The sequence below is a fragment of the Pelophylax lessonae genome, assembly GCF_965119305.1.
Source record: "Pelophylax lessonae genome assembly, chromosome: 10".
NCBI classification, from domain to species: domain Eukaryota; kingdom Metazoa; phylum Chordata; class Amphibia; order Anura; family Ranidae; genus Pelophylax; species Pelophylax lessonae.
In genome coordinates, this window is record NC_138777.1 from 148,166,384 (window position 1) to 149,319,816 (window position 1,153,433).

The 1,153,433-nt window shown below is 45.7% G+C and overlaps 3 protein-coding genes and 1 pseudogene across 4 annotated transcripts in view; 3 read left to right on the top strand and 1 right to left on the bottom strand.

Moving 5' to 3' along the window:
• The window catches only part of SF3B2 (splicing factor 3b subunit 2), a 112,966-nt gene extending 84,755 nt beyond the window's left edge, over positions 1 to 28,211 (top strand). Inside the window, exons 18-20 of the mRNA XM_082270127.1 lie at positions 3,266 to 3,365; positions 13,296 to 13,481; positions 28,072 to 28,211. Of these exons, the coding sequence (XP_082126253.1) occupies positions 3,266 to 3,365; positions 13,296 to 13,481; positions 28,072 to 28,143 (358 nt within the window). The 3' untranslated portion in view covers positions 28,144 to 28,211. The remainder of the gene's footprint in view (positions 1 to 3,265; positions 3,366 to 13,295; positions 13,482 to 28,071) is intronic.
• Positions 28,212 to 122,849: 94,638 nt separating this feature from the next.
• Positions 122,850 to 673,575, top strand: PACS1 (phosphofurin acidic cluster sorting protein 1). The gene is made up of 24 exons (XM_082271176.1): positions 122,850 to 123,162; positions 145,436 to 145,523; positions 183,373 to 183,462; positions 207,072 to 207,197; positions 247,630 to 247,774; positions 267,279 to 267,370; positions 292,703 to 292,783; positions 298,234 to 298,293; positions 311,975 to 312,129; positions 312,232 to 312,325; positions 312,620 to 312,682; positions 374,858 to 374,952; positions 375,071 to 375,191; positions 427,540 to 427,641; positions 467,494 to 467,600; positions 502,738 to 502,892; positions 540,744 to 540,854; positions 544,949 to 545,051; positions 586,559 to 586,601; positions 612,295 to 612,337; positions 612,465 to 612,600; positions 626,124 to 626,320; positions 643,107 to 643,226; positions 672,966 to 673,575. The coding sequence occupies exons 1-24, from the start codon at positions 122,873 to 122,875 to the stop codon at positions 673,079 to 673,081; spliced, it is 2,733 nt and encodes a 910-aa protein (XP_082127302.1). The 5' UTR covers positions 122,850 to 122,872; the 3' UTR covers positions 673,082 to 673,575.
• A 27,388-nt stretch (positions 673,576 to 700,963) lies between these two features.
• Positions 700,964 to 703,639, top strand: LOC309565992 (annotated as a pseudogene). The gene is made up of 2 exons: positions 700,964 to 701,020; positions 702,892 to 703,639. The product of its transcript is annotated as an uncharacterized misc_RNA (transcript).
• A 141,041-nt stretch (positions 703,640 to 844,680) lies between these two features.
• Positions 844,681 to 849,669, bottom strand: LOC309565994 (olfactory receptor 1500-like; the record flags this gene model as incomplete). The annotated part of the gene is made up of 3 exons (XM_082271014.1): positions 844,681 to 845,648; positions 845,750 to 845,765; positions 849,616 to 849,669. The coding sequence occupies 3 exons, from the start codon at positions 849,667 to 849,669 to the stop codon at positions 844,681 to 844,683; spliced, it is 1,038 nt and encodes a 345-aa protein (XP_082127140.1).
• Between the last annotated feature and the right edge of the window lie 303,764 nt (positions 849,670 to 1,153,433).

A 1,153,433-nucleotide genomic window follows, 5' to 3' on the forward strand; every position in this document is an offset into this window, starting at 1 on the left:
GCTCAGTTTCATACCAGGCAGAAAGATTCTTGCCAAGTGGGACAAAAATTCACACTCACTGGACAGTCTGATTCAATTGAGCCGGGATGCAAGGGGATCTCTGATTTGGTGGCTCCCCGTCGCTTTGGCAAGGGAAGTCCTTTCTCCCCCTGTATTGGACAGTGGTTTCCACGGAAGCCAGTCTGTCCAGGGGGGTTGTTCTGGGCACAGACTCGGCTCAAGAAGTTTTAACTCGGAAGGAGTTCCTTTTCCCTATCCCGCCTGCTGGAGTTTCTAAGGTTGTAGATCAGGGTTTGGCTCTGGGCACCATCAAGGGCCAGATTTCCGTCTTGGCAATATTTTCCCAACAGCCGTTGGCTGCAATTTCCTTGGTTCACACCTTCCTGCAGGGGGTACACCACCTGGCTCCTCCAGTGTGGTCCTTGGTACCTCAGTGGGACCTCAATTTGGTACTGTCTGTGCTTTAAAAACCACCTTTTGAAAATTTCCTCTGCTCACTCTGTCGCAGAAGGTGACTTTTTTGGTGGCTTAGGGTGTCTGAGTTGGCTGCATTCTCCTGTCGCTCACCTTACTTGGTGGTTCACGGGGATAAAGTGGTGTTGCGACCCTGTCAGGCGTTTCTTCCTAAGGTGGTCTATGGGTTTCACTTAAATGAGGATTTTGTGTTGCCGTCTTTGTATCCCAAGCCGAAACATCCTAAAGAAATTGCTCTACACTCTTTTTGGATGTGGTTCGAGCAATCAGGGTGTACCTGGCGGCGACTGAGTTGATTTGAAAATCTGATTCTCTGTTTATCCTTACCGGTGGTTCTCTTAACCACTTAAGCCCCGGAAGATTTTACCCCCTTCCTGACCAGGGGGTTTTTTGCGATTTTTTTTTTTTTTTTTTTTCTGCGTGACTTTAACGGACAATTGTGCGGTCGTGCGACACTGTACCTAAAACGAATTTCATGTCCCTTTTTTCCCACAAACAGAGCTTTCTTTTGGTGGTATTTGATCACCTGTGCGATTTTTTGATCATGCGCTATAAACAAAAAAAGAGCGTAAATTTTGCAAAAATAACAATATTTTTCCATTTTTTTTTATATGAAATTCCCCCCCCAAAAAAAATTTAAAAATCAAAATTTTTTTAACATTTTCGGCCAATTTGTTTTATGCTACTTATGTTTGGTAAAAAAAATCGCAAAAAGCGTATTTTGATTGGTTTGCGCAAATCTGCGATTTTTTTTTTTGCGGTACTGCGACATTGCGGCGGGCAGATCGGACCCTTGACTGACATTTTTGACACTTTTGGGGGTACCAGTGACATTACTGCAGTAATCAGTGCTATATATATATATATATATATGCACTGTTACTGCAAAAATGACACTGGTAGGGAAGGGGTTAACTGTATTGGAGAGGGAGGGGTTAAGTGTGTCCTAGGGGCGTGTTTCTAACTGTAGTGGGACAGGTCTCCTAGTGTAAAAACAGAGATCAACGGTTCTACATAGTAGAACTTTCTGATCAGCATTTTTACACAGGGGAGAATGACAGGCGGATTGGTTACATAAGCCGCCCGCCTTTCTCCCGCTCTACCGACGATCGTAGTGTGACCGGCAGACATCGGGTCCGCCGGTCACACGCCCGCACTCCTCTGTGAATGAGGCAGGTGCACGCGCTCGCCCGCTATTGGCTCAAAACCCGGTGACAGGCTAGCGACGTAGGTCTACGTCACTCTGCCTGGCCGGGGCTGACTGCCGCAGTAAATATACTGTTCGCAGTCGGCAACCGGTTAAGGAAAGACCGCATCTGCTGTGACCATTTCCAGATGGATCAGGCAGACGGTGGTACAGGCCTATTCCGTTAAGGGTCAGTATCTTCCTTTCCCTGTCAAGGCGCATTCTACGAGGGTGCTTAGTGCCTCCTGGGCCTTCCGTCATTAGACGTCAGTGGTTCAGGTGTGTAAGGCGGCTACGTGTTCATCTGTACACACATTCACAAAGTTTTATAAGGTGGATGTACTTGCATCTTCAGATACTGCCTTCGGCAGCAAAGTTTTGCAGGCTGCGGTTGCAGATGCTCCTGCCTCTTGAGGGTGTATTTTTTTCTGGTAGTGAGCTCCAGTTATTAGTGGTTTAGCTCCTGGTTTACCTGGTTGGCTATGTTTTTGACATTTTTTTTTTTTTGGAATTATCTGTTGCTTTGTTTTTTCCCACCCCCTCATATTGACACTGCTTTGGGACGTCCCAATGGTCTAAGAAGATATGGAGCTGTGTCTGTCAGTGAACGAAAGAGAACTGGATTTTTGGCTTACTGTAAGATCCTTGTTTTCCTGAGGTTCACTGACCAACACAGCACCTGCCCCTCTGTAGAGTTCGGTTATGTATTCTTCTGACACTGTTACAAACTGAAGTCCTAGAGCAGGAAGTGGTAGTATACCCTCTGGGACTGCCCCAGGGGCATACCCAAAATTGTTTGCACCTATTCCTACTCCTGTAGAGAGAGCAGCATAAGCCCAAGGGTCTAAGATGATATGAAGCCGTGTCCGTCAGTGAACCTCCGAGAAAAAGATTTTACGGTAAGACAAAAATCCATTTTTTTTATTTTTTTTAAGGATTTGTCACACTGTCTCAGGATTTTTCTTGAAACTTTTTTGGTGAATAGGTAGGAGGGGCAGGATCTGGGGCCCCCCTTGTGAAAGGGGCTTCCAGATTCCGATAAGCCCTCTTCCTGCAGACCCCCACAATCACCAGCCACGGCTGTGGGGATGAGGCCCTTGTCCCCATCAATGTGGCGGGCCATCCAAAAGAACCTTCTGCCCCTAAGCACTCACCCTCCATGTTGAGGGCATGTGGCCTGGTATGGTTCAGGAGAGGGGCGGCGCTCTCGCTCGTCTAACAGCTTGGGGGGCCCTCGCCCTCCACGCTATGTTTTGTCAAATACCGCTAAATCTAACAAATACCACATTTGGTATTTAACGGCAAATTCTTTGTGAATTGAACTTTCACAACTGCTTTAACGCATGTAGTATTTTAACGCATTTTATTTGCCATTATTTAACTTAGTGGATTGACCCCCATGTGTTTTTTTTTTTTTTTTTTAATAGTATGTATCAACTGGTGGTGTTAAACGTGTTTTTTAACTGAGATTTGTTTTGGCTTGAAGACTGTTGAATTGTGATAATTATAAAATACATTTTTGATGATGGTTCATTGAATGTATCCTTACATGTGTCCATCTCTTATCCATAATTCTATGTTGCTTTTTATTTTATAACCAAACAGTACAGAGACTCCACTGCTTTTTACGGTGCTTCCAGAGAAGAGAACTGCAACTGTTGGTGGTGCAATAATGGGATCCACTCATATCTATGATATTTCTTCGGTGAGTATGAATATGAACTAGAAAAGCTGAGTTGAGAAAATAGGCTTTTCGGCGTACAGTTTTAGTGATAGGAGCTTTGTTTACTTGGGAGTTCCTTGATGCAGAAGTATCCAAATATGTTGAACACAGTTCAAGGGTATGTGTGCTTTTGAATCCATTTGCACTCCTTTTAACGGATGGGTGGGATAAACTTGGTACACATTAAAAGACTCCATATAGATAAACATATGCAATTGAATCCAGTTTTGTGTTATAAGAAAATCACTACACTTCTTTTTTTTTTTTTAAAAACAATCAAAGAACACATGATCATTATTAAAGTGAAATTCTATCCTAACTCTAACTATGCTTGAAATGTCCTCCCTTCTCCTGCTACCTATTCTGCCCCCAAAATAGTGTAAATCTACATTTCTCTTTCGTTAATTGACAGACACAGCTCCTTATTCTTAACTGCCCTCTACAGGAGTAGGACACTAGGCAGGAAAAAGCTTGACTAAGCCTATGAGCAGTCCCAGGGGGTAAACATCCACTCAGTCTCAGCTATAGGCACTCAATTTTTTTTCTGCCTAGTCAGGAGTAAGGACCTAGTTCCTTGAGGAGATCTCTGGTCCGGGCAATTTTTTCTTTTTGGATTACATTTTTTTTTTTTTCATTTTAATATTTTGTTCCTGTGTGATCTACAATCAAGTGTCGGACTGGGCGACGAACTGGATAATCTCCTTAGGGTCTCCCCAGTCCGACCAGTGAGCGCTTGCAGACCGCAAGACTGGGCGGGGGCTAGCCTGCGAGTTGAACGTCTTTCGAGGGCGCATACGGCCTGAGTCGCATTGTTTCCTCCTGGCTGGCAGAACCCACATTACGATGGAGCAGTGGTCTGTCCCGTGCAGGGCCCACTCTGTTCCTGGTATGTTGAGGGGCTGTCTCCACTCTACTCCTGGAGGGTTTTGGGGTTGCCATTGGACCCCTGGGTTCCTGGGTTCCCCTCCTCACCAACAGCCCCGCCCCCCCCAGTCCATCTAAAATTTTGGTGGTCTATATGGGTCTTTTGGCCCCACCACCCCCTTCCCTCCATGGGTGAGCTTGCTACATGCTCCTAAGGGGGGGCTGGTTGGAGTTGCTGCTTGCCGGGCTTCCTTGGTGCACAACGGGGGGGTTGAGCAGGGTTCCCTGCCATCCTGATGACAAGGGCCGGGATGTCCTCTGGGCTCCCTGTGGCGGTTGTTGGGCTGGGGGAGTGGATAGTTTAGCATCTGTGGGTAGCACCTTATGCGACTGGATCTGGCAGAAAATTAAGGCCGTGGCTTTGCGGCCTACTAGTCGGAAACTACGTGAGGCGGTCCCTGTCCCCAGAGAAATTGAGGCCGTGGCTTGCTGCCGAGTTGAGCCGCTCTGTTGGGGGTTGGCCCTAGTGAGTTTAGATGAAGCCCCCACTTTTCCTATGGTCATCTGTTAGGCTGGGATCCATGCACTTGCAGCTATGCCTCCACAAAAATTCAGAACATAGTGGTTCCTAAGCGCTTTTTGGTGCAAGTTCCTTATGAAGAATAACTGTGTTAAAGGTGGACTGTCCCACCTGTAGTGGACTCGTCGGTTTCCAGGTTAATGATAAGGTAATAATTTACTATTGCCCTGGGGTCGCAAGCTCTGACCGAGTGGGCTAAACTTTTATGCCGAGACCTGCAGGGGAAACTGCTTCCCCCTGTCAGTGTGGAGCTGGCGGATCAGTTGGTCCAGGGGCTACAGTTGATCTGTGATGCCTCTTGGATGCAGCTCCTTTGATTTCTAGGCTATATCAGCAGTGGTCCTTCTGCGTATTGTCTGGCTGAAATACTGTTCTGCAGACCAGATTTTTTAAGAAGGCCTTATCTGATTCCCCCCCCCCCCCCTTTGTAGGGGATTGCCTGTTTGGAGCTTCCTTGGAATGACATCTTTGAGGGTCTCACAGGGGGAGAGAGTACTCTTCTTCTGCAGGCTACCAAGGGCAAGGAGCCCCATCGAATGAAGTGGGCCATTCTCCTCGGCTCAGAAGAGGTTTTTTCGTCCCTCAGGGTCTCAAGACAAGGGAGGTTCAGAGAGGACCTGGTCTGGCAGGCCACGAGCGGCCTCTTCCAGACGTGCGGACAAGGCGGCCTGTGCATGAAGGGACGCCCTCACCCGTATCTGGGGTGGGGGGACGTCTTTGCTGGTTTCCTTATCCATGGACCCCCCCTGGTATAGGGCACACATCCACAAAGCTGTTCGGTCCTATCCTCCAGAAAGGTTCTTCCCTTCCAACCTGCACTTATCCCCAGATCACTTGCGTGTCTCTTTGGGGTAGTGCAAGACTTGTTCCTTCATGGGGTGATTGTTCTGCTTTCGGAACCTTTTAAGGGTTTTTTTCTCAAACCTGTTAACAGTTCCCAGGAAGGAAGGCAAGGTACGTCCAATTCTGGACCTCAAGGTGCTAAACTGCTTGTGCGAATACAGAAGTTCCGTGTGGAGTTTATTCACACGGCAGTGGCGTCCCTACGCCAGGGGGATTTCTTCTCGCTTCTATCGTCATCAAGGACACCTACCTGCACATTCTAATATGTGCCAGTCACCAACGCTTCCTCTGTTTTGCGTGGGCGAGGAGCTTGAATCTGTTTGTGGCGTGGACCTTTGGTCTCGCATCTGCTCCTTTGGTCTTCAGAAAAGTAGCTGGCATTCTAAGGTGGGCTGACCGATTCGTTCCAGCCCTCTCAAATTTCTACTACGACTCCTGTGCTCAAAGCAGAAGGTCTTCTGTCCAGAGTGACCTCATCGGTCTTGGTTTGCTGATCGGGCACAGCTGGTCGCCGATGCTCCTTGGGGACTTCCTCTCTGGGAGGATCAGCTGTCCCAAGGACCCATCTTCCATCCTGCTTTACAGTCGCTGGCTTTGCGGCTTGGCTGTTGAAGGATGGAGGTTTGTGTGAGTCAGTGATGACTACGCTGTTGAAAGCTAGGAAATCTACTTCTAGGAAGATCTACCATCGTACGTGGAATGCGTGTAAATCTCTTGGGGTTCATCCTCACTCCTTCTTGGTTGATCGGATTTTAACCTTCCCTAAACGGGGGGTTTAACAGAAATTGGCCTCTAGTACCATCAAGAGCCAGGTATTGGCTTGGGCGGTCCTTTTCCAATGACCTTTGGCCTCACACTCCCTGGTGCGTACTTTTCTTCAGGGTGTCCAACATTTGGTTCCTTCAGTGCGGGCTCCGTTGCCGCCCTGGGATCTTAATGTGGATGTGGTCCGGGCAATTAGGGTGTACCTGGCAGCTATGGAGTCTCTTAGGAAGTCAGACTTTGTGCTCATGAACAGACCTCACAAGGGGTTATCGGCTTCTTCTGCGACCATTCCCAGATGGATCAGACAGACAGTGGTTCAGGCCTATTGCGTTAGGGGTCAGGTTCCTCCCTGGGGATGGTAGGCCCCCCCGTGTCCTTCCTCCCCCTCATGCTTTTCCCTCTTCTCCTTTAGTGACGTTCCCCCTTCATAGGTGCCCTCGTCTGCCCTGCTGTCCTCTTTTGGGGGGCTTGTGTGCTTTTGGGTAGGTGGGGCTTGTCTGGGCCGGAGAAGTAGTGGGTGGGTGCCGCTGCTGGCCCCCTTTTGAGGGTGTCCATACCTGGGTGCTGCGGGGGGGGGGGGGTGGGTACCGTCCCCTCCTGGGGTCTAGGGTCTCGTGCAGTGCCGCCACGGATTCAGTATTCCTAGCTTCGGCTGCCACATGTTTGTGTAGTCCAGCTACCATGTTTTTGGTTTCCCCGTATAGTTTAACGGCGGCAATTTTCTTGTAGACTGGTGCGGTGATGGGCTGCAGTAGCCTTTAGTGTCAGTTTGGCGCTCGCCAGCTCGGGTGGTGAGTCCCTGGGGGTACACTATCCTTCCTCTGATGTATGCTGCGCCGTGGGTGTGCGCGCGGGTTGGGAGTGCATACCACCACCTGATCCTCTCCTGGATGCTGCGGGACCCTCTGTATCCAAAGTAGATATGGCCCTGCAAAGGAGGACTAGCAAGAAGCGCCCCCGCCTTCACCTGTATCCTCTGTTTTCTCAGGTGGATCTGGCCCCCGCAGACGAGAGTCAGCCCACTGGGTCTGCGTCCACGCAGTGCTCTAATAGGGAGGATGAATCCTTCTCCTCCGCTGCCGCCCATGAAAAAGCGCTGATGGAGGCCCTAATTGTGTCATTGTGGGAAACTTTAAAGTTGGAGGACTCGGCTGCAGCGACGCCGGTGCAGTTTGGCATACTCAAATCTTCCACGGTGACTAAGGTGTTCCCCTTTTCTGCCTATTTTGAAGAGATTGTCACTAGTCAGCGGGGTCCCCCCCCCCCAAAATGCATGGTTGGAATACCTAAGTGTAGATATCCCTTTTGAGGAGTCTTTTCTGAAGAAACTGATGGTTCCACCGCCTGTGGACTCTCAGGTTTCCAGGCTAAATAAGGGCACACTTTAGCGGTGGAGGATTCCCCGTCCTTTAAGGACCCTGTGGACAAAAGAGCTGAGGCTCTGGTCCGGTACCTCTTCACCGTGGCGGGTTCAATTTTGAGACCGGTGTTTGGTATCTCAGACCTTAACAGAATGGGCTAAGATTTTACTCCAGGTTCTGGAAGGGAGTCAACACCCTCCTGAGCTGGCGGATTAGTTGATCCAGGGGTTACAGTATATTTGTGATCCTTAGATGCGGCCCCCTTGGCCGGCAGGGTTTCTGTGGCGGCGGTGATCCCTCGCCGCAAGATATGGTTGAAGTACTGGCCGGCGGCCGACCAGGCTTCTAAAAAGGTGCTGACTGATCTACCTTTTTTAGGTGACTGTTCGGTACCTCTATGGAAGAAATCATTAAGGGCATTACGGGAGGTAAGAGTACATTACTTCCACAGGTTAAGGGCAAGGATCCTCGTCGTAAATGTGATTCTCTCTCTCCTCGGCTCACAAGCAGCCCTGTCGTCCGTCTGAATCGCAGGAAAAGGGTTTGAGATCCATCCGTAACTTTGCGGGATGCTCCAAGAGACCCTGGAATGGTAAGTCCAAAGCGGGCACTTCTGAATCCGCAGACAAGCCTTCCCCAGCCTGAAGGGGCTCCCTCACCCGCATCTGGGGTGGACATTTTTGTCTTTTTCCGGATCAGTGAACCTTGCTCATTCAGGACAAATTGGTCCATGAGCTGATTTGGTTCGGTTACAAGATTGAGTTTTGGTCCTTGCCTCCGGCAAGGTTCTTTCCTTCCAACTTACGCCTGTCTCACGAGCGGCTACAGGGCCTCTATGGAGCGGTGCAGGATCTGTTAGCACAAGGACTTATTGTGCTGGTTCCAGAATTGAAATGGTTTCACGGTTTTTATTCAAACCTTTTTACTGTTCCCAGGAAGGAAGGCAAGGGTCGCCCGATCTTGGAGATCTCAAGGCTCTAAACCACTTTGTGCGGGTTCAGAAATTTCGGATGGAGTCCATCCGCACGGTAGTAGCTTTCCTTCATTAAGGGGATCTTCTGGCTTCTATCGATCTCAAGGATGCTTACCTTCATATTCCAATATATGTCAGGCATCAGCATTTTCTTTGTTTTGCCGTTGGCGAGGAGCACTATCAATTCGTTGCATTATCTTTTGGTCTCGCCTCAGCTCCTCGGGTGTTCACACAGGTTTTGGCCCTAGTTCTGGCCTTGCTACGGCGGAAAAGGAACAGGGTTCTGGGTTACCTGAACGATCTGCTTCTGCGTGCAGTCTTCTTTGGGTCTGGAAGCCGACTTGGACGTTACTGTGCTAACTCTACAGGAGTTCGGGTAGACACTGAATTTTCAGAAATCTGCACTGACTCCGTCCTCCATGCTGGACTACCTGGGGTTGACGCTGGACTCAGCATCAGTCTGGGTGTTTCTTCCACAGACAAAACGTCTGAACCTACAGGATGCAGTTTGACTCCTGTTGTCCAACCATCGGTCCTAACTCAGGACGTACATGCAAGTGCTGGGTCTGATGGTTTCCACCTTCAAGGCGGTTCCGCTTGTGCGGTTCCACACCAGCTGCAAAGTGAGATTCTGATTAAATGGAACAAGGATCCGCTGTCATTGGACACTCTGATTCTGTTGAGTCTGGGTTCGAGGGAGTCTCTTCTATGGTGGCTCCGCTCTCCTGGCCCTGGGAAATCCTTTCTTCCCCTGTATTAGACTGTAATCACCATGTATTCCATTCTGTCCGAATGGGGAGGTGTCTTGGGAGTGTGTTCGGCCTAAGGTGTCTGGACTCGGGAGGAGTCCAGGCTGCTGATCAACATCCTGGAAATTCGGGGCAATCAGACTTTGTCCCAATGGACAGATCGTCTGCAGGGATGCCCTGTACTGATACAATCAGACAATGCTAGTGCTGTGGCATATGTCAATCATCAAGGGAAGTGGCCGGTATCTTGAGGTGGGCAAAACGATGTGTTCCGGTCCTCTGCTGTGCATATTCTGGGGGTAGAGAATTTGCAAGCGGACTATCTCAGTCGACAGATGTTGGATCCGGGAGAATGGTCTCTTCACCCAGAGGTATTTCATCAACTGTGACTTCGGTGGGGGACCCCCGATGTGGACCTGCTGGCCTCCCGTCTCAAAAGGAAGATGCAGAGAATCGTGTCAAGGTCGCTGGACCCTCTGGCTGACGTCCTAGTGGCCCCTTGGGGTCAGTATCGTCTGATTTACGCCTTTTCTCCAATACAACTTCTGTTGAGACTGCTACGCCGAATCGAGGTAGAAGGGATTCCAGTCATTCTGGTGGCACCAGACTGGCCTCGTCTGTCTTGGTACTCAGGCCTGGTAAGCTGGTAGCAGACATCCCTTGGAAACTTCCTCTCAGGGAAGATCTTTCTCCAGGACCAATCTTCCATCCTGCTTTACAGTCGCCGGCTTTAACGGCCTGGCTATTGAAAGCCAGGTGCTTAAGGACAGTGCTGTCAAGTTGGTGATTCCTACATTGTTAAAAGCTAGGAAATCTACTTGCAGGAAGGTTTATCATAAAGTTTGGAAGGCGTACATGGTGTAAGTTTCGGGGCTCGGGGGGGTTCTTCCTTTATCCTTTTCTGTTTCCCACCTGTTGGAGTTTCTACAATTAGGTGTAGCTCAACGTTTGACTCTGGGCACTCTGTCGCAGAAGGTGGCTTTCTTGGTAGCTATTACTTCCGCACGTTGGGTGTTAGAGTTGGCTGCGTTGTCCTTTCGGTCACCTTACCTGGTGATTCATAGGGGCAAAGTGGTATTGCGACCCTGTCAGGCGTTCCTCCCTAAGGTGGCCTCGGGGTTTTATTTGAATGACGATATTGTGTTACCGTCCCTATGTCCTAAGCCTATACATCCTAAGGAAATTGCCTTACATTCCTTGGATGTGGTAACGGCTATTCGGGTGTACCTAGCGGTGACTGAACTAATTCGAAAATCCGATTCTTTGTTCTTAAGGATGGACCTCGTAAGGGACAGGCTGCCTCTGCTGTGACCATTTGCAAGTGAATCAGGCCGACGTGGTGCAGGCATTTTCTATTTGGGGTCAGGTTCCTCCTTTCCCTGTTAAAGCGCGTTCTACGAGGGCGCTTACTGCCTCCTGGACCCTCCGTCATCAGGCGTCCGGTGGTTCACGTTTTATAAGGTGGATGTACTTGGCTGCAAAGTTGTTTGGCTGCAAAGTTTTGCAGGCTGCGGTTGCAGAGGCTTCCGCTTCTTGAGGGTGAAGTTTTTTTCCTGGTGGTGAGCTCCAGTTGTTCCTGGTTGGGCTCTTGTTTTTACCTGGTTAGCTATGTTTAGCCTTGTTAAGAATTCTGCATATTGCTGTGGTTTTTTTTCTTTTTTTTTTTCTTACCTTCTCATATTGACACTGCTTTGGTCTGAAGACATGGAGCTGTGTCCGTCAGTGAATGAAAGGGAGAACTGGATTTTTGTCTTACCGTAAAATCCTTCTCTCTAAGGTTCATTGACGGACACAGCACCGGCTCCTCTGTTTGGTTGTGTTATATGTTCTTCTGACACTGCTTGTTACAAACTGAAGTCCTATAGCAAGACGTGATGGTATACCCTCTGGGACTGCCCCAGGGGCCGTAACCAAAAAGGTTTCGGCCTAGTCCTACTCCTATAGAGAGAGCAGCATAAAGCCCAGTGGTCAGAAGACCTGGAACTGTGTCCGTCAGTGAACCGCTAAAACTACAATAGGGTTGTTTTTTTTCTCTTATGCCTTTATATTACGATATATCAGGCTTGTTTGTGCTCTGCAGTATGGGCTCAACCTTGTTCGGGAGTTCTGCTCCCGAACGGTGAACCCCATTGAAGTCTATGGAAGCTTCAAAAGTGCCCATTTTGAAGGCTTATATGTAAGTAATTGGCCATAAAAAGTGTATGGGGCTCTGGGTACTGCCCTGGGGAACATGTATCAAAAAAAAAAAAAAAAAAAAATTTTTTTTTTTTTTTTTTTTTCAAGACCAGTGAGTTTAATTATGCTTGAAGAGGGAGTAAACGTTTACAACCACTTTAAAGTTCAACAATAAACCCTTAATGTGCCTGTTAAGTGGCACATCTGTGTCATTTATAAAACATGCTACAGCAAAAATGACATTTCTAAAGGGAAAAAAAAATCCATTTAAAATGACTAGCGGTTACAAGGCTATTGGAAAAATAGCCCCAAAATTAAAAAAAACGCTGTAGGGTCCCCCACAGAATCTATACCAGACCCTTATCCGGGCATGCAGCCTGACGGGTAAGCAAAAGAAAGGTGGGGGGGGACAGACGAGCAGTATCGGAATCTGGAAGCATAGTGTCCCTCGATGTAAACCCATAGTCAATCACACTAGACCCCAAAAATGGAAAAGGCTCTCGCTGTAGGCCTGCACTTTGACATTTCCTAGCTACATCACCCGTGGCACCGCCCCCTCTGATGTCACATGTCAGAAGGGGGCAGTGCCACCGGGTGACTTAGCCAGATGGCCTTGCCTATATAAGAAATGTCAAAACGCATAGCAGGCATACGGCAGGAGGCCAGAGCGTTTTATTTTTGGGGTCCAGCGTGATTGACTGTGGACTTACATCGAGGGACACTGTGCTTACATATTCCGATACTGCTCGTCTGCCCCCCCCCACCTTTCCTGACCTGTCAGGTTGCATGCCCGGATAAGGTTCTGGTATGGACTTTGGGGGGGGGGGGGCTACAGCAGCTTTTTTTTTTTTTTTAATTTTTGCGTGGGGTTTCCCTCCAAATCCATACCAAGAGTGGGACCTCATGCCATTTTTTTCTTTATTTTTCCAATTTTTTTTTTTTTTTTTTTGCACTTTAAATCGGTTGTAAACAGGGCTGTTGGGAAGAGCCCCCCCTCTCCCTTTTCTGACCTGCCAGACTGCATGCCCGGTTTAAGGGTCTGATAAGGATGTTGGGGGGGGACCCCACTCCAGGGGGGGGGTTTTTGGGGACCCAAATGGCCTGGAAAGGACTGGCGGGGGAACGCTGTTATTTTCTTTTTTTTCTTTTTTTATTTAGCGGTAAGCAAGGAAACCCATTGACAGCTGATAAATCGGTTTTAAAGGACGCCGCAGCTTCCCGGCCCCGCTCCTTAACAAGCTTAAACTGCATCCTGATTGGGCAAAGCTTTGCCCAATCAAGGTGCAGAATGCTCTTCACAGCGCTGGGTGCATTGCAGGAGGTTCGTCTGGGCGAACACCCTGCAAACTTGGGTGTTCGGCGAATGGCTACTCTGCAGCATAACCAGTACTGTTTTGTCACTGAAATAGGTTGCCCACATGTCACACACTTAAAATATAAACATTTGCATAAGGTCATTGATATTTAAAAGGGAGGGGGGGGGGGGTTGTTGTTTTTTTTTTTTTTTTTTTTTCTTTGGACAGTTCATAATTTCATACTTTTAAACTGAATGAGTTGGTTAAAAGTGAATTGTTTAATTTTTTTTATACCATTCTTTCATAGGCATTATCCCGAAGGGGTGCACCTACAGAGCCACAAGGTGTAGAAGTGGCACTGGCTCCCGAAGAGCTTGAATTGGATCCATCTGCCATGACACAGAAGTATGAGGAAAGAGTACGGGAAGCACAAGAGCAAGTACAAAAAGAGGACTTTAGTGACATGGTGGCTGAACATGCAGCAAAGCAGAAAGTACGTATTTTGCATCAAATTTGTGTGTGTGTGTGTGTGTGTGTGTGTGTATGTATATATATATATATATATATATATATATATATATATATATATATATATATATATATATATATATATATATATATATATGTATGTATACTGAAAACAGGAACAATATGACAGGAGAGATTAGAGAAGTGGTGTTGGTGTTTGCGTTGGAAAGATCAGGGATGGGAGGAAAGATTTTTTTTTATATTTTTTTATTTTTTTTTATTTTTTTAATATTTAAATTTTTTATTAACTTCATCATATAAACTTACAAAACATTTCAAAAGAACATAATAGATTCCTTAAAGATTACAAGATATTGCCTTACAGTACATTTTTCCCTTTCTATTTCCCCTCTCCCTCTACTCTGTCCTTAGCTTACTCTACTGCCTCTTCTGTTCCTATTTCTTTCATGGTATTTAATTGGATGGGAGGAAAGATAACCGAGATATGTTTTCGGTCTGGGAATGGGGGAGATGGGTGGTTAAGAAATTTGTGCTCTTCATGCAAGGTATTAATGTCAGGACAAGAGCGTTTTCCCTGCAGGGGAGAAGTGGACAGGGACAAGGCTGCTCAGTGGAGGAGGATTCTTTTGAGGCCAACATTAACAAGGGAAATGGAAAGCAAGGCAGATGAGCAGCAGAAAGCTGCAGTAGCTTTTCGCTGTATTGAGAAGTCCTCCAGATGACTTCCTGGCTGTGATGCTGTTTTGTTTTGTTTTAAATCTGCTTCTTCCCACCCTCTCCAGTGCCACATTTGTTTGTTTGCTACAGGTACCCTTCCCCTTCCGGGAGAAAGCTCCGCGGCGCCGTCCCTCGGAAGTTAGCCCCCTTTCTAATTGGCCCGGCGACGGGGGAATTAGGAAGTGCAGCGCGCTTCGCACACGTGCAGTAGGGGACTGGCTGTAAAGCCTGTAGGCTTCACTGTCCCTTACCCTCGCAACGAATGGCGGCGGCAGCAGCCGATCTGAAAATCTGCTGGGGTGCTGACATCGCGGGCTCCCTGGAAAGGTCTATATATTAAAAGTCAGCAGCTACAGTATTTGTAGCTGCTGACTTTTTTAATTTTATTTTCCCCAGCTGGAACACTGCTTTAATATCAGCTGTTGCAGCTTATTCGATGTTGAAGATGTGCATATTTTTGTGTGTGTGTATCTGTATATGTGTATGTGTGTATATGTGTATGTATATATGTATGTATGTATGTATATATATATATATATATATATATATATATATATATATATATATATATATATATATATATATATTTTATTACCCATAGTATGGGGAAAATAATTATTTGATCCACTGTAGATTTTGTACATTTGTCGATTTACAAAGAAAATGCTCTGTGTTAGAGGTGTATTTTAAATGATAGAGAAAATCAACCAAAAACCCAGAAAATACAGATGTTATAAATTGAGTTATAGTTCAGTGAGTAAAATAATTATTTGATCCCCAAGCAAAACATGATTTAGTACTTGGTGGAGAAACACTTGTTGGCAAGCACAGAGGTAAGATGTTTCTTGTAGTTGGTTACCATGTTTGCAAATCTCTCAGGAGGGATTTTGGTCCACTTTTTTTTTTACAGATCTTCTCAAAATCCTTAAGGTTTCTTGGCTGTTGCTTGGCAATTCAGTTTCAGCTCCCTCCAAAAATGTTCTATAGGATTAAGGTCTGGAGACTGGCTACACTCCTTTGTTGCCTTGACAGTATGTTTTGGACATGGTCGTGCTGGAAAACCCATCCACGACCCATCTTCAGTGTTCTGCCTGAGGGAAGAAGGTTCTCAACCAGGGTTTTACAATACATAGCTCTGTCCATTGGCACCTCAATGTGGCAAAGTGGGTCTGTACCTTTTAGCAGAGAAACAGCCACAAAGCATAATGTTTCAACCTCTGTGCTTGACTGTAGGGATGGTGTTCTTGGGGTCATAGCATTTTTCCTCAAACACGGCGAGTCAAGTTAATTCCAAATGGTTTCTTGTGACCACAGCATTTTCTCCCAATCCTTCTCTGAATCATTTAGGGCAATTGATGGTTATTTTATATTGCTTCCATTTGCAAATATCTCCAACAGTTGTCTCCTTTTCACCAAGCTTCTTGCTGATGGTCCTGTAGCACATTCCAGCTTTGTGCAGATCTACAATCTTGTCCCTGACGTCCTTAAACAGCTCTTGCCCATGACAGTGAGGTGTGAATGGAATACTGTAACGAGATTCTGTGGACGGGTGTCTTTTATACACATAAGTTGTCATTAGGAGTACCTTCTTAAATTGACAGGACTAATCTGTTTGCCACATGAGCACATACTGTAGCCAGAATTATTGTTGGTTGGTAGGGAATCCAATATTTTACTCACTGAACTGCAACTCAATTACATTTGTATCTGTATTGTGTTTTTGTGGATTTTTTGTTGGTATTCTGTCTCTATCATTTAAAACACACCTGATAAATTATATAATTTCTTTGTAGGTGGGCAAACCTACAAAATCGGCAGGGGATCAAATAATCATCGATCATTTTATATATATATATATATATATATATATATATATATATATATATATATATATATATATATATATATATATATATATAATTACATCACCATTTTTTTCTGGGTAAATATGTTTCTAAAGGTGCTGATGACATGAAATGTTCACCACATGTCGGTTGCAATCCATACATACAGAGAACAAAACAAATAATTTCAGAAATTTGGTTGTCATAAAATGGAATGACACAGGGAACAAGTACTGAACATATGAGGAAAGGGAGGTGCCAAAAGGCATGGAAAGCCAAGACACAAGCTGAAATCTATTAGTAATTATAATGCAATCCCGCTTCTTGTCGGTGCAAATTAATATCAGCTGGTTAGATCACAACTGATGGCCTATAAAAAGGTCTCCTTACCAAGGTGTCGCACAAACATCTCAAGATGAGTAAAAGCAACCTTTATTGTTGCAAAACATACTGATGGCATTGGTTACAGAAGGATTTCTAAACTTCTTAATGTTCAAGTGAACAAGCACTGTTGGAGCTATAATCCAGAAGTGGATAGAACATCCTTTCACCATAAACCGGACACTACCAGGTGTTCCTCACAAGATTTCTGACAGAGGAGTGAAAAGAATTATCAGAAGAGTTATTCAAGAGCCAATGGCCACTTGTGGAGAGCTTCAGAAAGGCCTGGAATTGGCAGTTACAATTGTTTTGAAGAAAACCAACCGCTGTGGCCTGTATGCACGCTCACCACGCAAGTTTTCATTGCTGAAGAAAAAGCACGTTGAAGCTCGTTTTAATGTTTGCTGCACAACATTTAGACAAGCCTGGGAAATACTGAGAAGAATATAGTCTGGTCAGATGAGACCAAAACTGAACCCTGGATGCCATAATACACGACTTGTTTGGAGGTTAAAAGGCACTGCACATCACCCCAAAAACACCATACCAACAGTGAAGTTTGAAGGTGGAAACATCATGGTGTGTGACTGTTTTTCAGCATACGGTACTGGCAAACTTCATGTCATTGAATGAAGAATAAATAGAAAAATGTACCAAGACGTTCTTGTTAAAAATCTGCTGCCATCTACCAGGATGATGAAGATGAACACGAAGCCAAGGAAACTAAACTGGTTTGGGAGAAAAAATCAAAGCTGCCGGAGTGGTCCAGCCAATCATCTGACTTGTATCCAATAGAAAATCTTTGGAAAGAACTAAAGATTAGAGTTCATAGAGTCCTTTGAAAGATGGTCTGTTTGGAAGAATGGGCCAAAATCACTCCTGAGCAATGCATGCGACTAGGTTCTCCATACAGGAGACATCCTTAAAGCGGTCATTACCAGCAAAGGATTTTGTATGAAGTACTACATTTCAGTTACCGTGTTCAATACTGAATTTTTTTTTTTTTTTTGTATGTATGGGTTGCATAGGTTGTTACCGACCTGTGGCGAAAATTTCATGCCAATAGCCCCGTAGAAATAGGTTTACCCGCTGTGTGTATATGTACTGTGCGTATGTATATTAAATTATTATATATATATATATATATATATATATATATATATAATATATTTATACAGTGCTGAGCATAAATGAGTACACCCCTTATGAAAAGTAGGATTCTAATCCAGATCTCACCCAAGAACCATTTCCAAAATTTTGACAACTGAACTTTTTTAGATTATTTAGCTCATTACCTGAAAGTAAGTTTAACGGAACTTTAATTACAAAATCTTCAGTTTTACTCAAATTATTTGCAAATATTATTACACTCCACAACAAACTACTACATCTAGTATTTTGTATGACCTTCATGATTTGTAAGGACCGCATCTTCTAGGCATAGAATAAACAAGTTGGCAACGTGTTGTCTTTTTCCATTCTTCCATAACTGCCTCTTTTAGATGCTGGCTAGAGAGTGATGCTTAACTTGTCTCTTCAGAATTCCCTATAGGTGTTTGGGTTAAGATCAGGAGACCTACTTGGCCACTGAATCACTTTCAGCTTGTTCTTCAGAAATGCAACAGTGGCCTTAGATGTGTGTTTTGGCTCATTGTCATTTTCGAAAAGTTCACAGCGACCAAGGGCACTGAATGATGGTAGCATCTTCTCTTTTAATATAGCGCAGTACATCTATGAATCCATGATACCACCAATGAAACCCTGACACCAGCAGCACTCATGCAGCCCCACAGAAGGACACTGCCACCACCGTGTTTACCTGTAGGCACCATGCATTTTTCTTTGTACTCCTCACCTTTGCGTTGCCATACAGTTTTTTGAAGCCATCCGTTCCAAAAACATTTATTTTGGTCTCCGTAGCCTTCCGCTTTAGCTTCCTTCGTGGATGATACCCATGCAATGCCATTCTTCTGCAGTATACGCCATATTGTGTCACGAGAAACCATCACCCCAGTTTGGCTTTCTACTTTAGCTATCTGCAGTGAACTTGCATGGCGATTTTCTTCAACCCTTATCAGAAGATGCTCCTGTCGAGTTTTTCGCTTCCGTGGATGGCCTGGACTTCCTTGTTAGATGGTGGCAGTTCCATCTCTGTTAAATTTTTGTATCACTTTTGCTACAGTATTCTTTCTCAGGCCATGTGACATTTTTCTTCCATGTGGTGCCATTGCTAACAGCATTAAATGGGGAGGGTTTTTCTTTAATGCACGCCCTTTTATAATCAACTGTCTGCTGGACACCCTTTTAACGAATTACTCGACTCGCCTGTGGTTGAATTCTTGTTAATTAGGATTATGTTGTCTAAAATGTAGCTTTGCTCCTAAGACTTTCATTGGGGCATATTCATTTTTGCAACGTTGTCCTAAATTACTGTAAGGGAAAATACTTTTCCCTTACCTTCATTGACGGAGGCAGCGTCTTCTTTATTCTGGACCTTTAGGTTATATTGCCACCTACAGGAGGTAGGACACTGGGCAGAAATATGGGCAATCCTAGCTGATAGTCAACTTCCTCTCTGACATAGGCAGCTCAGTTTATTTCTGCCTAATGAGTAAGGATCTGGTTCCCTGCTGGGACCTGTGGTTCCATTATTTTATTTTTTTTCTTTGATTGGAATTTTTTCCTGCAGAGATCTTCCATCAACAGCCAGGGCCATGATGATCTAGATCCAGTGGTCACCCCAGTCTGGCCAGCCAGTGCACACAGATCTTTAGTTATGAGCTGTGTCGGCCGAGACATGCCCCATCCTGGACCGTGGCAGCCAGAGAGTTAAACGCCTCACAGGAACACATACATGTCTGGGCGCCTTTTAATCCGTGTCAGTTTTACCTGGCTGACAGCCTCCCCACTTCGATGGAGCGGAGGCTCTGTTTTTGGGAGAGTTTTCGCTCGGTAAGTCGATGATCCCCCCCTCCCTGGATGCGGTGTTGGGCATATACTCCCTGGAGTGGTCGGTAGCTACAAGCTTTTTGGTTCTTTTTTGGGGCCGTGGTAGCTTCCAATGGAGCGGCTCTTTTGGCTAGGGCAAAATGGAGGAGCCCTAGCTCTTTTGGCTAGGGCCCTTTAACTAGGCCTTTGGCTCTAGTTAAAGGGCCCTAGCCAAAGGCCTCCCTTACGGGGGCCTCAGATTTCTGCCTTCTTGGCAACGTTTTTATGGGGGCCCCCTTATATGGGTACATTCCACCCAATGGGATGGCATTCAAGCTGCTCTTTGTGTACATTGCCAGCCAGCGATGAGCTCCTCCCTGGATGTTCGTCTCCCGCTAGGCCCTGTATCCCAGGGCTGGGGGTCCACAACATTGTGTCGTACCTGATCCTCAGATATTTGGGCACTGTAGTGCTCCTGTTCCTGGATATGATAAACTTTATGGCACTGCCTACCGGCTGCCAGGTGTGCACAAATTGGGAGGAGAACGGTAGCAGTTGCACTGGAGATGGCAATTTCGGGTTCTGCTTTGAGCTCCCCTGTCCAGTCTGTGAGCCCCTGGCGCTGTTACTGTAGCGCCCCCTTCATCCGCTTGCTGCCTTGCTCTGCAGACCATGTGTCTGTGGTAGGCACTGGGCTGTCCCGCCCTGTAGTGTCAGAATACTAGTATGACCTCTCCATTCCCCCTAAAAGCTGCATTGCTGTATATGCGGGTGCTGGTTGCCTCACTCTACCCTCTTACTGCGGGGACCGTTAACAGTTGAAGTACTAGCCGTCCTTCCTTTGCAGATGCCCTTTTGGGCCACATAGGTCTTAATGCCGGTCTGATGTCCTCTGTCTGTGCAAGGGCAGACCACCTGGTCCCTGGTTTTCAGTGCGATGTAGACACCCTTGGAGGTAATTGTGCTGTTCCAAGCTGCTCAGGACCCCCCCCCCCCCCCTCCAGGGGTACCGAGCGACCCTGGATTTCTGTGCAGGATAGCCTTCCTCTGCACATAGGTTCGCCCCTACCGTGCAGGGTGGGAGGTCGTCGTCTTGGTTTGCTGTCCCGTGTACCCCCCTTTTCATTCGACAGCCGCAGCTCCATATCTTCTTAGACCATTGGGTTATGCTCCTTCAGTCGAGAATAGGCACTAGGCAGGAAAAAGCTTTACCACGCCTATGTGGGCTGTCCCTGCAGGCATAACCCCACACACTGCTACAGCAGCCAGTTTTTCTGCCTAGTTTAGGAATAGGACCTAGTTTCCTGCTGGGACTTTGGTCTTCGCTATTAATAGGGAAAATTTTTATATTGTATTTTTTTTTTCCACTAGTTAAGTTCCTGGAGAACTACAAGCAACAGCCGGCTGTGGTTTCTGAACTGGATATTCTAGATCCTTATGGTCTCCCAGCCAGGCCAACGAGCCTGAACAGGTTGTAGTCCAGAACTAGGCCTTTGCCACGGCAGAGCCCCGATGGATGGGGACGAGCCTGCGATTGGACAAGTCTCGCTGGGACGCGATCGACCTGGAACGCCCGGAGTTGCAGCATACCCCCTGGCTGGCAGCACACCCCGACCCCGGGTGGGAGATCGTCTGTGTGGAGTGGCACCCACCTGGTACCCTGGTATGTTGAGGAATACTGTCCCTCAATCCTCTGGCATTCTCGGGGTGGACTTGGGCCCCATCCCTGGAATAGTCAGACCTTTGGGCCTCCATTGGCTCCCCTGCCTCTGGGATGCTAGGCCTAACCCCTCCACCTTTCCTCTACCCATAGTAGGTCCAACTACATGGGAGGGGGGGAGCGGAAATATTGCGGCAGCCTTTTTCTTCCGGAGTGGCCTTGTCCTGGTGGGGTCTCTTCCTAAGGCCCTTCTGATGCCTCTTTTCTGGGACCACTTGGGGGGGGGATCCGGGAGAGCGAATGGCGCACCGTGGGTGCCGCCATTTTGCTGTAGATTCATGCTTTTTCTTTTCCCATTGAATTGCATGGGCAGCCATTTTTTGTTTCCCATAGGAATACAGGGGGCGACCATTTTCTTGTAGTCCACAATGATGGACAGGCAAACAGCATGTAACTTTTATATAATCTGACAGGCTGGCTTGTCATTTCCTGTAAAGGAACATTTTACTTTCACTTTCGCAAGATCATGCTAGCAGTCTCCTGAGTGGTCTGGTAATGTTTTCTTGGGTCCCCTGTAGGTTTTACTCGCCCTCTCTACCGGCTTGTATGGCATTGGCTATACTGCTAATTTTAGCGGTGGGATCTCGATTTAGCAACTTTTAAAGTGACACTGCATTTTTTTCATAGTGTAATATGGAGTCCCAGGGTACTATTTCACCTACAGACCCCTTAGGAGTGGCTGCGGAACCTTCTGGGTCGCAGCCTATGTCTGCGATTATGGCAGTCTTGGGAAACCTTGTGTCGAAGGTAGATTTTGTATGTAAAAGCGTTTCTAGCCGCAAATACCCTCTGCCTTCGCCTCCCTCTGTAGTTTCCCTCCTAGGCCACCATAGATGCACCCCACCCTGAGGGGTCGGTGTCATCACATTCTGATGGTGAAGAAGACCTTTCCACGTCTGCCGCTGCGCAGGGATGCGCAATGGTGGAAGCACTTACAGTTTCAGTGCGGAATCTTTAAAATTGGCTTATGAATCTACAGCGTCGGGTTCGCAGTTGTCTTTTGGCTCCTGCAAATCCCGAATACCGGGCAAGGTGTTCTCTTGTCCGGAACTTATTGACAATATTGTCAATAAACAATGGCGGCGCATCAAGCACGTTAGTGGTGCCTAAGCGCTTTAAACGCCTTTATCCTTTTGCAGATGCAGTTTCCACTAGGTGGACCGTGCCACCTAAGGTGGATCTCCCGGTTTCCAGGCTGAATAAGTCTACTGTGGAAGAATCCCCAGCCTTCACGGACCCTGTGGATAGGCGAGTGGAGTCTCTCTCTTGCCATCTGCACATGCTTGCGGGTTCCATTTTGAAACCAAGGTTTGTCATGGTGTCAGACGGTTACTGAATGGGTGAAGTTATTAAGAGGGAACTTGGAAGCTGAGCAGCTCCCCCCAGCCGTGCTGGAACTGATAGACCAGATGGCTCAAGCCCTGGTGTTCATGTCTGATGCGTCCCTGGATGCGGCTCCCCTGGTGGCCAGAGTGTCGGCAGTGGTGATTTCGATCAGACGCATGGTGTGGTTGAAAAGCTGGTCTGCGGACCAGGCTTCCAAAAAGGCTTTGATAGATCTTCCCTATTTGGGGAGAGGATGTTTGGATCCTCCTTGGACGAGTTGATCAAAGGCCTTACGGGGGGGGGGGGGGGGGCTAAGGGCAAGGTGCCACATCATTAACGGGGGCCTTCCTTCACTGCTCATAAGTGGCTTTTTCGTACCTCCGGGTCGCAAGAAAAAGGGAAGCCGTTCAGATCTTCTGGGAATGCCAAGAAGCCATGGTCAGGTAAATCAAAGACCAGTTAGTCCTTATCTGCGGACAAATCCTCGTCTGCATGAAGGGGCGCCCTCACCCACTTCTGGGGTGGGGGGACATCCTTCGCTTCTTTCCGGAACCTTGAACTTCCTTGATTCAGGACAGATGGGTTCATGAACTGATCTAATCGGGGTACAAGATCGAATTCCGATCTTGTCTGTCGGACAGATTCTTCCTGTCCAACCTGCGCGCCTCTCCAGACCGGTTAAGGGAGCTACGGGAGGCGGTTCAAGATCTGCTGTCCCAAGGGGTGATTGTACCAGTTCCCTCTCAGGAACACTTTCAAGGATTTATTTCAAACCTGTTTTCTGTGCCCAGAAAAGAGGGCAAAGTGCTTCCAATTCTGGATCTCAAGGCTCTGAACCGCTTTGTGCGAGTACAGAGGTTTCAATTTGGTCACGCCTCCACTTCCAGGGTGTTTACCAAAGTACTTGCCCCGGTGTTGGCATTGTTGTGCCAACGGGGGATTTCGGTACTGGGGTATCTGGACGATCTTCTATTGAAAGCAGACTCTCATTCAGCCCTGATGGGCGACCTGACAATCACTGTCGGCTCCCTGCGGGAGTTCGGGTGGACCATCAATTTCAAGAAATCCGCCCTGATACCTTCCTTTTAGACTGCCTTATCTGTGCCTGACTCTGGATTCAGCCTTGGGGAGGGTCTTGCTTCCCCCAGACAAGCTGAAAAAGTTGCAGGGGGCGATCCGGTCGTTGCTGGCAAACAGTCTTTTCTGCGAATGTGCATGCGGGCCTTGGGTCTGATAGTATCAACCTTCGAGGTGGTTCCGTTTGCTCAGTTCCATACCAGACCTTTGCAACGAGAGATTCTGGTCAAATGGAACAAGGCTCCAAAGTCTTTAGACAAAAATGTGATTCGGTTGAGCCGCAGCACCAGAGCTGCGCTGGTATGGTGGTTTCACTCTCCAGCACTATGCCAGGGCAAGCCCTTCCTCCCGTTGTTTTGGAAGGTGGTAACCACGGAGGCCAGCCTGTTGGGCTGGGGTGGGGTGCTGGGGAGGTTCTGTACTCAGGGAAACTGGACAGTGAAAGAGTCCAAACTTCCGATAAATTTTGGAGCTCAGAGCAATAAAGCTTTGTCTGAGCTGCTGGATGACCTGTCTGCAAGATTGTCCGGTTTGGATTCAGTCTGGCAATGCCACGGCTGGCTTACATCATTCACCAGGGGGGCACCAAGAGTGTCTTGGTGGCCAGGGAGGTGGCCTGAAATTTTGGCCTGGACGGAACAGTTTGTCCCTGCCCTCTCTGCTGTGCACATCCCAGGTGTGGAAAACTGGCAAGCGGATTACCTGAGTCATCAGGTGTTGGATCAAGGGGAGTGGTCCCTACACCTGGTAGTGTTTCTTCTCCTGTGTGTCAGGTGGGGGACACCCAAGGTTGATCTGTTTGCTTCTCGTCTCAAGAAGGTTCAGAGGTTCGTAGCCAGATCTTGAGATCCTCTGGTTGACGCCACAGACGCACTGGTGGGTTCCTTGGGGTCAGTATCAGCTGATCTATGCAAAACTTCTGCCGAGTCTTCTACGCAGAATAGAGGTGGAAGGGATTCCGGTCATTCTGGTGGCTCCAGATTGGCCTCGCCAGTCTTGGTACGCCAACCTAGTAAGGTTGGTTGCCGATGTTCCTTGGAGACTTCCTCTCAGAGAAGATCTGCTGTCTCAGGGTCTGATCTTCCTTCCTGCTTTACATACATTTCATGGTTCGAATCGCTGAAGATGCACCCTTGCTCTTTTTTTCGGTTGCTAGGGTTTTGGCCTTTCTGCAGAAAGGGGTTGAACAGCAGTTGGCTTTGGGCATTATCAAAGGCCAAGTGTCGGCCTTAGCGATATATTTTTAACGCCCGTTAGCTACGCATGCCTTGATTCGTCCCTTCATTCAGGGAGTGCGCCATATGGTTCCTCCGAGGGGGTCCCCGATACCTCCGTGGATCTGAATCTGGTAGGGTCTGTTCTTCAAAAGCCTCCTTTTGAGAACATTCGGAAGATTTCTCTGCTTTCATTGTCTCAGAAGGTTGTCTTTTTGATGGCTATCAATCTGCCCGCAGTGTGTCTCAATTGGCGGCGTTATCCTGTCCACCTTATCTGGTGGTCCACAGAGATAAAGTGGTACTCTGACCAAATCAATCTTTTCTCCCTAAGGTGGCTTCTGGTTTTCATTTGAATGAAAGCATTGTGCTGCCTCCACTCTGTCCCAAGCCCAAGCATCCCAAGGAAATTGCCTTGCATTCATTGGATGTGGTTCGGGCGATCAGGGTTTACCTGGTGGCTACTGAGTCTTTTCGGAAAATCAGATGCTCTTTTTGTCCTTACTGAGGGACCTCCTGAGGGATTGGCTGTGACCATTTCGAGGTGGATCAGGCAGACATATGTTCAGGCTTATTCGCTGAAGGGTCAGGTTCCTCCTTTCCCAGTGAAGGCGCATTCTACTAGAGTGCTGAGTGCCTCTTGGGCTTTTCGCCATCAGGCATCAGTGATGCAAGTTTGCAAAGCGGCGACTTGGTTGTCTGTGAATACCTTCACAAAATTCTACTATGTTGATGTGTTGGCATCTTTGGATGCCTCCTTTGGCCGCAAGGTTTTGCAGGCTGCTTTTTAAAGAGAAACTTTTTTTGTTCTCTGAGGGTGTGTTTTTGCTAGGTGAGCTCCATATTACCTGGTTGGCTACGTTTAGCCTTTGGAGAGTTGCGTTCTGCTTTGCGTTGTCTTCCCACCCCTCATATAAATACTGCTTTGGGACATGCCAATGGTCTAAGAAGATATGGATCTGCGTCTGTCGAATGATAGAGAAAAATTGATTTTTGTACTTACTGTTAAATCCTTTTCATTGAAGTTCGACAGACACAGTACCCCACCCCTCTACTTCTGAGTGAATTTTTTTTTTTTTTTTTTTTTTTGTCTTCTAAACACTGCTTGCAACTAAACTGGCTACTGTAGGAGAGTGTGTGGGGTTATGCCTGCAGGGACAGCCCTCATAGGCGTGGTAAAGCTTTTTCCTGCCTAGTGCCTATTCCTGATTGGAGGAGCATAACCCAATGGTCTAAGAAGATATGGAGTTGCGTTTTGTCGAGCTTCAGAGAAAAGGATTTTACGGTAAGTACAAAAATCCATTTTTTTTTCTGACATGTGGGTCCACGAGCTGATCCTGTCCAGGTACTTAACGGAATGCTTACCTTGTGCCCTTTACGGCTTCTCAGACAGCAGCCTCTTTGCCAGCCACCACACCCTGTGGCTGTTGCTTTTGCTGTCTACAGAGAGGAGAGCTGCCTACAGACTGAAATGACTCGATGGTCTGAGATTTAAATGTTTGGGCACACCCTGAGTATCTCACATGCATTATTCAGCAAGGACAGCGCAGGTACAGAAAGAGGGAGCAGCTGTTGATCTGGCCAGACACTCTGGAGTCTCGGGCATCTATTTTAAGGATCTCTCCTAACAATTGTTACCCAAAAGGCTGCATCCACAAGGATCTTTGGATATATTTATAACCATCCGCCTGATATCTTTCTACTTGTGGTAAGTAGGGAACCACAAGGGGGAGCACCAGCACTTTTTTCAAGAAAGTGGAGCACAGCAGCACTTTTTGTTATATGCACTTAAGGACATTATTTTTACTGAACTTATTTATTTATTCACTACAGCACTAAGGACTTTGATTTCTGTTTGATATCAATTGTTGATTATTGGAATATTTATTGCTTATTTTGCACATATATTACTTCCAAAGTTGTGTATCACATTTATGTATTTGGGAAAACATCATAGTAGTAGCAGCGCTGAATAACTTTGTTTATCTAAATCTGAGCTGCAGCATGGTGGCCAAGACCATGCAGCAGTTTAACAGGACAGATTCCACTCAGAACCGGCTTTGCAATGGTTGACCAAAGAAGTTGCCTGCAGGTGCTCAGCGTCATATCCAGAGTTTTGTCTTTGGGAAATAGACGTCTAAGTGCTGCCGACATTGCTGCAGAGGTTGAAGGGGTGGGGGGTCAGCCTGTCAGTGCTCAGACCATAGGCCCCACAATGCATCATATTGGTCTGCATGGCTGTCATCCCAGAAGGAAGCCTCTTCTAAAGATGATGCACAATAAAGCCCGCAAACAGTTTGCTGAAGGCAAGCAGACTAAGAATATGGATTACTAGGAACTTGTCCTGTGGTCAGAAGAGACCAAGATAAATTTGGTTCAGATAGTGTGAACCAGGTGAGAAGTACAAAGACAAGTGTCTTGCCTATATTCAAGCATGGTGGTGGGAGTGTCATGGTCTGGGACTGCATGAGTGCTGCTGGCACTGGGGAGCTACAGTTCATTTAGGGAACCATGAATGCCATCATGTACTGTGACATACTGAAGCAAAGCATGGTCCCCTCCCTTCGGAGACTGGGCCGCAGGGCTGGATTCCAACATAACCCCAAACACACCTCCAAGACAACCATTGCTTGCTAAAGAAGCTGAGGGTAAAGGTGGAGGACTGGCCAAGTATGTCTCCAGACCTAAACGCTATTGAGCATCTGTGGGGCATCCTCAAACGGACTGTGGAGGAGCGCAAGGTCTCTAACATCCACCAGCCCTGTGATGTTTGTCATAGAGGAGTGTAAGGGGACTCCAGTGGCAACCTGTGAAGCTCTGGTGCACTCCATGCCCAAGGGGGTTAAGGCAGTGCTGGAAAATAATGGTGGCCACACAAATTGACATTTTGGGCTCAATTTGGACATTTTCACTTAGGGGTGTACTCACTTTTGTTGCTAGCGGTTTAGACATTAATGGCTGTGTTGAGGTATTTTGAGGGGACAGCAAATTTACACTGTTACAATGTAAAGTAGTGAGTGTACAGCTTGTATAACAAAGTGTAATTTCTTCAGTGTTGTCACATGAAAAGATCCTATAATATAATTTATTTTTTTGAAAAGTTAAAGGGTAAACTGTGTGATTCGTTGTAACACATAGCACTGCACCTACGCATTGGAGCCCAGTGCACATGGGTTATAGTGTACGGGCACTTCAAATGCGTTAGATAAGGGATTGGTGGTTCCTGCCATTTCTGATCTCCTTGCCGCACTGAAGCAAAATGAGCGATGGTGGCTGCAGTTTTACAAGGGCAAACAGCAGTCTAATAAATTGACCTAGTCTTTTGTTAGTCATTAATTTGTCATTTTGTATCACCCAATTTGACACACTTCTTTCATCTTCTTACAGCAAAAGAAAAGAAAGGGACAGCCACAAGACTCTCGCGCAGGAGGCAAAAAATACAAGGAGTTCAAGTTCTGAGTACTATTTCTTCCTTTTTTTTTTTTTTTTCTTCCGATGTTCGTTTTTATTTGTAATAAAACATGATAAACCGTATGTCTTTACTGGTTCTTCTATACATTCCTAGATAAAATATGCAATAATGTAAAGTTGTTTGGGATAACCTTTTGTAAAAGATACTTTTGGAAAGTTTACTTGTTAAATGACTTTTCAGTATCTAACTGAACAGATTATGGATTGTAACATTACATATAATTACTACACGTATTGCCTTGGTTTAAAGGATTGCGGTCTATGCTAAAAATCTTTTCGGTATAACCTTAAGAGATCATCTGTACTCTAGATTTCTCAGTATTACATGGTGAGGTCTTATTTCATTTAGTAGTAGATGAAGGGAATGCTACACTTCTCTGTGCATTCTTCTTCACTTAGAGCAGGGCTTCCCAAACCTTTTTTGGGCCGAGACCCACTTTTGAATACAGTTATCTTTTGGGACCCACTTGCTTGTAACTAAATATTGTAAAGCGCTACAGAATCTGTTTGTAAATGCAAATAATAATAATGCCTATTTTAAAGGAAGGGGGATGTTAAATTTAAAAATATCAATTTACTACTTTTCAATTTATTATGATCAAATACCACCAAAAGAGCTCTATTTGTGGGAAAATAAGGACATCAATTTTATTTGGGTACAGCATCGCACGACCGCGCAACTGTCAGTTAAAGTAACAGTGCCGAATCGCAAAAAATGGCCTGGTCATTAAGGGGGCAAATCACTACTCCACATATACAGGGGATATCTGTACAGGTGTGACATCACTACTCTCCGTATATGACATGGTCTCTCTCCTAATATCAGGAAATATAGGACATGATAATTATAACTATAACAGACTCACCACAATACACTCCTGACACTCCGATAATAATCAGGATGAGAGGGGCCATCTTCCTCCTCATAGAGGCCTCAAAACACAGAACCGTCCCCCGCACACAGCTCAGGGAGACTCGCACTGTGAGTCGGGAATCGGTGTACAGGAGGGCGAAGCCGTGTGCTGATTGGATGATCTCGGCTCTATGTCCAATCATAAAATGAATACAGGGATGATCATCCGTTGCCAGGTAGAGGTTGGGAATACAAGATGGAAGAGTGCAGTATATAAGAGAAGGTAAAATCCGGCTCACCAAGACCCACTGAAAAGCAACTCGCGACCCACAGTTTGGAAACTCCTGACTTAGAGTACAAAAATAGATTTTTCAATTTTATTTGTGGGACAGATAGAGCTTTCTTTTGATGGTATTTAATAACCACCACATATTTGCTGCTAAAATGCCAGAATAGTATGAAAACTCCTAAATGGCACCCCTTCTTTTTTAATACACCCCCAAGGTGATCTAGTTTTTTGCCATCATTTTCTGTAAATAAACATGCCAGTTCTAAGCGAGGTAAACGCATAGCTTGAGAATGGTGCACCGCATACATTATTGTACAGGTCACACACAGAGGAGGGAGGGAGGTTATTGTGCTAGTTGCATATAGTGTTGTCATGGAGATGAAGGGGTTAATGTTCAGATGTGCAGAAGGACGATGAAAGGGTTAATATACAGGTCACATGGATACAGCATATAGATGGTAGGAGTAGGAGAGGAGGGGGAGTTAAATAAAAAATCCTTGTGTCAGTGAAACAGAATAAATCTGAAGCTGGTGAACTATTCATTCTGTCCCCATTTACACATGCTTAATTTCTCTCCTTCCTCTGTTGGAAGGGGGGAGGGATCAGCATTGTAAACAATACCAAGTAATCTGACCATTCACAACGATCACATGGTACACAGCTCCTCTGATCAGCTGTGTACAGTAATAGTACTGAGCTGTCTAATAACTGCTTGGTGCACTGGGATTCCTGGGGGAATTGGCCACCTGACTGCTATTTATCAAGCGCCATTCATAAATTGCAGTGGATAAAACCAAGTATATGTTCATTATACTTGGTTTGACAAGTGAGGGTCTGATGGGTGCATAACAATTCCTTAATTTTCACGAAAGACCAATCGTTTCTAGGTTAGACATGTAACTTATCATATAATTATAAAATATAATTTAAAAGAAAATTGAATTGATTGCTGCCTGTACTCTACAAGTGGCTTCACCTCACTTTCAACAATATAAATATTAAATTATTACAGCGCAATGATCTGCGTGCACAAAAAAATCACTACACATGTGAAAATATTTATATAAACTTGAATCCTCTGTCAAATTGTAGCTGAATCACAGAAAAACCCAAGTGAAATCCTAATGAAACATTCATATACCAAGTGTCTATCCAAAACAAACGAACAAAAAAAAGTTCACAAGCAATGAAATCCTCCAGTGACAGTCAGTCAATCCCAAACAAACAAATAATCTTGCCCCCTCTGTGTGAAGTAATCAACTGAGAAACACTGATGGTTGATTATTTGTGCACTTGTTTCTCAGTTGATTACTACACACAGAGGGGGCAAGATTATTTGTTTGTTTGGGATTGACTGACTGTCCCTGGAGGATTTCATTGCTGGACTTTTTAGGTTTATCTTTGGATAGACGCATTGTATATATGAATGTTTCATGATGATTTCACCTGCATTTTTCTGTGATTCAGCTACAATTTGACACGGATGATTCAAGTTTATATAAATATTTTCACATGTGTAGCGATTTTTTGTGCACATAGATCATTGCGCTGTAATAATTTAATATTTATATTGTTGAAAGGTGAGGTGAAACCACTTGTAGAGTGCTGGCAGCAATCAATTCACATTTTTTGTTATATATTCAAAATATGTTCATAATTATATATATATATAAATATATATATATATATATATATATATATATATATATATATATATATATACACACACACACACACACACACACACACAGTACAGACCAAAAGTTTGGACACACCTCATTGAAAGCGTTTCTTTATTTTCATGACTATGAAAATTGTTGTAGAGTCACACTTCAAGAGGTAGTCGCCTGAAATGGTTTTAACTTCACAGGTGTGCCCTGTCAGGTTTAATAAGTGTGATTTCTTGCCTTATAAATGGGGTTGGGACCATCAGTTGTGTTGTGCAGAAGTCAGGTGGATACACGGCTGATAGTCCTACTGAATAGACTGTTAGCTGCTTTTTTTCTTGCCAGAATACAAATTCTAAGTACAGGAAAACGAGTGGCCATCATTACTTTAAGAAATGAAGGTCAGTCAGTCCGAAAAATTGGGAAAACTTTGAAAGTGTCCCCAAGTGCAGTCACAAAAACCATCAAGCGCTACAAAGAAACTGGCTCACATGCGGACCGCCCCAGGAAAGGAAGACCAAGAGTCACCTCTGCTGCGGACGATAAGTTCATCCGAGTCACCAGCCTCAGAAATCGCAGGTTAACAGCAGCTCAGATTAGAGACCAGGTCAATGGCACACGGAGTTCTAGCAGCAGACACATCTCTAGAACAACTGTTTAGAGGAGACTTTGTGAATCAGGCCTTCATGATAGAATATCTGCTAGGAAACCACTGCTAAAGAAAGGCAACAAGCAGAAGAGACTTGTTTGGGCTAAAGAACACAAGGAATGGACAGACCAGTGGAAATCTGTGCTTTGGTCTGATGAGTCCAAATTTAAGATCTTTGGTTCCAAACACTGTGTCTTTGTGCAACGCAGAAAAGGTGAACGGATGGACTCTACATGCCTGGTTCCCACCGTGAAGCATGGAGGAGGAGGTGTGATGGTGTGGGGGTGCTTTGCTGGTGACACTGTTGGGGATTTATTCAAAATTGAAGGCATACTGAACCAGCATGGCTACCACAGCATCTTCCAGCGGCATGCTATTCCCTCCGTTTTGCGTTTAGTTGGACCAACATTTATTTTTCAACAGGACAATGACCCCAAACACACCTCCAGGCTGTATAAGGGCTATTTGACCAAGAAGGAGAGTGATGGGGTGCTGCCCCAGATGCCCTGGCCTCCACAGTCACCGGACCTGAACCCAATCGAGATGGTTTGGGGTGAGCTGGACAGCAGAGTGAAGGCAAAAGGGCCAAGAAGTGCTAAGCCTCTCTGGGAACTCCTTCAAGACTGTTGGAAGACCATTTCAGGTGACTACCTCTTGAAGTGTGACTACAATTTTCATAGTCATGAAAATAAAGAAAACTCTTTGAATGAGAAGGTGTGTCCAAACTTTTGGTCTGTACTGTGTGTGTGTAAATTATACACTTTTTTTTTTCCGATATTGAATTGCGCTGATTAAGATATATTTTAGTAACGTAACATGGTATCTTATTGGACAATAAGATGCTGGCCTCCTGTAAACTAGAACTTCTTTGTTTCTGTACTGGCCATTCAATTTTTTTATTTTATTTTTTTTATTTAGGAGAATGTAGATCGTGAGCTCTGGCAGCATTAGGCACTGTATAAAATATCAAAATATAACTTCTAGGTGGGTTAAGCTTCTCACATTGCCTGCCAAGGTGCATTTTTCCCAAGACCTTCTCTAGAACAGTCACTTGAGAGAGGCTCCTCCTCCTGTAGGAAACACAAGCACAGAGAGAAGTTAAAAGCTCCCCACACTCAGTTTTTGTGTTCCCTGCACTCCGGCAGGTACATGCACAGCAACTCCAGTTTGTTGTTTTTACCTTTTCATTCCTAGGAGGTCCCTGGGAAAGCCTCTTCAAACTCTCTGGCTTCAGCAGGCGAGGTGGCCCTGTGCCAAAAGTGGGGAGAAGAGGGTAGAGAAGGAGATTTGCAGGTTGCTTTAGACTACATGCTCCCTCCCTGCTTTTGCGGCCTTCTGTTCTCCTTAGCCCTTACCTTTCCCACAGAGGCTGCCTGTAGCGGAATAACTTGCACAGGGGTGAGAAGATCTGTCTGAGGGAGCTAAAGTAGGCAGTAGGTACTGCCAGGAGCTTCTTAGCTTCTTACTGGCAGTACGCGTGGAGGTGCGCACGCCTGCCTGGGTCCCTCCATTTAGCATGCGGATTTGGGCAGAGGTCTCATCCATTGCTTCTTAGTGGGTGCACAAGTGGTGACATGGCGGGGCTGCCTGTCACTTTTTAAGGAAAGAAGGTTGTGTGGCAGCTGTTTTCTTATGACCAGGCCGTCTCTTCTGGAAAACCACAGCTGAGGTGGCAACTTCCCAGAAGCCAACCACCAGCCCTTCCTATGGTAAGAATGTGACAGGTTATGGGGTCTGGTGGAGGGCTCAAATAGTAGACATATGTATGTATCCAGTAAAAAGAGGCCCAGGCATTGTGAAATGTGAGAGGGATAACCATGTGGTCAGGCAAGGCTCCTGCAGGGGTCTGGTTGGCTGGCACTAGTCCGTCTTTCAGGGGCAGGGTGACTACCTCTGTTTTTCGTTTTGGCGCTCTACCCTATGTTTCCCTTGCTGGGCTGGAGAGGACACAATCAAATCAACAAAGTCAGGCTTTTATGCCAGTGTTAATTTTGGCAGCAAATTTCAATTTAGTTTTAGTCTTAGTCTTAAGACTAAAATGGCATTTTAGTTTTAGTCCTATTTTAGTCTTCTGCAAGTGTTTTAGTTTTAGTCGTATTTAGTCGACTAAAACTCCAGTATATTTTAGTCGACTAAAACGCCCTACATTTTAGTCGACTAAAACTCATTTTAGTCATCTATAATCGAATGGGTGTAGTTCAATTGTAATTTGTAATGCATTATTTAAGCATTTCTCTACAATTTCCAAACTCATTATATACTACTGCTGGTCCTGGAGTGAAAAATCTAATATGTTATTATTTATGCTTTGAGCATGCACCAGTGTTTATTTTTTGGCAGCAAATTTCGATTTAGTTTTAGTTATAGTCTTTTGACTAAAATGCCATTTTAGTTTTAGTCGTATTTTAGTCATCTGAATTGTGTTAGTCGACGAAAACGTTTTAGTCGACGAAATTAACACTGTTTTATGCCTGATAAGGGTAGAGGTCTGGTACTCCATTTTTTACAAATTATGTGTACTAGAGGCCTTCCTATATTCAGTAGGCCTAAATTAGAAGTTTGCCAATGCTAGTAAACTTTACAAATTGAGCCCATGTGATGTGGGGGGGTGGTGAGACTGCTCCCCTGAGAAATTAGTATTTTAGTCAGTGGTCTAATCCTGCAGGCGATACATACAATGACAGTACTCACAGGTGAACTACCAGCAGATAAGAGGAAGGATAATCTTTATTTTCATCTGACAAGCTGTTCGCTTTTTAGTTCCTAGTAGCTGCGTCAGATTAACACTTATTTTTTTTTGTCCTAATATCGTAGTCACCTTGGTTGTTCAGACCAGGGCAGTATGGGATCCTCTACATATGATTTCATATAGATCTATCGTATGAAGAGTTAAAGTGTCTGTATGGGTATCCAAAAAATATACTATGCAATACAAAATGGTACCAACGTCCCTATATTAAATATTCAAAACGATATTGCTCTGAAACCTCAGAGCTTTCGCCGTGGCAAGGTTTGGAGAGGGCTATAGAGACCAAGGTGGGACTTTACGGGTACCAGATAGAGATCAAAGATGGGCAAATATATATAAAATCATTTAAATTTTATTAAGTATAAATTTAAAATCAAGCAAATACAAATAATGAAAAAAGTGGAAAAAGAAAAAAACATGGATACAATTACATAAACGGATATATAGGTGTAAATAGACCATAAGCATAATTAAATGGCTTGTCCGCATGATAACCCGGCTAATATCTACAAAACAGCGCCCAACATGTTTCACCAAGAGCTTCTTCAGGGGAGTATAGCTGCTGCAAATGTGGTCGTAAGGGTACTGTATCAAGACATAAAAATATATTACAAACAGTTTGCAAACAAAAGAATACTTATGTGAGCATTTTCACCGTGCAGACCCATTAAAACCACACCAGTTAAGGTTTCCACTCAAAGATCCAAGCCACCCACAGGAATAGGACCGAGAACTGCAGATATTCCGGGGGGGACGAGTGCGGGAGCCAGTATTAAATAGAAAGAGACAAAGATGTAGGTAGTTGTATTCCATGCTGCATACCAATATATTACTGTAGATGACAGAATAGGGTGCCGTGTAGGAAAGATTTCAAGTGATATATTTTCCACACATATAGTAGAATCTGCTATGAGGAAACTGTATAATATACCTTGTTTGACACCTGATCAGGTCACTGATCTGTATATAGCATATCCTGCTACCATTAAAACATAGTAAGAAGGAGGCCACGGGAAAAGATGGAAATATGCAGAGCCTTTGCACTGGCAGTTTACAAGATTCCAGAGCTGCAAAAATATCAATATACAGTATATATGTAAAAAAGGAGTCCCATCTCTATCTATAAGTTCTAATGTTGGTTTACAGATTCAATGTCAATATATGACAGAATATGACAGGTAAGGAGTACCTATTGGGGTTCTGTGGCATCCTTTATCACGTTTATTTCACTACGGGAGCAGTGGTGTTCTCAATGCACTTTGGGTGTCCTTTCTTTACACATATTTTTTGGTTTTACGCTATGGCGGTATATTTTTTTGTATCACACATGTTACCACTCCATTGAGGGATCCGCGTTGGAACCTGGTAGTCCACCTGGACCTCATCCCTAGGACGTATTTTGAACATACTGATGGGCCTTTGTTTATCTTATTTCCGGTAAGCGGTACCTGCACAAGTTACCCGTTTTTGTTTCCATATTCTGGACATTATTCGGATCCTTTACTATTTCACCATACAATCAACTTGTATACATCATCCACAGCGCAACTTATTTTATATTGGACATTTTTTGGGTGCTAGTCTCACTTGAGGTTGCTGCTTTTATTTTATTTTTGGATTAGCGCAATTGTTTCCCCTTTCTTCTATTTTATATATGACAGAATCACTTAAATAATCATTTAAGCTGAACATATGTCTGAAGCGATCCCAAGACAAAGCATTGTGGAGAGGCTTAAGGGGTAGTTGATATTGCCTTCAAAGAGTGTATTCCTTATCAGACACTGAGAGGGTTTGTAATGCTAAAAGATATATAAAAGAAAGAATCGATTGTAAAGATATGATTAAGAGGTATAGAGGGAACAATTGTTAAACCGTAATAATGACCCTTACAATAAATAGGCCTGGAATAGTAGTTTAAACTTGCCTGTGTGCGTTGCTCCGCATAGCGTTCCCGTGGACTGACGCCGCCATTGACGGCGCCAGTTTAAATACCGGTTCCAACCCAGCCAAGTACTTCCAGCCGGAAGTGACATCGGTCGGGTCCGGTCTCGAACTGCACATGCGCCAAATGATTGGCGCAGGCGCAGTGCTAAAAAAGGAGAACAAGGGATGCCCCGAGTTCCTACAGCCTTAGGACAACATGGGATGCCAAAAAGGAATACACATGAGCCTATGAGGAGACCGCACACTTGTCCCCAAACCAGATTACGGCCCCGGTCTGAGCCTGCATGTCCCCAGAGTGGGCGGGGGGGGGGGGGAGGAAAAAAGAGGTGGCTGGGTTACATAGGGAAATGTCCACATATTACATAGGCTGCATAGCAAATCATACATAGATCACAAAACATTGGTATTAAATTCCCATAGTATAGTGACGGTACTTGCACAGGGACTGACCTGTACAGGTGAAGTCAGAGTAATAAAGGAAAATAAACACATACATACATTGGGAATGGGACCAAGGATAGTAACTCCAATTTTCTGTGTTTCACCAAACGAATATTGAAAACGGAGAACTGTCAAAACCATAGCTAGACGAATCACATAGCAGATTCTAAATGAACTATGCCAGGGATGAAGGGCCTCCAACAATACTAATAGGGGGGATATCAAAAAAGCACAAAGGAGGGGGAGGGAGAGGAAAAGGAAGGAAAGAAAAAACAAAGGGAAAAAAAGTATCTTGAAAGGGATAAACTACACAGAGGATATTAACCACTTGCCTACTGGGCACTTATACCCCATTCCTGCCCAGGCCAATTTTCAGCTTTCAGCGCTCTCACACTTTGAATGACAATTGCGCGGTCATGCTACACTGTACCCATATGAAATTTTTATCATTTTTTTCACACAAAGAGCTTTCTTTTGGTGGTATTTAATAACCTCTGGGTTTTTTATTTCTTACTAAAAAAAAAGAAAAACGTTTTTCTTATTTTCTGTGAGTAAATTTTGAAAATAAATGATGAGGCGGCACTGATAGGCTGCACTGATGAGGTGGCACTGATGAGGTGGCACTTATGGGCACTGATGAGGAGGTACTAATATGCTGCACTGCTGGGCACTGAGAGGTGGCACTGATGGACACTGATGGGTGGCACTGATGGGCAGCACCATCTGTGCCCACACTCAGTGCCCATAGTGCTGCTAGTCAGTGCCCATCAGTGCCTAGATGAGCAGGCACTAACTGGCAGCACTATGGGCCCTGAGTGTGGGCACTGATGGCGGGCACTGTGGGCAGTAATGGCATTTTTTTTTTCTCTTGTGTAATCAGGGCACTGGTGATCAGTGCCCTGATTACATTCCTCTGTGTTCCCCTTACCGCTGACGGCTCTCGTCTTCGTTACACTGCAGTCTCTGTGTGAGGAAGAGAGCTGGCGATGAGAGATGATCTCATATGTTTACATTTGAGATCATCTCTCATTGCACGGTCCGATCACGTGGTAAATGGCCGCTGTGATTGGCCATTCACCACGATCTGTGATTGGCTGTGTCCAAGGGAAACGGCCGACACAGATTTTCCCCAATGCGCGCTCGCGGGAGCGCGCGGGGAGCCTGTCACTGGGAGGCCGTTTAAAGACGGCCTCCCGGAAATTCGAGTCCGTGCTGTAGCCGTACTTCGGCTATAGCGCGGGCGGCAGGTGGTTAAGACACAGGAAAACCGCTAAAAGAGATCACAAAAAGTCTACTATCATCGGACCTATCGAACCCGCTTCCTGATTGGCCAGGAGGAGGATCCGTGTGACAATAGAAAATTTTCATTCGCTATTGTCACACAAATGGGTGGGCTAGGGCGCAGTGCTCTGCGCCCAGGGTCCACCCTTTTCTGAAGCCTATAAGAGCCTCTGGCTCTAATTAGGTGATTCATGAAAAAAAAAAAAACATGAATGATGCATCCCGGCCGGCGGGCCAGGTTCAGGACCCTGGCGGGCTGCATGCGGCCCGCGGGCCGTAGTTTGAGGACCCCTGGTTTAGATTATAATGGATTGGTATCCGGAGACAGTTATTATGTTGTATTGTGCTCTTTCCTGCACTATTTTGTCTCTATGGGTAAGGCCCTGTTCACAACCTGAGTGTTTTTCAGCTCTTAAACGCTCATCTCTGAAGTCTCAAAACGCCCAACAAGCAAAATCCCCCTAATTTCAATAGCCCCTGTTCACATATGAGCGTTTTGTCACCTAAAGCAAAACACCTGAAGCTCAAAAAAGTACATGAGTTTCTTTTTCGGCAGATTACATATGTTTTTATTATATGTCAATGCTTGCCTCCAAAAACCTGCGAAACCCCCCCCCCCCCCCCCAAAAAAAATGCCTGAAAAAGATACGCTCAGGTGTGAATAGAGCCTTAGGGTATGCCTTGTGGCATAGGCCCCATCTGCGTATGCCTCTGGATTGTGAAGTTTCTTATGTGAATACACCCTTACCGTGACTTCTACAATGGGGTTGTCTTTATGTAGTAATGTATGTGGAAAACGGGAGTATTTGGTTTGGGAACAAAACCTTTGCTGAGACCTGATTAGGGTATCTTTATTAAGTTTCTCATGCCTGATATATGTAGTTCTCAACCTGGTCCCAATGTATAGGATTTTTTTAGTGACAGACGTTGTGGAAACGTTTGCATAATTAGTTGTTATATGAAAACACCTTGCCATGACTCTTGTATTGTATTATATACTTTTATGTGTTTTTTTTTTAGGGCATGACATATTGTATCAGTATGTTTATACACCTACATAACTGTTACTGTAGTCAGATTGTGTTTGTGGCATCTGCTTCATTTGAAAACATGTTGCTGTTTATTGGGTATTTAATAAATGAATACACCATGACTGAGTTCATGCTTCTGCAGTATGGGTAACACTGGTAATAACATAACATTGGAGCTTATGCTTGTTTGTTTTTTCTGTGCAATAGATTATGCTTCTTTGATGAAATTCACTATTTGTGACTCTGCATATGTGATATTCCCTAAAGCAGTGTTTCTCAACCTTTTGTCAGTCAAGGCACCATTAAGGCTCCATGCACACAGGGCGTCATAAAAACGTGCTCCAAAGCTGTTTACATAACGCCGGGAAACAGCAGCTGTAAAAACGTGCTTTCAGTAGCTTTTTCTACTAGCGTTATTGCACGTTTGGCCACAGTAGCTGTTAGCAGTGTTTTTTTCTGCCTCCATTCAAAATCAATGGTTCCCTATGGGAGCCTATTGATTTGAATGGAAGTCACACCGCAGGTCGGATCAGGGTGATCCGACTTGCGGTGCGACCTGCACTGTGAGAATCTTGAGGGGGAACTCCACGCCAAAATGGGGAAAAAAACGGCGTGGGGTTCCCCCCCAGGTTCCAAACCAGGCCCTTCGGATCTGGTATGGAATTTGAGGGTAGCCCCGCGCCGAAAATGACGTCATCTGTGACACAAGGGTGCGTGGTCTCCCGATGACGTCATCTGGCGACCACGCCCCTAATGGCTATATAATAAGCTGCAGAGACCAGAGGCCGGCATAATCGCTGAAGACGTCGGAGGAGGAGGACCGGAGGAAGAAGGACAGCCGACAGCAAAAGAGCAGAAGACCGGAGAGGAGAAGACAAGAAGACTGGACAGCAGAAGGGCGGACAGCAGAAGACCCCCGGAGAGGAGAAGACAGCAGAAGACCCCCGGAGAGGAGAAGACAAGAAGGGCGGACAGCAAAAGAGCAGAAGACAGCAGAAGACCCCGGAGAGGAGAAGACAAGAAGGGCGGACAGCAAAAGAGCAGAAGACCCTCGGAGAGGAGAAGACCCCCGGAGAGGACAAGAGCCGGATGAAGATTTTTAATAAATTTTCCAAAACGTCTCCTGTCGTTATTTCCATACACTGCATTTTATGGGGTGAATGAGTAGGGGTACAGTGTACCCCATACCCATTCACATAGAGAGGGGGTCCGGGATCAGGGGCCCCCTTGTTAAAGGGGGCTTCCAGATTCCGATGAGCCCCCTGCCCGCAGACCCCCACAACCACCGGCCAGGGTTGTGGGGATGAGGCCCTTGTCCTCATCAACATGGGGGCAAGGTGCCTTGAGGTGCGGGGTGCAGAGCCCCCCCTGCCCCAAAGCACCCACACCCCCCCATGTTGAGGGCGTGTGGCCTGGTATGATCCAGGGGGGGTGGGGCCGCTCGCTCGTCCCCTCCCCTTTCCTGGCATGCCGGACTGCATGCTCGGATAAGGGTCTGGTATGGATTTTGGGGGGGACCCCACGCCGTTTTTTCGGTGCGGGGCTACCCTCAAATTCCATACCAGATCCGAAGGGCCTGGTTTGGAACCTGGGGGGGAACCCCACGCCGTTTTTTTCCCCATTTTGGCGTGGAGTTCCCCCTCAAGATTCTCACAGTGCAGGTCGCACCGCAAGTCGGATCACCCCGATCCGACCTGCGGTGTGACTTCCATTCAAATCAATAGGCTCCCATAGGGAACCATTGATTTTGAATTGAAGAAAAAAAACGTATAACGTGGCTTAACGCACGTTAAGCAACGTTATGGAGCCTTATGGAGCCTTTAGCAGCGTCAGACGTTTTTTGCAGCTTGACGCTGGAGCTCCTGAACCCACAGTTCCTGGGTTTTTTTTGGAGCTGTAAAACGCCTATGCCACTTGGAGCTCCTAAAAGCTCTATGTGTGCATGAGGCCATAGAATAACATGGATGGGCGTTCTGCAGCTGCAAAAAAAAACGTCTGACGCTGCTAACAGCAGCTGTAAAAACGTCCATTGTGCATGAGGCCTTACACTTCTGCACAATTTCAATGCAACCCATTCTAAAATGTAAAAATAAACAAATAGTTTTACATAATGCAACAACATCTATTTCCATCGGACATTAAACATTAGAGGTGATTTATTTTTCCAAAGTATATACAGTGAAAGTATTCATCACTTTACTTTTTACACATTTTGATGTTACAGCCTTATTCCAAAATGGACTATATGCATTATTTTCCTCAAAATTCTACTAACCATACCCCGTAATGACAATGTGAAATAGGTTTGTTTGAAATCTTTGTAAATTTATTAAAAATAAAAAAATAAAAAAAACACATGTACATAAGTATTCACAGCCTTTGCCATGACAATCGAAATTGAACTTGGGTGCATCCTGTTTCCACTGATGATCCTTGAGATGTTTCCACAACTTGATTGGAGTCGGTCTTTGATAAATTCAGTTGGTTGGGCATGATTTAGAATCATACAACTGTCTATATTAGCTCCCACAGGTAACCGTTCATGTCCGAGCACAAAAAGTCATGAAGTGCAAGGAATTATCTGTAGACCTCCAAGACCGGATTGTATCAAGAGCACAAATCTGGGGAAAGGGTACAGAAGCATTTCTGTACCCTTCCCTTAACCCCTTCCCTGCCAGTGTCATTTATACAGTAACAGTGCATATGTATAGCACTGATTACTGTAGTAATGTCACTGGTAACCCCAAAAGTGTCAATGTCAGTCAAGGGTCCGATCTGTCCGCCCCAATGTCGCAGTCCCGCAAAAAAAATCTCAGATCGCCGCCATTACTCGTTTAAAAAAAAAAACACCAAAAATGACAAATCTTAACCTTAGTTAATAAACGCAATAACTTTTGCGCAAACCAATCAAAATACGCTTATTGCGATTTTTTTTTTTTACCAAACATATGTAGCAGAAAACAAATTGCCCAAAAATGTTAAACAAATTTTATTTTTACATTTTTTTGGGGGGGGAATTTCATCTAAAAAAATTTGAAATGTTTTCCAAATGTACGCTCTTTTTTTGTTTATAGCGCAAAAAGTAAAAATCGCACAGGTGATCAAATACCACCAAAAGTTAGCTCTGTTTGTGACGAAAAAAAGATCTCAATTTCATTTGGGTACAGCGTCGCATGACCGTGCAATTGTCCGTTAAAGTCACGCAGTGCCGAATCGCAAAATAGGGCCTGGTCAGGAAGGGGGTAAAATCTTCCGGGGCTTAAGTGGTTAATATTTTCATATTAGATGTCAACAACCTCAATTGGGTAACAAGCACAAAATGAGAACTTTACTTGCATAGTCATCTCAAAAGAATATTCCATACCTAAAGCCCCGTACACACGCGTCGAAAATTGGCAGGGAATTTTTCGGCCAACGTCCGATCTGCCGATTTTCGGCTTGTTAGTATGATGTTTCCGACAACCGACTCCGACTTTTCGGCCGAAAAAAAATATGGTGTGCAGACTATAACATTTTTGTTGGCCGTCAAATGGCCGATTTTCGTGCAGTCAGTACAGATTTCGACAGGGAAAAATCTGATGAGCAAGACTGGGCATGCTCAGAGAAGAAAGAACACAAAGAAATCAAACCAACACATGACATCACTTCTGAAGTAGATTTTTGTTGGGCGAGAAAATTCGTGTGCAGTCTAGGCACATTCCAACCAACAAAAAACCACTCTGGACAAAAGTCGGCCGATCGGTCGGCCGATAATCGTTGCATGTGTACGGGGCTTAAAGGTATTCATGCAGCTTCATGTGCTCAAACATGTAAAAACTATTCATTGTCACAAACGTTCATCTAATCCCACATAGGGCCAACATGTAAACAGATCTACTGTGCTTTAACTGACATGTTCAGATCAAAGGACACTAATCTAAAACTTGATCTTACATTTTTTTCTGGTGAGATGAGAGATTTTAAATTGGTTGCATCATTTCTCTTAATATCTTCTGGACCGGAAGGTTTTACCCCCTTAATGACCAGGCCATTTTTTTGCGATACTGCACTGCGTTATTTAACTGACAATTACGCGGTTGTGCTACGCTGTACCCAAATAAAATTGATGTCCTTTTTTCCCCACAAATAGAGCTTTCTTTTGGTGGTATACGATCACCTCTGCGGTTTCAATTTTGTGCTGTAAACAAAAAAAAGCGGCAATTCTGAAAAAAAAAAAACTTTTTTTACTTTATTCTATAAAACATGGCCAATAAAAAAAAAAAACTTAAAAACTCGAAATTTATCATCATTTTAGGCCAATACGTATTCTACATATTTTTGGTAAAAAAAAAATCCCAATAAGTGTATATTGATTGGTTTTCGCAAAGTTATCGTGTCCCCCTTGCGGGGGACAGATCAGACTTCTAACTGACACTTTTGAGGGGACCAGTGGCATTACTATAAATAACTAATAAAACACTTAATCTATGCCTCTATATTCTCAGGTTAACCTCTTACCTTCTGTTCAGTCTGCTCAGAGATAATGCATGGGAAGCACCCCACACATACAATGAAAGTCGGCATGATGTTTAATTTTCATGTTTAACCATTTATACAAAATCAGATCACAGGACATATTGATGCACAGTATAGGATAATCACATGACAATGAATGTGGCACCCACTCATGGTATATCCCTTGATAGGACATAATTCCTTTATTATGGGGGGGGGTGCAGTTACCCCCTAAAGTACCTCCCCATCTATGTGCTCCTCTTACCAGAATTCTAGCTATATGCTTCTGGCAAACAATATTGCTTACTAAAGACATTGTATAAGTCTGTACTTCTGTGGTCGGCTAGGACATGAAGACTAGTAATGAATGAACATCTGACGGGACGGTTCGCGGTACTCGCTCAAATGTTCGCCAGGTCATATTTGCAGCCACAAAATACTTACTAGCTGTGCATTAGGGCTGCAACTAACGATTATTTTGTCTGTCGACTAATCTAACGATTATTTTTATCTTAATTTTTTTGCTTAATTGAGTGTTCTTTTTTTTGATTAGCTAATTAATCCTTTGAATAACTTTACAAAAAATGATATGTACAACTTCTAATATAATATTTCAACTTTTGTTACATTTTTTCCAAAAAATACTTCAATGTGGTTGAAGATTTACAGTACAAAAAAATGAAGTGGCAAAAATAAAATGTAAAAAGGGAAAAATTTCTGCGCTAAAGATAAGTCCTCTCCTCGCGCTGACCGCATGTGAGGAGAGCTGGTAAGCGACAATCCACACAGGGGACATCTACCTGATGATCAGTGTAGCCTATCGGTGCCCATCAGTGAAGGAGAAAAATGAATTCTTTATTTACAAAAATGTTATAACAGAAATTAAGAAAAACCTTTTTTTTTTTTTAAACTTTGATCTTTTCTTGTTTAGCAAAAAATTAACCACTTTACCACCGGAGGATTTTGCTGTCTTACGTCCAGGCCACTTTTTGCGATTCGGCACTGTGCGAATTTAACTGGCAATTGCGCGGTCATGCAAAGCCGTACCCAAACTAAATTTACGTCCTTTTTTTCCCACAAACAGAGCTTTCTTTTGGTGGTATTTGATCACCTGTGCGATTTTTAATTTTTTGCGATATTAATTTAAAAACCCGACAATTTTGAAAAAATAACAATATTTTTCTACTTTCACAGTTAAAAAATATCCAATATATTCAATTTTTGTCATATATTTAGGCCAAAATGTATTTAGCTACATGTCTTTGACAAAAAAATTCTCAATGAGCGTATTTTTAACCGCTTTATGACCAGGAGGTTTTACCCCATTCCTGACCAGGCCATATTTTGGGATTCGGCACTGCGTTACTTTAACGGACAATTGCGTGGTCATGCAAAACTGTACCCAAACTAAATGTATGCTCTTTTTTCCCCCACAAATAGAGCTTTCTTTTGGTGGTATTTGATCACCTGTGCGATTTGTACTTTTTGCGCTATAAACAAAAAGAGCGACAAATTTTGAAAAAATTACGATATTTTTAAAAAAAATTTTATATGAAATTCCCCCCCCCCCCCAAAAAAAAATGTAAAACTCAAAATTTTTTATCATTTTAGGCCAATTTGTTTTCTGCTACATATTTTTGGTAAAAAAAAATCGCAATAAGCGTATTTTGATTGGTTTGCGCAAAAGTTATTGCGTTTACTAACTAAGGGAAAGATTTCTGTCATTTTTGGTGTTTTTTTTTTTAACGAGTAATGGCGGCAATCTGCGATTTTTTTTTGCGGGACTGCGACATTATGGCGGACAGATCAGACCCTTGACTGACACTTTTGGGGGTACCAGTGACATTACTACAGTAATCAGTGCTATACATATGCACTGTTACTGTAAAAATGACACTGGCAGGGAAGGGGTTAATTTTTATTGGAGAGGGAGGGGTTAATATATGCCTGGTGCTTACTAATGTGTGTGGGGGGAGGTGACTGAGTGACACAGGGACAGATCGCAGGTTCAGCTATGCTGAACCCTGCAATCTGACCCTGCCTGTCACTTAGGAGATCCGCCCGCTTTGTTTACACAAGCGGGCGGATTTCCACACTAGATCCCCGACGATCGAGGAAGAGCAGCGGTGATCACCGCCGCTCCTCCCCTGGCCCGACTCCCGCTGTAACTGAGAGAGGGGAATGTCTGGTTACGTAGGTCTTTTTTGCCAGATGATAACGAGCCACTTTGCCGCAGTATAGTCAACGTGACTGGTCGGCAAGTGGTTAAAAAAACACAGGCAGTGACTAAATACCACCAAAAGAAAGCTCTGTCGGTCTAAAAAAAATGATAAAAAATGTGTATGGGTACAGTGTTGAATGTGCAATTGTCGTTCAATGTGCGGCAGTGCTGAAAATTGGCCTGGGCAAGAAGGGGGTGAAAGTGCCAAGTGGTTAAGTGGTGGATGCGTGTGGATTCATTTTTTTTTGGGGGAGAATAGGGAATATCGTTTATTGTCCCTTTTTAAGAAACAATAAAAAAGTAACCAAACAAACTAATCCCCCTGAAGCAGCTTTTCTTAGTTTTATTGCCCTCTGAGGACCCTTGCCATCAATCTTGGCCAGTACAGAGAGGTGCTGCAGCTATCCTCCAGCCTGTCCCTGCCTTATCCCTACAGACAGGTCCATCAGCCTGCACAGTATTGTATGAATCTTTCTCTAAGCTGCGACGAGCATGCCATCAGCAGCAACAGCATTGCGTACTTTGTGGATCTTCTCACAGCAGGGTTTACAGCAAATACTGACACAGACATAGTTGAATGATTACCTTATCTGCCGGTCTTTTCATGCCTCAGTCTTTCATGTCTTTCCCAGTCTTTTCATGTCTTGTGCACTCCGAGGAGGAGAACGGCCGGCACGAGCAGGGGGCGTGTGACGCGTCGACGCCTTTCACGCATGTCGACGTATTTCTGTAGTCTACGTAATCGACTACATCGATGCATCGTTGCAGCACTACTGTGCATACATAGTCCCACAACATGGACACTGACATACCAGAAGTATTGCTATTGGAAAAGTTGCCATAATTTTTTTTTTCTAAATCACCCGGAACTAACAGCAGCCGGTAAGCACATGTCAAATACATATAGGGTCCATTCACATGTCTGTAAAATGGGTCCGCATCCGTTACACAATTTAGCGGAACGTTTACAGACCCATTGATTTTCAATTCCAGTCTGAAAAATTAGGCATTCACAGGATAAAGAAGTAAGTGTCGGCCAGTACAGGCGCCAAAAATTAGCCAACAGGCGTTCACCTGACAGCAAAGAACTTTGTATTCTGTCGCTGAAGGTAAATTAGGCATTCACAGGATAAATTAAGTGTCGACCATTACAGACCCCAAAAATTAAACTTTCAACGGACATAAAAGGCCTTTTTTGCCCCTGTATTTACCTAAGACAGGGACCATGAATTGTTATGGGTGGCGGTGGATATTTGTGGGCTGTCATGAGGAATTTGAATCAAACATGGTCTACTGGTCACATGTGTTGAATTCCTCCGAGATCCATGCCTCATTCATTTTTATAAATGTGAGGTAGTCAACACTGTCGTGAGCTAGGCAATTGCGCTTATTGGTCACGATCCCCCCTGCTGCACTGAATGTCCTTTCTGACAGGACACTGGATAAGGGGCAAGCCAACAGTTTCATTCCACAATTCTGCAAGCTCTGGCCAGAGGTCAAGCCTGCCCACCCACTAGTCCAGGGGTCCATCACTTCTCACATTAAACCCGATGTAGTCGGACACCTGTCGGTCTAGGCGTTCCCTGATGCTGGATCCGGAGGACAGCTGTGGATGGGTCGGCTGAAAGAATGATCTTATATCAGAAGTGACCAACACATCTTCAAACCACCCTCTTCTTGCAGGCGCCGTTGGATTGGTACCCACAACTGTTTCTCTGTGAGTGGAAATTCTTCTGCCAGCGCACGCAAAAGCAGAATGCAGCATTTCTCGAAGCAAGGCCTGGAAGTGCTGCATTCTGGCAGCCCTCTGTGATGGTAGTAACATTTCCGCCATTTTTTGTTTGTATCGGGGGTCTAAGTACGTTGCCACCCAGTACTGGTCCTTGCCCTTTATGCTTTTTATACGGGGGTCCCTCTTAAAACACTGGAGCATGAAGGCCCTCATTTGCACTAAACTGGAAGCGGTGTAGTGGCCTGGCTCCTGCTCATCATCCAGGATAATGTTGTCCTCGTTCTCCTCCCCCCATCCACGGACAACACCGGGGATCCCAGAAAGGTTTAAAGCATGCTCTTCTTGCTCCTCCTCATCCTCTCCGGCACCATCCTCCTCTTGACTCCTCTTCAGACTCCTGTTGTTGACTTGTCTCAGATGGAGTAGCCCCCCCTGGAAATTCATCCAGCATTGCGACTTCCTCATCTTCCTGCTCCTGCTCCTCGACGGCTTGATCAATGACCCGACACAATGCACGCTCCAGAAAGAAGGCGTAAGGTACGATGACATTGATGGCGCCCTGGCTGCGACTGACCAGTTTGGTGATCTCATCAAATGGCCGCAAAAGTCTGCATTTGTCACGCATGAGTAGCCACTGGCGCGGTGAAAAAAAAACCAAGCTCACCAGAACCTGTCCTGCCACAGAGTTCGTACAGGTAGTCGTTAACTACACGTTTCTGCTGGAGCAGCCTATCAAGCATATACAAGGTTGAGTTCCATCGCGTCGGGCAGTCACAATTAAGATGTCGGACATGCAGGTTGTGTTGCCGCTGAATGTCAGCAAGGTGAGCAATGGCTGTGTAAGATCTTCTGAAATGGCCCGAGATTTTCCTGGCCTGCCGCAAGACGTACTGGACCCCAGGGTATTTGACAACGAATCGCTGCACGACTAAGTTCAGGGCATGTGCCATGCATGGCACGTGTGTAATTTTGCCCTGTTTCTGCGCACTCAGTAGATTGGCACCGTTGTCGAACACCACTTTACCAACTGTCAAATTGAGCGGTGTTAGCCACTGATCTGCCTGTGAACACAAAGCTGAAAGGAGTGCAGGACCAGAGTGGCTCTTGGCTTCCAGGCACAACAGAGCAACGTCTCACCTGGCATGTCGAATAGGTTCTGGGGATCTTGGGCGGCGCAGAGGAAGAGGCGGTAGCAGCGGAAAAGGAGGAGTCAGCTGAGGAGGAGAGGGAGGATGGAGTAGGAGGAGAAGAGGAGGCAGGCCTGCATGCAATGTGTGGCGGTAAAACCAAATCTACATGGGTGCCATGGGTTACATGGAAGGAAAGAGAAGTTTGTATAGGCGCTACCTGTTTGAGCAGTGTTTCCAAAAAAGGGGATAGTGACCCCCACACAAATTGTGTGTGCACTAAAAGGATTATCTCAGTGATGAGTGAAGTGCTAAAAAGATTGGTGGAGGGGGTGGATTGACATGCACCCCCTAGAAATAAAGTGCACAGTGCAGAATAAATAGTATAAATAACTGCTCATATAAATAAAATCATGAAATAAGAAAAAGTGCACAAAGTGTCAGTGTACACTTTGTGCACTTTTTCTTATTTCATGATTTTATTTATATAAGCAGTTATTTATACTATTTATTCCACACTGTGCACTTTATTTCTAGGGGGTGCATGTCAATCCACCCCCTCCACCAATCTTTTTAGCACTTCACTCATCACTGAGATAATCCTTTTAGTGCACACACAATTTGTGTGGGGGTCACTATCCCCTTTTTTGGAAACACTGCTCAAACAGGTATACAAACTTCTCTTTCCTTCCATTTATTGCACGCCTGTTTTTTCAGGGGTGGGTTTGTGGCAGCTTACACCTGTATTTATATTTCTCTTACATTTAAGATATTCCATAGCGCTGGTCACCTTAGTTTTTTCCTTGCCATGGGTTACATGCTTGACGGCCGTCAGAATGTTCACTTAGTGGACAGTAAAAGTTTATATACCTTCCCTACCCGTGTTTGCTAGACCACGTGTATGTGGTCAGATGTATCTTGGCACCAACACTGTGTACCAGAGATACAGTCACTTGCCGCTGAACATGGCCATATAGCTCTGGGATGCGCTTCTGCGAGAAATATTTCCATCCTGGGACCTTCCATTGTGGTGTTCCAATGGCCACAAATTTTTTAAAGGCCTCCGAGTCCACCAGTTTATATGGCAGTAGTTGGCGGGCTATGAGTTCCTATCCGGCGTCGTCATTTGTTTACGCTCGAACATTTGGGCTACGGAAGCCTGCCTTTTTCCAGAAAAACTTGAGGACGGCATGATGGAAGGTGGAGTGGAGGACAATTGTGAGGAGAAAATAAGAGGCTGGACTGTGAGAGCCTGGAGTGTGGCTTTGTAAGTTCTGACGGCGTTGCTCCCACTGGGCTCGGTGATGGGAGTCCAGGTGCCTTAACCGGTTGCCGACTGCCCACAGTATATTTACTGCGGCAGTCGGCCCCGGCCAGGCAGAGTGACGTAGGTCTACGTCGCTCGCCTGTCACTCCTTCTAGAGCCAATAGCGGGCGGGCGCGCGCCCGCTGAGGCGCGTGCCCGCCTCGGGTCGTTCACGGAGGAGTGCGGGAGTGTGACTAGCGGACCCGATGTCCGCCGGTCACACTACGATCGCCGGTACAGCGGGAGAAAGACAGAGCGGCTTATGTAAACAAGCCGCCTGTCAGTTCTCCCTGTGTAAAAGTGAAGATCAGACAGTTCTACTATGTAGAACTGTTGATCTTTGTTTTTACACTAGTAGACCTGTCCCTGCACAGTTAGAATCACGCCCCTAGGACACACTTAACCCCTCCCTGTCCAATACTGTTAACCCCTTCCCTGCCAGTGTCATTTTTGCAGTAACAGTGCATATATATAGCACTGATTACTGCAGTAATGTCATTGGTACCCCCAAAAGTGTCAAAAATGTCAGTCAAGGGTCCGATCTGTCCGCCGCAATGTCGCAGTACCGCAAAAAAAATCGCAGATCGCCGCCATTACTCGTTAAAAAAAAAAACACCAAAAATGACAAAAATCTTTCCCTTTGTTAGTAAAAGCGATAACTTTTGCGCAAACCAATCAAAATACGCTTTTTGCGATTTTTTTTTTACCAAACATAGGTAGCGTAAAACAAATTGGCCGAAAATGTTAAAAAATTTTGATTTTTACATTTTTTTGGGGGGGAATTTCATATAAAAAAAGTGAAAAATTTTGTTGTTTTTGCAAAAATTACGCTCTTTTTTTGTTTATAGCGCGTGATCAAAAAATCGCACAGGTGATCAAATACCACCAAAAGAAAGCTCTGTTTGTAAAAAAAAAAGGACGTGAAATTAGTTTAGGTACAGTGTCGCACGACCGCGCAATTGTCCGTTAAAGTCACGCAGTAAAAAATCGCAAAAAAAACCCTGGTCTTTTAGAAGGAAAATCCTCCGGTGGTAAAGTGGTTAAGGCGGTCGTCCCTAGGTGAGTTTTGGGCTTACCGCGACTTATGCATTGACTGCAAAGGCTGCAGATTGCAACACTATTGTCAGCAGCGGTCAGGTTAAAAAAAAAAAACACACTGCGGACCCATGTGCCAGCGTCCTGGGAGCGCCAGATGTGACCGTACATGGTTGATGGCTCGCTCCTGATACATTAGCAGTCTGGTTTGTCTCTTCTGTGCAATGTAAGTTCGGCCTGCTTCTTCTCCCTATCTGCTGGTCCATCTCTCCCTCTGAACTCCCCCCCCCTCTTCCTCTCTTGTGGGCACCCACTTGACGTCCATAGACACGTCATCATCAACGTTTCCTTCCCCACCACTAACATTTAAGATCTCGGAGTAGGCAGCAATAGCGGGGACCAAACTCCTTGGGCTGATCTGGGTACTGTCTTCAGACTGCTGAGCGGCGGCTGTTGCTACCTCCTCTTCCTGATCCGATGCCAAGAATGGCTGCAATGTCTTGTGATGGATCGGAAAATAATTCCTGTGACTCAAGCAGAAGGTATATGGTGGTGGTGGTGTCTTTGCGGGTGCACACAGCAGAGATTGAAGAGGGTGCAGATAGAGAGGATGAGGAGGGTGCAGAAGAGGAAGGCTGAGTGAGCCACTCAACCAAGTCTGGTGCATCCTTTGACGTAATCAAACGCACCTTCTGCAACTTCCCACTTTGGCTCCGGCCTGGTGCTCCTGCCCTATCCCTACCACCCCTGCAGAAGGGCCTGCCTCTTCCTCTGCCTGTAATTTTTTTAAATGACCCTGTGACAAAACGCGTTTACTAACAAAGGGAAAGATTTTTGTCATTTTTGTCTTTTTTTTTTTTTACGTGTAATGGCGGCGATCTGCGTTTTTTTTTTTTGCGGTACTGCGACATTGCGGCGGACAGATCGGACCTTTGACTGACATTTTTGACACTTTTGGGGTTACCAGTGACATTTCTACAGTAATCAGTGCTATACATATGCACTGTTACTGTAAAATTACACTGGCAGGGAGGGGTGGTGTGTGTCCCTAGGGGCGTGATTCTAACTGTGATTGGCTGTGGCTTGAGGTGTAGGAACAGTGATCAACGGTCCTACATAGTAGAACCGTATAATCACTATTCCTACACAGGGGAGAATGATAGGCGGCTTGTTTACATCAGCCGCCTGCCTTTCTCCCTCTGCACCGACGATCGCCGAGCTCCCTAGACCCTCACAGGCTAGCGACGTAGTACTACGTCGCTCTGCCTGTGAGGGGCTGACCGCCGCAGTAAATAGTCGTGCGGCGGTCGGCAAGCTGTTAAAGAGTTCTCTCCTATTTACATGTTTAAGGGGATATTTTGGATGCTTACTTGCTTGTAATACATGGCGATGACCCCCACTCCCAATTATCTCCATAACTGGAACCAGAGAGGCCAGATAGCACCATCCTTTCTCTTGTATAGGGATCCATGGGTAACATACTTTACCACAACAGATAAATAAACTATTACCTAATGTGAAAGGGCGCAAACCCAGTGCCTTTTTTACTTCGTCAGAATGACTAGATAAAGTAAGTATTGACAAAACTTTACCAGTTGAATTATATAGTGGGTGTGTTTCATTCATTATGGACCAAATTGTGGCATTTAAGTCTTTGCTAGAAATATTAAACATAGAAAATAAGTCCGGGCTTAGAGATATATTGAACTCTGACTTCTGACACATTTCCTCTCTCTTTTTTGACTCATTTCCTAGTCTAAAACACCAGTTTGGGGAATAAATTTGAGTGAATATAGGAAAGGAAATTGATTAATTTCCCTGGACTCCTGATAGGTCTTGTAAACTTACTGCGGGGGTGTCATTCAATAAAGAAGTGATGTTCACCGGCGCAGCCATTAAAGGAATCCTCGTACTAGGGTCTAATTTACTGCAAACCCAACATTTTTCATACCCTGACTTTTGTGCATAACTATATTTAAATTGTAACAACAACATCTTATCAGTTAGGGATATGGTATCTACTGACTCTGATTCGTCTGTTTCAGAGACTTGTACACCTGCTTCACTCTCTTGTTCGTCTACTTCAGGGATTTCTACACCTACTTCACCCTCCTTGTCTGTGCCTTGTATCCTAGGATCCTCTGGGACCTTTTTCACCCTTGAAGCATGAATCCAGGCTTGAGAATCGACCATTAGGATTCCGGTTCTTGTTACAGCAGTCACCACAGTTGGCTCCCCATACGGTGGATCTGTAACATTGTGCTTGTGGAGTGCTTTGACCACTACTCGATCTCCAGGTTTAAACGGATGTGTCGGTTCCTGTGAAGGAATAGGAAAAAAGAGAGACACATCGCCGTAGATGCCATTCAAAAGCCGCATAAGATTCACAACATATTCTTCCAGAATCAGCTCCAAATCACCTGGCAATAATACCATTGGACCTCTTGTCCAAGGTGTGGGAAAGGGTCTTCTCATCAAAATTTCAAATGGAGACATTTTAGTAGTTTTGTTAGGAGTCATCCTTATTTCTGCCAGTACTGCTGGCAGGTATGCTTCCCACCTAACATAATTGCCTCCTGTAGCTTTTCGCAATTTTTCTTTTATTGTACGGTTCATTCTTTCCACCACCCCCGAACTCTGAGGATGGTATGGAATATGAAACTTCCAATTAATTACCATTAATTTAGCAATATGTTGCAGAATTTTAGAATTTTAGAAGTGAATGTAGGACCTTTGCCCGAATCAATGGTTAATGGGCAACCCCACCTTGGGATTATTTCTTTACACAAAATTTTGGCTACTGTAAGTGCGTCCTCTTTATTAAAAAGGTTCAAAAGCTTCTGGCCATTTGCTAAATGTATCTACTATAACTAGCAGGAACTTTGTTTTATTTCTACCTTTAAGCATGTGTGTGAAATCAATCTGCAATTCTTGAAATGGACCTTGGGGTGGCAGCAAATGATCATGTTTTCCATGTTGAGCACCCTGGGTATTGTTCCTAATACATGTTATGCATCTACTCAACTGGTCCTGGACTCTTGTTTGATATTTTTAATGCAAAACCTTTTCTTCAATTCTTGTATTGTTAACTGTTGTCCTCTGTGTCCTATACCATGAAACTGTGCTATAATGATAGGTGCACTATGTTGAGGTATGCCTATGATCCCCTCTTTTGTCATAAGACCATTTTGGTCTAATGACAACCCTTTCTATCCCAGTATTCTACATCTTCTACATTCTACATCTTCCTCAGTGGCTGTATACTGTAGTTCTTTCAATAATTGGTGTTCTGGAATCATAGGTGGCTCTAAAAGAACAAAGGTAGGATCTCTAGGGTCAAGGGAACCTGCATGGGCAACTTCTTTGGCGATTTTATCAGCCAAAGCATTACCCAGGGCAACAGGATCATTAGAATTAGTATGTGCCCTACATTTTATCACTGCAACAGTATGGGGTTTGTGTATGGCTTCTAACAAATCATTCACCAATGAAGCGTGTGAAATTCCCTTACCATCAGCTGCTACCAACCCTCTTCTTTGCCAGATTTTGGCAAAATCATGGACGACACTAAAAACGTATTTAGAATCCGTGTAAATGTTTACATCTTTTCCCTCAAATAACTGACATGCACGGGTTAACCACTTAAGCCCCGGAAAATTTTACCCCCTTCCTGACCAGGGCCTATTTTGCGATCCGGCACTGCCTGACTTTAACGGACAATTGCGTGGTCGTGCGACGCTGTACCTAAACGACTTTGACGTCCTTTTTTTCCACAAACAGAGCTTTCTTTTGGTGGTATTTGATCACCTGTGCAATTTTTTCATCATGCGCTATAAACAAAAAAAGAGCGTCAATTTTGCAAAAATAACAATATTTTTCACATTTTTTTATATGAAATTCCCCCCCCCAAAAAAAATGTAAAAATCAAAATTTTTTAACATTTTCGGCCAATTTGTTTTATGCTACATATGTTTGGTAAAAAAAAAAAATCGCAGAAAGTGTATTTTGATTGGTTTGCGCAAAAGTTATTGCGTTTACTAACAAAGGGAAAGATTTTTTTGACTGACATTTTTGACACTTTTTTTGGGGTTACCAGTGACGTTACTACAGTAATCAGTGCTACACATATGCACTGTTACTGTAAAAATTACACTGGCAGGGAAGGGGTTAACTTTATTTGAGAAGTAGGGGTTAAGTGTGTCCCTAGGGGCGTGCTTCTAACTGTGATTGGATGTGGCTTGTGGTGTAAGAACAGAGATATACAATTCTACATAGCAGAACCGTATGATCTCTATTCTTACACAGGGGAGAATGACAGGCGCCTTTGTTTACATTAGCCGCCTGCCTTTCTCCCGCTGTAACGGACAATCGCGTGTGCACACGCGGGTTGGTCCGTGAACGAGCGGGGGCGGGAGCGCGCCTCCGGCGGCACGCGCTCGCCCCCTAGAGCCTCACAGGCGAGCGACATAGACCTACAACGCTTTGCCTGTGAGGGGCTGACTGCCGCAGTAAATATACTGTGGGCAGTCGGCAAGTGGTTAAAGCAATCAACTCAGCTGCTTGTGCTGAACAATAGCGAATGGCTTTGGCTTCCCACACAATGTCTGGGAGTTGTACTACAGAATACCCAGTTAAGTAGGTGTGTTCATTTTGTCTAGTACACGAGCCATCTACAAAAATGTCTATACTACCTGGTTGGGGATCTTGCATCTGGGTGTGGTATCCTCATGGATAACCTGTACACAGTCATGTTCTTCTGGTGGGGAATCTTCCTCACCCTTAACTCCTAGCATTCCATTAAGAATGGCTATGGGGCCTGAAGTTGGGGAAGCATATTTAATGGACAAGTTACTGGTTGAAGTCAAAATAACTTCATAACCAGATGCTCGTTGGGCTGTCATGTGTTGAGTAGTCAAATTCCTTAATACATGTAGTACGTGATGAGTGATGTGTAAAATAGTTTCATGTCCCAGCGTTACTGACATAGATGTTTCCACCCCTATTGCGCAAACAGCAAGTGCGCGTAGACATGCCGGCATGCCTTGTACCGGTAGAGGAACTACTCTGGAAAAATAGGCTACAGGCCTCATAGCCCCCCCCCCCCCATGTTCCTGGGCGACCACCACTGCCATGGTTGTATAATTATCTCGAGCATACACATGAAAAGGTGACGTATAACAAGGTAAGCCCAGCACAGGAGTGGAAACTAAAGAGGACTTCAAGATCTTAAAGGCATCTGTCAGCTCCTGGGTCCACTCAATTTGGTCGGGTGCCTCGACCTTGGTTGCTGCTCTCAGTATGTGATCATAGTGAGAACAGTCGGGTATCCATTGCCTGCAGTAGTTTATCATACCAAGAAAGGATAGCATGTCCTTCTTAGTAGCTGGGCGGGGCAAACCCAGAATGGCTTGGATCCTAGACTGACTCACTTTGCGTGTGCCTTTTGTTAACGTGAAACCCAGATACTGGACAGATTCCTGGCAATATCGCATTTTGTGTTTTGCCACCTTGTGTCCCTCATTACCCAGGTATTCTAACAGAGATCTACTATCCTGCCTACATGCCTCTCTGCTTGGGCTGCACAAAAGAATGTCATCCACATACTGGAGCAACACAGAACCATGGAGTGGGGACCAACCCTGTAAGGATGCACAAAGGGCCATAGAGTACACCGCAGGTGAGTATATGTAGCCTTGAGGCATTCTCCACCAGGTAATCTGGCGGCCATCAAAAGTGAAACGCAGTAGTAGTTGTCTCTTCATCTACTGGCACAGAAAAAAAATGCATTTGACAAATCCAACACAGTGTAATACTAAGTGGTACAGGGAATAGAGGTAATCAATGAGGGTACATCTGGGACAATTGGTGCAACTGGGACTATCAAGTTATTAATAGTCCTAAGGTCTTGAGTAAATCTATAGGAGCCATCAGGCTTCTTCACTGGATTTATTGGTGTATTGTAGTGAGATATCACAAGTCTTAATACACCTTGTTTCAAAAAGGATTCAATTATTTACCTTATTCCCTTTATTTTCTCTTGTGATAAAGGGTATTGTTTTTGATACACAGGATTAGTGTAGGGCTAAAATGTAGCTTTATAAGGTGTGCATGGAATGAACCCTATGTCTAACTTGTCTTTTGCCCATACCTGTGGATTTATATCATCAAGTTCACCAGCTGCTAGAAAGCAATACGGTGATTCCATGTGTATGCCACCATTAGAGTCTATCTCTATTCTGCTCTCTAATTTGCCTAATAGGTCCCTTCCAAGTAAATTTACAGGGCATTCTGGGATAATTCTAAATGAATGTTGTAAAATGTTACCTTTACTATAAGGGTTGCTTACCTCAAGGGGTGGGGTCTCCCAGGTCCATGTCAATACCCCATTTATTCCCACAGAAGGTTCACACTCTGACAGGTACCCATCATATAATTCTGATCGTATGTAGGGTCGAGTTCCACCTGTGTCTACTAAAAAATGGAGAACTACGCCGTTTACCATTAAAGGTATTGTTGGCTGATCAGAATATTGAAAGGATACCTGAGGGAGCATGAGGGAAATACCTTCCGGGCAACCCTATTGTTGTTTTCCCTGCCATTGTAATTGGTATTTAATGGTCATTATTATCCTGAAGTTGCTGTCTTTGTTGGGGGTAGTTTGCAGAATTATAGCCTGAAGTACCACTCTTGGACAGTGGGCATTGGTTCCTCCAGTGTCCCAGTTCCCCATAATTGAAGCATTTCTCATTTGTGTCTTTGATAAGGTTTTGGGAATATCAAAGCAACCTGCTGAATCCTATAACATAACTTCCTTCTCAAATCCCTTTGTGTCCAGCTCAGGCCATTTAGCAACTAGCTGCTTAATCAAAAGGGAAACTTCTGGTTTAAATGCCTGCATAATGGTTTGTGTGTATATCATGCCCATATCACCTTCAGTGGTCATTCCCGCTTCTTCCTTCCACACCTTTTTAAACATTTTAATAAAATCAGTTACTGACTCTTTAGGACCTTGCTTACAGGCTATGGCTGTGGAAATTGATCTTTTCATTTCTGCCCTCAACTTGTTTCCACATTTCTTCCACATTGCTATCTGTTAACAAAGGATAATCTGCTGCTCTGACGCCTGGTAGTACTAAGTCTAATTTATCCACATTATCCCAACTCCACCCTGATTCCATATCATAACCCAATATACCGTCTATAAGTAGCCTATAGTCTTCTATAGAACACTGCCTGCCCTTTGTAGCTCTCTTTAAATAGCTTATGGTAGCTGAAGGATTTTTTCTAGGATCTGGGGAATTCTTAATAATGTCCATGCAGTATTGCATGTCCATTGGTTTAACCATAACATAATTTCCAACTATGATATAAGGTGCTATTAAATCTGCAGATGGGAAGCGGCATGCAATGGGGGAAGAGGTACTAGGCGTAATTAAGGTACCACTTCTCAGAGTACTAGGGGAGGTTAAGGGTACCTGACTAACAAATCTCCCTTCTGTGCTAGCTGCCACTCCTCCCTCCTCAGTAGAGGATGTTACTATACCTCCTTGGGCTCCCCCCTTTGTTCATCCCTCATCTTAGGGGCAGTGGCTCCTACAGAACTATCTGCCTGAACTGATTGCTGGGGAACCCCATCCCTGCCATTCCGTGGTATGGGCGGGGCCCTGGGATGTTGAGGTTGAGGACTATTTGCACGCAGTCTAAAAACTGCTGCATCCTCATCCTCTGATATAAGTTGTGATGTTAGAGGTAATTGCGGGTATATCTGTGTATAATTAGGGGGCCCCAGGGGTGGAGCAGCAGGCTCCATTGTATCTAAAAGGAAAGGAAAGGATTATTCGATTTTTTTATCTACCTGGGATGGTCCTGAAGGTACATATCCCGGTGCATATTTTAACCAGTTTAAACCTCCTGCCATCATATACTTTTTATCCCATTTTGGATCAGGGTCAAACCATGGGAAAGCTTCCCTGTCTCCCAGGCACAGACCCTTCACCATATTCATATGAAACTCTATATTTGCGCCATCTCTGGGAAAAGGGCTTAAACTATGCAATTATTCAGTATAGCTTGACAGATTATCTACCCAAGGATTTACATAATAATAAGCCCACGGGGATGTCTGTGCAACATACTCTTTACATGTTAAATTTTCTCGATTTGGCTTTGGAGCTGATTTTGGCATTTGAGCAAGTTTTTGCAACAATTTTATTTCTCTAAGAACCTTTCTAGGAGGCTTAGGCGGATCTGGGAGTTTCCCCTTACCTAGGGTTTTTCCCATCTTTTGGATGCAAAAAAGCGGTTATGCAAGCGGATCCTAGTGTAGGGATAAACTGCCCGATACTCTTTGTGCTAAAGTAGCTGGCAACACTCACGTAGAGCCTCTGCCAAAACTGATCAACAGCACATGCACCTCTATGGCTTAAATCGGACAGAATTCAGTGCACCCCTAACACTCCGTCTCTCCCCCACTTGCTTTCACCTTTTCTGAGTCACAGCCGTTAAGCTAACCAGAGAGATGGTGCGTCTTGGGGAGATCAAGAGTACAACAATTCTAACATTTCTAACAACAGCACAATAAGCAATATAATAAAAGCACAATAAACAAAAACATGCATAGCACTCTTAACAGGTTGAAGGGAGTATTCCTACCAATATGTAAATTTGCCTAGGCTAATAATCTGTCTGTGAGCTACCTCAGCTCAAAAAGACCAATTCTCCTGTGCTCCCACAGCACTAGGGTTCTTTGAAATGTGCCTGCAATCAGGGTGTCATAAGACAGAAAGTCTCACTTACCTCTGATGGCAAAGTCACATCCCACTTCTGATCACCAGTTCTGAAAGGTTATACCCCTTGGTAGGTACACTTCTGCTGGCCAGTCTCCCTTCAATCTGCAAAGAATGTACGAGCACTCGGAAATACAACATCTAGACAGGTATAGTCTTTCAGTATGTATTCAATCATATACATTGTGAAGACAGCTTATATACAGTACAAATGTGACAATTAGTTTTCCCAGACCACTAAAAATACATTATATGATTACTTCATCATACATAGAAAGCAGGAAAGGTGTTCACATATAAAGACATTCAGGAAGCGGCTCAGGAAAGACAGATTTTAAAATAGTAAGTATGGGTGGAACCAGAAAAGGCTTCTCACAGTGGAACACAATGGGAGGAAACTCACAGTGGAACACAATCGGAGGAAACTCATAGCTTTGAGAACCAGTATATTCTATAGAATACAAAACAGAATACAAAACTAAAGCTTTTTAAAAGAATAACAGTTTCATGAAGGGTGACTCTGGATAATTTAATTAAGCATGACTATATTAATATTAAATAATAACACACGGTTTCCTAAGATAAGGAAAATTAGCTTCTAATGTTTGCTTTATCAGCCGTCCGCCTGCTTTCCATAAGTGTGTGCAAAATAGCTATCAATATTTGCATTATCAATATTGTTCAGAAGAGCATATTATCCTATCAGTCCCCCCTTTGTTCCTAAAAGGAACACTAATCCATGCTCAACGTATATTCTCCCCCTTTGTCTCTACCCTGCATCATCTCTCCCCCTTTCATTTTAGATTTCAGACACATAACAAACCTGATTGCAAAATACTAAAATAAGTGCCATTAAAACAAGCATGCCTGCCTCTTTAAGCCAAGAAAAAAATAGAATCAAAAAATCTCCCACTCCACCTAATCCCTTAACCACTTGCTGACAGCCGCACGACTAATTACTGCGGCAGTCTGGCTCTCCTGGGCAAACCAATGTAGGGCTACGTCGCTCGCTCAGGAGCCGCTAGGGGGCAAGCGCGTGCTGCCGCCCCCCGCTTGTTCCCTGACATCCCTGCACGAGTGATCGGTGGCTCCGATGTCCGCCGGTCACTCGCGATCTCCCCCTGGAGAGGGAGAAAGGCAGGTGGCTAATGTAAGTATGTAGCAGAAAACAAATTGGCCTAAAATGTAAAAAAAATTTGATTTTTACATTTTTTGGGGGGGGGGGGGGGAATTTCATATAGAAAAATGTGAAAAATATTGTTATTTTTTCAAAATTGTCGATCTTTTTTTGTTTATAGCGCAAAAAGCAAAAATCACACAGGTGATCAATAACCACCAAAAGAAAGCTCTGTTTGTGGGAAAAAAAGGACATCAATTTAATTTGGGTACGACCTCGCAATTGTCTGTTAAAGTCACGCAGTGCCGAATCGCAAAATAGGCCCTGGTCTTTGAGCAGCCAAATCCTCCCGGGTTTAAGTGGTTAAAAGGGTTCCATTCATTTTCTGCAATATTTCTTGCCTCCTTCTGGAGTTTTGAGTCCTCACGCCAATGTTTCTCAATGACATCATAGTCGTCTGGGATATTCACACTAGTACTATATATCCAAGTACAACATTCATAATTTTTCGTTACCTAACATAAACCACTTCTAGCAGATCCTAAACTATCAATGCCCATTCCCTGCAAAAACATAGAAAGTGCCGCACTACAAATGTGAAAATAATTGGATGGATCCAATGTGTGTTAACCTGTGATATTATATATATATATATATATATATATATACAGTAAACCCCCCTCCATCACGGGGGTTACGTTCCAGACCCACCCGCGAAAAGTGAAAATCCGCGAAATAGAAAAACCCTATTAAAATACATTGTAGGCATGTTTTTTTTTACTGTCACTGTACTTTTAAAAGCATTTTAAGGTCTTTAAACACACTTTTAAAACAATAGAAACTCATTTAAACACAGAGATACTGAGAGACATAGCAAGAGCTATGGAAAACTCAAAAATATTTAATTTTCAATGATTTATATAGTAAAATAACATTACAGAAAGAGATACTGAGAGACATAGCAAGAGCTATGGAAAACTCAAAAATATTTAACTTTCAATGATTTATATAGTAAAATAACATTACAGAAAAAAACGCAATATACCGGGACCGCAAAAACGGAACCGCGATGGAGCGGGGGTTTACTGTATATATATATATATATATATATATATATATTGTAAGGGATTAGCTCGGTGGTAGGCGTATGGGTGACCCCTTTGGGGGTGCGTTTTCACAGAGAGATAGCCGAGCAGAGGTTGAAAACAAGACTGATTTATTCATGCAATTTACTTCACACAATTGCAAGCGTCAAAACAGCCAAAATAAAATAAAAGACAAAATAAATCCTTGCCTCTGTGGGCGGCTACCTTCTCACGCTGGAACCTACCTAAGAAGTCTTTCCAACCTACTGTTGGGCCGACACTGCTGATCCTACAGCAGACACTCAAATGTCCATTTGTTTGCTTTTCACACAGCACAAACATTGTCCATTGAACATGTCCCTTTGTTTTCTTTCACACAGCACATGTTCATTTATAACAGGATCCTTTACTCTTCAGATTCTTCACATTGAACACAGTTCATTTAACAGGTCCCTTTACTCTTCACACTCTTCACATGGAACACTTTGTCTTCTCACCTTTGAGACGTCTTCACTCTTGGTTACCCTCCTTAGCTTCACATCGCTTTAGGGGGTCTTCTCCCATGCTCACCAGCTTGTCGGGAGGCACACATCCGACTGTCCCCCTCTCCCAGCCCACACGGCGACAGGCGGCAGCAGTCCTTCTCCCATGCCCACACGGCGTCGGGAGGTACACGTATGTCTGTCCTCCTCTTCCCAGCTCACACAGCGACAGGAGGCAGCACTCAATAGATTTTCTCTGGACAAATTATAGAGGCCTTGATCTCCTCATTCTGAACAGCTGAAGGCCTTTCAACTTCCTGCTGGCTAGCTCTGTAGCCAACACCCTAAATTAATTAATGGACTTTCTAAATCAGGTGGAAATGTATCTCCTTCCTGTGACTACATTCCCAGATTTAGCTGACTTCCTGTCACATACCCCCCCCTCTTGTTTCAACCCTAGGGTTGGGACACATATTTCCAGGCACGCATGTGTCAGGCACTGCTGACTCACTGATAAGCCTCCTATTATCCTCAAGCTTCCGGATGAAACTGTTTTGTCATCTTCATTGACGGATTTCTCATAAATGCCACACAGTTTGTCTCTCATCTCATATACACATTCTTCAACTGCATTTTTGGCATCATTTTGCTCCTTCTCGTTTCTGTCATCTTCATTGACAGCTTTCTCATAAATGTCAGACAGCTTGTCCCTCATAACCGTCTGTCCAATCCACCATGGAGGACCGTGATCCATAGGCAACTCAATTGGGCTAGTCTTAATGTCTTCAACATTCTTAAGACGCCTCTCTCTGCAATCCATAAATGTTTTCCACAAAACTTTGAGAACCTTTGCTTCACTAAGCTTTGTTCCAAGTAGGGACTCTTGACATCCCTCTGTGACTTGAGTTGCCTCTCCATACAGCTGTACACAATCATTGACTTTTTGTTGTAAAAGGGAATGATCTTCCTTCTTGAGCTTTGCTTGCTCTAAGATGCTGTGCAGAGGATTTTCCAATTGAGACAACAGGCTGTCACACATTTCTTCAAAGTGACCCCTGTTCCTTTTCCCAGAGATATCAATATCATTCAAACATTTCATATTCATAGGCAGATCTGAAGCATTTGCACTCATCAACTTCTTAAACTTTTCGCCCTCCTGAGCGAGTCGCAGTAAAGGCCTACTATTTGATTTGATATTCAGTTTATATTTCTTGCCAAACTCTTCACAGAAGTAGCCAACCAGAACATCATCAACTTTCCTTCCACCAACATAGGGGTTAAAGGCAACAACACAGTTGAACCCAGCGATCTGGGTGGTATCCATTATAGACCTCCTCTCTGCATCAGTGAAGAAGCATGGAACTGCAACACATTCTTTTACAGGTTTCTTCAATGCACTTTCTGCTGAACTATTTGACCGCTCAAGGTCACCTAGTTCTTTTTCTCTATCTGAATTCCACATGGAATGCATCTCAAGATCACGATCAAACTTCTGCCACCCGTCTTTCACCAGTTCCATTTTGGAAACACTCCCTGAAAGGCACTTATTCATTTGCTTCACGTTTTCACAAACAGCCTTAGTTTTCCCCACTAGGTTTTCAGCCTGAACTGAGAAATCATCACATTTCTTACTCAGCTCCTTTGTTTGCTGAAGTTCTAATGATACATTTTCCAATGCTTGAAGTTTTTGAAGGAACGGTTTATTCCAAAGGGGTGATTCAAGCCACATGTCATCACATTTCTGAGGCTCACTCAGGACAGACCCCAAAACACTGATCCTTTTAAAAACTGCATCAGGCACACTATCCCCTCTTTGGGACAGATCCTCTGTTGCCTGGAATTCCTCTTCCAGTTCCTGCAACGGAATCTTCATCTCTTCTACTTGCTGTTCTAAGGCTCGCTTAGACTTTTCTAGCTCCTGAACTCTTTTCACAACATCATCCTTGGAGCGGACCAAATCTTCCATTTCTGTACACAGCTGTTGGTTAACTCTTTCTAGTTCAGCCTTACACTCTAGAGCTTCCTCCAAAGAGCGAGCCAAGAACAGGGCTTTGCTCTCGTTATCACGCACCTCCGTTTCTTCACGTGCGCGTTCTTCTGCATATTTTGCAGACACAGTCTTCTCTTCACCAAGCATCTGATCAAACTTCTTTTTCACATCTTCAACACACTGTAATGAACCAACGCTTTCTTCCATGCGTTTTTTCATATCCGCTATCTGAGCTTGCAATGTTGCGACTTGCTCTGATAGGTTTTTCTTTTCTTCCGCCTCCTCTTTTAATTGTTCCAGGAAGCCATTTTTCTCATCTTCCATTTGTTTGAGCTTTGTGCTAAAACTCAGCCTTTGACACCTCTCTTCCTGTAAGAGTTCCTGCGTGTCTTGCAGCTGCGATTCCAAGATAGAAAAATCTTCCGCAATTTCTCTAGATTTGCTGTCTGCTTGAGAAAGCTGATTTGTAACATTGTCCAACTCAACCTGCAGTCGGTTTGCCTTCTCTAACAGCTTAGCACACAATCGGTCACCTTCTGACACCTTGACTTGCGATTCCAGAAGCCGTGCCTCTACTTTTTCCCTCTTATGTTCACAATCTCCTTTTCCCTGCATAAGAGCCTTCACCTCATTGGCTAGTTTCTGGGAATGAGACTGTAATTCTGCCACACAGGCTTCTTTCTCCTTTAACTGCTGCTGGAAACGTTGGGCTTCACCTTTCCAACTTTCACAGTCTGCACGTAATTCATCTACCACATTGCTCAAAGTGGTGAGCTCATACACAGTACTCAGTAATTTAGCCTCTCTTTCACTTTTCTCGTTGTCGCTGAGAGACAATGTCGTTTTCAGAGCGACATTCTGTTCCTGCGACTCCTGCAGGTCTATTTTTGTAACTTCCAAACACTGAAGACTTTTTTCCAGCTGATTACGCAACTCCAATATTTCACACATACTTTGCTTCTGCAAAGTCTGAATTTCAATTTCCTTTTCCATGAGGATGGTATCTTTCTCCTTTATAGTGTCTTGACATTTTTGCAACTCGACCAAAAGAAGAGCAGTGGATTCTTCCCACTGTAACACATGAGACTTGAGTAGTTCATTCATTTCCTGCAAGTTTCTATGCTCCATTTTAAGCAATTCCAAGGCTTGTTCCTTTTCTTCCATTTTCCGTTGCAAGGCATCCAACTCAGCCCTGCACACATACTCGGTTTCCTCCAAACCGATGGCCTCCATTGGCTGCTGGCGTCTCTGTTTCCAGCCTGCCATGCTCTCTTGGTGAGCCTTTTGTTGAGCTGCAAAGCTCCGTTGTTTCAGCATCTCCCCCATTTTGGGTTTACTTTTCATCTGAGCACACTGCGTCTCCATAGCAGTTTCATCAGTGTTGCTAGGGACAACACCCTTCCTCTTTAGTAGACTCTCTTTAGGCATGGATGGGGCTGGTTCAGACGGTAACATCCCCTCCATCCATAGAATCCGGTCTCTCATTTCATCTATCTTTGCATTCTTCAGGCGTTTTGAACGCCCCATCTTCAATAACTCCACAAACAAATTTTTCACAGTCCAGCAAAAATTTTCAGACCACTGTCTCTTTAACACATGTCGTTTTTTCTCTCTCTTGCAGGATCTCTTTTCCTGCGCACACAGTTTGTGCAGTCACTTGCACCAGACACAACAAAGTTCATCAAATAATTTTGAGACCGCTGTCTCTTTAAAACACTTTTTTTTTTTCTGTCAGGATCTTCTCTCCTGCACACATAGATTGTGCAATCTCATGCACCAGACAAAGTTCATCAAACATTTGCACTTCCTTGCAGGGATCTTGCTGCTTCTGCCCACTGCATACCTCCACCATATGTAAGGGATTAGCTCGGTGGTAGGCGTATGGGTGACCCCTTTGGGGGTGCGTTTTCACAGAGAGATAGCCGAGCAGAGGTTGAAAACAAGACTGATTTATTCATGCAATTTACTTCACACAATTGCAAGCGTCAAAACAGCCAAAATAAAATAAAAGACAAAATAAATCCTTGCCTCTGTGGGCGGCTACCTTCTCACGCTGGAACCTACCTAAGAAGTCTTTCCAACCTACTGTTGGGCCGACACTGCTGATCCTACAGCAGACACTCAAATGTCCATTTGTTTGCTTTTCACACAGCACAAACATTGTCCATTGAACATGTCCCTTTGTTTTCTTTCACACAGCACATGTTCATTTATAACAGGATCCTTTACTCTTCAGATTCTTCACATTGAACACAGTTCATTTAACAGGTCCCTTTACTCTTCACACTCTTCACATGGAACACTTTGTCTTCTCACCTTTGAGACGTCTTCACTCTTGGTTACCCTCCTTAGCTTCACATCGCTTTAGGGGGTCTTCTCCCATGCTCACCAGCTTGTCGGGAGGCACACATCCGACTGTCCCCCTCTCCCAGCCCACACGGCGACAGGCGGCAGCAGTCCTTCTCCCATGCCCACACGGCGTCGGGAGGTACACGTATGTCTGTCCTCCTCTTCCCAGCTCACACAGCGACAGGAGGCAGCACTCAATAGATTTTCTCTGGACAAATTATAGAGGCCTTGATCTCCTCATTCTGAACAGCTGAAGGCCTTTCAACTTCCTGCTGGCTAGCTCTGTAGCCAACACCCTAAATTAATTAATGGACTTTCTAAATCAGGTGGAAATGTATCTCCTTCCTGTGACTACATTCCCAGATTTAGCTGACTTCCTGTCACAATATATATATATATATATATATATAGATCAAGAAAACCATGAGATACTACATCTCATATGGAAGGTGCAATGTGCAAACTATATGATATGAAATGAAATCACACTATAGCCTTTCAAAGAAAGTGTAAAGAGTCCTCAAAGGTATCAAAATTGCATAAGGTGAAATATATAAATATGAAGACAATCTTCAGTGATCCAGTGAAGAAAGGAAAAAACACCAATAGTGCTTCCAACACCAAACAGGAAAATTGCAGGTGTGCTTACCAGAGATAATGGACTCTAGTGCTGTTAACATAGTGGTACACGCATAGGATATTAAAGCCTTGCTGGGACACCCTTGGTATCAGATTTCTCCTCCAATCTTTAAGGTATGGAGATGATAGACTCCAATGTTGTTACCATAGAGTTGCATGAACATAGGGTGATAAGACCTTGCTGAAAACGACCCTTAGTATCAGATTCCTCCTCCGGTCTTTAAAGTGCTCCAAAAAACAAAAATGTCCCACATAGTGCGATACCATCCAAAAAAAAAAAAAGACTTTATTTAAAAGTAAACAACTTACATTTTCCGAGAGAAAAAAGATCCGCGCTCAGGATATATTTCAAACTGTAGCTAAAGATAGTGGTATGTATGTAAATGTCTGCTGCCTACCTCTAAAACTGTACCACAAGCGTACAGTAAGAAAATTGAAGAAAGAGGTGAGGTGAATGGCGCTGCCAATGAAATAAGGAAGGGAAGAACAGTCCCAGGGCTTGTGATGTCCAAATTCAGGTCAACCTGATATGAGGTGAATAACTATATATATATATATATATATACGCACCCTATACACTTAAAGGTACATGGAAAATGCACACATATAATAAATGCAAGAAATAAATATATAAAATTGTGACTTCCAATGTGAAATAAATATGTGCAAAACTATAAAGTGTCTGGGTGACTTCAATAAAAATGGTAATAATCACAAATCTAATTATAAAGTGCTGGTGTGCTATATTGTTTAAAAATATATAAGTATCCTATATAGTGACAATAAGTAGATAATACCAAAATTAGGTGAAGTGAAATGGCCAAGAACTGGTGAAAAAAATATAAATAAATTACCGGGGAAAAAAAAAATGTAAACTAATGTTGGCCAAAATAGAAAAAACTAAATCGCACAACTCCAAATTATCCGTGCAAAAGAGTGTGATAAAATTAATCTCAAATCGCAAAGAAAAGTGCCTCAGTGCAATGTATAAAAAAGTCCAAATCGCACAACTCCAAAATATCAGTGCAAGGAAATGTGATAATAATAGTCCCAAATCACAGAGAAAAGTGCCTCAGTGAAATGGATAACGGAATGACTTCACAGCAGTGGTGGTCTGTGCGTCTCCAGTGGATCCTTAAGTGTGGCCGGTGTGGTGGGTCAAAGTGCTCCCCACTCTCCCGGGACCGCACTTACCAGATGTAGGTACCCCTACAGGGGTAATGAGCCTCTATATATATATATATGGCTCCAATCTCCTTCCCTGGTAATCAAGGGGTTCCTCAAATGGCTTCAGTAAGGTGTAAACAGTACTGGGGATGGTGTACTGTGTGTCTCAAAATCCCAGGTATAATCCAGATAACATGAGTAGAAAAGACTCGTATAGTGTAGTACTGACTTTTAAATATTCCAAGTTTAATAGGTTTTAGTACTCACATTTAAATAGAAACATTGGGCATTCAAAGAAAGGTAAAAAGCAGAGCGAACGGCTGCGCTGTAGGACTTCCGGAACGCTGTGCCTTACATTTTCCATGTACGAACAGGCAATTCACATAAAAATTGCATGTAGTAGCAGATGGCTGCAATGTTAGAAAGTGAGCTTACTCCAACCTGACGTACGTTTCGTCCCACTGGACTTCATCTGGGGTATCCCTTTTTTTTTTGCATTCCCTGCAAAACCAATTCCTTTCTGACCACTCTTAGTTCTGAATTCAACATACCAATGTCTTTCTGCGTTTAATTTTAGAATTTGATCCATAATATTGGCAAAGGTGTTAAGATTATTCATTATCTGAATTCCCCATCCAGTCCAAGCTGGGAACCATGACAAAGCCTCGTCAGCAGTACTGAATAATTCTCTCTTTTGTCTGTGCTTTATAACATATTTTGGGTGTTTATCAGTCTGAAGGACATGTATGGGATCATCTCTAGTGAATGCTTTCAACATTGGTGTTAATGTGGCTAAATAACACCACCATTTTACTCCCTCTGTGACCCATGGATAGCATTATTTGCCAAAATAAATGGCCTAGCAGTTGCACACTTCACAATATCATTTCTACCCAAAATGAGTGTTGTTAATATTCTAAAGGTGGTGTGATAGAGGATGGTCACAATTAGTCATTGAGAGAATGGCTTCACGAATGTCAGCAGTTGTCTTGATAATGGGTGTTGCATCTTTAGCCAATCCAGTAAAGTTACACATTGACTGCTTACATATGTGTGGATTGGCATCTGAGCCTTCTAATTTAAAACACCAATCAGGGCGATATACCAGGTTAATAATAGGGAAAGGTACTGATTGATTTTTAGCCTTTTCTGTCACATTATTGACACTCACGTGGGGTGTTCCATTTAATATTGGGGTAATCAAAGGAACTGCTAGTGGGGAAATTCTCATTACACTAGGGTGTAACAATCTACATACCCAACATTTAGAACCTGATGCTTGAGCATAATTATATTTCAGCCTTAAAAAAAACATTTTCTCGTTCATGCGTTTTTCCTCCTTCATAACCTCCTTTTTTTTTTTCTAATATAAACTTTGAGTTCCAGAGTGAGGCGGTCCGCTAAAATGCATTACCATGGCATACCAAGAAAGAGATCATCATATATTACTACCTGAATATCTGGGAGTACCTATTACTACCTGAGTATCTGGGAGTACCTATTACTACCTGAGTGTCTGGGAGTACCTATTACTACCTGAGTATCTGTGAGTACCTATTACTACCTGAGTGTCTGTGAGTACCTATTACTACCTGAGTATCTGGGAGTACCTATTACTACCTGAGTATCTGGGAGTACCTATTACTACCTGAGTGTCTGGGAGTACCTATTACTACCTGAGTATCTGGGAGTACCTATTACTACCCGAGTGTCTGGGAGTACCTATTACTACCTGAGTGTCTGGGAGTACCTATTACTACCTGAGTGTCTGGGAGTACCTATTACTACCTGAGTATCTGGGAGTACCTATTACTACCTTAGTGTCTGGGAGTACCTATTACTACCTGAGTATCTGGGAGTACCTATTACTACCTGAGTATCTGGGAGTACCTATTACTACCTGAGTGTCTGGGAGTACCTATTACTACCTGAGTGTCTGGGAGTACCTATTGCTACCTGAGTGTCTGGGAGTACCTATTGCTACCTGAGTGTCTGGGAGTACCTATTACTACCTGAGTGTCTGGGAGTACCTATTACTACCTGAGTGTGTGGGAGTACCTATTACTACCTGAGTATCTGGGACTACCTATTACTACCTGAGTGTCTGGGATTACCTATTACTACCTGAGTGTCTGGGAGTACCTATTACTACCTGAGTGTCTGGGAGTACCTATTACTACCTGAGTATCTGGGAGTACCTATTACTACCTGAGTGTCTGGGAGTACCTATTACTACCTGAGTGTCTGGGAGTACCTATTACTACCTGAGTGTCTGGGAGTACCTATTACTACCTGAGTGTCTGGGACTACCTATTACTACCTGAGTGTCTGGTAGTACCTATTACTACCTGAGTATCTGGGACTACCTATTACTACCTGAGTGTCTGGGATTACCTATTACTACCTGAGTGTCTGGGAGTACCTATTACTACCTGAGTATCTGGGACTACCTATTACTACCTGAGTGTCTGGTAGTACCTATTACTACCTGAGTGTCTGGGAGTACCTATTACTACCTGAGTGTCTGGTAGTACCTATTACGACCTGAGTGTCTGGGAGTACCTATTACTACCTGAGTGTCTGGGGGTACCTATTACTACCTGAGTGTCTGGGAGTACCTATTACTACCTGAGTGTCTGGGAGTACTTATTACTACCTGAGTGTCTGGGAGTACCTATTACTACCTGAGTATCTGGGAGTACCTATTACTACCTGAGTGTCTGGGAGTACCTATTACTACCTGAGTGTCTGGGAGTACCTATTACTACCTGAGTATCTGGGACTACCTATTACTACCTGAGTGTCTGGTAGTACCTATTACTACCTGAGTGTCTGGGAGTACCTATTACTACCTGAGTGTCTGGGAGTACCTATTACAACCTGAGTGTCTGGGAGTACCTATTACTACCTGAGTGTCTGGGGGTACCTATTACTACCTGAGTGTCTGGGAGTACCTATTACTACCTGAGTGTCTGGGAGTACCTATTACTACCTGAGTGTCTGGGAGTACCTATTACTACCTGAGTGTCTGGGAGTACCTATTACTACCTGAGGGCCTGGGAGTACGTATTACTACCTGTGCGACTGACCGGGCTGTGTGTCTGTGAGTGTTGTGCGACTGACCGGGCTGTGTGTCTGTGAGTGTTGTGCGACTGACCGGGCTGTGTGTCTGTGAGTGTTGTGCGACTGACCGGGCTGTGCGACTGAGTGTTGGGCAACTGAGAGTGTTGTGCGACTGACCGGGCTGTGCGACTGAGTGTTGGGCAACTGAGAGTGTTGTGCGACTGACCGGGCTGTGCGACTGTGAGTGTGGTGCGACTGAACCAGGCTGTGAGACTGGGAGTGTGGTGCGACTGACCGGGCTGTGCGACTGTGAGTGTGTGCGACTGTGAGTGTTGTGCGACTGACCGGATGGTGCGACTGGGAGTGTTGTGCGACTGACCGGGCTGTGAGATTGTGAGTGTTGTGCAACTGAGTGTCAAGTGAGGGTAGCGGAGTACCAGAGGGAGAGAAGGTAGAGTTAGGAAGCCAGGAAATAGCCACATAGGATAGACTTAAATCACTGAATTCCCATTAGATCATTAGATTAGATTAGTAGGTTCAATGCCCGGTGGGTGTGGAGATGCGACTCGCTGTACATCTTGTGATATGTATGTGTTCCTCGGTCATGCGATTGAGGGCGAATACAAATGCGCAAAATGTAAGCAAGTTGCTTCCCTGGAAGCTCAGGTCCTGAATCTAGGGAAGCAGCTGGCAACACTGAGACGAATGTCCATACCGGAGGAGAGCCAGGATCGTACCAGTCAGGTGCAGGCAGGGGTCTGCACAGAGGTGGGCGGAGTATTGGAGGTGCAGGCATCAGAGCAGAGTAGAGGAGTGACAGTTAGGAGGGGTAGAAGGGGACAAGGCAAGGAGGCTGATCCTGGGCTGGAGCACCCCAATAGATACGCCCCGTTGTGTGATGTTGGGGAAACCAGTCAGGGACCAGCATTGCTGGAGCAGAGAGACGCCCCTAGCTGCCAGGTGAAGAACTCCTCCAGTGAGGCCGGGAGAAAGGGAAAGGAAAGACAGGTGCTGGTGGTAGGGGACTCAATTATTAGAAGGACAGACAGCGTAATTTGTGACAAAGACCGTGTGCGCCGAACAGTCTGTTGTTTGCCGGGCTCTCGGGTTCGGCACATCGCGGATCGGGTGGACAGATTACTGGGTGGGGCTGGGGAAGACCCAGCTGTCATGGTACACGTGGGTACCAATGACATAGGCAGAGGAAGATGGAGAGTCCTAAATTATTTCAGGGACTTAGGCGCTAAGTTGAAGAGTAGGACCTCCAAGGTAGTATTTTCCGAAATACTACCTGTACCTCGAGCCACACCAGAGAGGCAGCGGGAGACTAGGGAAGTTAACAAGTGGCTGAGGAGCTGGTGTAGTAAGGAGGGTTTCGGGTTCCTGGAGAACTGGGCCGACTTCTCAGTCGGCCACCGGCTCTTTGGTAGGGACGGATTGCACCTAAATGGGGAGGGTGCAGCCGTACTGGGTGAGAAGATGGCCAAAAAGTTAGAGGGGCTTTTAAACTAGGTGATGGGGGGGAGGGTACAGATGTAGAATTAGCCAGTGGAAAGCAAGTTTCAGAGGGCAGAAATGGGGGCTTTAGCGGTAGGGTGTTCGGAGCTCCTATACCCAGGGGGGGTATGGGGAAAAATCAAGAGAGCAGCCTAAAAACATCAAATGAGGATATATGTAACCGGTCAAAATTAAGAGGTTTGTTTACCAATGCCAGAAGCCTGGCCAACAAGATGGGAGAGCTGGAGCTACTGATGTTTGAGGAGGACTTAGATTTTGTGGGGATAACAGAGGCTTGGTTTGACAGCTCTCATGACTGGATGGCGACCATTCAGGGGTATTCCCTTTATCGCAGAGATAGCGAAGGTAAAAAACGGGGAGGGGTATGTCTGTATATTAAGAACAGTATACAGATAAATATGAGGGATGATATTAATAATGGAGCTATGGACGAGGCAGAATCCCTATGGGTAGAGCTTCAAAGGGAAGGCTCGGTGGGGAAGGTATTATTGGGCGTATGCTATAGGCCCCCCAACCATAGGGAGGAGGGGGTGGCGGACCTCAGTTTACAGATAGGATTGGCAGCAAGGATGGGAAATGTCATTATATTATAATTATATTATTAATTATCCTGAAATAGACTGGGCAGAAGGAACCGCACACTCAGCCAAGGCTAGGCAGTTCCTAAATGTGTTGCAGGACAATTTCATGGGTCAGATGGTGAATGCACCGACAAGAAACAATGCGGTACTTGACCTACTGATTACCAACAATACAGACCTGCTCATGGATATAGAAATAAGGGGCAACTTAGGAAACAGTGACCATAGGTCAATAAGTTTCAGTATTAATTACAGTAATAGGAAGCAGAGGGGTAATATAAGGACGCTGAATTTCAAAAGAGCCAATTTCCCAAAACTGCGCTCGCTGCTAGAAAATATCCAATGGGATAGAACCCTGGGAACAAAGAACACGGAGGAAAAATGGGAGTGCTTCAAGAGCATACTTAACAAGGGGATTGAACAGTGCATTCCAAAGGGAAATAAATTTAAAAGAGCAAAACTAAACCCTGGGTGGCTAAACTCCAACATAAAAATGCATATTAGTGCTAAAGAAAAGGCCTTCAAAAAATACAAGACTGAGGGGTCATTGGTAGGGATGATCGAACTTTTGAAAAGTTCGGTTCGACCAGAACACCCGAACTTCACGAAAGTTCGGTTCGGATTTCAGAACCCCATTGAAATCAATGGGACCCGAACTTCTGTAATCAAAAAACACCATTTTTAAGCCCTAAAACCCAATAAATGCCCCTAAAAAGTGCCTAGGGTTCTGGGTCATGCCCCAGGGACTATTAATCACACAAAAAAAAGTTCTTAAAAATTGTCGTTTTTGATAGATAGCCAATTATTGAAAAAATAAAAAAAAAAAAAAAAAAAAAAGAGATTTCTTTGGATTTAGTGTCTGGGGGGTCTAAAAGTTGTACCTGTGAAGTTTCAGCTCTGTAGCATGTCCAGAACCAGAATTACAGCATACCAAACCTTCAAAAATGACTTTTTTGCTTAACCGCACCTTTCTTTTGCTCCTAATCAACGGCTCAGCCAATGTGTATGATGGGGACATAATGCAGTGCACTGGGAACAAGATTAGAGGTTTTTTTGGAAAAAGGTGCTGTCTCTTTAAATGTGCATATAATTAACGGGTGTATTTCCACAATGGGGCTTTTATTACCAAATGTTTCAAGAAGTCCAAAGATGTATGTAATTGCACTTTATTTCATGTAAAATGGTGTTTGGTGCACTTTAACTTGAAATCTCACAAGAAACAGACATATATGCACGGATACATTGAGGGTTAGGGGTAGGGGCCACAATGTAGTGCAGAGTGAACAAGATTAGAGATGTTTTGGATGAATACTGTTGTCTCTTGACTTTGAATAGAAGTAAAGGATGCTTAAAAATTGGGCATTTGGTGGTGCGGACGATGCCTTGACACCATATCCCTATGAAAGTGCTGGTAATGAAAGCAATAATTGCCTTTGTAAGGAAAAAAATTACAATGATATGCATCTGTGTGACAGGTGCGCAAAAATTGTTGTTTGGGTGTTGGCGGAGCCATACCACTGTAAGCCCAAAGAGCTGGTGTTGAAGAAGGCGTAAAAATTATGAAGGTGTGCACCTGTGGAACAGGTGCGCAAACATGGTAGTTTTGGTGTTGGCGGAGCCTCCCCACCATAACCCCAAAGAGCTGGCTTTGAAGGAGGCCCAAAAATTGTAAAGGTGTGCACCTGTGGAACAGGTTCGCAAACATGGTAGTTTTTGTTTAGCATAGCCTCCCCACCTTAACCCCAAAGAGCTGGTGTTGAAGGAGGCCCAAAAATTGTAAAGGTGTGCACCTGTGGAACAGGTTCGCAAACATGGTAGTTTTTGTTTAGCATAGCCTCCCCACCTTAACCCCAAAGAGCTGGTGTTGAAGGAGGCCCAAAAATTGTAAAGGTGTGCACCTGTGGAACAGGTTCGCAAACATGGTAGTTTTTGTTTAGCATAGCCTCCCCACCTTAACCCCAAAGAGCTGGTGTTGAAGGAGGCCCAAAAATTGTAAAGGTGTGCACCTGTGGAACAGGTTCGCAAACATGGTAGTTTTTGTTTAGCATAGCCTCCCCACCTTAACCCCAAAGAGCTGGTGTTGAAGGAGGCCCAAAAATTGTAAAGGTGTGCACCTGTGGAACAGGTTCGCAAACATGGTAGTTTTTGTTTAGCATAGCCTCCCCACCTTAACCCCAAAGAGCTGGTGTTGAAGGAGGCCCAAAAATTGTAAAGGTGTGCACCTGTGGAACAGGTTCGCAAACATGGTAGTTTTTGTTTAGCATAGCCTCCCCACCTTAACCCCAAAGAGCTGGTGTTGAAGGAGGCCCAAAAATTGTAAAGGTGTGCACCTGTGGAACAGGTGCGCAAACATTGTCGTTTTTGTTTTAGCATAGCCTCCCCACCTTAACCCCAAAGAGCTGGTGTTGAAGGAGGCCCAAAAATTGTAAAGGTGTGCACCTGTGGAACAGGTGCGCAAACATTGTCGTTTTTGTTTTAGCATAGCCTCCCCACCTTAACCCCAAAGAGCTGGTGTTGAAGGAGGCCCAAAAATTGTAAAGGTGTGCACCTGTGGAACAGGTGCGCAAACATTGTCGTTTTTGTTTTAGCATAGCCTCCCCACCTTAACCCCAAAGAGCTGGTGTTGAAGGAGGCCCAAAAATTGTAAAGGTGTGCACCTGTGGAACAGGTGCGCAAACATTGTCGTTTTTGTCATAACCAAAATGAGGTTCTGTGAACGTAAAGAGAATGAGAGGAGGGTTTGAGGGTGGCACCATGGTCCAGGCTTAAACTGAGGCTCAACTGCCACATCACAACGATAGCCTAGTCTACAAGGTCTGCATCAGGTGCATCAAAGCTTGATATCCACGACTGATTCATCTTAATGAATGTCAAACGGTCGACTGAGTCGGTGGAGAGTCTAGTTCGATGGTCTGTGACGAATCCTCCTGCTGCGCTGAATGCCCGTTCCGATAGGACACTGGAAGCAGGGCAGGCCAACAACTCCATGGCATACTGGGCCAGTTCTGGCCAGTGGTCTAATCTTAAGACCCAGTATGCCAGTGGATCGGATTCGTCACATGAAAAGCCCTCTGTGTCACTTTGTGCCCTCACGTAATCGTCCACCATGTGATGCAGACGCTGTCGATGCGATGTGGCAGCTGAGAGGCCTGGGCGGTGAGGACTAAAAAAAGACCGAAAGGCATCCGTCAACCGCACGCCTTCTCCAACGCTCCTCTCGTGACCACCAGTAGAATCCATGGTAGGTTGTCCCCGCCCCTGCACCCTACGGGAGTCGGGGAACATGTTCACCAGATTCCTCTTGAGACTGTCCTCAAGGGATTTGATCCTGTGGACTCTATGGGTGGATGGGAAAAGCTCCGAGACTTTACACTTGTACCGGGGGTCAAGTAGGGTGGCCAACCAATAGTGGTTAGTCTCTTTAATGGCCTTGATTCTGGGGTCCTTTCGCAGGCTCTGGAGCATGATGTTTCCCATGCGTCGCAAATTAGCGAAGGCCTGAGAAGCTGACTCCTCGGGGTCACTCATAACGACATTATCTTCAACGGGCTCCTCCTCCTCCCAGCCACGTACTACTCCAAAGTGTCCCGAGGGAGTCAAACTAGGCCTTGCAGATTGCCGCATGTCTTCCTCCTCCTCCTCCTCAAACCCTGCAAAAGTTCCCGCAGAATCGTCCTCCTCCTCCTCTTCCACCCCTGGATCCTGCTCGGGCCTCTGGGAGCTAGGCATAATGGGGTCAGGATTCTCAGGATAAAGGGGGCCTTGAGAGGCAAGGAAGTCCTCCTCTTCCTCCTGCTGCTCTGCCTCCAGTGCCCTGTCCATAATGCCACGCAGAGTGTGCTCCAACAAAAACAGTACCGGTAGGGTGTCACTGATGCATGCGCTGTCCCGGCTGACCATCCTTGTGGCCTCCTCAAATGGCGAGAGGACAGCGCATGCATCCTTAATCAAAAGCCACTGCCGTGGTGAAAAGAAGCCCAGGCGCGCAAAGCCAGTGCTGGTGCCGTACTCGCATAGGTATTCATTGAGGGCCCTCTGCTGCGTGTACAGGCGCTGCAGCATAGCCAAGGTGGAGTTCCAGCGGGTGGGCATGTCACAGATGAGGCGGTGTACCGGCAGGTGAAACTCGCGCTGCACTTCGGCCAAACGTGCAGTGGCACTGTACGACCGCCTGAAGTGACTGCACACCCTTCTTGCCATCCTTAGCACATCCTGCATTCCCGGGTACGAGTTCAAAAACCGCTGTACCACGAGATTCAGGACATGCGCCAGGCATGGCACATGGGTTAACTTTCCCTGACGAAGGGCGGCCAGGAGGTTTGACCCATTATCAGTAACCACCATCCCTGGCTGCAGCTGGCGTGGTGTCAACCACCTCTGGGCCTGTGCCTGCAGAGCCCCAAGAATCTGAGGGGCAGTGTGCTGCCTGTCCCCTAGACACACAAGCTGCAGCACTGCGTGACACCTTTTGGCCTGAGACATAGAATAGCCCTTTGAACGTTTACGTGGTATCTCATCATATTCAAAGGACCATTCTGCAGAGGAGGGCATGGAGGAGGTAGAGGAGGAGGAGCAGGAGGGGGTAGAAGTGATCGATCTACCCGGATCAGCGACACCACCAGCTGTTTGCAGACGTGGGGGCAACACTGGCTGCAGCACCGAGCCCTGGCTACAATCCCTTCCACTGGCAAGCAGTGTCACCCAGTGAGCAGTGACAGAAATGTACCGTCCCTGCCCATGTTTGCTTGACCAAGTGTCAGCCGTCAAGTGTATCTTACGGCTGACTGACTTGGCCAGGGATGACACTACATTGCCTTCCACATGTTGGTATAGGGATGGCAGGGCCTTACGGGAAAAGTAATGCCGACTTGGCACCTGCCACTGTGGAACTGCACATTTTGCGAAGTCACGGAAGGGAGCAGACTCTACCAGGTTAAATGGTAATAGTTGCAGAGCCAGTAGTTTAGCCAAACTACTGTTTAGACGCTGGGCATGTGGGTGGCGGGGAGTATACATTTTTTTTCGTTCCAGCATGTGTGGAATCGAAATTTGGCGTCTAGATGATACAGCTGGTGGTGTGCTGGAGGTAGATGCGACACTGCCTGCTATATCATCATCCCTGCCAGTGGAGGCTGCCAACAGGTGACGAGTGACTATAGCAGGGCCAGGAACAGACTGATGTGCAGGTGGAGCAGGTGGAGCAGATGGAGCATGAGGAGGAGGGCGAGGAGAACTAGGAGGCCGACTGACCAATCTTTGGCCCTTTTGTGGGTTCTTTAAATGCTCCTGCCAACGGGCCGAGTGGTGGGTTGTCAAATGCCTGTTTAGGCAGCTTGTACCCAGGTGGTTGACATTTTTGCCATGTTTTATACCCTTCTTACAAATCTTGCAGATCGCAACTGTTTTATCTGCATGGGATGTCTCAAAAAAGGCCCAGCAAGATGAGGTGTGTATAGTGGCCCGGGAGACAACAGGTGCGGCCTTAGATGGAGTAGGCCGTCTGCTCTCCCCTCTTGCTTGCTCTGCCTCCTCCTCAACCTCAGACCCAACATCTGACTCCATCAAAGACTGAGCATCAGGCCTGGCCTGGGAGACAACAGGTGCGGCCTTAGATGGAGCGGGCCGTCTGCTCTCCCCTCTTGTTTGCTCTGCCTCCTCCTCAACCTCAGACCCAACATCTGATTCTATCAAAGACTGAGCATCAGGCCTGGCCTGGGAGACAACAGGTGCGGCCTTAGATGGAGCGGGCCGTCTGCTCTCCCCTCTTGTTTGCTCTGCCTCCTCCTCAAACTCAGACCCAACATCAGACTCCATAAAGGACTGAGCATCAGGCTGGAGTAGATGGCCGACACTGTGGTCAAACAGCTCAGCTGACTCCTCTGCCATGTCTGAAATTGGGTCTAAGGGAGGACATGAGGTGGACATGGACTCATCTGTATTTGTTCTGACAACTGCAGAAGACTGACCACTTTTCTCTGCCTGGGTCACTGTAGTTGCAGATGATGCCGATGATGAGGGTTTGTTCATATAGTCCACCACCTCCTGTACATACTGTGGACGTATAGCTTGGCCACTGCCGGAGAACAATCCAAATGGTGGCCTGGCTGAGGACTGACCACCACGTCCACCCCTGCCTCTAGACACCCTAGAAGCTGTGCCCCTTTCCGCAGCAGGGCCACGTATGCCTTTTCTTGGTCTACCAGGCATATTTGTCACTGATGCGTTGGCAACTGTGTGCGGTGAAAAACGCACACTGCTATGCGACCCACAGTTGTCGCTGGATACAGCACAGCAGTTGCGGTTCACGCACAGTAGCAAAGCCTTTTGCACAGTGGACCTAACGCTTTGAACAACAGGCGTTAGGTTGTCACTGATGCGTTGGCAACTGTGTGCGGTGAAAAACGCACACTGCTATGCGACCCACAGTTGTCGCTGGATACAGCACAGCAGTTGCGGTTCACGCACAGTAGCAAAGCCTTTTGCACAGTGGACCTAACGCTTTGAACAACAGGCGTTAGGTTGTCACTGATGCGTTGGCAACTGTGTGCGGTGAAAAACGCACACTGCTATGCGACCCACAGTTGTCGCTGGATACAGCACAGCAGTTGCGTGTCACGCACAGTTGCAAAGGCTTTTGTACAGTGCACCTAACGCTTTGAACAACAGGCGTTAAGTTGTCACTGATGCGTTGGCAACTGTGTGCGGTGAAAAACGCACACTGCTATGCGACCCACAGTTGTCGCTGGATACAGCACAGCAGTTGCGGTTCACGCACAGTAGCAAAGCCTTTTGCACAGTGGACCTAACGCTTTGAACAACAGGCGTTAGGTTGTCACTGATGCGTTGGCAACTGTGTGCGGTGAAAAACGCACACTGCTATGCGACCCACAGTTGTCGCTGGATACAGCACAGCAGTTGCGTGTCACGCACAGTTGCAAAGGCTTTTGTACAGTGCACCTAACGCTTTGAACAACAGGCGTTAAGTTGTCACTGTATTTTGCTGCCTAGCAAGCACGTATACCTGCTGTGATACAGCAGCACTGTGCCACGTGCTCACTAAACAGAACCCTCACACTTTCCCTACAGAAACTAAATTTTCAAATCTAACTAATGTAGTACAAAGTTCCCTAACTACACTAGATATCCCTTTCCACTAAATAGAAAGCTCCATACAGCAGAAGACTGACACTGTCCCTTAAGTTTTTTTTTTTTTTTTTTTTAACTCTAAGAACCAGCACAATCGCTGTATCTAACTACACTGGCTGTAAGCTAAATACAATTCTGCTATATGGAGCTTTAGAACCACTCGATATGTAGGAAATGTAGTGTAGCAAGCAGGAGTCAGACAGAACTGCTTCAACTCTCTTCAACAGGCTCTGGATAACTGTGCTAGGGGTTAGGCGGGGCCATCTTATATAGTGTGGGGCGTATTCACTCCTGATTGGCCTCTGGTCCCCGTAGTCACTCCAATCACGTTCCTAGGAGACTCCTGCCCCCTCATTGGCTTTTGCAGACGTTTCTGGGCCAATCACGGGCTTTTAAAGCCCAGTTCCTGTCCCAGTGCATTTTGGGCGGTTCTGGTGGCCGAATACCGAACTTTTGCCGCAAAAAGTTCGGTATTCGGCCGAATATCGAACATCCAATGTTCGGGTCGAACCGATGGTCGACCCGAACCGTTCGATCATCCCTAGTCATTGGCAGCATTTAAGCATTACAAGGAGTGTAATAAGAAATGTAAAAACGAAATCAGGGCGGCTAAAATAGAACACGAGAGACATATAGTGGAGGAGAGTAAAAAGAACCCCAAGAAGTTCTTTAAGTAAGAAACAGTAAGAAAGCGAGGCCAGAACACATTGGCCCCATAAAAGATGACAAAGGAAATATGGCCACTGAGGACAGAGAAAAGGCGGAAGTGTTAAATAATTTCTTCTCTTCAGTCTTCACAAAAGAATTGGGGGGCTACACGAACCTAGCTTGTAAGGCCGAATTAAACAACACACCTCAGGAAATACCGCCATGGCTAACAGAAGATAGACTTAAAACTAAACTAGAGAAACTTAACATAAATAAATCACTGAGACCGGATGGCTTGCACCCGAGGGTTCTTAAAGAGCTCAGCCAGGTGATTGCCAGACCATTATTCTTGATCTTTAAGGATAGTTTACAGACGGGTATGGTGCCAGCTTATTGGAAAAAAGCCAACGTGGTACCAATATTTAAAAAGGGGCCGAGATGTATCCCGGGTAACTATAGGCCGGTCAGCCTAACATCTGTAGTCTGCAAGGTTTTGGAGGGGGTGTTAAGGGACCACATACAAGACTTTAGTAATGAAAACTGTATTATTAGTAGTAATCAGCATGGATTCATGAAAAATCGTTCTTGCCAAACCAATCTATTAACCTTCTACGATGAAGTGAGCTGCCACCTAGATAAAGGAAAGCCTGTGGATGTGGTGTATCTGGACTTTGCAAAGGCCTTTGACACCGTTCCCCACAAACGCTTATTGTACAAACTAAGGAAGGTAGGTATGGACCATAAGGTGAGTACCTGGATAGAGAACTGGCTCCAGGGGAGAGTCCAGAGGGTGATGATTAATGGGGAGTACTCGGATTGGGCGGGTGTGGAAAGTGGGGTCCCCCAGGGTTCTGTCCTGGGACCAATCCTGTTTAATTTATTCATAAATGATCTAGAGGAGGGGATATCTAGTACAATCTCAGTATTTGCGAATGATACTAAACTAAGCTTGCCAATATCTTCTATGCAGGATGTGGAAACCTTACAAGCGGACCTGAACAAAATAACGGGGTGGGCAACTACATGGCAGATGAGGTTTAATGTTGAAAAATGTAAAGTAATGCACTTGGGGGCCAGAAACCAGAAAGCAAGCTACTCACTAGGGGGGAACCTGTGGGTGAGTCTAGGATGGAAAAAGACTTGGGGGTACTGGTAGACAACAGGCTTGGCAGTGGCATGCAATGTCAAGCCGCCGCAAGAAAAGCCAACAGAATACTGGGATGTATAAAAAGGGGGATTCACTCCAGAAATAAAGAGATTATTCTCCCGCTCTACAAGACTCTGGTCCGGCCACATCTGGAGTATGCTGTCCAGTTCTGGGCACCGGTCCTCAGGAAGGATGTGCTGGAATTGGAAAGAGTCCAGAGAAGGTCAACAAAAATAATTAGGGGAATGGAGGACATCAGCTATGAGGAAAGACTACAAGCACTGAACCTATTCTCTCTGGAGAAGAGACGATTGAGGGGGGATATGATATCAATGTACAAATACTGTACTGGCGACCCTAGCATAAGGAACAAACTATTCAGAGAAAGGAGATACAATAAGACACGTGGCCACTCACTAAAACTAGAGGCAAGGCGGTTTAACCTTAAAATGCGTAAGGGGTTCTTCACTGTAAGAGCGGTAAGGATGTGGAATTCTCTTCCACAAGCAGTCGTATCAGCAGGGATCATTGATAGTTTCAAAAGACTATTAGATGGGCACCTTAGAGATCACAACATACAGGGGTATACAATGTACGGTTAAAAGCAAACACACACACACATCATAGGTTGAACTGGATGGACTGATGTCTTTTTTCAACCTCACTAACTATGTAACTATATTACAAATACAAAGGTACAGTGATACTTACAGTATAAGACAAATCGAAACGTATCAATGAAGGGTGACACAGTCCACTCTCTTCCCCTATGTAATTGCTGTAGAACATGTAAAATCTAACCATGGAATCGTGGCACTACCCAATCCTTCCATTTTCTAAGAGAAAGGAACCGAAAAAACAGCTAGTAAAGTCAGAAAATAGAGTAAAGGGGGGTAATTTTCCCCACACCCAATGGCAGTGAAATCGAATAGTTAAGCAATCTAGCCAAGGGAAACACAACGGACTTAGGATCCAAGAAGAGCCACACCCTCATCTGAGAGGACAAACAAGTTCAATATACCCCAATGTCTTGGAGTAGTTTTCACTGTTTTGTTGAGCTGTAAATTTCCAGTCCTCCATCTTGTACCTTCTGCATCCAACACGCAATCGTCAGAGGCGATTGATTTTTCCAATGAAGGCGAATACAGGACTTGGCAGTGTTTGACAGGTAACGCACTATAGATTTTTTTTATATATTTTTGCCGGAATATTGGTTACATGCAAGAATATGAAGGCTGGGTTGTCTGGGACCTCGTACTCTGTAATTTTTTGGGGGATCCTTCTGACCTCTCTCCAGAAATGTGTCAGTCTGGGGCAGGACCAGAAAATATGGAGAATTGTACCAATCTCCTTTTGACATCTCCAGCAACGGTCAGAGGTGTTAGAAGTAATTTATGCAACATGTAAGGGGTGAGGTACCACCTTGTCAGGATTTTAAAATTAGTTTCTTGGAACTTGGTACAGATTGAGGAACTTGGTACAGATTGAGGATTTGAAGAGGAATCTGATCATGTGTTGTCGTTGATTTGAAGAGAAGGTACAATTAAGCTTCTCCCATTTGCCGAAGCAAGATAGGTCAGGTTGTTCAAGGGGTGTGTTCAATAAATTGTATGCTTTAGATAAGATTTGGGCGAGAGCCCCATCGTCTGAACAGTATTGTTCGAAAGATGTTAACAGGCGGCCAAAGCATTGAGGATTTGGAATGGAGTGTAGGAATAACGGGGAATCTCGGGTAGAGAGGGAGGTCTGGAAACAGACTTGTGAATTGATTCGCAGTGTGTTACCAATCAGGGGGTGTGATTCCAACCGTACGGGCAGGCATTCATAACACCAAAGAGCCCTGTTCAGCAGCATAATCGTTTGGGCCTACTCAAACTGTGCCCAGAGTTTGGCCTTGCGGTGGGGGCACCAGTCTGAGTCTACAAAGATGAGAGGCCTGATAATTGAGAACAACTGGAAGTGCCAAATAGCCATATATTTTTAGTAAAGTTGGATAACGATGTGGAAGGCAGGGTGTCTTGTAAGACCAGACAAAATTAATGAAGAGGGAGTGGACTTGTTTGACGTAATGGGGAGGAATCCTAATTGGTAGCGCTTTAAAAAGCTATAAGTATTGGGGTAATATGGTCATTTTTTGCAAGTTGCACCTACCAGGAATGTAGCCCGGTATGCCATTTCTCCAAAAGAAGGCAGGTTTTGGTCAACAAGGGGCGAAAGTTGAGCTCATAAGCGCGGAAAAGGTTGGAGGGTATGAGCGTGCCCAGGTACTTTAACACAGTGTCTGCCCATTTGAACCAACTCCCATAGCTTCCGACTTACCAAAATTTATTTTCAAATTGGATAGAGCTCCATAAAGCTCAAATTCTCTGAGAAGATTAAGATCAATATCGTAGGGTTAGCTAATGAAAAAAGTAAGTTATCAACATAAGCTGAGATTTCATATTGAATATTCCCGACCAGTATGCCTGTGATGTCTGGGTTTTGTCTGATTTTACATAGGAAGGGCTCGAGAGAGGGAAAAGGAGGGGAAAGAGGGGGAAACCCTGTCTCGTCCCATTCGTAATGGGAAAGGAATAAGAAAGGAAGCCGTTGGCTTTGACTTGACATGGGCTGTTGGAACAGAATATATAGAGGAAATCCATTGCAACATTGTCTTTCCCAGTCCGACGTGTCTAAGTACGGAAGACATGAATTCCCAGTTTACACGGTCGAACGCCTTTTCCGCATCAGTTCCCAAAAAGACACATGGAAGTTGGGACTTAATAGCCACATGTAGTAAGTTGAGTACCTTAGGCGACCTCTCTGGATGGGATAAATCCCACCTGATCTAAATGGATCACAGAGTGTAAATTCTGCGCTAGGCATGTCACTAAGATCTTTATAAAGAGCTTGAAATCAATATTAAGGCGTGAGATAGGTCTATAACTGCCTATGAAGTTAGATCCTTACCCCCTTTAGGGATAACCATGACGTGCACCCTCAGAGTGTCTCTACAGAAGACTGTAGAGACACTGACTGTTTGATCTCAAAGCGTTGAACAGCTTCACCATGTAAGGGCCCAACGTCGGAAAGAGAGTCTTCTAATATTGAAGGGGGGAGCCTTACCTGGTTTTGTCATATTGAATGTCTGTTGGATTTTGGTTAGTGTTATAGGTTTGCCCAATTCTTCTCGGATTTCCGGTGGAAGTGTAGGGAGTTGTGAGGAGGAAATGTAATCTTCTATCTGAGTTTGAAAAGGAGAATAGTCCTTTAGATTGTATAGAGAAGAGTAGAAGTCCCTAAAAGTCTGCACAATCTGTTTGGGTAGTGACAGTTTTACACCTCTTGGGGACAAAATTTGAGGTATGTATGTAGCTAGTTTGAGGTCTTTGACTGCTCTAGATAAAATTTTCCCACACTTATTACCTGACTCGTAGCCCATTTTACGACATCTCTGTAGGGCTGCCTTAGCCTTATATTGTAGCAGATGCGTAATTTGTTTATGAAGTAATCAAAGTATTAGCTCGAGCATGGGGTAAATGCATGTTTATGCCTAGATTCAATGTCATGCAGCTTAGAAAGGAGCAACATGAGCTGTCTCTCTTGTTCTCTTTTAACCCTGGAACCATGTTTTATCAGAACCCCTCTAATCACGGTCTTGTGCGCCTCCCAAAGAGTCCCAGGGTCACAGTCTGGAAGGTCATTTATTTGAAAGTAAGAGTGGAGTTCTTCAGAGACGTCCTTAAGAACATCCGGGATCTGTAGGAGACTCATTCAGCCTCCAAAAACGAGTCGTAGAGGAAGGGGTTTCTGAGAGTGAATAGTAAAAGGAAACAGGGGCATGATCAGACCACATAATGTTTTCATATTTCGGTGTTGCGTACTGCATGTAATTGTCTGTGAGGGATCAGGAAATAATCTATGAGGAGGGATAGAGGAGGATCCAGTCGAGGTGTCAGAAAAGGGGATCAAAGACACGTTAAGGTCGCCGCCCAAGATTTATTGGCCTTCAGTAAATATCGACAAGGTATCCAGTATGCGGGCAATAAAAATGTCCTGTTGGTGGTTGGGCACATAAATAGTTTCCAACGTCACCATTACGCCACCTATCAAACCCTTGAGAAATGCAAATCGTCCCTCTGGGTCTAGCCGGGCATCCTTTAAAGTCCATGGGACCATGCTCAAGATGAGGATAGAGACCCCCCCTAGACTTAGAATCTGCATTGGTAGAATGGTACGATAAAGGATAAAATCTGTTTTTTAAGAATAGGGGTTTTGTCAACTCTGAAGTGTGTTTCCTGGATAAATGCCTGCAGATTTCTCAGGTCATTTTAAAGCATATGTATTTTCTCAGGTATGCTGAGACTCTTTGAGTTTAACGAGATTACCTTTATATTCTCCATTGCCAAAAAAAAAAAAAGAGGGGAGGAGGAGAAGGAGCATGTGTAGTAGAAAAGGAAAAGAAAGGAAGTGAAGGAGGAAGACGGTCCATGGACTAGTAACTCCTTCTTTGAATCTAACAGAAGCAAAAAAAAAATTGCAAAAGTGCACGTCGGCTATTACCATAACTTGTGCACAAACCTAAGTGGGGGAGCAGAAAGAAGTAGCCCAGAGAGAGCAAACTCCATCCATCTCTGAGAGCCCAGCAGAGCAAAACGATAATGAGATACAATAAATTGGACAGCATGAAAAGTATCAACTGGAGGGGGGGTGTGGCCAGATGATGGCGCCGTGAGCACGCAGCAGCTCGGAGCTCTGTGAGTAGAAGCGGTGCCTGTCCTCGCCAGCCAGCGTTCCTAGGCCCTGTTAGCGTGATCTGCGGACCGGAGCCTGTGGCTCCTTCAGGCGCCTTCCAAGGAGCAGCGCCGCTACTTACCTGCCAGTGTCCCGGATCGTCTTAGGCCCCATGCAGGGGGTGGCGAGCGGTATGTGCCCTTGGTGAACGGCGCTTTTGGCGCCAGTCGTATGCAGCAGCCCGGAGCCCCGTGAGGAGGGGAGGTGCCTGTTCGTGTCTGCCAGACCAAGACAGCTTCTCAGGTCCCTACAAGCGCCGCACACGGAGCGGCGGTATACCTAGCCAGTTGGCGCCCTGTGTTCCTGCAAGTGCTGCATATATGCCGGCCACCCAAAGTGTGACAAAAGCAGAGGCCATCGGCAAACAAACGGACATTACCACCTATTTCCTAAGATGGCCCGCAGCCACACAAAGTTGTGCAGTTGCAGCCAAGATGGCACCGACACGACCACCGACCGCGGGACCCACAGGCCCGGCCTCCCAGCATAAAAAGGCTCCAAAAACCACTATGGAATAGATGGGAGACTCTCTTCCTAGTACACAAGACCTTCTCCATCATGACCCTGCTCCAGAAGATCAGGGAGCAATACAGATTTCACCAACTATAACGCACCAATATCTGCCTGTCACAGAGTGGAGGGAGTTCGTGTCCCGCATACCCACGAAGCAGGACATTAGCGACATGGCCAGGGCCGTCTTTAATATTGTTTGGACCCTGGGCAAGCATTTTCTTGGGCCCCCCTGACCATGCAATTTCGCTGTCTACCCCAAAAAACAACCACATACTCTGTACCCACCTGTCCACAGCCACCTCTGTATCCCTCCCCTGTCCACAGACACCTCTGTACCCCCCTTGTTCACAGCCACCTCTGTACCCCACTTGTTCATAGCCACCTCTGTACCCCCCTTGTTCACAGCCACCTCTGTACCCCCCCCCCATCTACAGCCACCTCTGTACCCTCCCTTCCACAGCCACCTCTGTACCCCCCATCCACAGCCACCCCTCCTGTCCACAGCCAACACTGCCACCCCCCCTTTCCACAGCCACTACCACTGTACCCCACCCCCTGTCCACAGCCACCTCGGTATCCCCCTGTCCACAGCCACCTCTGTTCACCCCCTCCCCTTTCCACAGCCTCCAATGTACCCCCCTGTCTACAGCCACCTCTGTTCACCCACCTGTCCACAGCCACCTCTGTATCCCTCCCCTGTCCACCTCTGTATCCCTCCCCTGTCCACCTCTGTATCCCTCCCCTGTCCACCTCTGTATCCCTCCCCCCCTGTCCACAGCCACCTCTGTATCCCTCCCCTGTCCACCTCTGTATCTCTCCCCTGTCCACCTCTGTATCCCTCCCCTGTCCACAGCCACCTCTGTATCCCTCCCCTGTCCACAGCCACCTCTGTATCCCTCCCTGTCCACAGCCACCTCTGTATCCCTCCCCTGTCCACAGCCACCTCTGTATTCCTCCCCTGTCCACCTCTGTATCCCTCCCCTGTCCACCTCTGTATCCCTCCCCTGTCCACAGCCACCTCTGTATCCTTCCCTGTCCACCTCTGTATCCCTCCCCTGTCCACCTCTGTATCCCTCCCTAGTGATGTCGCGAACATAAAATTCGCCGTTCGCGAACGGCGAACGCGAACATCGGCGAATGTTCGCGAACCGGCGAACATTGCGAACCGCCATAGACTTTAATAGGCAGGCGAATTTTAAAACCCACAGGGACTCTTTCTGGCCACAATAGTAATGGAAAAGTTGTTTCAAGGGGACAAACACCTGGACTGTGGCATGCCGGAGGGGGATCCATGGCAAAACTCCCATGGAAAATTACGTAGTTGACGCAGAGTCGGGTTTTATTCCATAAAGGGCATAAATCACCTAACATTCCTAAATTGTTTGGAATAACGTGCTTTAAAACATCCAGTGTGTGTATACGATCAGGTATGATGTTGTATCGATCAGGTAGTGTAAGGGTTACGCCCGCTTCACAGTGACAGACCAAACTCCCCGTTTAACGCACCGCAAACAACCGCAAACAGACCAGAACCGACCAAAATGGGACAGGAACTGGGCTTTAAGGGTTAGGGTTAGAGTTAGGTTTAGTGTTAGGGGCTAGGGTTAGGGTTACGGTGAGATACTTAGGGTTAGAGTTAGTAACCCTACCCCTACGCCTCTAACCCAAACCCTCTAACCCTAAGCACTAAAAATAACCCTAACCCTAGCCCTAACCCTAGCCCTAACCCTAATTCTAATTTTTTTTCTGGTTCTGGACATGCTACAGAGCTGAAACTTCACAGGTACACTTTTTAGACCCCCAGACACTGAATCACACAAAAAAAGTTCTTAAAAATTTTAATTTTTTGTTAGAGAGCCAATTATTGGAAAAATTAAAAAAAAATAAAAATAAAAAATTTCTTTGGATTTAGCATCTGGGGGGTCTAAAAAGTGTACCTGTGAAGTTTCAGCTCTGTAGCATGTCCAGAACAAGAAAAAAATATGAATTAGGGTTAGGGCTAGGGTTAGGCTTAGGGCTAGGGTTAGGGTTAGGGTTAGGTTTAGGGTTAGGGTTATTTTTATGGCTAGGCTTAGAGGGTTAGGGTTAAGGTTAGAGGGTTAGGGTTATGGTTAGAGGGTTAGGGTTAGGTTTAGTGTTAGGGGCTAGGGTTAGGGTTACGGTGAGATACTTAGGGTTAGAGTTAGTAACCCTACCCCTACCCCTCTAACTCTAAGCACTAAAAATAACCCTAACCTTAGCCCTGACCCTAACCCTAGCCCTAACCCTAATTCTATTTTTTTTTTCTGGTTCTGGACATGCTACAGAGCTGAAACTTCACAGGTACACTTTTTAGACCCCCCCCCCCCCCAGACACTAAATCACACAAAAAAAAAAGTTATTAAAAATTGTCCTTTTTGATAGAGAGCCAATGATTGGAAAAATTAAAAAAAAATAAAAATAAAAAATTTCTTTGGATTTAGCACCTGGGGGGTCTAAAAAGTGTACCTGTGAAGTTTCAGCTCTGTAGCATATCCGGAACCAGAAAAAAAAATACGAATTAGGGTTAGGCTTAGGGCTAGGGCTAGGGCTAGGGTTAGGGCTAGGGTTAGGGTTAGGGTTAGGGTTAGGGTTAGGGTTATTTTTATGGCTAGGCTTAGAGGGTTAGGGTTAAGGTTAGAAGGTTAGGGTTATGGTTAGAGGGTTAGGGTTAGGTTTAGTGTTAGGGGCTAGGGTTAGGGTTTCGGTGAGATACTTAGGCTGGCCATACACTATACAATTTTCTTGTTCAACTTTCCTTTAGATTTACCAAAACCATATAATATGAGGTCAAACCTAAACACTTTCAATTTGTATGCAGTCAGGCAGGCCCTTGCACTACATAGTTTAAGGTAAATCTAAAGGAAATTGAATAAGAAAATTGTATAGTGTATGGCCAGCCTTAGGGTTAGAGTTAGTAGCCCTACCCCTACCCCTCTATCTCTAACCCTCTAACCCTAAGGACTAAAAATAACCCTAACCTTAGCCCTGACCCTAACCCTAGCCCTAACCCTAACCCTAGCCCTAACCCTAATTCTATTTTTTTTCTGGTTCTGGACATGCTACATAGCTGAAACTTCACAGGTACACTTTTTAGACCCCCCAGACAATAAATCCAAAGAAATTTTTTTTTTTTAAGTTTTTTTTTTTTTTTTTTTAAGTTTTCCAATAATTGGCTCTCTATCAAAAATGACAATTTTTTAAGAACTTTTTTTGTGTGATTTAGGGTCTAGGGGGTCTAAAAAGTGTACCTGTGAAGTTTCAGCTCTGTAGCATGTCCAGAACCAGAAAAAAATATCATTTATCAGTAGAGCAGTGATGGTGGGAACCCCTTTTACACCTATATGATCTTTTTTTCTGGTTCTGGACATGCTACAGAGCTGAAACTTCACAGGTACACTTTTTAGACCCACCAGACAATAAATACAAAGACATTTTTTTTTTAAGTTTTTTTTTTTTTTTTTTTTTTTTAATTTTTCCAATAATTGGCTCTCTATCAAAAATGACAATTTTTAAGAACTTTTTTGTGTGATTTAGTGTCTAGGGGGTCTAAAAAGTGTACCTGTGAAGAGTGTACCTGTGAAGTTTCAGCTCTGTAGCATGTCCAGAACCAGAAAAAAAGATCATTTTTCAGTAGAGCAGGGATGGTGGGAACCCCTTTTACACCTATATGATCTTTTTTTTCTGGTTCTGGACATGCTACAGAGCTGAAACTTCACAGGTACGCTTTTTAGACCCCCCCAGACACTAATTCAAAAAAAGTCATGCCTGCCACCGTATATATCAGTGGTGGGTGGGCAGTGGCACTGCAGTGGGCACAGTACACTCTGTGGACCTGACAGTCACTGGCACCCAGGCAACTGCAATTATAAAAAAAATATATATATTTTTACTTTGCAAGCTGCTGTGCCACCGTATATATATCAGTGGTGGGTGGGCACGCAGTGGCACTACAGTGGGCACAGTACACTTTGTGGACCTGACAGTCACTGGCAGCCCAGGCAACTGCAATAATAAAAAATATATATGTTTTTTCAATTTGCAACAAGATGCTGTGCCACCGTATATATATCAGTGGTGGGCAGTGCACTGCAGTGGGTACAGTACACTCTGTGGACCTTACACAGCACTCACTGCAATTATGACAGAGGAAAAAAAAAAATATTTTTTAAAATGCAAGGTCATGTGCCTGTGCCACCCGAAATGAGTGTGGTGTGCACACAGTACAGTCTGTGGTGGGTCTGTGGCCTCTCACACACAGCGGGCAGGCAACTGCAGTGTACAATAGATATATATATATATATATATATATATATATAAAAAGAAAAAACTCAATTACCAGCCCTTAAAAGGGCTTTTGGGGACACTATATATATATATATATATATATATATATATAAATAAAAAAAATCCTCAATTACCAGCCCTTAAAAGGGCTTTTGGGGACACTAGATAGATATAGATATATATATATATAAAAAGAAAAAACTCAATTACCAGCCCTTAAAAGGGCTTTTGGGGACACTAGATATATATATATATATATATATATATATATATATATATATATATATATATATATATATATATATATATATATATATATATAAATAAAAAAACAATTACACAAGTACCAGCCCTTAGAAGGGCTTTTTGGGGTGCTGTCAGGATGCTGTCCTTACAGCAGTAGTGGACCAAGAACACTGACTAGCAAGACCAGGTACACTGACTAACAACTGTCCCTAGCTTAACAGCAGCAGCAGCAGCAGCAGCTCTCCCTGCTCTCACTAACACACACTGCTTCAGAATGATCTAAGATGGATGCTGCCCTTGCTTATTTATAGGAGGTGGGAGGGTGTGGGAGGGAGGTATGCTGATTGGCTGGAAATGTGCCTGCTGACTGTGAAGTTCAGGGTCAAAGTTTGCCTCAATGATGTATTATAGGGGGCGGACCGATCATCGCATATGTTCGCCCGCAGCGGCGAACGCGAACATACTAAGTTCGCCGGGAACTGTCCGCCGGCGAACAGTTCGGTACACCTCTATCCCTCCCCTGTCCACAGCCACCTCTGTATCCCTCCCCTGTCCACAGCCACCTCTGTATCCCTCCCCTGTCCACCTCTGTATCCCTCCCCTGTCCACAGCCACCTCTGTATCCCTCCCCTGTCCACCTCTGTATCCCTCCCCTGTCCACAGCCACCTCTGTACCCCCCCCCATCCAAAGCTGCCTCTACACCCCCCCCCCGTCCACAGCCGCCTCTGTACCCTCCCTGTCCACAGCCACCTCTGTACCCCCCCCCCGTCCAAAGCTGCCTCTACACCCCCCCCGTTCACAACCACCTCTGTACCCCCCTGTTCATAGCCACCTCTGTACCCCCCCCGTCACCTCTGTACCCCCCCTGTCCAAACTCACCTCTACATCCCCCCTGTCCACAGCCACCTCTGTACCCCCCATGTCCACAGCCACTGAAAATGAAAACCATTGAACTAGTTTAGGGTGTCACAGGGTTGAATTGGATTGGAAATCAAACAGATCTTCACTTTTTTATTTTTTATTTTGAATAAATACACATGAACATTTATCCAGTTTACATAGAATGCTACAAAGCCAAATCATGTTTTTATGGGTTCCTAAATTGTGTGGCTTTCTCAAGACAGTTCTGCGTGTAAATATTCAGGAGAATAAATGATTACAGGAAAATAAATGGCAGTTTTAAACCTTTAATATGAGGCAACATGGTTTTAAAGCTGAAGTTTAACCATTATAAAACTCTCTCTCACTTTAGTTAGCTAACCTGTCTGTTCTGAAGGATCTCCCATGTCATGCAGGCAGCTAGATCTGGGGAAATATTCACAGCAGGAAAACATTTTAGTACCCCAAATGTCCACAGCCACCTCTGTATCCCTTCCCCCCATGTCTACAGCCACCTCTGTATCCCTTCCCCCCATGTCTACAGCCACCTCTGTATCCCTTCCCCCCATGTCTACAGCCACCTCTGCACCCCCCCCCCCCACCCCTTTACAGTTCTCACCTCTTTTCACAAATTCACCCCATTCCACTCACAGTTCTCCCCACAGTCAGTGCAGAGATGCTGTGTGTGCTCGTGCTCTTTTCCCATCACACACACAGTGCAGTCTCCAGACAGAGTCTTTCAATGCCCCTAAAAGAGCCTTTTAATGTCCCCTTACAGAGCCTTTTAATGTCCCCTAGCAGAGAATTTCAATGCCCCTGACAGAGACTTTCAATGCCCCTGACAGAGAATTTCAATGTCCCTAACAGAGAATTTCAATGCCCCTGACAGTCTTTCAATGCCCCTGACAGAGTCTTTCAATGCCCCTGACAGAGCCTTTCAATGTCCCTAAAAGAGAATTTCAATGTCCCTAGCAGTGAATTTCAATGTCCCTAGCATAGAATTTCAATGCCCCTCAAAGAGTCTTTCAAAGCCCCTGACAGAGCCTTTCAATGTCCCTAACAGAGAATTTCAATATCTCTACCTAACAGAGCTTTCTATTTCCCTACACAAGTGATAGAAAATGGCTGGCGGCAAGGCTGGCTGGTGGCTGGGTGGGCTGGCTGACGGCTGGATGGGCTCTCTCACAAACAAGCTAAGTAAGTAGCTGGCTGATGGCAGAGTTGGCGGCAGGGCGGGCACTAGGACGGGCTCTGACGGCAAGGTGGGCTGACGACAGGGCGGGATTAATATCACGATCCCGCAATTTCTTAGGAGATCGGAGTTGCGTGACCTCTGCTGTTTCCGACCTCCTGGGAACAGCAGGTAGCTGATCTAGACGATTACCTCCTTATTGAAAGTCCTCAACAAGCCCCTACTGATCGATCTACAGAAGCTCATGACACTTTTTTCTGCACTTAACGTCCCATTGGCAGCTAAGAAAGTTTAGGGCCTGGCTACTGCACTCACCTTTCTGGGGCTTATGTTAGACACCCGGTCCATGCCGGCTGGTCTGCCTGATGACAAGTTAGCCAGAATTAGAGACCATATCCATGCGTTTATGAGCCTGTACCAGGAAGGACAAGCAATTAATGCTAGGTATGCTAAAATTTGCTAGAGAATTAATCCCCAAGGTAGGTCCTTCATTTCTAGATTGCTGGCAGTGTTACCCACGGCCCCTGACTCTGCTTCTCAGATTAAACTAGATCCCGCGGCCTTATCCGATTTACACATGTGGGACAAGTTCCTTCAGCGTTGGAACGGCATTGCCATGTTCATTCCTGCAATGTCAGTGTCATCTCCCAGTGTTATTACCAATGTTGCAGCTACCAAAGTCTTTGCAGCAATTTTTGGCACTCACTGGTTAGCAGGACCATGGCCAGACGTAAATCTGCAATTCCCAAAAACCTCATTACTTTTTTAAATTTACCCTATAGTTTCCATAGCACAGGTGTGGGGTCACCAATGGACAGGTATCACGGTAGTTTTTCCACAATATGGCCAGCTTCAAAATCATTAACAAAGGTAGGTCCAGTTTATTACTTATCACGTCCTTCGTACGCAGGTTCATTTGGTTGTCCCTCCAATACAAATTCCATTTTCATTGCAAATTCATCAACAGTGTAGATAATACAGCCGCAGATGCTTTATCACAATTTATTTATCCACTGTTTTTCCAGCAGGTTCCAGAAGCAGACGCCATTGCCACTCCGGCCCCGCACTACTCACTGTTAACAATGGATTAGATACTCACTGGGCCTGTGCGGTTGCATTGATCGACTAATCACTATCAGCCAACACAAAAAAGACGTACAATACGGCTTAGAATACTCTCCAGTTGTTCCAGTCTCAGTATCCCAGTCTAAATTACTACGACATTAAATACCTGCTGTCTTTCGTATCCTACTACCACTCCCAGCTTAAACTTTCTCACAACACCATCAAGACATATTTGTCAAGAATACAACACTTTGCATCCTTACGGCAACCCATTAGGCCCTCTGTTATTCCTACATATTTCATTAAGGCCATATTAAAGGGTATTCAGAAGAGTAGCTCCCCTGTTTTGGCGAGCAGGCTCCCTATTACCAGGCATATATTCCGCAACATGTCCGATATGCTTTCCAGGTCCCCCTTCGGGCTACTACCTAGCCTGATCCTCAAAGCAGCCATATATCTGGCCTTCTATTGGTTCTTAAGACCAGGCGAATTTACATGTACTGGTACTAAGTCCTGTATTCTCTTGATTAAATAGTTATTCAGATACCCCAACCATTTCTGGTTACACCTAGACGTCTGCAGATTGGAGCCGGTGTCATGTACCTGGGTGTCCTCAAACCGGGAGGTTCCCGGTTTCGCAGCCTGGACCTTGCCTGTTGTGCCAAGGGGAAGCTCTGGAGTCTTTGCAGTGATTTTCCAGCCCAATGCATTGCTTTGGACTCACTAGCCCCACCTGCTGCCAGCTGCGAACAATGTACAATTTAACCAGCCCATAATAGCAGCACTTCCTGTTACTCAGTGCCCGTTTGTTTGGATTATCTCCCTGGGTGTGCTGTATGCTCTGAGACTCTGATTATCGTGTATGAACTTTTGCCTGAATTCTTGACTCCTCTTCAGCCTGCCGATTTCGTACTTCACTGCCAGCTTGTGTATGACCTCTGTCTGCCTGACCATTCTTTGGATTTCGTTTATATACTGCTTTCATTTATATACCGCTTTGCCCGAACTGTTGCCGGCCCGACCTCCCTGACTACATTTTCGCCTGAATCCTCAGCACTCAAGCTCCACTTCTGACTTTACCTCACAGGTACTTGACAGCCGGCACCGATATTATGTTTTTTGAGACCCATACTGCTTGGTGCCCCTTAGCAGTCCTAGACCAACTCATACCTGCCAACTGTCCCGTTTTTCCCAGGACAATCCCGGCAAATAGGAGCCTGTCCCGGGTATTTTACAGTGTCCCTGTTAATCAGGGACAATGTAAATCACAAAAAAAAAATAATTTTTTTTTTTTTTAATTTTGTGCCACACAGTGTCGCTCTCACCCCAGCTAGGAGTTGTAGTTCTGGCAGCAGGTTGTCTCTCTCTCTGTGCCCGCTCACTCTTCCCGCCTGTTGCAAATTTAACGTGTCACCGAAGGCAGGGTGTCAGCATGGTGCACTTTCCAAAATCCGCCAGCAGGGGGAGGCAGAGCACCTTCCGACAAGCTGGAGGCCTCACACTCCATTAATTACTACTATCAATAATGTTTTTTTATAGATATAATTTATACACCTGTTAATTGATACATATATATAGTTTTCTAGCTCTAGATAAATGTGTGTACATATCCGTGTATGTGTGTGCATATATATATATATATATATATATATATTGCTCAAAAAAATGAAAACAGACCTCAATCCTCAATGGGAAAAATTTCATGCTGGATATCTATACTGGTATGGACTTGGTATGTGTTAGGATAATATGGACTGGGTAATGTGTTAGGATCTATACTGGTATGGGCTATACTGGTATGGACTCTGTAATGTGTTAGGATGGTATGGACTGGGTAATGTGTTAGGATTTATACTGGTATGGACTGGGGAATGTGTTGGGATCTATACCGGTATGGACTGGGTAATGTGTTAGGATCTATACTGGTATGGACTGGGTAATGTGTTAGGATCTGTACTGGTATGGACTGGGTAATGTGTTAGAATCTATACTGGTATGGACTGGGTAATGTGTTAGGATCTATACTGGTATGGACTGGGTAATGTGTTAGGAAGGAAAGGATGCTACATTGTTTTATGTAAATGAAAATGATCACCCTACAAAGGGCTGAATTCAAAGACAGGTGAATAAAGTGTGAAATGTGCTCAGGTGCGACCATACAAAAAATGGAATATGTAAATCTAAATAAAGTATTAGGTGTAAATAAGTACGATAAAACCTAATTATACCAGATAGTATAATCATACTTATTTACACCTTGCACTTTATTTATATTTACATATTACATTTTTTTGTATGGTCACACCTGAGCACATTTCACACTTTAGAATTGCAGGGAATTGTGATGAGAATTTTAAACTTTAGGCAGAAGTAGTGCAGCTGAATGGGAGAATTATTCCAACTCTGCTACTTTGGCCTTAAGTTTTCAATTTCCTGTAATTCTCTCTTTATGAAGTAGACCCTATAATCTGATAAGTAGGCGGAGATTAATTATGCGGAGTGGGCGGAGCTTCGGGGAAGTGGGTGTGGTAAGTAATTGATAGCTGTGCTGCAAAGTGTCCCTGGAAATTTTTTTCAAATGTTGGCAACTATGCCAACTCATGGTGCAGTTGGCAGAGAAATCCAAGGATAGCCCGCTCCTACCATTCCAGTACACCACTTATTACCACACAATTCATTAAACATTGTCGTATCCTCCTAGTGAACCAAGGCTTTGACCCTAAGTTATTCTCTGGCCATTCCTTCAGAAAAGGAGCTGCTTCAGCCAAGCAGTTCCTATTCACATCATTAAGAACTTAGGTAGGTGGAATTCATCCTGCTACTCCAGGTATATCCCGGATTAACACCTTCAGATGTCTCGTGCATTTTCACACTTGGCTAACTAGTCTGTTAGGCAAATTGTTCAATAAACCACGTTCCTCTTTCATCCTACTGTCTTTATTTTTGCCCCCTTTTAAGCATACTGTCCACGACACACCCCAGGTTACTATTCCCCTCTCCCTCCCTTACCTTTCCTGGACTGTTTCTAAGAGACTCCAAGTACAAATAGGAAGGCTGACCGCAGGTCAGCCTGAATTTGTAGGATTCAGCCCTCTCCCCTCATTGACGTTGCCTTTCACGTTACCCCACCCACACATCCCTTTAACTCTTCTTTTTTCTGATTGCTAATTACTTCTTGAGCATGCCTCCTTTTAGGCATACTGTCTACGTGACCACGGCACACCCCAGGTCACTATTCCCCTCTCCCTCCCTTACCTTTCCTGGACTATTTTTAAGAGACTCCAAGTACAAATATATTTAAAATGGTTTTCCTGCCACGCTTTCTCTATATATGAAGCAATTCGCCAGTATACATTTCCGAATGCAGATTTAGCGAAATAGATTCTATTTTTACATCCTTCATTTAGGGTGGTAGAGCTGTGCGAATAGCTAAGGACATACTGCAGTTGCCTGTTTTGGAAGGGGGTCTTGCAGTTCCCAATCTCCAAACTTATTAAATTGCCTCACATTTAGCTCACACCCACTGGTGGTTTTACTCTTAAGTCAATAACGAAGCCACAGCAGCACTAGAAGCGGTTATTCCTACATCCTTTGCATCCCTATAACATTTATTGTATCGCCAATCCACTTTGGGCAGAGAAAGTACAAGCATTTTATTCATGATGATACAAGTTTTCAAACTCTCTACTTTCGCCCTTCCGGCACAGCTGTTGTACATTCACCCAATGCTCCTCTGTGGAACAATCCACATCTGAGGGAATTTTATTCAGAGGATGGACGGGGCGTTTTGGTTTCGGCATGGAGTAAAATGAACTTCCCATCTATTTTTTTCAGATACCTTTCGCTTTTTTGCTGGCTTTCATTGGGACTTTAATTTCCCTTCCACAGCATATTTTCGGTACCTACATTTACGTCATATGGCTGCGACACAATTTGGCCTACGCACAGGGCTGCTGTTAAAAATCACGGGGCCCCATACAGCCTACTTGGCAGGGCCCCCCTGAATATGTCAAGACAATATTTTTACAAAAAATACACTAAAATCATTATTAGCGGACACAAACATAACAGAGAACCTGTGTGAATTAGTCCTTTTTAATTGTTTTTTCCTTTTTTTTTAAGTTAAAAATGTTTATTTTACAATTTTTTTATTACAATGTTTAATTGTTATTTTTTTTTTTTTTTACAATTTGTTATTTATTTTACAGAACAGAGAAGCCTGTTGCGGGGGGCACGTGTCGGGGGAGAAAGGAGGAGGCAGCACAGGGAGGGGGATCGGTGTCGGAGAAGCAATTACAGGAACAATGCCCTTTGTCTGTGTCTCTCCCTGCAGCAGCTGAAAGCTGCTCCAGAGAGCTGCACAGGGCTTCCTTCTGTAATTGCCCCTCCACCCAACCACACTCTGTGATAGTTCATTGATGCTTCTTGTTAGTGTGTAACTTCCTGGATGTATGAAATAAGGGTAGACCACTTAAACACAGAGTCTGCAAGAGCACTGCATTGCACACACAATCTGCTGATCACGGGTGCAAAGCTTTCTTGGCTCACAATAAAAAAAAATAAAAAAATCAGTGCATGTTTTTTACCTGTAAAAAGATGTGCATTTATTTATTTATTTATTTTAAAAGGTGAACTTTTATTTAAGCAGTTACAGCAAGTTTTATTTGGAATACATTTTTAACATAAATGAATAAAAGATAATCATTATAAGCACCTGTTAAAGAGAATGTTAAGCAATGTTAAAGAGAAACAAATCCCTCCTATCCTTTATATTCAAGGAAGTTGCCATCTGTTTGATCTTCGGTTGCTATGGTGCTGCACATGTGATCAGCTATGACGACAAACATTTGATGGCTTGACAATTCAGTTGAGAGTACAAGCAACTGTAACAATTATTATCCATGGCATACCTTGAAAGTAAGGCCCCTTTCACACTGTCGTTTTCTCAGCGGGGGATCGATCCGCAGATCCCCCGCTGAGCAGGCGGATGGCAGCTCTGTCTCCGCGCTGTGTGCGGAGACAGAGCTGTCAGGTCCCCGCTGTTCTCTATGGGGGAATTGAATAAGAATGGACCGTCTGTCTGTTCTCATCCGATCCAATGGACGCATGGAAAATAGGGTTTCCATCCATCCAGATTTGACGGATCGGATGTCAGCGGACATGTCTCCGCTGACATTCGATGGCCTATAGAGACGCATAGGGCATCCGTTCAGATCCGCCAAAAAAACGGACAGGCGGATCTGAACGGTCCGCCTGTGTGAAAGGGGCCTACCTGATGGGTTTTCCTTCTGCTTTAGCCCTTGTTCACACTGGTGCAATTTGTGACGTGATTTGACAGTTCCAAAACACATGACAATTGCTGGCAATGAAACCGTTTAAGTTGCTGTGACTCATATTGCAGCGACTTTGAAAAAGGTTTCTGCACTTCTTTTTGTCGATTTCATTGCAACCTGCATAGACTTCTGTTGTATGAAGTTGCATACTATAATGAAATCAGTAGTGCAAATTTCAAAGCCCCACTGGTGTGAATGAGAGCTTAGACCTGGTGTGTGGGGCCAGTTTAACTGTGATATGTAAACAGAGTCTGGTGTGATTTTGTTCAGCAGTTCAGGTGTAGAGTTTTAAAGTGTATGACGCTGGAAATCGCACCTGACTTTTTTAAAATTGCACTGTGGCCAGCCCGCACATATGTAAACCAGCTCCATAAATAGCAGGTTTGGTTCACGTGGTTGTCATGTGAATTGGATGCAGTTCAAAACCAAGGGTTAAAGCGAAATGAAACCCACTGATTCAATGGTTTCAAAAAACAGTTAAATTCAGGGCCAGTTCACACCATAGAAACGTAGTGTGGATGCATTCCAGATGCATTTCTGCATGCACCTTTTTGACGCGTTTTTATAATTTGATGCAGTTCAGTGCATTTTTCTCCCTCTTTTTTCTTAAGCTTAAACAAAGACCTGTGTGTTGCAGAGCTTTTGGTGTGTTCTGGTGCATTTTTGATGTGTTTTTAGCGTTTCAGTACAGTTAAGTGCAGGAAAAATGTAGCATGTTCTACTTTTTTTTACTGGAACGCAAGCTCTGATGTGAACTATGCCATTAAAACGGAAAATTGTTATCAAATACTTACCATAATTTTCCTTTCCTGATGGACTCCATGGCAGCTTACGTGTGGGTTAGTCCCGCCTCCTCCTACCTCATAGGACCCTACTCCCATAAATTTTTACTCCGTGCCAGAGGCCGTGTTCCATAAATAGCCTACTCCAGCAGATGGGAGAGGACTCCAGCTGCCATAGAGTCCATCAGGAAAGGAAAATTACGATAAGTATTTGATAACAATTTTCCGTTTTCCTGACAGACTCCATGGCAGCTTACGTGTGGGAAATAACTAGCCAAACACACAAGGGTGGGAAACTGCTGGCCAAAAGAAATTTAATTTGCGCCATCAACAGACAGTACTTGCAAACCAAAGTTAACAGAAGACAATGAAGCTGGCTCAATACAATAATGAGTCATGAAAGTGTTAATGGAAGACCATGATGCCGCCTTGCATATTACTTCAGGGACCACATGAAAAGAAGCCGCCCAGGACGTGGACACCCCTCTTGTTGAATGCGCGGTCACCGCTTCTGGAGGAGCCAAGCCCTTAGCCTTATATGCCCATTGGATGGTCTGAACAATCCCATTGGATGGTCTGAACTAATCTCGGAGACTCTTTTAGCCGAGGTGACGGCAACCAAGAAGGCCGATATCAGAGACAGATCTTTAATGGAGAGTTGCTCCGTGTGACTTCTTCTGACGTCAGAAAGGAAGTTCAGGACGAGTGGAAGATCCCATTTAGGGAACCTTGGCTTCCTCTGTGGCCTGTGTCTGGAAGCTCCCCGAAAGAATTGACGAACAAGGGGATGAGTCGCCCAAGAAGTTCCTGTGAAGGCCGAAATAGCATAAACTTGCACACGTAGTGAGCTAACTGATAATGGTAGGTCCAGTCCCGACTGCAGGAAACCAAAAATATGCTGGATATTCAGGTCATTGCATGACCCCCCTTTCTTGGTAACAAAATCCATGAACTTGGACCAGATCCTTCCGTAGACCTGGTTAGTGCCCGCTCTTCTGGCACTTAAGAGAGTAGAAATTGCCCCACTCGGGCAACCTAACGCCTCCAGCCTTTCCCCTCTCAAAAACCATGCCTTCAGGTGCAGATGAGCCGGGCATGGGTGTAGAGTTGCTCCCTGGGACAGAAGGTCCGGCCTGATGGGTAGAGGAACTGGATCCCGAAAACTGAGGAGCATCAGCAGTGGAAACCATGGCCTGTTCGGCCAGTATGGGGCTATTGTTACCACTTCCACATCTTCCATCCTGAGTCTCGCCAGGAACCGGAGAATGACAGGAACTGGGGGAAAGGCATATGCCCTGTGGAATCTCCAATGGTCTGTCAGAGCATCCGTCCCAAAGGCTTGGGGACAACGGAACCTCACATAATACTTCGGAAGCTTGTGATTGCATGGAGATGCAAATAGATCCACTTCCAGGTGAAATTCCAGAGAAGTGAGCCACTGGAAGACATCGTTGTGAAGGCTCCATTCGTTGTTGTCCAAGCGGACTCTTGAAAGGAAGTCTGCTTGAATATTCTGTACCCCTGGAAGACCAGGTGTTTTTTTTTTTTTCTTTTGTCTGTTTTCTATCCTCTTTGTAGATCTGCATACAATTTCTAAGAGACTCTTTCAGTCTCCTTTTTGACCTTGTAATATACTGTTAAGATAACATATAGGAAATTTGAATGATAGAATGAATTACAATTTCTGTTGTTTATGTCTTAATTAAAGAATTTCTCTTTAATAAGAGATGCAATTCATAACAATATATGATGTAATAACCTTTCATCAACGACTAAAAAATGAATAAATAGAGTAAAAATACTATGTTTGATTGATTATATCAAAGATATTTTTATTGTTGAAAAGTACAATGTTCATATATTTAATAAATGCATTATGTATCCTTAGATAATCAAAATTGATACATTTTCTAAATTATATACATCAAATGCTGGACCCTGAGGAAGCGCCCATTGCGAAACGCGTAGCTCCAGCAACCTTTCGTATTTGATAATTTTGTACAAATCTGTCTACCCTGTTGATTTTTGTAGATGTATTGATGTGTATCTTTTTTACATTATATGTTTAAATAAAATTTATATCATTTTTTACAATTTCTGTGTGTGATACCTACAGGTATATGCATATATAGTTATTTTCTAGAGGCACACTCAAATCCCCCTTTGAAGGGCACAGCTCTGCTGACTTTGGTGGGCTCATCTGTGCCTTTTTCATTTTTTGCACACTTTCTATATATGGGGGAAGGTGCCACTATATCCTTTGTATCAATAGGCCCATAACTCCTCTTCCACAATCTTTTGTGTTTCTGGGCCCAATATAAGATTGGATCTACCTCCTTCAACAGGGAGCGACTATGAGTGCCTTCTTGTCGCTTCACATAGGAGACTGCGGTCGTATTGTCCATCCTCAGGATCACAGAAGTCCCTTCTATTAGGCGACGGAATGCTTTCAGAGCGCAGAACGCAGCTCGCAATTCTAGAGTATTTGACACTACCCTGTGAGCTTGGAAATCTCAGCTGCCCTGAGCTATCTCTGTCTGACAGAGGGCACCCCATCCGGTGTTGCTGGCATCCGTGGTAACTGTGATCCAAGAGATGGACATGATGGAATGGCAATTGAGGAGATTTTTGCTCTGCAGCCACCATGGAAGGCTCTCCCGCATTGATGATGTTATGCGAATGAGGTGATTTTGATCTCCTGGACGCCACTGATGGAGAAACCCCACTTGGAAAGGCCGCATTTTCCACTGTGCCCACTTCACCATTGGAGTCGTGGCTACCATGGTCCCAACCACTATTAGACACTGAGATGCTCGAAGGTGAGTGGCCATCATAGCTAGGCGTACCCTGTCCCTGACTACCGGGATCTTCTCAAGGGGCAAAGAAATTGTGCCTCGACTTGTGTCGAACTGAGCTCCCAGAAATATTAACGACTGGGTAGGCTCCAGGTGGCTCTTCTCCATGTTCAGTAACCAGCTGAACTCACAAAGAGTGGCTATTACCTGAGACCTGTGTACCAGAAGTTGTTCTCGGTCTTGTGACAGCAGGAGCAGGTCATCCAGATAATGGTGTAGACGGACGCCTTTGGTCCTGATCAAAGCCACCACTGCTAGTAAGACCTTTGAGAATACCCGCGGCGATGTAGTAAGCCCAAACGGGAGACAGACAAACTGTAGATGATTCTGATCTACTGCGAATCGTAGGAACTTCTGTTAATCTGCTGCCACTGGCACATGGAAATAGGCGTCCTTGAGGTCGATTGACACAAGCCAGTCTGCCGGTTGTATTGCTTGACGGATGGTGAATAGCGTCTCCATCTTGAATTTCTCCTTCTTGATATAAGAGTTCAGGTGCGTGAGGTCTATGACCGGTCTCCAAGCACCGCTCTTTTTCTTAACCAAGAAGAGAGGGGAGTATAGACCCTGGAACTTCTCGTTGGTTGGAACTGGAACCACTGCGCCTTGAGCCACCAACAGATCTACGTAAGACAGAAGGCCTTGTCTTTTCTCTTCTGACTGTGGCAATGAGGTTGGAATGAACCTCAGTCTGGGCGGACTGCAGAATTTCCAGGAATGGCCTGTTGATACTGTCTTGATGACCCAGAAGTCGTTTATCGAGGCTGCCCAGACGTGTTGGAAGCGTAGTAGCCGAGCCCCAACTTGCTTCGCCTGGGCAGGCACAACCTCAAAAAGACTTCGTGGCCTCCCAACCACCAGAAGACCCTCCTCTGGGTGCTTTCTGTCCTGAAGGCTGCGGTCTTCTCCAGTTCTTTTGGAATTGATGGCCAGGCTTATATAGGCGAGCATCCCTTGATCGATCAGCCCCTTGCCTGGGCGGAGACCTCTTCTGGTCCAGCAAGCGCCTATCCTGGGGAAGGAACCCCGACTTACCACCTGTGGCACGGGAAATGGCGCTTTCTAACTTGTTTCCGAATAGGGAGGACCCCTCAAATGGAATTCGGCACCAGACCTGTTTTGATGCAGGATCGGCCAACCAAGGACATAACCAAAGAGCCCGTTTTGCAGTAACCGATGAAAGCATTACCCGTGCCGCAAGGCGGACCATGTCTAGGGAGGCCTCCCCCAAAAAAGCCCCCGCCAGCCTCAGCTCATGTATTGGCGAATTTCTTGCGACTTCTTCCGACATGCTTCTGAGTGTTGTGTCCACACTGTCTGTCCACACCTCCATTGCTTTAGACAGGGCTGCAAGAGCCAATGCTGGCTTGCATGCCATTCCTGCTGACACATAGATGCGCTTGAGGTCTGAATCAATGCGTCTCTCAAGGCCATCCTTAAAGGTGACTGTGTCTTCAAGCGGAAGGGTGACATGACGCACCAGACGCATCAGTGCTGCATCCACCAGAGGTGCAGATTCCAGGTGTTTAACCTCTTCCGTTTTAAACAGGTACATTTTGTTCACTTTGGAGAGTAGAGAGTTTTTTCTCTCTGTGCAGCCCCATTCGTCTGTAATGATTTCGCCGAGCTCCCCTAACAGGGGAAAGAAAGGGTGTTCCTTCTTGAGGTGCTTAAAATACCTCTTCTGTTTAGAGGGTGACTCTACCAGCTCATCCCACTTCAGGGCTTCCTTCACAGCTTTGACCAAGGAGGGAACCATGGCAAAGTCAAAACCCGCACCAGGGTCGTCTGCTTCAAGCTCACCCTCAGAGTAGTCAGATGAGGAGTGACTGTGCTGGGAAGGCCCAGGGATATGAATATTTTCACCAGCCGGAGTGCTCGCCATCCTGGGGGAGGAAGTTCCAGCACGAGCAGGATCCAAGGTTTTTAAGGACTCCTTAACTACTCGCCTCACCAGCGACTCCATCTGCTGGTTGCTGTCTTCCCTTTCGTTTGCAGCATGTGCAAAACAGGGCTCACAGAGCGACTTTCCATCAGGCACCTGTGCCCCACATCCCCAGCAGGATCTTTTGTCAGAGTGGTGGTGTCCTGAAGTAGCTCCAGACTCTTCACCATGTCGCCTAGAGGACGACCGATGGCGCCTGGAACTTGATGATGAATGCCGCGTTTGCGACCTTGGAGGATCTTTATCTTCACGGGCTGAGTGACGTCTTTCAGACCTAGAAGGGCTTTAGGAAAGAAAATAAAGACTCAACAGAACAGCAGAAAAAACCCCCCAAACATTACAGGTAGAGGAATAAAACCAATCTTACCTGTAATGTAAGGCCCTTGCTGGCCACCAGGGGGCAGTGAGACATCCATATCACTTTAGGAAACTGCAAGAGATCATGAATGAGTGACATGCAGAAAGCAGGCAGGAAGCCTATTCAGCATAATCACAGCCATCTCTCACCTTTAAAAGTTTCCTGCAGAGCACGGGGAAGCCGCTGGAAACACTGCTGAACAAACCCACAGATAGCTGAAACTGACAACTATTTGAATTTGCTACTGGAATGATGTCACCGCCCCCTCCCCCCACCTGTGCAAACCAAGCCTCGATTCAGATCGAGCCTGGAAGGCACCGCCCCCCCACCTGTGCGAACCAAGCCTCGATTCAAATCGAGCCTGGAAGGCACCGCCCCCCACCTGTGCGAACCAAGCCTCAATTCAGATTGAGCCTGGAAGGCACCAGGAAGCAGTGGAGTGGAGGAGAAGGACTTGGAATGGAACGCTATGCATTCCACAGCCAAACTAGACCCCAGGGAGAGATAAGTAAAAAACAACAGGAAAATATACACAAACAAACTGCTGCCATAGAATGTAAAGCAGGGTACATCACCACTTCCACGACCAGACCTTGGACCATACGGACACCACGGCTGCACACACGATGGGGCGTATTAATGGGCCTCCCGCTAATAGCTGGGACGATTGGCCAAATGTCGCTTTGCCTGCCATTGGGCAGGTTTGTAAGCTCTTCTGACAACTGACTCCACGCCCGTGTCCTACCCCGCTAATAGCTAGGGCGTGCTGGACATGAAGGGGACACCACTCGATCCAACGTGCAGACCGCCAGGCCTGAATCGGGAATTTTCATGAGGTAAGATTTGACCATAATCCTTTCAGGAGGAGGACAAAAAAGGAACACGGCCTCTGGCATGGAGTAAAAATTTATGGGAGTAGGGTCCTATGAGGTAGGAGGAGGCGGGACTAACCCACACGTAAGCTGCCATGGAGTCTGTCAGGAAAAAACATTTACCCTACTTTCCATGCATTTTTGATGCAGAACAAAATACACTGGACTGCATGTGGTGTGAACTGGCCCTCAAGGCATGCTGGGAATGCTCTCATATTTGCTTGTGCTCTCAACAAACTTTTAAACCATCAAATGGCTGGTGTTATAACTAATCACATGGCAGTTGCAGATTAACCACTTCTGGACCGGAAGGATTTGCCCCCTTAATGACTATGCCATTTTTTTGGGATTCAGCATTGCGTTATTTTAACAGAAAATTGCACGGTCATGCGACACTGTACCAAAATAAAATTGAAGTTCTATTTTCCCCCACAAATAGAGCTTTCTTTTGGTGGTATTTGATCACCTGTGCGATTTTTATTTTTTGCGATATAAACAAAAAAAGAGCAACAATTCTGGAAAAAAATAATAATAATATATTTCACATTCTGTAGATAATGGGGAATATTCCCAAAGAGTCTCCAAGGCACAAGCCCAAGGTGTGGGGGCATGGGTCTGGATAGGAAGAATGGAAAGAAAGAAAAAATAAAGAAAGGAAGGGGAAGGAATGGGAAAGAAAGAAGAAGGAATGGGGGAAGGGAGAAAAAAGGAGAGGGAAAGGTCAGGAAAGAGGGAAGAGAAGGGGAGGGAAGGGGAAGGCAAGGGGAGAGGAGAGAGAAGACGGGGGAAGAGAGGAAGAAAAGGCAAAGGGGAAAAGTGGGAAAGGAGGGCCGACAGAAGGTAGGAAAGAAAAAATAGGAATGGAGAAACAGAGACAGTAGGAAAAAATGTTGAGGGCTGGTGGGACTTTAAAGGTACCAGGTAGAGCAATAAAGGGGAAAAATGTGTTATAAAAACTAAAAAAGTTTATTGGTACATATTAAAAACAGGGTATATCAAGCAAAATCATAATTTACATAAACATAAACATACATAAACATATATGAGATAAAGTATGAGCTAAGGCATATAGGCGTAAGGCAGCAATTTGTTGTAAATTGGGTCCGATGAGGAGCATCAGACCATTCCCGACATGTTTCGCGGGCACAAGAGGTCCGCTTCTTCAGGGGTGTAAGTCACATAGGATATAATGTGCCTTGTATAGCCTGTATGGTATAACAACATCGACAGTTATTAGTGTATACATATATATCTGTAGTTATTCGTACATGCGAGTGTAAACCACCAGGTGCATCCAAAGCCTCCACCGTGCAAGTGACAGACTAAGTCAGGAAAAGGGAAGGTGCCATCCAGGAAAAGAGTCTCCCCAGCGGATGTGGAGGGGTGATCAGGACAATGAGCTATCCCACATAGATCCCCCTCATTGTCCTGATCACCCCTCCACATCCGCTGGGGAGACTCTTTTCCTGGATGGCACCTTCCCTTTTCCTGACTTAGTCTGTCACTTGCACGGTGGAGGCTTTGGATGCACCTGGTGGTTTACACTCGCATGTACGAATAACTACAGATATATATGTATACACTAATAACTGTCGATGTTGTTATACCATACAGGCTATACGAGGCACATTATATCCTATGTGACTTACACCCCTGAAGAAGCGGACCTCTTGTGCCCGCGAAACATGTCGGGAATGGTCTGATGCTCCTCATCGGACCCAATTTACAACAAATTGCTGCCTTACGCCTATATGCCTTAGCTCATACTTTATCTCATATATGTTTATGTATGTTTATGTTTATGTAAATTATGATTTTGCTTGATATACCCTGTTTTTAATATGTACCAATAAACTTTTTTAGTTTTTATAACACATTTTTCCCCTTTATTGCTCTACCTGGTACCTTTAAAGTCCCACCAGCCCTCAACATTTTTTCCTACTGTCTCTGTTTCCCCATTCCTATTTTTTCTTTCCTACCTTCTGTCAGCCCTCCTTTCCCACTTTTCCCCTTTGCCTTTTCTTCCTCTCTTCCCCCGTCTTCTCTCTCCTCTCCCCTTGCCTTCCCCTTCCCTCCCCTTCTCTTCCCTCTTTCCTGACCTTTCCCTCTCCTTTTTTCTCCCTTCCCCCATTCCTTCTTCTTTCTTTCCCATTCCTTCCCCTTCCTTTCTTTATTTTTTCTTTCTTTCCATTCTTCCTATCCAGACCCATGCCCCCACACCTTGGGCTTGTGCCTTGGAGACTCTTTGGGAATATTCCCCATTATCTACAGTATACAATTTAGGGATGTGGTACCATTTTTCTACTGATCTATTACAAACATAATTTTGAATATTTCACATTCTGCTATATAACATTCCAAAAAAAAAAATGTAAAATCAAAATTTTTCATCCTTTTAGGCCAACTTGTATTCTGCTAGATATTTTTGGTAAAAAAAATCGCAATAAGCGTATTTTGATTGGTTTGCGCAAAAGTTATCGCGTCTACAAATAAGGGAAAAGATTTATGTCCTTTTTTATGGGGGGACCAGTGACATTACTACAGTAATCAGTGCTAAAAATGTGCACTGTTACTGTAATCATGACATTGGCAGGGAAGAGGTTAACCTAGCGGGTGATCAAAGGGTTAAATGTGAGCCTAGAGGAGTGCTTACTAACTGTGGGGGTAGGGGCTTGTGAAATTACCATAGAGACCTGTGATCCTATATAGAAGGATCACAGGCGCTCTGTGATCATTTCAGAGAGAAGAACGGTCAGCTGTGTCTATAACAGCTGACCGTCCTTCTCTTTAATCGGGAAGCGATCACGGGTGCATGGGGGGGGGGGCGGGGTCAGTCAATGTCGCAGGCCCTGTGCATCGGCATCCCCACTGCCTAGTGGGGGCGGGAGCGCGCCGCTGGCCCCCCAGCACCAAGCGCGCGACCGACGCAGGGTTACGACAGTTCGCGCAGGAGGGCCAGCCTGCCACAGTAAAAGTGCGGTGGGTGGTCTGGAAGCTGTTAAACAGAGACTTAGATGGCAACTTATTTGGCTGAAAAAGATAGAAGGGTTTAGTTCGACTTTCTTTATTTTTTTTATTTCAGTTTTAAATTTATGATACAAAAACAGAGCCTATTGGGCATACCGAGGATCGGCACAAAACAAAGCATCAAAAAAACTAATCCAAAATTGGCACTAAAACTAATCAACTTGCTCCATTTGTTTTGGAGGATATTTGTATATTGTAGGGCATCAGCTACTAAGGTTAATATTGAGCCTTGTTCTGGTAAGCTGGAGTTCACCGTTCTCTGAAGTGCGAAATTATTTTTTGGTTTTCTACCATACTAATATATTCTTTTAGCTCCTTGCAAGGTCATTTATTAACTGGTATGCTCAGGGTCTGTATTAGTGGAAGGATCTTGGACCCAAATGTCCCAAACTTTGTAGAATTTCTTTGGGCACCCTCTCGCTAAATAGGTGGCTTTGTATAATGGCACTAGCATTGATTCATTTTTTCCACAAAGTTAGAATTGGTGCCAATGGGGATTTCTACTGGAGCAGAATAGTTTTTCATGCATAGAACAATAATAAGCCTATCAGAGTCCTGGAGGCCTTACGATAGGGTCCAGGGATCCTCAAACTATGGCCCTCCAGCTGTTGCAGAACTACACATCCCATGAGGCATTGTAAAACCCTGACATCCACAGACATGACTAGGCATGATGGGAATTGTATTTCCAGAACAACTGGAGGGCCATAGTTTGAAGACCTCTGGAGTGTCCACCAGACCCAGCAAGCCTACTTCCACAGTCTAGGGTACCTGAATAGTGGTCACAGAGTATATTACTGAAACTACAGCTTTAAAAATGTGTGAATATAGGGGCACTGCCAAAAGATGTGAATAAAGTCTGCTGGGTCTGCTGAGCACCACCAGCACTCAGGAGCGGATGGGTATATTCTGTATAAATGTGCAGGCGTAAGGTAGATCCTGTGTAGGATTTTGTATTGAATCAGCCTATACCTTGCAGAAACTAGCTGCAGAAAGGAACACTCCCTCAGTTCTTCCCAATCTTCATTGTCTAAGTTAGGGAAGTTTAGTGTCCATTTCGATTTAGGAGTCTCCAAGCCCGAGTGGACAGAGGGAGACATAGTCTTATAGATATTGGAAAGTGGTTCATTGAGGGTGTCATCTCAAGTACATATTTGAGGCTAGAGGTATAGAAGGTATAGAAGGGTACTGGTTGCTGCCCGAGTTGTGTTTGAAAAGCATGCCTCAATTGGAGGTATCTAAAAAGGTATACATTAGGAAGAGTAAACTGTGTTTTTAGAGTATCAAAAGTCTTCATTTGTCACAACACTCCAACTGTAACCTTTGCTTGCCTGCTTGGACTGCTAAAAGCTTAAATGAGTTGTTGTAGAAAAATATCTGCAGCATTCAGTAATTTACCCCTGAAGAAGAAGCGCATCCCAGCTTTGAAACGCGTTGGGTACTCTGTTGCTGCTTTTGTCCTTTGTTTATCTGTGCTGTGTTTTTTATGTTGGAACTGTTTGCTTTTTCCCTTACTTGTTATTCCTGTTCACCTATTTTACATATTTTTTGTTAAATAAAATTATATTTTTATACAAGCCTCTTTTCTCGGTCGTGAGTGCCTGAAAAATCCCAACCCCTCAGGAGATACCCTCTTTTTTGCATTTTGAATCCTGGGATGTGGCATCTATCCATTGGGGGTTTTGTTGTGGACTAACCTTTTCTTAAAGGAGTTTAAAAATAATAGTATGACTGTCCAGATCACGTGTATAAAGGAAAAAAGAGGTAAGAGAGAGGGATGCCAATTAGCATTTTATTTTAATAATTATATAATTGCACTCACAAATGCTTAGTCAGGGTAAGCATATCTCAATTGAGAAGGTATGTTGGATCCAGGGTGTGAGGAGAGGTGGATGTAAGCCTGTGAGGACCGCTTCAGCCAGGATTCCCCACTGGAGTCAGTATGAAGACCGCTGGAGCCGACTGTGCACCGCGGAGAGAAGCTGTCATAAATGCTGAGGCTTGTGGAGAGAGAGACGCTTTTTAAAGGCAACATCCACCTTCTTCCACAGCCTCATTACGGTTGGGATCCACCCAGATGCCTGGATCGGCAGCTGGCTCAGTCTCTCAATGAGCCGCTGGGATACTGAGGCAGCCACTCTCATCCCCTCCACAGACCAGTGAAAACTGGAGGGGCAAAGCAGAGAACTGCTGACTGACAGTCAAAAGCTCTCTGCAGACTGTATACTGAGAACTGAGCGATCAGCAGTCTTTGATCCCTTAGTTCTTGGTGAAGAACCAGCAGGGGACAGCTGCAGCTGGGATCAGTGGTGCAGTCATCTAGATGAGCATGTGTGTTTGTTTGTTTTTTTCTATTCCCAAACTTATCTTTTTTAACCAAATTTTTATTGAAATTTTGCAAGAAACGTAGGTACAAACAGTACGTTAGTTTGAAAAGTCGAAACACTAGTAACAAACATAGTGGTTAAACCTTGCTGGCAATATGGGAGGACAACTCCCCCTGAACTTAAATTCCAATAAACTATAGCACCTCGGGATCCAGATACCCCTCATGGGAACCAACTGTATCCGGATACGAGTAAGAGTGGGTGGAATTATTTAGCGGGGAATTCTTGCTTATTACACAGAGTTAGTCAGATATGAAGGGGGGTCAATGTGGATATTTTCCATTTGCCAGCAAAGTCTAACAAGACATAAGCCAAGTAACTTATGAGTGTCCTCAATTTGTAGGGATACATAACACTTTTCATTCATAGCGGAATGTGAGTAACTTGAGTAACCATTTTGGTGAGAATTGGATAGAACCTTCAAACGGTTGCATCAGACTTGTAGAGGACATATCTAGGTTAACAGTGGACAAGGATAAGTTAGACTCCCAGGGAGTTAAAGGTAGGACATGTAGGCATGGATATCACCAGAAGTGGGACCATGTAGAGTTTAGAGATTGTACAGCTTGCCTCCATTAGAGATTCATAAGTCAGTGCTCCTGTGAATGGAGATCCATGGTGCCCAGTGTTTATGAAAGGATGCGGTGGTCAAATTGGCTTTGGCAAAGGCGAATTCCATTTGAAAGTGATTGTTCAGTAAAATGATAGAGTCAGCCAATGTGGGTGGTTTTGGGGATTTCCAGGCTTTCGCCAGTGCAAGGCGAGCTGCTATCAGGATGTGCGTTGTTAGGACTGATTTGTGAGGGCCAGGTGGGAATCGAGAGACCTAGGAGGTCCAGTGGGGAAAAAGGATGGGATATGTTGCAGAGGGAGGAGAGAAATACTGACACAGTTTGCCAGTAAGGTTTGATAAGTGGGCAGTCCCAACAGATATGGTGAAGAGATCCGGTTTCTTGACAGCCTCTCCAGCATAACGGGGATGAAGTGGGAAAAATAGTGGCTGGGGTGAAGTACCATTTATGGAACAATTTTTGGAGGGATTTCCAGTGGGAGGTACAACGCGAAGACCGCTTTGGTAAAAGTAGGGCCTGATGCCAGATAGCGGGCAATGGTGGGTTCGGTGTGAGCGAAGACCAAAAGTCAATTGACGAGGAGCGAGGTGTATGCAGTGTTTGTAAGCATGTTGTATATGTAGCAGGTTTTTCCAGGCATTGAGCCTGATGTAGGTCTGCCATCGTTACCGGTTACCTCTCCAGCCCATGTGAGCTGCGACCCTGGGTGTGAGAAATGAGACATTGACAACTCCGGCATCTTGGTTTTGTGGTTTTATTGTAGATAAAGGGGATGGGAGAAGGGAATGAGTGGGATACTCCTTTAGGCTCAACTAGATACAATTTGGGACTTTATCCAGAAAATGTCTGTTAACGCTGCCTTGACGCCAGCCGAAGCTAGCCAGCGCTTACTGACGCTTAGAACACACTGTAACTTGATAGAAGTGCTAAATCCTCGACTCTAGGTCCAAAAGGACTATGGAGCATAGAACTACTGACACTGCTGCACTGCAAAGTCACTGACCACTCTCTCCAGCCTGACACTGACTTGAGGTAGCTTGCTGTGAATGACTGTATAGCTGCAACTCTCCACTAGCACTCTGCACAATTCAGGGCCCAAACCGCAGACGCCCCCTTTACACCTTTAACTCTTCAGGGTCCACTGACTATGTACCCTCTCTGTTACTTCAGGGTCCTCAACCTATGTACCCCCTTTACAGCTAGCTGACACTGGATCCCAGAACCTCCTCCGGAGTGGTCTCCTCTAACTCTTCAGGCAGGCCCCCAGGGGCAATCTTCAGTACTCACGACTTGTGTAGGCTTTCCTGGGACTGGACCCCTCTCGCTCTCCTCTGGTTCCCGGCACACTGGATTCCCTTAGCTCAACTCAGAACTCTCCGGATTCTCAGGCGACACCTTGAGACATCCACTCCCTCAGACAGGAGGAGAGACAGCCGTTCTCTCCCTCCTGGGACTCTGCTCCCACCAAAGACACCGCACCACGCGCTTCCCCCAAACTTATACCCACTCCCAGAATCCTTTGCAGCATACTCTGCCTTCTGGGGTAGTTACAGGCTTGGATGTGTCCCCTGATTGGGTTTCCTCCACTGCCCTCTCAGAAGCCTCTAATAGAGCCAGTGGGGAGACTCCCCTCTCAGGAGACACACTTGGAAACCATGACAACCTACCTAGCAAAAAGAAACATGGCCCTGCTGTTAGGCAGACAAGGCCCACTATGCATTTACCTAGCACCTACCTGTAGGGTGCTATACATACTAGAGATATTCCTTTGACTGCAGGTTTAGGAGTGTTGTAAAATTTCAGCAGAGGGTCCAAGAAGGACTTTTCACTTAGTATGTGGATGTCGGAGAGAATCAAGCAAATTCTGAGGTAGATGAAGAAGGAGTTGGAAGGAATTCCATGAGCCTGTTGAAGATCTTGGAAGGAATGTAGTCCTGATGTGGACAGTAGGAGGTTCAGGGTTTGGACTCCTTTTGCTGACCATGTGGAGGTGGATAGATCTGGGGATATTAGTTCCATAGCTTTAATGGGTAAGTGTGCGAGGATAGATTGCGGCAGTCCCTTAATAATTTTGTGTTGTAGCTGTCCAGATTCTTAAGTGATGGAACCCAGGTGCCAGCGCTGTGCTTTGAAGTTGAGTAAAATAACTGTTAAGAAGACTTTTGGATCTGCACCAAGTACCGTGGCTTCGATCTGTCTCCACAATTTGGTGGAGTTTGGGGACCACCAGTCTCTGAGTTGGTCTAGTATTACCGCTCTGTAGTAAGCTCGGATATTGGGAGAGCCCAGACCTCCTTGAGAGACAAGAGTGAGGAGGAGGGTTCTTTTAATTCTTGTCTTTTTGTGTTGCCATATAAACCAGTTGATCAAGCCCTGTAGTTTGTGCATGTCGAAAAAGGAAGAGGGATGATACGGAGCATATATAGTACATGGGGAAGAAGATACATTTTTGTTTGGGCAATCCTTCCTGCCCAGGAGACAGGGAGATGGCCCAAATCTTTTGATAGTTGCGTCAGCCTTCCTACGAGGTTGTATTTCAGAATTCTACGGCTAGGGAAGGTCAAAGTGATTCCTAAATATGGTAAGGAGGCATTAGTGGACCATTGGAAAGGGGTTCTTGCGGATATGAGTTGTGCGGTTCGGGAGTCTATGCCTAGATTAGGCATAGTGGATTTAGAGTGGTTCGGTTTATATAGGGAGATTGAACTAAATAGATTGAGCAGTTGCAGGGTGTGCATTAAAGAATCAGTGGGGTTGGTGAGGGTGAGGATAACGTCATCAGCGTATAATCCTATTTTGTGTTCTACATCCCCAATCATGATGCCTGAGATGGATGGGGTATTCCTGATGAATTGTGCTAATGGTTCCATGATGATGGCAATAATCAGGGGGGACAACGGGCATCCCAGTCAGTGCCATTGGTGATTGGGAAGGAGTCTGACGTAATGCCCGATGTCCACACACGAGCACCTGGGAGGAGTAAAGATTCAGAATAGCTGTTAAGAATGGGCCTGACAAACCGAATTTGTGAAGGACTTCTTCCATATAGGTCCAGTGGACCCTGTCGAACGCCTTCTCTGCATCCAATGAGAGGACGAGAGAAGGCGTTCGACTATGCTCCACACATTGGATAAGGTCAATGGGACGTCGCGTACTGTCCGATGCCTGCCTACCGGGTACGAAACCCACCTGATCTGTTTCGCATATAGTTTTGTATCTGTGTTTAGTAGAGATATCAGTCGATAATTGTCAGGATTGTCAGGAACTTTTCCGGGTTTTGGAAGGGTAACTATCAGGGCTTCTAAGGATACTTTTGGCATGCTACTGTTGGAGACATAATAATTGAAAGTTTTGCATAGGTGGGGACAGGGCCGTCTTTATTATTGATTGGACCCTGGGCAAAAATTTTCCTAGGGCACCCCGCTAGACTTAAAATTAGTTTTTACTGCTTCAGATATAAATGAACTTGGTTAGTGATCACTATGAATCACTGACTCTTCATTAAGAGAGGGGCCGGTAAATTACACATTTACTTGCCCCTTCCCTGCTCTCCATCCACAAAGCTTCCCCCGCAGCAGCTGGCAGGAGGGGGAAACCCGGCAGCACTGTGGTGAATGGGGGACCAAGGTGTACACAAGAGCTTAGGGCAGCAGGCGGTGGATAGGAGGGGTGGCATATAGAGGAATAGACCCCATTTATTTTCCTCCTGCAGCAGCTGAAAGGCTGCAGGAGGAAAATGAAGGGGATTGGTTCCTTTATATGTCGCCCCTCCTATTCAGGTGTACAGGTGGCTGTATGGGAACCTCGGAGCATGCAATTGTGGCAGTGCTGGTGGGGAAGGGGGATGAGCGACAGTGCTGGAGGGGGGGTGGTAGTATCAGTGTCAGGAGTATCGGGAGTGTCAGTGCTACGGGGGGGGGGGGATGATGAGTGTCAGTGCTACGGGAGGGGTGGGATGATGAGTGTCAGTGCTACGGGAGGGGATGAGATGAGTGTGTCAGGGCTGGGGAGAGGGGGTGGGAGGAGTGTCAGGGCTGGGGATAAATGGGATGAGTGTCAGGGCTGGGGGGGAGGGGGGGGGTGGGGAATGTCAGTGCTAGGGATGGATGGGATGAGTGTCAGTGCTAAGGATGGATGGGATGAGTGTCAGGGCTGGGGGGGGGGTGGGAGGAGTGTCAGTGCTAGGGATGAATAGGATGAGTGTCAGGGCTGGGGGGGGGGAGGAGTGTCAGTGCTAGGGATGGATGGGATGAGCGTCAGGGCTGGGGGGGAGGAGTGTCAATGCTAGGGATGGATGGGATGAGTGTCAGAGCTGGGGGGGAGGAGTGTCAATGCTAGGGATGGATCGGATGAGTGTCAGGGCTGGGGGGGGGGTGGGAGGAGTGTCAGTGCTAGGGATGGATAGGATGAGTGTCAGGGCTGGGGGGGGAGGGGGAGTGTCAGTGCTAGGGATGGATGGGATGAGCGTCAGGGCTGGGGGGAGGAGTGTCAATGCTAGGGATGGATGGGATGAGTGTCAGGGCTGGGGGGGAGGAGTGTCAATGCTAGGGATGGATGGGATGAGCGTCAGGGCTGGGGGGGAGGAGTGTCAATGCTAGGGATGGATGGGATGAGTGTCAGGGCTGGGGGGGGAGGAGTGTCAATGCTAGGGATGGATGGGATGAGTGTCAGGGCTGGGGGGGGGGAGTGTCAATGCTAGGGATGGATGGGATGAGTGTCAGGGCTGGGGGGGGGAGGAGTGTCAATGCTAGGGATGGATGGGATGAGTGTCAGGGCTGGGGGGGGGGGAGTGTCAATGCTAGGGATGGATGGGATGAGTGTCAGGGCTGGGGGGGGAGTGTCAGTACTAGGGATGGATGGGAGGAGTGTCAGTGCTAGGGAGGGATAAAATCAGCAACAGTGGTGGGGACTGGATTCAGTGACACTTACTTGTTGTCAGTGTGCACTCGGGTCCCCCTGTATTGCTGTCTCTCTCTCTCGGCTCCCTCCGCTCCACGTGTCTCCTGGGACATCCATCCTCATTCAGCTGAACAACCAATCACAATTGCAGCTCCTCCCCCATCACTGTACTGGGTCAGCACAGTGGCGAGACACCAAGGCCCGGTCGCAAGTGCGACTGCTGCTGTCACTTGTAAATACAGAAGCAGCGCTTCTGTATTTAGCGAGCAGCCAGCATGGGACCAGCACCAGAGGTGGCCGAACATTTTGGAGGCTCAAGGGGCCCCCAAACAATGACTGGGCCCTGGGCAGGTGCCCCTTTTTGCCCTGCGTTAAAGACGGCTATGGGTGGGGAGTTAGTTGGTTAGCAAAGTGCTTGTAATATTCATTGAGGAAACCCTTCGGGCCTGGGGCTTTGTGTAGGGGAAGTGACTTTATGGTCTTAAGGATTTCTGTGGGGGGAGAAAGGAGTTGACAGGTATTCCAATTGAGTGGGGGATATTGTCAGGAGTTAGACAGAAGATAGAAAGTATGTGATATCCGTTCGTGTTGGGGAGGATAAAGGGTCCGTGTCTTTTAAATTGAATAGTTTGGCGTAGAATGCGTTAAATTCATTAGCAATATCCAGTGGGTTAAGCATGCGTTTACCCTGGGAACTTGTCAGATATCGTATTTTGTTTCTGGTAGCAGTGCTTTTGGCCTGTTTGGCTAGAAACGCTCCTGGCTTGTTAGCGGAGGAATAGAATCGTAGTTTAAGGCGTTTAATATAATAGTCCCATTTTTGGTGGAGATGTTCACTAAGCTGGGACCTAGAGGCTTTTAATTCTGAGTATGTGGAGGCAGATAGGTTTTGCCTATGAGTTGTTTCCAGTTCTCTGATACGTTTAAGTAGAGAGTTTGTAGTGGCAGAGTATTTCCTACGTTCTTGGGCTCCAACTTTGATAAATAAACCTCGTAGGAAGGCTTTGTGTGCGTTCCAAGTTATGGAATGATCATTAATTGAGTCAGCCCTTCAGTGTGAAACAAGTCTCCATCTCAGATCGAATCTCTGCTTCATATGCAGGGTTCGTGAGTAGGGAGGAATTTGATCCCCATATAGTGTGTGTTGGTGTTTTGTGGTCAATTTTAAGGGAAATTGGTGTGTGGTCTGACCACGTGATCGAACCAGTGAATTCAGTGACCAGTTGTAATGTGTGTTTATCGATTAGAAAGAGGTCGATCCAAGAGTAAAGCCCCGTACACACGTACTGATTGTCGGCCGCAAATATTCGGCCGCCGACCGATCGGCCGATTGTAGGCTTGTTAGTATGATGCTTCCGACAGCGCATTTTCGGCCGAACAGAATCTGTTGTGCAGACTTTAAAATATTTGTTGGCCGTCACCAGAACGGCCGATTGTTCGCCAGTCAGTACAGAATTCGGCCGACAATCAGCAGATTTGCAAGACTAGGCATGCTCAGAAAAGAAAAAACACACGGAAAGTTAACCATCACATGACATCACTTCTGCAGTCGGCTGTTGTTGGCCGACAAAATTCGTGTGCAGTCTTTTGCAGTTTTCAACCGACAGGATAGCCCTGGACAAAAGACGGCCGATCGTTCTGGGGGATGGGGTCCGGCCGGTCCCATTGAGAGGGCCGCATGGCAGCTGAGTTGAAATACTGTAGTCAGTGAGGCGGAAGGGTGCAGGCGGCTTTTTTCGCCGCTTCGACATGCCCAGGTGTTTCTCCGCCCGAACCCGCTCGACGGGACACTGATGTGAGGCGCGTTGCGGCTTTCAGTTGCAGGAGATCTGGATCGTGGAGCGGAGTGCCTGGCTCAATCGACCATCTTGGTCCGCGGCAGACCACGCCCCCCAAACTTATCTTTTAAGTAATGACAAAGTTATCGTCAAATAAACACGCCCATAGTAGAAATGTTAAAATGATTGTGGTCCATAAAAGATATACTGGTGTCAGAACTGAAGTCGTTAATAAAGCAAAACAAAAAAAAACGACAGTGCTCAGTTACAGTTACTTGCTTTGGAGGGCAGGGGAGACATAAAGTGTATCTATCACCTGCCAAATGCTATCACGTGGTTTTGTTAACCCCATGTAACAGAAATACATTTAAACTAAGTTAACCACTTGCCGACTGCCGCAAGTACATATACTGCGGCGGTCAGCCCCTCACAGGCAAAGTGACGTATATATACGTCACTAGCCAGTGAGGCTCTGGGGAGCGAGCGCGCGCCGCCGGAGGCATGCTCCCGCGCGGTCACGGAACCCCCCCGCGCGTGTGACCGGCGGACCTGATGTCCGCCGGGCACTCGCGATTGTCCGTTACACCGGGAGAAAGGCAGGCGGCTGATGTAAACAAGCCGCTTGTCATTCTCCCCTGTGTAGAAACAGTGATCATACGGTTCTACTATGTAGGACCGTTGATCACTGTTCCTACACCTCAAGCCACAGCCAATCACAGTTAGAATCACACCCCTATGGACACACACCACCCCTCCCTCTCAAAAAAAGTTAACCCCTTCACTGCCAGTGTAATTTTACAGTAACAGTGCATATGTATAGCACTGATTACTGTAGAAATGTCACTGGTAACCCCAAAAGTGTCAAAAATGTCAGTCAAGGGTCCGCTCTGTCTGCCGCAATGTCGCAGTACCGCAAAATAAATCGCAGATCACCGCCATTACGCGTTAAAAAAAACAACAAAAATGACAAAAATCTTTCCCTTAGTTAGTAAACGCGATAACTTTTGTGCAAACCAATCAAAATACGCTTTTTTTGCAATATTTTTTTTACCAAACATATGTAGCAGAAAACAAATTGGCCGAAAATGTTAAAAAATTTTGATTTTTACATTTTTTTGAGGAATTTCATATAAAAAATTTGAAAAATATTGTTATTTTTGCAAAATTGACGCTCTCTTTTTTTGTTTATAGCGCATGATCAAAAAAATCTCACAGGTGATCAAATACCACCAAAAGAAAGCTCTGTTTGTGGGAAAAAAAGGACGTCAAATTCGCTTAGGTACAGCGTCGCACGACCGCGCAATTGTCCGTTAAAGTCACGCAGTGCCGAATTGCAAAATACCCCCTGGTCAGGAAGGGGGTAAAATCTTCCGGGGCTTAAGTGGTTAAAGTTGCATTAAATTAGGTACAAAAATAAATAGCGAAAATGATAACAACATTAAATAAATAACGAAATACATGCAACCTCTGTTGCCCCGTACACACTGACAAATACAAACCATACACCGGTACAACTGAAATGGCACCACACACGTGAGGTTTGGGTGTGAATGTCAGAGCGACAGAAATAATTCTAGAATTTTCTTTGGCGATATCTTTGGTGCGTGCAATTTTATGTTTCATGTTTGGTATCTATTTACTCAACAGAACCCCATCTTTTATATTTCACCAAAAATGTTGGTTATTATATTGTGTTTGTGTGCACTAAGGCTCCGTTCACACTGGGGCGATCCGACTTCCCTGGGCGACCTCCGAGGACTTCATAACATTGAAGTCTATGACGGCCGCTCCGGGTCGCCCCAAAGAAGCTCCGGACCCTTTTTCTAAGTCGGAGTGACTTGTGTCGCTCCTATTATAACGGGTCCACAGCTTCTCTATGGAAGGCGACCTGTGTGGTGACCAGGTCGCCTCACAGGTCGCAATATTTCTCCAGAAAAGATACAGTTGTGTAAATATTATGCAATATATAAAATGACAACTATTTTTTTTTCTTTCAGAAAAGATATAATGCTCTAGGGATTTAAGTGATTTTGTGGGCGTAAATGCAGATTTTTACATGCGGCTGCAGAGCAGAAGTGGTTAAGACGTCTCTTTTCCTCTCTCATGAAGCTGGGTGATATGAAAAAGGCACGTAGCTTGTGAAGACACCCTCTGTATACAGTTCTGCCCGTGCATCCTATTCTACAGAGCCGACAATGTCCGTCATTCCCCTCCCCCCTCCATTTATACCATCTCACTTCATACCATTCCTATTCCTACTCCGCCCACTGTAGGCGTTTCCAGTCACCAGCTGCCTCCTGCAGCTACTCTGCGCTCATTGGTCCAAGCAAATCCGATGTCACGGAAGTAAGCCTCGCCCGTAATAGCCGCTAATTGGTGGAATAAAGTAAAAAAGCGCATGCTGCGGGCTACGCTCCTCAGTGATTGGTTGCGCCTTATTCCGTCACCAGTGCGCCTCCTCCTCCTGCGATTGGTCGTCACTTCAATCTCCTCTGGTGTCTTCGCCATGTCCGAGCGCCCTGTGCCAGCGGGGCCCTTGGGGGCCACCGTCATCGCGGCGCCTGGGGGTTCCGCGGTAGGCGGCGACGTTCCTGTTAGTAGCCCCGCCCCGGCCACAGGAGGTCCCGTCCGCATGAACTTATATGCGACCTGGGAGACAGACAGAGGCAGTTCAGCTTGCGTACCCAGGTGTGACGTAACTACCTTTGTGATGATATCATTTCACACCTGTTGGTTTGGGGCAATGTGTAGAGTTCAATGTTATTAATGAGGGAGTGTGGGGGTGGAAGTGCTGTCACAAAATGTACAAATGTGCTATTGCATTGAAGGGCTGGAGCCACTTTCTGGGGTCCTTGCAGAGCGCCCCCAATGCACTGCAAGGGTTAACTGCTCTTCTCAAAGAACCTGACAATTAATGGAAGAGACTCCATCTGCTTCTCTCTGCCTGCTAGTATTTGTTTACACTGATCCCTGTGCATGCAGACAAGTGTACAGCCCTGTGCATGCCCCAAAGTAACTGCTGCCTGCATGTGAAGGGGTTAATTCATCCCAGCTGGGCCAGTAAATAGGCAGGAGACTCTAAACTTGGAAGCGGAGTTCCACCCTAAAATTGAACTTACCTCCATCTTCATGCCCGGGGTCACCTGAAAAACAAATGGATAATCGCAATTTTTTTTTTATACTTACCTTACTTCCACTTTCTCAAGCGGCCACGGCGATTCGTCACTTCCTGCTTGCAATGATTCCTGGGAGCTGAACGTCATCACTCCCAGGAATCAATGCGCCTGCACCGGCCCCGACGTCGGTTCCGGTGCAGGCGCCGTCATACCTTGCCAAACAGCTTCTGGGCATGCCCAGAAGCTGTGCAGAGATGACGCTACGGCACCGGAAGTGACGGCGGGGCCGGTGCAGTGCATCGTGGGACCGAAGAAGACGGAAGAGGACACAGAAGAGGATTGCGCTGGCTTCAGCTGCCCACACCTGAGATGGCAGCGCTGGACAATACATTTTCAAGGTAAGTATTTCTTCTAAAAGGTAAGTGCAACCCAGGACAGATCAGAGGCTAGCCATTGTGGAATGTACTAGCCCTGACTGTCCCGGGGGGGGGGGGGTTTTATTAAAAAAAGTATTCCCAGGGTGGAACTCCGCTTTACCACTTAAGCCCCGGAGGATTTGGCTGCTCCAAGACCCAGGCCTATTTTGCGATTCGGCACTGCGTGAATTTAACAGACAATTGCGCGGTCGTGCGGCGCTGTACCCAAATGAAATTGATGTCCTTTTTTTCCCACAAACAGAGCTTTCTTTTGGTGGTATTTGATCACCTGTGCGATTTCTACTTTTTGCGCTATAAACAAAAAAAGAGCTACAATTTTGAAAAAATATTTTTCATTTTTATTTTTTTTATATGAAATTCCCCCCCAAAAAATGTAAAAATCAAATTTTTTTAACATTTTAGGCCAATTTGTTTACTGCTACATATGTTTGTTAAAAAAAAATTTACTATTTACGGGAAAGCTTTATGTAATTTTTATTTATTTTTTTTTTACTAGTAATGGTGGCGATCTGCGATCGGAGCCGCCGGTCACTCACGCAGGGATGGCAGTGAACGAGCGGGGGCGGGAGCTCGCCCCCTAGAGGCTCGTGGGCGAGCGACGTAGCCCTACATCGTTTTTCCTGCAGGGAGCTGACTGCCGCGGTAAATAGTCGTGCCGCGGTCGGCAAGCGGTTAAAGCGGAGTTCCAGGCTATTTTTTTCACTTTGCAATTTCCAATAGAAGAAAATATCCTGAAAAAGAATTGGATAATTTTTATTTATTTATTTTTTTCACTTGCCTTGTTTTTAATGAAAATATACTTACCTTCCTTCCTCTTCCTCCTTCTGCGGCCGCGGCCCGCGCCGTCACTTCCTCTTTGCATTGACTCCTGGGAGATGAGCGTCATAGATCCCAGGAGTCAATGCGCCTGCACTGGCCCTGCTCATCACTTCCGGTGCAGGCGCATCATTCCCTGCTGAACAGCTTCTGGGCAGGGATGACGCCCCTGCATCGGAAGTGACAAGCAGGGCATTCTGGGACTCCACAACGTCCCCAAAGAGGACGCTCCGACTTCAGCTGCCCACACCTAAGATGGCAGCCCTGGACAAGACCTTTTCAAGGTAAGTATTTCTTCTAAACGGTAAGTGAAACGGGGCAGTTCAGAGGCTATCGCTGCTGAAATGCACTAGCCCTGACTGTCCTGGGGGTATTTTTAGGTAAAAAATTTTTCAGGGTGGAACTCTGCTTTAAGAAGGTATATTCGCCGTAGGGAATTGATAACCTTTCAGCACTGGATTGTTTACAAGGTAAGTCTGCCATAATGTGCTAATCTGCACACACAGTTTGGTTTTCTCCTCTGACCCCCAGAACTCCTAGTAGGAGAAAATCTTCTAAAAAATACTCAAAGCTACATATTGCACACGTTTAGATGCGTCAATGGATTCCATTGCCTAGAATATTAATTTATTCTGGCCATTGGAATGCATTAAGGGATATGTTTGCCCCCCAAAATAAAATTTAAAAAATCAGTTTCTTTTTTCTGCAGATAAAAAAAAAAAAAATGTGCATTTCATTTTTTTCTAAGCAGCCTGCAGAGCATTACCTTGTAATCTGTCTGGCTCCTGCAGACTTTCAGGATAGCTGTCTGCCTGTGCCTCTGATATGGGCAGGCACTTACATGAGAGCAGGAAGATCAATGAATTAAGAAGACACTCACCATCCCCCTTGCAGTTCAGTGATCTGCTCACCCGAGCCTTCCCTTTCTTCTGTCCCCAACGTCGGCATCTCAACTGTGAGCACCTGGCTGTGACAGCTTGTGTCTTCACAGCGCATTGTGATTGGTCTCACAGTTTTCTGGGACCTGTGACATGTCCCAGAAGACTGCAGGGGAAAGGAGAACTTCTGCTCGGATTGCCTAGGATTCGAGTGGAAGTGGGAACTTGCACCAGGTACTTGCCACTCTGCTTTAAGAATGACGGTACGTTTAGTCTATTCATTTGCAAGGAAAGGCTATAATAAATCTTTTTCAATACTTTCTTTTTCTGTCCAGTGCTCCAGGTTGTGAGCAGGCCCTTGCTATCCTCATGTACAAAGCAGGCTTGCTGGTCCTACAATGTACAAGACAACGTCAGAGTGCATCTGCTGTCCGGGGTGCTGATGAAAAGACTTTGGGGTCCCAGCTGCACAGTGTGGAAGCCTGTTGGAGTGTGAAATAAAGTATTCTAGTGTATTCCTCTATCCCTAGGTGTAAAAAAACGTTTAACCCTTGCAGTGCAGGACCCCCAACTGTAAGTGCATTTATTTACAAAAATCACATAGTTCAGTTTCAAAGATAGTTTTGTTTTTGGAAGTCAAGTGGAATTTGTGAATCTACAAATGTAGCTGTTGCCATTGCTGATTTGTTGTGAAAGGTTCAGGCTTTGGGCATCTTGGTTAGTAAGTCACATAAACAGTAGGCAGTAAAGTCTAAACACTTGTGCTGCAACTTTGCTGCAGGTCATTGGCCAGTTCAATCGGATGACCATGGAGTCTGCAGCTTCAATTTGTATAGGGCATAAATATTTATTCATTTATTTTTGCTGTCAGTGTCACATTGGCCATTGGGGTGATTTTCTTTACTTCCTGTCTTAAGAAACCTAAAATAAAAGTGAGAGGAAATCTCTAATGTTAGAGATCTTCTCTTGGATAGATGTTTTTGTAGACAAATTGTATAAGTATTCTAGTAACAACTGTAAATAAATATGTTGGATTTCTCATCACCTTCTGCCCAATGACAGGGGTCACCAGGAATAAGCGAGGGTGATTCTCACCAGTAGGGACACAGACCACAATAAAAGCCTGGAAAGGGTACTATACAAACCCTTTACTACTAACTATCAAAACTAACAAAATATATTGGCTTTAGATGCACTTTAATTTCCACATTTGTAAAATGTATTTCTTTTTTTCCTTTCCTTTTTGCATAGTTTAAGTTTATGAAGTAGTTCTATGTGGTTGGTAGAGGTATCTACATACCGGATTTATATGCGATGTAATTTTGATATTCTGTAGTGTGAAATTCTGGATTATCTGAGCAAAATGTTAGTGGTTGTAAAGCTCTGAAATTAACACGGAACAAAACATATTCTTCTGCAGTGTACTTACCTCTATCCAGAGCACTTAACTGTAATTTCTTTTTGCATTCTCATTTCTCTTTGCGGGAGTCCCTTCTCTGACAAGTCATTACTTGTACTCCGGATTCAGATTACACTCAGCTCCTTGCTATATACTGTGCAGTTTATGATATCCAATGCCTCCTGGAGCTAAGAAATTTCTTTGTAAACTCTGCATTTTGAACAGCTGTAGGGAAGAGAGAGCTGTAGATAAACAGGTACAGCCTATCTAAAATGATTTGTCTTTCATCTCTTGTATCACCTGAAACTAGTCACTTCAGTTGGTATATTATGTAAACCTGACAAGGCAAGCTTGAAATTGCCCTGCCTAAAAGCCAGTATCTCCCCTTGCTTTGTGATAAGCCCATAAAAGTGTGTTACTGTGTTATTAATGCTCAGCCTGGAAATCGGCATGATTTCGTTTTTTTTTTTTTTTTCTTTGCTCAAAATTTACAGCTTTTTTTAGCCTGTCAGAACTTGTCCCAGCGAGCTTTTGGCAGTAATCTTTTAAAACCAAACTGCTAAAGCTATGTGAACTTTGAAAAAAAAAGCTTGAATTTGGTTTAACACAATCAGTAGATTTAAACACATTTACTAAAGTGGTATTTAATAATTTTAAATATGCAGATTTTATTTAGGGTGGACTCACACTAGCACTTCGACTTCGACCCAGTCTAGGGAGCAGTTCAGCCCCTTGGGCCAGTTCATTTGTATAGTGTAATGCCTCAAACCGTGCCTTGGATGGGTTAAGCAGTTGACTTGTGATCCAGTACAGTTTGATTCAGTGCTGGAGCACAGTTCTCTCTATAGAGGTCTGTATACTGAAATAGGGATCACTGGTCTGGTTAGCTGGAGAGTGTGCCCCGGAAACACTTTATTAGGCCCCTTTCACACATGCTGTCCGTTTGTCTGTTTTTCATCCATCCGTTGACGGATGAAAAACGGACATCAATGTATCTCTATGTAAAAATGGATGACAACGGATGATCATCAGTTAACATCCTTTTTCATCCGCTTCCGTCAATGTCCGTTTTTTTGAACGGATGAATGCCCTATTTTTCATCCGTCAAAAAAAACGGATCGGATGAAAAACAGATCACAACGGATGACAAATGACGAAAAACTGATGAAAAACGGATGGAAAACTGATACATTTTGACGTGACAGAACTGAACGGACCGTATGTGTGAAAGGGGCCTAATAGTTCAGTGTGAGTTAGAGCTGCACAATGCACATGTCCTCGCTTCTTCCAGAGCTGTTCTCTGCTCACTCACAGCTGTGAAAATAAAATAAATGTTTATCAACATTGTTAAGGCTACTAGAGAACTATAAGCACAATGATTTACAATTTATCATTTCGATCAAAGGAATGAACTTCCGTCTGTAAGGCCCCTTTCACACTTGTGCGACTTGTCATGCGATTTGACACTGCAAAATCGCATGACAAGTCGTTCTCCGTTATTTACGAGTACCAAAGTAGTGCAGGGACTACTTTGAAGTCCCACCAACTTCAAAGTAGTCCCTGCACTACTTTGGTACGATTTTGAATCGTTTTAAGGCCAAAGACATTCAAGCCCAGTCAAACTCGCAAAAAAGTTGCGGCAAAATTGACTTTGAAGTCGCACAAGTGTGAAAGGGGCCTAAGTGAGGGCAGTTTAACCTCTTAAAGACAAGTATTTTTCTGACACTTGTTGCTTACAAGTTAAAATCAGTATTTTTTTGCTAGAAAATTTAGAACCCCCCCCCCCCAACATTTTATTTATTTATTTATTATATATATATTACATTATAATTTTTAGCAGAGACCCTAGAGAATAAAATGGCGACCGTTGCAATCTTTTATGTCACACAGTCTTTCAAACACAGTTTTTTAGGAAAAAATACACTTTACTGAATTTAAAAAAAAAAAAAAAAAAAACGGTAAAGTTAGCCCAATTTTTTTGTACAATGTAAAAGAATACCCTGAGAATTGTGAGAGAATCATGATCTATATTCTAAGCAAAAAGAATTGCTATTCTCATTTTATCCAGAATCGTGCTGCTCTAGTGTGAGTGCAGACCAGCGCAGGAGGGGAGAGAATTTAATTTGTGGACGATTCAGTTTAACAGTTCCCAGTGTGAGTTTAGCCTCAAAGTACCTGATAATACTGCCACGAAAGTCTGTTAGGCACTTTTATTATGGAATGACTGTCTCCTAACTGGGCTCCTTGTTGTCACCCTTTCAGATGTGCCCTTCCTAAAGCAGCTGCCTGACGTGCATTGTGCATGGTAGCAGATCTTTCCAGGCTGGTAGTGTTATAATGCAAAGATCCAACTGAAACCCAACTCTAGAGCCTTTGTTGTGATCTTTAGGAACCTGCTTGTTAGGAATATGCAAATGGTTAAAGTACATCTTCACTGCACTGCATCTGAGTGCCACATACTAAAAAAGCTATTTAATTCATTCTTATTAATCAAAACAAACTCCTCCATACAGCTCCCCCAAAAAAGCTCCCCCTTTTTTTTTTTTTTTTTTTTTTCTCCTCTTCCCCCCCCCCCCCTCCCAATCCAGGGGCTGTCTGGCAACTTTCAGCCCAGGGGGCAGTTACACACCAGAGGCCCATGGTGCAGCGACTTGGCCCTCTTCCCACTCCCCCTCTTCCTGGCCTCCTCCTGACCCCCATTCCAGGCTAAAGCTTTGCTCCCGGTACTCTCTCTACTCACTAGCCGAATCTCCAGTGGGGCATGGAACCAGCCTGTGCTCAGACACCAATTTACACCATCCAAGCTGGGGGGGGGGAGCTCTGCGCTCTGTTCTTGTCTTCATCCCACACTCAGTAGGTTAGCGGTGGGGACTTTTTACTTCTCTTCACCAGGAATCCTTTAGGCATGTCTGGCAGAAGTGGTGCAGCTTTTATACGGGGCATCAGAGTGGCCCGGAGGGTAGTTGCCCCCCTGGCCCAGTCTCCCATGCCCCCATCCATCCATCCATCCATCCAGGTTTGCATGCTTTATCTTGGTGAGAAATCACTTTGAAAAACACCCCCTAGCATTTCTGCCTGTGGCCATCTTAAATAAGGGCAAATGATTCATACAGCATTTACTTCCTGCCCTTAGGTCAAATATGCATGCAGGAGCGTGTGCTTAGCTAAGTTTAAAAGAAGTAAATATGACATACTTTCATATCTATTTACTAATGCTGGCAGCATAAGTATTTAAAGTAATCAATGTTGATTGAGAGAGTGAAGTTCCACTTTAAATGTCCATAGTCTGGGCACAGGTGCACTTTAACCTCGCTAGCGGTATCCCCGAGCGTTACTCGGGGTAGGAATTTTCTGCTATTCGCGGTATCCCCGAGTCACGCTCGGGGTGAATGTGCAGACAGCGCAGCGGAGCGTCTCTTACCTTATCCTGGCGATCCAGCGATGAGCTCTCATTGCTGTGACCGCCAGCCGAGATCTCCGCTGCTCGTCTGTCGGTAGGAGGACTTCCTAGTTCCGTTCCCTGCAGCAGCAATGCTGCATGGGAGCGGAACTAGAGAGGGAAATTAAAAAAAAAAAAAAAAAAACGTTGCACAAAACACATAACACATTTTTTTTATATATATATATAATTATATTATTGATTCGATTATAATTCATGCGTTACACACACACACACACACACACACACACACACACACATATATATATATATATGTGTGTGTGTGTGATATATAACGCATGAATTATAATCTAATCAATAATATAATTTTATTATATATTAAATAATAAAATAATATTATTGATTCGATTATAATTCACTTGTTTGTGTTTCAAATTTATCACATCTGGGATGTCTACTAGACTCTTGTTTTGGTCAGGTTTAAGTCAGTAATTACTAAGAATTGTAGGCCTATAATACATAACGCCAAATTTCCATGCAAAGAATTGTACCGCTTTTGGAACAGAATTCCTGACAGAATCATACCGCCAGGGAGGTTAAGTGCCTGATATATTATTGTTTCTCTGATGTATATATATTTTGCAGATTTGTAATGTGCACTTGACACGTGCCAAATAAACAACGTAGTGTGCCTGTGTTGAAGAGAATTGGCAACGTGCACTAAAAACGGCAACGATTGTATTTGTTGTGGGGATATTGCAACTTCTGCGCCCTATAATGTTATATCTGTGCTACAACGTAGCGCAGATATTATCCAGTGATTTGTACTTCAAATTACATTCACCGGCAACTTATTATGTACCTTTTTTCAATTGCTTGGTAGCACAAATTGCAAAAACCATCATTCACATGGCAGCAATTTAATGCATTTAGGGATTTAGATGTGGTAAAGACGACTTGCTGAAGTTCATACCAAGCATCAGAATGAGGAAGAAAGGGGATTTAAGTGAGTTTTAAGATGGCAAGGTTCAGGGGTGGATCCAGAGTCTAGCCTCAAGAGGGGCACTGCCAGAAAATAGGGTGTTGCTTATAGAACTGTTTTTAACGTATCATGCAGTCCTAACCTTGTTTAAAACAGTGACCCATTTAAAATGATGCCACTTCCTCTCAGCATGGAGGTGGTAGGGAAGAATGGGGAGACCTGCCAACCATACTAAAAGTGTTGGCCAGCCGCGACAGAGGCAGCAGTTATAACACTTTATCAACTTCATAGGAGATCTTTATGATTTCCCCATGGGTCTCTTGATGCGCTACAGTACAGCGCACCTCTCCATCTGGGACTCCTTCCCTCCTCCACACACCGCTGCAAAACTAAGGGGAAGGCTGCTACAGTGCGTCTCTCCATCTGGAACTCATGCCCCTACAGCAGGGGTGCCCAACATTTTGAAGAGAGATCAACTTTATTGCCTCGGTAACCGGTCATGGGCCACAATGAGGCAGAGACAAAGCCCTATCTACTCTATGGGCCCCTGACCTGATTCCCCCCCCCCCCCCCCAGGCAGAAGGGGACAGATTCCCCTTCTGTTTTTTTTTTTTTTTTTTTTTAGTGAATCGGATGGAGATAGGTGGGTGTAAACAGATAGAAGTCCGTTTACATCTGCCACTCTATAGAGTTAATTGGAGGGTCCAACTGGGTCCACCTGAAAAACGCAGGCAGACCCGATTAGGCTGATTGTGTGAAAGGGGCCTAAGGCTGCTTTCACATGGATGCACTGCCATTTACCTGCACCTCAACTGACCTCAATGTTCACTACTTCTTCAGGATTCCTGCAGGTTTTGCTGGCTGCTGCTTTCCCCCAGGCGGTTATGGCTGGTGGCTGCTGCTGGCTGTCCTACAGGGTGGGTTCTACTGGTGTGTAGTGCTGAAGGGTGCTGCTGGGTGGTACTGCTGGCGGGTTGTGCTGGCTTGTGTTGCTGGTTGGTACAGCTGGTAGTTACTGCTTGCTAGTGGGTACTGCTGGCTGGTACTGTTGGTGGGTATTGCTGGCTGGTCCCCCGACCCACCATTCCTGAGCATCAGTGTAACAGGAGTTGGTGCTAGAGGAAGCATGCGGCTGCAGTAGAGAGGAGAGCCGATGCTTCCTGCATCGCTCTTGTCACAGGTATACATTTGGTATCCCTCCGCCTGTGACAGGAGCCGGCGCTATACAGGAAGCATCGGCTCTGCTTCCTCTAGTGCTGGCTCCATTCTTTACACTGATCCTTGGGGATGGTGGGTCGGGAACCCACAATCTGGGCTTGCCGATCTGCCATTCCAGAGCAGAAGGTGGTGCCGGGATCCTCGGGCTTGGGAGTCAGTAATATTTTCTCAGGGGAGCAATTGCCCCGTTGCGCCCCCGTCCCCCCTTGATCCACCCCTGACAAGGTTGTTGGTGCCAGACCGGCTGGAGTATTCCAAAACAGCTGATCTACTGGGATTTTGATGCATAATCATCCCTAGGATTTACGGAAAATGGTCCCGAAAATAGAAAATATGCAGTGAGCGTCAGTTTTTTTGGATGAAAATGCCTTGATGCCAGAGGAGAATGGGCAGACTGGTTAGAGATGACAGGCAAGCAACAGTAACTCAATTTGGACAATAGAAAATAGAAGGAAAAATGTTGCCTAGTCGGAGTCTCGATTTCAGCTGCTAAATTCAGAATTTGGCTTAAGCAACATAAGCATAGTTCCATCCTGCCTTGTATCAAAGGTTCAGGATGGTGGTGGTGTAATGGTGTGGGAGATGTTTTCTTGGCACACTTTGGGCCCCTTATTACCAATTGGGCATCATTTAAACACCACATCCTACCCGAGCCTACAAGGCAGGATGGATCCATGCTTTCATCTTGTTTATGCCAAACCTACCATCTGAATGTCACAGCTGAAATCCAGACTCTTCAGACTACGCAATGTTTTTCCAATCTTCTATTGTCCTATTTTGGTGAGCCTTTGGGAATTGTAGCCTCAGTTTTCTGTTCTTAGCTGGCAGGAGTGGCACTTGGAGTAGTCTTCTGCTGCTGTAGCCCATCTACTTCAAGGTTCGATGTGTTGTGTGTTCAGATTATTTTCTGCATACCTTAGTTGTAACGAGTGGTTTTCTCTTACGTCCTCCGAAAGTCGCCGCCTCTTCATATTCGTCACAATGGGGTAATTGACCTTTGCTCCGTAGGAGTAGCTAGGCAACAGAATATGTCAATATTAAAGCTTTTAACATATCCCACCCCCGGGGGGGTGGTCCCCTCAGTCTATACCCTCCTACTTCCTGTAACCATACCTCAGTTTCATTGTCTAGCTTTCAGGAGTGGCTGGATGTTTCTATGCTGGGACATTTTGTCTCAGCCTTTCTCTTCTTTTTTTGATTTTATTTGAGCTTTTTTCTCTCTCTTTACTTAGCTGTTACTTTTGTCAGCATTAGTTAGTTCTTCTGATGAAGAGGATCGTGCGGGCTGGGTCTCGGGCTGGCCCCCCTGATCGCAGGTTGTGGGCCAGTGGCTTCCCAGCCTGCCATCGAGCGTTCAGTCAGGTATTTTTCCTGGCATATGTGAACAACCCATCCCTGTTCGCTGCAGGGATGCTATGGTGAGGTGGCTACCTCACTGGACGCCATGCGGTTTTGCACCGCAGTTCTACTGCGTCCTGGCTGCGACTCTCCCTGTCACATGTGCAGTGGCTTGATCGCTTGTGCGGGTTCCCCACGCCATTCAGGAGGTAAGTGTACTTTGTGTGGGGACCTGTATGTGTAGTGGGTGTCAGTCTGGGACTGTGTAACCCTGCATGCCTGTTCACACTGTTGGGCTCCCTGTCAGGTTTAATGCTGCTGTGGGCTGCAAGGAGGGGGGCTGTTGTACACTGTTCAGTTTTAATACTGTGATTATCTGTGTGAAATGCTGTATGATCATAGGACATGATGTTATACATGTTGGTGCATACATGCGGCGGCCGCTACGGCGGTCCGCCATTTTTATCATAGCTGCAGGCGTGTGCTGGCCATATCTATGTGATAGGAGCGGCGATTTTGGCGCCAAGCGCCGCCATTTTGGCGGCGATCGCTTGGGCCGCATGTCAGCGCTGCATGCTCTGCCTTTGCTAGTCCCTCACCGGCGGCCATGTTTGTGGAGCCTTCCATAGGCTTTATAGGAGCGGTCTGTGTTTCATCACTTCCTTTCCCTGAGCAACAGCGATCGGTGCAGCAGCTGAGTGGTCTCTCCAGGTTTATCTTCCTTATCCCTGTATTCCTTGCCTAAGTTTTGTGTTTATCCCTGTGGGGGTCGGTGTGTGCTTGTGTGCGGTGGGCTGCGCTCGCCGCGCTGTTAAAGGGGCAGTACTCCTTTTCTTCCTAACACACTTTTGGGGGCATGGATTCTCAGGAAAGCAAATTTCCTCTCACCTTAGTGGGGGGCCAGGGGACTGCTGCTGCTTCCCCCGAGGGGGGTGATTTGGCTACTGTTGTGGCTAACCTTGCTGCTCAGGTGCAAATGCTTGTGGCTGCTCAATCCACAAAACGGCCCAGAGTTTCAATTTCCTCTGATTCAGAGGGTGATGGTGATGGGGCTGCTATGGCTGGGGTCTCCTTATCGGGGTCCCGTTCGTCCCTGGACCTTGTAGGGTCTGAAGTGGAGGCTGAGGTTGAAGGGGTTGATAATTCCCCCCCTGGCTCATCTGAAGAGCTTGCACTCATGGATGACTTGGTTGCTTCTATCAAACAAACACTGCGTTTGCAGGATGAGCCTTGTCCTCCTGCTGTCCTGGCATCTTATGGGACGCAGCGAAGACGCAAATCATCGCAGGTTTTTCCTTGCACTGAGGATTTTCAGCGTGCCGTTCGTGAACATTGGCGCATTATATGGAAGCCTTTTGCTGTGCCTAGTAGGTTCAAGCTACGTTATCCTTTCACACCCGCGACTAATGAACGTTGGTGTGTGCCACCTCCGGTGGATCACGTGGTGGCAGTTTTGCATAAATCTACTGCGATTCCGGCGGAGGATACCCCGGTGTTCCGGGATGCCACGGGCAGGAGGCTGGGGTCTCTTGCACGCCATACTTGCTTGGTTACCGGTTCCATGCTCAACGCTATTTTTGCTTCACTTATGGCAGCTCAGTCTGTCGCGGATTGGACGCAGGTGCTCAGGCGCGCCCTGGTGGCTGACTCTGCCCCTCCGGCGTCGTTGGCTATGGTGGATCATATCCATCAGGGTGTCATGTATTTGTGTGCTGCGGACTTGGATATGGTCCCTCTTGGCTGCACGTGTGCACAGCGTGGCGGTGTTGACACGCCGCCTGATTTGGCTAAAAGGTTGGTCTGTGGACCAAGCTTCTCGCAAAACTTTAACTAATCTACCCTATACGGGATCTCGCCTTTTTGGCGAACCCTTGGATACACTGATAAAGGGGATCACGGGGGGTGAGAGCACGCTCTTGCCCCAATCTCACAAGGCTAGGGTTGCTCATGGTAAGAAGCATGCTTCTTTTAGACCCTCTCAGGGGTCCTTTCGTGCCTTTCGGCCACACTATAAGGGAAAACCCTTCAAAGGTCACGGCTCACAAAAGAAGCCATGGATAAGCAGAGATCGAGTTTCTCTCCAGGCCGGCGAGCAGATTTTTCCTTCAAATCTTCAACTGTCTCCGGAGCGTTTGCGGGATCTGCACCTGGCGGTGCGGGACCTGCGGGCTCAGGGAGTGGGGGTTCCGATGCCTCATCGGGACAGATTTCGGGGGTTCTATTCAAATCTGTTCACTGTTCCCAGGAAGGAGGGCAAGGTACGTCCAATTCTGGACTTGAAAGCTCTGAACCGCTTGTGCGGGTTCGCAAGTTCCGCATGGAATCCCTGCGGTCGGTGGTGGCTGCCCTGGTTCCGGGGGAATTCATGACCTTCATCGTTTTGAGGGATGCGTACCTTCACATCCCCGTTTTCGAGGGTCACCAGAGGTACCTTCGACTCGCCATTGCGGAGGATCATTGCCAGTTCGTGGCCTTACCCTTTGGTCTCCCTTCAGGCTCCGCGGGTGTTCACCAAGGTGCTTGCACAGGTTCTGGCTTTGTTGGGAGCCCAGGGCTTCTCTGTCCTGGGGTATCTGGACGACATTCTGGTTCGGTCTGCGACCAGTCAGGGTCTGGTGAAGGACCTGTCCGTCACGATGCAAACTCTACAGGAGTTTGGTTGGACGATAAACTTTCCAAAATCGACGCTGTGCCCGTCGGTTCGTCTTCCCTGCCTGGGAATGATCCTGGACTCGGTCCAGGCGAAGGTCTTCCTACCGGACGACAAACTCAGGACACTTCAGGAAGTAGTCAGGTCCCTCAGGGACAATCGGTGCTCGTCCCTCCGGATGGGTATGAGGTGTTTGGGATTGATGGTCTCGGCTTTCGAGGCGATTCCCTTCGCCCAATTTCACACGCGGGGTCTCCAAGCGGAGATCCTGTCCAGGTGGGACGGGCAACCGCAATCTCTGGATCTCCAGATTTCGTTGAGTCATCGTACCAGAAGGGATCTTCTGTGGTGGCTACAGTCCCCGGCGGTGTCGGGGGGCAAGTCTTTTCGTCCTTTCTCATGGACGGTGATCACCACGGAATGCCAGCCTGTCGGGCTGGGGTGGTGTTCTGGGCGTTCTGTCCGCCCAGGGAACTTGGTCGGAGGAGGAATCCTCCCTTCCGATCAACATTCTGGAATTGCGAGCGATAAATCTCTGCCCTCGCCGTTGGACGGACAGGCTGCAGGGCCGTCCGGTTCGGGTGCAGACGGACAATGGGGGCACCAGGAGTGCCCGAGCGGCTCGGGAGGTGGCCGACATTCTGTCTTGGGCCAAGATGCACGTCCCGGCGATAACGGCGGTTCACATTCCGGGGGTGGAGGACTGGCAGGCGGATTATCAGAGTCGCCAGACCTTGGACCAGGGAGAATGGTCCCTCCACCCGGATGTCTTCCAGATGTTGTGCGCGAAGTGGGGTCTTCCGGAGGTAGACCTGTTCGCGTCTCGTCTGAACAACTAGGTGGAAAGGTTCGTGGCGAGGACTCGCGATCCTCGGGCAGACGCGTCAGATGCGTTGGTAACTCCGTGGCATCAGTATCGGCTGATGTATGCATTTCCACCGATTCAACTGCTGTCCAGGTTCCTTCGCAGGTTACACTCGGAACGCAACACGGTGATTCTTGTGGCACCGAACTGGCCTCGCCGGTCCTGGTACGCAGACCTCGTGAATCTGGCAGTCGACGCCCCGTGGCGTCTGCCTCTTCGAAAAGATCTTCTGTCTCAAGGACCGATTTTTCATCCTGCTTTACAGTCGTTGGCTTTGACGGCCTGGCTGTTGAATCCGAGGTCCTGAAGGATAGGGGTCTATCCCCTGAGGTCATTCACACTTTGATCAACGCGAGGAAGTCTTCCTCGGGGAATGTCTACTACCGTACTAGGAAGGCCTATTTTGCCTGGTGTGAGTCCAGGGGGTATCCCCCTCGCTCATACTCTGTGTCTAGGGTGTTGTCTTTCCTTCAAACGGGTGTGGACCAGCGTTGGCGTTGGCTACTATCGAGGGCCAGGTTTCTGTGCTGGCCGTTCTTTTTCGACGCCCTGTGGCGTCTAACCCCTTGGTTAGCACTTTTTGTTCAAGGGGTGCGGCATCTGGTCCTTCCTAGGAGGGAACTTTTGCCTCCATGGGACTTGAACCTTGTTCTGTCCGTATTGCAACACGCTCTTTTTGAACAGATCAGGAAGATCTCGTTTTTCTATGTTGTCCAAGAAGGTCGCGTTTTTTTGGTGGCGATCACTTCGGCTCGCAGGGTGTCGGAGCTGGCAGCTTTGTCCTGCAGATCTCCGTATTTGGTCATTCACTTGGATAAGGTGGTCTTGCGACCTAACCCTTCTTTTTTTCCGAAGAGGATCTCGGAATTTCACCTCGATGAGGACGTTGTCTTGCCTTCGCTCTGCGCAAAGCCTAAACATCCGAAGGAGGTGGATTTGCGCTCCTTGGATGTTGTTCGGGCGATCAGGGTTTACCTGAAATCGCCGGAATCTTTTCATGAGTCGGATTCTTTATTTGTCCTTCCGGAGGGATCTCGGAAGGGCTTGGCGGCGTCGGCTTCTACCATCGCCAAATGGATCAGACAGACCATTGAACAGGCCTATGCTCTGAAGGGGAATGTTCCCCCCATGCCTGTGAGGGCGCACTCTACCAGATCTTTGAGTACGTCTTGGGCCTGTCATCATTGGGCTTCTGTGGCCCAGGTGTGTAAGGCGGCGACTTGGTCGTCCGTTCTCACCTTCTCAAAATTCTACAAGGTGGATGTTCAGGCATCGGCAGATGTTTCCTTTGGCCGCAAGGTTCTTAGTGCTGCGGTACCTTAGGGTCCCTTGTTTTTGGGCCCTTGGCTGTTTGGGATGTCGTTTATCCCTAGGTTATTTGTTTTTTCCTGGGTTGTTGCTCCTGTTGAGCAAGTTTTTTTCATGCTACCCAGCGGGTTTCCTTCCTTTGGTAAGGTTCCTTTGTTTCTGCTGTGGAGACTGCGTTGCCTTAGGCGCGGCTGCGTTTCCCACCCCTTATGTTTGTACTGCTTTGGGACGTCCCCATTGTGACGAATATGAAGAGGCGGCGACTGTCGGAGGACGTAAAAAAAAAAACGGAATTTTTGTAAAATCTTACCTGTAAAATTCCTTTCTCTGAGTCCTCTGACAGTCGCCGCCCCCGCCCCTCTTTTGGGGTTTGGTTATATACTCTACTGCTATTCTATTGAAACTGAGGTATGGTTACAGGAAGTAGGAGGGTATTGACTGAGGGGACCACCCCCCGGGGGTGGGATATGTTAAAAGCTTTAATATTGACATATTCTGTTGCCTAGCTACTCCTACGGAGCAAAGGTCAATTACCCCATTGTGACGAATATGAAGAGGCGGCGACTGTCGGAGGACTCAGAGAAAAGAATTTTACAGGTAAGATTTTACAAAAATTCCGTTATTTGAGTTACTGTTGCCTTTCTATCATCTTGAACCAGTCTGCCTATTCTCTGACCTCAACAAGGCATTTTTATCCATACAACTGCTGCTCACTGGATATTTTCTTTTTCTGACCATTCTCTGTAAACCCTAGAGATGATTGTGTGTGAACATCCCAGTAGATCAGCCGTTTTTTGAAGTACTCAGACCAGCTTGTCTGGCAGCAACAACCATGCCACTTTCAAAGTTGCTTAAATCCCTTTTCTTCCCCATTCTGATGCTCAGTTTGAACTTCAGCAAGTCGTTTTCACCACATCTAGATGCCCAAATGCATTGAGTTTCTGCCATGTAATTGCCTGATTAGCAATCTGTTACCAAGCAATTGGCACAGGTGTAACTAATAAAGTGGCCAGTGAGTATGGTAAAGATGTAAAAAAATTAATTAACAAAGCAAACAACCACGAAAAAAGTTTAAACATTAACCGCTTGCCGACCGCCGCACGACTATTTACTGCGGCGGTCAGCCCCTCACAGGCAAAGCGACGTAGGTCTATGTCGCTAGCCTGTGAGGCTCTAGGGAGCGCGCCGCCGGAGGCGCACTCCCGCGCGGTCATGGACCCCCCCCGCGCGTGTGCCCGGCGGACTCGATGTCTGCCGGGCACTCACGATCTTCCATTACACCGGAAGAAAGGCAGGCGGCTGATGTAAACAAAGCCGCCTGTCATTCTTCCCTGTGTAAGAATGGAGATCAAACGGTTCTACTATGTAGGACCGTTGATCTCTGTTCTTACACTAGTAGCCACAGCCAATCACAGTTAGAAACACGCCCCTAGGGACATACGTAACCCCTCCCTCTCCAATAAAGTTAACTCCTTCACTACCAGTGTCATTTTACAGTAACGGTGCATATGTATATCACTGATTACTGCAGTAATGTCACTGGTAACCCCAAAAGTGTCAATGTCAGTCAAGGGTCCGATCTGTCCGCCGCAATGTCACAGTCCCGCAAAAAAAATCACAGATTGCCGCCATTACTCGTGAAAAAAAAAGATAAAAATCTTTCCCTTAGTAAACACAATAACTTTTGCGCAAACCAATCTAAATACGCTTTTTGCGGGTGTTTTTTTTTTTTTTTTTTTTTACTACCAAACATATGTAGCATAAAACAAATTTGGCCTAAAATGTTAAATTTAGATTTTTTACATTTTTGATGCTCTTTTTTTGTTTATAGCGCATGATCAAAAAATCGCACAGGTGATCAAATACCACCAAAAGAAAGCTCTGTTTGTGAGGAAAAAAAAGGACGTCAAATTCGTTTAGGTACATCGTTGCACGACCGCGCAATTGTCCGTTAAAGTCACGCAGTGCCGAATCGCAAAATAGGCCCTGGTCAGGAAGGGGGTAAAATCTTCCGGGGCTTAAGTGGTTAATCGTTATTAAAATGGAAACAAATCTGTAGGAAAATAATAATTGAATGGAGAAGGAGAAAATGGGTAATTAGGGCTAATGAGAGTATACTAAGGGTTAACAAGGGGTTAAGCAGAAGAACATTTAATTAAAAAAAACAAAACCTTTTATTTTTTGTTCTTTTCTTCATTTGCTAGGTTGCTTTAACTGACTTAATCTGCAGATTAAAGCGCATCCCTTTGATCTGCAGATGAATAAACAGATACTAATAAAACAATGTTTATTTGTTTCTTTCTGTAGGCTGAGCAATGTTGTTGCTAAACATTGCCAGGCTGCTTTTTTTTTTTTTTTTTTTTTTTTTTTTTTCTTCTTTTTTTGACCACTCCAGCTGCCAGGACCTTCACTGCTTTGATTAATCAGAGCTCAATTGCTGGGACAGGTTAGGTCCTGGCAGCAGGGCTGAAGGACTTGGGCGTATTACACAAGCCCTGTGTACAATGATGACCTTTTTGTGGTCATGTGTAGCATGCCCAAACTTTGCAACTGCCTAAAATTGAGCATTTTGAACGTATGTAGAGAAGAAAGGGCTGCAGATAGACAGGTACAACTGGAGGATTTGTTTAATCTCTATGTATTATCTGAGGCCAGTCACTTCACTGGGTATATGTAAGGGTTTAAACTTTACACACAGCAAAATTTCATTAATTTACTTTAATTTTTATTAATATTCATTTTTATTAATTTTAACGGTAATGGGTTGAGACATCTCCAGGCAAAAAAAAACACTTTTTATATTGGTGTAGTAATCCTTTTACTGTGTTCTCCCACTAAAGCCCACAGTGTCTAGGGGAGAGTGATGTCACTGTGCTTCCAGGTGATATCCTGGATAATGTTGGGCAGCCCAATCTCATGAGAAAATGTTTTTGCACCAGACTGGAGTGTCCTCTTGTGGGCTGGTTGGCCTGCTCTGCATTTTTCTGCAATTTGAAGGATAGTGAATTCAAGCCCTTCAGTGGGGAAGGTGTAGGGAAAGTAAAGTACAGGGAGTGCAGAATTATTAGGCAAATTAGTATTTTGACCACATCATCTTCTTTATGCATGTTGTCTTAAGGCCCGTACACACGTACCGATCGTCGGCATACAAACGTCGGCGGACGAAAGATCTGCCGATTGTACGCGTGTTAGTATGGTGCCTCCGACAGATGTCTGCGCACAATCCGCGGACAAAAGTCTTTCGTGCAAACATGAAAATTTTTGTCTGCGGACACCAGAACGGACGATTGTTCGCCTGTCAGTACAGAATTCGGCCGACAGACCGCAGATTTGCAAGACTGGGCATGCTCAGAAAATTAAAAACACAGGGAAAGTTAACCACTTTACTACCAGTCACGTAACCTCTACGTCATCAGACTTTGCGGGGTTATACCGGGATGATGCCTCTAGCTAGAGGCATCATCCCGGTACCGTTGTTTGAAGCCGACGGTCGGCTTTCCGTCGGTAACGATCGATGCGGCTCGGGAGCCGCTCGATCGTTACCCGGGGGGGCGGGAGGGGACGTCCCCCCCCCTCCCGCCGCCTTCCGCGGCTTTGCTCGGGGCTACCGTCCCACCGGGAGCCCCGAGCACCCAGCCGGCACGTCCGCCGGCTGGATGGAGTCCCGATGAATGCCGGAAACGGCATCGATCGGGTCTCCGATGACGTAACCCGGAGGCGGCGTCCATGACGTCACGTCCGGGTTACTGTGCTGCAAAAGGCGGCAGATTTGAAAAACGGCTGTATGCAAAAATGCCGTTTTCGGCGTTTTGCATACAGGGAAGTGTAGTGGAGGGGTCTAGGGTCTTTTAGACCCTCGATCCCTCCATAAAGAGTACCTGTCACGACATATTGCTGTCACCAGGGATGTTTACATTGCTTGTGACAGCAATAAAAGTGATCAGATTTTTTTTTTTTTAAAAACCTGTAATAAAGTTTAAAAAAAAAGAAAAAATAAATAGGAAAAAAAAAAAAAAAAAAAATTTAGCCGTCCCCGTCACCGTTAGCTCGCGCACAAAAAAAAACGTATACGCAAGTCGAGCCGCAAATGAAATCGCTGTTCAAACCACACATGTGAGGTATCGCCGCGATCGCCAGAGCGTGGGCAATAATTAAAAAAAAAGAGCTACACTCTAACTCTAAACTGGTAACCGTTAAATAAATTTAAAGCGTCGCAGATTGAGATCTCTATTGACCGTAGTTTGTCGCCATCCCACGGGGGGGCGCAATTTTAAACCGTAACATGTTTGGTATCTATTTACTCGGCGTGACATCATCTTTCACAATATACAAAAAAAATGGGCTAACTTTACTGTTTAGTATTTTTTAAATGCAGTGAAATGTGATTTTTCAATTTTTTTCCAAAAAAATGGCGTTTTAAAGACCGCTGCGCAAATACCGCGTGACAAAAAATTTTGCAATGACCGACATTTTATTCTCCAGAGTCTTTGCTAAAAAAATATATATAATGTTTGGGGGTTCTAAGTAGTTTTCTAGGAAAAAATACTGGTTTTAACTTGTGAACAAAAAGTGTCCGAAATAGGGCTGGGGCTAAAGTGGTTAACCATTACATGACATCACTTCTGCAGTCAGCTGAAGTCTGCAGACAAAATTCTTGTGCTGTCCTTGTGCTGTCTTTGCACTTTTCAACAGACACCGACATCCCGGGGAGAAAAGACGAACATTTGTATGACGACGATCTGCGTGTTTGTACGGGGCTTTACTCCAAGCTGTATAGGCTTGAAAGCCTACTACCAATTAAGCATATTAGGTGATGTGCATCTCTGTAATGAGAAGGGGTGTGGTCTAATGACATCAACACCCTATATCAGGTGTGCATAATTATTAGGCAACTTCCTTTCCTTGGGCAAAATGGGTCAAAAGAAGGACTTGACAGGCTCAGAAAAGTCAAAAATAGTGAGATATCTTGCAGAGGGATGCAGCACTCTTAAAATTGCAAAGCTTCTGAAGCGCGATCATCGAACAATCAAGCATTTCATTCAAAATAGTCAACAGGGTCGCAAGAAGCGTGTGGAAAAACCAAGGCGCAAAATAACAGCCCATGAACTGAGAAAAGTCAAGCGTGCAGCTGCCAAGATGCCACTTGCCACCAGTTTGGCCATATTTCAGAGCTGCAACATCACTGGAGTGCCCAAAAGCACAAGGTGTGCAATACTCAGAGACATGGCCAAGGTAAGAAAGGCTGAAAGACGACCACCACTGAACAAGACACACAAGCTGAAACGTCAAGACTGGGCCAAGAAATATCTCAAGACTGATTTTTCAAAGGTTTTATGGACTGATGAAATGAGAGTGAGTCTTGATGGGCCAGATGGATGGGCCTGTGGCTGGATTGGTAAAGGGCAGAGAGCTCCAGTCTGACTCAGACTGGAGGTGGAGTACTGGTTTGGGCTGGTATCATCAAAGATGAGCTTGTGGGGCCTTTTCGGGTTGAGGATGGAGTCAAGCTCAACTCCCAGTCCTACTGCCAGTTTCTGGAAGACACCTTCTTCAAGCAGTGGTACAGGAAGAAGTCTGCATCCTTCAAGAAAAACATGATTTTCATGCAGGACAATGCTCCATCACACGCGTCCAAGTACTCCACAGCGTGGCTGGCAAGAAAGGGTATAAAAGAAGAAAAGCTAATGACATGGCCTCCTTGTTCACCTGATCTGAACCCCATTGAGAACCTGTGGTCCATCATCAAATGTGAGATTTACAAGGAGGGAAAACAGTACACCTCTCTGAACAGTGTCTGGGAGGCTGTGGTTGCTGCTGCACGCAATGTTGATGGTGAACAGATCAAAACATTGACAGAATCCATGGATGGCAGTCTTTTGAGTGTCCTTGCAAAGAAAGGTGGCTATATTGGTCACTGATTTGTTTCTGTTTTGTTTTTGAATGTCAGAAATGTATATTTGTGAATGTTGAGATGTTATATTGGTTTCACTGGTAAAAATAAATAATTGAAATGGGTATACTGTATATTTGATTTTTGTTAAGTTGCCTAATAATTATGCACAGTAATAGTCACCTGCACACACAGATATCCCCCTAAAATAGCTAAAACTAAAAACAAACTAAAAACGACTTCCAAAAATAGTCAGCTTTGATATTAATGAGTTTTTTGGGTTCATTGAGAACATGGTTGTTGTTCAATAATAAAATGAATCCTCAAAAATACTAATTTGCCTAATAATTCTGCACCCCCTGTATATAATCTCAATGTTTTCCTTACAGGTACATTTTTTTGAAGAGGAAAGGGGCCCTGATCTAATAAACTAACCTTTTATTTTAGTGCATGAACCTTTTTAGAAGAATAAAATATTTTTGGCTTCCTTCCTCTGTAAATATTATAGAAAGTCAGCTGTCAGACTTTAAGCCCCACATTTTCTGTTTTTATAACTGGAAGCTGGACAGATAGATGACTCAGTGTTTGTGGAAGGTAACAGTGGTAGACAGAGACGTTGATATTTTTCATACCTAGTTAAATAATGCATTTTTTTTCTTCCTAGGTTGTTTTCTCTGACTTTGCAAAAACTTGTTATGCTGAAGGACCTGGATAAAGACTTACCCTCTGTTGTTATTGCTGTTAAACTTCAGGTAAGTCTAAATAATTTTAGCTTCTAAACTATATTACATTTAGGCAGGTTGGTATCCAAACCAAAGAACAAAAGTGTAATTTATTGCAGCTTAAAGTCCTTAGATGTGGTGACTTTTATTTTTTTCAGAAAAAAATTGTTAACTGACAGGCTGATAACTCCCTTGCAATTTGCGCCATTGTTACCTGCTATTGCGTCTATGCACCTTCAGTTGGCTGTTAGACAGGCCATACATTATGTAACTTTGTCTTTCCTTCAATTTACAAACCACACCAATTTTTACTGACAAAAATCATGAAATTTACTGACCAAGCCATATTTTTTACCGACTCCTCCAAAAAAGTACATAAAATGTCCATTTTCATTGCTAAACAGTGCAAATCTCAATATTTAACCACTTTAAGACCAGGCCTATTTTTGACACTTGGTGTTTACAAGCTAAAATCATTTTTTTTTTTGCTAGAAAAATATGTGAAACCCATAGATAGATAGATATATTATCTATATCTATCTCTATTTTTTTTTTTTTTTTTTAGAAGAGACCCTAGAGAATAAAATGGAGATCGTTGCAATATTTTGTAGCACACCATATTTGCATACTTTTTTGAATTATAAAATAAGAAGACAGTAAAGCTAGCCCAATTTTTTTCCATAATGGGAAAGATAGGCGACACTTTAACAATTTCTACAGGGTACCAGCTTAGAGTTACAGAGGAGGTCTAGGGCTCAAATTATTGCTCTCACTCTAACAATTGCAGCGATAGCTCACATGTGTGGTTTGACCAACGGTTACATATAAGGGCGGGACTTCCGTATGCGTTCGCATCTGCGCGCGAGCTAACGGGGACAGGGCACTTTAATTTTTTTTTTTTTGGTATTTATTTTATTTTTACACAGTTTAAAAAAAAAAAAAGTGATCATTTTTGTGATCATTTTTATTCCTATTACAAGGAATGTAAACATCCCTTGTAATAGAAATAAGCATAACAGGTCCTCTTTATTGTGAGATCTGGGGTCAAAAAGACCTCACACCTCCCAACTACACTTAAAAAAAAGTTGAAAAAAAAAATCGGCCCTTTAAACCGGTTGCAAGGCAACGACATTTGACGTCGCTCCGGTCCTCCAAGACCATAGAGTCGAGTGAGGGCCATCTTGCCCTCACTTGACTTCCTGTCTCAGAGGATCCGGGACAGGACGGTTTTCCCCACTGCCGGCGGGTCTGGTAAGCGGGGAAAACAGCCGGGACGCGGCTGGGGGGGGGCACCTCTTCCGCCGCACAGTAAGGGTGATCCCGCTGGGACCACCCTTAGCTGAAAGCCGATCGCCCGCCATTTTCAAAAATACCGGGATTATTGCAGCTATCTGCTGCCATAACCCTGGTATTTAGTGGACCGACGTGAAACTGCGGCGGGTGGTCGGTAAGTAGTTAAGCTATGAACATGTAACCAGTGCTATTAGCAATGTGTTTAGGAAAAATAAAAGGCAAAAAACATATTTCTCAATTTACATGAAGGTCAGGTTAATCTAACCCAGCACAGAGTCTGCAGGTTTCCCCTTTTACAGTGCAAGGGGGAACTCTGCAGACTCTGATGTAAAAGGGAACGCAGCGGACTCTGGTGTAAAGGGAGACACTGATCTAAGTGGGTCTCTGGTCACCCAAGCCACCCCCCCTTCCCTTTGCACAAGAGTCCACAGAGCTCCTCTGCACATCAGTCCATAGAGTTCCCCTTTTACAACAAGTTCTCACATCAGAGTTCACCTTTACATCATTCTCTGCACAGACAATAAAGCCTCTGATTTAAAGGGGAACATTGAGAACTCCAATGATGCATTCCCAATTGCACCGCTCCTCTCTGCATTCCCCCATTCCCAGTTGCTCCGCTCCTCTCTGCATTCCCCCATTCCCAATTGCTCCGCTCCTCTCTGCATTCCCCCATTCCCAATTGCTCCGCTCCTCTCTGCATTCCCCCATTCCCAATTGCTCCGCTCCTCTCTGCATTCCCCCATTCCCAATTGCTCCGCTCCTCTCTGCATTCCCCCATTCCCAATTGCTCCGCTCCTCTCTGCATTCCCAATTGCACCGCTCCTCTCTGCATTTCCCCATTCCCAATTGCACCGCTCCTCTCTGCATTCCCCCATTCCCAATTGCACCGCTCCTCTCTGCATTCCCAATAGAACCGCTCTCCTCTCTGTATTCCCCAATGGCACCGCTCCCCTCTGAAGTCTGTATCCTAAATTCTCAAATCGCAGTACTAGTATAGAGCACACCTGGGGCCTGCATCTCCTTTTCACTGCAGCACTCTGCTGCTTGTCTCCTAGAAGTGACCTGCTGTGCTCTAAATCACTTGTCATTGCCCCACTCTGCGCTTTGTCTCTTTTGAGTGCCCCGTGTTCCTTCCATCTCTTGTCACTGGCCAGCCCTGCACAATGTCCCCTATCAGAGTTAGTATAGTAGCCAGTGCCCTCAGCCCCCCTCTATAGCACAGTCCTCCTGTTGTATCAGTGTCCACAGTTCCCTATTTAAAGATGTCTCACAGTGCCCTCCATTCTGTTTCACATCACATCCTCCTTTTACATTACGGTGCCCCTTTACAGTACAGTCCACTTTACTGGGACTGCTCTGTAAAGGGGCACTCTAATATATAAAGGGGCTGTGATATAAAGTGGACTGTATTGTAAAGCGCGCACTATGATCTAAAGGGGACTGCACTGTAATGATTACAGTGCAATCCCCTTTATATTACAGTGCCCCTAGCAATCCCAGCCTCCTCCATCACTGTGCCCCTGCAGTCTGCGTTCTCACCCCCCCCCCCCTTTTTCTTCTCTAACATCACTGCCCCATTCCAATCTCCCCTGCACAGGACTCGCACATTTAGCAGGGCAGAGGCTTTTAACAGTCTGTGTCCTCTCCTGGCTCTCCCATCACCCCCCCCCCCCCTCCCCCCGACCATGTCATCCTATTAGCAGGGCAAGGGCCGAGAGGAGCTGCAGATCTGGACAAAGGGTGGGAGCTGCCCAACTTATCTTGATTACCCGCTTGTTAACATGAGAAGACTCAAGCTCTTCATTCGGATCTGCAACACCTTCCGCCCCCTTCCCTGCTGATAGGATGACCTTGTCGGCCAGGTGGGTGGGGGAGTCTGGCGATAACACAGTGGCATGGCTGCACAGCAGGAGGTGAGTGGTGACCATGGTCTGTGATGGCCCTGTGCGTACCGCGGTCAACCACTCACCACCTCTTGTGTGGCCTGCTCATCTGACCTCCAGCAGCACTCCTGGCTCCCGCGTGACTCTCTAGATAAGCATTGTAAAACTGCACTGACCTCTGGCGCCTCGCCCGCTTGACGCCCGTCTCCCTCTCCTGTAATTTAAAAAAGGCACCACCACTACGCCAAGCAACACCACCACATCACCATCGGCCTCCCACCCCATCTGAGTCTGACTAGTCAGAGCCTGGACAGCTTCGGAACAGCGTATGTGCTTTTCTGAAGCTGACCAGGCCATATTTCTTACAGGCTGTCACCACTGTAACAGAATTTTGACGGTGTAAAAATCTGAGATTTCCCAAATCATACCCCAGGACGGTCACATGAGAGATAGGCTCCTCCTCCTGCAGGAAACACAAGCACAGATGGGTTTAAAAAGGGTGTCCACCGGCTGCCCCTCAGTTCTTCTTTCAGTTTTCTTGTCCTGCAAGCATGAGCACTGAATATGACATTCATCCCAAATTAATTTTTATCTGGTCCAAGGCAGGCTTCCCTGGACACCTCCTCCCTCGGCCTGTATCCAACTAGTGAGGCAAGCTAGTTTCAGGCACCTTTGGAGGAGGGATGGAGGATACCCTGGGGAGAGCTCTGTGGTTTCCACAGGGCTTCCCCTCCCTTCTGCTGATATTCTCCTTTCCATTTCTGCACCAAGTGGCATTGAAGTAGTGGCAGGGGAAGGGGATGCTTGGTCAGGCTGCCCACCACCCACTCTGTTTGGGCTCGCATGGGGATCTCTCGTGCAGCACGCTGCCTTCTGATCAGTGGCAGCGTAAGTGACGTTTTCAAGATGGCGCTGCTCTCTCTCTCTGGGAAGGATGTGGATGGGGTACTGCCTTATGTGGGCAGCTGCTTGGGGTGGGGGGGGGGTCTGATGGAACCCTCCCCTCTGTGTTTTTTTTTTTGTTATCTCACAACCCAAAACCCAGGAAGCTGCAGAGGCAGCGCACAAAACATAAGTACTGCTGCACTTACAGCGTGAAGATTCCCCCAGATACCGACAAGCGATTTTCATACAAGCATAAAAAAGATTATCAACAAGGAGTCTAAGCCGTTGGCAAAAAGCTTCCTAGATTTCAAGAAGGATGGAACATCCACTCTAAAATCCTTTTAGGCATCCGCCAGCAAAATTAAGCTAAAATTGTTCGGAAATCTCCAGCCGTCCCTCAGCGGCAGCTGACCTCCTCTGACTCTGAAGAGGAAGGGGAGCTCTTCTTTCAAGATGGCTCTGATTCCGCAGAACTAGACCGGGCAGAACCACAAAAGATACCTGAACATCTGTTTCCAGCAGAAGAAACAGAGGAATTCCTTAAGGCTATCTACAGTATCTCACAAAAGTGAGTACACCCCTAACATTTGTGTAAAATATTTTATTCTATCTTTTCATGCGACAACTCTGAAGAAATGACACTTTGCTACAATGTAAAGTAGTGAGTGTACAGCTGGTATAAAAGTGTAAATTTGCTGTCCCCTCAAAATAACTCAACACACAGTCATTAATGTCTAAACCATTGACAACAAAAGTGAGTACACCCTTAAGTTAAAATGTCCCAATTAGTAATTTTCCCTCCCCCGAAGTCATGTGACGCGTTAGCGTGAATGGGGAGCAGGTGTGTGGTAAATTTGATGTCGTCAATCTCTCATACTGGTCACTCTATGTTAAAGAACTCTATGTGGATCTGAATAAAAAAAACATTTGTTGCTCTACATAAAGATAGCCTAGGCTAAGATTCCCAAAACCCTGAAACTGAGCTGCAGCACCGTAGTCAAGAACAATCAGGGTTTAACAGGACCGGTTCCACTCAGAAGAGGCCTCGCCATGGTCAACCAAAAGTTGAGTGCACGTGCTCAGCGTCTTATCCAGAGGTTGTCTTCGGAAAATAGACGTATGAGGCCTGCCAGCATTGCTGCAGAGGTTGAAGGGGTGGGGGTCAGCCTGTCAGTGCTCATACCATACGCCGCACACTGCATCAAATTGGTCTGTATGACTGTCATCCCAGAAGGAAGCCTCTTCTAAAGATGATGCACAAGAAAGCCCGCAAACAGTTTGCTGAAGACAAGAAGACTAAGGACATGGATTACTGGAACCATGTCCTGTGGTCTGATGATACCAAGATAAATGTATTTGGTTCAGATGGTGTCAAGCGTGTGTGGCAGCAACCAGGTGAGGTGTACAAAGACAAGTGTGTCTTGCCTACAGTCAAGCATGGTGGTGGAAGTGTCATGGTCTGGGGCTGCACTGGGAGCTACAGTTCATTGAGGGAACCATGAATGCCAATGTGTACTGTGACATGCTGAAGCAGAGCATGATGCCCTCCCTTCAGAGACTGGGCCGCAAGGCCGTATTCCAACATAATGACCCCAAACACACCTCCAACACGACTACTGCCTTGCTAAAGAAGCTGAGGGTAAAGGTGATGGACTGGCCAAGCATGTCTCCAGACCTAAACTCTATTGAGCATCTGTGGGGCATCCTCAAATGGAAGGTGGAGGAGCGCAAGGTCTCTGACATCCCAGATCTGGTGGATGTTATCATGGAGGAGTGGAAGAGGATTCCAGTGGCAATCTGCGAAGCTCTGGTGAACTCCATGCCCAAGAGGGTTAAGTCATTGCTGGAAAATAATGGTGGCCACACAAAATATTGACACTTTGGGCCCAATTTGTAAACTTTCAGTTAGGGGTGTACTCCCTTATGTTTCCAGCGGTTCAGACATTAATGGCTGTGTGTGTTTTTTTGAGGGGACAGCAAATTTACACTGTTATACAAGTTGTACACTCACTACTTTACATTGTAGCAAAGTGTAATTAATTTCTTCAGTGTTGTCACATGAAAAGATATAATAAAAATATTTACAAAAAATGTGAGGGGTGTACTCACTTTTGTTAGTTACTGTATTTAAACGAGGATATACAGGAAGCTCAGACCACTGACTCCGTTCGTGACTGGTTATATAGAGGTCTGAAGAAGACCAAAAAACAGGTCCTTTCCGGTCCACCAATCTCTTAAAAGAATCATTCAACAAAGAATGGGAAAAAAAGCTCCTGATATCCATAACCATTAGGTTATACTGCCCGCCTACAGGAGAAGGACACTAGGCAGAAAATAATTCTGGCTACACCCATGGGCAGTCCCAGGGGGTTTATTCCCCCTCTCTGCTAAAGCCACTATGTTTCTTTTTTTTTTTTTTTTTTCTGCCTAGTCAGGTAAGTACCTAGTTCCTTGCTTGGGATCTATGGTCCTGGCAATTTTTTCTTTTTACATACAAATGTATTTACTTTCTCCTGGATTTTTCCTGTGAGCTCTACAATCAACTGCCGGACTGGTTGACGGGCTAGATTATCTAGATCCAGTAGTCACCCCAGTCTGGCCAACAAGCGCGTGCAGACCTCAGCTCCGTGCAAGTTCGGGCACGACATAACTCCACTGGACGAGGCTGGCCTGCGAGGTAAACACCTTGCGAGGTCGCATTCTACTGGGTCATGGCCCGAATCACAGTGTTCCTCCTGGCCGACAGCCCCCCAATTTCAATGGAAAGGGTTTCTGTCTGGAGCCTGTTATGGTGAGTAGCTGTCCCTCTCCCCCTGGAGGGTTTTGGGATGGACGTGGGCCCCTCCTTGGGACAGTCGGACCCCCGTGGGTCCTTCCTTTCCGCAAGTATCCCCCTTAGCCAAGTCCCTCATCCTGCCCCCCCTCTTCACGCTGGGGCTGTTTGGGTGGCCTGGCCACTTTCCTGGGATGGGGGCAGGGCCAACTGATAATGTGGGGCCGTGGGGGGGGGGTGCGTCGCGGGCGACCAGACGATCGACTGTGCGGGGGGGGGGTTTGTACCTGGTGGGGGCTCCAGCCAGGGCCCCCTGTCCTGCCTGGATCTGTCCTTGAGGCCTGGTCTACCTCCTGGGTCCCTGCAAGCCTCGTCGTGCCGCCATTTTGTTGTAGCCTGTGTTTCTATACACTGCGGCCATGTTTGTGTAGTCTGGCGGCCATTTTGTTGTGGTATGCCATTGGAAATAGCGGCGGCCGTGACAGTAGAGCCCCGATTTTTGGTGGTGGGAGCCCCTCCTAATCCCCTGGTGCTGACTCTTGGATTGTTTTACTTCCTTATCGCCGCACGTGTAGTGCAGATTCTCCTGGTGGCTGCAGGAGCCTGTTTCTGTGGGTGGTGAGTCTGGTGAGGTTCTCTCCCTCTCTGCTGAAGATCACTTGGTGCTGAGGATCACTTGGTGCTTTGTGCCTAAGGACCAGGTTGTGGCGTTTGTCTCTTAGCAGTGATTTACACTATTTGTGGGGTTCACCTGGTGAGTCATGGAGTCTTTGGAGCACGTTTCCCCTTCTGATCCCCTCTCTGAGGCTTCGGGGCCCTGTGTCCCAACCATCCATCCATCCATGCACGGACGGTGGTCCTGGAGTCCCTTGTGTCCTGAGTGGAGGTGACTTGTGGGCGATGGACTAGCAAAAAGCGCCCCCCGCCTTCCCCTGCCTCATCTGTTTCATCAGATCCTTAATCTGATTCGGCCACCGTGGACGTGAGTCACCCGGCTGGGTCTGCAACCACTGGCCTGGAATCCTCTGATAGGATGATTCCTCCACGTCTTTGACCGTGCACGAAAAGGCGCTGGTGGATGCACTGATTGTCTCTGTGCATGAGACCCTGAAGATGGAGGAAGCAGCTGAAGCTAAGACGGAGAAGCAGGTGTCCTTTGACACTCCCAAGCCATCCAAAGCGGTAAAAGTTTTTCCTTTCCCTGCCTATTTTGACAGAATTGTCGCTAAAATGTGGGTACAACCAAAGCATCCCCATGGGGTTCCTAAGCCTTTTACTAGGTGTTATCCCTGATGAGGAGTCCCTTCTTAAGAAGTGGACTGTGCCACCAGTGGTGAACCCTCCGATTTCCATATTAAACAAGGCAACCATGATTCCGGCTGAAGAGTCCCTGGCCTTTAAGTATCCGGCTGACCAGAAGGCGGAGGCTGTGGCCCGCACTCTGGCTAGTTCGGTAATGTGGCCGGTATTCATCATTGCCACAGTGTCGCAAATTCTGACTGGGTGGGCTAAGCTCCTGCACCATGACCTGGATGGGGAACAGCTCCCCCCTGCTTTTGCTGAGCTGGCGGACTAGCTGGTCCAGGTGATGCGGCTCCCCTGATGGCTTGCCTCTCTGTTTTGGTAGTGGTCCTTCGGCATGTCTTTTGGCTCAAGTGCTGGTCTGCGGATCAGACTTCAAAAAAGGCCTTGACTGATCTTCCTTTTCAAGGAGATCGCCTGTTTGGATCTACCCTGGATGACATAATTAAAGGTCTCACAGCTGGGGAAGAGTACTTTTCTCTAATTGTCTTCAAGGGCAGCATCGGAGAGTTAGGCTCCTCCCACCTGAAACAGGAAAAACAGTCCGCCATTATAAAAACTTCAGTTATACCTTCTGCCTCCTTTTGATTGTGTTTTCCTCTGGATCCACAAGAGCTGCACCTGTTAGTTATTATCCAGTCTCCGTGATAAGTTGCAGGAGGCTCCCTGGCCAGCCTCCCATACAGCTCAGTGAGCCTTGGGTAGTGTGGGTCAGGGGCAGCACATTGGGGCACGGCGCCAGTCACTTGATGGCTTAACAGCCCGGTTGATGCAACAAGCATATGTGACAGCTAGCAATCCAGGCATTCCAGGAATGTAACCCCTTAGAGGCCTAAATCAATAGGATTTGTCCTGCCTAGGTCCCTTCCGCCCTTGTGCGACCAAAAGATGCGCAATTCTGACTGGAATGAAGCAAAGCCTGTGTAATCTTGAGGTCTATAGACCTCAAAACACACTAAGGTCAGGCCAAAGCAGTGCAGGGACCGACCCGAACCCGCACAGACACGAACGGTACTCATTGGAAATCGAGTTCCACTTGTCCTGTGACTTGCAGTCCCAAGTCGGAGGACAAGTCACACAAGAGTGAAAAGGGCCTTATGATTTACTTCCGCTCAGGGGCCATATATAAAAAAAAAAAAAAAAAAAAAAGATACATGTTGACCATATTTGAATATAGTGCCAAAACAACCCCAGCCCAGTTAAGGTTTGAGTGATGGCAAATAATGACAGGCTGAAACGTCCATAAAACGTGCTGCTGCATGCGTGTAGCCAGAAATATTTTCTGCCTAGTGTCCTACTCCTGTAGGGGGCAGTATAACCCAATGGTTATAGATATCAGGAGCTGTGTCAATCAAGGAACATCAGAGAAATGGATTTTACAGTAGTTCAAAAATCCCATTTTTTTTTTTTCCTTCTAAAGCCTTAAATTTTTTTTTTGAAGAAACGGTAGGCGCCCCTGCCAGATACCTAAAATTAGACGCATCTTTGGCCAGAGTTTCAAAAAAAAATTTTGTTTTTATTCTTTGAGGATATGGGACCTTTTGAAGGATCCTTTTGGATAAGAAAATGGACGCGATGCCAAGGAGAGCTTACAAGGCAGGGGCGGCAGGATTTCAGCCTAACGACGCCAATACATGTGAGCCAGAATGACACATTCCTGGCTATGAACAACCCTGTGGTCATCTGGAAAAAGCTCCTGGCACAGAGGAGACGTTGGACTCCCTGCTCCTGATAGAAAAGGGAGTGGTATGTATGGCTGACTCCGCTGCCTCTGTTAGATTTTCAGCTCGCACCACAGGCCTAATTAATGCAGCCAGGAGGGTCCTCTGATTCAAGACCTGGGATGGAGACTATGCGTCAAAGAATAAGGTATGTAGCATCCAGTTTGAAGGCAGCTTACTATTCAGTCCGGAGCTTGACAGTGTTAGCAAGGTTAGCCGACAAATTCAAATTATTCCTGTCCAAAAAAAAAAGCCTAAAAAGTTTTATCGTCGCCCAAGAGGAGTAACTCAATCAAAAGGGGAAAAGACACATTCCAATGAAGGTGGGCCTTTAACAAAAACAAGGGGAAATCAAACGTCCTCTTCCCCCAACTTTGGACCCAACAGCCAAAAACCCAAATGATGCCAGCCTACCAGTGAGAGGAAGATTACAACGCTTTTTCCAACAATGGCAAAACCATGGAGGTGGCTGTCGCTGATCTGCTAAAAGAAAGCGTGATCCTAGAACTTAATCCTTCTCAGCAAGTATCCGGTTTCTACCCCTAGGATTTCCTTAGGGCAAAACCCTTGTGCAAACATCGCCTAATCCTAAACCTAAAAGGCCTCAACTGATCGATCCAATATAGGAAAATTAAGATGCAATCCATCTTCTCAGTAAGATTCTTTCTTCCAGAGGTGACTTTTTAGTAACCCTCGACCTGAAGGACGCTTACCGATCCATCCCAGCCATAAGACATTTTTGATGCTCGCTATCCGAGCGAGAAGGCAAATCCGTCCCTTTTCAGTACAAGGCTCTCCCTTTTGGGATCTCATCAGCTCTTCGCATATTCACAAAAATTATGGTGGAACTTCTGCACGAGCTCAGAATGAAAGGAGTCCAGATAGTACCATATCTGGACGACTTTCTAATCTATGGTCAGACAAAAGAAGAGGTTTTGGCAAACCCTAGCTTACCTCACTAGGCTGGAAAATCGACACGCAAAAAACAAACCGAATTCTATCCCAGTGGGTGGTATTTCTGGGTTACACTATGAATTCAGTGGCCCAAAGGATCTTCTTGCCAGAGGACCAAATGATAAAACTGACAAACGTGACAAAACATAGGAACATAATGATCCTCCTAGGCCTCCTGTCTGCTTTCAATGGGGCCAATTTCACATGAGAGCACTACCGTGCCAAAGTGCTTAGCTTTTTGGCTCAAAGGACTGGCTGACAAAGGGAAGGCTCTGGCTGACAAAGGGAAGGCTCTGGCATCCGCCTATCCAGGAACGAGTCACCACGAACGCAAGCGCCCTCGGTTGGGGAGCCCACATAGGCCACCAGGTAAGACAGAGAGCCTGTAACGATACAGGGCTGGAAGTTCCCTTCAACTTAAGGGAGCTCAATGCAGTATGGGAATCCCTACTCTCTTTCCAGAAAGAAACGACGGACAGACACATCCAGGTACTGTTGGACGATGTCAGGACAGTGGCATACATCAGCCACTAAGTGGGTACGTGATCGAAACCTCTGATGGTAGCTCATGACCTACTGTCTTGGGCAAAAACTCATCTGCTACCCCTCTCAGCCGTCAACATCAAGGGGACAGACAACGTTCTGGCGGCTCTTCTAAGTTGCAGACACCTGGGTCCAACAGAATGGGAGCAGAACCACCAAATCTTCTTAGGACTGACTTTGAGATGGGGTTCCCCAGAAGTGGACCTGTTTGTCACAGCGAAGAACAAGAAAATAGCGGATTATTTCTCCTTTGAAAAGAGAAAAGGTGTCTTTTTAGGGATAGCCTCCCTGGGGTTCCTGTTGCAATTTCAACCTTGCCTACGCATTTACACCAATCCAACTTATTCCCAGGACAATCAGGAAGATTCAGCTAGTGGGATTGAGTGATTCTCCTGGCGCCTTACTGGACAAAAAGGGCATGGTTCACGCCACTGAAAAATATGGCAGAAGACGACCCTTGGATTCTACTGATCCAGAGCGATTTGATATTACAATCAGGACCTTATCACCCACAAATCCAAACCTTGAAACTGTCAGCGTGGATCCTGAATGGCACATGTTGCTAGACAAGGGACTTTCTCAGCCAAGGTGGTAGACCTGGAAATGCTGTAATATAAAATATTACTAGCAGCGCAATGCCTCATGAAATTAAATAGAAATAATGCCCTATAACCACAGCAAGTGGTGAGGTGATGCATATAAGACTAGTGTACGTAGCAGATCTAAAATTAAAATATGTCAATTCAATGGCATATGATTGCACTGTGAAAAAAACAACTAAAAAAACATACAGTACGGTGTAAAGTGCAGTGCCGTGTCAGTGATGACCTCGGCCAACTAAAAAGCTTCCTTGTGGTTCTACCCACATATTGGAAATCACAAGGACAAGCAAGAAGGACCATCCAGGACCACCCGGGCACGGACGGAGGGGACACCTATCTGGATACTTCTGTCCTAAAGCCTTTCTTGATTTCCCTTGCCGTATGGTATTGGGGGTCAACATCTGCCGGTGAGTGTGCAATTTTACTTTATCCCACAAGCACGGAGGGTGACACCACCATTGCTTTGCACTGCACTCCAGAGGGATTGTTTGAAGAGACTTTTCTTGCGCTATATTCTCCAACATAGCAGCAGCATATTTATTTCTAGTTTGTTTTTGTACACTGATGTGTGTGTTTTTTGGGACAATCTGAATGACCCCATTGTTTAAGGACATTATATGCACCTTTCTATTGCTATTTTAGTTTCTTAATTTTTTTGGGCACATGCAATATTAATATATGATGCAATTTATTTGATTTATCATGGTTATCACGGATGCACTTTAAGTCTACATAGGATGCACTTTATATGATAACATCGTACTCTGTTTTTTTTTTTTTTCACAGTGCAATCATATGCCATTGAATTGACATATTTTAATTTTAGATCTGCTACGTACACTAGTCTTGTATGCACCACCCCACCCCTTGCTGTGGTTATAGGGGAATTCTTTCTATTTAATTTCATGGGGCATTGTTCTGCTAGTAATATTTTTGTATTGCAGCATTTTCATTTCACACCATTGTGGGTTGTAACAGTAGCAGTCCTCTGTCATCACTTGGTTCGTAACTATACACCATTTTTCCTTGGCGGGAGTGTTCCTTTTTATATATTAAGGTGGTAGACACCCTACTACAAAGTAGAAAGCCAGTAACCAGGAAGATTTACGGCAAAGTGTGGAAGATCTATACATCAAAAAGGCAGTCCATAAATAGAAGTTTGCAGAGCATAAGTACCATTCTAGACTTCCCTCTGGAGGGTGCAGAAGCCGGGCTCGCAGTGAGTACCCTCAAGGTCCATGCGGCAGCCCTATCAGTATTCCTTGACATGCCGATCCAACAATCTGTTAGTCAAATGACTTTTCAAATCCAACGATAGAACCCATCCTAGCAAGTGCCTGAGGGAAGCCCCCCTGGGATCTCTCATTGGTGCTCAAGGCCCTCACCAGAGAGCCTTTTGAGCCACTTACAGAAGCATTCCTTAAACGCCTCACTCTTAAGGTAGCATTACTGGTTGCCATTACATCGGCCAGGCGTGTAAGTGAGCTACAAGCCCCATCTATAAAAGAACCATTCCTCGCGATCTTTTCAGACAAGCTGGTACTCAAAACAAATCCTCTGTTCCTCCCTAAATAAAGTCTCATTGGCATTTCATCAGTCACAAGTTATATTACCATCTTTTTTCCAGAACCCTTCTAACCAGGAAGAAGAGGCTTTTGCTACACTAGATGTCAGGAGGTATGTCCTATGTTATTTGGAGGTCACTAAACCCTTCAGGAAGGCATCCAACCTCTTCATACGGTTCGGAGGCATTCACAAGGGAAAGTCTGCATCTAAAAGTTCTATAGCCAGATGGATCAAGATGGCGATGGAAACATCCTACTTGATCCAAATCCAGACCAGTCATCCAAATGTGAAGACTCACTCCACTCGCTCTGTAGCTACTCCCTGGGCTGAAAAAGCTGGGGCATTCATCGGGCAAATTTGCAGAGTAGCCACGTGTCCAGTGACTCCACTTTCTTGAGACGCTACAGGATTGATCTGGGCTCTGCCCAAGATCTGACCTTTTTGGTCTTAGTATCCATTTATCACGAGTATGCATCATTGGGGGCTCATGTGACTGTTCTGGAGGATGACTTCAGAAAGTCTGAGTTATTACCTGATCACTCCATTTCCAGGAATCCTCCAGGACGGTGGACCCCCACCATTATTATTGGAAAAATAACTAGATATATCCGGCTGTTAGCCTTTGCTGTCCAAGTCATCTTTATATGACAGAGGGGCTGCCTTTTTTTAACCTATCTGGGCTTGTGTTTTCTGTAGGAGGAGGAGGAGGGGCCTATCTCTCATGTGACTGTCCTGGAGGATTAATGGTAGGGAGGGGAGGGAAGGGCGTTTTCGGGAAATAACTCAGACTTTTTACAAACTGTCCGTAAATTTATGAACGGTTAATTTATTTGATTTAGTGTGGTACATCTGTACATGCTTCTGTTTTGCCAGCGTTGATAACTTTGTAGTACCACTGCTTTCATATTTCTGTTTATTGGACTGAGCATGACATTTTTTTTATTCATTGGCTGCAAGCGCTAAATGAATGCTGGTTTTCCAGCAGGACCATTCGACAGAAGCCGGTTGTCTCTTTCCTCAGGCTTTTTTCTTTCTTTTCACCTTGTAACCCATTTCATGTACTAGGGTGGCTATGCTAACACACTCCGCTGTGTGTGTATATATAGAGAATCGTGGCGGTCAATGGCCTGCTCCCCCGATTTGGACTGGAACCGCATCTTCAGCATCATCTTCAATGCATGGGGGTGTGGTGTATTAGTCATTTACAGAAGATAACTGAATGATGATGTTGTGTTTGCTTTTTGTTTAATTCATTGAGAGATGCAAGAGCACTGCATTTTCTGGCAAGATACGCCAGTATTTTCTGTGCTTGCTCAAAATGTTCTTAGCCTGAAAAATAAAATCTAATGCCACAACCACATCAAGGACTGGTAAGCTGCCATAAAATATTTTTGGGTTTAGCTTTCCTTTAACCAAAACACACTACTCATTTTTTTTTTATAACTCTAAACTAATGTACTGTTAAGGTTTTTAAAATATCCCCTGTGAATAATTTTGTTTTTTAGGTTGGTTTACACTGCTGTGCTGTGGTTTGGCTGCAGTGCAGATTTATCTGCAGTTTTCAGGTATTTTACTTTTTAACAGTGGACCCATACATTTTCTATTAGGTTGTGTGTTTTTGGCGTGTTTTCTGAAAGTGCACCAATCAGCAGCATGCAGGGTTATTGTTACGCTTTAAAAGAAACATGCCTATCCTAAAAGCCCATGCATATCCTAAAGTTTATGGGACCATGGCTAAAACTGCGGGCGGTAATCGCAAAAAATGATGATACACCTGCACTGCAGCCAAACACCAGCGCAGCCGTGAGAAACCAGCCTAATATTCTAGTAGTTTTTCTGCAGTTTTAAAGGCTTGACATGTTTGCTATATGTCTACTTAACAACTTAACACAACCTCATCTTTTGACGTTTAAAACAAAAGAAAAGGGAAATTTTTATTTGGTCATTGTGTGTACTAAGCATTTGAGTGTATTTTTTACTGGAAGAATAGGTTGGATAAACTGGTTTCAAATATGGTGCAACATAAAAGAAATTGCAGCTACCATCTTTTTATTTTTACATTTCTTCTGCTTTTAGAAAACATTGTTTTGGGAATTTTAAAGAGGAAGTAAACTTCCATTACTAAATTGTACCTATAGGTAAGCCTATATTATGGCTTCCCTATATCTCCTAAACATGCACTGCTTAGGAGATAGTCACTGTACATGCAGCCAGTGACATCCCTAGTGCATGCGCTCTGAAGGGACAGCTACCTGTGGTGTTCCTTCAGAGCCCTGTGCCGTGACTGGCAGCTCCTGTGCGCATGCGCGGGCATGACATCCTTGCAGCTGCACCCAGTCACAGAGCCGGAATCTGTGAACCCGGAAGCAAGACAGGTGTAGTTGGAAGCGGCCCCCAGCAATCGCATAGCTGGAATGTTTCACATAATGTGTAGTATGTGATGCATGCTAGCACAATATGCCTTTACATTGCAGGTAAGGGGGAAAAAAAAAAAAAAAAAATCCAGCAGTTTACAATCACAAAGTAATTTTTTAGGGATGCACCAAAATGAAATTCTTGGCCGAAGCCGAATAATAATGAAATGCTTGGCTGAAGGCCGAATACCGAACGCGGTGTATCGCATTTTTTCCATTTATTTTGCCAATTTTTAGGGGGCACGCTGATGGGCACATTTTATGTTAGGGGGCACGCTGATGGGCACATTTTATGTTAGAGGGCACTCTGATGGGCAAAACAAAACATTTAAATCAGCGTTGCTCTTAACCTAAAATATGCCCATTAGCGTGCCCCTTAACATAAAATATGCCCATCAGAGTGCCCCTTAACATAAAATATGCTCATCAGCATGTCCCTTAGCATAAAATAAGGGGCACGCTGATGGCCACATTTTATGTCAAGGGAGCACTCTGTTGGGCACATTTTTTTTTTAAGGGGCACTTTATAGGGCACTCTAATGAGCATGGCAAGTGGCAACAACATATGGCAGTCTGCACACTAATGCTTGTGCAGCTACCGTATTCTCCCCCCAAATGTGCTCCACATACCTGAACTGCAGCCAGGTTGGAGCCAAAAGCCGCGAACAGGGGGGCGGGGCATGCACATAGTGTCACGCTCGCTGGACCTAGTGTGAAGGAGCCGCAGTCAGGAGCAGGGGGCGGGACGCGCGTGTGACGTCACACCCCCTACTCGCGGCCGGACAGGACACCGGCGGCGTGTGAGCAGGGAGCCGGGAGCCGTAATGAGGAAGGGGAGCGGTCCGGGCGGAAGCATCGCGCGGGCCGCCATTTAGTGACCGCCGCTGACATTGTTCGGCACAAAATAATTCTGCCTTTTGACTTTTTCGGCCGAACACCGAAAGTGCTATTTTTTTCTATTTTCGGCCGAATAATGTTCGGCCGCCGAACATTCGGTGCATCCCTATAATTTTTAAGCCAAAATGTTGATTTTAAACTTAAACCAAAAATGGAAATACAAACTTGGTCATGTGGTGAAAGGGTTAAACATGCAGTTTAATTGGTTCTAGTACGTAAAATTTTACATGCATGGATTATTTTCAACAATGTTTACCATCTTTCAAACTTGTTCATTTGGACATAGTGGACTTCATTTATCAAAATGGTTCCTATGAAAAGCACCCGTGTTAACAAATTGATTTTTCTTTTAATAGTGCAGAATATAAGTGATACTAAAGTCTTTTTATTTATTTTTTTTTGTTAAAAAAAACTTATACTTATTGGCTCTGTGAAGTGGTTTTGCACAGAGCAGACTGAATCCTCTTCATAGAATGCCTAAAGATAAAAAAACCTTTTGACTGTACAGCCACTTTAACCACTTGCCTACTGGGCACTTAAACCCCCCTCCTGCCCAGGCCACTTTTCAGCGCTGTCGCACTTTGAATGACAATTGTGCGGTCATGCAAAACTGTACCCAAATTAAATTCTTATCATTTTTTTCAAACAAATAGAGCTTTTTTTTGGTGGTATTTAATCACTACTGTGGTTTTTATTTTTTGCTGAACAAACCAAACAAAGAAAGACAGAACATTTTGAAAAAAAAAACAGTTTTTATAGTTTGTAATAAAATTTTGCAAACAGTTAATTTTTCTCCTTCATTGATGTGCGCTGGTGGGCACTGATAAGGTGGCACTGGGCAGGACTAATGGGTGGTACTGATGGGCAATGATAGCAGTCGGCGGTCATTGTTTGTTTTTCTTCCTCACACTGACAGTGTAAGGAGAAAGAAAACAGCTGATCACCGGCTGCTGTTTACTTTACATGATCAGCTGTCATTGGCTGACAGCTGATCATGTGGTAAGGGGGCGGGATCGCCCTTTACAGGCAAGTCTCATGGACTCGGCGATCACAAAGCAAACCGGGCACGCTCCGCAGGAAGCGCGCAGGCCGCTCATGCACGGTAGGACGCATTGTACACCCTCTCGGCAGTTTAGATCCATGCTGTAGCGGTCATTCGGCTATAGTGTGGGTGTCATCTAGTTAAGCCAAAACTTTATTTTTATTTTCAATAAAAATTGGAGATTCTCCTCACTTTATATGAGGTCCCCAGAGTAGTAAGTGAAGGTACGCAAATGACAAAAAGAGCCGACTATTTCTCATGCTTTTTTTTTTTTTTTGTCTGACATTAGGAAGATTTCTTTTTCCTTCTTGTTCTAGAGACACAGCAAAAAGTGAGAGGATCTCTCTCCACTCCTTTGACCGTTTTCTAGGTTTCCTCATTAGAATATTTTCTCTAATGGGGTTTCCCCTTACTTGTAACAGAGACTATGGTTGCATGGACTAGAATGAAGGGTGAATGTGCCACATATTATTGCAGGTAGCAATACATTCACTGTGATGTGGAGCCATAATTGTTAATGGAAACCCAGGGCACAGCACAGTAGTTATGGTCCCAAAAATAGGGTTGCACTGCCAGATAAACCATGTGTTCATAAATTAGTGCTTGCACAATTTGTTATACATCCAAAATGTGATAATTCCAGATAATTAATAAATGTTTAAAAGTCCACCATAAACTGGGAAATTCCACCAGACATATGAAGTCTGACAGCATTCCACCAAGAAGTAAAAAAAAATGACAATCTTCACATGCACAAATGTGCATCAGCCACCATGTGATTATAAAGCAGCTTACCAGCCATATGAAGTCTGAAAGGGTTTTAAATAATAGATCCTGCCCTGAAGGATGGATAGTTCCAGCCCTCCTTAAATCTGATTTACATCTGAAGCCCCTCTCACTCTTTGCCTCATAGGGTTACTGGCTCACTTCTTAAAAAAAAAAGCCTCTGTGCTACAGCCACATACAGCCAAGGGAAATGCAAGGAAATCTCATAGTGAAGCACAGTTAAACCAACTGTATTATTAAAACCAAATGGGTACTACCAAAACATTATAACATCAAGAGCATATCACAGAGCCGACAGCTATGCTAGCAGGTGTGATGACGTCACTTCTACACTCTGCCCTATGCATGTTTTGTCCGACAGAATGTTTTCCAGAGGCAAGTGAAGTAGTGGTGAATAAATATGACTTCTTATAGATTATACTACCACCGGGGGTGCTCATCTGGCCAAATACTTTACATAAGGGCTATAAAACCCTGCAGATCAATTCAGTGAGTCACCCCACAGGAACCGCTGTAAAATGTCCACAGGGGGTAGGGAAGTGGGCATTGTGGGGCTTGGAACGAAAACTAAAATACCAAAAAAACTTATTAAATTTTCATAGTCCCTAGAAAATGTATAGTACAACTAAATAAAAAATAAAACCCATATGCTGCTCAAAAAAAATTAAAGGAACACTTTGAAAACACATCAGATCTCAATGAGGAAAAATCTCATGCTGGATATACTGATATGGACTGGGCAATGTGTTCAGAATGAAAGGATGCCACATAATTTGATGGAAATTAAAATTATCAACCTACACAGGGCTGAATTCAAAGACACTCCGAAAATCAAAGTGAAAAAATAATGCAGCAGGCTAATCCATGTTGCTGAAATTTTATTGCAGCAACTCCAAAATGTTACTCAGCAGTTTGTAGTATGGCTGTCAGGGTGCCATTGTCTAGCCTGTACAGGTCTGTGTCCCTCCATGGAAATGCCTCCTCACACCATTACTGACCCACCACCAAACCAGTCATGCTTAATGAGGTTACAGGCAGCATAACATTCTCTACAGCTTCTGCAGACCTTTTCACGTCTCACATGCTCAGGTTGAACCTGCTCTCATCTGTAAAAGCACAGGGCACCAGTGGGGGACCAGCCAATTCTGGTGTTCAATGGCAAACGCCACTTAAGCTCCACGGTGCCAGGCAGTAAGCACAAGAGGACATCAGGCCACCCTCATGAAGTCGGTTTCTGGTTGTTTGGTCAGAGACCTTCACACCGGTGGCCTGCTGGAGGTCATTTTATAGGGCTCTGGCAGTGCTCATCCTGTTCCTCCTTGCACATAGGAGCAGTAAACTGTCCTGCTGATGGGTTAAGGACCTTCTACGACCCTGTCAAGCTCTCTAAGAATAACTGCCTGTCTCCTGGAATCTCCTCTATTTTATTGAGACTGTGCTGGGAGATACAGCAAACCACCTGGCAATGGCACGTATTGATGTGCCATCCTGGAGGAGTTGGACTGCCTGTGCAAACTCTAAAGGGTCCAGGTATCGCCGCATGCTACCAGTAGTGACACTGACCCCAGCCAAATGCAAAACTAGTGAAAAACAGTCAAAAAAGATGAGTAGGGAAAAAAGTCAGTGGCCTCCACCTGTAAAACCATTTCTGTTTCGGAGGTCGTCCCATTGTTGCTTATTTAGTGCACCTGTTAAGTTCATTACCACCAAAGAGGCTGAAACTGATTAACAACCCCCCTCTTCTACTTAACTGACTAGATCAATATCCCAGGAGTTTAATTGATGCTTTACTCTGAATAATAAGTGTTCCTTTTATTTTTGTTTGAGCAGTGTATACATTACCAAAAGTTTTGGGACGCCTGCCTTCACACGCACGTAAACTTTAATGGCTTCCCAGTCTTAGAACGGGTTTAAAATTGAGTTGGCCCACCCTTTGCAGCTATAACTGCTTCAACTCTTCTGGGAAGGCTGTCAATAAGGTTTAGGAGTGTGTCTATGGGAATCTTTGACCATTCTTCCAGAAGCACATTTGTGAGGTCAGGCACTGATGTTGGACGAGAAGGCCTTGCAGTCTCTGCTCTAATTCATCCCAAAGATGTTCCATCGACTTGAGGCCAGTCAAATTCCTCCACCTCAAACTCGCTCATCCATGTCTTTATGGACCTTGCTTTGTGCACTAGCTCAAAACATTTGGTGGGGGGGGGGGGGGGGGGATTATGGCGTGGGGTTGTTCTTCAGGAGTTGGGCTTGGCCTCTTAGTTCCAGTGAAGGGAACTCCTTAAGGCATCAGCATACCAAGGCATTTTTGACAATTTCCTGCTCACAAGTTTGTGGGATAGTTTGGGGATGGCCCCTTCCTGTTGTAACATGACTGTGCACCAGTGCAGAAAGACTAGGAACTCTTCCCCCGCCCCCCCTCCCCTCGTCTTGGAGTGAGGGAGTGACTATATTCTTTCTATTTGGGTTGTAGCACAGTAGTTGCCAACGGACAGTGCAGTGCTGCGAACCACAATGCCCTTGGCATTGGTTCACTACATTACCTAAATGTTGGTACCGCAGTAATGCAATATGTAATCTAAATGGAAAAAGGTTTCCCCCTTATATAGTGGGACTTTAAAGGGTCAAAGAGTAAACTTAAATATTTATAAACCGTAATTGTATCCAAAAATTACATACAGCAAAATAGCAAATGTATCAAAACATGATGCACAATTATAACATGGAGTACATGTTACAAGTGTGACTTTACACAATAGTTCTATTGGTATCTACATATGGAAAATGCATAGCTATATAAAGCGTGTTTGGGAGTCACTTAGCTCCTTCCTCAGGGATAGTTTTGCAGTTAATATAGATATAGAGGTTGATTTTACTAAAGGCAAATCCACTGTGCAGTAGCTTTAGATCAGGGATCCTCAAACTACGACCCTCCAGCTGTTGCAGAACTACACATCCCATGAGGCATTGTAAAACTCTGCCATTCACAGACATGACTAGGCATGATGGGAATTGTAGTTCCTGAACCATAGTAGGCCATAGTTTGAAGACCCCTGCTTTAGCTCATAGGGGGACATGCAAGGAAAATAAAAAATACCATTTTTTTTGCTTGCACATGATTGGATTATAGAAATCAGCACAGCTTTCCCTCATTTCAGCTCTTCCCCCCTCAGATCTACAGTGACTGCACTTCCAAGTGCACTTTCAATGTAGTGCACAGTGGATTTTCCTTTTAGCAAACCACCCCGTAGTCTACAAGAAGAAAATCCCTTTACGTGCAAATGAACTTTAATGGCATGCCAGTCTTATGCCCCGTACACACGCAACGATTATCGGCCGACCGATCGGCCGTCTTTTGTCCAGTGTTGTTGTGTTGGTTGAAATGTGCTCTAGACTGCACACGAATTTTCTCGGCCAACAACAACCAACTTCAGAAGTGATGTCATGTGCTGGTTTACTTTCCGTGTGATTTTTCTTCTCTGAGCATGCCCAGTCTTGCTCATGTGATTTTTGTCTGGCGAAATCTGACATTGTGTTGACGGCCAACAAAAATTTTATAGCATGCACACCAGATTTTGTTTGGCCGGAAAGTTGGAGTCGGTTGTCGGAAGCATCATACTAACCAGCCGAAAATCGGCCGATCGGACGTTGGCCGAAAATTCACGGCCACCAATCGTTGCGTGTGTACGAGGCATTAGTCCATGCAGTTCAATATTGAGTTGGCCCACCCTCTGCAGCTATAACATCAACTCTTCTGGGAAGACTGTCCATAAAGTTTAGGAGTGTCTTTGGAAATGTTTGGCCATTCTTCCGGACGCGCAATTGTGAGGTCAGGCACTGATGTGGACGAGGTCTGGCTCAGTCTCCACTCTAATCCATCCCAAAGGTATTCTGTTGGGTTGAGGTCAGGCCATTTAAATTCCTCAAGGGGACACCTTGTAAGTACCGCATATGACCCCACTCTTCTTAGCATCTCATAAAATTAGAATATCATCAAAAAGTTAATTTTATTTCAGTAATTCAATTCAAAAAGTAAAACTCCTATATTTTATATAGATGCGCTACACACAGGCTGATATACAGTGAGGAAAAGCAGTATTAGACCCTCCTGCTGATTTTGTACGTTTACCCACTGACAAAGAAATGATCAGTCTCTATAATTTTAATGGTAGTTTTTCTTTTTTTTTTTTTTTTTTTTTTTTAACAGTGAGAGGCAGAATACCAACAAAAATATCCAGAAAAACGCATTTTCAAAAAAAGTTATAAATTGATTCACATTTTAATGAGTAAAATAAATATTTGATCCCCTGTCAATCAGCAAGATTTCTGGCTCCCAGGGTTCTTCTATACAGGCAACAAGCTGAGATTAGGAGCACTCCCTTTAAGGGACCTGTATAAAAGAAACCTGTCCACAGAAGCAATCAATCAGATTCCAATCTCTCCACCATGGCCAAGACCAAACAGCTGTCCAAGGATGTCAGGGACAAGATTGTAGACCCTAGACAAGGCTGGAATGGGCAACAAGATCATCGCAAAGCAACTTGGTGAGAGGATGACAACAGTTGGTGCTATTAATTGCAAATGGAAGAAACCTAAAATAACTGTCAATCTCCCTCGGTCTGGGACTCCATGCAAGATTTCACCTGCATGGAGATTCAATGATCATGAGAACAGTGAGGAATCAGCCCCAGAACTACACAGGAGAATCTTGTCAAAGATCTCAATGCAGCTGGGACCGTAGTCGCCAAGAAAACAATTGGTAACACACTACACAGTGAATGACTAAAAGCCTGCAAGGTTCCCCTGCTAAAGAAAGCACATGTACAGACCTGTCTGAAGTTTGCTAATGAACATCTGAATGATTCAAAGGAGAATTGGGTGAAAGTGTTGTGGTCAAATGAGACCAAAATCAAGCACTTTAGCATCAACTCTACTTGCCGTGTTTGGAAGAGGAGGAATGCTGCCTTTGACTCCAGGAACACCATGCCCACTGTCAAACATGGAAGTGGAAGCATTAGGCTTTGGGGGTGTTTTATCTAGGGACAGGACAACTTCACCGCATCAAAGGGACGATGGACAGGGCCATGGTACCGTCTAATCTCGGGTGAGAACCTCCTTTCCTCAGCCAGGGCATTGAAAATGGGTCCTGTGTGGGTATTCCAGCATGACAGGTACCCAAAACACACGGCTAAGGAAACAAAGGAGTGGCTCAAGAAGAAGCACATTAAGGTTCTGGAGTGGCCTAGCCAATCTACAGACCTTAATCCCATAGAAAATATGTGGCGGGAGCTGAAGGTTCGAGTTACCAAACGTCTGCCTCGAAACCTTATGACACAGAGAGGATCTGCAGAGGAGTGAGACAAAATTCCCCCCGAGATATGTACAAACCTGGTGGCCAACTACAAGAAATGTCTGACCTCTGTGATTGCCAACAGGGGTTTTTCCACCAATTCATGCTTTGAAGGGGTCAAATACCTATTTCACTCATTAGAATGCAAATCAATTTATAACTTTTTTTGAAATGCATTTTTCTGGATTTGTTTGTTCTGTCTCTCATTGTTAAAATCAAACTACCATTAAAATTTTAGACTGATTATTTCTTTGTCAGTGGGCAAACGTACAAAATCAGCATGGAATCAAATACTTTTTTGCTCAATGTATTTCAAGCATTTCATTTTTTTTTTTTTTTTTTCTAATTTTGAGGAGTATGGCTTGCAGCTAGTGAAAAACCAAAATTCAGGATTTTAGAAAATTAGAATTTCTCTTCCATTCATTGACACACAGCTCCATATTCTTCACCATCAGGTTATGCTGCCCTCTACAGGAGTAGGATTAGACAGACAACATAAAAGCTTGGCTATGCCCATCCTCGGATGACCTAATCCTCCTCTCTGCTTCGGAGATACTCAGTTTTTGTTTGCCTAGTTCAGCAGTAGGACTTAGTCTCCCTGCCAGGCCCTAGGTCCTGGCTTTTTTTGTCTATTTTTTTTTTCCTGTGGAGATCTTCTAGCAACTGCCAGACTGAGCGACGGGCTGGACTATTGATGGTTCCAGTTGTCCCCCTCAGCCTGGCCATTGAGCGTGTGCAGACCGTAGCTCCACGCTCGGTTGGCCGGGACATAGCCCCACTGGAGGGGGGCTGTTCGCGAGTTTAACGTCTTGCAAGGTCACATACAATACAACCGGTTCTCGGCTTGAGTGGCAGCGTTCCTTCTGACCAACAGCTCCCCTACTTTGGTGGTGAGAAAGTTCCTGCCTTGGGAGTGTTACCCGCACGCTTCGCTGGATCGATAAGTAAGGGCCCTTACTGTCGGTTCTTTAAAGCGGAGTTCCGGCCTCGGAAATGTTTTTTCAATAGCAATACCCCCGGGACAGTCGGGGCTAGTACATTTCATAATGGATAGCCTCTGAACTGTCCCAGGTCGCACTTACCTTTTTAGAAGAAATACTTACCTTGACAATTTCTTGTCCAGCGCTGCCATCTCAGGTGTGGGCAGCTGAAGCCAGGGCGTTCTCTTCGGTATCCTCTTCCGTGTCCTCTTCATCCCAGAATACCCTGCACCGACCCGCTCGTCGGTTCCGGTGCAGGCGCGTCATCCCTGCACAGCTTCTGGGCATGCCCAGAAGCTGTTTAGCAGGGAATGACGCGCCTGCACCGGAACTGACGAGCGGGGCAGGCGCATTGACTCCTGGGAGTGATGACGTTCAGCTCCCAGGAGTCAACGCAAGCAGGAAGTGACGGCGTGGGCCGCGGCTGCAGAGGGAGAGGTAGAGGGAAGGCAAGTATGCTTTCTTCAAAAACAAGGTAAGTAAAGCAAAAGAAAATCGGGAGTATCCATTCTTTTTTTTTTTTTAGGGGATTTAAAGCCAGCGGATGGCCCAAAGTTGTTTCCGAGGCTGGAACTCCACTTCAACCCCGGAAGGTTTTACCCCCTTAATGACCAGGCCATTTTTTGCGATTCGGCACAGCATTGCTTTAACTGATAATTGCGTGGTCGTGCGACGCTGTACCCAAATACAATTGATGTCCTTCCCTTCCCCCCCCCACAAATAGAGCTTTCTTTTGGTGGTATTTGATCACCCCCTGCGCTTTTTAGATTTTGCACTATTAACAAAAAAAAATGCAACAATTTTGGGAAAAAAAAAAATCCCAAAAAGGATATATTGGTTTGCCCAAAAGTTATTGCGTTTACAAGCTATGGGATAGATTTTTGGACTTTTTTTGAAATTCGTTTTTTATTATTAGTGAAAATTTTATTTCGTTATTTTTTGTGCCTGCAAGAAGCTCTCCTTTCAGTTTCTCTGAAGATCGCAGGAGGCCGGCGGCGATCAGGCCCGCTCCTCCCGCTGTGTTTAATCACAGCAGGATTGCCGAGACGGCTTGCACATAATCGCGTAGATCTATGTGATTATGTGCAGCCGAGCTGCCCTGCCGCAGTAAATCTGCGTGGGGCAGTCAGCAAGTGGTTAAAAACCTCCCTTTGAAGGCATGTGGGGAGATCCTTTTAATTAAGCTGTCACAAAGGTGACTTTTTTTGGTGGCTATCACCTCTGCTCGCAGGGTGTCTGAGTTGGCGGCTTTGTTTTGTCATTCTCTCTATCTGGTGGTTCACAGGGATCAGGTGATCCTGCGATCATGGCCATCGTTCCTCCCAATGGTTGTCTCTAATTTCCATTTGAATGAGGTCATTGTGCTGCCATCCTTGGGTCACAGGCCGGGTCATCCCAGGGAATTTGCCTTGTATACTCTGGGTGTTGTTCAAGCTATTCGGGTCTATTTGGCAGCCACTGAGTAATTTCAGAGGTCAGACTCTCTCTGTGATTACAGACTAGCCGCGGAGGGGGCTTCTCTGCTACCTTTTCCAGATGGGTCAGACAGATGGTGACCCAGCATTATTCGCTCAAGATTTGGGTTCCCTCCTTTCCCTGTGATGGCACATTCTACTCGGGCACTTAGTGCTTTTTGAGCCTTCTGTCATCAGGAGTCGGTGGCGGCCACTTGGTCGTTGGTATGAATTTTTTTTAAAGTTTTACAGAATGGATATTTTGGCATCTGCGGATGCCTCCTTTTGACTGCAAAGTTTTGCAGGCTGCAATTTAGAGGGTCTGTTTTTCCCTCTTAAGGTTGTATTTCAGATTGGGCACCTGTTCTAGTTGAGTGATTACCTGGATTGGCTTGTGTTTTAGCCTTGGGTTTGTTATTCCCACCTTTCATGTTTGCCACTGCTTTGGGACATTCCTATGGTGAAGAATATGGAGCTGTGTCTGTCAATGAACAGAAGAGAAAATAGGGTTTTGGTACTTGCCGTAAAATCCTTTTCTCTGAGTTAATTTACAGACCCAGCACTCAACCCTTTAAGAATTTTTTTATGCTTCTGTTACTGCTTGTTACAAAACTGAATAGCTCTAATCAGAGGGGGGTTTATGCCAGCCAAGGATTTTTAACAGGGCGTAGCCAAGCTTTTGTGTGTCTGCCTAGTCCTACTCGTGTAGAGGGCAGCATAACCCTATGGTGAAGAATATGGAGCTGTGTCTGTCAATGAACTCATGTAATAAGATTTTTGTACTGCATAAAATCCTTTTCTCGAAGACCAATTTAAAAAAAAAAAAATTACAGAAATATGGACTTATTCAGTATCCAAGAAAATTAGAATAGTACTTGAGATTATTAATAAAAAAAAAAAAAATAGGATTTGTAATAGTAAAATGTTGGCTTACTGAAAACAGTGTCTATGTACAGTAAGTATATTATGCACTCAGGGCTCCATTTGCATAAATTACTGCATCAATGTGGCGTGGCATGGAGGCGATAAGCCTGTGCCACTGCTGAGGTGTTACAGAAGCCCAGGTTTCTTGGATGGTGGCTTTTAGCTCATCTGCATTGTTGGGTCTGATGTCTCATCTTCCTCCTGACAATACCCCACAGATTCTTCATGGGGTTTTGGGGGAGGCGAGTTTGCTGGCAATCAAGCACGGTGATACCATGATCCTTAAACCAGGTATTGGTACTTTTGGCAGTGTGGACAGGTGCCATGTCCTGCTGGAAAATTAAATCTGCATTTCCATAAAGCTGGTCAGCAGAGGTCGGCATGAAGGTGCACTAGAATTTCCTGGTAGAGAGCTGTTCTGACTTTGGATTTAATAAAATACAGTGGACCAACAACACCAGCAGATAACATAGCTCCCCAAATCCTCACAGACTGTGGAAACTTCACACTGGACCGCATACAACTTTGATTCTGTGCCTCTCCACTCTTCGTCCAGACTCTGGGACCTTGATTTCCAAATAAAATGCAACATTTTCCACAGTCTATTTTCACTTTTTGAATTAAATTTACTGAAATAAACTAACTTTTTGATGATATTCTACTCTGAGATTTTATGCCACTTTTGTTGTATGTAATCTTTTTTGTATAATAAAATTACTGTTTTTAAGCATTTACGTTTACTCTTTGAGCCTTTAAAGTCCTTTTTTATATAGGGGCAACCATCTTTTCTCTTTCGTTCACTAACGGACACAGCTCCATGTCTTTTTAGACCTTTGGGCTTTATGCTGCTCTCTCTAGGAGTAGGACTAGGCAGAAACCTTTTTTGGTTATGCCCCTGAGGCAGTCCTAGAGGGTATACTATCACTTCCTGCTATAGGACTTCAGTTTTTTTTTTCTGCCTAGTCAGGAGTAAGGACCTGGCTCCCTCCTGGGATCTGCAGTCCTGGCATTTTTTCTTTTTTAAATGGAATTTTTTACTTTTTTCTTTATTTTTGTTCCTGTGTGAACTACAATCAACAGCCGGACTGGGTGACGCACTGGCTATCCTAGATCCTTAAGGTTTTCCCAGTCTGGCCTGTGAGCGCGACCCAACTATTAGCCCTGCGCAAGGTTGGCTGCGACATAGCCTCACTGAACAGGGGCTGGCCGGTGAGTGAAACGCCTCCACGAGGTTGCATACCCCTGGTCACAACCGCAGTCACGATCAGAGTCGCAGCACCCCCATTTCAAGATGGTGCGGTGGACTGCTGGGAGTAGTGCTCGTCTGGTGGGGTGAGCAGTGTCCTCCCTCCTTTCTTATGGAATTGCTGGGGTGGTCGCGGGCCCTCCCTGGGGATAGTAGGCCCCTTCCTGTTTCCTCCAACCCCCCCCCCCCCATGTTCTTTAACCTTAATCTCCAAAGCGGGGTTCCCCCTGCATAGGTTGCCCTCACCTGCCCCTTATCTCCCATCCTTAGCCCCTCTTAGGGGGCACGGATGCATTGGGTAGGGGGGCTCGTCTGGTTTTGGGCCAGGGAGTGGTGGGTGCGTGCCTTTACCTGGGTGCTATGAGGGGGGTCCCTGGGGGGTCTTCCTGGTGCATTACCTTTTCCCTGGAGTCCCGGGTCCCGTGCAGCGCTGCCATTTTGCTGTGGATTCCACATTCCCGGCTTCAGGGGCCATGTTTGAGTAGTCCAGCTGCCATGTTTTGGGTTTTACATAGAAAATATCGGCGGCCATTTTCTTGTAGTCTGAGTGCGGTGAAGGGCCTCTAGTATCAGTGTCGGTGCTTCCTCTTCCTTTGCAGTGTGGCAGGCTGTTTGGCGCTCTCCAGCTCTGGGGTGGTGAGACTCTGGGTGGTATACAATCCTTCCTCCGCTATATACAGCGCCGCGGATGCGCTGATTCTTGTGGTGCTCCAGCGGTGCGTGGGGGGTCCCCAGTTTTTTAGCAAAACGTTAAAGTTGGAAGACTCGGCAAATGCTGAGTCGGCAATGCCGGTGCAGTTTGGCACCCGCAAATCTTCCAAGGTGACTAAGGTGTTCCCCTTTCCTGCCTATTTTGACGAGATTGTCACTAGTCAGTGGGGTTACCGGAAACGCATGGTTGGATGACCTAAGCACTTCGCTAAGAGATATCCCTTTGAGGAGTCTCTCCTGAAGAAACTGACGGTTCCACCGTCGGACTCTTGGGTTTTCAGGCTAAATAGGGCAACACTTTTGCCAGTGGAGGATTCCCTGTCCTTTAAGGATCCTGTGGACGAGAGCTGAGGCTCTGCTCTGGTACTTTTTTCACCGTGACTGGTTCAATTTTGAGACCGGTGTTTTGCTATCACCTTGGTTTCTGAGACCTTAATGGAATGGGAATGGGCAAGATGGTAAAAAGATTTTACTCCAGGGTCTGGAGGAAGTCAACACCCTCCTGAACTGGTGGATCAGTTGATCCAGGGGTTACAGTACATTTGTGATGCATCTTTGGATGCGGCCCCCTTGGCTGGCAGGGTATCTGTAATGGCGGTGATTCTTTGCCGCATGATATGGTTGAAGTACTGGTTAGGCTACCAGGCTTCTAAAAAGGTGCTGACTGATCTACCCTTTGTAGGTGACCGTTTGTTCGGGGCCTCTATGGAAGAGATCATTAATGGTCTTATGGGAGATAAGAATACATTACTACTGCAGATTGCTAGGGGCAAGAAACCTTGTAAACGTGGTCCCTTCTCAGCTCACAAGTGGCCCTTTCATCCATCTGGATTGCAGGAAAAGGGTTTGAGATCCACCCGTAATGTTGCGGGAGGCTCCCAGAGACCCTGGAATGGTAAGTCCAAAGCGGGCAATTCTGGTTCCGTGGACAAGCCCTCACCAGCATCTGGGGTGGGGGAGATGTCTTCGCCGGTTTCCGAATCCATGGACCTTGCTCATTCAGGACAGATGGGTCCTCAAGTTGGTTCGGTTACAAAATCAAGGTTCAGTCCTTGCCTCAGGCAAGGTTCTTTCCTTCCAACTTACGCCTATCTCATGAGCGGCTACAAAGCCTCTACGGGGCAGTGCAGGACCTGTTAGCACAAGGAGTTATTGTGCCGGTTCCAGAGTCGGATCGTTTTTAAGTATTTTATTTCAATCTCTTTACAGTTCCCAGGAAGCAAGGTTCACCTGATCTTGGATCTCAAGGCTCTTGACCACTTTGTGCGGGTTCAGACATTTTGAATGGAGTCTATCCGCACAGTAGTAGCTTTCCTTCAAGGAGGCTTACCTTCATATTCCAATATGTCGGGCATCAGCATTTTCTTAGTTTTGCCGTGGGCGAGGCGCACTATCAATTTGTGGCATTACCTTTTGGTCTCGTCTCCGCTCCTTTGGGTGTTCGCAAAGGTTGTGGCCTTGCTACGACAGAAAGGGATTGTGGTACTGCTGCTGCATGCAGAGTCTTCCTCGGCTCTAGAGGCCGGCTTGGACATTGCTGTGCAAACTCTACAGGAGTTCAGATGGACACTAAATTTTCAGAAATCGGCACTGACTCCATCAACCAAGCTGGACTACTTGGGACTGACGCTCGAGTCCAGTGTCAGCCCGGGTGTTTCTTCCTCAGCTAAGCTTCTGAAGCTACAGGATGTGGTTCCGCTCCTGTTTTCCAACCATCAGTCGTTGCTCAGGTCTTGCATGCAAGTGCTTGGTCTGATGGTTTCCACCTTTTTGAGGCGGTTCCATTTCCGCAGTTCCATACCAGACCTCTGCAAAGGGAGATTCTGACCAAATGGAACAAAAATCCACTGTCATTGGACAATTTGATCCTGTTGAGTCGGGGTTCGAGGGAGTCTCTGCTATGGGGGCTCTGCTCCCTGGCCCTTCGTCTGGGAAAATCCTTTCTTCCCTGTATTGGACTGTGATCACCACGGATGCCAGTCTGTCCGGATGGGGAGGTGTCTTGGGGGAGTACTCGGCCCAAGGTGTTTGGACTCGAGAGGCGTCCATGCTGCCGATCAACAATCCTGGAAATTCGTCTAAATAGACCATCTGCAGGGATGCCCAGTGAGGATTAAATCGGGCAATGCCACGGCTGTGGCATGTCAATCATCAAGGTGGCACATAGTGTCCTGGCGGCCCAGGAAGTGGCCGGTATCTTGAAAGTGGGCAGAACTATGTTCCGGCCCCCTCTGCTCTGCACATTCTGGAGGTAGAGAATTGGCAAGCGGCCTATCTCAGTCGGCACACGTTGGATTTGGGAGAATGGTCTCTTCACCCAGAGGTGTTTTATCAACTGTGCCGATGTGGCCATGCTGGCCTCCTGCCTCAACAGGAATGTGCAGAGGTTCGTATCAAGGTCTCGGGATCCTCTAACCGAAGCCCTGGTGTCCCCTTGGGGTCGGTATCGTCTGATTTTATGCTTTTCCTCCAATGCTACTTCTACCTCGATTCTGCGTAGCAGTTTCAACAGAAGAGATTCCAGTCATTCTGGTGGCCACAGACTGGCCTCGCCGGTCTTGGTACGCAGGGCTGGTGAGGCTGGTAGCAGACGTCCCTTGGAAACTTCCATCCTGCTTTACAGTCGCTGGCTTTAACAGCCTGGCTATTGAAAGCCAGGTGCTAAAGGACAGAGGGCTGTCGGAGTCGGTGATTCCTACGCTGTTGAAAGCTAGGAAGGCGTACATTAGGTGTGAGGCGCGTGCGCGGGGGGGGGGTGGGTTGATTGGGTGGGGGAGGAATTTCTTCCCGTTCCTTTTCTGTGTCTCGCCTGTTGGAGTTTCTACAACTAGGTGTAGATCAACGTTTGGCTCTGGGCACCATCGAGGGCCAGATTTCTGCTTTGGCTATGTTTTTCCAAAGGCCCTTGGCGGCGAAGTCCTTGGTTCATACTTTTGTGCAGGGAGTTCTCCATCTGGCTCCACTGGTGAGATCCCTGGTGCCTCCATGGGACCTCAGTTTGGTACGGTCGGTGCTTCAAAAGCCTCCCTTTTGAAAATATTCGGGAACTTCCTCTGCTCACTCTGTCGCAGAAGGTGGCCTGTTTAGTCGCTATTGTTTCTGCATGTAGGGTGTTGGAGTTGGCTGCGTGTTACATCCTTGTCAGGCGTCCATTCCTAAGGTTTTCTCTGGGTTTCGTTTGAAGATATTGTGTTACTGTCCTTTTTATGTCCTAAGCTGAAACATCCTAAGGAAATTGCTTTACATTCCTTGGATGTGGTCAGGGCAATTCGGGTGTACCTGGCCGTGACTGAACCGATTAAGGAAATATGATTTCCTTGTTTGTTCTTACGGATGGACTTTGTAAAGGGCAGGCCACATCTGCTGCGACCATTTCCAAGTGGATCAGGCAGACGGTGGTGCAGGCCTATTCCATTAAGTGTCAGGTTCCTCCTTTCCCTGTTAAAGGGCATTCAATGCGCTTAGCGCCTCCTGGACCTTCCGTCATCAGGTATCAGTGGTTTAGGTGTGCAAGGTTGCTATGTGGTCATCTGTGCACACATTCCTTTTGTTTTTTTATTTTTATAAGGTGGACGTACTTGCATCTTTGGATGTGGCTTTCGGCCACAAAGTTTTGCAGGCTTCGGTTGCAGAGGCTCCCGCCTCTTGATGGTGTAATTTTTATTTTTTATTTCCTTTCCTGGTGGTGAGCTCCAGTTGTTCCTGGTTGAGCTTCTGTGTTACCTGGTTGGGTATGTTTAGCCTTGTTGGGAATTATATCTCTTGCTGTTTTTTTCCCACCCCCTCATGTTGACACTGCTTTGGGACATCCCAATGGTCTGGAAGACATGGAGCTGTGTCCGTCAGTGAACAAAAGGGAGAACTGTATTTTTGTCTCACTGTAAAATCCTTTTCTCTGAGGTTCACTGATGGACACAGCACCCGCCCCTCTGTTGGGTTGAGTTATGCGTTCTACTGCTTGTTACAAACTGTGAAGTCCTCTAGCAGGAAGTGTTGGTTTACCCTCTGGGACTGCCTAAGGGGCGTAACCAAAAGGTTTTCTGCGTAGTCTTACTCCTAGAGAGAGCAGCATAAATCTCAATGGTCTAGAAGACATGGAGCTGTGTCCTTCAGTGAACCTCAGAGAAAATAATTTTACGGTAAGACAAAAATCCAGTTTTTCCAAGTTACATAGGAATGTGGCCATTGTAAGCAGATAGTCCAACCTCAATTAATTTTGATTATGTAAGCTAAATGGGCCTTTAACATCATTACAGCAGGCTTGACAAACTGCTCAAGAATGATTTGAACGGGGATAGAACGAAACCATAAACGTCCATAGCTGCTAGGGCTAAGCCCTTCAGAGATAAAAAACATGAACCACAAATTTCCCAGATCAAGCGCTTAGCACAAGGGTTAAATACAAAACTGGCTCTTGATGTGTCCACTGTTGCAGAACCATATAGTTGATATAATCCCATTGGAAATTAATGTGTGTAGTAAGCACAATAAAATGTATTGAATGGCATAAAAAGTTAGAGGAAATCATGTTGTGTTTTTTTTTTTTTTTTTTAACAGTTGGAATGTCCATGAGCAACAATCTTAAAATAGACTAAAGCAAGCCCCTTTTTGGAAAAAAAACAGGGTGCTGACACTTGCCTCTGTAACCACAATGGTGGTGTGCACAGTACCTTTTTAGTTCAGAGAACTCCCAGGCACTGTGTAATTGCAGGCATAAGACCTTCACTGAGAGAGTTGTCTGTGGACGAAATACAGGAGGAGCATGTAAAAGAGGTTCTGCTCCTTGCACTAGGCTGGAGTCGTACCAACTGAAGCTGGATGAGTTGGGTTGATGTCATGCACACCATGCCAATAGCTGGAGCTAAGGGACGGACAGCTGAAACCGTAGTGAAAACACCAGTGTGTATCGGGGTGTTGCTATGACCAAGCGTTTTGTGCACATTTGCTTTATCAAGTCATGTGACCATAGTCAACATGTTAGAGGACATATGTTATTGTGGTTTACTACACATGTTATTTCCCGTGGGATTATGTCAAATATATGGTTCTGTAACAGTGGACACTTCAAGAGCCAGTTTTGTTTTTACCACTAGTCCTAAGTGCTTGATCTGGGATTATTTTGTGGTTTGTGTAATACAGCATGTTTGTATCTTTGTTCTTCTGTTTTTATGTTTACTAAAGATGTTACCAGCTTTCAGGCTTTACATTTAATTTAAATCGCCTAAAACAACTCCAATACAGATTAAAGTGCCCAAAGTACTTACACGCATACAATACAAATTTTAAAAATTAAAGTGCTCCACACAAATAACCTATGCAAGTTTCAATTTCCAAAATTAAATTTTAACTACAAATTAAAATTTTGTACTGTGCTCATAAAAAGTACATAAGTGTCCAAAAGGTCCACCTTTAAAGTATCATCATAAATTTCGACTGCTTGTGGGCAAAAAATGTGCTAACTTTTCAACTGTGCACACGAGTTCCTCCAACTCCCTCCCAGAGTGCTCACTCAGTGAAACCATTATCCTCTTATAGTTAAAGCGGAACTTTACCCATAACTTGATAATAAAAAATGTTCTTTAGCACGGAACGTACATTTCACGTTATTAATTATGCTACCAAATTTAGTGCGTGCTGTAAATTTGCCTTCCTTATTGCTCTGGTTTGTTCTTCCTGGACAGCAGTAAATCATAAAGCGGAACTAAACCCATCAATTCATGGTTTCAATGTAGTTCTATTTCTGGAATGCATAGATTGCTTAATGTCACATTTTGCTTGTGTCCTCAGCTAATTTGTTAAACCATCAAATGGCTGATGTCCCAACTGATCACATGTGCAGCACCATGGCAGTTGCAAATCAAACACAAACCGCTTCCTTGGCTATAAAGCATAGGTAATTAATTCCGCTTTAAGGCTGTCAGCAAATCGGCCTCTACAAATTTGGCATTGGCTAAAAATAGAGAGCAACTGAGCATGTGCATAGCAGGGTCGAGACAGTGTATTACTGGGTTTTAAACTGTATAGGCACTTATTTTTAATGTTTTACATGGCTATACCTGCAAAAGGGGCCAGTCTAAAGTGATCAAGCAGAACTTAATTTTCTGACCTAAAGTTCCACTTTTTAGTTCTGTGCTCTATAGCAGAATGTATTTTTCTAAAATCCTCCACAGGAAACATTGATATATGGTTCGCAGTAGTTCTTCAGTGCACTCTGATTTGCTCAGGAGGTATAGGAAAAACAGCGCAGAGTTCCTATCGCCGTATATCTTGGCCATCAGCATCTGAAGCAATTTCTTTAGTATTTTTCCGAAATACACTTTTAAAAGACAATTAAAGGAACACTTTTTAATCAGAGTATAGCATAAAGTCAGGTAAACTCCTGGGCTATTGATTTGGTCAGTTAAAACTGAGTTCCACCCATTTTCTCTCCCCTCTTCGGTGACACCTGTTTTTGACAGGTACTCTTCCCCACGTCTGGGAGAAAGTGCCACGGCGCCGACCCTCTGAAGTTTCCGTCCAGTTTCTCCTTACCCTGCCACTGAGCCAATCCTAATGGGCAGTGCGCTTTGCGCAGTAGGGAGCCAGCTGTAAAGCCGAAAATCTTTATTGCCAGTTTCCCTTACAGTGAATGGCGGCAGTACCCGGCAGCCGATCCGAAAATCGGCTGGGGTGCTGACATTGTGGGCTCCTTGGACAGGTAAGTGTGTATATATTAAGTCAGCAGCTACAGTATTTGTAGCTGCTGACTTTTAATTTTTTTTTTTTTTTTTTTCACAGCTGAAACTCCTTTTTTAAGTAGCAGAGGGGGTTGTTAATCAGTTTCAGCTGCTTTGGTGTTAATTAAATTAACAGTTACACTAGATGGGCAACAATGAAACGACTCCCAAAACAATAATGGTTTTACACGTGGAGGCCAATGACATATATAATAATTTTTTTTTTCCCCTACTTTTTTCTGACTTTTTTTCACTAGTTTTGCATTTGGCTAGGGTCGGTGTCACTCTGGTTGCATGAGGCGATACCTGGACACTATAGAGGTTGCACAGGCAGTCCAACTCCTCCAGGATGGCACACTAATACGTGTCATTGCCAGAAGGTTTGCGGTGTCTCCCAGCATAGTCTCAAGAGCATGGTGGAGATTCTAGGAGAGCTGAACAGGGCTGTAGAAGGTCCTTGACCCATAAGCAGGACCTGTATCTGCTCCTTTGTGCAAGGAGGAACAGGATGAGCACTGCCAGAGCCCTACATAATGACCTCAAGCAGGCTGCTAGTGTGAATGTCTTTGACCAAACAATAAGAAACAGACTTTCAAGGTGATCTGAGGGCCTGACATCCTATAGTGGGCCCTGTGCTCACTGCCCGGCACCGTGGAGCTCGATTGACTTTTGCCACTGGTGCCATGTGCTTTTCACAGATGAGAGCAGGTTCACCCTGAGCACATGTGCCAGACGTGAAAGGGTCTGAAGAAGCGTTTGAGAACGTTAAGCTGCCTGTAAAATCGTTCAGCATGACTGATTTGGTGGTGGGTCAGTGATGGTTTGGGGAGGCATAATTATGGAGGGACGCACAGACCTCTACAGGATAGACAATGGCACCCTGACTGCCATTAAATATCAGGATGAAATCCTTGGACCCATTGTCAGACCCCTCACTGGTGCAGTGGGTCCTGGGTTTCTCATGGTGCACGACAATGCCCGGCTTCATGTGGCGAGAGTATGCAGCCAGTGCCTGGAGGATGAAGAAATTGATACTATTGAATGGCCACCACGCTCGCCTGACCTAAATCCAAAAAAAACACATCTGGTACATTATGTTTCGGTCCATCCAACGCCGCCAAGTTGCACCTCAGTCTGTTTAGGAGCTCCGTGATGCTCTAGTCCAGATCTGGGAGGAAATATCCCAGGACACCATTCGTCCTCTCATTAGGAGCATACATACAAGCGTGTGGGGGCCATACAAACTACTGGGTGCCATTTTGAGTTGCTGCAATTAAGTTTCAGCAAAATGGACTAGCCTGCTGCATAATATTTTTCACTTTCATTTTCTGGGTGTCTTTGAGTTCAGCCCTCTGTGGGTTGACAATTTTAATTTTGATCAAACGATGTGGCATCTTTTCGTTCCTAACACATTACCCAGTCTGTATCAGTATAGATATCAAGCATTCGATTTTTCCCCATTGCAATCTGATGTGTTTTCAAAGTGTTCCTTTTAATTTTTTTGAGCTGTGTATTATGTGGCGCTGCTTTACTGCATCCAACAAACATTCCATGAGAAGCTGTCTTCTAAAGTCAATATTCTGTGGCCCATGCCATGTGACCGAGATCAGGAAAGGCTCTGGTTGCTAGGCTGGACAGGTGGAGCTAAAGGCTCTGAGTTTATTCTGTTTTTATAGTTTTATTTAAATATTCATGGAAGAGCTTTCTTAACTTTTTGTTAAAACTGAAGTGTGGTGTATGTATATGTCTTCCATTATTGACCCTAATCTGTTTCAACAGGGAAGACTTGCTATAAGTTGTTGTACCTGAATTAAATTGTTTTTTTTTTATTTTTTAATAGGGATCAAAACGTATTCTGCGTTCCAACGAGATCTCTCTACCAAGTAGCGGGGTTTCAGAGACTGAGCTACAGCTAACGTTCTCATTGCAGGTGACTTCCCTTTTTATATAACTTTTTTTTTTTTGCCATTCATATCTTACAATAATTAAAGTATATTTTTTACATGTGAATACCAGAATTTATCCTTCGTTCTTTGATGGACACAGCTCCTGATTCTTCTTAACCTTTGGGTTATACCGCCCCCTACAGGAGTAGGACACTAGGCAGTAAAAAGCTTTACTACGCCTATGGGCAGTCCCAGGGGGTATACTCCCACTCTAAGCTATAGGCACTCTGTTTTTTTTTTTTTTGTCTAGTCTAGAGTAAGAACCTAGTTCCTTGCTGGGATCTCTGGTCCTGGCAATTTTTTTTTTTTTTTTAAATGGAATTTTTTCCCTACCTTTTTGTTATTTCGTTCCTGTGAGAACTTTCGTTGTCCCAGAAGTTGGCCTTTTTTTTTTTTTTTTTTGTGGCTTTCACCTCTTCACGCAAGGTGTCGGAACTGGTGGCGTTATCCTGTTGTTCACCTTATGGTGGTGCTTCGCATCTGTCCGTCATTCCTTTCTAAGGTGGTCTCTGACTTTGACTGAAGACATTGTGTTGCCTTCCCCGTGTCCCAGGCTTAAGCAGCCGAATGAAATTGCTTTGCATGCCTTGGATGTGGACAGGGCAATTGGAGTGTACCTGGCAGCTACCGAGTGTTTTAGGAAGTAAGATATTGTATCAATATTGTGCTCATGGACGGACCTCACAAAGGGTTGTCCGCTTCCTCTGCGACCATTTCCACATGGATCAAACAGACCTTCAGGCCTATTCCATCAAGGGTCAGGTTCCTGCTCTCCCTGTCAAGGCGCACTCCTATTAGGGCACCTAGTGCCTCATGCATCAGTGGCGCAGGTTTGCAAGGTGGCCACCTGGTCACCGGTGCACACTTTTACAAAGCGTATTTATATAATTTTTATATATCTGATTAGCTATGGTTAGCCTTGGGATTTTTTTTTTTCGGATGTTTTTCCCAGCTTTCATGTTTTAACACTGCTTTGGGGTGTCCCAATGGTTAAGAAGAATCCAGGATCTGTGTCCATCAATGAACGAAAGAGAAAATGGGATTTTTGACTTGCTGTAAAATCAATTTCTCTGTCAATGTTCATAGACGGACACAGCACCCACCCCTCTGTGGAGCTGGCTTTCTTCTGACACTGCTTGTAACAAAACTGAATGCCTATAGCTGAGAGTGGGTGTATACCCCCTGGGACTGCCCATAGGCGTAGTCAAACTATTTCCTGCCTAGTGTCCTACTCCTGTAGGGTGCAGTATAACCCATTGATTAAAAAGAATTAGGAGCTGTGTCTGTCAATGGACATCAAAGAACTGGATTTTACGGCAAGTCAAAAAATCACTTTTTCTCTTACGTCCTCCGACAGTCGCTGCCCATTCAAACAGTCTTCACTTATGGGGTATTGACTTCATCTCCACAGGAGTTTCTAGGCATAAGACTTGTAAAAGAACAATAAATCTACATAGTCACACCCATGGGGGCTGTCCTACCAGTCCAATACCCCCCTGCAATAGCCATCCCAATTCAGTTTGTCTTCTGCCTAGCTTCAGGAGTGGATAGGCTTCCCTGTGCTGAGGCTACAGTCTCAGCCTCTTCTCTTTTTCTTTTATGATTTATTTTCAAGAAATGTCATTTTTTCTTTACTTTGCTAGCGGTTTATTTTATCAGCACTAGTTAGTGGATCTTCGGATGAAGATGGAGTTTGCGGAGCTGGGAATCGGACTGACCGTCCTGTTTTTCCAGGACAGAGGGTCAGATGGAATCCCAGCCCGCCATCGAGCGTTTCGCAGGCTATGTGTTCGCCCTGGCCTCATAAACGACCCATCCCTGTCCATCAGGGATGCAGCCGGGTGAGGTGGCTACCTCACTGGACACAGCATAGGTTCATCCGTGCACTACTAGTGCCCTGCGTTTTGGCTGGCGGCACTCCCCTGCCCTCTGAGGGTGGGCGGTTTCCCGCTTGATGTGAGGCACCCCACGCCATCGGGTACAGGTAAGTACATTCTATGTGGGGCCTCTGTCTGGGGTCGGCAGTCCGGTGTGTCTGTGGTGTCCCCTGTGTCTGTGCGTTTTGGGCTCCCTGGTCCCGGTCCCTGCGGGGGCTTTTATTCTCTCACAGCAGCGCTGTGTGGGGTTTTGGGGGTCCCTCTCCTAATGTCCCTTTAGGGTGCTTGGGGATGCAGACACATGTGGCGACCGCTGCGGGGCTAAGACACATGGTGGCCAGGTTGAACAAGTCTACCCTGTTACCCACTGAGGACTCCCCGGTGTTTAGGGATCCTACTGATAGGAGACTGGAGTCTCTTGCCCCTCATTCCTACATGGTGGCGGGTTCCATGCTCAAGCCTATTTTTGCCTCTGTAATGGTGGCTCAGGCTGTGGCGGATTGGACCAAGGTGTTTAAATGCACACTCGTGGCCAACTCTGCTCCTCCCACTATGGTGGAAATGGTGGAGCAGATTCATCGTGGGGTCATGTATTTGTGCGATGCGGCTCTAAATGAAGCCCCTTTGGCGATACTCCTGTCCAGTGTCGCTGTGGTTAACCGTCGTTTAATCTGGTTAAAATGCTGGTCGGCTGACCAAAAATCCAGGAAGACGGTGGCTGACATCCCTATGCGGGGTCTCGCCTTTTTGGAGAATCCTTGGACGAATTGGTTAAAGGAGTCACAGGGGGGAAAAAGCACTCTGCTGCCCCAGAATCCTAAGGGCAAGTTTTTCTGCGGTAAGCGGGGCCCGTCCTTTAAACCTACTCAAGGGTCCTTTCGTGCCTTCAAGGCGCAGAACAAGGGAAAAACCTTCAAGGGCCAAGGTGGCCAGAAGAAGCCCTGCTTTGGCAAACAAAAATCCGGCCAGGCCGGTGCGGCGGCTTAGTCCGCCTCTGCCTGAAGGGGCGCCCTCACCCGTTAAAGGGGTGGGGGGTCGTTTGCGTGGTTTCCTACAACCTTGGCTGCTCCGAATCACGGACAGGTGGGTTCAGGAAATCGTTCGGTCAGGGTACAAGATCGAATTTCTTTCACGGCCGGCGAACATATTCTTTCCCTCAAATCTTCATTTGACTCCAGGCCGGTTACAGGACCTACATCAGGCGGTGCAGGATCTTCTCGCTCAGGGGGTGATTGTCCCGGTGCCTCATTGGGACAGTTTTCGGGGTTTCTATTCTAATCTGTTCACTGTGCCCAGAAAGGAGGGCAAAGTGCATCCGATTCTGGACTTAAAAGCGCTGAATCGCTTCAGTGGTGGCCTCCCTGAATCCAGGAGAGTTCCTGGCCTCCATAGACCTGAAGGATGCGTATCTGCACATCCCCATTTTCGAGGGTCATCAGAGGTACCTCCGATTCGCTATCGCGGAGGATCATTACCAGTTTGTGGTGTTACCTTTCGGTCTCCCTTCGGCTCCAAGGGTCTTTACCAAAGTATTGGCGCCTGTTCTGGGCCTGTTGCGGGCACAGGGCATTGCGGTCTTGGGGTATCTGGACGATCTCCTGTTAAGATCGAGTGCCAGTCAGAGCCTGCTGCGCGATCTGTCCACTAACGTCCAGACGCTTCAGGAGTTCGGTTGGACGATCAACGTTCAGAAGTCGACCTCGTCGCCTTCGGTTCGTCTCCAGTATCTGGGGATGGTTCTGGACTCTGCTCAAGCAAAGGTGTTCTTGCCGGAGGACAAGCTCCGGACCCTACAGACCGAGGTCAGGTCCCTCAGGGACAACGACTCCTTGTCACTCCGGACCTGTATGCGGTCCCTGGGGTTGATGGTGTCGGTCTTCGAGGCAATACCATTTGCACAGTTTCACACACTATCTCTTCAAGCGGAGATCCTCGCCAGGTGGGACAGACTACCTCAGTCCTTGGACCTGAGGGTGTTTCTGAGTCACCAGACCAGAATGGATCTATTGTGGTGGCTTCAGTCCCTGGCTGTGTCGGACGGGAAGTCCTTCAGGCCAATTCTGTGGACGGTGATCACCACGGATGCCAGCAACCTGTCTGCCCAGGGCACTTGGTCGGTGGTGGAATCCTCCCTTCCGATAAACATTTTGGAATTGAGAGCGATCAGGCTGTGCCTGCTCCATTGGTCGGATCGTCTTCAGGGCTGTCCTGTATGGGTGCAGACGGACAATGCCACTGCGGTGGCTTACATCAACCACCAAGGGGGCACCAGGAGTGCACGGGCGGCCCAGGAAGTGACCAGTATTCTGTCTTGGGCCGAGACTCATGTCCCGGCGATATCGGCAGTTCACATTCCGGGTGTGGAGAACTGGCAGGCCGACTATCTGAGCCGCCAGACCCTGGACCAGGGGGAATGGTCCCTACACCCGAGGTGTTTCTAATGCTGTGTGCGAAGTGGGAATCCCTGGATGTAGATCTGTTCGCGTCTCGGCTAAACCACAAGGTGGAAAGGTTCGTGGCAAGAACAAGCGATCCTCTGGCAGATGCTTTGGATGCGCTGGTGGTGCCTTGGCATCAGTATCGACTGATATATGCCTTTGCTCCGATTCAATTGTTGTCCCGATTTCCTTCGCAGGTTGGCCTCGGAACAATCACTGGTGGTTCTGGTAGCGCCGGACTGGCCTCGCCGGTCCTGGTACGCGGACATCGTTCACCTGGCCGTAGAGCCTCAGTGGCGGCTGTCAATGCGAGAAGATCTGCTGTCTCAGGGACCGATCTTCCATCCTGCTTTACAGTCGCTGGCTTTAACGGCCTGGCTGTTGAAAGCCAGGTCCTGAGAGACAGGGGTCTCTCCTCAGAGGTCATTCCTACTTTGATCAAGGCTGGAAAAGCCTCTTCTGGTAAGATTTATTACCGTACATGGAAAGCTTATTTTGCCTGGTGTGAGTCCAGGGGGTTCTCTCCTCGTTCTTACTCGGTGTCGAGGGTGTTGGCTTTCCTCCAGACTGGTGTGGACCAGCGCCTTGCGTTGGTCACGATTAAAGGCCAGGTATCTGCCCTGGCTGTTCTTTTCCAGCGCCCTGTGGCATCTCATTCCTTAATTCGCACCTTTATTCAAGGTGTGTGGCACTTGGCCCCTCCTAGAAGGGAACCCATACCTCGATGGGACTTGAACTTGGTTCTGTTCGTGTTGCAGCGTTCCTCGTTTGAAAACATCAGGGAAATCTCGTTGCCTATGCTATCTAAAAAGGTGGCTTTCTTGGTAGTGATCACTTATGCTCGCAGAGTGTCGGAGTTGGCGGCGTTGTCTTGCCGCTCCCCTTACCTGGTGGTTCATAGGGATAAGGTGGTCTTGCGACCTAATCCGTCCTTTTTGCCAAAGGTGGTTTCGGAATTCCACTTGAATGAGGACATTGTTTTGCCTTCCCTTTGTGCAAATCCCAAGCATCCAAAAGAGGTTGCCTTACATGCCTTGGATGTTGTCCGGGCGATCAGGGTCTACCTGTCATCGACTGAATCCTTTCGGAAAACGGATTCTTTATTTGTCCTTCCTGAGGGACCTCGGAAGGGTATGGCTGCGTCTGCAGCAACCATTGCCAAATGGATCAGACAGACCATTGTACAGACCTATTCGTTGCGGGAACGGGTTCCTCCCTTTCCTGTCAAGGCGCACTCTACCAGGTCGATGAGTACGTCCTAGGCCTATCGGCATCAGGCCTCGGTGGCCCAGGTGTGCAAGGCTGCGACTTGGTCGTCGGCGCACACTTTCTCAAAATTCTACAAAATTGATGTTCTGGCATCAGCTGATGCATCCTTTGGCCGCAAAGTTCTCTGTGCGGCTGTTCCATAGGAAACCCTGGTTTTTGTACGGGTTCCTAGCTGTTGGGGTTATTTTCCCCTTGGTTATTTGTTTTCCTGGGTTGTTGCTCTTGTTGAGCCTTTGTTTTTTGTTACCCAGAAGGTTACCTTCTTGTACATGTAAGGTTCCTTTCTCTGATGTGGGTACTACGTTGCTTTTCTGGCGGTTGCGTTGCCCACCCCTCATGTCTACACTGCTTTGGGACATCCCCATAAGTGAAGACTGTGTGAATGGGCGGCGACTGTTGGAGGACATAAGAGAAAACTGAATTTTTGTAAAATCTTACCGTAAAATTCCTTTCTCTGAGTCCTCCGACAGTCGCCGCCCCCGCCCCTCTTTTTGGGGTCTTTTTTTGTACACTTTCACTGCTTGTGACCAAACTGAATTGGGATGGCTATTGCAGGGGGATATTGGACTGGTAGGACAGCCCCCATGGGTGTGACTATGTAGATTTATTGTTCTTTTACAAGTCTTATGTCTAGAAACTCCTGTGGAGATGAAGTCAATACCCCATAAGTGAAGACTGTGTGAATGGGCGGCGACTGTCGGAGGACTCGGAGAAAAAGGAATTTTACGGTAAGATTTTACAAAAATTCAGTTTTTTTTTTTTTTTGCGCAGAATGACAATGGCCACACCCTATGCTATTGTTTCTCATTGCTTTGTTGTGCATGTAATCGGTATTAGACTGGTATTCTACCAGATTGTTAAACTAATGGTGCACGTATTGCAGTACTGCTTAAGGTGTATGTAAATATTAACAATTTGTCTTTTTCCTCAAAGTGGATTACCCTACAAAGAGTGGTAGAGCAACAGCTGCCAAGCATTCAGAGGTGACCCTGCCAGCTGCTGAATACTATAGCCTGCAGCACTGATCAAGAGGAAATTTTTCAGCGGGGTAGTTTTACAGAAGCCGATCGATAGAGTACAACCATAATGCTTATACATGGACCCAAATTTGGCCTGTCTCTACTGAACCGGCTGAATTGTGATCAATTTATGGGCAGCTTAAGTCTGTGTGATAAGCTATTGAAAGCATTTTGTTATATCTGAGAAGTTCAAACAATACCAGTTAATCATGTTGGAAATTCAGGCATGCTCAACAGTGCTCACTTCCTGTATTTCAAGGAGACTCATTAACCCCCTATTGACCACCGCCCGCACCCCATCTTTATCTTTGCAATAAGAAGTAATTATCCTTTTTGTTGTGGAGGTGGGGGTAGTAGGTGGGGCTTAGTATCTTGATTAAGAGAAAACTGGGTAGTGCTGACAACAGTCCATAAAAATACTGTGCTGTCAGCCCACAAAACGACTTAAGCCAGCCAGAAAAGAAAATTGCTTAATTCCCTCATTAGCACAGTCCATGTTGATGGGGGAATCCCTCTCGCGGAGCTATTGTGTTCTCCCGGGGAGGGGATCATCTCGACTAAGAGAACACAAAGTGATCTGACAGGCTGGTTTTACCCAAGTTTGATCAATCTCGGCTGGTTCCAGCTCAACTGGCAGAGATTTGATCCATCTATGGTGGGCTTAAAAGTGCGTTTATGGCAGATCAATAGATATTTCTCTTTCGTTCATTGACTAACACATCGCTCCATAAATCATAACTAGTGGGTTATATTGCCTCCTCCAGGAGTAGGACTAGGCAAACCAAAAAACACTTGGCTATGCCCACGGGCCATCCTCAGCTGGTGTATAGCCCCCCCTCTCTGTTCTAGGTAATCCGTTTTTATCTGTCTAGTCAGGAATAAGGGCCTAGGCTACCGGCTGGGATCTCTGGTCCTAGCAGTTTTCTCCTTCCTTGCATCTTGTTTTTTTCTCTCTCAGGAGTTCTACAATCAACTACTGGGCCCCCCGCCCAGCCATCGAGCGCATGCAGGCCACAGCTACACACTAGGTCGGCCACGACATAGCCTCATGGAGTGTCCCAATGTAGGAGACCCTTAGGTGCATGCCCTGCTGTTTGCAGTTGGGGTTCCTGCTCTCGCTCTCTCTCTGCTGATGGGTACCCTGAGCCTTGAGGGGATCCTTTAATGGTGCCAAAATATTGTTTTTGTACTGCAAGGTCTTCCTTTCCTTTATGGAGCCTCAGGGTGACATCTCCCCCACTGACCCCCTCATGGAGGTGGCAGGTCCCTCGGAACCCCAGCTTCCCATGGTTGCACTGACGGTGGTCCTGCATTCCTTAGTGTCCCGGGTGGATGTGGCGTGTGGGCAAAGGCCCAGGAGGAAGCATCCCCTGAATTCTGGGCTTGATGCTGCCGTGGATGCGGCCTATCCAGGGGAATTTAATATTGCACCCCCTGATCCATTCGATAGGGAGGATGATTACTCCATGGTCGCAGCAGCGAATGAAAAGCCGCTGGTAGATGCACTTATTACTGCAGTGCTTGAGACTTTAAAGATGGAGGATGCGGCTGATGTAGCCACGGAGGTGGCTGTGTCGTTTGGTACACATAAGTCACATCGTACTCCAAAGGTGTTTCCTTATGTGCCTTATTTTTGACAGGTTTTCCTGTATAGAATGGGAACAACCAAAATTACCTTTTGTGGTCCCCAAACGTTTTGCTGTACGTTTTTGAGGGGTCTTTTTTTTTAAAAAGTGGGCTAGTCCACCAGTGGTGCACCCTCCTGTTTTCCAGGTTGAATAAAGCAACCTTGATCCCAGTAGAGGAATCCCTGTTCTTTAATGACCCGGCTGACAAGAAGGCGGAGGCTGTGGCACACAGCATGTTTACTATGGCTGGTTCGGCATTGCGGCCAGTCTTTCTCGGCCCTGGTGTCTCAGATCCTAACTGAATGGGCCAAGCTTTTGCGCAAGGGCCTAGGGGGTGAGCAGGTCCCGCTGCTTTTGTTGATTTAGCAGACCAGTTGGTCCATGGGCTGCAGTTTTTTTTTTTTTTTTTGGTGATGCTTCTTTGGATACAGCTCCTCTGCTGTCCAAGCTTTCTGTTTCAGCCGTGGTAATTAGGCGGGTGCTGTGGCTTAGGAATTGGTCCGCAGACCAAGCCTCTAAGAAAGCTCTCATCGATCTGCCCTTTCAAGGCAATAGGTTGTTTGGGGCTACCCTGGATGTTAGGAAAGAGCTCACCTGCTGGTGGCACTGTAGCTCCCAGATCCATAGGCTGCAGTTCCAGTGTCCACCAGCGGGTGTCTCCCAGCAGTCAGAAGCTGACCTCTAATGCAATCAGTCATCACCTGATACTAGCTGCAGGAAGTGTATTTACACCCTGTGCATGCTCCTTCTCACTGCCTTGGTGTTGTCTCCATGTGCTCCTGACCTGCGTTCCTGTGTCCCTGCATCCTGATCCTGGACTCCGATCCTGATCCTGCAGCCTGATCCTGGACTCTGATCCTGATCCTGCAGCCTGATTCCTTCCTTCCTGCTTATTCCGTCTCCTGTAACCCTCTCTCTGTTCTGTCTGGTTCCCAGCTCCCTCTGCTTGATCTCCCGTGTATGACCCCGGCTCTGTTACAATTACTATTCATTTATCCTGTTTTCTGTATATATTTGGTTTGAGCAGTTGTTCGCTGTGTGTCACTATTGTTTGGTTATCTGGTTGGATTTACACTGTTGTAGTTTTCTGGAGGTGCGTTTACATTTGTGTTATTCACTTATTTTTAAATTATATTCTTTACACTTTAATCATGCCTGATATTCTCTGTGTCAGTCCACACATTTCTGGTCACACCTGTTGCTGACACTGGATGACATCATTAGGGGTATCAAGGGAGGGAAGAGTACCTTCCTGCCACAGTCAAGAAGGGAAGAAGCCTTGTCGCGGACGGGGGCTCTTCTTCTCAGCCCATAGAAAATAATTTTGTGCTTCTGGGAAAGAGAACAAGGGAAATAGATCTTTCTCTTACGTCCTCCGACAGTCGCCGCCTCCCTTTAAGTCATCACTGTTGGGTATTGACTTCCGCTCCGCAGGAGTAGCTAGGCATAAAGACTTAGTCAAAAGAACAAAGGCATTTGCATATACACACCCATGGGGGCTGTCCCATTTGGTCAATACCCCCCTGCAGTGACCACTCCCAACTCAGTTTCTTTCTGCCTAACGTCAGGAGTAGTTAGGCTTCCCTGTGCTGGGGCTACAGTCTCAGCCTATCTAATCTTTTTTATTTGATTTTCTTTTGAAAATGTCAGTTTTCTCTTACTTTACTAGCTGTTTATTTTGTCAGCTTTAGTTTTAGTCGATTCTTTTGAAGAAGATGGATTCCTGCGGTGCTGGGATTTGGACTGACCGCCCTGGTTTTTCAGGGCAGAGGATCAGATGGACCTCCAGCCCGCCATTGAGCGTTCAGCCGTGGTTCGTCCTGGCACTATGAACGACCCATCCCTGTTCGCAGCAGGGATGCAGCCGTGAGGTGGCTACCTCACAGGACACATCTGCGATGCTGCAGTGTCATGTCCCTAGCAAACGGCACTCCCTGTCATATGAGGACAGCGGCTTTCCGTTCATAGAGGCACCCCACGCCATCTGGTACAGGTAAGTACTTCTGTGTGGGGCCTCTGTCTGGGGTGGCAGTCCTGTGTTGCTGTGTGTCCACCATGTCTGTACCTGTGTGACTCCCTGATGCGGTCCCTGCGGGGATCGCTTTTGCATGCGCTGCGGTGCTGTATGTTTTTGGGGGTCCCCTTCCCTGTGTCACTTCATTGCTTTTTGGGGGTGCAGACTGTGTGGCGGCCGCAGCGGGGAAAATCCGTGAGGTCCGCCATTTTAGGTATGGGCAGGCATGTTTGGCTTCTCTATGGGCAATCTACATGCTGTTTTTTGGCGCCATCCGCCGCCATTTTGCGGTAGCCGAACGATCGTTCTGACCGCATGTCCGGCGGCCATTTTGGCGGAGCCTTCCATGCAATCCTATGGGGCAGTCATTTTCCCTGAGTCATGCAGCCTATAAGTTCAGCCTCCTCTAGCAGCACTTCCTTTTCCTCTGCAGCAGAACATCGGTGGCAACACTCTGCGGGGCTCTGCAGGTTATTGCTCTCCATATCTTTCTGTATTGTCATTTCTGGCTCAGTTTGTTCTTCTCCTGTTTGGGGGTCTTTGTCACTGTAGCTGAGGCGGTGGGCTGTGCACTCCGCAGCGATCTTAAAGGGACAGTACTAACTTTATTGCACTGTTGTTTTTTGTCGCCTTGAGCAATGGATTCTCAGGACAGCAAATTCCCTCCAGCTCTGGTGGGGGTCCCCAGTTCTCCTGTGGCCCCTCTGAGACCTGATTTGGCCGCTGTAGTGGCCTCCTTGGTGTCAAATATGGAAATGCTGATGGCTGAACGTGCTGCTAAAAAGAGGCCCAGATTGTCTCTCTCCTCTGATTCAGATGGTGATATGGCTGCTGCAGCTGCGAGCGTGCCCTTTTCAGGGTCTCGCTCATCCTTGGACCTGCAGGGGTCTGAGGGGGAGGCAGAGGTGGAAGGGGTTGATACCTCTTCCCCGGGGTCGCCTGAAGAGTGGACGACCATGGATGAATTAATTGTTTCCGTTAAGGAAACACTACATTTGGAGGATGAGCCCTGTCCTCCGGGCGTTGTGTCCTTATTTGGGACGCACAGGACCCGCAAGTCGGCGCAGGTTTTTCCCTGCCCCGCTGAGTTTCATTACACTGTTAATGAAATGTGGCGCACGTTAAAACGTCCATTCCTGGTGCCTAGTCGGTTCAAGTTGCTTTATCCTTTTGCACCGGCTACGGAATCACGATGGTGTGGCCTCCACAGGTGGATCACACTGTGGCCGTGTTAAACAAGGCTACCTTGGTTCCTTCGGAGGATACCCCGGTTTTCTGGGATCCCACGGACCGGCGGTTGGAGTCTCTAGCCCGCCATTCCTATACGGTGGCGGGCTCGTTGATCAGATCCGTTTTTGCGTCCGTTTTGGTGGCTCAGGCGGTGGTTGATTGGACGAAGGTGCTTAGGAGCAACCTTGTGTCTGATGATGTTCCGCCTGCCCGGCTGGAAATGGTGGATCAAATCCACCAGGGAATCGTGTATCTGTGTGATGCGGCCTTGAATGAGGCCCCTTTAGTAGCACGCCTCTCTAGTGTCCCGGTACTTAACCGGCGACTGATATGGCTGATACGGCTGACCAGTCCTCGCAGAAAACAGTTGCTGATTTTCCCTATGCTGGCTCTCGCCTTTTTGGCGAGGCGTTGGATACCCTGGTAAAAGGCGTCACGGGGGGCAAGAGCACTTTGCTGCCCCAGAACCCAAAGAACAAGTCCTTTCGAGGCAAGCGGGGTTCTGCGCCTATATCCACTCAGGGGTCCTTTCGTGCCTTTCGGAACCAATCCAAGGGCAAGCCCTTCAAGGCCCAGGGCAGTCAGAAGAAGCCCTGGGCGGGTAAGCAGAAGTCAGGCAATGCCGGCTCGGCGGGTCAGTCCGCCTCTGCCTGAAGGGGCGCCCTCACCCGTTTCAGGGGTGGGGGGACGTTTGCGCGGTTTCCTCCAACCTTGGCTGCTCCGGATATCGGACAGGTGGGTTCTGGAAATCGTTCGATCGGGATACAAGATTGAATTCCTTTCCCGGCCGGCGGACAGATTCTTTCCCTCAAATCTTCATTTGCCTCTGGGGCGTCTGCAGGACCTGCACCAAGCGGTACAGGACCTTCTTGCTCAGGGGGTGATTGTCCCGATGCCTCATCGGGACAGGTTTCGGGGGTTTTATTCGAATCTGTTCAATGTGCCCAGAAAGGAGGGCAAAGTGCGTCCTATTCTGGACCTGCGTGTTCGGAAGTGTTCGGAAGTTCCGTATGGAGTGTCTCCGTTCGGTGGTGGCCTCCTTGAGTCCAGGAGAATTCCTGGCCTCGATAGATCTAAAAGTTGCGTACCTGCACATCCCCATTTTCGAGGGTCATCAGCGGTACCTTCGTTTTGCTATCGCAGAGGATCACTACCAGTTTGTGGCGTTACCTTTCGGTCTCGCTTCGGCACCAAGGGTTTTTACCAAAGTGTTGGCGCCGGTTCTGGGCCTGCTGAGGGCTCAGGGCATTGCGGTCTTGGGTTACCTGGACGATCTACTTCTGAGATCACGTGCCAGGCAGGACCTAGTGCGCGATCTGTCCACCACGGTACAGACGCTCCAGGAGTTCGGGTGAACCATCAACGTTCAGAAATCGACGTTGTCTCCATCGCTTCGTCTTCCCTACCTGGGAATGATTCTGGACTCTGCTCGGGCAAAGGTGTTCTTGCCGGAGGACAAGCTCCGGACTTTGCGGGACGAGATCAGGTCCCTCAGGGACAGCCCGTCCTCGTCGCTCAGGGCCTGGGGTTGATGGTTTCGGCCTTCGAGGCGATACCCTTTGTCCCACCTGTCCAGGATCTCCGCTTGGAGAGCCCGTGTGTGAATCTGAGCAGACTACCTCAGTCCCTGGATCTGAGTGTCTCCTTGAGTTGTCAGACCAGATTGGCTCTTCTGTGGTCGCTCCAGTCCCCGTCTGTGGCGGAAGGCAAGTCCTTCCGTCCGTTGGTGTGGACGGTGATTACCACGGATGCCAGCCTGTCGGGCTGGGGTGGAGTCCTGGGCAACCTGTCTGCCCAGGGCACTTGGTCGGAGGAGGAGTCCTCCCTCCCGATAAATGTGCTGGAATTGCGAGCGATAAAACTCTGTCTCTTGCAGTGGTCGGACCGTCTTTGGGGCTGTCCTGTCCGAGTACAGAAGGACAATGCTACCGCGGGGGCTTACATCAACCACCAAGTGGGCACCAGGAGTGTTCGAGCGGTCCGGGAGGTGACTGACATTCTATCTTGGGCCGAGACTCATGTCCCGGCGATTTCGGCAGTCCACATTCCGGGTGTGGAGAATTGGCAGGCCGACTATCTGAGCCGCCAGACCCTGGACCAGGGGGAATGGTCCCTACACCCGGAGGTCTTCCAAATGCTGTGTGCGAAGTGGGGATCCCGGACGTGGATCTGTTCGCATCTCGGCTAAACCGAAAGGTGGAAAGGTTCGTGGCAAGAACGCGCGATCCGCTAGCGGACGCCTCGGATGCGTTAGTGGCCCCTTGGCATCAGTATTGTCTGATGTATGCCTTTCCTCCGATTCAGTTGCTATCCAGGTTCTTCCACAGGTTAGCCTCGGAACCGCACCTGGTGATTCTGGTGGCGCCGGACTGGCCACACCGATCCTGGTACGCCGACGTTGTTCACCTGGCAGTGGCGCCTCCGTGGCGGCTGCCAATGCGGGAAGATCTCCTGTCTCAAGGGCCGATCTTCCATCCTGCTTTACAGTCGCTGGCTTTACAGTCGCTGGCTTTAACGGCCTGGCTGTTGAGACCCAGGTCCTGAGGGACAGGGGTCTCTCCTCTGAGGTCATTCCTACCCTTGTCAGGGCTAGAAAAACCTCCTCTGGTAAAATATATTACCGTACCTGGAAGGCTTGTTTCGCCTGGTGTGAGTCCAGGGGGTTCTCCCCTCGCTCGTACTCGGTGTCGAGAGTGTTGGCCTTCCTCCAGTCTGGGGTGGACCAGCGCCAGGTGTCCGCACTGGCTATTCAAGGGCCAGGTGTCCGCACTGGCTATTCTTTTCCAACGCCCTGTGGCGTCCCATTCTCTGGTTTGCACCTTCAATCAAGGTGTGCGACATTTGGCTCCTCCCAGGAAGGAGCCTTTACCTCCATGGGACTTGAACTTGGTTCTTTCCGTGTTACAGCGTGCTCCCTTTGAAAACATTCGGGATATATATCGTTGCCTCTGCTGTCTAAGAAGGTTGCCTTTTTGGTGGCGATCACTTCGGCTCGCAGGGTGTCGGAACTGGCAGCGTCATCTTGCCGTTCTCCGTACTTGATTCACCGGGATAAGGTGGTTTTGCGTCCGCATCCCTCCTTTCTTCCTAAGGTGGTCTCTGAGTTCCACGTTAACGAGGACATTGTCCTACCTTCGCTTTGTACGAAGCCTAAGCATCCTAAGGAGGTTGCTCTGCATTCCTTGGATGTTGTCAGGGCGATCAGGGTTTACCTGTCGTCTACGGAATCTTTTCGGAAGACGGATTCCCTCTTGTCCTTCCTGAGGGACCTCGGAAGGGCATGGCTGCATCCGCAGCGACTATTGCCAAATGGATCAGACAGACCATTGAACAGGCTTATGCTTTGAAGGAACGGGTTCCACCCTTCCCTGTTGACCACTTAAGCCCCGGAGGATTTTCCTGCTAAACGACCAGGGGGTATTTTGCGATTCGGCACTGCGTGACTTTAACGGACAATTGCACGGTCGTGCGACGCTGTACCTAAACGAATTTGACGTCCTTTTTTTCCCACAAACAGAGCTTTCTTTTGGTGGTATTTGATCACCTGTGCGATTTTTACTTTTTGCGCTATAAACCAAAAAAGAGCGTAAATTTTGCAAAAATAACAATATTTTTCACATTTTTTTTATATGAAATTCCCCCCCAAAAAAAAGTAAAAATCAAAATTTTTTAACATTTTCAGCCAATTTGTTTTATCCTACCTATGTTTGGTAAAAAAAAATCGCAAAAAGCGTATTTTTATTGGTTTGCGCAAAAGTTATCGCGTTTACTAACAAAGGGAAAGATTTTTGTCATTTTTGTTGTTTTTTTTTTTTAACGCGTAATGGCGGCGATCTGCGATTTTTTTTTTTTTTTTTTTTTTTTTTTTTTTTTTTTTTTTTGCGGTACTGCGACATTGCGGCGGACAGATCGGACCCTTGACTGAAATTTTTGACACTTTTGGGGTTACCAGTGACATTTCTACAGTAATCCGTGCTATATATATGTACTGTTACTGTAAAAATACACTGGTAGTGAAGGGGTTAACTTTATTTGGGAGGGAGGGGCTGTGTGTGTCCCTAGGGGCGTGCTTTCTACTGTGATTGGCTGTGGCTTGAGGTGAAAGGACACTGATCAACAGATCTACATAGTAGATCCGTCTGATCAGTGTTTTTACACCGAGGAGAATGACAGGCAGCTTGTTTACACAAGCCGCCTGACTTTCTCCCTCTCCCCCGACGATCGCCGAGTGACCGGCGGACATCGGGTCCGCCAGTCACACGCGCGGGGGGGTTCGTGACCGCGCGGGAGCGCGCCTCCGGCGGTGCGCGCTCGCTCCCCAGACCCTCCCAGGCTAGTGACGTTAATTAACGTCACTCTGCCTGGCAGGGGCTGACCGCCGCAGTAAATTTACTTGTGGCGGTCGGCAAGCGGTTAAGGCGCACTCTACCAGATCTGTGAGTGCGTCCTGGGCCTATTGGCATCGGGCCTCGGTGGCCCAGGTGTGCAAGGCTGTGACTTGGTCGTCGGTGCACACTTTTTCCAAATTCTACAAGATGTTCTGGCATCAGCTGATGCCTCCTTTGGCCGCAAGGTTCTCAGTGCGGCAGTGTCATGAAGGACCCTTGTTTTTTTATGGGTCCCTGGCTGTTGGTATTTGCTTTCCTGGGCTGTTGCTCCTGTTGAGCATTGTTTTTTCTGTTGCCCAGAGGTTCTCTTACTGTGCATGTAAGGTTCCTTTCTCTGATGTGGGTACTGCGTTGCCTTTTTCTACGGTTGCATCTCCCACCCCTCATGTCTATACTGCTTTGGGACATCCCCAACAGTGATGAGTTGGAGGAGGCGGCGACTGTCGGAGGACGTAAGAAAAAACTGAATTTTTGTAAAATCTTACCTGTAAAATTCCTTTCTCTGAGTCCTCCGACAGTCGCCGCCCCGCCCCTCTTTTGGGGTTCTTATTACCTACTGCTATGCTACCAAACTGAGTTGGGAGTGGTCACTGCAGGGGGGGTATTGACCAGATGGGACAGCCCCCATGGGTGTGTATATGCAAATGCCTTTGTTCTTTTGACTAAGTCTTTATGCCTAGCAACTCCTGCGGAGTGGAAGTCAATACCCAACAGTGATGACTTAGAGGAGGCGGCGGCTTTCGGAGGTTTCGGAGAAATGAATTTTACAGGTAAGATTTTACAAAAATTCCGTTTTTTATATCTTCACGGGGTGGGGGGGGGGGGGGGTTCCAAGCAACCTTGGTCGGGTAAGCCTAGAGCTAGCTCGGACCAGCAGACAAGACTCCTTCAGCATGAAGGTCTGCCCTCACCCATTATTGGGGTGGGAGGATATCTTCGCTGGTTTCCGGCCCTGGGGACTTCTTTGTCCTTTTTTCAGGTTTTTTTGGTCCTGAGCCTCCTTGTGCGGATTTAATTCCTACAAAGGTTCAGGTGATGTCTGAACTGCATAAGGTCCCCCCAACCCTGTTCAGGGAATTGATTTACTTAGGTTTGATTCTTTTTCTGACCAGGGTGGTCCTTCCTCTGCAAAAACTCCTGGGACCACAGGCTGTGACTCACTGGCTGCTGTCACACAGATGGTCCTCTCTCCCATTTGCATACAGTTTGAGTCTCATGGTATCCACCTTCAAGACAGTTCTGCTTGCACAGCCTTATATGCAGGTTCGGCTCCACAGAAGGATACCGAAGTTTGTGACGAGGTCACGGAATCCTCTGATAGACGCCTCAGGCATCTGAGGGCCATGGTAAGGCCAGTATCATCCTTGGCTAAGTTCCTGCGAGGAATCAAGAGCGAGGATCTTCCAATCCTCCTGGTGACTGTAAATGTTTCTTGGGGGCTTCCTCTCAGAGAAGACCAGTTGTCTCAAGGGCTGATCTACCATCCTGCTTTAGTCGCTGGTTTTAATGGCTTAGCTATTGAAAGCCGGGTACTGAGGGATAGAGGTCTGTCTGGATCAGTGATCCCTTCTATGGTGAAGATGAGGAAGTCGTCTTCTAGCAAGATATACAGTATCTCACAAAAGTGAGTACACCCCTCACATGTTTGTAAATATTTTATTATATATTTTCATGTGACACTGAAGAAATGACACTTAGCTACAATGTAAAGTAGTGAGTGTACAGCTTGTATAACAGTGTAAATTTGCTGTCCCCTCAAAGTAACTCAACAAACAGCCATGTATATCTAAACCACTGGCAACAAAAGTGAATACACCCCAAGTCTTAATTGGGCCCAAAGTGTCAATATTTTGTGTGGCCACCATTTTTTTTCCAGCACTGCCTTAACCTTCTTGGGCTTGGAGTTCACCAGAGCTTCACAGGTTGCCACTGGAGTCCTCTTCCACTCCTCCATGATGACTTCATGGAGCTGGTGGATGTTAGAGACCTTGCGCTCCTCCACCTTCCGTTTGAGACTGCCCCTTGGATGCTCAATAGGGTTTAGGTCTGGAGACTCCCTTTGAATCTTTCTCCCTCTCCCGTACTACAGGTACAAATAACTTACACATATGTGATATCTCTGTGATCGTCAGGAGCAGGAGAATGTATTTTGGGTTGTTCCTTGGTGGTACGCTAGGGTAGTAACAAGAAATATACAGCTAAATTTAAAAAACATTTTTTATACTATTTTGGCCCAGTTTTTTCCTTTTGATAATATCAAAAAATCAGGAGCTATCCATAACCATTTACTACCAAATGAAAGCCTAATTTGTCCTAAACAAAAGAAGGTATAGTCCAACTGGGTGTGACGATATGTACACTTTAAATACTTGCAAACGTATTGCTTATATCATTTTTTTATACTTTGCCCTATCCTACATAATTTTATCTGTTGCACCAATTGCATGTTATAATAAAGCTGCTTGATTAGATGTTGGTTGTACTGTAAGCATGACTACCTTTTATGAATCCTGCAAGTTTTCCATGTATTCCCATATGGAATATCCCTTACAAATATAAGTATATGTGATGTTATTACCTTTGAATGAAGTCCTGCATTTGCACAGCTGTGATAATGTATACATTTTTTTTTTGTTCTGGTTTTTGAAAACTCAATAAAATTATTAAACTTAATTTTGCGCAGAGAAGGGAGAGTACACCCCTCACATTTTTGTAATTTTATTATCTTTTCATGTGACAACATTGAAGAAATTATACTTTTCTACAATGTAAAGTAGTGAGAGTACAGCTTGTATAACAGTGTAAATGTACTTTCCCCTCAAAATAACTCCACACACAGCCATTAATGTCTAAACCGCTGGCAAGAAAAGGGAGTACACCCCTAAGTGAAAATGTCCAAATTGGGCCCAATTAGCCATTTTCTCTCCCTGATGTCATGTGACTCGTTAGTGTTACAAGGTCTCAGATGTGAATGGGACCAGGTGTGTTAAATTTGGTGTTTCACTCATACTGGTCACTGGAAGTTCAACATGGCACCTCATGGCAAAGAACTCGGTGGCCAAGACCATACAGCGGTTTAACAGGACAGGTTCCTCTCAGAACAGGCCTCGCCATTGTCGACCAAAGAAGCTAAGTGCATTTGTGGAGCTTAATATCCAGAGGTTGTCTTTGGGAAATAGGCATATGAGTGCTGCCAGCATTGCTGCAGAGGTTGAAGGGGTGGGGGGGTCAGCCTGTCAGTGCTCAGACCATACACTGCATCAAACAGAAGGAAGCCTCTTCTAAAGCTGATGCTCAAGAAAGCCCGCAAACAGTTTACTGAAGACAAATAGACTAAGGACATGGATTACTGGAACCATGTCCTGTGGCCTAATGAGACCAAGATTAAAACTCATTTGGGGCATTCTCAAATGGAAGGTGGAGGAGCGCAAGGTCTCTAACATCCACCAGCTCTGTGATGTCGTCATGGAGGAGTGGAAAAGGACTTCAGTCAACCCCAAGAGGGGTTAAGGCAGTGCTGGGAAATAATGGTGGCCATACAAAACATTGACACTTTGGGCCAAATTTGGACATTTTCACTGAGGGGTGTACTCACTTTTGTTGGCAGCAGTTTAGACAATGGCTGTTTTGAGTTATTTTGAGGGGACAGCAAATTTACACTTGTAAACAAAATATTTACAAAACATGAGGGGTGTACTCACTTTTATCATGTTACAACCAAAAACCTAAATTTATTTTATGTGATGGACCAATGCAAAGTGACACATATTTGTGAAGTTAATAAAAAATTATGGTTTTAAATTTTGTTTTTACAAATATCTTAAAAGTGTGGCCTGCATTTGTATTCAGCCCCCCTGAGACAATACTTTGTAGAATCACCATTCGCTACAATTACAGCTGCAAGTTTTTTTGGGTATGTGTCTGCTAGCTTTGCACATCTAGAGATTTGATATTTTTGCCCATTTTTCTTTGCAAAATAGCTCAAGCTCTGTCAGTTAGGATGGAGAGCATCTGTGAACAGCAATTTTACGTTTTGCCACAGATTTTCAATTGGTTTTAGGTCTAGACTTTGACTGGGCTATTCCAACAGTGGCCACTACTCCTACCCCATTAATAATAATAATAAAAAAAGCATAAAACTCCTACAGATGCCACTTTTTGATCAATGAAAGGCATAAACCTCCAAATCAAGACTTAACATTTCCTTTTTGTTTTCAAGCCCTGGACCCCTAAGCCTACCAAGCCTATCTAAAAGCCCTTCTCACAATGAAGGGAAATCCCCACTCTTTAGAGTGGGTTCAGTTCTATTGGCATTCGTGACCATCTGGATCCAGGATGTCCTGGACCTGTGGGTCCAATGTGTCATATCGGGGGGGGGGGGGGGGAATAGAATTTCTATCTCTGACCCTTTTTCATTTCTACCCTACGACCTACTAGCATCCACTCCAAGCTAGGCAGATCTACTGGCCATCCTACGCCAACTTCAGTCACAAGGTGGTTATACCAGAGAAAAGGTTTTTCCGCCCCATTTTGATCCTAAAACCTCCAAACAGATTTCTGTGTGTATAACAATTCTAGATGAAATCGGCAAGATCTGTCATTTGTTTCTCTGACAAGTGAATTTCTTGCATCAGTAAATGGGTAAGATGGCTATCTACATATGCCCATCTTTCCTCCACGTGAATGCTTTCTGCTTTTATCTTTGGAAGACCAACACTGTCAATTTCTTACACTGTCAATTTCTTGCACTGCCATTAGAGCTTACCTCTGCACCCTGAACATTCACAAAATTGCTTGCCCTGTTGCTTGCACTTCTACTGACCTAATGCATTCACTAGCATACTTGGACAACCTAAATTACTCCTCCACCACAACATTGTCTACCAACGTCCAAAGGACTGTTCAGTTCTTTTAAACCAAGAGCAAAGAGTCTCGTCGTAAACGTGGCCCTTTCTTCTCGACTCATAAGCGGCCTTTTCGTCCCTCGGGATCTCAGGACAAGGGATCAAAATCCGCCCGAACCACGCAGGAGGTTTCAAGAAGCCCTGGCCTGGTAAGCCGAGAGTGGGTTCCTCTGGACCTGCAGACAAGCCCACTTCTGCCTGAAGGGGCACCCTCACCCGTATCTGGTGTGGGGGGGATGTCTTCGCTTTTTCCCGGATCCGTGGACTTCCTTGAATCAAGAGAATGGGGTCCATGAGATGATTCGGTCCGGTTACAAGATCAAGTTTTGGTCCTCTCCTCCGGCAAGGTTCTTCTCTTCCAACCTGCGTTTGTCTCCAGATCGCCTGCAAGGTCTTTTTGGGGTGGTACAAGATCTGCTCTCACAAGGGGTTATTGTACAGGTTCCAGAATCAGAACGCTTTCAGGGGTTTTATTCAAACCTATTTACTGTTCCCAGGAAGGAAGGCAAGGTCCGTCCAACCCTGGACCACAAGGCCTTGAACCACTTTGTGCGGGTTCAAAAATTTTGGATGGAGTCCATTCGCACAGTAGCGGTGTCCCTTCATCAAGGGGATTTTCTGGCCTCCATTGATATCAAGAACACTTATCTTCATATACCAATATGTGTCAGGCATCAGCGTTTTCTTCGCTTTGCCGTGGGCGAGGAGCACTATCAATTTGTGGCGTTACCCTGTGGTCTCACCTCGGTTCCTCGGGTGTTTACAAAAGTTTTGGCCCTGGTGTTAGCATTGCTACGGCAGAAGGGAATTGCAGTACTGGGGAACCTGGACGACCTCCTTCTGCGAGCAGATTCTCTGCATGCCTTAAAAGTCAATCTGGACATTTCTGTGCGAACCTTGCAAGCATTTGAATGGAAACTGAATTTCCAAAAATCTGCTCTGGTGCCATCCACAAAACTGGACTACCTGGGCCTGACCCTGGACTTGGCCTCAGCCTGGGTGTTTCTTCTGGAGGTGAAATTCCAGAAGTTGCAGGATGTAATTCAGCTCCTGTTGTCCAACCAGAGGTGATCTTTCAGGGCTTGCATGCAAGTGCTGGGCCTGATGGTCTCCACCTTTTTGAGGCGCTTGCATTTGCTCAGTTCCATACCAGATCTCTGCAAAGAGAGATTCTTGTCAAATGGAACAAGATTTCAGTCTCTAGACAATCTGATCCTGTTGAGCCAGGGTACGAGGGGGTCCCTGATCTGGTGGCTCCATTCTCCGGCTCTTCGACAGGGAAAATCCTTTCTCCCCCTGTCTTGGACGGTGGTCAACACGGATGCCAGCCTGTCCGGATGGGGAGGCGTCTTGGGCACGGATTGTGCTCAGGGGGTTTGGACTTTGGAGGAGTCCAGTCTGCCAGTCAATATCCTGGAAATTCGGGCGATCAGGCTTTGCCTGTCCCAATGGACGGATCGCCTGCAGCGGCGCCCAGTAAGGATTTAATCAGACAATGCCACGGCCGTGGCATATGTCAGTCATCAAGAGGGCACCAAAAGTGTCCCAGCGGCCCTGGAAGTAGCCGGCATTCTAGGGTGGGCAGAATGCTTTGCTCCAGCCTTCTCTGCTGTGCATATTCCAGGGATGGAAAATTGGCAGGCAGACTACCTCAGTAGGCAGGCGTTGGATAAGGGAGAATGTTTCAACTGTGTCTCCAGTGGGGGACTCCTGATGTCGACCTATTGGTCTCTCTTCTCAAAAGGAAGGTACAGAGGTTTGTAGCAAAGTCTTGGAATCCTCTGGCCGACGCCACAGACTATCTTGTGGCCCATTGCGGCCAGTATCGTCTGTTATATGCTTTTCGTCCGATAAAACTTCTGCCCAGACTCCTCTGAAGAATAGAGGCAGAAGGGATTCCGGTCATCCTAGTGGCCCCAGACTGGCCTCAACGGTCTTGGTAGGCAGATCTAGTATGGCTGGTTGCCGATGCCCCTTGGAGACTCTCTCTCTCAGAGAAGATCTTTCAGCTCAAAGGCCAATCTTCTATCCTGCTTTACAGTCGCTGGCTTTAACGACTTGCCTATTGAAAGCCAGGTGCTGAATGAAAGAGGGGTGTCTGAATTGGTGATTCATACGCTGTTAGGATGATGCGCCTGCCCCGGAAGTGACTAGCAGGGCCGGTACAGGGCATTCTGGGACACCGAAGTGGACGCTCCGGCTTCAGCTGCCCACACCTGAGATGGCAGCGCTTGACAAGACATTTTCAAGGTAAGTATTCTAAAAGGTAAGTGAAACGGGACAGTGCAGAGGCTATCGTTGCTGAAATGCACTAGCTCTGACTGTCCCGGGGGTATTTTTAGCTAAAAATGTTTTTCAGGGTGGAACTCCGCTTTTAAAGAAGACATTGTTGAAATGCGTGGATTTCTCCAGCTTGATACCTGGAATGTGCTGTTGATGGTGCAATGCTTGCGTTTAGCTAGGAGATACCACTGTATAAACGATCTGTAAAAATCGCTGTTCACTGCGTAAATGTATCATATGCAAAAAAGATATGAAGCCCAGAGCTTTACTGTATACTACATATGAATTTTAAAATATTTTTAAAGATTCTTAATAAAAATAATATTTTTAACATAATATTTTGTCTATACTTGAGTTGCATATACAATCTCCATAATAAAAGGATTTCTTTGTTCTGCATAAAGGGATGATGGCAACTACACTCTGTCACGGTAACATTTTTTCAAAGCGGTTTTCTTCAGGTTCTACTTACTCAAATGTCCTCCTTTTGTGACCGATTCACTTTAATTTTATTCTTGTTTTTTTTTTTTTATCTACCCATAGTATCCACACTTCTTAAAGAGAAATGCAAATCGCCTGCAGATCATGTTGCAGAGACGTAAGAGGTACAAGAATCGAACAATACTCGGTTATAAGAGCCTGGCTGTTGGAGTAATAAATATGGCAGAGGTGAGACAAAGACATTGTTAAAAAAAAAAAAAAAATGCTTTGTGCACATTAAAAATAAATAAGGAAGTTAGTAAAATGTACATATGCCTATTTTTTCTATTATTAGTTATTTTAATCTATCATCCATTAAAGGCCACAGAATTCTTAAAAATCTAGGTTTTACTGCTCCTGCAGGATGATTGAAAACTGACAAGTAAAAACTTTAGGTCCATAGGCCAGTTCTGGGTAACCCCTCCCATGATTTACATACTATAGTTTTTTGCTGGTGTGTCCTAGGATGTCTTTAGCCTGCTGTATCAACTACTTTTGAAATGGTCTTTTAGCAACCTTTTTTTTATTTTACAATGGACAGCTGCTGGCGGAATCCCTTCCATTCCCTGCAGCTGCCCTGCACTTTAAATTCCAAACATCTTCTGTTGGATCTGCGGGGACAAGCCTGCGAGTGGATGTCTCACTGAAACGCGACGACCTGGAATGCCCGGAGTTGCAGCGTACCCCTCCGCTGGCAGCACCCCAAACTTCTCTGCCCAGGACAGGATAATATTCACCTCTTTCTTGGCTGATCGACTCTTTGTGCCTCTCTGATGGATGACCTAAGCCACAGCCATGGCATTGTCAGATTGCACCCTGACAGGGTGACCCCAAAGTCTGGGCATCCAGAATTTCAGAGCCCGACTGACTGCACTAATTTCCAAAATGTTGATGGGGAGACGACTCTCTACCCAAGACTATTTCCCCTGGACAGTAGCGTCCTCCTGAACCGCTCCCTAGCCGGAGAGACTGGAATCTGTAGTCACTACCTTCCAGGTCACTGGAAGAAAGGATTTCCCCCTTCTCCAGATTTCTGGTCAACAGCCACCATTTAAGACTCTGTCATACTCTTGGTAGCAGAGATATGGACCAGCCCAAGGACTGAATTTTTCCATTCCACGCAGAAAGAATGTTGTTCTACAAGGTTTTGGCATGGAATTAAGCACGGGGAACTGCCTTGAATGTGGAGACCATCTTCCCCAATAACATCATGCAAAGATGTATAGACAGATATATCAGCCTTACTATAGACCGAACCTGACCCTTCAGGCCTGAGACCCCTCTTGTTGGCAAGAATATGTTTGCCTGCACCGTGTTGACAAGAAGCCCCAAGTATTCCAGGCACTGGACTGGCTGTAATGCTGACTTTGATAAGTTCAGTATCCAACCCAGACTTTCCAAAAAATTTACTGCCTGAAGGATATTTTGGCTTAGAGCTGATGCCGATCGATCTATTAGTAATAGATTGTTCGGATATCCCTCAGGACCTTAGAACAGCCATTACTGGAACTAGGATCTTTGTGAACACTCTTGGAGCTGTGGCCAACCAGAAGGGCAGGGCAACAAACTGGAAATAATGGTTCCCAATCACAAACCGAAGGAACCTTTTGATGGGTCTGAAATATAGGCGCATGAAGATATGCATCCTTGATGTCTATGGATGCTAGAAATTCCTCTCCTTGCAGGGAGGCTATGACTGAACCAATTGATTCCATGCGGAATGAATGAACGTTCAGAAACTGATTCAGCACCTTGAGATCCAAAATAGGTCTCACATCCCCGTTTGGTTTGGGGATTATGAATAGGTTTGAATAAAAACCCTTGAACTTTTCTTTTTCTGGAACCTCAGTTAACACCCTCTGAGTGCTCAGCTGATCCAGTGCCTGAAAGAGAGATCTTTCTTTTAACCACTTAAGGACTTTTGAATACAGTCACTTTTTAAATTTGGCGCCTTTAGCAGCCGAGTAACCTGGACGTAACATCATGGACGCCGCCTCCGAAAGCCGACCGCCGGCTCTAAAAAAGCGTACCGGGATTATGCCTCTAGCTGCAGGCATCACCCCGGTACAGCCACTTATTGCAGCCGACGTAGGTCTACGTCGATTTGCGGTAAGTGGTTAAGGGATCTGTTGGTGTACTTGACCTCACAAACCGAGGATGCGGTAACACCCGAAATTTTAGCTTGTATCCCTGTGAAATGGTGGAGACGACCCAATTGTCCTGAATCGACTCCACCCATACACCTGAGAACTGCAGGAGCCTTCTCCCCCCCACCCAGGCGAGTGGGGGCGCCCCTTCACTGGGAGGGCTTAGGGGAAGACTAGGCTGATCTCTGGGTCCAGGGCTTTTTTTGACCTTTCCCTGAAGGCTTGGGTCTGGATGCAGACGGTTGAGGCCGTCGCCACTGTCTGAAATTGGAGGCACTGGTATTATGTGTGCTGGGGATCTTAAAGGAAGGACGCCTGCTCTTCCTCTTTACAGGTAGCAACGTACTCTTCCCCCCCCCCGAGATCTTTTGGATATACTTATCCAGGTCATCACCAAAAAGGCGTTCTCCCTGAAAGGGGAAGCTAGGCAGTCATTTTTTTTACATGGTAATTCTGCAGACCAGCTCTTTAACCAAAGGATTCTGCGGATATGCACTGTCATCAGAGCAGACTGTGACATTTGCCTTATGAAGTCCATAAGAGCATCTACTGCGAAACACAAAGTGCGAGGTAGATCTGACAGATCTTCCACAGGCTCTCATTGAAAAGGAACAGTCTTGGACACTCACCTTATGTGGTCTTTCAAAGACTGATACACTCCTATGGCTGCTACTGCTGGTTGTACTGCAGAACCTGCAACTGCAAAGGAGGCTTTCAATAAAGATTCCAACTTTTTATCAGCTGGATCTTTAAAAACCTGGGCATTATCTACAGGACGGGTTAAATTCTTGTTAACAGAAGAAATGGCTGCATCCACAGTGGGAATTTTCCATCTCTTAGAAAACTTATCCTCCATAGGATATAACAAAGAAAACTTTTTAGGAGGAACAAATATCCTGTCAGGATGATCCCAATTATACACTTCTTTCTCCAAGAGTGGATGTATGGGAAATGACTGAGGACTCTGAGGAGGGCACAATAAGCCCAGGGAGGAAAAAGAGGTTTCAGTTGTCTCCAAGGGCGGAAGCTTAATACCAGCCCGGAACATCTCGGCAAGAGACTGAATAAGCAGTCACTGGGATTGAGAGGCTGATAGAGATTCCTCTGGCTCCCCGAAAGTGGAACTTTCAGCTTGATCTTCCACATCCTCTGCCCAATCCTGAACTAATTCAGGGGGCGGCTCAGGAGAAGAGGATCTAACCCGCTTCTTACATCCAAGTGGTACTGCAATCATGTCAGCAGTAGTACCCTTCAGGCTGGCTAATGCCGACGCCAAATTGTCCTTGGTAACATAGGCTGTGGCAGAAGTACACGGAGTAGCTACTATGCCTGACAACCGTATTGGCTCAGATTGGCTAGATGCCTCTGGCTTATCAAGGGGAGTAGACACAGTGGAAGCAACCCAGCTGTTGCTGCTCTGTGTCCCCTTCAGTTTCTGACAGAAGCTAGTGCGTTGGAAACAGTTCCTTTTTAAAATTTGCTCCTTTTTATGCTGAGCCAGGCATGCGCGCCGTGTACATGGCGTACACGTGCACGCCATTGCGTTTTGAACCTGCCTTCCTACGTGGCGTACGCCTGTTTATAAAAAGCGAAGATTCCCCCCCGCGCAAACATTCTCGCCACAGACATGCCAGGAAGTGGGAGACAAACATGCGGACGCCAAGGCGAAAACAGCAAACATGGGGTGAGAGCAGCTTAGGCTGAATCTTGTTTGTCACAGCTGAAACCATTCAGGTAATCAGGTAATCAGCTCAGGGTAAGAAACAGTGTAACAATATGCTTTAACCACTTGCCGACTGCCTAACGCCGATTCTACTATGTAGAACCGTTGATCACTCTTCATACATCTGAAGCCACAGCCAATCACAGTAGAAAGCACGCCCCTAGGGACACACACAGCCCCTCCCTCTCTAATAAAGTTAACCTCTTCACTACCAGTGTATTTTTACAGTAACAGTGCATATGTATAGCACTGATTACTGTAGAAATGTCACTGGTAACCCCAAAAGTGTCAAAAATGTCAGTCAAGGGTCCGATCTGTCCGCCGCAATGTCGCAGTACCGCAAAAAAAATCGCAGATCGCTGCCATTACGCGTTAAAAAAAAAACAACAAAAATGACAATCTTTCCCTTTGTTAGTAAACGCGATAACTTTTGCGCAAACCAATCAAAATACGCTTTTTGCGATTTTTTTTTTTTTTTTTTTACCAAACATAGGTAGCATAAAACAAATTGGCCGAAAATGTTAAAAAATTTTGATTTTTACATTTTTTTTGGGGGGGAATTTCATATAAAAAAATGTGAAAAATATTGCTATTTTTGCAAAATTGACGCTCTTTTTTTGTTTATAGCGCGTGATCAAAAAATTGCACAGGTGATCAAATACCACCAAAAGAAAGCTCTGTTTGTGGGAAAAAAAGGACGCCAAATTTGTTTAGGTACAGCGTCGCACGACCGCGCAATTGTCCGTTAAACTCACGCAGTGCCGAATCGCAAAATACCCACTGGTCAGGAAGGGGGTAAAATCTTCCGGGGCTTAAGTGGTTAAACAGACTTTGCATACACCTTCTACAATACATGTAATTACAAGCAGAAAGACACTTGACACACGTCTCTGTAATCTTAATTTTGCAATTTTAACCTTTTAAGGTTTGTATGCTGTGTAAATTTTTAAAATGGACTTACCAGTCCTGCCGCAGGAATCTGCTATAAGCAAGAATCCAATCTTCACCCATTACGGCGAGCATGGTCTCAGAGACCTTCAAGGACTGGGTCCCCTATAAAACAGAGGCCGCTGCCTTGGACCTGTAGAGCAACCTCCACGGAGCGCCTTTTGCGGTTTGGTATTCCAGGGTCCAGCGCCTAAAAAGGACAGCGTTTCAGGCAAAACCTCATATCTGCTTCCCGAGGCTCGGGTACCATCCTTTTAGTCCATTGACTGTTTTTAGATGGATCCGATAGCTAACCCCTTAGATCCAGTGATCTTTGTTTGGGGTATGATAGCATAAGCTATCTTTCTTCTTTGAAACCTAACCATGTGGAGCACCTCTCCACAGCGACCTTCACCTTTTAAACACTGGCAAAAAAACTGATGTACTTCCTGTGTGGGAGGGGTTGCCAGTGTCCTTAACCAGGTGTCTATATAACCCATATGTTCTGATTTATGGCTCTGTGTCCAGTGATGTACGAAAATAAAGGATATTTATGTTTAGTACAAACCCCTATTTTCCGAGAGATACACGTATAAAGGCCATTCATGCCATCGATTGGAAACCGATTATACAAAAATCTTTAATAACCTGCTAAAAGAAGAAAACATTTAGCCATATACACTAGGCATTTGCTTATGCAGCACTTTAAAAAATCATTGATGTAATTTAAAACTACCGTATAGTGTATGCTCCATGAACTCCATCTTTTTTTTTTTCTTCTTGATTTATGCAGTACACACAGCATAAACACATGTGTTTCATTGAAAACATGACTAGTCCCATAACCAATAGTCAGCATTTTAGTGTGTAGAAGACTGTTCTCTGCACTGTGTGATGGAACCCATTGTATGTGATCTGTATTTTAGATTTCAGAGTACTCAAAAGAGAGAGGAATGGGTAGTAATGAGGTGAAGGATGTTAAAAAGTGGAAAGGGTGGGAGGCAGAGTAGAGAATGCAGTGGAAGGTAGGGAGAATTGAGGGTAGGTGAAGTTTGTATGGGTCCAGAGAAGGAGGAGGGGTTAGTGTTGAGTGAGACCTGAGCTGGAGGGGGGTTCATTTTATAGGGTGGATGTGTTGGGGTCATCGGGAAGTTAGGTTGTTTTTTTTTTTTTGCTTGAAATGGTGGACTGGAGCTAAAAGGATGGAATATTGGAGAAGTGGTTCAAATGTGCCAAAGGAGAAGGTGCTGCTTTAGAGAAGAACAAATAGCGCTGTCAGACCTTCTTATTAACTTAAAGGGTCTTTTTATCTGGTAAGGGTGATGCTTTGGGGCACGTGGAGAGGCACTTTTGCCATGTTTTCTCACAATTGCACGTTTGTAAAACAATTGCATGAATTAACATTTGGGACAAGAGTAATATTCTGCAGATCCCATGAAGGAATTCTCTGCCGTACACAAACTATTATTTGAATGTACTATTTAATTTACATAGTGAGGTTGAAAAAAGACACCAGTCCATCCAGTTCAACCGTGTGTGTGTGTTAAGTGCCCATCTAATCCGTATCAGCTCCCTGCTGATACCGCTGCTTGTGGAAGAGAATTCCACATCCTTACTGTTCTGACAGTAAAGAACCTTTTATGCAGTTTAAGGTTAAACCGCTTCTCTCCTAATTTTAGGGAATGGCCACGTGTCTTTTTAAATTCCCTTTTGCTAAAAAGTTTTTTCCCTATGCTAGGGTCGCCAGTACGGTATTTGTACATTGATATCATGTCCCTTCTCAAGCGTATCTTCTCCAAAGAGAAAAAGTTTTCTCTGGAGTTCTTTGGAGATTTTATGGAGCAGTAATCTTTTTGTATCCTACAACGTTGGAAACCTGGAACAATATTCTGCAGACCGCATTGTTTATATACACCTGATGATAACTTTAAGAGTGATATTCTGCAGATAATTTGGAGCAATAAACTGCGATTTTGCACAGATGTATGTTTTAGCACTGCAATTGAAGACCTAGTACAGATTGAAGAGTAATCTACAAATAGTATGGAGACCTAGGGTCGGTTTCCACTAGATGCTGTGTAAATTTGCTGCAAATCTGCACCACATCAAAATTGCAATTTGTTTATGCGAACTGATTGGGGAATGGATGTTAAGTTAATGACACCCTGGAATTGGTTTTAAAAATGCAATGCGAATTGCAGGACCGAATCGCATGGGTATTCGATTCCAGTGCGGACAAAGAGATTCATGCAGGAGTTGGTCTTAATGCAATGCGAATTCAGCCATACAGTTTGTATGCGCTGAATTTGCATCGCAAAGACAGCGCATATGATCTGCACAGCAATGCGGTGCAAATCATATGCCAGGGCTCAAAATTTAAAGTCCTGAGCTACTAGCCAGGCCTTAAGGGTTACTCGCCACCAGTTGCCCCACCCAACTCCTACCCTGCCCCGCCCCTAATTCCGCCCCTAAATACGCCCTCATAAATTATCTCATAAAATTACACTGTTAAATGTTTTTGCATTAATGCAGAAGTTACAAAAATAAATATTAATAACAAAGTTTTCAGTGCCCATCAGTGCAGCCTAATCAGTGCCCATCAAGGGTCTGGAACCCCCAAATCACCCTCCTAGTACCCCCCCCCAAATTTCACCTCCTAGAACAAATCCTACCCATCAAATCCTCCCCCATCAAAATTTTCCCCCTAGCACAAAAAACCCCCATTATTCCTACTGGCACAACCCCCCCCCCAAATACCCCTTTTTAACAGCCCCAAGACTTCCTGTTCTGGCACAAAACCATCCCCCCACCCCATTCCAATAATCTCTACAAGGACGATCCCCAAATCCCCACTCCTGGCACAAATCCTCACCCCCCCCCAGCACGAATCACTCCTCCTAGCACCCTCCCCCCCCAATTCCCCTGCTAGAAGAAATCTTATATTGTCACCTCTCAAATTCCCCATCCCAGCACAACCCCCCTCCCCCCCCCCCCGTATCGATCCCACCTAGAAGTAATCTTCTCCCCACCCCTCCTAGTACAAATACTTTGGGGATTGTCCTGGGGGGGGGGGGGGGAGATAAGATAATTTGTAGCAGGAGGGTGGGGAGAAGATGATTACTTCTAGGTGGGATCAATATGGGAGGGGGGGGGGGACTGTGCTGAGATGGGGGGACTGTGCTGAGATGGGTGGGTTGTGCTAGGAGGGGGGATTGTGCTGAGATGGGGGGTTGTGCTAGGAGGGCGGGGGGCGTGCTAGGAGGGGGGGGATTGTGCTGAGATGGGGGGGTTGTGCTAGGAGGGGGGGATTGTGCTGAGATGGGGGGGATTGTGCTGAGATGGGGGGATTGTGCTGAGATGGGGGGGTTGTGCTAGGAGGGGGGGGGGTTGTTCTAGGAGGGGGGGATTGTGCTGAGATGGGGGGGTTGTGCTAGGAGGGAGGGGGGGATTGTGCTGAGATAGGGTGGTTGTGCTAGGAGGGAGGGGGGGATTGTGCTGAGATAGGGGGGGTTGTGCTAGGAGGGAGGGGGGGATTGTGCTGAGATGGGGGGGTTGTGCTAAGAGGGGGGGACTGTGCTGACATGGGGGGACTGTGCTGAGATGGGGGGACTGTGCTGAGATGGGGGGACTGTGCTGAGATGGGGGGGGGGGTTGTGCTAGGAGGGGGGATTGTGCTGAGATGGGGGGTTGTGCTAGGAGGGCGGGGGGGGCGTGCTAGGAGGGGGGGATTGTGCTGAGATGGGGGGGTTGTGCTAGGAGGGGGGGATTGTGCTGAGATGGGGGGGTTGTGCTAGGAGGGGGGGATTGTGCTGAGATGGGGGGGTTGTGCTAGGAGGGGGGGATTGTGCTGAGATGGGGGGGTTGTGCTAGGAGGGGGGGATTGTGCTGAGATGGGGGGGTTGTGCTGAGATGGGGGGGGGGGTTGTGCTAGGAGGGGGGGGGGGAATTGTGCTGAGATGGGGGGGTTGTGCTAGGAGGGGGGGGGAATTGTGCTGAGATGGGGGGGTTGTGCTAGGAGGGGGGGGGAATTGTGCTGAGATGGGAATTTGGGAGGTGACAGGATAAGCTTTGTACCCCAGTGTAGTTCTTCCTTTCCTCCAGCATGCAGACCTCAGATACAGCGCAGCACATCGCTCTGTGATCCTCCTCTTCATATGTCAGAGCGGAGGAGGAGCCTAAGAGAAGCCTATTCCTATTCCTAAAGCTTTGCACGGACAGCTGGCGGGAGAGATGCGGCTGCAGAAGGGGAAGAAGATTGCGGCTCAGGAATGACACTGGATGTCACCCGCCCCCTTTCCACATTGCTTGCTTTGACTCGGAGGACAGGGGATAACAAACTCTGTATAGTCCGAATCTGACATCCAGTGTCCTTCCTGAGCCGCAATCTTCTTCCCCTTCTGCAGCCGCATCTCTCCCGCCAGCTGTCCGTGCAAAGCTTTAGGAATTAATTGTCTTCTCCTCCGCTCCACCTCCACTCTGACTCTTTAAGGGGAGAAGAAGTCCCGATCTGATGTCTGCTATACTGACAGGAGTGTGAAGCCCGGCGAGAAGAGAGAGAGAGCACATCCCGCTCTCTCCTGTCACTAGTCACAGAAACACTCCTGGCAGCGCCCCCTCCACCTCCCATGACACAGACGCCCAGGGCAGCCATCCATCCATCCCACCCTCCCTTGTACTGGCTCGCCTTAACATGAGATGATCGGCTTGACCCCCTCCATCAGTACTGCTGGCCGGATAATGTCGGAGCGGCGGATCATCCCGCTGTAACAGATTTTAATTGTAATTGCCGGGCGCTCGCCGACATACAGTCCCGCCTCCTAGCCCGGCTTCTTTGATAGACGTCCACGTCCTGGTTGGCCAGGTGTTCTGTCTATCAAAGAAGCCGGGCTTGGAGGCGGGACTGTGTATGTCGGCGAGCGCCCGGCAATTACAATTAAAGCTGTTACAGCGGGATGATCCGCCGCTGACATTATCCGATTCTTCGGCCGGATTTCCTCTCCTCTCTTCCCCTGACCGGAGCTCGCCCTACATAATTTTCCACTCGCAAAATGCGAGTAGGCGAGTGGAAAATTTGAGGGCTGTCATATGCAATGTCTGGCATTGCACTAGTGTTAACCGGGCCTTAATCTGTGATTTTTGTATAGTTGTATGATTTAGCACATAAGTTGAAGACACGGTAAGGACTGAAGGCTATATTTATGTATTTTTTATTTATTTTTTGGTGAATTAACAAATTATACCCTAAACAAGTCATAGGTCTGACATATGTAATTTATAAGAAGACGTCTGTTCGGTGAGGCACTTCATCAATTCTTCAAAGCTGTCACAGGAGGGAAGGATTTACTTTCACCATGGAAGACCTCAAAAACCTTCTCAGGAGCCCCTTGCTCCTCTAAACGCAGAGCACCTGTCTAGGATTCGACTTAAGGCTCCTTTCAGGTGGAGCGTAGTCCTCTCTGCTCAGCAGGGTATCCATGAACATATCCGTTACCCTTGCTGTATCAGGGCTGAACAGGACAGATGTCAGTTTTTTGACATCCATGCCTGTTCAGTATCTGCTTAGTGGACATGGGCGAATCCCTGTTATCTTTATTGGCGGCTGGGTGTAAAGAGGTCAGCTGTCCGTTTACATCAGGCTACCTTCTTGTTCAAAATATTTTATTAGTTTAAGAGCATATAACAAACAGAAAAGGATATAGAAGTAATTTCCCAAATGCATGAAAATTGCAAAACACAGGGTCCAAACAGGAAAAAAAAACATAACTATCAAGTTTGAAGTATAGAATTATATATTGCAAAGGAGGAGTTTAATTGGGGTAAAGGAAAGAAGGAGCAAGGTCATGATCTCCTCCTCTGGATCACAGGCGTCTCAGACCTGTGGGTCAATTGGTGGTTTCAAAGGGGTACAAAGTAGTTTAAAACTGTACCCCCTTACCCCTTCAGCTTTGCAGAATGCCCTGAGCCATCTCCTGTCCCCGGGAGTTGTTGTGCCAGTATCACCACGAGACAGGTTCAAAGGATTCTACTCAATCCTGTATATGGTACTAAATCCCAGAGGGAGTACTTGTGCTAAAATTCCTCAACCGCTTCCTTCAAATTCCAAAATTTCACATGAAATCTGCAAGGTCAGTAATTGCCTCCTTGAGACAAGGGGAATATATGGCATCCGTTTACATCCAAGATGCCTATCTGCATGTTTCCATTTACCCAACTCCTCAGCATGCTGGTTTCATGTTTGGCGGTATTCACACCGGAATGTACAGCTACCGGAGTGCTTTACCTCTGTGGCAGCTGTCCACTCCCGACTGCAGTAGGAGGCAGAGTGGTCCGTAAATTCAGCGCATCCCACACCGCTCCCCCCCCCCTTTATTTTTTACGATAAGAAAAACCCTGCATGTCAATGTACAGTAGCGTGATGTGCTGTGCTGATGTACAATGCCAAGGAATTCAGTATAGCGTGCGTTTAAAATGCCGCATGTCTGCATTTTATTGCAACACACTGCAGCACAGCTCCAGGCTGCGTTGCAGTGTTAATGGAACACATAGGAAACAATTATTTTCTGTGTGTCCTTGCAGCAACAGGCGTTTTTACAATGCAGTAAATTTCCTATCACCGCATGTGTGAATTAGCCCTATAATGAATGTAATGCAGGTGTTGCAAATCCTGGAGAAAACTGCAAAACCAGTTTTATCTTTCGTTCACTGACGAACACTGCTTCAATTCTTCAGACCATTTGGCTTTATGCCTTACCAGAGTCAAAAGGGATGATAGGCATATAGAAAATGCACCATGATCTATATCAATGATCAGATGTACAGCCTCACGTTAACCACTTCAACTGGGCAGGAATCAATCAAGTAAAAGTATCAAACAGACTACACTTGTAGGCTGGATATGTCGTTTATAACCTCACATGCACGGGGGATGATACCAAGAGAGAGTGACAAAGCAACACATAGTGAAGTTCCATAAAAAGTAGGTAAAGTTTATTAAACTGATACTCGCAGAAATACAACAAATATGAGCTTCAAAATATACATGGAGAGTTGCCGCGGCTCATAGCGTACTTATGTCAGCGTCCCGGCTGCCGCGTTTCATCCAATCAGATTTCTTCAGAGGCATGGCTAGTGACACAAGTACGCCCTTTTAACAGTAAGAAATCGGAACTGACATAAGCCAGATATCGTCACCTGGAAGGCATCCTATTAGCTAGTGCAATCCAGCGGCCAGGAAATCCTTGGACCAAGAGAGGCCGGAAGGAAACAGCAGGGCTCTGTTGTGTGTTCCAGCGGCCCGGAAGTACCCAGGCAAGAAGAAACGGGGGAAAAACACCACCAAAGACCCATGCTCTATTATATACTTCAACCTGCCCCTCCCAAGGGCCAAACATTCAACAATAACTGCGATGTCTGCAGGGACACCCTGTCCGGATACAATCGGACAATGCTATGGCTGTGGCATATGTCAATCATCAAGGGGGCACAAAGAGTGCCCTAGCGGCCCGAGAAGTGGCCGGCATCTTGAGGTGGGCAGAACAATATGTTTCGGCCCTCTCTGCTGTGCACATTCTGGAGACAGAGAATTGGCACGCGGACTATCTCAGTCGGCAGACGTTGGATTTGGGAGATTGGTCTCTTCACCTGAAGGTATTTCATCAACTGTGTCTATGGTGGGGGTCCCTAAATGTGGACCTGCTGGCTTCCCGTCTCAACAGGAGAGTGCAGAGATTCTGGTCAAGGTCTCGGGATCCTCTGGCCAATGCCGCAGATGCCCTGGTGGCCCCTTGGGGTCTGTATTGTCTGATTTACGCCTTTCCTCCAATACAACCTGTTCAGGCTGCTATGCAGAATTGAGGTAGAAGGGATTCCAGTCATTCTGGTGGCACCAGACTGGCCTCGCCGGTCTTGGTACACAGGCCTGGTAAGGCTGGTAGCAGACGTCCCTTGGAAAGTTCCTCTCAGGGAAGATCTTCTGTCTCAGAGACCAATCTTCCATCCTGCTTTACAGTTGCTGGCTCTAACGGCCTGGCTATTGAAAGCCAGGTGCCGAAGGACAGAGGACTTTCGGAGTCAGTGATTCCTACACTGTTGTTCTCCCCGATCCTTTTCTGTGTCTCGCCTGTTGGGGTTTCTACAATTAGGTGTAGATCCATGTTTGGCTCTGGGCACCATCAAGGGCCAGATTTTCTCCTTGGCTATCTTTTTCCAAAGAATGTTGGCGGTTAAGTCACACTTTTGTGCAGGGAGTTTGCCATCTGGCTCCTCCGATGTGATTCCCTGGTACCTCTTTGGGATCTCAATTTGGTACTGTGAGTGCTTCAAAAGCCTCTATTTGAAAATTTTCGAGAACTTCCTCTGCTCACTCTGTTGCAGAAAGTGGCTTTCTTGGTAGCTATTACTTCCACACGTTGGATGTCTGAGTTGGCTGCATTGTCCTGTCGGTCACCTTACCTGGTGGTTCATAGAGACAAAGTGGTGTTGCGACCCTGTCAGGCGTTCCTTCCTAAGGCTGTCTTGGGGTTTCATTTGAATGAAGATATTGTGTTACCGTCCCTATGTCCTAAGGAAATTGCCTTACATTCCTTCGATGTGGTACGGGCGATTCGGGAGTACGTGGCGCTGACTGAACAGTTTCGAAAATCCGATTCTTTGTTTGTTCTTCAGATGGACCTCATAAGGGGCGGGCCGCATCTGCTGCTACCATCTCTAAGTGGATCAGGCAGACAGTGGTGCAGACCTATTCTATTAAGGGTCAGGTTCCTCCTTTCCCTGATAAAGCACATTCTACGAGGGCACTTAGTGCTTCCTGGGCCTTCTGTCATCAGGCTTCAGTGGTTCAGGTGTGCAAGGCGCCTAAGTGGTCGTTTGTACAAACATTCACAAAGTTTTATAAGGTGGATGTATATTTGGATGCAACGTTTGGCCGCAAAGTTTTGCAGGCTGCGGTTGCAGAGGCTCACGCTTCTTGAGGATTCGATTTTTTTTTTTTTTTTTTCCTGGTGGTGAGCTCCAGTTGTTCCTGGTTGAGCTCCTGTTACCTGGTTGGCTATGTTTAGCCTTGTTAGGAATTCTGCGTTTGCTGTGTTTTTTGACCACCCCTCATATTGACACTGCTTTGGGACATCCCAATGGTCTAAAGACTTGAAGCTGTGTCTGTCAGTGAACGAAAGAACTGGATTTTTATCTTGCTGTAAAATCCTTTTCTCTGACGTTCACTGACGGACACAGCACCCACCCCTATGTTGGGGTTGAGTTATATGTTCTTCTGACACTGCTTGTTACAAACTAGAGTCCTACAGCAGGAAGTGATGGTATACCCTCTGGGATACAAAAAGGTTTCCACCTAGTTCTACTCCTTAACCACTTGCCGACCGCCGCACGACTATCTACGGCGGCGGTCAGCCCCTCACAGGCAAAGTGACGTAGGTCTACGTCGCTCGCCTGTGAGGGTTTAGGGAGCGAGCGCCCGTCGCCGGAGGCGCGCTCCCGCGTGGTCACGGACCCCCCCCCCCCCCGCGCGTGTGACCGGCGGACCCAAACGCCGCCGGCCACTCTGCGATCGGCGGGGGAGAGGGAGAAAGTCAGGCAGCTTGTGTAAACAAGCTGCCTGTCATTCTCCTCTCTGTATGAGAGATGATCACATGGATCTACTATGTAGATCCATTGATCACTCTGCATACAGTTGAAGCCACAGCCAATCACAGTTAGAATCACGCCCCTAGGGACACACACAGCCCCTCCCTCTCAAATAAAGTTAACCCCTTCACTACCAGTGTATTTTTACAGTAACAGTGCATATATATAGCACTGATTACTGTAGAAATGTCACTGGTAACCCCAAAAGTGTCAAAAATGTCAGTCAAGGGTCCGATCTGTCCGCCGCAATGTCGCAGTACCGCAAAAAAAAAAAAAGCAGATCGCCGCCATTACGCGTTAAAAATGACAAAAATCTTTCCCTTTGTTAGTAAACGCAATAACTTTTGCGCAAACCAATCAAAATACGCTTTTTGCGATTTTTTTTTACCAAACATAGGTAGCATAAAACAAATTGGCCGAAAATATTAAAAAATTTTGATTTTTAAATTTTTTTTGGGGGAATTTCATATAAAAAAAAAAGGGAAAAATATTGCTATTTTTGCAAAATTTACGCTCTTTTTTTGTTTATAGCGCGTGATCAAAAAATCGCACAGGTGATCAAATACCGCCAAAAGAAAGCTCTGTTTGTGGGAAAAAAAGGACGCCAAATTCGTTTAGGTACAGCGTCGCACGACCGCGCAATTGTCCGTTAAAGTCACGCAGTGCCGAATCGCAAAATACCCTCTGGTCGTTTAGCAGCCAAATCCTCCGGGGCTTAAGTGGTTAAGAGACAGCATGAAGCCCAATGGTCTGAAGACTTGAAGCTGTGTCCATCAGTGAACCTCAGAGAAAAGGATTTCTCTATCGTCATTGACAGACTCCGCTCCATATTCTTCTTAACCGTTGGGGTTATGCTGCCCCCTACAGGAGTAGGACACTAGGCAGGAAAAAACTTTACCATGCCTAAGGGGCAGTCCCTGAAGGCATACACCCAATCATTCTGCTATAGGATTGTTTTTTTCTGCCTAGTTTAGAACTAGGACCTAGTTACCGGCTGGGACTTTAGTCTTAGCTTTCTTTTATTTTTATTTTAAAGGGATCCTTTGTTAAAATCTTAAGTTTTTTAACTCGTTATGTTCCTGAGAGAATTGCAATCAACAGCCAGACTGGGTTTCGGACTGGATTTCCTAGATTCTTAAGGTCTCCTAGTCCGGCCTGCATGTGCAGGTTATAGCTCCGTGTGTGACCTCGCCACGACAGAGTCCCAATGGACGGGGGCTGGCTTTTTGAGTGAAACACCTCGCCGGGACTTACACTACCTGGTTCGGCCTCAGTCGCAGCGTGCCCCTTGGCCATCAGTACCCCAATCCCGAGTGGAGAGGTAGTCTATCTGGAGTGGCGCCCAGCCGATTGTCGTTGGTATGCTGAGTAGTGGCCCCCCCATAGCTCTTGCGGTCTCGGGGTGTATGTGGGCCCCTCCTTAGCATGGTCCGTCCCCCGTTTCCCTTTCCTTTTTCCCACAGCCCCTCTAACAGTCACGGTGGTCTTTTTTGCACCAACCTACCCCCATGCACCCTCCCTCCCCGGGTTAGGTAGGAGCTGGCTTTTGCCACTTCCTTCCAGTAAGGGGGGTGGAGGCGGTTGCTGTCAGGATCGCCCACGTGGGGTCTTTTAGCAAGTGCCTGGCCCCCTTGGGGTTAGTGTCTGGGACAGGGATGTCCTTTGGGCTCCCTGCGGTGGGTATAGGCTTGGGGGGAGCGGATATTTCTTCATCTGTGGGTCTGTGCCACACGTCTGGGTCAGGCCGAAAATTTAGTCTGTGGCTTTGTGCCATTCTCGTGGCTGTCCGGGTACCTGAGCAAGCTGACCGGTGGATGCCTCACGCAGCCGGATCGGACCAAAAATTGAGGCCGCGGCTTGTGGCCTACTTGTGGCTGGCGGTCTGAGTGACTGACCAAGCTGTCCGGGAGACTGACCAGGCTGTCCAAGCTCCTAACCGAGCTGGCCGAGCTGCTAATCAAGCTGACAGAGCTGAGGCTCCTGCACTAAATAGAGCTGGAAGGGATTCTGGTCATCTGGTGGCCCCAGACTGGCCTCGCCAGTCTTGATATTCAGATCTGGTAAGGTTAGTCTCCGATGCTCCTTGGAGACTTCCTCTCAGGGAAAATCTGTTGTCTCAAGGGCCGATCTTCCATCCTGCTTTACAGTCGCTGGCTTTAACGGCGTGGCTGTTGAAAGCCATGTATTGAAGGGTAGGGTTTTTTTTCTGACTCAGTGATTCTTACACTGTTAAAGGCTCTAAAATCTACCTCCAGGAAGATTTATCATCGTACATGGAAATCGTACATCTCATGGTGTGAATCTATTAGGTGCATTCACACTCCTTTTCAGTGGCTAGGATATTGGCTTTCCTCCAAAGAGGGGTTAAGCAGCGGTTGGCCTTGGGTACTATTAAAGGCCAGGTGTCGTCTTTGGCAATGTTTTTTCAACGCCCTTTAGCTACGCATTCTTTGATTCGCACTTCTATCCAGGGACTTTGTCATGTGGCTCCTCCAATATGGTCCCCGTTCCCTCCGTGGGCTCCTAACTTGGTACTGTCTTCTTCAAAAACCTCTCATTGAAACTTAGGGAGATTCCTCTGATTCACAGAAGGTAGCCTTTTGGTGGTTTTTACCTCTGCCCGCAGAGTGTCTGAATTGGCGGTGCTGTCCTGCAGTTCTCCTTCTCTGGTGGTCCACAGAGATTAAGTGGTACTTCGACCTAATCAGTCGTTTTCTTCCTAAGGTGGTTTCTGATTTCCATTGAATGAAGACATTGTGGTGCCTTCTCTATCCTAAGCCAAAGCATCCCAAGAAAACTGTCTTGCGTTCTTTGGCTGTTGTTCAGAAAATTAGGGTTTGCCTGGTGGTTACTGAGTCTTTCAGGAAATCAGACTCTACTTTTGTCCTAATGGAAGGACCTCAGAAGGTATTGGCTGCGTCTGCTGCGACCATATCCAGATGGATTAGGCAGACAGTGGTACAGGCGTATTCACTTAAGGGTCAGGTTCCAGCTTTCTCTGTGAAGGCGCATTCTTATAGGGCGCTGAGTGCCTCTTGGGCCTTTCACCATCAGGCCTCAGTAATACAAGTTTGCAAGGCGGCAACTTGGTCGTCTGTGCACTCGTTCACTAAATACTACAAAGTAGATGTGGAAAAAGATGATAAAGATGCGATGATTAAAAGGTGGATTGCTGCACCTCAAAATACTTCACGTTTTACAAAGTAGATGTGTTGGCATCCTTGGATTCTTCTTTTGGCCACAAGGTTTGGCAGGCTGCTGTTTAAAAGAGCATTTTTTTCTCTTTGAGGGTGTATGCTGTTTCTAGGTGAGCTCCAGTTGTTCTTGGTTGAGCTCCATGTTACCTGGTTGGCTAAGTTTAGCTTTTAGGGAATTACGTTCTTTCTCTGTGTTGTTTTCCCACCCCCCATGCAAATACTGCTTTGGGACATCCCAATAGTTAAGAAGAATATGGAGCTGCGTCTGCCAATGAATGATAGAGAAAACTGGATTTTTTAACCGGTTGCCGACCGCCGCACGACTATTTACTGCGGCGGTCAGCCCCGGCCAGGCAGAGTGACGTAGATCTACGTCACTTGCCTGTCACTTCCTTGTGAGCCTATAGCGGGCGATGTCCGCCGGTCACTCGACGATCGTCGGTGCAGAGGGAGAAAGTCAGGTGGCTGATGTAAACAAGCCGCCTGTCATTCTCCCCTGTGTAGAAACAGTGATCATACGGTTCTACTATGTAGGACCGTTGATCATTGTTCCTACACTAGTAGCCACAGCCAATCACAGTAAAAAGCACGCCCCTAGGGACACACTTAACCCCTCCCTCCCCAATAAAGTTAACCCCTTCCCTGCCAGTGTCATTTTGCAGTAACAGTGCATATGTATAGCACTGATTACTGCAGTAATGTCACTAGTAACCCCAAAAGTGTCAATGTCAGTCAAGGGTCCGATCTGTCCGCCGCAATGTCGCAGTACCGCAAAAAAAATCGCAGATCGCCACCATTACGCGTTAAAAAAAAAACACCAAAAATGACAGAAATCTTTCCCTTAGTTAGTAAACGCAATAACTTTTGCGCAAACCAATCAAAATACGCTTTTTGCAATTTTTTTTACCAAACATATGTAGCATAAAACAAAGTGGCCAAAAATGTTAAAAAATTTTGATTTTTACTTTTTTTTGGGGGGGGGGGAATTTCATATAAAAAAAATGTGAAAAATATTGTTATTTTTGCAAAATTTACGCTCTTTTTTTGTTTATAGCGCAAAAAGTAAAAATCGCACAGGTGATCAAATACCACCAAAAGAAAGCTCTGTTTGTGGGAAAAAAAGGACGTCAAATTCGTTGAGGTACAGCATTGCACGGCCGTGCAATTGTCCGTTAAAGTCACGCAGTAAAAAATCGCAAAAAACCCCCTGGTCAGGAAGGGGGTAAAATCTTCCGGGGCTTAAGTGGTTAAATACCGTAAAATCCTTTTATCTGAAGTTCATTGACAGACGCAGCACCCACCCCTCTATTTCTGAGTGGGTTTGTTTTTTTTTTTACTTCTGACACTGCTTGCAACACAACTGAATCCTATAGCATAGTGAGTGGGTGTATGCCTTCAGGGGCTGCCCCATAGGCGTAGTAAAGTTTTTTTTTTTTTTTTTTTTTTTTTTTTTTCCTGCCTAGTGTTCTACACCTGTAGGGGGCAGCATAACCCCAATGGTTAAGAAGAATGTGAAGCTGTGTCTGTCAGTGAACTTCAGAGAAAAGGAATTTTACGGTAAGTCAAAAATCAAGTTTTTACAGTAAGACATTACTGCATTACTGTACTTTCCATTCAGAGCAGACATTCCAGAGCCATTCAACCGCATGAGAGAGAACTCTGGATGACCTCCTTACTCTTCTGATACCACTACAGGATGCAGCACAGTTACAGGGGTTAAAGTGACCTTAAAGCTTAGGATGCCTATAGTAAGACTTGCATACTCTTTCCATTCTTGTTAAAGATTTCTCCTTTTTGTAATCCGCTGAGTTTGCCCTGGCTGAACTAGCTGACTTCACTTGGACCTATGGAGTCTCCCCAGATTCTTCAAGTTGTGTGCGCTCCCAGTTCAGTCCTCGGCACTAGACTGAGTCTTCCTTAACTTCTTCAGTAGTGGCTCCTCCTCTGTCTTATCTGGGGAGGAATTATCCGCCACTATGTGTTGAGATTTTTGGGGAAAACCTTTGTCACCTTAACTTAGAGCTCAGGGCTGCAAACTTGCTACTTGTCCTCTCCTCTGTAGTCCATTTCTGATTTCCCTGGAGTGGCTTTTGAGCAGTCAGCTGAGGATGAAGAGGGTCGTACCCTGTCCCTATTTGAGATTTTGTACAGGACGAGTCTCACTCTGCAGCCCTAACTCCAAAGCTTATGGATACCATCTTGGTCCTTTTTTATGCAGTCTTCACATGCCTGCGCTTAGGAGCTACCTTTTTCAGCTATTCCTAAAATTACCAATCTAGGTTTTCTTAAAAACCTCCAGTCTTTTTTAAGACTTTACAGTACGTTTTACTTCTGTAACTTTGTTTTGTGTAGTTAATTGCCTAATCCAGATAAAGTCTTCTTTGTTTGGCTGTACTTGTGCAGATCACAGAGGTGTAGTTTGTCCTGTGACCAGTTTTTAGCAGACCGTGAGCTGAAGCCCACTGTCGGCTGACCTCACAGAGCTGGTCCAGGCTTGGGCAATATCACAACAATGAACTCCGAATCCGCCCACTGCCTGGATGGGCACCCAGCTCAGCCTCTTTGCTAGCTTCTGAGAGCCTACACCGGCCCCACCCGCCCCCTCCACAGCCTAGCGCACCAGTGAGTGCGTGGGGAGCAGAGCAGCTCTCTGCTGACTGATGGTCAGCAGCTCTCTGCCCAGGGAGCTGTGAGAACCAAGCGATCGATGTTTGATTTCTCAGTTTTAGAAGCGCTGGGGGAAAGATGCATCGGACCGGTGTTGCATCCATCTAGCTAAATATGATTCTTAAAATTCTTTAAAAAAACAAAAAAACAAAAAAAAAAACATACATCTCTTCTAAGAAGGGGTTCTTGAAAATGTGGGCAGTCTCTATATTAGAGTTGGCAATTTCATGCCTTTTAAAAAGACTGCCCGGTCGTTTCCTGGCCTGCCACCTGCCATTGTGGTAGTGTTCCTCTGCCATAACATAGGTGCCTGATCCAGAGACATGTCTCTGATTCCTGGACCTATCTTAACAGATTCTTTTGTGCTCTAGCAATTAAGGCTTATGCCTTTATCCCTACTCTACATTGTTGATGGGCTAGGTAATTTAATATGCCAAAGGAGGCCCAGAATAGGCCTCATTTCGGTACACGTCCCTCGCGTATGCCCTTTGATGGGGAAATTCCTCTTTAGTGAATCCATGGATAACTTTATCAGAGATGTCACCGGAGTACCTTTTTTGTTTACCAGCAATAGAAGGTACAACCTCAGTTTGGGAAACTCTACATCTGAGGCTAAGAGGTCCTTTCATTTCTCCTAGGCCTCAAAGTTCAAGGCAGAGCCTAGAACTCTTTTCTGACGAAAATCTGGGACCCCCACATCCGCAAACAAGTCCCCCTCACAATGAGCGGATTTCCCACTTGTCAGAGTGGGGGGAATGCCCTTAGCCCCTGCGGACGTCTGGTCCCAGGATGTTTCACATGTTTTGGTTCAGAACATTGTACACAGGAGCTACAAGCTGGAATTTCAATCTGCTTACATTTTCATGTTGTCAAACCTGCAAACATCCCTGCAAAAATTGACTGACTAACCTGGCTTTTCTGGCGAAGATCCTCTCTCAAGTGCTCATAGCCTGTCATAGAAAGATAAAGATTCCAGGGTTTCAGTTTAAAGCTGTTAACTATCCCCAAGGCTAGAGGGGGCATCTGTCGCATATTTAATCTAAAGGTTCTCAATGCCTTTTCAGGTACAAAAATCCTGCATGAAGCCCACCAAATCCGTCATTGCTTCCATTCAGGAGCCTTTATGAACATTTTAAAGATGCCTATTTTAATGTCTCCAGTTTCCTGGGGCATCAATGCTACCTGCATTTTCTAGTGTGCACACTGTATTACCAGTTTGCTGCCCTTCCCTTTGGTCTGTCCATTGCACCATGGTTTCTATATCAAGGTGCTAGCCTTTATTTTTTTTCTGTTTTTGCTCTCAAGGCCTCCTCATAGGATAACTAAATGACTTTCCTCTGAGTTAACAGTCGGCACAGGAATCAATCAATGTCCAAAAGATACTCCAGACCTACAGAGGTTTGGTGAATCCTAAATCTCCAGATGTAAGTACTTGAACAGTCTCATCACTTGGGAGTAGGGGGTCTCCAAACATTCTAAACAAAGGGCCAGTTTACTGTCCTTCAAACTATAGGGGGGCTGGAATGTGGCAATTGGGAGTAGAAAATACCATAAAGAAATATTGTTGTTCTGTCTAGATGTGCATAAAATCAAAATATCTGAAAAAAAGAAATATACAATCCTACATATACTGTATAAAAGTGCTGAAATCCACTAATTTATGAGGTAAAAATAATATTAATTTCAAACACCGCCAATAACTAATTGCAAATTGAAGTGTGCCACAGACCGAAAAGGGAAAGCAGTCCCAATGTATACAAGGAAATATGAGATTCCACTTTAGAAGTCCATAGTGACCTCCTTGCTAAGTCACCTGAAGAGTGCTCCACTCCCATAGATAAGAATCAGCTGCTTACCCTCCTTGAGCAGGCAACTCAAAGCTCAACCACTTAAATGCATCTCCTTATCTACTTAGAAATGTTAAGCGATAATGTTTTCACAGGCATGTGACATGATGTGCTCAAAAAAGTGGAAGGGGCAGACCTCACTGCACAATAATCAGTAAAAAAGATTTGATTATGTTTTGATATGAATATTATTTTCACTTTGCACTTTTATATATGTACTAGACATTAAGCCCATTAAATTAACGGGCGCTAGAACATATGTGGTCAAACATTTGTAAAAAACAGACTTGTTCCAGTGAAGCGAGAGCCTCTGTCAGCTCTGCGTCCCTGTTGCCCTAGCAACGTCGGGGACATGCGCAGAGCTGACTGAGCAGCTCTCGCTTATCTCGTTCTTTTTTTACTAACAATGCGAGAGCCGCATGACTTAGCCAGCTCTGCGCATAGCGTCCCTGTTGCCCTAGCAACATCGGGGACACGCGCACAGCTGACCGAGCGGCTCTCGCGTGACATCGCTCGCCCGCCACCACTTGTAACGCCCGCTGCCGCTTAGCAGTAAGTCCACGCGAGCGCACATCCGCCGCGTGCCTGCGCACACCCGCCGCTTCAACAGTTTCGCCCGGTGTTCTATCAGATTTCCCTACCTACGTCATTTCCGGTTGAGATCAGCTGAGCGGAGCAGTCAGCTGGAGTGACGTCATTTACCGCGCATGCGCAGTCTGTCGGATGCACTATCCGAAGGAAGGCATTATCCGACATAGCACTGGGTGGGCGTGTACAGAAGTGGATCCCCGCCCACCTTTCAGCATCCTATTCAGGATTGGCTGGCGTTCCGATCTAGCTGGGGAAGGAGAAGTACTTCACCTCGGTGGCGGAGAAGAGCGCGGCTCCGGAGGAAGAGGCCTGTCGGATGATGCCTCTGTCATGTCGGATAATGCCTTTGAGGCATCATCCAACAGGCCTCTTCCTCGGGAGCCGCTCTCTTCTCCGCCACCGAGGTGAAGTACTTCTCCTTTCCCAGTTGGATCGGAACGCCAGCCAATACTGAATAGGATGCTGAAAGGTGGGCGGGGATCCGCTCCTGTACACGTCCACCCAGCGCCGGCTGGTCGCCCGAAGTCTCTCTGCATCCCAATGGCTGTCCGTGGGGCACATGCGCAGTAGCGCAATCCCACGGTCACAGGGACACTGGACGCAGAGACACTTGCATTTTATTATTATAGATGAAATTGTATATTTCTCTTACGTCCTCTGACAGTCGCCGCCCACTCATACAGTGTTCACCACTGGGTATTGGCCTTATCCACAGGAGTAAGCTAGGCAGAAGATTTTGTTAGAAACATTCACAAAACTTTGCATAGACCCACCTATAGGGGGCTGTCCCTCTGGTCCAATACCCCCCTGCTAGCAGCATTCCCAATTCAGTTTGTTTTTTGCCTAGTTAGGCGTAGGCAGGCTTCCCTTGGCTGGGGCTGCAGTCTCAGCCTTTTCTTCTGATTCTTAATTTTTATTTCTGCAAAGTGTTTTTTCTTTACACTAATAGCTTTTTATTTGCTAATGCGCTTAGTTAGTCAGACTTCTGAGACTACAGCGTTTGCGGAGCTGGGAATCGCACTGGTTGTACTAGAGCCTTACAGAATCCCAGCCTGCCATTGAGCGTTAGCAGGCTATGCGTACGCCCAGGCCTCGCAAACGACCTGTCCCTGTCCTCAGGGACAAAGCCTGCGGAGTGGCTACTTCGCTAGGATGTCTCAACTGCAGTACGCCGTGTGTTGCTAGCGTCCTGTTCGGCTGACGGCACCCCCACCCAAAGTGGGAGGCTTCCCGTCTCAGAGCGGCACCCACGTTTTTCGCGGGATCGGTGAGTACCATGCTACCCCTCTGTCTATGGCATTTTCTGTCAGGGGGGTGTATGCGGGGCCTCTGTTATGGGGATGACAGCCTATGTGAAGTCTGTGATATCCCCCTCATGTCTGTATGTATGGTTCCCGGGTGTCCCTCACGGTCCCTGCGGGGGCGCTATAGCGGTGCTGCCGCGGTGTGGGGGGTTTGCGGGGGTCCCTGAGTCCCTTGTGATGCTTCGTTTTGGTGGTACAGACGTGTGTTGGGGCCGTAGCGGTGTAAAACCGCGGGGCTGCCATTTCGGGTGTGGGCAGGCTGTTTTGGCCTCAAATCTTCTTTTGACCCCAGATCGTTTCCAGGATCTCCTCGCCCAGGGGGTGATCGTCCCGGGGCCACATCGGGGCAGGTTTCGGGGGTTTCTACTCGAATCTGTTCACGGTGCCCAGAAAGGAGGGCAAGGTGCGTCCAATTCTGGAGTTACTGTTTTCTGAACTGCTTCCTGCGGGTTCAAAAGTTCCCCATGGAATCCCTCCGATCGGTGGTGGTCTCCCTGAGCCCGGGAGTTTTTCCCGGCTTCCATTGACCTCAAGGATGCGTGTTTACATATCCCGGTTTCCAAAAGGTCATCAGAGGTACCTCCGATTCGCAATAGCAGTGGAGCACTGTCAGTTTGTGGCGTTGCCTTTTCGGTCTCGCATCGGCTCCAAGGGTGTTTACCAAAGTGTTGGCTCCTGTCCTGGCCCTGTTGTGGGTGCAGGGGATTGCCATCCTTGGAGTTCAGATGCTCGAGGAGTTCGGATGGACAATCAATTTTCGGAAGTCGACATTGTCTCCTTCTGTTCGCCTCCCTTACCTGGGGATGATTCTGGACTCCGCCCAGGCAAAAGTCTTCCTGCCGGAGGACAAACCCCGGACTCTACAGAACGAGGTCAGAACGGATCTAATGTGGTGGCTCCAGTCTCCGGCTCTAACGGAAAGGAAAATCCTTCCGGCCGTTGCTCTGGACGATGGTCGCCAGGGACGCCAGCCGGTCGGGCTGGTGTGGCGTTCTGGGCAATTTATCTGCCCAGGGCACTTGGTCGGAGGAGGACTCCTCTCTACCGATGAGTGTCTTGGAACTGAGAGCGATCAGACTAGGTTTGATCCGTTGGTCAGATCACTAAGGGGGCACTAGGAGTGCCCGGGCGGCCAAGGAAGTGGCCGAAACGCGGGTCTCTGCACTTTCGGCAGTTCACATTCCAGGTGTGGAGAACTCGCAGGCCGACTATCTGAGCCGTCAGACCCTGGACCAGGGAGAATGGTCCCTACACCCGGAGGTGTTTCAGATGCTGTGTGCGCGATGGGGATCCCCAGACTTGGATCTGTTCGCGTCTCGTCTCTACAAGGTGGGAAGGTTCGTGGCAAGAACACGCGATCCTCTGGCAGATGCCTCGGACGCGCTGGTGGTGCCTTGGACTCAGTATCGTCTGATTTATGCCTTCCCCCGATTCAGGTTCCTGCGCAGGTTGGTCTCGGAACCAAGGTTGGTGATTCTGGTGGCCTCAGTCTGGCCGCGCCGGTCTTGGTATGCGGACATCATGCAACTGGTCGTCGAGCCTCCTTGGCGGCTCCCACTACGGGACGATCTGCTGTCTCAGGGGCCGATCTTCCATCCTGCTTTACAGTTGCTGGCTTTAACGGCGTGGCTGTTGAAAGCCAGGTCTTGAGAGATCGGGGTCTCTCGTCGGCAGTCATTCCTACCTTAAGGCAAGGAAGGCCTCGTCCGGTAAGATTTATTATCGTACCTGGAAGGCTTATTTCGCCTGGTGCGAGTCGCAGGGTTTCCATTCTCGCTCCTTTTCGGTGGCGAGGGTGTTGGCATTCCTGCAATCTGGTGTGGACCAGCGTCTTGCACTGACCACTATTAAGGGTTGGTTATCTGCACTGGCCATTCCTTTCCAGCGCCACTTGGCGTCAAATTCCTTGATCCGCACCTTTATTCTAGGGGTACGTCATCTGGCTCCCCCTTGCTTTCTTGGGACTTGAATTTGGTTTTGTCCATTTTGCAACGTCCTCCATTTGAGAACATCAGGGAGATTCCTCTGCCTGCACTGTCACGGAAGGTCGCTTTTCTGGTGGCGATCACATCTGCTCGCAGAAGTGTTAAAGTTGGCGGCCTTATCTTGCCGCTCTCCCTACCTGGTTGTTCATAGGGATAAGGTGGTCTTGTCACCTCATCAATCTTTCCTTCCAAAGGTGGTTTCGGCTTTCCATCTCAATGAGGACATTGTCTTGCCTTCGCTGTGTGTGAATCCTAAGCATCCTAAGGAGTTTGCCTTGCATTCCTTGGATGTAGTCCGGGCGATCAGGGTTTACCTGTCGTATACTGAGTCCTTCAAAAAGTCGGATTCTCTTTTTGTCCTTCCTGAGGGACCTCGGAAGGGTATGGCTGCGTCTGCGGCAACCATTTCTAAATGGATCAGACAGACGATTGTACAGGCTTATTCATTTAGGGAACGGGTTCCGCCCTTCCCTGTTACGGCGCTCTCTACCAGTGCGGTGGTTGCGTCTTGGGCTTTTCGCCATCAGGCGTCGGTGTCCCAGGTGTGCAACGTGGCGACCTGGTCGTCCGTGCACACCTTTACAAAAAATTTTACAATCTTGATATTTTGGCATCGTCAGATGCCTCCTTTGGCCGCAAAGTTCTGAGTGCTGCAGTGCCTTAGGGGAAACATGGCATTTTCTAGCCTGTCCCCTCCTGTTGGGTTTTTTCCTTCTTGGTTATTTTGCTTTACTGGGTTTGTCGCTCCTGTTGAGCTTTCCTGTTACCCAGTTTGTTACCTTTCTGGTCAGATAAGGTTCTTTTCTCTGACCTAGGTGCTGCGTTGCCTTTGAGACGGTTACGTTTCCCACCCCTCACATCTACACTGCTTTGGGACATGCCAGTAGCGAAGACTGTATGAGTGGGCGGTGACTGTCAGAGGACTCAGAGAAAATAATTTTACTGTAAGATCTTAGAAAAATTCTATTTTTTCAGATATTTTGTTTTGATGCACATCTAGACAGCACAACAATATTTCTTTATAATGTTTGTTTATATTGGTGTGTACAATATTTTGAGTTCAGCTGTCATATTGTATTGAATAGTCACTGTGACAGAACCCACTGTCACTGTGTGTTTTGGAGGGGACTGTGCGCAAGCCTCCTACTGACAGACTATGGGCCAGAAGATACTGGAGTTTGGCGCTGCAGCCTTTTGACTTTACCATCCACTACTGCCCGGGGAAGCAAAACGGCAACGGCGACGAATTATCCAGGCAAACAGACATTGACTCTTTGGGACTTGTTACCCGGCTAACACAGACCAGTTGGAGGTCTAGTACCTGGATTAGTCTACCTTTGGGGGGAAGAGATGTGACGATACTAGCCGTCACTATGGGTGACGGATCACCCTGTCCCTGGATTGTAAACCCCTTTTGTGTCATTTTCTTATGAGTTTGGGACATTGCATTTTATTTTCCCTTTATTCATCCTCTGAACAACTGACTCATGGCATTGAGTTAATGTAATGTAATGTTACAACCCACCCCCCCCCCTCCTTTTTCTGTGTCTAATTGTGTGGACAATGGTCTGAGCTGGAGACATCTCTCCGCAGGGGGTGTGTATTAAGAGACTGTTTCAATGTACAAATGTTCAGTTCCCATTGGCTTGTTCCTTGTCCCCTTCCCCCGCTGTGGCAAGGCTAAAGGGAGTTTCCCTAACTGTGTGTAAAACTGTGTCTTGGAATGTAATAAACAGTTCAGTTTAAGCTCTGCATGTTTAACCCTGTGTGGATTGTCTCGTGATTGAGGGATTAAGGGCTGGATATGGCTTCTCCGCAGGCTGTGGGTGCATTTGTAGGACAGGAGACACAGGTCCGGCGGATGTGCCCAGCTGGGGTACAAAGATCCGTTACATTGGTTGGCAGCAGTGGGATGTCTCCTGCAGTCCAGGACATCCAAACCACCACCAGGATTCAAGATCTGGGCAGCTGCCGAGGAGTGATACAGGGACCAGCCAGCATGAGAGCGGAGTTCGGGAGGAGGCTGCAAGGCATGCGGAAGCACCATCGGGGACCAGCGACAGAGCATACCAGGCTCGGCTGGGAGGATGTGATCCGCCGGCAACTCTGGCATGAGGCGCTAAGCCACGAGCGGCACCATCAGGGGAAGATCCTTCCCTCCTCCACAGAGATGTACCGGACGCAGTACCGTGCGCGAGAGGTGTTCCTGAGGGAACGACTGCGAGATGAGGGGAAGACGGAGCTCGGAAGATTGGTCCAGGAGGAAATGAGGCTGGACGCCAGCTACAGAGCCCTTCGGTGGTTCGCGCCTCAACTGTGGCCAGGTATAGCAGATGGCAGCCCGACAGAAGGCGTTGGCTATGGCGGCGTGGGGCTGCTCCATCAAAAAATGTATGGAGACCCAGACTTTGGGAGCGATGAGGAGTGGCGGCTGGAACACATTCTGGATTTCCGAGATGAGGTGCTGGACCTCCCCGACGAGGCGTGTGACCTGGAGGAATTGGAGTTCCTGGTTGAGCAGGAATGGGAGCTCGAGATTGCCTACAAGCGGCTGTTTGACGGTGATCAGCAGCCTGGCATGGCTCCCGTTGCCTGGGACTGTCCGAGAGAAATAGCAGACAGTCACGAAGATGAGAAGCAAATGGGGCCAGGGGTGACCCTGCGTTTTCCCGTACTAACTGCAATGGAAGAAGCAGCGATGATACAGAGGGCACTGCGAGCGCTCGAATTCCGGAACTCACCGGAGCTCCCCCAGGCAGTGAGACAAGCTAATAGCATGAAGGTCTCAGAAGGGGGAGTTGAGACAGGCGCTGGAAGGCTGGGAAATGGTGATCAGCAGCAAGTCCAGAGTATCTCATCTGGTGCCCCAGCAGAAGCGCTGACTGCAGGGCAGAGTGCCCCTGGCATCTGCCCAGCATCAGAAAAAGAGTTGGATCCGGAGAGTCTGAGAGAGGATCTGCGGGAGCTGTTTTCCCAACAGCAGATATCCCCAGCGGGAGTAGAGGAAGCAATTCTCCCTCCCCAACAATTGGACACTACCCCAATGTTCATCCCCCCAGCAGAAGCGCTGGCTACGGGGCAGAGTGCCGCTGGCCTCTGCCCACCCTCAGAGGTAGATCCAGGGAGTCTGAGGGATGACCTCAGTGAGCCGTTTCCCCAGCACTTGGACACTACCCCAGTGGTTATCCCCCCAGCAGAAGCGCTGGCTACGGGGCAGAGTGCCGCTGGCCTCTGCCCACCCTCAGAGGTAGATCCAGGGAGTCCGAGGGATGACCTCAGTGAGCCGTTTCCCCAGCACTTGGACACTACCCCAGTGTTTATCGCCCCAGCAGAAGCACTGGCTACAGGGCAGAGTGCCCCTGGCATCTGCCCAGCATCAGAAAAAGAGTTGGATCCGGAGAGTTTGAGAGCGGATCTGCGTGAGCTGTTTTCCCAACAGCAGATATCCCCACCGGGAGTAGAGGAAGCAATTCTCCCTCCCCAACAATTGGACACTACCCCAGTGTTTATCCCCCCGGCAGAAGCGCTGGCTACAGGAGAGAGCGCTGATGGTCTCTGCCCAGCATCAGAACCAGAGATGAAGAATCCGGGAGACAGTCCCTGCAAGATACCTTCTCAGTGGCTGGTAACTACACCAGGAGAAAAGCAAGTACCTTTTTCTCCTCAAATGCATAGCCCTACTAGCCTACATTCCCTACCAGCGGAAGCGCTGGCATCAGGGCAGAGGATTATTCAGCTCCCCCCAATATCTGCAACCCAGCCCCGGATCAGAGGAGTGCAGACAGTTGTTCCCCCTCTGCAGCGGTGGTTTTTATTCATGGGAGACCCTATGTGCAATTTTGCTCCCCAGCGTCAGAGTCGTACTTTTACTTTTCCTGGTTGCCTTGGGTGGAAGTTTGTGACTAACGCAGGTCCAGACCAGTTGAGGGTCAGGAACCTCGTTAGTCTGTTTTTAAAAGGGGAGAAATGTGACAGAACCCACTGTCACTGTGTGTTTTGGAGGGGACTGTGCGCAAGCCTCCTACTGACAGACTATGGGCCAGAAGATACTGGAGTTTGGCGCTGCAGCCTTTTAACTTTACCATCCACTACTGCCCGGGGAAGCAAAACGGCAACGCCGACGAATTATCCAGGCAAACAGACATTGACTCTTTGGGACTTGTTACCCTGCTAACTCAGGCACAGACCAGTTGGAGGTCTAGTACCTGGATTAGTCTACCTTTGGGGGGAAGAGATGTGACGATACTAGCCGTCACTATGGGTGACGGATCACCCTGTCCCTGGATTGTAAACCCCTTTGTGTCATTTTCTTATGAGTTTGGGACATTGCATTTTATTTTCCCTTTATTCATCCTCTGAACAACTGACTCATGGCATTGAGTTAATGTAATGTAATGTTACAACCCACCCCCCCCCCCCTCCTGTTTCTGTGTCTAATTGTGTGGACAATGGTCTGAGCTGGAGACATCTCTCCGCAGGGGGTGTGTATTAAGAGACTGTTTCAATGTACAAATGTTCAGTTCCCATTGGCTTGTTCCTTGTCCCCTTCCCCCGCTGTGGCAAGGCTAAAGGGAGTTTCCCTAACTGTGTGTAAAACTGTGTCTTGGAATGTAATAAACAGTTTAAGCTCTGCATGTTTAACCCTCAACACCTGTGTGGATTGTCTCGTGATTGAGGGATTAAGGGCTGGATATGGCTTCTCCGCAGGCTGTGGGTGCGTTTGTAGGACAGGAGACACAGGTCCGGCGGATGTGCCCAGCTGGGGTACAATGATCCGTTACAGTCACAATTATCAATTTAATGTAGAATCTGTTGAATCTAGATCACCTAATGCAGAATTACCTCTAGACGTGGGAGTAGAAAATGTCTCCAGTTTGGTGGTCATTGGGAGTATAAAGAATTTTATATAGCGTCTGAGGTCAGAAGAAGAAAGAGAATAGTTCACCATTGTTGATATTGTTGGAAGGAATAGTGTCCCATTGGTGGTAAAATTGGGAGAAATAGTGCCCCATCATTTGTGTCAGTGGGGAAGAATAGTGCCCCATCGGTGGTATCAGTGGAAAGAATAGTCCCCCATTGTTGGTCTCAGAGGGATGAATAGTGCCCCATCGGTGGTATAAATGGGAGGAATAGTGCCCTGTTAGTGGTATTAATGGGGGAAATAGTGCCCCATGATTGGTGCCAGAGGGTGGATTAGTGCCCCATTGGTGCTATATATGGGAGAAATAGTGCCCCATCATTGGCATCAGTGGGAGGAATAGTGCCCCATTAGTGGTACAAATGGGAGGAATAGTGCCCCATCGGGGGTATTAGTGAGAGAAGTAGTGCCCCATCAGTGGTATAAAAGGGAGGACATTTGCCCATTGATGGTAATAGTGGGAGAAATACTGCCCCATTGGTGGTAGAAATGGGAGGAATAGTTCCCAATGGCGTTAAAAATATTAGTAATATTGCCTCATCGTTGGCATAAATGGGAGGAATAGTGCCCCATTGGTGTCAGCGAGAGAAATGGTGCCCCATCATTGGTATCGGAGGAAGGAATTGTCAGGGTGCCAGGAAACCAGACCACAGGAATATGCAAGTAAAATAAAGCAGTTTATTAGAGCAACAACCATAAACGCACAGCAAGAGTGAGGAGCGAAATCTGGAACACCCGGGATCAAGTCTAGAAGCGGGTAGATATCCAAGCCGGGTTGAGTCCCGAGGCGGGTCGTCTGCCGATCTCGGGTCATCTGCTGATGTGGAATTGAGAGCCAGGCAAGTCGTAAGCCAAGCCAGGTCAGGCACAGAGGAACACATAGAACAGAAGACTGCTAGCAGTGATGCACCTTGAAGCACAAATACAAGGGCAAATAACTGCAAGCCAACAGTTAATACATACAGTATCTCACAAAAATGAGTACACCTCTCACATTTTTGTAAATATTTTATTATATGTTTTCATGTGACAACACTGAAGAAATGACACTTTGCTACAATGTAAATAGTAAAATAGTGAGTGTACAGCTTGTATAACAGTGTAATTTTGTTGTCCCCTCAAAATAACACACACAGCCATTAATGTCTAAACCTCTGGCAACAAAAGTGAGTACACCCCTAAGTGCAAATGTCTAAATTGGGCCCAAATTTTCAAAATTTTGTGTGGCCACCATTAGTTTCCAGAAATGCCTTAACCCTCTTGGGCATGGAGTTCACCAGAGCTTCACAGGTTGCCACTGGAGTCCTCTTCCACTCCTCCCATGACGACCTCACTGAGCTGGTGGATGTTAGATACCTTGCGCTCCTCCACCTTCTGTTTGAGGATGCTCAATAGGGTTTAAGTCTGGAGACATGCTTGGCCAGTCCATCACCTTTACCCTCAGCTTCTTTAGCAAAGCAGTGGTCATCTTGGAGGTGTGTTTGGGGTCGTTGGAATACTGCCCTGCGGCCCAGTCTCCGAAAGGAGGGGATCATGCTCTGCTTCAGTATGTAACAGTACATGTTGGCATTCATGGTTCCCTCAATGAACTGTAGCTCCCCAGTGCCCGCAGAACTCATGCAGCTCCAGACCATGACACTCCCATCACCATGCTTGACTGTAGGCAAGACACACTTGTCTTTGTACTCCTCACCTGCTTGCCACCACACATGCTTGACACCATCTGAACCAAATAGGTTTTTTTTTGTTCTCATCAGACCACAGGACATGGCTCTAGTAATCCATGTCCTATGTCTTCAGGAAACTGTTTGCAGGCTTTCTTGTGCATCATCTTTAGAAGAGGCTTCCTTCTGGGACGACAGAAAATGGCTAATTGGGCCCAATTTGGACATTTTCACATAGGGGTGTACTAACTTTTGTTGCCATGGGTTTAGACATTAAGGGCTCTGTGTTGAGTTATCTTGAGGGGACAGCAAATATACAGTGTTATATAAGCTGTACATGAAAAGATCTAATAAAATTAAAAATTAAAAGCATGATCCATTTTGCTACAGCAGGGAAAAAATTCCTTCCTGATCCCCATAGGAGGCAATCGGATATTCCCTGGATCAACTTTACCTATATTATTCCATTGCATATGCATAGCTTGGTGTTGTCTGCAAGGACTTAAATGGTACTTTTAATCCCAGACCCTATATAATTTATACAGTTATTAAAACGGCGGCACAGTGGTGTAGTGGTTAGCACTTTCACCTAGCAGCAAGAGGGTCGCTGGTTCGAATCCCAACCACGACACTACCTGCCTGAAGTTTGCATGTTCTCCCTGTGCCTGTGTGGGTTTCCTCCGGGTACTCCGGTTTCCTCCCATACTCCAAAGACATGCTGGTAGGTTAATTGGATCCTGTATATATAAAAAAAAAAATTGGCCCTACTGTGTATGTATGTGAGTTAGAGACCTTAGATTGTAATCTCCTTGAGGGCAGGGACTGATGTGAATGTACAATGTATATGTAAATTGACAGTGCTATATAAGTACCTGAAATAAATAAATACACCTAGGAAAGAATCCAGGCCTTTTTTAAAGCAATCTACTGAGCTGGCCAGAACCACCTCTGGGGGAAGTCTATTCCTTATTTTTACAGCTCTTACTGTGAAGAAACCTTTCTGTATTTGGAGACCAAATCGCTTTTCCACTAGACGTAAAGAGTGCCCCCTTGTCCTCTGTGTTGACCTTAAAGTGAATAACTCAACACCAAGTTCACTATACGGACCCCTTATGTATTTATACATAATGATTATATCCCCCCTTAATCTCCTCTTCTCAGGAGAGAATAATTTCAGTTCCTCTAATCTTTTCTCATAGCTGAGCTCCTCTATGCCTCTTATCAGTTTGGTTGCCCTTCTCTGCACTCTCTCCATTTCCCCGATATCCTTTTTGAGAACTGGAGCCCAAAACTGAACTGCATATTCCAGATGAGGTCTTAGTAATGATTTGTTCAGGGGGGGAAAAATATCTCTCTCTGGAGTCCATGCCTCTGTTAATACAAGAAAGGACTTTGCTTGCTTTGCAGCTTCGTAATGCATGCTGTTAAGCTTATAATGTACCAGAACATCCAGAGCCTTCTCCACTATGGATTCTCCCAGCTGTATCCCCCCCCCCCCCCCCAGTGTGTATGATGCATGCATGTTAGCCCCCCCCAAATGCATAACTTTACATTTATCAACATTAAACCCTTTGTGCCACATAGGTGCCCAATGAAACAGTGCATTGAGCTTGGCTTGTAAGCTGAAGACCTCCTGTAAGGAAGTTATTCCATTGCATAGCTTGGTGTTGTCTGCAAGGACTGAAATGGTACTTTTAATACCAGACCCTATATCATTTATACAGTAAGGATCCCTACACTGAACCACTGATAACCTTAGACCATTCAGAGTAAGAATCATTAACCACTACTCCTATAAATTCTATATTCAGGGTTCGTACGGTCATTAAAAACCTGGAAAAGTTATGGAATTCTGAGATGACACTTTCCAGGCCTGGAAAGGTCATGGAAAAGTACGATTTTACAAATGTTTTGGAAAAGTCATGGAAATCTGGGGAGGAGCGGGGGGGGGGGGGGGGGAGCGGCGGGCAGCGGCGGGGGGAGCGGATGCTTAAAACTATTTTATTGCGAATTAATGTATAATTATTTTATTTTATGCTTGTGCACATTTCCGGGTCCGCAGCAGCCGAGGAGTAGATCATACACCAAGCACCAATCGCTGGCAGCGGGGAGGGCCGGGCCGCGGTTTGCCTGTATGTGACTGGCCAGCAGCAGCAAACCAATCACAGGCGGCGGAAGCGTCACTGGAGGGTGGGCCGCTGCCTGTGATTGGTTTGCTGCTGCTGGCCAGTCACATACAGGCAAACCGCGGCCCGGCCCTCCCTGCTGCCTGTCATTGGCAGTGTTCCCTTTAAGGTGCGCGCGTGCGCGGACGCGCAGTGTAAATTACGTCCCGCGCAAGCACCTAGTTAGACGGCGCAGCCGCAGACGGGGCGGCAAGGGAGCAGAGCGTGCACCCCGAGAGCACGCCCATTGTGTGACAATAGCGAATGAAAATTCGCTATTGTCATGCGGATCCTCCTCCTGGCCAATCAGGGAGCGGGTCCTCCCACTTCCTGATTGGCCGAAAGGCCAACTTCATGCCATTGGCCGAGGAGGAGGCGCCGGGACTCGGGAGGACGGAGACGCGGGAAGCCGGGGACTGAAGAGTGACTGTGACTGTCCGTGAGGTAAGTGCACGGGGTCGCGGGGGGGGGGGGGCCATGTCACGGCTGGTCATTGATTGGGGGCATTGCTGTGGGCACTCTGCAATTTATTGGGGGCAATGCTGTGGGCACTCTGCATTTATTGGGGGCATTGCTGTGGCACTCTGCAATTTATTTGGGGCATTGCTGTGGGCACTCTGCATTTTTTGGGTGCAATGCTGTGGGCACTCTGCAATTTATTGGGGGCATTGCTGTGCCACTCTGCAATTTATTGGGGGCATTGCTGTGGGCACTCTGCAATTGATTGGGGGCATTGCTGTGGGCACTCTGCAATTTATTGGGGGCATTGCTGTGCCACTCTGCAATTTATTGGGGGCATTGCTGTGGGCACTCTGCAATTTATTGGGGGCATTGCTGTGGGCACTCTGCAATTTATTGGGGGCATTGCTGTGCCACTCTGCAATTTATTGGGGGCATTGCTGTGCCACTCTGCAATTTATTGGGGGCATTGCTGTGCCACTCTGCAATTGATTGGGGGCATTGCTGTGCACTCTGCAATTTATTGGGGGCATTGCTGTGCACTCTGCAATTTATTGGGGGCATTGCTGTGCACTCTACAATTTATTGGGGGCATTGCTGTGGGCACTCTGCAATTTATTGGGGGCATTGCTGTGGCACTCTGCAATTTATTGGGGGCATTGCTGTGGGCACTCTGCAATCTATTGGGGGCATTGCTGTGGCACTCTGCAATTTATTGGGGGCATTGCTGTGCCACTCTGCAATTTATTGGGGGCATTGCTGTGGGCACTCTGCAATTTATTGGGGGCATTGCTGTGGGCACTCTGCAATTTATTGGGAGCATTGCTGTGGCACTCTGCAATTTATTGGGGGCATTGCTGTGGCACTCTGCAATTTATTGGGGGCATTGCTGTGGCACTCTGCAATTGATTGGGGCATTGCTGTGGCACTCTGCAATTGATTGGGGGCACGCTGGTCACTCTGCATTGACGTCCCCCCCCGCTCAGTCTAAAGGTTTGCGCTCATGACTCACTGCCACCTGAACAGCTTTATTTGGGCAAGCAGGAGCACCACTGTTCTTTCTCCCAAAAGTAAGTGCCGCATTTGTGCACCATCAGATCTGTGCCATCCATACCAGTCTGCCTGCACCTCATGACTGTCGCTTGGGCCTTAAAAGATTACTGTGCTACATTTTGGGTGTGCTGGGTGTGACACATGCTGGGTGTGACATAGATTTTCTTCTTATTTAACACGTATACATAGACATTTCATGAAACATTAGGTCATGAATATTTACGTGAAGTCATGGAAAAGTCATGGAAAAGTCATGGAATTTCATTGGTGAAAATGTGTATGAACCCTGTATATTTTAGACCTTTTTCTATCCATTTACAAACTAGTCTTTCCAAGCCTGTAGAAGTGCACAGACCTAGCCATTCAGCCTTTGGAAGGACTTGGTTTCTGCTGCATGTTTTCTGTACTGATCTGTGCAACTCTCCTTATGGACACTTTAGCTCCACCTGCCTACCAGCTGTAGAAGATCTGCAATTTTCTCAGACTTTAAATACCGGACACGTGTGCTCTGGGCCTATTGATTGTTTTTTTTCCTGTGTGAGCTGCCGCTGTGGTATATGCTGGATTTACACTGTGACTCTTGCCTGTTTGCTGGCCATTCTTCTGCCTGATGATTTTGAACTTTTCTGTCCGTTCAGGTCTTGACATCTGCCTGCCTCATGACTACTCTCCTGGATCCCGACTTTGCACCTCGTGTCTAGATCTCAGCTGGCCTGCCTGACCACATCTTCGCATTATCCTCAACCCAAGATCCACTTTGAACTCTTTTCTTTGAAGCCTTTTCAGGTGCATCACATCATCAATGGGCCAATATGACCGTGGTCCTTGCTGAGTTGGTGAAGGCTATTACCCGCCAAGGACAATTGCTTGGTACCCATGATGCGCATCTGCCTTCGCTGGGCTCTAAGCTAGGCGAGCTCATCTGTATGATGAAATCCTTGCTGCAGGCAAGCCCTCCACCCACTACAGTACCTGTCCCGGCGGTGCCATCTGTGCCTCTCAAAATCCCCTTACCTGAAGTTTTTTTGAATGAGACTGAAAATTGCAGAGGTTTTTTTAAATCGGTGTCCGTTACAGTTTCGTAACAACCCTGAGGCATTTAGCACTTCTACCACGAACGTGACCTCTGTGATATCCTTACTAAGGGGCAAGGCCTTGGCATGGGTCACCCCATACCTTGAACACAATGATCCATTGCTGCAAGATGCTGAGAAGTTCCTGTCCTTCCTGTCCTCCCTCTGGACAGTCTTTGATCAACCGTGCAGGGTCTCAGCCACTGAATGCTCTTTTTTGGACTTCCAGCAGGGCACAAGAACTATGGCACAGTACGCTATAGAGTTTCTCACGTTGGCTGAAAAGATGAACTGGAATGCCAATGCCATGTGTGCAGCCTTCAGCAAAGGACTTGCAAATGGCATTAAAATTTAACTGGTTTATAAGGATCTCCCAGTTGATCTTGAAAGTTTTATTGAGTTGTGTCCACTTGGATGTTTGCTTTAATGAAAGGCGACAGGAGAAGCAAAGGAGCCGTCATAAGGGGCCACGCACTATGTACCGTTTAGCTCCCCGGTTCCAAATACCACCTGAGCCTAAACCTGAGACTTCTGTTGAGCCTGCACTTCCTATAGAGACCATGGAGGTCAATTGTTTCCATTTGTCAGGTGTGCAACATCATCACTGAGCGATGCCCAGGCAGCAGGCAAGTGATGATGCAAACAGAGCTTATAAAAGACAGCAGTCTGCACAAATCCAAGATGGCTGCCAACAGGAAGGCAAGGTAAGACCTTGACAGGAATAGTGCCCCATCCGTGGTATAAATGGTAGGAATAGTGCCCTATTGGTGGTACTAGTGGTGGAAATAGTGTCCAATCGTTGGTGTCAGAAGGAGAAATGGTGCTCCTTTGGTGGTATAAATGAGAGAAATAGTGCCCCATCGTTGGTGTCAGAGGGAGGAATAGTACCCCATTGGTGATATAAATGGGAGGAATAGTGCTTCATCTGTGGTGTATATGGGAGGAATAGGGTCCTATCCATTGTATAAAGGGGAGGAATAAGGTCCCATCGTTTGTGTCAGAGGGCAGAATGGTGCCTCATTGGTGGTAAAAGTGGGAGAATAAGTGCTCTACCATTGGTGTTAGATGTAGGAATAGTTCCCCATCATTGGTATCAGTTGGAAGAATCGTGCCTCCTATCATTGAGTGGAAGGGTGCCCCAAGGGCCAAATAGGGGCATGCAAAGGGCCACATTCAGCCCGTCAACCGCAGTTTGAAGACCACATGAGCTAGACCATCCATAAAAATCCTTTTCTTAGTCTATTGAGGGACATGGGAAGTCTTCAACCTTCATGTGATACTGCCCCCTGGCACTAGCAAACAAACGAACCGAAGCCCAAGATGGTGGATTGAGAAGACTATGTGCTCTTTCAGGGTCCATCCCATCATGACAAAAAGGAATCAGCCTTTCTGAAAAATGCAGTAGCTGAGAGATGGACTTGCACCTCCATAACCCCATCTAAACCATAAATTTCAAACCGTGAATCTTCAAGTGCAAAGAGAATAATTTTAGATCTCATGGAGTCATTGGGGAATGGACAGGGGAAGCTATATGGTTGGACCTCCCTTACGAAGTTCTTAATCAGTGAGTGAAAGGCAAACAGTCAAAATGGAATAGAAACCAAAACCTGTCCCCCTGATAGTGCTGAAAGGCAGACACTAGTCCAGATACTTTAGGGCAATAAGTAGGTCCCACCAAGATTGCTGAAGGTTTTGAATCTATCCAAATTGCCTTAAAACCAGGACTTCATTTTGTCCAAAAGAGCCTGCGCCAACTGCTCCCTCAGCAGGAGGCCATCTAAGTATGCCCAATGGCAGACCTTACCAGGAGTAGACTTCCTAGCTAGACATGTGTCATTTTTTTCATTCCAAATTTGGATAATTTTTTTGTTTATTCTAAGATTCAGCTGTATCAGAATTGCAAAAGTACCGAATCTGAACGAGTCCAAAATAACGAAAATAAATTCAAGTCAGTTCCATATGCCCAATTTCATTTTAGACCATTGCAATTCAACATTCTGGTAGCATGGGGCAAGCACACTCTGTCAGTCATAAAGGTTCCTTCCACTATTGCAGGTGGATTTGGATTTTTATTATCTGTCAGACTTGTCAGCAAGGTTCCACATTTTCCGATAAAAGTGCACTCAACTATATTATTTAGTGCTATCTGGGCTTTTCAGCATTGGGCTTCTTTTTCTATGATTTTACAAGCTGCCATCTGGTCTTTGGTTTACACTTTTGTTAAGTTTCTCATCTGATGTTGTCTTCAGTCATAAGGTTCTTCGGGGGGGCTCTATGGGCTCTGTTGAGTTCTCTCCTAACGTCCCCCGAGATGAACTACACAGCTATGTACATACACATTTCAGCTTTATGTTAATTGCAATACACCTAAAGCGGAGCATGTGACCAGAAATAATGGCACATCAAAGATGCATACCTGCATGTTCCGCTTTTCCGGTCTCTTCAAAGGTTTCTGGGGTTCGCAGCAGAAGAATGACATTTTCAGTTCGTGGCTTTGCCCTTCGGACTAGCCACGGCCCCTCGGGTATTGACATAACTTTTGGCTCTGGTATTAGCTGGGCTAAGATCTCAGGGAATATCAGTAGAAGGATAACTGGACGATCTTTTGATTAAGGATCAATCGGGTTTAAGCTTAAGGCAGAATGTAGCTCAAGCAGTTCAGTCCTTGGAACGCCTAGGTTGTCACTTAAGTTACATTTGTCAATAAAAGCAATTATAGTAATGCTGTCCATATATTTTCTTTGTTTGGCGGGTAAAGAAAATATTAAAAAAATAGATTAAAAGGAAAAAACAGTAGTTCAAAATCAGACAAAGAATAAAATGGGTCATGTAAAAAAAATGTCCCCTTATTTTTGAAATTTTTCATACGGACATAGAAATTTGTTTCGAGGTTGAATCATATTTTATGTCAAATCTGGCTCTCCAGGAAGAGTATTCCATAACAAAAGAGAAGGAAAATTGTGAAATGTTTCCATAGCAACTAGTCAAATTCTTACTTATCCTTTGAAAGTTCTCTGAAGAATGACAGTTTTATTGCTATATATCTTGTTTGCCACACTTTTGCATGAATACACTGGTTCGTCCCTTTAACTCTTCATGTGTTATTTCTTCTGCATCCTTGAATAACTGGTGTTATTGTAATATTTGATACTGATTAGACATTCTGCTTTTTTAGCCTAATGCCTGCCAATGCTTGAAGAAAAACATTTTTGAGCTTTGTGTTGATTTTTGTTTCATCAGTTCTATGCCATGTTGTTTTCCCTAGGTTTTACAGTTTCCCAGTGAGAGCGGTCTTGTGTTATCTCTTCATAGCCATGCCAAGGATGTTTCCTTCCCTGTTGCAGAGATCAACATCCATTCTCTTTCAAGCCAGCCAATTGATCATGAAGGACCGAAAGCAAAGCTGTCTGGTATGACCGATTTACTTCATATCTTTGTTTCTTTGTTTTTAATGCTTATTTATTAGTCCTTATATTTTTGTAACCATGAGCCATGGTAAAGTAATGAAGCTCTTTGAAAGAGTATTGTAAAATTCCTTTTCTCTTACATCGAAACTTGGAGTCCAGTATCCCAAAACCTATTTTGGTCTGTGTAATTTCTTTAAAAAGGTTTCATAGTTAATATGAATCTGTTGCTTCTAGGTCTTCCAAGTCAATTCCAGGTATTCTTCTATTTGTCTGTAGCACTACCCCCTAGAGGACTGCTGGATTGTTCACCTTTTTCGGGTCCCTCTGGGTTACTGTTAGCAACTGCATGCCGAAACGTAACACTTTACTTTCCGGCTCAGGCAATGAACAGTCTAGGAGTTGTTGTTTTTGTTGTTTTTATTTTATATCGGGACGGGAGAAGGGAAGAGTGGGATACTCCAAAACCTGAACTATTCACAGTGTTGAGGACCTTTATCTGAAGATGCGGCTGGGCCGCAGTTTCACCTTGCCACTAGATGAATCTGAGGTAAAGTTCCTGAATAGACACTTGCTTAGCACTTCAGGGTACTCGCCTAGCACCCCCTTTCCCTCCATCAGCTGACACACGTCCTCTGACTACTCTACTCCGGAGTGGCCCGATTTCTGGTCAGGCCCTTATACACGATCCCCCTGTACTCATGATACTGTTTTTGCAGTGTCTCAACCCCTCTAGTCAGCTCTCCTGGACCTCTGGGTTCAGCTTCTTCCTTCTGGCTCACCAGGCCGACTGCCTGTGACCATACACCAGCTGCTACAGAAGAGGAGGCAGCCGCCACCCTCCTCCTGGGACTCTGCTCAGCAGCCAAGGACCCAGAATACATGTGATCCTGGCTTTTATACCACACCCCGGAATGCACTGAGACAGCAGTCTGTGCCAATCACTGGGGCTGTATCAAAGCCTGTGTACCCATTGGTCAGGATTTCTCCACTGTCCAATATGCCTCCCTATTGGACCAGTGTGAAACACTCCCCTAGACCAGATGAATCATACACTGAGCACCATGAGCAGACCTAACTCACAGATCCTGCTCTCTGTTAAGCAAAAAGCAATATAGAATTTGCCTGCTGCTCCTCTAATAGGCAGACAGAGCCAAAACAATACTCCCTCTCTAGCACCTACCTAGGAGGGTGCTAGATGTCTATGGAAATTTGTTAACTGAGTAGCAAGGTATTCCATAGTTTGAACATCTTTGATACATTTATATATCCCAAAATTGATGCGCCAAACCTAGTGCTTGGCACTATTTATTATTATATAAGATGTTTATAGCGCTAACAGTTTGCACAGCGCTTTACAACATGAGGGCAAACAGTACAGCTACAATACAGGAGGAATCGGAGGGCCCTGCTCATTAGAGTTTAAAATCTAGGAAGGAGGGTCAAGTGATACAAAAAGTAATAGCTGTGGAGGATGAGCTGATGGAGAAAATAAAAGTACAGTTGTTGGTTAGGGGCAGAATAGGCTTCTCTGAAGAGGAGGGTTTTCAGGAATCGTCTAAAAGAAAACCGAGTAGGAGATGGTCAGGGGTAAGGAGTTCCATAGGATAGGAGAGGCTTGTGAGAAGTCCTTGAGGCAAGCATGGGAGGAGATGACTAGGGAGCTAGAGAGCAGGAGGTCTTGGGAGTAATGAAGAGAATGATTAGGTTGGTATTTTAAGACTATGTTTGTGATTTAGCTGAGGGCCCGAGTTGTGGATGGCTTTCTAAGTTGTTGCTAGTATTTTGAATTTAATTCCTTGGGTGAGCGGAAGCCAGTGGAGGGATTAGTTGATAGGAGAAGCAGATCCTGAACAGTTGGTAAGGTAGAGCTGGCAGCAGCTCTCATGATGGTGATCCTGTGAGGGGGGAGTTGCAGTAGTTGAGGTGAGAGATGGCCAAGGAGGGAATTTAGGAGCTTTGTGGTGGTGCTGGTTAGGATGGGGCATACTTTAGAAATGTGGCGGAGTTTGGGGCTACAGTGATTTGGACAGTAATTGGACGTGCGGCCGAAAGCATAGTTCAGTGTCCAGGATTATACCTAGCATGTTTACTCCCCCCCCCTTCCCCACAGAACATTATTGAAATGTCAGGAGTTACCTTTCAATACAGTTCTATTTACTGCAGAGCCTTTGAGATGCAGTAATTCTCATCACAAACCGCTGCACCAAAAAATGTACTGCTTTCAGTACTTTTTTTTTTTTTTTTCATCATAGGAGTGAACTGACACCACTGAACACAAGTTTTCTCTATTTGTCCATGACGGGACACAGAGCAGGCTATAATATCTATCTAGGTTATGCACCACCTATAGGTGAATGAACACTGGCAAACCAAAAAGACAGGAAGTCCCCCTCTATATAACCCCTCCTATACAGGAAGTACCCCTGTTTTTTTGCCAGTGTCTTAAAGGTAATGGTCGTGGCTGTTAAGCTCTCTGTGATCTATGATATGGTCCCAGGATAGAGTTCCTGCCAGGATTCTAGGGACTGTGATGGGATCCATTTGTATTGCTGAAGGCTAAAATGAATGGTAGCCGAGCCTTGGATGAAGGAATCAGCAAGGTTTTTGCCTTTTTAATGCGACCCTTTGGGTGCTGGACCCTGTGTTTGGGACCCTTGGTCAATAGTTCCAAAGAATATTTCCGGCAGGGTGCTGTACAGGTCCAAGGGAGTAGACTCCAAATTACAGGGGGGACCCGGTCCTTGAAAGTCCATTAGAGACAGGGCCCACCGTGATGGGTAAAGGTTGGATATCTGGCTATAAGCAGAATTCTGTGGCTGGATTGGGAAGTTTATCATTGAAGGAATGTTTGTGCACTGTCACCCCAGAACCAGCATGTTAGCAGTTAACTTTCCACAGTGCTGTGCTTATTTTCCCCACTAGATGACAGTAGTGTCAGGTGTCCAAGCTGTGATTATGCTGAGTGGCATTTGTGGGATGTTTTACATTCCTTACATATTTTTGATAAGGAGCTTCCATTGTGCTGTGGGGCATAGAATCCCAGCCTGCTCATCTGGTCTTGCATCTGGTGGTGGGTGGAGCCCTCCTTCTGGCCGGCTGCCATCCCCCTCTACTCAGAATCAGGAGCTATGCGGCCTCTTGGGGGCACGCACGTGCACTCCACATGGCGAGCATGCATGTAGCACGCCGCACAAGCCCAGTGAGGGCCAGTGGCGGCCATATTATTTAAGAAAGTTGTTCTGGATGAGACACAGAGCAGGCTTCCTGCTGGGCACGTGAGTCACTGTGGGTGCATGGATGCAGGCATTGACAGGCACCATTATCTGGTGTGAGTAGCTGAGCTGTGATAGCTGCTGAAAGCTATATTACGGCTTGGCATAGGGGATTGAGTGCACAGGGGTTTTTACCTCAATTCTTTGTTGCTTGGATAAGCAATGTCCTCCCGAAAGCAGAATGGGGGGGGGGGGGGCAAAGCAGGAAGGGGTGCAAGTGCGCCTCCGTCAGGATTGGTGGATCTTAGTCATGGTTCCACTGTGATAGCCTCCCCTGAAAGGCCTGTGGTGACTGGCCAATCTGAGCCATTACCTTTATCAGGCATTTCATAGCTACTTCAAGTTCAAAGGACGATTTAACATCAGCTTTAGCTGGTCTAGAAGGTAAGATAGCCGGTATGATTGCCTCTGTTTTTTTTGAGCCTCATGCGTTGGAACAGGAATGGACAGAGGATGTGAAGAGGTGGCTTTAAATCTCCCTGCTCAAGGGGAGTCTGCTGAAGAGTTGGTGGATTTACCTCGCACCTTGTGCTTTCCAGTGGATGCCCTTTAAAGATTCTATACAGCACATTTCATGTTTTGCTCTCCTATCTGTGCACATGCACAGAATCTTGTGGCTAAAGAATTGGTCTGCGGAATTACCTTGGAAAAAATTACTGGCGGGTTTTCCCTTTAATGGGGAGCGCTTTTTTTGGTGAGGATCTGGATAAGTATATCCAAAAAAATTTCAGGGGGGAAGAGTGCTCTCCTACAGGTTAAAAGAAAGAATAATAAACGTCCATCTTTTAGGATTTCTAGTGTCCCTGTGCCTAGTACCTCCGCTTCCAGGCAGTTTTGATGGCCTCAGACGTCTGGGTCTAGAGGCAAACCTGAAGGACAAGGGCAGAAAAAGCCCTGGGCCCAGAGGCCTGCCAAAGCAGGCTCTAAATCCACCTTATGAAGGGCCACTCCACTCGTACCGGTTGGGGGGAGGCTTCTACAGTTCTCAGATGCCTGAAAGGAGGTGATTCAGGACAGTACATGGAACATAGGGCACTTTCGTTTAGGCGATCAATCCTCAATGGTATTGAGATGGTGTCATCCAAGGGCATATAGGGGGTGCTACACTGACACTGAGGCAGCATTCTGAAGAGTAGAAGCAACTCCAACTAGCAGAATAAGGAGAGGAGAAGGTGCCTCTAAGTGCTGCTTAAAACACGTTTATTGGCACACAAGATTAATAGCGCTTACAATATCCTAGTGTAAACGAGCATGTCTGAACATCCTCACATAGGGTTCCGTTCTTGTCCCTGTGGTTCCGTCTACTTTGGCTGTCCAGCAGCAAGAAGGAAGATGGATGCGTAGAGCCAAATCAGGGAGGTCCTGTCGTCTGAGGCCACAGTGGAACGCATGCCTCACTCGTGGACCGCATGGGGCGTAGTGACTTTAGGGGGCGGTAACGCGTTTTAGAGCACTTCTGTCCGGACCTGCTATCTTAAGGTCTGATATTCCATTGTGCGTTACATTCGCTAAATTTGACAGTTTGGTTATTGAAGCCCAGGTTTTCAAGGATTGAGTAGTCTTGGATCTGGTGTTTATACTCTGCTGAGTTCCAGGAAGCCAGTCTCTAGGAACATCTACTACAGAATCTGGAAGTCTTACATTTCCTGGTGGCATCCCTGCAAATATGTCATAGAGAGAATTCTAGCCTTTCTACTACTGGGGGTAGAAATAAAGTTCACTTTGGGAATGATGAAGGGTCAGATTTCAGCCTTATCTATTTTCTTTCAAAGACTGGTTGCTTCGCATTTGTTGGTTCTGGCCTTTCTAAAAGGGATGATTCGTATGGTTCCATCAGTTAGGCCACTTTATGCCCTTGGGATTTAAACCTGGTACTAGCTGTCTTACAGAAGCAAACTTTTGAGCTCATTCTGCATATTCCTCAGATTTTTTTTTTTTACAAGAAAATTTGGTCTTTTTGATTGCAGTGACCTCGGCTAGGAGGGTGTCGGAGTTGGCGGCTCTTTCTTGTGAGAAACCATTTTTAATCTTACACCAGGTTAGAGTGGTGTTCCGCCCTCACCCGGGCGTTTTGCCCAAGGTAGTTTCTAGCTTTCATTTAAATCAAGATATCGCACAACCTTTTTTTTCCAAATTCTCATTCTGCAGAGGAGAAGTTGTTCTATTCTCTCCATGTAGTACGAGCTGTTAGTCTACCTGAAGATGGCGGTTCAGATTTAGATAACTGATTTCTTTGTGCTGCCAGAAGTGCCCAGGAAAGGGCAGACTGCATCAAAATCAACTATTTCCCATTGGATCCGCCAGGTCATTGTTCAGGCTTATGGTTTGAAGTCAAAAGCATCACTCTACCAAGAGGGTAAGTGCCTCATGGGCAGGTAGTCATCAAGCTTCTATGGCTCAGATTTGCAAGGCTGCTACCTGGTTTTCAGTGCACACATTCACTAGATTTTAAAGGTGGGTATTAGACTTTAAGCGGATGCTGCATTTGGCTGCAGTGTGCTGCAAGCAGTGGTATAGGTCCTTTTGTCTGATGGCGGTCTTCATAATCACGGTCTCCCTCCCCTTGAGGGCAATGCTTTGGGACATCCCAAATAGTAATTATTCTAGCATGCTCAGTGTCCCATGATGTAGGATAAAGAAAAGTGGATACTTGCCTGTATAATCAATTTTTTGGAGTGCATCATGGGACACCCTCTTTTCTTTATTGCCCGCTACAAAACCTAGGTAATTCCTGTATGGGAGGGGTTATGTAGAGCTGACTTCCTGTGATTTTGGCTTGCTAGTGTCTATTCACCTATAGGTGGCGCATAACCCAGATAGTAATTGTTATACCCTGCTCTGTGTCCAGTGATGTACTTCACGAAATGGATTTAGTGCCAAGTATGTTTGAAAAATCCAATTATTTTGCCTTGACTACGTGTTGCGGTTGCTCTAGAAATAGCTGACAGTATAACCCTAATTCATCTGGTGTGAATGGTCTCTAAATGGTTGCTTCCATTTTATTGTGATCACACGTCTTGCTGTACAAAATTTAGAGTGAGGTTTGATGATGTTACTATGGTGTTCACTGTTCTTTGCTGGAGGTTCTGATGTGGGAAATGAAAATCCTGTTAGACCAAGCTAGATGCCTCCATATAGAGAGACACCATTCTGAAAAAGGAAAGTCAATATTGTGAAAAATTTGAAAAAGTTTAACTGCAGGGAAGGGGAAGACCACAGACCATACTGGTGAATAGTTCTTTGCGCTCTGCATTTTTTTTTTTTTTTTGCACAGCTTCCAGATTTCAGTTTTTCTTTAACTCTTTGACTAGGGTTTTCTCCACTTCTTCAGCACTTCTTCAGCATGTAGTAGTGCTTTTGGAAATAGTTGTGTAGAGAGATTGTTTAATAATTTGTATATTCTGATTCCAGGCCTTTCCTGGATCGAGGTATAGTATTGTTGTTGTATGTGGAATTATTTAGCCAAACAAAAGGGTATTCCAAAGTTTTTTGTCTCAATAGTTGCTTCCATTTCATGGCAATCAAACCGCTTTCTGCTGTAAGTTTTTTTTTTTTTTTTTTTTGTTTCAACAGTAATTTAATAGGGAAACCTTGGGGAGTAAGTCACTGGGTGTAAAGGTATTTCTTAGCCATACATCACAGAATGCAATGGTACTTCATATTTATGACTACTTGGGTTATCCTGATCCCTTTTAGGTGAAGGGACACAGGCAAAAAAAACCATCAGGAATTCCTCACCCAGACATAACTCCTCTTTTATCTTAGCCAAGTCTCAGTTTTTAGATAGTGTGCAAAGATAATAGATATGCCTGCTGTTTGTTTAGTGGGCTTAGTGTGCTGTTTTATGGTTTATTCTGCACTCCTCTGCTGGGGTAGAGATGGACTTCATCCGGATTGTTTGCCTACAGCCTGAAAAAACAAAGGGCCTGTACCCAAACCCCGAATGCAAGAGCATGAACGACTTGTAATGTTGCTGGTCAGCTGGCAGCGATCTCTAAGGTACTTGGTACCAGGTGACCTTGCTGTAAGGGTACTTTTTAGGTCCAGGGCAGTGATCCCTCTGCAGAGGAGTCAGATCCCTGAAGGCCCTGTGGGACGAAGATTGGGCTTCCTGGCCATGAAGCTAGACTGGTGAGTGTTTATGTGGCAGTCTACCTGACCGTGTTCGTTGTTTTTCTCTTTCGTTCATTGACGGACACAACTTCTGATCTTCTTAACCATTGGTTATACTGCCCCCTAGAGGAGTAGGACACTAGGCAGAAAAAAAGATTGACTATGGGCAGTTCCCAAGAGGTATACTCCTCCTCTCTGCTATAGGTACTCAGTTTCTTTTCCTGCCTAGTCAGGTGTAAGGACCTAGTTCCTTGCTGGAATCTTTGGTCCTGGCAATTTTTCCCTTTTTAGATGGATTTTTCTATTTTTTTTCCCCCTGTTTTTTTTTTTTTTTTCTGTGAGATCTACAATCAACTGCTGGACTGGGTGACAGGCTGGATAATCTAGATCCAGTGGTCACCCTAGTCTGGCCAGCGAGTGGGTGCAGATCTCAGCTCCATGCTAGGTGGACCTGCGTCGCAGCGTTCCTCCTGGCCAACAGCCCCTCCATTTAGACAGAGAGGAGGTTCTGTCTGGAGCGGTGCCTGCCTTTTTCATAGGGTGAGTAGCTGTTCCCCCCCCCCCCCCCTCTCGGTTTTGGGGTGGACATGGGCCCCTCAGACAGACGGTAGTGCAGGACTATTTAGTCAAGGTTCAGGTTCCTCCTTTCCCTGTTGAGGTGCATTCGACATGGGCGCTTAGTACCTCCTGGGCCTTCCACCATCAGGCGTCAGTGATGCAGATTTGTAAGGCGGCCTCTTGGTCGTCTGTGCACACTTTCACAAAATTTTACAAAGTAGATGTGTTGGCATCTGTAGATGTTGCTTTTGGCTGCAAAGTTTTGCAGGCCGCTGTTTGAGAGGACCTAGTCCTCTTTGAGGGTATATTGTTTTCAGGTGAGCTCCAGATGTTCCTGGCTGAGCTCCATGTTACCTGGTTGGCTAGGTTTAGCCTTTGGGAATTTTTTATTTGCTGTGTTTTTTCCCCACACTCATGTTTGACACTGCTTTGGGACTTCCCAATGGCCAATAAGATTCTGAAGCTGTGTCTTTCAATGAACGAAAGAGAAAATTAGATTTTTTCTTACCCCTCTATTAAGTTGGGTTTTTTTTCTTCTGACACTGCTTGCAACAAAACTGAATGCCTATAGCAGAAAGTGGGAGTATATCCCCTGGAACTGCCCATAAGCATGGTAAAGCTTTTTCCTGCCTTGTATCCTACTCCTGTAGGAGGCAGCATAACCCAATATTCAAAAAGATTCTGGAGCTGTGTCCGTCAATGAACGTCAGAAACTAGGTTTTTATGGTAAGACAAAAATCCAATTTTTTTGACTTGCCACAAAATCCATTTCTCTGATGTTCATTGACGGACACAGCACCCACCCCTCTGTGGAGTTGTAATTCTTCTGACACTGCTTGTAATAAAACTGAGTACCTATAGCAGAGTGGGGGAGCGTACCTCCTGGGACTGCCCATAGGCATAATCAGACTTTTTTTCTGCCTAGTGTGCTACTACTGTAGGGGGCAGTATAACCAATGGTTAAGAAGATCAGGAGCGCTCTTGTCATTGGTGCCATCTTAGGAAGGCTTCTCTTCTCAAGATGAGAGCCAAGTGGAGGAAGAAGCGTATGCGCAGACTGAAGCATAAAAGGAGAAAGATGAGGCAGAGATCTAAGAAAACTTCTCCTCCACTGCTGCATCTGAGACCTGCCAGCTGAAGACAGCGCTCCCATGTGGATCCATTCTGTGTAGAACAACCTGGCTAGAAGAGCTGACAGATGACAAGTCTGGGAATACTCGATATTCACTTGTGCATGTGTGCTTCTGGAAGTCCCCTGTGTTACGTCTTAAGCTAGCATCAAGGACTGACATGCTAATTCCCTCTGGGAGTTTGGACTTGATTGTCTTCTGGTCTCATGCAGCAGATGTAATAAACATGTTTTGTTAACCATGTTCCAAAAAAAAAAAAAAAGATCAGGAGCTGTGTCCGTAAATTAAATTCAGAGAAATGGATTTTACGGTAAGTCAAAAATCCCAAAACAGCTCCTGATTCTTTCTAACCATTGGGTTATACTGCCCCCTATAGGAGTAGGACACTAGGCAGGAAAAAACTTGACTACGCTTATGGGCAGTACCAGGGGGTATACACCCACTCAGCTATAGGCACTCCATTTTTTTTCTGCCTAGTCAGGAATAAGGACCTAGTTCCTTGCTGGGATTTCTAATCCTGGCAAGTTTTTTTTTTCTTTTTTCAATGCAATTTTTTCCTATATTTTGTTGTTTTGTTCCTGAGAGAATCTACAATCAATTGCCGGACTGGGTGATGGACTGGATATTCTAGATCCACAGGGTCCCCCTCAGTCTGACCAGTGAGCGAGCGCCTGCAGACCGCAGCTCCATGCTAGGTCGGCCGGTTGGGATTGCTGCTGACAGGGTTTTTCTGGTGCGCAATGGGGGATTGAGCAGGGTTCCCTGCCACCCTGGGGGTTGGCGACTAGGGCAGAGATGTCCTCTGGGCTCCCTGCGGTGGTTGTTGGGCTGGGGGAGCGGATAGTTTAGCGGGACTGGCCGAAAACTTGGGCCGCAACTTTGCGGCCTACTAGTTGGAAACTATGTGAGGTGGCCCCTGTGAGGATTGCTGAAGCCACTGCCTCCCGTTTCAGCATCCACCCTCCCCTCCGCTGCCCCTGGGTGGTCGGCTCTGCTGGGGCTACCGTCCAAGCGGCTGGGCGCCCACAAAAATTAAGTCCTACTAGGCCATGCAGGCGAGTCTGGCGCCTCCATTGGGGGGCGGCCCCAGTGTGTTTACCTTAATGCCCCCATTCTTCCTTTGGGCATCCACCGGGCTGGGATCCTTGCATTTGCGGCTGGGCCTCCACAAAAATTTAGGCCGTGGCTTGCGGCCTGCTAGGCAATGTGGTCAGCTTGGCGCCTCCCTTGAAAGGGGTGGCGCTGTGAGGGCGCTTAATTTTTATTTTATTTTTTAAATGACAGCCTTGCCACCATTATTGTGTCGGGCACCTGCTCCTTTTTAGCCCTGCGGGACCATCAGGGTACCTTACCTGCGCGTCCGCGTCACGGCAGATGGCCCCCTATTAAGTAGGATATTTCCTATTATGCCCTCTATGGAGGGCTCAGAGGGCGACCCCCTTGTTTTTTTGCAGAGTCCAGTAGGTTTTCCATTCGTGGGCCCTTGGTCGGCATGCCCTTTGCGGGATCGCAGTTGGCGGCCTCCCCTAAATGTTATGTTTTCCGAGTGTGCTTTGTATATAGTGACCCTACTGGGTCTGCGTCAATGCACCAGGAGTGCTCAGAAAGTGAGGATGATTCCTCTGCTCTTCTAGCCACGCATGAAAAGACGCTGGTGGATCCACGGTTTGTGTCAGTGGGTGACACTTTAAAAAATAGAGGTTGCGGCCGATGCGTCTGAGGCGCCGGTCCCTTTTGGCACCCACAGGCCCTCCAAAGCGGCAAGGGTGTTCCCTTTTCCGCTTACTTTGACAACATTGTCACAAAACAGTGTGGTTGTCCAAAACGCAGAGGTTCCTAAGCGCTTTTAGCTTGCGGTGTCCTTATGAGGATTAACTGCATTAAAGGTTTACCATCCCACCTGTAGTGGACGCGTTGATTTTCCAAGTTGAATATAGCTACCTTCATTCCCGTTGAGTCCCTGGCCTTAAAATAACCAGCTGATAGGAGGGTGGAGGCTTTGGCCTGCCAAATGTTCACTGGCTGGTTCGGGAATTAGGCCGGTGTTTACTATTGCCCTGGTGTGGCTAGCTCTGACCGAGTGGGCTACTCTTTTACGCCGGGACCTAGAGGGGAAACCGCTTCCCCCTGTATTTGCGGAGCTGGTGGATCAGTTTGTCCAGGGGCTACGGTTTATCTGTGATGCCTCTTGGATGCGGCTCCTTTGCTTTCTAGGCTCTCTGTATCCACAGTGGTCCTTCAGCTTATTATCTGGCTGAAATACTGGTCTGCGGACCAGACTTCTAGGAATGCCTTATCTGATCTCCCCCTTGTAGGGGGATGCCTGTTTGGAGCTTCCTTAGAGGACATTGTTAAGGGTCTCACAAGGGGGAAGAGTACTCTTCTTCTGCAGGCTACCAGGGGGAAGGAGCCCCATCGTAGACATGGGTTATTCTCCTCGGCTCAGAAGAGGTTTTTTCATCCCTCAAGGGATCAAAAGTCAGGGCCTCCACCGGAAGTTCCAAGAGGACCTGGTCTGGCAAGCTACGAGTGGGCCCTTCCAGACCTGTGGACAAGGCTGCCTCTGCATGAAGGGGCACCCTCCACCTTATCTGGGGTGGGGGGGGGGGGGGAAGTCTTTGTTGTTTTCCGTATCCATGGACATCCCTGGTATAGGACACGTGGGTCCATGAAGTCGTTCGATCTTATCCTCCGGAAAGGTTCTTCCCTTCCAGCCTGCACTTGTTCCCAGATCACTTACGGGTCTCTTTGGGGTAGTGCAAGACTTGTTCCTTCAAGGGGTGATTTTTCCGATTTCGGAAAGTTTTCAGGTTTTTTTTTTTGCTCAAACCTCTTTACAGGAAGGAAGGCAAGGTACGTCCAATTCTGGACCTCAAGGCGCTAAACTGCTGGTGCGAGTTCAGAAGTTCCGTGTGGAGTCCATTCACACGGTAGTAGCGTCCCTACATCAGGGGGATTTCTTCTCGCTTCTATCGATATCGTTCTAATATGTGCCAGTCACAAATGCTTCCTTCAGTTTGCCGTGGGCGAGGAGCATTATCGGTTTGTGGCACGAACCTTTGTGTCTCCTCTGCTCTTCGGGTCTTCACATTATATGTTTTAGGCAATTCATTTGGCTCTCCTGCACTGCTCTACCCTACCTTCAGGATCTCCCTATCAGGGTGCAGTTGGCTGTGGCATACATCAATCATCAAGCATGGACAAGAAGTTGCGCTGCTCATGAAGAAGCAGACCTGATTGTCTCTTGGGTAGAATTTTACGTTCTGCCCCTCGCCATTGTTCACATTCCTGGTGTCGGGACAAGTCTGTTCTGAACCAGGGATGCTTTAGGTGTTTTATGGTTGATGCTGTGGGGGGCTTATTGGGATCCTGTTTCCCTGATATGCCTTTCCTCCTCTGCAGTTTTTCCTAATAATAATAAAAAATAAAGGTGGAGAGCATTCCGGTGAATTTGATTGCACCTGCTTGGCCAAGAAGAATGTGGTATGTGGACATCTTAAATCTCTTGGCAGATGAGCTGTGGGCACTTACTGATCAGACATTTTTCTGTCACGGGTCCTATCTCCCATCCTACTTTTAGTTGCTGCTTTTGATGGGCATGGCTTTTGAGGCCCAAGTCCTGAGGGTTTTTGTGGCATTGCATTGCCATTTTTCTGTTCTAATCCTAAGAATCCTAAAGAGAAGCTTTGTTACGACACACTGGTCCCTGTTTGTTCCATGTGTGGGTCCTCCCAAGGGTCAGGCTGCTTCTCTTTATTTCTCAGGCCTGTAATATAAAGGGCAAGGTTTTTTTTTTATTACCGGTCAAAGCCCATACCATCATGGTGCGTCCTCTGACAGTCGCCGCCCACTCATACAGTCTTCACTTATGGGTATTGACCTCTTATCCACAGGAGCAAGCTAGGCATAAGATTTGTTATAATACAAAACACTTTGCATAGACACACCTAAAGGGGGCTGTCCCTCTGGTCCAATACCCCCCTGCTAGCAGCATTCCCAAATCAGTCTGTCTTTTGCCTAGTCAGGAGTAGGCAGGCTTCCCTTAGCTGGGGCTACAGCCTCAGCCTTTTCTTCTGTTTAATTTTTTTTAAGTTTTTTTTAAAGTTTCTTAATATTTCTGCTAAGTGTTTTTTTCTTTACACTGATAGCTTTTTATTTGATCCTGCGCTTAGTTAGTCGGACTTCGGAAGACTACAGCGTTTGCGGAGCTGGGAATCGGACTGGTTGTACTAGAGCCTTACGGAATCCCAGACCGCCATCGAGTGTTTAGCAGGCTATGCGTACGCCCTGGCCTCGCAAACGACCTGTCCCTGTCCTCAGGGACAAAGCCTGCGAAGTGGCCACTTCGCTAGGATGTCTCAACTGTGGTACGCCGCGTGTTACTAGAATCCTGTTTGGCTGACGGCACCCCCACCCGGGGTGGGAGGCTTCCTGTCGCAGAGAGGCACCCACGCTTTCGCTGGATTGGTAAGTACCATGCTACCCCCTCTGTCTATGGCATTGTATGTCCATGGTTGTATGTGGGCCTCTGTCATGGGGATGGCAGTCTGTTTGAAGTCTGTGTTATCCCCCTCATGCTTGTCTGTGTGGGCCCCGCTTTTCCCTCCCGGTCCCTGCGGGGGGGCTATTGCGGTCAGGCCGCGCTGTCGGGGGTTTGTGGGGGTCCCTGGGCCCTTCGGTAATGTTTTGTGTACCGTTTGAAGGTGCAGGTATGCTTCTGGGGGCCGCTGCGGTGTGAAAATCGCGGGGCTGCCATTTTGGATGTGGGCAGGCTGTTTTGGCTTCATGTGTGGGCATTCAGCAGCCATCTTCTCTGTAGTGTATTCGCGCCCTTTCGGGCGCCATCTTTAGTGTGGGCAATGTTTTTGTTCATGTGCCCGGCGGCCATTTTCCCAGGGCCTCCCCATAGCATTACATTGGCAACCATTTTTCCTTGGCTCAAGTCCTATTTTGGCCTCTAGCAGTGTGACATCATTTCCTTTCTCCAGGCAGTCGGATCGAGCTACAAGCGTGGTATTGTACAGCTACACTTCTGGGGGGCTTTTCTGCTGTTTTCAGGGGATATTACCTTTGCTGGCAGTTATATTTCTCAATATTTGGTAACTCAGGCTAGTCCTCATTGCGGTGGAATCCACCGCTATCGCGAGTTTAAAGGGCCAGCGCCATAAAATTTTTATGGAGTCCCAGGACAGCAAATTCCCACCATCTCTGGTGGAGGGTTCAGGTACGCCTGAATCCTCTGCGATGGGCTCCCTTACTGCTGCACTTGCGACTTTAGCGTCTAAAGTGGATCTGTTGATGTCTGAGCGGGCTTCTTAGAAAACACCCAGACTTTCTCATTCTTCTGATTCAGAGCTAGATATGGTTGCCATGGACAGTGTACCTCCTGAGGGGTCTCAGTCCTCTTAGTCGGAAGGGGAGGAGGAGGATGAGGAGGGGGACCACTCCCTCCCCGGGACTGCCAGAGAACGCGCAGCTATGTCTGCGCTTATTAGTTCTGTTAAGGATACGCTACATTTAGAGGATGAGCCCCACCCGCCGGGTAAGTGGTCTTCCTTTGGGACCCGCAGGACCCAGAAAGCAGCACAGGTGTTTCCCTGTCCCGCTGAGTTTCACAAAACGGTGAACGAACAATGGCGCAATTTGAAGCACAATTTTGTGGTACCAAAGCGGTTTCAGTACTGTTATCCCTTTGCGTCTCCAACGGATTTGCGCTGGACCGTGGCCCCTAAGGTGGATCACACGGTGTCCAGGTTGAACAAGGCCACTCTAATGCCCGCGTAGGATTCTACGGTGTTTAGGGACCCAACGGATAGACTGGTGGAATCTCTTACTCGCCACTCCTATATGGTGGCGGGTTCTTTGATGAAACCTGTTTTCGCCTCTGTAATGGTCTATCAGGCTGTGGTGGAGTGGACCAAGGTGCTCAGACGCACCCTTGTGGCTGATTCCGTCCCTCCTGCTACTTTGGAGATGGTGGACCAAATTATTCAGGCTGTTTTATACCTGTGTGACGCAGCCTTGGCTGAGGCCCCTTTTAGTCTCGCGACTATCTGCTGTCGCAGTGATAATCCGTTGTGGCTAAAGAGCTGGTCAGCTGACCAGACTTCCGGGAAGACGGTGTCTGACATCCCTTATGCGGGGAATCGCCTTTTTGGGAACTCCCTGGGCGAGTTGGTTAAGGGGATCACTGGGGGCAAAAGCACTCTGCTGCCCCAAGCACGCAAGGGTAAGTTTTTCCGCGGTAAGCGGGGCCCTTCCTTTAAACCGAATCAGGGGTCCTTTCGTGCCTTCAAGGCACAAGACAAGGGCAAATCCTTCAAGGCCGCTGGTGGCCAGAAGAAGCCTTGGGCGGGCAAGTCAAAAGCTGCCCACGCTGGCACGGCGGCCCAGTCTGCCTTGACCCGAAGGGGCACCCTCACCCGTTTCAGGGGTGGGGGGATGTCTGCTCGGTTTTCCCAAACCTTGGCTGTCCAGGATTCAGGACAGGTGGGTTCAGGAACTCATTCGGTCAGGGTACAAGATCGAATTCCGATCGCGTCCAGCAGACAGGTTCTTTCCCTCAAATCTTCATTTGACCCCAGATCGTTTTCAAGATCTTCAACGGGCGATTCAAGACATCGCCCAGGGGGTGATCGTCCCGGTGCCACATCGGGACAGATTTGGGGGGTTTTACTCGAATCTGTTCACAGTGCCCAGAAAGGAGGACAAGGTGCGTCCGATTCTGGACTTGAAATTTCTAAACTGCTTCGTGCTGGTTCAAAAATTCCGTATGGGATCCCTTCGGTCGGTGGTAGCCTCCCTGAGCCCAGGAGATTTCCTGGCTTCAATCGACCTCAAGGATGCATATCTACACATCCCCATATTCGAGGGTCATCAGAGGTACCTACGGTTCGCAATCGCGGAGGAGCACTATCAGTTTGTGGCGTTACTTTTCGGTCTCGCTTCGGCTCCAAGGGTGTTTACCAAAGTGTTTGCTCCTGTTCTGGCCCTGTTGCGGGCGCAGGGGATTGCGATCCTGGATGATCTCTTGTTAAGATCGAGTTCCAGTCCAACTCTGTTGCGCGATCTGTCAACCACGGTTCAGACGCTCCAGGAGTTTGGGTGGACCATCAACTTTCAGAAGTCGACATTGTCCCCTTCTGTTCGTCTCCCTTACTTGGGGATGGTCCTGGAGTCCGCCCATGCAAAAGTTTTCCTGCCGGAGGAGAAAATTCAGAGTCTGCAGAACGAGGTCAGGTCCCTCAGGGACAACGACTCCTCATCGCTCAGGACCTGGATGCGGTCCCTGGGTTGATGGTGTCAGCCTTTGAGGCAATACCATTTGCACAGTTCCACACATGATCTCTTCAAGCGGAGATCCAGGTGGGACAGGCATCCTCATTCCTTGGAAAGGAGGATATCTTTGAGTCACCAAGTCAGAGAGGATCTTCTGTGGTGGCTCCAGTCTCTGGCTCTGACGGAGGGGAAATCCTTCTGGCCATTATTTTGGACAGTGATCACCACGGACGCCAGCCTGTCGGGCTGGGGTGGCGTTCTGGGCACTCTGTCTGCCCAGGGCACTTGGTCGGAGGAGGAATCCTCCCTACCGATAAATATCTTGGAACTGCGAGCGATGTTTATCACCGCTGGTCGGATCATCTTCGGGGCCGCCCTGTGCGTGTGTAGACGGACAACGGAACTGTGGTGGCTTACATCAATCACCAAGGGGGCACCAGGAGTGCCCAGGCGGCCAAGGAAGTGACCAAAATTCTGTCTTGGGCCGAGACGCAGGTCCCGGTGATTTCGGCAGTTCACATTCCAGGTGTGGAGAAATGGCAGGCCGATTATTTGAGCCGCCAGACCCTGGACAAGGGGGAATGGTCCTTGCACCCAGAGTTGTTTCAGATGCTGTGTGCGCGATGGGAATCCCCGGATGTGGATCTGTTCGCGTCGCGCCTAAACAACAAGGTGGGAAGGTTCGTGGCAAGAACACGCGGTCCTCTGGCAGACGCCTCGGATGCGCTGGTGGTGCCTTGGAATCGGTATCGCCTGATTTATGTCTCCCCCCCCCCCGATTCAGTTGTTGTCCAGGTTCCTTCGAAGGTTGGTCTCGGAACCGAAGTCAGTGATTCTGGTGGCCCCGGACTGCCGGGCTGGTCTTGGTACACGGACATCATGCAACTGGTCGTCGAGCCTCCCTGGCGGCTCCCGTTACGAGACGATCTGCTGTCTCAGGGGCCGATTTTCCATCCTGCTTTACAGTCGCTGGCTTTAACGGCGTGGCTGTTGAAAGCCAGGTCCTGAGAGATCGGGGTCTCTCATTGGCACTCATTCCTACCCTACTCAAGGCTAGGAAGGCCTTGTCCGGTAAGATCTATTACTGTACTTGGAAGGCTTATTTCGCCTGGTGTGAATCGCAGGGTTTCCATCCTCGCTCCTTTTCAGTGGCGAGGGTGTTAGCCTTCCTGCAATCTGGTGTGGACCAGCGTCTTGCGCTGACCACTATTAAGGGTCAGTTGTCTGCGCTGGCAATCCTTTTCCAGCGCCCTTTGGCGTCAAACTCTTTGATCCGCACCTTTATTCAAGGGGTGCGTCATCTGGCTCCCCCTAGGCTTCCCCCTAGGAGAGCGCCTTTACCTTTTTTACCGTTTTGCAACGTCCTCCATTTGAGAACATTAGGGAGATTCCTCTGCCTGTGCTGTCACGGAAAGTTGCCTTTCTGGTGGCGATCACTTCTGCTCGCAGAGTGTCGGAGTTGGCGGCCCTGTCTTGCCGCTCCCCTTACCTGGTGGTTCATAGGGATAAGGTGGTCTTGCGACCTCACCAATCTTTCCTTCCTAAGGTAGTATCCGATTTTCATCTTAACAAGGACATCGTCTTGCCTTCGCTATGTGCGAATCCTAAGCATCCTAAGGAGTTTGCCTTGAATGTAGTCCGGGCGATCAGGGTGTACCTGTCGTCTACTGAATCCTTCAGAAAGTCGGATTCTCTTTTTGTCCTTCTTGAGGGTCCTCGGAAGGGTATGGCTGCATCTTCGGCAACCATTTCTAAATGGATCAGACAGACGATAGTTCAGGCCTATTCAATTAGGGAACAGGGGCCGCCATTCCCTGTCAAGGCACGCTCTGCCAGAGCAGTGAGTGCGTCCTGGGCTTTCCGACATCAAGCATCGTGGCCCAGGTGTGCAAAGCAGCGACTTGGTTGTCCGTGCACACCTTTTCCAAATTTTACAAACTTGATGTTTTGGCATCGGCAGATGCCTCCTTTGGCCGCAAAGTTCTGTGTGCGGCAGTGCCTTGAGGGTGACATGGTGTTTAGGCTGTCCCTGCCTGTTGGGGTTGTTCCCCCTTTGTTGATTTTGCTTTCCTGGGTTTGTTCGCTCCTGTTGAGCTTTTCTGTTACCCAGCGTTTTACCTTTCTGGTTCAGATAAGGTTCTTTTCTCTGACCTGGGTGCTGCATTGCCTTCGTGACGGTTGCGCTTCCCACCCCTCACATCTACACTGCTTTGGGACATCCCATAAGTGAAGACTGTATGAGTGGGCGGCCACTGTCAGAGGACGTAAGAGAAGATTGAATTTTTGTAAGAACTTACCGTAAAATTAATCTCTCTGAGTCCTCTGACAGTCGCAGCACCCACCCCTCTTTTTTGGGGTTCTTGGACTATTTACTGCTTGCTACCAAACTGATTTGGGAATGCTGCTAGCAGGGGGGTATTGGACCAGAGGGACAGCCCCCTATAGGTGTGTCAATGCAAAGTGTTTTGTATTATAACAAATCTTATGCCTAGCTTGCTCCTGTGGATAAGAGGTCAATACCCATAAGTGAAGATTGTATGAGTGGGCGGTGACTGTCAGAGGAGTCAGAGAAATTAATTTTTCTTACAAAAATTCCATTTTTTTTTTTGGATGTTGCACAGGCAGCTGGTTTTAGTAAAAGAAGCAGGAAAATGATGCCACTTCCAGGACTTGCCTTAATGGTATCATGACAAGGTGTGCTGTGGCTTTTTTGAAACTCATAGCATGGTTTAAATAATTTAGAGAGTTCACTAATCCAATCTGATACTCCCTAATGTGACTTAAGATGAGCCATAGATGAATCGATTTTCTTTCCTTCCATCAACTGGCAAAATGCAATGAATACTGCTACCTGCTATAGCCGCTGGCAGTAATCGCATAAAGAAAAATCCGACAGGCTGGCTATACCGATGTACAGTTAATCAATGGATCGACTTTGGTACAATGAGGCTGCCCATACATGGATCGACATTCGACCGGTCCCTGCTGAACCAGCTGAATTTCAATCCATGTGTGGCCGGCTTGATAAGCACTAATTTCTTTGCACAAATCACAATATGACAATCATGTCTATCCCTTTTGGTGGCCTCAGCCTAAAATTGGGGAGGAAAGCACAATTTGATTTTTTATTTTAAGCCAGGTTTATTATGTTCACAGATCGTTCCCCAGATATTGAAAATTATTCAGAAGATGAAGATGAAAGTTTCTCTTCTGAGCAAGAGGGTAGTGATGACCCACTCCATGGTCAGGTAAAATCAATATTCTCTGTACAGAAATGTGTTTTACATGTGTATGTTGAAATATTAGATTTTTATAATGTATTATCATTATCTTTTCTAGTGTGTAAGTATTACAAAAAAAAAAAATCTGTGTACTCAGTGGTTTTGAAAAGCTTGCAGTTTTGAATACACACACACACACACACACCTACCTGAATATAGAGTATCTCACAAAAGTGAGTACACCCCTCACATTTTTGTAAATACTTTATTATATCTTTTCATGTGCCCACACTGATGAAATGACACTTTGCTACAATGTAAAGTAGTGAGTGTACAGCTTAACAGCTTAATGGGCAGCACAGTGGTGTAGTGGTTAGCACTTTCACCTAGCAAGAGGGTCGCTGGTTCGAATCCCAACCACGACACTACCTGCCTGGAGTTTGCATGTTCTCCCCGTGCCTGCATGGGTTTCCTCCGGGTACTCCGGTTTCCTCCCACACTCCAAAGACATGCTGGTAGGTTAATTGGATCCTGTATAAAAAAATAAATAAAAATTTGCCCTACTGCATATGTATGTGAGTTAGGGACCTTAGATTGTAAGCTCCTTGAGGGCAGGGACTGATGTGAATGTACAATGTATATGTAAAGCGCTGCGTAAATTGACAGCGCTATATAAGTACCTGAAATAAATAAATAAATAACAGTGTACATTTGCTGAAATAATTCAACACACAGCCATTAATGTCTAAACCACTGACAACATAAGTGAGTACACCCCTAATTCAAAATGTCCAAATTGGGCCCAAAGTGTCAATATTTTGCGTGGCCACCATTATTTTCCAGCACTGCTTTAACCCTCTTGGGCATGGAGTTCACCAGAGCTTCACAGGTTGCCACTGGAATCCTCTTCCACTCCTCCATGATATCATGGAGCTGGTGGATGTTAGAGACCTTGCGCTCCTCCACCTTCCGCTTTGAGGATGCCCCACAGATGCTCAATAGCGTTTAGGTTTGGAGACATGCTTGGCCAATCAATCACCTTTACCCTTAGCTTCTTTAGCAAGCCAGTGGTCGTTTTGGAGGTGTGTTATCATGTTGGAATACTTCCCTGCAGCCCAGTCTCCAAAGGGAGGGGATCATACTCTGCTTCAGTATGTCACAGTACATGTTGCCATTCATGGTTCCCTCAATGAACTGTAGCACCCCAGTGCTGGCAGCACTCATGCAGCCCCAGACCATGACACTTCACCACCATGCTTGACTGTAGGTAAGACACAATTGTCTTTGTACTCACCTGGTTGCCACCACACAAGCTTGACACCATCTGAACCAAATAAGATTACCTTGGTCTCATCAGACCACAGGACATTGTTCCAGTAATTCATGTCTTTAGTCTTCTGCAAACTTTTGCAGGCTTTCTTGTGTATCATCTTTAGAAGAGGCTTCCTTCTGGGATAACAGCCATGCAGACCAATTTGATGCAGTATGTGGCGTATGGTGTGAGTACTGACAGGCTGACTCCCCCCACCCCTTCAACCTCTGTAGCAATGCTGGCAGCACTTGTATGACTTTTTTCCAAAGACAACCTCTGGATATGACGCAGAGCACGTACACTCAACCATGGTGAGGCCTGTCCTTTTAAACTGCTGTATGGTTTTGGCCACTGTGCTTCAGCTCAGTTTCAGGGTCTTGGCAATCTTCTTATAGCCTAGGCCATCTTTATGTAGAGCAACAATTCTTTCTTTCAGATCCTCAGAGTTCTTTGCCATGAGGTGCCATGTTGAGCTTCCAGTGACCAGTATGGAGAGTGAGAGTGATAACACCAAATTTAACACACCTGCTCCCCATTCACACCTGAGACCTTGTAACACTAACCAGTCACATGACACCGGGGGGAGAAAATGGCTAATTGAGCCCAATGTGGACATTTTCACTTAGGGATGTACTCCCTTTTGTTTCCAGTGGTTTAGACATTTATGGCTGTGTGTTATTTTGAGGGGACTGCAAATTTACACTGTTATACAAGCTGTACACTCACTATTTTACATTGTAGCAAAGTGTAATTTCTTCAGTGTCGTCACATGAAAAGATATAATAAAATATTTACAAAAATGTGAGGGTTTTAATCACTTTTGTGAGATACTCTATATTCAGTTGTGCTCATAAGTTTACACAACCTGGCAGAATTTATGATTTCTTGAGAATATGAATGACCACAAAAACTTTTTTTTCACTCATGGTTAGTGTTTGGCTGAAGCCATCTCTTATCACTCCACTGTGTTTACTCTTTTTAAATCACAATGACTATAGAAACTACCCAAATTACCCTGATCAAAAGTTTACATGCCCCAGTTCCTAATACCGTGTATTTCCCCCTTTAAACATCAATGACAGCTTGAAGTCTTATGTGGTATTTGTGGATGAGGCTCTTTATCTTCTCAGATGGTAAAGCTGCCAATTTTCCTGGCAAAAAGCCTCCAGTTCCTGTAAATTCTTGGGCTGTCTTGCATAAACTGCACGTTTTGAGGTCTCCCCAGAGTGGCTAAATGATATTGAGGTCAGGAGACTGAGATGGCCACTCCAGAACCTTCACTTTAATCTGCTGTACCCAATGACAGGTCGAATTGGCTTTGTGTTTAGGATCATTGTCATGTTGGAATGTCCAAGGACGTCCCATGCGCAGTTTCCGGGCTGATGAATGCAAATTTTCCTTCAGTATTCTTTGGTAACATACTGCATTCATCTTGCCATCAATTCTGACCATATTTCCTGGGCCTTTGTAGCTCACACATCCCCAAAACATCAGCGATCCACCTCCGTGTTTCACAGTAGGAATGGTGTACCTTTCAGCATAGGCCTTGTTGACTCCTCCAAATGTAGCGTGTATGGTTGTGGCCCAAAAGCTCAATTTTGGTCTCATCACTTCAAATGACTTAGTGAAGAAGGTTTGAGGCTTATCTCTGTGCTGTTTGGCGTATTGTAAGCGGGATGCTTTGTGGCATTTGCATAGTAATGGCTTTCCTCTGGCAACTCGACCATGCAGCCCATCAGTGCCTCATTATTGTGCATCTTGAAACAGCCACACCACATGTTATCAGAGAGTCCTATATTTCACCTGAAGTTATTTGTGGGTTTTTCTTTGCATCCCAAACAATTTTCCTGGCAGTTGTGGTTGAAATCTTAGTTGGTCTACCTGACCTGGTCTACCTGACTGTGGTTTGGTTTCAACAGAACCCCTTATTTTCCACTTAGATTAGAGTTTGAACACTGCTGATTGGCATTCTCAATTCCTTGGATATCTTTTTATATATCCCTTTCCTGTTTTATACAGTTCAACTATCTTCTCTCTCAGATCCTTTGACAATTCTTTTGCTTTCCCTGTGACTCAGAATCCAGAAACGTCAGTGAAGCACTGGATGAAAGATGCAAGGGTCTGTCAGGAGTCCAGAAACGTATTGACCTTTTATACAAACGCACACTAAATAATTACAAGCAAACAGATCACAGGTGAGGCTGGTTACCTTTTAAAAGCCATTCAAACCCATTTGTGTCAACTTGTGTGCATGTTATCAGGTCAAAATCACCAGCGTATGTAAACTTTTAATCAGGGTAATTTGGGTAGTTTCTGTTATTTAAAAAGCGTAAACAGTTGATTTATAATAAATGGCTTTAGCCAAACACTAACCATGAGTGAAAGAAAAGTTTCTCTGCCGTTCATTGGCAGCTTCATATCTTCTTTACCATAGGGTTATGCTGCCCCCAACAGGAGTAGGACACTTGGAAGGAAAAAGCTTTACCACTCCTATGGGGCAGTCCCTTCAGGCATAACCCTACTCACTCTACTATAGCCCTCCGTTTGTTTCTGCCTAGTTTAGGAGTGGGACCTAGTTCCCTGTTGGGACTTCGGTCTTAGCTGTCTATTTTTGGGAACCTTTTTTGTGATTAATTTCTTTTAGTTAGAGTTCCTGGAGAACTACAAGCAACAGCCAGCTGGATTTCGGACTGGATATTCTATATCCTTAAGGTCTCCCAGCCTGGCCAGCGAGCATGAGCAGGTTATAGTCAAGCGCTAGGCCTCGCCACGCCAGAGCTCCGATGAACGGGCAGCGTATCGTATCCCCTGGCTGTCAGCACCCCCACCCCGGGTGGGAGGTGGTCTTTTCAGAGTGGCGCCCGCCTGATACCGTGATATGGGGAGTAAGTGTCCCCCCAGTTCCCTGGTGGTCTTGGGGTGAACGAATGCCTCCTCCATGGAATAGTCAGACCCTCAGTTCCCCTGGCCTCTTGGGCTTACCAGGCCCCCCTTAGTTGCTTCCCCCCTCTGTAGCAGGTTCTTCATGGGGGGCAGTTATATTGCTGCAGTTCTGCAGGGGGGCATCTGTCCTGATGGGGTCTCCTTCTGGGGACCCTCCGATGCCTCTGGTATGATGACCCTCATGGGAGTCCTGGAGACAGCATGGCGCGCCGTGGGGGGCTGCCATTTTGCTGTAGATTCTGCTCTGCCTTATTGTAAAAAAATGTTTCTCATTACAGTGTATGGGCGGCCATGTTTTGATAGTTCCCCATAGGAATGCATAGGGCGGCCATTTTCTTGTAGTCCACAATCACCGGACAGCAAAGGGAGACACTAAAGGCTCTAGGCATGACCCAGGTGCTTTTCATTTCCTGTGCCAAATTATTTTATATCTTCAGCACAGATCGTTCCTTTAGCTTCCAGACCAGTTAGGTGGTAATGTTTTTGGGGTCCCTGTAAGGTATTCCTCACTCACACTGCTGCCGATCGTGTTTTTACGACTTTTTTTAAGTGACACTGCATGTTTTTTATTTTCAGTGCTAATGGAGTCCCAGGACAAATTTTCACCTGCAGACCCCCTCAGTGCGGCTGCGGGACCCTCTGGGTCGCAGCCCCTATCTGCTTTTACAGCAGTTTTGGAAAGCCTGGTGTCAAAAGTGGATTTCGTTTTAAAAAGTGCCTCTAGCCAAAAGCGCCCTTTGCATTCACCTCCTCCTGTGGTATCCTCAGATTCTGAGGCAGATATGGCCGCCCCGGATGCACCCCACCTTGGTGGATCAGTGTCATCACATTCTGATGGCGAGGAGGAAATGTCCTCGCCAGCCGCTGCACACTTATAGTATCAGTGCAGGAAACATTAAAAATGGCAGCTGAGTCTACAGTGTCAGGGACGCAAGTGTCTTCTGGCACCCAAAAATCACAGAAATCGGGCAAGATGTTTCCCTGTCCAGGACTTTTTGACAACCTTGTCAATGAACAGTGGGGGTGCATCAAACGTTGGTGGTGCCTAAGCGCTTTAAATGGTGTTATCCCTTTGCGGAAGCGGTTTCCACTAGGTGGATCGTACCACCTAAGGTGGATCATTCAGTTTCCAGACTGAACAAGCCTACGTTTGTTCCGGTGGAAGAATCCACGACTTTTACTGAGCCTGTGGATAGACGGATTGAGTTTTTGTCCCGCCATTTACATGTGTTAGCGGGCTCAATATTAAAAATTGTATTTGTGATCACATTGGTGTCACAGACCATTACAGAATGGGTGAAGTTACTAAAAGGTGACTTGGAAACAGAGCAGCTCTTCCTGGGTCTGATTGAGCTAATGGACCAGTTGGGTCAAGCCCTGCTATATATTTGTGATGCGTCGCTGTATGCGGCTCCCATGGTGGCCAGAGTGTCTACTGTGGGGATTGCTCTTAGAAGCATGGTGTGGTTAAAGAGCTGGTCTGCGGACCAGACCTCCAAAAGGCTCTTTCTGACCTTCCCTTTAAGGAGACGGGTTGTTTGGATCCTCCTTGGATGAGCTGATAAAAGGCCTTACAGGTGGAAAGAGTACTTTTCTTTCACAATCATCAAAGAGCAAGGCGCCACGTACTAGGCGGCCCTTTCTTACATCCAGGTCACAGGAGAAAGGAGCAAAGCCATTCTGGTCTTCTGGGGGTTCCAAGAAGACATGGCCGGTTAAGCCAAAATCTGGCCAGTCTGGATCTGCAGAAAAATCCTTGTCTCACCCTCACCTGTTTTTGGGGTGGGGGGGGGGGACGTCTTCGATTCTTTCCGGAACCATGGACTTCCTTGATTCAGGACAAATGGGTCCACAAACTGATCCATTCAGGTTACAAGATCGAATTCCGGTCTCGACTATCAGACAAGTTTTTCCCGTCCAATCTATGCCTATCTTCAGACCGGTTAAGGGACCTACGAGAGGCGGTACAAGACCTGCTGTCACATGGGGTGATTGTGATGGTTCCCTCTCGGGTATAGACATTTTGAATGCAGTCCATTTGAACGGTAGTGGCGTCTCTACACCAAGGGGATTTTTCGGCCTCCTATAGATATCAAGGACGCATATCTACGCTGGACACCAGCGTTTTCTTTGCTGTAGGAGAGGTGCATTATCAATTTGTGGCGTTACCCTTTGGTTTTGCCTCCGCCCCCAGGTGCTGGCTCTGGTGTTGGCATTGCTGTGCCAACAGGGGATTTCGGTACTGGGTTACCTGGACGATCTCCTATTCAGAGCGTACTCTCATTCAGCTCTGTCAGGCGACTTGAAGATCATGGTATGGACTCTGCAAGAGTTCGGTTGGAACACCAATTTAAAAAAACCTGCCCTGATACCTGCATTAATACTAGATTATCTGGGCCTGACTCTGTATTCCGTCTTGGTGAGGGTCTTTCTTCCTCCAGACAAGTTGCAGGGGGCCGATCCGTTTGCTGTTGGCAAACTCTTGGTCCTCTCTGCGGACTTGCATGCGGGCCTTGGGTCTGATGGTGTCAACCTTCGAGGCTTCGAGTTTGCTCAGTTCCACATGAGACCCTTACAGAGGGAGATTCTCATCAAATGGAACAAAGATCCAAAGTCCTTGGACACAAACTTCCAATAAATATCTTGGAGCTCAGGGCAATAAAGCTTTGCCTGAGACACTGGACAACTTGTCTGCAAGATTGTCCAGTCCGGATACAAAATCAGAAAATGCCATGGCCGTGGCTTACATCAATCAATCATCAATCGTCAAAAAGTGTCTTGGCGGCCCGGGAGGTGGCCGAGATCCTGGATTGGGCAGAAAAGTTTGTTCCAGCCCTTTCTGTTGTGCACGCCCCAGGTGTGGAGAACTGGCAGGCGGATTACCTGAGGTGTTGGATCAAGGGGAGTTGTCCTTACACCCAGAGACGTTTCATCTCTTGTGTGTACGGTGGGGGTCACCCAACGTCGACCTGTTTGCTTCTCAACTCAACAGGAAGGTTCAGATGTTTGTAGCCAGGTCTCTGGATCCTCTGGCTGACACCACAGACGCACTGGTGGCTCCTTGGAGTCAGTATCGGCTGATTTATGCTCAAACTTCTACCGAGGCTTCTTCGCAGTATAGAAGTGGAAGGGATTCTGATCATTCTGGTGGCCCCAGACAGGTCTCGCCAGTCTTGGTACGCAGACCTGATAAGGTTGGTCGCCGATGCTCCCTGGAGACTCCCTCTCAGGGAAGATCTGCTGTCTCAAGGACCGATCTTCCATCCTTCTTTACAGTCGCTGGCTTTAACGGCATGCCTGTTGAAAGCAAGGTATTGAAGGATAGAGGTCTTTCTGATTCAGTGATTCCTACACTGCTGAAGATCAAGAAGTCTACTTCCAGGAAGATCTATCATCGCACGTGGAAATCGTACATTTCTCTATCGTCGATTGACAGACAGTCTCCTCTTCATGAGCTGAAAGGGGTTATGCTCCTCCCATCAGTAGTGGTCTAGGCAGGAAAAATTTAAATGTACACGCCCACGGGGCTGTCCCCATGAGCATGACCCACACTCTCCGCTCAGCAAGTCTTTTTGTTTCTGCCTAGAGGAGGAATAGAACCTAGGTTTCCTGCTGGGACTCTGGTCTCAGTTGTTTTATTCTTTTATGAATATTTTAATTTATTTCTCTTTTCACTTGCTAGCTAGTGTTCAGGGAGATTTTTCCTGGTGATCTACAAGCAATGCCGGCTGGGGGTTTGCACTGGATACTCTAGATCCTTATGGTCGGTCCCTCCAGCCTGGCCTACAAGAGTGAGCAGGTTATAGTTCCGCACTAGGCCTAGCCACGACGGTCCCCCTTTTCCAAAAGGGGACAAGCCTGCGAGCGGATGCCTCGCCGGGACGCGACGAGCTGGAACGCCCTGAGTCGCAGCGTATCCCTCGGCTGGCAGCACCCCCACTTCGGGTGGGAGGAGGTCTGCCCGGAGCGGAGCCCACCTGATCCATGGTATGGTGAGTACATGTGCCCCCCTTGCCCCTGCTGGCCTTGCGGGGATGTGGGCCCTCTCCTGGGGATAGTGGGATTTGTACCTCCTGAATGATCCCCCTGGCCTGCCCAGTGCCCGGTCTGTGTGTCTATCCCCCTTTTCCAGTTCCCACGGGGGGCTATGTGTTTGGGGTACCTGGCGCCCTAAGGGGGTAGTATGGTATGTTTTGGGCTTGCTGGTTCTTGTTGTGGATCCTTGAGGCCTCATGGTGTCGGTCCCTGGCCGCATGGCTCGCCGTGGGCGCCACCATCTTAAGTGTGGGCAATGTCGATTTTTTTTTTCCCCCATTGACTTGTATGGGGCAGCCATTTTCCCTGAGCTTCGTATTACATTGTATGGGCATCCATGTTTGTGTAGTCCTCGTTACTGCACTGAGCAGCGTGACCTATTACATTCAGGCGAGATCACCTCCTGTGCTCTGCTTCCTGCTGCTGGCGAGGTCATTTCCTGTCTTCTCTCCATGCGGCTGAGAATGATCAGGGTTTTTTATTCTTTGAGGTGGTACAGTACTGGGGTCTTTGCGGTCATATCCCTGCACACTCTGCTGTTAGAGTAGTTTAAAAGGAGACTCTGCAGACCGCTGCTATCGGTGGTGGAACCGCGATCGGCGCTTCCTAAAGCGACAGTACTCTAATTTTTTGTAACTTGCAATATGGAGTCCCAGACTGTGAATTCACCCTCAGACCCACTCTGTACAACTCCCGGACAGTCCGGATTGCAATCACTGGCCACAATTTCAGAAGCTCTGAAAAGCCTGGTGACAAAAATTTTTTTTAGTCATAAAAAGGGTTGATAGCTGGGAACTGCCGCTGCCTTCTCCATCTTTGGTAGTGTCCTCTGATTCAGGGGCTGATAATCTTCCCCCGGATGCTCCCCTACACGAGGGGTCACTGTCCTCGCAGTCAGATGGTGAAGAGGAACTGTTCTCTTCAGCTGCAGTGCGGGAGCGTGCTTTGGTGGAAGCCCTGATTATTTCAGTGCGGGAATATTTTAAAATTGGCTGATGAGCCCACGCTGGCAGGAACGTGGGTGGCTTTTGGCTCCTAAAAGTCTCCGAAATCTGACAAGGTTTCCCCTTGTCCCGACACTTTTACAATATTGTGAATGACCAATGGCGGCGCATTAAGCACGTGTTAGTGGTGCCATAACGATTTAAACCCCGGTATCCTTTTGCTGATAAGGTCTCCAACCGTTGGACGGTGCCACCTAAAGTGGACCATCCTGTCAGGTTGAACAAATCTACCATTGTGCCTGTGGAAGATTCCCCGGTCTTTATGGAGCCGGTGGACAGGCGGATGGAATCCCTTTCCCGCCATCTTTACGTGTTGGCGGGTTCCCCTTTGAAACATTTTTTGTGTCTGTTTTAGTATCACAGACGGTGACTGATAGGATTAGGGGTTTGAAGGGGTATGTGGGCCCTTAAGCTGTTTCCCCGGAACAGCTGGAACTTTTGGACCAGATGCTCCAGGCACTGGTGTTCCTGGGTGATGCGTCTATGGATTCGGCTTCCCAGGTGGCCAGGGTTTCTGCTGTGGGAAATGCCTTAGAACATATGGTTTGGCTGCAGAGCTGGTTGGCTGACAAGGCTTCTAAGCCAGCCCTGACAGATCTCCTCCCTTTTTCTGGGAGAGCGTTTGTTTGGGGACTCACTGGATGAGTTGATCAAGGGTTTGTCTGCCGAGAAGAGTACTCTTCTTCCTCAATCTTACATTTGTAAGACGCCCTGTAGTAAGCGGGGTCCTTCGTTTTCTGCTCACAAATGTTTTTTTTTTTGTACCTCTGGGGCACAAGAAAAAGGCAAGCAGTGCAGAGCTTCTGGAGGGAGCAAAAAGCATTGGGGCAAGCCCAAGGCCGGTCATGCTGGTGCTACTGACAAGTTCTCTTCAGCATAAAGAGGCCCCCCACCCATGTCAGGGGTGGGAGGACGTCTGCACTTCTTTCAGGAACCCTGGACTTCCATCATTCAGGACGATTGGGTTCGAGAACTGAAGGGTGACATGCAAGTTCGTAAAGCGGTACATATTATTCCGGGGACAAGATCGAAATGCTGGTCCTGGCCAGGGGACCGGGTTTTCCAGTCAAATCTTCACCTGTCTCTGGAGCGTTTGAAGGATCTGCAGGAGGCTGTGCAAGATCTCTGGGCTCAAGGGGTGATTGTGCCGGTTCCACTGCAGGAACGCTCTCAAGGTTTTCTATTCAAACCTGTTCACGGTGCCCAGAAAGGAGGGCGAGGTGTGTCCACGGCCCTCAAAGCTCTGTATCTTCTTTGTGCGGGTGCAGAAGTTTCAAATGGAGTCCATTCGGTCAGTGGTGGCAACCCTGAATCAGGGAGATGTTCTGACCTCCATCGATATAAAAGATGCGTATCTCCACGTCCCTATCTTCGAGGGACATCAGCAAATCCTCCGCTTTGCGGTGGCAGAGGAGCATTTTCAATTTGTGGCGTTACCCTTTGGTCTTGCCTATGCTGCCGGAGTTTTTACCAAGGCCCTGGCCCCTGTGCTGGCCTTATGTCGGTGAGGTATCTCAATTGTGGGATATCTGGACAATCTCCTGTTGCGAGCAGTCTCCAACTTGGATCTGTTGGGCAACATCTCTATCACGATTCAGGCCCTTCAAAAATTTGGGTGGACGATCAATTTAAAAAAATCTGTTCTGACGCTATCCGTACGCTTTCCTTATCTGGGGCTGACTCTCGTCTCTAATTTGGCGAGGGTCTTTCTTCCCTTGGACAAGCTTCAGAAGCTGCGAAAGGTGGTCCAGTTGCTGATGAAGACCGATCAGTCCTCCTTGCGGGCCTGCATGAGGGCTCTGGGTCTGATGATCTCGGTCTTCAAAGCAGTCCGGTTTGCTCATTCTCACTCAAGACTGTCGCAGAAGGAGATTCTAGCGAAATGGAATAGGGATCCTTGGTCATGGACCTGAAGATTCGGTTGAGCCATCTCAGAGTGGACTCTGCCTTGGTGGTTCCAGTCACCTGTCCTGTGCCAGGGCAAGTCTTTCCTGACGTTATTCTGGACGGTGGCCACCACGGACGCCAGCCTGTCAGGCTGGGGTGGAGTGCTGGGGAAGCTCTGTGGCCGGGGGACTTGGGTGACGGAATGGTCTTCCTTGCCGTTCAATATTCTGGAGCTGAGGGCGATCAAGCTCTGCCTGCTTCACTGGATGAGTCGGCTATCCAATTTTCCAGCTCTTTCCGCAGTCCACATGCCAGGTGTGGAAAATTAGCAAGCGGATTACCTAGAATGGCACCTTCGTCAGGAGGTGTTTTTCATCTCCTGTGTTCCCGGTGGGGGACTCCAGAGGGGGATCTGTTTGCATCTTGCCTCAACAGAAAAGGCCAGTGGTTTGTGGCCAGGTCTCGTGATTCTCTGGCTGAAGCCGCAGACGCTCTGGTGGCTCCTGGGAGCCAGTATTGCCTGATCTATGCCTTTCCGAGGTTTCTTTGCCGGGTGGCGGTGGAAGGCATTCTGGTCGTTCTGGTGGCACCAGACTGACCTCGATGGTCTTGGTACGCAGACCTGGTAGGCATGGTCGTGGATCCTCCATGGCTTCTTCCTCTACGGGAAGATCTGCTGACTCAAGGACCGATCTTCCATCCTGCATTACGGTTTCTGGCTTTAACGGCTTGGTTGTTGAAAGCAAGATGTTGAGGGATGGAGGTCTCTCTGACTCGGTGATTCCTACCCTTTTGAGGCTAGGAAGTTGACATTCAGGAAGATCTATCATCCTATGTGGAAATCGTACAGTTTATGGTGTGAATCGCGGCAGCTGCACCCTCGCTTGTTTTCTGTAGCTCGGGTTTTTACTTTCCTGCTACAAGGGATTGAGCAGCGCCTGGCATTGGGCACGATCAAGGGCCAGTTCAACACCTTGGCCATTTACTTCCAACGTCCGTTTGGCTACTTATTGCTCGATTCGCACTTTTATTCCAGAGGTGCGTCATCTGGCCCCTCCGAAGGGATTCCCGTTACCTCCGTGGTATCTCAATGTTTTTTTTTTTTTTTTTTGTCTGTTCTTCAAAAGTCTCCTTTTGAGAATATTTTGGAGATTTCTCTGCTTTCCTTGTCGCTGAAGCTTGCCTTCCTTGTGGCTATTACTTCTGCTCGCAGAGTATCTGAGTTGGGGGCTCTGTCCTGATGTTCACTTTATTTGGTGGTCCACAGGGATAAAGTGGTCCTCCGACCTAATCCGTCTTTTCTCCCTAAGGTGGTGTCAGATTTTCATTTTAACGAAGACCTCGTGTTGCTTTCCTTATCCTAAGCATCCCGCAGTAATTGCCTTGCATTCTTTGGATGTGGTTCGGGCGATAAGAGTTTATCCGACGGTTGCTGAGTCCTCTTTTTGTCCTTACTGACGGTCCTCGTAAAGGTTTGGCTATGTCTGCTGCGTCCATCCTGAAATGGATCAGGCAGACGGTTATTCAGGCTTATTCACTCAAGGGTCCGATTCCTCCTTTCCTTGTGAAGGCGCATTCTACTAGAGCGCTGAGTGCCTCTTGGGCTTTTCGCCATCAGGCCTCTGTTGTACAGGTTTGTAAGGCAGCAACTTGGTTGTCTTTGCATACTTTTACAAAAATCTGCAAGGTGGATTTGTTGGCATCTTCGGATGCCTCCTTTTGGCCGCAAGGTTTTGCAGGCTGCTGTTTCGTAAGAGAATATTGTGTGTTCTCTTAGGGGTTTTTACCTAGGTGAGCTCCTGTTTGGTTGAGCTTCATGTTACCCAGTTGGCTATGTTTAGCCTTTGGAGTTTATGTTACTATCTGGTTGCATTTTTCTCACCCCCTCATGCCTACACTGCTTTAGGATGTCCCTTTAGCTCATGAATATCAGGCTGCGTCTGTCAATGGATGATAGACACAACAATATTTTTTTAAGATCATACCGTAAAATCTTTTTCTCTGAAGTCTATTGACAGAAGCAGCACCCACCCCTCTGATATGGGGATGTTGGTTTTTTTTCTACACTGCTTGCATCTAAACTGGTTTGCTGAGCAGAGTGTGTGTGGATCATGCTCATAGGGACAGCCCCATGGGAGTGTACATTTACATTTCTTTTGCCTAGACCACTCCTGATGGGAGGAGCATAACTCCTTTCAGCTCATGAAGATGAGGCTGCGTCTGTCAATGGACTTCGGAGAAAAAGATTTTATGGTAATATCTTACAAAAATCTTGTTTTCATGGTGTGAATCTTTGAAGGTGCACCCTCGCTTGTTCTCAGTAGCTAGGGTTTTGACTTTTCTTCAAAAAGGTGTTGGCCTTGGCTGTGTTTTCCAACCCCCTTTAGCTACGCATACCCTGATTTGCACTTTTATTCAGGGGGTTCGTCACATGGCTCCCCCGAGGCAATCTGCGCTGCCTCCGTGGGATCTGAGTTTGGTACTATCTGTTCTTCAAAAACGTCCATTTGAGAACATTAGGGATATTTCTCTGCTTATTTTGTCTCAGAAGGTTGCCTTTTTTGGGGCTATTTCTTCTACCCGCAGAGTATCTGAGTTGGCGGGGTTGTCCTGCTGCTCACTCTTTTTTTGGTGGTCCACAGAGATAAAGTGGTACTCCGACCTAATCAGTCTTTTTTCTTCCTAAGGTGGTTTCTGATTTTCATGTAAATGAAGACATTGTGCTGCCTTCACTTTGTCCTAAGCCCAAGCATGCTAAGGAAATTGCATTGCATTCTTTGGATATAGGATGAAAGCAATAAGAGTTTACCTGGCAGCTACTGAGTCGTTCAGAAAATCAGTTGCTCTATTGGTCCTTACTGAGGGATCTCGTAAAGGATTGGCTGCATCTGCTGCGACCATATCTAGATGGATCAGACAGACCGTAGTTCAGGCTTATTCGCTGAAGGGTCAGGTTCATCCTTTCCCTGTGAAGGCGCACTCTACTAGGGCGCTGAGCACTTCCTGTGCTTATCGCCATCAGGCGTCAGTGATGCAAGTTTGCAAGGCGGCGACTTGGTCGTCAGTGCACATGTTCACAAAATTCTACAAAGTAGATGTGTTGGCATCTTAGGAAGCCTCTTTTGGCCGCAAGGTTTTACAGGCTGCTGTTTTAGAAAATATTTTTTTTCTCTTTGAAGGTGTATGTTTTTTTCTGGGTGAGCTCCAGTTGTTCCTGGTTGAGCTCCATGTTACCTGGTTGGCTACGTTTAGCATTGTTTTGGGACGTCCCAATGGTCAAGAAGATATGAAGCTGCGTCTGTCAATGAACGATGGAGAAAACTGCATTTTTGACTTACCGTAAAATCCTTTTCTCTGAAGTTCATTGACAGATGCAGCACCCACTCCTTTATAATTGGAATGGGGTTGTAGCCTTCTAAAACACTGCTTGAAACAAAATTGAGGACTATAGCAGAGTGTGTGGGGTTATGCCTGCAGGGACTGCCCCATTGACATGGTAAAGCTTTTTCCTGCCTAGTGTCCTATTCCTGTAGGGGGCAGCATAACCCAATGGTCAAGAAGAGATGAAGCTGCGTCTGTCAATGAACTTCAGGGAAAATAATTTTACGGTAAGTCTAAAATCCAGTTATTTGTGTTATTCATATGCTCTAAAAAATGGCCAAGAAATCATAAATTCTGCCAGGGCATGTAATCTTATGACCACAAGTATGTGTGTGTATGTATGTATGTATATGTATATATATATATATATATATATATATATATATAATATGTGTGTGTATGTATGTATGTATGTATATATAAAAATATATTTTGGGCCATCTGCTAATGATGGAGGAAACTCACACTTTCAGTAACGCTTTGAAGGCGAGGACTACAGTGAGGGGAAAAAAGTATTTGACCCCCTGCTGATTTTGTACATTTGCCCACTGACAAAGAAACGATCAGTCTAGAATTTTAATGGTAGGTTTATTTTAACAGTGAGAAATGGAATAACAACAAAATAATCCCAGAAAAAAAAGTTATAAATTGATTTGCATTTTAATGAGTGAAAAAAGTATTTCCCCCTTGGCCTTAGCAAAACATGAGTTAGTACTTGGTGGCAAAACCCTTGTTGGTAATCAGAGGTCAGATGTTTTTTATAGTTGGCCACTAGGTTTGCATACATCTAAGGAGGGATTTTGTCCCACTCCTCTTTGCAGATCCTCTCCAAGTCATAAATGTTTTGATGCTGACATTTGGTAACTCGACCAAGGTCAATGTGCTTCTTCTTGAGCCACTCCTTTGTTGCCTTGGTCGTGTGTCATTGAGTCATTGTCATGCTGGAATACCCATCCACGACCCATTTTCAATGTCCTGGCTGAGGGAAGGAGGTTCTCACCCGAGATTAGTCGGTACATAGCCCCGTTTATCGTCCCTTATGATGCAGTGAAAATGTCCTGTTCCCTTAGCATAAAAAACCCTCAAAGCATAATGTTTCCACCTCTGTTTGACAGTGGGTATAGTGTTCTTGGAGTCATAGGCAGCATTCCTCCTCCTCCTCCTCCTAACACGGCAAGTTGAATTGATGCCAAAGAGCTTGATTTTGGTCTCATCTGATCACAACACTTTCACCCAGTTCTCCTCTGAATCATTCAGATATTCATTAGCAAACTTTAGACGGGCCTGTACATGTGCTTTCTTGAGCAGGGTGACCTTGCGGGCTCTGCAGGATTTCAGTTCTTAACAGCGTAGTTTGTTACCAATTGTTTTCTTGGTGACCATGGTCCCAGCTGCCTTGAGATCGTTGACAAGATTCTCCTTTATAGTTCTGGGAGGATTCCCCACTGTTCTCATGATCATTGAAACTCCATGAGGTGAGATTTTGCATTGAGCCCCAGACCGAGGGAGATTGACAGCTATTTTGTGTTTCTTTTATTTGCGAATAATCGCACCAACTGTTGTCACCCTCTCACTAAGGTGATGGCCTTGTAGGCCATTCCAGCCTTGTGTAGGTCTACAATCTTTTCCCTGACATCCTTGGACAGCTCTTTTGTCTTGGCCATTGTACAGAGATTGGAATCTAATTAAATGATTGCTTTTGCGACAGGTATCTTTTATACAGGTAACAAGCTGAGATTTGGAGCACTCCCTTTAAGAAAGTGCTCCTAATCTCAGCTTGTTCCCTGTATAGAACACACCTGGGAGCCAGAAATTTTTTTTTGAAATGCGTTTTTCTGGATATTTTTGTTATTCTGTCTCTCACTGTAAAAATACCGTAAACCTACCATTAAAATTATAGACTGATCATTTCTTTGTCAGTGGGCAAATGTACAAAATCCGCAGGGGATCAAATACTTTTTTTTTCCCCTCACTGTAGGTATAGCTACTGTCTTTTGAAATGTACATTGTATGTCCTTTTATGTGGGTACGATGAGTTGTATATCTCTATTCCTGGCTGTATCAGGGTGACACTTAAAGGATAAGTTCACCTTTTGTAACATGTTAAAAATCCATCAGCCCCCGACTTTCTTGTTGTGACAAACAGCAGGGGATCTTTTGTTACACTCCACCACCCCCCCATCGTTCATTCAGAGTTCTGTGAATGGAAAACTACAAGGTCCAGCAGAGTCTGCAAGAACTTGGCATTGCATCCACGATCTGCTGATCATAGATGCAATGCTTTCCAGGCTCCCAATTTAAAAAAAAAAAACCTGTAAAAACGTGTGTTTTTTTAAAAGTGTACTTCTCCTTTAAAGTATAACTAAAGGTTAAACTTTTTTCTCTATCGCTCATTGACAGACGTAGTCCTCGGTGATTCAACACCCTCGGGTTATGCTGCCCTCCACAGGAGTAGGACTAGACAGGAAAGAAAATGCTCTGGCCACACCCTAGGGGCAGTCCCCAAGGGTATATCCTCTCTCTCTCTGCTACAGCAAATCAGTTTTTTTCTGTCTAGTCAGGAGTAAGGACCTAGATACCTTGCTGGGATTGGTCCTGGCAGGATTTTTTTCTTAAAAAGATTTTTAGACAGCTTTTTTTCTCCAGTGTTCCTGTGAGATCTTCAAGCAAGAAAGCTGAACTGGGCGACGGGCGGGATGTTGAGATCCAGTGGTCACCCCAGTTCAGCCTACAAGCGCGTGCAGGCCATAGCTCCGCGCTGGGTCGGCCGCGACATAGTCCCACTGGACGGGGACTGACCCTGCGAGTTAAACGTCTCGCTGAAACGCCGACAGCCCTCCAACTTCGGTGGAGAGGGGTACTGTCAGGAGTTGGCGCCCGCCTGGTTCCGGTGCGGTGAGTAGTATGTTCCCCCATTTCCCCTGACGGGTCCTGTGGTGAACGCGGGCCCCTCTCTGTAATGGTAAGGATGGGTTCCCCTCTATCCTATAACATGGCACAGATCCCCCTATATTGAGTGTGATTTTTGTGTACAAAAAAGCCAGAAGGCTTGGTTTGGGAGCTGACAATCTAATTACAAGTATGTTTAAATGATTGTAATCTGTGGCAGTACTGGAATCTTACTGTGATAATAGAAAGTATCCTACCTGTCAGAAGCCACAGGACATGTATGCGGCTTTCCAGGTCATTCCTCTAGCTAAAGCATGCCTCCCGACGGCCACGCGGTCCGCCAGGGTTCGGTACTGCCGGTCAAGCGGATCTCCATGAGAGAAAGATTTTGCAATGCCGAGATACTCTGCAGTCACGCCGCTATTCTGTAACAGACCGCCGTAGATCGCACGAGGCCGCCATTTTGGCGTAGCCTCGTGTCTTCAGCATGGGGGCGGCCATGTTTGAGGTGACCCAAACACCTCGTGGAGCTAGGGGAGGCGCCGGAAGGCGTGCAGAGGGGCGGAGCCGCCTCCTTTCTTCCCGGGCAGCCAGCCAAGAGACTTCCTGTTTGTTTGAGACAGTGCTGAGACTAGTTGCAGTGAACTCTGAGCATCAAGTGGTGAGCCTGGGGGTCTATCTCTCTATCTCTCTCGCTCGATAGGGATCCCTAGCAGGTAACACTGAGGGGCTTTGTGGCGCTGGGGGTCTGAAAAAAAAAAAAAAGTTTTATTTTTGGATTGAATTTTACGGGCAGTTACTGGAATTATCATGGACCCTGCCACACAAGTACCCCCACCTGTTTCCCTCGAGGGGGCCACAGGACCCGCCGGTGCACAGAGTATGGATGCATTTACAGCAGTTTTGGAGTCTATGGTGGCTCGGGTGGAGGCGGCCTGTCAGGAACAGGGGTCAAGAAAGCGACCCCCGCCTACCCCTATGTCGGGACGTAGGCTGCATGGCAACGAGGATTGTTTACTTGCGTCAGACGTCTAACCGGAAGGGACGTTGGTTTCCACGAATAGACGGACTAGCAGTGTATTGGAGACAGGCGTGTGGACGCCTCTCCATCGCCTGGGTTTACTGGCTTTCATTTTAAGGAGTTTTTTACATCTGACAAAATGTGAGTGGATTTTTTTATCAATAAAACCAGGATCGAGGCAGAAGGGATTCTGGTCATCTTAGTGGCTCCAGGCTGGCCTCGCCGGGCTTGGTACACCAATCTGGTGCAGCTGGTCGCCAATGTTCCTTGGCAGCTTCCTCTCAGGGAGGATCTGCTGTCTCAAGGACAGATCTTCCATCCTGCTTTACAGTCACTGGCTTTGGCGGCTTAGCTGTTGAATGCCAGGAGCTGAAGGTTGGGGGTTTGAGTCAGTGATTTCTACACTGTTAAAAGCTAGGAAATCTACTTCTAGATAGATCTACCATTGTACGTGGAAGACGTACATTGCGTTGTGTGAGTCTCTTGGGGTTCATCCTCGCTCCTTCTCGGTGGCTCGGATCTTACCCTCCTTCAAGGGGGGGTTGAACAGAAATTGGCCTTGAGTACCATCAAGGGCCACGTATCGGCTTTGACGGTCTTCTTCCAACGACCTTTGGCCACACACTCCCTGGTGCGTACCTTTCTTCAGGGTATCCAAAATTTGTCTCCCTTTGAAAATATTCTGGGGATTCCCCTGCTTATGCTATCTCAGAAGGTGGCCTTTTTGAGGGCTCTACAGATGGTGCGCAGAGTGGCGGAGCTAGCTGCATTATCCTGTCCACATTACCTGGTGATTCACAGGAATAAGGTGGTTCTTTGTCCCTGTCCTTCCTTCCTTCCAAAGGTTGTCTCTGATTTTCATTTGAATAAAGACATTGTGTTGCTTTCCCTGTGTCCCAGGCCTGAACTTCCAAAGCAAATTGCCTTGCATGCCTTGGATGTGGTCAGGGCAATTAGGGTGTACTTGACAGCTAGGAAGTCAGATAGATTCACTATTTGTGCTCACGGATGGGTTTTGGAAAGGGTTGTCTGATTCCTCTGCTTTCCAGATGGATCAGATAGATGGTTATTGAGGCCTTTTCCATCAGGGGTCAGGTTCCTCTTTTCCCTGTCAAGGGGCACTCTACTAGGGCGCTTAGTGCTTCCTGGGCTTTCCGTAATCAGGCATCAGTGACGCAGCTTTGCAATGCACCTAGCCGGTGCACACTTTTACAAAAGTTTATAAAGTGGATGTGTTGGCATCTGCGGATGCTTCTTTTGGCCGCAAGGTTTTGCAGCCTGCTGTACAAGAGGACCTGATCTTTTTTGAGGGTGTGTTTTTTTCAGGTGGGCTCCAGTTGTTTGGTTGAGCTCCTGTTGCCTGGTTGGCTAATGTTTAGCCTTGGGAATTTTGTTGTTGTTCCCACCCCTCATGTTTAACACTGCTTTGGGACGTCCCAATGATTATCAATATCAGGAGCTGTGTCTGTCAATGTATGAAAGAGAAAATTATATTTCTCCTGACACTGCTTGTAACAAAATTATGTGGCTATAGCAGAGAGGGGGAGTATACCCCCTGGGACTGCCCATGGGTGTAGCCAGAATTATTTTCTGCCTAGTGTCCTACACCTGTAGGGGGCAGTTTTACCCAATATTTATGAATATCAGGAGCTGTGTCCGTCAATGAACAACAGAGAAATGGATTTTCTGGTAAGTCAAAAATCCCATTTTTGCCTGTACTACTTTTAACCTCTGTATTGAATAAACATGAGTAAAAATACCCACTTTTCCTGCTGTTTTATTTTGAAATCGCAATTTACCACTAGCTATAAAAGCTTCACCTCTTCTGGAAAGGCTGTCCACAAGGTTTGAGTGTGTCTATGGGAATTTTTTGACCATTCTTCCAGAAGCGCATTTGTGAGATCAGTCACTGATGCTGGAGAGAAGGCCTGGCTCGCAGTCATCCCAAAGGTGTTCTATCTGGTTAAGATCAGGTCTCGGCACAAAGGTCCATAAAGACATGGATGAGCGAGTTTGGGCTGCAGGAACTGGACTGGCCTGCACAGACCTCAACCCGACAGAACACCTTTGGGATGAATTAGAGCTGAGACTGTGAGCCAGGCCTTCTCATCCACCTCAGTGCATGACTTCACAAATGCGCTTCAGGAAGAATGGTCAAACATTCCCATAGGCACACTCCTGAACAGAAATAAAATGCTAGTGCTCCAGATATAAAAAATGTATCATGTCAGAGATACACAAAGTCCATTACAATGTCTGTTTAAAATCAAGGTGACTTGTAAGACAGGCTGTGGAATGTCAATATAAACTAGGGCACAGCTCTCCTGGAGTGAAGCTGACTCTGGATATATAAAAAGTAAGACAGAAGAGTGCCTCCAAGTGTAATATTTTAATGTACATAAATGGTGCAATCAGCCAAATAAAAACTCACATGGAGTACAGAAATAAAGGCTCATCTAAGGGTGACAATCCGGCAGCAGGGAGATCCATGCGTCCAGTTCAGAAGGGTTAAAGCTGCGATATAGCATGCACTCGCCAGCGAGGATGGAGTAATGCCTGGTGAGAGCTGGGTGGACATCAGAATGGAATGCGGCTCCACCTGGCGTGTGACATTACCGATGGGAGAGGAGACACAATGCGTTTCAGAGCATGTGCAAGGCTCGTACGGAGCCTGTGCGCTCAGAAAGGAGTCTTGGGACAAGTAGAGATATATAATCTATATATATAACCGATTATGTATATACTTCTGACTGGTACCTTTGATCTGTTATGAAGCAAAAGCAGCTGCATTCTCCATGTCTTTTCCACTCTGATTGGGAGGATCAGGCTCGTTATAACCACCCGGTGATATCTCAGTGTTCTGATGAGGAAAGCTTTCCTCATCAGAACACTGAGATTTATACTAGGGGGTTATAACGAGCCTGACCCTCCAAACCAGAGTGGAAAAGACATGGAGAAAGCAGCTGCTTTTGCTTCATAACAGATCAAGGTACCAGTCAGAAGTATATACATAATCTGTTATAATTATATATTATATATCTCTACTTGCCCCAAGACTCCTTTCTGAGTGTGCATGCTCTGAAACGTGTTGTGTCTCCTTTCCCATCGGTGATGTCAAACGCCAGCCGGCGCTGCATTCCATTCTGCTGTCCACCCAGCTCTTACCAGGAATTACTCCATCCTCTCTGGCGAGTACACGCTACACCACGGCTTTAAACTTTCTTGACTGGATGCATGGGTCTTCCTGCTGCTGGATTATCACCCTTAGATGAGCCTTTATATCTATACCCCACGTGAGTTTTTATTTGGCTGATTGCTCCATTTACAATATGTAAATTAAAATGAAGAGAAGGTGTATGAACTAGGTGATAAAGCATACAGCTACACCATAGATGACACACTAGCAGCGCTACTGAATCATATGTCTACACATACAAAGTATATCACCTCATATAAGCATATAAATATAAAACTCTGTATTAGGTGAAAATATAAAGTTCATGCACTGAGTCCAAAAATATCCTCCAAAGGTGACAGTCCAAACAATGTGGATCCTCGATTGTTCACCACACCAAGGAAGAAGGAACCTCCACCTGACCACTGTGCACACCCCTTGGTTGTAAACTCACCAGAAAGGCGATATATGCAAGCCCAAAATGCTGCCGTCATAGATAGGAAGCCACCAAACCCTCCGATCACCTCCAGACTTTGGATATAGGACAGACTGCACTGCAAATACCCTGATGTATTTCAAAAGCCTAGCGACCATTGGATAGGATATTCACCTCACATTGGGCCAATCAGCATACAGTTCCTGACTTTTCAAGTGTACCCCCAACCATTCCAGATCAGGGACTGGATCCAGGACAATCCTCCCCAGAGAATAACCAGTGTGTGGAGAGATCCGATCGGAACTGTATGCTGATTGGCCCAATGCGAGGTGAATATTCTATCCAATGGTCGCTAGGCTTTTGAAATACATCAGGGTATTTGCAGTGGAGTCTGTCCTATATCCAGAGTCTGGAGGTGATCGGAGGGTTTGGTGGCTTCCTATCTATGACGGCAGCATTTTGGGCTTGCATAGATCTCCTTTCTGGTGAGTTTACAACCAGGGGGTGTGCACAGTGGTGAGGTGGAGGTTCCTTCTTCCTTGGTGTGGTGAACAATCGAGGATCCACATTGTTTGGACTGTCACCTTTGGAGGATATTTTTGGACTCAGTGCATGAACTTTATATTTTCACCTAATACAGAGTTTTAAATTTATATGCTTATATGAGGTGATACTTTGTATGTGTAGACATATGATTCAGTAGCGCTGCTAGTGTGTCATTTATGGTGTAGCTGTATGCTTTATCACCTAGTTCATACACCTTCTCTTCATTCTGTTTTATTCTTAATAGCAGCAGCTTATTTTGGAGTGTCTATATTTTAGACCTTTATTTGTTATTTTGAGCACCGGGTGAGCAAGTTGTCCCCCTTTTTCTTGCTCCTGCTGATGTAAATTAAAATATTACACTTAGAGGTGCACTTCTGTCTTCCTTTTTATGGACACACTCCTAAACCTTGTGGACAGCCTTTCCAGAAGAGTTGAAGCTTTTATTGCTGCAAAGGGTGGACCAACTCAATATTGAACCCTATGGACTAAGACTGGGATGCCATTAAAGTCCATGTGCATGTAAAGGCAGGTGTCCCAATACTTTTGGTAATATAGTGCATGTTCGGTGCGTTATAAATGCTGCACAGAGGGAACACAATGCAATTGGGAATGAAGTGGCAGTAAACATGCAGGAGATCAGCAGCTAAAAGTAAATGTTTGATTAGTCTGTCAGTTTTGTTGCTGTACAGAAAGAACACAATACAACTGGCAACGAAGTTGCAATAAACCCACGGTAGGTAGGGGGATCTGCAGCACAAGTTGACTAATAATCAGTTCTAGTGTCCTAGCAATGGTGAGTGGAAGACATTAAGGGAAGAGAAGGTTACACTGTAATTCGCAGTTCCTGTAAACCAGATCTGGAAAGAATCCAAAGCATGGTTCCTCTGGTTACTCTGTTTTCGGCGAGTGATGGAGATTTAATCCCTCCACTAGTTCTTATATCAATAGGGACCTCTTGTGGTGAGATGTGTGTGTGTGTTTCCAGGTCTGTACAACTGTTACTGTCCCACTGAGTTCCTCTTGTTATGAACATTCTGCTGAAGGGATGAGAACATGAGCATAAGAACATGAATCTGTCCAGCATTCTATAATCCTAAAGTAGCACACAGAATGGGAGAGAGAAGGATCAACACTCTGAACCATTGAAGCTATGCACAGTGCTGTCAGGGAACAGTTTGCATACAGGGGGCAATGTCCTCTTCAGTCTGCATTTTCTCCTACACTGTCTGGTCACAGGCTAGGGGCATTGTTGGTGATCAAGCTGTACTGCTTAAAAGATAGGTTCATCTTTCAGAAAAATGTTACGTAACACCCATAATTCAGGTGTAACATACCTTCAGACCAGCCCCCATCCCCCCTGATTCTGCCTCCCCCACCCCTCCATGACAGTGGGTGGGGGTTCTCCCTGCACCCACTATCACATTATATAAATAATATCGCAGGTGTGCGGAGCTCTGTCCACACTGCCTCGTCATTCATTCACAGCGATCTGCGAATAAAATAACTACAAGTACCCTCATCCATTGCGGCTGACAGCTTGTAGTTCTCAATGGACTGCGAGGGCGCTGATCAGCAGTCTCGCAGTTCATTCACAAGCCCTGCAGCTTGTAAAAAATCAGCCCTTTTCAGAGGTAATGGCTGAAAGCTCCAGGGCTTGTCTGCAGGATCTTGGCATTGTACCCCCGACCCACTGATCAGGAGTGCAATGCTTTACAAGCTCTAGTACGAAATAAAAATGCATTTTTTTTTCCTGCAAAAACCGTTTCAGTAAGCTGCAGCAGATATGAGGAGCAGCAATGGAAGCTGTGGGTGACGTCATAGCTCTTGAAGTTCAGCACTGTTGTTGAGCGCTCACTAACACAGGAACTGCTGCTTTTCTATCGCATGACCAAACCAAAGCTGGTAAAAAAAAAAAAAAAGTATTTACACTGATCCCTTTGACAAACAGTATGCAGCAAAGTAATAAGAGGGGGAAATAACTTTTACCTTAACTTATATTAGACTTCCACTTTAACTGCATTAGTTTGACAGGTAGTGAGGTGCTTTGATCTCCAGGAGTGATGGTCACATTTACATCCTTGGGCCTTTTGCACAATGCAGCTTGATAAAGCTCAGTACAGCTTTTTTTTTTTTTTTAACTGAGCAAAAATACAGCCCATTATTATAATGTGCCTATGCACACATGCGCGTAAACACGTGCAGTGCATTCTTAATTAAAAAAAAAAAATTTAAAAATCAGCTTTTTGGTCAGAAATGTATGGCTTATGCGCGCAATTGCACACGAATGCGCACAAATGTACGCAAATGCCTATTTACATATTGTGCAGAACAATAATGAGAGAATAAGTTTTCGCGCATTTGTGCGAAAATGCGCACACACATATATGCGAAAATACATACAAAAAAAAAACATTAGAAAAAGTAGATGCTCAAACATGAGTAACATGTGCAAGAGGCCTTGGCAGGTTAATCAGTCAGCGCACAGTATGACAGTATATGCATTTTAAATGTGCATTTAGATCTTCACCGTTCTCTTTTTTTCCCCAAGTACTGTCATCAGTATTGTTTCAGGAATCCTTGCAATATACAGGCCAAGTTTTTGCTGCATGGGTCTTCAGCTAGCCCCTGAGAGCTGATATTTTTTAGCTAACTTTGTGATTTTTTTTTCTTTGTAATAAATCTTATGTATGTAGTTTTTTTTTTTTTTTAATTTTTATTCTTTTGTCTTAGGACTTTTTTTATGAAGATGACGATGTCCGGAAGGTAAAGAAATCGCGGAGGAAAATCCAAGCCTCATCAGCCATAACTAGAGTGAGACTTTTGTCTATTCTGAGCAGTTTTTCTCTTTTGCCTTGTTTACTAGGTTCAATGTTGTTACTTACATTGCAGCAAGATCCTTAATCTGAAAGCTGATTACCCGACAGAAACTTCATATTCTGTTTTGTAAAGACCACGTATAGTTACTTGAGTCTAGGCAACTGTGTGTTGAACTGAATGATTTTGATATCCTATAGTGATGAGCCGAAACACCCCACGGTTTGGTTCGCACCAGAACACCGTGAACAGAGGAAAAGTTTGTTCGAACAAACGAACTCCATTGAAGTCTATGGGACTTGAATCTCAAAAATAAAACAGCCTCAATTTGAAGGCTAAAATGCAAGTTATTGCCCCAAAAAAGTGTATGGGGTCTGGGTACTGACCTGGGGAATATGTAGCAATGAAAAAAAGTTTTTAAAAATAAATGTATTTAAAGGAGCAGCGATTTACTGATTTTAATGAGGTTTAAAGTGAACCTATAAAAATGAAAAATTCCTTTTAATATCATGCCTGGGGGTTCCCCTTAATGTGCCTGTAAAGTAGTGCATCTCTACGAATTATGTAGCCTGCTGCAGCAATACTGACATTTCTAAAGGAAAAAATGTCATATACAAATATACATACAAATTTCAAATCGCATGTACTTGTCATACAGGTGCAGAAAATTGGGCCTTGTTTGTTGGTGGTGCCTGAACACCGCAACACCTCACAGTTACTCTTGCTGGGTGCAGAAACGGGCCCTGCTGCTAAAAATTACATACCAATTTAAAATCGCATGTACTTGAGATACAGGTGCAAAAAATTGGGCATTTGGTGTTGGTGGTGCCTGAACAGCGTAACCCCTCACAGTTACTCTTGCTGTTTGCAGAAATGGGACCTGCTACTAAAAATTCCATAGCAATTTCAAATCGCATGTACTTGTCATACAGGTGCAAAAAAATTGGGCCTGTGGTGTTGGTGGTGCCTGAACACCGAAACCCCTCAGTTACTCTTGCTGGGCGCAGGAACAGGACCGGCTGGTAAGAATTCCATACAAATTTGAAATCGCATGTACTTGTCATGCAGGTGAAACAAATTGGGCCTTTGGTGTTGGTGGTGCCTGAACACCGTAACCCCTCAGTTACTCTTGCTGGGTGCAGGGCACAGGGACAGGGCCTGCTGTTAAAATTACATACAACATTTAAATTGTATGCACCTGTCATACAAGTGCAGAAAAATTAGGCCTTGGGGGTTGGTGGTGACCAAAACCAAAAACGTTGTTGGAAGCTAGCAAAATCAAGGTAGAGGAATAGGATAGGCAGCATATGCAGTCTTCAAGGGATGGCAGACCTCTAGCAAATTCAATCAGTTACATCAGCATCAGGGGCTTGATACCTCTTGTTGATCCAGGACTGGTTCATTTTGATAAGTCAGCTGGTCAACAGAGTCTGTGGACAGACGCACTTATTTGTCCGTCACAAAACCTCCAGCAGCACTGAACGGCTGTTTGGAAAGCACACTGGAAGGTGGACAGGCCAGTAGCCCCACTGCATATTGAGCACATTCTGGCCAGTGGTCTATCCTCAAGATCCAGTGGATGCTCAGCTGGAAAGGTCTCATAGGCTGCTCTTGTGCCTAGATAATCATGCACCATATAATGAAGATGCTGCCAATGGTTGCTTAAACCTAACAGCCTTGGGTGCTGCTGAGGACTAAAGAACTGTTTAAAAGCATCGGTCAGCCAGCCGCCTTCTCCACCGCTCCTCCTTTGGCTGAACGATGCCTCAGAAACACGTCCAGAGAATGTTGACCTCCCAGTGTCTGGAAAGGTGGTACACAAATTTTTTTTCAAGGCCTCCTCAAGATGTTTCATCCTCTGCTCCCTCTGCGAAGGCAGGATGAGCTCTGCAACTTTACCCTTATAATATGGATCCAGAAGGGTTGCCAACCAGTAATTATCCCTTGGGTCCTTTCGCAGGCTTTACAGAATCAGGGAGCCCATGCAACGTAAGTTGGAGGAGGCATGAGCTTCTGAGTCCTCTGGGTCACTAAGGCTGACAATGTCAGGAGCAACCTCTCCCCAACCACGTACAACTCCTGGGGTTTCTGGGGAATAAAATGAAATGAAAACCATCCCTTGAAGACTGCTGTATGCTATCCTCTACATCCATGCTGCCGAAATCCTCCTCCTCCTTCCTCCTCCTCCTTCCTCCTCTTCCTCCTCCTCCCTCCTCTTCCTCGTGTGCATTTTGTGGCCCTGCAGGAATGATATCTGCATAAAGGGTGCCTTGTGAGGAAAGGAAGTCCTCCTCTTCCTCCCGCTGTTCTGCCTCAAGTGCCCTGTCCATGATTCCATGCAGCGTGTGCTCCAGCAGGTAGACTAGAGGGATAGTGTCACTGGTGCATGCATCGTCCCAGCTCACCATCCTTATGGCCTCCTCAAATGGTGACAGGAGAGTGCATGCATCCTTTCTCAAAAGCCACTGGATTGGCGAAAAAAAAGCCAAGCTAACCTGACCCTGTACTTGTGCCATACTCACACAGGTACTTATTGATGGCTCTTTGCTGCGTGTGCAGCCGCTGCAGCATTGCCAATGTTGAGTTTCACCTGCTTGCATAGCCCCTTGAACACTTAGGGAGCACTGCTGCTTCAGAGAACAATTGAGCAGAAGAGGACATGGAGGAAAAAGAAGAGGAGGAGAAGGTGGTGGAGTAGCCAGATGTGGCAGAACCAGCACCAGCTTTTTGGAGGCATGGTGGCAAAACAAGCTGCAACACTAAACCCTGTCCTGCATCCTTCCCAGCTGCCTGCAGAGTTACCCAGTGCGCCGTGAAGGATATGGAACGTCCCTGTCCATTCCTGCTGGACCAAGAGTTGGCAGTAATATGCACCTTCCTGCTGACCGCTCTGTCCAACGAGGCCAAAACCCTACCTTACACATGACGGTAGAGAGCCGGTATGGCTTTACGCGAAAAGAAATGCCTTTTCGGTATCTGCCACTGTGATACAGCACATGCCACCATTTTGCAAAAGGGAACAGAGTCTACCAGATTAAAAGGCAGCAAATGTAATGCTAACAATTTGGCCAAGCTAGCATTAAGATGCTGAGCATGTGGATGGCTAGGACAGTATTTCTTTCTACGGTTCAGGAACTGGGGCAGTGAAACTTGCCTGCTGGTGAAATCAAGCAGTGGTGTACTGCTAGCAGATTGGGTGCAAGTCTCTGTGGCACTCATTGCTATACCACCATCCCTCTCAATGCAGGTATTTGAGAAGGCATGAGGTATAGTAGGGTTATAGATCTGAGATGAGGAGCAAGGTGAAGTATGCTTGTTTTGATCTTGTGGCTGTTTCAGGTGCTGTTGCCAACGGACTGCATGGCAGGTTGCCCAATCGGCTGGTGTTCTGGCCATGCTTGATTAGCTTCAGACAGATGTTGCAAACATCAATGCTGCGGTCTACTGCACATATGCTGAAAAAAGCCCACACTAATGAACTTTTGGAAGTCCACGGGGAGTTTGCAGCACCCTGCATCTGTGGCGCTCTGTGTTGTGATGCAATAAGTTGGCTACTCCTATTTTGGCCCCTGGAGCACATCCTGCCTTGTTGGAGTTGTGCCGCCTCCTCCTCCCCCTCACTTTCCTCCTCTAACCTATCAGGCACCCAAGTACAGTCAATGACCTCATCATCCCCTCCCTCCTCACTGGAGCAAACTTGGCAGTATGCTGCTGCTGTGGGAACATGACTGCTAGTTTCCTTTCCGTCATTGTCACCCCCTCTCTAGGCTCACGTTGTTCCCTTCATCAACCTGGGAACCAACATCACAGCTTTCAAATTGCTGGGCATCCTCCAGCAGCATGTCACTGACACTATGATCGAATAGTTCAGGTGACTCCTCCGTGTATGATGGTGGGGGTGACAGAAGGAGTAGCTGTGGAGAAGGAGCCTGTGGAAAGGGCTGCTTTGGCAGCTGCGGTGGAAGGCAAACTACTGTGAGGGTGTCAGAGGACGAGGAGGATGAGGATGGCTTATTTATCCACTCCACCAACTCTTAACAATGTTGTGGCTGAATAACACTGCCAACATGTGAAAAAAGGACGGCATGCCCCACCTGCATAGGATGCACCTTGTCGACTGTGACCACCACTTTTCACTGTGGACACAGAGGCTGCTTGCCCTCTTTTCATGACCTGTGAGCGTCTGCCTCTCCTTGTCAGCCTTTCGGACATGATGTGGATTTTGGGGGGGGGGGGGGGTTATTACTGGTTGATCTATATATAATTTATAATGCACTGCTGATATGTACTGAACTGACCAGTAGATACTCAATGGCCTGATATCTAATCAATTGTCCTATATATATCTATCAGTCAGATGCGTATACCCTATATTGATTTCTGTCTATACACAGGACAACTGATTAGATCATATCAGGCCATTGAGTATCTATCGGTTAGTTGCATATACCCTATATTAATCTCTGTGTATAGACCGAAATCAATATAGGGTATACGCATCTGACTGATAGATACTCAATGGCTTGATCTAATCTATTGCCCATATATATATATATATAGATAGAGATCAATGTATGGTCTATGGTATATACTTCACTACTGAATATACTTAACTATCTGATCTCTTAACTTGAAAAAACACAAATCTCTCTTCCTGCCTAACTCACTGCTAGCAATGTAGAGACACTGTAATTAGACTACACTGCACTATCTAAAAAACTGCAAATCACTTTGCTCTCCCTGCCTGAAAAACACGTTCCTCTCCCTCCCTATATTCACTACTAGCAATGTCTCACTGCACTGTCTGACAAACTGCAAATTACTATTCGCTCCCTGCCTCAAACACGTTCCTCTCCCTCCCTATACTCACTGCTAGCAATGTATCACTGCACTGTCTGACAAACTACAAATAACTGTTCCTCTCCCTGTCTCAATCACTTGCTATCTGGATGCTCACACAAACACACTATAAGCGCTGCTGTGCGAGCAGCCTTTATATAGTGTGGGGCGTGTACTTAGCCCCTAAGCCATGATTGGCTAAAGGCAGCCTGCCTTTTGTCCAATCATGGCAGAGATCATTTGATTGGCCAAAGCATGGAGGTCAGGGAGCATGCTTTGGCCAATCACATAACACACTGCACGCGCCGCGCATTATGGATGCGAGCGCTCAAATTTCCCGCGAAGAAGCCCATTTGGCCACCGTTCGGGGAATGCCTGATAGAGTTGAACTTACATTCGACTCGAAACTCATCCCTTATATACTATAATATTACTAATCCTCCATATTATAAATCCTCCATATTTTAAAGTTTAATATATCTCATTTTGAAAATCTCGAGCCATTTCAGAAAATAGCATAACAAAATATCGTTGCTGTGATTTTTGTTTTTATTTTACTTTTTTATTATTCTGCTAGAATCATTTCTCCAAAACTTTTTCGATTACAGCAGCCCAACATAAAGCAGAAGCTTAAGTCCCTGCTAAACAGGTTCAAAGTTTCCGAAGAGGTAAGGATGGAATGCATTATTAAAAATTGTTGGGATAACTTAATTTACATGCAATGAATGGAGTACACATAATTATTTATTGTTAGAGAATTAGCTGGAGATTAGAGTTGCATAATAAAGTGAAGTCCTTAATGCCATAAACGCCTGTAATTTTATGATGTAAAACTATTAATCTTCGTGTTTTACCTAATTATTTTACATTTTGTTATACTCCCTAAGTTCATCTCCTAAATTTGAGTCACCCTAATGTTTTATCACACTCGTTATGCGATATCCCTATGTTCACCTCTCTGTATGTTGCATGGTGGCTAAGTGATTAGCGTTCTTGTCTTGCAGTGTCCTAGGCATATGTAATGGGATTCATAGATTGTAAGCCTGACCTAAATAATTTAATACAGTATTCTCCCCGGGGTTTTTTTTAAACATATTGTCTTTTTATTGGGGTTTTTGTCAGGTGTACAAAATAAATTGTGATCACATACAACAGTCATCCCTTATTGCATAGTTGAACAGATACAAAGCATTTTGGGGTGCACATGGTAGCATGTCCCTATTCACTAAACACTTTAATATAGTTGAAATTGTTTAGCTGTTGCAAGTGCGGAATGGTATCCTAGTTAAAGATAGTTTCCTTTTGAGTTACGTTTATGACAATTTTATACATAGTAATTTGCTATGTATATTAGTAATGTAAAGATGATGTAACATGAGGATAGGGCTGAAAGGAGCAGTAAACAAAGTTTACCAAACAATCTTAATAAAAAAAGAAAAAAAAAGAATCGGTTCCACCTCTCTGTGATATAGACCCTATGTATGGCTTGCTCACAAAACTGAAGCATGAGGATTTGAGTTTTGGCTATACAGGGGCTGGCTTAATGTTCTTGTTTGCCAGTTTACAAAATGTATGAAGGCAGATGTCTTGGAATACTGCAATTCTACCTCCTTCATTGTACAAAAATATTACTTTTTTTCTACAAGTTTGAAGACTCCCATGGAGAGATAGCAACAGAGATGATTATGGGCCTTTTCATTAGGGGATATTCACAAAATCTGATTGTGTTTAAACTGATGACCAATGATTATAGGGTACCTACATCCCAATATAGATTTATAGTAATGTGGGACTAAGACGTCCAACTAGCCAAAGAAAAGAACGAAACAGAAGAAGGAAATAAAAGAAAAAAAATAGAAAATTACCAAAGGAATGGTCAGACTGAAAAGCAGCAAGAATGAAATAAGAGAGAAAAAAAAGGGGGAAAAGAAGAGGAAATGTGAAGAGAACAGAAGAAAAGAAAATAGCAAGCAAAAGAAAAGAGTAAGCAAAGAAAAAGACAAAGAAAACTGAGAAACACAGAAAAGGGAAAAAGAGGGCTGACGGGATTTTAATGGTACCGTACCACAAAGTTACAATTGAAATATTAAAAAAATTAGTACAATTAGGGGATATTACTATACTTTACTTTACCAACTTTTATTTTCTCCTTCATTTTTTGATGGACACAGCTCCTGATCTTCATTGCCATTGGGTTATACTGCCCCCTACAGGAGTAGGACACTAGGCAGAAAAAAAATACTAATTATGCCTATGGGCAGTCCCAGTAAGTATACTCCCCCCCCCACCCCCCCTCAGCTATAGGTAACCAGTTTTTTCTGCCTAGTCATGAGTAAAGATTTAGCTCCTTCCTGGGATCTTTGGTCCTGGCCATTTTTTTCTTTAGATTTTTTTTTTCTCCTGTTTTTTTTTTTTTTTTTTCTTTCTGTGCGATCTACAATCAACTGCCGGACTGGGCGACGGGCTGGATAATGTACAGTTGTATTAAAAATGATTTAACCCCCACTGAAATTGATTGTTTTGGCCAGTTTGACATTGATTTTGATCATTCAGTCATCCTGCTTACAATTAAATCAAAGAGGCACGTGTAGGTCAGACAAATATAACATAACATTTATAATGAAATAACCACAAATGTCTTTTCTGTGCTCACATCATTTATCAGTTTTATTCAACCCCCAAGTGACATTCAATCTTAGTACTTAGTACAACATCCTTTTACAGTTATAACAGCTTTTAAACGTGAAGCATAGCTTGACACAAGTGTCTTGCAGCGATCTATGGGTATCTTCGCCCATTCGTCATGGGCAAAAGCCTCCAGTTCAGTCACATTCTTAGGCTTGTGCACTGCAACTGCTTTCTTTAAGTCCCACCAGAGTTTTTCAATCGGATTTAAGTCTGGTGACTGTGATGGCCACTCCAAAATGTTCCAGCCTTTAATCTGCAACCATGCTCTAGTGGACTTGGAGGTATGCTTGGGATCATTGTCCTGTTGAAAGGTCCAACGTCTCCCAAGCCTCAGGTTTGTGACGGACTGCATCACATTGTCATCCAATATCTCCTGGTACTGAAGAGAATTCATGGTACCTTGCACACGCTGAAGCTTCCCTGTACCTGCAGAAGCAAAACAACCCCAAAGCATGATTGACCCCCCGCCATGCTTCACAGTAGGCAAGGTGTTCTTTTCTTCATAGGCCTCCTCCAAACATAGCGTTGATCCATGGGCCCAAACAGTTCTAATTTTGTTTCATCAGTCCACAGAACACTATCCCAAAACTTCTGTGGTTTGTCCACATGACATTTGGCATATTGCAGTCGACTCTTCTTATTCTTTGGAGACAGCAAGGGGGTGCGCCTGGGAGTTCTGGCATGGAGGCCTTCATTACGCAGTGTGCGCCGTATTGTCTGAGCAGAAACTTCAGTTCCCACATCTGACAAATCTTTTCTCAGTTCCTCAGCAGTCACACGGGGACTTTTCTCCACTCTACGCTTCAGGTAGCGCACAGCAGTCGACAGCATCTTTTTTCTGCCATGACCAGGTAACATTTCAACAGTGCCCTTTGCCTTGAATTTGCGAATGATGCTTCCTATGGTGTCTCTTGGTATGTTTAACATCTTTGCAATCTTCTTATAGCCATTGCCCTTCCTGTGAAGAGTAATCGCCTCTTCTCTTGTCTTCCTGGACCATTCTCTTGACTTCACCATGTTTGTAACCACACCAGTAAATGTCTAGAAGGAGCTGAGTATCACAGTCATTTTAAAGCTGCCTAATTGGTGCTTATTAGGCTTTATTGCTGCTCCCTGACATCCACAGGTGTTTTCAATACCTGATTGAAAACACTTCAATGAACCTCTGTTCTTCAGAGTGGTAGTCTTTAAGTGGTTGAATAATTGTGTCAATGAAGAATTCACAAAAGAAACATTTACTACTGTATTACAAAAAAAATTTGATGTCATTTTAGTTGCATATGGTTCTTTAAGAAGTCCTTGTAGGATTTCATTCTGAATACAATTACAAATGTACACTAAATTCCCTAAAACCCTTTACAGCATTGGGGGGTTGAATAATTTTGAATAGAACTGTAGATCCAGAGGTCAGCCCAGTCTGGCCAGCACGTGCACGCAGACCACAGCTCTGCGCTAGGTTGGCTGCGAGGTTGCATACCAACGGGCTTCGGCCCACGTCGCAACGTTCCTCCTGGCCGACAGCCCCCATTTCTATGGCGAGGAGTTCTGTCTGGAACGGTGACCGCCTGGTTCCTGGTATGTTAAGCAGCTGTCCCCTTCTCCCCCTTAAGGTTTTGGGGTGGACACGGGCCCCTCCCTGGGATGGTCGGACCCCTGGATTCCCCTCCTTCCCATTAGGCACCCCCCCCTTTGTGTCTGGTGGGTCTGGTGTATCCTAAGGGTCATCTACCCCCCCATTTGCTCCACCCCCTCCACCTATACTTAGGGTTGTATAGTGGTTTGGCCTACCTCCTGGGGCTGGAACAGGGTGCTGTACTGGTGATGGGGGCAGGGGTGGGAGGAGGCTGTACCTGGTGGGGATTCCTGCCATGGCCCCCTTTCCTGGTCTGTGCCCTGCCTGTGCCCCAGGGATTCCTCCTGGGTCCCTGGAAGCCTCGTGGAGCCCACATTTTGTTGTACCCTATATTCAGTGTAGGCTGGCAGCCATATTGCGTTAGTTTGGCATTGAAATCAATGGTGGCCATTACTGTGGAGCCTTCTGGGCGGCCATTTCAGCTGTGGGAGCTCCCCTTATCCTCTGGTGCTGACCCCTGAGCCTCTTTCCTTCCTGGATGCTGCACGTGGAGTGCTTTGATCCAGGTGATGCTGGTGACTGCCTGGTGGGGTGGTGAGTCTGGTGTAGTCCTCTCCCTCTCTATGCTGCAGGATTGGGGGTTGCTCTGTGGCTGGCGACCGGCTGGTGTTACCAGCGTGTTGGGGGTGTCCCTTAGCAGTGTGTGTGTGTTTTTTTTTTTTTTTTTTGCACATTTGTGGGGTACCCTTATTCCTCATGAAGTCTTTAGAGCACATTACCCCACCTGACCCCCCTCTCTGAGCTTGCACGGCCCTCCGGGTCCCAACCATCCATTGATACACTGACTGCGGTCCTGAAATCCTCACCGTCCTCACCCGTGCCTGGAGTGGGGGGGGGCGTCTTTGCTGGTTTCCAGGCCTGTGGAACTCCTTGGTCCAGGACAAATGAGTCCACAAAGTGATACGGTCTGGCTACAAGATCAAGTTTCATTCTTACCGTCCGGAAAGGTTCTTTCCTTCCAATGTGCGTCTGTCCCTGAACTGATTGTAAGCTCTCTTTGGGATGGTGCAAGACATGTTGCCTCAAGGGGTGATTGTCCCGGTTTCAACCTCAGAACATTTTCAGGGGTTTTATTCGAACCTGTTCACGGTCCCGAAGAAAGAAGACAAGGTTCGTCCAATTCTGGATCTCAAGGCTCTGAATTGCTTTGTGCGGGTACAGAAGTTCAGAAAGGAGTCTATTCGCACAGTGGTGGCATCCCTGCATCAAGAGGATTTCCTTGCCTCTATCGACAAAAGGATGCTTACTTACACATTCCAATATATGTGTCACCAAAGCTTCGTCCCCTTCAACGTGGGGGAGAAGCATTATATGTTTGTGGCGTTACCCTTTGGTCTCGCCTCTGCTCCTCGGGTCTTCACAAAGGTGTTTGCCCCGTTTCTGGTGTTAAGTCATTGAGGGATCGCAGTGATGGGTTACCTGGACGACCTTCTTTTGGAATCTGCTCTGATGGACAATGTGGAAATAACTATACGGACTCTGAGGGAGTTCGGCTGGCTTCTGAATTATCAGAAGTCTGCTCTGGTTACTTCCACAAAGCTGGGCTATCTGGGTCTGACTCTGGACTCGGCTCTAGCCAGAGTGTTCCTTCCTCCTGAACAAACTCCAGAAATTGCATGCTGCGATTCATATCCTACTGTCCAGCAGGTGGTCGTCCCTCCGGACTTGCATGCTGGTGCTGGGCCTGATGGTTTCTACCTTTTGAGGCGGTCCTGTTTGCACAGTTCCATATGAGGTCCTTGCAAAGGGAAATTATGGCCAAATGGGATAACTATCTGAAGTCTCTGGACAATCCAATCCAGCTGAGCCAAAAAAAACAAAAGGGTCCTTGGTCTGGTGGCTTTGCTCTCCAGCCGTCAGGGCAAATCCTTTCTCCCCCTGTATTGGACAGTGGTTATCACAGATTCCAATATGTCCAGGTGGGGGAGGTGTCCTTGGTCGGAACTTCACTCAAGAGGTTTGGTCCCTGGAAGAGTCCAGACTCCCGATCAGTGTCCTGGAACTCTGAGTGATAAGACTGCCTTAGTTTACTGAACGGATCGCCTTCAGGGGTGTCCAGTGCGGATCCAATCGGCCAACGCCACGGCCATGGCTTATGTCAACCACCAGGGCGGAACAAGAAGTGTGTTGGCAGCTCTGGAGGTAGCCCGGCATTCTCCGGTGGGCAGAACGTTTCGTTCCAGCCCTCTCCGTCAGGGGTGGAAAATTGGCTGGTGGATTATCTGTCGGCATGCGTTGGACCAAGGGGAGTGGTCACTTCATCCGGCGGTGTTTCATCAGCTGTGTCTCAGGTGGGAAACTCCCTAGGTGGATCTGTTGGCGTCTGGGCTCAACAGGAAAGTGCAAAGGTTTGTGGCATGGTCAAGGTATCCATGGTCAAGGCATCCGGTAGCGGACACCACAGACGCGCTGGTGGCACCCTGGGGGCCAGTATCATCTGATTTACCCCTTCCCTCCTCTCAAGCTTCTGCCGAGACTCTTGCGCAGGATTGAGGCAAAAGGAATTCCGGTCATTCTAGTGGCTCCGAGTTGGCCTCGCCAGTCTTGGTATGCTGACCTGGTGCAGCTGGTTGCCGACGCTCCTTGGAGACTACCTCTCGGGGAGGATCTGCTGTCCCAAGGGCTAATCTTCCATTCTGCTTTACAGTCGCTGGCTTTGACAGCTTGGCTGTTAAATGCCAGGTGCTGAAGGATAGCGGTTTGTCTGGGTCAGGGTTTTTCTACACTATTAAAACCTCTAGGAAGATCTACCATTGTGCATGGAAAGCATACATTTCTTGTTGTGAGTCACTTGGTGTTCACCCTTGCTCTTTCTCTATCGTTCATTGACAGGCGCAGTCCTCTGATGCATATCAGTAGGGTTATAATGCCCCCTACAGGAGTAGGACACTAGGCAGAAAAAAAGTTCTGGCTATGCCTATGGGCAGTCCCAGAGGGTACACCCTCTCTCTTCTTGCATAGGTTGTCAGTTTTAATCTGCCTAGTCAGGAGTAAGGACCTAGTTCCTTGCTGGGATCTTAGGTCCTGGCATAAGTAATTTTTTATGTAGATAGTTTTTTTTTTTATTAGCTAACTGTTTTCTCTCCGGATTTTTTTCCCTGTGAGATCTACAACCGGCTATGCCAGATCTGGGCAAAGGGCTGGAAAATCTAGATCCAGTGGTCACCCCAGCTGGCCAGCGAGTGCGTGCAGGCCTTAGCCCCGCACTGGGTCCGGGACTGGCCCCACGAGTTAAACGTCTCGCAAGGTCACACACGACAGGGTCTAGGCCTATGTTGCAGCCTTCCTATTTGGCCGACAGCCCCCCCCCCACTTCGGGGGAGAGGGGTCCTGCCTTGAGATGGCGCCTGCCTGTGTTCCTGGTACGATGAGTAAACGTTCCCCCCCCCCCTCTTCCCTGGCCGATTTTGGGGTTGACGCGGGCCCTGACACTCCTGGGTTTCCCTCTGTCCTGTTATGCAACCCCCCATCCCTCCCCCCCCCCCACGTGGGAAACTGTTTGGGCCTACCTCAGGCTGAGACCTCATTTGCAGGCCGCATGGGGAGCCGGGGGGTGCACCGTCCACGACGTTTGGCCGTCGTGCGTGGGGGGGGGGGGGGGTTGGTTAGGTCGTTAGGAGGGCTGGCGGGGGGGGGGGGGCTTGGTTAGGTCGTTAGGAGGGCTGGAGGGGGGGCCCCTGTGGGCCTTGTTTCCGCGCTCGCCATTTTGTTGTAGCCTCCTCTGCTACTTTGACGGCGGCCATCTTGGTACACCCGTTTTCGGACATTTTCGGAAAATCTAGCTGGGAGTGCCTGGAGGCATTTTCCGGGGAGTGGTGCCCCTCCCTTCACCCTGGGCAGTTCTCAATGCTCTCTCCCTTTTTGGGAGAGCTTTCTGCTAAACGTGCAGATGTGATGGGGACAGTGGGTTCTAGGGGTCTCTCTCCTCTTTGTTGGGGGTCTTCATGGCGTGCCTGACCTTCAGGGGGTGCTGTAGCGCAGTGGGACAATTTTTTTTTGCATAGTCATTTTTTTCACATTTTGCTGGTGGGTTCTTCTGGTTCAGTATGGACCCTGCAGACCATGTGTCCCCCCTGACCCTCATGGAGGCCGCAGGGCCTTCTGGATCTCCACTCTCCACCAGTGCATTTTTGGTGGTTCTGGAAGCATTTGGGTCCCGGGTGGAGGTGGCCTTGAGAGGGTGAGGTGCACAAAAACGATCTCCCCCTGCCTCATCTAATGTCTCGGATTCTGAGTCTGACTCAGCCGCCGCAGACGTGGGTCTCCCTGCTGGGTCTATTACCGCGCACCCTGCCTCCTCAAATCCTAAGGATGACATTTCTACCCCCCCCGCTGCACAAGATACAAGTGGATTCACTGGTTGTTTTGGTGCGTGACACCCTGCAGGTTGCGTTTGGCACTCGCATGCCATCCGGAGCAGCTTCATTTGCTAGCATGCTCATATATGCATGGGACTGTCTGAGACGTTCCCCTGGGGTGTCTAAGCGGCTTCTAGACATTTCTCCTTGAGGGGTCTCTGGTAACGAAGTGGACTGTGCCATCTAAGGTGGACCCACTCGTCTCCAGGCTGAATAAGACTACAGTTGTTTCAGTGGAGGAATCCCCGTCCTTTAAAGACCTGGGGGATAGGATGGCTGAGGCTGTGGCCCACAATCTATACTCCCTGGCGGGGTCTGCACTGAGAACAGTGTTAGGATTGCCCTTGCCACGCAGACTCTGCCTGAGGGGCAGAGTTCCAACGCCGTGATTTGGTGAGGTGCAAGAACTGTACCTCCTGCCTTGGGGGAGCTGTTGGACCAGCTGGTGCAGGGCTGCACTATTTTTGCGATGCCGCGCTGGACACGGTTTCCCTATTGGGTCACCTGTCGGTTTCGGCAGTGGTTATCTGGCGTATACTTGGCTGAAGTGTTGGGTCCTAACAAATCTCCCTTTTCAGGGGGATCGCCTGTCTGGCGCTGCCCCTGGATGACATTATGTAAGGGGGGAAGAGTACTTTTTCTTCCACAGGCTAACAAGGGTAAGAACCCTTGTCGTGGATGGGAGTCCCTCCGTTGCGGCTCACGACCAGTTTTCTTCGTCCCGCGGGGACAGTCGATGAGGCTACGTCCTTCAAGATTTCCGCAAATTGCTCCAAGTGACCCTGGTCTGGCAAACAAAGATGTTTTTTTTCCAGACCTGCGGACAAGGCCTACTCGGCCTGAAGGTGCGTCCTCACCCGTATATGGGGTGGGGGAACGTCTTTGCCGCTTCTCGGACCTGCGGCTGGCCCGGATGCCAGCTGGGTTCAGGAGGTCATGCGGACCAGTTGCAAGATCGAGCTTTGATCGATTGAGTTTCTCCAGTAAGGTTTTCCTCCTCTGTACGGCTGTCCCCGGATAGCTTGCTGGCACTCTATGGGGCAGTACAGTCAACAAGGCCAGGCCTAATGGCCCTGGAATTGGTTCGCATGAGGGTGGCTTCCCTACATCAGGGGGATTCCTGGCCTCCATGGACATCACAGATGCCTACCTTCACATCCCGTTATGTCCAGGACACCAACAGGTTCTCCGTTTTTGCCATGGGAGAGGATCACTATTGATAGGCATTACCCCTTGGTCTCGCCTCTGTTCCTCGGGTCTTTACTAATCTTTGGTCCTGGCACTGTTGCGACAGCAGGGTTCTGGGTTCCTGGCCGATCAGCTTCTCCGTGCGGAGTCCCCTACGGTGCTGATGACGAATTTGGAAGTCGCCCTGAGAATTCTGGAGGAGTTCGGGTGGGTTCTGAATCTTCAGAAGTCGTCCCTGGTCCCCTCCTTGAGACTGGACTATCTGGGCCTGACTTTGGATTTGTCCTCAGCCAGGGTGCTTCTCCCTCCGGAAAAACTCTTGAAACTTCAGGCTGCGGTTCAACTGTTGCTGTCCAGCACATGGTTACCCCTTTGAACCTGCATGCAAGTTCTAGGACTGATGGTGTAGTCTTTCGAGGCGGTCCTTTTCGCTCAATCCCTCTCGAGGATGCCCCAGGAGGCAATCCTGAAATGGAACTAGATTCCAAACTCTCTGAACATTTGGATCCAGCTGAGCCACTTGTCCAGGGAGTCTTTGATCTGGTGGCTTCGGCCCCCGATGCCCAAGCAGGAAATCCTCCCTTCCCCTTATACTGGACAATTGTACCGCGGATGCAAACCTGTCCGGGTGGGGAGGAGTCCTCGGCAGGTTACCGCTCAATGTCCTGGAGTTGAGAGTGCTCCAGCTTTGCCTAGTTCACTGGACCGGGCACCTGCAGCTGTCCAGGGCGCATTCAATCGGACTATGCCACGACCGTTGCTTATGTCCTTCGCCAAGGGGGCACCAAGGGTGTCCTTGCGTCCTTGGAAGTGGCAGGCATTCTTCGTTGGGCAGAGCGTCATGTTCCAGCTCTCTCCGCTATGCAGATTCCAGTTGTGGGTAATTGGCAGGCGGATTACCTCAGTCGACAGGCCTTGGATGCAGGGGACTGGTCCGTACATCCGGAGGTTTTCCAGCAGTTGTGCCTTCGTTGGGGCACTCCAGACGTGGATCTGTTGGCGTCGCATCTACAGGATAGTGCAGAGGTTTGTGGCCCGCTCCCGGGACCCACTGGTGGATGCACTGGTTGCACCATGGGTTCTGTCGTAGGCAAGAACATATACTAAGTTCAACATGAACGACACTGAGAAGTTTAGCATGGTCATTTGCACAAGGATGACGCACGCATAATCGTGTGAGAGCAATCACGAATGGCCCAAGGTCAGTATTGGCTGCTGTCTGCTTTTCCTCCTCTCAAGTTGCTGCCAAGACTTCTTCGCAGGTTCGAGGCAGAAGGATTTCTGGTCATTCTCGTGGCTCCGGACTGGTCTCGCCGAGCTTTGTACGCTGACCTGGTCGGGCTAGTTGCAAACACTCCTTGGAGACTTCCTTTTAGGGAGGATCTCTTGTTTCCAGGGCCTATCTTCCATCCTGCTTTACGGTCACTGGCTTTGTCGGCTTGGCTGTTAAAAGCCAGGTGCTGAAGGACAAGGAATTGTCTGTTTCAGTGATTCCCGTTCTGCTTAAAGCGAGGAAAGTGACTTCTAGGTTGATTTGTCATCGTACGAGAAAGTCATATGTTGCGTTGTGTGAGTCTCTTTGGGCTCCACTTCGCTCTTGCTCTGTGGCTTGATCTTGGCCTTCCTTCAACGGGGAGTTGATCAAGAGCTGGCCTTGAGTACTATCAAGGGTCAGGTTCGGCTTTGGCAATTTTCCTGTTCCTAGTGCCTAACTTCTTCCAGGGGGTGCGACACTCGGCACTTCCAGTGCAACCTCCTTCACCAACTGGGGACCTTGATCTGGTGCAGTTGGTTCTCCGAAAACCTCCTTTTGCAAGTGTGTGGGTGTTTCCCCTGCCTACCTTATCACGTAAGTGGCCTTCCTGGTGGCTATCACTTCTGCGCGCAGGGTGTCGGCACTGGTGACATTGTCCTGTCGTTCTCCCTATATGCTGTTTAATGGAGATAAGTGGTGCTCGTCTGGATCCGTCCTTCCGTTCGAAGGTGGTTTTCTAGTGTTCACTTGAACGAGGACATTGTGTTACCATATTTGTGTCCTAAGCCCAAACATCCTAAGGAATATGCACTTCATATTCTGGATATAGTTCGGGCAATCAGGGTGTACTTGTCGCCTACTGAGTCTTTTTGTAGGTCAGATTCGCTCTCTGTCCTCCTGAATGGCCCTAGAAAAGGGCTGCCTGTGTCAGCTGCGACTATTTCCAGATGGATCAGACAGACGATGGTGCAGGCTTATTCAATTAAGGGTCAGGTTCTACCTTTCCCTGTTTCGGCACGTTCTACAAGAGCGCTTAGTGCTTCCTGGGCTTTTCACCATCAGGCATCTGTGCTGCAGGTTTAAAGGCGGTGACTTGCTCGTCTGTTCACACCTTTACCGAATTTTATAAGGTGGATGTGCTGGCATCTGCGGATGCTTCCTTTTGGCCGCAACGTTTTGCTGGCTGCTGTTTGGAGGGCTTTTGGCCTTCCTTGGGGGTGTCTGTCTGTTTCAGGTGGGCCTCATCTTGCTATTCTGATGAGACCTATGTGGCCTGGTTGGCTATGTTTAGCCTTGGGGACTGATTTTTGTTCTGCTGTTCCCACCCCTCATTTGGGTACTGCTTTGGGATGTCCCTACTGATATGCATCAGAGGACTGCGTCCGTCAATTAACGATAGAGAAAACTGGATTTTTGACTTACTGTAAAATCCTTTTCTCTTAAGTTCATTGACGGACGCAGTAACCGCCCCTCTTTTTTGAGTTGGGTTGGTGTTGCTTCTCTGACACTGCTTTGATATAAAACTGACATCCTATGCAGGAAGACAGAGGGTGTACCCTCCGGGACTGCCCATAGGCATAGCCAGAACTTTTTTTCTGCCTAGTGCCCTACTCCTGTAGGGGGCAGTATAACCCTACTGATATGCATTAGAAGACTGCTTCCATCAATGAACTTAAGAGAAAAGGATTTTACGGTAAGTCAAAAATCCAGTTTTCTCAGTGGCTCGGGTCTTGACCTTCCTTCAATGGGGTGTTGAGCAGAAATTTGGTTTTGACTAATATTAAGGGCCAGGTGTCAGCCTTAGCAGTCTTTTTTTTTTTTTTTAACGACCCTTGGCCTCGCACTCCCAGGTGCGTACATTTTTTTTTATTTAGGGGGTTTGACATTTGACTCCAAAAGTGCGGTCCCCACTACTGCCTTTTGATCTCAGTTTGGTACTTTCAGCTCTCCAGAATCCCTCTTTGAAAATCTTCAGGAGATTCCCCTGCTTACGCTGTCCCAGGAGGTGGCCTTTTTGGTGGCTATCATTTCTGTGCGCATGGTGTCAGAATTGGCGGCATTGTCTTGTCGCACCCCTTACTTGGTGCTCCGCAAAGATAAGGTGGTTCTTCGCCCCTATCCGTCCGTCCTTCCAAAAGTTGTTTTTGATTTCCATTTGAATTAAGTCATTGTGTTGTCTTCCCTGTGTCCCACCCTAAACACCCTAAGGAAATTGCGTTGCATTCCATGGATGTGGTTCGAGCTATTTGGGTGTACCTGACAGCAACTTTTAGGAAGTCAGGCTCACTATTTGTGCTCATGGATGGGTCTCAAAAAGCACTGTTCGCTTTGTCTGTGACCATTTCCAGATGAATCAGACATTCAGTGAGGCCTATTCACTTAAGGGTCAGGTTCCTTCCTTTCTCTATGAAGGCGCACTCTACGTGGGCGCTCAGTACTTCTTGGGCCTTCCATCATCAGGTGTCCATGACGCATGTGTGCAAGGCGGCTACTTGGTCGTTAGTGCACATTTCCACAAAGTTTTATAAAGTGGATGTGTTGGTATCTGCGGATGCCTCTTTTGGCTGCAAGGTTTTGCAGGCTGCTATTTTAGAGGGCCTGTTTCCTCTTTGGGGGTGTAATGTTTTCAGGTGGGCTCCAGTTGTTTTTGGTTGTTACCTGGTTAGCTAAGGTTTAGCCTTGGGAATTTTTTCTTGCTGTTCCCATCCCTTATGTTTGACACTGCTTTGGGACGTCCCAATGGTCAAGAAGATCAGGAGCTTTGTCCCGTCAATGAATGAAAGAGAAAATGGGATTTTTGACCTAACGTAAAATCCATTTTTCTGATGTTCATTGACGGACACAGCACTCACCCCTCTCTATGGAGTTGTAATTCTTCTGATACTGCTTGTAACAAAACTGAGTACCTATAGCAGAAAGGGGGAGTATACCACCTGGGACTGCCCATAGGCGTAGTCAGTCTTTTTTCTGCCTAGTGTCCTACTCCTGTAGGGGGCAGTATAACCCAGTGGTCAAGAAGATCAGGAGCTGTGTTTGTCAATGAACATCAGAGAAATGGATTTTATGGTAAGTCAAAAATACCATTATTTGTGCTGTTGTCAGAACATGTCTTATACTGAAATGCATTTGGTTTTCTATATATATTTAAAAATCTGTGTAATGGGAACAAAAGGGGGAGGCTTTGTTATGCTAACTTTGCTTTTTCCCCCCTAAAATTCATTTTCTAGGTTGGGTTTGGTTTGGATCATGTATCTCGTGATGAGATTAGGGAAGAAGATCTTGATGATTTATATGATAGCCTGGAGATGTTTAACCCAAGTGACAGTTGTCCAGAGTTAGAAGAAAGTGAGAGTGTCCTCAGCACCCCGAAACCGAAACTGAGGTACAAGTTTTTCCATTTGTGTTCTCTTTTTGTTTTTAATCACCATTGTGCTGACTTTGGATGGGTCACTTTTATATGTATCGTCTCGGTTTAATTATTTAGACCATTCTTTGAGGGCGTTTCCCAGTCCAGTTCCCAGACTGAAATTGGAAGTCTAAACAGTAAAGGAAGCCAAGGAAGAGACCTCAACAGTCCAGTGAGTACTATCAATGAGAGAATGTGAAGGAGTGGAAGAAATGTTTTTCTATGTATTGTTCATATGGAAGCACAGCTCACTATGGCCACCATTGTTTTGTGGGGCTTTACAAAATTGAAATGTGAAAAGTACAGCACAATACCAACTTTATGTAAACATAATTAATTTCCACACCCAAATAAGCTTAGGTTCAAATATTAGGCACACATAGTAATAGAATATTAACATAATAACAATTTAATATATAGATTCTTTTTTTTTTTTTTTTTTTTTTTTTGCACATCGGTGTTCCAGGGGGACCTTTCAGTTGAAGTAAAAATGTCTCGTCGGGAAGAGTCAATGGACACAGAAAGTCAGGTAAAGTTGGACATACATTATTCATTATTCATATATCTAGTACTGGTTGACATGCTGGCACTTCAAGATGGTTTGGCGAGGTATAGATTAGTTGCAAAGTTAAAGCCAATCTGTCGCTATTTTAAGAATACAAAATAAGCCCTGCCGGCAAAGAAAGGTAATAAATACTGACCTGTTCCACTGCCTGCTCTGCTGCTCTTCATTCTCTTACAGAGCTAGTTTGCTAAAGAATTTTTAGGATCTGACACATTTTTGGGTGCGTCGAATACTTTAGTCCCTGCTGTGTGCTGTATTTCCTTTTGCTGACTTAACGTCATTTTAAGACCTTGGGTATCAACAAGGAGACCATAGGAAATGAAGATTAAAAACCTTTACAGTACACCTGACAGGTCTAATATACACAGTACAGTACAGGACATTGACTTAACATGACAAACACAGGTTTGCAGTTGCCTCTAGGGAGGAATCTAAAGCTGGCCATAGATCAAAATTTGGCCAGTTCAGCAGGAACATGCCAAATTTTTATCCATGTGTGGCTGTCCTATTTGACTGAAGAGGATCATTTAACACGGATAGGTAAGACACGGTCCCCCTGTATGCTTTTGGCCATTACCATTAAAGAACAGGGCAGTTTATAAATTGTATTAACTACTGTGTAACTTTTTCAAATTTAGAGCTAAAACACAAAAACTCAGAGCTTTATATCAGTTTGATGAACAGAAGTGACATCACACCACAAGTTTCCCATTTACTGATTCTTCTCCCTGGACCTCTTATAGAATACTTTAGGTGTTTCCCCTTTTGCCTGGGTTGATACTTTCTCCTTCTGGACACGCTTATTCTATATCCTGCACCCTACAATGTGAATACCACACGACACTTCACTTAGGAGTGACGATGCGCCCCTTGCACTGGAGGAGGGGCTGGCTCTAGCACCAATCTCCACATCTGATTCTTGCTCTATTTCAAGCACGCAACTGGCCTACCTGACAAAAAGCAGAGTTTTTGCATCCATGCTACAACTAAAAAAGCCATCTTATTTCAGTCACCTTTTGCCCAAAACACCATGCCTTTTCTTCTAATCCTGTTTCTCTACCTGACTCAAATCCCGATATGCTTAAAAAGTGAAATGAGTGAAAATGATGTAGAGGCAGTATTGGAGGAAGCTGTTGAACATTTCCCTCCTCCAGAATGATATTCTCTTAATGAGAAAGTAACATGCAACATACTTGCTAACTTGTAAAAGCTCACTGCTACCTAAAGTAGTTCAGGACATCAATCCTCTGCCCCCCTGTCCAGCTTGTCAAGAGAAAATCACCTTCCATTGCCTGGATGTAGTTTGTTCTTTGCAAGTTAACCTTGCAGACACGGCTTCTTTTACTCTGTCTATGATCATACTCTTGGTAATTCTTTTCTACAAACCATAGGAGTTGGATGAAATTGGCTTGTCCACAAATCTTTAATCTCTGAATTCCTAAATTCCTAAATAGAATACAAGAAAAGGATTTTTGGCAAATAAATCCCATTTTTAGTTTTATCCTCCTTTTCGATTCTTTGCTACACATCTTATCATGTCTCAGCAATTTAGAATGGACCTCTTTTTAGCCATTCAGTGATTGCTGTTATTGTTTCCATTCAACTAAAAGCATGCAAAGTTTTATTCAATCCTGTTTACAGTTCTAAAACCTCAAGAAGGCATTTTCCCTTTCTGTATCGTTCATTGATAGACACAGCTCCATAACTTCATTACCATTGGGTTATGCTCCTCCAATCAGGAATAGGCACTAGGCAGGAAACATTTTTTTACCACACCTGTGGGGGCTGTCCCTGCAGGCATAACCCCACACAGTCCACTTCAGATTGCAGTTTGTTTCTGCCTAGTTTTAGAAATAGGACCTTAGCTCTCTGCTGGGACTTCGGTCTTAGCTGTAAATAGGGAATTTTTATTATTTTGTGATTTATTTTATTTTTACTAGTTAGTTCCTGGAGAACTACAAGCAACAGCCCACTTTGGTTTCAGATTGGATAATCTAGATCCTTAAGGTCTCCCAGCCTGGCCAGTGAGCATGAGCAGGTTATAGTCCAGAACTAGGCCTTGCCACGACAGTGCCCCGTCAGATGGAGACGAGCATGCGAGTGAACCATCTTGTGAGTCGTGGCGTACACCCTGGCTGACAGCACCCCCATCCCAGGTGGGAGGTGATCTGTTTCGGATTGGCGCCCACGTGGTATGGTGAGTAATTGTCCCCCCAAAACCTCCAGCGGTCTTGGGGCGGACGGGGGACCTGTCCTTGGAATGGTCGGACCCTCGGTTCCCTTGGCCTCTCGGCAGGACTAGGCCCAAACCCCTCAGTTTTTTCCCCTACCCTATGCAGGTTCCTATCTAGGGGGGTGCTGTGGTGCCTTTTTTGATGGGGGTGGTTGGTCCTGGTGGGGTCCCTTTCTAGGGACCCTCCAATGCCTAATGTTCAGGGACCCCTTTTTGGGGTCCTGGAGACCGCATGGCGAGCCATGGGGGCAGCCATTTTTCTGTGGATCAATGTGTTCTTTTTCCCATTGTATTACATGGGCAGCCATTTTCTTTTCCCCATAGGAATGCATGGGGTGGCCATTTTTCACTTTCATTTTTCACAGAGCATGCTGGCAGCTCCTGAGGTAACGTTTTTCTGGGGTTCCCTGTGGGTTTTCCTTGTACATTCTGCTGTTAGATTGTACTAGCCTGGGGTTTGGTAGCCCACTGAGATAGTTTTGAGATTGCAATTTTGGCGACTCTTAAAGGGACAGTGCACTTTTTTCTTAACAGTGTAAAATGGAGTCACAGGATAACATTTCACCTACAGACCCCTTAGGTGCTGCTGCGGACTCTTCTGGGTCACAATCACAGCCCGATATCACAGCATTTTTTCTAAGCCTGATGTCAAAAGTAGATTTTGTAATTACAAGTGTTGCCAGCCGCAAATGCCCTCTGCCTTCACCTCCATCGGCAGTGTCTTCAGACTTTGAGGCAGATATGGCTGCCGCAGACGCACCCCACCCTGCAGGGTTGGTGTCTTCGCTTTCTGTCGGTGAAGAGGACCTGTCCTGCGCGGGAACCCGTCAGTGCGGGAAACTTGAAAATTGGCTGATGAATCTACAGCGTCGGGTACGCATGACCCAGGTGCTTTTCATTTCCTGTGCCAGATCGTTTCTATCTTCAGCACGGAACTCTCCTGTAGCTTCCAGACCAGTTAGGTGGTAATGTTTTTGGGGTCCCTGTAAGGTATTCCTCACTCACACTACTGCAAGCTGTGTTAGATTGGGACTTGTTTTACCGCTGGTGCAGCGGTGCGGATCGATTTTTTGCGACTTTTTTAAAGTGACACTGCATTTTTTTATTTTCAGTGCTAATGGAGTCCCAGGACAAATTTTCACCTGCAGACCCCCTCAGTGCGGCTGTGGGACCCTCTGGGTCGCAGCCCCTATCTGTTTTTACAGCAGTTTTGGAAAGCCTGGTGTCCAAAGTGGATTTAGTTTTAAAAAGTGCCGCTATCCGAAAGCGTCTTTTGCATTTACCTCCCTCTGTGGTATCCTCAGATTCTGAGGCAGATATGGCCACCGCGGATGCACCCCACCTTGGTGGATCAGTGTCATCGCATTCTGATGGCAAGGAGGAAATGTCCTTGCCAGCCGCCGCACAGGAAAGCGCGCTGGTTGAAGCACTTATAGTATTAGTGGGGGAAACCTTAAAATTGGCAGCGGTGTCTACAGTATCAGGGATGCAAGTGTCTTGGCTCCCGAAAATCCCAGAAATTGGGCAAGGTATTCCCTTGTCCTGATATGTTTCATGCCATTGTGTATGAACAATGGCGGCGCATCAAGCACATGCTGGTGGTGCCTAAGCATTTTAAACGCTGTTTCCCTTTTACAGATGCAGTATCCACTAGGTGGACTGTGCCACTGAAGGTGGATCAGCCAGTTTCCAGGCTAAACAAGTCTAATGTGGTTCCGGTGGAGGAATCACTGACTTTTGCGGACACCGTGGATAGTCCCTATCCCTCCATTTACACGTGATAGCGGGTTCCATTTTGAAAACTACTTTAATTCTCTGGTGTTAGACGATTACTGAATGGGTGAAGCTACTAAAAGCAAACTTGGAAGCTGAACGGCTCCCCCGGGGGTGTTCATGTGAAAAAAAAAAATCAAAGGCCGATCTGTCCGGATCTGCACACAAATCTTCATGAAGGGGTGCTGTCACCCGTTTCTGGGGTGGGAGGATGTTTTCGCTTCTTTCTGGAAACCATGGACCTCCTTGTTTCAGGACATATGGGTTCACAAACTGATCCGCTCGGGGTACAAGATCGCTTTCCGGGCTCGACCGTCGGACAGGTTTCCCGTCCAAACTTCACCTATCTCCAGACCAGTTAAGGGACTTGTGAGGGGCGGTACACGATTTGCTGTTGCAAGGAGTGATTGTGTCGGTTCCCGCTCAGGAACACTTTCAAGGGTTTTATTCAAACCTGTTCACCGTGCACAGAAAGGAGGGCAAGGTGCATCCCATCCTGGACCTCAAGGCTCTGAACCGCTTTGTGCGGGTACAGACGTTTCGGATGGAATCTATCCGATCGGTAGTGGCGTCACTACACCAGGGAGATTTTTTTGCCTTAATAGATATCAACAGTAGCAAAAGAGCATTATCAATTTGTGGTGTTAACCCTTTGGTCTTGCCTTTGCCCCCAGGGTTTTTAACCAGGTACTAGCCCCAGTGTTGGCATTGCTGCACCAACGGGGGATTGCAGTACTGGGGTACTTAGACGATCTCCTATTGAGAGCGGACTCTCTTTCAGCCCTGATGGGCGATCACTGTCCAAACCCTGCAGGAGTTGGGGTGGACCATCAATTTCAAGAAATCCACCCCGATACCTTCCTCGAGTCTGGATTATCTGGGCTTTACTCTGGACTCTGCCTTGACGAGGGTCTTTCTTCCCTCAGACAAGGTGCAAAATTGCAGGAGGCGATTCTGTTGCTGTTGGGAACTGATCTACCCTCTGAGAACCTGCATGCGGGTATTGGGTCTGTGTAACGCTCCTGCGTTTCTTATATGGTGTGGATTTTCAGCTGCAGAAATAGTTCCACGTCAGTAGTCATGTAAGAGATATGCTGAGATACCATTCCCAACCTCAATGACTCATCATGTGTGGAAGGTCTTATTTCAGCCAGTAAATACACACAATTAGCAAGCTGGTTCCTAGAGTGACTTTATGTATGTGGTAACACAATGATGAAGGTTGAGGGATAGGTTGAGTGGAGGTGGTAGGTGATAGACACTTGAAGGTGAGACAGTAGCAGATGGATGCAGGAAGGTTTAGCAATGTTGTATGGTAGCAGATGACAGAATAGCAGGTGGACATACAAAAGAGATCAACCCAGTGCAGAAAAGTAGCAGTAGTCTCAAGAGCTAGCAATCTAGTTATGCAGATGTGATAAACAGTCTTTACTATGCAGAGCTAGATAGTGTAAGCTTAGTATAAGTTTATAGAGAATTCCCCTGCGGGGTACTTAGCACTATTAGCGATACAGCCGAAGGGTGGTTCAGGAGAGGCGGATGATCCAGTAGCGGGATACAGGGATCAGCGCAGCGAGGTTCCGTCAGCGAGGTAAGCTTGCAAGCATGGAAGCTTCAAGCAAGGTTAGCATCCAGGTAAGGGTGTTTGAACGAACACCTGTGAGTGAGAACCGGCGATTTAAATAGCCATCTAGTCCGGCGCTGGGTGATGACAGCTCCAGTCTTAAAGGTGTATGCGCACCTTTCCAAAAGTAAATGGTGGGGCGCATACACTTGTGGAAAGTGTAATTTAGGGTACCAAAGGTACCGGAACATTACAGTCTGATGGTATCAACCTTCGAGGCGGTTCCGTTTGCTCAGTTCCATACAAGACCTTTGCGAAAGGAGATTCTTGTCAATTGGAACAAGGATCCAAAGCCCTTGGACACTGTGTGAGCCACAACACACAATCTGCTCTGTTGTGGTGGCTTCAGTCACCAGCACTATGCCAGTGCAAGTCCTTCCTCCCGTTGCTTTGGACGGTGGTAACCACAGACGCCAGCCTGTCAGGCTGGGAAGGGGTGCTGGGGAAGCTCTGTACCCAGGGAACCTGGACAACAGAAGAGTCCAAACTGTCGATAAATGTTTTGGAGCTCAGAGCGATAAAGATTTGTCTGCGACAATGGACGACTTGTCTGCAAAATTGTCCGGTTCAGATTCAATCAGACAATGCCACGGCTGTGGCTTATATCAATCACCATGGGGGCACCAAGACTGTCTTGTTGGCCAAGAAGGTGGCTGAGATTCTGGCCTGGGCAGAATGGTTTGTTCCAGCTCTTTTTGCGGCGCACATCCCAGGTGTGCAACACGGGCAAGCGGATTACCTGAGTCGTCAGGTGTTGGTCCAAGGGGAGTGGTCCCTATACCCGGAGGTGTTTCATCTCCTGTGTGTTCGGTGGGGGATGCCCGAGGTCAATCTGTTTGCTTCTTGTCTCAACAAGGTGCAGGGGTTTGTAGCCAGGTCTCAAGACCCTCTGGCTGACGCCACGGACGCACTGTTGGCTCCTTGGGGTTAGTATCGGCTGATTTATGCCTTCCCTCCATTTAACACTTCTGCCAAGGCTTTTATGCATGGTAGAGGTGGAAAGAATTCCGGTCATTCTGGTGGCCCCAGACTGGCCTTGCCGGTCTTGGTACATAGACTTGGGAAGGCTGGTTGCCGATGCTCCTTGGAGACTTCCTCTCAGGGAAGATTTGCTGTCTCAAGGCCCGATCTTCCATCCTGCTTTACAGTCGCTGGCTTTAATGGCATGGCTGTTGAAAGCCAGGTGTTGAGAGAGAGAGGTGATTCCTACGCTATTGAAGTCTAGGAAGTCGACTTCCAGGAAGATATATCATTGTACGTGAAAATCGTACATTTTATGGTGTGAATTGCCGAAGGTGCACCCTCGCTTGTTTCTCCATTGCTAGGGTTTTGGCCTTTCTACAGAAAGGGGTTGGAACAGCGGTTGGCTTTGGGCACTATCAAAGGCCAAGTGTCGGCTTTGGGTATATATTTCCAACGCCTGTTAGCCACGCATACCTTGATTCGTACTTTTCTTCAGGGAGTATGCCATATGGCTCCTCCGAGATGGTCCCCGCTACCTCCGTGGGATCTTAATTTGGTATTATCTGTTCTTCAAAAGCCTCCTTTTGAGAACATTTGGGAAAATTCTCTGCTTTCGTTGTCTCAGAAGGGTGCTTTTTTGGTTGCTATCACTTCTGCTTTCAGTGTATCTGAAATGGTGACATTGTCTTACCGTTTACCTTATCTGGTGGTCCACAGAGATAAAGTGGTACTTCGACCTAATCAGCCTTTTCTTCCTAAGGTGGTTTCGAATTTTAATTTGAATGAAGACATTGTGTTGCCTTCACTCTGTCCCAAGCCTAAGCATTCTAAGGACATTGCTTTGCATTCTTTGCATATGGTTCGGGCGATCAGGGTATGCCTGGAGGCCACTGAGTCTTTTAGAAAATTAGACGCTCTTTTTGTCCTTACCGAGGGACCTCGTAAAGGATTAGCTGCATCTGCTGTGACCATATCCAGATGGATCAGGCAGATGGTGATTTAGGTTCCTCCTTTCCCTGTGAAGGCGCATTCTACTAGGGCGCTGAGTGCCTCTTGGGCTTTTCGCCATCAAGCGTCTGTAAGACCAGTTTGCAAGGCGGCAACTTGGTTGTCCATGCACACTTTTACAAAGTTCTACAATGTAGATGTGTTGGCATCTTCGGCTGCTCTTTTTGGCCTCAAGGTTTTGCAGGCTGCTGTTTACAGAGAATTTAATTTGTTTTAATTTGAGGGTGTATGTTTTTTCTGGTTGAGCTCCTTTTTACCTGGTTGGCTAAGTTTAGCCTTTGGGGAATTACGTTCTTCTTTGCGTTGTTCTACCACCCCTCATGACAATACTGCTTTGGGACATCCCAATGGAAATTAAGTTATGGAGCTGCGTCTGTCGATGAACGATAGTAAAAACTGTATTTTTGCAAGAACTTACTGTAAAATCCTTTTCTCCGAAGTTCGACAGACGCAGCACCCGCCCCTCTACTTCTGAGTGTATGGGTTTTTTTGTCTTCTAAGCACTGCTTGAAAGGAAACTGCAATCTGAGGCAGAGTGTTTGGGGTTATGCCTGCAGGAATAGCCCCCATGGGTGTGGTAGTTTTTTTTTCCTGCCTAGTGCCTATTCCTGATTGGAGGAGCATAACCCAATGGTAATGAAGTTATGGAGCTGTGTCTTGTCGATTAACTTCAGAGAAAACAATTTTACGGTAAGTTCTTACAAAAATCCAGTTTTTCTGGGCTTAAAGTAGAATTCCAGCCTAACACCTATAACTGATAATAGCTGTGTGACTTCCTACCTTCGTATCCAAGCAGTGGGGGCAGACCGGACCGGCAGATGCTCTGGTAAGATGGATCCAGACTTAGGTATGAGGATGAAATCAAACGTGGGTTTATTCAATCCAGGTACAACAATAGACGGTGATACAATACTGTTCTGTAGTAGTGGTATCAATACTGTCCTGTGGGTGTCTATCCTGAGGCTAACTGCTGGTCAAAAACCAATGCCTTCACAAGTCCAAAAATGTGGAGTTTCCAGTCACACAGCCATAAAGAACTGAAGATGGCTGCTGGATGTGATAAGACACACAGTCTGAAAAACCACGCCCATAATATCAAAAACGTTACTAACAAGAACAAAGGCGTGCTGCATGCAAATTCTGGCCAGCAGGTGGCAGCAGTACAACAATGCATAGAAACAACATTGTGAAAGAAAGATTGATAATGCAATGTACAAATAACTATGAGGAGAACAGCACACTCCCCGCCTAAAATTTCCTTTGGAGATTTCACTATGACGAATGTCCATGAAATATGATACAAACCTGCAACAAAGAACATGTTAAAATGCAATAAACATAACCTAGTCGGGTTCCCTGACTCGTAGTGGAGTAGATCCATGAAGTTCAAGTTCAGTCCTTTTCATCCTTCAGGAACGTTCTCGATGGGTAATATTAAAATGAGTTTAATTGGCCTTGCAAACGTTTTAAGCTCACCCTTCCTGAAGATCTTTAACTCCACCTTTCGGACCTTGCCATCCTTGCTAGGAAAAACCTTTGTAATTAGTCCCATAGGGCAGGCAATCCTTTTGGTTTGTTGCTTCTTCATCAATACGAGGTCTCCTTCTTTCAAGTTTGGTTTTTGATGTTTTCTTGTTCCTTGAAGAATATTGAGATACTCTTTTCGCCATCTGTTCCAGAAGTAATCTGCCAGGTGTTCTACACGTTTCCAGTGTTTTTGGTAGATATTCCCATGAGTTAATTCTCCACTAGGCATTAGTATATTGTCTGTTTTTTGGGTAAGTAGAATAGCTGGAGACAGTATGGCTGGTGTTTCAGGATCCATAGACACTGGCACAAGGGGTCTTGAATTTATAATAGCTGAAACTTCAGCAAGAAAAGTGACAAGAGTCTTGTGTCTAAGTCTTGAAGAGTTTACATCCATCAACATAGAATTTAGGATGTTGCCTGAGATCCCGATCATTCTCTCCCAGGAACCACCCATATGGGAACTATGAGGAGGATTAAAAATCCAGGTGCAACCTTTCTCAGCCAACTGGTCTTGAATAGGCTTAGTGTCGATGTTCAGTTCTCTACAGGCCCCAATGAAGTTACTTCCTTGGTCTGACCTCAACTGTTTCACTGGTCCTCTGATTGCGAAGAACCGTCTTAAGGCATTAATGAGGCTGGATGTGTCCTTAGATTCTATCACCTCTATGTGAATGGCTCGCACTCATGCAAGTAAATAGCACAGCCCAACGTTTACTGTTTGCATGACCGCCACGGGTTCCATGTGTGGACACCATCCATGGTCCAAAGACATCCAGGCCAATGTAGATGAAGGGCGGTTCTGTACATAGTCTATCCGCGGGCAAGTCGGCCATTTGTTGGTGTAGCGGTTTTCCTCTCACTTTACGACAGTGCACACAGTCATGCAGTAGTTGGGCTACACATTTCTTCATTCCTATAATCCAAAGACCTGCAGACCTTAACTTGCCCTCAGTGATTTTGTCTGCCCTGGTGTTCAGCCTTTTTGTGGTAGTGTCGGATCAGCAACGTGGTGATATGATGTTTGCTGGGAATAACGACAGGATTTTGTTCCGCAACTCCTAGGTGGGTTTTATTCAAACGACCACCAACTCTGAGCAGGCCAAAACTGTCCACAATTGGATTTGAGTTAGCAAGAGGACTTTTTATAGGAATCTGCTGTCTATTGTTCAAGCACTTCATTCTAAATTAAATTCTCCCTGCTGGACATGACGTATTATGAGAGACTCGCTATGATAAATGTCCTCAGCAGAGAAGGGTTTATGGCAGACATGCCAACCATGACAATCTTTATCTTTCTGAGTGTTGTGATAACATCTAGCGATGTGCACTAACCTTGCAATGGTTCCAACAAGTCTCATTCAACTGGAGAAATGTTCGAAGCGATGACAGTCAAGGCTGGAGGTCTGTCTTGTTTCAGTGACTAATGCACTAACTTCAGTGCGGATTTCTGGATCATTATCCGGATCCTGGATGCTGAATACTTCCTGTACACATTCGTCTGCCCTTCCTAGCGGAAACTCTGGACCTGTAAGCCAAGTAGTTAGTAAAACTATAGACATAGGCCTGTTGGCGTGATCTGCTGGATTAAGTTCGGATGGTACATAGTGCCATTGTTCGGGTTTGGACGACCTCCTGATTCTCTCGATGCGGTTACTGACATACACATAATAGTTTTGTCTGATTGTAAATGTAACCTAAAACGACCTTACTGTCCGTATAGTACTGGACTTCATTTATGTCGACATCCAATTCTTGTTGTATGAAGTCTGCAATTTCCACTGCCACCACAGTCCCACAGAGTTCAAGTCTGGTAATAGTGTGATCAGGCTTGGGGGCTAACTTAGCCTTACCAAAAACGAATCCAATGTGACTTTGAATGTTGGCGTCTGTCACCTTCAGATAGGCAACCGCTGCTATTGGCTCCGTGGAGGCGTCCGAGAATATGTGGAGTTCCTTCTTTACGCTAGAGGTAAGTGAGGTCTTAATATAGCATCTTGGGATGCGGATCTCATTCAAAGCGCACAAAGATGGCTTCCAGGCTTCCCATTTGTGCTCTTTATCAGAAGGAAGAGGGGTATCCCAATCCTTGATGGTTTCGGAAAGCTGTCTCAATAGGGATTTACCCTGTATAGTGATGGGTGCTACAAATCCCAGCGGATCGAATAGGCTGTTCACCACTGATAGGACGCCACCGCTTATTTGAAACTGTCTAGTCCCAGGTTGATGTCCTTGAATCCAGGTGCATGATCACCTGACAGGCCCGTAGAACCCATAGTGTCCTTTCTGATGCGCCTGCCAATTCTGATTGGGAGCCCACCACTTCTGCAGCGCCTGTACTTCCTCATTAACTGGCCAACCCGGAATTCAGGTGGAAACAGCCGATTTTACTTCCCTTGGTTTTTATGAGCTGTCTTTCACAGAAGATCTGTACAGATCTATTGTGGACCAAAGCAATTTATATGGCAATACATTTTTCACCGCAAATCCAAATTTGAAGGAGGCTCAGTCACTCAGGAAATGGCGGAGCTAGCTGATCAATTCAGGGATTGCACTTTATTTGCGATGTCTCCCTTGGATGCAGCCCCTTTATCCTGTAGGGCGTTGGTGACCTTGCGTCGCATGATCTGGTTGAAATGCTGGTCTGTGGACCAGGCCTCTGTCAGGTTCTGACAGGTTCTGTCAGATCTTACCTTCGTGGACGACCGTCTGTTTGGAGCCTCCATGGAAGAGATCATTAAGGGTCTCACGGGAGGAGAGACAAGAGTACTTTGCTCCCACAGGTACACAGGTAAGGACAGAGAGTCTCACTACAAACGTGGTCTGATCTTTTTGGCTCACTAGCGGTCCTTTCGTCCCACGGGGCCGCAGGACCAAGGAGCTAAAACCCTCTTGACCCTTCTCGGGGTTCCAAGAGGTCCTGGGGTGTTAAGTCCAAGGCGGGCTCCTCCGGTCTCGCAGATAAGCCCTCCTCCACCTGAAGGGACACCCTCACCCGTACTAGAGGTGGGGGGACATCTTTGTTTCTTTCCCTATCCATGGACCTCATTCAGCCAAGACAAATGGGTTCTCGAGTTTATTCGGTCTGGTTACAAGATCAAGTTTCGGTCCTTGCCCCTGGCAAGGTTCTTCCCTTCCGATTCGCGTCTGTCTGTGGATCGGCTTCAAGGCCTTTTCGAAACGGTACAGGATATGTTGTCACGGGGTAAAAGTCCCTGTTCCAGAGTCAGAACGTTTTCAGGGGTTCTATTCAAACCTCTTATTGGTTCCCAGGAAGGAAGGGAAGGTTGGTCCTGTCCTGGATCTCAAGGCCCTGAACCATTTTTTTTTGTGCGGGTTCAAAAATTCATAATGGAATCTATTCGCTCAGTCATGGCTTCTCTTCATCAGGGGGGCTTTCTAGCCTCCATCGATATCAAGGATGCCAATCTTCATATTCCGCTCTACATCGAGCATCAACGTTTTCTTTGCTTTGCCATAGGCGAGGAGTACTATCAATTCGTGGCGTTACCCTGTGGTCTTGCCTCCACTCCTCGGGTGTTCACAAAAGTGTTGGCCCCGGTGTTAGCTATATTCAGACAAAGGAGATCTCGGTTCTTGGATATCTGGACGATCTTCTTCTGAGAGCGGAATTGTCATTGGTCCTGAAGGAGGATCTGGACATCATGGTGGGAACTCTGCAGGAGTTTGACTGGACTCTGAATTTTCAAAAGTCAGCCTTGACTCTGTCCAACAAGTTGGACTTTCTGGGGCTGACTCTGAATTCAGCTTTAGCCCGGGTGTTTCTCTTGAAAATGAAACTATTGAAATTGTAGCGCGCGATTCGCCTCCTGTTCAATTGTAGGTTGTCTCTCAGGATGATCAACATCCTGGAAATTCGAGCCATCAGGCTTTGCCTGTCCCGGTCGATGGATCATCCGCAGTGGTGTCTGGTAAGGATTCAATCAGACAAAGCCACGGCTGTGGCATATATCAATCATCAAGGGGGCACCAGAAGTGCCCTAGCGGAGAAATAAGTGGCCGGTATTCTGCAGTTGGCGGAACGTCTTGTTCTGGCGCTATCAGCAGTGCACATTCCAGGGGTGGAAAATTGCCAGGAGGACTACCTCACCCGTCAGGCACTATGTCCAGGTGAATGGTCCCTTCACCCGGAGGTTTTCCAGCAACTGTCTTCAGTGGGGGACACCGGATTTGGACCTGTTGGCCTCTCGTCTCAACCGGAAGGTTCTGAGATTCATTGCGAGGTCTCGGAATCCTCTGGCGGCTGCCGCAGACGCTCTGGTGGCCCCTTGGGGCCGGTATTGTCTGACTTATGCCTTTCCTCCAATACAACGTCTGTCAAGACTTCTGCACAGAATCGAGGCAGAAGAGATTCCATTGATTCTAGTGGCACCAGACCTTGTCAGTCCTGATACGCGGGCCTGGTAAGATTGGTAGCCGCTTCCCCTTAGGGAAGATCTTTTTTTCTCAAGGACCGATCTTCCATTCTGCTTTACGGTCGCTGGCTTGAACGTCCTGGCTATTGAAAGCCAGGTACTGGAGGATAGGGGTTTGTCAGAATTAGGGATTCCTACCCTGTTAAAAGCTAGAAAATCTACTTCTCAAAAAAATGACATTGAATTTGGAAAGCATATATTAGTGTGAGTCTCAGGGGATTCCCCCCCCCCCTTCTTTTCGGTATCGCATCTTCTTTTCGGTATCACATCTTCTGGAGTCTTTGCAAAAAGGTGTCAATCAACGTTTGGCTTTGGGCGCCATTAAGGGCCAGATATCGGCTTTGGCAGTTTTCTCCCAAAGACTGTTGGCAATGAACTCCTTGGTTCACACCTTTGTGCAGGGAGTTTGCCATTTGGCTCCCCCAGTGCGGTCCCTAGTGCCTCCGTGGGACCTCAACCTAGTACTGTCGGCCCTCCTAAGATCGCTGTTTGAGAATATCCGTGAAATTTCCTTTATTACCTTTTCACAGAAAGTGGCTTTCTTGGTGGCTATTACTTCTGCACGCAGGGTCTTGGAGTTGGCTGCGTTGTTCTGTTGGTTGCCTTATCTGGTGGTTCACAGGGACAAAGTTGTGCTTGGCTCTTGTCAGCCGTTTCCTCCTAAGATAGTTTCGGGGTTTCACTTGAATGAGAACATTGTGTTTCCTTCATTATGGCCTAAGCACCCGAAGGAGGTTGCTTTGTGTTCGTTGGACGTGGTTCGGGCCATCAGGGTGTACCTGATGGCGACTGAGTCCATTTGGAAATCGGATTCCTTGTTTATTCTTACGGAGGGTCCTCGTAAGGAACAGGCTGCTTATGCTGCTACCATTTCCAGATGGATCAGGCAGACGGTGGTGCAGGCCTATTCCATTAAGGGACAGGTTCCTCCTTTCCCTGTTAAGGCACATTCTATGAGAGTGCTCAGTGCCTCCTGTGCTTTCCGTCATCAGGCGTCAGTGATTCAGGCTTGCAAAGCGGCCACCTGGGCGTCTGTACACACGTGCACTAAGTTTTACAAAGAGGATATATTTGCATCTGCAGATGCTACCTTTGCCTGCAAGGTTTTGCAGGCCACTGTGGCAGAGACTTCAGCCTCTTGAGGGTGTTTTTTTTTCTGGCAGGTGAACTCCAATTTCTGGTTGATAAAGGAAAAGGAATTGGCAGCACTCCAGGTTGAGTCAAAATCCAGATTTATTGACTGGACATCCAAATACGCTTTTCACACACTGACTGTGTGCTTAATCATTAATGGGCAATGATTAAGCACACAGTCAGTGTGTGAAACGCGTCTACCTTGTCACGATTGTCATATTTGGATATCCATTCAATAAATCTGGATTTTGACTCAACCTGGAGTGCTGCCAATTCCTTTTCCTTTATCAAGTTTTCACGGAGGCGAGCCGGGGCATGCACCGGTGTGAGTCATCAGGCAATCCCACCACCTTGAGCAGTGAGCTCTTGTCTTTTCAATTGTTTCTGGTTGAGCTCCTGGTTTACCTGGTTGGCTAAGTTTTTAACCCTGTTGGGAATTGTTTACTGCTGTTTGTTTCCCACCCCTCATGCTGATACTGCCTTGGGACATCCCATCCGTTAAATGACGATATGACGCTGTGTCCGTCAATGATTGAAAGAGAAAACTGATTTTTGTCTTACCATAAAATTATTTTCTCTGTTGTTTATTGATGGACACAATGCCCACCCTTCTGTGGTGTTGGGTTATGTATTCTTCTGACACTGCTTGTTACAAAACTGAGATCCTGGAGAAAAAAGTACTGCCCCATAGGCGTAGTTAAGCTCTGCTAACTTTTCCGCCTAGTGTCCTACTCCTAGGAAGTGCAGCATAACCCATCCGTCAAATGAAGGTATGACGTTGTGTCTGTCAATGAACATCAGAGAAAAGGATTTTACTGTAAGACAAAAATCCAATTTCTCTATCGTCTGTCGACAGACGCAGCCTCATCTCCATGAGCTGAGTGGGTTTATGCTCCTCCCATTAGGAGTAGTCTAGGCAGGAAAATTTGAATACACACACCCAGGGGGCTGTCCCTCCAGGCATAAACCCCCACTGTACAACCAAGCACATCAGTGGTTCAGGCTTATTCGATCAAGGGTCAGGTTCCCCCTTTCCCTGTAAAGGCGCATTCTACTAGAGCGCTGAGTGCCTCTTGGGCTTTTTGCCTCTACTTGTAGAAGTTTGTAAGGCAGCGATTTGGTCGTCTGCACACCTTTACCAAATTTTACAAGGTGGATTTGTTGGCTTCTTCAGATGCCTTTTTTGGCCGCAAGGTTTTGCAGGCTGCTGTTTCATAAGAGAATGTTTTTTTGTATTTCTCTTCGGGGTCTTTTATCCGGGTGAGCTCCTTTTTGTTTGGTTGAACTCCATGTTGCCCGGTTGGCTACGTTTAGCCTTTTGGAGTTGACGTTACTGTCTTGTTGCGTTTTCCCACCCCTCATGCCTATACTGCTTAGGGACGTCCCACTCAGCTAATGGAGATGAGGCTGCATCTGTTGACGGACGATAGCAAAAATACGATTTTTGTAAGATTTTACCATAAAATCTTTTTCTCTGATGTCCGGCGACAGACTCAGCACCTGCCCCTCTGTTTTGGGGTTGGTTCTGTTGTCTTCATTGCTTTTAAACTAAACTGATGACGGGTTGTGCAGTGGGGGTATATGCCTAGAGGGATAGCCCCCTGGGTGTATGTATACAAATTTACCTGCCTAGACTACTCCTGATGGGAGGAGCATAATCCCACTCAGATTATGGAGATGATGCTGCGTCTGTCGACGGACATCAGAGAAAAATATTTTACGGTAAGATCTTACGAAAATCTTATTTTTTCATAAAACTTGTTCCAAAATATAAAATATTCCGTGGACTCAACATGCCTCTCTGCAAATTGCTTAGGGTGTCTACCTTCCGAAAAGGGGTAAATTGGGGGGGGGGGGGGGGTGTTTGTGCTATCTTTGCATTTCATGACCTCCGAAACTGTGATAGTGAGGAGTGAAATCAATAATTTACGCCCTTAGAAAGCCTGAAGGCAGTGATTGGTTTTCAGGGTTCTGTACATGATTAGACTGCCAAAAAGTCTCACATATGGGATATCCACATACCCAGGAGAAGCAGCAGAATTTATTTTGGGGTGTAATTACACATATACCCATGGCTTTTTTTTTTTTTGCATTTTTCAAACACCTGTGACAATTATTATTTAATGGGCTCAATATGCCTTTCAGCAATTTACTTGGGGTGTCTACTTTCCAGAAAGGATTAATTTGTGGGGTGGGGGTTTGTACTGCCCTGCCATTTTAGCACTTCAAGAAATGAGATGGGCAGTCAGAAAGTAAAAGCTTTGTAAATTCCAGTAAATACACCGTAGTTTGAAGACGCTATAACTTACGCGCAAACCAATACATATACGGTTATTGAGATTTTTTTTATGAAAGATATGTAGCTAAAAACATTGTTTATTGGATATTTTTTATAAGAAGTAGAAAATGTTTTTTTTTTTTATTTTCTGTCTTTTTTTGATAGCGCAAAAAATAAAAATCCCAGTGGTGATCAAATACTACCAAAAGAAATTTTAAAGAATTATTGCTAGAGATGAAGTAAAAAGCACCACATCCCTTTGATTAAAGTAACTACAATGGAGGGGGGCAAAGTGGGACTTTAACGGTGCAAAATGATGGAGAAAAATCTGAATTCTCAAAAATTGTACATTTTATTACACATAGAAAGTGAGGACAAGACAATACATCAATATAAAATGATAAAATCAAAGAATGCACTCGAAAATATCAACTCTACATGTTTGGCCATCTTCATAATAGCTTCTTCAGGAGTTTTCATAGATATTTCTCGAGAGTGAACATTTCTAAGTAGCAAAAAAGAAAAAACATAAAAGACATAGTACGTGTATATACATAGGGCTTATCTCAATAGTCCTACAATTGAGTGCCCAATTAGTTTACATATTGGTAAGACAATGATACTAAAATAAAGATACCTTAAGATGACCAGAACCCTTTCTTAAGCCGAAAGTGGAGGTAACAAAAGTGATGCCACCCAGGCACGCACAGAGGGGGGGGGGGGGGGGACCGAGACGTCCAACCTCTTAAAGTGGACCCATGGAGAGGGTGATAGCCAAGCTAGGAATGATGGATAAGGGCAATGAGACCAGAGCATAGAAATACACTTCAAACCAGAATTGCTATAGCCCCAGTTGTATATGAATAAACAGGTTGGAAAATTACTGAAAAATTTTCACCTGATCATAGTAAAGGTGCAGTTAGTTCACTGAGTACCTCCAATATATGAGAACAGGGAGGGAAAAACAAAGTTTCCTTAGTATCCCAGAATATGAGGTATCCCTTAAAGAGAATAAAATGGAATTTATTAATGACATTGACAACCATAGTAGGGGTTTGTCAGATATTGAGGGTATGAGTACTTACCCAAAATTGACAAAATTGGGCACATGGATTATCATGCAGTATTCAAAAATTCACCGCCAATGTAATTGACCAAATTTTCCAATAGTACGCTCAGAATGAAGAGACTGCACATAAACAAAAGGAAAAAGAAAAAAGGCATGGAGGGACATGATCAGCATCTAATGTATGGAAGAAGCGATGAGAAAAGCAAGGTTTGGAAGATTTCGTTTACCGCAACTGGTTCCAAGGCTCTGGTGTCGTTCCCTGGTGGTCTAGTGTAATACTGACCGCATGGCGCCGGCATTTATACACCCTCTCCACTCCCTCGGCGTCTGACGTCACCGAGGGAGTGAGAGCAGGATACACCCAGTGGTCCAATGGAGATCGAGGAGGAAGTGCGTCATCAAGACGCGACCGCATCTCATTGTTCAGCCGGAACCGAAGTTCGGGGATGACAACATCCGGTCCGGACGTAATGTATGCAGAGGAGGTAAAAATTCACGGAAACAAACTGAAATGGATCCAAATGACACTGACAGCTTTACCAAAGACCGGACATCAAAAGATATATCCACAATGCCTATGTTAAATGGAAAAAATCCAAAGACACAATTGGTCATAAAGGAAAAATAGCCAGATTAATAGATCAGTCAGTATTATGATAGAGAAAAGAATAGGAAAGAGAGGGTTGTATGAGACTCCATTAAGGAACACCTAGGAGTTAAAAGGCGGTGCTACTACTAGCCAGGTTGGACCAATTTTCCTGGAAAATAAGGGTAGGGCTCCGCGGGTGCCCATATGGGCAACAAAGACAGAGGCTGGGAAAGAGCTCGGATCCAGTGATGGCCCCCACTGCGCTTACCTTAGGATCCGCCACCCACAGTCACATCCACATGACGGCAGGGATCTGGAATAAGATATCCAATCGACAAATCACAAGATACTCTTGTTCTTGAAAAGTAGAAGAACTACATCTGAAAAAACAAACATATAATTGCTAAAGGCAATCCTACCAGAATATGCATCATGTGCCCATATCGGCACCATGAAAAAACAAGGGACTTTGTAACAATAGTTCAAAATCCAAAATGCTGACCAGCATCTGGAATGTGCTGAGTCCGCAATAAATGCTATTGACACCACCTAACCAAGAAAGGGTTTGAAACTAATGGATTCATTTATACCAGGGTACGGAGTAGCCGATAAATTATCGGCTACTCCGTACCCTGGTATAAATGAATCCATTAGTTTCAAACCCTTTCTTGGTTAGGTGGTGTCAATAGCATTTATTGCGGACTCAGCACATTCCAGATGCTGGTCAGCATTTTGGATTTTGAACTATTGTTACAAAGTCCCTTGTTTTTTCATGGTGCCGATATGGGCACATGATGCATATTCTGGTAGGATTGCCTTTAGCAATTATATGTTTGTTTTTTCAGATGTAGTTCTTCTACTTTTCAAGAACAAGAGTATCTTGTGATTTGTCGATTGGATATCTTATTCCAGATCCCTGCCGTCATGTGGATGTGACTGTGGGTGGCGGATCCTAAGGTAAGCGCAGTGGGGGCCATCACTGGATCCGAGCTCTTTCCCAGCCTCTGTCTTTGTTGCCCATATGGGCACCCGCGGTGCCCTACCCTTATTTTCCAGGAAAATTGGTCCAACCTGGCTAGTAGTAGCACCGCCTTTTAACTCCTAGGTGTTCCTTAATGGAGTCTCATACAACCCTCTCTTTCCAATTCTTTTCTCTATCATAATACTGACTGATCTATTAATCGGGCTATTTTTCCTTTATGACCAATTGTGTCTTTGGATTTTTTCCATTTAACATAGGCATTGTGGATATATCTTTTGATGTCCGGTCTTTGGTAAAGCTGTCAGTGTCATTTGGATCCATTTCAGTTTGTTTCCGTGAATTTTTACCTCCTCTGCATACATTACGTCCGGACCGGATGTTGTCATCCCCGAACTTCCGGCTCCGGCGGAACAATGAGATGCGGTCGCGTCTTGATGACGCACTTCCTCCTCGATCTCCATTGGACCACTGGGTGTATCCTGCTCTCACTCCCTCGGTGACGTCAGACGCCGAGGGAGTGGAGAGGGTGTATAAATGCCGGCGCCATGCGGTCAGTATTACACTAGACCACCGGGGAACGACACCTGAGCCTTGGAACCAGTTGCGGTAAACAAAATCTTCCAAACCTTGCTTTTCTCATCGCTTCTTCCATACATTAGATGCTGATCATGTCCCTCCATGCCTTTTTTCTTTTTCCTTTTGTTTATGTGCAGTCTCTTCATTCTGAGCGTACTATTGGAAAATTTGGTCAATTACATTGGCGGTGAATTTTTGAATACTGCATGATAATCCATGTGCCCAATTTTGTCAATTTTGGGTAAGTACTCATACCCTCAATATCTGACAAACCCCTACTATGGTTGTCAATGTCATTAATAAATTCCATTTTATTCTCTTTAAGGGATACCTCATATTCTGGGATACTAAGGAAACTTTGTTTTTCCCTCCCTGTTCTCATATATTGAGGTACTCAGTGAACTAACTGCACCTTTACTATGATCAGGTGAATATTTCAGTAATTTTCCAACCTGTTTATTCATATACAACTGGGGCTATAGCAATTCTGGTTTGAAGTGTATTTCTATGCTCTGGTCTCATTGCCCTTATCCATCATTCCTAGCTTGGCTATCACCCTCTCTATGGGTCAACTTTAAGAGGTTGGACGTCTCGGTCCCCCCCCCCCCCCTCTGTGCGTGCCTGGGTGGCATCACTTTTGTTACCTCCACTTTCGGCTTAAGAAAGGGTTCTGGTCATCTTAAGGTATCTTTATGTTAGTATCATTGTCTTACCAATATGTAAACTAATTGGGCACTCAATTGTAGGACTATTGAGATAAGCCCTATGTATATACACGTACTATGTCTTTTATGTTTTTTCTTTTTTGCTACTTAGAAATGTTCACTCTCGAGAAATATCTATGAAAACTCCTGAAGAAGCTATTATGAAGATGGCCAAACATGTAGAGTTGATATTTTCGAGTGCATTCTTTGATTTTATCATTTTATATTGATGTATTGTCTTGTCCTCACTTTCTATGTGTAATAAAATGTACCATTTTTGAGAATTCAGATTTTTCTCCATCATTTTGCACCGTTAAAGTCCCACTTTGCCCCCCTCCATTGTAGTTACTACCAAAAGAAAGCTCTATTTGTAAGAAAAAAGGACATACATTTAGTTTGTGTACAGCATTGCATGACTGCTCAATTGTCAGTTAAAGTCACGCAGTGCCAAATTGCAAAACAGGGCTTGGTCTTTAAGGGGGTAAAACCTTCTGGTCCTTATGTGGTTAAACAATTACCATTACCCATTTGAATAAAATTAGCAGACAATGAGCCTGCCTGTACTATTCTACCAATCCTGAAGACCTTAAGCCCCGGAATGTTTTACCCCCTAATGACCAGGCCATTTTTTGTGATACGTCACTGCGTTGCTTTAACTGACAATTGCGCGGTAATGCGATGCTGTACCAAAATATAATTGATGTCCTTTTTTTCTCCACAATTAGAGCTTTCTTATGGTGGTATTTGATAACCTCTGCGTTTTTTTTGTTTTGCGCTATAAATAAAAAAAGAGCGTAAATTTTGAAAAAACACTTTCTGCTATAAAACATGGCCAATAAAAACAATTTAAAGAATCTATTTTCCCAAGTCATCTTCCAGGATGGCTTAATTGAGATATAGGCTCCTCCCACCTAGCACAGGAAACACAATCCACATTAGTTTATATACAGGTGAGAGGCAGATTCCCCCTCAGTTTTTTGTGTTTCCTCGGCCAGGCAGGATCACTTAGAAGTGGGTGCTGTCAGGTTCCGTGCTAGGCGGCAGGAGTCTCCCAACCCTGGCCTTTCCTGTACTGGGGCAGTGTCCCTGGGGTGGGTGTCAGGGAACTCGGGGCCCCCTGGTATGGCTGTAGCAGGAAGGGGGGGAGATGGAGGGACCCCTCTCCCTCTAAGTTTTTGTCCGTGGGGGGGTCTTAGTGGGGCCCTACCCGGTCCTAGGAGATGCAGAGTTTGCAGCATTCCAGCAGTGCCTGTTTGGGGCGCTCTCCCGAGGTCTCCTGTGCTGTGTAGTTTGGAAGACGAGGAGACGCCCGGCCGGCATTATCCTCCGCCCTCAGAGGAGGAAGCAGATGTAACGTCACAGGCCGGTGCGGCGGAAGTGACGCGGCGGAAGTGGCGCGTCCGCCACCTTGGATCCTAGCGTTGGAGGGAAATTCAAATCCCTCGTCAGAAAAAAGCCAGGACTGGGGCCCCAAACGAAACAGACGCCGCTGCATGGGCCCGGCTCCAATACACAGGGCCGGGCCAAAACCTCCGTGGACCGACACGCTGCAAGGGCAGTGCCTGGTCGGCAGGCACTTATGGGACACGGTAACCTCTGCTCCCTGCACATCTATGGAGGGGACTGCTGCAGAGGAAGCGGATCGGGGGACCCTCCTTACCTCTGAAATTTGCTTGTGCCTTGCAGGGCAAGAAAAAGATGGTGCGGCCTCTGGGGAGGTCCCCAAAAAGAAATGTGCCTCGTGCAAACAAAAGATTTCTTCAGCTTGGAAAAAAGTGTTCTGCCAGGACTGTATTGATGCACTGACTAAAAAGGAATTGGGCGCTATGTTTAGAAAATTCCTTGACCCCATGAATGCATAAATAGTTAAGAATTTCAAGACATTCAGGTCTTCCCTTCAGGAGTCTGGGTCAGTGGACGCATCTCAGCCTAGTAATTCAGGCACTGGCATGGCTTCCACGCACTCTGGTTCTGGTAGAGCAAGGGGTGTTGGAACAATTGGAGGAAAACTCCAGTGCAGTTTCCAGTACAGAGGAGGGGGAAGTCAAAGTCAAGGAAGACAAGGCTAGTCGGGTCCAAAAGTTCCTTTTTCCCTCTGACGAAACGGATGATTTACTAAAAACCATATGTGATATGTGACGGAATCCGGACACCACCAACTGGGTATCTCCGCCAGTAACCTGCTTCCTAAGCTCTGGAACACCGGATCCGTGATTCTGGCTATAGTTACCCCAAGAACTCGACAGTACAATTTTTGGAGTCAAACCAGAATGAACTGTTTATTGACCAACTTTCAGACTTTTATATACACTTTGAGAATACAACATGATTTAATTATACAAATCCACCCACCACATCACACAATGGTTTCTATACGATCCCCAATACACATTACTCTGTGTAATTAAATCCCCTAGCAGACAGACAGGTGGGCTCATTAGCACACTTAACAATAGGTGAATGGAAAAGCTGTCTCAGACCCTATTTTAGACAAAAGCACTTCAATGATTAGCAGACATGCTGTCTCTCCTAGTTCCTGGGCGCCCAAATTAGGAGCTGCACTTCCTGTGCCTGACAGTCTAAAGAAATCAGATAGCTCTCCATATTTCCTGAGAGATATGGTTAATGCATATTATTTTCCCATTTGTAGTAGTCCAACCATATTCTCAGTGTTCACCACCCTCTCGGTCACCCTGCATCCATAATAGACGCAGGGTGATTTAAACATAAGAGAGCCCCATAAGGCTGGGCATGGTGCCCCCCAACCTCTCTAAAGGAATTTGGAGTCCACAACCCCCATGCCCAAAGTGACTCCTGTCACATGATACATTGGAGATAGAGGAAAAAGAGAGCCAAAGCCTCTTGGTACACGAAAAACTGTATGCAGCATTACAATCAAAGGATGTCAGAACATTCCCCATGCATGCCATGCTCAATGATATCATATTACAAGAATGGAGAGAGCCGGAAAAGTTTTTTTTTTTACACAGAAATCTGAATCGGAAAATGACCCAAATCGGACACAGCAAAAGTAGCCACAAAATCTGACCTATCGTTTGAAGATGCAGGAGCACTAAAGGACGTGATGAATAGAAAAGCGGAAGGCTAGCTGAAGAAAACGTGGGATGCGGGGGGGCAGTTTTCAACCGGCCATTGCGTCCACTTGTGTTGCAAGGACCCTGGACCTTTGGTTGAAACAATTACAGATCCTCTTGGAACCAGACACTCCAAAGGAGGAAGTTCTGGACTTGCTTTCTATCCTCCAACAAGGCAGTTGCCTATATTGCGGACGCTTCAGCGGAAGCTATTAGATTTTCAGCACTTTGCACATCGCTCATCAATGAAGCCAGGCGTGCGATCTGGCTTAAAGCCTGGGCGGGAGACGCAGCTTGTAAGGCTAAGTTGTGTTTGCTACCCTTCAAGGGATGCTTAATCTTCGGCGAAGATCTATATGCGGTATTGGAAAAATCGGCGGATAAGAAAGGATTTCCTAATCGAAGAAAAAGCAGTTCAACAAGCCTTTTCGTCCTTTCAGGAAGAAAAATCAAAAAGGCGCAGCCAGGAAGGACCAAAGCAGGCCCTGGCAACAAAGGAAATGCAAGGGTCGAGGGGGATTTTTGTTTAATCCCTCCCAGACCAACGACAATAAATCAATGACTCCTTTTGCAGGGTGGGGGCCTTCCTACGCTTCTGGCTAAGGGTTACATCCAACAAATTCATTCCGACTCTAATCCAAAATGGATACAGAATATCATTTTGTCAAGTACCCCCAGTTCATTTTCTGGAGACCCCGCTACCTTCGAACCCAGTCACGTCGACTGCCATGACGGGTCTCATCCAGGAGTTTCTGGATCAGAGGGTCATTCCCCCCCCCCCCCCCATTCCTCAAGTTCAAGGCTATGGGGGATTCTTTTCTGATGATAAACCCTCTGCAGTCTCTAGGGTGGATTGTGAATACGGAAAAGTCAAACTTGCGTCTTACTCAAAAAGTTGTCTTCCTGGGATACATTCTCAACTCTGTGGAAGCAAAGACGTATTTGCCGACAGAGAAAAAAGACCTGTTGATATTGGAAACCTCCAACCTCCTGTTAAGATAGGCAGTATCCATCAGGGAAATTATGAGGCTGTTGGGACTGATGACGGCAGCTATCCCAGCGATACCCTGGGCTCAAGCACATATGAGAAAACTACAGAATTTCTCTGACAAAATGGAATGGACAATTGAGCACCTTAAATGAGCGGTTAACTCTGCCAGATCAAGTAAAAAACTCTTTACACTGGTGGCTACTGGAAGGCAACCTGGCGATGGGGAGACCCTGGACACAGGTGAACCCTGTCCGAATAACAACGGATGCAAGTGCATGGGGCTGGGGAGCACACCCTGGGAAATTGGGAGAGATTGGAGAGAAACGACTCCGCCAATGTAAGTGCTCTTCTTGCCTTTTGGCCCAGCAAAGAAGGAAGACATATTCTGATTCTGTCAGACAATGTGGCTACAGTGGCCTACATAAACAAACAAGAGAGGACATGGGCACCTTCCCTCATGTCGGTGGCAGAACAGATCCTTACTTGAGTGGAAGAAAACACCCCCTCCCTGGCGGCCATTCACCTCAAGGGAGAGCTGAACTATTTGGCTGCTCTTTTAAGCAGAGAAAATCTACCATACGGAATGGAGCCTGAACCAGGAGGTGTTCAGGACAATCATGGAAAGGTGGGGGTTCCCGCTAATAGACCTGTTCGCCTCGGCCAAGAATGCGAAAGTGGAGGAGTTTTACTCAATTCACAGGGACTCTCGCAGTCAGGGTCTAGATGCGTTTGCATTCCCTCGGACAGAGGATCTCCTATATGCCTTCCCTCCATTCAATCTAATACCCAAAGTGATTCAGAAAGTAGAAACAGCAAGAACAAAAGTCATCTTGATAGCTCCAGCTTGGCCAAAGAGGTCTTGGTTTGCCGGTCTTTAGAAGATTTCAATAGCAACACCATGGTGGATGCCAGAGAGGAGCGACCTATTGGTCCAGGGAGAGCTTTGCCATCCTCAAGTGAGCCGTCTTTCTCTGATGGCTTGGCTCCTGAGCGGTACTAGCTAAAAGTTAAAGGTCTGTCCGAAAAAGTAATCGACATGATCTTAAGCAGTAGAAAGAAATCGACTAACGTAATCTACAATAAGATATGGAAGAAATTCTGCTGTTGGCGCAAGAGCAATAACAGGATTTCTGGACCCCTCAACCCGGCGGTGCTGGACTTCCTACAGGGGGTGGGGGGACTTAGGTTTAGCCCCCAATACCTTAAAAGTTTAGGGGGTGGCGCTGTCCAGTTTTCTAGACTTCAGATTAGCAGAACACATGCTAATTAAAAGATTTATTAGGGCCGTCTCTAGGAACAGAGGCCCGCGACTCAACAGATTTCCCTCTTGCGATCTCTCTACAGTGCTGCAGAGTTTCGCAAAACACTCTTTTGAACCGTTAGACGAGTGTGCTTTGAAATTACTGACCTACAAAACCATGCTCTTAGTAGCTCTGGTCATGGCCAGGATAGTTGGCGAGCTGCAAGCCTTGTCTGTAGCAGAACCTCACTGCTCCATTCTTCCAGATAGAGTGGTTCTTTCACTGGATCTAGGTTTCCTTCCCAAAGTGTCTACGAATTTTCACCGATTGCAAGAGATCGTTATCCCATCTTTCTGCGGTCAAGCCAGCAATCCCAGGGAAAAAGATTTCCAAAAGATTGATGTGAGACGATGTCTGATAGGTTACATAGATTGCACTAAGGATTAGAGGAAAACCACTAAACTGTTCCTGTTGTTCTCAGGAAATAAAAAAGGATGAGCTGCCTCTAAAGCCACCATCGCTAGATGGATGAAAGCGGCAATCATGGAGGCATATGCATCGGCGGGGCTTCAAGGTCCCCTCAACCTTTAAAGCCCACTCCACTAGAGCTCTGGCTACATCCTGGGCTGAAAGGGCAGGAGCTACCCCGATCCAAATCTGCAAAGCAACCACATGGTCGAGCTTCCAGACCTTTTTTAAGCATTACCGTCTGGATCTCCTTAAAGCTAGTGACCAGGCTTTTGGGAGAAAAGTGCTGTAGGCTGTAGTCCCTCCCTAAGCAGGTATGGTTTCTATTATGTCACTCTCAATTAAGCCATCATGGAAGATGACTTGGGAAAAACGAAGTTATTACCTGTTAACTTGATTTCCAGTCATCTTCTAGGACGGCGCTGCTTCCCACCCTATCTAGGATATGGTATTATCTCTGGTTGGTGTGAGGTTTAACGGGCCTTCGGTTATCAGTTATTACTGAGGGGGATCTGCCTCTCACCTGTATTTAAACTAATGTGGATTGTGTTTCCTGTGTTAGGTGGGAGGAGCCTATATCTCAATTAAGCCGTTCTGGAAGATGACTGGAAATCAAGTTAACAGGTAATAACTTAGTTTAGGCCAATTTGTATTCTGCTACATATTTTTAGTAAGAAAAAAAATCCTAAAAAGCATATAATTGGTTTGCACAAAATGTATAGCGTTTACAAACTACGGGCTAGATTTATGGACTTTTTAATTTTTTTTTTTTTTTTAGTAATGGCAGCAATCAGCAATTTTTATCGGGACTTCGACATTGCGGCCGACAAATCTGACACTATCAAGGGATAAATGTGTTCCTTAGATGTGCTTACTAACAGGGGGGTGGGTGGATTGAACAGAGGCACAGAGCGATCGGGGATTCAGCTTAGCTGAATCACGCAATCTTTCCCTGCCTCTCTGACAGGAGAGCTGTCTTACATTGTTTACATTCCAGACGGCTCTCCTGTCAGTTTTGCCAAAGATCGCGGGAAGCCGGCGGCGATCAAGCCTGCTTCTCCCGCGCTCTGCCTCCCGCTGTGTCTAATCACAGCAACTCCGGTGACGCACACGTGCGCTGCCAAAACCGCGTGCACATAATCACGTTGATCTACGTGATTATGCGCAGTTGAGCCGCCTTGCCGCAGTAAGTCTGCGCGGGGCGGTCGGCAAGTGCTTAATGTGCAAATTGACTTGCTGCTTGCCAATGCATGTATATTTAGGTGTGTGTGTGTGTATATATATTTGTATTCCTAAAATATTGAGACCCCCCCCCTTCACTTTTTTCTATTTTGTTTATGTTGCAGCCTGATACTACAATTAATTTAAACAACTGTAGTATCAGGCTGCAACATAACAACATTTTTAAAAAGTGAAGGGGGTCTGAATACTTTGAATAATATATATATAGCAAGCAAGGTTCAAAAAGTCATAGATGAGCGAGTTTGGGGTGGAGGAACTTTACTGGCCTGCGCAAAGTCCTGACCTCAACCCAATAGAACACCTTTTGGATGAATTGGAACGGAGACGACGAGCCAGGCCTTCTGGTCCCACATCCATGCCTGACCTCACAAATGCGCTTCTTGAAGAATGGTCAAACATTCCCATAGACATACTCCTAAACCTTGTAGACAGCCTTCCCAGAAGAGTTGAAGCTGTTATAGCTGCAAAGGGTGGGCCAGCTCCATATTGAACCCTGCAGACTAAGACTGGGATGCCATTAAAGTTCATGTGTGTACAAAAGGCTGGCATCCCAGTATGTATGTGTGTGTGTGTGTGTGTGTATATATATATATATGTAAAACAATAACTTATTTTCCGCGCTGTGATGTATATTTTGGTGAAAAAATAAAATATAAACAATGTATAAAACCTGAAGCTGCTGCTCACTAGGTAAAATACCAGAAAAAACTAAAAGCATAAATAGACAGCGCTAACAGGTGACAAAATGTAAATGAATTATAAATATATATAAATGTGCTACAATAATTAATTGGTGCCCTAAAACATTGATGCTCTAAAAAATTGATTGGTACAACCAAAAAGTGTATTTATAAACAATACATATATAATAAATACTAAAGTGCTAAGATTAAGTGTCCATAATATAACCATTAAGGTGCAAAGTGATTTGTTAAGGTGCAGTCCAATAAATGCTTCTTCAACAGAAAACTAAAGTGCCAAACAGGTGCTCGAATCCATAAAAGTGCCCAAGTGCTCTTCAGGAAAAAGGCCCCCAATGGGGATGCACTCACCAGATTTTGGGTAAAAATGAGCCTTGAACATGTATAATGTTCCTTGATCGGATCACAGGATCAATGCAGCTACCCTAGCATATGAGATATCCCTCAAACGGATGGATGGATGACATGCACCTCATAGACTGGCTCCTTAATAATTCGTCTCCTCTCTCTCTCCCATGTGTGTTTCAAATATAAAGAGAGAAGCCATACATAGTGAAGCCCGTAATATTTATTTAAAACAGAATGGTTTAAGGCGGGCGAAACGCGTCGACGCACTTCCGGGCAGCGGAGCTTTTGCAGCGTCATTTCCTGTTAACCACCGTGGAACGCACGCCGGCAGCGACACGGAAATTGGAGGATTGACTGTGCTAGGCTGCTTAATGCTGTTTATTGCCGATTTTTTAAAGATACTTTGTGAGTATTATTCTTACCATTCTGTTTTAAATAAATATTACGGGCTTCACTATGTATGGCTTCTCTCTTTATATTTGAAACACACATGGGAGAGAGAGAGGAGACGAATTATTAAGGAGCCAGTCTATGAGGTGCATGTCATCCATCCATCCGTTTGAGGGATATCTCATATGCTAGGGTAGCTGCATTGATCCTGTGATCCGATCAAGGAACATTATACATGTTCAAGGCTCATTTTTACCCAAAATCTGGTGAGTGCATCCCCATTGGGGGCCTTTTTCCTGAAGAGCACTTGGGCACTTTTATGGATTCGAGCACCTGTTTGGCACTTTAGTTTTCTGTTGAAGAAGCATTTATTGGACTGCACCTTAACAAATCACTTTGCACCTTAATGGTTATATTATGGACACTTAATCTTAGCACTTTAGTATTTATTATATATGTATTGTTTATAAATACACTTTTTGGTTGTACCAATCAATTTTTTAGAGCATCAATGTTTTAGGGCACCAATTAATTATTGTAGCACATTTATATATATTTATAATTCATTTACATTTTGTCACCTGTTAGCGCTGTCTATTTATGCTTTTAATATATATATATATATATATATATATATATATATATATATATATATATATATATATATAATATATATATAATATACACAGTGGGTACGGAAAGTATTCAGACCCCCTTAAATTTTTCACTCTTTGTTATATTGCAGCCATTTGCTAAAATCATTTAGGTTCATTCTTCTTCCTCATGAATGCACACATAGCACCCCATACTGACAGAAAAACACAGAATTGTTGACATTGTTGCAGATTTATTAAAAAAGAAAAACTGAAATATCACATGGTCCTAAGTATTCAGACCCTTTGCTCAGTATTTAGTAGAAGCCCCCTTTTGATCTAATACAGCCAGGAGTCTTTTTGGGAAAGATGCAACAAGTCTTTCACACCTGGATTTGGGGATCCTCTGCCATTCCTCCTTGCAGATCCTCTCCAGTTCTGTCAGGTTGGATGGTAAACGTTGGTGGACAGCCATTTTTAGGTCTCTCCAGAGATGCTCAATTGGGTTTAAGTCAGGGCTCTGGCTGGGCCATTCAAGAACAGTCACGGAGTTGTTGTGAAGCCACTCCTTCGTTATTTTAGCTGTGTGCTTAGGGTCATTGTCTTGTTGGAAGGTAAACCTTCGGCCCAGTCTGAGGTCCAGAGCACTCTGGAGAAGGTTTTTGTCCAGGATATCCCTGTACTTGGCCACATTCATCTTTCCCTCGATTGCAACCAGTCGTCCTGTCCCTGCAGCTGAAAAACACCCCCACAGCATGATGCTGCCACCACCATGCTTCCCTGCTGGGACTGTATTGGACAGGTGATGAGCAGTGCCTGGTTTTCTCCACACATACCTCTTAGAATTAAGGCCAAAAAGTTCTATTTTGGTCTCATCAGACCAGAGAATCTTATTTCTCACCATCTTGGAGTCCTTCAGGTGTTTTTTAGCAAACTCCATGAGGGCTTTCATGTGTCTTACACTGAGGAGAGGCTTCCGTCGGGCCACTCTGCCATAAAGCCCCAACTGGTGGAGGGCTGCAGTGATGGTTGACTTTCTACAACTTTCTCCCATCTCCTGACTGCATCTCTGGAGCTCAGCCACAGTGATCTTTGGGTTCTTCTTTACCTCTCTCACCAAGGCTCTTCTCCCCCGATAGCTCAGTTTGGCCGGACGGCCAGCTCTAGGAAGGGTTCTGGTCGTCCCAAACGTCTTCCATTTGAGGATTATGGAGGCCACTGTGCTCTTAGGAACCTTAAGTGCAGCAGAAATCTTTTTGTAACCTTGGCCAGATCTGTGCCTTGCCACAATTCTGTCTCTGAGCTCTTCAGGCAGTTCCTTTGACCTCATGATTCTCATTTGCTCTGACATGCATTGTGATCTGGAAGGTCTTATATAGACAGGTGTGTGGCTTTCCTAATCAAGTCCAATCAGTATAATCAAACACAGCTGGACTCAAATGAAGGTGTAGAACCATCTCAAGGATGATCAGAAGAAATGGAAAGCACCTGAGTTAAATATATGAGTGTCACAGCAAAGGGTCTGAATACTTAGGACCATGTGATATTTCAGTTTTTCTTTTTTAATAAATCTGCAACAATGTCAACAATTCTGTGTTTTTCTGTCAGTATGAGGTGCTATGTGTACATTCACGAGGAAGAAGAATGAACTTAAATGATTTTAGCAAATGGCTGCAATATAACAAAGAGTGAAAAATTTAAGGGGGTCTGAATACTTTCCGTACCCACTGTATATATATATATATATATATATATATATATATATATATATTTATATATGTAATATATATTGTGACAGGAAGTCAGGTAAATCTGGGGATGTAGTCACAGAGAGGAGACACATTCCCACCTGGTTTGGAAAGTTCACCAATTACTATAGGGTGTCGGCTGCCAAAGGCAGCAGGAAGGTGTAAAGAAGGACTGCTGCCTCCTGTCGCCGTGTGGGCTGGGAGAGGAGGTCAGTCAGATGTGTGCCTCCCGACGCTGAGGAAGCCTTGGAGAAGGACTGCTGCCTCCTGTCGCCGTGTGGGCTGGGAGAGGAGGTCAGTCAGATTTGTGCCTCCCGACAAGCTGGGGAGCATGGGAGAAGACCTCGGAAGCGATGTGAAGCTGAGGAGGGTAACAAGGGTGAAGATTACTCAAGCTGAGGTCTTGGATCGTTTGTGTGGAAAGAAACCAATGGACATTTCCTGTGTGAAGGGGAAATTAACTAGTGAAGAATTCTCAAGGTGAGAAAAACTATTTCTATGTGGAAAGAAATAAATGCACTGTTTGCTATGTGGAGAGACAAGCAAATGAACTGTGTTCAATGTGAAGAGTGTGAAGAGAAAAACAAAGGGACAGCTTAAATGAACATGTGCTGTGTGAAGAGATAAAACATGGACTATTGAGAGTCTGCTGTATGACTAGCAAAGTCTGCCCAACAGTAGGTTGGGGACAGACTTCATTAGATAGGTTCCAGTGTGTGAGAAGGTAGCCGCCCACAGTGGCAAGGATTTATTTTGTTTTATTTTATTTTGGCTGTTTTGAGGCTTGCAATTGTGTGAAGTAAATTGCATGAATAAATCAAAGTGTTCTATACAGAAATACCGTGTAGTATAGGACCTTACCCCTGTGAGAAATTAACAAAACAATAGGGATAGAAAAAGATGGGGCTTTGCGGGCCAGTGGGAGTAGAAGGATCAGACAAAGAACCGGTTGTAAAACCAAAATTACATTTTATTTGTATAAAGAACAATAAAACCAAGCATGGACTGCCATGCATATGTGATGACAAAGGACTGACATGACATACAATGATAAAATCAAACAATTAACGTCACTCGTAGTATAGAAACATGTCCCCTAAAGGGATTGTAACCAAAAAGCAAAGCCTGTATAAGGTGGAAGATGGGTCTCAAGCTGGATTCGGTCACGGTAGGTCCCCAGCAAGCCGACGCGTTTCGCTCAAGGCTTCCTCAGGGCCTGAGAGACCATAACAGACCGATGTTTCTATAAACAACATAAAAGCATAATCAAATAAATGCCAGTCAGTCAAAATTTTTTTCATGGTATATCATACATAGTGCCCTTATATTTCAATTATTTTATAAGTACATTTGGTTTTAATTTTTGTACTGACCCTTCTTGGTAGTGACTTGTACTAGGCGACAAGGCTGTAGCGATACTGATGCTGCTTGGAACAATATTGCTTCCGTATTCACCATATAAAATCTATACAGACATCAGAAATATATTTCTTGCATAGGATCCAATGTATTAAGTCCCAACTGTGTCACCAGGGGCAGGGCTGTGAACCAAAATGCCAATAGATATATATATGTGTCTACAATATAGTTTTAATTTTAGTATATTTATGGTATCATAACCAACCTTCTATGGCTATCCCCACTGTAGGCTTTTGGGGTGGGTCCCGACCCAAAAGGTAGAGGTCCTCTCCCTGATATATTCGCCCTTATATGTATATTCGCTCCTAGATGTAATAAATCTATGGATATGAGAGCATGGGTTATTCATTTTCAGTGGAAGATGGAAGAGGGCTAATGAGGATAGCTATTGGTTGAGTGGAGACAAATAGATAAACTACTGATTTGATGGTAGTGTCAGAGATATCTAATAACAGAGCCAAAGTATTCACACCCACCTAGTATTGTATTACATAGCTTGAGCAGGACGGGCAGCACCTTTCTTTATGTGGTTCAGATATAGGGTGTATATCCCCAGCCTAAGGGTCCTTGGTGGCGACACAACTGACCTAGAAGGAGGACCAGTATTTTTAACAGGTGCATATAGAGAGTTATTTGTACTTAAGGCCATAGTGCCAAAAACGTGGTTAATGGGGGAAGGTTGTTATACTGAAGAGGAGATAAAGGAACTGATCAGACATCTACATACCTCTCCTCAGTCTAAGGCAAACTCCAGGCAGGAAAGGGAAACATACATGAATATGTATTTCAATTATATGGACAATACAGTCCTGGGCTGCATAAGCCCTGAAAGAAATAATTCAAGGGGTTAGTGCCAAATCTTCAAGCCCTCCAACCTATATTACAGAGAGTGCAATCCTAAGAGCACCTATCCTTTCTTCCCTTACAGGATTAGCGTTACTTACCTCTATGTCTGGTTCACTAGCAACCTGCCTACCTGCCTCTACGTCGTAAGTCCTATATATCGAGGGAAAACCCGCCCTCATTGTTACGTTTTTGGCGCTCAATTGGGGCAGTTCATGTGAAACTGCTTAATGCATAATTACGGTCGGCGGTGGCGCTGCCTGACCGCATCACTTCCGGTCGCTCCGAAAGTGAGGACATACTCTCCCCTGCTTGGGACTCGGTCGGCGATGGCGCCGCCTACCTACATCACTTCCGATCGCGCTGGAAGTGAGGACGTTATCTTCAAGGAAGTGTTTACCACCTTCGGATCCGCCCGGCTTCCAGAGTACAGCATCCGATTGGATGCAAACTATATTGCGGGCTGCGTTTTCGTTACTTGAGCTCCATCTAGTGGGATCATAGTGAAATACCTCGGCAACAATCCTACCTCCTGGAAACCCACAGAGGACCAACCATCGGTCCAATAGTGCAAGACCATAGATATACAATTAGTATTATGGGATATAAAACAATCCCAAGCAGTGCAATGTCAAATGGTTATTTTAATCGTTCCATAACAGCATACGCTACAACAATGTCGCTTCGCTGGTCACCTGTTACATACAAAACAAAGTACATATATATGTTAATCACTTTACATAGACAGAATCATAATTCATGATAGCATCCATATGAAACATATATCAATTTACTATTGTATTCTATTTACAAGTAGCAGTCCCTATTCTAATAGAGAATCTTCATCTGTCCCTCATAGTAATGCAAAAAAGAGACTCCCTAAGGGGAAAAAAAGAGGGAGAAGAATCCATGGAATTAAGAGGAGGATTATTTTAGTAGGAATACTATAAAAATGATTTATAGCTAATCACATCATTTAGGCCTGGATACACGGTTGCCCTCAGATCGTATATCCATCTGGCCTCTCGTGCCAAAACTTTTTTATCGATATCTCCTCTTATGTCCTCAGGGATAACATCTAACACAGTAAACTTTACAATGCTTCGGTCATATTTATGTTTTAGCCCAACATGGCCACCTATAGGGGTATTAATTTGGCCATTGTTAATATACGATATATGATCTGAAATTCTCTTCCAAAGGGGTCTTATGGTTTTACCCACATAAAAAGCCCCGCATGGGCACAACATTATGTATACTACCGCCTTTGTTTGGCAGGTGATATACTGATTAATATATCTTCTATGACCATTAGGCATTACAAAGGACTCTCCTTCAAGAATGTATGGACAAAAATCACAGCACCCGCATTTGTACAGGCCTTTAATGTGTGATACTTCATTCGGTCTCCGATAGTGGCTCGTGACTAAACCATCCCTAATAGATTTAGCTCTTTTATACGTGATGTTGGGGTGGTCATCTAAGTATTTTCTGAGTATTGGGTCACTTGTCAGAATCTCCCAGTTTTTTTGTAAGATGTTACGAACTTCATTATACTGCCTAGAGTATGTGGAAATAAATCTGACCTTATCATCTGTTTTTTTTAGTTTTTTCTTTAAAAAGCAGGTCATGCCTCGTGTTTGCTTTTGCCTTATTATATGCTTTCCTCAGCATTGTCACACTATACCCTCTCTGTAGCAGACGTGCTTTCAATTTATCTGCTTCCCTCTTGTAGTTTGTCATTGGAACATCAAAGTGTTGTTTGCAACCACTTCTCGGCTATCTTCTTGTGAAAACGCACCCCCCAAGGGGTCATCCACGCCCGCCACCGAGCTAATCCCTCACAATATATATATATATATATATATATATATATATATATACCGTATATATAGTTGGGCAAAAAAGTATTTAGTCAGCCACCAATTGTGCAAGTTCTCCCACTTAAAAAGATGAGGCCTGTAATTTTCATCATAGGTACACTTCAACTATGAGAGACCGAATGGGGGGGGGGGGGAAATCCAGGAAATCGCATGGTAAGATTTCTAATAAATTTTTTGGTAAATTCCTTGGTAAAATAAGTATTTAGTCACCTACAAACAAGCAAGATTTCTGGCTCTCACAGACCTGTAACTTCTTTAAGAGGCTCCTCTGTCCTCCACTTGTTACCTGTATTAATGGCACCTGTTTGAACCAAAGAGCTGTCGAAGGACACCAGAAACAATATTGTAGACCTGTACCAGGCTGGGAAGACTGAATCTGCAATAGGCAAGAAGTTTGGTGTGAAGAAATCAACTGTGGGAGCATTTATTAGAAAATGGAAGACATACAAGACCACTGATAATCTCCCTCGATCTGGGGCTCCACGCAAGATCTCACCCCGTGGGGTCAAAATGATCACAAGAACGGTGAGCAAAAATCCCAGAACCACACGAGGGGACCTAGCGAATGACCTTCATCAGTAACACACTACGCCACCAGGGACTCAAATCCTGCAGTGCCAGACGTGTCCCCCTGCTTAAGCCAGTACATTTCTGGGCCCATCTGAAGTTTGCCAGAGAGCATTTGGATGATCCAGAAGAGGATTGGGAGAATGTCATATGGTCAGATGAAACCAAAGTAGAACTTTTTGGTAAAAACTCAACTTGTCGTATTTGGAGGAGAAAGAATGCGGAGTTGCATCCAAAGAACACCATACCTACTGTGAAGCATGGGGTTGGAAACATCATGCTTTGGGGCTGTTTTTCTTCAAAGGGACCAGGACGACTGACCCGTGCAAAGGAAAGCATGAATGGGGCTGTGTATTGTGAGATTTTGAGTGAAAACCTCCTTCCATCGGCAAGGGCATTAAAGATGAAACGTGGCTGGGTCTTTTAGCATGACAATGATCCTAAATACACCGCCCGGGCAATGAAGGAGTGGCTTCGTAAGAAGCATTTCAAGGTCCTGGAGTGGCCTAGCCAGTCTCCAGATCTCAACCCCATAGAAAACCTTTGGAGGGAGTTGAAAGTCCGTGTTGCCCAGCGACAGCCCCAAAACATCACTGCTAGAGGAGATCTGCATGGAGGAATGTGCCAAAATACCAGCAACAGTGTGTGAAAACCTTGTGAAGACTTACAGGAAACATTTGACCTCTGTTATATACCCTTTGTTGGCAATGACAAAGTATTGAGATTAACTTTTGTTATTGACCAAATACTTAATTTTCCACCATAATTTGCAAATAAATTCTTTAAAAATCAGACAATGTGATTTTCTGGATTTATTTTTCTCATTTTGTCTCTCATGGTTGAAGTATACCTATGGTGAAAATTACATCATCTTTTTAAGTGTGAGAACTTGCACAATTGGTGGCTGACTAAATACTTTTTTGCCCAACTGTATTCTCTCTTTCAATGTATATATATATATATATATATATATATATATAATATCTGTATCGGGTACAAGAAGTATTGAACAAATCACCATTTTCTAGGTAAATATATTTCTAAAGGTGCTATTTTTACATGGAATTTTCACCACATGTTGGTAACAACCCATGCAATCCATACAAAGAAACCAAAGAAAACGAAAACAAATAGAATCAGAAATTAGGTTATGTGTAATAAAATGGAATGACAGGGAAAAAGTATTGAACATGCAAACTGAAATTTGAGTAGTTTGTAGTTGACGCCTCCTATATGGAGAAACTAGTCGCATGCATTGCTCAGGTGTTATTTTGGTCCATTCTTCCACACAAACAGTCTTCAAATCTTGAAGGTTCCGTGGGCTTCTTCTTTGAACTCTGATTTTTAGTTCTTTCCATAGATTTTCTATTGGATATAAATCAGGTGATTGGCAGGGTCATTCTAGCAGCTTTATTTTCTTTCTTCGAAATCAATTTTCCTTGGCTTTGTGTTTGGGATCATTGTCTTGCTGAAATATCCACCCTCGTTTCCTCTTTATCATCCTGGTGAATGGCAGCAGATTTTTATAAAGAATTTCTTGATACATTTTTCTATTTGCCCTTCTTTCAATGAAATTTATTTTTCCAGTACCGTGGAATGGTATGATGAAAAACAGCCCCACCTCATGATGTTTCCACCTCCAAACTTCACTGTTGGTATGATGTTTTTGGGGTGATGTGCAGTGCCATTTGACCTCCAAACATGGTGTGTATTATGGTATCCAAATAGTTCAGTTTTGGTTTTAGCTAACCAAACTATATTCTCCCAGTTTTACACAGGCTTGTCTAAATGTTGTGCAGCAAACTTTAACCACTTGCTTACTGGCCACTTGTACCCCCTTCCTGACCAGGCCAATTGTCAGCTTTTGGCGCTCTCAAATTTTGAATGACAATTGAGCTGTCATGCAATACTGTACCCATATGAAATTTTTATAATTTTTTTCGCACAAATAGAGCTTTCTTTCCATGGTATTTAATCAGCACTGGGGTTTTTTTCTTTTTCTAAACAAAAAATAATCTGAATATTTATTTATTTTTTGTTCTAAAATTTCAAACAGGTAATTTTTCTCCTTCACTGAAGGGCACTGATAAGGTGGCACTGATTTACACTCATAGGCTGCACTGATGGGCACTGATAGGTGGCACTGATTAGCAGTACTAATGGGCACTGATAGATGTCACTGATTAGCAGCACTGGTGGGCACTAGAGGGACCGATGTCCCTCTAACAGAAGCTGTTTTAACTGCTTTCTTCTTTTCGTCACGCTTACAATGTAAGGGAAAAAAGCAGATAACTGGCTTCTGTTTACATCGTGTGATCAGCTGTCATTGGCTGACAGCTGATCACATGGTAAAGGGCTCTTTACCCTGCTCTGTGATCGGACTCAACTGATCAGAGCACACCATCGTGCGTCAACAGGACAACGCCTATGTACATCCTCCCGGCATTTTATGCCCGAGCTTCAACATGCTTTTTCTTAAACAATGAAGTCGTACGTGGTGAGCGTGCATACAGGTCATGGCGGTTGAGTGCATTACTTATTGCTTTCTTTGAAACAATTGTACCTGCTAATTCCAGGTCTTTATGAAGTGCTCTTGGACAACTCTTCTGATAATTCTTTTCACGCCTCTGTCAGAAATCTTGTGAGGAGCAAGATAAATTCTATATCTTGCTCAAAATTCTACACACAATACCCCATAATTTCAACATAAAAGATGTTTGTTTTTAAATCTTTGCAAATTTATTAAAAGCAAAAAAAATGAAGAAAAAAATCACATGTACAGAAGCCTTTGCCATGACACTCAAAATTTGGGCTCAGGTGCATCTTGGTATCACTGATCATCCTTGAGATGTTTCTACAACTTGATTGGAGTCTCCACCTGTGGTAAATTCAGTTGATTGGACATGATTTAGAAAGGCACACACCTGTCTATATAAGGTCTCAGTTACAAGTGCATGTCAGAGCACAAACTAAGCCATGAAGTCCAAGGAATTGTCTGTAGACCTCCGTGACAGGATTGTATTGAGGCACAGATCTAGGGAAGGGTACAGAAACATTTCAGCAGCATTGACGGTCCCAATGAGCACATTGGCCATCATCTGTAAATGGAAGAAGCTTGGAACCACCAGGACTCTTCCTAGAGTGGGCTGTCTGGCCAAACTTAGCGATCAGGGGACAAGGGTCTTAGTCAGGCAGATGACCGAGAATCCGATGGTCACTCTGACAGAGCTCCAACGTTTCTCTGTAAAGAGAGGAGAACCTTCAAGAAGAACAACCATCTCTTCAGCACCCCACCAATCAGGCCTGTATGATAGAGTGGCCAGACAGAAGCCACTCCTCAGTAAAAGGCACATGGCAGGCTGCCTGGAGTTTGCCAAAAGGCCCCCTGAAGGACTCTCAGACCCTGAGAAAAAAAACTCTCTGGTCTGATGAAACAAAGATTAAGCTCTTTGGCCTGAATGGCAAGTGTCATGTCTGGAGGAGACCAGGCACTGCTCATCACCTTGCCAATACCATCCCTACAGTGAAGCATGGTGGAGATAGCATCATGCTTTGTGGATGTTTTTTAGCAGCAGGAACTGGGAGACTAATTGGGATCGAGGGAAAGATGAATTCAGCAATGTACAGAGACATCCTAGATGAAAACCTGCTCCAGAGCGCTCTGGACCTCAGACTGGAGCAAAGGTTCATCTTTCAATAGGAAAAGGACCCTAAGTACACAGTCAGGATGACAAAAGTAGTGACTAAAGGACAACTTTGAGAATGTCCTTGAGTGGCCCAGCCAGAGCCTGGACTCAAACCCAAGTGAACATCTGTGGAGAGAGATGGAAATGACTATGCACCAATGCTCCCCAACCAACCTGATGGAGCTTGAGAGGTCCTGCCAAGAAGAATGGGAGATTAGGTGTGCCAAGCTTGTAGCATTACAGTCTTCGCCCCCTTGAAATTTGCGACCTTTTGCCACATTTCAGGCTTCAAACATAAAGATATAAAACTGTAATTTTTTTGTGAAGAATCAACAAGTGGGACACAATCATGAAGTGGAACAAAATTTATTGGATATTTCAAACTTTAACAAATAAAAAACTGAAAAATTGGGCGTGCAAAATTATTCAGCCCCTTTACTTTCAGTGCAGCAAACACTCTCCAGAAGTTCAGTGAGGATCTGTGAATGATCCAATGTTGACCTAAATGACTAATGATGATAAATAGAATCCACCTGTGTGTAATCAAGTCTCCGTATAAATGCACCTGCACTGTGATAGTCTCAGAGGTCCGTTTAAAGCGCAGAGAGCATCATGAAGAACAAGGAACACACGAGGCAGGTCCGAGATACTGTTGTGGAGAAGTTTAATGGATACAAAAAGATTTCCCAAGCTTTAAACATCCCAAAGAGCACTGTGCAAGCGATAATATTGAAATGGAAGGAGTATCAGACTACTGCAAATCTACGAAGACCTGGCCGTCCCTCCTAAACTTTCAGCTCATACAAGGAGAAGACTGATCAAAGATGCAGCCAAGAGGCCCATGATCACTCTGGATGAACTTCAGAGATCTACAGCTGAGGTGGGAGACTCTGTCCATAGGACAACAATCAGTCGTATACTGCACAAATCTGGCCTTTATGGAAGAGTGGCAAGAAGAAAGCCATTTCTTAAAGATATCCATAAAAAGTGTCGTTTAAAGTTTGCCACAAGCCACCTGGGAGACACACCAAACATGTGGAAGAAGGTGCTCTGGTCAGATGAAACCAAAATCAAACTTTTTGGCAACAATGCAAAACGTTATGTTTGGCGTAAAAGCAACACAGCTCATCACCCTGAACACACAATTCCCACTGTCAAACATGGTGGTGGCAGCATCATGGTTTGGGCCTGCTTTTCTTCAGCAGGGACAGGGAAGATGGTTAAAATTGATGGGAAGATGGATGGAGCCAAACACAGAAATAAGGAGAAAGGGGCGGGACTTTAAGTGAGAGACATGACATGGCTTCCAGGGAAAAATAATACATTTTATTAACATGTACATACAGATAAAAACCATAACATGGAATATAAGATGTAGACCTATTGCATGGACAGGGTAAAAACTGGTATGTATTCCCAATTCCAGTATTCAATAAAACCAAAAATGGCAAATCCTGGAGTAATGGAGTATGTGAAATTACAGCATCCAAAATCCTTAGTAATAAACAGTATGAAAATATATAGATATATTCACAACATCGAATAACTCGACGCGTATCGTGGACTGTCTGTGCCACTTCATCAGGAGTAGATGTCTGATATGATGGTGAGATGGTTGCTGACACTGGGAGAAGAAACATGGCCTGGAATGCCTCCCACGGGAGCTGAGGGAACACAGGGCGGGCAGACGAGGCAAAGCACGCCACACACATGGCAAGGAGGGCTGGGATGTGTAGAGTAGAAGAATTTTCCAATGGTAGCAGGGCAAAAGATGTCTCGTGATCACCATTGCGGCCAGACACTGTGGTCCCAGCATCACGCCAGTGCCTGCTGAGGGTCGCCACGGAGATGGAGCCAAAAACAGGACCATTTTGGAAGAAAACCTGATGGAGTCTGCAAAAGACCTGAGACTGGGACGGAGATTTGTCTTCCAACAAGACAATGATCCAAAACATAAAGCAAAATCTACAATGGAATGGTTCACAAATAAACATATCCAGGTGTTAGAATGGCCAAGTCAAAGTCCAGACCTGAATCCAATCGAGAATCTGTGGAAAGAACTGAAAACTGCTTTTCACTAACGCTCTCCATCCAACCTCACTGAGCTTGAGCGGTTTTGCAAGGAGGAATGGGCAAAAATTTCAGTCTCTCGATGTGCAAAACTGATAGAGACATACCCCAAGTGATTTACAGCTGTAATCGCAGCAAAAGGTGGTGCTACAAAGTATTAACTTAAGGGGGCTGAATAATTTTGCACGCCCAATTTTTCAGTTTTTTATTTGTTAAAAAAAGTTTGAAATATCCAATAAATTTCGTTCCACTTCATGATTGTGTCCCACTTGTTGATTCTTCACAAAAAATTACAGTTTTATATCTTTATGTTTGAAGCCTGAAATGTGGCAAAAGGTCGCAAAGTTCAAGGGGGCCGAATACTTTCCCAAGGCACTGTATACTCAAAAAGACCTGAGGCTTTAATTGGTGTCAATGGTGCTTCAACAAAGTATTGAGCAAAGGCTCTGAACTCTTATGTGTTGGCAATAATTCAGACTCACATGACCCTCAGCATCAAAGTTCCTTCAGATATCTAGGAGCACTCAGTAACACACACAAGAGACTGTAGGTGAAGTGTCAGAGTGCTCGGTTTATTCAAGCTGTGCTGTGAAGTAGTTTTTATAGCCAAAAGGGGAAGCCCCTTTTTCAGTACATTATACATAGAATTTTTACAAGAATAGATTTAGTAGTTATTCTGTTACGAGCTTCAAGTCACGTACTCGCATGCAAGCCAATTAAGATAAGGCATAATCGGCACTAAATCCAGCTTGTTCTAAGGGTCGACTTGACCGCAAGAGCGTAACGTCCTGTTTAGTAACTATCAAGGACATTTGCTTAGATAGACTTTTTAATTAAGCGGAGTCTAGAGTTTTAGTCACAAGATATAGTTGAAGGAACAAAATGGAGGATAGATATTGCTTCAATCCCCTCTTAAATCACTTTCAACTATATGATTTCATTCAGATTTGGTTCCATAACTCATCTCCAACATGTGCAATTATTGTGTTCCCTCAGAATGTGGTGCTGCCTTGGTGTCCCTATGTATTGTGCATAAAATAGACTTGTAGCATAGGTAGAGAAATAAATAAAACAAAAAGCAATACCATTACAATAAGAATCACAGCTTCTTTTGTCCCTGCAAATATTGACCCGAAGGAGAAATCAAACCCATTCTTAAAAGGGTTCCACCCATCTTTGGCTATAGATTTGGCCTTTTCCTGCAAAGTTGCAACCTCCTGTCTATACTTCTGTATTATCTCATAATAATCAGGGATTTCAAATCTGGTGTTATGTATCCATGTGCAACACTCAGTCAGTAGCAGATCCACACAGCCCAGTCAATGCTACACCCATTTGTTCTATTTCCATCTCATTCATCAGCACCTGTTTACTCAATGTCAGTAGTTAAATTTTTCGGAAGACCCACTTTTAGCTGTGTTTCATTTGTAATCTGATTTCAAATAAATAAATAATTTTTTATCCCCCACACCTTTACCTTAACCACTTGCTGACCGCTCACATTGGTGCTACTGCGGCAAAGTGGTTTTATTCCGTCCAGCGGCGTAGACTTACGTCGCTGGACTCCTCGCCTTGTGGGCGGTGCGCGCGCGCCACCGGAGGCTTGCTCCCGCTGTATTCAGTTAAAGCGGGAGTCGGGCCAGGGGAGGAGCGGCGTGATCACCGCCGCTCTTCCCCGATCGTCGGGGATCGAGTGTGGAGATTTTCCCGCTTGTGTAAACAAAGCGGGCGGATCTCCTAAGTGACAGGCAGGGTCAGATTGCAGAATTCAGCATAGCTGAACCTGCGATCTGTCCCTGTGTCACACAGTCCCCTCCCCCGACACACGTCAGTAAGCACCAGGCATACATTAACCCCTTGATCACCAATAAAAATTAACCCATTCCCTGCCAGTGTCATTTTTACATTAACAGTGCATATTTATAGAGGAAAAACAGGCGCCACACTAAGTGCAGTATATCTGGATAAACGTTTAATAGACCAAATAGAAAGGTACTCACAAACGATGATATAAAAACAGCATATCAGTAGTAAAGGAAATGGTAATCCCAGTGTCCAAATTCAGGATGGCACAAGCGGTCTCAAAGCATCGGGCTGTAACGAGTGGAGGATCGATACTTCCCGTCTACTGGGGACACAGCGCTGGCCGCTCTGACGTCACTTCCGGGATACGTACTGGCGCCGGCGACGCGTTGTCGGAGCATGCGCTCCTTCCTCAGGCCGATAATGCGCCATTTTGCTCAAGGGCTTAAGTAGACAAGGAGGCAGAGCCAGCTGGGTCCTAAAGAGTGACAATAATCCTCACTGATAGCACTGATTACTGTAGTAATGTCACTGGTACCCCCAAAAGTGTCAAAAAATGTCAGTCAAGGGTCCGATCTGTCGGCCGCAATGTCTCAGTCCTGCAAAAAAAAATCGCAGATCGCCGCCATTTCTAGTTAAAAAAAAAACAATAAAAATGACATAAATTTCCCGTAGTTAGTAGCTGCGATAACTTTTGCGCAAACCAATCAAAATACGCTTATTGCGATTTTTTTTTTTTTTTTTACCAAAAATATATAGCAGAAAACAAATTGGCAAAAAAAGTTAAAACATTTTGATTTTTAATTTTTTTTGGGGGGGAATTTCATATAAAAAAATGTGAAAAAATATTGTTATTTTTTCAAAATTGTCGCTGTTTTTTTGTATATTGCGCAAAAAGTAAAAATTGCACCGGTGATCAAATACCACAAAAAGAAAGCTCCATTTGTGGGGAAAAAAAGGACATAAATTTAATTTGGGTACATCATCGCATGACCGCGCAATTGTCTGTTAAAGTAACGCAGTGCCGAATTGCAAAATATGGCCTGGTCAGGAAGGGGTTAAAATCTTCCGGTCTTAAAGCGGTTAAAAATATGCTCATTGACAATTTTTTTGTCAAAGACATGTAGCTAAATACATTTTGGCCTAAATATATGACAAAAATTGAATATATTGGATATTTTGTAACTGTCAAAGTAGAAAAATGTTTTTTCAAAATTTTTTTTTTTTTTATTAATATCGCAAAAAATAAAAAGCGCAGAGGTGATCAAATACTACCAAAAGAAAGCTCTGTTTGTGGGAAAAAAAGGACGCAAAATTTAGTTTGGGTACGGCGTTGCATGACCGCGCAATTGACAGTTAAAGTCGCACAGTGCCGAATCGCAAAAAGTAGCCTGGACGTAAGACAGCAAAATCCTCCGGTGGTAAAGTGGTTAAATGAAAAATGGGGGATCTAAAGTATATCTAATCTAAAGTGTAGCTACCTACTTTCCTTTCCTTGTCTGATTTACCAACTCAGAAAATCTTATTCGGCTATGTTAGGGCTGAAAAATATAAAATATCCAGAATTCAAAAAATACAAAAACTAGATGTTGGACTAACAGAAGAACAGCAAACTTTTCATTTAGAAAGCACAGGAGCGGATATGAACATCAAATACAAGAGTTTAAAAGCGTAGAAACTTGTCAAAGTCCTCCAAACCTGGTGATGGACAGCAGAGTCTTAAACATCCGGTGATCAGACCACAGCTGCAGCACAGCAATTGCAATCCTGTAGAACTGAAAGAACTGTAAAATACAAAGTTCATATCCTCCGGAATATTGCAACTCACAAGTCATAAAAGTGCAGGTACATAACCACCATGGTAGGTGGAACTTTACAGACCATTCAGACACTTTACCATCAGAGCAGATAAAACCGTTTATATACTTCACTATCAGAATAATTCAGGTACTTGACCATGATAGCGGATAGAACAGTTCAGGTAATTGATCACCAGAACAGGTGGCACCAACAGTTCAGCTGCTGATCAGTGGCAAAGTCCTTATACATGGTTGCTGCTGTCAAGATTTGTAGTTTTTCCAATATACTTGTGGTTGACGTCAAGGCAGGTGTGTTACCAAGACTGTCAGTCAAACATTCCATAACTAACAATAATGCCCATATAGCCCCTTATAGAATTCTGAACAGTTAGATCCACGGTTCCCTAGCTACCTGGCCTAACACGAAAAGAAAAACTCAGCTTTCCCATTTAGGGTGAAACATTGGTACAAAAACACCACCACCCATCTCCCAACTGAACTTCTACATAACTTTGTATCTAAACTAAACAATGTCCAACCATAAGCCCAACTTCAGACTACTTAATGTGTGCATTTCCTCTATATACTCTGGTCTCCTCCCACGCTCTAAAGACATTCTGGCAAACTAACTGTCTTTTGTCTATATTTACCCCAGTTTCTGTGTACATATTACCCATACATATATATATATATATATATATATATGTCACCATACTCTGCATGCCTGTCCCAAATCCAAGCAATCAGATAGGATTGAAGAAAACCATATGAAAAACCATGTGTGGGAACCTATCTCATTTCATAATCATTTACCATCAAAGTGTATCAAACGGTGCCAAAAGATCGCTAAGTGTCAGATATAACAGTATATATATCAAAATTTACAGCACCCTATTTTAAAGGACTTGCTTTAAAATTTGCAACCATTGCAGTAATCATCATTATCTCTAATAGAAACCAACAATTATAAGTAGACAAAAGATTACCTTTTCCATAAAAAATTACATGAGTTGCCTAAATTTAAACTGCCATTCATATAGAAAAATGTACTTGAAAACAGATAGTGCTTTGCGAAAGTATTCGGCCCCCTTGAACTTTGCGAACTTTTGCCACATTTCAGGCTTCAAACACAAAGATATAAAACTGTAATTTTTTGTGAAGAATCAACAAGTGGGACACAATCATGAAGTGGAACGAAATTTATTGGATATTTCAATCTTTTTTAACAAATAAAAAAACTGAAAAATTGGGCGTGCAAAATTATTCAGCCCCCTTAAGTTAATACTTTGTAGCGCCACCTTTTGCTGTGATTACAGCTGTAAGTCGCTTGGGGTATGTCTCTATCAGTTTTGCACATCGAGAGACTGAAATTTTTGCCCATTCCTCCTTGCAAAACAGCTCGAGCTCAGTGAGGTTGGATGGAGAGCGTTTGTGAACAGCAGTTTTCAGTTCTTTCCACAGATTCTCAATTGGATTCAGGTCTGGACTTTGACTTGGCCATTCTAACACCTGGATATGTTTATTTGTGAACCATTCCATTGTAGATTTTGCTTTATGTTTTGAATTATTGTCTTGTTGGAAGACAAATCTCTGTCCCAGTCTCAGGTCTTTTGCAGACTCCATCAGGTTTTCTTCCAGAATGGTCCTGTATTTGGCTCCATCCATCTTCCCATCAATTTTAACCATCTTCCCTGTCCCTGCTGAAGAAAAGCAGGCCCAAACCATGATGCTGCCACCACCATGTTTGACAGTGGGGATGGTGTGTTCAGGGTGATGAGCTGTGTTGCTTTTACGCCAAACATAACGTTTTGCATTGTTGCCAAAAAGTTCTATTTTTGGTTTCATCTGACCAGAGCACCTTCTTCCACATGTTTGGTGTGTCTCCCAGGTGGCTTGTGGCAAACTTTTTAAACTACACTTTTTATGGATATCTTTAAGAAATGGCTTTCTTCTTGCCACTCTTCCATAAAGGCCAGATTTGTACAGTATACGACAGATTGTTGTCCTATGGACAGAGTCTCCCCCCTCAGCTGTAGATCTCTGCAGTTCATCCAGAGTGATCATTGGCCTCTTGGCTGCATCTCTGATCAGTCTTCTCCTTGTATGAGCTGAAAGTTTAGAGGGACGGCCAGGTCTTCGTAGATTTGCAGTGGTCTGATACTTCTTCCATTTCAATATTATCGCTTGCACAGTGCTCTTTGGGATGTTTAAAGCTTGGGAAATCTTTTTGTATCCAAATCCGGCTTTAAACTTCTCCACAACAGTATCTTGGACCGGCCTGGTGTGTTCCTTGTTCTTCATAATGCTCTCTGCGCTTTAAACGGACCTCTGAGACTATCACAGTGCAGGTGCAATTATACGGAGACCATACACTGAAAATTAAAAAATATGAAAATATAAAACTATATACAAAATAGGAACAATGCGATAAAATAAATAAACCACATAAATTTAAAGTAAGTACAATAAATGTGATAAAAAAAGTCCAGTGATGTATAATTAACCAATATAGTGCAAGGTGCTCCAGTGCAGACGACAATATAAAAGTGCTCCGGGTGATTGTGACCCCTCCAGGTTCCCCACTCACCAGAAAAACGGATCAATAAAGCCTGTAACCACTGGGATAAGAAACTGCACCAAGATTTCTCCTATGTAATGCCTGGTACTCTTATTCAAATATGGTCCGAGATTCCTCCATGGACCCAATACCAGAGATAAAAGACCATATATAAAGTGAAGTACGTTTTTGAAAGATTTATTGCTTCAATTAAAAAGACATACTCGCAAACAATATCAGGAAAAAAGCAGTAGAGTATCTACAATCTGCCGCGGACACCACTGCTGGCGTGCATTCCACGGCAATCCAGGAAGCTTAACCGGAAGTGACGACTACGCAAATGCCGTACCGGAAGTGCATTGACGCGTTTTGCCCACCCACTGGGCATTATCAAAGAGTCTTTGGAGATAAGTTGTGGGTCATTATCTTGCCCTGGGATGAACACTTGACCAACTAGGCTTATTCCAGAGGTTATTGCGTGGCGCTGCAAAATACTGTAGCACTTTTAGTTCAGGGTGCCACTCACTTTATGTAAGTCAATGACTTTGGATACAACAAAAGAGCCCCTGACCATCATGCTTCCTCCTCCATGTTTGACAGTTGGGGGTTGATTTTACTAAAACTGGTATGCACAGAATCTAGTTTGTGTGCATAGTAACCATTTAGCTTCTAGGTTTTATTGTCAAAGCCTAATTGAACAAGCTGAAGTTAGAAGCTGATTGGTTAGGACAGCTACATCAGATTCCATGTGCATCAATTTTATTAAATTTCCCCCTTGTTGTCACTCTGAGGAGCCATCCTTTTATCTACTTGAAGGCGTACACAAACCCTGTGTTTTTATGCATCTCAAATTTTGAATCCTCAGTTCAATAAACCTTCTTAATGGTGTTTATTCAGCCAGGCAAGCCTCTTTTTTCCTATTTTGCCATTCTAGCAATGGCTTTCTTACAGTTGTTTGACTCGTCAAACCTGCAGCTCGAAGACTTCTCTTTACAGTTGAACCTAAGATTGCTTACATTGATCAGTGTAAAAGATGTTGTTAACCTCCGATCTGAACAAAGCATATCTCTTTATAGTCTGATTGCCTGGCTGTTGAAACCCAGGTTTTGAGAGATAGGCGCTTTGGATTAAGCTGTCCCTTCCATGCTTATTAAGGCTTGTAAGCTGTATTCTTTTTTTCCTTTGGTTAGGAGTAGAACAGCACTTGGCCCTGAGTACCATCAAAGGTCAGATATTTGCCCTGTTTGTTCTTTTTCAATGCCTTCTGCAAAATATGCTAGTTGTGGTTGAAAAGTTGCGCAAGCGTCTGTATTGGTTTCTCTTTTGTTTTGACTTATTCTTGTTAGAATGGTTCACCTGTGTTTGTTGTGGTGTGCCCACTTCTTGGTTTTGACTGCTTTTGGACATCCCTAGATTGTTTATAATCATTAAGCCGTGTCTCTCAATGAAGGATAAAGATAATAAGATTTTTGTACTTATTGTAAGTAATGAAGGTAAAGAACCTTCTGTGTGCAGCCCCCCTCCCCTCAATCCTTACCTTAGTTCCCTCCAATCCAGTGATGTTCACGATAGTCTCAGCTGTCCTGGGACTCTCCCTCCTCATTGGCTGAGATAGCAGCAGGAGACCATTGGACGCATAGAGCAGTGGCTCGGGAGCGAGCACACAGCGGTGCCCCCAGGGCAAGTGTCTTTCTCTGGGGGCATTGCTCTAGGGGGAGGAGACAGAAGCACCATTGGGGGACCCAGGAAAGAAGAGGATCTGAGCTGCTCTCTGACAAACCAGCACAGAGCGGGTAGGAAGAACGTGTTGTAAAAAAAAAAAAACACAAAGCTTTAATACAACTTTAATCACTAGCTGCCTGGCCTATAGCAAAATGACAACTGGGTGGTGGCTCTCCCATCCTAACATAAATGAAAAAATTTTGGTGGCCCAAAAGAACCTGCGCAAAAATGGTGATATTCGATAATAAATTAATCAATCAAATTGTCATAAATTAAATATATTAATTAAATATATATAAGAGGAATTGCTTCTATAGTGCAAGCTGCAATAAAAACGTATAAAACGCATAAAATGTGAAAAGAGTGGAATAAATTGCGCTCAACGCTTAAAACACAACCAAAAAGTGCTTGTGTGCATAAATATGTGAATAAATGGTTATAAATAAATAAATATAAAATCCGAAATGTGAAAAAAGTCCTTGGTAAAATGAATATATCAACAGTCCTTAAAGTGCCCAGTGCAATACAGATCTCTCAGCAATGACTGAATATCACTCTAACTTCAAGTGAGGGACCTCCACCTTAAGGGACTTTCTCCACCCAGTGCTCGGGGTAAATACTTCTTACCAAAGCTGGTGGACATCAGAAACAAAATGCCTTCCAGGGAACGTGAGACCGTGGAGTTCCGGGTTGGTGATACGCAGGAGCAGAGGAGCGTCCCGTACACCGAACCCATGCTGCATTTACCGCATGAAGGCATTTTGTTTCTGATGTTTGAGTAAGTGCAATTTCATTAATAAACCCTAATATTAGAACATACTACACTATTGGAGTTTCCTTATCTTTCTCCCCATAACATCCTGGAATTACTTGGAGTTCCTTATGCGAGCCGAGCCATATATAAAGGGACCTGAAGGATAGCTTGGAGGCACTTGTGGACCATTTACGCTGCTTTAGACCCCCTGTAATTAAGGGGTCCACCAGCTTTGGTAAGAAGTATTTACCCCGAGCACTGGGTGGAGAAAGTCCCTTAAGGTGGAGGTTCCTTTACTTGAAGTTAGAGTGATATTCAGTCATTGCTGAGAGATCTGTATTGCACTGGGCACTTTAAGGACTGTTGATATATTCATTTTACCAAGGACTTTTTTCACATTTCGGATTTTATATATATTTATTTATAACCATTTATTCACATATTTATGCACACAAGCACTTTTTGGTTGTGTTTTAAGTGTTGAGCGCAATTTATTCCACTCTTTTCACATCCTAACATAGGACATCCTGTCAGGATGTGCCTATCACGGGGCCGATGACCGACCTGAGTACCGGCTAACTGCTGATACCATGTGATGGATCACAACAGGTCACATGACAGTTGTACACAATGGATGGCTTCCTTTCAAGCCATCTAATGTGTACAAGTGTGTGGCTAGCTGTGATTGGTCAATTTAATTACATGGTACAGACAATCACAGCCCATCTGTACCATGTGATTAGCTTTGACCAATCACCGCTAATCACAACAAAACATTCTGAATTAATCCGTTTCATTCAGTAAAATACTTTATAGCAATGTAGTACATTGCTATTCGCAAACATAATGTTAAAAAAAAGCCTGATCACTTCCCCAGAGCAGTACAATGTTACTATGCTCTGGTCACTGTGTTAAGAATAAAAAAAAAATGACAAATGACAACTTCAAAAACCCCCCATGCCTACTTCTAAATACCTTTGACTACTTTCCAAAAAGGGACCATTTGGGGGGTATTTCTACTGTCCTGGTATTTTAGGGCCTCAAGAAATTAGATAGTCCATCAGTTCATCAAGGATTAATCAGTTTTCAGATATATACAGTAAAACCTTGGATTGCAAGCATAATTTGTTCCGTAAACATGCTTATAATCCAAAGCACTCATATCAAAGCAAATTTCCCTGTAAGAAATAATGGAAACTCAGATGGTTGGTTCCAAAACCATTTATTCATAAATCCTTCAGTTTATAGTTCATATAAAAAGATTATGTGATAAAGAACAATGTGATCGGTTGTTTAACCATAAAATGTCCATCCACAAATGGCAGCCTCCACAAGGGAATTAACAGCAAAATCCAGCAGGAACTACAGTTTATAAAAGAGAAGAGAGGCGTCTAAGTGTAGCAATATGGTTACATTTAATGAAGGTTTAACATTTAGCAACTTACATGGCTGATGATTAAGAGGCACATCTTAGAAATGCAGGCAACTGAGGTAAAGCTTTCCACGTAGACCTCCACCTCACCGCGGGCTCTCACCGCTGTCAGTCTGCAGTCATGCCTGGGAAGACTACCCTGTAGTAGAACAATCTGAAAGCGAGACTTGAAGCGTTCGCAGAGCGCAGTGTGGAAGGGAGGACGTCGATGGCAGTGCAGAGGAGGGTCTATGTGAAAAGCTTTAGCCCAGATGCATATGCATACTTAGATGTGCCTGTTTTACTCATCAACCATGCGAGTTGCTAAATATTGTGCCTTGATTAAATGTAACCATATTGCTACACTTAGAGGCACCTCTCTTCTCTTTTATACTCCGTTTTGACATGACGCTACTTGTATATCAAGACATTGTATATCAAAAATGTTCTTGTCTTGCAAAACGCTCTCAAACCAAGTTACACTCAAGCAAAAGTTTTACTGTATACCATAGTTTGTGAACTCTAACTTTCCTGCAAACTAAATATACACTGATTTGGGCTATTTTCACTGAAGAAATGTAGCAGAATACATGTTGGGCTAAATTTATGAAGAAAGATTATTTATCTGCAAAATTTTAGATCAGAAACAAGGAAAGCATTTACAAAATTTTCAGTCTTTTTTCGTTTATTTAGCAAAAAATAAAAAAACCCAGTAGTGATTAGATGCCACCAAAAGAATCTATTTGTGTGAACAAAAATTTAGTTAAGGGATACAGCTTCCTCCCCTCTTATGATGTTATTTCTTTGGATTGCTTGCTACAACTGAGCAAATGAAAAGTGTGAAGGATTATAGCCTTAAGGACCTGTTAGTTTTCTAGGTGCCTAGTATCCATTTCTCTTGTGGGTGACGATATAACATTAGGTTTTTTATTATCAAGCTGTGTCCCTCCAATGGACCCCATGGAAAATTTTTTTAATGACCCCAAAAAGTCCTTCCCACAAGCGCTACCCTTGCTGTGTGTCTCATCCTGTCTCCCCCTTCCACATACGCTGGGGCTGTTTGGGTGGTCTTGCCAAGCGCTGACTGGTGATGGAGGCCGGGGGGGAGGGGTGTGCTGCCGGCGACCGGGCGATCGACTATGCGGGGCGGGGTTGTATTCGGTGGGGGCTCCTGCCAGATCCCCCCCAGTCCTGCCTGCATCTTTCCTTGAGTACTGGTCTCCCAATCCTGGGTCCCTGTATGCCTGGTAGTGCCGTGTGGGACCACCATTTTGTTGTAGCATATATGTTATATACACAGCGGCCATGTTTGTGTAGTCCGGTGGTCATATGACTGTGGTTTTCCATTGAAAATAGCAGCAGCCATGACAGTGGAGAACTGTGGGCGCGATTTTCGTTGGTGGGAGCCCCTCCTCATCCCCTGATGCTGACTCCTGGATCATTTTACTTCCTGATTGCCGCACATGTAGTACAGATTATCCTGGTGGCTGCAGGTGCTTTTCTCTGCAGGTGATGAGTCTGGTGGGGTCCTCTTCCTCTCTGTTGAGGTTCACTTGGTGCTTTGTGCTTGATGACCAGATGGTGCTGCCAGCGCGTTGGGGGTTGTCCTTTAGCAGTGTGTTACACTTTTTTGTGGGGTCCCCCTGGTGACTTATGGAGTCTTTGGAGAACATTACCCCACCTGATTCCCCTCTCTATGGCTGCGGGGCCCTTTGGTTCCAACCATCCATCCATGCACTGACGGCTTTCCTGGAGTCCCTTGTGTCCTGGGTGGAGGTGGCTTGCGGGAGACGGGCAAGCAAAATGCCCCCCCCCCCCCCGCCTTCCCCTACCTCATCTGTCTCATCAGATCCTGAATCTGATTCAGCTGCTGAGGACGTGGGTCACCCTGCTGGGTCTGCAACCACGCACCTGGAATCCTCTGATAGTGAGGATGATTCCTCCACGTCTGCGACCATGCACGAAAAGGCGCTGGTGGATGTACTGTTTGTATCTGTGCAGGAGACCCTGAAGATGGAGGACGCAGCTGAAGCTGCGACAGAGGCGCAGGTACCCTGTGGCACTCACAACCATCCAGAGCGGCAAAGGTGTATTTCTTTTCCCTGCCTATTTTGACAGACTTGTCACTAAAGAGTGGGGACGACCAAAGCGTCCCCGTGGGGTCCCAAGCCTTTTACTAGGCGTTACTCCTATGTGGAGTACCTTCTTAAGAAGTGGACTGTGCCACTGGTGGTGGACCCTCTGGTTTCCAGATTAAACAAGATGACCATGATTCCGGTTGAAGAGTCCCTGGCCTTTAGGCTACATTCACACCTGAGCGTAGCGTTTTTGCGCGTTTTTACCGCGATTTTTACCGCGATTTTACCGCGATTTTTGTGCAGGCGTTTTTAGATTCACTAGAAACCAATGGAAAACGCCTGTAATCTGCCCAAAAAGAAGCTCATGTACTTTTTTGAGCATTGGGCGGTTTGCTCACAGCGTCAAAACGCTCAGATGTGAACAGAGCAGAAAAACTCCCCAAAAACGCCCCAAAACGCCTACATGTGAACGGAGCCTTAAGGATCCAGCTGACCGGAAGGTGGAGGCTGTGGCCGACCATATGTACACTCTGGCTGGTTCGGCAATAAGGCTGGTATTCATCATTGCCCTAGTGTTGCAAACTCTGACCAAGTGGGCTAAGCTTTTACGCCGTGACCTGGAGGGGAACAGCTCCCCCCTGCCTTTGCCGAGCTGGCGGACTAGCTGGTACAGGGACTGCAGTTTATCTGTGATGCCTCTTTGGATGCGGCTCCCCTGATGGCTTGCCTCTGTTTTTTGGAAGTGGTCCTTCGGCGTGTCTTTTGGCTCAAGTGCTGATCTGTGGATCAGACTTCAAAAAAGGCCTTGACCGATCTTCCTTTCCAAGGAGATCGCCTGTTTGGAGCTACCCTGGATGACCTAATTTAAAAGTCTCACGGGGAGGAAGAGCACTTTTCTTCCAAAGGCTACTAAGGGCAAGGAACCTCGTCTTAGACGTGGGCCTTCCTTAGCTCATAAGCAGTTTTGTTGTCCCTCAGGGTTGACTGACAAGGGCTGAAAGCCTTTCAGGGCCTCTTCAGGAGGATCCAAACTAACCTGGTCTGGCAAGCCAAGATCGGGCTCCAAACCTGTGGACAAGGCTCCTTCAGCATGAAGGTGCACCCTCCTCTGTTTCGGGGGTGGGTGGATGGATGTCTTCACTGGTTTCTGGACCTGTTGACTTCCCTAGTGCAAGACAAGTGGTTCTAGAAAGTCATTCTATCCGGCTACAATATCGAGTTTCGCTCTTGTCCCCTGGCAAGGTTTTTTTTTTCCTTCCAACTTGCGCCTGTCCCCAGACTGCTTACAGGGCCTGTTTGGGGCGGTACAAGACCTGTTCCTTCAAGGGGTGATTGTCCCAGGTCTGACTTTGGAGCCTTTTCAGGATTTTTACTTTAACCTGTTCAGTCCCCAGGAAGGAATGCAAAGTGCGTGCAATCCTGGACCTCAAGGCACTAAACTGCTTTGGGAGGGTACAGAAGTTCAGAATGGAGTCCATTCAAACGATGGTGGCATTCCTGCATCAGGGGGATTTCCTTGTTTCTATGGATATCCAGGATGCCTACCATCATATTCCAATATATGCCATTAACAAGTGTTTCCTCCTCTTTGCTGCGGGAGAGGAGCATTATCGGTTTGTGGTGTTACCCTTTGGTCTCGCCTCTGCTCTTCGGGTCTTCACAAAAGTGTTGGCCCCGGTGCTAGCCTTGCTACGCCAATGAGGGATCGCCGTACTGGGCCACTTGGACAATCTCCTACTGTGAGCAGAGTCTCTCTGTGCTCTGATGGACAACCTGGAGATTACAATCCGGACTCTGGGGGAGTTCGGCTGGATTCTGAACTTTCAGAAGTCTGCTCTGGTCCCTTCCACAAAGCTTGAATATCTGGGACTGACTCTAGGCTCTGCCTTACCCAGAGTTCTCCTTCTTGTGGACAAATTCCAGAAATTGCTGGCTGCAATTAGTCTCCTGCTGTCCAACAGATGGTTGTCGCTCTGGACTTGCATGCAGTAGCTGGTCCTGATTGTGTTTAACTTCGAGGCGGTTCCATTTGCACAGTTCTATATGAGATCCCTGCAAAGGGAGATTCTGACAAAATGGAACAAGACTCCCAAGTCTCTGGAATATCAGATCCAGCTGACTCGGGGAACGAGGGAGTCTTTGATATGGTGTCTTAGTTCCCCGGCACTTCGGTTGGGAAATTCCTTCCTCCCCTTGTATTAGACAGTGGTCACCATGGATGCCAGCCTGTCTGGCTGGGGAGGCGGCCTTGTCAAGCATTCTGTTCAGGGGATCTGAATGCTGGAAGAGTCCAGACTACCGATCAATGTCTTGGAACTCCGAGCGATCAGTCTGTGTCTGGATTATGGGACGGATCATCTTCAGGGTTGTCCAGTGTGCATTTAATCAGACAATGCCATGGCCGTGGCTTATGTCAGCCATCAAGGGGACACAAGAAGTGTCCTGGTGGCTCTGGAGGTAGCAGGCATTCTGAGGCGGGCAGAACGGTTCGTTCCAGCCCACTCAGCCTCACACATTCCTGGGGTGTAAAATTGTCAGGCGGATTACCTCAGTCAGCAGACGTATGACCACGGTGAGTGGTCCCTACATCCTGAGGTGTTTAATCAGCTGTGTCTCCGGTGGGGTACTCCCGAGGTGGATCTGTTGGCATTTCGTGGGGTCAGTATCATCTGATTTACGCCTTCCCCCCCTCTCAAGCTTCTTCTACGCAGGATCGAGGCAGAAGAAATTTCGGTCATCTTAAGTGGCTCCCGACTGGCCTCGCTGGTCTTGGTATGCCAATCTGGTGCGGCTGGTTGCCAGCGTTCCTTGGAAGCTTTCTCTCAGGGAGGATCTTCTGCCCCAACGACCGATCTTCCATCCTGGTTTAGATTCACTGGCTTTGACGGTTTGGCTGTTGAACGCCAGGTGCTAAAGGATAGGGGTTTATCGGAGTCAGTGATTTCCACCTTTTTGGAAGCTAGGAAATCTACTTCTAGGAAGATCTACCATCATACATGGAAGACTTACATTGTGTGGTGTGTCTCTTAGGGTTCCTCCTCGCTCCTTCTAAGTGGCTTGGATTTTAACCTTCCTTCAACGGGCGGTTGAACAGAAATTGGCCTTGAGTACCATCAAGTAATCAATGGGTAGGTTTCTGCGCTATATAAAAATCATTCTGATACCAGCAATATATGTGACAAACTAAAGCAGCACACATGGACCTATAGAAAAATCCAGAACAAAACTAAAAACATGAATGTGTAGCGCTATCCATAAATAGTGAGCTCAACAATAACGCAAAATAATGAAAAAAAGTCCATAGGAGTCCTTAAAGCGGAGTTCCACCCAAAAGTGGAACTTCCGCTTTAGGGAGTCCTGACCCCCTGACATGCCACACTTGGCATGTCATTTGTTTGGGGGGGGGGGGGGAGCGGGTACCTAGTTTTGACAGGTACCCGCTCCCACTTCCGCTCGGAGCGCCGCGGCGCCCTGAACGGAAGTTCTCCTCTCCCCCTCCCTGCAATCTTCTGGGACACGTCAGAGGTCCCAGAAGATTGCCGGCCAATCACGGCGCGCAGTGCGACTCGCGCATGTGCAGTGGGTACCCGGCTGTGAAGCCGCAAACTGTAACAGCCGGGTGCCCACAGCAGTGATGCCGGCGCCGAGGGAGAGGATTGAGGCTTCGGGCGGCCGCATCGCTGGACCGTTGGACAGGTGAGTGAATGGCTGGAACTCCCCTTTAAATGAATAAAGAATCAAAGAGAACCACAAGTCCCAGCATAATATCAATGAAAAAAAGGGGCGCTGGCAATGATATGGGTTAATGGGAATTAATGGGTTAATGGGAATTAATTCATTAAGGCTAAAGATGTAGTTTGGAAGTCTTTACTGATACCCGGAAACACAGAGATCCAGCGATGTCATATCCTTCCTGCTTGAAGCGCACGCCGCAGCTGCTACCACGCTACCAGGGCTGTAGAGGAGTCTCTGGACAATCAAACGGAGCACCAGAAACAGACCCTTTTACATACAAACAGCGGTTTCACCTAGTGCCAGGAAAGGCACTACTTGTAAGCAGCTATTTCTTATTTTTACATTTATTTTAACCACTTAAGCCCCGGAAGATTTTACCCCCTTCCTGACCAGGGCCTATTTTGCGATTCGGCACTGCGTGACTTTAACGGACAATTGCGCGGTCGTGCGACGCTGTACCCAAATGAAATTGACGTCCTTTTTTTCCCACCAACAGAGCTTTATTTTGGTGGTATTTGATCACCTGTGCGATTTTTTTTTTTTTTTTTTTTTTTTTTGATCATGTGCTATAAACAAAAAAATAGCGACAATTTTGCAAAAATAACAATATTTTTCACATTTTTTTATATGAAATTCCCCCCCCCCCCCCAAAAAAATTTTTTTTAAAAAAAATCAAATTTTTTTAACATTTTGGGCCAATTAGTTTTCTGCTACATATGTTTGGTAAAAAAAATCGCAAAAAGCGCATTTTGATTGGTTTGCGCAAAAGTTATTTCGTTTACTAACTAAGGGAAAGATTTTTGTCATTTTTATTGTTTTTTTTCTTTTTTTTTAACGAGTAATGGAGGCGATCTGCGATTTTTTTTTTTTTTTTTTTTTTTTTTTTTTTTTGCGGGACTGCGACATTGCGGAGGACAGATCGGACCCTTGACTGACATTTTTGACACTTTTGGGGGTACCAGTGACATTACTACAGTAATCAGTGCTATACATATGCACTGTTACTGTAAAAATGACACTGGGAGGGAAGGGGTTAACTTTATTGGAGAGGGAGGGGTTAAGTGTGTCCCTAGGGGCGTTTATTTTACTGTGATTGGATGTGGCTTTGTGTGTAACAGCACAGATCAACGGTCCTACATAGCAGGACCGAGTGATCTGTGCTTTTACACAGGGGAGAGTGACAGGCGGCTTTGTTTACATTAGCCGCCTGCCTTTCTCGCCACCCGACGATCGCGAGTGACCGGCGGACATCGGGTCCGCCGGTCACACGCGCTGGCTTCTTTGGGTTCGACCGGGGGCGGGAGCGCGCCTCCGGCGGCGCGCACTCGCCCCCTTTTCGCTTCCAGGCTAGTGACGTACCGGTACGTCACTTTGCCTGGGAGGGGCTGACCATCGCCGTATATAGTCGGGCGGCGGTCGGCAAGTGGTTAAAAAATTAACAACGGTATTATACTATATCTGGCTTCCCCACTATTTTTCCTATATACACCTGAGTGAGATCCAGAAAGAGGAGTGGAGGAGTTCGGTGTAGGACTGATCCGTCCTATAAAGGGATCAAAAGCGATTTATGTCCTGGTGACCTAAAGCCATCTGGTAAGAGGCAGAGATTGCTTATTTTATCAAGAGCACATTTGGAGCACAAAATCACCTTGAAGAACTCATTTATTTTCACGGACTATTCTCACTTGTTGCACAATTTAACGTTGTGGATACATCTTTTTATTGCATACGTTTTATAAATATTATATGAATTTTTATTAATAGCATTATTATTAATATTTCACATCACCGTCACCAGTGTCACTCATTTATTATTTGTTTCCACAACAAGTCCCCAATTATGCACACTGTGTCCAAATATTTTAAATTGTTTGAATTTTACCAAAAATGTTCATTTAATGGCATTATCATAATTCTATTTGTGTTACACACTGGTTGCACTTCAAATTGGATTGGAGAACACTAACATAACTACCAGAACACATTTAAAACCATCCAGACTTCCAAACACATCTTTAGCCTTAATTAATTCCCATTAACCCATTAATTCCCATTAACCCATACCATTGCCAGCTCCCGTTTTTGATTGATATTAAGCTGTAATTTTTTGGGGTGACTCACCACAAAAATAAAAAGGGCAGCAGGTATCCTGAATCCATATAGGGTTAATCCATATACAAAAAGAACCAGGCGCCTTCACCCTGCATTTCATATCACTCCACCTGTGACCGAGCCGGAACTATACAGGAAGCAGCGGCTCGGTCACTGACTGCAGACATCCTTAGTCTCCCGCGGCAGCCCGGAGATTGCACCGCACTTGCGGGTGTCCGTGAGCCGCCCGCCAAAGGCAGGAGACTGCCGCAAGTCGCGGGAGGTTTGGGATGTCTGAAGCCTTGAGGTCATACGAGTGTGAAAGGGGCCTTACTCTATTCAAAATGTAAAAAAAAAAAATTTGCATTTAGCTATGAACTTTACAGTGCATCTCTAGGTAATGGGTAATTCCCCTCCCTTCAGGAAAAGCCCAGTGACTTCCTGGTGGCTTTCTGGTAGTGGAATTATGGGTACATTTCCCCAGAGGCACATTGACCACAAAAAATCACTATGGCAGAAGTTTTATTCTTTCATCGAAAATGTAAAGAATGTCTACAGGTACACTTTACCATAAATCCGTGTGTGCCCATTTCCTCCAGAAGCAGTGAGAAGAAGCTTCCAGAAGCCCCGTGTGCTCTCAGTACACATCAGTGGAGGGGTTGCTATTGACAACTGCTGTATTCCCAGTGTAGGGATCTCCCATAGAGCATAATGGAGAGACACAAGAACACAAAGCCTCCTATCCCTGCCGACCATTCCACCAGACCACAGACTTCCCCCTGTACATGAGATAATTACTAGGTATCATAGACTCCCACACAGCGACCTCTGCGTACTGTATACGGCATGAATCCTGTATGGCTCCTGTCACAGGCGGGAGTGCATTGATATTCGGTCACTGATATTCAAAGTCTTTCCTCTTGAAATTCGTGACTGCCTGTTAACAGCATCTTTTTAAGTAACTGCACTTAAAACCAAAAACATCGAGTTAGGAATTGTTATACTGGATACGTGATTAAACCAAATTCTCTATGTATGGAATGTAAAATGTATCCATTCTGTAGGCCCTGTTCAACATTCATGTTACCACTTGACCTGTATAAGGGCCTGTGTTGATGGACTTTTGTTCACATCAGAATCACTGCCCCATAAAGCTGGGAATGCGAAAGAAGCTTGAAGGTCAACTGTGGGTCAAATGAACCCTAATGATCTCAGACGTATTACAAATGTCAAATGCAAGCTGAATGCACCTGAAAGCAAGCTGCTTGTGCCCATAGTATTTTAAAGCACATGTAAGCCCAAAAAGAGAAATGTAATATATTGCAACTTACTATTAGTTGGATGCTGTGGCTGCATTTTGTTTTTTTCTTTGAGGCTCTATTTTCTGTTTATTACCTACTGATACTACCAGTAGCATACTTCACATCTTTGGGTGACATCGCTCACTCATTGCACTACATCCTGTGGAGGAGCAGCGTTGTCACCCAAGGCTGCTCTCCTCATGTGGACTAATAGCCTATTACACAGAGACTGATGGCTGATAACATTATTTGAGATGTTAGTTCAGTGCACAGGAATTTACAAGGACACTAGATGTCTGGCAGGATTGACAAGTATTTTCTGTGCTTACAGAAAATTTACCCAGACTGGAAAAAAAGGAAAATTAAGCCTTATGCCTATCCCATGCATGGGATAGGCATAAGGCTATCCTTCATACAAGATAGGGCCAGGGACTATTCATAGGATTCAGATATATTGGGCAGACTAGATGGGCCAAATGGTTCTTATCTGCCGACACATTCTATGTTTCTATGTTTCTATTATTGTACCCACCACATCTAAGGGCTGGTAAGCTGCAATAAATTTGTGCTTGGGTTTGGATATAAACACCACCAAGAGTAAAATGCAATTTTCCTTTTGGCATTCCTAAAATGATGCAATACTAAAGCTATTACTAATTTGTGTCATCATGTGTGATCATGATCCTTTTTCCCTGCTGTTTTACCAGGATGTCTCTTTGGATATCTCACAAGATGTAGACACACTTTCTGAAACACTCATCTTCCCTGTCCCTGAAAAGTCTAAATCTGTGAAGAGCCCAAAGTAAGTCTTGACCCCTCTCATTTTTTAAACCTATGCATGACCTGAGGTAATATAAATGTATAATCTTTATCAAAGGCCAAAGGTGTTTTTTTAAATTGTGACATTCATCTGTTTCCAGCTTGACGCCTCAAAGCAAAAGAAGTGTCTCTGTAAAAGAGAAACCTCCCAACAAAGTACTCTCAGAGAGAGCTCAAAGTACAGAGAGTGAGAGAGGAACAGAAATTGGGCAGAGCATACAGGTATGTTTGTAACAATCTTCACTTATTAAGTTGAAATATTGAATAAACAATTATGTATATGCAGCTGTGTTAAAAATATCAGTTCAACATCACTAACCAGCAAGTTGTTTGTGTTAAGTTTATCCAGCCTTTCCCTGATTTCACTCTCTGTTAGCCATAGCGGCAAGTCCTGTGAATTACTGCTAACCATACAGTCATGGTCAGTGTACCCCTCCTTTTCCTGTGTAAAGACTGACGAGAAAAAAGCATTAAGCACGGTTGCCTTTTCAGCATCCTCTGTAACCATCCTCCCCTCATTGTTAATTGTGTGCAACATGCTCTGCCCTTATTTTTTTGCTGTTGATATATTTTAAGAATTTCTTAGGGTTCTTTTTACTATCCTCCGCTATTTGTCTCTCGAAGTTGATTATAGCCATCTTGATTTCGTATTTACTTTTCTTATTTGCCTCCTTGTATTGGTCGAAAGCCAATACTGTGCCCTCTGATTTATATTTTTTGAAGGCCATTTTTTTTCCCCTAATAAGTTAACGCTACGGTTTAGCCAGCCAGGTTTGGCTTTGTCTCTTCTAAATTTATTTCCCATAGGAATGCACTGCAAGATGCATTTGTTTAATATGTTCCTAAAGCATTCCCATTTTTCCTCCAAAGACTTTACAGTCTTTGCAACTTGAAGTCGCACAGATATGAACGGTACTCATTGGAAATCATGGAGCACGACTTGTCATGCGACTTTGCAGCCCCAAATCACAGGACAAGTTGCACAAGTGTAAAAGGGGCCTTAGGCTCATTGTTGCCAACCCTTCCTATTGCTTGGGGGATGTTCTATGGTATATGCATACTCTGCCTGACTTGTCCTGTATTGTAAAATTAAAATAGGAGCAGTTTTGATCCACCTGTAAATTCCATATTTTAGAGTATAGTACAGAACATGGGTTTTACATTCCTTTGTTTACTCTGCGTTTCTTTCTACAAAACTGAGGACTTTCAGAGTGTGGGGGTAGGGTTATAGGGTATGTCCTCCAAAGCTATGAAACTTTTGTGTGTATGTGCGTGTACCTTTTTTTTATACAGGCAAGTCAAAATTCCTCCTTTTTTTTTTTTTTCTTTTTAAACCATTTATTTTTTTTCTCCTGATACTTTTCAAGATCTGACTGCCTATTGCCCTGGATGATTTATCGTTTTTTGTATCATTACCCCTTGGTGTTATATCAGGGGCTTTACCTGGACCCCACTATGTTTTAGGAGCTTACCTTGGAAGTGCAGTGTGTGTAGTTAGCTGCAGGGTGCCACACAGTTCCAGGGCTATGGTTCATCTCTATTGTTCCCAGACCCTTAAGACCCCTTTGATGGTATGCCCACCTGGGTGAAGCCTGGACCTCTAGTAGACTCAGCGTTGTGAATAAGGTATCAAAGGGTTCCCTGTATTTTGACATCATTGCTTGGATTTTAATTAGATAAAACCAAAAAAATACAATTTCAGACAACCAAATACAAAATAAAAAAAAAATTGGTATGGCAACCAATGCCCTAAAACATATATATGTATTCAACTGAAAGCTCAATACTTATCATACTGGTCACACAGTGCACCAAAGTATTCCCTAACCATTACCAAGAAGTTATTGCTAAAAGCCCTAAGGGAACACCGCAACAGAAGCCACAGTCTCCTTTGATTCGGTCCAAATTTAACAGACCTTAGATAATTTGGTTGGGCATCCTCTAGACTCATAGGTAACTATATACAGTGGCACCATTTTGATAACTATGGATTTTCAAGAATCTAATGTGGGTCCCTGAGGGACTTTCCAGTTAGAGTATTGTCTTAAGAGCGTAGAACAATAACAATCCTAGCAGAGTTCTCCTAGCCCTAGATGTGGCCGCCAAATGGACAAGACTCAGTATACAGACATCAGTAGATAGGAGCACAGAAACAAGTCGTGACTGACCGAATACACATAGAGATCTCTGCCCAAAAGTACCTAATGACTGGGCATTCCCAAAATACAAAAGTGGCTGGGTCTTCTGAACAGGGCCAACAACTAGATGGGTGTGAGGGGAAAACCCTGTGCAGTTTTTGAGGGGTAAAATATACTTCTAGGAAGGATTTTAAATTGAATCAATTGATCCCTGGTAGAGACCAATTGTTGTATGGGATATTACTAAATGTCCTCCCAGTCCTCAGAATCTAGCTCCGGGACCTCCCCACACCAGTGCGAAAAAAGCTTTTCAAGGCCTTCATGTATAGTAGGTTGAAGGGCTTTGTATATGGTAGGAAGGGGTTTAATCAGGGAGTCATCCTGCAGTAGAGACTCAATCCCAGAGATGGTAAAGGAGACAGGTCGAGTAGAAAATTACAAATGAAAAGCATGGCACAACTGATGGTATCGGTATAGATATGAGTTGGGGAGAGAGAAAGGTTTGAAGGGTACCTCCTGCATATATTTGATTAAGATACCCAATTCCTTTAGAAGTCTGTGTTGAGATCTAAAAAAAAGATAGAGCTGGTGAAGAGAGGGGTTCAACAAGAGGGATGTGTGGGGTGACCAGTGATGTGATGCTATAGGGTGTTGCAACTGCCACGCCCTAAGAACAGCCTTCATGGACTGTGTGATGGGGAAGGGGGCTGAAGAACCTCTATATAATAATGCCTCATAAGAAATAAGGTAGGCTGCTTCTAATACAACTGCTGCATTAGACTTTTGCGTCATCAGCCAATTATGTGCATTGGTGAGCAACGCAGCAGTGTAATAGGCTTAGAGATCCTGACATGCCAACCCTCCTTGTGTCCGTGGTCTTTTAAGTACCACCAATCTAAACCTGGGCTGACTAGAACCCCAGAAGAAAGATATATCTCCCCATGGCAGAATTAAATTGTTTGAAATATTTCTTTGGAATCCCTACTGGAGCATGATGTAGAATTGTCACTATAGACGGGTGGAGCTTCATTTTTATAAAATTAATCCTCCCAATAAGGGAGAGAAGAAGACGCGCCCATCCCGCCATATGTTGCTTCACCGCCTGCGGTAGTGGTAGAAGGTTCAAAGAACAATATTCAGAAACATTGGAGGAGATTGTCTGCCCCAAATATTTAGCAGTGGATGTCCACCTTAGGGGCAGATCTGGGTGAGAGACAGTGTGCATGCTGCCAGATCAATGGACACTATTTGGGATTTATCCCAGTTGACTTTCAGACCAGTTTTAGGCGAAAATGAGGATATTAGGGCTAGGGCCTCATCAAGTGAGGGACCTGGGTCATTAAGAAAACAGGCTAGGTCGTCAGCCACTTTTTCTGTAATGGAGCCTACCTGAATACCCTTGATAAAGGGGACCTCTGCAAATAGCCTGGGCTATGGGTTTCATCATGAGTGCAGATGGCAACGTGGATAGTGGGCACCCATGTCTCATACCTCTACCAATGAGAAATGGTTCTGATAACATGCCTCCCATTTTAATCTGGGCAGCAGGGGCCTTAATCCAGATAAAAAAGCCTGGCCCAAAACCCATCACTTCTAACACAGAGGACATCTTTACCCAATTAACTGAGTCAAAAGCTTTCGCTACATCCAGCTAGACCAAGAATCCTGAAGCTGACTCATTCAGGGGAAGCTTTAGGCTGCATTCACACTTGAGCGTAGCGTTTTCACGCGTTTTTACTGCGATTTTTACCGCGATTTTACCACCATTTTTTCAGGCGTTTTTGGAGGCAGGCATTGACATCTATCAAAAACGCTGGTAATCAGCCCAAAAAGAAGCTCATGTACTTTTTTCAGCTACAGGCGTTTTGCAAAACTCTCAGATGTGAACAGGGGCCATTTAAATGAATGGGGTTTTACTTGTTGGGCGTTTTGGAAGTTTTTTTTGAGCGTTTTTGGAGCTGAAAAACGCTCAAAAACACCCAGGTGTGAAAGGAGCCTTAGATGTGTTTATACTCTGCGGAGATTAATGTCTGTTTTAGCTTTGATAAAACTGGTTTGATCAATACTGACTTAGGAGGATAACTTCATCAGCCTTGTAGCCAAGACTTTGGTCAACACTTTTAAGTCATAATTTAGGCGGGAGATAGGTCTGCAGGAGGCACAGTGCTTACGATCCTTTCCTGGTTTGGGTAGGAGAATAATGTGGACTTGATACATGGATGGATGTTGGGAGGGCCTGATCTTCACAGCTGTCAGTGATCACTCTGCAGCATCTCCCAGCCAAATCTTTAGCATGCAGTTTATACTATTCCCCTGGTAACCCATCAGTTCCAAGAGTTTTATTAGGTGAAAAAAGAGTTGATGGCTGCCTCTATTTCAGAAATTCTCCCAGAAGTTCTCTATCAAGGGACTCAGCCTCGTCCTCTGACAAGGACAGCAAAGAGAGACAAAGCCGGGACGTCAGGGGAAGTGATTGGATGATATAAGGATTGAAAAAAAATTTTGAAACTCTTGAAGGATACCCAAGGGGTCTGTAATTGACTCCCTAGCATCTGTAATCAGCTCAGAGACCAACGTTAACTGTTGGAGTCAGAAACTCTGGCTGATATAAGGGCAGAAATAAACTGCCCACTTGTACATGCTTTAAAGGGGCGTCCCACACACACTGGGGAGACGCAGAATGCTCAAATGTTTCCCAATAATGAGAATTTGAATCTGCCAAGAATTCCTGCACCCTCTCCTCATTAAGCCATTTGGGGTCCAGGCGCCAACATCCCTGAGTTTTGTTGCTTCCCGAAACCAGAGTAATTTCTGTAAAACAAAGGAGATCACCAGCACAGATGTTAAGACCAGCTTACTAGTAGACACCAGATCTATGCGGCAACCTGATTTATGGGATGCAGAGTGATGTGAATAAAAATTGTGTGCGACCAAAGGTCTGGACCCAAGTCCACATTAGGGGTTCTCATTGGGTTAGAGGAATCCAAGTCGTCTTGTAGCACAGAATTAAAATCCCTGGCCCATATGACTCTAACTGTAGAGGTGCCAGTTTTTCCTGGATATTAAATATTCCAGGAGAAAAGGGCGGGGGAATGTATACATTACCAATGCATATGTAACATTTCCAAATTCTAGAACCAGGATAAGATATCTACCCCCTGGATGGGAACACGCATGTAGTACTTTATATGCTAGGGACTTGTTTAGAAGTAGGGTAACTCCCCTGGCGTAACTAGAATAGGTGGCATGAAATGCCTGATGCTCCAAAGCTCTGCGGAGAGATAGAATTTTGTTACCTAAAAAGTGCATTTCCTGTGAAAAAAAATAAATATGCGTCCTGGCGGCTGGGCGCCTTCAAAAATATAGGCCGTGGCCTGTGGCCTACTAGACCATGTGGCCAAATCTGGCTCCGCCATTTGGGGGGCGGCCTCAGTGTGTGTAGCTGAAGCATCCACTCTTCTTTTGTGCACCTGCCGGGCTGAGGATCCTTGCAATTGCGGCTGGGCCTCCACAAAAACTTAGGCCATGGCTTGCCTGCTAGGTGATGTGGTCAGCTTGGCACCTCCCTTGGAAGGGGTAGAGCTGTGGGGGTGCTTAATTTTTTTCATGACAGCCTTGCCCCCATTATTGTGTGGGACGCCTGCCCTGTTTTAGTGAGTGTTACGGCCGGCGGCCCCCTTTAAAGGGGGCTAAGTCCTATTATGTCCTCTATGGAGGGCTCAGAGGGTGTCCCCCCTGTTTTTTTTGCGAGGTCCAATAGGTGGTGCATTGTAGGCTCTTGCCGGCGTTCCCTTTGTGGGATCGCAGTGGGCAGCCTCCCCTGATTATGTTTTTTTGGGTGAGCTTAGTATGTGGCGTCCACGCACCCTGAGTGCTCAGATAGTGAGGATGATTCCTCTGCTCCTCTAGCTGCGCCTAAATAGGTGCTGGTGGATGCACTGCTTGTATCAGTGCGTAAAACTTTTAAGAATGGAGGTTGCGGCTGATGCTGCATCGGAGGTACTGGTTCCTTTTGACACCCACATACTTTCCAAAGCTGCAAGGGTATTCCTTTTTCCGCTTACCTTGACATCATTGTCACAAAACAGTGGGGTTGTCCAAAATGCAGTGATTGCTAAGCGTTTTTGCTTGCAGTATCCTTATGAGGATTAACTTCCTTACAGGTAGACGGTTCCATCTGTAGTGAACTCGCTGGTTTGCAGGTCTAATTGAGCTACCTTCATTCCGGTTGAGGCTTTAGAAGTCCAGCTAATTGGAGGGCGGAGGCTCTGGTCCGTCATATGTGGCGGTGGCTGGTTCGGCAATTAGGCCGGTAATTACTATTGCCCTGGTGTCGCAAACTCTGACTGAGTGGGCTAAGCTTTTATGCCGGGACCTGGAGGAGAAGCAGCTCCCCCCTTCCTTGGTGGAGCTGGTGGACCGGTCGGTCCAAGGGCTACAGTTTGTCTGTGACGCCTCTTTGGATGCCACCCTCCTGCTTTCTAGACTGTCTGTCTCAGCAGTGGTCCTGCGGTGCATTATATGGCTAAAATGCTGGTCTGCAGACCAGGCTTCTATGAAGGCATTGTCTGATCTTCCATTTGTGGGGGGATCGCCTGTTTGGAGTTTCCTTGGATGGCATCATCAAGGGCCTCACAGGGGGAAAGAGTACTCTTCTACCTCAGGTTTCCAGGGCTGAAGAGTCCCGTCACAGATGGGGGACCCTCCTTTTCAGCTCACAAGCGACTTTTTCGTCTCACAAGCGACTTTTTCGTCTCTCAGGGTCTCAAGACAAGGGATTCAAGCCCTTTCGCGCCTCCGCTGGGGGGTTCCAAAAATTCTTGGTCGGGCAAACCATGAGCAGGTGCTGCCAGACCTGCGGATAAACATTCCTCCACATGAAGGGGCACCCTCACCCGTATCTGGGGTGGGGGGACATCTTCGCTGCTTTCTGCATCCGTTGACCTCCCTGATCCAGGACAAGTGGGTCCACAAAGTCATTTGCTCCGGCGAATAGAGTTTCTATCATATGCTCCAGAAAGGTTCTTCCCTTCCAACCTGCACTTATCCTCAGAAAGCTTAAAGGATCTCTATGGGTAGGTGCAAGATTTGTTACTTCAAGGGGTGATTGTTCTGGCTCAAAAGTCAGAAGGTTTTTCAAGGTTTTTACTCAAACTGGTTTACAGTTCCCAGGAAGGAGGGCAAGGTGTGCCCAATACTGGACCTCAAGGCACTAAACTGCTTTGTGTGGGTACAGAAGTTCTGCATGGAATCTGTGGTGGCGTCCTTACATCAGGGGGATTTCCTCGCCTCCAACGATATCAAGGATGCCTACCTTTACATCCCAATATGTGTTGCCCATCAGCGTTTCCTCTGCTTTGCCGTGGGCGGGGAGCATTATTAATTGGTGGAGTTAACCTTTTGTCTCGCTTCCGCTCCTCGAGTCTTCACGAAAGTGTTGGCCCTGGTTCTAGCATTACTGCATCAGCGGGGATCACGATACTGGGATACCTGGATGATCTGCTTTTATGAGCCTTTGTCTGCCTTGTTGGACAACCTGGAGATTACTCTGCAAACACTGAGGGAGTTCTTTTGGATTCTGAATCTTCAGAAGTCTGCCCTGGTTCCGTCCACAAGCCAAGTCTATCCGGCTCTGACTCTGGACTTGTCCTCATCCAGAGTGTTTCTTCCTCGGGAGAAACTTCAAAAGTTGCAGGAGGCGATTCGGCTTTTGCTGACTAGCAGACGGTCATCTCATCTGACTTGCATACACCTGTCTGGGTGGGGAGGCATCCTCGGCACAGATTGTGCTCAGAGTGTCTGGTCTCAGGAAGAGTCCAGACTACTGATCAATGTACTGGAGCTCCGAACGATCAAACTTTGTCTGGATCCTTGGACAAGTTGTCTCCAGGGGTGTCCGGTGCGGATTCATAGTTACGTTGAATAAAGATATCAGTCCATCCAGTTCAACCTGTACAAGTGTGTGTGTGTGTGTGTGTGTGTGTGTGTGTGTGTGTGTATGTGTCAGTGGCCTGATCATTTCCCATAACCCTAAATGTTGTGATCTGTGAGATGCAGGTCCAAGTGTCTTTTAAATGTAGCCATACTCCCCGCAGCTACCACCAATTGTGGAAGAGAGTTCCATATTCTCACGGCCCTTACTTACAGTGAAGAACCTCTTACGCAGCTTGAGGTTAAACCGCCTCTCCTCTAATCTCATTGTGTGGCCACGTGTCTTCTAGCACTCCTTGAGACTAAATAGATTTTTACCTATGCTGGGATCTCCATTGAGGTATTTGTAAATCGCCATCATGTCCCCTCTCAGGCGTCTCCTCTCCAAGGAGAATAAATTAAGCGCTTGTAATCGCTCCTCATAATTAGGGTCCTCCAATCCCCTTATTAGTTTAGTTGCCCTTCTTTGGACTCTTTCCAGTTCCAGCACATCCTTTCTGAGGATTGGTTACCAGAACTGGACAGAATACTCCAGGTGTGGCCAGACCAGGGTTTTATAAAGTGGTAGGATTATAGGATTATAGCTTTGTCCCTAGAATATATCCCCTTCTTTATGCATGCTCATATTCTGCCGGCTTTGACAGCTGCGGCTTGACATTGCATGCTATTACTTAGTCTATCTTACACTAGAACCCCCAAATCCTTCTCCATTCTGGATTCCTCCAGAGGTTCCCCCCCTAGAGCATAAATTGCTTTTATGTTTTTTTGCCCCCAAGTGTAATACCTTACACTTCTCTACATTAAATCTAATTTGCCATGTAGCCCACTCTGTTGTTTTGTTCAGGTCTTTCTGTAAAATTTCTATATCTTGATGAGAAATCATTGCCCTGCATAACTTTGTGTCATCCGCCAAAGCTGAGATTGAGTTACTGATTCCGTCCTCTGTTATTGATGAATAAATTAAACAAAATTGTGTCCCAGGACTGAGCCCTAGGGGACCCCACTTACCACTCCAGACCAGACTGAGTACGTGTTATTTATCACCACCCTTTGGACATATGAAATTCAGTTAAAACCACGCTAGCAACTGGTGACAACAAATAATAAATCAAAATATATAAATATATTAAACAATAAGTGCTTTATATCATATAAAAGTCTCTTAATGCATATAAATAAAAGTGCTCTAGTGCAATCCTTATTTCTTCAGTGCAAGTGAATAAAGGTGCTTAAGTGCATATCCATCCATCCAGGTGTATTCGGTGCTCACATGAGTGACCCTCCAGGTCCCCTACTCACCACAATATAGATGGTTTTAGGATGTTTGGATAAATGATGGGACTACACTATCCGTGCTCCACTGTTACATCCAGATTGGGATCGCTCCGTTGGGATATGGTGGATTTTCCCGATATATGTGGATGAAAGAAGGGGCCAATAGTGTAGTATGTTCGAATAGATATTTATTTCCCCACAATTACGGTTATACTCACAAGAAAAGCCGTGTGGTAAAGCGATATACAAACAGGAACCGCCGCTGTTAGCGTGCGTTCCACCGAGACCAGGAAGCCCGACCGGAAGTGACGTTACGTGTCTCAACGCCGGAAAAAAGACGTATTTCCGGCGTGGAGCCACGTAACGTCACTTCCGGTCGGGCTTCCTGGTCTCGGCGGAACGCACGCTAACAGCGGCGGTTCCTGTTTGTATATCGCTTTACCACACGGCTTTTCTTGTGAGTATAACCGTAATTGTGGGGAAATAAATTTCTATTTGAACATACTACACTATTGGCCCCTTCTTTCATCCACATATATCGGGAAAATCCACCATATCCCAACGGAGCGATCCCAATCTGGATGTAACAGTGGAGCACGGACAGTGTAGTCCCATCATTTATCCAAACATCCTAAAACCATCTATATTGTGGTGAGTAGGGGACCTGGAGGGTCACTCATGTGAGCACCGAATACACCTGGATGGATGGATATGCACTTAAGCACCTTTATTCACTTGCACTGAAGAAATAAGGATTGCACTAGAGCACTTTTATTTATATGCATTAAGAGACTTTTATATGATATAAAGCACTTATTGTTTAATATATTTATTTATTTTGATTTATTATTTGTTGTCACCAGTTGCTAGCGCTGTTTTAACTGAATTTCATATATCTTTCCAACAATTGGTTTGGATGCACAGCAGCTGCACTTTACATGATACACCAAACAGTCACTATTTATTTGTGTTGAGCGCTGTTATAATTTTGTTTGTTTATACCCTTTGGACATGCCCATGTAACCAGTTTTCTATCCAAGAACAAACCTCAAGGTCGTTGGCTTGTAGATTAAGCGTTTGTGGGGAACAGTGTCGAATGGCTTAGCAAAATCCAGATACACCACATCCACAGCTCTCCCCCTATCTAGCTCACAGCTCACCTCCTTGTAAAATGTTAACAGATTGGTTTGGCAAGAACATCCTTTTGTGAACCCGTGCTGATTACTGCTGATGATACTGTTGTCCTTAGCAAATTCTTGGATATAGTCTCTTATCAACCCTTCCAATAATTTACATACAATTGATGTCAGGCTGACCGGTCTATAGTTTCCCGGAATATCCATCCTCCCTTTTTTGAATATTGTTATCACATTAGCTTTCCTCCAGTCACCTGGTACAGTTCCTGTCAATATAGCGTCTGTGAAGATTAGGAAGAACGGTCTAGATATAACCCTACTGAGTTCCTTGAGTACTCTTGGGTGCAAGCCATCCGGTCCGGGCAATTTATTAGTATTAATGTCATCAAGTCTTTTCTTGATTTCACCCTCTGATAGCCACTGCAGCAAGTCTTGCGGTGTTGTGCTAACCAGACAGTCCTGGTCTGTATACCCCTCCTTTTCGTGTGTAAAAACCGAGGTAAAGAAAGTATTTAGCACAGTTGTCTTCTCTGTGTCCTCTGTAACCATCCTCCCATCATTGTTCATTATGTGTGCAACATGCTCTGACCTCGCTTTTTTGCTATTAATGTATTTAAAGAATTTCTTAGGGGTTTTTTTACTCTCCTCTGTGTCTCTCTAAATCATTTTTAGCCGTCCTGATTCCGTTTTTACATTTCTTGTTAGATTCCTTGTATTGGTGAAAAGCTGATAATGTCCCCTCTGAATTTGTATTTCTTGAATGACATTTTTTTTGCTCTAATAAGCATTTTTATATTACTGTTTAGCCACCCCGGTTTGACCTTGGCTCTTCTAAATTTATTTCCCATTGGAATGCTCTGTGTGATATTTTTGTTTAATATGTTCCCTAAGCATTCCCATTTTTCCTCCGTGTTCAATGTTCCTAGGGTAGGGCCCAGTCTGTTCTCTATTATTGAGCACAATTTAGGAAAGTTTGCCTTTTTGAAGTTTAGAGTCCTTATATTCTCCTCGTGTCTTATTGTTCTATCATTTACCTTAAATGTAATCATCCTGTGATCACTAGAGACCAAGTTGTCCCGTACTTCTACGTCTGAGATTAGGTGTGAATCGTTCATAATTAAAAGATCTAACAATGCATTCTTTCTAGTAGGAGAATCTACCATCTGTGACATGTAGTTCTCCTGTAAGACATTCATGAAATACCTGGCCTTTACAGAGTGAGCTGTCCCCTCTTCCCAGTCAATATCGGGATAATTGAAGTCCCCCATTACGTTGACTTGTCCCTGCTTAGCTGCTATTCCCAACTGTGAAAGAAATTCCAACTCTTCGCTTTAGTTGGGCGGCCTATAACATACCCCCACTAATCCTTTCCCCCTCCTTCTTCCTTATGGAGTTCTACTCACACGGATTCCACCTCTGCCCTCATCCCTTCCATAATGTCACTCCTCTCTACCACCCTTACGTTATTTTTGATATAGAGACATTCCCTTCCCCCTCTTTTGCCTTCCTTGTTGTAACGGATCAACCGGCACCCCGACTGGGTACCTTCGTTGACGGATGCTCCTAGTTCTTCCCGAGGGCTCCAAGCACTCCACCAGACACCATAACCCCCTCAGACGCCACGAACCGCCGCGGCTTGCTTGGGGTCTCGCTGCCTCCTACTCAAGGCCTCCTACCCTACGACAAGGCTCCAGGTTCCAGTGGGTGAACCTCATTTTCCCCAGAGTGTGCAGCAGGAACAGGAACAAGCTCTTAGTGGTTATTCAAGGGAGTATGAAGAGCATAGCAATCTCTTGTAGCAGATCCCCCTAGACAAGAGTCTATATTAAGGGTGAAGTAGAACTCAAAACTGTTTATTCAAACACATGCACAAAGAGATATACACTGTGGGACAATTCACTTTCCCCCTTAGCAGCCAATACACATATACATCGCATAATACGTTTATCTTAAGGCTGACAGAAACAATAGAACAATGGAATGCAGGCACTTACCAATAACAAACCCCACCCCATCTCACTATCTAGCAAGGGTCTATGAGACACTCCTGCAATATTCTAACAATCTGAAAAGTCAAACCATTCATCTTCATACATTTCCTGAGAGATATTGCTGACAAATATTACTGTCCTGTCAGGGCAGCAATAGCAGGAGGGCTCTATGACCCAGTATCCGTTTCCTGTGATTCCTGGTTACTGACTCGGCTTGTTACACCTCCGTCTCCGGCTTGCTTCCTGACTTTGACCTCGGCTTGTTTAACGGATCTCCTCTGCCTGCTACATGTCCAGACCTTGGCTACCACTTGACCTTGTCTTCTCCGCTACCCGCCTGGCATCGAACCTTGGCTTGAATCAACCACCCTCTGTCTCAGCGATCTTAAGTACCTGCTTCATCTCACAGGTGCCAACTGCCTGCAGTAACTCCGCAGCACAGCACAACAGCGGTATCCCTGAACCCTTTCTGCAAGCAACTCTGCAGGTGACCTGTGCGACTTTGGGCCTAACTCCTCCTGTCTCATCTCCAGGGGAGTTTGGAACTTAGCTGCAAGGGAAGCCCTCTCTCCATTGGCCTCCAGCACTAGATACCTGATATGTCCCATCTGAAGCCATCCAAACCATTCTCCCAGCATCCCCCAAGTATCTGTCCCTCACTCCCAGTGATGGTGAACAACGTCACACCTGTCCTTCCTATACAGTAAACCCCCCTCCATTGCGGGGGTTACGTTCCGAACCCAGCTGCGAAAAGTGAAAATCCGCAAAATAGAAAAAACCTATTAAAATGCATTGTAGGCATGTTTTTTTTACTGTCACTGTACGTGTAAAAGCATTAAGGTCTTTAAACACACTTTTAAAACAATAGAAACTAATTTAAACACATAAAAGATACTGAGAGACATAGCAAGAGCTATGGAAAACACAAACATTTTTCATTTTTAATGATTTATATAGTAAAATAACATTACAAAAAAAAAAAAAGCAATATACCGGGACCGCAAAAACTGAACTGCGATGGAGCGGGGGTTTACTGTACACAGAATACCCTTCAATATTTGCCAGACAGTTGTGTGACGGGTCAAACCAAGTTTCTGTTATTCCTACCAGTTCTATGTCTTCCTCGTTTAATAATAGTTCCAATTCCTCCATTTTATTTGCTAGGCTGCTGGCATTTGTGTATACCCCTCTTAGTGATATTGGAGTTGATACTGATTTATCATTACGTTTATTTTTACTTGCTTTGTCCTCTCATTTCCCCCAGTAGTTGTTGTTGCGGTTATATAGCCACTGCTGCCCCCCATAGTAGCTTATGTTCTTTGTTCACTATTAACTGGCACTACTTTTGAGCCCCCCCCCCCCATCACCTAGTTTAAAAGCCCCTCCAACTTTGTGGATATCTTTCTTCCCAAAAGGGCTTTACCATCCCCATTAAGGTGCAGCCCGTCCTTACTAAAGAGCCGGTAACCGACTGAGAAGTCAGCTCAGTTCTCCAGGAACCCAAACCCCTTCTTCCTACACCAGTTGCTCAGCCACTTGTTCAGCTCCCTAAGCTCTTTCTGCATCTCTGTTGTGGCTCAAGTTACAGGCAGTATTTCAGAGAAAACCACCCTAGAGGCCCTTTTCCTCCATCTATTCCCTAAGTCCCTGAAATAATTTTTTAGGATCCTCCACCTTGCTCTTACTTGGTCATTAGTGCCTAAATGCACCATGACCGCTAGGTCCTCCCCAGCCCCGCCCAACGATCTGTCTACCAGATCCGCAATGTGCCGAACCCGAGCACCCGGTAAACAACATACTGTTCGGCGCTCATGGTCGTTTTGACAGATAGCCCTCTCTGTCCTCTTAATAATTGAGTCCCCTACTACCACTACCTGTCTAACCTTTCTTGAGTCTCTGCCCCCCTCCTTGCCGGTGCCATCACTCCCCTGGCAGCTAGGGGAGGGCAACTGCTCCTGCACTGCAACCCCTGAGCTGATATCCCCAAAATCATGTAACCTATATTTGTTTGGGTGTACCAACTCAGGACTGGCCTCCCTAGCACTCTTCCCTCTACCCCTCCTAGCTGTCATCCAACTGCCTACCTCCGTTGCCTGCGTCTGCACCCTCCTCTATTTTGGCCCCCGCCAGCACCTGCTGTGTAATGTCCAAGCTCCCTTCCAGGTTGTTAATGCTGCGCAGTGTTGCGACCTTGTTTTCTAGATCTAGGATCAGCGCTTCCAGAGAAACAAGTGGCTCCCATCTCACACAGCAGTATTTGCCCTTGATTGGTTCATCAAGGAATGCATACATGGAGCAAGATGTTCACTGAGTGGCATCCCCAATCCTGTTGGACATTATTACCCTCTATTCTATGGGGATAGCAATAGCCTGCTAATTTGTTACCTACCCTATTCTAGCTTCCCTAATACTAAACCTACTCCAGTTACCTCGCAGTCGCTCCTCTCACCTGACTTTCAGTCCCTGGATGCTCCCACTCTCCGGTTACTCCTAGTTACCAGGTGCTATGGTACTCCCGTCCGCTAAGGTACTTCCCGCCAGCTAAGGTACTCCCAGTCCGCTAAGGTACTCCCTCTGGGACTTCATTCAGACAATGACATAGGCCACAACCTTAGCAATCACCAAGGGGGCACAAGAAGTGTGCTGCCGACTTGGGAAGTAGCCGGCATTCCAAAGAGGGCAGAAAGATTTGTTCCAGCCCACTCTGCTGTGCTCATTCCAGCAGTGGAAAATTGGCAAGCGGGTTATCTCAGTCTACAGGCGTTAGACCAGGGAGAATTGTCTCTTTACCTGGAAGTGTTTCATCAGTTGTGTCTCCGGTGGGGTACTCCAGAGGTGGATCTGTTGGCCTCTCGCCTCAGCAGGAAGGTTCAGAGGGCTGTGACACGGTCTCTGGATCCTCTAGCCCTCACTACAAACGCTTTAGTGGCTCCTTGGAGTCGGTATTATTTCATTTACGCCTTTCCTCCTGTCCAGCTTCTGCTAAGACTACCACGCAGGATAGAGGCAGAAGGGATTCAGGTCATCCTAGTGGCTCCAGACTGACCTCGCCAGTCTTGGTACGCCGATCTGGTACAGCTGGTCGCTGATGCTCCTTGGAGACTCCCTCTCAGGAAAGATCTGCTGTCCCAGGGTCCAGTCTTCCATCCTGCTTTACAGTCGCTGGCTTTGACAGCTTGGCTGTTGAAAACCAGGTGCTGAAGGACAGAGGGTTGTCTGACTCAGTGATTCCTACGCTGTTAAAAGCTAGAAAATCTACTTCTAGGAAGATTTACCATTGTATGTGGAAGACGTACATTGCGTGCTGTGAATCCCTCCGGGTTCACATTTGTTGCTTTTTGGTGGCTCAGATCTTGGCTTTTCTCCAACAAGGGGTTGTGCAGTGCCTGGCCTTGAGTACCATCAAGGGCCCGGCCTTGGCAGTTTTCTTTCAACGCCCGTTGGCAACACACTCCTTGGTGCGTACTTTGATCCAGGGCGTGGGACACTTGGTTCCTCCAGTGTGGTCTCCATTGTCGCCGTGGGACCTCAATTTGGTATTGTCAGTTCTCCAGAAGCCTCCCTTTGAAAATATTCGGGAGATTCGCCTGCTTATGTTTTTTAGAAGGTGCCCATTAGTTCGGGTACACAGGGTGTCTGAACTGATGGCATTGTCTTGTCGTCCACCTTACCTGGTGGTTCACAGGGATAAGGTGGTTCTGCGTCTATGTCCATCGTTCTTTCCAAAGGTCGCCTAACTTTCTGAGTGAAGATAATGTTACCCTCCCTGTGTCCCAAGCCTAAGCATCCTAAGGAAGTTGCCTTGCACTCCCTGGATGTGGTTCAGGCAATAAGGGTGTATCTGGCAGCTACGAAGTATTTTAGGAAATCAGACTCCCTATTTGTCCTCACGGATGGACCTTGCAAGGGGCTGGCTGCTTCTGCTGCAACCATTTTCAGATGCATCAGACAAACTGTGGTTCAGACTTAATCTTTTAAGGGTCAGGTTCCTCCTTTCCCTGTCAAGGGGCACTTTACTCGGGCACTTAGTGCCTCCTGGGCCTTCCGTCGTCAGGCGTCTGTGATGCAGGTTTGCAGGCTGCTACCTGGTCGTCTGTACACATATTCACAAAGTTTTATAAAGTGGATGTGTTGGCATCTGTGGATGCTTCTTTTGGCCACAAGGTTTTGCAGGCTGCTGTTTATAGGACTTGTCCTCTTTGAGGGTGTTTTTTCAGGTGAGCTCCAGTTGTTGACAGTTGAGCTTCAAGTGACCTGGATGGTTGTGTTTAGCCTTGGGGATGTTTTTTTTTCTGCTGTTCCCATGTCCCTCATGTTTGACACTGCTTTGGGATGTTCCTACGGTCAAGAAGATGAAGAGCTGTGTCCGTCAATGAACGAAAGAGAAAACTGGATTTTTGGCTTAACGTAAAATTTAGTTCTCTGATGTTCATTGATGGACACAGCACCTGCTCCTCTATGGAGTGGGGTTTTTTCCTTCTTTCCGCTTGTTTCAAAACTGAATACCTATAGCAGGAAGTAGGAGTATTGGGAGGGATTGCTTCATAGGCTCGTATAGGTTTTTCTCTGCCTACTGTCCTACCCCTGTGGGGGTCAGTATAACCCTACGGTCATGAAGATGAAGAGCTGTGTCCGTCAATGAACATTAGAAAAATGGATTTTACGAAAAGACAAAAATCCAATTTTTATCCTAAAGCCTTCTGCGTACATCGTTGAAGGTTTTTCTTTTTCTACTGCAGTTCTGCCAAAAAATCTGGGAAAAGTAGAATGGAGGCATTACAATATTGGCGCGTGCAGTGTTTGCAAGCTTTCCGAAAAGGATCTTGTCTTGATCTCGGTAGTTGAGAAAGCAGACCCAAAAAAGGTCTAGGGTTTTTTCTGTGAATGACTCGGCTTGTGGGCACACAATGGGCTCTTTCTACCACATAGGTGGGCGAGATATCTGTGGGCCTAGGAGGTTCTTAAAAATCTCCACTGCAAACTACGCTGGTCGGTCGCCCTCCTTCCCTTCAGGGAGGCCTAGGAGCCATATACAGTGCCTTGCGAAAGTATTCGGTCCCCTTGAACTTTGCGAACTTTTGCCACATTTCAGGCTTCAAACATAAAGATATAAAACTGTAATTTTTTTTGTGGAGAATCAACAACAAGTGGGAAACAATCATGAACTGGAACGAAATTTATTGGATATTTCAAACTTTTTTTAACAAATAAAAACTGAAAAATTGGTCGTGCAAAATTATTCAGCCCCCTTAAGTTAATACTTTGTAGCGCCACCTTTTGCTGCGATTACAGCTGTAAGTCACTTGGGGTATGTCTCTATCAGTTTTGCACATCGAGAGACTGAAATTTTTGCCCGTTCCTCCTTGCAAAACAGCTCGAGCTCCGTGAGGTTGGATGGAGAGCGTTTGTGAACAGCAGTTTTCAGTTCTTTCCACAGATTCTCGATTGGATTCAGGTCTGGACTTTGACTTGGTCATTCTAACACCTGGATATGTTTATTTATGAACCATTCCATTCTAGATTTTGCTTTATGTTTTGGATCATTGTCTTGTTGGAAGACAAATCTCCATCCCAGTCTCAGGTCTTTTGCAGACTCCATCAGGTTTTCTTCCAAAATGGACCTGTATTTGGCTCCATCCATCTTCCCATCAATTTTAACCATCTTCCCTGTCCCTGCTGAAGAAAAGCAGGCCCAAACCATGATTCTCCCACCTCCATGTTTGACACTGGGGATGGTGTGTTCAGGGTGATGAGCTGTGTTGCTTTTACGCCAAACATAACGTTTTGCATTGCCAAAAAGTTCGATTTTGGTTTCATCTGTCCAGAGCACCTTCTTCCACATGTTTTGTGTGTCTCCCAGGTGGCTTGTGGCAAACTTTAAACAACACTTTTTATGGATCTCTTTAAGAAATGGCTTTCTTCTTGCCTTTCTTCCATAAAGGCCAGATTTGTGCAGTATACGACTGATTGTTGTCCTATGGACAGAATCTCCCACCTCAGCTGTAGATCTCTGCAGTTCATCCAGAGTGATCATCGGGCTCTTGGCTGCATCTCTAATCGGTCTTCTCCTTGTATTATCTGAAAGTTTAGGGGGATGGCCAGGTCTTCGTAGATTTGCAGTGATCTGATACTCCTTCCATTTCAATATTATCGATTGCACAGTGCTCCTTGGGAGGTTTAAAGCTTGGGAAATCTTTTTGTATCTTAATCCGGCTTTAAACTTCTCCACAACAGTATCTCGGACCTGCCTGGTGTGTTCCTTGTTCTTCATGATGCTCTCTGCGCTTTAAACGGATCTCTGAGACTATCACAGTGCAGGTGCATTTATACGGAGACTTGATTACACACAGGTGGATTCTATTTATCATCATTAGTCATTTAGGTCAACATTGGATCATTCAGAGATCCTCACTGAACTTCTGGAGAGAGTTTGCTGCACTGAAAGTAAATGGACTGAATAATTTTGCACGCCCAATTTTTCAGTTTTTTATTTGTTAACAAAGTTTGAAATATCCAATAAATTTCGTTCCACTTCATGATTGTGTCCCACTTGTTGATTCTCCACAAAAAAATTACAGTTTTATATCTTTATGTTTGAAGCCTGAAATGTGGCAAAAGGTCGCAATGTTCAAGGGGGCCGAATACTTTCGCAAGGCACTGTATTATTGCGTTGTAACCTGTTCTCAGCGTCATCTGAATTTGCAATGAGGGCATGTAGTGTGCGTTGTAGATCTGCTATGGTGGTGTGGGTGGCAGTAAGATCTTCAGTAACCGATATTCTGGACTTGTTAGTGTTACAAGGCCTCAGGTGTGAATGGGGAGCAGCTGTGTTAAATTTGGTGTTATCGCTCTCACTCTCCCATACTGGTCACTGGAAGTTCAACATGGCACCTCATGGCAAAGAACTCTGAGGATCTGAAAAAAAACAATTGTTGCTATACATAAAGATGGCCTAGGCTAGAAGAAGATTGCCAAGACTCTGAAGCTGTGCTGCAGCATGGTGGCCAAGACCATACATCGGTTTAACAGGACAGGTTCCACTCAGAAAAGACCTCGTCATTGTCGAACAAAGAGGTTGAGTGCATTTGCTCAGCGTCCTATCCAGAGGTTGTCTTTGGGAAATAGACGTATGAGTGCTGCCAGCTTTGCTGCTGAGGTTGAAGGGGGGGGGGGGTCAACCTGTCAGTGCCCAGACCATATGCCGCACACTACATTAAATTGGTCTGCATGGCTGTCATCCCAGAAGGAAGCCTCTAATAAAGATGATGCACAAGAAAGCCCGCAAACAGTTTGCAGAAGGCAAGCGGACTAAGGACATTCATTACTGGAGCCATAGCCTGTGTTCTGATGAGACCAAGATAAACTTATTTGGTTCAAATGGTGTGAAGCATGTGTGGCGGCAACCAGGGGAGGAGTACAAAGTGTGTCTTGTCTAAAGTCAAGCATGGTGGTGGGAGTGTCATGGTCTGGGACTGCATGAGTGCTGCAGTCACTGGGGATCTACAGTGCCATAAGGGAACCATGAATGCCAAAATGTACTGCGACATACTGAAGCAGAGCATGATCCCCTCCCTTCGGAGACTGGGCCACAGGGCAGTATTCCAACATAACAACCTCAAACACACCTTCAAGATGACCCCTGCCTTGCTAAAGAAGCTGGGGGGAAAGGTGATAGACTGGTCAAGCATGTCTCCAGACATAAACACTATTGAGTGTCTGTGGGGCATCCTCAAATAGAAGGTGAAGGAACGCAAGGTCTCTAACATCCACCAGCTCCGTGATGGCGTCATGGAGGAGTGGAAGATGACTCCAGTGGCAACCTGTGAAGCTCTGGTGAACTCTATGCCCAAGAGGGTTAAGGCGTTGCTGGAAAAAAATGGTGGCCACGCAAAATATTGACATTTTGGGCCCAATTTGGACATTTCCACTTAGGGGTGGTACTTGCTTTTGTTGCCAGCGGTTTAGGCATTAATGGCTGTCTTGAGTTATTTTGAGGGGACGGCAAATTTACACTGTTATACAATCTGTACACTTACTACTTTACATTGTAGTAAAGTGTAATTTCTTCAGTGTTGTCACATGATAATATGTAATAAAATAATTTTTATTACATACATACCTGTAAAATCCATTTATTGAAATACATCAGGGGACACAGAGCCATAACTCTTAACATATGGGTTATATAGCCACCTACAGGTGAAGGACACTGGCAGCCAATCAGAAAAGATGTACCCCTCCCACACAGGAAGTACCTCAGTTTTGTAGCAAGCTACAAAGGTCCCATAAAAGAGGGGAGGGACCTCCGTGTCCCGTGATGTACTTCAAGAAATTGATTTTACAGGTAAGTATTTATTAAAAATCCATTTCTCTATCGTTCATTGATGGACGCAGTCCTCTGATGCATATCAGTAGGGTTATACTGCCCCCTAGAGGAGTAGGACACTAGGCAGAAAAAAAGTTCTGGCTACGCCTATGGGCAGTCCCGGAGGGTACACCCTCTCTCTTCCTGCATAGGATGTCAGTTTTAATCTGCCTAGTCAAGAGTAAGGACCTAGTTCCTTGCTGGGATGTTTGGTCCTGGCATAAAAGTGTTTTTCTTTTTAGATAGTTTTTTATTAGCTAGCCTTTTTCTGGGTCGGCCGCGACATAGCCCCACTGAACGGGGACTGGCCTCGCAAATTAAACATCTCGCAAGGTCGCACGACAGGGTCTAGGCCTATGTCGCAGCATTCCTATTTGGCCGACACCCCCCCCACTTCGGCGGAGAGGGGTCCTGTCAGGAGATGGCGCCCGCCTGTGTTCCTTGTACAGTGAGTAAACGTTCCCCCTCTCCCCCTTCCTTAGAGGATTTTGGGGTGGACACCGGCCCCTCCCTGGGATGCTCGGACCCTCACACTTCTGGATTTCCCTCTGTCCTTTTATGCAACCCCTCCACCCTCCCTCCCCTGGGGACTGTTTGGGCCTACCTCAGGCTGAGACCTCGTTTGCAGGGCGAATGGGGGTTCTGGGGGGTGCGTTTGGCACTCAAATGCCATCCGAAGCAGCTTAATTTGCTAGCATGCACATAAAGTATGGGACCGTCCAAGACTTTCCCCTGGGGTGTCTAAGCGGCTTCTAGATGTTACCCTGTTGAATCTCTGGTAACCAAGTGAACTGTGCCACCTAAGGTGGACCCACCGGTCTCCAGGCTGAATAAGACTACCGTTATTCCAGTAGAGAAATCCCCGTCCTTTAAGGACCTAGGAGATAGGCTAGCGGAGGCTGTGGCCCGTGATCTATACTCCCTGGCGGGGTCTGCACTGAGAACAATGCCCAAGCAGGAAATCCTTTCTCCCCTTATACTGGATTCTACCATGGATTCAAGCCTGTCCGGGTGGGGAGGAGTCCTCTGCAGGTTCTCTGCTCAGGGAGTATTGTCCCTGGAGGATCCAGATTACCGATTAGATTGCCTAGTTTACTGGATCGGGCACCTGCAGCTGTCCAGGGCGCATTCAATCGGACTATGCCACGACCATGGCTTATGTCATTTACAATGGGGGGCACCAAGGGTGTCCTTGCAGCCTTGGAAGTGACAGGTATTCTTCTTCATTGGGCAGAGCGCCTTGTTCCAGCTCTCTCCACTGTGCACATTCCAGGTGTGGGTAATTGGCAGGCGGTTTACCTCAGTCGACAGGCCTTGGATGTAGGGGAATCGTCCCTACATCCGGAGGTGTTCCATCAGTTGTGTTTTCATTGGGGCACTCCAGACATGGATATGTTGGCGTCGCATCTATAGGATAGTGCAGAGGTTTGTGGCCTGCTCCCGGGACCCTCTGGCAGATGCACTGTTCGCACCATGGGTTCTGTCGTAGGGAAGAACATATACTAAGTTCAACATGAACGACACTGAGAAGTTTAGCATGGTCACCTGCGCAAGGATGATGCACCCATAATCGTGCGATCACAGATGGCCCAAGGTCAGTATCCGCTGCTGTCTGCCTTTCCTCCTCTCCAGTTGCTGCCAAGACTACTTCACAGGTTTGAGGCGGTTGAGATTCCAGTCATTCTCGTGGCCCTGGACTGGCCTCGCCGAGCTTGGTATGCCGACCTGGGCAGGCTAGTCGCAGGCGCCCCTTGGACTGTCTATGAATGAGCGTATACTCAAGGAATGAAAGATTTATATCAAATTAATTTAGGTATCAGCGTCTATAAACTATAACTATAAGTACATAAAGTGCATCAAAAAGACGCTAGCATCCATTTGTAACTTTAAAAGTGTCAAAATGCATATACTCCATAAGTGCATGTGTGAATAAATAAATGTACAATACAATCATCATACACAAAGCATGGTTCATAAAATACTGTGTACACTAAAAGTGCAAAAAAAGTGCTCATGTGCATGAATAAGCTAAAATACAAATTGATGAATAGAAAACAAATAAAAATATATACCTTGTGAGCCAATCCACACTAAAATGCTCACCAGAAAGTCCCAGGCCACTGGGACCTAAATCGCCTTTTAAATATCTGGGTTTCCAGTCCAATATAGCAGTGGTCCTCAACCCTGGCCTACAGGGCCCACTAACAGGCCAGGCTTGCAAGATAACTGAAATAAATCCCAGGTGATATCATTTGCTGCTCAGTGATTGCAGTACTCTAGTCTGCATCTCCCCAAGGTAAGGCTGGCCATACACTATACAATTTTCTTATTCAATTTCCTTTAGATTTACCTTAAACTATGTAGTGCAAGGGCCTGCTTGACTGCATACAAATTGAAAGTGTTTAGGCTTGACCCTATATTACATGGTTTTGGTAAATCTAAAGGAAAGTTGAACAAGAAAATTGTATAGTGTATGGCCAGCCTTATACTTACAATCTGGCCTGTTAGTGGGCCCTGAGGACCAGAGTTGAGGAACACTGCAATATGCCACATACTCTCTCCTCTCCACAACCAAGATAAATATGAAAGCAAAGAACATAAACAAGTAACAGTGCAACACACTAAAAATATTTTGCTTACAAAGAAAAGTGCCCAAACCGGCACTAGTGTGAACCGCCAGAAAGATATTGCATCCCCCTCCTTGAGACCAGATGACTCGCTCACCCTTCACCAGACACTCCGAGGTCGCGGCTGGCGTGCGTTCCATGAGAGAGTGTAGAAAGTGACGTCACTGGATATACCGGAAGCTCAGATAGTAAACAGACCACAATGCATTTCGCTGTGTACTCAATAGATGGATATGATTGGATACCACCCATGAACCGCAAACAAACTTTACTATCTCGTTTTACAATGAGCGACTGAACACTCTTGCAACAAGCAATGGCGGGATGCAATCTCAGATCTTTGGCGGCACTCTAACAACTAATATTATGTAAAATTCCATAAATTAAAATCACATGAGTGCTAATATAACTTTTATTCATAGCCTCCATAATCGATTTATAAAATATGTGAAAGGTTAGATACACTACATGATTAAAATAATGCACTAAATAAGTTTTAATGTCAAATAACGGATATAGCGAACACATATATAATTAATCTAAAAAATATATACACACAATAAGGTTAGATATAAAAAAAAAAAAAAAACTTTGACTCCAACAAAGGAGGCAAGGTGGTAAAGAGGGTGCACTCACAAAAAAATACCAATATGGGCCTACCCAATCCTCCTAAAAATTGATATGTGTCCCCCCACTAGCCAAGACATACAAAAGCCTAGCAGTGCCCATAAATATCAGAAACCCTGAGAAAATTCTGTTTATATGTTAATGGGGGAATATAATAAATAACCCCCTAGCCCTCCCCCATTTCTTTTGTTATCCCCTATGGAGCTAGCTAGATCCCAAACCCAGAATAACAAATGGCAGAAGGGTCAACATCACCATCGTGTTCCCCGAACAGGCAAATAAGATGACATGATCAACTATATTCAATGTGTGAAGGACAACCCTGACCTTTGCCAGGAAAAACTTAAAAATAATTTATATAACAGTTAAGGTCTATGTCCAGATTTAACCCATCCGGAGTAAGTGTATTGAGACAGTAAATCCACTGGGTCTCATTCTGGGATATTTGTTTTCGCATATCAGAGCTCCTCTAATGTTTAAAAACCCTATCTATACCACAAAACCATAGCAGAGAGGGGTCTCAGTTATGAAATTTTCTGAAATGGTTTGAGATACTGTGCTATCTAAATCCTTTATGAATATTCGTTATGTGCTCCCCCAAACGTGTAGCCAAAGTGCCGGAGTGACGTCATCGCGGCTCCGGCCACACACAGCGCCGGAGCCGCTGAACCCGAAAGAGATGCCGAGGGAACATGACGGCTCCCTCAGCGATGTCCGGACGACTATGTCGGGGCTTCGTTTTAAGGTATTTCATAATGAGCTAGTATGGGATGCATACTAGCTCATTATGCCTTTCTCCTGCAGGGTTTTTTTTTTTTTTGAGTATACAACCGCTTTAAATCTTTGAATAGGTTATCAGTTTGGAACAGAAAATCTAGGTTATTACTACAATTTCTCCTTATACTGACAAATTGTTCTTTAGGGATCGCTTTCACCCAAGAAGGATGGTGGCAGCTGCTAGTGGATACATACCAATTACAGTCTACCTCTTTGAAATAGGTTCTGGTATTAAGTCTGGTAATAAATCTACTATTATTTTGGTAGATTTCAAGATCAAAACTGGATAATATTCCTATCCATATTGGTTATGGTTCAAATCATCCAGGAAATCAATAAGTTCCTGCTGGTGACCTTCCCATACTATCAAGATATCATCTATATATCTCCTATAGTATTTAAGTTGGACTGGTTTCTCTGTAAAAATTTGCTCTTCCTCCCATTTAGCCAAAAAAATGTTGGAAACACTGGGGGCATAACGGGCCCCCATTGCTACCCCTTTAATTTGGTTGAAGAACTCCCCTCCATGCCAAAACTAATTGTTGGACATAGCCATCTCTAAACCCTCTAGGAGGAACTCTATTTCCATTTGTTTGAGGTTAGTATAACCTTCTAATGCCCATCTGACTGCTTTCATGGCATCATCCTGCCTAATATTGGTGTAAAGGGATTCTACATCAACCGTTGCCAGTATAGTAGAACCATTGATTTCTACCTCCTGCAATGACAAGATGGAGTTCTTTACTATCCTTTAGAAAGGATCTCCCTCCAGCAGCTAAAGATTGCAGGAATACATCCAAGCATTCCCCAATCCTAGCATAAAGGGAATTGATCCCGCTAATGATTGGTCTACCAGGAGGTATATCCTTATTCTTGTGAATTTTAGGTATCTGATATATGACAGGGATCTGTGGCGTTTTGAAATTCATATATTTACTTTCTTTCTTGTCCAATATACCATTGGCTGTTCCTTTTTTAATCCATATAGTTCGTTTTGCTTTTCATTTATTTATTAGTGGGGTCACCTGGTAAGGGTTTATAAGTGTTTCTATCTTTAGTAATTCGATTTAGTTCTAACTAATATTCCTCTTTCTTTAAAATAACAAGCCCCCAGCCGTTGTCTGCGGGTCTCACAACTATATAATTTTCTTTTCTCCAATTCCTTAATAGCTTCCCATATATTTTTAGTATTCCTATTTGGTATAACCCTCAATTGTTGGACCTGTATGTACTGATAGGCACTAGATTTGGGGTTGAAAATGGACTTATTCCTATGTCCAGTTTGTTCAAATTCTGAGGGTTTCTCCACCAGTCCTTTTTTGCTTTGTTCCATAAAAAAAAAAAAAAACCTTAATATTTAATTTCCTAGTACATTTTTTCTACATCTAAAAATGCTTCACGTTTATCTTAAAACTTTGCAAGAGCAAACTTCAGTCTTTCTTGTAGGACTTCCAATTCCAAATTAGAAAAATGTACCCCCGCCAAGTTGAAAATACTAATGTCGAACCATCTTTTTTCCTTTTTCTCCCTCCTCTACACCTTTGTTTCCTGCGTTTTCCTGTGTATGCCTTTCTTGGGGCCGTGTCCAATAACTGTCTTTCCAACCCCTCTCTTCCCCCTGATGCTGAAATTGTGTTGATTGGGTATGACCTCAATCCTCTGAAGAGTAGGGATGGACATAATGGGGATTTCTATAATCCTCTTGATAGTAAGGCATGGAATGGTTGTCTCTCCCTCTTCATTGATATTGTTGGGGGAAACCCCTTCCCCCCTTGTGGTGGGTAATAGGGTCTCTGGGTTCCTCTACCTCCAGGACTACCTCTACCCCTGAACGGTTAATTATGGGGTGGAGGGGGCTAAGTCCTATTGGAGGGAGATGGTAAATCATTTCTAGATGTCCCCTTCTCAGAACTTTCCCTAGGTATAGGTGAATTGTAATTCCTGGGTGTATTGTCTCTAGCATATTCCTCAATGGTGAAAACCTGTTACTCGTGGATTCAGTATATATATTGGGTGGTTCACCTCTCCCATCCCTATAGTTTGGGGGTCTTGGATATTCCCGCCCTCCGTTAGTCCTGGGGTTGCACTCTAAAAATCCCTAAATATATTGAGATAGAGGAACCCAGAGACCCTACTAGCCACCAAAAAGGGGGAAGAGGTTTCCCCCAACAATATCAAGGAAGAGGGAGAGACAACCATCCCATACCTATCAAGAGGATTATAGAAATTCCCATTATGTCCATCCCTACTCTTCAGAGGATTGGGGTCATACCCAATCAACACAATTTCAGCATCAGGGGGAAGAGAAGGGCTGGAAAGACAGTTATTGGACACGGCCCAAAGAAAGGCAAACACGGGAAACCGCAGGAAACAAGGGTGTAGAGGAGGGAGAAAGAGAAAAAGGAAAAGAGACGGTTAGACATTGGTATTTTTTACTTGGCAGGGGTACAATTTTCTAATTCAGAATTGGAAGTCCTACAAGGACTGAAGTTTGCTCTCGCAAAGTTTTTAGATATACATTTTAGATTTTTAGATTAATTATATATGTATTAGATATATCCATTATTTGACATTAAAACTTATTTAGTGCATTATTTTATTCATGTATTGTATCTAACCTTTCACATATTTTATGAATCAATTATAAAGGCTATGAATAAAGGTTATATTAGCACTCATGTAATTTTAATTTATGGAATTTTACATAATATTAGTTGTTGGAGTGCCGCCAGAGATCTGAGATTGCATCCCGCCATTGCTTGTTGCAAGAGTGTTCAGTCGCTCATTGTAAAACGAGATAGTAAAGTTTGTTTGCGGTTCATGGGTGGTATCCAATCATATCCATCTATTGAGTACACAGTGAAATGCATTGTGGTCTGTTTACTGTCTGAGCTTCCGGTATATCCAGTGACGTCACTTTCTACACTGTCATGGAACGCACGCCAGCCGCGACCTCGGAGTGTCTGGTGAAGGGTGATTGAGTCATCTGGTCTCAAGGAGGGGGATGCAATATCTTTCTGACGGTTCTCAATAGTTATATATTGTTAAGAGTGCCACCAGAGATCTGAGATTGCATTACGCCATTGCTTGTTGCAAGAGTGTTCAGTCGCTCATTGTAAAACGGGACAGTGAAGTTTGTTTGCTGTTCATGGGCGGTATCCAACCATACCCATCTATTGGTTATTTTAATCCCCGAGTTCAGAAAGCACATCAGACTTCCTGATGCCGCTACACAGCGAAATGCTTTGTGGTCTGTTTATGATCTGAGCTAGGGATCGACCAATATTGGTTTTTCGTTGCCGATACCGATATTTTGGCCATTGCATATCGGAATCGGCCGATATTTTGAACATTTAAAGTTTTGCAAAATAAACACAATTTTCTACACAAATCTGTTACTGAACATGTTAATGTTTGTTTATTAAACATTAAGGGCTTGTTCTTCACACCTTAACTGCATGAAAACTGATAGGAAAACCGCACTTGCAGATACATCAGTTTCACATCATCTGATTGTGAAGGATGCATAAACTGCTGCAGTAGTGAACTCACTCACTGCAATAATTTTAAATCACTACTGCAGTGCAGTCAGTGCAAAACTGCTAGAAAAAAAGCTAGACAAACGGCTAGACAGTGGATTGGAGTCAGTGGACTACCGCTGCAGTAGTGCACTCACTGCAATGATTTTAAATCACAAACTGCAGTCAGTGCAAAACTGCTAGAAAAAAAGCTAGACAGTGGGGAGTCAGTGAACTACTGCTGCAGTAGTACACTCAATCACTGCAATAATTTTAGATCACTACTGCAGTGACTGCAATAGTGATTTAAAATTATTGCAGCAGTGAGTGCAGCAGTAGTCAGTCCACTGACTCCAATTCACCGTCTAGCTTTTTTCTAGCAGTTTTGCACTGACAGCAGCGCAGCACATGACATTTCAGCATGTTCACCAGTTAAACGGCTTCTGTTTTTTTCATTAATTGCTGCCACTTCACTAAAAACACGCTCACTTGGTACCGAGGAAGGAGGAGCAGAAAGGTATCTTCTAGCATGAGAATCAAGTCTTTTGTAGCGTGCCTCATTTTCTTTCCACCACTGAAGAGGATCACCACTTCTGTCAATTCCTGGTTCCTTCAAACGGAAATGAAGTTAATCATCCAGGCTCATTATTGCAGATTCAGAAGAATCCTCCGCATGAGGCCCCAATAAAACACTGAACATGTCATCTTTTCGACCACAATGAAGTTTCTCTTCTGTCCGTTGTCTTTTTGGACATTTTTCTCTTTCTGAAACATCCTGCTCTTCCACATTAGAAACCTGCTCTTCTTGACTTTTCTTTTCGGCAGGAACCTCCTGCACCTCCTGTTGAATATCTTCTGTCAGCCATTGTTTTGCCTTGGCCAATACATCATCAAAAGAGAAAGGATGGTTCTTGTATCGAGGATATAAAAGTCATGCAAGCACAACATTTTTATTCTCTTCATGCTTCTCAAAGCGTTTGGCGAGGCTGTCCCTCATGGCCTGCCTACATGTTTTAGTGCCTTGTGTGTTGGGTCCTTCATTCTCTTGAAGAAGCATCTTCAGCACTCACACATGGGATGACAGATGACACAAATGAGTCATAACGACTCACCTCTAGTGTCACATCCTATATGGGAAAAAGGGTCTCAATGACATTGGCTACAATGTCCCACTGAACAGCAGTAGGACAACAATATCCTCCATATTCACCTGAATATATGGTAAGAGCACGCTTCTGCTCCAGAATTCTTTGCAGCATGTGAAGTGTTGAGTTCCATCGTGTTGGAACAGCGTTAATCAAGTTGTTTTTAGGTAGGCCAAGGTCTTGCACCTCAGTCGCTGCTTGGCAAGGATTGAATGGTGGAAATGGTCTGCGCACCTCTTCAGCATGCTAATTATGTCAAGCAAAGCTCTCTGGTTTGAAAGAATCATTTACCACAAGTTGGAGGGTGTGTGCCATGCAACTGAGGTCTGACACTTCAAGTCTCATTCCTTTCAGCATGTTCGCTCCGCGCAAGCATCACTCAATCTTTGGTGATTCCCCATTCTTCTAGAATGCCTAGAAACCTTTCTCTAATGTACTTCCCAGTGTGGGATCCTTGCATCACTTTTGTATTCAACACCAAATGCCTTCTTGTCCATCCGGTGTCAATGAAGTGGCATGTAAGACTCATTAGTGATTCTGTTTGTCCTGACCAGCAGTAAGTCGTGAATGAGTGAGTTGCCAGCATTCTCTGGTTTCAGCATAGCCTTTACTTTCTCAACGACCTTTTGGTGAATCTTTCCCAGCATTTTGATTTGATAATACTTGTCACTCTTCAGTGTGTACCATGACTCAACTATGGACATCAACCGCTTAAATCCAGAGTCAGACACCATTGTCAATGGCTGGTTATCAGTGACCATCATCTCTGATTACTCTGTCCAGCAGTTGGGATCTTCCATCCGATTTTAGCCACCTGTTTTTTTTTCTGAAACATATCTGTTATTGTTGCCTGGGATAGTGATGTTTCACCTTGTGATTCATTTTGTTTTTTCTGTGCTGCATGATATAATTCAACAGAATTAACTCTTAGATGGGCCCAAAGATTTGACGTATTTTTGATTTTTGCAGTTATTGATACCATGCTTACATTGTTTGTGCATGTGTTGCACACTGCTGCTGCTTTTCCTGGAGATGGAGATGAGAAATAGTCCCAGACCACATTTAATTTTTCTATCTGCATCTATCCCCATTGAAATTTGGAAGACACTACTGAAAAAAAGACACGGCTTAAAAAAACTGGATGGCTGGCAACCTGTGGTGATGAGTGACTGGCACCCTTTGGTGGGTGGCTGGCACCCTGTTGTGGGTGGCTGGCTGGCACTCTGTGGTGGGTGGCTGGCTGGCAACCTTTGGTGGATGGGTGGGTGGCTGGCACCCTGTGGTGGGTGGCTGTCTGGCTAGCATCCTTTGGTGGCTGGCTGGCACCCTTTGGTGGGTGACTGGCTGGCACCCTGTGGTGGGTGGGTGGCTGGCACCCTGTGGTGGGTGGCTGTCTGGCTAGCATCCTTTGGTGGCTGGCTGGCACCCTTTGGTGGGTGACTGGCTGGCCCCCTGTGGTGGGTGGCTGGCTTGCACCCTGTGGTGGGTGGCTGGCTTGCACCCTGTGGTGGGTGGCTGGCTGGTACAGGCCCAGGGCCTGTGGCTGGCTGGTACAGGCCTGTAGGTGTGTGGGTGGCTGGCACCGGGCAGCTGTGAGTGAGTGTAGTATGTGGCAGCCATGTTAAACACACTGTGTGCACTGTACACTCACTGTCCCGAGACTCCCCGACTTTAGACAAGGCTGAGGGAGGCAGCCTTAGAAGGCAGAAGCTGTCCCAGTGCCAGGAGGGGTGGGCAACTACATAGCAGATGAGGTTTAATGTTGAAAAATGTAAAGTAACGCACTTGGGTGCCAGAAACCAGAAAGCAAGCTACTCACTAGGGGGGGAACCTCTGGGTGAGTCTAGGATGGAAAAGGACCTGGGGGTACTGGTAGACAACAGGCTTGGCAGTGGCATGCAATGCCAAGCCGCTGCAAGCAAAACCAACAGAATACTGGGATGCATAAAAAAGGGGATTCACTCCAGAAATTAAGAGATTATTCTCCCTCTCTACAAGACTCTGGTATGGCCACATCTGGAGCATGCAGTCCAGTTCTGGCACCGGTCCTCAGGAAGGATGTGCTGGAACTGGAGAGAGTCCAGAGAAGGGCAACAAAAATAATTAGGGGAATGGAGGACATCAGCTATGAGGAAAGACTACAAGCACTGAACTTATTCTTTCTGGAGAAGAGACGATTGAGGGGGGGGGATATGATATAAATGTACAAATACTGTACTGGCAGCAACCCTAGCATAAGGAACAAACTATTCAGAGAAAGGGAATACAATAAGACATGTGGCCACTCACTAAAACTAGAGGAAAGGCGGTTTAACCTTAAAATACATAGGGGGTTCTTCACTGTAAGAGCAGTAAGGATGTGGAATTCTCTTCCACAAGCAGTTGTATGAGCAGGGAGCATCGATAGTTTCAAAAAACTATTAGATGGGCACCTTAAAGACCACAACATACAGGGGTATACAATGTACGGTTAACAGCAAACACGCACGCACATCATGGGCTGAACTGGATGGACTGAATGTAAAAACTATGTAATAGATCGGCCTTGCCAATAATATATCCCTAATCTGAGTTTTTTTACATCACTTCCTACATTCTCATAGAACGCATGCCGGCCGTGACCTCGGAGTGTCTGGTGAAGAGTGAGCGAGTCATCTGGTCTCACGGAGGGGAATACAATATCGGTCTGGCAGTTCTCACTAGTGCCGGTTTGGATAACACAATTGGTAACAGAAGAAGAAAAGGCCAAGTGAATCTTCCTTCCTCTTCTGTTACCAATTATGTTATCCACAAGATCATACATTGATCGATTAATTACCATTGGTCTTTGATATTTTGGTTTATTTAAAGAATATTTCTCAGCATGATGTTTTTATCCTTTTTATTATTTATTATGTATGTGTACATGCATTTCTTTCTCCTGCATTACAAGCAATCATACTGTGCTGTTTGGCCACTGTCACCGGTACTATCCATGGCTGTCTGTACCCAGTATTATGTTATGTCATTAACACCATCTATTACATGCACCTGCTCATTGGGGCATGCACCCCAGTTTGTTTTCTCCTACACCTGTCCCTGACCTTTGCCCCTCCCAGGGCAGGGCGGAGCGGGGTGGTGTGGGCAGTGCATACTGGCTATATAACTTCCTGAAAGTGTATGTTGGGTCAGTGGCAACTTTGGCTCTGAGGAAGAGGGTCCTCCCTCGAAATGCGTAAGTCATACAAGGTTGTGAGGAAGCCATCACGCTATCCAGCAGTAGAGAAGTGTTCTGGAAGCGAGCAGTCCCCATTTCCTACATGCTTGCACATATCCTATGTTTGTGAGTATATTGTACGCTACCTTCTTTGATTTTGATAAATTTTTTTAGTGATAAAGCACAAGGTTGGTGCGCCCTTCTCATGCCGTTTTCTTGTAGTGCTTTTTGGATACCCTTGGTCCTGAGGAGGGCAGCAAGCCCGCTCCATTTGTGCCTAAAAAAAAAACCTAGATCATTTACCTTTTCGCACACCAATCGAGGTTGGAATGGCTTCTAAGAAGTAAATCTACAGGCACGGTGTTTGTGTTGGGGCAGACCATTTATATATTTTTATGACTCATGGACTTTATTCATTTGTTCAATATTTATATATATTTGTATTTTGTTTTCCATTCATCAATTTGTATTTTAGCTTATTTATACACATGAACACTTTTAGTGCCGGTTCACACTGGGGCGACCTGTCAGGCGACCTGGTCGCCTGCCATAGAGAAGCTGTGGACCCGTTCTAATAGGAGCGACACAAGTCGCTCCAACTTAGAAAAAGGGTCCGGAGCTTCTTTGGGGCAACCCAGAGCGACCTGCATTGACTTCAATATTATGAAGTCCGTGCCGGCCGCTCCGAGGTCGCGGTGTGAGCAGCGCACCGCGACTTGTGAGGTCGCCCCGGCAAGTCGAATCGCTCTAATGTGAACCGGCTCTTAGTGTACACAGTATTTTGTGAACCATGCTATGTGTATGATGATTGTATTGTACATTTATTTATTCACATATGCACTTATGGAGTATATGCATTTTGACACTTTTAAAGTTACACATGGATGCTAGCGTCTTTTTGATGCACTTTATGTACTTATAGTTATAGTTTATAGACGCTGATACCTAAATTAATTTGATATAAATTTTTCATTCCTTGAGTATACGCTCATTCATAGATGTACATTTATCTAACAGCGCCTTACCTTTCATTCATTTCACTTGTTTATGTGTTAATCACTTTTAAAGGGGCGGCAGTTTGAAAACGTTTTTGTAGCCTAGTTGGATATTAGGCACCTTCATACAATTTACATCTTGTTAAAAGCTCTGGCCTTTCTTCGGGGATTAAATATGCCGATTGTGATAATATGAGCTTGTGCAGTTGTGGGATTGATGCAAAGATTGTTTAAACTATATTTCTTTGATTATTTGTTTGACACACTGTTTTCACCCTGGGCTGAATACCTGAAAGGTATCAGCTGTGGCAAACCATTCACTTTTCTTTTTGCCATGACGCAAACGCGCCCACGTGTTCATCTCCTCACTCGATAGCATGTCTGTGGCAAAAGCCCATTCACGTGTGCGAATCTTTGGGATAATGAGTGCTGTGTGCGCTAAGCTGTATAAGCTTGGCACAAGACTTGAGTACACTGAAGTTAGTACCTCAAGTTTGTCTTGCTCTAAAGCAATGTCTGCCCGAAAGAGGGCTGGAGGGGGCACTGTGATGCCAACATCAGGCCTTTAAGGTCCTAGCTGTGCTTCCTCTGTCTATTTCCCCTGAAGAGCCAGAGGCGGCCAGCCAGTCTGAGCCATTACGGTTGTCAGGCATAGTAGCTACTCCAGGTGCTTCTGCCGCAACCTACATCGCTAAGGACGATTATGGCATCAGCATCATGCACATTAGCATTTTTTTGCACTTTTAGTGTACACAGTATTTTGTGAACCATGCTATGTGTATGATGATTGTATTGTACATTTATTTATTCACATATGCACTTATGGAGTATATGCACTTTGACACTTTTAAAGTTACACATGGATGCTAGTGTCTAATTTTCAAATGTAATTTTTTTGATGCACTTTATTTACTTATAGTTTATAGGTGCTGATACCTAAATTAATTTGATATAAATTTTTCATTCCTTGAATATACGCACAATCATAGATGTTCATTTAACAGTGCCTTACCTTTCATTCATTTCACTTTTAACAATATGTATTTGCATATCTTAACATCCATAGTCTCAAGCAAAGACCCACATGGCACTTGGTCTCTGTTATCTTTTAAGGCTCGGTTTCCACTAGTGCGACTTGCGGTGCGACTTGACACATGTCAAGTCGCACAGCAAGTCAAAAGCCATTTTTTTCAATGGGGCCCGTTTCCACTGCCGCGGCTTCAGTTGCGGCGACTTCAAAAGTAGTTTGTGCACTACTTTTGAGCCGTCTTCAGTGCGACTTCCCTCTATATATGAGGGACAAGTCTCACTGAAGCCGCAGTTTACTTTCGCTACGAAGTCGTGCTAGAAGTAGCACGACTTCATAGCCGCACTAGTGGAAACCTAGCCTAAAGGGAACAGTGCATAAAATATTTACATTTGCTGTATGTGTAAATATTTTAAATTGGACTTGCCAGTCCTGCCGCAGGATTTTGTTTGAAACAACGTTCAAGGACTGGGTGCCCTTGTTTAGTGGTGCCACGGCCTTGGACCTGTAGAGCCCCCTGTAGGGAGCGCCTTTGGGGTTTGGTATTACCAAGGGTCTTGATCCCAGAGTTCAGCGCCTAAAAAGGACAACATTACAGGCAAAACCTCGTAACTGCTTCCTGAGGCTCCGGTAACCTCTTTTTGGTCTACTGACTTTTTTAGGTGGATCTGATAGCTAACCACTTAGATTCCGTGATCTTTGATTGGTGTATATAGCAACATCTTCTTTCTTCTTCTTTTAAGACTATGTGGAAAGACTCTCCACCGTGATCATCACCTTTAGGCACTGGCCAAAAAACGGAGGTACTTCCTGTGTGGGAGGGGTTATATAGGGGAACATCCTTTCTGATTGCTTGGCAGTGCCCTTCACCTGTAGGTGGCTATATAACCCATATGGTCTCTGCTAAACCCGGAAGTAGTAAGAGAGAGCATTGGAGCGCAGGCTGGGACGCACGCCGACCGCCGCACGCTACAGGGAAACCAGGAAGGATAACTTACAGGACACTGAAGATCCTGACCCATCCTTTTACCCACAACAACCAATGCGGATTGCCCAGTGCCAGGAGGGCACAACCAAGAGTAAGCAGCCAATTGTTGTAATTAGCACATAGTATTAATAAATTAGCAATATTACACTATGTTGGCTTCTCCTACATATGGGCTCTATTTACATCTGCATGAGGTAAATTAATGGAGGAGTGAGGAAAAGGAGCACAACATTCTGTTAAAAAGCTACATTTAATTTAAAGTGAAGAGGAGGAGTGCCTATGGTCTGATCCACCTAACAAAAGGGATCGCAGGCGTTTGGGGTTCTTGCGACCTACCTGCATTTGGTAAGAAGCAAAGAGTGGCTCACCTAATCACTGGAGCACTTGATATCCAAGCAACAATTTTTTGTGCATGAACTGTTTTATCAGCTTGGACTATAGCCCACTATTCAAGCACTTTATATGCACTCAAATAATTTATCAATTTTTATATATTTATTGTATATTATAGTTAATATCAAGCAGGATATGGTATATTAATTTTTTGCACTAATAAGCACTTTATTTAATTTTGCACAACACATTTTGTGTGTCACTTGCACTTTGAATTGATATTGGTTTTACAGTTTTTTTTATTGGTCATTTTATGTATACAGAGCACAGCACACATACGTGCCAACAACATCTATACCATTCTATGCAATTTTGTATTTAATGTTTATATAATCATTTATTTATTGGAGCCAGGCGCCTTCACACCATTTTTTATTTTATATAACCCATATGTTATGTTTTATGGCTCTGTATCCTGTGACGGGAAACGCTGTAAAACGCTGACCCTACCTAAAAAAAAAAAAAAAAAAAAAAAAAAAGGAGGCCTAGCTATCCCAGACATGAAAGCATACTACCAGGCTACCCATGTAAGTAGAGTCCTGGATTTGGTGGCACCACTTGGACTCTAAATTGTGGGTAGAACTGGAACAGGCCCAAACAGAGGTAAATTTGAAGAGAGCTATGTGGTGCTATCAGGATATACCTAAAAAATTAAAACACCACTTAATAATTGGAAACACATTACGTATCTGTACAAGATCAAATATATACTCTAAACTGACAACGGACAGATCTCCCTTATTCCCAATATTAGGTAACCCTCAGTTCCTACCGGGAATGGATAACAGACAGTTCACAGTATTAAGGGAAAAAGGACAGGAACAGGTCTCATCATTTTTAATAAAGAAAAAGTGGCCCTCGGTGACCGGATTGATTGACAGGGACGGACCATTTAATATGCCATTTTGGCAAGCAATTCAACTGCATCACTTTTTAGTATCTATAACGAACCCGAAGGATTTCGATAGAGCATTAACAAAATTCGAACAAGTGTGTGTGAAACCAGGAAATTTACAACATACCCTGTCAATCACTTATGGTCTACTGATAAATCCAGAAAAACAGCCAGAATTACCGTGGGTGAGAAAGTGGGAGATAGACTTGAACTGTGAACTGTCAAACGACCAGATCCAGAGGATACTGAGGTTTGCTTTCGGGCCAGTTAGATGTACCAGAATACAAGAGATGAATTATAAGCCTATAACGAGGTGGTATGTCACGCCCAGGAAGCTCCATAACTGGTTCCCAAACGAATCTAATTTATGTTGGAGGTGCGGAAGAGAAGTAGGTACACTATACCATATTTTCTGGAGCTGCCCTAAGATAAAAACATACTGGACAGGAGTGAAATATATAGTCCAGAAATTTACAGAATGCGAAATAGAAGAGAACCCAGGTTTCTTTCTGTTAAATTTATCCGATATACCAGCAAATAAATATGCGAGATCGATAATTCCCTATTTGGTAAACGTGGCAAAAACATGCATTCCAGGATTCTGGAAAAAAGTACAACCACCCTCGGTTTCCGACTGGATACATAGGGTGGAGGACAACAGGAGGCTCGAAGAATTAGTTGCCACGGCACAGAATAGGCAAGATAGACATAGGAAAACCTGGGAATTGTGGAATCAATTCATAAACTCTGAAGAAGGGAGACAACACATGGCAAAATGAAATAAAATAAGAGGAAAGAAAAATAGAGGAGGAGAAGTGCTTACCATCTTTTACTTCTTTGGTTGGGTGGGGGGGGGGGGGGAAGGGAGGGGAAGGGGAGGGGGAAAATAGAAAAAGGGGAATTTAAAGAAACAGCAAGAGGAAAAGAAGAGATAGTATAACATGTATTAAGATAGAATTGCTTAAGATATCAGAAATGTCATGTATAATCTGATAAATTCTCAATAAAAACACAATATTTGAAGAAAAAAAAAAAAAAAAGAAATGTTAATGACAAGAATAAAATGTGAGGAATGTGGACATTAACGGATGATAAAATATGTAGCATGAAAAGAAATGAGGGTAAAAAAATAAAATCTAAAAATGAAAATAAAAATAAAAAACAATAACAATAGAATTAAAATAAAAAAATAAATAAAATTATACAAAATAAAAATGAAAAAGTGGAAAACTAAAGTAAAAAATAAAATAATAAAAATAACAAAATAGAAAATGATATTAATAGAAAATGAAATAAAAATTTGAAAATAAATAAAAATATAAAAAAAAAATATATATGAAAATATATATGTTGAAAAAGGGGGAAAAAATGCGCTACCGTTTATTAAAATTACCAGTTGGAGAGAAAACATTTCAAATCCAAATCAATGTTGAGACCCAGAGGGTGGAGGGACCCCAAACGGGGAGGGTCTGTAAAAATTAGTCTCACAAAATGAGACCTAGTGGATACACCGTTTGGGGACTCTACCCTCTGGGGTTCATATATTTTTTTATATTTTATTTATTTTCAATTTTTTTTATTTTCTATTAATATAATTTTCTATTTTATTTTTATTTTTTCATTTCATTTTTATTTTGTTTATTTTTTAATTTTATTTTTATTGTTTTTTATTTTTTATTTTTATTCCTTTTTCCCTTATTTCTTTTCATGCTACATATTTCATCATCTGTTATTGTCTACATTCCTCACATTTACATGTCATTGTCAGACTAAATTTTAAATGGGGTTTTTATAAAATTAATTGGTTTGTACATTAGATACGCTATGTGGTTCCAATCTGGCTGCTCAATATGAATATGGTCTGTATTTCTTGCATTTGGGTACACGTACGCTATTATAAACAGAAAGTGAGGCATTTTCTATTCGGACCATTTTAAAAAAAAATGTTTTACATCTTATTTTTGTTATTAATATGTTTTTATAGCATATGGTTTTATAGCAGGAATTTCAGTGGGGTCTTTTATTAAATCAATTGGTTGGCACATCATCGTAGATATGTTATGTTGTTCCGATCTGCTTATTAATATGAATATAGTCTGTATTCGCGTACACGTATGCTATTGTAAACAGGAAGTGAGGTACTTTCCATTGAGACTAGTAATGCGATTGGTGCTATAACAACTCAAACAATTTGATTGGCGCTCCAGTAACTATGGCATTCCCAGGAGCATTATAAATAACGTGGCAGTGAGTGGAAGTGATGTCTTTGATAACACCCCTTGTAGGTGGGTGAAACGCATCGACGCACTTCCAGCAAACGGCTACAACACTACGTCACTTCCTGGATTCTGTGAAATGCATACCGGCTGCTTTCCGGGTAGGAGCTGTGATTGCTGTTAATGTGGTTTTTTTATCTTCTATATGCCCATTTTCTCATATTCCTTGTGAGTATTTTTTTAACCTTACAATAAATAAACCTTTTTGTGGGCTTCACTATGTTGGCTTATTCCTTCTTTGAGTGACACGGATAGAGATTCACTGTGTTTCCTGTTTGGAGAACCACTGGTCCTTACAATTCCAAGGATCATTTGATCCATAGGCTCTGGTGAGTGGATTCCCTTAGTCGGACTCAAGGCACTTTCCACTGTGTGGAGCACCACAGCACTTTTTTGGATTAGCACCTTATTGAGCACGATTGCACCTGGAAAAGGGACTGATTATTTGGGCAGTCCAATGAATTGTCACATTGAGGACATTGATCATTGCTATTATTTGCACCTTTGCACTTCTATTGAGCACTTTGTTGTTTTTTTGCCCAATACTACCGCATTTAATTATTTTTGAATTCAGCACAATAGCACTTTATGCACTTATCTATGATAAAGTTTGTATTCAGCACCATTACACTTTATGGTTATTATTGTATATGAAAAGATGTAATTTATATCAAATTATTTATATTTCAATATTTACATCATTGCAAGCACTGCTTTTTGGCACATTCATTTTTTACTTAGTGGGCAGCAGCTGCAAAACGCACACCTTATCACATTTTTATTCAACACATATAATTCCAAGCGTGGGTTATAATCTTTGCAATTCATCAAGGGCGCTTGCCTAGACATTCCAATATGTGTCGGTCACCAGCACTTCCTCTGCTTTGCCGTGGGAGAGTAGCATTATCAGTTTGTGGCATTACCCTTTGGGCTCGCCTCCGCTCCTCGAGTCTTCACAAAAGTGTTGGCCCCTGTGCTAGCAGTGTTAAGTCAGCGCTGGTGGACAACGTGGACATCACTATACGTACTCCGAGGGAATTCAGCTGGCTCTTGAACTATCAGAAGTCTGCTCTGATTCCTTCCACAAAGCTGAACTATCTGGGTCTGACTCTGAACTCAAATATCACGGAATGCAGCGCCAATAACTCACTGAAAAAATATATCTAAATTTGTGCACGATAGATATTAATCAGTAATATCCAATCAATATCATCTAGCGCATTATAATACAATAAGTGATTAATAAGTAAACTCAAAAAATGTGACTACATAAGCAAGTCAAAATCCATAAAAAATGTAATTATTATAATTATTATATAGGATTTATATAGCGCTGACAGTTTACACAGAGCTTTACAACTTGAGGGTAGACCGTACAAATACAATACAATTTAATACAGTATGAATCAGGGGGCCCTGCTCGTTAGAGCTTACAATTTAAGAGTGCATAAACAATTAATCAAAATAAAGTCCATATGAAACGTGTGTCATAAGTCATTAATCTTTAAAGAGATCCCACCGTGCCGGTAAACAACTAATGTGCTGGTGCATCGATCCACATAAAAAGGTGATAGAGTGCGCTTCAATCTGTGCTCACCTTAACCACTTCAATCTGTGCTCACCTTAACCACTTAAAGACCGAGCCCATTTTTTACACATTTTTTTCACAAGTTAAAATCCGTATTTTTTGCCAGAAAACGACTTAGAACCCCCAAATATTATATATATATTTTTAGCAAAGACTCTAGAGAATAAAATGGCGGTCATTGCAATGTTTTTTGTCACACGGTATTTGCGCAGCTGTCTTTCAAACGCCATTTTTTTTTTTTGAAAAATTACGAAAAATTACATTTCACTGCATTTTAAAAAAACTAAGCCATAAAGTTAGCCCATTTTTTTTATATATTGTGAAAGATGATGTCACGCCAAGTAAATCGATACCCAACATGTTACAGTTTAAAATTTGCGCACACCCGCGGAATGGCAACAAAGTACGGTCAATAAAAATCTCCATAGGCGACGCTTTAAAAAATGTTAACGGTTACCAGTTTAGAGTTAGAGTGTAGCTCTTTTTTTATAATTATGGCTCTTGCTCTGGCGATTGCGGCGATACCTCACATTTGTGGTTTGAACAGCGATTTCATTTGCGGCGTGACTTCCTGTATACGTTTTCTTTTGTGCGTGAGCTCACGGCGACGGGTGCTGCTAAAAAAAATGTTTTTTTCCCATTTTTTATATATTTTTTTTAATTTTAGCACATGGTTTAAAAAAAAAAAAAATCTGATCACTTTTATTGCTGTCACAAGCAATGTAAACATTCCTTGTGACAGCAATAGGCAGTGACAGGTGCTCTTTATGGAGGGATCGGGGGTCTAAAGGAACCTAGACCCCTCCACTACACTTCCATGTATTTAAAACATTTGAAAAAGGCATTTTTGAATGCATTCATTTTTTAGCAGCCGATTAACCCGGATGTGACGTGATGGACGCCGTCTCCGGGTTACTTCATCGGAGACCCGATCAAAGCTGCATCCGGCTTTGATTGGGACTCCAACCAGCCGGCGGACGCGCTTGCTGGTTACTCGGGTCTCCCAGTGGGACGGGAGACCCGCACAGAGCCGCGGGGGGCGTCCCCTCCCGCTCTCTGGGGTAACGATTGAGCAGCTGCCGAACCGCATGGGTCGTTACTGCCAGAAAGCCGAGCGGCTCTAAAAAACGGTACCGGAGGGATACCTCTAGCTAGACTCATATATTCCAATCAGTCAAACACACTTTTCACGAGGTGTGAGGTTAATCATCACTCCTCTCCTTCCTCCTCTCCTTCCTCTACTCCGGAATATTCAGCTCCACGGTGAATACAAGCATATGAAAAAAATGGGGAGACACCCTCTAGTGCTCTCTGTATGATTGTTTATTTAACCTCCTCCCGCCCGCGCTATAGCCGGAAGACGCCTACAGTGCAGGCTCTAATTTCCGGGAGGCCATCTTTATACGGCCTCCCAGTAACAGGCTCCCCGTGCGCTCCCGCGAGCGCACATCGGGGAAGATCTGTGTCGGCCGTGTGCCTTGGACGCAGCCAATCACAGATCGTGGTGAATGGCCAATCACAGCGCCCATTTACCACGTGATCGGAACGTGCAATGAGAGATGATCTCAAATGTAAACATATGAGATCATCTCTCATCGCCAGCTCTCCTTCCTCACACAGAGACTGCGTGTGAGGAAGAGGAGAGCCGATCAGCTGTAAGGGGACACAGAGAAATGTAATCAGGGCACTGATCACCAGTGCCCTGATTACACAAGAGGGGAAAGAAAGGCCATAACTGCATACAGTGCCCGCCATCAGTGCCCATAGTGCTGCCAGTCAGTGCCTGCTCATCTAGGCACTGATGGGCACTGACTAGCAGCACTATGGGCACTGATGGTGCTGTCCATTAGTGCTCATCAGTGCTGCCCATCAGTGCCACCCATCAGTGTCCATCAGTGCCACCCATCAGTGCCGCCTCTCAGTGCCCATCAGTGCCGCCACCGGTCAGTGCCCAACAGTACCACCTCTCAGTGCCCAGCAGTGCCACCTCTCAGTGCCCAGCAGTGCCACCTCTCAGTGCTCATCAGTGCCGCTTATCAGTGCTCATCAGTGCAGCCTATCAGTGCCACCTATCAGTGCTCATCAGTGCGGCATATTAGTACATCCTCATCAGTGCCACCTCATCAGTGCCCATAAGTGCCACCTCATCAGTGCCCATCAGTGCAGCCTATCAATGCCCATCAGTGCCGTCTCATCAGCGCACATCAGTGAAGGAGAAAAATGTATTTATTTTCAAAATGTACTCACAGAAAATAAGAAAAACTTTTTTTTTCAACATTTTCTGTCTTTTTTTCTTTTTTTTTTGTAAGAAATAAAAAACCCAGAGGTAATTAAATACCACCAAAAGAAAGCTCTATTTGTGTGAAAAAATGATAAAAATTTCATATGGGTACAGTGTAGCATGACCGCGCAATTGTCATTCAAAGCGTGAGAGCGCTGAAAGCTGAAAATTGGCCTGGGCAGGAAGGGGGTAAAAGTGCCCTGTAGGCAAGTGGTTAACATACGATACATACAAATCCACTCACAGACAAAGCACTTCAGCAGTGCAGGCTTTGACAGGCTCCTCTAATAGTCTTCTGTGAGGCTGACCAAGATGTGGCGTCCGTGCGCAGGCTCCGCCCCCATATGCATTACGTCAAACAACAACTTCAGCAGACCCCTGTGACGAAGTAACGTTTATGGGGGCGGAGCCTGCGCATGGACGCCGAACTTTAGCCACTGCTGAAGTGCTCTATCTGTGAGTGGATTTGTATGTATCGTATGGTAAATAAACAATTATACAAGTAAAGAGGAGGAAGGAGAGGGGTGAGGATTATTCTATCTGAAACCTCTGGGTGAAAAGTGTGTTTGACTCATTGGAATATATGAGTCAGGCATTAAGGTGAGCTGCGTGTGAGCACAGATTGAAGCGCACTCTATCACCTTTTTATGTGGATTGGTGCACCAGTACATTCGTTGTTTACTGGCACAGTGGGATCTCGTTAAAAATTAATGTCTTATGACACACGTTTCATATTGACTTTATTTTGATTAATTGATTATGCACATGATTACATTGATTTGAGGACACATTTTTTATGGATTTTCACTTGCTTATGTAGTCACATTTTTTTAGTTTACTTATTAATCACTCCTTGTATTATAATGCACTAGATGATGTTGATTGGTTACTATTGATTAATATCGATCATGCACTAATTTAGATTTAGACATTATTTTTTTCAGTTATTGGTGCTGAATTCCGTGATATTTGATTATTTTGTGTTTAGTGTTTTCTATATGTAAGTTGTCATTGTGTGTGTTCAGATTATTTTGGGGTTGCGCCGATTTATTGATTTATTTTTATTATCTGACTCTAGCCAGAGTGTTCCTTCCTCTGGAAAAACTCCAGAAACTGCATACTGCAATTCATCTTCTCCTGTCCAGCAGGAGCCCTCCGGACTTGCATGAAGGTGCTGGGCCTCATGGTTTCTACCTTTTTGAGGCGGTCCGGTTTGTGCAGTTCCATACAAGGTCCCTGCAAAGGGAGATCTTGGCCAAATGGGACAATTTATTGTCCGAAGTCTCTGGACAATCTAATCCGTCTGAGCAGGGACACCAAAGGGTTGCTGATCTGGTGGCTTCGCTCCCTGGCTCTTCACCAGGTCAAATCCTTTCTCCCCTTGTATTGGACAGTGGTCACTACGGATGCCAGTCTGTCCAGGTAGGCAGGTGTCCTGGGCCTTGAGTTCCACTCAAGGTGTCTGGACACTGGAAAAGTCCAAACTACCGATAAATGGAACTGAGAGCAATCAGGCTGTGCCTTGATCACTGGATGGATCATCTTCAGGGGTGTCCAGTGCGAATTCAATCAGACAACGCCACGACCGTTGCTTATGTCAATCATCATGGGGGCATGAGAAGTGTATTGGCTGCTCTGGAAGTAGCCGGCATTCTACGGTGAGCAGAACGTTTCGTTCTGGCCCTCTCCGCCATACACAAACCAAAGGTGGAAAATTGTCAGGCAGATTTTCTGTTGGCAGGCCTTGGACCAAGGGGAGTGGAACCTTCATCCGGATGGGTTTCATTAGTTGTCTCCCGTGGGGCACCCCCAAGGTAGAGATGGTGCGGAGGTTTGTGACACGGTCACGGGACCGTCTGACAGACGCCACAAATGCACTGCTGGCCCCGTCAGGCCAGGATCGTCTGATTTACGCCTTCCCTCCTCTCCTCCTCCTGCCGAGACTCTTGCGCAGGATCGAGGCATAAGGGTCATTTTAGTAGCTCCGAACTTGCCTCGCCTCGCTGGTATGCCGACCTGGTGCGGCTGGTCGCCAATGTCCCTTGGAGACTGCCTCTCAGGGAGTATCTGCTGTGCTAAGGTCCAAGCTTCCATCCTGCTTTACAGTCGCTGGCTTTGACGGCCTGGCTGTTGAAAGCCAGGTGCTGAAAGATACAGGTTCGTCTTGAGTTGGTGATTCCAGTGCTGTTGAAAGCCAGAAAGTCTACCTCTAGGAAGATCTCACTCTTTCTCAGTGGCTCGAGTCTTGACTTTCCTTCAACGGGGGGGGGTTTGAGCAAAAATTGGCTTTAAATACCATCAAAGACCAGGTGTCGGCCTTGGCAGTCTTCTTTCAATGACCTTTGGCCACACTCTACGTTTTTCAGAGGGGGGGGGGGGGGTTGTACACTTGGCTCCTCCAGTGCGGTCTCAGTTACTGCCTTGGGAGCTCAACTTGGTGCTCTCAGTTCTCCAGAAGCCTCCCTTTGAAAATCTTCTGGAGATTCCCCTGCTTACACTGTCCCAGAATGTGGCCTTTTTGGTGGCAATCACCTTTGCGCGCAGGGTATCGGAAATTTCAGTGTTATCTCGTTGTTCACCTTACTTGGTGGTCCACAGAGATAATGTGGTTCTTCGACCCTGTCCGTCGTTCCTTCCAAAGGTTGTCTCTGATTTCAAATTGAATAAAGACATTGTGTTGTCTTCCCTGTGTCCCAGGCCGATAAAATCCCAGAGAGGTGGCGTTGCATGCCCTGGATGTGGTTCTGGCATTCCAGGTGTACCTTGCAGCTACCGAGTCTTTTAGGAAGTTAGACTCACTATTTGTGCTCACGGATGGGCCTTGGAAAGGACTGTCCCCTTCTTATGTGACCATTTCAAGATTAATCAGACAGGCAGTGATTCAGGCCTATTCCATCAAGGGTCATGTTCCCCCTTTCACTGTCAAGGCGCACTCTACTTGGGTGCTCAGTGCTTCTTGGGCCTTCTGTCATCAGGCGTGAGTGAAGCAGGTTTGCAAGGCGGCCACCTGGACGTCAGTGCACATTTTCACAAAATTTTATAAAGTGGATGTGTTGGCATCTGTGGTTGCTTCTTTTGGCCGCAAGGTTTTGTCGGCTGCTGTTTTAGAGGACCTGTTTCCTCTTTGAAGGTGTAATGTTTTCAGGTGGGCTCCATTTTGTTTTTTGGTTGAGCTCCTATTACCTGGTTGCCTATGGTTTAGCCTTGGGAATTTTTTCTTGCTGTTCCCATCCTTCATGTTTGACACTGCTTTGGGACGTCCCAATGGTTAAGATTTTTAGGAGCGGTTTCCATCAATGTACGAAACAGAAAATGGGATTTTTGACTAACCGTAAAATCCATTTCTCTGATGTTCATTAATGGATACAGGACATAGCTCTCTGTGGAGTTGTAATTCTTCTGACTGCTTGTAACAAAACTGAATTCCTATAGCAGAGAGGGGGGGGGGGGGAGTATACCTCCTGGGACTGCCTATAGGCGTAGTCAATCTTTTTTTCTGCCTACTCCAGTAGGGGGCAGTATAACCCAATGGTTAAGAAGACCAGGAGCTGTGTCTGTCAATGAACATCAGAGAAATTAATTTTATGTTAAGTGAAAAATCTCATTTTCTCCAGGCTCCTTCAGAAAAAATCGGCAGCTACAAATATTGCAGCTGCTGACTTTTAATATTAGTACACTTACCTGTCCAGGAATCCAGCTGTGTCCTCGTCCAGGTGGATTTTTTAATCCACTATCGGGTGATGCCGCCGCCATCTTCACTAAGGGAAACTTGTGGCTTCCCTACTGCACATGTACGAGGCGTGTTGTGCTCTGTGAATTGGACAGCTACTGGGAAAGGAGGAGGGGGGCAGAACTTCTGGCTGAGTTCCCCATGGCGTACTCGGTCAGAAGCTCCCTCTCCCTCCCCCCCAAAAAAAGGTGCCAATGTGGCAGCAGAGGGGGGGGGGCAGACAAGCGGAGCTTCCCTTTTAGGGTGGCGCTCTGCTTTAAGAAAGTTACAGGGAAGTCCGTTTTTTTTTTTTAACTTTGAAAAAAAGAAAAACTTGAGAATAAACTCTTTACATTTCTGGTGGTGGGGGACTGACTGTAAATCTGACCTGCCATTTACATTGACGGTTTGCTTTAACCACCACCTGGCCAGGCTATAGCCGAAAGAAGGCTGCAGCATGGGCTCACACTGCCAGAAAGGCGTCTATGGACATCATTCTGTGATCCTGCATGGGACGGGATGCGCGGGGACCTCTGGCACGCATTGGCACGGATCTGTGATCGTCGAGTCCTTTGGACACAGCTGATCACAGATTGGAGTAAAGAGCCAATCTCAGAGCTCTTTACCATGTGACAAGCTGTATCCAAACTGATCACTATGGAAGCATGATTTGCTGATAGCCGGCAAATCCACACAGGATACATCTACACTGAAAATCAGGGCACTGCTCATTAGTATCCTGATTATCAGTGCAGCCCCAACAGTGCCCGCAAGTGCTGCCTATCCATGCCACATATCAGTGCCGCCCATCTGTGCAGCCTGTCGGCGCATATCATTGAAGAAGAAAAATTACTTATTTCGAAAATTTTATTACAGAAACGAAGAAAAACTTTTTTCATTTGTTTAGTAAAAATTAAAAAACACAATGATGATTAAATACCACCAAAAGAAAGCTTGATCTGTCTCAAAAAAAGATACAAATTTTGTTTGGGTACAGTGTTGCATGACCGCGCAATTGTCATTCAAAGTGTGACAGCGCTGAAAGCTGAAAATTGGCCTGGGCAGGAAGGGGGTGAAAATACCCAGTAGGCAAGTGGTTAAGCTTGTCTCTGGAATTGGGTGCCTTTTTTTTTAAGATAGGATCCCGGACTAAAGCAGATCTGATGTTGGAATGGAATTTAACTCTGGATCTCAGAACTGGAGCGGACATTCTGCAACTACTGTACCTTAAAATATCCAGTTTATTTTGTAATGGCAAATAAGATAGTGTAAGAAGCTGCAATATAATCTAGCAATATTTCAATAGGAATATATAATCCAATATATGTTTTACATTTTTAGTAAAAGCTGAGTATTGTTAGTGTAATATTTTTTGAGGCACTACCTTTCAAAGAGATCATAGTCATTCTTCTGACAATATAACAGGAAAAAAACAGCGCTGGTACCCCCTGTTTATTAAAGCAAGTCCTTGCATTTCAGTGCTGTGTAAGATCCATAAGAGTAAAAAAGAACTGGCATGTAGACATTGTTAAGCATAGCTTTATTTCAGACATCAAGATAGTTATACAATCCTGAATCAATCGATAAAATGCACACAGTGATGATCAACAAACTCACTGGCTGTGATGGAAATCGAAACCGTTCTTCAATTATGGAAGCCGGAGGAGAGATAGCCAAATGACGGAACAGCAACATGAGCAAGCCTGGCAGACAGCTAAGAGGACACAGAGGCTGATGATCCCTAACAGGAACTGGAGGAATGCCACAGTGGATGTGTATGGACCGCAAGCATGAAGGTTGCCATGATGTAATGTATTCATGGTTTTAAGTTTATATACCATATTTATCAGCGTATAACACGCACCGGCATATAACACGCACCTCACATTTAGGAGGGAAATTTTAGGAAAAAAGCTTAAAATTTTAAATAAACAGCATTGAACGCAGAATTTTTTTTTTTTAATCAAATGCAGTCTTACCTGTGCCCATGAATGCAGCCTCATCAGCGCAGTGTCCATAAATGCAGCCTCGCCAGCGCAGTGTCCCAAATGCAGCATCCCCAGCACAGTGTCCACCAATGCAGCCTTGCCAGCACAGTGTCCACGAATGCAGCCTCGCCAGCGCAGTGTCCACGAATGCAGCCTCGCCAGCGCAGTGTCCACAAATGCAGCCTCGCCAGCGCAGTGTCCCCCAATGCAGCCTCGCCAGCGCAGTGTCCCCCAATGCAGCCTCGCCAGCGCAGTGTCCCCCAATGCAGCCTCGCCAGCGCAGTGTCCCCCAATGCAGCCTCACCAGCGCAGTGTCCCCAATGCAGCCTCGCCAGCACAGTGTCCCCAATGCAGCCTCGCCTGAGGCAGAGGGGGGCGGGCCGTGCGAGGAGAAGCGAGTACGAGCCGCCGCTGTCATCTGACGTCCCGGCGCCTATGATAGACGTCACACGTCCCGTGTCCCGGCATTGGGCCACTGTGCTGTCTGTCGTAGGAGGCGGGACTTCCTATGACAGCAGCCGCTCGTCCTTCCTTCTACTCCGCCCAGCCCGCCCCCCTCCTCTTCCTTTCAGCGCTGCCCGGCTTTTTTTTTTTTTTTTTCTTACTATATCGGCGTATACGCCGATAAATACGGTAATTACCATTGTTATTATGTAGTAATTGTTCGCCGTATCATTTTCTTCATATATTTGTTTCCATTATTAAACAGTTTGATTTTCATCGCAGCCAGTGAGTTTGGTGATTAGCACTTCCTGCATTTTATCGATTGATTCATGATTGTATGTCTTGCTGTCTGGAATAAAGCTATACCTACCAATATCTACATGCCAGTTCCTTTTGACTCTTATGGATCTTACACAGCACTGTGAATTTCTAGGACTGGCTTGAATACACGTCCCGAGCTCAGTACTCCCAAGTGTTATCACAGCAGCCTGGGGCAGGTCCGAGTAAATTTTATCCACATACTCTTATGGTTTATGGTATTAGCGCCAGGCATACGTGTTGTATTCTTCTGACAATGCATTCTTCCTACTTTCTGCTTGGATGGTCAGTGTCATCTTTTCCCAGGCTTAATGCAGGAACCAGCGACTATTTTCTGATCTAAAATTCTTGTGCTGTAAATCCTGGTTCCTGTGAAATAGCCTCTACTTTCTGAGCTGTGCATACATTTCTCACTGCTGCTTTACACCTTGTGACTTACTAAAAGTTAGTGTGAATGATCACTAGGGTGGGGGAGATCGAGGAAATGCTTTCACCCTGCCTAAAAAGTACCTTTTTTGCTCAGGCATGGCTATTTGGCTGAAATTACTGCTTTTCGGTGCTTAAAGGTACATATGGAAGTTATGCCATTTATGTATATTGTGACATGTCATACATTTATTCATGCAAACTTGCAGAGTTATTGATTGGTCCATGTTCATGTATGCCAAGGTTATTGTATGATATTGACTCACATTTCTTTCCATTTCCACTGTGTTACAGGTAATTTCTTACAGGAACTTGGCTCTTGCTATGTATTATATACCCACATTGCTGTATAAAACAACACATCTCTCAGTCCCTCTCTTCTCTTTTGCCATCTCTCTATTTTAAAAAAATCAGTTTAGTTTTGTAATTCTTATCCCAGTTGAAATACCAACTTTCCCTCTCCTTAAAACTCTTGGATAGAACTGGCATTTTATGGCATCTGTTGACATTCCTAAGTCGGAAATGGCAGAATTGACTGGTATGGGCAGTGATACTTTCATCTGAATTACATAGGCGCTGATAGGTTGTCGATACATCTCCTTGGTGTTATTAATTGGATAACCTGGACATGCATCTTGTGGACAGGTTCAATAGAAAAAATGCAGCAAGCCACACTATACATTACTCTTTCTCAAAAGGGTTCTCTGGGTTTCTGTCAGCTTTTAACATGCTTTGGGGGGCATGCATGCATGATTGGGAGGGGGAAGGACAAGCACACACCATTGTGCTTTCCACCAGAATATTGGTTCTGCTTCACTGCTTTCTCTGATGCCATTTTCCAAAAGACATGGGCACGCTCAGTGGAGATGAGGTCCTCTTAAAAAAAAAATGGCTTCAAAAACTGTAATTTGTAGTAAATTAGCACAGCTTCACATGCCCAGTCACTGTAATATGTAGTTAAGTGACAGTCGTGCAACTGGTCTGACTCTAATATGGCATTCAGAACAGATATGCACAGTTGACAGTGCTCTCCTCCAGCATTGTGATGAAAAAATGTCAAGAGTGCATTTGCACTGTACACCTGTGGTTGTTAGCTGGTAAACAGTCAAGACCTGCAGTGGACTCTACCATAGCCTAGGAATTGAGAGGGAGAGCAGTGCTAGCTCTTACTTTCTGGATTTTCATTTTTCATTTTACAATAACTATGTGATGGGATAAAAGAAAAATATACAGTAATCCCCCGCTCCATCGCGGTTCAGTTTTTGCGGTCCCGGTAATTTGCGTTTTTTTTTTTGTAATGTTATTTTACTATATAAATCATTAAAAATGAAATATTTTTGTGTTTTCCATAGCTCTTGCTATGTCTATTAGTATCTTTTATGTGTTTAAATGAGTTTCTATTGTTTTAAAAGTGTGTTTAAAGACCTTAAAATGCTTCTACACGTACAGTGACAGTAAAATAAACATGCCTACAATGCATTTTAATAGGGTTTTTCTATTTCGCGGAATTTCACTTTTCGCGGCTGGGTCCGGAACGTAACCCCCGCAATGGAGGGGGGTTTACTGTATACGGTATATAAATTGGATGAAGTAATAAGCCTTCTGTCCTGTGGTATTTTAGTGTTACTTTGTTACTTGACCTGTGCTATATATACTATATATAGGTTTTACACCTTATCCACTTGAGTCCCAGGTGCCAGGCTACTGCAGGTTTTGTTGAGATGCAGTGCTGGAACTACTGGCTTTCACTGACTGAGCAATTCAGCTCCTGGGCTTCTGATCGGTGATCATCTTCTGACTCTGTGCTTCACAGGAAGATTCTTTTGTAGGCACTGAAAACCATGCTTCCTTTTGCACCCTAACTATTTGAGTCCCAAGTGCCAGGTTAACACAGCTCTGTAGTGGTGTCCTATTTGTTCTAGTACCATTTTAAAACCATATGTGGCCTCAGAGGCTCTTACTGGTGGTTTCAGGGTGTAGTGCTGGAATACTATTTAACCAATTGTTTACCTTTGGCGTTATTCACACGTCCATAAAACCCCCTCTCCTGTACGTCCAGCAGTTTCTTATCTCCCCCTGCTCCCTTCTGTGCACAGCCCCATAAAATCTCAGAGGACTTAGGGTCACAAGAGAACACTGTTTGTCCCCCCAATCACAATATATGTATCAATTCTTTATCATGAGTAATTTCAAAGTTACAGACTCAAGGAATAAACACATAGCAGAAATGTGAAAATATGGTCTGGTCCATAGGGGTTGAACAGGTGTGAGAGCCGAAGTGGTTAAAAAGAAAGTGTTGTGACCTTATGTGTGATGTCACAGTACCGCTTTCTTAAAAATCTGAACAATAGAGCAGAGCTGAAGCAGCATTTTTATCTTAAATACTGCATAGATCTATTGCTTTTGTGTCTGCTTGGAGTTCAGGCTTTAGGAAACATGCCAATTCATTTATTACCTGTGTTTTTTGTTTCCTGCTCTCTGCATACACAAGCTGATTAATTGTCTTTCTGAAACAGGTTCCGCGGAAGGTGTTACTTGATCAGTTAAACCAAAATCTTTCAGATCCATCTCTTCCAGAAATCATCATTATTGTGCAGACATTAGACTGGCAGGGTCAGGTAAGAAAATTTACTTTAAATACTAACAAGCATTTGGTTAATGTTTTGCCACCTTTTAAATGAACACAGCTGAGGAAACATTTAGAATTATTTTAAAACTATCTATCTTAGTCACACAGTACAGGACACAGGATCATTGACTATTGGCTATAAGCAGCTACATTCTAGTGATTGGAAATTGGCAAAAAAAGAAGCCTGTTCCCAGCTATCCTTTTTTGCAAGTGTCCTTAGGTGATGGACTTCCTCTCTACTGAAAGATGTGTATCTCTTTTCTGTGGAGGTTTTTAGGTCGATTCTTTTGTCAAGAATCCTGGCTGCACTATAGGCTTTCAGTGGGTACTCTTTTTGAAGTTTCCAACAGCAGTTCCTGGCACTCTACTCTACAACACTCAGTGACTCAGTGCGACTCGGTGTACATCTTGTGATATGTATGCGTTCCTCGGTCATGCGATCGAGGGCGAATACAAATGCGCAAAATGTAAGCAAGTTGCTTCCCTGGAAGCTCAGGTCCTGAATCTAGGGAAGCAGCTGGCAACACTGAGACGAATGTCCATACCGGAGGAGAGCCAGGATCGTACCCGTCAGGCGCAGGCAGAGGCCTGCACAGAGGTGGGCAGAGTAATGGAGATGCAGGCATCAGAGCAGAGTAGAGGGGTGACAGGGGGGGTAGAAGGGGACAAGGCAAGGAGGCTGATCCTGGGCTGGAGCACCCCAATAGATACTCCCTGTTGTGTGATGTTGGGGAAACCAGTCAGGGACCAGCATTGCTGGAGCAGAGCGACGCCCCTAGCTGCCAGGGGAAGAACTCCTCCAGTGAGGCCGGGAGAAATGGAAAGGAAAGACAGGTGCTGGTGGTAGGGGACTCAATTATTAGAAGGACAGACAGTGTAATCTGTCAAAGACCGTGTGCCGAACAGTCTGTTGTTTGCCGGGCGCTCGGGTTCGGCACATCGCGGATCGGGTGGACAGATTATTGGGTGGGGCTGAAGAAGACCCAGCTGTCATGGTACACGTGGGTACCAATGACATAGGCAGAGGAAGATGGAGAGTCCTAAACAATTTCAGGGACTTAGGAGCTAAGTTGAGGAGTAGGACCTCCAAGGTAGTATTTTCAGAAATACTACCTGTACCTTGAGCCAAACCAGAGAGGCAGCGGGAGACTAGGGAAGTTGACAAGTGGCTGAGGAGCTGGTGTAGTAAGGAGGGTTTCGGGTTCCTGGAGAACTGGGCCGACTTATCAGTCGGCCACCGGCTCTTTGGTAGGGACGGATTGCACCTAAATGGGGAGGGTGCAGCCGTACTGGGTGAGAGGATGGCCGAAAAGTTAGAGGGGTTTTTAAACTAGGTGACGGGGGGGAGGGTACAGATGTAGAATTAGCCAGTGGAAAGCAAGATTCAGAGGGCACAAATGGGGGCATTAGCGGTAGGGTGTTCGGAGCTCCTATACCCAGGGTGGGTATGGGGAAAAATCAAGAGAGCAGCCTAAAAACATCAAATGAGGATATATGTAACCGGTCAAAATTAAGAGGTTTGTATACCAATGCCAGAAGCTTGGCCAACAAGATGGGAGAGCTGGAGCTACTGATGTTTGAGGAGGACTTAGATTTTGTGGGGATAACAGAGACTTGGTTTGACAGCTCTCATGACTGGATGGCGACCATTCAGGGGTATTCCCTTTATCGCAGAGATAGAGAAGGTAAAAAAGGGGGAGGGGTATGCCTGTATATTAAGAACAGTATACAGGTAAATATGAGGGATGATATTAATAATGGAGCTAAGGACGAGGCAGAATCCCTATGGGTAGAGCTTCAAAGGGAAGGCACAGTGGGGAAGGTAATATTGGGCGTATGCTATAGGCCCCCCAACCTGAGGGAGGAGGGGGAGGCGGACCTCATTTTACAGATAGGATTGGCAGCAAGGATGGGAAATGTCATTATAATGGGGGACTTTAATTATCCAGATATAGACTGGGCAGAAGGAACCGCACACTCAGCCAAGGCTCGGCAGTTCCTAAATGTTCTGCTGGACAATTTTATGGGTCAGATGGTGAATGCACCGACAAGAAACAATGTGGTTCTTGACCTACTGATTACCAACAATACAGACCTGCTCACGGATATAGAAATACAGGGCAACTTAGGAAACAGTGACCATAGGTCAATAAGTTTCAGTATTAATTACAGTAATAGGAAACACAAGGGTAATATAAGGACACTGAATTTCAAAAGAGCCCCTCGCTGCTAGAAAATATCAAATGGGATAGAACCCTGGGAACAAAGAACACGGAGGAAAAATGGGAGTGCTTCAAGAGTATACTTAACAAGGGGATTGGCCAGTGCATTCCAAAGGGAAAAAATGTAAAAGAGCAAAACTAAACCCTGGGTGGCTAAACTCCAACATAAAAATGCATATTAGTGCTAAAGAAAAGGCCTTCAAAAAATACAAGACTGAGGGGTCATTGGCAGCATTTAAGCATTAGAAAGAGTGCAATAAGAAATGTAAAGATGAAATCAGGGCGGCTAAAATAGAACACGAGAGACATATAGCGGAGGAGAGTAAAAGGAACCCCAAGAAATTCTTTAAGTATATAAACAGTAAGAAAGCAAGGCCAGAACACATTGGCCCCATAAAAGATGACAAGAAACAAAAAACAGTGTCCCTGGGGAATTTGGGTGGATAGGCTGGAATAGTCAGTGTAGTAAGAAACGTATAGAAAGAGTATATAAAAATTAACATTTATTGAGCTATATTAAAATTCAGCAAATGACATACAAAAAGATAAAACGTTGAAACGCATGATGATATACAACGTTCAATATACATATCCTGGTGAGGGATATCAAGTCAGAGGTTCTTGAAACAGGTAAGTGTATCCAACATGTTTCGGAATTTTCAAAATTCCTTCTTCAGGGAAAATATACACCACCATACAATCACCACTTGCGTATCCACAAATGGGATGTGGAACGAGAACGTCCTTGCAGCAATGCCTTAGGAGAGAATAAAGGTAGATATCTGTGCAGCCATGGGGTGCAGCTCATTCATAGAGTCCACTTATATTGCACCAAGGTATATAGGTGTAACTGGATCCACCAAATATGATGTACTATGCAAGGGAATACAAACCAAAGGGTCACGATAGGGATATCTGTTGTTACTCTGCACTGGACTTCCAGCTGGGTGTGGATTCATTCCCCCCTAGGCGCTCCTTGTGACCACTGCTTGGACACGGCCATCAGGGAGTAGACTAAACCAGCAGTGAGGACACCCAAGCACTACCATGCTGCGAAGGGGTTTGTATTCCCTTGCATAGTACATCATATTTGGTGGATCTGGTTACACCTATATACCTTGGTGCAATATAAGTGGACTCTATGAATGAGCTGCACCCCATGGCTGCACAGATATCTACCTTTATTCTCTCCTAAGGCATTGCTGCAAGGACGTTCTCGTTCCACATCCCATTTGTGGATACGCAAGTGGTGATTTTATGGTGGTGTATATTTTCCCTGAAGAAGGAATTTTGAAAATTCCGAAACATGTTGGATACACTTACCTGTTTCAAGAACCTCTGACTTGCTATCCCTCACCAGGATATGTATATTGAACGTTGTATATCATCATGCGTTTCAATGTTTTATCTTTTTGTATGTCATTTGCTGAATTTTAATATAGATCAATAAATGTTAATTTTTATATACTCTTTCTATACGTTTCTTACTACACTGACTATTCCAGCCTATCCACCCAAATTCCCCAGGGACACTGTTTTTTGTTTCTTGTATGAATAAGTTTGGGGAAGGGATTTCAGGCCGGTTTGGCATATCCCTGTACCAATTTTTCATTTTTTCCATAAAAGATGACAAAGGAAATATGGCCACTGAGGACAGAGAAAAGGCGGAAGTGTTAAATAATTTCTTCTCTTCAGTCTTCACAAAAGAATCGGGGGGCTACACGAACCCAGCTTGTAAGGCCAAACTAAACAACACACCTCAGGAATTGCCGCCATGGCTAACAGAAGATAGACTTAGAACTAAACTAGAGAAACTTAACATAAATAAATCACCGGGACCGGATGGCTTGTACCCGAGGGTTCTTAAAGAGCTCAGCCAGGTGATTGCCAGACCATTATTCTTGATCTTTAAGGATAGTTTACAGACGGATGTGGTGCCAGCTGATTGGAAAAAAGCCAACGTGGTACCAATATTTAAAAAGGGGCCGAGATATATCCCTGGTAACTATAGGCCGGTCAGCCTAACATCTGTAGTCTGCAAGATTTTGGAGGGGATGTTAAGGGACCACATACAAGACTTTAGTAATGAAAATTGTATTATTAGTAGTAATCAGCATGGATTCATGAAAAATCGTTCTTGCCAAACCAATCTATTAACCTTCTACGATGAAGTGAGCTGCAACCTAGATAAAGGTAAGCCTGTGGATGTGGTGTATCTGGACATTGCAAAGGCCTTTGACACCGTTCCCCACAAACGCTTACTGTACAAACTAAGGAAGGTAGGTATGGACCATAAGGTGAGTACCTGGATAGAGAACTGGCTCCAGGGGAGAGTCCAGAGGGTGATTAATGGGGAGTACTCCGATTGGGAGGTGTGGAAAGTGGGGTCCCCCAGGGTTCTGTCCTAGGACCAATCCTGTTTAATTTATTCATAAATGATCTAGAGGAGGGGATATCTAGTACAATCTCAGTATTTGCGGATTATACTAAACTAAGCATGCCAATATCTTCTATGCAGGATGTGGAAACCTTACAAGTGGACCTAAACAAAATAATGGGGTGGGCAACTACATGGCAGATGAGGTTTAATGTTGAAAAATGTAAAGTAATGCACTTGGGTGCCAGAAACCAGAAAGCAAGCTACTCACTAGGGGGGGGGGGGACCTTTGGGTGAGTCTAGGATGGAAAAGGACCTGGGGGTACTGGTAGACAACAGGCTTGGCAGTGGCATGCAATGCCAAGCCGCTGCAAGCAAAGCCAACAGAATACTGGGATGCATAAAAAAGGGGATTCACTCCAGAAATAGATTATTCTCCCTCTCTACAAGACTCTGGTCCGGCCACATCTGGAGTATGCTGTCCAGTTCTGGGCACCGGTCCTCAGGAAGGATGTGCTGGAACTGGAGTCCAGAGAAGGGCAACAAAAATAATTAGGGGAATGGAGGACATCAGCTATGAGGAAAGACTACAAGCACTGAACTTATTCTCTCTGGAGAAGAGACGATTGAGGGGGGATATGATATCAATGTACAAATACTGTACTGGCGACCCTAGCATAAGGAACAAACTATTCAGGGAAAGGGAATACAATAAGACACGTGGCCACTCACTAAATCTAGAGGAAAAGCGGTTTAACCTTAAAGTGCATAAGGGGTTCTTCACTGTAAGAGCGGTAAGGATGTGGAATTCTCTTCCACAAGCAGTCCTATCAGCTGGGAGCATTGATAGTTTCAAAAAACTATTAGATGGGCACCTTAAAGACCACAACATACAGTTGTATACAATGTACGGTAAACAGCAAACACACACACACACATCATCGGTTGAACTGGATGGACAGATGTCTTTTTTCAACCTCACTAACTATGTAACTATGTAACACAGCAATCTGTGAACACCTACCTGAGTTCAGCAGTCTATAATGTCTGGCACAGAAGGCTTTACCCTTCCATCTCCACATCTGCAGAGGTTGTGAATATAGAGTATTTTTTTTTTTCTGTATTGCACTGCACATAGCCGATCATAAATGCAGGGGTTATGGGTCAAGTTGCCTTGCTAGCTCATATGGCTTCAGGGGTGGAGGAATGTCTATCTCCACAGGGCCCCAGAATTGGATTGCAGTGTGTTGCCTTAAGTAAAATTGCATCTAAGGTTAAGGATACATCTGCTACATTATTTGATGTTGTATGCTTTTGTTTGGCATTGGAGCAACATGAATCTACTTACCCCAGGGTCTCCTGCATAGTGTCCCTGCGATTGCCAAAACCTGCTAAGGACATCCTAGTCTGCTTGCTCTTATAGAGCCTATGTTATATGATGACTGGCCACACCCTGAAAGCTACTTGCGCCTCCATAACATTTTGCTCTGCATTAGCCTATGGAAGAGCACTTCATGCAAAAATGGATAGTCCTTGTAGCGTACCTTGCCCTCTCTTGTCTTAACAAGAAGCTAGCAGTTGCTGTAGGGAATAATCCTGTGTTACAGGACCCAGTATACAAATGCTAGATGTCCTCTTTGAGGCCCTTTTTTCTTTTGACAGGGCCTGGCATGCAACCTGCAGTTGCTGCCACGGCAGTTTGACAGACCCTTGCTGTCTGGACTAGGCAAATGACCCGAGACCCCAGCTGCATCTCAACCAATCTCTCTGTTCATCACCAACTAGAAATCACCTGTATCCTTACTCTAGTGCACGAAAGACTTGGTGGATGTTCTTCACCAGATATGCAAGATGAACTTCCTCTTCTTTGTCCAGGTGTGTGTGTATATGTAGATGGGTAGATATATTGTGTGGATCGATAGATCATGCTCAGCATAAATGAGCACACCCAAACAGATTTGTCAGAAGACCTTTACTTTCTTTCAGAATCAACATTTTCTATGGGACACTATACTACGAAATACTCCCACAAATGTGGACCATTGATTGCAACCAAGATTTGTTGATTTGCACACAAAGTATTTTTTCTAACAAATTCATTCAAGACCATGTTGCAAAAATGAATACACTCCTATAAAAGTCTTAGGAGCAAAGTCAAAATTTAAACCACAAAATCCTAATTAACAAGAATTCAACTACAGATGAATCTAATTATTTATTAAACAGGTGTCCAGCAGACAATTGATTATAAAGGGCGTTACTTAACCACTTCCATACCGCCTCATTGTAAAATGACGGCGGCAGGAAGGCTTTACCGATCCGGGCCGACGTCATATGATGGCGGCCAGATCTCCCCGCTACTGAGCGCCCCCGGGGGCACGCAGCGCGGCGATCAGGCATGAGGCTTCCATCCCCGATCGAGTTAAAGAGCCAATGAAATTGCCTGTTTACCACATGATCGGCTGTGTCAATCACAGCCGATCACATGAGCGGCTCTAGTACGAGCCGCTCGTTCTCTCTTCAGTGCGCGCCCACCGGGAGCGCGCAGCGCGGCAATCTGGGACGACGCTCGTCCCTCGGACAGAGCCTATCCCCGATCTAGGTAAAGAGCCAATGAAATTGGCTTTTTACCACGTGACCGGCTGTCAATCACAGCCGGTCACAGAATGTTAACAGAGAACATGGTAACTAGCTGTCACTGTGTTCTCCTCCTCAAACACTGATCCTGTGTGAGGAGAAGATTGTGGTAACAGCTAGTTACCAATTACAGTGCACCCCAAAACACACTGATTGCCCCCCCCCAATAAAGAGCATCTGTCACTAGCCCATCAAAGTACCCGAGTACCTGTCACCAGCCCATCAGAGTACCCGAGTACCTGTCACCAGCCCATCAGGTACTCTGATGACTGGTACTCGGGTACTCTGATGGGCTGATGACAGGTACTTGGGTACTTTGAGTACCCGTCATCGGAATACCCGAGTACCCATCATCGGAGTACCCGAGTACCTGTCATCGGAGTACCTGTCACCAGCCCATCAGGTACTCTGATGACAGGTACTCGGGTACTCTGATGGGCTGGTGTCAGGTACTCGGGTACTCTGATGGGCTGGTGACAGGTACTCGGGTACTCTGATGGGCTGGTGACAGGTATTCGGGTACTCTGATGAGAGGTACTTGGGTACTCTGATGACGGGTACTCGGGTACTCTGATGACCGATACTATGATGACAGGTACTCGGGTACCCGAGTACCTGTCACCTACCCATCAGAGTACCTGTCACCTACCCATCAGAGTACCTGAATACCTGTCACCTACCCATCGAAGTACCCGAGTAAACATTTTTTCTTCATTTTTCCAAGAATTGTGGGAAAAAATTATAACTTCAAAAAACTCACCATGCCTCTTACTAAATACCTTGGACGGTCTACTTTACAAAAAGGGGTCATTTGGGGGGTATTTGTACCGTTCAGGGCCTCAAGAAAGGAGATAGGCCGTCAGTACATCTGGTGTGATCAATTTTCAGTAATTGGTACCATAGCTTCTAGACTCAATAACTTTCACACAGACTAAATAATATACACTAATTTAGGTTAATTTTACCAGAGATATGTAGCAGTATAAATTTTGGCCCAAATGTATGAAGAAAAATTAATTTTTTGCAAAATGTTATAATAGAAACTAAAAAAAAGTGTGTTTTTTATTTTTTCAAAATTTTTGCTTTTTTTTTTTTGCTTATATCACGAAGAAAAAAAAAAAAAAAACCCAGTTGTGATCAAATACCACCAAAAGAAAGCTCTATTTGTGTAAAAAAAAAAATGATAAAAATTTTGTTTGGTTACAGTGTAGCATGAATGAGCAATTTTCATTCAAAGTGTGTGAGTGCTGAAAGCTGAAAATTGGTCTGGATAGGAAAGGGGGTCTAACTACTCTGTATGGAAGTGGTTAAGAAAACCCCTTCCCATTTAATGCGGTTAGCAATGGCACCACAGGGAAGAGACCTGTCACAAGGCCTGAGAAAGAAAATTTCTTTATACAAGAAAAGTGAAGAAGATCGGCAAAGCTTTATTTATCAGCCAGAATATTGTAGCAAAAGTGATACAAAAAGTTAACAAAGTTGGAACTGCAACCATCTCACAGAGACCTCCAGGCCATCTACTGAAGTTAACACCTTGACAGGAACGTCTTCTGATGAGAAGGGTTATAGTAAATCGCCATGCAAGTTCACTGCAGTTAGCTAAAGGAGTAGATAGCCGAACTGGGGTGATTGTTTCAAGTGACATAATACGGCGTACACTGCAGAGGAATGGCATGCATTGATGTCGTCCATGAAGGAAGCCTCTCCTAAAGCCCATGCATGAAAAAGCCTGCCTAGAATTTGCCAGGGCCCATGCTGAAAAAAAAAAAAAAAGGCTACTGGGACTCTGTACTTTGGAGTGATGACACCAAGATAAATGTTTTTGGAACTAATTGCTTCATAACTGTATGATGTCGCAAAGGCGAGAATTACAGGGAAAAATGCATGGTGCCTCCAGTGAAACATGGTAGTGGCAGTGTCCTTCTGTGGAGCTGCATGGGGGCTGTTGGTGTTGGGGAGCTGCATTTCATTGATGGTGTCATGAGTTCACAGATGGTACTGCTCTACATTGAAAATTAAGATTCTAGCATTACCCTGTATCCTTGGTCATTGTGCACTTTTCTAACGTGACAATGATCCAAAATACACATTTCTCTGTCGCTCATTGACAGACTTAGTCCTCCTTGATTAATATCAATGCGGGTTATACTGCCCTCTACAGGAGTAGGACTAGACAGGAAAGAAAATGTTCTGGCCACACCCTAGGGGCAGTCCCAGAGGGTATATCCTCTCACTTCCTGCTACAGCAAATCAGTTTTTTTCTGTCTAGTTAGGAGTAAGGACCTAGATTCCTTGCTAGGATCTTCGGTCCTGGCAGGATTTTTTTTAGAAATACTTTTTTTAGACAGCTTTTTTCTCCAGTGTTCCTGTGAGATCTTCAAGCAAGTACGCTGAAACTGGGCGACGGGCTGGATGTTGAGATCCAGTGGTCACCCCAGTTCAGCCTGCGAGTGCGTGCAGGCCCTAGCTCCGCGCTGGGTCGGCCGCGACATAGTCCCACTGGACGGGGACTGACCCTGCGAGTTAAACGCCTCGCCTGGACGCCAATGACCAACAGAGTCACGGCGTCCGTATTGGTCGACAGCCCCCCCACCCCGGTGGAGAGGGGTTCTGTCAGGAGTTGGCGTCCGCCTGGTTCCGGTATGGTGAGTAGAATGTTCCCCCTCTCCCCCTGTCGGGTTTGTTGGTGGACGCGGGCCCCTCTCTGGGATTGTCGGACACTCAGTTTCTGGGTCTCCCCTCTATCCTATAACAGGTCACAGATCCCCCAATTTGAGTGTGATTTTTGTGAATAGAAACCAGGAGGCTTGGTTTGGGAGCTGACTATCTAAAGTCACTATATGACTGTAAGGGTGACTGAAGTCAGTGGCAGACTACTAAAAGGCATTACTATTGAGGTATAGAGGTATCCTATCTGTCTAGTGTGTACACAGGCCGATGCCTATGCCTGAGTTACTGCAGCCACAGATCGCCATCCCTCCAGAAAGCCGGTCACTTCCACAGGCCGCACAGCCTCCCGCAGGCCGAGGACACCTCCCGCAGGCCGAAGCACTTCCGCAGGCCGCACAGGCCGAATGCACACATCCCGCAGGCCGCTGCTAACTTGCAAGCCGCCGCTATGCTACACAGGCCGCCGCCATTTTCCTGCAGATCGCACGAGGCCGCCATATTGGCGTAGCCTCGTGTCTCCAGCATGGGGGCGGCCATGTTTGAGGTGACCAAACACCTCGTGGAGTAATTGGGAGGCGCCGGAAGGCGTGTAAAGGGGCGGAGCCGCCTCCTTGGCCCAGGGAAAGCAAGCCAAAGACTTCCTGTCTGTAACAGACAGTGCTGGAAGCAGGTTAAGAAACTTCTGTGCATCAGGTGAGCCTTGGGGTCTCTCTCTCTCTTTCTGAGGGGTCCAAGCAGGTAGACTGAGGGGCGCTACTGCGCTGGGGGACTAAGTTAAAAAAAAAAAAAAAATGTTTTTTTCTTGCAATTTTTTTGTGTTTGCTGGCAAGTGTCTTGTTACATGAACATCAGTTTTTTATGTTTTTTTTCTCTGCCACGCTCCCCTGATTCCCAATGAATCTACTTTTACTGAGATTAGCAGGTGGTTATTAGCAGACCTAGGTGAAGATGGTTTGACTCTGTAGACCCCCCCTTTCCCGGGTTCAGACGTGTTCTCAGTGTCTTTTATTTCCTGACGGTATACAGGTTTCACTGTACTTTGATGTAAATTATGGCATTTGTGCTTGGGGACAACTTTGATGCAGAGATACGGGCTACGTTTGGGAAAAATTTGACACCTGAAGAAACTATTGGGGAAAACCTTAAGGCGCAATTTAAGGAGCATAAGAAATTACTTGTCAAGTCACTAAATCGAAAATGGGATATACTCTCTCTTGAATCTTATGTTGAACAGGGTATTATCCCGAGAGGTTTGAGGGAAAGAGTGATACCAGCAACACACTTACACACGGACAGGTTCTTACAAAAATGGAAGGCAGTCTGCATACAGCATGGGCTGGATGTCATGAAGCTCATTATTGAGGAAGAGAGAATCCAGCTGGCGGACTTAGAACAAGAGATTAAATTAACAGAAAAACTAGAACCACTAAAAGATCTTGAGGAATTCGAACAGCAGAACGAATATCTCAAGAAAGAAATCGAGAAAGTGCAAAAAAATCTGCGTAGCACTAAGCAATCCAAATTTCAGAGGGACCTGGGGGACTGGGAAACTGGGGAAATTTTCGATCTCACCTCCAGGAGAAGTAGGTCACGTAGAAGAGGTAGTACACAATGAAATAGATCTTGGAATGAATCGACCTTTTCAGGGAGTGAAGATGATGAGAGGTCAGTGTTTTTTTTAGGACAAGACATACAGGGAGACCCCAACAATCCCCCTACGGCCATAAAGGGTATCCTAAAAAAGACGCCCAAAAAAACAGGGGGAAGAGGAAGAGGAGAGGCAAGAGGAGGAGAAAGAGTGGAGACAGGGGAACGGAGAACACGGTCCGGGAAGCGGAGATAGGACAACAAAATAACACACTGGCCCCCGCCGAGCCGTTGCAAAATCCAGACTTACATTTAGATCTGGATCTAATTTCCACCCCCACTCTAGCTCCCCCCATTGACTCTTAAGGACCAGAAAGTAATCAACTTGTCTGATTTTCCTATGGATCAGAGACACGTTGATTTACTAGAGAAGGGACTCTCCTTCTCACCAGTGGACAATATGGATCACTTTGAAGTATACAAAGACGTTTCTCTCTTTTTGAGAAAAATCTACTATAGACTACTTCACTCCACCGACGTAACCACTGCTAGTGACCAACAGAAGTTAGGACCCAATGACCAGGAGGCCATAGAAATTCTGACATCACTACTTGATGAAAACGAATCTAGTGACGATGAACCCATAGATGTCACCCCCGACCTTAGAAAGGCCAACATTCGCATACGGTCAACCACAACGCCAAAGTTTAGAAACAACAAGTGGCTAAATGTATTTGCCACCCTTGTTGAAGAAGACCTCAAAAAAGTATGTTGGGAGTGGTCGTCACCAGACAATCTCACTAGTGATGAAAGAACTGCCCTAAAAGAGTTAAAAGAAGCCAAGGGGCTAATAATCAAAAAGAGCGACAAGGGCGGTAATGTGGTCCTGCTCTCTGAGGCCACTTATGAAAAGGAAGCAAATAGACTTCTCTCAGACCAATCCACCTACAATAAACTTAAGGAGAGCCCCTTTCCGAAAGTCCTGATCGAACTGAATGAAAAACTTAAATTCGCTAGAGAAGCATGCCTCATCACTAACAAGGAGCTCAATTTCTTGAAAGTGAGTGACTATAACATCCCCACTTTCTATATCATCCCCAAAATACATAAGAACCTGCGAGACCCCCCAGGGAGACCCGTAGTCTCAGCAGTAGGGGGTCCTTTGGAGAAAGTGGGGAAATTTCTTGACTCCCTCATCAAGGAGCTAGTCTGTGACTTACCCTCCTATGTCAGGGACACGGGTGATGTCCTGAATAAAATCCGGGACTTGCACTTTGAAGGGGAAGTGATATTGGTTGGAATAGACGTGGAATCTTTATATACCTCCATACCTAACGCCTGGGGTATATTAGCAACATATCACTTCCTTGAGAAAAAGTTCCCCCTCTGTGCAGCACAAAATTAATTTCTTGTGGACATTCTGGATTTTGCACTGTCCCACAATTTCTTCCAATTTGCAGGCAAATACTACCAACACATTAGAGGCACAGCTATGGGGGCACCATGGGCCCCCTCATATGCCTGCCTACACCTGGGTCTGTGGGAGGAGGAGACTGTGTGCGCCTTGTCTATGTACCTGAGCCATGCTTCTACGTGGCTTAGGTACATAGACGATGTGTTACTGGTCTGGAATGGCACAGTAACACAGCTCCAAGAATTCATGACTGAACTTAATAATAATCCCCGCAATATCCACCTCACCTACACATGGGACAAACAATGTTTCTCTTACGTCCTCCGACAGTCGCCGCCTCTTCATATTCATCACATATGGGGTATTAGACTTTGCTCCGAAGGAGTAGCTAGGCAACAGAATATGTTAACATTAAAGCTTTTAACATATCCCACCCTCAAGGGGTGGTCCCCTCAGTCAATACCCTCCTACTTCCTGCAACCATATCTCAGTTTTAATGTCTAGCTTGTCAGGAGTGGCTGGCTCTCTCTGTGCTGGGGCTTTGTGCCCCAGACTCTTTCTTCTTTTTTGATATTTTATTTGAGTTTTCTCTCTACCTTTACTTAGCTGTTCTTTTTGTCAGCATTAGTTAGTTCTTCGGATGAAGAGGATCATGCGGGCTGGGTCTCGGGCTGATCCCCCTGGTCGCAGGTCGTGGGTCAGTGGCTTTCCAGTCCGCCATCGAGCGTTCAGCCAGGTAACGCTCCTGGCACAGTGAACGACCCATCCCTGTTCGGTGCAGGGATGCTTGGTGAGGTGGCTACCTCACTGGACGCTGTGCGGTTTCTTAACCCACGTTCGGTGCGTCTTGTATGCGACTCTCCCTGCCTCATGTGCAGTGGCTTGTTCGCCTGTGCGGGTCCCCCACACCACTATGAGGTAAGTGTATTTATGTGGGGACCTGTCTGTCTGGAGGGGTGTCAGTCTGGGACTGTGTAACCTGTCTCTATTCACACTGTTTGTCTCCCTATCTCTCGGCTGCATGCTGTGGGCTGCAAGGGGGGGGGGGGGGGGGAGAGCTGTGTGACACTGTGTGTGTCAGCCTGGTCAGTGTGAAAAGCTGTGTGCTGTGGGGCATGTTTTTTTGGGCATGTTTGGGCATATACAGCGATCGCTGCGGCGATCTGACATGTATTCTTATACAGGGATGTCATGTGTGCTTTACTGCACTGTGGAGCGGCGGTTTCGGCGCCAAACGGCGCCATTTTGCCTACACTCGCTCCGGCCGCATGTTTTACATGCATGGCGGCCATTTTCTTGTAGCTTCCATAGGCTTTCATAGAGCGCCCTGGCAGCATCACTTCCTCTTTCCAGGAACACCGATCGAGGCAGCAGCAGCGGCGAGGGTCTCCTCAGGTTTTATCCTTCTGTTCTTGCTATCCATTGCCTGTGTTCAGTTTGCATATTCCCTGTGGGGGTCTCATTGTGCTTGCGTGTGGTGCGGTGGGCTGCGCTTGCCGCGCTTGCTTAAAGGGGCAGTTAACCCTTTATTGTACAGCATTACAGGGGCAATGGATTCTCAGGAGGGCAAATTTCCTACCGCCTTGGTGGAAAGCCAGGGGACCGCTGTTTCCCCCCCAGGGGGGGATTTAGCCACTATTGTGGCTGGCCTTGCTGCTCAGGTACAGATGCTGGTGGCTGCTCAATCTACTAAAAGGCCCAGAGTTGCTCTTTCCTCTGATTCTGAGGGTGAAGGTGATGGGGCTGTTATGGCGGGGGCCTCCTTATCGGGGTCCCGCTCCTCCCTAGATCTAGTGGGGTCCGAGGTGGAGGCTGAGGTTGAGGGGGTTGATAATTCTCCCCCTGGCTCGCCTGAAGAGCTTGCAATCATGGATGAGTTAATTGCTTCCATAAAGCAAACGCTGCATTTGCAGGATGAAGTGTGTCCCCCCGCTGCCTTGGCGGCTTATGGGACGCAGAGAAAACGCAGGACGCCGCAGGTTTTTCCCTGCAATGATGATTTTCAGCGCGCTGTTAAGGAACAATGGCGCAATCTGCGCAAACCTTTTGCTGTACCAAGTAGATTTAAGCTGCGTTATCCTTTCTCCCCTTCCACTGATGAAAGGTGGTGTGTGCCTCCCCCAGTGGATCACGCAATTGCGGTTTTAAACAAAGCCACTGCGATTCCTGCAGAGGATTCCCCTGTGTTCCGTGATGCCACGGATAGGAGATTGGAGTCTCTTGCCCGTCATACTTATTCTGTTACGGGTTCTATGCTTAACGCTCTGTTTGCTTCTCTCATGGCGGCCCAGGCGATCGCAAGTTGGACGCAGATGCTTAGGCGCGTCCTAGTGGCCGATTCGGCCTCGCCGGCGACCCTGGATATGGTGGATCAAATCCACCAGGGCGTCCTGTATCTGTGTGATGCGGACCTGGACCTGGTTACCTTGGCTGCACGCGTGCACAGCGTGGCGGTGTGGTCTCGCCGCCTGGTTTGGTTAAAATGTTGGTCGGTGGACCAGTCCTCACGTAAGACCTTAGCCAATCTACCTTATGATGGGTCTCGCCTTTTTGGGGAGTCCTTGGATGTGTTGATTAAGGGGATCACCGGGGGTAAGAGCACTCTCTTGCCCCATTTCCCCAAGGCTAAGGGGGCTTCTGGGAAGAAGCATGCTAATTTTCGGCCCCCTCAGGGGTCCTTTCGTGCCTTCCGGCCGCACTACAAGGGCAAGCCGTTCAAAGGTCAAGGCTCTCAGAAGAAGCCCTGGTCTGGGAAACAGAAGTCCGGTCAATCCGGATCTGCGGCCCATAACAGTTCGGCCTGAAGGGGCGCCCTCACCCAGTTTTGGGGTGGGGGGGACGCTTGCTCGGTTTTCTTCAGCCCTGGTTGGCCCGTGTGCGGGACAGATGGGTTCAGGAAATCGTTCGGTCTGGGTACAAGATCGAGTTTCTCTCTCGGCCGGAGAGCAGATTTTTTTCCCTCAAATCTTCAACTGTCTCCAGAGCGCTTGCGGGACCTGCACCTGGCGGTGCGGGACCTGAGGGCTCAGGGAGTGGTGGTTCCGGTGCCTCATCGGGACAGATTTCGGGGGTTTTATTCCAATCTGTTCACCGTGCCCAGAAAGGAGGGCAAGGTTCGTCCAATTCTGGACTTGAAGGCTCTGAACCGCTCTGTGCGGGTTCGCAAGTTCCGCATGGAATCCCTGCGGTCGGTGGTGGCTGCCCTGGTTCCGGGGGAATTCATGGCCTCCATCGATTTGAAGGATGCGTATCTTCACATCCCCATTTTCGAGGGTCACCAGAGGTTCCTTCGATTTGCCATTGCGGAGGATCACTACCAGTTCGTGGCGTTGCCTTTTGGTCCGCGGGTCTTCACCAAGGTGCTTGCACCGGTTCTGGCATTATTGAGGGCCCAGGGCATTTCTGTCCTGGGGTATCTGGACGACATTCTGGTTCGGTCTGCGACCAGCCAGGGTCTGGAGAAGGACCTGTCTGTCACGATGCAAACTCTACAGGAGTTTGGTTGGACGATAAATTTTCCAAAGTCGACACTGAGTCCGTCGGTTCGTCTTCCCTACCTGGGAATGATTCTGGACTCCGTGCAGGCGAAGGTTTTCCTGCCGGAAGACAAACTCAGAACTCTTCAGGAGGAAGTCAGGTCCCTCAGGGACGTTCCGCACTCGTCTCTGCGGACGTGCATGAGATGTCTGGGATTGATGGTCTCGGCCTTCGAGGCGATTCCCTTCGCCCAGTTTCACACGCAGGGTCTCCAGGCGGAGATCCTGTCCAGGTGGGACGGGCGGCCTCAATCTCTGGATCTTCAAATCTCGTTGAGTCATCGCACCAGAAGAAAACTTCTGTGGTGGCTCCAGTCCCCGTTGGTGTCCGGGGGCAAGTCGTTTCGTCCTGTCTCGTGGACGATGATCACCACGGATGCCAGCCTGTCGGGCTGGGGTGGTGTTCTGGGCGTTCTGTCCGCCCAGGGAACTTGGTCGGAGGGGGAGTCTTCCCTTCCGATCAACATTCTGGAATTGCGTGCAATAAGTCTCTGTCTTCATCGCTGGACGGACCGGCTGCAGGGCTGCCCGGTTCGGGTGCAGACGGACAATGCCACGGCGGTGGCCTACATCAACCACCAAGGGGGCACCAAGAGTGCCCGAGCGGCCCGAGAAGTGGCCGACATTCTGTCGTGGGCCGAGACTCATGTCCCGGCAATAACGGCGGTTCACATTCCGGGAGTGGAGAACTGGCAGGCGGACTATCTGAGTCGCCAGACCCTGGATCAGGGGGAATGGTCTCTCCACCCGGCTGTCTTCCAGATGTTGTGCGCGAAGTGGGGTCTTCCAGATGTGGACCTGTTCGCGTCTCGTCTCAACAACAAGGTGAAAAGGTTCGTGGCAAGGACGCGCGACCCTCGGGCAGACGCGTCGGACGCGTTAGTGGCCCCGTGGCATCAGTACAGGCTGATGTATGCGTTTCCACCGATTCAGTTGCTGTCCAGGTTCCTTCGCAGGTTACACTCGGAACGCAGCACGGTGATTCTGGTGGCACCGGACTGGCCTCGCCGGTCCTGGTACGCAGACCTCGTGAATCTGGCGGTCGACGCCCCGTGGCGTCTGCCTCTTCGAGACGATCTACTGTCTCAAGGACCGATATACCATCCTGCTTTACAGTCTCTGGCTTTGACGGCCTGGCTGTTGAGACCGAGGTCCTAAAGGAGAAGGGTCTCTCCCCAGAGGTCGTTCATACTTCGATCAACGCGAGGAAGTCTTCCTCGGGGAAGGTTTATTACCGTACTTGGAAGGCCTATTTTGCCTGGTGTGAGTCCAGGGGGTTTTCACCCCGCACATACTCGGTTTCCCGAGTGCTGTCCTTCCTTCAAACAGGTGTCGATCAGCGTTTGGCGCTGGCTACGATCAAGGGTCAGGTATCTGCGCTGGCCGTTCTGTTTCAACGTCCCGTGGCCTCCAACTCCTTGGTTGGCACTTTTATTCAGGGTGTGCGGCATCTGGTTCCTCCTAGGAGGGATCCTTTGCCCCCTTGGGACTTGAATCTCGTTCTGTCTGTGTTGCAACGTGCTCTTTTTGAACAGATCAGGGAGATCTCGTTGTCTATGTTGTCCAAAAAGGTCGCCTTTTTGGTGGCGATCACTTCGGCTCGCAGAGTGTCGGAGCTAGCAGCTTTGTCCTGCAAGTCTCCGTATCTGGTTGTTCTTTTGGATAAGGTGGTCTTGCGACCTAATCCTTCTTTTCTGCCGAAACGAGTTTCGGATTTCCATCTTAATGAGGATATTGTCTTGCCTTCGCTGTGCGCGAAGCCTAAACATCCTAAGGAGGTGAGATTACATTCTCTGGATGTGGTTCGGGCGAGAAGGGTTTACCTTAAATCGACTGAGTCTTTTCGAAAGACGGACTCCTTGTTTGTTCTTCCTGAGGGTTCTCGGAAGGGCATGGCTGCGTCGGCCTCTACCATCGCAAAATGGATCAGGCAGACCATTGAACAGGCGTATGCCTTGCAGGGGAAGGTTCCCCCTGTGCCTGTGAAGGCGCACTCTACTAGATCTCTGAGTACGTCCTGGGCCTGTCGTCATGGGGCTTCTGTAGCCCAGGTGTGTAAGGCGGCGACCTGGTCGACCGTACACACTTTCACAAAATTCTACAAAGTAGATGTTCAGGCATCGGCGGATGCTTCCTTTGGCCGCAAGGTTCTTAGTGCGGCAATTCCCTAGGGTCCCTTGTTGGGGACCTCTGGCTGTTGGGATAAAGTTTTATCCCCTGGTTATTTGTCTTTTCCTGGGATGTTGCTCCTGTTGAGCAATTGTTTTTTACTATAGCCCAGCTGGTTTCCTTCCTTTGGTAAGGTTTCTTTCTTTGATGCGGAGACTGCGTTGCCTTTCGGCGCGGATGTGTTTCCCTCCCCTCATGTTTGCACTGCTTTGGGACGTCCCCATATGTGACGAATATGAAGAGGCGGCGACTGTCGGAGGACGTAAGAGAAAACGGAATTTTTGTAAAATCTTACCTGTAAAATTCCTTTCTCTGAGTCCTCCGACAGTCGCCGCCCCCGCCCCTCTTTTGGGGTTTGGTTGTATACTCTACTGCTATTCCACTAAAACTGAGATATGGTTGCAGGAAGTAGGAGGGTATTGACTGAGGGGACCACCCCTTGAGGGTGGGATATGTTAAAAGCTTTAATGTTAACATATTCTGTTGCCTAGCTACTCCTTCGGAGCAAAGTCTAATACCCCATATGTGACGAATATGAAGAGGCGGCGACTGTCGGAGGACTCAGAGAAAGGAATTTTACAGGTAAGATTTTACAAAAATTCCGTTATCTCATTCCTTGACCTAAATCTAAATTTGGAAAATGGGAGGTTAGTTACCTCTACCTTTAGGAAGCAAACGGCTGCTAATACTCTCCCTAGAGCAGACAGCCAACATCCCACCGCTCTTAAAAAAGGTATCCCAGTTGGCCAATTCATAAGACTGAAACGCAATTGTACAAAATACAGTGAATATGTCAATGAGGCCAAAAAACTATACCTACGCTTTAGAGAGCGGGGATATTCCCACCGTACCCTTCGGAGAGCCAAAAGACAAGCTGGCCAAAGAACACGTGACCAACTACTTACACCCAACCCTAAAATTAATGACCAAACAGTGGCACCACCGATTCTAATCACCAAATATGGTACCCAATGGTGTGAAGTACGCAACATTTTAGAACGACACTGGCATGTGTTACAAAATCCTGAAAGATTGAAGAACATTGTGGGCCCAAGACCACTTATGGTGGCCAGAAGAGCAAAGAACCTGAGTGACCATCTGGTGCACTCTGAGTTCATTAAAACTCAATCCCAAAGTAACTGGCTGTCAGACCAACCCAAATTTAAGGGTATGTATCCATGTGGACATTGCCACATATGCAAATATGTGGAGAAAAGCTCAGTCTTTTTTGACTCGACTGGGAGGAAAAAATTCAGGATAACCTCCTTTATTAATTGTAATACTTCGCGACTCCTCTACCAGATAACCTGCCCATGTGGTAAATACTACATAGGCAAAACAAAGAGGACACTGAGAATCAGGATAGGGGAACACCTAAAAAGCATAAGGCTTAAGGAGGATACCCCGCTTGCACAGCATTTCATTGAAAATCATGGAGGCAACCCTAGGGGTCTGAAGGTAAAGGGATTCTGGGCCCTCAACATTTCATCTCGTAGGGGGGACTTTGACAAAGTACTCCTACGTGAGGAAAAAGCCTGGATCTTCCGGCTCTCCACACTCACACCATTTGGGCTCAATAATGAGCTTAGCCTTAAGGTTTTTCTGGACCCCTAATTACTAACAAAGCCCTCGGCATTCACATTACTGGGTGCTGGTATCCTTAGTAAAACTTGCTAAAAAACCCATACATTAGGGCCTGATTGCCCACTGTCCCTTGCAGTTATTGACTGAAAGGGACTTGACTATAATCTAATCTTAATCTCGATACTAGTATTCATATTACAGTAATCGAGTATCCAATACCCAATAACCAGAATAGAATAGGCCAAAGAGCAGAGTGCTTAATATAGCACTCTGCCACGATGGCCATGCTCTGCACCATAGTTGTAGCCCTGCTCATGCTAGCCCATATAGGGGATATGTATTTTGCTTAAATGTTTTGATTATCTATACACTAAATGGTTTTATTTACCTTTGTTATATTTATGTCCTTACTCATTGCACTAATCAAGCAGGACTCACGTCACTTAGACTCAGGTTCAGTGACATGGGAGGCCTTTACCCCCCTGCACTGACTTCCACAACCATTTACCGCCAGGCTTTTAATGCTCAGTTGCGACCCGACATCGGGAACAAAACTATATTGCACTGCAACGGTACTCAGGTAGAAGTACCATGCTAACACCACTAGATGGCCTCAGTCCGGACGTCTCCTGGAGCACCTAATTGTTGATTGATGTAACCACGGATACAGTCTATATAAACAATACCCGGAGAACGTGATGACGTCCTGAGGAAGCGTGCGCAAGCACGCGAAACGCGTCGACATCACACGCTGACGCCCCACCCACCTTCCGTCCCCAGCACGAGATCACGCTTGGCTGGCTGAACACCCTCACCGCGACCCGGAAAGAGTACCAGGAATACATCCGGAAGCGGATTCGAGTCTGTCTCTACAGCTCCCTTGCGGTGAAAGCTATCAGCGATTGGCAGGAACAAGTCCTTCGGACAGCCGGACAAGATATTATCTGCATCTACCATCCCTGACTGAGACTGAGACCTGAGTGCGGAGCGAGGTACTTCCATCTCTGACTACAGGATGAGAACGGGGGATGTCCGGTAAGACCAAAACTTTCCTACATTTACATTGGACTACCAAACTGGATTGCCAGTTTAGCAAGGTCTTTACACCACACCCCCGGAACCCCCAGCAACTCCTGCCATAGGTCCGACTGGGAATCCCTTGATGCAGATATATCATCACAAACTTATGTGATGTCCCAGCACTGCCATACCCTGAACATTTAGCCAGCAAGTTTAGATCTCTGGCGATCAGCCGCCACAAGGGGCAACCTTGCAGTCCCCTCCCCAATTCTGGGGATCTCACCTTGGAGACTACCCTTTACCAATATTGCTGTTTAAGCAACACGGCTGGTTAAGCCACGATTCCTCCAGTACACCTCACCTTGCACTGCCCCACGGGGCCAGGTCCCTCCGGAGGTTTCCGGCCAGGAGATGAGACTTTCACCATTGGAAGTATGCCCTTTGTCTTATACTTCATGAGACTATGATGCTACACCTTGTCTTACATATGTGATGCCCAGATGACATTTGATGACATTCCGTCACACACTCAGCTATTCATCATACTGGTTCCAATTACTGGACGGGCATGCCCAGGTGTTCTCTCCTTAGGGCACCCATTCATTTTCTGCCTGGCCTACAGCACAGTTGCTCGGGCTTTTAGAGTGATACAAGGTCCTTTTCAGACCAATCACACTAAGCCTGCATACAACAGTGCCTATATGGGACTGGGTGGGCGGGGACATTAGCGTGTTTATTTGCTGTCTGTGTCATCCTGACACCCGCAGGGGTCTTCAGGGTCAATTAGTTTACCTGATGAGTTTCCACACATTTTTATTGATGAGATTTTTATGTCTTTTTTTGTGTGTGCATCTTCACCAATAAAGTCTTTTTTGTCTGCACTAATATCCCTGTGAGCCCCCTTCATTGCAACCATTCCAGGAGGGATATTCTCGTCCCTCCACCCCCACACCACATTGGTACTTGTATTCCAGGTTGCGTAGGGTTCCCGGTCACTACTGACCGTGCGGTACGTTCCCCACTTGATTCTCGACGGCTTATTCAGTCTGGCTTGAGAACACCTTCCAGCTACTCAGTTTTTTATGTTTTTTTCTCTTGTTACATGAACCCTGCCACACATGTATCCCCACCTGATCCCCTCAGGGTGGCCGCAGGACCCTCCAGTACCCCACTTGTGATGATGCATTATCAGCAGTTTTGGAGTCTTTGGTATCCCGTGTGGAGGTAGCCTGTTAGGGATGGGGGTCAAGAAGAGCGACCCCCGCCTACCCCTATGTCATCTGATACCTCAGATACGGATTCTGAGCTGGTCATTGCAGTCCCTTTTCTGGGGTTGTTGTCTCAGGTACGGTCTCCTCAGACAGTAAGGAGGACGCTTCTGCCTCCGCCATAGCACAAGAAGCGTTGGTGGAAGCACTAGTTGTGTCTGTCCGGGAAACCTTAAATCTTGAGGTTACACCGGCAGAGGTAGCTGAGACTCCTATTCCTTTTTTGGTACTAGCAAGCCTACCAAAATGGTGAAGGGTTTCCCTTGCCCAAATAGGGTCGTCCGTAAATGAGCCCTGCTATTTCCAAACGCATGGCTAGGCGCCATCATTTTGAGGAATCCCTCATTACAAAGATAGACGGTACCACCAATAGTGGACTCACCGATTTCCAGACTAAATAAAGCCACTGTTATCCCGTTGGATTGACAGAATGGGCCCCACCCATCTCTAGGGTGGGGGGACGTCTTCACCGGTTTCCGGATCCAGGGCTTTCCAGAATCCCGGATAAAGGGGTTCGCAAGGTCATATGGTCGGGATACAAGATCGAGTTTCGAACACTTCCACCGGTGCGATTCTTCTCTTCCAATATTCGACATCCCCGGGTCGCTTAAAAAGCTTTGCGGGGGACAGCTTGATACAACAAGCAGTGGTAGTTCCCATTCCTTGGAGGAGTTCTAGTCGAACTTGTTCACAATGCCCAGGAAAAAGGGCTAGGTGCGTCCAATTCTGGTCTTGGAAGAGATGGAGTCCATCTATACAGTGGTGGCCTCCCTGCATCAGGGGGATTTCCTGGCGTCCATAGACATTTAGGATGCCTATCCTTGTATCCCCATCTTCGCAGGACATCAGCGTTTTCGTTGCTTTTCCCAAAGATCATCCCTGGTTCCCACCAGGAGACTGAACTATCTGGGCTTAATTTTGGATACATCCTTGGCAAGAGTGTTTCTCCATGCGGAGAAACTCCAGAAGATTCAGTCAATGATTCGGATGTTGCTGTCCGTCAACTGGCTGGGATTGATGGTCGCCTCCTTAGAGGCAGTACCGTTTGCCCAGTCTCATACCCGAATTCTCCAAAGAGGAGATTCTTCTCATATGGAATCGGAATCCCGATTCCCTGGACAATCGGATCCGATTGAGTGAGCGGACCAGGGAGGCTCTGGTCTGGTGGCTTCGGTCTCCGATGCTCAGCCAGGGGAAGTCATTTCTTCTGATAAATTCCAGGTTACAGATAAATGTGTTGGAACTGAGAGCGATCAGACTTTGTCTGATTTACTGGACCGAGCAGCTCCAGGGCAGCCCGGTTCGGATCCAATCGGACTATGCCACGGTCATGACTTATGTCGATCACCAAGGGGCACCAAGAGTGCCCTGGCGGCCATAGAAGTGGCCAACATTCTTATTGGGGGAACAGTTGTTCCAGTTCTCTCTGCGATATTTATCACGGGGGTGGACAGGCAGATTATTTCAGCCGTCAGATTCTGGATCAAGAGGAATAGTCTCTTCATCCAGAGGTATTTCACCAGCTGTCCCTTCATTGGGGCACCCCGGATATGGATCTATTGGTAGGTTGGCTCAACAGGGCTCGCACCCGCGATCCTCTAGCGGACGCAGCAGACGCGCTGAACGGCCTGTAAAGGCAGTATCAGCTACTATATGTCTTCCCCCCTCTCAAATTGCTGCTGAGATTTCTCCGCAGGATAGAGGTGGAGGGAACTCCAGTTATCCTGGAAATTCCGAGCTGGCCTCGTCAAGCCGGGTACGCCGACTTGGACAGGCTAGTCGCGGACGCTCCTTGGAGACTTCCTCTCAAGGAGGATCTGCGGTCTCAAGGACCGATCTTCCATCGTGCTTTACAGTCGCTGGTTTTAATGGCCTGGCTATTGAGACCCAGGTACTGAAGGACAGAGGGTTGTCAGCTTCAGTTATTCCTACTCTAATTAAAGCAAGGAAAGCGACTTCCAGCAAAGTCTATTATCGCACATGGAAGACTTATATCGCGTGGTGTGAATCTTTGGAATTTCCCCCACGTACCTATTCGGTGACCCGAATCTTGGCTTTTCTGCAAAAGGGGGTTGAGCAGAAACTATCCTTAAGCACTATCAAGGGTCAGGTTTCAGCATTAGCAATCTTCTTTCAGAAGCCTTGGGCTACTCATTCCTTGGTGTCCTTGGTGTCTGGCTCCGCCAGTGCGCGCACTCTTACCGCCCTGGGATCTTAATTTGGTGTTTGTCGGTTCTTCAGAAACCTCCCTTTTAAAATATCAGGGAGATTCCCTTGCTTACATTATCCCAGAAGGTGGCCTTCTTGGTGGCTATCACTTCTGCACGCAGGGTGTCAGAACTGGCTGCATTATCATGCCATTCCCCATATCTAGTGGTTCATAGGGATAAGGTAGTTCTTCATCCGAAGCCACCCTTTCTTCCTAAGGTGGTTTCAGATTTTCATCTGAATGAAGATATTGTGCTACCTTCCTTGTGTCCTAAGCCCAATCATCCTCAGGAATATGCATTGCATTCCTTGGATGTGGTTCGGGCAATCAGGGTATACCTGAAGACTACGGAATCGTTCCGTAAGACGGATTCCCTTTTTGTGATCACAGATGGCCCCAGAAAGGGGTTGCCTGCATCTGCCGCGACTATCTCCAAATGGATTAGACAGACAGTGGTACAGGCTTATTCTATTAAGGGTCGGAATCCTCCATTCCCTGTTAAGGCGCACTCCACTCGAGCACTCAGTACTTCCTGGGCCTATCGCCATCAGGCGTCAGTGGTCCAGGTGTGCAAGGCGGCTACCTGGTCGTCGGTTCATACCTTTACAAAATTTTATAAAGTTGATGTGATGGCATCGGCGGATGCCTCATTTGGCCGCAAGGTTTTGCAGGCCGCAATTTGAGGAGACCGGTGGTCTACCTCGAGGGTTTTTTTCCGTTGGAATTTCAGTTGAGTCTCATCGTGTGATTGATGAGCCTTTAAAACTTCTAGTTGGCACCGGTTGGGCCTTCTAGATTGGATTTTGATTTCCATTTTCCCACCCCTCATTTGTGGCACTGCTTTGGGACGTCCCGAGTTGATATTAATCAAGGAGGACTACGTCTGTCAATGAGCGACAGAGAAAAATGGATTTTTGTAAAATCTTACCGTAAAATCCTTTTCTCTTAAGCTCATTGACAGACGTAGTACCCGCCCCTCTGTTTTTGAGTTGGGTTGGGTTAAATTCTCTAAACACTGCTTTGTGACATAACTGATTTGCTGTAGCAGGAAGTGAGAGGATATACCCTCTGGGACTGCCCCTAGGGTGTGGCCAGAACGTTTTCTTTCCTGTCTAGTCCTACTCCTGTAGAGGGCAGTATAACCCGAGTTGATATTAATCAAGGAGGACTACGTCTGTTAATGAGCTTAAGAGAAAAGGATTTTACGGTAAGATTTTACAAAAATCCATGTTTAAGGCCACTGTTGCATTTCTGAAAAAGAACAGGGTGAAAGTAATTCAGTGGCCAAGTATGTCTCCTGATCTGAACCCAATTAAAACACCTATGGGGAATTCTGAAGAGACAAGTTGAGCATCACTTTCCATCCAGCATCCAGGCTCTAAAAAAAGGTCGTTCTTAAAGAATGGAAAAAGATAGATGTTGCAATAGGTCGCCAACTTGTTTATTCCATGCCTAGAAGACTTGGTACTGTCCTTACAAATCATGGAGATAATACAAAATACTAGATGTAGTAGTTGTTGTTGTGGGATGTATTCATTTTTGCATCAACTAAAACTTAAGATTTTGTAATCTAAGTTACAATAATAAACTTTTATGTAATGGAGCTAAACAAATGTTCTATAAAACTTTTTGTCAACATTTTGGAAATTGTTCTTGTCTTTCAGATATTGATTAAAATCTTACTTTTCAATAGGGGTTTACTTATTTATGCTGAGCACTGTATGTATGTGTGTGTATATATACACTATATTACCAAAAGTATTGGGACCCCTACCTTTACACGCACATGAACGATATTGGGATCCCAGTCTTAGTCCGGTAGGGTTCAATATTGTGTTGGCCCACCCTTTGCATCTATAACCGCTTCAACTCTTCTGGGAAAGCGGTCAACAAGGTTTAGGCATGTGAGGCCAGGCACTAATGTTGGAGAGAAGGCTTGGCTCACAGTCTGCACTCTAATTCACCCCAATGGTGTTCTATTGCGTTCAGGCCAGTCAAGTTCCTCCACCCCAAACTTCGGGGGCAGAATTATGGCGTGTGCCTGTTTTTCAGGGGTTGGGCTTGGCCCCTTAGTTCCAGTGAAGGGAACTCTTAACCACTTGCCGACCGCCGCACGACTATTTACTGCGGCGGTCAGCCCCTCACAGGCAGAGTGACGTAGGTCTACGTCGCTAGCCTGTGAGGGTCTAGGGAGCGAGCGCGCGCGCGCCGCCGGAGGCGCGCTCCCGCTCCCGAGTGGTCACGGACCCGCCCGCGCGTGTGACCGGCGGACCCGATGTCCGCCGGTCACTCGGCGATCGTCGGGGGAGAGGGAGAAAGGCAGACGGTTAATGTAAACAAGCCGCCTGTCATTCTCCCCGGTGTGTATGAATGATGATCATACGGTTCTACTATGTAGAACCGTTGATCACTGTTCATACATCTCAAGCCACAGCCAATCACAGTTAGAATCACGCCCCTAGGGACACACACAGCCCCTCCCTCTCAAAAGTTAACCCCTTCACTGCCAGTGTAATTTTACAGTAACAGTGCATATGTATAGCACTGATTACTGTAGAAATGTCACTGGTAACCCCAAAAGTGTCAAAAATGTCAGTCAAGGGTCCGATCTGTCCGCCGCAATGTCGCAGTACCGCAAAAGAAATCGCAGATCGCCGCCATTGTGCGTTAAAAAAAAAAAGACAAAAATGACAATCTTTCCCTTTGTTAGTAAACGCGATAACTTTTGCGCAAACCAATCAAAATACGCTTTTTGCGTTTTTTTTTTTTTTTTTTTTTTACCAAACATATGTAGCATAAAACAAATTGGCCGAAAATGTTAAAAAGTTTTGATTTTTACATTTTTTTTTGGGGGGGGAATTTCATATAAAAAAATGTGAAAAATATTGCTATTTTTGCAAAATTTACGCTCTTTTTTTGTTTATAGCGCATGATCAAAAAATCGCACAGGTGATCAAATACCACCAAAAGAAAGCTCTGTTTGTGGGAAAAAAAGGAGGTCAAATTTGTTTGGGTACAGCGTCGCACGACCACACAATTGTCCGTTAAAGTCACGCAGTGCCGAATCGCAAAATACCCCCTGGTCAGGAAGGGGGTAAAATCTTCCGGGGCTTAAGTGGTTAAGGCATCAGCATACAGATGCAGATCAGCCTGTCAGTGCTCAGACCACACGCCGAACACTGCATCAAATTGGTCTGCATGGCTGTCGTCCCTGAAGGAAGCCTCTTCTAAAGATGATGCACAAGAAAGCCCACAAACCGTTTCCTGAAGACTAGAAGACTAAGGACATGGATTACTAGAACCAAGTCCTGTGGTCTGATGAGACCAAGATAAACTTATTTTTTTCAGGTGGTGTCAAGCGTGTTTGGCGGCAACCAGGTGAGGAGTACAAAGACAAGTTTTTCTTGCCTTACAGTCAAGTATGGTGGTGAGAGTGTCATGGTCTGGGGCTGCATGAGTGCTTCCGGCACTGGGGAGCTACAGTTCATTGAGGGAACCATGAATCCCAACATGTACTGTGACATACTGAAGCAGAGCATGATCCCCTCTCATCGGAGACTGGGTCACAGGCCAGTATTCCAACATAACAACCCCAAACACCCCTCCAAGTCGACCACTGCCTTGCTAAAGAAGATGAGGGTAAAGGTGATGGATTGGCAAAGCATGTCTCCACACCTAAACCCTATTGAGCATCTGAGGAAAATCCTCAAATGGAAGGTGGGGGAGCGAAAGGTCACTAACATCCACCAGTTCTGTGATGTCATCATGGAGGAGTGGAATAGGACTAGTGTCAAACCTGTGAAACTATGGTGAACTCCATGCCTAAGAGCTTTAAGGCAGTGCTGGAAAAAAAACTGGTGGCCACACAAAATATTAACACTTTGGGCCCAATTTTGACATTTCTACTTAGGGGTGTACTCCCTTTTGTTGCCAGCTGTTAAAACATTAACGGCTGTGTGTTGTTATTTTAAGGGGACAGCAAACTTACACTGTTATACAAGCTGTACACTCACTACTTTACATTGAAGAAAAGTGTCATTGCTTCCGGGTTGTCACATGAAAAGATATAATAAAATATTTTTCAAAAATGTGAGGGGTGTGCTCACTTTTGTGAGATACTGGAAAAATTAGTAGATAAGGGTTTGAAAAAAAGGGATTCTCACTAAGAAAGAAGCAAAATACCTAGTTCCAAATTTATGTAGGATTCCGATCATTTACACAGTTCCCAAAAGTCACAAGAATATGAATAATCCTTCAGGTCGTCCTATAGTTAATGGAATACAATCTGTTGGGAGCCAGAATGGGACAGTATCTAGATGAGTTCCTACAACCTTTGGCAAAAAAGGCTAAATCCTATCTCAGAGATATAAAACATCTTATCCAGCTACTAAACAGCCTTACAATAGAAGGACCATATATACTAACCACAGCAGATGCCCATTCTCTATATACAAGTATAGGACACCAAGACGCAATATTAGTGACAAAATGGGCTTTAAAACACTTAAGTGTTATCACAAGGAAACAACGTGCTTATTAATTAGAAAATTTAGAATATAGTTTAACTCCTAATTATTTTTGGCATGATGAAGTATTCTTTAAACAGATTGGAGGAATAGCCATGGGAGCACGTTTTGCACCTAGTGTGGCTAATATCTTTATGGCTGAGTGGGAGGAGCACAAAATATATAAGACTAAACCCAAGGAACTCAATATGTATAAAAGATATATTGGTGACGTAATCATTGTTTGGAAAGGAAATGATCACTTCTTCGTTTTTAAAATCTCAATCAGAATAATAAAAATATTTCCTTTTCTTGGGAGTATGATCAGAAACAGATCAACTTCCTAGACCTTACCATCTCTTTCAACATTAAAATAATTGGCACAAAAACGTTTAAGACGGTGGATCGGAATAGATACACACCGTTTAAAAATTGCCACCATGCCCCATGGTTACTAAACATACCAAAGGGTCAACTAATCCGACTAAAGAGGAATTGTACTGAAGCAGAAGATTATATGGAACAAGCACAGAAGGTTGGGACAGAGATTTGTAGAAAAAGGCTATAAAGAAACTCTCATAAAACAGATAAAAGGTGAGGTGGACCAAATGGATAGAGAACTGATTAGAGACAAAGAGATGCAAAATAATTTTCATGATAACTTACCAATAGTTTTTTTATTTTTTGTCTATAAACTTTTATTAAAAATGCTTTTCAATACAAAAATACAATGTGTACATAAACATTTATAAATTGTGAATGAACAGTTTTCAAAATTTGGAATATTATCATTGACATTTCCTATTTTAGTTGCGTATTCATTCAATATACCTGTATTACAAATAAGTAACAAAAGTCATAAAAAAATATATATATATATTTATATAAATAATACAAAAATAGAATATCGGGCATTCATTTTAAATTAAAGCAGCTTGTGAGGCTTTGTATAGAAACCAAGGATCCCATTTAAGGTCACATAGATGTTTAGTGTTGCTAATGGTATGTTGTAGATATTCCATATGTTTTATTTCTTCTATTCTGTTTAGAACTTGTGAGAATGGTACAAAGTTCTCTTTCCGATGTAAGGCTATTGTCCAGTGTGCCGCTACACATATTGTATGGATTAGCTGTAGAAATTGCGGGGATATATCTTGTATATTTTGAAATAATATGCACTGGAAATGTGACAGTATTTTTTTACCTGCCATTTGGTCAATGATTTTAAATAATCCAGACCAAAGCTGCTTGAACAACTACAGAATATGTGTAAAAGCGTTCCAGGAAGTGGACATCCTCTAAAACATTCTGGGGGGGGGGGGGGTGTCCGCAAAAAAATTGTACTGGTGTTTAGTACCATCTAGTAAATAATTTTACCGCTGTCTCTCTAATTGACAGTGACCTAGTGCATTTACGCAAATTGGACCACATCAGTGCCCAATCTTTTATGGAGATTTCTGTGTCCAAATCTGCTTCCCATTTTAGCATATATGGTAGTTTTATATCTGGGGGTTGTGTATTAAATTCATTATACAGGATGGAAATAAGTCCCTTTCCCTTGGGTGTTGTGAAATTAGTAGGTAATTAGGTCTCTCTGTGTCCGGCATGTTATAAGTGTTGAGTATGTTTTCAAAAGGGAGAAATAACTTACCAATAGTTTTAAACTATGGAGCACAACATAAAAAAAATAGAAAAAATAATTAAGAGACATTGGCCCATTTTGACATCTGACAAACATTTAAAATGGGAATTACCAACAAATCGGAGATTCACCTATAAAAGAGCCCCTACGCTTTGAGATAGAATGCATAACAAGGTTTCTTGTTATGCATGTTCTAAAACCAAAAGACAGAATATCAAAATAACTAATTTTGTTTCTACTACCACTGGAAAAGATTATACCATCAGAGACTGCATTACATGCAGAACGGAAGGGGTAGTATACGCCCTCCAATGTCCTTGTAATATTCAATATATTGGCTGCATTAAACGCCCTATTTTGGAAACTCGTAAGAGAACACGTCAAAACTATTTTAAAAGGGTACCCGAAACAGTGTATCCAAGCATTTTGCTACACATAATAAAGATGCTTCACTATAAAAGTTTTGGGCCATAGAAAAATATCACCCACATTGGAGATGAAGTAATAAAATTGACACCCTTAGCCAACGCAAATATTTTTGGATCCATGAATTACAGACACTTCAGCCTTTAGGTTTAAACATTGAGTTTGATATTAATTGTTTTATTAGCAATTATTAAAGCCTATAGGATCCATTAACTAGGTAGGTGGGGGACTAGGCCACCCCTTCACCTAGTTAGTTATTGATGGATATGCACCTAGTATGTCCTTTGTGTTGTGTTTTTCTATTTATATTTTTTATCTCATTAATCTCTTCCTTTGTGATTTTTATAGATTTTTATATTTTATTTTTTAGTAATATATATTAAATATTATTATTCAATTTTATTATTTACTTTCTTTACATCTACCCTTACCTATTCATAGTAATTTACCATAGGTGTGCGCAGCCTATTGCATTAGGGTGTGCACCCCAAAGCTCAAACACACATGACTTTCTCTGCAGCCTTAGCTGCACTGGACAGTGTATGAATGGGAAGTGCTCTGTGCTGAGCGGCTTACTGTTCATTCACAAACTGAAGCATAGTAAACCTAGTTGTGTTCACAATGTTCATTTGGAAAAGGAAGGCACCAGTAAATTACATTTTTACTAGCCGCTTTACTCACGCTCCATCCTGCAGCGTAGTGATTAGGATGTGCCCAGGCACACCCCCTGCGCACGCCTATGTAATTTACACAGTAGATTTTATCGATTTCTGTATGGATTTATGGTTTTTAGCCCCTCTTATGAATCATTATGTTTACATTCATTCCAATGTTTGTCTGGGTAGTTTTTTTTTTTTTTTTGGTGTAGGCATGTATGTTTATTATCTTTTCACTGCTATACCCGCAATTGTAGTGCTGTTTACATTACTTTTAGCAAAGTATGATTGTTCAATCTGTATTTATGTATATTACTGATGTCCTTTTCCGTAGCCATTTTTGCGGAGTCGTGCCGCTTGGTTCTTCTAAGTGACTACCGCTCTACACAGCGCATGCGCCTCTTTTCGGGTCTGCCGAGGTTTATATGCGCATGCACGGAAGTAATGTTACCCGCGATCCAGGAAGTTGTAGAAGCGTATTGTTTTTCTGCCACTACATGAGATATAGACATCGTTTTAAAGTCTAAATTCCTTTTCCATCTAGAGCCTCTTTGGCCCTAACTATATTTTTCACCTTTTTTGGAAAAATACATTTTCAGTACAAGTGACCATACTGAGCATGCGCGGACTTTCCCTGGCTGACGGGAGCTACTGAGCATGCCTAATGAGATTATCACCTGGCGTAAATCATTGCCAATTTAATATATATAGCCCCCACACACGCCGCTTGGTTTCTTTTTCCTCCAGTTGAAGCCATGAAGGATATGGCATAACGTGTAGAGGTACCAAGCCGTGGGGAGGTTTGAAGTAGGGCTGCCACGACGCGTCGACTACAAAAAATCGTCGACGTGCGGAAAAAGCGTTGACGCGTCAGCACGTGACGTGACGTCACACGCATCTCACGCGAGTTGCATTAAAATAGCGGAACAGCAGCGGTAATGGCGACATCTGATCCTGGGGGAGAAAAAGCCAGCAGCAGCAGCGGTTCCACGTCCAGCAGCAGAGTACAAAAGGCTTCCAGCAGCAGTTCCAGCAGCACACCACCAGTACAAAAGACAGCGAGAGCCCGATCACGGTCATCAAGGGTATGGGAATACTTTCAGCAGAGGCCAAATAAAATGGTCCTCTGTTCCCTTTGCAAAAGTGAAATGGCGTACCACGGCAGCACAACTGCTATGCATGAGCACCTCAGAAGAAAACATCCTGGCGCACTGACCACAAAGGACGAGCCATCTTTGTAAGTACTAGTACTACTAATTTCAACAATATTAATTAATGCATTGCATTGCTATCTGATGATTGCTTAGGCCGGGCCAGCTCACTTTTCTTAAATGGAGTGGACTACATACAAGGCATTTTGCATTTGCAGCCCTCAGTGTCTGTCTTGTGGATCCCTCAGGTCATGATTGACAACAAGTGAGTGCAGTGAGTGCAATGATCTGACCACCAGCACACCTGAGAGCTATTTTGACTGTCACTGCACTCTGTCTGCAGCATTATTAATTACAACATTGGCCATGGATATCTCAAAATTCTACTAGAAAAAATACAATTAATATTGTTAGCGTTGAGGCTGAGCATTCATAGATGTGTAAATTGGTAATGTTATTAATTATTATTATTATTAATTATTATTATTGTTGTTTTTCCTCAGGAAGAGGCAAAGCTGTGTACAAGATTTTTTCTTTCATAAAAAGGATGTCACTGCTTGCACACCCCAAGTGGCCATTACACTTACCAATAGCATACTCAACATGATTGTAAAAGATAGGAGACCTCTTTCTATTGTAGACGGTCAAGGATTTTGTGAGATGATCAGCACATTTTACCCAGGATACACACTTCCCTCCAGGTCCCATTTCACGAAGCTGATGGAGAGGAAATATGAGGAGAATTTTGAAAGATTGAAAGCGTCAATCAAAGATGTCAAATCCAAAATGGCTCTCACCACAGACGCATGGACCAGTATTGCCACAGAGGCATACTTGGGTGTCACATGCCACTTCATTAATGAAGACTGGAAGCTTACATCCTACAATCTGACCACTATGCCACTTGAAGATCGCCACACAGCTGAAAACATTGCTAACTGGGTGGAAAAAGCAGCTGAGAAGTTTGAGATATCCATGGCCAATGTAATTGCAGTTGTTCATGATAATGCTTCAAATGTTGTCGCTGCTCTGCGTATTTTGGAAGAAAAGCATCCTGGCATCTCTTCTCTCAGGTGTGCTGGTCATACATTGCAGATAGTTGTCAACCATGCCCTGAGGGATCCCCAGATCAGCAAGACACTGAGGGCTGCGAAGTGCCTTGTGGAACATTTTAAAAAAAGTGAGCTGGCCACTACAAAGCTTAAAGCAAAGCAACAACAAATGGGTACCCCTGATCATGCACTAATAAATGATGTATCTGTAAGATGGAACAGTACTTTACACATGATCAGTCGCCTGCTTGAACAGAGGTGGCCTGTGACTGCCACACTTTCCGATCCTGATGTCACACCACGAGGGAAGCGCTTCCTGGATTTAAAACGTGATCAGTGGAGCTTACTTGAGGAAGTGGAACAAGTCTTGAAGCCTTTTGAGTGTGCTACTGTTTTCTTGAGTGGAGAGTCCTATGTGACTGGTTCCGCTCTACCTCCTTTGGTAAAAGGCCTCCAGAAATCCATACAGAGCACAATTTGCGAGATAGCGGCAGTCAAGGCTTTCCAAAATGTTGCTGCACAGGAGATGACCTCAAGATGGGAGCGGGAAACTAAATTCAGAGATGACGGAGGAGAAAATATATGTCTTATTGCAGCAGCCCTGGACCCCAGATTCCGCAAGCTAAAATTCCTGGCAGCAGAGGATAGTTTAAAAGTTCACCTCAAGGTCCAAGCTCTTGCTCTTGAAGAGAAAAGAAGATATGAGGAAGAGCAAACACATCAACGTCAATGTGAGGAACAGGTTCAGTCAGCCAGTGCAATGAGTCCAGACATGAAACTTTCAGAAAAGAGGCAAGTGTCTGTGTTGGACTCTTTGCTCGGGTTAAGATTCAGATGAACACCACAGTAATGGTGAGGATGACACTCACATCCAAGATCCAGAAATTCACAGTGAAGTTGTGAGGAATGAGATACACATGTACTTTAGTGAGCAGGCCATTCCAAAGGAAGACAATCCGCTGAAATGGTGGAAGGAAAATGAAGGGAGGTTTCCCATCTTGGCCATGCTGGCAAAGAGTTACTTGTGTGTGCCTGCAACATCAACCCCATCTGAAAGGCTTTTCTCAGTTGCTGGCAACATTGTGACTAAAAAAAGAGCAAGCCTAACTGCAGAGCATGTCGATATGCTAACCTTCCTCCATTGCAATGCTATATTATAGGTACAGGCCCCCAACCTGTACCTGTTGCACTCTCTTGGGTTGTATTGTTGGACTTCTTTAAACTACAAGATGGCTGTTGGCTGCCTTCAGGTAATCTTTCCTCAGTATTGGCCATTATAATTTGCACAGTGTTGAGCGGTGCTTGCTTTTTGTTGGACTTGGCTCCTTTAAAACTATGTTAGTTTTTAGGTATGTTTTACATTTACAAGTAACACACACACACCAAAAAAATACTGGTCAAACACTGTATATGGAAAACATACCTAAAAAGTAACAAAGTTTTAAAGGAGCCAACTAGTCCAACAAAAGCACTGCTCAACACTGTGCAAAAGTAATGGCCAAAAATAATGGCCAATACAGCAAAAGATTACCTGAAGGCAGAGAGCTGACTTGTAGTTTAAAGAAGTTAAAGTACTGTTAGGCAGATATGGCATTTTTCATGCCTGATGCCCTAAAGTGTTTGGCACTTTATGTGTCTCTTGTATTTTTGCACAGTTGCACAAGTTAGTGTTGTTGAGCACTGACTGCAGTGCTTTATAATTTATATGGCACTTTAAATGCTTTTGGTTTTGAATTAATGGCATTATTCCTGCCTGATGTTAAAGTGTTGTTTACATTTTATTTTTGCCACTGAAACTTCAACCACATTGAAGTATTTTTTGGAAAAACTTTAATAAAAGTTGAAATATTATATTAGAAGTTGTACATATCATTTTTTGTAAAGTTATTCAAAGGATTATTTAACTAATCAAAGAAAGAACACTAGATTAAGCAAAAGAACACTAGATTAAGCAAAAAAACAAAAAATTTAAATAATCGTTAGATTAGTCGACTAATCGTAAAAATAATCGATAGATTAGTCGACAGACAAATTAATCGTTAGTTGCAGCCCTAGTTTGAAGCTACATTTGTGATCATCTTGGATGTATTATTGATAAATCTGGTTTTAATTGAATAAATGTTAGTTTAATGGTTGAAGCTGGTTTTTGGTTCATGTTTTTATTGTTGTGTGGGTACTGCCCCATTGGAGATTCTCTTTTTATCGCTACCTTTTTTGGTGTAACATCTCTAATGTGAAGTAATCCTGAGACCAGATGGGAGTATTTAACTTATGCCTGATACCCCTAGTGGGTTAACTGTGGAGGTGAGCAGACACTTCACCTGGTGATTGCAGCACAGAGAGATCAGACACGGGATATTTTCATTACTGCACCTTTAATTAGAAAGTTTAAACCTAATGTTTAAACCTAAATTTAGGTACCTAACACTGCTTCCATTTTAACACATATATTTATGGGAATTTTAAGGAGTACAGAACTACAGTAATGTGTGTCTTTTATAGCTGCCTGGAATTTGGTTTAATGTTCCTCAAAATACACTGTAAATGATATAAATAAAGCGCATGTTTAAAATTATAATGAGCAATCTTTTAGGCCCCTTTAACATGCGTGACTTGTCCTGCGACTTATCCGGAACTGCAAAGTCGCATGACAAGTCGTACCCCATGATTTCAGTACCATTCATATCTGTGCGACTTCATAGTAGTCCCTGCACTACTTTGGTCTGATTTAGATGCGACTTGAGGTTCATAGACCTCAAGATTACACAGGCGTTACTTTAAATTGCGTCAAAGTCTCATCACTTTCAGGTCGTACAAGTGTGATGAGGCCCAAAAGACTTAGTTGCAAAAGAAGTAGTTACTTCCATTTCCTGCTGTCTGTTCCTTCAAATGTTGAGAAATCTTCAAAATTACAGCTGGCGATTCCCTAAGCTGTAAAAGTGACCTGACTAGCCATTGGATCCGTTACAAGCAGTGTGATGGTTCAACACCCCCCCCCCCCCCTTTCAGCAGTGCTCTACGGCACTGAAGCCAGCAGTTCTGTCGCTAGATCATAGAGACCGGAAGCAACAAGCATTTAGAGCCGGTTCACACTACTCCGACTTGGGACGCGACTTGTGTGCCCTCAAGTCGCCCCAAGTCTCTTGTCATTACAAATTCAATGTAAATGAATGTGAGCGGTCCTAATCTGCACTACTGAAGTCGCTCCGACTTCAGAAAAGGTTCCTGTACTACTTCAAGGCGACCTCTATCCGACTTGTGCACATAGATTTCAATGGGAGTCGCCTCTAAGTCGGATCCTTATCTATTTTCAAGCGACTGTGATCAGACTTTCCAGGAAGAAGAAAAAGATTAGCCAGGCATTCCCCACAGACAAAGTCGCCTATCATTTAAGTCTCTTGCAAGTCTCTTCAAAGTCGCGCTAAAAAGTCGCTCCTTCATGGGGCGACTTTCTGGTCGCGGTAGTGTGAACCGGCTCTTAAGCATTTCATCACTTACTGGTAGGACACATGTAAACAGAGCCTTTTTTTTTTTCCACATCACGCATTCAAGGGTAGATGAGTGGGCTAGATTGAACACTGACATCAGGGAAGCCTTACTATTCATATAGTGAAGATTTACCAGCTATGTTGCCGCAGTGGAAGCCTCGGTTTGCCTTTTTTTCTTTCATTTTGATTGCTTTTACATTCTGTTGGTTTATTTTTTCACCTGTTTGTATATACTGGCCAATAGTCATGTCGTTTACAAGTAATGTTTTTTTTGGCTATGGTTGACCATGTTCTTGTTCAATCCTTTTCACAATATTATAGCCCTCAATAAAGATGGAATAAAAAAAAAAAGGGTACAGGAGAGATCTGGGGTCTTAAAGACTCCAGATGTCTCCATAAAGAGGACCTTTCATTCTTTATTGTTATCACAAGGGATGTTTACAGTTCTTGTGACCTCAATAAGCGATCAAAAAAAAAAAAAAAATTAAAGGGACAGTTTAAAAATAAAATATTTCAACAAAATATTTTTTTTATTAAAGGCCACCCTCCCTTAATGTTCACACGCAATGGTGAACACTCATTTGAGGTATCACTGCAAGCGTTATAGCTAGAGAAATAATTCTAGTTCTAGACCTCTGTTGTAAAACGTCACCTATGGAGATTTTCTAAGTATCATAGTTTGTCGGCATTTAATGAATGTGCACAATTTTAAAGAGTGACATGTTGGGTATTCATTTACTCGGCGTCACATCATCTTTTATGTTTCACCAACAAATTGGGTTATATAATGTATTTTTATACATTACAATCCATTAAAGTGTATTTTTTCCCCCAAAAAATAGCGTTAAAAAAAAAAAAAAAAAAAACGGTGCACAAATAACGTGGTCTAATAAATTGTAATGACCACAATTGTATTCTCTAGGGTCTCTGCTAAAAAATATTTTATATATATATATATATATATATATATATATATATATATATATATATATATATAGCTGAGCTGCCATGGCAGTGGAAATCAAGGACTTGACTGACTATGGCTGTGGCTCTTTAGACAGGGTTGCTTGGATCACAAGACTGGTTAAACAGAATTGAAAACCTTTGGCAACTAAGGCAGTTCACATACTGTATATGTATGCTGCCAACCAAAAATTTTTGTTTGTTCTCAACATGCTCTCTTCAGTGTGCCTCTCTTTTAGAGCTTCTTTCCAAGATGTGCACACTTTACTGTTCATCAGGAACCCTTCCATTTGGCAAACATGGCACTACAAGATTTCATCTTCGGCAAGTACCTTACACACTTTGCTTACCTGTGCACATCTTCCAAGCTCTTTTCTGCTCAACTAGTTGCAGATTTTAAGGCATTTTATGGAAGATGAATATCAAAGAAAATGATTTAATTTATTTCATTCAGATCTTTGATTAGTTACTTTATCAGGCTACTGTTGGTGTCCAGAGAGCCTACTGAGGACAAACTGGAAGTCATTTTTAGCCAGCGACTGCCCCTGGTGACGAGTATGATGACCTGGGATTGCCAGATGGGGCCTGGAGCTGAAATGAGAAAGGCGAAACCATAAAACATCATTATACGCTGTTTGCTGCTTATGTTTGTAGCTTACCATTTGGTGAGTGCAAAGTGGTGGAGGATTTGTTACACTTGTGGTGATAACGTACATGGCAAAACGTATGTGTTTGGGGGAAAACACAAATGGACACAGTTAAAATAAATATTGTCCTTTTTTTTTTTTTTTTTTTATGAATGCGTTTTTTATACAAGGTGCATAGATGAAATAGTGGAACTTTGCAGTTTATTTATTTGTATATGTTGATACACAGAGTGGGGGATTACGCTTATGGCATTGACACTATATTTTTTTTTATTATCCCTGTATATTTAAGTGTGCCTGACAATAGTAAGTAGAGATATGTGCACGTCTCCCTTTTATCTAGCTCTTCCCCCCATATTTTCAGTATATGTTAAGTTTAACATGTAGAACAGAGTGAGAGGAATTTACTAAGACTGGAGCAGCCAGAACCTGAAGCAGCTGTACATGGCAAACTATCAGGTTTAACTGAATGACCTGATACTAAAAGCCAATTGGTTACTATGCACATCTGCTCCACATTTCTGTCTGCTCTAGTTTTTGTAAATTCTTCCATGTATGCTTGAAATTTGAGCAATGAGTACAGCAGATTTTTCCCTTATCTTTACTTTTTCATTTCAGTTTGTCTCGAGCCTGTTTCAGCAGCAGCAGAAGTCATGTGTATGTATAACATGTTCGTCAGATGTACAGTGTGCTTTGACTGCAATACTTACTCGAATACAGAGACAGTGAGTATACTGACATTTAATGTTTTCTCTTGTACACAAAAGACAGTTATTATATTTGTTTTTCCAGTAGCTTCTGTTTTCAAAGAGTGTGTGCACTGTTTATACCAGCATACTCTAACAAAACTGCTCTCTTTGCAGTGGCATGTGTTATACTCTTTATACAGTATTTCCTTTAGCTTAATTCTTCAGTTCAAGACACAGGCTGGATATTCATAGACACTGGGTTATAGGCTGCTACCTTCAATTGATTGGACACTAGCAAAGCTTTTCTGGACATGCCCTTTTGGTGTACCTCTGTAATTGTACTCCACGATCTTTGAGATCAGTTTTTTGCTTAGATGATAGACTCACTAAGTCACTCTATGATTAACTATTTTATTGTTTTACTTTTCAATCATCAATCAGCTCCTCACTATCTTCTAATACAGCAGTGCATCTGGATTAGTGCAACCCCAGTAAGACCTTGGGAGCCATACCTGGACCCCACATTGTGGGGATCGCCTGTAATGTTGTTTCCGGCACTGTATACTTCTTTGGTGCTCACCTTGGCACTAAGTGAAACGTGTGGTTACCTGCAGTGCTCTATACAGGTCCAGAGCCATGGTCTATCCCTATGGAACCCAGACCCTGAAGACCAATTTAGGGGTATGCCCACTGTAAACGGGCAAAGCCTGGACCACACATAGGGACCAATGACATGGACTGGTAACACAGGTTCACCCAGTATTGGACTGTAACCTCACTTATGATTCCTGAATATGATTTGTTTCTACATGTAAAACCATCAAGAAATTGGAATGCTGTTTGAAAATACGTATGTTATATTCTAACCTTAAACACCAATATATCAGGTAGGTATGTCGGTATGACAGTCAGTATAAAGGAATGAGCTTAGGAAGGATGTTCTTGGTAAATCCATTGTCCTGTATAGCATATTTATTTCTGGTCTTTTTCTGTTCATGTTATTCATCTCTATTTATTACTTTCTTGTCAACGATTTTTATTGAAAGGATTTCAATAATAAAATTTTTAGTATAAAACACAGCTTACGTGTGTCAAAATGTATTGCATATGTAATTCTACAATCCAGAATTGTCTTGGTGAATAGCTCTCTTACTTCTACTGTTTTTTTTAAATGCAATTTTCTATGACGTGGTTTATTAGATCATTCTTCTTTTGTGAATAGTAACCAATGAGTAATCAACCCAAATCGATTGACTGGCAATTAAATCCCTTTTGGCTTACATTCTTTTCAAAGCTGGAACCTGTGTACCTATGTTGGAGGAATTTGGTTAAATAAGGATTTGACCCTGGTTACAGTTGTGCGGGACTCCCTCAAAGCTTTTAGGGGTCTTCTCATTAAGGAAGTTGTTAAAGTGAAATCTAGAAAGTGGGAATCTGACCTTTTAAGTGCAGTGTCCAAAGCAGAAGCAGAATTTATTCTGAATTGTAGTCCACTGGTTTAAAGGATTAGTCCAGGCTAAACCTGCTCTCTGCCACATTCTAAACCTAATCTATCTAACCCTGTAAAGCAAAAATCGCAGTACTTACCTTTTCTGCAGCCCAGCTGGTCCTTTCTCCAGCAACGGAAGCTGTGCAGGGGGACCGACAACGGCTGTAAAAATGAATGGGAAGTGACGTCACCCATAGAGTTACTTCACTATGGGGCTTCCGTTGTCGATGACAGTTCAGCGTGAGACCGCAACAGATCAGTTGCAGAATAGGTAAGTACAGTGATTTTTGCTTTACAGGGTTAGACAGATTGTTTGGAATGTGGAACAGAGCAGGTTTAGCCTTAGGTTCTGCCTGAATTTTTATTTTTTTTTTAAGTTAAATTGATCCAAACGCATGAGGAACATTTCTCTGATGAAAGCAGAACAGAGAAGTTATTTTTCTAATTGTAAACAGTTCAGGTCAGGTGCTAACTAACCAGAGGGAGAATCCTCTCAGGTTTGCCATCTTAAATCTTCGACTGAGGAGGATTTATTTACGTACGCAGAAATAGTGAATACATTTTATTAATTCTACTGTGATTTTTTACATTAATGGTTAATTTTGACCCATCTGACTTATTAGCCTTCCTGGATACAGTCTCTTTTCTTCAACTCACATTCCAGAAGAGTTTTTTTGGAAGCTTCCATTTGTTTAACCACTTCCCGCAAACCTGTACATCCGTTTGCAGAAGTGGTGGTCAGGGGTCCGATCTGTCCGCCGCAATGTCGCAGTCCCGCAAAAAATCGAAAAAATCGCAGATCGCCGCCATTACTAGTAAAAAAAAATAAATAAAAGTCATAAAAATGACATAAAACTTTCCCGTAGTTAGTAGACGCAATAACTTTTGCGCAAACCAATGAAAATACGCTTATTGCGATTTTTTTTTTTTTTTTTTATTTTTTTTTGGGAATGTTATATAGCAGAATGTAAAAAATATTGTGGTTTTATTTATTTTTCAGAATTTTCGCTCTTTTTTTGTTTATAGTGTAAAAAATAAAAATCGCAAAGGTGATTAAATACCGCCAAAAGAAAGCTCTATTTGTGGGGAAAAAAAGGACATCAATTTTATTTAGGTGCAGTGTCGCGCACTTGTCCGTTAAAGTAACGCAGTGCCGAAACGCAAAATATGGTCTGGTCATTAAGGGGGAAAATCTTCCAGTCCAGAAGTGGTAAAGTGTGGGCAATGTAGTTTTTTCCCCATAGACTTGTATCGGGCAGACATTTTCCCTGAGCTTCCTTTCCTTCAGGCGAGATCACTTTCTGTGCTCTATTTCCTGCTGCTGGCCAAGGTAATTTCCTGTCTTTCTGCATGCTGCTGGAACGATCAGGAGGACATTTTTCTCTGAGGTGGTACAGTACTGGGGTCCCTGCGGACATATCCCTGCACGCTCTGCTGTTAATATAGTTTAAAGGGGATCTCTGCAGACTGCTGAGATCAGTGGTGGGAAGCACGATCTGCGCTTCTTAAAGCGACAGAAATCATCCTCAGACCCACTCTGTGTGACTCCTGGACAGTCCAGATCGCTGACCAAGCTTCTAAGAAAGACCTAGCTGACCTCACTTTTCTGGGAGAGTGTTTGTCGGCTTCTTGGATGAGTTGATCAAGGGCTTGACTGGCGGAAGAGTACTCCTCAATCCTCCAAGGGTAAGACTCCTGACTCAAGGGGGGATTGTGCCGGTTCCACCTCGGTCATTGAACCAGAAGATTCGCTTGAGCCATCTTACAAAGTCGGCTCTTTCTTGTTGGCTCCGGTCACTTTCCCTGTGCCAGGGCAGTCCTTCCTGCTGGTGTTTTGAACTGTGGTAACCATGAGCACCAGCCTGTCAGGCTGGGGTGGAGTGCTGGGGGGAAGCTCTGTGCCCAGGGGACTTTGGCGATGGATAGTCTTCCTTTCCGATCAATATTCTCGAACTGAGAGCGATCAAGCTCTTCCTGCTTCACTGGACGAGTCGGCTACGTGGCTCTCCGGTTCAGATACAGTTGGACAATGCCACGGGCGTGGCTTATATCAATCATCAAGTTGGCGCCAAGAGTGTCCTGGCGGCCACGAAGGTGGCCAAGATTCTGGTTTGGGGCGGAACACAATGTTCCGGCTCTTTCCACAGTCCACATTCTGGATGTGGAGAATTGGCAAGTGGATTACCAGAGTCGTCAAGTGTTGGATCAAGAGGAATGGTCCCTTCATCCGGAGGTGTTTCATCCCCTGTTTGCTTGGTGGGGAACTCCGGAGGTGCATCTGTTTGCGTCTCGCCTCAACAGGAAAGTTCAGCAGTTTGTGGCCAGGTCTAGGAAATCCTCTGGCCGACCATGCCTATACTGCTTTGGGACATCCCACACAGCTCAAGATGAGGGTGCGTCTGTCAATGGATGATAGAGAAAATAAGATTTTTGTAAGATCTTACCGTAAAATCTTTTTCTCTGATGTCCTTTGAGAGATGCAGCACCCGCCTCTCTGTTGTGGATGGTTTCTTTTGTCTTCACTGCTTGCAACTAAACTGATGTGCTAGGCTGTGTCTGTGAGGGTTATGTCTGGAGGGACAGCCCCGTGGGCGTTATGTAAAAGCTTTGTACTAATGTACTGCCTAGACTACTCCTGCAGGTGGCAGCATAACCCACACAGCTAATGAAGATGAGGCTGCGTCTGTCAATGGACTTCAGAGAAAAGGATTTTACGGTAAGATCTTACAAAAAAAATGTTTCTCTTTCGTTCATTGACTGACACAGCTCCAGAATCTTCTTGACCATTGGGTTATGCTGCCCCCTACAGGAGTAGGAAACTAGGCAGGAAAAAGCTTTACCACGCCTATGGGGCAGTCCCAGGGGATATACTTCCACTTCCTGCTATAGGCACTCAGTTTTTTTCTGCCTCTGCCAGTTGGGAGTAAGGACCTATTTCTTTGCTGGGATCTCTGGTCCTAGAATTTTTTTCTTTTTAAACTGATTTTTTTTTTTTCCTCTTTTATAATTTTCTGTTCCTGTGAGAACTACAATCAACTGCTGGACTGGGCGACGGACTAGATATTCTAGATCCTTATGGACTCCCCAGTCCAGGTCGGCTAGTGCGACCCGACCTGAGCTCCACGCTAGGTCAGCCGTGACATAGCCCCACTGGACAGGGGCTGGCCAGTGAGTTAAATGTCTCGCGAGGACGTCCAGACCTGGTCAAGACCTGAGTCATAGTGGAGTGGCACCCACCTGGTTTCCATGGTGTGGTAAGTAGTGTCCCCCCCCCCCCTCTCCCCTGGTGGTTTTTCTTGGTGGACGTGGGCCCCTCCCTAGGATGGTTGGATCCCCGAGTACTCCTCCATGCCCTTTTAAATGGTCACTGTGGGTCTTTTGGCAGCGGTTGTTGGGATAGGGGAGCGGATGTTTTACTATCCTCGGGTATGCACCTAACCGGGCTGCTGACAGAGCGGACCGCTGGGGCTCGCGCTAGGACGGCTGAGCGCCCTCAAAATTTAAGCCATGGCTTGTAGTCTACTGGCCCGCGGCCTCCTAGGCCATGTGGCCCAGGTGGGCGCCGCCATTTGGGGGGCGGCCTCAGGGAGTCTAGTTTGCGCCCCCAACTCTCCCTTTGGGAATCTGCCTAGCTGGAAATCAGTACAGTTGCGACTTGCTTCTTCACAAAATTTAGGCCGCGGCTTGCGGCCTGCTGGGCCATATGGTCAGCTTGGCACCTCCCTTGATCAGGGTGGCACTGTGGGGGCACTTTATTTTTAGCGAAAGTCTTGCCTCCATTATTTTGTGGGTGAGGGTTACCATGCTGGTGGCCCCCCTTTCATGGGGGCTTTGTCCTGTTTTGTCCTCTATGGAGGGCTCCGAGTGCGACCCCCCCCCCTTGTTTTTATGCGGGGTCTCATGGGTGGTCCATTTGTGGACCTTGGTCGGCGTTCCCTTGTGGGATCGCAGTCGGCGGCCTTCCTTGAATATTATGTTTTGGGGTGAGCCTGGTTTTTAGCGACCCTACTGGGTCTGCGTCCACGTACTTCGAGTGCTCTGATTGGAGGATGATCCTTTATTATGGCAGTTGCACTTTTGAAGGCATTTGTGGCTGCACTGATTGTGTCAGGGCAGGAATTTTTTTAAAAATGTATATATAAAGGATGCAGCTTCTGCTGTGGTGAAGGGCGCCGGTCCTCTTTTGGTACCATCAGCTCCTCATAAGCGGCAAAGATTTCCCTTTTCCCGCCTACTTTGACAAAGTTGTCGCGAGTCAGTAGGGTAGTCCTAAATGCAATATGGCAATGCCTAAGCTTTTCGATAGCTGGCATCCCCTTGGGGAGTCTCTGTTGAATATGTGGATGCCCACCTGTGGTGGGACTCTCAGGTTCCCGGAGCCGAATAAATCCACTTTAATTCACGGTGGAGGAGTCTCCGGCCTTTAAATGATCCCTTTGACAGGAGAGCCAAGATTTGGTCCGCCATGTGTTACTCTGACTGGTTTGGTGTTCACCATAGCTTGGTGTCTCAGACTCTGATGGAGTGTGCAACGTTTTGCACCAGGATCTGGAGGTGGGAACAGCTTCCCCCTGCCTTTGCGGAGCTGGTGGACCAGTTGGTCCAGGGTTTGCAGTTCCTCTGTAATGCTTCCCTGGATGCGGCTTCCTTAGTCTCTAGGTTGTCCAGGACAGCAGTGGTCCTTCGGCGCATGATATGGCTAAAATGCTGGTCTGCCAACCAGACTTTCCAGAAGACTTTATCGGGTCCTCCCTTTGTGGGGAATCGCTTGTTCAGGTCCTCCCTGGATAATATTAAGGGTCTTTCAGGGGGAAAAGTACTCTTCACAGGCTGCCAGGGGCGAAGGGCCTCATCGCAGTCATGAGCCTTTTCTCTCTTGGCTCATAAGCGGCCTTTTCGTTCCTCAGGATCTCAAGATCAAGTCTCAGGACCTCCTCCAGAGGTTCCAAGAGGACCTGGTCTGGTATGTCGAGAGCGGGTCTTTCCAGACCTGCAGACTAGCCCTCTTCTGCCTGAAGGGGTGCTCTCACCCATACCTGGGGGGGGGGGGGTCTTTGCTTCTTTCCAGACCCGTGGACCTCCCTGATTCAGTCAGGTGGGTCCACGAGCTCTGCCTCGGGTCCGGCTACAAGATCAAGTTTTCGATCTTATCCTCCAGAGAGGTTCTCCCTTCTAACCTACAGATATCCCTGGACTGCCTACGAGGTCTCCTCGTGGCCGTGCAAGACTTGCTACTAGATGGGGTGATTGTTCCTATTTCAGAATTGAACCATTTCTTTAATGGGTTTGATTCAAACTTGTTTACAGTTCCTAGGAAGGAAGGCACGGTTCTTCCAATCTTGGACCTCAAACTGCTTTGTACGGTACATATGTCCTGAATGGAGTCTATTTGTATGGTAGTGGCATCCCTACATCAAGAGGATATTCTGCCTCTATCGATATGAAGGTCACTTACCTTCCTATTCCGATATGACGGTCATCCGCGCTTCCTCCACTTTGCCGTGGGTGAGGAGCATTATCAGTGGCATTAACCTTTGGTCTTGCCTCAGCTCCTCGGGTCTTCACAAGTGTTGGCTCTGGTGTTGATGTTGCACCAGTGGGGAATTGCCGTACTGCAGTACCTGGATGATCTTCTGCGAGCAGAGTCTCTGACTGTTATGACAGACAACTGGGAGATTACTGTGCGGACTCTGCAGGAGTTCAGTTGGAAATTTAAATTTCCAGGAATCGACTCTGGTTCCGTCCACCAAGTTGGACTATTTTTGTCTGCTCTGGACTCCGCCTCAGCCAGGGCGTTCCTCCCATGAGACAAGCTCCAAAAGCTGCAGGATGTCATTCGACTCCTGTTGTCCAGCAGTCGGTCGTTTCTCAGAACCTGCATGCGGATGCTGGGTCTGATGGTCTCTACCTTCGAAGCGGCTCAGTTTGCACAGTTCCACACAAGACCTCTACAAAAAGAAATATTCTTGTCATGTGGGATGAGAATCCACAGTCTCTAGACATTGGGATCCTGTTGACCAGGGGTACGAGAGGGTCCCTGATTCAGAGACTTCGCTCTCCGGCGCTTTGACGGGGAAAAACAAATCTTTCCTTCCCCTGTACTGGACGGTGGTCTCCACAGATGCCAGTGTCTGGATGGGGTGACGTTTTCGGCACGGATTGTGCTCAGGGGGTCTGGGCTCCGGAAGAATCCAGACTACTGATCAATATACTGGACATTTTCTTCAGAGGTATTTTATCAGTTGTCTCCGGTTGGGAACTCCAGAGGTGGTTAGGTTTGTGGCACGGTCTCGGGATTCTCTGGCCGATGCCATAGATGGCTCATATGAGCCAGTATTGTCTGATATACGCTTTTCCTCCTCTAGACCTTCTTCCAAGACTCCTGCGTAGGTAGGATCAAGGCAGAAGGGTTTTGGCCATCCTAGTGCCAAGGGCCAATCTTTCATCTTGCTTTACAGTCTCTGGCCTTAACGGCTTGGCTAGCGAAAGCCAGGTGCTGAAGGATAGAGGGTTGTCTGAATCAGTGATTCCCACGCTGCTGGAAGCTAGCAAATCTACCTTTAGGAAGATTTTTTCCTTCCCATTAGAAGAGTGTATTTTGCTTGGTGTGAATCTCTTGGGTTTCACCCCTGCTCATTTTGGTAGCTCGGAATTTGGCCTTCCTCCATCGAGGTGTTGAGCAGCTTCTGGCCTTGGGTACCATAATGGGCCAGGTTTTCGGCCTTGGCGGTTTTCGTTCAACGTCCTTTGGCTACGTATTCTTTGGTTCGCACTAAATGCGGCTGTGAAATCATGCTACTATAGTGTCACGTACCTGGTCCTGAAGCTGAAATGCTGAGAGGGCTCTCCTTGTGATTGAGTGCTCGGTGTCTCTGAAGATGGTAATGGGCATCACTAAGCTGAAAGAAGCAGGGGTTGCCAGCTGTAGCACTGGTGTGAATTGCTGGTGTGGTGAACAGCCTTCAGGCAGACTCCAAATGAGAGGAGCAGTGGGACCCAGGAACGCTGACGGTGTTGTGGGCAGCGAATAGCAGGAATGAAGCAGCGTGCTGGTCACAGCAGGAAAGTACAGCAGGTAAGCACCTTGAGAGGATCACAGCAGACAGGGTAAACAGGAGGCTTTGTCAGAGGATGTAGTTAAGGTCAAGGAGCTGGTGGAAGCAGACAGATCAGAGACCTGGTCAGGCAATCCGGGGTCATACACATGACCTGACCGGTGCAGATTCGTTGGACATGCTGAGGTCAGAGCCAGGAAAAAGACGAGAGGTATCCAAGAGTAAGTCGAGTTGGTAACTGGTAGTTCAGAAGCATAAGCACACAGGGTAACCGGGATCAGGAGGCTGAAGACTAGTCACTGGCGTCTGTGAGCATCAGTCATTCTTTAAAAGGCCAGAGGGCATCAGAATCTAGCGTGGGTGGCATGCACTGGCCATGTTGGGTATTGGCCACTATGCCAGGCCTCTGGGCAAGTCTTCTTTGACTTGTTCCCTGACACATAGTGTATACTGCAAAAAAAAAAATAGCTGTGTACCCCTAAAGTATTTGCTTTTGGTTTGAAGAAAAGGTAGCAACACTAGCCCTGGGCTCGGTGGAAAGGGCTCTTTCTTGCATCGGGGCCCTGAAGGATCTAGTTACGTCTCTGATTTATGCTCAAACTGATTAATGAAGATTAGTCTTGATTTATTCCAGAGCACTTTACTTCTACTAATATTCTTTAGAGTTTTTCTTAAAAGCCATCAGAGGAAATGGGAAATAGAGCTGTTTCTATCTTTAGATGCAACGAAAGCCTTCAATACTGTTGACTGGTCCTTTTTATGAGAGTTAGGGCCAGAATTTATGAATTGGAAAAAACTTTTGTATCTTAAACCATCTGCCTTTATAGCAATTATTTGGCAACGCTCCTTCTCTTTTTATCTTACCTGGTATACAAGACAGAAGTGTTCTTTTGTCACCCCTGCTATTTGCCCTGGTAATTGAACCCTTGGCAATAGGACGTTAATCTACTGAGATTGTTGGTTTTAAACAAGGCTTTTTGGAGGAAAAATGTATAATATACGATGATGACACTTTATTGTTTTTTAGAGCTGCTACTACTACCTCATTAACTAGTTTAATGTCTTTAATACGCAGATTGGGCTATTTCTCAGGTTTAGATATAAATTGGGATAAGTTAATGTTACTTCCATTAGATCCCCTAAGGGCTCCCCTGCCTGATGGTGCAGGTTTTACGTTATTTGGGTATTATCTCTTCCAGCCTCAAGGATGATTTGACCTTGAATCTGACTCCAGTGATTGGTAGTTTGCACTAGAAGTGTAAAAGTTGGAGCCTCCTCCCACTTTCAGTGGCTGGCCGTGCAAACTAAATTAAAATGACCTGGCTCTGCCAGTTGCCATATTTGTTACTGAATGCTCCCATCTTGATTCCCACTCCTTGGTTTTGTATTGTTGATGCATTATTTCGGGAGCTGGTATGGAAAAGAGGCTCACCAAGAGTAAAGTTAGACCTTTAGGTCAAGGAGGATTGGCACTCCCTAACATCAGCAAACTAACACTGTTTTACAAGCTATACACTCACTACTTTACATTGTAGAAAAGTGTAATTTCTTCAATGTTGTCACATGAAAAGATATAATAAAATATTGAGGGGTGTACTCACTTTTGTGAGATACTGTAGGTCCAAATTGGACCAATAAAATGCAATAAAAAATCAAACCTGAAGTTCAGCTTCTGGGGGAGGATGGTGAGGGTGGGGAGAGCACAACCCACACCTCCTTCCGCCTCATTGCTTCTCTCTGCTGTTGTCACCTGTAGCCAGTTCCCACCTGTAAGTTTCTGGAAGCTGGGGTTTATACGGAGGAAACAATTGTGGAAGGGTAACAAACATTTGTGCTTGAATGAGACGTTTTCAGGGAAGATCAGGTGCAGTGCAGTAACATTTGTGAAATTGTGCGTTTTCCTGCATCACACAAAAATCTGCTGCCTTTTCCAGACGCGTGCAGGTTCCATTAGTTCATAATGGCACCCCCACGCATCTAGCAAATGCATTTTGCCTGCTAAAACCTATAGTACTGCAGTACCATATGTTTTGGTGCTGCACAGTTTTAAAAATGATGCTAGCACCTTTTTTGTGTTTCATGCTCATAGAGCAGCCAAAAAAAAAATGCAAAAAGCACGCTCTTCGACGTACCTTCTGGTGTGAAGGAGCCCTCAGACTAGTATGCCTTGAGATTGTGCACAATTCTAAAGGGTGCCCTAACTGAAAAAAGGTTTTAATAACTCTTCAATGCTGGCTATTACTTGTCTCCTGTTTTTGGCAAAAGAGTTAGTGGCTAGAAAGTTGTTTTCACCGACCCCTCCAACAGTGGATGATTAGATTAAGAAGGTTAATGTCTCTCTTTGGGCAAAAATTGACGCATCAAAAAAGAGGATGCCCCAATAAATTAGAAAATATGGTTTGCATGGCTAAAAGCGCCTCAAGTGACCTTACTGGAAGGTATCTGAGATAGGTTATTATGGTAATACAGTATATTCATAGATCTACTTCCTGTTATTTTTGAGTGAAGACTATTAATGCCCAAACATTCATCTATACAGTGGGGAAAATAATTATTGGATCTCCTGCAGATTTTTTAAGTTTGCCCACTTACAAAGAAATGGTCTATAATTTTTATCATGGGTGTTTTTAAATGATAGAGAATATCAACCAAAAATCCAGATAAAACACATAAAACAAATTCTATAAACTAAGTTGCAGTTTAGTAAGTAAAAGAAGTATTTGATCCCCAAGCAAAACATGACTTGGTACCTGGTGGAGAAACCCTTGTTGGCAAACCACGTTTGCACACATCTCAGGAGGGATTTTGGTCCACTCTTTACAGATCTTCTCTAAATCCTTAACCACTTGCCGACTGCCTAACGCCGATCTACGTCGGCAGTCAGCCTCTCACAGGCAAAGTGACGTAGGGCTACGTCACTAGCTTGTGAGGGTCTAGGGAGTGAGCGCGTGCCCCCGTGTGACCAGCGGACCCCCCCCGCGCGTGTGACCAGCGGACCCGATGTCCGCCGGTCACTCTGCGATCGGCGGGGGAGAGGGAGAAAGTCAGGCAGCTTGTGTAAACAAGCCACCTGTCATTCTCCTTGCTGTAAAGACACTGATCACACAGATCTAGTATGTAGATCCGTTGATCAGTGTCCTTACAGCTCAAGCCACAGCCAATCACAGTAGAAAGCACGCCCCTAGGGATACACACAGCCCCTCCCTCCCAAATAAAGTTAACCCCTTCACTACCAGTGTATTTTTACAGTAACAGTGCATATGTATAGCACTGATTATTGTACAAATGTCACTGGTAACCCCAAAAGTGTCACAAATGTCAGTCAAGGGTCCGATCTGTCCGCCCCAATGTCGCAGTACCGCAAAAAAAATCGCAGATCGCCGCCATTACGCGTTAAAAAAAAAAACAACAAAAATTACAAGAATCTTTCCCTTTGTTAGTAAACGCGATAACTTTTGCGCAAACCAATCAAAATACGCTTTTTGCGATTTTTTTTTTTTTTACCAAACATAGGTAGCATAAAACAAATTGGCCGAAAATGTTAAAAAATTTTGATTTTTACATTTTTTTGGGGGGGAATTTCATATAAAAAAATGTGAAAAATATTGTTATTTTTGCAAAATTGACGCTCTTTTTTTGTTTATAGCGCGTGATCAAAAAAATCGCACAGGTGATCAAATACCACCAAAAGAAAGCTCTGTTTGTGGGAAAAAAAGGACGCCAAATTTGTTTAGGTACAGCGTCGCACGACCGCGCAATTGTCCATTAAAGTCACGCAGTGCCGAATCGCAAAATACCCCCTGGTCGGAATGGGGGTAAAATCTTCCGGGGCTTAAGTGGTTAAGGTTTCTTGGCTGTCTCTTGGCAACTCAGTTCCAGCTTCCTCCATAAATATTCTATAGAATTAAGGTCTGGAGACTGACTAGGCCACTCCATGACCTTAATGTGCTTCTTCTTGAGCCACTAATTTGTTGTTTTGGCCATATGTTTTGGGTCATTGTTATGCAGGAAGACCCATCCACGACCCATTTTTAGTTTTCTGGCTGAAGGAAGAAGGTTCTCATCCAAGATTTTGCAATACATGGTCTTGTCCGTTGGCCCCTCAATGCAGCAAAGTCAGTCTCCATGCTTGACTGTAGGGGTGATGACCTGTAAAGAAGAGTGGACCACAATCCCTCTTGAGATGTGTGTGTAGCACTGCCCCCTTAAGAGCTGCTGGTTGTTCACACTTTTGGATTCCCCTGGGTTACCCGTAGCAACTGCATGCAGAAATCTTAACACTTTACTTTCTTGGCTCAGTCAATGAACAGTCTAGGGGTTGCTGTTTATAGGGTTTTATTTTATATTGGGATGGGAGAAGGGCTGAGGGGGATACTCCCAACAATTGAACTATTCACAATGCTTAGGACATCTGATTGAGAATGCGGCAAGGCCGCAGCTTCATCCTGCCACTAGATAAGTCTGAGGTAAATGTTCCTTTAGGTATTTCTCTTCAGGGCACACACCTAGAACCCTCTCTCCTTTCCTCCAGCTGACACCTGTCCACTGACTACACTACTCCAGAGTGGCCCCCTTCCTAGGCAGGCCCTTAGGCAGGATCCTCCGTACTCACGATACTGCTTTCCAGGTTCTTGCAATGTCTCAACTCCTCCAGTCAGCTTCTCCTGGACCTCTGGGTTCAGCTCCACACTTCTGGCTCACCAGGCCGACTGCCCGTGACCATACACCAGCTACTTCAGAAAAGGAGGCAGCCACCACCCTCCTTCCGGGATTCTGCTTTCAGCCAAAGACCTCCTGCACATGTGTCCCTGTTTTTTTTATAGCAGTGTTTTTCAACCATTTTTCAACCAAGACACCCTTTACAGTCTGGCAGGATCTCGAGGCACACCAACCAAAAATGTCGTAAAAATGTAATTGTTATGTCAATAGGATACTTGAGCCTGGAATGATCCACACAACCACTCTATTCCTTCAAGAATGGATGAGAGACAAACACGGAGCTCCTGGTCCACAGCCCTACGTAGTAGAGAAGGGTAGCAGAATTGTAATGGAGGCACTTGAAACTACTGAGTACTCACTATTCAATGACATCCAAAATTGATTTTAAAGCCACATCTTGAAATTTTATTTGTAATGTGTGATCTTCCCTTATCTCTGCCAGTTGCTCTTGTGCCGCTAGTGGCAAGTCTTTTGAGCTTTCCAGTGCACATGAACTCCAAGGGTTACGGACCCAGTCAAACTCTGCAAAAGCTTCCGATGAAAAATAGTGACTAAATCTTTAGTTGAGAAATAAGATCAGAAAGTGTACTGCCGTTTTAATGTGCATTGCACAGGGGAAACATCTCAAGACTGCCCTGTTCTACAAAGGAGCGCCAGAGTGTCAGCTTGGATCTGAAGCCACGTAATTTGTCAGACGAGGTGAGATTTTCTTTACCCTACATTTTAGCATTTAGTTCATTCAAATGTCTAAAAATATCGGCCAAGTATGCAAGTTTTGCACACCATTGCGTGTCTTCCATCAATTCTGCATATGTAGAATTCTGTCCTATTAGAAATGTTCTGATTTCTTCTCTTAACTCACATACTCTGTCCAAGACTTTTCCCTGTGAAAGCCAGCGGACTGCGGTGTGTAACAAGCTGTGATGTTCTGCTCCCATTTCTGCACACAGAATTGAAAAGACATGACTTTAAGGGCAACTAGTGCCTCCCTGTAAAGAAAGCAGTGAGTGCTTCGCATGCTCGGGTTCTGAACTCTGTCTCTGCTGATGAAGCCCTTGGCACTACCCATCATGGCAGCAGCGCCATCAGTGCAGACACTGATACAGTTCTTCCAGCTTAATCTGCCCTGTTCAAAAAACTCTGTTGTCACACGATAAATCTCCTCTCCAGTTGTTTTCTCAGGTATCGGTTTGCAAAAAAAAAAAAAAAAAGTCTCCCTAAAATGGTCCTCATCTATGAATCGAACATTTGCCAAGAGCTGAGCATGCCCACTTATGTCAGTGGATTCATCAACTTGTAAGGAAAATTTCCCAGTATATTTGATTTTTTCAAATACCAGGTTTTCAATATCTGTAGACATGTCATTGATTCGCCTTCCAATTGTACTATCAGACAGTGGAACTTTTGCAATATCTTTTGCTGCTTGTGGGCCTAGCACTTTGTTGACGATACTTGTGAATGCTGGCAAAATGACTGTTTCCGCAATTGTGTGTGGCTTCTTAGCTTTGGTTACTATCTCGGCCACTAAATAGCTAGCCTCCAGTGCTTTCTCTACACTTTTATACTCTTCATCATGACTTGCTCTTGTCGAATGAAGTATTCTGGTCCCTTGCTGGCTAGTGATGGATGATTTGTTGTCAGGTGTCTTTTAAGTTTGCTAGGAATCATTGCTTCATTTGATAATTTCATACCACGTATCTCACACATAGGGAGAGGGCATGATGAATCCTCTGTACAGATGAAACCATATGACAGGTATTTGTCATCATACTGTCTTTTCCTTGTCTTAATGCTAGCCTCCACTACCCTCTCTGCTGAGGTACTTGTGGATGATGAAGTTGATGGCCGAGATTCAGAGCTGTTTACTGAAGCCTTTCTTTACAAAAAACGTTCCATGCTAGACCATCCAGTATTTTGTAGCCACAGAGTTGTGTATTCTGTAATGCAGAGTGCGGAGTTCAGTACATTGTACCACAGAGTTCAGTATTTTGTAAGGCGGAGAACTCTGCCTTACAAACTACTGAAGTCTGACTAACAATGTACAAATACTGTACTGGCGACCCTAGCATAAGGAACAAACTATTCAGAGTAAGGAGATACAATAAGACACGTGGCCACTCACTAAAACTAGAGGAAAGGCGGTTTAACCTTAAAGTGCGTAAGGGGTTCTTCACTGTAAGAGCGGTAAGGATGTGAAATTCTCTTCCACAAGCAGTCGTATCAGCGGGGAGCATTGATAGTTTCAAAAAACTATTAGATGGACACCTTAAAGACCACAACATACAGGGGTATACAATGTACGGTTAACAGCAAACACACACATCATAGGTTGAACTGGATGGACTGGTGTCTTTTTTCAACCTCACTAACTATGTAAACTAGTTGTGAACTCTGAAATTTGTGTTACCAACTACTGACCTCTGCGTTCAAAACTACTGAATTGTTTTTTACAAACTACTGGATTCTGAATGCAGAATCCAGTAGTTTGTAAGGCAGAGCTCAAGTAGTTTGCAAGACAGATTATAGTAGTTTGTAAGGAAGAGGTAAGTAGTTAAGGCAGAGGTATTTGGTTACACAAATTTCAAAGTTTAGTAGTTTGTAAGGCAGAGACGTCTGCCTTAAAAACTACTGAACTGTCTTCCGGTTCCGGCGCCGCATGGAGTAGTCACACTCCACCTCAGCTCCCGCACCCGGCTTAAAAATCTGCCTTTCACCTGCTATTGTACCCATCGGGGACCCGCAGCCTGGCCGTGCACTCACCCGATACCACGATGGACCGTTTTCTGGAGAAATCGGGTCCGCGGGCATCCCAGGAACCGCCCGCTGTCCAAGCCGTGCTTTCATCACAGCAACCGGCAGAGGCCTCGGAGCCAGCCATGGAGGTAGGCAGCCCCTCCTCCTCCCATACTCCGCACATCGATCCGGGGCTCACCGAACGGATCGCACAGGCTGTTGCCTCTCTCCTCTCCCCTACCATACAAAGCACTGTGGAGAAAGCAGTGCACTCTGGCATACTGCAAATAAAGAAGGAGCTGGGGGGACATGCCACCAGATTAAACGAGGCTGAGCAGCGTATTTCCAGCCTGGAGGATGAACTTTATCACATGCAGGCCCAAGAACAAATGCAGGAAAAGACAAATGTATTCCTGTCACAGAAACTTGAAGACTTGGAAAACCGAGCCAGGCGCAACTACTTGCGTTTCGCGGGAGTCCCAGAATCGCTACTTTCCTCAGAGCTGATTGACTTCTGTTCCCGCCGCATCCCAGAGGCGCTTGGTCTGACCGGTGTTCATGTGGTAGAACAAGCTCACCGCATTGGGGCTCATTCTAACGACCGCAAGACCCCTAGGCCCATAAATTTCTTAATTATGCTGACAAGAACTCGCTACTGCAGAAATACAGACAATCCAAATCTCTTCAGGTGGATGGGGTCAGAGTTTTACTATTTGCTGATTACTCCATTGAAGTGTCAAAAAAACGGAAAGGCTTTCAGCAAATCTGCTCCCAGCTTTTCCAACAACACGTGAAGTTCACCCTTGCCTACCCCGCCATTCTGCGTCTGAAGTCATCTACTGGTGAGCAACTGTTATTCCAGGACCCCTCTGAGGTGGAAGATTATTTGCGCTCTTTGAATCCAGACAATCAGCCACCGTTTACCTCTAGGCCTCTCTCTTTCCCGCGACCTATGGATCAACGGAGCCCCCGAAAGGACTCGCTAAAACGCCAGCGCTTCGCTGATCCGTCTTACCGCACTAGACGCCGCTGAACTTTCTCCTGCACCTTCAATGTATCTTCAGTCGCAGCAATTTTGTGGTATGCTTTACACATGTTTCACAGGTCTCGGACCTGCCTGTTTTGCAGCTAAAGGTACTGTAGCGGGACTTTGTCCTCCATCTTCATTCTCCCTTCATGCTAGTACTTGCTCACCTGACTGTTGATCAAACCCTCAGTTGCCTCACTCACATGCCTTATTCATTTTTACATGAATCCGCTCATTAGGGAATCTGTTTTATATTTTTTATTTTTTTCCTGTGATTACATTGATGTGTTTTGCCATACTTCTTTTTCCCCCCTGGGTCGTTGGCCCTGCCGCTCGCTCCATCCCTCCCAGGGCACGCAATCTTTCTCCCCCTGTCTTTTCAGTAGAAGTCATCCTTTTTGACTCCCTTGGCGATTTTGTGCGCATCTGCGTGGGCCGTTGTGAGTGGGAGACCCCTCAATTGTGACCCCATGTGGAAAATAGAGAAGCTAGTACTGGGTTTTGTATGTTATTGTTTTATACTCCCCTACCTCTTCTCCTTATATCTCACCCTCTACCCCATTTCCCCCACTCATTGTGGTGAAGGCCCTGGCCCAATTTATTTGCGTATCCTTGCTATTATTTCATCTAGAATCTGATACTTACTCTCTGAGCTTCCGGCTAAGGCGTGTGTATTCCCACTCCTGCGACCAGTCCTCTCCCCTGATTACCCTCCCTGAAGTTAGTAACATGGAATGTTAAGGGCCTCCGGTCCCCTCTTAAGCGCATGAAAATTTTACATCATTTGCACAGACTGCATGCAGACATTGCCCTACTGCAAGAGACACACCTCGCCCCCTCAGACTTCCACCGGCTTAGGAAGCTCTGGGTGGGTGAGGTGCTGGGATCAGCAGCTCTAGGTCGCAAAGCTGGGGTCATTATACTGATCCATAAAAATTTATCCTGTAATGTCTTGTCAGTCACATCTGACGACCATGGTCGTTTTTGTATGGCTCACATCCAGATTGGCTCCACAGAATTGTTAATATCCAATGTCTATGCCCCGAACACACCGGACAAACCATTTTTCGAGAAACTCATCGCACATCTCCTGACTTTCCCTCAACTTCCCCATCTTGTAGGCGGCGATTTTAATACCGTTATGCACTCCTTAGATGATCGGTCCTCCTCCTAAATCGTCGTGTCCCACCCCCGCGGAACCGGCGCCTACACTCCTTGCCTCCCCTGTTAACATGCTTCATCTTATGGACTTTTGGCGTCTCCATCATCCCACGGATAGGGATTTCACCTTTTACTCCTCACCCCAGCACGTCTTCTCGCGGATTGACTACCTCCTGGGTACTGATGATCTCATGCATTATGTAACCCTCCCGACCATCCATGACATTGCAGTGTCCGACCATGCACCGCTATCTGTTGACCTTGACCTCCCGGACACCCCCTCCACCCCGACTATATGGCGATTCCCCTCTTATCTAGCCCAAAACAAGGACTTTCAGTCCTACTTGACGAAGGCATGGGAGGACTTTGAACTGACAAATGCCCCTTCGACTGATAACCCCCATCTTTTTTGGGAAGCTGGTAAGGCTTTCCTTAGAGGCAAAATTATTTCTTATGCTAGTGCCTACAAAAGACAATCCATGCAATGCTACAAGGCAGCAAGCGCGCACCTGAGACTAGCCCAAAGAGCCCTTCTCACGCAATCTAACCCAACGGCCAAAGGAGAATGGCAGGAAGCCAAACGCGCTTTCGACTCTTGGACTACCACACTGGAACTTATCAAGCATAACCGTTTCGCAGCTACTCTGCATAGATTTGGTAACAAAGCCGGAAAGCTCTTATCCAGGCTGTGTAAACCTCCTTTCCGTCCCACTCACATTGTAGCTTTACGTAACTCCAACGGTACAGTAGAACGCACCCCTAAGCGGATCAGTGAGGCAATGCTGGAATATTATTCCAGGCTTTACTCTAGAGACCCCATTGACCCCCCAACCGCCCGCGAGTTCTTGCAACGCACTACGATGCCTAAGGTGTCCCCTTCACAGCTCGAAGCCCTTAATGCTTCTATTTCACCAGATGTACTGAGTACGGTTATAAAATCTCTGCCCTCTAATAAAGCCCCTGGCCCTGACGGCTTTACCGGCAAATTTTTCAAATCCTTTCGCGAAGTGTTCCAACCCACTGTTCATCGGGTTTACACCAACATTTGGGAAGGCGGCGAATATCTGCCGACGGGTAATCAAGCCTTAGTCAAACTCTTAGCTAAAAAAAGGTAAAGACCCTCTTGACCCAGGTGCTTACCGCCCAATTTCCCTGCTTAATTTGGATGTAAAAATTTTGGCAAAACAAGTGGCAACCAGATTAGCAAATCTTCTACCCTCTTTAATCCATTCGGCCAAATCCGGTTTTGTGAAAGGTAGAACGGCCATGCTAAATATCCGCAAGGTTCTTGTGGTTTTGGAACAGGCCCGGCTCCACCCTGGGGAAGACCTGGCAATCATCACCTTGGATGCCGAGAAAGCCTTAGACAACGTGGGTTTTCACTGGTTGTCGATGGTCCTTTCCGAAATGGGCTTTTCTGGGGCCTTCACCCATTTGATTGCCTCCATGTATAAGGCACCTATAGCCAGACTGGTGGTGGCGGGGCTCCTCACAGGGGAAGTTTAGCCTGCATAAAGGCACGAGACAAGGTTGCCCCCTCTGGCCCCTACTCTTTAATTTAGCCTTGGAACCTTTATCCCGATACCTAGCAGAACGAGCCCCTTTACATGGCGTCAAGGTGGGTGATCACGACCTCCGTACGGCCCTTTTTGCTGATGACGTGCTTATTTTCACGTCCAATCCGGCTTCTGATATACCCACTATAAGATCCATCTTTGACGCTTTTAAAATATGTTCGGGTCTCCGCATTAATTATCAAAAAAACGAAATACTACCTCTCACCTGGTGTCCAACCCGTCAATGGCCACAGACTTTGATATTCTCTATAGCCAAAACTCACATAACCTATTTAGGAATAAAAATTGGTAAGACCCCTTCCTCACTTTATACACTAAATTTTCCACTGTCGATAACCAAAATTGTACAGGAATTGGGCAGCTGGATGGAATTGCCTCTCTCTCTCCTTGGCAGATGTCACCTGGTCAAGATGGTAAGCTTCGCTAAACTGCTTTATCCAATGCAAACCCTGCCTCTGTTGCTGAAACATAAATGAGAAAGTGCCAATAATTTTGTCCTGTCCATTTTTGGAGTTTTGTGTGGAATGTGTCAGATTTGGCTTTTTGTTTGTTCACTTTTTCGTGTCCTAACTATGCCAAGCTGTCCGAGTACCATGTCAAGCTGTCTGAAGTGCCTGACTGAGCTGACTGGCGGATGCCAACGGATCGCCTCACGCAGCCGGATCGGGCTGAAAATTGGGGCTGCAGCTTGCGGCCTACTCATTGCTGTCCGTGCACCATGTCAAGCTGTCCCTCAGGGGGGTGGACATTTGGACTGTCTGGCACCCCCTCTTCCCCTTTATAGGGGGCTATGTCCCCTTATGTCATTTCTGGTCTTTAGCCGGCGTCTCCCTTACGTCCATATGACGGGGGTGCGCAAAGGGGCGATCAGTGCTGCTGTGTGTGTTGGGTTTGCGACAGACATAGCGTTTTCTTTGATGGCTGAAAAGTAAAATTTTTGTTAAATTTTAGTCTCATCAGACCAGAGTACCTTCCTCCATACATTTTGGGAGTCTCCCACATGTCTTTTTGCAAACTCAAAATGTGCCATTTTGTTTTTTGCTGAAAGTAATGGCTTTCTTCTGGCCACTCTGCCATAAAGCCCAACTCTATGGAGTGTACGGCTTATTGTCGTCCTATGTACAGATACAGTCTCTGCTGTCTAAGTCTGCAGCTCCTCCAGGGTTACCTTAGGTCTCCGTGCTGCCTCTCTGATTAATGCTCTCCTTGCCAGGTCCGTGAGTTTTGGTGGGCAGCCGTCTCTTGGCAGGTTTGCTGTTATGCCATGTTCTTTCCATTTGGTTATGATAGATTTGATGGTGCTCCTGGGGATCATCAAAGATTTGGATATTTTTTTTATAACTTAACCCTGACTTGTACTTCTCAACAACGTTGTCCCTTACTTGTTTGGAGAGTTCCTTGGTCTTCATGGCAGTGTTTGGTTAGTGGTGCCTCTTGCTTAGGTGTTGCAGCCTCTGTGGCCTTTCAAAAAAGGTGTGTTTATGTAATGACAGATCATGTGACACTTAGATTGCACACAGGTGGACATCATTTCACTAATTATGTGACTTCTAAGGTAATTGGTTGCACCAGAGCTTTTTATGGGCTTCATAACAAAGGGGGTGAATACATACGCACATGCCAATTTTATGTTTTTTATTTACATCTCGCTTGGTTAGCTTATTTCATTTCCTACCTAGGGCCTTATCCCATATAGGAACACCTCCTAGTCTGGCGGAGAAGATTAGAAAGGGTTGAACTACTTTCACTAGTGTGCATGTCCCATCCCAGTTTGAGCTCAGTAAAGGCCTTAGTTTGTTAGCTCCACACAACCACCAAGTGTCAGCTAAGGCTTGCGTTTGATTGATAAATAATTCAGCAGGAAAATGGTTTGTTTCGTTAACCTGATAAACCTTTGTACAAAATGTAAAACTAGTGCCTGAGAATCTCTTGGTGTTATTGAAACAAGTGTAGTTTCCCATGTACACTGTGACACCGCTCAGCTTAGTTCTCATTTTAGTGACAGGAAACTTAGCTATTTCGATATTACATGTAACATTATCAGCTTTACCTTGCATTATTAGTAAAATACATGTCATGTTAAAAATGTGTGGTACAGGGACCGTGGCTAATTGAGGCCTACTGATAAGTTATAATAACGGACATCTACGCCAATCAGGTTTGCATTCGTCTCCATATGTTTACTCAGAATATACGCCATACAGCCGTACAATGGTTCACACCATCCTTCAACGGATGTGTGACCCAGATTACATTGGTTACAGAGCTTTTATAGTACATAAATGGGCACAAGCCCAAGTTACAGATTACACAAGGTTTCACAATATTTCACAATACAGTCTAAGCGGATGACAATACATTCCTTGTGGAAAATCCCAATTACACATCGGGTCATCTTGACACATCAAGGGCGTAGTGACAGGTTAGTCTGACAATTAAAAAAGATTGAATATGTTAGGGAAAATAACATTTTACGGTAATAAGGGCTTATTTTCATAAACATCTCTTTCCGGGAACTTTATCATTTTTGGCAGAACATTTCATATCCTCTGGGACAACACGAGACACAGTATTTAAAACATACCAACTAGAATTCTAAACATTTAGAAGAATATATTCTTTATTATATTAAAGGGCACTCTTTGACTATATAACGATATATAATGATAGGCTCTTCATATCTTGACACTACCACTTGAACATACAACACAATCAGTCACGTTAAAATTGTTAGTAGTAAACTTCATCCACTCCAGCCATTCATTTTTGTCAGAGTAGCCAGTCTCTATGCTCCATCTATATTCTGGGTTTATCGCTATCCCAACTATCTCGCTGTTCTGCTCATTTCCAACCTTAGGGAGTGGGCCACCTGTAACGCTGTCCGGGGCATTTCGGAAAGGGTTTACCTGAAGTTTGATTTCAGCCCATGGATCCTCCCCTGACACGGTTATTCCCTGTCTATATACCCCACTGTCTTTGACCTCTGGGTTCTCTATTGTGAAGATAATATTTCCTTGACTTCTCTTTGCTAAAAAGATCCTTTGATATGTCATCTGGAGGAATCCTAGCTGAACTGATCTCCCACTTGTGGGGGTCTGTTGTCCACCATACATCCTCCCAGTCACCACATGCCTTATCCTTCCCACATATGTGAGTAAGGTACAAGCAATAATCAGAAACCTTCCTTGTGGGGTTTTGTGGTACCCCGGGGACAGCAGAGAAATCATGGTCACCTCCTATCTACCTATTCCTATGTGTTGAGTTCACCTCTTGTAGGTGGGAGGTGGTCTCTCCTTCCAGGATGTGACTCCCTTTATTTAGAAAAAGAGATGTGCCCCCATTCACAACACTCGCTCACATAGGTTTGTGTCTCTACTCTAGTGATTTTTGGGGATTCTCTGCTGTTTCTGTAAAGTCAGGATCTGTGTTTCTGCTTACTGTCAGGCCTAAAGTTTTCTTACACTGTGTAATATGTATCCTAGCGCACACTGTGCACAAAAAAAAGTTTTGTTTGAGTAATTTGAGAATCCAAACACAGCAAATGTCTTCTCCACTAACTAGAGATACCATCCCTCCTGTTGAGACATTGTTTACCCCATGGCTCAAAAGAGCCGCATGCCAGAACAAACTGCTTAGGCAAGATTGGTCCAGAATCTGGGCCAATTCCCGCAAAATTGCAACCTCTTGTCTGTGTTTCAGTATTATCTCATAATCAGGGATTTCAAAAATCGGTGTTATTTATGTACAGTGCCTTGCAAAAAAGTATTCGGCCCCCTTGAACTTTGCGACCTTTTGCCACATTTCAGGCTTCAAACATAAAGATATAAAACTGTAATTTTTTGTTAAGAATTAACAACAAGTGGGACACAATCATGAAGTGGAACGAAATTTATTGGATATTTCAAACTTTAACAAATAAAAAAACTGAAAAATTGGGCGTGCAAAATTATTCAGCCCCTTTACTTTAAGTGCAGCAAACTCTCTCCAGAAGTTCAGTGAGGATCTCTGAATGATCCAATGTTGACCTAAATGACTAATGATGATAAATAGAATCCACCTGTGTGTAATCAAGTCTCCGTATAAATGCACCTGCACTGTGATAGTCTCAGAGGTCCGTTTAAAGCGCAGATAGCCTCATGAAGAACAAGGAACACACCAGGCAGGTCCGAGATACTGTTGTGGAGAAGTGTAAAGCCGGATTTGGATGCAAAAAGATTTCCCAAGCTTTAAACATCCCAAGGAGCACTGTGCAAGCTAGAATATTGAAATGGAAGGAGTATCAGACCACTGCAAATCTACGAAGACCTGGCCGTCCCTCTAAACTTTCAGCTCATACAAGGAGAAGACTGATCAGAGATGCAGCCAAGAGGCCCATGATCACTCTGGATGAACTGCAGAGATCTACAGCTGAGGTGGGAGACTCTGTCCATAGGACAACAATCAGTCGTATACTGCACAAATCTGACCTTTTATGGAAGAGTGGCAAGAAGAAAGCCATTTCTTAAAGATATCCATAAAAAGTGTAATTTAAAGTTTGCCACAAGCCACCTGGGAGACACACCAAACGTGTGGAAGAAGGTGCTCTGGTCAGATGAAACCAAAATCGAACTTTTTGGCAACAACGCAAAACGTTATGTTTGGCGTAAAAGCAACACAGCTCATCACCCTGAACACACCATCCCCACTGTCCAACATGGTGGTGGCAGCATCATGACAGGGAAGATGGTTAAAATTGATGGGAAGATGGATGGAGCCAAATACAGGACCATTCTGGAAGAAAACCTGATGGAGTCTGCAAAAGACCTGAGACTGGGACGGAGATTTGTCTTCCAACAAGACAATGATCCAAAACCTAAAGCAAAATCTACAATGGAATGGTTCACAAATAAACATATCCAGGTGTTTGAATGGCCAAGTCAAAGTCCAGACCTGAATCCAATCGAGAATCTGTGGAAAGAACTGAAAACTGCTGTTCAAAAACGCTCTCCATCCAACCTCACTGAGCTCGAGCTGTTTTGCAAGGAGGAATGGGCAAAAATTTCAGTCTCTCGATGTGCAAAACTGATAGAGACATACCCCAAGCGACTTACAGCTGTAATCAGCAAAAGGTGGCGCTACAAAGTATTAACTTAAGGGGGCTGAATAATTTTGCACGCCCAATTTTTCAGTTTTTTTATTTGTTAACAAAGTTTGAAATATCCAATAAATTTCGTTCCACTTCATGATTGTGTCCCACTTGTTGATTCTTCACAAAAAATTACAGTTTTATATCTTTATGTTTGAAGCCTGAAATGTGGCAAAAGGTCGCAAAGTTTAAGGGGGCCGAATACTTTCGCAAGGCACTGTATGTGCAGCATGTATAGTCAGTAGCGGATTTACACAGTCTAGTCAATGCTACACCGATTTGTTCTATGTCCATCTCATTTATTAGCACCTGTGTACTCTATGTCCATAATTCAATTGTTCAGAAAACCCACCTTTAGCCGTGTGTCATTTCTAATCTGATCTAAATAAATAAATATTTAATACTTTTCATCGGTTCTATTCCCCACCCAGTTTACCTTTAAATGAAAAAATGGGGGATCTGTAATATATCTAATACTGTGTAGATACCTACTTTCCTTTTCCCTAAAAGAAAAAACTCCGCTTTTCCATTCAGGGTAACACATTGGCACAAAAACACCTCCAATCTCCCAACTGGACTTCTACATAATTTTGTTTTATAAACCAAACAATGTCCAACCATAGGCCCAACTTCAAACTACTTAACATGTGCATTTCCTCTATATATTATGGTCCCCTCCCCCACTCTAAATACACTCTGTAAAATAATTGGATTTTATCTATATTTACCCCAGCTTCTGTGTACAAATTACCTATAAATATGACTCCGCATGCCTGACCTAAACCCAGGCAATCAAAGAGAATTGAAGAAACCCATATGTGGGAACCTATCTAATTTCATAATCATTCATCAAGAAAATGTAATCAAATGTATCAAACGTGGTTAAAAGATTGCTTAGTGGCAGATATTACAATATATATATACAGTGGGTACGGAAAGTATTCAGACCCCCTTAAATGTTTCACTCTTTGTTATATTGCAGCCATTTGCTAAAATCATTTAAGTTCATTCTTCTTCCTCATGAATGTACACATAGCACCCCATACTGACAGAAAAACACAGAATTGTTGCAGATTTATTAACCACTTGCCGACCGCCGCACGACTATCTACGTCGGCGGTCAGCCCCTCACAGGCAAACTAACGTAGGGCTACGTTGCTTGCTTGTGAGGGTCTAGGGAGCGAGCGCGCGCCCCCGCTCCCGCGTGGTCACGGACCCCCCCCGCGCGTGTGACCAGCGGACCCGATGTCCGCCGGCCACTCGGCGATCGGCGGGGGAGAGGGAGAATGTCAGGCAGCTTGTGTAAACAAACTGCCTGTCATTCTCCTCGCTGCAAAGACACTGATAAAACGGATCTGGTATGTAGATCCGTTGATCAGTGTCCTTACAGCTAGAGCCACAGCCAATCACAGTAGAAACCACGCCCCTAGGGACACACACAGCCCCTCCCTTCCAAATAAAGTTAACCCCTTCACTACCAGTGTATTTTTACAGTAACAGTGCATATGTATAGCACTGATTACTGTAGAAATGTCACTGGTAACCCCAAAAGTGTCAAAAATGTCAGTCAAGGGTCCGATCTGTCCGCCGCAATGTCGCAGTACCGCAAAAAAAATCGCAGATCGCCGCCATTACGCGTTAAAAAAAAAAACAACAAAAATGACAAAAATCTTTCCCTTTGTTAGTAAACGCGATAACTTTTGCGCAAACCAATCAAAATACGCTTTTTGCGATTTTTTTTTTACCAAACATAGGTAGCAGAAAACAAATTGGCCGAAAATTTTTAAAAATTTTGATTTTTACATTTTTTTTTGGGGGAATTTCATATAAAAAAATGTGAAAAATATTGCTATTTTTGCAAAATTGACGCTCTTTTTTTGTTTATAGCGCGTGATCAAAAAATCGTACAGGTGATCAAATACCACCAAAAGAAAGCTCTGTTTGTGGGAAAAAAAGGACGTCAAATTCGTTTAGGTACAGCGTCGCACGACCGCGCAATTGTGCGTTAAATTCACGCAGTGCCGAATCGCAAAATACCCCCTGGTCGGAATGGGGGTAAAATCTTCCGGGGCTTAAGTGGTTAAAAAAGAAAAACTGAAATATCACATGGTCCTAAGTATTCAGACCCTTTGCTGTGACACTCATATATTTAACTCAGGTGCTTTCCATTTCTTCTGATCATCCTTGAGATGGTTCTACACCTTCATTTGAGTCCAGCTGTGTTTGATTATACTGATTGGACTTGATTAGGAAAGCCACACACCTGTCTATATAAGATCTTCCAGATCACAATGCATGTCAGAGCAAATGAGAATCATGAGGTCAAAGGAACTGCCTGAAGAGCTTAGAGACAGAATTGTGGCAAGGCACAGATCTGGCCAAGGTTACGAAAAGATTTCTGCTGCACTTAAGGTTCCTAAGAGCACAGTGGCCTCCATAATCCTCAAATGGAAGACGTTTGGGACGACAAGAACCCTTCCTAGAGCTGGCCGTCCGGCCAAACTGAGCTATCGGGGGAGAAGAGCCTTGGTGAGAGAGGTAAAGAAGAACCCAAAGATCACTGTGGCTGAGCTCCAGAGATGCAGTCAGGAGATGGGAGAAAGTTGTAGAAAGTCAACCATCACTGCAGCCCTCCACCAGTCGGGGCTTTATGGCAGAGTGGCCCGAAGGAAGCCTCTCCTCAGTGTAAGACACATGAAAGCCCGCATGGAGTTTGCTAAAAAACACCTGAAGGACTCCAAGATGGTGAGAAATAAGATTCTCTGGTCTGATGAGACCAAAATAGAACTTTTTGGCCTTAATTCTAAGCGGTATGTGTGGAGAAAACCAGGCACTGCTCATCACCTGTCCAATACAGTCCCAACAGTGAAGCATGGTGGTGGCAGCATCATGCTGTGGGTGTGTTTTTCAGCTGCAGGGACAGGACGACTGGTTGCAATCGAGGGAAAGATGAATGCGGCCAAGTACAGGGATATCCTGGACAAAAACCTTCTCCAGAGTGCTCTGGACCTCAGACTGGGCCGAAGGTTTACCTTCCAACAAGACAATGACCCTAAGCACACAGCTAAAATAACAAAGGAGTGGCTTCACAACAACTCCGTGACTGTTCTTGAATGGCCCAGCCAGAGCCCTGACTTAAACCCAATTGAGCATCTCTGGAGAGACCTAAAAATGGCTGTCCACCAACGTTTACCATCCAACCTGACAGAACTGGAGAGGATCTGCAAGGAGGAATGGCAGAGGATCCCCAAATCCAGGTGTGAAAGACTTTTTGCATCTTTCCCAAAAAGACTCCTGGCTGTATTAGATCAAAAGGGGGCTTCTACTAAATACTGAGCAAAGGGTCTGAATACTTAGGACCATGTGATATTTCAGTTTTTCTTTTTTAATAAATCTGCAACAATGTCAACAATTCTGTGTTTTTCTGTCAGTATGGGGTGCTATGTGTACATTCATGAGGAAGAAGAATGAACTTAAATGATTTTAGCAAATGGCTGCAATATAACAAAGAGTGAAAAATTTAAGGGGGTCTGAATACTTTCCGTACCCACTGTATATATATATATATATATATTGTAATATCTGCCACTGAGCAATCACGTATCTCTCCCAATATTAAACTCTCATTTATTCTCACATATAAGTAGCTTATGTTCCAAAGCAGCCATGCTTGCATACACGTAATCCACACATATATACACATATATACCATACACACGCTACCTCTCTGGCTGAATTCAGTTGACATTGTCACATTTACTGCAGCAACAACAAAATGCATTCAACAAGCAACACTTTCTCAGCAGGGACTACAATATTTACTGTGCTCTCTCTTAATAAAAGACTAACTTAACTGTATTGCTTTCAGATTTGTTATAAAGGTTTGGATAAAAAGTGAATTCATAGCATCATTGGTATCCAATCCTGCTTCCTACACTTATTTTTGTATAATCGTCCGTCAAAGTTATATTCTTTCTTCCATAATTTAAATGACATACTAGTTTCTTATCCATATTTAACATATATTTTTCATCATCATTATATTCAGGATCCTTTTTGTAACAAGAATTTATCTTTCCCATAACTACTTCTATCTTTTACGTGCACACGGTAAGGCTTTCTTCAGTCCCCCTTAACTTCTCGACCACCTTTTGTATATAGAAATTGGTCACAACAACCTACCAATTCTACTATACAGGTATAATAGTTAATCACAAAATATACCTTTCAGTAACTACCCGTATACTAAAAGTTCAAACAGTGTATATTTGACTACACTATTTTTATGAGAAAGATAAATTCATTACTCACCGAACCACTTGTTATTCCTCACCGGTCTTCCGTGAAACCGACTCTGGATGACAGGACCCCACCTGAAACAACTGGCCTCTGTTTTCAGTCAACTTGAAGACCAGAGGGCTTTTGTGTGGCGATCATCAGCGTTTCACTTCAGATCTTTGATGCAGGAGGGGTCCCATTTGTCGTCCAGTAGTGGTTTTGCGGCTCGAAGGACCACGAAATGTTGGAAGAATTCCAGGCTGGGAAACCGGTGTTTGTAGGAAAACAAGTAAGTTCGCTTTATTTCATGTGCACATGGAGAAATACACAAATGCAAGCAGGTTTACGCTAAAGGTTCATTCTGCCTGTATGTAGTTTCTATCGATCCCCCACAGGGCTTAAGCTTTTATAGTAATGAATATGCATGAGACATAGATGTATCCTGGGCTGTAACCTAGGTGTGACCATGTAACTGGTCCAATCGGAGTCCACTTTCTTCTTATGGTGAATTGAGGGTTAGTTCAAACAGGCTTAACCACAAATGTCTATTCGTTGATCAAACAGGGAAGTAAGCCATTGGTTTTCATCATGCTGTAACTGTATTCTTTTGAAATAAGCAGACCATCTGTTTCCGTTAGCAGACGTTTACCTCGGATAAGCACATTTCATTAGTTACAAGTAAGCTTAAAGCATAACTCTAGATATATTTTAGGTTCACACAAAACATGGTTTATTCAATTTACCTGACAATACATACAGTATATTCCTGCACTTCTGCCTGCAGAAGCCGATCTGCAGGTGCCGGTCACTCTATGTCCCCTGCCACCAGCCGATCATCGGTAAACTACACAGAACGGGGATCTGCTTATGTAAAAAAGGCAGATCACCGTTATGATGGGGGGTTAGGGATGGATTGTGTGTTCCTGCAAAGTGGGAACTGGAATCCATCTCTTCCCCTAGTAAAAGCAGCACATACAGTACACAAAAACACTGGCTAGGCACACAGTTAACCCTTTTAATTGCCCTAGATGTTTAAGCCCTTACCAGCCAGTGTCATTAGTACAGTGACCGTGCATATTTTTAGCACTTATTATTGTATTAGTGTCACTGGTTCCTGCAAAGTGTCAGTGTCTGATTGTCCCACACAACATCGTAGTTCTGCTATAGATCGCTGATCAATAGACGCTTATTGTCATTTTTTTTACCTGAAACATGTAAAAAAAATACATATTAGCCTAATTCCCACAAAAAAGCTCCATTTGTGGGGGAAAAGGACATAAATTTTATTTGGGTAAAGTATCTCACGACTGCACAATTGTCGGTTAAATTAAAATTGAAAATTGCTGTACCGCAAAAAATGGACTAGTCAAGAAGGGAGGGGGGGGGTAAATCTTCTGGAGATCAAGTGGTTAGGGCATGACTCATGACCACAGGGGTAATGCATTACCTTGTGCAGTGCCAAGTCTTTTTGTAAAGAAACTACTTATTCCACAATCCCTGGGAGTCCCAACCTAGCACTGCTGCATTTTAGAGCTATATAATAGTTTGATTTGATGGCCATGAACAGAGAGATCACCATAAATGAGGAGATGTGTTTTCATCATATTTGCATTCACATTTATGATGCAACACAGAGGAGATGGGGAGGCATGGATTGGACCGTTGTGTGACCTGGGAAAAGTTGCCTGTCCTTTTAGCGAATAAGGACAAGCTAGATGAATAAATACATGGACATAGGGGAATCTATCAGCCATGACAGTACAAATTGCACCACTACATGTGAGCCCATCATTATGAAGGTAAAGCAAACAAAAGGGAATTAAATACACTAATGCTTAGGTAAAAAAACGAAAACATTTCAAAGTGTACAATGCATTTATATCTCACAGACCCTTTTTGAGGTCCCTGTTCATGTTTCTGGATGTTCAGATAAGGGTGGCTCTGCTTCCTGCACCACCTTTTAAAGATGAATCAAACCAACTGTCATCCAGGCTTATGCTTTACAGCACAAAAAGATTGCCACCATTTGTGGTTACTGCTCACTCTACATGGGCAGTGAGCACTGCTGTGACCTAGAGTTCTGTATGTATTTTCACCTAATTCTACGAGGTGGGTGTGGCCATATTGGTGGATGTGAATTTTAGCTATAAGATTTTGCAGGCAACTTCGTGAACCTCTTTTCAGTTTTGATTGGAGGACGTTTTTTTACCTTATTGTGTTCCAATCCACCTTTTGTTTAGGAACTGCTTTTGGACATCTATTGATATGGAATGTATAGTATTATGACCCTCACTGGATAATAGGGAAAATTGGATTCTTTTGTACTCTGCATAAAATCTTTCTCTGATGTGCATTGAGGGAACAACTCATCTCCTCTTGTTGGGTGGACATGTTGCTTTAGCTGCTCATCGGGTCTTTATTTGTTCTTACCACTGAACATGCTTAATAGAGGTGGGGTTAAAGGGTGTGTGGGGCTGGCCCTTTTGCCTAGAGTCCAATCCTCCTGTAGGTAGCAACAAAAACCCATGGTATAGAATATATATAATGCTCTGTCCCTAAATAAACATCAGTGAAAGCAAATTTACGAGAAAGTCAAAAAAATTATATTGCAGTGATGTAATGTTATAACCCAGCAAGCTTAAGTAAAAGAGCCAGACCTGTGCTCAGACCACAGCCACGCATACTGTAGACAAACCTCGAGAGGAAAAGGGCGGCAACATGGTGTGTTATGTCTCATAAAAATCTTCTTTATTGTAAATCTATCAGGAGCTATCCTATGCAGAAGTGTTGGCACTTTTCAGCCCGGGTGGGCTTTAGTCATAACAAATCACTCACAAAAAAAAGAAATCACCATCTGGTTCGGAAGGGGTAGAATGTTTAACCCCTTCTGCAGAATACCCTCTAACCGCAAACCAGAAGGCGAAAAAAGGAGAAAACAAACAAAACTATATATTTTAAAAACCAAAAGAATCAACCAAATGTGAATCAGAGCGAGGGGACCGGCATACCCAGGTAACGGGAATAAACATAAATCCCAGTAAGCGGAGGTGCAGACCCCACCTGAGGTTTAACCCCTGGTCTGCAATGCAAATATCCACCAAGCCTCCCTCTCCAATATTCTCAGCTGACAATCTCCTCCCCTGGGAGCCACACCCACACGCTCAATACCACAAAATCTGAAAGAAGAAGCATCACCTCCATAGTATTCTTCAAAAGGTCTCAAAACATTGGAAATAAATTTAGTGATGGATTATTGGAGTCAAAAAAATGTTCCCCATATCCTTGTTCTTAAATGAGAAGTTTTTTTTTTTTTATTCAAAAATTAAACTTGCCTAGGTGGATGCAGCATCGGTCCGATGCTGCATCTATCCCCCATCGGGTCTGAGACTAACAACCGAACGATCAAACACAGATGATCACTCGTGTAACGGAATCGCGACCCACACTGTGTCTTTGGGCTTCCGTCAGTATACTGCCTCCTTCAGCCTTGAACATAGATATCAAATATTCCAGCCACCCCCATACAAAGCTAGCCGACAACTTAGCTTGTATAGGTTTTGGAACCTTCTCCTTTTATTGAACATTCTCACACAGTTTATATACAGCATGGACAAATCCCCTCCTAATCAAATTACCCCATCAGGTCATGGGTTGCCTGATTACATTATCCTATGCAGATGATGTATACAGAAATAGAATTAACCTGAACTAATTATCTAGCCATATGGACAGAAACAAGTTGAGTTCATTAACAATTACCAATGGGAAAGACAGACTTAACAGAATACACATCACAACTCAATACACAGACAACAGGGAGAGACTGTCTCTGACATTGACGTTCAATACACATTATCACAAGTGTAAACACAGAACCCATTTGAAGCAATCCAAACCATATTCTCAGTGTCCATTAAGTATCTATCTTTCACTCCCTGTGATGGTGGGTACCATCACAGCTCGGTTCTCAGAGCTCCATGAGCCTCTCTGCTTTGTCCAACACTCCCCCCCCCCCCGTTAGAGTGCTGGACTGTGGAGGGGGTGGCTGGCTCAGGCTGTCAGCAGCTTTCTAAGAAGCTAAGCCAGGTGCCGATCCAGGGTTGTGAGCTGATCCTGACAATATTGTCGCAATCTTTCCCCAGCCTGGACCGGCTCTTTGACATCAGCCGTCAGCTGGCTTCAGCCCACTGTCTGCTGATAACAGGTCACAGAAGTGCTAAAAGAACTGCACTCCTGTGATCTACAAGAGAAGTTCTTCTTTTAAGGGACAGGTTGTACATCCCACATATTGTAAATGGCAAGAAACACAAATAATCAAATACACAACATAGTGCCACAATTGATGTAAAGTTCAATCCTACACTGTTCTTCAGAGACCTAGAAATCAAATATCTTTGTACACGGTTTAAGATGGCAATGCCTGCAGGTGTTTATGCCATACGAATAACAGTCTGGATATAATAGCTATGTAGGTTTCACTCTGTCTCAGAGGAAGTGAAAAAACTAGGGGAAAGAATGGTACCCATTGTGGGTGCATGACAACTCGAGAATTTGCAGTCTTGCTGCACTACTGAAAACAGCTGTTTGTTAGAATACAGTACAGGCATATTTTTCTTAATGATGTTCACAACCTGGTAATATTCTTTAGAAAAAGTAGCCACAAAAGTGACAGCCTGATCCTCTAGTCTGTCTAATAGTTTTTTGGGACCAATGCTTACACATCCCCTTTTGAGATTATACCTGTTCTTATTGCTAGCTATCCCCCTCCCCCTCTTTATGCTCCATTCCTGAAAACGTTTGTGTGATATGGGAACTTAAGGTGTCTATAGTACTGGAGTCTTCATCCTTTACCATCAGGTCATCATTAATATAGCGATTAATTCAGTGGATGTGCCCTCCGAAAGGATTAGCAGGAGAAAACAGATGAAGTTTCTCCCACTACCCCTTGTACAAGCTTGTAATGGAGGGTGAGAATGTTGTCCCCATTGAGGCCCCACAACTCTGGATATAAAACTGGCCATCAAACAAGAAAAAGTTGTGTGCGTAAAAACTCCACACATAAAAATAAAGTTTTCTTGTAGTTCCTGAGAATCCTCTAACCTAGACAAATTAGGTCTGACAGCTTGAATACCAGAGTTCTGGGGGTTAGAGGAGTAGAGAGCTCGAATTTCCAAGGTCACCCACAAAACACCTGAGGTCTATGCAAAGTCTGGACCTGTGACAGAACCATGCTGGTATCTTTGATATAGCCTGATATCCTCAGAACCAGTGGTTGAAAGTGGAAATCAACCCACTCACCCAGGTGCTCCAATAGTGAGCCTATGTCTGCCACAATTGAGTGATTTTGCACGGGGTTGACTGATTTGTGGATCATGGGCAAATGATGAAAAATTGAGACTACAGGATTCTCAACACAAAAATACTCTGTTAAAAGTCAAAACTCCCAAAAACATACTTCTGTGCAAGAGGTTGGCCAGAGCTGACTTAACCTTCTTAGCGGTATTCCCGAGTGTGGCTCGGGGTTAACTTTCAGTACCAAAACCCGTAACTCCGAGCCACACTCAGGATTACCCCGCAATGTTACTCACCTTCCCTGCGCGCCCCTTGCCCCCCCCCCCCCGCCGTCCTCACAGTCTCTCCCCGCTCTGTGCATGGCCAATTGCCAGCAGTTGCCTTCTGGTTCTCTTCCCTGCGAGCGTTGCGAAATTCAAAAGTGTAAATACACAAATGACATGATGCAAAGCTGTGATCCTAATGGATTACACTGTATCATGCCATTTCAACACAGGATTGCACCTGGTGAAATGGCATGATACAGTGTAATCCGTAATGACCGAGCAGTTGTCAGTTATAGCAACACAGTACCAAACCGCAAAAAAATGGCCTGGTCATTAAGGGGGCAAATCCTTCCGGTCCAGAAGTGGCTAATCTTTATTATTTGAATATTTTCTTACATTTGTTCTGATTTTGCTTTTGAGTTCTAGATGTAATTGGAATTTTGTTTTGCAGTTGTCACATGGCACCTGGCCCTCCAAAACCTTTAAAGGTGGTGTGTGTTGGAGGCCACACTTTCCTGAGTTTCCTGCTTGGAGCATACGTCACAAACCTGGCATCAAGAGCTTCTGATTGGTTAGGTTATTTGCGCTTCCTGTTGGTGCCACTAGGTAAGTCAGATCATCTATGTTCTATAGATAATAATAAAAGTTCTAGCACTAAAGATACCATATATAATGTCTGAATTTAGTGTCCCTAATAGATAATGCTTTTGGTACCTATGATCCATCCGGAAAGTATTCATAGCGCTTCACTTTTTCCACATTTTGTTATGATACAGCCTAATTCCAAAATGGAATAAATGTATTATTTTCCTCTAAATTCTACAAACAATATTCCATAATGACAACATGAAAGAAGTTGGTTTGAAATCTTTGCAAATTTATTACAAATAAAACACGAAAAAAAATCACATATGCAAAAGTATTCACAGCCTTTGCCATGACACTCAAAATTAAGCTCAGGTGCATCCTGTTTCCACTGATCATCCTTGAGATGTTTTTACAACTTCCCAGAACAGTCTTCCTAGAGTGGTCCGCTCGGCCTAACTGAGCTTTGGGGAAGAAGGGCCTAAGTCAGGGAGGTGACCAAGAACCCGATGATCACTCTGACAGAGATCCAGCTTTTCTTTGTGGAGAGAGGAGAACCTTTCAGAGAAACAACCATCTATGCAGCACTCCACCAATCAGGCCTGTATGGTAGCGTGGCCAGACAGAAGCCACTCCTCCGTAAAAGGCACATTACAGCCTGCCTGGAGTTTGCCAAAAGGCACCTGAAGGACTCTCAGACCATAAGAAACAATATAATCTGGTCTGATGAAACACAGATTAAACTCTTTGGGCTGAATGGTAAGTGTCATGTCTGGAGGAAATCAGGCTCACCCCCCTGGCCAATAATATCCCTACAGTGAAGCATGGTGGTGGCATCATCAAGCTGTGGGGATGTTTTTCAGCGACAGGAATTAGGAGACTGGTCAGGATTGAGGGAAAGATGAATGCATCAATGTCCAGAGACATCCTTGACTCTGGACCTCAGACCGGGGAGAAGGTTCATCTTCCTACAGGACAAGAACCCTAAGCACACAGCCAAGATAACAAAGGAGTGGTACGAGACAACTCTGTAAATGTCCTTAAGTGGCCCAGACTTGAACCTGAATGAACATCTCTGGAGAGATTTGAAAATGGCTGTGCACCGACGTTCCCCATCCAACCTGATGGAGCGTGAGTGGTCTTGCAAAGAAGAATGGGAGAAACTGCCCAAAATCAGGCGTGCCAAACTTTTAGCATCATACTCAAAAAGACTTGAGGCTGTAATTGTTGCCTAAGGTGCTTAAACAAAGTATTGCGCAAAGGCTGTAAATACTTATATACATGGGATTTTTTTTTTTTTTTCTTAATAAATTTGCAAAGAATTCAAACAAACTTATTTCACATTGTCATTATGGGGTATTGTTTGTAGAATTTTGAGAAAAATAATACATTTAATTACTTTTGGAATAAGGCTGTAACATAACAAAATGTGGAAAAAGTGAAGCGCTGTGAATACTTTCCGGATGCACTGTACTTAGATCAAGAGTTATTAGGTTAGTTTTGAGGGCTTACGTGTCAAAATAAGGTTAAGGGTTAGGTTAAACAAGAAAAAAAAAAGAAAACCTGGAGGGGGAAAAACCTTTTTCCTCCAAATTTGTTTTATCATTTATTTATTTTCCAAAGCCGTTATTTGTCTATGACTTGGTAAATAAACTTTATAAAATGAAAAACCTTAATGAAAGATTTCTTAGACTTTAGGTAAAGTCTGAAATTATTGAAAGTTCTCTCAGCTGAAGACAAGCAAATTCTGGAATATAATTCAAGTAACACTGTACTTCTCAATGCAGTTCTCAAACAAGAGACACATTTCTGTCACTAGGGGGTACTGCAGGGAAAAGGCTCCAATTTAGTTTGCTTATGGGCTCCATCCTTTGCAGTAAGTCCCCTCCTTACAAATTAGTTTTGTTTCAGTATCTTGTTCGTAAGTCCAGTTTGTTCGTAAGTCCCACAAAGATCAGCACTTGCAGACAAATGCTGTGAGCGCTGATCGGCGTGTTCTGGCAGGGGGAGGGGAGTGTCCCCCCTGTGTGTTCGGCACATCGCGGATCTGGCAGACAGATTATTGTGTGGGGCTGGGGATGACCCAGCGGTCATGGTGCATGTGGGCACTAATGAAAAAGTAAAAGTAAGGTGGAGGATCCTAAAGAACGATTTCAGGGACTTAGGTAATAGATTGAGGAATAGGACCTCCAAGGTGGTTTTCTCTGAAATACTGCCTGTACCTCGCCACACAAGAGAGGCAGAAGGAGATTAGGGAACTTAACAAGTGGCTGAGGAATCGGTGTAGGAAGGAGGAGTTTGGGTTCCTGGAGAACTGGGCTGACTTCTCATTCGGCTACCGGCTCTTTAGTAAGGAGGGGCTGCACCTTAATGGCGACGGTACAGCTCTTTTTAGGAGAAAGAGGGCCACCAAGTTGGAGGGGCTTTTAAACTAGGAGATGGGGGGGGAGGGCTCAGAAGAAGAGTCAGTCAGGAGGGAGCAAAGGACTGAAGGCAGTTGTAGGGTCAGCAGCGACAGTAGGTCCATAATGTCAATTATAGTAAATAAAGGGGGAATTAACCGCACTAAAGGATGTGAATTAAAATTAAACAGCAGCAACTTCCAGTGTGACCACACCCTAAAGAATTATGTAAATTAAGTTGCGCTAAGTATGATCAATGGAGGTATAAAGTCCACAAAGTCCCAACAATGATTGAAGATGACAATATCCTGGAAGTAATCCTAGACCAGACTCCCTTAAGGGTATACGCTTACCAGATTAAGGTAAGAAAGAAGCGGATGTTCTCTTATCTCTTGTCACCTTGATAGAAGATCCAGGCCCGCGTGAGCAGTAGACTCAATGGTCATTGGATCATGAAAAAAATGTAAACATACGCAATAGCGTAAAAACCCAACAACTAGGTAAATTATCACCTCAGTGTGACTTATAAATTGGAGTGTGTATAAATAGAGCCACCACCAAGATATACTGGTATTAGTGAGCTAATGTGAAGAAAAAAATATGAGATATATACCCCTTACCAAAGATAGATAAGGGTATATGCAAAAAACAATTAATGTGTTCCAGTTGAAGTTGCCTCTTACCAGACGACAATATTCAAAAGCCCAAGTGAAAAGAAACAATGTTGAAGAAAATAGGTTTTGAACCATCACCAGCTAAATCAGCCTCTTACCAAATGGAAAATAAAGACAAGTGTGTACAGATCAATCCAATGTGACAGCAGGATTCAATGCCAAAAAGCACCAGCAGGGGTCGCCTCTTACCAGATAATTAAAAATTTTTTGAAAACGTCATCTGTGACGAAACGTCGGCAGGGCACGGCGTACTGAAGTCATCCGATCGCGACCTAGAGAGTGCGGGCGAGCGAAGCTGTCCGGCCGGCGACTGTACATTATCTGCTCAACCCTTCCTGGTTTATTGTAAGTGTACCCCATTTTTTACCTGAATAAATTGTATGGTTTTACGCTATGGGAGCCTCTTCCTTTCTTTTTGATTGGTGAATCTTTGGATGTTTCCGAGGACCAGTCTTTCGATTCCATGTTCGGGCCACCTATACTGATTGTTATACAGGCTTTGCTGAAATAATTATCTGGTAAGAGGCGACCCCTGCTGGTGCTTTTTGGCATTGAATCCTGCTGTCACATTGGATTGATCTGTACACACTTGTCTTTATTTTCCATTTGGTAAGAGGCTGATTTAGCTGGTGATGGTTCAACACCTATTTTCTTCAACATTGTTTCTTTTCACTTGGGCTTTTGAATATTGTCATCTGGTAAGAGGCAACTTCAACTGGAACACATTAATTGTTTTTTGCATATACCCTTATCTATCTTTGGTAAGGGGTATATATCTCATATTTTTTTCTTCACATTAGCTCACTAATACCAGTATATCTTGGTGGTGGCTCTATTTATACACACTCCAATTTATAAGTCACACTGAGGTGATAATTTACCTAGTTGTTGGGTTTTACGCTATTGCGTATGTTTAAATTTTTTTCATGATCCAATGACCATTGAGTCTACTGCTCACGCGTGCCTGGATCTTCTATCAAGGTGACAAGACATAAGAGAACATCCGCTTCTTTCTTACCTTAATCTGGTAAGCGTATACCCTTAAGGGAGTCTGGTCTAGGATTACATCCAGTATATTGTCATCTTCAATCATTGTTGGGACTTTGTGGACTTTATACCTCCATTGATCATACTTAGCGCAACTTAATTTACATAACACCATAATGTCAATTGGCAGGTCTGTGCGGGAAAACCTCAGACCAAACAGGAATAAACATAACCACCAATCACGTTTAACTTCCGTAAAACTAAGAGGGGTATATGCTAATGCCAGGAGCCTAGCTAATAAAATGGATGAGCTGGAAATGTTAGTACATGAGGATGACATAGACCTTGTGGGAATAACAGAGACTTGGTTCAACCCCTCACACGACTGGCTGGCCAATATCCAAGGGTATTCGGTGTACCGGAAGGACAGGGTAGGAAAAAGAGGGGGAGGGGTATGTCTCTATGTCAAGAACAATGTAAAGGTGATAGAGAGGAGTGACATTACGGAAGGGACGAGCATGGATTTAGAATCTGTGTGGGTAGAACTCCATAGGGAAGGAGAAAAGGGAAAAGTAATTGTGGGGGTTTGCTATAGGCCACCTAAACAAGGGGAGGAAGTAGAGCTGGAATTTTTAGCACTACTGGGTAAATAGGCAAAACTGGGATCAGTCATCATATTGGGGGACTTCAATTATCCCGACATTGACTGGGAACAGGGGACTACACTCACAGAAGGCCCGTGTATTCACAGAAACCTTGCAGGATAATTACATGTCACAGTTGGTGGACTCTCCGACTAGAGAAAACGCAGTCCTGGATCTATTGATCACTAATGACCCAGACATAATCTCGGAGGTAGGAGTCCAGGACTACCTGGGCTCTAGCGATCACAGGATGATCACATTTAGTGTAAATAACAATATAACAAAGCAAGTGGGGAACATAAGAACCCTAAACTTCAGAAGGGCAAACTTTTCAAAATTGTACTCATTGATGGAAAGGGTAAACTGGGACCAAACCCTGGGATCACTGACCACAGAGGAAAAATGGGAATGCTTTAGGAACATATTAAGCAAATGCATCTTGCAGTGCATTTCTATGGGAAATAAATTTAGAAGAGACAAAGCCAAACCTGGCTGGCTAAACCGTAGCGTTAAAAACTTATTAGGGGAAAAAATTTGGCCTTCAAGAAATAGAAATCAGAGGGCACAGTATCGGCTTTCGAGCAATACAAGGAGGCAAATAAGAAAAGTAAACACGAAATCAAGATGGCTAAAATCAACTTTGAGAGACAAATAGCGGAGGATAGTAAAAAAAAACAAAGAAATTCTTTAAATATATCAACAGCAAAAAAACTAGGGCAGAGCATATTGCACACATAATTAACGATGATGGGAGGATGGTTACAGAGGACACTGAAAAAGCAACCGTGCTGAATGCTTTTTTTCTCGTCAGTCTTTACACAGGAAAAAGAGGGGTACACTGACCATGACTGTATGGTTAGTAGTAATACACAGGGCTTGCCACTATGGCTAACAGAGGGTGAAATCAGGGAAAGGCTGGATAAACTAAACACAAACAAATCACCAGGCCCGGATGGCGTACATCCGAGAGTACTCAAGGAACTCAGTAAGGTTATATTTAGACCACTGTTCCTGATCTTTGCTGACAGTATTAGGACAGGAAATGTACCAGGGGATTGGAGGAAAGCTAACGTGATTCCGATATTCAAAAAGGGGCAGAGGCATATCCCGGGAAATTATAGGCCTGTCAGTTTGACATCAATAGTATGTAAGCTTCTGGAGGGGATGATAAGGGACTATATCGTAGAGTTTGCTAAAGACAACAACATCATCAGCAGTAATCAGCACGGGTTTACAAATGGGCGTTCTTGTCAAACCAATCTCCTAACATTCTACGAGGAGTTGAGCTGTGAGCTAGATAGGGGCAGACCAGTAGACGTGGTGTACTTGGATTTCGCTAAGGCATTTGATACAGTTCCCCACAAGCGCTTAATTTATAAAATAAGGTCTGCAGGTATCGACAGCAGGGTTTGCTCTTGGATACGGAACTGGCTAAAAGGGCGTGTCCAAAGGGTGGTAATAAACAGCGCATACTCAGACTGGTCTGAGGTAGTAAGCGGGCTGCCCCAGGGCTCAGTCCTGGGACCAGCCTTGTTCAATTTATTCATAAACAGCATTGAGGACGGGATCAGTAGTTCGTTATCAATTTTTTCAGATGACACAAAATTGGCCAGGGCAATAACTGCACAGCATGAAGCAGATATCCTACAGAATGACCTGGACAAAATGAGTGGGCAACGACATGACAAATGAGGTTTAATGTGGAAAAGTGTAAGGTTTTGCACTTGGGGACTAAAAACATAAAAACACAATACACGTTAGGAGGGGAACCCTTGGGGGAATCAAAAATGGAGAAGGATCTGGGAGTCTTGGTTGATGATAGATTAGGCAACAGCATGCAATGTCAAGCGGCAGCTGCCAAAGCCAGCAGAATATTAGCATGCATAAAGAAAGGGATGTATTCCAGTGATACGACTATATTCCTTCCACTTTATAAAACTCTGGTCCGACCGCATCTGGAGTATTCTGTCCAGTTCTGGTCGCCAGTCCTCATGAGGGATGTGTTGGAGCTGGAGAGAGTCCAGAGAAGGGCAACTAAACTGATTAGGGGGTTGGAGGACCTTAATTATGAAGAGCGTCTGCAATCGCTCGATTTATTCTCCCTGGAGAAGAGACGCCTGAGAGGGAACATGATGGCAATTTATAAATATCTCAATGGGGATCTCAGCTTAGAAAAAAAGCTGTTCAGTCGAAGGGATTGCATGAGGACACGAGGGCATACAATGCGATTAGAGGAGAAGCGTTTTAACCTCAGGCAACGTGGGGGGTTCTTTACTGTTAGGGCTACAAGATTGTGGAATTCTCTACCACAAGAGGTGGTTTCTGCGGGAAGTATGGTGGCTTTCAAAAGACTCTTAGACGTACATCTCAAGGATCAGGACATTCAGGGCTATGTGAGATGATTACAGCCACACACACTACACAGGTTGAACTGGATGGACTATTGTCTTTATTCAACCTCACCTACTATGCAACTATGTAACTTGGAATTAAATAAGAACCATAATGAAAGTGCAAGTAGCAGAGTTCTCATTCAAGAAACATTATTTATGCTGTTTCTTGATCATCACAAGGGGAAGAGTTACTAAAACTGGTACAGAATAACACCTAGAAACTGATTGGTTACTATGCACAGCTGCACCAGTTTTAGTACATTTTAGTAAAGGAAGTGCCTCATCCTCACAGCATCTTAAAGTAAAGAAGTATTGCGTGCAAACCACTGCCTCCCAAAAATACACAATACCTTAATTCCTAGATAAAATGACATCTGAAAATCAGGAGAAAATTGATCAAGCTCTTGCAAGAGCAATATATGCTTCTGGATCATTGTTGTCAATAACTGAAAATGGAAATAAAAAAGGTGTATCTCTGCGCTGTGGTGGGGTGGCAGCTGACATATATAAGTAATATACCAAACTTATAAATAATCTTAAAAGGCGCCAAAATTGAATGAACAACAATGAAATATGAATACTGGGTTATAAATGGACAACATATAATAAAATCCAAAAAAGTGCTAAAGTGAAAAAAAATTATATATAGAAGTCCAATCTTGAATGAAAATCGGCAATAAAAAAACCACTATAGTGAAAAATATAGATTTAGATGCACAGTCCCATTGGTGAAAGCGCAAAGTTCAGAGCAAAGATGTGCACAAAAAATTAGTGGTGACTTGAAAAGTGAAGAAGTGATCCAGTACATTGCTCTGGAATCAACCACCACACCCCTGGGAAATGGACACTTAACAGAAAACCTGGCTGCCGTTACAGCAGCAAACACACACTCCGTGTAGATCTGCCATCTGTTGTGGAATAGGCTGTTCAGCAACTCGTGCCATCCAGATATACAGTATCTCACAAAAGTGAATATACCCCTCAAATGTTTGTATATATTTTATTATATCTTTTCATGTGACAACACTGAAGAAATGACACTTTGCTACAATGTAAAATAGTGAGTGTAGAGCTTGTATTACAGTATAAATTTGCTGTCCCCTCAAAAAAACTCAACACACAGCCAATAATGTCTAAACCGCTGGCAACAAAAGTGAGTACACCCCTAAGTGAAAATGTGCAAATTGGGCCCAAAGTGTCAATATTTTGTGTTGCCACCATTATTTTCCACCACTCCCTTAACCTTCTTGGATTAACCAGAGCTTCACAGGTTGCCACTGGAGTCCTCTTCCCCTCCTCCATGACGACATCACAGAGCAGTTGGATGTTTGAGACCTTGCACTCCTCCACCTTCCGTTTGAGGATGCCCTACAGATGCTCAATAGGGTTTAGGCCTGGAGATATGCCTCGGCCAGTCCATCACCTTTACCCTCAGCTTCTTTAGCAAGGTAGTGGTCGTCTTGGAGGTGTGTTTGGGGTCGTTATCATGTTGGAATACTGCCCTGCAGCCTAGTCTCCAAAGGGATGGGATCATGCTCTGCTTCAGTATGTCACAGTACATATTGACATTCATGGTTCCCTCAATAAACTGTAGCTCCCCAGTGCCGGCAGCACTCATGCAGCCCCACACCATAACAATCCCACCACCATGCTTAACTGTAGGCAAGACACACTTGTCTTTGTACTCCCCACCTGGTTGCTGCCACACACACTTCACACCATCTGAACTAAATACGTTTATCTTGGTCTCATCAGACCACAGGACATGGCTCCAGTAAACCATGTCCTTAGTCTTCTTGTCTTAAGCAAACTTTTTGCAGGCTTTCTTGTGCATCATCTTTAGAAGAGGCTTCCTTCTGGGATGACAGCCATGCAGACTATTTTGATGCAGTGTGCGGCATATGGTCTGAGCACTGAGAGGCTGACCTCCAACCCCTTCAACCTCTGCAGCAATGCTAGCAGCACTCATGTGGCTATTTCCCAAAGACAACCTCTGGATATGACGCTGAGCACGTGCACTCAACCTCTTTGGTCGACCATGGCGAGGCCTGTTTTGAGTGGAACCTTTCCTGTTAAACCACTGTATGGTCTTGGTCACTGTGCTGCAGCTCAGTTTCAGGGTCTTGGCAATCTTCTTATAGATTAGACCATCTTTATGTAGAGCAACAATTCTTTTTTTATTAGATCCTCAGAGAGTTATTTGCCATGAGATGCCATGTTGAACTTCCAGTGACCAGTATGAGAGAGTGAGAGCGATAACACCAAATTTAACACACCTGCTCCCCATTCACACCTGAGATCTTGTAACACTAATGAGTCATATGACACTGGGGAGGGAAAATGGCTAATTGTTCCCAGTTTGGACATTGTCACTTAGGGGTGTACTCACTTTTGTTGCCAGCGGTTTAGACATTAATGGTTGTGTTATTTTGAGTGGACAGCAAATTTACACTGTTATACAAGCTGTACACTCACTACTTTACATTGTAGCAAAGTGTAATTTCTTCAGTGTTGTCACATGAAAAGATATAATCAAATATTTACACAACGTGAGGGGTTTAGTCACTTTTGTGAGATACTGTAGCTATGGTAAACAAAGCTCACCAGGAGCCAGATGAATTCTCCATAGTGTAGTATTTATTGGATGTGTATGTTAAAAGCCAAATATAAATAAATCATAAAACAATATGACAATGGGTGCCACTACCGACTTGGTATCAGTGGCCTGACATCAGCACTAGTGTCTCTTCCCCCAATAACTGAAAATGCATATTGACAGGAAGCTTTTAAATTATTATGAGGATAAGGGGGTGGTTACCTTTTTTTTTTGTGTATAGTTGAAATGTTCTTGTTCCATTTGTAATAAGAAATACAATTTTAAAAAGCAAGTTAATTTTATTTCTTGAATTGAATGAGTTGTATATTTTATTTTAAACTTACAGTAATATTTTTATATATACCGCATTTCATGTCCCCAGTGCAACGAAATGACTTTCAATTTGTAAAACTACTCCACTGTGAATTTTTGTTTTTCAGTTTTTCCCAGAAATTTCAATTTTATCCGGGAAATAAACAGGGGAAAATTTTTTCTTTTTTTTTGTGGTTTCAAAGTTTCTGGAAAGTTTACATTTGTACCCCGCGCAATATATAGTTCTCCCATTTGAAGTGTCTGGCCTCTTGAATTTTCACAAAGGTCTTGGCCCCCGGCCTATCCTTTATTTTGTTCTCATTGTGTTCACGTTGTGGCATACCTGGATGACCTGATATTGAAACCACGTTTCAGTATGGCTCAACTGTTGCAAGCCTTCACTTGAATACTCAGCCTACAAAAATCTACATTGACTCCCAACGCATCACTTGGAGCACCTAGGCCTTGCCCTGGACACAACCGTGACGTAACCATCCAGCACCCCGCTTAAGTGCTTCCGTCGGTGTACCGCTTCCTCCAGTCTGGACATACTAACCAGATATTATAGCCGCAGCATACAAGACTAGCCGGAAATAGCTTGTGTGAGAACTGGAACTGTTTATTGGAAACTCACACAGAATATATATTACACCAGGTCAGGTGAGCCTGATCACATTATTGTATGCAAAGGGAACTGTATACAGAAATCTATTTAACATACCTAAACAACGACGAACATAAACTATGATACTCCCCCTCTAGCAGCTGATAACTTACAGTGATATACTTAACATGCGCTAATTAACTAGGCACTTAAACCAGCCTAGGGGGAGGGGACAGTACTAGCAGACAGACAGAAACAATAGGACAGTGGGAATGCACACCGAAGAGGCACATGCTAGGGAAATTATACAATGGGACAAAGACACACAACACCTTAATAAACACACTATAGCGGGAGACCTACTTACAATAAACACATTTTGGCAGGGGACCCCAGTGGTCTAAGTGGAATACATCAACATCTACAGTCATTTCTGGTTTGAGGCATAGAGGCGATCCCTGTTACCTCCGTGGGATGTCAATATGGTGTCTGTTCTTCAAAAGCCTCCTTTTGAGAACATTAGGGAGATTTCTCTGCTTTCCTTGTCGCAGAAGGTTGCCTTCTTAGTGGCTATTACTTCTGCTCGGAGAGTATCTGAGTTGGCGGCGCTGTCCTGTCCACCTTATTTGGTGGTCCACAGGGATAAAGTGGTCCTCCAACCTAATCCGTCTTTTTTCCCTAAGATGGTGTTTGATTTTCACCTTAATGAAAACATTGTGTTGCCTTCCTTATGTCCTAAGACTAAGCATCCCAAGGAAATTGCCTTGAACTCCCTGGATGCGGTCCTGGCGATAAGAGTTTATTTGGCGGTTACTGAGTCCTTTAGAGAATTGAACTCTTTGTTCTTACGGAAGGTCCTCGCAAAGGTTTGTCTGCGTCTGCTGCGACCATTTCGAGATGGATCAGGCAGACGGTTTTGTTCAGGCTTATTCCATCAAGGGTCAGGTTCCTCCTTTCCCTGTGAAGGCGCATTCTACTAGAGCGCTGAGTTACTCTTGGGCTTTCGCCATGAGGCCTCGGTTATACAAGTTTGTAAGGCAGCGACTTGGTCGTCTGTGCATACGTTTACTAAATTCTACAAGGTAGATTTGTTGGCATCTTTGGATGTCTCTTTTGGCCGCAAGGTTTTTCAGGCTGCTGTTTCGTAAGAGAATGTTTTTGTTTTTCTTAGGGGTCTTTACCTGAGTGAGCTCTTGTTGTTTGGTTGAGCTTCATGTTACCCAGTTGGTTAAGTTTAGCCTTTTGGAATTTACGTTACTTTCCGGTTGCGTTCTTCCCACCCCTCATGCCTACACTGCTTTGTGATGTCCCATTCAGCTGATGAAGATCAGGCTGCGTCTGTCGATGGACGATAGAGAAAATAGGATTTTTGTAAGATTTTACCTTAAAATCTTTTTTTATTCTGGAGTCCATCGACAGACTCAGCACTTGAACCTCTTATTTGGGGATGATTTTTTTCTTCACCGGTGGGTTATGCCTGCGGGGACAGCCCCGTGGGTGTGTACATGTAAAATTTTGTACTGCCTAGACTACTCCTGCAGGGGGGCAGCATAACCCATTCAGCTGATGATCAGGCTGCGTCTATCGATTGGATTTCAGAGAAAAAGATTTTACGGTAAGATCTTACAAAAATCATATTTTTTTGTACACACTGTAAAATCCTTTTTCTGAGTTCATCAAGGCACACCGGTCCCACCCCTGTGTTTTTATGATCTCTCCTCCAAGTGTTCATTACCCCAACATTTCATATTCATGATATGTCTATTTTACTGTGTACTTGTGTTAAAGTATCCTGTTCTCTTTGTATTGCTTCCTTTGTGTGAAATGGCCGGTGATCTGCTAGTCCCTCTGCTTTCCCATTTTAGAGGTGAAAATATTTTTATTGTCAACAAATCATTATTAAACAAGTCATGTATTACAGACAATACAGTTCGTAGTATTTAAAGATTGGAGAAATAATTAAGGGTCAACAACTCCAAAATGACGCGTCTGTAAGCATTAATATTTTGAAACCTCAAGTAAACCGGTAACAGACTATCACTTTAAGCGAGCAGGAGCCATCACTCCTCGCCCAAACTGGAGTAAAGCAAGGTGCTGTGCTGATTTTAATTGTCATCTGCCATTCATAAAAGGAGGAGAGAGGAGGGAAGTGATCCGTTTTAAGTAATAGATAAAAGGGTCTGTAAGAAAAGTGAGTCCTTCAGTGTGAGTAAGGGGTAGGAAAGGAAAAAAAGAAGGGGGGGGGGGGGGAGTACAGCAAAGGTATCGGGAGGTGTGCCATTCTGTAAGTATGAAACTGTCATGAACGATGGAACCAGGAGAGGCTACATCTGAACCCCCGACCACGTAGGTCAATGTAGGGAACAAAAAGCATTTATATATGAAGAGGAAAGCATATTTAAGGGAGTTTGATGAGGAGACATGGGTCCAAACAAGAAATGGGGCCATAAATTTAGCAGAATTGTTATCCCGTGCCAATATCTCTTCCATACGCATATGTCATTCATTGTTGAGACCCAGGCGGCCGGAGGTGGTGTCTTTTCCGTCTTCCAATATAATGGTAAAAGCTAACGAGCTGCCGACAAAAAGAAGCATAGTAAGCTCCGTGTTTGGGCAGTCGTAGGGCCAGGTTGCATTGAGAGGAGAGCAATTGCTGGGGTAGGTAACAAAGTGTCATCATAGATTGTATTATAAACGGTAAATACCTGATTCCAGAAGGGTCGGATCCCCTCGCATTCCCACCAGATGTGCAAATATGTTCCGGTTGCTCTGTTACAAAGCCAGCATGAGTCCGGGGGGGCAGGAAAGATTTTATGTAGTGTCGATGGGTCCCTATACCATTGTGAGATTATTTTAAAGGTCTTTTCTTGTGTGTAGCATGATATGGAGGACTTATGTGTGAAAAGAAAGGAGGTTTGCCATTCAGTTCTGGTGAATGTCCTACCCAAGTCCCTAGACCATGACGCAGTGTAGGCAGGTAAATCAGGTTGAGTGAGTGTCTGAAGTGGGCAATATAGGGAGGATAAAAGATGTCCGGGTATTTAATGGAGAGAGCAGTCGTTCAAACTCTGTAAGTGGTCGATGTATGTTAGAGGAAAGAGACTGGTATTTAGAGAAAGACGCAAGATGTAGGGAGGTCAGCCAATCAGGCATTCCATGAGAGGTGACCGGCACACCCTGTTGGGGGTGTATGAAGCGATGTGCAACCAGCCAGGAGTCTCAGGTGAATGCACCGACTATAGTGGCGTCACCACCCAAGGGAAAGGCCGGGTTATCAAATAATGGTGAGAATGGCGTCAGATCAGATGAAAGAATAAAGCATAGTCCCTTTTTGTACCAGAGTTTGAGTGCGGAATGTGTCAGCGGGGAGATAGGGTGCAGATGAGACAATTCTTGGTTATAGCCCCACAGAAGTGCTTGATGGTCTACTGGGTAGGTCTTGTTCAACCATGGTGGAGGCCTTCGTGAAGGGTCGGGGAAACCATTCTACAATGCGCGCCATTATAGCGGCTTTATGATAAAGCTGGAAGCCTGGAGCAGCCGCCCCTCCCTGTGGATTTGGGATAGTAAGTAATTTATATCTAACCCTCGAGAGACCCCGGTTCCAGATGATGCAGATAGAAATAGACCGTAAGGAAGAAAAGAATGGTTTGGGGACTACGATGGGGATTGTTTGAAAAAGGTAAAGTAATTTAGGTGAGGTATCCATTTTTAAAATGTTGCTGCAGCCCAGCCAAGGCAATGAGGTGTTTCCACATGACTCCAGGTCTTTTCTAATCCGAGATAAAAGGGGGCGTAGTTTAGGGGATATAATTTAGATAAATCAGCTGGGATCGTAATTCCTAAATACGAAATGCCTTTAGATTGTCATTGGAAGAAAAAATTAGAACGAAGTTGGGACATCGTGGTTTCCGGTGGGGACATATTGAGGGCCTCGGTCTTGGAGATGTTGAGTTTGAAATTGCCAAACGACCCAAATCTAGTAAATTTGTGAAATAGAGAGGGGAGAGAGGTGTGAGTGTTCTGTATGTAGACTAACAGGTCATCAGCAGACAATGACATTTTATGATGGTAAGAAGGAGTAAGCATACCTTGTATTGAGTTGTTTTGTCGAATGGCGCACGCCAGGTATTCTATCACTATAACAAAGAGAGGGGGCACCCCTGGCGAATACCATTAGAAATTCGGAATGGGTCAGATGAAGAGCCATTTACAAGGACAGAGGCTGTGGGATGAGAATAGAGGGACATCACTTTGGTAATGAAAATGGTTCCTAGGCCCAATTGCTCCAGGGTGAGGCGTAGAACTCGCATATTGACTTTATCAAGCACCTTTTCGGCAACAAAGGACAGGAGACAAGCTTTCAATCCTTGACGTTAAATATAGGAAATAAGATGTATTGTTTTGGTCGTGTTATCCCTCGCTTCGCGGCCCAGAACAAAGCCCACTTGGTCTCTATGTATGACCCCAGGTAGCAACGGGGATAAGCGATTGGCGAGTATCTTCGCAAAAAGTTTAATGTCAATATTCAACAAGGACATTGGATGATAACTGCTGCATTGTGAGGGATCTTTGCCAGGTTTCGGGAGGATGGATATGTTAGCTTTTAACAGATCTTTTGAGGTTGGCAGGATATCATCAATTGATATAAAGGCTTTAGGGAGTATAGGAGTGAGAAGGGGCGCAAAAGTCTTATAAAATCTGGGAGTAAACCCATCAGGACCAGGGGCTTTACCCACTTTCAGACCCTTAATGGCATTCAAGAATTTGAGCTCGGAAAGTGGTTTATCCAAATCTGAGGCAGCCAGTGGGTCAATCGTTGGAAGCGCGGTTTCTGAGATATAGGTCCGCATGTTGTCTTGCAAGGAAGCAAGGTTGTTTACTGGCGTGTTGGTTGGCAGATTGTAGAGGTGGGAGTAGTGTTGTTGAAAAGAAGATGAAATACCGTGTGTATTGTGGTGTTTGCCATTAATGGGATCTGTGACAAATGCAATAGTGTGACGTGGGGGTCTGGAGTGAAGAGTCTTCGCCATGTGTTTGCCACATTTGTTTGCCAAGGAGTAATGATGTGTACATGCTTTGTCGTGGGCAATCAGCGAGTGAGAGTACAGGAGCCGGAGCAAAGCTCGGCGAGCATTGGACAGGGCAACATATGTGGAGGGCGCCAGATCTTTTTTGTGGGCAGTTTCCAGAGCCGCAATAGTGGCGAGTAAACGGCTGATCTCAGCTGTTCTTGCCTTGTTCAAGCAGGAGCCCTGCTGAATAAGGATACCTCTAACGACGCATTTTAGAGCCTCCCATTGTGTAAGGGGGGAGTGGAATCCGTGGCATGATCTGAAATAAAGTATTGGATGGTTTGGGTGACCTCTGCCAAGCAGACAAAATCCCTAAGGAGATTATCGTTAAGACTCCAAGATGTACCCTTATGAATGGTCAGAGGTTGTGCAACTTTCAGTTGTACTGGGGCATGGTCTGACCAAAGGAGATGGCCTATGGAGGTTTGTGTTATATCTGAAGGGCTTCACATGTACTGTCACTTTAAGGCTGGCTCCACCCAGGAGTGATGACAAGGGTCAAGGGGCAGACTGGCCATCTTGGAGACATGTAGAGATGTATTGATATACAGAGCTGTCCTGTAATGCTGTACAGAGAGTACTGAATAAACACAGAGAATATAACAGTGGCGACGAGGATGGGATTTACAAGGTTACTATCCGTGTGAGAAAGGAAAAGAAAAAAAAAAAAAAACTCTGGATTGTCAGCTGAATACAAACACCCACAGAGCCCAGCAGGAAAATGTCATTGATCGGGACATTAAGTGAATTTGATGGAGAACAGACAACGTGAAGCTCCTGGATTGAGAGACTAGAACAATATTTTGCTGCAAATGCCATCCCAGGCGACAGGCAAGTAGCAGTATTTCTGACACTGGTTGGTACTAGGACATATGACACTCTTAGGGATCTCCTTTTCCCTGAAAAACCAGCAACTAAGACTTTGGCAGAGCTCCTGACACTGTTAGGGAATCTCTTCCAGCCTAAACCACTAGAGATTGCAGAAAGATTCAGGTTCTATCAGCGGCAGCAGCAGCCGGGTGAAGATATTAAGGCTCATGTGCTCGCCCTTCGCAGACTAGCCTCAACCTGTTCTTTTGGGGAGTATTTACCAACTGCACTGAGGGATAAGTTTGTCATGGGACTAAATATTGAGTCTAGCCAAAAGAGAACAGAGAAACAACAGAGAAAGATCTTACCCTTACAAAGGCAATTGAGATAGCTTCATTGATGGAAATGGCTGTGAAAGATACAGTGGCATTGAACCCCCAGAGCAGAAGGGAAGAGGTTTATTTTTTGAAACTTCAAAGCACGTTGGCATTGAGACTGATGCTTGGGGGGATTCTGAACTTTTGAACTCAGCTCCAACAGAGCCCTCCAGCCCTGGTCCAGAGGTCTGTTCACCCTCTGAGCTAGGAGATCCCCTCTTGGCCCCGCGGGTGTCCATTCCGGCCAGCCCTGCTTCCTCCGGCCTGGGTGCCCGTCCTCAACGACACTGTCGCCCTCCTGACCGGTTTCAAATGCAAGAGTGGTTACGAGACTTTCGACGGGCCCACCGAAAGTGATCCACTGCCATGTTCTCCCCGTAGCCTCCCTGGAAGTTGTTCTCACATCCGGACGCAGAAGAAGCCATGTAAATCTCCTGAGTTGGAGAACTGTATTGGACAATTATGAGTTACTGTTTTATGTCCTCGTTTTGTTGTTTTTTTTTGTTTTTTGTTTTTTTGTTGTTTTTTTTTAGGGATGGATCGAAGGTGTTATATCTGAAGGGTTTCACATGTACTGTCACTTTAAGGCTGGCCCAGGAGTGATGACAAGGGTCAAGGGGCAGAGTGGCCATCTTGGAGACATGTAGAGATGTATTGATATACAGAGCTGTCCTGTAATGCTGTACAGAGAGTACTGAATAAACATGAATAAACATCCGTTGTTCCAGAGTCCTGTGTCTCTCACAACACGGAGAATATAACAGTTTGTATGAAAGTGTATAGCAATAATTGAGAGATGAGGAAAAAATCTAACCTGCCATATGTGTTATGGGCCACTGAATGATGGCTGTAGTCTCTTTCCATGGGATGCTGTATACGCCATACATTCACCAAATGATTAGTGTGTAAGAGTGACTTAATACGTGTAAGTGAAGCGATGGGAACAGAAAACTTACCGGAGGAGGTATCGACTGAAGGAGACAGGGCGATGCTGAAGTCAGCCCCTACAGTGTGGCATGTACCTCCGAAAGTCTGGTGAGAACGGTGGAGAGGAACCAAGCCTATTCCTACATTGGCCACTGTGAAGAGAAAACCATTATATTTCAGTTTTAGAAAGACATACCGTCCCGCCTTATCTACAAGGGTGTATTGAACCCACGGCAATTAAAAGAGTACATGCTCACTGGGCTTTTGGTTGTCACGTCACCAGCCATGGCATCATAGGAAGAAAAACATAAAATCACAGGCCTCCCCTGGTTCCACATGTCCCAACTAGAGAGAAAGGAGGAGAGCGAGAAAGAGAAGACAAGAAGGGGAAGAGGAAGGGAGGGAAGAGATATGCAGCAGAGGAACAAAAGGGAAGGGAAAGATGTACCATCTAAATTCTCTGTCACCAAATCCCGCCCAGGACCCAAAAAGAGGAGCAACACATAGGGGAGACTAATGGCGGCAAAGAGAGAAAAGTCAAATGATGCACATGCATACAGGCACTCAACATGGCCTCTAAGTGGCTCTATAATACCAATAATACAAAAAACATACAAAAGTAGATATAGAAAATTGTGGCTAAACAGAAAACAGTGCATTGTCCAGCACTGAACAGCCAATGGGGGTACGCAGAAGACTCATGGAACAGTGGCTCCAGAGCCCCCCAGTCCACAGTGTAGAGGAAAAAAAATGTAATGAAAAAGAAAAACCATACTGAGGGGAGGTTAGGCACTTGATAATAGCAGCGGGGGGAGATGTTCAAACAAATTGGTATAAAAACAGTAGCTCACAACATAGAACATACACCTCTATCGTTAGAGGAGAGGAATGAAATGTCTCTGGGACTATTCAGAAGATGAATAGAATAGAATGAGGGCTCAGGGAATAGTAATAATACAAAACAGTTAAGGCGGACAAACTTTTGATCTTCAAACTTAAAACTGCAAACTTCCGGAAAACAGAAAACCCAACTCCAGATCACAGCAGGACGGGGGCCTGCAACTATTGGATACCCTGAGTGGAGCACAGGCCTGTATCAGTCATTAGGTGCCTTTTAGGGAGGGTGACCTGGTTCTGCACTTGCAGCCCTGTTTCTGCCATTGAGGGGCAAAGGGTAGGCCTGGTGTAGTAGGGGGGAGAAGCCAGTCAGGTATAGCAACTTGTGGGAGCTCCAGGGTGCTGAGGAAGGTTGGGAGATCTCCAAGGGTGCAAGAGATTGTGGTTTTACCTTCATGGTGCACTCTGAGGGAAGGGGACACGCCATTGATATTTGATTTTGCGTTCCTGTAAGAGCTGCGTTGGAGGCCTCAGTGCTTTGCGCATGGCCAGTGTTTGGCGAGAGATCAGACAGAAGCATGATAGGGGATCATTGAATAAGATAGTGTCTTGAGAACTGGCAGCCCGCATGATGGCCTCTTTTTCCCTATAGAAGTGAACCCTGCAAAGGGTGTCGTGTACAAAGGTCGGGTCAGAATTGCGTGAGCCCGAGGTCCTGTGGACATGGTCCAATTCAATAGGGTCATCCTTATCTTTGTGAAGTAGTTGGTTGAAGATGGCAGTAACTGCTACATGCAGGTCCTTGGATTCTACAGTGTCTGGAATCCCGCATATCCTGATATTATTGCGGCGGTTCCTATTTTCTATGTCCTCTTGTTGGTAGGAGAGTTGTTGGAACATAATGGTATGGGAATTGAGGGTTTTCTCTTGGGATTGAACCGCTACACAGATCATCCATGGTATTTTCAACATCCTCAATCCTGATCCCAATATCCCCCTTTAGTTCAGATAACTCCTGTTTTCTATGTTTTTTCCATCCTTTTAAAATATTGTTCAAAGTCTGATTTAGTAGGGAGAGCTGTGATGTAGGAATGCTGGGATTCTATATCCCATCCATCTGTAGAGCCCAGGGATGTGTATGAATAACTTCTGAAATGCCTTAGTGAGTGGCCTGGGACCTCAATGGGATCATGTCCATCATGAGCACTCACCTGTGGCTCCAGTGCAGACTCCGAACGGGCTGGTGCCATCTTGGATTCAGGCCGCCTCTAAGCTGTGGCCAATCGGATGAAAAACTGTCCAAGATCCCCTCTGGAGCGGCTGCCACCTGGTCCTTTTTGCTCCTTCAGCTGATGCTTCCCCATTGTGAGCAGTAAAAGCCAGGTTCCCCGCTGCGAGGAGCCCTGTTAGGCTGTGAGGACCGGGAGCCTAGGTGAAGTGTGACTCCCCGCTCCATGCGCCAAGCCACGCCCCCTGCTTTCCCATTTTAAACTGACCACGCTAGGCATAGAAGCACATCCTTCCAACCATAGTCCCTTTTCTGGCTGTGCTGGGAGCACGACCTGCCTGTCCTCCAGGGGCTTAGACTTGGTGACATATATCCCATTCACAGCACGTCACTGAGAAGATCAGTATATTGCTGATACTCCTCCCTGCAATCTCCAGCTGTCTAAGCTCATTATAAATAATATATATTTTATTTTTATTAAAGATTTTTGAAAAAAAAAACATATACAAAATGGGTCCCAAAGGAACGTAACAAACATGGATACAAATACAAAGATTCACAAAACATATGAGACTCCAAGGAGTCTAAACCTTGCACAAAGTAGAAGGGAGAGGAAGTGAAAAGAGGGGGGGGGGGGGACTAAAGAAAACCATTGGGAAAGGGAAGCATGGGAAAAGGAGAAGAAATCATGAGCTATTAAAAAATATAATCCAATTTAGCATGACCTTAGAAGCATATGGTAACAGTAACCTAAAGCACAAGTTATACAAGGGGGAGCCAAGGCATGGGGTGCGAGAGGCAGTCAATGAAACAGAGAGGCAGCAGCCCCTGCGGCCTCTGTCAAAGTTGGGCCCAGAGGGGAACCAAAAGATGAGGTATCCCAGGCATCCCATGTCTTGTTAAAGTGAGGTATGGTGTCACCCACCAGAGCTGTCAAATATTCCATCCTGCATATTTCAGCAATAATCTTCAGTAATTGGGTTAAATCGGGTGGGTTGGTTGATAGTCAATGTAGTGGGATCAACCGCTTAGCTGCCAGTAGAATAAATGAGGCAAGTTTGTCTGAGAATTTACCTGTGGAAGGGAAGGCCAGAAGTAGCGGTCCAAGGGGAAAGAAAAATCCAGAACCTGTTGGAGCAGAGACATTACCGAGGACGAAAAAGGTATAACAACGCCAACATAAAGGAGACGATTTTGGCAATGAAGAACTTCTGGGGTTCTTTACCAGAACAGTAGTATTTTATAGGCTGCCACGCATCTAGAAATCTTAGACGTTGATGACCGCATTCTATCCCAAACAGGGATGGGGATTGGACTCTGAAGAATGGAGGACCATTTCCTCATATAACTCAAGGGATAGTGGAGTGGCTTCATGAAGGATCTTATAAATAGAAGCTATAAGGTGAAGTTGATGAAGGCCATTAGCACATAGAAGTTCAAATGCAGTGGGTTTGGACAGAACTAGCGAAGGCAATAAGGAGGAGAAAAAATGCTTAATTTGGAGATATTGGTAGAAAGCCTTTTTCTAAACATGGTGTTTTGATTGTAATTCTGCAAAGGTGCAGAACCTACGAGTAAGTTGATGAACATAATGGTGAAGTTGAAAAAGACCTGCCTGCGCACACATTTTGAATAATGGCAGACTATCAGGGAGGAGGGGGGTTGAGGAGCACATTAGTTAAATGGGGGGCATGGCGAGGAGAGAGAACTGGTTCTCACAGGTATGCCAGATCTTAACAGAAAACATGGAAGCTAGGCAAAGACTCTGAAGTTTAGGGTCTAATGAGGAAGAGGTGGACCATATCAAGGAACAGGGGTGGAAACAGGGAGACCATCTTGATCTCCGACCATCTGCCCGGTGCCTCCTGCGAAGTCCAAGAAGCTATCGAGACGGAGATCCCCGAACACGCTACGCAGATATATAGTAAACTCACATATAAGACCGCTTCTATCTGCGTAGCGTGTTCGGGGATCTCTGTCCCGCTCCGTCACATCACTTCCCGGCATTTCCTCCTCCTACGCGTTACGTCACGAATGTCAGGTGACTTCCTCAGGGAATTCAACAAGGAGATATAAGGATCACCCCAAGAGAAAGTGGACGGCGTTGGAACAAAGGATCCATAACCACAGCCATTTATGGTCAAGTGATACGGGCGTATTACTGACCTCATTGAGGTGAGCATTTAGAGCTCTTGGAAGTGATTTCACTGAAAGGATCTGGGACACGAAAAATCAGGTGGAGGAAGAATTGGACTCACTGAGAAGCACTTTATTTTGGCTTATTTTGCACAAGAAATTATATCGGACACTGGAATTTATTTATTTATTTACCCACTGAGAAGCACTTTTTATATTGGCTTATGTGCACGAGAAACTTTATTGGACACTTGTATTTATTGATTCATATAGAATATGTTAAAAATATTCATTTATACTCTATTTAATAAGAAGAGGAATATTAGTATTTTACCATACACAGTGGTTTATTGTTTACGCACTTGTTCACTTTGTATATTATAAGCACTTTATTATCCAATATAAGTGGGACACGAGCACTTTTAGAATTACCAATATATTGACACTAACACCTTTTTAATTACCAAATTTATGAATACGGATATTATTTGAAGCACACCAATCACTGTGGAGCACATAAATTACCTTTCTCACCCTCTATATAGATTAATGGTCACATCAGCACTTTAAGATAGTATTACTATAGAAGGTACCTGTTGAAGAAGTATACATATATCGTCCTATGCACTTTTATGAAATAAGGATTTAGTGGAGATAAGTGGATATATAACCAAAGTCTTATTATAATCGCTGGTCGAGCAATCCCTAAAGCGCAGTACAACCTCCCTTACATTATATGTGATAACTGTCTTATTTGGTGTCAGTTAATGTACTAGCAGCATTAGGGTGAGTAGTGAGACCCTTCCAAGGTAGCGCAGGGACCACATTTTACATATTTGTATAAAGGGCTTGTAATGCCGAAATCAAAGGGCCTCCAAATCCAAATCTAGACAACGTATCGAACATATAAGGCCAACTTAGGCTATCAAATGCCATTTGGGCGTCGCGACTAAGAATGAGAGCGGGGCGTTTAACCCTATTTAACATAGTGATTAAATCTATGGTGCTCCTAGTGTTGTCTTCAGCGTGTGTCTGGTTGGAACAAAACCTACTTGGTCTCTGTCTATAAGTTTAGAGAGTAGATGAGAGAGGCGATTAGCAAGGATTTTCGTGAATATCTTGTAGTCAGAATTCAGTAGTGCTATGGGCCTATAGTTGTTTGAGATGGATGGGTTCATAGCCGGTTTCGGGATGACTGTGATTAAAGAATGGGAGAATGAAGACTGAGGGACCTTACCATCTTACGTGGAATTGTATAATGATAACATATGGGGAGCCAGGATATGCAAGTAAGTCTTAAAATAGATATAGGGCCGACCATCAGGTCCTGGGGATTTGTGAGCGGGAAGGTGTTTGATTGTAGCAGACAGTTCTTCAAGTGTAATAGGGGCATTCAAGTGTTGACGATCGGTCACGCAGACCTGAAACTAGGCGGAGACGGGCCACCGTGGGGGAAGCCAGAAGACGTCGCTCGGCAATTTTCAGCCTGTCCAGAAGTGCCAATTTCTGAGTTGCCATATTCTTCTTCTGGCGAGAACCTAGAGATATACATTGACCTCTGAAGAAAGCCTTATGGGCCTCCCACAGGGTGGACTCCGCCTCTACGGAGCCAGCATTCAACTCAAAAAATTCAGACGGCCTGTGAGAGGGCCTCCTTTAGTAGGTGGTTGATTAAACAAGGATTCATTCAATTGCCAGTGGCACCTCCTAGGGAAAGCCCCTGAGAGAGACAAATCCAGGGAGAGTGGAGCGTTATTGGACCAGGCAATTGGACCCAGGTCAGATGACACAACCTTAGTCAAAAGAGGAGCGCAAATAAATAAATATTCTAGTCTGGAAAACCTCTTATGCGGAGAGGAGTAAAAAGAAAATTGTTTACCAGTCGGGTGTTTGATCCTCCACACGTCAAGCAAGCCGTGTGTCCGTATTAGCCTCCGAAAGTAGGCAGATGGGGACTGCGTAAAGGGGGGGGTCCAGTGTGGAACAAGGATTTCCTGTCCCGTGAAATCACCTCCTACAATAGTGAATGGGTGAGGGGATTTCTCCAGGAGCCCGAAGGCATCTGAGAGAAACCCCATCTGCCCAGTGTTAGGAACATAAACATTCATAAGGCCAAAATGAACAAACAGGTATTCACATTCCAAAATAATATAGTGTCCTCGTGGATCAAGGCAAGATGACTTGATCCGGAGAGGGCAGGTGCGACTAATGAGGACCGCCACCCCAGCCTTTCCGGATGGGTCTGAAGCCACAAAAGAGTGAGGAAAGTAGCGGGAGGCAAATTTGAAAGAGCTGCCAGAGCAGAAGCGAGTCTCCTGGATCAGGATCACGTCATGCCCTAAACTCCTTGAGAGCTGTCCAGCGTCTCTTAATGAAATTCAGTCCTTTGACGTTATAGGATAAAAGTTTTAAAGCCATAGGTATGTAAACAACAAGAGGCACTCGGATCTTAGAAGGGACAGGGGGCATCCCCCGGTCAAATAAAAATAGAGGGTGTAGATGAAGAAAAAAATATAAGGACATGCAAGAAAAAACAAGAAAAAAAAGAGTCTCTTGTAGAGAACAAAAACAGTCCAAACCTAAGGCCTCAAGGGCCTAAACGGCAAGGTAAAAAAAGTCAAACAATGCATAACCCGAGGGGTAAAAAAAACAAGATGGGGAGAGAGCGGTGACGGCATCACTCTCCTGCCCAACAGTTAGTGCAAAAGAACATAATAATTAATGATACCACCTTCGGAGCAGGCCGGGGAGGCCACCACCAGTCCAGCTGCAGAGCTTCCTTGCTATCGTAGTAGTGAAAGCGGACCACCACATCTCTGGGCCTGGCCCCTGCAGGGGGTTTGGGGGCCAGCGATCTGTGGGCACTATCTAGCCGCCAGTCTATGTCTGCAACATCAGGTGCAAGATGATTAAAGAGGCCCAGGAGTTAAGGACGGAGCTGGTTATCAGGCACATTTTATGATATCCCTCTGATGCGCCTCTCCCTGTTCTCCAGGTCTTCCTGGTTGGTTTGTAACTGAAAAACTGACTGTTTCAGAGAGGAGATTTCCTCTTCAATAGCTTGCATATATTGGATCATATCATAAAATTTAGTTTCCAGGGTTGCTGTACGTTCCCCAATTTGATCAATTTCACCCCTCAATTCCTGGGATAGCTTCCCAACTTCCTGGGCTATATTGCGGGTCAGCTGAAGTAATAAAGTTTACAGTTTTTCATCCAGGAGTTCTGAGGTTAAGAGGGATTGAGTGGAGGGTCCCATAGTATCAGTGGGGACTGCCTGTGAAAAGTGAAGGGCCCCGGGGATGGCGTCTCGATAGTGCAGATCCCCCTGAGAAATCGAGGCCGGGGTGCGGGCCTAGTCAGGTAGCGATCCATAGCTGCAGGAGGCCGTGGGACAGATGGAGGCCATGAATAGGGTTTTTGATAGCCAATTTTCACCATGGGCTGCTCCAGAGGAGGCAGGGAGGTAGGGTCACTCACCCCTTGGTCTATCGGTGGCTTAAGAAGCTGTACAGGGGGACAGGAGAGCAGCGCCAGACCGGAGCTCACCTAGAAAGCGTCCGCCATCTTGTAAAGCCGCGCATGATAAATATATATTTTTTATATATATATATTTATATATAGATATAGATATATCGATATATATATATATATATATATATACACAGTATCTCACCATAACGTTTTTTCATGTGACGAAATGACACTTTGCTACAATGTAAAGTATACAGCATGTATAACAGTGTAAATTTGCTGTCCCCTCAAAATATCTCAACACACAGTTATCAATGTCTAAATTACTGGCAACAAAAGTCAGTACACCCCTAAGTGACCATGTCCAAATTGGGTCCAACGTGTCAATATTTTGTGTGGCCACCATTATTTAACAGCACTGCCTTAACCCTCTTGGGCATGGAGTTCACCAGAGCTTCACAGGTTGCCACTGGAGTCCTCTTCCACTCCTCCATGACCATATCACTGAGCTGGTAGATGTTAGAGACCTTGCGCGCCTCCACTTTCAATTTGAGAATGCCCCACAGATGCTCAATAGGGTTAAAGTCTGGAGACATGCTTGGTCATTCCATCACCATTGCTTTCATCTTCTTTAGCAAGGCAGTGATTGTCTTGGAGGTGTGTTTGGGGTCGTTATCATGTTGGAATACTGCCCTGGGGCCCAGTCTCCAAATGGATGGTGTGACGAGACCCTTGCGCGCCCTGTCCGCTCTCCTGACACTCCTCTGTTTCTAGTCTGTTTCTAGTCAGTCAGCTTGCAGATCGCATCGTCTGATGGTTCGGTCAACCAAGGATCCGGGATCCGAACTACAGCTATGTGCCGTTCGGAATCCATTAGAACAAACACCAAGCAGGCTGTATGTAAGTTCAAGCAGGAAGACAATTTATTGGAAGAACACAGCACACTTTATACAGAAAGTGGAATATCCATGTAAATGAGGGCTTGAAATGAGTCAACAGGGATTGGTCAGATAGCTTTGACCAATGCAAATGAGGGCTTGAAAATGAGTCAGTAGTGATTGGTCAGATAGCTTTGACCAATGCAAGAAGACAGAAGCCCCAGGGGGCAATCAATAGTCAGACACAGAACAATGGTTCCCTAACGAGCCCTCAATACACATTACTCTGTGTCAATACCTCCCTTAGCAGACAACAGGTGTGGTCATTAGCATTAGCACACCTGACAATAGCCACCTCAGACAGTAAGCAACATTTTCATAACTTCTAAAATATTCATCACATTCAAATAAAACTTACATTTTCAGAATCAGCATACTTCAAATGCAAACATAACCAAAAATCATAGAAATCCCTCCAGGGTTTAAAAAGTTAGACGGAAGTCCTTTTCTGACCGACCGTCTCTTCAGAACTTCCTGGGATGACCATATAAGGAGTGGACTTCCTGCTCAGAAACCTCATGGCAAAGGGAACAATGGACCATGCTGACAAAAATGAAGCAATTCAACCCCTCACCCATCTGTCCTTAAATTCCAGTGATGGTGAACACCATCACAGATGGGATCATGCTCTGCTTCAGTATGTCACAGTACATGTTGGTATTCATGGTTCCTTCAATGAATTGTAGCTCCCCAGTGCCGGCTGCACATGCCTGACACCATCTAAACTAAATAAGTTTATGTTGGTCTCGTCAGACCACAGGACATTGTTCCAGTAATCCATGTCTTAGTCTGCTCGTCTTCAGCAAACTGTTTGTGGGCTTTCTTGTGCATCATCTTTAGAAGAGGTTTCCTTCTGGGACGACAGCCATGCAGACAAATTTAATGCAGTGTGCGACGTATGGTCTGAGCACTGACAGGCTGACCTCCCACCCCTTTAACCTCTGCAGCAATGTTGGGAACATTCATATGTCTATTTCCCAAGGACAACCTCTGGATATCAAGGTAAAAAAGGGGAGAAACCAGCGCTATGGATAAAAAACTCAGAGACTTAAAATACTTAGGTTGCAGCCACCAACCAACCCCTAAAATTTAGGGGTCAAATGTAATATATGAGGGGGAAATAGTTGGAAACGGCGCTACCTTTGGTGTGTATGGTAAACCAGACCATATATAGTTATGTGCAAACTGAAAGTGCTAGTGCAAAGATAAAATATGTACAGAAATGATTCTCATACAAAAAATGTATATAAACTCTAAAAACTGGCCGGATATTAAAATACAAACGTGCTAGTGAAGATATTTAATATTGTGACAAGATATGGTACAGGTAGTAATAAATATAAATATTGATGAAATAATATGTAAAGGTGTAAGCAAAAGGTAAGATACTGCGCTACCCCTATATAAGTGATAAAAAACTTGTGTTGTGCAACTGGTCAGTGTATGTACACGTGTGAACATGAAACCAATACTGCTGTGCTAAGTTGCCATACTTGCTGATATTGATATAAAATAAATAATAAACAATAATATATAATGAATAGCGAAAAAATATTATCTAAAGTGCACGTGCTAATATATAAATTAATGTTGCTGATAAAGTGCTAATGAATAAATATTTTACAATAACATATGAACATGCATTCCAATACAAAAGTCCATATAGTGAATAGTAGATGAAAATGGTGCAAAGCCGTGCTCAGAAGAAAGTCTCTTATAGTGAAATTGGAATCGAGTGTGCCGGTGATCCTTGAATGCTAACACTCTGTGCCAGAAAGAGGTAAGGTAGCCCACTTACCAGACGATGTGGATTCTTATGGCGTACGCCGATAAGAATCTAAAACGCTTATTCTGCTGCTCCTGTGATATGGATGGACGGATGGACGGTCTCGTTATGGATACGGATGTATACTCAGTATGGAAGAAAAAAGGGAAAAAGGCTCCTCATAGTGTAGAAGGTTTATAACCTTTATTCAAAAATTATTTTAAAAACCACATCAATCTTCATAAAAAACATCCGTAAATGTCCATAAAACCCCCAAACGACACTGCAGCTAAAAACTTTTAAGAACTTGGACACTCCAAATAAAATCACTCCAAATGCAAAACATGCGTGACACATCAAACAGGGTTTGACCGATAAAAACCACTCAGGTCAAAAGATAAAAGCCATCGCTAGTGAGCTCCTGTGTTGCCTTGCGGCTATGAGAAAAAACAGGACGCTGGCTCTCTCTGCTCGTGTGCGCCGTTCCCGGAAGTGTGGGTTCCGGCGTGCGGTCCAGCTGCTGGCTCAAAGCGAGGCAACGTGCGTGCCAACTTGACGCGTTTCGTCAGAATGTGACGTCTTCGGAAGTGGCTCAAATATGTAAAGGTGATCAATCCAAATAAACATAAATATAGTTCGGTAGAAATTGTGATAGTGATGGTGAGTTCCGATTGCTGTGTTCCCAATACCACTAGAGGTCGCACTTACCCCTCAGCAAGATAGTAATACTGGCTGCATAGGGTAGGTGTATAGAAAAAACTCTCAGAGCTGTTCCCAATCTATCCTTACGGACCGACGGATCCCATCTGAGTGTAGGGGAAAAACCTCTTAGTGTAGCATGTAATTTAAAATCACAAAGGGAGCAGTAGTGACTCACACTTAAGATGCGGCTGTAGCAGATCGACTCAGACAGTTGCAAGCAGCGCCGAAGGAGCTTCCGCGTTCCACACACGGCGAGCTGCAGACTGGAAGTGACGTTGACGTTAGGTTTTTTTGCGCTTTTTATTTTTTGCGATATTAATAAAAAAAGAGCGAAAATTTTGCGAAAAATTGACATTTTCTACTTTGACTGTTTTTCATATATTTAGGCCAAAATGTACAGTATTTAGCTACATGTCTTTGACAAAAAAAATTCTCAATGAGCGTATTTTTATCCACTTTAAGACCGGAAGATTTTACCCCCTTCATGACCAGGCCATATTTTGCAATTCGGCACTATGTTATTTTAATGGACAATTGCGCGGTCGTGCGATGATGTACCTAAATTAAATTTATGTCCTTTTTTTCCCACAAATAGAGCTTTCTTTTGGTGGTATTTGATAACCTGTGCGATTTTTAATTTTTGAAAAGAAGAGCAACAATTATGAAAAAAACTATATTTTTCACATTCTGATATAAAACATTCCCAAAAAAAATGTAAAAATCCAAATTTTTTTAATGGCGGCGATCTGTGATTTTTTGCCGGATTGGGACATAGCGGCGGACAGATCGGACCCCTAACTGACATTTTTGACACTTTTGGGGGGACCAGTGACATTACTACAGTAATCAGTGCTATAAATATGCACTGGTACTGTAATAATGACACTGGCAGGGAAGGGGTTAACACTGTTGGTGATCAAGGGGTTAAATGTATGCCTCATGCTTACTGACGTGTGTGTGGGGGGGTGTTCTGTGACACAGACAGAGATCGCTGGGTCAGTTACGCTGAATCCTGTGATCTCTGCCTGTCTGTCACAGAGAAGATCCGCCTGCTTTGTTTACACAAGCGGGCAGATCTTCTCCCACTTTCCCCGACAATCGGGAAAGAGAGGCGTCAATCCTCTCCTCCTCTGGCCCGACTCGACACAGCGGGAGCGAGCCTCTGGTGCGCACGAGTCCAGCGACGTAGGTCTATGTCGCTGGACCCAGGGGAGCTGCAATGCTGCAGTAGAAGCACAGTGAGCGGTTGTAATGTGGTTAATGGCTGTGTTGTTATTTTTAGGGGACAATACATTTACACTGTTATACAAGCTGTACACTCACTACTTTACATTGTAGCAAAGTGTCATTTCTTCAGTGTTCACATGAAAAGATTTAATAAAATATTTACAAAAATGTGAGGGGTGTACTTACTTTTGTTGAGCTAGTGTGTGTGTGTGTGTGTGTGTATATATATATATATATATATATATATATAGCCAAAAGTTTTGAGAATGACAAATTCGTTTTCCCAAAGTCTGCTGCTTCAGTGTTTTTAGATCTTTTTGTCAGATGTTACTGGTATACTGAAATATATCTACAAGCTTTTTAGAAGGCTTTTATTGATAATTACATTAAGTTTATTCAAAGAGTCAATATTTGCAGTGTTGACCCTTCTTTTTCTAGACCTCTGCAATTTTCCCTGGCATGCTGTCAGTTAACTTCTGGGCCACATCCTGACTGATGGCAGCCCATTCTTTGCAAAATCAATTGCAAAAAAGTTTATGGTGCAAAGCACCAGTTCCCTGCGCTCAGAGCGGTGTAGTTACTAGTCCACCATTTTAAGGTCTTTCCACTGTTTCTGGAGCGGTGGACACGACAACCCAGGAAAAAATGCTACGGCCTTGCTGCCCCTTACACGACCAGAGAAGTCTGGAAACACTGTAAACAACAAAACAAACACAGGGGCGCACAGGCCTAGTGCATTATCCTTTGGATGGTTTATTTAAAAGTAAAAAGATTAAAAATACAAACGAGTTCTTGGTTAAAAGCATATCACATAAGGAACGCAGTCCACAGTACTTGGGTCCGAGGGTAAGCTGTCCCTTGAATTTGTAATGGCTAACGCGTTTCGAGGCTTAGCCTCTTCCTCAGAGCCTCTTTTGCAAAATCAATGCTTGAATTTTGTCATAATTTGTGGGGGTTTTTTGTTTCCGTCAGTCCTCAGCAGTCCAATCCCTGTACCGTTTGCAGAATGTCTTTTTGCAGTCTGTCCCTGATGTTTGTCCTGGAGAGAAGGGGCATCTTTGTTGCCCTTCTTGACAACAGGCCATCCTCCAAAAGTCTTCTCTGCCTGCTGCCATTCCTGAGCAAGCTCTGCACTGGTGGTGTCCCAATCCCGCAGCTGAATCAACCGAAGGAGACTGTCCTTGCACTTGCTGGACTTTCTTGGGCACCTATAAGCCTTCTTCATAAATGCAGTGGAATGTTTTTGATGGGAATAAGTTCATTTTCGTGGCAAAAAGGGACTTTGCAATTACTTGAAGTTCATCTGATCACTCTTCATAACATTCTGGAGTATATACTAATTGCCATCATAAAGATTGAGGCAGCAGACTTTGTGATAATAACATTCTGGAGTATACGCGAATTGCCATCATAAATACTGAGGCAGCAGACTTTGTGATATGTGTGTCCTTCTCAAAACTTTTGGCTATAGCTATCTCATATATATATATATATATATATATATATATATATATATATATATATATACCGTATTTATGGGCATATAACACGCACCTCAATATTTGGAGAGAAATTTCAGGAAAAAAGCTTAAATTTAAAATAAACAGCTTTTTTGTTTTTTTAAATCAAATGACATCTCCCCAGTGCCCATGAATGCATCCTCATCAGCAGTGTCCAGCAATGCATCCTCATCAGCAGTGTCCAGCAATGCATCCTCGTCAGCAGTGTCCATATATGCAGCCTCATCAGCAGTGTCCATATATGCAGCCTCATCAGCAGTGTCCATATATGCAGCCCATCAGCAGTGTCAATATATGCAGCCTCATCAGCAGTGTCCATATATGCAGCCTCAATATATGCAGCCCATCAGCAGTGTCAATGTATGCAGCCCATCAGCAGTGTCAATATATGCAGCCTCGCAAACGCCATTGGAACTGTCCGAATCTGTTTTAAAAAAGGGCAGGAAGCAGCGCCAAGAGCAGAAGGGGCGGGCCGGGCCGAGGAGAAGGAAGGACGAGCTGTCATAAGAGCAGAAGGGGGCGGACCGGGCCGAGGAGAAGGGAGAACGAGACGTGTGACGTCTGTCATAGGCGGGACTTCCGATGACTGTGCGCGCTCGTTCTCCCTTCTCCTCGGCCCGGCCCGCCCCCTTCTGCTCTGACAGCTAGTCCTTCCTTCTCCTCGGCCCGGCCCGCTCCTTCTGCTCTCGGCGATGCTTCCTGGCCTTTTTTTTTTTTAAATATCGGCGTATAACACGCACTGCTGCTTTTTCTCCATTTTTAGGAGGAAAAAGTGCGTGTTATACGCCGATTTAAATACGGTATATATATAATATATACACACACACAGTATCTCACTTTACACCCCTCACGTTTTTGTAAATATTTTATTATCGCCTTTCACGTAAAAACACTGAAGAATTGGCACTTTGCTACAATGTAAAGTAGTGAGTGTGTAGCTTGTATAACAGTGTAAATGTGCTGTCCCCTCAAAATAACTCAACACAGCCATTAATGTGTAAACCGCTGGCAACAAAAGAGAGTATACCCCTAAGTGAAAATGTCCAAATTGGGCCCAATTAGCTGTTTTACCTCCCAGGTGTCATGTAACTCAGCGTTACAAGGTCTCAGGTGTGAATGGGGAAAAGGTGTGTTAAATTTGGTGTTATTACTCTCACTCTCTCATACTGGTCACTGGAAGTTCAACATGGCACCTCATGGCCAAGAACTCTCTGAGGATCTGAAAAAAAAAATTGCTGCTATACATAAAGATGGCCTAGGCTATAAGATTGCCAAGACCCTAAAACTGAGCTATAGCACGGAAGGCAAGACCATACAGCGGTTAACCAGGACAGGTTCTTCACTCAGAACAGGCCTCGCCATGGCCGAATAAAGAAGTTGAGTGCACATGCTCAGCGTCCTATCCAGAGGTTGTCTTTGGGAAATAGATGTATGAGTATTGCCAGCATTGCTGCAGAGGTTGAAGGGGTGGGGGGGGGGTCAGCCTGTCCATGCTCAGACCATAGTCTGCACTCTACATCCATTTCAAAGTCTCTTCTAAAGATGATGCAAACCCGCAAACAGTTTGCTGAAGACAAACAGACTAAGGTCATGGATTACTGGAGCCATGTCCTGTGGTCTGATGAGAACAAGATAAACCACGAACATCCGGGTCCGGCGTCTGACGTAGGCGTCCTTCGTGACCACGTGACCACGCCCTGGTGCATTTCGTCAGCAAGTGACTTCAACAGAGGGCGACCACGCCCTGGCGAAACGCGTCGGGCGTGGTCACGCGGTCACGAAGGACGCCTACGTCAGACGCCGGACCCGGATGTTCGTGTCAGCTAGGTACCGAGCGGCGAACAAACAATACGGGGACCGGCTGCAACACGCAGGTTTACCTTCTTCCATGTTTATGCTGTATTTGCAGAATGTTGATGTAAGTGCAATTGCTTCAGGGGTATGTTCTTTTAGGGAAAAAGGTTCCATTAAAGCAGGATTACGCTATGAGACCTTGTTATTTTTTCATGCACTACGGTCTATCGTTTGGCCCCATGTGAGATCATCTCATCCAGTGGTCGTTGGGCTTTTTTTGGATACACCGTTATTTCTGGTGGAGTTTGGTTCCTCATCCAGAGTCTCGAGGTGGTCGGATGGTCCGTTATCATCCTGTTAAACAGCAGTATTTTGGGTCTATATATATTGATTATCTGGTGAGTTCACAACTAAGGGGGTGAGCACCGTGGTGAGGTGAAGGGTCCCTTTGTGTGATGATCGCTTGAGGATACTGACTGGACTATTATCTTTAGAGGACATTGGGACACAGTGCATGAACCTCATCCCTTTCCCATTTGCAGTTTTCTATTCTAATTTTATGATTATATGTTGGGACATATGATTTAAGCGCTGCTAGTGTGTCATTTATGGTACAGCTATTCAGCTTTTTTACCTATTGTATACACCTATATTTATATATATATATATATATATACATTTTTTTTCATATTTTATCAGGTTACAGTCAAATACGTGAATGTGTTTTATTGGGATTTTATTTGATAGATCAACACAAAGTGGCACACAATTGTGAAGTGGAAGGAAAATGGTAAATGGGTTTCAAAGTTTTTTTTTACAAATATCTGAAAAGTGTAGCGTACATTTGTATTCAGTCCCTCTGAGTCAACACTTTTTGTCTCTGAACAGCAATTTTGAAGTCTTGCCACAGATTCTCAATTGGATTTTGACTGGGCCATTCCAACACATGAATATGCTTTGATCTCAACCATTCTATTGTAGCTCTGGCTGCATGTTTAGGGTTGTTGTCCTGCTGAAAGGTGAACCTCGGCCCCAGTTTTAAGTCTTTTGCAGACATTAATAGATTTTCGTAGATTTCCCTGTATTTGGCTCCATCCATGTTCCCATCAACTCTAATTCTTCAATTAGTACCAAAATCATGTGCATGTATCTGTGTGTCAGCAACATGCGCACACACCCTTAGTGTAAGGATCATTAAACTTGCTACTAATTGAATAATTAATTAGATTGTTTCCATGTGTTATATATATATATGTGTGTGTGTATATATAGGATATAAAAAAAAAATTTCAGAACTTTTTCCACCTTTAATGTGACCTATAAACTGTAAAACTCAGTTGAGGTACAAACTCAAATCTTTTAGTTGGAGGGAAGTAAAAAAAAAAATATATATATTTTTTTTTTTTTACACAAAATTGTCATAAGTTATTTCTCACACACAGTATATGCATGCTTGCAATTACACCGCAAAATACAATCTGCTACACTTTAGTATGGCAGTACCACATGTGTGAGACTTTTACACAGCCTCACCACATACAGAGGCCCAACATGCAAGGAGCAGGTGTTCTAGAAGCATAAATTACACATATAATTTCCTAACGACCTATCACACTTTTGAAGGCCCTGGAGCACGAGGACAATGGAATTGCCCACAAAATGTCCCCGATTTTGGAAAGCAAACACCCCAACGTATATTCTATGCGGCATAATGAGTCTTTTGAACATGTCATTTTTTTCCCACAAGTTTTTGGAAAATGTGGAAAGAAAATGAAAACCTATTTTTTTTTTTTTTTTTACACAAAGTTGTCAATTTATAAGATATTTCTAACACATAGCATGTATATAGCAAAAATTACACCACAAAATACATTCTGCTACTCCTCCTGAGTATGGCGATACCACATGTGAGACTTTTCCATAGCCTGGCCACATACAGAGGCCCAACATCCTAGTAGCACTTTAGGTGTTCTAGGAGCATAAATTACATATCTAATTTCATTACAATCTATCACACTTTTGAAGGCGCTGGAGCACCAGGACCGAGGTTACCGAGGTTTGTTTACATTCTCTGACTGGCTGTGATTGGACATGGGTCAGAGTGACACTCTCCATCTCCATCCCTGGGGGTGTGCACGAGTGCTGTGCACATGGACAGTGCATGTGGCCGGCTGTAATTGGACACAGCCGGTCACATGGTGAAGAGCCATTTTTTTTATTAGCTCTTTACACTGATCGGGGATGGGCTGTGTCCTGAGGGACACGCCTCATCGCCGTGCTGTGTGCCCCCGGGGGCGCGGGAGAGCGGCAAGAACGGGTGGACGTCATATGACGTCAGCCCAGAGGGAGGAGACATTCCTCATTTTACAATGCGCCGGTTGGGAAGTGGTTAACAAAGTAACGGTTCACATATACTTTAGTACTGCTTTCCAAAAAAAAAAAAATGATGAAACATCATAGGAGTTGAAGGGGTTGTAACTTGCCATCTGATGGTTTTTTTGGTTGCCAGTGTTCAAACCTTCCCACGGGCAGCTGTATAACCCAGTGTTCTGGAATCCTACTGTTTCTGTGTTCGTTGTTGAAATCCAAGAAAAGGATTTTTGGTGAGTATGATAATCCTGTTTCCTTTATCACATATAAGCACAGGACACAAGAGAGCTAATTCTTGGACTATTGGGTTATCCTCTACCTCTAGGTGAATGGATACCGGCAAATAGCAAGGCTTAAATATATGTGACACCTTCCTTGTGAAACAGCAGCTCGGGTAAACCTGATTTACATTTCCCCTTCTCAAGCTCCTGCATTGTCTGCTTCAAGGAAAAGAGAGGAAAGGCATTCTGGTGATTCTCATTGCAACAACTTTGCACAAAAGGGTGTGGTTGCCAGACATAGGCCCCAAGCAGACTGACTGTGGGCTCTAGTGAACGGTCCAGACATTCTAGCTCAAGGCGCCGAGCTCCATCCTGCTTCAATGTTGCTAGCTTTGTTTGCTTGGTTGTGAAAGCATACTTTGCCTGGTGAAAAATTGGAATGCTTCATCCCAGGAAATACTCTGACACTTAGGACTGGACAAGTCCTTAGCTCTGAGGAATATAAAGGTCTGGTTACTGTCTTGGCATTACTCTTCTGAGACTGTTGGTTTCTCATTCCTTGCCCAGAGAATTTATGCAAGGGGTGGCTCACATTGTTCCATCATTACGCTCCCTGCTAAGGTAGTGGGAACTCAATCTGGTGTTGCCTGTCCCTCAGAGGCCACCATTTCAAAACATTTGGGATATTTCTCTCGCTGTCCTCTCATAAAAGTTTGACTTTCTCATGGCTATGTCCACAATTGGAAGGGTATCTATACCTGTGGCTTTGTCTCATGAGCTTTTTCTTGTGCTTCACAAGGACAAGTTTGTGTTGAGAATATGGAATTCCTTCCTGTCCAAGGTGATCTCAAAGTAAATTAATCAGGACAAAGTGTTGCCTTTTTTTGTCCAGCTCCAAAATATCCTAAGGTTATTGCTCTTCACTGCTTGGTTGTGCAATCGACCTCACAGCCTTAAATCACGAATCTGTTTGTGTTGCCTGAAGGTTCCCGAATGGGACAGGCTGAAACTAGATCCGCTATTGCTATCAAATGGATTTGACTAAGTCAATATTAAGGCATTTGACCTAAAAGGTAGGATTCTTCCTTTTCCTGTAAATGCCCACTCTACCAGAAGTGTTGGTTCTTCATGGGCTTTTCAACATCAGACTTCATTTCCCAGGTCCGTAAAACGGTCCCCTGATCCTCTGCTCATACATTCGCCAATTTTTACCATGTGCATGTTCAGGCCTTGTGAACTGTTACTGTTGGGCCTTTTAGAAGTTGTTTACTGTTGCCTGCCTCTTGTGGGATTGCTTTTGGGAGTCCCAATAGTCTAAGAATTAACACTCTTGCGTCCTGTGATGTATGATTAGGAAAACAGGATTTTTTACTTACCTGTAAAATCCCTTTTTTGGAGTACATCACAGGACATACGTGCCTCCCATCTGATTTCACTCTGGTATTACTTGCTGAAAAAATGGAAGTAATGCTGGGAGTAAGAGAGGCTGTGCTTGGCAGTGTCAAGCTTTGTGCCAGTGTTTAAGCATCAGGAGGTGGAGCACACCCTAAAGAATCCTCTCCTCTGTGGCCTATGATGTACTCAAAGAAAGAGATTTTTAAAAGTAAGTAGAAAATCATGTTGTTTTTGTTATCACATTCCCTCATAATATCCTGCTTCAGAACCAACATGGAATGTACCAGTCTTATAACCATTTACATTCTGAGTTATGAATAGGCTAATGTGTGCACCCAGCGTTGCATAGGAATACTCCAGAACCACAACTTTGCATATTTGAGCAAATGGTACAATACATTTTTTATTATGTTATGCATGAGTTATGTCTAATTTCCTTTACTTTTTTTTTTTTTTTTTTGTAGGATCACATCCTGTTTGTAAATATCTTTCTTCCCTGGATTCTCGTTATGCTTCCCTGTTTTTCGATGCTGCTTGGAGGGAGCTATTCAACAAATCTGAACCTCCAGCTATAGGTAAGGTGTTTGTTTTGTTTTTGCTTTTTTGTGTTTAGTTCCAAGATACTAATAATCGAACAGGAAACTGATACTGATATAGACGATAAAGGAAGCTTGCTATGAAGGTCTGTGTGTGTGTGTCTCTCTCAATGATGACATTCCACCAATTGATTCCTCTATCAAGATTCATTTTGCACCATAGCCACTGCAGCTCCTTCAGCAGCTTCTGGATTGGTTGACTCTTCACCAGAGTTATGGAGGACCATATCCTTACTCCACCAAATGAAAGATGTGTGGCCAGCCTATAAATGTTGCTGCCATACACTGGATCCTGCTATATGCTTTCCCCTTGGCATGGAGTTTAATACATGGCATTAGCCACAGTGTGCTTTACAGGTTGTCGGTTATTGGCAAAGCCCTGCTCTTGAAAACTTCTGTGGGAGCATCCCCATTATGAAGGGATAAGCCAGGATGGGATATATATTCTGTGTTACCCCTGCCTACCAGCCTCTTATGGTGAGTTGAAGGTGGAAGCCCTTTACACATTAAGCCCTGGATGCCCTTGTATTCTCTAAATCACCTTTCAGAGTGGAAGCTGCCAACCACTCGGCTCCTTCCTCTTTTCATTCAGGAATTTAGATCAGCAACAGCATCTGGTGGTCTCCTGTGGGCACGATATTACTGCCGGTGTTTGGCGTTAAGACCTTTCCCCTACCTCTCTACTGCTGCGGAGGTTGTGAGTGTCCAAATACTTGTCAAGCTAAAGGCGGCCATAGATGTAGTGGATTTCTTTTCCTTCAACTATGGGTTGGTTGGGAAGCCATCCCTGCCAGGAGAACATTATTGCTAGTGGTTATAACAGCTGTTAGCAATAATCTCATTATTAGTAAATTATGGCCTTGGCTATACATCAGGGGTGTCCAAACTTTTTTCAAAGAGGGCCAGATTTAATGAAGTGAACATGCGTGAGGGCCGACCATTTTGCCTGACATTCTTTGGACCATTAAAATGAAATGCAAATTAACTATTTTATGCAAAGTTTATTGCAAACTGCATACTTTTCATTTCATCACATGGATGACAAATCTAAACAGGTGTTCAATCGCTCTGCCTTTCATATCTGAAGGCCAGATGAAGAAAAAATTAATTCCAGGAAGCTGAAATGTATGTCAGGAACATTGTAATGTACATTGCATATTATTGGTAATAAAGGTTGTCTGTCAAATTTTAAGTTAAAAAAAATATGAACAGGAACATAAAGTAATATATTGATAACTGATTTAGACCAACTGACATTAACTGAGATTTTACAATGTATTCATCTCAATCCGGAGCATGCTTGTTCCCTAATCTGTCACACAAGGGTTAACCACATATAAGCGCTATATGAACCCACTGATGATGATTAATGATGGCAGCAAAAAAAGTCATGAATGATGCCAATGTATTTTTTCAAATTACCTGTGGGGCCATATTAAAGCAGCCTGGGGGCCGCAATTGGCCCGCGGGCCGGACTTTGGACATGCCTGCTATACATGGTTTGAATCTTAGCCATTTCCTGCTCTCTCTCATGCTCAGGCAATTGGGCCCAGGGGAAGGTATGATTTCATGCCTACGTAAGGGTCTTGGATGTAGTGGTTGCCTCCTTCGAGGCTGTGTCGTACAGCCAGTTTATCGCCAGACCCTTGCAAGCCAACATTCAGAGTGGGATAAACCGATGCAGTACTTTGACCACCCTATGTGTCTGACCCCCAAAGACAGACACTCCTTAATGTGATGGATATACAGCCCAGCGCTGAAATTGGGGAAGCCAAAAAAATTTATACTTGTACAAACTCCACCCTAAAACAAATTTGCATATTAGATTGAAGCAATTGATTGACTAGGTGGTTAATACACTATTACACATAATGCAGGCACAGAAATGCGACAAGGAAATCACAGCATACTTCAATACAAAAAAAATAAATGTGAAATACCATATATAAACAACCTAAATGTATATATCGTAGATAAAAGTGAATCAATGTGTATCAAGCCTGAAGATAAAAAACATCCAAGTATAGAGATGTAGAAAAAAAAGAGAGAAAAAAAATATATATATATATATATATGTAAACATGGGAAGCTACTATGCATTGGTCAAAAAAAAACATATAAATGAATATATTGGAACTCTGACAACAATTTGGAACAATATCAATAAAGACAAAAGAGGAGAGAGAGAGACTATCGCAGAAATGTCATTCGAAACCAGAGGAAATGCTCAAAACATGAAAGCTATGAATATTATACATTAGACATGCTTTTTATATTCGTAGAGGCAGTGCCATTATAGCGCCGTAGTAATCTGGATACGCATAGACCTACCTACAGAGACTGCATTCAACTACATATATCACATATTTTGTGCTGCAGTTAACGAGTACCTAATGGGAAATGTTTTACCATTGTGGTATGAAGTAATAGTCCTGTGGTTCCTATTGTGTATGTCGCAGTGCCAGCAAGTATTTAGCCCGCGACTATACGAACCTGTAACACTAAGCCAGGTATTAGATGGTGAAACTGACTTATACAGGCTAAGGGATAATGAGTTACCCAAAGTGCAAACATGGCAGCGGGAGAAATGATTTTTAAAATAAACTTACACATCTTCTTGACACAGGATTAATCGAAATGGAAGTCCTAACTAAGAAAGTGGCTGAATATATTTTGGTTGATTGTACAATCATTTTGACATTCCACCATCTGCCCAAAATCCACAAAAAAGATATTCCACGTAAAGGACGCCCAATAGTAGCAGATATAGGGTCTCTCTTCGAGAGACTTGGGGAATGAGTGGATCAATTTTTACATCCACTGGCGACGAGACTGTCAGGGTATATTAAAGAAGCAAAGAAACAAATCACCGCTCAAAGGGCTGACAGCTGGGCCAGTAGGATTCCCAAGTAAACTGTAGTAGTCCTGCAAGACTGGGTGCTCACCAAGGTCCACAACCTAAGAAGTCCATATGTATGTAGAAAGAAAGTGGCACTTCCAGTCTCAGGAAATTAGAAACTTGAGTTTTATTTCTTCAAATCAAAAAGTCCAACATCGACATGTGGAAGACAAACAGGATAGCAGCGAACGCGTTTCACACCATGTGCTTATTCATTGCAATGAACATAGATAATAAAGTGAAATGGGAAAGAAATAGTGATAATGGATCACAACATAAATAGAAAATAGAAAATTCATTCTAATGAATACTACGCAAGTAGCTGTATGTGAAGTCTGGGATACTCCCGCATCACTGTCTTGACGTTCCGTGCAGCTAGCAGGAACATTATTGTACCGAAACTGTGAAAGTGACGAGACCGTCTGCTGGCTATACAAGGATAATACAGCCCCCTTTTTGAATGATTACAAGACCGCCAGGAATTTTTCCATATGCTGTATCCTTACAGCAGTAAGGTAAGGATGTAGTACACCCGGAAGAATTTCATCTATTTTATTGATTCACCGTTATATCATCTGGTGCTGGAGTCACCTATATGATTACTTTTTGAACACATTTTGGGAGAATCACTCAAGATTTGTGGCACTTATATTCACTTAAATGAACTTTCGATTTTCTATTTATGTTGTGATCCATTATCCCTATTTATTTCCCATTTCACTTTATTATCTGTATGTATTTATATTGCTTGGCACACGATTCACTGAATCAACTTTTTATTCAAGCAGAATGTGTCACTGATTTATTGTCACACCATCGCTATTTTTACACTTATTTTATCTTTATTTAACTGCATTGATATCACTTTTTATTATCTATCATTTGTATTGCCAGCACTTTATATCTTATATTTATTCATCCACTCACATTATTTCTCACATTTTGTTGGATAAGCCCAGCTTTGTTTTCCATCATCTTTCCATTATATTCATTCAGTTTTTGGTTAGGCTGAACTAGGAGCTACAGCTATCCCTCATTAACATTTAAAAATACAGCATCTCCTTACGTGATAGCGCAGGGGCCTTCTCTATATTCATGTTTTAGCAAAGTTGCAAGTTTTGCATATTACCATTTGGAAGTTGTTTTCACCAATAAATATTTTATTTTCTTAAAGAGCCTTTTGATATTTTTGGTCGTATAATGCAGTATGTGAGTGGAGCCAACAGCTGCCATCAGCTACCAATTGCAGAAGCCATGTTAACCTGCAAACATAAACTGTGAGTATCTAAAATAATTTTAAAGCCAAACTTCAAGTTTAAAAACTGATTGCAGTTGTATGTTTATTAAAAAAAGAAATAATTGTATCAGTCTTCTTTTTTTTTGTTAGATTTGGATAAGGCAGGGAGGAGTTAGCACCCCCATTGGGTCATTGTTACTACGATCAAAGACCCCTTTACAGAGGTTTTCCATCAATTCCTGTCCAGCTGACAATAATTGACTAGACCGGAAATGCCCAACCTTTTTACAGAAAGGAGAATGACTCCCTTTTTAGTAGGGTAGGTAAGAGTGACAACTCCTGTCAACTCTTTATTCTTATCTATGCCCCTGTTTCAGACTTTCCTTTGCTTCCTGTCTGAGAGAGCTGCTTTCAGTCAGAATCCAACAGTAAGTGAGAGCAAATCTCTTTAACCCTTTTACTGCCAGGTCCTTATGGCATATGGACCTAAAGCACTGCTTGCAGCTGGCCAGGTCTATATGCCGTACGGACCTAATTTCTCCCTCTAAAAGCTCATGGTCACTTCAAAGACCATGAGCTTATAATAGAAATGTTCAGCAGACTCTACTGAACAATTCTTTAACTCTGATCAGTGGATTACAATCCGCTGATCAGAGTTGTTAACCTTAAATTGTGAATGTCCCCCCCCCCCCCCCGCCATCATTTCACTGTCCCCAGCCTCTCCACCCCCCTCTTCTTTTCTTATGCTTCTTCTCCCCCCAGCACTGACCCCCTCCACTCAAACCCTGCAACCCCAATTCCCTGCAGCTACCTTTAGAAGCCAACATCCCTCCTCTGCCGCTCCTGCTGGCTTTAGGTGCTGCTGGGGCTTGGGGGGGATCACAGAATGTCCCCCCTGACAGGCTAATTCCCCCACCCCACCCCCCGTACCAGCCCCTGCACCCCCCATTCATCACCCCCGGCGGCATCCATCCCTCTCCCACCACCTGCATCTGTGAGCGGGGGGGGGGGGATGGTTGGTGCTGGGGCTTGGTAAACGTGTTTTTCCAAGCCACCTCCCTGTAGTGCAGTGGACAGAGGCAGCCATAGCTACTGATGGCTCCTGTGTCCACTGACAGCCCAGCTGATCATAGTAAACTGAGAGTTTACTATGTGTCAGCCTGACAGTTTATGAATGGATAAGGAGTCTCTATACATACTCCTTATTCATTCATGTAAAGTGCTGCAGAGAAAGGGATTTTCTTAAGTCCCCTTTTTCAATCTAAAAAAAAAAGTTATGGGGGTCTGTTAAGACCTCTATTATCTCACCGAAGACCCCCCCCCCCCAAAAAAAAAAAATCTAATTGTGAAAAACAATTAATAAAAACTCAAAAAAAAAACTTGGCATGGGCTCTGTCAAGCAGATCCGCCTGCTCAGCAAGGGATCTCTCTGCTGATCCCCGCTGATCAGGTGGATGACAGGTCCGCGTCCGCTCCGCCAATGCAGAGTGGACACAACCCGCTGTTCTTTTTGGGGCGGTTGAATGGAAACGGGCCACCTATCTATTTCCATCCGATCTGATCAGCTAGATGGATGGGGAATGGGATCCCCATCCATCTGTTTTAGTGGACCGGATCGATGCAGACAGGTGTAAACTGACACATGTCCATTTACATCAGCTTTTTCATAGAAAACAATCGGTGGTACGATTGGACCTGCTTAAAAAATGGACAGGCAGACCCAGTCGGTCTGCTTTTGTGAAGGGAGCCTAAGGCCTTGTTCACACAGGGAATATACAGCGTACCTTTACAGGGAGGCACAACTGTTCCGTGCATCCCTGTGCAGGCAGTCCCAATGATGTCATTTGGGATGTAGCAACTGCACGAACAGAGCGTTGCTCCCAATTTGACATCCATGTAGGTCCGCGTGCATGTCCCTGAGCTCACACTATCTGCGTTCGGGGTTGTGCACCCACACGGATGTCAGATTGAGAACAGCAGCTATGCCTGTGCAGTCGTTGCATCCCAATTGACATAAATAGGACTGACTGTACAGGGATGCACGGAACACCTGTGCATCCCTGTGCGGGTAAACATTGCCCTCCTTGGGCATACACTTTAGTATGCCACATGTGAACGATGCTTTAGTAGTAATTTAGCAGGAATTTTGCAAGTTATGTTGTGTTTATGTGAACTGTTAATGATTTTAGTTTATTTTTAGTGAAAATAGCGAAATGATGAACATTTGCGCAATTATTGCGGGGCCCCAAATATCTGTAGCACTTTTTGTATTCTACAGGTCATGTACTTTCAGAAAATATCTGGTTTCAGGGCCGGTTCACACTGGTGCGATGCCAGACATCGCATGTAATTCGCACCGCATTGCTGTGCAGATACAATGTCTGTACAATGCGAATTCAGCCATACAAACTGGCTGAATTTGCATCACATTCTGACCAAACTCATGCAGGACCCTTTTTTTGTCCGCACCAGAATTGGATCGCATAGGTGTTCACACCAATGCGATTCGATTCCTGTCCAAAATCACAGTTCACGCTGCGATCTGCAAACCAATCTGGGGGTGTCATTAACTTTGTATTGACAACCGCAACGGTTCGCAGAGGGCAGTGTGAACTGCCAGAGATTCAGGTGCAATGCGGTGACCTGCACTGGATTACCAGGGTTTTCGCATCGTGTGAACCAAGCCCAAGGGGAATTTCAAATTCTGAAAGCTGTAAGTTAAAAACGGTAACCTCTGGATTTTTAGAGTTACATTTTTATTTACAATTTTGTGTATATTCATTTTTGACCATTTCACAAAAAGGTACAATTTAAAATGTACAAATATTTATTTATTAACTCAATACAGTTTATCCCTTTTTGTTTAGTAGGAATTTTGTACAATTTTCCATGTATGAATCCACTTTTAATGAGTTTAGTGTATTTTTAGCGAAAATATTGGTTTGATAAACATTTGCGCAAAAAAAATACATTTTTTTCTCTTTCGTTCATTGACAGACATATCTCCGGATATTCATAACCATTGGGTTATACTGCCTCCTACAGGAGTAGGATACTAGGCAGAAAAAAGTCTGGCTACGCCTATGGGTAGTCCCAGGGGGTATACTCCCTCTCCCTGCTATAGGTATTGAGTTTTTTCTGCCTAGTCAGGAGTAATGACCTAGTTCCTTGGCAAATTTTTTCTTTTTAGGTAGAAATGTTTTTCCTATGAGCTCTACGATCAACTGCCGGACTAGGCAATGGGCTGGATAATCTAGATCCAGTGGTTACCCCAGTCTGGCCAGCTAGCACATGCAGACCTCAGCTTGGCGCTAGGTTGGCCGCGACATACCCCCACTGGACGGGGGCTGGCCTGCGAGGTAAACGTCTCGTGTGGTCGCATACGACCGGGTCTCGCCCCCATTTCGATTGAGAGTGGTTCTACCTGGAGCACTGCCCACCCGGTTCCTTGCTATGGTGAGTAGCTGTCACCCCTCTCCTCCTGGAGGGTTTGGGGTGGACATGGGCCCCTCCTTGGCATGGTCGGGACCCCGGGTTCCCTTCCTTCCCGTCAGGCACCCCCCCTTATCTGTTCCCCAACTTACCCACCATCCACTTATGCTGGGGCTGTTTGGTTGGTTTGGTCTACCTCCTGGCGATGGCGACCACACAATCGGATGTGTGTGGGGAGTGTTGTACCTGGAAGCCTCGTAGTGCCGTATGGGGTGGTCATTTTGTTGTAGCCTATGTGTTTCTATTAGTGATCGACCAATATCGGTTTTTCATTGCCGATACCGATATTTTGGTCAATGCATATCGGTATTGGCCGATATTTTTGTACATTTTAAAAAAAAAATGTATTTTTTATTTCTCTTACGTCCTCTGACAATAGTCTTCACCAATGGGTATTGACCTCTTATCCATAGGAGCAAGCTAGGCATAAGACTTGTTAAAAAAACAAAACAATTTGCATAGACACACCTGTAGGGGGCTGTCCCACTGGTCCAATACCCCCCTGCTATCAGCATTCCCAACTCAGTTTGTCTTCTACCTAGTTAGGAGTAAGATAGGCTATCCCTGTGCTGGGGCTACAGTCTCAGCCTTTCTTCTGTTTTATTATTTTTATTTTATGTACAAGTGTTTTCTTTACACTACTATCTTTTTATTTGTTCCTGCACTTAGTCAGATTTCGGAAGACTACAGCGTTGCAGAGCTGGGAATCGGACTGGTTGTCCTGGTGTCCCAAGACAGAGAACCTTATGGAATCCCAGCCTGCCGTCGAGCGTTTAGCAAGCTATGCGTACGCCCTGGCCTCGCAATCGACCTGTCCCTGTCCTCAGGGACAAAGCCTGCGAAGTGGCCACTTCGCTAGGCTGTCTCTACTGCGGTACGGCGCGTGTAGCTAGCGTCCTGTTCGGCTGACGGTACCCCCACCCGGGGTGGGAGGCTTCCCGTCTCACGGCGGCACCCATGCTATCGCTGGTCGGTGAGTAACCCCTCTATTTGTGGGGTGTTTGTGGGGCCTCTGTGTGGGGAATGGCAGTCTGTCTTTGAGGTCTGTGTTATTCCCCTCATGTCTGTCAGTGTGCTTCCCGGTCTCTCCCTGTCCCTGAGGGCACTATGGTGGTTATGCTGCGCTGTGGGGGGGGGGGCGCGGGGGATCCCTCTCCCCGAGGTGTGCTTTTGTGTACAAATTTGGGATACCTGACATGTGCGTGCGGCCCGCTGCGAAAATTTGCGGGGCCGCCATTTTTGGTGTGGGCATGCATTTCAGCTTCATGTTTGGGCTTCTGCACTCCTCCCTGCAGCAAATTTGCGCCTTTCGGCACCATCTTGGATGTGGCACGGTCCTCTTCACAATGTGCTCGGCAGCCATTTTCCTGTAGCCTCCCCATTATTTCACATGGGCAGCCATTTTCCCTTAGTCAGTGTCCTCTAGCTGATGACATCACTTCCTTTCCTCAGACTGCAGATCATTCCAGCTAGCGTAGAGTCTGTATGTATGCACTTCTGGGGGTCTTTTCACTTCTCCTGGGTCGTTTTTTCATGCAGTCACTTTCCTGCGGTTCGCTTGTAGCACTATTTCATTTCTATTGCGGAACCTCGCGGTGCGGTCCGCAGCAGTTGCTTCTTAAAGGGCCAGCACCTTCAAAACCTTCATCCGTTTTGATATGGATTCCCAGAACAGCAATTCCCCCCAGCTCTGGTGGAGGATTCAGGTACGCCTGGGTCCTCTGAGCAGAGCTCTCTTAGCGCTGCACTTGCGATTTTAGCATCAAGGGTGGAACTGCTGATGTCTGAGCGGTCTTTTAGACAAAGGTCCAGCGCCTTTTTTCTGATTCAGATTCTGATATGGATGTCACGGACAGGTACCCCCCTGAGGGGGTCTCAGTCGGAGGGGGAAGTGGTGGAGGGGGAAGTGTCCCCCGTCAGGGCTGCCAGAGAACACGCTGCTATGGCTGCGCTTATTGGTTCTGTCAAAGAAACGCTGTGTTTGGAGGATGAGCCCCACCAGCAGGGTACGCAGTCATCCCTTGGGACCCACAGAACCCAGAGATTGGTTCAGGTTTTTTTTTTCCTGTCACGCCGACTTTCATGCAATGAACAATGGCGCAATCTGAAGCGCGGCTTTGTGGTTGAGTACCATTATCCCTTCGCGTCTCCAACGGATTTGCACTGGATTGTGGCCCCTAAGGTGGGCCACACGGTATCCAGATTACACAAGGCCACTCTGATGCCCATGGAGGCTTATCCGGTGCTTAGAGACCGGACGGATAGGCGGGTGGAATATCTTGCCCGCCACTCCTATGTGGTGGCGGGTTCCTTGCTGAAGCCCGTGTTCGCCTCAGTAATGGTCTCTCGGGCTGTGGTAGATTGGGCCAAAGTGCTCAGACGCACCCTTGTGGCTGATTCCGCCCCTTCTGCTACTTTGGAGATGGTGGACCACATTGTACAGGTGGTTTTATGCCTGTGTGATGCGGCCTTGAATGAGCCCCATTTAGCCTTACGCTTCTCTGCTGTTGCAGTGATAATCCGTCGCCTTGTGTGGCTGTAGAGCTGGTTGGCGACCAGACTTTCAGGAAGACGGTGTCTGACATCCCTTATGCAGGGAATTGCCTTTTTGGGGACTCCCTGGCCGAGTTGGTGAAGGGGGTCACTGGGGGTAAAAGCACTCTGCTGCCCCATGTGTCCAAGGGTAAGTTTTTTCCGCGGTAAGCAGGGCCCTTCCTTTAATCCTAACCTAGGGTCCTTTCATGCATTTAAGGCACATGACAAGGGTGAATCCTTCAAGGCCTCTGGTGGCCAGAAGAAGCCTTGGGCGGGCAAGTCTTTAGCCGCCCACTCTGGCATGGTGGCCCCGTCCACCGTTCAGGACTGATGGGTTCAGGAACTCATTCGGTCGGGGGGCAAGGTCGAATTTTGACCGCGCCAGCAGACAGATTCTTTGCCTCAACTCTTCATTGACCCCAGATCGTTTTTCACTATCTTCAACGGGTGGTTCAGTATCTCCTCGCCCAGGGGGTGATCGTCCCGGTTTTCGGGGGTTTTTACTCGAATCTGTTTACAGTGCCCTAAAAGGAGGGCAAGGTGCGTCCGATTCTGGACCTGAAGTTTCTAAACCGCTTTGTGCGGGTTCAAAGATTCCGTATGGAATCCCTCTGATCGGTGGTGGCCTCTCTGAGCCCGGGTGATTCCTGGCTTTAATCGACCTCAAGGATGCGTTTTTATACATCCTTATATTCGAGGGTCATCAGAGGTATCTCCGATTCGCAATCGCAGAAGAGCGCTATCAGTTTGTGGCGTTACTTTTCGATCTCGCTTCGGCTCCAAGGGGGTTTACCAAAGCTTTGGCTCCTGTTCTGGCCCTGTTGCGGGCGCAGGGGTTCGCAATCCTTGGATATCTGGACGATCTCCTGTTAAGGATGAGTTCCGGTTTAAACTCTGTTGCACGATCTGTCAATCACGGTTCAGACGCTCCAGGAGTTCAGGCGGGCCATCAACTTTCAGAAGTCGACATTGCTCCCTTCTGTTCATCTCCCTTCTCTGGGAATGGTCCTGGACTCCACCCATGTGAGAGTTTTTCCTGCCGGAGGACATGCTCCGGACTCTGCTACACAAGGTCAGGTCCCTCAGGGACAGCAAATTCTCATCTCTCAGGACCTGCATGCGGTCCCTAGGATTGATGGTGTCAGCCTTCGAGGCGATGCAGTTTGCACGGTTCCACACGCGATCTCTGCAAGCGGAGATCCTAGCTGGGTGGGACAGGCATCCTCAGTCCTTGGACAGGAGGATATCTTTGAGTCACTGGTTTAGAGCGGACCTTCTGTGGTGGCTCCAGTCTCCGACTCTGTGGCAGGGGAATCCTTCCGGCCGTTGTTATGGAAGGTGCTCACCACGGACGCCAGCCTGTCGGGCTGGGGTGGCGTTCTGGGTAAAATTGTCTGCCCAGGGCACTTGGTTGGAGGAGGAATCCTCCCTACCGATACATGCCTTGGAACTGAGAACGATCAGACTCTGTTTGCTCCGTTGGTGGGATCATCTTCAGGATCACCCTGTGCGGGTGCAGGCGGACAACACCACTGTGGTGGGGTACATCAATCACCAAAGGGGCACCAGGAGTGCCCGGGTGGCCAAGGAAGTGGCCGAGATTTTGCCTTGGGCCGAGACGCGGGTCTCTGCGCTTTCGGCTGTTCGCATTCCAGGTATGGAACACTGGCAGGCCGACTATCGGAGTCGCCAGACCCCAGACCAGGGGGAATGGTCCCTACACCCGGAGGTGTTTCAGATGCTGTGTGCGCGATGGCGCGCCTCCTCTAAACAACAAGGCTTGTGGCAAGTACACGCGATCCTCTGGCAGCCGCCTCGGGTGCACTGGTGGTGCCTTGGAATCAGTATCTCCTGATTTATGCCTTCTCACCTTTTCAGTTGTTGTCGCGGTTCCTTCGCAGGTTGGTCTTGGAACCGAGCTTGGTGGTCCTGGGGGCCCGGACTGGCCGCGCCGGTCTTGATACGGACGTCATGCAAATGGTCGTCGAGCCTCCCTAGCGGCTCCCTTTATGAGACGATCTGTTGTCTCAGGGGCTGTTCTTCCATCCTGCTTTGCAGTCGCTGGCCTTTATGGCGTGACTGTTAAAAGCCAGATCTTGAGAGATCGGGGTCACTCGTCAGAGGTCACTCCTACCTTGCTTAGAGCTAGGGAGGCCTCGTCCGGTAAGATTTCTTATCGTACCTGGAAGGCTTGCTTCGCCTGGTGCGAATAACAGGGTTTCCATCCTCACTACTTTTCTTTTTTTACAAGGGTGTTAGCCTTCCTGCAATCAGGTGTGGACATACGTCTTGCACTGACCACTGTTGAGGGTCAGTTATCCGCGCTGGCCATTCTTTTCAGTGCCCTTTGGCGTCGGATTCCTTGATCCGTACCTTTACTCATGGGGTGCGTCATTTGGCCCCCTCGGTGGGCGCCCTTAACCCCTTGGGACTTGAATTTGGTTCTGTCATTTTGCAACGTCCTCCCTTTGAGAACATCCGGGAGATTCCTCTGCTTGCACTGTCACGGAAAGTCGCCTTTCTGGTGGCGATCACATCTGCTTGCAGTGTGTCGGAGTTGGCGGTCCTATCTTGCCACTCCCTCTACCTGATGGTTCATAGGGGTAAGGTGGTCCTGTGACCTCATCACTCCTTCTTCCGAAGGTGGTGTCTGATGTCCATCTCCATGAGGACATTGTTTTACTTTCGCTGTGTGCAAATCCTAAGCATCCTAAGGAGTTTGCCTTGCATTCCTTGGATGTAGTCTGGGCGATCAGGGTGTACCTGGGGTCTACTGAATCCTTCAGGATGTCGGATTCTCTGTTCATCCTTCCCGAGGGCCCTCGTGAGGGTATGGCTGCATCTGCGGCAACCATTTCAAAATGGATCAGACAGACGTTTGTACAGGCCTACTCAGTTTGGGAACGGATGCCGCCCTTCTCTGTAAAGGCGCACTCTACCAGAGCGGTGAGTGAGTCCTGGGCTCTCCGACATCAGGCTTCGGTGGCCCAGGTGTGCAAGGCAGCGACTTGGTCGTCTGTGCACACCTTTTCCAAATTTTACAAACTTGATATTTTGGCATCGGCAGATGCTTCCTTTGGCCGCAAAGTTCTGTGCGCGGCAGTGCCTTGAGGGGGACTTGGCTTAGCCTGTCCCTGTCTGTTGGGGTTTGTTTTCCCCTTTGTTGATTTGCTTTTCTGGGTTTGTTGCTCCTGTTGAGCTGTTTTTTGTTACCCAGAGTTTAACTTTCTGGTTCAGATAAGGTTAATTTCTCTGACCAGGGTGCTGCATTGCCTTTTGTGACGGTTGCGCTTTCCACCCCTCATGTCTACACTGCTTTATGACATCCCATTGATGAAGACTATTGAGGGGCGGCGACTGTCAGAGGACGTAAGAGAAAACTGAATTTTTGTAAAATCTTACCATAAAATTCCTTTCTCTGAGTCCTCTGACAGTCGCCGCCCCGCCCCTCTTTTGGGGTTTTTTGGACTATTTACTGCTTGCTACCAAACTGAGTTGGGAATGCTGATAGCAGGGGGGGGTATTGGACCAGTGGGACAGCCCCCTACAGGTGTGTCTATGCAAATTGTTTTGTTTTTTAACAAGTCTTATGCCTAGCTTGCTCCTATGCATAAGAGGTCAATACCCATTGGTGAAGACTATTGAGGGGTGGCGACTGTCAGAGGACTCAGAGAAAGGAATTTTACGGTAAGATTTTACAAAAATTACGTTTTTTTTTCTTTGACAGGTATTCTTTTTCGAGGGATCTGGGGGTCTAAAAGACCCCAAACTTCTCCTCTGCACTTAAAAGCATTCAAAACGCCAAGCTTGACTGTTTTGAATGCTGTCATTTTTTGAATCTGGCGCCAATACACAAAAGTGACGTCATGACATCACTTCCGGGTTTTTGCATGGAGATCCGATTAGAGCCGAATGCGGCTTTGAGCGTGTCTTTGGCGGCCGTGCAGGCTGGTTGCCCAGGTCTCCCGTTGGGACGGGAGACCCCGGGCGAGCCGCGGCGTGAGGGGGAGGGGGGCATACCCTCTCGCTTCTTGTAATGGCAGCCGAGCGGCTTCTCAGCCGCATCGGTTGTCATTATAAGACAGCCGACCGTCGACTATGGACGCCGGTACTGGGGTGATGCCTCTAGCTGCAGGCATCACTACAGTACAAGCACTTTCCCGAAATATCGGCAATATCGGTCACCTTGGTGGCCGAATCCGATATATCGGGGAAAGTGCAAATCAGCCCTCGATATATCGGCTTTGCCAATAATCGGTTGATCCCTACTTTCTATGCATGGCCGCCAGGTTTCTGTAGTCCGGTGGCCATTTTGTGGTGGTTTGCCATTGAAAATGGTGGCGGCCATGACAGTGGAGCCATGTGGCGGCGATTTCGGCGGTGGGAGCCCCTCCTCATCCTCTGTTGCTGACTCCTGGATCCGTGCGTGCAGATTATCCTGGTGGCTGCAGGTGCCTGTTTCTGCTGGGTGGTGGGTCTGGTGGGGTTCTCTCCCTCTCTGCTGAGGATCACTTGGGGCTCTGTGCCTGGCGACTGGGGGTGCTGCCAGCACGGTGGGGGTGTCCTTTGCAGTGTTCTACACCTGTTTTGTGGGGTTCCCCTGGTGACTCATGAAGTCTTTGGAGCACATCTCCCCACCTGATCCCCTCTCTGAGGCTGCGGGCCCCCCCCGGGTCCCAACCCTCCATCGGTGCACTGACGACAGGCCTGGAGTCCTTCGTGTCCTGGTTGGAGGTGGCTTTCAGGTGACGGGCTAGCAAAAAAGTGCCCCCTGCCTAATCTGTCTCAACAGATCCTGAATCTGTTTCGGCCGCCACGGATGTGGGTCACCCTGCTGGGTCGGCAACCACGCGCCCTGGAATCCTCTGGTAGTGAGGATGATTCCTCCACGTCTGCAATCCCGGACGAAAAGGCGCTGGTGGAAGCACTGATTGCATCTGTGCGTGTGACCTTAAAGATGGAGGATGCAGCTACGATGACGGAGGCGCAGGTTCCTTTTGGCACTCACAAGCCATCCATGACGGCAAAGGTTTCCTTTCCCCGCTTATTTTGGCAGAATTGTCACTAAAGAGTGGGGACGACCAGTGCGTCCCCTTGGGGTCCCTAAGCACTTAACTAGGCATTACCCCTATGAGGAATTCCTTATGAGGAAGTGGACTGTTCCACCGGTGGTGGATCCTCCATTTTCCAGATTCAACAAGGCAACCATGATTCTGGTTGGAGTCGCCGGCCTTTAACCACCTCCCACCCGGGCCATTGTAAATATACGGCCGGGTGGGAGTCTCGTCCTTCTGAATGGACTTTCCGGAACGTCCTTCAGAAGGAGAGAGATCGCGCCGCCGCGGGCACGCGCAGCGGCGCGATCTCGATGTGCCTGTGTCCCTCGGACACAGAGCAACATCATTCGGCAGGAGGGCCCTGTGATTGGCCCTCCTGATCACATGACGGCTGTGTCCAATCACAGCCGTCATGTAATGTAAATAGAGCCGTTGTAACGGCTTCGATCTCTTCTCCTCCTGACAGATCCTGTCAGTGAGGAGAAGAGAAGAGGATCGGTGCTGCTGCTGGGGTGATCAGTGAGTATTTCTAATTACTCACTGATCACAGGGGGGGTCTGTGCTGGTAATCAGATGATTGATTACCAGTACAGCCTTGGGGGGGGGAGGGGTGCCACTAAGCCACCAGGGATGCCCACCATGGCCACCAGGGATGGCAAGCAGGGCTCAGAGAGCCCCCCCAGTGCCCTCCCTATCAGTGTTGCCCACCAATGCCATCTATCAGTGCTGCCCACCAGTGCCGTTATTGCCATCTATCAGTGCCGCCCACCAGTGCCCATTACTGCCCACCAGTGCCGCCTATCAGTGCCGATCATTGCCGCCCAACAGTGCCGCCAATCAGTGCCCATCAGTGCTGCCTATCAGTGCCCATCAGCGCTGCCTATCAGTGCCCACCAATGCTGCATATCAGTGCTATCTATCAGTGCCACATATCAGTGCCCATCAGTGAGGCATATCAGTGCTACCTATCAGTGCCCATCAGTGCTGCATATCAGTGCCACCCCGTCAGTGCCACCCCATCAGTGTCTCCTCATCAGTGCCTGTCAGTGCGGCATCATCAGTGCTCATCAGTGCAGGAAAAAACATATCTATTTACAAAATTTTATAACCTAAACAAAAAAACTTTTTTTTTTTTTTTCAAACTTTTCAGTCTTTTTTTATTTGTGCACCAAAAAAGAAAAAAACTGACGGTGATCAAATACCACCAAAAGAAATCTCTATTTGTGGGGAAAAAATGACACAAATTTGGTTTAGGTACAGTGTTGCATGACCGCGCAATTGTCATTCAAATTGCAACAGCGCTAAAAGCTGAAAATTGGTCTGGGAAGGAAGGGGGTTTAAGTGCCCAGTATTGAGGTAGTTAAGGATCCAGCTGACAGGAACGCGGAGGCAGTGGCCCGCAATATGCACACTAGCTGGTTTGGCACTGATGCCAGTATTCACCTTTGCCCTGGTGTCGCAATCTCTGACCGAGTGGGCTAAGCTTTTTACGCCATGAACTGGAGGGAGAACAGCTGGTCAAGGGGCTGCAGTTTATCTGTAAATGCCTTTTTGGATGAGGTTCCCCTAGTGGCGTGGTTTTCTGTTTCGAGAGTGGTCTTTCGGCATTTCTTTTGGCTCAAATGCTGGTCTGTGGACCTGACTTCTAAAGAGGCCTTGACTGATCTCCCCTTTCAAGGAGATCAAATGTTTGGAGCTACCCTGGATGACATCATTAAAGGTCCCACAGGGGTGAAGCTTACCTTTCTTCCGCAGGCTACTAAGGGCAAGGAACCTCATCGTAGATGTGGGCTTTACGTCTCGGCTCATAAGAAGTTTTTTCGGCCTTCAGGGTTGACTGACAAGAGCTCGAAGCCCTTTCAGGTCCGCCTCTGGAGGATCCAAATGAACCTGGTCTGGCTTCTCTGAACCCGTGGACAAGGCTCCTTCAGCGTGAAAGTGCACCTTTACCCGTATCAGGGGGTGGGGGGACGTCTTTGCTGGTTTCTGGACCCGTGGACTTCCCTGGTACAAGACAGGTGGGTCCACAAAGTCATTTGGTCCGGCTACAAGATCGAGCTTCGCTCTTGTCCCCCGGCAAGAACTTGCTCCTTGCTCGCACCTCAAGGGGTGATTGTCCCAGGTTCCGACTTCGGAATGTTTTTTTCAGGGTTTTTACTCAAACCTGTTTACAGTTCCCATCAAGGAAGGCAAAGTGCTTGCATTCCTGGACCTCAAGGCATTGAACTGCTTTGTGCAGGTGCAGAAGTTCAGAATGGAGTCCATTCACACGGTGGATTTCCTTGCTTATTTCGACATCAAGGATGCCTACCTTCACATTCCAATATGTGCCAGTCACCAGCGCTTTCTCTGCTTTGTCGTGGGAGAGGAGCATTATCAGTTTTTGGCGTTACCCTTTGGTCTCGCCTCCGCTCCTCAGGTCTTCACAAAAGTGCTACCCCCGGTGCTAGCTTGGTTACGCCAATGGGGGATCGCGGTGCTGGGCTACTTGGATGATCTCTTTCTGCGAGCGTAGTCTCCTACTGCTCTGGTGGAAAACCTGGAGATCACAATACGAGCTCTGTGGGAGTTTGGCTGGATTCAGATTTTTCCGAAGTCTGCGCTGGTTCCGTCCACAAAGTTGGACTATCTGGGCCTGGCTCTGGACTCTGCCTTAGCCAGAGTGATCCTTCCTCTGTACAAACTCCAGAAATGACAGGCTGCAATTCATCTCTTGCTGTCCAGCAGATGGTCATCCCTCCGGACTTGCATGCCGGTGCTGGGCCTGATGGTGTCTACCTTTGAGGCGGTTCAGTTTGCACAGTTCCGTACGAGGTCCCTGCAATGGGAGATTCTGGCCAAATGGTACAAGACTCCGCAGTCTCTGGACAATCAGATGCGGCTGGGTCAGGGAATGAAGGAGTCCCCGATATGGTGGCTTCGTTCTTCGGTGCTTCGGCTGGGCAAGTCCTTCATCACCTTGCATTGGGCAGTGGTCACCACGAATGCTAGCCTGTGTCTTGGAACTCCGAGTGATCAGACTGTGCCTCGAACATTGGACGGATCGTCTTCAGGGATGTCCGATGCGCATTAAATTGGACAATGCCACGGCCGTGGCTTATGTCACTCACCAAGGGGGCACAAAAAGTGTCCTGGCGGCTCTGGAGGTAGCCAGCATTCTAAAGTGGGCAGAACGGTTTGTTGCAGCCATCTCCGCTGTACACGTTCCTGGGGTGGAAAACTGGCAGGCGGATTGCTTCAATCGGCAGGCATTGGACCAAGGGGAGTGGTCCCTTCATCCGGAGATGTTTCATCAGTTGTGTCTCCGGTGGGGCATCCCCAAGTTGGATCTGTTGGCGTCTCGGCTCAACAGAAAGGTACAGAGGTTTGTGGCTTGATCAAGGGATCCTTTGGCAGACACCACAGACGCTCTGGTGGCCCCGCGGGGTCAGTTTTGTCTGATTTACGCCTTCTCACCTCTGAAGCTCCTGCCAAGAATTCTACACAGGATCGAGGAAGAAGGAATTCTGGTCATCTTAGTGGCTCAGGACTGCCTTCCCTGGGCTTGGTATGCTGATCTGGTGCGGCTAGCCACCGACATTCCTTGGAAGCTTAATCTCAGGGAGGATCTGCTGTCCCAAGGACCGATCTTCCATCCTGCATTACAGTTGCTTGCAGTTGCTTGCTTTGACGGCTTGGCTGTTGAATGCCAGGTGCTGAAGGATAGAGGTTTATCTGAGTTGGTGATTCCTACACTGTTAAAAGCTAGGAAATCTGCTTCTAGGAAGACGTACATTGCGTGGTGTGAGTCTCTTGAGGTTCATCCTTGCTCCTTCTCGGTGGCTCGGATCTTGACCTTCCTTCAATGGGGGGGTTGAACAGCAGTTGGCCTTGAGTACCATCAAGAGCCTTTGGCAGTCTTCCTCCAATGACCCTTGGCCACACACTCCCTGGTACATACCTTTCTTCAGGGTGTCCGACATTTGGTTCCTCCAGTGCAGTCTCCCTTGCTGCCTTGGGACCTCAATTTGGTGCTTTCGGCCCTTCAAAAGCCTCCCTTTGAGAATCTTCCTGGTCATCGGTTCACACTTTCACAAAGTTTTATAAAGTGGATGTGTTGGCATCTGCAGATGCTTCTTTTGGCCGCAAGGTTTTGCAGGTTGCTGTTGAGAGGACCCGATCTTCTTTAAGGGTGTATGTTTTTTCAGGTTGGCTCCAGTTGTTTTGAGCTCCTGTTGCCTGGTTGGCTACTGTTTAGCCTTGGGAATTTTTTCGCTGTTCCCACCCTTAACACTGCTTTGGGACGTCCCAATGGTTAAGAATATCAGGAGCTGTGTCAGTCAATGAACGAAAGACAAAATGGGATTTTTGACTTACCGTAAAATCCATTTCTCTAAAGTTCATTGATGTACACAGCACCCATCCCTCTGTGGAATTGTAATTTTTCTGACACTGCTTGTAACAAAACTGAGTACCTATAGCAGGGAGAGGGGTAATACCACATGGGACTGCCCAACGGCGTAGCCGGACTTTTTTTTCCTGCCTAGTGTCCTACTCCTGTAGGAGGCTATATAACCCAATAGTTAACAATATCAGGAGCTGTGTCCATCAATGAACTTCAGAGAAATTGATTTTAAGGTAAGTCAAAAATCCAATTTTTATTCTATTGGCTATGTGCTTTCAGAAAATATATGGTTTGGGGGGTCTTTTATAATCTCTGAAAGCTGTAAGTGGAAAAGGAAAACCCCCAGATTTTTAGAGAAATTTGGTTATTTACAGTTTTGTATACATTTAGTTTTCACCATTTTGCGAAAAGATGCAATTAAAAATTTATAAATATTTGTTATTTATTAACTCAATACAGGGTAAGTTTTTATATTTAGTACGTATTTAGCAGGAATTTTGTAAAATGTGCTGTTTTTGTATATGCTACAATTGCTTTTAGTGTATTTTTAGCAAAAATATTGATTTAATAAACATTTGTGCAAATATCCTGGGGCCGTAAAAATCAGTATCCCCTTCCTTTTATTCTACTGGTCCTATGCTTTCAGAAAATATATGGTTGAGTGGGGGTCTTTAATAAATTCTGAAAGCTGTAAGGGAACAAGAAAAACCTTCAGATTTTTTAAAGTGATGTGGTTCTTTACATTTTAGCGTTCGTTTAATTTTCACCATTTTGCAAAAAGGCGTAATTTAAGAATTCCAAATATTTGTTATTTATTAACTCACTACAGGTTTAGCTTTTATATTTGGTAAGAATTTAGCAGGAATTTTGTGAAATTTGCTGTGTTTATATCTGCTATAAATTAATTTAGATAATTTTAGAGAAATATATAGTTTTGATAAACATTTGCGCAAATAGCACAGGGTGTTAAAATCATTAGCACCTTCTTTTTATTTTAAGATCATGTGCTTTCAGAAAATATATGGTTTGGGTGGTCCTAAACAAACTCTGAAAGTTGTAAGGGAACAATGAAAACCTATAGATGATTTTGAGAAATTTGGATCTTTCCATTTTTGTGTATGTTCGTTTTTCATTATTTCGCAAAAAGGCGCAACCTAAAATTTACAAATAGTGGTTATTTATTAACTCAATACAGGTAAGCTTTTATATTTAGCAGGATTTTTGTAAAATGTGCGGTTTTTATCTGCCAATAATGCCTTAAAAATCAGTAGCCCCTTTATTTGTATTCTACTGGTCATGTGCTTTCAGAAAATATATGGTTTGGGAGGTCTTCAACAAACACTGAAAGCTGTAAGGGAAAAATAATAAAGCAGAGGAAAAATTGCAAAAATGGCCTTGCCAGCTACTTTTAAAAGTGGAGCACAGGGCCTGGCAGCGAAAGGGTTAAACATAACCCATAGAATGGTAGAAACCTAATGGGTTATAAACCTTCCCTGCTTTATAAGAAAAAAAAATAGATTACATAGGCTTTAATGTGGAAGATTTGGTTTAGGTGAAACCTGTTATTGGCCTAAAGTAGTGGTAAGCCTCTGAAATTAAAAATGAACAAAGCATATCATTCTATGGTGTGTAGCACCTACTGTGATTTTTTTTTTCCTGCACTGTCATCATTCTGCTATCTGCATGAGTCACTTCTGACAGTCTATGCCTATCTCAGGCAATCTCCACACTGCCCCACTCCCCTCCAGCACACAGCAGTAGATTAACGGTCTCAGCTGTGTATGTTTCCCTAGGAGACTGCAGGGGGGCAGTCCAGTCCCTTTACTCAAGTCTCAAATTACACTCCACTCCTTGCTTCATGCTTTACAGTGTAACACACCAGATCCCAGCCTTCTGGAGCTCAGTAATGTGTGTTGGAGGATCCTGTATAGTAGAGAGGGCTGCAGATAAACAGGCTCAACTTAAGTACAAGGAGTTGTTTCATCTCTGTGCATCACCTGAGGCATTTCAGTGGGTATATGTAAGCGTTTACAACCACTTAAAGTTATTAAAGATTTCAGAACAGGTTAGGCCCCTCGCACACTGGGCCATTCAGCTGTAGTATGTCCCTCCTGGTGCTTTAGGCTAAGTTCACACTGGCGTTAAAAAAAAAAAAGGGTTTTGAAAAGCATTAAAAATGCCCCTCAAATGCCTATGCACAAGATACAATAGACCGCACACAGTAGTGTTCACACTATCAAAACATGAAGCGTTTGCGTAGCTTCAAAATTGAAACATCTTGTCGAGTCAGCAGCTGTTTGAAGTCTTTTAATGCCTCCCATTCAAGTCTATGTTAACGCTTCCACCTTTATATCAGAATTATTTTACAAGTCATGTGTCCACAGATAGCAGCCATCTTGGCCATGACATATCCAATTTAGGGTGTGCCCCTATCCTCAATTAACTAATTACATTTGGAAGGATTGGGAAACAGGGATTTCGGGCACAAGAGTTTTTTAAAAAGATTTCTTTTATTCAACACAAAACTAAATATTTTAAAATCATAGAAAAATACAGGCAGATAATTGTGTATTAAGGACACAGTGAGACCACACAACAATGGTCTATGTTGTACAATATCTCAGTGCATAGAACTTATAAAAGTCGATTTACATACAGTTCAAAGTACAAGATCATTGGTAGTCATATAATCCTTGGAAACGTATTGCTTGATATCAGAAGAACCGCCGACGGACACCCAAGCAGTATGGTGCCGGTCAGCGGGGTCGACTGAAAGTATAAGTTAACATTCACCATGTAATATATGACCTTTGCTCGACATGTTTCGCTTTCTTAGACAAAAAAGCTTCATCTGGAGCATATCATTTCTTTTGTCTGTACATATAGTAATCAGGCACATATCTCAATTTCCATAGAGAATTCTTTTAACGAGGAGGACTGTGCGTTTTGGGAAGCTCAAAAAAGGCAATGTATAGTGACATAGTAGTGAGGGTAGTCACTCCATGTCTCATATCAAACTTGGGAAGGACCAGAGCTTAAATGTAGGGAGCGTATCTCCTCTGCTTGTATGTCGGCCCTTGCCACGCTGTTCTCAGCTTCCGCACAGTCCTCACCGGATGGGGAACCTCCACCAGGGTGGATCATCATGGTGGAGGTTCCCCATCCGGTGAGGACTGTGCGGAAGCTGGGAACAGCGTGGCAAGGGCCGACATACAAGCAGAGGAGATACGCTCCCTACATTTAAGCTCTGGTCCTTCCCAAGTTTGATATGAGACATGGAGTGACTACCCTCACTACTATGTCACTATACATTGCCTTTTTTGAGCTTCCCAAAACGCACAGTCCTCCTCGTTAAAAGAATTCTCTATGGAAATTGAGATATGTGCCTGATTACTATATGTACAGACAAAAGAAATGATATGCTCCAGATGAAGCTTTTTTGTCTAAGAAAGCGAAACATGTCGAGCAAAGGTCATATATTACATGGTGAATGTTAACTTATACTTTCAGTCGACCCCGCTGACCGGCACCATACTGCTTGGGTGTCCGTCGGCGGTTCTTCTGATATCAAGCAATACGTTTCCAAGGATTATATGACTACCAATGATCTTGTACTTTGAACTGTATGTAAATCGACTTTTATAAGTTCTATGCACTGAGATATTGTACAACATAGACCATTGTTGTGTGGTCTCACTGTGTCCTTAATACACAATTATCTGCCTGTATTTTTCTATGATTTTAAAATATTTAGTTTTGTGTTGAATAAAAGAAATCTTTTTAAAAAACTCTTGTGCCCGAAATCCCTGTTTCCCAATCCTTCCAAATGTAATATGTTAACGCTTCGCAAATGCTCTGGCAGGCAGTTGTGGTGCGGTTGCGGAGCGTTAAGATTAGTTCATGTACTGTAATGGAAAAGGCATTAATGGAGCAGTTTTAACGCGTCTTAACACTCATCAAACGCTTCAAAACGGCCCATGGGAAGCATTATTAGCTCTTGTAAAACGCCAGTCTAACATCCATACTAAAGCTCATTAACGCGAGTCTAATGCACATACTAACGCTACAGGTGCATTTTTTAATCATTAGAAATGTAGTTAAGTGTGAACAAGCCCTTGGTGTGCCCAATAGCGATAGATGCAGTGACTAGCCCAGCTGCAGGCAGCCTGTCAAAGGCTATAGCAGGACTTGGCTGAAAGCTGTATAGAGTTTTTCCATTCAGGGACAATGTTCCAGAATGGAGGCACTGTTTTAATAGTGGAAACATTTGGTTTAAAGAAGAACTTGGCCGACTTTGCAGTTGAGGGAAAGGATGGCCAGAAGGTTGGAAGAACTTTTAAACTAGGAGGTGGGGGGGGGAAGGATCAGAGACAGATACACAGTGTAGTGAGCAAGGGTCAAAGTGTGCAGATATGGACAAAGCTGAGCAGGGAGTAGGGGTCTTGAAAATCGTACAATCAATGCATCCTGATGTAGCCTTAAATGATTCTGCATCAATGCAGAAATTGGCTACATCGCGATTGCGTCAATGACGTCATCGGCCCTGTCAGAGTCCTCCCCTCCCTCCTCCTCTGCATGCCTATATGTGTATGTCACACAGAGCGGGGATCTCCCGCTGTGACATCTGAAATGCCCGGTGGCTGCTGTAAAAAAGCCCCACCTCCTAGACTGGCTCCTATGATAGACATCACACTGAAGCAATTGCAGGGAAATTTTGGACTTTGTTGACAGTGGCCACCGGGCAATTTAAATCCAAGCTCTGTGTCACAGCAGGAGATCCTCACTCTGTGTGATCCGGGCACTGATGAGGCTGCATTGATGGGCACTGGTATGCTGCATTGATGGGCACTGGTATGCTGCATTGATGGGCACTGGTAGGTTTCACTGATGAGGTTGCATTGATGAGCACTGATAAGGCTGCATTGATGGGCGCTGGTAGGTTGCATTGATGGGCACTGGTAGGCTGCATTGATGGGAACCAATGAGGCTGAATTGATGGGCACTGATGAGGCTGCATTGATGGGCACTGGTAGGCTGCACTGATGGGCACTGGTAGGCTGCACTGATGAGGTTGCATTGATGGGCACTGATGAGGTTGCATTGATGGGCACTGATGAGGTTGCATTGATGGGCACTGATGAGGCTGCATTGATGGGCACTGATGAGGCTGCATTGATGGGCACCGATGAGGCTGCATTGATGGGCACTGATGAGGCTGCATTGATGGACACTGGTAGGCTGCACTGAGGGACACTGGTAGGCTGCACTGAGGGACACTGGTAGGCTGCACTGAGGGACACTGGTAGGCTGCACTGAGGGACACTGGTAGGCTGCACTGAGGGACACTGGTAGGCCGCACTGAGGGACACTGGTAGGCCGCACTGAGGAACACTGGTAGGCTGTATTGTTGGGTACTGGTAAGCTGAACTGATAGCCACATATAAGGCTGCCGGGATGAGGCTACACTGATGGGTTTTTGATCAAAACCATGGGCAGTAATAATGATGCATCGCGGAATCGAAACGTTGACAGGAAAATTGTAATCGAATTATGAAACCAGTGTAAAGATGCGCACCTCTAATGGGAAGGGGACCACAAATCAAAAGATAGAGTAACTAAAGTATTGAGGACCAATACTTGTAACTGGAAATAACTTTACTAAGCTGCGCTCCATATTATGTGATAATAAATGCAATCAAATTCTTAAAACCAAGAACACTGAAGTGAAAAAGGAGTGCTTTAAAGACATTTACTACTTTTAGATCAGTTTGTTTTACCCCCTTCCAGTCCAGGCCATTTCTTAGTTCTCTGCACTGCCATAGCATCTTTTCCCTGTAATATTTTCCTGCGGAAATGGAAGTAAATGTGGAGTGAAAATGAAGGGCTGCTGTGTAAAGACTAGAATATCCTCAGCATGAGCTGCAACTTTATACATATGACTTAAAATTTGAATTTCTCTCCTCGTCTTCCAGGACAGCCACTGAGACAGACATAGAGCTCCTCCCTCCATGACAGGAAACACGTTCATCCACTCACTTAAAGGGGGTACTCCAGGCCTACTCCTTCAGTTTGTGTTTCCTGCTGGACGGGAAGTAAGCATATTTTCAGGAAACTGCCTGTTTGGGAGCTCCATGTCTCAGGGCTGTCCTGGGTGGTAGATCCCTGGGTGTACCTACTCCTGCCAGCGTGATCCCTCCAGTCGGCTGGAGGAGGGCTGTGCCGACTATTTCTGCTTGTGCTAGGGGAGAGAGGGGATCTATGAGGGGGTGGCAGCACCCGCCATGCCGCTTGCCAGGCTGGTTCCGCAAGCTCCGGTTGAGTGACCACATCAGAGGGCACCTGAGACTGCGGTTCTGTCTCATGGAAGGCGCGGCAGTAGGCCGTTAGGGGCATCTGGCGCAGAGTGGAGACCCAGCAGGGGCTGTGGCAGATTACTACAGGATTCTATTGAGGGCACTGTGGCTACTCAGGCAGTGTACGCTGGGTCCTCGGGCACTGGCTCCTCTCAGGAACGCATGGGGTGGGTCTCTCTCACTAATTCTTGGGGGTCTTTTAGGAGCCACAGGTGATAGGTGGGCACCTTTTTTCCTTACTTGCCCAGAATAGGGGTGTATGGTGTACAGAAGTCTGTTTTTTTGTTTGGCTTTTAGGTTAAAGCCCAAGACGAGGCACAGGCGCCAAGAAGCAAGTGTGCCATTTGTGCAGCAAAGTTAGGCTCAACTTGGGAGAAGCCTCTTTGCCCGGGGTGTGTCAGTAGCCTAGTGAAAGATGAGTCAGTGACCGCATGTCACAAAATCCTTTCCTCGGTTAAAAATGAGATTGCATCTACCTTTCAGTCATTCAAGAGCTTGATGGGTAGGATGCAAGGCCCCCCTGCGGCCCTAACCATGGCCGCCAGTTTGCCAGCCTTGTCTGAACCCAGCCAGGAAGGGGATGGCGAGGACTGGGAAGAGGACTATAGGTCGCAAACCTCTTCCCAGGTGTACTCCGGGTCAGTGAAGAAGGGGACTCCTCCAGGGGGTCTAGGGCATAGACTGACGCTGGATGAGGTGGACGACCTTCTAAAGGCTATCTATGAAACCCTAGAAATTGAGGAGAAGGAGGTACAGTTATCTCAGCATTACCTCTTGTGCCTGGGGTTAAATGCAAAAAATCCAGGGTCTTCCCTGTACATAGTTCCCTGGTGGATTCTTTCAAATTAGAATGGGAGAACCCTGAAAAAAAAAACTTTTTTCTCTGGCAGCCTTAAGAGAAGGTTGCTTTTCAAGGCAGTCAGTTTTTTTGGCTGATGCTTCAGAGTCAGTTAAGCTAGCTGCCCGGTCTTCTGCATTGGTAAATTCCGCAAGAAGAACCATATGGTTGAAAACTTGAGCAGGGGATTCCATGTCCAAAGGCTTTGCGGCTTGCCTTTCTCTGGGGATCATTTGTTCAGACCAGGGCTGCAGGATGCCCTTGAACGGACTCCGGATAAGAAGAAGGCCTTCCCGGAGAGTAAGTGGAAGCCGGGTACCGAAACATTTTTTTATGGCTACAGGCAGCTGAGCCAGCAGGACAGAGACAGTCATCCCAAGAAGCACTGGTCAGGACATAAAGGTTGAGGAAAAGGGGGCATTCTATTTAATGCTCCTCAAGCCTGGGGGCCTTCTGTTTAATCCTCCTCAAGCCCCCACCAAGTCCCAATGACTCCTGCGTCCCAGTGGGGGGAAGATTGGGGGCCTTTCTCTCACAGTGGCCTTCAGTGGCCTTGAGTTCTACATCCTAGATATTCTAGGGAACAGCTACAGGTTGGAGTTTAGCTCAAATCCCACTGCCAAATTCCTGGTGACCTTTTTGCCTCAGGATCAGGAGAAAGCAGAGGTGCTTTGTCTCCTGTTAGATCTGTTGAACCTGAAGATGCTCATGCAGGTACCTTGTGGCAAACTGGGTCAGGGATTCTATTTCCATGTCTTTGTGATAAAGAAGCAATCTGGCAAATTTTGCCTGATTTTGAATCTTCATCTGCTCAACAGATCTCTGAAGTACAAACATTTCAGGTTGGAGTCCATCTTTTCGGTAGCAAGTGTGCTCTTCCCAGGCTGCTTTATGGTGACAGTTGAGGGACGCATACCTCCACAGCCTGATACATCTGGGTTTTCAGAGTTACCCCAGATTGGCAGTCTGAGTCAACTCTGAGATTCGTCACTTTCAGTGTCATGCTCTTCTGTACGGCCTTGCTTCGTCACTGAGGATCTTTACAAAGGTGCTGGCGGTGGCCCTAGCTCCCTTATGGCTGAAGGCCATTACTGTTCCTTACCTGGAAGATCTCCTTTTCTTTGCCAAGTCCTATCAACAGTTGGAGATGGATCTGCAGATAGTGCAGGATGTCCTGTGTTCTTTGGGATGGCTCATCAACAGTGACAGATCCCATCTTGTCTCCTCTCAGGAAGTAATTTATTTGGGCAATGTCTCTCCGGAGGAGAAAATTCTTTTTATTTTTTTTAAACTTCAACTTTATTAAATGAGCAAGTCATACAAAAACAAAACACAACACTCTTAGTATAAAGCAATATAGACACAGTCCGGAAACAGAATACCAGTAGAAAATAGTAACTATCAGCAAAAAAAAGCGAGTGTTAAATGAGAACAGCTTAATGTATAATGACATTAGAGAAAAAGGGGAAAACAAGAGGGGGAAAGAAAAAAACAAAGGGGAGTCAGGTAATCAAAGCAAAATACACAGAGATATGGTCACATTGTGAATATCATCCAAGAATAGTCTGTGAGAAATCGGCCACTATATCGAAAAGGTCTCTCATGCGGTATGCGGTGTCAGGAAGAGGTCCTCCATGCTCACACGCCCCTCTATCTGTACAATGTGGGAAGTTAAACCTCCTCAGTAGCACAGGTTTCAACCATAGCAACCCAGTCACCCCAAATTTTATTAAACTTATCCGGGCAACCCCTAGCTTCATACGTCAATTTATACAACGGAAGAACTTGATTAATCATATTTTTCCAGAAATTCGGAGAGATTCTGGTTGTACCGATCCACTGCATCACAATCGTTTTCCTTGCATAAAACAATTAAAATCTCAGAATTTTTTTTGACTAGAGCGCAGACCTACGACTTCCAAGATTCCAAGGATGCACCATTTGGGGTTACACACATTAGGGAGGTCAAAGTGTGTGGAGACAAAGTGAGTTACCTGGGACCAGAAGGGCCTAATTTTATCGCAGCCCCCACAATGTGAAGTAAATCACCCATCATATTACTGCACTTGTGGCACTCGGCAGAGGACCTGTGTTTCATGAGGAACAGTCTATGGGGAGTATAATATGTTCTATGAAAGATCCGCAACTGTATCAGTCTGTCCCTAATAGAGATAGCTGTTGTGAAATATGTATTAAGCAGTTCTTCCCAATCATCCTCTGACAGATCCAGAATATCTTTCACCCAACCGGCTCTGATGGCATCTAATCGAGATGGCACACTACGAACCAGAACACTATAATATGAGTTGATCAGTTTAGTGTGAACATCGTACAACAATTCCTTTTCCAACAAGGAATTAGCAAGAGTCACCGGGCTGCGCCGAATTGGGCCGTAATTGTAAGTATCGGTAGTGCCAGGAGCTGGGCACATGAAAGTCCAGCTGAAATTGCCGGAATGTTTTACAGACTCCATCGGAGAACAACTGGAGGGCATATTTGAGACCTCATCCCACCCATGCAGTAGCATCCTGAGAGTCACAAAAATTAGGAAGACTAGGATTACACCACAAAGGTTGGTTAGGCGAAAACCGCACCACAGGTTTCTGCACCAAGGAGGCACACCGAACATACATTTTTAGGGCGGACTCCAGGAGGGCTGTACCCTCAAAGGGAGCAACAGTACAGCAATAAATACGATTAGTCAGAGTCTCAAAGGAAGACACTACTGCCGCCTCAGCGGCCGTGACCGCATTGCCCCTCTACAGGAAAAGCCACCCATGGACATTGCGCAGCATAGTAATAAAGGCGCAGGTTCGGCACAGCCAGGCCTCCAAGGGATACAGGTTGCTGGAGCGTGTTAATCAAAAGCCTGGGTGTCTTAGGGTACCACAGGAACGCAGAGATGAGAGAATCCACTTCCTTGAAGAATTGATTCGGGATAAAGAGAGGGCAATTTGCCAGGATATATAAGAATTTAGGGAGCATGATCATTTTAAACAAGTTTACTCTTCCGGTCAGAGTCAGCGGCAGATGCTTCCAGTGTTCAATCTTAGATTTAAATAGGGCCAGACAAGGGAGAAGATTATTACAAATAGTCAAATACATAGAGGTTGCTGCACCACTACACCCAGATAACGGAAGGACATGGTAACTCTTAAAGGGCATGCGGCGGGTAAGGAGAGAAGAATGTCCAGATCCACCGGGAACAGACTGGTCTTGGTCCAGTTGACCTTAAAACCGGAGGCCACGAATTCTTGAATAAGACCCAAGACCTTCATCAGTGTGTTATATGGATCCGACAAGTAGAGCAACATGTCATCAGCATAGAGTGACACACGTTCCTCCAGAGTACCGATATACATTCCTTGGATCTCCGTGGAGTGACGGAGAAGTTGTGCTAGAGGATCTATAGCAAGCGCGAAAAGGAGCGGGGACAAAGGACAGCCCTGTTGCGTACCCCTATGAATGTGTAGCGACTGCAACACCGAGCCATTCACCCCAGGGGTTGGTCATAGAGAATCCTCACCCAGGTAGGAAATACCTTCCCGAAACCAAACTTCTCCAGTACATAGAACAAGTACGGCCACTCAACCGAGTAAAACGCTTTCTGCGTATCGAGCGACAGCACCACTCTAGGCAGGGGAGAAGACGACTGGACCTGAAGGTTGGTAAACAAGTGGCGAATATTAGTATATGCAGAGCGTCCCGGAATAAAACCTGTTCGATCCACCCCCACTAGGGTGCTGACCACCTTATTAAGTCGTAAGGCCAGAATCTTAGATAGAATCTTGAGTTCCACGTTAATTAAAGATATCAGGCGGTAAGAATCACAATACTTCAAATCTTTATGCGGCTTAGGGATCAGGACTATAAGGGCTTCACGTAACGATTCCGGCAAGCGACCCGCATCATAGATAGTTTTATAAAGGGCCAAAAGACGAGGCAACAACAGCTCCCCATGGTGAAAATACCATTCCACCGGGAAACCATCCGGCCCCGGAGTTTTGTGTTTAGGAAAGGTTTTAATTGCGAGCTCTATCTCCTCCACAGTGATCGGCTCATCTAGACTGGAGCTGTGGGTGCGTGTCAGGCTACGGAATGGTATTGAGTCTACATACTCGTATAGTTCAGGAGGTGTATAGTGGGCTCTGGATGTATAAAGGTCAGAGTAATACAAAAGGAATGCTTGGAGTATCTTCTCTGTAGAGGAACACGGCTGATCATGTCTATCATATACCAGGGGTATGGTGACGGGGGTCCGGAATGGGTCTCGCTAGAAAAGCAAGAAGTCGTCCATTCCTGTCGCCCGATTGAAAGATGCGCTGGGATTGGTACAGAAGCCTCTTCTGGGTGTTGTCCGTCGGGACAAGTTCATATGCCCTCTGGGAAGAGCGCTATAACTGATAATTCTCAGGAGTAGGGTCATACATAGGTCCGTTCAGATCTACTTAAAGCATCCGCCACTTCCTCAACATTTGCCGCAATGGCTTTCTTGAAACCTGCAACACCCTTCATATAGGCCCCTCTCAGGACCGCCTTAAAAGCATCCCATCGGACTAAATCCGAAGTGTCCCCGACATTCTCATCCCAGGAGTGGGACATGGCAGTCGTGCACTCCGCTGATACCACAGGTTCCACCAACCAGTAGGAGCTCATGCGCCAGACCGCTCTCACTGGCCACCAAGAGATCCAACTCCAGGGGAGAGTGATCATAGATCGCCCTAGGTAGGTAACGCACAGCGGTCAGTTGTGATAGGAGTCTGGAGCCACAAAAACATGTCCAGCCTAGAAAAGGTACCATGAGAGCTAGAATAACAAGAGTACTCCCTTCGCGTGGGATATTTCCAGCGCCAGGCATCAAGGAGGTTGTATGCCGCCGCCCAGTCAGTAAGGGACAGTGAAGGGCACACAGAACCATGCAGTCTGTCCAGGGAGGGGTTCAACACCGCGTTAAAATCACCTCCCATAATAAGGTGTCCTTGAGCAACCGAAAGGACATCCTTCATACAGGCGTCCAGGCGCTGTGCTTCAATAGGCGGAGGGAGATACACATTCACAATCCTGAACAATTGGTCCAGGTATGACAAGACCACTATAACATAACACCCAGAGCGATCAGTCTTGACCTCCACAATCTGCACAGGGCAATCCCTAGTAATCAGAGTGGACACCCCCCTGGAGTAGGAAGAATACGTAGCATGAAAAGCATGAGCTATACGGGGTCTTTTCAACGCCCTCGTTCTGGGTTCCATCAAATGGGTTTCCTGCAGAAGGAGGATGTTGGCCTTTGTGTGCTTAACATAATCAAATACCAATGAACGTTTGATTTTAGAGTTCAGGCCCCTAACATTCCAGGTTAACAGTTTCAATGACATGACATGAGAGGACAAAAAATGGAGAGGCCGAATATACTTTCCTGCTGCCATCCCCCAGCAGAGCCCACCCACCCCCGACAGGTGTATACATACCAATGCAGGAGGAGCGTGTGAGCAAGGAACATCCCAGGAGCACCCACCTGGACCGCATGACCGCTATTACAAAGTAGAATATAAACTAGACCATCTCTGCAGAAAGGAGAACTATGGGAGAAAACCAAGGAAAATCAGGTAAACAGGTAAACGAGAAGTAAAAGAACAATCCCACCTCCCCACCCGGCTCCCTGCCAAAAAAAACCCACAGAGAGCTTTAGCCCAAAAACCACTTCCCAAACAGGCATAACTATGCCAAGATGTCCATGGAGAAGAAAAAAAAGGAGAAGAAGCGAGTAAAAAAAGGGGAAAAATAGAGGGGAGTTAGATATGGCTAGAGCCATGACGGCAGTAACAGTACAATGCAGGATAGGATGGTGACCGTCGTTTGGACAGTTCCATGGAAGTCCTGGGCCCAGATACCAGGAAAAAAAAATGGAAGGCTGTAGGACTTCCAGTTTTTTCTGCCTAGTTCAACATTTTTTCCTGACATTTTTTCCTATTTAAATTGAATTTTTTAATTTTTATTTTTTTATCTTGTTCCTGTGTGTACTACATTCAACTGTTCCTGTGAGAACTACAATCAACAGCCAGACTAGCGAGCATGACCCAACTGCTAGCTCCACGGTAAGTTGGCTGCAACATAGCCCCACTGGATGGGGGTTGACCGGCGAGTGAAACACCTTGCGAGGTCGCATAGCCCTGGTCACGACAGCAGTCATGTCCAGAGTCGCAGCAGACCTCAGGCCACAGCACCCCAATTCCAAAATGGTGCAGCGGACTGCTGGGAGTGGCGCCCGCCTGGTTACCGTGGTATGGTGAGTAATGACCCCCCTCCTTTCCTGCAGAATTGCTGGGGTGGTCACGGCCCCCCCTGGGGATGGTAGACCCCCCCGTGTCCATCCTCCCCATTGTGCTTCCCCTTCCTCCTTGCGGGGTTCACCCTTAAATTTGAATGTCCTCATCTGTCCGCTGGCCCCTGTTTGGGGACATAGGTAAAATTGGGTAGGGGGGCTACATGGTGCTGGGCTGGAGGAGTGGTGGGTGATGCCGCTGTCGGTCCCTGTTAGGGATGATCGTACCTAGGGGGTTCCCTACCGGGTTCTGTACATTTTTTCCCTTGTGTCCAGTGGGGTCCGGGGTCCCATGCAGCGTTGCGTGGTACCGCCATTTTTCCGTGGTTTCTGTGATTCCCGGTTTGGTGGCCATATTCCTGTAGTCTGAGACAGTGTTAAGGCTGTGGGGGCCTCTAGTGTCAGGTCAGTGTTTACTCTTACTGTTTCCAGCAGTGTGGCAGATCGTTTGTGATCGGGTGGTGAGTCTCTGGGGGTACACTATTTTTCCTTGCTGTATACAGCGCCGTGGGAGCGCTGCTTCTTGTAGTGCCACAGCGGTGCACAGGGGGGAGGGGCCTTCGGGTTTTTTTTTAATTAAAAAAAAAATTAAACCTTTTTCTTTGAGTAGCGTGGTTGCGCTTAACCCCTTATGGTTATGGAGCCTTGGGAGCTCGTTTCACCACCCGATCAACTCCTGGAAGCTGCGGGACCCTCTGGGTCTCAGCCTTCCCTGGCAGCCCTGCAGTCACTAGTAGCCAATGTAAATATGGCCCTGCAAAAGAGACCTGGCAAGAAGCGCCCCCCACCTTCACCTGTATGCTTTTCTTCCTCCGATTCTGAGGTGGATTTGGCCGCCCTGGATGAGAGTCAGCCCACTGGGTCTGCGTGCACGCACGATGAGTGCTTTACTAGTGAGAATGAGTCGTCCTCCTCTGCAGCCAGTCATGAAAAAGCGCTGGTGGAGGAACTGATTGTATCAGTGCGGGAAACTTTAAAGTTGGAGGACTCTGCTGCTGCTGAGTCAGCGACGCCGGTGCAATTTGGCACCCCCAAATCTTCTAAGGTGAAAGATTTTTCCCTTTCCTGCCTATTTTGACGAGATTGTCACTAGTCAATAGGGTTCCCCGAAATGCATGGTTGAAATACCGAAGCGTTTTGTTAGAAGATATCTCTTTTAAGAAACTTTTCTGAAGAAACTGGCGATTCCACCGTTGGTGGGCTCTCAGGTTTCCAGGCTGAAAAGGACTACACTTTTGCCGGTGGTAGATTCCCCATCTTTTAAGGACCCCATGGACAAAAGAGTTGAGGCTCTGGTCCGGTACCTTTTCACTGTGGCTGGTCGACTGCAAAATTATACAGAAGGGGCTCAACGGACAGCCCTGCCTGACACTAACACCCACAGGAAAGGATAGACCCACCCAGCCATTGACAAGATCCAATGCCAACAAATACTGTCCACACCTGTCAGCCCTACACCTCTCCACAGCCTCCCGGACGCCAAGGACTGCACTAAAGGTGCTGCGGCCCAGAAATTGCACAGTGCTGCGATGCAGACAGTACCCCACCAGCTACTGCTGGCAGACGCAAGAAAAGGACCTTTTCCAACAGCTTTCTATTTGTATTGAGTAGGGTGATAGGGCGCCAATTCTCCACTACAGACGGGTCCTTCCCCTTTGATAAAAGGATTATGGCTGACCTTCTCAATGAGGGAGGTAACAGGCCCTCTGCCAAACACTGATTGAAAATCTCCGTCAGATGAGGGGTCAACAGGCCCTTGAAGGTCTGGTAGAACTCTGCTATGAGCCCATCTGGCCCTGGTGACTTTTTAGATGACAAAGAGTCAATGGCCTTTTCTACCTCAGCCACTGATATGTCCTCAGTCAAAGGGGCCTCAGAGAAGTCAAACTCCTCCGATAACGGAGTCTCGTTTAAGAATCTCTTGGCCCTCTCCTCATCTAAACGCTGCAGCCCCAGGATGCCGGAAAAGTGGTCCCTCACCCAGAATCCCTGATCTGAACCGGACCATGCATCCCGATGGTGTCCTTCGGCCGTGTATGGTCTTTAAACTCACTGCCATCCCACAACTCCTGTAAGGATCCGGGGAGCAAAACCTCCCATAATCCCTTTTAAGGGTCAGGGAGGCAAGACAATAATACTAGCACTCCCTCAGCTGCTGCTTCAGATTGGAGACCTCCCCCTGAGAACCACCAGAGGACAAGAGGCGGTCAAGTCGCCTAAGCAAACCCAGGTAGGTTCGGAAATTGGAGACCGCCCTGAACTTGGAGATCTCCAGAAGAAGCCCTTCAACCTCTTCTTCACTGCCTTCCACCACTCAAGGCGGGAGCAGCCGCTCTCAAGGAGCGAAGCTTGTTCCAAGAAGTCCTCCTAGGCTTCCCTGACAGAAGAGTCCTCAAGCAGTGTCCCATGCAGACGCCAGATTCCATGCCCTTTCTGGGGAGTCTCAGCCACGGTCAAGGCTACAGACACCATACAGTGATCGGAGAACTCTACCACCTGCAGCTCTGGGGCAGCAAAGAGAGAGTCCCCTTTAAAAAAAAAAATAAAATCTACTCTTACAATTACCTCGGGCATAAGTGAGACTAGGGAAGTGACAAACGTGCACATCCACCAATCCATCTTCCCTAGCTATACTATTTAAATATATACTATCATACCCCAGCGGGCTTCCGACACCTGTCCTGTCTTTAGGCCTAGTAACAGTGTTGAAGTCACCGCCGAAAACCACTTCCTGGTATGAAATAAGATAAGGCTTGACTGCCGTAAGAAGGCTCTTCCTTGCCCACTTGGTCTGCAGACCATAGAAAGGGACGAAGGGACAGCCCACTCACGACAGCATCTACCACAAAACATCTACCAACCTCCACCGCAATCTCTCATCGGCATTCTACTGAACCAGTCTTAAAAAGGGCCGCGACTCCACTACAAGGCTCGGCCACAAGAGATCAGAGGGAGGGCCCACATCTTAACTACCTCTTTGCCAGGTTTATCTCTGCCACAGACCTACCTTCCTCAGACCTACCCCCTCCTGCCCTATCCCCTTCTTCCCTACCTTCACTTACCCTCTCTACCGCCCGAGCCTCACTAGCCCCTGAGGTGTAACAACTAAAAGCTTTGGGGCATCTACTAAAGGGGTGCCCTAATTCTCCACAGAGGTTGCACCTCATCAGCGCGCACTCATCCGCCAGGTGACCCGGGCCACCACACCGCACGCACCTCAGAACCGCAATCAACAATCTGCACTGAAGTGCGTTGGGCTTCCGCATTTAAAACACAGCTTCGGCTGACCCGGGTAAAAGGCAAGAATGCGGTTCCTGACAATAAAAGCACTAGCAGGGATGTGCGCAACTGTCAGGCCCCTCCTGTGGAGTTTAACAAGGGCCAACCATGCCCCAGTCCAGATTCCCCGCTCATCCAAGTTCTTCAGGAGTGGGGCTAGGAGCTGACCATACCTCCCCAGCCAGGTCATGTCTTCAGGGGGCAGAGACTTGTTTCTGACAAGAATGATGACATTTTTAACCTCCTCCTGCCTGGAGAGGGCAATCAGACGGAAGTTCTTCCAGGACTCATGGCCCTTGACCAGCTTATACTTGGTAAGGAAAAGTTCCATGGCTACAGGGGACATAAAACTAATATCATATTCAGCCGAGTTGTGGGGGTGGATGACAGCAAACAAGTCTGCCACCCTAAACCCCCAACCCCAGGACCAAATCAATCACGTTCCCCCTTCTTGGGCTGGAACCTGAGCCATGAAACCTCACCTGAACCACGTTCCTGCATCTTCTCTCCAGCCCCCCTACCCTCTTAGACCAGACCCCAGCACCCAACCCACCACCGGGGGGTTCCTGAAAAACCCGGGAGCCAAATTGACCATATAAATGGTCAATCCTGGCAGGCACACCAACAATGTTTGCAAAGTTGCATCCTTCTTGCAGGGCAGAAAGGAGCCTACCCTCCTGAGAAGGGCCCAAAAGTCTGGAAGGCCCCTCCGCTACAGGGGGACCACCTCAGGAATAGGCCTCTGGGACACTTTTGGCCCACCTTCCTTCTTTGACACAACCACAGGCACCACCCCCATACTTGAACCCTCAACTACCCAGGCCCCAGATTCTGCCACTATTGCCCTCCCAGCACTGTCACCCATACCGCCCCCCTCCTCCATTGCCACAATGTTCACACCCTCTTTGCCAACCCCACCGTCAATCTCAATCTTTGGCTCAAGATATGGCTGATGGGAAATCCTTCTCACCAGGGCCACCACGGGATAGGTCACCAACAAGATTCCACAGTCCCCTGCATTCGTCCTTCAGGACCGTGATGTCCTTACTGAGTCCGGCCCTCTTGCTTCTCCCTGATCTGTCCCTCAGATTCCAGAGAGCACTCAGCCTGGCCATTTTTCCTTAAAAAATACTGTCAGTTTTGCACATTATGCATTTGATTCTACTTCTCCTTGCTGAGGCCATCACAGGCCTGGGATGGAATGCTCTGGATCTTTCTGGGAGCTCCTGCTGCACACAACCTCTCTCCTCAAAGGTTGGACTGTAATCACTACAGATGCCAGTCTGCCCGGATGGGGAGGTGTCTTGGGAGTGTGTTCAGCCCAAGGTGTCTGGACTTGGGAGGAGTCCAGGTTGCCGATCAACATCCTGGGAATTTAGGTGATCAGACTTTATCTCAGTGGACATATTTTCTGCAGGGGCGCCCTGTGCAGATACAATCTGACAATGCTACGGCTGTGGCATATGTCAATCATCAAGGGGGGGGCACAAAGAGTACCCTGGTGGCCCGGAAAGTGGCCGGCATCTTGAAGTGCGCAGAGCGATATGTTCCAGCCCTCTCTGCTGTGCACATTCCGGGGATGGAGAATTGGCAAGCGGACTATCTCTGTCGACAGACGTTGGACCCGGGAGAATGGCCACTTCACCCGGAGGTTTTCCATCAAATGTGTCTTCGGTTGGGGACCCCCAATGTGAACCTGCTGGCTTCCCGTCTCAACAGGAAGGTGCAGAGGTTCATGTCACGGATTCAGGATCCTCTGGCTGACATCAGACACTCTGGTGGCCCCTTGGGGTCAGTATCGTCTGATCCACGCTTTTCCTCCAATACAACTTTTGTCGCGACTGCTATGCAGAATCAAGGTAGAAGGTATTCCAGTCATTCTGGTGGCACCAGACTAGCCTCGTCGATCTTGGTATGCAGACCTGGTAAGGCTGAAACAGACGTCCCTTGGAAACTTCCTCTCAGGAAGATCTTCTGTCTCAGGGACCAATCTTCCATCCTGCTTTACGTTCGCTGGCTTTAACGGCGTGGCTATTGAAAACCAGGTGCTGAAAGACAGAGGGCTGTCGTAGTCTGTGATTCCTACGCTGTTTAAGGCTAGGAAATCTACTTCCAGGAAGGTTTATCATCAAGTTTGGAAGGCGTATATTGCTTGGTGTGAGTCTCGGCGGGGGTTTCTCCCCACTCCTTTTCTGTGTCTCGCCTGTTGGAGTTTCTGCAATTGGGTGTAGATCAACGTTTGGCTCTGGGCACCATCAAGGGGCAGGTTTCCGCCTTGGCCATTTTTTTCCAAAGGGCGGTGGCAGCAAAGTCTTTGGTTCACACTTTTGTGCAGTGTGCAGGGAGTTTGCCATCTTGCTCCTCCAGTGTGGTCCCTGGTACCTCCATGAGATCTCAATATGGTTCTGTCGGTGCTTCAAAGGCCTCCCTTTGAAAATATTCTGGAAATTCTTCTGCTCACTCACAGAAGGTGGCTTTCTTTGTGGCTATTACTTCTGCACGTCACGTGTCTGAGTTGGCTGCGTTGTCCTGTCTGTCACCTTACTTGGTGATTCATAGGGACAAAGTGGTATAATGACCCTGTCGGGCGTTCCTTCCTAAGGTTGTCTCGGGGTTTCACTTGTATGAAGACATTGTGCTACCGTCCCTATGTCCTAAGCCTAAACGTCCTAAAGAAATTGCCTTACATTCCTTAGATGTGGTTCGGCCATCCGGGTTTACCTGGCGATGACTGAACCAATTAGGAAATCCGATTCTTTGTTCTTACGGATGGACCTCGTAAGGCCTACGCTTTTAAGGGTCAGGTTCCTCCTTTCCCTGATAAAGCACATTCTACGAGGGTGCTTAGTGCCTCCTGGCCCTTCCGTCATCAGGCGTCAGTGGTTCAGTTGTGCAAGGTGGCTACTTGGTTGTCTGTACACATATTCTCACATTTTGTTAAGGTGGATGTATTTGCATCTTTGGATGCAACATTTGGCCTCAAAGTTTTGCAGGCTGCGGTTGCGGAGGCTTCCGCTTTTTGAGGGTGAAAATGTTTTCTGGTGTTGCGCTCCTGTTGTTACCAGGTTGGCTATGTTTAGCCTTGTTGGGAATTCTGCGTTTGCTGTGTTTTTTCCCACCCCTTATGTTGACACTGCTTTGGGAAATCCCAATGGTCTGAAGAATTGAAGCTGTGTCTGTCAGTGAACGAAAGAGAAAACTAGATTTTTTGTCTTACCGTAAAATCCTTTTCTCTGAGGTACACTGACAGACCCAGCACCTGGCCCTCTTTTGGGGTTGAGTTATTTGTTCTTCTGACTTTGCTTGTTACAAACTGGAAGTCCTACAGCAGGAAGTGATGGTATACCCTCTGGGGCTGCCCCAGGGGTGTAACCAAAAAGGTTTCCGCCTAGTCCTACTCCTAGTGAGCAAGAGCATAAGCCCAATGTTCTGAACAATTGAAGCTGTGTCTTTCAGTGAACCTCAGAGAAAAGGATTTTACGATAAGAAAAAAATCCATTTTTTTTTTTTTTTTTTTAAACCACTTCAACCCCTTAGGAAGTACCTGTATGTCTTCAGGTTGAAGTGGTTATATATATCAGGATGATGCCTGGAGGCGAAACCGGAAGAGATGAGGATTTTGTTACTTTTAGTTTGATGCTTAAACTATCTCGTTGATGCTTAAACTATCTCGGTTTGATCAGATGCATTTGACTGAAGAAGAGAGATCTGGGGACTTGTAGACTCCAGATCTCTCCATAAATAGGGCCTGTCATTTTTATTGCTATCCCAAGGAATGTTGTTCATAGCATTCATTTGATATAAAAAAAAAAGTGGTAAAAAAAAAAAAATAACCACATGTGAGGTATCACTGTGAATGTCAGAATAATAATTCTAGTGCCAGACCTCCTTTGTAACTCTAAACTGGTAACTTGTAAAGACTTTTAAAGCATCGCCTATGGAAAATTTTAGGTACTGTAGTTTGGCACCATTCCATGGCATACGCAATTTTGAATCTTTTATATTTTCCCAAAAATTGGATGTTATATCATATTTGTGTGCACTAATATTCATTAAAGTGTATTTTTTCTTAAAAATAAAAATGCTTGTGTAAATATCATGGGACATTAAAAAAAATGTAACAACCACCATTTTATTCTCCAAAATCTCTGCTTTCAAAAAAGTATATAATGTTTCAGGGTTTTTTGGTTATTTTCTAGCAACAAAAATCATGGTTTTTACATGTTTGACAAAAATGTCCGAATTGGTCTGGGGGGTAAAGCGGTTAAAAAAACAAATATTTCATACTAACCTGCTCTGTGCAATGGTTTTGCATAGAGCAGGCCCAATCCTCTTCTTCTGGGTTCTCCACCAGCACTCCTGGCTTCTTCCCTCTTCTCAATGCTCCCATACCAAGTAGCTTTCTATGGTGGCACTTGTGCAGCAGGCTCAATCCCGAGCCACGCCTTGTGTGTCCATAGACACACAGCATGGCTCAGCACCTGCCAGCCGCACCCTCCTCACTGGCTGAGCTAATGGCTCCCGCCGCTGCCTCCATGGCCAGTGAAGAGAGCGAGAACCTGCTCTTGGGCACACTGCTAGATTGAGGTCAGGCTTCGGTAAGCATATAAATTCAAATATCATATATAAATCATAGTTTGTAAACTATAACTTTCACACAGGTTAAATAAAATACTCTGATTTGGTTCATTTTTTTTTTTACCAAAGCAGAATACATTTGTCCTACATTTAGAAAGAAAAATGATTTGCTAAATTTTATAACAAAAACTAAAGCAAAAACTGAACAAAGAAAAACTTTTTTTTTTTCATTTTATATAGCAAAAAATAAACCCAATGGTAATTAAATACCATCAAAAGAAACCTCTGCTTCAAAAAAATGATGTGAAGTTAATTTGGGTATAGCGTTGCATGGCTGAGTAATCGTCATCCAAAATGTGGCTGCACTAAAAAATTACCTGGACTGAAATGGGGTGAAACAATCCAAGGGACTTGAGGGAGGGGGGATCTGTGTAAAGGTGAGAGCTGGGGGGAAGAAGGGGGGAAATCTGGAAAAGGTGAGTGCTGGGGGGAGGGATCTGTAAAAAGGTGAGAGCTGGGGGGAGGCAGGGGAATCTGTGAAAAGGTGAGTGCTGGGGGGAGGGAGGGGGGATCTGTGAAAAGGTGAGAGCTGGGGGGAGGGATCTGTAAAAAGGTGAGAGCTGGGGGGAGGCAGGGGAATCTGTGAAAAGGTGAGTGCTGGGGGGAGGGAGGGGGGATCTGTGAAAAGGTGAGAGCTGGGGGGAGGGGGGGAATCAGTGAAAAGGTGAGTGCTGGGGGGTGGGAGGGATCTGTAAAAAGGTGAGAGCTGGGTGGAGGGGGGGGGGAATCTGTGAAAAGGTGAGTGCTGGGGGGAGGGGGGATCTGTGAAAAGGTGAGAGCTGGGGGGGAGGGGGGATCTGTGAAAATGTGAGAGCTGCAAGGAGTGGGGGGGGGGGGGTCTGTGAAAAGGTGAAAGCTGGGGGGAGGATCTGTGAAAAGGTGAGCGCTGGGGGGAGGGAGGATCTGTGAAAAGGTGAGTGCTGTGGAGGGGGATTTGTGCAAAGGGTAGAAGGGTGTGTACTGATAGTACAGAGGTGAAAGTTGTGAGGATAAGCTGTAGATGGGAATGCAGAGGTGGGTTGTGGACTGGAGGTGTAACCTGTGGATGGAGGGGTGCAGAGGTGACATAATGGGGTACAAAGGTGAGTTGTGGATGGGGGTATTAAGATGAACTGTGGAAAAAGTGAAGAGTTGAACTGTGGATGGAGGGAGAGAAAAGCAAAGAGGTTTGCAGAGGTAATTGATGGTTACTTTTAGGGGTGGGGATACTTGAGGGAAGTGGGTTTTTGCTTTGAGAGGACAAGGGAACATTGCTGCAGCAAAGTATACATAGTTCAGTTACCAAGAGTATGTCATGTATAGCAGTGTGCAACAGTGAGGATTTAGTAAAATACCTTGTACATTACCTAGTCATAACTGTATGCTGTGCTATACGTTACATACCACTTACAGTCGTGTTACATTAATGGCCCCTAGACAATACGCCTGAATTCTTCACTCTATACAATGGGTTTTATGTTATGTACTCCCGACTCCTGCACACAGTATGCTGGACTGCACATTACACTCTTACATATTCCTGACCACTGCACTCTGTACACAGGGCTATATGTTAAATAATCCAACCAATCTGTAGGAGGGCATTGCAGCAATCAGGAGTATGCAAAATATATCACAGCCTACAGAGTTGAACAGTCAGGAGTATGTAAGGTATAGAACAACTGACAGAGTGCAGTGGTCAGAAGTATGTAAAAGAGAAAATATATAAAGAGAACAGGGGTCACGATTATATAATGTATAGCACAGTATACATGGGTAGTGGTTAGGAGTGTGTATCATAGGTCTTAGATGATGTACAGTGTACATTACATGCTCCTGATCATAGTCTCTATGCTGTGCTGTATGCTACATACTGTACTTTTTAATGTTGTGTACTGTGCATGTTTATGGCTACTGCACCCTGTATAATATGCACTCCTCAGCACTGCACAATACATTAATAAGATGGAGTGAAGGAAATGCACAATGGGCGCTTCAGATATGCAGAACTCACTCACCCAGCGCTCAAATTATATAAGAGATGCAATTATACAAAAAGAACCCTGAATGTATAGGTCGCAGCTGCTGCTATATAATAAAGAATAAATAACAACGGTGTAGTAGAAATATCTCAACATATAGATAAGCCCACAACACTAGCAGCGCTAATAAGCATACACAATATTATGCTTATACAACACTAAATGTTAATCCTGCAAGGAAGGAATGAAATGGAGTCTCTGGTTTATATCTATTCAAAATCCAGTAAGGCTTAGTCCAAACATAGGGAAGGGTGTGAAGGATCTCTCAATCATCCACTAAAGGCCCGTACACACGTAGCGATTGTCGGCCGTAAATATTCGGCCGCCAAACGATCAGCCGATTGTTGGCTTGTTAGTATGATTGCGACTTTTCGGCCGAACAGAATCGGGTGTGCAGGCTATAAAATTTTTGTTGGCCGTCACCAGAACGGCCGATTGTTCGCCAGTCAGTACAGAATTCGGCCGACTAACAGCAGATGAGCAAGACTGGGCATGCTCAAAGAAGAAAAAACACACGAAAAGTTAACCATCACATGACATCACTTCTGCAGTCGGCTGTTGTTGGCCGACAAAATTCGTGTGCAGTCTTTAGCACTTTTCAACCGACAGGACAGCACCGGACAAAAGACGGCCGATCGTTCGGCCGACATTCGGTACGTGTGTACGGGGCTTATGTCTCCACCAACCACCGATGCTCCCCCCTCTCTCTGGACACTCACCAGATACTAGATCAAAACTCTCCCTTAGACAATAAACCGATCCTCGGATGATGTGTCTCCAAGCTCTTTGGATCCAAATTCCATATGACATTTAGTAGCCTTCAGAAAGTTTTCCATTCACCATATCATGTAAATAAATAGAGTGGGGGCACATAGCGTAATTCCGCAACACTTTAATAAAATAAAACAAAACACACTCGCCCCACTCCCCTCCAGGTTCTACTTACAAGAGAGAGCTGAAATGAAGGCATTTAGCAAAAGCATGCACGCCCTATGACCACCGCTGTTACTGTCCCGTATCCACCAGGTACGCGTAGTGTAGCCAAGCGTGGCATCAATAGTTGGCGACCGCGCACACACGCCCTTGAGGGTCAATACATACTCCTGAATCCTGTACTCTGTGCTTCACTGCATATACACCGCGATTCCACAATACACCGTTCTAAGCCTCAATCAATCCCATTATTTGGCAACTGTGTAATTTTCACCTCTGAGGAAGGCGTGGCTGAGGGTGGGGTTGTGGGCGTGGTTGGGACGGGAAGTTGGCCAGGGAGGGCGAGTTCCAGCATCTATTTTCAGAGAAAATATCCCTGGTAAAAACGATATAATATGCTAAAGTTAGGCCCTTGGGACCAGGGGCTTTCTCTCCTCTGGGATGTCCGATTCCAAACGAAAATTGTGGGGGGCGGAGGGGGGTATACTAATGAGAATGGCCTGTTGTGGATACTTGTGAATAAATTATTTCTGGTGTTCAGCTTTATAAAAGAACAAGACTGGATTTGCATTGCAGTGGTGTTGGTAGAACTCCTTTTAGGCTCCGTTCACACTTGTATGACTCCAAAGTCGCATGATTTTGAGTGCGACTTTGGAGTGTGCCTTTCATGTGACTTTTAAAAAACACAAATGTCCAAGTGCTGGGATCACTGCCCAGCTTGGGAAAATAAGTGTTTGCTGTGGGGGTTGTTGCTGTCCAAAACTAAAAAAAACCCACAATATAAGGAAAGTGCTGTACCCCAGAATCATGACCTAAATCTTTGGATGAAACACAATATGAGGAAAGCTCTTATTTATCCAAAGATTTATGTCATGACTCTGCCAGGGTACAGTGCTTTCCTTAAATTGTGTTTTTTTCATGTGACTTTTACACTCTCAGGCATTCAAGTCGCAAGAAAGTTGCAGGTGCAGGAACCATTTCAAAGTCGCTTTGACTTCAGGTCACATAGATTTGAACAGGTTCTATTGAAATCTATGTGCTGCGACTTTGTGTCCAAAGTTGCATGACAAATCAAACAAGTGTGAACAAAGCCTGAAAGTTTATCTTAAGAATGCAGGCAGTTGATTTTTTTCCTCTAAAAACCTTGTTTAGAAATGTCCCATGTGTATTACTCCATTCATACACCTTTTGAGAGGTCAGATTAAAACAGTGGAAAGTAAGGAAACACTGCTGTTTACAATCTTCCTTGTGAGGATGTAACATTCCATACTCACCTGGGAGATTGGGCACAGCTATACTCGCTTCCCCTTCCCACAGTTTAGATCAAGGGCAGAGGATAGCAGGAGGGTGGACGCTGAATTGACACCATGGGGGACTTGGTGTCGCTGAAAAAAAGACAGCAGCTTCCAAGGCTGATAGCACAGAAATACAAACATTAAAACTTGCAGGGATGCATTCGGAAAGGTGCTAAAATTTCCTTGCTGTTTCTAGCTCAATTAACAAGCACAGGATGAACTTCCTCTGTAAACCCCATCGGCAGTGTATGTTTTGCAAGTAACTGGTGTCTATTTAATACAAACTGGATATGTGCAAATATCCACAAAACAGAAAGGTTGGTAAAAGATTTGAAACTTGTCCTGAGTCTGTCTATAATCACATTGTTAATACTGACGCATAATGTATTTTTCTTCCCAGGCAGGAAGATGATTCCTATCAGAAGTTTATCCCATTTGTTGGAGTAAGTATCTTATTTGTTTTTCTCTTCTTATCAGTTTATGTTCCCATGTATCAGGTAGTCCTTCACTTAAAAGAAAAAAAAAAAAAAACACTATTGCAAATTTGCACTCACCGGCCACTTTCATAGGTACACCTTACTAATACTGGGTTGGACCCCCTTTTGCCCTCAGAACTGCCTTCATTCTTCGTGGCATAGATTCAACAAGGTGTTCAAAAGATTCCTCAGAGATTTTGGTCCACATTGACATGATAGCATCACGCAGTTGCTGCAGATTTGTTGGCTGAACAGATGAATGATGCGAATCTCCTGTTCCACCACATCCTAAAGGTGCTCTATTGGATTGAGATCTGGTGACTGTGGAGGCTATTGGAGTACAGTGAGCTCATTGTCATGTTCAAGAAACAAGTTTGAGATGATTTGAGCTTTGTGACATGGTGCGTTATCCAGCTGGAAGTAGCCATCGGAAGATTAGAACACTGTGGTCATAAAGGGATGGACATGGTCAGTGACAATACTCCGGTATAAAAGTTCATAAGCAGTGCTTGATAGAAGGAAAAATCCACCACCTTAAGTGCGTCTGATAGCACACACCCCCAACATGTGATCTCTCAATCTCCTTACCAGAATGAAGATGAAAAAAGCATGTAGAAAGTGTCTGCAGAGGATCAACTCAATGCTATGTCAGTCCCCAATTGCAGCTTTAAACCAATCGGGAGGGATGGTGTAATCCGATATAACTCTCCAGCCATCAACTCAGATGTTAACCAAGAGAGATAAAGGAGATCTCATAATGCAGTATGTTCAATAACTTTTAAAATGTATTTGCAAACATACTTACAAAAGCAGATAAAATCCAAGCATTAAAACATTTCAGAAGTCACAGGTCATTCAGCATGTGCGTGTCAGCGGGCCCACCTGATGCATTTCGGCCAATCAGCCATCGTGTGAGGTCAGGTAGGCTGTGGCTTTTAAATGATGCTCAATTGGTAATAAGGGGCCCAAAGCGTGCCAAAAAAAAAAACCCACACAATTACACCACCAGCCTAAACCGTTGATGCAAGGCAGGATGGATCTATGCTTTCATGTTGTTTACGCCAAATTTTGACCCTACCATCTGAATGTCACAGCTGAAATCAAGACTCCCCAGACTAGGCAACGTTTTTCCAATCTTCTATTGTCCAATTTTGGTGAGCCTGTGGGAATTGTAGCCTCAGTTTCCTGTTTTTAGCGGACAGGAGTGGCACCCAGTGTGGTCTTCTGCTGCTGTATGGATCAGAGATGGTATTCTGCTTACCTTAGTTGTAAGAAGTAGTTATTTGAGTTGCAGTTTCCTTTCTATCATCTCAAACCAGTCTGCTCATTCTCCTCTGACATCAACAAGACATTTTTGTCCCCACACAACTGCCGCTCACTGGTATTTTCTCTTTTTCAGACCATTCTCTGTAAACCCTGGAGATCGTTGTGCATGAAAATCCTAGTAGGTCAGCATTTTTTTAAAATACACAGACAAGCCTGTCTGGCATCACAACCATGCCACGTTCAAAGTCACTTAAATCCCCTTTCTTTCCTATTCTGATGCTCGATTTGAATTTTTATTACATTTTTTCTTTAGGGGGACAGTACATTTAATTTTTCAGATGTTTCTTAAAACAGGAAAATACCACGTTCAATACAATTCAATGTAATCCAAGTCCAATCGTGAAAAATAAAATTAAACACAACAAGTGTAAAACAATCCGTGAAAAGTGATCTCACAAACTCCAAACTTAAAGTGAGAAGTGAAAAAGGGAAAGAAAATAAAATAAAAGGGAAAGAGGGGATAATTCCCCAATATACTTTGATAATGTAAAAAAAAGTATAAATATTTTTAGTGATATGTGTCATATGTGGCTAATGTTGTGAAATCTTTTGGTGTATAATTTTAGATCCATTATATTTGTGAAGTGAAGAAAAAAAAAAAAACCCCAAGGAGAAAATTTTTCCTGTTTTTTCCAAAAAAAAAGAAAAAAAAAACATCTGAACCAAATAGAGCTGTCGTTGTCAGGACAATCACAGGTTTCTTTTAACTTTATAGAGGAATAAAAAAAAGAATATATAACAGATTTTATGTATCATTCCTTCTACCTCTCCGTACGTATCCCAGTTGTCTCCCCATGGGGGGCTCCACCTACAGACCGATCGAAAGAGGGAAGAAAAAAAGAAAAAGGAAGAGAGAGAAGGGAGGACAAAAAAAAAAAGGGGGAAAAAGATAAGAAAAAAACCCCCATCGACTCCGGCAGTCAGGGGGATCTAGAGGCTCACTCCTTATACACAAAAGGGAGATATCCCTAGAATTACAGATTTAGCTGTATATACTCATCGGAGTTTGTGAATTGTAACCATGGTGACTAGCGTATTCGGGTTTGCTCCTCAGAATTGTTTAATGCTGCGGTTAGGAGTTCCATGCAATGTATTTCATTTACTCTTGCAGTCCACATTTGTCGCGTAGGGGGACACGTCTGTCTCCACATTGTTGGAATGCAGGCTTTCGCAGCATTGAGTAAGTGGGCTATCAAAGACTTCCTATATTTCCTAATTGATCCCCTCGTAAGATGAAGTAGGCACAGTGCTGGATCCTCGCCGCTGTCATGTGATTTGATCTGATTAGCAATTTGTGTTACCAAGCAATTGAAAAGGTGTACTTAATAAAGTGACCGGTGAGTATATATAGGCAGTAGTGTTGCATAATCTATAGTTTAGGAAAGAAAAAAAAAAAAAGGAACGTGGGTTTTTTTTCAAAGTTTTAAGTCTGAATAAATGTAAAATTATTTTTAATTTTGTTTTAAAAAGAGGATTTGAACTACTGTCAGGTTTTTATTGCTGTTTGTATTACTCTGTGTTACTCTCCCTAACATACTGTACCAGTGACAAGGTATGATATAGGAAATCTCTCCACTGAGGACAAAGCAAAAATAATAAACTTTTTTTCTCTATCGTTCATTGACGGACTCAGTCTCTGTTCTTCATAACAGTAGGGTTATACTGCCCCCTACAGGAGTAGGACACTAGGCACTAGGCAGAATTCTAGCTACGCCTATGGGCAGTCCCAGGAGATATACTCCCCCTCTCTGCTATATGATGTCAGTTTTAATCTGCCTAGTCAGGAGTAAGGACCTAGTTCCGTGCTGGGATCTGTGGTCCTGGCAAAAAGTTTTTTTCTAGTTAGTTTTTTTTTCTCTGAGTTTTTTTCCTGTGAGATCTACAAGCAACTAAGCCGAATCTGGGCGACAGGCTGGGTATATATATCCAGTGGTCACTCCAGCCGGCCAGCGAGTGCGCACAGACCCCAGCTCCGCACTAGGTCGTCTGCGTCATAGTCCCACCAGATGGGGACTGGCCCTGTGAGTTAAACGTCTCGTCAGGTCACATACGACCGGGTCTAGACCCAAGTCGCAGCGTTCCTATTGGCGGACAGCCCCCCCCCACTTCAAGAGGGGTTCTGTCAGGAGATGGCGCCCACCTGTTCCAGGTATGGTAATTGTACCCCCTCTCCCCCTGGCGGGTTTTGGGATGGACGCGGGCATCTTCCTAGGACGGTCGGACCCCTGGAAATTTCTACTCTGTCCTGTCCCCCCCCTCCTCCCCTACTGGGGATATAAGGCACTTGCAGCTAACCCTGGGTGCTGGGACCGGGCGTCATGCTGCCGATGGGGGCGGGGGGTGCGCTGCCGGTGACTGGACGATCAATCATGCAGGGGGGACTCACCTGTCACTACCAGGGCCCCCCATCCTATCGATCCCGTCCAGGAGGCTGGGGGGGGCCCCCAGAAGCGCTGCAGGGCCACCATTTTCTTGTAGCCCATGTGCTGCATAGGATTGGTGGCCATGTTTCTGTAGCCCGGCAGCCATTTTGCAGTGGATCCCCATTGAAGATCAATGTTGCTGGAGTCTCTAGAGACATTTTTTTGGGTGGTGGAGCCCCTCCCTATTTTCTAGTGCTGACACTCAGGTTTTTTTATTGGTGAGTCTGGGGGGTCTCTCTCTCTCTCTTCTGAGAGGGAGTTCAGTACTTTGTGCCTGACCTCTTGGGGGCGCTTTAGCACGGTGGGACGTTCCTAAAAAAAAAACAAAAAAAAAAAGTTTTTTTTTTTTTTTTCAAACTTTTTCTGCTGGTTCCCTTGGTGCGACATGGACCCTGTGGAACACGTTTCCCCACCTGACCCCCTCTCAGGGGCCGTAGGGCCCTCCGGATCCCAGCCATCCATAGATGCACTGTCGGCGGTCCTGGAATCCATATATGATTGTTTATCCAGGATGACAATCCCTCCACCTTTATCCGCGGGATGAACAACAATGTCCTCAGCTGATGTGTATGCCTTTCCCCCTCTTAAGTTGCTGCCAAAACTTCTTCGCAGGATCGAGGCAGAAGGGATTCTGGTCATTCTTGTGGCTCCGGACTGGCCTCGCCGAGCTTGGTACGCCAACCTGGCCAGGCTAGTCGCAGACGTTCTTTGGAGACTTCCTCTCAGGGATTTACTGTCTCAAGGGCCAATCTTCCATCCTGCTTTACAGTCACTGGCTTTGACGGCTTGGCTGCTGAAAGCCAGGTGCTGAAGGACAGGGGATTGTCTGCTTCTGTGATTCCCCACTCTGCTTAAAGCGAGAAAAGCGACTTCTAGAAAGATCTATCATTGTACACGGAAGTCATATTGCGTGGTGTGAGTCTCTTGGGGTTCCCCCTCACACTTGGTGGCTTGGATCTTGTCCTTCCTTCAACGGGGAGTTGATCAAAAATTGGCCTTGAGTACTATCAAGGGTCAAGTCTCTGCCTTTGCAGTTTTCTTCCAAAGGCCGTTGGCCACCCATTCCCTGGTACTTTATCCAGGGGGTGCGATACTTGGCACCTCTGGTGCAACCGCCGTTGCCACCTTGGGACCTTAATTTGGTGCTGTCGGTTCTCCAGAAACCTCCTTTTGAAATTATTCAGGGTATTCCCCTGCTTAGCTTATCCCAGAAGGTGGCCTTTTTGGTGGCTATTACTTCTGCACGCAGGGTGTCAGAACTGGCGGCGTTGTCCTGTCGTTCTCCCTATCTGGTGGTTCACAGGGATAAAGTGGTGCTTGGTCCAGATCCGTCCTTCCTTCCGAAGGTGGTTTACAGTTTCTGCTTAAATGAGGATATTGTGCTACCCTCCTTGTGTCCTAAATATAAACATCCTAAGGAATTTGCACTGCATACTTTGGCTGTGGTTCGGGCGATTAGGGTGTACTTGGCGACTACGGAGTCTTTTCGAAAGTCCAATTCACTCTTTGTACTCACGGATGGACCAAAGAAAGGGCTGCCTGCGTCTGCTGCGACTATTTCCTGATGGATTAGACAGACAGTTGTGCAGGCTTATTCAATTAAGGGTCAGGTTCCACCTTTCCCTGTTAGGGCGCATTCTACTTGGGCTCTTAGTGCTTCCTGGGCCTTTCGCCATCAGGCATCTGTGTTTCAGGTTTGCAAGGCGGCTACCTGATCTTCTATTCATACTATCACAAAGTTTTACTAGGTGGATGTGCTGGCATCTGCAGATGCCTCCTTTGGCTGCAAAGTTTTGCAGGCTGCCGTTTCAGGGTGTTTTTTTTTGTCTCCCTTGAGGGGAGTGTTTAATGTTTTTATCAAGTGGGTCCTTGTTGTTCTGATGAGTCCTATGTTGCCTGGTTGGCTTTGGTTCAGCCTTGGGGAATTATTTTCTGCTTTCCCACCCCTCATTTTTATGGCACTGCTTGGGGACATCCCTAGTGTTATGAAGAACAGAGACTGCGCCCGTCAATGAACGATAGAGAAAATTGGATTTTTGTATTACTGTAAAATCCTTTTCTCTGAAGTTCATTGACGGACGCAGTACCCGTCCCTCTGTTTTGAATTGGGTTGGTATTGTTTTCTCTGACACTGCTTTGTTACAAAACTGACATCCTATAGCAGAGTGGGAGAGTGAGTATACCTCCTGGGAATGCCCATAGGCATAGCCAGTACTACTTTTCCACCTAGTGTCCTACTCCTGTAGGGAGCACTATAACCCTACTGTTATGAAGAACAGAGGCTACGTCCGTCAATGAGAAGAATGAGAAGAGAGAAAAAATCAAATTTTTGGAAAGGTTACGTCTGCAGCTATTTAGGCCTTCTTTCTCTGGTGAAACCCCCCATCAGAGAAATCTACCCAGTGGTTTGACTAACAGCAAAAAATAAACCTGACACACATTTTTCCACTCTATCCAGGAAAAAAAGAGAGGGGGCATAAGTAGGATTTAAAAAGAAATGCACTGAAAAATGCACTAGTAAATGTCGCCTTTTTCCAAAAAAAGCAACTTGTGTTGTGTTTTTTTTATGTATGTTTGTAATAAAGTTGGTGTATCCCTAGCTCGCTTTTTTTTAGATAGAGTTATCATGATATAGTTATCATGTCTGCCTTTTTTACTATCTGATGATACTACAGGGAGTGGGTGGAAATCTCTCTTTATTCAAGGTAAAACTCTTCTTGGACAGTTGTCACCAAAACAGGTGTCCCCATTAGAAAGCTTCCTTTCACCTTATTTTCTAGTGACTACTGTAAAATTTTGCATTTTCCCATTATGTTTTGTCCTCGTTAGAATGGTCACGAAGGGTGTTAACCCCAGCAGAGGCATAGACTGCAATAAAAATGTGACAGATTTTTATTGCGGTCTTTTCATTTTGTATGAAAAAAAAAAAAAAAAGATCTACTTTAGCATCAGCTGTATGAGAGTTTTCACTATTGTGGGAGCAAAAATCACCAATAATAATGCAGTCAGTAATTGCCTTGATTATTTTGGCTTGGAAGTTTTGTGCAGTCAAATGAAACTCAGTGTAGCCTTACTGTATTTTGTTCGCCTTTTTTTAGTGTTTCTTTTTATGCACACATTGCATGATTGCCTAATCATTTCTAAACAGGAGCTTTAGACAATCCCATGTTGTATTTATATTTTTCCAAGCTTGCAAGGGCCCTTCTCATAATGTGCAATTATACACAGCAGCACGTTATGGCAGACTTTCTTCAAAATCTTCTCTCCTCAAAAGCCGATAGATCCACACTCAGGGCTGCCGCTAGAAATCCTGGGGCCCCATACAGCCTACCTGACAGGCCCCCCCCCCCCCCCCTCCACCGAAAATATCAAAATTATATTATCACCCCCTCCCCCAATCCCTCTTCCTAGCAGAAATTCCTCCCAATCACCCCTCACAGCGCAACCCCCCAAATCCCTCCACAAATTCACAACCCCATCCCCGTACAGAGTGCAGGGGTCAGGAATGCATTACGTACAGAGTGCAGGGGTCAGGAATGCATTACGTGCAGGGGTCAGGAATGCATTACGTACAGAGTGCAGGGGTCAGGAATGCATTCAGGAGAATGCTAGATACAGAATGCAGGGTTCTGGAGTGCATTATGCACAGGGTTCAGGAGAGTGCTAGATAGGGAGTAGTGCCTTACTAAGCTGACCAAGATTTCCCATAGATGCAAATGTTAGACAGGGAGCAGTGCTACATAGTTACATAGTTAGTGAGGTTGAAAAAAGACATCCGTCCATCCAGTTCAACCTATAATGTGTGTGTGTGTTTGCTGTTAACCATACATTGTATAACCCTCTATGTTGTGGTCTTTAAGGTGCCCATCTAACAGTTTTTTTAAACTATCGATGCTCCCTGCTGATACGACTGCTTGTGGAAGAGAATTCCACATCCTTACTGCTCTTACAGTGAAGAACCCCCTACGTATTTTAAGGTTAAACCGCCTTTCCTCTAGTTTTAGTGAGTGGCCACGTGTCTTATTGTATTCCCTTTCTCTGAAAAGTTTGTTCCTTATGCTAGGGTCGCCAGTACAGTATTTGTACATTGATATCATACCCCCCCTTGGTGCTATACCAAGTTGACCACAATTTTCCATTGAGGCCAATGTTAAAAATCGGGAGTAGTGCTATACCAAGGTGACCAAGATTCTCCATTGAGGACAATGTTAAAAATCGGGAGTAGTGCTATACCAAGGTGACCAAGATTTCCCATTGAGGCCAATGTTAAAAATCAGGAGTAGTGCCATACCAAGCTGTCCATAGTAGCAATTGTATGTAAATGCCTCTGTACTGCACCTCTTTCCAGCTGCTACAACCTCTTCAACACACACACCTCTCCTCTGCCCTTATCTTCCCCAAAGGTCCCCCATCTTCCACATGATTACCTTTCTAAAATACCTTTTTGTTGCTGGCTTCCTTCTCCTTCTTCCCTTTGCACGTTTTGCTTGACACAGGGGGCGGGTCGGAGTAGCAGTCCCGCCAATTACCGACATCACAGCATGAATTTGACAGGTGCAGTCTCTGCATAGTGCACACCCAGCTGGTTTGTTAGCCAATCCCTGGCTGTTCTAAATGTTCCCACTGCTGCAGGTCCTTCTGAGCTAGAAGGTAACATTTATCACCAGAATTATGCCGGACAAAGCCTCTGTACAGCGGGACAGTCCTGCCCAGGTTGGGAGTTATGCTGTCATCCTACCGATCTTCCTGCTGTCCGGGCCCCCCTATGTGCTGGAGCCCCATACATGAGTACTGGCTGTACCCCCCTGAATGGCGGCCCTGTCCACACTTACTGCTGATGCTCTTTTCAGTGACACAACTCTGCCATCTTCTCCATTAATTCTTCCAGCTTGTCATCATCCCTCTTCAACCATTGGTGAAACACTCTTGATATAACTCCTGCACATGTGTCATTGAATGTCATTGACAGACACAGCTCCTCATCTTCATGACTATATGGGTTATACTGCCCCCTACAGGAGTAGGACACTAGGCAGACAAAAACTTGACTAAGCCCCTAGTTCCTTGCTGGGATCTCTGGTCCTGGCAATTTTTTCCTTTTAAATGGAATTTTTTCTTCTCTTTATTTTGTTCCTGTAAGATCTACAATCAACTGCTGGACTGGGCGATGAGCTAGATCCTTAAGGTCCCCCCAGCCCGACCAGCGAGCACGGGCAGACCGCAGCTCCGATCTAAGTCGGCCGCGAAATAGCCCCACTGGACGGGGGCTGGCCTGCGAGTTAAATGTCACTTGAGGGCGCAAACTAACTGGTTTTGGCCTGAGTCACAGCGTTTCCTGCTGGCTGACAGCACCCACATTACGATGAAGCGGTGGTCTGCCCGGAGCGGTGCCCACCCTGTTCCTGGTGTGGTAAGTAGCTGTCCCCCCCCCCCCCCCTCTACCCCTGGAGGGTTTTGGGGTGGAAGTGGGCCTTGGGTAGGTCGGACCCCCGGGCTCCCCTCCCAGTCAGCGCCCCCCCCCCTTTCTTGGTGGTCTAATGCAGGCCTTTACCCCCCCCATATGCCCACACCCCCCCCCCTTGGGTGGACATACCTAGGTAGGCCTGGAATGTTGCACTGGGGGGGAGGGGCCACCAAATGATCTTTCCTCGGTGAGGGCGCCTGCCGGAGCCCCCCATCCTATTGGGATCGTTATTTTGTGCTACTGGGGTTCCCGTGAGCTGCGTGGTGCCGCCATTTTATTGTAGCCTTTTAAGCTACAGATTGGTGACCATGTTTTTGTACCCTCGGCGGCCGTTCTATGGTTTTCCATTGAAAATAGCGGCGGCCGCGTTTTTGAAGTCGGATGGTGATTTGGCGGTGGGAGCCCTTTCTTGGCCTCTAGTGCTGATCCCTTGATATTCCTCTTCCTGATCGCTGCATGGTCTGCAGTTTGTTCGGTGCTCTGAGTACCTCACCGGTGGTAGTGAGTCCTTTTGTGGGGTTTTCTCTCCCTCTCCCTGCTATTGCAGCGGTAGTGCTCTTTGCTGGGCCTTGTGGTGCCGACAGGGCAGTGGGGTGTCCCTTGCAGTGTTCTACACTTCTTTTGTGTGGGTTCCCCTCTCCATTCATGGAGTCCCTGGAGCATATTTCACCACCTGATCCCCTCTCAGAGGTTTTAAGGCCCTCCGGGTCCCAACAACTGACTGCACTGATGGCGGCCTTGAAGTCCTTAGTGTCCAAGGTAGATTTGGTCCAGGGCAAACGGGCTAGCAAGAAGCATCCTCCCCCTGCACCTGTTTCCTCTGTCTCGTCAGACCCAGAATTTGATTTGGCCACCGCGGATGTGAGTTATCCTTCGGGTCTGCGTCCATGCACCCTGCGTGCTCAGATAGTGAGGATGATTCCTCTGCTCCTCTAGCCACACATGAAAGACGCTAGTGGAATCACCGATTGTATCAGTGTGGGAAACCTTAAAGATAGAGGAACTAACGCAACATCTGAGGCGCGGGTCACCTTTGGCATCCACAGGTTCTCATAAGTGGGAAAGGTGTTCCCCTTCACCGCGTTCTTTGACAATATTGTCAAAAAACAGTGGGGGTGCTTGAAACACATCTTTGCTACCCCTAAGTGTTTTGCAATGTAGTACCCCTATGAGGATTCCCTCCTCAGAAAAATGGACGGTTCATCCTGTTGTAGACTCCCCAGCTTCTAGGCTGAATAAAGCTACTGTCATCCTGGTAGAAGAGTCCCCGGTCTTCACAGACCCGACTGATAGGAGATCGGAGGCCTTGACTCGCCATATGTTTACTGTGGCTGGTTCGGCACTTAGACCGGTATTTACTATTGCCTTGGTGTCGCAAGCTTTGACGGAGTGGGCAAAACTTCTACGCCTGGACCTGGAGGGGGAACAGCTCCCCCCTGCCTTTGTGGAGTTGGCGGATCAGTTGGTTCAAGGGCTACAGTTTGTCTGTGACATCTCTTTGGATGCCGCTCTCTTGATTTCTAGATTCTGTCTCAGCGGTGGTCCTGCGGCATATTTTCTGGCTGAAAGACTGGTCTGCAGACAAGGCTTTTAAGAAGGCCTTATCCGATCTTCCATTTGTGGGGGATTGCCTGTGTGGAGCTTCCTTGGATTGGATGACATAATCAAAGGCCTAACAGCGGGATAGAGTACTCTTCTTCCCCAGGCTTCCAAGGGTAAGGAGTCCTGTCACAGACAGAGGTCTTTCTTTTCGGCTCACAAGCAGCCTTTTCGTCACTCAGGATCTCAAGACAAGGAATCTAAGCCCTTCAAGGCTTCTGCGGGAGGTTCTAAGAGGTCTTGGTCCAGCAAGCCACGAGCGGGTTCTGCCAGACCTGCAGACAAATCTTCCTCCTCATAAAGGGGCCGTCTTTGCTAGTTTCAGGATCATAAGTAATTTGCTCGCTACAAGATCAAGTTTCGATCATAATCTCCAGAAAGGTTCTTCCCTTCCAACCTGCACTTGTCCCCAGATTGCTTAGGGGATCTCTATGGGGCAGTGCAAGACTTGTTACTTCAAGGGGTGGTTGTTTCTGACATCGGAACATTTTCAAGGTTTTTACTCAAACCTGTTTACAGTTCCCAGGATTATGGCAAGGTGCGTCCCATTCTGGACCTGAAGGCGCTAAACTGCTTTGTGCGGGTACAGAAGTTCCAAATGGAATCCATTCACACGGTAGGGGCGTCCCTACATCAGGGGGGTTTCCTCACCTCCATCGACCTCAAAGGTGCCTACCTTCACATCCCGATATGTGCCACCCACCAGCACTTCCTGCTATTGTGGGCGAGGAGCACTATCATCTTGTGGCGTTTCCCTTTGGTCTCCCATCTCCTCCTTAGGTATTCACAAGGATATTGACCCTGGTGCTAGCATTGCTGCGTCAGTGGGGGATAGTGGTACTGGGGTATCTGGACGATCGACTGCTCTGTTTCGATGCAAGGAAGGGCCGTTACAACTTGGAGATTACTCTGTGAACTCTGAGGGGATTTAGTTGGATTCTGAATCTTCAGAAAGCTGCTCTGGTTCCGTCCATAAGCCTGGAGTATCTGGGTGTGACACTGAACTTCGCCTCAGCCAGAGTGTTTCTTCCTCTGGAAAAGCTTCAGAAATTGCAGAAGGCATTTAAGCTTCTGCTGTCCAGCAGACAGTCACCTCTTCCGACTTGCATGCAGGTGCTGGGCCTGATGGTGCTTATCTATGAGGTGGTTCCATTTGCACAGTTCCACACAAGATCTCTGCAAAAGGAGATTCTGGTGAAATTGAACAAGGATCCTCAGTCTCTAGACAATCTGATCCTGTTTAGCCAGAGTACGAGGAGGTTCCTGATTTGGTGGCTTTGTTCTCTGGCACTTCGTCAGGGAAAATCATTTCTTCCCCTGTACTGGACGGTTGTCACCACGGACGCCATCCTGTCCGGGTGGGTAGGCATCCTCGTACAATGTGCTCAGGGGGTCCGGACTCTGGAAAAGTCCAGGCTACCAATCAATGTACTGGAGATCCGAGAGATGAGACTGTGTCTGGCTCATTGGACAAGTTGTCTCCAGGGGTGTCCAGTACAGATTCAATCAGACAACGCCACGGCCGTGGCTTATGTCAGTCACCAAGGGGGTACAAGAAGTGTCCTGGCGGCTCAGGAAGTAGCCAGCATTCTCATGTGGGCAGAACGAATCGTTCTAGCCTATTCTGCTGTACACATTCCAGGGGTGGAAAATTGGCAGGCAGATTACCTCAGTCAACAGGCGTTGGACCAGGGGGAATGGTCACTTCATCCGGAGGTGTTTCATTAGTTGTGTCTCATGAGGTGGATCTGTTGGCCTCTCGCCTCAACATGAAAGTGCAGAGGTTTGTGGCATGGTCTCAGGATCCTCTGGCCGACTCCACAGACGCATCAGTGGCTCCTTGGAGTCAGTATCGTCTGATTTACGCCTTTCCTCCTCTTAAGCTTCTGCCAAGACTCCTGCGCAGTATCGAGGCAGAAGGGATTCTGGTCATCCTAGTGGCTCCAGACTGGCCTTGCCGGTCTTGGTACGCTGATCTGGTACGGCTGTTCGCCGATGCCCATTGGAAACTTCCTCTCAGGGAAGATCTGCTGTCACAAGGGCCAATCTTCCATCCTGCTGAAAGCCAGGTGCTGAAGGGTAGAGGTTTGTCTGAGTCAGTGATTCCTACGCTGTTTAAAGCTAGAAAATCTACTTCTAGGAAGATTTACCATTGTACTTAGAAGACATACATTGCGTGGTGTGAATCCCTCAGGGTTCACCCTCACTCTTTTTCGGTGACTCGGATCTTTGCTTTCCTCTAACGAGGGGTTGAGTAGCGCCTGACCTTGAGTATCATCAAGGCTAGATCTCAACCTTGGTGGTTTTCTTTCAACGTCCGTTGGCCGCACATTCCTTGGTGCATACCTTTGTCCAGGGAGTGAGACACTTGGCCCCTCCTGTGCGGTCTCCATTGCCACTGTGGGACCCCAATTTGGGGTTGTCAGTTCTCCAGAAGCCTCCCTTTGAGGATATTCGGGAGGATACCCTGCTTACTTTATCCCAGAAGGTGGCCTTTTTGGTGGCTATTACTTCTGCGCACATGGTGTCGGAGCTGGCGGCGCTGTCTTGTCGTTCACCTTACCTGGTGGTTCACAAGGGTAAGGTGGTCCATCGTTCCTTGCGAAGGTCGTCTCTGCTTTTCATTTAAATTAAGACATTGTGTTGCCTTCCCAGTGTCCCAGGCCTCAGCATCCTAAGGAAGTTGCTCTGCATTCCCTGTATGTGGTTTGGGCAATAAGGGTGTACCTGGCAGCTACAGAGTCTTTTAGAAAGTCAGGCTCACAATTTGTCCTCAGATGGACCTCACAAATGGCTGGCTGCTTCTGCTGCAACCATTTCCAGATGTATCAGACAGACTGTGGTTCAGACTTATTCCATGAAGGGTCAGATTGCACCTTTCCCTGTTAAGGCACACTCTACTTGGGCGCTTAGTGCCTCCTGGGCCTTCTGTCATCATGCGTCAGTGCTTCAAGTTTGCAAGGCGGCTTCCTGGTCATCTGTGCACAAGTTCACAAAGTTTTATAAGGTGGATGTGTTGGCATCTGCAGATGCTTCCTTCGGCCGCAAGGTTTTGCAGGCTGCTGTTTAGAGGACTTGTGTTTTATATTTTTTTATATTTTTTTCAGGTGAGCTCCAGTTGTTCATGGTTGAGCTCCATGTTTTTTGGTTGGCTATGCTTAGCCATGGGGAAGGTTTTTTTTCATACTGTTCCCACCCTTCTGGTTTGCTTTTGGACGTCCCATAGTCATGAAGATGAGGAGCTGTATCCGTCAATGAACGAAAGAGAAAATGGGATTTTTTACTTACCGCAAAATCCATATTTGTGATGTTCATTGACGGACAGAGCCCCCGCCCCTCTATGGAGTTTTTTTTTTCCTGACACTGCTTGTAACAACACGGAATACCTATAGCAGAGAGTGGGAGTACACACCCTGGGACTGCCCCATAGGCGTAGTCAAGTTTTTGAATGCCTATTGTCCTCCTGTAGGGGGCAGTATAACCCATATAGTCATAAGGATAAGGAGCTGTGTCCGTCAGTGAACATCAGAGAAATAGATTTTACAGTAAGTAAAAAATCCCATTTTTCTAGTCAGGTAAGTATAAGGTGTTGCATATGAATAATTAGCATATCTTAATCATACAGTACAAGACACATGCAAGTAGTCATTGACGCTGGGTTATAGGCTTGTACCTTGAGATGATTGGATCCTGGCAAGCTTTTGAAGACACAGCCACTGAATGTTGCAAATAAAATGATTATGTGCTGCCACTTTTAGAAATAAAAATATAATATAATGATGGTGGTTAAACCAAAAAGAATGAATATATATAACATATATATATATATATATATATATATAAAATAAGTAAAGTGCACACTAACACCAAAGTGTGAATAAAAGTCCTCCTTTGTAAAGTGCAAAAAACGCAGAAAGTCTGTAGGTTATAGTTGTGCTTCCCACTACACACACACAATGTGAATCGCTCCTTTGTTCCTGTGCTCCAATACACCAGGTGCAATGAATGCTCACCTCCACTAGTGACCCACAAGGGATCAGACACAGCAAGAATTGTGTTTACCTAAAACTTAATAAGTCAATTTAATCTGAGGTGGATGACCAGGTGTGACCTCACACTACAGGCTGCACCCTTTACCGCCACTTCTGTCTAAGGGTCCTTTCACATGAACGATCCAATCAGATCCGCCTGTCAGTTTTTTAGGCAGACCTGATTAGATCCTCCATGCATCCCTATGGGGCAGCGGATGTCAGCGGAGACATCTCCGCTGACACCCGCTGCTATCCGATTCCGATCCTGTCCATGAAATCTGGACAGATGGAAATCCTATTTTCCATCCGTCCAGCGGATCTGATGAGAACGGACAGCCGGTCCATTCTCACCCTATTCCCCCCATAGAGGAGAGCGGGGATCTGACTGCTCTGTCTCCGAACACAGAGCGGAGACGGAGCTGTCACCTGCCTGCTCAGCAGGGATCGGCGGATCGATTCCCGCTGAGCAGAGAACAGACCACGCTGGACGGCGCATCATGTGAAAGGACCCTTAAGCTCTTATAGGGTACTTCCTTCAACCCTTTCGATGCAAGGAAGGGCCGTTACACAATGGTCTACAGCTGGGTTGCTGCTTTCTCTTACTGGACACACTTGTAGTCTGCATCCTGCTCTTTGAGTGCCCAACAGGGGAATGCCCGAATCAGTGTAGCCGTGGGGGAGACCAGGCAAAAAGTTTGAAGAGAAAAATCACATGGGAACATTCAATCTGCCAAAGGCCCACACAACACCAAGCCTTAGTGATGATGCACTGTTTACATTGGCGCAGGAACCAATTCGAACATCAGTCTCTGCATCTGATTCTAGCTCTATTTTAGGCATGCAACAAGCAACCTACCTGACAAAGGCATAATTCTTCATGTATGTTACAATTCTTCAGACTGTTAAGGAGCTTACAGCCATCTCTGTCCAGGGCTCAGAAAGTCAGGCCTTCTTAGTTACATAGTTACATAGTTACATAGTTAGTGAGGCTGAAAAAAGACACAAGTCCATCCAGTTCAACCTATGATGTGTGTGTGTGTTTGCTTTTAACCGTACATTGTATGCCCCTGTATGTTGTGGTCTTTAAGGTGTCCATCCAATAGTTTTTTGAAACTATCAATGCTCCCCGCTGATACGACTGCTTGTGGAAGAGAATTCCACATCCTTACCGCTCTTACAGTGAACAACCCCTTACGCACTTTAAGGTTAAACCGCCTTTCCTCAAGTTTTAGTGAGTGGCCACGTGTCTTATTGTATCTCCTTTCTCTGAATAGTTTGTTCCTTATGCTAGGGTCGCCAGTACAGTATTTGTACATTGATATCATATCCCCCCTCAATCGTCTCTTCTCCAGAGAGCATAGGTTCAGTGCTTGTAGTCTTTCCTCATAGCTGATGTCCTCCATTCCCCTAATTATTTTTGTTGCCCTTCTCTGGACTTTCTCCAGTTCCAGCACATCCTTCCTGAGGACCGGTGCCCAGAACTGGACAGCATACTCCAGATGTGGCCAGACCAGAGTCTTGTAGAGTGGAAGAATAATCTCTTTATTTCTGGAGTGAATCCCCTTTTTTATACAACCCAGTATTCTGTTGGCTTTGCTTGCGGCGGCTTGGCATTGCATGCCACTGCCAAGCCTGTTGTCTACCAGTATCCCCAGGTCCCTTTCCATCCTAGACTCACCCAGAGGTTCCCCCCCTAGTGAGTAGCTTGCTTTCTGGTTTCTGGCCCCCAAGTGCATTACTTTACATTTTTCTACATTAAATCTCATCTGCCATGTAGTTGCCCACCCCGTTATTTTGTTCAGGTCTGCTTGCAAGATTTCCACATCCTGCATAGAAGATATTGGCATGCCTAATTTAGTATCATCTGCAAATACTGAGATTGTACTAGATATCCCCTCCTCTAGATCATTTATGAATAAATTAAACAGGATTGGTCCCAGGACAGAACCCTGGGGGACCCCACTTTCCACACCCGCCCAGTCCGAGTACTCCCCATTAATCACCACCCTCTGGACTCTCCCCTGGAGCCAGTTCTCTATCCAAGTACTCACCTTATGGTCCATACCTATCTTCCTTAGTTTGTACAGTAAGCGTTTGTGGGGAACGGTGTCAAAGGCCTTTGCAAAGTCCAGATACACCACATCCACAGGCTTACCTTTATCTAAGTGGCAGCTCACTTCATCGTAGAAGGTTAATAGATTGGTTTGGCATGAACGATTTTTCATGAATCCATGCTGATTACTACTTATAATACCGTTTTCATTACTAAAGTCTTGTATGTGGTACCTTATCATCCCCTCCAAAATTTTGCAGACTACTGATGTTAGGCTGACCGGCCTATAGTTACCCGGGATATATCTCGGCCCCTTTTTAAATATTGGTACCACGTTGGCTTTTTTCCAATCAGCTGGCACCATACCCGTCTGTAAACTATCCTTAAAGATCAAGAATAATGGTCTGGCAATCACCTGGCTGAGCTCATTAAGAACCCTTGGGTGCAAGCCATCCGGTCCCGGGGATTTATTTATGTTAAGTTTCTCTAGTTTAGCTCTAAGTCTATCCTCTGTTAGCCATGGCGGCACTTCCTGAGGTGTATTATTTAGTTCGGCCTTACAAGCGTGGTTCGTGTAGCCCCCCGATTCCTTTGTGAAGACTGAAGAAAAGAAATTATTTAACACTTCCGCCTTTTCTCTGTCCTCTGTGGCCATTTTTCCTTTATCATCTTTTATGGGGCCAATGTGCTCTGGCCTCGCTTTCCTACTGTTTATATACTTAAAGAACTTCTTGGGGTTCTTTTTACTCTCCTCCGCTATATGTCTCTCGTGTTCTATTTTAGCCGCCCTGATTTCGTCTTTACATTTCTTATTACACTCTTTGTAATGCTTAAATGCTGCCAATGACCCCTCAGTCTTGTATTTTTTGAAGGCCTTTTCTTTAGCTCTAATATACATTTTTATGTTGGAGTTTAGCCACCCAGGGTTTAGTTTTGCTCTTTTAAATTTATTTCCCTGTGGAATGCACTGGCCCACCCCCTTGTTAAGTATGCTCTTGAAGCACTCCCATTTTTCCTCCGTGTTCTTTGTTCCCAGGGTTCTATCCCATTTGATATTTTCTAGCAGCGAGCACAGTTTAGGGAAATTGGCTCTTTTGAAATTCAGTGTCCTTATATTACCCTTGTGTTTCCTATTACTGTAATTAATACTGAAACCAATTGACCTATGGTCACTGTTCCCTAAGTTGTCCCGTATTTCTATATCCGTGAGCAGGTCTGTATTGTTGGTAATCAGTAGGTCAAGTACCGCATTGTTTCTTGTCGGTGCATTCACCATCTGACCCATGAAATTGTCCTGCAAAACATTTAGGAACTGCCGAGCCTTGGCTGAATGCGCGGTCCCTTCTGCCCAGTCTATATCAGGATAATTAAAGTCCCCCATTATAATGACATTTCCCATCCTTGCTGCCAATCCTATCTGTAACATGAGGTCCGCCTCACCCTCCTCCCTCTGGTTGGGGGGCCTATAGCATACGCCCAATATTACCTTCCCCACCGTGCCTTTCCTTTGAAGCTCTACCCATAGGGATTCTGCCTCGTCCATAGCTCCATTATTAATATCATCCCTCATATTTACCTGTATACTGTTCTTAATATACAAACATACCCCTCCCCCTTTTTTACCCTCTCTATCTCTGCGATAAAGGGAATACCCCTGAATGGTCGCCATCCAGTCATGAGAGCTGTCAAACCAAGTCTCAGTTATCCCCACAAAATCTAAGTCCTCCTCAAACATCAGCAGCTCCAGCTCTCCCATCTTGTTGGCCAGGCTTCTGGCATTGGTATACAAGCCTCGTAATTTTGATGTTTTTAGGCTGCTCTCTTGATTTTTCCCCGTACCCACCCTGGGTATAGGAGCTCCGAACACCCTACCGCTAATGCCCCCATTTCTGCCCTCTGAAACTTGCTTTCCACTGGCTAATTCTACATCTGTACCCCCCCCCCCCCCCCCATTCCCTAGTTTAAAAGCCCCTCTAACCTTTTGGCCATCCTCGCACCCAGTACGGCTGCACCCACCCCATTTAGGTGCAATCCGTCCCTACCAAAGAGCCGGTGACCGACTGAGAAGTCGGCCCAGTTCTCCAGGAACCCGAAACCCTCCTTGTCTATGTCTTTGACGGAGTAAGATCCCAATATGACTGCCTTACACAAGAAAGACATTAAAGTGAATAAAGTAGACATAAAGGCAGTATTGGAGGAAGAAGCAGAATACTGTATATTTTTCCCCCTAGACTGCCATACAGTATATTTGAAGAGGGATCTTCATTAAACATGCTCGCTAATGTGGAAAAGCTCACTGCTGCCCTCAGCAAAAGTCTTGCCATTGTTCAGATTGATTTTCCTTGATCTCTCCATTCTCCTTTTGGTGCAAAGATACCGACAAAATCTTTAAAGACATTCCCCGCTCATGAACAAATGGAAGGTGCAATATACGATGAATAGATCATCATGAAAGAAAGGAAAGGACCTCAAAAATAAATTTCACTCCTCCCCAAATCTTTGCTGAACTCTATCCAGTGAAAGAAGAGTTCACAAAAAATATTCTTCTTTTTCATTCATTGACGGACACACAGCGCTCCATGGTCTGATGGCTTCGCTGTCTGGTTTTTCAGCAGGGGAAATCTTTTCTCCCCCTGTATTGGACAGTGGTCACTACAGATGCAAGTTTGTGCCAGGTGGAGAGGTGTCCTGGGACTAAGCTCCGCTCGGGGTTGTTGGACGCTGGAAGAGTCCAGGCTACCAATTAATGTCTTGGAACTTCTGGCGATCAAGCTTTGCCTGAAATATTGGACGGATCGGCTCAGAGGGCTCCCCTCAGACAATGCCATGGCGGTGGCTTATTTCAATCACCAGGGTGGAATAAAAAGTGTGTTGGCAGCTCTGGAAGTTGCCAGTATTATTGGGTGGGCAGAATGCTTTGTTCTGGCCCTATATGCTGTACACATTTCAGGGGTGGAAATCTGGCAGGCGTTGGACCATCCGGACGTGTTTCATCTAAAATGTCTTCAGTGGGGCACCTCCAAGGTGGATCTGTTGGTGTCTCCACTCAAAAGAAAGGTACAGAGGTTTGTGGCAAGGTCACAGGATCCTCTGGTGGATGCCACAGATGCTCTGGTGACCCCGTGGGGCCAGTAATGTCTGATCTATGCATTCCCTCTGATCAAGCTGCTTCTGCGCAGGATCAAGGCCGAAGGAATTCTGGTCATTCTGGTGGCCCTGGACTGGCCTTGCCGATCCTGCTTTACAGTATCAATTGCAGCAAACTGGATCAGGACATTAAACAACTACCACAACCCTATATTCCACAATTGTTTTTTTTTACCAGAGCATTCCCAGCAATTACCTTCTGCTTAGCACAGAATTTTGTGGCTAAAAGCCTGGACAGCTGAAGCCAGCTGCCTGTAAAAGACATCTCACACGTATACCTTTTCATGGAAAACTTCAGTTTGGAAAAGCACTTAACCAATTCATAAAAGATGTCGCATGAGAGAACGTTTTTCTTCCACAGCAGAAGATTCTCTACCCCTCACCTCAGACACCTCTAAATTAGAAAAAAAAATGCAGAACTCCTAGTTGCTTCACCCAGGCTTTGACCAACAGGCCAGACCTGCTGTTTTAGTGCCTCCTGTACCACCCTGCTTCCCAGTCTCTGGCTTTAATTGCATGGCTTTTGAAGTGCAGGTCTTAAGAGACAGAGGGGTTTTTGAGTCTTTCATTCCTACAGCGCTGAAAGAAAAAAAAGTCTTACTGAAGACATAGACTTGCCATCTATAGACTTACCTCCAAAGCATTTCCTGGACGTAGTCAGAGCCAGTAGAGTCTACCTGAAAGCAACAGCTTTCATCAGGAAGACTGATTCCCTGTTCCCTGGACCTCACAAAGTACATCCTGATTTATACCTCTACTGTCGCTTGATGAATAAGAACACTGATCACTAGAGCTTACACTCTACAAATCTCTTCCTGTGCTCTTTCATGCTCTTTCCGCCAGATTGATGAGATTTTCCTGAGCTTTCTAGTGCCGCACCTCTGTGGCCAGCTTTTACAGACAAGGTTCAACCGATCTTTCTTGAGGGCATAGCCTTACCATCAGTATGCCCTGGAAAAGTAACCAAGTAGGGTAAGAATACATGACAAGTGGGTGTGTCCTCAAAAGCTTGCCAGTGTCCAAGGTACAAGCCTATAATCCAGGGTCTATGAATACTGTGTGTCCTGCACAGTATTTAAAGCTATGGAATTTACAGGTAATTCAAAATTCCTCTCTTTTGCATGCAGCCAGCAGGTGGCTCTTTATAATGTCTGCCAGGTTCTTCTTGGTGCCACTTCTAAAATTATAAAAAAAATCATGAATATTTGTTTAAAACAGTCCAACAGCTCAAGCTCAAATTTACACACACAAGTTAGTTACAGGGGTGGCTCATCTCTTTTGGATAGCTTCAGCTTAGGTTTCAGTGGGAAAAATATTGAAAGACGTACAAGATTTGCATTGAGACTTTCATCTTTTCTCTAAAAATGGAACTACTTCTGTTGTATGTTAGTTTTTTCGTTAGTCATTTTACAGTTATATCATGTCTTGTAAGAAATTTGTTATTAGGTAATTTTCTTTATTAAATACAGGTGCAGCTCATGAAAATAGAATATCATCAAAAAGTTGATTTATTTCCGTAAATCAATTTTTAATAAATTGGATTACATAGATGTATGCAATATCTTTAAAACGACTTTTACCAATGGAAAGTTTTTTTTTTTTGCTAGTAAAATTATTTTCTGCTTTATTTATCCTCTTCTCACTTCCGGGTCCAGTCGGCGATTACGTCATTGGGCGATTCGCAGTGTGTGCTGGGATGTATCTCAGGCCATGAAATCTCGCATTATTACACAGGAGATGAGCTGTACTGCGTGCTCTGCCCCGCCTCCGCCCCGCCTCCTCTCAGTGAGCTTAGTGAGGATATAATGCTTTCAGTCCTCGCTCACTGAGAGGAGGCAGGGTGGAGGCGGGGCGGAGCACCCAGTACAGCTCATATCCTGTGTAATAATGCAAGATTTCATGGCCTGAGATACATCCCAGCACACACTGCGAATCGCCCAATGACGTAATCGCCAACCGGACCCGGAATTAAGAAGAGGATAAATAAAGCAGAAAATAAGGTATTTACTAGCAAAAAAAAAAACTTTCCATTGGTAAAAGTTGTTTTAAAGGGGATTACATACATCTAAAGTCACTAAAATGGGTGGAACTCCACTTTAAATTCAAAAAGTGAAACTCATATATTTTATATAGATACTTTTAAAGCATTTCTTTCTTTTAATTTTAATGATTATGGCTTACAGCTAGTGAAAACCCAAATTTCAGTATCTCAGAAAACTAGAATACTACATAAGACCAATGAAAAAAAGGATTTTTAATACAGAAATGTTGGTGTAGCATCCTCCTAGGGAGGTGCTAGAGAGTGAGTATAGTTTTGCCTATCAGAGGAGCAGCAGGTAAATTCTATATTGCTCTCTGCTTAACAGGGAGCAGAATCTGTGAGTTAGGTCTGCTTAATGTGCTCAGTGTGTGATTCATGTGGTCTGGGGGAGTGTCCCCACTGGTCCAATGGGGAGGCACATTGGGCAGTGGAGGAAGCCTGGCCAATGAGTACACAGACTTTGATACAGCCCCAGTGATTGGCACAGACTGGTTGTCTCGGTGCATTGTGGGGTGTAGTATAAAAGCCAGGAGCACATGTGCTCGGGGTCTTTGGCTGGTGAGCAGAGTCCCGGAAGGAGGGTGGTGGCTGCCTCCTCTTCTGCAGCGGTTGGTGTATGGTCAAGTGAGGAGCTGAACCCAGAGGTCCAGAAGAGCGAACTAGGAGGAGTTGAGACACTGGAGAACCTTGAAAGCAGTATCGTGAGTACAGGGGATCGTGTCTAAGGGCCTGGCCAGGAAGGGGGCGACACCGAAATAGAGTAGTCAGAGGACGGTTGTCAGCTGGTGGAGTGAAAGGGGGTGCTATGCGAGTATCCTGAAGATAAGTATTAAGCAAGTGTCTATTCAGGAACTTTACCTCAGATTCATCTAGTGGCAAGATAAAACTGTGGCCTAGCCGCATCCTCAGATAGAAGTCCTCAGCATTGTGAATAGTTCAAGTTCTGGAGTATCCCACTCATCCCTTCTCCCATCCCCATATAAAATAAAAACAACAACCCCTAGACCAGGGGTGGGGAACCTTTTTTCTGCCAAGGGCCATTTGGGTATTTATAAAATCATTCGGGGGCCGTGCAAAATTATCAACTTAAAAACGTGCCTGCTATATTTGGTCAAACATTTAATTAACTCACCCCTAATGTGATGGCTGCAACTGCTTCTCTTTTGTGAGGTGTGCGATGTTAGCTGGTATTGATGATGTTGCTACACGCAACTGGTCTTCTAGGTTTGCGTCGGTCAGTCAGGAGCGCAGTCGACTCTTTGTGGTGGTAAGTTTTGAAAAGAACTGCTGGCGGGTATTGCTGGTGGGTATAGCTGGCTGGTACTGTGCTGTGGGTACTGCTGGCTGGTACTGCTGGCTCAGGCTGGTACTACTGGCTAGTACTGCTGGCTGGTACTGCTGTGGGTACTGCTGGCTGATACTGCTGTGGGTACTGCTGGCTGGTATTGCTGTGGGTATTGCTGACTCGGGCTGGTACTGCTGGCTGGTACTGTGCTGTAGGTATACTGCTGGCTGGTACTGCTGGCTGGTACTGTTGTGGGTACTGCTGGCTCTGGCTGGTACTGTTGTGAGTACTGCTGGCTCTGGCTGGTACTGTTGTGAGTACTGCTGGCTCTGGCTGGTACCGTTGTGAGTACTGCTGGCTCTGGCTGGTACCGCTGTGGGTACTGCTGGTTCTGGCTGGTACTGCTGGCTCTGGCTGGTACTGCTGGTCCTCGCTGGTACTGCAGTGAGTACTGCTTGCTCTGGCTAGTACTGCTGGCTCTGGCTGGTACTACTGTGAGTACTGCTGGTTCTGGCTGGTACTGCTGGCTCTGGCTGGCACTGGCTGTTACTGCTGTGAGTACTGCTGTTACTGCTGTGTGTGCTGCTGGCGGGAAATGCTGGCTAGCAGCTGCGCCGCGCTGGAGGAAGAGGCGATGTTTCCTGTATTGGTCACAGGCTGAGTGCATTTGATATCACTCCGGCTGTGACTCACTCAGACTGTCAGGACGAAGCCGGAATTACTTTGAGGGCCTCATATGGCCCCCGGGACATAGGTTCCCCACCTCTGCCCTAGACTGTTCATTGATTGAGCCAAGCTGAGTTAATATTCTGCATGCTGTGTCTACTGGTAACCCAGAGGGACCTGAAGAGGTGAGAAATCCAGCAGCTCTCAAGGGGGGCAGTGCTACATTGGCTTACTGAAAAGTATGTTGATATACAGTATAGTATGCACTCAATACTTGGTCAGGGCTCCTTTTGCATGAATAACTGCATTCATGCAGGGTGTCTCATCTTCCTCTTGACAATACCCCACAGATTCTCTATGGGGTTTAAGTCAGGCGAGTTTTCTGGTCAATTAGGCACAGTGATACCATGATCATGAAAGCAGGTATTGGTACTTATGGCAGTGTGGGCAGGTGCCAAGTCCTGCTTGAAAGTAAAATCAGCATCTCCATAAAGCTGGTCAGCAAAGGGAAGCATGAAGTGTTCTAGAATTTCCTGGTGGAGGGTGCTCTGACTTTGGACTTGATAAAACACAGTGGACCAACACCAGCAGATGACATGGCTCCCCAAATCATCACGGGCTGTGAATAATTTTGCATTTTGTTTGGAAATCAAGGTCTCAGAGTCTGGAGGAAGAGTGGAGAGGCACAGAATCCAACTTGCATGAGGTCCAGTGTGAAGTTTCCACAGTCAGTGATGATTTGGGGAGCCATGTCATCTTCTGGTGTTGGTCCACTGTGTTTTATCAAATCCAAAGTCAGCACAGCCCTCTAGCAGGAAATTCTAGAGCACTTCATGCTTTCCTCTGCTGACCAGCTTTATGGAAATTCTGATTTCATTTTCCAGCAGGACTTGGCACCTGCCCACACTGTCAAAAGTAACAATACCTGGTTTATTGATCATGGTACAACTGTGCTTGATTGGCCAGCAAATTCACCTGACCTAAAACTTATAGAGAAACTGTGGGGTATTGTCAAGAGGAAGATGAGACACCAGAACCAACAATGCAGACAAGCTAAAGGCTGCTATCAAAGCAACCTGGGCATCCAGAACACCTCAGCAGTGCCACAGGCTGATCGCCACATTGATGCAGTAATTCATGCAAACGAATCACTGACCAAGTATTGAGTGCAAACTATACTGTACATGGACATAATTTTCAGTAAGCCAACATTTCCGTATTAAAAATGCTTTTTTTAATTGGTTTTATGTATTCTATTTTTCTGAGATACTGGATTTTGGGTTTACACTAGCTATAGGTCATAATCATCAAAATTAAAAGAAAAAAATGCTTACAATATATCACTCTGTGTGTAACACATCTATATAAAATATAGGAGTTTCACTTTTTGAATTAAATTACTGAAATAAATTAACTTTTTGATGATATTCTAATTTTATGAGATGCACCTGTGTATTTCTTTCATTTTTTAGTTTTTGAATTGTTTCACAATTTCACCCTTTTCTCCTTTTCCTCTTGTTGATAAAGACCTTTGTGTTGAGACTTTTCCCTTATCTCCTTTACTCACCCTGTTCTTTTTCCTTTGGGGTCTCCTTCCTCTCATTGCCCATCATGTCCCTCTGCAGGTGGTGAAAGTCGGACTGGTGGAGACGTCCCCCCCAAACACTGGTATGTGAGGAAGAGGTGCTCCCTAACCTGTATCCATCCCTCCAATCCTAACATAAACCCCTTTTGTCTGTCCCTCTTAAACATAAGTTCTTCTTCGCTCTCACTCTTTTTTTATCTTTTTATTTAGATGCTGAAGATTCAGTTTCTATAGCTGTCGGATTGCCGTCTACTTCTCCTCCCTCTTCAACTGGGATTCCTCGTGACACTTCAGCTACACCTCCATCCTCTCCATCACTCAGTGCTGCTTTACAGGGAAACGCAGGGTGAGAAATGTGTTCCTAAAACATGGGATTAATTGTACCAGCAACAGAAATGCCGCATACCAAGATGCAGAATTATCTTGCTTTTATTAAATAGTCAGCAGGAACAAGTTCTGTTCTGACATGTTTCACACTAGGCACAGCGCTTTCTCAAAGGAATAAATGGTCATTGTTTGAGAAAGCATCGTGCCTACCGTGAAACACATCAGAATGGAACTTGTTCCTGCTGGCTTTTTTAATAAAGGAAAATAATTTTGCATCTTGGTATGCGCCATTTCTGTTGCTGGCACAATTGATTGCTTCGGTGGAAACAAGCCAAGCCAGCACCTGAGATGCGTTTGTGGAGTGGATCCTGATCCTGCCTGGAGCAGCATGTAAAACGCTTGTCATAAGAGATGAGATGGTTCTAATTGTATTAGCACAAATACTTTTAGGAGAAAACTTAAGTTATCTAATTTTTAGATAATATCCCATCTTCCTTTTGAAGCCTTTTTACAGCCAAAATATATTTTTGATTCTTGTTAGAGTGGGAGAACGTCTTAGGTTTTTGTGGCGATCCGTTTTCTTTTTGGGAAGAGTCCACCTCACTTCCTGTCCTTGTGTTCACAACGGGAAAGGAGAAGATTTCCAAAGTTACCAACGTAGCAATAAAACAACTTATCTCACCTTTCAGACTCTACAATATAAAACCTTTTATCCTAATTGTACAGGACGCAAGCAGAGTATTCATACCCCATGGGTTATATAGGTGTGTACCTTTAGGTGATTGGACACTGTCAAAGCTTTAAAGACACATCTCCTAGGCGCCTCCCCTATAACCTTACACCAGTCCACAAATTTATAGTTTTTGCTAGCGTCTGAAGGTGATGGACCTTTGCTCTTTCAAAAAAAGAGAAATCACCCTGAGCCGAACCAGTTCATTATTTTTCTTGTATTTTATCTTCTGATTCTTCAATCTACCCCTCACGATCTTCTAATGTAAACATAGAAGCAGTGAATCTGGATCAGCGCAACCTCGATAAAACCTTGGAAGTCCTACCCTGACCCCACACTGTGGGGACGGCCTGTTATGTTGCTTTGGTCACTGGGTTCTACATGGGTGCTCACAGTGGTAAAACACATGGAGTCAACTACAGGGTGCTGTACAGGGCCAGGACCATGGTCCATTGTTATGGAACCCAGTCCTTAATGACCCCATTGGGTGTATGCCCACCATGATGGGTGAAGCCTAGACTATATGGTCCAGCATCATGGACAGGTAAGACTGGGTCACCCTGTATCTCTGATTTGTCACTGTAAAAACAGGGCTATGTTTGAAATATATGTAATGTAAAAGTTTCAAACTTGGCACTAAAATTCAACCATTCAGAGCTTAGTCTGCGGTTAATGGCCAGGTGGTACATCACCCCATTGTCGCTCCCTTTACAGCCACTTCTGCCTAGATCCCTTATAAGGTACTCAGATGTTTCTTCCCACCCTTTTGCCACAAGAATTGCTACAGGAGAAGTCTATACCTGGGTTACCGCATACTCCTTCTGGACACACTTGCCCTATCCGCTCCCTATTCCATGAGTACCCCACAGGGGAATGCTCTCACTTGTACCAAGTGAAAGGGAGCCAATACAAAATTGTTGGCAAACATTCACTCTGCTAAAGACCCACAATTCACTCAGCCTCAGAGTGACAATGCATCACATGGAGCATAGCAGGATCTGGCTTTAATACCGATCTCTGCATCTGATTCTAGCTCTATTTCATATATGCAGCAAGTGGCCTATTTGACTAAAGCAGAATTTTCTGCATCGGTGTCACATTTGTTCAAAGAAATTAAGGCCTCTGGAAGATTTACCCCCCTTCATGACCAGGTCACTTTTTGCGATATGGCACTGCATTACTTTAACTGACAATTGCATGGTCATGCAACCCTATACCCAAATAAAATGTATGTAATTTTTTGTGCTATAAACAAAAAAAACTGACCATTTTGAAAAAAAATTTAAAAATTTTTTTATTGCTGCTATAAAACTTATCCAATAAAAAGAAAAAATAATAATATTAATTTCTTCATAAATTTGGGCCAATATGTTTTCTGCTATATGTTTTTGGTAAATAAAATCCAGATAAGTATATATGGATTGGTTTACGCAAACGTAATAGCGTCTACAAACTATGGTATATGTTTATGGAGTTTTAATTTATTAATTTTTATACTAGTAATGGCGATCAGCGCCCTTTTAGCAGGACTGCGCTATTGCGGCAAACAATTAAACCCTAACTGACACTTTATGAGAACAAGTGATGATAATAAAATGATCAGTGCTAAAAATATGCACTGTCACTGTACTAATGACACTTGCTGGGAAGGGGGTTAAACATCTAGGCAATCAAAATGTTAACTGTGTGCCTAGCCCGTGTTTATATGAAGTGTGCGCTGCTTTTACTAGGGGAAGAGATTGATTTTATTCCCTGCTTAGCAGGGACACAAAATCTATCCCTTTCCCCCTTTCAGAACTGAGATCTGCCTTGTTTACATAGGGAGTTCTCTGTTCTTTGTTTTAACAATGATCGGTGGGTGATGGTGGACATCCAGTGCCCCGCACCTGCAGATTTGCTTCTTTTATGATTAATCACAGTAGCAGCGGCCTGCCGTTGACGTGTGCATGCCCCCTGTAGGCAGAAGTATAGAATCGCATATATATATGTCATACAGGGCTCAAAATTTCAAGTCCTGAGCTACTAGCCAGGCCTTAAGGGTTACTCGCCACTACTTGCCCCACCTAACCCCTACCCTGCCCCGCCCCTAAATGCGCCCTCAAAAAATTATTTTATAAAATTACACTGTTAAATGTCTTTGCATGACTGCAGAAGTTGCACAAATAAATATTAATAACAACAGAGTGATTGTATGTGCGTTTTACCTGGATTTTAGGTGCATTTCTATTGAATTCTATTACACAGTGCGTTTTCTGAAGCCGCATCAAAGATGCAGCATGCAGGACTTTAAAGCGCTTTCATGAAAACGCACTTTGTAATAGAAATTCAATAGAAATGCACCTAAAATCCAGGTAAAACGCACATCAAATTACACTGGCCAAACCACAGTTCACCAGTTATTAGGGATAAGAGAGTGAATAGGGGGGCTGGGGGGTCTGGGTTGTAAGAATATATGTTAATGAAGAGCAGAGTGAAGGGCTGTAGAGAAAGTGCTAAGGCTGTATTCTGGGACAGGACAGGGTCAGCTAAATGGCTGCTTGGAATGCTCAGAGCTGGGACCAGAGGCTGCAGGACATTCAGTAAAGATTTATGGAGAGGACAGCTGAAAGAGAGAAGTAGATGAAGGGTTAATGTGAACAGAGGACTTACGATTGTGCAGGGAAGATAAAGACAAGTGCTAGCGGACAAAGTTAAAGTAACCTGGCCAAGTAGAACAAACCAACAGGGGAGGGGAGCTTGGAAGGAGAGAAGTGATTAATGGCTGCAGGAGAGATAAGTGGCTGGAACGGAGGAGTCCAGAAATCATGCATTGTGCTGCTGCAATAACAGGAGGGAGAATGACATTCACTCCTGTCAGGCAGGTGAAGGCAGAAGCTCCTAGTGCGTCCGTCCCCCCCTCATCACAGATATGGACACTGCCCACCCCTGCACGTCCAGACAGTGTTCCGTTTCTTCCTCTCCTTGCTCGCATTCAGTCATTTTTCACTCGCAAAATGCGAGAAGGCGAGTGAAAAATTTGAGGGCTGTATATGTGATCCTGCACGAGAGGGCCGCCCTGTAGCAGTAAATTTGCTATAGGGTGGTCGGAAAGTGTTTTAATACAGCTACCTTCATTCAGGGCTCAAAAACACCACACCTTTTCTCCTACTTCCATTTCTCAGCCTGAGTCAGATTCTGTTATGCCAATGCTAGGGTATGCAAACACTGGAGGCAGTGAGGAGGAGGACAATCCAATTTGCTACATAGTTAGGTTGAAGTCCCTCTGGCTCAACCAATAAAAAAAAATAAAAAAAAAAAAACAGTAAATAAAACCCAACCATACAATCCCATATAAACAATCCTATACCCGCAGTTTATCCAGTGGAAGGGGGAAAAAAAAACCCAGCAAAGCATGATCCAATTTGCTACAGCAGGGGAATAAAATCCTTCCGGATCCCCAGAGAGGCAATCGGATATTCCCTGGATCAACTTTACTTATAAATATTAGTACCCATTTATATTATGTACACCCAGGAAAGAATCCAGACCTTTTTAAAGCAATCTAGTGAGCTAGCCAGAACCACCTCTGAAAGGAGTCTATTCCAAGTTTTCAGAGGTCTTACGGTGAAGAAACAAACCTTTTCCGTTTTGGAGACTAAATCTGTTTTCCTCTACATGTAAAGAGTGCCCCCTTGTCCTCTGTGTTGACCTTAAAGTGAATAACTCAACACCAAGTTCACTATATGGACCCCTTATGTATTTATACATGTTGATCATATCCCCCATTATTTACTCTTCTCAAGAGAGAATAAATACAGTTCCTCTAATCTTTTATCATAGCTGAGCTCCTCCATGCCTCTTATCAGTCCTAAAACTGCAGAATATGTTTCTTATCCAGACTGCTGCCATATTGGAAAGGGGGCTTCACAGAATGTGCTTGCTACTCATTGCCTCTGTCTGCAAAAGCCTTTGGCATTGTGTAGCTTGACTCTCCTCCTCCTCTGCTTGGCCATTTGAGTAACGATACCTTCAAAATCCTGTAAAACATTCCCCATTTATGAACAGATAGAATATGCAGTCTGTGACTACTCATTTACTCCAGTAATAATTTCACTTGCCCCAGAACTTGGCTGAATCCTATCCAGTGGAAAAAGGATTTGCATAGAACTGGTCTATTCCTCTGGTTGATCCTGTCTCTGTTCTAACAAACCTCTTACTGTACCTAGATTCCTAATGTAGATTCTGCAGATAAATAAAAGTTGTCATGCTCATAAAGGCTCTTTTTCCTCTTGCAGATCCATCCCTGCCACCCACTTTCACTGCCATTTCAGTACATCAAACTCCTGCTAACTGAGCTGGGGCAATGAACAACTAACGTGACCCTGTGTTTCAGGATTGTTCCATTACAGAGCAATTGCCTTCTGCTCTGCTTTTTTGTGTGGGTGTCCTAGAAAATGGCATGAGACACATTTCCAGACTTGCTCTAATCTCTATTCACATGTGTAGAGGTTTTTTTGCTGAAAGTTGTGCCAGTACCTCCACAATACAGGTTCAAAGGATTTTACAGAAACCGGTTTATGGTACCAAAACCCAGTGGGGATATTCGGCCCATTCTGGACAAAATATCCCTGTAAAGATCCCTTCAAATTACAACATTTTACATGGAATCTGAAAGGTCACTAATTGCCTTTCTGATACATGACATCTGTGGACATATTCCCACTTGGTTGAACTAGATGGTCTTGTGTCTTTTTTTGTAACCAGACTAACTATGCAACGATTTAACCTACTGCATATTCCAACTCATCAGTACACTTCACGGTAGCACACAATTGCTTCCAGTTTGTTACGCTGCCCTTTGGCCTATACTTTGCGTTCACAGTTTTCACAGAGGTCCTAGCACTTCTGTTTGCTCTTCCCAGAATTCAGAGCACCCAAGGTACAAGCTATGTAGATGGCCTTCTTCTAAACGGCTCCTCTCCCTTTAAGCTGTCAGCAACTTTACAGCCTTACTTTGGCCTGAAATAATTAGGTCTGGATCTGGACACATATGAATCAAAGATCTTTTTTTCAGAAAAGAAAGTTCTTTCCCTAAGAGCTCGTGTTCGAGAACTGCGATCCAAGAGATATCCTACTATGAGATTCCACATAGGAGTTCTAGGTCTAATGGTAGATTCCTTTGAGGAAGTACCATTCACCCAGTTCCATTCAGGCACTCTCCATCTCAAAATCTTGTTGAACTGTAAAAAAGTAGGCTCCTCCTTTCAATTTACCCATGCTCCTTTCCAGCCAAGCAAGGAATTCACAATCTTGGCAGGTAACCATCCAAGCCCTAACAGTGGGGAAGTCCTTCCTTCCCTATCACAGACTCAAGTCTCCCAGGCTGGAGATGTGTATTCCAGAAAACTTGAGTTGACCCTCCTCTGAAGGGAAACACAATTGGGTGCAGTCAGACAATATTATGGCTGTGGCCTACATTAGCCATCACAGGGGCACCAGGAGTCTAGTTGCCTTGAAGGAAGCACATTAGATAAACTCATGAAAAGGAACTCGTTGTCCAGTGATCTCTGCAATCCATATCTCAGAAGTGGACAGCTGGAAAGCGTTACCTCAGCCACCACTGTCTGGATCAAGAGGAATGGGCCCTTGATCCAGATGTCTTCAATCTGATATGCCAAAAATAGGGCATTCCAGATTTAGATATCCTAGGTTCCAGATTTAACAACAAACTACTTCTATATGTAACCAAAACAAGGGATCCCCTAGCTGTAGACAGAAGAAGAGACCAATCTCCTGTGCTCAAGAGAAGCGTGCTGGCAAAAGGTCAATCAATCGTTTTCTGCTAATCCAATCTTGGCACCAGTTTTGCTGCCCCCAAAAGAGATACTGCAAAAACAAGGGCGAACCAGCCTAGCACATTACTTTTGTGATGGCTTTATTAGTGTAAAAAATACAGATATATACTCACAAACAGAATAAATGAGGCATATCAAAGTCCAAATTGTACTTTTAACAGCCTGGTCCACTAGACAAGTCCCAAGCGCGAGATGACCTTCGAAGATCTGCTATCTCAAGGCCCTCTATTCCATCCTGCTTCTTAGTCTTTGCATTTACCGGCATGGCTGTCTTAAAGGAGCCTGTGTGTCCTACCATGCTAAAAGCAATAAGAGCCTCTTCCAGAAGGATCTATTATACCTGGAAATCCTTTTTGCCTGGTGGGAACACAGGTACTGTACTTAAATCCCAGAGATTACACTGTACATCACATTCTGGCATTTCTGCAAACATGTCTTGACCAGAACTTGGCCTTAAAGCAGAACTTTTCCCATAACCGCTTCATAAAATATTTTTTTTTCTTTGTTTTGTTTTGTTTTGTTTTTTTAAGCAAGGAACATGCATTCCACATTAATAATTATACTGCCAAAATTCGTATTTGCTGTAAATTGCCTAAAGCATTGCTCCTGTTCTTGCTGGTGGCTGCCATTTTGCTGAAGTCCAGAGCCCCTGAACAGCAGTAAATCATAAAGCGGAACTAAACCAATCAATTTCACAAAACCGTTACATTCCTGGAATGCCCAGATTACTAACAGTCACATTTCCTTGTGTCCTCAACCAAACTGGTGAATCATCAAATGGCTGGTGTCCTAACTGGTCACATGTGCAGCACCATGGCAGATGCAGATCAAGCAGAAGAAGCTTCCTTGCCTGTTAAGTATAGGAGGGTTTAATTCCGCTTTTAAGGCTGTCAGCAGATCTCTACAAACTACCTAAAAATGGAGAGCAAACTGAGCATGTGCAGAGCAAGACAAAGCAGTATATTACTGGATTTAAATAGTATATAGTTAATGTTTTATATAGCTATACCTGCAAAAAGGGCCAGCCTGAAGGGATTTAGCAGGACTTAATTTCCTGACTAAAGTTCCAATTTAAGCACTCTTGAAGGTTAGGTCTCAGCCTTATCCATTGTTTCTCTATCGTCCATTGACAGACACAGCTTCCATACTTCTTATCCATTGGGTTATGCTGCCCCCTGCAGGAGTAGTTCTAGGCAGGAAAAATATAATTCTCCATGCCCACGGCATAACCCCACACCCTCTGCTCCAGCAAACCAGTTTGTTTCTGCCTAGCAAAGGAGTAGGACCTAGGTTTCCTGCTGGGACTTCAGTCTCAGTGTTTTATTCTTTTTTAAGAATATTTTGTTTTTATTTATCTTTACTCACTTTGCTAGTTAGTGTTCAGGGGGATCCTCCTGGTGATATACAAGTAATGCCGGATAGGGTTTCGCACTGGATAATCTAGATCCTTAAGGTCTCCCCAGCCTGGCCTACGAGCGTGAGCAGGTTATAGTCCCACACTAGGCCTCGCCATTACGGAGCCCCTTTCTGGTGGGGAAGAGCCTGCAAGTGGATGTCTAGCTGGGACGCGACGACCTGGAGCGCCCTAAGTCGCAGTGTACCCCTCGGCTGGCAGCACCCCTATTCCGGGTGGGAGGTGGTTCTGCCCAGAGCGGAGCCCATCCGGTCCATGGTATGGTGAGTAATGTAGCCCACCTTGCCCCTCGGTGGCCATGGGGGGATGTGGCCCTCTCCTGGGGATAATAGGACCTAGACTTCCTAAAAGATCACTATGGCCTGTCCGGTTGCCCGGCCTAGTGCCCTGTCTCCCTTCCCCGCCCCCTGTGGGGTGCTGTGGCTGGGGCGCCTGGCATCCTGGGGGGGTGGCAATGGTACCTTTTTTTTCTTGTTGGGTCTGGTGATAGATCCTTAAGGCCTTCATATTGGGGGTCCCTGACCTCATGGCATGCCGTGGGCACCGCCATCTTTAGTGTGGCAATGTAAAATATTTTACCCATTAACTTGTATGGGGCAGCCATTTTCCCTGTGCTTCCTATTGAAATGCATTGGCAGTCATTTTTGTGTAGCCCTATGGAGCTACACAGGCAGTGGGACCTTTCACATACCAGGCTGATGTAATTTCCGGTGACTCCCTCTTCCTGCTGCACAGTCCGATTCAGGAGGTTTCCTCTAAAGGTGGTGCAGTACTGGGGTCTTTGTGGGTATATCTCTGCTGTCGATATATATTTAGGGGGACTCCGCAGACCGTGCCGATTGGCGGTGGGAACCGCAATCAGCGTTTTTAAAGTGACAGTACTCCTTTTTTCAGTTGCAGTGAATATGGAGTCCCAGGCAGTATATTCACCCTCAGACCCACTTAGTGCAACATCCGAATCGCAGGCACTAGCCACAATTTCAGCAGCCCTGGAAAGCCTTGCGACCAAGGGCGATTTTGTTGTGAAAAAGGTTACTAGCCGAAAACGGCCGCTGTCTTCTCCATCATTGGTGGGGTCCTCTAAATGAGAGGGTGATATGGTCGCCACGGACGCCCTTGGGGTCACTGTCCTCGCAGTCAGATGGTGAAGAGGACCTGTCTTCTTCAGCTGCAGCGCGGGAACGTGCTTTGGTGGAAGCCCTGATTGTTTCAGTAAGGAAAACTATAAAAATGGCAGATGAGCCCACGCCAGCGGGGACACGGGTGTCTTTTGGCTCCCGCAAGACCCAAAAATCGAGCCAGGTTTTTCCTTGTCCTGAGAATTTTCATGATATTGTTAATGACCAATGGTGGCGCATCAAGCACGTGCTAGTAGTGCCTAAGTGCTTTAAACAACATTATCCCTTGGCTGAGGCGGTTTCCAACCGTTGGTCAGTACCGCCCAAGGTAGATCATCCTGTTTTCAGGTTGAACAAATCTACTATAGTGCCTGTGGAAGATTCCCTGGTTTATACGGATCCGGTGGACAGGCAGGTTGAATCCCTTTCCTGCCATCTTCATGTGTTGGCGGGTTCTATTCTCAAACCGGTTTTTGTGTCTGTTTTATTTTCACAGCCGGTTATGGAATGGGTGAAGGTTCTGAAGGGGATCTTGGATTCTGACATAGTTCCCCCGGAGCTGATGGAACTTATGGACCAGATGGCCCAGGCCCTGGTGTTCCCATGTGATGTGTCCTTGGATGCAGCTCCCCTAGTGGCCAGAGTGTCGGCTGTGTTGCATTAATATGTGTTGTTTGGCTAAAGAGCTGGTCGGCTGACCAGGCTTCCAAAAAAGCCCTGACAGCTCTAACTTTTCTGGAAGAGTGATTATTTTGGGACTGGTTGGATGAGTGGATCAAGGGACTGACTGGTGGGAAGAGTACTCTTCTTCCTCAATCCTCCAAAGGTAAAGCACCCCGTACTCCATCTTTCCTCCCTAAGGTGGTGTTGGATTTTCATCTCAATGAAGACATTGTGCTGCCTTCCTTATGTCCTAAGCTTAAGCATCCCAAGGAAATTGCCTTGCATTCTCTGGATGTGGTTCGGGCGATAAGGGTTTATCTGACAGTAACTGAGTCTTTTAGAAAATATGACTCTCTCTTTGTGCTTACTGAAGGACCTCGAAAAGCTTTGGCTGCGTCTGCTGCGACCATATCCAGATGGATCAGGCAGACGGTTGTTCAGGCTTATTCACTCAAGGATCAGGTTCCTCCTTTCCCTGTGAAGGCTCATTCTACTAGAGCGCTGAGTGCCTCTTGGGCTTTTCGCCATTAGGCCTCAGTAGTACAAGTTTGTAAAGCAGCGACTTGGTTGTCTGTGCACACCTTTACAAAATTCTACAAGGTTGATTTGTTTGCATCTTCAAATGCTTCCTTTCGCCGCAAGGTTTTGCAGGCTGCTGTTTCATAAGAGAATCGTTTATTTCTCTTTAGAGGTTTTTTTCTCCTGGGTGAGCTCCTGTTGTTCTTTATCAAGCTTTATGTTACCCAGTGGGCTAAGTTTAGCCTTTGGAGTTTATTATCTGGTTGCGTTCTTCCCACCCCTCATGCCTACACTGCTTTGGGACATCCCAATGGATAAGAAGTATGGAAGCTGCGTCTGTCAATGGACGATAGAGAAAACTGGATTTTTTTAAGAACTTACCATAAAATCAATTTCTCTGAAGTCCATTGACAGACGCAGCACCGGCCCCTATGTTATGGGGATGGTTTTTGTATCATCTTTACTGCTTACAACGAAACAGGTTTGCTAGAGCAGAGGATGTGGGGTTTTGCCTGTGGGCATGGAGAATTACTTTTTTCCTGCCTTGAATTACTCCTGCAGGGGGCAGCATAACCCAATGGATAAGAAGTATGGAAGCTGCGTCTGTCAATGGACGATAGAGAAAACTGGATTTTTTTAAGAACTTACCATAAAATCAATTTCTCTGAAGTCCATTGACAGACGCAGCACCGGCCCCTATGTTATGGGGATGGTTTTTGTATCATCTTTACTGCTTACAACGAAACAGGTTTGCTAGAGCAGAGGATGTGGGGTTTTGCCTGTGGGCATGGAGAATTACTTTTTTCCTGCCTTGAATTACTCCTGCAGGGGGCAGCATAACCCAATGGATAAGAAGTATGGAAGCTGCGTCTGTCAATGGACTTTAGAGAAACGGATTTTACGGTAAGTTCTTACAAAAATCCAGTTTTTTCAAAGGCCTCTGGCTTCATTCTCCCTTTTAAGAACCTTTATTCAAGGTGTATCTTGTATTAAGCCCCTTACAGCACCCTGTGCTTCCTTGGGACCTCGAACTGGGTCTTTTCTGCCCTGCAGAAACTATCTTTTGAACCTATCAAGGATATGCCCCTAGAGGATCTCTCGAGCATAGTACCTTTTTTTTATTTGGTCACAATCACATGTCAGACATGTTTCCGAACTGTCAGCCCTTTTTCTCATACTTCACAATAACCAGGTTGTTATACGTCCACAGCCAGCCTTTCTCCCGAAGGTGGTTTCCGTATTCCACCTCTTTGAGAACATTCTACTACTATCCTTATAAAAGGTGATGCCAAGGAAAGGGCCCTAGGCATCCAAAGGAAATATCTCTACATTGTCTGGATTTAGTCAGTCATTTGAGTATACCTCAAAGCTACTGCTCCAGTCAGATGGATAGATTTCATGTTTTTTCCAGTTCTCAGGACCTTGCAAGGGACACCCTGCGCAAATGTCCATTATCACATGATGAACAAGGAAGCTAATTGCAAGAGTTAACCTTCTCTAAGAAATATCTCCTCCTGTGCTTTTACATGCCCATCATACCAGATCATCAAGGAGTTTCCTGGCCATTTAAGCACCAAGCAGTTGTACAAGGTGGACATCCAATGTTCTGTGGATGCAGCTTTTGGCCTCAAGATTCTGGCTGCAGCACTCTTCAGGGCACTCTGAATACTCTGTCTGTGCCCTGTATTGTATTAATTAAGATGAGGGGAATTTTGACTTGCCTGTAAGTTTCAAATCTTTGGGTACAGGCCACCCTCCCTTCCATCCTTGGTTTACTCTGCATTGCTTGCTACAAAACACCATGAGGACCCGTGCATGTGGAGTAGAATTATGGAGGAGGCCCCCAGGGGGCTTGTCTATAAAGCTTTGCCAGTATCCAATAACTTCGCTCTAGCCCATGATGCATGAATACTCTGCCTGTGTTCTGTACTGCATTACAAGATATGGAATTTACAGGTAAATCAAAAATCCGCTTTTTTACATGCAGCCTGCAGGTGAGACTGTTGGCGATTTTTATTGTCTGCCTGGTTCTCCTTAGATCCTCTGCTGTTAAAAATGAAATATTAGTATTCAGAGCTCAAAAGCGCTAGGTCAAATTTTCACACACAAGTTAGGTTGTCAGAGGAGTGGCTCCTCTCTATAGGATGGCTTAGTCTAAGATTTCAGTGAGAGAATTCAGTGAGAGAAATATTTAAAGAAGTAAAACCTAGGGGGTTTTATCTTCCTTTTCCTCTAACCACTTATGTTGCGAATGTCCTTGTCTCTGTGACATAAAGTAAGGAACAAATGAATTCACTGTTTACAGATACAAGACTAAAATTGAAATAGATGTTTCAATCCATCCCAATTCTGTCCAAAAAAAGGATGGGTTATAAACATCTTCACAATTGCAAAGTAATGCTGCTACCTCCTGTGCGATTCACATAAAGGCAAAACTTTTTTTTTTTTTCCAGTTTTGGAAAGCATGGAGAGGGATTAGAACACCTAGCACATTTTAGTGCCATCTAGGGAGATTTCCCCTCTTTATTTTGTCCTGTTTACGGTTATCATTGAAGGTGAAAGTAAAAAATTCCCAAATTTTGGATTGACATCAAAAAAATAATAGATGAGAAATCTTCCAATGGGTACACTAGTTTTGGTGACACTGGTGACACCTCAGGCTTCCCTCACTTTGGAGGGATTGCCCCTCACTTTCTGTCTTGGGACAGGATGTAAAGGGAAATCTCCCATATGGGACACAGATGGCAAAATAAATAAATAATTAACAGGGGTTATAACCCAAAAAGTCACCTTACTTTAGTTACACGTTTTTGATGTACAGCTTGAGATTGGTATGTCCGTAATAATAACCGTTCAGAGACTTGCCTGGTCAAAAAATCTGTGGACAATGGATTGACATGCTTAGCCACTTTCAAACTGGTTAGAGATAGACTTGTCTCAGAGAAGTGGGGTAAGTTAATCTAGGTCCTATTGAATTTGAGCGTTTCCTCTGGATGGTATCGTATTATGATTGGATGTAAGAATTTGTAACTTATTGGAGTATAAATGACTTGTTAACGAATAGTGGCACAACACAAATTGAGTCTTGGGTGTTTGACCCAGTGTTGTAAACTTTTTATTATTAAAATAAAACTAATAAAAAAAGATTTACCCGGTATGAAAACTGGTCAGGTGAAAGCAAAACTCTGATATGAAAATTACCATTGTTTAAAACATTTAATCTATACATTTTATAGCGGTCTGTTTCCATTTTTGTCTATACAGAACCACACCAGATGCTTTAGGATTGCAAGTTGATTACTGGCTAACTTGTGACCGAAGAAAAGAGAGAGAGGGAGGAGGGAAAAACACTCTGCGCAGTATTTTCCGTTCTGTGGTTGTATCACGCTTGCCTGGACCAGACACCCCACTTGGTAGTATGAGTCTAAGTGTGGTGACTACAGAGCCAAAAAATAAGAAAGGTAAAGTTACAGATGGACTTGTGTTTGTATCTATGCTCTCCACATTGCAGACTAATCTCTGTATCTTGGCGTTCTTTGTTGGTTGCCATTGGTTACCCCGTTGCTCGTTGTTTAATTGCCATCACATTGTGGCTGTATGGAGGTGTGCTTTGTAGGTATACAGTCTTGCACTGTTTATCAGTTTCCATTTATAAAATTTGACTAAGCCCCAGTGGAGTTCAGAGGGTGGGGCCAAGGGTATGACCGCCTTGGGCATCCATTAGACGGCTGACATTCACAGGACAGACATAGACTGCTGCCAGGTGGCCTTTTAGACATTCTGCCACAGACCAACTATGGCGATTTGTCTATATCCGCTTGCCCCCGGACAACCCGCCGTCTGACATCCAACATCTGAACAAAACAGGACCATCATTTCCACAATAAGTAAGGGCAAAATTTACAGTGCCTTGAAAAAGTATTCATACCCCTTTAAATTTTCCACGTTTTGTTACAACCAAAAACATGTATTTTATTGAGATTTTATGTGATGGACCAACACAAAGTGGCACATAACTGTGAAGTGGAAGGAAAATGATAAATGGTTTAACATTTTTTACAAATATCTGAAAAGTGTGGCATGCATTTGTATTCAGCCCCCCTGAGTCCAGACTTTGTAGAACCACCTTTCACTTCAATTACAGCTGCAAATCTTTTTGGTCATGTCTCCTTTGCACATCTAGAGAGAGACATGTTTGCCTATTCTTCTTTGAAAAATAGCTCAAGCTTTGTCAGATTGGATGGAGAGTGTCTGTGAACAGCAATTTTCAAGTCTTGCCACAGATTCTCAATTGGATTTAGGTCTGGACTTTGACTGGGCCATTCTAACAGATAAATATGCTTTTATATAAACCATTCCATTGTAGCTCTGGCTGTATGTTTAGGGTCGTTGTCCTGCTGTAAGGTGAACATCTGACCTAGTCTCAAGGCTTTTGCAGATTCTAACGGGTTTTCTTTCAAGATTGCCCTGTATTTGGCTCCATCCATCGTCCTATCAACTATGACCAGCCTCCATTTGCCTGCTGAAGAGGATCCCCGCAACATGATCCCACCACTGCCATGTTTTTCTGTGGAGATGGTGTGTTCAGGGTGATGTGCAGTGTTTGTTTTCCGCCACACATAGCGTTTTACTTTGAGGCCAAAAAAGGTCTCATCTGACCAGAGCACCTTTTTCCACATGTTTGCTGTGTCCCCCACATGGCTTCTCACAAACTGCAAACGGGACTTCTAATGGCTTTCTTACAACAATGGCTTTCTTCCTGACACTCTTCCATAAAGGCCAGATTTGTGGAGTGCATACGAATAGTTGTCATGTGGACAGATTCTTCCACCTGATCTGTGGATCTCTGCAGCTCCTCCAGACTTACAATGGGCCTCTTGGCTTCTTGGACGGCCATGTCTTGGTAGGTTTGGTAGTTGTGCCATACTCTTTCTGTTTTCGGATGGTGGATTGAACAGTGCTCTGTGAGATGTTCAAAGCTTGGGATAATTTTTTTCTAACCTAACCCTGTTTCAGTCTTCTCCACCGCTTTATCCCTAAACTGTCTGGTGTTTTCCTTGGCCTTCATGATGCTGTTTGTTCACCAACGTTCTCTAAAAAAAAAAAACATGAGGGCTTCACAGAGCAGCTGTATTCATACTAAATTAAATTACACACAGTACATCATTTACTAATTGGGTGACTTCTGAGGACAGTTGGTTCTACTAGATTTTAGTTAGGGGTATCAGAGTAAAGGGGGCTGAATACAAATGTTAGTCCACAGTTTTCAGATATGTATTTGTAAACAATTTTGAAAACCAGTTATTTACATTCTGATTCACAATTATGTGCCACTTTGTGTTGGTTTATCACATAAAATCCAAATAAAATACATTTACGGTTTTGGTTGTAACATGACAAAATGTGTAAAATTTCAAGTGGAATGAATACTTTTTCAAGGCACTGTATAAACCAGTTAAAGTCTCTGCCAGGAAATCATAGACATTTGGCACTGTGGGTTAGAAATTAACCTGCAGCCATGAATTGTATCAGGTCGGAGTCTGACTGACATTAACATATGGAGAACAAGATCATCATTCATTTCCTCATAGTTTATAGACCTGTTCAAGGCCAGCATAGACACTTGGCACTTTGGGTTATAAATGAAACTGCAGCCATGAACTGTATCAGGTCTGACTCAGTCCTGATGTAGCTCATGACTGCAGTTTCATCTTTAACCCACAGTGCGAAGGGTCTATGCTTTCCAGAGACTTAACCAGGTTTATACATTTCGAACTTACTCATTGTGGAAATCAATGACGGTCCTGTTCTCCATATGCTGATGTCATTCAGACTTGATACTGTGCATTGCTGCAGTTTCATTTTTAACCCACAGTGCCAAGTGTATATCATTTCCAAAGACTTTACCAGGTTTATAAGTTTTGCCCTTACTCATTGTGGAAATGACGGTCCTGTTTTTCATATGTTGTCAGAGTCAGAGCGACTGTCTAACCTGGCTGGCTTTAATCAGCACTGAAAATGAATTCTTCACAGTCGTGAAAAAATTAAGTAGTTCTAGTGTTTTCTGACAGGAGATCATCTCATTTAAGGATCCGAACTGAATTAAATGTGGCTGATTTATATTCAGTTTGGTTAGTGTTTTTAAAGTTTCATCTGTTTTACATAATTAAAATGTCTTCATTTCTCACATTTCTCAGTACTAGGCCCTATACTTAAGTCTCAGGACACCAAAATGCTGTGCAGGAAAGGCGCTTTTAGTACGGGTGTTCTGCACAGCAGACAAACAATCTACACGCAGGTGACAACGTATTGTTAGTGGCACCCAAACACAGATAAAAAAAGCAGTGTGTTTGCGCGGCACTAAATCGCATAATGCTGCTGCAGTGCTTTTTCAAAAAGTAGTACTTACACTACTTTTTCCATAGTCCATTGAATTTTGTAACACATTCAAATGAATGGGCTATCAAATTGCAATGCAGTGAAATGCACTGGAATTGTATGGAAAAGTGCATGTTTCGGTGTGAGCCGGCTCTTAGGGACACACAGTCAGAGTTGGCCCCAGACATCACCAGACCTCTGCACGCCACTGCTAAACTCCATCAAAATGTTGGACACTTTAAATGTTTGCTACAATTCTCATGCTACAAGTTCTAGGAGTGCCTCAACTTACACTTGTTTACTGACTATGCTTGCAGTGCACCCAGACAGATCATCTGCTAATCAGAGCAGAGTGGGGTGAAATGGCAGGTCTCTTTTCCCTCAGTTTAAGCAGCGTGGACACTGACAGACCCTGCTATGAGGCTCTATGGGCAGCCAGCCAGGAGTTAAGACTTCACTGTCTGTTTACACCCAGCTACCTCTGTTCCGTTCCACCCTAACAGAAAAGAACTGAGCCCACCTTCATTTTTTTAGCGGGCCTGATTGGACCCAGAGGTAGGCAGGTGTCAATGGACACAAGTCCGTTTACACCCGCCAGTCTATAGGAATGCATGGACCTTTCCGATCCGGTCAGCCCAAAAAATTGACAGATGGACATTTTTTATTATTTTCTCTTCCTTTTCTTCATTCAACGCCTCACTGCTTTCTAATACCACAAATAAAAGCAATGCAACCTCTGTAAACCTTGGAGGCCATACCTGGACCCCACACTGCAGGGAGGGCCTGTATTGTTGCTTCGAGCACTGGATCCTACATGAGCATCCACCTTGGCACTTGCATTGAAATTAGCCACAGGATGCTATACAGATTCCGGATTGTGGACCATTCCTATGCCATCCTGAAGGCCCCTTTGGGGAATGCCCAATGTGTTGGACTAAGCCCAGACTATCTACAGTTTAGTGTTACTAACAGTAAGACAGAGTCACCCTGTATGTTTCTGACCATTCCTGTTAATCACTTGGAAGATAGTTGAAATCTTTACACCATTCGCTATGGTGTAAATGTTTTAAATTTGATGCTAAAGCTCAACCACTTCGAGCTCAGTCTCAGTTGGATGACTAGGTGTTAAATCACATTACAGGTCACAGATTTTACCACCACTTCAGCCTCAAGAATTTATAAGGTCTCTAGGTGCTTCCTCCCACCCTTTTCCACAAGGATTCACTACAGGACAGTCTACACCTGAGTTGTTGCATTCTCCTTCTGGATATGCTTACCCTATATTCTATGCCCTACTGCATGAGTACCCCATAGGGGATTACCCTCACATGTATGGTGGAGACCAGGTGAAAGGAAGCCATTGCAAAACCACAGGCAAACCTTGAAGGCCCACACAACACTTAGTCCCCATTGACACTAGCGCGACTTGGTCGCCTGACAAGTCGCGGTGGGTCGCCTGCCATTGATTAGCACAGGACCCGTTCTAATAGGAGTGACACAAGTCGCACCGACTTAGAAAAAGGGTCCTGTACTACTTTGGGGCGACCTGGAGGCAACTTGCATTGACTTCAATGATATGAAGTCCGTGCATGTCGCGCCGAGGTCGCGGTGCACGCTGTGCACCGTGACTTCTAAGGTCGCCCCCAGCAAATCGCGTCGCCCCTGTCTGAACGGGGTCTTAACCTCACAGTGTTTTGATGTATCCCTTGCATCATAACAGCAACCAGCTTCAACACCAATGTCAGTATGTGATTCTAGCTCTATTTCAGGCACGCAACAAGTTGCCTGCTTGGCAAAAGCAGAATTTTCTGCATCTGTCACAAATCAAAATTCACAAATTACCACTTTAAAGAGTTGCCGACCACCCTATAGCACATATACTGCTACAAGGCGATGGCTTTGTGCAGGATCACGTATATATACATGATCCTCATTGTTTGTGTTTCCGAACCAGGGGGCCACGTGCGCCCACTGGTGCTGGGGTGCTGCTATTTAATCTAGCACCAATCAATTACCAGATCCAGGCCTGGACCCGCTGATGGGTTCTGACAAATCACAGAACCGCCCGAGTCTGTGTTTGCAAAACACAGGCACAGAAAAATGCCATCTTCTCTCCTGGAGTCCTGTTCAGATCCAGCATGAGAAGAGAAAACATTAGACGGTGGGTAAAAGCACTACACTGACACCAGTTCACATAGCCACATTTAACCCCCTGATGACTCCACCCCCCCCCCCCCAGGTTAACCCCTTCACTCCCAGTGTTATTAGGTACAGTGAACAGATTTTTTGCTGATAACTGTATTGCTGTCATTGGTGACGATAGATAACGCTAGCAGCCGCTATGCGTCAGTCCCAGATAGCATCAGGGTACCCGCCACATATTCCCTTATAACGTTTAACCCCATGATCGCCCCCCCCCCCCCCCCCCAGTTAATCCTATTACTTCCCTGTCAGTGTCATTAGTACAATGATCTTTTTTTCTGATCATGGGTGATGCCTAATAGTGTCCTGTGTCAATCCCAGATAGCGTCAATTCACGAATACATTTTTTTAACCTATAGTGTCTGAATGGATTAATATCTTTGATTAGATCAGAACTATACTAGCTTCCCCAATAGTATAGTGGTCCCAAAAACGCAGAATTAGCAGGATTAGAGGATCAGCCCGACACCTGTCAGCACCTGCATTTAGCCTCTCCACCCAAAAAGTGCAGTGTCAGTACACCACCGTCACTTCTAATACTTCATACACAAAACTGCAGCATTGGCAGAGTCAGGCCTGATCTCTGCTAGCACTAGCAGGTGCATTTATTTGTAGCGGTTCAAACAGTCCTTGACAGCCAGGTGCTCTTTTACCTGTGAGCCGCACAAGGCATCTATAAATTTAGTGGCCAAAATGTCAAGCGAAAGGTATACTAGGGAAGAGGCCTACAGGATACTGAGCATGACAGATGGGAGTGATGGGGAGTCTTAATTTCCTGAATCAGGCTCAGTATACGAATCTGTAGAGAGCAGCAGCAGCACCCAGATGGCTTGGACGACGGCGAAGAGGTCCCTGCTATGGTGAGCCATACCCGACCCCGTTCCCCGGTTGCTGAGATGGTACAATTGCATGATGATTCTCGTATGTAGCAGAGTGCCAGTACTAGTGCTGCTCTACCTTTTGCTGAAGTGGAGAGCACCAGCAGCCTAGTACATCCTGGTCATAGACATACTAGCACTGCGGTAACACTTGGTGACGTGGTGATTCCCATAAGTGCAGTTCAAGCTGGTGCGGTTCCTAGCAGCCACCAAGAATTCAACCACAGGCCCGTAGAGCCCATAGTGCCCTTCCCACTGCACTTGCAAGTCCTGATTGGGAGCCCACAGATTCTGCAGTGCCCATACTCCCTCCCCATTCACGGCCCAACCTGGAATTCAGGTGGAAATGGCAGTTTTAACTCCCCTTGATTTTTTTGGAGCTGTTTTTCACTGAATATCTGTACAGATTGATTGTGGATGAAAACAGTTTATATGCCAATCAATTTATTGCCGCAAACACAAATTCGACTCTTGCCAGACAATTTGCATGGAAACGTATCACGGTTTAATTTTAATTTAAGACTTTTTCTGGGCCTAACCCTCAACATGGGTATTACTAAGAATTAGTTGCAGGCATATTGGTCCACAGACCCGGTTCATTGTGTGCCTGTGTTCATTGTGTGCCATTCCCAGGGGTACATCCGAGAATATAATGCGATTTATGCATTTCAGCGACAATGAACTATGTCGTCCTCGGGGTGACCCTGAATATGATCGGCTCCACAAAATTCGGCCCTTCGTATATCACTTGAGCCAAAAATTTGCAGCCTTGTATAAGCTCTGTGAGTGGGCAATGAGCTATTCATGTTTCCTGATTTACTAGGGAAAAGATAGTGATGTGGACCCCCGCGACTGCCCAGCAGTGGCAAGATCAATTTGGGAATTTGTCTCCCTTGTTCCAGTAAAGGGTACCATTTGTACGTGGACAATTTTTATACAAGTGTGCCCCTTTTAGACACCTTATCAATTCAAAATTGTCTGCTGTGGCACCATGCAACCTAACCGCTGGGGCTTCTCCCAATAGTTTTTAAAAACCCCACTTAGAAATGGGGAGAAAGCCTGCTTGAAAAGTAATGAATTGCTTGCAGTGAAGTGGAAGGACAAACTTGATGTTTTCGTCCTGTCTACCATTCACACAGACACGGCAATTCAAACTGCAACAGCGACTGGTGTTGTTGAAGCCCCTCTATGTCCACAACTACAACGCTAACATGGGAGGGGTGGACATCAATGACCAGATGATGGGGCCGTACTTAATTCCCCGTAAAGCCAGATGCTGGTACAAGAAAGTCTGTATATTCCAATTGGCAGTGTTCAATACTTTTGTACTATACAAAGCATCAGGAAGAAGTGGATCCTTCCTAAAATTTCAGGAAGAGATCCTCACAGCCCTTTTGAATCCAGAAGGTGCTGTACCCCAAGCTCCCAATCCAGATGCAGTGAGCCAGCTGCATGAGAGGCATTTTCCAGATGCCATTCCTGGTACCCTGACCCAAAAGTTACAAAAAAGTTTAAAAAAACAAAGTTAGAATAGTAAAAAAAAAAGCGCCAAAAATGGTTGTCTTTTTATTTATTATTCTGTTCTTACTGATGTTACTGTGTTTTATTGTTAACCATTGTTTGATTTGCAGGTACGTACGCCATACAGCTGCAGCACTGATCTGCTTATTCTGACAGCAACCGGGTTTGCTTTCAAAATGCATAAATGAGTGACTGCAGCGATGTAGGAGGTGATTTCACCATCGCAGTTAAAAATAAAGAAGAGCGTTTATGCTGAAGCAAGGGGGCTGGGAGTGGCCAGTGGGCAGATCGCCCCATTCCTTGGCATATATCTTTTACTCTTTTTTTTCACAGATTACAATAAAAAAAGTTGTTTTAATAAGTTAATGTTTTATCGTTACTGTATTTTATTGTTAACTGTTGTTTGCTTTGCAAGAGCACCATTCAGCTGCAGCACTGATCTTTTTGTTCTGACAGCAACAGGGTTTGCTTTCAGAATACATAAATCAGTGACTGCAGCGCTGTATAATGTGATTTCACCACTGCCGTTAAAATAGAAATAAAAAAATTAAAAAAAGAGCTTATATGTCGCCCCTATGCTTCGGCATATATTTTTTACTTTTTTTTTTTTTTTGGCACAGATTGCAAAAAAAACTGCTTTCACAGATTGGAGTGGCAGCAAGGATGAGAAATGTCATTATAATGGGGGACTTTAATTATCCAGATATAGACTGGGCAGAAGGAAAGGCACATTCATCCAAGGCTCGTTCCTAAATGTTTTGCAGGACAATTTTATGGGTCAGATGGTAAACACACCGACAAGAAACAATGCGATACTAGACCTACTGATTAGCAACAATACAGACCTGCTCACGGATATAGAAATACGGGGTAACTTAGGAAACAGTGACCATAGGGCAATAAGTTTCAGTATTAATCATAGTAACAGGAAACACAAGGGTAATATAAGGACACTGAATTTCAAAAGAGCCAATTTCCCAAAACTGCGCCCTTTGCTAGAAAATATCAAATGGGATAGAACCCTGGGAACAAAGAACACGGAGGAAAAATGGGAGTGCTTCAAGAGCATACTAAACAAAGGGATTGGCCAGTGCATTCCAAAGGGAAATCAATTTAAAAGAGCAAAACTAAACCCTGGGTGGCTAAACTCCAACATAAAAATGCATATCAATTTAAAAGAGCAAAACTAAACCCTGGGTGGCTAAACTCCAACATAAAAATGCATATTAATACTAAAGAAAAGGCCTTCAAAAAAATACAAGGCTGAGGGGTCATTGGCAGCATTCAAGCATTACAAAGAGTGCATCGGAGGATGCCTCTTTTGGCCGCAAGGTTTTGCAGGCTGCTATTTGAGGGGACCTTTGGTCTACCTCGGGGGTTTTGTTTTTTTTCAGGTGTGTCTCATCTTCTTGTTTCGATGAGTCCTCTGTTATTCTGGTTGGCTCTGTTTTGGCCTTCTGGATTGGATTTTATTTCTGTTCTCCCACCCCTCATTTATGGCACTGCTTTGGGACGTCCCTATGGATATCAAGATATGGATTCTGCGTCTGTCAATGAGCGACAGAGAAAACTGGATTTTTGACTTACCGTAAAATCCTTTTCTCTTAAGCTCATTGACAGACGCAGTACCCGCCCCTCTATTTTGAGTTGGGTTGGTATGAGTCTCTGACACTGCTTTGTTACATAACTGACATCCTATAGCAGGGAGAGAGAGGATATACCCCCTGGGACTGCCCATAGGTGTGGCCAGAACTTTTTTCCTGCCTAGTGTCCTACTCCTGTAGGGGGAAGTATAACCCTATGGATATCAAGATATGGATTCTGCGTCTGTCAATGAGCTTAAGAGAAAAGAATTTTACGGTAAGTCAAAAATCCATTTTTTTAACACTATAGAAAAAAATTGGTCTAACTTTATGGTTTTCTTATTTTTTAATGAAAAAAAGTATATTTTCTCTTTTGTTTGATGGACACCGCTACAGGAGTAGGACACTAGGCAGAAAAAAAAGTTTTGCTAAACCTATGGGTAGTCCCAGGGGGTATACTCCCTTTCTCTGCTATAGGTACTGCCTAGTCAGGAGTAAGGACCTAGTTCCTTGCTGTAATCCTCTGGTCCTGGCAACTTTTGCTTTCCTTTTAGATAGATTTTTTTTTTCTCCTGGTTATTTTCCTGTGAGATCTACAATCAACTGCCGGACTGGGTGACAGGCTGGATAATCTAGATCCAGTGGTCACCCCAGTCTGGCCAGCAAGAGCACTCACACCTCAGCTCCACGCTAGGTCGGCCGCCGACATAGCCCCACCAGACGAGGTCTGGCCTGCGAGTTAAATGCCTCGCGGGGTCGCATACTACTGGGTCTCGGCCCGAGACGCAGCATCCCCCCTGGCCAACAGCCCCCCATTTCGATGGAGAGAAGGTTCTGTCTGGAGCGGTGCCCGTCTGGTTCCTGGTATGGTAAGTAACTGTCCCCTCTTCCTCCCCCGGAGGGTTTTGGGGTGGACATGGGCCCCTCCATGGGATGGTCAGACTTCCGGGTTCCCCTCCTTCCCATTAGGCACCCCCTAGTCAGTTTGGTGGTCCCTGTGGGCAATCTTGCCCCCCCCATCCGCCCCCCTTCACTTATGCTGAGGCAGTGGGGTTCTTTTGTCCACCTCCTGGGGTGGGGGCAGGGTGCTGTGCTAGCGATGGGGGCAGGGGGTGCACTACTGGCGACCGCACGATCAGCTGCGGGGGAGGGGGGTGTACCTGGTGGGGGATCCTGCCAGGGCCCCCTTTTTGCCTGTTCCATTTTCTGAGGCCTAGGGATCCCACCTGGGTCCCTGGGAGCCTTGTGGGGCCGCGCGGGGCTGCCATTTTCTTGTAGCCAAGTGCCCTAATGCACGGCGGCCATGTTGGTGTAGTCCAGCAGCCATTTTGCGGTGATTTGCCATTGAAAATAGCAGCGGCCATGACAGTGGAGCCCTCTGGGCAGCGATTTCAGTGGTGGGAGCCCCTCCTCATCCCCTGGTTCTGACTCCTGGATCATTTTATTTTCTGATCACCGCACGTGGAGTGCGGATTATCCTGATGGCTGCAGGTGCCTGTTTCTGCTGGGTGGTGAGTCTGGTGGGGTCCTCTTCCTCTCTGCTGAGGATCAATTGGTGCTCTTACTGAAGATCAGGTGGTGCTGCCGGAGCGGTGGGGCTGTCCCTTAGCGGTGTTTTTACACCTTTTTTTGTGGGGTCCCCCTATTGACTCATGGAGTCTTTGGAGCACATTTCCCCACCTGATCCCCTCTGAAGCTGTGGGGTCCTCCCAAGTCCCAGCCATCCATTAATGCACTGACAGCGGTCCTGGAGTCCTTTGTGTCCCGGGTGGAGGTGGTTATTATGCGACAGGCTAGCAAAAAGCCCCCCCCCCCTCTCCTGCCTCATTTATCTCCTCAGATCCTGAATCTAATTCGGGCCGCCGCAGACGTGGGTCACTATGCGGGGTCTGCGAACATGCTCCCTGAGTTCTCAGGTAGTGAGGATGATTCCTCCACTCCTTTAGCCGCGCACAAAAAGGCATTGGTGGACGAACTGATTGTATCTTTTGCGTGAGACCTTAAACATGGAGGACGCAGCTGGAGCTGAGACGGAGGTGTCAGTTCCCTTTGGCATTCACAAGCCATCCAGAGCGGGAAAGGGGTTTCCTTTCCCCTCCTATTTTAACATAATTGTCGCTAAAGAGTGTGTGAACGGCCAAGACGTCCCGTTGTGGTCTCTAAGCCATTTGCTATGCGGTATCCCTTTGAGGAGTCCCTTCTTAAAAAGTGAACTGTTCCACCAGTGGTGGACCCTCCATTTTCCAGATTGAATAAGGAAACCATCATTCTGAATGAAGTCTCCGGCCTTTAAGGACCCGGCTGACAGAAAGGAGGAGGCTGTTGCCCGCAATATGTACTGTCACTTGTTCAGCACTGAGGCCGGTATCCACCATTGCCCTGGTGTTGCAAACTCTGACCGATAGGGCTAAGCTTTTATGCAGTGACCTGGAGGGGGAGCAGCTTCCCCCTGCCTTTGCTAAGCTGACGAACCAGTTGGACCAGGGGCTGCAGTTTATCTGTGATGCTTCTTTGGATGCGGCTCCCCTAGTTGCTAGGCTCTCTGTTTCCACAGTGGTCCTTCAGTGTATTTTTTGGCTCAAGTGCTGATCTGCGGACCAGACTTCTAAAAATGCCTTGACTGATCTTCCTTTTCAAGGAGAATTCCTGTTTGGAGCTACTCTTGGCCAGAGTGCTCCTTCCTCTGGACAAACTGCAGGCTGCAATTTGTCTCCAGCTGTCCAACAGATAGTCATCCCTCCGGACTTGCATGCGGGGTCTGGGCCTGATGGTGTCTACCTTCAAGGCGGTTCCGTTTGCACAGTTCCATACGAGGTCCCTGCAAAGGAAGATTCTGGCCAAATGGGATAAGAATCCGCAGTCTCTGGACAATCTGATCCGGCTGAGCCAGAATCACTGATATTGTGGCTTCATTCTATGGCGATTCGGTTGAGAAAATCCTTCCTCACCTTGTATTGGACAGTGGTCACCACGGATGCCAGTCTGTCCGGGTGGGGAGGCGTCCTCGGCGAAAAACTCTGCTCAGGGGGTCTAGACACTGGAAGAGTCCAGACTACCGATCAATGTCCTGGAACATTGGGCGGATCATCTTCTGGGATGTCTAGTGAGCATTCAATCAGACAATGCCATAGCCGTGGCTTATGTCAATCACCAGCTGGGCACAAGAAATGTCCTGGCGGCTCTGGAGGTAGCTGGCATTCTAAGGTGGGCAGAACATTTCATTCCAGTGCTCTCCGTCGTGTACATTTCGGGGTTGGAAAACTGGCAGGCTGATTACCTCAGTCGGCAGGCGTTAGACCACGGGGAGTGATCCCTTCATCCGGAGGGGGTTTCAACAATTGTGTCTTCGGTGGGGCATCCCTGAGGTGGATCTGTCAGCATCTCGGCTTAACAGAAAGGTGCAGAGGTTTATGGCATGGTCACGGGATCCCCTGGCAGATGCCACAGGCGCGCTGGTGGCCCCATGGGGTCTATATCGTCTGATTTACGCTTTCCCTCCTCTCAAGCTTCTGCCAAGACTTCTACACAGGATCGAGGCAGAAGGGATTCCGGTCATCTTAATGGCCCCGGACTGGCCTCGCCAGGCTTGGTACGCCAATCTGGTGCATTTGGTCTCCGACATTCCTTGGAAGTTTCCTCTCAAGAAGCATCTGCTGTCCCAAGGGCCCATCTTCCATCCTGCTTTGACAGCTTTGCTGTTGAATACCAGGTGCTGAAGGATAGAGGTTTATCTGAGTCTGTTATTCCAACGCTGTTAAAAAGCTAGGAAATCTAGGACTTCTAGGATGATCTACCATCGTATGTGGAAGACGTACATCGCATGGTGTGAGTCTCTTGGGGTTCATCCTCGCTCTTTCGGTAGCTCGAATCTTAAACTTCTTTTAATGGGGGGTTGAGCAGAAACTGGCCTTGAGTACTACCAAGGGCCAGGTGTCGGCCTTGGTGGTCTTCTTTCAACGGACCTTGGCCGCACACTGGTGCATACTTTTCCTCAGGGAGTTCGGCAGCTCTTCCAGTGCAGTCTGCTTTGCCGCCTTGGGACCTTTGAGAATCTTCAGGAGATTCCCCTGCTTGCGCTGTCTCAGAAGGTGGCCTTTTCAGTGGCTATCACTTCTGCATGCAGGGTATCTGAATTGGCGGCGTTATCCTGTCATTCACCTTACTTGGTGGCTCACAGAGTTAAGGTGGTTCTTGGCCCGTGTCCGTCGATCCTTCCTTCCAAAGGTTGTCTCTGGTTTTCATTTGCATGAAGACATTATGTTGCCTTCCCTGTGCCCCCGGCCAAAACATCTTGCATGCCTTGGATGTGGTCTGGGCAATTAGAGTGTTCCTGGCAGCAATGGAGTATTTTAGGAAGTCCTAATCACTATTTGTGCTCACAAATGGGCCTCGGAGAGTGTTGTCCGCTTCCACTGCGACCATTTCCAGATGGATCAGTCAGAAGGTGATTCAGGCCTATTCCATCAAGGGTCGGGTTCCTCCTTTCCCTGTCAAGGCACACTGTACTCGGGCGATCAGTGCCTCCTGGGCCTTCCATCATCAGGCGTCAGTGGCGCAGGTTTGCAAGGCTGCCACCTGGTCATTCTATAAAGTGGATGTGTTGGCATCTGCAGGTTTTGCAGGCTGCTGTAAAAGGACCTGGTTTGAGGGTGTATTGTTTTTTTTCAGGTGGGCTCCTGTTGTTTTGGTTGTTACATGGTTGGCTATGGTTTAGCCTTGGGAATTTTTTTTTTTCGCTGTTCCCACCCTTCATGTTTAACATGAAGAAAATCAGGAGCTGTGGGACGAAAGAGAAAATGGGATTTTTGAATTACCCTAAAATCCATTTCTCTCATGTTCATTAACAGACACAGCACCCACCCCTCTGTGGAGATGTAATTCTTCTGACACTGCTTGTAACAAAACTGAGTACCTATAGCAAAGAGAGGGAGTATACCCCCCTGGGACTGCCCATAGGCGTAGCCAGACTTTTTTTTCTGCCTAGTGTCATACTCCTGTAGGGGGCAGTATAACCCAATGGTTAACCACTTGCCGACCGCCGCACGACTATCTACGTCGGCGGTCAGCCCCTCACAGGCAAACTAACGTAGGGCTACGTTGCTTGCTTGTGAGGGTCTAGGGAGCGAGCGCGCGCCCCCGGGGGCGCGCTCCCGCTCCCGCGTGGTCACGGACCCCCCCCCGCGCGTGTGACCAGCGGACCCGATGTCCGCCGGTCACTCGGCGATCGGCGGGGGAGAGGGAGAATGTCAGGCAGCTTGTGTAAACAAACTGCCTGTCATTCTCCTCGCTGCAAAGACACTGATAAAACGGATCTGGTATGTAGATCCGTTGATCAGTGTCCTTACAGCTAGAGCCACAGCCAATCACAGTAGAAACCACGCCCCTAGGGACACACACAGCCCCTCCCTTCCAAATAAAGTTAACCCCTTCACTACCAGTGTATTTTTACAGTAACAGTGCATATGTATAGCACTGATTACTGTAGAAATGTCACTGGTAACCCCAAAAGTGTCAAAAATGTCAGTCAAGGGTCCGATCTGTCCGCCGCAATGTCGCAGTACCGCAAAAAAAATCGCAGATCGCCGCCATTACGCGTTAAAAAAAAAAACAACAAAAATGACAAAAATCTTTCCCTTTGTTAGTAAACGCGATAACTTTTGCGCAAACCAATCAAAATACGCTTTTTGCGATTTTTTTTACCAAACATAGGTAGCATAAAACAAATTGGCCGAAAATTTTTAAAAATTTTGATTTTTACATTTTTTTTGGGGGGAATTTCATATAAAAAAATGTGAAAAATATTGCTATTTTTGCAAAATTGACGCTCTTTTTTTGTTTATAGCGCGTGATCAAAAAATCGCACAGGTGATCAAATACCACCAAAAGAAAGCTCTGTTTGTGGGAAAAAAAGGACGTCAAATTCGTTTAGGTACAGCGTCGCACGACCGCGCAATTGTGCGTTAAATTCACGCAGTGCCGAATCGCAAAATACCCCCTGGTCGGAATGGGGGTAAAATCTTCCGGGGCTTAAGTGGTTAAGAAGATCAGGAGCTGTGTCCCTCAATAAACATCAGAGAAAAATGAATTTTACAGAAAGTCAAAAATCCCACTTTTTCCAAAAAAAAATTGCGTTCTTAGGACCGCTGCGCAAATACGGTGTGACATAAATTTTTGCAACGATCTCCATTTTATTTTCTAGGGTCTTTGCTAAAAAAAAAATGTATATAATGTTTGGGGGTTCTAAGTAATTTTCTAGCAAAAAATACTGATTTTAATTTGTAAACAACAAGTGTCAGAAATAGGCCTGATCCTTAGAAGGTTAATGTGACCTATAAACTGTACAACTCTGTTGAACAACAAACTGAAATCTTTTAAGTGGAGGGGAGTAAAAATAAAAAATGAAAATAATATGGTTGCATAAGTGTGCACACTCCTAAACTAATACTTTGTTTAAGCACCTTTTGATTAGAAAAAAAATCAAGAATTGTTTGTTAATTGAGTTTTTTAATTTTTAATTGAGTTGTACAGTTATAAGTCACATTAAGCGCCAGCTCACACTACTCCGACTTGAGACGCGACTTGTGTGCCCTCAAGTCGCTCCAAGTCTCTTGTCATTACAAATTCAATGTAAATGAATGAGACCGGTCTTAAATGCACTACTGAAGTCACTCCGACTTTAGAAAAGGTTCCTGTACTACTTTCAAGCGACCTCTATCTGACTTGTGCACATAGAGTTCAATGGGAGTTGCCTCAAAGTGGGATCCTTATCTATTTTCAAGCGACTGTTATCAGACTTTCCAGGAAGAAGAAAAAGATTAGCCAGGCATTCCCCACAGAAAAAGTCGCATATTATTTAAGTCTCTTGCAAGTCTCTGCTAAAAAGTTGTTCCTTCATGGGGCGACTTTCTGGTCGTGGTAGTGTGAACCGGCTCTAAAGGTCGAAAAAGTTCTAAAATAATGGATCTTTGTCTCATTTTTTTACATCACAGAAACCTGACATTTTAGCGAGTGTGTAGACTTTTTATATTCGCTGTATTTACTCAGCGTAACATCTTTCACATTATACACAAAAATTGGGGTAACTATTGTGTTTTCTTTTTTTTATTAAAGTGTATTTTTTCCAAAAAAATTATATATATATATATATATATATATATATATAGAAGTAAACCTAGACAACAGTTGAATCCCTTTATACAGTATCCAGCAGGAGCAGCATTTACAAATGAGGAGCACCGGTATGGTACTATTTCTGGGTATCAAATTGCATAGGGAATTTTTTGTAACCTGTTGGTTAACTTAGACTTTCACTTTAACTGAAAAATGGGCTTCCAATATGGTTTGATGTAGGGGCATTCCCACTATATATGGAGCAGCTTACCTTGCTGAGCTTATCCTCTCAGTTCTTCGCAGTTATCAGGAAAATTGCGGGAATATATATATATATATATATATATATATATATATATATATATATATATATATATATATATTTAATACTAGTTTAGGAAATGAGTGAATATTTGTGGGTAAATCGTGATTTTATGGAATGCTGAAGATTTTTTTTTTTTTTTATAACCTCAATATATTTTGTTAAACATGACAGTCTGTGGCCTGGATCATGTGGAACTATGGAACACATGCCATTGTCAAGTTTTACTGTATTCACTTTTTTTCTATTTTAGTGCCAACAATTTTCCTTAGCAAGAAGCCAAAAGAAAAAGAAACTGATGCCAAAACTCAAATAATTGAAGGAATCACAAGATTAATCTGCTCAGCCCGACAACAGCAAGTCATGCTAAGAGGTAAGACAGAGAAATCTGGATATGTATGGTTGTGTTAAAATAGAATTAGTAAAGCAGATAAATCCCTAGGTGAAGCACAATCACCCCAGAACTGTATAGATCATTCAGGCAGGTTTGGGTTCTCATTAGGAGTGCATTCCTTGTCTTTTGAACCTTTGCACAAGGCACATAGTCTTCTAAAATAATGGTACCCTTAACAAAAATAGTAGGAATTCTTCAGCCACATCAAAATGGATGTAAAAGTCCTCCATCCTAGATAATAAGATTAAGGCAGACTATAAAAAATCAAGTTTATGAAAGTACAGAATTTGATTCGGAAACACTAAAACATTCTAAAGGGTGATAGTTTTGGGACCTCCCCTGCCTGCCTACTAATCCCTCAATTACTTTTTGAGGGACAAGATTGCCCTTTTTAATGCATGACATTATTTTGCTAACTTTATTAGCTGCAGCTTGGCATTGCGTGCAGTTTACAGATCTTCTCTAAATCCCTAAGGTTTTTGGCTGTCGCTTGACAACTCAAAGTTTCAGCTCCCTCCATAAATTTACTAAAGGTTAAGGTCTGGAGACTGGCTAGGCCACTCCATGATCTTAATGTTCTTCTTCTTGAGCCACTCCTTTGTTGCCTTGGCGGGTTTTTTTTTGGGTCATTTTCATGGCGAAAGACCCTTCCATGACCCACAGCGAGTCCCCCTCCTCAAGAAGGCACATGTACAGTCATGCCAGTGAACATCTAAATAATTCAGAGGAGGGTTGGGAGAAAGTGATGTGGTCGGATGAGACCAAAATGAAGGTTGTTGGCAATAACTCGACTGTATCTTACACATCAAGTTCAAAACTGAAGGAACTGTTTAGGTGCCCAAACAGTTCCTTCAGTTTTGAACTTGCTGTGTAAGATGTACTGGCAATTGCTGATGCAAAAATGCTAAAAATAAAAAATAACAAGATTTTTTTTTTGCCCATTGGGGGACCCAGAAATCGTTACATAATCCAGTTCAACTTGTGTTTGTAATTTGTTATTCTCCAACAATTCCCATAGCCCTTTATATTTGGCTTTCTGAGAAAGGAGGGGGGGGGGGTCATCCCCTTTTTTTCTGCTCTAACAGTAAATAACCCTTTCCACAATGTAAGGTTAAACCTCCTTTATTCTAACCTCGAATTGTGGTGGCTGCATGTCCTCTTCACTTTAGAGTAAACCGTTTATTACAGTTAGAAAGTAACACTTAAAAGAAAGTGTACTCCACGCGCTTAGTGTTTAAAAATATTCTGGATAATATAATGTAATATAATTAATAGAGGGGGAGCAGCAGCAGTAGTAAAAAAGGTAATTGTAGAAACAATAGTCCTAATTAGGGCTATCTACAGCGCTTGCCAACAATCAAAGTAGTTAGTGGGTGTTCCAATAAATATCATAAAAGTGAATATCATAAATAAATATCCAAAAACGATTAAATTCATATATCAATGTGTAATAATTATTGTGAAAATGGTGTAGAATTAATAAAAAGTAATAAAAATTATGCAAATATTAAATCAATCAATTATGTGACATGAAAATAAATAATAAGATCAGCAAGTGACAATAAAAAGTCCCAATTGAATTTTCTTCAGTACAAAAAAGTTCTTCCAGGTGAGTTTATAAGTGAAGGTGCTCAGTGATAGATTTTTCTCCAATTTTTTGTGACTTTTAAAGTGCAGGTGCAGGTTCCTTTTTTCAGTGGTATTTTAAAAGATGGGTGACTTACCAGATGTAATGGGTCTCATATATCGTATGATATTAAGACCAATCACGCTTGTAGGCCCTCAGGGCCAAGGTAGGTCCCCTTGTACTGCCTCCTGGATATATGGATTAAGGTAGGTGTATGGAAAAAATATAAATACTCCAATAGTGTGATATGGTTAACGGACTTTATTCCCCATGAATTTGGTATTGCAAATCAGGTAAAATCATATAAGTAAAAGGGTAAAAAAAATTCCTGTGACAACTTGTACAGCAAAGCAGAGTGGCAAGCGGAGGTTTTCTGGCTTGCGTTCCAAATCTCTGTGCGTACATCACGTTGTGAGTTCCACGACTGACGCGTTTCGTCGCTTTCTGGGATGTTTTCAAAGGTGTGGACGCACATATGTTCGGTGTTATTTATACAGCGGATGGTGCCCCAACTCCGCCTATTGATTAGTGAAGCCGGAAGGAGCCGCAAGTGTCCCCACACCTTACTTTGATGCGAGACACAAATAATTTCTTGATAATGGCATATATTTCATGAATAAATGAATTTGATGTGTCAAACCTCCACATACCAGTTACAATATTAATGCAATTACATATATACCAAAACTAAAAACTAAAATTACGATCTTTATACGTGACGCATCAGACGTGACGTGACGTATGCACAGAGATTTGAAACGCAAGCCGGAAAACCTCCGCTCGCCACTCTGCTTTGCTGTACAAGTTGTCACGGGAATTTTTTACCCTTTTACCATGCTTACCTATATGATTTTACCTGATTTGCAATACCCAATTCATGGGGAATAAAGTTTGTTAACCATATCACACTATTGGAGCATTTATATTTTTTCCATACACCTGCCGTATGCTGATACGAGGGATGGTGAGGAGGAAACCTTAATCCACATATCCAGGAGGCAGTAGAGGGGGACCTACCTTGGCCCTGAGGGCCTACAAGCGAGATTGGTCTTAATATCATACGATATATGAGACCCATTACATCTGGTAAGTCGCCCATCTTTTAAAATACCACGGAAAAAAGGAACCTGCACCTGCACTTTAAAAGTCACAAAAAATTTAAGGAAATTCTATCACTGAGCACCTTCACTTATAAACTCATCTGGAAGAACTTTTTTGCACTGAAGAAAATTCAATTGGGACTTTTTATTGTCACTTGCTGATCTTATTAATTATTTTCATGTCACATAATTGATTTAATATTTGCATCATTTTTATTAATTTAATTTGGATCACTTTCTATTAATTCTACACCATTTGCACAATAATTATTGCACATTGATATATGAATTTAATCGTTTTTGGATATTTATTTATGATATTCACTTTTATTATATTTGTATTTTAACACCCACTAACTACTTTGATTGTTAGCAAGCGGTGTAGATAGCCCTAATTGTTAGGACTGTTTTTTCTACAGTTCATTACAGTTATTGGAGTCTCCTTTGATATATTTGTACATTGTTAAAATATCCCCTCTTAAACTACTTTTGTCTAGAGTGAATAACTGCTTTGTAATTTATCCTCATAGCTGAGGTTCTTCATCCACCTTACTGATCAATAGTAGGTGTGCTGTCTCTTTTAACAACAACATATTCAAAAAGTGCTTGAGTGTTTAAATAAATTAATTATCCCAAATTCAATATGACTTCTATATCATTATTAATAGATATCTAAAAATAAAGTGGTCAATAATTCATGTCTCAACATAAACCTAAAAATGGGCAAAGCAATTCATATAAATATTCAGTATTGACCAATTTTTATAAATGTTCATCAGAAGTCCATCATATTAGTGTCAAGAAACAATGCTGAGGGAAATGTTGTGCCTCAAAATGTGTCGCCACAGCCATTCAAGGTGCCAACACTTGTGCTCACTCCTTACCAGAAAAAAATAACCTTCAAACCATAGGAGGTTAGCGCACCATAAGAAAAGAGGGAGCACTCTGTTCTCTAAAGCAGCAACCCAGCTCCTCACCAATGTCTGCCTGGTTCCCCACTAAAAGGCTCTCACTGTGGCTTTGCAAATTCAATACACCGCCAGCCTGGGAAAGTGTCACTTAAAAAAGAAAAATAAATAGATTCCATCGCCCAATATGATCAAAAATTGCAGGATTCAGTATAAATTAAATACTCACAAGGGGTCTCAAAATATCAGACTTTCTCTTTTGTTTATCAACAGACAACAGTGCTCCATAAATCATAACTAGTGGGTTATATTGCCTCCTCCAGGAGTAGGACTAGGCAGGACAAAAAACACCTGGCCACACCCATGCGCCATCCTCAGCTAGTATATAACCCCCCCCCCCTTTGCTCTAGGTTATGAGTCACTGTCTGAGTCAGTGATTCCTACTATGGTCAGTGATTCCTACTATGGTGAAGGCGAGGAAGTCGTCTTCCAGCAAGATATTCCATTGTACGTGGAAAGCGTACATTTCTTGGTGTGAGTCGAATGACGCTCATCCTCGATCCTTTTCTGTGGCTCGGATCTTTATATTTCTTCAACAGGGTGTTGATCAGAAGTTGGCCTTGATTAAGGCCAGGTGTCTGCCCTGGCAATCTTCTTTCAGCGACCCCTAGCCACGCACTCTTTAGTTTGTACCTTCATTCAAGGAGTTTGACATGTTGCTCCACCTGTACGGTCTCTTTTGCCCCCATATGATTTAAATTTAGTACTTTCGGTTCTGAAGAAACCTCCATTTGAGAATATTCGGGAGATTCCCTTGCCTACGTGATCCCAGAAGGTGACATTCTGCGTGGCTATTACCTCGGCCCGCAGGGTATCAGAATTGGTGGCATTATCCTGTCGCAGTCCCTATTTAGTGGTTCATAGGTATAATGTGGTTCTTGGTCCCTGTCCATCATTTCTGCCCAAAGTTGTCTCTGACTTCCATTTGAATGAGGACATTGTGTTGCCTTCCTTGTGTCCCAAGCCGGCTTATCCCAAGGAATTGGCTTTGCATACCTTGGATGTGGTTCGTGCAATTTGGGTGTATCTGGCAGCTACTTTCAGAGCTCAGACTGCTTTTTGTGGTTCTGGACGGACCAAGAAAAGGGCTGGCCTCTTCTTTGGCTCCAGATTAATAAGACAGACAGTGATCCAGGTCTATTCCATTAAAGGTCAGGTTCTACCTTTCCCTGTCATGTCGCATTCTACTCGGGCACTGAGTGCTTCTTGGGCCTTCCGTCATCAGGCCCAATATCGCAAGTTTGCACAGCGGATATTTGGTCATCCATCTATAAGGTAGATACTGTGGCATCTGCGGATGCTTCTTTTGGCCACAAAGTTTTGCAGGCTACAGTTTTAGAGGGGCTGTTCCCTCTTGAGGGGTGTTTTTTTTCTTTAAACATTTTTTTGTCAGACAGGGCCCCTGTGACCTGGTTAAGGCTCTCGTGTCCTGGTTAAGGGCTCTAATGTTTAGCCTTAGGTTATTTTCCCCACCCCTCATTTTCCTTTCGGCACTGCTTTTGGACGTCCCAGTAGTTATGATTTGTGGAGCACTGTGTCCACCAATGAACGAAAGAGAAAATGGGATTTTTGTACTTGTACCGTAAAATCCATTTCTCTGAGTTCGACAGACAAAGCACCCACCCCTCTATGGAGTTCTGATACTCCTAATACTGCTTACCTATAGCAGAGATTGGGTTATATACCAGCTCAGGACAGCTCATGGGCGTAGCCAGGTGTTTTTTGTATTGCCTAGTCCTGGAGGAGGCAATATAACCCACTAGTTATGATTAATGGAGTGCTGTGTCCGTCGATGAACTCAGAGAAATGGATTTTACGGTAAGTACAAAAATTACATTATTCAGTCTCAGGGAGTGTAAGAGGACACAGGGCCACACAATGTGACATGGAGGAGAAGCGGTTTAACCTTATGCTGTGCAGGGTTTATTTTTACTGTCAGGGCAATAGGGATGTGGAACTCTCTTCCACAATTGGTGGTGTCAGCGGGGAGTATTGATATTTTTTTAAAGACTCTTGGACGTGCATCTTAAAGAACACAACATACAGGGATATGCTTTTTGTGAACTGGTGCCTAAAACTGAACTGCATATTCCAGATGAGGTCTTACTTATGATTTGTACAGGGGCAAAATTATATCTTTCTCTCTGGAGTCTGTAACGCTTAATACGCGAAAGGGCTTTGCTCGCTTTGGAAACCGCAGCTTAGCATTGCAGGCTATTATTATGGTTATGATCTACCAAAACACCCAGATCCTTCTCCTCCATTCATTCCCCCTAGTATGTAGGATGTATGCATATTCTTAGCCCCCAAGTGCATAACTTTATATAATAATTAAATAGTACATTGAAGTCGGCTTGTAAGTTGGAGGCATCATGTAAGGATGGTATTTCACTGCATAGCTTGCTGTCATCTGCAAACACTAAATGGTACTTTTAATCCCAGACCCTATATCATTTATAAAGATATTAAAAAGTAAGTCTCAAATAAACCAGTGATAAAAGAAAAAATAGTGCTGCGCTATTATGTAGTTTTAAATGAATAAAAATAAATATAACGTAAAGTGACGAGGTGCTGAATCTTCAACTAGATGGTAAATAAATAGTGAATAAACATTTGAATAAATAAACTTAGCCAAAGTCTTTACTGAATAGGACACAATAATAGATAAACCAAAATAAATAAGATAGAAATAAAAATATGTAATAAAGTGACAAGGTGCTGTACCATCTGGTAATGAAATGGTGAATAGATACTAAAATGTCAGTAATGAAATCAACGCGTGGCCAAGCTCTTCAGTACATAAATCATGCTGTTATCTTACAACTCAGTGAGCAGAGGACCCCTTTCAAGGTTGTCAGTTCTGCCCAGTGTTGCAAGAAAGGGCAACATGCTCACATCTGTCGCAGCTGTTGCTCCATTGTTGTATACATACTAGGCATCGACCAAATATTGGCAATGCCGATATATCGGGGCCAGTATTCACTTTCCCCAATATATCGGAATCGGCCCCTGAGGTTACCAATATTGCAGATATTCCACGAAAGTGCTGTACCGGAATGATGCCTGCAGCTAGAGGCATCACCCCGTACCGGCGTCCATAGCCGACGGTCGGCTGTCTTGTAACGACAACTGATGCGGCTGAGAAGCCACTCGGCTGTCATTACAAGGAGCGGGAGGGGACATCCCTCCCCCTAACCCCGCTTTCCGCGGCTCGCCCGCTTCTCCCGTTCCACCACTGATAACCTTAGACCATTCAGAGTAAGAATCATTAACCACTGCTCTTTGAATTATATCTTTTAGCCAATTTTCTATCCATTTACAAACTGATCTTTCCAGGCCTGTGGACTTTACCTTACACATTAGCCATGTGTGTAGAACTGTGTCAAACACTTTTGCAAAGTCCGAGTATATGACATCCACAGCCACCCCTCTTTCCAAGATTTTACTTACCTCCTCATAAAATGAAATCGGGTTTGTTTGACAACTTCTGTCTTTCACGAATCCATGCTGTCCGTTGCTTAAAATATTTTTTCCAGCAAGAACTCCTCTATGTGGTCTTTTATTAAATTCTCCAGTATCTTCCTGACTATAGAAGGTAAACTAACAGGTCTATAGTTACTTGGTAAAGGCTTTGATCCCTTTTTAAATATAGGCACCACATTGGCCCTACGCAAATCCAGTGGTACTATTTCAGTCCTTAAAAAGTCCCTAAAAATTAGAAACCAAGGCTTTGAAATGACAGCGCTCAATTCTTGTAGGATGCGTGGGTGGATGCCATCTTGTCCAGGTGCTTTATCCACCCTTATTCTTTCTAAATATTTCTGGACTATATCACTTTTGAGCCATTGTGGATCATTTGGGGCTGTGTCAATACCATCCTCATTATGGTCATGAGCTCCCCCAGGCTCCTTTGTTAAATACTTTCTTCAGCTCTGTGTATACAAATTTGCCTTCTCTTTGTCCCCAGTCACCCACTCCTGATTATTTTGTAAAGGGCCTACATGCTCAGACATAACCTTTTTCTCCATCGTTCATTGAGGGACGCAGTTCTCTGATGCATATCAGTAGGTTAATGCTGCCCCCTACAGAAGTAGGGCACTAGGCAGAAAGAATTTCTGGCTACGCCTATGGGCAGTCCCTGGGGGGTATACCCTCTCTCTCCCTGCATAGGATGTCAGTTCTTTGGTCCTGGCATAAAAAGTACTTTTTTTATGTAGAATTTTTTTAGATAGTTTCTTCTCCAGATTTTTTCCTGTGAGGTCTTCCAGCAATTATGCCGGGCTGAGCGATGGGCTGGATCTCTATATCTAGTGGTCACCCCAGTCTGGCCAGCGAGCATGTGCAGACCTTAGCTCCGCGCTGGGTCGGCCGCAACATAGTCCAACTGAACGGGGACTGGCCCCGCGAGGTAAATATCTCGCCAGGATGCACGCGACAGGGTCTAGGCTTATGTCGCAGCGTTCGTATTTGGCCGACAGCCCCCCCACTTCGGTGGCGTGGGGTCTTGTCGGGAGATGGCGCCCGCCTGTGTTTCCTGGTATGGTGAGTAAACATTCCCCCCCCCCCCTTCCCTGGTGGATTTTGGGGTGGACGCGGGCCCCCTCCCTGGGATCGTCGGACCCTCCCATTCCTGGGTTTTCCTCTATCCTGTTATGACCCCCCCCCTCCTCACCAACACGTGGGGGACTGCTTTGGCCTACCTGGGACTGGGACCTCTTTTGCAGGCCGCATGGGGGGTCGGGGCTGGATGGTGTAGATGGGCTGTTGGGGGGTAATCCTGTGGGTCCCAATTCCCGCGCGGGGCCGCCGTTTTGTTGTCGCTTATGTCTGCATCTATGGCGGCGACCATCCTGGTACACCCATTTTCGGCCATTTTGTGGTTGATTTCATGCTGTGAAGGCCGGCGGGTGGGCCTGGAGGCGTTTTTGGTGGAAGGGGCCCCTCTCTTCACCCCGGGCAGTTTCCTGGCTCACTTCCTTTTACTGAGCAGCCGCTGATACGTGCAAACCTTCATGATACAGAGTGCTGCTATCTAGGGACAGTGAGTTTCTGGGGGCATATTCCTCTCTCTCTGCAGGGGTTCCTTAGCGTGTGCCTGACCTCTGGGGGGTGCTGTAGCACTGTGGGGGACTTTTTTTGGCAAAAAAAAACATTTTTTTGTCATTTTTTGCTGGCAGGTTCTATTAGTGCAACATGGATCCCTCAGACCATGTGTCCTGACCTGGCCCCCTCACAGAAGCTGCAGGGCCCTCCGGATCTCAACTGTCCACCAATGCAATTTCAGCGGTCCTGGAAGCTTTTCTGTCCCAGGTGGAGGTGGCCTTTAGAGAACGGGGTGCAAAGAAACTACCCCCTCCTACCCCTGCCTCTTCTGATGTCTCGGATTCTAAGTCGGACTCAGCCACCGCAGACGTGGATCCCCCGGCCAGGGCTGGTACTCCGCGCCATGCCTCCTCTGATAGTGAGAAAGAGATCTCTACCTCTGCTGCTGCGCAGGATAAGGCGCTGGTGGACGCACTGGTTGTTTCTGTGCGTGAAACCCTGAAATTGGAGGATGCAGCTGTCGTCGCTCCTGGGGTGCAAGGTTGCCATCAGCACCCATAATTTTTTTCCTTTCCCCACTTTTTGCTGGCTAAAGAATGGGATCGGCTGAAGTTTTCCCCTGGGGTGTCTAGGCGGTTTACTAGACGCTACCCCTTTGATGAGTCTCTGGTGAAGAAGTGGTCAGTGCCTCCTAAGGTGGATCCCCCAGTCTCCAGGCTTAACAAGGCTACCGTTATTCCGGTGGAAGTTTCTCCGTCCTTTAAGGACCCAGAGGATAGAAAGGCAGAGGCTGTGGCCCACAACATGTAGGCTATGGCGGGAATGCAAAACAATACTACACCGACCAGGATCGATGGATCAGCGCTCACTGCAATCACATAATGGACTGTACATAATGTTATATATGGCACATAGTCATAAAATCCAAAAAAACTGTTCACAGGTGTGCTTCAGTGTGGTGTCCTGGGTTGAAAGATGTGATGGTCTCTGTAGTATATGTGGGGGAGAGCGTTCAATTATGTTGAGGTGCAAGACCGGCTGCTCCTAGAAGAGGTGAGGGATCCCTCCAGACATGCAGAATAAATGAAACAAGGGCGCCAGGTCAGAGTAGTGTTTTAAATTAAAAACCAATTTATTGCAATGCACTTACATTTAAAAGAATCAACATCAGCATTCAGGTGAAAAGCATGGATCCCCAACGATGGGTGCCGAAGGGTGTTTGGAACGCAAGCACCCAGCCACAGGTGTGTTCACAGATCCAGGGATGGAGGATGGGGAGTGGATGGTCCGGAGATCCCAAGGAAAGGGGATTTCGCTGTGCCTCCTCCTCCTCCTGGGGACATCCGCGGCGCACAGCCGCAAGCCGGATGCAGCGTCACAAGACACTGCCGGTTCCTCCACGGAAGCCGGCAGGAGACAGCTGAGACTGTGGAGTGGGCAACGTCGTTTCAGAGGATCAACCTCCTTCGTCAGGCTGGCCCACCCCTCCACTTGAGATGCTTTTATCACGCCACAGGGGAGTGACAGGAGTAGAATATTATCGCTAATTGGTACTACAAGGGAACTGCTATTGAGGGAAGGAAAAGGAGGTGTATGGACTTAAAAACAAGGAAGGATAAGGGACTATAGGCAATATCTAAATGTGAAAATAATAAGGTGCACCTACTAAACAATGGTGTGTGCATATAATAAGGTCACATCAGAGGATCGTGTTTATCTCCATATCTTCGTTGAGTCCTCCGGGCGACAATGAATTCAGGGAGAATATCCAAAAAGTTTCCCTGCGACATAGGGTCTGAAACCGTTCAGCCACCGAGTCGCAGGGAGGGATGGCCTAAATGACCCAAACACGCAAGCCCTCTGTGGACTTGTTTTGATGTAGAAGGAAGTGTCTGGGAACGCTATGTTCATCAGAACCCTTTTCTATGAGTCTCCTGTGGTCCCCAAAACGGGCCAGCACTGTGCGGATAGTGCGGCCCACGTAGAGGAGACCACAGGGGCATGTCAAATCATACACTACAAACTCTGTGGAGCAACTGTGAAATTGTTTGAAAGTGTATTTTTTCCCGGAGGAGTCCAAGAACCATTTTTGTCTGTGCGTGACGTATGGACACATTTTGCACAATATCTTTTTGCACTGGAACATACCTACTAAATTGCAAAAAGAGATCAAATTCTGTGTAGGTGTCTAAGGCACATGAATTTTGTTGGGGGCTATGATGTTTTTGATGCTCCTAGGTTTTCTGTAGATAACCTGGGGGCGCACTGGAAGGACAGGGGCAGTTTTGGGTCTTCCTGAAGTATGCCCCAATGGCGTCTGATAATCTCCATTTCTCTGTGGGCATAATGGTACTGGGTGATGAATCTGACATCCCCATAAACCGTCTGAGTGGAGATGGATTTTTTGTGGTTGCGGGAGGGATTTCTACATTCTTCAAATGCTGCATGGACTAGGGCAGGATCATATATATCCCTTATCAAGAAATCTGGTGGTTAGAATTTGGCCCTGTTCTTCTTCATAATCCTTTTCAAGGGAACATCATAGCCCCCAGCAAAATTCCTGTGCCTAAGACACCTACACAGAATTTGATCTCTTTTTGCAATTTAGTAGGTATGTTTCAGTGCAAAAAGATATTGTGCAAAATGTGTCCATACATCACGCACAGACAAAAATGGTTCTTGGACTCTTCCGGGAAAAAATACCCTTTCAAACAATTTCACAGTTGCTCCACGGAGTTTGTAGTGTATGGTTTGACATGCCCCTGTGGTCTGCTCTATGTGGGCCGCACTATCCGCACAGTGCGGGCCCGTTTTGGGGACCACAGGAGACTCATAGAAAAGGGTTCTGATGAACATAGTGTTCCCAGACACTTCCTTCTACATCACAAGTCCACAGAGGGCTTGCATGTTTGGGTCATTGAGGCCATCCCTCACTGCGACTCGATGGCTGAACGGTTTCAGACCCTACGTCGCAGGGAAACTTTTTGGATATTCACCCTGAATTCATTGTCGCCCGGAGGACTCAACGATGATTTGGAGATTACCACGATCCTCAGATGTGACCTTATTAACTTGCCCTTCCCTCCTTCCTACCTTCCCTCTTCCCTTACTTTTTATTGTTCAAGGCATCACTATATGTGCATAAAGCATATCCGTATCATCGTTATCATATTATATTGATTTTTTACATATTCTTAATAAATTTGTATACAATCTTCCCCCCCTTTAAACCCCCCCCCCTCCCCATTTTTCTCCATTCTGATTTTTCTGCGTTTTTAGTCATTTTAAAATGCGGTTTTTTGTTTGTTTTTTTTCAGATATATATACATTTTTTCCATATGTATGCTTTTATGTGTATATATGTATATACATTTTTAATATGTACTTTGTAATGTTGACCACTTTTTATTTTATTTCATTGGTCTTCATTTAGACATGGCATCTTCCCCCCCCCCTCCTTTTTATACATGCAGGTGCACACACCATTGTTTAGTAGGTGCACCTTATTATTTTCACATTCAGATATTGCCTATAGTCCCTTAGCCTTCCTTGTTTTTAAGCCCATACACCTCCTTTTCCTTCCCTCAATAGCAGTTCCCCAGTAGTACCAATTAGCGATAATATTCTACTCCTGTCACTCCCCTGTGGCGTGATAAAAGCATCTCAAGTGGAGGGGCGGGCCAGCCTGACGAAGGAGGTTGATCCTCTGAAACGACGTTGCGGCCTGCTCTCTCCACAGTCTCAGCTGTCTCCTGCCGGCTTCCGTGGAGGAACCGGCAGTGTCTTGTGACGCTGCATCCGGCTTGCGGCTGTGCGCTGCGGATGTCCCCAGGAGGAGGAGGCACAGCCAGATCCCCTTCCCTCAGGATCTCCGGACCATCCACTCCCCATCCTCCATCCCTGGATCTGTGAACACACCTGTGGCTGGGTGCTTGCGTTCTAACCACCCCTCGGCACCCATCGTTGGGGATCCATGCTTTTCACCTGAATGCTGATGTTGATTCTTTAAAATGTAAGTGCATTGTAATAAATTTGTTTTTAATTTAAACACTACTCTGACCTGGCGCCCTTGTTTCATTTTTTACGCTATGGCGGGGACTGCCAAGGCCTGCTTTTGCTGAGGCCCTTGTCACCCAAACGGTGGCTGAATGCGCGAAGCTGCTACGCCGTGACGTGGAGGACAAGCCTGTCCTTGCCTGCCTTTGGGGAGCTGTTGGACCAGATGGTGCAGGGGCTGCAAACTTGCTTCCCTGTTTTTCGTCTGTCGTTTTCGACGGTGGTTATGAGGCTCGCTTGAGAACGCTTTATGGGGCATTGCAGGACTTACTACAGCAAGGAGTGATTGTGTCTGTTTTGCACGTGGAACACTTTCATGGGTTTTATTCCAACCTGTTCTCGGTGCCCAAGAAGGAGGGCAAGGTGCGTCCGATCCTGGACCTAAAGGCACTGAATGTATTCGTGCGTGCTCAAAAGTTCAAGATAGAAACAATTCGCACGGTGGTGACCTGCCTACATCAGGGGGATTTCCAGGCTTCAATAGACATCAAGGATGCCTACCTTCACATTCCAATCTGTGCCGCTCACCAACATTTTCTCAGTTTTGCCGTGGGGAGGATCACTGTCAGTTTGTACGGTTACCCTTTGGTCTTGCCTCCGCTCCTCGGGTCTTCACAAAGGTGTTGGCCCCAGTCCTGACATTGTTAGGGCAGCGGGGGATATCGGTCCTGGGTTACCTTGATTATCTGATTCTCCGTGCGGAGTCCCCCGAGTTACCGACGTAAAACTTGGGGGTCACCATGAGTACTCTGGAGGGGTTCGGGTGGATCCTGAATCTTAAAAAGTCGTCTCTGACCCCTTCCATGAGACTGGTTTATCTGGGCCTGACTTTGGACTCGTCCTCAGCCAGAGTGTTTCTTCCTTTAGAAAAACTCCAGAAGCTCCAGTCAACGTTCATCTGTTGAACGGCCGTCCCTTCGGACCTGTATGAGAGTACTGGGACTGATGGTGTCCTCCTTCGAGGCAGTCCCATTCGCTCAGTTCCACACGCGAGTTCTTCAAAGGGAAATTCTTCTCAAGTGGGACAAACACCCGAATTCTCTGGACCTTTGGATTCAACTAAGCCACATTGGCTTCGGTACCCGATGCTTCAGTCAGGAACATCCTTTCTCCCTATATACTGGACGATTGTCACCGCGGATGCGAGTCTGTCCGGGTGGGGGGGGTCCTCAATCAGGATTCGACTCAGGTAGTCTGGTTCTCTGGATTGCCGATCAATGTCCTGGAGCTGAGAGCCATCCGGCTTTGCCTGGCGTACTGGACCGAACGTCTGGAGGGTTGTCCAGTGCATATTCAATCGGACAATGCCAGGGCCGTGGCTTATGTCAATCACCAAGAGGGCACCAAGAGTTTCCTTGCAGCCCTGGAAGTGGCAGGCATTCTACGTTAGGCAGAGCACCATGTTCCAGCTCTCTCAGCTGTTCACATTCCGGGAGTGGAAAATTGGCAGACGGATTACCTCAGCCGCCAGGCCTTAGACGCAGGGGAGTGGTCCCTGCATCCGGCGGTGTTTCAGCAGCTGTTGCCTTCACTGGGGCCATTCTGGACTTGGATCTGTTGGTGTCTCGCATCAACAGGCAGGTACAGAGGTTTGTGGCCCACCCTCGGGACTCTCTGGTAGACACCGCAGATGTGCTGGTGGCCCCCTGGGGCCAGTACCAGCTGATGTATGCCTTTCCCCCTCTCAAGTTGCTACCAAGACTTCTTCGCAGGAAGGAGGCGGAAGGGATTCCAGTCATTCTTGTGGCTCCGGACTGGCCTTGTCGCGCTTGGTATGCCGATCCGGTCAGGCTTATCGCAGATGCCCCGTGGAGACTTCCTCTCAGGGAGGATCTACTGTCTCAGGGGCCAATCTTCCATCCTGCTTTACAGTCACTGGTTTTGACAGCTTGGCTGTTGAAAGCCAGGTGCTAAAGGACAGGGAATTGTCTGCTACAGTGATTCCCACTCTGCTAAAAGCAAGGAAGGTGACTTCCCGGAAGATTTGTCATCGTACGTGGAAGTCGTACATTGCGTAGTGTAAGTACCTTGGGACCCACCCTCGCTCCTATTCGGTGGCTCGGATCTTGGCTTTCCTTCAACGGGAAGTTGATCATAAGTTGGCCTTGAGTACTATCAAGGGTCAGGTCTTGGCCTTGGCTGTTTTCTTCCAGAGGCAATTGGCTGCCCATTCCCTGGTACGTAGCTTCATCCAGGGGGTGCGGCACTTGGTACCTCCGGTGCGACCTCTTCTACCGCCTTGGGACCTAAATTTGGTGCTGTCGGTTCTCAAGAGGCCTCCCCTTGAGAATATTAGGGAGATTCTCCAGCTTACCTTGTCTCAGAAGGTGGCTTTCTTGGTGGCTCTCACCTCTGCGCGTAGGATGTCAGAACTGGTGGCGTTGTCCTGTCGTTCTCCCTATCTGGTGGTTCACAGGGGCAAGGCGGTACTTCGACCGGATCCGTCCTTTCTGCCGAAGGTGGTTTCCAGTTTTCACTTGAATGAGGACATCGTGTTACCTTCCTTGTGTTTTTAGCAAAAACATCCTAAGGAGTTTGCTCTGCATACCCTGGATGTTGTTCGGGCAATCAGAGTGTATTTGGCGTCTACTGAGTCTTTTCGCAAGTCTGACTCGCACTTTGTGCTCACGAATGGCCCTAAGAACGGGCTGCCTGCATCTGCTGTGACTGTTTCCAGATGGAGGTGGTGCAGACTTATTCCATTAAGGGTCGGGTTCCACCTTTCCCTGTCAAGGCGCATTCTACTCTGGTGCTTAGTTCTTCCTGGGCTTTTCGCCATCAGGCGTCTGTGCTTCAGGTGTGCAAGGCGGCGACCTGGTCGCCTTTTCACACCTTTACCAAATTTTATAAGGTGGATGTGCTGACATCTGCGGATGCCTCCTTTGGCCGCAAGGTTTAGCAGGCTGTGGTTTAGAGGGCCCCTTGGCCTTCCTTGAGGGTGTTTTTCTGTTTGTTTTCAGGTGGACCTCATCTGGTTGTTCTGATGAGTCCTGTGTTGCCTGGTTGGCCATGTTGGCCTTTGGGACTGTTTTTTCTCTGTTCTGCTGTTCCCTCCCCTCATTTGGGTATTGCTTTGGGGTGTCCCTACTGATATGCATCAGAGGACTGCGCCCATCAATGAACGATAGAGAAAACTGGATTTCTCTTAATTCCTCTGACAGTCGCCGCCCATTCATACAGTCTTCACGATTGGGTATTGGCCTCTCCGCAGGAGCAAGCTAGGCAGTAATTTTGTTAATACAACAAACATTAACATATAGACACACCCACAGGGGACCATCACTCTGGCCTATATCCTCCAGCCAGTACCACTCTAATCCAGTTCTTTGCTGCCTAGCGTCAGGAGTAGGCTAGATTTTCCCTGCTGGGACCTAGTGTCTCAGTTTTTTTCTTGTTTTATTTCTGGGCGGCGACTGTCAGAGGACGTAAGAGAAAATAGAATTTTTGTAAAATCTTACCGTAAAATTATTTTCTCTGAGTCCTCTGACAGTCGCCGCCCCCGCCCCTCTTTGGGGGTTGACAGTTTTTCATAGACTCCTTGCTACATAACTGGATTAGAGTGGTACTGGCTGGAGGATATAGGCCAGAGGGACTGCCCCCGGTGGGTGTGTCTATATGTTAATGTTTGTTGTATTAACAAAATTACTGCCTAGCTTGCTCCTGCGGGGAAGGCCATTACCCAATTGTGAAGACTGTATGAATGGGCGGCGACTGTCAGAGGACTCAGAGAAAAGAATTTTATGGTAAGATTTTACAAAAATTCTATTTCTCTGTCGCTCATTGACAGACGTAGTCTTCTTGATTCACAAGAACTGGGTTATGTTGTCTCCGCAGGAGTAGGACTAGGCAGAAAAGAAAAAACGTTCTGGCTCCACCCTAGGGGCAGTCCCAGAGGGTATATCCTCCCTCTCTCTGCTACAAGGCATCAGTTTTTTTCTGTCTAGTCAGGAGTAAGGACCTAAGTTCCTTGCTGGGATCTCTGGTCCTGGCAAGATTTTTTTTTAGAAAAAATATTTTTTAGATAGTTTTTCTCCAGTGTTTTTTCCTGTGAGATCTTCAAGCAAATACGCCGGACTGGGCGACACCAGTGGTCACCCCAGCCGGCCTACGAGCGCGCGCAGACCATTGCATTGCGCTTGGTCGGCCGCGACACATTCAAGTAAGTATGCAGGGCCGGGCGACGGGCTGGATGTTGAGATCCAGTGGTCACCCCGGTTTCTGCCTACGAGCGCGTGCAGACCAGAGCTCCGCGCTGGGTCGGCCGCGACGGAGTCCCATTGGAGGGACTGACCTTGCGAGTTAAAAGTCTCGCTTGGACGCCAGGAACCAGAGAGTCGAGGCGTCCGGAGTGGTCCACAACCCCCCACCCCGGTGGAGAGGGTATTGTGAAGAGAGGGTGCCTGTCGGTTCGGTATGGTGAGTAAACGTTCCCTTTTTTCCTCGTTATGAGGCAGTATGAATTATGGGCCCCTCCATACATGGTCAGTATCTGTCTGACACTAAAAGTCCCCCTTGTAAATACAGCATGTGTTTGGTGGGAAGTGGACTTGGTTTGAGAGCTAACACTCTACCCAGCAGACTGTAGTATTACAGCAGACATAGGAGGTATAATCCTACCTTAATTGTAGTGTACCTCCTGCAGATCGATAAACCGCCATTTAGCAGAGATGCAGGTGGATGTGCTGGGAAAAACGATTTCGGCAGTCCGCCACCATTTTGCCGTAGACCGGGTGCATGAATGTCCTCAGGTCACGCCGGCCGCCATGTTTTTGGAGTCTATTGTCTCCTGTATGGGGGCGGCCATGTTTGATGAGCCCAGCTACCTCGTGGAGAGCTGGGAACGCCGGAAGGCGTACACAGGGGGCGGAGCCACGTCCTTCTACCCGGGAAAACTAACACAGCTCTTTCCAGTCTGTAAAAGACAGACGCTGACTGCAGTTGGTTGGAAACTTCTCTGCATCGGGTGGTGAGCCTTGAGGGTCCCTCTCTCTCTCTGTGGGGATCAAGAAGCAGGTACTCTGAGGGGCGCTATTGCGCTAGGGGGATACACATTAAAAAAAAAAAAAAAAGAGGTATTTTTTATTTAAATAAAAAAAAAAAAAAAAGTTTTTGTTTTTTCTGGCAGAGGTGTCCTGAATTAACATGGACCCTGCCACTCATGTATCTCCACCGGATCCCCTCGAGGTGTCTGCAGGATCCTCCAGCACCCCACTGACGGTTAAATCATTGTCAGCTATTATGGAAACTTTTGTGTCCCGGGTGGAAGTGGCTTGTCAGGGACAGGGCGCAAGAAAGCGACCCCCGCCTAACCCCTTATTATCTGAAACTTCGGATTCAGAATCTGAGCCTATTTCTGCAGTTGCAGGTACTTCATCTGGGATTGGTGTCTCGGGTACTGTCTCTTCAGACAGTGAGGAGGATGTTTCGGCATCAGCCATAGCCCGATGCGTTGGTAAACGCACTCATTGTATCTGTTCAAGAAACCTTAAGATTACAGGGTATTCCGTCGGAAATAGCTGAAACTGAAATCCCCTTTGGGACTAAAAAACGCATCAAAGTAGCGAAGGTTTTTCCATTGCCCAAATGTTTTGGCAATCCAATCAAAGAAGAATGGAGTCTGCCAAAACGCACTTCTGTTATTTCTAAACGCATTAACAGGCGTTATCCGTTTGAGGAAACCCTCATTAAGAAATGGACAGAACCACCTGTGGTGGATTCACCAATTGCTAGATTGAATAAAGCCACGGTTATTCCTTTAGAAGACGCCCCGTCTTTTAAAGATCCAGTGGATCGCAAGATAGAAGCTATGTCTCGCACCATGTTTTCCTTGATTGGATCAGCTTTCAGACCAATAATTGCTATTGGACTGGTTTCGCAGACTGTAACTGAATGGACCAAGTGGTTGCGCCGGGACTTAGAAGAAGTCCCTCAGGCGGTATCAGATTTGTTGGAACAAATGATACAGGGGTTACAGTTTGTGTGTGATGCGGCGTTAGACGCCACTCCATTATTGCCGCGAGCATCAGTTTCAGCAGTGGTTCTCAGGTGTACACTGTGGCTAAAAGGTTGGTTAGCCGACCAAGGTTCCAAAAAAGCATTGGCTAATATCCCCTTTTTAGGAGAGCGTCTATTTGGAGCCAACTTAGATGAGATCATTAAGGATCTCACGGGAGGAAAGAGCACCTTTTTACCGCAAAATGTTAAAGGTAAAGGACCTCGTCAAAGACGAGGGCCTTCTTTCTCTGCTCACAAAAAGTTTTTTCGTCCCGCGGGTGAAAAAATTAAGTCCTCCAAAGCTCCTTCAGGAGGCTTCAGGGGACGTTGGTCGGGCAAGCAAATGCCCGCCCCCTCCAGACCTGAAGATAAATCGTCCAAAGCCTGAAGGTGCGCCCCCACCCATAACTGGGGTGGGGGGACGTCTTCGCCGGTTCCCGGATCCTTGGCTTTCCAGAATCCCGGACAAGTGGGTTTGCAAAGTCATAAGGTCAGGGTACAAGATCGAGTTTCGATCTCTCCCACCGGTGCGATTCTTCCCTTCCAATATCCGACTATCCCCAGATCGTCTAGAAGATCTGCGGAGAGCAGTCACGGATTTACTACAACAAGGAGTGGTAGTCCACGTTCCTTGGACAGAACGTTTTCAGGGGTTTTATTCAAACCTATTTACAATACCCAGGAAAGAGGGCAAAGTGCGTCCAATTCTGGACTTAAGGGCACTCAATTCCTTTCTCAACATAAGAAAATTCAAGATGGAATCCATTCGCACAGTAGCAGCCTTCCTGCATCCAGGGGATGTCCTAGCGTCCATAGACATCAAGGACGCCTATCTTCACATTCCCATTTTCGCAGGACATCAGCGGTTTCTACGCTTTTCCGTAGAAGAGAACCACTATCAGTTTGTGGCGTTACCTTTCGGTCTCGCCACGGCTCCTCGGGTCTTCACGAAGGTGTTGGCCCCAATGTTGGCACTACTGCGCCAAAGAGGCATATCGATTCTAGGTTACCTAGACGATCTCCTGCTTCATGCAGAGTCTCCTCAGACCCTGCTACAAAACATAGAAATTACTATAATTTCTTTACAGGAATTCGGGTGGCTGGTGAACCAGCAAAAGTAATTTCTGGTTCCCACCCAGAGGCTCGAATATCTGGGTCTAATTCTAGACACAGTCAGGACAAGAGTTTTCCTTCCGGTAGGGAAACTCCGGAAGATTCAATCAGCAGTCCAGTGGTTACTATCCAACAGCTGGTCTTCTCTTCGAACTTGCATGAGGGTTCTGGGGTTGATGGTGGCTTCCTTCGAAGCAGTCCCATTTGCCCAGTCCCATACCCGAATTCTTCAGCAAGAGATTCTTCTCAGATGGAATCGGAATCCGGAATCCCTGGACAATCGGATCCGATTGAGCAAACAGACCAGAGAGTCTCTGGTCTGGTGGCTTCGGTCTCCGATGCTCAGCCAGGGAAAGTCATTTCTGCCAATATATTGGACGATAGTGACCACGGATGCCAGTCTATCCGGATGGGGAGGAATTCTCGGTCAGTTATCTGTCCAGGGACTTTGGTCCCCGGAAGAATCCAGGTTGCCGATAAATGTATTGGAACTGAGAGCGATCAGACTTTGTCTGATTCACTGGACTGAGCAGCTCCAGGGCAGCCCGGTTCGGATCCAGTTGGACAACGCCACGGCCGTGGCTTATGTCAATCACCAGGGGGGCACCAAGAGTGTCCGAGCGGCCAAGGAAGTGGCTTGCATTCTTCGCTGGGCGGAACGATTTGTTCCAGCGATCTCTGCGCTGTTCATTCCGGGGGTGGAAAATTGGCAGGCAGATTATCTCAGCCGTCAGACTCTGGATCAGGGGGAATGGTCCCTCCATCCAGAAGTCTTCCACCAGTTGTGCCTACGTTGGGGCACCCCGGATGTGGATCTGTTGGCATCACGATTCAACAGGAAAGTACAGAGATTCGTGGCTCACTCCCGCGATCCTCTAGCAGAGACCGCAGACGCACTGATCGCCCCGTGGGGGCAATACCAGCTAATGTATGCCTTCCCTCCTCTCGGGTTACTGCCAAGACTTCTTCGCAGGATAGAGGAGGAAGGAATTCCAGTAATCCTGGTAGCTCCGGACTGGCCTCGCCGAGCGTGGTACGCCGACTTGGTCAGACTGGTGGCGGACGTCCCGTGGAGACTTCCTCTCACGGAGGACCTACTGTCTCAGGGACCGATCTTCCATCCTGCTTTACGATCGCTGGCTTTAACGGCCTGGCTATTGAGATCCAGGTGCTGAAGGACAAGGGATTGTCAGCTTCAGTTATTCCTACTCTAGTTAAAGCAAGGAAAGCGACTTCCAGAAAGATTTATCATCGCACATGGAAGTCCTACATTGCATGGTGTGAACCTCTGGGGTTCCGTCCACGGTCTTATTCGGTTAGTAGAATATTAGCTTTTCTGCAACAAGGGGTTGAGCAGAAACTGGCCTTGAGTACTATCAAGGGTCAGGTCTCAGCATTAGCTATCTTCTTTCAGAAGCCTTTGGCTACTCATTCCTTGGTGCGGAATTTCATCCAGGGGGTGCGACATCTGGCTCCGCCAGTGCGCGCGCCGTTACCACCCTGGGATCTTAATTTAGTATTGTCGGTTCTTCAGAAACCTCCCTTTGAAGATATTAGGGAGATTCCTCTACCTACGTTGTCCCAGAAGGTGGCCTTCTTGGTGGCTATCACTTCTGCACGCAGGGTGTCAGAACTGGCCGCATTATCTTGTCGTTCCCCATATCTGGTGGTTCATAGAGATAAGGTGGTTCTTCGTCCGAATCCATCCTTCCTACCAAAAGTGGTTTCAGAATTTCATCTGAATGAAGAAATTGTATTACCTTCCCTGTGTCCTAAGTCCAGTCATCCTCGGGAGTTTGCTTTACACTCCTTGGATGTGGTCCGGGCGATCAGGGTATACTTGAAAACGACAGACTCGTTTCGCAAGACGGATTCACTTTTTGTGATCCCGGATGGACCCAAAAAGGGGTTGCCTGCATCTGCCGCGACTATTTCCAAATGGATCAGACAGACGGTGGTACAGGCTTATTCTATTAAGGGTCGGGAGCCCCCGTTCCCTGTTAAGGCGCACTCCACTCGGGCACTTAGTGCGTCATGGGCCTTTCGCCATCAGGCGTCAGTGGTCCAGGTGTGCAAGGCGGCTACCTGGTCGTCGGTGCATACCTTTACAAAACATTATAAAGTTGATGTAATGGCATTGTCTGATGCCTCGTTTGGCCGCAAGGTTTTGCAGGCCGCCATTTGAGGAGACCAGTGGTCTACCTCGAGGGTTTTTTTCCGTTGGAATTTTTATTTGAGTCTCATTCTTTGTTTATAATGAGCCTTTAAAACTTCTAGTTTGGCACCGGTTGGGCCTTCTAGATTGGATTTTGATTTCTGTCAATCCCACCCCTCATTTGTGGCACTGCTTCTGGATGTCCCAGTTCTTGTGAATCAAGAAGACTACGTCTGTCAATGAGCGACAGAGAAAATCGGATTTTTGTAAGATCTTACCGTAAAATCCTTTTCTCTTAGCTCATTGACAGACGTAGTACCCGCCCCTCTATCATTGAGTTGGGTTGGGTTAAATTCTCTGTTGCTGCTTTGTGACAGAACTGATGCCTTGTAGCAGAGAGAGGGAGGATATACCCTCTGGGACTGCCCCTAGGGTGGAGCCAGAACGTTTTTTCTTTTCTGCCTAGTCCTACTCCTGCGGAGACAACATAACCCAGTTCTTGTGAATCAAGAAGACTACGTCTGTCAATGAGCTAAGAGAAAAGGATTTTACGGTAAGATCTTACAAAAATCCGATTTTTTTGACTTGCCGTAAAACCCTTTTCTCTTAGGTTCATTGACTGACACAGTACCCGCCCCTCTACTTTTTTGGAGTGGGTTGGTGTGCTTTTCTCTGACACTGCTTTGATTCAAAACTGACATCCTATGCAGGAAGAGAGAGGGTATAACCCTAGGGACTGCCTATAGGCGTACCCAGTAATTCTTTCTGCCTAGTGTCCTACTCCTGTAGGGGGTGGTATTACCCTACTGATATATATCAGAGGACTGCGTCCGTCAATGAACCTAAGAGAAAAGGGTTTTATGGTAAGTCAAAAATCCATTTTTTTTTTTTTTTTTATAGAAACTAAAAATGCAGTCACCAGCAGTCAAAAGCAAAACATTTTATCGCTCTCCACTCAAATTTCCCAATTTCCCACTCTTCAGCTTCCAACCCCGCAAAATGTGGCAAATGTGTGTTGGTTGCAGCACAAAACTCTGCTTTGCAGTGCTGTCTCAATGAATAGAAGTGTAACAGAACAGGACACCCCTGACTGGGTACCTCCGTTGACAGATGCTACTAGTGCTTCCCTAGGGGGCTCCAAGCACTCCACCAGACACCGTAACAACTTCAGACCCCACGAACCACCGCAGCTTGGTTAGGGTCTCGCCGTCTCCTACCCACCCTGGACCTACGACAAGGCTCCAGGTTCCCATGGGTGAACCTCTCTTTTCCCAGAGAGGGCAGCAGAACAAGCTCTTACACAAGTTCTTACAAGAGCTTAGTGATTATCTACGGGAATATGGAAGACCATAGCAATCCCTTGTAGCATATTCCCCCAATAAGAGACAGGACTCTAGAATGAGGGTGAAGTAACTCTAGAACAACTTTATCGTACAAGAAACAGACTTATATACAGTTTTCACCCACAAGGTTACCGCCTAGGTGGACCTTGTTAAAGACTGGACGTGACATTCACAATCCAATAGGAACAGGGTTTTACACTCCCATACAGTGTACACAATTCCTCCCCTCTGGCTGATTATAGTAGCATATGCAGATGAAAGTGTATACAGGAACTAAACTATAATTATCTAGCCATCTGGACAGAACAATGTGAGGTCATTAACATTTAACAATGGAACAGACAGGTAAACTTTAACACAATACACATTCCCTCCCAATACACAAACAATAGGGAAGTCTGCGAATGACAGTCTTTCTGTCTCTCTCACAGCCAAGCATGGAATACACTGTGTAAGGTGGTATTAAATCTTCATATTTCTATATGAAGATTTTGCTGACAAATATTGAAGCAATCCAAACCATTACTTATCTGCCTTTCACGCATAGTGACGGTTAGTACCGTCACAAGAACCCTCTGGAAATGTCACTCTTGAAAAGCAATACACATTTTAGATAAATACATCTGTAGATCTACCTAAATCTGCCTCTTGTCTGATGTGTTACCTTACATGCACTCTGAAATGTTTGTGTACCATGTCATGCCAGGAGACAGTAGTTAATTAAACCCGAACACATTCCCAACCAGGATCTTTTCAAAGCTTACTAGCCAAAATGTTTCAAAACATAAGGTAGTAGCTTCTTCTTCAGGAGTAACATCAGCAATATCGAGTGTGTACCAGCTACTGTATTGTACAACCTGTTGTGGATTTGGTACATTTAGGATTACAATATAAACAAATGTAGATTTAAATTTTCTTGTTACTTTAGGATATTTTTAGTTTTCTACACAATAATTAAAGTTAACCTGTCATGAGCATAAAACCAGGGCTGCCATTACTTGCCTCTGGAATTACTAGTTTCTCTATCGTTCATTGACAGATGCAGTTCTCTCTGATCCATATCCGTAGGGTTATACTGCCCCCTACAGGAGTAGGACACTAGGCAGAAAAAAGTTCTGGCTACGCCTATGGGCAGTCCCAGAGTGTACACCCTCTCTTAATGCAAAAGATTGTCAGTTTTACCTAGTTCCTTGCTGGGATCTTTGGTCCTGGCATGGAAGTAATTTCCCATACCCATTGGTCACCCTTGTCTGGCCATCGAGCACGTGCAGGCCTTAGCTTCCCGCTGGGTCGGCCGCGACATAGTCCCACTGGACGGGGACTGGCCCCACGAGTTAAAAGTCTCGCCAGGACGCACACGACAGGGTTTCGGCTTATGTCACAGCGTTCCTGTTTGGCCGACAGCCCCCCCTACTCCGGTGGTGTGGGGTCCTGTCATGAGATGGCGCCTGCCTGTGTTCCTGGTATCGTAAATAAACATCCCCTCCCTGGTGGATTTTGGGGTGGATGCGGGCCCTCTCTCTGGGATGGTCGGACCCTCACACTCCTGGGTTTCCCTCTGTCCTGTTAAATGTCATTTTTGTAATTTTTTTGCAAATTTTGCTGGCGGGTTCCTCAGGTTCCGTATGGACCCTGCAGGCCATGTATCCCCACCTGACACCCTCACGAAGGCTACAGGGCCTTCCGGAACTCCACTGTCCTTCAATGCATTTTCGGCGGTTCGGGAAGCTTTTGGGCCCAGGTGGAGGTGGAAGGTGTGCTGAAACATTTCCCCACCTACCCCTGCCTCCTCTGAAGTCTCAGATTCTGGGTTTGACTCTGCCGCCGCAGACGTGGGCCTCCCTGCCGGGTTTGGTACCTCGCGCCCTGTCTCCTCGGTGATGAGGACGACATTTCACCTCCCCTGCCATGCATGATACAGGCACTGGTGGATGCACTGGTTGTTTTGGTGTGTGACACCCTGCAATTTGGAGGATGCATTGGCTGCTGCGCCAGGGGCGCAGGTAGCGTCGGGCACTCACATGCCATCCGGAGCAGCTTGTTTTGCTAGCAGGCTCATGTAGGATGGGACCGTCTGAGACGTTCCCCTAGGGTGTCTAAGCGCCTGCTAGACGTTACCCTTTTGTGGAGTCTCTGGTACTGTGGACTGTTCCACCTATGGTGGACGTGCGGTCTCTAGGGTGCATTGACCTACCGTTGTTCCGGTGGAGGAATCCACGTCCTTTAAGGACTTGGGGGGGATAGCATGGAGTGGGCTGTGGCTCGCAATCTGTACTCCCTGGGGGTTCTGCACTGGGCTCAGTGTTCATGATTGCCCCTGCCACACAGACTCTGCCTGATGGGCGGAGTTCCAATGCTGTGACCTGGTGAGGGGCAAGTCCCTCCTGCCCTGGGAGAGCTGTTGGACCAGCTGGTGCAGCGGCTGCGATTTGTTTGCAATGCCGTGCTGGACTCCTTTTCTTGGGTGGTCATCCGGTGTATACTTGACTGAAGTGTCGGTCTGCAGATCAAACCTCTAAGAAGACCTTAACCGATCTCTCCTTTCAGGGGGATCACCTGTTTGGCGCTGCCCTGGGGGACATTATACAAGGGTCTCACGAGGGGAAGAGTGTTTTCTTCCACAGGCTACCAAGGGTAAGGGCCTTCGTCGCGGACGGGGTCCCTCCCTTTCGGCTCACCACAGTTTCTTCATCCCTCGAGGACAGTTGATGTGGCAAAGTCCTTCAAGACTTCTTCTGGTGGTTCCAAACTACCCTAATCTGGACAAGAGATCTTTTTTTTCCAGGTCTGTGGATGAGGCCTACTCGGCCTCAAGGTGCGTCTTCACCCATCTATGGGGTGAGGGGTCGTCCTTGCCTGTTCTCGGACCTATGGCTGGCCCGGATCCCCATCAGCTGGGTTCAGGGGGTCATGCGGTCCAGTTGCAAGACCGACTTTCGATCCATTTTTTCCAGTGAGTTTTTCTCTTCCAATGTACGGCTGTCCCCGGATCGCTTCCAGGCGCTCTGTGGGGCAGTTCAGGCTCTGGTTCAACAAGCTGGACCTTCTGGCCCTTTGATGGTTCTGTGCGGATCAGACATTCAAGGAGGTATTGGTTCGCATGATGGTTGCTTCCCTGCATCAGGGGGATTCCTGGCCTCCATAGACAAGACATCAGGATGCCTACCTTCACATCCTGTTGTGTTCAGGACACCAACGGGTTCTCCGTTTTTACCATGGGGAAGGATCTCTATCAGTTTGTGGCATTACCCCTTGTTCTTGCTTCTGCTACTCGTGTCTTTACAATGGTGTTGGCTCCGGTCCTGGCGCTGTTGTGGCAGCAGGGCATATCAGTCTGGGGTTCCTGGCTGATATGCTTTTCCGTGTGGAGTCCCCTACGGTGCTGACAAACAAATTTGGAAGTCATCATGAGAATTCTGGAGGATTTCAGGTGGGTTCTGAACCTTCAGAAGTCATCCCTGGTCCCTTCCATGAGACTGGACTATCTAAGCCTGACTTTGGACTCGCCCTCAGTCAGGGTGTTTTCTCCCTCCGGGGAAAAAACTCTTGGAACTTCAGTCTGCGGTTCAACTGTAACTGTCCCGCACATGGTCGTCCTGTATGCGAGTTCTGGGACTGATGGTGCCGTCTTTCGAGATGGTCCCTTTTGCTCAATCCCTCTCGGGGATTCCCCAGAAGGCAATCCTTCTCGAATGGGACTAGAATCCAAACTCTCCAGACTTTCGGATCCGGCTGAGCTGGCTGATCAGGGAGTCTTGATCTGGAATCCTTCCTTCCCTTTTTCGTGAACAATTATCACAGCGGATGCAAGCCTGTCCGGGTGGGGAGGAGTCCTCGGCAGGTTCTCTGCTTCGGGAGTATGGTCCCTGGAGGATCCAGGTTGCGGATCAATGTCCTGGGGTTGACAGCGATCCGGCTTTGCCTGGTTCAATGGATCGGGCACCTGCAGCTGTCCGGTGCATGTTCAGTCGACTACGCCACGACCATGGGTTATGTCCTTCACCAAGGGGGCAGTGCTCCTTGTTCCAGCTCTTCCGCTGTTCCCTTTCCAGGTGTGGAAACTTTGGTGGGCAGATTGTCTTAGTCGACAGGCCTTGGATGCAGGAGAATGGCCCCTTCATCCGGAGGTGTTTCAGCAGTTGTGCCTTCGTTGGGGGCACTCCAGACGTGGACCTGTTGGCATCGCATCTACAGGATAGTGCTGCGGTTTGTGGCCCGCTCCTGGGACCCTCTGGCGGGTGCAATTGTGGCACCATGGTTTCTGTCATGGGCAAGAACATTTGCTAAGTTCAACTTGAACGATGCCATGGAGTTTAGCATGGTCACCTGCACACAACTGCCGCAGGTATGGTCGTGTGTGCGTGCTCACGGATGGGCCAAGGAAAGTATCGGCTACGGTCTGCCTTTCCTCCTCCCAAGTCGCTACCAAGAATTTTTCACAGGATCAAGGCGGAAGGGATTCTGGTCTTTCTTGTGGCTCCGGACTAGCCTCATTGAGCTTGGTACGCCGGCCTGGTCAGGCTAGCCGCACACCCTCCTTGGAGAATTCCTCTCAGGGAGGAGTTATTGTCTCCAGGGCCCATCTCCCATCTGACTTTACGGTCGCTAAACTTGACGACTTGTCTGTTAAAAGCCAGGTGCTGAAGGACGGGGATTTGGCTGCTTAATTGATTCCTACCCTGCTTGAAGCGTGATAAGCGACTTCCAGGGTGATTTTTGTTAATCGTACGAGACAGTCGTACATTGCGTGGGCTCCCCCTCGCTTTTACTCGTTGGCCTGGATCTTGGCTTCCTTCAATGGGGAGTTGATCAAAAGTTGGCCTTGAGTACGGTCAAGGGTCAGGTTTCGGCAAAATTCTTCCAAAGGCCGTTGGCCGCCTGTGCCCTGGTGCGTGACTTCTTCCAGGGGGTGCGACACTTGGTACTTCCGGTGCGACCTCCGTCACCAACTGGGGACCTTGATTTGATGCGGTCGGTTCTTTAAGAACCTCTGTTTGCGAGTATTCGAGGGTATCCCCTGCCTACCTTATTACGGAAGGTGGCCTTCTTGGTTGCTGTCACTCTGCGCGCAGGTGTCGGCACTGGCGACATTGTCCTGTCGCTCTCCCTATATGTTGATCATGGGGCCATGTGGTGCTTTGTCTGAATCCATCCTTCCCTTCGAAGGTGCTTTCTAGTTTTCCCTTGCACAGGGACATTGTATTCCCATCTTGTGTCCTGAGCCCTCACATCCTAAGGAATGTGCATTGCTTACTCTGTTTAGAGTTAGAGCACTCAAGGTGTACATGGAGACTACTGAGTCTTTTCATAAGTCAGGCTCGCTCTCTGTACTTACGGATGGCTCGTGAACGGGACTGCCTGCGCCTGCTGTGTCTATTCCCGGATGGATCGGACAGACGGTGGTGCAGGTTTATTCAATTATGGGTCAGGTCCTACCATTCCCTGTTTCGGCGCGTTCTACTCATGCGCCTAGTGCTTCCGGGGCTTTTTGCCTTGTAGGCATCTGTGCTCCAGGTTGCAAGACGGCTACCTGGCCGTCTGTTCACACCTTTGCCAAATTTTATAAGGTGGATGTGCTGGCATCTGCAGATGCCTCTTTTGGCCGCAAAGTTTTTTTGCTGGCGGCTGTCTGGAGGGCTTTTGGCTTTCCTTGAGGGCCTTTACTGTTTGTTTTAGGTGGGTCTCATCTTTTGTTCTGCTGAGTCCTATGTTGCCTGGTTGGCTATGTTTAGCCTTGGGGATTTGTTCTTTTCTGCTGTTCCCACCCCTCATTTTATGGCACTGCTTTGGGACATCCTTACTGATATGGATCAGAGAGAACTACATTTGTCAATGAACAATAGAGAAAACTGGATTTTTGGTTTGAGTGTATTATGTCTGATAGAAAGTTGGCAAGGCAGAATAAAACATGCACAACCGGCTGGAGATCTAACAGTTTGCATTTTTTTTAAAAAAAACAATAGGTATATTTACTTTCATCTCATTGTATTTAAATTATATTACTGTTGTGTTACTATACCCTTCAGCATGCTTTTCTGCATTTTTAATCAATTAAGTTTTTGTTTACTGTGCATACCCTAAAATCATTGCTTTTCTAGGACATCCGTTTGTTTTTTTTGTCATATTTTGTCTTGTCTGTTTTTTTTTTTCATCACAACCTGTTTTTTTCCCCTACTAGTTATCTTTTGCATTTCTGTTTATTGTTCTGATGTTAAGCACCTATTGTTTCTTGCCTTAAAAGGTCCCATTTGTATTTCGATCAGCATGTTAAAACCACAGTTTTTAAAAGGGTTTTATTTTATCTTTTTATGTCTTTTAGTGACGGTTGATGGTCGCCTCTTTGGGGATGTGAAGTTTTTCCAAGTGGCATCTCAATGGCCAACTCATGTCAAATATTTTCCTGTCGGCATTTTCAGCTCAGCTGGAAAACCCTAGTGTAAATGGATATGCATATACTTGCAGCATCCAATTTTTAACCTAAACTTGTTTCCCTCATGAACTGTGACACTGTATTATTGGTCGATATTTGTTGATACAGCTTTCATTATCCATAGTTAGGAGTCAAAGGGTATCTCTTAGTGATAGTCAAAAGGATGATGTGTTGTAACCAATAAAAGCAAATCAGACACTAGCTTTATCTGAAATAGTGCTGCATGCCTGATTAGTTCCACTTTGAGTTACTGCATATCATTGCTATTTGCATTGATCCAAAACAAAATCTAAAGTCTCTAATCTCCTGGATTGTTACTGTTGTCCTATCTGTTAATAGTTTCACTTCTACATACATATGCCATATACTGTTGCATATACCATATGTGACCTTGTCAAAAGAGATCCATAAACATGCTTAATGTATGATTTTATGTATTATTGTGACATTCATTTCTTTGACAAGCACAAAAGCTAATATAGTTGCACTTTTTGCAGTGCGGCTTTTAATTTGCCTTAAACTAATATAGTGCCAAGATGACAAATGATAGCAAACTCCTAACAACAAGGGCACTTTGATAAATACCCTCCACAACCTTTAAGAAATATTACACCAGTACATATGTGAATTGTATATGTGTGTGTAAAAATAAATATATAAAATCAGTTGGTAATGAACTTGGATTAAAGTAACCCTATACATCAGTTTTGGATAATGCTGTTGACATAGCTGTAGGTAAATGCCTTTTTTTTAATTTCAGATTCAAGGTTCTGTGAAAAACATTGTGTTCAGTTCTGACAAAATTATCCAGTACTATGCTTGATCAACAAATTAGGTATATAACGTGAGATTTGTGATTATGGTGCATTAGAAAATGTAGCCTGACGTACTTTAGAAAATGGCAAAAGAAAAATGCCACTTAAGAATACACATGGAATTGTTGAATGAAAGTACAAACTATGCATTACTATAGAGTTGTACAGAAGTACATGCAATGCTGTTACATTAATAAACCCAGTACAGAGTAGATACTGTAATTTATACAGTATCTTTTCACAGACATCAGACTGCTGTAGAATAATTAATTAATTGATGCATGTTGCAGATCTATTTTGTTGGAAAGATTTGTTACATTCTTTAGAGGTTCCCAAACATGTCAAGCTACATGCACATATATATGCAAAGATCTGTTACCTTCAGACTAAAACATTACACACACTAGGACACTGTTACATGCAGATAGCTGAATTGCTTTTTTTACATACATGTAGCGCTCTGTCAGGTGTAAATTGTTACATGCACATTTATATATACTTTTTAAAACATCTGAACCACCAGGAGATAAAATGAAGTCTGCTACATAAAGTCATTTGAAAACTCCATCAGCTGTGCAAACACTCCTAGGCTTCTGATCCCTGTGTATCCCTGCACACTCCATATTAGCATATTTAAACATTTTCAGGGTTTTTTTTTTTTTTTTGCATTCTTAATTTGACTAATTTTTAATGTCCTAATGTGTGTTTGAGTATATGGTTTCCAAAGCACAATGATCTTCAGCACCTGATGGGATTCAGACAAACTTGCCCTTTTTAGTCTTCCTTTTTTGTCATTTGCCCTTCTGTCCTATTTTTTGGTGTTGCACAAATGTATATAATTTGCTTGCCAGCTTCTTCTCATGTTTTATATTGTTTTTATTATTTTCATTAAAGTTTATGTAATTTATAAACCTTCGGTGTTATTGAATGGTCTGTGAACACTGTTATTGTTAAATATGTTGAAGTAATACATAGAACAAAGAAAGCTGGTTGTTGTTTTTTTGTTTGATTTTTTTTACAAAATGGAGGTATAGTGCATTTGCAGTGCTTCACTTTTTTCATATTTCCTAATGTTACAGCCTTATTCCAAAATGGATTAAATTCATTATGTCCTTTAAAACACTGAATTAAGTTTTAAAGAACATTATGTTTGTTCGTACGAGCATGCTGAAAAATCAGCAGTCGGCCTGCTCCTGATCAGCGCTCTCAGCCACTGGAGTGTTCTGGGGGTGGGGGGGTTGTGATATTTCCTAAAATAGTCTAGCAGAGCAGTTGAAACAATACATATGTGATCAGCCCTTTGTGATCTGATGCCTTTACATACAGCCCAGCTCTCAAATTGTAAGCATAATTCATAAATCCTGATGTGATAGTACTACATTCATACCAAGCATATATCTGAATGTATACGAAAATACTCATCACATTATACCAAATACCCCTATGTTATGTAGGAAGCCGATGGACACATTACCTCTTTTGAGAAAGCCCTACATAAAAGCCATATCATGTCTGTCAAATCATGATTTTGTTATATGCAGCAATACGCTGGTGGTTGGACTCTAGAATACAGCCAACTGAAAATATTATTGCAGTTAGAAAAACTATGATGGAGGGAGTGTCCATGGAACTATCACAAAACAATTCATCATCCTCCTCAGCACATTTCTCAGAACCTTTTATTGTCTCACCCTCCTCAGGGACCAGAAAAGATGGGTACATCTGCAGTTCATAAGCTTTCAGTTTTCCATTGAAACTTTGAACGAATGCCAAGAGCCATCACTAAAGCCTATTACACACTGCTAGATTTTTTTGGTTTAACAAAAAAAATAAAAATAGACAGCTCTAATGACAATTGACAATTCAATGTTATTACAGTGATCTCCATTTCTGGTCGTCTTGGAGGTATGTTTGGGATCGTTATGTTGGAATATTGCCCTGCGGCCCAGTCTCCGAAGAGAGGGGCTCATGCTCTGCTTCAGTATGTCACAGTAAATGTGAGCATTCAGGGTTCCCTCAATGAACTGTAGCTCCCCAGTGCCGGCAGCACTCATGCAGCCCCAGACCATGACACTCCCACCACCATGCTTGACTGTAAGCAAGACACACTTGTCTTTATACTCCTCACCTGTTTGCCGCCACACAAGCTTGACACCATCTGAACCAAATAAGTTTATCTTGGTCTCATCAGACCACATGACATGGTTCCTTTAATCCATGTCCTTAGTTTGCTTGTCTTCAGCAAACTGTTTGCGGGCTTTCTTGTGCATCATCTGTAGAAGAGCCTTCCTTCTGGGACGACAGCCATGCAAACCAATTTGATGCAGTGTGCAACGTATGGTCTGAGCACTGACAGGCTGACCCCCCTCACCCCTTCAACAATGCTGGCAGCACTCATACATTTATTTCCCAAAGACAGCCTCTGGATATGAGACTGAGCATGTGCACTCAACTCCTTTGGTCGACCATGGTGAGGCCTGTTCTGAGTGGAACCTGTCCTGTTAAACTGCTGTATGGTCTTGGCCACCTTGCTGTAGCTCAGTTTCAGGGTCTTGGAAATCTTCTTATAGCCTAGGCCAACTTTATGTAGAGCAACTATTATTTTTTTCAGATCCTCAGAGAGTTCTTTGCTATGAGGTGCCATGCTGAACTTCCAGTGACCAGTATGAGAGAGTGAGAGCGATCACGCCAAATTTAACACACCTGCTCCCCATTCACACATTAGACCTTGTAATACTAACGAGTCACATGACACTGCGGAGGGAAAAGTGGCTAATTGGGCCCAATTTGGACATTTTCACTTAGGATTGTACTCACTTTTGTTGTCAGTGGTTTAAACCATACTGGCTGTGTGTTGAGTTATTTTGAGGGGACAGCAAATTTACATGGTTATACAAGCTGCACACTCACTACTTTAATTTGTAGCAAAGTCTCAATTCTTCAATGTTGTCACATGAAAAGATATAATAAAATATTTACAAAAATGTGAGGGCTGTACTCACTCCTGTGAGATACTGTAGGTGTGAGCCCCCCCCCCCCCTCCCGAATCCATACCAGACCCTTATCAGAGCATGCAGGTTAGGAAAGGGGGGCGCATGCGTGCAGCCCCCCACTCTTCCTAAACCATACCAGGCCACCCTCAACCTGATAGGGCCCTCTTACAAAACACTTTGTCCCCATGTTGATGAGGACAACAGCCTCTTTCCTACAACCATGTTCCTGTGGTTTGGGGGGGGGGGTAACTTTTCAGAATCTGTAAGCTCCCTTTAACAAGGGGGCCCCCTGATCCCTGCCTCTGTATGTGAATGAGTATAGGGTACATAGTACTCTGCTCATTCACCCAAAAAAAGTCAAATGTAAATTAAAATAATTATTCATTAATAATCATGTCCCGCAATGTAGGTCCACATTAATCATGCTGGACAACAGATGCTGACACACAGAAAAAAAATACCTCCCGCTGACACTGCATCAGATGCTTGCCCAGCGCCAAGTGACACACCACTTCCCCTACCGTTTAAGGAAACAAGGGAGCAGAGAGAACTGCATGCTTGGATAAGGGTCTAGTATGGGTTTTTTTTTGTAGCATTGGGTTCCCCTTATCCACTTCCTGCCCAGCCTATTGTCAAGTGACAGTTGGTTGAGATCTTCGTTGTTCTGGGTGGATGTCATTTGACGCCCTCCCGGAATTTGCCTCACGCATGGCCCACGGGCCATGCTGCGGTGCGGTGTGATATGTCAGATCACTGTACCAGGCCGCTTCAAGTACAATATAATTGCTGTGACCAAACACAGCAGATCACGACAACTGAAAAAATGGATGGCTCCCTTTCATGGCATTCATTGTGTACAATTGTGTTGCTAGCTATGGTTGGTCAAAGTGATAATATGGTACAGACAGGACCAATCACAGCCCATTTGTACCATGTGAATAGCTGTGGCCAATCACAATAATGCACACTGAATTATTCAATTTCATTAAGTAAAAATAGTTGCTTATAACAGTGAAAATCATAATGTGTAAAAAAAAAAAGTCCTGATCACTTTGACAGAGTAGTACAATGTTACTTTTGTAACCCTTTTGTATTGTACTGACCCCAGTCAGTGTCCCGGGTTTCACCACCACACCAGGTATATGATGCCGTTGTACTGCACATTTGACAGTATGTAAAAAAAAAAAGTGAAACTTTTTTTCTAATTTCTTCATTTTTCAAAAAATTGTAACAAAAAATTACAACTTCAAAAAACTTGCCATGCCTTCTACTAAATACATTGGACTGCCTACTTTCCAAAAATTGATAATTTAGGGGAAATTGGTACTGTCCTGGCTTTTCTGGGCCTCAAGAAATGAGCTGTCAGTACATCTGGATTGATCAATTTTTAGATGCAGGTGCATCTCAAAAAATTATAATATCATCAAAAATGTATGTATTTCAGTAATTTAATACAAAAAGTGAAACTCATATTTATATTAATAACACAGAGAGTAATATATCTAAAATGTTTCTTTAATGTTGATTATTTTAGCTTACAGCTAGTAAAAACACAAAATTCAGTATCTCAGAAAATGTGATTATTGTGAAAAAGTTCAATATTGTAGACTCGTGGTGTCACACTCTAATCGGCTAATTAACTGAAAACACGTGTAAAGGTTTCCTGAGCCTTTAAATGGTCTCCCAGTCTGGTTCAGTAGGTTACACCCGCCCTCAAAAATTCCACTCGCCTGCTCGCATTTTGCGAGTGAATTGATGAGCAGGGCGAGTAAGAACAGGGCTGTACTGTAGGGGGAATATGCAGCTCCTCTGTTCAGCCTGCCCCTCCTTCCACAAGGCTGTGTGTGTGTGTTTCATTGCCCAGTGAGCAGCTCCCCCCCCTCCAGGAATGGGAGAGGCTGAATCTGCTCTGCTTTCTCCCGCCCCCTCTCTCTCCCTGTGCCCGCCCACACACTCAGTGCAGCCCGTGCCTGTGTGAAGATGTGTGGGCGGGAAAGTTTCATTAGCAGCCAGCAGCTACATGGTGAACATCTCTGACTGAGTTAGTAAGATGACCGGACTTACTCCTCCCTACCCTCTCACCCCCCCTCTGTCCCTGTCATCTTCCTCTCTGTCCCTCTGTCACATGCTATATGTGCCTGTTCCATGAAAGTGGGGAGGCATCTATTTCTGGAGAGTCTAAAATCCAGCTATATTACTCCCAGCACATTGGTGGCAAGCAAGGGTGTTCCCTATAACCCTACACTAGTGACCCTTTATGGATGAACAGTTTCCTCCTGCTCCATGTACTTCAGGTTTAATGGACTTTTGATGGACTCTTATTGATTCTATTTTATTTTATTTATGCATTCATCTTATGCATTTACTTGTCTGTGAAGTTTATATTTATAATTGTTTGGTTTATTATATTTTCATTGTGGTACATCAGCACCCGCAGTGATTCAATTGAACCTATTGTATGAATGGTAAGAGGTTACCACCATCCCTGCGATACTGAAATTTTAGTCAGAAAGACCTAGAGTTTTTTGATGAATTTTTTTTTTTTTCAAATATTTTATTAGTTTTTTTTTTTTTTATCCAACAATTTAGAACAGAGGTCCGAAATATGGGTCTTATACATTATCTCAATAATACAGGATACTTCTTTTGACATTTTCTCTCTTTAGTCATAAGGTATATAGTTTATGCTACAATAGATAATCAAAAAAACCTAATCATTTTTCTGGAATATTCATAACCCACTTTCTTATTTCAACATTTGTGAATCTCTAATGTTCCATACTTTTAAATTAGCTTCTTTTCCCCTCTTCTTTATTCCTGTCCTATCATTGCTCAATTCATTTTGGCCTCTTCTCCAGATTATCCCCTAAACAAAACCCTCCAACTCAACCCCAAAACTTAACCCCAAAAAAAAAAATAAAGGAACTAGAATTTCTCTTCCCCTCTCCTCCCTCTTCAAAGGGGATAGGAATGCCCACTCTCCCCTCCTCTCCAAAATAGTGGACACATTCGGCTCCCCCCCTCTTCCTCTTATATTTACCCTAGATTATTTAACAATAGTTCTTTACCTTCCTCAGAAGTAATATACTGATTCCAATTCCCCCATATTTTTTTATATCTATCCTGTTTATGTTGTGAGGACCATATTAGATCTTCCATTTTATTGATGTGTTCCACTTTCCTTATCCACTCTGACACCGTCGGAGTTGTGTTTTTTTCCAATGCGCCGGTATACAGGTCTTAGCCGCATCTAATAAATGTGGTATCAGGGATTTCTCATATTCCTTTATCGGAATGCTGGATTTGTGCAGTAGGTAAAAGGCCGGATCCTCATCAACGTTGTAACTTGTAAATTTCTGTATTAAGGAGCTTACTCTCGACCAAAATGATCTTATCTTTAATACACTCCCAGAAGATGTGGAGAAGCGTGCCTTTCTCCTTCCCGGACCTCCAGCACCCCTCATCCTCTTGTGGGTACATTTTATGTAATTTATCTATTTTATTTATTTTTTTAATCTTTATTTATTTTTGATGAATTTCAATTCTACATATTAACTAGAGACAATTGAGTACTGTCCGTGATACTTTTTTTATTTGCACTAACATACAATTTTTCAGGACAAGCTTTCGGGGTATGTCCCCTTCATCAAGATCCAAGCAGTACTGCTTGGATCTTGATGAAGGGGACATACCCCGAAAGCTTGTCCTGAAAAATTGTATGTTAGTGCAAATAAAAAAAGTATCACGGACAGTACTTAATTGTCTCTGTCGCAAGTGCACTAATACGGCTACAATTACCTCAAACATATTAACTATTAAGTAGCAGCATTTGTGATATTGATTTATCTATGTATTTTTTCTTTGACCTTTAAGCGCAGAGGATCACACAACAGTCTATAATTTATAGTCTATTTATAGTGGTATTTCTACACCATCTCTACCTCTCTCTGTCACCCCCTCTCTCTCCCTCTGCGTCACCCCCCTTTCTCCCTCTGTGTCACCCCCCTTTCTCCCTCCGTGTCACCCCCCTTTCTCCCTCCGTGTCACCCCCCTTTCTCCCTCCGTGTCACCCCCCTTTCTCCCTCCATGTCACCCCCCCTTTCTCCCTCCGTGTCACCCACCCTCTCTCTCTCTCTCTCTCTCCATGTCACCCCCCTCTCTCCATGGCACCCCCCTCTCTCCGTGTCACCCACCCTCTCTCTCTCTCCGTGTCACCCTCTCTCTCTCTCTGTCGCCCCCTCTCTCCCTCTCTCTGTGTCACCCCCTCTCTCTGTCACCCCCTTTCTCTCTCTCTCTCTGTGTCACCCCCTCTCTCTCCCTCTCTGTGTCACCCCCCTCTCTCCCTCTCTGTGTCACTCCCTCTCTCTGTGTCACCCCCCTCTCTCTGTGTCACCCCCCTCTCTCCCCTCTCTCTGTGTCACCCCCCTCTCTCCCTCTCTCTGTGTCACCCCCCTCTCTCCCTCTCTCTGTGTCACCCCCCTCTCTCACTCTCTCTGTGTCACCCGCCTCTCTCCCTGTCACCCCCTTTGCCTCTCTCCCCGTGTCAGCCCCCTCTCTCTCCCTGTCACCCCCTCTCCCTGTCAACCCCTCCCTTGTCTCTCTCTGTTGAACCCTCTCTCTCTCGGTTGTTGTTGTTGTTAATATTTATTTTTGTAACTTAATTCTGAATAAAACATTTAACAGTTTAATTTTATGAGATATTTTACGAGGGCGTGTTTAGGGGCGGTGCAGGGTAGGGTTTGGGTGGGGCAACAAGTGGCGAGTAACTCTTAAGGCCTGGCTAGTAGCTCAGGACTTAAAATTTTGAGCCCTGGGTTACACAATCATGGGGAAGACTGCTGACTTGACAGTTGTCCAGAAGACAGTCATTGACACTCTCCACAAGGAGGGCAAGTCCCAAAAGGTCATTGCTAATGAAGCTGGCTGTTCACAGAGTGCTGTATCCAAGCATATTAATGGAAGTTGAGTGGAAGGAAAAAGTGTGGTAGAAAAAGGTGCACAAGCTACAGGGATAATCACAGCTTTGAGAGGATTGTGAATAAAAGGCCATTCAAGAATTTAACCCCCTGATCACCCCCAGTTAACCCCTTCCCCCCTGTCACATTGCACACTATATACAGGTAATATAGTGTTTTTCTGTATATCTGTGATACTGTGATTGTGACTTCAGTTAGCGCTAGCAAGTTAGTTTCTCTCCCAAGTAGGTTTAGGGTCCCCTTCACCCCCCCCCCACAGTTAACCCCTTCATTTCCCTGTCATGGTGTCACTTTTATAGTGTACAGTTTTATTTATGATCTATTATTAGTGTCACAGGTGACATTAGTTAGTGTCAGGCTAGGACAGCGCAGATCCCTGGCGCATAGTTAGAAATATAAGTTAACCCCTTGATTACCACATACACTTCCATTACTAGTACAATGTTTGAACAGATCAATATCTGATCTGATCAGAACTATACTAGCATCCCCAATAGTTTAGGGTTCCCAAAACGCGGTGTTTGCACGATAAGCACTGATTCCTGCCAGCACCTGCGTTTAGCCCCTCCAAGCAGCCAACCCCACCCAGGCAAGTGTAGTAATCAATGTATTACTGTCACTTCCAAAAAACACAACACACAAAACCGCTGTGTTAGCAGAGTCAGGCCTGATCCCTTCTAGCATTAGCAGTTTTTTTTTTGGTAGCTGTTGAAATAGTCCTTGATAACCAGGTGCTTTTTTACCTGTGAGTCACGCTACTGTACCTTTAAATTTAGTTGCTAAAATGACCAAACGGTGGTACAGTAGTGCAGAGGCCTACAGTATACTGACCATGTCGGATGAGAGCGATGGGGAAGCCTCACTGGCAGAATCAGGGTCAGTATACAAACCTGAAGAGAGCAGTGGCTCCCTGACAGACAGCTCTGACGAGGGATGGGTCCCTTTTAGAACCAGGCGTACCCGACCCCATTCTGAAGTTGCTGAGGTGCAGAGATCGCAGTGTGCTCGTATGGAGCAGAGTGTCGGTACTAGTGCCGCTCAGCCTTCTGGGGATCTGGCAAGCACCAGTGGCCTAGTACACACTGGACCTAGAACAACCAGCACTGCAGTATCACTTGGTGACGTGGCGAGTCCCATAACTGCAGTTGAAGCAGGTGCGGTGGCTAGCACAAGTAGTAGCCCGCAGCCACCGCGTATTCTAAGACAGGCCTGTAGAGCCCATAGTGCCCTCCCTGATCCTTTCAGATCTATTTTGGACCAAAGCAATTTATACGCTGGTCAATTCATCACTGCCAACCCAAATTCGCCCCTTGCAGGACGATTCAGCTGGAAACCTGTAACGGTTTCTGAGTTTAAAACTTTTCTGGGTCTTTCCCTCAACATGGGCATAACCAAAAAGAGTGAGTTGCGGTTATATTGGTCCACCAACCCATTTCACCATATGCACGTGTACTCTGCTTGCATGTCCAGAGAGAGATACAAGCAAATTCTGCGGTTTATGCACTTCAACGACAATGAAATCTGTCATCCTCAGGGAGACCCTGAATATGACCGGCTCCACAAAATTCGGCACCTCGTAAACCAATTCAATCAGCGGTTTGCAGCCTTGTTTACCCCCCAACAAGTTGTCTGCGTTGATGAGTCCCTGATTAAGTTTACTGGCCGCCTTGCTATGAAACAGTATCTCCCAGCAAGCGTGCCAGATACGGGGTCAAGCTGTGTAAGCTGTGTGACAGGGCCACAGGCTATACAGTGCGTTTCTGGGTTTACGAGGGGAAAGATAGCACTGTGGAGCCCCCCAACTGCCCAGACTACATAGGGAGCAGCGGCAAGATAGTTTGGGACTTGGTGTCACCCTTTTTCGGAAAGGGGTACCATTTGTATGTGGACAATTTTTATACAAGCGTGCCACTTTTTTAGTCACCTGCTTGAATTACAAATTGGCGCATGTGGCACCGTGCGACCTAATCGCTGGGGCTTCCCCCAACGGCTTGTAGATTCCCATCTTAGTCGGGGGGAGAGAGCCTGCTTGGAAATGGACAAATTGCTTGCAGTGAACTGGAGGGATACATGGAATGTTTTCGCTCTGTCCTCCCTTCACGCAGACACGACAGTCCAAATTACTACGGAAACTGGCGTTTTGGAGAAACCCCTCTGTGTCCACGAATATAACCTTAATATGAGAGGGGTGGACCTCAATGACCAGCTTTTAGCGCCGTACTTAGTTGCTCGTAAAGCCAGACGCTGGTACAAAAAAGTGTTTGTTTATTTATTCCAATTGGATATGCTGAACGCCTTTGTACTATACAGAGCGTCAGGACGAACGGGAGCCTTCCTAGAATTCCAGGAAGAGATCATTGGAGCCTACCTGTATCCAGGAGGTGCTCCTGCCCAACTTCCCCTTCCAGATGCAGTGAGCCAGCTGCATGAGGGGCACTTTCCACAAGTCCTCCCGCGTACCCCTACCAGAAGAAACCCCCAAAGAAGATGATGTGTCTGTAGCAGGTGCGAATTTAGGTGTTACACACGTTTTTATTTCCCGAATGTCATTACCAATCTGGTCTCTGCATCGGGGACTGTTTCCATCGCTACCACACGCTAGTGGAGTATTAGCGTAGGGTACAGCACGACACAGTGTAGGGCACACTAACACAGGGTCTCGAAAGATGTTCGATGGCTATCAAAATTTTGAGAGACCCTAACCTGGAAAGTTCTAGTTGAAGAAAAAGTGTAAAAAAAAAAAGTGTAAAAACAAAATATAAAAAAAAGGTACAAAAAAATTACAAAAAAATTATGAAATAAAAAAGCCCAAAACAGTTGTCGTTTGAGTTATTTTTCTGTTCTTTTACTCTTCCTGCTGTACTTTTACTGTACTTTGTTTTTCATTCAACCAGTTAAACAGTTTGCCTTGCAGGTATACTCATCAGCTTTTACACTGATTTTATATATTCTGACACAAACAGCGTTTGCTCAGCATATATGGATACCTTTGATGGCAGCGCTGTGGTAGGTGATTTCACCACTGCAGTTAAAATACCATCTGGTATACATGGAATTTTGTCATGTATACCCATCATTAAGAAGTGGGTTTGGATGTTTGGGCGGTTAATGGTGGGTATACTACACAATTTTCTTGCTGAGATTTCTGCATTAAAAAAACTGCTGCATGAAAAAAAACCTACACTATATGCCAAACAAGGACCAGGCCCAATTTTTGGCACCTATATAGTAAATGCAATTTCAAATTTGTATGGAATTCTTACCAGCAGGTCCCGTTCCTGCACCCAGCAAGAGTATCTGCGAGGGCTTGGTTACGGTGTTCAGGCACCACCAACAGCAAAGGCCCAACTTTTGGCACCTGTATAATACATTGAATTTTAAATTTGTATGGAATTCTTACCAGCAGGTCCCGTTCCAGCACCCAGCAAGAATATCTGCGAGGGCTTGATTACGGTGTTCAGGCACCACCAACAGCAAAGGCCCAATTTTTGGCACCTGTATAGCTCATGCAATTTCAAATTTGTATTCTTACCAGCAGGTCCCCTTCCTGCACGCAGCAAGAGTAACTGCGAGGGGTTGCGGTGTTCAGGCACCACCAACAACCAAGGCCCAATTTCAGTTTCAGTTCCTGACGATACTAACCTTCCAGGTCCCCATCACTCCAGCCAGTTTGCATAGCCGCCACCCAACCTTGGCCAGGTCAGATGACAGCACAGCGCCCCCACTAGATCACTGATAAGAATACATACAACACTTGATCTTTTGCCAATTTCAAATTAGTATGTATTTTTTACCAGCCGGGCCCATTCCTGCACCCAGCAAGAGTAACTGCGAAGGAATTGCGGTGTTCAGGCTCCACTAACACCCAAGGCACAATTTTTCTGCACCTCTATGACAAGTGACAAGTACATGCAATTTCAAATTTGTATGGAATTCTTACCAGCAGGTCCCATTCCTGTGCCCAGCAAGAGTAACTGCGATGAGTTGCAGTGTTCAGACACCACCAACAACCAAAGCCCAATTTTTCTGCACCTGTATGACAAGTACATGCAATTTCAAATTTGTATGGATTTTTTAGCAGCAGGGCCCGTTCCTGTGCCCAGCAAGCGTAACTGTGAGGGGTTACGGTGTTCAGGCACCACCAACAGCCAAGGCTCAATTTTTCTGCACCTGTATGACAAGTACATTTGATTTCAAATTTGTATGTATATTTGTACATGACATTTTTTGCTTTAGAAATGCCAGTATTGCTGCAGCAGGCTACATACATCGTAGAGATGCACTACTTTACAGACACATTCAGGGGACACCCCTGGCATGATATTTGAGGGAACGTTTTTATTTTAAGTCTCATTAAAATCAGTAAATCACTGCTCCTTTAAAAACTATCGTTTTTTTTTCCATTGCTACATATTCCCCAGGTCAGTACCCGGACCCTATACACTTTATTGGGGCAATAACTTGCATTTAAGCCTTCAAAAGGAGGCCGTTTGATTTTCAAGGTTCCAGTCCCATAGACTTCAATGGGGTTTGTTTATTCTAACAAACATTTGTTTCTGTTCGTGGTGTTCTGGTGCGAACCGAACCGGGGGGTGTTCGGCTCATCACTACTGCTTGCTACTAAACTTACAGCTAGAGCTGAGAGGGGGGGTTATATACCAGCTAAGGAAGACCCATGAGCGTAGTCAAGTGTACACCCCTGAGGCAGTCCCAGGGGGTATACCCTCACTTCCTGCTATAGGACTTCATTTTTTTCTGCCTAGTCAGGAGTAAGGACCTGGCTCCCTGCTGTGATCTTTTCTCCTTTCTCCTCTCATTTTTTCCTTTTTGAATTGAATTTTTTTCTTCCTTTGTTATTTTCTGTTCCTGTATGAAATACAATCAGTTCTCTTCCTGTGTGAACTACAATCAAAGCCAGACTGAGCGACGCACTGGATATTATAGATTCTTACAGTTTTCCCAGTCTGACCTGCGAGCGCGACCCAACTATTAGCTGAACGGGGGCTGGCCGTCAAGTGAAACACCTCACGAGGACGCATAGCCTTGGTCATGACCAGAATTGCAACGTATCTCTGGCCGCAGCACCCCATTCCAAGATGGCGTGGTGGACTGCCAGGAGTGGTGCCTGCTTGGTTCCCAGGTGTGGTGAGTAGTGTCCCCTCTATTTTGTGGGGAATGCTGGGGTGGACGTGGTCCCTTCCTCGGGTTAGTAGGTCCCTTCTGTGCCCTTCCTTCCCTCATGACCCCCCCCTCACTGGCGGGGTTCCAATATAATGGTCGCCTTCATCTACCCCCTCTTCCCCCCTTGGGGTGCACGGGCGTTTTTGGGTGTCCCTTTTTGGTGATGGGCTGGAGGGCGGTAGGAGTGCACCACCGGCGGCTCTTTTCTGGTGTGCCTGCGGAAATGGCTGTGTGGGGGGTCCCTGTGGGTGCTCCGCCCTGGTGGATTACAAGTACCTTGGTGTCCAGTGGGCCCCGGTTGCTGCACGGTGTCGACATTTAATTGTGGATGGCTGTATTCAGCCTCGGCGGCTATGTTTGTGTAGTCCGGCGGTCATGTTTTTGGAGTTTCCTATTATAGTAAATGCGGCATCCATTTTCTTGAAGTTTGGAGCGGTGATGTGCGGCAGGGGCCTCTAGTGACAGTGTCAGCACTTCCTCTTCCTTTCTGATCGCAGCATGGCAGGCGGTTTGGCACTCTGTATCCAGTTCTGTATGGTGTATGGAGTGTATGAGTCCCTGCGGGTATACAGCCTCTTCTCTGCTATAGCAGCACCGCTGTTGCACTGATCCTTGTATCACAGTGGTAGCGGTGTGAGGGGGGTTTTTTTTTACAAAAAAAAATATATATTTTTTTTTTTTTTTTTTTGTACACAGTGCGACCTCTGATTTTTTCATGGGGCACCTGGAGCGAGTATCACCACCTGACAAGGGTTTAAGATCCACCCGTACCATGGCAGGCCGCTACAAGAGACCTTGGACTGGTAGTTCAAAAGCCGGCTCTGTTGGTTCCACAGACACGCCTTCCTCAACCCAAAGGGGCGCCCTCACCCCTGTCTGGGTTAGGGGGATGTCTTCATTTCTTGCCAGACCCGTGAACATTGCTTTTTCAAGACAAATGGGTCCACGAGTTGATTCGGTCCGGTTATAAGATCAAGTTTCGGTCCTTGCCTCCAGCAAGGTTTTTTTCTTCCAACCTACGCCTGTCTCACGATCGGCTGCAGGGACTTTACGGTGCAGTGCAGGACCTGTTGGCACAATTCAGATGGAGTCCATTCGCACAGTAGTGGAATTCCTTCATCAAGGGGATTTTCTGGCCTCTATCGATATCAAGAATGCTTACCTTCATATCCCAATATATGTCGGGCACCAGCCTTTTCTTCGCTTTGCCGTGGGTGAGAAGCACTATTAATTTGTGGCTTTACCCTTTGGTCTCGCCTCAGCTCCTCGGGTGTCCACGAAAGTGTTGGCCTTGCTCAGGCAGAAGGGCATTGAAGTGTTGGGATACCTAGACGATCTGCTTCTGCGTGCAGTGTCTTCCTCAACTCTAGAAGTCGATTTGGACATTACACTGCCAACTCTGCAAGAGTTCGGCTGGACACTGAATTTTTAAAATCAGCTCTGACTCCGTCCACCAAGCTGGACTACCTGGGCCTGACACTGGATCAGCCTCGTCCCGGGTGTTTCTTCTGCAGGTGAAACTGCTGAAGTTGCAGGATGTGATTTGGCTCCTGTTGTCCAACCCTCGGTCGTCTCTCAGGACTTGTATGCAAGTGCTGGGCCTGATGGTTTCCACCTTCAAAGTGGTTCCATTTTCTCAGTTTCATACCAGACCTCTACAAAGGGAGATTCTTGCAAAATGGAACAAGGATCCACAGTCGCTAGACAATCTGACCCTGTTGAGTGGGAGTACGAGAGGCTCTTTGACCTGGTGGCTCCGCTCTCTAGCGCTTTGTCTATGGAATTTCTTTCTCCCCCCTGTACTGGACAATGGTTTCCACAGATGCCAGCCTGTCCGGGTGGGGTGGTGTCTTGGGCGTTTACTCTGCTCAAGGAGTTTGGATTGGAGGTGGAAGGGATTCCAGTCATTCTGGTGGCACCAGACTGGCCTCACCTGTCTTGGTACACAGGCCTAGTAAGGCTGGTAGCCGACTCTCCTTGGAAACTTCCCCACAGAGAGGATCTTCTGTCTCAAGGACCAATCTTCTATCTTGTTTTATAGTCGCTGGCTTTAACGGCATGGCTATTGAAAGACAGGTGCTGAAGGACAGAGGGCTGTCGGAGTCGATGATTCCTACGCTGTTGAAAGCTAGAAAATCTACTCCCAGGAAGGTTTATCATCGAGTTTGGAGGGCATACATTTCTTGGTGTCTCGGGGGGGGGGGGGTTTCTCCCCCTTCCTTTTCTGTGTCTTGTCTGCTGGAGTGTCTATAAATAAATTGTAAATGAACGTTTGGCTCTGAGCACCAAGGGCCAGATTTCCGCCTTGGCCACATTTTTTCAAAGGCTGTTGGCTGCGAATTTATTGGTTCACACTTTCGTGCAGGGGGTTCGCCATCTGGCTCCTCCGGTGAGATCCCTGGTACCTCCATGGGATCTCAATTTGGTACTGTCGGTACTTCAAAAGCCTCCTTTTGAACATATTGGTGAACTTCCTCTGCTCACTCTGTTACAGAAGGTGGCCTTTTTTGTGGTATCGCGTACCTGAAGGTGAGCCTGAAACGGTGAGGAAGGCCTCTCTTACGCCTCTGACTCGGGGCCCCTGATAGTGCAGTGCAGACAGGAGGCGCCGGAGTGTAGAGTAGCATGAGTGCCTGATGTAAGCTGGAAGCAGGCCGGTGTCCATGGACTGGGATAGCCAGGTAGATCCAGTGGATAAGCAGGTGTGCAGGCAGCAGGTGCTGGAGGCAGGAGTCAGGATAGCAGGGTAGGCTGACAGAACCTTCCCTGGGCAGGTGATTGGATCTGGAGAAGACAGGAGCATAGTGAGACAAGCCGGGTCAGAAGCCAAACGGTAATGCAGGAGCCAGAAGGAGCAGACTGGAGCGGAGGTCAAAGGACAAGCCGGGGTCAGTACAGGCAGAGAGCAGAGGATGGTCAGGACAAGCCGGGTCTGGAACTGGTAAACAGGATACAGGTTGCAGGTACAGGTCAACAAAGGCTGAAGACAAAGCAGCACTGGAGCTGAGCCATAGCCCATTTGGCGCCAGCATCTGTCACACGTTGCGTGCTTGCATTCACGCATTCGCGCGTGCGCATTAGCCAAGTCTCTGCGGGATTTCACAGGAGCATGTCTTTGCCTATGAACAGCAAACTTCCTCTTACAGGTGGCTATTACTTCTGGGCATAGGGTGTCGGAGTTGGCTGCATTGTCCTGTCAGTCACCTTACCTGGTGGTGCACAGGGACAAAGTGGTGTTATGACGCTGTCAGGCGTTCCTTCCTAAGGTCGTCTTGGGTTTCGATTAACCACTACCACCGGAGGATTTTCCTGCTTTACGTCCAGGCCACTTTTTGCAACTTGGCACTGTGCGACTTTAACTGACAATTGCGTGGTCATGCAACACCGTACCCAAACAAAATTTACGTCCTTTTTTTTCCCACAAACAGAGCTTTCTTTTGGTGGTATTTGATCACCTCTGCACTTTTCATTTTTTGCGATAATAAAAAAAGAGTGAAAATTTTGCGAAAAAATTGACATTTTCTACTTTGACAGTTAAAAAATATCCAATATATTCAATTTTTGTCATATATTTAGGCCAAAAATCTAAATTTTCTAACATTTTAGGCCAATTTCTTTTCTGCTACATATGTTTGGTAAAAAAAAAATCGCAATAATCGTATTTTTATTGGTTTGCGCAAACGTTATCGCAGCTACTAACTACAGGAAAGATTTATGTCATTTTTATTGTTTTTTTTTTAACTAGTAATGGCGGCGGTCTGCGATTTTGTTTTTGCGTGACTGCGACATTGCGGCGGACAGATCAGACCCCTAACTGACATTTTTCACACTTTTGGGTGTACCAGTGACATTACTACAGTAATCAGTGCTATAAATATGCACTGTTACAGTAATAATGACACTGGCAGGGAAGGGGAAGGGGTTAACTTTATTGGTGATCAAGGGTTTAAATGTATGCCTGGTGCTTACTGACGTGTGTGGGGGGAGGGGATTGTGTGACACAGGCACAGATCGCAGGTTCAGCTTTACACAAGCGGGTGGATTTCCTCACTTGATCCCCGACGATCGGGGAAGAGCGGTGGTGATCACCCCCTCTCCTCCTCTGGACCAATTCCCGCTGTGTCTGAATACAGTGGGACAAGCCTCCGGCGGCCGAGAAGGGGAGGAGTCCAGCGACATAGGTCTACGTCACTGGACGATAACGAGCCACTTTGCCGCAGTACCCTCCATGTGAGCGGTCGGCAAGTGGTTAAATGAGGATATTGTGTTGCTGTTTTGCGTTCTAAGCCAAAACATCCTAAAGAAATTGCCCTACACTCCTTAGATGTGGTTCGGGCAATCAGAGTGTACCTGGCAGCGACTAAGTCGATTCGTAAATCCGATTCTTTGTTTGTTCTTACAGATGGACCTCATAAGAGGCAGGCCGTATATGCTGCGACTATTTCCAAATGGATCAGACAGATGGTGGTGCAGACCTATTCTATTAAGTGTCAGGTTCCTCCTTTCCCTGTCAAGGCGCAAGTCTACGAGGGCGCTTTAGTGCCTCCTGGGCCTTCCGTCATCAGGCATCAGTGGTTCAGGTGTGCAACGCGGCTACGTGGTCGTCTGTGCACACATTCAAGAAGTTTTATAAGGTGGATGTCCTTGCATCTTCGTTTGGCCTGCAAAGTTTTGCAGGCTGCGGTTGCAGAGGCTTCTGCCTCTTGAGGGTGTATTTTTTTCTGGGGGTGAGCTCCAGTGATTCCTGGTTGAGTTCCTGGTTTACTTGGTTGGCTATGTTTAGCCCTTGTTCTGAATTATATCTATTGTATTTTTTCCCACCCCTCATATTGACACTGCTTTGGGAAATCCCAAGGGTCTAAAAAGATATGGAGCTGGGTCCGTCAGTGAACGAAAGAGAAAAATGGATTTTTGTCTTACTGTAAAATCCTTTTCTCTGAGGTTCACTGATGGACACAGCACCCGCCCCTCTGTTGGGTTGAGTTATGTATTCTTCTGACACTGCTTGTTACAAACTGAAGTCCTATAGCAGGCAGTGAGGGTATACTCCCTGGGACTGCCTCAGGGGCATAGTCAAATTTGTTTCCGCCTAGCCCTACTCCTAAAGAGAGAGCAGCATAAGCCCAAGGGTCTAAGAAGATATGGAGCTGTGTCCATCAGTGAACCTCAGAGAAAAGGATTTTACAGTAAGACAAAAATCCATTTTTTTTTTTCCAGCAGTACTTACTGCCAAAAGTAACAAAACCTTAGTTTAATGATCATGGTATCATTAAACTAAGGTATTATTATTATTATCATGGTGCTTGATAAGCCAGTAAACTCGCCTGACCTAAACCCCATAGTGAATCTGTGGGGTATTGTCAAGAGGAAGATGAGACACCAGACCCAACAATGCAGACAAGCTGAAGGCCTCTATCTAAGCAACCTGGGCTTCCATAACACATTCATGCCATGCTGCATTGATGCAGTAATTTGTGCAAAAGGAGCCCTGAGCAGGTATTAAGTGCATACTATACTGTACATGGACATACTTTTCAGTAAGCCAACATTTCTGTATTAAAAATCCTTTTTTTTTTGATCTTATGTAAAATTCTAATCTTCTGAGATACTGAATTATGTGTTTTCATTAGCTTTGAGCCATAATGGTCAAAATAAAAAGTAAGAAATGCTTGAAATATATTACCCTGTGTGCAATGAATTTATATAATATTTGAGTTTCACTTTTTGTTTTGTTTTACTGAAATAAATTAACTTTTTGATGATATTCTAATTTTTGAGATGCACCTGACTGCCTAGCAACCAATTATCAGGTTAATAGGTAAAGTTAACTTTGGTAGCTCCCGCTCCCCTGTCCAGTGTTGTTCTCTTCTGTATATCTCTGCACCCTAAATCAGTGTAATTCATTGGTTTTCATTTTTTTAATGCTATATTTAATAAAGCATTAAAATATTTACTTAAGGCAGTAATGATGTGTATAGTGCCTATAAGAGCCACTTATATTTTGTCTTTATCAGTCAGATCAGTATAATATGCTTGTTGTTAATAATTATTTTTGTAACTTAATTCTGCATAAAACATTTGTCATTTCATGAGATAATTTACAAGGGTGATGGTAGGGGTTGGGTGGGGCAACTGGTGGCGAGTAGCTCAGGACTTGAAATGTTGAGCCCTGTATATACCCTAGTGTGTGGACTCTATAACATTCCTACAGACTAAACAATAAACCCTTTTTTGGATTAGTTTCACCAAAGAAATGTAGCAAAATATTGTTTTGACTAAATCTATGAAGATTATTTATTTGCAAAATATAATAAAAAAATGATGAGAATCTACGATCAACTGCTGGACTGGACGACGGGCTGGATATTTTTTAAAATCCAGTGGTCACCCCAGTCTGGCTAGTGAGCGCGCGCAGGCCTCAGCTCCATGCTAGGTTGGCTGCGATATAGCCGCACTGGACAGGGCTGGCCTGCGAGTTAAACGACTTGCGGGGTCGCATATGACAAGCCCCCCCCATTTTGATGGAGAGGAGGTTCTGTCTATAGTGGTGCTCACCCCATTCCTGGTATGGTAAGTAGCTGTCCCCCTTCTCCCCCTAGAGGGTTTTGGGGTGGACGTGGGTCCCTCCCAAGGATGGTCAAACCCCCGGGTTTTCCTCCTTCCCATGCAGCGAACCCCCTCTCGGTGGTCCCTGCCGACACTCATCTGCCTACCCCCCTTTACCCATGGGGTGGCTATACCACCTTTTCAGGTCGGTCTGGGGTGCTGAGCTGGCGATGGGGGTGGAGGGGCCTGCTGCCAGCGACCGGACGATCGGCTTTTGGGAGGAGGCTGTACCTGGTGGGGGCTCCTGCCAGGGCCCCCCTTCTTTCTGGTTTCGTTTTCGGGGCTCTTGGGACCTCTACTGGGCCCGGGGAGCCACGTGGTGCCACCATTTTCTTATAGCCTGTGGGCTGTAGATTCGGTGGACATGTTTGTGTAGCCTCTGCGGCCATTTTTTAGTGGTTTCTCATTGCTAATACCGGCGGCCATGACTGTGAAGCCTATATGGGCGGTGATTTCGGTAGTGGGAGCGCCTCCTTATTCCCTGGTGCTGACTCCTGGATCTTCCTGATCGCCACATGTGGGTGCAGATAGCCTGGTGCTGCAGTGCCTAATCGGTGGGTGGTGAGTCTGGTGGGGTCCTCTCCCTCTCTGCTAAAGGGTCGGCTGGTGCTCTGTGCCTGGTGATCTGTGGTGTTGCCAGCACGGTGGGGGTGTCCCTAGCAGTGTTTTGTCCCCTTTTTTTGTGGGTCCCTCTTTTTTTTTCAACTCATGGATTCACTTGAGCACATTTCCCCTCCTGATCCCCTCTCAGAGGCTGCTGGGCCCTCTGGGTCCCAACAATCCCTCACTGCACTGACTGCGGTCCTGGAGTCTTTGGTGTCCAAGGTGGATTTGATCCTGGGGAAACGGGCTAGCAAAAAGCATCCCCCGCCTTCACCTGCCTCATCTGTCTCATCAGATCCTTAATCTGATTCGGTCGCTGTGGACGCGAGTCACCCTGTTGGGTCTGTGTTCACACACCCTGATTTCTCAGATAGTGAGGATGATTCCTCTGCTCCTGTAGCCATACATGAATAGGTGCTGGTAGATTCACTGATTGTATCTGTGCATGAGACTTTAAAAATGGAGGATGCGGCTAATGCTGCATCAGAGGCATTGGTTCCTTTTGGCACCCACAAGCCCTCCAGAGCGGCAAGGGTGTTCCCCTTTCCCGCTTACGTTGACAAAATGGTCCCTACACAGTGGGGTTGTCCAAAATGCCCCTTTGCGGTCCCTAAGCGTTTTGCTATGAGGTACCCTTACGAGGACTCCCTGCTTAAAAAGGGGTCTGTCCCACCTGTGGTGGACACTTCGGTGTCTAGGTTAAACAAAGCAACCATGATTCTGGTTGAGGAGTCCCCGGCCTTTAAGGACCCGGCTAACAGAAAAGCAGGGGCTGTGCCCCACCATATGTATACTGTTGCTGGTTCGGCACTTTTTTTACTATTGCCCTGGTGTCGCAAACTCTGACTGAGTGGGCCAAGCTTTTACGTGGGATCCTGGAGGGGGAGCAGCTTCCCCCTGCCTTTGCTGAGCTGGCGGACCAGTTGGTCCAGGGCCTGCAGTTTATCTGCGATGTCTCTTTGGGTGCGGCTCCTCTGATTGCGAGGCTGTCTTTCTCAGCAGTGGTCCTTAGGGGAGTTATTTGGCTTAAATGCTGGTCTGTGAACCAGACTTCTAAGAAGGCTTTATCTGATCTCCCCTTCCTAGGGGATCGCCTATTTGGAGCTTCCCTGGATGATTTTATTAAGGGGCTCACAGGGGGGAAGAGTACCTTTCTTCCACATGTTAGTAAGGGCAAGGAGCCCCGTCGTAGACATGGTCCATCCTTCTCGGCTCATAAGAAGTTTTTTAGTCCCTCAGGGTCTCGGGATAAGGGATCAAAACCCTTCAGGGCCTCCTCCGAAGGATCCAAATGAACCTGGTCTGGCAAGCCGAGAGTGGGCTTCTCCAGACTTCCGGACAAGGCTCCCTCAGCATGAACGGGGGCCTCACGCGTATGTGGGGTTGGAGGGGACGTCTTCACTGATTTCTGGACCCATGGACCTCCCTGGTACAGGACAAGTGGGTCCACGAAGTCATACGGTCCGGCTACAAGATCAAATTTTGTTCTTACCCTCCAGAAAGGTTTTTTCCCTCCGACTTGCACCTGTCCCTAACGGGGTCTGTTTGGGGCAGTGCAAGACTTGCTGAGCCAAGGGGTGATTGTCCCGGTTCTGGCTTCGGAATGTTTTCAGGAGTTTTATTCAAACCTGTTTACAGTCCTCAGGAAGGAGGGCAACATTCGTCCAATTCTGTATCTCAAGGCACTAAACTGCTTTGTGCAGTATCAGAAGTTCCGAATGGAGTCCATTCGCACGGTAGTGGCATCCCTGCTTTAGGGGGATCTTCTTGCTTCTATCGACATAAAGGACACTTACCTTCACATTCCAATATGTGTTGGTCACCAGCGCTTCCTCTGCTTTGGGGTGGGAGAGGAGCATTATCAGTTGTGGCGTTACCCTTTGGTCTCGCCTCCGCTCCTCGGCTCTTCACAAAAGTGTTGGCCCCAGTGCTGGCATTGTTGCGTCAGCGGGGGATCCCAGTACTGGGGTACCTGGATCATCCGCTGCTGCGAGCGGATTCTCTGACTGCTATAGTGGACAACTTGGAGAATACTCTGAACTCTAAGGGAGTTTGGTTGGATTTTGAACCTTCATAAGTCTCCTCTGGTGCTGTCCGCATATCTGGACTATCTGGGTCTGACACTGGACTCAGCCTTAGCCAGAGTGTTCCTTTCTCTCCAGAAACTGCAGTAAGCAATCCAACTTCTGTTGTGCCGCAGGCGCTCATTCCTTCGGACTTGCATGCAGGTGCTGGGCCTGTTGGTGTTTGACTTCGAGGCAGTTCCGTTTTGCACAGTTCCACACGAGATCTCTGCAAAGAGAGATTCTTGTCAAATGGGACAAGAATCCACAGTCTATAGACAATCTGATCCAGCTGAGCCAGGGTACAAGAGGGTCCCTGATCTGGTGGCTTCATTCTCCAGCACTTCGCCAGGGCAAATCCTTTCTCCCCCTGTACTGGACGGTGGTCACCATGGATGCCAGTCTGTCCAGGTGGGGAGGCGTCCTCAGAAAAGATTCTGTTCAGGGGGTCTGGACACTGAAAGAGTCCAGACTGCCAATCAATGTACTGGAGCTCCAAGCGATCAGACTTTGGATCATTGGACAGATCATATTCAGGGGTGACCAGGTGCTAATTCAATCAGACAATGCCACGGCTGTGGCCTATGTCAATCACCAAGGGAGCACAAGAAGTGTCCTGGTGGCTCAGGAAGTAGCCAGCATTCTAAGGTGGGCAGAATATTTCATTCCAGCCATCTCTACTGTACACATTCTGGGGGTGGAAAATTGGGCCAGGTGGAATGGTCACTTTATCCGGAGAGGTTTCATCAGTTGTGCCTCAGGTGGGGTATTCCCAAGTTGGAGCTGTTGGCCTCTCGTCTCAACAGGAAGGTGCAGAGGTTTGTGGCACGGTCTCAGGGCCCTCTGGCAGACACCACAGACGCGCTGGTGGCCCCGTAGAGTCAGTATCAACTGATTTACGCCTTTCCCCCTCTCAAGCTTCTGCCAAGACTTCTGCGCAGGATCGAGGCAGAAGGGTTTCCGGTCATCTTAGTGGTTCCAGACTGGCCTCGCAGGTCTTGGTACGCCGATCTGGTATGGCTGCTCGCCGATGTTCCTTGGAGACTTCCTATCAGGGAAGATCTGCTGTCCCAAGGGCCAATCTTCCATCCTGCTTTACAGTCGCTGGCTTTAACGGCTTGGCTGTTGAAAGCCAGGTGCTGAAAGATAGATGTTTGTCTCATTCAGTGATTCCTATGCTGTTAAAAGCTAGAAAATCTGCCTCTAGGAAGATTTACCATCGTACAGTGCCTTGCAAAAGTATTCGGCCCCCTTGAACTTTTCGACCTTTTGCCACATTTCAGGCTTCAAACATAAAGATATAAAACTGTAATTGTTTGTGAAGAATCAACAAGTGGGACACAATCATGAAGTGGAACGAAATTTATTGGATATTTCAAACTTTTTTAACAAATAAAAAACTGAAAAATTGGGCGTGCAAAATTATTCAGCCCCCTTAAGTTAATATTTTGTAGCGCCACCTTTTGCTGTGATTACAGCTGTAAGTCGCTTGGGGTATGTCTCTATCAGTTTTGCACATCGAGAGACCTGAAATTTTTGCCCATTCCTCGAGCTCAGTGAGGTTGGATGGAGAGCGTTTGTGAACAGCAGTTTTCAGTTCTTTCCACAGATTCTCGATTGGATTCGGGTCTGGACTTTGACTTGGCCATTCTAACACCTGGATATGTTTGTGAACCATTCCATTGTAGATTTTGCTTTATGTTTTGGATCATTGTCTTGTTGGAAGACAAATCTCCGTCCCAGTCTCAGGTCTTTTGCAGACTCCATCAGGTTTTCTTCCACAATGGTCCTGTATTTGGCTCCATCCATCTTCCCATCAATTTTAACCATCTTCCCTGTCCCTGCTGAAGAAAAGCAGGCCCAAACCATGATGCTGCCACCACCATGTTAGACAGTGGGGATGGTGTGTTCAGGGTGTTGAGCTGTTTTGCTTTTACGCCAAACATAACGTTTTACATTGTTGCCAAAAAGTTCGATTTTGGTTTCATCTGACCAGAGCACCTTCTTCCACATGTTTGGTGTGTCTCCCAGGTGGCTTGTGGCAAACTTTAAACGACACTTTTTATGGATATCTTTAAGAAATGGCTTTCTTCTTGCCACTCTTCCATAAAGGCCAGATTTGTGCAATATACGACTGATTGTTGTCCTATGGACAGAGTCTCCCACCTCAGCTGTAGATCTCTGCAGTTCATACAGAGTGATCATTGGCCTCTTGGCTGCATCTCTGATCAGTCTTCTCCTTGTATGAGCTGAAAGTTTAGAGGGACGGCCAGGTCTTTGTAGATTTGCAGTGGTCTGATACTCCTTCTATTTCAATATTATCGCTTGCACAGTGCTCCTTGGGATGTTTAAAGCTTGGGAAATCTTTTTGTATCCAAATCTGGCTTTAAACTTCTCCACAACAGTATCTCTGACCTGCCTGGTGTGCTCCTTGTTTTTCATGATGCTCTCTGTGCTTTAAACGGACCTCTGAGACTATCACAGTGCAGGTGCATTTATACAGAGACTTGATTACACACAGGTGGATTCTATGTATCATCATTAGTCATTTAGATCAACATTGGATCATTCAGAGATCCTCACTGAACTTCTGGAGAGAGTTTGCTGCACTGAAAGTAAAGGGGCTGAATAATTTTGCACGCCCAATTTTTCAGTTTTTTATTTGTTAACAAAGCTTGAAATATCCAATAAATTTCATTCCACTTCATGATTGTGTCCCACTTGTTGTTGATTCTTCACAAAAAATTACAGTCTTATCTTTATGTTTGAAGCCTGAAATGTGACAAAAGGTCGCAAAGTTCAAGGGGGCCGAATACTTTCGTAAGGCACTGTACATGAAAATCGTACATTGCGTGATGTGAGTCTCTTGGGGTTCATCCTCGCTTCTTTTTGGTTGCTCGGATCTTGACCTTCCTCCAATGGGGGGAGTTGAGCAGTGACTGGCCTTGAGAACTGTCAAGGGCCAGGTGTCGGCCTTGACAGTCTTCTTTCCACAACCATTGGCCACAATTTCCTTGGTGCATACTTTTATCCAGGGAGTTCGACACTTGACTCTGGTGTGGCCTCCATTGCTGCCTTAGGACCTCAATTTGGTGCTTTCAATCCTCCAGAAAACTCCTTTTGAAAATCTTAGGGAGATTCCCCTGCTTACATTATCCCAGAAGGTGGCAATCACTTCTGTGTGCAGGGTATCGGAGCTGGCAGCGTTGTCTTGTTGTTTACCCTACTTTATGGTTCACAGAGATAAGGTGGTTCTTCACCCCTGTCTGTCGTTCCAAAGATTGTCTCTGTTTTTCATTTGAATGAAGACATTGTGTTGCTTTCCCTGTGTCCCAGGCCAAAACATCATAAAGAAATTGCCTTGCATTCCTTGGATGTGGTTCAGGCAATTGGGGTGTACTTGGCAGCTACAGAGTCTTTTAGAAAGTCAGACTCACTATTTGTGCTCATGGAAAGACCTGGGAAGGGGTTGTCCACTTTTGCTGCGACCATTTCCAAATGGATCAGACAGACAGTTTTTCAAGCCTATTCAATTAAGGGTCAGGTTCCTCCTGTCCCTGTTACGGCGCACTCTACTAGGGCGATTAGTGCCTCCTGGGCCTTCTGTCATCAGGTGTCAGTGATGCAGGTTTGCAAGGCGGCTACCTGGTCGTCTGTGCACACCTTTACAAAATTTTCAGAAAGTGGATGTGTTGGCATCTACGGATGCTTCATTTGGCCTCAAGGTTTTGCAGGCTGCTGTTTAGAGAACCTGTTTTTTTTTGAGGATGTATTGTTTTTTTCAGGTGAGCTCCATTTCTTCTTGGTTGAGCTCCTTTGCTCTTTTGGTTCAGAGGTTGTAGGCTCACCAGCCCTTTCTTCCTCATCAGCTTCAGATTCTTCCTCCTCCTTGACAAAAGTGAGAATTTCCAAGGTCTGCTGCTGACAGGGAAGACTTGAGAATCTTCCAAGGGCAGACTCGGAGGCACAAATTCAGAGGCTTCTGGCCTGAGACTTTCAGGGTCTGTCCCCTTGGAAGGAGAAGGGAGAGTGACAGACTCCAGCATTTGAGACGGCCATGGCCAATCCATCTCCTCCTCCTCGCTGTCCTCCTCCTCTGCATCACAGGGTACTGGCTGGGACCTGGTAGCTGGACGAGACCTTTGCGAAGCTGTACGTGTAGGATGTGGATCTGACTGAGGTGGCAATAGGACTGCTTCTGACAAGGGAAACAGATGGTTACGATGCCAGGTCTTCAGTGGGCCGTACTTCCTTAGGGTCTGATCCGATATACTGGTAGTCCCGGGTGGCTGCTTACAAATTACATATGGTTGTGACTTCCAGCAATCAGCTAACCTGTGCTTTTCAGGTACACCTAGGTTTCTCAGCAACACTCAGTCTCCCGGTTGCAAGGGTGGACATTGTCTGTTTCACTTCCGAGAGTGATTGTTGCATACTGACATGGGCTTCCATCACTTGCCCCACTGTCTTCTGAATCCCACAGAATGTTTGCTGTAAAGCAGTTTGCGCTTGTGCCAACTGGGCTATGGCTTGCGTCAAAGTGTCATTAGGGGTGCAGAGCCCTCCATCTGAACTGGTCTCCAGTCCAAGTCCAGACTGTATGATATAGGCTGTAGCACCAGTCTTGGAACTCTTGGTAGACCCGGAACCATGTACCTTGGCTTCGATGAGGGCCTCCTGCTCTCTAATAGTCTTCATGAGTTTAGAGTAGGTGAGTAGGTCACTTGAACCCCGAGTTTGAAGCTGTGACACGATAGGATCCAGTGGCTGTGCTCCTGTAGCATTAGAGCTTTACTGGCAGCTCTGACTTCCATACCACCTTTCAATATGACTTGAGGGATCTGATCCAGCCGCGCAACATAGGCCGTTAGCTTCTCACCCTCCATTTGGTATGTGTGGTTGATAGATTAACTCCGTGCAGTCTTCAACTCTTCCATAAATCTCACTAAGCGCTTCTAGACACTCCGAAACAAAACAGCTGGGTTAATCCCATTTCAAATTACAAATTACATCAGAAGCTGGGGCTCGTAAACTCTCAACCACCCTCAGTCTTTTTACCATATCGGTCACTTCCCACTCCTCAATGGCTTGGATGGCTTGATCGATCCAGGTATCAAAATTATCTTCTTCTGAGGGTGTGATAAAGTTCCCTGAAAAGAACCGTAGCTTGTGATAACCATAATTGGTTGGTACTACTGGATTCTAAAGCCTCGTACACACGCAACGATTATCAGCCGACCGATCGTCCGTCTTTTGTCCAGAGTTGTGTTTTGTTGGTTGGAATGTGCTCTAGACAGCACTGGACTTTTGTCGACCGACAGAAAATGACGTCACTACGTCCGACGCTACAAAAGAGGAAGTGAGTTTTTGGCCATGACCCTTCTGGGCATCTCGCTGTGATTTCGGTAGCATTTGTTTGGTTAACGACATTTCGCTAGTTTCCGAGACATCGTTCGAGAATTATGGAGACCGAGGATTCGACTCTTGCTGTAGTTTCGCTGGGAGTTATGGCTCTGAGCCAAGTTATTAGCAAGAGGAAGAAGAAGCGGACCTCCTGGACCAAAAATTGGTTGCTTAACCGTGATCAATTTTCCCACATGTCCTTGCTGAGGGAGCTCAAGGAAAATAATCCTGATGACTTCAGGAATTATTTGAGGATGACTGATCCCATCTTTCACCGTCTTCTTGCCCTGGTGTCCCCCTATATTCTGAAGCAGGATACATGTATGCGGCTTGCAGTTACTCCTGAGCAAAGGTTAATTGCAACTTTGAGATATCTTGCAACAGGGAGAAGCTTGCAGGATCTCAAGTTCACCACAGGTATCTCCCCCCAAGCTCTTGGAGTCATCATCCCTGAGACCTGCTCTGCTATCATCAAAGTCTTGCAGAAGGACTATATCAAGGTATGTTTCCTTTTTTATTACATTCCATGTATTTGTCATCTCATCCTAATTTAGATTATTTTGGATGTACATCAAATTACAGATGTCATTATTTTGTAACTACCCTCTGTCCGCATGCACATAGTAGTAAAGCTTTATATTTTCCTAACCATTTGTAAAATGACCCAGTAACCACCCCAGCATTCTCTCCTATGTGTCCCTGAACGCATTGCCTGTTAACAGTAAATTGAATCTGTGTCATTTTCTGACTTTCCCAGAACCAATTATTCCTTTGCAAATGTTTTTGTACCTAGTTTATGAGTTATCTTAAAGACATCCAACCTATCCATTCATCCATCCATTCCAACCTATGATTGTGTATGTTTATTTTATGATGTAAAAATGTTCAGTGGGCACAAGCCATTAATGATGTTTAAAGGCATAGTTTTACTTACCCACCCACCCATGATAAATGTAAAAGTCAGCATATACCAAAGCTGTAGCTGGTGAATTACAATATTATCACATTAGGAGGTGAAAAATAAATGTATGTAGATGTCATACTCCAAAATGCTAAAGATTTCCTTCATGTTGTTCTTATCTTAAAGTTGCATAAGCATTTAACTGACAAATGTGTGTGTGTGTAATAATGTGATGTGCTCAAGCACTAATTGTATTTTCATTTTTTCTCCACAGTTTCCCTCCAACGCAGAGCAGTGGCAGGAGATTGCTGGTCAATTCCAGGAGCAGTGGAGTTTTCCCAATTGCGGGGGTGCTACTGATGGGAAGCACGTCCGCATTGTTCCACCACCGAATTCTGGGTCATATTTCTTTAATTATAAAGGCTTTTTTAGCATTGTCATGCTAGCCATAGTCAATGCTAATTATGAGTTTATATTTGGACATTGGGAAGAATGGCCACAATTCGGATGGGGGAGTGATTGACCAGACCAAGTTTGCTCAGTGGCTTGAGAATGGCACTCTCAACTTGCCATCCAGGGAGCAAACCAATGAGGGGCTAGGTTTTGTCTTTGTGGCTGATGATGCGTTTGTGCTTGGGGAGCATCTTATGAAGCCCTTCCCTCAGAGGAACCTCACCCCTGAGCAAAGGATCTTTAACTATAGGTTATCCCGAGCTCGAAGAGTGGTGGAGAATGCCTTCGGGATCATGTCAAATCGTTTTAGGATTTTCCTGACTTCCATCCATCTGGCACTCTACAAAATTGATCGTGTGGTCCTGTGTTGCTGCATTTTGCACAACTATTTGCGCAGGCATGCTGAGACCTATGTCAGTTTGCAGCAAGTGGAGACTGACCCTGCCATGCAAGGGCCGAGTGGAGAGGCAGAAACACATGTCACAGTGGATTCCATGACATCAGTGGAAGTCGCCCGTTCTGGATTGGCATCCCGAAATGCCCGTGATATAAGGCAACAATATCACTAATATTTTGTGGGGAGAGGGGCTGTTTCGTTGCAGCAATTCCTGCCTGATACATTATAAATTGGATATATCTAATATTCTTTGTGCAATAAATATTGCAATTATTCTGTATTGTGTTTTAATAATTTGGGTACATATCCAAATCAACATTTTTGGGGTTCATCATGTGTTATATATGTGTGACTTTTGAAGGGTTAATACATTCATCAGTGTGTTTATCTACTGTTGTCTCTCCCCAGCTGTTCAAATGCGATTATGGCCATGTGTGTTTTGTTTACCAGTGGTCAAAATACAAGGGCCTTCAGCACCCCTTTTAATTTCTAAAAACCCTCTCACATTGTAAAGAAGGTCACACCCAAGGTCCATCCAATGTCACCTTACATTGGTGGTCATTGGCCAGAAGGTGCCCATACTATATATTTTTAGTAATACATTAGTGTAATAAAAACTTACCTCCACCTGTTATGTTGTGTCAATTTGACATCCTTCTCACTGCCCACCAATGTAAGGAGATGTCAGTGTTATGTGAAACTTGCTCAGTGTAGAGATGTAAGTGTTATATATAGGTTACGTAAAGTGAAATGGACAAACAAAGCTGCAATACACTATATATTACACTGATCTCCCTACACTGATTGCTAGTACCCATCTCAATGCCATATAGAATCATAGGAGTGCTAGTCCTTTAAATAGAACCTGTATATTTGTAGACTGATTGCCACTCAGTTCACAGATATCATTGTGCAATCAGTGTACTAGTGAATATCACTTGTTAGATGGCCACTGGTCCCAGCAACCCAGCCCCAGCCAAGCATTAGTCCCAATTCCCGTAAGCATCCCGCTGCTGAATTTAGCAGGTGGCAAGCACCTGTCGGCCCTGCGCTGCTGTTGGGCAACTTGTGCCATGGAGGGGGAGCCCAAAACAGCAGGAATGCCTGTCCACCTCCATGGGAACAGGCACATACAGGACAGCCGAGTCTGACTCCCATCCTTGTGTGTGTTCCCAGGACCCAGCCGCCAAACTTGGAAGCTGTCATTAGCCTTGCACTGCTGTACCAATAAATATAGCCTTATCGATAATTTGCATTTTTATTCCGGTGGGTGATTATGTAGTGCACTGCATTCCCCAGGGCCCTTTAATGCTCTTAAGATGGCACTGCCTGGTTTCCAGACTAAACAAGGCAACCATAATTCCGGTTGAAGAGTCTCTGACCTTTAACCACTTTAGGACTGGAGGATTTTCCTGCTGAACGTCCAGGCCACTTTTTTCAACTTGGCACTGCGCGACTTTAACTGACAATTGTGCGGTCATGCAATGCTGTACCCAAACAAAATTTAAGTCCTTTTTTCCCCACAAACAGAGCTTTCTTTTGGTGGTGTTTGATCACCTCTGCGCTTTTTATTTTTTGCGATATTAATAAAAAAAGAGCGAACACTTTGCCAAAAATTGTCATTTTCTACTTTGACAGTTAAAAAATATCCAATATATTAAATTTTTGTCATATATTTAGGCCAAAATGTATTTAGCTAGTATTTTTTATTGGTTTGCGCAAAAGTTATAGCGTCTGCAAACTATGTTGTGTAGAGGATCAGACTCAAGGCAGGGACACGCTCACAGTTTCTTTAGAAAATGACCGGTTTAATGCACTCTCAATAGTTCATAACAAAAGAAACTGGCTTCTGGCCAAACAAACTAAATAAACTTCCACTCAACTGAGCCTTACTGTGTTTGTAGTCCTTTTAAAGTCCTTTTTCAGGTAAGTGTCCTTTCTGGAACAAATGATAATATCCCAGCTTTCAGAGACAAGCAGCCATGCTCCCATTTGCTTCCTGTAATGGAGACATCCACACTCTCTCCGAGATCCAGGTCCAGCTGCCTTAATCAAGGCCTAGCCAGAGACCAACAAACTGTGGTCCACGGAATTGGGAATCTATCCCACCCAGAGCACTATCCGATTCCCAGTAAAACCAGCCCCGGAACAGACCTTACTAATAAAGGGTAAAGACTAGCGCTCTTTACCATAATGTCTTTGCTGATTTTACCTTAGATTGAAAAATCTAAGAAACTGTGGAGGAACATAGATCCCATCAACCACTTCCCCAGCCATTTGGAGCTGTTTTACCAGCACCCTGCTACATATCCCCCCCCTCTGCTCAAACTCGGGGGGGTTGAGCACCTTGGGCAAACAAACTGTATACTCTGGAGAGGGCATCAGCATTAGCTTGTTGGCTACCTGGTCTATGTTCTACCACAAATTTGAAACTCTGTAGAGCCAAGAACCATCTGGTAACTCTTGCATTTTTCTCTTTATTTTGGGCCATCCACTTGAGAGGGGCATGGTCTGTTAAGAGCCTAAACTGGCGCCCTAACAGGTAGTATTTTAAACTCTCCAGAGCCCATTTGATTGCAAGACATTCCCGTTCTACAATAGCATATCTTTTTTCTGCGGGGGTCAATTTCCTACTTAGGAATGCTATGGGGTGTTCGTCCCCATTCACCACTTGGGACAGTACTGCACCTAATCCCACTTCTGACGCATCAGTCTGCACTATAAATTCCCGTGTAAAATCCGGGGAAATTAGGACAGGGCTATTACAGATGGCTGTCTTTAAGTCCAGGAAAGCTTTCTCTGCTTCTGGGGTCCAAGTTACTGCTGAGGACTTACCCCCCTTGGTAAGATCCGTAAGGGGAGCCGCCAATGTCGCAAAATTGGGGATAAACCTTCTGTAATAGCCTATTAGCCCCAACAAAAACCCTCACCTGTTTTCTATTGAGGGGTCTTGGCCAACTTTGGATGGCATGTATCTTTGTGACCTGGGGTTTTACCATGCCCCAGCCAATAATGTACCCCAAATATCGGGCCTCCTTTAATCCCACAGCACATTTTTTTGGATTAGCCGTCAAACCCTCACCACAGAGGGCATTAATAACAGCCTGCACTTTAGGTAAGTGGCTCTCCCAGTCTGCACTAAAAATTCTAAATAGGCAGATGCATAGGCTCGGTGGGGTTTATGACACGATCCATCATCCGCTGAAAAGTGGCCGGTGCCCCATGTAGGCCAAATGGCATCCTCCTGTACTGCCAGTGCCCCTCAGGAGTAGAAAAAGCTGTCTTCTCCTTGGCACGATCTGTAAGAGGTATTTGCCAATACCCCTTGGTAAGATCCAGGGTGGTGATATATCAGGCATGTCCTAGACGCTCAATTAGCTCATCTACTTCCATCCGGCTTGGGAATCAGGACGATTGGACTACACCACTCACTATGGGATTCCTCTATCACTTCCAGCTCCAACATCCTCTTTATTTCCTCCGAGACTACTTGGCGCCGGGCTTCTGGGATCCGATAGGGTTTTACATTAACTTTCACCCCAGGCTCTGTCACAATATCATGCTTGTACATTGAAGCTATCCCTGAAAGATCAGAAAAGAACTCCTTATTTCTTTGCAGAAATTCCTTGGTCTCTTGTTTTTGGCTTACTGACAGTGCCTCAGTGATATCTACCCCAGGCATAGAAGAAGGACCTGTGGTAGACATGGTCGAGAGCACTTGGACCATAAGGGACTCTCTGTCCTTCCAGGGCTTAAATAGATTGACATGATATATTTGGTAGGGTTTCCTTTTGCCTGGCTGGTGTACTCTATAGTTAACTTCGCCCACCTACAACCTCGTAGGGCCCTTGCCATTTTGCCAGAAATTTACTCTCCACTGTAGGTACCAGCACAAGAACTCTGTCACCGGGGTTAAAGGTTTGGATCTTGGCTGAATGGTTATAGACTCTAGCCTGAGCCTGCTGAGCCTGTTGCAAGTGGAGTTTAACAATGGACATGACTTTTTCAATCCAGTCTTGCATTTGAGCAATATGCTCCACCACGCTTTTGAGTGGGGTTGCCTCTTGTTCCCAGGTCTCTTTTGCTATATCTAATAGGCCCCTTGGATGTCGGCCATATAGCAACTCAAATGGAGAAAAACCAGTGGAGGCTTGCGGTACTTCCTGTACAGCAAACATGAGGTAGGGCAAGAGGCAGTCCCAGTCCCTACCATCTGCTGCTACCACTCGTTTTAACATTCCTTTCAAGGTTTTGTTAAACCTTTCCACAAGACCATCTGTTTGCGGGTAGTACACAGAAGTGTGTAAGTGATTAATTTTAAACAATTTGCACAACTCTTTGGTAACCTTCGACATGAAGGGAGTGCCTTGGTCAGTCAACAGCTCCCGGGGAATACCCACACGTGAAAATATAAGCGAAAGTTCTTTAGCAATACTCTTAGCCGTGGGGTTCCTCAATGGGATTGCCTCTGGGTATCGGGTGGCATAGTCCAAGATAACCAGGATATACTGGTGCCCCCTAGCGGACTTAACCAAGGGACCTACGATATCCATGGCAATCCTGTCAAAGGGCACCTCAATGATGGGTAAGGGTACCAGTGGACTCCGGAAATGTGAGACCGGAGCAGTGAGTTGACAAACTGGGCATGACTCACAATACAATCTGACATCTTTGTGTAAGCCTGGCCAATAAAACCGTTGCATTACTCGCTCTCTAGTTTTATCCACACCCAGATGCCCCCAGAGAACATGAGAATGTGCTAAATCTAGTACCATGCGTCTATGAGACTGAGGTACTAGCAACTGTTCCAGTCTCTCTCCCCGTACCTCATCCACTCTGTATGACAGGTCATTTTCCATATAGAAATGTGGGAATATAGCCTCCTCCCCCGGCTCTTGGGGAACCTCATTTACCACTGTTACCTGTTCCCTGGCCCTGGCTAAAGTGGCATCCCTCAGCTGGGCCGTGCCAAACTTTTCCTGAGTGGTGGGGAGGTCCGGTAGGTCTATCTCTGGCGGGGGGTTCTCTGTGTCACCTGCGAGGACCTCCAGGGGAAAATTTGGAGACTCCATCTCTTCATTCTGCTCCTCCAGCAGTTCGGGGCAGCATGGGTCAGATCCAGCTGGGGGCCTGGCTTCTTTGGCATTTTCCCATAAATCCCAGAGAAGAGGGAAGTCTCTCCCAAGGACAGCATTATACATTAGATTTGGGACCACTCCTACTTCATGGTCCCTGGTGCCACCGGAAGATTCAATTGACACAATGGCTGTGGGGTAGCACTTGGTGTCTCCATGGATACAGACCACTCCTATTAGCTGACGCTGCAACTTGTGGGGGTTCACTAGACTGGCGTGCACTAGAGTGATGAGACTGCTGGAGTCCAGCAAGGCAGTAATCTGGCAACCATCCACTTTAATCACACAAATTTGTTTCTCAGAGTCACCTGGCTGTTGTGATGCGTCCCCGGGTGTAACAACAAATGAGCGTTTCTGGGTCACGCTGCAATCCATAGGTTCCTGGGTTAGGGGACAACTGGCGACCAGGTGTCCTGGTTCTTGTCACCGCCAGCACACTACAGGTCCTCGGTCCTGTCGGGTCTCCCTCTGGCGATTTGACCTCCTCATGCCTTGCGCATCAATGTCGGTATTTACCTCCCTTTTCCCCCACTTTAGGGCCGGAGCGTTTTTTCCCATGTTGGTGGGCTTTTGTCTCTGGGAGAAGGACTCTTTGGGTGCTACTCCCTGAAGAAAGTCCTCAGTACATAAGTACCGCTCCACAAGGGCCACCAACTCATGGGCATCTTTAGGATCTGCTTGCCCGGCAAACCGCTGTATAGGGATGGGAAGGGCTCTCACAAAGCGATCCACTACCACTCTCTCCACGATCTGAGCTGGAGTGGCGACCTCTGGTTGTAACCACATCCGTGTGAGATGAATGAGGTCATACATCTGGGACCTTGCAGGTTGGTCCACCTTGTACTGCCACGCAAAGACGCGCTGGGCCCTCAAGGCCATTGTAACCCCAAGGCGGGCCAAAATCTCTGTCTTAAGGCTCTGGTATTTGCGGGCTTCAGCAGCACTCAGATCAAAATAGGCCTTTTGGGGATCTCCGGTCAGAAAAGGGGCAAGGACCTCAGCCCACAGGTCCTGGGAAAGCCCTTCTCGCTCTGCCACCCTCTTAAATACCGTGAGGAAAGCCTCCACGTCGTCCTCGGCTGTCATTTTCTGTAGTGCCGCCTGCACTCGCTTGCGTATATCTGCAATATTGTCCACTTGTAGAGCCTTGTCAGCCAGGGACTGTAAGTGTCTCTGTATGAGCTTATTGAACTCTTTTTGTTCTTGCATGGCCACCTGGGAAGCTGCAGCAAACAAAACGATTTGTTTCCTGTTGCTCAGTGCGTGCTTGCACCAACTGTTTCAATAGTTCCTCCATTTTTACTGGCACCAATATACTGTCCCTTTAAGAGTGCTGGCTATATATATTTCACCTTTATAACAAAATGTCACTGCAAGAGGTACAGTCTCTGGGTCTTGTGCCCGCTCCAAGCCACCAATTGTAGGGGATCAGACTCAAGGCAGGGACACGCTCACAGTTTCTTTAGAAAATGACTGGTTTAATGCACTCTCAAAAGTTCATAACAAAAGAAACTGGCTCCTGGCCAAACAAACTAAATAAACTTCCGCTCAACTGAGCCTTACTGTGTTTGTAGTCCTTTTAAAGTCCTTGTTCAGGTAAGTGTCCTTTCTGGAACAAACGATAATATCCCAGCTTTCAGAGACAAGCAGCCATGCTCCCATTTGCTTCCTGTAATGGAGACATCCACACTCTCTCCGAGATCCAGGTCCAGCTGCCTTAATCAAGGCTTAGCCAGAGACCAACAAACTGTGGTCCACGGAATTGGGAATCTATCCCACCCAGAGCACTATCAGATTCCCAGTAAAACCAGCCCCGGAACAGACCTTACTAATAAAGGGTAAAGACTAGCGCTCTTTACCATAATGTCTTTGCTGATTTTACCTTACATTGAAAAATCTAAGAAACCGTGGAGGAACATAGATCCCATCAACCACTTCCCCAGCCATTTGGAGATGTTTTACCAGCACCCTGCTACAGTTGTAAATACTGGAATTTACGCAGCTTTAATTTCTGACTGCCTATCTCAATTCTTGAAGTGCTAAAATGGCAGGGCAGTACAAAAAAAACCCAAATTACCACTTTTTGGAAAGTAGAAATCCTAAGGAATGTAGTGAGAGGCATGTTGCGCTCATTAAATATTACATTTTTTTGTCACAGGTGTTTGAAAAATGACTAAAAAAAAAAATATATCTTTTTTTTTTTTCAAAAAGTTGTCACTAAATGATATATTGTTTACGCATGCCATCAGCATATGTGTAATTACACCCCAAAATATATTCTGCTGCTTCTCCTGAGTACAGGGATACCACATGTGTGAGACTTTTTGGGAGCCTAGCTGTGTACGGGACCCCGATAGCCAATCACCACCTTCAGAATTTCAAAGGGTGTAAATTTCTCATTGCACTTTCTCACTGTCTATCACGGTTTCGGAGGCCCTGAAATGTCAAGATAGCACAACCCCCCCCCCCCAAATGACCCCATTTTGGAAAGGAGACACCCCAAGCTATTTGCTGAGAGGCATGGTGAGTCCATGAAATATTTTATATTTTGCCACAAGTTTTGGGAAAATTACATTTTTTTTTTAATTTTTTTAACACAAAGTTGTCACTAAAACATAAATAGCTGACATGACATGGGTATATGTGGAATGACACCCCAAAATACATTATGCTGCTTCTCCTGAGTACAGAGATACCACATGTGTGAGACTTTTTGGGAGCCTAGCTGTGTACGGGACCCCGAAAACCAATCACCACTTTCAGGTTTTCTAATGGCGTAAATTGTGCATTTCACCTACGCACTACCTGTCACAGTTTCGGAGGCCCTAAAATTTCAAGATAGCACAACCCACCCCCCCAAATGACCCATTTTGCAAAGTAGACACTCCAAGCTATTTACTGAGAGGCATGGTGAGTTCATGGAATATTTTATATTTTGCCACAAGTTCCAGGAAAATTTTTATGTATTTATTTTTTGTTTTTTTACACAAAGTTGTCACTAAATGATATATTGCTTACACATGCCATGGTATATGTGAAATGACACCCCAAAATACATTCAGCTGCTTCTCCTGGGTATGGGGATACCCCATGTGTGAGACTTTTTTGCAGTCTAGCCGCGTACTGGACCCCGATAACCGATCGCCACCTTCATGCTTTCCAAGTGCAATTGTTGATTTCACTCCATACTACCTATCACAGTTTTGAAGGCCATGAAATGCCAAGATAGTACAAAACCCCCCAAATGACCCCATTTTGCAAAGTAGACACTCTGAGCTATTTGCTGAGGGGCATGTTGAGTGTTTTACAGATCTCACTTTTTGTCACAAAGTTTTGGAAATTGAAAAAATAGGGAGAGCTGCAAAATACTCACCATGCCTCTTAACAAATAGCTTGGAGTGTCTACTTTGCTCATTTGGGGGGGGGGGGGTTGTGCTATCTTGGCATTTCATGGCCTTCAAAACTGTGATAGGTAGTAAGGAGTGAAATCAACAATTTACGCCCTTAGAAAGCCTGAAGGTGGTGATTGGTTTTTGGGGTCCTGTACGCGGCTAGACTGCCAAAAAGTCTCACACATGGAGTATCCCTATACTCAGGAGAAGCAGCAGAATGTATTTTGGGGTGTCATTTCACGTTGACTCATGGCATGTTTGAGCAATATATCATTTACTGACAACTTGGTTAAAAAAAAAATAATAATAATTTTCCCGAAACTTGTGGCAAAATATAAAATATTCCATGGACTCACCATGCCTCTCAGCAAATAGTTTGGAGTGTCTACTTTGCAAAATGGGGTCATTTGGGGGTTTTTGTGCTATCTTGCAATTTCAGGGCCTCAAACTGTGACAGGTGGTGCGGAGGTAAAATAAGCAATTTACGTTATTAGAAAACCTGAAGGTGGGGATTGGTTTTTGGGGTCCCGTACACAGCTAGGCTCCCAAAAAGTCTCACACATGTGGTATCCCTGTAATCAGGAGAAGCAGCAGAATGTATTTTGGGGTGTCATTTCACATATACCCATGGCATGTTTGAGCAATATATCATTTACTGACAACTTGGTTCAAAAAAAAAAATAATAATAATTTTCCCGAAACTTGTGGCAAAATATAAAATATTCCAGAGACTCACCATGCCTCTCAGCAAATAGCTTAGAGTGTCTACTTTGCAAAATGGGGTCATTTGGGGGGGTTTGTGCTATCTTGAAATTTCAGGGCCTCTGAAACTGGGACAGGTAGTGCAGAGGTAAAAAAAAATGAATGGCAATTAATGCCATTGTCAGGGAAATGGCCATAGGAGAACTGGCAACATTGCCAGTAATAGAAATGGATGCTCCTGACTCAAATGACACAGCTCTCTTCTGGCCTGTCAGGGAAATGGCCATAGGAGAACTGGCAACATTGCCATTAATAGAAATGGATGCTCCTGACTCAACTGACACAGCCCTCTGCTGGCCTTTTAGGGAAAGGGCCTATAAAAGGTGGCCGTAGGATCAGACCTATTGCTGGATTATCTCTCAGCTTCCTGTGCTCCTGTGCTTTCTGTTTCCTGTTTGGATTTCCTGTTTGACTTGGCTTGTTCCTGATTCCGTTTGATCTCCTGCTCCTGGTTTGACTCTTGGCTTCTCCCACTGACCTAGCTTCCGTTACCTACCGTGTATGACCCCGGCTTGCTTCAAAACCTCGGCTATTCTGGTTGTCTCCTGTGCATGACCTCGGCTTGTACCACGGTTTCCGCTACTAGAGACTATTCCTTGGCACAAGGTAGCCCGGCTGCTTCAGAGCCTTTGAAGACTCATACCCTGCTGTGATTTCAGCCTGTTCCAGTTCGCTCTTGGATTGCTCCTGGTTCTACCTACCTGCCTGCAGCTTGTAACCCGTGCCACTTGGGGCGCCACACCCTTTGTACCATCTCCAGGGGTGTGCCGCACTGAGCCGCAAGGGGAGCCCTCTCAGCACCTCGGCCTCGGATCAGGTAACCCTGACAGTATAATCCAGCCATGTCAGAGGCCAACAGAGGTGCTTCCCCACTCGAGGCTCTGTGCCAGCAGGTCACTGCCCTCACCCAGGCAGTACAGGGTCTGCAGGAGGGATACTTCCACCTGGAAGATCGACTGCAACATCTGACAACTGCTCCTGCGGATCCCAGTCCTCCATCCACCAGCACAGTTTCTGCTCCATCCCTCCCGGGACAGCCAGTTTTCTCCCACACTATCATGGTTCCTCCCTGAGCCACGGGTGCCAAAACCTGAACGCTTCTCCGGTGAACGGAAGAAATTCAGGGCCTTCAGAAACGCATGCCAACTATACCTGGCCCTCGAGCCTAGGACTTTCACTTCAGAGACTGTAAAGGTTAGGTTTGTGATTTCATTACTGTTGGAGGAGCCCCAGGCCTGGGCCCATGGCCTGCTTGAGCAAAAGGACCCTGCTCTCAATTCTATGGACACCTTCTTTGATCTAATGACCCAACTTTATTATGATCCTCAGCGTGTGGCTACGGCTGAGGCTACCTTGCATTCCCTCCAGCAGGGAAAATGCCCCGCCGAAGATTACACATTAGAGTTCTGCAAGTGGTCCACTGATACGTGCTGGAATGAGGTGGCCCTCAGGTACCAATACCGTCTGGGATTATCCAAATCTCTTAAGGATGAGTTGGCTAGGGTAGAGACTCCCACTACTCTGGAGGGACTGATTCAACTTACTATCCAGCTCGATAGGCGCCTCCGGGAGCGTCGGTCTGAGCACTCACATACTTCTCGCCCAACCTGGATGTTGCCTAGGGCCCCTTACCACTTCACTCCAACACCAGCACCTTTCCCCGCTACCCATGCAGAGGATGAACCAATGCAGATCGGCCTGGTGCATCCTTCACTGAGTGCAGATGAAAGACAACGTCGCCGACAAGCCAATCTTTGTCTCTACTGCGGAAGGTCCAGACACTTCCTACGAAACTGCCCCGTGAGACCCCGTAAGTTCCTCCCACAAAGCTCTTCCAAGTTTCCGGATCATCTCCATCTCATCTCGTTCTTCCTGTCTCACTACAGGTTCCCAGAAGAGAAGGTCCGGCTCCTAGCCATAGTTGATTTAGCGGCTTGCAGCTGTTTTATGGACTTGAATTTGGCAAGAAGACTCCGTGTACCCCTCTGCAATAAACGTCAGCGACTTGAGGTGCATCTGGCCAATGGTTCCTTGCCCAGTTCTGGACCTGTCACCCAGGAAACCAAGCCCATTGTCACAATAACTGACTCTGGCCACCAGGAATTCATTTGTTTTGACATCCTTTGCTCTCCCATGTTTCTGATCATCCCGGGAATTCCCTGGTTGCAGGCCCATAATCCACAGATTAACTGGGCTAAGAAGGAGATTTCCTTTCCCTCTTCCTACTGCCTGCAACACTGCTTCGTTCCCAGGGCTAGCGGTCCCGCCAGTTGTTCATCCAATCAATTCCAGATGTCGGTCAGGCTATACCTACAGTCTATCACGAGTTTTTGGATGTTTTTGATGAGAAAAAGGCTAATGTTCTCCCACCTCATCGGCCTTACGACTGCCCCATTGAATTGCTTCCCGGTGCCGAGATCCCTTTCGGACGTATATTTCCATTATCTGAGGTTGAGCTAGAAACTGTACGACTGTAAATTAATGAGAACCTTGAAAAGGGATTCATCCGCCCTTCTTCCTCCTGGAATTTTTTTTGTCGGGAAGGATGGTTCACTAAGGCCATGTGTGGATTACAGGGAACTTAACAAAATTACTATTAAAAACCGATACCCACTTCCCCTCATCCCTGAACTTTTTCAAAGGTTCCGAACTGCCCAGCCCTTTACTAAACTTGATCTACAGGGAGCTTACAATCTTGTTCATATCCGGGAGGGGGACGAATGGAAAACCGCTTTTAGGACCCGGTTCGGACATTTTGAATATTTAGTTATGCCATTCGGATTATGTAACGCCCCAGCCACGTTCCAGCACTTCGTAAACAATATTTTCTGGGAATTTCTGGACTATTTCGTAATCGTTTACCTAGATGACATCCTCATCTTCTCTGCTACCCTGGATCTCCACAGAGCTCACATGAAAATAGTCCTTGCGACTCTAAAGAAGCACGGTTTATACATTAAAGCAGAAAAGTGCGAATTTGAAAAGACTTCCATCCAATTCCTGGGTCTTATCATCTCTACCGAGGGAATCGCAATGGACCCACAAAAGGTGAAAGCTATCCTTGAATAGCCAGCCCCTTCAGACAAGAAGGGTGTTCAATGATTCATAGGATTTGCTAATTTTTACCGAAGATTTGTAAAAGACTTTTCAGCTATCATTTCACCGATTACTCAGCTGACTCGCCAGCAGACCAGATTCAAATGATCCCCAGAAGCTCAGGCAGCATTTGACAAACTCAAAGGACTGTTTACCTCTGCACCAGTCTTACAGCACCCAGATCCGGCTTTACCCTATGTCTTAGAGGTAGACCCCTCAGAAATAGCCACAGGAGCCATATTGTCTCAGCGCCAAGGACCTAAGGCCCTACTCCACCCTATTGCCTTTTTTTCTCAAAAGATGAACCCCTCAGAGAGAAATTACGATGTGGGTGAGAACTGTTGGCCATTAAAACCGCCTTGGAGGAGTGGAGATATTTATTGGAAGGTGCCGCCCACCCAATTATGATCTTCACGGATCATAAAAATTTAGAATACCTGAGGGCCGCTAAACGTCTGAGACCACGACAGGCCCGGTGGGCTTTATTTTTCTCGAGATTTAATTTCCACATAACTTACCGACCAGGCTCTAAGAACGGGAAAGCAGATGCCCTCTCCTGAATGTTCCCTGATACTCCGAGTCTGTGGAACCAAGTACCATTCTATCAGCACAACATTTTTTCCTGATCCAGCCAGAATTAAATTCCTCAATTAAACAGGCATCCACCCAGTATGCGGACACAGAAATACCCCCCTTGGAGAGTCTAGACGGGTTCCTTTGGCACCAGGACAAAGTTTTCATTCCCCAACTAGTCAGGCTCCAAGTTCTAAAGACTTTCCATGACCATCAGCTGGCCGGACATGTTGGTGTACGAAAGACCCTTGAGTTTATCCAACGCTCCTTCTGGTGGCCCATTTTAAGGAAGTATTGCCAGTCTTATATTAGCTCCTGCGTTGTCTGTCAGCGCGACAAGGGGTACAACACCAAGTCCTGGGGTCTGTTAAGGCCTCTACCCATCCCTGAGCAACCCTGGAAGATGATCTCATTGGACTTTATTGTTGACCTACCTTCCTCTGGGGGTTTTACTACCATCTTGGTGGTAGTGGATCGTCTGACCAAAATGGCCCACTTCCTGCCCATGACCGGCACTCCATCAGCCCCAGAAACAGCAAAAATATTCATAATGGAATTATTCAGACTACATGGGCTTCCGAATAATATTGTTTCCAATAGAGGAGTACAGTTCACCTCCAGATCCTGGAAGGATCTTTGGAAGACCTTGTCCATTAAAATATGTCCTTCTTTCGCTTACCATCCCCAAAGCAATGGCCAGACAGGAAGAACAAACCAGATTCTAGAACAGTATCTTCGTTGTTTCTGTACTTTTGCCCAAAATTACTGGCTATCCCTTCTCCCATGTGCGGAGTTTGCATACAATAATTCGGTACATGCCACCACTAACCAGTCCCCATTTTGGGCAAATTATGGGTTCCATCCCTCCTTTTTGCCCAATACCCTTCCGGAAGCATCTGTCCCTGCAGTCCAATCTTAAACTTTCCTGCCCATCCCGGAAACTGGGTCCAAAATTCGTTGGACCCTTTGAGATCAAAAGGGAGGTCAACCCTGTGGCTTTCAAACTGGTTTTACCCAACTCCTACAAAATTCACCCAGTATTTCAACTATCTCTGCTAAAACCAGTTGTACCCAGTACCTCATCAAGTGGAAGGGGTATTCTGCAGAGGAAAATTCCTGGGAGCCTGCAGATAATGTACACGCTCCTAGACTAATCCGGTAGTTCCACAACAGACACAACAAAGAGACTGGCCTGTCTGGGCATCCGGAGTCTGCCCCTTGGGGGGGGGGGCACTGTCAGGGAAATGGCCATAGGATAACTGGCAACATTGCCAGTAATAGAAATGGATGCTCCTAACTCAACTGACATAGCCCTCTTCTGGCCTGTCAGGGAAATGGTCATAGGAGAACTGGCAACATTGCCAGTAATAGAAATGGACGCTCCTGACTGAACTGACACAGCCCTCTGCTGGCCTGTCAGGGAAATGGCCTATAAAAGGTGGCCATAGGATCAGACTCATTGCTGGATTATCTCTCAGCTTCCTGTTTGGATTTCCTGTTGTGACTTGGCTTGTTCCTGATTCAATTTGATCTCCTGCTCCTGGTTTGACCCTTGGCTTCTCCCACTGACCTTGCTTCCGTTACCTACCGTGTATGACCCCGGCTTGCTTCAAGACCTTGGCTATTCTGGTTGTCTCCTGTGCATGACCTCGGCTTCTACCACGGTTTCCGCTACTAGAGACTATTCCTTGGCACAAGGTAGCCCGGCTGCTTCAGAGCCTTTGAAGACTCATACCCTGCTGTGATTTCAGCCTGTTCCAGTTTGCTCTTGGATTGCTCCTGGTTCTACCTACCTGCCTGCAGCTGGTAACCCGTGCCACTTGGGGCGCCACACCCTTTGTACCATCTCCAGGGATGTGCCGCAGTGAGCCGCAAGGGGAGCCCTCTTAGCACCTCGGCCTCGGATCAGGTAACCCTGACAGCCATTAGAAAACCTGAAGGTGGGGATTGGTTTAGGGGTCCCAAAAAGTCTCACACATGTGGTATTCCTGTACTCAGGAGAAGCAGCAGAATGTATTTTGGGGTGTCATTTCACATATACCCATGACATGCCTGAGCAATATATAATTTAGTGACATGAAAAACTAAATTAATACCCGCGCTGATGGATTAATAAAAAAGTGAATAAATATATATAAAAAAATTAAATATAAAGTGCATGTAGATGTGCAGCTGCTGCGACTCTAAGCTAACCTTAGGATAATATTAGAAACCAAAATTAAGCAGCGCTAGCATTAGTGACAACAATCATGTGAGTAAATATATAAATAATCAATTCATCAAACGATCCAAAATAAATATATAGAAATCTTATAAGTGATCCAATTAAAGTGCTCAGGTGCTGAAAATTAATAAAAAGTCCATCAAAGAACATTCAAATGTGAATAAATAAAAAAACAGTCCTTAATCGTGAGCCAAAATAAGGTGCTCAAGTGCTGAGATATATATAAAGTGCTTCGAAGTGATAGGTGACCCCTCTCGGTTCCCCGTGGTTCAAAACGCTGTGATGTATTTCCGGTTACGGACTAGACGGAACGTCACGTCCGGTCAGGAACTTCCTGCTCGTGGAACGCACGCCGAGCGCTGCACACACGAGTTATTCTGTTATGCGCTTTTAATATCCATTTGTTTGTAAGTATGTTTTTGTTTTATATAGCGATTAAAACAGTTTAAACATACTTCACCATGTATGGCCTTTCCTTATCTTAATGGTTGATGCGGAAGCAGATCCTAATTAACTCTATCGAAAGGCTTATGGAGAAACATCTTTAAGATCCTGGCAATAAAGGGCCAATGTGCAATATAAATCAAAGGCTTTAAAAATCTGGCGATTTGGTGAGTGGGGAACCGAGAGGGGTCACCTATCACTTCGAAGCACTTTATATATATCTCAGCACTTGAGCACCTTATTTTGGATCACGATTAAGGACTGTTTTTTTATTTATTCAAATTTGAATGTTCTTTGATGGACTTTTTATTAATTTTCAGCACCTGAGCACTTTAATTGGATCACTTATAAGATTTCTATATATTTATTTTAGATTGTTTGATGAATTGATTATTTATATATTTACTCACATGATTATTGTCACTAATTTTGTGTAAAAAAAAAAAAAAACTAATTGTAATTTTCCTGAAACTTAGAGAAAAATATAAAATACTCCATGGACTCAATATGCCTCTCAGCAAATAGCTTTGGTTGTCTACTTTCCAAAAAGGGGTCATTTGGGGGGTGTTTGAACTGTCCTGGCATTTTATGCTCAATCTTAGCCACACATCACCCACTCTTCTAACCACTTGAAGACCAAGCCTTTTCTGTGACTTTTTGTTTACATGAAAAAATGTTTTTTTTTTTTTACTAGAAAATTACTTTGAACCGCCAAACGTTATATATTTTTTTAAAGCAGAGGCCGTACAGAACAAAATGGTGGATGTTGCAATTTTTTTTGTCACACGGTATTTGCACACAGATTTTCCAAACGCAATTTTTGTGGAAAAAAAACTTTTTTTTATATTTAATGCACAAATACACTATATAATTCCTAATTGTTTGGTAAAAGTTAAGATGATCTTATGCCGAGTACATAGAAACCAAACATGACATGCTTTAAAAATTGTGCACGCCCGTGCAGTGGCAACAAACTACATACAGTTTTAAAAGCCTTTAAAAGTCTTTACAGGTTACCACTTTGGACTTACAGAGGAGGTCTACTGCAAGAATTACTGCCCTTGACCTGGCGTTCGCGGCGATACCTCACATGCATGGTGCAATTGCGGTTTACATATGACAATAGACCAACGCTTGTGTGCGCATTTGCACGGGGGGGGGGGCTTGATTTATTTATTTTTTTAATTTATTTTGCATTTTTATGTTATTTTGACACCTTTCCTTTCATTTTTTTTTATTTAATCATTTTTATTATCACAGTGAATTTAAATATCCCCTATGATAGCAATCTGTAGTGACAGGTACTCTTTTTTGAAAACATTGGGGTCTTTTAGACTCTAGATCTCTCCTCTGACCTTAACGCATCTGAGCACACGAAAATTGGTGTGATAAAAATGCTTTCCCAATTTCCCAATGGCGCTGATTATTTCTGGCGAAACAGAAGTCATGAAATGCTCGTAGCTTCCGGTATCTTAGGCCATAGAGATGATTGGAGCCATTCTCATCTCCAATCAGCTCTATGGTTAGATAACTGAACCACCGACTGCACTCTCGGGTTAACCAGTGGGACAGGAAAGCCAGAGAAAAGCCGCGTAAGGCAGCGGGAGGGGGGGGGAGTCCCCTTCCGCTGCATGTAAAAGCAGTCTAGCGGCCAATTATCCGCTAGGATTGCTTTTACATGTAAGCTGACCGCTGGCTGTAAAAACTATACCAAGATGATACCTAAATCTGCAGGCATCATCCTGGTATAACCACTCAAAGTCCAGCAACGTAGCCTGTGGGCTGAACGAAAAAAAGAGAACCTAACAGAAATCACCACAGGAAAATTGTGTAGTATACACACCATTAACCGCCCAAAGATCCAAACCCTCTTATGTAATAGTGGGTATACATGACAATATTCCACGTATACCTAAATGTATTTTAACTGCAGTGGTGAAATCAACCTACCACAGCGCTGCCATCAGAGGTATCCATATATGCTGAGTGCAAACGCTGTTTGTGTCAGAATATATAAAATCAGTGTGGCAGCCAACGAGTACCTGCAAAAGAAACAGGTTGACAAAAGAATGAAAAACAAAGTACAGTAGAAGAACATAAAAATAACTGACATGACAACTATTTTTTGGCTTTTTTATTTTATGTTTTTTTTGCAATTTTTATTTTAGGTTTTTATGTATTTTTTTTTACACTTTTTTTTTCTTCAACGTTAAAGTTCCAGGTTAGGCTCTCTCAAAATGACGATAGCCATCAAACATCTTTTGAGATCCTGTGTAAATGTGCCCTAAACTGTGCCGTGCTGTACCCTACGCTAATAATCCACTAGTGTGTGGTAGTGGCGGAAACAGTCCAGGTCGGTCAGGACAGTCGGGACAATAATTACGGGTGTCACGCCTAAATCCACGCTTGCTGTAGACACGGCATCTTTTTTGGGGGTATATTTGGGTAGGGGTACTCGGGAGGAATGCCGGAAAATGCCTCTCATGCAGCCGGCTCACTGCATCTGGTTGGGGAAGCTGGGCAGGAGCACCAGCAGGATACAGAAGGGCTCGGATTATCTCTTCCTGGTAGTGTAGGAAGGATAATGTTTCGGCAGACGCTTTGTATAAGACATTGTAAATAGCCAATTGAAATAGGTATACAGACACTTTTTTTGTACCAGCGTCTGGCCTTACGGGCAATTAAGTACGGTCCCATCCTCTGGTGGTTGAAGTCCACCCCTCCCATTTTACGGTTATAGTCGTGGACACAGAGGGGCTTCTCAACAACAACACCGGTAACCGTAGTAATTTAGACTGCTGTGTCTGGGTGAATGGAGGACAGAACGAAAACGTTCCGTTTGTCCCTCCACTTCACTGCAAGCAATTCATCGCACCTCAAGCAGGCTCTCTCCCCCGGACTCAGTGGGCCATTTACTAGCCGTTGGGGGAATCCCCGGCAATAAGATCGCATGGTGCCACAAGTGCCAATTTGTAATTGAAAGAGGTGTCTAAAAAGTGGCACGCTTGAATAAAAATTGTCCACGTACAAGTGGTACCCCTTTCCAAATAAAGGTGACACCAAGTCCCAAACTACCTTACCGCTGCACCCTATGTAGTCTGGGCAGTCGGGGGGCTCCACAGTGCTATCTTTTCCCTTGTAGACACGGAAACTAACTGTATAGCCTGTGGTCCTGTCACACAGTTTGACCCCATATCTGGCACGCTTGCTGGGGAGATACTGTTTCATAGCAAGGCGGCCAGTAAACTTAATCAGGGACTCGTCAATGCAGACATCTTGTTCGGGGGTAAACAAGGCTGTAAACCGCTGATTGAAGTGGTCTACAAGGGGCCAAATTTTGTGGCTTCGATCATATTCAGGGTCTCCCCGAGGACGACAGAGTTCATTGTCGTTGAATGTATGGACCGAAATATTTGTTTGTATCGAGCCCTGGACATAGCAGCAGAGAGCACGTGCATTTGGTGAATTGGGTCAGTGGACCAATATTCATTCTTTTTTGTAATGCCCATGTTAAAGGATAGGCCCAGAAAGGTCTTAAAATCGGAAACTGTTATAGGATTCCAGGCGAATGGTCTGGCAAGGGGCAGATTTGGGTTGGCGGCGATGAATTGACGTGCATATAAATTTGATTGATCCACAATAGATCTGTAAAGATCTTCCGTGAAAAACAGCTCAAAAAACTGAAGGTGATTAAAACCAGCTGTTTCCACTTGAATTCCAGGTTGGGCAGTAAACAGGCGCTGTAGAATCTGTGGGCTGCCAATTAGGATATGCCAGCGCTTCAGGGAGGACACTATGGGCTCTACTTCGAATACGCGGTGGCTGCGGGCCACTACTCGTGCTAGCCACCGCAACAGCTTCAACTGCACTTATGGGACTCGCCACGTTTTACTGCAGTTCTGGTTGTACTAGGTCCAGGGTGTACTAGGCCGCTCGTGCTTGCCAGATCACGAGAAGTGTGAGCGGCACTAGTACTGGCACTCTGCTGCATACGAGAAACATCAGGTTCTTGCATCTCAGCAACTCCAGAATGGAGTCGGGTACGCCTGACGTTAGCAGGGACCCACCCATCGCCAGAGCTGTCTGTCAGGGAACCGCTGCTTTCTACAGGTTCATATACTGACCCTGATTCTGCCAGTGAGGCTTCCCCATCGCTCTCATCTGACATGGTCAGTATACTGTATGCACTACTGTACCACCGTTTGAACATTTTATCAACTAAATTTACCGGTACAGTAGTGACTAACAGGTAAAAAAGCACCTGGTTGTCAAGGACTATTTGGTCACTACAAAAAAAACTGCTAGTGCTAGCAGAGATCAGGCCTGACTCTGCTAACGCAGCGGTTTTGTGTGATTTGTGTTTTTTGGAAGCGACAGTAATCTATTGATTACTGCACTTGCCTGTGTAGGGTGGGCTGGGCGGAGGGGCTAAACACAGGTGCTGGCAGGAATCAGTGCTGATTGTGCAAACACTGAGTTTTGGGAACACTAAACTATGGGGACGCTAGTATAGTTATGATCAGATATTGATCTGTTCAAACACTATACTAGTAATGGAGGTGGGTGTGTATGTGTGTTAGTGTAATTGACTCTAACTGACGCTAAATAACGGTGGTGTGGTGAGACCCTGACGCTAACTAGCCTAACTATCGTCCCCGTGACACTAATACAGGGATCGGTAATCACTGTATATAGTGAACACTGACAGGGCAGTGAAGGGGTTAGCTGGGGGAGATCAAGGGGTTAAACCTTTATAGGGGATAGATGGGGGGTGGCCTAAACCTATTTGGGCCTAGCGCAAGCGCAAACTGGGGTCACAAGTGACACTAATACAGTGATCAAAAATTGAGAAGGAGGAAACATGGACTTTGCAGGCACTGGGTATTTGTAAAATCACATACTTTATTATATAATACATCTAAAATCATCAAACAAAAATCAAAAAGAAGGACGTACAACAATGATATCCCATATAAGGGAAATATAAAATACAGAATTGACAAGAAGGTGATTACACTGTTGGTAATAATGGACAATAATACAATCGCAATATAATATAACAATAATAATACTTCACATCGAGACAATCATGACCGCAGGTGACAGGGAATGGTACTGTCATCCCGGGAGGATCGAGCGATGTGTATTAGCAGTAGATCGTACAATTTCGTTAAGCCATAATGCTCGACATGTTTCACCTTATGCTTCCTCTCGGAGCTAATGGATCAATATTCTGTAAAGTTCAATAGGCAATGACGATATAGGTAAGAGGTATAATAAATACCAAACAGGGAAGATGTATGGAGGATCAGAATTGTCACTGTAGATGGTTATACAGGTAAACACGCAACCAAGCGTTAAAGATCAACAAAAATTGGTATAAAGCACATCAACTGGTGTGCCAATGAAGTATACTTGTAACCCCCCATCCAGGAAGGATGTATGTTGTGGGATCGGACGCTGTGTAAGGGTCATTACTTTGGCCCTACCAGGCATCTCTGAACACATATACTTGTATAGAGTAGAATACTCGTATATATAACAAGTATACTTCATTGGCATACCAGTTGATGTGCTTTATACCAATTTTTGTTGATCTTTAATGCTTGGTTGCGTGTTTATCTGTATAACCATCTACAGTGACAATTCTGATCCTCCATACATCTTCCCTGTTGGGTATTTATTATACCTCTTACCTATATCGTCATTGCCTATTGAACTTTACAGAATATTGATCCATTAGCTCCGAGAGGAAGCATAAGGCGAAACATGTCGAGCGATATGGCTTAACGAAATTGTACGATCTACTGCTAATACACATCGCTCGATCCTCCCGGGACGACAGTACCATTCCCTGTCACCTGCGGTCATGATCGTCTCGATGTGAAGCATTATTATTGTTATATTATATTGCGATTGTATTATTGTCCATTATTACCAACAGTGTAATCACCTTCTTGTCAATTCTGTATTTTATATTTCCCTTATATGGGATATCATTGTTATACGTCCTTCTTTTTGATTTTTGTTTGATGATTTTAGATGTATTATATAATAAAGTATGTGATTTTACAAATACCCAGTGCCTGCAAAGTCCATGTTTCCTCCTTCTCAATTTTTGATCTAAGTTAGGATGTGGAACTTACTACCTTATTTATACGCCCAGCACACCGCTATCTGGGAGCGTATTTTCCAACTTCTAATACAGTGATCAGTATTTAGCTGATATACTGTATATATTAGTGCACTGTGTGATAAGAAGTGAAGGGGTTAACTGGGGGAGATCAAGGGGTTAAACGTTTATTAGGGGATAGATGGTGGGTGCCCTAACCCTATTTGTGCCTAGCGCAAGCACAAACTGGGGTCACAAGTGACACTAATACAGTGATCAGTAGTTAGCTGATATACTGTATATATTAGTGCACTGTGTGATAGGGAGTGAAGGGGTTAACTGGGGGAGATCTAGGGGTTAAACGTTTATTAGAGGATAGATGGTGGGTGCCCTAACCCTATTTGTGCCTAGCGCAAGCGCAAACTGGGGTCACAAGTGACACTAATACAGTGATCAGTAGTTAGCGGATATACTGTATATATTAGTGCACTGTGTGATAGGGAGTGAAGGGGTTAACAGGGGGAGATCAAGGGGTTAAACGTTTATTAGGGGATAGATGGCGGGTGCCCTAACCCTATGTGTGCCTAGCACAAGCGCAAACTGGGGTCACAAGTGACACTAATACAGTGATCAGTAGTTAGCGGATATACTGTATATATTAGTGCACTGTGTGATAGGGGGTTAAGGGGTTAACTAGGGGAGATCAAGGGGTTAAAAGTTTTTAAGGGGATAGATGGCGGGTGCCCTAATGGGCCTAGCGCAAGCGCAAATTAGGGTCACAAGTGACACTAAATACAGTGATCAGTAAGGGATCTGTATACCACTGTATATAGTGTTCACTGTGAGGGGTTTGGGGGGTGATCAGGGGTGATCAAGGGGTTAAATGTACCTATGTGAGGTAGTGTCAGTGTAGTGTTAGGTGGAACTCACGTTTTAGATGCTTCTCCTTCTTCTCCTGGAATCAAAAGGGCTCCAGGAGGGAAAATTACATCAGTTTACCTGCCTGTGTTTACATTACACAGGCAGGGGACATGATGCCATTGGCCAGAACCAATCACGAGATCCAGACCAAAAATCATTGGTCTGCATCTGGTGACTGATCGGTTCTCAGCCGAATCAGACCAGGATCGGCACGGCAATATGTTCACTGCTGCTGGTTTGGCACTTAGACCAGTATTCACCATTGCCTTAGTGTTGCAAACTCTGATTGAGTGGGCTAAACTTTTATGCCGTGACCGGGAGGGGGAGCAGTATGTTTTGGCAGTGGTCCTTAGGCGTGTTTTTTGACTCAAATGTTGGTCTGCGGGCCAGACTTCTAAAAAAAAAAAATCAACATCGCCTTTTTGGAGCCACCCTGGATGACATCATTAAGGGTCTCCGGGGGGGAGGAAGAGTACCTTCCTTCCGCAGGCTAGTAAGGGCAAGGATCCTCATCGTACTAATGGCTCGTCCTTCTTGGCTCACAAGAGGTTTTTTCGTCCCTAAGGGTCAGCTGACAAGGGATCAAAGCCTTTCAATGCCTCCTCGGGCGACCTTGGTCTAGCAAGTCGAGAGCGGGTTTCCCCAGACCCGCGGACATAGCTCCTTCAACATGAAGGTGCGCCCTCACCCATAATCTGGAGTGAGGGGACATCTTCGCTGGTTCCCAGACCCGTTGACTTCCTTGGTGCAAGACAAGTGGGTCCGCAAAGTAATACGGTCCGGTTACAAGATCAAGTTTTGTACTTACCCTCCGGAAAGGTTCATTCTTTCCAACGTGCTTTTGTCCCCAGTTCACTTACAGGCTCTCTTTGGGGTGAGGAAAGACCTGTTGCTTCAAGGGGTGATTGTCCCGGTTCCAACCTCGGAAAGTTTTCAAGGGTTATATATGTGTTGGTCACCAATGCTTCCTCTGCTTTGCCGTGGGAGAGAAGCATTATCAGACTGTGGTTTTACCCTTTGGTCTCGCCTCCGCTCCTCGGGTCTTCACAAATGTGTGGGCCCAGTGCTAGCATTGTTACGTCAGCAGGGAGTCACAGTACTGGGCTACCTGGATGACCTTCTTCTGCGAGGGAGTCATCTGCTGCTCTGGTGGACAATGTGGAGATCACTATACGGACTCTGAGGGAGTTCAGCTGGCTTCTGAAATTTCAGAAGCCTGCTCTGGTTCCTTCCACAAAGCTGAACTATCTGACTCTGGACTTGGCTCTAGCCAGAGTGTTCCTTCCTCTGCATGCTTCAGTTCATCTTCTGCTGTCCAGCAGACAGTCATCCCTCCGGACTTGTATACAAATAAAGTGCAGTGCTAGAAAACATAAAGGAAGTCCAATAAAGAACTACAAAATATATTGTGAAACTGATATCTAATGGTGGGCCCCAAGTGAAGAAATGAAGGTGAACCATCCAAACTGATATAAGTGATCAAAAGATGCAGATAGGTCCCCACACCAATGGGATAGAAGTTGAATGCGTTCGCCAGAAGTTGTAGACCCAGAATACTATACAGCAAATGGGTCATAAAGGCTAGATGTTAACCATGGGTCTCCCCATTGGGGGCAGTATAACTGGATGTTCCAACAAATGGCCATGTAGTCTTAAACGAAGATGGGTGGATCTCCCAATCAGACACTCATGTGTAGAGATAAGCCAAACAACACAGACTGAGATTACAAAGAATTTATTAAAAAAGGGGTATATATGCAGACATCCATGAAAACAGCACAGACAATAGGAATGAAGTTTGATGGCAAGTAGCGTGGCACTGACGCGTTTCATCAAAATTGACTTCCTCATAGGATGTTGCCAATGAGAATGATCTTTCAAAACCTATTTATAGTAAAAAATACACAATAAATTTGCTCCCACCTGTATCCTAGCTGTTGAACACCGCAATGTTGTCCAAAATGGCGACGGCATGTGGTTCAAGCCTCTCTTTCAGACAGATCGGGCTTCGGTATAATTATCACTTCTGGGATCAGAACCAGAAGTTATGCGTTGCTCGGCCTGATTCATTGTATGTGGCTCAAGTCTCCTAGTGAGATGGGCCAGGCCTCGTTTTGATTACAACTCTCTTATGTAAGCAAGGAAGTTGTTTGTATTACAATTGGAGTAAACTGAGCCTAATTGTGAGATCAACAGAGCCTCACTCCGAAGATGGTAAACACTAGCAATAAGGTTCATAATGATGGGAGATATAAAACTTCCCTTGTAAAAAAGATAAATACCAGGCACTGATCTGGACAAAGGTTGGCCCTAGATAGTGAGAAATAATTAAAAATGAATAATATAAACAGAGTAAACATATATAGATAAAATTCAAATGTATAAAACTTGAAAAAAAAATTATCGAGGAGAACAGTAAAGAGATGTCACATAAAAAAAAAAAAAATTCTGAAAAAAATCTGAATGGCTCGAACCGAATAGAGCAAGTCTTAAATATGTTCCTTCAAAACAAATGAATAAATGTAGTAATTATTATTGATATTCAGAAATGTATTCGGAAAGTGAACATTCAGAGGTATATTTTATCTAATCATAGTTACATAGTTAGTGAGGTTGAAAAAAGACATCAGTCCATCCAGTTCAACCTATGATGTGTGTGTGTTTGCTTTTAACCGTACATTGTGTACCCCTGTATGTTGTGGTCTCCAAGGTGCCCATCTAATAGTTTTTTGAAACTATCAATGCTCCCAGTTGATACGACTGCTTGTGGAAGAGAATTCCACATCCTTACCGCTCGTACAGTGAAGAACCCCTTACGCATTATAAGGTTAAACCGCCTTTCCTCTAGTTTTAGTGAATGGCCACGTGTCTTATTGTATCTCCTCTCTCTGAATAATTTGTTCTTTATGCTAGGGTCGCCAGCATTGTCTATGATAGTATGGGTCTAGGTTATTGTTTTATTCCTTTGAATATTGTCTATTTATATGCAAGATTATGTGGTGGTTTTGATCACCACATTATTCTTGCTCCATTCTGGCCATTCAGATTTTTTCAGAATATTTTTTTCTTTTGTGACATCTCTTTACTGTTCTCCTTTATAATTAATTTAAATTTTTTACAAGTTTTGTACATTTGAATTTTATCTATATATGTTTATTTAATTTTATATGTTTATTTAATTTTATATTATTCATTTGTAATGATTGCTCACTATCCAGGGCCAACCTTTGGCCAGATCAGTGCCTGGTATATATCTTTTTTACAAGTTTTACATCTCCCATCATTATGAACCTTATTGCTAGTGTTTACCATCTTCAGAGCGAGGCTCTGTTGATCTCACAATGAGGCTCAGTTTACTGCAATTGTAATACAAACAACTTCCTTGTTTACATAAGAGAGTTGTAATCAAAACGAGGCCTGGCCCATCTAACAAGGAGGCTTGAGCTGCATACAATGAATTCCGGTGTTCCGTTCAAAAACCCTACCCGTGAAAATTCCCTACCTTCATCACTTCCGGTGAGGGTACGTCAGGCATCAGCTGAGCCGCTTCCCAGTTTGCATGCGCACACAGTAAATTATCTCGGCTTCCGTGAAAAGTGCCTCCTAACGGAAGAAAATGTATATATACTCATTGAAATGGAATGATAAAAAAATATATTTATATATTTTAAATTTTCCTCCATTAGGAGACACTTTTACATTTTCCTCGACCCGCCGGGGAATGAGGGTAGGGTATTTTCACAGGAAGTCAACATCATTTGCTAACCCACCGCTTTAAGCACTGGGAACGAGGGTAGGGTTATTTCACGGAAAGCCGTAGTAACATTAAAAAAAACCCTACCGCGTGAAAATTCCCTACCCTCGTCACTTGGTGCGAGCCGATCATTTACTGCCTGAGCATGCGCACTGGGAAGCGGCTCAGCTGATGCATGACGTACGTGCACAGGTAGTGATGAGGGTAGGGAATTTTCATGGGGTAGGGTTTTTTAACGTTACATCGGCCGAGCAACGCATAACTTCCGGTTCCGATCCCGGAAGTGACGATTATACCGAAGCCTGATCTGTCTGAAAGAGAGGCTTGAAACGCATGCCATCGCCATTTTGGACGACATTGCGGTGTTCAGTGCCACGCTACTTGCCATCTACCTTTATTCCTATTGTCTGTGCTGTTTTTAAGGATGTCTGTAAGTGTATATGTACCCCTTTTTTTAATAAATTCTTTATAAGTGGTTTTACACTATGTCTGTGTCGTTTGGCTTATCTCCACATATGAGTGTCTGATTGGGAGATCCAGCCATCTTCGTTCAAGACTACATGGCCATTTGTTGGAACATCCAGTGATACAGCCTCCCATGGGGAGACCCATGGTTAACATCTACAGGGCCGGCCTTAGGTGTTCAGGCGCCCTGTGCGAGCTAATCCTGTGGCGCCCCCCCCCCGGTGCACATTTTCTTGCACCTTTTTTGCACTTTATTTGACTTTTCTTTTTTATGATCACTAATAACTTAGCCCCTCTTACATCAGAGCCCCCTTTACATCAGAGACCCCTTTACATCAGAGATGCCCCCCGTCACATCAGAGACCCCCCACACAGAGCTCCCCTCACATCAGAGACCCCCCACACATCAGAGACCCCACACAGAGAGCCCCCTTACATCAGAGACCCCCCACACAAAGCCCCCCTTATATCAGAGACCCCACACACAGAGCCCACTTACATCAGAGACCCCACACACAGAGCCCCCTTACATCAGAGACCCCCCACACAAAGCCCCCCTTACATCAGAGACCCCCACACAAAGCCCCCCCTAACATCAGAGACCCCCCACACAGAGGCCCCCTCACATCAGAGACCCCCTCACAAAGCCCCCTAAGATCAGAGACCCCCTACACACACACAAAGCCCCCCTCACATCAGAGACCCCCACACAAAGCCCCCCTCACATCAGAGACCCCACACACAGAGCCCCCTTACATCAGAGACCCCCCCACACAAAGCCCCCTTACATCAGAGACCCCCCCCCACACATCAGAGACCCCCCCACACAGAGCCCCCCCTCATCTCAGGGACCCCCTACACAAAGCCCCCTAACATCAGAGACCCCCCCACAGAAAGCCCCCCTCACACAGAGCCCCCCTCACACAAAGCCCCCCTCACATCAGAGACCCCACACACAGAGCCCCCTTACATCAGGGACCCCCCACACAAAGCCCCCCTTACATCAGAGACCCCCCACATCAGAGACCCCCATCACTTCAGAGACCCCAGAAACAAAGCCCCGCACATTAGAGACCCCCTCACAAAGCCCCCCTAAGATCAGCAACCCCCCTACACACACACACACAAAGCCCCCCTCACATCAGAGACCCCCAAAACAAAGCCCCCCTCATATCAGAGACCCCACACACAGAGCCCCCTTACATCAGAGACCCCCCCACACATCAGAGACCCCCCCACACAGAACCCCCCTCACATCAGAGACCCCCTGTAAGATTCTGGTACCTTTGGTACCCTTATTGCCCATTTTTCATTGCATATTGCGCCCCACCTTTTCAGTTAGGTGGAACGCATATACCTTTAAGCCGCATGACATCATCACTGAGCGCCGCTCTGAGCGGCTATTTCAATCGCCGGCTTTCTCTCACAGGTTGTTCGTTCAAACCGCATGCTTAACAGCCTTGTCTTATGCTGCCGGAGCCTCCAGCTATTCTCTTTACCTGGAACAGACCGGAACCTCGCTACTGATCCCGTATCTCGCTACCGGATCACTCCCTTACTACCGGACCCTTCTACTTACTAACCTCACTAGTGATAAGTACCCCACAGGGGATTCCTTCATAACAAACTTACACTATCTACTTCTGCACATTAAGGACTGTTACTATCTATGCATTACTAATCCTATCATCTACACTATTCCATAGATTGCTAGCTCTTGAGTCTACTACCATCTATCCTTGCACTGGGTTAGTCTCTCCTGTATATGTCATCTGCTGTCCTTACCACCTGTTACTATACATGATTACTAACCTATCTGCATTCTACCTATTACCATCTACCACTCTCCTGAACATTACCATCAAGTGCTTCTCATTGCTATCACTGCTCACGCCTGTCCCTTCAGCACATCACCTCTATACTGTCATATACATCTTATCACTCCAGGAACATCTTATAGAGTGTATGTGTATTTGTATGCTGAAGCAGGCGGGTCCACAGTGATGAGTCTGGAGAGTTGGATCTGGTAATTCAACACATCTCTACATGACTACTGAGTGGAGATTCTGCAGCTCACTATAACAAAAACGCAGGAGCGTTACAGATTGAACGAACCTAAAAAATGGATTCAGCAGAATTACCCACTCAAGTGATACAATTAACACAAAAAGTAAATGCATTAACCTCCTCACATCCGCGCTACAGCCTATATACGGCTGCAGCGCGGACTCTAATTTTCGGGAGGCCGTTTTTAAACGGCCTCCAGTGACACGCCCCCCCCCGCGCGCTCCTGCGAGCGCGCAGCGGGGAGAATCTGTGTCGGCCGTGTCCAAGGGACACGGCCGATCACAGATCGTGGTGAATGGCCAATCACAGCGGCCATTCACCACGTGATCAAGCCGTCCAATGAGAGATGATCTCATATGTAAACATATATCTCTCATCGCCGGCGCTCCTTCCTCACACAGACACTGCAGTGTGAGGAAGGAGGGGGAGCCGACAGCCGCTGGGGACACAGAGACATGTAATCAGGGCACTGATCACCAGTGCCCTGATTACTGAAGGTAAAAAAAACACACACATTGCCCTCCCATCAGTGCCCACAGTGCCCGCCATCAGTGCCCCCATCAATGCCCACAATCAGTGCCCATAGTGCTGCCAGTCTAGGCACTGATGAGCACTGACTGGTAGCACTATGGGCACTGAGTGTGGGCACTGATGGTGCTGCCCATCAGTGCTCATCAGTGCCGCCCATCAGTGCTCATCAGTGCCACCCGTCAGTGTCCATCAGTGCCACCCGTTAGTGTCCATCAGTGCCGCCTATCAGTGCCCATCAGTGCCACCCGTCAGTGCCACCTCTCAGTGCCCAGCAGTGCCACCTCTCAGTACCCAGCAGTGCCACCTCTCAGTGCCCAGCAGTGCCGCCTATCAGTGCCGCCTATCAGTGCCGCCTATCAGTGCCACCTATCAGTGCCGCCTATCAGTGCTCATCAGTGCGGCATATTAGTACCTCCTCATCAGTGCCCATAAGTGCCACCTCATCAGTGCCCATAAGTGCCACCTCATCAGTGCCCATAAGTGCAGCCTATCAGTGCCCATAAGTGCAGCCTATCAGTGCCCATCAGTGCCGCCTCATCAGCGCACATCAGTGAGGGAGAAAAATTTATTTTCAAAATTTACTCGCAGAAAATAAGAAAAACTTTTTTTTTTTTCAAAATTTTCTGTCTTTTTTCTTTTTTTTTGTAAAAAATAAAAAACCCAGAGATGATTAAATACCACCAAAAGAAAGCTCTATTTGTGTGAAAAAAATGATAAAAATGTCATATGGGTACAGTGTAGCATGACCTCGCAATTGTCATTCAAAGTGTGAGAGCGCTGAAAGCTGAAAATTGGCCTGGATGGGAAGGGTGTTTAAGTGCACAGAAGGCAAGTGGTTAATACTTGCTCTTACTGAAGTAAAAGATGAAAATCACACTCTGAGACAGCAGATAGCCCGTCTTTCACAGCTTACTGCTGCTCAGCCCCCTGAACCTAAAATAAACCCTCCTCTAGTGTTTACAGGTGATCGGATAAAATTTTGTGAATTCAAAAACGCATGTCAATTGCTTTTTTTGCTAAAACCTCGTACTTACCCTACTGATCAAATTAAAGTCTGTACCACTATTTCATATTTGACGGGTGATCCACAGGCCTGGGCAGACTCTCTCTTTGAGAAAGATGATCCTCTTCTCAACTCCTATCCTTTATTCCTAGCGGAACTCGCTAGCTTATATGAAGACCCCAATAGGCAGAGTACTGCTGATATCCAATTAAGGGCTTTAAAACAAGGAAGGAGACCTGTTGAAGACTTTGTAGCAGAGTTCAAAAGATGGACCCTTGATTCAGGGTGGAATGATACATCTCTGCAAACTCAGTTCAGACTTGGGTTGTCAGAAGCCGTTAAAGACGAGCTCGCCCGAGCGGATTTACCTGGCACTTTGGATGCCTTAATACAACTCAGTATCAACATTGACAGGCGATTGCGAGAAAGAAAGGCTGAGAAGATGGGAATGCCATCGTCCAGTCCTTCTCGGGAATCGGCCGTTGACCCTACTCCTATGGAGGTAGGAACCATACGCCCACCTTTATCGACTACTGAACGAGCCAGGAGAAGATCCAGAAATCTCTGCATGTACTGCGCCTCCCCGGATCATTTGATAAGCGTCTGTCCCCTTGTCCGCAAAAAAGAGGGTGAGTGTTCACATGTCTTGCTAGGGGGATTAACGACTTCCTTTTCTAATCCCTATCTCTTTATTCATTTGACATTACAGTGGGACCAAACTAGGATCACCACCAAGGCTATGATCGACACAGGATCTTGTGGGAACTATATCGATACATGTTTTGTTACTTTAAATAAAATACCTATTATTTCAAAACCTAAACCTGTCTCTGTTAGTTTCATTAATGGTATTCCATTATCTTCTGGTCCAATCACCAATCAGACACAAGCACTCCTTGTCACTGCTAATGAGTCCCATATGGAGACCACCACTTTTGATGTACTACCTTCACCACATTTTCCCATTATTTTGGGACTCCCCTGGTTACACATACATCAACCAACCATAGATTGGAAAACACGGACTCTAACCTTCCCTTCTCACTATTGCGAGATCACGTGTAACCTCCCATCTTATGGAAAGATTCTGTCTGTGGTGTCAGATGAGATTACACCACTATGCTACCAGGATCTGACCGAAGTCTTCCTTGAAAAAAATGCTCAAGTGTTGCCTCCCCATAGGGACTATGATTGTTCTATCGATCTACTCCCTAATAGCAAATTGCCTTTCGGTCATGTTTATCCTCTTTCACAGGATGAACTTTCTCATCTCAAGGAATACTTGGATGAGAATTTGGCGAAAGGGTTCATCAGACCCTCTACTTCTTCCACAGCTGCAGGACTTTTCTTTGTCCGCAATAAGGATTCAAGTCTTAGGCCTATTATTGACTATAGGCAATTAAATACCATTACGATAAAGGATCGCTATCCTTTACCGCTCATCCCTGAACTCATTGAACAAGTGCGTGGGGCTACCTACTTTTCTAAATTGGACCTAAAAGGGGCATACAACCTAATCCGAATCCGTGACGGAGATGAGTGGAAGACAGCATTCAGAACCAGATACGGATTAATCGAATATCTTGTGATGCCTTTCGGGTTGTGTAATGCTCCCGCAGCTTTCCAACGATTCATAAATTACATCTTCAGAGACTTACTTGATGTCTGTGTCATGGTATATCTGGACGATATACTTATCTATTCTCGATCTTTGTCTGAACATATAAAACATGTAAGACTTGTGTTATCCAGATTACTCGCACACAATCTATACGTGAAATTAAAAAAATGCCTATTTCATAAAGAAGAAATATTATTCCTAGGATACATCATATCTAAAACCGGAATCAAGATGGATATGAGCAAGATATTGTGTATTCTGGATTGGCCTATACCAACAACTCGTAAGGCATTACAGCGATTCCTCGGATTTTCAAACTTCTATAGGAAGTTCATTAAGAACTTCTCTGCTATTGTGAGACCTCTCACACAACTTACAAGTATAAAGAAACCATTCAAATGGTCAGAAGAAGCAAATGGAGCTTTCCGCTTGTTAAAATCAAGCTTTACTTCTGCTCCCATACTACGCCATCCAGACCCATCCCTCCAATATATCCTGGAGGTAGATGCATCAAACATGGCAGTAGGAGCAGTTCTCTCCCAATGACCAACAAATACTTCACCACTCCACCCAGTTGCTTTCTTCTCTAAATCACTAAGCAGCCCAGAGGTGAATTACCCAGTGGGTGAAAAAGAGTTGCTTGCCATAAAACTGGCACTAGAGAATTGGCGACATCTACTTGAAGGTACCCGATTACCAATACTCATATATACAGATCATAAAAATCTTCAATACCTTCAGACTAACAAAACTCTTTCCCACCGGCAGGTACGATGGTCATTATTCTTCCTAAGATTCAACTTCCTAGTGACCTACATGCCTGCAGACAAAAATAAAAAAGCGGATGCGCTATCACGATTATTTGAAGATAACTGCGCCGAAATCCCTTCTATTCCTATAATACCCTATGAACGTATTATTGGTGTTGTTCGTTCCCTGAAGGAAGAGATTTTGCACAGTATAGGACTGGATTCACCTCCACCACAACTAAGTACTGATGCAGAAGGCTTCCTCTACTACAACGACAAACTCTACATACCCCCCACTATGCGCACCAAGATCTTGGAATTGTCACATGATGTGCCTATGGCAGGACATATGGGTATGACTAAAACCCTTAATTTGCTTACCAGGCAGTTTTGGTGGCCTGATATGAAGATGTCTGTACAAAAATTTGTTTCTTCATGTGACATCTGTGCAAGGTCCAAAATTGACACTACAAAACCATCTGGTCTACTTTGCAGTCTACCAATACCCCAGGTTCCATGGGAAGTTGTGTCCTTAGACTTTATAGTAGAACTACCACCTTCCAAAGGATTTAATACCATTCTAGTGTCAGTGGACCATCTGACAAAGATGGCACATTTCATTTCTATTCGCAGACTACCTTCATCTAAGCAAACAGCAGAATTACTAATGAAACATGTGTTCAAGTTACACGGAATTCCAAAGACTCTTTTATCCGACCGTGGTTCACAGTTCATCTCCAAGTTTTGGAAGCTCTATGTCATATACTATGGATTGAGCGAAAGCTCACTTCTCCTTACCACCCTCAAACCAACGGACAGACTGAAAGAGTCAACCAGTGCATTGAACAATATCTACGTTGCTACACCTCATACCTACAGGATGATTGGGTGGACCTCCTCCCTCTGGCGGAATTTGCTTATAACAACGCAACCCACAGCACTACCAAGCAAAGTCCGTTCTACTTAAAATATGGGTTTCATCCCATACTTCTTCCACCACGCATCCTACCATCAAGTAACCCAGTAGCCTCGGATTATCTTACCCAAATAAAAGACTCTCTGGGTTTACTTAATACCACCATCTCACACGCTCATAGTCAACAAAAAAGGTACTACGACCTTCGTAGGAAACCCTCTCCTCAATATGCTATTGGGGACCTTGTTTGGCTATCGACGAAAAATTTAAGGTTAAAGATCCCTAGCAAAAAGCTTGGACCTTTATTTCTGGGACCCTTCCCAATTAAGAAACTCATTGGAAAAGCTGCAGTGCAACTCACTTTACCGGCAGATCTCAGAATACATCCCATCTTTCATGTGTCGCTACTGAAACCACATGTTCCTAACCAAGGAATAAGGCCTACCATCTTGCCTCCACCTCCAGTACAAGTTGAAGGCGGAGAAGAATTTGAGATTAGGGAGATTTTGGATTCTCGTATCCACAGAGGAAAACTCCAATATCTCATAAGATGGAAGAACTATGGACCCCAAGACGACACCTGGTTGGATACTTCTGATGTTCACGCACCCAGGCTTATACGAAGGTTTCACTCTAAATACCCGGAGAAACCAGTGCTATAGGCCTTCTGGAGCCGGCCTTAAGGGGGGGGGTACAGTAAAATTCTGGTACCTTTGGTACCCTTATTGCCCATTTTTCATTGCATATTGCGTCCCACCTTTTCAGTTAGGTGGAACGCATATACCTTTAAGCCGCATGACATCATCACTGAGCGCCGCTCTGAGCGGCTATTTCAATCGCCGGCTTTCTCTCACAGGTTGTTCGTTCAAACCGCATGCTTAACAGCCTTGTCTTATGCTGCCGGAGCCTCCAGCTATTCTATTTACCTGGAACAGACCGGAACCTCGCTACTGATCCCGTATCTCGCTACCGGATCACTCCCTTACTACCGGACCCTTCTACTTACTAACCTCACTAGTGATAAGTACCCCACAGGGGATTCCTTCATAACAAACTTACACTATCTACTTCTGCACATTAAGGACTGTTACTATCTATGCATTACTAATCCTATCATCTACACTGTTACATAGATTGCTAGCTCTTGAGTCTACTACCATCTATCCTTGCACTGGGTTAGTCTCTCCTGTATATGTCATCTGCTGTCCTTACCACCTGTTACTATACATGATTACTAACCTATCTGCATTCTACCTATTACCATCTACCACTCTCCTGAACATTACTATCAAGTGCTTCTCATTGCTATCACTGCTCACGCCTGTCCCTTCAGCACATCACCTCTATACTGTCATATACATCCTATCACTCCAGGAACATCTTATAGAGTGTATGTGTATTTGTATGCTGAAGCAGGCGGGTCCACAGTGATGAGTCTGGAGAGTTGGATCTGGTAATTCAACACATCTCTACATGACTACTGAGTGGAGATTCTGCAGCTGCAAATCCAGCTCACTATAACAAAAACGCAGGAGCGTTACACCCCCACACAAAGCCCCCCTAACATCAGAGACCCCCTACACACACACACACACACACAAAGCCCCCCTCACATCAGAGACCCCCCCCACACAAAGCCCCCCTCACATCAGAGACCCCCCACACAAAGCCCCCTCACATCAGAGACCCCACACACAAAGCCCCCCTTACATCAGACCCCCCCCCCCATGGAGCCCCCCACATCAGAGAGCCCCCCTTTACATCACAGACCCCCCCCACACAAAGCCCCCCACATCAGAGAGCCCCCCCTTACATCACAGACCCCCCACACCGAGCTCCCCCACACAGAGCCCCCCCCTTACATTTTTTAAATGAGAGAGACCTCACTTACCGTACGTTGTCTGCAGCTTTGTTTTTCTTTAAACTTCCCGCCCACACATCCCTGGGAGTGTGGGCGGGCGGGAGGAGGAGAAGGGGTAGGGCGAGGAGGAGCTGACGATCTCTCCTCCCTCCCTGCACTGACGCCAGAGGAGAGATCGTCAGCTCCTCCTCGCCCCGCCCCTTCTCCTCCTCCCGCCCGCCCACACTCCCAGGGATGTGTGGGCGGGAAGTCAGCGTGGAAGGATCGGAGGCTGAGCTGCAACAATAGGTGACCGAGGCACGGCCTCACAGTGGGAGGTGAGCGGCGGCCGCGGCCTGTGTTAACCCTGTCCAGGCCGCGGTCGCCACTCACCTCCCGCTGTGCGGCCTGAATCGCCTGATCCTCTGCGAGCTGTGATGGCCGCATGGCGCCCTTGTTGCCCATGGCGCCCTGTGGGGCCGCACAGCTCGCACACCCCAAAGGCCGGCCCTGAATATCTAGCCTTTTTCAGCACCGCACTTTATTTGTATACATTAATTGAGCAACTTTATCGGTTGATGTGCTAGCAGCTCTTTCCATTTGTTTATGTTAGCACAGTTTTAATCTCCTTTTTCCACATCCCTCCAGACTTGCATGCAGGTGCTTGGCCTGACGGGTTCTACCTTTGAGGTGGTTCCCTTTGCACAGTTCCAAACAAGGTCCCTGCAAAGGGAGATTTTGGAAAAATGGTACAAGTTAATAAATATTGCTGCGCCAAGTGAATAAATCAATCAATATAATAATATCAAAATTAATATCAATCATATCACAACCAATGAATAAACTGTGACATCAAGTGATAAAAATATTAGTCCCAATTCACAGTGAATATAAAAGTGACATGATAATAAACGAAACAATCTTCATCTGTGAACGTGATCAAAGGTGTTGTATGCTTCACTCCAAGTGCTCCTAGTGACTGGTGTAAGATTAGCAGCTCACCTTGAAATCAGACTCCTGAGAGTCAAACACACTTTGGGATAATCACAGCCGCCTGATGTCCCTTCCTATCACCGCCTCCAAACACTCTCCAAGTATATAAGGAATCCGGTGTGGAAAGAAAAAGAGATCTAGTGCTCTCTATTTTAAATAGGCTATTTATTCTCATAAAACAGATGAATATACACTCACATTATAAAGCACTTCAAGTAGTGCGGACATTCAGAGCATCAAAACCATTGCCTGTAGCCTCCGGGAATCGACGTGATGACGAGCAGGCTCCTCCCCCGTACGCGTTGCGTCAGAGACTTCGTACACCTCCATCCCCATAGATGCACACAAAACAAATGCTTTCTAAATTTACTAAAAGTGAATAAAAATCATCATACAGAAAATGCATGGACATTGCCAAACCGATTTGATAAATACATGGTGCATTGATACTTGAAACAATTTGCACAGTTGGATACAGGATAATACACAGGCATCTTTAAAACTCAACATGTTTCGCAAGCTACTACTCCCAATATGTTATCTCAGCATTTTTATTAGATTACTTAGACATATATACATTTTTGTTACAGCCATTACTCATAATGTTGGACATTGAGGAACACAGAGGGACACACTCCTATCATCCACATTATGCCCACCCTCCATTTGTTCCCCAGCGGGATTCTGTCGGTTCAACCCCTTCAGCTCCCAGGCCAGATGTGCTTCGCTTCCATCTTCTGGGAAATCAGCTTTTGGTGATTAGGCTTAGCCTATTTGTAAGTATGGGCTCCCTGTATCAGGGCCCCCTACTATTTGTTAGACTAAGAGTATACACCACAATGGAAAATATAAACTGATATTTTATCTTATAGATACATTGTATACACATCAACTCCTAATGAAGCGATTCAAGCATCAATGTACCATGTATTTATCAAATTGGTTTGGCATTTATGGCCATGCATTTTCTGTAGGATGATTGTTGTTCACTGTTAAAACATTTAGAAACCATTGTAGCACCCTCCTAGATAGGTGCTAGGAAAGGCATAGTTTTTGCTCTGCCTGCTTATCAGGAAAGCCTGATTTATAGGCCTGTTGCATGTGTCCATGTGTGATTCACTTGTTCTGAGGGAGTGTCCCCACTGTATCCAATAGGGGAGCCTGTTGGACAATGGAGGAAACCAAGCCAGTGACACACAAGCTTTTGTGGCTGTCCCAGTGGGAGGGCACAACAGTGTTGTATCCTGGGATTGGTCATGAAAGCCAAGGGCACATTTGACAGGGTGTCTTTGGGTGGGAAGCCAGGTCCCAGGAGGAGGGAGATGGCTGTCTCTCCTCCTGTACATGTGGAAAGTGGTCACAGGTAGTCGGCTTAATGGACCTGAAGTGTGGTGCTGAGCAAAGAGGTCCAGAGGATACTGATGGTGGAGCAAGTGGCAGAGCAACCTGAGGACAAACAGTGTCCGTGAGTACCAGGGAGCTTGCCAGGGGTCTGCCCAGGAAGGGGACCACTCCAGTGAGAGTCATTGGACAGGAGCTAGCACACACAGCAAGTAAGAAAGGTGGTGCCAAGTTAGACCCTGAAGAGTAACCTAAAGCAGAGTTCACTTTCTATATCTTCACTTCAGTGGCAAGGTGAAGCAGTGGCCTTGCTGCACACACTACAGTTAGATGTCCTCAGGATTTGTGCATAGTTCCTAATTTGGAGTATCCCACTCATCCCTTCTCCCATCTTAGTTCAAAATAAAACACAAAAACCAAACCCCCTGGACTGCTCATTGACTGAGCCAAGGACTTAAAGTGATAAGTTTAACAGACTGTTTCTATGGGTAACCCAGGGGAATTCATTCTCAGCAGCTACCAAGGGGGCAGTGCTACACCATGTTTTCCTCATAAACATCTATTGCCCTTATGTGTTCGCCTCATTTAAAGTCCCAGGGCAAAATGTTTTTTTGTTGTGTATTTCCAGATGGATCAGACAGACGGTGACTCAGGCCTATTCAATAAAGGGTCAGGTTCCTCCTTTCCCTGTCAAGGTGCACTCTACTTGGGCACTCAGTGCTTCTTGGGTCTTCCGTCATCAGGCATCAGCAACGCAGGTTTGCAAGGTTGCCACAAGGTCGTCGGTGCACACTTTCACAAAGTTCTATAAAGTGGATAAGTTTGCATCTGCAGATGCTTCTTTTGGCCACAAGGTTTTGCAGGCTGCTGTTTAGAGGGCATGTTCCCTGTTTGGGGGTGTAATGTTTTCAGGTGAGCTCCTGTTACCTGGTTGGCTATGGTTTAGCCTTGGGAATTTTTTTCTTTCTGTTCCCAGCCTTCATGTTTGACACTGCTTTGGGACATTTCAATGGTTAAGAAGATGAGGAGCTGTGTCCATCAATGACCGAAAGAGAAAATGGGATTTTTGACTTACCGTAAAATCCATTTCTCTGATGTGTCTGTCAATGAACGAAAGAGAAAATGGGATTTTTTACTCAAATCGCACCAAAAGAAAGCTGTATTTATGGGGAAAAAGAGAGCATACATTTTATTTGGGTACAGCGTAGCATACCCACGCAATTGTCAGTTAAAATAATGCAGTGCTGTATCATAAAAATGGCCTGGTAATGAAGGGGTAAACCATCTGGAGCTGAAGTGGTTAGGATTATCGTCAGCTCCTCTGACAGCAACAGAGTGGCTCCTTGTGGGTTGTCCAGCTTTAACAACCACCACCCTGACATTGTAGATGGCTCTTCCCAGCTGCCATTCCTGACAAATGTCTTGGAACTGGGTCCAAGCCTCCTCATTGTGAGATCCCAATGGCTTGGGGATTTGCATGTAGTTCCACACCATGTCATCCTCCCACTGTACCTGAGAGTCCTTGATGATATCCATGATGTCTGGGGGGGACAGGTATAGTCCAGACCCAAATCCAGAGCTGTTCTCCGCTGCACCTCCCTGGAATCTTGAAAACCTTGGCAGTTCCCAAGGCTTGTCTTTCCCAGGGAGGACATAGGCCTTGGGCAACCTCACTACCCATTGCCTGTACTCAGCAGCTCTGGTCTGGGTTGTGGATGGTCTGATTTGGAATTTCCACCTCATACAGACTGGGGCTTGCATGGATCCTTCATTCCCTTCAGATGAGCCTGGCACACCCATTACCTCGGACAGCACTTCCACATCTTCCAGGGAGTCTCCCTACTCCCACTTCTCCAAGCTGCTATAGGATGTCCACTCTGTACACATGTAATGTTCTGGTACCTCTGGTACCCTTATTTCCACAATTCTCTCTTAATATTGCGTCCCATCTTGCTATCCAAATGGAACGCATACACCTTTAAGGGCAATGACGTCATCGCCGGGCGCCGCTATGAGCGGCTATTTCAATCGCCGGCTTTCTCTCACTCATTGCTCGTTCAAACCGAATGTTGCCTTGTCTTGTCCAATGCTACCGGAGCTTCAAGCTATTCCCCTTGCCTGAACAAGACCGGAACCTCGCTACCGATCCAGTATCTCGCTACCGGATTACTCCATTACTCTTGGACCTTGCTACTACTAACCCATCTAGTGATAAGTACCCCACAGGGGATTCCTTCCTCAACCTAACTTTCACTATCTACTACTGCATACTAAAGGGACTATTACTATCTAAGCTATTTCTATCATTTGCATAGATTGCTAGCTCTTGGGACTACCATCACCTATCATTGCACTAGGTTACTCTCTCTTGCATACTTCATCTGCTGTCCCCTACCACCTGTTACTATACATGATTGCTAAAACCTATCTGCATACTATCATCACCTACCACTCTCCTGAATACTACTACTAAGTGCTCACCATTCTACTGCCTGTCTCTCACCTCTATTCTATCATATACATTCTATCACTCCAGGAACATCATATTGAGTGTATGTATATTTGCATAACAGGCTGTACACAGTGATGAAGTCCTGAGAGTTGGATATGTTGTTCAACACATTCTCTACAAGACTACTGAGTGTAATAATTCTGCAGCTGCAAATCCATTCACTAACAAAAAACGCATGAGCGTTACAGATTGAACGAGCCAGAAAAAATATGGATTCAGCAGAATTACCCACTCAAGTAATGCAAATAAAACAACAAGTAGATGCATTGATACTTGCTCTTACAGAGGTAAAAAACGAAAATCAGGCTTTAAGACGGCAGGTTGGCCGTCTTGCGCAGCTCTCTGCTGCCCAGCCCCGTGAGCCTAAGATAAACCCTCCTCTAGTGTTTACTGGTGATCGGAGTAAATTTCGTGAATTTAAAAACGCATGTCGATTGCTATTCTTGTTGAAACCTCATACCTACCCCACTGACCAAATCAAAGTCTGTACCACTATTTCCTATCTGACGGGTGATCCCCGGGCCTGGGCAGACTCTCTCTTTGAGAAAGATGACCCACTTCTTAACTCCTATCCTTTATTTCTAGCGCAACTCGCTAGTTTATATGAAGACCCCAATAGGCAGAGTACTGCTGATACCCAATTGAGGGCTTTAAAACAAGGAAGGAGACCTGTTGAGGACTTCGTGGCAGATTTCAAAAGATGGTCCCTTGATTCAGGGTGGAATGACACATCCTTGCGAACGCAGTTCAGACTCGGCCTATCAGAAGCCGTTAAAGACGAGCTCGCCCGAGCGGATTTACCTGACACCTTGGATGGCCTGATACAGACCAGTATCAATATTGACAGACGACTGCGAGAAAGAAAGGCTGAGAAGATGGGATTGCCATTGTCCAGTCCTTCTCGGATGTCGCCTGTTGACCCTACTCCTATGGAGGTAGGAATGATACGCCCACCTTTGACCTTTTCCGAACGTGCCAGGAGGAAAACCGAACATCTCTGCATGTACTGCGCATCCCCGGATCATTTGATAAACGGCTGTCCCCTTGTCCGCAAAAAAGAGGTTGAGTGTTCAAATGTCTTGCTAGGGGGACTAACAACTTCATTTTCTAATCCTTATCTTTTTATTCATTTGACATTACAGTGGGACCAAACTAGGATCACCACCAAGGCTATGGTCGACACAGGATCTTGTGGGAACTACATTGATACTTGTTTTGTTACCTTAAATAAAATACCTATTATTTCAAAACTTAAACCTGTCTCTGTTAGTTTCATTAACGGTATTCCGTTATCCTCTGGTCCCATCACTAATCAGACACAGGCACTCCTTGTCACTGCTGACGGGTCTCATGTGGAGACCACCACTTTTGATGTACTGACCTCACCACATTTTCCCATTATTTTGGGACTTCCCTGGTTACACATACATCAACCAATCATCGATTGGAAAACAAGAACTCTAACCTTCTCTTCTCACTACTGCGAAACCACGTGTAATCTCTCATCACATGGAAGGATCCTGTCTGTGGTGTCGGATGAGATTATACCAATATGTTATCAGGATTTGTCGGAAGTCTTCCTTGAGAAAAACGCTCAAGTGTTGCCTCCCCATAGGGACTATGATTGTTGTATCGATCTACTCCCTAATAGCAAATTGCCTTTCGGTCACGTTTATCCTCTTTCACAGGATGAACTCTCTCATCTCAAGGAATACTTGGATGAAAATTTGGCGAAAGGATTCATCAGACCTTCTACTTCCTCCACTGCTGCAGGACTCTTCTTTGTCCGCAATAAAGATTCAAGTCTCAGGCCTATTATTGATTTCAGACAATTAAATACCATTACAATAAAGGATCGTTATCCTTTACCTCTTATTCCTGAACTTATAGAACAGGTGCGCGGAGCTTCCTACTTTTCGAAATTGGACCTAAAAGGGGCATACAACTTAATTCGAATCCGTGACGGGGATGAATGGAAGACAGCATTCAGAACCAGATACGGACTGTTTGAGTACATCGTGATGCCATTTGGGTTGTGTAATGCTCCCGCAGCCTTCCAACGATTTATAAATGACATATTCAGAGACTTGCTTGATGTTTGTGTTGTAGTATATCTGGACGATATACTTATTTATTCTCATTCCTTATCTGAACTCATAAAACATGTAAGACTCGTGTTGTCAAGACTACTTGCACATAAATTATATGTTAAATTAAAAAAAATGTTTATTTCATAAAGAGGAAGCACTATTCCTAGGATACATTATATCCAAAAATGGAATCAAAATGGACATGAGCAAAATATCCTGTATTCTAGATTGGCCTGTGCCAACAACTCGCAAAGCATTACAAAGATTCCTCGGATTCTCTAACTACTATAGAAAGTTCATCAAGAACTTCTCTGCTATTGTGAGACCTCTCACACAACTCACAAGTACAAAAAAACAATTCAAATGGTCAGAAGAAGCAAATGGAGCTTTCTGCTTGTTGAAATCAAGCTTTACTTCTGCTCCCATACTACGCCATCCAGACCCATCCCTTCAATATATTTTGGAGGTAGATGCGTCAAATATGGCAGTAGGAGCAGTTCTCTCACAACGACCAACAAACACTTCACCCAGTTGCTTTCTTCTCAAAGTCACTAAGCAGCCCCGAGGTGAATTACCCAGTGGGTGAAAAAGAGTTACTAGCCATAAAACTGGCATTAGAGAATTGGCGACACCTACTTGAGGGTACTCGATTGCCAATCCTTATATACACAGATCACAAAAACCTTCAATACCTTCAGACTAATAGAACTCTTTCTCACCGGGAGGTACGATGGTCATTATTCTTTTTGAGATTTAATTTTCTAGTGACCTATACACCTGCAGACAAAAATAAAAAAGCGGATGCGCTTTCACGATTAACCGAAGATAGCTACGCCGAGGTTCCCTCAGTTCCTATAATACCCTATGAACGTATTGTCGGTGTTGTCCGTTCCCTGAAGGAAGAGATTTTGCACAGCATAGGACTGGATTCACCTCCACCACAACTAAATGCTGATGCAGAAGGCTTCCTCTATTACAACGATAAACTATACATACCCCCTACTATGCGAACCAAGATCTTGGAATTGTCGCATGATGTACCTATGGCAGGACATATGGGTATGACTAAAACATTCAATTTACTTACTAGGCAATTTTGGTGGCCTGACATGAAGACGACCGTACAAAAGTTCGTTTCATCTTGTGACATCTGTGCAAGGTCCAAAATTGACACTACAAAACCATCGGGTCTACTTTGTAGTTTACCAATACCCCAGGTTCCATGGGAAGTGGTGTCCTTAGACTTTATAGTAGAACTACCACCTTCCAAAGGATTCAACACCATTTTAGTGTCAGTGGACCATCTGACCAAGATGGCACATTTCATTCCTATCCGAAGACTACCTTCATCCAAGCAAACAGCGGAATTACTTGTGAAACATGTCTTTAAGTTACATGGTATTCCAAAAACACTTCTGTCTGACCGTGGTTCACAGTTTATGTCAAAGTTTTGGCAAGCTCTATGTCAGATCCTACGAATAGAGCGAAAACTTCTCCTTACCACCCTCAGACCAACGGACAGACAGAAAGAGTCAACCAGTGCATTGAGCAATATCTACATTGCTATACTTCATATCTACAGGACGATTGGGTGGACCTCCTCCCGCTGGCGGAATTCGCCTATAACAACGCGACCCACAGCACTACTAAACAAAGTCCATTCTACTTAAACTATGGGTTTCATCCCACACTTCTTCCACCACGTATCTTGCCATCAAGTAATCCAGTGGCCTCTGATTATCTTACCCAAATAAAGGATTCCCTGGGTTTACTCAACACCACCATCTCACATGCCCATAGCCAACAAAAGAGGTACTACGATCTTCGTAGAAAACCCTCTCCCCAATATGCCATTGGGGATCTTGTTTGGCTTTCTACAAAAAATTTGAGATTAAAGATCCCTAGTAAAAAACTTGGACCTTTATTCCTGGGACCTTTCCCAATAAAGAAGCTTATTGGAAAAGCTGCAGTACAACTCACATTACCAACAGACCTCAAGATACATCCCATCTTCCATGTGTCTCTACTAAAGCCCCATGTTCCTAACCAAGGAATAAGGCCTACCATCTCACCTCCACCTCCTGTACAAGTTGAAGGCGGAGAAGAATTTGAGATAAAGGAGATTCTGGATTCTCGTATCCAAGAAGACTCCAATATCTAGTACGATGGAAGAACTATGGGCCCCAAGACGACACCTGGCTGGATACCTCCGATATACATGCCCCTAGACTGATTCGCAATTTCCACTCGAAATACCCGGAAAAACCAGTTCTAGAGGCCTTCCGGAGCCGGCCTTGATGGGGGGGTACTGTAATGTTCTGGTACCTCTGGTACCCTTATTTCCACAATTCTCTCTTAATATTGCGTCCCATCTTGCTATCCAAATGGAACGCATACACCTTTAAGGGCAATGACGTCATCGCCGGGCGCCGCTATGAGCGGCTATTTCAATCGCCGGCTTTCTCTCACTCGTTGCTCGTTCAAACCGCATGTTGCCTTGTCTTGTCCAATGCTGCCGGAGCTTCAAGCTATTCCCCTTGCCTGAACAAGACCGGAACCTCGCTACCGATCCAGTATCTCGCTACCGGATTACTCCATTACTCTTGGACCTTGCTACTACTAACCCATCTAGTGATAAGTACCCCGCAGGGGATTCCTTCCTCAACCTAACTTTCACTATCTACTACTGCATACTAAAGGGACTATTACTATCTAAGCTATTTCTATCATCTGCATAGATTGCTAGCTCTTGGGACTACCATCACCTATCATTGCACTAGGTTACTCTCTCTTGCATACTTCATCTGCTGTCCCCTACCACCTGTTACTATACATGATTGCTAAAACCTATCTGCATACTATCATCACCTACCACTCTCCTGAATACTACTACTAAGTGCTCACCATTCTACTGCCTGTCTCTCACCTCTATTCTATCATATACATTCTATCACTCCAGGAACATCATATTGAGTGTATGTATATTTGCATAACAGGCTGTACACAGTGATGAAGTCCTGAGAGTTGGATATGTTGTTCAACACATTCTCTACAAGACTACTGAGTGTAATAATTCTGCAGCTGCAAATCCATTCACTAACAAAAAACGCATGAGCGTTACAACACACTTCATCTAAGGGCCCAAATTCTGCCTGCAGTCTGGGCAACTCCAGTCTAGAGCCCCACCACTGTCGCTCCCCACTGGCTCACCTGAAGATGAGCTGTCTTCAAGCACTGGCTCCTTCCAGGTGGGGTTGACAGGGAGTAATGGTTGCAGCCGGCATTTCAGGGACAGTGTCTGGCTCCTGCTAGGCAGTACTTACAGGTACCAGCTCCCTGACCGGGCTACAGACCAAGGCAGACTTCTAGCTTCCTTCGCCGATGTCCCTTTTTTTTTCCGCAGGGGAGTCACCAGGCTTAACCCCGCCTTAAGCAGGGTTGAGCCTGGTGACTCCCCTGCTCCGGCCTTCCGCTGCTGTTCCTGGCAGAGACCTGATTGCGGATCCACACTGTGGATGAGCGGCTCCTTGGTAAGGGGCTTGTCACTGTGCCCAGACCGGGTCCAGGCAGTGATCAGTGCGGTAGATCTCCAGCAGCCAGGCTATAGCAGGCACAGCTTCTCCATCCCATTGATCAACCCAAAGGGCAAATCCCCCTTGATGCTCCAACCAGACACCGGTGTCCACCACTGTCACCTCCTTCATACCAGGCAACCAGTTCAGCGCTGGGTACACATGTGCACTGTCTGCTATCTTGCTCCTCTCTGAGTCTTCCCCTGGGTGGGGCTCTGCCCCCAAGCTTCCAGACTGGCTGGCCCCTGCAGCTCTGGTAAGCAGACTTGTTTCCATACGTTCTGCCGTAACCCCTTGTTGACTAAACAGAAACTTGCATGCACAGGCAGTACACTGATGGTTGTCATGTCCACACTGATATTTGCAGAACTTGTCAGAACATGGCACTCAGCACCGGCTGTGCCCAAGCAAATAGCAGCAAGCATTTACTGTGGTTGCCACGAGCAACAGCAAAGTCTGTAACATGTCACACTGTTTTTAGCAGGGTTAGAACAGTCCTTAACATCACCCGTGGTTGGGAAACTGATAGACCCCCTCCTGCAGATACCCACTGGCTTATCCTGATCACCACAGGCAACAGCAGACATTTTGGTGTACTTATTACTGTTCTCAGGAGGACATTTCAGCATAAGTCACTTTTTCTAGCTTCATGCAGATCGCTGGACATTTTGTAATCCATGGGCGCGATCGCCCGCAGTGGTTGCCACGGATGACAGCTCATAACAGTTCTTACTGAATAGCAGACTTTTAACACTAGTGTTTGTTCCAGCCGTGGTTTGGTGCAACTGAGTATGCAGTGCAGTACTGGCTTGGCTGCAACTCCCGCTGGTTGCTATGGACAACGGCACTTGATTTATGCACACAATCACAAATAGGCAGAGCACATAGTTACATAGTCAGGCTGGAAAAAAGTCCATCTTGCTCAACCAACAAAACACAAAAAAAATTAAAGAAAACCAAACCATACAATCCCATATACACAATCCTATACCCTCAGTTGATCCAGAGGAAGGCGAAAAAACCCCCCAGCAAAGCATAATCCATTTGCTACAGCAGGGGAAATTAATTCCTTCCTGATCCCCCGAGAGGCAATTGGATATTCCCTGGATCAACTTTAACTATAAATATTAGTACCCATTTATATTATGTACACCCAGGAAAGAATCCAGGCCTTTTTTAACCACTTCTGGGCCGGAAGGATTTGCCCCCTTAATGCGGAAAAATGCGAAAATTTTGAGAAAAAATTACATTTTCTACTTTTTCTTATAAAAAATATCCAATATACTCAATTGTTGTCATATATTTAGGCCAAAATGCATTTAGCTACATGTCTTTGACAATAAAAATCTCAATAAGCGTATTTTTATTAGTTTGCGCAAAAGTTATAGCATCTTCAAACTATGGTGTATATACTGGAATTTACGCAGCTTTTACTTTGTCTGCCTATCTAATTTCTTGAAGTACTAAAATGGCAGGGAAGCACAACCCCCCCACCCCCCCCCCCCCAAAAAATACCAATTTTTGGAAAGTAGACATCCTAAGGAATTTCCTGAGAGGCATGTTGAGCCTATTGAATATTTAATTATTTTTGTCACAGGTGTTTGAATAAAGACTAAAAAAAATATTTTTTTTTTACACAAAGTTGTCATTGAAATGATACATTGCTCACGCATTCCAATGGGTATACAGTATGTGTAATTACACCCCCGAATACATTCTGATGCTTCTCCTGAGTATAGGGATACCACATGTGTGAGACTTTTTGGGAGCCTAGCTGTGTACGGGACCCCGAAAACCAATCGCCACCTTCAGAATTTCAAAGGGTGTAAATTGCTCATTGCACTTTCTCACTACTTATCACAGTTTCGGAGTCCCTGAAATGTCAAGATAGCACAACCCCCCCTCCCCCCAAATGACCCCATTTTGCAAAGTAGACACTCCAAGCTATTTGCTGAGAGGCATGGTGAGTCCAGGGAATATTTTATATTTTGCCACAAGTTTCGGGAAAATTATTATTATTTTTTTCTTTTTACACAAAGTTGTCACTAAATGATATATTGCTCACACATGCCATGGGTATATGGGAAATGACACCCCAAAATGCATTTTGCTGCTTCTCCTGAGTATGGAGATACCCCATGTGTGGGACTTTTTGGCAGTCAAGCCGCGTACAGGACCCCGAAATCCAATCACAGGCTTTAGGCTTTCCAAGGGCGTAAATTGTTGATTTCACTCCTCACTACCTATTACAGTTTCGGAGGCCATGAAATGCCAAGACAGCACAATGACCCCTTTTTGGAATATAGACATCCTAAGCTATTTGCTGAGAGGCATGCTGAGTGTTTTGCAGATCTCACTTTTTGTCACAAAGTTTTGAAAATTGAAAAAAAGAGGATAAACATGCATTTTCCTTTTTTTCTTAAGTTTCCAAAATAAATGAGAGCTGCAAAATACTCCCCATGCACCTTAGCAAATACCCTGGGGTGTCTACTTTTCGAAAAGGGGTCATTGGGGGGGGGGGGTGTTTGTGCTATCTTGGCATTTCATGGCCTTCAAAACTGTGATCGTTAGTGAGGAGTGAAATCAACAATTTACGCCCTTAGAAAGCCTGAAGGTGGTGATTGGTTTTCGGGGTCCTGTACACTGCTAGACTGCCAAAAAGTCTCACACATGTGATATCTCTGTACTCAGAAGAAGCAGCAGAATGTATTTTGGAGTGTCATTTCAAATATATTCATGGCATGTGTGAGCAATATATCACTAAGGGCCTAATTCACTGTACCGCCATTTCGCCATCGCCAGGATTTTGGTGCACTGGCGAATTTTAACGTATGACATTGGTATTCACTGTACCGCCGGCGGACAATAACGCCTAGTGTTAGATTCACTAAGATGTTACAACGTCAGGGCAAGACTTAAAAGCAGTTCAGCTCAAAGCTTGACTACTTTTTTCTAAAACATTGTTGAACCCCCCAAAAAATCCCAAATCACTGTGGAAGATGTGGGAGATCATTTGGAGATGAATGGCTTTTGAACTATGTCAAAAACTGACATATAAAGAGAGATTTCTTCAAAAGTGTAAAAAGTCAAAATAGCTCCTGAAGTCCCGAGCTGCAAGAAGGCCCATGTGTGCATGCGCAATGCATCCTGTGCTCCAAAATGTACGTTTTCCAAAACGTTAGCATGCGGTATAGTGAATTCCAAGGTAAAGTCCGCCGTATCACCCATGTAAAATTTAATGAACTGGCGAACTTGGAAAACATGCAGGTTGTCACTGCACACAGTTCATACTTCTAGCAAGTGATTCCTTAGTCAACACCATCACATTACAACGTTTTTGACGGCTTTCCTGCTCAATTATATTTCACTTGAACAATCTTATATATTGCTTCTATATAGAAACCCAACATTATATAGGGTATCCCACAAAATATTTATTCAGGAGAGACGTATGACCAAGCTTTTGCATTTTATAACAGATTTTACTGCAGGTACATCCCCTACCTGGATAATTTGTAAAATTTGCTCAAAATACAAATATAGCTCTATCTCTCAATATTGCTATATATTGAATTTTTGTTGCATATTTTTTATTTTGGTAATGTCTTTATATTAAGAGTTTGGTGATACACATGCCTATGTCAAACAATAGCAAAAGTATTGATGATAACATTTTGAGGGTTGGAGACCTCCAATTGTTGCCCATAGAAAGGGCTCATTCTGGATTTGAACCCACAAACATAGAGCAGGAAGGCAGACTCCCTAATCATTATGCTATTTCTCAGTCCTTACATCTCCAAACATATTAAGGATGTTTATGAGGGATGGGCATGATTTTTAATAATATATATATATGTGTGTGTCTCTCTCTCTCTCTCTCTCTCTCTATATATATATATATATATATATATATATATATATCATGTATATGTATGTATATATATTTCTGTACACCTCTATATAAACATTACAAATAGGGATCCATAAATAAATATAAAGATTAATAATTTAACACACATATATATATATATACATAAAATATCTGTCTCTCCCTCTCTCTCTCTATCTCTCTCTCTCTCTCTCTCTCTCTCTCTCTATATATATATATATATATATATATATAGAGAGAGAGAGAGAGAGAGAGAGAGAGAGAGAGAGAGAGAGAGAGAGAGAGAGAGAGAGAGAGAGAGATGAATATATATCTATGTATTTCTACAAAGCTATAGACGCAACTGTTTAGACAACCCCAATAAAGTTAAGGCTGTTTATCTCTCTCTCTCTCTCGATTTCAATTTGCCATTTCTGCTCTACTGGGCATGCTTACATACTTAGACTTTCTCGTGTGTTTTGCCATAAACCACTCATGCTACAAAGCTTTGCAATTCATCCCTCTTACATCCCATTCCAAATAGCATTTGCACTTACCGTATGTTGTTTTGCTTCCAGGACACACACAGTTAATTGTTCTCCTGGGCGTTACCATTACTAGGTGTGTTGTTTGACGTATCTTATAAAAAACACTCACACATGAGGGAAGATTTGGCCTGGCAAGAGGTCCAATATATTGTGATGGGGATATTTTTTGGTGGGGATATGCTTTGTGTAAAATTTTTGGGCCTTTGTTATTTTTAGGTGGGAGGTGGGATTTGGCTGCGTTGCCTGTTATGTCTAATGACACATAGCACAGGGCTGTATTTGGGGGAATGAATACTTGACTCTCTGTAAGTTTTTGCTTGTTTTTTGCTAATTGTGTTTGGGTTAGTCAATCTGCACATGTATATTAATCTTATTGGATCTTTGTTCATGTATGATGTATGTCTTGCAAAGCTTGTAAGTAGTTAATGTTAGAAAATCTATCAACCTAGTGTGGCTTGAGGCTTGAATACTGTTCACCAAAAATGTCATATGTGAAATGTTTGAGCTGTGTATTCTGTTTTTAATAAACATTGATGGTGGTGGGCGGGCATGTTTAAAATGTCTTCTAAAAACATTGCTTATGTGTTTCAATAAAAATGTATTTTGGTCTCCACAAATGTTTGTTATATTATTTGCAATGTTTGTTGGACATGCATTGTGTGTTTATCAGATTGTGTTTGGCCAATGTTTCCTCTTGTTCGCAAATTCGCTCGCTGTTTAAAATGCGTGCTCAAATTCTCAAAATCAACCGGAAACGACACTGTTAGAAGGCGCACACATTTACGGAAGTTGTACAGTTCCTCTCGCAATTCGGAGAAACATGGCGCCTTCCCTCTACACTCCCGCAGTCATAGTGTTTATCTGCAAGGTAAGATGTGTGTGTGAAAATGTACACATTAGAATGTGCGAGATCTCTCAGTTAGCTAGTGGGGTCTCTCACCTATCTAGCGGGGGGTACAAGTTGAGTGTTCTATAGTGTAGGTTCACACTCGGGCACTTCCTGGCTAGTATACGTCAGTTCCCCATTGTAGAAACTTCCTGCATCTATGGTTACATTTTATTTGTATGTATGCATTTCATTTTTTTTTATTATATTTCCTTATTTGTTTAATTATATAATGTTCTTGATTTTAAAAACAAATGTATATATAATTATTTTTAGATATATTTTCAAAAAAATATATATTTATATCTATAAAGATATATTTATATCTATAAATATCTCTAAATATATATTTAAAATATATAAATAAAAATATATAAAACACAAAACAACAAATAGTGTGTGTGTGTGTCTAGAGATATATTTGGAAATTATACAAACAAGTTACATATTGGTAATACATTTTAGAAGATGTCTATATAAACACAAATGGATTCATCCTTTTCATCGATTCAATCTTTTCAACATGATATTAACTAAAAAAAAATAGGATAATGAAATTAGGTATAAATAAATATATACATACATCAACACTGCAAGCTCTGGTGGTCGACATGTTTGGCTGAGATTCACCATCATAAGATGCAAAGACAGCAATTAATTTGTTCACCTGCGATGGAATGAGTGAGTTAGAAAACATGGCCTGTTCATGTCTCCAAAGGATTGCATTAGATAAACAAGCCAAAAAGGCAGGACATGAGTCTGTGTTCACTTGATACTGATGTGATAACACTGCGAGTTGCCTGCGTGTTAATGGATCGCATTTACAGCACAGGCATCTCACACTGGCATATGCGAATCCATGGGGGTGTCCATTGCAAGTTAACAACACCCACAGATCAGATTGCAGTGGGATTTGACAGGTCGCACATGAATGGGATGGCCCTGCTGTGAACCACTATGCGATCCAATTCTGCTGTGGACCACAAAAAGGATCCTGTGTGATTTCACTGTGATTGTGTTGCAAATTCAGCCACACAAACTGTATGGCTGAATTTGCACCACACAGACATCGCATGTGATTTTAGGAGCATTGTGCTCAAAATCACATCCGATGTCTGTCATAGCAAGAGTGTGAGCCGGCACTAATAGCTGCTCCAAAGTCGCACCCAAGTAGTGGAGTAACTTTTTAAGACGGTGCAGCAACTTGAGTCACTCTGCTTAGAAGGGTTCCATTGCACACAATGGAGCATGACTTGTCAGGCGACTAAGTCATCACACAAGTCACGCCAGTGTGAAAAGGGTGTCAACACATCATTAGCTCAACCAATAATGTATGTTTGTTTGTGTTGAGACTTCGATGTTTGCTTTAACATATGAGTCCAAAAATTCCATTATTACAGATTCCAAGATGGGTAAAGAGTCACTTTAGCATGTACATGATAAAACACCCCAAAACTAAAACATCTTAAAAAACACCATGACACCACCAATAGAGATGGTGCCCTTTGTTGCTTGTCTAGCTTTTGGGAAGTAATAAATAGGCTACAAGTTGTGCTCAGGGAATGTCAGGCCTCCCCCTAAACAAAAATCTCTATGCTCCCTGTCACCAATAACCTAAAGAAGCGTGTCTGTATCTTGATAGGGACATGGGCATTCTTCCCGGGAAGGCCCCTAAAGGGTTTCCTCATCTCTGTGTCTATGAGACTTTGGGATGTCGTAATTATTCCTTTAAAAAGTGTGTTCACATATCATAGGCCCTCACCATTTCGAATGCCCCTCCCTCCTGTGAATGAGTATGGATTGTGTTAAGTAACACATAACTAAAGTACTTAGTAGACTTTTGTTTGTGGGGGGTGGGGACAGGATCTGATTGTCAGATTTTTAATGGGGCTTCAGCCTATGTGAAAAATAAAAACAGTCGCCCCCACCCCCCTCCCCAAACACTGGCCAGGGTGATGTGTATAAGCCTCCACATGTTGTTATGATACTTTGAGGTGGGTATTGAATGGACAATTGACACAATGCCAACATCATGTTGAGGTAATCACCAGTGTGGGTCAATCTATGGCATGGAGCTAGATTTGGACATAGATGTATTTGTATCACTAGAAACGGGATTCATTGTTCTACAATATCTAAAAGTGGATATAGCATGTTTTTTGATTAATTCACATTTTTGAACATAGTTTGACTCCAACATACATTGCTCTATCCACAGGCCCTCCTCCTCCTGGCCTATGATGAGATCAACACCCACCTTCACACCAAACACACCATGCTGTGTCGTCTCCAGATGAGGCTGCGGTGGAGATTTTGGTTCCGTGCCACGTTTGTGGACCTTCAGCGCTCTTGGAGTGATGCAAAGCGTCGCGCTCCAAGAGTGCTGCGAAAGGCTGCGGAACAAATCTCTGGTAAGTAAAGATATAGATGACATGTGCCCAGATCGGTGATGTTTTTTTGTGGGCGGGCCTGTGTTTAGGTATGCAACAATTCCCCCCCCGCTCCCTTTGCCCCCTACCTTTGCCACCTCCAAGTGTCTCTTCACAACCTTTTTTACTACTATTAACATTTGTCTTTTAATTTGTTCTTCTTTATCTTCTGGTTCTAGCCACAGCGGATGGACGCGAACAGGTGGTGTGTTTGGTGAAGAAGGCGAGGAGGAGGACTGCAATACGTTGTCCCTGGGAGCGAGCCGCTAGAGCGTCTCCGAATTGTTGATCGTAAGCAGAACCATTTTAATTTAGAAATGTAAATTATAAAATGTTTTGGGGTTCTTGATCAGGACTAATAATGTTGGTACATTTTTTTTCAAACTACTTATTTATATGTAGTTATCTAACACTTCATGCTGAACCGTTTTGGAGCAAAATGGTAACAGCAAACTACTCAGGAGTGGAGGTGTATTAGCAATGTCGACAAATTATATTAATTGTATGATACTTGAAAAGTGTGTAGATGTTTCCATGTTTCATTTGCTAGTTTATATAAAAAAAGCCTTTACATGGTCAATGTGTAAAATCAAGGGCAAATGAACAAACTTTATGATCCTCTTTCTGGAACTCTGAATAATGTGACTGCAGAGTGAACACATGATATTGGGGGGGGGGGGGTGACCCATTGGGAATAGATGTTGACCTCCTGTTTCTAAACATGGTTAGTGCAGCTCATTGATGTAATTGCTCTTCTATGTGCAGAATTGTAGGGGCATTGAGTATGGTGCTAGCATGTTGAGAGGTTGCTGCCTATTTGTGTCTGAAAATAGTGTGTAACTTGGGATGTTGTTCTTTTTAGAAACCAGCAACGAGGAGCTGGAGGCTCAGCCTTCTCAGGCACACTGTAAGTAATGTGGCTGTGCTGGTGTGTTGTGTGTTTGGTCTAACTTTGAGGAATGCATTTTTGGTTGTTTTGTTCTCTTTTGTGGTTGATGTAGCTTCAGCGAGCGTGGAGGCTGAACAGGCAGGCCCAAGTCATGTGGCCCAGGGGCAGGAGGGCCAGGACCATGTGGCCCATGAGGAGGAGGGTGGCCAGGACGAGGCAGCATTGGCCATGAGTGACGAGGAGGAGGACAACAGCTGTCCTCAAATGGGAAGTAAGTACTCTACATAGAGATGGGAATTTGTGGGGACTCTTGGGTTGGAAAACCAAACCCAAATTGATTCAACACAAAGACAAAAGACTGGACTTTCTGAGGCACATTATGAAATGACTCATGTCAACTCACAGGTTCTCTTAAAACATGGTTTTTATTACAGAAAAGACTACAATAAAATATTTGAGAGGACAAGATGTCCAAACAAACAACATATAGAACATACGTGATGACAGTGAAATTGTTAAAATTGAATAGCCCAAGACTATTTTTACTCATAGCAGGTCCTCAATTGAGAGAATGAGAAAATAGTGTGGGTTATTAATTGAGTTCACAAAGTTATTTTAAATAACATTATAGGGTACATAGTTACATCCGACATTTGGTCAACGCGTTTTGCAACGTGCTTCTTCAGGACCGTATTTAAATATCAGAAGTTTCTTAACCACTTACTGCCCGCCCGCCATCATATGACGGCGGGACGGTGCGGCTATTATCCTGGGCGGACGTCATATGACGTCCGCCCATTCAAGCAGGGCAGGCGCGTGATCGCGGGCGCGCCGCCGTGCACTGCCGGTGTCGGCGTGTCCTCGGGACACAGCCGGTCACCGGCAGGGGGGAGACAGCCAATAGGCATGGCTGTTTCCCACGTGATCGGCTATGTTGCAATGACATAGCCGATCACAACAGTAGATGCCGGCAGAAGACCGCGCATGCGCGATCGGGAGCGTGCAGCGCGGTCATGTCGGTGGCTATGTGTTCCCTAGGAACACAGCTAGTCACCGACAGTGTAAAACAGCCAATGACAGTGGCTGATTACCATGTGATGGGCTGTGAAGCCATTCACAGCCCATCACAAATGTAAACACAGAGCAGTAACTGACTGTTACTAGCTCATCTTCCCTCACACACCGTTTCCAGTGTGAGGAGAGCTGAGCCAGAAACAGTGAGTTACTGATCTGTGTCTTTCAGTGTAAAAAAAGTGTCATCAGCCCCCCCCAATTTCACCTGTCACCCAACAGTCACCTGTCACCATCAGTGCCCAAAAATCGCTACCTATAAAGTGCACCTGTCACCAGAGACTGCCATCAGTATCGCCAGCGGTGCACCTGTCACCCATCGGTGACCAGCGCCCGTCACCTGTCACCCCATCAGTCATCGTCACTTGTCACCCCATCAGTGATCGTCATCTGTCACCCCATCAATCAGCGTCACCTGTCACCCCATCAGTGATCGTCATCTGTCACCCCATCCGTGACCGTCACCTGCCTGCCACCTATCCGTCACCTGCCACTCCTCAGTGATCATCCGCAGTCACCCGTCGCACAGCCAGAATGTCAAAAAGGTTGTACAGCAGCGAGGAGGCGTTTGAGATCATCTCTATGGATAATGAGGGCACCGGGGAGCTCTCATCAGTATCCAAATCCAATTCTGAATCCGATTCGGAATTTGAAGTTGCTAATAGTAGCGGATCGGACAAAGGGCACGGCGCTCTGGAAACCAGGCAGCCACAAGGGATACACCCCAGGATCCTATGCCCAGCACCAGCACTGCCACCACCAGTACACCCCAGGATCCTATGCCCAGGCCCAGTACCCGCTCTGCCCCCAGCGAAACACCCCAGGAGCGAATGCCCAGGCCCAGCACCAGCGCTGCGGCATCACTCCCAATTTCGAATCCCCCTTCTACCAGCACTGGAGTGTCACATCCCCCAAGAGCCAGGGCCACTATCCACCTCCCAGATGCTCTTGCCAACCCAAGATGGCTGCCCTCCAACTCGGGATCAGCAAATATTCCCCCTTTTACCGCACAGCCAGGTGTGCAGGCCAATACAGAAAATTTTTCTTTTATTGATTTTCTCCATTTATTTTTGCCCAACGATTTTCTGCAATACATCGTGGACCAAACTAATCTGTATACCCAGCAGTTTATTGCTAACAACCCCCAATCTTCCTATTCCCGTCCGTTTGAGTGGAGAGATTTAACCTTGGAGGAATTCAAAATGTTTTTGGGCCTCACAATAAACATGGGGGTTACAAAAAAAAATGAAGGACATGCCTTTTGGTCCACCCACCCCATACACAGTATGCCCATATATTCTGCCCTAATGCCCAGGTCCAGGTATGAAATTATCATGCGCTTCCTTCATTATAGTGACAACAGCCAGTGCCCCCCCCAAAATCATCCAAATTTTGACAAGCTGTATAAAATTCGCCCCCTCATAAATTCTCTTTCCCAAAGTTTTGCAGAACTTTACGTCCCTGATCAAAACATTTGTGTAGATCAGTCCCTGCTACACTTCACAGGCCGGCTTGGAATAAAGCAATACATTCCGAACAAAAGGTCCAAATATGGGGTCAAACTATACAAACTGTGCGACAGAGCTACGGGATATCTGTATGCGTTCCGCATATACGAAGGAAGAGATTCCCAGCTCAATCCCCCTGACTGCCCGGCCTACATGGGCACAAATGGAAAGATTGTATGGGACCTGGCATACCCACTGCTGAGGAAAGGCTACCACCTTTACCTGGATAATTTTTATACCAGCCTGCCCCTCTTCAGACATCTGTACCTTGAAGGAACCTTGGCCTGCGGAACCACCAGGAAGAACAGGAAGGGCTTCCCACAGTCCTTGGTGAATAAAAGAATGAGGAAGGGGGAAATAGCAGCCCTGAGAAACAACGAGGTGCTGGCCTTGAGATGGAAGGATAACCGAAATGTGTACATGATGTCCACCATTCATGACGACACCACAGTGGAGGTTCGGAGAAGAAGAGGTCCTATCCAAAAACCATCATGTGTGCAGGATTACAATCTTTACATGGGGGGGGGGGGGGGGTGGATTTTGACGACCAGATGATTCAGCCCTACTTGGCCACAAGGAAGTCCCGATTCTGGTATAAGAAGGTTGCAATTTATTTATTTCAATTGGCATTTTTATTAACTCTTATGTAATCTACTCCAAATCCACTGAAAGCCCCATCGCCTTCCTAAAATACATTGAAGAAATTATCACGACCCTCGTCTACCCTCAAGGACTCCCCCAAGAAAACCTTCGCTCTGAGGCTGTTAGCCGACTTAGTGAGCGCCACTTCCCAGACTACCTTCCACCGTCTGAAGGAGGCCGAAGACGCCAAAAAAATGCCGTGTGTGCAGCATAAGGGGGTTTCGTAAAGACATCAGCTTCTATTGTCGGTACTGTCCCTCCCAACCTGGCCTGTGCATTGGAGAATGCTTCACACGGTACCATACATTCATAAATTACTAGCCCATTTCCCCGTTTTCATCTTACATAGTTACATATAGTTACATAGTAGGTGAGGTTGAATAAAGACAATAGTCCATCTAGTTCAACCTGTGTAGGTATGTGTGGCTGTAATCATCTCCCATACCCCTGAATGTTCTGATCCTTGAGATGTAAGTCTAAGAGTCTTTTGAAAGCCACCATACTACCCGCAGAAACCACTTCTTGTGGTAGAGAATTCCACAATCTTGTTGCCCTAACAGTAAAGAACCCCCCGCGTTGCCTGAGGTTAAAACGCTTCTCCTCTAATCGCATTGCATGCCCTCGAGTCCTCATGCAATCCCTTCGAATGAACAGCTTTTTTCTAAGCTGGGATCCCCATTAAGATATTTATAAATTGCTATCATGTCCCCCCTCAGACGTCTCTTCTCCAGGGAGAATAAATCGAGCGATTGTAGACGCTCTTCATAGTCAAGGTCCTCCAATCCCCTAATTAGTTTAGTTGCTCTTCTCTGGACTCTCTCCAGCTCCAACACATCCCTCCTGAGGACTGGCGACCAGAACTGGACGGAATACTCCAGATGCGGTCGGACCAGAGTTTTATAAAGTGGAAGGATTATGGTCTTATCTCTGGAATGCATCCCTTTCTTTATGCATGCTAATATTCTGTTGGCTTTGGAAGCTGCCGCTTGACATTGCATGCTGTTTCCTAATCTATCATCAACCAAGACTCCCAGATCCTTCTCCATTTTTGATTCCCCCAAGGGCTCCCCTCCTAACGTGTATTGTGTTTTTATGTTTTTAGTCCCCAAGTGCAAAATCTTACACTTCTCCACGTTAAACCTCATTTGCCATGTCGTTGCCCACTCTGTTATTTTGTCCAGGTCATTCTGTAGGATATCTGCTTCATGTTGTGAAGTTATTGCCCTGCCCAATTTTGTGTCATCTGCAAAAACTGATATCGAACTACTGATCCCGACCTCAATGTTGTTTATGAATAAATTGAACAAGGTTGGTCCCAAGACTGAGCCTTGGGGGACCCCGCTTACCACCTCAGACCAGTCTGAGTATGCGCTGTTTATTACTACCCTTTGGACACGCCTTTTTAGCCAGTTCCGTATCCAAGAGCAAACCCTGCTATCGATACCTGCAGACCTTATTTTATAAATTAAGCGCTTGTGGGGAACTGTATCAAACGCCTTAGCGAAATCCAAGTACACCACATCCACTGGTCTCCCCCTATCTAGCTCACAGCTCACCTCCTCGTAGAATGTTAGGAGATTGGTTTGACAAGAACGCCCATTTGTAAACCCGTGCTGATTACTGCTGATGATGTTGTTGTCCTTAGCAAACTCTACGATATAGTCCCTTATCATCCCCTCCAGAAGTTTACATACTACTGATGTCAAACTGACAGGCCTATAATTTCCCGGGATATGCCTCTGGCCCTTTTTGAATATTGGAATCACGTTAGCTTTCTTCCAATCCCCTGGTACATCTCCTGTCCTAATACTGTCAGCAAAGATCAGGAACAGTGGTCTCGATATAACTTTACTGAGTTCCTTGAGTACTCTCGGATGTATGCCATCCGGTCCTGGTGATTTGTTTGTGTTAAGTTTATCCAGCCTTTCCCTGATTTCCCCCTCTGTTAGCCATGGTGGCAAGTCCTGTTTATTACTACTAACCATACAGTCATGGTCAGTGTACCCCTCCTTTTCCTGTGTAAAGACTGACGAGAAAAAAGCATTTAGCACGGTTGCTTTTTCAGTGTCCTCTGTAACCATCCTCCCATCATTGTTAATTATGTGTGCAATATGCTCTGCCTTAGTTTTTTTGCTGTTGATATATTTAAAGAATTTCTTTGGGTTTTTTTTACTATCCTCTGCTATTTGTCTCTCAAAGTTGACCAATTTTCCTCATGCCACTGCCTTCCACATAAACTGACCCTGGCCTGTTTTTCCACTATGCCTCTGCCTACTGTTTGGACTGCTTTCACGTGAACTGACCCTGGCTTGTTTTACCGATTACGCTTCTTCTTACTGTTTGGATTGCTTCCCTGTGAACTGACCCTGGCCTGTTTTTTCAACGACTCTTCTGCCTGCCGCTTGGATTGCTTGCACGTGAACTGACCCTGGCTTGTTTTACCGACTATTCTTCTGCCTACCGCTTGAACTGATCTGTCGCCCCCTGCTACTGTAGTACACAGGGGTCTCACATATGTGAGGGGCTCCAGAGTTGTTTTTCCAGATAGAGAAAACCAATTTTTTTGGTTCTCTCTGGGTTCCGTAAATTCCGGATTAGGGTCTGGAGTCCGGAGGCTTCAAAGAGATTTGGGTGGGAGAAGCCTCTACCCCTGTCCCCAGGTCTCACCTGACCAAGGCCCTCAGCTTACTACCATCATGCCTCTGCCTGCTGCATGATATTAGCTGGAGAGTGGTACAATCATTGTCTGCAGTGTACCGGGACCAATATTAGGGCTGTGCTGACCATGTCTCTGCCTGGAAAATTCATTTGGACAAATGCTGCGGCTGTGCTGACAATATCCCAGTATTGACTATAGACTATATTCCTGCCTGCTGCCTGGAAAATTGCTATTGTCGTCGCTAAGCATGTCCCTGCCTGCTGCCTGGACTAATGCTCTCCTCTGTAGACAACTGCACTACTACAACCACAGGTAATAATTTTTTTTTACACTTTCCTTTATAGAATGTATTTTGTAATGTATTTATTGCTATGTACATGCTATGTGTTAAAAATGTGAGGGGCCTTCAAAAATGATAGGTTGTAAGGAAATTAGATGTGCATCTTATGTAAAAGTCTCACACGTGTGGTATTGCCATAATTAGGAGGAGTAGCAGAATGTATTTTGGGGTACAATTTTTGCTATATACATGCAACCACTTACCGACCGCCTAACGACTATATACATCGGCCATTTAAAGCTAAATACTGGGGTTATGGCAGCAGATAGCTGCCATAACCCCGGTATTTTTTTAAACGGCGGGCGGTCGGCTTTCAGATAAGGGTGGTCCCAGTGGCAGATTCGCCGCCGCAACGGTGCATGGGAAGAGGTGCCCCCCCCCCTCCCGCCGCGTCCTAGACGTTTTCTCAGCTTACCGGACCCGCCGGCAGCGGGGAAAACTATCCGGTCCCGGATCCTCAGAGACAGGAAGTTGAGTGAGGGCAAGATGGCCCTCACTCGACTCTATGGTCTTGGAGGACCGGAGCTACGTCAAAAGTCGTTGCCTAGCAACCGGTTTAAAGGGCCGTTTTTTTTTTTTTTTTTTTTTTTTCAACAATTTTTTTTTTTTTAGTGTAGTTGTGAGGTGTGAGGTCTTTTTGACCCCAGATCTCACAATAAAGAGGACCTGTCATGCCTATTTCTATTACAAGGGATGTTTACATTCCTTGTAATTGAAATAAAAATTATCAAAACATTTTTTTTTAAAAAACTTTTTAAAAATAAAAAATTATTAAATAAAATAAATAGGAAAAAAAAAAAATTTAAAGCGCCCTGTCCCCGTTAGCTCGCGCGCAGAAGCGAACGCATACGCAAGTCCCGCCCACATATGTAAACGGTGTTCAAACCACACATGTGAGGTATCGCCGCGATCGTTAGAGCGAGAGCAATAATTTGAGGAGAGACCTCCTCTGTAACTCTAAGCTGGTAACCTGTAGAATTTTTTAAAATGTTGCCTATGGGGATTTTTAAGTACCAATGTTTGGCGCCATTCTGCGAGCGTGTGCAATTTTGAAGCATGACATGTTGGGTATCTAATTACTCGGCGTAACATTATCTTTCACATTATGGAAAAAAATTGGGCTAAATTTACTGGTTTCTTATTTTTTTATTCAAAAAAGTGAATTTTTTTAAAAAAAATTGCATTTGGAAGACTGCTGCGCAAATATGGTGTAATAAAAAATATTGCATTGATCTCCATTTTATTCTCTAGGGTCTCTGCTAAAAAAAATATATAATGTTTGGGGGTTCTAAGTAGTTTTCTAGCAAAAAAATTATTTTAGCTTATAAACACCAAGTGTCAAAAATAGGCCCAGTCTTAAAGTGGATGAATGGACAACTTTGTGTAAAGAGCTACTTGGATGTTAGGCCTCTGTATGTGGCTAGGCTGTGTAAAAGTATTACACATGTGGTATCGCCATACTCAGGAGGAATAGCAGAATGTATTTTGGGGTGAAATTTTTGCTATGTACATGCTATGTGTTAGAAATATTGCATAAATGGACAGCTTTGTGTAAAAAAAAATGCGTTTTTCATTTTCTTTCCACATTTTCCAAAAACTTGTGGAAAAAAAATGACATGTTCAAAAGACTCATTATGCCTCACAAATTATACGTTGGGGTGTTTGCTTTCCAAAATGGGGTCATTTTATGGGAGTTTCCATTGTCCTGGTGCTCCAGGGCCTTCAAAAGTGTGATAGGTTGTCAGGAAATTATATGTGTAATTTCTGCTTCTAGAATGCCGGACGGGGCTACTTGAATGTTGGGCCTCTGGATGTGGTCAGGCTGTGAAAAAGTCTCACACATGTGGTATCAGCATACTCAGGAGAAGTAGCAGAATGTATTTTGGGGTGCAATTTTTGCTATGTACATAGGTTGTCAGGAAATTATATGTGTAATTTATACATGTGGTATCGCCATACTCAGGAGGAGTAGTAGAATGTGTTTTGGGGTGTAGTTGCAAGTATACATATGCTGTGTGAGAGAAATAACCTGTTAATACGGCAATTTGTAAAAAAAAAAAAAAATCTTCATTTTGCAAAGCATTGTGGGAAAAAATTACAACTTCAAAAAACTCACCATGCCCCTTATTAAATACCTTGGAATGTCTACTTTCCAAAAAGGGGTCATTTGGGGGGTATTTGTACTTTCCTGACTTTTTAGTGTCTCAAGAAATGAGATAGGCCTTCAGTACATCAGGTGTGATCAAGTGTGATCAATTTTCAATGATTCGCACCATAGCTTGTGGACTCTATAACTTTCACAAAGACCAAATAATATACACTTACTTGGGTTATTTTTACCAAAGAAAAGTAGCAGTATAAATTTTGGCCAAAATTTGTGAAGAAAAATTACTAATTTGCAAAATTTTATGACAGAAACAAAGAAAAATGCTTTTTTCACAATATTTTCAGTCTTTTTTTATTTATAGCACAAAAAATAAAAAACCCAGTATTGATCAAATACCATCAAAAGAAAGCTCTATTTGTGTGAAAAAAAGGACACAATTTTTGTATGGGTACAGTGTTGCATGACTGAGTAATTCTCAGTCAAAGTGTGAGAGCGCTGAAAGCTGAAAATCGGTCTGGGCAGGAAGGGGGTGAAAGTGCACTGTAGACAAGTGGTTAAAGCAAACAAAACATTTATTAGTATTACATTAGCAAGCACAACATAATAACATATATTCTGCAGTCCATATGCTGTATAGGAGACACACCTGTACCGGAATGTAGCCAACGTCTCCCAGGCGAGCATAGAAGACGCCGAATGTCAAAGGTCTGTGGCAAAATTGGTAAAAAAAGAAATAAACTAATAATTCCCTATTGATGGGCCAGATTTACTACTTTTCTTTATCATCTATTAATCAAAAAAAATAGGGAAGTAACCGGCAATAGACGCATCCAGAGATGCGTCATATGTTTACCGTCTCTTCCCAACTTGAGGCGCATATGCCCGCCCAGGAGAAAGTGGCGCCACCCAGTGGAGAGTTCCCAAAAGAGCAGCAGGACAAAACAGCGCATTGCTATTAACAGACAAATAGTACTCCATAATTGTTTATCAATAGATATACATGGTTTCTACATACACATCAAGAGGATTGGAAGTCATAGGAGAATTTCTATGTGAACGTCCCCTAGAATCTCAGAAACAGAACGGATTCGTACTAGGCGCCTTATCCCAGATATTAACTGGAAACCACTTTGTATTTGACGAGTCCCACTACCTCCAGGTACAGGGACTAGCGATGGGGACATCTTGTGCCCCATCCTACGCTAACCTGTACCTGGGGGGGTGGGAACGGAATATGTTTTCGGATGATTTAAAGCTGTCCTAGTTCTCCTCAGTCCTCCTCTGGCTCCGATACATAGATGATGTGTTCATGCTGTGGTCGGGGCCAGAGGAGGACCTCATCCAGTTCCTGGGTCGATTGAACACGAATGATTTCAATCTAAAATTCACACACCAATATAATAAGAAGACTATCCCTTTTTTGGATATCCAGATATACGTGGATGATAATGGAAAGATAGGTACAACGCTATATCGTAAGCCGACAGCCGGCAATACAATTTTACATGCTGCTAGTTCTCATCTGAAATCTTTAATCCAAAGTATCCCATATTCTCAATTTTTGCACCTACGTCGAATCTGTTTCGAATCCTCTTAACTACCAGCGAGAGGCTAATGCCTTACGTGATAGACTCCTCTTGCGTGGCTATACGAAGTCTTGTCTTCGCAAAGCCTAAAATAAAGCCTCAAAAAAAAAACAGGGAAGACCTAATATACAAACAGAAACCAGACGGCAACACAGAAGTAGTACGCTTGATCGCTCCATTTAATAGACAACATACTATCATTAGGCAGATATTACAACAAAATTGGCATATACTTACCAACGATCCCATATTAAATAAATACATTCAAGATCACCCTGAGATTACTTTTAAGAAAGCTAAATCCATCAAGGATAAAGTTACTCGTAGTCATTTTATACATCATGGGAATCAGACAGAGAAGATAAAAGGTACATGGAAGTGCGGCAAATGCAAATACTGTGATTGGATTTTTGAGAATCAATCCATGTATTTACCAAATGGCAAACTACACTCCATCCTACATCATGTAAATTGCCAAACTATAGGTGTAGTGTATATTATGTATTGTACATGTGGAGACTATTACATAGGCAAAACCAAACGTCAATTTTGGAGGAGAATAAAAGATCATATAGGTTACGGTAAAAATAATCAGTTAATAACCCCAATAGGCAGACATCTTGGAGTATATCATAAAAATGACACTTCGGTGATAAAGTTCGCCGCATTGGAAAGGATTCTAGAGAACCCTCGTGGGGGTGAATTTGACAAAATTATTTTGCAAAGAGAAAGTAGATGGCTATATAGCTTGCAAGCTACAAAATATCCTGGATTAAATGATGTCCTAAGCTATAAACCTTTTTTGTGATGAAAACCTCATATGTCAAAAAACTTAGATATGACTATCTTTTTGGGAAATATTACATTTTGTCTTATGGACACCTCCATGGGAATCCTATGGGAATGGATATGATATGAGACACAATTCCCTTGATATTTATGTAATTATAAGAAACCTCCTTTTCTTTCCTCCCTATGTGCCTGTAACGCTCCTGCGTTTTACGTATGATGTGGATTTTCAGCTGCAGAAATATTCCACTTCAGTAGTCATGTAGAGAAACGCTGAGACACCATTCCCAACTCTCAATGACTCATCATGTGTGGATGATCTCAATTCAGCAAGTAAATACACACACTCAATAAGATGTTTCCTAGAGTGACTTATGTATATAGTAACACAGTGATGATAGGCTGAAGAGACAGGTTGGGTAGAGATGGTAGATGACAGACACTTGAAAGGAAATGTTCTTGAAAGTAAGATAGTAGCAGATGGGATACAGATAGGTTTAGAAATCATGTATGGTAGCAGATGACACAGTAGCAGGTGGACATACAAGAGAGATCAACCCAGTGCAAGAACAGGTGTTAGTAGGCTCAAGAGCTAGCAATCTTAGATAATGCAGATGTAGTAATAGTCCTTAGTATGCAGAGCTAGATAGTGTAAGCTTTAGTATAAAGGTTATAGAGGTTTCCCCTGTGGGGTACTTATCACTAATAGCAATGTAGCAGAGGAGAGGTTCGGCAAGAGCGGATGATCCGGTAGCGGGATACAGGGATCAGCGCAGCGCGGTTCCGACAGCGAGGTATGCTTGCAAGCATGAGAGCTTCAAGACAGGTTAGCATCAAGGCACAAAGCAGTTTGAACGAACACATGTGAGTGAGAGCCGGCGATCTAAATAGCCATCCAGTCCAGCGCTCAGTGATGACAGCATCAGTCTTAAAGGTGTATGCGCACCTTACCAAAAGAGAATGGTGGGGCACATACACTTATGAAAGAGTAATTAGGGTACCCAAAGGTACCAGAACATTACAGTGCCGATCCTATATACAGAATACCTATCTGTTTATAGTCAGTCACAATATACCCATCAAATTGCTGTAATTATCTTGCTTACAAACAGTACTTGATGCTATGTTAATTAAGAGCAATTCATACCAATGTATGTAGAAACCATGTATATCTATTGATAAACAATTATGGAGTACTATTTATCTGTTAATAGCAATGCGCTGTTTTGTCCTGCTGCTCTTTTGGGAACTCTCCACTGGGTGGCGCCGCTTTCTCCTGGGCGGGCATATGCGCCTCAAGTTGGGAAGAGCCGGTAAACATATGACGCATCTCTGGATGCGTCTATTGCCGGTTACTTCCTGGTTCTCATCACTTCCGGTTTAGTGACGAGTTGCCGGAGGCGCGCGCACCGCCAGTGCGGAGAGCGGGAACGTAGCGGCGGTCCTTGTTGACCGCCGCTCCTCCCACTGACGCCCGGCTCCGGATTGGCGGTGTGGAAGGCGCCCTATTTAAGGGTCATCCTCGCCGACAATCAATATGGCGGCGGGACATGTGGCAAACACCAAGCATACCAGGTAAAACCTCTTGCGGGCAAAATTCTTCCAGGGACTTTATTTATTTTTTCGGTCTCTTTCCATTGAATACTACTAATAGGAAATATTATGTTTGCAGCTTGAGGCCTTTTTTTTTCTGGGCTTACAAAATCTTAGCCAGACCATCACGGATCTATGGGTGGAACTAATTATATTCTTATAAATACGATCAGAACAAATATTTATAATCTACAACGTATATGATCTATTTAAAGTAAGTCATCATCTATACTTTTAAGTATAATTGTAATGTATAGTTGTACAAATGAAGGATATCATAAGAATTATACACTCCTATACGAATAATAGATACACATATTGTTTTTAGGCTGGTTGGCTTTATCAATAACAATCTAACTACCTTAACACATATCTATTTGACCATCTACGATTGTGAAAAGGTAATGCTCCTCTTTTTCTTTTAACCATTCACCTTTATCGATAAATCTGGTGAAATATATATAAAACATCTGATGTATTCCTTCATGTAGATAATATTATTCCACTTGTTATCCGGGTCTGGATAAAAATACAATATACTATATATCCCGCTGCCCATCATACTACCGCCTTAGAAATTTCAAGTTAATTTATCATAGAATGGAAGAATTTTTGCCTCATATGTTTATACATGCTGAGTATGCTTGAGTGACTATATTCCTTTTTTACATTTCAGGGCCTGATTTGGGCTCAGGATTTACCAATCCAGAGTCCTTTCTACTCATATATATTTCCTTATTGAATTTCAAAAGATTTATCATAATCAGGTAATTCTTATTCTCCAATTTATCTTGATTAATAGATGATAAAGAAAAGTAGTAAATCAGGCCCATCAATAGGGAATTATTCGTTTATTTCTTTTTTACCAATTTTGCCACAGACCTTTGACATTCGGCATCTTCTATGCTCGCCTGGGAGACGTTGGCTACATTCTGGTACAGGCGTGTCTCCTATACAGCATATGGACTGCAGAATATATATTATTATATTGTGCTTGCTAATGTGCTACTAATATATGTTTTGTTTGCTTTAAGAAACTTCTGATATTTAAATACGGTCCTGAAGAAGCACGTTGCGAAACGCGTTGACCAAATGTCGGATGTAGCTATGTACCCTATAATGTTATTTAAAATAACTTTGTGAACTCAATTAATAACCCACACTATTTTCTCATTCTCTCAATTGAGGACCTATGAGTAAAAATAGTCTTGGGCTATTCGATTTTAACAATTTCACTGTCATCACGTATGTTCTATATGTTGTTTGTTTGGACATCTTGTCCTCTCAAATATTTTATTGTAATCTTTTCTGTAATAAAAACCATGTTTTAAGAGAACCTGTGAGTTGACATGAGTCATTTCATAATGTGCCTCAGAAAGTCCAGTCTTTTGTCTTTGTGTTGAATCAATTTGGGTTTGGTTTTCCAACCCAAGATTCCCATCTCTATTTATTTTAAAAGATGGCACGAGTTGGGTAGTTCAGTATCTTCAAATATATGCCTTGGGTGTTATCCACCCGTCCTTTTTGTTGAACACCCACACACACTGCAAAAATACCTATCCAATTGGATAGCAGGTAGTTTGCAGACCATATATACGTTATACATTTTGTACATGAACAATATATTACTATTTGATTAAAATGACGGACTATATGGGCACATTATGGGATGGTTTTATGCGAAGAATACACAATAATGTACAGGAAGATAAGGGAGGTTCAGTTGACATTGAAGTTTTCTTTCACAAACTTAAAAGATTATTAGAAAAGAAATCCAACCTACACTGGCATACAAAGTATTTTGAGAAATACAATGAGGAAGGTCTAAATCCTATAGGCCTACGTATACAAATTTTTCCAAGTATTAGAAATATTACACCTGTACTGAAGGAAACATGGGAAAGCAATCTAAATCTATGCACAAAACAAATGATTTCGATTCTCTTAGACCAGTATAAAAAAGAAATGACTGACCTGAATGAAGAGATTACAACATTATACACCAGACATGAGGCATTGGCCTCACTCCCAGAATATAAAGTAAAAAATACCAACCTTCAGATATATTTGGAAAAATATAATATGGATATTGTACATAAGAAAGAGCAAAACCTCATGAGAGACAGAGTAGCTTCCAGCAATAGTACAGCCTATAGATGGCCCACAGGTGATCCACAAAGGGGCCGTGGACCTAACAGACCTCCCAAAATGAACAATATACGCGATTATGAAAGTGGTGAATCGGATTCTTCTAATATATCTTCTCTTTCTCAGAATTCATATACACATCCTAATAATCATTGGAGACATCGACAACATCGAAAGAGGGGCAAAAATGGTGACGGTAATGATACACCAGGGGGTGTGGGTAAGAAAAGAATACTTGAACACGAGGCACAATCAAATAAGGGAATATCTACACCATCACATCCCCAAAGTAAAACACAAACTAATCCAAACCGTAATCACGGTGAAAATGGTGATGGGTCAGTACGTCCTAAACAAACACTTCAACCACAGACACATTCACAAATTGAAATTGAAGGCAATTGTAATGAGGATGATGGTTTTTTATGCCTTCCACTGTTAGAAACAACACAAACACTAGATCACAAACAAATAAAGGGTCCTTTGGACACCTACTTCTCCAAAACTAGCACACTACCACAAAACTCAATATAATTAATCTTTCATCACATAAACTCACTTCAGTTGAAATGGAAGTCCTGTCATTAGGATTATCCTTTTGCCCCACCCAAGAACTTGACCACTTTGAATTTATTAAAGATTTAAATCTTTTTGGCAGAAAACTCACATATAAATATCTTTATGATTCTGATAGAAAGAGAAAAAAATAAGAACAGATAGAGAAAGAACAATGGAGAGACTTCAAGGTGCTAGATTTTCGCGCCTTGAGAGACTTAATGGACCTTTTTGAAGAAAATGAAGGATCCGATTCAACCACAGACACTCAGCCAAAAGCACAAGCCAGTACAATTGATATAAATACTAGGGATACAAATATCTCCATACCTACCCCAAGCATAAAAAAGAAGTCAAATAAATTTCCTTCGCTCCAAACAAATCCAAATGTGGCGGCGTTTATAACACAGGTCACTAAACAAATCCAAGATGTCCAAACAAACAAATGGGCATCTCATAATTTAACCTTAGAACAAAAGAAGGCTCTCACAGATCTAAGCAACAACAATAAAATAACAATAAAACCTTCAGATAAAGGCGGTAACGTGGCCATTCTAAATTCTGATGATTACAAAACTATGTGTCTTACCATTCTAGAAAATCATGAATGGTATAAACTGATCTCTAAAGAAGGGAGACAATTCTACTTCAAAAGAATTTCACACATTTCTTACTAGATTTATACCAAAAAGGAATCATTGATAAAACCCTATATGTAACCTTAATAATTAAAAATCCACGTACACCCACATTTTACGCCTTACCAAAAACCCATAAGAGCCTTAAGAATCCTCCGGGTAGTCCCATAGTATCTGGAGTTGGGTCATATACAGAACCAACCAGTCGATTTTATTGATCTATATCTCAGACCTCATGTAACAACTCTACCTTCTTATGTACAGGATACACCACACCTACTAAAACACCTAGAAGATCTTCAGGTCCCCCCCCGGTACAATTCTGGTCTCTATAGATATAGAGGCCTTATACAGTAGTATCCCCCATAAAAGAGGATTGGAAGTCATAGGAGAATTTCTATGTGAACGTCCCCTAGAATCTCGGAAACAGAACGGATTCGTACTAGGCGCCTTATTCCAGATATTAACTGGAAACCACTTTGTATTTGACGAGTACCACTACCTCCAGGTACAGGGAGTAGCGATGGGGACATCTTGTGCCCCATCCTACGCTAACCTGTACCTGGGGGGGTGGGAACGGAATATGTTTTCGGATGATTTGATGCTGTCCTATTTCTCCTCAGTCCTCCTCTGGCTACTATACATAGATGATGTGTTCATGCTGTGGTCGGGGCCAGAGGAGGACCTCATCCAGTTCCTGGATCGATTGAACACGAATGATTTCAATCTAAAATTCACACACCAATATAATAAGAAGACTATCCCTTTTATGGATATCCAGATATACGTGAATGATAATGGAAAGATAGGTACAACGCTATATCGTAAGCCGACAGCCTGCAATACAATTTTACATGCTGCTAGTTCTCATCCGAAATCTTTAATCCAAAGTATCCCATATTCTCAATTTTTGCGCCTACGATGAATCTGTTCGAATCCTCTTGACGACCAGCGAGAGGCTAATGCCTTACGTGATAGACTCCTCTTGCGCGGCTATACGAAGTCTTGTCTTCGCAAAGCCTACAATAAAGCCTCAAAAAAAACCAGGGAAGACCTAATATACAAACAGAAACCAGACGGCAACACAGAAGTAGTACGCTTGATCACTCCATTTAATAGACAACATACTATCATTAGGCAGATATTACAACAAAATTGGCATATTCTTACCAACGATCCCATATTAAATAAATACATTCAAGATCACCCTGAGATTACTTTTAAGAAAGCTAAATCTATAAAGGATAAAGTTACTCGTAGTCATTTTATACATCATGGGAATCAGACAGAGGAGATAAAAGGTACATGGAAGTGCGGCAAATGCAAATACTGTGATTGGATTTTTGAGAATCAATCCATGTATTTACCAAATGGCAAACTACACTCCATCCTACATCATGTAAATTGCCAAACTATAGGTGTAGTGTATATTATGTACTGTGCATGTGGAGCCTATTACATAGGCAAAACCAAACGTCAATTTTGGAGGAGAATAAAAGATCATATAGGTTACGGTAAAAATGATCAGTTAATAACCCCAATAGGCAGACATCTTGGAATATATCATAAAAATGACACTTCGGTGATAAAGTTCGCCGCATTGGAAAGGATTCTAGAGAACCCTCGTGGGGGTGAATTTGACAAAATTATTTTGCAAAGAGAAAGTAGATGGATATATAGCTTGCAAGCTACAAAATATCCTGGATTAAATGATGCCCTAAGCTATAAACCTTTTTTGTGATGAAAACCTCATATGTCAAAAAACTTAGATATGACTATCTTTTTGGGAAATATTACATTTTGTCTTATGGACACCTCCATGGGAATCCTATGGGAATGGATATGATATGAGACACAATTCCCTTGATATTTATGTAATTATAAGAAACCTCCTTTTCTTTCCTCCCTATGTGCCGATCCTATATACAGAATACCTATCTGTTTATAGTCAGTCACAATATACCCATCAAATTGCTGTAATTATCTTGCTTACAAACAGTACTTGATGCTATGTTAAATAAGAGCAATTCATACCAATGTATGTAGAAACCATGTATATCTATTGATAAACAATTATGGAGTACTATTTGTCTGTTAATAGCAATGTGCTGTTTTGTCCTGCTGCTCTTTTGGGAACTCTCCACTGGGTGGCGCCGCTTTCTCCTGGGCGGGCATATGCGCCTCAAGTTGGGAAGAGTCGGTAAACATATTTGGATGCGTCTATTGCCGGTTACTTCCTGGTTCTCGTCACTTCCGGTTTAGTGACGAGTTGCGGGAGGCCAGTGCGGAGAGCGGGAACGTAGCGGCGGTCCTTGTTGACGCCGCTAGGGGGAGGAGTCTCCTCCCACTGACACCCGGCTCCGGATTGGCGGTGTGGAAGGCGCCCTATTTAAGGGTCATCCTCGCCGACCATCAATATGGCGGCGGGACATGTGGCAAACACCAAGCATACCAGGTAAAACCTCTTGCGGGCAAAATTCTTCCAGGGACTTTATTTATTTTTTCGGTCTCTTTCCATTGAATACTACTAATAGGAAATATTATGTTTGCAGCTTGAGGCCTTTTTCCTTCTGGGCTTACAAAATCTTAGCCAGACCATCACGGATCTATGGGTGGAACTAATTATATTCTTATAAATACGATCAGAACAAATATTTATAATCTACAACGTATATGATCTATTTAAAGTAAGTCATCATCTATACTTTTAAGTATAATTGTAATGTATAGTTGTAGAAATGAAGGTGTCACGATCTGGAGTCAGGCTCGAAGACCAATAGCTATAGCAGCTTACACAGGAACCAGCTGGATAGGGACACAGGCAGGTCACACTGGCAGATGACGCAGGCTCACCTGAGGTGCGGAATCTAAGTACTAACCGGTGTTCACCAGCGCTCCTGATGGTGGAGATGGATTTTGCTGCGTGTTAGTACCAGGTCGCGGTCCTCAGGATCGCCCCACCAGGAGGTGAGCAAGCCAGGGTCCATTAGCAGATATAGCAGGTCAGGACTCTACGATGTCTGTCAGCGGTTTTCTTGTAATATTCCTGGGCTTTCTTCAATGTATTGATCAGTTTCTCTTGAATCTCTTGTAATGTAGTTAATCTGTCGGTAACAGCAGGAATTGGAGTCGAGATAGGGAGATTAGGAATAAAAACTGGATGATATCCCGTGTTCAAGTAAAAGGGGCTTTGGGAAGTGGAGCTATGTTTAGAGTTATTATAAGCAAACTCTGCTGTAGGAAGGTAGTCAACCCAATCATCCTGCAGATAACTCACAAAACATCGAAGGCATTGCTCCAAAGTTTGATTGGTCCTCTCGGTCTGACCATTAGACTGAGGATGAAAGGCTGAGGAGAGATTAATTGTTACACCCAAAGCTGAGCAAAAATTTCTCCAAAATTTTGAGGTAAACTGTACTCCCCTGTCGGACACTACATCATCAGGAATTCCATGTAGTTTAAAAAGTTCTCGAACCATTACCTCTGCAGTATGCTCCGCTGAGGGTACACCTTTAACTGGTATGAAATAAGCCATCTTAGTGAGACGGTCAACAACTACCAGGATAGTGGTCATCCCTTTTGAAAGGGGAAGATCAACCACAAAATCCATAGAAATTGACCCCCATGGTCTTGATGGAACAGGCAGTGGTTGAAGTAACCCCAGAGGAGAAGATTGGGGTGTCTTATTGCGAGCACAGGTCAGACACGAGGCCACATATCTCTTGACATCCTTCTTGTACCCAGGCCACCAAAAGGTACGTGATAAGAGTTCTTCTGTTTTAGAAACCCCAAAATGACCAGCCAGTTTAGAGTCATGAACCAATTTGAGGGCTTCTACCCGAACAGATTCAGGTACATAGAGGCGATGCGCTTGAGTCCAAAAGCTGTTCTTGTATTTGAGATTAATGTTCCTAGGAGGATGATTAAGAAGTGGGTCATTATCATACCCCTCCTTAAGAAGATTAAAAAAGGCTTTAGAACTTGTGGCCCCTAGAAAGTTATTTTGAGACAGAATCGTACATTCGGAGTTGCTTTCCTGGAGAGGCCCAGACAACATCCGCGATAGAGCATCAGCCTTACCGTTCCTTGACCCAGGGCGGTACGAAATAACAAAATTGAACCTGGAGAAGAATAGGGTCCAACGTGCTTCTCTAGATGACAGTCTTTTGGCAGAACGAATAAATTCTAAATTTTTATGATCCGTGAGAACGGTTACAGAGTGCTTAGCCCCTTCCAACAGATGCCTCCACTCAGAAAATGCTTCCTTAATTGCCAGCAGCTCCTTGTTTCCAATGTCATAATTCTTCTCAGCAGAAGACATCAGTCGGGAGAAAAAAGCACAAGGATGGAGCTGCATTTTTTTCGCCGATTCGCTGAGAAAGGATAGCTCCCACAGCAGAATGTGAAGCATCCACTTCTACAATGAAAGGTAGCTCTGGATCTGGATGTACAAGTATTGGTGCAGAAGTGAAGAGAGTCTTTAATTTAGTAAATGCCTCTGGTGACCACAAAAAGGGCATCCCCTTCTTTGTCAGCTGTGTAATTGGAGCAATTACCTTGGAGAAGTTCCTTATAAATCTTCTGTAAAAGTTGGCAAATCCAACAAATCGCTGTATTTCCTTAACATTCTTAGGGACAGGCCAATCCACCACTGCTTTGATCTTATCGGGATCCATGCTCACTCCTTCAGAAGAAATGATGTATCCCAAGAACTGGATCTTAGTTTGTTCAAACTCGCTAGTTTAATGTAAAGTTGATTCTGCCTTAGTCTCTCAAAGACAGTACAGACGTGCTTGCGGTGTTCTTCCAAATTATCAGAAAAAATAAGAATATCATCCAAATATGCTATTACAAACTGATCCAACAAATCTCAAAAAACATCATTAATGAAATGTTGGAAGGTTGCGGGAGCATTGCAAAGTCCAAAAGGCATAACCAAAGACTCAAAATGTCCATATCTGGTTCTGAAAGCAGTTTTCCATTCATCTCCGGGACGAATGCGGACCAGGTTGTATGCCCCTCGTAAATCTAATTTGTTAAAGAGCTTAGCGGAGCGTAGTCTCTCAAGCATTTCTGGAATTAGTGGAAGTGGATAGCGATTTTTAATTGTGATCCTATTTAATTCCCTGTAGTCAATACATGGACGCAGGGTGGAATCCTTTTTCTCTACGAAGAATAGGGCAGCTCCAGCAGGAGAAGTTAGGTTTTATTAGACACTCTTCTTTAGATTCTCATCAAGCCACTCCCTGAGCACCTTCAGTTCAGGTTCAGATAAGGAATAAAGACGGCCAAAGGGGATCTCTGCCCTCGGAAGCAATTCAATGGGACAATCATAAGAGCGATGTGGAGGCAGCTGATCAGCATTTTTTTTATCACAAACATCCTTAAATTCAAGATATTGTGGGGGCAGGTCTTCGTATGACTGGGTAGTTACCATAGCTGCTTGCGTGTCCTGGGTTGGTGGTGGGCTTACTTGGTAAGATCTTTTGCAATGTTCTTTGCAATAGTCTGAGGTAAGTTTTAAAGAACGTGTCTCCCAGTTGATGGAAGGATTATGGATAGAGAACCAAGGAATGCCCAGGATGATAGGGAATTTAGGCGATGTGATCAGCTGAAAGCTGATAGTCTCCTGATGGTCAGTCTCGATTAAGAGTTCAAGTGGGACAGTCTCGTGGGTAACAGGTCCTGAAGACAAAGGTGAGCCATCCACAGTTTCCATATCAATTGGGGCAAATTTATTTCTTCCTTGTATGTTATTATTTTGGGCAAATTCAATGTCCATGAAGTCAAGCATAGCGGAGCAAGGTATTTCACTGCTTTCAGTGATAAGCTTTACAGGGATGACAAAATGAGAAGATAAATTAACTTTATGAGCTTCTTCAATCAAAGGCGAGACAGACTGAGAAATTGAGTTTATTTGTGTAATGTTCCGGTACCTTTGGTACCCTAAATTACACTTTCCACAAGTGTATGCGCCCCACCATTTACTTTTGGAAAGGTGCGCATACACCTTTAAGACTGGAGCTGTCATCACCCAGCGCCGGACTAGATGGCTATTTAGGGCGTCGGTTCTCACTCACATGTGTTCGTTCAAACACCCTTACTTGGATGCTAACCTTGCTTGAAGCTTCCATGCTTGCAAGCTTACTTCGCTGACGGAACCTCGCTGCGCTGATCCCTTTATCCCGCTACTGGATCATCCGCCTCTCCTGAACCACCCTTCGGCTGTATCGCTAATAGTGCTAAGTACCCCGCAGGGGAATTCTCTATAAACTTATACTAAGCTTACACTATCTAGCTCTGCATAGTAAAGACTGTTTATTACATCTGCATAAACTAGATTGCTAGCTCTTGAGACTACTGCTACTTTTCTGCACTGGGTTGATCTCTTTTGTATGTCCACCTGCTATTCTATCATCTGCTATCATACAACATTGCTAAACCTTCCTGCATCCATCTGCTACTGTCTCACCTTCAAGTGTCTATCACCTATCACCTCCACTCAACCTATCCCTCAACCTTCATCATTGTGTTACCACATACATAAAGTCATTCTAGGAACCAGCTTGCTAACTGTGTGTATTTACTGGCTGAAATAAGACCTTCCACACATGATGAGTCATTGAGGTTGGGAATGGTATCTCAGCATATCTCTTACATGACTACTGACGTGGATTTATTTCTGCAGCTGAAAATCCACACCATATAAGAAACGCAGGAGCGTTACAGATTGAACGAACCCTAAAATGGATTCAGCAGAAATAACCACTCAGGTGACACAATTAAAACAGCAAGTATCTGCGTTAATACACGCACTTGCTGAATTAAAAGAAGACAATCAGGCTCTGTCGCAGCAGGTAATTAGATTGACACAACATACCTCTGCTCAGTCCCCTGAACCCAAGATAAATCCCCCTTTGGTATTTACAGGCGATCGCAAAAAATTTTGCGAATTTAAAAACGCATGTGAGTTACTTTTTTTGCTAAAACCTCGTACCTACCTTACTGATCACATTAAGGTTTGTACTATTATTTCTTACTTATAAAGCGATCCTCGAGCCTGGGCAGATTCTCTTTTTGAGAAAAACGACCAGCTTCTCAACTCCTATGCCTTGTTCCTGGCAGAGCTCACTAGCCTATATGATGACCCCAATAGGCAGAGTACTGCTGATCTTCAGTTAAGATCCTTGAAACAAGGAAGGAGGCCTGTAGAAGACTTTGTCGCAGAGTTCAAGAGATGGACCCTTGATTCAGAATGGAATGATGCATCTCTGAAAACCCAATTTAGGCTTGGCCTATCAGAAGCCGTTAAGGACGAGCTCGCCCGAGCGGATCTGCCAAAAACCCTGGATGCATTAATACAACTCAGTATTACCATAGATAGAAGACTACGAGAAAGAAAGGCTGAAAAGATGGGAATGCCATTATCCGTTTCCTCTCGGAGTCTGGCCGTTCCTATGGAGGTAGGAACCATACGCCCACCGTTATCAACTATGGAAAAAGCCAAAAGACGAAATGAAAATCTCTGCTTGTACTGTGCATCCCCGGATCACAAGATAAACGTCTGTCCCCTAGTCAACAAAAAGAAGGGTGAGTGTTCACATGTCTCTCTAGGAGGATTGACAACTTCATTCACTAACCCCTACATTTCTGTTTTTTTGACATTACAGTGGGACCAGAACAGGATTACTACTAAGGCCATGATTGACACAGGATCTTGTGGAAATTATATGGATATATGTTTTGCTGCTTTAAATAAAATTCCTATTATTTCTAAACTCAAACCTGTCTCAGTAAGTCTTATTACCAGTGTTCCGTTATCCTCTGGTCCGATCACCGATCAGACACAAGCAATTCTAGTCACTATTAACAAGTCTCATAGGGAGACTTCTACCTTCGATTTAATACCATCACCTCACTTTCCCATTGTGTTGGGACTTCCCTGGTTGCACACACACCAACCAACCATAGATTGGAAGAAACGGTCCTTGACCTTCCCTTCTTGTTATTGCGAGAAAACGTGTAACCTCCCGTTTTCCGTGAAGATTCTGTCTGTGGTGACAGATGAGATTGCACCACTATGTTATCAGGATCTTTCTGAGGTTTTTCTTGAGAAAAATGCTCAAGCATTACCTCCTCATCGAGACTATGATTGTAGCATTGATCTACTCCCAAATAGCAAATTGCCGTTCGGTCATGTTTATCCTCTTTCACAGGATGAACTTGCCCATCTCAAAACCTATTTGGATGAGAACTTGGAAAAAGGTTTTATTAGACCTTCCACTTCTTCCACAGCAGCAGGACTCTTTTTTGTTCGCAATAAAGATTCAAGTCTCAGACCTATCATTGACTACAGGAAATTGAATGCTATCACAATAAAAGATCGCTATCCTCTACCGCTTATCCCTGAGCTCATTGAGCAGGTGCGTGGAGCTACCTATTTTTCAAAATTAGACCTGAAAGGAGCATACAATCTCATCCGAATCCGTGATGGACACGAGTGGAAGACTGCATTCAGAACTAGATACGGATTGTTCGAATATCTTGTGATGCCATTCGGCCTATGCAATGCCCCTGCAGTTTTCCAACGATTTATAAACGATATTTTTAAAGACTTACTAGATGTCTGTGTTGTGGTATATCTGGACGATATACTTATATATTCACGGACCCTGTCGGAACACATAAGACATGTAAGACTTGTATTATCAAGATTGCTTGCACATAATCTTTATGTGAAGCTGAAGAAATGCTTGTTCCATAAAGATGAGGTACTCTTTCTAGGCTACATCATATGCAAAACAGGAATCGAGATGGACATGAGTAAAATATCCTGCATTCAGGATTGGCCTACACCAACTACACGCAAGGCGCTACAGCGATTCCTGGGATTTTCAAATTTCTACAGGAAGTTCATAAAAAACTTTTCTGCTATTGTGAGACCCCTCACACAGCTCACTAGCATAAAAATACCATTTAAATGGTCAGAAGAAGCAAATAAGGCTTTCCACTTGTTAAAGACAAGGTTTACTTCCGCTCCCATATTACGCCATCCAGACCCATCCCTCCAATACATTCTGGAGGTAGATGCGTCAAACATGGCAGTAGGAGCAATACTCTCCCAACGACCTACCCACACTTCACCACTTCATCCAGTCGCCTTTTTTTCTAAATCCCTGAGCAGTCCCGAGATAAATTACCCCGTGGGTGAAAAGGAACTGCTTGCTATAAAATTGGCTCTGGAGAATTGGCGACATTTACTCGAAGGCACCCAATTACCAATAATTATATACACGGACCATAAAAACCTCCAATATCTTCAGACTAGCAAAACTCTCTCGCATCGACAGGTACGATGGTCCCTATTCTTTCTAAGGTTTAACTTCCTAGTGACCTACACACCTGCAGATAAGAACAAAAAGGCGGATGCACTATCACGACTAACTGAAGAAAACTACTTTGAAATCCCTTCCGTTCCTATAATACCTCACAAACGCATTATTGGAGTTGTCCGTTCCTTGAAGGAAGAGGTTCTGCATGGTATAAGTTTGGATTCACCCCCACCACAACTAAATACTGATGCAGAGGGCTTCCTCTACTACAACGACAAACTTTACATACCACCTACCCTACGCACCAAGATCTTGGAATTATCGCATGATGTGCCTATGGCAGGACATATGGGTATGACAAAGACTTTCAATTTGATTTCTCGGCAATTCTGGTGGCCTGACATGAAAACATCTATACAAAAATTCGTCTCTTCATGCAATGTCTGTGCCAGGTCCAAAATTGACACTACGAGACCATCCGGTCTACTATGCAGTCTACCAATACCCCAAACTCCATGGGAGGTTTTGTCATTGGACTTCATCGTAGAATTGCCTCCTTCCAAAGGATTTAATACCATCTTGGTGTCAGTGGACCATCTGACAAAGATGGCACATTTCATTGCTATTCGCAGACTACCTTCGTCCAAACAAACGGCAGAACTCCTGATGAAACATGTCTTCAGATTACATGGTATCCCAAAAACTCTTCTGTCTGACCGTGGATCCCAATTTATTTCTAAATTCTGGCAAGAACTATGTCACATACTACGGATTGAGCGGAAGCTCACTTCTCCTTACCATCCGCAGACCAACGGACAGACTGAAAGAGTCAACCAATGCATCGAGCAGTATTTACGTTGTTACACTTCTTACCAACAGGATGATTGGTTGGATCTTCTCCCCCTGGCAGAATTTGCCTACAACAACGCAACTCACAGTACAACCAAGCAGAGTCCGTTCTACTTGAACTATGGGTTCCATCCCTCTATTCTCCCTCCACGCATCCTTCCTTCAAATAACCCAGTAGCCTCAGACTATCTTACCCAAATAAAGGATTCTCTGGGTTTACTAAATACTACCATTGCACACGCTCACAGTCAACAAAAGAAGTACTATGATCTTCGTAGAAGACCTTCTCCACAGTATACTATCGGGGACCTCGTTTGGCTCTCAACAAAAAACTTGAGACTGAAGATCCCTAGCAAAAAGCTTGGACCTCTGTTCTTGGGACCTTTCCCAATCAAGAAACTTATTGGAAAAGCTGCAGTGCAACTTACATTGCCCATGGACCTAAAAATCCATCCCATTTTCCATGTGTCGCTATTAAAACCCCATGTTCCGGACCAAGGAATAAGGCCTAATATTCCACCTCCCCCTCCTGTACAAGTTGAAGGTGGAGAAGAATACGAGATAAAAGAGATTCTGGATTCTCGTATCTACAGAAGAAGACTTCAGTACTTGGTTAGATGGAAGAACTATGGGCCCCAAGACGACACCTGGCTAAACACCTCTGACATACATGCCCCTAGATTAATCCGCAATTTTCATGCGAGATACCCAGACAAACCAGCTCCAGAGGCCTTCAGGAGCAGGCCTTAAGGGGGGGGGGGGTATTGTAATGTTCCGGTACCTTTGGTACCCTAAATTACACTTTTCACAAGTGTATGCGCCCCACCATTTACTTTTGGAAAGGTGCGCATACACCTTTAAGACTGGAGCTGTCATCACCCAGCGCCGGACTAGATGGCTATTTAGGGCGTCGGTTCTCACTCACATGTGTTCGTTCAAACACCCTTACTTGGATGCTAACCTTGCTTGAAGCTTCCATGCTTGCAAGCTTACTTCGCTGACGGAACCTCGCTGCGCTGATCCCTTTATCCCGCTACTGGATCATCCGCCTCTCCTGAACCACCCTTCGGCTGTATCTCTAATAGAGCTAAGTACCCCGCAGGGGAATTCTCTATAAACTTATACTAAGCTTACACTATCTAGCTCTGCATAGTAAAGACTGTTTATTACATCTGCATAAACTAGATTGCTAGCTCTTGAGACTACTGCTACTTTTCTGCACTGGGTTGATCTCTTTTGTATGTCCACCTGCTATTCTATCATCTGCTATCATACAACATTGCTAAACCTTCCTGCATCCATCTGCTACTGTCTCACCTTCAAGTGTCTATCACCTATCACCTCCACTCAACCTATCCCTCAACCTTCATCATTGTGTTACATAAGTCATTAAGTCATTAAGTCATAAAGTCATTCTAGGAACCAGCTTGCTAACTGTGTGTATTTACTGGCTGAAATAAGACCTTCCACACATGATGAGTCATTGAGGTTGGGAATGGTATCTCAGCATATCTCTTACATGACTACTGACGTGGATTTATTTCTGCAGCTGAAAATCCACACCATATAAGAAACGCAGGAGCGTTACAATTTGATTAGATACCATAAGATCCGTTGCCGCAATTGTTCTTTTAAATTTATTGGGACAATTGATTGCGTAATGCCCAGATTCTCCACAATAAAGACATACATTTTCTGAACGTCGTCTTTCTTTCTCCTGAGTGGTAATTGATCTTTTAATAGCATCCACCTGCATAGGTTCAGGAGTGTCAGAACCTGGAAGAACTCTTGGACCCTTAGGAGTATACTGAGTAGTAGAAAAACGCATTCCACCATTACTGCCTAGAATTCCCTGCCTCTCTTTTCTCCTTTCAGTAAGTCTTTGATCAATTCGAATACATAATTTAATAAAGGCCTCAAGGTCATCAGGGCTTTCTACTCGGGCAAGTTCATCTTTTACTTGTTCAGAGAGTCCTTGACGAAACTGACTTTTTTGCGCTGCTGGATTCCAATTGGTATCTGAAATCCAACGTCTGAATTCAGTTGTGTACTCTGCAACAGAGCGCCTCCCCTGCCGTAAATTGTGCAATTTTGCCTCAGCAGTAGCGCAGCGGTTAGGATCATCAAAAACTTGATTCATGGCAGTCACAAAATTATTGAAATTATCCAGGATGACATCACCTTTCTCCACATAAGGGGAGGCCCAGGCTAAGGCTTCCTCAGTCAGGAGGTTGATTATAAACAGCACCTTTTTCCTGTCAGAAGTAAATGCAGCAGGTTGCATCTCAAAGTATATACGACATTAATTAAAGAAACCTCTGTAATTGTGATGGTCTCCATTAAACTTGAGTGGGAGGGGCATTCGTGTGCTAGTATCAACCGCGACTGCATCTCGAGAACGCATGTCCTGCAACTGTCTGTGTAGATCAAGGATCTCCTCTTGTAGCCCTTTCACTTCAGTTTGTAACTCAGCAAACTTTTCCTGGTAGGTAGTACCAAACGCCTGCAACTCAGAGATTTGTACCCTGAAAGGAGCCACAGCAGCTGCTACAACGGCCTCCATGTTTTGGGCCAGAATATTCTGTCACGATCTGGAGTCAGGCTCGAAGACCAATAGCTATAGCAGCTTACACAGGAACCAGCTGGATAGGGACACAGGCAGGTCACACTGGCAGATGACGCAGGCTCACCTGAGGTGCAGAAAATAAGTACTAACCGGTGTTCACCAGAGCTCCTGATGGTGGAGATGGATTTTGCTGCGTGTTAGTACCAGGTCGCTGTCCTCAGGATCGCCCCACCAGGAGGTGAGCAAGCCAGGGTCCAGTAGCAGATATAGCAGGTCAGGATCAAGCAGAAGCGTAGTCTAGGAATAGCCAAAGGTCGGTAACAAGTAGTTGCAGGTCGGGATTAGGCAAAAGCGTAGTCGAGGAACAAGCCAAGTGTCGATAACGGACGGTAGCAAAGATAGCGAGATATCGGCTGTTTAAGGCACAATATTCTGGCATCCAGGAAGTGCAAAGACATGGCTTATAACAGGAAGTTCATGGGAGGAGCAAAGGGTTCAAGGTTCAAGGCAATAAAGATTCACAGCAGGATCATTCAAGGATTTGTCCAAGGAGCTGTCCAGCATTCCAGGTGGCTCAGCAAGTAGAGTCATTGGCAGACACACAAGCCGTGATTGGAGGTGATTCACAGGGTTACATCATACTTTTTGGCCCGTGGCTGGAGGAGACTCATTCCATGGTGGAGGACCTACTGCAGTACCTGTCCATATCCAGAGAGGGGGAATCGGAACCTGGAAAGGTTTTCCTATAAGCACGATTGGTTCTAATGTCATAAGACATATAGGACCCACAGCATCTGGTGAGTGGGCAATTTATTTATTTATCACGGGAAAGGAAGCACCAAGTTATTAAGGAAGAAGCACCAGCACTTTTAGCACATATTGACACTGGACTTTTTATTTATTTATTTACCTATATTTTTACCTCATCATTTAAAGATTTATTATAAAGGTTGATTGTTTTTTTTCACTACACATTGGATGGACTTTTTTCATATATTTTATTATTTATATCACATTAATAATAATACTGTAACTACTACCTTCAATTTTTAGGAAGAGAAAAGACCGGGCGCCGATCTAAGTGTAGCAATAAAACATTTAATAGCAATAGCAAGAGTACTACTCACAGGAGTATGTTAAAAACAGGCATCTCAATAGTGGGTGTGCACAGTTCGTCCGGGGGGTCCTCCACAAGTCCTGTTGGAACTGGTGCTGCGAGGGATATGCAGCGGCTTCCTGGTGCGGGACGCGCTGATCTCTCTGTGTTGATCCGGCAGCGTGGGTCCGTAGGATGGAGGGCCGTGGTGTCACTTCCTGGTCGACTCTGCGTGCTTGAACGGCCAACCAGAGCCGTTCAAGCACGCAGAGTCGACCAGGAAGTGACACCACGGCCCTCCATCCTACGGACCCACGCTGCCGGATCAACACAGAGAGATCAGCGCGTCCCGCACCAGGAAGCCGCTGCATATCCCTCGCAGCACCAGTTCCAACAGGACTTGTGGAGGACCCCCCGGACGAACTCTGCACACCCACTATTGAGATGCCTGTTTTTAACATACTCCTGTGAGTAGTACTCTTGCTATTGCTATTAAATGTTTTATTGCTACACTTAGATCGGCGCCCGGTCTTTTCTCTTCTTGTTTTGGGTCATACAGGGTTACTTCACCCTTTACTGGAGGCAGCCATCGAAGTGTTCAGCAAGCCACACCGGACTTTGTACACTGAAGCCCACCTTGCCATACCTAGCTATATACATAGAAACTGTTTACAGTTCTGATCATCTGATTGCGCCAATCTCTCCTCTCCTCCTTCAATTTTTAGGGACTACTTTCTGTGTGCCTTTAGAAAATAGCTGTTGTTAAATGATTGTATTCTTGTCTTTGTGTTTCTAGGATCTCCAACATCATTTCCCCTATTGGTACCCCCTCCACGGGTGGAAGAGGATAATCCTCCAGCAGTGTCGGCTGCCTCCCCTGAACCACACTGTAAGTACATTGAATGTGATTCTCACATGTATTGTGTGTGCTAGGGTGATGTGTATCTGTGCTAATCTAAGTTGTAGGCAAAGCAAGTGCAGTTTAGCTACATGTGACAGGAAAGTTGATAATCATTTTGACATAGAGGATTGGTAAGGTCAAGGATAGAGAATATACCATGAGGGTCGATGTAAGGGTGCCCATTTTTGGGTTTGGTGAGCTTCTAAGACTGACCAATATTTGCAAGGTCATATTGCACAACACTGTCAGCGTGGAAACACTATTGCTTAACTTTCATGTTTGGAAGGTGGTATTGGGGAGCATTACTGGACATGTTAGTCTTTCATTGCTTTCTCAAGCCACCCTCCTCTAAATTTGTGTTAGTTTCCCTACAAAGGACATGGCGTTCTTTGGACTTCTAATTTCTTTGGGGCCATGTAAATGAACTCATGTCCTGATTTTGTCAACACTTAAAATGTGTGTGGCTTGGCTTGAACAGTGTGTGTTTCATAACATGTCAAAAATGCTCATCCCCCGGGAATGTCCCAAATTCTAGTTCACATTTTGTGCTTTTTTTTACAGCTTCTTATGACCAAAGGCCATCTGGCTCTGTGGCCCAACAAAACCTTGTTAATGGTAAGTAATGTGTGCTTTTGCTGTAATGGGTCTACTTAGTAAGTGGAGAAATGCTACATGTGGATGTCCCCGATCAGGCTTCAAGTAGTTATAAAGGCAGCAGGTTCTTTATGTGAATGCATTCTATCCATTAGTATTCCAAGTGTTTGGTGTGCATATGCCCCCTTAGACTTACCAGGGCCCTTTTCTTACTGCACAAATTTTCTAGCAAACACTTGTCTGGTCCTGACTCCCCCTCCTCCTTAGCTGAGATGACAGCATGCCAAGATTGCCTCCTGATGCTGTCACTCCAAATCATTGAGACTATCGGAAGGGAGGGGGCCAGGCTGGCTCACAGCCTAGTGCCTGAACAGACACAGGGTGCTTGGCTTCATCTCAGGTGCCTCCATAGCAACCTGTCTGCTGTCGGGTCAATCAACAGGAGGGAGGTGCCTAGAGGGGTGTAGAGGGGCCATTTTAAGAGGAGGATCATGACTGCTCTCGTCCAAAAAAAAATCAACAGCGGGTAAGTATAACCTGATTTGTTTTGCCCAGCCATCCAAAAAGGAGATGTTCCCAACATTTATAACAGGCAGGGCTGAGGCAGAAACACAATCAGCACAAAAACATGGATTACGTATCTTAAAGGCTACAAGCTTGACCCAGAAGCATTAAGCTTGCAGTATAGAAATCAGCCTCCCTACCCTAAAAATGCAAAACTCACACTTTCAGGGGAGTGTGGAGGGGGAAGGAGTGGCTGCTACAGCTTTTTCCTGACTGCCTAACCTATATTTAGTGTGAGTCCATTACTTGATAAACTTTTTACTCTCTCTTAACACAGTTGTGCTGCAGCCAAGCGGATCTTGGCTGGAGAGGGATCCACCCCTGCAACCATTCGCCATCTGTCTTCCAAGGGGTGAGTCTCTACAATGTGTCTGTTTCAATCTATAAACAGTAGGGGGGAGAGAGTACTCAATCCAAATTGTTATGGTGATAGAGAGAGATGTGTGCACATGTATCGTGGGAAGCAATTGAACACAACACCTTACATTGTTCAAAATGTTTGGTTGTGTTGCCATGGAAAGTCTTTTACATTGCTTTGGTGGAACTGCTACTAACATTCCAAGCCATCTTGTGTAACCTTTTGAACAATTTGCCGTGGAAGTTTGAGTTCAAGGTTTAGGTCCTAGTAAAGCTGGAGCACCTAGGATTTATTTGTTAACACCAACAAAGTGCTTGCTCCACTGTCATCTCTACCATCTTCATGCTTCAATGCTAAGAGATGAAAGACCACACCTAAGCTTGCTAGGAGCTAGACCTCCTCCCTTCCAAAACTTTTGATGACTCAAATTATCAGCCCAATAGGGAAGCTCTGTTCCTGTGTGTATGCAATTGTCTAGCATTCCCAAACAATCCATATCCAAAGAGGTTGAAGTGAAAAATTTCTTCTGGTTGACTATAGAATTCACCTTACAGCTGCCAAAAACATGTTTGTGTATAACGCTTTTGATTGTAACTATGTAGACCAGCAAGCTATCATATTTTCTCCAGAATGTGGAGAAAAGCCACCCAATATACTTGTTGATGCACATTTTTGTTGATGCACATTTATTACAATCCTTGTTTGCCTCATTTGGCCTCAAGAGAATTATCCTGTCTTTTTCTACCCAGGGCACACCGACCTCACCAGGGAGGTGGCAATCGAATATCTTCAGTTGTGTGGGGCTCGGATATCCCTCTTGGAGCAGAGGTTCGGGGTTGATCCTAACCCCAAAGATACATTTATTCGGGATTATCTCCTACTGCAGTAAAGTTTGTTTTATTTTTTTATGTTGCACGTTGCAACAGAATGTTCTTACCATTTGGATTGTAAAATAATATATATTTTTATCAAAAATTGTAATATTACAAATTTTGTACAAAAAATAAATATGTATGTTTTATACAAAAAAAGTTTGTGTGTTTTTCAACATTGAATCTGTTGTGTGTTGGATTTGTTTAGTTTATTCTGAGTGGGGTGGTCTGTAATTGTTTGCATGTTGGCTTTGGTTTCTGTTCTCCATGAGACCTGTATTCAGGCTAAATTTGAAGGGAGACCTTTTTTTTGTTCATTATGAGAAGATTGAGTTTAGCAAATAGAAATGTAACCATATGTTTGGAGATAGAGAAGCACGTGTGTAGAAAGGCCTACATTAACCAGGGCCCTTACTTGGCCAACAACACTCACAAAATACCAGAGATCAAACACAAACAAACCAGGTTCAATATACATTTATTCCATCACAAAATAAAAATGTCAAACTAATATACAGCCACGCTCAAATAACAACAAAAAGGGGCCCCGCAATTTGGGCAATGGCCAAAGAAATAGCAAAATCCAAAAATATAGAAAAACATAAAAAAAAACCAAAATAACACAAACTAAGGTGGTGGCTCATCAGGTGCGTTTGAACCCGGACGCAGCCCAAACAATAGCTGCTGCACCAAGGTGAGTGTCTGTTCCTGGGTCAGCTGCAGCAGTTGTGGTCGTGGCTGCTGCTGCTGTTGCGGCTGTGGCTGGTGTTGCGGCTGTGGCTGGTGTAGCGGCTGTGGCTGCTGCAGCTCCACCCGGGCTACTTTTTGCTGCTGCTGGGGGTGCGAGGGGTGTGAAGATGTGTGGTGAGGTGTGCTGGATCTTTTTGCGGGGCGGGCCACGGTGCGGGGTAAAGTAAGATGTGCGCCGGCTAATTTCCGTGCTCAAAATGGCAAACAGAAGGCTTTTGGAAAATGCGCTCTTGGCATTTATTGGTGCCCTGTTTGAGGAGGCCAGAGCACAGGAGGCAGCAGAAGGTGGGGCAGCGCCTGAGGGAGCAGCTGGGGAAGCATCTGCAGCAGTACCTCCAGTCCCTGTTCCCTTACCTCGCCAGCAAAGAATTTTTGCTCCACGGCTATATTTGGACAAGCTGCGGGATTCAGATATCAGGAGGAATTTCCGGCTTGAGCGAGAAGCAATTCTACACTTCTACCAACTGATAAAGGACAAAATTGCACCTGACACAGAGCGCTGCCATGCGGTGCCTGGCATGGTCAGGTTGCTGGTGACTTTGTATATATTAGGGCGTGGCAGCTTCCAAGCCACTTCTGGAACTATAATGGGCATTTGCCAGGCCACAGTTTGCAGGGTGTTCATGTTGGTGATTGATGCCATTATGGAGATTGTGCCCCAATGTATCCACTGGCCACAAAATGAAAATGAGTGGAATGAAGTGAAGTTGGGTTTCTACCAGCGGGCACAGATGCCGCAAATCCTAGGGACAATAGATGGCACCCACATAGCCATCAGGCCACCAAGGAGCCACGAAATGGACTATAGGAACCACAAGCAGTACCACTCCCTGAACATCCAATTGGTGTGTGACGCCAGACAGCGCATCATGAGTGCCAACACAGGTCACCCAGGGTTGTGCCATGATTCCATAATTTTAGAAGACAGTGAACTCTACCAGAAGTTTGAAAGTGGCGAAATGCCCAAAGGGTGGCTTATTGGTAAAGTATTATTTTTGGACAACAACATAAACTGTAAGGTTACATACAGACATGTTTTTTTTACAGTAGTGTTTAGAGAAGCATAGACATATGAATAAGCTACATAGGTGTACATCCTGCTTAAACCGAAGCCTACATAAAATGTATCTGTTATGAGTTGGCAGGCTGGTTGCACACAACCAGCTCATCATCTGCTTGTATGCAAACAGCCTACCAGCTCACAACAGAAACATTTCAGAAGTTGTCTTCAAGTCAAATGAAGGTGGTTACCCAATGTGTAAATGCTGTCCTAACGCCACACAAGCAAAACATAAAAGTGATTCCAATGTTATTGACATATCCCCAAAGTCCTTTGCATAAGTGAGTCAATATTTGTTTCCTCAATATAGTGTAAGACATCTTTCAGAAGTAATGCCTATGCCAATCTAAGTAGAAAAAATAAGGGCGAAAGGTGGAACTTTCAATTGAAAGACACAGCTTTTGGTCTCCTTTTTTCCACTTAGATTAGGGATGTAGGCAATTAGACATATTTCAGATGTGTCAGATGACTTTTTGCTATTATGCTATTATAAGCACACACCTAGACACACAGATGAGCAGGTTGTGTTGAAAAATGCATCATTGTCTCCCATTTTTATGACAGTCATCTAAAGTCATATGATATGAAGAACTAATGTATATCTTTTTTTCTTTTCAGAGGATGCTGGTTACCCACAGCTGGCGTGGCTGATGGCTCCAATCAGGTACCCCCTGGGCCGACCACAACATAACTACAACAGGGCCTTGCGGAGAAGCCGGGGCATCATTGAGTTGACCATAGGTCTTCTCAAATCCTGGTTTCTCTGCTTGGCCCGGCCCGGGGGGGGGGGGGGACTCCTGTACTCTCCTGCAACGGCTTCCAGGATCATCCTGGCGTGCTGCGTGTTGCACAACATGTGTGTTGCCCGGGGTGAATCCTGGGAGCTGACGGAGGAGAGAGATCCAGAGGTCCGTCAGCTGGCAGCCCCCAGGCGGCGGAGCACCGCTGCAGGGATGGCCACCCGGAATACCCTGGTCGCTAGCCACTTTACATGTACGTACTTTAACCGGTCGAGATACGGCATGTGTATTAACTTGCTACTTTGCAGAGTTGACACTCACAGGGAGACAGATGGCAATTAACATCTGCCAATGACACTTGCCATTCTAGATAACGTGTAGTCAACATTCCTAAACTGTGTTACTTGAGCAAGAACACGCACCTCAAACCAAAAACATCTTGCTATTGTAAATAGTGGAGAGGGATGAGAAGACCTGGCAGGTGTTTAGTTGTGTCTGTGCCACCTGTTGAGTTATTGACAAAATTAAAGGCTGCTTGGTATCTTATGGTGTATGCATTTTTCAGAATATGACCACACTCATACAGTTAAAATTGTGTTTGTTCCATTAGTGCTCTGTATATTTATGTAGGGCTTCCCCCCCCACAAAAATACAACCAAAAACAAAAAAAAATTTATAGGGAAAAGAGATCCAAGTGTAGTGATTGTTGGGATTTGAAACCATGACGTTGTTAACTGTAGTTAACTTGCAAAGCTGTTAGCTATTCTGCAGAATGGAGCTGTTTGGTGAAGAGCAAGGAGTGTCTTAAGGCTAAAATGCACATATAGCTAAGGTACTGAACATTGTAGGGAATCTAGGAAGAAGACCATTGAAAAAGTGTGAGTTTTTAATGTGGACCTGAAGTGGTGTAGTGGTTATAATGGTTTGCTCTGCACTGTGCAACCATGAGTTCAAATCTAGACAAAGATGAGATAATGAAATAGCTGAACATAATGTGAGTTTGCAAGCGCTTCACAGTGTATTTTATGTGTATGTACGTGATATAAATTTTGGAGACATACAAATGATCCAATCTGTCTGAGTTTTTAAAAAGACATATATCTCCACAAAAGAACTTAGGTGGAGATGATCAGCCTTGAACCTACGACAGAGTGAGATGCATCAATCAGAGGATATGTGCCCGATCAACGCCGCTGAAGGCAGGATTCACTGTTGCTGTCACGCTGTCCAGTTCACCACTTCGGGAGTTAATTAAATGGAATGCGGCGAGAAAAAAACAAGCCAAAGCAGAGTTAGGCTGAAGGTTTAAAGAATTAGGCCCTTAGTGACAACTTTGTGTAAAAAAATAAATAAATAATTTCCCCAAAACTTGTGGCAAAATACAAAATATTCCATGGACTCACCATGCCTCTCAGCAAATAGCTTGGAGTGTCTACTTTGCAAAATGGGGTAATTTGGGGGGGGGGGGGGGTTTGTGCTATCTTGAAATTTCAGAGCCTCCGAAACTGTGATAGGTAGTGAGGAAGTAAAATAAGCAATTTACACCTTTGCGCGCAAGCACGGGGACAGGGGTGCTTGAATTTATTTATTTATTTTGCTTTTATATGTTATTTTGACACTCTCTCATTTTTATTGTTATAACAGTGAATTTAAATATCCCCTACGATAGCAATCTGTAGTGACAGGTACTCTTTTTTAAAAAAAATTGGGTTCTATTAGACTCTACATCTGTCCTCTGCCTTTAAAGCATCTGACCACACCAAGATTGGTGTGATAAGATGCTTTCCCAATTTCCCAATGGCGCTGTTTATTTCTGGCGAAACCGAAGTCATGAAATGCTTGTAGCTTCCGGTATCTTAGGCCATAGAGATGATTGGAGCCATTCTCATCATCAATCAGCTCTATGGTCAGATAATGGAACCACTGGCTGCACTGTTACCCAGTGGGACAGGAGAGCCCGAGAAAAACGCAGAAGGCCACGGGAGGGGGAGTAAAAACAGTCTAGCAGCTAATTATCCACTAGGATCACTTCTATGTAAGCGAACCGCTGGCTGTAAAAAACGATACCAAGATGATGCCTAAATCTGCATGCATCATCCTGGTATAAATAAATCAATATTGCTGCACCAAGTGACTAAAATCAATCAAAAATAAATCAATAACAGTAATATCATTAGTGTGAATCATACAAATGAATCAAAAAATGTGCAAGAATGTGAACTGAATATTCACAATATAAATATACAAAAGTGCAAATGCAACGAAAAGTGCGAGTGCAACAAATGACCAAAAAGTTAAATTGCTAAATGATCAGAAAGAAGTCCCAAACCCAATCATAAACAAGAAAGAGGGTCTTCTAAATGTCCCAATCATTTATCCAGTGATGTAAAAGTGAGATCGTGCTCCAAACACTTCAAACTGGGGCTCTCAGTGACTAGTGCTGGAATAGTAGCTCATCTCAGGGATAGACTCATAAGAGTCATACAAGCATCGATAATATTATATGGCAGTGGCGGCTGGTGCGTTGGGGGCGCCGGACGCATGGAGTTCAGTGGTGTTTTTTTTTTAATCACCTGATTAGGCTTCAGAAAAGGGTGGACCCGGGGCGCAGAGCACTAGCCCACCCATTTGTGTGACAATAGCGAATGAAAATTCGCTATTGTCGCACGGATCCTCCTCCTGGCCAATCAAGAAGTGGGTCCGAGACCCGCTTCCTGATTGGTTGAAAGGCGTACCCATGCCATTGGCCGAGGAGGAGGCGGGAGGACTCGAGGAGATGCGGGGGACTGAGGAGAAGCCGCCGCTGCAGGTAAGTGCACTGGTCTCTCTCATTGAAAGGGGGCACGCTGGTCACTCTGCATTGAAGGGGGCATGCTGGTCCCTCTGCATTGAAAGGGGGCACGGCACGCTGGTCACTCTGCATTGAAAGGGGGCACGGCACGCTGGTCACTCTGCATTGAAAGGGGGCATGGCACGCTGGTCACTCTGCATTGAAAGGGGGCACGGCATGCTGGTCACTCTGCATTGAAAGGGGGCAGACTGGTCACTCTGCATTGAAAGGGGGCACGCTGGTCACTCTGCAAGAACCAAAAGTAAAGCACTTACATGAGCAGGCACTTAAGACAGACCCCGCTGACAAAGTCGCATGACGTAACACGTACGGGGGAGGAGCCTACTCGTTGGACGTCAGACCCAGGAAGGTTTTCCTCGCTGTTTGCAGCCCGCACTTAAGTGCCTGCTCATGTAAGTGCTTTACTTTTGGTTCTTGCAATAAATCTTTAAACTGAGAGCATTAGATTCCTCTCCCTTTCTTTTGCTGAGTGTCATCGCACCCTGAAAGCTGGCTCAGGGGAGGTTGAAGATGCGGAGTGGAAAAGACAGGTAGTCCATATAATATTACCGATGCTTGTATGACTCTTATGAGTGGATACCTGGATAACTGATAACTGATACCTGGATAACTGATTGGGACATTTGGAAGACCCTCTTCTTTTTTAGGATTGGGTTTGGGACTTCTTTCAGATCATTTGGCAATTGCACCTTTTGTTGCACTCGCACTTTTTGTTGTATTTGCACTTTTGTATATTTATATTGTGAATATTCAGTTCACATTCTTGCCCATTTTTTGATCCATTTGTATGATTCACACTAATGATATTACTGTCATTGATTTATTTTTGATTGATTTTAGTCACTTGGCGCAGCAATATTGATTTAATTTTACTCACTGGTTGAATGTATTAACACTGATTGCTTGCAGCTTTGAATATATTTATCTATATAGTTTATTTTTTAGTATTGTGGTTTGCGCTGATTACTACGCGTTTTTTGGATCATCCTGGTATAGCCACTCATAGTCCAGTGATGTACCAGTACATTGCTGATTCTTGTTCGGCATATACTGTAGGTTTTCTTTTTTTTTCATGCAGCCTGTGGGCTGAACGAAAAAAGAGAACCTAACAGATTCCTCCATCCACATCGATTGATGTGGATGAAGAAATCTCCGCCAGAAAATGTGTAGTATACCCATCACTAGACCACCCATCATCCACAACTTCTCTAATGATGGGCATACATGATGAAAGCCATGTATGCCTTTTTTTTTTTTTTTTTAACTGCGGTGGTGAAATTACCTCGTACGATGCTGCCATCATAGATTTCCATATATGCTGAGCGTAAACGCTGTTGCTGTTAGAATATATATAAATCAGTGTGGCAACTGATGGGAGTACCTGCAAGGCAAACAACGGTTAACAGTAAAACAGTAGGAGTAAAACATTACATTGGTATCTGAAAAGTAACAAATAGTTACCAATGAAAAACAATAACAATAAAACACAGTAAAAGTAGAGAGAGTAGAAGTAGAAGAGCAGAGTAAGAACATAAAATTAACTCAATAAAACAACAACTATTTTTGGCTTTTTTATTTAATTTTTTTTGTAACTTTTTTTGTAACTTTTTTATACTCTTTTTTTTTTTTTTTTTACACTTTTTTTTTTTTGTAACTTTAAAACGTTCCAGATTAGGGTCTCTCAAAATGCGATCGCCATTGAACATCTTTCGAGACCCTGTGTAAGTGTGTCCCAGACTGTGCTGTCCTGTACCCTATACTAATACTCCACTAGTGTGTAGTAGCGATGGAAACATTCCCCGATGCAGAGACCAGGTTGGCCAGGATAGGAGGGACAATTAGTATGGGTGTCACGCCTAAATCCACGTTTCCTACAGACCCAACATCTTCTTTGGGGGCGTCTTTGGGTAGGGGTACTCGGGAGGACAAATGGAAAATGCCTCTCATGCAGCCGGCTCACTGCATCTGGTAAGGGAAGTTGGGGCGCAGAACCTCCTGGATACAAGAGGGCTCTGATGATCTCTTCCTGGAATTGTAGGAAGGATCCACTTTGTCCTGATGCTTTGTATAGCACATAAGCGTTCAGCAAAGCCAATTGAAATAAACAGACACTTTTTTGTACCAGCGTCTGTACTTACGGGCAACTAAGTACAGCGCCATCATCTGGTCATTGAGGCCCACCCCTCCCATATTAAGGTTGTAGTCCTGGACACAGAGGAGCTTCTCCAAAACACCAGTTGCCGTAGAAATTTGGACTGCCATGTCTGCATGAACGGAGGACAGAACAAAAACATTCCATGTATCCCTCCACTTCACTGCAATCAATTTGTTTGTTTTCAAGCAGGTTCTCTCCTCCTGACTAATTCAGATATCTACAAGCCGTTGGGGAAAGCCCCAGCAATTAGGTCGCATGATCCCACATGCGCCAATTTGAAATTCAAGCAGGTGACTAAAAAGTGTCATGCTTTTATAAAAGTTGTCCACGTACAAATGGTACCCCTTTTCAAAAATAAGGGTGACACCAAGTCCCACACAATCTTGCCGCTGCTCCCTATGTAGTCTGGGCAATTGGGGGACTCCGCAGTGCTATCTTTGCCCTCGTTAACACGGAAACTAAATGTATAGCCTGTGGCCCTGTCACAGAGCTTATTATACATCTTGACCCCGTATCTGGCACGCTTGCTGGGGATAAACTGCTTGAAATCAAGGCGGCCAGAAAACGTAATCAGGGACTCATCAATGCAGACAACTTGTTGGGGGATAAACAAGGCTGCAAATCGTTGATTGAAATGGTTTACGAGGGGCCGAATTTTGTGGAGCCGGTCATATCCAGGGTCACCCCGATGACGAGTTCATTGTCATTGATGTGCATTAACCTGCAGAATTGGCTCGTATCCCGTCCTAGACATGGAAGCAGAGAACATGATGCATATAGTGAATTGGGTCAGTGGACCAATATGACCGCAACACACTCTTTTTAGTAACGCCCATGTTGAGGGATAGGCCCAAAAAGGTCTTAAACTCGGAAACCTTTATAGGTTTCCATCCAAATTCTCTGGATCAGCATATAAATTGCTTTGGTCCACAATAGATCTGTACAGATCTTCCATAAAAAACGCTCGTAAAAATCAAGGGGAGTAAAATTGTCTGTTTCCACCTGAATTCTGGGTTGGCCACTGAATGGGGGAAGTACAGGCACTGTGTAAGATTCTGGTACCTCCGGTACCCTTAATCACCACTTTCTCTGTAATGCGTCCCACCTTTCTCTTCAGGTGGTACGCATATACCTTTAAGAACGATGATGTCACTGCTGAGCGCTGCAGAGCGGCTATTTCAACTGCCGGCGGTCTCACTCACTTTGTTCGTTCAACCGCATGGTTGGTTCGATCAAGCCATGCCTGAAGCAGCCATACCTGAAGTTACTCGCTCATGTATCTCGCTACCTGGACTTGTTTCACTCACTGATCTTGTATCTCGCTACCCGATCACTCTTGGAATACTGCTTCTACTTATGGCTATCTCACCCTGCTTTCCTGCCTTATTATCCACATGCTTTCAAGCCTGTCTCTCGATCGGAACCTCCAGCTATTCCCTTTTACCTGGAGCAGACCGGAACCTCGCTACTGATCCCTGTATCTCGCTACCGGATCATTCCTTATCTACTGGACCTCTCTAAACTACTAACATTACAAGTGATAAGTACCCCGCAGGGGAACCCTCCATAACCTTATTGCACTATCTACCTATGCACATTAAGAACTGTTACTACCTATCCATACTATCCTATCATCTGCACTGTTACATAGATTACTAGCTCTTGAGCCTACTACCATCTATCATCTGCACTGCTGCATAGATTGCTAGCTCTCCTGTCTACTACTATCTATCCTTGCACTGGGTTAGTCTATCCTGTAATTGTCATCTGCTGTCCTCACCACCTGTTAGCATACTCGATACTAACCTATCTGCATTCCTAAATACCATCTTGAACTCTCCTATACAAACCTATCAAGTGATTACCATCCTTGTCACTGTTCACACCTGTCCCTTCAGCACATCACCTTCATACTATCATATACATCCTATCACTCCAGGAACATCTCATTGAGTGTGTATATATCTGTATGTTGAAGCTGACAGGCCCATGGTGATGAGTCCTGGAGAGTTGGATCTGGTATTCAACACATCTCTACATGACTACTGAGTGGAGATTTTGCAGCTGCAAATCCAGCCTATACTAAAAACGCAGGAGCGTTACAGATTGAACGAACCTTAAAAATGGATTCAGCAGGATTACCCACTCAAGTGACACAATTAACACAACAAGTAAAAGCGTTAATACTTGCTCTGACTGACGTACAAGAAAAGAATCAGACTCTGACACAGCAGGTAACCCAGCTCTCACGGCTTACTGCTGTTCAGCCTCCTGAACCTAAAATAAACCCTCCTCTAGTGTTTACAGGTGATCGGAAAAAATTTGTGAATTCAAAAACGCATGTCAATTGCTTTTTTTGTTAAAACCTCGTACATACCCCACTGATCAAATAAAAGTCCGTACCGTTATTTCATACTTGACGGGTGATCCACGGGCCTGGGCAGACTCTCTCTTTGAGAATAATGATCAGATTCTCAACACCTATTCCTTATTCCTAGCGGAACTCGCTAGTTTATACGATGACCCCAATAGGCAGAGTACTGCTGATATTCAGTTGAGGGCCTTAAAACAAGGAAGGAGACCTGTAGAAGACTTTGTATCTGAGTTCAAAAGATGGACCCTTGATTCAGGGTGGAATGACACATCTTTGCGAACTCAATTCAGACTCGGGTTATCGGAAGCTGTTAAAGACGAGCTCGCCCGAGCGGATTTACCTGGCACCTTGGAGGCCTTGATACAACTTAGTATCAACATCGACAGACGACTGCGAGAAAGAAGGGCTGAAAAGATGGGAATGCCATTGTCTAGTCCTTCTCAGATTTCGGCCGTTGACCCTACTCCCATGGATGTAGGAACCATACGCCCACCTTTAACGACTACTGAACGAGCTAGAAGAACATCCAGAAATCTCTGCATGTACTGCGCATCCTCGGATCATTTGATAAGCACCTGTCCCCTTGTCCGCAAAAAAAAGGGTGAGTGTTCACATGTCTTGCTGGGAGGATTAACGACTTCCTTTTCTAACCCCTATCTTTTTGTTCATTTAATATTACAATGGGACCAAACTAGGATCACCACCAAGGCTATGGTCGCCACTGGATCTTGTGGAAACTATATTGATACACGCTTTGTTACCTTAAATAAAATACCTATTATTTCAAAATCTAAGCCTGTTTCTGTTAGTTTCATTAATGGTATTCCACTGTCTTCTGGTCCAATCACCAACCAGACACAGGCACTCCTTGCCACTACCAACGAATCACATGTGGAGACCATCACCTTTGACATACTATCATCACCCCATTTTCCTATTATTTTGGGACTTCCCTGGTTACACACACACCAACCAATCATAGATTGGAAAAAACGGACTTTGGTTTTCCCTTCTCACTATTGTGAGAATACGTGTAACCTCCCATCTTATGGGAAGATTCTGTCTGTGGTGTCAGATGAAATTGCACCACTATGCTATCAGGATCTGTCCGAAGTGTTCCTTGAGAAAAATGCTCAAGTGTTGCCTCCCCATAGGGATTACGATTGCACTATCGATCTACTCCCTAACAGAAAATTGCCTTTCGGTCATGTTTATCCCCTTTCACAGGATGAACTTTCTCATCTCAAGGAATACTTGGATGAGAATTTGACAAAAGGGTTCATTAGACCCTCTACTTCTTCCACTGCTGCAGGACTTTTCTTTGTCCGCAATAAGGATTCCAGTCTCAGGCCTATTATCGATTATAGGCAATTAAACACGATTACGATAAAGGATCGCTATCCTTTGCCGCTCATCCCTGAACTTATTGAACAGGTGCGTGGGGCTACTTATTTCACCAAATTAGACCTGAAAGGGGCATACAACCTAATCCGAATCCGTGACGTGGATGAGTGGAAAACAGCATTCAGAACCAGATACGGACTATTCAAATACCTTGTGATGCCATTCGGGCTATGTAATGCTCCCGCAGCTTTCCAAAGATTCATAAACGACATCTTTAGAGACTTACTTGATGTCTGTGTTGTAGTATACCTAGACGATATACTTATTTATTCTCGATCTATGCCTGAACACATAAAACATGTAAGACTTGTGTTGTCCAGACTGCTCTCACACAGACTATATGTGAAATTAAAAAAAATGTCTATTTCATAAAGAAGAAATATTATTTCTAGGATACTTCATATCCAAAACTGGAATTAAGATGGATATGAGTAAGATATCCTGTATTCTAGACTGGCCTATACCAACAACTCGTAAGGCCCTACAGCGATTCCTTGGATTCTCGAACTTCTATAGGAAGTTCATCAAGAACTTTTCCGCTATTGTGAGACCTCTCACACAACTGACAAGTATAAAAAAAACATTCAAATGGTCAGAAGAAGCAAATCAAGCTTTCTGCTTGTTAAAATCAAGCTTTACTTCTGCTCCCATACTACGCCATCCAGACCCATCCCTCCAATATATTCTAGAGGTAGATGCGTCAAATATGGCAGTAGGAGCAGTTCTCTCCCAACGACCAACAAACACTTCATCACTCCACCCAGTTGCTTTCTTTTCAAAATCACTAAGCAGCCCAGAGGTGAATTACCCAGTGGGTGAAAAGGAGTTGCTTGCCATAAAACTGGCACTGGAGAATTGGCGACATCTGCTCGAAGGTACCCAGTTACCAATACTCATATATACAGATCATAAAAACCTTCAATACCTCCAGACTAACAAAACTCTCTCCCACCGGCAGGTACGATGGTCATTATTCTTTTTAAGATTTAATTTCCTACTGACCTACACGCCTGCAGACAAAAATAAAAAAGCGGATGCGCTATCACGATTAACTGAAGATAACTGCGCCGAAATCCCTTCCATTCCCATAATACCCTATGAACGCATTATTGGTGTTGTCCGTTCCTTGAAGGAAGAGATTTTGCACAGTATAAGAATGGATTCACCTCCACCACAACTAAGTACTGATGCAGAAGGCTTCCTCTATTACAATGACAAACTCTACATACCCCCTACTATGCGCACCAAGATCTTGGAGTTATCGCATGATGTGCCCATGGCAGGACATATGGGTATAACGAAAACCTTTAATTTGCTCACCAGGCAGTTTTGGTGGCCTGATATGAACACGTCTGTACAAAAATTTGTTTCTTCATGTGACGTCTGTGCAAGGTCCAAAATTGACACTACAAAACCATCTGGACTACTTTGTAGTCTACCAATACCCCAGGTTCCATGGGAAGTTGTGTCCTTAGATTTCATAGTAGAACTACCACCCTCTAAAGGATTTAATACCATCCTAGTGTCAGTGGACCACTTGACAAAGATGGCACATTTCATTGCTATCCGTAGACTACCTTCATCTAAACAAACAGCAGAACTACTGATGAAACATGTGTTTAAGTTGCATGGAATTCCAAAAACTCTTTTGTCCGACCGTGGTTCACAATTCATCTCTAAATTTTGGCAAGCACTTTGTCAAATTTTACGCATTGAGCGAAAGCTCACTTCTCCCTACCATCCTCAGACCAACGGACAGACTGAAAGAGTCAACCAGTGCATTGAGCAATATCTACGTTGCTACACATCATACTTGCAGGATGATTGGGTGGATCTCCTTCCTCTAGCAGAATTTGCTTACAACAACGCAACCCACAGTACTACGAAGCAAAGTCCGTTCTACTTGAATTATGGGTTTCATCCCACTCTTCTTCCACCACGCATCTTGCCATCGAGTAACCCAGTAGCCTCGGATTACCTTACCCAAATAAAAGACTCTTTGGGTTTACTCAATACCACTATATCACACGCTCACAGTCAACAAAAAAAGTACTACGACCTTTGTAGAAGACCTTCTCCTCAGTATGCTATTGGGGACCTTGTTTGGCTATCGACAAAGAACTTAAGATTAAAAATCCCTAGCAAGAAGCTTGGACCTTTATTTTTGGGACCCTTCCCAATTAAAAAACTTATCGGAAAAGCTGCAGTACAGCTCACCCTACCAGCAGATCTCAAGATCCATCCCATCTTCCATGTGTCGCTACTGAAGCCCCATGTTCCTAACCAAGGAATAAGGCCTACCATCTTGCCTCCACCTCCAATACAAGTTGAAGGCGGAGAAGAGTATGAGATCAAGGAAATTTTGGATTCTCGCATCCATAGAGGAAGACTCCAGTATCTCATAAGATGGAAGAACTATGGACCCCAAGACGACAACTGGCTAGATACCTCTGATATTCATGCGCCTAGACTTATACGGAACTTTCACTCGAAACACCCAGAGAAACCTGTCCTATAGGCCTTCCGGAGCCGGCCTTAAGGGGGGGGGGTACTGTAAGATTCTGGTACCTCAGGTACCCTTAATCACCACTTTCTCTGTAATGCGTCCCACCTTTCTCTTCAGGTGGTACGCATATACCTTTAAGAACGATGATGTCACTGCTGAGCGCCGCAGAGCGGCTATTTCAACTGCCGGCGGTCTCACTCACTTTGTTCGTTCAACCGCATGGTTGGTTCGATCAAGCCATGCCTGAAGCAGCCATACCTGATGTTACTCGCTCATGTATCTCGCTACCTGGACTTGTTTCACTCACTGATCTTGTATCTCGCTACCCGATCACTCTTGGAATACTGCTTCTACTTATGGCTATCTCACCCTGCTTTCCTGCCTTGTTATCCACATGCTTTCAAGCCTGTCTCTCGATCGGAACCTCCAGCTATTCCCTTTTACCTGGAGCAGACCGGAACCTCGCTATTGATCCCTGTATCTCGCTACCGGATCATTCCTTATCTACTGGACCTCTCTAAACTTCTAACATTACAAGTGATAAGTACCCCGCATGGGAACCCTCCATAACCTTTTTGCACTATCTACCTATGCACATTAAGAACTGTTACTACCTATCCATACTATCCTATCATCTGCACTGTTACATAGATTACTAGCTCTTGAGCCTACTACCATCTATCATCTGCACTGCTGCATAGATTGCTAGCTCTCCTGTCTACTACTATCTATCCTTGCACTGGGTTAGTCTATCCTGTAATTGTCATCTGCTGTCCTCACCACCTGTTAGCATACTCGATACTAACCTATCTGCATTCCTAAATATCATCTTGAACTCTCCTATACAAACCTATCAAGTGATTACCATCCTTGTCACTGTTCACACCTGTCCCTTCAGCACATCACCTTCATACTATCATATAAATCCTATCACTCCAGGAACATCTCATTGAGTGTGTATATATCTGTATGTTGAAGCTGACAGGCCCACGGTGATGAGTCCTGGAGAGTTGGATCTGGTATTCAACACATCTCTACATGACTACTGAGTGGAGATTTTGCAGCTGCAAATCCAGCCTATACTAAAAACGCAGGAGCGTTACACACTGCAGAATCTGTGGGCTGCCAATCAGGATTTGCCAGTGCATCAGGGAGGACACTATGGGCTCTACGGGCCTGTCTTCAAATTCTCGGTGGCTGCGGGCCACTACTTATGGTACTCCCCACATCACCAAATGATACTGCAGTGCTGGTTTGTCTATGACCAGGATGTATGAGGCCGCTGGTGCTTGCCAGAAGGTTGAGCGGCACTAGTACCAACACTCTGCTCCATATGAGAACCCTGCGATTGTTGCACCTCAGCAACTCTAGAATGGGGTCAGGTACACCTGACCTTAGCAGGGACCACTCCATCATCAGAGCTATCTGTCAAGGTGCCGCTACTCTCTACAGGTTCGTATACTGACCCTGATTCTGTCATTGAGGCTCCCCCATCGCTCTCATCTGACATGGTTAGTATCCTGTAGGCCTCTTCAATAGTGTACCTCCGTTTGGACATTTTGGCCAATAAATTTATAGGTACCTAGTGCGACTCACAGGTAAAAAAGCACCTGGTTGTCGAGGACTGTTTGAACCGCTACAAAAAAAACTGCTAGTGCTAGCAGAGATCAGGCCTGACTCTGCTAACGCTGCGGTTTTGTGTGTTGTGTTTTTGGAAGTGACCATAATCTATTAATTACTGCACTGGGCTGGGCGGAGGGGCTAAACGCAGGTGCTGGCAGGTGTCATGGCTGATCCTGCTAACGCTGCATTTTGGGAACTCTAAACAATTGGGGACGCCAGTACAGTACTGATCAGATCAAAGATATTGATCCGTTCAGACACTATACTAGTAATGGAGGTGTTTAGTGTGTGCATGTGTGTGTCACTGGCATTTAAATGGTTAAATTATATTTCTAAATATGCAGCGGAGATCTGACGCTATCCTAGATTGATGCCAACTATCGTTAACGCTAACTGATGTTACCTGTGACACTAATATAGTGATCAGAAAAAAGATCTGTACACTATAAAAGTGACACTGGGGGTGATCAGGGGGTTAAGTCTTTATTGGGGGGGTGGCGGCAGGTACCCTAAACCTATTTTGGACAGAAGCTAATGGTCGCTAACGCTAAATGAAGCCACAAGGCACACTATTACAGAAATCAGCAAAACCGCTATATACTGTATATAGTGTGCACTGTGACAGGGAGTGAAAGGGTTAACCGGGGGGGGGGGGGTGATCAGGGAGTTAAATGTGCCTATCTGATGTGGTGTAATGTAGTGCTTGGTGTACTTACTTAGATGCTCTCTCCTCTCAAACTGGAACTCAAACTGGGCTCCACGAGGGGAGAGAGCAGCATATCCTGTGCCTGTGTTTACAAAACACAGGCACAGGACGGTCTGCCATTGGTCAGAACCTCTAGGTTTCCTACTCACCACAGATATGAGTCTCAAACGCTTGATCAGATCATGGATGGCTTTGGCAACCCAGCTTTTTGTGAGGATAGTTCCAGGATTATAGATGTCTAGTATGGGATCACTCCGACTTAAGCCTCCGTTATTCCCAGATAAAAGAAAAAAAGGGGACCAATAGTGTAGTAGGTTTTGACTATTTATTTCCCCAAAGCGTAAAAAACATACTTACAATGTAAAATAGAAAGAAACCGCATTGCACAAAGATCCAACAATAGTGGTGGACGCCGCTAGTGGCGTACGTTCCATTGAGATCCAGGAAGCAAACCGGAAGTGACGATGCGTTCCAGCCATACCGGAAATTACATCAACGCGTTTCACCCGCCTATTGGGCGTTTTCAAAGACATGTCATGACATGACATGACGTTGAAAATGCCCAATAGGCGGGTGAAACGCGTTGACATAATTTCCGGTACGGCTGGAACGCATCGTCCCTTCCGGTTTGCTTCCTGGATCTCAGTGGAACGCACGCCACTAGCGATGTCCACCACTATTGTTGGATCTTTGTGCAATGCGGTTTCTTTCTATTTTACATTGTAAGTATGTTTTTTACGCTTTGGGGAAATAAATAGTCAAAACCTACTACACTATTGGTCCCCTTTTTTTCTTTTATCTGGGAATAACGGAGGCTTAAGTCGGAATGATCCCATACTAGGCATCTATAATCCTGGAACTATCCTCACAAAGAGCTGGGTTGCCAAAGCCATCCATGATCTGATCAAGCATTTGAGACTCATATCTGTGGTGAGTAGGGAACCTAGAGGGTCTGGCCACTCACTTGAGCACCGTTTGAACGATCGGTTTCTGCACCTGAGCACTTTATTCGGACACATTAATATCTAAGGACTGTTTTATCAATTTGTTGCAATATATGCTGTTTTTTTAGTTTTATATTTATATTAATCACTTTGCACTTTATTGGATACATCACGAATAAGAATTGTATTATTAATTTTTTGCAACACAAGGTTGTTTTATATATTTATATATTTATCAGCAACATTGTTTTTACACATTTATATGAAATGCTAGCGCTGTTTTAATTTTCATCCCACATTTTTTCTAAGATTCACTTAGATGCACAGCAGCTGCATTAATTAAATATATTGTAACACAGGTTTGAGTTATTTAGCACTAGTAGCGCAGGTTTTAATTTTATTTCATTTCACATTGGTCAGAACCGATCACCAGGACCAGGCCAAAAATCATTGGCCTGAAAGCTAAGGAGAAAAATGTGACTTTAAATGAAACATATAATATGTATATGTCTCCATCCCTATACAATATATTAAAGGAGGGGGGTTTTGGGACTTTTAAATGAGGTATGCACAGCATGACTAAGTAATGAGTCAAAAAATGAACAATATATCCATTTATTTGTATAGAAAGTAGTAAAAACAGTAGATCGGCATTTTGGTGTTGAATAGTAGCTGACATAGCGTAAACACTTGTCCAGTATATCCATACATCTTATAAAGACAGTGATTAACAAAATCACATTGATCCATGTGTGCATCAAGGACATATAGATGACATGTTGGCACACACATGCCAAAAAACTGGACAACAGCATAGCACATTGCGTTCAATGGTGGTAAGACATAAATCCATCTTGGAAAAAGATCATAAAGAATCAGGGTAATAAGTAAAACAAAGATAAATGAATTGTATAGAACTGTAAAGGTGCATCCAAATATACCCAATGCATTTCATGGTTAAAGAACCCTTCTTCAGGGATGATGCATCCAAATCTATAAAACAATGCCTAAATAGGTAAATAGAAACAAAGTGGTACAGCGCCACAAATTGATGTTAATAACAATCAATACATGAATAATGAAGGCTTTAAAAACAAATCATCATTGCAGAGAAATGTGATAGCCAGTCCTTAAGTCCAGCAAAGAGTATATCCAAAAGGAAGTTCTCTCTGTGAGTGAAATATAGAAGGAGAATGGAGGAGAGGTCCCACTCCCAGGATTGGATCCAAACCAAGGTTCACTCCACCACAGTGCTCCACACAGACAAACTGCTTACCGGAACAATCAGACCCTCAAATTATAGAGTGGTCAGACAGGCATGTGGTTAGATTCTCCCAGGATCCACACTGCATGTAGCAATCATCCGGCTCCTCACATTCACAGATGGTAATGGAATGCCAATTTCAATATCCTCCTTAAGGTTCACCAGCAATCATCAGCAATCACACACAAAGGGCCTCCAAAAGAAAGGGGAACTCCGATAGTGTAAATTTATTTAAAAATAGTAAAGATACCACTCACATGTCGGCAAATGAATTCAGACATAGCTCAGCAAAATGGCCGCAGCGTGTCCGTGCTTACGTGTATCTTGACGGACTGACGCGTTTCGTTATCAAAGGCTTAGTCGGCACCAGCAAGCACACAATAAATAGCAAAACCATCGGAAGTGGCCCCTTCCAGGAACTACCGGAACAGCCCCCGGAAGTAAAAACCATCTGCAGGAAGCTTGCACTCCACGCTACATAACAGCAATGTATTACTACAATGTCAGTATAATGCTCAATCAGGGAAAAACTGAAAAAACCCTTCGGAACACGAGCATATAAATAGAGACATATTATATACAACCATATAAAGCAGCATACAATATCTGAAAACCTAGCAGAAAACAAACAAACAATTTATAAAAATAGAAATATAAATCATAAATAATACCAAAAAAAATATAAAATATTCCTCCATTATATGCTGATATAAGCAAATTGAAGATATATAATATAATGTAAACACTGTATGGCATATGCACACTATGAGCCATATGCACAACATCTCTAAAAATCCCATAAACTTTGATACAGGCTAAACATACATGTAAGGGCTGTGTGCAGTGCACAATAATGAAAGTAGGAGGTTGACGTTCCGGGGTCGGGAACTGTGGGGCGTCTTGTGGTACTATCCCCCATTCTCTCAAGAGACGTACGCCATCATCCACCGAAGTGACCAAATGAGAAGAGCCGTTGTAGGTGATGCTCAATTTGGCGGGGTACTTCCACTTGTACATTACTTTGTGGTTACGGAGGGCTTTGGTGATTATGGAAAGCTCTCTTCGTTGCTGGAGGGTGTGTTTGGAATAGTCCGGAAATAGTTGCAGTGACCGCGCATGTGGCGGGGTTGTGTCCCCTTTCCGGAAGGCTTCCAGAATTTGCTCTTTGGCCTGATAAAAATGGACTTGAAGTAGGACATCTCTGGGGACCTCCTGGGGGAGGAAGGACGGTTTAGGGACCCGGTGCACTCTATCCACCGTGAGGTCGGCAGACGTAAGGGATGGGACTAAGTCCTTGAATAGAGAGTGCACATAGTGTGGTAGTTGTTGCAGAGAAACTTATTCGGGTACACCCCTGATTTTAATGTTGTTCCTACGTGATCTGTCTTCCAGATCTGCAAGTTTGTTTTTGATCGCAAGTAGGTCGTCTTTATGTGAGTTGTGGGAGTACTTTAATGCATTGTAAGATACTGCTACTTTAGTGATTTTAGTTTCTGTGGCATGGACCCGTTGCCCCAAGGCATGCACTTCAGCTCTGCATTGATGTACTGCATTAAACAGATCTGCTTGAAGCGTGGCTCTTAATGTGTGCATCATTTCCTTCATCATAATGTCCGATATGGGTTGGCCAGTGGCAGGGAAATGAGCAAAGAGGTCATTCTGTGGGGTAGGAGTTGTAACTTGTACCTGCATGGTGTTGTCTTGCAGCTCATTCTCCATTGTACCCTGCTTGCAGACCGCTTCTCTATGGGGGTTTGGACTTAAGAGGGCTTCTGGTGGATGGAGTGCTCGATCCAGAGTCTGAGGGGGATGAGGAAGAATTATGAGATGCAGCGGCATCTGTGTCCTCTCCCTGTGTTGTCTCCGTCGGCGTCCCATCCGCTGCTAGAGGGAGAAGAGGCCCCGGCGTGGATGGTCTCCCGCCACCATTTTGTTGTGGTCCCGGCGGCAGCAGTGTAGGGAAGTATGCCTGGAGTTTTCTCTCTGGGTGCGGGTCCGGACGGTTCCTCCGGATGTCTGGCGGGGAAGTGGCAGTTCGCCCAGATGAGGAGGGTGTCAGCGGTCGCAGAAGTATGCTGGATGTCAATCTATTGGCGTTTCTCCCCGGGCACACAGCAGAGCTCCCTTAGATCGCGGCCATCTTGATGAGCGGTCACCACGCCCTCATCCACAATAATGAATGTACACATCACACTCAAATGCCCAAAGCATATCATCAAAAGAATAAAATAAAATTATTAGAAACACATACTCTTGGTCACCTATTGCACAGACAAATCCCTGCGCAAGGTGTGACCAGTAATAATGATAAAACGATAGTAACATTCCTAATGGTATGAAGTCCATTGTATCAAACCTAAAAATTAAAAATATGTGAACCAGCCTCAACATCCCAATGATTATAACCAGGCACCCCAAGCAGTGGAATGAGATGTCAACCAAAAACAAATCAACTGTTGTTAATGTAACAATTGACGTCCCAGTCCACATTAAGTCCATGGGTAACATTTCAAGTCATAGATCCACGAGTTTCTCTCCTCGAGATCTCCCATCTCATGTTACTACCTCTTCAATGGGTTTAAACTTGTCAATGCCTAAAATTGACAGACTTGTATAAAGTACTCGAAATTTCTACTTGAGTAAAAGTACAAGTGCTCGATCAAAAAGTGACTTGAGTAGAAGTGGAAGTGCTCGCAGAAAAAGTTACTTAAGTAGAAGTACTAAAGTATTCAACATTTTTTTTACTTAAGTATTGCAAGTAGTTTTTTCAAAAAATTTGCTACTTAAGTACTAAAAGTAAAAAGTACCAGTAGTTTTGAAAAAAAAATTCTACTCAAGTACTGAAAGTAGAAGTACAAGTACTGTGTTATGTAGTTATTAAAGAAAGAAGTCAAAAGTTTGAACATCATATTGTTTTTTATTATTTCAAATGATTTATTCAAATGATTAACCTGTGTTTGTTAGTAGTTTCTTGATGCACTTTAAGCGCTGTAGCACCATTTATTTGTTTGTTTCATATTTTCTTTTTATTGGAAAGATTTGGTATAGCAGCTTTTATTATACACAGCCTTTATTTTCGTATGAGCTGATTTACAAATGACATTATACACATTTTTTTGAGCTTTATGCAACCTGCCATCTACTGTTCTGGCAGTGGTAATTTTTTTAAAAGTAACGAGTAACTATGCAGCACAAAAAAAAAATACTTGAGTAGAAGTATCGAAATCATCGAAAAAATGTAGTGAAGTAAAAGTAGAAGTAGGAGAAAAAAATTCTACTCTAGGAAAGTACAGATACCGCATTTCGGTACTTAAGTACAGTACTTAAGTAGTTCTACTTCGTTACTATACATCTCTGAAAATTGATGTAACTAAGGCCTTCTTATTGTGACATTCCAAATAGTGTCTAGAAACACTGTTTGGGGAAGCCCAGTCTGATGTTACCCAAGTGTTCATTTACTCTCATCTGCATGGTCCTGATGGTCCGGCCCACATATTGAAGGCTACATGGGCATTCAAGAAGGTACACCACATTCTTCGAAGCACAAGTAATGAATGACTCAATAGTGTGTGTTTTAAGTGTGGTCTTGGACTGAAAGGTAAAAATCCTTCTGTCCTTAACGGAATTAGTCTCACAAACCACAAATTTTCTGCAATGGAAAAATCCCTTGAGCTCTGGGAAGAATGCAGACTTAATATGCCTATCAACAATATTAGGCGCCACGCACAACCGTACGGGGTGAACACCCTGATAAACCACCATGGGATTCTCCCCGACAACTGGTGCCAGGACTTTGTCACTTCTAAGCACCTTCCAATGCCTGGAAAAAAATATTCTTAATATCCCTGTATTGTTGGGTGTAAGAAGTGACAAACAACACGCCAAAAGCAGTATCCTGTGATCTGTCCCTAGGTACATCAGATAGCATGTCGGACCTATCTCTACGGCCACCTCATCGATGACCATATTTTTAAGTTCGGCCGGAGAGTACCCTTTGTCAACAAATCTCTCCCTTAGGACCTGGACCTGTTGAAAATAGTCCCCAAGATGGGTGCAATTCCTTCGCACTCTGATGAATTGACTATTGGGGACCGACCTAAGCCATGAGGGGTGATGGCAACTATCGGTACTGATAAACCCATTCCGGTCAGTAGCTTTGAAGTACAAAGTGGTGACCAGAGAGTAATCTTTGACCGTGATATTAAGGTCCAAAAAGTTGATGTTTTCCTCATTGGCCTCGTGCTGAAGTCTGATCCCGAATATATTATCATTTAGAGTCAGAAAAAATTAATTCAACGACTCGACACTGCCATCCCAAATCTGGATGACGTTGTCTATGTATCTCTTCCAGAGGATCAGCTCCAACCTCTGATCCCTGAGGAAAAACTCCTCCTCCCACTTCGTCATGAAAAGGTTGGCCATGCTTGGTGCAAATTTGGCACCCATGGCCACCCCTTTGGTCTGGAGGTAATAAGAACCTCCAAACCAGAAGTAATTGTGCTTCATGGCGAGGAAAAGGAGGCTCAGAATCCATTCCTTTTGAGCAGGAATGAGCTCAAGGTCACGTTCAAGGAAGGTCTCTACCCCACTGAACCCATGTTCGTGCGAGATTATGTTGTAGAGGGAGGCCACATCTGCAGTAGCCAAGATGTAGCCCCTCCTCCACACCACACCCTCTAACATTCTAAGGACCTGGGTGGAATCTCGTAGAAAAGAAGGGGTGGTTACCACTAGTGGCTATAGATATCCATCAATATATTTTCCCACCCTGGACGTCACCGAATCAATCCCACTGATAATGGGACTTCCAGGGGGGTTGACCGGATCTTTATTGACTTTAGGGAGGTAATAAATTACCGGAACCCTAGGAGCCACAGGGACCAGGAAATTCTTTTCTTTTTTGTTAAGAATCTTATCCTGATAACCTTTATTGACCAACTTGGTGAGTTCCGATTTATATCTGGAGGTGGGATTGCCGTATAGCAAAAAATAAGTGTCCTAATCTGACAGAATGTTCGAAATCTCAGCAAGGTAAGCTGATTTGTCCAAGACAACAATCCCACCCCCCATATCGGCGGGCCTCACCACGATGTCCGTTCTATCCTGTAGGGTTTTTAAACCAGATCTAAACCTCTGATCAATATGTGACCTCTTAATGTTAAGAGACTCCAAGTCCTTGATATCCAGGTCTCTAAATACTCGCAATGAGGGAGCCAGGGTCCCAGGAGGATTAAAGAGGGAGGCGTTAGACAGGCCCAAATTTCTAATGCCCTCTCTCAACACTACAGATTCCTTAATCGGATTTGAGAGCATATACCGCTTAATATTTAATTCACAGGTATACTACTGTATATCCATAAAGACCCCAAATTTATCCAGGGGTTTAGACGGTGCATGCCTAAGTCCTCAATCCAAAACAAACAGTTAATCATCCGTTAGACTAGAGCTACTCAGATTAAAAATACCATGTCCCTTTACATCCTTTTTCTTTTCTTTTCTACGCCCCCTCCCCCCTCTAGTCCCTCTCTTAGGCTGGTGTTTTGATTGTATTTGTACCCTATCCCTCTGAAAAAACGAGGGTACCTCTGAGGGTACTCCAACCTTCTAGAAGGTTCACACCACTGATCCTGAGAATAGTTATTCCTATGGGGGGTGGGCTGAGGATGTTGGGTGATAAATCTATCATCATACTTATCCTCCCGATAATCCTCCAAAGGGGAAAATCTATTCTATGTGAAGGTATACTGCTGTTGGTTAGATTTCTTACCCTTTTTCTTTTTTGGCACTGTCTTGGAAGTAAAGGGCCTTTGTTGGAAATTATTGTTGGAACCATAATGAGGGGCCCCATTCCTAGGTTGAAAAGGTTCTGGAGGTCCCATCCTCCTAAATTGAGAATTGGTTAAGGGTTACCTATATTAGGAACCATTTGGAATTCTCCTAAAAGGTTGTCTATCCACCATAGGTGAACCTACCCCCGAGCCTCTAGGGGGCCAGAGTCTCCCTCCATACACACCCATAGTAGGGGGGATCTATGCCCCCACCCTCCCTAGCCTCCTTCCTTTTTCATTGTCATTTGAATACAAGGTTGGCCTTGTAATCACCCACATCCCTAAAATATTTTTTCAGTTTTTTGCTTTTTTGCTCAGAATCCTCCTTCTTCAAGATTTTCTTAAGATCCTCAGACTTAGTCTTGAATTCAGGAGTGTCCATATGTGGGGATAGTTGAGATTTCAGAACATTAAGTTCTTCATCCAATTTATTCAATTTTTGTCTCTTGCATGTAATCAAAAATCTCAACATGCTCAAACCTGCAACATTAAAGAACTTGAACCATAGAGTGATGTCTTTTTCATCCTCCTGGGGATTGACCTCCCACCTTAGACTAGAGGGACTAAGCCCTCTTCAAGATATTTTTCTAGCAGAGCTATATCCCAATTCACATGGGTCTCTGAGACCATTATGTTTTTTAAAGAGGAATAGATCTATGCGCTACCACTAGAAATAGAGGGGAGAATTATGAGGAGACTGGTATATAGATTGGAGCACCCGGACCCTGCCGCTAATTCCTTAGTGTCACCACATAAAGAGTAAATTAAAATATAAAGAAGAATCAGCGCAAGATGTCCCTACTGGATGAACCAAAATGAACTGAATGATTAGGTTCATTTTGGTTCATCCAGTAGGGACATCTTGTGCTGATTCTTCTTTACATTTTAATTATGTTTTTTAATCGGATAAACATGCCACTCATATCAGATCTGTTGGGGTCACTTGTGCCCTCGAAAGCATCTTTGAAATTAGTGGCATGATTTGCTCTGAAAGAAAAAATATCCATGTGTGTATAAGAAATAGGGACTAGCAGCAGCTATAATCAATCATAAACAAAGTAGAATAAACCAAAACCAAATAGCCGTGCTTAGTCACACATTCAAATGAATAATGAGCTAAATAGGCTGCCAGTACCAAGGGTATGATTCAAATCCACAAAATAAACATAAACAAAGGGGTACAGCGCCACAAATTGATGTTAATAACAATCAATATATGAATAATGAATGCTCAAAAACATATCTTCATTGCAGAGAAATGTGATAGCCAGTCCTTAAGTCCAGCAAAGAGTATATGCAAAAGGAAGTTCTCTCTGTGAGTGAAATATAGAAGGAGAATGGAGGAGAGGCCCCACTCCCAGGATTGGATCCAAACCAAGGTTTACTCCACCATAGTGCTCCACACAGACAAACTGCTTACCGGAACAATCAGACCCTCAAATTATAGAGTGGTCAGACAGGCATGTGGTTAGATTCTCCCGGGATGCACACTGCATGTAGCAATCATCCACCTCCTCACAGTCAACAGGTCCAGGTCCTGAGGGAGAGATTTGTTGACAAAGGGTACTCTCTGGCCGAACTTGATATTGTCATCTGAAAAATTGTATAGGGATGTAGCGCCCAACAGATCATAAATTCAATTATAAATGTTTGACTCATAAATAATCAATGTGCAATAGGTCGTGCAAAAATATTAATAATAAAGTCTCTAGTGTCCCAATTAAAAGGGTTGAACCAGCAATGGCCAAATGCAGGAAACACAGACTTGATAGGAGTGAATCTCAAAAACGCCTCCACCTCCACACGTTCACCCAGTGATAAGTAAAGGTACCGCTTACCAGAACCACTGGACCCCTTAATTATAGGGGGTCATATGCGCTTATTGATCCAAAACTTGATCCGACCATGCACATCCCACTCTCTCACAGCGAGAGTGTGTAGCCACATCAATGGAGAACTTCAACAACCCAGCCGTATATAAAGAAAGAAGGAACAGGCTCTCATGGTGCAGTATTTCTCATCATAAACCATTTATTTGAAAAAAAAAAAAAACCGCACTTACTAGAAATCAATTGTAAAAGGATTCAGATCATAATGCAGTGATAGGGGATGAGGAACGCCGCTCCACGCCTGCGTTCCTGCAACTCAGAAGTCTACAGTCTCACGTTCCCTGTTCCCTTGATATTGTCATTGATGCGGTGGCTCGTAGAGATAGCTCCGACATGCTATCTTATGTACCTAGGGACAGATCACAGGATACTGCTTTCGGCGTGTCGTTTGTCATTTCTTACACCCAACAATACAGGGATAATAAGAATATTTTTTCCAGACATTGGAAGGTGCTTAGAAGTGACAAAGTCCTGGCACCAGTTGTCGGGGAGAAACCCACGGTGGTTTATCTGGGTGTTCCTCCCTTACGGTTGCGTGTGGCGCCTAATATTGTTGATAGGCCTATTAAGTCTGCATTCTTCCCAGAGCTCAAGGGATTTTTCCCTTGCAGAAAATGTGTGGTTTGTAAGACTAATTCCATTAAGGACAGAAGGATTTGTACCTTTCAGTCCAAGACCACACTTAAAACACACACTATTGAGTCATTCATTACTTGTGCTTCGAAGAATGTGGTGTACCTTCTTGAATGCCCATGTAGCCTTCAATATGTGGGCCAGACCATCAGGTCCATGCAGGTGAGAGTAAATGAACACTTGGGTAACATCAGACAGGGCTTCCCCAAACATAGTGTTTCTAGACACTATTTGGAATGTCACAATAAGAAGGCCTTAGGTACATCAATTATAGGCATTGACAAGTTTAAGCCCATTGGAGAGGTAGTAACGTGAGAAGGGAGATCTCGAGGCAAGAACCATGGTGGATCTATGACTTGAAAGGCGACACTCCCCATGGACTTCATGTGGACTGGGACATCAACTGTTACATTAACAACAGTTGATTTGTTTTTGGTTGACGTCCCATTCCACCGCTTGGGGTGCCTGGTTTTAAATCATTGGGATGTTGAGGCTGGTTCACCTATTTTTAATTTTTAGGTTTGATACAATGGACTTCATACCATTAGAAATGTTACTATTGTTTTATCATTATTACTGGTCACATCTTGCGCAGGGATTTGTCCTTGCAATGGGTGACCAAGAGTATGTGTTTCTAATAATTTTATTTTATTCTTTTGATGATATGCTTTGGTCTTTTGAGTGTGATGTGTACTTTCATTATTGTGCACTGCACACAGCCCTTACATGTATGTTTATCCTGTATCATAGTTTATGGGATTTTTAGATATGTTGTGCATATGGCACTTAGTGTGCATATGCCATACAGTGTTTACATTATATTATATATCCTCCATTTGTTTATATCAGAATATAATGGAGGATTATTTTATTTGGTATTATTTATATTTCTATTTTTATAAATTGTTTGTATTTCTGCTAGGTTTTCAGATATTGTATTCCGTTTAATATGGTTGTATATAATATGTCTCTATTTATATGCTCGTGTTCCAAAGGGTTTTTTCAGTTTTTCCCTAATTGAGCATTATACTGACATTGTAGTAATACATTATGGTTATGTAGCGTGGAGTGCAAGCTTCCCGCAGATGGTTTTTACTTCTGGGGTCTGTTCGGGTAGTTCCTGGACGGGGCTGCTTCCGGAGGTTCTGCTATTTATTGCGTGGTTGCTGGCGCCGACCATGTCTTTGATAACGTCTTCTGATGACGAAACGGGTCAGACACATCACAATGCACACAAGCACACACACGCCGTGGCCATTTTGCTGAGCTGTATCTGAATTAATTTGCCGACATGTGAGTGGTATCTTTACTATTTTTAAATAAATTAATAACGTATTACGCTATCAGAGTTCCCCTTTCTTTTGGAGGCCCTTTGTGTGTGATTGCTGATGATTGCCGGTGAACCTTAAGGAGGATATTGAAGTTGGCATTCAATTACCATCTGTGAATGTGAGGAGCCGGATGATTGCTACATGCAGTGTGCATCCCGGGAGAATCTAACCACATGCCTATCTGACCACTCTATAATTTAAGGGTCTGATTGTTCCGGTAAGCAGTTTGTCTGTGTGGAGCACTGTGGTGGAGTGAACCTTGGTTTGGATCCAATCCTGGGAGTGGGACCTCTCCTCCATTTTCCTTCTATATTTCACTCACAGAGAGAACTTCCCTTTGGATACTATATAAATTTTTAGTTGGTGGTATTTTCTGAATATTCCACTGTTTGTAATAACACATAGATGTATTATTGTAAATATTGTGCAATACTTTGGGTCTCAGACGTGTTTGTCTTATTTTCCTTTATTGATGCTATCAATAAATTCCTCAGGGTAGTTTCAGTCTCAGGGCTGTTAATTATTACTGTGCGCAATACACAATATAGGATCTATTCTATATGCCTCTGCATTAATGTACACAGTTTAAATTGCTTTGAAAATAATGAGTCTCTCAGGAGCATCTGAAAAGTTGTATATACATTAAACATGTTGAATGCTTTATTGGTTCCCAGGATAATTGAATGAATTCCAATTAATCATTATCCAATTGCCCAAATATTACTATTTGTTACCCTGAGGAAAGCATTCTAAATAATGGGTCTATGTTAACCAAATGTAATTTAAATATGTATAACCCTAACCACTAAAATAAATAAGCTTTAACAAAGGTAATGTAATTTCTAAATAATAATTTCCATCTTTCAACATATGTTAATACCTAATTAAACAGATACCCACAATAGCTCTTATCCAGAGGGAAATGGTGAGTAACCCTATGCACTTACGAGTAAAATATCCTGATAATATGCTGCTACTTATAGGACAAAATATAATCAAATCGAAACCTGGTATACAACAAAACTGTATATTATATAACACAAATTCCAGTAGCGCAGGGATAGTGGAACCCACTCTCCACCACACAGAAGTTCACAAGCCTATGTTCACCCCCTGCTGTCACGGTAACATGACCTGACGGCGTCCATTGTTAAATGGACGCCGTCAATTCATGCCCCGTTACCAGATGGCGTCCATTGTTACCGTGACAGCAGGGGGTGAACATCCAGAGGAACTTTCACTTCCGCGTGGAGCCAGGATTAAGTGAATGAATGGTGCGCACCGCCCGTGCTAATACGTATGGAGGAATTTATGTGTGCAATGATCATCATTTAACAAGTGAGTGCAATGTGTGAAATTTGCTTTTAATAAAGTGGTTTGAAACGTTATCACACTAGTGGAGATTACTTTTCATTTTCACATGTACTGAAGTTACACATCTTGTCTGGAGATCGTGGTGGTGTGATGCACCTCTGTCACCTGTAATCCATGCTTCTGTAGCCTGATCCACGAGAGGCATTTCCATTTGGTGAGTATCCATTTCAGGCATTTTCTCTGCACTTTGGTGGTGGAGAGTGGGGTGTCCCCTAATATATGTCCAGTTACACTCCTTGGATGAGCACCGACATCTTATACATGTTATTTGTTCAAGCTTGTGGACTGTTTTTGGACTGTCTGCTGATGATTGTTTGTTTTATACTATATGGTCATTCAAGATTCAGTGCCATATGTAGGTCCATGTCTCATAGGCTTGTGAACTTCTGTGTGGTGGAGAGTGGGTTCCACCATCCCTGCGCTACTGGAATTTTTGTTATATAATATACGGTTTTGTTGTATACCAGGTTTCAATATGATTATATGTTAATACCTGCTGGTCTTACATTCATTGCTCAGGAACTTACTATTCTAGGGTGACAACTCCCTGTTTCCTAGTTGTTCACCCATGTTGTGACCCTGCCAGATGGGCATCCAATGGAGACTACAAATTGCCATTTGAACATACATTGCATCAGAGTACATGGGGGGGGGGGGCGGATGCCCTGGGCGTAACAAATTACAGGAGGAAGGGGGGCACAGCCGCAGGTGAAGTGGCGGCAGTGTGCTGCTACATTCTGTCTGTGACTACACGCCGGTGTCCTGCCGAAAACTCCAACCTGCTGAAATCTCTAACCATGTTATTTCCGGTGACTGTACACTGGGAATAATTGGAGATTTCAAGCACTTGCAGTTTTCACACAACACCTGCAGCCTATACACCCGAGTACATGGTATAATTAGTGCAGATTCTTACTCCGCCCGGTAGTTGTCTCCGCCTTGTCAGCCATGTTTTTGGTTACTAGCGGACGGTGTAAGAATCGACACTAATTATACCATGTACTCGGGTGTATAGGCTGCCGGTGTTGTGTGAAAACACCAAGTGCCGAAATCTCCAATTATTCCCAGTGTACAGTCACCAGAAATAATGTGGTTGGAGATTTTGGCAGTACACCGGCCGTGCTACTGCTTCATAGATACAATGCTGTGCCGAGTGCGCTCCTGCACTCAGGGAAGTAAAGGGCTGGTCCGTCCCAGGCTTGTGCTGTCAGGCACAGATCAGGAGGAGTATCTCCTGCTGCCTGCTGCTGCCTGTCGGAGTTGGGACCTGCGACTGAGAAGAAAAGGAAAGAGGAAGCATGTGTGTATCATACAACAAGTAAGCAGATTGTCATCTGCAGATTTTGATTCATGTTTTGATGTTACATTTTAAAAAAGCTGGACACCAGCAGTAGGAAGGTGGCAGAGGCCATGTTGTACACCCAGCACTGCTCAGCATTAAACCTTTATGCTTTCCAAATAAAACATCCAAACAGCATCACAGATATCAATATACTATATTTATATATTCTCACTTTATTGCTAAAATGACTCTGAAATTCAAGACGTAGCTGGGTGTAGTAGAATGTCTGCTTGGGTGTTCTAGCAGATTAGCGGCTATTTCAATCGCCGGTTTGCTTCCACTCATCGCTCGTTCAAACCACATGCTCACCGCACCTCTTCCTGTGAAGTCGGAGCTGCTGACATTCTCCCTCGCTGAACTTGAAGCCGGAAACCTCGCTGGTGATCCGTATCTCGCTACAGGATCACCCTTCTCCAATGGACACTGTTACTACTAAACCTTTCTAAGTGATAAGTACCCCGCAGGGGATTCTTACTAACCAATCTCCTACTGTCATCTACTGCAATTACCAAGACTATCTGTATCTATCTATTCACTATCATCTGCATAGACTGTTAGCTCTTGGGACTACCTTCAACTATCCTTGCACTAGGTTACTCTGTCTAAGTATACTCCATCTGTGTCCTCTTACCATCTGCACTATACTTGACATCAGAACCTATCTGCTTCACCATCACCTACAACTCTCCTATTACTACTTCTAGTGCTCACCATATAATAGCCTGTCTCTCATCTATATATCCTCATATATTCTATCCCTCCACTAAACATCTATTAATATATATATATAGTATATAACAGGCTGTACACAGTGATGAAGTCCTGAGAGTTGGATATGTTGTTCAACAGATTCTCTACAAGGCTATTGAGTGTAATAATTCTGCAGCTGTAAATCCATCCACAAACAAAAACGCATGAACGTTACAGATTGAACGAGCCTTTAAAAAAAATATGGATTCAGCAGAATTATCCACTCATGTACTACAATTAAAACAACAAGTAGATGCATTGATCCATGCGCTTACAGAGGTAAAAAATGACAATCAAACCTTGAGACAGCAGCTTGGCCGTCTCACACAGCCTCCTGCTGCTCAGCCCCGTGAGCCTAAGATAAACCCTCCTATAGTGTTTTCTGGGGATCGGAGCAAATTCCGTGAATTTAAAAACGCATGTCAATTGTTTTTTTTGTTAAAACCTCTAACCTACACCACTGACCAAATTAAGGTTTGCACCATCATCTCCTATTTAACGGGTGAACCCCGGGCCTGGGCAGATGCTCTCTTTGAAAAGGATGATCCACTCCTTAATTCTTGTCCCTTATTTCTAGCACAACTTGCTAGTTTATATGAAGACCCCAACAAGCAGAGTACCGCCGACACCCAGTTACGGGCCCTAAAACAAGGAAGGAGACCTGTTGAAGATTTCGTGGCGAATTTTAAAAGATGGTCCCCTGATTCAGGGTGGAACGACACATCTTTGCGAACGCAGTTTAGACTCGGCCTATCTGAGGCCGTTAAAGACGAGCTCGCCCGAGCGGATTTACCTGGCACTCTAGAGGGACTGATCCAGACCAGTATCAATATTGACAGACGACTACGAGAAAGAAAGGCTGAGAAGATGGGCTCACCATTTTCCAGTCCTTCTCGGATGTTGCCTGCTGACCCTACTCCTATGGAAGTAGGAATGATACGTCCACCTCTGACCCTTTCTGAACGTGCCAGGAGGAAAACCGAACATCTTTGCATGTACTGCGCATCCCCGAATCATCTGGTAAACGACTGTCCTCTTGTCCGCAGAAAAGAGGGTGAGTGTTCAAATGTCTTGCTAGGGGGACTCACAACTTCCTTTCCTAATCCTTATCTTTTTGTTCAATTAACATTGCAGTGGGACCAAACTAGGATCACCACCAAGGCTATGATTGACACAGGATCTTGTGGAAACTACATTGACATTTGTTTTGTCTCCCTTAATAAAATACCTATTGTTTCAAAACCCAAACCTGTCTCCGTTAGTTTTATTAACGGTACCCCTTTATCCTCTGGTCCTATCACCAGTCAGACACAGGCACTTCTTGTAACTGCTGACGAGTCTCATGTGGAGACCACCACCTTTGATGTATTAACTTCGCCACATTTTCCAATCATTTTGGGACTTCCCTGGTTACACATACATCAACCAATCATCAATTGGAAAACAAGAACGTTAGCCTTCTCTTCTCACTATTGCGAGACGACGTGTAACCTCCCCACACATGATAGGATCCTGTCTGTACTGCCAGATGACATTATTCCTAAGTGTTATCAAGATTTATCGGAGGTTTTCCTTGAGAAAAACGCTCAAATGCTACCTCCTCATAGGGACTATGATTGTTGTATCGATCTGCTTCCTAATAGCAAGTTGCCTTACGGACATGTATATCCTCTCTCACAGGATGAACTCTCTCACCTTAAGGAGTATCTGGATGAAAACTTGGCAAAAGGATTCATCCGACCTTCTACTTCCTCCACTGCTGCTGGGCTTTTCTTTGTCCGCAATAAGGACTCTAGCCTTAGGCCTATCATTGATTTCAGACAATTAAATGCCATCACAATAAAGGATCGTTATCCTTTACCTCTTATTCCTGAACTTATCGAACAGGTGCGTGGGGCTTCTTTCTTTTCAAAATTGGACCTAAAAGGGGCATACAATTTAATTCGAATCCGTAAAGGGGATGAATGGAAGACGGCATTCAGAACCAGATATGGACTGTTTGAGTACCTTGTAATGCCATTTGGGCTATGTAATGCCCCCGCAGCCTTCCAACGTTTTATAAACGAGATATTCCGAGACTTGCTTGATGTTTGTGTGGTTGTATATTTGGACGATATACTTATCTATTCTCATTCCTTACCTGAGCACATAAAACATGTGAGACTTGTGTTGTCAAGACTACTTGCACATAACTTATATGTTAAATCAAAGAAATGTCTGTTTCATAAAGAGGAGGTACTATTCCTAGGATATATTATATCTAAAAGTGGAATCAAAATGGACATGAGCAAAATATCCTGCATTCTGGATTGGCCTGTGCCAACCACTCGCAAAGCATTACAAAGGTTCCTAGGATTCTCTAATTACTATAGGAAATTCATTAAAAACTTCTCTGCGATTGTGAAACCTCTCACACAACTTACAAGCACGAAGAGACCATTTAATTGGTCAAAAGAAGCAAATGGAGCATTCTCTCTGCTGAAATCAAGCTTTACTACTGCCCCCATACTATGCCATCCAGACCCATCCCTTCAATACATCTTGGAGGTAGATGCGTCTAATATGGCAGTAGGAGCAGTTCTCTCACAACGACCCAACAAACACCTCACCTCTTCACCCAGTTGCTTTCTTTTCAAAGTCATTAAGTAGCCCCGAGGTGAACTACCCAGTAGGTGAGAAGGAGTTATTAGCCATAAAACTGGCATTAGAGAATTGGAGACATCTACTTGAGGGCACTCAATTGCCAATTCTGATATATACTGATCACAAAAACCTCCAATACCTTCAGACTAATAGAACTCTTTCCCACCGGCAGGTACGGTGGTCGTTATTCTTTCTGAGATTTAATTTTTTAGTAACTTACACGCCCGCAGACAAAAATAAAAAAGCGGATGCACTCTCATGACTAGCCGAGAAAGATTGCACTGAGGTTCCCTCAGTTCCTATAATACCACTTGAACGTATTATCGGAGTCATTCGCTCACTGAAGGAGGAGATTTTGCACAGCATAGGGTTAGATTCACCTCCACCACAACTAACTACTGACGCAGAAGGCTTCCTCTACTACAACGATAAATTATACATACCCCCTACTATGCGAACCAAGATCTTAGAATTGTCGCATGATGTACCTATGGCAGGACATATGGGTATGACTAAAACTCTCAATCTACTCACTAGGCAATTTTGGTAGCCAGACATGAAGACAACCGTAAAAAAGTTCGTTTCATCTTGTGATATCTGTGCAAGGTCTAAAATTGACAACACGAAACCATCAGGATTACTTTGTAGTTTACCGATACCCCAGGTTCCATGGGAAGTGGTATCCTTAGATTTCATAGTGGAACTACCACCTTCCAAAGGATTCAACACCATCTTGGTATCAGTGGACCATCTGACCAAGATGGCACATTTCACCCCTATCCGAAAACTACCTTCATCCAAACAAACAGCGGAATTACTTGTGAAACATGTCTTTAAGTTACATGGTATTCCAAAAACACTGCTGTCTGACCGTGGTTCACAATTCATCTCAAAGTTTTGGCTAGCTCTATGTCAGATACTGCGAATAGAGCGCAACCTTACTTCTGCCTACCACCCTCAGACCAACGGACAGACAGAGAGAGTTAACCAGTGCATTGAACAGTACCTGCGTTGCTATACTTCGTATCTACAGGACGATTGGGCAGATCTCCTCCCACTGGCGGAATTCGCCTATAACAACGCTACTCATAGCACTACTAAGCAAAGTCCGTTTTACCTGAATTATGGGTTTCATCCCACACTCCTTCCTCCACGTATCTTACCATCAAGTAATCCAGTAGCATCTGATTATCTTGCCCAGATAAAGGATTCTCTGGGATTACTCAACAATACCATATCTCATGCTCATAGCCAACAAAAAAAATACTACGACCTCCGTAGGAAACCCTCTCCCCAATATGCCATTGGGGATCTTGTTTGGCTTTCTACAAAAAATCTGAGACTAAAGATCCCTAGTAAAAAACTTGGACCTCTATTTCTGGGACCTTTTCCAATAGAGAAGCTTATTGGAAAAGCTGCAGTACAACTCACATTGCCAGTAGACCTCAAGATACATCCTGTCTTCCATGTGTCTCTACCGAAGCCCCATGTTCCTAACCAAGGAATAAGGCCTACTATCTCACCTCCACCTCCTGTACAAGTGGAAGGTGGAGAAGAATTTGAGATAAAAGAAATTTTGGATTCCCGTTTCAATAGAAGAAGACTCCAGTATCTTGTACGATGGAAGAATTATGGGCCCCAAGATGACACCTGGCTGGATACCTCCGATATCCATGCCCCTAGACTGATTCGCAATTTCCACTCGAAATATCCGGAAAAAACAGTTCTAGAGGCCTTCCGGAGCCGGCCTTAAGGGGGGGGTACTGTAATGTTCCGGTACCTATGGTACCCTTGTTCCTATATTTCTCCTCTCTTTGCGTCCCATCTTGTATAACAAAGGACGCATACACGTTTAAGACCGGATGACATCACTGCCGAGCGCCGCTATGAGCGGCTATATCAATCGCCGGTTTGCTCTCACTCATCGCTCGTTCAAACCCACATGTTCATCGCACCTACGCCTGAGAAGTCGGAGCTGCTGACATACCTTCCTTGCTGAACTAAAGCCGGAAACCTCGCTGGTGATCCGTATCCCGCTACGGGATCACCCCTCTCCAATGGACACTGTTATTCCTAACCTATCTAAGTGATAAGTACCCCGCAGGGGATTCTTACTAACCAATCTCCTACTGTCATCTACTGCAATTACCAAGACTATCTGTATCTATCTATTCACTATCATCTGCATAAGACTGTTAGCTCTTGGGACTACCTTGAACTATCCTTGCACTAGGTTACTCTGTCTAAAGTATACTCCATCTGTGTCCTCTTACCATCTGCACTATACTTGACATCAGAACCTATCTGCTTCACCATCACCTACAACTCTCCTATTACTACTTCTAGTGCTCACCATATAATAGCCTGTCTCTCATCTATATATCCTCATATACTCTATCCCTCCATTTAAACATCTATTAATATATATATAGTATATAACAGGCTGTACACGGTGATGAAGTCCTGAGAGTTGGATATGTTGTTCAACAGATTCTCTACAAGGCTACTGAGTGTAATAATTCTGCAGCTGTAAATCCATCCACAAACAAAAACGCATGAACGTTACACCAAGACGACACCTGGCTGGATACCTCCGATATACATGCCCCTAGACTGATTCGCAATTTCCACTCGAAATATCCGGAAAAACCAGTTCTAGAGGCCTCCCGGAGCCGGCCTTAAGGGGGGGGTACTGTAATGTTCTGGTACCTCTGGTACCCTTGTCTCCATATTTCTCCTCTGCTAATTGCGTCCCATCTTGTATAACAAGAGACGCATATACCTTTAAGACCGGATGACATCATTGCCGAGCGCCGCTATGAGCGGCTATTTCAATCGCCGGTTTGCTTCCACTCATCGCTCGTTCAAACCACATGCTCACCGCACCTCTTCCTGTGAAGTCGGAGCTGCTGACATTCTCCCTCGCTGAACTTGAAGCCGGAAACCTCGCTGGTGATCCGTATCTCGCTACAGGATCACCCTTCTCCAATGGACACTGTTACTACTAAACCTTTCTAAGTGATAAGTACCCTGCAGGGGATTCTTACTAACCAATCTCCTACTGTCATCTACTGCAATTACCAAGACTATCTGTATCTATCTATTCACTATCATCTGCATAGACTGTTAGCTCTTGGGACTACCTTCAACTATCCTTGCACTAGGTTACTCTGTCTAAGTATACTCCATCTGTGTCCTCTTACCATCTGCACTATACTTGACATCAGAACCTATCTGCTTCACCATCACCTACAACTCTCCTATTACTACTTCTAGTGCTCACCATATAATAGCCTGTCTCTCATCTATATATCCTCATATATTCTATCCCTCCACTAAACATCTATTAATATATATGGTATATAACAGGCTGTACACGGTGATGAAGTCCTGAGAGTTGGATATGTTTGTTCAACAGATTCTCTACAAGGCTACTGAGTGTAATAATTCTGCAGCTGTAAATCCATCCACTAACAAAAACGCATGAACGTTACAACGTCACTGTTTCGTACCCGTACTTCACTGCCTGTTTCAGGATTTCAGACACAGGCCCCAACTCACCTACTCCCCTGTGATTTGACACAGCGGGAGTCTGTCAGCATATCCCAACCAATGATTTATGGCTGGGACCTGCTTACCAGCTGTGTGACATCACAGCCCAGAACCCTGTGTTGGTAATCAATACAGGGCTCTTTACAGAGGGAATAATCACTTTTTTTTTCTTTTCCCTGCAAAGCAGGGAAAATAGGCAAATTTATCAGTAGCAAAAAGCAGCACACATTACACATTGTTAGGCACACAATCCCTTGATTGCCCCTAGATGTAAACCCCTAACCAGCCAGTGTCATTAGTACAGTGACATATATATAATATATATTATATGTATAATATTATCACTGATCACTGTATTAGTGTCAATGGTGATGTCAGTGGCAGTTAGTCACTTCCAACAAAGTGTTAGTTACTGTCACGATCACAGTCCCACTATAGGTTGTGTAAGGGATTAGCTCGGTGGTAGGCGTATGGGTGACCCCTTTGGGGGTGCGTTTTCACAGAGAGATAGCCGATTAGAGGTTGAAAACAAGACTGATTTATTCATGCAATTTACTTAACACAATTGCAAGCATCAAAACAGCCAAAATAAAATAAAAGACAAAATAAATCCTTGCCTCTGTGGGCGGCTACCTTCTCACAGCTGGAACCTACCTAAGAAGTCTTTCCAACCTACTGTTGGGCCGACACTGCTGATCCTACAGCAGACACTCAAATGTCCATTTGTTTGCTTTTCACACAGCACAAACATTGTCCATTGAACATGTCCCTTTGTTTCTTTCACATCAACACATGTTCATTTATAACAGGATCCTTTACTCTTCACACTCTTCACATGGAACACTTTGTCTTCTCACCTTTGAGACGTCTTCACTCGTGGTTACCCTCCTTAGCTTCACATCGCTGTAGGGGGTCTTCTCCCATGCTCACCAGCTTGTCGGGAGGCACACATCCGACTGTCCCCCTCTCCCAGCCCACACGGCGACAGGCGGCAGCAGTCCTTCTCCCATGCCCACACGGCGTCGGGAGGTACACGTATGTCTGTCCTCCTCTCCCAGCCTACACGGCGACAGGAGGCAGCACTCAATAGATTTTCTCTGGACAAATTATAGAGTCCTTGATCTCCTCATTCTGAACAGCTGAATGGTTTTCAACTTCCTGCTGGCTCTCTCTGCAGCCAACACCCTATAGTATCAGTGAACTTTCAAAGCAGGTGGGAATGTGTCTCCTCTCAGTGACTACATTCCCAGATTTACCTGACTTCCTGTCACATACCCCCCCCTCTTGTTTCAACCCTAGGGTTGGGACACATATTTCCAGGCACGCATGTGTCAGGCACTGCTGACTCACTGATAAGCCTCCTATTATCCTCAAGCTTCCGGATGAAACTGTTTTGTCATCTTCATTGACAGATTTCTCATAAATGCCACACAGTTTGTCTCTCATCTCATATACACATTCTTCAACTGCATTTTTGGCATCATTTTGCTCCTTCTCGTTTCTGTCATCTTCATTGACAGCTTTCTCATAAATGTCAGACAGCTTGTCTCTCATAACCGTCTGTCCAATCCACCATGGAGGACCGTGATCCATAGGCAACTCAATTGGGCTAGTCTTAATGTCTTCAACATTCTTAAGACGCCTCTCTCTGCAATCCATAAATGTTTTCCACAAAACTTTGAGAACCTTTGCTTCACTAAGCTTTGTTCCAAGTAGGGACTCTTGACATCCCTCTGTGACTTGAGTTGCCTCTCCATACATCTGTACACAATCATTGACTTTTTGTTGTAAAAGGGAATGATCTTCCTTCTTGAGCTTTGCTTGCTCTAAGATGCTGTGCAGAGGATTTTCCAATTGAGACAACAGGCTGTCACACATTTCTTCAAAGTGACCCCTGTTCCTTTTCCCAGAGATATCAATATCATTCACCAAACATTTCATATTCATAGGCAGATCTGAAGCATTTGCACTCATCAACTTCTTAAACTTTTCGCCCTCCTGAGCGAGTCGCAGTAAAGGCCTACTATTTGATTTGATATTCAGTTTATATTTCTTGCCAAACTCTTCACAGAAGTAGCCAACCAGAACATCATCAACTTTCCTTCCACCAACATAGGGGTTAAAGGCAACAACACAGTTGAACCCAGCGATCTGGGTGGTATCCATTATAGACCTCCTCTCTGCATCAGTGAAGAAGCATGGAACTGCAACACATTCTTTTACAGGTTTCTTCAATGCACTTTCTGCTGAACTATTTGACCGCTCAAGGTCACCTAGTTCTTTTTCTCTATCTGAATTCCACATGGAATGCATCTCAAGATCACGATCAAACTTCTGCCACCCGTCTTTCACCAGTTCCATTTTGGAAACACTCCCTGAAAGGCACTTATTCATTTGCTTCACGTTTTCACCAACAGCCTTAGTTTTCCCCACTAGGTTTTCAGCCTGAACTGAGAAATCATCACATTTCTTACTCAGCTCCTTTGTTTGCTGAAGTTCTAATGATACATTTTCCAATGCTTGAAGTTTTTGAAGGAACGGTTTATTCCAAAGGGGTGATTCAAGCCACATGTCATCACATTTCTGAGGCTCACTCAGGACAGACCCCAAAACACTGATCCTTTTAAAAACTGCATCAGGCACACTATCCCCTCTTTGGGACAGATCCTCTGTTGCCTGGAATTCCTCTTCCAGTTCCTGCAACGGAATCTTCATCTCTTCTACTTGCTGTTCTAAGGCTCGCTTAGACTTTTCTAGCTCCTGAACTCTTTTCACAACATCATCCTTGGAGCTGACCAATTCTTCCATTTCTGTACGCAGCTGTTTGTTAACACTTTCTAGTTCAGCCTTACACTCTAGAGCTTCCTCCAAAGAGCGAGCCAAGAACAGGGCTTTGCTCTCGTTATCACGCGCCTCCGTTTTTGCACGGTCGCGTTCTTCTGCATATTTTGCAGACACAGTCTTCTCCTCACCAAGCATCTGATCAAGCTTCTTTTTCACATCTTCAACACACTCTAATGAACCAACGCTTTCTTCCATGCGTTTTTTCATATCTGCTATCTGAGCTTGCAATGTTGCGACTTGCTCTGATAGGTTTTTCTTTTCTTCCGCCTCCTCTTTTAATTGTTCCAGGAAGCCATTTTTCTCATCTTCCATTTGTTTGAGCTTTGTGCTAAAACTCAGCCTTTGACACCTCTCTTCCTGTAAGAGTTCCTGCGTGTCTTGCAGCTGCGATTCCAAGATAGAAAAATCTTCCGCAATTTCTCTAGATTTGCTGTCTGCTTGAGAAAGCTGATTTGTAACATTGTCCAACTCAACCTGCAGTCGGTTTGCCTTCTCTAACAGCTTAGCACACAATCGGTCACCTTCTAACACCTTGACTTGCGATTCCAGAAGCCGTGCCTCTACTTTTTCCCTCTTATGTTCACAATCTCCTTTTCCCTGCATAAGAGCCTTCACCTCATTGGCTAGTGTCTGGGAATGAGACTGTAATTCTGCCACACAGGCTTCTTTCTCCTTTAACTGCTGCTGGAAACGTTGGGCTTCACCTTTCCAACTTTCACAGTCTGCACGTAATTCATCTACCACATTGCTCAAAGTGGTGAGCTCATACACAGTACTCAGTAATTTAGCCTCTCTTTCACTTTTCTCGTTGTCGCTGAGAGACAATGTCGTTTTCAGAGCGACATTCTGTTCCTGCGACTCCTGCAGGTCTATTTTTGTAACTTCCAAACACTGAAGACTTTTTTCCAGCTGATTACGCAACTCCAACATTTCACACATACTTTGCTTCTGCAAAGTCTGAATTTCAATTTCCTTTTCCATGAGGATGGTATCTTTCTCCTTTATAGTGTCTTGACATTTTTGCAACTCGACCAAAAGAAGAGCAGTGGATTCTTCCCACTGTAACACATGAGACTTGAGTAGTTCATTCATTTCCTGCAAGTTTCTATGCTCCATTTTAAGCAATTCCAAGGCTTGTTCCTTTTCTTCCATTTTCCGTTGCAAGGCATCCAACTCAGCCCTGCACACATACTCGGTTTCCTCCAAACCGATGGCCTCCATTGGCTGCTGGCGTCTCTGTTTCCAGCCTGCCATGCTCTCTTGATGAGCCTTTTGTTGAGCTGCAAAGCTCCGTTGTTTCAGCATCTCCCCCATTTTGGGTTTACTTTTCATCTGAGCACACTGCGTCTCCATAGCAGTTTCATCAGTGTTGCTAGGGACAACAACCTTCCTCTTTAGTAGACTCTCTTTAGGCATGGATGGGGCTGGTTCAGACGGTAACATCCCCTCCATCCATAGAATCCGGTCTCTCATTTCATCTATCTTTGCATTTTTCAGGCGTTTGGATCGCCCCATCTTCAATAACTCCACAAATTTTTCACAGTCCAGCAAAAAATTTTCAGACCACTGTCTCTTTAACACATGTAGTTTTTCTCTCTCTTGCAAGATCTCTTTTCCTGCACACACAGTTTGTGCAGTCACTTGCACCAGACACAACAAAGTTCATCAAATAATTTTGAGACCGCTGTCTCTTTAAAACACTTTTTTTTTTTTTTTTTTTCTGTCAGGATCTTCTCTCCTGCACACCTAGATTGTGCAATCTCATGCAATCTCATGCACCAGATAAAGTTCATCAAACATTTGCACTTCCTTGCAGGGATCTCTGCTTATGCCCGCATCCTCCACCATATGTAAGGGATTAGCTCGGTGGTAGGCGTATGGGTGACCCCTTTGGGGGTGCGTTTTCACAGAGAGATAGCCGATTAGAGGTTGAAAACAAGACTGATTTATTCATGCAATTTACTTAACACAATTGCAAGCATCAAAACAGCCAAAATAAAATAAAAGACAAAATAAATCCTTGCCTCTGTGGGCGGCTACCTTCTCACAGCTGGAACCTACCTAAGAAGTCTTTCCAACCTACTGTTGGGCCGACACTGCTGATCCTACAGCAGACACTCAAATGTCCATTTGTTTGCTTTTCACACAGCACAAACATTGTCCATTGAACATGTCCCTTTGTTTCTTTCACATCAACACATGTTCATTTATAACAGGATCCTTTACTCTTCACACTCTTCACATGGAACACTTTGTCTTCTCACCTTTGAGACGTCTTCACTCGTGGTTACCCTCCTTAGCTTCACATCGCTGTAGGGGGTCTTCTCCCATGCTCACCAGCTTGTCGGGAGGCACACATCCGACTGTCCCCCTCTCCCAGCCCACACGGCGACAGGCGGCAGCAGTCCTTCTCCCATGCCCACACGGCGTCGGGAGGTACACGTATGTCTGTCCTCCTCTCCCAGCCTACACGGCGACAGGAGGCAGCACTCAATAGATTTTCTCTGGACAAATTATAGAGTCCTTGATCTCCTCATTCTGAACAGCTGAATGGTTTTCAACTTCCTGCTGGCTCTCTCTGCAGCCAACACCCTATAGTATCAGTGAACTTTCAAAGCAGGTGGGAATGTGTCTCCTCTCAGTGACTACATTCCCAGATTTACCTGACTTCCTGTCACAGTTGCTAATCTCTGCCATTAATAGTATAAAAAATCCTGTATATATCCCATATATTTCTAGGCACTATAGGGTTCACACAAACCAATTGATATATACTTGTTTTTTTTTTTTTAACCAAAGACAACAAAATACATTTTTTCTTATTGGATGTTTTATAGCAGAAAGTAAAACATTTTTTTTTCAAAATGTTAGTTTTTTTTTTGTTCATACAATAAAAGCTAAAAAAACAAACAAAAAAAAACCCAGTGGTGTGCAAATACCACCAAAAGAAAGCTTTATTTGTGTGAAAAAAACAATACTATTTTCTATTCCGCTATTCAATCTACACCTTTTTGGGGTAAAAAAAATTAAATTGTGGCATAGTCTGTATCGGTACGTGTGAGATACACCTTTCAAATTTTTTGGGCGCATCTTCCACCGCCGAGGATTGCAGGGTGCTTCAGTTTGCCTCCTGTTCCGAACTCCTCCTACTCCTCATCCTCATCCTGCCTTTAGGGTACAAAAAATTGTAATCGGGGCCTGGTCTGTGTTTGTACGTGTGAGATACACCTTTTTATATACTTTTTTCTATTCCGCTATTAAATCTACACCCTTTTGGGGTAAAAAAATTAAATTGCGACATAGTCTGTGTTTGTACGTCTGAGATACACCTTTTTATATACTTTTTTCTATTCCGCTATACAATATACACCCTTTTGGGGTAAAAAAAATTAAATTGCGGCATAGTCTGTATCGGTACGTGTGAGATACACCTTTCAAATTTTTTGGGCGCATCTTCCACTGCCGAGGATTGCAGGGTGCTTCAGTTTGCCTCCTGTTCCGAACTCCTCCTACTCCTCATCCTCATCCTGCCTTTAGGGTACAAAAAATTGTAATCGGGCCTGGTCTGTGTTTGTACGTGTGAGATACACCTTTTTATATACTATTTTCTATTCCGCTACTTAATCTACACCCTTTCGGGGTAAAAAAAATTAAATTGCGGCATAGTCTGTATCGGTACGTGTGAGATACACCTTTCAAATTTTTTGGGCGCATCTTCCACCGCCGAGGATTGCAGGGTGCTTCAGTTTGCCTCCTGTTCCGAACTCCTCCTACTCCTCATCCTCATCCTGCCTTTAGGGTACAAAAAATTGTAATCGGGGCCTAGTCTGTGTTTGTACGTGTGAGATACACCTTTTTATATACTTTTTTCTATTCCGCTATTAAATCTACACCCTTTTGGGGTAAAAAAATTAAATTGCGACATAGTCTGTGTTTGTACGTCTGAGATACACCTTTTTATATACTTTTTTCTATTCCGCTATACAATATACACCCTTTTGGGGTAAAAAAAACTTAAATCGCGGCATAGTCTGTATCGGTACGTGTGAGATACACCTTTCAAATTTTTTGGGCGCATCTTCCACCGCCGAGGATTGCAGGGTGCTTCAGTTTGCCTCCTGTTCCAAACTCCTCCTCCTCCTCATCCTGCCTTTAGGTTACAAAAAATTGTAATCGGGGCCTAGTCTGTGTTTGTACGTGTGAGATACACCTTTTTATATACTATTTTCTATTCCGCTATTCAATCTACACCCTTTTGGGGTAAAAAAAATTAAATTGCGGCATAGTCAGTATCGGTACGTGTGAGATACACCTTTCAAATTTTTTGGCCGCATCTTACACCGCCGAGGATTGCAGGGCGCTTCAGTTTGCCTCCTGTTCCGAACTCCTCCTACTCCTCTTCCTCATCCTGCCTTTAGGGTACAAAAAATTGTAATCGGGGCCTAGTCTGTGTTTGTACGTGTGAGATACACCTTTTTATATACTTTTTTCTATTCCGCTATTCAATATACACCCTTTTTGGCTAAAAAGAATTAAATTGCGGCATAGTCTGTGTTTGTACGTGTGAGATACACCTTTTTATATACTTTTTTCTATTGCGCCATTCAATATACACCCTTTTGGGGTGAAAAAAATTTAATTGCGGCATAGTCTGTATCGGTACGTGTGAGATACACCTTTTTATATACTTTTTTCTATTCCGCTATTCAATATACACCCTTTTGGGGTGAAAAAAATTAAATTGCGGCATAGTCTGTATCAGTACGTGTGAGATACACCTTTTTATATACTTTTTTCTATTCCGCTATTCAATATACACCCTTTTGGGGATGAAAAAAATTAAATTGCGGCATAGTCTGTATCGGTACGTGTGAGATACACCTTTTAAATTTGTTTGGCGCTTCTCCTTCCACCACCGAGGATTGCAGGGCGCTTCAGTTTGCCTCCTGTTCCGAACTCCTCCTACTCATCTTCCTCATCCTGCCTTTAGGGTACAAAAAATTGTAATCGGGGCCTAGTCTGTGTTTGTACGTGTGAGATACACCTTTTTATATACTTTTTTCTATTGCGCCATTCAATATACACCCTTTTGGGGTGAAAAAAATTTAATTGCGGCATAGTCTGTATCGGTACGTGTGAGATACACCTTTTTATATACTTTTTTCTATTCCGCTATTCAATATACACCCTTTTGGGGTGAAAAAAATTAAATTGTGGCATAGTCTGTATCGGTACGTGTGAGATACACCTTTTTATATACTTTTTTCTATTCCGCTATTCAATATACACCCTTTTGGGGTGAAAAAAATGAAATTGCGGCATAGTCTGTATCGGTACGTGTGAGATACACCTTTTAAATTTGTTTGGCGCATCTCCTTCCACCGCCGAGGATTGCAGGGTGCTTCAGTTTGCGTCCTTTTCCAAACTCCTCCTACTCCTCTTCCTCATCCTCATCCTGCCTTTAGGGTACAAAAAATTGTAATCGGGGCCTAGTCTGTGTTTGTACGTGTGAGATACACCGTTTTATACAATTTTTCCATTCTGCTATTCAATATACACCCTTTTGGGGTGAAAAAAATTAAATTGTGGCATAGTCTGTATCGGTACGTCTGAGATACACCTTTTTATATACTTTTTTCTATTCCGCTATTCAATATACACCCTTTTGGGGTGAAAAAAATGAAATTGCGGCATAGTCTGTATCGGTACGTGTGAGATACACCTTTTAAATTTGTTTGGCGCATCTCCTTCCACCGCCGAGGATTGCAGGGTGCTTCAGTTTGCGTCCTTTTCCAAACTCCTCCTACTCCTCTTCCTCATCCTCATCCTGCCTTTAGGGTACAAAAAATTGTAATCGGGGCCTAGTCTGGGTTTGTACGTGTGAGATACACCGTTTTATAAAAAATTTTCCATTCCGCTATTGAATATACACCCTTTTGGGGTGAAAAAAATTAAATTGCGGCATACTTTGCATATTTGACTGTGAGATACACCCGTTGTATTTGTATACTGTTTTTCTATTCCGCTATTTAATAAACACCCTTTTGGGGTAAAAAAAATTAAATTGCGGCATAGTTTGCATATTTGACTGTGAGATACACCCGTGCGATACTGTTTTTGTTTTGTTCCGCTATTCAATAAACACCTTTCTAGGGCAAGATCATAAATTACAGAAATATGAGGAGAACGTCAAATAGGGGCCGTGGCCTGGGTCGTGGTGCTGCTGGTAGAGCTCCTGTTGCAAGGAGAGGACATGGTCGATCTGTGCCAATTACACGCACAAGTGAAACACCTTCCTCAAGTGTGAGTAGGCGACAGAACCTGCAGCAGTATTTGGAAGGGCATAATGCGCCTCTAGACGTGATGAGGCCTGAAGAAGTACAGGCGATAGTAGATTGGGTTGCTGACAGTGCCTCCAGTTCCTTCACATTGTCTCCCACCCAGTCTACTGCAGAAAGGTCAGAGTTGGCACCTGCAGCCGATGTCCAACCGTCTTTCACCTCACCCCCTTGCAAATCAGGCAAGCAGTCTGAGCCCCAAGTCATGCAGCAGTCTCTTCTTTTTTTGATGACTCTGTCAGCAGGGTTTCCCAGGGCCATCCACCTAGCCCTGCGCCAGAAGTGGAAGAGATTGAGTGCAGCGATACCCAACCACTTATTTCTCAAGATGAGTACATGGAAGGACCATCGCAGCACGTCTCCGATGATGACGAAACGCAGGTGCCAACTGCTGCGGCACTCAGAATTGTGGAGACCGACAAGGAGGGCAGGGGTGAAGACTGGGTGAAGATGATGTGGAGGACGATGAGGTCCTCGACCCCAAATGGAGTGAAGGTCATGCAGGTGACCTGAGTAGTTTGGAGGAAGAGGCGGTGGTCGCACAGAGCCACCAGCACAGCAGAAGAGGGAGCAGGGTGCAGAAGTGGAGCGGCCGTGCCCTAGACACTACGCCTGCTACTGCCCAACGCAGCAAGGTACCTAGAGCACCAAAGCCAGCTCAAAGGAGTTCTCTAGCGTGGAAGTTCTTCAGACAATGTGCTTATGACAGGACACGAGTGGATTGCACCCTGTGCAATCAGAGCCTGAAGCGAGGCATAAACCTTCTCAACCTGAGCACAACCTGCATGATCAGGCATCTAAGTGCAAAGCACGAGCTGCAGTGGAGTAGACGCCTTCAAAACCAAGAAAGGTCCCTGGCTCCTCCTGCTTCCTCTTTTGCTGCACCTGCACTGGCACCTACCACACCGCAAACAGACGATCTGTCAGCAACACCACCACCTGGGTCACCAACCATCTCCACAATGTCCCGTGGAAGCGTTCAGCTTTCCAACTCCCAAACACTTCAGAGGAAGAACCCCCCCTACCCACCCGCGATCCCTGGCCCTGAATGCCAGCATTTCAAAATTCTTGGCCTTTGAAATGCTGTCATTCGGTCTGGTGGAGACGAACAGTTTTAAAAGCCTTATGTCGGTGGCTGTCCCACAGTACGTCGTGCCCAGCCGCCACTACTTTTCCAGGCAAGCCATCCCTTCCCTGCACAACCAAGTGGGGGAAAAAATCAGGTGTTCACTGCGCAACGCCATCTGTGGCAAGGTCCACCTAACTACCGAAACGTGGACCAGTAAGCACGGTCAGGGGCGTTATATCTCCCTAATGGTACACTGGGTAAATGCAGTGGCGGCTGGGCCTGAGGCGGATAGCATTTTGGCGCATGTCCTTCCACCACCGAGGATTGCAGGACACTTCAGTTTGCCTCCTGTTCCTAACTCCTCCTACTCCGCTTCCTCATCCTCTACCGCCTCTTCATCCGGTCAGCGTAACACCTTCACCACCAGCTTCAGCACAGCCAGGGGTAAACAACAGCAGGCAGTTTTAAAACTTGCCTGTTTGGGGGAAAAACCACACACCGCGCAGGAGTTGTGGAGAAGCATGAAACAGCAGACCGATGATTGGTTGCTGCCAGCGAGCCTCAAGCCCGGCCTGGTGGTGTGCGATAACGGGCGAAATCTCATAGCAGCTCTGGGCCTAGCCGGTTTGACACACATCCCTTGCCTGGTGCATGTGCTCAATTTGGTGGTCCAGAGGTTCTTTAAAAATTACCCCGATATGTCAGAGCTGCTGCAGAAAGTGCGGGCCGTCTGTGCGCACTTTTGGCGTTCTCACCCTGCTGCTGCTCGCCTGTCAGCGCTGCAGCGTAACTTCGGCCTTCCCGCTCACCGCCTCATATGTGACGTGCCCACAAGGTGGAACTCCACCTTGCACATGCTGGAAAGACTGTGCGAGCAGCAGCAGGCCATAGTGGAGTTTCAGCTGCAGCACGCATGCGTGAGTCACTCTGCAGAACAGCACCACTTCACCACCAATAACTGGGCCTCCATGCGAGACCTGTGTGCCTTGTTGCGCTGTTTTGAGTACTCCACCAACATGGCCAGTGCTGATGATGCCGTTGTCAGCTTAACTATCCCACTTCTATGCCTCCTTCAAAAAACGATTCGGGTGATGATGGAAGAGGATGTGGCACAGGTGGAGGAGGAGGAGGAAGAGGGATCATTTCCAAGGCTTTCAGGGCAGTCATTCACAAGTTGCTCCGAGGGTGGGTTCCTGCACCCACAAACGCCAGGTACACAATTGTCCAGCAGGTGCACAGTTCTGGAGGATGAGGAGGATGAGGAGATGGAGGAGGAGATGGAACCATGTTCACAGCAGGGTGGCACCCAGGCCAGCTCATGGCCATCACTGGTGCGTGGCTGGGGGGATACAGAGGACACAGACGATACACCTTCCACAGAGGACAGCCTTTCGTTGCCTCTGGGCAGCCTGGCACACATGAGCGATTACATGCTGCAGTGTCTCCACAACGACCGCCGAGTTGCCCACATTCTAACTTGTGCTGATTACTGGGTGGCCACGCTGCTGGATCCCCGTTACAAGGACAACGTACCATCGTTAATTCACTCACTGGAGCGTGATCGCAAGATGCGCGAGTACAAGCGCACGCTGGTAGACGCGATGCTGCTGGCATTCCCACCTGACAGCGGGGCCACAGCGGAAGCACAAGGCCAAGGCAGTGGAGGAGGAGGAAGAGGTCGCCAATGCAACCAGGGCACCGCCAGCACCTCAGAAGGCAGGGTTAGCATGGCCGAAATGTGGAAAAGCTTTGTCAGCACGCCACAACAAACAGCAGCACCAGCAGCTCATATGGAACGTCTTAGCAGGAGGCAGCATTTCACCAACATGGTGAAGCAGTATGTGTGCACACGCCTACATGTAGTGAATGACGGGTCTGCCCCCTTCAACCTCTGGGTCTCCAAATTGGGCACATGGCCTGAGCTTGCCCTTTACGCCTTGGAGGTGCTGGCATGCCCTGCAGCCAGTGTATTATCTGAACGTGTATTTAGCACGGCTGGGGGCGTTATCACAGAAAAGCGCAGCCGCCTGTCCAGAGACAATGTGGACAAGCTCACATTCATTAAAATGAACCAGGCATGGATCCCACAGGACTTTTCCATACCTTGTGCAGAATAGAGATGGATACCGACCTTACCCAGCCATTGTTATATTTTTGATCTTTCTCACTCTTTTGGGGTGTACCCTAATTTAAAATGACTAAAAAAAAGTAGTGTTGGCTACCTCGTCCCCCTCCACCGCCGCTTCCACCTACACCGCCACATCCACCGCCACCTCAACCTCCCTCCTACTCCATATGGGCCTCGTCCTTCACAGATGAAGAAAATTGTTTTATTTTTCTGTTTTTTTTTGTTGTTTTAAGTTATTTCCCTATCCACATTTGTTTGCAGAGCACTTGCCATGCTCTTAACTACATTTTGCTGCCATTTGTAGCACTCTAGCCCTTTCCATTGGTTTTTTAGAGCCATTTTAGTGCCTGAAAGTTCGGGTCCCCATTGACTTCAATGGGGTTCGGTGTCCGGGTAAAGTTCGGAAAAAGTCCGGGACACGGACCCGGACTTTTTTTTCAAGTTCGGCCGAACCCGCCGAACACGGACATCCAGGTGTCCGCTCAACTCTACATATCACCCTATTCTATATATTTAAAGCTTATACCTACTATATCAATGGTAATACACATATAATTCAAGGAGTACCTCCCCCCAATATGTAATAAATATTGGTTGAATATTATAAAAGTAAATATATATAAAACATTCCTAGAACGTATTCAATTAAGTAGGCCTATGGATATGTTTCATATAATACAACAACATAAGATTGTTGCTAATACAATTACTACAAATAATAATAATATTTCCTCAAGCACATTTTTAAATGAGCCCTAAAAAAAAAAAAATGAAACATTCTGATCGCTTGTTCATCCTTGAAATCCAGACAACAATGACATCACTCTCTTTATAACCCAGCCTGGCACCATGGCTAGTCCTTATCTTGGCTTGTTGTCTGAGTCCCTTTAATTTATTGGCTTGAGAAGGTCTTTGCTGAGACTCTAAGATTAGCTGTAAGAATCTTTAACCAAGGACAATGAACTTACATTCACCTCATGACAAAATGGCTGCCAGGCTGCCCATATAACAATAGGTATAAAAATAATATGTATGGGCCTTATATAAATCCTTTTAGCCCCAATAGTTCTGACAGTTTTCTGTGTGTATCTGCACTGGGGATACTTTTTTCCTTGGACATTATTTCATCACTTTGATGTTTTTATACCAAGAACCTTTATTTATTCATTTATTTTGCACTAAGATGGATTTACATGATTATTCACTATTTTTATAATTTTTATCAAGAACTTAACTTTTGCACAAAGATAATGGGGATACTTTTATCTTTGGACACTAGTATTTATTACTTTGAAGTTTAAAACGCAGAACATTTTTTTGCACCCAGGTTGATTTACACATTTTTTTATCATGAACTTAATTTTGCACTTAACATGATTCACACCTATGGATTCTTGAATTGTATTTATTGATTTATATCATTTGATGCATGTTTATCACAGGTGTGTTTTTATTATTGTGATTTCTTGTTTACTTGCACTGTTATTTTGAGTAGGATTTATATTTTATTAATTGTAACTTATTGATTGTTATATTATCAGTGTATAGGTTCAGACCTTCATGTGTTAAGCGATTATCTATTATTTTTCCTTTTTATTGTCAGTGAAGTAGCAACTCAGACAATTTTAGACAAGGCGTTCAAAACGTTAAGAGGTAAATTAAAGCAAGGAGATGGGTTTTAAAGAGGTATTAAACCCAAAACCAAACATTTATTATATTGCAGCTTACCAATTCTGAGATATGCTTGCTGCATTCAATTTCATTTTTAGGTTTTCTTTATTTTATTTGCATCTGGCAATCCTGCCAATAAAGCCTGTTACACACAGATCAAAATCTGGCTGGCTGATCAGGAGGAACCGGTCAAACTTTAATCTGTGTGTGGTTCTCCCTGTTCAATAGAACCTGACTGTTAGATTGACCTCTGTTTAATGGTTCTGGTGGAAAACCTTCTTTGATCAGCAGCCTGCAGCCAATGACTGCAGCCACTGCTCAGTGTATTCTCACAGCGGAGAAATCCCTGCTGTCAGAATACAATAGCACAGCAGGGAGCAGCCTGCTGGTTGAACGAAAAAAAAAAAAAAAAAAACAATAGTATGTACCAAGCTTTAGTCTGATGTTTTTTTTAGGGTTCCTTCAAATTATCAACTTTTATTGATTTATGTAAAAAGTTTATTGCAAAAGAAACAAACTGTTGCCGTAACTGCTTAAATAGTTTTAGCTGGAGTTTGCAGTACATCTTACACTACCCTACCCCCAAACTGACAATGCTGCTTTCCAAAGGTGTCTCTGTTCCTCCCTCATCCAGAGTGTAGGGACTTTAATATAGGGAGTGTGTTACTGACCAGATCACAAGAGCTACAGATCGAAAAAGCCTAAAAATAAAACTAGTGCAGCCAACACATCTAATGATTGGTAGTGTAAGCTGCAAAATATTACATTTTTGGTTTGGGGTTTATTACCATTTTAAGATTTTTCAAACTGGTGGGTTTCAGTGAAGGTTTTTTTTAAATATGGGGTTACCTGTTCTTGTTTTAGGATTATGTGGGCAATATACCAGTAGAGATGGAAAGATTGAAGATGTAATTTAGAGAGGTTGGAATAGAGAAATAAGGTGATGTTAATAATTGTGAGGGAACAGGGTCCAGGGGTAGGTAGTGAGGTAGAACAGGGTCAAAAGAGGGGTATTGAATGTGGTGGAAGACATAGTATGTTAGGTGAGATATACAGTGGGTATAGAAAATAATCACCCCCCCCCCCTCCCTTTAAAATAATCACATTATGTTGTGCTTTTGCAGCCTGAAATTAAGACAGACACAGTTTTTGTTTTATCCAGTTGTATTTACTACTGCAACATATAACAGCCAAGCGAAAGATATAACACAAACCTGTCAGGAAAAAATAGAAATATTCAAAAACAGATTTATTGAGTTGCAAAAAGGATCACCCCCTTACGTCAGTATTTTATTGGACCACATTTTTCTTTAATTACAGCCTTTAGTCTGTTGGGATATGCCTCTACTAACTTTCCACATCTAGACTTTGTAATATTTTCCCACTCTTTTTTGCACAACTGCTCAAGTTCCAATAAATTTGGTGGTGACTATTTGTGGACTGCAGTCTTCAAATCATTCCACAGATTTTAATGTGGTTTTGGTCTGGCCTCTGACTAAGCCATGCAAGGACAATCACCTTTTTCTCCTTCAACGACTGTGTGGTCATAAAGACTGTAATTAAAGCAAAAGGTGGTTCAACAAAATACTGACAAAAGGGGGTGATCCTTTTTCCAATTTTTTTATTTTTTTCTGAAATGTTGGTGTTATATCTTTCACTTGGATATTATATGTTGCACCAGTAAATACAGGTGGATAAAACAAAACATGTGCCTGTCTTCATTTCAGGCTGCAAAGCAACAAAATGTAATTGTTTTATAGGGGGGTGATTCTTTTCTATACCCACTTTATGGACAGTACACCAATATTCTTTTTGAAATCCTTGATTCCAATTATGGTGTGATATATTGGTAAAGAGTAAATGTGAAGTAGATGTGGAAATGTTTTTAAAAAGCCCCTATAGTATTTAGCAATTCCATATGGGTTGTACAGTATATTCCCATATTATGTTTTCTTTAATATATGAAAAAGTTTGTTAATGGCAATCCTAATATCTTTGTTTCGAAGGCAGTAAATAAGTGGGTTGACTAATGGAGTTAATACAGTGTATAACAAAGTTCTAAATTTGTTTTCTTCTGACAAATTGCTTGAAGATGGTACTAAATATATTGCTATTAGGGTTCCATAGTAAGTGCATACAACAGCCAGATGAGAACTGCAAGTAGAAAAAGCTTTTTTCCTTCCAATAACAGAGGACATCTTTAAGATAGTTATGATGATGCCAGAATAGGATAAAATAACAAGTATAAAAGGAGCAAATATAAAGAACATAGACAGCACAAAGTCATAACATAACAATACAAATGTATCTGAAGAGGAAACCTTTGCCACTGGACCAATATCACAGATGAAATGGTCAATGATATTGGAGTCACAAAACTGCAACTGGTACATCATAATTATTTCACTTGTTATCAATGTAAAGGCCACTAACCAAGATAAACAGACAAGATGGAGGCAATTTTTCATATCCATTATTGTGACATAACGTAAGGGATTGCAAATGGCCAGATATCTGTCAAATGACATTATAGTAAGAAGAAAAGACTGTGCAAATCCTGAAAAACAAAGAAGATAATACTGAAATATACAATAAGATACAGATATGGTTTCCCTTTTTCTTATTATACCATATAGCAGGGGAGCCACAGCATTTGAGGTTGCCAGAACATCAGCAGTAGCTAAATGTTTTAAGAAAAAGTACATAGGACGCTTAAGATGATGACTAACTGAAACCAATAGGACAATAAAAAGATTTTCACTTAAAATTGCAGTATACAGAATGAGGAAAAAGGCAAACATCAAATTGCTGAAGTCATTGAAGCTGCTTATTCCAAGAAGCACAAATTCAGAAACCTTTGTCTGATTGTTCTGGCACATTCTTTTTTTTATAAGTGAGTGTCCTTCTTGACCTGTAAAAACAGAATAGTATGTGAAAATAATATTTTTTTTATGAAGTGGTTTATTTTTAAGAGTAACATCCAAAATGAAAACATGAAATGTCAAATTTTACCTTCACCGAATGCCTCCTTAAAAGAGAAACAGAAATAACATAAGCTGAGTCTTGCAGTTACTGTATATACACTCAAAATTACAATTGGTTCAATCAAAAAAACTTTTTGTTCACATTATTTCCACTAGAGACGAGGTTTAATTTTGACATTACTATGAGTACATGGTGAATTCTGTGAGATTGTGATATGCTGTTTTGGAGAATTAATGTGCAGATTTGCCCAGGAGATTTTTTTTTAAACCATAAACCATAAATTCTGGTTACTATCTTTTTTATTGGGGGCTCACAGCTGCTATCCAAACCTTAGAAAGCTTGTATTTTTTTTTTCTGCAAGGCTTCCCTTGTTTGTTTTGGGGGTGGTATTTTGGGGTTTCATTTCTTTTGTGTTTTATTTTTATTTTATGTTGATAGGGGTGTTCAAATTGAAGCCTATTACTGACCATCTGTTATTGAAACTGTCTTTTGTTTGCAGCACACCGCTGCATTGTTTGAAAGCAAAATGCAAGAACAGTGTGTGCCACCTCCGGTTATGGCACTTCAATTCATTGCATCCCCCCCCCCCATCCTCATAGATGTAAGGTTAGGCATAGATAGTTAGGCTTATTATCCCTGCTTAAACTGTCTGGCTGCTGACCAATTTTACACTGCTGTTTCCTGTGCAATAGCCTCTTATTTTCTTTAAGTAAATCCCTGCCTTTTCTCTTTGTGTATTTGGGCCTAGTTTTTTTATTCAAAATTGCCAATTTTACACTGCTGTGTCATCTGCTGTTTACTAAATCTTGTAGTAAAACACTTGCTTGAACTCTATTTCACTAGAATTTTTTTTCATATGCCAAATATTTAGCTGTTGGCCAATAGGGATTGGCTCTGTGTTCGAGTCGAACATCAGTTGTTCGTGTGTTCTGCGAACACACAAACAAATGGGGCGCTCGGCAGGAAATTTGCCCGCCGATGAGCGCCCCATAATGCACTGCGCTGTTGCAGTGCATTAATTGCTGATGATTGGTCAAAGCATGCACCTGACTTGTATGCTTTGGCCAATCACAGCACAATGTCCTGTCAGAGCCATGATTGGCCAAAGGCAGGGTGCCTTTGGCAATCATGGCTCAGGGGCTAAGTCCATGTCCCACACTATATAAGGCTGCTGCTTACACTCCAGCTAGTGTGTGACAATAGAAATTAGGCAGGTAGTTAGTGGATAGTGTGTTTAGTCAGTTTAGTGCAGTCAGTGTAGTGTACAGGCATACACTTTTAAAATGTATGGATATGTTGTAGTCCTGGGTCCCCTCTCGGTGCTCCCCAAGTTTTGTGTCCCTGTCACTTAAAGTTCGGGAGCAGTGCCATGTAAAGCTGACCAATATTTCCCATAGATGCCAATGAGCACTGAAAGCTGAATATTGGTCTGGACGGGAAGGGTATGTAAGTGCCCCGTATTTAAGTGGTTAAGGGGAACTCCATTAAAAAAAAAAAAAAAAATGGCATGCCCCCCCCCCTCCCCAAAATCCATACCAAGTCCTTTGAGTCTGGTACAGATTTTAAGGGTAACTCCAGGTCAAAATTAAGAAAAAAAAAAACAGCGTGGGGTCCCCCCCAAAATCCATACCAGACCCTTATCCAGGCATGGAAAGGGGGGGCGAGCGAGCGCTCCCCCTCCTGAACCATACCAGGCCACTTGCCCTCAACATGGGGAGGATGCTTTGGGGTGCCCCCCAAAGCACCTTGTCCCCATGATGACGGGGATAATGGCCTCTTTCCAACAACCCTGGGCTGTGGTTGTGGGAGTCTGCGGTTGGGGGGCTTTTTGGAATCTGGAAGCCCCCCTCTATGTGAATGTGTATTGGGTACATAGTACCCCTACCCATTCACCAAAAAAGTATAAAAAAGTAAAAACCACAGAACACAGTTTTTAAAAAGTCGTTTAATAAAAAAAGAAAAAAAAGGGGCCCTTGATGTAAATCCATCATCAATCATGTCACCCGCCGGACCCGAAAAATAGAAAAAAAATTCAAAAACACTTTGCCTCTTAAGAGGCTACCCCCGTCTGCCCGATCCTCAGCTCTGACAGTTCTTTTATAGGCAAGGGGTGGGACCACAAACTTACGTCACCCGGTGACACTGCCCCCTTCTGACATCATGTTATGTCATGTGATGTCAGAAGGGGCAGTGCCACCGGGGGACGTAACCCTTGCCTATAACAGAACTGTCAAAGCTGCAGATTGGCCAGAAGGTGGGTAGCCTATTAAAAGGCGGAAGCATTTTTGATTTTTTTTCTATTTTTTCGGGTCTGGTGGGCATCGTGATTGACAATGGATTTACATAGAGAGACTTGTCAAAAACTGTGTTCTGTGGTTTTTTCTTTTTTACACATTTTTGGTGAATGGGTAGGGGTACGATGTACCCGATTCCCATTCACATAGGGGGGGGCGGGATCTGGGGGCATGCTTGTTAAAGGGGGCTTCCAGATTCTGATAAGCCACCCACCCACAGACCCCCGACAACAACTGCCCAGGGTTGTTGGTAAGAGGCCCTTGTCCCCATGTTGAGGGCATGTGGATTGGTATGGTTCAGGAGGGGGGGGGGGCGCTCGCTTGTCCCCCCCTTTCCTGAAAAATGGATCATTTAAAAAAAAATTTGCGTTGATACATATCCCCCAGGTCAGTACCCAGGTCCCCATACACTTTTTAAGGCAATAACTCGCATATAAGCCTTTAAAATTAGGACTTTTGATATTTCATGTTTGTTTCCCCATAGACTTTCATAGAGTTTGCATGTTCGTTAGAACTTTTTCCCTGTTTGAGATGTTCTGGTGCGAACCAAACAGGGTGTGTTTGTCCCATCACTATAGGCCAATTTTACACTGCTGACTGATCTGCGGTATTTTAATTCTTAGTGGGGGCCTGATAGAACTTGGCCAGTGGCAGGAGAGTTTTGCATCAGCAAGAAGAGAGACAGCCACAGCTAACTACTAGCTATCTGCTGGTCAAAGCATTATTTTAACATTTGATGAAAAAGCTGCTAAAGGTACATGAAAAAAAGCTTTTTTATTCAAACTTAAATTATTCAGTGTACATCTTGCTGCTGTATTTAAGCTAATTGTAAAAGAAAACAAAAATCAATTCCACAGCCAAATAAATACTAGTGTATGCTGTTGGTGAAAAGGTCAGTAAAAAATATACTTATCTGTAACACCCATGCTCTAAGGAATGTCCCAAGCATATAATGTGCCATCAGCCACAGCTCCTTTGTACATGATTAGGACCAGGAGCATATGACCAGCCTTCCACTTGTACAGCTATAAAAAAAATAAATTGATATATCATTTTAAGAAATGGCAGCAGCACCTCTGCATGACTAAGCAGGCATCATGCAGTAGGCAGCAGGCAGCAGCAAGTAAATAACCAGACTCCGTGTGTTAAAAAGAAAAAAAGAAATTTTACAGATGATTTTGAGCAGATCACATTGCAGCAAGTAAAATCTTCAGGAGAGAAGGCAAGGGAAAGGAAAATATAGGCACATAATTGACCTGACTGATCTTTTGAAACAGCCCACTAATCCTGGACTGTTCAGTAAATTCAGTTTGTCAAAACTTTCTATAAGAAGCTAGTTTACTCAGAGAGCACACAGGATGCTGGACAAGCATGAACTTCCAGGGCATACTAATCACCCTTTGGCTGGTTATCCAACATGGGGCCCTAGAAGTCTATGGGGTTGCTGTAAATGTTGTTCCTATGTAGTCTTCAGCTGCTGCTGTTGATGATTGTTGCTAGGCAGTGCCCAGTGGGGCCACAGTGGTTGAAAGCCTTTAAGTCAACTCTAACCTGGGCTAGATAAACTCTTTGGATTGCAGAAAAGACTCACACTCTTACCTCTTTCTTGCTGCTCTTCAAAAACAGTCCTATCTTGCCCTTGTACTTGGCCATCTAAGAAGGTGACAAGCCAACAGTTGACCAACTCTGTAATTTTTATGTGGGTGTACCCCCACAAGTACAGTATTAAATGACAAGTCACATCCCACTTCCTTTTGTTCACATGCTGGCCTAGTCCTAGATAAGGATACAGAGGGCCACTCAAAATAAAATATTTTCCACATTTGCTAACATTACTTCCTGTCGGGGCTTTTTTTTCAGCTTGAACATGCTCTGACAGCCCTCTTTTCTCCAACCTGTCATTTAACATAGAGGGCAGTAGATGGACATTTTCTGCACAGCTCACTTTACTGGCTTCTCTTTGTTAGTGCTGGGCAGTGCTTTGGGTCCCAGTTTTACAACCTACAGCTGCCGTAATATGGGAGGCAGCTTCTGTCCCTGCTTGCCACTGCTACTAGGACATTGCAGCACGGAGCCAAGGAGCCTCCTTCGCTCTGTGCTACAGTAGGTGGAGCTCCCTGATCGAGTTAACAAATACTGTTCTGGGATAACAAAAAAAGCCCTCACATACCATAGAGAGCGGTGGTGATGGAAGAAGTGAAGGATCTGTGAATGAAAAGAGGGGGAGAGTTTTCAAGAGACTTAATTTGTGTAGAGAGAAGTGCACTGTGAACATGTGTGTGAGGAGAAAGGGGGAATAAGAGCAGAGAGGAGAGCTGGGGGGGATTTGTGCAGCGAGAACTGTGAAAGGGGGGGGGTAGCAGAGAGGAGAGATTGGGGGATTTGTGCAGAGGGGAAAACTGTGAAGGGGGGGGATTTGTAAAGAGAGGAGAGCTGGGGAGAATTTGTGCATAGAGGAGGGCTGGGGGGTATTCATGCAGAGAGGAGAGCTGGGGGGATTTGCCCAGAGAGGGGAGCTGGAGGAAATTTGTACAGAGAGGAGAGCTGGGGGAAATTTGTACAGAGAGGAGAGCTGGGGGAAATTTGTACAGAGAGGAGAGCTGGGGGAAATTTGTACACAGAGGAGAACTGGGGGATTTTGTGCAGAGAGGAGAACTGGGGTATTTTTACAGAGAGAAGACCTATGGGTATTTGTGCAGAGAGGAGAACTGGGAGATTTGTACAGAGAGGAAAGCTTGGGGGAATTTGTACAGAAAAAACGAGCTGGGGGGAATTTGTACAGAGAGAAGAGCTGGGGGGGGGGGATTTGTGCAGAGAGGAGAACTGGGGGAATGTGTACAGAAAGGAGAGTTTGGGCAAATTTGTGCAGAGAGGAGAGCTGGTGGGATTTCTACAGAGAGAAGAGCTGAGGGGAATTTGTACAGAGAGGAGAGCTGGTGTCATGTGTGCAGAGAGGAGAGCTGGGGGGATTTGCGCAGAGAGGAGAGCTGGGGGGAATTTGAACATAGAGGAGATCTGGGGGAAATTGTGCAGAGAGGAGAATTGGGGAATTTGTACAGAGAGGAGAGCTGGGGAGAAATTGTGCAGAGAGGAGAGCTGGGGGGAAATTGTGCAGAGAGGAGAATTGGGGAATTTCTACAGAGAGGAGAGCTGGGGGGAATTTGTACAGAGAGGAGAGCTGGGGGGAATTTGTGCACAGAGGAGAATTGGGGAATTTGTACAGAGAGGAGAGCTGGGGGGAATTTGTGCACAGAGGAGTATTGGGGAATTTGTACAGAGAGGAGAGCTGGGGGGAATTTGTGCACAGAGGAGAACTGGGAAATCTGCACAGATCGGAGAGCTGGGGGAATTTTTACAGTGAGGGAAGCTGGGGAGAATTTGTGCACAGAGGAGAACTGGGGAATTTGCACAGATTCGAGAGCTGGGGGGAATTTGTGCAGGGAGGAGACCTGGGGGATGTGTACAGAGAGGAGAGCTGGAGCAAATTTGTGCAGAGAGGAGAGCTGGGGGGAATTTGTACAGAAAAGAGAGGTGGGGGGATTTGCGCATAGAGGAGAGGTAGGGGGGATTTGGGCATAGAGGAGAGGTAGGGGGGATTTGGGCAGAGATGAGAGGTAGGGGGATTTGGGCAGAGAGGAGAGCTGGGGAAATTTGTACAGAGAGGAGAGCTGGGGGAAATTTGTACAGAGAGGAGAGCTGGGGGAAATTTGTACAGAGAGGAGAGCTGGGGGAAATTTGTACACAGAGGAGAACTGGGGGAATTTGTGCAGAGAGGAGAACTGGGGTATTTTTACAGAGAGAAGACCTATGGGTATTTGTGCAGAGAGGAGAACTGGGGGATTTGTACAGAGAGGAAAGCTTGGGGGAATTTGTACAGAAAAAACGAGCTAGGGAGAATTTGTACAGAGAGGAGAGCTGGGGGAAATTTGTACAGAGAGGAGAGCTGGGGGAAATTTGTACACAGAGGAGAACTGGGGGAATTTGTGCAGAGAGGAGAATTGGGGAATTTGTACAGAGAGGAGAGCTGGGGGGAATTTGTGCACAGAGGAGAATTGGGGAATTTGTACAGAGAGGAGAGCTGGGGGGAATTTGTGCACAGAGGAGAACTGGGAAATCTGCACAGATCGGAGAGCTGGGGGAATTTGTACAGTGAGGGAAGCTGGGGAGAATTTGTGCACAGAGGAGAACTGGGGAATTTGCACAGATTCGAGAGCTGGGGGAATTTGTGCAGAAAGGAGAGCCGGGGGAAATTTGTGCAGGGAGGAGACCTGGGGAATGTGTACAGAGAGGAGATCTGGGGCAAATTTGTGCAGAGAGGAGAGCTGGGGGGAATTTGTACAGAGAGGAGAGCTGGGGGGGATTTGCGCATAGAGGAGAGGTAGGGGGATTTGTGCAGAGAGGAGAGCTGGGGAAATTTGTACAGAGAGGAGAGCTGGGGGAAATTTGTACAGAGAGGAGAGCTGGGGGAAATTTGTACAGAGAGGAGAGCTGGGGGAAATTTGTACACAGAGGAGAACTGGGGTATTTTTACAGAGAGAAGACCTATGGGTATTTGTGCAGAGAGGAGAACTGGGGGATTTGTACAGAGAAGAAAGCCTGGGGGAATTTGTACAGAAAAAACGAGCTGGGGGGAATTTGTACAGAGAGAAGAGCTGGGGGGAATTTGTGCAGAGAGGAGAACTGGGGGAATGTGTACAGAAAGGAGAGTTTGGGCAAATTTGTGCAGAGAGGAGAGCTGGTGGGATTTATACAGAGAGGAGAGCTGAGGGGAATTTGTACAGAGAGGAGAGGGGGGGGGGGTATTTCTGCAGGGAGGAGAGCTGGGGGGAATTTGTGCAGAGAGAAGAGCTGGGGGAATTTTTAAAGAGAGGAAAGCTGGGGGGGAATTAGTACAGAGAGGAGAACTGGGGAAATTATACAGAGAGAAAACCTAGGGGTAATTTGTGCAGAGAGGAGAACTAGGGGATTTGTACAAAGAGGAGAGCTGGGGGGATTTGTATAAAGAGGAGATCTGGGGGATTTGTATAAAGAGGAGATCTGGGGGTATTTGTATAGAGAGGAGAGCAGTGGGGATTTGTGTAGAGGGGAGAGCTGGGGGGGAGGGAGGGGAATTGTGGGGATCTGTGCAGGGATGGGAGCTGGGGTGGGATTTGTGCATAGAGAACTGTAAGGAGAGGAGAACTGGGGTAATTTGTACAAAGAGGAGAGCTGGGGGATTTGTATAAAGAGGAGATCTGGGGGATTTGTATAAAGAGGAGAGCTGGGGGGATTTGTATAAAGAGGAGATCTGGGGGTATTTGTATAGAGAGGAGAGCAGTGGGGATTTGTGTAGAGGGGAGAGCTGGGGGGGAGGGAGGAGAATTGTGGGGATCTGTGCAGGGATGGGAGCTGGGGTGGGATTTGTGCATAGAGAACTGTAAGGAGAGGAGAACTGGGGTAATTTGTACAAAGAGGAGAGCCGAGAGGAATATGTACAGAGTGGTGAGCTGGGGGAAATTTGTATAGACAGGAGAGCTGGGGGAATTGTTGCAGAAAGGAGAGCCAGGGGAGTTTGTGCAGAGAGGAGAACTGGGGGACGTGTACAGAGAGGAGAGCTGGGGCAAATATGTGCAGAGTGGAGAGCTGGGGCAAATTTGTGCAGAGCGGAGAGCTGGGGGGAATTTGTACAGAGAGGAGAACTGGGGGGAATGTGTGCACAGAGGAGAACTGGGGAATTTTCACAGAGAGGAGAGCTAGGGGAATTTGTGCAGAGAGGAGAGCTGGAAGGGGGGATTTGTGCAAAGAGGGGAACTTGGGGATGTGTACAGAGAGGAGAACTGGGGGAATTGGTACAGAGAGGAGAGCTGTGGGGAATTGGTACAGAGAGGAGAGCTGTGGGGAATTGGTACAGAGAGATGAGCTGGAGTAATTTGTGCAGAGAGGAGAGCTCGGGGGATTTGTACAGAGAGGAGAGCAGGGGGAATTTGTACAGAGAGGAGCACTGGGGGGGAATTTGTACAGAGAGGAGAGGTAGGGGGATTTGTGCAGAGAGGAGATCTGGAGGGTTTGTATAGAGGGGAGAGCTGGGGGGGGGAGTTTTTTCATAGAGGAGAACTGTGAAAGTGTGTGTGTGTGTTTGGGGAGGGGGGAGTGTGTACATAGAGGAGAGCTGGGGGGAATTTTTGCAGCGAGGAGAGCTGGGGGGAATATGTGCAGAGAGGAGAGGTAGGGGGATTTACGCAGAGAGGAGAGGTGGGGGGATTTGCTCAGAGAGGTGAGGTGGGGGGATTTGCGCAGAGAGGAGAGGTGGGGGGATTTGCGCAGAGAGGAGAGTTGTGGGGGATTTGTGCAGAGAGGAGAGCTTAGGGGGATTTGTGCAGAAGGGAGAGCTGGGGTGAAATTGTGCAGAGGGGAGAATTGGGGAATTTGTGCAGAGAGGAGAGCTGGGGGGAATTTGTGCAGAGAGGAGAGCTGGGGGGGGGTTTCAGAGAGGAGAGCTGGGGGGAATTTGTATAGAGAGAAGAACTCTGGGATTTGTACATTGAGGAGAGCTGGGGAATTTGTACAGAGAGGAGATCTGGAGGGTTTGTATAGAGGGGAGAGCTGGGGGGGGGGATTTTTTCAGAGAGGAGAACTGTGAAAGTGTGTGTGTGTTTGGGGAGGGGGGAGTGTGTACATAGAGGAGAGCTCGGGGGAATTTGTGCAGAGAGGAGAGCTGGGGGAATTTTGTGCAGAGAGGAGAACTGGGGAATTTGTATTGGGGATTTGTGCAGAGCTGTGAATTGAGAGGGGGGGGGGGTTGGGGGTCAGCAGAGTGGAGAACTGGGGGGGGGGATTTGTGCAGAGAGAAGAACTGGTGGGATTAGTACAGGGAAGAGAGCTGGGGGGAATAGTGCAGAGAGGAGAACTGGGGGATTTGTACAGAGAGAAGAGGTGGGGGGATTTGTACAGAGAGGAGAGCTGGGGGGAATTTGTGCACAGAGGAGAACTGGAAAATCTGCACAGATCAGAGAGCTGGGGGAATTTGTACAGTGAGGGAAGCTGGGGAGAATTTGTGCACAGAGGAGAACTGGGGAATTTGCACAGATTCGAGAGCTGGGGGAATTTGTGCAGAAAGGAGAGCCGGGGGAAATTTGTGCAGGGAGGAGACCTGGGGAATGTGTACATTGGGGAGCTGTGGGGAGGAATTTGTGCAGATAGAACTGTGAAGGGGGGGTTAACACAGAGGAGAGAACTGGGGGGAATTGGCAAAGAGGAGAACTTGAGGGGAGTTTGTGCAGGGAGGAGAACTGGGGGGAAATTGTGCAGAAAGGAGAGCTCGTTAAGGGTGTGTGTGTGTGTGGGTGAGGGAGGGGATTTGTGCAGAGAGTAGAGCAGGGGGGAATTTTAGCAGAGGGAAAAGCTGGGGGGTGGAAATTTGTGCAGAGAGGTGAAATGGGAAGGGGAGTTTTGTGCAGAGGAGTGAGCTGCAGAGGGCAGGTTGTGCAAAATGAGAACTGTGGTGGGTGAGGCAGTGGATGCAGAGGTGAAACATAGGAGGTGGCAAAGGTGAGAGCTGTGGATTGGGGTCAGCTTTAGATGGGGGTGCAGAAGGGGGGCAGATATAATGTGGATGGGGGTGCAGAAGTGAGTTGTGCACTGGGGGTGCAAGTTGTGGTTGGAGGGGTGCAGAGGTGAGATGTTGGTGGGGGGGTCACAGGTGAATTGTGGATAGGGGTGCAGAGGTGAGCTATGGATAGGGAACACAGAGGTAAGCAAAGAGGTGAGGATTTGAGAGTTACTTTTGGAAGGGTGGGGAGAGGGATACCTGAAGAAAGGGGGATTTTTGCTTGGGGAAGACCCGAGAAATTTGCTGAGGGACAGTAAAGCATACAGAGTGCAGTGACCAAGAGAATGTAATGCATGGCTGTGTGTTACATATTAAAGGCCTCAGGATGGTACTCCTGAATGCTGTACTCTGTACAATGGGTTTTGCATAACATACTCCTGAGCCCTGCGTTCTCTATGCTGGTCTCCATATTACATACATTTTACCACTGCACTCTGTGTGATGGCCTCTATGTTACACATTCCTGACCCCTGTGCTCTGTAACAGGGCTATGCAGTATGTTGCTCATTCCTGAGCACAAGCGATGTTTCGCATCAAATGTAAGTAGTATCCCTTTTGCGTATTTTTTTTTTCTGCGCCCTGTGTGATACACACTTCTCACAACTGCATAATACTCACTCCTGAACCCTGTGTGTTATGAACTAAGCCCTGCACTTTGTGTGTTACACATTCCTGAACCATGCACCTTGTTGATATGCAGTTCTATGCCTTAACGTATTACAATTATTTGGCGCCGCTGTACTTCTCTCCTCTAAGGAAGGTGTGGCTGGGGGGGGCAGGGTTTGGGCATGATTAAGGGCAGGGAGGGTGAGTTCCCGCACCTATTCTCAGAGAAAAAAAGCCCTGGTCCCTGTTAATATTGCTCGTTCTGGCACCTGTCCTCCCCTTGGTGCTGTGCTCCAGAAAGTATTTCCTAAAAGCCCAAAGCTGCTCATTGTCATACATTGTGTCAGCATGTCACAGATACACCAGTGGTTAAAGTTTGGGCTGCTGCTGCATCTGTAAAAGCATCACGGTAGTGTTGGGAGTCTTCCATAGGTGGCTACAGATACCCGCGCACTGGGAGTTTGGAACATAAGCATAAAAAGGGATGAAGCATTAAAAAAGTACACTTATAAAATGAATATACAACAGAAAAAATAGAATAGGAAAACATATTAAGAAAAAAAATAAAGTACCATAAAGATATATATATATATATATATATATATATATATATATATATATATATATATATAATAAAAAAAAAAAAACATCTGTCAGAATAAAGCATCAGGCAGAGTGCACTGAACACCACTGTAATGTCAGTCCTTAAAATGATTTTGGGTCACTGGACATTGCATAATGAGGGTGAAGCCTTGTCACAGGCATTCCAAAAGTCAAATCACTGCACAACAGGAGCCAACAAACTGCCAAAACTCCCTACTCTCTCTAATATATTTTCTCATACCACTAACCTCGTGCTCTTTTAACTACTTAAAGACCAGGCTTTTTCTGGCACATGTAAACATCTGTTTGTTTTTTGCTAGAGAAATACTTACAACTAGAATTATATGTATTTTTAAAGCAGAGGCTGTAGAAAATAAATTGGTGGGTTTTGCAATTTTTTATGTCACACAGTAATTGTGCAGTGTTTTTTTAACCACAATTTTTGGGAAAAATACCCTTTCTAAAATTTTAATGCAGATAAACACAATACATAACTCAATATTTTTGTAAAAAAAATATAGAAGATGATGTCACCCCGAGTAAATAGATACCAAACATGTCATGCTTTAAAATTGCAGCGATGAACAATGTACATTTTTCAATCCCTAGGTGACATTTCAAAAGCCTTTAAAGGTTACCACTGTGATATCTACAGAGGAGGTCTAGTGATATAATTACTGCCCATTATCTGACGTTCGCGGCTTTACCTCACATGTGTGGAACGATTGCTGTTTGTATGCGTGAGGGACCTACGCACACGTTCACCTTTGCATGCTGGCAGGGAGGGATAAGGGCACTTCATTTTTTTTTTGAAAGTATTAATTTTATTTTATTTTATTATTTTTACACTGTTGCTTTAACATTTTTTTATCACTTTCATTGTTGTCACAAGGAATGTAAACATCCTTGTGACAGCAATAGGTACGTGACATAAGACCCCAAATCCCTCCTTTGCACTTGAAAGCATTCAAAATGCCAAGGTCAGTATTTTTGAATAATTTAGATTTTTTTAAAAATGACACCGTTGACAGCCAGGTAAACCGGAACTGATGTCATGTTATTGCTTCCTATTTACCATAGGGGAGACCCGATCAAAGCTGACTCCTACTTTTTTATGGGTCCCCGGCCAGCCGGCGGACGTGTCGGCTGGTAGCTCAGGTCTCCCAATAGGAAAGAATGCGTCCCCTACCGCTGCTTGTCATAGCAATGTTTGTGTTTGTGCATTTTGGTATTAGGCTCCATGTTATTAGCATTTTTTTGAGCTTCGGTGTCTAGGGGCAGAAAAAAATATTGTTTTTGTACAGTTTATGAAGTGTTTTTCTGCTCCTAACTGTTTCTAAATGCTCCTAACAGCTTTTTTTTTTTTATTTGTGTACTGCAAAAATGCTAATAAAATTCTAATGCTCCTAAATGTCCCTAAAAGCTTCTAAATGCTCCTAAAAGCTATTAAATGCTACTAAACGCTGGCACAAAAATGCTACTATCATAATTTTTCATCCAACATTTTCTTCTAGCTTTTTATGAAAAACGGTAGTGTGCATTGAGCCTTAAAGTAAAAATGCAGCCACAGCTTTATTAAAGGCGATGTACAGCCAAAGCACATTTGGCTGTACATATCCTATGGACCACAGGAGTGCAGTTCATTCTGTACTCCTGTGAGCCGTTTTCAGCAGAGAGCAGGCTGAAGTCCGCTCTCTGCTGACGTCACAGATGTTGGTCCAGGCGCAGCATCAAAAATGACCACGGAGTTTGGATCTGCCATTTGCCTGGACCGACACCCGACTCAGCCTCTCAGCGAGCAGCTGAGAGTCTGAGCCGGCCTCTCCACCTCCTCCTCAGCCCAGGGATCCAGTGAGCGAGGAGCAGAGAGCTGATGACTGACAGGCAGCAGTCCTTTGTTCGAGGAGCTGTCAGAACCGAGTGATCGACGGTGTTTGATCGCTTTGTTCTGAGTGTAGAGGCACTGGGGGACAGATGCAGCATCCACCTAGGTAAGTATAACTGGGGAAAAAAAGAGAAATCATACTTCTCTTTTAAGTAGCAAATGATCATATATTTAAATGCTTTTTAATAAATAGTTAAGCAGTTAGGTATTGCAAACGCAAAATACAAATTATGCATTTCAAATCTACAAATATGAACTTGAATCTCTCTAAAATGCTACGTGTATTATCTTTTTTACAAACAAGTTTAGTGTAAGCTTATTGCGAGTACTGTTATGACTTAGCTGTTTAGCTTTTTGGACAAACACAAAGAAAAATTCTAAGCCATAAGATTTTTGTATCACAAACAATACACTGCACAAAGATCCCAAGCTCATCTCTAAAGAAAGCTATAGTGAATATCTTTCCTAACTTTTAGCAGTGACAGTATATGTTTACCTATTTGACCAAGGCCAGAAACAAAAATATTTCAATAAATTCACTCACTTGATAAAATGTTTTTAAATATGAACCATTTGAATGCGTTTTTAAGACAATGGGACAGAAAATATGCCCCCCATATGTCAGGTAATATCAGCTGGATTTCCTAAAAAAAAACCTTTATACCAAGTTTTCTCCCTTATGACGTGGTTTGTAGCTGTGCAATTCTTGTTTAGATGAGCAAAGACTGCAAATGACCCTCTTCCAAGACATAATGCCAAATTTCAATACAATTATGCCATAGTCAAAATAAGCAAAATTATTATAATATGTTAGATGCATTTTATAGTTATATCTCCAATGACACCACTCAGGATGATGACAGTTTTCCTGGTAAACACTGGAAGAATGCAAATATGTACTTTTAAGATATGGATTTTTTATAGAATAATTCAATAATTCGTCTATGAAAACAGGTTTGTCACTTTACCTCTTTTATGCTCTCATTTAAATTGGTACTTCAAAATAATAAATAATTTTCTTTACTACTAGCATACTACTAGTGTGCTTTTTTGTAGACTATAGGCTGTTTAAAACACTATGTATTTGAATATACAGCAACAACAACAGCAATGTTACAACCTTAGGAAGTACAAAGTTTCTACTTATTTATAAGGGTTTTAAAAAAATAGCATATAATGTAAATCCTTCTACTGCAGCACAGAGCGTAAGCTTCGCTGCTCCATATTTATAGCATCTTAAACCAACAATAATTAATCCTGAGGGATTTTAATATCTGCATGTTTATCATCAAAGGTCCCAAGGGAAAATATGAAAAGGAAAATACTTTGTATATATATGGCACATACTGACAAAATGGTAAAATAAGTTCACATGCATAAAAATAAAGTTGGAAAATACTTGTTAAAATGTATACAATGTTATTATATAGAGGAACAAACTGATCTCTTTTTTATTACATCCAGTGGTATTACAGATAATTTAATCAGTCACACAAATGTCCACAATTTCAAATTTGAAAGGACAAATGTAGGACTGGAATTAAACACACTAACACCTAGCTGTTAGATAGGAGGTCCAGCCTCCCCACGAAAAATCTAAAAGTCAGCAGCTGCAAATACTGACTTTTAATATTAGGACACTTACCTGTCCTAGAATCCAGCGATGTCAGCACCCCAGCAGATGTTTCCATTGGCCCCCGGGTGCTGTTGCTGCCATTGCCTGTAAGGGAAACCGGCAGTGAGGCCTTGCAGCTTCAGAGCTGGTTCCCTACTGCGCATGCATGAAGTGCACTGTGCTTTGTGAATGGCCTGGCGGTTGGGGAAGGAGGAGGGTGCCAAACTTCTGGGGGACCTCGCCGATTTTCTCCCTGCAGCCAGGTTACATAGTTTGCGAGGTTGAAAAAATACATCAGTCCATCCAGTTCAACCTATGATGTGTGTGTGTGTGTTTGCTGTTAACCATACATTGTATACCCCTGTATGTTGTGGTCTTTAAGGTGCCCATCTAATAGTTTTTTGAAACTATCGATGCTCCCTGCTAATACGACTGCTTGTGGAAGAGAATTCCACATCCTTACTGCTCTGACAGTGAAGAACGCCCTACGTACTATAAGGTTATACAGTTTTTCCTCCAGTTTTAGTGAGTGGGCACGTGTCTTATGGTATTCCCTTTCTCTGTTCCTTATGCTAGGGTCGCCAGTACAGTATTTGTACATTGATATCATATCCCCCCTCAATTGTCTCTTCTCCAGAGAGAATAAGTTCAGTGCTTGTAGTCTTTCCTCATAGCCGATGCCCTCCATTCCCCTAATTATTTTTGTTGCCCTTCTCTGGACTCTCTCCAGTTCCAGCACATCCTTCCTGAGGACCGGTGCCCAGAACTGGACAGCATACTCCAGATGTGGCCGGACCAGAGTCTTGTAGAGAGGGAAAATAATCTCTTTATTTCTGGAGTGAATACCCTTTTTTATACATCCCAGTATTCTGTTGGCTTTGCTTGCAGCGGCTTGGCATTGCATGCCACTGCCAAGCCTGTTGTCCACCAGTACCCCCAGATCCTTTTCCATCCTAAACTCACCCAGAGGTTCCCCCCCGCCCCCCCAGTGAGTAGCTTGCTTTCGTGTTTCTGAAGCCCAAGTGCATTACTTTACATTTTTTAACATTAAACCTCATTTGCCATGTAGTTGCCCACCCCATTATTTTGTTCAGGTCCGCTTGTAAGGTTTCCACATCCTGCATAGACGATATTGGCATGCTTAGTTTAGTATCGTCCGCAAATACTGAGATTGTACTAGATATCCCCTCCTCTAGATCATTTATAAATAAATTAAACAGGATTGGTCCTAGGACAGAACCTTGGGGGACCCCACTTTCCACACCCGCCCAATCCGAGTGCTCCCCATTAATTACCACCCTCTATACTCTCCCCTGGAGCCAGTTCTCTATCCAGGTACTCACCTTATGGTCCATACCTACCTTCCTTAGTTTGTACAGTAAGCGTTTGTGGGGAACGGTGTCAAAGGCCTTTGCAAAGTCCAGATACACCACATCCACAGGCTTACCTTTATCTAGGTGGCAGCTCACTTCATTGTAGAAGGTTAATAGATTGGTTTGGCAAGAACGATTTTTTATGAATCCATGCTGATTACTATTAATAATACCGTTTTCATTACTAAAGTCTTGTATGTGGTCCCTTAACCACTTTACCACCGGAGGATTTTCCTTCTGTACGTCCAGGCCACTTTTTGCGATTCGGCACTGTGCGACTTTAACTGACAATTGCGCGGTCATGCAACACCGTACCCAAACAAAATTTACGTCCTTTTTTTCCCACAAACAGATCTTTCTTTTGGTGGTATTTGATCACCTCTGCGCTTTTCATTTTTTGCTATATTAATAAAAAAATGCGACAATTTTGAAAAAATAACAATATTTTTCTACTTTGACAGTTAAAAAATATCCAATATATTCATTTTTTTGTCATATATTTAGGCCAAAATGTATTTAGCTACATGTCTTTGACAAAAGAATTCTCAATGAGCGTATTTTTAACTGCTTTAAGATCGGAAGATTTTACCCCATTCCTGACCAGGCCATATTTTGCGATTCGGCACTGCATTACTTTAACGGTGCTGTACCCAAATTAAATGTATGTAATTTTTTCCCCACAAATAGAGCTTTCTTTTGGTGGTATTTGATGACCTGTGCGATTTTTACTTTTTGCGCTATATACAAAAAAAGAGCGACAATTTTGAAAAAATAACAATATTTTTCACATTTTTTTTATATGAAATTCCCCCCAAAAAATGTAAAAATCAAACTGTTTTAACATTTTAGGCCAATTTGTTTTCTGCTACATATTTTTGGTAAAAAAATCGCAATAAGCGTATTTTGATTGGTTTGCGCAAAAGTTATCGCAGCTACTAACTACGGGAAATTGATGTAATTTTTATTGTTTTTTTTTAAACTAGTAATGGCGGCGATTTGCGATTTTTTTTGCGGGACTGCGATATTGTGGCGGACAGATCGGACCCTTGACTGACATTTTTGACACTTTTGGGGGTACCATTGACAATACTACAGTAATTAGTGCTATAAATATGCACTGTTACTGTAAAAATGACACTGGCAGGAAAGGTGGTTAACTTTTATTGGTGATCAAGGGGTTAATGTATGCCTGGTGCTTACTAACGTGTGTGGGGGGAGGGGACTGTGCGACACAGGCACAGATCGCAAGTTCAGCTATGCTGAATCCTGCAATCTGTCACTGTTTGTCACTTAGGAGATCCGCCTGCTTTGTTTACACAAGCGGGTAGATCTCCACACTCGATTCCCGCCGCTCCTCCCCTGGCCCGACTCCCGCTGTGACTGAATACAGCAGGAGCGAGCCTCTGGAGGCACGCGCGCCGCCCACAAGGGGAGAAGTCCAGCGACGTAGACCTAGTGAGCGGTCGGCAAGTGGTTAATATCCCCTTCAAAATCTTGCAGACTACTGATGTTAGGCTGACCGGCCTATAGTTACCTGGGATATATCTCGGCCCTTCTTTAAATATTGGTACCACATTGGCTTTTTTCCAATCAGCTGGCACCGTACCCGTCTGTAGACTATCCTTAAAGATCAAGAATATTGGTCTGGCAATCACCTGGCTGAGCTCTTTAAGAACCCTCGGGTGCAAGCCATCTGGTCCCGTTGATTTATTTATGTTAAGTTTCTCTAGTTTAGTTCTAAGTCTATCTTCTGTTAGCCATGGCGGTACTTCCTGAGGTGTATTATTTAGTTTAGCATTACAAGCTGGGTTAGTGTAGCCCCCCCGATTCTTTTGTGAAGACTGAAGAGAAGAAATTATTTAACACTTCCGCCTTATCTCTGTCCTCAGTGTCCATATTTCCTTTGTCGTCTTTTATGGGGCCAATGTGTTCTGGCCTCGCTTTCTTACTGTTTATATACTTAAAGAATTTCTTTGGGTTCTTTTTACTCTCTTCTGCTATATGTCTCTCGTGTTCCATTTTAGCCACCTTGATTTCTTCTTTACATTCCACTCTTTGTAATGCTTGAATGCTGCCAATGACCCCTCAGTCTTGTATTTTTTGAAGGCCTTTTCTTTAGTATTAATATGCATTTTTATGTTGGAGTTTAGCCACCCAGGGTTTAGTATTGCTCTTTTAAATTTATTTCCCTTTGAAATGCCAAGCCGCTGCAAGCAAAGCCAACAGAATACCGGGATGTATAAAAAAGGGGATTCACTCTAGAAATTATTCTCCAGCTCTACAAGACTCTGGTCCGGCCACATCTGGAGTATGCTGTCCAGTTCTGGGCACCGGTCCTCAGGAAGGATGTGCTGGAACTGGAAAGAGTCCAGAGAAGGGCAACAAAAATAATTAGGGGAATGGAGGACATCAGCTATGAGGAAAGACTACAAGCACTGAACCTATTCTCTCTGGAGAAGAGACGATTGAGGGGGGATATGATATCAATGTACAAATACTGTACTGGTGACCCTAGCATAAGGAACAAACTATTCAGAGAAAGGAGATACAACAAGACACATGGCCACTCACTAAAACTAGAGGAAAAGCGGTTTAACCTTAAAGTGCGTAAGGGGTTCTTCACTGTAAGAGCGGTAAGGATGTGGAATTCTCTTCCACAAGCAGTCGTATCAGCAGGGAGCACTGATAGTTTCAAAAAACTATTAGATGGGCACCTTAAAGACCACAACATACAGGGGTATACAATGTACGGTTAACAGCAAACACACACACACATCATGGGTTGAGCTGGATGGACAAATGTCTTTTTTCAACCTCACTAACTATGTAACTATGTAAATGTACTGGCCAATCCCTTTGTTTAGTATGCTCTTGAAGCACTCCCATGTTTCCTCTCTGTTCTTTGTTTCGAGGGCTCTATCCCATTTGATATTTTCTAGCAGAGAGAGCAGTTTTGGGAAATTGGCTCTTTTGAAATTCAGTGTCCTTATATTACCCTTGTGTTTCCTATTTCTATGATTAATACTGAAACTAATTGAAACACAAAAAAATAGTCCAGGCGCTGATCCTGCAGATAAGTCCCTGGGTAATCATGGACCCAAACAATATGGTAACGTGCCAATGACCAATTGATTTATTCAGTACCAAGGCTGCCAGACCCTTAACATGGGATGATGTCACAAACTGTAAATACTGGAAAAGAAGGGTGGCGCTCACTGGTGTCTATATAAACTTTGTTCTATTGATGATAGACTGGAGAGTGTCTCTTGAATAATAATAGTATTTATTGAAGAAAATAAGAATAAGCATTTGAATGTAAAATGTGCCAAACCAGTCCCGAAGCTCCCAGACCTCCTTAAAGTGCTGTGGGATTCCCTGATGTGACCAAGGGGAATGCTTGAAACAGCAGATGGTACCTGGTGGAGGGTGAAGATCCCCAAACGTCACTGTAGTGAACTCCGGCTGGATTGGGCACTGCGCACGGCCGTCACACAGACCCAAAGCCGGGTGGAACTCTCCTACGCCGGGGAAGCCGGATCCGCCGGATCTTCCGCGGTGACCGGAAGTGACGTAAGGACCGCGTCACCGGAAGTGACGATCAGCTGATGATAGGAAGTCGGGCTGGTTACGGGCATCAACACACACGCTTTCTGGTTGCCGCAACTACATGTTTCGCTCGCATGCGCTTTGTCAAGTTGCGGCAACTGGCAACCAGAAATTATATAAGGCCAGACTGGTGGGCGGGCTTATAGTAGCTGACCAATTAAAAGCTAAGAGAAAGACCAGGAAGAAAACAAAGGATAAAAAAACAGGAAATAGTGCGGGAATCCCAAAGCAACCTTGAGGATAAATATACACTTACGGTTCTTCCACACTGAGGATTATCACTGATTAATTTTTTATTGTATTTTAGAGTACCAATTTTCTTAAGGAGGCATTATATGGGGACTGATAGGTCCTCTCGGCTACAAGCCATCTTTGATCAGATTATTGTAGCTTCGAACAAGGATGAGCCAGTTTTGGATATGGGTACCGAATCTACCCGATCGGTACACAAGCACCCCCCATATACAGAGGCCTTTGAGGTTGAAATGAGGCAATCCTTTTTTCCACTACAACAGGCTAAACAATATGAGAATACTCAATGGTGGGACTTGTCCTTCTTAACCAAATATATTGAATTGGGCATTACCCCTAGGGGGTTACGAATTAAAAAACAATGCAGTTTTCTGGACGAGGATTTAACAAAGAGTGGCGTTTCTTGGCGGAATTCTGCACTACCAAATGAATAAAACTTATCATCCAACAAAGGGAAAGGAAGCTCCAGCTGGCTCAACAAAAGGTAGCAGATAGGACTAATGAGGTGCATAAGTTTATATCTTCTTGTCTTTATGACAAATGGTCCACTACATTGGAACAGAATGTCAAAAGCCACGAGGATAGCCTAGTTAACACCAAAACAAAAAAACTGGAGCGAGATATAGCAGACTATAAATTTAATCGTATTTTTGAATGGAGGGAACCCAAAATTAGGAACTCTAAAATCAAAGTTCCAGCGAGCCGTAATAACCATTATAATTCCAAATCCCCTCGTTCTAATAAAGTTAGTTCAAACAAAATGAACAAGAAACATAAGGGTCCTCCTGCAGGAACGGTGTTGTCTAACAATAAACATGATGCTTTAGGTTCAGGTGGTGATTCCAGAGAGAAACAAGGGAGTACATGTAGACCCACGTGTGACAACGCCAAGCCTCAAAACATTGCCATAAATAAGGACGACACAGTGAAGAATAGTCCTATGGACTGTTTGGGCATATCCATCATAGAGCCCACCACTACCATTATTCACAATAATGACTCTATTTGTATATCCCTACCTATTCAAAATAGATACAGCCCACTTGCTAGGGATCTAGAGGATTTCATTAGAGAGGGGGGACGTCCTAAACTCTCAGGGACCACAATCAATGGAGCGATATCTCACCTATCATTGGTGAGAACCTCACTAATAAACAGGATTTTCAAGTGGTGGCTCCAAGGGGTGCCGCAAAAGAGAAAAGAAAACTAGACGAGGTCGAAGAGGAGGTAGCCAGTTTAGGGAAAAGCAAGAAAGAAAGAATAGGGTCCCAGTAAATTATGATACCATCAAAATTTATAATCTGTCATCTTATGTGCTCTCGGAGGCGGAAGTCTCGCTCCTTAGAAAAGGACTTGGCTTTTCTCCCTCAGTAGGTCCGAATGATTTTAATCTTTTTAAAGATTTAAATAGATTTATACGTCAATTGACAATAAAAAAAGACACTATGCCAATAACCAGATTGTAAGGGACACTCCTGCCTCAACTGCATCTTCTCCTTCTCGGATTTCTGGGGCCATCTCGCCAGTTGTTACTGACGATCAGGCTCTGGAGATACTGGAGGAGTTGTGGTCGGATGATCATACTTCGGAGTCCCCATTGACGTTTTATATGGACCCTGATATTAGACACAGTAGTTTTAAACCTAGTTCTACTTTTAATCCAGTACAGTCAAAGGGCCCCTACATTGAGACTTACTATCAAGCGGTGTACAAAGATCTTAGTAGACTTTGCAAATCACCTAGAGACACCTTTCGAGGAAACTTGAGTAGGATAGAAAAACAAGCCCTTAAAGACCTTACTGACAATAAACAGATTATTGTCAAGCAGGCAGATAAAGGGGGTAGTTTGGTGATTCAGAATAAAACCGACTACCTTCAGGAAGCTAGTCGCCTGTTGGCTGATACGGATACTTATATCAAGCTAACGGGCGATCCACTTCCTGGCTTTCAACAAGAACTAAAATTATTGGTAAAACAAGCCTGGCGCCAAGGGATTGTTAATGACAAAGAAAGGAGATTTTTGCTCCCGGGGGAATGCAGTACCCCTTACTTCTACCACTTACCCAAAGTACATAAGTCACTTGAACAACCACCAGGGAGGCCAGTTGTGGCTAGTACTAATAGTTTTACTAGCGGAGTGTCAAAATATATTGACTCCTTTCTTCAACCGTTAGTTTGCCAATTACCTTCATACATCAGAGACTCGTCTCAAGTTCTTGACGCCCTGGGATCCTACACATGGGAGGATGATTACATGTGGGCCTCCCTTGACGTAACATCCTTATACACCTCTATACCACATGATATAGGACTCCAAGCCATACAGCATTTTTTGGTCCAATCAGACTCTTTAAATTCTGCACAATCCATTTTTCTTGTTGACTGTACTGATTTTTGTTTACGGCACAATTATTTTTCTTATCTAGAACAGTTCTACCTACAAATCAAGGGCACAGCCATGGGTGCTAATTTTGCCCCAGTTTACGCCAATCTCACAATGGGCCTATGGGAAGAATTTTCCATTTGGAACAATAACCCCTACTCTCGTCATATCGTCTATTATGGACGATATATTGACGATATTGTTCTCATCTGGAACGGGGGTGTTGAGACGTTCAACTCCTTCGTGGCCCATTGTAATGCCAACTCCTTGGGCCTTTCGTTCACGTCTGTGATCGACCCCAAGGAGTTGGTATTCTTGGACTTAGTTCTCTCCCATGATGGCCCTCTTATCACTAGTAGTAATCACATCAAATCTACTGGTGGTAATTCTTATCTTCACTACACAAGCTGTCATCACCCAGCATGGAAGCGCAATATCCCCGGGGGCCAATTTCATAGTCTCCGGAGAAATTCCTCTGACCCAATTGACTACTGCAATCAGGGAGCCAAGATGATGAAGTGCTTTTCAGATAAAGGTTATCCTCCATCATTATTTAAAAGTGCCTTTCAGGCACACCTGGAACCCGCACAGTTCCGAAAATGTACTAAGAATGACAATATGAATACTGTGAGGTTTATTACTGGCTTTAATGATCAGTATAGGGCCATTTCCAGCATTATCAAAAAACATTTCAGTATTCTTCGACTCGACAACAGATTAGCTCCCATTCTACCCCCTACCCCACAGGTCACCTTCAAGCGGGCACGAACCATTAAAAATATTTTGGCCCCCAGTAAGCTGAAAACACAATCACGGGTCCTCCATGACATTAGGTCTTACTTTGATAACAGAACAGGAATTTTTCAATGTAAGAAAAGAGGATGTTTAACGTGTCAGTCTGTAGTTCACCCGTGCGCCTCCATTGACAACAAAGCTGACACTTATTCCATCAAACACTTTATCACGTGCTCTACGGAATACGTGATTTACGTGTTAAGGTGTCCCTGTGGGTTGTTATATGTAGGGCGGACTATGCGTACCTTACGCAAACGCATAGGCGAACATCGCAGATTCATCCAAAAAGGATGCAATAAACACAGTGTCCCCCGACATTTTTAAAAAATGCATGATAAGAATTTCAAATATCTTGAGGTCATGGCCATTGAAACCATCCCAAAGGGCACATTAACAGACAATGAGCGTTACTCCCTTTTGTGTAAAAGGGAGTTTTTTTGGATTTATAAATTTAACTCCTTGGCTCCCAATGGTTTGAACGAGGAGCTAGAAATTAATAGCGTTGTTTGATATCTATGCCTTTTTGTCCATATAGGAGAGTGGTGACTTAACATACTTCCCTTGCTTTTATCCTTTTATCTGTTCTTAATTCTGTATTTAAATGGGTCCACTATGACGAGGGTATTTTATGGATGTTCTTTTAATAATATAAGATTTTGACAATAGGTTTTTTATTAACTATTTAGCAATTTTATTATCATGCAATTATGGCTTTTTAATATTTATGGTATTTTTTAATTAATGTTTTTTTCGACAATATCAATGATGTTTTATAATTGTTAGCAGTGTATATTTATCCTCAAGGTTGCTTTGGGATTCCCGCACTATTTCCTGTTTTTTTATCCTTTGTTTTCTTCCTGGTCTTTCTCTTAGCTTTTAATTGGTCAGCTACTATAAGCCCGCCCACCAATCCGGTCTTATATAATTTCTGGTTGCCAGTTGCCGCAACTTGACAAAGCGCATGCGCGCAAAACATGTAGTTGCGGCAACCAGAAAGCGAGTGTGTTGATGCCCGTAACCAGCCCGACTTCCTATCATCAGCTGATCGTCACTTCCGGTGACGCGGTCCTCACGTCACTTCCGGTCACCGCGGAAGATCCGGCGGATCCGGCTACCCGTCGTAGGAGTGTTCCACCCGGCTTTGGGTCTGTGTGACGGCCGTGCGCAGTGCCCACTCCAGCCGGAGTTCACTACAGTGACGTTTGGGGATCTTCACCCTCCACCAGGTACCATCTGCTGTTTCAAGCATTCCCCTTGGTCACATCAGGGAATCCCACAGCACTTTAAGGAGGTCTGGGAGCTTCGGGACTGGTTTGGCACATTTTAAATTCAAATGCTTATTCTTATTTTCTTCAATAAATACTATTATTATTCAAGAGACACTCTCCAGTCTATCATCCATAGAGTGAAGTTTATATAGACACCAGTGAGCGCCACCCTTCTTTTCCAGTATTTACTGTCACTGTTTCCTAAGTTTCCCCGTATTTCTATATCCGTAAGCAGGTCTGTATTGTTGGTAATCAGTGGGTCAAGTACCGCATTGTTTCTTGTCGGTGCGTTCACCATCTGACCCATAAAATTGTGCTGCAAAACATTTAGGAACAGCCGAGCCTTGGCTGAATGCGCGGTTCCTTCTGCCCAGTCTATGTCTAGATAATTTAAGTCCCTCATTATAATGAAATTTCCCATCCTTGCTGCCAATCCTATCTGTAAAAGGAGGTCCGCTTCCACCTCCTCCCTCTGGTTGGGGGGCCTATAGCATACGCCCAATATTACCTTCCTTATAGTGCCTTCCCTTTTAAGTTCTACCCATAGGGATTCTGCCTCGTCCATAGCTCCATTATTAATATCATCCCTCATATTAACCTGTACACTGTTCTTAATATACAGACATACCCCTCCCCCTTTTTTACCTTCTCTATCCCTGCGATAAAGGGAATACCCCTGAATGGTCGCCATCCAATCATGAGAGCTGTCAAACCAAGTCTCTGTTATCCCCACAAAATCTAAGTTCTCCTCAAACATCAGCAGCTCCAGCTCTCCCATCTTGTTGGCCAGGCTTCTGGCATTGGTATACAAACCTCGTAATTTTGACCGGTTACATTTATCCTCGTTTGATATTGTTTTTAGGCTGCTCTTGTGGTTTTCCCCCATACCCACCTTGGGTTTAGGAGCTCTGAACACCCTACCGCTAATGTCCCCAATTGTGCCCTCTGAATCTTGCTCCCCGCTGGCTAATTCTACATCTGTACCCTCCCCCCCATCACCTAGTTTAAAAGCCCCTCTAACTTTATGGCCATCCTCTCACCCAGTACGGCTTCCCCCCTACCCATTTAGGTGCAATCCGTCCCTACCAAAGAGTCAGTGGCCAACTGAGAAGTCGGCCCAGTTCTCCAGGAACCCAAAACCCTCCTTACTACACCAGCTCCTGAGCCACTTGTTAACTTCCCTAATCTCCCACTGCCTCTCTGGTGTGGCTCGAGGTACAGGTAGTATTTCTGAAAATACTACCTTGGAGGTCTTACTCCTCAACTTAGCGCCTAAGTCCCTGAAATCGTTTAGGACTCTCCATCTTCCTCTGCCTATGTCATTGGTACCCACGTGTACCATGACAGCTGGGTCTTCCCCAGCCCCACCCAATAATCTGTCCACCCGATCCGTGATGTTTCGACCCCGAGCGCCCGGTAAACTACAGACTGTTCGGCGTCTGTCCTTCTAATGATTGAGTCCCCTACCACCAGCACCTGTCTTACCTTTCCCTCTCTCCCGGCCTCACTGGAGGAGTTCTTCCCCTGGCAGCTAGGGGCGTCGCTCTGCACCAGCAATGCTGGTCCCTGACTGGTTTCCCCAACATCACGCAACGGGGCGCATTTATTGGGGTGCTCCAGCCCAGGATCGGCCTCCTTGCCTTTTTCCCTTCTACCCTTCCTAACTGTCACCCATCTACTCTGCTCTGATGCCTGCACCTCCGTCTCTCCGCCCACCTCTGTGCAGGCCCCAGCCTGCACCTGTCGGGCATGATCCCAGCTCTCCTTCAGAATGGACATTCGTCTCAGTGTTGCCAGCTGCTTCCCTAGATTCAGCACCTGAGCTTCCAGGGAAGCAACGTGCTTACATCTTGTGCAATTGTATTCGCTCTCGATCGCATGATCAAGGAATGCATACATACCACAAGATGTACACTGAATCGCATCTCCACACCCGTCGGGCATTGTACCTACTAATCTAATCGAATGGGGATTCAGTCATTTAAGTCTAACCTTTGTGGCTGTTTTCTAGCTTCCTAACTCTGCTTACTCACAGGTACTCACAGACCCTCACAGACCCGCACAGACCCTCACAGGTACTCACAGACCCTCACAGTCGCAGAGCACGGTCAGTCGCAGAACACGGTCAGTTGCAGAACGCGGTCAGTCGCAGAGCATGGTCAGTCGCCGAGCACGGTCTGTCGCAGAGCACAGTCAGTCGCAGTGAGTCACAGAGCAGGTCAGCCACAGAGCACAGTCAGTCGCAGAGCACAGTCAGTCACAGAACACAGTCAGTCGCAAGACGCAGTCAGTCGCAGAGCAAAGTCAGTTGCAGAACACAGTCAGTCGCAGTCAGTCGCAGAGCACGGTCAGTCTCCGAGCACAGTCAGTCGCAGATCACAGTCAGTCGCAGGTCACAGTCAGTCGCCTACAGCCCCTAGCTATTCCCCTCTGGTTCCCCCCCACCAGCTGTCGAACAGCTGATCGGTCACCTACTCACGTCCCTGCTGCTGTTCCGGGTCACCAGCTCACTTCCAGTTCTTCAGCCCCCCTGACCGTCCACCACTGCTGCCGCCGCCATTTAGTACTTTACTACCGGTGCTCACAGGCTTCCCCCGGAGGCCTCCCGCACGTCTCCCACACGTGTCCCTCACCTGGCTTCCCCCGCAGCTCCTTCTCCTCACTCTCTTACCGCACACGCTGCACGCACACACCCTCAGCACACACAGCTTCCGCCTTCCGGTTACTCAGCTCCTCACAGCACCTCCACCTCCTCACAGTGCCTCCGCCTCCTCACAGCTCACAGGTCTCCTGGAAGCGGGGACAGTTGCCTGTCAAAAACATGTACCTGTTCCCCCCTCCCCTGAAAGGGGCCAAATATGGCCCCGGAAGGGGGGAGGAAGCAGATAAGTAGAGGTGGAACTCCACTTTAATAACTAAGGACGAGATTATTTTCATATTGAACTTTGGCCAGAGCTGGGATCAGTGCAAGGGGAAAAGGGTAGTGACATCCGGATTATGGTAACTAGCACAAGGCAGCAAGTGTTAGGGTAGCAGGTACAAGGCAGTAAAAGCCAGGATAGCAGGTACAGAAGCAGGATCCAGGCAAGGGCACCAAGATCAGAATGTTTAGAACACAGGGCAAAACATTGAGGCACTTTGAAAAGCTAAAGGATACCTTTCCAACAGCCAGAATTAGGTGCAGATAATTCCTGGGACTTGCTGACTGCTAGGAGACACCCGCTGATGAACACCAGAACTGCACTTTTCAGGTCTGAGGACCACAGCACCACCAGCAGTTGCCCTGAAACATAACATATGGGTTAAATAGCACCCTGCAGGTGAAGGAAACTGGCAACCAATCAGAAAGGATGTCCCTCTATATAACCTCTCCCACACAGGAAGTACCTCCATTTTGTAGCAAGAAATAAAGGTCCCGTAAAAGGGGGGGGGGGGCCGCTGTGTCCTGTGATGTACTTCAAGAAATGGATTTTACAGGTAAGTATGTATTAAAAATCAATTTTTCTTTTTGTACCTCACAGGACACAGAGCCATAAATCATACATATGGGATGTCCCAAAGCAATGCATCTGAGGGAAGGGGGACACTCTACAAAAAGGACTACACCGCTGCCTGCAGAACACTGTGGCCGAATGCAGATTCCTCCTGGCTCCCAACATCCACTCGATTGAAACTAGTGAATGTATGCACGGAGGACCAGGTCGTGGCCTTGCAAGTCTGAGGCATAGAGGCTTTGAAGCTTGATGGTGAAGTGCCCAAGAGGAAAAGGTGGAACCTTCCCTTCCCTAAATCATACGCCTGGGTAATAACCTGGTGAATCCAATGAGAAATCGCAGACTTAGATGCTGTCAACCCTTTCCTGGGCGCTTCTGGCAGCACAAACAAGAGATCTGTCTTACGAATCTGAGCTGATTTTTCCAAGTAAAACTTAAGTGGACGCATTACATCAAGAGAATGCAATAACTTTTCCTCCTCTGAGTGAGGATCTGGAAAAAAGGAAGGAGTATAATGTCCTGATTCAAATGAAAGGCGGACACCACCTTGCGGAAAAAAAAACCTGGATGTGGAGGTAGAATCACCCTATCTTGATGAAAAATCAAGAATGGCTCTTTACAAGAAAGAGCTGATAGTTCCGATACCCTTCTAGCTGAAATTATCGCAATCAAAAAGACCAGTTTCCTGGTCAGAAGAACCAGGGGAACCTGCCCCAATGGGCTCAAAAGGCTGTTTTTGTAAAACTGCCAACACCAAATTTAAATCCCAAGGACATAAAAGTGGCTTCACGGGTGGAAGCAAACGTAACATTCCCCGGACAAAGGTCACTCTGAAACAACGAATGGGAAGCGATCAGTTCTTGGAAGAAAACCTATGAGGCTGAAATTTGCCCTTTAATAGTGCTTAAGGCTAATTTCATATCTACCCCTGCTTAAAGGAAAGCTACAATTTTCCCGATGATATATTTGCAGGGATGCCATTTCCTGGCTTCACACCAGGATTTCCAGACCCTGTAATAAATGTTTCTACAGACTGGTTTCATAGAATTTATCAGGGTATAAACTGCAGGGCCAGATACACCTTGCTCCTTCAAGAAGCTTCAATAGCCAAGCCATTAAATTTAGAGACTGTACAGCAGGGTGGAATATCGGACCTTGTGAGATTAGGTCCGGATGAAGTGGACGGGCCCAAGGCCTTGTCACTGCCAACCTTTGTATTTGTGCATACCTAACCCTCCTCGGCCATGCCAGAGCTACCAGGATTACTGGTTTCCCCTCTAGCTGGATCCTGCGCAACAAACGCAATATCAGCTGCACCGGAGGAAAGGCATAAATCAAGGGAATACTCCTTCCAAGGAGTCACTAAAGCATCCACTCCGACTGTGAGTGGATCCCTGGTCCTGGACACAAATCTCTTCAACTTGTTGTTGAACCTGGATGCCAACAGATCTACGTCTGGGAACCCCCAGTGTAGGCAGATTGATTGAAAAATCTCGGAATGTAAGGGCCATTTGTTGACGGCTCAGAAAATCTGTCTGCCAGTTCTCTATTCCTGGAATAAAAACTGCTGTCAGGCATTGCACAAATTTCTCTGCCCAGGACAGGTTGATATCCACCTTCTTTCTGGGCTGACTGACTCTTTGTGCCTCCTTGATGGTTGATATAAACCACAGCCGTGGCATCGTGCGATTGCACCCTGACAGGGTGACCCTGAAGTCTGGGCGTCCAGTATTTCAAAGCCCGACTGACTGCTCGGATTTCCAGAACGTTGATGGGGAGACCTTTCTCCACCCAAGACCATTTCACCTGGACAGTGGCTTCCTCCAGGATCACTCCCCAGCTGGAGAGACTGGCATCTGTAGTCACTGCCTTCAAGATTACTGGAAAAAAGATTTACCCTTCTCCAGATTTCTGGTCACCAGCCACCAATTCAGACTCAAACATACGCTTGGTACCAGAGACATGGACCAGTCCAGAGACTGAACCATTCGGGTCCAAGTAGACAGAATGTTGTTCTGCAAGGGTCTGGCATGGAATTGAACATAGAGAATTGCCTCAAATGCAGACACCATCTTCCCCAACAACTTCATGCAAAGATTTACAGAAGGATATTTTAGCCTTACTACAGTCTGAACCAGATCCTTCCGGTCTGTGACCTTTCTTGTTGGCAAAAATACATTTACCTGCACTGTATCCACAAGGAAACCCAGATAATGCAGATGCTGGACCGGCTGTAATGCTGACTTTGCCAAGTTCAGCATCCAACCCAGACATTCTAGGAACTGTACTGTCTGGAGGACATTACGGCTTAGAGCCAAAGCTGATCCAGCTATAAGTAATGGATTTTCCAGATATCTTATTACAGATATCCCTCAGGACCTTAGAGCAGCCAATACTGGAGCTAGGATCTTTGTGAACACTCTTGGAGCCATGGCTAACCTGAAGGGCAAGGCCACAAACTGAAAATTACGGTTTTCTACTGCACAGCGTAGAAACCCCTGATGAGCCTTGAATATAGGCATGTGAAGATATGCATCCTTGATGTCTATGGATGCTAGAAACTCCTCTCCCTGCCCTCCACCATGTACTACTCCTATCTTAAGCTCAAGCACACTGTGTGCGCACAGAGGGATGCTGACAACTGGGTTATGTCCAAATCCCCCATTTTGCCATATTTTACAAACATACAAACAAGTACTGAAACTAAAGGGATCATCTCACATTGTTACCAAATGCTACTAACACACTATTTAAAAACTCACCCCACCAAGGCACTGTCCCTATGGGAAAGAGACATAGGCCTACTCACAGGAGACCAATGGGAGGAAGTCCTGTACTCTATTACTACCTGCTCTCTTAACATTGCCCAAAAAGTCACACAATTGTACTTCGGGTGCATTACACCCCGCTTAGACTACATAAGATGGGTAGGCGGCCAGATCCCCTGTGCAGAAGATGTGGGTAACACCAGGGGGATCTCATCCATCTGCTTTGGAGATGCCCAAAGATCCATCGGTATTAGAGTGCGGTACTTTGGACACTTAATCAAGTGTTCCGGAGGACCGTCCCCTTAGACCCAATTCATTGTATCTTAGGAGTTCTGAAGGAGGTTATCCCAGAGGAGATGGTTAGAATAGCATTCTCTAGAGCAGTGGTCCTCAACTCTGGTCCTCAGGGCCCACTAACAGGCCAGATTTTAAGTATTACCTTGGGGAGATGCAGACTAGAATACTGCAATCACTTAGCAGCAAATGATATCACCTGGGATGTATTTCAGTTATCTTGCAAATCTGGCCTGTTAGTGGGCCCTGTAGGCCAGGGTTGAGGACCACTGCTCTAGAGCACTATTTCAAGCTCGTAAACTCATCCTGTTGGGATGGAAATCAATCTCAACGCCCACAGCAGCCTCATGGATACTACACATGGGGAACACCTTGGTCTTGGAAAGATACATCTACCAACACAGCCCAGGTAGATTCGAAAAAATCGGGTCACCATGGATGGATACCCCTGGGCTAAGTCCCAGGGAACTGGTGATGTCCAGAATCTTGCAATGACCAACGGGGAGACCATAATAAGCTGTGGTTGTTTAATACCAGATGTACTGTATAAGCTTATATACTTCAGCATATTGTGGACTTGAAGGTCATGATGATAGGATTAATGTTAAGGGTGCTAAGATGACCACGGAGTGCATCAATAGCTGTAAGCAAATGTTTGTTTGTACATTGGAAACTGTCTAACCTTGTTCAATAAACACCTTTCTGATTTAAAAAAAAGAAACTCCTCTCCTTGCAGGGAGGCTATGACTGAACGAATTGACTCCATATGGAAAGTATGAACGTTCAGAAACTGGTTTAGAGCTTTGAGATCCAGAATAGGTCTCACATCCTCGTTTGGTTTGGGGATTATAATATAAAATAGTGCATAAAACACCAATGCAATTCCGCACAGGATAGAGTGAAAAATGGATTATAAAAATGTGAACTGGTTATTGGTGAAATTAATAAATATCAATAATATTGCATTAAAGTGACCATGTGCAAGAAATGCAAATTAATAGTGAAATAAATAAATGAATACCAATATTATTGCATTAAAATAACCATGTGCAAAATACAACTTTAAACTTGCTGAGCAGCACGTCTAAAAAGCAGGTATGCTTTAAACTGTTTGTATGGAGAGACTGCATTCAAACAATATAGCAATATATCAAATTAATTGTGCATAAAGTCCATGTTTAGTTAGATATTACATCCAATGTGAAAAAATATATAAATAGTTTGTGTCCAAAAAGGATTCGCTTGTGCCTAATTTCCACAAGTGGGTAAGATGGGTTACCAGATCTTCCAAAGACACTGCTCATACATATTTGTGGGTATGTGCTCTCCTCCACCACCACCAAATGCACAGCCCACTTACCAGATAAACCTTGAGGTATATTAATTGATTATAAGTTCCACAGTAGTCTACTCAATGTCAGGCATATGCCAGGACCCCGGGTAAATGTAGAGGAAAGAGGAAGAGGCTTATAGTGTAGTAGGCTAAATATACATTTATTAAAAATATATAGTGACTTACAGTTTAAATTACCGAATGCCGGAAGGGATATTCACAATGGAGATTCAGAACACCGTTACACGTTCCAACTGCGCTTCAATCGCCGGAAATTAAGTAGCCGCATGCTCTGCACTTGACGCGTTTCATCAGCAAACGTCTGGTGTCATCAGGAGTCACCGACTCCTGATGGGGATTATAAACAGGTTTTAGTAAAAACCCCTGAACCTTTCGTTCTCCAGAACCTCAGTTATCACTCTTTGGGCCCTCAGCTGGTCCAAAGCCAGAAAGAGGGATCTTCTTTTTAGGGGATCTGTCGGTATACATTACTTTATAAACCGAGGATGCGGGAACACCCGAAATTCCAGTTTGTACCCCTGCGAGTTGGTGGAGATAACCCAGTTGTCTTGGATCGTTTCCACTCAAATCTTTGAGAACCGAAGCAGCCTTTTCCCCACCCAAGTGAGTGGGGGCGCCCCTTTACAGAGTAGGCTTAGAGGAAGACTTGGCTGGTCTCTGGGCCCAAGGTTTTTTCTGTCCCCGTCCTAAAGGCTTGGTTCTTCCACCATCTGGAATTAGAAGCACTGGTGGTATGAGTGCTGGGGATCCTAAAATAGGGGCGCTTGCTCTTCCTTTTTACAGGTAGCAACGTACTCTTCCCCCCTGAGATCTTTTGGATATACTTGTTCAGATCATCACCAAAAAGGCGTTCTCCCTGAATAGGGAAGTCAGCCAGCCACTTTTTACATGGCAATTCTGCAGACCAGCTCTTTAACCAAAGGATTCTGTGCATACGCACTGTCATCAGAGCAAAATGTGACCTTTGCCGTATGGAGTCCGTAAGAGCATCAACTGTGAAACATAAAGTGCGAGTCAGATCTGACAGATCTTCCACAGACTCCCCTTGAGAAGGAACTGTCTTAGACACTCACTTCATAAGGTCTTTGAAAGACTGACAAACTCCTATGGCTGCTACTGCTGGTTGTATCGTAGATCCTTCAACAGCAAAAGAGGCTTTAAATAAAGATTCCATTTTTTTTCTGTATCCAGACTGGACTATTTCAGTAAGATACTGAACTAACAATCTCTGGGTTTGAGAGGCTGATAAAGACTCCTCTGACCCTGACTCTCCAGAAGTAAAACCCTCAGCTTGACCTTCCATAGGGTCATCATGAGCTACTTCTTTCACATCCTCTGCCCAATCCTGAACTGATTCAGGGGGTGGCTCAGGTGAGGGGGATCTATCACATTTCCTCCCCCCTTGAGATGCTGCAATCATGCCAGCAATCTTACCCTCGAGGCTGGGTAATGCCGATTCCAAATCATCCTTAGTGACGTAGGTTGTGGCAGAAGCACCCAGAGTAGCTACTATGCCTGACAACCGCAATGGCTCAGATTGGCTAGTCGCCTCTGGCTCTTCAGGAGGAGTAGACACAGAGGAAGCATGGCTAGGACCTTCAAGACCCAACGATGGCATCACAGTGCCCCTTCCAACTGTGCCCCCCTGCCCTTTTTCGGGCAGACATTGCTTTATAGCAAGACAAACGTGAGGTACTAACTTCCGTATACTCAAGCTTATACAGCTTATTACACACAGCACTGTTTATCCCAAAGATACAGGACAGGACCTGTTTGTGCCAGTAACATACAGTGTTGTATGATACACTGTTGTATGACAGAGGCTAGTGTGTTGGAAACAGTTCCTTATAAATCTTGCATATTTATGCTGTATTGTGCATGAGTGGCTTGCTATGTGGCTTACACGTGCACACCAATCGTATTCAAACACGGCCTCCATACGGCATACACCCATTTTAAAAGGCTAAGATTTGTGCGTGAGCGAATGGGCCTTCACCACAGACACGTTATTGAGAGAGGAGATGAACACGCGGGTGCTTTCGTGCCAAGGCGAAAACAACAACATGGGGTGAGATCAGCTTAGGCCGAATTTTGTTTGTCACAGCTGATACCTTTCAGGTGATCAGCCCAGGGTGAAAACAGTGTGTAAACAAATAGGAAAATTAATAATGTTTAAACAATCTTTGCATCAATCCCGCAACTGCACAAGCTCATATTATCACAATTGGCACATTTAATCCCTAAGGGAAAAAAACTGAGTTTATAACAAGATGTATTTTGCATAGCTTAACATCCCTTGTCTCATGCAGAGACCCACATGGCACGCAATAGTCAGTTAGAACCATTTAGGGCACAGGAGGAATATATAAAATGTTCTAATGATCTTAAGAAACATCTTGAAAAGGAGGAAATTGACCAAAAAAAGAAAAAGTATATTAGAGATATTGAGGACTATAAAAATAAAAAGGTTTTCAAATGGCAGGCTAAGCTAGTTCAAATATTGAACCCCCACCTACCATATCGGTACCTGAACCTAGATCCTTTACCCCTAGGGATGCATCACCCCTGGTACAACATATTCCCCTTCCCCCTCCCGGACGTGGAAGGTCCGGGCGTGGAAGAAGGGGCAGGGGTCGAGCTCCCAAGAGGAACCATCAAGTCCGCCTCAAATCTTTATGAGGCTCTTATGAACAATTATGAACAATCTCCTGAGGACCGGTACATGACACAACATCCTAATGAGAGTTTGGGTAGACAAGGGGATTATTTCAGGGGACATAATGATTATGGTCCACCTGAAACTCCTGTTTATACCAGAACTCCTGAATCGAGAAGGCCCTATCAGTGGAACTATAGGGATGGGAGGTCTACCAGTGGCAATGCCCTGTACAACTCTCACGGTCATGGTAAAAGTTTTTTTCCGGAAGGAAAAAATAAAAACAAATTCAAAAGAGGAATAGACCAAAACGAGGGACCAGAGGCGGTAAACGGCTCAGGTCCAAAAAGAAGGCGGGTTTAACCGACCAAGGTCTTTTTAACCTGAGCGGCACCGTTTTAAGTGATGAGGAAAAACTTGTCCTGAATGTGGGTATGAAGTTTGTACTCCCCCGCAATTTAAACAAGTTTGATGTCTTTGTAGATGTACAAAAGTACATTAGAAAATTAAACGTACAAAGATATCTGACATCTAACCCAGTGGGGAACATCATCCCAAATTCTGAAGGCATTAGACACTCATCATTGGCTAATGCATCACTTTTTAACCCACCCGGCAATCTTCCTCCCTCCTTGAATGTGTTTAGGGATGTGGTTCTGGTGGATTTGGACAAGGTTAAATATAAAAAAGGATATGTGAACCCAAAGTTTAAAGTAGGGAGGGAATCCTTGAAAAAGCGGAATGACATTGTAGTCCGCCCTGCGGTTAAAGGGCGGTGGGGTTGTTATATTGAGTAAGGACGATTATTATGCAGAAATTAGCAAGATTCTGTCTGATGTAGACACTTATCGTCCATTGCCTAACAACCCTACTACCACTTATAAGAGAGAGTTGATCAAATTGGAGGAGGCGGGCTATCAACAACATATTTTAAACAGGAAAGAAAAGGAATTTTTAATTCCAGTGGCACCACGCATTCCTGTCATGTATTATTTGCCCAAGGTCCATAAGGACCCCCTCCACCCTCCTGGTCGCCCTATAATAGGTGGTATTAACTTTGTAACATCTAGGGTGGGGTGCTATATTGATCATTACCTCCAACCACTTCTTACAACTATGCCGTCCTATATTAAGCATACCACGCAGGTAGTTAGGACTTTGGAATCCTTTGTGTGGAGAGATGGTCTTCTTCTGGCTCCTGCCGACGTCGCCTCTCTCTATACTATTATCTCTCACCATCATGTGGTATTTTCTTTGTAAAGATGCTTCTCTGCCCAAAAAACAACAAAAGTTCATTTTGAATCTTCTCGATTATGCCATGGGTCACAACTTCTTTTGGTTTGGAGGTACCCATTATGTTCAGTGTAGGGGTGTGGCCATGGGGGCCAAGTTTGCCCCCTCCATGGCCACCACTTGATGGCTAAATGGGAGGAGGAGGTGATTCATGGGCAGGATATCCCAGAACTATTGTACTGGGGCTGATATATAGACAATGTATTGTTGATTTGGGGTGGAGATAGGGACTCCTTAGAGTCCTTTTTTCACCCTGAACAACAATGATCGTGGAATTTCTCTCAAACATGATATAAGTGATGAAAAAATACATTTTTTGGATTTGAGGATTAGAGCTCAGGGTAACCAAGTGGTGACTTCCACCTTTTTCAAGGATACCGATCGTAACGGATACATTAGCCTTGAAAGTTGCCATCAAAAACCTTAGCTGAAGGGCATCCCTAAGAGCCAGTTTCGGAGGTTAAGAAGGAACTGCACTTTGTTGCAGGACTTTCTCAATGAGGCTGAAGTTCTGGAGGGACGCTTTTTAGATAAAGGTTATAGTTCGGCTGAATTGGATTCCACTATCAAAATGGTAGCAGATATGGACAGGGACACCATCTTGAACCCCTCGAGTGGGGTTTTACCTATTAACCAATCAGGTGGTAGGAAGGATAAATTTTCGCCCCTTTTTTCATTCTTTACAGCCTTTTCATCCCAACATTTTGTGGTTAAAAAGATCTTGTCCAAACATTGGGGCATTCTTAAAAGTGATAGGGTTTTGGGGCCCATCATACCAGACTGTCCATCTGTTATATATAGGGGTGCCCCCCCACTAAAATTGAGCATAGCGCCCAATATAATAGAGCCCCCCGTTAGACCATCCTTCTTTTTTGATAGGGATGTATTCTATCCATGTAGAAAGTGCTCTATTAATTGTTTGAAACAAAGAAAATACACAAAATTTTCATGCAATGTGACAAACACTTTATATGATAATAAGTGTTTTGCCACATGTTCCACTAGGAATGTAGTGTTTTTGATTACTTGTCCTTGTGGATTACATTATGTCCGACGTACCATTAGAGAGTTCAAAATCAGGATGAACGAACACGTCAATAATATCCGCAAGGGCTTTCCAAAACTAAGCATTACGATAGGTGACATGGGAGGGATCCATCTGGAACCTCTTTCATGGTTATCGACCATTTTAAACCAAATTGGAGAGGCAGCCATCTGCGTAGAGGCATTTCGCAACTGGAAACCAGGTGGATTTATCAGTTGAGCTGTCTCAAGCCACTTGGTTTAAATGTGGACCTTGATGTAAATTCCTTTATCAATAATCTGTCTTTATGTAATTTATAATTTTTCCTCCGTCTTGTGACTGACGTTTGAGTTTGGACCCAGTGATATTTTATTATACCTGGGCCAAAATAAATATAGAAATATTTTTATGAAATTATATTTTATTACATTTTTAATATTAACAAAGTATTTTGTGATTTTTATTATATAAATTCTTTTTTATTTATAATTCATTATTCCGAGTCACTTTTATTTTTATTTGTGACATTATACAATCTATAAGAGTAGGTTAATTTGTTTATTTTGTTTGTTTTTTATGATTAGGTTATTCTGGTTATTTGATCAGTCTGACCTGTAATATTTTGGTTTCAGGTCATCCAATATGGTCATTATCTAGATCTATTTTGCACTGTCCATTTTAGATGGATTGATATTTTTATCTTTATATTATTTTATGTCCATTCTTAATATAGGGATATGGGCATGTTATCTATTCTCTAATAGGGATATGTGGTTCCTTATATGTAATATATAGCTGTTTCCATTATTCCATTTTGGATGGTTCTGCTCCAGGTTCTATGTATGTTCCGACTTGCGTTCCATCTTGTAATGCGTGCAGTCCAGAAAGCCTGCTTCCGTTCTCTATTTTGTATATTTCTATATAATGGGGACAGTCTGCTGACGTTCTTTCCTTCTCTGGCTTCCGGGTCTAGCCGCTATATAAGTGACGTCCGTTGCGATAGGCCCCTCCCCCCTGATGACGCGTAGGCGGAGTTTGCTTGTATACCGACGCAGTGGCGGCTGGTGCTCAAAATTTTTGGGGGGCGCAAACAGAAAAATGTAATAGGCATGTAACGCTCCTGCGTTTCTTATATGGTGTGGATTTTCAGCTGCAGAAATAGTTCCACGTCAGTAGTCATGTAAGAGATATGCTGAGATACCATTCCCAACCTCAATGACTCATCATGTGTGGAAGGTCTTATTTCAGCCAGTAAATACACACAATTAGCAAGCTGGTTCCTAGAATGACTTTATGTATGTGGTAACACAATGATGAAGGTTGAGGGTTAGGTTGAGTGGAGGTGGTAGGTGATAGACACTTGAAGGTGAGACAGTAGCAGATGGATGCAGGAAGGTTTAGCAATGTTGTATGGTAGCAGATGACAGAATAGCAGGTGGACATACAAAAGAGATCAACCCAGTGCAGAAAAGTAGCAGTAGTCTCAAGAGCTAGCAATCTAGTTATGCAGATGTAATAAACAGTCTTTACTATGCAGAGCTAGATAGTGTAAGCTTAGTATAAGTTTATAGAGAATTCCCCTGCGGGGTACTTAGCACTATTAGCGATACAGCCGAAGGGTGGTTCAGGAGAGGCGGATGATCCAGTAGCGGGATACAGGGATCAGCGCGGCGAGGTTCCGTCAGCGAGGTAAGCTTGCAAGCATGGAAGCTTCAAGCAAGGTTAGCATCCAGGTAAGGGTGTTTGAACGAACACATGTGAGTGAGAACCGGCGATTTAAATAGCCATCTAGTCCGGCGCTGGGTGATGACAGCTCCAGTCTTAAAGGTGTATGCGCACCTTTCCAAAAGTAAATGGTGGGGCGCATACACATGTGGAAAGTGTAATTTAGGGTACCAAAGGTACCGGAACATTACAAGGCATTGCTTTGCGGCAAAAAACGCTGCAAAAAATTGCGTGACTTTGAGGTCGCAAAAGTGTGAAAGGGGCCTTCAGTAATTAAGGTATAGTGTGCCCCCTTTCAATGCAGAGAGACCAGCGTTCCCCCTTTCAATGCAGAGTGACCAGCGTGCCCCCTTTCAATGCGGAGTGACCAGCGTGCCCCCTTTCAGTGCTGAGTGACCAGCATGCCCCCTTTCAATGCACAGTGGCCAGCGTGTCCCCTTTAAATGCACAGTGACCAGCGTGCCCCCTATTAATGCACAGTGACCAGCGTGCCCCCTTTCAATGCACAGTGACCAGCGTGCCCCCTTTCAATGCACAGTGACCAGCGTGCCCCCTTTCAATGCAGTGACCAGTGTACATGCCCCCTTCAATGCAGTGACCAGCGTACATGCCCCCTTCAATGCAGTGACCAGCGTACATGCCCCTTCAATGCAGAGATCAGCGTACATGCCCCCAATGCCGAGACCAGCATACATGCCCCCTTCCATGCAGTGACCAGCATACCATTCCCCCAATGCAGAGATCAGCGTACATGCCCCCAATGCAGAGACCAGCATACATGCCCCCAATGCAGTGACCAGCGTACATGCCCCCAATGCCGAGATCAGCATGCGTGCCCCCAATGTAGTGACCAGCGTACATGCCCCCAATGTAGTGACCAGCATACATGCCCCCAATGCAGAGATCAGCGTGCGTGCCCCCAATGCAGTGACCAGCGTACATGCCCCTAATGCAGTGACCAGCATACATGCCCCCAATGCAGAGACCAGCATACATGCCCCCTTCAATGCATTGACCAGCATACCATTCCCCCCAATGTAGTGACCAGCATACATGCCCCCAATGCAATGACCAGCATACATGCCCCCAATGCAGTGACCAGCGTACATGCCCCCAATGCAGTGACCAGCGTACATGCCCCCAATGTAGTGACCAGCGTACATGCCCCCAATGTAGTGACCAGCATACATGCCCCCAATGCAGAGATCAGCGTGCGTGCCCCCAATGTAGTGACCAGCATACGTGCCCCCAATGCAGAGATCAGCGTGCGTGCCCCCAATGTAGTGACCAGCATACATGCCCCCAATGCAGAGATCAGCGTACATGCCCCCAATGCAGTGACCAGCATACATGCCCCCAATGTAGTGACCAGCGTACATGCCCCCAATGTAGTGACCAGCGTACATGCCCCCAATGCAGTGACCAGCGTACATGCCCCCAATGCAGTGACCAGCGTACATGCCCCCAATGCAGTGACCAGCATACATGCCCCCAATGCAGTGACCAGCGTACATGCCCCCAATGTAGTGACCAGCGTACATGCCCCCAATGTAGTGACCAGCATACATGCCCCCAATGCAGAGATCAGCGTGCGTGCCCCCAATGTAGTGACCAGCATACATGCCCCCAATGCAGAGATCAGCGTGCGTGCCCCCAATGTAGTGACCAGCATACATGCCCCCAATGCAGAGATCAGCGTGTGTGCCCCCGCTGTAGTGACCAGCATACATTCCCCCAATGCAGTGACCAGCGTACATGCCCCCAATGTAGTGACCAGCATACATGCCCCCAATGCAGTGACCAGCGTACATGCCCCCAATGTAGTGACCAGCATACATGCCCCCAATGCAGAGATCAGCGTGCGTGCCCCCAATGTAGTGACCAGCATACATGCCCCCAATGCAGAGATCAGCGTGCGTACCCCCAATGTAGTGACCATCATACATGCCCCCAATGCAGAGATCAGCGTGCGTGCCCCCAATGTAGTGACCAGCATACATGCCCCCGATGCAGTGACCAGCGTACATGCCCCCAATGCAGTGACCAGCATACATTCCCCCAATGCAGTGACCAGCATACATGCCCCCAATGCAGTGACCAGCGTACATGCCCCCAATGTAGTGACCAGCGTACATGCCCCCAATGTAGTGACCAGCGTACATGCCCCCAATGCACTGACCAGCGTACATGCCCCCAATGCAGTGACCAGCGTACATGCCCCCAATGCAGTGACCAGTGTACATGCCCCCAATGCAGTAACCAGCATACATGCCCCCAATGCAGTGACCAGCGTACATGCCCCCAATGTAGTGACCAGCATACATGCCTCCAATGTAGTGACCAGCATAAATGCCCCCAATGCAGAGATCAGCGTGCGTGCCCCCAATGCAGTGACCAGCGTACATGCCCCCAATACAGAGATCACTTACCTGGAGCAGCAGCAGCGGCAGACGACTTCTACTTAGTCCCGGTGACCGGCGGCGCGTCTCCTCCAGTCCTTCCGCTCCCGCCTCCATCTTGGCCAATGGCATGGGGTTTGCCTTGCGGCGAATCAGGAAGCGCGTATTGGACACGCTTCCTGATTGGCCAGGAGGAGGATCGGTGTGACAATAGCGAATTTTCATTCGCTATTGTCACACAATGGGTGGGCTTGGGACGCGCTGCTTTGCGCCCCGGGTCCACCCTTTGCATACCCCTATTAGAGCCTCTGGCTCTAATCAGGTGATGCCAAAAAAAATCCCCATTGAACTGCATGCGTCTGGCGCCCCTGCATGCAGATTAGGGGGCCGGACGCATGGAGGGGGGGCAGCGCCCCTGCGCCCTAAATGGACCGGCCGCTACTGTACCGTCATCGCAAGCCGGAAGAAATACGCCGCTGCACAGCGGTTTTACAAACAGCTGATTGCCCGCTCTGGCACTTTTTAAAGCGTGTAACATTATATATATGTGTTAGGGGGGATGGGTGCGCTGATAGTGTGTTGAAGCTCCTTCCGGTATTCAGTGCTTGGTGAATATGTGAAGTAAATAATAAAGTATGGGGTGCGCTAAACAACAATAGGATCCAACAAGTTGGAATAATTAAAAATTATCAACATGTGAGATGAATAAACATAAATGAAAATGGTGACACAATAATGATCTGTAAATAATCAACTAATGTATAAACAAAAAAGTTCATAAGTGTCCATAAATAAGGTGATGATATTGCATAGAAGATGAATAAAAATAAACTTGATTCCACATCCAAAATAAATCCACCACCAAGTGAAATTCCTCCTTACCGAACGGAAAAAAATAAGGGGCCACTAATAAACATATGTGCTGAACAAAACAAATCCCCGTAGTGATCCAGCAACCACCTCGTGAGAAACACCTGGGTTAGCCTCTTACCAGATGGCAATCAATGCACGCTTGAAACTGAAGGAACACTATCTTCCCCCTTCTCCTAAGATCCACATGAGTCTTTCACAAAAGCCACGCTGACGATCCAGCTCCACCATATGGCAAAGGAACAGAAGCAGACTGATAGTGTATTACCCTTTTAAAATTGATTTAAACAAGCAGTATTGCACTTACAATTTGGAAGTCTTGAAACAGCATAAGTAAATTAGTGCCAGAAATCTCTGAAGAAGCTTGCGTCCAGCTGCAGCATGGATCGCAAGTGTCTGTGTGACGTGTACGCCTCCTATTCTGACCGGTTTCTTCCTATTGGACATCGACTGAGACAGGAGTGACTTGCATACCATCACTTCCGTTCTATTTACACATAATGAAGCAAGCTGCCATATTTCCGGTGTCTGCAAGGCAGGTCTATTGCATAAATGGCCGATATCATTATAAATAAATTTGTTTAAAAAGCCAATAGTTGAATAAAACCTGGGTATAAATAAAATATTTTTAATGTTAATAAAATCAACTAAAACTCATTTATAATAAATCGCATGTAATTCAATCTTAGTGACACCGGAAGTAAGCACTTTCCTTCCTATCCTACATCAACACAATCAGGGGTGTTTTAAGGAGAGGGGTGACAACTAGTGTGGATTACAAATATACATGGAATGTTGTGTAACAACCTTATTATAATTCACCCAATGTTAAAATACATTTAAAATCCATCTGAAACCTGCCTGATTATAAAGGGGATCAGCAATTATTTATATGTGCATTAATGTCCCACTCTATATTATGTCCCCGGGGTCTGGAGCATCCGAGCTCATAAATCCAGAAAGCTTCCCTCCTGGAAATAGATCTCCTCAGATTGCTCCCTCTCCAATGCGGTGTGTATATTTTTCTATGGCGATAATTTTTAGATTTCTGGGGTTTTTCTCGTGGAATTGGGCATAATGTTGAGACACACTATGCCCAGGAAAACCTTTGTATATATTGGCCAAATGCCCTCCAATACGTATGGAGGCAGTACGTATGGTCCTTCCTACGTATTGTAGATTACACTCACACTGTAAAAGGTATACAACCCCCTTGGTATGGCAGGAGATGAAATCCTTAATGGGATATTCTTTACCAGTTACAGTGGAGTGAAATTTGTTGGTCCTTATAGTCTGGGCTTCTTTACACATCCTACAGTTTCTACAAGGAAAGAAACCTTTCATATCAGGAAAGATCTTTGGGATGATGGGTGGATCAATAGGGTTTGAGGCTATCAGATCTTTTAGATTCTGAGCCTTCCTATAAATGATTTGTTGAGTGTCCGGTAACGTGGGTCCCAAGATTTTATCTTTTTGTAAAACTTTTTTACAATTTGTAATTTTGTGAGAATTTGGTGACAAAGGCGAATTCAAACATGGAACGATTTTTTTCTCGGTTGGTATCTTTCTTAGGTTGTATCAAAGTTTCTTGTTCAACCGGCTTGAGAGTTTGGATTTCTCTCTCCAATTCTTCTGGCTTATAACCTTTTTCAAGGAACCTTTGTTTCAGAACCAATGCCTGCTCCTGAAAATCATGGCTATCGGTACAGTTCCTCCTAACCCGTCTGAACTGTCCTTTAGGTACCGCTCTGAGCCAGGCTGGATGATGGCAGCTGTCTAAGGCTATAAAGCCATTCCTATCCGTAGGTTTAAAATAAGTACGGGTGGAAAAACTAGGGCCTTTCCTGGAGATGACCAAATCTAAAAAATTCACTGAGACGTTGCTGTATTCATACGTGAATCTAATCCCCCAATCATTGCAATTAAGATTTCCCATAAAGCGTTTCAGTGAATCCTCATCTCCTTGCCATACTAACAGCGTGTCATCAGTGTATCTTCTCCACATTACAAGTTGCCTCGGTCTGTTGGAGTAAATATTTCTGTCTTCCCACAGAGCCATAAACAAATTGGCTAAGCTGGGGGCAAACTTTGCCCCCGTAGCTACGCCCATCTTCTGTAGGTAAAACTTCTGGCCATAGTAGAAATAATTGTGTTCCATGCCGAAAATAAGCAGGTCCAGGATAAACCTTTTCTGGTCCAACGGTATGTCGTAATTGGTGTCCAGAAAGGTACAAACCGCTTCATATCCTATTTGGTGGGGTATCACGGTGTACAAAGATGTTACGTCTGCCGTAACTAGTAACACATCCCCCTTCACCTCTAATTGAGTCACTTCTTGAATACATTGATTCGTATCTTTCAAGTATGAAGGGGTTTCCTGAACCAGGGGCTGCAAAAAGAAGTCCACATATCTTCCAATTCTGGAGGTGACAGAATCTATCCCACTTACTATGGGCCTTCCCGGGGACATAATATAGAGTGGTACATTAATGCACATATAAATAATTGCTGATCCCCTTTATAATCAGGCAGGTTTCAGATGGATTTTAAATGTATTTTAACATTGGGTGAATTATAATAAGGTTGTTACACAACATTCCATGTATATTTGTAATCCACACTAGTTGTCACCCCTCTCCTTAAAACACCCTTGATTGTGTTGATGTAGGATAGGAAGGAAAGTGCTTACTTCCGGTGTCACTAAGATTGAATTACATGCGATTTATTATAAATGAGTTTTAGTTGATTTTATTAACATTAAATATATTTTATTTATACCCAGTTTTTATTCAACTATTGGCTTTTTAAACAAATTTATTTATAATGATATCGGCCATTTATGCAATAGACCTGCCTTGCAGATACCGGAAATATGGCAGCTTGCTTCATTATGTATAAATAGAACGGAAGTGACGGTATGCAAGTCACTCCTGTCTCAGTCAATGTCCAATAGGAAGAAACCGGTCAGAATAGGAGGCGTACACGTCACACAGACACTTGCGATCCGTGCTGCAGCTGGACGCAAGCTTCTTCAGAGATTTCTGGCACTAATTTACTTATGCTGTTTCAAGACTTCCAAATTGTAAGTGCAATACTGCTTGTTTAAATCAATTTTAAAAGGGTAATACACTATCAGTCTGCTTCTGTTCCTTTGCCATATGGTGGAGCTGGATCGTCAGCGTGGCTTTTGTGAAAGACTCATGTGGATCTTAGGAGAAGGGGGAAGATAGTGTTCCTTCAGTTTCAAGCGTGCATTGATTGCCATCTGGTAAGAGGCTAACCCAGGTGTTTCCCACGAGGTGGTTGCAGGATCACTACGGGGATTTGTTTTGTTCAGCACATATGTTTATTAGTGGCACCTTACCTTTTTCCGTTCGGTAAGGAGGAATTTCACTTGGTGGTGGATTTATTTTGGATGTGGAATTAAGTTTATTTTTATTCATCTTCTATGCAATATCATCACCTTATTTATGGACACTTATGAACTTTTTTGTTTTTACATTAGTTGATTATTTACGGATCATTATTGTGTCACCATTTTCATTTATGTTTATTCATCTCACATGTTGATCATTTTTAATTATTCCAACTGGTAGGATCTTATTGTTGTTTAGTGCACCCCATACTTTATTATTTACTTCACATATTCACCAAGCACTGAATACCGGGAGCAGCTTCAACACACTATCAGCGCACCCATCCCCCCCTAACACATACACTATTTTCTTATTGAGTTGCAGCAGATAGTTTTTAATGGATATCTTTGAATATCACAGCAAGCGTAAACTTGCAGTAGAAGAGGTTTTTGATAACACCTTCAGAAGTTTCAGATCTAAGAGGCATATTTATGAGGTTAAAAAATGTAATGGTGGCCGAACTACATGCCTCATGGGAAATTGCTTTCCTAGAAAATTATGTTCAAGAAAAAATGGTCCCGAGGAGTCTGAGATGGAATGTCTATCTAGACCAAGGAGATCCGGACCTACTAGAGTGGTCACAATTTTTTAACGGGGCCGGCATGAGCCTCCTAAATTTCCTGATAGACAAGAAAAGGAAAAAGGTTTTAAAATTGAATAAAGAAATTTTAGAAATAAAGGAGAAATTATCCCCCTCCATGCAAGAGGAGGCTTATAAAATCTATAATCAAGAGCTCAGGGAAATTATGGCGATAGAGTAAGAAGAACAAAAAATTAAAAAGAGGAAAAAGTTCTTCAGAGATTTAGAAGATTATAAAACCTCCAGAGTATTCAAGTGGCAAAATGCTCTGGTGGAAAGAGAAGTCCCAAGCCTAGAACAGGCACCTATGGAAGAGGGTATCTCTGAAGCAAGAGGTGAAGCACTAAACTTCAGAGAACCCACAGAGCTACCCAAAGGAAGTGGGGTCCCTCTCACCAGAAGAAACCCAAAAATAAAGGTGATAATGGGAAAGGGAAAGCACGCCCTAAAGTTCAGGACTATCACAGAAGGGAACATGAATATCGTCACCCCTCGCCTGATAGGACACGCAGACGCTCAAGATCGAGAGAACAAGAATATCGTCACCCTTCATTTGAAAGGACACGTAGACACTCTAGATCAAGATTCCCAAGAAGAGTTAAATTCGATTACATGGGAAACTATTCGGATACACCACATACCCCCAGACCATATCCTTTGAGTTCCTACAATAGGTATGAACCGCTCAGATATGAGAGATATGAAGAAAAGGATGACTGGAGAGAAATACCCCCACAGAGGACACCTATTAGCTCCAAGAAGAAGAGTTTTTTAGGACAGGGTCCCAAGAAAGGAAACAGAAAAAAATAAAAAGAGGCTGCAGAGGTGGATCTAACCGGAAAACGAATGTTGAAACCAATGGAATTTTTAACATTAGTGGGATCACATTGACGAATTCCGAAAAACACACTCTTAATAAAGGGCTCAAGTATGCCCCGAAAAAACAATTGAATAAATTTGAAACCTTTATCGACATCCACAAATACATTAGAAAGTTAAATGTCAAGCGACACTTTCTGTCTAAGGCTAACGTAAGGAATCATTTTTCCTATCAATCAACATCTTCCATCCCCACAGGGCTTAGGAACGCCTCCCTGTTTAACCCCCAAGAAGTGCAAAGTCACCATGTGACTATCTTTAAAGACCTTGTTGTAAAGGAATTGGAAGATAAAGAATTCAGATCACAACCTCAGAGAGATCTAAGGAAGGGAGTGAAAACACTTTGTGAGAATAAAAATCTCATAATAAGACCTGCAGATAAGGGTGGGAGCATTGTGTTACTCAATAAAGAACAATATAGAGAAGAAATGGAGAGATTGTTATCTGATAATAATACATACGAGGTTCTGAAAAAAGACCCCACCCTGAAATACAAAAAACAATTGGAAAAAATTGTGGATAAAGGTTACAAGGAAGGTATTAACAACAAAGAAAAGGAATTCTGGGTGCCGTTGGCACCCAGAATTCCCACTATATATTACCTTCCCAAGGTACATAAGAGCCTTACTAGACCACCAGGAAGGCCCATAGTAAGTGGGATAGATTCTGTCACCTCCAGACTTGGAAGATATGTGGACTTCTTTTTGCAGCCCCTGGTTCAGGAAACCCCTTCATACTTGAAAGATACGAATCAATGTATTCAAGAAGTGACTCAATTAGAGGTGAAGGGGGATGTGTTACTAGTTACGGCAGACGTAACATCTTTGTACACCGTGATACCCCACCAAATAGGATATGAAGCGGTTTGTACCTTTCTGGACACCAATTACGACATACCGTTGGACCAGAAAAGGTTCATCCTGGACCTGCTTATTTTCGGCATGGAACACAATTATTTCTACTATGGCCAGAAGTTTTACCTACAGAAGATGGGCGTAGCTATGGGGGGAAAGTTTGCCCCCAGCTTAGCCAATTTGTTTATGGCTTTGTGGGAAGACAGAAATATTTACTCCAACAGACCGAGGCAACTTGTGATGTGGAGAAAGTACATTGATGACACGCTGTTAGTATGGCAAGTAGATGAGGATTCACTGAAATGCTTTATGGGAAATCTTAATTGCAATGATTGGGGGATTAGATTCACGTATGAATACAGCAACGTCTCAGTGAATTTTTTTAGATTTCTTGGCTGAGATCACACAAAAAAGAGGATGTACCCTTACCAGATAGTTGGACCCCCTATTACGGAAGGTCAAACAGGCGTGCGAAATCAGTCACCAGAATTCCTCTCCGAACAACCACAGAACCTCCGGATAAGGACCATGGAACCGGTAGACCTCAATGGACTCCAGGTGTACAAAGGGGATGACCAGATAGTTGGACCCCCTATTACGGAAGGTCAAACAGGCGTGCGAAATCAGTCACCAGAATTCCTCTCCGAACAACCACAGAACCTCCGGATAAGGACCATGGAACCGGTAGACCTCAATGGACTCCAGGTGTACAAAGGGGATGACCTCTTTGTTGTATCGTGTATTTGTTCATGGCCGTTTTTTTGTACTTTGGAAGGGAGGAGAAAAAGAACCTTTGAACCAGTTGTTTAGTTGATCCCAGCAGAATTTTAGACCCCCCTGTTAAGGAAGGTCCACCAAGCATGAGGTATAGAGAGGTATCTATACCTCATAGAGGTATCTATACCTCATGCTTGGTGGACCTTCCTTAACAGGGGGGTCTAAAATTCTGCTGGGATCAACTAAACAACTGGTTCAAAGGTTCTTTTTCTCCTCCCTTCCAAAGTACAAAAAAATGGCCATGAACAAATACACGATACAACAAAGAGGTCATCCCCTTTGTACACCTGGAGTCCATTGAGGTCTACCGGTTCCATGGTCCTTATCCGGAGGTTCTGTGGTTGTTCGGAGAGGAATTCTGGTGACTGATTTCGCACGCCTGTTTGACCTTCCGTAATAGGGGGTCCAACTATCTGGTCATCCCCTTTGTACACCTGGAGTCCATTGAGGTCTACCGGTTCCATGGTCCTTATCCGGAGGTTCTGTGGTTGTTCGGAGAGGAATTCTGGTGAATGATTTCGCACGCCTGTTTGACCTTCCGTAATAGGGGGTCCAACTATCTGGTAAGGGTACATCCTCTTTTTTGTGTGATCTCAGCCAAGAAACTTCCTTTGCAAGAATTTTGTTGGATCTGTGGCTACATTTTCAGCATTTGATTCCTTTTCCTCTATATGGACTTATGGACATTGGTTCACCTCTTTTCCTTTAGTTAGTTAATTTATCTAGTGGCGCTGTACCATCTTCACATTGTCTTTTTGGTTTGATATACTTTGTACTAGCAGCCTTTTTAGCTCATTGTTCTCTGTGCGCAGCTTTCCTCCATTACTGAATTTTTTAGATTTGCTCATCTCCAGGAAAGGCCCTAGTTTTTCCACCCATACTTATTTTAAACCTACGGATAGGAATGGCTTTATAGCCTTAGTGTAATGTTCCGGTACCTTTGGTACCCTAAATTACACTTTCCACAAGTGTATGCGCCCCACCATTTACTTTTGGAAAAGGTGCGCATACACCTTTAAGACTGGAGCTGTCATCACCCAGCGCCGGACTAGATGGCTATTTAAAGCGCCGGTTCTCACTCACATGTGTTCGTTCAAACACCCTTATCTGGATGCTAACCTTGCTTGAAGCTTCCATGCTTGCAAGCTTACTTCGCTGACAGAACCTCGCTGCGCTGATCCCTGTATCCCGCTACTGGATCATCCGCCTCTCCTGAACCACCCTTCGGCTGTATCGCTAATAGTGCTAAGTACCCCGCAGGGGAATTCTCTATAAACTTATACTAAGCTTACACTATCTAGCTCTGCATAGTAAAGACTGTTTATCACATCTGCATAAACTAGATTGCTAGCTCTTGAGACTACTGCTACTTTTCTGCACTGGGTTGATCTCTTTTGTATGTCCACCTGCTATTCTATCATCTGCTATCATACAACATTGCTAAACCTTCCTGCATCCATCTGCTACTGTTTCACCTTCAAGTGTCTATCACCTACCACCTCCACTCAACCTATCCCTCAACCTTCATCATTGTGTTACCACATATATAAAGTCACACTAGGAACCAGCTTGCAAATTGTGTGTATTTACTGGCTGAAATAAGACCTTCCACACATGATGAGTCATTGAGGTTGGGAATGGTATCTCAGCATATCTCTTACATGACTACTGACGTGGAACTATTTCTGCAGCTGAAAATCCACACCATATAAGAAACGCAGGAGCGTTACAGATTGAACGAACCTAAAATGGATTCAGCAGAAATAACCACTCAGGTGACACAATTAAAACAGCAAGTATCTGCGTTAATACACGCACTTGCTGAATTAAAAGAAGACAATCAGGCTCTGTCGCAGCAGGTAATTAGACTGACACAACTTACCTCTGCTCAGTCCCCTGAACCCAAGATAAATCCCCCTTTGGTATTTACAGGCGATCGCAAAAAATTTCGCGAATTTAAAAACGCATGTGAGTTACTTTTTTTTGCTAAAACCTCGTACCTACCTTACTGATCACATTAAGGTTTGTACTATTATTTCTTACCTATCAAGCGATCCTCGAGCCTGGGCAGATTCTCTTTTTGAGAAAAACGACCAGCTTCTCAACTCCTATGCCTTGTTCCTGGCAGAGCTCACTAGCCTATATGATGACCCCAATAGGCAGAGTACTGCTGATCTTCAGTTAAGATCCTTGAAACAAGGAAGGAGGCCTGTAGAAGACTTTGTCGCAGAGTTCAAGAGATGGACCCTTGATTCAGAATGGAATGATGCATCTCTGAAAACCCAATTTAGGCTTGGCCTATCAGAAGCCGTTAAGGACGAGCTCGCCCGAGCGGATCTGCCAAAAACCCTGGATGCATTAATACAACTCAGTATTACCATAGATAGAAGACTACGAGAAAGAAAGGCTGAAAAGATGGGAATGCCATTATCTGTTTCCTCTCGGAGTCTGGCCGTTCCTATGGAGGTAGGAACCATACGCCCACCGCTATCAACTATGGAAAAAGCCAAAAGACGAAATGAAAATCTCTGCTTGTACTGTGCATCCCCGGATCACAAGATAAACGTCTGTCCCCTAGTCAACAAAAAGAAGGGTGAGTGTTCACATGTCTCTCTAGGAGGATTGACAACTTCATTCACTAACCCCTACATTTCTGTTTTTTTGACATTACAGTGGGACCAGAACAGGATTACTACTAAGGCCATGATTGACACAGGATCTTGTGGAAATTATATGGATATATGTTTTGCTGCTTTAAATAAAATTCCTATTATTTCTAAACTCAAACCTGTCTCAGTAAGTCTTATTACCGGTGTTCCGTTATCCTCTGATCCGATCACCGATCAGACACAAGCACTTCTAGTCACTATTAACGAGTCTCATAGGGAGACTTCTACCTTCGATTTAATACCATCACCCCACTTTCCCATTGTGTTGGGACTTCCCTGGTTGCACACACACCAACCAACCATAGATTGGAAGAAACGGTCCTTGACCTTCCCTTCTTGTTATTGCGAGGAAACGTGTAACCTCCCGTTTTCCGGGAAGATTCTGTCTGAGGTGACAGATGAAATTGCACCACTATGTTATCAGCATCTTTCTGAGGTTTTTCTTGAGAAAAATGCTCAAGCATTACCTCCTCATCGAGACTATGATTGTAGCATTGATCTACTCCCAAATAGCAAATTGCCGTTCGGTCATGTTTATCCTCTTTCACAGGATGAACTTGCCCATCTCAAAACCTATTTGGATGAGAACTTGGAAAAAGGTTTTATTAGACCTTCCACTTCTTCCACAGCAGCAGGACTCTTTTTTGTTCGCAATAAAGATTCAAGTCTCAGACCTATCATCGACTACAGGAAATTGAATGCTATCACAATAAAAGATCGCTATCCTCTACCGCTTATCCCTGAGCTCATTGAGCAGGTGCGTAGAGCTACCTATTTTTCAAAATTAGACCTGAAAGGAGCATACAATCTCATTCGAATCCGTGATGGACACGAGTGGAAGACTGCAATCAGAACTAGATACGGATTGTTCAAATATCTTGTGATGCCATTCGGCCTATGCAATGCCCCTGCAGTTTTCCAACGATTTATAAACGATATTTTTAAAGACTTACTAGATGTCTGTGTTGTGGTATATCTGGACGATATACTTATATATTCACGGACCCTGTCTGAACACATAAGACATGTAAGACTTGTATTATCGAGATTGCTTGCACATAATCTTTATGTGAAGCTGAAGAAATGCTTGTTCCATAAAGATGAGGTACTCTTTCTAGGCTACATCATATCCAAAACAGGAATCGAGATGGACATGAGTAAAATATCCTGCATTCAGGATTGGCCTACACCAACTACACGCAAGGCGCTACAGCGATTCCTGGGATTTTCAAATTTCTACAGGAAGTTCATAAAAAACTTTTCTGCTATTGTGAGACCCCTCACTCAGCTCACTAGCATAAAAATACCATTTAAATGGTCAGAAGAAGCAAATAAGGCTTTCCACTTGTTAAAGACAAGGTTTACTTCCGCTCCCATATTACGCCATCCAGACCCATCCCTCCAATACATTCTGGAGGTAGATGCGTCAAACATGGCAGTAGGAGCAATACTCTCCCAACGACCTACCCACACTTCACCACTTCATCCAGTCGCTTTTTTTTCTAAATCCCTGAGCAGTCCCGAGATAAATTACCCCGTGGGTGAAAAGGAACTGCTTGCTATAAAATTGGCTCTGGAGAATTGGCGACATTTACTCAAAGGCACCCAACTACCAATAATTATATACACGGACCATAAAAACCTCCAATATCTTCAGACTAGCAAAACTCTCTCGCATCGACAGGTACGATGGTCACTATTCTTTCTAAGGTTTAACTTCCTAGTGACCTACACACCTGCAGATAAGAACAAAAAGGCGGATGCACTATCACGACTAACTGAAGAAAACTACTTTGAAATCCCTTCCGTTCCTATAATACCTCACAAACGCATTATTGGAGTTGTCCGTTCCTTAAAGGAAGAGGTTCTGCATAGTATAAGTTTGGATTCACCCCCACCACAACTAAATACTGATGCAGAAGGCTTCCTCTACTACAACGACAAACTTTACATACCACCTACCCTACGCACCAAGATCTTGGAATTATCGCATGATGTGCCTATGGCAGGACATATGGGTATGACAAAGACTTTCAATTTGATTTCTCGACAATTCTGGTGGCCTGACATGAAAACATCTATACAAAAATTCGTCTCTTCATGCAATGTCTGTGCCAGGTCCAAAATTGACACTACGAGACCATTCGGTCTACTATGCAGTCTACCAATACCCCAAACTCCATGGGAGGTTTTGTCATTGGACTTCATCGTAGAATTGCCTCCTTCCAAAGGATTTAATACCATCTTGGTGTCAGTGGACCATCTGACAAAGATGGCACATTTCATTGCTATTCGCAGACTACCTTCGTCCAAACAAACGGCAGAACTCCTGATGAAACATGTCTTCAGATTACATGGTATCCCAAAAACTCTTCTGTCTGACCGTGGATCCCAATTTATTTCTAAATTCTGGCAAGAACTATGTCACATACTATGGATTGAGCGGAAGCTCACTTCTCCTTACCATCCGCAGACCAACGGACAGACTGAAAGAGTCAACCAATGCATCGAGCAGTATTTACGTTGTTACACTTCTTACCAACAGGATGATTGGTTGGATCTTCTCCCCCTGGCAGAATTTGCCTACAACAACGCAACTCACAGTACAACCAAGCAGAGTCCGTTCTACTTGAACTATGGGTTCCATCCCTCTATTCTCCCTCCACGCATCCTTCCTTCAAATAACCCAGTAGCCTCAGACTATCTTACCCAAATAAAGGATTCTCTGGGTTTACTAAATACTACCATTGCACACGCTCACAGTCAACAAAAGAAGTACTATGATCTTCGTAGAAGACCTTCTCCACAGTATACTATTGGGGACCTCGTTTGGCTCTCAACAAAAAACTTGAGACTGAAGATCCCTAGCAAAAAGCTTGGACCTCTGTTCTTGGGACCTTTCCCAATCAAGAAACTTATTGGAAAAGCTGCAGTGCAGCTTACATTGCCAATGGACCTAAAAATCCATCCCATTTTCCATGTGTCGCTACTAAAACCCCATGTTCCGGACCAAGGAATAAGGCCTAATATTCCACCTCCCCCTCCTGTACAAGTTGAAGGTGGAGAAGAATACGAGATAAAAGAGATTCTGGATTCTCGTATCTACAGAAGAAGACTTCAGTACTTGGTTAGATGGAAGAACTATGGGCCCCAAGACGACACCTGGCTAAACACCTCTGACATACATGCCCCTAGATTAATCCGCAATTTTCATGCGAGATACCCAGACAAACCAGCTCCAGAGGCCTTCAGGAGCAGGCCTTAAGGGGGGGGGGTATTGTAATGTTCCGGTACCTTTGGTACCCTAAATTACACTTTCCACAAGTGTATGCGCCCCACCATTTACTTTTGGAAAAGGTGCGCATACACCTTTAAGACTGGAGCTGTCATCACCCAGCGCCGGACTAGATGGCTATTTAAAGTGCCGGTTCTCACTCACATGTGTTCGTTCAAACACCCTTATCTGGATGCTAACCTTGCTTGAAGCTTCCATGCTTGCAAGCTTACTTCGCTGACGGAACCTCGCTGCGCTGATCCCTGTATCCCGCTACTGGATCATCCGCCTCTCCTGAACCACCCTTCGGCTGTATCGCTAATAGTGCTAAGTACCCCGCAGGGGTATTCTCTATAAACTTATACTAAGCTTACACTATCTAGCTCTGCATAGTAAAGACTGTTTATCACATCTGCATAAACTAGATTGCTAGCTCTTGAGACTACTGCTACTTTTCTGCACTGGGTTGATCTCTTTTGTATGTCCACCTGCTATTCTATCATCTGCTATCATACAACATTGCTAAACCTTCCTGCATCCATCTGCTACTGTCTCACCTTCAAGTGTCTATCACCTACCACCTCCACTCAACCTATCCCTCAACCTTCATCATTGTGTTACCACATATATAAAGTCACACTAGGAACCAGCTTGCTAATTGTGTGTATTTACTGGCTGAAATAAGACCTTCCACACATGATGAGTCATTGAGGTTGGGAATGGTATCTCAGCATATCTCTTACATGACTACTGACGTGGAACTATTTCTGCAGCTGAAAATCCACACCATATAAGAAATGCAGGAGCATTACACTTAGACAGCTGCCATCATCCAGCCTGGCTCAGAGCGGTACCTAAAGGACAGTTCAGGCGGGTTAGGAGGAACTGTACCGATAGCCATGATTTTCAGGAGCAGGCATTGGTTCTGAAACAAAGGTTCCTTGAAAAAGGTTATAAGCCAGAAGAATTGGAGAGAGAAATCCAAACTCTCAAGCTGGTTGAACAAGAAACTTTGGTACAACCTAAGAAAGATACCAACCGAGAAAAAAATCGTTCCATGTTTGAATTTGCCTTTGTCACCAAATTCTCACAAAATTACAAATGGCTGAACCATGTATTTCGGAAACACTGGGGAGTTTTACAAAAAGATAAAATCTTGGGACCTGCGTTACCGGAGACTCCACAAATCATTTATAGGAAGGCTCAGAATCTAAAAGATCTGATAGCCTCAAACCCTATTGATCCACCCATCATCCCAAAGATCTTTCCTGATATGAAAGGTTTCTTTCCTTGTAGAAACTGTAGGATGTGTAAAGAAGCCCAGACTATAAGGACCAACAAATTTCACTCCACTGTAACTGGTAAAGAATATCCCATTAAGGATTTCATCTCCTGCCATGCCAAGGGGGTTGTATACCTTTTACAGTGTGAGTGTAATCTACAATACGTAGGAAGGACCATACGTACTGCCTCCATACGTATTGGAGAGCATTTGGCTAATATATACAAAGGTTTTCCTGGGCATAGTGTGTCTCAAAATTATGCCCAATGCCCCAAGAAAAACCCCAGAAATTTAAAAATTATCGCCATAGAAAAATATACACCGCATTGGAGAGGGAGCAATCTGAGGAGATCTATTTCCAGGAGGGAAACTTTCTGGATTTATGAGCTCGGATGCTCCAGACCCCGGGGACATAATATAGAGTGGGACATTAATGCACATATAAATAATTGCTGATCCCCTTTATAATCAGGCAGGTTTCAGATGGATTTTAAATGTATTTTAACATTGGGTGAATTATAATAAGGTTGTTACACAACATTCCATGTATATTTGTAATCCACACTAGTTGTCACCCCTCTCCTTAAAACACCCCTGATTGTGTTGATGTAGGATAGGAAGGAAAGTGCTTACTTCCGGTGTCACTAAGATTGAATTACATGCGATTTATTATAAATGAGTTTTAGTTGATTTTATTAACATTAAAAATATTTTATTTATACCCAATTTTTATTCAACTATTGGCTTTTTAAACCAATTTATTTATAATGATATCGGCCATTTATGCAATAGACCTGCCTTGCAGACACCGGAAATATGGCAGCTTGCTTCATTATGTATAAATAGAACGGAAGTGACGGTATGCAAGTCACTCCTGTCTCAGTCAATGTCCAATAGGAAGAAACCGGTCAGAATAGGAGGCGTACACGTCACACAGACACTTGCGATCCGTGCTGCAGCTGGACGCAAGCTTCTTCAGAGATTTCTGGCACTAATTTACTTATGCTGTTTCAAGACTTCCAAATTGTAAGTGCAATACTGCTTGTTTAAATCAATTTTAAAAGGGTAATACACTATCAGTCTGCTTCTGTTCTTTTGCCATATGGTGGAGCTGGATCGTCAGCGTGGCTTTTGTGAAAGACTCATGTGGATCTTAGGAGAAGGAGAAGATAGTGTTCCTTCAGTTTCAAGCGTGCATTGATTGCCATCTGGTAAGAGGCTAACCCAGGTGTTTCTGGATCACTACGGGGATTTGTTTTGTTCAGCACATATGTTTATTAGTGGCACCTTACCTTTTTCCGTTCGGTAAGGAGGAATTTCACTTGGTGGTGGATTTATTTTGGATGTGGAATCAAGTTTATTTTTATTCATCTTCTATGCAATATCATCACCTTATTTATGGACACTTATGAACTTTTTTGTTTATACATTAGTTGATTATTTACGGATCATTATTGTGTCACCATTTTCATTTATGTTTATTCATCTCACATGTTGATAATTTTTAATTATTCCAACTGGTTGGATCTTATTGTTGTTTAGCGCACCCCATACTTTATTATTAACATTATATATATGGTGAGTGTTTATCTGCTTTATTAAACTTTATGTATGATTTGGAACGTGCTGCACTATTTGTCCTCCTTTGTCTTTTTGATTTATGGGAGAGCTGCTATTTTATACCACCTTGCTCTGGATGATCCTGGATTCAACACAGGTTGTTTAAGGCTGATCTCTACTAAAATCTCAAGGCACTTATGATAACTGTGAGAGCAGTGATCATTAGGATCTGGTAAGAGGCCAATCGTTTTTTCTGTGTGGTGGAGGTGCTTATTGTTCCAATCCTATCCACTATCGATGCTACATCTCCACGTGTTAAGGTGTCCTTTGTGATTATGGATTCTTCATATACCATCTAAGTGTGGACTTATTACTCACTGTGGACTTTATTAAGCGCTGCATTTTACCAACATTACTTTTTATCATTTTCTGTCATAATCTTCTTTCTTCTTCTTTGAAAAATATGTGAAGAGAGACTCTATACGGTGACCATCACCTTTAGACACTGGTGAAAAAACAGAGGTACTTCCTGTGTGGGAGGGGTTATATAGGGGGACATACTTTCTGATTGGTTGCCAGTGTCCTTCACCTGTGGGTGGCTATATAACCCATATGTTATGATTTATGGCTCTGTGTCCCGTGATGTACGAAAAGAAAAGATGTTTTTAATATTTCCAAATAAGACTTGAAACCAATACACATCAACTAACCTTCGAAGGCAAAATACACAGTGTCCAAACAGAATATAAAGATAAACCCTGCTCTATCTTTAAAAAACTGAAGGACTTCCAAAATGCATATTTACACTGGGTCAACATACTCTGGTTACTTTAAAAACTTAAAAACCTGTCTAGAATATCTATATACCAGCTGAAAAACAGCACGAGAAAAGTTGTATATATATATATCTACTGAATATGAAGGGAAATGAGACATACTGTATATAAATCAAGACATAATTTAAAATATGTGGAGGCTGTATAACGTATATAAATCCAGAAATCTTAGCATGTTTATCAGTATTCAACCTCTATTTTTCATAATATGTTAAGATGGAACTATGGAGTTTATTCAAGTATTGATTAAAATATTCTAACAGGAACTGCACCATTTCCGCATACATAATGATGATTTGACTATGACCTCAAATATCATATCCTCTAAAATGGGTTCAGTCAAAATCGTATCGTCTGCTGGTGTAGTAATAATCTCATTATGTAGTGGTCATGTTTCACATGCTTTGTGATACACCTTTAAATGTTATATGTATTCTCCTGCCCATATTCCTCCCCTTATAGATAGCTCCACCCCTTTGTTAATTTTTCCCAATAATGCATCTCAGCCTCATGTCTCATGGAGTGGATCATACTTATGTAGAATCGGGGTTAAGGGGCCCAGCTGTCTTGCAAGGGAGTGATTGGGGTTGGAAGAGTGAAAACAGCGAATGGTAGAACCAATGAGAGGATGAAGTTTTAACGAGTTTGATAATTCGGAGTATGGTAGCCATGGGGTACTTTGAATCGGTAGTTTAGAGAAGGTGTTTTCCAATGCAACCAAATCTTTTTTTTTTGTGTTTGAGTATGCCAATCCACAATTCATAGAAGATGTGAGGCTTTGTCATACAGTAGTATATCAGGGAGTCCCATGCCTCCTTTTGTTTTTGGTCGGGTTAGAGTGGAAAATTTTATGCGTGGGGATTTTTGTTGCCAAATGAATGTTCTAATTGCTTTCTTGATGGAGGAGAAGAAACTAGAGGGGAGTTGGATAGGGATCGTTTGAAATAGATATAGTAAGCGGGGTAAAATATTCATTTTTACTATGACAGCCCTGCCAAACCACGAAAAATGTGCTTGATGCCACTTTTTGAGGTCTTGAAAAATCGTTTGTAATTTGATTGTGTGATTCAAGTCTTGTAGTTTGTGTGGGATTTCTATTCCTAGATAGGTGATGGAAATAGCTTTCCACGTGAAAGGGAATGATTTTTTGCATTGCTTAACCTGAGAATCAGAGAGAGAGATATTAAGTGCTTCACATTTCGACTTGTTTATCTTGAAGTTTGTATAAGTAAGTTTTCCAATATACTGGAATATTTGGAGTTCTTTTTGTAAATTTGGGAGGGATATAACTGGGTTGGAGAGGAATACCAGAATATCATCGGCGTATGCTGCCACTTTGTAGTGGTGTGAAGAGGTTTTAATGCCACAGATGTCACGGTTTTTCCTTATACAATTCAGCAGTGGTTCGAGTGTGAGGATAAACAGAAGGGGTGAAAGGGGGCATCCCTGACGAGTGCCATTACTAATTGTGAAGGGCTTGGATAGCGAGCCATTAATCCGAACCTTAGCTGAGGGGCGGGAATACAGGGACAACACAAAAGCAATCAATCTGGGTCCCAATCCCATGGATTCAAGAATTGCCCCTAAATAATCCCAAGCCAGCCTGTCAAAGGCTTTCTCGGCATCAAGAGAGAGCAAAAAGCCTTTCTGTTTTGTTGATGAGATTAGGTGATGTATATTTAACGCCTTAATTGTGTTGTCCCTGGCCTCCCGCCCTGGAACAAAACCCACTTAATCCTTATTAATTAGGGAGGGTATAAAATCAATTAATCTATTCGCAAGTATTTTTGCAAAAATCTTTAGTTCAACATTGAGCAATGATATAGGGCGATAGTTTTGCACCAGTGAGGGATCTTTGCCAGGTTTCGGTATCACCGAAATGTGCGCTTCCAGCAAACTCGAATGGTTTGACTTGTGGTTATTTAAGTTGTTATAGGTTTGTAAGAATGGGTCAGTTAGAATGTTAGAGAACATTTTGTAGTATGCTAAGGGAAATCCGTCTGGTCCCGGACTTTTCCCAGGTTTCATTTGTTGCAAAGCATTAAGAAATTCTTCCTTTGTAATTGGGCCATCTATTTTTTCTGACTGTTGTCTGGTTAAAGGTGTGAAGTCATTTTCTCTGATGTATTCTTTAATAATGTTGGTTCTAGAATTGGGTTTGGAGAAAGGGTTGTGCTCAGGGGGAAGATTGTAAAGTTTTTCGTAGTATGTGGTAAATTCCTGAGCTATGTCGGTGTTTGACTGTTTTTTGTTACCCGCCGAGTCAAGGATGTAATGAATAGTATTTTGACTTTTTTGAGTAGCAAGGGCTCTGGCTAGATATTTCCCACTCTTATTACTGAACTCGTAAAATAATTTTTTGGAAAGCACATAACGTTTCTTGATTTTTTTTCCTAGTATATCCCTAATTTTTTCCCTAATTTCCTCCAATTCTTTTAAATGATTTTGGGCGTGAGATGATTTATGGATGAGTTCCAATTTTTTGGCGCGTGTGAATAATTCTGTAATGTTTTTTTGGGATAGTCTCTTTCTAGTGGAAGCCATCTTGAGCGAAGAGCCCCTGATCACACATTTGTGCGCTTCCCATAGGGAAGTTGGATCTATTTCTGGCGTGTTATTTAACATAAAATAATCTTTGATTTCTTGTTCTAGCAGTTTTGCATTTTGAGGGTTCATTATTAGTGAAGTGTCGAGGCGTCAGATTTTCTCATGGGTGCCTACATGTGGGATATTTAGTGATATAGATATGGCATTATGATCAGATAGGCACATTGGCTCAATCGTGGCTGATTCCAGTAGGGGGATATCTTTCTGTGATATGAATAAATAGTCTATTCTTGAATAGTGGTTGTGAGGTGAGAAGGTGTAGTCTTTTGCACCTGGATGTAAAAGGCACCATGAATCATGTAATGATAGGTCTTGTAGTTGTATTTTAATTTGTTTCAAAGCTCTGAAGGGCATAGAGGAATGACCACTCGAAGTGTCCTCCAAAGGATTGAGTGCGACATTGAAGTCCCGACCACAAATGGTACATCCCTCTTTGAAGGCAGCTAGTGTTGAGGCAACGTGTCTAAAGAAACTAACTTGTGCAGTATTTGGACTGTAAATATTGAGAAATGTGAAAGGTGTGTTCCACATTTTTCCCTTAAGGGCCACATACCTTCCATTATCATCTAGCAAGGAGTCTGATATGTCAAAGGAAATGCGATTTGAGATAAGAATTGAGGTACCTTTTGTTTTTGCCAGATTGTTTGAAGAATGGAACATTGTAGGGTATTCTTTGGTTTTCCATGTTGGACCGTGATCCGTCTTGAAGAGGGTTTCCTGTATGAAGGCAACATCTGCTTTAAGAGAACGCAGGTACAATATTAGTTTGGATCTCTTTTCGGGTAAGTTTAGACCCTAGGGCATTTAATGAAACAATTTTCAGCTGTTGTGTGTCATGTGTTGGTATATTCTGTGTCATGGTGGAAGTATTCCAATCAATAGGATTACTAGTGAGAGCAAGTTCTGATAGGATACTGATATGTCTATATGCTTAGGTAAATGAAGTTTCGTTAGTAGTTAAGTAGGATGGTGTTGTGAAGAAGGAAGGAGGGGAAAGGTAAGGAAAAATAGGGAAGATAGGACCAACTACAGTGATGTGCCAGCCACCACTGATTTTTGGGGTGTATTGTTGGTATGTGTCATTACCGGAATTGTACTGTTGGGGTTTGTGGCAAGTGTTTGCGGTTTGAATATAAAAGATTAATACTTAGTAAAAACGTAAAACAGTTAAATGAGACTAAGGTCTGTGTGGACGCCAACCGTCTAATCCCTTACAATGCAATTAACTTAAGTAAGCACTGTAGGTAATATCTACACGTGTGGTTAGTTAGGCAGTGAGTAAGTAAGGATAAACAGTGAATAAAAATAGCAAGACAAGAGCATTTGTCTGTAACCAAAAAAGCTTTTCTTATAGCCAAGCTTATAATAAGACAACCGTTTTGAGATAAGAATAACTTTTTTCTATAAACGGAATACATACAGAACTACACATATATGAAGATCCATTCATAAACAGGTGTGTATGTAATCTATAACTAGATTATCTGTGAAAGATTCTCTTTTCCCTTTCTGCTTTCTATTTTTCTACCTCTGTCCTCCCTCTTCTCTTCTGATTGATTGAGCAATGCCATCTAGTGGAAAAAAGAGATAATATACATATTTTCTACTTAATGTAGTACAGACCATGTAATGAATAGGGATGATCGAACTTTTGAAAAGTTCGGTTCAGCCAGAACATCCGAACTTCCCGAAAGTTCGGCCCGGATTTCAGAACCCCATTGAAATCAATGGGACCCGAACTTCGGTAATCAAAAAACACAATTTTTAAGCCCTAAAACCCAATAAATGCCCCTAAAAAGTGCCTAGGGTTCTGGGTCATGCCCCATTAACTATTAATCACACAAAAAAAAGTTCTTAAAAATTGTCATTTTTGATAAAAAAGCCAATTATTGAAAAAAAAAAAAAAGAGATTTTTTGATTTTAGTATCTGGGGGGTCTAAAAGGTGTACCTGTGAAGTTTCAGCTCTGTAGCATGTCCAGAACCATAAAAAAAAAGATTGTTTGTATTAGTGCAATTATAGACCTGGAGTATGGCTTCTCGCTTTTCACAGCACCTTGCCGGTTTAATAGCAGGCATTTTTTTGGGTTCTTTGCAGTCAGGAAAAACATCTGAACTTGTGTATAGTGGTACTGTGCACAAGTTCAGATGTTTTGCCTGCCTCCAAAAACCCCCAAAAAATGCCTGCAACAACACACCTGGGCGTTTTTTTTTGGCGCTAGCGTTTTTTTGGGCATTTTTTTGGGTTCTTTTGAGGCAGGCAAAACATCGGAACTTGTGTATAGTGGTGTATATACACACATACATATATGTATATACACACCTAGACATATATAGGTGTGATAGTAGCAGAAATATATGCTTGCGCTAATGAAATCATTTACACTAATATATTTCTGCTACTATCACACCTATATATGGCTAGGTGTGTATATACATATAAGTATGTGTGTATATACACCCCTATACACAAGTTCAGATGTTTTGCCTGCCTCAAAAGAACCCAAAAAAATGCCCAAAAAAACGCTAGACACAAAATCACACACAAAAAAGTTCTTAACAATTGTCATTTTTGATAAAAAAGCCAATTATTGAAAAAATTTAAAAAAAAAAAAAAAAAAAAAGAGATTTTTTGATTTTGAATTTGGATTCACTTTGGATTTAGTATCTGGGGGGGTCTAAAAGGTGTACCCGTGAAGTTTCAGCTCTGTAGCATGTCCAGAACCATAAAAAAAAAGGATTGTTTGTATTAGTGCAATTATAGATCTGGAGTATGGCTTCTCGCTTTTCACACCTTGCCGGTTTAATAGCAGGCATTTTTTTGGGTTCTTTGGAGTCAGAAAAAACATCTGAACTTGTGTATAGTGGTACTGTGCACAAGTTCAGATGTTTTGCCTGCCTCCAAAAACCCCCAAAAAATGCCTGCAACAACACACCTGGGTGTTTTTTTTTTTTGACGCTAGCGTTTTTTTTGGGCATTTTTTTGGGTTCTTTTGAGGCAGGCAAAACATCTGAACTTGTGTATAGTGGTGTATATACACACATACTTATATGTATATACACACCTAGCCATATATAGGTGTGATAGTAGCAGAAATATATTAGTGTAAATGATTTCATTAGCGCAAGCATATATTTCTGCTACTATCACACCTATATATGTCTAGGTGTATATATACAGACATGGTTGTGTATATATACCCCCTATACACATGTTCAGATGTCATGTCTGACATCAAACATGTCCTCAAAAAAGCACTGGCAGTGGCAACCCCTGCAGCATAAAAAATGCTGGCTGGTGAGAAGCCATATTCCAGTTCCGAAGCAACTCAGAGAAATGATCATTTCTCTATAGTGGTCACCCTGCTTTTGAAGGGTTTTGTCACCCTTCCATAGCAGTCACTGTCAGTTAACCCTACACTACACTTAGGTCCCCTTACACTTAACACTTTCCCTACAGAAACTGAATAAATTAAAGCTAACTAAAGTGTAAAAGAGCACTCTAACTACACTAGATATCCCTTTCCTCACACTAATAAATGCTAAATGACACTTTGTAACACTTTGTAACAGAAGTAACAGAACAGCATTCCACTCTCTTCCATGTCCCGTATAAGAATGCTAGGAATTTGTCGGGGGCTATTTTATATACTGGGGGGCGTATTCACTAATGATTGGACTATGGACCCCCTAGTCACTCCAATCACATTCCTAGCATTCTCCTGCCCCCTCAATTGGCTTTTGCTAATGGTTCTGGTCCAATCACAGGCTTTTAAAGCTCATTTCCTGTCCCATTGCATTTTGGTTGGTTCTGGTTGCCGAATTCCAAACTTTTTGGGCAAAACGTTCTAAATTCGGCCGAACCTCGAACACCCAATGTTCGGGCCGAACCGATGGTCGACCCGAACCGTTCGATCATCCCTACTAATGAATGCAATTCAGCATTAGCATATGCCAGTCTCATTTGTCAGGCTTATTTGGGGAGGTTAAATTTAAAAAAAAGAAATGAAATGTCATATTTTGTTCTATATAGAAATATGAAGCAATGACATCCATTTGTGTTAGGTTACTGAAAGGGTAAATCTCCTTTAAAAACAAAAACTGCCTATTCAACAGGTTTACCCCAAACATGCTGTGTTGACCTAAGGTAATAAATAAATAGTCTGTTGACTTTCCTTAGATATAAGTCTAAGACGCTATACCAAGATAATCTTGTTTGTGTGATAACCATAAACATTAGTCAGTATTTTCTGTGTTTAGATCCATTTAAAAATAAGATTTACAGATACGTTATAATCTTATATGTAACATAATATTAACAATGAAATATATATATAACTAACATACATAGATATATATTATAATTGTTTCATCCTTGCTAAAAGAAAGTTAATTCAGAGCAGTATAAACATTCTGACACATTCTATTTGAGAGAGCAGGCACTAATCTTGAGATCATCGCCATGCGAATCAACACTAACAGCATTTAAACTTGCTGGTAATGAGTTACCTTTTCTCCTCCCTCTCTTCTCCCCAACCCCTCCATGAACAAAAGGGGCTATGGAGAAAAGGAGCAAGAACACAAAACAGCATGATGGAATGTAGTAAGCTCTGTAAGTAGACCCATCTGAAATTGAGTATTAATAAGAACTAAACTACAAGACCCATGGTGGAATTACTTTTCAGGGAGATTAATGCAAGGTACTCTATTTTTTGCAAGGGCAAGAGAATTTGAGATAAGAACTGTATGGGAAAAGAGAAAAGAAAAAAAAAAAGAAGAAAAAAAAAATGGGCCGAGAGTTAGTCTCTCCTTCACAATATGCGTTCTTTTTTGAGATGTTGGATGTCATAGATTAAAATTTGCGGAATCTCCTGTGAGCAGGAGAAGTCGGTGCACTTCCTTGCCTGGATGGGAATCTCTCATTCGGAGCTGCAGGATGATGAGGAGATAAATTCCGTCTTCTTGAAGGCACAGAGTCGCCTGGTTGATGAATGTCCATGTCCTCTACTTGATATGGATGAGGTGATCTGTTAATATGAGACCAGCCAGGAATTTCCATTGGTGGAAGGCCTAGGGTGTCAAAAAACGCTGCTGTGTCCTCTGGGTACCTGAGCGAAGCGAAGCGACCCCTTGAGCCAGAAAAAAGGCAAAAGGGAAATTTCCACTTGTAAGACGGATGGCTGGGGGGGTGGTTCACATGTCCATGGTGGTAAGTGGAGTGAGGGATGTAAAAAAGCAAAGAGGATGCGGCCTTACCGTGTCCCGGATCGCAGCCGGGCGCCGCTTTTAGGATAGTCCGCGGCTTTAGGGCCTAACTAGGCCTCGAATGCAACTTTGCTCCCGGCGGTTCAAATTTCAAAATACCAGCTCTAGATGGTCCCTCAGGGTTCGGTAAGGCTAAATACAGTGCGGATGGCCCTCCAAAAGTAATTAGAACGGAGGATTTCTACGGATTCCAAAATGTGGAAAGCGGAGCTCCTCTCTCAGCCGTCCGTCCTCGAAATGTTACAATTTTGGCCTTATTCAATATATTTCTAAATTTTTTTCCCAAATATATTGGAAATATATTTGAAATGATACAATTTTGGCCATATTCAATATATCTCAATTTTTTTTTTCCTAAATATATTGGAAATATTTTTTTCTTCCATATGGGGAACCTTTAGTTGAATTTGGTTCCTCTCCCGGTGTATAGGACCGAATTCCAAATGTATCCAGAGCTGGATTCACAAATGACTTTATGCCAAAGCGTGCTCTCTTGGACGCAATATACTGTATCCAGCTGAGTCTTCCTTTATATGCCATTAGACTTTCGTCTATACAAATGTCCCTTTCTGGCACATAGGACTGCTGGAAATTTTTCAAAATTATTTGATAAACGTCCCAAATCTTTTTGTGTTTTGGAGCTGGATGAGAAGCCTTGTCAAATTCGTCATTATTTGTAAAGTGCAAATACTTCATAATGAGCGAAAATTTGTACTCCGACATAACCGTGCCAAAAAAAGGAGTGGCCAGTAATTTGTTGGTGGTCCAATACCACTTCTGCAGGGGCTTCCCCACCACTCCTTGCAGAATAATTAGGCCCAGAAATTTCCAGATGTCTGCTTTGGTCACGGGTTCCTACATCCTGCTCCTTGAAAACCGCTGATGCGCTGCAACTTGTTGCTCCTGGTACAGATTGGTTTCCAGAACAATCTTTTCAATAACCTCATCGGTCAAAAAGAGTTGCAGATATGCCAAGGGGTTGTCATCCTCAACATCCACTTTGATACCAGGTGCTCCGGTAAACGGGAACCTTGGGGGCACTACGTGCTTCGTACCGCAGCCGATCGAGCACCAAGTCCGCACATCGCTGGGCACAGTTGCAGGCTCATCGCTTTCTGCGTCCGATGATGAACTTCCCCACGAATCGCTATCACTCCATTCTGAAAGCGATTCTGTATTGCTGTCGCTGTTCTCCAGCAGGTCATATACCGCTTTTGAGGTTGCGGCGCGCTTGTTTGATGCCATGGTCGCTCTGCAGTATCCAGACACAAGGTACAGAAAAAATGCAGGAAGGGCAATGGAGAAAGCACTGGGGGGCAATGAAAGGTCAATTTATTTTATTTTAGTAATGTAATCCAATAGGATTACAGTGTATCAGTGTGTTTGTGCATTTAACTTTTTGAATTTGCCGCCGGTTCCACCCCCCTGCGGACGTCACTTCGCAGGAGATGGAAGCCGGGGCACACAGAGCATCAGGAGGAAGATCCGCCGCCGCTCACCGCCCGCATACATCGCTGGATCCCGGTGACAAGGTAAGTAACCCCTCTACCAGGATCCAGCGATCTTCCTGGCGGTACCCGAGTGTGGCTCGGGGTTACCGCTTTTGGCACTGAAATTTAACCCCGAGCCACACTCAGGAATACCGCTAGGAAGGTTTAGCCCCTGCTAGAAGTCCTGAGAAACAAAAACATCTCTACAAGTGGGAATTCCCATTTGCCATACAAGCTACCTTTAATGGCAGGCAATTTATGCTTTGCACACTTGAGGATTTACCTGCTTTCTGCATGAACTTACAGGTTGACCTGATTGGTCTGCCAGAATGGTATGAGGAGTTTTTGCTTTCTCCCCCAGTGTCCAACCCTCCATCGGTCTCAGACCCTTCTCCCCTGCAATCCCCTCCTCAGAAAGGGGGGAAGAAACAAAAACAACGGGATCTGAACAACATGTTTGTTTCCCCTCCTAAAACACCCAGGACCAGGGATCACAAGTAATCCAAATGGAGCACGTGCTTCCCCTGTGAAGACTGAAGGAGGGTTGGGCCACCTCCAGGCTCACCTGCCCCCTATCTATCCATTAGCTTGCATGTGCTTCCACTGTTAAGACTCTCATAAATTTACAAGAGTTAGGACTGCAGGTAATACAGGGTGCCGTGGAGTGGCCCTGCAGCTTACACATGCGTTTGCAAATGTGTGCTAATTAAACCCCTGTTTTGATGCAAACTGTTAGACAGGTTAATTTGGTTGGTAAGCAAACTGGTTAGCAAATTGAACTGGGAATTTTTATTTTTGTTTTTTCTCATGTGTGTTGCCCTTCCATGTGTTCTTTGCTATGAAGGCCAGTTATAGGTGGGGGCAGAGGCCATTTTCTTTTTTGGTAATGAATACTGGTGTGTGGACATACTGGATGCCTTTGCTGTTGTACCATTGGCTGGACGTCCATTATGCACCTTTAGGAGGGTTGGGCCACCTCCAGGCTCACCTGCCCCCTAACTATCCAAATGTGTGCTAACTAAATCCCTGTTTTGACGCAAACTGTTAAGACGGGTTAATTTGGTTGGTAAGCAAACTGCTTAGCAAATTGAACTGGGAATTTTTATTTCTCTGTCGCTCATTGACAGACGTAGTCCTCGTTGATTCAACACACTCCGGTTATGCTGCCCTCTACAGGAGTAGGACTAGACAGGAAAGAAAACACTCTGGCCACACCTTAGGGGCAGTCCCAGAGGGTATATCCTCTCTCTCTCTGCTACAGCAAATCAGTTTTTTTCTGTCTAGTTAGGAGTAAGGACCTAGATACCTTGCTGGGATCTTCGGTCCTGGCAGGATTTTTTTCTTAGAAAAGATTTTTTAGACAGCTTTTTTTCTCCAGTGTTCCTGTGAGATCTTCAAGCAAGAAAGCTGAACTGGGCGACGGGCTGGATGTTGAGATCCAGTGGTCAGCCCAGTTCAGCCTATGAGCGCGTGCAGGCCATAGCTCCGCGCTGGGTCGGCCGCGACATTGGACGGGGACTGACCCTGCGAGTTAAACGTCTCGCCGAAACGCCTAAGACCATGAGTCACGGCGTCCGTACTGGTCGACAGCCCTCCCACCTCGGTGGAGAGGGGTACTGTCAGGAGTTGGCGCCCGCCTGGTTCCGGTATGGTGAGTAGTATGTTCCCCCTTTCCCCCTGACGGGTCTTGTGGTGAATGCGGGCCCTCGCTGTAATGGTAAGGATGGGTCTTCCCTCTATCCTATAACATGTCACAGATCCCCCTGTTTGAGTGTGATTTTTGTGAACAAAAAGCCAGGAGGCTTGGTTTGGGAGCTGACAATCTAATTGCAAAGATGTTAAAATGATGGAGTCAGTGGCAGTACTAGAACTTTACTGTGATAGTATAAAGTATCCTACCTGTCAGAAGCCACAGGGCGATGTCTATATATGTATACTGCATTCCAGATCATTCCTCCAGCTAAACAGATGCCTCCCGACAGCCACGGACCGCATACGTCCCGCCAGGGTCCGGTACCGCCGACCACGCTGACCACCATGAGGGTGAAGGGTTGTGAGGCCGAGATCCTACTGTAGACATGCCGCTATTCTGTGCAGGCCGCCGCCATTGTCTGGTAGATCGCACGAGGCCGCCATTTTGGCGTAGCCTCGTGTCTCCAGCATGGGGGCGGCCATGTTTGAGGTGACTCAAACACCTCGTGGAGCTAGGGGAGGCGCCGGAAGGCGTGCAGAGGGGCGGAGCCACCTCCTTTCTTCCCGGGAAGCCAGCCAAGAGACTTCCTGTCTGCTCTAGACAGTGCTGAGACAAGTTGCAGTTGAAACTCTGAGCATCAAGTGGTGAGCCCTGGGGTCTATCTCTCTCTCTCGCTCTATAGGGGTCCCTAAGCAGGTACACTGAGGGGCTTTGTGGCGCTGGGGGTCTGAAAAAAAAAAAAAAGAAAAAAGTGGTTTTATTTTTTTGGCAAATTGATTTTTTCCGGGTAGCATCTGGAATTATCATGGACCCTGCCACGCAAGTACCCCCATCTGTTTCCCTCGAGGGGGCCGCGGGACCCGCCGGTGCACAGAGTATGGATGCATTTACAGCAGTTTTGGAGTCTTTGGTGGCTCGGGTGGAGACGGCCTGTCAGGAACGGGGGTCAAGAAAGCGACCCCCACCTACCCCTATATCATCTGATACTTCAGATTCAGATTCTGAGATAGTCATTGCAGCTGCAGGTCCCTCTGCAGGGACTGTTGTCTCAGGTAAAGTTCCCTCAGACAGTGAGGAGGACGTTCATGCTTCCGCCATAATTCAGGAAGAAGCATTGGTGGACGCACTAGTTGTGGCGGTTCGGGAAACCTTAAGACTTGAGGTTTTACCGGCAGAGGCAACTGAAACAGAGATTCCCTTTGGTACTAACAAACCCACCAAAACGGTGAAGGTTTTTCCTGTACCCAAGTGTTTTGGTAATAAAATTAAAGAAGAATGGGAGCATTCTAAGCGTACCTTTACTATTTCCAAGCGCATTGCTAGACGCTATCCGTTTGAGGAATCCCTCATTAAGAAATGGACGGTACCACCAGTGGTGGATCCACCTATTTCCAGACTGAATAAAGCCTTGGTTATTCCGGTGGAGGACGCTTCTTCCTTTAAGGATCCGGTGGATTGGAAAGTAGAAGCGGAGTCCCGCACTATCTTTTCCCTGATAGGGTCAGCCTTTAGACCAGTAATTGTCATTGGTTTAGTGTCTCAGACATTAACGGAATGGGCGAGATTGGTGCGCCAGGACCTGAAGGGGAAAGATATCCCCCAGGCAACATCTGATTTGATGGAACAGATTATACAAGGACTACAGTTTATCTGTGACGCAGCCTTGGATGCTACCCCCCTATTAGGGCATGCATCTATGTCAGCGGTAATCCTCAGACGTGTGCTGTGGTTAAAATGCTGGTCAGCGGACCTAGGTTCCAAAAAGACCTTGACGAATCTCCCCTTTCAGGGGAATCGCCTATTTGGGGCCACCCTAGATGAGATCATTAAGGATGCCACTGGGGGCAAAAGCACTTTTTTGCCACAGGCTGCTAAAGCTAAAGGACCTCGTAAAAAGCGGGGACCTTTCTTTACCTCCCATAAAGGGTTCGTTTGCTCAGCTGGAGCAAGCGGGAAGGGCAAGACTCCTCCAGGAGGGTTCAAGAAGGGCTGGTCGGACAGACAAAAGACCGACTCAGCCAAACCTGAAGCAAAGGATTACACAACCTGAAGGTGCGCCCCCACCCGGCTTGAGGGTGGGGGGACGTCTTCACCGGTATTCAGGGCATTAGATCGAGCATCGACCACTGCTACCGGTGCGATTCTTCCCTTCCAACATCTAAGTACTACAGGGAGCGGTAGTTACCGTTCCCTGAACAGATCATTTTCTTTACCTTTTCCAAAGATTAGCCTCAGTTGCCCACAAGAATCGGATCCGGTTGAACAGACAGACCAAGGAGCCTCTAGCCGGGTGACTTCGGTCCCTGTGGTTCAACCAGGAGAAATCACCACTCCTGATAGGAATCAGGTGTCTGATAAATGTGTGGGAACAGAGAACGATCAGACTTTGTCGGATGGCCGGGGCCAGATAGCTCTAGGGCAGCCTGGTTCGGATCCAGTCAGCGCCAGTTGTCCTGGAAATTCTAGGATGGCCTCTTCAAGCCAGTCTGGCCGACTTGGACATGCTAGTCGCGGACGTTCCTTGGGAACTTCTTCTCAGAGAGTGTCTGCGGTCTCAAGGACCGATCTTCCATCGTGCTTTACAGTCGCTGGTTTTAATGGTCTGGCCATTGAGACCCAGGTACTGAAGGACAGAGGTTTGTCAGCTTCAGTTATTCCTACTCTAATTAAGGCAAGGAAAGCGACTTCCAGCAAGGTCTATTATCGCACATGGAAGACTTATATCGCGTGGTGCGAATCGTTAGGAATTCCTCCACGTACCTATTCGGTGACCCGAATATTGGCCTTTCTGCAAAAGGGGGTTGAGCAGAAACTAGCCTTGAGCGCCATCAAGGGTCAGGTTTCAGGATTAACAATGTTCTTTCAGAAGCCTTTGGCTACAAAATCCTTGGTGCGGAATTTCATCCAGGGGGTGCGGCACCTGGCTCCACCAGTCCGCGCGCCCTTACCGCCTTGGGATCTTAATTTGGTTTTGTCGGTTCTGCAGAAACCTCCCTTTGAAAACATCAGGGAGATTCCCTTGCTGACTTTATCCCAGAAGGTAGCCTTCTTAGTGGCTATCACTTCTGCACGCAGGGTGTCAGAACTGGCTGCATTGTCATGCCAGTCCCCATACTTAGTGATTCATAGGGATAAGGTAGTTCTTCATCCTAAGCCATCCTTTCTTCCAAAGGTGGTTTCAGACTTTCATCTGAATGAAGATATTGTACTACCTTCCTTGTGTCCTCAGCCCAATCATCATCGGGAACATGCGTTGCATTCCTTGGATGTGGTTCGGGCAATCAGGGTATACCTGAAAGCTACGGAATCGTTCCGTAAGACGGATTCACTTTTTGTGATCACGGATGGCCCCAGAAAGGGGTTGCCTGCATCTGCCGCGACTATCTCCAAATGGATTAGACAGACGGTGGTACAGGCTTATTCTATTAAGGGTCGGAGTCCTCCGTTCCCTGTTAGGGCGCACTCCACTCGAGCGCTCAGTACTTCCTGGGCCTTCCGCCATCAGGCGTCAGTGGTCCAGGTATGTAAGGCGGCCACCTGGTCGTCGGTACATACCTTTACAAAATTTTATAAGATTGATGTGATGGCATCGGCGGATGCCTCATTTGGCCGCAAGGTTTTGCAGGCCGCAATTTGAGGAGACCGGTGGTCTACCTCGAGGGTTTTTTTTTTTCTGTTGGAATTTTCTGTTGAGTCTCATCTTTGATTGATGAGCATTGAAGACTTCTAGTTGGCACCGGTTGGGCCTTCTAGATTGGATTTAATTTCCATTTTCCCACCCCTCATTTGTGGTACTGCTTTGGGACGTCCCGAGTGTGTTGAATCAACGAGGACTACGTCTGTCAATGAGCGACAGAGAAAAATGGATTTTTGTAAGATCTTACCGTAAAATCCTTTTCTCTTAAGCTCATTGACAGACGTAGTACCCGCCCCTCTGTTTTTGAGTTGGGTTGGGTTAAATTCTCTAAACACTGCTTTGTGACATAACTGATTTGCTGTAGCAGAGAGAGAGAGGATATACCCTCTGGGACTGCCCCTAAGGTGTGGCCAGAGTGTTTTCTTTCCTGTCTAGTCCTACTCCTGTAGAGGGCAGCATAACCCGAGTGTGTTGAATCAACGAGGACTACGTCTGTCAATGAGCTTAAGAGAAAAGGATTTTACGGTAAGATCTTACAAAAATCCATTTTTTTTGTTTGTCACACCTGAGCATTTAGCTGCTTTCTGCATGAACTTACAGGTTGACCTGATTGCTCTGCCAGAATGGTATGAGGAGTTTTTGCTTCCTCCCCCAGTGTCCAACACTCCATTGGTCTCAGACACTTCTCCCCTGCAATCCCCTCCTCCAAAAACAACGGGATCTGAACAACATGTTTGTTTCCCCTCCTAAAACACCCAGGACCAAGGATCACAAGTAATCCAAATGGAGCATGTGCATTTAGTTCCTTTGCTGGGTTTCTATATACTCTCTGCTGTTACCTATTCAGTTTTATTTCACCTCATTCAAATTTCTGCCCTTAAACCATATAGCAGGTCTTTGCCCTATGCTATATTATTTTTGGTCACTAGATGGTAGCATAGCTCCTCACCTGTTTTGCATTGGACATACAAATTCATTTTTTCCTGTAATAAAGCTTCTAGCCCACCAGATGGTGATGAGTGTACAGGAATCATATACCGCACAGTTCCCCAACAAATGACTTCATTGCTTTATCTACAGATGGCAGTGTTTTATTAGCCTCGCATGTCATTTTATTCCCTTGGATTGAGACATCTAATTCTTTATGGACAATCAACTAGGCTTGGAACTTCTGCTATCCTGGATCCGGATTCGCTCCCCAGGGGGCCCCTTGCCCTCCCATGAATATGAAACCTGACAGCATAGACATCCATCTTGAGTTGTCATTTAACCACTTAAGCCCCAAAAGATTTGGCTGCTAAAAGACCAGGCGGTTTTTTGCAATTTTTTACTGCGTGACTTTAACGGACAATTGCGCGGTCGTGCGACGCTGTACCTAAACGAATTTGACGTCCTTTTTTTCCCACAAACAGAGCTTTCTTTTGGTGGTATTTGATCACCTGTGCGATTTTTTGATCATGCGCTATAAACAAAAAAAGAGCGTCAATTTTGCAAAAATAACAATATTTTTCTCATTTTTTATATGAAATTCCCACCCAAAAAAATGTAAAAATCTAAATTTTTTAACATTTCCGGCCAATTTGTTTTATGCTACATATGTTTGGTAAAAAAAAATCGCAAAAAGCGTATTTTGATTGGTTTGTGCAAAAGTTATCGCGTTTACTAACAAAGGAAAAGATTTTTGTCATTTTTGGTGTTTTTTTTTTAATGCGTAATGGCGGCGATCTGCGATTTTTTTTTCGGTACTGCGACATTGCGGCGGACAGATCGGACCCTTGACTGACATTTTTGACACTTTTGGGGTTACCAGTGACATTACTGCAGTAATCAGTGCTATACATATGCACTGTTACTGCAAAAATGACACTGGCAGGGAAGGGGTTAACTGTATTGGAGAGGGAGGGGTTAAGTGTGTCCTAGGGGCATGATTCTAACTGTATAGGGACATGGCTATTGGTGTAAAAACAAAGATCAACGGTCCTACATAGTAGAACCGTCTGATCTTCATTTTTACACCAGGGAGAATGACGGGCGGCTTGTTTACACAAGCCGCTCCGCCTTTCTCCCTTCACCGGAGCGATCGTAGTGTGACCGGCGGACATCGGGTCCGCCGGTCACACGCACTGACTTGTCAGTGAACGAGCCGAGGCGGGCACGTGCCCGCCCGCAATTGGCTCTCAAGTCAGTGACAGGCGAGTGACGTACCCATACGTCACTCTGCCTGGCTGGGGCTGACCGCCGCAGTATATAGTCGCGCGGCGGTCGGCAACCGGTTAAAGGACCCTCCCAGGCCTTTCCACTAAATCTGCTTTTCTTTCACTCTTATGCTCTTATTTTCTCTTAGTATCAAGAACTGTTGTTGTTTTGTATACCCTCTTCCCTTATCTGATCTAATTTATAGTTAACTTGTCCTTTATTGAAGGGGATCTGTAATGAGTTGATGCCATACGAGGTGGACTATCCCAGGGGGCCTCTTCGAGGCTCCATGGGATAACTTACCGGACACCATAATTATTACCAGCAAACTTGACTATGTAACTTCCTTTTTGCTCATTTAGCTACCTTGATGCTGCTTGTTTCCCATAATGTGAATGGCCTTTACATTCCAGAGAAGAGGAGGCGTTTGTTATTTGAACTTAAAAAAAGTAAATCTCATATGCTTAATCACAACAAATGTTTAGGGCACATGTAAGGTGAATTCCGTGGCCAACAAGATTACATTTTTAAGTTCAATCTCCATGGATATATCTATGTTGGGAATGCTGTCAATTTGATCCACACATTGACCTAATGGTTTGATTAATCAGGTGTGGTGGAAGGGAAAAGGCCCAGCTCCTAGGAAGCGGAGGTGTGGTCTTTCATCTCTTAGTATTGAAGCCTGAAGATGGTAGAGATCAAAGTGGAGGAAGCACTTTGTTTAGGCTAACAGGTATTGAAATACTCACTAGATTCTCCATTTGTTTTGTACTATTCTCCTAAATGTGGATCAACTTTAAGGGGCCATAACCATTGACAAGAAGCTGTCAGGGGAAAGTGTTCTAAAGGTTCAACAAAATTACTTTATTAGCTGTTCCCAAAAAAACAATGTAAAAGGCTTGCCATGTAAACCTCAACAGGTTAGGAGAAACAAACATTTGGAACAATGGTATGTGTTGTGTACAATTGCTAGCTAGGCTACATGTGCACATATCTCTCTCTATCAAAAACTAGATGTAGATTGAGATCTCTCTCTCCCTTTTGCTTTCTAAATAGTTAAAGAGACACATTGTAGAGACTAAACACTCTAAACCTGATGCTGTGCCTGTGGAGGGGGGTTGGTCGTGCTGCTGAGCAGCCCTTCATGCCTCTGGAGAAACTGTGTGAGGAGAGATAAAAAAAGAAGAAAACTAATGCCTCGTACACACGCATCGATTATTGGCCGGGAATTTTCGGCCAACGTCTGATCAGCCGATTTTCGGCTTGTTAGTATGATGCTTCCGACAACCGACTCCGACTTTTCGGCCGAAAAAAATCTGGTGTGCAGGCTATAAAATTTTTGTTGGCCGTCAACACAACGGCCGATTTTCCATCAGTCAGTACAGATTTCGGCAGACAAAAATCTGATGAGCAAGACTGGGCATGCTCAGAGAAGAAAAAAAACACACGGAAAGTAAACCATCACATGACATCACTTCTGAAGTTGATTTTTGTTGGCTGAGAAAATTCAAGTGCAGTCTAGGCACATTCCAACCAACAAAACAACACTGGACAAAAGTCGGATGATCGGTCGGCCGATAATTGTTGCGTGTGTACGAGGCATAAGTTTAGCCATGAAATTCAAACAACAAATAGGTATACATCAAACCCCCTCTCTCCCCCTCCCCCATTCTCTCATCTTTATCCACACCATATCCACCCTCCCCCTTTTTTCTCTTTCTCTATATGTTCACCCATTAACCTCCCTACTCTTTTACACCTTTCTCTCTCTCCCATCCTCTTCTCTCCCACCTATGTCTCTCTCTCTCTCTCTCCTTACCCCCTCCACCCTCCCCTGAAAGGGTGCTTTTCACATCTTTTCAGTGCTAAAACTGGTTTCTTCACTGCAAGCTTCCTGCTTCAGGGAGAAGTGTGTAGCCCTTAAAGATATGTACTCCACGCTTCTGTCCTGAAGGGGTTCTGTGAAAAAGTATGGCTGAGGCACAAACATGTCATTTTTGATGCTTAAAACAAATAATCATGTTATACTTACCTGCTGCCACCTGTGCAGTGGTTTTGCACAGAGCAGCCCTGATCCTCCTTTTCAGGGGTCCCTCTCCAACCCCTCTGGGCACCTCCCTCCTGTTGAGTGCCCATACAGCAGGCAGCTTGCTATGGGGGCACCTGAGCTGAGGCCAAGCTCCCTGTGTCCATTCAGACACTGAGCCGTGACCTGGCCCTGTCCCCTCTCCTGATTATCTTAATGATTTGGATCAGCTGCTGGCCGGCTCTCTTCCCACATAATGTAGAGGCAGAGGATTATGCGGTCTGCATGAGGACCATTATACTGATACGCATGATGATTCTTTTATCCTCATCAGTGCCCATCAGTACAGCTTATCGGTGCCCATCAGTGCAGCTTATCAGTGCCCATCAGTGCAGCCTCTTCAATGCAAATTAGTGCAGCTTCATCAATGCCCATCAGTGCAGCATATTAGTGCTGCCTCATCAGTGCCATGAGTGCAGCATATCAGTATTGTCTCATCAGTGCCCATCTGTGCAACTTATCAGTGCCCATAAATGCAGCCTCATCAGTGCCCATACATGCAGCCTCATCAGTGCCCTTTAGTGCAGCCTCATTAGTGTCCATCAGTGCAGCCTTGTCAGTGCAGCTTCATCAGTGACCATCAGTGCAGCTGATCTGTGGCCCATCAGTGCATCCTCATCAGTGCCCATCAGTGCAGCTTATCGGTGCCCATCAGTGCAGCTTATCAGTGCCCATCAGTGCAGCCTCCTCAATGCAAATTAGTGCAGCTTCATCAATGCCCATCAGTGCAGCTTCATCAATGCCCATCAGGGCATTCTTTTAATAGTTTTTAATCCCCTTGTTTTATATGAATAAACTGTAAAATGCTTCACAAAAGGTGCCTTCTTTCTTTTCCTGCAGCCTCATCATTAGTGTCCATCAGTGCAGCCTTGTCAGTGCAGCTTCATCAGTGCCCATCAGTGCAGCTTATCTGTGGCCCATCAGTGCATCCTCATCAGTGCCCATCAGTGCAGCTTATCAGTGCCCATCAGTGCAGCCTCCTCAATGCAAATTAGTGCAGCTTCATCAATGCCCATCAGTGCAGCTTCATCAATGCCCATCAGGGCAGCATACCAGTGCTGCCTTATCAGTGCAGCCTCATCAGTTCCTATTCGTTTAGCCTCATCAGTGCTTAACAGTGCAGCTTAATTATGGCCCATCCATGCAGCATATCAGAGCAGCTTATCAGTGCCTCCCGCTATGACACAGCTGGTATATGAAATGTCGGCCACTGCCAAACAAAGCCTCTCCTCCTGGACCGGCATTGGACCAGTGTGCTGTCTATCATAGGAGCCAGTCCAGGAGGTGGGACTTTGTTTGACATGTTTCACATACCATCTGTGTCACAGTGAGAGATCCCTGCTCTGTGTGATCCGGTTGGCAATCCTCAAGATTCTTGTGATTACCGTGCTGCAGTGACAAATGGCAGGTAGGTGGGCAGACAGCGGCGGGGGGGAGGTTAGGGGGGGTTGTTGGGGGCGGTGATATGGCTTTGGGAGGGGGAGTGCTGGCAGGGAGGAGAGGAGGGAGGAGGACACCCCCCCTCCAATGGGCAGTACAGACTGGGGGTCTGTGAGTCCCGTCCGCCCACTACAGCAAGCAGGGATGGAAGTACACCCCTGCTTGATGTAGATAAAACTACAAATGGGATATCCCAAGACCAGTGGCAGGGGGAATAGGATGAATAACAGCCACCGATCTTACAAACAAGAAATCACTGGGCAGTAATGGTTTTATTTGAAAATCATTAGTGTATTACAGAGAAACTCCTGAGCAAAGAAGAAGATGAATGCCATGTTCGATAAAAGTACGAGATCAGCAACAAGAACATGGAAAGTAGACACCCCAAGGAATTTGCTGAGAGGCAGGTTGAGCACATTGAATATTTTATTTTTATCACAAGTTTTTGGATAATGACAAAAAAAAAAAATTGTCACCTAAATATTATATTGCTCACACATGGCATTCTGCTGCTTCTCCTGATAATGGGGATACCACAGGAGTGAGACTTTTTGGGAGACTAACCACGTACGGGTGCTGAAAACCAATCACCGCTTTCAAGATTTTAAAGGGCGTAAATTGCTCATTTCACTTCCTCACTACCTATCACAGTTTTAGGGGCCCTAAAATGTCAAGATATCACAACCCCCCCCCCCCCCCCCATGACCCCTTTTTGGAATGTAGACACCCCAAACTATTTGCTGAAAGACATGTTGAGTCCATGGAATATTTTTTGCCACAAGTTTCTGGAAAATGACAACAAATTTTTTTGTTTTTAACCACTCCAGCCCCAGAAGGTTTTACCCCCAAAATGACCAGGCCATGTTTTGCGATACGGCATTGTGTTGCTTTAACTGACAATTGCTCGGTCGTGCGACGATGTACCCGGTGTTTAGATTTTGCGCTTTAAACAAATAAACAAAAAAAGAGCAACCATTTTGAAAAAAAAAAACATATTTTTTTACTTTCTGCTATAAAACATTCCCAATAAAAAAAAAATTATTTTTTATCAGTTTAGGCCAATTTGTATTCTGCTATATATTTTTGGTAAAAAAAAAAAAAATCCCAAAAAGCGTATATTAATTGATTTGCGCAAAAGTTAGTGTTTACAACTATGGGGTAGATTTTTGGACTCTTTATTTTTTTTTTTGTTTTTATTAGTAATGGAGGCAATCAGTGATATTTAGCGGGACTGCGACATTGCGGCGGACAAATCTGACACTAAGTGACACTTTTTGGGGACCAGTGACACCAATACAGTGATCAGTGCTAAATAATATGCACTGTTAATATATAAATGACACTGGCAGGGAAGGGGTTAATACTGGGGGTGATCCAGGGGTAAGGTGTGCTCCTAAATTGTGCTTACTAACTGTGGGGGGGCTCTGTGACAGGCACACAGAGATCGGTGTTTCAGCTTAGTTCGAGTTGAAGCTAAGTTTGACTCGAACATCGGTCATTCGATCGTTCGTCGAATGACGAACAAATGTGTTTCTTCGCGGGAAATTTGAGCGTCCATAATGCGCGGCGCCTGCAGCACATTGTGTGATTGGCCAAAGCATGCACCCTGACATCATGCTTTGGCCAATCAAATGATCTCTGCCATGATTGGACAAAAGGCAGGCTGCCTTTAGCCAATCATGGCTCAGGGGCTAAGTACACGCCCCACACTATATAAAGGCTGCTTGCGTAGCCGCAGCGTGTAGTGAGAGTGTGTGGGCGAGGAGACAGGGAGAAAATGTGTTTGAGGCAGGGAGAGAATCGTTTTTTGCAGTTTGTCAGAAAGTGCAGTGAGACATTCCTAACAGGGAGGGAGAGAAACATGTTTGAGTCAGGGAGACAATTGTTTTTTTGCAGTTCGTCGGACAGTGCAGTGAGACATTGCTAGCAGTGTAGGGAGGGAGAGAGATTTGTGCTTTTTACAAGTTCAGAGATCAGCTAGTGAAGTATATTCAGTAGTGCATACCATAAACCATATACCATACATAGATCTCTATCTATATATAGGGCTATCGATTGCATCATATCAGGTGATTGAGTACTTTATCAGTCACTTGCGTTTACCAAATACCCATCAAATCTCTATCTATATATAGTACTTTTGATTACTTCATATCAGGTCATTGTGCATTTTATTGGTCACTTGCATATACCATATATTCATCACATCTCTATCTATATATAGTGCTATTGATTACATCACATCAGGTCATTGCGTATTTTATCGGTCACTTGCATATACTGTATTTTCATCACATCTCTATCTACATATGGTGCTATCGATTACATCATATCAGGTCATTGCGTATTTTATCGGTCACTTGCGTATACCGTATACTCATCACATCTCCATCTACAGTGCCTTGTGAAAGTATTCGGCCCCCTTGAACTTTTCGACCTTTTGCCACATTTCAGGCTTCAAACATAAAGATATAAAACTGTAATTTTTTGTGAAGAATCAACAACAAGTGGGACACAGTCATGAAGTGGAACGAAATTTATTGGATATTTCAAACTTTTTGAACAAATAAAAAACTGAAAAATTGGGCGTGCAAAATTATTCAGCCCCCTTAAGTTAATACTTTGTAGCGCCACCTTTTGCTGCGATTACAGCTATAAGTCGCTTGGGGTATGTCTCTATCAGTTTTGCACATCGAGAGACTGAGATTTTTGCCCATTCCTCCTTGCAAAACAGCTTGAGCTCAGTGAGGTTGGATGGAGAGCGTTTGTGAACAGCAGTTTTCAGTTCTTTCCATAGATTCTTGATTGGATTCAGGTCTGGACTTTGACTTGGCCATTCTAACACCTGGATATGTTTATTTGTGAATTATTCCATTGTTGATTTTGCTTTATGTTTTGGATCATTGTCTTGTTGGAAGACAAATCTCCGTCCCAGTCTCAGGTCTTTTGCAGACTCCATCAGGTTTTCTTCCAGAATGGTCCTGTATTTGGCTCCATCCATCTTCCCATCAATTTTAACCATCTTCCCTGTCCCTGCTGCTGCTGAAGAAATGTAGGCCCAAACCATGATGCTGCCACCACCATGTTTGACAGTGGGGATGGTGTGTTCAGGGTGATGAGCTGTGTTGCTTTTACGCCAAACATAACGTTTTGCATTGTTGCCAAAAAGTTAGATTTTGGTTTCATCTGACCAGAGCACCTTCTTCCACATGTTTGGTGTGTCTCCCAGGTGGCTTGTGGCAAACTTTAAACGACACTTTTTATGGATATCTTTAAGAAATGGCTTTCTTCTTGCCACTCTTCCATAAAGGCCAGATTTGTGCAGTATATGACTGATTGTTGTCCTATGGACAGAGTCTCCCCCCTCAGCTGTAGATCTCTGCAGTTCATCCAGAGTGATCATGGCCCTCTTGGCTGCATCTCTGATCAGTCTTCTCCTTGTATGAGCTGAAAGTTTAGAGGGACGGCCAGGTCTTCGTGTCATGGTCTTACCTTCTTGCTGTTCTCCTTCGTTTGACATGTGCTGGCGGCCATCTTGGTTTCTGGGTTTCTTGTAGCCTCCCACTCTGCGGCTCCTCCTTCCCTCTGGGAGGAGCTGGATGCCTAGCTCATATATATAGGAGGTCTGTGGCTTCAGTTCCTTGCTTGGTCCTCCTGTGTTCACATGCTTCTAAGACTGCTGCTGCTTCTGGTTCCTGATCCTGGCTTCGTCTGATTACCCTGCTGGTTCCTGATCCTGGCTTCGTCTGACTACCCTGCTGGTTCCTGATTCCGGCTTCGTCTGACTACCCTCCTGGCTCCTGACCTCTGGCTTCGCAAAGACTCTGCTTCGGTTTTGCCATCCGTTTGGACTTTTGCTTTACAGCTTGATTTTCAATAAAGCCTTCTTATTTTCACTTATCTGTTGTTGTACATCTGGTTCATGGTTCCGTGACATTAGGACCAAGCCATGAATTCTGACGGTACAGGGCCATCCTCGCTACCCACGCTGGTTGCCAGACTTGATCAGCAGGATCACCTGTTGGGTCAGTTCGCCGTGGCGTTGCAAATCCTGCTTGAACGCACGGCTCATTTCGCTCCCGTTGCCGATGGGTCGGTTGTCGCTCCTGGGCCCGCTCCTACTGCCGCTCCGGTTGTTGCGCCAGAGTCTACCCCGACACCTGTTGTTGCGCCTGCGGTGTTTCGGGGTATGACCGGTTCTGCCCCCCTTCCACAGCGCTTTGGGGGAGAGCCAACTCAGTGCCGAGGTTTCCTCAACCAGGTGGGCATTTATTTCGAGTTGCTGCCACATGCCTTTCCTACTGAGAGATCAAAGGTGGGCTTCTTAATTTCGCTGCTCTCGGACAAGGCCTTGGCCTGGGCCAGCCCTTTATGGGAGAACAACAATCCGGTGGTTGCCGAGTTTTCCGGTTTTGTTGCTTCTCTTCGGAGGGTATTCGATGTGCCGGCTTGTGCTGCCTCTGCTGCGAAGCTCCTTATGTCCATCAGACAGGGTTCACGATCCGTAGCTGAATACGCCATTGACTTTCGTACCCTGGCAGCAGAGGTGGGCTGGAATAATGAGGCTCTGGTCGCTGCTTTCTCTCATGGTCTCTCGGATGCCTTGAAGGATGAGGTTGCAGCTAAGGACCTACCAGTGGAGCTTGAGTCTCTTATTTCTTTCCTGATTTTGATTGACACCAGACTCAGGGAGAGACCTTCCTTTAAGGAGAGTCTGCGGAGGCCTCCTAACAGATTGGCGCCTACCTTTGCTGTCCCACCCGTGCCTCCCTCTCCTCCCATGCCTCCTGGGGATGACTTGGCTGGGGATGAACCCATGCAGCTGGGCTTTGCTCGCCTGTCCGAGGGGGAGAGGGTACTTCGGAGACGCGAGGGCCGATGCATGTACTGTGGTCTCGGTGGGCATTTTCGGTTGGCATGTCCGAACCGTCCGGGAAACGCTCGCACCTGAGATCCTGTCGGGGGCAGATCTTGGGTGGAGTCTCCTCGTCCCCGGTTTCCCGTGTTGACAAACCACTGATCACTGTTGTCCTCTCCTGGGTCGGGGGCTCAGTGACGACCCAGGCGTTGGTGGACTCTGGTGCTGGTGGTTTGTTCATTGATAGTGTGTTCGCTGCCGCCAATTCCATTCCTCTGCAGGCCCGAGGTTCCCCACTGGCTCTTGAGGCGATAGATGGCAGACCCCTTCTGCCGCCACACGTGACTCATGAGACCCTTCCAGTGGGGATAGCCATTGGTGCCGTTCACAGAGAGTCGGTCTGCTTCCAGGTTATTTCGTCTCCACACTACTCGGTGGTCTTGGGGTACCCCTGGCTCCAGAAGCATAATCCGACTTTCGATTGGAGATCGGCCGAGATCCTCTCGTGGTCACCGCAGTGTGGGGCTAGTTGCATCCATGGGCCTGTCAAGTTGCTGTGTACTTCCTCGGACTCTCTGTTGCCTCCTGAATACGAGGAGTACCGGGATGTATTCGATAAGGTGCGCGCGGTTGCCCTCCCTCCGCACCGCCCATACGATTGTGCCATCGAGTTACAACCTGGTGCCGTTCCTCCTCGTGGCAAGGTCTATCCACTGTCGGTAGCGGAGAATGAGTCCATGGAGGAGTACGTGAAGGAGGCGCTTTCACGCGGACACATTCGCAAATCCTCGTCCCCGGCAGGGGCTGGATTTTTCTTTGTGAAAAAGAAGGGCGGTGAGTTGAGGCCTTGCATCGATTACAGGGGTCTCAATCGCATCACGATCAAGAACGCTTACCCGATACCCTTGATTTCCGAGCTGTTCGATCGCCTTAAAGGGGCCACGGTCTTTACCAAACTCGACCTGAGGGCGGCATATAACCTCGTAAGGATCAAGGCGGGCGATGAGTGGAAGACCGCGTTTAACACCAGGACCGGTTATTATGAATCCTTGGTTATGCCCTTTGGGTTGTGCAATGCGCCCGCAGTCTTTCAGGAATTCATCAACGATGTTTTCCGTGACCTGTTGCAGCAGTGTGTGGTGGTCTATTTGGATGACATCTTGGTATATTCTTAATCCATGGAGACCCACATTCTGGATGTCAGACGAGTGTTGCAACGGTTACGAGAGAACAAGCTGTTCGGTAAGCTTGAGAAATGCGAATTTCACCGATCCCAGGTAACCTTCTTAGGTTACATCATTTCCGCTGAGGGGTTCTCCATGGATCCTGAGAAGGTTTCGGCTGTCTTACAGTGGCCCCAGCCCAGTGGTCTTCGCTCCCTGCAGCGCTTTTTGGGCTTCGCCAATTATTATCGGAAGTTCATCAGGGACTTTTCCATGCTAGCCAAGCCTCTCACGGATCTGACCAGGAAGGGCAGTAATTCCCAGGTCTGGCCGCTCGAGGCCATCCGAGCTTTTGAGGCTCTAAAGTCCGCCTTTGTGTCGGCTCCGATTCTGTCGCATCCCAACCCTGGGTTGCCCTTTGTCCTCGAGGTGGACGCGTCTGAGACGGGAGTAGGCGCCCTTCTGTCTCAGCGTAGAACACCAGAGGGTCCTCTGCTTCCTTGTGGGTTTTACTCCCGGAAACTGTCTTCCGCGGAGTGCAACTATCAGATTGGTGACAGGGAGTTATTGGCCATCGTGCAGGCCCTTAAAGAATGGAGGCACTTGCTCAAGGGCTCGGTGGTTCCGGTCCTCATCCTGACGGACCACAAGAATCTGACCTACCTTTCTGAGGCCAAGAGATTGACACCACGTCAGGCCAGATGGGCTCTGTTCTTGTCACGTTTTAATTACGTGGTCTCCTACCTACCCGGTTCCAAGAACATCAGGGCGGATGCCTTATCACGGCAGTACTCCGACCTGTCCAGGGAGGAGTCGATTCCGACTTCGGTCATACCTCCGAATCAGATCCTGGCCGCCATTCGCACCAGCCTGACCTCTCCCCTGGGTGAGCAGATTTTGGCGGCTCAATCTGGTGCTCCCTCTGGGAGACCCAACGGCAGATGTTTTGTGCCTGAGGAGTTGCGCACTCGGTTGTTGCGAACCTACCATAACTCCAAGACCGCTGGGCATCCTGGAAAGAATCAGCTGTCCTGGGCTGTTTCACGTCTGTTCTGGTGGCCTTCCCTACGTTCCGACATCGCCGCATATGTAGCGGCATGCTCCGTTTGTGCCCAGAGTAAGTCCCCTCGGCACCTTCCGTTGGGCCTTCTGCAACCCATAGCCACCGGGGAGCGCCCATGGTCACACCTGGGGATGGATTTCATTGTGGACCTCCCTGCATCCCGAGGCCATAAGGGTCATTCTCATGATTGTGGATCGGTTTTCCAAAATGTGCCACTGTGTTCCTCTCAAGAAGTTACCCTCTGCACAGGAGTTGGCCACGATTTTTGCCAGGGAGGTTTTCCGGTTGCACGGTTTGCCCAAGGAGATTGTGTCGGATCGGGGGAGTCAGTTTGTGTCCAGGTTCTGGCGCGCCTTTTGCTCCCAGTTGGGGATTCATCTCTCCTTCTCCTCGGCCTACCACCCTCAGTCCAATGGGGCCGCAGAACGATCCAATCAGGCCTTGGAGCAATTCCTTCGTTGCTATGTCTCCGATCACCAAGACAATTGGGTTGACCTCCTGCCTTGGGCTGAGTTTGCCAGGAACACGGCGGTGAACTCTTCCTCTGGGACGTCTCCCTTCATGGCCAATTATGGGTTCCAACCTGCCGTGTTACCGGAGGTATTCTCTCCCCAGGATATTCCGGCTGTGGAGGATCACCTTTCCGTCCTACGTGCTTTTGGGTACAGATCCAGAAGTCCCTTGAGGTCTCTGCGCAGCGCCAGAAACTCCAGGCTGATCGCAGACGAGCGCCTGCTCCTTCCTACCAGGCCGGAGACCGTGTATGGTTGTCCACCCGCAACCTCAACCTTCGAGTGCCCACTCCCAAGCTGGCGCCTCGCTTTGTTGGTCCCTTCCGAGTGCTTCGCAGGGTAAACCCGGTAGCCTATGCCCTTGCGCTTCCTCCTGGCATGCGGATCTCCAACGTGTTTCATGTCTCCCTGTTGAAGCCACTGGTGTGTAATCGTTTCACTTCCTCGGTTCCTCGGCCTCGTCCGGTCCAAGTGGGCAATCGTGAGAAGTATGAGGTGAGCAATATCCTGGACTCACGCCTGGTCCGCGGTCGGGTGCAGTTTTTGGTTCATTGGCGTGGTTATGGTCCAGAGGAGCGTTCCTGGGTTCCCTCCGCAGATGTCCATGCTCCTGCCTTGCTCCGTGCCTTCCACGCACGCTTCCCTCAGAAACCGTTCTTTACTCCGCGGAGGAGGGGCCCTTGAGGGGGAGGTACTGTCATGGTCTTACCTTCTTGCTGTTCTCCTTCGTTTGACATGTGCTGGCGGCCATCTTGGTTTCTGGGTTTCTTGTAGCCTCCCACTCTGCGGCTCCTCCTTCCCTCTGGGAGGAGCTGGATGCCTAGCTCATATATATAGGAGGTCTGTGGCTTCAGTTCCTTGCTTGGTCCTCCTGTGTTCACATGCTTCTAAGACTGCTGCTGCTTCTGGTTCCTGATCCTGGCTTCGTCTGATTACCCTGCTGGTTCCTGATCCTGGCTTTGTCTGACTACCCTGCTGGTTCCTGATCCTGGCTTCGTCTGACTACCCTGCTGGTTCCTGATTCCGGCTTCGTCTGACTACCCTCCTGGCTCCTGACCTCTGGCTTCGCAAAGACTCTGCTTCGGTTTTGCCATCCGTTTGGACTTTTGCTTTACAGCTTGATTTTCAATAAAGCCTTCTTATTTTCACTTATCTGTTGTTGTACGTCTGGTTCATGGTTCCGTGACACTTCGTAGATTTGCAGTGGTCTGATACTCCTTCCATTTCAATATTATCGCTTGCCCAGTGCTCCTTTGCCTGTTTAAAGCTTGGGAAATCTTTTTGTATCCAAATCCAGCTTTAAACTTCTCCACAACAGTATCTCGGACCTGCCTGGTGTGTTCCTTGTTCTTCATGATGCTCTCTGCGCTTTAAACGGACCTCTGAGACTATTACAGTGCAGGTGCATTTATACGGGCAGTTGATTACACACAGGTGGATTCTATTTATCATCATTAGTCATTTAGGTCAACATTGGATCATTCAGAGATCCTCACTGAACTTCTAGAGAGAGTTTGCTGCACTGAAAGTAAAGGGCTGAATAATTTTGCACGCCCAATTTTTCAGTTTTTTATTTGTTAACAAAGTTTGAAATATCCAATAAATTTCGTTACACTTCATGATTGTGTCCCACATTTTGTTGATTCTTCACAAAAAATTACAGTTTTATATCTTTATGTTTGAAGCCTGAAATGTGGCAAAAGGTCGCAAAGTTCAAGGGGGCCGAATACTTTCGCAAGGCACTGTATATATAGTGCTATCGATTACATCATATCAGGTCATTGAGTATTTTATTGGTCACTTATGTATACCCTATATCCATCTGATCTAAATCTATATATAGGGCTATTGATTACATCATATCAGGTCATTGAGTATCTATCGGTCAGTTGCGTATACCCTATGTTGATCTCTATCCACATCATGTCCGAAAGGCCGACAAGGAGAGGCAGACGCTCACAGGCCACAAAAAGAGGGCAAGCAGCCTCTGTGTCCACTGTGATAAGTGGTGGTCACAGTCAACATGGTGCATCCTCTGCAGGCGGGGCACGCCTGTCTTTTATTTCTGGTGCTGCCCATGTTATTCAGCCACAACATGGTTGAGTGGATAAATAAGCCGTCCTCATCCTCCTAGTCCTCTGACACCCACGCTCACAGTAGTTTGCCTTCCACTGCAGCTGCCAAAGCAGCCCGTTCCACAGGCTCCTTCTACACAGCTACTCCTTCTGTCGCCCCACCATCACACACGGAAGAGTCACCTGAACTATTCGATCATAGTGTCAGTGTCATAGTGTCAGTGACATACTGCTGGAGGATGCGCAGCAATTTGAAAGCTGTGATGTTGGTTCGCAGGATGATGAAGGGAATAACGTGAACCTAGAGAGAGGGGGTGAGAATGATGGACAAGAAACCAGCAGTCATGTTGCCACAGCTGAAGCATACTGTCAAGTTTGATCCAGTGACGAGGAGGGAGGGGACGGTGAGGTCACTGACTGTACTTGGGTGCCTGACAGGATAGAGGAGGAGGGGGAGGGGGAGGGGGAAGAGGCACAACTCCAACGAGGCAGGATGTGCTCCAGGGGCCACCATAGGAGTAGCCAACCTATTGCGTCACAGCACAGAGATCCACAGGTGCAGGGTGCTGCAAACTTCCCGCGGACTCCCAAAAGTTCATTAGTGTGGGCTTTTTTCAGCACATGTGCAGTAGACCGCAGCATTGCTGTTTGCAACATCTGTCTGAAGTGGATCAAGCATGGCCAGAACACCAGCCGCTTGGGCACCACATGCTTGACAAGGCATATGACGACCTGCCATGCAGTCCATTGGCAAAAGCACCTGAAAGAGCCACAAGATCAAAACAAGCATACTGTACTTAACCTTGCTCCTCATCTGTGATCTCTAACCCTACTATACCTCATGCCTTCTCAAATACCAGCATTGAGAGGGATGTTGGTATAGCAATGAGTGCCACAGAAACTTGCACCCAATCTGCTAGCAGTACACCACCGCTTGATTTCAGCAGCAGGCAAATTTCACTACCCCAGTTGCTGAATCGTAGAAAGAAATACTGTCCCAGCCATTCACATGCTCAGCTTCTTAATGCTAGCTTGGCCAAATTGCTAGCATTACAATTGCTACCTTTTAATCTGGTAAACTCTACTCCCTTTCGCAAATTTGTGGAATGTGCTGCACCACATTGGCAGGTCCCAAAAAGGCATTTCTTTTTGCATAAGGCCATTCCGGTTCTCTACTGCCATGTGGAAGGTAGTGTTTTGGCCTCGTTGGACAGAGTGGTCAGCAGGAAGGTGCACATTACTGCTGACTCTTGGTCCAGCAGGCATGGACAGGGACGTTACATTTCTTTCATGGCGCACTAAGTAACTCTGCTGGCAGCTGAGAAGGAAGCAGGACAGGGTTCGGTGTTGCAGCTTGTTTTGCCACCACGCCTCCAAAAACCTGGTGCTGGTTCTGCCACATCTGGCTACTCCACCACATCCTCCTCCTCCTCCATGTCCTCTTCTGCTCATTTGAAGCAGCAGTGCTCCCTAAGCGTTCAAGGGGCTACACAAGCAGCCAGGCTAAAATATGCCATGCCGTGCTTCAGTTGGCCTGTCTAGGGGATAGGAGTCACACCGGTGCAGAGATTCTGTCAGCTCTGCAGGGGCAGGCTCAGAGATGGTTGAAGCCACAGAATGGTTGTATGCGACAATGGCATCAACCTTCTCTCTGCCCTCTGACAAGGACACTTGACATATGTTCCATGCTTGGCACATGTTCTGAATCTGGTGGTGGAGTGTTTCTTGAGCAGATACCCGGGCTTTCAAGATCTCCTGGCAGGCCAGAAAAGTCTGTGGCCATTTCCGCCATTCGTACAATGCCAGTGCTTGCTTATCTGACATTACACGGGAATTCAACCTGCCTACCAACTGCCTCATTTGTGACATGCCCACCAGGTGGAACTTAATGTTGGCAATGCTGCAGCAGCTTCACATGCAGCAGATGGCCATCAATGAATACCTGTGTGAGTATGGCACAGTGTCAGGGGAGCCTGGCTTTTTTTTGCCATGCCAGTGGCTTTTCATAAAGGATGCATACACCGTCCTGTCACCATTTGAGGAGGCCACAAGGATGGTGAGCCGGGACGATGCATGCATCAGTGACACTATTGCTCTAGTATACCTGCTGGAGCACACGCTGTGTGGAATCATGGACAGGGAGCATTCGAGGCAGAACAGGGGTAGGAAGAGGAGGACCTCCTTTCCTCACAAAGCCCCCTTTATGCAGATATCATTCCTGCAGGGCCACAAAACACACAGGAGGAAGAGGAGGAGGAGGAGGAGGATTTCGGCAGCATGGATGTAGAGGACAGCTTACAGCAATCTTCAGGTGATGGTTTTGATTCCCCAGAAACCCCAGGAGTTGTATGTGGCTGGGGAGAGGTTGCTCCTGACAATGTCATCCTTAGTGACCCAGAGAACTCAGAAGCCCATGCCTCCTTCAACTTACGTTGCATTGGCTCCCTGATTCTGCAAAGCCTGCAAAAGGACCCGAGGATTCATGCTATCAAGGAGAGGGATAGTTACTGGTTGGCAACCCATCTTGATCCACATTACAAGGGTAAAGTTGCAGAGCTCATCCTGCCTTCGCAGAGGGAGCAGAGGATGAAACATCTTGAGGAGGCCTTGAAAAAAAATTTGTGTACCACCTTTCCATACACTGGAAGGTCAACATTCTCTGGACGTGTTTCTGAGGCATCGTTCAGCCAAAGGAGGAGTGGTGGAGAAGGCTGACCGATGCCTTTAAACAGTTCTTTAGTCCTCAGCAGCACCCAGGGCTGTTAGGTTTAAGCAACCATCGGCGGTGTCTCCATCATATGGTGCATTATTATCTAGGCGCAAGAGCAGACTTGGAGACTTTTCCAGCTGAGCATCCACTGGGTTACTGGGTCTTGAGGATGGACTACTGGCCAGAACTTGCTCTATATGCAATGGAGCTACTGACCTGTCCTGCTTCCAGCGTGCTTTCTGAATGGACGTTGAGTGCTACTGAAGGTTTTTTGATGGACAAAAGAGTGCGTCTGTCCACAGACTCTGGTGACCAGCTGACTTTTATCAAAATGAACCAGTCCTGGATCAACAAGAGCTATCAAGCCTCTGATGCTGATGTAACTGATTGAATTTGCTAGGGGTCTGCCATCCCTTGAAGACTGCATATGCTGCCTATCCTTTTCCTCTACCTTGATTCTGCTAGCTTCAAACAATGTTTTTGGTTTAGGTCACCACAAACTAGTGATGGCCTGATAGCTAACAATGAGGTTTTGTGTTTATCAGAATTGACAGAGATCTACTAACACTGCACTTGTTTGAGGGGGCGGAGGGGCTAAATGCAGGTGCTGGCAGGTGTCGGGTCTGATCCTGCTAAGGCTGCATTTCTGGGGACACTATACTTTTGGGGATGCTAGTATAGATCTAATCTGATCAAAGATATTGATCTGTTCAGACACTATACTAGTAATGGAGGTGTATAGTGTGTGTTAGTATTACTGGCAATCAAAGGGTTAAATGTGATAATGAATATGTGGTGGGCAATCTGACATTATCTGGGATCACCTGTGACACTAATACAGTGATCCGAAAAAAGATCGGTACACTTTACTAATGACACTCTGACAGATCAGTGAAGGGGATTAATGGGGGTGATCAATGGATTAAACTTTATGAAGGGAATATGTGCCGGACAAACTGACGCTATCTGGGACTGACGCTAATGTTATCTAGCGTCACCAGTGACACTAATACAATGATCAGTAAAAAATCTGTACACTGTACCTAATGACACTGTGACAAGGAGTGAAAAGGTTAACTAGGCGGGAGCAGGGCGTTTAAGGTGTTAAATGTGCCTGTCTAAGTGATGTGGTGTCAGGTGTGTTGCTTTGTACTCACAGTAGATGTTATCTCTTCTCATGCTGGATCCGAAAAGGACTCCAGGAGAGAGGAGACTGTCCCTTCCTGTGCCTGTGTTTCTTAAACACAGGCACATGCGGTTCTGTGATTTGTCAGAACCGATCAGCAGCGTTGGCCTGGACCTGAAGACTGATCAGTGCTGAAATGAATCACAGTACTGCCGGGTTGACGGGCGCGTGCCTCCTACCTAGGACCACAGATCACGTACTAGGTACGTGATCTGTTGCAGAGCAGCCGCCCTGCTGCAGTAAATGTACAGTGGTCGGTCTGCAACTGGTTTATTGAAAAATAAAAGGAGCCAGGTGGAAACTTGTTGGCAAATCAGTGGCTGCATCCAATTAGAATACAATAGCCCAGCAAGAGGACATATTTTGGGCTCCTTGCCTTTCCATCAAAAGCCTTTGTGTTAGGAGATGGCTGTAACAGGGTTAAGAAAAGTAGAGGAGTTTCCAGTAGAATACAGACCTCTCAAAGAAGATGGTAATGATTATTTATACAAGGCCAACTGTCTGCATGTTTATATAGCTTCCAAGTAAACAAGCGTTACAGTCTATAAAATGGCAAAAAAAAAAAATGAAGGTCATTTTGTTTATTATGTAGAATGAATTGCCCATCAATTCTATAAAGAAAAGTACATTTTTATTGTCCCCTTAGAATTCTTTATACTGTGCATAAACATCATAATGGAGAAGTCCTTGACAGGAAGTTTTCCCTGATGAATTACCTTGTGAATAAGTACTTTCAGTGTCCCTAAGCCATAAATAACCTTAATCTATTTGTCTATGAATCCATCATGACAATTTAAACTGATGTTTGATCTTTACTTTCCCATTAGAATCGTGTAATCAAAATATCTATTCTGTTTCACAGCCCATTAGATTCATGGAAATGTCTTATTGACAAAACTACAGAAAATACTACAGGCATTACAAATCTTCCTAAGGAACTGCAGCAACTATAAAAAAAGAAGTCTGTATATTATTCTTGCACTGCACAACTGTCATTACCGAACGGTTTTCTTTTTTTCATAAATTTCAAAACCTACCACATCTTTAAAGCTAACATTTTACCATATGATTTGCCACAATCCCAGCTTTTGGCAAATGTGTCAGTTCTGGGTGGAGTATACTTACAGGACACATTGACTAGCCCAAAGATAGCATAGCTTGAAGCTTTTGCAGAGCAGAATCCAGCTAGCCCCATGCATGCACACATCTATTAACTAGCAATTCAATCTTTGGCATATAACAGGTGCTGGAAATGAGATTCCTGCTATACATATGCAGCTTAAACAGGACCTAAAAAGAACAGCTGCAAATTCATTAATTCAGGGGGATAACTACAATTTTTGGGGCCTCATAGCAAAATCTTTAGTTTTTTTTTCAAAACACCCAGCAAAGCACGTGTTTATTTGTGCAATTTTTTTCTTTATCTGAAAAATAGCAGGATTATCTTCTTGAGTGAAGCATTACAAAGGATTCATAACCAGAGAGGACAGTGTTGAAATTTACACTCTACATTGGAGAACTTTTGTAAAGACATTTATATGAACTTGGCCACGGAAGACTTTTAATAAGCACTGATTTTATGTTTATTGTATTTCCCCACTGGGACTGTGGGGCTCATTCAGTTGTTACTAATTAAGGTTTATACTGGGATAGGCCCTAGTGCGCTAAACTGTATATAAACTAATGGTAACACAAACACGCCGCTTGTTGCCATGCATTTTCTTGTGGGTCGTTGTGCGTTCAGAAGAGTGCTAACGCAAGCACGCAGTGTGATGCTGCATGTTTTTGAAATGGGCGGGTTGCATATGGAAATGCGTAAATGAGAACGCAGACTAAATGGTAACACTGGGATGGCATACATTGCTGAATATTTTTGAAATGCATGGCAAAGCCTGCATTTTTTATTGCAGGCTGCGGTGCATTCGGAAACATGCAGATGCAAATGAATGGTAATGCAAGCAAGCCGCACATTGCCATGCATTTTCAAAATTCTCACCAAAGTGTGCGTATTCTTGTGAGTTTCTGTGCATTTAGAAACAGGCAGATACTATAGAATTGTCAAACAAGTGTGATGTGCTTTGCCACGTGTTCTCAAAACATGCGTCAAGACATGCATTTTTTGTGTGGGTTGCTGTGTGTTTGGAAATGGTAACGCAAGCGTGACATACATTGCTGTGCATTTTCAAATTACACACAGGAAAGAATGCATTATTCCGCGATTCCGGAGCTAGCCATCAGAATTGGCATAGGCGCACAAATGTGCGCATGTGCAGGAAAATTTCCCAGAGGCACGCATTAAGTGTTCTTGGAACCTTTCACTCCCTTGTCACAGTGTCATTAGGTACTGTGTACAGATTTTTTACTGATCATTGTTTTAGTGTCACGGGTGATGCCAGGTAGCATTAGCGGCAGTTAGCATCAATCCCAGATAATGTCAGTTTAGCCGCCACAAATAAATTTTAACCCCCTGGTCGCCCCCCCCCCCCCATTTAACCCTGTCACTGCCCTGTCACAGTGTGCTTAGGATAGTGTACAGATTTTTTTTCTGATCACTGTATTCGTGTCACATGTGATGCCAGATAGCATTAGCATCAATCCCAGATAGCATCAGTTTTTCCACCACATATTCACTACTAACTCTTACCAGTAACACTATCACAGACACATACTACTAGTATATTGTCTGAAATAATCAATATCCTTGATCAGATCAGAACTATACTATCATCCTCAATAGTATAGAGTCCCCAAAAATGCAGTGTTAGCAGGATCAGCCCCGATTCCTGCCAGCACATGCGTTTAGCCCCCTCATCCCTAACAAATGCAGTGTCGGTAGATCACTGTCACTTCTGGTACACACAAAAATGCAGCATTAGGAAGATCAGGCCTTATCTCTGCTAGCACAAGCAGGTACATTTTTTGGTAGTGGTTCAAGCAGTCCCTGATAGCCAGGTGCTCTTTTACCCGTGAGTAGCACTAAGTACCTGTAAATTTAGTGGCCAAAATGTCCAAAGCAAGGTACAGTAGTGAAGAGGTCTACAGGATTTTGAGCATGTCAGATGAGAGCGATAGGGAAGCCTCACTGACAAAATCAGGCTCAGAATACGAACCTGCAGAGCATCTGCACCCTGACAGATAGCTCAGACGATGGAGTAGAGGTCCCTGCTAAGGTTAGGCATACCCGACCCTGTGCCCAGGTTGCTGAGGTGGTACAATCATATGATGATTCTCGTATGCCGCAGAGTGCCAGGAATAGTGCTACACTACCTTTTGGTGAACTGGCGAGTACCAGGAACCTAGTACATACTGGTCTTTTACATACCAACACTGCAGTAACACTTGTTGACATGGCGAGTCCCATAAGTGCAATCCAAGCTGGTGCGGTAGCTAGCACAAGTAGAGTCCCACAGCCACAAAGAATTAGAACACAGGCCCCTAGAGCATGTAGTTTCCTTCCTGATGTGCTTGTAAATCCTGATTGGCAGCCCACAGATTCTGCAGCACCCATACTTCCCCCATTCACTACCCAACCTGGAATTCAGGTGGAAAAAGCAAAATTGAATCCCCTTGATTTATTTGAGCTGTTTTTCATGGAACATCTGTATCAATTGATTGTGGGTTACAGCAATTTATCTGCTGAACTATTTGTTGCCGCCAACCCAGAATCCTTGCCAGACCATTCAAATGGAAACGTATCATGGTTTCTGAATTTAGGACTGTTTTGGGCCTAACCCTCAACATGGGCATTACTGAAAAGAATGAGTTGCGGCCATATTGGTCCACAGACCAGATTCATCATACACCCATGTTCTCTGCTGCCATTGCCAGGCATAGATATATAAATATAATGCGACTTATGCATTTCAACAACAATGAACTCTTCCGTCCTAGGGGTGACCCTGGATATAATTGGCTCCACAAAATTTGGCCCGTAGTAAATCATTTTAACCAAAAGTTTGCACTTGTACACGACTTATATACGCCCCAAAAAAATGTCTGATTGATCAGTCCCTGCTTTTTAAAACATTTTCTCCCCAGCTAATTAGCTGCTAGATTGCTTTTACAAGCAGTGAGAAGGGGACGTCCCTTGCACGGTTTTCTCTGGCATTCCTGTCCCACAGGGGAACTCGAGAATGCAGCCGGCAGTTCCCCCAGTTGACCATAGAGCTTATCAGAGATGGGAATGGCTCCAATAATCTCTATGGCCTAAGCATTTCATCACTTCGGTTTCGCTGGATATAAATGGCGCCATTTTTAGATTGGGTAAGCAACTGGTCACACATCTTCGTGTGGTCTTGTTGTGGTCAGATCCTTAAAGGGCAAAAGAGAGATCTAGAGTCTAATAGACCCCAGATTTCTCAGGAAAGAGTACCTGTCTCTACCTATTGCTGTCACAGGGGATATTTGCATTCCCTGTGATAACAATAAAGGTGATAGAAAAAAAATGGAAGGGATAGTGTAAAAATAAAATAAAAAAGTAAGGCGGATACAAGCATCATTCTCGTGTCATATGTAAACAGCAACTGCACCATTCATGTGAGAGATCACTGTGGCTGTCAGATCAAGCATTAGACCTCCTATGTAAATGTAAAGTGGTAACCTTTAAAGGCTTTTAAAATGTACATGGGCGTGCACAATTTTAAAGCATGTCATGTTTGGTATCTATTTACTTTAGTGTAAGATCATATTTTATACTTTACCAAACAATTGGGCAATATATTGTGTTTTTGTGCAGTAGGACTCAAAAAAGTATATTTTTTTCCAAAACAATTTGCGTTTGAAAACTGTGTACGAATACTGTGTGTTAAAAAAATTGCAACACCCACCATTTTATTCTGTACGGCATTTGCTTAAAAAATATGTAATGTTTGAGGGTTCAAAGTAATTTTCTAGAAAAAAAAAAGGCTTGGTCTTCAACTGGTTAGAAGAGTGGGTGACACCCCACACATGACACCCCACACATGACCCCTTTTTGGAAAGTAGATACCCTAAGGTATTTTGCTGGTTTGCACAAAGGTTATTGCGTCTACTAACTACGGGAAAGATTTATGTCATTTTTTATTTTTTTTACTAGTAATAGCAGCGATCTGCGATTTTTTTTTTTTTTGCGGGACTGCGACATTGTGGCAGACAGATTCAACCCCTAACTGACATTTTTGACACTTTTGGGGGTACCAGTGACATTACTACAGTAATAATGACATTGGCAGGGAAGGGGTTAACCCTGTGGGTGATCAAGGAATTAAATGTGAGCCTAGGGGAGTGATTCTAACTGTGGGGGGCGTGGCTTCTGAAATGACCATAGAGACATGTGATCCTATATAGAAGGATCACATGGGCTCTATGACCATTTCAGGGAGAAGAACGGTCAGCTGTGTTTACAACAGCTGACCATTCTTCTCTCTCAGCGGGGAACGATCGCGGGTGTCGGGCAGCAATTGGACCTGCCTGATACATGAATCGGCTTCCCCGCTGCCGAGTGGGGGCAGGAGCGTGACGCGCGCTTGCCCCCTAGCTTCCCGCATGTGACCGACGTAGACCTGCGTCGGTTTGAGCAGGAGAGCCACCCTGCCGCAGTAAAAAGGCGGCAGGCGGTTGGGAAGTGGTTAGCCACTTCCGGAGGATTTGGCTGCTGAAAGACCAGGGGGTATTTTGCGATTCGGCACTCCGTGACTTTAACGGACAATTGAGCGGTCGTGCGACTCTGTACCTAAACGAATTTGACGTCCTCTTTTTCCCACAAACAGAGTTTTCTTTTGGTGGTATTTGATCACCTGTGCGATTTTTTTTTTTTTGATCATGCGCTATAAACAAAAATAGAGCGTCAATTTTGCAAAAATAACGATATTTTTCACATTTTTTGTATGAAATTCCCCCCAAAAAAATGTAAAAATCAAAATTTTTTTAACATTTTCGGCCAATTTGTTTTATGCTACATATGTTTGGTAAAAAAAATTGCAAAAAGCATATTTTGATTGGTTTGCGCAAAAGTTATCGCGTTTACTAACAAAGGGAAAGATTTCTGTCATTTTTGGTGTTTTTTTTTTAACGCGTAATGGCGGCGATCTGCGATTTTTTTTTTTGCGGTACTGCGACATTGCGGCGGAGAGATCGGACCCTTGACTGACATTTTTGACACTTTTGGGGTTACCAGTGACATTTCTACAGCAATCAGTGCTATACATATGCACTGTTACTGTAAAATTACACTGGCAGTGAAGGGGTTAACTTTATTTGAGAGGGAGGGGCTGTATGTGTCCCTAGGGGCGTGATTCTAACTGTGATTGGCTGTGGCTTGAGCTGTAGGAACAATGATCAACGGTCCTACATAGTAGAACCGTATGATCATTGTTTCTACACAGGGGAGAATGACAGGCAGCTTGTTTACACAAGCCGCCTGCCTTTCTCCCTCTCCCCCCGATGATCGCTGAGTGACCGGCGGACATCGGGTCTGCCGGTCACATGCGCGGGGGGTCCGTGACGCTCGCTCCCCAGAGCCTCACAGGCTAGTGACGTACCCATACGTCACTCTGCCTGTGAGAGGCTGACCGCCGCAGTATATGTACTTGCGGCGGTCGGCAAGGGGTTAATCTGTCCTCTGCTTTTCATCTTCAGTCTAATGGTCAGATTGAGCGGACCAATCAAACCTTGGAGCAGTACCTTCAATGTTTTGTCAGTTATCTTCAGGATAACTGGATGGACTACCTTCCTACAGCAGAGTTTTCTTATAACAAATCAAAACATAACTCCACTTCTCAGAGTTCTTTTTATTTAAACACTGGGTAACAGTTTTTATTCCTGATCTCACTATCTCAACTCCAATTCCTTCTGTTACCAACAGATTAACTACACTGCAGGAGATTTAGGAGAAATTGATCAAGACTTTGGGGAAGGCTCAGGAATGTTACAAGAAGGCTGCTGATAGACACTGCAGATCACTTCCTACCTTTCATGTGGGTGACAAAGTTTAGCTATCAACCAAACATTTGAAGGTCCATGTTTCATCTGCACAGTTGGCCCAAAATGTTGTGGGAACTTTCCCGATTTCTGCTCAAATCAACCGTTACCTTTCGCTTAAAGCTTCCCGACAGTATGAAGATTTACCCTGTCTTTCACATATAAATACTCAAACTGTTTAATGAAAATCCTTTTTATGGAAGAATTCTTCCACCTCCTCCTTTTGTTCAGGTACAGGGTGAATAAGAATTTGTGCTGTAAAAAAATTGTGATTTCAGAATTAAATTACAATACAGTGGAACCTTGGTTTACGAGTATAATTGGTTCCAGCAGCTTGCTTGTAATCCAAAACACTCGTATATCAAAGCAAGTTTTCCCATAGGAAAGCATTGAAACTCAGATGATTCGTTCCACAAGCATTTAATGTTATAAATAAAAAGATATGCTGTATTATATATAAAGTACATAACTGTACAGTATAAGTATGCCATATCCTCTGTTAGATAACATTATGTGCCCCTGTGTCTGTATTGTATATAACAGCCGATTTATACTGTATTAGAGCGTGTCTGGCTCTGTGTGACTCATCAGCCCTGCTCTGTTGCTCTCCTCCCCCTCCTCCTCAGATGACGTCAGGAGGAGTGATCGGCCCCTCCCGCCGGGGAGAACAGACAGGACGGAGAGCAGAGAGTGACAGAGGGACAGGAATCGTACAAAGTAAGTGCAGGGAAACACTCTAAAACAGTATATAGGCATCTTTATATACAGTAGAAGCACTGGGACACGTAATGTTATGTGACAGAGGGGCATTAACAGAGGGGATGGCATGCTTTTAGTGGATAAAACTGCTCGTATATCAAGACAGTGCTCGTAAACCAAGACAGATTTTTTAAAAAAATGTTGCTCGTCTTTCAAAATGCTCGTAAACAAAGGCACTCGTAAACCAAGGTTCCACTGTATCTGGTTCAATAGGAAGGATATGGGCCAGCAGACAATTCTGGGGAGCCTGAGGAGAACGTTCATGCCCCTAGATTAACAAGAGAATTCCACTAGAGGTTTCCTCAAAAATAAGACATACAGAGGGCATCCTCGGAGAAAGCGTGGAGTACTGTCAGGGTCAGGACTCAAACCTGAGACCTCTGCTTTGCTAGGCAATGGCTTTTTTCGATGAGATACCTGAGATGCTGGATAGCACCATGTCTGATCCATTGGGCAACCCTGACTTGTTCCCGACTTCTGCTGAACCTTGAACTCTTTGCTCCTCCCATGAACTTCCTTATTTAAACCATTTTTCTGCACTTCCTGTTTGCCAGATTATTGTGTCTCTCCAGCCAATATCTTGCTCTTGTCTTCTTGCTGCTGTTCATATTTTTGCTGCCACTCATTATTAGCCTTTGGCTTGTTCCTCGACTACGCTTCTGCCTGATCCCCATCTGCAATCACTTGTTACCAACCCTTGGCTTGTTTCCTGACTAAGCTTCTGTTTGATCCTTACGTGCTATATCTGCTACTGGACCCTGGCTTGTTCACCTCCTTCTGGGGAGATCTTGAGGACTTTGACCTGATTCAAACACACAGCAAACCAATCTACACCATGAGGAGTTCTAGTGAACACCAATTAGTACTTAGACTCCGCACCTCAGGTGAGCCTGCGTCACCCGCCAGGTTGACCTGCTTGTTTATCCTGCTGCTCGGTGGGAGTTCCCCTATTGCTATAGCTACTGGTCATTAAACCTGATCCCTGATCATGACACAATGGTTTCTAAGTCACTAGGGAGGCTATCCAATTGGGTGCTGATACCACGTGTGACTCTAGCAGCCATCTGGGGTCAGGCAGAGCCTATTTAAGGCCCTGGCTCCCAGGCTTGGTGTACATTTTTGCATGTGGGCAGGGCTTGGACAAGGGGTGGGCAGAAGGGGGGTTGCCATGGGCGCAATGGTCTATTGCAGGGATGGGGGGGGGTGCCTTGACCCTAACTCTTAAGTGAAGGCAGGGCGCAGTTTGGCATCCTTGCCCTGGGCACTGGATGACCTTGTCCCGGCACTGCATGTGGTTAGTGTAGGGAAAGGTCACCTGTCTGACAGGGACAGTGATTAGCAGCAGGGATAGGTTCCAGACACGTAGAGAAAGGAGAAGGGCACACAATCCTTCCTGGAATCCTCCCCATTTGGGTATGGACCAGCCAGACTGCATTTCACCCCTCAAGACCTCTGTCTGCACATCTGAGACCTGCTCCACTACACATTGTATTATATGCTGTGAGTGTTCCCGGCTTGGTGACTTCCTGTCGGGTTGCTGTGAATTACTGAATTCTGTATTACTACATGTTCTGTTCTCTGCAACTGGACTGCATGCTGCACTTTCCCACACACAATTGCTGTAGAGCCTGTATTCAGACTTCTTTAAATGGTAGCTAATTCTGCAGAAATACAAACTTCAAAGAGAAGAGAGATAGAGAGCAGGACATATATTTCACAGAAATCACAGCTGCATCCAACTCACATCAAAAACTGATTAGACTTGCATCTGAACCGCTTAAACTAGCACAGCAGCTGCTCCTTTAAATTGCACTGCAAAACCTATTCAACTTGCACCGCTTCACTGTGAACCTAGCCTGATGGAAAAAAAATCTACTCACAGATTTGGAAAAGCAAGAGAAGAGGGTTTGTGACTCATCAAAATATGATCCCAATAGAACAGACACTTCAGAGGATCACAGTGAATGATACAGTACTGGATCTGTGCTATCTGTAAGTGTACACTGATTTTCTTTGTCTGTTGCCTCAACAACCTCTGTAGTGGTATACCTATAGTGGGCTGTTATATGGCTATAGTTATGTCACTGCAGTGTTATAGTGACAATAAACAATATCCTTATTCTCAAAAAAATAACCCAAAGCTATCCATTTCTTAATGTCCCTGTAATCTATTTTAATGAAATTGTTTCTTAACCACTTGCCATCCAGCTGTTGTATATAAACGCTTTCGCAGTATGCTTCGGGTCATTGTCCATCTCCACTGTGAAGCGCCGTCCAATGAGTTCTGAAGCATTTGGCTGAATATGAGCAGATAATATTGCCCGAAACACTTCAGAATTCATCCTGCTACTTTTGTCAGCAGTGACATCAATAAATACAAGAGAACCAGTTCCCTTGCCAGCCATACATGCCCACTCCATGACACTACCACCACCATGTTTCACTGATGAGGTGGTATGCTTTGGATCATGAGCAGTTCCTTTCCTTCTCCATACTCTTCTCTTCCCGTCACTCTGGTACAAGTTGATCTTGGTCTCATGTGTCCATAGGATGTTGTTCCAGAACTGTGAAGGCTTTTTTAGATGTTTTGCAAACTCTAATCTGGCCTTCCTCATATTGAGGCTCACCAATGGTTTACATCTTGTGGTGAACTCTCTGTATTCACTCTGGTGAAGTCTTCTCTTGATTGTTGACTTTGACACACATACACCTACCTCCTGGAGAGTGTTCTTGATCTGGCCAACTGTTGTGAAGGGTGTTTTCTTCACCAGGAAAATAATTCTTCGGTCATCCACCACAGTTTTTTTCCATTTTTCTTCCGGGTCTTTTGGTGTTGCTGAGCTCAGCGGTTCGTTCTTTATTTTTAAGGATGTTCCAAACAGTTGATTTTGCCACACCTAATGTTTTTGCTATCTCTCTGATGGGTTTATTTTGTTTTTTCAGCCTAATGATGATGGCTTGCTTCACTGATAGTGACAGCTCTTTGGATCTCATATTGAGAGTTGACAGCAACAGATTCCAAATGTAAGTAGCAAACTTGAAATTAACTCTTGACCTTTTATCTGCTCCTTGTAAATGGGATGAGGGAATAACACACACCTGGCTGAGCAGCCAATTGTCCCATTACTTTTGGTCCCTTAAAAAGTGGGAGGCACATATACAAACTGTTGTAATTCCTACAACTTTCACCTGATTTGGATGTAAATACCCTCAAATTAAAGCTGAAAGTCTGCAGTTAAAGCACATCTTGTGTGTTTCATTTCAAATCCATTGTGGTGGTATATAGAGCCGAAAAGATTAGAATTGTGTCGATGTCCCAATATTTATGGACCTGACTGTACCTTGAAGGGTCCACTTTGCAAAATGTGGTTATTTTGTGGGTGTTAAAATGACAGCCTTGTGAAATAAAATCACATTTTATTTATGTTAATTTTCCCAAAAAATTATGTCAAAAAATTACAACTTCTTCTATAAACCCATCATACTTCTTTCCTAAATACCTTAGAGATTCTACTTTATAAAAATAAAAATAGACCATTCTGCAAGTGCAGTTTCGGGTACAATTGTAATAGTAATTGTTAGTCAAAGTATCACAGTGGTAAAAACTGAAAAATGGGCTGGACAGGAGGGGTTGTGCTCATACCTATTACATATGTGTACAATTCCCCCCCCCCCATTTATCTATTTGTTTCATATGCTATATGGACGTGATGTATGTGTTTGTGGTTACACATTTATTATTTTTATGTGTACCACTTATATATTTACACATATATGCTCTTCATGACTATATTATACACCATTTCTTTTTATACCATAGTTCCATCTGGGTATGAACACATCTATATGCTTCCGTTTTACTGTTTTATTTTTCTTTGTCTTTCTTTTCTTTTTTCTTTTTCTTGTTTTTTTCTTTTTTCCCCCTTTTTTTTTTTTTTCCCCTTCGTTTTTTTCCCTTCGTTTTTCTTTTTTCTTTTCTCCCTTTACTTTGTTTTTGTTCGTTTTTTGGCTTCTACCAGCTGTCTTTTTATATTATCACTACTGTTTTTTCCTTATTTTTATTGAAAGCTTTTTCGCATATGCATTTATAGAACTTTTTTGCTATGCGTTTTTGGACAAAAGGTGAAGCAAAAACAAACATACAATTCCTGCTGGGCTGTTTGTGTGCCCTTAATTGGGATTTAGTATCTGCAGCTGTGTGGGCTCAATCAAGCACATTCTGGGAGGTACATGTTATTTGAAATGCCTTTTCCTCTATATATAGCAGTGTCTTGTATTGTACAGCATGGTTACGACTAAGCGGAAGACTCCGTGAAACGCGTCAACCGCCATGCTCCCCCTTTTTCCCCCCCATGTCTCCGACTGTTTTGGTTTCATCTTGGATGATTTTATCTTTTTGCCTGCAAAATAAATTTGGATTTTAACTTTTTGCATCTTCAACCGGTTGTGCGGCTTTTTGTGCTCTTCCATTTGCTGCTATCAGGACTGCGGATCCGTGCCTGCACCTGGGTTGGATGTGTTTGGAACTATCCCCTCACTTGAGCGGTTCTTTTCCCTCTTGACCGTTTGTTGCTATTTCCGTTTTTGGATACCGGCTCGGTGAGTTCCCTTTTACATATGTGAGCTACTATAGACTTGACATTTTTGTATTATTATACCACTCAGCCGGAGACATGGATGAGACTGTGAATGGCCGATCACTTAGGAAACATGACGCTAACCCCCTCAGAACAGGAGCAACATCTCTCTTGAGAGAAGACTCAGATAATTCCTCGGCCCCTATGGACGCTTCTTTCAGAAAACTGGAAAAACTAATTATTAAAGAGATTAAAGCCTATTGGGAGAAAACTACGCTTGCGGAGTATGTAGAGGTTCAGCGTATCCCTCGTGGCTTGAGAATTAAGAAATTTCCAACGTTTGATCTTTTCAACCAGGATCTTAAAAAATTGTGGACAGATACTCTTTCTACTTGTTCTATTGAACTAATGAAAATAATCATAACATCTAGAACCCTGGAATTAAAAAAGCTACAAGAGGATATAACAATGTTACAACAGGAGCTATCCACTTTTAAAGATTTGCCTTCATTTTCGGAGTTTGATCAGAATCTCAGTGCTAGAACTGACAAATTTGAAAAGGAGATCATGAATGGCAAAAAAGAAAAGTTTCAGCGTGATAAAGTGGATTATGAAATGGACAATGTATATGTGTGGAAAAAATCGCAGCAATGGAATCGCCACCAATTTAAGAAAAGAGTGAGCTTTTCCGATCCAGAAACAAGCGTCATAGAGAGTCCCTATGGTACACCTGGCTCGGATAGCTCTCCTGATCATGCTCAACTCCCTAGATCAGGAGGTACACCGTACAATACCCCTTTTTTAAAAAACGGTCAGGGAAGGGAGAAAAAGCCCCAGAAAGAGAAAAAAACGCAAAGAAAACAAGGAGGGGAGGAAAGAAGCACTGGAGGCCAACGGGATCACCACTATTCATTGCGAGCTCAGAGGAAATAAAACATGAGGATGAGACAAGCAACAATGTGATTAATCTATCACAAAAGATCCTAACCGTGGGGGAATTGAGCCTTTTATCGAAAGGATTGAACTTTTGCCCTCATACACATTTCGATCTGTTTTCCACGATCTTGGATATTAATAAATTTGTCTGGAACTTGACCTTACGCAAGCATTTTCTGAAGGATGATACAGCTTTACAGGTTTCTCAGGATGTGGACAATGGTTTGGGTGTGGATCAACCTGTGACAATATTGGGGGATAATGGCCCAGAATCACCGAGATCTTTTAGAGAACATTGTGCGACCATCGATCTGGAGGACTTAATGATGGAAAATCGAGATGCTGTACAGGAGAAAGAGGATAATGTCAACAAAGTTTCATTCAAAGTACCCTCATATTTTTATCCTGTTCAGTCACGGGTACCCCAGATGGACACCTTTCAAAAACGAATCGAAGAGGACATTTTTGAACTGAAACAAACGGTTCCCAATAAGGTACAGGTGAGAAATGACAATCTGAATGTACAGGAAAGGAATGCTTTAATATCTTTGATGGAGGATGACTCTATTGTTATTAGGAATGCGGATAAAGGGGGATCGGTAGTCATATTAGACAAAGGTGAATACAAAATGGAAGCTCTCAGGCAATTGTCTGATACGGATACATATATAAGACCCCTTGAATAGGTTCAGAGCCATTTTGCGAGAGCTTATTGATAGAGGTGCCTCTATGGGTATCCTTACCCCTAAGGAGTCTGATAAACTGATACCGGAATATCCCATCACCCCAATTTTTCATCACCTCCCTAAGGTGCACAAGGGGGCACGCCCGGTTCGGGGGAGGCCCATTGTCGCTGGCATCGGGTCTCTCAATGAACGATTGGGAGAGTGGCTTGATGGCCAGCTTCAACCCATTGTGCACACTCTACCCAGTTACCTAAGAGATACTATGCACCTCTTAAATATCACCAGTGAGATTTGTTGGCAGCCAGATTACCAGTGGATGACTTGTGATGTAGTGAGTCTCTACTCTTCGATTCCCCACAATCTAGCTCTAGTAGCTGTACATTTTTCACTTACCCACTATACTGATCTGGCTGAGGTGGCCAAGACATACATTTTGGAGGTCTTGGAATACCTCCTTGGGCACAATTATTTCATGTTTGATGGGGTTTACTATCTCCAGAAGTGTGGGGCAGCCATGGGGGCTATTTTTTCACCCTCCCTGGCCAACCTTTACATGGGGTGGTGGGAGAGGGTCCACATTTTTGGAGATAGTAACCCCTACAGGAATCAAATTGTCATATTCTTTCGTTATATAGATGATTTGATCTTTATCACTAGACAAGGCCTTCCTTTTGACCTATTTTTGGAATATCTTAATCGCAATGATTACAATCTGGCATTTACTGGCCAATTTAATGTTGATAGGATTGATTTCCTAGATGTTACCCTTGAGCATCGACAAAATCAGGTGGTCACTAGCCTATATAGGAAACCCTCAGCTGGTAACAATTTGTTACATGCTGACTCCAGTCACCCATTTCATACTCGAAAGGGTATACCGGTAGGTCAATTCCTTCGTATCAGAAGGATATGCAGTGACTTGGACGTTTTCAATAAAGAGTCAGCACTTTTGTATAGACGCTTTTTGGCTAGGGGTTATCCAAAATGGACCCTTGACAGGGCATACTCTATTGCCCTTAATAGGGACAGGAAAAGCCTCCTTACACCAAAGAGACATTTCAATGAATCTAAGACTTCTGGCAATAATGGCTCCATTAATCTCACCATCCCATACAGTTTGGAATTTAACAGGATCAAACAAATTACCAATAAACATATTCCCATTCTGTATGGTGATAAGGACTGTGCCAGGATCTTAGAGGGAGGAGTGAATATTGTCGCCAAGAGGGCCAAAACACTGGGAAACCAGTTATCCCCAAGTCTGTTTAGCACTACAATTAAAAATACATCAGAAACATGGTTGCATCTGAAAGGTAATTTCCGATGTGGGGCTAAGGACTGCATTACATGTCCCCATATTCTAGGGGGTGTTAACTTTCAATCCTCTATTGAGAACAAAACATACAAAATCAACAGGTTTTTTAATTGTAACACTACATACCTTATTTATCCCATTACTTGCAGAGAATGTTTTGTACAATATGTGGGTCGCACCACACGAAAACTTAAAGACAGATTTAGGGAACACCTTAGTGATGTCAGATTGAGGAAATCCACGAATGTGGCCCGACATTTTAATTCAAAACATGATGGTGATCTGTCTTTGATATCGGTCCAAGTGATCGAATGTGTGGTTGCTCCTGTAAGAGGGGGCGATGTGTTCCGCCTTCTGTGTAAGCGGGAGGTTTTCTGGATTCATAAACTCCAGACCCGCTTACCTGGCGGTTTAAACTTTGAATGGGATGTTACTCACTTTTATTCCCAGTAATGATTCATGTATCTATTCGTGGGTACATACATTTAACTATACATACAGAGAGGGCTACCTGTATCCCATACGCATACATGGTACATGTTTCTTTGATTGACCATTCTATGTCTTAGTGTTTCTTTGTTTCTTCTTTTCTTTTTTTTTTTTTTTTTTCTCATTTCTCCTTCCCTTTTGTCCCATTTCGGTCTCTGCATCTTTTTTTTTTTTTTTTTTTGGAATGCATGTGTTCTTCGATATATATATATGTTGTTCCGTTTGGCTTGCCTCCATGGCTATATATTTATGCAATGTGTGGCTGATTCCTTTATGGATATTGATTGTGCTATATACACGGTGGTTCACACATGTGTATGCTATACTCTGTGTTCAGTATGATCTAAGTCGACATGTACACGTAAGTATATATATATATATTTTTTTTTTTTTTTTTTTTTTTTGTTAGATCGATGTGGGATATGCCTGAGACGTTACCAATGTCTTGGGTATATATCCATTTAAATGTCCCTATTTTTATATCTTTATAGGGGATAATAATACCATTATGCTGATAAAGACACACAGGACTTCTATGTTAATGCATTTATGTATTTATTATTATTTTTATGGTAATGTTTAGTGTTCTTACATATCTCATTGGTTATTTTTATATTCTTTCGATTGGGTGGATTGCCCTATGTATGTGAACACAGTTGCAGATATACCACTCAATGGATGGGGTTATACGTTTTTGGGGGTTGTGCTCATACCTATTACATATGTGTACAATTCCCCCCCCCCCCCATTTATCTATTTGTTTCATATGCTATATGGACGTGATGTATGTGTTTGTGGTTACACATTTATTATTTTTATGTGTACCACTTATATATTTACACATATATGCTCTTCATGACTATATTATACACCATTTCTTTTTATACCATAGTTCCATCTGGGTATGAACACATCTATATGCTTCCGTTTTACTGTTTTCTTTTTCTTTGTCTTTCTTTTCTTTTTTCTTTTTCTTGTTTTTTTCTTTTTTCCCCCTTTTTTTTTTTCCCTTCGTTTTTTTCCCTTCGTTTTTCTTTTTTATTTTCTTTTCTCCCTTTACTTTGTTTTTGTTCGTTTTTTGGCTTCTACCAGCTGTCTTTTTATATTATCACTACTGTTTTTTCCTTATTTTTATTGAAAGCTTTTTCGCATATGCATTTATAGAACTTTTTTGCTATGCGTTTTTGGACAAAAGGTGAAGCAAAAACAAACATACAATTCCTGCTGGGCTGTTTGTGTGCCCTTAATTGGGATTTAGTATCTGCAGCTGTGTGGGCTCAATCAAGCACATTCTGGGAGGTACATGTTATTTGAAATGCCTTTTCCTCTATATATAGCAGTGTCTTGTATTGTACAGCATGGTCATGACTAAGCGGAAGACTCCGTGAAACGCGTCAACCGCCGTGCTCCCCCTTTCCCCCCCCCATGTCTCTGACTGTTTTGGTTTCATCTTGGATGATTTTATCTTTTTGCCTGCAAAATAAATTTGGATTTTACCTTTTTGCATCTTCAACCGGTTGTGCGGCTTTTTGTGCTCTTCCATTTGCTGCTATCAGGACTGCGGATCCGTGCCTGCACCTGGGTTGGATGTGTTTGGAACTATCCCCTCACTTGAGCGGTTCTTTTCCCTCTTGACCGTTTGTCAGGAAGGGACTTTAACATGTTTGGTAATTGTTTGGAACAAGCAATACATGTCAGTTGTGGTCATGTTCACTGCTCTGTGTACACCAAAGATCTCATAGTCCCTAGACCATCTCTGGAGTAAGAAAGAGAGGGTGGCTATGTTCCTACTTTTTGTTTTTACAAATATTTTTTTTATTGAATTTAGCATATAAACCATACAAACGTTGTACATAAAATCTGTTGTGGTCAGGGAATCAGACCGAGAGAGTGAACATTATTATAATTACTGAATTACGGTTGTGGTGTATATGAGGGGGTTGGTGAAATTCTCGCGCTGTCTCTATTATATACCTGGTTATCTCCTTTAATGCTGCAGGTACTATTATTGGTAACCTACACAATACAGATACTTATAGTTGGGGGGAGTACCGCGCTTTAAAGGTATCTAGTGTAAAATTAATTAAATCATATAAATATATATGTGAAAAAGTGCCTTAGTGCTTCTCAATATAATATTCACAAAATATTGTGGTGTGCTGAAACCGTTGTTCGGGCAGGCCTGTAAATAAAGAGGGCCCACCAAGATGGGATTTAGTAAAAGAGGGAGTGGTGGGTGGGGTAATAAGCGACGTCGGCCCAGTGAGGAGGGTGGCCTGGGTTTAAGAAAGCCGGCTCCTCCCCTCCCACAACTGCAGGCTCCGACTGCCCATTTGTGGTCAGGGAATCAGACAGAGAGAGTGAACATTATTATAATTACTGAATTATGGTTGTGGTGTTCCGAAACCGTTGTTCGGGCAGGCCTGTAAATAAAGAGGGCAAAAGAGATTAATGGAACAACCTTTATATGTAAATGCTCGTTAACCGAATGTCGACAAACAAAGCCCATGACGTTGGGTGGCAACCTCTCTGAAAGCTAGTCTAAGCTTGTTTCCCAGTTGGGGAAAGAGGCAGAAGTAAGAAGAAGACTTCCACCGCCCCAACCTCTTGATGATGTGAACGGGTAAGTTATGACTAGAGGCTGAGAAAGCTGCCCCTATCCAGAAGTAATGACCGATGAAAGCTGCGGGATCGCAACCTATCTTCAACAGCAGGGTTCTTATATATCCAATGGACCCAGACGTGGTGAGAGGACTCCCGGGTAGACTCAGAAGGGGAGTGTCTCTGTCTTGACCTAATGAGGTCGGACAAACACGGTCTGGTGACTGAACGGGGCACCACTTGTTGCCCGAGGGGTAATGAGGAATGTCAACCGGCAGCCCCATTTGATTCTATCTGGATTGCTTTGGCGCCAAGACAAAGTGGACCCCCACCTTGACTGGGTTGGCCAGCCTCCGCATATTTGAGGCTCAACTCAAGATCCCCCCTGTAACTTGTTTGGATGCAAGACCCCATGGAAGGCCTGGAATATGGTGTTTTTTTGATGATGTCGTTCCGAATGGCTGCGTATCCGAAAAGCGGACAAAGCTCTGAACCTATTATCGTTGAATGGCTGTCAACTCATGGACTATTGGCCTACCAACCGCATGAAGCCTTTAAGATGTTCTTAATTGGCTTAAAGATGCAAAGGTACCGTGACTGGGGTACGTGGACAGCATGGAACTGCACCTGCGAGGTAGCGTTAGGTTGTATTGTGTGCAAGCTTCAAATTTAAATGGCAAAAAGAAGAATACCACCATGGTATCCGATGACAAAGTCCGAGAGACGGACGTCCGTAAAAACCTGAGTGAAGATGGTCGGAGCCTGATTGTACGTGCGACTCGTGTTGGCCCGAGAGCGCCAATTGAGCTAGCCTGCTCCCAGGAACCATGAACTCTGCTAATCCAGGATGAAACCCTGAAATGGAGATGGAGAAAGGGCACCAGCTGCTGAATTACAGGAGCCTGGCACGTGCTTGCAAATGAGATAAAAATGTTGTGTAGCAGTCAGCCAAGTAAGTCTCCTGACTAGGCTCAAGATAGTGAGGGACGAGGATCGGCCCCTGTTGATGATGTCGCAAGCTGCCAGGTTGTCAGAAAATGCTTCGCTATCTGACCTACCTACGAGTGTCCCCAAACCCAGACCTCTGCCACTGTGGTGTAAAATCTGCAAAGGGGGCAGAGGTACTGTTGAAAGATGGCAATTTGCGGTTTCTGGCGGCCAAACTTCCCTGAACCAAAGTCGCCACGAATGGCTGCGAACCCCAAAAGGGCTGCTACCTCGGTCCATTAACCAGGTGTGTGTCTTGAAGGCGAGATGAACATATTCACGTCATTCCCGTGAGCCAGGAACTGTCTCCACCTGGACAAGTCTGCCCCGGCCTGTCTGCCCGGAAAGACGACACTCCCATCGTGCGGGAGGCCAGGAAGCAGACTGAGCAGACCGGAAACAAACACGTGGCCTGGGGGATGATACACATGGTGAAGTTCAGAGAACCCTGGAGAGATTGGAGGAGGTCACGTCGAGACATGGGATCTTTGAGGAGGAACAACTCAACCTCTGCCCTGACCCTCTGAACCCCTTCAGGGGGTAGGCACCCCTGTGTGGCGAGTGAATCCTGGCAGAAGCCCAAAGGTCAGTTTAGTCGTGGGACCTACTGTTAGTCCGTGGCTACGGAAACCTCTAAAGGAGGAAAAGGTGCTGCCGCTTCCGCTGCGCCGAGTGGGACCTGTCGACTGTCAGGAACCGTCTAGGTAATGGATTGCGACCGGACGGCAGCTGATATTTAACAGTAGCCAGCACGGAGTTCCTGCCAACAGATCAGCCTTGAAGCTATTTAAGGCACGAGTCAGGTGAACAGCGAAAAAGTAAGACCCTTCCATTTCGAACGTGCAGATGCCACCCTGTCGGATGTATGGGCAGCAGCAGGAAGGTGTCAGAAACATCTGTTTTCCCGAGCCAAGCTGACTCCTTGGCTTTCAGGAAATCCTGAATGGCGTTATCTACTGTGGCATGTAGCAAGAAAAATTATCTGGAAGGAATGAGTGAATGAAGGTTGTTTGTAGGTGATGGCGTGAGGAGCCAAGAGGTTGACAACTCGGTCACACCGCCCCGGGGAAGGTGGGTGGAGCAAGTGGGCGTGGCATGCCCGGAGGCAGATGGGGCAGAAATGCAATAACCCACAGCACTGAAACTGTGAACCCCCTGACTTGAGGCTCACTGTGCAGTTCTGCTTGAAACCGGGGTGACATCAAAGGTGGGGAAGACTTGGGTCCGATGGCACCTAAATTGGAGGAATGGGAATTGGACGCACAAAATTGCGCAAGCTGGTGTAATGAGCCCAGCAAAGTGGCGACAGAACAACTCGGTGTATGAACTCTAACGTTGACCTGCGTGAAGGCAGCCACCGTCTTGGCCGAGAATAAACGATGATCGTCATGAAAGGTGGTACCACCGTACTCGTGCCTTGGATCGACCAACTAGTGCATGTGTAAGTAGAGTTCATCTCCACGATGTGGACGGCGGAAACAGACCACGTCCCTATGAAGACCGAAGGCCAAGACAAATTCCGTAATGGACAATTTCCTGCTCAGCCTATGGTTTTGCTTTAGGCATCACGAATAGAGGTGTACCGAACTGTTCGCCGGCGGACAGTTCCCGGCGAACTTAGCATGTTCGCGTTCGCCGCTGCGGGCGAACATATGCGATGTTCGGTCCGCCCCCTATTTATTATATATATATATATATATATATATATATATATATATATATATATATATATATATATATATATATATATATATATATATATATATATATATATATATCTCTCTCTCTATCTAGTGTCCCCAAAAGCCCTTTTTAGGGCTGGTAATTGAGTATTTTTATATATATATATATATATATATATATATATATATATATATATATATATATATATATATATCTATTGTACACTGCAGTTGCCTGCCCGCTGTGTGAGAGGCCACAGACTCACCACAGACTGTACATTGTGCACACCACACTCATTTCGGGTGGCACAGGCACAGTACCTTGCATTTTAAAAAATATTTTTTTTTTCCTCTGTCATAATTGCAGTGCTGTGTCAGGTCCACAGAGTGCACTGTACCCACTGCAGTGCACTGCCCACCACTGATATATATACGGTGGCACAGCATCTTGTTGCAAATTGAAAAAAATATATATTTTTTATTATTGCAGCTGCCTGGGCTGCCAGTGACTGTCAGGTCCACAGAGTGTACTGTGCCCACTGTAGTGCCACTGCGTGCCCACCCACCTCTGATATATATACGGTGGCACAGCAGCTTGCAAAGTAAAAATATATTTTTTTTTTTATAATTGCAGTTGCCTGGGTGCCAGTGACTGTCAGGTCCACAGAGTGTACTGTGCCCACTGCAGTGCCACTGCCCACCCACCACTGATATATACGGTGGCAGGCATGACTTTTTTTGGATTAGTGTCTGGGGGGGTCTAAAAAGCGTACCTGTGAAGTTTCAGCTCTGTAGCATGTCCAGAACCAGAAAAAAAGATCATATAGGTGTAAAAGGGGTTCCCACCATCCCAGCTCTACTGAAAAATTTTCTGGTTCTGGACATGCTACAGAGCTGAAACTTCACAGGTACACTTTTTAGACCCCCTAGACACTAAATCACACAAAAAAAGTTCTTAAAAATTGTCATTTTTGATAGAGAGCCAATTATTGGAAAACTTAAAAAAAAAAAACTTAAAAAAAAAATTTCTTTGGATTTATTGTCTGGGGGGTCTAAAAAGTGTACCTGTGAAGTTTCAGCTCTGTAGCATGTCCAGAACCAGAAAAAAAAATAGAATTAGGGTTAGGGTTAGGGTTAGGGCTAGGGTTAGGGTCAGGGCTAAGGTTAGGGTTATTTTTAGTGCTTAGGGTTAGAGGGTTAGAGTTAGAGGGGTAGGGGTAGGGCTACTAACTCTAACCCTAAGTATCTCACCGTAACCCTAACACTAGCCCCTAACACTAAACCTAACCCTAACCCTCTAACCATAACCCTAACCCTCTAACCTTAACCCTAACCCTCTAAGCCTAGCCATAAAAATAACCCTAACCCTAGCCCTAACCCTAACCCTAGCCCTAGCCCTAAGCCTAACCCTAGCCCTAACCCTAATTCGTAATTTTTTCTGGTTCCGGACATGCTACAGAGCTGAAACTTCACAGGTACACTTTTTAGACCCCCCAGATGCTAAATCCAAAGAAATTTTTTATTTTTATTTTTTTTTTAATTTTTCCAATCATTGGCTCTCTATCAAAAACGACAATTTTTAATAACTTTTTTTGTGTGATTTAGTGTCTGGGGGGGGGGGGGGTCTAAAAAGTGTACCTGTGAAGTTTCAGCTCTGTAGCATCTCCAGAACCAGAAAAAAAATACAATTAGGGTTAGGGCTAGGGTTAGGGTTAGGGTTAGGGTTAGGGTCAGGGCTAAGGTTAGGGTTATTTTTAGTGCTTAGGGTTAGAGGGTTAGAGGGGTAGGGCTACTAACTCTAACCCTAAGTATCTCACCGTAACCCTAACCCTAGCCCCTAACACTAAACCTAACCCTAACCCTCTAACCATAACCCTAACCCTCTAACCTTAACCCTAACCCTCTAAGCCTAGCCATAAAAATAACCCTAACCCTAAACCTAACCCTAGCCCTAACCCTAATTCATATTTTTTTTCTTGTTCTGGACATGCTACAGAGCTGAAACTTCACAGGTACACTTTTTAGACCCCCCAGATGCTAAATCCAAAGAAATAGTTTATTTTTATTTTTTTTAATTTTTCCAATAATTGGCTCTCCAACAAAAAATTACAATTTTTAAGAACTTTTTTTGTGTGATTCGGTGTCTGGGGTCTAAAAAGTGTACCTGTGAAGTTTCAGCTCTGTAGCATGTCCAGAACCAGAAAAAAAAATTAGAATTAGGGTTAGGGCTAGGGTTAGGCTTAGGGCTAGGGTTATTTTTAGTGCTTAGGGTTAGACGGTTAGGGTTAGAGGCGTAGGGGTAGGGTTATTAACTCTAACCCTAAGTATCTCAATGTAACCCTAGCCCTAGCCCCTAACACTAAACCTAACCCTAACCCTTAAAGCCCAGTTCCTGTCCCATTTTGGTCGGTTCTGGTCTGTTTGCGGTTGTTTGCGGTGCGTTAAACGGGGAGTTTGGTCTGTCACTGTGAAGCGGGCGTAACCCTTACACTACCTGATCGATACAACATCATACCTGATCGTATACACACACTGGATGTTTTAAAGCACGTTATTCCAAACAATTTAGGAATGTTAGGTGATTTATGCCCTTTATGGAATAAAACCCGACTCTGCGTCAACTACGTAATTTTCCATGGGAGTTTTGCCATGGATCCCCCTCTGGCATACCACAGTCCAGGTGTTTGTCCCATTGAAACAACTTTTCCATTACTATTGTGGCCAGAAAGAGTCTCTGTGGGTTTTAAAATTCGCCTGCCTATTAAAGTCTATGGCGGTTCGCAATGTTCGCCGGTTCGCGAACATTTGCCGATGTTCGCGTTCACGGTTCGCGAACGGCGAATTTTATGTTCGCGACATCACTAATCACGAATAGGTCGCCGAAGCTGGAGGATTAGCTACCAACTAAGTCCGGGGTTCTAACAACACAGACATAGGATTCACGTCCTTGCCTTACCGAAGTCTCTTTTTTTTTTTTTTGGAGGGACCATGATGCGCTGGCGTGATCATTTAGGCTTTGGGGGGCAGAAGCTGGGGTGGGTGGCCTGACAGGTGAGCTGGGCAGGGATAGGTCATCTCCTTGGCCGAGGTGCGAGATGTGCTGAGATGAGATTTGAAAAATAAAATGTTAATGAGTTGTATGAAAGAAGCGTAACTAGCGTTTCCCCCTGGTAGACAGGTTAATCAAAACGTGGGACATGAGGCCCTGCTAAAGCCGTGCGGCTGGTAGAGGCGCTATCTATGATTTGGACCTGCGATGTGCCATGAACGGATGGCGGGGTGTAGGCCTCTGGGAAGATGATGCTCTAACTAACCTGGCGGAAAGTAGCGAGACGCTAGTTATGATTTGGGCCGATGGGCGAAGTACCTCCGTGCGAGGATGGGTGTTGGTCTCGCGATAACTGCAAATGACCTGCCTATGCTGCAGACCCAATGCCCCCCCCCCCCTCTCCCACGCCAGTTAACGATGGAAAAGTACCAACATGACAATAGCATGCCTAAATAGCTTTGAAGGGGATGGCGGTCTGACAGTGTTGGGTTATGTTCGTATGTACTGCTTGTCGGTGAACAAACTGTGGTTGACGCTACTAACAAGAATGACATGAACTACTAACTACACTGACGACCTTACAAACGTCAACCCTAAGTGCGAGGGGGGCCGAACTGCGTGAGTGCCCCCCTGGACCTACGACTAAGGGGGGGGACCGTGGTATGAAAACTCGGGTGCATGTAGTGCGGGCAGCGACGGCAGCAGAGCCTCCGGCCTGTCTGCTAATGATGAGTGCTCGCCGTTCAGGCGATCAGTGGGCGCCGCTCATGCATTCCCAGTATCAGCTGTGCAGCGTGCGTGACAAATAATAGTGTAAGTCAGAGGCGAGAGAGGGAGGCGAGTAATTAGCTGTCCCTGTGTAATGTTCCGGTACCTCTGGTACCCTTGTCTCCATATTTCTCCTCTCCTAATTGCATCCCATCTTGTGTAACAAGGGACGCATATACCTTTAAGACCGGATGACATCATTGCCGAGCGCCGCTATGAGCGGCTATTTCAATCGCCGGTTTGCTCTCACTCATCTCTCGTTCAAACCCACATGTTCATCGCACCTACGCCTGAGAAGTCGGAGCTGCTGACATTTCTCCCTTGCTGAACTGAAGCCGGAAACCTCGCTGGTGATCCGTATCTCGCTACGGGATCACCCCTCTCCAATGGACACTGTTATTCCTAAACCTATCTAAGTGATAAGTACCCCGCAGGGGATTCTTGCTAACCTATCTCCTACTGTCATCTACTGCAATTACCAAGACTATCTGTATCTATCTATTCACTATCATCTGCATAGACTGTTAGCTCTTGGGACTACCTTCAACTATCCTTGCACTAGGTTACTCTGTCTAAGTATACTCCATCTGTGTCCTCTTACCATCTGCACTATACTTGACATCAGAACCTATCTGCTTTACCATCACCTGCAACTCTCCTAATACTACTTCTAGTGCTCACCATACAATAGCCTGTCTCTCATCTATATATCCTCATATACTCTATCCCTCCATTAAACATCTATTAAAATATATAGTATATAACAGGCTGTACACGGTGATGAAGTCCTGAGAGTTGGATATGTTTGTTCAACAGATTCTCTACAAGGCTACTGAGTGTAATAATTCTGCAGCTGTAAATCCATCCACTAACAAAAATGCATGAACGTTACACCCTGGTAATGCAGGGATCCCTGGCCATGTGTCGGTACCTGGAAGCGCTGTGGTCGGTGAGGCTCTGACCCCCCCCCCCTCTGGCTGATTCCAAGAAGCCTGGCTCCCACAGCGCCGGTCACATGAAAGGGGAGCGGATCGATGAGCCAGCAGGCAGGATGTCCCTGTCGTGCCGACCGCCTGCATGCGGCCAGGATGGACCGAGCCCCCCCTACTCACGGTACCCCAGGTGCAGGAGTCCCGGAGAAACCGAGTGGCCGAGAGCTCCGGGCGTCCGCAGATCCGGATCTTCCAGCTGACTTCGGGAATGGGCGTGACCAGTGCCGTCCGTAATAGGCGACGTCGGCCCAGCGAGGAGGGTGGCCTGGGTTTAAGAAGGCCGGCTCCTCCCCTCCCACAACTTCAGGCTCCGCCTGCCCATTTATCCAATGGTACAAGAAAGCTACTGGGTACAGAAAAAACTATGCGTAAATAACATCTCAGATATAATATGAACATTTGCTTGTATATAAAGTAGAAAGTTCGGTTCTAGCCCTTCTTCCAAACCCCCAAGGGGAAACATACTGTAGTCTGAACAGTGGCGGCTGGTGAAGTTTTAAGATGGTGGGGCACCAGACCCCGCCCTTCCATTTTGACCACCCCCACTTCTCAGAAGCCCCACCCCTTATATACTCCACCCGTTTCATCCCCTGTATTTCGCTTGCGTAAACAAATTCTCCCAATATATCACATATTAAGGGGTCTCTCAGTACTAGTATATCCCATAATAGGGAGCAGGGGCCCTATTATGGGATATACTGTGAGAGACACCCTATTATGGGATACACTTACTGAGAGTAACCCCCCACATATGGGACATATATTGAGAGTGAGAATGGATGTGATGCAGAGACACACTTGCACACTTTTGCTCACACTCTACTACTAGGCTCACCTATGATTCCTGGCATCTGTCATCATTCATCTCTAGTATCATGCTACACAGCATACCAGACCCATCATCAGCAGAAGGACATCACATTACACAGTCAGGGACCAGGACTACAACCACACAATGTAAACTGTGGCATTGCATGCTTTGCTGTACACACACGCTGAAAACCATCCCGCACTGACAACGCTCCCTGCGACACTGTTGCACATCCCCCCCCAATCAGATTCCAGCTGTCATTCCCCATCTGTCCCCCATCAACAGTGCCAGCCTGCCCACCTCCAGTATCCCCCTGATTGCCCTGTACTGGCAGCAGCCCTTGCTAACTTCTAACATTCTACTTGCCCTGGAAACTCTCAGCAATCCATCCCTATGCGGCCAGGGGGGTTGTGATTTTGGGGGGGATATGTGCCCTTTCACAGACACTTGCCCTACAGTACATAGGAAAGGTGGCGTTGTCTATTTGAAGCACAACTCAGCTGCTTTAAAAACAGATCTGAAATTGGAGGGCTACCAGCCATTTTAAACAAGTTGTTAGCAGGCTTTTTGAGAGTTTTACCACTACTTGAAACTTGTTGAACGCCTTCTAAAAAATTGTTTAGTGTGACAGCACCATTATGGTCCGTGTTTTACCATCCCCAGATTGCAGTTGAATGACATTTTAAATCTTCAAGAAAACTGATCTAAGTTTGCTGAAAGCTTGCTAAATGCTTTGTGAAAGCTTGCTGTATACACAGATCTTATACAAACTGCAGTCTGTATGTACAAGAAATGATCCCCTCCATAAATGTAAAAAAATGAACTACTAGATTGGTGATCACATGATCAATACATAACACTGCTCTGTTTTGTGTATCTTTCTTACTCACAGACATGTAAAGCTGAGGCTGCTGCTTTGTGTGTTGGGCACAGGTTTCCAAGAACGTACTGTAGCTCATCCATTTACAGCATGCAACACTTTGTCTGGAGTTTCTAGACGCATACAGCTCATGTGAAGTTCCCAAGACCGCTATTTCCGTAAGTGAGGAGGATACACATAGGCTGCTACCATCCCAAAATTTCAAAGAGGTGGGTTTTTTTTTTTTTGACAATGGGTTTTCTGCCAGAATCAATATGAACCTGTCATGGGAGATACACAAGAGCAATCATTGCTTACCTTGTCAATTTGCTTGTTGTCTGCCTCTCGAGACAAAGACATCTGCTGGGCTCTGGGGGTGAGGCTCAGTCAGGCAGCAGGAAGCAGAGAGAGTGACGCCCGGTCCAAGCACCGCCCCTACGACGTCGGACATCCTGATTGGTCCAGGCTGGACCAATCACAGGACGGCAAATTCGGCAATCGTGAGTAGTGGGAGTGTTCGGGGCGCATCACTCTGCGCCCCGAGGACACTCTAGAAGGCTGCCAATCAGCGCAAAAGAAAAGAGGCACATTATGCCAAAACCTCCACCCCTCCCATAGCCAGCAATGTGTCCGGCGCCCCGCTCGCATATGAAAGGTGCACTTTTTTTTACGCTGAATTTTATGGTGACTAGCCTTGGGGGGGGCGGCGCCCCTGCGCCACCTATTGACCAGCCGCCACTGAGTCTGAAGGAAGGAGCTCACTCTTGTATCTCTTAAGCATATTATCATTAGGCAGTTTGAGTATCACTGAGCTGAACTGTGTATTCATGGAAAAGGGTTGAGGAAGGGGAGGAGGGGGAGGATAGAAAGAAGAAAAAGAATACACTGTAAAGTCACATTACATTAACCATTGCTCGTGTACTTTCCATCTGGCCAAATACTCCAGAGCAGAGTAAATTTCTGGAGGGACAATGAGTTAAAAGCCAGAGATTTTTCATATTGGTAATTTGTTTTGACCATATTGAGCACTTCTGAAAGGTTAGGTGTTGAGGGTGTTTTCCACAGTCTCAATATTAATAAGCAGGCTGCCAGGAGCACATGGAAAACCACATGTCGAGAGTATGTTGGGTCCTTCTCTATATAGTGCCTTGCGAAAGTATTCGGCCCCCTTGAACTTTGCAACCTTTTGCCACATTTCAGGCTTCAAACATAAATATATAAAACTGTAATTTTTTTGTGAAGAATCAACAACAAGTGGGACACAATCATGAAGTGGAACGGAATTTATTGGATATTTCAAACTTTGTTAACAAATAAAAAACGGAAAAATTGGACGTGCAAAATTATTCAGCCCCTTTACTTTCAGTACAGCAAAATCTCTCCAGAAGTTCAGTGAGGATCTCTGAATGATCCAATGTTGACCTAAATGACTAATGATGATAAATAGAATCCACCTTTGTGTAATCAAGTCTCCGTATAAATGCACCTGCACTGTCAGAGGTCCGTTTAAAGCGCAGAGAGCATCATGAAGAGCAAGGAACACACCAGGCAGGTCCTTTTTTCTGGAGGGGCGGAAGGGGGAGAGGAGGAGGGAGAGGCCCGACGACCCTGGAGGGGGAGACCACCTGCCTTCCAGGAAGATCACTGGAGGAACCGTGTATCATACGATCCTCACCCTCCGGAATGGCAGAAGCCAGGCACCAACCAACAACAAGGGCCGAAAAATTCAACAACAAAAAGAGAAGAAGGGAAACGGAATGAATGGTATCTATAATTTGGCTAATGTCTCATTATCTAGAAAAGAGGTGAATATTTTGAATGCAGGGCTAAAATGCTCTGCACATAAACCCATTAATAAATTTGAGACATACATCAATGTCCATAAATATATACGCAAAATAAACCTGAAAAGGTATTATTTGAATCCTAATAAGGGTATTGGGAATGGACACGGTGGAAACCAAAGTCTGACAGTGGGCAAAGACAGTGGCCTGAAAAACAGATCACTGTTTAACCCTCCACAGCCCTCAAACCAGCATGTAGAGGTCTTCAAGCAATTGGTGCTTAGAGACCTGGATACCATCCAACCAAAGAAAGACGTCAACCCCAGATACATTCAGGAGGGTTTGATGGCTCTTGAGCGGCGAAAGAATGTTATCATCAGACCCACCGACAAGGGTGGTGGAGTGGTGATCCTTGCGAAAGATTACTACACCAGTCAGCTGGCAGATATGTTGGCGGACTCATCAACGTATGAACTTTTGGATAGGGACCCTACTGTGCAGTATAGGAGAAACCTGGACAATTTGATTCAGTGGGGATATGATACTCATATCCTCAATAAAAAAGGAAAAAGATATCTGTTTTCCAGTTACAGTAGAGTCCCTACCATATACATTACCGAAAGTTCACAAAAATGAGGTGAACCCTCCGGGGAGGCCCATAGTGAACAGCATAGGATCCGTTACATCAAGAGTTGGCCAGTATCTGGATCACATCTTACAGGATAGTGTAATCCAAGTCAAATCCTACTTAAGGGATACTAAAGATTTTTTACATACTCTAAGGGGGATTACCCTGCCCCCGGCTGATGAAATCTTTCTGGTGACTGCGGACGTTTCCTCGCTCTATACAATTATCCAGCACGTGGACGCCCTGCTGGCCCTTAATTGGGCTTTCAGCAGGAGAGATGACCTCCCTGAACCCCAAAAAAGATTCTTAGGCAAGGCCTTAGAGTTTTGCCTATCGCACAATTATTTCTGGTACTCAGGGCAGTACTACTCCCAGAAAAAAGGTGTGTCTATGGGCGCTAAGTTCGCCCCTAGCCTCGCCAATTTGTTTATGGGGGAATGGGAGGATAGGTTCATCCACGCAGCTCGGAGACAGGAATTGATTACATATAAAAGGTATATCGATGGCCTGTTCTTCATTTGGGCCGGTCCAGAAAGTTCATTACAAGAGTTTGCTGAACACCTGAATGGAAACTCCAATAACATAAAACTGGAGTTTAATTGGAGTAAAGAAGTGATCCATTATCTCGATGTAGAGGTACTGATAAAAGACACTGCACTTGTTACACTGGCCTATTTCAAACCCACGGACAGGAACGGTTACTTACTGGTTCAGAGTGGCCACCATAAGAAGTGGCTTACCAACATCCCTAAAGGACAACTGCTTCGCATTCGAAGAAACTGTACTAGAAACACAGATTTCTTCGAGCAAGCAGAGATTATTAAAAACTGGTTTGTGGAGAAGGGTTACAGTAGGAGTGTTTTGGATGACACGATCAGACAGGTGGGACAAAATTCCCAGGTATCGTGTCTGGCTAACAAAGACATAAGTACGGACAACCGCCACGAGTGGGGCTTTATCTCAACGTTCAATGCCCAGCACAAAGACGTTGAACAAGTATTCCGGAGACATTGGAATGTCCTATGTATGGACCGGTATTTGGGGGAAGTATTACCCTCAAACCTGGTTTTCATTTATAGGAAGGCACCCACATTTGGTGACAAATTAGTGAAGAAGGTCTTGGACCCCCCAAAAAAGCCGAGCTTGTTTTGGGATAACAGAGTGGGCTTTTTTGCCTGCAGGAGATGTATATCCTGCAGACAGGTTCACACACACCTTAGGGGGTACACTTCCTTTGTGTCCCCAGCCAATGGGAAGACCTTCGATATCAAGGACTGCATTACTTGCATGTCCACACATGTGGTTTATGGTTTGTTGTGTCCATGCGATAAGATCTATATAGGTTGAACGAAAAGAACCTTAGGGAAGCGTGTGTCGGAACATATTGCCAACATACGGAATGGATACAAAGACCATAGTGTGTCTGTACATTTTAAGGAAAAACATTAATCAGGACCCAAGTGGTTTGGTCTTCTGGGGCATAGAGAAAATTGACAAAGCATGGAGGGGTTCCAATATGGTAAGGGAAATATCCAAGAAAGAAACCTATTGGATTTACCTCACCAATGCACTCCCCCCCCCCCCAGGGACTTAACGTAGAATTGGATATTAATTGTTTCATTAGCGACTATCGAGATCCTAGTAGGCCAAATTTTTATATTTTTTTATTTAAAGAATTTGGGGTGTTTTCCCTTTCTGGGTATGCCCTGGTTTCCCTGTAAGCTATTCTAGTTGTTTCTGTTTCTTGTGCCGGGAGTGAGGCCTGGCATGGAAACTTCATTCTAATAAGTGTCATTTATAATTTTAATTGTAATTCTTTTCTGGTTTTATCTGGTATTATTTTAATGTTTTACCTTTGATACTATTTATCAGAATTATAGATATACATTTTTATGCCCGATCGGATTTCGGTAATTATCTGATAAGCCCCTCTTCCTTTTTCGGATGGGTGAGGTGTGATGTATACATGTTAAGTCAAATTGTATATGATATTTATGGTTTTAAAATACTGTTGGTGTGTAATCATGTGTCTCGCACATTTGGTTGGAAAAAGAATGTTGCAAAGCGGGGGTGGGAGTACCAAGTAGACATATGGGGGTCTAGGTGTATATATGCATGTGGACTTAATGGTACTCTGAAATCCAGGGGAGATTATATATCGCCCTAATGACTGTTTTGAGCCTGCGGTCCCGACATAGTTCTTAAATGAACATTTGCCGGGTTCAGGGCTTGGTGGAAGAGCGAGAAATTTCCCCTGGTTGTAACATTGATAGGAGCAGTAGGATTACGCTCCTAATTACCTTCCCAGAAAGGTACAATAACACTTCTGCTCCACTGGGGAGGGGAGATTGTGTATGGAGGGTGTATGTACCGGTTTGATGAAATAGTCGGCGGTACATCGTATTACCTCTGTTTAAATGTACTCAGCCGCTTTGCATATATCTTTGCACAAATGTGTGATACATTGTGTATAAGATTTTATATAAACATAGGTTATGTTGTGGTCACCATGGAGATCTGTATTTAGGGCCGTGACTTGTGTTAGCTGCTGGCTATAATTTCCATTTTTTTGCCCTGGCGGGAGTTGTAGGGTTAACCAACCTCTGCCTGTCAGTGGATTGCAAACAAGTGAGGGAATGGAGACGCTCGGATGAAGGGGAGGGACGAGGAGAACGTCCTGGGTTGCCAGTAATGGTTCCCTCCGTGGCAGTACTTCCGCCCTTTTCTTGCCTTGTATATAGAGGAGAGGTGTCGCCGTGTGTCCATGCCCTCCGTTGAAGTCAACCAATGATGAAACGCGTTAGGGCGTGGACACGCGGTGACCATAGCAACCCTACGTGACGATCCGGACGTCACGCCGAACCCGGAAGCCCTACGGCGGTGGCAGCCGTGGCTTCGTGAACACAACGGGACGGCTTGAGCGGCACAGGTAGCCCGGATTGGGATAATTTTACTGGATGCTTGTTTTTATATTATATTTGTGAGTGCATTTCCTTTGAACTTTGCTTTAATAAATGTATTTGACTGAATTACTCTATGAGAGCAATTTTCTGTTTGCATATTACCTAACATCCATGGAGTGATCCAGCCATCATCTTTGGGAAGTTCCTGGTCTGTGGGATAGTGGCTTTCCATCCCGTGCATAACTTTGTTGGGCTCATATTCCCCCTCAGTGAGGTACGTGGGCACTGCTTGGGGGGCATGCCGGTGTGGTGAAGGGTCACGGTACTATATAATTGAGTGCTTGAACACCTACACAGGACTTTGATACTGAGGATGATGTCAGCAAGCTGGATAAATTATTTGCAGATATGACACATTATGGACTTGTGATCAATTGTAGCGCTGTTAGTGTATGCATGTGATTCATTATTTGTGCACACCATGTTTTAAGGTCCGAGATACTGTTGTGGAGAAGTTTAAAGCCGGATTTGGATACAAAAAGATTTCCCAAGCTTTAAACATCCCAAGAAGCACTGTGCAAGCGATAATATTGAAATGGAAGGAATATCAGACCACTGCAAATCTACGAAGACCTGGCCATCCCTCTAAACTTTCAGCTCTTACAAGGAGAAGACTGATCAGAGATGCAGCCAAGAGGCCCATGATCACTCTGGATGAACTGCAGAGATCTACAGCTGAGGTGGGAGACTCTGTCCATAGGACAACAATCAGTCATATACTGCACAAATCTGGCCTTTATGGAAGAGTGGCAAGAAGAAAGCCATTTCTTAAAGATATCCCTAAAAAGTGTTGTTTAAAGTTTGCCACAAGCCACCTGGGAGACACACCAAACATGTGGAAGAAGGTGCTCTGGTCAGATGAAACCTAAATCGAACTTTTTGGCAACAATGCAAAACGTTATGTTTGGCGTAAAAGCAACACAGCTCATCACCCTGAACACACCATCCCCACTGTCAAACATGGTGGTGGCAGCATCGTTGTTTGGGCCTGCTTTTCTTCAGCAGGGACAGGGAAGATGGTTAAAATTGATGGATGGAGCCAAATACAGGACCATTCTGGAAGAAAACCTGATGGAGTCTGAAAAAGACCTGAGACTGGGACGGAGATTTGTCTTCTAACAAGACAGTGATCCAAAACATAAAGCAAAATCTACAATGGAATGGTTCACAAATAAACATATCAAGGTGTTAGAATGGCCAAGTCAAAGTCCAGACCTGAATCCATTCGAGAATCTGTGGAAAGAACTGAAAACTGCTGTTCACAAACGCTCTCCATCCAACCTCACTGAGCTCGAGCTGTTTTGCAAGGAGGAATCGGCAAAAATTTCAGTCTCTCGATGTGCAAAACTGATAGAGACATACCCCAAGCGACTTATAGCTGTAATCGCAGCAAAAGGTGGCGCTACAAAGTATTAACTTAAGGGGGCTGAATAATTTTGCACGCCCAATTTTTGAGGTTTTTTTTTTGTTAAAAAAGTTTGAAATCTCCAATAAATTTCGTTCCACTTCATGATTGTGTCCCACTTGTTGTTGATTCTTCACAAAAATTACAGTTTTATATCTTTGTTTGAAGCCTGAAATGTGGCAAAGGGTCGAAAAGTTCAAGGGGGCCGAATACTTTCGCAAGGCACTGTACCTATATTAAGAATGGCTAGTTCAGGTCTAGAAGTTGTAATAATGCCTGTACATGACGCTATGAATTTAAATGTTTTGGTTCCAGAAACCTGTGAGTGTAGGGCATTCCAATAAAGTGTGTGTTAGATTTCCCACTTGACCACTATCGCGCCAGCATAAGGGAGAGTGGGAGGAAGAGAAACGTGTTAGCTTAAAGGGCGTGTAGTACCATAGATTTGTGATCTTTAGGGTCATTTCCCAATGGTTAGCACAGTGTGAAGCCTTGTAGATGGAGTAAATAGCTAATTTCCATTGGTGTTGTGAGTAGGAGTGTTTCAGTTCCTTTTCCCATATCTGCATGGGGAGGGATTTGTGGAATGTGTGTCTGTCTAACAGGACGTCGAAGGAGATGCCCTTAACCTTGTCTGATGTATTAGTGTAGTATTGCCACACTTTCCGGTTGACTAGTAACTACCTTAAGGGATTCTGCGAAAGGAAATGTAGGATGTGGGTGGTGGTAAATAACGTTTTATTTAGGAGGTGATAGGTCTGCATTACATCCTCTCTAGTTTTGAGTTCCTCATTGTTGTAAAACTGATGAACCTCATGCACATCATGCCTGGGGAGAGTTGCAGTGTTAAGCAAAGGAACCATTGTTTCTGGTATACTTATAGCCTATAAGTTATAGGAATGGGAGTATTGGAAAGAACATCAAGGGTGTTTTGCTGTTCCGTCGAATATCGCCAACCGCATGCTTGCATAGGCAGGGTAAGGGTGTTTGTGTCCCAGGGTTTCCACCGGTCTCCTAAAAGCGTTAATCGAAGGTCCTTGACAGGATCTAGTTGTGTTTCAATTTCTGCCCAAAGAGGGATTTCTTGCCCCGGGAGCCAGTGTTTAATTTGTTCTAAGAGGGTCGCCCAATAATAGGCGGGTATATCTGGCATACCCGCTACTCCCATGTATCTGTGTTTAGTGAGTATATAGGCAGCACATCTTGCCCTCTTCCCTTTCCATATAAATTTGCGTTGGAGACTCGACAGGGATGCTAAATGCTTAGGTAGGAAACATATGGGGAGGGCTCTAAATAAGTATAGAATTTGTGGAAAAATAGTAATTTTAAACCTACCACTCCATGAGAGTTCAGCTTTAGATTTTCGCTGTAATTCGTTGGAAATTTTGGTGGTAAGTGGATTTAGATTCGAGGATAGCAGGCGGGAGGTTTTTGCAGTGATATTGATGCCCAAATAGTGTATACTTTTGGAGTAAGGACTTGATTCTGTAAGGTTCTTCTGATGTTGGGGTTGACTCCTAAGTCCAGTATGGCTGATTTTGGAGGCATTAATTCTGTAGTAGGAAATTTTACTAAGGTTTTGCAGAGTGTGATACGTTTTAGGGAGGGATATTGCTGGGTTCGTTAACATCAGTATGATATCGCCTGCAAACTGATATATCTTGTGGTGCAAGGTTTGGAATGAGAATCCTGTAATGTCTTTGTTGGAACAGATTGATTCCGCTAGAGGTTCTGTTATTAAATTTAATTTTGGGGGGTCCCGTTCGATATGTAAATTATTTTGGACAGAATTCCTGAAGTGAGGACTTGTGCTTTGGGGTTTGAGTACAGTGCTAGAATAGCCGAGGGAATGGAACCTGTTAAGCCATATCTGGACAAAGTCTTGGACATATACTCTCCTTTTCCGCATCCAGTGTAAGGAGTATGGAAGGCATTTGTGTTCTCTCAGCGTAGTGAACAATATTAATTATTCTCCTAGTCGCGTCTGAGGTTTGGCGTCCTGTGACAAATCCCATTTGGTCTCTCTTAACCAGGTATGGGAGTACCACTTGGAGGCGTTTCGCTACTAATTTAGCAAATATCTTAGCGTCTGTGTTCAAGAGGGATATAGGGCAAAAGTTGGTGGGTGTGGAAGGGTCTTTCCCTGGCTTGAGAATAGTGACTATAAATGCTCACAGGAACCTTGTAGTAAGGAAATTGTTGTTGTTGCTTTGTTAGGTGGGGGCTTACAATTTGATGGAATGTTTTATAGTACTCATTAGGAAAACCATCCGGTCCTCGTGACTTTCTATTTGGTAGAGATAGTATAATCTTAGACACCTCCTCAGATGTGAATGGGGCGTTTAGGGTTTGCACTTGGTGCTCTGAGAGGAGTGGTTATTTTACTGAGTATAAGAATTTGTTTATATGTGTTTGTGCATTTGTTTATATGTTTATCCTGTGTTGACGTCTGGCTCTCTCGAGGATCATGCTTTAAGTTATAGGGTCCTTTCACACGGTCAACTACATTTTTTGTTCTGCTCATTGACTTTTTTTTTTTTTTAAAAGGACACGGATGATACTTCAGTAGGATCCGTTCCTTTTGCGGATGAAAAACTGACATAATGTATGTGTATGGGATTGTGGACGTTAGCGGATGACATCCGCTGACATCCGTTTTTGCGTCCGTTCCTTTTTTTAAACGGAAGAATAAAAGGGTTCTCTTCCGTCTCAAAAAACGGAACTGAACGGAATGGACGCAAAACAGATGTCAGCGGACGGTCATCCACTAATGTCCGCCATCCCATAGACATACATTATGTCAGTTTTTCATCCGCAAACGGATGGGAGGAAAAACAGACATACGGACCGCCCGTGTGAAAAGACCCATACAGTGCACTATAGTAGTCAGCGAACTCGTCTGGTATCATCTTGGGATGTTTTGCTATCATCTTGGGATGTGTTATTTTGTGCTTCGATGTTGGATGTGTCCAATGGGAAGTTCTGGATTTGGCTTTTTTAATCTTGATTTTATTCGCTAAGTATTTCCCTGCCTTATTCGCTTGCACATAATAGTTTTGTCTCAGGGTCCTCAATTGTTTGTCTGATTGTTCAGAGAGTAAGAGTCCTAATTTCTGTCTCAGTTTAAAGAGGGAATTTGAGTCTGCCACTGTGGGTGACTGTTTATTTTTAGTCTCTAGCGTATGAATTTGGGATAAGAGCTCCTTTAGTTTTTAATTGTGTAGCCTTTTTAATCTAGTATTTTGTTGGATACACACTCCTCTCATGAAGGCCTTGTGAGCTCCCCAGAGTATCCAGGGGTCTGAGACTGAGTGGTAATTGCTTTGGAAATATTCCTGGAGATGCTGGGAGATATGCCTGTCACTCCTGGGATCCTTCTGGGAGTGTTCTAACACTACATCGCCAAATGTTTGTTTTTCTTCGAGATGCCCTCTCTTCAATCACCAGTTCAATCGCCACGTGATCAGACCACATGATATCTTTGATGACCGGGGAGGATGTCCTCAACAGCTGACTCACCCGAAACGCGTAGGGTCGATTTCCAGTTCATTTCACCATGTGTACCTGAGTGTCTTCAAAGTTGAGGTTGCACATGATCTGTCATTGCATGCAATTTTAATTAGCCTTTCTGTTCATCGCTATTATATGTACAATTTTTTGTATGTCTTTTTTGTGTATAATAAAGTTGATTATTTTTTACTTTGTTGTCAGTGTCTAGTGGCATTTATAGTCCCACACAACTGGGGATTTCTTTTTTACCTACTAATCGGGATGATGGCCACTAACACTGAGTACTAGGTCATGGGATTACAATTTTCTTCTTGAACGCCGGGTGGAAGACACCCATTTCCCCACTCTTTATCCCATCACCTACTACCATTTATATACTACAATTATACTATATTTGATTAATTGTTCTGTGAATTTACAATTTTTATCTTATTCCTTTTCCCCTTTTTCTTTCCCTTTTTGGGTATATATTTGTTCACCTTACGCATTAGTAGGTTATCTTGATACCATAACCATGTTTAAGGGCAAGAACTATACACTATTCTTTCCTCCTACAGAGAGCAGGGCAGGAAGGAAGCCCATGAATCCGAAATGGATTCCCTCTTTTTCCAGCTCAAAAAATCAGTTGAAAAAAAGACAAATTTGCATCTACATATAGAGAATTTCGAACAATATATGAAAGAGGATATTAATCCATTTGGTTTGAGAATCCAGATCTTCCCTTCCATGGAAGATCTGGATGATATATTCCAAAAACTTTGGGAATCCAACTTACAAATCTGTTCAAAGAATATGATGTCTTTACTTATAGAGGAATATCACAAACAAATGAAAAATCTAGAAAAGGGTTATATACCAGCGCTATGGAGTTTCAGTACTAAAATGGACTGAATTAGTGGTGTAAGCTGCCTCCAACCTACCTCTGAGGTAGTACATTAGAAAAATGCAAGAAATGTTGGGACCGGCGCTACCACTTTAAAAATGTTTTTGTGCAATTATACAAAAAGTGCATACAGTGCTTGTGGTACAAACAATAAAATAATAAAAAAAGGTGCTACGTGCTGTTAAAACTTCAATAAGTTTAAAATGGGCTGTGCTCAGTGTACCATATAATAAATATCATAAGTTAATTATACATATATGCAAAGTGCCGAGTGCTAATAATGCCAAATACCACGTGTTGTGATCAGTGCTAAAAACAATGTATGGCGTCGGTAGATAAACCGCCAAAGACACCGCTGCTTACCGCACTCTTTAGCCCGTGACTCGACACTCCTTGGTCACTAGAACAAAAGATAAGTCTCCATTGCGTAGCATATGTTGTGTATAATAAAACAACTTAGCATCCACTCACAGTTTAGGGAGTTCACTGTCAGCTCAGAAGGTGTTCGCCGGGCCGCTTCCGCGTTCCACCGGCTCAAACCACCGTTCCCGGAAGTGACGTATTGACGTACACAAACCACTCCCTACGCGTTTCGTCATACGACGTCATCTGGAGCGTGCCGTCCATCGCTACTCCCGGTCTTTTTATAGGCTGGGATGATGCCATCTTGGTGTACCTTATTTGAGACCGGACACGGCGGCCATCTTGGTGCACCTATCCCATAGCCTAAGCAATGTATTACTCATCATGTGAACTACCGTCATGCTGTGTTTGCCGTACATATAAAAAACCATACTCTTTATTAAAACATAGGGTACGACTAAACATTAATAACGATTAACTAGTTAAAAACATTTTACTTTCATGTGAAAACAATTTGTGCGAACAGTGATGTGTCTGGTTTAAATCGGGAATTAGCCGATAACCAGTAGTGCCGTGATTTAAATGAAATGATTGAAAATTGTTAAAATGATTTTATTATAGTAACAAAGTGATCAAGTGATATGTGTGAACTATCCTTAATATATATAAAAAGGTGTAGTAGCGCCAAACACTGTAACTGATAAAAACAATGTGGAGTGTCCACAGTAAGTCCCAACAGTCCAAGAGAGATGAGAAGTAGTGGAGACCAATTCCCAGTATCAGAGCCGTGCGGATGAAAAGAAGCCAACACCCAAGCGTGGAAATATGCCAACTGCTTACCAGATATTAGATGGATATAGGCGATGAAATAAACTCAAATTGGGCCATCAATCATAGACAGTGCCAACGGTATAAACTCATCAATTCCCAGTGTCTCAACAAATAATGGTTACAGGGCAATGAAGGCTCAAATCGTACCACCAGACAGAGTAATGATCTCAGCAATATTCAATTCACCTCAAAAGAAAGGGGCAGGACATAGTGTAGACTGTACAAACTCAGGTTTAATAGATGCATAAAATTATACTCACACAAAGGTGAATGTATACAGGCATAGTAAGTAAAAACTGCGGTATTGGTGGCGTGCTGCTCGTTCCCGATCACCTGACGCGTGTTGTCAAGGAAGTGACATCATCAGAGGTGGACCGGATGTACACGGCAGCACGCATATAAAGGGACAAACCGGAAATGACGTATGCGGATGTAAACCGCAAGTGCGTTCCACTTGGTCTATATACTGTAGGCCGCACGGACATTGCAGGAGATAGACCACATTATTGGAGGAACAACCAATCAAACCCTTCATTGGTTGTTCCTCCAATAATGTGGTCTATCTCCTGCAATGTCCGTGCGGCCTACAGTATATAGGCCGCACTAAGAGGACATTGACAGTGAGGGTGAGGGAACATATCAAAAATATCAGAAAGGGTTTTCCCAACCACAGCGTTTCAAGGCATTACGCCAATTGCCACGATAAAAACCCTATGGGTACTAAGATCTGGGGGATCGACAAATTCACCCCCCATTGGAGAGGAAGCCATGTCCACCGGGAAATTTCCCGTCTCGAAACTCGGTGGATTTTCAATATGAGGACTTACTCTCCATGGGGGCTGAACGTTGAGTGGGGTGTGAACTGTTACATCAATAACAGTTAATTATTTCGGACATTATTATTATTTTTGAGGATCTTTTAGTGATGTATTTTATCTTATTTTATTTCATTAGTTCCTTTTACAGTCAGTACTTGTCATTTTATGATGTTTAGGACGGTGTGGGTATTTGATGCTGTTACTATATATCCGTCTATGGTAGCATTAATATCCTCCGCCCTTTTCTATAATGTTTTACCATTTATGTGATATTTATATGACCTTGAGTGGGTTAATTCTATATCCAGTGTTATATATGTTTATTGGCATTTTTTATTATCAGAGAGGTATAGATCTTCTCTTCTCTATTATGTCGTATTGCATATAGAATATTGCATATTGTGCAACTGTTCTGTTTGCAATGTGCCTCCCACTTGATCTCTGTTTTTATTTTATGCTGGTAGTTTTTTCCTTCTTTTTTGTCCTATTGGCACCGGCTGTTTAGAGCAATTATGTCTGGGTGGTTGAGCACACAATCGCTTCCATAATTTTGATCATAGCTGTCATAGGCTATCTCCGGCCGGTGGAACCCGATGGAACGCATCGACGGATGTCTTCCGCGTGCGTCACTTCCGGTTCCGGCTGATGACCAAGTGGAACGCACTTGCGGTTTACATCCGCATACGTAATTTCCGGTTTGTCCCTTTATATGCGTGCTGCCGTGTACATCCGGTCCACCTCTGATGAGGTCACTTCCTTGACGACACGCGTCAGGTGATCGGGAACGAGAAGCACGCCACCAATACCGCGGTTTTTACTTACTATGCCTGTATACATTCACCTTTGTGTGAGTATAATTTTATGCATCTATTAAACCTGAGTTTGTACAGTCTACACTATGTCCTGCCCCTTTCTTTTGAGGTGAATTGAATATTGCTGAGATCATTACTCTGTCTGGTGGTACGATTTGAGCCTTCATTGCCCTGTAACCATTATTTGTTGAGACACTGGGAATTGATGAGTTTATACCGTTGGCACTGTCTATGATTGATGGCCCAATTTGAGTTTATTTCATCGCCTATATCCATCTAATATCTGGTAAGCAGTTGGCATATTTCCACGCTTGGGTGTTGGCTTCTTTTCATCTGCACGGCTCTGATACTGGGAATTGGTCTCCACTACTTCTCATCTCTCTTGGACTGTTGGGAGTTACTGTGGACACTCCACATTGTTTTTATCAGTTACAGTGTTTGGCGCTACTACACCTTTTATATATGTCTATGTGATTTGTAATCTATCATTTAGTTGGCTGCCTTCACATTTATCTTCAGTGATCCTCATTATTATTTTAATTTCTTGCTGTCCGAGCGCAGATTCTTTTCCATTTTTTACATATCCTTAATATATAAATTTGTGGGCCCAAGTGTCTATGCAATTAGTGCTAGACTATGAAAAAAGTGCCCATACATGTAACAATAAATCGGTGAGATGAAATCGTACTGAAGCTAAAAAGCTATATTTTTTTAAAATTAACTGGGAAAAAAAAAAGTTTTTGGTGAGTCCATATATTATGATACGAGTCCAGGATCCTCATGACTTTGTATATTTGAGCAGGGTCTCGTATTTTATGAACAAAATTAGGATGAAAATTAAAATCCGTTATACAATTCCAGAAGTTCCAGGAAAAAAAAGGAGGTTAAATGGAGGAACCATATGTAGTAGGACACTCCGAGCTGGATGTTCTTATGAAATGAGGAATTATTAAATAAAAATAAAAATAGGAATAAAAATAATTTAAAGGTAGGTTTACCACGAAAATACGAGGGATTCAAGACTGGATTTTTCTAAGGCTGGATACTTGAACGAGGAATTTCGATTCAAGAATTTTCATAAAAGGAGGACTGATAAAGGGCTTGATTTGCATTAAGGAGGGTATTAGAAATGGGTAATGCATTACTTTGATGCGTATAGAACAGGGATTAAAAACTCTTAAAATCCCTTAAAACCCTTCTTAAAACCTTCATAAAATTATATTCAAGGGCCATTGGGAGACTACATCAAACCTCATTGGTTGAAAAATCAAAAATTAAAAATTAAAAATTAAAAGTACAAAGGTTAAAAGGATTCAAAGGCTCAAGGGCAAACAGAAGGTTAAAAATCAGTGATAAAACAGTTCAGATCAATATCGATATTCAAGCCTTTGGGTTGAAGGGTCTGCATCTGATATATCCACTTCGTTTCGTTCCTCGACACATCTATTTTCTTGTTACTTCCTCTCTAGTTGTTCTTTATTTTATCAATGGCATAAAAAACCATTACCGTGGGGTCTTGGGAATGATGGAACTTGAAGTGTCGTGACAGACTGTGTTTATCGAATCCCTTGTGGATGTTCTTTACATGCTCTCTAATGCGGACAAATAGGGGTCTAGTGGTGCGGCCTACATACTGTAATTTACAGGGGCACTCCACCACATAGGTTACATGAGTGCTTGTGCATGTAATGGTCTCCTTAATCTCATAGATTTTTCCTGTGCTTTGTGCCATAAAGGACGTTGTTTTTCTTTTCTTTTCTTTGGATGTTTTACATGGCAGGCATTTTCCGCATCTGAAGAAACCCTTTAGGCTGGTTGGAAGATTTATTTTCTTAGGGGGGTCAATGACGTTATGCACCAGACGATTCCTCAGGTTTGGTGCTTTCCTATAAATAAAAGTGGGTTTTGCGGGGAGGATATCTTTTAGTGTTGTATCCGCTTGCAGGATTGGCCAATGTTTCCTTACAATTTTTTCTAAGGCCTTATGCTGGGTATTGTATCCTGTTAAAAACGCAAATTCAGTATTCTTATTTCCATTTGTTCTGTTTGGCACATCCTTTATCAGGTCTGTTCATTTTCTCCACTTTTTTCTTGATGTTAATAAGCTCACTTCTTTTATAACCTTTCTCCACAAACCTATCAATCAATAACTCTGCTTGCTTTTCAAAATCTCTTATTTTGCTGCAATTCCTTCTGATTCTCATCAGTTGCCCTTTGGGGATATTCCCTAGCCACTTAGGGTGGTGGCAGCTATTTTTAGGAATGTACCCATTCCGGTCGGTTTTTTGAAATACGTTTTGCTGATTAATCTTCCTTCTTTTTTAGTTAATTCCAGGTCCAGAAATGCGATGTGTTTGTGGTGAAAGTTCCCTGAAAAAGTGATGCCATATATATTCATGTTGATTTCATCAAAGAATTCCTGTAGGGATTCCTCGTTTCTCTTCCACACGATGATATCGTCGATGTATCAACGGTAGTACTTCAGATCTTTCCTGGGTATGCTGAACACCTGCTCCTCCTCCCACTTCTGCATAAACACGTTTGCCACGCTGGGGGCATACTTAGCCCCCATAGCTACACCTTTCTTTTGAACAAAATAATTCCCCTTATACCAGAAATAGTTTGATTCCATCGCTGTTTTCAGTCCCTCCAGTATGTATCCAATCTGTGCCTCCTTTATATCTGTATGAGTGTGCAGGGCCCAATCCACCGCTTGTAGACCATCTTGTTGCTTGATGTTAGTGTAGAGGGAGTTCACATCAATTGTTACCAAGATGTCACTCTCCTCTATTTCCAAATCTTTAATTTCCGCTAACAATTGCTTGCTGTCCCTTAGATAGGATTTGCCCACTGGGACTAAAGGCTGTAGGAACTGGTCAAGGTACTCCCCTAACCTTGAATGTACAGAATTGATTCCGCTCACAATGGGGCGGCCTGGTGGTTTTTTATCAACTTTGTGTATCTTTGGGATGTAATAAATAACTGGGGTTTTTGGTTTCTCCAGGCAAATATATCTAGCCTCCTTTTTGTTTAAAATCCCCAAGTCTTTTCCTTTTTCTACGTATTGATGTAAAGTTTTTTCAAATCCTTGTTTTGGGTCTCCTTTTAGCTTGATGTAGGTGTCCTTTATATTGAGGAGGTTCTCCATCTCCTCCTCATAATCTTTTTTATTTAAAATCACGAGTCCTCCTCCCTTGTCCGCTGGCCTTATTATCACTCCCTTCCTCTTTTCCAATTTCTTGATAGTGTCCCATGTATTTTTCTCTTTTCTATTTTGAATTCTTAACGCTCTTATGTCAGCTTCCACCATCCGTTTTAAATACCTCCAAATTCTCGTTCTGAGGATTTTTTGGGTTAAACTTGGAGCGATTCCTTAGCGACGTTTGTTTGTACTCCTTATGTATGGGTCTTTGTATTTGCTTTTGTTTCAATGTGAAATGTTTCTTAATGTTCAACTTCCTAACATATTTGTTGAGGTCTATATAGGCCTCAAACTTATCTAAGTTTTTTCCTGGGGCATATTTCAGACCTAAATCAAGTATTTTGAGCTCCTCCTCGTCAAATTGTGTATCGCTCAGATTGTAGATGCCTTTCCCTATTGATTTCTTCTCCTTTTTCTGTCGTTTCTTCCCTCCTCGTGTTCCTCGTGGTTTTCGTTTCTGTCTCTTTCCTGGTGCCGTGTTGTATCCTCTCTGTTTCCACGGTGTTCCCCTTGTTGTCGCTGTTCCATCCAATGATCCCCTCGTGGTGGTGCCCGATGCCAATTCTGTTGCCAGTGACCCCATGGTCTGCGTGGGCCTCCTCTTCCTCGTGGGGGTCTTCCCCTGTTGCCTTGTTGAAAAAAACCCCTCCTGGGTGGGGGTGGTGGTGGTCCTCGGTTTTCATAGGAAGGTTCTGTGTAATGTTCTAGTGGAGCATATCTATTGTAGGACTCATATCCATAATTATTGATGGGTGTCCTATTTCCATAACCATTGTAGTTGTTAATTGGTGTCCTGTTTTGTGTGTTCCCATATCCATTTCCATGCCTGGGTGTTCTGAACCCCTGGTTATGTGTATTGGGCCTAGATGTACCCCTCTGTGGTCTTGCCTCCATGTGTCCTCAAGTATTCATCCTTGGTGTGTCATTTTGAGTCCCGATTTCCATCCAGGTATCATCCTCATCTCAATCTTCACTGGTTTCTCTTGAGAGGGTGCTTACTGGGTCTGCTTGTACTGTTTGCACACCATAAACTTCATCTGACTGCCATTTGTAGACTTCATTATTTTTGTAATCCAAAACATCCCTCTTGTATTTCTTTTGTTTTTTCCTTGTATCATTTTGTCATATTTCTCTATTCCTTCCTGTAATGATTTTTCTTTATCCTTATATTCCCTTGTATCTGCAAATGGTGCTAGTTGCTCTTTAAGTGCGATAATAACCCCTTCCACTTTCTTAAGCTTGAATTGTCTCCTTTTTATAATCATCAGGAGTAAATCTTTCTCACATTTATTAAAAAATGTGAACCAATCATCCATATAAAGTGGATCATTGATGTTATCATTGGGTGCAAGGTCCCATCTTAATCTCCTAGGGGTTATTTTCTCCTTTGTGTATTTCTCTAAGGTGGCTATGTCCCACCAGACTCTCAGCTGTTTCTCCATATTATGTCTCAGCTGTTTGAATGAGCTATCCATCTATATCTGTTATGGTAACCCCATCACATACCCCGGCTGCAATGGAGATTTTTAAGTACATGAACTCAAGGACTGTGAATTTGGAGGCTATCTTTGACCAAGAGGTGGTCATAAGTAGGGTTACATACATAGTTACATAGTAGGTGAGGTTGAATAAAGACAATAGTCCATCCAGTTCAACCTGTGTAGGCATGTGTGGCTGTAATCATCTCCCATACCCCTGAATGTTCTGATCCTTGAGATGTAAGTCTAAGAGTCTTTTGAAAGCCACCATACTGCCCGCAGAAACCACCTCTTGTGGTAGAGAATTCCACAATCTTGTTGCCCTAACAGTAAAGAACCCCCCGCGTTGCCTGAGGTTAAAACGCTTCTCCTCTAATCGCATTGTATGCCCTCGAGTCCTCATGCAATCCCTTCGAATGAACAGCTTTTTTTCTAAGCTGGGATCCCCATTAAGATATTTATAAATTGCTATCATGTCCCCCCTCAGACGTCTCTTCTCCAGGGAGAATAAATCGAGCGATTGTAGACGCTCTTCATAGTCAAGGTCCTCCAATCCCCTAATTAGTTTAGGGTTGAGCGAACACGGACGGTATTATTCATGTTCGTACCGAATAATTGGATTTTTGTTACCCGAACACGGACCCGAAAACTTTACTGCATGTTCGGGTAAAAATCCGTGTTTCGGTCATTTTATTTCCGGGTTTTGCATGCTTTGGCGCGCTTTTCATGGTGGTCTTTCAACAGCCAATCAACAAGCGTTTAACTGGTGTGCCTAAGCCATCCCAGCCATGCCTACAAATGTATCAGTAGCTGTGATTGGCCGTCTGAAGCATGTGACCAAGTCTTTATAAGTTCGAGGCAGCGCCGCTGTGGCGTCATTCTGCTGTTTAGTTCAGGGAGAGAGCACACATCAACGTGCTGCCTGCTGATTAGGGACAGACAGGAAAAAAAAAACATTTGTGTCCGGATAGAATTGAGGGACAGGTCGGACTGTGTTAGGCAGGGCGAGTTGTAGGCATTTTAGGGAGAGAGTCTGCTGATTTTTAGGGTCAGTGTGTTCTACAAACTACAATCACTATTGCTGTGTGGGGTGGGGTTTGCAGTGACCGATCTACGATCTTAGCAATCCTTTTAGGGAGAGAGTCTGCTGATTTTTAGGGTCAGTGTGTTCTACAAACTACAATCGATATTGCTGTGTGGGGTGGGGTTTGCAGTGACCGATCTACGATCTTATCAATCCTTTTAGGGAGAGAGTCTGCTGATTTTTAGGGTCAGTGTGTTCTACTAACTACAATCGATATTGCTGTGTGGGGTGGGGTTTGCAGTGACCGATCTACGATCTTAGCAATCCTTTTAGGGACAGAGTCTGCAGATTTTTAGGGTCAGTGTGTTCTACAAACTACAATCGATATTGCTGTGTGGTGTGGGATAGGAGATAGGCAGGTGTCAGTGGTCCACATCCATTTTGCTGTGTGTGGGCTGCAGTGAACACAATCTTTTTGGGCTGCAGTGAACACAATCTTTTTGGGCTGCAGTGAACACAATCTTTTTGGGGTGCAGTGAACACAATCTTTTTTGCCCACTGAGGAGGAGGGAGAACAGTATTTTTCTATCAGGCACTGTGTGCAGCATTTTTCCTTCAGCTGTGCTGTGCTGAGTGACTGATCATACACTGCTGTGTTCAGTTCACATGTGCTAATATTGAGTGGTTTCATAAATCATACACTTTTTTTCTATTCCACTATTCAATATACAGCCTTGGGTTAAAAAAAATTAAATTGTGGCCTGCAGCAGAGCTGAATGATATTTGGGGTTTTTGGGGTTCATCTCATACTTCTTTTTTTTTTTTTTTATATTTCTTTATTAAATTTTTCAGGTAAAAAAAAATATTTTACAACACTCCAATCACTGGAGATTTTTTCCATATACATTTTTCACATAATTACCTTTTACCCCCTTTTTCCCTCCTCCCTCCCCTATCCCTCCCCCCCCCCTATCTCTTCCTGTCATTCTACTCCTATTATTTCTCTGTATTCCCTTGTATCCTTAAATTCTTGCCATTCATCCCAAATTTCCTCTCCATTCCCCTGTTCTTCCTCTTCCCAGGTTTTCAATTGTTCTAGCTTTCTAGTTTTTTCTACTTTACTCAACCAATCTTTACTTGAGGGGGGTTCTTCTTTTTGCCAGTTTAAGGGAATTAAACTCTTAGCTGAGTTTAGTAGGTGAGGGAGTAATGTTTTTTTATATTGTTTCACTGACATATGAGTTCCATGAAACATACATTTCCAAGGATCCAATGGGATATCTATTTTAGTAATTTTACTTATCAGTTCTATAACTTCTCTCCAAAACATTTTAATTTTTGGGCACTCCCACCAAATATGGGCTATAGTCCCTACCATCTGGCATTCCCTCCAGCAAAGTCTTGAGCTCTCTACCTGGATTCTTCCTATCTTATCGGGAGTGTTATACCACCTTGTAAGCAATTTATAGTTCGTCTCCTCAGTGTTGGTATCTATCGCTGATCTATGTACTAATTGGAGACTCTTATCCCACTGTTTGTTATTACTACACGGGCCGAAGTCCCTTTCCCATTTTTGTTTTAATGATAGTCCTCTCTCTTTTGTTGTTGTTAACAATATTTTATACACATTCAAAATATTATTTTTTATCTTGTCCTTAAGACATAGTTGCTCGAAAGGGCGGAGGTCATTCATATCTCTCAGGGGCTGAGGTAATGTCAATGTAAAGTGCTTTAACTGAATATATCTCCACTCATTTATCTTCCAGTTTTCTTTCCTTTGTTTTATCTCTGCCAAAGTTATAATTTTCCCCTTCTCTACTATATCCCCCAATCGTGCTTCTCCTTCTTCTATCCATCTGCCTAATTCCTTCTCTTCCCCTGGTGCGAAAAATTTTGTGCCCTGTAAAGGGATCAGTGGTGAATTGTGTTTCCAATTTTCTTTTTTATGTATATTATCCCAAACTTTAATAGCATGTCGTGTGATTATATGAGTGTTAGTGTCCAAGTTTCTAAACCTCGAGGGTATCCATATAATTTTTGCTAGGTGTGTATCACTCATCGTGCTTTCTATTGCTACCCAATTTCTATCACTATTTTTTTTTTGTCCATTCTATCACCCTTGTGAGTATATTGATGCGAAATAATAATTTTTAATATCGGGTAGGGCTAATCCCCCTTGTCCCTTTCCTTTCCAAAGTTTAGTATACTTTTGTCATGGTCTTACCTTCTTGCTGTTCTCCTTCGTTTGACATGTGCTGGCGGCCATCTTGGTTTCTGGGTTTCTTGTAGCCTCCCACTCTGCGGCTCCTCCTTCCCACTGGGAGGAGCTGGATGCCTAGCTCATATATATAGGAGGTCTGTGGCTTCAGTTCCTTGCTTGGTCCTCCTGTGTTCACATGCTTCTAAGACTGCTGCTGCTTCTGGTTCCTGATCCTGGCTTCGTCTGATTACCCTGCTGGTTCCTGATCCTGGCTTCGTCTGACTACCCTGCTGGTTCCTGATCCTGGCTTCGTCTGACTACCCTCCTGGCTCCTGACCTCTGGCTTCGCAAAGACTCTGCTTCGGTTTTGCCATCCGTTTGGACTTTTGCTTTACAGCTTGATTTTCAATAAAGCCTTCTTATTTTCACTTATCTGTTGTTGTACGTTTGGTTCATGGTTCCGTGACAACTTTACCCTTGGCTTTTTATGTTTCCAAATAAAACGGGATATTAAAATTTTAAGTGTTTTAAAAAATACTTGGGGTAATGGAATTGGGATCATCTGGAATTTATATATAATTTTTGGCAGGATTATCATTTTTATCGTATTTATTCTCCCTATCCAAGAAAAAATTCTTGGAGATAATCTATTTAATTCTGTTCTTATTTCGTTCAGAAGTTGTAGGAAATTTGTTTTGTAGAGTTTTTCTGGAGTTGGGGTTAATTTAATCCCTAAATATTTAATCTCATCTTTTCTCCAGTTAAACTGAAATTCTTTTTTTAACCTCTCCTCTTCTTGTTTGGGAATATTGATATTTAATATTTCTGATTTTTTTTGATTAATTTTTAAGTTGGATAGCTCTCCATATTGTTTCATTGTTTTGATTATGTTAGGCAGGGTGATCCTTGGATTCCCTATATAAAGCAGGATATCATCTGCAAAGGCAGACACCTTATGCTCCACTTGTCCCACCCTTATACCCCTGATATCCACACTATTCCTAATGGTTGCCAATAAGGGTTCCAGGGATAGGACAAATAACATCGGAGACAAGGGAAATCCTTGTCTTGTTCCGTTGAGCATTTTGAATGAGTCTGATAAAGCTCCATTAACCTTTACCTTTGCTGTTGGTTGATTATACAAGGTTTTAATCCAGGCTAACATTCTAGGTTTTATCCCCAACTCCACTAGGGTATTTATCATGAACTCCCAGTCTACCCTGTCAAATGCTTTTTCCGTCTATTGACAGGAGTAGACTGGGAGCTCTACTTTTTGCCATTTGGTCAATCAACAGTATGGTTTTTATCCCATTGTCCCGTCCCTGTCTCCCCGGGATGAATCCTACTTGAACATTATGAATCCACTCCCCCATTAGATTCTTCATTCTAGTGGCCAATATTTTTGTGAATAATTTAGTATCTACATTAAGTAGGGAAATGGGTCTAAAACTAGAACATAATAACGGGTCTTTTCCCTCTTTCCGTATAACTGTGATTGATGCTGACAGGGCCTCTCTACTCATCTCGTACTGAGTCCCTATTCCGTTTATATATTCTTTAAATCTTGGGATTAAGATATCCTTAATTTTTTTATAATAGCTTATGGTGAACCCGTCCGGTCCTGGGCTTTTACCTAGACTCGTTTCTTTAATGGCTCTCTCTATTTCTTGTTCTGAGATTGGTCTTTCTAAGAATGCTAATTTTTCCTCATCTATCTTTGTCAATCCTGCGTCTGCAAGGTATTTTTGGATTTTCTCCCTCCTTTCTATTTCATTCCCCTGTATCTCACCTTTCTTTACTGCATAGAGGTTTGCATAGTAGTTTTGGAATTCTTTGGCTATTCCTGTCGTTGTTTGAATTATTTCCCCATTTCTATTTTTAATTTTGTCTACAAAATTTTTTCCTTTCTTCTTTTTCAGAATTTTTGCTAGATTTTTCCCCACCTTATTACTTTCAATGTATTTTTCTTTTATACATCTTTTCATTTCCTGCTTTATTTCCTGTTCTAGCAGATCTTTCAATTCTTCTCTTTTTACCTCAAGTAAATTTTTTATTAATATATCTAGTGTATTTTTATGTTTTTGCTCTAATTGATGTACTTCTGTCATTAGCCTAATCTTATCTTTTATTTTTTATTTTTTCCTTTGGGCCGCCTTTGAGATGAATATACCCCTCATATAAGCTTTATGAGCTTCCCATACTATGTCTTTTGGAACGTCTTTTGTATCGTTTGTTTGAAAATAGAATTCCAACTCCTTCGCTATTTCTTTTTTCCACATTTTATCTCCAAGAATCTCTTTGTTTATTTTCCAAGCATCCATCCTAGGCCGCTCTTTCGCCATTTTTATTTTTACCGTAATGGGGGTATGGTCCGACCAAGTCTTGACCCCAATCTCTGCCTCGTTTACCCTTTCGATCCACCTATGTTCAATTAATATATAATCCAATCTTGAGTATGTTCCATGTACACTTGAGTAGCATGTATAGTCTATCTTTCGGATGGAGAATCCTCCAAATATCTGCCAATTGGTTTGTAAATAATTTTTCCTTTATTTTCTTTGCCTGTACTTTATTTATCCGTAGTGTTTTTGATGTGGTATCTACTTTAGGGTCGAGGCAGAGATTGAGGTCCCCTGCCAGTATGACTCCTCCCTTTTTAAACTCCATTAATTTCCCCAGTACTTTACCTAGGAAGTCTACTTGCCTCTCATTGGGACTATATATGTTTACTAGGGTTAACTCCTCATCTCCTATTTTTCCTCTTAAAAAGAGATATCTTCCCTCTGGGTCTACCATTCTCGACTCCAAAGCAAATCCGAGGCCTCTAGATATGCCAATGGCAACACCCTTGGACTTCCTCCCGGGTGAGTCCGCGTAATACCAGGTAGGGTGGCTCTTAGAGTACAATCTAATATTAGATGCATGTTATAAGTGAGTCTCCTGTAAGAATGTTAAATCTGCCTTCAAATAACTAATTTCTTTTAGAATTTTTTTCCTTTTTTCTGGGGAGTTTAAACCTCGGACATTATAAGATAATATATTAACTATAACCATTGTTTTTCTTGCCTTATGGGAACTCTTAATTCTTGTATTTTCTTATAGGAGAGAATTGAATCTATTAACTTCTTTTTCCCTCTTTCTTTCCCTTTCCACCTCCCGCCCCTACCCTCCCCCCCCCCCTCATTTCCCCCACCCCTCTTTTCTTCCCCTCCCTCTCCTTCCCTTGTGGGGGCTTAGCTATTCCCGGTCCCTCCATCAGGGTTGTCGATTCTCCTTCCTCCCTTTCTAATCGACTTGTGGCCTAGGTCGAGCTCTGCCAGTGTCACCGTTCCCTCCCATCTTCCCTAGCATTGGGTCTGATGGTGACGGCCCGCTGATCTCCGTAAGGCTACCCTTTTTATATTCTTACTTGCTCCTCCCCTTCCTCCCCACTCCCGCCAGCCCTCCTCCCTCTCCCCCAGTCACCCCGGTCCCCCCAGTCCTTTTTCATCCTCTTGTTTTCGGCTTTTTCTTCTGTTGCCACTGGTTCGGCTCTCCTTCATCTACTTCTTCGTCTAGGAACTCCTGGTCTGTCCAGCCTGGGATTTCTATGAGTGGGATATTTACTGCTTCACAGAAATCTTTAGTTTCTTCTGGGTATCTAAGGAGTACTGTTCTTCCATCTCTTCTTACTCCTAAACCTGCTGGGAAGTTCCAGAAGTACTGCATATCATTCTTCTTTAGTATATCTACCATTGGTCTAAGGATGCGTTTTCTATTAATTGTTTCTTTTGCCAGGTCTGGGAAAATCTGAATGTCCTCTCCTTCATATTTTAATTCACTTCCAACTTTCATTTTCTCCCAGATCTGGGCCCTTCTCTCGTATTTGTGGAATCTTGCAATCACGTCTCTTGTTTTCTCTTTCGGTATATTAGTTGGTTTATGCAACCTATGTATTCTTTCAAATTCAATTTTATCTGTGATCTCCTTTCCCAGCAGAGGGTTGAATAACTTCTCCAGCGTTTCTTCTAGATTTTCTGTCGATCCTTTCTCTGGTAATCCTCTTATTCTCAGATTTTTTCTTCGATTTCTATTCTCCTGATCTTCGATCTTGTATAACATATTTCTCTGCTCCATTTTCATTTTCCTCATTTGATCTTTAAGGTATTTTAACTCTTTTCCATGTGACTCCACCTTCTCTTCTGTTTCTTCTACTCTACCCAGGATATGCCCAAAGTCAGCGTGTAAGGTAGCCATCTCAGCTTTGATGGATCTTTCAAGGCTTGCAAACATTTCCTTCATTTCAGATTTTGATGGTGGGTAATCTTTTTCACTGTGTTCATCTTCTCTATTCATATCTCCATCTTCTATTATTAAACTACTCTCTCTTGACCCTTGTAGGCTCTCTTCTCCTCTTGCTCCTATATGCTTTTGATTCTTAATTTTCTTAGTTCCCTCTATATTTTGTTTGGGTCTTACGACCGGTTGATTCTCTGGCTGTGTATTTTGCCCTTTTCCCTCAGGTGTCATGTACTTTTTGATTGTTCCTGGGCTTGCTGCGATTTTTGCAGGTTTCCCTGCTACTTCTTTTGCCGGTTTATTTCTCATTTTAAATTCGGTTCTGGGGAGTAAACCCACGATATAACTTCCTCTACTGTCTCTATTGTTGGTATAGACTAGGTATCCTATATATTGTTCAGGAACTTAAGTAAGCATGATCCCGCACTTTTTACACAACAGTCCTACTAGTTTTTAAATGTACACTCCTGAGTGATAGTATACCAGTGCTTTCAAGGAAGGCAAATATTGAGATCCAACGCAAGAAAATTCTGGGGGGTTTCTCCTCTCACTTAAGTAAGCAGAGTCCCACACATCTTTCAGAACAATCCCGCTGTCTCTTTTAGCTATGCACTCATAGATGATAGAATGACAATGCTTTCCGAGAGGGCTAGTATTTAGATTCAAGTTTAAGAGAAACCTGGAGGGTTTCCCCACTCACTTAAGTAAGCAGAGTCCCGCACATTTTTCAAAAACAGTTCCACTAGCCCTTAAGCTTTTCACTCATGAATGGTATTATGATAATGCTTTCAGGGATGGCTGATAATGAAATCAAACATAAGAGAATTCTGGGGGGTTTCCCCTCTCATTCAAGCAGGTAGAGTCCCATACACTTTTCAAGACCGTCCCGCCATCTCTTAAGCCACATACTCATAAGTAACAATATGACTATGCTTCCAGATAGTGCCGGTATTTAAGTCAAACGAGAGAGACTTCTGGGGGTTTTTCCCTCCCCCTAAGTGAGCAGAGTCCCACACTTTTTTTCAGTACCGTCCCGCTAACTCTCAAACTATACACTAATGAATGAGAAAAATTCCGGGGGGTTTCCCCTCTCACTTAAATAAGCAGAGTCCCGCACATTTTTCAGAACAATCCTGTTATCTCATTAAAGTGTATATTCATAAATGGTAATTTAACAATGCTTTCCTGAAGAGCTGATATTGAGATCCAGCATAGGACATTTCTAGGGGGATTCCCCTCAGGCCTAAGCCAGCAGGGTCCCGCACTTTTTCCAAAAAAAAAAGAACAGTCCCGTTAGCTCTCAAGCTATATACTCATGGATGATAACATGGCAATATGATAGTATTTTTCATGGAAAGCTGGTATTGAAAATCACCCATAAGAAAATTCTGGGGGGTTTCCCCTCTCACCAGTCCCTTTCGGATCTTGCGCTTGAGGAATGGAGTGGGTGGTTCTGGTCTCCTCTACTGCAGGGTCTCTCCAAGCTGGATCCCTCCAACTCTAGCCACCCTGCGGAGTCCAATCCGGCCAGGTTCTTCTCTCCTAGGAACTGGCTCTACCAGTGTTCCAACCATTGTAGCACTCGGCGGCTACCCCTTCTGGGGACATCCGATCCCGGCCGGGCACTTAGGACCTGGGGCGCTCGTCCTCCTTCCTCCACGCCTCCAGCCAGGTCAGCGGTCAGGACCGGAGCGGGCCGTCGGGTGAGCGGGGGGGGTCAGAGGGTTCCGGCTAGGCGAGTCTCGAGGTCGGGGAGCGAGCTTTCCCTCACTCATCTCTCTGGGCGGCGGTCCAGAGATCAGACAAGCCGTCGGCGTTGGCGCCACTAGCATGCTCCTCCCCGCATCTGCTCCACTCGTCATCTCATACTTCTGAAGATTTGAGGGTGCTGCCTGTTCCATACTCCTACTCCTCATTCAGCCTTTTAGGGGTACAAACAATAGTAATTGGGGCCTAGTGTGCTTCTGTACATGTGAGATACATACACTTTTTTTGATCATATTTCCTATTCCGCTATTCAATAAAAACCTTTGGGGATTAAATTGCGGGATAGTTTGTGTTGGTACGTGTGAGATCCACCTTTCCAAGTTTTTGGGGTTCATCTCATACTTCTGAAGATTTGAGGGTGCTGCCTGTTCCATACTCCTCCTACTCCTCATTCAGCCTTTTTAGGGGTACAAACAATAGTAATTGGGGCCTAGTGTGCTTCTGTACGTGTGAGATACATACACTTTTTTTGATCATATTTCCTATTCCGCTATTCAATAAAAACCTTTGGGGATCAATTAAATTGCAGGATAGTTTGTGTTGGTACGTGTGAGATCCACCTTTCCAAGTTTTTGGGGTTCATCTCATACTTCTGAAGATTTGAGGGTGCTGCCTGTTCCATACTCCTCCTACTCCTCATTCAGCCTTTTAGGGGTACAAACAGTAGTAATTGGGGCCTAGTGTGCTTCTGTACGTGTGAGATACATACACTTTTTTTTGATCATATTTCCTATTCCGCTATTCAATAAAAACCTTTGGGGATCAATTAAATTGCGGGATAGTTTGTGTTGGTACGTGTGAGATCCACCTTTCCAAGTTTTTGGGGTTCATCTCATACTTCTGAAGATTTGAGGGTGCTGCCTGTTCCATACTCCTCCTACTCCTCATCCAGACTTTTAGGGGTACAAACAATAGTAATTGGGGCCTAGTGTGCTTCTGTACGTGTGAGATACATACACTTTTTTTGATCATATTTTCTATTCTGCTATTTAATCAAAACCTTTGGGTATAAACAATTAAATTGCGGGATAGTCTGTGTCGGTACGTGTGAGATACACCTTTCCAATTTTTGGGGCGCATCTCATACTGCCGAGGATTTGAGGGTGCTTCAGTCTGCCTCCTGCCTGTTCCGAACTCCTCCTACTCCTCATCCTGCCTTTAGGGTACAAAAAATTGTAATCGGGGCCTAGATTGTGTTTGTACGTGTGAGATACACCGTTTTGTAAAATTTGTCCTATTCCGCTATTCAATATACACCCTGTTTGAGTGTAAAAAATTAAATTGCGGGATAGTCTGTATCGGTACATGTGAGATACACCTTTTTAAATTTGTTTGGCGCATCTCCTTCTACCGCCGAGGATTGCAGGGCGCTTCAGTTTGCCTCCTGTTCCCAACTCCTCCTACTCCTCTTCCTCATCCTGCCTTTAGGGTACAAAAAATTTTAATCGGGGCCTAGTCTGTGTTTGTACGTGTGAGATACACCGTTTTTTTTATCCTTTTTCCTATTCCGCTATTCAATATACACCCTTTTGGGGTACAAAACATTAAATTGCGGCATAGTTTGCATATTTGACTGTCAGATACACCCGGGCGATTCTGTTGTTGTTTTGTTCCGCTATTCAATAAACACCTTTCTAGGGCAAGATCATAAATTACAGAAATATGAGGAGACCGTCAAATAGGGGCCGTGGCCTGGGTCGTGGTGCTGCTGGTAGAGCTCCTGTTGCAAGGAGAGGACGTGGTCGATCTGTGCCAGCTACACGCACAAGTGAAACACCTTCCACAAGTGTGAGTAGGCGACAGAACCTGCAGCAGTATTTGGTAGGGCATAATTCGCCTCTAGACGTGATGAGGCCTGAAGAAGTACAGGCGATAGTAGATTGGGTTGCTGACAGTGCCTCCAGTTCCTTCACATTGTCTCCCACCCAGTCTACTGCAGAAAGGTCAGAGTTGGCACCTGCAGCCAATGTCCAACCGTCTTTCACCTCACCCCCTTGGAAATCAGGCAAGCAGTTTGAGCCCCAATCCATACAGCAGTCTCTTGTTCTTTTTGAGGACTCTGTCAGCAGGGTTTCCCAGGGCCATCCACCTAGCCCTGCCCCAGAAGTTGAAGAGATTGAGTGCAGCGATGCCCAACCACTTATTTCTCAAGATGAGTACATGCAAGGACCATCGCAGCACGTCTCCGATGATGACGAAACGCAGGTGCCAACTGCTGTGGCGTTCAGCATTGTGGAGACCGACAAGGAGGGCAGGGGTGAAGACTGGGTGGAAGATGATGTGGAGGACGATGAGGTCCTCGACCCCACATGGAATGAACGTCATGCAGGTGACCTAGGTGAGTAGTTTGGAGGAAGAGGCGGTGGTCGCACAGAGCCACTAGCACAGCAGAAGAGGAAGCAGGGTGCAGAAGCGGAGCGGCCGTGCCCTAGACACTACGCCCGCTACTGCCCAACGCAGCAAGGGAACGAGCGCACCAAAGTCAGCTCAAAGGAGTTCTCTAGCGTGGAAGTTCTTTAGAAAATGTGCTGATGACAGGACATGAGTGGTTTGCACCCTGTGCAATCAGAGCCTGAAGCGAGGCATAAACCTTCTCAACCTGAGCACAACCTGCATGATCAGGCATCTAAGTGCAAAGCACGAGCTGCAGTGGAGTAGTGTAACGCTCTGGGTTCTTAGTTCAATGGGGCTGGATCTACAGCTGCAGAATTCCACTCAGTAGTCTTGTAGAGATATGTTAAATCACCTGATCCAACACTCTTGACTCATCACAGTGGTTCAGCCTGATTCAGTATGCACATACACAAACACTCAGTTAATGATGTTGCAGGAGTGATAGGTAATTATGCAAGTAGCAGTGAAATGATACACTGAAGGTATAGGCTTTGAAGAGTGACAGTAGATGAGGATAAGCACTCAGATAGTGATGTTGCAGGAGTGATAGTAGATGATGATAGGTAGAAGTAATAGTTACAATGGATAACACAGGTATGTTAGTCTTCTTGTAGGTCTGCTATCTGTTACCCTGCAACTCTGTTTGTGCATACCTCTGAACACCACATCGGTTACCAGCCTATCCGATTCTCACATCGGTTACCTGCCTATCCGATTCTCACATCGGTTACCAGCCTATCCGATTCTCACATCGGTTACCAGCCTATCCGATTCTCACATCGGTTACCAGCCTATCCGATTCCCACATCGGTTACCAGCCTATCCGATTCCCACATCGGTTACCAGCCTATCCAATTCTCACATCGGTTACCAGCCCTATCAGATTCTCACATCGGTTACCAGCCCTATCCGATTCTCACATCGGTTACCAGCCTAGCTGATTCTCACATCAGTTACCAGCCCTATCCGATTCTCACATCGGTTACCAGCTATATCCGATTCTCGCATCAGTTACCAACCTACCTCCACACACTTACAAAGAGACTAACATACCTGTGTTATCCATTGTAACTATTACTTCTACCTATCATCATCTACTATCACTCCTGCAACATCACTATCTGAGTGCTTATCATCATCTACTGTCACTCTTCAAAGCCTATACCTTCAGTGTATCATTTCACTGCTACTTGCATAATTACCTATCACTCCTGCAACATCATTAACTGAGTGTTTGTGTATGTGCATACTGAATCAGGCTGAACCACTGTGATGAGTCAAGAGTTGTTGGATCAGGTGATTTAACATATCTCTACAAGACTACTGAGTGGAATTCTGCAGCTGTAGATCCAGCCCCATTGAACTAAGAACCCAGAGCGTTACAGATTGCACGAACCCGAAAAAAATGGATCCAGCAGATATGGCCACTCAAGTCAAGCATTTAACCCAAAAAGTGGAGGCACTTGTACACACAGTCTCTAAAGTACAAAAAGAGAACCACACCCTAACACAGCAATTAGCTTGTGTATCACAGCTTACTGCTGCCCAACCCCCAGAACCCTATGTCCTGTTACCTGATAGATTTAATGGTTCCCGTTCCGCATTTCCAACTTTCCGGATGGATTGCGAGCTCCTGTTTGTTCTTAAGCCAAGGCCTTACTACAATGATTTCATCAAGGTTCATTCTGCTATTAATTTGCTTTCCGGAAAGATGAAAACATGGGCATACAAAAACCTGCAGGAGAAAAATCCTATCTTGGACAATTGGGAGTCATTTTTAGCTGCTATGGACTCTCAATGTTTTTCCTCCCAGAAAGTTACTACCAAGCCTGCTCCAGGTTCCCGCAGACCCCGGGTACCTAGAGAAAAAAGAAAACCATATGAATATAATGGCTCTGCCTGGTCACGTTACAAGCCTGCCTTTAACAGTCAGCCTTGTCACCCTGACACACCTCCAATAAGTCCTGATCCTTCAGAGGAGGAAGAAGAGCCTATGGAGATCGGTGCTGTGCATACCAGGCTGTCTTTAAAAAAAAAAGACCATAGGAGAAACTGCGGCCTTTGTTTCTATTGTGGAGAGGGGGGACATTTTATTACATTTTGCCCAACTCGTCCATCTAGGCCTAAGGCTCTCCCAGTGGGGACCATGCAGATCCGTCCTGTTTTCCCAGTAAAACAGCCTGGAACCTGCCAAGGTTGTTGTCAGCCCTGTCCTCGTTCTGTGTCTAAAAAGGGCACCCAGACTTTGGCAATTGTTGAACCCAATGACCTTGGGGAAGCCCCTCCTTCAGCTCCAGTGAACTCTGTACCTCGTTCTAAAAACCCTCCTGTACCTCTTTCTAAAGAAATTCCTGTTTTGGTAAGCACCCTTATTGCTTCCAATCAAAATAATGAAGTTCTTACACCTGACTGCACACACGCTTCTAATGGCACAGTGGTACGTAAGGAGGATCTGACATTGTTCGAAGAAGCATTGAAAGCTATGACTACTACTGATGTTCATGCGTCCGGATTTACTCGGGGGTCCTATAGCAGACACCCTAAAAACCAGCTTTAGAGGCCTTCTGGAGCCGGCCTTACGGGGGGGGGGGGGGTACTGTAAGCTCCTGGTACTCTCAGTGCCTTTCTATCACCTCACTTCCGGGTTGCGTTCCACCACTCAGGTAGGTGGAACGCATATAGGTGTGTATTCCTTTAACAGGGCTGACATCATCATCAGGCGCCGCACTGAGTGGCTATTTCAACTGACGGTCTGCACTCACACATGGTTCGTGCAACCGCTCCTGATACCTGCCTAACCTGACGCTGACGAATCTTCCAGCTACATACCCTATACCTGGATTGACCGGAGCCTCGCTACCTTGTCCTGCACTCCCTCACTACTGGCTATTGATAAGTACCCCACAGGGGACCCCCTCTTAACAACAACACTTGCTAACTAATACCTGCATTACAGAACTGTTGCTAGCTCTAGGATACATGCTCTCTAGTATCTATCACCTGCATTACTAAACTAGATTGCTAGCTCTTGTGCCTACTGCTTACTAAACCCTGCATTCCTGAACTAGATTGCTAGCTCTTGTGTCTACTGCTATCTGTTACCCTGCAACTCTGTTTGTGCATACCTCTGAACACCACATCGGTTACCAGCCTATCCGATTCTCACATCGGTTACCAGCCTATCCGATTCTCACATCGGTTACCAGCCTATCCGATTCTCACATCGGTTACCAGCCTATCCGATTCTCACATCGGTTACCAGCCTATCCGATTCCCACATCGGTTACCAGCCTATCCGATTCTCGCATCGGTTACCAGCCCTATCCGATTCTCACATCGGTTACCAGCCCTATCCGATTCTCACATCGGATACCAGCCCTATCCGATTCTCACATCGGTTACCAGCCTAGCTGTTTCTCACATCAGTTACCAGCCCTATCCGATTCTCACATCGGTTACCAGCTATATCCGATTCTTGCATCAGTTACCAACCTACCTCCACACACCTACAAAGAGACTAACATACCTGTGTTATCCATTGTAACTATTACTTCTACCTATCATCATCTACTATCACTCCTGCAACATCACTATCTGAGTGCTTATCATCATCTACTGTCACTCTTCAAAGCCTATACCTTCAGTGTATCATATCACTGCTACTTGCATAATTACCTATCACTCCTGCAACATCATTAACTGAGTGTTTGTGTATGTGCATACTGAATCAGGCTGAACCACTGTGATGAGTCAAGAGTGTTGGATCAGGTGATTTAACATATCTCTACAAGACGACTGAGTGGAATTCTGCAGCTGTAGATCCAGCCCCATTGAACTAAGAACCCAGAACGTTACAGTTTGCACGAACCATGTGTGAGTGCAGACCGTCAGTTGAAATAGCCACTCAGTGCGGCGCCTGATGAGGATTTCAGCCCTGTTAAAGGAATACACACCTATATGCGTTCCACCTACCTGAGTGGTGGAACGCAACCCGGAAGTGAGGTGATAGAAAGGCACTGAGAGTACCAGGATTTTACAAGTAGACACCTTCAAAACCAAGAAACGTCTCTGGCTCATCCTGCTTCCTCTTCTGCTGCAGTCTCGGCCGCTCCAGCCACATCTGTAGTGATACCGGCACCTGCCACTCCGCAAACAGAGGATCTGTCAGCAACACCACCACCTGGGTCACCAACCATCTCCACAATGTCCCGTGGAAGCGTTCAGCTTTCCATCTCCCAAACACTTGAGAGGAAGAGGAAGTACCCCCCTACCCACCCGCGATCCCTGGCCCTGAATGCCAGCATTTCAAAATTCTTGGCCTTTGAAATGCTGTCATTCCGTCTGGTGGAGACGCACAGTTTTAAAAAACCTTATGTCGGTGGCTGTCCCACAGTACGTCGTGCCCAGCCGCCACTACTTTTCCAGGCAAGCCATCCCTTCCCTGCACAACCAAGTGGGGGAAAAAATCAGGTGTGCACTGCGCAACGCCATCTCTGGCAAGGTCCACCTAACTACCGATACGTGGACCAGTAAGCACGGTCAGGGGCGTTATATCTCCCTAATGGCACACTGGGTAAATGCAGTGGCGGATGGGCCTGAGGCGGATAGCAATTTGGCGCATGTCCTTCCACCACCGAGGATTGCAGGGCGCTTCAGTTTGCCTCCTGTTCCTAACTCCTCCTACTCCGCTTCCTCATCCTCTACCGCCTCCTCATCCGGACAGCGTAACACCTTCACCACCAACTTCAGCACGGCCAGGGGTAAATGACAGCAGGCAGTTTTAAAACTTGCCTGTTTGGGGGACAAACCACACACCGCGCAGGAGTTGTGGAGGAGCATGGAACAGCAGACAAATGAGTGGTTGCTGCCAGCGAGCCTCAAGCCCGGCCTGGTGGTGTGCGATAACGGGCGAAATCTCATAGCAGCTCTGGGCCTAGCCGGTTTGATGCACATCCCTTGCCTGGCGCATGTGCTGAATTTGGTGGTGCAGAGGTTCCTTAAAAACTACCCCGATATGTCAGAGCTGCTGCAGAAAGTGCGGGCCGTCTGTGCGCACTTTCGGCGTTCTCACCCTGCTGCTGCTCGCCTGTCAGCGCTGCAGCGTAACTTCGGCCTTCCCGCTCACCGCCTCATATGTGACGTGCCCACAAGGTGGAACTCCACCTTGCACATGCTGCAAAGACTGTGCGTGCAGCAGCAGGCCATAGTGGAGTTTCAGCTGCAGCACGCACGCGTGAGTCGCTCTGCGGAACAGCACCACTTCACCACCAATAACTGGGCCTCCATGCGAGACCTGTGTGCCTTGTTGCGCTGTTTTGAGTACTCCACCAACATGGCCAGTGCCGATGACGCCGTTCTCAGCTTAACTATCCCACTTCTATGCCTCCTTGAAAAAACAATTCGGGCGATGATGGAAGAGGATGTGGCACAGGATGAGGAGGAGGAGGAGGAGGAGGATGAAGAGGTAACATTTCCAAGGCTTTCAGGGCAGTCATTCGCAAGGGGCTCCGAGGGTGGGTTCCTGCACACACAAACGCCAGGGACACAATTGTCCAGCAGGGGCACAGTTCTGGAGGATGAGGAGGATGAGGAGGAGGAGCTGGAGGAGGAGATGGAAGCATGTTCCCAGCAGGGTGGCACCCAGGCCAGCTCATGGCCATCACTGGTGCGTGGCTGGGGGGATACAGAGGACACGGACGATACACCTCCCACAGAGGACAGCCTTTCGTTGCCTCTGGGCAGCCTGGCACACATGAGCGATTACATGCTGCAGTGTCTCCACAACGACCGCCGAGTTGCCCACATTCTAACTTGTGCTGATTACTGCGTGGCCACGCTGCTGGATCCCCGTTACAAGGACAACGTACCGTCCTTAATTCACTCACTGGAGCGCGATCGCAAGATGCGCGAGTACAAGCGCACGCTGGTATACGCCATGCTGCTGGCATTCCCACCTGACAGCGGGGCCACAGTGGAAGCACAAGGCAGATGAGGAGGAGGAGGAAGAGGTCGCCAACGCAACCAGGGCACCGCCAGCACCTCAGAAGGCAGGGTTAGCATGGCCGAAATGTGGAAAAGCTTTGTCAGCACGCCACAACAAACAGCAGCACCAGCAGCTCATATGGAACGTCTTAGCAGGAGGCAGCATTTCACCAACATGGTGGAGCAGTATGTGTGCACACGCCTAGACGTACTGAATGAGGGGTCTGCCCCCTTCAACTTCTGGGTCTCCAAGTTGGGCACATGGCCTGAGCTTGCCCTTTACACCTTGGAGGTGCTGGCGTGCCCTGCAGCCAGTGTATTATCTGAACGGGTATTTAGCACGGCTGGGGGCGTTATCACAGACAAGCGCAGCCGCCTGTCCAGAGACAATGTGGACAAGCTCACGTTCATTAAAATGAACCAGGAATGGATCCCACTGGACTTTTCCGTACCTTGTGCAGAATAGCGATGGATACCGACCTTATCCAGCCATTTGTAATGTTCTGGTACCTTTGGGTACCCTAATTACTCTTTCATAAGTGTATGCGCCCCACCATTCTCTTTTGGTAAGGTGCGCATACACCTTTAAGACTGATGCTGTCATCACTGAGCGCCGGACTGGATGGCTATTTAGATCGCCGGCTCTCACTCACATGTGTTCGTTCAAACTGCTTTGTGCCTTGATGCTAATCTGTCTTGAAGCTCTCATGCTTGCAAGCATACCTCGCTGTCGGAACCACGCTGCGCTGATCCCTGTATCCCGCTACCGGATCATCCGCTCTTGCCGAACCTCTCCTCTGCTACATTGCTATTAGTGATAAGTACCCCACAGGGGAAACCTCTATAACCTTTATACTAAAGCTTACACTATCTAGCTCTGCATACTAAGGACTATTACTACATCTGCATTATCTAAGATTGCTAGCTCTTGAGCCTACTACCACCTGTTCTTGCACTGGGTTGATCTCTCTTGTATGTCCACCTGCTACTCTGCCATCTGCTACCATACATGATTGCTAAACCTATCTGCATCCCATCTGCTACTATCTTACTTTCAAGAACATTTCCTTTCAAGTGTCTGTCATCTACCATCTCTACCCAACCTGTCTCTTCAGCCTATCATCACTGTGTTACTATATACATAAGTCACTCTAGGAAACATCTTATTGAGTGTGTGTATTTACTTGCTGAATTGAGATCCTCCACACATGATGAGTCATTGGGAGTTGGGATTGGTGTCTCAGCGTTTCTCTACATGACTACTGAAGTGGAATATTTCTGCAGCTGAAAATCCACATCATACGTAAAACGCAGGAGCGTTACAGATTGAACGAACCACAAATGGATTCAGCAGAAATAACCACTCAGATGACACAATTAAAACAGCAAGTAACTGCGTTAATACACGCACTTGCTGAATTAAAAGAAGACAATCAGGCTCTGTCGCAGCAGGTAATTAGACTGACACAACTTACCACTGCTCAGTCCCCTGAACCCAAAATAAATCCTCCTTTGGTATTTACAGGCGATCGCAAAAAATTTCGCGAATTTAAAAACGCATGTGAGTTACTTTTCTTGCTAAAACCCCGTACCTACCTTACTGATCACATTAAGGTTTGTACTATTATTTCTTACCTAACAGGCGATCCTCGGGCCTGGGCAGACTCTCTTTTTGAGAAAAACGACCAGCTTCTCAACTCCTATGCCTTGTTCCTAGCAGAACTCACTAGCCTATATGATGATCCCAATAGGCAGAGTACTGCCGATCTTCAATTAAGATCCTTGAAACAAGGTGGGAGACCTGTAGAAGACTTTGTCGCAGAATTCAAGAGATGGACCCTTGATTCAGAATGGAATGATGCATCTCTGAAATCCCAATTTAGGCTTGGCCTATCAGAGGCCGTTAAAGACGAGCTCACCCGAGCGGATCTGCCAAAAACCCTGGATGCATTGATACAACTCAGTATCACCATAGATAGAAGACTACGAGAAAGAAAGGCTGAGAAAATGGGAACGCCATTATCCAGTTCTTCTCGGATCTCGGCCGTTGACCCCGTTCTTATGGAGGTAGGAACCATACGCCCACCTCTATCAACTATGGAAAGAGCCAGAAGACGATCTGGTAATCTCTGCTTGTACTGTGCATCCCCGGATCACAAGATAAACGTCTGTCCCCTAGTCTACAAAAAGAAGGGTGAGTGTTCACATGTCCTCCTAGGGGGATTGACAACTTCAATCACTAACCCTTACCTTTCTGTTTGCTTAAAATTACAGTGGGACCAGAACAGGATTACTACTAAGGCCATGATTGACACAGGATCTTGTGGAAATTATATTGACATACGTTTTGCTGCTTTAAATAAAGTTCCTATTATTTCTAAACTTAAACCTGTCTCAGTAAGTCTTATTAACAGTGTTCCTTTATCCTCTGGTCCGATCACTGATCAGACACAGGCACTCCTAGTCACTACTAACGGGTCTCATATGGAAACCGCTACCTTCGATCTAATACCTTCACCCCACTTTCCCATTGTTTTGGGACTTCCCTGGTTGCACACACATCAACCAACCATAGATTGGAAGGAACGGACCCTGACCTTCCTCTCTTGCTATTGTGAGGGTACGTGTAACCTCCCGTCTTTCGGGAAGATCCTGTCTGTGGTGACAGATGAGATTGCACCACTATGTTATCAGGATCTCTCTGAGGTTTTTCTTGAGAAAAATGCTCAAGCACTACCTCCCCATCGAGACTATGATTGTAGCATTGATCTACTCCCAAATAGCAAATTGCCGTTCGGTCATGTTTATCCTCTTTCACAGGATGAACTTTCCCATCTCAAAGACTATTTGGATGAGAATTTGGAAAAAGGTTTTATTAGACCTTCCACTTCTTCCACAGCAGCAGGACTCTTTTTTGTCCGCAATAAGTACTCAAGTCTCAGGCCTATCATCGACTATAGGCAATTGAATGCTATTACAATAAAAGATCGCTATCCTCTACCGCTTATCCCTGAGCTCATTGAGCAGGTGCGTGGAGCTACCTATTTTTCAAAATTGGACCTGAAAGGAGCATACAATCTCATTCGAATCCGTGATGGACACGAGTGGAAGACTGCATTCAGAACCAGATACGGATTGTTCGAATATCTTGTAATGCCATTCGGGCTATGCAACGCCCCTGCAGTTTTTCAACGATTTATAAACGATATTTTCAGAGACTTACTAGATGTCTGTGTTGTGGTATATCTGGACGATATACTTATATATTCACGATCCCTGTCTGAACACATAAGACATGTAAGACTAGTATTATCGAGATTGCTTGCACACAACCTTTATGTGAAACTGAAAAAATGCTTGTTTCATAAAGAAGAGGTACTGTTTCTAGGCTACATCATATCCAAAACAGGAATCGAGATGGACATGAGTAAGATATCCTGCATTCAGGATTGGCCTACACCAACCACACGCAAGGCGCTACAGCGATTCCTTGGATTTTCGAATTTCTGCAGGAAGTTCATTAGAAACTTCTCTGCCATTGTGAGACCCCTCACACAGCTCACTAGCATTAAAAAACCATTCAAATGGTCAGATGAAGCAAATAAAGCTTTTCACCTGTTAAAGACAAGGTTTACTTCTGCTCCCATACTACGCCATCCAGACCCATCCCTCCAATACATTCTGGAAGTAGATGCGTCAAACATGGCAGTAGGAGCAATACTCTCCCAACGACCAACTCACACTTCACCACTTCATCCAGTCGCCTTTTTTTCTAAATCCCTAAGCAGTCCAGAGATAAATTACCCCGTGGGTGAAAAGGAACTGCTTGCTATAAAATTGGCTCTGGAGAATTGGCGACATCTACTCGAAGGCACCCAATTACCAATACTTATATACACGGACCATAAAAATCTCCAATATCTTCAGACTAACAAAACTCTCTCGCACCGACAGGTACGATGGTCACTATTCTTTCTAAGGTTTAACTTCCTAGTGACCTACACACCTGCAGATAAGAACAAAAAGGCGGATGCACTATCACGACTAACTGAAGAAAACTACTTCGAAATCCCTTCCGTTCCTATAATACCTCACAAACGCATTATTGGAGTTGTCTGTTCCTTGAAGGAAGAGGTTTTGCATGGTATAAGTTTGGATACACCCCCACCACAACTAAATACTGATGCAGAAGGCTTCCTCTACTACAACGACAAACTTTACATACCACCTACCATACGCACCAAGATCTTGGAATTATCGCATGATGTGCCTATGGCAGGACATATGGGTATGACAAAGACTCTTAATCTGATTACCAGGCAATTCTGGTGGCCTGACATGAAAACATCTATACAAAAATTCGTCTCTTCATGCAATGTCTGTGCCAGGTCCAAAATTGACACTACGAGACCATCCGGTCTACTATGCAGTCTACCAATACCCCAAACTCCATGGGAAGTTGTGTCCTTGGACTTTATAGTGGAATTGCCTCCTTCCAAAGGATTTAATACCATCTTAGTGTCAGTGGACCATCTGACAAAAATGGCACATTTCATTGCTATTCGCAGACTACCTTTGTCCAAACAAACGGCAGAACTCCTGATGAAACATGTCTTTAAGTTACATGGTATCCCAAAAACTCTTCTGTCTGACCGTGGATCACAATTTATTTCCAAGTTCTGGCAAGAACTATGTCACATACTACGGATCGAGCGGAAGCTCACTTCTCCTTACCATCCGCAGACCAACGGACAGACTGAAAGAGTCAACCAATGCATCGAGCAATATTTACGTTGTTACACTTCTTACCAACAGGATGATTGGGTGGATCTTCTCCCTCTGGCAGAATTTGCCTACAACAACGCAACCCACAGTACGACCAAGCAGAGTCCGTTCTACTTGAACTATGGGTTTCATCCCTCTATTCTTCCACCACGCATCTTTCCTTCAAATAACCCAGTAGCTTCAGACTATCTTACCCAAATAAAGGACTCTCTGGGTTTGCTTAATACTACCATTGCACACGCTCATAGTCAACAAAAGAAGTACTATGATCTTCGCAGAAGACCTTCTCCTCAGTACGCTATCGGGGACCTCGTTTGGCTCTCAACAAAAAATTTAAGACTGAAAATCCCTAGCAAAAAGCTTGGACCTCTGTTCTTGGGACCTTTCCCAATCAAGAAACTTATTGGAAAAGCTGCAGTACAGCTTACATTGCCAATAGACCTCAAAATACATCCCATTTTCCATGTGTCGCTACTGAAGCCCCATGTTCCTGACCAAGGAATAAGGCCTACTATCCCACCTCCTCCTCCTGTACAAGTTGAAGGTGGAGAAGAATACGAGATAAAAGAGATTCTGGATTCTCGTATCCACAGAGGAAGACTTCAGTACTTGGTTCGATGGAAGAACTATGGGCCCCAAGACGACACCTGGCTAAACACCTCTGACATACATGCCTCTAGATTAATCCGCAATTTTCATGCGAAGTACCCAGACAAACCAGCTCCAGAGGCCTTCAGGAGCCGGCCTTAAGGGGGGGGGGGGGGGGTACTGTAATGTTCTGGTACCTTTGGGTACCCTAATTTCTCTTTTATAAGTGTATGCGCCTTACCATTCTCTTTTGGTAAGGTGCGCATACACCTTTAAGACTGATGCTGTCATCACTGAGCGCCGGACTGGATGGCTATTTAGATCGCTGGCTCTCACTCACATGTGTTCGTTCAAACTGCTTTGTGCCTTGATGCTAACCTGTCTTGAAGCTCTCATGATTGCAACCATACCTCGCTGTCGGAACCACGCTGCGCTGATCCCTGTATCCCGCTACCGGATCATCCGCTCTTGCCGAATCTCTCCTCTGCTACATTGCTATTAGTGATAAGTACCCCACAGGGGAAACCTCTATAACCTTTATACTAAAGCTTACACTATCTAGCTCTGCATACTAAGGACTATTACTACATCTGCATTATCTAAGATTGCTAGCTCTTGAGCCTACTACCACCTGTTCTTGCACTGGGTTGATCTCTCTTGTATGTCCACCTGCTACTCTGTCATCTGCTACCATACATGATTGCTAAACCTATCTGCATCCCATCTGCTACTATCTTACTTTCAAGAACATTTCCTTTCAAGTGTCTGTCATCTACCATCTCTACCCAACCTGTCTCTTCAGCCTATCATCACTGTGTTACTATATACATAAGTCACTCTAGGAAACATCTTATTGAGTGTGTGTATTTACTTGCTGAATTGAGATCCTCCACACATGATGAGTCATTGGGAGTTGGGATTGGTGTCTCAGCGTTTCTCTACATGACTACTGAAGTGGAATATTTCTGCAGCTGAAAATCCACATCATACGTAAAACGCAGGAGCGTTACACCATTGTTCCATTTTTGCTCTCTCTCACTCTTTTGGGGTGTACCCTCATTTAAAATTTGTGAAAAGAAGCAGTGTTGGCTACCTCGTCCTCCTCAGGGCCAGATTAACGTAGGGGCTATTGGAGCTGCAGCTCCAGGCCCTTACCTTTATATAGGCCCCAGGTTGGCCATATTCACTGTTACCGCTCTTCTGTCACTTGTAAACACAGAAGTCTGGCTTCTATGCTCGCTTCCCCAGGCAGCTCCCTCAGAACCTCCCCACACAGCACGAAGGCCGGACAAGGAGGGACAGTTGCCGATGCATGGATGTGTTTATGGGCTTCAGAGACTGCATCCCATGTGGAATTAGGCATGCATGGCTGCACCCTTCCTCCTCTGGGTGCATGCCAAGGCACGGCCCTTAAGGCCCTTCAAAATCCTCAGCACCAAGCCCATGATGCTCTTAATCCGGCCCTGGTCCTTCTCCACCGCCGCTTCCACCTACACCGCCCATAGGTGTGCGCAGCCTATTGCATTAGGGTGTGCACCCCAAAGTTTAAATACACATGCATGTGTTTGCCTACATGTACATGGCCCCGATACATTACTTTCCCTGCTGGCAAAGAGAAATAGAGCAGAGCAGGTCCGAGGGAGATCTTTCCCATCTCCTCACTGGCAAACAGAGCGATAATGCTATGTGCCCTAGGTGATTAGGGTGTGCCCAGGTACATCCGGCACACCCTGTGCACACGCCTATGACACCGTCACATCCACCACCACCTCAACCTCCCTCCTACTCCATATGGGCCTCGTCCTTCAGAGATGAAGAACATTGTTTTATTTTTCTGGTTTTTTTTTGTTGTTTTAAGTTATTTCCCTATCCACATTTGTTTGCAGAGCACTTGCCATGCTCTTAACTACGTTTTGCTGCCATTTGCAGCACTCTAGCCCTTTCCATTGGTGTTTTAGAGCCATTTTAGTGCCTTAAAGTTCGGGTCCCCATTGACTTCAATGGGGTTCGGTGTCCGGGAAAAGTTCGGCAAAAGTCCGGGACACGGACCCGGACTTTTTTTTAAAGTTCGGCCGAACCCGCCGAACACGGACATCCAGGTGTCCGCTCAACTCTAGTTAGGAAGTTTAGGATCCGTTTGTTGAGAATACTGTTGGAAAGTTTCCCTAATGTTCTGCTGACACATATCCCTCTGTAGTTGGCTGGATCATATTGGTCTCCACTCTTATGGATAGGTGTTATGAGGTCTTGGTTCCATACTTTAGGGTAGTAACCAGCATTTAGGACCAGATTGAACACTCTACATATTGCAGCGTGTATATCTGGGGATCCATGTTTAATCATAGTTTTCAGGTGTTGGATTTTCTCCCTAATTTCTTGTAGTGTAATTGGTACATCCAGGGGGTTCTGGAAGTCCTTGATTTTTTCCTCCATATCTTTTAGTCTTTTGATGATGTCTTTTTCTTCTACAGTTAACTTCTCTTCTGGAATATCTTTGTAGAGGTTCTTAAAGTAGTTAAACCAGATGTCACCATTTTGGATGTGGAGGTTGTTTTTCCTGGGTGCTGAGCCAATATTCTTCCATATTTCCCAGAAAGAATTTTCCTGAAGTGCCTCTTCTAACTGTTGCAGGTTGATAGAGATTAACTTTTGCCTTTTCTTTTTAAGGGTTTCTTTGTATTTTTTCTGTAAGATGCTATGGGCTATCCTTAGGTCAGTGTTGTTGGGGTCTCTGTGTTTGTTATTGGAGGCTGTCCGTAGGGTGTTCCTTAATTCTTTGCATTCTTTGTCGAACCATTTATTGGGTTGTTTGGTGGATGGTTTCTTGTAGTTGACTTTTCTCAGTTGGGCTGTTTCTGCAATGGTGTGTAGTATGTTATGGAAGTTCTTTGCTGCCTGGTTCACACCTCATGGGCTTACCTCATAGTTGTTGTTGTTTTGGAAGTTTTCAAGCTGTTTTTTAATGTCAGGTCTGTTAGTTACCTCTCTGTATTTTGTGGTAAACTGTTTGAACCATTTAAATCATGGGTGTCCAACCTTTTGGCTTCTCTGGGCCACATTGAGTGCCGAGAAATTTTCTCGGGCCGCATATAAAATATATACTATAGGGGCATGGCTAGGTTATGGCGGCGTGAGGACGCTTTTTTCTGGTGCTCCCGCTTCCTGGCCTCCCTACCCGGCTTTTATCATCGTTTACAGGCTGAAATGAGCACCTACAAAAAAAGGAAAACAAAGACTGCTTCCCGGGCAACTCCATCTGCTCCCATTCGCAACTTTTTCTGGGAGTCCCCGACCCCGGGGCCGCGGTCTCCAGCAGTAGGCCCAAGCAGCGGTCTCCCCCAGGTGGTCTTCTCCCCGCCGCTGGTGGCAGCTTCCTCCCCACCCTCCAGTGCGGCTATGATGTCTCAAGGCTCCGTGCCCCCCTCGTTGCCCTCCCTGGTGTTGAGCCCTGAGGAAGAAAGGGACATATGGGCGCTGCTCCGTTCCCTCCCCACCAAGCAAGACATGGAGGCCATGGTGGCCCAAGTTAAGGAACAGCACCGCCGTGACTTCCAGGCGATCACGGCGGACGTGGCACAAGTGAAGGATCGTGTGACTGCTGGGGAAATCGGAGATTGGCGACCTGCGGTCCCGGGTTGCCCACCTGGAGCAAGTCCAAGCTTCCCACGTGGATGCCTTAGCGGAACAGCAGCTCCGGCTGGAGGACATTGAGAACCCGGAGCCGCCGTAATAATTTGCGGCTCCGAGGCATTCCGGAGGCGACAGGTCGGGAGGACCTCGCGGTGACGGTCCAGGCCATCCTTACCAGGATCCTGCCCCAGGACCCTCCTGTGGACTTTGTCTTCGACCGCATTCATCGGGCCCTGGGCCCCCGGTCTCAGGATCCAGCCAGACCGAGGGATGTGATCTGCCGCCTGCACCGCTGCACGGTCAAAGAACAAGTCCTGAGGGCGGCGTGGTCGAAGGGCCCCGTGGATTTCGATGGAGCCCAGGTCTCCATCTTCCCGGACATCTCCCGGGGCATGCTACTAAGCAGGGCCATGCTAAAGCCCCTCCTGGAGTGTCTCCGATCTAGAGATGCCACCTACCGTTGGGGATTCCCCCTGCAGCTCAACTTCCGCAGAAATGGCGCCTCCTTCACCCTCCGCAGGCATGCGGATCTCCCAGCACTGTTCCAGTTTGTGGACATGGCCCTGATGGACTTGCCGGACTGAATGGTGCGAATCCCGGACCGTGACGCCCGCTCCGCTGGAGGTGGCCCCTCGCGACCCCGCTCGTCTGGACTTTGGGATTAAGCTCCACCGGCCCCGCAGTGACCTCCCCGGAATACTAAGTTCTGACCGGCAACCGTGAGTCTACTAGTGGCCCTGCTCTGCCCCTTCGGAGTGCCCCCCCCACGCTCCACTCTGCTCCCCACGGCTCGGTTCCGCTGTCGAGTTGGACTGCCCTTTCCCCCTCGTGTGCCCCTCACTGTTGCTCCCTTACCTAGTAATCTGCAGCTCGGCACTTACCTCTTCTCCCTTCCCGGCGTATTGGTTTGGACAGACTGGTTCCTGCTGCTCCCTCTACACTATGGATCCCCCGGGGGTCCTCCTTGGCCCGGGTGTGCTGGGGGCCCCATGGTGGCCCACGGACTGATGCCTCTCGCCCTCCCCCCTTACTCTCTCTACCTACCCGCTCCAGCTGTCGAACACTTGAACTGGCGGTATGGTTGATCAGGATGTGCAGGGTGCCCTCCTAAGCTCTGCTGACGGGGGATGTACACGTCCTGGTGCCCTTTTCTGCGATGGCTGTAATGCAGGGTCTTGATGTGTCTGTGCTGCTGTGGCCCCTTGCCTCCCTTACTAGGGGAGCTACTGATTGTTCGCTGGGGAGGGTCAGAAATACCGGGTATAGGGGGAAACCCCCCTCATCCCCCCCATTCCCCCCCTCTTCCCCCCCCTCCTTCCCCTTCCCCCCCTCTTCCCCCCCCCCTCCTTCCCCTTCCCCCCCTCCCCATCCCTCATCCCCCCCTCCTTTCCCCCCCTCCCCTTCCCCCCCTCCTTTCCCCCCCTTTCCCCCCCCCCTTTTTTGCTCCCCCCCATGCCTGGGCTCCACTGGGTGCTCTCCTGGGTCCATACCAGATGGGGGTCCCTCCGAGGGTCCACACGGGGCGATGCCTCCCCCTTCCCCTGCATCTGCATGTCGGCGGGCGGCCCCCGGGTCCTGGACATGTGTAATGGTTATGGGAGTGGACGTGATAGTGCTAATGTTCTTTTATGCTGGCTGCCCGGGACATGTACATTCTAGCCCTCACCCCCCCTCTCTGTTTATTGGTATGCTTTTTGTTATGATATGCCTTACGGATATGTGCTATGTATCTCTGCTGTTGCTGATCATAGCCCCATCGACTGGGGGAGACCCTAGCTGTTGTGGGGGCGGTTCGGTGCTTAACCCCCTTCCCTTCCCCCCTGTTTCCCTCTTCCCCCCTCCCTCCTCCTCTCCCCCCCTCTTTCTCTCTCTCCCCTTTTTTTCTCTTCCCCCTTCTCCCCTCCTCCCCCTCTCTTTTCCCCCTCTCTTTCCCCCTTCTTCCCCCCACCTCCCTTCCTCATCCCCCCCTCTCCCCCCTCACCTCCCTCCCGAATGTGTGCATATATCTGTTCCTGATAAATGTGTTTGTCTGGGATTATGTATAATTTGTTTACATGGCTCCCCCCCCTCCCTCCCCCCCGCTCTGCTCGGGGCCTTACCACTTCCTATTGTTATTTCTGCACTGTATTTTCTGCCACTCCGTTGCCACGGTTGCGAGGATGTCATACCCTCACGGGTTCCTCTATTGCTGCTCCTAATGGTTTTCTTGGTTTCTTCTTTTTTTTTGTATTATTATGCACTTTGTTTCACATGCATTGCCTGTATTATTGTTAAACTACAGTTCTCTGGCCGGTTAGGGGGGTTCCGGGAAGTGGTCACCTCCCTCTCTTGGCTGTGACCCTCCTCGTTCCCCACGTAGGGTGTCCCTTGAGGTCCCACCTGGTCTGCCCGCGGTTTGGGCGGTGTGGGTCGAACCTCTTGGTTCTCAGACTCGGTCTCCGTAGTGCGTTTAGCACTATTATACTTCCCACCGGTACACCTAGAGTGTACTTCTTCCTCTTCTACTCTACTCCTCCCTCTTCTACTCTACTCCACGTCTCACTCTACCCTTCTCTTCCCCCTTTCCCTCTCTACCCACCCTACCTCAGTCTCTCTGGGCCTTTTTCTCCCCCTTTTTCTATTATCCCTCTCTGTTCTTGGGGGTGGGGGGGGGGTGGCTCCCCCCGGGACGGAACCGCTGCGCCTAGTGTCCCTCAATGTCAAGGGGCTGAATACCCCTAAGAAGCGCTCAGTCGTTCTTTCTGATCTTCACCGTCTCCGTGCCCAGGTTGGATTTTTGCAAGAAACTCATTTCAGGGCGGACAAGCTTCCCAAACTGGGGGACCGCCGATTTCCCATTGTCTACCACAGCTGCTCCTCTGATTCCAAGACTAAGGGGGTCTGTATACTGATTAATAGTTGCGCTCCATGGACGCTCGCGGACTGGGGACCACGGCGGTTACCTTCGTTAACCTTTATTTCCCAAATACTAACCAGTTGTCTTTCCTGGAATCCCTGCTCTCGAAGTTGGAAGAGTTTGCGGAGGGCCAGATTATCATCGGAGGGGATTTTAACCTGGCGTTGGATCCGATGATAGACACCTCCAGGGGCTCCTCTCACCTTTCCTACGCTGCCCTGAGACGCTTCAAGCATTCAGGATGGTTGATCCCTGGCGCATTCTCCACCCTGGGGAGAGGGACTACACTTTCTACTCCCCTCCCCACGCTTCCTATTCTCGAATTGACTATTTCTTACTACCTCAGACCTTGCTACATCGCGTCTTGCTGCGTCCATCGGATCTATTACAATCTCTGACCATGCTCCGATCCTTTTAGATCTGGAACTGAGCTTGCCAGAACGCTCGCAATGGCAGTGGCGGCTCAATGATAGTCTCCTCCAGGACACTACCGTGTCCTGGAATTACTTTGCCTCCAATGTCACAGCCGATAGTCCTCCCCTGATGGTGTGGGAGGCTCATAAGAGCTACCTACGAGGTGTCCTTATTAAGATAGGCTCGCGTCGCAAGAAGGAACGTACGCAGCAGATGTGTGACCTCCTTTCTAACATTAGCAAACTCGAGCTGGTCCACAAGCAATCTCAGGCACAGGCTACTCTTCAGGAACTTACCGCGCTCCGAGACCAGCTTCGATCCTTGGTCCTCGTTCGAGCGAAGGTGGCGCTGGCCAAGTGTCGGCGGACCTTCTACGAACATGGTGACAAATGCGGGAGGTTGCTGGCGCGCGCACTTCGTGCGCAGAGGGCCCGCACCTTTGTCCCGGAGATTTCCTCCTCTGGGGGTCGCAGGGTACACTCCACGGCGGATATGGCGGAAGCCTTCCGCCAATACTACTCTACTCTACTCTCTATAACCTGTCCCCAGGCCCAGCGGTGCCTTCCGGGACGGGGCGGGTGGATGCGATCCGATCTTGCATTTATGCCTCGGGCCTCCCCTCCCTCCCGGCAGAGGAAATCGAGAAGTTAGACGAACCTCTGGGTTCAGATGAGCTCTTGATGGCGGTGAAGGCGACCCAGCCCGGAAAGGCTCCGGGTCCCGACGGTTACTCCCTCAGATACTATAAATGCTTTTTGGACCTCCTTTCCCCTCATTTCCTTGCTGCGTACAATGCGACTGGAGAGGGGGCGGTGTTCCCGACTGATTCGCTTAGGGCACATATCACGGTCCTCGCAAAGGAGGGGAAGGATCCCCTGGTCTGTACCAGTTACAGACCTATCTCGCTATTGAACATCGATTTGAATCTCTTTATGAAGATCTTGGCCTCCAGATTGGCTCCGCTGTTACCACAACTGATCCATGATGATCAGGTGGGCTTTGTTACTTCTCGGGAAGCCCGGGACAATACCACCAAAGCGCTCTAACTGGTCCACCTCGCCTGTGCCCACCGCCTTCCGACCTTGATTCTATCTACGGACGCTGAGAAGGCATTCGACCGGGTGAATTGGGAATTCCTTTTTGCTACGATGGAACATGTAGGGATGGGGGAACGACTTATGTCCTGGATCCGGGCTATTTATTCGGCCCCTTCGGCGAGGGTGAGGGTTAATGGCTTCTTGTCTGATCCCCTGGAGATCTCTAATGGGACTAGGCAGGGCTGTCCCCTCTCCCCGCTGATTTTCGTTTTGACCCTGGAGCCTTTCCTGCGATCGGTGCGTGCTAATGATGATATCGCTGGGGTGTCGGTCTACCCGACTTTCTCCCCCAAAGTGGCGGCGTACGCAGATGACCTCCTCTTTTTTCTTACTAAACCCCTTACCTCTCTTCCCAATTTGCTGCGCGAATTCCACGATTACGAATCCCTTTCGTTCTACAAGATTAATCAATCCAAATCTGAGGCTCTGGCGGTGGCGATCCCGTCCACTCTCTCCACTCTTCTTAAAGCGGATTTCCCCTTTAAGTGGGGGTCATCTCATATTGGATACCTCAGGATTTCCCTGCCGCACTGCCCGGCCAGGATGTTTGATTGTAACTTCCCTCCCCTGCTGGCCCGTATTAAACGGGATCTTGAGGAGTGGCACGGAGGCAAGTTTTCCTGGTTCGGGCGCTGCAACATCATCAAAATGAACGCGATGCCTCGCTTACTATATGTCTTTCAGGCCTTGCCGGTGGCCGTTCCGTCGTCCTTCCTCAGGAGGGTGAACCAGCTGTTCAGAGAGTTTTTCTGGCGTAGAGGTCCCCCGAGATTGGCCTTACGCATTCTTCGCATGCCTAAATTGAGTGGTGGCATGGCTCTACCAGACGCCGTAGCCTACTACGAGGCGTGCCACCTGGCCCGCATCCTCGACTGGTACCGCCATGGCCCCCTGAAGCAGTGGGTGCGGCTGGAGAGACACTCGGTGGGGTCACCCCCGGAGTCCTCTTTGTGGACTCCTTCCCCCGTTCCTAAGGAACTGACTGATCACCCGACCATTGGCCCTACGCTGAGGGTCGGTAGACGGTTGTGCCACGGGGGCCGACTGGCTACTCTGCCGTCGCCACTTTTTCCGGTGACGGATAGCCCGGACTTTCCACCGGGCATGTGTAACCCGGGATTTTGGTCCCTGAAGGAGGCTGGATACAGCCAAGCTCGTCACTTTGTGCGGGACGGGGCGTGGGTCCTTAGATCTCTCCTACACTCGGATGCCACCTTTTCTGTGCTGTCTTTCTGGCAACAGGTCCAGCTTTCCCATTTTTTGCAATCTCTGCCCTCAGCTCCTCTATTTACCAAACGGCTTACATACTTTGAAGAACTTTGCTCTGTTGCGTCGCCACTGCGCCATACTGTTTCCCTGATGTACAGGACCTTGGTTACTCCTGAGGCCCCATTTCGACCTCCTTACATAGCGGGATGGGAACGGGCTCTCGGCCTGACCTTCACCGATCACCAGGTAGAGCACCTAATGTTCTTTGCGTACAAAACATTGATCTGCTCTCGCTACCAGGAAGCTGGATACAAATGCCTGACCCGATAGCACTACACCCAGGAGAGGCTTCGCCGGATGTTCCCGACCTGTGCGGACACCTGCTGGAGGTGCGGAAAGGAGGTAGGGACGTACCTCCACGTATTTTGGTCTTGTGAACGGCTACAGCCTTTTTAGACTTCGGTGTGTACCATCGCCCAAAAATTCACGGATCATCCCCTGGCAATGGACCCCGCGCTTTTCCTTCTTCACCACCACGAGTTTCCAAGGGCGTCTTATCTGAAATCCATCCTGCCGCTGTTGCTCACGGCAGCAAAGAGTTGCATCCCCCCCCCCTGGAAAAAGGATCAGCCCCCAACTGTGGCCATGTGGCTCCGTAAAGTGAAATGCATTAATGAAATGGAAGACCTGATGGCGACAGAACGGGGAACGAGAGAGAAATTCTCGAAGAGCTGGTTCTATTGGCATGAATATACATTTACAGCGGAGTATCGTTCCTTACTGGTCTGATGGGGCGGGTGTCTCCGGCCCGGGTGGTCCCCCCCCCCCCCATATCCCTTCAGTCGTCTGTCTGCTTCCCCTTTCTGACCTTCCCATGCCTTCCTTTTCCCCTTTCCTTTTCTCGAATTACTGCCTCTAGTCTGCCGTGTCTTTGAAAACCGCAGATTAGACCTCCCCTTTTTCACTGTCCCCCTTATCTCTAAGTGTATCTTTCGGCATATTTCTCTAACTGACTTCTTGCTCCAGGTCCTACCTCTGTTCAGACATGCTGGTATCGTTCCCCCTAGGGACAGAGGGGCACTCTGGGGGCCGTTGGGGTACGCCGGTAACCGGCCATTGATAGACGCCGGCGGTGACGGGGGGGGGGGCCCCCGGATGGTCCTTCCACTTACCATACTGCATCTGGTAACATACCTCTACATGTGCTCTGTTCCCGGGGGGCAGCGTATTTATATTAAGTAATGGTATACTATCTGTCTATATGCTTTGATTCATTGTTCATCTGATATTTTGTACTGGATATGTTGACCGAGAGCTGTGTATTGTGTTCTATCTTGATACTGCTCGTTACATTTACATTTGTATTTCTGTTTCTATATATGTCTTGTCATATGCCTTGTCCTTTTCAATAAAATAATTTATAAAAAAAAAATATATACTATAGATAAGGTATATAAGTAATATAACGCCGCCGCGACCCCCCCCCCCCCCCCTGCGCTAATTTAACACAACTAGAGGATGATCAAATGAAATCAGTTCTTCTGAGAGATATTAAAGGAACACTCTAACCACCATGACCGCTTCAGTGATTTGAAGTGGTGATGGTGGGAGGAGTCAGACACTGCACATGCTGGGATATTTACAGTTATGTGCTGGGGGGATAGTTGCACCCCTAGCACAAGTGACTTAGGCAGCCATAAAATGTCATGTCCTTATTCATACATGTATGAACAAGGACATGACATATTATGACACAACTAAAAAACATATTGCAACAATTTACAGACGCTAATGCACATACCTTTTTTACTTATTTTGATGACTTCTGGCGGTTACTGCTGGTGGGTAGTGCTGGCGGGTACTGCTGGTGGTTACTGCTAGTGGGTAATGCTGGCGGTTACTGCTGGAGGATACTGCTGGAGGGTACTGCTGGCAGGTAGTGCTGGCCCATCAATGCCCATCAATGCAGCCTCACCAGTGTCAATTAAATGCAGCCTCACCAGTGTCCATCAATGCAGCCTGATCAGTGCCCATCAGCTCATCCTCATCAGTGCCCATCAGCTCAGCCTCATCAGTGCAGTCTCAACAGTGCCCATCAATGCAGCTTGATCAGTGCCCATAAGTTCAGAATCACCAGTGTCCATAAATGCAGTCTGTTCAGTGCATGGGGATTAGAGAGAGGAGAGCCGCTGGATTACACAGAGTACTTTCTATCATAGGAGCCAGTCCAGGAGGCGGGACGTCACATGACAGTAGCCTCCGGGTAAGCGGGAGATCCCCGCTCTGTGTAATCCGGCGGTGCTCAACCCCCCCCTTCCCCTCCAAAACAGCCCAATGGTAGGTTTGGCCCTGGGGGCCCCAGCTTGCGGTGCACCTGCCCAGGATCAGCCTGCAAAGCGGGACAAAACTAGGGACATCTGGTCACCCTAGGCTAGTGGCCAGTAGGTCCCACAGGCCATGGTCAGCTTCCAGAAGAAACAGGGCATGGCCAGCGTCCAGCAGGACCCACAAGTCAGTGGCAAGCAAGACCCAAAAATCCACAGACAGCTCCCAGCTTGACCCACAGCCAGTGGGTCCTGCTGGTCGCTGGCCATGACCTGTGGGTCTTGCTGGTCACTGACCTGTGTGTCCAGCTGGCCGCTAGTCACGGTCTGTGGGTCCAGCTGGCCACTGACTTGTGGGTCGTGCTGGTCACCAACCTGTGGGTCCTGCTGGCCACTAATCGGATGGTCCCGCTAGCCGCTGGCCTGTAGGTTCTGCTGGGAGCTGGCCATGGACTGTGGGTCACAGGCCATTGCTAGCGGCCAGCAGGACCCATGGGCCATGGCCTACTGTGGGTCCTGCTGGCCATGGCCTATGGGTCCTGCTGGCCGCTGGCCATGGCCTGTGACCCACAGGCCGTGGCTAGCGGCCAGCTGGACCCACAGGCCAGCGGCCAGCAAGACCCACAGGCCGTGGCTAGCGGCCAGCTGGACCCACAGGCTATGGCCATCTCCCAGCAGGACCCACAGTGTTGAGGGCTATTTTGAGGTTACTGGGTGGGCACTGGGGCAGGGTAAATGGGGGAGGGAGATAGATGGGATGATCATGTAGGTAGGGGTCAGCTGGGGATGTAAGGGTCTCTGAAATCAGGTATGGCAGCTGCCATCTCAGTTCCAGGTACTCACACGGCCTCCTCCAGTCCTAGGGGGGGGTTGATGCTCCTGTCCTGGGGTCCAGTTGCAGCCAGCAGCCAGCCCAGCAGCCCGAGCCAGTCACATGTGTCCCGACTCCCTGGCGTGCCCTTCCTCTGCCTGGCCTGCCTCAGAGATTCGGGAGTTGTAGTTTGCTAGCTGCGCTGCTCTCCACTCACTGAAAGCTTGAGCGCGCATGGACGGACTACAACTCCCAGAATGCAATAGGCGGCTGCCGCGGCCCTGGCCTGACTTCCTCCTTCTATTAAAAAAAATATAACAGCAGCGGGCAGCGGGCCGCATTGCCTGCGGTCCCGGGCCGCAGGTTGGACATGACTGATTTAAATGATGGTGGCAGGTTGCAGAGAGAATTCCGGTGGCATTTTGGTGATGGTTTGTTAGAAAATTTAATATATAGCAGCAGTTGGTTGTGGTCTGACAGGTGTGTTTGTGGGGTGACTGTAAAGCCATTGATGAATGTGGGGTTCATATCTGTGATAGCATAGTCTACCACACTGCTGCCTACATGGGAGTTTAATGTGTACCTTCCCAGAGAGTCTCCCTTGTTGGTATGGCCGTTGAGGATGTAGAGCCCCAGACTCTCTCTCTCTCTCTCTCTCGTGTGTGTGTGTGTGTGTCTCTCTCTCATGTGTGTGTGTGTGTGTCTCTCTCTCTCTTATGTGTGTGTGTCTCTCTCTCTCTCTCTCATGTGTGTGTGTGCGTGTCTCTCTCTCGTGTGTGTGTCTCTCTCTCTCTCTCATGTGTGTGTGTGTGTGTCTCTCTCTCTCTCTCTCATGTGTGTGTGTGTGTCTCTCTCTCTCTCATGTGTGTGTCTCTCTCTCTGTCTCTTTCTCATGTGTGTCTCTCTCTCTCATGTCTCTCTCTCTCTCTCATGTGTCTCTCTCTCTCATGTGTTTCTCTCTCTCATGTGTCTCGCTTCCTCTCTCTCACGTGTCTCTCTCTCATGTGTCTCGCTCTCTCTCTCTCTCATGTGTCTCTCTCTCATGTGTCTCGCTCGCTCTCTCTCATGTGTCTCGCTCTCTCTCTCATGTGTCTCGCTCTCTCTTTCATGTGTCTCGCTCTCTCTCTCTCTCATGTGTCTCGCTCTCTCTCTCTCACGTGTCTCGCTCTCTCTCTCTCTCTCACGTGTCTCGCTCTCTCTCACGTGTCTCGCTCTCTCTCTCTCACGTGTCTCGCTCTCTCTCTCTCACGTGTCTCGCTCTCTCTCTCTCTCTCATGTGTCCCTCTCTCTCTCTCTCTCTCTCATGTGTCTTGCTCTCTCTCTCTCTCATGTGTCTCGCTCTCTCTCTCTCTCTCTCTCTCTCTCTCATGTGTCTCGCTCTCTCTCTCTCTCTCTCATGTGTCTCGCTCTCTCTCTCTCTCATGTGTCTCTCTCTCTCTCTCTCATGTGTCTCGCTCTCTCTCTCTCTCTCTCTCTCTCTCATGTGTCTCGCTCTCTCTCATGTGTCTCGCTCTCTCTCTCTCTCTCTCGTGTCTCGCTCTCTCTCTCTCTCATGTGTCTCGCTCTCTCTCTCATGTGTCTCGCTCTCTCATGTGTCTCGCTCTCTCTCTCATGTGTCTCGCTCTCTCTCTCATGTGTCTCGCTCTCTCTCTCATGTGTCTCGCTCTCTCTCTCTCTCTCATGTGTCTCGCTCTCTCTCTCTCTCATGTGTCTCGCTCTCTGTACTCGCTCTCTCTCTCTCATGTCTCTCTCTCTCTCATGTGTCTCGCTCTCTCTCTCATGTGTCTCGCTTGCTCTCTCGCTCACGTGTGTCTCTCTCTCATGTGTCTCTTTCATGTGCCTCGCTCTCTCTCTCATGTGTCTCACTCTCTCTCATGTGCCTCGCTCTCTCTCTCTCATGTGTCTCGCTCTCTCTCTCATGTGTCTCGCTCTCTCTCTCTCATGTGTCTCGCTCTCTCTCTCTCATGTGTCTCGCTCTCTCTCTCTCTCATGTGTCTCGCTCTCTCTCTCTCATGTGTCTCGCTCTCTCTCTCTCATGTGTCTCTCTCTCTCTCATGTGTCTCGCTCTCTCTCATGTGTCTCGCTCTCTCTCTCTCATGTGTCTCGCTCTCTCTCTCTCATGTGTCTCGCTCTCTCTCTCTTTCTCTCTCTCTCTTATGTGTCTCTCTCTCTCTCATGTGTCTCTCTCTCTCATGTCTCTCTCTCTCATGTCTCTCTCTCTCTCTCTCATGTGTGTCTCTCTCTCTCATGTGTCTCGCTCTCTCGCTCTCTCTCTCCTGTGTCTCGCTCTCTGTCTCATGTGTCTCGCTCTCTCTCTCATGTGTCTCGCTCTCTCTCTCATGTGTCTCGCTCTCTCGCTCTCTCTCTCTCATGTGTCTCGCTCTCTGTCTCATGTGTCTCGCTCTCTCTCATGTGTCTCGCTCTCTCTCATGTGTCGCTCTCTCTCATGTGTCTCTCTCTCTCTCTCATGTCTCTCTCTCTCTCATGTGTCTCCTTACCTCCCTCCCATCTGCAGAGCCGGCTCCTGTGCCCTGTCACAGGCAGAGGCGAAGTACATTTGATATCACTCCGCCTGTGACAGAAGCCGGCACTATACAGGAATATTGGTAGGGTTGCAGCGCTCAAAAAACAGTCCGTGTTTGGGACAGGGACAATCCAATCTGCTTACCAGATAAGAAAAAAGAATAAGCCCATCGTCAAATAAGGATAATGTTGAATCACTTTATTTCAACTCAGCTCAATCGACTCGGCGGAGACAGCAGGGCATATGTAAACAAACAAAAAAAGATCTCATGGTGCAGTATATTGCTACTAATAGGCAATAAAACCACGACCCATCACCAGGAACCCCTTTTGTGCCACACTTGCACTATGGACAAACAGGCTGCTCACCAGATAGGGATTTGGACTAGGCAGTAAATTCAAGGGGTGACCGTCACCGAAACTCCTCTATAGATAACAATCAGTGATAGTCACACAAGCTCCTTACCAGATTCTGGTTGGGAATGAATATTAAACATAGATGGTCTATTCCACTCAGATACAAGGGATTCCACTTCCAATGGCCGACTCAATTCAGGGATCAGGTCTGAAAACCATGCAATATATCCAAAACAAAGGGAGATACACATAGTGTGGTATGTATGGACACAAAGATAGCTTCTATGAATCCACCACCAAGAACCCCGTGGATCAGGAGCAGTCACTCTAAAGATGTAAATGGATAGGCTGCTTACCAAGCCACATCTTGTATTAGCGTACAATCAGGATGTAGGGGTCCAAATCTTGTTAAAAAGGGAGACACCATATAGGGAGGATGATCCAATTTGCAGGTAACCCAGTCAAACTGGTCAATACACAGGGAGTTTCAATACCCAGAAGAAGGAAAGAAGCTCATAGTGCAATACGTATAAAACAGCAAACATTTATTGTAGTCAGGGCCGGTTTTAGACAAAGTGTGGCCCTGGGCAAACCTAAAAGTGGGGCCCCAAATTTTTTTATATTCTACCAAAAATATAGGCGCATTTAATCAATTTAGCCAAATAAAACATACAACTACATGAAAATATGCTTTAATTAAATAACATTGAATGGTTCCTTCAAATATCTGACTCTGCTACAGAAGCACCCTATCTCTGATCGCAGGCTCTCTTCCTGTATATGAATGCGGGCGGTTGTGGCAAGTGACGGAGCAGCAAAGCTGTGTAGAGAACAAATCTCATCAATTATAATATTCTATTATGTTATCTACACAGCTCTACTGCTCCTCACTGCTCCTATTATAAGTAGGCCTGGGTGAGGAGCAGCAGAGCCATATAAAGAACATTCAGAGCTCTGCACATTGCGTTGTACAGGGACTTACTCATTTACATGAAACACATGGCGTCATGACAACAATACTCATAATAAATGAGGCACAGGTCATTTAGGAGTTTTTTTTTTTGTTTTTTTTTTATACATATTGCACCAGAAATTGGTTGCATTTAAATTATAATACCTACAAAAGATAACGCACTTACAAAAAATGACAGATCTAATAATGCTACATGATATGTCAATGTGGCATGATATGTCAATGTTTGCATAAGACCCCTGGAGACGGACGGAGGCAGGTGACAGGCCCTCTGTCCGCCAATATGGATGATCGGATCCCCGCGGCAGCATCCATTTTACTGACTGCACTGATACAGATGCCGTGATCTGTATTGATCACAGCATCTGAGTGGTTAATGGCGCAGATGAGCGTAATCGCTGATGTCCGCCATTACCGGTGGGTCCCTGGCTGCTGATAGCAGCCGGGACCTAGGACATGAGCACCACTCCGGTGCTCGCCGTCATGTACAGGATGTAAATGTACGTCCTTGTGCGATAAGTACCGCCGCACCAGGACGTACAATTGTTTACATTATTTTATTTGAAAAATGGGAAAAGGGGGATAATTCAAACTTTTATTAGGGAAGGGGCTTATTTACATTTATTAACATTTTTTTGCGTTAGGGAGTACTGGGAGTTGCAGTGAGCTACTGACAAACTACAACTCCCAGCATGCCCTAACATAGCCTATGGCTCTGCAGCTGCCTCAAACCAAAACTACAACTCCCATTATGTTGCACCATAACTTATTCTGTAATACTATATAGTGCAACATGCTAGGAGTTGTAATTTTGGGGCAGCTGCAGAGCCATAGGTTGTATCAGGGCATACTGGGAGTTGCAGTTACTAACTACAATGCCCAGCATGCCCTGATACAGCTAACCCAAAAGGTTTGGTCAGCTGAATAGGGTGTATGTGTATCAGGGCATGCTGGGCCACACCCTTGCCATGCCTCCATCCACACCCCGCCTCCAGCCACACCCACAATAAAACAACACAACATTGCTCTCTGATACCTAGGCCAAGTTGGCTCCTCTTACCTTAATTACAGTTGCTGGTTGGCAAGCTGTGGTCTTGCTGGCTATGACTGGCAGGCTGTGGTCTTGTTGGCTACCGCTGGCAGGCTGTGGTCTTGCTGGCTACTGCTGGCAGGCTGTGGTCTTGCTGGCTACTGCTGGCAGGCTGTGGGCCTGTGGCTGGCACTGGCAGGCTTGCTGTGGCTGGCAGGCTGTGGCTTGCTGGCTGTGGCTGGCACTGGTAGGCTTGCTTGCTGGCTGGCAGGCTGTGGCATGCTGGCTGGCAGGCTGTGGGCCTGTGGCTGGCACTGGGAGGCTTGCTGTGGCTTACTGGCTGTGGTTGGCACTGGCAGGCTTGCTGGCTGGCTGGCAGGCTGTGGGCCTGTGGCTTGCTGGCTCTGGGCCTGTGGCTGGCACTGGCAGGCTTTCTGGCTGGCAGTCTGTGGCTTGCTGGCTGTGGGCCTGTGGCTGGCACTGGCAGGCTGACTGGCCGGCTGTGGCTTGCTTGCAGGCTGTGGCTTGCTGGCTGTGGGCCTGTGGCTGGCACTGGCAGGCTTGCTGGCAGGTCGTGGCTTGCTGGCTGGCAGGCTGTGGTTTGCTGGCTGTGGGCATGTGGCTCGCACTGGCAGGCTTGCTGGCTGACTGGCAGGCTGTGGGCCTGTGGCTTGCTCGCTGTGGGCCTGTGACTGGCGCTGGCAGGCTTGCTGGCAGGCTGTGGGCCTGTGGCCAGGGGCGGACTGAGTGGTCGGGCACTTCAGACGTGGTCCGAGGGCCTGGCCAGGAAGGGGGGGCCTGGCCGGGAAGGGGGCCCACCGCCCAGTACAGAATTAACTCACCCGGCGATATATGTAGTGGGAGGAGGGGAGGGGCACAGCTGCTTCAGTGAGAGGAGGGGCCCAGGCTAGCGCTGGATTTCCATGGTGTCCTGTGTGCGGGGGTGCGTCGGCGCCGCATACTGATGTGCCGTTGACGTGCCCTGTCTCCACAGACCGTGATACAGGTAACCTCACCGGATGGCTGCAATTGCGAAGGAGTGCCCTCTTCATCTTCTTCAATCCCTGCTTCATCCCTGGCGGTTTCTGTATGATATGAGTAGTTCTTGTAACATATGGCCTCTATGTGAAATCCAGCTCCACTCAATGGTCTCTCCTGTGAGGAATGATGTGTACATACATTTGCATTATCCCACACAATTTTAATAAAAATATATGAATCATATATTTTTATTAAAATTGTGTGGGATAATGCAAATGTATTTACACATCATTCCTCACAGGAGAGACCATTGAGTGGAGCTGGATTTCACATAGAGGCCATGTTACAAGAACTACTCACATCATACAGAAACCACCAGGGATGAAGCAGGGATTGAAGAAGATGAAGAGAGCACTCATTCGCAATCGCCGGCATCCAGGAAATTGTCTCCGGTGAGGTTAGCGACCGTTACCCCCAGAGGCGTAACTAGAACCTTCAGGGCCCTGATGCAAGAAACCATGAAGGGCCCCGCAACCTCCAGCCCTTCCCACTGATCCCAGGACACTTTACGGTCCTGCAGCGGACCCCTTTCACATTTTGTGCAGTGGACCCCCTTCCTGCAGTTTAAAGTTTAAACAAGAACATGAATGTAGCCACCCCATCTAAGAAGGGTACCTGGGCAGTGTTACAGGAGGGAGCAGTGTGACAGGATGGGAGACAGTGGAGGACAGCTTGGGGGTGCAGTGTGATGGGAGGGGGTCAGTGTGACTGAAGGGGCCAGTGCGGCTGGAGGGTGGGACTGTGTGACAAGAGGGGGGGCAGTGTGACGGGAGGGGGGCGATGTGATGGTAGGGGGCAGTGGATGGGATGGGGGCAGAGTGCAAGGAGGGAGGTACTGTAATGGGAGGGGGGCAGTGTGATGGGAGGGGGCAGTGGAGAGCAATATGAGGGGGCAGTGTGACAGGAGGGAGCAGTATGGGGGCACAGCATGATTGGGTAGGGGCAGTGGAGGGTAGTATGGGGAGACAGTGTGACAGGAGGGGGCAGGATGGGGGAAAGCATGATGGGAGGGGGCAGTATGGGGGGCAGTGTGACAGGAGGGGGGGAAGTATGGGGGGACAACATGATGGGAGGAGGGCAGTGGGGGTCAGTATGGGGGACAGCATGATGCGAGAGGGGCAGTATGACAGGAGGGGACAGTATGGGTACAGTATGATGGGAGGGGGACAGTGTTATGGGAGGGGCAGTGGAGAGCAGTTTGGGGGTGCAGCATGATGGGAGGGGGCAGTATAGGGGGCAGTATGACAGGAGGGAGACAGTGTGATGGGAGGGGGGCAGTGGATGGCAGTATGGGGAGGACAGTATGCCAGGAGTGGGCAGTTTGGGGGGACAATGTGATGGGATGGGGCAGTGGAGGGCAGTATGGGGGGGGACAGTGTGCCAGGAGGGGGCAGTATGGGGGGACAGTGTGATGGGAGGGAGACAGTGTGATGGGAGGGGGCAGTGGAGGGCAGTATGGGGGGGGGGGACAGTGTGCCAGGAGGGGGCAGTACTTCCCTACCATGCCCAGCAGCAGGAACAGCCTTAAAACAAGAAGTTGAAGCCGGAGTCAGGGGGCGGAGCTTGGAGGCGGTCCTAGGTATGGATGACTACTTGTGAACATTGTGGAGACAGCTAGCACCAGGCTGGATAGGAGGGCTGACGGGGCGGCATATAGGAAAGCCATGGTGACCCTTGTGATCCCTATAATTATGCCCCTGGTTACCCCTATCACAACCTGTGGAGGCAGGGCCCATCGACGTCATGTCAGTATGCGACGCCGACACGCCCCCGCACACAGGACACAATGGAATCCCAGCCCTAGCCTGGGCCCCTCCTCCTCTCACTGACGCAGCGCCGGCCGCCGGGCCCCTCCCCTCCTTCTACTACGTATCGCCGGCCCAGGTGAGTTAATTCTATACTGGGCGACGGCTCCCCTTGCTGGCCGGGCCCTCCCTTCCTGGCCGGGCCCTCGGACCACGTCCGAAGTGCCCCGACCGCTCAGTCCGCCCCTGCCGGGGCCCCTGGACATTCGGGGCCCTGGGCAGTTGCCCAGGTTGCCCCCCCCCTAACGCCGGCCCTGATTGTAGTCACCTACATTTAAAAATGTTAAGATCAACAGGTGCACATAGGAGAACCGCGGTAAATGTTCAAGCGTGTCCCAGGAACTGCAGGAGGGTCAACTGACGCATTTCGGCCAATCAGCCGCTGTCTATACAGGAAGCATCGGCTCCGCTTCCTGTAGTGCCATCTTAGTTTACAGCGATGCTCGGGGATGGCGGGTCGGGAACCCGCAATCTGGGCTTACCGACCCGCCATCCCAGAGCAGGAGGTGGGATCGTGTCGGGGGTCGGGCGGGAACAGGAATAGTGTTCCTGTTGTAGAATAAGTACAGGAACGTCATTCCCATGCCTTCCCGCAGGACTCGAACCCTGATGTGACTGCTGACAAAAGCAGCAGGATGAATTCTGAAGTGTTTCTGGCAATATTATCTGTTAATATTAATAGTATTCATATTATTTTATAATAATAATAATTATTATTATTAATATTATCAAAGGAAGGCTTGATCCATTGAAGGAAGGATCGAGCGAAGGAAGGATCAAAGCCACTTCAGTGTGAACTGAGCCTTTAGGCAGCAAAGATAACCAGAGAGAAGAGACGAGGGTTAAAACAAAAAAGACCCATAGGAATCGACATGTGCAGAACTAAAAAATGCATAATAATTTTGTTAAGTTAAATTAGTTTAATTTGTTTTCGGAATTACTTTTGTTTCGTTTATTCATTTTCAAATTCAATTCGATTTCAATTCGGATTCAATATTCCAAATTAATCAACGTTCAAATTCAAATTTATTTATTGGAGATTTGAATTTCAGAAGACAGTTATATCCTTTTTGTTCTGTTCCATTCTGTTCTAATCTATTGTTTTTTTCTATTCTATTCTATTCTTTTCTATTCTCCAATTTTCTATTCTGTTCTAATTTATTCTAATCGAAATTTGAAATCCGGATGATGGTTATATTCTATTCTATTGAATTATATATTAGATTGATTTGTTCTTTTGTTTTCTATTCTTTTCTATTCTATTTTTTATTTATTCTATCCAAAATTTTAATTTCTGAAGACAGTTATATTGTATTGTATTCTATTATTTTCTATTCTAATCTATTTTCTGTTATTCTATTATTTTCTTTTCTTTTCAAAATGATTCTATTCAAATTTATTCTATTTGAAATTTGAATTTCGAAGTCAATTATATTCAATTTTATTCTATTCAACTGATTTCTTTTTCTATTCTTTTCTTTGATTTTTATTTTATTCTTTTCTATTCTATTATTTTCTGTTTTACTCTATTCTTTTTAGTTCTATTTCCTATTTTATTCTTTTATTTTCTGTTCAATTCTTTTAGTTTATATTCTGGTCTTTTATATTCCTTTATTTTCTATTATATTTGATTATTTTCTTTTATATTCTACTCTATATTATTTTATATTCTATTCCTTTATTTTCTATTATACTTGATTCTATTATTTTATATTATATTATATTCTATTCTGTTTTACTCTATTCTTTTCTATCATACTCTATTCTTGGATTCCTTTATTTTCTATTTTATTATATTCTTGTTTTAGAATTCTATTTTAATTTTGGCAAAATTTCATTTAGTTATTTGGGATTTGTTAAAATGTTTCGGGGGGGGGGGGGGCGTGGCTTGGCGCGGAACGTGGATGGCCGCTTGAACTCTCAGCTCCCGGCCGGCGTGTGGAGATTAAGCTTTTCTTTAGCTTTTCCCCTCCATCGACAACTCCACAAAGATGATGGGAAGATCTAGCGCCCACTCCTCTCCCACCAGATCGCGCTCACCCCGAGGCCAGACCTCCGGCAGCACCCGCAGCATTCCGGAACTCTTCCGCCAACCTCAGCAGGTACGCGAGTCCCCGGCTCCGATTAAGGCCTACTCAGATGCGGTCCGGGGAGCCTCCGCCCCACAGTCTGCGACTGATCATCCGACATCCATGCCCCAAGGGGAGCCTAGTTCAGCAATGGACATATTCTCTCCCCCACAAAACACCACACAATTGAGGCCAGTTACTTTCCCTGAATTGCGCTCCATAGCAGATGAGCTGAAGGCCTCATGGGCTATGGCTATAGCTGACCTTAGGAGGGACTTTAACTCTATCAATACAAGAGTCACTGAAGTGGAAGACAAAGTTCTCTCTCAGGAGGATTCCATCCAATCTCTATCCCACACAGTACAGACCCATGACTCACAATTTAGAGACATGCAAAGACAACTTGAAGACTTAGACAACAGAGGTCGTCGCCATAACCTACGTGTAGGAGGCATCCCAGAGTCGGTGGAACAATCTCAAATCACAAGAGCCACCATTGCTATTTTCAATGACACACTGGGTAGACCACCTGAGACCCCAATTGAGGTTGAACGCCTACACAGGGCCCTCAGACCCAAACCGAGAGACACAGACCCCGCTAGGGATATTGTCTGTTGTCTGGTTAACTTTAAATTAAAGGAGGACATCTTGAGGAGGACAAGAGACCGTCGCACACTCCTATATCAGGGATCTGATATAAAGATCTTCCAAGATCTGTCCCCAATAACCCTACAACGCAGGCGGGACATGAGGCCCCTACTCGACTTACTACGAGCAAGAAACATCCAATATCGTTGGAAATTCCCGTTCTGCCTATCTGCCTCGGCAAACGGACGCGCAGCCAACCTGAAGATCCCAGAGGAACTGCATACCTTCTGCAACACGCTAAATATACCTTATGTAGAGCTGCCAGATTGGTACAGGCCTCTCAACTCTCAAAACCTGCGAAGAGCCAACTCCACCGAAGCAATTCCGGAGAGGGATGACTTCCATATAAGGCGCCCCAGATCTTCATCTCCTGGATCCGCACCATCCGTCCGAAGCACGATGCAAGACAGGCAAAGTCCCACTGCTTCCCCGGTCCACCGGCGCCCAAGACAAGAGTGATGCACTAAGTATTGCCCTCCATAACTCCTCAATATATATCTGCAATCCCTCTCCCCTTTTTCGCTTCCTATTTCGATGTCTCTCTATATCCCCCCACACAATCTTTCCCCACCTGCCCTCCTATGTTTTATTCCACAGACTCTGATCTACACTGATATCTGCTCATGCTCCAGAATATGTCATCCCTTCACATCGCACAGACTTTCAGAAACTAGCAACACTGGATACAGATGAAGAACCTGTTGATGATCCCAGCTAGACTTCACTAATGGTGAATCCCCCTAAGACAAGAATCTCTTCTCACCTGGTTGGGTAATGTACCGCTCACCACTAGGGTTGAGCGAACACCTAGATGTCCGTGTTCGACGGGTTCGGCCGAACTTTAAAAAAAAGTCCGGGTCCGTGTCCCGGACTTTTACCGAACTTTTCCCGGACACCGAACCCCATTGAAGTCAATGGGGACCCGAACTTTAAGGCACTAAAATGGCTCTAAAACACCAAAGGAAAGGGCTAGAGTGCTGCAAATGGCAGCAAAACGTAATTAAGAGCATGGCAAGTGCTCTGCAAACAAATGTGGATAGGGAAATAACTTAAAACAACAAAAAAAAACAGAAAAATAAAACAATGTTCTTCTTCATCTCTGAAGGACGAGGCCCATATGGAGTAGGAGGGAGGTTGAGGTGGTGGTGGATGTGGCGGTGACTAGACATATGCCGGTTTTCGGTAATTCGATATATCGCGGTATTGCATAGCCACGGTATTGTTATTGTGGCATTTTTAAAATACCGAGTTTCTCTGTCAAGTCTGCCTGACTTGTGAATTGATACATTTCAGTGAGCTGGATGACTCATTCACTCACTCAGCTAACACCTTTCAGCATTAAGTCTCCTAACTATAAACAAAAATGATTACATTTGTATCTTTTCCTTCCCTCTGCCAGGGAGAAAGGAAGTTTAACCTCTTAAAGACTGGATCTTTTTCTGACACTTGCTGTTTGCAAGTTAAAATCAGTTTTTTTTTTGCTAGAAAAGTACTTAGAACCCCCAAACATTTTATATATTTTTTTAGCAGAGACCCTACAGAATAAAATGGCGATTGTTGTAATATTTTATGTCACACTGTATTTGCGCAGCAGTCTTTCAAACGCAATGATTAGACTTTAATGAATAAAAAAAAAAAAAAAAACGTAACAGTAAAGTTATCCCAATTTTTTTTTTTTTTGTTACACAGAGAATCGTGAGAGAATAGTGATCTTTATTCCAAGCTAAAAAATCGTGATTCTCATTTTGGCCAGAATCGTGCAGCTCTAATAAATATATATATACACACACACACGCCTAGCAGCCCACATTACATTATTATATAGCCATCAAGCAGTGTCTGGCCTACCTGGTGATGACTGGTCCTGGCGCTCTGATCCGATGGCCTGGTCTTTAAAGGGGCAAATCCTTGCGATCCAGAAGTGGTTAAACCTGCAGGAGGACCGGTGTTTTTATCTATTAATGACTTTACTATTGCTTTAGGCCTGGTTCACATGTATGCGGGTTGGTGGTTCACATGTATGCGGGTTGGCGGTTCACATGTATGCGGGTTGGCGGCCCACATTTGCACAGGCATAGCAGCCCATTGATTTGAACGGGCTGCTATGCCCTCATTTTCCGCAGAAAAAAGGTGCATGCAGCATTTTTTTTAAATTCAGTGGCCTTGAAATCCATCCTGCTTTTGCACCATGCGACTAACCTGCAGTTCCTGCTCTGGCAAGCTTTCTGCATTTTTTGTATACGTGGGCACGGCATTTAAAAATAAACAGTTTGCGTGTGCAGCAACGGCAGGTAAGTCGCATGGTGCAAAAGAAGGATGGATTTCATGGCCACTGCATTTTTTTAAATTCTGCATGCACCTTTTTTCAGCTGAAAACGCAGGCATAGCAGCTCAAGCCCATTCACATCAATGGGCTGCTATGCCTGTGCAAATGTGGGCCCCCAACCCGCATACATGTGAACCAGGCCTAAAGCAATAGTAAAGTCATTAATAGATAAAAACACCGGTCCTCCTGCAGGTTTAACCAATTAATGACTTTACTATTGCTTTAGGCCTGGTTCACATGTATGCGGGTTGGGGGCCCACATTTGCACAGGCATAGCAGCCCATTGATGTGAATGGGCTTGAGCTGCTATGCCTGCGTTTTCAGCTGAAAAAAGGTGCATGCAGAATTTAAAAAAATGCAGTGGCCATGAAATCCATCCTTCTTTTGCACCATGCGACTTACCTGCCGTTGCTGCACACGCAAACTGTTTATTTTTAAATGCCGTGCCCACGTATACAAAAAATGCAGAAAGCTTGCCAGAGCAGGAACTGCAGGTTAGTCGCATGGTGCAAAAGCAGGATGGATTTCAAGGCCACTGAATTTTAAAAAAATGCTGCATGCACCTTTTTTCTGCGGAAAATGAGGGCATAGCAGCCCATTCAAATCAATGGGCTGCTATGCCTGTGCAAATGTGAACCACCAACCCGCATACATGTGAACCAGGCCTAAAGCAATAGTAAAGTAATTTATAAACAACACCTCCTTCAGGTTTAACCACTTCTTGACCACAAGGATTTGCCCTCTTAATGACCAGGCCATCGGATCGGAGCCGAGCGCCAGAACCAGTTATCACCAGTTAGGCCAGACACTGCTTGATGACCTATTTTAGGCCTGGTTCACAGAGTCTGTACTGACTGACTATATAATAATGTGCATAAGTGAACCAAAGCCCCTAAATTCAGCAATGAAATTGAAGTGAGGTGGAAATTTAATAATTTAAATTTAATAATAGAATACCGTGATAATACCGTATACCGTGGCAAAACCTTAATCAATTAATCGCAGCATGAAAATCTGATACCGTCACAAGCCTAGCGGTGACATAGGCGTGCGCACAGGGTGTGCTGGGTGTGCCTGGGCACACCCTAATCACCTAGGGCACATAGCATTGCCAGTGAGGAGATGGGAAAGATCTCCCTGGGACCTGCTCTGCTCTATTTCTCCTTGCCTACAGGTACATGGCCCCGATACATTACTCTCCCTGCTGGCAAACACATGCATGTGTATTTCAACTTTGGGGTGCACACCTTAATGCAATAGGCTGCGCACACCTATGGGCGGTGTAGGTGGAAGCGGCGGTGGAGGAGGACCAGGGCCGGATTAACAGCATCATGGGCTTGGTGCTGAGGATTTTGAAGGGCCTTAAGGGCCGTGCCTTGCCATGCACCCAGAGGAGGAAGGGTGCAGCCATGCATGCCTAATTCAACATGGGATGCTGTCTCTGAAGCCCATAAACACATCCATGCATCGCCAACTGTCCCTCCTTGTCCGGCCTTCACGCTGTGTGGGGAGGTTCTGAGGGTGCTGCCTGGGGAAGCGAGCATAGAAGCCAGACTTCTGTGTTTACAAGTGACAGAAGAGCGGTAACAGTGAATATGGCCAACCCGGGGCCTATATAAAAGGTAGGGGCCTGGAGCTGCAGCTCCAATAGCCCCTACATTAATCTGGCCCTGAGGAGGAGGACGAGGTAGCCAACACTGCTTCTTTTCAAAAATTTTAAATGAGGGTACACCCCAAAAGAGTGAGAAAGAGCAAAAATGGAACAATGGGTGGGTAAGGTCGGTATCCATTGCTATTCTGCATAAGGTACGGAAAAGTCCCGTGGGATCCATGCCTGGTTCATTTTAATGAACGTGAGCTTGTCCACATTGTCTCTGGACAGGCGGCTGCGCTTGTCTGTTATAACGCCCCCAGCCGTGCTAAATACCCGTTCAGATAATACACTGGCTGCAGGGCACGCCAGCACCTCCAAGGCGTAAAGGGCAAGCTCAAGCCATGTGCCCAATTTGGAGACCCAGAAGTTGAAGGGGGCAGACCCGTCATTCACTACATGTAGGCGTGTGCACACATACTGCTCCACCATGTTGGTAAAATGCTGCCTCCTGCTAAGACGTTCCATCTGAGCTGCTGGTGCTGCTGTTTGTTGTGGCGTGCTGACAAAGCTTTTCCACATTTCGGCCATGCTAACCCTGCCTTCTGAGGTGCTGGCGGTGCCCTGGTTGCGTTGGCGACCTCCTCCTCCTCCTCCTCTGCCTTGTGCTTCCACTGTGGCCCCGCTGTCAGATGGGAATGCCAGCAGCATGGCGTCTACCAGCGTGCGCTTGTACTCGCGCATCTTGCGATCGCGCTCCAGTGAGTGAATTAAGGACGGTACGTTGTCCTTGTAACGGGGATCCAGCAGCGTGGCCACCCAGTAATCAGCACAAGTTAGAATGTGGGCAACTCGGCGGTCGTTGTGGAGACACTGCAGCATGTAATCGCTCATGTGTGCCAGGCTGCCCAGAGGCAACGAAAGGCTGTCCTCTGTGGGAGGTGTATCGTCCGTGTCCTCTGTATCCCCCCAGCCACGCACCAGTGATGGCCATGAGCTGGCCTGGGTGCCACCCTGCTGTGAACATGGTTCCATCTCCTCCTCCAGCTCCTCCTCCTCCTCATCCTCCTCATCCTCCAGAACTGTGCCCCTGCTGGACAATTGCGTCCCTGGCGTTTGCGTGTGCAGGAACCCACCCTCGGAGCCCCTTGCGAATGACTGCCCTGAAAGCCTTGGAAATGTTACCTCTTCATCCTCCTCCTCCTCCTCATCCTGTGCCACATCCTCTTCCATCATCGCCCGAATTGTTTTTTCAAGGAGGCATGGAAGTGGGATAGTTAAGCTGAGAACGGCGTCATTGCCACTGGCCATGTTGGTGGAGTACTCAAAACAGCGCAACAAGGCACACAGGTCTCGCATGGAGGCCCAGTTAAATTAAATAGCGGAATAGAAAATATGATCCCAAAAAAGTGTATGTATATCACACGTACACAACCACACTAGGCCCCAATTACTATTGTTTGTACCCCTAAAAGGCTAGATGAGGAGTAGGGGGGGTATGGAACAGGCAGCACCCTCAAACCTTCAGAAGTATGAGATGAACCCCAACAACTTGGAAAGGTGGATCTCTCTCACACGTACCGACACAGACTATCCCCCAATTTAACTGATCCCCAAAGGTTTTTGATTAAATAGCGGAATAGAAAATATGATCCCAAAAAAGTGTATGTATATCACACGTACACAACCACACTGGGCCCCAATTACTATTGTTTGTACCCCTAAAAGGCTAGATGAGGAGTAGGGGGAGTATGGAACAGGCAGCACCCTCAAACCTTAAGAAGTATGAGATGAACCCCAACAACTTGGAAAGGTGGATCTCTCTCACACGTACCGACACAGACTATCCCGCAATTCAATTGATCCTCAAAGGTTTTTATTGAATAGCGGAGTAGGAAATATGATCAAAAAAAGTGTATGTATCTCGCACGTACACAACCACACTAGGCCCCAATTACTATTGTTTGTACCCCTAAAAGGCTAGATGAGGAGTAGGGGGGGTATGGAACAGGCAGCACCCTCAAACCTTCAGAAGTATGAGATGAACCCCAACAACTTGGAAAGGTGGATCTCTCTCACACGTACCGACACAGACTATCCCCCAATTTAACTGATCCCCAAAGGTTTTTGATTAAATAGCGGAATAGAAAATATGATCCCAAAAAAGTGTATGTATATCACACGTACACAACCACACTGGGCCCCAATTACTATTGTTTGTACCCCTAAAAGGCTAGATGAGGAGTAGGGGGAGTATGGAACAGGCAGCACCCTCAAACCTTCAGAAGTATGAGATGAACCCCAACAACTTGGAAAGGTGGATCTCTCTCACACGTACCAACACAGACTATCCCCCAATTTAACTGATCCCCAAAGGTTTTTGATTAAATAGCGGAATAGAAAATATGATCCCAAAAAAGTGTATGTATATCACACGTACACAACCACACTAGGCCCCAATTACTATTGTTTGTACCCCTAAAAGGCTAGGAGTAGGGGGAGTATGGAACAGGCAGCACCCTCAAACCTTCAGAAGTATGAGATGAACCCCAACAACTTGGAAAGGTGGATCTCTCTCACACGTACCAACACAGACTATCCCCCAATTTAACTGATCCCCAAAGGTTTTTGATTAAATAGCGGAATAGAAAATATGATCCAAAAAAAGTGTATGTATATCACACGTACACAACCACACTAGGCCCCAATTACTATTGTTTGTACCCCTAAAAGGCTAGGAGTAGGGGGAGTATGGAACAGGCAGCACCCTCAAACCTTCAGAAGTATGAGATGAACCCCAACAACTTGGAAAGGTGGATCTCTCTCACACGTACCAACACAGACTATCCCCCAATTTAACTGATCCCCAAAGGTTTTTGATTAAATAGCGGAATAGAAAATATGATCCCAAAAAAGTGTATGTATATCACACGTACACAACCACACTAGGCCCCAATTACTATTGTTTGTACCCCTAAAAGGCTAGATGAGGAGTAGGGGGAGTATGGAACAGGCAGCACCCTCAAACCTTCAGTATGAGATTGTGTTCACTGTACCCCACAAAGATTGAGTTCACTGCACCCCACAATGATTGTGTTCACTGCACCCCACAAAGATTGTGTTCACTGCACCTCACAAAGATTGTGTTCACTGCACCTCACAAAGATTGTGTTCACTGTACCCCCCAAAGATTGTGTTCACTGCACCCCACAAAGATTCTGTTCACTGTACCCCACAAAGATTGTGTTAACTGCACCCCAAAAAGATTGTGTTCACTGCACCCCAAAAAGGATGTTGTTCACTGCACCCCAAAAAGGATGTTGTTCACTGCACCCCAAAAAGATTGTGTTCACTGCACCCCACAAAGATTGTGTTCACTGCACCCCAAAAAGGATTTTGTTCACTGCACCCCAAAAAGGATTTTGTTCACTGCACCCCAAAAAGGATTTTGTTCACTGCACCCCAAAAAGGATTTTGTTCACTGCACCCCAAAAAGATTGTGTTCACTGCACCCCAAAAAGATTGTGTTCACTGCACCCCACAAAGGATTTTGTTCACTGCACCCCAAAAAGATTGTGTTCACTGCACCCCAAAAAGGATGTTGTTCACTGCACCCCAAAAAGGATTTTGTTCACTGCACCCCAAAAAGATTGTGTTCACTGCACCCCACAAAGGATTTTGTTCACTGCACCCCACAAAGATTGTGTTCACTGCACACCAAAAAGGATTGTGTTCACTGCACCCCAAAAAGATTTTGTTCACTGCACCCCAAAAAGATTGTGTTCACTGCAGCCCAAAAAGATTGTGTTCACTGCAGCCCAAAAAGATTGTGTTCACTGCAGCCCAAAAAGATTGTGTTCACTGCAGCCCAAAAAGATTGTGTTCACTGCAGCCCAAAAAGATTGTGTTCACTGCAGCTCACACACAGAAAAATGGATGTGGATCACTGACACCTGCCTATCTCCAATCCCACACCACACAGCAATATCGATTGTAGTTTGTAGAACACAGTTTCCCTAAAATTCAGCAGACTCTGTCCCTAACAGGATTGAGAAGAGATCGTAGATCAGGATTGAGTGCAGACCCCACCCCCCACACAGCAATATCGATTGTAGTTTGTAGAAGACACTGACCCTATATAATTCAGCAGACTCTATCCCTAAAATGCCTACAACTCGCCCTGCCTAAACACTCCGACCTGTCCCTCAATTCTATCCGGACACAAATGGTTTTTTCCTGCCTATCTTTCCCTAATCAGCAGCCAGCACGTTGATGTGTGCTCTGTCCCTGAATCTAAGCAGCATAATGACGCCGCTGCGGCTGCCTCGAACTTATAAAGACTTGGTCACATGCTTCAGACGGCCAATCACAGCTACTGAGACATTTGCAGGCATGGCTGGGATGGCTTAAGGCACACCAGTTAAACGATTGTTGATTGGCTGTTGAAAGCCCGCCATGAAAAGAGCGCCAAAGCATGCAAAACCCGGAAATAAAACGACCGAACACGGATTTTTACCCGAACATACAGTAAAGTGTCCGTGTCCGTGTTCGGGTACAAAAAATCCAATTATTCGGTACGAACACGAATAATACAGTCCGTGTTCGCTCAACACTACTCACCACATAATCTACCCTCCTTTAGGGTAGTCTCACACTTATTGCATTGAAAGAGAGACCCTGGAATCTTCGATTTTCTTTTTCTTTTTGTTTCTTTTTTTTTAGGGAGAGAACACTCTTTAACCATTCTCTAACCACACTACAAGGGCTAACCCCAAAATGTACTATTTTGTATGGTTTGCTGTTTTTTTCTCTCTCTCTCTCTTTCTGTTGCCAATCTAGAAAGTGATTCTTATAACCTTTGATGCCCTAACGGATCCCGGTCGGCTGCCCGGATTACCCCGTGCTTTTATCTCCCCCAATTGAAATTAGACTTACTAAGGGGAAGGAGGGGGAGAGGGGAAGAGAGAGGGGAAGGGGGGGAGGGAAGAGTAAAAGACTGGGAAGTTTTATACACAGCAAATTAATTAAGGAATAATCAATATTTCTGCTTCAACTCATCTTAACATACTGTGGTAACTCTAAAAATTTATATTGGGTTTAATTATAGACTTTCAGACCCCTTTCAGTTCTTGCAGGGGTGATCCGGTCTGCCGACCAATTCAATTAACTATGCATATGCAATAATTTACGTGATCTCCCCTCCCCCATTGCTCTCCATCCCTTTACCAGCCTAACCCCATGTTACAAACCTTTTTGCATTCAGATTGTAAAGTTATTGTTCAACGTCCTCTCTTCATACCCGATGCACCTCACTCCCCAGGGATCTGTGTCGCTTTAGACTATTAATCCATATCCCCTGTATGTCATTAATGAAGGGATAGACCATCTCCTACTCCTTACCCGCAAACTAATACCTCCAGCCTACCTCACATTTACACATTTCCCCTACTCATCCTAACCCTCTTCCCAGCCATCTATTCCTCTCATTTCTGCTGATACGATGGAGGGACACCTAACCTCTCCACAACCTCTCTCCACATGCCGGCCGGCATTATCTCCAAACACACTTCTTCTCCCGTTCTGATACATACCACTTACCCCACAAGATAGGCTGAGTGTGTAACACACTCTTCCTGTCATCACTTCCGACACGTGTAAATCTGGTTAGGGTGTGATTCTCTTTCACACTCTATTTTTCGGTTTTTAACCCCTCACCCCTACCCTTACCTACCCCCCTTCCCCTATCACACCTTCCTAAACCTCCTCAACCTTTACATACCCACCAACTCCCCCCCATTCTCTGCGGTTTCTGCCTCCCGTACTAATTTAACCTAAATTACACGACCACCTCCTTAACGTCCCCCAGCAACTTTTATATGATGACCTCCTCTTCAGACACCCCCAACTCTTCCCCACTCAAGATCGTATCCCTGAATGTCAAGGGATTAAATAAACCAGAGAAGCGCAGCCAAGTCCTAGACATTATGCACAAGCTAAAAGCTGATATTATATATCTCCAAGAAACGCACTTCCACTCACAAAACACTCCGAAACTTGGCAATCTCCAATTCCCCACATCCTACCTTGCCACCAACCCACTGGGAAAGACTAAGGGTGTAGCAGTTCTCCTGTCCAAAAAGCTTGACTGGAAATGCACTGATTCCATTATTGACCCCGTGTAACGCTCCTGCGTTTCTTATATGGTGTGGATTTTCAGCTGCAGAAATAGTTCCACGTCAGTAGTCATGTAAGAGATATGCTGAGATACCATTCCCAACCTCAATGACTCATCATGTGTGGAAGGTCTTATTTCAGCCAGTAAATACACACAATTAGCAAGCTGGTTCCTAGAGTGACTTTATGTATGTGGTAACACAATGATGAAGGTTGAGGGATAGGTTGAGTGGAGGTGGTAGGTGATAGACACTTGAAGGTGAGACAGTAGCAGATGGATGCAGGAAGGTTTAGCAATGTTGTATGGTAGCAGATGACAGAATAGCAGGTGGACATACAAAAGAGATCAACCCAGTGCAGAAAAGTAGCAGTAGTCTCAAGAGCTAGCAATCTAGTTATGCAGATGTGATAAACAGTCTTTACTATGCAGAGCTAGATAGTGTAAGCTTAGTATAAGTTTATAGAGAATTCCCCTGCGGGGTACTTAGCACTATTAGCGATACAGATTGGGAAAGGTCCCAAGAACAGAGGTCCAAGCTTTTTGCTAGGGATCTTCAGTCTCAAGTTTTTTGTTGAGAGCCAAACGAGGTCCCCGATAGTATACTGTGGAGAAGGTCTTCTACGAAGATCATAGTACTTCTTTTGTTGACTGTGAGCGTGTGCAATGGTAGTATTTAGTAAACCCAGAGAATCCTTTATTTGGGTAAGATAGTCTGAGGCTACTGGGTTATTTGAAGGAAGGATGCGTGGACGGAGAATAGAGGGATGGAACCCATAGTTCAAGTAGAACGGACTCTGCTTGGTCGTACTGTGGGTTGCGTTGTTGTAGGCAAATTCTGCCAGGGGGAGAAGATCCAACCAATCATCCTGTTGGTAAGAAGTGTAACAACGTAAATACTGCTCGATGCATTGGTTGACTCTTTCAGTCTGTCCGTTGGTCTGCGGATGGTAAGGAGAAGTGAGCTTCCGCTCAATCCGTAGTATGTGACATAGTTCTTGCCAGAATTTAGAAATAAATTGGGATCCACGGTCAGACAGAAGAGTTTTTGGGATACCATGTAATCTGAAGACATGTTTCATCAGGAGTTCTGCCGTTTGTTTGGACGAAGGTAGTCTGCGAATAGCAATGAAATGTGCCAACTTTGTCAGATGGTCCACTGACACCAAGATGGTATTAAATCCTTTGGAAGGAGGCAATTCTACGATGAAGTCCAATGACAAAACCTCCCATGGAGTTTGGGGTATTGGTAGACTGCATAGTAGACCGGATGGTCTCGTAGTGTCAATTTTGGACCTGGCACAGACATTGCATGAAGAGATGAATTTTTGTATAGATGTTTTCATGTCAGGCCACCAGAATTGCCGAGAAATCAAATTGAAAGTCTTTGTCATACCCATATGTCCTGCCATAGGCACATCATGCGATAATTCCAAGATCTTGGTGCGTAGGGTAGGTGGTATGTAAAGTTTGTCGTTGTAGTAGAGGAAGCCTTCTGCATCAGTAATTAGTTGTGGTGGGGGTGAATCCAAACTTATACCATGCAGAACCTCTTCCTTCAAGGAACGGACAACTCCAATAATGCGTTTGTGAGGTATTATAGGAACGGAAGGAATTTCAAAGTAGTTTTCTTCAGTTAGTCGTGATAGTGCATCCGCCTTTTTGTTCTTATCTGCAGGTGTGTAGGTCACTCCTGAATGCAGGATATTTTACTCATGTCCATCTCGATTCCTGTTTTGGATATGATGTAGCCTAGAAAGAGTACCTCATCTTTATGGAACAAGCATTTCTTCAGCTTCACATAAAGATTATGTGCAAGCAATCTCGATAATACAAGTCTTACATGTCTTATGTGTTCAGACAGGGTCCGTGAATATATAAGTATATCGTCCAGATATACCACAACACAGACATCTAGTAAGTCTTTAAAAATATCGTTTATAAATCGTTGGAAAACTGCAGGGGCATTGCATAGGCCGAATGGCATCACAAGATATTCGAACAATCCGTATCTAGTTCTGAATGCAGTCTTCCACTCGTGTCCATCACGGATTCGAATGAAATTGTATGCTCCTTTCAGGTCTAATTTTGAAAAATAGGTAGCTCCACGCACCTGCTCAATGAGCTCAGGGATAAGCGGTAGAGGATAGCGATCTTTTATTGTGATAGCATTCAATTTCCTGTAGTCGATGATAGGTCTGAGACTTGAATCTTTATTGCGAACAAAAAAGAGAGTCCTGCTGCTGTGGAAGAAGTGGAAGGTCTAATAAAACCTTTTTCCAAGTTCTCATCCAAATAGGTTTTGAGATGGGCAAGTTCATCCTGTGAAAGAGGATAAACATGACCAAACGGCAATTTGCTATTTGGGAGTAGATCAATGCTACAATCATAGTCTCGATGAGGAGGTAATGTTTGAGCATTTTTCTCAAGAAAAACCTCAGAAAGATCCTGATAACATAGTGGTGTAATCTCATCTGTCACCACAGACAGAATCTTCCCGGAAAACGGGAGGTTACACGTTTCCTCGCAATAACAAGAAGGGAAGGTCAATGACCGTTTCTTCCAATCTATGGTTGGTTGGTGTGTGTGTGTAACCAGGGAAGTCCCAACACAATGGGAAAGTGGGGTGAAGGTATTAAATCGAAGGTAGAAGTCTCCCTATGAGACTCGTTAATAGTGACTAGAAGTGCTTGTGTCTGATCGGGGATCGGACCAGAGGATAACGGAACACCGGTAATAAGACTTACTGAGACAGGTTTGAGTTTAGAAATAATAGGAATTTTATTTAAAGCAGCAAAACATATATCCATATAATTTCCACAAGATCCTGTGTCAATCATGGCCTTAGTAGTAATCCTGTTCTGGTCCCACTGTAATGTCAAAAAAACAGAAATGTAGGGGTTAGTGAATGAAGTTGTCAATCCTCCTAGAGAGACATGTGAACACTCACCCTTCTTTTTGTTGACTAGGGGACAGACGTTTATCTTGTGATCCGGGGATGCACAGTACAAGCAGAGATTTTCATTTCGTCTTTTGGCTTTTTCCATAATTGATAGCGGTGGGCGTATGGTTCCTACCTCCATAGGAACGGCCAGACTCCGAGAGGAAACGGATAATGGCATTCCCATCTTTTCAGCCTTTCTTTCTCGTAGTCTTCTATCTATGGTAATACTGAGTTGTAATAATGCATCCAGGGTTTTTGGCAGATCCGCTCGGGCGAGCTCGTCCTTAACGGCTTCTGATAGGCCAAGCCTAAATTGGGTTTTCAGAGATGCATCATTCCATTCTGAATCAAGGGTCCATCTCTTGAACTCTGCGACAAAGTCTTCTACAGGCCTCCTTCCTTGTTTCAAGGATCTTAACTGAAGATCAGCAGTACTCTGCCTATTGGGGTCATCATATAGGCTAGTGAGCTCTGCCAGGAACAAGGCATAGGAGTTGAGAAGCTGGTCGTTTTTCTCAAAAAGAGAATCTGCCCAGGCTCGAGGATCGCTTGATAGGTAAGAAATAATAGTACAAACCTTAATGTGATCAGTAAGGTAGGTACAAGGGTTTTAGCAAAAAAAGTAACTCACATGCGTTTTTAAATTCGCGAAATTTTTTGCGATCGCCTGTAAATACCAAAGGGGGATTTATCTTGGGTTCACGGGACTGAGCAGAGGTAAGTTGTGTCAGTCTAATTACCTGCTGCGACAGAGCCTGATTGTCTTCTTTTAATTCAGCAAGTGCGTGTATTAACGCAGATACTTGCTGTTTTAATTGTGTCACCTGAGTGGTTATTTCTGCTGAATCCATTTTTGGGTTCGTTCAATCTGTAACGCTCCTGCGTTTCTTGTATGGTGTGGATTTTCAGCTGCAGAAATAGTTCCACGTCAGTAGTCATGTAAGAGATATGCTGAGATACCATTCCCAACCTCAATGACTCATGTGTGGAAGGTCTTATTTCAGCCAGTAAATACACACAATTAGCAAGCTGGTTCCTAGAGTGACTTTATGTATGTGGTAACACAATGATGAAGGTTGAGGGATAGGTTGAGTGGAGGTGGTAGGTGATAGACACTTGAAGGTGAGACAGTAGCAGATGGATGCAGGAAGGTTTAGCAATGTTGTATGGTAGCAGATGACAGAATAGCAGGTGGACATACAAAAGAGATCAACCCAGTGCAGAAAAGTAGCAGTAGTCTCAAGAGCTAGCAATCTAGTTATGCAGATGTGATAAACAGTCTTTACTATGCAGAGCTAGATAGTGTAAGCTTAGTATAAGTTTATAGAGAATTCCCCTGCGGGGTACTTAGCACTATTAGCGATACAGCCGAAGGGTGGTTCAGGAGAGGCGGATGATCCAGTAGCGGGATACAGGGATCAGCGCAGCGAGGTTCCGTCAGCGAGGTAAGCTTGCAAGCATGGAAGCTTCAAGCAAGGATAGCATCCAGGTAAGGGTGTTTGAACGAACACATGTGAACACATGTTAAATAGCCATCTAGTCTGGCGCTGGGTGATGACAGCTCCAGTCTTAAAGGTGTATGCGCACCTTTCCAAAAGTAAATGGTGGGGCGCATACACTTGTGGAAAGTGTAATTTAGGGTACCAAAGGTACCGGAACATTACACCCCGACGGCAGATACATTTTACCTAAAGGGTACCATTTCACAAAAACCATTCACCTTAGCCAACATTTACTGTCCCAACTCGGCTCAAGTTCCGTTTTTCAGGAAAATATCAGCCCTGCTCACAGGTTTCCAACAGGGAATCACAATACTAGGGGGAGACTTCAATGTAGCCTTGTATCCAATCCTGGACTCGTCCTCTGGAACATCATCCCTCCCATACAAGGCTCTTAAACAGATTCGGCAGTCCCTCCAAGATCTACTACTCCATGACACCTGGAGAACATTGAACCCCTCAGCTAAAGATTTCACTTTCTTCTCCCCGCCCCACCAAAGATATTCTAGACTAGACTACCTTTTCCTTTCTCAAAAAGACCTACCCCTAATCAGGAAAGCAGCAATTGAGCCAATGTTGATTTCAGACCATCACCCTGTGTCCTTGACAATTTCGATCCCCAAAGATTCCTCACACAACAAATTCTGGAGACTGGACTCCACCCTCCTCACCCACGAGCCAGACATCCAATACTTAAGAAATAAACTTACTGATTACTTCTCTGTCAATAATGATGACGATGTGTCGCCCATAACCATCTGGGAAGCACACAAATGTGTCATGAGAGGCACACTCATTTCTCTCAAATCATCTAAAAAGAAAGCCCTCGAAGCACACGTCCGATCCCTAATTAACAAAATCCAGGAATTGGAAAAAACACATAAAAGCACTAAAGCACAGCACACTTATCTCGAACTCGTTCACAATAGACAACTGCTACTAGACGAGCTTCATATCAAAGTTAAACGCAAATTCATTCTTCAACAGAAACTTTTCTACGAGTTCGGGAATAAAAGTAGCAAATTCCTAGCTAAAGCCCTTCAAGAAAAAAAAGCCAAGATTTCTATTCACTCAATTAGAGACAAACATGGAAATACCTTCGTAAAGACTCCTGACATTGCATCTCAATTTGAGAAGTATTACACCCAATTATACAACCTAGACCGCACAACCACCGAACAGACACAGAACTCCCTTATCCACGACTTCCTCCAAAATGCGTGCCCTAAATCCCTTAATTCCTCGCAAACTCGAGATTTAGAAAACCCCCTATCGGAAGAGGAACTCAAACTGGCAATCTCCCAACTCAAAGCAGGTAAGAGTCAAGGCCCGGATGGATTCACAGCCCCATATTATAAAACTTTCACAAACCTCCTTTCCACCCCACTGTTGAAAGCATTCAACGCGCTGGCCTCTCCCCCATATCCACACAATAGATTATTAGACGCCCACATCTCTGTAATACCCAAAGAAAATAAAGACCCAACTTATGTGACTAATTATAGGCCAATTTCTCTACTAAACGTGGACATCAAACTCTTTGCCAAAATTATCGCAAATAGACTACTCCCCTTAATCCCGCAGCTGATAGACAAAGATCAGGTGGGCTTTGTCCCTGGACGCGAAGCTCGTGATAACACGAAAAAAGCCATCAATATCCACCACTGGATGACCTCAAACAAAATAAAGGGATTCATGCTCTCTCTCGATGCCGAGAAGGCGTTCGACAGGCTCGACTGGAATTATATGGCAAGTGTCCTAAAATATATAGGTATTCCTAACCGCCTACTCACTCTCATTCTTTCCTTGTAATCTACACCTTCAGCGTGTGTCAGAGTCAATGGGAGCCTGTCGAGCGCCTTCTCCATTGGAAAAGGGACGAGACAGGGATGCCCCTTGTCCCCAATCCTTTTTGTTTTAACCCTGGAACCTTTTTTACGTTCACTAGCACTAAACCCAAACATAACAGGAATAACTATTTCACATCGCACATATAAAATAGCGGCTTTCGCCGAAGACATTCTGTTGTTTCTTAGTAACCCCCTCGTATCCATCCCATCCCTCCTGCAGGAATTCAAACTCTTCCAAAATATCTCCAATTTTAAAATTAATTTCTCGAAATTGAATGCCCTCAACATATCCCTATCTAAAAAATTGGTTGACCAATGTAAATCCAACTTTCCTTTCCAATGGACACATTCCTCAATTAAATACCTGGGTATCCACCTTACAAACAACTTGGCTGACCTCTTCCCCACAAATTTTCTCCCAGTATTGCAAACGATTAGAGATGATATTAAAAGATGGTCCAAACCGCATTTCTCTTGGTTTGGACGTGCTGCTATCATTAAGATGAATATCCTCCCGCGTCTACTCTTCCTTCTCCAAGCTATCCCTATTAAAATTCCCAAAACTTTTTTCAATTCCTTCAAAACCCTCTGCATTAAATTCCTTTGGTTTTAGAAAAAACACAGACTTTCCTTCGCTCTTCTGTCTAAGTCTAAAATAGAAGGAGGCATAGGTCTTCCAGACCTCCAAAAGTATCATTGGGCCTGTCATATGACGAGAATACTGGACTGGTTCCTGCACGAACCCAACAAAGACTGGGTAGTATTAGAAAAATCCTTTTGCACCCTACCTCTTTGTACTATACTCTGGTCTGCAAATGATCACACTCCTTTGTCACTAAAAAAACACCCTCTCATGCACGCTACTCTAGCTTCCTTTAGGGATGCCTGTAAACTAGCTTATGTCTCTTCGGCTCCTGGTCCTTTAACTCCGATTAAACAAAATCCAGACTTCCCTCCTGTGATGTCTCATTCCTTTCTGCGAAATACATGGCACGATGAACATATAGAAGCACTCCATTTCTTTGAGAACGGATCACTATTGGATCGTCTTCAGATTAAACCTAATACCTTATCTTCCCCCATCCCTAATTGGTCATATTTTCAAATCAGACACTTCCTTAATTCACTTAATCGCACTGGCAACCTATCGAGAGACCTTTCTCCATTTGAAAAATTATGTTTAAATGCCTCACCCAAACGCCACCTCATTTCAATAACATATAATCTCCTGATTACAGACCCCCAAGGAAAAACTAACAAAGCTAAACCAAGATGGGAATCAGACCTCGACCTTTCCTACTCTGATAAAGATTGGGAAAACATGTCCCAGATCACACATAAGGGATCCCTCAATGTTTCCACACAGGAGAACTGCTACAAACTCTTAAACAGGTGGCATCGAACCCCAGCACTCCTCCACAAATTTAACCCTAGCATCCCTGACACTTGTTGGAGGTGTCATTCTGACACGGGAACCCTCCTCCATATCTTTTGGACTTGTCCAAAGATCCGTCCATTCTGGAATTCAGTTCGTGACACAATCGCAAATGATCTGAATATGGATATCACCTTCTCCCCCACCCAATTTCTATTACACTTTACTAAAATTCCCCCTCATAGATACTGCAAATCCCTCATGCCCCCCCTACTCTATGCAGCCAAAGCATGTATTCCATCCCACTGGAAATCAACTGATCTGCCATCAAAACAGGAATGGCTAAATAGAATGGACAAAATTGCTAAGCTGGAGGAGTTAATAGCGATTGCCCATGACAGGACAAACTCATATGCTAGCACTTGGGCCCCCTGGATATCATTCCGCGAGTCTTATTCTCAAGTTCCTTCATCCAATATAACTGCTCCATCGACTGAACCTACACTTAATGACTCGTGACTCACCTATCGCTAACCCATCAAAGTCATAGTACACCACCAAATAGCTCTTGGAAAAACATACATCTAACTCTTTCTTCCCAGCTGGACTCACATCTGTAGGTCTCTCCCACCCCTACACAAGGGAAGCTAGTGGGAGCGGACTTCGGATCTGACTCCTGTTGGTATCTCACCAACCACTCAAAACACCTGCTCCTTTAATTGGTCTTTCTCAGACTAATAAATCATTCTAGTCGGGAGGCGGAGGCCGCGGACTCTTTCTCCCCCTCACCTCCTACCCTACCCACCTCCCCCTCCCCCCCCCTTTTCCTTTCCCCCCCACACAACACTTTCCAAATTAAGTAGGGAGGTGGACCCCGTCACTTAGGGGACTTCATCTCCTTACAGGAACATACTTTCTCTCGTGCCATCACAGAGATACTCTATCTATAACTCTAACCTTTCCAAACTCCACACACACGACTTCACCTTGACTCAATGGTTAAATTACACACGCTACCTCTATATCCATAAGGGCAAACTCACCCCCATAACACCCTCGCTTAGGCGTGTTACTTGTTGCCTTACCCGCCCTTTTTGTGTTGTTTTGTTAAAAAGCTGAACGGTGAACCTACCCATAAAAGAAAGGTTTCTTTATCTTACGTTCCGACTGCTTTTATAGTTATGGATGGATGTGTAATATTGTTACCAATTTTGTTTCAGCTCGGTAAACAATGTTCATGATATACTACTTATCTTTGCATAATGTATTATATCTCTCATGTAAACCATGCCAGTTAACGTTAAACCTGTTGCCAAATTAATGTTTCTTGTTTTAAGAGACTGTGTGTTCTATGTACTTTCTGACAATTTCTAAATAAAAACTTTTTTGAGAAAAAAAAAAAATGTTTCATCTATTGTAATTTGGAAATTTAGATACACTTGAATATCCAAATAACAAAAATGTGTCAGAATTTCAATTTGGGAAAGAAATTAACCGCACATGTCTAAATCATACTCCCAAAAGCATAAGCCTGTTGAGAGGCTCATACACACATATACAATATGTTACCAAAAGTATTGGGACGTCTGCCTTCACACGCACATAAACTTTAATGACATCCCAGTCTTAGTCCATAGGGTTCAATAGTGAGTTGGCCCACCCTGTGTAGCTATAACAGCTTCAACTCTTCTGAGAAGGCTGTACACAAGGTTTAGTAGTGGGTCTATGGGAATTTTTGACCATTCTTCCAGAAGTGCATTTGTGAGGTCATGCACTGATGTGGACTCACCCCCCCAAGGCCTGGCTTGGAGTTGGGCTTGACCACTTAGTTCCAGTGAAGAGAACTTTTGAGGCGTCAGCAAACCAAGACATTTTGGAAAATTTCATGCTCCCAACTTTGTAGGAAAAGTTTGGGGATGGTCCCTTCCTATTCCAACATGACTGCTCACCAGTGCACAAAGCAAGGTCCATAAAGAGTTGGATGAGCAAGTTTGGGGTTTGGGGGACTTGACTGGCCTCAACCTGATAGAACACCTTTGGGGATGAATTAGAGCGCAGACGGTGAGCCAGGCCTTCTCGTCCAACATCAGAGCCTGACCTCACAAATGCGCTTCTGGAGGAATGGTCAAACATTCCCATAGACACACTACTAAACCTTGTGGACAGCCTTCCCAAAAGAGTTGAAACAATTATAGCTGCAAAGGCTGGGCAAGCTCAATATTGAACCTCTAGGACTAAGACTGGGATGCCTTTAAAGTTACATGCGCGTATAAAGGCAGGTGTCCCAATACTTTTGATAGTGTATAATATAAGACTTAAAAAAAATAAAAAATCTGGCAGAACATTGTATTGGGTTATAGGGTTAACCTTAGCAAAATCTACACTGGTAATGAATGAGATACTCACTCACTGGCTCGGGATTGCATTGGAAGATAGATCTCCACATGTTGGTTGAGTTGGAGGGTGAATCCGCACATGTTGGAGGGTGGATCCGCACATGCTGGTTGCGTTGGAGGGTGGATCCGCACATGCTGGTTGAGTTGGAGGGTGGATCTCCACATGCTGGTTGTGTTGGAGGGTGGATCCGCACATGCTGGTTGTGTTGGAGGGTGGATCCGCACATGCTGGTTGTGTTGGAGGGTGGATCCGCACATGCTGGTTGTGTTGGAGGGTGGATCCGCACATGCTGGTTGTGTTGGAGGGTGGATCCGCACATGCTGGTTGTGTTGGAGGGTGGATCCGCACATGCTGGTTGTGTTGGAGGGTGGATCCGCACATGCTGGTTGTGTTGGAGGGTGGATCCGCACATGCTGGTTGAGTTGGAGGGTGGATCTCCACATGCTGGTTGTGTTGGAGGGTGGATCCCCACATGCTGGTTGTGTTGGAGGGTGGATCCCCACATGCTGGTTGTGTTGGAGGGTGGATCCCCACATGCTGGTTGTGTTGGAGGGTGGATCCCCACATGCTGGTTGTGTTGGAGGGTGGATCTCCACATGCTGGTTGTGTTGGAGGGTGGATCCGCACATGTTGGAGGGGGGATCCGCACATGCTGGTTGAGTTGGAGGGTGGATCCGCACATGCTGGTTGAGTTGGAGGGTGGATCCCCACATGCTGGTTGTGTTGGAGGGTGGATCCGCACATGTTGGTTGAGTTGGAGGGTGGATCCGCACATGTTGGTTGAGTTGGAGGGTGGATCCGCACATGTTGGTTGAGTTGGAGGGTGGATCCGCACATGTTGGTTGAGTTGGAGGGTGGATCCGCACATGTTGGTTGAGTTGGAGGGTGGATCCGCACATGTTGGTTGAGTTGGAGGGTGGATCCTCACATGTTGGTTGAGTTGGAGGGTGGATCCTCACATGTTGGTTGAGTTGGAGGGTGGATCCTCACATGTTGGTTGAGTTGGAGGGTGGATCCTCACATGTTGGTTGAGTTGGAGGGTGGATCCTCACATGTTGGTTGAGTTGAAGGGTGGATCCCCACATGCTGGTTGAGTTGGAGGGTGGATCCCCACATGCTGGTTATGTTGGAGGGTGGATCCGCACATGTTGGTTGAGTTGGAGGGTGGATCCGCACATGTTGGTTGAGTTGGAGGGTGGATCCGCACATGTTGGTTGAGTTGGAGGGTGGATCCGCACATGTTGGTTGAGTTGGAGGGTGGATCCTAACATGTTGGCTGAGTTGGAGGGTGGATCCTCACATGTTGGCTGAGTTGGAGGGTGGATCCGCACATGTTGGTTGAGTTGGAGGGTGGATCCGCACATGTTGGTTGAGTTGGAGGGTGGATCCCCACATATTGGTTGAGTTGGAGGGTGGATCCCCACATGCTGGTTGAGTTGGAGGGTGGATCCCCACATGCTGGTTGTGTTGGAGGGTGGATCCCCACATGCTGGTTGTGTTGGAGGGTGGATCCCCACATGCTGGTTGTGTTGGAGGGTGGATCCGCACATGTTGGTTGTGTTGGAGGGTGGATCCGCACATGTTGGTTGTGTTGGAGGGTGGATCCAAACATGTTGGTTGTGTTGGAGGGTGGATCCGCACATGCTGGTTGAGTTGGAAGGAGGATCCTCACATGCTGGTTGAGTTGGAGGGTGGATCCTCACATGTTGGTTGAGTTGGAGGGTGGATCCGCACATGTTGGTTGAGTTGGAGGGTGGATCCTCACATGTTGGTTGTGTTGGAGGGTGGATCCTCACATTCTGCTTGTGTAAGGTACAATAGCCACCTGACATCAAGAAGGTAAGACAATGTTAGACTGTAATGGATCACACCCTAAACTCACCAATTGTATTTCCATGTGCAATGGCTTCCTCCTGAAATAAAGTCAAAGTCTGCTTACACTCCACCCAGCCTGGTCCCCACTGAGCTAAACCAAGCTTTTTATATTCAATCAAGCTGTACCATTCCAGCAATGCATTTTAGTATAAGTTCAAAGCTTGATTTTCTACCTGTCCCTCCATCTTCCTCTCCATATAACACAATCCTTTGCAACGTTTGGCCACAAAGCAGCGCCCAGAGCTTCTGCTCCCATACAGATCTCAGTAACTATCTATGAAACTTCTACATTGCTTCAGATTGATTGTACAGAGGAAGGTTTTGCTAACTGCTGTTTGTAACTAAATGACCTTCAGGGCTCCTTGACACCTGTGCGTTAGGTGTATGCGTTAATGTGTGTGTGTCCAACTCAACCCCATCATTGGTGTGGGTGGGGATAGAATAAGCCCCATCATTGGTGTGGGTGGGTATAGGATAAGCCCCATCATTGGTGTGGGTGGGGATAGGATAAGCCCGATCATTGGTGTGGGTGGGGATCAGGTCCGGACTGGGACAAAAAATAGGCCTGGGCATTTTAGGCTGAGCAGCCAATTTTTATTTTTTTTTAAACAAAATGACCAATGATGAACAACTACCAGTTTCTCTATGTTTTTTTAGTTATATTTAGCCTGCACACCCATGTGATTTGATTCTGCAAATCGTGCTGCGTTTTGAAAACCGATTGCGGGGTGTCGTTAACCTAACATACACTCCGAAATATGTTTGCATGGACGGGTTGCTATTTAGATGCAGTCCGCATTTAGTGTGAACCCAGGCTAAGAGGGAAAAGGTAATTTTAGGGTACATAAAAAATATATTACCCAATTTTTGGGTAACATATAAAAGATGAGTTTGTGTCAAGTAAATAAATACCCAATATGTCAAACCTTAAGACTATGCATGCCCAAAAATGGCAACACATTTCAGTACCCTATATTTTCCATAGGCACAGTGGTGGTGGGGATAGGGGTGACATCAGTGGCAGTGGTGGTGGGGATAGGGGTGACATCAGTGGCAGTGGTAGTGGGGATAGGGGTGACATCAGTGGTGGTGGAGATAGGGGTTACATCATTGGCAGTGGGAATAGGAATGACATCAGCGGCAGTGGGGATTGGGATGACATCAGTGGCAGTGGTGGGGATAGGGATGACATCAGTGGCGGTGGGGATAGCGTTGACATCAGTGGCGGTGGGGATAGGGATAACATCAGTGACGGTGTTGAGGATAGGGATGACATCAGTGGGAATGATGAGGATAGGGTTGACATCAGTGGGAGTAGTGGTAAGGATAGGGATAGCATCAGTGGCAGTGGTGGTGGGGATAGAAATGACAATGTTCACTGCCACTGATGTCATCCCTATCCCCACCACCACCGCTACTGATGTCATCCCTATCCCCCATCACCACTGCCTCATGGGAGGGGTGGAGATCAGACAGAGGGATGACGGTGGGAGGGATGGATGGGATCAGGCAGTGATGGCAGTGGGGGGGGGGGTGGATGGGATCAGGGCAGGAAGAGTGATGGCAGTGGGAGGGATGGATGGAATCAGGCAGAGAGATGGCAGTGGAAGGGATGGATGGGATCAGGCAGTGATGGCAGTGGCGGGGTGGATGGGTGGATGGGATCAGGCAGAGTGATGGCAGTGGGAGGGATGGATGGAATCAGGCAGAGTGATGGCAGTGGGAGGGAGGGATGGATGGGATCAGGCAGAGTGATGGCAGTGGGAGAGATGGGATCAGGCAGTGATGGCAGTCGGAGGGAGGGATGGGATCAGGCAGAGTGATGGCAGTGGGAGGGGTGGATGGGATCAGGCAGAGTGATGGCAGTGGGAGGGATGGATGGGATCAGGCAGAGTGATGGCAGTGGGAGGGATGGATGGGATCAGGCAGAGTGATGGCAGTGGGAGGGATGGATGGGATCAGGCAGAGTGATGGCAGTGGGAGAGATGGGATCAGGCAGTGATGGCAGTTGGAGGGATGGATGGGATCAGGCAGAGTGATGGCAGTGGGAGGGATGGATGGGATCAAGCAGAGTGATGGCAGTGGGAGAGATGGGATCAGGCAGTGATGGCAGTGGGAGGGATGGATGGGATCAGGCAGAGTGATGGCAGTGGGAGAGATGGGATCAGGCAGTGATGGCAGTTGGAGGGATGGATGGGATCAGGCAGAGTGATGGCAGTGGGAGGGATGGATGGGATCAGGCAGAGTGATGGCAGTGGGAGAGATGGGATCAGGCAGTGATGGCAGTCGGAGGGATGGATGGGATCAGGCAGAGTGATGGCAGTGGGAGGGATGGATGGGATAAGGCAGAGTGATGGCAGTGGGAGGGATGGATGGGATAAGGCAGAGTGATGGCAGTGGGAGGGATGGATGGGATCAGGCAGAGTGATGGCAGGTGGGGGGGATGGATGGGATAAGGCAGAGTGATGGCAGGTGGGGGGGATGGATGGGATAAGGCAGAGTGATGGCAGTGGGAGGGATGGATGGGATCAGGCAAAATGATGGCAGTGGGAGGGATGGATGGAATCAGGCAGAGTGATGGCAGTATAAGAGATGGGATCAGGTAGTGATGGCAGTGGGAGGGATGGATGGGATCAGGCAGAGTGATGGCAGTGGGAGGGATGGATGGGATCAGGCAGAGTGATGGCAGTGGGAGGGATGGGATCAGGCAGTGATGGCAGTCGGAGGGAGGGATGGGATCAGGCAGAATGATGGCAGAGGGAGGGGTGGATGGGATCAGGCAGAGTGATGGCAGTGGGAGGGATGGATGGGATCAGGCAGAGTGATGGCAGTGGAAGGGATGGATGGGATCAGGCAGAGTGATGGCAGTGGGAGGGATGGATGGGATCAGGCAGAGTGATGGCAGTGGGAGAGATGGGATCATGCAGTGATGGCAGTTGGAGGGATGGATGGGATCAGGCAGAGTGATGGCAGTGGGAGAGATGGATGGGATCAGGCAGAGTGATGGCAGTGGGAGAGATGGGATCAGGCAGTGATGGCAGTGGGAGGGATGGATGGGATCAGGCAGAGTGATGGCAGTGGGAGAGATGGGATCAGGCAGTGATGGCAGTTGGAGGGATGGATGGGATCAGGCAGAGTGATGGCAGTGTGAGGGATGGATGGGATCAGGCAGAGTGATGGCAGTGAGAGAAATGGGATCAGGCAGTGATGGCAGTCGGAGGGATGGATGGGATCAGGCAGAGTGATGGCAGTGGGAGGGATGGATGGGATAAGGCAGAGTGATGGCAGTGGGAGGGATAGATGGGATCAGGCAGAGTGATGGCAGGTGGGGGGGATGGATGGGATAAGGCAGAGTGATGGCAGTGGGAGGGATGGATGGGATCAGGCAGAGTGATGGCAGTTGGAGGGATGGATGGGATCAGGCAGAGTGATGGCAGTGTAAGAGATGGGATCAGGCAGTGATGGCAGTGGGAGGGATGGATGGGATCAGGCAGAGTGATGGCAGTGGGAGGGATGGATGGGATCAGGCAGAGTGATGGCAGTGGGAGTGATGGATGGGATCAGGCAGTGATGGCAGTGGGAGGGATGGATGGGATCAGGCAGAGTGATGGCAGTGGGAGGGATGGATGGGATCAGGCAGAGTGATGGCAGTGGGGGGGTGGATGGGATCAGGCAGAGTGATGGCAGTGGGGGGGTGGATGGGATCAGGCAGAGTGATGGCAGTGGGAGGGATGGATGGGATCAGGCAGAGTGATGGCAGTGGGATGGATGGATGGGATCAGGCAGTGATGGCAGTCAGAGGGATGGATGGGATCAGGCAGAGTGATGGCAGTGGGAGGGATGGATGGGATCAGGCAGAGTGATGGCAGTGGGAGGGATGGATGGGATCAGACAGAGTGATGGCAATGGGAGGGATGGATGGGATCAGGCAGAGTGATGGCAGTGGGGGGGGGGGTGGATGGGATCAGGGCAGGCAGAGTGATGGCAGTGGGAGGGATGGGATCAGGTAGAGTGATGGCAGTGGGAGAGATGGGATCAGGTAGAGTGATGGCAGTGGGAGGGATGGGATCAGGTAGAGTGATGGCAGTGGGAGGGATGGATGGGATCAGGCAGTGATGGCAGTGGGGGCGATGGATGGGATCAGGGCAGGCAGAGTGATGGCAGTGGGAGGGATGGGATCAGGTAGAGTGATGGCAGTGGGAGGGATGGATGGGATCAGGCAGTGATGGCAGTGGGGGAGATGGATGGGATCAGGGCAGGCAGAGTGATGGCAGTGGGAGAGATGGGGTCAGGTAGAGTGATGGCAGTGGGAGGGATGGATGGGATGTGGTAGTGATGGCAGTGGGGAGATGGATGGGATCAGGGCAGGCAGAGTGATGGCAGTGGGGGGGATGGATGGGATCAGGGAAGGCAGAGTGATGGCAGTGGGAGGGATGGATGGGATCAGGCAGTGATGGCAGTGGGGGGGATGGATGGGATCAGGCAGTGATGGCAGTGGAGGGGATGGATGGGATCAGGCAGAGTGATGGCAGTGGGAGAGATGGGATCAGGCAGTGATGGCAGTCAGAGGGATGGATGGGATCAGGCAGAGTGATGGCAGTGGGAGGGGTGGATGGGATCAGGCAGAGTGATGGCAGTGGGAGGGATGGATGGGATCAGGCAGAGTGATGGCAGTGGGAGGGATGGATGGGATCAGGCAGAGTGATGGCAGTGGGAGGGATGGATGGGATCAGTCAGTGGGGGGGATGGATGGGATCAGGCAGTGATGGCAGTGGGGGAGATGGATGGGATCAGGGCAGGCAGAGTGATGGCAGTGGGAGAGATGGGGTCAGGTAGAGTTATGGCAGTGGGAGGGATGGATGGGATGTGGTAGTGATGGCAGTGGGGGGATGGATGGGATCAGGGCAGGCAGAGTGATGGCAGTGGGGGGGATGGATGGGATCAGGGAAGGCAGAGTGATGGCAGTGGGAGGGATGGATGGGATCAGGCAGTGATGGCAGTGGGGGGATGGATGGGATCAGGGCAGGCAGAGTGATAGCAGTGGGAGAGATGGGATAAGGCAGTGATGGCAGTGGGAGGGATGGATGGGATCAGGGCAGGCAGAGTGATGGCAGTGGGAGAGATGGGATCAGGCAGTGATGGCAGTTGGAGGGATGGATGGGATCAGGGAAGGCAGAGTGATGGCAGTGGGGGGATGGATGGGATCAGGCAGTGATGGCAGTGGGGGGGATAGATGGGATCAGGGCAGGCAGAGTGATGGCAGTGGGAGAGATGGGATCAGGCAGTAATGGCAGTGGGAGGGATGGATGGGATCAGGGCAGGCAGAGTGATGGCAGTGGGAGAGATGGGATCAGGCAGTGATGGCAGTGGGGGGGGGGGATGGATGGGATCAGGGCAGGCAGAGTGATGGCAGTGGGAGAGATGGGATCAGGCAGTGATGGCAGTGGGAGGGATGGATGGGATCAGGGCAGGCAGAGTGATGGCAGTGGGAGAGATGGGATCAGGCAGTGATGGCAGTTGGAGGGATGGATGGGATCAGGGAAGGCAGAGTGATGGCAGTGGGGGGGATGGATGGGATCAGGCAGTGATGGCAGTGGGGGGGTGGATGGGATCAGGGCAGGTAGAGTGATGGCAGTGGGAGGGATGGATGGGATCAGGCAGTGATGGCAGTGGGGGGGGTGGATGGGATCAGGGCAGGTAGAGTGATGGCAGTGGGAGGGATGGATGGGATCAGGCAGAGTGATCAGCAGTCAGCACACACGGTCGGCCAGTGTTGTGCCGATATCGTTTTCCCCGCAACACCGGGGCAGCACAGCACTGTCTGCACTCTGCACTCACTTACCTTCTCCCCGCAGCCACTGCCGCCGTCCCCCATGAGCAGCCCGGGCCCCGGACTGAAGAAGCTGCTACATCTGAGACTGACTGCAGCTGCTTGAGAGATTCGGGCTGGGCTGGCCGTGCCGAGCATGACACTGGCGGGATGGAACACGAGTGTTGATTACTTCCTTGTCCGGCTTCGCGGCCAATTAGCCTTCTGCTCAGGGGGGTGTGACTCACCCCTCCCCCCCCGAGCAGAAGGCTGATTGGCCGCGAAGCGTGCCCTCGGCCGCAGTGACTATAAGGGAACTTTTTGTGATGTCTGCAGACCGCGGCCCGCGGCCCACCGGGAAAATGCCCGGTCTGCCCTATGGCCACTCCGGCCCTGGTGGGGATAGGATAAGCCCCATCATTGGTGTGGGTGGGGATAGGACAAGCTTCATCTTTGGTGCGAGTGGGGACAGAATAAGCTCATCAGTAGTGTGGCTGGGGACAGAATAAGCTCCATCAATGATGTTGGTGGGAATAAATTAATCGTCTTCCTTGGTGCCATTGATAGTAAAAAAAAGTAACGCAACGCATTAATAATGCACTAAAAACGCGAAGTGTGTTTCACAACACCCAGATATGAATGGGCCCTGAATGTACTCTGCATTATTAAATAACCCTATTTGTCTGATTAGGCTGCTGAATTTGAACAAATAAAAGTGACAATTTTTTTTTTTTTTTGCTTCCTGAAACCATAAAACAACAACCGCAGCCAAATTGACCTTGAGCAAAGCAAAGGCAACACTGAATCTGGGCGATAAGGAGTTAAAGTTGAGGTGGTGTGGCTGTGTCAGCTGACCTTTAACTTCCTTGATCACCATGCAGGTTTTTTTTTTTTGCCTTATTTTATTTGTTCCTTGATTTAAATTTATTTTCCATTTCTGCGCAGTTGTTCAGGAGCAGCGACGCATGCGAACCCTTCCTGCAAGAGAAAAAGAGAGTTATTTTCAATGTTTTTAGAGTTTGTGAGCTTTGTCAGTTTGGTACTGTCACAAATAAAGTTGGTTGAAAAAAAGGCTGATTTACCTATAAATACGCCCACTTGTGAAGCATTCTGCCCTTTGGCCTACAGATGTGAGCACATGGTTTGCTGCTGCCATGTTTGTTTGGTAAGTATTGGTTGATTATGTTTGCAATGTTGATTTAAAAACTACAGTTTAAACTTTTTTTTTTTTTCTGCACTTTGTTAAAATGTAACAAATCCTGTACATGTTCCAACAGCACCCATACTATAAACCATTTTACAGCCTGCTCAGTTTCTCTAGAACTTTTAATGTTGACTAAGACTGGTGTTCGAAATAAGAAAAACTAAACATGCATTTTCAGGAAAGGAGAGACAGTGGCCTGCCACTGTGGATCTCTCCTGCTGAAAATGCTAGTTGCCTGGCTCTCTGGCTGCTGCTGAGCTCCAGTGCAGGTTTCATTTATTGTCAAAATTGTTATTCACCCATTTGAAAGATGTGCGTTGCAGGAAATGTTGCTTGTAGAATTTATTAATACACTAATACTTGTGTGAATGTACCCTAGGGGTCATATACACAATATCTGCTTTAACTGTGCGTTTCTGAAGCATATTGGTTGTGCGTTTAAATGCATTCACAGTGCGTGTTTGGTGCATTTGCAGTGTGTTTTTTGGAATATTTTTTTTTATTTGTTAATTTTTTTTTGTATGCATCTACGTATGTTTGCAATGCATTTTTTTTGCAGAAAGTGCAGTATGCTGTACTTTTTTTAAAATGCACACGAAAGCACTGCCATGCTATAAACGAAGCTAATTTGAATACATTAATTTTTTTTTTACATATGCGTTCATACTGCCAACTGTTTAAAAATGCATTGACTGTAAATCAGCCCTAAATGTTATCTGCATGATATTACAGGTGAAGACTAATGCACTTTCTGCTCAATCTTCTAGTGGTCCGCAGCCATCACAGACCCATTTTACATCATAGCCCCCCCAACCTCTCCCCTCCCCACCTGCTAATAGAGCTTTCTTAAGGTGGTATTTGATCGCTTCTGCATACAGTTTTTGCTCTATAAACAAAAAAAAATCGACAATTTTATGAAAATTCAAACAAAAAAAAATCCACATTAAGCGTATATTGATTTGGTTTGAGCAAAATTCTACAAACTATGGGGTATTGTATTTATTATATTTTATTTATTTTATTTTTTTTACTAGTAATGGCGGCGATCAGCGACTGCAATATTGCGGCAGGTAATCGAACATGAAGGGGTGTATTTACTAAAGCTAGAGAGTGCAAAATTAGTCACAATTCTGCATAGAACCAATCAGCTTCCACGTTTTTTTTTTTTTTTCTGCCAAAGCTTAATTTAACAAGCTGAGGTTAGAAACTGATTGGCTTCTATGCAGCAATGGGACTAATTTTGCACTCTTGAGCTTTAGTAAATAAACCCTGACACTTTTTGGGGACCAGTGACACTACTACAGTGATCAGTACTAAAACATATGCACTGCAACTGTACTAATGGCACTTGCAGGGATGGGGTTAACATCAGGGGGTGATCAAAGGGTAAATGTGTCCCTAGGGGGTGTTTTCCAACTGTGTGGGGGATGGGCTTGTACTGTAAGAAGACAGAAATCTGTGTTCCTGCTTAGCAAAAACACAGGATCCCTGTCTTCTCTTGTCACAAAACTGCCATCTGCCTTATTTACATAGGCAGACTGCCGTTCTGTTTGCCTTGGTAACAATCGGTGGGTCCACCGTACCCGCTAATTGGCTCCTGCTGTGTCCAATCACAGCGGGAGCTGGTCTAGGGTTGCCACCTCATCCCTTTATACCTGAATGCGTATTAACCACATAAGGACCAGGCCTATTTCTGACACTTGTTTACAAGTTAAAATCAGTATTTTTTGCTAGAAAATTACTTAGAACCCCCAAACATATATATTTTTTGTTTTTTTTAGTGGAGACCCTAAAGAAAAAAATGGGGATCATTGCAATACTTTGTCACACTGTATTTGCGCAGCGGTCTTACGAATGCAGTTTTTTTGGAAAAAAAATATATTTTTTTAATAATAAAAAAATAAGAACCAGTGAAGTTAGCCCATTTTTTTTTTTTTTTATAAATGTGAAAGATATGTTACAGCGGTGTAAATAGATACCCAACATGTCATGCTTCAAAATTGCACGCTCGTGGAATGGAAACAAATATTGGTACTTAAAAATCTCCAAAGGCGATGCTTTAAAAATGTAAACATCTTTTGTAATAGAAATAAGCAGGACAGGACCTCTTTAATGTGAGATCTGGGGTCAAAAAGAAATCAGATCTCGCATTTACACTAAAAAGCAAAAAAGTCGTTTTTTTATTTCAGCATGAAAAAAATGGGCCATTGGGAGAAATTGATGTATGAGGTCACTGCGGTCCTCATAGCCATACAGTTAAGTGGGGGCCATCTTGCCCTCACCTGACTTCCTGCCTGGGACATGGTCGGACCGGATTGTTTTCTCCGCTACCAACGGCTCCGGTAAGCAGGAAAAATGACTGGGGGGGGGGGGCACCTCTTCTGCCCCCCCTAAGTGATCCCGCGGTGAATTCACCACTGGGACCACTTTTATGTCAGAGGACCACCCACCCTGTAAGAAAATACCGGGGTTATGGCAGCAAGCTGCTGCCATAACACCGGTATTTAACATCAAAGTACCAACATAAAACGGCGGGCGGTCCCGGAAGTGGTTAGGATGTTTGTTACCCAGAAAAGAAAAAAAAGATCCTGTTTCTTTAAAGCATGGATAACCGCACAGTGCTTGTGCTGTGTCATTTGTCCCCTTCTATCACCTGCAATACCTGACTGATCCTGCCTGGTTCTGTCCACGGTGTATCATAGTCAAGTTTACGCGCCTCCATCATCCACTCTTTCTTCTGTCTCATGTGTCCCCCCCTCCCCCTCCCCCCTGTACACTGTGTGTGAGCCGCCCCTTTCTAGCACTGTTCTGAGCGCTGCAAACATTACTATTTCCAATCACTGTCGGCACCTCTGCTAGGATAACATGTCGTATATACTGTATGCGGTTTGTAAAATGAATCTTCTAAATACCTCAATCCTTCTCCAGATCAGTGATCATGTGACCGCCCGTCGCTCTCTTCCTCCAATGTATACACTACAAAGGGAGGTTACGTGACTGCCTGGCAGATGTCATTAAGAAATCTCGGCCCCTCCCTCTTTAGTACATATATCAGATAAAGAGAGCGACAGGCGGTCACGTGAACGCTGATGGGGGAGAAGGATTAAGATATTTAGAAGATGAATTTTACAAAACATACAGCATATACTACATGTTGTCCTAGCAGTTGGGCTGGCAGTGATTGGGAGCACTGCTTTAAAAACCCCTTTAACTACACAGGTTCTGTGGCTAATTAAGGTGGTAATTAAACTCACTTGGTGCCTTATCTGCATTAAATCAGCCTTAGAACGTGTGTAATTCATGAGTGTTTGGGTGTAACGGGATGAGGTGGCAACCCTAAGCTGGTCGCCGGAGGCGCCCCAGATGAGGAAGGGTGAAATCACATACAGGTACGTAATTTCACGCAAAGAGGCCGACCCGCTGCAGTAAATGTACATGGGGCAGTCCAGAAGAGGTTAGGAAATCACAGCAACGTTTATTTTTTGAGACTCCTTAGGAAGAATGGCTTGGAACAGAAGGTGGTAGAGACCTATCGTTATGCGATTGAGAGTATATGAGCATGTTGTATTCTAGTTTGGTATCCAAATTGTATGCAGGTGGAAAAAACAATGCTCTAAGCCTGGGTTCACACTGCTGTGATGTCAGACATTGCATCAGATTCTCACTGCACTGCTGTGCAGATCACATGCGATGTCTGTGCAATGCTAATTCAGCCATACAGTTGAATGGGTGAGCTCGCAATGAATTCACATGAAAATAATGCAGGAAACTTTTTTTTTTTCCGCACTGGAATTGGATCACACCCATGCGATTTGTTTTCTATCCGAATTAACATTTCACACTGCGATCTGCGAACTGATCTGGGGTTGTCATTAACCACTTTACCACTAGAGCATTTTGCTGTCTTACGTCTGGGCCACTTTTTGTGCTTCGGCACTGTGCGACTTTAACTGACAATGGTGCGGTCATGCAATGTGGTACCCAAACGAAATTTACGTCCTTTTTTTCCCACAAAAAGAGATTTCTTTTGGTGGTATCTGATCACCTGTGCGATTTTTATTTTTTGCGATATTAATAAAAAAAATAGCGAAAATTTTGCAAAAAAATGACATTTTCAACTTTGTCTTTTAAAAAATATCCAATATACTAGCTACATGCCTTTGACAAAAAAAATTTAAATGAGCGTATTTTTATTGGTTTGCGCAAAAGTTATAGCATCTACAAACTATGGTGTAAATACTGAAATTTACACAGCTTTAATTTCTGACTGCCTAGCTCATTTCATGAAGTGCTAAAATGGCAGGGCAGTACAAAACCCCCCCCAAACTACCACTTTTTGGAAAGTAGACATCCTAAGGAATGTTCTGAGAGGCATGTTGAGCTTATTGAATATTTCATTTTTTTGTCACAGGTGTTTAAAAATAACTAAAAAAAAAAATTTTTTTTTTTTTACACAAAGTTGTCATTGAAATGATATATTGCTCACACATGCCGTGGGTATATGTGTAATTACACCCCAAAATATATTCTGCTGCTTCTCCTGAGTACAGGGATACCACGTATGTGAGACTTTTTGGGAGCCTAACTGTGTACGGGACCTCAAAACCAATCACAACTATCAGAATTTCAAAGGGCGTACATTTTTCATTGCATTTTCTCACTACCTATAACGGTTTAGGAGGCCCTGAAATGTCAAGATACCACAAAACCCCCCCAAATTACCCCATTTTGGAAAGAAGACACCCAAAGCTGTTTGCTGAGAGGCATGGTGAGTCCATGGAATATTTTATATTTTGCCACAAGTTTTGGGAAAATTAAATTTTTTTTAATTTTTTTTTTAACACAAAGTTGTCACTAAAAGATAAATTTATCACACATGACATCGGTATATGTGGAATGACACCCCAAAATACATTCTGCCACTTCTCCTGAGTATGGGGATACCCCATGTGTGAGACTTTTTGGGAGCCTAGCTGTGTACGGGACCCCGATAATCAATCCCCATCTTTAGGTTTTCTAATGGCGTAAATTTTTGATTTTACTCCTCACTACCCATCACAGTTTCGGAAGTCCTGAAATTTCAAGATAACACAAAACCCCCCCAAATGACCCCATTTTGCAAAGTAGACACCCCAAGATATTTTCTGAGAGGCATGGTGAGTCCATGGAATATTTTATATTTTGCCACAAGTTCCGGGAAATATATTATTATTATTTTTTTTATTTTTTTACACAAAGTTGTCACTAAATGATATATTAATCACACATGCCATGGGTATATGTGAAATGACACCCCAAATTACATTCTGCTGCTTCTCCTGAGTACAGGGATACCCCATGTGTGAAACTTTTTTACAGTCTAGCCGAGTGCAGGCCCCCGAAAATCAATCACCAATTTCAGGCTTTCCAAGGGCGTAAATTGTTGATTTCACTCCTGACTACCTATCACAGTTTCGGAGGCCATGAAATGCCAAGACAGCACAACCCCCCCCCCCCAAATGACCCCTTTTCGGAAAGTAGACACCCTAAGCTATTTGCAGAGAGGCATGTTGGGTGTTTTGCAGATCTCACTTTTTGTCACAAAGTTTTGGAAATTGAAAAAAGAGGGAAAAAAATGCATTTTCCTGTTTTTTCTTAATTTTCCAAAAAAAATGAGCTGCAAAATACTCACCATGCCTCTCAGCAAATAGATTGGAGTGTCTACTTTGCAAAATGGGGTCATTTGGGGGGGTTTTGCGCCATCTTGGCATTTCATGGCCTTCAAAAGTGTGATAGGTAGTAAGGAGTGAGATCAACAATTTACGCCCTTAGAAAGCCTGAAGGTGGGGAGTGGTTTTCCGGGTCCTGTACGCGGCTAGACTGCCAAAAAGTCTCACACATGGGGTATCCCTGTACTCAGGAGAAGCAGCAAAATGTATTTTGGGGTGTCATTTCACATATACCCATGGCATGTGTGAGCATTATATCATTTACTGACAACTTTGTGTAAAAAAACAAAAAAAAAATTATAATTTTCCCGAAACTTGTGGCAAAATATAAACTATGCCATGGACTCATTATGCCTCTCAGCTAATAGCTTGGAGTGTCTACTTTGCAAAATGGGGTCATTTGGGGGGTTTTGTGCTATCTTGGCATTTCATGGCCTTCAAAAGTGTGACAGGGTAGTAAGGAGTGAGATCAACAATTTACGCCCTTAGAAAGCCTGAAGGTGGGGAGTGGTTTTCCGGGTCCTGTACGCGGCTAGACTGCCAAAAAGTCTCACACATGGGGTATCCCTGTACTCAGGAGAAGCAGCAGAATGTATTTTGGGGTGTCATTTCACATATACCCATGGCATGTGTGAGCATTGTATCATTTACTGACAACTTTGTGTAAAAAAAACAAAAACAAAAAAAAACAAATGGTCATTTTCCTGAAACTTAAGGCAAAATGTAAAATACTCCATGGACTCAATGTGCCTCTCAGCAAATAGCTTTGGGTGTCTACTTTCCAAAAAGGGGTCATTTGGGGGGTGTTTGAACAGTCCTGACATTTTATGCTCAATTTTAGCAACACATCACCTACTCTTCTAACCACTTGAAAACCAAGCCTTTTCTGTGACTTTTTGTTTACATGAAAAAATATTTTTTTTTTTACAAGAAAATTACTTTGAACCCCCAAACATTATATATTTTTTTAAAGCAGAGGCCTTACAGAACAAAATGGTGGATGTTGCAATTTTTTTTGTCACACGGTATTTGCGCACACATTTTCCAAACGCAATTTTTGCGTAAAAAAAAACACTTTTTTTATATTTAATGCATTAAATACACTATATAATTCCAAATTGTTTGGTATAATTTAAAAGATCTTATGCCGAGTACATAGACACCTAACATGACATGCTTTAAAAATTGCACACGCCCGTGCCGTGGCAACAAACTACGTACGGTTTTAAAAGCATTTAAAAGTCTTTACAGGTTACCATTTTGGACTTACAGAGGAGGTCTACTGCAAGAATTATTGCCCTCGACCTGGCGTTTGCGGCGATACCTCACATGCATGGTGCAATTGCAGTTTACATATGACACTAGACCAACGCTTGTGTGCGCATTTGCGCGCAAGCACAGGGGGACAGGGGGGCTTGATTTTTTTTTTCTTTTCTATGTTATTTTGACACCTTTTCTTTCATTTTTTTTTTTTTTTTATCATTTTTATTATCACGGTGAATTTAAATTTCCCCTATGATAGCAATCTGTAGTGACAGGTACTCTTTTTTTAAAAAAATTGGGGTCTTTTAGACTCTAGATCTTTCCTCTGACCTTAACGCATCTGACCACACCAAAATTGGTGTGATAAAATACTTTCCCAATTTCCCAATGGCGCTGTTTATTTCTGGCGAAACAGAAGTCATGAATTGCTTGTAGCTTCCTATATCTTAGGCCATAGAGATGATTGGAGCCATTCTCATCTCCAATCAGCTCTATGGTTAGATAATTGAACCACCGGCTGAACTCTCGGGTTAACCGGTGGGACAGGAGAGCCCGAGAAAAACCACGGAAGGCTGAGGAAGGCGGCGGTGGGGGGGGGAGTCCCCTCCCACTGTATGTAAAAGCAGTCTAGCGGCCAATTACCTGCTAGGATTGCTTTTGCATGTAAGCCGACCGCTGCCTGTAAAAAACGATACCAAGATGATGCCTAAATCTGCAGGCATCATCCTGGTATAACCACTCAAAGTCCAGCAACGAACCAGTACATTGCTGGTCCTTGTTTGGCATATAGGTTTTTTTTTTTTTCATGCAGCCTGTGGGCTGCATGAAAAAAAAGAGAACCTATCGGAAATCAGCACAGGAATAATGCGTAGTATTACTCATCATTAACCGCCCAAACAACTACCCACTGAATTTAATGATGGGTATACACAACACTATCCACGTATACCAAAATAGGATTTTAACTGCAGTGCTGAAATCAGAAAATCACCACAGCTGCTATCAGCAAAGGTATCCATATACGCTGAGCGCAAACACTGTGTCAGAATATATAAAATCAATGCGTGGTAGCTGACGAGTACCTGCAAGAGAAACAGGTCACAAAAGAATGAAAAAACAAACAAAGGACATTAAAAGTACAGTAGGAAGTGTAGAAGAACATAAAAAATGACTGAGACGACAACTATTTTTGGCTTTTATGTATTTTTTTTTTTTTCTTCAAACGTCGAGTTCCAGGTTCGGCTCTCTCAAAATGACGATAGCCATCGAACATCTTTTGAGACCCTGTGTAAATGTGCCCTAAACTGTGCCGTGCTCTACCCTACGCTAATAATCCACTAGTGTGTGGTAGCGACGGAAACAGTCACCGTGGCAAAGACCAGGTCAGTCAGGACAATAATTCCGGGTGTCACGCCTAAATCCGCGCTTGCTGCAGACACGGCATCTTTTTTGGGGGTATCTTTGGGTAGGGGTACTCGGGAGGTATTCCGGAAAATGCCTCTCATGCAGCCGGCTCACTGCATCTGGTTGGGGAAGTTGGGCAGGAGCACCAGCTGGATACAGGAGGGCTCTGATTATCTCTTCTTGGAATTGAAAGAAGGATAATGTTCCGGCAGACGCTTTGTATAAGACAAAAGCGTTGTATACAGACACTTTTTTGTACCAGCGTCTGGCCTTACGGGCAATTAAGTATGGTCCCATCATCTGGTCGTTGAAGTCCACCCCTCCCATTTTACGGTTATAGTCATGGACACAGAGGGGCTTCTCAACAACAACACCGGAGACCGTAGTAATTTGGACTGCCGTGTCTGGGTGAATGGAGGACCGCACGTAAACGTTTAATTTGTCCCTCCACTTCACTGCAAGCAATTCCTCGCACCTCAAGCAGGCTCTCTCCCCCGAGCTCAGTGGGGCATTTACTAGCCTTTGGGGGAAGCCCTGACGATTAGATCGCACGGTGCCACAAGCGCCAATTTGAAATTGAAAGAGGTCTAAAAAGTGGCACGCTTGTATAGAAGTTGTCCACGTACAAGTGGTACCCCTTTCCGAATAAGGGTGACACCAAGTCCCAAACTATCTTGCCGCTGCTCCCTATGTAGCCTGGGCAGTCGGGGGGCTCCACAGTGCTATCTTTTCCCTCATAGACACGGAAATTAACTGTATAGCCTGTGGCCCTGTCACAAAGCTTATACAACTTGACCCCATATCTGGCACGCTTGCTGGGGAGGTACTGTTTGATAGCAAGGCGACCAGTAAACTTAATCAGGGTCTCGTCAACGCAGACATCTTGTTGGGGGGGTAAACAAGGCTGCGAACCGCTGATTGAAGTGGTCTATGAGGGGCCGAATTTTGTGGAGCCGATCATATGCAGGGTCTCCCCGAGGACGACAGAGTTCATTGTCGTTGAAATGCATGAACCGAAATATTTGTTCGTATCGAATCCTGGACATAACAGCAGAGAACACGTGCATTTGATGAATTGGGTCAGTGGACCAATATAACCGCAATTCATTCTTTCTTGTAATGCCCGTGTTGAAGGAAAGGCCCAGAAAGGTTTTAAACTCCTGAATCGTAATAGGATTCCAGGCGAATGGTCTGGCAAGGGGTGAATTTGGGTTGGCGGCGATGAATTGTTGAGCGTACAAATTTGATTGGTCCACAATAGATCTGAAAAGATCTTCAGTGAAAAACAGCTCAAAAAAGTTTATGGGATTAAAACCAGCTGTTTCCACTTGGATTCCGGGTTGGGCGGTAAATGGGGGAAGTACTGGCGCTGTGGAATCTGTGGGCTGCCAATTAGGATATGCCAGCGCTTCAGGGAGGACACTATGGGCTCTACGGGCCTGTCTTCGGATACGCGGTGGCTGCGGGCCACTACTCGTGCTAGCCACCGCACCAGCTTCAACTGCACTCAGGTGACTCGCCACGTCACCAGGTGATACTGCAGTGCTGGTTGAAGGTCCAGGATGTACTAGGCCGCTCGTGCTTGCCAGTTCACGAGAAGTGTGAGCGGCACTAGTACTGGCACTCTGCTGCATACGAGAAACTCCCGGTTCTTGCAAGTCAGCAACTCCAGAATGGGGTCGGGTACGCCTGACCCTAGCAGGGACCCCTCTGTCGGAGCGATCTGTCAGGGAGCCGCTGCTGTCATCTGGTTCGTATACTGACTGATTCCCCATCGCTCACACGTGCCGTGGTCAGTATTTCGTAGACCTCTTCACCACTGTACCAACGTTTTTTCATTTTAGTAACTAAATTTACGGGTACAGTAGTGCGACTACTAGGTAATAAAAGCACCTGGTTGTCGAGGACTATTTGGTCGCTACAAAAAAAAAAAACTGCTAGTGCTAACAGAGATCAGGCCTGACTCTGCTAACGCAGCGGTTTTGTGTGATTTGTGTATTTTGGAAGTGTCGGTAATCTATTGATTACTACACTTGCCTGGGTAAGGTGTTCTGGGCAAGGGGGCTAAACGCAGGTGCTAGCAGGAATCAGTGCTGATTGTGCAAACACTGCGTTTGGGGAACACTAAATTATGGGGACGCTAGTATAGTTCTGATCAGATATTGATCTGTTCAAACACAATACTGGTAATGGAGGTGTGTGTGTGTATGTGTGTTAGTGTACTTGACTCTAACTGACGCTAAGTAACGGTGGTGTAGTGGGACCCTGACGCTAACTAGCTAGCCTAAATTGTGTCACCCGTGACGCTAATACAGTGATCGGTAATCACTGTATATAGTGAACACTGTGACAGGGCAGTGAAGGGGTTAACTGGGGGAGATCAAGGGGTCAAACCTTTATAGGGGATAGATGGCGGGTGGCCTAAACCTATTCGGGCCTAGCGCAAGCGCAAATTAGGGTCACAAGTGACACTTATACAGTGATCAGTAGTTATCTGATATACTGTATATATTAGTGCACTCTTATAGAGAGTGAAGGGGTTAACTGGGGAAGATCAAGGGGTTAAATGTTTATTAGGGGATAGGTGGCGGGTGCCCTAACCCTATCTGGGCTTAGCGCAAGCGCAAATTAGGGTCACTAGTGACACTAAATAGTGATCAGTATTTACCTATATACTGTATTTAGTGCACAGAGTAATAGGGTGTAAAGGGGTTAACTGGGGCTGATCAAGGGGTTAAAACTTTATTAGGGGATAGGTGGCGGGTGCCCTAACCCTATTTGGGCCTAACGCAGGCGCAAACTACGCTCACAAGTGACACTTATACAGTGATCAGTAAAATATCTGTATACCACTGTATATAGTGTTCACTGTGAGGGGTTTGGGGGTGATCAGGGGGTGATCAGAGGTGATCAAGGGGTTAAATGTGCCTATGTGAGGTGTGTCAGTGTAGTGCTTAGTGGAACTCACGTTTTTGATGTCTCTCTGTCTTCTCCTGGAACCGAAAGGACTCCAGGAGGGACAGTGACATCACTTCCCCTGCCTGTGTTTACATTACACAGACAGGGGACAGATTGCCATTGGTTGGGACCGATCGCCAGACACTGACCAAAAATCATTGGTCAGTATCTGGTGATTGATCGGTTCCCTACCGAATGCCATCGGAATCGGCACCCGCAGCGCGCTCTGGGAGCCGAGAACGTGCCGACGTAGGTCTACGTGACCAGACGGGATCATGCCACTCTGCCGCAGTAGTACTACGGTACTCAGTGGTAAAGTGGTTAACTTTATATTGACACCCACAGCAGTTTATAGAAGGCAGTGTGAACTGCCTGCAAGGGAGATTGGATGCGGGAATCCACACTGGAATCGTGCTGATTTCCGCATCACGTGAACTGGGGCTACAGCATGGTGCAGAAAATTGTAGGGGGGGAACTTGTTACTCTTGAAAAATTGAGACTTTTTGCCGGAGGAATGAAATGAAAGAGGTTACGTAGTCTTATGTTGTTGCTTTGTTTTGGGGATGTTTTTTGATGATTGTGGTGTATGAATAATGTGTGGAGTAGAAATGGAATTTCTCTGTCAATTTGTTTTCTACAATGAGAAATCTTTTCTTTATTTTGTAGATGGTGAAATGACCATCAAGGCTGAACAATGACAACACGGTGCTGTGAGGGTCAAATGCTGGGAAATTAGAGGTATGTATCAAATTTAGTCTATAAATGCTGTAATCTGCGGGACATTTAAGTGACATTTTTTTTTTTTTAAGTTGTGGGCTCCATTTACGAAGCCGTATTTTCCTGTTTACAATTTGAGGTAAAATAGCTTTTATATTGCAATTCACAAAAAAAAAAACACGCTAGTAAAATACCGAATGCATGCGCTATTTCATCAAAATATAGACCGTAAAGCACAGCTCAAGGTGAGTCTTCACCTATCTCACCCCCACTGCACACTAATGGGTGCTGGCCATGTTTGTCACATAAGTCATGGTGTGAAAAACAAATCTGGTTGGTTGCACTTCTATAAAATAAACTTTGTACAGATGAGGGAATATAGCCACTTAGCTGGTGGCTAAATTCTCTCATCTGTACAAGGGGAGGCCAATAATTTATTACCCTCACCAAGATCCAGATGTGCTAGGGATCCTAAATGTAGTCCACTAACTCTTCCTTATCTACATATCCACCTCCTATGCTCTACACGCTTCTCACATCTGCCGAATAGATCTTTACTACCATCTGCGTAGAAGTATGCAGATTTGGAGGAAAACCAGCTGACAACATGACCTTGCTGAATGAATGTTGCACCTTATCCTTTTTGGTGGTGGGCGATTAAGCATGTTTTACTAATTTCTTTAGTCTCAGGGTCGTATGGATATACCCAGCTTTCACCCATGGTCACTAATCTGTTTAAAAGTCCTCCTCCTTGTTGTGGTACAGGTTCAAAATGCTTTGTGCAAATTCTACTCTTTGCTGTTTTTGGAAAGTTGTCAGTAACCTTGGAACGCATTTCTTGACTCGAACTATAATTCACCTCAAATTGGCATGCAGATTACGAAGATAACCACTAAAAAACCTGCAAATATTCAAATACCTAGCACATCCTTGGTGGAAGAAGGGTATGCATGTGTAATTTTTTTATACTATATTCACCTGGTATCCTCTGGAGGAACCCTAGGGTTCCATAGAGCCCTGAAACAAAGAAATGTATAAAAATGACACACAGCATCCAGTGCTCCTCTGTTTAATGTATTAGCAATTATTCCATGGATAAACACACTAAGAGTCTGTGGTATAACATTTAAAAGCATTAGTGGGGGGGTGAATGATGGATGGTTCACCTCTGCAGCTCCTGTAAGATTTGGGCAGGATCCTAGAACCTGTGATTCCATAGAACCCTGGTTGAGAAACCCTGCTTTAAAGTCCTTTTTTGCTGTGATATTTGGGAAGTCAATACTATATCTTTAGATAAGTCTACAGTATTTTTTCTTGTTGAATAGCCATTACCATTCTCCGATGTTCTTGAAAGTGTTTCTTGTATCGATCTATCAAATCTTCAAATTGACACCCTGCTCCTTACAGCTCAAGTTCTGCACCTTTGTAGGACTACTCAAAATTGGCTATTATATTTTTACATTCCTTAAATACCACATGCCTGGAACATAAAAGGTTTTTTTTTTTTTTCAAAAATCATACTTGCTTATGTAGATGCAGCCTTAGTCCTCTCCTGCTGGCTCGAAGACTTAGAACCAAGCGATCAAAGACTGCAGATCGCTCAGTTCTCAGAGCTCCGTGAGCAGAGAGCTGGTGACTGTCGGCCAACCCTGGACTGTGCTGTTTGTGGTCCCAACAGAGCAGAGTTCAGATGCGATGTGCAGATATATATATATATATACAGGTCCCTCTCAAAAAATTAGCATATTGTGATAAAGTTCATTATTTTCTGTAATGTACTGATAAACATTAGACTTTCATATATTTTATATTCATTACACACAACTGAAGTAGTGCAAGCCTTTTATTGTTTTAATATTGATTTTGGCATACAGCTCATGAAAAACCCAAATTCCTATCTCAAAAAATTAGCATATTTCATCCGAGCAATAAAAAGTGTTTTAATACAAAAAAAGTCAACCTTCAAATAATTATGTTCACTTATGCACTCAATACTTGGTCGGAAATCCTTTTGCAGAAATGACTGCTTCAATGCGGCGTGGCATGGAGGCAATCAGCCTGTGGCACTGCTGAGGTGTTATGGAGGCCCAGGATGCTTCGATAGCCTTGAGCTCATCCAGAGTGTTGGGTCTTGCGTCTCTCAACTTTCTCTTCACAACATCACACAGATTCTCTATGGGGTTCAGGTCAGGAGAGTTAGCAGGCCAATTGAGCACAGTAATACCATGGTCAGTAAACCATTTACCAGTGGTTTTGGCACTGTGAGCAGGTGCCAGGTCGTGCTGAAAAATGAAATCTTCATCTCCATAAAGCTTTTCAGCAGATGGAAGCAAGTGCTCCAAAATCTCATGATAGCTGCATTGACCCTGCCCTTGATAAAACACAGTGGACCAACACCAGCAGGTGACATGGCACCCCAGACCATCACTGACTGTGGGTACTTGACACTGGACTTTAGGCATTTTGGCATTTCCCTCTCCCCAGTCTTCCTCCAGACTCTGGCACCTTGATTTCCGAATGACATGCAAAATTAGCTTTCATCCGAAAAAAGTAATTTGGACCACTGAGCAACTGTCCAGTGCTGCTTCTCTGTAGCCCAGGTCAGGCGCTTCTGCCGCTGTTTCTGGTTCAAAAGTGGCTTGACCTGGGGAATGCGGCACCTGTAGCCCATTTCCTGCACACGCCTGTACACGGTGGCTCTAGATGTTTCTACTCCAGACTCAGTCCACTGCTTCTGCCGGTCCACCAAGGTCTGGAAACGGTCCTTCTCCACAATCTTCCTCAGGGTCTGGTCACCTTCTCCTTGTGCAGCGTTTTCTGCCACACTTTTTCCTTCCCACAGACTTCCCACTGAGGTGCCTTGATACAGCACTCTGGGAACAGCCTATTCGTTCAGAAATGTCTTTGTGTCTTACCCTCTTGCTTGAGGGTGTCAATGATGGCCTTCTGGACAGCAGTCAGGTCGGCAGTCTTACCCATGATTGCGGTTTTGAGTAATGAACCAGGCTGGCAGTTTTTAAAAGCCTCAGGAATCTTTTGCAGGTGTTTAGAGTTAATTCGTTGATTCAGATGATTAGGTTAATGGCTCGTTTAGAGAACCTTTTCATGATATGCTAATTTTTTGAGATAGGAATTTTGGGTTTTCATGAGCTGTATGCCAAAATAATCAATATTAAAACAATAAAAGGCTTGCACTACTTCAGTTGTGTGTAATGAATCTAAAATATATGAAAGTCTAATGTTTATCAGTACATTACAGAAAATAATGAACTTTATCACAATATGCTAATTTTTTGAGAGGGACATGTATGTATATGTGTGTATATATATATGTATATATGTATGTAACAGATCCCCAATACTTGGACCAAGTATTTCGGTCTTGGGTCTCCAGACTCTCACGTGATGCAGTGACCTGGCCCCTCAATTCCCCCCAAACATTAGCCTAAGCTCAATGAAGGGTAAAACAAAAGACACTTTATTCACCTACTCACTTCCAATATATACAGTTTTAGGTGCTTGATTACATCATGCAAATGTATTGTATACAGAACATAATTAACATACCTGGCCATCTGGACAGAAACAGGTGAATGACATTGCAGGCTCAGACAGGATTAGCATTATCATAATTGACTCCACAAACAACCAGCCCAAACATAGCTGAATACACTTTACTAGAAATGGGAACACACTTAACCTCTAAACAGATGAAAGCAGAAGACGTAGGCTCTCAGACTGCCCGTCTCCATTTTCAACACACCTTATAACTGTCAATACACATCCCCACAGTAGACATCATTAGCATCTCTTTAGTCTCTCAATGTGTGGAGAAGTCCTCTGCGGCAACAGGCCGCTTTAGGCCTGTAACATTGATCCCAGTCTAAGTCTGTATCTTGGGGTGACATGGATTTGAGTCCAAAGCAACACTACTCCCATGGTCCTCCAGCATATACCCCCACACAGAGGTGCACTCCCCTACAAGCCAGGGCCCGTAGTCCGTGGGCAGGAGGCTGGCCTCCACACTCCTCCAGTAGCCCATGGCACTTGTCACACTAATATATATATATATGCACCCTCCAAGGTAGGTGCTAGGTAAAGTATAGTCTTACCATGCAGGGCCATGATTTTCAGCTAGGCTTGTATGTGTTCCCAGGTGTGCCTGTTGTGTTGGGGAGTCTCCCCATTGTGTCCCAATGAGGGCTCTCATTGGTCAGTGGAGGAAACCTGACCAATAGCACACCTGGGCTTGTATCCATCCTCGAAGGGCAGATTCTGCCGCAGAGCATTCTGGGAAGGGGTAAAAGTCTGTGGGGAGCACATGACAGATTGTCTTTGGCAGGAAGCAGAGTCCCAGGAGAGAGACGATAGGTGTCTCTCCTCCTATCAGGAGGAATCAGGTGTCTCAGGCAGCTTGCCTGAGGGGACACAGGGCTGAGCTGCAGGAGAGGATCCAGTGTGCTGAGGACCAGTGGAGCTATGAGGGGTCGAGTTTCAGGAAAGCATTCCCAGTCACGAGTACTGTAAACTGCCCCTGGGGGTCTGCCTAGCAGAGGGGGCCACTGTGGAGAAGGTCAGAGGGATCCAGGAGCTAGCTAGCTGGTGCAGGAGCAAAATAAAGGGGGTGCCAGTGGTTGGGCCCTGAAGTGCAGAGTGTACAGTGCAGTGTTTACAGTGTTAAGAGTTGCTGCAGCATTACAAGAGATTACCTCGGTCAGTGAAGACTACAGGGAGTGCTTTAAAGGACTTTTGAGCTGTGAGGAAGTGTCAGAAGTCAAGTTTAAGTTCACCGACATGGAGTCAGATTCTCGAGCGCCTATGGGTGTTGACCGGCATTCAGCCAGCGTCAAGCCAGCCCTTAAAGGCATTTTTCTCATTTCAACCTTTCAGGACGGCCTACATATGAGAGATTGTGGCTCCACCCTACAGGAAACACAACTAATTTGCAGCTGTTAAAAAGGTCCCACCCATCCTTGAGCTTCAGTTCAGTTGTGTTTCCAACCTTACACCGGAACGTTTGTTTTTTTTCTCTGACCTGAAGGCAAAGGAGTGTCTGATGGGTACCCCTGTAAGATGGGTACGGACGGCCTATGAGAGGTTCCTCCCTATCTGTGTCCTGGAAACAGGAACTTACAGGTCGCCAAACATGTCGGGTAGTCAGTTACCTTAAGGAGAAGGTCCCTCCATACCTGTTGTCTCTGCAGGAAGAGTCTCTTCCATTGCTCCTCTATTGCTGGACGGTAAGAATTTCGAATTTCCCGCCAAAGAGCGTGCCTCAAGCCTCGCTGTGAAGACCAGAAGTTCCAGTCAGAAGAGGAGGAGCGAGCAGTACCCGAAAGGAAGCTCGAGAGGGAGGAGACGCCGGATCCACGAGCACTCATGGCAGAATCTCCGGCTACGAAGAGGCTGAAACACCCCAAAGAGACTCGAACGACCGCACTTCCCACAGAGGAAAAAGCGGCAGTGCAGGTGGCTGTAGGAAACTCAGAAAAACCGGGTAAGTGACTACAGCGGTGGTGGGGCCGACTGCTGTCTATAGGAGACAGTCATGCCTTTTTCCTTCCTGATTGAGCAGCCGCAGTGTTAGACTAAATATGTCTGTTGCAAACAAATGTTTTCTCTTCTTGTGTCTATGCACAGGTCTTCCAGCTACAGACCAGACCCCCATCTAACACCAGCACTGACATGACTAGAAAGTGTGGTAACTGTGGGGATAAGTTGTTGGTCTTAAAGCCATTGTGCCATACATGTATTAATAAATTGGCAGGGCAAGAAGCATCTGTTTTAATGAAAGGTTTCCTTAAATCAATGCAGGATGAGATGTTGGCTACTATTCAGTCATTTAGGACTGCGGCAGCTATCACTCAGACCCCAACACAGACAGAGGAAATATCAAGGGATAGTTTATCCTCCCAGGATAGTGTGTGGTCAAGAGGACCCTCTTCTCTTCTCAGGATCCCAACTCATTCCCTCATCACAAGTTAGGGAGGAGGAGGATCCAGGGGAAGGCACCAGTCACATTAGATCCCAATCCAGTTCAGACAAGGAGTCAAACAGTGACAATGAGAAGGAAAGGGATAGTTTCAAAAGAAACAAGAGTCTCTTTCCTTTAGAGTGTATGGAGGGTCTCCTTAAAGTGGTGCATGCCACTGAAGGGATCCCAACTCCGGTCAAGAGTCTTCCATTAAGGATAAAGTGTACAAGGGCTTGGGAAGAGCCCAGTACAGAGCAATTCCCATCCACCAGTCTTTAAAGGACATGATTGACCAGGAATGGAAATTTCCCATGAATGCCTTATCCAGACCAAAAAACTGGAAAAGAAGGTATCCTTTTGAGGAACAGGAATTGGAGGAGTTTATAAAAAGCCCTAAACTAGACGCTCCTCTGGCCCAGCTATCAGAGGTCAGATTTGTCCTTTGAAAATGCTGGTCACATTAAAGGTGTCATGGATCTCAAGATCGAATCCTTACTAAAAAAAGGCTTTGGCTTCTAACTCATATAATATGACTACAGCTCTAGCAGATACCTGTATGGCCAGAAATGTAGATTTGTGGATCAAGGAATTGTCAAAACATATCTCTACAATGGAGGGATCACAAGACTTACTAGATTCCCTATCTGTGATTGGGAAAGCGGTGTCCTAGCAGACTCAGCAGTAGAGTCAATATTAGCCTCTGCAAGAACAGCAGCTCTGATGAATTCTGCTAGGAGGGCAGTTTGGGTCAAAGCATGGGAAGGAGATATATCTTCCAAGCTGAGACTTTGCGCATTACCTTTTGAAGGGTCTTTTTTGTTTGGCTCTGGGCTGGATGATGTTTTATCCAGATCCTCAGAGAAGGGGAAAAAATTCCCTACTAAGAGGAAGGACAAGTTGGGAAGGTATTCCTTTCGGAACTTCCAAGACAGAAACCAACAAAGGCCTTTCAGGGGGCAAACCAGGAGAGGTGGTCCGGCAAAGGGAAAACAAGGAGCTAACTTGCTGTTCCTTTAAACCTGGACCCAATCCTAAAGAGACCAAGTGACGCCAGCGTCGGGGTAGGGGGCAGGTTAGCCCATTTCATTTCCCAATGGGAAAACATCTCAACCAGCCCCTATATTCTACAGATCATCCGGGAAGGTTACCGACTGGAGTTTTCCTCTCAGCCAGTGACGGAAATAACAGACATATCCCTCAAGAGTAAAACAAAAGAAGAAAGCACTGCTAGAAGGTATTCAAGAGTTAGCATAACAGAGGGTGATTACACCTGTACCATTAAGTCAGGTATTCCAAGGCTTTTACTCCCACATATTTGTGGTACCAAAGCCCTCGGGAAAATTCCGGTTAGTCATAAACCTCAAAAATTAAACAAATTTCTAATATACAAGAAGTTCTCTACGGAGAACATTTATGCGGTCAGAAAAAATCTGTTTCAGAACATTTCTTTATGACCACACTGGATCTAAGTGATGCTTACCTGCATGTCCCAATTTGTCCGGAACATCAAGCATTCCTCAGATTCGCAGTAGTGACGGAAGAAGGAACTGCACACTGGCAGTTCAGAGCTCTTCCCTTTGGCTTGGCAGCCAGTCCAAGGATCTTTACGAAGATCTTGGCAGAAGTAGTAGGCCATCATCTTCAGGGCCTAAGTTTGATCCCTTATCTGGACGATATGTTGATCTTTGCGCAAGATCAGCAAAACAGGCCACGGCAGACACCCAAAAAGTGATGTCAGTCCTACAGACGGTAGGGTGGCTGAATGTGGAGAAATCCTCAATAGAGCCAGCACAGGTTCAAGTCTATCTGGGGTACAAGATAGATAGATTCCAGAGTAAAGAGACTTTTTCTCCCAGAGGAAAAGGTGGAAAAGTGGTCTCGGTGGTGGAAAATGTCTGTTCTCATCCTCGGTGTTCCTGGAGACAGTTCATGAGGATTTTGGGTCTGATGACAGCTTGTATCCCAGCTGTAGAGTGGGCCAAATTGCACTCATGACACCACCTCCAATTTTTCCACCTGCTCTCTTGGAACAAGAAACAAGAGTCCCTAGACGAAAAAATTACGCTCTCCCCGCAAGTAATATCCCTAAAATGGTGGACAGTTCTCAAAAATCTGAGGGAAGGGCGACTCTGGGGTCAAGAGCAACCCCAAAAGATCACCACGGATGCAAGTTCCGAGGGGTGGGGAGCTCATCTTGAATGAGCTCATGCCCAGGGCACCTGGGATATACAGATAAGTCAGGCCTCATCCAACTACAGAGAGCTGAAAGCGGTGGGAGAAGCAATAAGAGCATTCGAAAAGGACATTTCAGGGAAAGAAGTCCAAATCCATTCAGACAATGCTACAACAGTAGCTTACTTGAATCATCGAGGGGGGACCAGATCGAACACCCTGTTAAAGTTAGTTTAGGAGACACTGGGCTGGGCAGAAAAGAGAGTGATTTCTCTATCGGCGGTGCATATAAAAGGCACGGACAACTGGGAAGTGAACTTCCTCAGTCGCCATTCCATCAAGCAGACAGAATGGCAACTGAATCCCAGAATATTTCAACTTCTAGTTCAAAAGTTTGGTCAGCTGGAAGTGGATATGTTTGCCACTTGGCAGAACAAAAAAGTAAGCCGGTTCTTCTCCCTGACACAACAAAAGGGTATGTTGGGCTTGGATGCTCTAGCACAGCCATGGCACTTCAGGCTAGCCTATGCTTTTCCTCCTCAAAATCTGATTCCAAGAGTTCTACAGAGACTCAGTGGATGGCCGCAACTACGTCTCATCTTGATTGCCACTTGGTGGCCAAAGAGAATGTGGTTCGCGACTCTGGTATCCCTATCAGTGACAGCTCCTTGGAAACTACCAGAGGCTCCGGATCTGTTACTACAAGGGCCTCTTATTCACCCCAGACCACAGTTTTTTTCAGTTAACAGCCTGGGTAGTGAGCGCCAAATCCTAAAGGGAAAAGGTTGTTCAGATAAGGTCATTGATACCCTCCTAAGTAGAAAACAAGTTACTAGGAAAATGTATTCCAAAATTTGGAAAAAATTCTGTACTTGGCAGAGTCAGAAGAAGAATTCCTCTGCCTCGATCCCCATTATCCTGGAATTTTTACAGGATGGGGTAGATAAGGGGGTAGCAGTTAACACCGTTAGAGTACAGGTAGCGGCACTTTCTGTTTTCTTAGATAAAAGTCTGGAGCCGTTAAAAGATTTTTGTTAGCTCGGGGAAGAGCGACCCCGATTAATAGGGCTAATGTTCCAGTATGGAACTTAACTCAAGTACTAGAGACGTTATCTAGTGAACCCTTTGAACCTTTGGTTAAGGTTAATCTGAATATTTTGTCAATTAAGTTAACTTTACTGTTGGCAATTACCACAGCCAGAAGAGTGGGAGATTTACAAAGTTTGTCCATAAAGGAGCCCTTTATGCTAATTCTCTAAGACAGAGTGATTCTTAGACCAGATCCCCTGTACCTACCCAAAGTAGTTTCCTCTTTTCACAGAAAACAAGAGATGGTCCTGCCATCATTTTGTGAAAAGCCTAGGTGTGCAAAGGAATGAAAATTCCATTGCCTGGATGTAAAAAGGTGCCTTCTCACCTATTTGGAAAGAACCAAAGGATTTAGAAGGTCTAGTCACCTGTTGGTTCTACATTCTGGACCAAGAAAGGGATTGCAAGCATCAAAACCCTCGATCTCTAGGTGGATTAAGCAAGCCATTAGTATGTCTTATAAGGTGTCAGGCATCCCCACACCAGCAAATCTAAAGGCACATTCCACAAGGGGCATGGCAACATCCTGGGCCGAAGGAGCCGGAGCATCCTGGGAACAGATCCGCCATGCAGCCACCTGGTCCAGTCAAGATACCTTCCTAAAGCACTATCGTGTGGAAGTACTGTCTCAACAAGTCCTTGCCTTTGGCAGAAAGGTTTTACAGGCAGTGGTCCCGCCCTAAGGTAGGCCAGTATGGATTCCTTTATCATCCTCTCATATGTAGGCCGTCCTGGAAGGGTGAAATGAGAAAACTTACCGTTGGTGTACCGGTAATGGCCTTTCTATTACCCTTCCAGGACGGCCGGCCTACTTCCCGCCCAGAGGTGGTGGTGAGTTAAATGTGTGTATGTGTGTGTGTGTGTATATATATATATATATATATATATATATATATATATATAACTGTATGTTATTGAATAACTGTGTCCCTTGAAAGTTTGGTTGGAAAGTTACTTTTCTATTACTGAAGCTCAAAGATGGGTGGGACCTTTTTAACAGCTGCAAATTAGTTGTGTTTCCTGTAGGGTGGAGCCACAATCTCTCATATGTAGGCCTTCCTGGAAGGGTTAATAGAAAGGCCGCTACCGGTACACTAACGGTAAGTTTTCTTCAAATGTCCAAATTTGTACCTAGTTGAGCCAGAGGAGTATCCCACTCATTCCCTTCTCCCATCCCCATATAAAATAAACAAAAACAACCAAAGACGCCGGACTGGTCATTGTCTCAGATCTCACACTTGAGCAATCTGCTTAAATGTGCTGTTGGTGTTAACAGTAACCATGGCAGACCCACATCAGGCCCAATGCCTGGAAATATTGCTACATAATCATTTAAAAAAAGTTTCTGCTGTACGCTTTAAAGTTCTACTTCTTCCACCATGCCCTCAGTTATGCTGTTTCCTCCAGTATGGAGCCATTACAGGCAACTTTTGTAGTGGGGACTATGCTCTCTCTGTGGTGGGGGGGGGTCTTACCCAGGGTTTTTTCTGATCTTCTGACCATCCCAGCACCTCCCTCCTGTTGGATGATGGGGGTGTTGCAGTGCCTTTTTTTCCCTCACCAGCCCAGGGGAGCAATGGCCAGCCGGGTTTTCTGTGCCTGTGTGCCCAAAGCTGCATGGAGTTATTTGGGCTGGTGTCATGCAGCCCAGGACTTACAAGGTGGTTCCTTCAGTGCAGGGAAGCCACTATAGTGGTGGAAACTTGCCACATGTGAACTCCGGGTCCTGTCCACTCCACATTCTCAGAATTCCGCTGCACTGTGCAACATGGAAAAAGCAGAAACTGCTGGCTGCTACGGCAGAAGCAGGTGCCTCATCTCATGCACTAGCCAGGCCCAGGTAAGGGGGGTACATTGGTGCCTTTCGGTTATCCTTACTATTGGGCTTTTTTGTGTGTGGTTTATTGTGACTTCCTCTCTGGGAGTCAGGGTGATGGAAGCCTGCTGCTGAAGTGCGCTACAGCTTGGGGGCTGCTCTGCACTGGTGAAGGTTCTTGGAGCTCCTTCCTCTCTCCTCTATTTGCAGTTGTTTAACCTTGCATGGGGAGCTTGGGTGGTCACATGACGGGTGTGGGTCAATTCGTGCTGGAGCCCACTAAAAATGGGATTGTATTTGTTCCCCTGTGTTATTATTTAAGGTTGAAGCAAATCGAGCTCTCCTGTTAAAGGGAAGTGCCCTTCCTAGAAAAAGCCACTTAAAGTAGAACTACAAGCAAAACTTATTTTGTATAGAGTAAGGGGGGGGGGTTATAAACTCAGTCAGATATTTTTTGCCATCTGTCCCATTGCCGAGATTTTCCATCACTTCCTGTCCGATAGCCAAACAAGAATTGAGAAGAAATCCCTGCAGATTGAGGGATTTCCTTGGGGATGACAAGGTCCCCAGAACTAGTGTCCCCATTGGAATATTTCCCCTCTATTTCTTTTATGGGGACAACCCAAACTTTGTTTTTTTTTTATTTTTTTTACTCACTGGTGCTCCAGGGCCTTCAAAAGTGTGATGGGTTGTAATGAAATTAGATGTGTAATTAATGCTCCTAGAACGCCTGAAGGTGCTACTTGGATGTTGGGACTCTGTATGTCGCCAGGCTGTGTAAAAGTCTCACACGTGGTATTGCCATTCTCCAGAGGAGTAACAGAATGTATTTTTGGGTGTAATGTTTGCTATGTACATGCTATGTGTTAGGAATATCTTATAAATTTACAACTTTGTATTTTTTTTTTTTTTTACACATTTTAATTTTCTTTCCACATTTTTCCAAAAACTTGTGTAAAAAAATGACTCATGCCTCATAGAATATACATTGGGGTGTTTTCTTTTCAAAATGGGGTCATGTGGGTAATTAGATTGTCCTGGTGCTCCAGGGCCTTCAAAAGTGTGTTAGGTCGTTAGGATATTATGTGTGAAACTTATGAAATTATGTGTGTAATTTATGCTCCTAGAACACCTGACAGTGCCCCTTGCATGTTAGGACTCTGTATGTGGCCAGGCTGTTTAAAAGCCTCACTCTTGGTATTGCCATATTCAGGAGGAGTAGCAGAATGTATTTCGGGGTGTAATTGCAAGTATGCATATACTGTGTGTGAGAAATAACTTGTTCTCTTTTTAAACGGTTTTTATTGAAGGCAAAAGAAACATGGTACAGCAATATGCAGTGAGAATAGTAGGTACATGCCTGGATAAAACAAGGCACATTGAAATACAAAACCGCTGTATATAACATACAAACAACATGTAGCAAATGCAATACATATATGGGATCGACCCGACGTACCGTCTGGGATGCAATGAGGGTACGCTCAAACTGTAGGTGTGACTGAGGCCACACTGCGTGGATGGACCCCCACATAGAAGGGGTCTCAATCAAAACCAAGGCATAGCTCTCAAGTGGGTACGCCAGGGGCCGAGTGAGGGGGGGGGGACTGGGTTGACAGGTCTGGAAGAAAGTTGGGTAAGTAGGGGGGGGTCATGGGGGGGAGGTAGCAGCTGGTGCCCGGAGGGAGCCTCGAACCCTACTAGGTGCCCAGGTGGGAGAAGTGAGCCGGTAGTGAGGACGCCCAATCAGGTGAGTAAAAGGCTGTCATCAAGGCCAGGAGGTAGGCAATGGTCAAGCCAGGGTCGCCATAGCCGCTCATAGGAGGTCAGTTGGTCCAACAAAATTTCTTCCTTTTTAGCATGGAGCATGGCTTGGGTAACCCTGTGTAGCATAGCCAGATGACAGAGTGTGGGGGTTTTCAATGCTTTCGCGATGGTTTGCTTTGCAGCCTTCGTGACATATAGGTAAAGTTTGAATTGACGGTGTGTAAGGTTAGATGGCTTGCGATTCAGGAGAGCAGATGTCGGGTCAGGGACAAGAGGGACGCCAAACATGGTAGACAGTTTCGTGCACTTTGGTCCAGAAGGCTTGAACCACAGGGCACTCCCACCAGATATGTGCGTGGGTACCCGGGGATTCGCATCCCCGGAAGAAACACGGGGAGTACTGAGGCACATATTTAGAGATCCTAGCGGGAACCAAATACCATATGGTGAGGACCTTGTAATTTGTTTCGAGTGCAACAATATTTGGGGATGCCGATTTGGTAGCCTGCCAGATTTGTATCCAGTCCTCATGATCAAGTGTGATGTGCAGGTCACGTGTTCCCACTTGGCTATGTATGTGGGCGGTGTGGTCTCCTGAGCAGACAGGAGGTGGGCATATAGAGGTCAGAGAGGAGTCCTCGTGTGTGAGGGTCAGTTTTGCATGCACGTTCAAAGGTCGAGAAGGTGGCGGAGTTCTCCCTAATCGGAGTAGCTTGTGTAAAGAAATGCTTGAGTTGTAGGTAGCGGAATATTTCCCCAGAGGGGAGATTATAAGTTTCCCGCAGGGTAGGGAATGGGCAGAAGGTGCGCGGGGTGAAGAATTGATGGGCCCGTATTAGGCCGGCATTAGTCCAGGCGGAGAAGGAAGTCCGCGAGGACCAGGCCGGGTAGAAGGACGGATTGCGGAGAAGAGAGTAGGGGGTTATGAGGAGATTGCAGGTGGAAGCGTCGGCTAAGTCTATCCCAGATGGTAAAGCTATGTTTCGTGATTGGGTTGGTAACGCTCCGCCGTTGTGCGGGTGGTAGCCAGAGCAGATTGGCCACAGATAATGGATCAAATTCCACTGCTTCTAGGGAAACCCACATTGGAATTTCCTTTGTGGCGTGGTATTTAGGGAGCTGAGCTAGTTGTGCTGCGTAATAATATTTGGCGAAATGCGGAACGCTCAGCCCGCCGCGAATTAGTGGGCGGTATAGCGTCGGTCTCGGTAAGCAAGGTTTAGTTTTGCTCCAAATCAAGTCCAAAGCTCGTTTTTGTAAGATGTGTAAGTAGGCCGGCACCTGAATAGGGAGAACTCGAAAGAGGTACAGGATTTTGGGTAAAATGGACATCTTGATCACTGTGATTCTCCCCATCCAAGATAGGGGCAGGGAGGACCATTTAGACATGAGGTTCGTAAGTGTAGACAGCATGTGGGGGTAATTAGCGGAGTAGAGCCCAGCAGGGTCAGCTGTGAGGTTCACCCCCAGATAGGGGATATACGAGGTTGCCCAAGGGAACGGGAGTGAGGACCTAAGGTGGGTATGGACATCAGTCGGGAGAGATACATTTAAAGCTAGCGATTTTCGAGGATTAACTACGAGGCCCGAGACGGAGCCAAAGATTGCTAGGGTACGTAAAAGGTAAGGAACCGACACTAGGGGGGCAGTAAGAAAAACGAGGACATCATCCGCAAAGAGGCAGAGTTTATGGTGATGTCCCCCTAGCTCAATTCCCTTAATGTTAGGATCAGCGCATATAAGAATAGCGAGGGGTTCAATAGCTAGGGCAAATAGGAGGGGGGAGAGGGGGCAACCTTGTCGTGTGCCTCTTTCAATGGGGAAGGAGTCCGACCGGAAGCCGGAGTAGTGTACATATGCTCTTGGGTTTCGATAAAGGGCATTCACCCACTGCATAAAATGCGAGCCGAATCCCCAATGACCGAGGACCGAGGTGAGGCAAGGCCAGAATAAGGAGTCAAAGGCTTTGCATATGTCAAGGGAGAGGAAGCAGGAGGGAATGCGGCGTTGTCTAGCGATGTGGGCTAGGAGAGTAGCCCGTCTGACATTGTCGCCTGCTTGGCGAGACGGGATGAAGCCCGTTTGGTCTGCGTGAACTAATGACCCAATGACGGTATTGAGACTGGTGGAGAGGACTTTGGCTAGTAGTTTAATGTCTATATTCAGTATGGAGATGGGTCTAAAGTTAGACCAAGAAGTGTGGTCGGAGTTGGGTTTAAGGATCATAGAAATAGCAGCCGTTAGTGACTCCTCCCGGAAGAGGTGCCCATCTAGCAGGGAATTGAGCGCCCCCACCAGAGGGGGGATCAGAATGGGAGCGAAGCATTTATAATAAGTAGCAGAGAAGCCGTCTGGGCCTGGGCGCTTATGTGGTTTCAAAGACTTTATGGCTTGCTGCAGTTCCTCAGCTTTGAGGTGCTGTTCCAACATTTCCCTGTGGGTGGATGATAGGGAAGGGAGTTGGACAAGAAGATAGGAGGGTGTCTAGCTGAGTTTGATCGAATCCAGAGGGATCCTTATAGAGTGCGGAGAGTTTGTCATGAAATTTGCGGAGGATTTTAAGGGAATTGCTGGAGTAGGTGTCCTTGGAAAGTTTAAGACTTATGGGTTTTGGAGTGTAGTCAGCTTTACGCAGTGTCAGAGCGAGGAATGTATCCGGTTTATTTGCTTTCATATAGTGTGTTTAGATTTTCGGAGCATTTGTTCCGCCGATTCTGACAGGAGGAGGTCTAATTCCAGACGTGCTTTGTCAAGAGCCTGTCTCGTGGTGGGCATGGGGGTCGCCTGAAAGTCTGCTGAGGCCTTGTAAAAGGCTGCTTCTAGCTTGTGGAGCAGGAGACGCTTTTCTTTGCGTATGTACGAGGCTCTGCTAATGCAGACCCCTCTAACAACGGGTTTGTGGGCTTCCCACAAAGTCAAGGGGGGCATGTCTGGATGAGAGTTTGTAGTCAGGTAGTCGGTGATGGCTCGTTCGAATTCAAGTTGGTGAGTAGGGTTAGCCAACATGCTGTCATTGATTTGCCAAGAGCGAAGGTTAGGTTTAGGCACCATGGAGGAGGAGGAGGTGATCACTGCATCGTGGTCAGACCAAGAGCACGGTATAACGGTGGAAGCGGAGATAAGTGGGGACGTGCCCACATGGGTAAGTATGTGGTCAATCCGGGAAAATACTTTATGTGGATGAGAGTAGTGGGTGTATTGCTGCCGCCTGGGGTTGTGCTCACGCCACGTGTCCAAGAGAGAATGTTGGTTAAGGAGCTGTTGAAAAGAGAGTCGTTGTGGAGTTGTAGGGGCAGGGGATTTGTCAAGCAGGGGGTAGAGCGTCTGGTTTGTCGCCGCAGAGCAGGAGCGTGCCGCTCTTGTGCGTGTTAGAGACACAGGAGGTGGGAAAGGAAGGCCTGGGGATTTTTGTTAGGGGCATAGTAGGACACGATTGTGACCTCAGAGTCAAGAAGTCGACCAATCAGGAGGAGGTATCGACCTTCAGGATCTTTGATCTCTTTCTGAAGCGTAAATGGAGTAGTTCTATGAAACGCAATCAGCACCCCGCGTTGCTTCGTGGGGGCAGAGGCCGTATAGACCTGTGGATACTGGTGGCCTAAGTGTTTGGGCGTCGATTGCGATGAAAAGTGCGTCTCCTGGAGGCAAGCCACATGAATGGATAGTGAAGAAAACGACCGGAAAGCTTTCACTCTTTTAGAAGGGGAGTTGAAGCCTTGTACATTTAAGGTAAGCACATTCAAGGTGGACAATGGTGAAGATTGGAAGTCGGGAGAAGGAGGTAGGAGTCGGGCGCAAGGGGCTGGAGGCTCTCCCCGGGAGGGGGGGGAGGGAGGGAGGACGGGATGGGAAGGAAGGCCGGAGGGAGAGGGGGGATAGGGAAGCTGGGGGAGGGAAGCTTAGGGAATGTCTTTAAAGGTTAATAAAACCTAAAGGTGTCCTCCGGGAAGGAACTGCGGATCCCGCCGGAAGGAATCAAAGGGTCCAATAGATGCCAATCCAATCAGGGCTGGCCCTAGTGGACAAAAAAATGGGGTGCAGTGAGCAGTCCCCGGGTCTAGGACAGCCTAAGAAAAGTATAATGTAATGAAGTAAGCAATTCGAGTCAGTCTTACAGTAAACTCTGAACAATAAAACTTATTAGGGTGGACAGTCATACTCAACTAAATAAACAGAAGTAGGCAATCGGGGTAAGAAGCCCCGAGTGCTTACTGCATATCAATGCACTCAGAACAGGCAGCGATGGTGTTGGGGGAAGATAAAGTGGCAAGGCAAACAAGGCTCAGAAGGTGAGAACTATTACAACGCATCCGTGGGTAGTTTGTGAATGGCTTAGGGGGGTCTATGCGGAGACTAATAAACAACCACAAGTGCCTGGTAAGCGTGCATTGAGCAGCAAAAAAGGCTGCTGGCAAAAAAGGTAAAAAAAAAAAAAAAAGGGGGAAAAGAGGGTTCATAGTTACTGTATCAAGGAGGCACCAGTACCGTGGTACCCTAAGGGGTCAGCAGAGCAACAAGACGCTCCCCGAGGTATTGGAAAGCTGGTGTACGGCATGGTGTCCCATCAGTCCATGGAATCTTTTGAAGCGTGGACAGGACGTGGAGTCGGTGAAGAGTAGCGGCCTCTCTTGTGGACTCCTGGCTGGGCTTCTTGGCCAGCGTGGGCTTGTGCTTTCTGTGGTGAGGAGGATGCAGCTCGACCTCTAGAGCCTTCAGACGATTGTTCCGGGGGTGTCAAGTGAAGTTTCCCAGAGAGCGTGTTGCAGGTCTTCGGAAGACTTACATTGGTAGGAGGTACCTTTTGTAGGAGAAACGAACCGCGAAGGGAAAGATCCAACGGTAGATGATCTTATGGTGTTGCAGGGTGAGTAAGTGAGGTTTCATAGCTTTGCGCTTAGCAAGGGTGGCTTGTGATAAGTCTTGAAAGAATTGATAGCGATGACCCTGAAAGTGTAAAGCTTCCCGGTTGCGGGCAGCTGCCATGAGTTGTTCTTTGGAGCGGAAATAATGAAGTTTCACTATGATATCCCTTGGCGGTCCATCATCAGAGCAAGGGGCTAGGGATCTATGAATCCTGTCCATTTCCAGTCGCTCAATTGTTATAGAAGGGGCTAACTCTTGAAAAAGTGCTGTTATGGTGGATTGAAGGTCCTCTACCGATTCTGGGATACCCCTGATCCGGATATTTGATCTCCTGGCTCTGTTCTCGAAGTCCTCCAAGCGGGATTGCAGGGTCAGGTTCTCCTCTCTGAGGGTCTCGAGCTCCTCGGCATGGTTACCTGTCGTTACCTCTAGTTCTTCAGTATGCTGTTTCAGTATTGTAGTGCGGAGGCCCACTTCCCTGATTTCATGCGTAAACCTGTCCGTTATAGCGTCTGAGGTCGTTTTCAGGGCCGGGGTGAGCATCCGCTCAAATTGCTGGAGGAGGTCAGTTTGTGAGGTGTCGCCCCGTAGCATAAGTGGGGTCAGTCGATAGTCGGGGTCAAATTCCCCCTCCTGTGGATGGGCCGAGGAATGCTCACGAGAGGGAGTGTGGGGTGATCTGGAAGATGGCGGGCCCGCCATTTTGGAAGATGACTTGATTAGCACATCCCTGATGGGATTTTGTTTTGATTTTTGACTTGGTGCCCCCGTATACCATCTCTGGTCGGACGGGTAGTTGGGTTTATTAGATGCAAAGCAGGTGATGGTGACTCTATGCGGCAAGGCTGTCCTATCCCCAGAGATGCGGAGCTCTAGGCTGTCATGTCTTGCCTAGAAGACACCGCAATCGCCGCCAAAGGAAAGATTGAGCTGGTAGCTGAGGAGGATATGGGTCTCTCTGAGTGCGGAAGCAGCTGCGTAGAGATCAGATAGTTGATGAGGGAATGAAGGGCTGTGGTAATAACTCCTTATGCTGCCGGAGGGAGTTATAAGTCCTTGTGTGGGGTGTGCAGCAGGGTGTTTTGGCCGAGTAGCAGAGGATGGGAGCTTAAAGTTCCTGAAGGGGGGTCACAGTCACTTTACCGGGAATCCGGCTGCCTGGTCTCGCTGTTGGAGAGGAAAGGCCGTGGCTGAGGCTGCTGGGTAGGCCCCAAATCCAATACTGGGGCACCCAGGCGTCTGCTGCTGCCAGGAGGATATGTTTCCTCTGGAGGTGGGCCTCAGGGGGAAAGACGGTGGTTATGGAGGGCTGGGAGTTCAGTGTGGGCGCTCCGGACCCCCCCCCCCCCCCCCGCCGTGATCGCAGGGATTTCAGGCAAGGCCGCGGCTTGGGATGGCGAGTAGGCCCAAGGGACTTTTTGGGGAGGAATTTCTGTGTGTGTACGTTGGAGGATTGTTAGCAGGTCGGGCCAGCTAATCCCCGCTCCTGTGGGAGTCTGTCGCGCACCGGATGGCTGGTCGCGGCCGCAGGCTGCGCAGGCGAGGCCGCGGCTTCCGGCCGCTACTAGGCCGCAATGTTCCCGGATAAGAATCGGGCCGCTGCCGCACTCAAAAAGCACCTAGATGTGGAGGGGGCACCAGAGAGAGTCGGGATGGACCGTTTAGAGCTGGCTTCCAGTGCTCAAAACGGTCGGATGGCTATAGATTAAAAGTCTCGGCCCGGAGCTCTCTGTCTGGCGTCCTCCTCAGGCGACATCCGGTCACGCCCCCTGAGAAATAACTTATTATGACAATCTTGTGTAAAAATAAAGTATTTTCCCAAGAATTGTGGGAAAATATTACAACTTCAAAAAACTCACCATGCCTCTTACTAAATACCCTGGAATATCTACTTTCCAAAAAGTGGTAATTTGGGGGGTATTTGTACTGTCCTGACATTTCAGGGCCTCAATAAATGCGATAGGCCGACGGTACATCAGGTGTGATTAGGCGTGATCAATTTTCAATGATTGGCACAATAGCTTGTAGACTCTAACTTTCACACAGACTAAATAATATCCACTAATTTGGGTTATTTTTTACCAAAGATATATAGTAGTATAAATTTTGGCCCTAATTTATGAGAAAAAAAAATTACTTATTTGCAAAATGTTATAATAGAAAGTAAAACAAAATGTTTTTTTTTTCAAAATTTTCGCTTGTATCGCAAAAATAAATTACTCAGTGGTGATTAAATACCACCAAAAGAAAGCTTGATTTGTGTGAAAAAAAAAGAGAAACATTTGGGTACAGAGTTGCATGACTGAGTAATTAACATTCAAAGTGTGAGAGCGCTGAAAGCTGAAAATTGGCCTGGGCAGGAAGGGGGTGAAAGTGCCTTGTACTGAAGTAGTTAACCAAGAGTTGCTTGCTCAATATTACTTCTGTAACTTGACCATCTAAGACTAAAATGCTGTCTTATTGTGCATGAAAATGTTTAAATGCAAACAAAGAAATGCATGTTCTTTTTTTGGTTGGCTATAATTTGATGTGTCAAGGCTTCTTCCTTTTTCTTCTACTGGAGACTGCTGATTTTCTAGAGAAACTAAAACTGGCTAAAGATGGATCACGATTCAAGCAGTTCAGCAGGGAATGGGCCGCATTTTCAATTAATCTATGGCTGTTCCCATTCCAGAAATGTAGATCTGATGATAGACTTCTCTCGAGCCAGCTTGTTGTTCCTTTCAATAAGCACTGCTTAGTGTATTCTGACAGCGGAGGAGTCTCCCCGCTGTCAAATACATTACAACAATTGGAAGGATGTCTCTTTCCACCTGTTGTGGAAATGATTGGAGCATTGAAATTTGCTGCAATGAAAAGCGCACTTGTGGATATTAATATGTGCCAAATGCCATTAATCCCTTGTATTGAAAAGTACAATGTACAGCTCTTTTGTATAAGGTTAGCCCATCACACTCGGCGACAAAGGAACCGTCACGTTGGGTCATATCGATGCCATCTGAAGGGTCTCTCTGTGTCTGAGTGAGTGTGTGTGGGAAAGTCTCCTGAGCCCTCCAGAGCAGCGCTAGATTTACAGCAAGTGAACAAAAGGAAGGGGGTTACAAGGGAGTGGCTTCAAGACAACCAATCACAGACATGTATACATTCATTTCAAATAGTTTTTATTGTAATTTTTGTCATACAACAAGGGAAAACAACAAGCAGGTTTGCAAAACATGTGTAACAGGTAAAACTGTGAAGAATTCAATCATCAATAGCTTTCCAGATCTTATCAGCTCAGATAGCATGTAACATCTACAATATCGGCAGGTGAAAAGTACAATGCATTATACCTACATCTTCACCACTCACAACAGCTAATGAAAAAACAAGTGCGCCATCTAGTGATCAACTTAGATTATACATCAAAATTCGAACTGAACCATTGACACCAGGGGTGCCATTTCTTTCTTTCTTTATGGTAATGCTCGCTAGAGGGGGACATAATCAGTAGGGATGATCGAACTTTTGAAAAGTTCGGTTCGGCCAGAACATCCGAACTTCCCGAAAGTTCGGCCCGGATTTCAGAACCCCATTGAAATCAATGGGACCCGAACTTCGGCAATCAAAAAACACAATTTTTAAGCCCTAAAACCCAATAAATGCCCCTAAAAAGTGCCTAGGGTTCTGGGTCATGCCCCATTAACTATTAACCACTTTACCACCGGAGGATTTTCCTGCTTAAAGACCAGGGGTTATTTTGCGATTTTTTACTGCGTGACTTTAACGGACAATTGCGCGGTCGTGCGACGCTGTACCTAAACGAATTTCACGTCCTTTTTTTCCCACAAACAGAGCTTTCTTTTGGTGGTATTTGATCACCTGTGCGATTTTTTGATCACGCGCTATAAACAAAAAAAGAGCGTAATTTTTGCAAAAACAACAATATTTTTCACTTTTTTTTATATGAAATTCCCCCAAAAAAAAATGTAAAAATCAAAATTTTTTAAAATTTTCGGCCAATTTGTTTTACGCTACCTATGTTTGGTAAAAAAAATCGCAAAAAGCGTATTTTGATTGGTTTGCGCAAAAGTTATCGCATTTACTAACAAAGGGAAAGATTTTTGTCATTTTTGGTGTTTTTTTTTTTAACGAGTAATGGCGGCGATCTGCGATTTTTTTTGCGGTACTGCGACATTGCGGCGGACAGATCGGACCCTTGACTGACATTTTTGACACTTTTGGGGGTACCAGTGACATTACTGCAGTAATCAGTGCTATATATATGCACTGTTACTGCAAAAATGACACTGGCAGGGAAGGGGTTAACAGTATTGGACAGGGAGGGGTTAAGTGTGTCCTAGGGGCGTGATTCTAACTGTGTAGGGACAGGTCTACTAGTGTAAAAACAAAGATCAACAGTTCTACATAGTAGAACTGTTTGATCTTCACTTTTACACAGGGAGAACTGACAGGTGGCTTGTTTACACAAGCCGCTCTGTCTTTCTCCCGCTGTAGCGGCGATCGTAGTGTGACCGGCGGACATCGGGTCCGCCAGTCACACTCCCGCACTCCTCCGTGAACGAGCCGAGGCGGGCGCGCGCCTCAGCGGGCGCGCGCCCGCCCGCTATTGGCTCTGGAAGGAGTGACAGGCGAGCGACGTAGACCTACGTCACTCTGCCTGGCCGGGGCCGACTGCCGCAGTAAATATACTGTGCGCAGTCGGCAAGCGGTTAATCACACAAAAAAAAGCTCTTAAAAATTGTCATTTTTGATAAAAAAGCCAATTATTGAAAAAATTAAAAGAAAAAGATTTTTTGATTTTGACTTTGGATTTAGTATCTGGGGGGTCTAAAATGTGTACCTGTGAAGTTTCAGCTCTGTAGCATGTCCAGAACCATAAAAAAAGATTGTTTGTATTAGTGCAATTATAGATCTGGAGTATGGCTTCTCGCTTTTCACAGCACCTTGCCGGTTTAATAGCAGGCATTTTTTTGGGTTCTTTGCAGTCAGGAAAAATATCTGAACTTGTGTATAGTGGTACTGTGCACAAGTTCAGATGTTTTGCCTGCCTCCAAAAACCCCCAAAAAATGCCTGCAACAACACACCTGGGCATTTTTTTTTTTTTTTTTTTACGCTAGCATTTTTTTGGGTTTTTTTGAGGCAGGCAAAACATCTGAACTTGTGTATAGTGGTGTGTATATACACACTTATATGTATATACACACCTAGCCATATATAGGTGTGATAGTAGCAGAAATATATTAGTGTAAATGATTTCATTAGCGCAAGCATATATTTCTGCTACTATCACACCTATATATGGCTAGGTGTATATATACAGACATGGTTGTGTATATATACCCCCTATACACATGTTCAGATGTCATGTCTGACATCAAACATGTCCTCAAAAAAGCACTGGCAGTGGCAACCCCTGCAGCATAAAAAATGCTGGCTGGTGAGAAGCCATATCACTGTGCCAAAGCAACTCAGAGAAATGATCATTTCTCTATAGCGGTCACCCTGCTTTGGAAGGGTTTTGTCACCCTTCCATAGCAGTCACTGTCAGTTAACCCTACACTACACTACGGTCCCCTTACACTTAACACTTTCCCTACAGAAACTGAATAAATTAAAGCTAACTAAAGTGTAAAAGAGCACTCTAACTACACTAGATATCCCTATCCTCACACTAATAAATGCTAAATGACACTTTGTAACACTTTGTAACAGAAGTAAAAGAACAGCATTCCAATCTCTTCCATGTCCCGTATAAGAATGCTAGGAATTTGGCGGGGGCTATCTTTTATACTGGGTGGCGTATTCACTAATGATTGGACTATGGACCCCCTAGTCACTCCAATAACATTCCTAGCATTCTCCTGCCCCCTCAATTGGCTTTTGCAAATGGTCCTGGTCCAATCACGGGCTTTTAAAGCCCATTTCCTGAAGCATTGCATTTTGGTCGGTTCTGGTTGCCAAATTCCGAACTTTTTGGGCAAAAAGTTCTAAATTCGGCCGAACCTCGAACACCCAATGTTCGGGCTGAACCGATGGAGGACCCGAACCGTTCGATCATCCCTATTAAAGACCAGGGGGGAAAGTGGGCATCCCTGCCGCGTCCCATTAGTAATATGGAAAGGTGAGGAAAAGGAGGCGTCAACAAGTACTCGGGCTGATGGATGAGAATAGAGCGCTAGTATAGCCGCATGCATTCTGCCGTTTATACCAAATCTGCGGAGCACCTCCTGAAGGTACCCCCAGTGCACTCTATCAAATGCCTTATCTGCATCCAGTGACAGGAGCAGAGAAGGCGTTCTAGAAGCATTTGCATTGTGAATAATGTTAATGAGGCGTCTGGTTGCATCTGCGGATTGTCTACCTAAGGTGAAATCCGATTGGTCCTTGTGGATAATCTGTGGGAGGATGGGTATTAGTCTATTAGCTACCATTTTGGCATAGATTTTTATGTCTGAATTGAGTAAGGAGATGGGATGGAAATTTTGCGGAGTGATTGGTTCTTACTCGGCTTGGGGAGGGTGATGATAGTGGCCTCAAGCATTTCCGTTGGGAATGAAGAGGATGTGGTGGCATCGTTAAACATGCACAGGTGGGGAGCTAGGACATCCTTTAGAGCTTTATAATAGTCCTTAATCAAGCCATCCGGGCCTGGGGATTTCGCAGTCGTTAGGGACGCTATGGCTTCACAAACCTCCTCTACCGTGAAGGGGGTGTTAAGTTGTGCAGATTGTGCGGGAGTGAGGGTAGGAAGGGAGATGCTGGCTAGAAAGTGTTTGATGTGGTCAGGAGTAGGCGACATAGACTGGGAGTCTTTAAGATTGTACAAAGATTCGTAGTAGCTACTAAAGGCGTTGGCCATGTCTCTGGGGTCATAGAGCTGCTCGTTTGTGTGGGGGTGAATGATATATTTAATTTTGTGTTTAAGACATTGCCCTTTAAGTCTGGTGGCTAATAATTTGCCTGCCTTGTTGGTGGCATAATAAGTGGCCTTAATTTTTCGGAGATTGCGTTTGTTCGTGTCAAGGAGATGTGATCTAAGTTCCTGCCTAAGTGATAAGAGCTTGATTTTGAGGTCTGCGGAGGGGCTAGTTTGGTTTTGATAATAAAAAAAATGTGACCAGCGCTACGGACTATATGTTGGGAGAGTGGTAACAAAATTAGAGGTGTAAGCTGCCCCAATCAAAAATCAAACCTTAAGTGTAAGGTGCAAGTGTATAAAAGAATGTGAAGATTGGTGATGGCGCTACCTATAAATTAAAACAATCATGTATAGTGCCCTTAGTGACGTGAAAGGGGGGTATACTGGTAGAGTGACCCACAAATAGTGCGATATCATAGATAAAAAATATATAATAAATGAAAAGTGGGATCAAAGATTTATTCAAATCAACCAATAAATACAAGAAATATAGTGAACTTATATCGTGACAGAATACCCACAACCACAAGTATGTGAATAGTTTTCAAATAAACTATAAATGTGCCACATACATGTGTATAAACATTGGTGAAAAAAAGAAAAAAAGTGGATGGGTGAAATTCCACAAGTGGCCACTAAGCGGCGTTTGAAAGTTCGTACAACCTGTATGCTGTTATAAGGGGAGAATCCTCTTCGTAATGGGCGAGCAGTCAAAGGGTCAGCGGCGGATGCCCTGAATGCTCACACGAAAAAAAGAAGCATACCCCATGATGAATAATAGAATCATACAGTAATACAAAAGCGGCGTAGTAAACTCACTCGTTCAGTAGATCAGGATCAGAAGAATCGTGCACGCCGGGAAGCTTCCGCGTTCCACGGCCGACAACCGGAAGTGACGTCAAAAGTCACTTCCGGTTGTCGGCCGTGGAACGCGGAAGCTTCCCGGCGTGCACGATTCTTCTGATCCTGATCTACTGAACGAGTGAGTTTACTACGCCGCTATTGTATTACTGTATGATTCTATTATTCATCATGGGGTATGCTTCTTTTTTTCGTGTGAGCATTCAGGGCATCCGCCGCTGACCCTTTGACTGCTCGCCCATTACGAAGAGGATTCTCCCCTTATAACAGCATACAGGTTGTACGAACTTTCAAACGCCGCTTAGTGGCCACTTGTGGAATTTCACCCATCCACTTTTTTTCTTTTTTTCACCAATGTTTATACACATGTATGTGGCACATTTATAGTTTATTTGAAAACTATTCACATACTTGTGGTTGTGGGTATTCTGTCACGATATAAGTTCACTATATTTCTTGTATTTATTGGTTGATTTGAATAAATCTTTGATCCCACTTTTCATTTATTATATATTTTTTATCTATGATATCGCACTATTTGTGGGTCACTCTACCAGTATACCCCCCTTTCACGTCACTAAGGGCACTATACATGGTTGTTTTAATTTATAGGTAGCGCCATCACCAATCTTCACATTCTTTTAGTTTGGTTTTGAGCTTCCAGAGAGGTGATGTCGCGGGTGAGTTTGTCTACAATGTGCGAGCGTTTTCTGTTTGTTCTACGCTGCAGTTGGATCAGAACCCCTCTACTGAATGCCTTATGGGCATTCCAGAGAGTCGCGGACTCAGATACCGACCCCTGGTTATCTTTAAAAAAATCAGAAATGGAGTGTTTTAGAAAATCTACATTTTCTGGGATCTTAAGAATTCCAGCATTTGCTCTCCAAGGTTTTTGTGAAGATGTTTTAGAAGATAGCGAAAGTACAATGTTAACTGGGGCGTAGTCAGACCACGTAATTGGGGCCATCTCTGAGTCCACTGCTCTCTGGAGAATCGACATATCAGATAAAATAACATCAATACGTGAATAAGTATTATGCACTACTGAACGGTGGGAGAATTCCCGGTCAGAGGGATGGTGGCACCTCCAAATGTCGTAGAGGTAGTTTCTATGGATAAACCCTTGCAGGGATTGATGACATTTGGTGGTGGCTGAAATGTCCATGGTTCTATCCGGGGGTAGGTTAAAGTCACCACATAGCACTAGGGGACCCTTTTGAACTGCACAAATTTTTTCATAATTCGATTCAGAAAGCGAATTTGGACGTTGGGGGCATAAACAGAAACTAAAGTCACTGTAAAGCCATTAATAGAACAGACAATGATGAGGTATCTACCGTTGGTGTCTGTTACTGACGACATTAAATCAAAGTCCAGATCTTTGTGAACGGCCAATAGGACACCCTTCCTCTTCTTGGAACAGGAGGATGTGAATACTGTAGGGTAGTCTCTATGGGAGCAGGTAGGAGCTTGCTGATCCAAAAAATGAGTCTCTTGGGCACAAACTACATCTGCTTTGTGCTTGATGGCAGTGCGCCACAGCGAAGCTCGCTTGGCCAGATGGTTGAGGCCATTGGTGTTCAGGGATAAGTTTTTAACTGTCATAAGTGAGTGTCAGTGTGCGATAAGTCGTTACTCACTGAACCGTAAGCAGTCTTTTGGAAACTTAAAGAATGAGTGACGAGCTGTTGACCGTCTAGGCATGCTCCAGGGCGGCTGTAGAGTGTGCTGGCGGATCTGGAGAGCTTAAGGAAATTCCAATAGGTCCTGGAAGGAGACATAGCGTTGCTTGGGAGCACAACATCTATTGCACCTGCAGAAGGGGGAAAAAGAGGACAACACAAAACAAATCAAGACAACAAGGGAACATAAAATCGGGTGGAAACCATGGGCTGGTGTAGCCGTTTCCAAATGGGGGTAAGAACAGTTCAGTAGCCAAACGGGCTAAATGCCTCAGGACGACAGGCTGGATTCAGAACAGGACCCAATGATGAAGAGGTAAAAAAAGATAAAAAGAAAAAAATAGGATGCACGAGTCCAGACTTCAAGTGTCCCTTGTGGAGCATTGAGGCAGGGAATGCCATTGAGGGGGAACTCTGCTCGGGGATTTTTTCGCTCCCGGGGGGGAACCGGATCAGGGATGATGCCCCAAGAATTTTAACAGGGATATGCCCCTTTCAAGCGTGGTGACTGTGTATGATTCTCCATTCCTCTCCACTAAGATCTTGGAAGGGTGTTTCCACTTGTACAGCAGGTTGTGGTTGCGCACTGCTTTGGTAATGGTGGAAAGTTGTCTGCGCATATCTAGGGTATGCTTAGAGAGGTCCGTGAAGATTTGCACAGCTGAGTAGGGGGTCAGGGAGAGTGCCCAGGGATCTAGCTTTGGTTAAGATGGATTTCTTAGGTAGAAGTGCACACGTAGCAATGTGTCGCAGGGAACATGCTGAGGGAGGAAAGGGGGCTTTGGGACCCTGTGAATACGGTCAACCGTCAGCTCCAGGGGAGACGCTCCAGGCAATATAGCTAAGAAAAGGTCAGTGGCAAATTTGTGTAGCTCAGCAGGAAGCAGTTTCAGGAATGCCACGGATTTTAAGGTTATTTCTTCTGGAGCGATCCTCCAGATCTGCGATTTTTGCTTTGATCCAGTGTCGCTCATCCACATGTTCTTCATGTGCCTCTGCCTAATCATTCACAGTGGTCACAATCTCTGATATGGAGTATTCTACAGTGTGTACCCTGTCCCCTAGGGAGTGGACTTCTGCTGAGAATTTGTTTGCAAGTGTCACAATGTTCGCTTGGAGAGAGGTATGGAGGGCATACATCATTTCCTTGAGAGGTGTGTCCATGATAGGCTGGCCTACCGTGGGAAAGGCCGCAATAAGGGAGATGGGCAGTAGAGGGTTACTGGAGCTCCAGGCTGCGGGGCCTTGTCAGCGCTGTCTAGCCTCATTTTTGACTTAGCTGGGCTCGTGCAGGAAGGGCTGGAGGGAGCAGATGCGAAGGGGGAGAGAGTACCTGACAGCAGGGGTTCAGCCGAGGCAGCGTCCTCCGGCAGGTCAGTGTAGTGCACCCGCTGCTTCCCCGAGGCGCGGGGAGGCAAGCGGTGAGTTTCTTCGGCCCTTTCTCCTTTCGCTTGTGGGACATCGCTGCAGGTTGCCGCGGTCAACTGGGGTGAGAATCAGGCTCGGATCCTGTCTGTGTCGCTGTGGATGGCGCTGGATGGAGTCGTCTGTCTGCGGAGCGGGAGATCAGGCGTCCATCACTGTCCTGCGCTGGCCACGCCCCCAGACATATATACATTCCAAAGTACAATAGAAAAGAGTCAATGTTTATGTATGAACATCACTGAGTGCAGAGACTAACTGCCAGGTGAACAAAGAAACATGGCTGCTACATAGATTCCCATGCACCCAGCCATGCTAATTCACAAGCATGAACTCATCATATCCTGTTAGTGGATCCTATCAAATATGGTTCATATAAACCCTATTTGATACTGATCATGCTATTGTTCCAGTGAATGGGACTTTATTATTAGGGATGATCGAACGGTTCGGCCCGAACATTGGGTGTTCGAGGTTCGGCCGAATTTAGAACTTTTTGCCCAAAAAGTTCGGAATTCGGCAACCAGAACCGCCCAAAATGCAATGCTTCAGGAAATGGGCTTTAAAAGCCCGTGATTGGACCAGAACCATTAGCAAAAGCCAATTGAGGGGGCAGGAGAATGCTAGGAATGTGATTGGAGTGACTAGGGGGACCCAATCATTAGTGAATACGCCCCCCCCCTATACAAGATCGCCCCCGCCATATTCCTAGCATTGTTATACTGGACATGGAAGAGAGTGGAAGCAGTTCTGTTAATTTTACTTTAAAAGTGTCATTTAGCTATTTTTAGTGTGAGGAAAGGGATATCTAGTGTAGTTAGAGTGCTCCTTTACACTTAAGTTAGTTTTAAAAATTTAGTTTCTGTAGGGAAAGTGTTAAGTGTAAGGGGACCGTAGTGTAGGGTTAACTGGCAGGGACTGCTATAAATGCCCCTAAAAAGTGCCTAGGGTTCTGGGTCATGCCCCATTAACTATTAATCACACAAAAAAGTTCTTAAAAATTGTCATTTTTGATAAAAAAGCCAATTATTGAAAAAAAAGAGATTTTTTTGACTTTGGATTTAGTATCTGGGGGGTCTAAAAAGTGTACATGTGAAGTTTCAGCTCTGTAGCATGTCCAGAACCATGAAAAAAATAATAATTTTTCAGTAGAACAGGGATGTGGGACCCTCCTTTAACACCTATATGATCTTTTTTTCTGGTTCTGGACATGCTACAGAGCTGAAACTTCACAGGTACACCTTTTAGACCCCCCAGACACAAAATCACACAAAAAAGTTCTTAAAAATTGTAATTTTTGATAAAGCCAATTATTGAAAAATTAAAAAAAAAATATATATATTTATTAGTGTGAGGAAAGGGATATCTAGTGTAGTTAGAGTGCTCCTTTACACTTAAGTTTGCTTCAAAAATGTAGTTTCTGTAGGGAAAGTGTTAAGTGTAAGGGGACCGTAGTGTAGTGTAGGGTTAACTGGCAGTGATTGCTATGGCAGGGTGACAAAACCCTTCCATAGCAGGGTGACCGCTATAGAGAAATGATCATTTCTCTGAATTGCTTCGGCACACCCATATGGCTTCTCACCAGCCAAGCATTTTTTATGCTGCAGGGGCTGCCACTGCCAGTGCTTTTTTGAGGACATGTTTGATGTCAGACATGACATCTGAACATGTGTATAGGGGGTATATATACACATATGTCTGAATATATACCCCTAGACATATATAGGTGTGATAGTAGCAGAAATAAATGCTTGCGCTAATGAAATCATTTACAGTAATATATTTCTGCTACTATCACACCTATATATGTCTAGGGGTATATATTCAGACATATATGTGTATATATACCCCCTATACACATGTTCAGATGTTTTGTCTGCCTCAAAAGAACCCAAAAAAATGCCAAAAAATGCCCAGGTGTGTTTTTGGGGGGTTTTGGAGGCAGGCAAAACATCTGAACTTGTGTATAGTGGTGTATATACACACATCCATATATTTATATACACACCTAGACATATATAGGTGTGATAGTTTTGCCTGCCTCCAAAACCCCCCAAAACCCCCCAAAAAATGCCAGCAAAAACACACCTGGGCATTTTTTTTTTTTGACGCTAGCGTTTTTTGGGCATTTTTTTGGGTTCTTTTGAGGCAGGCAAAACATCTGAACATGTGTATAGGGGGTATATATACACATATATGTCTGAATATATACCCCTAGACATAGGTGTAGCAGAAATATATTACTGTAAATGATTTCATTAGCGCAAGCATTTCTGCTATCACACCTATATATGTCTAGGGGTATATATTCAGACATATATGTGTATATATACCCCCTATACACATGTTCAGATGTCATGTCTGACATCAAACATGTCCTCAAAAAAGCACTGGCAGTGGCAGCCCCTGCAGCATAAAAAAATGCTTGGCTGGTGAGAAGCCATATGGGTGTGCCGAAGCAATTCAGAGAAATGATTATTTCTTTATAGCGGTCACCCTGCTATGGAAGGGTTTTGTCACCCTGCCATAGCAATCACTGCCAGTTAACCCTACACTACACTACGGTCCCCTTACACTTAACACTTTCCCTACAGAAACTACATTTTTGAAGCAAACTTAAGTGTAAAGGAGCACTCTTAACTACACTACATATCCCTTTCCTCACACTAATAAATAAAAATCAAAAAATCTTTTTTTTTTTTTTTAATTTTTCAATAATTGTCTTTTTTATCAAAAATTACAATTTTTAAGAACTTTTTGTGTGATTTTGTGTCTGGGGGGGTCTAAAAGGTGTACCTGTGAAGTTTCTCTGTAGCAAGTCCAGAACCAGAAAAAAAGATCATATAGGTGTTAAAGGAGGGTCCCACATCCCTGTTCTACTGAAAAATTATTTTTTTTTTTCATGGTTCTGGACATGCTACAGAGCTGAAACTTCACATGTACACTTTTTAGACCCCCAGATACTAAATCCAAAGTCAAAATCAAAACTTTTTTTTTTTCCAATAATTGGCTTTTTTATCAAAAATGACAATTTTTAAGAACTTTTTTTTGTGTGATTAATAGTTAATGGGGCATGACCCAGAACCCTAGACACTTTTTAGGGGCATTTATTGGGTTTTATGGCTTAAAAATGGTGTTTTTTGATTACCGAAGTTCAGGTCCCATTGATTTCAATGGGGTTCTGAAATCCGAACCGAACTTTTGGGAAATTTCGGGTATTCTGGTCGAACCAAACTTTTCAAAAGTTCGGTCATCCCTATTTATTATATCTGCAAAAGACAATAGCAGCAGTCTTATGTCAGTCATATGGATCAAATATAATAGAAAGATGCCAGCCATTAATCCTGGTAAAACGATAAGAATTCCACATCACAAACAAATCTCTGCAGTGAATACTGGTGCTCTCGATGGCGGATATATATTTGTGCGATGGATTTCTCCTTGCCATAAATCAGGCTACAAGTTTTGTGCAACTCCATCTAATGGAAGAGTTCCACTAACAGGTCTTTCCTCAATGCCAGTTAAAGCAATATTCGCATAGTGATTAAAGTTACGAGGTACCGGTAAACTGTCACTGGGAGACATAATGGCAATTCAACTAAAAATACATCCTAAAGAAATGTCCACATAAATATTAATAAAACTTCCACAACACACCTCGCTTGTGTGGATGGGGAAATCTGTTCAGTTTAACAGTTCCATGTATGGCCAGCCTTAAACCATGACATGTATGCAGAAAGACTTGTAACTTCCTTAAACTGGCCATACATGGATCAAAATGTGGCTGGTTCAGCAGGGCCCAGCTGAATTTCGATCCATGTGTGGCCAATGCGGTTTACAGGAGTCATATTCTCGCTCGATCAGTGCAGTAGGCTGCAGAGCTGATGTGTATAGTTAACCACTTAAGCCCCGAAAGATTTTACCCCCTTCCTGACCAGACCCCTTTTTTCAACTTGGCACTTTGTGAATTTTAACTGACAATTGTGCGGAAATGCAATGTGGTACCTAAACAAAATTTACGTCTTTTTTATCACAAACATAGCTTTCTTTTGGTGGTATTTGATCACCTCTGTGTTTTTTATTTTTTGCGATATTAAAAAAAAGAGCGAAAATTTTGCAAAAAAATGACATTTTTAACTTTCTTTTAAAAAATATCCAATATACTCAATTTATGTCATTTTTTTTGGCCAAAATATATTTAGCTATATGTCTTTGACAAAAAAAATTAAATGAGCATATTTTTATTGGTTTGCGCAAAAGTTATAGCATCTACAAACTATGGTGTTGTACTGAAATTTACACAGCTTTAATTTCTGACTGCCTATCTTATTTCATGAAGTGCTAAAATGGCAGGGCAGTACAAACCCCCCCCCAAACTACCACTTTTTGGAAAGTAGACATCCTAAGGAATGTTCTGAGAGGCATGTGGAGCTCATTGAATATTTCATTTTTTTGTCACAGGTGTTTGAAAAATGACTAAAAAAATATATATTTTTTTTTTTACACAAAGTGGTCATTGAAATGATATATTGCTCACACATGCCATTGGTATATGTGTAATTACACCCCAAAATATATTCTGCTGCTTCTGAGTACAGGGATACCACATATGTGAGACTTTTTGGGAGCCTAGCTGTGTACGGGAGCCCAAAAACAAGTCGCCACCATCAGAATTTCGAAGGGCGTACATTTTTCATTGCATTTTCTCACTACCTATAACGGTTTAGGAGGCCCTGAAATGTGAAGATACCACAACCCCCCCCCCCCCCAATAACCCCATTTTGGAAAGTAGACACCCCAAGCTGTTTGCTGAGAGGCATGGTGAGTCCATGGAATATTTTATTTTGCCACAAGTTTTGGGAAAATTACAATTTGTTTTTTTTTTTTACACAACGTTGTCACTAAAAGATAGATTTCTCACACATTACATGGGTATATGTGGAATGGGACCCCAAAATACATTCTGACGCTTCTCCTGAGTATGGGGATGCCCCATGTGTGAGACTTTTTGGGAGCCTAGCTGTGTACAGGACCGCGAAAACCAATCAACACTCTCAGGTTTTCTAATGGCGTAAATTGTGCATGTCACCTATGCACTACCTGTCAGTTTTGGAGGCCCTAAAATTCCAAGATAGCACAAACCCCCCCCCCCCAAATGACCCCATTTTGGAAAGTAGACATCCCAAGTTATTTGCTGAGAGGCATGGTGAGTCCATGGAATATTTTTAATTTATATTTTTTAAGTCCCCTCCCACTGCATGTAAGCCGACCGGTGGCTGTAAAAAACGATACCAAGATGATGCCTAAATCTGCAGGCATCATCCTGGTATAACCACTCAAAGTCCAGCAACGTACCAGTACATTGCTGGTCCTTGTTTGGCATATAGGTTTTTTTTTTTTTTTTTTTCATGCAGCCTGTGGGCTGAACAAAAAAAATAGAGAACCTATCAGAAATCAGCACAGGAATAATGCGTAGTATTACTCATCATTAACCGCCCAAACAACCAGCCACTGAATTTAATAATGGGTATGCACGACACTATCCACATATACCATAATAGGATTTTAACTGCAGTGCTGAAATCAGAAAATCACCACAGCTGCTGCCAGCAAAGGTATCCATATATGCTGAGTGCAAACGCTGTTTGTGTCAGAATATATAAAATCAATATCTTGGCAGCCGACGAGTACCTGCAAGAGAAACGGGTCACAAAAGAATGAAAAAACAAAGTACATTAAAAGTACAGTAGGAAGAGTAGAAAAACATATAAAATGACTGACACAACAGTTTTTGGATCCTTTTATTTTTCTTTCTTTCTAACTGTTGTTCCTTGATTTGGGACTGCGATCTTCCAGCTTGGGTCTCTCAAAATGTCGATGGACATCCAACATCTTTCAAGACCCTGTGTTTGTGTGCCCTACACTGTGTTGTGCTGTACCCTACACTAATACTCCACTAGTGTATGGTAGCGCTCGAAACATTCCCCGATGCAGAGACCAGGTTGGTCAGGACATTTGGGACAATAATAACGGGTGTCACGCCTACATCCGTGCCTGCTACAGATACGACATTGTCTTTGGGTAGGGGTACTCGGGAGGACATAAGGAAAATGTCTCTCATGCAGCCGGCTCACTGCATCTGGAAGGGGAAGTTGGGCAGGCATGCCTCCTGGGTACAGGTAGGTAAGAATGATCGTTTCCTGGAATTCCCAGAAGGATCCAGTTTGTCCTGATGCCCTGTATAGGACAAAGGCGTTCAGCATAGCCAATTGGTAAAGGTAAACAGACACTTTTTTGTACCAGCGTCTGGCTTTACGGGCAACTAAATACGGCGCCAAAAGCTGGTCGTTAAGGTCCACCCCTCCCATATTAAGGTTATATTCGTGGACACAGAGGGGTTTCTCCAGAACGCCAGTTGCCTAGGGATTTGGATCGTCGTGTCTGCGTGAAGGGAGGACAGAACATAAACATCCCGTGTATCCTTCCACTTCACCGCAAGCAATTTGTCCGTTTTCATACAGGCTCTCGCCCCCCGACTGACGGGAATTTACAAGCCGTTGGGGGAAGCCCTGGCGATTAGGTTGCACGGTGCCACATTCGCCAATTTGTAATTCAGAAACATGACTAAATAGTGGCACGCTTGTGTAAAAGTTGTCCACGTTCAAATGGTACCCCTTTCCGGATAAGGGTGACACCAAGTCCCAAACAATCTTGCTGCTGCTCCCTATGTAGTCTGGGCAGTTGGGGGGGCTCCACACAGCTATCTTTTCCCTCATAGACCCGGAAACTAACTGTATAACCTGTGGCCCTGTCACACAATTTATACAGCTTGACCCCGTACTTGGCACGCTTGCTGGGGAGGTACTGTTTCATAACAAGGCGGCCAGTAAATTTAATCAGGGACTCGTCAATGCAGACAACTTGTTCAGGGGTGAACAAGGCTGAAAACCGCTGATTGAAGTGGTCTATGAGGGGCCGAATTTTGTGGAGCCGATCATATTCAGGGTCTCCCCGAGGACGACAGAGTTCATTGTCGCATATGGTGAACTGGGCTAGTGGACCAATATAGCCACACTTCACTCTGTTTGGTTATACCCATGTGGAGGGAAAGGCCCAGAAAGATTTTAAATTCGGAAACCGTTATAGGTTTCCAGCCGAATGGTCTGGCAAGGGGCGAATTTGGGTTGGCGGCGATAAATTGTCGTGCATATAAATTTGATTGATCCACAATAGATCTGTAAAGATCTTCTGTGAAGAACAGCTCAAAAAAGTTCAGGGGCGTAAAACAAGCTGTCTCCACGTGGATTCCAGGTTGGGCAGTGAATGGGGGGGGGGGGGGAAGTACTGGCGCTGTAGAATCAGTGGGTTGCCAATTGGGATATGCCAGCGCATCAGGGAGGGCACTATGGGCTCTACGGGCCGGTCTACAAATACGCGGTGGCTGCGGGCCACTACTTGTGCTAGCCACCGCACCAACTTCAACTGCACTTAGGGGACTCGCCATGTCACCAGGTGATACTGCAGTGCTCGTTGTACTCGGTCCAGGGTGTACTAGCCCGCTGGCGCTTGCCAGGTCACCAGAAGGATGAGCGGCACTAGTAACCACACTCTGCTCCATATGAGCACCCTGCGATTCCTGCATCTCAACAACTCCAGAATGGGGTCCGGTACGCCTAGGTCTAACAGGGACCCATCTGTCATCGGAGCTATCTGTCAGGGAGCCGCTGCCGTCATCTGGTTCATATACTGACCCTGATTCTGCCAGTGTAGCTTCCCCATCGCTATCATCTGACACGCACAGTATATTATATACCTCTTCACCACTGTACCAACGTTTGGCCATTTTGGTAACTAAATTTACCGGTACAGTGTTGCGACTCACAGGTAATAAAAGCACCTGGTTGTCGAGGACTATTTAAAGCGCTACCAAAAAAACTGCTAATGCTAGCAGGGATCAGGCCTGACTCTTAACACAGCAGTTTTGTGTGTTGTGTTTTTTTGTAAGTGACAGTAATCTATTGATTACTACACTTGCTTGGGTGAAAGGGTTAAATGCAGGCGCTGGCAGGAATCAGTGCTGACCGTGCAAACACCGCGTTTTGGGAACCCCAAACTATGGGGGCGCTAGTATAGTTCTGATCAGATATTGATCTGTTCAAACACTATACTAGTAATGGAAGTGTATGTGTGCGTATGTGTGTGTGATAATCAAGGGGTTATTTCTAACTATGCGCCGGGGGTCTGCGGGGACCCTAAATCTCCTTTGGGATAGAAACTAACTCGCTAGCGCAAACTCGAGTCACAAGCACACTAATACAAAATACAGTAAAAACAGTATATTATGTGTGTATTAGTGTGCAATGTGACAGGGGGGGGAAGGGGTTAACTGGATGTGATCAGGGGGATAAATCATTATTGGGAGGGGCTGACAGGTATCCTACAGATAAAAGAAACGGTGGCAAGCGCTAAACCTGGTCACAAGTCACACTTATACGGGTATATAGAAAATGCTATATACTGTATACAGTGTGTGTTGTGGCAGGTGGTGTAGGGGGGATCAGAGGGTTAAATCTTTATTGGGGGGTGGCGGGGACCCTAAACTTTCTTGGGACAGAAACTTAGTCGCCTGCGCTAATTCTGATCACAATCACACTAATACAAAAATAAAAAAACACCGTATATTACGTTTGTATTAGTGTTGAATGTGACAGCGGGGTAGGGGTTAACTGGAGGTGATCAGGGGTTAAATCTTTATTGGGGGGGGGGGGTAATTTAAATGGAAAAGGGGGGGGTCGCAAGCGCTACACCTGACCACAAATCACACTTATACAGGTATATAGGAAAATGCTATATGCTGTATACAGTGTGTTTTGTGTCAGGGTCTGTAGGGGTTAATTGGGGGGGGGCATCGGGGGTTAAATGTGCCTATCTACCTGTGTGTGGGTGTGCTTGTGCAGTTACTCAGTTAAGCCCCGTACACACGTACCGATTGTCGGCCGCCGAACGATCGGCCGATTTTCGGCTTGTTAGTATGATGCTTCCGACAGCCGACAGCGCACTTTCGGCCGAACAGAATCTGTCATGCAAGCATTAAAATTTTTGTATGCCGACACCAGAACGGTCGATTGTTCGCCAGTCAGTACAGAATTCGGCCGACAGACAGCAGATTTGCAAGACTGGGCATGCTCAGAAAAGAAAAAACACAGGGAAAGTTAACCATCACATGACATCACTTCTGCAGTCGGCGGACAAAATTCGTGTGCAGTCTTTTGCACTTTTCAGCGGACACGACAGCCCGGGGACAAAAGACGGCCGATCGGTTGACCGACGATCGGTACGGGGCTTTAGATGTGCTCTCCTCTCACGCTGGATCCAAAAAGGACGATGGGAGGTAAGGGCACCTCTTCTCTAAGCCTGTGTTTACATTTCACAGGCTTAGTGTCATTTGATTGGGCAGGACCGATCAACAGGTCCAGGCCAAAAATGATTGGCCTGGACTGATGACTGATCGGTTCTGAACCCAATCGAGTCATCGGCGGGACCGCGGGCATCAGAGCGGCGAAGGCTAGATATGTACCGGTACGTCACTTTGCCTGGCTGGGGCTGACTGCCGCAGTATATGTACTTGCGGCGGTCGGCAAGTGGTTAAACAGCAGGGGAGTCTCCCCGCTGTCAGAATACAATGCCACAGCAGGGAAGATTTCTGAAGGCGACCTGGAACACAGTGAAGCCAGATTTAACCATAACAACCATGCAGCAAGCATTTTAGGTTCACGGTGAAAGTCTTTCTCATGACATGGTTTATATTGTGTGTGTTTTTAACTAAAATCTCCTATTTCATTATCTTTGAAAACATAGGCATGATGCCATTGTAAATTTTATTTTTTCCATTAATAGTTGGAAGCAATGATCAGCAAGGTGGGAAGCCATGAACACTCCAAGCAAAATTGGAAGCCATGAACACTCCAAGCAAGATGAAATCCCTTTTCTGCTCCTGCAGCATTAACGGATGGTGGGTACCAATGTAACTCATGGCTTGAGTTAGCCACTCAATTTTGTGGACCGAAAAATGAATGTAATAAGTTTTGCAATGCTGAGTAAGGAAGAAAAGCAACTGAGTTATGAGCTTTCATCATAACTCATTGTTTGGGTTTAGCCACTCAATTTTGTGGACCCAAAAATGAACGTACTTAGTGTTTTGTTATGCTGAGTAAGGAAGGCGATCAACTGAGTTATGAGCTTTCATCATAACACGTTGTTAGGGTTTAGCCATTCAGTTTTGTGGACCCAAAGCTTTACTACATATTTTTACCACTATATTCTATAGCTTGCTAAATATCCCCACACTGAGATCCCTCTTGCGAAAGTGTACAGGGAGCCCCCGCTCTCTGGAAGTAAAGGATTAGCTGTTGCAAGAATTGTTGCAAAATTTCTATTGTGAGCTGTTATTGGGTACCTGGACTGGTTGCTGGGCTGTTCTGTAGTAGAGGGCTGAGGGACTGGGGCTATCAAAGTCCTTGCTGGATTGGGGGAGGAGTGCCCACTCCTCCGAGAAGGTCAGGGCTAGATCAGATTCAGTTTTCTCTCCAACTGCTCCCAGTGCATCCTAACAATCACTCTAGATGTTTGATTATGGCTTACAATGGAAATGGCCCTCTCCCAAAGCCTAATGTAGCTTTGTATAAAAGGCTGTTAATTCCCTGATTGCTGCTCATTCTCGCCCACCTTGGAGCAGTATAGTACGCGGTTGCAAATAATTTCCCATTGCTTGCAGGCTCTTTGTGGTCCCAACAGAACAGCATTCGTATGCTACCCCCATAGTGCCTGGTTCCTGTGCTGGAGTGATGGGATGAAATGCAAATGATGTGTATTGAAGTCCAGTTGAGCATTGTTCGAATACAGTGCCATTAATTCCCCTTTGCTGCTCATTTATATGCCCACCCTGGAGCAGTGTAGAATGCATTTCAAATGATTTCCCCTTGCGCATATGCTCTTTGTGGTCCCAACAAGGCAGAGTTGATAGACAATGCATATAGTTATTGGCTGCTTTACTAGAGCCGTGTTTCGTTCATATGCAATGCAAATGATCTGTTGCATAATCAAGCCCTTTCTAGCGTTGTTTGTATACAATGCCAGTAATTCCCCTTTGCTGCTGATTTATGCCCAGCCTGGAGCTATCTAAATCTTGTTGCGGATCATCTGAATGATCAGTATGGTTGGGCTCTGGCAAGACTTTGCTGTTTGGGTTAGTTTGGTAAATTGGTAAGCATACTATTTAGTAGTTAGAATATGTAACCTGTGTTGTTTTTTAGCTACAAGAAAATCTAGGAGGATCATGAGATATACAGTGGGTATGGAAAGTATTCAGACCCCCTTAAATTTTTCACTCTTTGTTATATTGCAGCCATTTGCTAAAATCATTTAAGTTCATTCTTCTTCCTCATGAATGTACACATAGCACCCCATACTGACAGAAAAACACAGAATTGTTGACATTGTTGCAGATTTATTAAAAAAGAAAAACTGAAATATCACATGGTCCTAAGTATTCAGACCCTTTGCTGTGACACTCGTATATTTAACTCAGGTGCTTTCCATTTCTTCTGATCATCCTTGAGATGGTTCTACACCTTCATTTGAGTCCAGCTGTGTTTGATTATACTGATTGGACTTGATTAGGAAAGCCACGCACCTGTCTATATAAGACCTTCCAGATAACAATGCATGTCAGAGCAAATGAGAATCATGAGGTCAAAGGAACTGCCTGAAGAGCTCAGAGACAGAATTGTGGCAAGGCACAGATCTGGCCAAGGTTACAAAAAGATTTCTGCTGCACTTAAGGTTCCTAAGAGCACAGTGGCCTCCATAATCCTCAGATGAAAGACGTTTGGGACGACCAGAACCCTTCCTAGAGCTGGCCATCCGGCAAAACTGAGCTATCGGGGAAGAAGAGCCTTGGTGAGAGAGGTAAAGAAGAACCCAAAGATCACTGTGGCTGAGCTCCAGAGATGCAGTCAGGAGATGGGAGAAAGTTGTAGAAAGTCAACCATCACTGCAGCCCTCCACCAGTCGGGGCTTTATGGTAGAGTGGCCCGACGGAAGCCTCTCCTCAGTGTAAGACACATGAAAGCCCGCATGGAGTTTGCTAAAAAAAAACACCTGAAGGACTCCAAGATGGTGAGAAATAAGATTCTCTGGTCTGATGAGACCAAAATATAACTTTTTCTCCTTAATTCTAAGGGGTATGTGTGGAGAAAACCAGGCACTGCTCATCACCTGTCCAATACAGTCCCAACAGTGAAGCATGGTGGTGGCAGCATCATGCTGTGGGGGTGTTTTTCAGCTGCAGGGACAGGATGACTGGTTGCAATCGAGGGAAAGATGAATAAGGCCACGTACAGGGATATCCTGGACAAAAACCTTCTCCAGAGTGCTCTGGACCTCAGACTGGGCCGAAGGTTTACCTTCCAACAAGACAATGACCCTAAGCACACAGCTAAAATAACGAAGGAGTGGCTTCACAACAACTCCGTGACTGTTCTTGAATGGCCCAGCCAGAGCCCTGACTTAAACCCAATTGAGCATCTCTGGAGAGACCTAAAAATGGCTGTCCACCAACGTTTACCATGCAACCTGACATAACTGAAGAGGATCTGCAAGGAGGAATGGCAGAGGATCCCCAAATCCAGGTGAGAAAGACTTGTTGCATCTTTCCCAAAAAGACTCCTGGCTGTATTAGATCAAAAGGGGGCTTCTACTAAATACTGAGCAAAGGGTCTGAATACTTAGGACCATGTGATATTTCAGTTTTTCTTTTTTAATAAATCTGCAACAATGTCAACAATTCTGTGTTTTTCTGTCAGTATGGGGTGCTATGTGTACATTCATGAGGAGGAAGAATGAACTTAAATGATTTTAGCAAATGGCTGCAATATAACAAAGAGTGAAAAATTTAAGGGGGTCTGAATACTTTCCGTACCCACTGTAAGTAAAGGGTGATGGAAGTCTGCTGCTGAACTGCGTTAAAGCTGGGGTGCTGCTCTGCATTGGTGAAGGTTTTCGGAGCTCCTTCCTCTCTCCTCTATTTGCCGTTGTTTGACCTTGCATGGGGAGCTTGGGTGGTCACATGGTGGGTGTGGGTCAATTGTTGCTGAAGCCCACTTAAAATGGGATTGTATTTGTTTCCCTTTGTTATTGTTTCAGGTTAAAGCAAATAGAGCGCTCCTGATAAAAAAGTGAAGTAAAGAAAAAAGCCACTTAAAGTAGAACTACAAGCAAGACCTTCTTTATGTATAGAGTAAGGGAGGGGGGGTTATAACCTCAGATATTTTTTTGCCATCTGTTCCATTGCCGAGATTTTCCTTTATTTCCTATCCCATAGCCGAACAGGAACTGAAAAGAAATCCCTGCAGATTAAGGGTTTTCCATGGGGACCGCCAGGTCACCAGAACTAGTGTCCCCATTGTAATATTTCCTCTCTATTTCTTTCATTGGGACAACCAAAACTTTAGTATTTTTTTAATTCCAATGATCCCACCTGTCTTCTGCTCATCAGAAGTGCCTGAGTACCTGTCTCCAGCCCGTCAGAAGTGCGCGGGTGCCTGTCTCCAGCCCGTCAGAAGTGCGCGGGTGCCTGTCTCCAGCCCGTCAGAAGTGCGCGGATGCCTGTCTCCAGCCCGTCAGAAGTGCGCGGATGCCTGTCTCCAGCCCGTCAGAAGTGCGCGGATGCCTGTCTCCAGCCCGTCAGAAGTGCGCGGATGCCTGTCTCCAGCCCGTCAGAAGTGCGCGGATGCCTGTCTCCAGCCCGTCAGAAGTGCGCGGATGCCTGTCTCCAGCCCGTCAGAAGTGCGCGGATGCCTGTCTCCAAGCCCTTCCAGAGGGCCCCGGTTGCGTGTCTCCAAGCCCTTCCAGAGGGCCCCGGTTGCGTGTCTCCAAGCCCTTCCAGAGGGCCCCGGTTGCGTGTCTCCAAGCCCTTCCAGAGGGCCCCGGTTGCGTGTCTCCAAGCCCTTCCAGAGGGCCCCGGTTGCGTGTCTCCAAGCCCTTCCAGAGGGCCCCCGGTTGCGTGTCTCCAAGCCCTTCCAGAGGGCCCCCGGTTGCGTGTCTCCAAGCCCTTCCAGAGGGCCCCGGTTGCGTGTCTCCAAGCCCTTCCAGAGGGCCCCGGTTGCGTGTCTCCAAGCCCTTCCAGAGGGCCCCGGTTGCGTGTCTCCAAGCCCTTCCAGAGGGCCCCGGTTGCCTGTCTCCAAGCCCTTCCAGAGGGCCCCGGTTGCCTGTCTCCAAGCCCTTCCAGAGGGCCCCGGTTGCCTGTCTCCAAGCCCTTCCAGAGGGCCCCGGTTGCCTGTCTCCAAGCCCTTCCAGAGGGCCCCGGTTGCCTGTCTCCAAGCCCTTCCAGAGGGCCCCGGTTGCCTGTCTCCAAGCCCTTCCAGAGGGCCCCGGTTGCCTCTCTCCAAGCCCTTCCAGAGGGCCCCGGTTGCCTGTCTCCAAGCCCTTCCAGAGGGCCTTCTGACCATCCCTGCACCCTCCCTCCTGTCGGATGAGGGGGGTGTTGCAGTGCCTTTTTTTCCTCCTCCAGCCCAGGGGAGCAGTGGCCAGCAGGGTTGTCTGTGCCTGTGTGCCCGATGCGGTTTGGAGTTATATGGGCTTGTGTCATGCAGCCCAGGACTTGCAAGGTGGTTCCTGCAGTGCAGGGAAGCCGCTGCAGTGGTGGAGGCTTGCCACATGTAAGCTGCGGGTCCTGGCCACTCCGCATTCTCAGAATTCTGCTGCACTGTGCAACATGGAGAAAGCAGAAACTGTTGGCTGCTACAGCAGAAGCAGGTGCCTCATCTCATGCACTAGCCAGGCCCAGGTAAGGGGGGCACAGTGGTTCCTTTTGGTTATCCTTACTATTGGGATTACTTGTGTGTGGTTTATTGTGCCTTCCTCTCTAGGTGTCAGGGTAAAGGAAGCTTGCTGCTGAAGTGCGCTACAGCTTGGGGGCAGCTTTGCATTGGTGAAAGTTCTCGGAGCTCCTTCCTCTCTCGTCTATTTGCGGTTAATTGACCTTGCATGGGGAGCTTGGGTGGTCACATGGTGGGTGTGGGTCAATTGTTGCTGAAGCCCACTTAAAATGGGATTGTATTTGTTTCCCTTTGTTATTGTTTCAGGTTAAAGCAAATAGAGCTCTCCTGATAAAAGGAAGTGAAGAAAAAAGCCACTTATAGTAGAACTACAAGCAAAACCTTCTTTTTGTATAGAGTAAGCCCATCAGGGGTGCCCGTGTCCAGCCTATCAGGAGTGCCCGAGTGCCCGTGTCAGCCCTTCCAGAGTGCCCGGGTGCCCGTGTCAGCCCTTCCAGAGTGCCCGGGTGCCCGTGTCAGCCCTTCCAGAGTGCCCGGGTGCCCGTGTCAGCCCTTCCAGAGTGCCCGGGTGCCCGTGTCAGCCCTTCCAGAGTGCCCGGGTGCCCGTGTCAGCCCTTCCAGAGTGCCCGGCTGCCCGTGTCAGCCCTTCCAGAGTGCCCGGCTGCCCGTGTCAGCCCTTCCAGAGTGCCCGGCTGCCCGTGTCAGCCCTTCCAGAGTGCCCGGCTGCCCGTGTCAGCCCTTCCAGAGTGCCCGGCTGCCCGTGTCAGCCCTTCCAGAGTGCCCGGCTGCCCGTGTCAGCCCTTCCAGAGTGCCCGGCTGCCCGTGTCAGCCCTTCCAGAGTGCCCGGCTGCCCGTGTCAGCCCTTCCAGAGTGCCCGGCTGCCCGTGTCAGCCCTTCCAGAGTGCCCGGCTGCCCGTGTCAGCCCTTCCAGAGTGCCCGGCTGCCCGTGTCAGCCCTTCCAGAGTGCCCGGCTGCCCGTGTCAGCCCTTCCAGGGTGCCCGGCTGCCCGTGTCAGCCCTTCCAGGGTGCCCGGCTGCCCGTGTCAGCCCTTCCAGGGTGCCCGGCTGCCCGTGTCAGCCCTTCCAGGGTGCCCGGCTGCCCGTGTCAGCCCTTCCAGGGTGCCCGGCTGCCCGTGTCAGCCCTTCCAGGGTGCCCGGCTGCCCGTGTCAGCCCTTCCAGGGTGCCCGGCTGCCCGTGTCAGCCCTTCCAGGGTGCCCGGCTGCCCGTGTCAGCCCTTCCAGGGTGCCCGGGTGCCCGTGTCAGCCCTTCCAGGGTGCCCGGGTGCCCTTGTCAGCCCTTCCAGGGTGCCCGGGTGCCCTTGTCAGCCCTTCCAGGGTGCCCGGGTGCCCTTGTCAGCCCTTCCAGGGTGCCCGGGTGCCCTTGTCAGCCCTTCCAGGGTGCCCGGGTGCCCTTGTCAGCCCTTCCAGGGTGCCCGGGTGCCCTTGTCAGCCCTTCCAGGGTGCCCGGGTGCCCTTGTCAGCCCTTCCAGGGTGCCCGGGTGCCCTTGTCAGCCCTTCCAGGGTGCCCGGGTGCCCGTGTCAGCCCTTCCAGAGTGCCAGGCTGCCCGTGTCAGCCCTTCCAGAGTGCCAGGCTGCCCGTGTCAGCCCTTCCAGAGTGCCAGGCTGCCCGTGTCAGCCCTTCCAGAGTGCCAGGCTGCCCGTGTCAGCCCTTCCAGAGTGCCAGGCTGCCCGTGTCAGCCCTTCCAGAGTGCCAGGCTGCCCGTGTCCATGCCCTTCCAGAGTGCCAGGCTGCCCGTGTCCATGCCCTTCCAGAGTGCCAGGCTGCCCGTGTCCATGCCCTTCCAGAGTGCCAGGCTGCCCGTGTCCATGCCCTTCCAGAGTGCCAGGCTGCCCGTGTCCATGCCCTTCCAGAGTGCCAGGGTGCCCGTGTCCATGCCCTTCCAGAGTGCCAGGGTGCCGGTGTCCATGCCCTTCCAGAGTGCCAGGGTGCCGGTGTCCATGCCCTTCCAGAGTGCCAGGGTGCCGGTGTCCATGCCCTTCCAGAGTGCCAGGGTGCCGGTGTCCATGCCCTTCCAGAGTGCCAGGGTGCCGGTGTCCATGCCCTTCCAGAGTGCCCGGGTGCCGGTGTCCATGCCCTTCCAGAGTGCCCGGGTGCCGGTGTCCATGCCCTTCCAGAGTGCCCGGGTGCCGGTGTCCATGCCCTTCCAGAGTGCCCGGGTGCCGGTGTCCATGCCCTTCCAGAGTGCCCGGGTGCCGGTGTCCATGCCCTTCCAGAGTGCCCGGGTGCCGGTGTCCATGCCCTTCCAGAGTGCCCGGGTGCCGGTGTCCATGCCCTTCCAGAGTGCCCGGGTGCCGGTGTCCATGCCCTTCCAGAGTGCCCGGGTGCCGGTGTCCATGCCCTTCCAGAGTGCCCGGGTGCCGGTGTCCATGCCCTTCCAGAGTGCCCGGGTGCCGGTGTCCATGCCCTTCCAGAGTGCCCGGGTGCCGGTGTCAATGCCCTTCCAGAGTGCCCGGGTGCCGGTGTCAATGCCCTTCCAGAGTGCCCGGGTGCCTGTGGTGTGGGTCTGCACTTGAAGCCCCCTGTGTCAAGAAGGTTGACCACCACTGCCTTAAATAATGCTTTAAAAAAGCTGGGGGTCTATCGGATTCAAGCTTCTGGTTCATGTGGTCTCTTCTTCCATTCAGCTCTTTAATAGGTTTCTGCAGTTCATCCATAGACCATGGCTGGAAGGTGTGTGTGCATGGACTTAAGAAGCACTGAACAAATATTGGCATTGAGCTCTTTGTTTTCATCCAGCATCGGGTATAATTAACCTTTTACACTTCCCCATTCATCTATCAGGACTGCACCTGGAGAGAGAGAGTTGCTGCACACAAATTCCTAGGAAACACCACAGCAAGCCTTTAAGTTCTACGTCTTCCACTCTTCCACCATGCCCTCGGTTATGGTGTTTCCTCCACTATGGAGGCACTACAGGCAACTTTTGTAGTGGGGGCTATGCTCTCACTGGAGGGGGGAGGTGGTAGTGGTGGCCTTACCCAGGGTTTTTTCTGACCATCCCTGCACCCTCCCTCCTGTCAGATGATGGGGGTGTTGCAGTGCTTTTTTTTCTCCACCAGCCCAGGGGAGCAGTGGCCAGCGTGGTTGTCTGTGTCTGTGTGCTCGACGCTGTTTGAAGTTATATGGGCATCTCATGCACCCCAGGACTTACAAGGTGATTCCTGCAGTGCAGGGAAGCCACTGTAGTAGTGGAAGCTCGCCGGGTCCTGGCCACTTCACATTCTCAGTATTCCGCTGCACTGTGCAGCATGGAGAAAGCAGAAACTGACTGCTGCGGCGGAATCAGGTGCCTCATCTCATGCACTAGCCAGGCCCAGGTAAGGGGGGGTACAGTGGTCCTTACTATTGGGATTTTTTATGTGTGGTTTATTGCGCTTTCTTCTTTAGGTGTCGGGGTGATGGAAGCCTGCTGCTGAAGTGTGCTACAGCTGGGGGGCTGCTCTGCGTGTCTCCAAGCCCTTCCAGAGAGCCCCGGTTGCGTGTCTCCAAGCCTTTCCAGAGGGCCCCGGTTGCGTGTCTCCAAGCCCTTCCAGAGGGCCCCGGTTGCGTGTCTCCAAGCCCTTCCAGAGGGCCCCGGTTGCGTGTCTCCAAGCCCTTCCAGAGGGCCCCGGTTGCGTGTCTCCAAGCCCTTCCAGAGGGCCCCGGTTGCGTGTCTCCAAGCCCTTCCAGAGGGCCCCGGTTGCGTGTCTCCAAGCCCTTCCAGAGGGCCCCGGTTGCGTGTCTCCAAGCCCTTCCAGAGGGCCCCGGTTGCGTGTCTCCAAGCCCTTCCAGAGGGCCCCGGTTGCGTGTCTCCAAGCCCTTCCAGAGGGCCCCGGTTGCGTGTCTCCAAGCCCTTCCAGAGGGCCCCGCTTGCGTGTCTCCAAGCCCTTCCAGAGGGCCCCGGTTGCGTGTCTCCAAGCCCTTCCAGAGGGCCCCGGTTGCGTGTCTCCAAGCCCTTCCAGAGGGCCCCGGTTGCGTGTCTCCAAGCCCTTCCAGAGGGCCCCGGTTGCGTGTCTCCAAGCCCTTCCAGAGGGCCCCGGTTGCGTGTCTCCAAGCCCTTCCAGAGGGCCCCGGTTGCGTGTCTCCAAGCCCTTCCAGAGGGCCCCGGTTGCGTGTCTCCAAGCCCTTCCAGAGGGCCCCGGTTGCGTGTCTCCAAGCCCTTCCAGAGGGCCCCGGTTGCGTGTCTCCAAGCCCTTCCAGAGGGCCCCGGTTGCGTGTCTCCAAGCCCTTCCAGAGGGCCCCGGTTGCGTGTCTCCAAGCCCTTCCAGAGGGCCCCGGTTGCGTGTCTCCAAGCCCTTCCAGAGGGCCCCGGTTGCGTGTCTCCAAGCCCTTCCAGAGGGCCCCGGTTGCGTGTCTCCAAGCCCTTCCAGAGGGCCCCGGTTGCGTGTCTCCAAGCCCTTCCAGAGGGCCCCGGTTGCGTGTCTCCAAGCCCTTCCAGAGGGCCCCGGTTGCGTGTCTCCAAGCCCTTCCAGAGGGCCCCGGTTGCCTCTCTCCAAGCCCTTCCAGAGGGCCCCGGTTGCCTCTCTCCAAGCCCTTCCAGAGGGCCCCGGTTGCCTCTCTCCAAGCCCTTCCAGAGGGCCCCGGTTGCCTCTCTCCAAGCCCTTCCAGAGGGCCCCGGTTGCCTCTCTCCAAGCCCTTCCAGAGGGCCCCGGTTGCCTCTCTCCAAGCCCTTCCAGAGGGCCCCGGTTGCCTCTCTCCAAGCCCTTCCAGAGGGCCCCGGTTGCCTCTCTCCAAGCCCTTCCAGAGGGCCCCGGTTGCGTGTCTCCAAGCCCTTCCAGAGGGCCCCGGTTGCGTGTCTCCAAGCCCTTCCAGAGGGCCCCGGTTGCGTGTCTCCAAGCCCTTCCAGAGGGCCCCGGTTGCGTGTCTCCAAGCCCTTCCAGAGGGCCCCGGTTGCGTGTCTCCAAGCCCTTCCAGAGGGCCCCGGTTGCGTGTCTCCAAGCCCTTCCAGAGGGCCCCGGTTGCGTGTCTCCAAGCCCTTCCAGAGGGCCCAGGTTGCCTCTCTCCAAGCCCTTCCAGAGGGCCCCGGTTGCCTCTCTCCAAGCCCTTCCAGAGGGCCCCGGTTGCCTCTCTCCAAGCCCTTCCAGAGGGCCCCCGGTTGCGTGTCTCCAAGCCCTTCCAGAGGGCCCCCGGTTGCGTGTCTCCAAGCCCTTCCAGAGGGCCCCGGTTGCGTGTCTCCAAGCCCTTCCAGAGGGCCCCGGTTGCGTTTCTCCAAGCCCTTCCAGAGGGCCCCGGTTGCGTGTCTCCAGGCCAGCAGGGTTGTCTGTGCCTGTGTGCCCGATGCGGTTTGGAGTTATATGGGCTTGTGTCATGCAGCCCAGGACTTGCAAGGTGGTTCCTGCAGTGCAGGGAAGCCGCTGCAGTGGTGGAGGCTTGCCACATGTAAGCTGCGGGTCCTGGCCACTCCGCATTCTCAGAATTCTGCTGCACTGTGCAACATGGAGAAAGCAGAAACTGTTGGCTGCTACAGCAGAAGCAGGTGCCTCATCTCATGCACTAGCCAGGCCCAGGTAAGGGGGGCACAGTGGTTCCTTTTGGTTATCCTTACTATTGGGATTACTTGTGTGTGGTTTATTGTGCCTTCCTCTCTAGGTGTCAGGGTAAAGGAAGCTTGCTGCTGAAGTGCGCTACAGCTTGGGGGCAGCTTTGCATTGGTGAAAGTTCTCGGAGCTCCTTCCTCTCTCGTCTATTTGCGGTTAATTGACCTTGCATGGGGAGCTTGGGTGGTCACATGGTGGGTGTGGGTCAATTGTTGCTGAAGCCCACTTAAAATGGGATTGTATTTGTTTCCCTTTGTTATTGTTTCAGGTTAAAGCAAATAGAGCTCTCCTGATAAAAGGAAGTGAAGAAAAAAGCCACTTATAGTAGAACTACAAGCAAAACCTTCTTTTTGTATAGAGTAAGCCCATCAGGGGTGCCCGTGTCCAGCCTATCAGGAGTGCCCGAGTGCCCGTGTCAGCCCTTCCAGAGTGCCCGGGTGCCCGTGTCAGCCCTTCCAGAGTGCCCGGGTGCCCGTGTCAGCCCTTCCAGAGTGCCCGGGTGCCCGTGTCAGCCCTTCCAGAGTGCCCGGGTGCCCGTGTCAGCCCTTCCAGAGTGCCCGGCTGCCCGTGTCAGCCCTTCCAGAGTGCCCGGCTGCCCGTGTCCAAGCCCTTCCAGAGTGCCCGGCTGCCCGTGTCCAAGCCCTTCCAGAGTGCCCGGCTGCCCGTGTCCAAGCCCTTCCAGAGTGCCCGGCTGCCCGTGTCCAAGCCCTTCCAGAGTGCCCGGCTGCCCGTGTCCAAGCCCTTCCAGAGGGCCCCGGTTGCCCGTGTCCAAGCCCTTCCAGAGGGCCCCGGTTGGGTGTGTCCAAGCCCTTCCAGAGTGCCCGGGTGCCCGTGTCAGCCCTTCCAGAGTGCCCGGGTGCCCGTGTCAGCCCTTCCAGAGTGCCCGGGTGCCCGTGTCAGCCCTTCCAGAGTGCCCGGCTGCCCGTGTCAGCCCTTCCAGAGTGCCCGGCTGCCCGTGTCAGCCCTTCCAGAGTGCCCGGCTGCCCGTGTCAGCCCTTCCAGAGTGCCCGGCTGCCCGTGTCAGCCCTTCCAGAGTGCCCGGCTGCCCGTGTCAGCCCTTCCAGAGTGCCCGGCTGCCCGTGTCAGCCCTTCCAGAGTGCCCGGCTGCCCGTGTCAGCCCTTCCAGAGTGCCCGGCTGCCCGTGTCAGCCCTTCCAGAGTGCCCGGCTGCCCGTGTCAGCCCTTCCAGAGTGCCCGGCTGCCCGTGTCAGCCCTTCCAGAGTGCCCGGCTGCCCGTGTCAGCCCTTCCAGAGTGCCCGGCTGCCCGTGTCAGCCCTTCCAGAGTGCCCGGCTGCCCGTGTCAGCCCTTCCAGAGTGCCCGGCTGCCCGTGTCAGCCCTTCCAGAGTGCCCGGCTGCCCGTGTCAGCCCTTCCAGAGTGCCCGGCTGCCCGTGTCAGCCCTTCAAGAGTGCCCGGCTGCCCGTGTCAGCCCTTCCAGAGTGCCCGGCTGCCCGTGTCAGCCCTTCCAGAGTGCCCGGCTGCCCGTGTCAGCCCTTCCAGGGTGCCCGGCTGCCCGTGTCAGCCCTTCCAGGGTGCCCGGCTGCCCGTGTCAGCCCTTCCAGAGTGCCCGGCTGCCCTTGTCAGCCCTTCCAGGGTGCCCGGCTGCCCTTGTCAGCCCTTCCAGGGTGCCCGGGTGCCCTTGTCAGCCCTTCCAGAGTGCCCGGGTGCCCTTGTCAGCCCTTCCAGGGTGCCCGGGTGCCCTTGTCAGCCCTTCCAGGGTGCCCGGGTGCCCTTGTCAGCCCTTCCAGGGTGCCCGGGTGCCCTTGTCAGCCCTTCCAGAGTGCCCGGGTGCCCTTGTCAGCCCTTCCAGGGTGCCCGGGTGCCTTTGTCAGCCCTTCCAGGGTGCCCGGGTGCCCTTGTCAGCCCTTCCAGGGTGCCCGTGTCAGCCCTTCCAGAGTGCCAGGGTGCCCGTGTCAGCCCTTCCAGAGTGCCAGGGTGCCCGTGTCAGCCCTTCCAGAGTGCCAGGGTGCCCGTGTCAGCCCTTCCAGAGTGCCAGGGTGCCCGTGTCAGCCCTTCCAGAGTGCCAGGGTGCCCGTGTCAGCCCTTCCAGAGTGCCAGGGTGCCCGTGTCAGCCCTTCCAGAGTGCCAGGGTGCCCGTGTCAGCCCTTCCAGAGTGCCCGGCTGCCCGTGTCAGCCCTTCCAGAGTGCCAGGCTGCCCGTGTCAGCCCTTCCAGAGTGCCAGGCTGCCCGTGTCAGCCCTTCCAGAGTGCCCGGGTGCCCGTGTCAGCCCTTCCAGAGTGCCCGGGTGCCCGTGTCAGCCCTTCCAGAGTGCCCGGCTGCCCGTGTCAGCCCTTCCAGAGTGCCCGGCTGCCCGTGTCAGCCCTTCCAGAGTGCCCGGCTGCCCGTGTCAGCCCTTCCAGAGTGCCCGGCTGCCCGTGTCAGCCCTTCCAGAGTGCCCGGCTGCCCGTGTCAGCCCTTCCAGAGTGCCCGGCTGCCCGTGTCAGCCCTTCCAGAGTGCCCGGCTGCCCGTGTCAGCCCTTCCAGAGTGCCCGGCTGCCCGTGTCAGCCCTTCCAGAGTGCCCGGCTGCCCGTGTCAGCCCTTCCAGAGTGCCCGGCTGCCCGTGTCAGCCCTTCCAGAGTGCCCGGCTGCCCGTGTCAGCCCTTCCAGAGTGCCCGGCTGCCCGTGTCAGCCCTTCCAGAGTGCCCGGCTGCCCTTGTCAGCCCTTCCAGGGTGCCCGGCTGCCCTTGTCAGCCCTTCCAGGGTGCCCGGCTGCCCTTGTCAGCCCTTCCAGGGTGCCCGGCTGCCCTTGTCAGCCCTTCCAGGGTGCCCGGGTGCCCTTGTCAGCCCTTCCAGGGTGCCCGGGTGCCCTTGTCAGCCCTTCCAGGGTGCCCGGGTGCCCTTGTCAGCCCTTCCAGGGTGCCCGGGTGCCCTTGTCAGCCCTTCCAGGGTGCCCGGGTGCCCTTGTCAGCCCTTCCAGGGTGCCCGGGTGCCCTTGTCAGCCCTTCCAGGGTGCCCGGGTGCCCTTGTCAGCCCTTCCAGGGTGCCCGGGTGCCCTTGTCAGCCCTTCCAGGGTGCCCGGGTGCCCTTGTCAGCCCTTCCAGGGTGCCCGGGTGCCTTTGTCAGCCCTTCCAGGGTGCCCGGGTGCCCTTGTCAGCCCTTCCAGGGTGCCCGTGTCAGCCCTTCCAGAGTGCCAGGGTGCCCGTGTCAGCCCTTCCAGAGTGCCCGGCTGCCCGTGTCAGCCCTTCCAGAGTGCCCGGCTGCCCGTGTCAGCCCTTCCAGAGTGCCCGGCTGCCCGTGTCAGCCCTTCCAGAGTGCCCGGCTGCCCGTGTCAGCCCTTCCAGAGTGCCCGGCTGCCCGTGTCAGCCCTTCCAGAGTGCCCGGCTGCCCGTGTCAGCCCTTCCAGAGTGCCCGGCTGCCCGTGTCCAAGCCCTTCCAGAGTGCCCGGCTGCCCGTGTCCAAGCCCTTCCAGAGTGCCCGGCTGCCCGTGTCCAAGCCCTTCCAGAGTGCCCGGCTGCCCGTGTCCAAGCCCTTCCAGAGTGCCCGGCTGCCCGTGTCCAAGCCCTTCCAGAGGGCCCCGGTTGCCCGTGTCCAAGCCCTTCCAGAGGGCCCCGGTTGCCCGTGTCCAAGCCCTTCCAGAGGGCCCCGGTTGCCCGTGTCCAAGCCCTTCCAGAGGGCCCCGGTTGGGTGTGTCCAAGCCCTTCCAGAGGGCCCCGGTTGCCTGTCTCCAAGCCCTTCCAGAGTGCCTCGGTTGCCTGTCTCCAAGCCCTTCCAGAGGGCCTCGGTTGCCTGTCTCCAAGCCCTTCCAGAGGGCCTCGGTTGCCTGTCTCCAAGCCCTTCCAGAGGGCCTTCTGACCATCCCTGCACCCTCCTTCCTGTCGAATGAGGGGGGTGTTGCAGTGCCTTTTTTTCCTCCTCCAGCCCAGGGGAGCAGTGGCCAGCAGGGTTGTCTGTGCCTGTATGCCCGATGCGGTTTGGAGTTATATGGGCTTGTGTCATGCAGCCCAGGACTTGCAAGGTGGTTCCTGCAGTGCAGGGAAGCCGCTGCAGTGTTGGAGGCTTGCCCACATGTAAGCTGCGGGTCCTGGCCACTCCGCATTCTCAGAATTCTGCTGCACTGTGAAACATGGAGAAAGCAGAAACTGTTGGCTGCTACAGCAGAAGCAGGTGCCTCATCTCATGCACTAGCCAGGCCCAGGTAAAGGGGGCACAATGGTGCCTTTTGGTTATCCTTACTATTGGGATTACTTGTGTGTGGTTTATTGTGCCTTCCTCTCTAGGTGTCAGGGTAAAGGAAGCTTGCTGCTGAAGTGCGCTACAGCTTGGGGGCAGCGTTGCATTGGTGAAAGTTCTCGGAGCTCCTTCCTCTCTCGTCTATTTGCGGTTAATTGACCTTGCATGGGGAGCTTGGGTGGTCACATGGTGGGTCAGGGTGGAAGGTGTGTGTGCATGGACTTAAGAAGCACTGAACAAATATTGGCATTGAGCTCTTTGTTTTCATCCAGCATCGGGTATAATTAACCTTTTACACTTCCCCATTCATCTATCAGGACTGCACCTGGAGAGAGAGAGTTGCTGCACACAAATTCCTAGGAAACACCACAGCAAGCCTTTAAGTTCTACGTCTTCCACTCTTCCACCATGCCCTCGGTTATGGTGTTTCCTCCACTATGGAGGCACTACAGGCAACTTTTGTAGTGGGGGCTATGCTCTCACTGGAGGGGGGAGGTGGTAGTGGTGGCCTTACCCAGGGTTTTTTCTGACCATCCCTGCACCCTCCCTCCTGTCAGATGATGGGGGTGTTGCAGTGCTTTTTTTTCTCCACCAGCCCAGGGGAGCAGTGGCCAGCGTGGTTGTCTGTGTCTGTGTGCTCGACGCTGTTTGAAGTTATATGGGCATCTCATGCACCCCAGGACTTACAAGGTGATTCCTGCAGTGCAGGGAAGCCACTGTAGTAGTGGAAGCTCGCCGGGTCCTGGCCACTTCACATTCTCAGTATTCCGCTGCACTGTGCAGCATGGAGAAAGCAGAAACTGACTGCTGCGGCGGAATCAGGTGCCTCATCTCATGCACTAGCCAGGCCCAGGTAAGGGGGGGTACAGTGGTCCTTACTATTGGGATTTTTTATGTGTGGTTTATTGCGCTTTCTTCTTTAGGTGTCGGGGTGATGGAAGCCTGCTGCTGAAGTGTGCTACAGCTGGGGGGCTGCTCTGCGTCTCTCCAAGCCCTTCCAGAGAGCCCCGGTTGCGTGTCTCCAAGCCTTTCCAGAGGGCCCCGGTTGCGTGTCTCCAAGCCCTTCCAGAGGGCCCCGGTTGCGTGTCTCCAAGCCCTTCCAGAGGGCCCCGGTTGCGTGTCTCCAAGCCCTTCCAGAGGGCCCCGGTTGCGTGTCTCCAAGCCCTTCCAGAGGGCCCCGGTTGCGTGTCTCCAAGCCCTTCCAGAGGGCACCGGTTGCGTGTCTCCAAGCCCTTCCAGAGGGCCCCGGTTGCGTGTCTCCAAGCCCTTCCAGAGGGCCCCGGTTGCGTGTCTCCAAGCCCTTCCAGAGGGCCCCGGTTGCGTGTCTCCAAGCCCTTCCAGAGGGCCCCGGTTGCGTGTCTCCAAGCCCTTCCAGAGGGCCCCGGTTGCGTGTCTCCAAGCCCTTCCAGAGGGCCCCGCTTGCGTGTCTCCAAGCCCTTCCAGAGGGCCCCGGTTGCGTGTCTCCAAGCCCTTCCAGAGGGCCCCGGTTGCGTGTCTCCAAGCCCTTCCAGAGGGCCCCGGTTGCGTGTCTCCAAGCCCTTCCAGAGGGCCCCGGTTGCGTGTCTCCAAGCCCTTCCAGAGGGCCCCGGTTGCGTGTCTCCAAGCCCTTCCAGAGGGCCCCGGTTGCGTGTCTCCAAGCCCTTCCAGAGGGCCCCGGTTGCGTGTCTCCAAGCCCTTCCAGAGGGCCCCGGTTGCGTGTCTCCAAGCCCTTCCAGAGGGCCCCGGTTGCGTGTCTCCAAGCCCTTCCAGAGGGCCCCGGTTGCGTGTCTCCAAGCCCTTCCAGAGGGCCCCGGTTGCGTGTCTCCAAGCCCTTCCAGAGGGCCCCGGTTGCGTGTCTCCAAGCCCTTCCAGAGGGCCCCGGTTGCGTGTCTCCAAGCCCTTCCAGAGGGCCCCGGTTGCGTGTCTCCAAGCCCTTCCAGAGGGCCCCGGTTGCGTGTCTCCAAGCCCTTCCAGAGGGCCCCGGTTGCGTGTCTCCAAGCCCTTCCAGAGGGCCCCGGTTGCCTCTCTCCAAGCCCTTCCAGAGGGCCCCGGTTGCCTCTCTCCAAGCCCTTCCAGAGGGCCCCGGTTGCCTCTCTCCAAGCCCTTCCAGAGGGCCCCGGTTGCCTCTCTCCAAGCCCTTCCAGAGGGCCCCGGTTGCCTCTCTCCATGCCCTTCCAGAGGGCCCCGGTTGCCTCTCTCCAAGCCCTTCCAGAGGGCCCCGGTTGCCTCTCTCCAAGCCCTTCCAGAGGGCCCCGGTTGCCTCTCTCCAAGCCCTTCCAGAGGGCCCCGGTTGCCTCTCTCCAAGCCCTTCCAGAGGGCCCCGGTTGCCTCTCTCCAAGCCCTTCCAGAGGGCCCCCGGTTGCGTGTCTCCAAGCCCTTCCAGAGGGCCCCGGTTGCGTGTCTCCAAGCCCTTCCAGAGGGCCCCGGTTGCGTGTCTCCAAGCCCTTCCAGAGGGCCCCGGTTGCGTGTCTCCAAGCCCTTCCAGAGGGCCCCGGTTGCGTGTCTCCAAGCCCTTCCAGAGGGCCCCGGTTGCGTGTCTCCAAGCCCTTCCAGAGGGCCCCGGTTGCGTGTCTCCAAGCCCTTCCAGAGGGCCCAGGTTGCCTCTCTCCAAGCCCTTCCAGAGGGCCCCGGTTGCCTCTCTCCAAGCCCTTCCAGAGGGCCCCGGTTGCCTCTCTCCAAGCCCTTCCAGAGGGCCCCGGTTGCGTGTCTCCAAGCCCTTCCAGAGGGCCCCCGGTTGCGTGTCTCCAAGCCCTTCCAGAGGGCCCCGGTTGCGTGTCTCCAAGCCCTTCCAGAGGGCCCCGGTTGCGTTTCTCCAAGCCCTTCCAGAGGGCCCCGGTTGCGTGTCTCCAGGCCAGCAGGGTTGTCTGTGCCTGTGTGCCCGATGCGGTTTGGAGTTATATGGGCTTGTGTCATGCAGCCCAGGACTTGCAAGGTGGTTCCTGCAGTGCAGGGAAGCCGCTGCAGTGGTGGAGGCTTGCCACATGTAAGCTGCGGGTCCTGGCCACTCCGCATTCTCAGAATTCTGCTGCACTGTGCAACATGGAGAAAGCAGAAACTGTTGGCTGCTACAGCAGAAGCAGGTGCCTCATCTCATGCACTAGCCAGGCCCAGGTAAGGGGGGCACAGTGGTTCCTTTTGGTTATCCTTACTATTGGGATTACTTGTGTGTGGTTTATTGTGCCTTCCTCTCTAGGTGTCAGGGTAAAGGAAGCTTGCTGCTGAAGTGCGCTACAGCTTGGGGGCAGCTTTGCATTGGTGAAAGTTCTCGGAGCTCCTTCCTCTCTCGTCTATTTGCGGTTAATTGACCTTGCATGGGGAGCTTGGGTGGTCACATGGTGGGTGTGGGTCAATTGTTGCTGAAGCCCACTTAAAATGGGATTGTATTTGTTTCCCTTTGTTATTGTTTCAGGTTAAAGCAAATAGAGCTCTCCTGATAAAAGGAAGTGAAGAAAAAAGCCACTTATAGTAGAACTACAAGCAAAACCTTCTTTTTGTATAGAGTAAGCCCATCAGGGGTGCCCGTGTCCAGCCTATCAGGAGTGCCCGAGTGCCCGTGTCAGCCCTTCCAGAGTGCCCGGGTGCCCGTGTCAGCCCTTCCAGAGTGCCCGGGTGCCCGTGTCAGCCCTTCCAGAGTGCCCGGCTGCCCGTGTCAGCCCTTCCAGAGTGCCCGGCTGCCCGTGTCAGCCCTTCCAGAGTGCCCGGCTGCCCGTGTCAGCCCTTCCAGAGTGCCCGGCTGCCCGTGTCAGCCCTTCCAGAGTGCCCGGCTGCCCGTGTCAGCCCTTCCAGAGTGCCCGGCTGCCCGTGTCAGCCCTTCCAGAGTGCCCGGCTGCCCGTGTCAGCCCTTCCAGAGTGCCCGGCTGCCCGTGTCAGCCCTTCCAGAGTGCCCGGCTGCCCGTGTCAGCCCTTCCAGAGTGCCCGGCTGCCCGTGTCAGCCCTTCCAGAGTGCCCGGCTGCCCGTGTCAGCCCTTCCAGAGTGCCCGGCTGCCCGTGTCAGCCCTTCCAGAGTGCCCGGCTGCCCGTGTCAGCCCTTCCAGAGTGCCCGGCTGCCCGTGTCAGCCCTTCCAGAGTGCCCGGCTGCCCGTGTCAGCCCTTCCAGAGTGCCCGGCTGCCCGTGTCAGCCCTTCCAGAGTGCCCGGCTGCCCGTGTCAGCCCTTCCAGAGTGCCCGGCTGCCCGTGTCAGCCCTTCCAGAGTGCCCGGCTGCCCGTGTCAGCCCTTCCAGAGTGCCCGGCTGCCCGTGTCAGCCCTTCCAGAGTGCCCGGCTGCCCGTGTCAGCCCTTCCAGAGTGCCCGGCTGCCCGTGTCAGCCCTTCCAGAGTGCCCGGCTGCCCGTGTCAGCCCTTCCAGGGTGCCCGGCTGCCCTTGTCAGCCCTTCCAGGGTGCCCGGCTGCCCTTGTCAGCCCTTCCAGGGTGCCCGGCTGCCCTTGTCAGCCCTTCCAGGGTGCCCGGCTGCCCTTGTCAGCCCTTCCAGGGTGCCCGGCTGCCCTTGTCAGCCCTTCCAGGGTGCCCGGCTGCCCTTGTCAGCCCTTCCAGGGTGCCCGGCTGCCCTTGTCAGCCCTTCCAGGGTGCCCGGCTGCCCTTGTCAGCCCTTCCAGGGTGCCCGGCTGCCCTTGTCAGCCCTTCCAGGGTGCCCGGGTGCCCTTGTCAGCCCTTCCAGGGTGCCCGGGTGCCCTTGTCAGCCCTTCCAGGGTGCCCGGGTGCCCTTGTCAGCCCTTCCAGGGTGCCCGGGTGCCCTTGTCAGCCCTTCCAGGGTGCCCGTGTCAGCCCTTCCAGAGTGCCAGGGTGCCCGTGTCAGCCCTTCCAGAGTGCCCGGCTGCCCGTGTCAGCCCTTCCAGAGTGCCAGGCTGCCCGTGTCAGCCCTTCCAGAGTGCCAGGCTGCCCGTGTCAGCCCTTCCAGAGTGCCCGGGTGCCCGTGTCAGCCCTTCCAGAGTGCCCGGGTGCCCGTGTCAGCCCTTCCAGAGTGCCCGGCTGCCCGTGTCAGCCCTTCCAGAGTGCCCGGCTGCCCGTGTCAGCCCTTCCAGAGTGCCCGGCTGCCCGTGTCAGCCCTTCCAGAGTGCCCGGCTGCCCGTGTCAGCCCTTCCAGAGTGCCCGGCTGCCCGTGTCAGCCCTTCCAGAGTGCCCGGCTGCCCGTGTCAGCCCTTCCAGAGTGCCCGGCTGCCCGTGTCAGCCCTTCCAGAGTGCCCGGCTGCCCGTGTCAGCCCTTCCAGAGTGCCCGGCTGCCCGTGTCCAAGCCCTTCCAGAGTGCCCGGCTGCCCGTGTCCAAGCCCTTCCAGAGGGCCCCGGTTGCCCGTGTCCAAGCCCTTCCAGAGGGCCCCGGTTGGGTGTGTCCAAGCCCTTCCAGAGGGCCCCGGTTGGGTGTGTCCAAGCCCTTCCAGAGGGCCCCGGTTGCCTGTCTCCAAGCCCTTCCAGAGTGCCTCGGTTGCCTGTCTCCAAGCCCTTCCAGAGGGCCTCGGTTGCCTGTCTCCAAGCCCTTCCAGAGGGCCTCGGTTGCCTGTCTCCAAGCCCTTCCAGAGGGCCTCGGTTGCCTGTCTCCAAGCCCTTCCAGAGGGCCTTCTGACCATCCCTGCACCCTCCTTCCTGTCGAATGAGGGGGGTGTTGCAGTGCCTTTTTTTCCTCCTCCAGCCCAGGGGAGCAGTGGCCAGCAGGGTTGTCTGTGCCTGTATGCCCGATGCGGTTTGGAGTTATATGGGCTTGTGTCATGCAGCCCAGGACTTGCAAGGTGGTTCCTGCAGTGCAGGGAAGCCGCTGCAGTGGTGGAGGCTTGCCACATGTAAGCTGCGGGTCCTGGCCACTCCGCATTCTCAGAATTCTGCTGCACTGTGAAACATGGAGAAAGCAGAAACTGTTGGCTGCTACAGCAGAAGCAGGTGCCTCATCTCATGCACTAGCCAGGCCCAGGTAAAGGGGGCACAATGGTGCCTTTTGGTTATCCTTACTATTGGGATTACTTGTGTGTGGTTTATTGTGCCTTCCTCTCTAGGTGTCAGGGTAAAGGAAGCTTGCTGCTGAAGTGCGCTACAGCTTGGGGGCAGCGTTGCATTGGTGAAAGTTCTCGGAGCTCCTTCCTCTCTCGTCTATTTGCGGTTAATTGACCTTGCATGGGGAGCTTGGGTGGTCACATGGTGGGTCAATTGTTGCTGAAGCCCACTTAAAATGGGATTGTATTTGTTTCCCTTTGTTATTGTTTCAGGTTAAAGCAAATAGAGCTCTCCTGATAAAGGGAAGTGAAGAAAAAAGCCACTTATAGTAGAACTACAAGCAATACCTTCTTTTTGTATAGAGTAAGCCCATCAGGGGTGCCCGTGTCCAGCCTATCAGGAGTGCCCGGGTGCCCTTGTCAGCCCTTCCAGAGTGCCCGGGTGCCCTTGTCAGCCTTTCCAGAGTGCCTGGGTGCCCTTGTCAGCCTTTCCAGAGTGCCCGGGTTCCCGTATCAGCCCTTCCAGAGTGCCAGGGTGCCCGTGTCAGCCCTTCCAGAGTGCCAGGGTACCCGTGTCAGCCCTTCCAGAGTGCCAGGGTGCCCGTGTCAGCCCTTCCAGAGTGCCCGTGTCAGCCCTTCCAGAGTGCCCGTGTCAGCCCTTCCAGAGTGCCCGTGTCAGCCCTTCCAGAGTGCCCGTGTCAGCCCTTCCAGAGTGCCCGTGTCAGCCCTTCCAGAGTGCCCGTGTCAGCCCTTCCAGAGTGCCCGTGTCAGCCCTTCCAGAGTGCCCGTGTCAGCCCTTCCAGAGTGCCCGTGTCAGCCCTTCCAGAGTGCCCGGCTGCCCGTGTCAGCCCTTCCAGAGTGCCCGGCTGCCCGTGTCAGCCCTTCCAGAGTGCCCGGCTGCCCGTGTCAGCCCTTCCAGAGTGCCCGGCTGCCCGTGTCAGCCCTTCCAGAGTGCCCGGCTGCCCGTGTCAGCCCTTCCAGAGTGCCCGGCTGCCCGTGTCAGCCCTTCCAGAGTGCCCGGCTGCCCGTGTCAGCCCTTCCAGAGTGCCCGGCTGCCCGTGTCAGCCCTTCCAGAGTGCCCGGCTGCCCGTGTCAGCCCTTCCAGAGTGCCCGGCTGCCCGTGTCAGCCCTTCCAGAGTGCCCGGCTGCCCGTGTCAGCCCTTCCAGAGTGCCCGGCTGCCCGTGTCAGCCCTTCCAGAGTGCCCGGCTGCCCGTGTCAGCCCTTCCAGAGTGCCCGGCTGCCCGTGTCAGCCCTTCCAGAGTGCCCGGCTGCCCGTGTCAGCCCTTCCAGAGTGCCCGGCTGCCCGTGTCAGCCCTTCCAGAGTGCCCGGCTGCCCGTGTCAGCCCTTCCAGAGTGCCCGGCTGCCCGTGTCAGCCCTTCCAGAGTGCCCGGCTGCCCGTGTCAGCCCTTCCAGAGTGCCCGGCTGCCCGTGTCAGCCCTTCCAGAGTGCCCGGCTGCCCGTGTCAGCCCTTCCAGAGTGCCCGGCTGCCCGTGTCAGCCCTTCCAGAGTGCCCGGCTGCCCGTGTCAGCCCTTCCAGAGTGCCCGGCTGCCCGTGTCAGCCCTTCCAGAGTGCCCGGCTGCCCGTGTCAGCCCTTCCAGAGTGCCCGGCCGCCCGTGTCAGCCCGGCCGCCCGTGTCAGCCCTTCCAGAGTGCCCGGCTGCCGGTGTCCATGCCCTTCCAGAGTGCCCGGCTGCCGGTGTCCATGCCCTTCCAGAGTGCCCGGCTGCCGGTGTCCATGCCCTTCCAGAGTGCCCGGCTGCCGGTGTCCATGCCCTTCCAGAGTGCCCGGCTGCCGGTGTCCATGCCCTTCCAGAGTGCCCGGCTGCCGGTGTCCATGCCCTTCCAGAGTGCCCGGCTGCCGGTGTCCATGCCCTTCCAGAGTGCCCGGCTGCCGGTGTCCATGCCCTTCCAGAGTGCCCGGCTGCCGGTGTCCATGCCCTTCCAGAGTGCCCGGCTGCCGGTGTCCATGCCCTTCCAGAGTGCCCGGGTGCCGGTGTCCATGCCCTTCCAGAGTGCCAGGGTGCCGGTGTCCATGCCCTTCCAGAGTGCCAGGGTGCCGGTGTCCATGCCCTTCCAGAGTGCCCGGGTGCCGGTGTCCATGCCCTTCCAGAGTGCCCGGGTGCCGGTGTCCATGCCCTTCCAGAGTGCCCGGGTGCCGGTGGTGTGGGTCTGCACTTGAAGCCCCCTGTGTCAAGAAGGTTGACCACCACTGCCTTAAATAATGCTCTTAAAAAGCTGGGGGTCTATCGGATTCAAGCTTCTGGTTCATGTGGTCTCTTCTTCCATTCAGCTCTTTAATAGGTTTCTGCAGTTCATCCATAGATCATGGCTGGAAGGTGTGTGTGCATGGACTTAAGACGCACTGAACAAATATTGGCATTGAGCTCTTTGTTTTCATCCAGCATCGGGTATAATTAACCTTTTACACTTCCCCCATTCATCTATCAGGACTGCACCTGGAGAGAGAGAGTTGCTGCACACAAATTCCTAGGAAACACCACAGCAAGCCTTTAAGTTCTACGTCTTCCACTCTTCCACCATGCCCTCGGTTATGGTGTTTCCTCCACTATGGAGGCACTACAGGCAACTTTTGTAGTGGGGGCTATGCTCTCACTGGAGGGGGGAGGTGGTAGTGGTGGCCTTACCCAGGGTTTTTTCTGACCATCCCTGCACCCTCCCTCCTGTCAGATGATGGGGGTGTTGCAGTGCTTTTTTTTCTCCACCAGCCCAGGGGAGCAGTGGCCAGCGTGGTTGTCTGTGCCTGTGTGCTCGACGCTGTTTGAAGTTATATGGGCATCTCATGCACCCCAGGACTTACAAGGTGATTCCTGCAGTGCAGGGAAGCCACTGTAGTAGTGGAAGCTCGCCGGGTCCTGGCCACTTCACATTCTCAGTATTCCGCTGCACTGTGCAGCATGGAGAAAGGAGAAACTCACTGCTGCGGCGGAATCAGGTGCCTCATCTCATGCACTAGCCAGGCCCAGGTAAGGGGGGTACAGTGGTCCTTACTATTGGGATTTTTTGTGTGTGGTTTATTGCGCTTTCTTCTTTAGGTGTCGGGGTGATGGAAGCCTGCTGCTGAAGTGTGCTACAGCTGGGGGGCTGCTCTGCGTGTCTCCAAGCCCTTCCAGAGGGCCCCGGTTGCGTGTCTCCAAGCCCTTCCAGAGGGCCCCGGTTGCGTGTCTCCAAGCCCTTCCAGAGGGCCCCGGTTGCGTGTCTCCAAGCCCTTCCAGAGGGCCCCGGTTGCGTGTCTCCAAGCCCTTCCAGAGGGCCCCGGTTGCGTGTTTCCAAGCCCTTCCAGAGGGCCCCGGTTGCGTGTTTCCAAGCCCTTCCAGAGGGCCCCGGTTGCGTGTCTCCAAGCCCTTCCAGAGGGCCCCGGTTGCGTGTCTCCAAGCCCTTCCAGAGGGCCCCGGTTGCGTGTCTCCAAGCCCTTCCAGAGGGCCCCGGTTGCGTGTCTCCAAGCCCTTCCAGAGGGCCCCGGTTGCGTGTCTCCAAGCCCTTCCAGAGGGCCCCGGTTGCGTGTCTCCAAGCCCTTCCAGAGGGCCCCGGTTGCGTGTCTTCAAGCCCTTCCAGAGGGCCCCGGTTGCGTGTCTCCAAGCCCTTCCAGAGGGCCCCGGTTGCGTGTCTCCAAGCCCTTCCAGAGGGCCCCGGTTGCGTGTCTCCAAGCCCTTCCAGAGGGCCCCGGTTGCGTGTTTTCAAGCCCTTCCAGAGAGCCCCGGTTGCGTGTCTCCAAGCCCTTCCAGAGGGCCCCGGTTGCGTGTCTCCAAGCCCTTCCAGAGGGCCCCGGTTGCGTGTCTCCAAGCCCTTCCAGAGGGCCCCGGTTGCGTGTCTCCAAGCCCTTCCAGAGGGCCCCGGTTGCGTGTCTCCAAGCCCTTCCAGAGGGCCCCGGTTGCGTGTCTCCAAGCCCTTCCAGAGGGCCCCGGTTGCGTGTCTCCAAGCCCTTCCAGAGGGCCCCGGTTGCGTGTCTCCAAGCCCTTCCAGAGGGCCCCGGTTGCGTGTCTCCAAGCCCTTCCAGAGGGCCCCGGTTGCGTGTCTCCAAGCCCTTCCAGAGGGCCCCGGTTGCGTGTCTCCAAGCCCTTCCAGAGGGCCCCGGTTGCGTGTCTCCAAGCCCTTCCAGAGGGCCCCGGTTGCGTGTCTCCAAGCCCTTCCAGAGGGCCCCCGGTTGCGTGTCTCCAAGCCCTTCCAGAGGCCCCCGGTTGCGTGTCTCCAAGCCCTTCCAGAGGGCCCCGGTTGCGTGTCTCCAAGCCCTTCCAGAGGGCCCCGGTTGCGTGTCTCCAAGCCCTTCCAGAGGGCCCCGGTTGCGTGTCTCCAAGCCCTTCCAGAGGGCCCCGGTTGCGTGTCTCCAAGCCCTTCCAGAGGGCCCCGGTTGCGTGTCTCCAAACCCTTCAAGAGGGCCCCGGTTGCGTGTCTCCAAGCCCTTCCAGAGGGCCCCGGGTGCGTGTCTCCAAGCCCTTCCAGAGGGCCCCGGGTGCGTGTCTCCAAGCCCTTCCAGAGGGCCCCGGTTGCGTGTCTCCAAGCCCTTCCAGAGGGCCCCGGTTGCGTGTCTCCAAGCCCTTCCAGAGGGCCCCGGTTGCGTGTCTCCAAGCCCTTCCAGAGGGCCCCGGTTGCGTGTCTCCAAGCCCTTCCAGAGGGCCCCGGTTGCGTGTCTCCAAGCCCTTCCAGAGGGCCCCGGTTGCGTGTCTCCAAGCCCTTCCAGAGGGCCCCGGTTGCGTGTCTCCAAGCCCTTCCAGAGGGCCCCGGTTGCGTGTCTCCAAGCCCTTCCAGAGGGCCCCGGTTGCGTGTCTCCAAGCCCTTCCAGAGGGCCCCGGTTGCGTGTCTCCAAGCCCTTCCAGAGGGCCCCGGTTGCGTGTCTCCAAGCCCTTCCAGAGGGCCCCGGTTGCATGTCTCCAAGCCCTTCCAGAGGGCCCCGGTTGCGTGTCTCCAAGCCCTTCCAGAGGGCCCCGGTTGCGTGTCTCCAAGCCCTTCCAGAGGGCCCCGGTTGCGTGTCTCCAAGCCCTTCCAGAGGGCCCCGGTTGCGTGTCTCCAAGCCCTTCCAGAGGGCCCCGGTTGCGTGTCTCCAAGCCCTTCCAGAGGGCCCCGGTTGCGTGTCTCCAAGCCCTTCCAGAGGGCCCCCGGTTGCGTGTCTCCAAGCCCTTCCAGAGGGCCCCCGGTTGCGTGTCTCCAAGCCCTTCCAGAGGGCCCCCGGTTGCGTGTCTCCAAGCCCTTCCAGAGGGCCCCCGGTTGCGTGTCTCCAAGCCCTTCCAGAGGGCCCCCGGTTGCGTGTCTCCAAGCCCTTCCAGAGGGCCCCCGGTTGCGTGTCTCCAAGCCCTTCCAGAGGGCCCCGGTTGCGTGTCTCCAAGCCCTTCCAGAGGGCCCCGGTTGCGTGTCTCCAAGCCCTTCCAGAGGGCCCCGGTTGCGTGTCTCCAAGCCCTTCCAGAGGGCCCCGGTTGCGTGTCTCCAAGCCCTTCCAGAGGGCCCCGGTTGCGTGTCTCCAAGCCCTTCCAGAGGGCCCCGGTTGCGTGTCTCCAAGCCCTTCCAGAGGGCCCCGGTTGCGTGTCTCCAAGCCCTTCCAGAGGGCCCCCGGTTGCGTGTCTCCAAGCCCTTCCAGAGGGCCCCCGGTTGCGTGTCTCCAAGCCCTTCCAGAGGGCCCCCGGTTGCGTGTCTCCAAGCCCTTCCAGAGGGCCCCCGGTTGCGTGTCTCCAAGCCCTTCCAGAGGGCCCCCGGTTGCGTGTCTCCAAGCCCTTCCAGAGGGCCCCCGGTTGCGTGTCTCCAAGCCCTTCCAGAGGGCCCCCGGTTGCGTGTCTCCAAGCCCTTCCAGAGGGCCCCGGTTGCGTGTCTCCAAGCCCTTCCAGAGGGCCCCGGTTGCGTGTCTCCAAGCCCTACCAGAGGGCCCCCGGTTGCGTGTCTCCAAGCCCTACCAGAGGGCCCCCGGTTGCGTGTCTCCAAGCCCTTCCAGAGGGCCCCCGGTTGCGTGTCTCCAAGCCCTTCCAGAGGGCCCCGGTTGCGTGTCTCCAAGCCCTTCCAGAGGGCCCCGGTTGCGTGTCTCCAAGCCCTTCCAGAGGGCCCCGGTTGCGTGTCTCCAGGCCAGCAGGGTTGTCTGTGCCTGTGTGCCCGATGCGGTTTGGAGTTATATGGGCTTGTGTCATGCAGCCCAGGACTTGCAAGGTGGTTCCTGCAGTGCAGGGAAGCCGCTGCAGTGGTGGAGGCTTGCCACATGTAAGCTGCGGGTCCTGGCCACTCCGCATTCTCAGAATTCTGCTGCACTGTGCAACATGGAGAAAGCAGAAACTGTTGGCTGCTACAGCAGAAGCAGGTGCCTCATCTCATGCACTAGCCAGGCCCAGGTAAGGGGGGCACAGTGGTTCCTTTTGGTTATCCTTACTATTGGGATTACTTGTGTGTGGTTTATTGTGCCTTCCTCTCTAGGTGTCAGGGTAAAGGAAGCTTGCTGCTGAAGTGCGCTACAGCTTGGGGGCAGCTTTGCATTGGTGAAAGTTCTCGGAGCTCCTTCCTCTCTCGTCTATTTGCGGTTAATTGACCTTGCATGGGGAGCTTGGGTGGTCACATGGTGGGTGTGGGTCAATTGTTGCTGAAGCCCACTTAAAATGGGATTGTATTTGTTTCCCTTTGTTATTGTTTCAGGTTAAAGCAAATAGAGCTCTCCTGATAAAAGGAAGTGAAGAAAAAAGCCACTTATAGTAGAACTACAAGCAAAACCTTCTTTTTGTATAGAGTAAGCCCATCAGGGGTGCCCGTGTCCAGCCTATCAAGAGTGCCCGTGTCAGCCCTTCCAGAGTGCCCAGGTGCTCGTGTCAGCCCTTCCAGAGTGCCCGGGTGCCCGTGTCAGCCCTTCCAGAGTGCCCGGGTGCCCGTGTCAGCCCTTCCAGAGTGCCCGGGTGCCCGTGTCAGCCCTTCCAGAGTGCCCGGCTGCCCGTGTCCATGCCCTTCCAGGGTGCCCGGCTGCCGGTGTCCATGCCCTTCCAGGGTGCCCGGCTGCCGGTGTCCATGCCCTTCCAGGTTGCCCGGGTGCCGGTGTCCATGCCCTTCCAGAGTGCCCGGTTGCCGGTGTCCATGCCCTTCCAGAGTGCCCGGTTGCCGGTGTCCATGCCCTTCCAGAGTACCCGGTTGCCGGTGTCCATGCCCTTCCAGAGTACCCGGTTGCCGGTGTCCATGCCCTTCCAGGGTGCCCGGGTGCCGGTGTCCATGCCCTTCCAGAGTGCCCGGGTGCCGGTGTCCATGCCCTTCCAGGGTGCCCGGGTGCCGGTGTCCATGCCCTTCCAGGGTGCCCGGGTGCCGGTGTCCATGCCCTTCCAGAGTGCCCGGGTGCCGGTGTCCATGCCCTTCCAGAGTGCCCGGGTGCCGGTGTCCATGCCCTTCCAGAGTGCCCGGGTGCCGGTGTCCATGCCCTTCCAGAGTGCCCGGGTGCCGGTGTCCATGCCCTTCCAGAGTGCCCGGGTGCCTGTGGTGTGGGTCTGCACTTGAAGCCCCCTGTGTCAAGAAGGTTGACCACTACTGCCTTAAATAATGCTCTTAAAAGCTGGGGGTCTATCGGATTCAAGCTTCTGGTTCATGTGGTCTCTTCTTCCATTCAGCTCTTTAATAGGTTTCTGCAGTTCATCCATGGACCATGTGTGCTCGACGCTGTTTGAAGTTATATGGGCATCTCATGCACCCCAGGACTTACAAGGTGATTCCTGCAGTGCAGGCAAGCCACTGTAGTAGTGGAAGCTCGCCGGGTCCTGGCCACTTCACATTCTCAGTATTCCGCTGCACTGTGCAGCATGGAGAAAGCAGAAACTGACTGCTGCGGCGGAATCAGGTGCCTCATCTCATGCACTAGCCAGGCCCAGGTAAGTTGCGTGTCTCCAAGCCCTTCCAGAGGGCCCCTGTTGCGTGTCTCCAAGCCCTTCCAGAGGGCCCCGGTTGCGTGTCTCCAAGCCCTTCCAGAGGGCCCCGGTTGCGTGTTTTCAAGCCCTTCCAGAGGGCCCCGGTTGCGTGTCTCCAAGCCCTTCCAGAGGGCCCCGGTTGCGTGTCTCCAAGCCCTTCCAGAGGGCCCCGGTTGCGTGTCTCCAAGCCCTTCCAGAGGGCCCCGGTTGCGTGTCTCCAAGCCCTTCCAGAGGGCCCCGGTTGCGTGTCTCCAAGCCCTTCCAGAGGGCCCCGGTTGCGTGTCTCCAAGCCCTTCCAGAGGGCCCCGGTTGCGTGTCTCCAAGCCCTTCCAGAGGGCCCCGGTTGCGTGTCTCCAAGCCCTTCCAGAGGGCCCCGGTTGCGTGTCTCCAAGCCCTTCCAGAGGGCCCCCGGTTGCGTGTCTCCAAGCCCTTCCAGAGGGCCCCCGGTTGCGTGTCTCCAAGCCCTTCCAGAGGCCCCCGGTTGCGTGTCTCCAAGCCCTTCCAGAGGGCCCCGGTTGCGTGTCTCCAAGCCCTTCCAGAGGGCCCCCGGTTGCGTGTCTCCAAGCCCTTCCAGAGGGCCCCGGTTGCGTGTCTCCAAGCCCTTCCAGAGGGCCCCGGTTGCGTGTCTCCAAGCCCTTCCAGAGGGCCCCGGTTGCGTGTCTCCAAGCCCTTCCAGAGGGCCCCGGTTGCGTGTCTCCAAGCCCTTCCAGAGGGCCCCGGTTGCGTGTCTCCAAGCCCTTCCAGAGGGCCCCGGTTGCGTGTCTCCAAGCCCTTCCAGAGGGCCCCGGGTGCGTGTCTCCAAGCCCTTCCAGAGTGCCCGGGTGCCTGTGGTGTGGGTCTGCACTTGAAGCCCCCTGTGTCAAGAAGGTTGACCACTACTGCCTTAAATAATGCTCTTAAAAGCTGGGGGTCTATCGGATTCAAGCTTCTGGTTCATGTGGTCTCTTCTTCCATTCAGCTCTTTAATAGGTTTCTGCAGTTCATCCATGGACCATGGCTGGATCGTGTGTGTGCATCGACTTAAGAAGCACTGAACAAATATTGGCATTGAGCTCTTTGTTTTCATCCAGCATCGGGTATAATGAACCTTTTACACTTCCCCATTCGTCTATCAGGACTGCACCTGGAGAGAGAGTTGCTGCACACAAATTCCTAGGAAACACCACAGCAAGCCTTTAAGTTCTACGTCTTCCACTCTTCCACCATGCCCTCGGTTATGGTGTTTCCTCCACTATGGAGGCACTTCAGGCAACTTTTGTAGTGGGGGCTATGCTCTCACTGGAGGGGGGAGGTAGTAGTGGTGGCCTTACCCAGGGTTTTTTCTGACCATCCCTGCACCCTCCCTCCTGTCAGATGATGGGGGTGTTGCAGTGCTTTTTTTTCTCCACCAGCCCAGGGGAGCAGTGGCCAGCGTGGTTGTCTGTGCCTGTGTGCTCGACGCTGTTTGAAGTTATATGGGCATCTCATGCACCCCAGGACTTACAAGGTGATTCCTGCAGTGCAGGCAAGCCACTGTAGTAGTGGAAGCTCGCCGGGTCCTGGCCACTTCACATTCTCAGTATTCCGCTGCACTGTGCAGCATGGAGAAAGCAGAAACTGACTGCTGCGGCGGAATCAGGTGCCTCATCTCATGCACTAGCCAGGCCCAGGTAAGGGGGGTACAGTGGTCTTTACTATTGGGATTTTTTATGTGTGGTTTATTGCGCTTTCTTCTTTAGGTGTCGGGGTGATGGAAGCCTGCTGCTGAAGTGTGCTACAGCTGGGGGGCTGCTCTGCGTGTCTCCAAGCCCTTCCAGAGAGCCCCGGTTGCGTGTCTCAGAGCCCTTCCAGAGGGCCCCGGTTGCGTGTCTCCAAGCCCTTCCAGAGGGCCCCGGTTGCGTGTCTCCAAGCCCTTCCAGAGGGCCCCGGTTGCGTGTCTCCAAGCCCTTCCAGAGGGCCCCGGTTGCGTGTCTCCAAGCCCTTCCAGAGGGCCCCGGTTGCGTGTCTCCAAGCCCTTCCAGAGGGCCCCGGTTGCGTGTCTCCAAGCCCTTCCAGAGGGCCCCGGTTGCGTGTCTCCAAGCCCTTCCAGAGGGCCCCGGTTGCGTGTCTCCAAGCCCTTCCAGAGGGCCCCTGTTGCGTGTCTCCAAGCCCTTCCAGAGGGCCCCTGTTGCGTGTCTCCAAGCCCTTCCAGAGGGCCCCGGTTGCATGTCTCCAAGCCCTTCCAGAGGGCCCCGGTTGCGTGTTTTCAAGCCCTTCCAGAGGGCCCCGGTTGCGTGTCTCCAAGCCCTTCCAGAGGGCCCCGGTTGCGTGTCTCCAAGCCCTTCCAGAGGGCCCCGGTTGCGTGTCTCCAAGCCCTTCCAGAGGGCCCCGGTTGCGTGTCTCCAAGCCCTTCCAGAGGGCCCCGGTTGCGTGTCTCCAAGCCCTTCCAGAGGGCCCCGGTTGCGTGTCTCCAAGCCCTTCCAGAGGGCCCCGGTTGCGTGTCTCCAAGCCCTTCCAGAGGGCCCCGGTTGCGTGTCTCCAAGCCCTTCCAGAGGGCCCCGGTTGCGTGTCTCCAAGCCCTTCCAGAGGGCCCCGGTTGCGTGTCTCCAAGCCCTTCCAGAGGCCCCCGGTTGCGTGTCTCCAAGCCCTTCCAGAGGGCCCCGGTTGCGTGTCTCCAAGCCCTTCCAGAGGGCCCCCGGTTGCGTGTCTCCAAGCCCTTCCAGAGGGCCCCGGTTGCGTGTCTCCAAGCCCTTCCAGAGGGCCCCCGGTTGCGTGTCTCCAAGCCCTTCCAGAGGGCCCCCGGTTGCGTGTCTCCAAGCCCTTCCAGAGGGCCCCCGGTTGCGTGTCTCCAAGCCCTTCCAGAGGGCCCCCGGTTGCGTGTCTCCAAGCCCTTCCAGAGGGCCCCCGGTTGCGTGTCTCCAAGCCCTTCCAGAGGGCCCCCGGTTGCGTGTCTCCAAGCCCTTCCAGAGGGCCCCCGGTTGCGTGTCTCCAAGCCCTTCCAGAGGGCCCCCGGTTGCGTGTCTCCAAGCCCTTCCAGAGGGTCCCCGGTTGCGTGTCTCCAAGCCCTTCCAGAGGGCCCCGGTTGCGTGTCTCCAAGCCCTTCCAGAGGGCCCCCGGTTGCGTGTCTCCAAGCCCTTCCAGAGGGCCCCGGTTGCGTGTCTCCAAGCCCTTCCAGAGGGCCCCGGTTGCGTGTCTCCAAGCCCTTCCAGAGGGCCCCGGTTGCGTGTCTCCAAGCCCTTCCAGAGGGCCCCGGTTGCGTGTCTCCAGGCCAGCAGGGTTGTCTGTGCCTGTGTGCCCGATGCGGTTTGGAGTTATATGGGCTTGTGTCATGCAGCCCAGGACTTGCAAGGTGGTTCCTGCAGTGCAGGGAAGCCGCTGCAGTGGTGGAGGCTTGCCACATGTAAGCTGCGGGTCCTGGCCACTCCGCATTCTCAGAATTCTGCTGCACTGTGCAACATGGAGAAAGCAGAAACTGTTGGCTGCTACAGCAGAAGCAGGTGCCTCATCTCATGCACTAGCCAGGCCCAGGTAAGGGGGGCACAGTGGTTCCTTTTGGTTATCCTTACTATTGGGATTACTTGTGTGTGGTTTATTGTGCCTTCCTCTCTAGGTGTCAGGGTTAAAGGAAGCTTGCTGCTGAAGTGCGCTACAGCTTGGGGGCAGCTTTGCATTGGTGAAAGTTCTCGGAGCTCCTTCCTCTCTCGTCTATTTGCGGTTAATTGACCTTGCATGGGGAGCTTGGGTGGTCACATGGTGGGTGTGGGTCAATTGTTGCTGAAGCCCACTTAAAATGGGATTGTATTTGTTTCCCTTGGTTATTGTTTCAGGTTAAAGCAAATAGAGCTCTCCTGATAAAAGGAAGTGAAGAAAAAAGCCACTTATAGTAGAACTACAAGCAAAACCTTCTTTTTGTATAGAGTAAGCCCATCAGGGGTGCCCGTGTCCAGCCTATCAGGAGTGCCCGTGTCAGCCCTTCCAGAGTGCCCGGGTGCTCGTGTCAGCCCTTCCAGAGTGCCCGGGTGCCCGTGTCAGCCCTTCCAGAGTGCCCGGGTGCCCGTGTCAGCCCTTCCAGAGTGCCCGGGTGCCCGTGTCAGCCCTTCCAGAGTGCCCGGCTGCCCGTGTCCATGCCCTTCCAGGGTGCCCGGCTGCCGGTGTCCATGCCCTTCCAGGGTGCCCGGCTGCCGGTGTCCATGCCCTTCCAGGTTGCCCGGGTGCCGGTGTCCATGCCCTTCCAGAGTGCCCGGTTGCCGGTGTCCATGCCCTTCCAGAGTGCCCGGTTGCCGGTGTCCATGCCCTTCCAGAGTGCCCGGTTGCCGGTGTCCATGCCCTTCCAGAGTGCCCGGTTGCCGGTGTCCATGCCCTTCCAGGGTGCCCGGGTGCCGGTGTCCATGCCCTTCCAGAGTGCCCGGGTGCCGGTGTCCATGCCCTTCCAGGGTGCCCGGGTGCCGGTGTCCATGCCCTTCCAGGGTGCCCGGGTGCCGGTGTCCATGCCCTTCCAGAGTGCCCGGGTGCCGGTGTCCATGCCCTTCCAGAGTGCCCGGATGCCGGTGTCCATGCCCTTCCAGAGTGCCCGGGTGCCGGTGTCCATGCCCTTCCAGAGTGCCCGGGTGCCGGTGTCCATGCCCTTCCAGAGTGCCCGGGTGCCGGTGTCCATGCCCTTCCAGAGTGCCCGGGTGCCGGTGTCCATGCCCTTCCAGAGTGCCCGGGTGCCTGTGGTGTGGGTCTGCACTTGAAGCCCCCTGTGTCAAGAAGGTTGACCACTACTGCCTTAAATAATGCTCTTAAAAGCTGGGGGTCTATCGGATTCAAGCTTCTGGTTCATGTGGTCTCTTCTTCCATTCAGCTCTTTAATAGGTTTCTGCAGTTCATCCATGGACCATGGCTGGATCGTGTGTGTGCATCGACTTAAGAAGCACTGAACAAATATTGGCATTGAGCTCTTTGTTTTCATCCAGCATCGGGTATAATGAACCTTTTACACTTCCCCATTCGTCTATCAGGACTGCACCTGGAGAGAGAGTTGCTGCACACAAATTCCTAGGAAACACCACAGCAAGCCTTTAAGTTCTACGTCTTCCACTCTTCCACCATGCCCTCGGTTATGGTGTTTCCTCCACTATGGAGGCACTTCAGGCAACTTTTGTAGTGGGGGCTATGCTCTCACTGGAGGGGGGAGGTAGTAGTGGTGGCCTTACCCAGGGTTTTTTCTGACCATCCCTGCACCCTCCCTCCTGTCAGATGATGGGGGTGTTGCAGTGCTTTTTTTTCTCCACCAGCCCAGGGGAGCAGTGGCCAGCGTGGTTGTCTGTGCCTGTGTGCTCGACGCTGTTTGAAGTTATATGGGCATCTCATGCACCCCAGGACTTACAAGGTGATTCCTGCAGTGCAGGCAAGCCACTGTAGTAGTGGAAGCTCGCCGGGTCCTGGCCACTTCACATTCTCAGTATTCCGCTGCACTGTGCAGCATGGAGAAAGCAGAAACTGACTGCTGCGGCGGAATCAGGTGCCTCATCTCATGCACTAGCCAGGCCCAGGTAAGGGGGGTACAGTGGTCTTTACTATTGGGATTTTTTATGTGTGGTTTATTGCGCTTTCTTCTTTAGGTGTCGGGGTGATGGAAGCCTGCTGCTGAAGTGTGCTACAGCTGGGGGGCTGCTCTGCGTGTCTCCAAGCCCTTCCAGAGAGCCCCGGTTGCGTGTCTCAGAGCCCTTCCAGAGGGCCTCGGTTGCGTGTCTCCAAGCCCTTCCAGAGGGCCCCGGCTGCGTGTCTCCAAGCCCTTCCAGAGGGCCCCGGTTGCGTGTCTCCAAGCCTTTCCAGAGGGCCCCGGTTGCGTGTCTCCAAGCCCTTCCAGAGGGCCCCGGTTGCGTGTCTCCAAGCCCTTCCAGAGGGCCCCGGTTGCGTGTCTCCAAGCCCTTCCAGAGGGCCCCGGTTGCGTGTCTCCAAGCCCTTCCAGAGGGCCCCGGTTGCGTGTCTCCAAGCCCTTCCAGAGGGCCCCGGTTGCGTGTCTCCAAGCCCTTCCAGAGGGCCCCTGTTGCGTGTCTCCAAGCCCTTCCAAAGGGCCCCGGTTGCGTGTCTCCAAGCCCTTCCAGAGGGCCCCGGTTGCGTGTCTCCAAGCCCTTCCAGAGGGCCCCGGTTGCGTGTCTCCAAGCCCTTCCAGAGGGCCCCGGTTGCGTGTCTCCAAGCCCTTCCAGAGGGCCCCGGTTGCGTGTCTCCAAGCCCTTCCAGAGGGCCCCGGTTGCGTGTCTCCAAGCCCTTCCAGAGGGCCCCGGTTGCGTGTCTCCAAGCCCTTCCAGAGGGCCCCGGGTTGCGTGTCTCCAAGCCCTTCCAGAGGGCCCCCGGTTGCGTGTCTCCAAGCCCTTCCAGAGGGCCCCCGGTTGCGTGTCTCCAAGCCCTTCCAGAGGGCCCCCGGTTGCGTGTCTCCAAGCCCTTCCAGAGGGCCCCAGTTGCGTGTCTCCAAGCCCTTCCAGAGGGCCCCGGTTGCGTGTCTCCAAGCCCTTCCAGAGGGCCCCGATTGCGTGTCTCCAAGCCCTTCCAGAGGGCCCCGGTTGCGTGTCTCCAAGCCCTTCCAGAGGGCCCCGGTTGCGTGTCTCCAAGCCCTTCCAGAGGGCCCCGGTTGCCTCTCTCCAAGCCCTTCCAGAGGGCCCCGGTTGCCTGTCTCCAAGCCCTTCCAGAGGGCCTTCTGACCATCCCTGCACCCTCCCTCCTGTCCGATGAGGGGGGTGTTGCAGTGCCGTTTTTTCCTCCAGCCCAGGGGAGCAGTGGCCAGCAGGGTTGTCTGTGCCTGTGTGCCCGATGCGGTTTGGAGTTATATGGTTATAAGGGTTGCGTGTCTCCAAGCCCTTCCAGAGGGCCCCGGTTGCGTGTCTCCAAGCCCTTCCAGAGGGCCCCGGTTGCGTGTCTCCAAGCCCTTCCAGAGGGCCCCGGTTGCGTGTCTCCAAGCCCTTCCAGAGGGCCCCGGTTGCGTGTCTCCAAGCCCTTCCAGAGGGCCCCGGTTGCGTGTCTCCAAGCCCTTCCAGAGGGCCCCCGGTTGCGTGTCTCCAAGCCCTTCCAGAGGGCCCCCGGTTGCGTGTCTCCAAGCCCTTCCAGAGGGCCCCCGGTTGCGTGTCTCCAAGCCCTTCCAGAGGGCCCCCGGTTGCGTGTCTCCAAGCCCTTCCAGAGGGCCCCCGGTTGCGTGTCTCCAAGCCCTTCCAGAGGGCCCCCGGTTGCGTGTCTCCAAGCCCTTCCAGAGGGCCCCGGTTGCGTGTCTCCAAGCCCTTCCAGAGGGCCCCGGTTGCGTGTCTCCAAGCCCTTCCAGAGGGCCCCGGTTGCGTGTCTCCAAGCCCTTCCAGAGGGGCCCCGGTTGCGTGTCTCCAAGCCCTTCCAGAGGGGCCCCGGTTGCGTGTCTCCAAGCCCTTCCAGAGGGCCCTGGTTGCGTGTCTCCAAGCCCTTCCAGAGGGCCCCGGTTGCGTGTCTCCAGGCCAGCAGGGTTGTCTGTGCCTGTGTGCCCGATGCGGTTTGGAGTTATATGGGCTTGTGTCATGCAGCCCAGGACTTTCAAGGTGGTTCCTGCAGTGCAGGGAAGCCGCTGCAGTGGTGGAGGCTTGCCACATGTAAGCTGCGGGTCCTGGCCACTCCGCATTCTCAGAATTCTGCTGCACTGTGCAACATGGAGAAAGCAGAAACTGTTGGCTGCTACAGCAGAAGCAGGTGCCTCATCTCATGCACTAGCCAGGCCCAGGTAAGGGGGGCACAGTGGTTACTTTTGGTTATCCTTACTATTGGGATTACTTGTGTGTGGTTGATTGTGCCTTCCTCTCTAGGTGTCAGGGTAAAGGAAGCTTGCTGCTGAAGTGCGCTACAGCTTGGGGGCAGCTTTGCATTGGTGAAAGTTCTCGGAGCTCCTTCCTCTCTCGTCTATTTGCGGTTAATTGACCTTGCATGGGGAGCTTGGGTGGTCACATGGTGGGTGTGGGTCAATTGTTGCTGAAGCCCACTTAAAATGGGATTGTATTTGTTTCCCTTTGTTATTGTTTCAGGTTAAAGCAAATAGAGCTCTCCTGATAAAAGGAAGTGAAGAAAAAAGCCACTTATAGTAGAACTACAAGCAAAATCTTCTTTTTGTATAGAGTAAGCCCATCAGGGGTGCCCGTGTCCAGCCTATCAAGAGTGCCCGAGTGCCCGTGTCAGCCCTTCCAGAGTGCCCGAGTGCCCGTGTCAGCCCTTCCAGAGTGCCCGGGTGCCCGTGTCAGCCCTTCCAGAGTGCCCGGGTGCCCGTGTCAGCCCTTCCAGAGTGCCCGGGTGCCCGTGTCAGCCCTTCCAGAGTGCCCGGGTGCCCGTGTCAGCCCTTCCAGAGTGCCCGGGTGCCCGTGTCAGCCCTTCCAGAGTGCCCGGGTGCCCGTGTCAGCCCTTCCAGAGTGCCCGGGTGCCCGTGTCAGCCCTTCCAGAGTGCCCGGGTGCCCGTGTCAGCCCTTCCAGAGTGCCCGGGTGCCCGTGTCAGCCCTTCCAGAGTGCCCGGGTGCCCGTGTCAGCCCTTCCAGAGTGCCCGGGTGCCCGTGTCAGCCCTTCCAGAGTGCCCGGGTGCCCGTGTCAGCCCTTCCAGAGTGCCCGGGTGCCCGTGTCAGCCCTTCCAGAGTGCCCGGGTGCCCGTGTCAGCCCTTCCAGAGTGCCCGGGTGCCCGTGTCAGCCCTTCCAGAGTGCCCGGGTGCCCGTGTCAGCCCTTCCAGAGTGCCCGGGTGCCCGTGTCAGCCCTTCCAGAGTGCCCGGGTGCCCGTGTCAGCCCTTCCAGAGTGCCCGGGTGCCCGTGTCAGCCCTTCCAGAGTGCCCGGGTGCCCGTGTCAGCCCTTCCAGAGTGCCCGGGTGCCGGTGTCCATGCCCTTGCAGGGTGCCCGGGTGCCGGTGTCCATGCCCTTGCAGGGTGCCCGGTTGCCGGTGTCCATGCCCTTGCAGGGTGCCCGGTTGCCGGTGTCCATGCCCTTGCAGGGTGCCCGGGTGCCGGTGTCCATGCCCTTCCAGAGTGCCCGGGTGCCGGTGTCCATGCCCTTCCAGAGTGCCCGGGTGCCGGTGTCCATGCCCTTCCAGAGTGCCCGGGTGCCGGTGTCCATGCCCTTCCAGAGTGCCCGGGTGCCGGTGTCCATGCCCTTCCAGAGTGCCCGGGTGCCTGTGGTGTGGGTCTGCACTTGAAGCCCCCTGTGTCAAGAAGGTTGACCACCACTGCCTTAAATAATGCTCTTAAAAGCTGGGGGTCTATCGGATTCAAGCTTCTGGTTCATGTGGTCTCTTCTTCCATTCAGCTCTTTAATAGGTTTCTGCAGTTCATCCATGGACCATGGCTGGATCGTGTGTGTGCATCGACTTAAGAAGCACTGAACAAATATTGGCATTGAGCTCTTTGTTTTCATCCAGCATCGGGTATAATGAACCTTTTACACTTCCCCATTCGTCTATCAGGACTGCACCTGGAGAGAGAGTTGCTGCACACAAATTCCTAGGAAACACCACAGCAAGCCTTTAAGTTCTACGTCTTCCACTCTTCCACCATGCCCTCGGTTATGGTGTTTCCTCCACTATGGAGGCACTACAGGCAACTTTTGTAGTGGGGGCTATGCTCTCACTGGAGGGGGGAGGTAGTAGTGGTGGCCTTACCCAGGGTTTTTTCTGACCATCCCTGCACCCTCCCTCCTGTCAGATGATGGGGGTGTTGCAGTGCTTTTTTTTCTCCACCAGCCCAGGGGAGCAGTGGCCAGCGTGGTTGTCTGTGCCTGTGTGCTCGACGCTGTTTGAAGTTATATGGGCATCTCATGCACCCCAGGACTTACAAGGTGATTCCTGCAGTGCAGGCAAGCCACTGTAGTAGTGGAAGCTCGCCGGGTCCTGGCCACTTCACATTCTCAGTATTCCGCTGCACTGTGCAGCATGGAGAAAGCAGAAACTGACTGCTGCGGCGGAATCAGGTGCCTCATCTCATGCACTAGCCAGGCCCAGGTAAGGGGGGTACAGTGGTCTTACTATTGGGATTTTTTATGTGTGGTTTATTGCGCTTTCTTCTTTAGGTGTCGGGGTGATGGAAGCCTGCTGCTGAAGTGTGCTACAGCTGGGGGGCTGCTCTGCGTGTCTCCAAGCCCTTCCAGAGAGCCCCGGTTGCGTGTCTCAGAGCCCTTCCAGAGGGCCCCGGTTGCGTGTCTCCAAGCCCTTCCAGAGGGCCCCGGTTGCGTGTCTCCAAGCCCTTCCAGAGGGCCCCGGTTGCGTGTCTCCAAGCCCTTCCAGAGGGCCCCGGTTGCGTGTCTCCAAGATCTTCCAGAGGGCCCCGGTTGCGTGTCTCCAAGCCTTTCCAGAGGGCCCCGGTTGCGTGTCTCCAAGCCCTTCCAGAGGGCCCCTGTTGCGTGTCTCCAAGCCCTTCCAGAGGGCCCCGGTTGCGTGTCTCCAAGCCCTTCCAGAGGGCCCCGGTTGCGTGTCTCCAAGCCCTTCCAGAGGGCCCCGGTTGCGTGTCTCCAAGCCCTTCCAGAGGGCCCCGGTTGCGTGTCTCCAAGCCCTTCCAGAGGGCCCCGGTTGCGTGTCTCCAAGCCCTTCCAGAGGGCCCCGGTTGCGTGTCTCCAAGCCCTTCCAGAGGGCCCCGGTTGCGTGTCTCCAAGCCCTTCCAGAGGGCCCCGGTTGCGTGTCTCCAAGCCCTTCCAGAGGGCCCCGGTTGCGTGTCTCCAAGCCCTTCCAGAGGGCCCCGGTTGCGTGTCTCCAAGCCCTTCCAGAGGGCCCCGGTTGCGTGTCTCCAAGCCCTTCCAGAGGGCCCCGGTTGCGTGTCTCCAAGCCCTTCCAGAGGGCCCCGGTTGCGTGTCTCCAAGCCCTTCCAGAGGGCCCCGGTTGCGTGTCTCCAAGCCCTTCCAGAGGGCCCCGGTTGCGTGTCTCCAAGCCCTTCCAGAGGGCCCCGGTTGCGTGTCTCCAAGCCCTTCCAGAGGGCCCCGGTTGCGTGTCCCCAAGCCCTTCCAGAGGGCCCCGGTTGCGTGTCCCCAAGCCCTTCCAGAGGGCCCCGGTTGCGTGTCTCCAAGCCCTTCCAGAGGGCCCCGGTTGCCTCTCTCCAAGTCCTTCCAGAGGGCCCCAGTTGCCTGTCTCCAAGCCCTTCCAGAGGGCCTTCTGACCATCCCTGCACCCTCCCTCCTGTCCGATGAGGGGGGTGTTGCAGTGCCTTTTTTTCCTCCAGCCCAGGGGAGCAGTGGCCAGCAGGGTTGTCTGTGCCTGTGTGCCCGATGCGGTTTGGAGTTATATGGTTATACGGGTTGCGTGTCTCCAAGCCCTTCCAGAGGGCCCCGGTTGCGTGTCTCCAAGCCCTTCCAGAGGGCCCCGGTTGCGTGTCTCCAAGCCCTTCCAGAGGGCCCCGGTTGCGTGTCTCCAACCCCTTCCAGAGGGCCCCCGGTTGCGTGTCTCCAAGCCCTTCCAGAGGGCCCCCGGTTGCGTGTCTCCAAGCCCTTCCAGAGGGCCCCCGGTTGCGTGTCTCCAAGCCCTTCCAGAGGGCCCCCGGTTGCGTGTCTCCAAGCCCTTCCAGAGGGCCCCCGGTTGCGTGTCTCCATGCCCTTCCAGAGTGCCCGGGTGCCGGTGTCCATGCCCTTCCAGAGTGCCCGGGTGCCGGTGTCCATGCCCTTCCAGGTTGCCCGGGTGCCGGTGTCATGCCCTTCCAGGTTGCCCGGGTGCCGGTGTCATGCCCTTCCAGGGTGCCCGGGTGCCGGTGTCCATGCCCTTCCAGGGTGCCCGGGTGCCGGTGTCCATGCCCTTCCAGGGTGCCCGGGTGCCGGTGTCCATGCCCTTCCAGGGTGCCCGGGTGCCGGTGTCCATGCCCTTCCAGGGTGCCCGGGTGCCGGTGTCCATGCCCTTCCAGAGTGCCCGGGTGCCGGTGTCCATGCCCTTCCAGAGTGCCCGGGTGCCGGTGTCCATGCCCTTCCAGAGTGCCCGGGTGCCGGTGTCCATGCCCTTCCAGAGTGCCCGGGTGCCGGTGTCCATGCCCTTCCAGAGTGCCCGGGTGCCGGTGTCCATGCCCTTCCAGAGTGCCCGGATGCCGGTGTCCATGCCCTTCCAGAGTGCCCGGGTGCCTGTGGTGTGGGTCTGCACTTGAAGCCCCCTGTGTCAAGAAGGTTGACCACCACTGCCTTAAATAATGCTCTTAAAAAGCTGGGGGTCTATCGGATTCAAGCTTCTGGTTCATGTGGTCTCTTCTTCCATTCAGCTCTTTAATAGGTTTCTGCAGTTAATCCATGGACCATGGCTGGATCGTGTGTGTGCATGGACTTAAGAAGCACTGAACAAATATTGGCATTGAGCTCTTTGTTTTCATCCAGCATCGGGTATAATTAACCTTTTACACTTCCCCATTCGTCTATCAGGACTGCACCTGGAGAGAGAGTTGCTGCACACAAATTCCTAGGAAACACCACAGCAAGCCTTTAAGTTCTACGTCTTCCACTCTTCCACCATGCCCTCGGTTATGGTGTTTCCTCCACTATGGAGGCACTACAGGCAACTTTTGTAGTGGGGGCTATGCTCTCACTGGAGGGGGGAGGTAGTAGTGGTGGCCTTACCCAGGGTTTTTTCTGACCATCCCTGCACCCTCCCTCCTGTCAGATGATGGGGGTGTTGCAGTGCTTTTTTTTCTCCACCAGCCCAGGGGAGCAGTGGCCAGCGTGGTTGTCTATGCCTGTGTGCTCGACGCTGTTTGAAGTTATATGGGCATCTCATGCACCCCAGGACTTACAAGGTGATTCCTGCAGTGCAGGGAAGCCACTGTAGTAGTGGAAGCTCGCCGGGTCCTGGCCACTTCACATTCTCAGTATTCCGCTGCACTGTGCAGCATGGAGAAAGCAGAAACTGACTGCTGCGGCGGAATCAGGTGCCTCATCTCATGCACTAGCCAGGCCCAGGTAAGGGGGGTACAGTGGTCCTTACTATTGGGATTTTTTATGTGTGGTTTATTGCGCTTTCTTCTTTAGGTGTCGGGGTGATGGAAGCCTGCTGCTGAAGTGTGCTACAGCTGGGGGGCTGCTCTGCGTGTCTCCAAGCCCTTCCAGAGAGCCCCGGTTGCGTGTCTCAGAGCCCTTCCAGAGGGCCCCAGTTGCCTGTCTCCAAGCCCTTCCAGAGGGCCTTCTGACCATCCCTGCACCCTCCCTCCTGTCCGATGAGGGGGGTGTTGCAGTGCCTTTTTTTCCTCCTCCAGCCCAGGCGAGCAGTGGCCAGCAGGGTTGTCTGTGCCTGTGTGCCCGATGCGGTTTGGAGTTATATGGTTATACGGGTTGCGTGTCTCCAAGCCCTTCCAGAGGGCCCCGGTTGCGTTTCTCCAAGCCCTTCCAGAGGGCCCCCGGTTGCGTGTCTCCAAGCCCTTCCAGAGGGCCCCGGTTGCGTGTCTCCAAGCCCTTCCAGAGGGCCCCGGTTGCGTGTCTCCAAGCCCTTCCAGAGGGCCCCGGTTGCGTGTCTCCAAGCCCTTCCAGAGGGCCCCGGTTGCGTGTCTCCAAGCCCTTCCAGAGGGCCCCGGTTGCGTGTCTCCAAGCCCTTCCAGAGGGCCGCCGGTTGCGTGTCTCCAAGCCCTTCCAGAGGGCCCCGGTTGCGTGTCTCCAAGCCCATCCAGAGAGCCCCGGTTGCGTGTCTCCAAGCCCTTCCAGAGGGCCCCCGGTTGCGTGTCTCCAAGCCCTTCCAGAGGGCCCCCGGTTGCGTGTCTCCAAGCCCTTCCAGAGGGCCCCGGTTGCGTGTCTCCAAGCCCTTCCAGAGGGCCCCCGGTTGCGTGTCTCCAAGCCCTTCCAGAGGGCCCCGGTTGCGTGTCTCCAAGCCCTTCCAGAGGGCCCCGGTTGCGTGTCTCCAAGCCCTTCCAGAGGGCCCCGGTTGCGTGTCTGCAAGCCCTTCCAGAGGGCCCCGGTTGCGTGTCTCCAAGCCCTTCCAGAGGGCCCCGGTTGCGTGTCTCCAAGCCCTTCCAGAGGGCCCCGGTTGCGTGTCTCCAAGCCCTTCCAGAGGGCCCCGGTTGCGTGTCTCCAAGCCCTTCCAGAGGGCCCCGGTTGCGTGTCTCCAAGCCCTTTCAGAGGGCCCCGGTTGCGTGTCTCCAAGCCCTTTCAGAGGGCCCCGGTTGCGTGTCTCCAAGCCCTTCCAGAGGGCCCCGGTTGCGTGTCTCCAAGCCCTTCCAGAGGGCCCCGGTTGCGTGTCTCCAAGCCCTTCCAGAGGGCCCCGGTTGCGTGTCTCCAAGCCCTTCCAGAGGGCCCCGGTTGCGTGTCTCCAAGCCCTTCCAGAGGGCCCCGGCTGGGTGTCTCCAAGCCCTTCCAGAGGGCCCCGGTTGGGTGTCTCCAAGCCCTTCCAGAGGGCCCCGGTTGGGTGTCTCCAAGCCCTTCCAGAGGGCCCCGGTTGCCTGTCTCCAAGCCCTTCCAGAGGGCCCCGGTTGCCTGTCTCCAAGCCCTTCCAGAGGGCCCCGGTTGCCTGTCTCCAAGCCCTTCCAGAGGGCCCCGGTTGCCTGTCTCCAAGCCCTTCCAGAGGGCCTTCTGACCATCCCTGCACCCTCCCTCCTGTCGGATGAGGGGGGTGTTGCAGTGCCTTTTTTTCCTCCTCCAGCCCAGGGGAGCAGTGGCCAGCAGGGTTGTCTGTGCCTGTGTGCCCGATGCGTTTTGGAGTTATATGGGCTTGTGTCATGCAGCCCAGGACTTGCAAGGTGGTTCCTGCAGTGCAGGGAAGCCGCTGCAGTGGTGGAGGCTTGCCACATGTAAGCTTCGGGTCCTGGCCACTCCGCATTCTCAGAATTCTGCTGCACTGTGTAACATGGAGAAAGCAGAAACTGTTGGCTGCTACAGCAGAAGCAGGTGCCTCATCTCATGCACTAGCCAGGCCCAGGTAAGGGGGGCACAGTGGTTCCATTTGGTTATCCTTACTATTGGGATTACTTGTGTGTGGTTTATTGTGCCTTCCTCTCTAGGTGTCAGGGTAAAGGAAGCTTGCTGCTGAAGTGCGCTACAGCTTGGAGGCAGCTTTGCATTGGTGAAAGTTCTCGGAGCTCCTTCCTCTCTCGTCTATTTGCGGTTAATTGACCTTGCATGGGGAGCTTAGGTGGTCACATGGTGGGTGTGGGCCCGGGTGCCTTTGGTGTGGGTCTGCACTTGAAGCCCCATGTGTCAAAAAGGTTGACCACCACTGCCTTAAATAATGCTCTTAAAAAGCTGGGGGTCTATTGGATTCAAGCTTCTGGTTCATGTTGTCACTTCTTCCATTCAGCTCTTTAATAGGTTTCTGCAGTTCATCCATGGATCATGGCTGGAAGTGGTGTGTGCATGGACTTGGAAGCATTGAACAAATATTGGCCTTGAGCTCTGTTTTCATCCAGCATCGGGTATAATTAACCTTTTACACTTCCCCATTCGTCTATCAGGACTGCACCTGGAGAGAGAGTTGCTGCACCCAAATTCACAGGAAACACCACAGCAAGCCTTTAAGTTCTACCTCTTCCACCATGCCCTCGGTTATGGTGTTTCCTCCACTATGGAGGCACTGCAGGCAACTTTTGTAGTGGGGGCTATGCTCTCACTGAAGGGGGAAGGGGGGGGGGGGGGAGTGTTTTTTTTACCCA

What these genes read in the sequence shown, in the direction of transcription:
- PACS1 (XM_082271176.1), top strand. Translation starts at nt 122,873, where the DNA reads ATGCTGCGGGCTACGCTCCTCAGTGATTGGTTGCGCCTTATTCCGTCA. An exon ending in ACCGAAAGCAAAGCTGTCTG is followed by an intron (nt 247,775 to 267,278) that starts GTATGACCGATT and finishes TTATGTTCACAG; the next exon opens with ATCGTTCCCCAGATATTGAA. An exon ending in CAATGGACACAGAAAGTCAG is followed by an intron (nt 312,683 to 374,857) that starts GTAAAGTTGGAC and finishes CTGTTTTACCAG; the next exon opens with GATGTCTCTTTGGATATCTC.